Raw genomic sequence first — 1,074,825 nt, 5'->3', positions numbered from 1 at the left:
TGTACTGGTGACCCCTTTCCAACAGCAAGCCTCTGTGTGCGACCTCCCCTTATACATTAAAAACATTTTTTTACATATTTAACACCATTATAAATGCTGGAGGCAAAGCAGGATTTGGGGTGGAGGCTGACAGCTCACGATCCCCCCATGTAATAACTTCATGACCCCCTGAGATGTCCCGACCCCCAGTTTGAGAACCCCTGGTTTAGTTCATACGGAAATTACTTGGGGGAAGTTCTCTAACCTGTGTTATGTAGATCTGACTTGATGATCACAATGGTCCTTTCCATATAACGGCACTGCTGCACTGGTAAACTCCTTCAGAGCAGATTTTACCCCTTTGGATTATCGTTTCTCTCCTTTTAGAGACCCGATGCCCACAGAAGGGATGATGGCTTCTTGGTTTTGATTTCAGTCAGTGAGATGTGTATGTGTTGAGGCTGGCTGTGTAACATTGCTGGACAATTGCTTTCCAAAACCCAGTTCTCTCCATGATTGTGAGCACGAACTAAATGTTACGCGTCAAACAATAATGGAAACTGCTTCTAAAACAATGCAACACCCCGCGTTTGGGTTTAAACACTATCATTAGTATGCTCAAAGAAGAGAAAACAATTCCCCACTTGCTTTGCTACCACTAAATCATATGGTCTTAACAAAGCGTTTGTCAATTCATTCACGGATGCCTATTATATGTAAAGAAGGTCTTTGGAGGCTGTTATTCAGCACATTTCATGCATGCACAATGGCTCTGCACAAGTGGAGCCTTGGAATAACTTTGGGACAAATGTTGGTTGTTAAAGAATTCTGGGCCCAATTCTCCATTACACTACAGCCCTATTATGCTCCTCTGGCAGAATAAAGGGGACTTAAAGTGGGTAGAAATGGCCCCCTGAAAATACCCCATACCAGGGGGCGCTCCGAGCCAGTGCAGAGCCTGTATGTGAGCTCTCCACCATCCCTGCTCATGTCTGTTGTGTGACTGGGAGGTCTATGTGATTTTTAAGCTCCCCCTGCAAACCTACTGGTCCACTCTGGTAACTGGAGGAGCAAGAACTCTGTAACTGCTCCACAATGTCCCCATGACACAGGGTACTGATCAAGGATGTGTCAGAGGCACAGCCAAATGCGCTGCACTACAGCTGTCTTTCTCCAGTACCCATGGGGAAGGGGGGCCATTGGGAAGCACAGCTTAAGTTAGGGCAGCTCTGAGGCTGCATTAATTTACACCAAAGGCTGGATACAGGAAACCTAACGATGGCTTAAAGCCACCTTCTCTGCCTAAGTGCAGTAACTGAGAATCAGACCGTTTATTTTGTCATACGTACAAGTCTAAAAGCAAGTGGCAATGACCTCAGATAGTTTCAGATTCCAACAAAATGCTGTCCCCCTCTTCCCCCCCCCCCCCCCATGGTTCATCTTAAATTCTTTAAGAGTCAATCTGTGGCGAACAAATTTGGAAATACACTAGCACAAGGCTTGGTAAGAAGAGTTAATAACGAGTGACAACGTTTCTATTCTCAAAGATACTTAGTTTCCAATACGTCCATTTTCTTTAAAGCAAGCTTTCCACTTCCCCTGCAGTCAGTACAAACAGCTTCTGAGGCCCAGCTGAAGTATTTGTCACTGGTTCCTATCTCTCTTCCTCTTCTACTCATCATCATCATCGGACAATGAAAAGAGGACTTCTGTTCCCAGGCACTTCCTTTGGAAGGGAACAGAAAGACTGTCCATACTACAGAACGCATCCTTTTCATTCTCTGGGTCCAAGGGTCCTTGCAGGGTTCCTAAGAGCCTACGAGTGCTACATCTGCCCTTCTCTATGGAGATGAAGTGTTTGAGAACACCAGAAGGTTTTTCCCATAGTGAGGTAAAAGACAGGTCACTGGGTCTTACTGTTCTGGGATGAGACGCCTGACCCTTCTCCCCTGCTGGAGATTCAGCAAGCTTAGAGTTGCTTGACTGCACATTGGGTAGCAATTCCATGTCTGTGCTCTCATCTGGCGTGAGTGGACAATCAAGTGTGGGGATGATGATGGCACTGTCCTTACTGTCATGAGCTACCCCAGTATCTTTACAGTTGCTGCTTTGTGGGAGGTTCAATAAGTCTTCAGCCGTATCCTTTCTATCTGCTGAGTCCTTGCTAAAACTGAGCCCTATGATGTTCTTCAGAGCCTGGCTATTTCCAGTGCCAGGTTTCTTTTTCAGGGTGGTAACAGTGTGATCCCTTCCTGATGCCCCTCTTCCCTTGTTGATTATTTCTTGAACAGCTTTTAAAGCCTGTAGCGTCTTTATACCAGAACTTTGTGGCAATGTATTCACATCGAATTCCTGTTCCACGGCCTGCCCTTCCTTGCTTTCCTTTCCTTCTGTTGCACTGCTTGGTTGGAGCTCATTGGCTGAGAGGATAGGTTTTTCAGTGTTTGATTGCGGCGGCACATGGCTTTGATCCACTGTTCTCCTCTTGGGAGAGTTCTCTTGATGTACACGCATTCTGTCACCGACAAGCGCTAACTTGCTGACCCTGTGTGCTAGCTCCATCATGCCGTGTGGCATGGGGGATGTGCGCAGGCTGGAGACATCTCCCAGAAACTCACCGGTGGCACCAGTGAGTGGATTTCTCCTAGTTGTAAAGGAAAACACACACAGTAGGACAGCACTTAGCATGACCTCCCGAGAAAACACACGGCCACCTAAGGTTCAGAAAGGAAAACCCTGAGTGGATTCTTTGCTGCCAACACATTGAATTTGTAGCAGCCAATCAGACTGATTCACTGGTTTAAAAAAAGATCCCTCTCTTCTCAGCTGGGACATAATCTGCAAGTCAAGGGGAGTTTTGTCTGGTTGAAACTTGGTATTTCCATTTGGTAAGAAACGTCACACTATTTCAAAATTTGTTCTTCGTCTGAATCAAAACAAAAACCAGTTTTCTCCATGTTTCCTTGAAAGGGATGTTCTGAAAGTTCCATTCCAGAAAAATGGGATTTCATTTCAAAATGAATCTTTTGGTTTGAACTTGGTTTTGTTGTTTTAGTGTAAACAGAAAAGGAATATACAACTATTTCATGCTCTGTTAGCAGCAGGGCAGCATAATGACACGTGATATCAAGTTAGATCACTGTAGGACATAATGTGTCATACTATGTCCTACCACTATTGATTTGTTCTAATACAACATGATTTGCCATATTATGACAAATCTAGTCATTGAAATATTCGAATTTATTTTCTATTTTATTTCTAAATTCATTGAGGGCAGCAGTTATTTAGTACTAAGTGAAACATCTTATTTTCTCAAAGTGTTTCCTGTTTGTGTGGTAGTGAAATAGTTTGGCAGTTGAACAAGGAAAGAAGATAAGAACTCAGGCCTAGATCCTCAAAGGTATTTAGGTACAACTTCCATTGATATCGATGGGCGTTAGGAGCCTAAATATCTTTGAGGAACTAGGCTTCAGTGTAATAATTAGAGGAGTAGCTTTTTTTCAATATACTTGTGTTAGTCAGTAATTATTTCCCTAGGATATTGAAAACAGCTGCTCCTCTCATTAGCCTCTGACAGAGAATTGCTTCAATGAAAATTTTCTCATCAGCTCCAGAAAGGTCCTCAGGTCCGGGCCCTGAATAAGAAACCAGCTTAATGCACCAGAAATCTTTAGGGAAACATTGTAAACAATTTAGAAACAATTCTGTCTCTCACTTCCTGGGGCATTTTCCTCTGCCCTTAAGTTTACACTTTAAAGGACCCAGTCATAAAACTCTGATAAATGGATAAAACTCTGAAATCAGTGGGTGCTTTGCCTCTGAGATGCATGCCCTAACAGTGCCTCTACTCCTGCTTTATTCGTGACAGGAAGCTGTTTTCATCCTGTGGGACACCGCCCTAACTTTGCATACAAGTTAGTTTTAACATAGGGGCTGGGAGCTGAGAAGCAGCAGTCGCCCCCACAGAAGCCTTAGCATCGTTGATAGCATCAGGAGGTACTGAGCAGAGCTGTTTGCATCTCTTGCGTGCAGAGCTGGAGGGAGGGATAGCTCAGTGGTTTGAGCATTGGCCTGCTAAACCCAGGGTTATAAATTCAATCCTTGAGGGGGCCATTTAGGGAACTGCAGTAAAAATCTGTCTGGGGATTGGTCCTGCTTTGAGGCAGGGGGTTGGATTAGGTGACCTCCTGAGGTCCCTTCCAGCCCTGATATTCTTTCTCCCACAGAGGGATACCAGGGAGGAGTTGGAGAAAACTGCCCCGAGGAAGCACAGCACCTTGGGCAGCAAGGAGCCAGCTGGAATGCTGAGTGGAGCCTCCTTGGACTCAGTGCTGCTGGCATCTTTAGGCATGAACAAAAGGCTTTAAAAAATATGCAGTGAAACTTGTATAAAAAGATCCAGCCTGAGCAGAGTTGGGCTCGAGAGCTCTGGACCCCCCATTGAGGCCAGATTTTCAACACACTCAGCTCCCATTTAGACACCTAAATAAGGATCATGTTTTTGAAAGAGTTCAATGCCCACTGACAATCTGGGTCCCCGGCTGGGTGCTGAGCCCTTCTGACACACCTAGCTTTAACGTGTGATTCCACCACTCAGAATGCTTGAGGGTCATTGATGGTACAGTGAAAAATTCTTCCTGGTTCACCACAATGCATCTACCAGATGGAATATTTACAATAAGGGGCTTAATTCTGAGAGACAGTGAGCACCTGCAACCACTCAGGGTGAGGCCATAACTCATTTGAAATAGACTGTGTCACCGTATCCATCTCCTTGAATGTTCTGGAGCAAAAGGACACTGAGGAGGCCCAGAGGCAATCTCTAGCCCGTTGACATTATCCCTTAGAATGACACCTGGGACTATTATGAATTAATGACTCCAGCAGGCTGTGATGCAAAGGATGAAAAGGGGAAGAGAACCAGCAATTTGAGGGTATTAGGATGCAGCTCCGCAAGTCTGATCATTAGAAAACATGTGCTTGCTGGCCAAACACTGCGTTCTCCCTTGCTCCTGTGAATAGACCCATCTGAAAAGTACAGCTCTCATGGGCAAATGTGACGTACTGTGATGCAGATGGTTGGAGGGAAATTACACACTTATGTGTCAGGCCAGAGGCCAGCAAAGTGGGGAGTTGCTGTGCATAAGAGCTATGGGGAGGGAAGCACTGGATTGTCATTTGGATTGTTTCTCTAGGGCAGTTTGCTGGGACAATTGCTTTGGGGCTTTTCAGACACCTAAAGATCATTTCCAGTGTGCTGTGTGTATCTGGAGAGTTAACATGTGCTCTCCCTTGTAAATAAAACCGATCCCTAGCGGTAGACTGCCCTTGGCTTTGGCGAAGCTGGATCTAGGCCTGATAATGTAGTGGTCTGAGCAGCTGGCAAACCTGCTTTTGTTATAACCTGTTACTTAGCTCAGTAATCTCAGTACAAGAGGAACAAATGCTTTGGTTCTGGCTAAGCTCTGCTTTAAGCAGGATTCCAGCTCAAGTTGTTTCCTAACGCAATTTAGACTTGTCTACACTGGGGTCTCATCTACACACAGAAAATTAGGATTTGAAAATCCCCCCCAGTGGTACCAACACTGGAACTGTAGTGTTGACAGGGCTCAGGCAACTTGATCACCTTCTTCTAGGAGGGTGGTTTAAAAAAATGCCTGGGATGGAAACACCCTGGTGGTAAAACCCTCTGAGTCCTGTTTGCACTACAGCCTGTGCTGGTGGGGTCATTAGAGGTCCCCGTTTCACTACAGAAGAGCTAATCTAGCAGGTCTTGATGTGGCCAAACCCTTGTAGCTGGGTCCGTGTTTACAGCACAGTTCTAAAACCCAGAGCAAAGGCTGTGTGACAGCTCGTACCTGAGGGTCCTGTGTTTCTCCTGGCAGCAAACAGGAGGCCAGTTTGTTTGAAAGGCTGATTTAGGTGGCTTCTGACCTGGCTGATGGGCTAGGTAAATGGAGCGCAAATGCTGCTTCACATTCTCCCTCGTACAATAGTAAAAGGTTTTTCCTGGAATGAAAGTACAATTATCAATATGAGTGGTTCTGCCAGAGAGCCTTAGTCAAAGCAAATTCAAACAAGGAAGCAATATTTTCCATTCATTGCCTTTGCGGTCTCGAGATCACACCCGAAGCTGCAGAGTTCTCTGCCTTATTTTCCATTTCACTTCCCCCCTGTGCTGGGATATTGACGCCAGATATCACTGAGAACCCAAGTGTGTCAGTCAACAGGAATATGGAAATTGCCCATCTTCAGTGCCACTGAACCAAGGTGCATTGAAACCACCTCCAGAGTCCTGCAAACAGCATCCTGGCATACAACATGGGGTAGGGGGTGACCTTGTGAAGACCCACAGCTCCCCACCCTTCTAACCTTGATTTGAGTCCTTTAAAAACATCTGATCAAATATGCACATATTCCAATCTTGAAGCCTTATTCCTATTGGCTAAGTAAAGCCAATGAAGAGCCCTTTGCAATTAATGGAACAGCAGAGCAAGGTGGATGCATCCAACCTCTCTGCACAGTTGTGGAGTCTGGCCATATCTGATAACAGGAACAGCAGAAAAGTGGTGATTGATCATTAATCTCCAGAGTCAACACTACAAACATGGGAGGTTTGTACTTCTCTCCATCCCTATCTATACCACAGAGCCGCTGTGTTAGCCAGAGCTGTTACACCTGAGCCTTCCCACAAAGATGCTAGTTTCCCCAGACAGTCCTGGCCTATGCTGTTATCTGTACCATGAGAAGGAGACATGGCTGACAGAGTGATCAACACAGCTTCACTCTGTCCCTTTCTGACCTGCAGCTGGAGATGGTCTGCATGCTAGTGTGATGTAGGATGGGCCAGAGCATGATCAGCACTCGTTACCCAAAGTGTGGCCAACCCCAAGCTCTGTTGGAGTCAGTCTGACTGCCTGCCATGGCCAAGAGCATAGATTGGGTCCATCTACAGTAGTGGGCAAACCATGTCAAGCCAAGATTGGGAAGGACTTAGAGAATTGTGGTTGACCCCAGTTGTGAGCAGCTTTGCACTTTCCCAGCATAGTTCCTCTGTGCTAGAAACTCATTTGCACACTGTCTTAGTGTCCAGACTAGATTTCTTAACACAGTTAGGTCTGACTTGCACAGGCTGGAGAGACCAGTGCTGACATGGTTTCTCCTTTCTTAGAAGAAACCACATTTAGAAACCAGGCTAGTACCATTTCCCTATAGTGTGGACAGATCTTTGTGCTATTGTTTCAGTCTGTCGGCAGATTCACAAGCATGGTGCAGCCATTCAAGTTCTAAAGGCCATCTTCAAAATCAAATGGGGTCCAGTTTGTTCCTGGGGTAACTCCACTGAAGCTGAAGGAATCTAGCCAGGGATGTTGTACAAACTTGTTCTAATGAAAGCTCAGAGGCTGGAGAATCCAGTAAATTCTATTGAAAATAGCCAAAGCTCTTGGATTTCTATTGTCATGAGTTCTTATCTGCTTTGGGGCCTATGAGAAATAAGCAAGGAGGTGGATTGATGATGACCACATCACAAAACCCCCACCTTCACAACTGAGCCCCTTGTTGGGACTCCTGAAGGAGAGACACTAATTTCTAAAGAGAAGCATGTATTTGTTTTGCTTCTCAATTAATGCACAATACAATTTTAAATGCCAGGTAGAGGGGTCTTATTGACAAGTGCACAGAATATAAAGCTTCATTTGCAGTGCAGCAGCATGGAATGCAATCAAGTATCTTAACACAGTGCTCCTACAGCATCGCCTTTAAACTTTCCAGCTTTACCCTTGATAATAATACAATGACATCATATAAGGAAACACTAAGAATATTGTAGTCATGTCACTTAGCTGCAAAGTTTTTAAGGATGATTACAGCCTGCTGTGCTGGTTAGAAGAGCTTCTCTGATATGGGAAGAGAAAATTACATGTTGCATAAGAATCAACTACCGTACTTCTTGTAAGACACTTGCCTATAGGATATGGACTTCTTACCTGGAGTCATAAACTGGTAGTCTGCAATGGTTTGATATCGCTGCTTCTCCAGATCTTCAGGGGTCAGCCTTTACCCAGAAAACAAGACAGGGAAAGCATCAGACTTAGACCAAGTATTCTCACACCTGAACCTGAGAAGAGGTGAAAAGCAGCTGACCAGACCTGAGTATGAAATCTTTTCACCTATGCTACTCTCTACCCGCTACTCAGATCATAGCAACTACATGTACCCAATGCGAGGGTGTGAACGTTGAAGGAGAAGGGTGGCGTTTGTATCAAGAACATATAAAATACAATTTCAAAAGCTTAAAGGGTGTTTTCTACCCTGAAAAGCAACTCAAAAAATAGCAGGACAGGTTCCAGGGCAGGGGTAGGCAAACTATGGCCCGCGGGCCATGTCTGGCCTGCCAGCCCATTTTAATCCAGTCCTCAAGTTCCTGCTGGGGAGCGGGGTCGGGGGCCGCACCACGCACCGTGGCTCCTGGAAGCAGTGGCATGTCCCCCCTCGGGCTCCTACGTTTAGGGGCAGCCAGGGGGCTCTGCACGCTGCCCCACCCACAGGTGCTGACTCTGTAGTTCCCATTGGCCAGGAACTGAAGCCAATGGGAGCCGCAGGGGTGGCACCTGGGGACTGGGCAGTGCACAGAGCTGCCTGGCCACTCCAGAGCCGGAGCAGGGACATGCCGCTGCTTCTGCGAGCTGCTTGACGTAAGTGCTGCCCAGAGCCTGAACCCCTGACCCCTCCTGTGCCTTAGCCCTGATCCCTCTAAACCCCTCAGTCCCAGCCGGAGCACCCTCCTGCACTCCAAACCCTTCATCCTGAGTCCCACCCCAGAACCTGCACACCCAGCCAAAGCCCTCGCCCTCCCACACCTCAACTCTCTGCCCCAGCTCGGAGCCCCCTTCCGCACTCTGAACTCCTTTTTTCTGGCCCCACCCTAGAGCCCTCACCCCCATCTGAACCCCAATTTCATGAGCATTCATCACCCGCCATACAATGTCCATACCCAGATGTGGCCCTCGGGCCAAAATGTTTGCCCACCCGTGCTCCAGGGCCATGTCTGTTCTCTCAGTGACATGCTATCAAATTTGCTCAGTTTACAAGTAAAAAGATGGTTTCTCTAGCTACCAACCCTCCCTGAGTCAAGGGGGCTCTTCCTGATTCACACACCATCCCACAGGAATAATTCTCCAGCTGGAACTCAGTGTACGTAGCTGATGATGCTTTGGCCACACGAATTCAGCTCCCTCTCCCAAAATTGCTCTGCAGGGTTAACAGGAGTAAAAACTTCTTTGTTGTTAAGTGAACACAGTGGCAATGCCTCAGAGACGTGCAAGAAGATCTGATGTGATGCTATTTTTTTAGTCAGTATAATTGCATTTAATAGGTAGCACATTGGCACAAAACTGAAAAGAATTGCTGCTCTTCAGATAAATACTTGGCCATTGGTCTATTCTTCCGTTATAGTCTATAAGACAATCAGTTAAGAACATGTTCAGAAGAGTGTATTACCTCTTATTCTCCCCAAATCTCCTGAAAGCACTGTGTCTTTGAGCTGGTGATGGCTGTAAGTGGGGCCTTCTGTAGGCCACACTTCTGTCTTCACCTCTTGTCACAGGACTGTACAGCTTTCCCTGCAGTTAGAAAGGAAAAAAGATGGGTAAGAAAAGGTCAAATGTATTTCCAGATTACATGAATCCCCATGAAACACAAAGGAAGAATCAAATTCAGGGAAGTTGGACAGAGTATTTGTTGGTGGCAGACTCTTAATTGTACTCGTCTTGCAAACAATACCGTGTTCTGACGTTAAAATGAAGGCATTTGTGGCAAGAGATTATTAATGGGATAAGAAAACCTTCACCTCTAGGTCACCACTTCAAATCCTCCTCTTGCAGGCAAGAGCCAAAAGTTGTTCCCATCTGATGGGCTATATGCAATGGGTTTGATGGTCTCAGTCCAATCCCTAGTTAACAGCTGACCACCTAATTACAAAGCTCCTAGCACAATAGGACTCCTTGTTGGCAATCCCTGCAGAGGCCAAAGACAGAACAGGCCATGGAGACTGACCTACCTTCACGCTCACTAGACATGGTCCCACCACAACAGGGTGGAAACCTGTGAAGACGTGATGGTGGGAATGTGGTTAGCACCACTGCTGCTGATGGTGTATCATTCTGGTGTTCTTCGAGGAATTCAGATTTGAATACACGCTTTCTCCAGCAATAAAGGGTTGATATGTATATATTCTACGGAGGTACTTACACTTCCAGAGTTTTGTTTGATTGCTGGCTTTGGGGGAGCACTGTAGCATCTGGATTCTGCAGGTATCTTGGAGTGAGACCCCAGTGGGCTACCAGAGTAGTTACTCCGCCCACTCTGTCGGTTCTGTATAAACATCCTGTGTGAGAAACTAAACATGTTTCCAGTTCTTTAATATATAAGCCAAATTAATCCCTGTCGTAACCCAATGGTTTCAATTGGCCTACACCAGGGACAAACGTAGCCCAATGTTTTCAGTGTAGCAAAGTTGTTTTCCTCTAAAACATGAATATTACAAATAAGTGAGGGGAACATGAGCAGCTCACCCAGGCAGGGCCAGTGCAACCATTTAGGTCGCCTAGGGCACTAGGATTTGGGGGGCAACATTTTCTTTGGCAGTGACCACGGCAGCCGAATCTTCAGCCACCCTGGTCGCTGCCAGCATTTAGGCGGAGGGAGCTGGGGCAGGGGGGCACGGGGAGGGCCGCCTGCAGCAAGTAAGGGGGGAGCGGCATGCAGGGGAACTCCCCACCCCAGTTCACCCCTGCCCCGCCTCCTCCCCGAGCACACCGTGGCTACTTCACTTCTCCCGCCTCACAGGCTTGTAGCGCCTATGCTGACTGGCACCGCAAGCATGGGAGGTGGGAGAAGTGAAGCAGCGAAGGGGTGCTCATGCGCAGAGCAGGGGTGAGCTGGGTGCCTCAGGATGGAGGGTGGGGGATGGGAAGTGGCCCAAGGGGTGCACCTCAGGGCAGAGGGGGGGAGTTGTTGTGGGGGGGACTTCTCAGGGTGGGGGCGCAAGGTGGAAGTTTTGCCTAGGGCGTAAAACACCCTTGCTCCGGCCCTGCACCCAGGTTGCTGTTTGATTAGCTATCTTAACAGTGAGTTTTGCCTTTGTAGGTGAGGTCTGTGTGTTGCAGCTTGGGGTTTGTGAGGCTTTCATGCTATTCTTCTGAAGTCTTAGTAAGCAATCTGATTAGCACCCCGTGTGATTTATGGAACAATGAATGACATGGCTTGAAAGCACTGCACCCACAAGGTATTTTTTCCAACTCAAGACTTCAATTATACTGTTTTCTAAGTGGAAGGACTTAGTGCGGCTGGTGGTAGCTTCTAGGGAGCTTGAAGGTAAATGAGTTCTGGCCTCACTGCACACCCAAGGTAAGTGCCGGTCTAAATTTGGTATTGGACTGAATGTAAGTATCAACTAAGAGACAGCAGGGCTACCTGCCACATCTCTTATCTCCTCCTCTAGTGGTAACTAGACCCAAATCACCCTCCACATGAGAGAGAAATAGCCACTGCAAAAAAGACAGTGACAGGACATAATAGGTCCTTCACTGAATCCCATTGCTCTGACCCCATTCAGACTTCCCTGTACCCCAGCACTTCCCCATTGCTGACACCCCATTGTGCATGGCACTGCTCAAGCCTCAGAAGCGATGGGATTTAAGAAGGATGGTGCCTCTAACTAGCAGGGAAATCCCTGAGCACAGGGGAGTGCAAACGAGACTGCAGCAGTCAGACCAGAGGAGAAGCGACTGGGTGTTGCCACCATCTGAAAACTGGGGACTTGGTGGCATTTTGGCAGGGATTCTGAACTTCTCTGAGTGCTCAAATACCTGAAAGCAGCAGGAACTAGTGTATCAGAGAAATACAGGGCTGACTTTGGTCCCAGACCATTTTCTCAAAGTAGCTGGGCACACTAATGTGTTCGTTCCACAGGGATTTCTGCACGTTAACCACTATGTCGACGCTGGCCCTGGAGGTGTAATTTCCAGATTGGGCAGGCAAACCAGCGCTAGCTCTGATTGAACAAGCACACAAAAAATAGAAGTGCTGCTGCGGGGGTGCAAGAACTCGGAGGGTTTAGCCAGGGCCGGCGCTACCATTTAGGCGACCTAGGCAATGGCCTAGGGCGCCAGAATTTTTGGGGGGCGCTATTTTGCTGGGGGGGGCAGCACGCGAGTCAGGTGGAACTACCACAGTCATGCCGGCGGACAGTCCGCTGCTGGAAAGGCTCCGGTGGAGCTGCCGCAGTCATTTCAGCGGACAGTGCGCTGGTCTAAGGGCTCCGGTGGACCTACCGCAGTCATGCCTGCGGCAGGTCCACCGGAGCCTTTAGACCAGCGGACCGCCCGCCGGCATCACTGCGGCAGCTCCACCGGAGCCTTTCCAGCAGTGTACCGTCCGCCGGCATGACTGTGGTAGGTCCACCGGACCCGCGGGGGGCGGCGAAATGGCCGTCCGCCTCAGGTGTCAGAAACCCTGGCGCCGCTCCTGGGTTTAGCCAACCTGCATCTGATTCCATCCGAGACCCTCAGTACATACTCGGGCGGGCTAACCTGTTCCACTGCAGTCACACTCCTATTTTTTGAGCTAGTGTGGGTATGTCTGCTCAAGCTGGAAATTACACCTTCCCACTGCAGTGCAGATGTACCCTCAGAGAATGAGATAATATAAATGCATGCAAGAAGCAGCAGACAGGGCATGGTGCATTACCTCTTGTGGGTACTTAAATCCTGATCCGAAAGAGTTCTCCTCTGGGTTGGTTTCTGTCCCACAATACCTGATGTTGGCCGTTTTGTGACCCAGTGGGAGGGTCTGGTTTTCATTTCCTTCTGTTTCTCAGAGTTTTTCTTAATTCTGGGCTGTTTACCATTTGGCCCTGAATCCTGCCTGCCTTCCATACCAGACTGCGAGAGGATTTCCTTCAACTGGGCTGCTTCTGCCATGCTGTCTTTATGCCTTCTTGATCTTTGTCCTTTATTGTAAAACTAGAGAATTATTTATCTGAAGACAAAAGGAGAGGAGAAGGATTATTATAGAGAGAGAATCCCAGACCCACATTAAACAAATAACTTGCTGTTCTGCAAATGACAGACACAAATCAAAGCTATATTAATAGTAATGTCCATGCGTGCATTTGTGTGTGTACGCATGTTATATGAAGGTTTAGTATAAAGACTTTATTGGCATGGCTGCATTATTCCCGGGTAGCAAAGCAATGCACTAGTCAAATTAAGACTCAACCAAAATCCTTAATGGTCCACAATGTTGTGGCTCACTACTGCTCGTCTCACATCTGTCTATCCTGGATGGAGTCATCAGGAATGTGACGTCAAACCGACTCCCTTAGCATTTGATTTTTGCCAATAATATAGTGCTCTCCTCATCAGTGCACCTGCTTGCAGCAAGGAGCCAGCACTGGGTGAAAGAGTAGCTCTTTATAGTCAGTGCCAGCTGCCAAAATATTCATCCTGATTGACCATGAGAGAATTTTGACCCATCCCAAAAAAATGTTGTAATGACCTGCCTCTTTCTGGGTGCACACACTATTCAACTGCAGTGTCTCCAGGTCATGAGCACAGCCTCTTTACCCCTCTGATCTTCTCAGGGCACCCACCTACAAATATATGATGATTGCAGCTGCTTTTCTTCTTAACTATGTTTCGAGGGCCCTGCAGAACTCTTCAAAACCCACCAATTGACAACCTCACTGACCTCTGGGTTTGACAAAACACTAACCCGAGTAAACGTAACAATGGTGTCCAGTAACCTTCCTTCCTCTTATTCCAATAGGGACAGCCTAATCTCAGGGGTGGCTCTAGGTATTTTGCTGTGTCATAAACAGATAGTTAAGGGTTAATGTCTCTCTTACCTGTAAAGGGTTAGCAAACAGGGACCCCAAACACCTGACCAGAGGACCAATCAGGAGACAAGATACTTTCAAATCTCGTGGAGGGAAGCCTTTGTTTGTGGGTTTGGGTTTGGCTTTGTTCTCTCTGGGTCCTGCACGGTACTAGAGGTGCAACCAGGTTTCTGCCAACCTTCCTGCTACAGTCTCTTATCTATTCAGAACTGTGAGTAAGAAAAGGCGGTCATAGTCTTTTAATTTGTTTTTTTTTTATTTGCATATGTGTACTTGCTGGAAGTAGCTTAAATTGTGTTTCTGTTGGAGAAAGTTTCTTTCTATTGTTTATAAGTTGAAAGACCCTGTAACTGTTTGCCATCTAAAGTGCAGAGATAAACCTTTTACTTTTTCTTTCTTTCTTATTACAAGTTTTGCTTTTAAGACCTGTTTAATTTTTTTCTCCTAGTTAAGGTTCAAGGGAATTGGTGGGGAGAAGGGAAGGATAAATTTTCTCTTTGTGTTATATTCACGCAACTTGTATTGCCTCTGGGTGAGGGGGAAGGTAACACTCCTCACGGTGGAGTGATTCAAGAAGTTGAATCAGGCAATCTCCTAGTGTTCCCAGGGCAGGAAGGAGCTGGGAGGAAGAAGGGAGGGGGAAGGGAATGGTTTATTTCCCTTTGTTGTGAGACTCAAGGAATCTGGGTCTTGGGGTCCCCTGGGAAGGTTCTGGGGGGACCAGAGGGTATCAGGCCCTAAAAATTCCTGATTGGTGGCAGCGCTACAGAATCTAAGCTTGTAATTAAGCTTAGAGAACTTTATGCTAGTACCCATATCCTGGACGCTAAGGTCCAGATTTGGGAATTATACTATGATATGCTGCCTCAAGCACGGCAGGCAGGCTGCCTTCAGTGGCTTGCCTGCGGGAGGCCCGCAGAAGCTGCGTGACCAGCAGACCCTCCGCAGGCATGCCGCCGAAGGCAACCTGCCTGCCGCCCTCGCGGCGACTAGCAGAGCCCCCCCCATGGCCCGCTGCCCCAGGCACAGCGCTTGGTGTGCTGGTGCCTGGAGACGCCCTTGCCTAATCTTATCTGAGCCCAGCAGCACTTCTCCTTGTGACTGCAGCCTAGCTCTCCCACGCTATCTGGGATGCTGCTCCCTCTCCTCCGAGGAGCCAAGGGACTAGCCTTCAAATTCAAACCCCCAAAGTTCCAAGTGAGCTGCATGAGTGGAGTCCAAGCCCCTGGATCCATCTACACTGCTTTGTAAACCCAGCTCTGTGGGACCTGGGCTTGTGGACTTGGTGTTTCCAAGCCCATGCTTCTGTCCACAGTGTATTGTAAATCTGAGCTTATAAATGCTGGACCCAGGTCTCTCAGCTAGGGCGAGTGCAAGGATGTTTCGCACCCTAGGCGAAACTTCCACCTTGAAACACCCCTCTCCTCCCCAGCCCTGTGGCAGCCCTCTGCCCTGAGGCACCTCCCCCACCCCACGGCAGCTCCCTGCCCCAGCTCACCTCTGCTCTGCCTCCTCCCCGAGCATGCCTTCGCCGCTCCACTTCTCCCACCTTTCAGGCTTGTGGCGCCAATCAGCTGTTTGGTGCCGCAAGCCTGGGAGGGAGAGAAGCAGAGCAGGGCAGTGTGCTCAAGGAAAGAGGTGGAGCAGAGGTGAACTGAGGTGGGGAGTGGTTCTCCTTTGTGTCGCCCCCCCCCTTACTTGCTGCAGGTGGCCCTCCCCGTACCCCAGCTCTCTCTGCCTAAATGCCAACGACGAATGGGGCGGCCGAAGTTCCAGCTGCCCCAGTCACCACCAAAGGACCCAAAATGCCGCCCCTCAAAAATGCTAGCGCCCTAGGTGACGGCCTAGGTTGCCTAATGGGTTGCACTGGCCCTGCTCTCAGCCATACTAATTCATCGAAACTGCTCTACGCAGACCTTCTGACTCAGGTCTGTGTTTTGATATGTGTTCACACTGCAAAGTGACAGGGCTTGGACCTGTGTGTGGACAGAAGGAGGGTTTGGGTTCAAACCTGAGTCAGAGCCCAGGCTTAGTGCAGTGTAGACATACCCTCTTTGTCTTCATGCACCCAGTTCTTTTTTGGTCTTCACCTCACAACATACCCCATCTTACAATTTTGCTTAACATATATCCTATGACAACATCTCCTATTAAACAACTTTCAAATCAGCATAGGTCTTTCTCCACAAATGCTAGTAATGCTTCTTGCCCGAGTCTACCCTACCCCATCATATGTTTTGTTTATGCCACAGACTTTAATTTATAGAAAACTGAGGTCGTTTAAGGAGATTATAAAATATATATTAGTGATTTTCATATCGTTCCCTCATTACAGCAAAGCTGCATTCGTATTATGAGTCTAACTGCACAGGCCTAGAACAGAAGAGGAAATTATAACAAATACATTTTTTAAAATCTCTGAAATGGCTTTTGCATATCTAATAATTTCAGCCTGATATTTCCCTGTGTTTCTAATGGACAGAATTGATGGAATATATTGGGGGGGGGAAAGGGTTTGCAGCAAGCGGGTAGGATAATGAACGCAGTTCTAGCCCTACAGGTTCACAAGGTATTTGCTTTTTAAACCTTTCACTAGTCCAGGACTAAATATTGCTTTTTCTGCACCTCAGGCCCTTGTAACTTGGGGCAAGGGGAGGGGAAGAGGGAACTCCACAGATGGGAGAAAGCAGTACACATATTTTGTAGCCGCTTAGTAGTTTTTTGTTCTGGTCTTAAAAGGCAGCGTTCTGAAGCTGCACAGAGGTTAGGAATGTTAGAAGTTGTCACAGCAGAAAAGAGGAATTAATAATAAGAATTTTGGATATACGTTGGGGGCGCATCAGTTGGAAGCGACGGAGGAGGAGAAGGACCTTGGGGTACTGGTTGATAGCAGGATGACTATGAGTCGCCAATGTGATACGGCTGTTAAAAAAGCAAATGCGATTTTGGGATGCATCAGGCGGGGTATTTCCTGCAAGGATAAGGAGGTGTTAGTACCGTTGTATACGGCGTTGGTGAGACCCCATCTGGAATACTGTGTGCAGTTCTGGTGTCCCATGTTCAAGAAGGATGAATTCAAACTGGAACAGGTTCAGAGACGGGCTACGAGGATGATCCGAGGAATGGAAAAACTGCCTTATGAAAGGAGACTCAAAGAGCTTGGCTTGTTTAGCCTGGCCAAAAGAAGGCTGAGGGGGGATATGCTCGCACTATATAAATATATCAAGGGGGTTAACGTTAGGGAGGGAGAGGAATTATTTAAGCTTAGTACTAATGTAGCCACGAGGACGAATGGGTATAAACTGGATATTAGGAAGTTTAGACTTGAAATTAGACGAAGGTTTCTGACCATTAGGGGAGTGAAGTTCTGGAATAGCCTTCCGAGGGAAGTAGTAGGGGCAAAAGACTTTCCTGGCTTTAAGACAAAGCTTGATAAGTATATGGAGGGGATGTTATGATAGGATCGTTAATTTGGACAATTGATTTTGAATTACCACCAGACAGGTCTGCTCAGTGGTCTGCGGGGAGATGTTGCATGCGATGGGTACTGAGTTGCTGCGGAGAACTCCTTCTTGGGTGCTGGCTGGTGACTCTTGCCCACATGCTCAGGGTTTAGCTGATCGCCATATTTGGGGTCGGGAAGGAATTTTCCTCCAGGGCGGATTGGCAGGTGCCCTGGAGGTTTTTCGCCTTCCCCTGCAGCGTGGGGCACGGGTCGCTTGCTGGTGGTGTCTCTGCAGCTTGAGGTCTTCAAACCATTTTTGAGGATTTCAATAACTCGGTCCTGGGATAGGAGTTGTATAAATTTGGATGGGTGGGGTTCTGTGGCCTGCCTTGTGCAGGAGGTCAGACTAGATGATCAGATTGGTCCCTTCTGACCTATGAGTCTATGAGTCTATGAGACATAGGGCAGGTGAGCTGGTCAAAAGTGCAAGAGCAAATATTTTCCAAATTGGTTTTATGCTTTGCTGAGCTCCTCTTGACTTAAATGTGAGTTGAGGACTTCACAGGATAGAGCATGGAGCACTTCACAGGATCAAGTTCTCTGGGATCCAGATCTGTAATGTTTATTCACACAGGCCTCAGTTCAGCAGAGCACTTAAGCAAGAGCTTAGCTTTAAGCACATGCTTATCTGAGTTCCAGCTGTTCTCAATATTAGGACTAGATGTTGAGAGTTTCTTTCTATCAAGCTCTCAATTTGAAATGACAGTGGTGGGGAGGGAGGCGGGGGGACAGAGTAAGGAAAAGAAATGACTGTGCAGTTAGAAAAGGAATTAGCATCTGATCATCAGCCAAAGAAGAGAAAATAGTACCAGTGTATGGGTGGTGAATTAAAAAAGGAAAAAAAAAAGCATTTTTGTTTTTATGAAAGGCAGGATGGTCCAGTGGTTAGGGTGTTAGCCCAGGACTTCGGAGACCCAGGTTAAATTCTTTGCTTTGTCATAGACCTCCAGAGTGACCTTGGGCAACCTCTTTGTACCTCAGTCCCCCATCTGCAAACTGAGGGATAATAGCACTGCCCTGCCTCACAGCGGTGGTGTAAGGATCAATATATAAAAAAATCGTGAGGTACTTGGATACTCCAGTCAGGGGAGTGGGGAGACCATATAAGTAGCTTTACCAAATTTGAGCTCTAGTTAGAGGGAGATGATGATGTGCCTGTGTGGAGGGGACAAAGGAGATGCGCTGACTGCTACACTCTGGTTCCACCCAAAGGCATCAGAGCAGACAGCAAGGTAAATACATTTTAACCTTCCCATCTCCCTGTCCCCTCCATACATGAGGGCTACAAAGCTCAGCTGCCTTTGGTGAGCCTCCAGGGGCATCACAGGCGCAGATGGGCTTCCCTCGAACACGGCAGTCTCCCTGACCAACATAGAGGGCACCCTAGGCGGGGGTCATCCTGCAAAAAGGCCAATACAGAGCCCCCCTTGGTGTGAGAGCAGGGCAGGCAGAGGACTCACCCAAGAAAGTAGCCACTGGGGCGGGGAGAGCAGTTGCCCCTCAGCCCGGCACAGGAGAACAATGAGGTGGGGGGGAACCAACCTCTCCTGCTTGCGGATCTGTCCCAGCATTGGAACGTCCAGACACAGAACGTTCCAGTCGCCCCGCCCCGGGAACGTTCAAACAATGAGCGTTCCACCCGCATCTGAGAACGTTCAGGTGCTGGGGGTTCCGCCCTCCGTAGTCAAGGGCAGCAGCAGCAGGGCGCCTGCCGCAAGGGTGCAGGAGGGGCCGTGGCTGCTGCAGGGTTTCCCTTCAGCACCAGGGACAGCTCCCTGTGTCCTGCCTCTGTCCTGAGGCAGGGGTGTGGGCGGCGCTGCATCCTGCTCCCTGCCCACTGCGGTAGTGCCCAGACGCTGCCACACATGCCGGCTCTCTGGGGAAGAGGCTTGTCACTGGAGGGGCGCACTCTAGAGCACCGATGAGGGAGGAGGTTGAAGGGGATCCGCATTATCCCTGGCAGGGGTGAAGAAGTGCCTTTCTTATCATCACTGGGAGAAGAGGTGGTGCTATCCTTAGCCAGAGTGGGGATGCCTGGTGGGAAGAGGGGCTTATCTGGGAGGGGGAATTTTTATTTGATTCCCTAGATGGTGGAACATAGCTGTGGGGAGGACCCTGAAAACATTCTCCTGGCCCCTGGGGGGAAGGGGTGGGAGACCTTATCCTGCTCCATGGGAAGGAACCTTGTTTTAATACCCCTCTAATTATAGAGCACAAAGTGGCAGTGACCTGTCTGACCATTAGGATTGTCTAAGGAACTATATTCATAATAACAGAATAGTAAAACACCCAGAGCACTTTTCCTGCAAGCTCCAAAGCCATCCCATAAGCATCAGCTTTGCCTTGGACACACAATCCAATAATGCTGCTTCTCCTCACTCCCACACAGGATAAAATATTTTCACAGACAAGATAAATAATTGCAAAGTCCCTTCTACCTTTAAAGACTGGGCCAAATTTGCAAAAGGAACAATTAGGCACAACTCCATTGCCTTCAGACAAATTTTGCCAGTGTATACCAACAGTGAATTTAGTTCAGTAGATTAGACTCTTGTAAAGAATTCCTTAACTATGCAACAGTATCTGTCATCCCTAATATCTGGTGCTGGGAAGTTCAAAATAAGTATCTCTTTGGGAGAGGAGTGATTCATGTTTTCAATAGAGCTGGTAAAATTATTCATTGCAAATAATATTCACTGTGAAGTTAGATTTGTTTTGTTTTTGAATCATTCACAAAGTAACCCTTATAGTTGTGACTGTTCTTGTTGTTCATAGGTGTTCACCAAACAGTTTGGAAGAACGGTTTCCAGCCTATGCTTTGTTTTTACTATTTGCCATGTGTGAGCGGTCATTTATGTCACATAGGCCTTGTCTACACTAGGGGCTAGTCCACACTACGGGGGGAAATCGATCTTAGATACGCAACTTCAGCAATGTGAATAACGTAGCTGAAGTCGAATATCTAAGATCGGATTACTCACCCGTCCTCACCGCGCGGGATCGATGTTTGCGGCTCTCCCTGTTGATTCCACAACTCCGTTGGGGTTGATTGGAGTTCCGGAATCGATATAAGCGCGCTCGGGGATCGATATATCGTGTCTAGATGAGATGCGATATATCGATCTCCGAGCAATCGATTTTAACCCGCCGATACAGCGGGTAGTCTGGACGTAGCCTAGAACAGGTTTGCCAGTAAACCTATACTGGCAAACCATCCTAATGTAGACACAGCTTATTCCAGTTTCCTGAGCAAAATAAGTGATGCTGGCAAAAAGACTTTTTTGCTCATATAACTACACCTACACTAGGGCTTTTGCCAACACAGCTGTGTCAGGTGGGTTTTTTTTTTTCCACACTCTTAACTGATATAGCTCTGCTGGCAAAACTTTGAAGTGTAAACTAGGCCATATAGTATTCTTCCTGTTCCTGGATTGGATGAAACTTTTATACAGGAAATTAATATATATCAAGTAGCAAATATTGTGCAATGTTTGTGCTTGTGGATTTTGGGTGAAGACTCTGTGGGCTAAAAGTCATATAAATTTCAAGACGTGAACATTTTCAGATGTATCCAGTGGTTGCTGGAATGTTCAGTGAAATAAGGCTGTTTGTTCATGAATATACCTTCCAATCTGTTGGGGGAGGGGTTAAAATGTTATTATTCAACCAGTTGTAATTTTCTCCAATAATCAGATGGCACGGGAATCATTTTGTATTCACAAGATGCAGCACATCAACAAATAAAACTCTTTAGGGTCAAATTGTGCCTCCTTTTATTCAGACCAGTGAACACTTTCTCACACAAGTGGGTCCACTGACTTCATGTGAGCTCGCCATTGTAAAGGGGTCACAATATGCCCTCTATTAAATAAAAACTGTAGAGAGTGATTTATAAAATGTCAGTGTTGTCTTTAGTAGGAACTCCCGTGCAATATGAGTTATGCAGTACATCTGAACCTATTTCCTGCAACCTGGCAACTGTCTCTGTTGCTATAGAAACATGGTTTCACCATCCTTTCATGCTGAACTTCAAGTATTTCCATTCCTCCCTCTTGTTAACATTTTATAAGTTGCCAAACACCCTCAGTTTTTGTTTATTTTATTCTCTTGGTTATATGAATAATTAGAATCTCTTCCCAAATTATGCAATTAAAAAAAATGTTATTCAGCACTTCTTGTTTCATTAACTGAAGAGTATTTGATAGCTGAATAAAAGTTCTTACACAATTTAATCTATACGGTCAGTTTGCACTGTAACTATCATTGGATGTGTTTAAGATACAGATTTATAACCCATTTAATGTGCGTCTTTGTGAATCATCATGTACATAACAGAGGTGATGTGTTTAAAAGAAAAATATTGAAAATATGCCTGTTGCACAAAAGTATCCATTAGCTCAAACACTTTTTTTCCTTAACATAACAAACAGCCTTTGGAACTCACTGAGACATGATGCTCCAACACTAGAGCAATGACGTCTATATAAGTAGATGATATTATGCAAAGAGCTTAGCAGGATTCAAAAAAAGGATCAGACCCTTGGATGGAGAGCTCAAGAATGCTACATGGCAGAGAAGTATTTTACTTATTATCTGTGTAAATAATTAAAATCTCTGAAGGCTATGTTCAATAGGGCAAAAGACTCTAGGAAATATCTAACCTCATGCTTCAAAACATAAGGCTACCACTAATTGCCTGGAGTTGGGAAGCCATGTCCCCATGGTTACTGCAACATTTACATTATGGTGCTTTCCCACCTTTCCCTGAAGCATTTTGTCCTGGTCCCTGTGGGAAACAGGATTCTGTGTCAGATGGATAGTCGATCTGATCCAGTTCAGCAATTCCTATGTTACCATAGTAGTCAGCAATTAAAGGTCATTAAGGTTCACTTTATGTCATTCTGGGTCTGATCCCTACCTGGTATAAATTCTCACCATTCCATTCAGTGGCACTAGGACTGATTAGATCGAGACTTGGATTTATCACTGGAGGGATCCAGATCACTGATGGGGGAGGAGGTTGAAGGGGATCCTTTCTTTATCCCTGGCAGGGGCAAAGTAGTACCTTTTCTTATTATCATTGGGGGGAGAGGTTCGGGCCCAGTTTTGGGCCCCCCACTACAGAAAGGATGTGGACAAATTGGAGACAATCCAGCGGAGGGCAAGCAAAATTATTTTGGGGCTGGGGCACATGACTTATGAGGAGATGCTGAGGGAACTGGGATTATTTAATCTGCAGAACAGAAGAGTGATGGGGGATTTGATAGCAGCCTTCAACTACCTGAAGGGGGGTTCCAAAGAGGATGGAGCTCAGCTGTTCTCAGTGGTGGCAGAAGACAGAACAAGGAGCAATGGTCTCAAGTTGCAGTGGGGGAGGTCTAGGTTGGATATTAGGAAACACTATTTCACTACGAGGGTGGTGAAGCACTGGAATGGGTTACCTAGGGAGGTGATGGAATCTCCATCCTAAGAAGTTTTTAAGGCCCAGCTTGACAAAGCCCTGGCTGGGGTGATTTAGTTGGGGATTGGTCCTGCTTCGAGCAGGGGGTTGGACTAGATGGCCTCTTGAGGTCTCTTCTAACCCGAATCTTCTATGATTCTAGAGATTTCTATTGTTAAAGGTGTGATCCTGCAGGCCTGATTCTGGCAATTGCTCACGGATGCAAATGAGAGTTTTGCCTGAGGAAGGGCTTCTTTCAAAACCCAAGGCAGAGTCTTTTGTAAATGCCTGCCTCTTGATTTTAAGTGCTGAATAGATGTGGCTCTCTGTTAGTCCTTCTAGTGTCCAGACAAGGCAGACTATCCAGAGAAACCTTTACTGTTCTGTGAAATATAATGCAGATTTTGTATAGCCAGAGGGTTGTGCACAGGTGCTGAGGTGAAGACCACCCTATCTTTCCCATCTTGCTAAATAGGAGAGGGTCCAGAAACTGGAGAGGGAAGTGCTGGTGTAGTAAAGATTGAGACCTAATGACATTATGTACCCTTTTCTCCTACACTGTACAAGTCTCAAATGCTTTACAGAGTTAAATACCAATTGGAGGCTTAAATAATGAATAATACCGGGAGCTAAAAAAAAATGAAGAGAGAAAAAAGCAAAGGGGGAAGAGATGTTCTGGCTGAGAAATCCATATAGAAAGAATTTGAGTTGACACTTGTCAGCTGTGGATCGTAATCCTAACAGAAATACTGGGAGGAGACCGGCAAGAGAATCCAGATCAGTTGATTTTTGGCATATACAATGCTACAGTTCCTAAGACTACGGGGTACAAAAGCCAACTCTCTCCTACTCCTGCCACTGAAAATGGATTGTTCTGAAGCTGGATTGCTTGTGTGATAAAAGTGTAGGAAGCTGATGGCTGCAGAGTAATGCAGAAATAGCATGAGAGAGAGAGAGAGAGAGAAGACAAGAATCAAGTAGCAGAGTTGATCATCAACAGCATTAACGGAGACGTCTATAACCTCAGCAGCTGTGTTTATGCTGCTTTCTGTAACAGCCATCAGCCTTCTATCCCTGGGGAGATTTTACGGCATTAATTTGCTCTGCACAATTCCAGCCAGCCAGGCTTCCCTTCAGCGACAGCCTTTCCCGACCCTCCACCTCCCTCTGCTGCAGAGAGAGTGAGAGGCCCAGTACAAACTGCACCTCTCCAGCTAATCTTCCTTTGCTCTCTTGGCCCGATGTCTCCTGTGCCCAGTGAAGCAGACCCCGAAGTGCCCAGAATGGACCCAAGGATTCTGATTTTCCTTCTCTATGTGGTGATCCTCCATGAGTTGGTCAGTGGCTGGATGGAGTATCAGAAGCAGGTAACCAAACCTAAGAAGCAAGCTGGTCCAGTTTGGTCCTCTAGGTGAGTTGATGCTTAATATTAAAGAAGAGGGGACTAGCTGGATGCTTGATTCATGTATGTAAAGATGGGGAAGGCTGCTGTCTTATAGATGGTTACATTGTGTATGTATATCTCCCTCTGCACTGTGTGAATACGCTATCGTGGTGTTAGGGCTGTTAATCTTTTGACAATGCACAATACGAACACCTTGTGGATTTGATTGATCGTCACGGATTTATGCTTGTGATTTGTTTTACGGTGGCTATATACTATAACTGAGCGACTTAGACTCCCAAACAGTGTAGATTGGAGGGAAAAAATGTGGATAACTATATTTCATGCACAATATTCATCAGTGGAACATAAACCTCAATAGACGACTTGCAATCTGAGCATTTCAGATTAAATCACTAGCGATTATGTCAATAGCAAATGCTCTCTCCTCCACGCTTTGTTTGGGCTGTGCCCATTATACTAATCTTTTTCCCCCTACCTAACATGAAATATTGTGGGGGGAGATGAGGCTGCAAAAGAAAAGCCCCAAATGACCTTAATACTTACTATTACGTGTGTGTCTGTGCAATCATTAGCCTTGCATTCCAGTAACGTAACATCATCCCGCTTGTGATAACCACGTCCGTAATAGTTCTATGACGACATATTATTTGGCATCAATTCATCAGGCACGTGTGCAACGCGAACTGCTAAAAGATTAAAGAAAGCGAACTCCCATTAAAAGAGAAAGAGGATCCATTAAAATGCCGCTCCCAAAAAAGCTGTTCTGTTTCAAACGATACCAGGTCTCAGAGCCGCCGGCAATAGTGAAATGACAGTCTCCTGGCCACGGAGCAAAAGGTACCAGTGACACAATTCTCATTGGGTCTCAGAGCCAAAGCAGTAGGGACACAGCTTGCCATGGAGCCCAAGAGCCACGGGACGGGGGGGGTGGTATTGTTTATATATATTAATACCCTAGAGGCTCCAGGTGTGGCGTGGGTGCTGCACATACACATAAGTAAGAGACAGGCATGTCCCCAGAGAGCTTATGGTCTCTAGATAAGACAGACAAAAGGTGGGAACAAAAAGCAAAGGGACTTGCCAATATTGCACAGGCCAGTGGTTAAACTGGGAATAGAACCTAGGACTCTTGACTCCCACATCAGTGCCCAAGCCTCTAGCCTAGCGGTGGCCAACCTGTGACTCTGGAGCCATGTGTGGCTCTTCAGAGGTTAATATGTGGCTCCTGGCATAGGCACTGACTCCGGGGCTGGAGCTGCAGGCACCAACTTTCCAATGTGCTGGGGGGTGCTCACTGCTCAGCCCCTGGCTCTGCCACAGGTCCTGCCCCCACTCCACCCGTTCCCACCCCCTCCCCTGAGCCTGCTGTGCCTTCGCTCCTCCCCGCCCCTGAGCCTCCTGCACGCCAGGAAACAGCTGATTGGGAGGTGCAGGGAGGGAAGGGGAGGCACTGATCGGCAGGGCTGCCAGTGGGATGGGAGGTGCTAGGAGCAGCAGGGGGAGCTGAGAGGGGGCTGCTCATGTATTACTGTGGCTGTACATTGGTAAATTCTGGCTCCTTCTCAGGCTCAGGTTGGCCACCCCTGCTCTAGACCAGTGGTTCTCAAACGTATGTGATTGCGCCCCTGCCCCCTTCTTTGTATCTGGAGTCGTTTGACTCTCTCCCCCGCCCAGCCAGCTGCCACTGCTCTCCGATTGCCCAGCTCTGAAGGCAGAGTAGAGAGTGGCAGCTGCTGGCCGATCACCCAGCTCTGAAGGCAGCACCACCGCCAGCAGCCGTGGTGAAGTAATGGTGGCAGAGTATGGTATTGGCACCCTTACTTAGCTGCTGCTGCTGGCAGCAGCACTACTTTCCGAGCTGGGCGCCCAGCTAGCAACCATTGCCCTCTGACTGCCCCGCTCTGAACGTGTGCAATATGTTTTTTCTTAAAGTTTCTCATGCCTCTCAACCCCCTGAATACAATCTGTGTTCCCCCCCAGGGAACCATGCCCCCACCAGTTTGAGAACCTCAGCTCTAAACTGCACTTCCTGCCTAGCAAAATGACTTGCATTAAGATTGCTACAAATCCCGGTTACATGACTTGCACTAAGACTCACAGCCATGGATGCTAGTGAAACTTATACTAACCAGCAGAGCCACCAGTATTAGAAGAATGACTTGCAGTAGGACTATTTGCAGTGACTTCTTGTAGCCAAGTTGATCTTTCATTGGACCAACTTCTGTTGGTGAGAGGGACACGCTTCTGAACTACACGGAGCTTTTCTTCAAGTTATAAGACTAATTGTGTTATCACTGACATCAAAGCCAAAATTCTCACCATTTCTAGTGGGAACAGGATCATGCAATAGATAGTAGTGAAACAACTCACCCAACAGAGGCACTGCACACAGGAGTCCTGAATGGAGGAAGGCCGGGCCCCACCAATTGGTCCAGCCAGAAGGAGGCATGGGAAGTTATCAATTCTTGCTGGCTGCTATATTGGAGCCTGCCTCATTCCTGAGCCCTTCTTTCCTGCCTTGCTCCTGATCCCTGCCCCTGGTCTCTGACTCTGATTCCAGCTCTGACCTTCAATCTGGCTTCAACTCTGGCTCCATCCCTGATTCTGACTCCTGCCCTGACCAGTGGGTCTGAATGCCCAGCCCCTGGTCATACACAAACCTTGACCCCAAGGGGAACAGCTCTGATCAGACTGTAGAAAGGATTGGGATTCTAACAGTGCTGTATCCCATCCCAGGACAAGCCGCTTTCCATCTGAAACACTTTCTTCTCGAGGGAGTGAAGATGATTCTCGGGAGTTGGCTGCTATTTTAAACAAGCTGATGGGGCCTAACCTGCCCCGACACTTGTGTAAAAACTTGCATCATTACAATGAGCAGTCAATACTTATGTAGCAAGTAGCTATAACACTGACCAAGTATCCAGGGCTGGATGTAATGAGACAGAGTGACTGAAGAATGATATAAACTAGGGTTTAGCAAGCTGCACTCCCAACCCCAGCAAAATGGTCTCTTTCTGGTTCTTTCATAGTCTATCTTTCTATGTTTTATTAATTATTACTATTGCTGTATTGCAGTAGCGCCTAGAGATCCCAGTATGGGACCAAGGCCCCATTCTGCATATATACATATATAAGCCTAGTGGATAGAGCCCAAGACTGATATGCAGAAACATGGGTTTTCGTCCTGGCTTTGTCCCTGGCCTGCTTGGTGACCTTCATCTCTGTGCCTCAGTTTCCCCTTCTGTAAAAAATTGTATCTCCTTTGTAAAGCACTTTGAGATCTGCAGATGAAAAATGCTATATAAGAGCTAGTTATTATCATTATTATAACAAACAGGTTTTCCTTCCCTCCAACAGCTTACAATCCAAGTAAAAGACAAGAAAGGACAGATTCCTCATTCCCTGCAGAGGTCCTTTTTCCAGCTACATTTTCCTTTTAGTTCACCTGACTCTGCAAGAGCAAATCCTGTTTTAACCATGTTGGGTCACTGTTGTGTTGGGGACCTCGTTACAACCTGGTGGTAATTGTTATAATATGGACAGGAGCTTAGCATAGGGTCAATCAATCGGTGACATGAGGTCAAATTGCCAGCAGCTTTCTAGCAGCACAACTTCGCGGCCTTCTCCCTGTTTGAAGACTAGACCTGGGCAAACAACGTGCAGCTAGCCGCATAGTCTGGACATTTATCTCCCTTTCCTCTTTGGGAATCACCTCCGCACAGACTGCCATTTTCACAGGCGTATTGCTGTTCAAAATAAATCAAAAAGTCCGTGCAAACTAATTCAGCCAGTGCATTGGATTGCAAGTTGTTTGCTGGGTTGAGTCATTAATTCTCAGTGTCCGACTGCTCATCTAAGCCACATGGTATTTTTTCTGTTCCCTCGTTGGATAACTTAAACTTTATTATAAATTACTTCTGCCTGGATTAATTTCATTTGTCATTGTGGATTTGTTGTTTTGACTAACATGAATGGTAATATTTTTACTTGTTAACTACCACATACTAAAGCCTTCTAAAACTCTAATGCAGTCAAGACAAACTGTAGCTCACCATGTACTAGCCGGTGGCATTGCAAACCTACAGAAGAAGTGTGTACTAAAGTACATACCACAGGTTTATTTGTTTTTGTTTTCGGTTGAATAATATTTCCACCAAAGATGGTTTTTGGGGGGAGGGATAGCTCATTGGTTTGAGCATTGGCCTGCTAAACCCAGGATTGTGAGCTCAATCCTTGAGGGAGCCATTTAGGGAACTAGGGCAAAAATCCATCAGGGGATTGGTCCTGCTTTGAGCAGGGGCTTGGACTAGATGACTTCCCAAGGTCCCTCCTAACCCTGATATTCTATTATTCTAATTTGCCTTGTCTAGAGTTGTAGAAGACATTCGTACATGCTAGCTACCACTCTCTACAGCACCTTTGAACCTAGTCAAGACAAATCCTGAAGGCAAAATTCACCCTCTTCCAGAGGGGCCGGCACTAAGAGCTAAGTGTCAGGGTATGTCTATCCTACCAGGTGTCTTTAATTTGGGTTAGCTAACTTGGGTTAAAAGAGCAGTGAAGTGGGGTAACCATACATCCTGTTTTGGCCAGGACAGTCCCGTTCTTAAGCCCTATCCTGGCTGTCCCAACTTTGATCAGTTGGCAGGAGCAAACAGGACAAATGCCCACTTTTGTTAAAGTGGGGTTTGGAGGATTGTGGGTGGGGGGATAAGTGGCAATGCCAGCCCCACATAGGGGGAAGTAGGGCTCGGACAGGGTGCAGGCAGGGCTCGGGCGAGCAGCGACACTCCTCCCATTCAGGCTAGCCCCACACAGGGCGAAGGGGAGGGCTTGGGCTGGCCCCATGAGGTGTCCTGTTTTCCCTTCTCTTCACTTAGAGTGACCATATTTCCCAATCAGCTTTCAAGCTGGGTGAGCCGCTGCCCTACAGGACTGTACTAGAGCTCCTAATCCAAGTTAAAAGCTGAGCTGCTGTGTCTTCACAGCTGTTTTAATTCAAGTTAAGCTCATACCTCCTTTTTTTCCAATGTAAACATACCTGTAGACTAAAGCTGCACCCAAATGGTGAATAATCCTTCTGCCGATCCTCTGCATGGGGGTGAATGTCACCAGTCTGAATTTCATGCCGTGGTTCAGCGAATCTCTACTGTGCAACTCACTTCCCCCAAACGTTCCTATGAGCCCAGCTTCACTCGTGTGAGCGGTTACAGGAAAGCAAACTGAAAAAGGGGTGCAAACACAGTGACGTTCTATTTCGAAGCTGACACATTCACAAATACGAATTGCCCAGGTCAGGGTGGAGCAAAGCCCATCACATCCAAGTTTTTAAGCCTGGCAAAGGCAACCAACAAGCAGTTTCTAGCAACTTCTCATGGAAGGCAAAAGTACAAGCAAACGTTAGGTTTGTGTGCATTTATTGGGGTGTTTTAGAAGAATATCTAATACCTGTATGGTGGGGTTTTCAAAAGCACCGAAGGCTCGCAGTGGGATTTGTGCTCCTAGCGTCCATGGGCACTTTTGAAAATCCCACCCTCAGATTCAAAGACAAGTTGCCCCTGCGGCCGTTAGTATTGCAACATTTGGACACTCCTGATTTAGTAGCTGGCTTGTGCCAATAACTAGCAACTGTTGCACTGATGGAGTTCCCAGAATCATCCCGGTTCAGAAGCTCTAAGAGGAAACTGGACAGGTGTCCACACCTGTGATCTCAAACCCTTGTGTAGTAGGACGAGAGCCTGAAATATAGGCCCTTGTATTAGAGACCTGAGCTAAGGTTTTGGGCAAGCGAAGTTAGCAAAAGTCAGGCTGTGAGCAAACACCGCCTGCTTGCAAGTTCACAGAATCTGGCAAGAACAGGGCTGATATTGCAGAAACACAAATTCCTAAGAAGTGCTAGGCACAGATTACTCATGCAAACACATTCCAGAAGAGTGGTACCAGAACATCCCAATAATAAGGTTGGTACAAAAACATTCCCCACAGATAACAGGAACACACTGACCCCTCTTAACAGATAAGGTCAGAATAACAGTGTAATAAATAAAGAGGTTTTAATTGAACCAACATGTACAAGGTGATGGGTGATAACTCGCCATGTTGGGGGGCAGTACCTAACTATGTCAGAGGAGCAGTAAGTAACTTGTTTGTATCAGGGTATAAAGAGGTATCTCTGAGAGAGTGTCTTGGTCCAGCCAAGGGGGGAATGAAAAGTCCCACCAGTCAGTGAGCTGCGTCCATTGTCACGGGCATACCTGTCTTAGAATCCTTGTAAAGTCTGCCAGGTGCTATTACCATGCTTTGTCCACAATAAACCAGGCCTTGTGCCTTCGTACCTTAACGGATCCCGTGGTCATGGGGTGGTTCGCTTGAGGTCTACTATGCTGGCTGGCTATGCAAAGCTGGGGCAGTGTAACCCACACACCTCCTCAGTGTGGTGGTGTGTCCCATCTAGTGGCACCGAGACCACTTAGAGAGAGAGAGAGAGAGAGAGTTGGCTTTTAGCTCATGCAGTAGAGGCTCATGCCCTAAGCTCCAGAGATCCCCGTTTTGATCCTGCCTGCTAACGACCAGGGTCTGTCGCCATTACAGCAGCACACAGGGAGATCACACTCACACGCAGCCAAACATCTAACAACACCTTGAACTTCAGGGAAAGTGCAGGTTCTCATCCAAACCGATCAAGCATTGGCCCTTACCTAGGGGTCTTGGATGTTCCTGTCCTTGAGGCTAGAGTGCCCATTCCTGTGCCTAAGGTTGTCAGCTCACTAACTGAAAGAGACTGACTCCTAGCACTGAAGCGTATCAGTAACAATGGCTCATTTTCTGTTTTTTGTAGCTTCACAAGATCAAACCACTCTGGCTCCTCCAGGCGTTTGCTGCGCTCGGCACGGCGAGAGCGGTACCGGGATTGGAGGAAACCGGGGCGAATCATCAGGAAGGCATGAGGATGCCTCGTGGGTCCTTTCTGAAGCTTGGCATGGGATGCTCACTGATCCTGAGACGCACAATCCCTTGTGAAGTCTGCACTGTGAAGGCCACCAACCTGTCATCTTGCAGTTGCCAGTGTGAAAGCATCCTCCAGGCACCACAGTCTGCATCTCTGCTTGAGACCGACCAAAGCTTTTGTTGCTCTGAGATTGCTGAATCAGGCACAGCTGAAGGGCCAGAACAAGCTTCTAGTGGGGAGAGAGTTGACACAGACCAGTTGTCCCATATCTTTGCATGAATCCTTGAAGAAGGAACTGTGACCTAGCAGTAGCTGACATTTGTTGCACACGTCATCGAAGGAGGCCAGTCTATTATCTGTATTATATCTTTAATTTTTGTTAATCCGTTTTCTAGTCAAGTTGGCTTAAGTGTGGAGTTGACTTTGATCCTGCAGGCCGGTGTCTCTCCTGGCACTGGCCCCCGTGTCCCTCCCTAACCCCGGTGCCCCTCTACATCAGGGTTCTGGCCCCAGCAGTAACTCACAATCTGGGTCTCCTCTCCCCAGGGAACCCCCAACTCTCTATCCCCACCTTGCCTCAGTGGCTACTGTCAGTCACCATCTAGCCCCTACTCCCTGGGGCAGATTTCAGTCTGTAATGGCCACTCATCATCAGCAAGGGGGTTAGGACCAGCTGCCTCTGCCTGTCTCTGGGCTGCCCCTCTGCAGCCCTAGTACCCTTTGGTGGGCCCTTAACTCAGCCTGCAGCTTTGCTAGGCTGGAGTTCCCCAGCTCCCTCTGCCCTTCCCCAGCACTTCTCCACCCTAGGTACCCTCTTCAACTTCCCAGGCAGCCAGGTCCTTCTCTCTCAATGAAGCTAGAGAGAGTGTCTCCCCTGCCTCTGGTCCCCAGCCCTCTTACAGAGCCAGCCGTGGCCTGATTGGGGCGTGGCCCAATCTGTGGCTGCTTCCCCCTAATCAGCCTTTCTTGCCCTCTCCAGGGCTATTTATCACTCCGGGCAGGAGTGGGGTGGCCACCCCGCTATAGACACTCTTCGAATTTGTGGACATTTTCAGAAATTCCCAGTGTGTCATGAATAATAAATAGCAGAACCCCTGAATAACAGCAAACCAAACACAGTGTGCTTTAGTAGCAGAAATATTAGGGAACCCCTGTGTTTTCAAATAACCAATCAGCTCCAGGTCTGTGGGAGAAACATACAATTGGATAGTTTTTCCTTGCTGTGCATGGTCTGCTGGCCTCTCCTTTGTCTTTCTAGTCTTAACATGAATTTGATTAAGAGCAATTGTATATAAAAACTGGTTTAACTTAATTGTGCAATGCATGATGGGAGTGACCCTGGTTATAAAAGCCAAGAACCTGCCCTCAGCTGAAGCCAGTAGTCCTGGAAGCTACTAAGGGTGATGTAGTCAGACTGTCCTGACAACTGCTTTGTTAAGGAAACATGAATGGGTGTGAATACCTGGTTATGTTGACCATACGATCAGTTTATATTCTGTGTTTACTTTTTCTGTAGATCTTCAAATAAACTGATTTACATGTAAAACATTCAGACCGTCTTCCTCTTTGCTCATTCTTTGCACACCTCTCAGCAGTCTTCGAGTTCAGTGGACAGAAACCACCCCTGCGCTGAGGGGCAGCAATGAGCCACTTAGGAGACGCAGTGAGACGCTATTCAATGTGGCTGATGGGATCAGAATAGGCCTTAAATAAATGCATGGTCCTATTAAAGCAATAGGACTGAAATGCACCAAGAATGAACCTTTTATTGTCTAAAGCATGTTTTAAAAGAAGCAAATGTCCTTTGCTAAAAGCCCCAAGCTCAATACACTATGAGTGTGTAGCGGAGTGGTTACCCACTCCTGCCCTGAGGGGTTTAAAAAGCAGCCCTGGAGAGGGCTGCAGCTCTAAAAGCTGGGCTGACTGGGAAAAGAGCCACAGCTGGGCCATGCCCCAATCAGGCCACAGCTGGCCTGTATAAAAAGGCAGTGAGCCAGGAGTGAAGTTCTGGAACCGCCTTCCAAGGGGAGTAGTGGGGGCAAAAGACATATCTGGCTTTAAGACTAAGCTTGATAAGTTTATGGAAGGGATGGTATGATGGGATAGCTTAATTTTGGCAATTGATCTTTGATTATCAGCAGGTAAGTATGCCCAGTGGTCTGTGATGAGATGTTAGATGGGATGGGATCTGAGTTACTGCAGAGAATTCTTTCCTGAGTGTCTAGCTGGTGAGTCTTGCCAACATGCTCAGGGTTTAGCTGATTGCCATATTTGGGGTTGGGAAGGAATTTTCCTCCGGGGCAGATTGGCAGAGGCCCTGGAAGTTTTTCGCCTTTCTCTGCAGCGTGGGGCAGGGGTCACTTGCTGGTGGATTCTCTGCAGCTTCAGGTCTTCAAACCACAATTTGAAGACTTCAATAACTCAGGCATAGGTTAGGGGTTTGTTACAGAAGTGGATGGGTAGGATTCTGTGGCCTGCTTTGTGCAGGAGGTCAGACTAGATGATCATATTGGTCCCTTCTGACCCTAAAGTCTATGAGCCCAAACAGTCTCCCTCTGCCTGTAGAGGGAGAAGGGCCTGGCTGCAGGGTGCTAGAGACAGGGTACCTGAGTGGAGCAGGGCTGGGGAAAGGCAGAGGAGCTGGAGAGCTTCAGCTTGGAAAGACCCAGGTTGTGGCGTAGCACAAGGCCAACAGGTACTGGGGGTTGCAGAGTTCAGCCCAGGGGTAGGCCAAGGCAGCAGGTCCAAACCCAACTTTGCCAGTAATGAGTAGGCTGATACTGCAGTCTATCCCAGGGCACGAGGCTAGACAATGAGTGGCAGTAGCCATATACTGAGGCGAGGTGGGAATAGTGGGTGGGGGTTCCCCTGGGAGGGGGAGACCCTGAGAGAAAGGAGTTACTGCCAGGGAGCAGCACCCCAGGTAAAAGGGGCACCGGGTCCAGGGAGGGACATGGGGGGCCAACAGCAAGCGGTAAGGTGGATCACCAGCCTGCAGAGGGTGCTCCGGGCTGGAAATCAAGCTAATTCCCTGAGAGACCAGCAGGAGGCACCGCAGGGGTGAATCCGCATGCTCACAAAGTGCCTAGTGCAAAAGCCACCCTGCAGTATGGCCATCTGATGTGCTTCTAAGGAAATACCAAAATTCAAACCTGGAGAGCTTGTTTTAATTGTTGCTGTGAGACACAGCAGCAGAATTCGAAGATGCTACAGTCATGGTTAGTTTCACTTATACTCTTTATAGTCAAAGAAACCACAAGTATCTTTGCATCCACAGGGGGCATCCTGCAACGTGTTAAGATGTTTACAGCATCCAGTCTTACCAATTCTCTCCTCATACCACTGTGGGCAAAGCCATGCTTCAGGATCAAGGCCAACTCCAGACTTAAGCCAACTTGACTAGAAAAAGGATTAACAAAAATTAAAGATATAATGCAAGGTGATAGACTGGCCTCCTTCGATGACGTGAGCAACAAATGTCAGCTACTGCCGGCTCACAGTTCCTTCTTCAAGGCTTCATGCAAAGATATGGGACAATTGATCTGTTTCAACTCACTCAGCACTGGAAGAACGTGTTAAGCCCAAGTCACTTTGCAGGAATTGTTTATAGGTGGCTGATTGCATTACACACTCAAACTCGGTCTCAAAATAAAATGGGGAATTGAACTTAACCTTGGAGTCGCAACCGAAAGCTGGGAGGATATCTGGCTTAATATGAAAACTACCTCAAGTTCTTTATCCATGCGATTCTTCCAGAACAAGATATTAAACGGGTATTGCTGGACTCCAGAATGTTTGTTTAAGGCTAGACTGACAACACACAGTGAATGCTGGAGATGCAAACAGTCCCTTGCCACCAGCCATGGCTGCGGGGAGCCCCATGGCCTGCAGCAAGTGGGAGCTCCAGGGTCCCGCTGCCACTCCCAGCAGCTGGGAGCTGTGAGGTCCCCCCCACGGCCTATGGAGGCTGGGAGGTCTGGGTCCCCCTGCTGCCTGGTAGCTAGGAGCTGCTGGGGGCCTGCTGCCAGCTGCAGGGGAGAGGCAGAGCTGCCTGCTGACAGCTGCAGCCCTGGGGTAGAAAATGTCACAGGGGTCTCTGGTAGTCACAGATTCCATGACATAATTGTAGCCTCTCTCAGAGGTTATATTCTCACTTATTTATCTATTTAGTCACTCGAACAATTGATGGCCTGCATGAGCTCCACAGGTTTGGGAGGGGCGGGGGCTGTTTGTTGGTTTACTTGTTTTGGTTTATTTTTCTCCCTGGGTTTTACAAATAGTGAACACTGAATATTGTTATTTATATGGTGTTTCCATCTTGTGCATGTATTTCTGGTTTTTTGAAATGGAGATATCCTATCTCCTAGAACTGGAAGGGACCCTGAAGGGTCATTGAGTCCAGCCCCCTGCCTTTGCTAGCAGGACCAAGTACTGATTTTGCCCCAGATCCCTAAGTGGCCTCCCTCAAGGATTGAGCTCACAATCCTGGGTTTAGCAGGCCAATGCGCAAACCACTGAGCTATCCCCTCCCCCCATTTCATTATGTATTTATATGTTATATAAAAACAAAAAAAATAAGGTTTAAAATAATAAAAAGAAATTATGGCACTAAAAGAAAACCCCCTCCCACTAGCCTGACAAAAGCCAGATCCCTATTATGGGGGCCACTTCTGCTTCACTTCATGCTGCACTTTGCACGGGGCCTCAGACAAGAATCTGAGAACTGGAACCAAGGCAGACAGACAAATCTCAGGCACAAAGCCAGCCTCAGCAAGTGCATTATGGCTCCCATTATTTTTCAGTTTTGAAAATCAATCAAAGGGCTGAAATATGTAATTGTAAGTTCAACCTCACCTACAAAGAACTCCATGGCCTTTGAGAACCGCTGGACATCTCCTGACGTACCAGCCAACTCCAGGACAGTGCCTGGAGTAATGTGGCTTGTTGCAAGCTGTGGATTTGTGATCTTAAACACTGCCCCAAATACTCCTGTAGGGACATAATTAATAATAATTAATAATGCCTAGAGAACTTTTCATCAGTAGGGCTCAAAGCTCTTTATAAAAGAAGCAACTGTTTGAAGTCTCCCCGAAGCTAAGAAAAGCTATACAGTTGCATGCTCTAGGGTTAAGGTTGATATGATTGCTACGCTCTAACCCCCTCTAACTTTTCACATAAACTTCCTCTTTGGTCTGAAACTTCTTAGAGGAACACTGGGGCTGTCACGCCAGATCAGATCAGCAGCCATCTAGTCCAATGTATTGTCTCCAGCATTGGCCTGTATTAGATGCTTCAGGGGAATGCACAGGAAACCAAGGAGTGGACAATTTTGGAATATCCTGCCCATAAGGGAAGTGTGTACCTAACCCCAGACAGTCAGTGACTGGCTTATGCCCTGAAGCACCCAGGTTATGCATTTTTAAGCCTAATGGTGGATGTTTTGTGATTCATGCTAAACTCTTGCCCTCAATGACATCTTGTAGCAGTGAGTTCCACAGATTAATCATGAATTATATTTAAAAAGTATTGGCCTCAGTACGCAGGTGAGTTTTCTTTGAAAGCCTGAGCAAAATCCATCCACCCATTTTCAAGTGGTATGAAAAGGAGGGGTTTCAACAGTACACTTTTTCTGCCGGAGTCCCATTTTGCAGGCCTTTTTTTGCACACAACCAGCTGAATAATGGCTCAACTCAAGCATGACAAATTTGGCACGGGCCTGGATCTCAGGGAGGAAGTCCCTTTGCTACACATAAAATAAAACCAATTTCCTCAGACTTTGTGGACATTCTCCCAAATCAGGTGATGTTTGAGGCATACAGTAGACAAGGTGAACAAAAATGAAATCCCAAGTCCCCAGAAAATGTCAATGGATGGTCCTTCGTGAGTTGCATCTGGATGTCAAGGAATAAAAAGGGTTTGAAATTGCTCTCCATGGCATTAGTAAGTGTGACATCTTCACCTTTAGGACCAGGGCCAGCTCCAGGCACCAGCTAAGAAAGTAGGTGCTTGGGGCGGCCAATACAAAGGGGCGCACTCGGTCTGCTATTGGGGCGGCCCGTCCAGGTCTTCAGTGGGAATTCGGTGGCGGGTCCCTCAGTCCTTCTCTTCCTCTTTGAGCTGCCGCCGAAGTTCCGCCGAAGAGGAAGAGAGGGAGCGAAGGACCCACCGCTGAAGAATGGAGCAGTGCAACTGAGCTGCCGCCAAAGTGCCACCGATCCACCTTTTTTTTTTTTTTCACCGCTTGGGGCAGCAGAAAACCTGGAGCTGGCCCTGTTTAGGACCCATGGTTTGTCCCGAGGATTGTACCAGTCTGGAGCCTTACTCCTGGGTCAGCCACAGAGATATCAGCAGAAGCAGTGTCATCAGTATCCTCACTGCGTAGGTAAATTCCTGGTGGATCCTACCAGGGTGATCTCTCTATTCATGGGACTGGTGTGAAGGCTTTTCAGAGAGATGGTCTTTGAATCAGCACTCCGCTGCCCAGCTACTTTAATTACTAGTAACAAATAGGTGTAATGCAGTGGTGCTTCACGGACACAACTGAGATTGTTTAATTCATCACAGCTGCCCAGGCCACCCTCACCTGGCAATCAGCACACCAGGTGTGGCCTTATCCACCACTCTGCAAGACAGGGGTAACCCTCTGCCTGCCAAGCCCAGGATGGGTCTGTACTCCCTATAACCTTTCAGACTGGCTCCTTGCCTCCTCCTGGATTTGTGTATAGTATTGAGGGGGGAACCATTTCCAAGTCTATTTTGCAGCTTGGATCCTGCTTGTCCCCTGCAGACTGATCCTTTTCTAAGTGGTACAATTCCACGTGCTTGAATTGCTTGGAGGAAGAAGTTGGCTGCCTCGAGGCTCTGTTGTCTCTGCAAGCCCTGTAGACTCCACAGAGAGAGATGGCCAGGAGCTCACAAGCCCATAGGTGCTTTTGCAAACCAAGTACTCAAACTGTTTCCTGGAACACTGCATCACCCACTTCTTTTGCTGACTGAAATGCCCTAGGCTGCTGCAGTGTCATTGCTGAACTGTCTCTTCCTCCTGAGAGTCACCTAAGCCTCTTCCGTCCTATCAGCTGTGCCTCTATCTGCAAGCTTGAATTAATTTGTATCCATGTGGCTTCGGGCTGCGAACGCTGCAGCTCAGCTGGTGAAGTACAGCTCCTCTCTCTGAGAAGGGTGGTAAGTTTCTCCCAGACAGCTTCTTCATAATGGCTTATTAATATTCTGTTTTTAACAATGAATGTGCATAGGAGATCATAGCCAAAAGCCAAATTCACTCTTTGATTAGACCCGGGCAACCCCCCCTGAAGTCAATAAGGCTGCATGAATGCCAAAGAGGGGGGGATTTTAACGCCAAATAGTAAACCAAAATGATTGCTTTGTTCAGAGATCCAGGGTCAGATTCTATTCTCGGCTCCTCTGGTAAAAATCCAGAGTAATTCTATTTACATTGCTGTGACTGACAATAGAACCTGGCCCTTAAGTAATTACAAAGCTTGTGGTTTATGGCTTGTATAATTCCATTTCACATTAAATAACACTCAATTGGCTTTTTCTGGTTTGTTTTGTTAGTTTAAAGCTGCTCTCAATTTACTAGGCAATTTCCAGCACTTTTCTTTGTACTGTACCTCAAATCTTCTCCTCTTGCATGTTGTTGTAAGTCGTTGCTCTGACTCTGGTGCCTCCTTCATGTGGAGTTTGATCCTGCACTCTTTACTCGGGCAAAACCTCCCTTGAGAGCAGGATGGGGTCCAAGTAGGGGGCTCCGAACTGCGCCTAGTTCTTGAGCTACTGAGCCCAGTCCTGATCTCACACTGGTTTTATACCCCTGCTGTTCCTGATGTATCCCCATGAGAGGACAATGAAGCCCTTGGCCTTTTATCTTTGTACAGTGGGCAGCTGCCCCTCTGAAATCTGTGGTCATTCTTTGAGCCAACAAAGCTCCTGCTCTGGAGAGAGCAGAAAGACTCCACTCCAAATGTGTCCGTAGTTTTGGGTACAGTATCCCTGCCCCCTGACATTAGTTGCTTGCTTTGGAAAGCCCTGTAGGCTGCTTGGTTTGGAGGATCATGTTGGGAGGCAGCTAAGGGTTTATGATGCTCATCTGGAAGGAATTGCTTTGTAGCATAAAGTAGCAAGAAGCAGAATTTGCATCACCTTCCCTGATAGCAATCTGCAATTGTATAGTAGTAACTCTTCCCAGCTGAGCCTCATCAGGGCTTTGCAAACAATAATTAAGCTTCAACAAGCCCCTGGACTGGGTAATAATTAAGATTCCCCCATTTGACAGAAGGGGAAACCGAGGCACAGAGTGGTTAAAGTCACCCAAGGTGTCTCAGGGCTGGTGGAAAACCGAGGACTTGAATCCAGGTATCCTGATTCTTGGTCGGCTGTGCTACCAAGCAGATAACACTCCCCTCTAAACCCCCTCACAAATCCCTTAGCCATTTCTGTGAAGAGCCACAATATAAAGACAAGGAGTGGCCCTGAAGTGAACAGAAAGATGCAATTTAATTGCAGGTTTCTACCTACATCCTAAACCATGAGAGAATGAAACTGTGTATGTTCAAGGAATACCTCTGTGACTGCAGGGGGCTGATGAACATTCTCACACTCACTTCCTCCCACATGCTGCTCCAGCCACTCCCCCTGGCCAACTCACAATACGTAGCTCGTAGCTCGCTACTATGGATGTGGTCTCCAGAGAAGACTCCTATGAATGTCTTATAACCCATGTTACGGACACAGGGCAGGAAGAACCAGATGCACTAGCTCGCTGGTGGTGCCTGACAGGCAGCTTCCTTTCAGGTCCTGTGTAGGATTTAAGATGACTGATGAAAAAAGAGAAGTAGTGTACTGTACCCCGGAGAACTTTGCCCAAAACACTGTGGCATTTTCAGGGAATAACTCAAGCTTCGATAGCTGAGCAGTGACTGATGTTGCAGGGTGCCTAAATTTATGCACCAAAATACCTGCACCTCAATACCTGCACCTCAATGCAGATTTAAGACCCTGAAATGGCTACTTAGGTGCTTTAATATGGACATGCATCATGGATGACAGGTATAAAAGGCCGGGGGAGGCCAAGTCCTGGACCCGCCCATGCTCCACCCTCTCCCCCAAGTTGGCAGGAGCCCTGGGTGCTTCAGCTGGGGCTCCTCCGGCTGTGGGGAAACGGGGATGCTTGAGGCTCTGGCAGAGGGGGGGTAGGGGCAGGATCTTGGGTGGAAGGGGTGAGGTTGCGTGGCTAGTCTCCCCAAAGGTGAGGCTGCATGCACTGCCCATGACGTACATCCCCAGCATTAGGCTCTCATGTCTGAAAATTGAGCTGTAAACAACCTGTCAGTGGGGCTGAGGGCTTCACTTGTGTGGGCCCAGGTGATGGTCGATTAAAATTAACCAAGTCCCATGCCGTGTGCCTGCCTCATCGTAGCTCTGTGTCCTGCCCTGAAGATTCTAATTAAAAGAGCAGCATTTGGGGATGCAAAGGGGGAATCCCGTCTGGTCCTTGTTGGCAGAAAGAAAGGTGGCTGTGTTTCAGGGCTTGGGGGGTGGGAACACCAGGAAAGACTTTGGGGGACTGGCAGAGCATTCCATCATCACTCCCATCCCCTCTGCCCTCCCGCCACAAAACAACCCAGGACTGTGCAACAGTGACATTGCTGAGTATGAGCTACTTCAGAGAGCACCAGTGCTCTCCTGAGTCTCAGTACCTGACCTGGGTGGGAGGCTTATGCTGCCTCCCAGCGGGTTAGGAATTTCCTGCTGGAATGATTTTCTGACAGCAAATGCAATTTCTGCAAAATCAAAACTTTCGGGGGAAGGGGGGGAGAATTCCAATTTGCCCTCAGGAAAATTGAACTGAAAAATATTTTCTTCTGAGTCAGATCCACCTGAATTACAACACCCATAAGACAATGCACTGAGAGGGGAATGCAGTTGAATATTTCATTGAACTGGCGTGAAGTCTTTCTAAAGTGGATGATTCCAGCAGTTTACAAGTGGCCTTAAATTAATGCAGTGGCTTTTGGAACCAAGTGTTAAAAATACAGTGTCGGGGCTCATTTGTTCTAATGTTTCCCCTGGGGTAGTCAGTAATACCTTACGTTATTGAAGAACCAGAAATGCTTCAGAAAGTATGCTACACAACTGAAATGCAGCCATCTCTGGGACAAAGGGCAACAATCAACCATGTAAAACACCTTGCATAACAGTGGGAAGAGGGGAAACTTTTGGCCAAAGACACTAGGGTAAGCCCCTATTACTAAGAAAAACATCACAGCTATTTACAGGTCCATGGGGAGCAGACAGGACTTTAGTTCTTAGAACCCACCCATAATAATTTGCTTGGTGCTCTAAATGTATCTTTTCACTTTCCCCATAATACGCTGGAAAGTTCAACCCTGGTATAAGCAGGCTCAAAGCTCCTGTTTCCCATGGGTTTGCATTTGCTTATGAAAGAGCAGGCCAAATTCAGCCCTATCTACTGTGTCTCATTCTTTGGTTGGCTAAATACTTAGCAGATGCCGTTAGCCAGAGGGACATCATATTGCAGTGGACTTGCAGGACCCAGTAACTGTGCTGCAGACCTGCTTCTGACGTTCTTCCTGGCATTGTTCTAAAATTCGGCACATCGTTATCTCATCAAAGGAGAAAAGATGGACCCTAAAGGTGTCAATACTTCCTCTTTCTTGCCCCTTCTGCTGCAGGCCAGCCAAAGTATGGAGGCTTCTTCCCAAGTCTTTAGAGCCACCAGCTTTCATCCTGTCACGAATGCCAGCACAGAGTTCCAGCCACAGGTGCTGCCCCTTGTCATCCCCATCCTGCTGAGCATTCTATTCTTGGCCTGCCTCGTTCTGAACAGCACCAGTCTGTGGATATTCTGGTTCCATATCAAGCAGTGGAATTCTAGTGTAATCCTCCAATTCAACCTAGTCTTAACGGATGCGTTTCTTATTCCCATCGTGCCGCTGATCGTTGCCTATTTCAGCCTGGACAACAGCTGGCTATTTGGTCAGTTCCTCTGCCGGCTCAAAATCTTCATCCTCAGCACCCACTTGTATGGCAGCATCTACTTCCTGAGGCTCATCAGCATTCACAGGTACCTTGCTGTCGTTCACTACAGCTCCAGGACCCTTTGGAAGAAGTCCTTCCTGAAAAAGCTCAGCTTGTTCGTATGGTTTCTCCTAAGCATCCAAGGGCTGCCCTTGTTCATTGTCCTCAAGACTTCATCAGTCAATGGCTCTGTGAAATGCATGAGTATCCATCAATCGGAGTTCTCCTCTCTTTACGTGTACTACAATATCTTCCTGGTGACGGTCAACTTCCTGCTCCTCTTTGGCATCTCCTTGACTTGCTATGCCTTGCTGGGAGCTACCATTGCTAAAATGAACAGTACAAGCCTCTGGGGCAGGGTGATGAAAACGAAGTCCTTACAGATGATAATGGTGTCTCTGGCTATCTTTGTCATCTGCTCTGTGCCACTGCATGTGAGCAGGACCATAGGAGTGATTGTAAAGTATTACAACCTGTCCTGTGAGCGCCTGCACCAGGTGGAAATTGTGTATTATGCCTCTTGGCTTTTCACCATGGTGAACTGCTGTCTCAATCCCTTGATCTACAACTTCGCTAGTGAGAAGTTTAATGAGTCCTTCTCAAAGTCCCTGAGAAAATTCTGGCTCTTAAAGTGAATTGGCAGGATTCAGGGCCCATGCTAGCACTTCCAGGGGGTGTCATAAACAGGTAGTTAAGGGTTAATGTCTCTTTTACCTGTAAAGGGTTAACAAACAGGGAACAAAACACCTGACCAGGGGACCAATCAGGAGACAAGATACTTTCAAATCTCGGTGGAGGGAAGCCTTTGTTTGTGTTTTTTGGGTTTGGTTTTGTTCTCTCTGGGATCTGAGAGTGACCGGACGTACTACAGGCTCTAATTTTCTATTCAAGTAGTAAGTGCAAGTAGAAAGGCGGTTTAGTCTTTTAATTGGTTTTCTTTATTTGCAAATGTGTATCTGGCTGGTAAAGTTCTAATGTGTAGTTGGCTGGAAGTATTTTAAATTGTATTTCTGCTGGAGGAGGCTTTTTCTCCAGTTTCTATAAGCTGAAAGACCCTGTAACTTTTACCATCTAAAGTACAGAGACACCTTTTACTTTTTCTTTCTTTTTATTAAAAGTTTTGCTTTTAAGACCTGTCTGATTTTTTTCCCCTTGTTGAGACTCAAGGGAATTGAGTCTGTACTTAACAGGGAAGGAGAAGGGAGGGGGAGAAGGGTGGAATCCCTTTGTTTTAGATTCATGGAGCTTGAATCTGTATTGCTTCTGGGTGAGGGAGAAAGAGGAGGGGGGAAGGGACATTCCTCCCTGTTTTAAGATTCAAGGGGTTTGAATCACAGTGATCTCCCAGGGTAACCCAGGGAGGGAAATCCTAGGAGAGGCACTGGTGAGGGAAAGAGTTTACTTTCCTGGTGTTAAGATCCAGGGGGGTCTGGGTCTTGGGAGTCCCCAGGGAAGGTTTTGGGGGGACCAGAGTTTATCAGGCACTCCACATCCTGATTGGTGGCAGCGCTACAGGTTCTAAGCTGGTAATTGAGCTTAGAGGAACTCATGCTGGTACCCCAACTTTTGGACTCTAAGGTTCAGATTGGGGAAATATACTATGACTGGGAGACCAGTCAGAGGTGCTGTAAATTTTAGGAGCCAGATCTTCAGCAGTGCCAGAACTCTGCTGCACATAGTTTGCAGGCAGCAAACGTGCTTCTAAATGTGTGTCTCCCCTGCAATGATAGGGTATGATTGCAGCTCACAGAGAGGCATCCAAGCTAGATTTAATCTAACTACTTGGGTACCAGAGAAGTGAAGCTGTGGCAGTGCCCACTTCAGTGTATGCTGTGCACAGCCACCTGGAACCCTAATTACTCGTTGGGGTAGTCCATGCTGAAGTGCCCGCTGCTGCTCCTTCATTGCTCCAGTGCTCAGGCTAGCTAGATACATGAGCTGGAATCCTACCCTACGATTGCATTGTAGACATACTTTGATCCCCAGGGCTGCTGGGTGCCAGTTCATCCCCTGGCATAACTTAGAGCAACCTCAGGACTGCTCTATGATCTACCAGCTATAATGGTCTCCAAGGGATCATTCCTGTAGCCAGGGGATCACTGGAGTCTAAGGGTGCTCTTGCCATATGCTTCTCCCAGTCACACCCCCTAAACTGATAGGTGTAAGGGGAAATCCTCAGGTAGCTGGGTCTGCCAACTTTTGTTTTCCTTGGTGCTGTGGAATGGCCCAGCATAGCTAAAGTTGGGTTGACGATCTGGACCTAAGACTGTAAACCAAAAGAGAGTTTCTCACAGTCAGCAAACCCAGTGAAAAACCCCCTTTCTGCAAAGGAGCAAAACACGTCAAACCCTTGTCTTCCATGTAAATCATAATGCAGTTTCTCACCAGGAGAAAAAATGTCTCTGAAGGTGATGAGCAATGCAAGGTGCAGGACTGATGGGCTTGTGAACCCAGCACAAAAGCATATAGGAAAGAGAACCTTCCTCCTGGTGGACATCCTATCCCCACTTCATGTCATTGGCTGCAGAATCTAGAAGCTAGCTGCATTACACAAAGCAACAGCCAAAGAGGAAGTATTGTGGTTATAGTGTTTCTAGAGTACCTTGCACAATGGAGCCTCACCCAGTTGGCCTCTACATGCGATCACAATATAAATTTGATTATTCTGTATAGTCAATTACTTGTGGTTCATTATGAAAAAATGTTCAAGAGATCAATCAACCTCAGTTAGCCAAATTTATTTTCTATAAACAAAACGATATAATACTTAAAGGAGACACACACACACACACACACCCTCCCTCCTTCCAGGGAACAATTTTTATCTTGCAGGATGTTCACCTTACACAGAAAGTGTGCTTCCAAAATATGCATTTAAGCTAGCTATATTTACAGTGTGATTTTACAAGTTACAAAACTCTCTGTAAGTCACTAAAATCCAATCCACCCATTCACAACCATTCCTTAATTTAATAATAATAAAATATATCATAAGAATGGCCATATTGGGTCAGACCAAAGGTCCAACTAGCCCACTATCCTATCTTCTAACAGTGGCCAATGCCAGGTGCCCAAAGGGAATGAACAGAACAGGTAATCATCAAGTGATCCATCCCTTGTCGCCCATTTCACAACTTCTGGCAAACAGAGGCTAGGGACACCATCCCTGCCCATCCTTCCTAATAGCCATTGATGGACCTATTCTCCATGAACTTATCTAGTTCTTTTTTTGAACCCCGTTATAGTCTTGGCCTTCACAACATCCTCTGGCAAGGAGTTCCACAAGTTGGCTGTGCATTGTGTGAAAAAATACTTCCTTTTGTTTTTTTTTAAACCTGCTGCCTATTAATTTCATTTGGTGACCCCTAGTTCTTGTGTTATGAGAGAGTAAATAACACTTCCTTAATTACTTTTTCTCCACACCAGTCATGATTTCATAGACCTTTATAATATCTCCCTTAGACATCACTTTTCCAAGCTGAGAAGTCCCAGTCTTATTAATTTCTCCTCCGATGGAAGCCATTCCATACCCCTAATCATTTTTGTTGCCCTTTTCTGAACTTTTTCCAATTCCAATATATCTTTTGTGAGATGGGGTGACCATGTCTGCACGCAGTATTCAAGATATGGACATACCATGGATTTATATAGAGTCAATATGATACTTTCTGTCCTATTATCTATCCCTTTCCTAATGATTCCCAACATTCTGTTCACTTTTTTGACTGCCGCTGCACATTGAGTGGATGTTTTCAGAGAACTATCCATAATGACTCCAAGATCTCTTTCTTGAGTGGTAATAGCTAATTTAGACCCCATCATTTTATATGTACAGTTGGGATTATGTTTTCCAATCTGCATTACTTTGCATTTATCAACTTTGACTTTCATCTGCCATTTTGTTGCCCAGTCACCCAGTTTTGAGAGATCCTTTTGTAGCTCCTTGCAGTCTGCCTGGGACTTAACTTCTTGTTTTGTTCTTGACTTACCTTAGCTCTGTTTTGGATCCTGTATTCAGCTATCCGTGAAGGCACCAGTACTGGGTCATAGAACAAATTTAGTGTTTGCTGGGGCCAAAGCTGACTTCAGGTTTGCAAATTGTTGTGGGATACTTCGCACGAGTGAACCAGTGTAAGCAAAATATCATTCAAATATAAAGTGTTGCTCTAATATTTGTAATAATATGTAATGCATATTAAGATGGTGTGAAACATATGCCTATTGGCTAATATAATAAACAAGGGATTCCTGGGCTCAATTCCTGTCTTTGCCACTGACTTTCTGATGCCTTGGGCAAACCTCTTAAACTCCCAGGGCTTCAGCACAGAAGAACAATGACATCCTTGGATGAAAGGTGCTACAGAAGTATGAAGAACCAGACCGTTATCAATAGGGAGACCGCACTAGCCATCAGGGATAACGAGACCTCCAGGAGGACAAAGCAGGAGTTATGGATTGGGGAGGTGGCATGAGGTTCCCAAGAGTGAATCCTCCCTTTTATCTCCCCCTCTCCCCCATTTACTACCTCCTAATTTTAACATGTTATAATACAGCTGTTACTAACAGCATTCTAGGGTATGGGTCTGTTTCCATGTCCAAGGTGAAGACAGAGCTTTTTTCTGGGAAGGCTGCTAATCCAACTGTGCTATAGAGAGACCTGACCGCCTGCTGCTTTATCAGCCAGCAAGGAAACCTGCTGGGAAGGCCTGGGAAAAGAAGTGTATCTTGATAACACCCTATGATAGATTCCACAGTGGAACAGCACTAGTCTCAGACAAAAATCTCCATCCATGGTCATGACACAGTTGCACCAGAGTGGACAGGGTAAGCTGCTATTTGCATCTGTTTCAAACCAGGGAATGCCACGCCGGTGCAAAGCATGGCTTACCTTGTGTATACTTGGGTATAGTTAGTGTCTCCGTCGGTGTCAGGCCACTGATTGTTTGAATTGGGGCAAATTCCCAGTGTAGACAAAGTGTTGGACTCTGTTCGCAACAGCTGTGTTCAAACGATGGTAATTAGCATGACTGTGCAGCGAGTCTGGTTAGTACCATGTGATCAGCATTAGATTTAGGTATTACCATTTCTTTAAAGACGAGTGTGTGAGGGGGATGTTTGCACCACCCTTAATGCAATTATACCAGTGTGGCAGGCAGTAGATTCAATGAGATGAGGGTTCCTTATTTCAAAAGGAAAGCCAAGGTCCCTTCTGCATGACAAAACTTGTCAACCTTAGTGTCCAAGCTGCTGGGGCTTTTAAAAGTTCCAGAATCAGTTGAACCATATCATGTAGAATTTGCTTGGCAAGTTTCTAGGCTCTCAAGCCATGGCTCTTTACGTGGGAGAAAACTGAAAGCATGAGTGAGCTCCAAAATGTTCACTGAAATACACTGCATACTCCTGCATGGCCTCAGCTGGGAGCCTTTGAGGCCTCTCTGCATGGTGAAGTGGTACAGAAATCTACAAGGTGAGCAGTACAGAAAATGGCAATGAAGTTCTGGGTCAATGCCCTAATTTTGCATATTTGGTAAAGGTACATCACCAGGACAGCAGGCACCCAGATTACCCTATCCAAATGCCTCTTCCTGACACTGCCGTCAGCTCCTTTCTATTTCACGTTAATGACAGAAGTTGTAATTACCATAGGGTGACCAGACAGCAAATGTGAAAAATCGGGACGGGGTGGGGGGTAATAGGAGTCTATATAAGAAAAAGACCCAAAAATCGGGACTGTCCTGATAAAATCGGGACATCTGGTCACTCTGAATTACCAGCACAGGTTTCCCTTCTCCTTCTATCTGGCACTGAGGTATGGAGCTATGACTTTCCCTTTGGGGGTGTCTCTTCCCTAGACCAGACCACTTTGTATCTCCTCTCCATCCGTGGAAGGGGTTATTTCTCTCCTTGGCTAGGATCTCCCGCACCTCCATCAGGTTCTCCGGCCCTGGCTGTAACCCAGCTCAGTGCTTTGTCTGACAATGCAGCTTAGGAAACTCGCATTGCTGCTCTTTGACTGCTGTACCTTGTCATCTGTTACAATAATTAGTAAGTTAAGTCAGCAGGTATTTGCTAACAACTTCAGTTCTGTAACCGAAACACACTTATCCTACAAACTTCAACCGTGGGTTTATTCTGTCTCTAGCATATTTACACATCTACCACACAGGGCAATTGTCATGTCTTTAATGTGCCTTGCAAGAGGAAAGGTGCCATAACACTTTTAATGATGTTATAATTGGATAAATAACGCTTGGATAATTATTATAAAGCTGCTAACAACTCTGAGGAATGATGGTGCCAAGCTGCCAAATTCATGCTGTCCCACGACGGGTGTGCATGTGATCTAAACCAGGGGGTTGCTTGAGGGTCCCCGCCTTGTGAGTACAAATATTTTTGTGGTTTTAAGGCATTGCACAAATAGGACAGACAATTGGATCAGCAGAAACACTGGATTTCTATGCTAACTGCTCTAGTTGGCTGGTATCAAACAGCATGTGGTAAATCAGCATGACAGGTGGGGGCGTGAATTCATTTATACTTTGCATTTAACAGTATTTATATTAATTAAAATAAATGGACCTGACTCACTATTGCCTGGCAACGTTGCAGAGACATTTACCACTGTTCAAAATGCTGCCATTCTGATGTGGTGCAGTTTTGCATTCTCTTTGCACCAGTGTAACTCACAATGAAACATGCAAGATGGGAGAGTCACACTCAGCGTTTCACTTTCAGTGAACTGGTGCAAATTGCAATGGTCTTTGTTCTGATTTGCATTGTTTGAAAACTCAATGAAATGAAGGTTCTGCCTCTGCTCCGTTTTGTCTGTTTCCAAAAGTTAGGCCACCTTGGCAAGCACAATGTATTTTTTTTTTCTCACTCCCAAGCTCTAAGGAAACTAAACTCATTAGCCCATGTAAATTGGAATAGTCCAAATGAAGTCAGTGGAGCTATGCTGATTTACACCAGCTAAGGGGCTTACCAGGCCCTGGCTCTGCTGCCAAATGGGATGTGTGCCACTCACACTGGCAGGACAATGTGACACTGAAAAGCCTGTGCTAAGTACTCTCTTTAGAGGGTGTCCAGTCATCAGCAGATTAATCACGTTAGCAGTGGCACTGGGAAATCACAGCCCCAAAACTCTCTAACCAAGATCCTGTGAGTTTGGTAGCTGCATGCAGAACACTGGGGATCTGCAATGTTCCTAGAGTCTTTGAGCCAGACTGAGTTATGTGGGTGTAAATCAGGAGTAACTCTTCTGCAGTCAGCAGAATGACCCTTAATTTACACCACTAGAACAGCAATCAGTATGGCCCTTTACTGTGCATTATTTGCGAGCTGCGCCTTCAGTATCTTTGATAGGGTCACAAGCCTTGTGGATAGGTGAGAAGTGGTAGACGTGCTGTAGCTTGATTTTAGTGAAGCTTTTGATACTGTCCCGCATAACTAGCTCGTAAATAAACTAGGAAAATGCAACATAGATGGAGCTACTATAAGGTGGGTGCAAAACTGGTTGGAAAACTATTCCCAGAGAGTAGTTATCAGTGGTTCACAGCCATGCTGGAAGGGTGTATCGAGTGGGGTCCCACAGGGATTTGTTCTGGGTCTGATTCTGTTCAATATCTTCATCAATGATTTAGATAATGGCATAGAGAGTACACGTATAAAGTGTGCGGGTGATACCAAGCTGGGAGGGGTTGCAAGTGCTTTGGAGGATAGAATTAACATTCAAAATGATGTGGACAAACTGGTGAAATGGTCTGAAGTCAATAGGATGAAATTCCACAAGGAGAAATGCAAAGGACTCCACTTAGGAAGGAACAATCAGTTGCACACATACAAAATGGGAAATGGCTGCCTAGGAAGGAGCACTGCGGAAACGGACCTGGGGTCATAGTGGACCACAAGCTAAATATGAGTCAACAGTGTAACACAGTTGCAAAAAAAAGCAAACATCATTCTGGGATGTATTAGCCGGAGTATTGTAAGCAAGACGTAAGAAGTAATTCTTCCGCTCTGCTCGGCGCTGATTAGGCCTCAGCTGGAGTCTTGTGTCTGGTTCTGGGCACCACATTTCAGGAAGGATGTGGACAAATTGGAGAAAGTCCAGAGAAGAGCAACAAAAATGACTGAAAGTCTAAAAAACAAGACCTATGAGGGAAGATTGAAAATATTGGATTTGTGTAGTCTGGAGAAGGGACGACTGAGCGGGGACATAACAGTTTTCAAGTATGTAAAAGGTTGTTACAAGGAGGATGAAGAAAAATTGTTGTTCTTAACCTCTGAGGCTAGGATAAGAAGCAATGGGCTTAAATTGCAGCAAGCGAGGTTTAGACTGGACATTAGGAAAAACTTCCTGTCAGGGTGGTGAAGCACTGGAATAGATTGCCTAGGGAGGTTGTGGAATCTCCATCACTGGAGATTTTTAAGAGCAGGTTAGACAAACACCTGTCAGGGATGCTCTAGGTAATACTTAATCCTGCCAGGAGTGCAGGGGACTGGATTGGATGACCTCTCGAGGTCCCTTCCAGTCCTACAATTCTATGATCTTCCCTGAAGCCAGTGCACAGCACAGGAGATGCTGAAGCAAAACTAAGTTTTTCTTCAGGCATAAATGGGGCTCAAAGGTCTGCAGCAGAGCGGTAACACCCTTCACGAATGCAGCTAAGAACAGGGTTCATCCCCATCTAAGCAGCAAGCCCAGATCAGGTTTGAACCATCGCAGGGGATCGTGCTGGATCTGGGTCCTCAGCATGCCACCTGGCAGCTCTCTCTCATTGATACCAAGCTTGCCACAGTGCTAACAGGCAGCTCGATCTGTTAGCATGGAAATACGGCCCCTCTCTCCTCCCACGCCAGAACAGGGGTGTCATGTGAAGATTTATTAGTATTGGTGAGAGAAAGCCAGGACGTAAAGATGGCTCCTGCATTTGGATCTGGTGAACCTGATGTCTCAGGAAGGGAAGTCTACAAAAGCCAATCAGCTGCCCCAAAAGCTTTATCCCCACCCAGCCCTCGTGAGACTTACTCTGAACTAATGTGGCCAGCTAGGTTCACAAGCTCTTCTTGTGCTATGGACTGGGCTAACCCCCAATGCACCCCACACAGGCATATTTCAAGCACAGCTGCAGCTGGAGGTATCACACACACATTGTGCAAAAGTGTAGGCTAGAAAGCTACGGTTCGGCAGAATTGGGATAAATGCCTAGCAGAACCCCCTGCCATTCTCTCTTGCCCCCACAAACCGCCGCTTAAGTTGGAAACAAAACTAGTCAGGAGTAAGAGTTGTTTCCTTGAAAAATTATAACTTTTTATAGAAAACTTTCAGCCAAAAAGTTTTGACCAAACCTCAAAATTTCCTCCAAAAAGCAGATATTCTTTTGCAAAAAAAATTTATTTAGCCAAAAAAAAGATTTTTCTTCAAAAAAAAAAAAATCAAACCCCAGCTTCAATGGAAAAACTTCAACCAGCCTCCATTAGCTACATGAATGGGAAGCAGAGTTTAATTACAAATCAAACACACAAGACAATAAACTGCAGACAAATAGAGGAAAGGCCTTTGCTTCCTGAGTCCTTAATTACATTTTCAGTGATGGCATGTGAGAAGAGGGCCATCTAGTGAACAACTGAGGAATAACATGCATTACACAGGAATATCTTCAACATTGCCCGACTTGGCTGCATAGGATAACAGTGATTCTTTTGATTTGTTTTGCTGTGGTTCTGTCAGTTCCGTTCCTGTACACAGGCGACATATTGAAATGTACAAGACCCTGCTCTGTTGTATTTTTTCTGTGTATAACAATGGCTAGTTACCTAGATACTTGGACGATGCCTCCTGTTTATAAGATGGGTTATAACCATGTCCTGGACTAAAATGCCAAGGCTAAAAAGCAAGGAGTTTATTATTACCACATTAACAAGAGCAACCTTGAATTGTAATGAAATGTGCTGTCCCAGCTTCCATCACAGTGTTGACAACCCCGAATATTCAAAAATCATGAGTCAGGCCCCCAAAAAGCCAAACATGGGGATTGACTTTAAAATCATGAGCTCATAATAATACATTTGAGGTTCTTTCCATTTGTTTCCAGGTGTTGGAGCATTTAGGGGCCACACTTTCAAGTATATGTTTGCAACCACAAGGGATAGAAACTGATTTTTTTTTTTTAAAGTGCAAGTTCTGGTCTTGGTATAGTCACACAACTCCAGGAGCTGAGGCTTTAAGAAAATGCCTGATATCATGAGACTTCTCAGAAAATCACGTGAACCGGCAACACTACATCATCTTTCCTCTGGGAGGAAAGAAGATGGAGTTTAAAAAGCACACTGCCTGATCAGTGGCATCCTTGAAAGCACCTCTCAGTGAGCCCAGACCCACCTTCTTCTATTCCCATTTAGCCATGGGGTGGGACATGTTTCAGGGAGGAAAATCGGGGGCTAGAAGCAAAGCAGGATTGGGCAAAAGGCTGCAGCATGGATGATGATAGATACCCACATTCTCATGTAGTCAGAGAGGTATAGGTGGGTGGTTTGCCTTTTTAAGGGCCAAGAGTTCTGCGGCCAGTCAGCCCTGTTTGGAGACAGAGCCCCTTTAAGAACATGTGTCTGGGCCAGGCAGATTATCAGATGCAGCTGAGAAAGAGTCAATGGTTCCTATAAAGGGCTGAGAGGGTTCCCTTGGAAAGGGAGTTGTGGGAAGCAGATGGCTGCTATGAACAGTGGAGAAGAGATACAATGAGAAGCTTCTGGGCCCCTGCAGCCTGCTTTGGTCAGGGGAATAGCTTCATTTTGCAGCTACTTTGTGTGTATTTTGTTGGAGGAATAAACTGAGCCCTCAAGGAAGGGCCTGAACAGAATCTGGACATGGCATTTAATCCTTCCTGGGCTGGGGAAACAGGCCAGCTGCCTTACAGGGGGACACATGGAGAGCAGACCCCCTATCAGTCACAACAGTGGAGAGCCAGTCACAGAAATGTAGGGCTGGAAGGGACCTTAGCAATTCATGAAATCCAGCTCCCTGAGCTGAGGCAAACTGGGACCATCCCTGATAGGTCTTTGTCCAGCCTAGATCAGCAGGGAGCAAAGGCTATACTATCTGAGACCTGAACTGTGATCTACAGGAAACCTGGTGGTAATCTCATTCCAATTCCTAACTGCCATGCGGCCGCATCACAAAAACCATAGCCATCAAGACGTGTCGGTCCCTGGGTTGAGAGCTTCTGCAGAAAAGCCAGGGATTGAATGGGCAGGACAGTCTGAGCTACCTGCCCCAACTAAAGATGGGGCCCTTCAAGGCAGGGTTGAAGGCCACTGGCAGACTGGTGTGGAGGAATCTTGTGCTATTTCTGTCTGCGGTTTACCTGCTCTGGGGATAACTAGAGGACGTTAGTTCCTAAAACACATGACTATGATCTAAGCCCTGTTATATCGCTGATACCGCCAACATGAAAAACAGGTCACATGAGCAGAAGAGAAAAACAAAAGAACTGGATTTGTCCCAGAGGAGCTATTTGTCTCAAAAGACTCTAACGTATTTCTAAAATACACCAAGCCGTGTAAACAAAGCCAAGTCCAAACAGCCGCTTAATGCAACCCTCAAAAAGCGATAACGGCTCCGTTTACCTTCTGCAGCGATTAAACCCTATTTCCTAGTGATAATGTGCAGCTCGGATGGGGGGCGGGTCTCCAAGCGAGAACAAAACATACAGCTGGTATTCCTTACAAAGCCTTTCAATGCACGTCCTGGGAACGAAAGGAGAAAACAGGGCCCTGTTTGACAATAGTGTCAGAGAGAAGGGACTCAAGCCTGGAGGAAGAGAAACACCACATTTCTTAGAAGGATATTGGATCCAAGAGCGAGATTCATATTCATTCTCAAGCCCCTTTGCACCACTCTGGTACTGTAAAGGGGCCAGGAAGTCAGCATGGGAACTCAGACCAAAGTGCCTCAATTTTTGGTTGGCTCTCCTGAAACACCTATATGGTCTAGTGGATGGAGCACTGGCCTGGGACTCAGAAGAACCGGGTTCTTTTTCCAAATTTGCTGCTGGACTTTGCTCAAGTCATTTACCTGCTCTAGGCAAAAGCTTCCCTGTCTGTGAAATGGGGGTAATGATACTGACCTCCTCTGTCAAGTGTTTGGGGGCGTACTGATGCAAAGGACTGCAGAAGAGCTCCCTGTCACTGTTGCCCCTTAGCCCAAGTGGCAAGAATTTGGGCCAGTATTTGAGGCCTTGCTGGGTTGTTTCTGTTAAGAGGGGAAACTGATAATATGAGTCAAATATTTCTTTAGTGCCTCTCTACTGACAAAGAATGTTCACAAAGTTGTTTCCCTGAATGCAGTAGGAGGTAATTTTCCTGCTCATACATCCAAGGCTACTTTCCAGCCAGTCCTGAACCTAAAAAGTTCTCTCTTGGCTTCAGCCCAGGGCCACACTCACTAGTGACTCTCTAGCTTTCTGGCCCCATCTGCCTTTGACACACCAGACCCCAGCCTCTACCGTTGCAATCAGATCCAGGGAAACCCCTTGTATTCTCCCTGAGGTGAGTTCAAGTTCAGGCCTTCCCATACAGCCCAGAACCTTGGACAGTGGCTTCTGTTTCAGTTATCTCTAAGCAAAGTGGCATTTTACTGCTCCCTCATTTAACCTGAATGAAAGCACACCCATCAGCTCCTCAGAGAGCCCTGTGACAGCACATCAATCACAGACAGCTGCTGGCAGTCATCGCCACCTGCAGCATAGCATTATTAGTAAAGTGTGATTTTTTTTTTTCCTCTTAGATGTGGACCATACCTAGCTTCCATTAACTTCCCTGGGAGCTATGGATCCTTAGCACTCAAAGTCAATGGCCACATTTGGAATTTTTGGCCCATGCCAACTTGACTGAGAGCCAAGTGCTCCAAAACCGCAAGTGACTTTTATTTACTTCTTTATTTTATTTATTTGCTTATTCATTTCCATGTGTCTAATGGGCACGCTCACGATAATATGCACAGTGGTTTATCAGATGAGGGGGCAGGGAATGCTGGTGAGTGGAATAGCAAAGTTTGCTCTGCCACCTGAATTCCTGCACGCTATAAAGATACCTTTTTTCTACATCCCATAGCCAACTGTTACCTAAACCACAACCATTAATCTCAGCACCTGCAAGGCAATAGGGGAACTGGCCTGTCATACGTTCTAGGTGCATCAAGGCCCTAGAATGAGGTGAATTCTCTTTACAGGCTGAGCCCTGCGCTGAATGTGGGACTTAGAGACAGGCAGCTTCACTGTCGGTATTAACACTGAGCTAAGCAGAGCAATGAACCTACTCAACATCCACCCACTATGGGGGCAGCAGGCCATTTGGCCAACAATAAAAAGCCCATTTGTCGGCAGGGGCCAGTCAGCTGCTGGTTCAAGGGCTTGTGAGGGAAGGGAAGAATCAGGTCAATAGCTCCCCTGTCTTCTTGCCCCCAGAAGGAACCTAGTGGTAAATGGAAGCCAGGGTCTAAGGGTGGAGGAGGTTGAGTGGGAATGAGGGAGGATCCCAAGTTGGTCTACGGGGAAAGAGGGTGTCATGGCAGAGGGTGGGAGTTAAAATGGGGCATCTGTTAGTATTGGCTTGGATTTGTGCTAACCAGAAACTCAAAGAAAACCTCAAGAGCGTGAACCTGGCTAAACCTTAAGCTCTGGGTTCTCACAGTCCTAGTCAGAAGCCAGCAGAGACGCACTGATTTTGGTGGGGGCTGGAAGAGAAGGGTGATTCCACCTATAGGGAGGAAAGATGGTCTAGTGGTTAGGGCCCTCGCCTAGGATTTTGGAGATCTGGGTTCAATTCCCTCTGCCACAGACCTCCTGTATGATATTGGGCAAGTCACTGACATCAGTGGTGCATAGGAGCCTAAATACCTTTGAGGATCTGGGCCTTGGTTCCTCAGTGCCCCCAATGGTGATAACTACACTGTCCTACCTCCCAGGGCTGCTGTAACGATTAGGAGGTTCTCAGATGCTACAGTAGTGGGAACCATGCAAGTACCTTAGCTAGATGCCTGCCAGGAAAGAAAAGTAGCTTCAATCCATGGAGTTCTGCAAAGGCTGAGATTTCAGCTATCAGTTCATCAGGAAACCCCCTCAAAGGATGGAGGTGGCTGTAGTGATTAAAGACCAGGATTGGTTTGTATTCTCAGCTCTGCCAAAGGCTTCCTGGGACAAGTTATTTAACTGCACTGTGCCAGCTACAAACTGGTGCTAATGCCACCTACTTCCCAGTGGAGCAGTGAGGCTTAATACATGTTTGTAAAGTACTTTGAGGTCTTCAGATGGCTGGGATTATAGAAGGGCAAAGTATAATTATTATGATGTATTATCCCCAATTAAATGCATTGGGGAAAGGGGGAGCTAAAGGGAAGAGGAAGCCTTCTTAATGGCAGGAATTAAGTCATTAATCCAGGTCAACCTAATCTTCTCATGACTTCATAAGGAAAATCTTTTCACAACAAGAAGGAGAAATTCCGCTTGGATCATTAAAACAATTACATGGACTAGCCAACTAGCAAGTCGTGCAGAACAGCACTTCCCTAATAAACAATGGTCCTGGTCTGTGTGCCGCTTAATATCGCCCAGTGCCCTGGAACCTAGGCTTTTTGTACCACAATATTTTAAATTCTGGACTTTCAAACGCTTGATTTATAACCTCCATTAATTTCCCAACTTTCAAATGTTTCTTTTTTTAAATAACATTTAAATATAAATGTTATTGTTATATATTACTGGTGTGGAAGTAGAGCAAGAACTGACAGGGATTTCAATGCATGACAGTCTCTGTTAGCTGGAGTCAGGCTAGCTGTAACCCTACTAACGCGAGATTTGTAGAAGCGAGGATTATGTGAGGAGAGTGGGAAAGAGCTGTGTGAGAAGTTGTTGCAACCTTGTGTCGATAATGAGGAGCATAGACTGGCGTCCAAATAGAAGTGAGAAAAATAAGATATCAGAATGGTCTATATATAAACAAAATGCAGCTGTTGCTTATTATTGTATGTAACTAAAAGAATAAATGCTTGCTGGAATTGTTTACCTGTGGAGAGACCTGCCTGGGACTGGGGCAACCCTGTGTCCTAGGGCACTCCCTCCCTCTATACAATTGTAAAGAGAAAATAAAGTATCTGTCTCTGCTGCACCCAACCAAAAAGTGAGGACAAAGTTTTTCTCCGACACTGGTCTAATTACAACCTTAACACTGACTTACCAGTGAAGTTTTTTGTTTGGGGATTTCCTTGTTTTTTTTGTGTGTGTTTTCGAGACAACTTTTTATACCAATGATGAGTGAAAATGTGATGTGGTTGCTACCAACTGGAACAGAAGCAAAAGCAAGTTTAAAAGGCCTCAACAATGCCCTTTATTAAGTCTACAGTTTTGGGCTGTGGGCATCCTTAATGCCATCACATGGGTTGCAGAGTTTACAAACCCCAGATTTAAAAAAGAAATGACTTCAGAATTAACCTGCCAGCTTTCACAAAAATAATGGAAGGCACCAGTTCTCAGTCAGGACAATGGAATAAACCAAACGTGGACTCTCCTGGCGAAGTTATTTTTGGGGACACCACGTGATGCGCACATACAAATAAAGAAATAAATTAGAAAATTGTCCAAGAAGTGACATCTCTCAGTGTTTCGAATGATTATATCTCAGTGGGGCCTTGTCAAATTACCTCAAATTTTCCCCCAAATCCTCTGCCACATGCCTACACAGCAGGCTGTCCAAACAGATTGGGTTACACCTATCAAGAGTAGAGAGATCAGAATGGTTTTAGCCTCTGACTGCCAGATGCTGGGACTGGACAATGGGGGATGGATCACTCGATAATTACCCTGTTCTGTTAATTCCCCTAAGGCCTCTGGCACAGGACACTGCCAGAAGATGGGATACTGGGCTAGAGGGACCACTGGTCTGACCAAGTATGGCCATTATGTTAAAAAAAAAAAAAAAAACTGGTTCCAACCTTAACTGTGCAGAGACATCACTGTCCCTAGAAAACATGTGTGAGAACAACGGATGTGTGTTCTTGTGACATCAGAATATGAGAATACAGGCCTGATCCAGAGCCTATTAATGACAACTGGCATCTTGGCAGGGGGTTAGACAAGATGACCTTTGCAGTCCCTTCTACCCCTATGGTTCTATGATTCTTTGAATTATCGTTGACTTGGAGATGCTTTGGGTCAGGTGCTAAGAGCCAGCACTATGAACCCCTACTGTGAGAGATGGAAACGGAAGTGCTTTGCAGGAGGTACTGAAAGGCTGAGGTTTCTGGAAAAGGTTTCTCTTGGGTACAAGGAGCAGAGGTTAAGATGGGAAGCGGGTGTTTAGGTACTATGGGGGTTGGCACCGTAGTCTGGATAGTACTGGAGGAGATGCATAATGGCTGCTAGTGGATGGGGGTTAATGGAAGGGGGTTTAGGACATTGATGGAGTCCCTGGAGCAGACTTTGGGGGTTACTGGAGGGCTGTGCTCATGGTGTTTCACAGAGAATAAAGATCTGTGTCAAGTCTTGCCCTGTGCTTCATGTGGTGCAAAGCTGCCTGCAGGCCACTGATGCCTGGCAACCCACAGTGCAGAGGGTATTTGAGTGGTGTAGCGGCACCATTGCTGCTCCTGCAACTCTCTTCCACTCCCCCGCCCTACCCCAGTTATTGGGTGTGAATAGAGCCCCACTATGATCTAGCTGCCAAAACGGCTCTCTGTGGCCATTGGCTGCCATGTGTTATGATGGGGGCCACCTAGATGCACAAAGATGCCCAGGACTGCAAGGGGGTGCAAAAATGGCTTCAAGCCACCTCCTCTCCCACTGAAAACACTGAGCTGTGCTGAGGACCCCTCACCTATGGCTCCAGCCCCAGGGACTAGGCTGGTTCTGATGTCACTTGACTCAGGGACAATGCAAGGGGGTGAGGAGGGAGGTTCTGCTCCACAGCTGACTCTGTTTCTCCCATTCACTTTCTGGTCCTTATGTATTTAAGGAGTCACAAGCATTCATGTTGGGTTTTGGTTTGTTTTTTCCTGTTCCTTTTGCCCTCTGAATGCCCTTCTGATTCTAGGCTGAACATCCGTGTCTGCCATTGTTCACTTGGGTTTACCTCCTAGTCTTAGCAGACTTTAACCACATGCTCAGGGTTTAGCTGATCGCCATATTTAAGGTCGGGAAGGAATTTTCCTCCAGGGTAGATTGGCAGAGGCCCTGGAGGTTTTTCGCCTTCCTCTGCAGCATGGGGCATGGGTCACTTGCTGGAGGATTCTCTGCACCTTGAGGTCTTTAAACCACAATTTGAGGACTTCAATAACTCAGACATAGGTTAGGGGTTTGTTACAGGAGCGAGCGGGTGAGATTCTGTGGCCTGCATTGTGCAGGAGGTCAGACTAGATGATCATAATGTTCCCTTCTGACCTTAAGTCTATGATACTTAAGAATCAAATCCACGTGAAACATCAAATGGGGGTGGTTGGGGAATTTCTGAAAGTAAAATTAATATCAGGCAGAGTTAATCCTCCTTTCCTGTAAATCTGACTCATTATTTCTGGAAAGAGCTTATGAGAATTCAGTGTAATGCTCTTTCCCCTGCAAACATCAGAGCATTGTCTCTCTGCTGCCTAACATCTCCTGTCTGACAATCATCCAGCTGCCGAAATGCCACGATCTCAGCCAGCCCCAACAGACTACGTAGGGATGCGCCTGGTCACTGTTTGGCTGGGAGACTAGTTGCTGCAGGAAGTGGTTTTAGTGACGCAGCATGTGCAACTCTTCCCACTGAGTCAGCAGTGCTGGGCACTGGACTGCTGGGGAAGCTGCCTTGTAAAAGTGGAGTGGAGGAGGAGGGTGGCTTGTTTTGCAAAGCCAAAACTAGGGATGGTTCAGCTGTGGTGTCTATTTACATGATGCCTGGGAAGTGGGGTCACATTCAGATGATGAGTGTTTCAGGCCCATCTCTAATTCTCCCTGTGTGGGTCATTCAAGTTCCCAGGGCACATCACTTGAATAATTGTGGTCAACTCCCCTCAAATCCCCCCCTGAATGTTTACCGTGTCCTTCACTTCCTAACCTAAACCCTTTGTAGTATTGCTGTGCAGCTGTTTAAATCAACTGCCCTGCTACACCAGGGACAAGAAAAGCCTGGAACACCTGAAGCTCAGGCCTCACTTAGCCCAGCCAAATCGGTGTTACTCATGTTTTTCTAGCACTTCTGGGTGTGAGAAGTAAGGGGGAATTTCAGCCAATCACAGGGTCCTGTTACTCCTGCAAAATTCTGTACCATAGGCAAGACCTTAGACGCCCATCAGTAAAGCATCCACACAGGCTTCAAGTACTCGCTGATATCAATGGGTGGGAACTACTTAAATAGACACACTTTTTTTACCTCTGGTTTTCTATAATCCCATCACCACAGCAGGGACCATCTTTTTGCTCTATGTATGTGCAGCGCCTGACATACCGGGTTCTGCTCCATACCTGGGACTCCGAGATGCTACAGCAACACAAATAAGCAAGTGTACCAAAGCACAACCCATTTATCAAAGCATTTTCTATCTTCCCCTGTCAAGGGAAGGGGAGTAAAGAAATGTGACTCTCTGCCTTGAGAATTTTAAGAAACAAGCTTAAAGGAATCTGTGTAGCCTGCTGGGCCTTCTGAGCTTCAAGTAACCTGGAGCCTCTGGTCATGAACGGGACAGAGAAGCTGAAAGGAGACAGGAGTTCCTGGACTCTTGCAGGGCTCCAGATACAAATAATCCATAAAGGAAAACATGTCCATTATTTTTTCATCACTTGTTTTTCTAGGCCAATCCTGCCCTGCAGACATCTCTCTTGATTGAAAAGTAGCAAGGCTGTTGGGACACATTTTTCCCAGAAGACTTTGGTAGCAGAGGTGTCTGAAATATTGAAAATGCCCCTGACAGCAGGTGAGCTGGGCTGCAGGTGCAGCTGCTTGCTGAACTGATGTCTTGTTTAATGGCTTTTCAAATTCACTAAACCATGACTTCTCGGTCTCCTGGGTATTCCTCTCCCTCTCTCTCTCTCTCTCTCTCTGCTCGGAGACTGACAACATCATGCATGTAGGTCAAGTTCATTTTCTCATTGGGAAGGGCAAGGTCAAGGAGACTAGATTTTCAAAACCTAAAACAAGGCACCCAGGGCAAAGGTTGGAAGAGGGCAGGGGAGAGGGGAAACAGGATGGCACATGGGGAGAAGGGTTTGGGGTGGGAGGAGTCAGGACAATGCATGTGGGGAAGGAAGGAAGGAGGTTGCTAGTCTGTGCTCTCCAATGATTCTAGAAATGTTGGTGTTTTCTTCCAGCATTTGTGGCCTCGGCAGATCCTGGTCCCTTGACTGGCTGAGCTGATGAAATTGACAGTAGGGTTCCCAGCATCTCTGAAGCTGTTTTATATACACCGGTGGGTGGTAGGGGGTTGGGTTTATTTTTTAAAACCAACCAACACCTCCAAATCCAGCTGATCCCCCCTCCGTGGGGCAGTGTCAGCCTGTGAGGTCAGGCAGCAGGTGCTGCTTGAGGCACACGTGCGCCCAGCCAGCCTGCTGTCAGTTTCATCTGCTCAGCCAGTCATGGGGCCAGGATCTGCAGAGGCCACAAATGCAGGAAGAAAATACCAACGTATGGAGACACAGGGACAGACCTTGAACCGGGGCGATCCTTCTTCTTAAGGACATGTGATCTCCCTAGCGAGGTGGCTGAAAGTAGCACACTGAAGGAACAGGAAATATTTTACAGTCCAATGAGGCCAAAAATCTCTATGCTAAGGGAGGTGTTGTACCCATGTGCCAGGTCCATTCCCGAACTTCGTTAGACTTTTTGGGCTAGATTCTGTGCTGTGCTTCCTGGGAAGCAAAGCTTGGAAGGCTGCCTTTCACTACCAGGATCCAGGGCTGATGAGGGGGCAGAAATGTCCCCTGGTATAAGGTTGATCTGCCCCTACTACCTAGAATTCCCTGAAACCCTCTAATTATGCTCCCAGCCCTGCCAGTGGTACCCCCATTACACAAAGGCCTACAACGAAAGGCAGTGTACTACCACTTTAACATACAGTTCTCCCACAACCTCTTGTGGCTCCCTGGAGCAAGGAACAAAATCAACCCCTTTGCCTTAGCAGACCTGCTTTTGAGTCCTCACAATCACTAGGGTGGGGTTGACACCCAGCCTGCAGCTCAAGGGATGTTCTGAGCCCCAAGGTTCTGTCCAGGTGAGTCCTACACCAGGAGCTTGCAAGAAAGCCCCGAGTTTCTCTCTGGCACTGGGACGTTTGTCAGGAGGTGAAGGACTGATGTCACATGATGAGATGATACCACACCGGGCAGTGGGACAGCATCAGTGTGAGAATGAAGCCTCATGGGTAGAAGCAGATTGAATCTGCGGAGCACTGAAACAGGGAGCCTTCAAGATCTAAAAACCAGCCATGTGTCCTAATCACTCTTATTGCTGCTCTTCATAGTTGGCTCCTACATGAAATCATGTCTCATGCCTCCATTCCCTGCCTCCTCCTGGGGCTGTCAGTAGTCTTGCATTTGACTTACCCCTGCCAGCTCCTCCACTCACATTATGGGGAAATGAGAAGAGAGCTGATCAGACAACAGATAGAATTAGGGCAATGAGAGTCTGGGAAAAGCTGCCAGCCAATGGAAATTAGGCTCTGGCTTATCTTATCATCTAACTTCTCCCTTTGAGAGAGACTGTACTGAAGTGACTCCCATTTCCTTGATTTTCCCTGCATCGTACCTCCACTCCCCTGTGCCAGGGAGGTGATGATACTGGGGCTCTGTATATAATACGGCTGCATACACATAAAGGGGGGCCTTGCTGGGCTTCTTTCGAACATTAACCCTGTGGAAGGTGCTCTCTGAAAACCTATGGATGCAACTGGAGAGCTGTAAATCCTCAAGGGATGTATTCAGTTGGCCTGGTAGGTGACTAAGAGGAGAAGATCAAATGCATTAGGGAGGAGTTTGCTCCCTGGGGTTCTGCTTCAGGGTAAAGGTATAAGGGGTTGGCCTGTCCATGTCAGAGGCAGGGGACCAGGGACAGCCATCCCTGTTTGGTTTCAGACCCCTCTGGGAAGGTGTCGGGTGAGTGCTGTAAAGGCCTGAGAGAACTCACTTGCAGGGGAGGGGCAGCAGAAAGGGAGATGGGTTCCTGAATGATAGACTGAGAGACAAAGGGGGAAAGCCCCTGGCAGCTGGAGCCCAGGGTGGGCTGAGAAGCTGGTTTTGAGTTTGATGTTTTCTCTATGTTTTACATTTGGAGAATAAAAAGGTGCCTGGAAAAAGACTATAGGTGTGTCGATGAATCCTTCCAGGGCTGGGAGACAGGCTCGCACCCTACAGCTGGTGGAGAATGGAGGCAAGTGATTCCCCTGCCTCCACCCTCTGGAACTGAGGGGAAACTAAGGCAACAGCTTGCCTGAAGACAGACTGGATAAAGTGGCCCTATGATAACTGAAACAGTTGGCAGGACTTTCTGAGACCTCCCCTCACTCAACAAAGGAGGGAAATTTAAAGCTGCTGCTGGAAAAGGGTTGGGGAGATGAAACAGTGGCAGATGTGATAACTGGGGAGAGGGACTTGGTCGAGTGGGGAGTTAGTATTTAAAAGAACAAAAACTAAATGGAAAAGCTGGATTGATGGTGGGAGCCAAAGCAGCAACAACAGGAACAGCAGAAACAGACCCGGAGAGTCAATGCCAGCAACAAGAATGGCTCCTGAAGGACCCTGGGATGGAGATTCCAGGACCTTACTGGTCCTGGAAAGGGTAGCTCAGGCAGGACTGACCCCAGGTTGGAAAGCGCAGGTCAGAAGGTGGCCTTGAGGCCTTCCTCTGTCCCTGTGAGCGAAAGGCCAGTGCTGCTGGCAGAGAGCAGTCACTCTGGTTGGCCAGGGTGGCACCATTTCTGACTGGAGAGGCCCAGGCGGCACACCAAGCGACAAACGGTCTTGCTCAAATCCTGAGGCATAAGCAGCCATTCTAGAGAGATTGGGGCTGACTCCAGAGGCAGATTATCACTGGTTCCAGGTCAAGATGTTTCCCTGGGGAGCATGCCTGCGTGTAACGGCCCAGTGGCTGAGAGACTTTGCTACCTGGTAGTCATGCCCAAAGACGAGCTCTGTGGGGAGAATCATGGACCTGAGGGGTCTGGAACAATCCTTGTAGGTCCTTCTGGGTATGTGTCTTTGGCCTGCCTCCGTGGGTGAGACCATGGAGTGAGCAGGGGCTTAGGGGACTGAGAGCTTTGCCAGACCAGGAGTCACCCACTGCGGAAGGCAGGAACAGGAGGTGCCCTGACCAAGGCAGGCCAGAGGAACTCACATAGGGAGAGAATCCTGGGTGGTTTGAGAGAGAGGTTTTTTAAGAAGCAAAAAAGAGTCCTATGGCACCTTTAAGACTAACAGATGTATTGGAGCATAAGCTTTCGTGGGTGAATACCCACTTCATCAGACATGTTTTTAAGAGGGTTTTTGGCTCTGTGATCAGTTCTACAACTGTAATAACCTTAGTCCCAGATTTAGACCTTAGCGTCCAAGATATGGGGGTTAGCATGAAAACCTCCAAGCTTAGTTACCAGCTTGGACCTGGTACTTGCTGCCACCACCCAAAAAATTAGAGTGTTTTGGGGCACTCTGGTCCCCCTGAAAAACCTTCCCTGGGGACCCCAAGACCCAAATCCCTTGAGTCTCACAACAAAGGGAAATAATCCTTTTTCCCTTCCCCCCTCCAGGTGCTCCTGGAGAGATACACAGACACAAGCTCTGTGAACCCAAACAGAGTGAATCTCCCTCTCTGTTCCCAATCCTGGAAACAAAAAGTACTTTCCTATTCCCCCAGAGGGAATGCAAAAATCAGGCTAGCAATCCAACACACAGATCTCCCCGATTCCTTCCTCCCACCAATTCCCTGGTGAGTACAGACTCAATTTCCCTGAAGTAAAGAAAAACTCCAACAGGTCTTAAAAGAAAGCTTTATATAAAAAGAAAGAAAAATAAGTACAAATGTTCTCTCTGTATTAAGATGATACAACACAGGGTCAATTGCTTAAAAGAATATTGAATAAACAGCCTTATTCCAAAAGAATACAAATCAAAGCACTCCAGCACTTATATTCATGCAAATACCAAAGAAAAGAAACCATATAACTTACTATCTGATCTCTTTGTCCTTACACTTGGAAACAGAAGACTAGAAAAAAGAAACTACTTCTCCAAAGCTCAGAGAAAGCAGGCAGGCAGAAAACAAAGACTCAGACACACAAATCCCTCCACCCAAAGTTGAAAAAATCCGGTTTCCTGATTGGTCCTCTGGTCAGGTGCTTCAGGTGAAAGAGACATTAACCCTTAGCTATCTGTTTATGACAACAACCTATTGGAAGTCCCTCTGGGGGTGGCTGGGATTTGGAAGTCCTGGTAGTATGTTACCAGTGGGGCGAATTTGGGCACATTAAGAGAAATTACCCATTAATGGATGCTTGTGGGGTGCTATTTCAGCCAAGGGGGAGGCTGGGATCTCCTCCAAACCATACCTCCCCTAAGTGGCCTGTCGCACAACCATGGAGGAAGGACTCCTCTGAGGTGTGCTTTGGATATGGAAAGGTTGGAAGGGTATTAAAGGCATGGCCTCTTGCTGATTGGGATCCTGGGGAAGTGGGTGGTGCCCCTGAAATACACAGGGCTCTACAAGTGAAGAGAAATGGTTCCCAGGACAGAGTCATACTGGGCAGAAGGGTTCACCTCTGGATGAGTCCCAGGAACCTGAAGGAAGCTGAGCTGTCATGGGAGAAGTTCTGTCCAGCCCAAGAACATGGGGAAGGGATTGGACTAAGGCTAAATACACCTGCTGAGGTGGTGTACCAAGAAAACGGTGAGCAATGGTGCTTGAGGGTGGAGGAGGAGTTGATGAAGATTTGCGTAGCAATCATCCTACAGAACCAGTGCAGGGCAGAGAAGGATCAAAAACTGGAGACCCTGGAGGCTGACATGACTGCCTTAAAAAGGAAAAGCCTGTGCCCTGGTGAGGGTATAAACTGTAGACCTTGGCCTGGGCTGGGCAAGGTTCTGGAGAAGACGGCAGATGTGTAACAGGGCGGTCTTCCCCCTTAAGGGCGAGGGGGCTCCAGGGACAGCCAGGGACAGCTGGAAAGGGGTCAGGAGAGCCCTAGAAGGGGCAGAATGAACTCAGTAGAGGGCGAGCTGCCCAAAGGAGATGGCTGTGAAGAAGGAGGGAGGGAGTGAGAGGCAAAGGAGAAAAGCTTCTGGAAGCTGTAGCCCAGGTTGGGCAGAGGACCTGTTTTTCGTGCTTGATGTTTTGCCTATATCTTACATTTGGAGATCAGAACTGTGCTGGAAAAGACTCTGAGTGTAGCACTGTGTCCTTCAAGGGCTTGGCAGACAGGCTAGCAGCCTATAAAAGGGGACAGTAGAGACTGAGGGTCTCAAATTCCTTTGTAGTATGGGCCCCATCTTCAGAGAGGGATCTCCGTGAAGACCCCACTTCCTCTCCCATTCACTGTCACCGAGCCCTGGCTCTGCTCCATTCTTGATCCCCTAGCATCCCTGTGGCAGCTGTAGCAATTGCTTCCATGGGAAAGCACTGTTAGGAGAGAAATGCATTCCTCTATAGTGGCTTTAATGCAGCGTGATTTGCCCTTTGGGATGGAATAACCACATTGTCTGGTTGTGCCCCTCATTTCATCCTCTGCCTCCCCCCATCTGTTTTCTTTCTCCCCCTTTCATTCTGCTTGTGCTTCTCTTCCCCTACTCCCCTGCCCCAGGACATGCTTCCCTACTGGCTGGTCCTCCTTTCCCCTTCTCATGCTCGTCTTGTCTCCCTCCTGGACACACTGCCCAGCCACCTGGTTCCTGTTCTCTTCTGAACACAGATGTTCCTCCTCCTCTGCTCCTTTGGCCCCTGGTCTCCTGCTGACATCCCCAGTGATCGCTGTAATCCCAAGGCCTGTCCCTGGTGTCCTTCCTCGCTCGCAGCAGCTCCCACGAATGGCTGCCAGCCTGCCACTGCCACCTCCAGTTCCAGCTTTTACAGGCTTCCAAGTCTTTCTTCGCAAGGAAGAGCCTGGGTGCCTGTAAGAGCAGCTGGAAACATGGACACCATGGCCCAGACCCTCAAGTGCTCTGCTGGCAACGGTGTCAGACCAGCCGCTGCAGGCCAAATGGTTATGAGCAAAGGTTCAATGACGTTAAAAATGCCCATCAGCCCCGTGAGAAAGGGTCCAAACCAAACTCGTGTCAGGGGACTCTCCCGATTGCCTGTTCCTATAAAGTGTCTTTCTCCTCTTTTCACCAAAGGTCGCTCTCCCCTTTCCCTGTCTTCTTACTAGCAAATCTAGGGCAGGGACATGCAAATCGCATTTGTCATTGACACCGAGCAGCACTCATCCCTCCCTGGAGTGACAGGGAGAACAGGTTTCCTACCTTGACAAAGCCCTAGCTGGGATGATTCAGTTGGGGATTGGTCCTGCTTTGAGCAGGGGGTTGGACTAGAACCTCCTGAGGTCCCTTCCAACCCTGATAGTCTATGATTCTATGATGCTTCTACCCTGACACCAAACATAGCACCCCAGGAAGACTTGATGAAGAGTCCAGGGCATCGTCAGGAAAGATCCAAGCAGGATCTTACATTAGCACTGGGGATGTGACCCTGTTTCTGATAACCAGAGGCTTCCAGCTAGTGAGGCCCAGATGATGGAATAGGCTGACTTCCCCAAGGGAATAGCCAAGATCCAGTGCTGGCATGGCTTAACTAAGCACTGCTGGAGCTCTGTTGCTAAAGCTCCTTAGGCTGACTCCTGCTCAGCAGCTACCCATGAAGAAGCTTCTGTAGCTGGCCATAATCATGGAAACTGACCAGGTGGGGTTAGGTTTTGAGGTCTGTGCTTAGGGGTTTTGCTGGGGTCTCACTCTAATCTGCACCTCCAATGATCTGAGAGCCTTGAGGAGTTGGGCTTCTTCTGGAGCAGCATCACAAATGCTGTCTAGCTTTTTCCTGTTTATTCTTGGGAGACTTGGATTCTGTTCCCAGTTCTGCTTATCATACAATTGTCAGACTGGAAGGGACCTCATGGCAGGACTAAGTAATATCTAGACCATCCCTGACAGGTGTTTGTCTAACCTGCTCTTAAAAATCTCCAGTGATGGAGATTCCACCACCTCCCTCACCAATTTATTCCAGTGCTTAACCAGCCTGACAGTTAGGAAGTGTTTCCTAATGTCCAGCCTAAACTGCCCTTGCTGCAATTTAAGCCCCTTGTTTCTTGTCCTAGCCTCAAGGTGGTTAAGAACAATTTTTCTCCCTCCTTCTTGTAACAAACTTTAATTACTTGAAAACTGTTATCATGTCCCCGCTCAGTCGTTTCTTCTCCAGACTATACAAACCCAATTTTTTCAGTCTTCCCTCATAGGTCATGTTTTCTAGACTTTTAAATAATTTTTTTTGCTCTTCTCTGGACTTTCTCCAATTTGTCCACATCTTTCCTGAAATCTGGTGCCCAGAACTGGCCACAATACTCCATTTGAGGCCTAATCAGCATGGAGTAGAGCAGAAAAATTACATCTTGTGTCTTGCTTACAACATTCCTGCTAATACATCCCAGAATGATGTTCGCATTTTTTGCAACAGTTACACTGTTGACTCATATTTAGCTTGTGGTCCACTATGACCCCAGATCCCTTTCCACAGTGCTCCTTCCTAGGCAGCCATTTCCCATTTTGTATGTGTGCAACTGATTGTTCCTTCCTAACTGGAGTCCTTTGCATTTCTCCTTATGAATTTCATCCTATTGACTTCAGACAATTTCTGCAGTTTGTCCACATCATTTTGAATGTTAATTCTATCCTCCAAAGCACTTGCAACCCCTCCCAGCTTGGTATCATCCACAAACTTTATAAGTGTGCTCTCTATGCCATTATCTAAATCATTGATGAAGACATTGAACAGAACCAGACCCAGAACTGATCCCTGCAGGACCCCACTTGACATACCCTTCCAGCTTGACTGTGAACCACTGATAACTACAGTAACTCTGGAGTAACAGTAATAGGATGAAATTTAATAGTGAAAAGTGCAAGGTCATGCATTTAGGGAGTAATAACAAGAATTTTAGTTATAAATTGGGGACACATCAGTTGGCAGTAACAGAGGAGGAGAAGGATCTGGGAGTATTGATTGATCACAGGATGACTATGAGCCGCCAATGTGATATGGCCTTTAAAAAAGCTAATGCGGTTTTAGGATGCATAAGGCGAGGTATTTCCAGCAAAGGTAAGGAGGTGTTGTACCATTATACAAGGCACTGGTGAGACGTCATCTGGAATACTGTGTGCAGTTCTGGTCTCCCATGTTTAAGAAGGATGAATTAAAACTGTAACAGGTACAGAGAGAGGCTGCTAAGATGATCTGAGGAATGGAAAACCTTATGAAAGGAGACTGAAAGAGCTTGGCTTGTTTAACCTAACCAGAAGAAGGTTGAGGGGGTATATGATTGCTCTTTATAAATATATCAGAGGGATAAATATTAGGGAGGGAGAGGAATTTTTTAAGTTTAACACCAATGTGGACACAGGAACAAATGGATATAAACTGGACACTAGGAAATTAGATGAAGGTTTCTAACCATTGGAGGAGTGAAGTTCTGGAACAGCCTTCCAAGGGGGGTAGTGGAGGCAAAAGACATATCTGGCTTCAAGACTAAGCCTGATAAGTTTATGAAGGGGATGGTATGATGGGATAGCCTAATTTTGGCAATTAATTGATCTTTGATTATTAACAGGTAAATATGCCTGATGATCTGTGATGGGATGTTAGATGGGGTGGGATCTGAGTTACTACAGAGAATTCTTTCCTGGGTGCTGGCTGGTGAATCTTGCCCACATGCTCAGGGTTTAGCTGATTGCCATATTTGGGGTCAGGAAGGAATTTTCCTCCAGGGCAGATTGGCAGAGGCCCTGGAGGTTTTTCGCCTTCCACTACAGCGTGGGGCATGGGTCACTTGCTGGTGGATTCTCTGCAGCTTGAGGTTGCATTATGTTAATGATGTTACAGGATTGAAATTACAGTCACACTCAAACATGACTGATCACCTTCGATTATTTGTCTCTCTCGTCTCTGGGCGATGCCTTTCTATTTACTCCATGCTGCGTTTGCACTGGCTCCATAAGGAGTAGGCTGACATAGATAATAACCTACTGTGTGAACATAAGCCAAGAGTTTCCAGTATGAACTGGTCTTTTCCTGCTGATTTAGCAGCAGTTTCTGGACACCTTGGGCCAAATTCATAGCGGGGATAAGTGGGCTCTGCTCCTACTGAGCGCACGTGGATTTGCACTAGTTTACTCCAAGTCAGGATTTATCCCCTTAAGCATCAAAGGCACTTGACAAAAGCACATTTCAGAGGGTCTTCCTCAACTGTCTCTAGGGAAGTGAGAAGGTTGTTTTGGCAACCCTGTGTGTGAGCTGGTGAAATGACTGCAGAAAAAAGGTGGAACTAGGAACAGAACCCAGGACTGCTGACTCATACTCATGTGTAACCCCTTTCCCTTGCGTCAGCTGCTGAGTCAGCCCTCCCTCTCCCCCCAGCAGAGACGGGGTGCTGAGCCGGAATTAACCCCTTATTCACACCAGGGACCTGATAATGCTCTTTCACCCCACCATGTGTGTAAAAACAAAAGAAATTGAGACATCCAGGTAGCTTGATGGCGGTGGGAGGGAGGATGACAGGACACCGGGACAAAGAATAACAGAACATCAGTTGTTTCTAATGTCACTGAGCCACAATGAGCTGCAATTTCTCTGCCATAAATAATTGCTTGGGGGAAGATTTGGTCTGAGAGCTCAGGCTGAGCAGCTGTTAGGCCACAGTAACACACAGGAAGAAAGGTTGCTGGTGCTGCTAACAGGAGAAATTGATTTAACTGTTGTAATGTAATTTGTCTGATCTTGCAGGGTGGATCCTTGCAAGGGACAGAGTCTTGATGCTGAACTCCAAGAAGGAAGGGTGCTTTTTTTTTTGTTTAAAATGCAGATGACAGTTTTAAAACAACCTGGAGGGGAAAGGGCTATGGGTAGCATTTGTGAGACCTGTGCTTATCACCTGTTCGCTGTGCTGCTGGGGGGGGTTGGCCAATGGCTCTGAGATTTGAGGATCAGGTACACACTCACACTCCCCTTCAAAACTGGTGCGGGGGGAGGGGTTCTCCCTCAAGCCAGGTGTGAAAGGCCAAAGACATTTCTGCAGTAGCTCTACCTCCAAAGCTCTATCCCGCAACTGCGTTCCTCCCCATTTCCCCCCTTGGCTCTCATTCTGCCGCCGGGGTCATCACCGCTTCCTCTGGGGCTCAGACAGAGATTGGAAAACCATGGAAGGGTTAATACAGCCTGGGGTTGAATTAACTTTTCAGAGTAAGTTATGGCAGGTTGGAGAGGAAAAAATGGGCACCTCAGAGACCTGGCTACAGCAGCCCCAGCGCCATAGGGGGTTGAGGTCTTCATGCGCTGCTCTTGTGTGGGACAATCTGGCTCATTACCTAGAGTAGCTATAACTGGAAATGGAGATGAGATGAGCCTAGAAAGTGTCTGAAGCATAAAAATAGGCATAGATACAAAGAATCATCCATTCTTTTGAGTCTGATTTTCTAAACAGCTTGCAGCTGCGCGCCTAATTCAGCTGGGCAGTTACTGTAACTGACCATGCAAATTGGGCACTTGAGCAGACAGATGGCCAGGTGTGTGTGTCTGTGTCTGTGCACGCGTGCAGGGCAGATGCAACCATTTAGGCAACCTAGGCGGTCGCCTAGGGCACTAGGATTTGGAGGGTGCATTTTCTTTGGCAGCGACCGCGGCGGCCAGATCTTCAGCTGCCCCGGTTGCCGCTGGCATTTAGGAGAAGGGAGTTGGGCCAGGGGAGCGCTGGGAGGGCCACCTGCAGCAAGTAAGGGGGGCGGTGGCATGCAGGGGAACTCCCGGCCCCAGCTCACCCCTACCCCACCTCCTCCCCGAGCACGCCATGGCCGCTTCACTTCTCCCACGTCCCATTTGGAGAAGTGAAGCGGCCACGGCATGCTCAGGGAGGAGGCAGGGCAGGGATGAGCTGGGGCAGGGGGGTGCCTCAGGGCAGAGGGTGGGAGGTGGGGAGCTGCCGCTGGGGGGGCACCTCAGGGCGGAGTGGGGGAGCTGGCGTGGGGCATGGGGGCACCTCAGGGTGGGGGCTTGGGGACGGGGGAGGGCGCAAGGTGGAAGTTTCACTTAGGGCGCGAAACATCCTTGCACCGGCCATGTGTGTGTGTTTTAGTTCTCACAAGAGAGTGAGAAGTGAAAAAAGGCCTGTGGAGGAGTTGGTCAGTCCAGTAGGCCAGCAGCACGTACAGGGATTCAACACATTTTGCACTGAAGGGAAAAGTTATTGGCATTAGTCAGAAACACAGAGAGTGATGGTGAAGTCCCTCTGGCCAGGGTTTCTGGAGGTACGGAAAGGGCAGCCCTCTCTAAGACCAAGGGGTACAAATAAGTGGTGAGAGAGCGGCTCTGTAACGTACACAACTATAAATCACCAGACGGGATGATTTGCAAAGTCTTTTTCTGAGGCTGGGCACAGATGATGCAGAATGTGCTTACCCACTCAGCTGTGGTTAATCAACAACCGTTTCTATGGCTATAACGGGAGTGGCTGGGGTGATCAGCTTTCATAGCCATGCAAAAGGGAAGCTGGTGACGTCTATGTCCGGGTTTGTTTGGGCTGTTTTCACCCTTCTCTGAACCTTTCTCTGTGTGAAACTGATTCACTGAGTGTAGTGTCTTAAAGCTTCTGTCCATGGGACACAAGATAAAAACTGAGACTCTGTGGGGATAGGAGCAAGGTCAGGCTCATTCAGAAACCTCTCCCACAGCCAGCCAAGTGAAAACAAACTGGGTTAGGTTAGCTGGTTTAAATCAACATAGATCCATCGATTTCAATGGAGTGACACCAATTTACACCAACTGAGGATCCGGCCTATTATTCCAACTTTTGGACACCTACAGTGGAAGAGAGACTGGTCTTCTGACTATCGCATAGGCCAGGGACTCAGGACACTTGAATTCTATTCCTGTCTCTGCCACTGACTCACTCTGTGACCTTAGCCAACTTGCTTAACATCTCTCTCTGCCTCAGTTTCCCAATCTGTAAAACAGGGCTAATACCACCCATACTGAGCTACTATGAGGGTAAAGTGGTGTGAGTGCTTTTATGGCTTCTCACAGATGTTCATTAATTCACCCTGTTGTGTCTAGGTGTTTTGTAGCATCAATAATAAAGCTGATTGGACCACAACTGTGAAAGTGAAACTCTGATGGAAACATTAACTTTAAAAGTTTCCTGACCATTTTTAGTCCCATTTTCTGACTAGCTCAAACCAATAATAACACAATGCTGCCCAAAGAGGGCCTGGGATGCAGTGTAACCCCACACACCACCTGAGAGGAAAAAGAGGCCAATTAACCCCATGCCAGACTGCACCTGGAGGAGGCTCAGGACTGATGAGGCCCAGATGGGGGAGGCATTGGGCTAGGGATAAAGAGAAGAAGTTGGTAGCAAGGAGGGGCCATAGGGTGGAACTCTACAGTTGCTCCCTAGAGAGGTGGGATGTTGATAAGAGGATGGGGGAGTAATCCCTGAGATCCTTCCTGGGAATACAGACTCAGCAAGAACCTGAGATGGGTAGTGTGGTTGGAATCACCACGAGGTAGAGAGGAAGCTCCAGTGGTAACCCAGAGAGGGGCCAGAGAAGAAGAGACAAAAAGTAGAAAGGAACCCAAGGAAACAGCAGCACGGTCAGGGCATGAGCCAACCGTTGGTTGCTAGATATAGGATCTATTGACTGAAACCCAGAGTAGTGGGTGGGGCTGCCTTTCCCTACCAGCCACTGGGGAAGTGGCAAAGTCTGGGCAGTGGAGCGGAAGGCTGCCTGGGACAGTTGATATCCTGGAAAAGAGAAATGACCTGGTTGGAGAGCCAAGCCATGAAGAGGGGAACCCCAAGTCATGAAGATGGAGTAGCCTGACTGTCGAGACAGAGGCCATGGGGCTGACAACTGAAGAAGAGAGCATCAGACTGGTTGTGAGCTAATCCCCACGGTAAGGTTGCCCCACTGGGCAGTATTGAACCCCTTTACAGGTTCCCGAATCAAGAACTTGCATGAAGTAAGCAGAGCAGGACAGAGTTAAAGGTACAGGGGCCATTTGAAGTTGGTGGCTGCCATTTTCTGGGCCGTGCCGTGCCGTGCCGAGCCTCATGTTGTTAAACATTGAGATAAGAAAAAGGTTAGACACAGAGATCCTTGGCATGAGAACCTCCACGGTGTGTGACGTCATGAGCTGGTGGCTGTCGTCCTCCAGCCTAGTTACTGGCAGGGTCCATAAGTGGGCTGAAGCCCCCTTGTGTGGATGGAGAATCCCAGAGGAGTTGACTCCACTGGGACCTCGCCATGCTCCATATTCAGAGGACACTTGGGGGAAGGTGTAGCTTTTGGCTGACGGGCAGGGGTGCCAGAAAATGAGCACAGGATCAGAAAGAGGAATTTCTGGCCCTGCCCCAGCAGGGGGATCAGGATGTATGGGGGTGCCCTGCCCCTGTGTGGGGGATCAGAGTGGGGGGATGGGATAGAATAGACTCAACCATCACACCTATTCAAGCTCCCAGGGGAAGATCCTGGTCTCTTGCAGGGGCTGCTGAGGGGTGGGCTGTGCCGGGGGTCTTGATTGCCACTTTGTCAGTGCTGCCCCCTCTCTCTGCTGGACAGACAGAAAGGAAGCAGCAGTGGTGGCGGCCTGGGCCAGAATTCAGCAGGGAGGAAGCCAGGTTGGGCTGGACCAGACAGCTGGCACCATGTGGGGCCCCTGATCCTTACCTCCCTATCCTTCTCTGGGATGGAATCGACCCACTAACCCCCATGAGCAGCCACTGTTGGAAAAATTGTAGCCATGCATAGGAGTCTGGGGGACTTTCTTCCCATGTGCATCCCATGAAATTCAAACACCCATGATGCTGCTGTGAATTTAAAAAAAAAAAAAGAGGAAAACAAAACCCACAATTTTCCTTGGCCCTTATTTATGGTGTATAGTTTTACTTCAGCATTCTGACTTCTTGCTTAAAATTGAAGCATCAGCAAGCCTAACATTTTTGCAATTTCTCTGAATTGCAACAGAAAAAAGGGTCATTGCTGAATGGAAGAGTCTTGGAGACACAACAACGTTAAACGGGTCCAATCTCTCTGATCTTGTTTGGAGATTAACTCCCTTTCATCGGGAGGAAAAAATACCAATGTGCTGCTTATCTGAATTGGTTGTTCGTGTCATAACAGAATGTGTTATGGCAATAACTCCCATTCATGGAAATTCCCCAGCTCTTATATGGCCAGACCCTGATGAAATGTTAAGGACCAAAAATTGACTGCATCCTCAGCCCACTGCTTTAGTGTCTAGATGCAATGTGTGTCCTTTTTTACAGAAGCCAAGATTCTATTTAAAAAAAGAAATTTACAACCATTGCCTGCAGGGTTGGCTTCACCTAACTTCAGTGGCAACTCCATAGTTAAGGTAGCAAGATATTTTTCCATTAAAAGCCTGATTTTATTTTTTTTTAAATCCTCTCCCACATGCCTGTTCCCCCAAACGTCCTTTCAATCTGAACTTACAGAAGAATTTCTTTGGCTATTCTGAATCTCAAAACCAGCTTGACCTAGGAGTTTGAAACCTGTTGCATTTGACAGACCAGAAGGAGCACTAGAACACAGGCAATGTGACCAATAAGCTGGGTGAAGAATTGAAAAATTATCCACTAGCAAAAAAAAATTCTGTGTGCTACACGAAAGCTCTGTAAAGATTATAACTTCCATGGAAAAAGTCTTGTGCATCCAACAGATTTTCCAGGCACAGTCCAAGGGTCACTAAGAGATTTTAAGAGCAGGCTAGACAAACATCCGTCAGGGACTAAGTAATACTTAGTCCTGCCTCCATGCAGAAGACTGGACTAGATGACCTGTCAAGGTCCCTTCCAAGCCAACTCTGCAGCTCTATGCCCAGAAGTGCTGTAGCCGCCACAAAGCATGCAGGCCCAGCCTATGGTATTGCTAAGCCATGTGTACCAAGCACTCTAGGTTATGAAATTTAGGGCTTGTTTACACTAGGAGTTCTACAGCTGCACAGTGGTGGTGCGGCAGCACTTTAGTGTAGACACTTCTGACAGTGACAAAAGGAGTTTTTATGTCACTGTAGTTAATCCACCTTCCCGAGCAGTGGCAGCATGGTCAATGGAAGCAGAGGTTAGACTGGCATAGCTATGGCACTCAGGCAAATTAATTTTTCATACCCCGGAGTGACAAAGCTCTGTTTGTCCTCAATTTTAAGTATAGACCAGCCCTTGTGTCTCTTGCTTATTAGCTTCACCCTGACTTTTGCACAACTTTTCACCTCTGCAGGGAATTTATTTGCTCTATTTGGATTCCTGTGGAGCTTTAGTTCTGCAGAAGAAGGAAGAACTGGAGCCAGGACCCTCACTCCAGTTTAGTCTGTTCCATATTTAGCATGTTAAAGGCAGCTAGAAATGTTACATTTCTAAGACAGCAATTTTTCTAGTTGCTTTTAGGGATATCTGTGCTATTGCCAAAAAGGTTTGTGATGTGGGACAGAAAGAGGCTGGTATGGTGTAGAGAATGTCTCGGTGACATCTCGCCTTCCAGTCACTCATGATTCATAGATTAATAGATTCATAGACTCTAGGACTGGAAGGGACCTCGAGAGGTCATCGAGTCCAGTCCCCTGCCCTCATAGCAGGACCAAATACTGTCTAGACCATCCCTGATAGACATTTATCTAACCTACTCTTAAATATCTCCAGAGATGGAGATTCCACAACCTCCCTAGGCAATTTATTCCAATGTTTAACCACCCTGGCAGTTAGGAACTTTTTTCTAATGTCCAACCTAAATCTCCCTTGCTGCAGTTTAAGCCCATTGCTTCTTGTTCTATCATTAGAGGCTAAGGTGAACAAGTTTTCTCCCTCCTCCTGATGACACCCTTTTAGATACCTGAAAACTGCTATCATGTCCCCTCTCAGTCTTCTCTTTTCCAAACTAAACAAACCTAATTCTTTCAGCCTTCCTTCGTAGGTCATGTTCTCAAGACCTTAATCATTCTTGATGCTCTTCTCTGGACCCTCTCCAATTTCTCCACATCTTTCTTGAAATGCAGTGCCCAGAACTGGACACGATACTCTGGTTGAGGCCTAACCAGTGCAGAGTAGAGCGGAAGAATGACTTCTCGTGTCTTGCTCACAACACACCTGTTAATGCATCCCAGAATCACATTTGCTTTTTTTGCAACAGCATCACACTGTTGATTCATATTTAGTTTGTGGTCCACTATAACCCCTAGATCCCTTTCTGCCGTACTCCTTCCTAGACAGTCTCTTCCCATTCTGTATGTATGAAACTGATTGTTCCTTCCTAAGTGGAGCACTTTGCATTTGTCTTTATTAAACTTCATCCAGTTTACCTCAGACCATTTCTCCAATTTGTCCAGATCATTTTGAATTATGACCCTGTCCTCCAAAGCAGTTGCAATCTCTCCCAGTTTGGTATCATCTGCAAACTTAATAAGCGTACTTTCTATGTCAACATTCAAGTCGTTGATGAAGATATTGAACAGAGCCCGTCCCAAAATAGACCCCTGTGGAACTCCACTTGTTATACCTTTCCAGCAGGATTGGGAACCATTAATAACTACTCTCTGAGTACGGTTATCCAGCCAGTTATGCACCCACCTTATAGTAGCCCCATCTAAATTGTATTTGCCTAGTTTATCGATAAGAATATCATGCGAGACCATATCAAATGCCTTACTAAAGTCTAGGTATACCACATCCACCGCTTCTCCCTTATGCACAAGACTCATTACCCTATCAAAGAAAGCTATCAGATTGGTTTGACACGATTTGTTCTTTACAAATCCATGCTGGCTATACCCTATCACCTTCCCACCTTCCAAGTGTTTGCAGATGATTTCCTTAATTACTTGCTCCATTATCTTCCCAGGCACAGAAGTTAAACTACCTGGTCTGTAGTTTTCTGGGTTGTTTTTATTTCCCATTTTTTATAGATGGGCACTATATTTGCCCTTTTCCAGTCTTCTGGAATCTCTCCCGTCTCCCATGACTTTCCAAAGATAATAGCCAGAGGGTCAGATATCTCCTCTGTTAGCTCCTTGAGTATTCTAGGATGCATTTCATCAGGCCCTGGTGACTTTCAGGCATCTAACTTTTCTAAGTGATTTTTTATTTGTTCTTTTTTTATTTTATCTTCTAAACCTACCCCCTTCCCATAAGCATTCACTATGTTAGGCATTCCTTCAGACTTCTCAGTGAAGACCGAAACAAAGAAGTCATTAAACATCTCTGCCATTTCCAAGTTTCCTGTTACTGTTTCTCCCTCCTCACTGAGCAGTGGGCCTACCCTGTCCTTGGTCTTCCTCTTGCTTCTAATGTATTGATAAAAAGTCTTCTTGTTTCCCTTTATTCCCATAGCTAATTTGAGCTCATTTTGTGCCTTTGCCTTTCTAATCTTTCCCCTGCATTCCTGTGTTTGCCTATATTCATCCTTTGTAATCTGTCCTAATTTCCATTTTTTATACAACTCCTTTTTATTTTTTAGATCATGCAAGATCTCGTGGTTAAGCCAAGGTGGTCTTTTGCCACATTTTCTATATTTCCTACCCAGCGGAATAGCTTGCTTTTAGGCCCTTAATAGTGTCCCTTTGAAAAACTGCCAACTCTCCTCAGCTGATAACAGTTTTCAAGTACATAAAAGGCTGTTACAAGGAGGAAGGAGAAAAATTGTTCTCCCTAACCACTGAGGATAAGACAAGAAGCAATGGCCTTAAATTGCAGCAAGCGCAATTTAGGTTGGATATTAGGAAAAACTTCCTGTCAGGGTGGTTAAGCACTGGAATAAATTGCTGAGGGAAGTTGTGGAATCTCCATCATTGGAGGTTTTTAAGAGCAGATTGGACAAACACCTGTCAGGGATGGTCTAGATAATACTTAGTCCTGCCCTGAGTGCAGGGGACTAGACTAGATGACCTCTGGAGGTCCCGTCTAGTCCTATGATTCTATGACTGAGTTGCACACTATTGAAAATGTTAAGGATCTCTGCTTTAAAAAAAGGTAATTTTTCATCTGAAAGATGTAACGTTGCTAACAAAGTCCTGTGAAATCCTGGAGGGGGAAGCTGAAAAATGAACTTTTCCTCAAAGAGGAAAATGGGAAGTTTTTACAGGTGTTTCTGGTGGCAAAGGTTGAGATAGAGATATACAGAATGATAGACTTTGGTCCAACTCATTCATTTCAGAACTGGCTCAGAACATTTACAAAAGTCTGGGAGTAAGCACACAAATCTTAGAGCACTATTCTGAGTGTGCTAAAATCTGCAAGTTACTCCTATTATATGGAAATGTGCTGTACCTCATCGGGTTGTGGGATAGAATTCATGATCCTTATTTGAGCAAAGGGCTCCCAAGAGATGGACGCTCGTAAAAATTACCTGGTTCTTCTGTGCTTGCACACACCTGGGCTCAAACGGTACGTCTACACTGCAAGTGAAGGTGTGATTGTAATGTGGATAGGCATACCAACGCTAACTTTAATCTAGCTAGCATAGGTAACCACAGTAATGACAAAGTGACGGCACAGGGTTGGAGTTGATGTGGATTTGAGGTACATATTCAGGTTGCCAGCTCATCCTGAAGCCTGTGGTCCCTCCACATCTTAAGTACTACTGATACCCATGCTAGCTAAATCAAAGCCTTCGCGTGCGTCAATCCCATTTTCACTTGCAGGGTAAAGGTACCCTCATCTCCCCAACCTGATCTCAGCTAACGTCTGTGTTATGGAGTGTGGGGGAGTCAGGGCCCTGCACCCTCACTTCCTGCGATTCACCGTGACTTTCAGCCAGCCAATAAAACAGAGGGTTTATTAGACGACAGGAACACAGTTCCAAGCAGGGCTTGTAGGTTCAACCAGGACCCCTCAGCCAGGTCCCTCTGGGGGGCAAGGAGCTTGGACCCCAGACTTGTGGTTCCCTGTGTCTTCCCAGCCAGCCCAAAACTGAAAGAACCCCCCCCCCCCCCCCGGCAGCCAACTCACTCGCCTCTCCCCAGCTCCATCTCTCGCCTTTGTCCATTTTCCCAGGCAAAGGTGTCACCGACCCCACCCCCTCCTGGCTCAGGTTACAGGCTCAGGTATCGTCCCTCAAATAAGTTCATCCCCTGGTATCCCATCCCCAATGCAGACAGTCCCAGTAAAACTAGACGACATTCCCAGGTCAATCCACCCCGTTCCCTACTGCGTCACAGTCTGGCACCCACTGCCCCTTCAGGGAAGCAATATTTCAAAAGTTAATGAGGATGAAGTTTAGAACTGATGCGCCAAAGAGCCTGCAGTGTGCACGAGCTGGGTGCAGATGGGCGAGCGTGTGTAGAAGTATGGCGGAGGCAGGCGGTAAGAGCATACCTAGTGTCAGACTCGTAGAGCCACTCAGGGCGCCATACTGTAATCACGGAACCCAGCCATGTTTGTCAACCGTGTTCCAGTGCTGATCTCGGAAGACACGTGAGACGGATTGCTGAGCATGTTGCTACTTGCTGTCTGTGAGCCTAGAGGCTTTGCACTTTCAGGAAATTTGTCTTGAGTAGCACAGCTACTTTGGAAGGCGCTATAATTATTTCTAGAAGGTGAGTGACACACATGAATTAGAGGGACACGTTGGGTGAAGCAACTTCTTTTATTGGACTGACTTCTGTTAGTGAGAGAGACAAGCTCTTGAGCTTAGACAGAGCTCTTCCTCAGCTCTGGGAAACCACAGCTAAATACAAGGTGGGACAGGTTGTTTTGCATAAGTAGTTAACACATTTCAAGGGACCAGTCAAGGTGAAATGGCCCATTAACACAGCTCCAAAATACTACCTCACCCACCTTGTCATACCCTTGGACCAACCCTGCTGCAACTATACTGCATACAACATAAGAATTAGGCGGTAATTACAAAATACAGCCAAACACCACAGTCCTTTCTGGTATGTACCACCTGTATGTCTAATGCCCTCTGTGGTGCCTTAGGGTACGTCCACACTGCCTGCTGGATCGGCAGGTAGCGATCGATCTATCGGGGATTGATTTATTACGTCTCGCCTAGCCGTGATAAACTGATCCACCACGTTCCCCGTCGACTCCAGAACTCCACCAGGGCAAGAGGCGAAAGCAGAGTCGACGGGGAAGCCATGGCCATCAATCCCGCGCTGTGAGGATGGGAGGTAAGTCAAAATAAGATACGTTGCCTTCAGCTACGCTATTCTTGTAGCTGAAGTTGCTTATCTTACATCAACCCCCCACTCCACCCCAGTGTAGACCAGCCCTTAGTGCGGCTCATGCAAAATCCGTTGCAGGGAATTGCCCAAACCAAAGTGATGTTCCAAAGAGATCTACATTGGGATGGGGAAAAAGAATCTGTAGATGCATATCTGACATCAGAGTCTCAAAATAGCATGTACCTTAACTCTGAATTTTCTGACTTTCAGAGATTCAAGCTTGTGTTAACTTAATTCATCATATCTGGCTTTCAGAGATTTGAGTTCAGCTAAGCTCAATGTTCTGGAAGGGCACGAGACAGCACTGGGTGACGTTAACTCTGCATTAACGAAGTTTAGTTTTTGTCAGTGACTAATCATAAATGTTAAGTACAGGGTATTGTGAACATTCTGCAAATGGATGTGAAACTTGGTGTTGATATATACCCACAAGCAACTGAATCAATCACACCACTTGGGAATGGGAAATGGGCTGGAGGTGTCACGCAGGGGCTAGAGATGTTATGCACATTATGTGGGATTGTGCAAAAGTTCTGGGATGAGATTACCCAAAAAAATTAAGTGTGCTGGACAACAATCAAGACCCAACATTTGACCCATTGGGACTGCTGAAACCTAGGTTTGTAAGGCCTGATGATGCATTCCTTACTTTCCTATTGACTGCCATGGGAGTTTTGGTTGCTACCGGAATACAGGATCAAGCCAGTAGTCACCATATGATCACATCATTCATTCAGGACATTATCTGTGTGTGCCAAACTCTGCATTCCATGCAACTGGGAACCTTCCTATTGTAAAAAGGAAGCGGCACCTGGTGTACAGAGGTTCAAGACTTGGCCTAACACTATTGAAAATGCTTGGAATCTACGTTCTGATCCTTTTTCCCCAACTAGCTTTGTAACCTTTGTATTCATCTGGACAAATGTTCAGAATCATACACTCTGTGGCCAAGCCCTCATGAATTCTTCTTGCGTTTTTTAAACATTAAGAAACCTTTATGATTTATTCTTTGCATAACTCTTAATGTGCTGCAATGGAGACAATCCAGGAGACACGTCCGCCTGTGTGAACTGCTTGTAATCTATATAGGCCACATATCGATGAGGGATATGGGTGGGCCATGACCAAAATCAAAGCTACTAAGTGGTGATATTTCCCACTTCCATGAAGGGATGATTAGGACTTAGGACTTATGATTATTATTTGTATTATGGTAGCACTCAGGAATTCCAGTCAAGAAGCAGGGCCTGTTGTGCTAGGTGGTGTACAGTCAACCAACAAAGAAGACAGTCCCTGCCCCCAACAGAGCTCCCAGCTTGCATGACAGCTAGGAAGCAACACAGAAAGGCAGTTAATTGAAGGAGAAGATAACAGTAAAATGAGGGGGGGGTAGCAGAAAAGCAGAAGTCACAGCTCATCGCTTGCCTGAACAACATCAGATGGTAGTGATTGTGGGCAAGGAGGAGCATGTGGTGAGGTAAGTCAGGGTGGGCATTCCTGGCCAATGGGGCAGCGAGAAAGAAAGCCCAGAGACAAGACAGGAAGAAGGGCTGGAAAAGAGGAAGGATTGTTGAAGGGAAGGAGTAATAGTAAAAAACAGCTAAAACTAAGGGATAAGCTACCAAAGGAGGTTGACGAATGACCATGGTTGGAAATACTTGTGGCTAGACTAGATGCTCATACCGTAGGAATGATTTAGCCATAGTGAAATCAATCCTGCTGCAATGAAGACAGATAGAGATGACCCACTAGTGGTCCCTTCCAGTCCTAATGTGTTTAGGATTCTACAGGGCCAAGGAAAGTAATTACTAGCTTAGCAGCCCTGCAAGGCCAGAGAGTGAAGTGGAGAATTGATTCAAATCTTAATGAGCTTTTCTCAGGCTGTGCAAGGACCAGAGCAATGAGTCTCAGACTCGGAAATGCTAAGGGAGGAAAGCGGAGAATCAGATAATGAAAAATCAGCAGGAAGGCTGAGAACACAGACGTTGGGCTTGAGAAGGGTTCTGTACATTGGAAGTACTCAGCCTATTCTCACCTTTGCTGATGAGTCCAGGAGCAGAAACAATTGAAATGAGGCCCTGGAATTCATGCAGCCTGATAAAGAAACTAAATCTTGTCACCACTGAAAAAAAAAACCCAATGTGCAAATTGCTTTTCTGCAGGAGAGTTCTACCTAACACCACGCACAAATGTGTCATTGGATGGGCAAGTATGTGCACTGACTTTCAAAGGCATAAATGGCAGACTCTTGCAGTCCTGTCAGTCCTAAGTTTTAACCACTAGAGCGTACTTCCTCTCATATTATAGTGCAAAGCACAGGAAAAGCCATTCAGGGAGACAATAGATTTCCTCTCTCCTGGAAGTTGATAACTTAGAGCCAGGACACAGGTAGGAGCTGTGATTCTTCTCCCCACTACAATAGGGAAAATCAGGAGTGCCTCCACTGAAGTCTGAGAAATTCTGTTGGAGTAAACCCACTCTGGGAGGAGAATTGAACTGAGTGTTTTGGGGTGTGGGAAACCCTCTTCATTTTCCCCTACAAAGAAACCGCTGGGAAACTCCAAGTAGGATACATAGACCCAGGTTTAGCCAGTTAGAACTAGTTTAGCGACTGTTTCCTCACCATATCCCATACAGTTTAGGAAACAAACTATCTGAGTGGTGGGAGAACAAACATGGGTGGTTAATGATTGTCAAAGAGCGAGATCTCACCTGTACTTATTTCTTTGTTTAAAACAAAAAGAAAGACCTGATAAGTCAAATGGGAGAGATTGTTTGGGAACTTGAGACATACAAAAATTCTTCACTAGCTTACATAAATTAATAATAAGCTGTGATCTCTGACCAGACTGAGGACTGTTTCCGCCTTAAAAAAAAATCATTTGCCTACAAGCTGTCAATTTCCTCTTGTGTTGAGTATGACTCCAGTAAAGTTACTCTTGATTCACACCGCAGTGAGGAGAGAATTGTGTCCCACAGACTTTTAAAAAAAACCCTGACACATGTTGCTTCTAACTCCATAAAATCAAAAAAAATTAAAAACTAAACGTCCTATTCAAGCTGTTTAATTTCTGCATTTCTTCTTGAATAATGGGGAAAGCTATGGGGGGGATCTCCAAGGAACATGATGAAGTTAGCTCAGATCCCACTGAAATTCATGGGAATTAGGAGTTTCACTTGTTTAGCTCCTTCTGAAAATCCCAGGCCTAATCAGTTTCACTTTAATGTATCTATTCAGTTCCTGTTCTTATGTTGACAAAGGATGAAGATAATTAAATTTTGACTAGGCCATGGTAAAGTGAATCATGCTCACACTCTCTGAAGAGATGAGCTACTTCAGTTAGATCAAAGTTGTGTGGATTTGAGGGTGAGTTATCAAGAAAATCTTCTGAATAGTGAGACCAACAAGGCTACAAAGCAGGCTCCCAAGGGAAGTGGTGGAAGCGATATTGCCTGGGACATTTAAACTGTCTGGGAAGAATCCTACTACATGTACAACTGGAGACGATCCTGCACTGGCAAGGAGATGGACTAGATGAACAGATAGGTCTTTTCTTAGGGTCGCTAAAGAGTCTCTGACATTCGAGTCGGTTACCTGATTAGGTTAAGCTTGGGTGGCTGAAGACCCAGCTGCTGGGGGAGGCTGACCCCCAGCCACATTCCTTGTCCCTGAGGCTTCACCTGTCCCCTTTCCCTTCTGTCCCACTTTCTTCACAGGAGCCCAGAGCCACCACCCTTTTAACCCCAGCGCCATGGCCGCAGTGCCCCCAGCCCTAGTGCACCGAGCAGCACGGTCTGAGCGCCACGTGGGCACCAGGGCCCCCAGTGCCAGCCACCCCAAGTCCCCGCGGGAGGCCAGCCAGCCCCAGCCCCAGCCCCAGCCAGTCTGGGCCAGGGTAGAGCGCAGAGACCTGCAGGAGGGAGTCTGGAGGCAGAGCGTGGGCTGGTCCACACCAGGCTGTTTGGGGGGGGGCACAACGTCCCCCAGCCGATGATACCTGACACCCATGAGGTTAATGGAGATTGGCCCAGTGGTTAGGGAATTAGCTGGGAATTTGGGATACTTCAGCTCAGTTCCCTGCACTGCCATGGGCATCTGTGCTCTCAAGCCTACCCTGCACCCTATGCTTGAGAGCGTGGGCTCCAGCCCGAATTGCAGTGTCTACATGGCTATTCTTAGAGCACTGGCACACTAGGTGCCCAATTACTCAGATCCCGGGGGGTGTTTGACCCCCGCTCCACCTCAGGCCCCACTCCAACCCCACCTCTTCCTCCAAGCCCCCCCGACACCATCTCTTCCTGCCGCCGCTCCGCCCCTCCTCCTGCCTCTTCCTGCCCCCACTCCTCTCTCTCCCCCTCAGTGCCTCTTGCACGCCACTAAACTGCTGACCCACGGTGGGTGGGAGGCGCTGACGGGGAGAGGGAGGAGCTGATCCACTGGGCAGGCCGGTGGGTGGTGAGCACCCACTATTATTTTTTTCTGTGGGTGCTCCAGCTCCAGAGCACCTACGGGGTCAGCGCCTATGTTAGCAGGAGCCCTGCTAGGACAAGTCTGTGGCCCCACGCTGGGAGGCTTCCTGCCGGATGCAATGGAGACATACCCTGAGAGTCAGAGTTTTAAAGGCCCCTAACGATATTCAAAAGTTCCTAGGTGGAAGTACCTCTGGACAGAGCCACAGAAGGATTCAGGTCCTAACTGCTATTTTAGGCACCGAAGTCCAAAGCTTAATTCTCAAAATTTCTGATTGGCTGCCACCTAACTCTCTAGTCACCTAAAGTCTCTCGGTCGGTGCCTAAAGTTTCCACCAATAAAGTCTCTTAGGCACTTAAAAATCTACTGGACATGCACACAGCAGGCTAACTCCTGATGCCCAGTGCAGCTCACAGCTCAGTCCTGGCAGGGTCTCATACTGGGCCGGCACCCCTCTGGCGCCTGATACAGTGGGGGGTTCTCAGAGGCTGCAGAACAGATCAGGCCCAGAGCAAAATGGAGAATAAAGATAGCAGTCCCCTGATAACTGTTAACCTAGTGATTAGCACCCAAGACAGTTCTCCCCCCTCCTCTCCACTGCCACCTGATTGGGAGCAGGCCCCACCTCTCCAGTGCACACCCTAACTCCAGAGCAATCTCTCCTATTGAAACCAGTCCGCTTTGTATAAACAAATAGTTACTAGGCCAGAAAAACAGCAGGAATGATACTATGGCCCTGTGGTTGGGTCACATTCCTAGGCTAGCGGAAACCTGAGGCCAAGTTCCTCCTCTCATCACGACTTGTTTATACAAAGTGGACCAGCTTCAGGAGAGACGAGGGCTTTGCAACACTGAGCCTAAGTCCCCTTTCAAAAATCCCACCAGGGTCTATCTGCACCAAAATGCCTTTTAAAATCTAGTCCTTGGTCTCTCAAGCTCAGGTCCTCAAAGGAATTCAGGCTCCTAACTTCTATTGAAATCAATGGGAGTTAGCAGCTGTGGATCCTTCTGAGGACTGGGGCATGTGTGCCTCCATTCCCATCTGTAAAATGAGGGTAATGGCATTTTTATACCTCATGATAGCGTCTGGAGGATGGTAAGCTTTGGTGGGTGAATACCCACTTCATCAGCCGCATGCATCCGACGAAGTGGGGATTCACCCACGAAAAGCTTATGCTCCAATACGTCTGTTAGTCTTTAAGGTGCCACAGGACTCGTTGCTTCTTACAAATCCAGACTAACGCGGCGACCCCTCTGATACTTGTCTGGAGGATAAATATGTTACAGCTTGTGAAGCATTCTCAGATACTGTGCTAGTGGTGGATAGGGTCTCATGTGCTAGCAATGCAGAAATGTTTAGCACATTGAGTGCTCAGGAAGGAATAGTTCTTGTTTAACCATTGGCTAGGCAGAGGGGGAAGGTTTGCCTTTCTGTGATGCACCAGCTGTTGGCCACTAGCATGGGTGTGGCAGCTATTTTCCTAGAGCTTCCTTAATCCATTTGCAATGGACAAGAAACCAAGCAGAGTCCATAAATGCTCAGAGCTTTATGCTAACACTAGAACTGAATTCCTGAGCCTTGACTCACACTAACTTGTGTGTATAACTTACTAGGAGGCCAGTCAATTTGCAATCATCAAGCGGAAGCACTTGGTGCTGGATTTCAAAGGGGAGTGGAGGTTATAAAGCTGCACACAGCTTTTGGCAATGAGGGGGTTACTAGCCACCTGGGCTGTACAGGAAGGTAATTGCAACCTTCTAACCTGAGGTCTCAGCTACCTGAAAGGGGAAGTACCCCAGGTGAGGCTGACTGGGAGAGCCCAGCAAAGAGGGAAGTTGCTAAGAGTCAGGGGAAGGGAGAGTTGCTTCCTCTCTTTTTCTCCTCCCTGGAAGCTTTGCCTTGGCTTCTTCTGACCTGCACAGCTGAGTCTTATGCCAAGGTGAGAAAGAGAATTAATCTGTGTGATTAATTTTAGCCCTGTGATGAACTTACCTTGTGTTAGGTTCTGACAGTAAAATCTGAAAAAAGTTTAAAACCTAATGTAAGGTTCTGACCTCTCCCCACCCCTATTTACTCATGTGTGATTCCCAATGAACAGTGGATGTTGATTGTATATAAGCAATGGAAGAAACTAGTTCTAGCGCTTCTTTAAGCAGCTAAGGGGGAGCTGGTAGAGGGTAACTTCTGAATGGGCATGAAGAAGGTGGGCTGGTCCCTTTTCCTGTTCACCTCCTGGGAAAACACTATACGTTCACAGCTATTTTTCTGTTATATTCCAAGAAGGAAACAAATTGTCCTCTGTGCACGTGGAATAACCCCTAGGCTGTCACCTCTGGCAGAAGTGATGTGTATTAAGAGGTGTCTTACTGTTTCCTAAACTGGGGATGCCCATATTTACAAAGGCCTCGATGGCACCTAAGAGTTCTCCCTAGTTTACATATTCCTATTAATAATATAATATTGAGTATAACCCCATGGGGCCGCATGGTGTTTTACCTAAAATGAAAAAATAGACAGGGTTCCTGCCCCGCAGAACTTACAGCATGTTCCTGATCCTACAGACACTTAAGCTTGTGAAAGCAGCAAAGAATCCTGTGGCACCTTATAGACTAACAGACGTTTTGGAGCATGAGCTTTCGTGGGTGAATACCTACTTCGTCATATGCATGTGCTTTATTAGCACGAGTAGTCACCTTGATTTCAAGTGAAGCAAATGCATCAGTGTTTACGAGATGGCCTTACGCAATGAAGTTTGGATCAGACCTTCCCCAAAATTCAGGGGAGTTTAGGGCTTGAGATTGCCATATATCACGTAATTGTGATGTATGTTTAGGATTTTAATTCTGAAGAGCATTTCAGGAGGCTGTTTGCTCCACTAAAAGTCCATTTTACCTGTGTCCTTTAAGATGAAGGACTTAGCTCTGCCGATAAACTGAGGTTTATTATATTACTACTAGCTAAACAATCAAATATACATAACCCAGCATTACTGTTTAGTGTTCAAAGAAAAAACAGTCATTAGGCTGCATTCCAAAACAGCTTACCATCAATTACTACTCAGAGGTTTCATCAGTAGTAATAAAACTTATAGCGGGGTGAGCAAACAACGGCCCCTGCTTGCCCCTCTCCAGCTGGGGAGCAGGGTCGGAGGCTGCTCCATGCAGCTCCCAGAAGCAGCAGCGTGGCCCTGCTCTGGCTCCTACATGCTCCAATGGCCACCTCCAGGGCTCCAATGGGAGCCATAGGGGCAGTGTAAAGAGCTGCCTGGCCACGCCTCCGCATAGGAGCCGGAGAAGGGACATGCCGTTGCTTCTGGGAGCCGCTTGAGAGAAGCGCTGCCCTGAGCCTGCACCCCTGAGCCTCTCCCCATGCCCCAACCCCCTGCCCCAGCCCTGATCCCTCTCCCGCCCAGCCCAGAGCACCATCCTACACCCCCAACCTCTCATCCCCAGCCCCTCGGTCCCAGCCCAGAGCACCATCCTACACCCCCAACCTCTCATCCCCAGCCCCACCCCAGAGCCTGCACCCCCAGCTGGAGCCCTCACCCCCCTCCAACACCCCACTCTCCCACCCCAAGCCCCCTCCCGCACCCTGAACTCCTCATTTTTGGTCCTGCCCCAGAGCCTTCACCCCCTCCCGCACCCCAACCCCAATTTTGTGAGCATTCATGTCCCGCCATTCAATTTCTATTCCCAGATGTGGCCTTCAGGCCAAAAAGTTTGCCCACCCCTGACCTATACTGTCTGGGCACAGTATAAGTGATAAGAGTAAATATTTTTCAATGTAATATATAATTAAACAATTATATCAACAAAGGTCTTAATCTGATCTTAACTTCCGCAATGGCTGTCTTTGGCTGTAAAAGCACTCTAATAACTTGAGTTGTGCAGGGACCCAATTTTCTATTCTGTGGGAAACTGTGATTTTTCTTCTTTTTTTTTTTTCCTTTTTCTGAAAAGGAACAAAACCAAAACATTTTGGAATGTCTCCTGAAACAAAATTCTTGGGGGGGTGTAAAACAAAACATTTTGGGTCGATGGAAACCTTTCATTTTGACAGAAACCAAAAATTGAAATATTCCTTTCTGAAAACATTTTCAGATGCCCCATTCTGTTTTTCCTAAATGAAGCTTTGTCCCAAAATCAACATCTTTCTGCCAAACTTTTTGCTTTTGACAAATCGTCATTTTCTGATGGAGACACAGGATCTATTTGCTGCCAGGCTGCTCTCACAAACAGGAATCAAATGCTTCTGGGAAACCTCCCAGACATGTTGGTATTAGCTCTGCCTAGCCTGCTTGATGGTCCAGTAAGGACCATAAGCTATACAACTGACCCATTATAAGAAGGCAGATCCGCCTTGTAACTCAGCAAAGTGTGCAGGAACTTGCCCACATGACTCCAGACTCCATTTTGCTGTAATTTTCCACAGTAAGAACAAAGAAGTGTTCTTACACCTGGAAAAGACTATAAAAGGCTGATGCCTCATCTCCATCTGGTCTTCAATCCTGCTTCTTACCTCTGGAGGGACTGTGCTACAAACAGAAGCTTTGAACAAAGGACTGAATGACCTATCCCAGCAGGGGATGTACTCCAGAGACTTGATTTAAACCTGCAGTTTATTTCATCACTGCTACAAGCCTGAAAGTTCTAGCTCTCATCTATATCCTTTTCCTTTTATGAATAAACCTTTAGATTTTAGATTCTGAAGGATTAGCAACAGCATGATTTGTGGGTAAGATCTGATCTGTATATTGACTTGGGTCTGGGGCTTGGTTCTTTGGGATCGAGAGAACCTTTTTTCTTTTACTGGTCTGTTGGTTTTCATAACCATTCATCCCCATGACGAGTGGCACTGGTGGTGATACTGGGAAACTGCAGTTTCTAATGGAATTGCTTGTGTGACTTGTGGTTAGCCAGTGGGGTAAGACCAAAGTCCTCTTTGTCTGGCTGGTTTGGTTCTCCTTGGAGGTGGGAAAACCCCAGCCTTGGGCCGTAACTGCCCTGTTTTAAGCAATTTGTCCTGAATTGGCACTCTCAGTTGGGTCCCGCCAGAACCAGCTCGTTAAGAGGGTGCAGAAGTCTGCCTGCCCAAACCACTGCAGAATTGGGGTCTTAGGTCTCCACTGAATAAAACTTCGCTGTTGCCAACTCTTATGTTTTTATCATGAGTCTCATGGACCTGTACTTGATGTTCTTAAAGCTCCAGCTCATAGAAGCACAGAGTTCAAGGCCAGAAGGGACCAGCAGTTCATCTAGTTTGACCTCCTGTATATCATAGGTCACCAACCCCACCCAACAACTGAAATTAGACTTGAGTATTACAGTCCTCCAGCACCTAGACTATGATGTGTCACAGGCAGAGAATAGGAGGGACCAAGGTGAACCAGTGCCTGAGGTCCCTGCGATGGCAGAGAAATGATTAAGTGAGATACAGCCAGATAACCCTGGAAAGTGACCTGCACCCAGACACTGCAGCAGAAGGTGAAACTCCCCCAAGGTCACTGTCAATCTGACCTGGGGGAAAATTTCTTCCTGACCCCACACGCGGTGATCAGTTAGACTCTAAGCACGTGAGCAAGATCCAGCCAGCCAAGCACCTGAGAGAGAGAATCCTCAGTGCCATCTCCGAGCCCTGGCCCTCCCCATCCAATGTCCCATCTCCAGCCATGGCCATCTGTAATAATTCACAGGATAGTGATTTAAAGAAAAATACAATGGGATGAAGAAAAATCCCTTCCTGACCTCAGCAGTTGGCTGGCTGAAACCGTGAAGCATGAGCTTTTAGGAAGATGTTCTTAGGAGTCATGTGATTATGTGAAGTACAGTAAGTTTCTAGCCCTCACAGTGGTAGAGAAAAGCTTGAAAAAGTGACCCGAATGCACCCTAAAGCCTCCAAAACTGGAAAGCAATAGAGAAGAACCCAACATTTCTTAAGAAAAAAAAAAGAAAACTTAAGGTTTTGGGGCCTGACTCATGATTTTTTGAATGCTTGGTATGCAATTTGCTTTTAGATATTTGTGTTTAGGGAAGTGAATGTGTCCGGAAAAAACTCATTCTAGCCTCCGATTATGTAAATCTTTATTACCAGACAGATACAGTGGTAGATACTGATGGGAAATGAGCTGTGTTGATTGGTTGCTAGGCTGCTTTGTTCTCTGTGATAACAACCAGCTTGCTCAGGTGTATGTCTCTGGAATCAGAAAATGCTCCCGCATCCCTCCTGTGGGAGGTCATCATCATTTACAATCATTCAAAGTCAAGGATGGCTCCTGTGATCCTGTTAATCTGTTCACCAGTTCCTTAACTCGGTGGTTCTCAACCTTTCCAGACGACTGCCCCCCTTTCAGGAGTCTGATTTGTCTTGTGTACCCCAAGTTTCACCTCCCTTAAAAACGACTCGCTTAAAAATCAGACCTAGAAATATGAAAGTGTCATGGTCGCACTGTTACTGACAAATTGCTGTGAGTACAAATAGCGTACTTACATTTCAGCCTATAGTACATAGAACAGGATAAACAGGTCAGTGTCTGTATGAAATTTTAGTTTGTACTGACCTGGTTAGTGCTGTTTATGCAGCCTGTTGTAAAGCTAAGCAAATATCTAGATGAGTTGAGGGACCCCCTGGAAGAGCGCTGTGTACCTCTGGGGTACATGTACCCCTGGCTGAGAACTATTGCTTAACTGAGTCTCCAGACTTAGCTGCCTCAGACTTCAGAGAAAGTTGTGCAGTTTTTCACTTGAGTGTCTACTTAACTTTTCCTTATTATCGAGAAGACTTTTCACTTGTTCCCATAATATAAGAACTAGGGGCCACCAAATGAAATTAATGAGTCGCAGGTTTAAAACAAATAAAAGGAAGTTCTTCTTCACACAGGGCACAGACAACCTGTGGAACTCCTTGCCTGAGGAGGTTGTGAAGGCTAGGACTATAACAGGGTTTAAAAGAGAACTAAATAAATTCCTGGAGGTTAAGTCCATTAGTGGCTATTAGCCAGGATGAATAAGGAATGGTGTCCCTAGCCTCTGTTTGTCAGAGGGTGGAGATGGATGGCAGGAGAGAGATCTCCTGATCATTACCCGTTAGGTTCACTCCCTCTGGGGCACCTGGCATTGGCTACTGTCAGTAGACAGGATATTGGGCTGGATGGACCTTTGGTCTGACCCAGTATGGCCGTTCTTGTGTTCTTTCTAATGTTCGAGTCACATTGACAGTAGTTCTGCTTGTGTTCATTTCAGTCTTTCTCTTTCTGACTTTGAGTCTTCCACTCTGAAAAATAAAAAAATACCAGCACTGCCCTTGATGATGCTATTATAAAACACTCTCTCTGCTCAGACTATTTTCATAAAGGGTGCCTAATATTAACAAGTGTTAAGTGAAGAATAAGTTAACTTCAAGGAAGGACAGTTTTCTTCTGTTCTCAAGCTTCTTTCATAACCGAGCACTCACACAAACGAACACTCTCCTTACTGTGTAAGTCGAAACAACAACAGAAAGTGTTGTGAACAGGGAGAAAACAAGGACCTTGAACTTCATGTTCTGAAATATGATCAGCAGAGTTTGCCTCTTATCTCCCTTCTTGGCAAACATCTCGGTATTAATAATTTTAAATCCTTTTGTGGTCCCTGCACCAGCTAAAGCTCATTAGACAGATGGGTCTTTCTAATTCAGGCAAACATTTTCCCCAAATCTGAGGGCAGGTGGGGTCAGATCTCAGGTCTTGGTTTGTAGCCATCTCTAACAATAAAGTGCTTTTCATATCACAAATTAAAGCACACCCTGCCATGCTGCCTGGTTACTATCTATTTTTTCTTAGAGAGATGAACAGAAATTGTTTCCTTCATCAGTCCATCCTAGATCAGTTTTGTCCTTGCTCTGCATCTATACGGAGGGGGCAGCACTGGGGTTCCCTGGCATACACAGTACAGTTTACTTACCAAACAACTCCAATAGTCAGAAAGTAACGTTACAGCTGCTTTATTATGATGTTTCCAAATGCTCGGGGCCTGACCTTCATTGGTGCTGAGCACTTGCAGCTCCCACTGACTTCAAATAGTGTTGTGGGTTCTCAGCACTGCTGCAAATGAGGCCCTCTGGTCTCTCGGGCTTGTATGTGCAGGAAGTGATCCCTGATCAACATGGCGAAAGTGTGTGGAATATAGTCAGGTTTGGGGAAGTAGTAGGGTGACCAGATGTCCCAATTTTATAGGGACAGTCCTGATTTTGGGGTCTTTTTCTTGTATAGGCTCCTATTGCTCCCCCACCCCTGTCCTGATTTTTCACATTTGCTGTCTAGTTACCCTAGGAAGTAGGGATCCAAATTTTGGAGCTGTCCTCATTTCTGTGAAGGGTGAAGCCCTGAATATGAACAGCCCAAACTTTGGAAACTCTAATACGTACAAACATCTTACTGAAATATTCTTACTCTCACCAAAGGCCCAGCTGTGTACCATAGTTATAATTGGGGAAATGCCCCCAAGTTACCACCATACCAAAAAGATGGTGGCCAGCCTTTGAAATGGAGACTATAACCAAATATTTCACCGAGTGCATTTGTCCACAAACTAGTGGAGTCCACATGTGGTGCCAGAAGTTACTGTATGTTTTCTGTGGGTAACACTTTTAATGGGAATTTTCAATCTGCAGGCGGCAGATAAACCAAAAAGTTTGTGCGAAGTTTTGTAGCCTCTCCCTGCATATCTAATAGGTTCTGTCTTTTTATTAATGAGTGACATGTATGCAGCTGTGAAAGCAAATTACCTTATTTTCTGTATTCTGCACCTTTAAATTTCTAAAGCCTTTGCCAGTGAGCAGAATCAGCAGCCATTTTGGTCTCCAACTTTCTGCAGCCTGTAACTGAGGAGGTGCACACACTCTGCTCTCTCAGCAAGACTTTAGTTCTTTCTTACTATTTTCCTTAAATCTTAAATAAGCCATGAGGTCCTCCCTAGTCAGTAATCCCCCTGCAATGTTATGTGCAGGGAAATGGTAAAATTCTGTTTGGTTCAGGTTTTTAGACTGGCCTTGCTGTTGTGGTGTCTGATTGCCTGTCTTTCACTACCTGCCATCTGTTGTGTCATTTCCACTGCTTCTGTTTCAGAGCAACCTACCTCCAGGTTTCCTTTGTGACCTTGGACAAGATTACTTAGTCTCTCTGTGCCCCATCTGTAAAATGGGACTAATGCTTTCCTATCTCACAGGCCTGTTGTGGAGTAAATACAATAGATTGTGATGCAAGGGGGGCCATGTAAGTACTTTAAGGTATGTCCACACCTGAATAAAAACGCCAGGGCTGGCCCACGTCAGCTGACTGAGGCTCACAGGGCTCGGCTGCATTGCTGTGTAGACACTCGGGCTCTGAGACCCTCCCGCCCATGCAGGATCTCAATGCTTGAGCTCTAGCCCATGCCTGAACATCTACACAGCAATTTTACAGCCCCGCAAGCCTGAGTCAGCTGACCGGGGCCAGCCATGGTGTTGAATTGCTCTGAAGATGTACCCATAGAGTCAGGGAGCTGGAGTTTCATAGTGCTGTGCCTGATGTGCAGACATGACTTTCAGGCATTTTGAGATCCTTGTATGAAGGTTCAAACTTCAAAGCATTATCATTAGCACACTGCTCTCTGTGAAAAAGGGCGTGACAGCACTAGAAGAGTGACAAGAGGAGGAAGTGGTTGGGATGTCTGGCTTGTAGATATAAACTAGTCTGTCACTGAACAAATATTTTCGCTCTGGAGGAGGGCTTCCAACCCTTCTGGTTTTACAAAAACAATGCAAAAGTGATCATCGTATAATGGTTGGGGGCAGGGGACACATACCAACTCACACCAGTCTGACCATATTGCAACAAAGTCGTATGATGGCTTCCAGCGGGGATGTTGGCATCTGTTGCTAACAGTGTTGTCATATGCCACAATAGTGCATTCACAAAGAGAATACAGATTCACACCAGATCACACCGTCACTGATCTGAGAGAGAGAGAGAGAAAGCAAGCATGTGAAAGGGAGATTAAATCTCTCTGTCTCTTGAAGTGATGGCACTAAAAAGGCACACCTATCCCACCAATATTTGGCATGCCAACAGAGGAGATACTTAGGCCATGTCCTTCAAGCTGTCTCATGGGAATGGACTCCTGCACCCAGTCTCATTGAAACTGATCCAGCTCCGTGTTGGCACATGTATCCACCTGCACAGAACAACTTGCAGGGTCAAGGCCATAGGCCAGTGGCAGTCCAGGTCCTAATGAACAAGCCTCCATATCAATTGCTCACCCCAGCTGGCAATCCCGTTGGAAGCCTCCGCTCAGACATCAAGGACCGAACGGGCCAAGGGGACTGAATTGGCTGCAGGCTGAATCACAGATGAAGGGGTAGATCTACAGGGTCATCTAGTCCATCCTCCTGAACTAGTGCTGGATCATCTGCTCTGTAAGCCCTTAGATAGAATCGTAGACTGGAAGGGACCTCGAGAGGTCATCTAGTCCAGTCCCCTGCACTCATGGCAGGACTAAGGGTTTGTCTACATTTACATTTTATAGCGCTCTAACTCGCTAAGTGCAGCAACTTTGAGCGCTTTAAAGCGCTAGTGTGGACAGACTCCGAGCCCTAGTCCCCTCATGGAGGTGGATTACCAGGAGTGCTCCCACAGAAGTGCTTTGAAATTTCTAGTATAGATGAAGCGTAAGTATTATCTATTCTAGACCATCCCTGACAGGTGTTTGTTTAACCTGCTCTTAAAAATCTCCAGTGATGGAGATTTCACAACCTCCCTAGGCAATTTGTTCCAGTGCTTAACCACCCTGAGAGTTTGGAGGTTTTTCCAAATGTCCAACCTAAACTGCCTTTGCTGCAATTTAAGCCCATTGCTTCTTGTCCTAGCCTCAGAGGTTAAGTAGAATAATTTTTCTCCTTCATCCTTATAACAGCCTTTTATGTACTTGAAAACTGTTATCATGTCCCCTCTCAGTCTTCTCTTCTCCAGACTAAACAAACCCAATTTTTTAACTCTTCCCTCATAGGCCATGTTTTTTAGACCTTTAGTCATTTTTGTTCCTCTTCTCTGGACTTTCTCCAATTTGTCCACATCCTTCCTGAAATGTGGCACCCAGAACTGGACACAATACTCCAGCTGAGGCCTAATCAGCGTGGAGTAGAATGGAAGAATTACTTCTTGTCTCTTGCTTACAGCACTCCTGCTGATGCATCCCAGAATGATGATCCTTTTTTTTTTTCCCCTTTTCTTTTTTTTGCATCAATGTTACACTGTTGACTCACATTTAGCTTGTGATCCACTATGACCCCAGATCCCTTTCCGCAGTGCTCCTTCCTGGGCAGTCATTTCCCATTTTGTATGTGTGCAACTGACTGTTCCTTCCTAAGTGGAGTCCTTTGCGTTTGTCCTTATGGAATTTCATCCTATTGACTTCAGATGGTTTGTTCAGATCATTCTGAATTTTAATCCTCCAAAGCACTTGCAACCCCTCCTAGCCTGGTATGGTCCACAAATTTTACAAGTGTGCTCTCTATGCCATTATCTAAATCACTGATGAAGACATTGACTAGAACTAGACCTGAACTGATCCCTGCGGGACTCCACTGGTTATGCCCTTCCAGCATGGCTGGGAAACACTAACTACTCCCTGGGAATGGTTTTCCAACCACTTATGCATCCACCTTATAGTAGCCATTGTATTTCCTTAGTTTGTTTATGACCCCCATGCTTTTTCTAGTCTACCTTTGAACACCTCCTATCAGCTTCCCAACAACTAGCACCCTGGGCAAAGTGTTCCAGTTCTTCCATTGACCTCCCTGTTTAGAGAAATGTACAGTACTGCACTCCCTGTGAGTCCAGCCTCTTCTATCTTAAATACTGCATCGCCTTCCCATTTCTTCCAATATAGAAAGCTCTGTCTCCTTCTAAGCTGTGCATACAGTAATGTTCCCATAACCTCTCTTCCTGGGTCATCGCACCTTCTAATCCTTTTATGGTGTTTGTGCTGGTCTTCCCCACCCTGACCCTGCTCTTTGCCTTCTCCCTAATCTACCTGTCTTCATTTTGGTTGAGACACAAACCTGCACATGTTGTTCCATGTGTGACTGGACCAAGGCTCTATATAGAGGAGATGCTGCCACCTTAGTCCTCTCCCTTGATTGTCCTAGACATGCAGTCCCCAGGATAGCACTAGTCTGAAGTAGTTTCTATCATATCTGAGCACCTCACAATCTTTAATGTATGTTTTCCTCACAACATCCCTGGGAAGTAGGGCAGGGCTATTAGCCCCGTTGTACAGAGCGGGGAACTCAAGCACCAAAGGTGGGGTCCACAAAGGCATTTAGGCTCTTAAACCACAAACTTTATGTCCCAATTTGGGCTCCACTGCAATCCACAAAACTCCTGCTGACACCCCTCTCAATGCCTAAACGCACTTTCGCACCTATGTTTTCTGTCAGGCGGAGCGGGAGGAAAACGCTTTGAACCTGGGCCCCTCCCTGGAGAGTTCTCAACCCACTGAGCTAGGGGATATTCTGTCGTGGTGTTCCCTCCCTCTCTCCCGTTGAAGCTGTTCCACTGAGGATAAATACTTAAGTCATTGCAAGAGAGAGAATGACTCTGATGCCCTGGAAGGTGGGAGACCCTGGGTCCAGTCCCCCTGATCCAACCACTCTTCCATTATTTAGCCACAGTGGGGCAGCTTCAACAGGAGAGACTGAGGGAGCCCCATAGCAGATTATCCTCTAGCTCAGGGGTGGGCAAAGTCTTTGGCTTGAGGGCCACATCTGAGTATGGACATTGTATGGCAGGCCATGAATGATCACAAAATTGGGGGTTGGGGTGCAGCAGGGGGTGAGGGCTCCTGCTAGGGGTGTGGGCTCTGGGGTTGGCCTGAGGTTTTTGGGGTGCAGGAGGGTGCTCTGGGCTGGGACAGAGGGATTCAGAGGGCGGGAGGGGGATCAGGGCTTGAGCAGAGGGTTGGGGCATGGGAGGAGGTCAGAGGTGCAGGCTCCAGGCGGCGTTTATCTTAAGCAGCTCCCAGAAGCAGCGGCATGTCCCCACTCCAGCTCCTATGCGGAGGCATGGTGCCAGCCAGGCGACTCAGTGTGGTGCTTTGTCCCCAGGCACCGCCCCTACAGCTCCCACTGGCTGCGGTTCTCAGGCAATGAGAGCTGCAGAGCCAGTGTTTGGGGCGGGAGCAGCATGCAGAGCCCCTTGGCTGCCCCTATGCATAGGAGCCGGAGAAGGGTCATGCTGCTGCTTACAGAAGCTGCATGAAGCCACAGCATGCTCAGAGCAGGGCAAGCCCCCAACCCCACTCCTCGGGGCTCGAGGGCCAGATTAAAAGGTCTGATGGGCCGGACACGGACCTTAGTTTGCCCACCCCTGCCCTAGCTCAATAGCTAGTGCACACTCCTGAGACGTGGCAGTGAGGGGGGAATTGAACCTCAGTCTCCCACCTCCTAGCCAAGCACCTTAACCACAGGGCTAAAAGCTGTACCATGCACAAGAGCTGCTCTTCCTCAGGCTGTCTTGCAAGGCAAGAACTGAACTCATCTCCCCAGGAGAGCCTTAGGCACCTGAGCCACTTGACTCCTGACCAGCAGATTCCAGTTGTGGATTGCGAAGCCGAGACAGGTGCTTCCCTGCAGCTGGCCTTAGGCACCTATCTCCATGACAGGGGCAGGGCTCAGCACACACCCTCTCCTGGGCATCATCCATTGGCCAGCATACGCTGCTCCCTGCCTGGTCTGCTGACTTCTGTGGACTGCATTCTAAGGGGCCTGTCTCCCCCACGGGGTTGTATAGGGAGCCTGGGCCTCTAGCTTGACTTTGTGGATTGAAATGCTGTTCCTGTCGTTTTCCAGGTGCCGTGATACTCAGCACTGCAACACCTATGGCACTTTGTGGATTTGGGCCAGAGACTAGACCCCAGATCCTCAAAGGTATTTAGGCACTTGCGGCTTGGTGTCTATGTACCTATAAGGATCTGAGCCTACGTGACTTGCCCAAGATCAGATGGAAACCCAAGTCCACTGGACCGTCCTTCCTCTCCATACAGCCTCTTTGCTCAGTTTTATAATTAAATCCGAGATTTAATTTTTCGTATATAATTTCCCTCCTGTTCCTTGTTGTTTCACAAACTCCCTTTCACTTCCAGCACACAACCTCTCACAATGCACACCTTTACTTAAGCCAGGCGCACTCAAACGCACACCCTTAACTCCGACCTCATCAAAATGAACCTGTTACCAACAGACGGCCTTAAAGTGTTGTAGGTGTCACGGAGTCACCGGGCGATGCTCTGGAACTGCTCCCCACAAAGCCAGTCAGGACTTTGGGGAGCCTCCTCTCCCTTGGAGCAGACTTGTTCAGGGCAAGAAGCTCACACGGCTTCACCTCCTGGGTCTCTCCTTGGAGCATTTAGCATCCTCTGCCCCTCCGTGCGCTTCCCACAGCGAGTCCACCCCAGCGGGGGTCCTGGGGAAGCCACCGGGTTCTGCACCCCCACTTCGCAGTCAGACGTGACTCTCAGCCAGCCAGTAAAACAGAGGTTTATTCGATGACAGGAACAGGGTCTAAAACAGAGCTTGTAGATACAGCGAACCGGACCCCTCGGCTGGGTCCATTCTGGGGGGCAGTGAGCCAGACCCCCAGGTCTGCCCTCCACCCTTGACCCCAGCCAGCTCCAGACTAACAACCCCTCCCAGCCCCTCCTCTCTGCTCAGCCCCTTTCCCGGACCAGGAGGTCACCTGATCCCTTTGTCTCCAACACCTTCAGCTGGCACCTTTGCAGAGGAGGGGCCCAGGCCATCAGTTGCTAGGAGACAGAGTGTCAGGTATTTAGGTACACTGGCCCTTTGCTCTGCCAGATACTTAAGAACTGCCATGGGGACACTGAGGCACCAACACAGTATTCAGAGAAAACATTAAGAACTTTCCCAGTTCGTCACATCTCTCCCCCCTTCGAGGCCGAACTGAGCGAGGTCACTCCTGCCAGTGACCTGGGGAAGTTCGAACCCACCAACTTTCCCATGGATGCCCCAGCATCTCTCCCATTCCTTGGTGTGAGTTACACCAGGACAGTCCAGTCTCATGCCCTGCCTTAGGTCAGGTGTGCTTGATGGCACTTGCAGGCCACATGTGGGAAGGTTTATGCGGCTTGAACCCTTTTGCTACCCCAATACCTCTGGGGTCCAAACTGGGACGGGGTCTTCTCCCAGCACTTAAGAGCCCCCCTCTTGGCCTTGGCCAGCTCTGGGCTCACAGGCCTGTGTGCTCTTGGCTCCCCCATGGTTTCCAGGAAGAACCCCTGGTGTGCCAGCCCTTCTCGTGGTCACCACCTCTTTGCCAGGGTCGAGCTGCAGACTCCTCCGCCCCTGGGACTGCTCCTGCAATCCCCAGGGGAACCCTGCTACTGCAAAAATCCTTCTCTCTCCCAGGGTCGAGCGGCAAGCTCCTCCGCCCCGAGACTGCTCGCTGCAGTCCTCAGGGGGACCCTGTTACTCCAACAGTCCTTCTCGCTGGTCACACACTCCCAGAGGTTAACCGCCCCCTGAAACCGTCCCACTCTGAGCCTTCAGCATGCCTGGTCCTTATTATCCCTCCTTTGTTTTACTGCTCCCCAGTCCCTTACTGCAAGCAGCGCCATTCACGGGGTGCAGTACGTCCCGCCGCTGCCACCAGTTGTCACGGAGTCACCGGGCGATGCTCTGGAACTGCTCCCCACAAAGCCAGTCAGGACTTTGGGGAGCCTCCTCTCCCTTGGAGCAGACTTGTTCAGGGCAAGAAGCTCACACGGCTTCACCTCCTGGGTCTCTCCTTGGAGCATTTAGCATCCTCTGCCCCTCCGTGCGCTTCCCACAGCGAGTCCACCCCAGCGGGGGTCCTGGGGAAGCCACCGGGTTCTGCACCCCCACTTCGCAGTCAGACGTGACTCTCAGCCAGCCAGTAAAACAGAGGTTTATTCGATGACAGGAACAGGGTCTAAAACAGAGCTTGTAGATACAGCGAACCGGACCCCTCGGCTGGGTCCATTCTGGGGGGCAGTGAGCCAGACCCCCAGGTCTGCCCTCCACCCTTGACCCCAGCCAGCTCCAGACTAACAACCCCTCCCAGCCCCTCCTCTCTCCTCAGCCCCTTTCCCGGACCAGGAGGTCACCTGATCCCTTTGTCTCCAACACCTTCAGCTGGCACCTTTGCAGAGGAGGGGCCCAGGCCATCAGTTGCTAGGAGACAGAGTGTCAGGTATTTAGGTACACTGGCCCTTTGCTCTGCCAGATACTTAAGAACTGCCATGGGGACACTGAGGCACCAACACAGTATTCAGAGAAAACATTAAGAACTTTCCCAGTTCGTCACAGTAGGCGAGAGTGAAAGTTGTGTGTTTTCTGCCTGACTTGTGAGAAATTGAGAGCAGGGTGGATGCTGCGTGACAAGTTGTGGAGGTGGATGAGTTCATGCATTTGGGAAATGTAATGTTTGGTAGATCATGTGAATTGAGGATGGTTTGGATGTTAATATTGCTACAGCTGGTGATTTCCTACTGTTGGTGCTGAAAGGAAATACACTTGTTCAGCTTGAGCTCCATGTTTTAATGAATATATTTAGTCCTGGCGTATTTGCTTTAAGAAATGCATTGATAATATCTCTGGTGTATCTCCTTTTAAAGGGAGAAAATAGTCAGGAAGATAAAGTCTCAAAGTCAGAGATAACGATTGAAGCAATGAAAAGTATTTCGGGTCACTGCCAAACTTACCGAAGCGAGTTCCAGCAGCGGAGTTCTTCAGAACTCGCTTAGTGATGGCCACGACATAGCAAAGAGATTGGTCTGGTGGACCCCACTGCCCCCATTCACTATCTTATACCTTCCCTGTGGCAACTCCAGCAACTGCTGACCTGGGAAAGGAGTAAAATAAGACCATTCAATGGAGCTTTTGTTCCTTGTGATTGCAAGTTAGCAGCTGGAACCGAGGAGGAGCCATTCCTACGTGACCAACAGCCTGTCTACAGAACACCATGGACTCATGAAGCCCAATCTGAGCACCAGTGGACTACAGCAAGGAAGAAATGAATTGTAGGAGGGGAGAGATAGAAGTGAGAGGCTGCAAAGCTCACCAAGAAGAACAAAGGGAGAGGGTGATGTATATCAACAGGGAAGTTAGACCTTCCCCACTGTGTTCTCTCTAATAATAGCAAAACCACACAATGAAACCTCTGAAGAGACCGGCACTACTTCTTGGAATGCCACATACAGAGCTTGTTTCTAGCCACTGAACAGCGTTGACAATGGGGTTCTATCTTCTCTTTGCTATTAGTTGGTAGCAATAAAACAGAATTTTGTTTCTCTGCTTCCACCTTCCTTTATCTTGAAAGAGACTGCACGTAAAATTGGGCTTCTAATATAATGACACTGTCTTCTGAAAAGTTCCTTGAAGATTTAATCTAAGTGACTTTTTGCTTATATAAGGACATCTATGTTCTGTTCTTGGCTCCACCGCAGAACTCTTGTGTCTGACTTTGGGCAAGTCACTTAATGTTTGGTTCGCTTTCCTCCTGGTGCATAATATTTACTGTACCTGCCTGCCAAGGGTGTGTTGAAGCTAAATACATTGTTCATAAAGATTGCTGAGATCCTTAGATGGAAAGCGCTTGTAGGACAAAAGATCGTATTACAATAGATGGGATCTAGGCCTGATCCTGAGTTCACTGACACCGGTGTAAATCACGAGTAATTCTACACAAGGCAGTAGAGTTACACCAGTGTGAGATGAGACTCAGAAATAGCCCAGTGTCTAGATTTTTAACCACTTTAGGACAGGAACCCTGTTCTTGTATTTTCTGTCTAGTACAGCAACTAGCAGACTTTTGGTGATTTAATGATATACTATAGATTATCACTTAGTTTGTAAGCGTTTTGGAACAAGGGCTACCTTTTGTGGGAGAATTGGGGGTGGGGGGACAGTGCCTACCACAAGGGGACTCCGATTCCTGATTGGGTACTAGGTGCTACAGCAGTGCAAACAGATAACTGACACAGAGTGTTTGTTTGTATTCTTAGAGGTGGACTATTTCTTGGTGTAGCTGGGAATTTAACTGCCCTCCCTCTGCCTCCCAGACATGCAGCTGTGTACCAGGATGCTGCAGCGCTGCCAACCCCCTATAATCACAAGAGTTGGCAACACAGATTATTGTTAAATTTGTCTGGTCTGATTCTTCTTCCATGACCACACGCTGCCTCTTGCCTATCGGTAAATTTTCACCTACCCAGAAGTTATTACAAACACAATTCCCTTCAGTTCAGTGGGCAAGAGAGACTGGCAGAGTAGATAGTGGGAGGAAACCTCCAACTCACACTTTCTCTGAGCCATAGTTAGACTTCAGACTGCAGGAATATTAGCTTGTTGAGCGTGGGGCCTATTTCCATTTCCTGGTTATATCCAGGCGTTCATTCTGGAACAGTGGGCAAGGTCTGGGGTTCTCTGTTCATTGTCCTCACCTGCTGCCCTTCTTTTGAATCTTTAACACCCCCACTCCCATTTCTGTTTGATCATGTGTTGTCCCATGGAATCAGGGCTGCCCAGAGGGGGGAGGGCAAGTGAGGCAATTTGCCCCAGGCCCTGGGCCCTGCAGGGGCCCCCATGAGAGTTTTCAGGGGCCCCCACGAGAGTTTTTGGCGGGTCTTCAGCGGCAGGTCCTTCAGTGCTACCAAACATACCCGGCGCAAGTGAAGGACCCACTACTGAAGACCCGGAGCTTCTTCCACTCCGGGAAGCAATTCAGTGGCAAGGGCTCCTTTCGTTCCGGATCTTTCAGCAGCAGTTCAGCGGCGGGTCCTTCGCTCACTCTGGGACCCGCCGCAGAAGTGCCCCGAAGACCCGCAGCTGAAGGACCTCCGTCGCCAAAGACCCCAGGCCCCCTGAATCCTCTGCATGGAATCCATTGTTTTGGGGGCTCTGTGGCCTCTCCCTTATCTTGATGCTTTGGTGGGCTCTGCCCACGACCCCAGGCTTCATATAGGCTTTCCCAAGTGTGTGAGATCTGAATAGCAGTGATTAGAAAACAGAGGGTGATTCTGAACATATTATCTGTGAAATTCTAGGTGTTCAGAATACAAGTGGATTAGTTTTGTTCTAGAAGTGAGTTAGAAGGTTTTAAAGAACAACTAAGAATATCTCAGCAGTGTCTTTTCTTTTTTTTAAAGGGTGCCTTGCAAAAGAGGGGTACAAAACCCCCAATCCCACATTTACAGAATTAAATGCTGGAGGATCCCAAATAGCTTTGGGAAAAGGTGGGGCTTAAACTGTAATTTGTAAGAGTTGAGGATAGCACATTTGTAGGCCAGCTTCATTCTCAGGGATTCTTTTTTGTAAAGCAACTTTGTTTTAACACAGCAACCACACTATTTATTGCTACTGCTAAACAACTTCATTCAGCACCCACTGAGCACAAGATGGCCTCCAGACACCAGAAGATACTGCCCCAAAGAGCTCACAGTCTAAGGCCCCACTCTTGCAAGCAGTTCTTTGTGGATAGACTCTTGCAGCTGCAAAGAGCTGTGGATTTCAGCCACAATGAAGCAATGACAAAGCAGAAGGGAATGGGTAGGTGGAATAAGGTACAGAGGTTATAGACACCACATTGGGTGGAATTTGGTGCATTCCAAAGGCCAAAAAAAAAAATTCTCTTAAGAAAGATTGAGCCTGGATAAAGCATCGAGGCCAGATGTGATTGAGCAGTATTTGTAGACGGGGAAGAACCTCATTGACAGCTGGCAGGGAAACTTCCCGCAAGCCTCCACCCCCACTTCTAGTATTAACACTATTTACTATGTGGAATGGCTGCAAACTGGGGGATTCTCTAACTTATTATTTTTAAAACTTCTTGTCAGTTTTCAATGTTTCAGATAAGCCAGAGTCTTAGAAATGTTTGAGGCTGCATGCCCCCATTTCTCCTCCCCTTCGATCGTCATAAGAACATAAGTTCTCTTCCCCACTGAGATCTGGGTTGGAGGGTAGCCAGCCACAGGGCCTGTTTCATTCATTCTGCTATTCCGGCTTCTGCTTTGCTCCACCTCCAACATAACAAGCACCATAGAAATCAAACAAGGAAGTTTCTCAATCAGGGAGTGCTATAAACAAGTTAAGGAAACTGATGCAAAATAGGACTGACTCATCCAATGTTCAGACCAACAGCACATTTAATCTGGAACGGAGAGAGAGGATGGGAGTCCCTGGGACATTCTCTACCACAGGAATGTTGAAACCTCTCTAACAATATTTATTGGTTGGTTTGTTTTTTTAATCAAATCACAGGTTTGATAGAAAACCCACTGGAGTCTGCCTGTTTGCATATGGACTGCAGCCTTGTTAATATAAATGCACTGATGCAACTCAAAATATATGAGGTTCTGAAACTGAGTTCAGATTGGAGGCCTCAGTGCAAACGTTACCACAGCAGTACTACAGCTGATGCAGTACAAGTCAGCCTTTCGTTCAGGGCCTCTGCAAATCCTCACTCCTACGTGCTCTCTCATTATCTGAGCCTTGTCAGTGGGCATGACTCCCATGAAGCTGCACTTGCTTACAGCAGGGTTGATTTTTGGCTCACAGTTGAGTATAGTCTTGCTGTCCAAAACACTAAGCAGGTTTGCTTTTGTTGTGGTCAGCATCTACACTGCCTGGTTCTTGTGCAATAGCAAACGCTTCTGTGTCTCATCCGGCTAAAATTGGCCCAAGAAAGATGTTACCTTACCCAGCTTGTCTCTAAACATTTATCATCATAGGCGATCAAAGCACCTTCCGAGGAAAAAACAACAGGATTGTTGCTTTATAGTTCTCTACTATTTGCCTCCCCATCCATAGCAGTAAGGGGTAATTTGTGTTTAGTGGCTAGAGTTTGTAATTGTCAAGGCAAAGCAATGGCCTAGAGATGTTTAACTACTGTTTCACTAATGTGAGCTCAGTCAAATGACTTTGAGTCAGGCCTCAAAAATCATGAGATTAAAAAAATGTCAAGGTGGTCCTTCTCTGCCCGCTGGGGTTTTGAGTTTTTGTTGTTGGGTTGTTTTGGGGGAGGGGAGGGGAGCTTTTATGTTATCAAGCTTTTCTCTGAAACTCTGAGGGTTAGAATTTACCTTTTTTAATTAAAGATGGGAGTCCCATGTAGGCCATGTCTATACTATGGATGCTACAGCACCGTAGCTATGCCTCTGTAACCGCGTAGTGTAGACGCAGACTACAGCGATGGAAAGGGGTTTTCCATCCCTACAGGAACTCCACCGTCCCAAGAGATGGTAGCTAGGTCAATGGAAGCATTCTTCCTTCAGTGTAGCTGCCTCTACACTAGGGGCTAGGTCGCCACAGCAACAATACTCAGGGGTATGGGTTTTTCACACCCCTGAGCCCCATAGCTATGTCAATCTATGTTTTAAGTGCAGATCTGGCTGTAATCCCATGAGTCCAGTAGCTGGGCCTTTTTTTAGAAAACAAAACCCCAACTATCATAAGCCCCATAATAAAATTCCAAGAGTGGGCAATGCTGGTCCTCTGCACTGGGGACTGGTCTGCACACGTCTGCACAGGCTTAATTTGCAATGTGATTTTTTGTTTTAAACCAACTTATTCAAATGGGTGCAAACCTCTGTGTGGACATGCTTCTTTTGAGTGATTTAGGAATTGATTGAAGCTAAACGGCAGTAAGCCATTCGTCTATTGAAATAATCATTTACACATGGGTTGCACCTTGTGATGGGGTCTGCAGGCCCCACACTGAATGAGGATGGAGAGGGAGCAATCCTGGGCTAGGGAGGCCTCACTCCTCAACAGGTCCAGGCCTGTTCCCAGTGGAGGAACAGCTTTAAAAAGACACTGGTACCACAGGCTAGAGGAGAAATGAGCTGTATATGACAGATGCTGAGAGCGGCAACTGCTTTGTGAGGGCTGCTCTAGCATCAGGGACTTGGATTCCTTCTCTTCTTTGGGAGCTGAACGCCCAGAGAGAAACTGACTGAATAGACGCTAAGAGAGTGAGGAGAGGCTGCTAAGCTGGTGACTGTGTCCCAAATAGAGGCACTCCAGACCAGTAGTAAGTGATCTGGGGGTAATTTGAGGTTGCTCAGCAACTGAGCTGGAGACTTTAGGACACTCCTGGTTCAGCATGAGCTGAAGTCCATGGGTCTGGGTCCCCCTACTTTGCCTCCCCCCTCTCCCCGTGCCTTTATAGTGATGAACTCTGAGAGAGCAACTGGAGCATGAGCAGTAATTGAGGCCACAGCTGGGGCCTCCCTGGGCAGACTAGACCGACAGAACCTGTAAGGCCATGAGCTGACCATGAGGCTAGCTGGTCACTTGTTCCTGCTACAAGCCTGTTCAGCTAAATTGGTTTGTAAATGTGCTTAAATTAAACCAATGCTTAACTTGAGTGTGTAAACAAGCCCTTGGTTTTATTCTATGCATGAGGCCTGAACTAAGTGTCCGGTTTTAACTTGTAAATGGTGCCCATATGCCACAGGGTGAATGTGGCAAGTTTGCAGTGCTTTTCCTTAACAGCTATCCCTCTTTTACTCCAGTCTGCTCTTAGTTTTTGTTGTGGTTTTTTTAACAAAAATTGTCCCTGGTGCCTTTGATTCTAAAGATAGCCTTCAGACTGTTACCCGAACATACGTCTGCCGCCAGCCTGAAATAGAAGCCCAGAGAAAAGTGAACTTCCCCATTTGTATCAGTCATGACACAGAAGCCTTATTAGGGTTGTTCACATTGCAAAAAATAAAAATAAAAACATGGTAGCAAGTCTCAGAGCCTAGACCTACTGACTTGGGCTTGAGCTAGGGCATTAAAAATCGGGTGGATGGTCTCCCTTGGGTCTCTGAGCCTAAACAAACACCTCCATGGCTATTTTTAGCACTAAGACATGGGCTCTGAGACCTGCGGCTGCAGATCTTTCTTTTTGATTGACTGATGCTAAATGTCAATGTTCTTAGCCATTTTGGTAGTGATCAAAGCATGCACCCAAATGGGGTGAGCCTATTACAGAAATCTGCACACACTTTAAGGTCAGAAGGGACCATTATGATCATCTAGTCTGACCTCCTGCACAATGCAGGCCACAGAATCTCACCCACCCACTCCTGTAATAAACCCCTAACTTATGTCTGAGTTATTGAAGTCCTCAAATCGTGGTTTAAAGACCTCAAGGTGCAGAGAATCCTCCAGCAAGTGACCTGTGCCCCATACTGCAGAGGAAGGCAAAAAGCATCCAGGGCCTCTGCCAATCTGCCCTGCAGGAAAATTCCTTCCCGACCCTAAATATGGTGATCAGTTAAACCCTGAGCACATGGGCAAGATTCACCAGCCAACACTCAGGAAAGAATTCTCTGTAGTAACTCAGATCCCACTCCATCTAACACTCCATCACAGACCATTGGGCATATTTACCTGCTAATAATCAAAGATCAATTAATTGCCAAAATTAGGCGATCCTATCACACCATCCCCTCCATAAACTTATCAAGCTTAGGGCTGGTCTACACTATGAGGGGAAATTGATCTTAGATACGCAACTTCAGCTATGTGAATAACATAGCTGAAGTCGAATATCTAAGATCGGATTACTCACCCGTCCTCACCACGCGGGATCGATGTCCACGGCTCCCCCCATCGATTTCGCAACTCCGTTGGGGTTGGTGGAGTTCCGGAATCGATATAAGCGCGCTCGGGGATCGATATATCGCGTCTAGATGAGACGCGATATATCGATCCCCGAGCAATCGATTTTAATCCCCGATACGGCGAGTAGTCTAGACGTAGCCTTAGTCTTGAAGCCAGATATGTCTTTTGCCCCCACTATTCCCCTTGGAAGGCTGTTCCAGAACTTCACTCCTCTAATGGTTAGAAACCTTAGTCTAATTTCAAGTCTAAACTTCCTAGTATACAGTTTATATCCATTTGTTCTTGTGTCCACATTGGTACTAAGCTTAAATAATTCCTCTCCCTCCCTGATATTTATCCCTCTGATATATTTATAAAGAGCAATCATATCTCCCCTCAGCCTTCTTTTGGTCAGGCTAAACAAGCCAAGCTCTTTGAGCCTCCTTTCAGAAGACAGGTTTTCCATTCCTCAGATCATCCTAGTATCCTTTCTCTGAATCTGTTACAGTTTTAATTCATCCTTCTTGAACATGGGAGACCAGAACTGCACACAATATTCCAGATGAGGTCTCACCAGTGCCTTGTATAACGGTACTAACACCTCCTTATCTTTACTGGAAATACCTCACCTGATGCATTCCAAGACCACATTAGCTTTTTTAACGGCCATATCACATTGGCGGCTCATAGTCATCCTGTGATCAACCAATACTCCAAGGTCCTTCTCCTCCTCTTTCACTTCCAACTGATGCCTCCCTAGCTTATAACAATAGTTCTTGTTATTAATCCCTAAATGCATGACCTTGCACTTTTCACTATTAAATTTCATCCTGTTACTATTACTCCAGTTTACAAGGTCATCCAGATCTTCCTGTATGACATCCCGGTCCTTCTCTGTGTTAGCAATACCTCCCAGCTTTGTGTCATCCGCAAACTTTATTTTTTGTGCAAGGTCAGTAATAAAAAGTTTAAATAAGATTGGCCCAAAACTGATCCCTGAGGAACTCCAATAGTAACCTCCCTCCAGCCTGACAGTTCACCTTTCAGTACAACCCATTGTAGTCTCCCCTTTAACCAGTTCCTTATCCACCTTTCAATTTTCATATTGATCCCCATCTTTTCCAATGTAACTAATAATTCCCCATGTGGAACAATATTAATTGCCTTACTGAAATTGAGGTAAATTAGATCCACTATGTTTCCTTTGTCTAAAACATCTGTTACCTTCTCAAAGGAGATCAGGTTGGTTTGGCATGATCTACCTTTTGTAAAACCATGTTGTATTTTGTCCCAATTACCATTGACCTCAATGTCCTTAACTACTTTCTCCTTCAAAATTTTTTCCAAGACCTTGCATACTACAGATGTCAAACTAACAGGCCTATAGTTACTCGGATCACGTTTTTCCCCTTTCTTAAAAATAGGAAATATGTTAGCAATTCTCCAGTCATATGGTACAACCCCGAGTGTACTGATTCATTAAAAATTCTTGCTAATGGGCTTGAAATTTCATGTGCCAGTTCCTTTAATATTTGTGGATGAAGATTATCTGGGCACCCCGATTTAGTCCCATTAAGATGTTTGTGTTTGGCTTTAACCTCGGATGTCGTAATTTCTACCTCCATATCCTCATTCCCATTTGTCATCCTACCATTATCCCTAAGCTCCTCATTAAAGACTGAGGCAAAATATTTGTTTAGATATTGGGCCATGCCTAGATTATCCTTAACCTCCACTCCATCCTCAGGGTTTAGCGGTCCCACTTCTTCTTTCTGTTTTTTCTTATTTATATGACTATAGAACCTTTTACTATTGGTTTTAATTCCCTTTGCAAGGTCCAACTCTACATGGCTTTTGGCCTTTCTCACTTTATCCCTACATGTCTCAATAAGGTAGCTTTCCTTGCTAATCCTGCCCATCTTCCATCCTTGTAGGCTTTCTGCTTTTTCTTAATCACCTCTCTGAGATGCTTGCTCATCAACTTCTATGATTTTTCCCCCTTTCTTGGGATGCAGCCTTCTGATAGTTTCTGCAACTTTGACTTGAAGTAATTCCAGGCCTCCTCTGCCTTTAGATCCACAAGTTCTTCAGTCCAATCCACTTCCCTAATTTCCTTAATTCTTTAAAGTCAGCACTTTTGAAATCAAAAACCCTAGTCCCAGATCTATTTTTATTTATCCTTCCATCTAGTTTGAACTGAATGAGCTCAGATCACTGTGCAGAGCATCTTGTTTTGGTGCCATAGGTGGGCAGAGCTCTGGCCAACATTGCCATTTCACCTACTGGTGTCACCTATTGATTTATACCACTGTGATGAGACTTGGAATCTGATAAATATAGAGAGATATACCTATCTCATAGAGATAGAAGGGACCCTGAAGGGTCATTGATGCCAGCCCCCTGCCCTCATTAGCAGGACCAAGTACTGATTTTGCCCCTGATCTCAAAGTGGCTCCCTCAAGGATTGAGCTCACAACCCTGGGATTAGCAAGCCAATGCTCCAACCACTGAGCTATGCCTCCCGCTCCCCAAAATGCTTTGGGTTAGATCAGTCTCATCTGCATTTTTTGTTTTTAAATTGAAAAAACCTTTAAAATGGCAAGTTTCTTTTCAAGCAGATCCATTCAATAATTTCTCCAGCTGCTTCTGTCATTCCCTAGTTTAAGGTCCATCCATGCTTCCACCAACCCGAAACCCAGCCCAGGTTAGAACCGGTCCTGAAAAGCGTGTTCAAAGTGGAGATTGTGCGGAACGGATGTACATCCTGTAGTACTGCCAAGGTCATGCATGCATCCATAATTCATGAGTCAGGTCCCCAAATATAATCTTGGCTTAAAAATAATGATTTTTTAAGATTATTGTGTGTTTTTATTTGCTGTCTAGTTGTCTTATTTTTTCTCTGCACCACAGACGAATAAAACATACTTTTAAAAAGCAAGCTGCTATTTCTATATCACTTGCCTCCAGGAACTGAGGCTTTAAAAAGAGTATTTAAAAGAGCGTTGGGCAACACTCCATGCACAGGTCACAACTGCTGCACCTCTACTCCTCCAAACACCCCCTTTTTCCTCCACTCTCCCCCCTCCGCGCTTAAACCTTCTCAAAAATCCATCCCTTGCCCTCTGTGCACCTCTCCGATCCGGGCAGCCCCCAGCCTGGCCCCACGTGCAAGCACAAAAATCATCGTCCCAGCCGCCTTTCAGGCCAGGCGACCCTACAATAACAAACAGTAAACAACACAGCCAAAGAACCAAACTCGTTCCAAACTTCCGGCAGGCTGGGCGGGGACTAATCGCAAACTGCGCTCGTACCCGGGAAGGGGGAACTAGAGCGCAAAGCGACTCCTCACCCCAGCGCGGCCGTGGGGCCGGCCCGGAGCGCAGGGAGGGGCGAAGGGAGCCAACCCTCTGCCGGCTCTTGCATCAGCAGGGGAGCGGCCGCCCCACTCTGCTCCCGGCCCTGCTGCCTGGCTGGGCGCCTATAAGAGCGGGCGGCGGCTGCGGGCGGGGAGCGGCGGCGGCAGCTGCATCGCGGCGCTGGGCTCCTGCGCGGCCGGGGACGGTAAGTGGGGGCCGCGGGCGCCACGTGCTCCGGCCCGGGGATGGTCCCTGCCCTGGGGCCGGGCTGCCCCCGCTGATCTCCGGCGGGAAGCTGCTCCCGCTCCCCTGCTGCCGCCTCCGGGATCCCGCGGGGGAGGACGTCCCCGGCAGTTCTTCCCTGGGGCTGCGCTGCCCGGGCCGGGCCGCTCTGGCGGCATCGTGCTGAACCCGGGTCGGGGGATGCGGCGAGTCCGGAGTCCCGGCCGCTTCCCGGCCTCACGGGGCTCGTCTTTTATCCCGAGCACGCCTCGTGCGCGTCGCTTGGGCCGCACCGGTGTAGCCAAACCGCCCCAGCTGTGTGTGGACAAGCCCCGCGTGGCTGCCCCAGCCTTACAGCCTACAAGGCCGGCGCTGTGTCTCTGGCCGCAGATCTGTGGCGCTTCGGCCCTTTGCCCGCCCTCCTCGGGCTTCTGTAAATGAATCTTTTTAACAAAGGCCGCGCTTGGGGACAGGACCGTCTCTTTGTGCAGTGATAGAACTGATCGCAAGCGACCCAGGTCTGCAGGGAGTAGCTTTATTGTGGGGAGGGGCGGCTTTCTCTCCCCCCCCCCTTGGGCTGGTGGAACTGCTGGGGGTTTATGTTCAATCCTTCCTCAGTCACAAAATTTAAACAGGAAATGGCGCCAAAGCACCATCTCTGCAGTGGAAAGGAAGTGGGGCAAGATCATAAACCCGTGCATCTGCTGAGACTGTTACCACTGTAACAGAAATAAGTTGCCTGCTCTCCCATCTGCCTGCTGGGAAGGAGTGAGCTGTGGGGGCTGAGAGGTTTTTTCCTGCTCTCCCCATGGCTAGAGTGAGTCCACCTTGTTCTGGAACAGTCTCTATAACTGGGACTCTCTGTTCTCCTCCGTTCTCTAGATCCGTCAACATGTCTGTGTCACACAGTTCCAAGCTGAACAAGGTGGTCAGGGACCAGTACATGAGGCTTCCCCAGGGGGGCAAGGTCCTGGTGACTTATGTATGGATTGACGGGAGTGGAGAAGGAGTCCGCTGTAAAACTAGAACCATGGACCAGGAACCAAAGTGCATAGAAGGTAATGCTGGGCCTGTTAGCTGTTTGGAGCAGTCACTCTCTTGTCTGTACAGTAAGCAGAATATAGAAGTCAAAGTGTTAGATCCAAGGCCTGTGACACTCATAACATTATATGAGGAGCTGCTGTATGTTTTTGATTCATTTGGTGGCATAATGCACAGAACAGATCTCTTTTCCCTGTGGATTATACAAAGTAAATGAACAGGGTTGTGGGTGTTATCACCAGGGTATATAAGATGATATGGTAAATAGCCAGCATTCTTCAGGATGATGGTGTTTGCTATCCATAATCTCTCTGCCATCAGTGCTAGGATGGTGAGGGGGAAGCATTCTTGCCTTGTAAGAGCAGGTCTTGTTTCCAAGAAGCGTGTTTAAATGGAATTCCATAAAAAGTGGTTTGTAATGGGATTTGGCTAGGTGCTGTGGACACAGAGCCAAAGGACTGGAGGCCAGAGCTCTAGCTTGTGAGGCACCTCTATGGCTGGAATGGAGATGTTAACCCTGTCTGGTGTTAGTCACTAAGAATGCTGTGAGCTGTTTGAAGTCTAAATCTAGTATCTTGTTTGAACCATCAAAGAGGTTAAGGGGCGTTATAGTGGGGGTGCTTGCTAAAGCCATTTTACAAAACTAAATCCTATAAATTATGGAAACCACTTCAAATGAGGGGGTGCTGCCGCATCCCCAGTTCTAGCACCTGTAAGTGTTACTGGATTATTGTCCCCTTTGTGGTCAGTGATGGGGGTAGTAGCTGCAGGACTGGGCTTTATGTAGGTACAGGGGAGTCAGAAGCTTCCTGGATTTCCTTCTGAAACAGTTTTCAGTGGCATGTTGCAGAGTATATCCCCCCAGGGCTCTTGATTGCTCTCATCTTAATATTCTTGAACATTTGACATGATCAAATTGAGGGATTTTTAATCTTAGGGATTTTTCCATTTCCTCTTGCTCCCAGATGTCCCAGAATGGAATTTCGATGGATCCAGTACAGACCAAGCTGAAGGCTCCAACAGCGATATGTTCTTGATACCAGTCAGGATGTTCCGAGACCCCTTCTGTCTGGACCCAAACAAGCTAGTGTTGTGTGAGGTCCTGAAATACAACAGAAAACATGCAGGTGAGGTTGCTGGTTGTTACCAGAACCAGTGTGTTACCAGACAGACACAGCGGCTAAGTGCCATCGGTATCAAAATATTAGGGCACCACGATGCCACTTGAGGTCGGTGGGAAGTTACAAGTGATCATGTGCTAATCTGTGACTGAGCTATATTTGCTGTTAACCTAGGCATGCAAAAACCCCGTTGCTGGTCCTGGTTATCTGCAGAAACCCATCTTAGCAAGTGTTGGAAGGACAAGGAGTATTCTATTAAGTGGTCAAAAAGTAGCAGAGGTTGCCACATGCCTCATAGACCAGGCCAGCACCAAGTAATTTTAACCTGGTGCTCAAATATACAATCTCCCTGAATGCTTACTATAACCTGATTACTAGAATGTAGCATCTTGAATGTTAAGACAGAAACTTGGAAGTTAGGGTTTGAAAACATAGAAATGATTGTGTATTTTAAATAAAAACCTATATGCCAGTAAGCAAAGCTTGGTTAAGGTACTTGGAACCATCACTTCGCACCACACCCACACTTCCTTCCCCCTTGCTGCTGGAAAGGTCCACTGGTTACTTTGAGAAAGGAAATCTGTATCTCATGTTTTGCTTCTCTGACTTCCAACCCTTTGATCTTCTCTCCTATGATATCTGTATCCTTGATCCTGGCCTATAGCTGGGTATAGTGATCTGTCAGGCACACAGCAGGAATCAGGCCTGTGTGTTCAGGGTGATTGTGGAGAAGCTGATTCCTGACCTTGTCTAAAGTGATCTCAGATCATTGTTGAGCGTGAACGAGCTGTAGTTATGTATGAAGAGTCTCCTGGCTCCTGTTAGGGCAAAGGAAAGTCAGGTGATCCCCTACATGTGGGGACCACATGTCGGTATGCAAAGCTTTTGCTGGGATGGTGGAGGTCTGAGGGATGTGGTGGTCCCAGATAGGGTGGTTGGTTGTAAAAACACTAAGACTCTGGCATTTCACTTTTGTGTGAAGTACCGTAGTCTAAATCTCGATTTCTGGACTTTTAAAAATACTGTGTTCTCAGGTACTTCTGTACTTCCATTCTGACAAAGGCTTTCTTTAAGAATCGCCCCACTTTTTGAGACACACGTCTAATAACGTGTGCCGGCTTGATGTGGCTGGAAAGCTCAGTTCTGGGTCTCTACCTGTACGTTTGTGTTGTTGGGCTCTTTAAGTTAGTTCTTGTAACATACGTAAGGTAATCATCAAGTAATCCATTCCCAGCTTCTGGCAAACAAGGCTAAGGATACCCATCAAGCAGTAATACAGCTCTGAGAGGCAACTGTTGTGATCTCAGATGACTGAATTTATGACTTAAAATAATCAATAAAGCATTTAACTCCATGCGCTTGGCTGTATTCTGTCAAACGGAGGTTATCCATGTTACTGTGTTTAAAGTAGTATGGTTTAATAGATTAAACAAGCTCTTAAATATGAGACATTCCTTAACTTGAATCAAGGGGCATTTAGCTTGATAAATGAAGGCAAGGCTTTTCTGGCAAAAGTATGCAGAAAGGTCCTGTGTCATGCACAACAAATTTCCTGTGGTTACAATATTTTGTTTCATTAAATGAGCCAACCATCCTCTACAGACAAAGGAATCAGCTGATTCATAGCAGCTAGCCTGGGGCTCAACTGTATCTTTAAAGCAGTGGCTTGTTTGGGGGTTGAAGCAGAGCCAAATTCTCCCCCAGCTAGAGCTTCAGGAGACAATATCTCAGTTTCTGAAGCTTGTTTAAATGCCTCTATTGTACCATGTTCATGATCCTAGTACAGCTAAAGAGATTCAAAGGGGAATATGGCAGCCAGCGTTGCCCATAACACTTAGCACTTACCTAGTACTCAGTGAGTGCCAATCCCTGAACTGACTTTTCTCTAAAGGTGCTCAGCTTACGTGGTTAGAGGGTCTCTTCATTTTTCTCTCCACCATTTAAGGTTCTAAGTGTGACCTTTTAAAAGAAAATGTTGCTGGTGATTTGTCATTATTTACAAATCCCTGGGGTTTGTTGCAGCAGCATTTGGGTCTCTTCAATGAACACTGTGGGTAAAAGTGCAACTTGTTACCTGCAGGCTGCCATTTTGTGTGACAGGGAAAACCTGTTATTTCACTTCCTCCTTCTCCCTTTTACCTGGATTCTTCTGGTCTAGGTCTCACTTGGGCCAACAATATCTTCAGGACTGTTCTGCTGGGTTTCTGTGCCACTCCCATCGGGGAGAAAGCCAGATAGACTAGCCCTGGTGCTCAGTGAGCTCTGCAAGCTGTCAGCCAGCTCGAATGCTGGCCCAGAACGTAGTGGGCAGTGAGGTGGGAAGAGAGCCCAGGGAAGCTTGGTTGGGGACACATACATAGGGTGGGAAGATGGACTTCTGATTAAGGGACTATATCCATCTGTAAAATAGGAAGATTATTTGCCTCCTACTGGTGGTGGTCTAAATCCATACCTACTTGGCAGATGGCCAGATACTGTGGTGATAGGATGGGGGAAGGCAGCAGGGTATATGGCTACTTAGATATTTATGGATTTTTATGGATCAGTTTTAATGGGCAGGGAGTTACATTTGCACTTTGTATATAAAATTACAAACCCTTTGAAATCAAGCACTGTTGTCTTCCTCCAATGCTAAAGCAAATGGTGGGTGAGCAGAGAACATTTTCCTCATGGATAAAGGGAGGTGACCTTGTGTAACCAGCTATTTTCCTTATTCCCTTTCCCCTTGTTGAACACATCTTGTGTTGGTCTGGATTTATCAGCCTCTCAGCCCAGCTTTTCCACAGCCAGGGCCATCCTAGTCCTGTCTTTGAGACAAGTCTGTCGTGGTGCAAACCAATACATTGTCATGAATTCATAACGACAATATTGGTTGCAGATTCCCAACAGAGAGGCTGGCTGGAGGAGAACTTTCTCTACCTCATAGAGGGCTGTGCAAGGAAAAGCACCAACTGGTGTCTTCCCCAGTAAGAGAGGCCCTCAAGTGATGGGCTGAAAGAAATTCTGGAGAGTTCCTGATCCCCAGGTTAGGTGTTCCAGGTCTAATTAAGGAATTTCTCTTCTCTCCAGAAACTAACTTGAGGAACACATGTAAAAAAGTCATGGACTTGGTTAAGGACAGCCACCCGTGGTTTGGAATGGAGCAGGAGTACACACTGCTGGGCATCAATGGACACCCGTATGGCTGGCCTGATAATGGGTTCCCAGGTCCACAAGGTAAGAGCGAGACTCCCCTGCCTCTGAATGCCCTCTTCCCCACTAGTATTCCCAGACTTCTGCTAGCTAGCACAGTGCTACCCAACTCACGCACCTCTTCTACGGCAAAAGGACTGACTTCACAAGATGCAGTTCCCATTGACCTCAATGGCAGTCAAAGGCACTCAGCACGTCACAGGATCAGTGCTAAACCCTGTGCAGTTCATGAGTGGGGCTCCTGTCCTGCAATGAGAACCATGTGGACAGAGCCTCATATGCTGTGTGGGTGCAGGTGTGTGTGTGTGTGTACACACACACCCACCACCACCACCCCCCATCTCCAATGCAGTTCTCACAGCAGGACCTACATCCAAGGCTGTTTTAACTTGCTGAGTGAGTGAAGCCAAGCAAAAAAGATCTTCCATCCCAAGTGGTAGTGGTGGGTGGATTACCTTGGCTGGTTCAATTCAGCTGCTATTCTTACTTCAGACAGCCGGAACGCCTTCTTAAGGTGTTGATCCAACCATGGGCTTCTCCCCTGAATCACCCTACCAATTAGCACTTAGGCAAATGGGAGCAGCTTTTTCCTGAAACTTAAATTACGGGCAGCACTGTTCAGCTAAGTCCCAGTGGCACACCTGTCTATTTTGTGCCCTGCAGTGGTACCACTCTCTTGACGCTGCCTGAGACGAAAACAACTTTTCCATTCTAGAACTCGTTTGTCAAGCGTTTGAGAACTTGTCTGGGGAAAAAAGTGCAGGTGGTTATTAATATAAAGACTGGCCATGTGAAGGCTGGGCACTCCAGCAAATTCCCCCACCCCCTACACACAAACTGGTTCGGCTGCCTAGCCTGGATTGTGTGGGGTTAGTGACACTAGAGGGTTTTCTTCTTTTCTTTAAGATCCCCTGACGAGGGTTGATTCTCAACATCTCCGTTTTTCTCTCTGAGTTTGTACTGCAGAGCTAACTGCTTCCTGCGAAGCAAACTGCTGCAGGTTAATACTCATTCGGGTTCCAAGTTTGTTGCAATAAACACAGGCAATGGTAGCTGTCAGAACTATCTCAAAGCCAGCCTTAGCATTAGGGCTGGAGTTCATTGTAATGGAGCAGTTCTTCACTTCCTTTCTTCCTGCCATCCCCACTGGGAAATCCTCTGTGTAATTGGGAGCAGTTAGCTTGTGTAGTCTCTCTGCTGGAACTTTTAAGTACTAAGGAATGCAATAGCTAGAGTATAAATGAGGTTTATGGGGAAATTAACGCTTCATCCAAGTGGGAATACTGGGTAGCAGCCTGAGACTAAATGGCCCAGAGTGTTGGGAGTGGATTATGGAGCTTTTCACTTCCTAGCTGCTATTCCAATCGGTGGACAGGACCAGCGAGGGGACTGAACAGCTCTCACATGGAGCAGCTTTTGGTCTCAATACCTTTCCCATAGAATGGGCAGACATCCACACAACAGAACAGCCCTTTCAGTTGGTCATGTTGCTGGCAACCCCACTGGAGGCCAGCAATTGGATGCACCAAGGAGATTGAACTGCTCATAGACTCATAGGTCAGAAGGGACCAATATGATCATCTAGTCTGACCTCCTGCACAAGGCAGGCCACAGAACCCTACCCATCCACTTTTATAACAACCCCTAACCCAGGACTGAGTTATTGAAATCCTCAAAATTGGTTTGAAGACCTCAAGCTGCAGAGAATCCACCAGCAAGCGACCCATGCCCCACGCTGCAGGGGAAGGCGAAAAACCTCCAGGGCCCCTGCCAATCCGCCCTGGAGGAAAATTCCTTCCCGACCCCAAATATGAAGATGAAGTCCCTTCCACTCAGTCTGGAGCCGAGCTGGAGAAGCCATTGCATCTCCGTGGCTGTTGGCTCTCCTTCCAGCACAAGAACCCCCTGGGAATGTCTGAGTTCTTAATGCCTGCTAGACGATAAGCTTGTGGGATGGGAAATGAAGGGGCACTGCTCCTCCCTTGAACTTGCCTTGGTTGATGACGTGGTGTCTTGTGTCTCCTTTCTAGGGCCTTATTACTGTGGGGTTGGAGCAGACAAGGTGTATGGGCGAGATATTGTCGAGTCCCACTACAAGGCGTGCATCTATGCCGGGGTGAAGATATGTGGCACCAACGCTGAGGTCATGCCCTCCCAGGTATGTACGGAAGGAGCATTTCTCATTGCTCCTGTCAAGGGAGCATTCGTTGAGGCAGGAAGCTGACTGGGAGTTGGAATACTTACTTTGCAATGCCCCGAGCATTAGCCCTGCAGTGCTCTCCCTGGGGATCTGATTCTTCCAGTCTCCAGCTTCCCTCTGCCCCACTTACTCACAGCTGTTGCAGCACCTGACCTCTTGCCCAGTACCGAAGAGAGCTGTCTGCACTGAGTATCTGCGGTCTTCAGCAAAACTACATAGAGGGGAGACATGAGCTCCTTCTCCAACCAGGGGCAGTGTGTTCTTCTGGAGAACCTGGTCTCCAGTGCTGAAAGGTGGAAGCAGGGGTTTTCAGAGTCACTGTGCAGGCTAGATTTTCTCTGCACCAGCACGGTCACTTGCCACTGAGTCGAGTGACCTCGTATAGCTAGGGCTTGGTCTCCAGGAGAAAGCTGCACCACTTCACTGAAGGTGTGACTTTTAAACGAGCGGCGCCCCTGAATGGACACTCCTATTTCAGATTAGCTCAAATTAATTCCTAATTCCGCAAGAGAGGGTTGCACCCATTTTAAAATCACACCTTAGGTCAAACCAGTGTGACTTTCCCATGTAGACAAGGCCTGAGTCTTGGCACACCCAGGATGAATCGTTTGGCGTTTTTGTTTGATTTGGTTTTTTCGCCCCCATCCCTGCCCCCTGAGCCGGATGATTAAACCCTTGATAAATAGCTCACTGCCATGCGTGCCAGACCACCTGGCAGGAGTCTGCCATGATCGACTGAGTCAAAAGCAAGTGGCTAAGGGAGAAACCCAAACCTTAGCGTTAATGCTCATCTTTCTGCTTCTAGTGGGAATTCCAGGTCGGGCCTTGTGAAGGCATCGAGATGGGAGATCACCTGTGGATGGCACGGTTCATCCTGCACCGCGTCTGTGAAGACTTTGGGGTCGTGGCCACGTTGGACCCCAAACCGATGACTGGCAACTGGAATGGAGCTGGGTGCCACACCAATTACAGCACAGAAGACATGAGGAAGGAGGGCGGTCTCAAGTGAGTTAATGGTGTTGCTAAGCTGGAGTCTGTCTGTCGGGTCATTGTGGTTAGTAGCACCTATTGTAAGGGGCTTGCTGACATGGTTTCTAGATAATGGGTGAAATCCCTCCCCACAAGCCCATGCACAGTGTCCGCGTGAGGCTGAACAGAAAACTGGTTTTGTAGTTTTGCGGCCAAAAGGGACCATTGGATCATCTAGTGCAGTGGTGCCCAACCTTATTACACATGATGGTCACATAAACCTAAGCCCAACCTTGTATGGGCCAAACAGATTCTACATATTTTAATAAGATTTAAAGTCCCCTGTGTTGATTTGTATTAAGTTTGGTTTGTTTTGTATATATTTAGCTAGCTGGTTTCTACAGATAGCATTATCTAGTTAAAAACAAAGAAATCCATGCCTAAAATTTGCACACAACAAAAAAAATTCTAATGAATCGCCCGTTCGCGTATTGTGTTAAAGCTGGTCACAGGCTTCATGAAATGCTCTGGTGGGCTGTAGGTTGGGCACCCCTGATATAGTGTGAGCTGCACTGAATTTCATCCAGAATACCCCATGTTGGGCCCAGTGACTTCAGTCAAACTAAGACATTTTGGTTCTCGGAAGACCACTATTGTGTGCCCCAGACAGAGAACAGGTAAGACCAAGGTGCCACCTGTGCCTAAACCCTGTGTGTGTCTTGCTTGAGTAACAGCATTTGGCAGGCTTCTCAGTCATGCTCACACCCCACACTCAGAGCCCTTATTTTCAACACAATCTCTTTACTTGTTTTGTGGTAGTGCCTGGGAGCCCCCACCATGGCCTAGACCTTCACTAGGCATTGTGCCGCATATCTGTATTTTAAACTGTTCCTCTCCTTGTTGGTTAGATGTATTGAAACTGCCATTGAGAAGCTAAGCAAGCGACATGACTACCACATCTGTGTGTACGACCCCAGAGGGGGCAGGGACAACTCCAGGCGACTGACCGGGCACCATGAGACTTCAAGCATCTTTGAGTTCTCTGCCGGCGTGGCCAACCGAGGGGCCAGCATCCGTATCCCCCGCCAAGTTGGCCAGGATGGCTGTGGCTACTTCGAGGACCGCCGGCCTGCAGCCAACTGCGACCCGTATGCTGTCACAGAGGCCATTGTGAGGACGACGTGTCTTAACGAGACAGGGATGCAAACGATAGACTATGCAGACAAATGAGGCCTTGAAGAGGGTGGGGGTTTTGATTCCAACCTAGTGTCTCGTGGGTTTTATGAACGTGTGACCTGGTCAGCTGTAAAGTCCAAACTCTTTAGAACTTTGCTTCTGGTCTTGTGAAATGGTGGCTTAGAAAAATATTTTTAGATGTATCTGTAGGGGGAGGCAGAATCTATATGGTTCTCAGCCAGACTCCTGGTTACTGGGTGTTTTTTAGATCACACATGGGGGTTTTCAAAACTTGGATTTAATTTTTTTAATTGACTTTATACTGTGATGTACATAGACTCCTATGTAAAAGCTGCTGCTGTTGAATGTTTGCTCCCCCCAGCCCTCTTCTTTCCCTCTCCCTCTGCCATGTTTGTATTGTAAGGTAACAATAAATAGTCTTATTGGCTGACATGTCAGCCGCTCTCTCCTATAAATTTTCTTTTCTTTTTTCCTATAGTTTCTCCACAGATTTAATTCTGGGATCACTTAATCTACTACTGATAAGCAGCCACCTGTGGGGTGAGACATGGCAGCTGTTCAGTAATGTGCAGTGGTGATGGCCCTAAGGAATAGTTCTGGTTAGGAAACTTGGCAGGGGAGAAGATACCTCTTCCAAGCAAAACTGCTGACTGGAGGGGAATTTAGATAGCTGTATGTGGCTGTTTGCGATGGAATTTGGCCAAGATGATGAAGCAACCGTGAAGATAAGTGTGGGATCCTTAATAACCAGGGTGGTCAGGACCTTTTAGTTGTGTTTCTTGGCTGGAAGGCACCAGTAGAGCTCCATGCTGGGGTGTTGGTCCTGTAAACCTTCAGTAACTGCTTCCTGCTGCTCCTCTGTTTCTTGAGGGCTGCCAGACAAGGCCTGACCCTGCTTACCCTGGACAGGACACCTGGTGGGATCACTACACAATGTGACCTGACAAGAGCAATGAAGTCTAGTGTGATGCTTCCTGTATCTCAGACCTTGGTGGCTGCTTGGGTAGTTGCTTGCAGCAACCCACCACAATGCCTGTAACTGCTGGAAAGTAACTTGAGGCAGGATGCGCCTAACCTCTTGGACCAGGATGCAATCCCATTCACACAGAAGATGGTGCTCCTGGGGCAACAAGACCACTCCCAATGTTGGTCCATCCCCTGTCCCAACCCAGTAGCTCCCCCCACAAATCGGCAGAGCCTTGTGGATTTCTTTCTCCCCTGCAGCCCTATTTTTAACTGTGCTTTTAACCACTGTTGTGATCCTCTGGCAGCAAATGTCCTTTATGCTGACCAGTGGATGGCCTTAGAGAATCATAAAATGTCAGGGTTGGAAGGGACCTCAGGAGGTCATCTACTTGAACCCCCTGCTCAAAGCAGGACCAATCCCCAGACAGATTTTTACCCCAGTTCCCTAAATGCCCCCCTCAAGGATTGAACTCACAACTCTGGGTTTAGCAGGCCAATGCTCAAATCACTGCCACCCCCATGCTGTTTGTGAATGTGCCCTAGCACACAGCTCATGGGGGGGCTGCTCAGACAACTATGCATGGGCATGCCTAGCAAGTGATACTGATGTCCCTACTCAGGCTGCATGCCCATGTCCCTAGGTGTCCAGCATGGTTGTGATCAGCTGGGGCTGTCCTGAGTAGAGCCACCTACTAGCCCAGGGGTCGGCAACCTTTCAGAAGGGCTGTGCTGAGTCTTCATTTATTCACTCTAATCTAAGGTTTCATGTGCCAGTAATACATTTTAATGTTTGTAGAAGGTCTCTTTCTATAATATATAACTAAACTATTGTTGAATATAAAGTAAATAAGGTTTTTAAAATGTTTAAGAAGCTTCAGTTAAAATTAAATTATGCAGAGCCCCCTCGGACCGGTGGCCAGGACCCAGGCAATGTGAGTGCCACTGAAAACCAGCTCGTGTGCTGCCTTCAGCACTCGTGCCATAGGTTGTCTACCCCTGTACTAACCTATTGCCCCATGGAGCAAGTGCTTGGGCTGCAGGAATCAGGTCTGGGTCTCTGGTACAGTAGTGCATCAGACTGCCTCACTGGAAGAAAGCAAGAAGAGTTTCCGTTTTCTCCCTGCTGCACAGGATTCTTTTGCCATGGGCTCCATAACTGCCTTCTTCCAGTCTGGATCATTACTGCATTTCCTACAGGTGGCGGCATGTCGCTGGTGCAGCATGCACAGGGTCTGTGCATCCTGCTTCCATCCCTAAAACAGGCTGGGCAGTGGGCGACCGCCTTGCCCTGACTCCGGAAGCTGAAAGCCATCCACCTTAGATGTGATTCTCTGAAAGACAAACAGCACGTGCAGCCTGAGCAAACATGCCTGGGACGGGCTGAGCAGCTGGCAGGTGTTTACACAGCAGGGTGCGGCCGGCTGACTCAGCAGCCATCCCCGTGGCCTGATTCCTAAGTATCCTAGTTAATGGTGCAGGGCTCCATTTACAGCCAGTCAGACTTAGTTTAACTGGGCCTGAAGCATACAAATGAGCCCTGGTAAGAGGGGGCTCGGGGGCTGCTTGTGCACCTACTTGTGCTACTCATGTGATTTAGGCATTTCTAGGGGTGAGGAAGAGGAGGTGGTGGACCCATCACTCCAAGATTAGTCATGTCATTGACACCTCTGGCTTAAATGCATAAATGTTACAGCTGGGGAAAGTCCATTAACCCCTCACTGTCAAGGTAGGTTCTGCCTTACACTCTACTAAAGAAATTAGGGCCAGGCCCTGGGGTTTGGCTCAAAGCAATGTTTACCTGGCTGCCTGCAGCTTGACTCCTACAGAGTTTATTGACAAAAGGCAGTTTAAAAGCCTGAGCAGGATCATTTCAGTGCATCGGAGCTGGATGCCCATCACTCGCCCAGCTCGCTGGAGGGGTAGCATTCGACTATGGGTGAGTACCCAGAGGGGCCCCCAGGCTGAAGGACAAGCCCATGGCTATATGATGCCTCAGGTATCCAACAACCTTGCTCCAAATTGCTGCCTCTTCTGAAGGGCTGGGCATGGGAAACACAGATCTGCTGTAGGTGATGAATGCAAATGTATGACGTACTTTTCTGTGGGCTGGGCTGAGTGGCTCACAGTAGACAGGCAATAAAAATCTGCACACTTAGCTCCCACCACAATCAGCTTGTTTTTCTTTTGCGGAACTGAAGCTTCTCTGCTTAAAGATACTAAGTTTCTAGCCCGGCCAGTTGTGAAAGAAACCCTGAGGGTGCAGAACGCATGCAGGACTCCCGCAAGGCTTATCTACACCAGAACTGTGGCAGGGAACCCAGGTACAACACAAGCGGTCCTGGCCTTGCTTAAGACATACTGTTAGCAGTGATGGGGCCTCCCCGTGTCTCCAAAGACCCTTACAGCCTTGCTTGGGCCAAGGAAGTAGCACACTGTAAGGCCATGGTACAAAACCTAGGGCTTTTGCACATCAAAGTGATCTGTGAACCAGAGAGCAGCAACCCCACCTGTCCAAATGACAGGCCATTGCAAGCCACCCTACAGTAATGCTGTGTGGTTTCAAAAGGCTTCTGCAGGGCAGTTTGTGGGATTTCTAGAATACTGGATCCAGTCACCACTGACTGCTTTGGCCTTGAATATCTTTTGGTGACTCGGTGTCTGCTAACTAAGAGCCTGATTCCGCTCATGTAAATCAAGAGACATTGCCTTGGTGTGGATGGCGTGACACCAGGCCAGAACTATGAATTGGGCTCTACTAAGCAACCTGGCACAGCATGCTACCATCGGAAATACAAAAACTGTGTGGCAGTGCAAAAATTTCCTGTTGGTTCTCGGCATAACAGAAGCATCCAAGGGCCAAATGTGCTTGGAGTAAATTTAGAATAAATGCTCTGGAGAGCCCTGGTCTGCCTGACAACAGAAGCTTCCAGCTAGGATGTGGTGAAAAGGACGCTACCAGAATTTCCCATTACTAATTTTTTGTAACTTCCTAACGCGAAAGAGCAAATATGAGTATAATGTTCCCCCCTTGCCAGCGTGCAATGCTGTGCTAACGAGGAAGGGATTGTTCTCAACAATGTACTGAATGCTATTTACTTTTGGAAAAATGAATAAAGAAATGTAAGCGTAGAACAGAGAGGTTCTTTATAATCACATCTCTGGCCACCCACCACCAGCTTTGAGAGAGCACTTGGGAAAGCAGGTTCACCCTACATTGTTATGCTCCCTGTGGCTAAGCTTTTTTGGGGGTGAGGTGAGGGGAGAAAGAGGGGCACTAAACACACACAGACTTATTTTTCAAAGGGACGTCAAGCTGTTTTGCAAGCTCCCTCCACTCCGTCACAGTCCCTGATGGATTTTATTTGCCACAATACCCCTGTGAGCTAGGGAAGCAATATGCCCCTTGTATAACTGGGGAAACTGAGGCACAGAGAAGATTCAGTGACTTATCCTACAAGGAGGGGTTGTGGCTGAGCTAGGAATTGAACCCAAGTCTTCTGAAGCCCATATGGGTCCTTGATCTACTAGACCAACCTGCTCCTATGGAAAACTACTGGTAGCTTCAGCACCTACACACAGATCCTCAAAAGCAGCTCAGTGCCTCTCTCTCATTGATTTCAATGGCAGTTAGGCACCAAAATACTTTTGAGGACCTGGCCTGTACCTGTTATTTGTGCCTTTGAAAATCTTCCCAGAGATGTTGTGTTCTAGCATGTTTTTGGTCCACAAAACGGCCAGAAGAACTGATGGTGGAATGGTCCCCCCAACCTGAAGAGATCTCCACCCTCATAGCCAGGCACTACCAACACTTGAAGGAGCTATTGCGAGGACACCAATGGCATGAAATGTCCTGTGCAAGGCTTTATGCACAGCCGCACAGCAAACCTAGGTTGGGGAGCGTGTGTGCCATAGAGCAGAGGCTATGCCCAGGGCATTCTGGGAATCCTGAGACCTCTAGCCCAAAGACTGGGTCCCCAGGGGCTTGTGGGTAATTTACATCATTTACATAGAAGTTGAGACATGCTGAACTGGTGCAGCCATGATGCTTATCATTTCCTGTTTGTGCTGTGGGAAAACCAGTCAGCTGCAGCTGTTCATCCCACATCTTCCAGCGGCGCTCGTACCACCCCGGCGATGGCTGTAGCACCTCAGCCAGACACAGCCGGCTCCTATTTCAATTCATGTCTGTGTCTTCTCTGTGCTTCAAGAGCTGGAGGCTTGTTCTGGTGACACACAGAAGGCAGAACCCCTGCTGAGGACTGAATCAGGCCCGAAAGGCCCTTGAGAGCCCAGGTCCCCTGCATCCTTGTACCATCGCTGCCACTGAGCTGTTGTGTGAGTCTGGGTAAGTCCCGTCTCTGTGCCTCCATAGCTCCATCCTTAAAACAGGACCCTCATTTGTGACAGGCAGTGAGATCTACGGATGAAGAGCTAAGTATTAAATCCAACTGCTCCCTCATAGGGCCAGCTGTTTACAGGGAACTTCCCAGCTCACATATGCCTGGAACCTAAATCGCCACCCACTGCCACGAGCACCTTCTTCTGGGTGTGGTACCGCCAGGTAGGGCATCCAGGTTGTAATTGGTTCAAGTAACCTTCCCACACGTTGCAACACTCCTGCCTGCAGCCTCGTGTCCTTTGTACACGTGTGAACTTCTCCCTGACTTTGGCAGGAGACAGAGGAACTTGGAGAAATAGCTTCCAGCCTCCAGGCTGGCCACACCTCTGTGGAGATGAGAGACAAACATGGCAGCTCTGAGGCCAGGGCGCTTTTTGGGGCAGTCAGAGTTAATCCACCTCTGCTGATCACTGCATGCCAGGTCAGTGAAAGCAAATGCTCCTTGTCAATAGACAGCTTTAAGGCCAGTCCAGACGAGGGGTAGGAAAGCAGCCTAGCACTGGAATCTCTTGGAATTGGAGCTGCAGGTGAATATTTATCTTCTATTATTTATATTGCAGTAACATCCAAAGGCCCCAGTGGAGAGGAGCAGAAGTGCAGATTGCTAATACTTAATATGGTTCTTTGGGGTGTATTGGAAAGTGGTTAAAAAGGACAAGCTATCGCTTTAAGTGTAATGGGTTTCCTGGTCCTGCTTGCAGGCTAGGGTGCCTGGAGGGAAGCCAGGTGATCTGGGTCAGCAGACAGCTGGACCAGTCTGGATAGAGACAGTTTAAAACAAGGTGGAGTGAGCTGTGTCTTGTTGCCTTAGGGAGCAGCCTGTTGTCTCTCGCTCTGATTTTTGGGGGTTCTTGTGTGTTATCGTTCTGAATGCTAAGAAATAAAATAGTGTTACATCGCAACCTGCCAGCAAGGAATGTTATCTAACTTCTCTGCGTGTATGCTGTGAACGCTGCAGTCTGAACTAACTAATCCATGCACTAGGCAGGCAAGCATCATTACCTCCTCTTTACAGATGGTAAAACAGAAGCACCCAGAGAGAAGTGGCTTGTTCAGCTAGTCTGTGGGAGACCTAAGATTAAAATTCAGGAGTTCCTGGCTCCCAAGTCCTCTAACCATGCTGTCACTAACATGGGTTGCCCGGTGCCAGCTTATGGGAGCCAATGGCACCATCTGACCATCTGACCAGTGACTAGCCCTGCATGCAGTTATGCAAAGAAGCCTCCGTTGCTAGGTGCTGGGAGCCCTGCCTGGCTGTGTGTGAAATGCTGGAGAGTGAGAAATAGCAATGGGTTTGGAGAGAGTTCAGAATGTTCTGCTCATTCAAGCATTCCCTGCTCAACCAGCTGCATTGAGCAGAGGTGAGACCCCGGCAAAACCACAGAGCCACACACCTGTGCACGCTGCCATCTGGAACTGGGTCCAAATACTGCTGTTCCCATTCCGGGCTAGTTCCGGCCTAGTGTTCTAGCCACTAGCCTTTCCCCATAGACACCTGTGGGTCTTGTGTCCCCAGCAGTGACTCGGCTGAATGTGAGGTGCAGAAGGGAGAATCTCTGTTTTAACAGCGACAGCTGCTCTTCAGCACAGTCGAAGCGGGCCGCCACCCACCCAGCCTGCAGTTATCCGTCCTGTTCGCGGGTTTCAGCGACTCTGCCTCCTGCCTGGGCCAAGATCTTCCCACCAGCTTTCAGGCGATAAGGGTGCAGTCCCGGGTTGCACAACATATCTCCTTTCCTGGCTAGTGTCTCATGAGCCTGGTCCTTGCAGCCTGAGCAGGACACTTGCCTCTCCTGCATCAGGGGCAGCACAGTTGGGATTCGGCCACCAGAACTAGGTGGGCTCCTCTCAAGCCAGCTCAGGTCCCCCTAGCCTGCGTTTGACCCTGCAAGAAGCGCCTCTCAAATGCAACGCTCCCATCTCCCCCTGCTGCAGGCATGACTGCTCTCCTTGCACCAGCGGGTGGCAAAGGAAAAGGCAGGCTGTTTACTTTGTAGGTGCCTAGTCAGGCTGCTTGTTAGCAGGACACCAGCAGGTCTAACCCAGATCTTACTTACAGACGTGCTTCTCTGGATGTTTTGCTGCCCCCAACAGGTGCAGACAGGAATAACACATGCTTCCCTATGTAAGCTCAGGCACCTCCCTTTCTATATTTGGCCCAGATTCAAAGTCACTCCCATCAGGGGCTACGATTTCCCTCAGCCCCCCTTCTTTCTGTCAAGTGAGTCCTCTCGCTCACCCCAGCAGAGGCCTCCTTTCTGGGTGGCAGCTTCGTGCCTGGTGTGGTTCTCTCAGTAATGCTTGTCAGAGACCAGTAGTCTGTGGAAAAGAGAAGCCCCTGTCGTGTCCAGCCCTCCTCCTCTCTTCCTGCCTGCAGTATGAGAACCAGGGGGTCCTTGCTGAAATGAACAGCTGGCAAATTCGGAGCAAACATCAAGAAACTATTCCCATGGCATGTGGAACTTCCCACCACAGGATGTGGTAGACAGATGGTCTCAAACTGTGAAGGTTTAAAATTCAGATCAGAGCTCCCTGAGCATTCTGGGGTACCTGGATCAGAGGTTTAGGTCTGTGCTTATCTCTAGTCATAGGTCCATTTCTGTGACAGGATTCATCCTGGACATCACTGATGGAGGTCCCCAGTGTGTGTGTGTGTTGGGGGGAGTTACAGGGATGGGAAGTAGTTGTAACCCACTTGTGAGTGTGTTACAGGGCCCTCTCTGTACTGATCCTCAGAGGATATGAGTTGTTCCAGTCCCAGATTAGTTCTTTTGCTTAAGCTGCAGCAGCTTGTGCTTTTAGCTCTGCAGAACCCTGGTTCAGTCCCTGGGGTGTTGGCAAAAAACAAGTGTGGGGTGTGCATGGGACCAAGCTGCCTGTTATGTTTATAGCACTTTATGGGAAGTGGCCAGGGCCATTGGAGATCTGACCATTCAATGTGTCCTCCGAACAGCATCTCCAAGAGACCAGGTGATGGCCAGCCTAGCAGGAGATGTAACTTACACCTCCCCACCCAAAGAGTCAGGTACTGTAGCTGGATAACTTACAGTTACATGTGCTGGTAAAAGGGGTGAGTGATCAGGCACCATGCTTCAGGGCATACTCGGATCCCCACCATGGGGGATCAGGAAGGAATCCCCTTCCCTCCTCCACCCAGCATCCATTGCACAACTGGCCAGCAGCATGCTGGGCTCTTTCACCGTCCTCTGAGCAGTGGGCACTCCCAGAGGATACTGTTTGGATAGTGGGTTGATCTGGTAAGGCAAATCCTATGGAATCCAGATGCAGCCATTCATATAGGGCAGCCTGAATGGCTGAGACCCTACCCTGCCCAATTGGCTGTGATTGCTCTAGTTTGCCAGGAGAGAGCATCAGTAACTGCCTGCTATACAATGTCAATCCTGAGCCCCATTCTCATCACTTTGCACTGCTCCCTGCAGCCCCTGGCAGAGGGAGCATGTGGAGGCATTCCCAGGTAGGAGGACACCACCAGAGCGCTGTTACACTTTGGTATCCTCGGCTGGCAGACAGCCCCTCGGAGACAAGAATGGCTCTGAACGATGCCAGTGGCCCAGCTGGCTCCAGAATCAGGGAACTGCAAATAGCTCCTCCTCAGGGCCCAGCAGATCCATGGTGCAGCTGAGGACGCAGGACCCTGCCTCTGCAAAAAGTGCAGGGAGTGAGGTTTGACGCTTAGCTCCTGGCGTCTCTGTAAGAGCTGTCAGGGAACCGGCAGCAGCCAGGCTGTTCCAGTGTGTCCAGGTGCCTGTCACTTTATCAAGTGGCTGCCGCCTCTTCTTTCGACAGCCCTCCCTCCACTTGCATCCCCCAAAGACAACATTTAAACAAAAGGGTAAAAAAGGGGAAGATGAGAAGATCAGCAGGAACCGGTGTGATTATCTAGTCTGAACTCCCGCATGGCACAGGCCACAGGACTTCCCTGAGTTAATTCCTGTTTGAACAAGGGCAGAGTTTTTCGAAAAACTTCCAGTCTTGATTTTAAAATGTCCGGTGCTGGAGATCCACCCCGCCCCTTGGTGAGTTGTTCCAACGGTCAGTTACACTCCCTGTTAAAAACTGGCACCTTATTTCTAGTCTAAATTCGTCTAGCTTCAACTTCCAGCCATTGGATCGTGCTACACCTTTGTCGGCTAGACCGACCAGCCCTCCAGGATCAAATTTCTGTTCCCGGTGTCATTATTTATAGATGATAATCCAGTCACCCTTGAACCTTTGTGCCGGGCAATATCTTTGGGGGAACCTATTATATTAAGTCCATGAATGGTTTATGTGTCACTGTGGGGCTGGGATTGTCTGCAACACCATGGGCTGGGTCACCGCAGCTCCTCTAGGGACCAGAAACGGGGCAGTTGGGATGGGACACACCCCACACTGCTGGCAGCGAGCCTAACAAGCCCCTGCACTTGCTAATTAGGTGCACCTGGAGCGCAGACACTGCTTGGAGAAGGGGAGCTTAAAAAGGTGAAGCTGGCCACAGCTTGGGGGGGAGTTTGCCTAAGAAGAGAAGCTGCTAGTGAGAAGTGAGAAGAGAAGTGCCGAAGGCAGTGACTCCTCGTTTAGCGGAGGCAGCCCTTGCAGCCGTGGGAGTGGCTCTGCTTGTCCGCTCTGTCAGTGCCCTGTAGGCTTTTCTAATCCTTTAATCATTCTCATGGCTCTTCTCTGAACCTTTTCCAGTTTCCCAGCATCCTTCAAGAGCGGACACCAGAACTGGCCACAGGATTCCAGCAGCAGGCACACTAGTGGCCAGTACAAAATAACCTCTCCAGTCCCACTCAGGATTCCTCTGTTTATACAGCCAATGGTCACCTGAATCCTTTTGGCCACAGCATCACATTGGGAGTTTATGATCCACTATGACCCCTCACATACACCCACAAACCTTTCCTACTTTAGGCTAGGACTGAGTAAGCCACTAGCAGAGCTAGTCACAGCAGCCAGGCCTCCTGACTCCCAGTGTAATATTCTGTCCACTTTGTCATCCCAGCTCCTTATTTTGGACGGGTGGATGGGGGGGATCTTTGTGGAGTGTGGTTTGCAGACTTGACTTTTACAGGTTTTATCAAACTAATTCAAGAACTCAAACTTCTTTCCCCCCGTGCCTTAACCCATTTACCTCCTGGGATATTTAGCTTTGCAACAGAAAGGGTTTCCAAGCTGGAGGGAAGCCTGCGCTGAGTATTGGTGACAGCAGAACACTGCACACGCGACCCAGAGTTTAAACCGTAAGCTCCTCGGGGCAGGGAGCTCGTCATTCTCTATGCACGGGTCAGCACCGTGCACACTGCTCCCACTCAGTCCAAGTTACTGCTTCGAGAGCTGAATATGACAGCCAAGGGCATCCCATAGGCTGCATGGCAGGAGTGAGATTTGCAAAACACTTAGCAGTAACTCAGCACTTCCACCTGTGTGCGATGAGGTGCAGAAAGTCAGACAAAAGCAGCAAAGAGTCCTGTGGCACCTTATAGACTAACAGACGTTTTGGAGCATGAACTTTCGTGGGTGAATACCCACTTCGTCAGATGCATGTAGTGGAAATTTCCAGGGGCAGGTATTTATATGCAGGCCAGCTAGAGATAATGAGGTAGTTCAATCAGGGAGGATGAGGCCCCGTTCTAGCAGTTGAGGTGTGAAAACCAAGGGAGGAGAAACTGGTTTTGTATTTGGCAAGCCATTCACAGTCTTTGTTTAATCCTGAGCTGATGGTGTCAAATTTGCAGCTCAGCAGGAACCACCTGATCAGCATCACAACCGCTCGGGAAATTATCCACGACACCATCTTGGCTGAGGCAGCTGCCGCCTCTCGCTATCAACGACAGCGAGACCCCTGGCCCCCATCAGGCCTGGAAATGGTGTCTTTGGCTAGTGCAACATAAACGCAGGCAGGTTGTAGTATTGTCTGTGACCACCAGGGGGAGGTAGTCAAGCTTTTTTTCCATGTAGCCTTGCAACATACCTGGAAATGCTCAGATGAATGGGTGGGGGGGGGGGACAGAACAGACATCTCCGAGTTCCTCAGACGTCGGGTGCTTTTCGTAACTATAAATTCCATTCCTTTTAATTCACTTGATCACTGGTTATAAAAGCAGGTTATACAGAGGACACTAGATTTAACAATAGCATTAGTCAAAGCCTCTGGCCAGGAGAGAGAGTTAAGGGTAAAGACCTGAATTAAAATGTCAATACCTTCTTTGTCCATATTCCTGGCTGTACAGCTTGACTGGCTCGTTCTTTCAGCTGAAGTTAATGAGCATTGCAACTGCTCCAAACTAGGCCCACTGAAAATCAGATCTCTCTCTTCATAAGCGTACTGCTGCCTTTAAAGGTCTACGATAAGAATATTTCATTTGCTAGAACACCTTTGATCCCAAAGGCTCTCAAAACAGCTTACAAGATAGATGTGCTGGATCAGCAGCATTTTGCTTGCCGCTGAAATGCAGCCATGCCTGGGGTGGAACACAGCAGTGTACAACAGCACTGATTAATTCTTTAGGTGAGGAATGAAGGAACATCACCTCCCATGAAGATGCAGGGGGAATTTCAGGTATGCAAAAGGTAGTCACCCTGCCAGGAATTTGGCTGGCAGGGTGAGACTAGAACCTCGACTCTCGTGAGAAAATCTCACAGGATGTCCAATGCCCATAAGGAGTCAGGAACTTTGGTTTAAATCTCATGCCAAAGCCAGTGCTTCCAGTGGCACAATGTTTTAACATCATACGCGCTGGGCCAATGGTTGGCTAATCCCAGTACTTAATGCTTACATAATACTTGGCACCTTCAGAGTCCTGTACAGGCATTACCTGTGCTGACTCGTGGGGACGAACATCACCTGCTGAGTCACCAGGACCACTTCCGGCACTTGTCGCTGCTGTCAGAAGTAGCGTGGGCTAGTAGATTGAGCCAGGATCTCCTGAGTTCTAATCACAGTGGCACTGACTCACTACGGTGCAGACTCTTAAGTGCTCCGTGCCTCAGTTTTCCTACCTGTGACATGGGAAGAATGATGCTTGCTCACTTCATTGGCAAGCGTTAAATCAGGAATGCTGTGCTGTGACAAAATAGTGCTCAAGTGGCTATTTCCCCATTCCTTGCTCTTGCATCTAAGAGGCAGAGGGAGTTAACAGTGAGTGCTTGTTCCTGCTCTCTTCTTTCCGATACCGATCTCCCTCACAATAGAGGATCAACTGCTATATTATTATTATGTGTTGCCTTAGAGCTTAGAGGGTCTATGTGCTAGCACTCCAATCCCCCTCTTTTAATTAAACTCAACCAGCTACGGTCAGGGGCGCTGAAACAATTTGTATAGTGGGGGTGCTAAGAGCCATTGAACCAAACTGTAGACCCTGTATATGATGGAAACCACTTCAAGCTAGGGGGAGTGGCACCCCTAGTTCCGGCATCTATGGCTACAGTACAGTACACCTTGCCTTGTCTTGATTAGCGTTTTAAAAGGCATTCAATGAAGCTAGCTAATATGGTCTAACAACACACCTTTAAGTCTTAGTCTAGACAAAGCCTATGGGTTTGTCCAGCACCTGGCACACTAGGGCCCTGAACTGAGCTATGGCCTCTAACTGCTAGTGTAATACAAACAAGAAACAATAATGGCATATCTCAGCTGCAGGCCTTTTCACCACCTCGCTGCTCAACCAGAGTGACAAAGAGGTCACTCTGCACGTTGTCTTCTGCGAAGGGTATTGAGATGCCTTCATCTGGCCTGCCCTGGAATTTCCACCTTTGACAGTAACAGCGATGAAAAACATCCGTGACGTTGACTAGCCTCATCTGTGGGGACAGCAAGAGGGGGCAGGACCATGGCAATTGAGACGTCATCGCTGGACACATGGGGATGGAACTGGCAGGAGCAGAACACACAGTAACTCAAGGCAGAATCTACTTGACATTAGAAGGTCTGATTGCTTAAAAATATCCAGCCCTGTCACTGACAAAGGTCCAACTCAGTCACTTTCATACTGAGCCGACTATTAGAAGCCAGCAGAACAAGGGCCAGATCCACTGGGAAGGGCTGTTAAAGGAGAGAGTTCTCAGTTGTTCTGCAGCCTGGGACCTAAACCAGGCTGCAGTTTCTTGCCATGATCCCCAATTCCACAACTCTTAATTGCCACAAGTTTGTAATCTGCACAGTTTATAAAACTGCAAGATGTCTATACATTAACGTACACCAGTGAATCGGCGGCTGCTGTCATCATGGAGATGGAGGAAATACATGTGGGCACCCGGGGAAGCACTGGAGGAACCTTTTCGGCTGGAGAACTGGATGGTGTATTAAGGCAGTGCTTAGAGATGGTGCTGGCCTGACTTACAGCAGAGGCAGCTGTTATAATTCCATTAACTTCACTAACGAGGCAAGGTGACTTGGAGCAAAAGGTAACAGATCAGCGGTTCTGAACCAGGGGTACGTGTGCCTCTGGGGGTACTCTGAGCTCTTCCAGGGGTACATCAACCCATCTAGATATTTGCCTAGTTTTACAACAGACCACATGAAAAGCAGTAACTTTTCATACAGACAGTGACTCATTTATACTCTTTTATATACTGTACTATATACTGAAATGTAAGTACAGTATTTATATTCCAACAGATTTATTTTATAATTACGTGGTAAAAATGAGAAAGTCAACAATTGGTCAGTAACAATGGGGCTGTGACACTTTCGTATTTTTTGGTCTGATTTTGTAAACAAGTGGTTTTTAAGTGAGGTTAAACTTGGGGGTAGACAACACAAATCAGACTCTGGAAAGGGGTACAGTAGTCTGGAAAGGTTGAGGGTCACTGGAATAGATAACCCCCAGGTAATGCATGTGTTGTTATTCTTTTTAAAAAATATATCAAACAATGATTGCCATGGAATCACAGAAATGGGACCTTGAGAGGTCATCCATTCCATCCTCCTGTGCTGGAGCAGGACCAAAGATACCTAGGCCGTCGCTGGCAGACAGTCGGCTGCATGCTTCAGTTACCCCATTAGAAGGTCAATTAGAAGTGTTCTGATCTACAGTGAACTTGCTGGGGTCGTGGGCAGGCCAAGCCCCAGATTAGATTCAGCAGAGAAGGTACACTAGATAGAATCTCTGTTAGACAAGGGTTCGAACCAGAATGCTGAGAGGCCAGATCCTCTGCTGGTGTAAATGGGAGTCAATCCCTTGACTTCAGTAGAGGAACACCCATTTACACCAGCTGAGGATGTGGCCCCAGAAGCTCTGATTTGGATCAGAACTTCTCAGCTCAGGGCTACCTATATAATAGGTTGAGCTTTGGCAAAGTTTAGATTCAGATCCAAATCCAAACCCAGAGGCTCTGGTGGGTCAATAGTCACTGCTGAAATAAACCATAAAGACATAGTTGTCTCTAACACACACGCAACACGATTGATGCACAGCCAGCAACCATAGCACCTTGCAGTGTTTCATCCCTGCCAATGGCCAAGCCTGGTACGTGGCTGTGGCCTGTAGGCAGTTGGGCACGCTATTCATTTTCAGCGGAGACGGACTCTCCTGGTTTCATTGGTGACAAGTGATGCAACAGGCAGGCAGAGTTGGAGGGACGATATCTTTACCGAGTACACCTAGGGTATGTCTGCACAGCAAACAACAACCGTGTCAGCCAGCTTCGGCTTGCGGGGCTCAGGCTGTGGGACTGTTTCATTGCTGTGTAGATGCTGGAGCTCAGGCTAGAACCTGGGCTCTAGAACCCTGCAGGGTGGGAGGTCCCACAGCAAGGGCTCCAGTCTGAGCCCCTACACAACAATGAAACAGCGTCACAGCCTGAGCCGTGCGAGCTCGAGTCAGCTAGTACGGGCCAGCTACTGGTTTTTCTTTGCTGTGTAGACACATCCACAGAGGCCAGTGTTACGCTGGAAGACTCATGTTTGTCTGGTAAGAGCATGGCCCAGCATGCATTCCCGATCCCTCCTGAAACCTGACTCTCTTTCTCCAGTTCCACTCATTGTACCACAACCCTGTGTAACCCGTTTGGCTGGTCCTGCTGCCGTGTAGATCTCTGTGCGGTACAACCTCACAGACTGCACTGCCCTCTGGGCTGCTCTCTGTGCATGGCCCTTCTTGGCCAATGTGCCCTCTGCTAAGGCACAATGGGAGAGCAGACCTGATGTTCCCACAAGGCACTGCTACAAACCCAAGCGGCTGTGGCCACAACTCGGTCGCTTTTATTGTAACCAGGTTAGAGGCTGGTGTCCCAAGCTGGTTAGGAAATCACTGGTGCACTTTATAGTATAGACAGGGCCTAGCCTGGCCACTCGTTTTAGACCAGGGACCTCCGCAAGCAGTAGTCATGCAGGTTAATCCACCAAGTGAGAACTGTTGGTGCATTTATCACCAGTGTCAAGGCAAGGCGTACCTTTTAATTGCACCTCCTGTTGCTAGTTGTACAGGTTCGTCAGGCATTACTCATCCGTCTCATGATGAGTCCAATTGAACTAGGTTCCAATGACCTTTTAATCTCTCATGTTACGTCATGTAAAATCAAATCAAATGATTACTGAACAAAGCAAACTGTCCTGTGGGGAACAACACCCTGCTGTGGCCAGGTGGATGAGCTAGTCAGGGCCCAGTCAGCGTTTTCCCTCTCCGGCTCCTCTGGGGCTCTGAGCTGAACTGCTCAGCGGGGAAGAAAGGTCTCTGAACTTATCAGATACCCCCCAACACGATTCTACTCTAGAAGCATTACCTCATGAGGAGAAATGTTCATCGGCTGATCCTGCCCTGAAGGCAGAACAGGGTTCCTTCCAGCTTCTGAAAGCAGCTTTGTTTGATAAATTAACCCTTTCCTGGGCACCACACACAGCTTTGCCGAACTTGAGTCCAGACTTAGATTGGCTTCAGAGCTGGCCCCGAGGAGATGGTCTGGCAGGCAGTTATCACTAGGGGGATGCACCTATGTCCCCTTTCTCCTGGCCACACCCTTGTGCTTGGGGGCTCAGGAGACAGGCTAAGCCATTCTTCATACAGGAGGGGACACCCCAGACCCAGGTAGCCAGCTAAGCTGTGTTTCTGGCTGCTTTGTGCCACCAGAGCTGCGCAAGGAAGACTAGGCCCCATCAGGGCCAGCATGGCCTGGAGTAAGATTCGTACAGTATGTGCTGAGGGTTGACTCTTTAATGACCATGAGCAGTCAGGGCTTTGCTTTTATGTTGTGCCCAAGGCACTGGTGAGTCTGGCTTGTTGTGAATGTGTCAGGGAATGGTGAGAATAGCCACGTGAACAAGCCTGTCAGGGCTGGAGATCAATTTTAGTCTGGACTCTTGGAGGGACAGATAAATTGCTGAGAACCAAGGTCCTGCTTCTGACGGTGACAGTGATGGTAGGGATCAGGGGGTTAATTGTGCTGGGAAAGCAAGTGGAACCCCTGGGGGATTCAGGAAGGGCATAAAGCAGAAAATAGAAGAAGGTGGAAGCCAGCACGCAGGGGACAGAATATAAATACAAACAGCAGGCATCTGTGGCAATTTCACCATTGCTCTGGCGGTGGGTGGCTGGGAGATTAATTGAGGGAGGCAGCCATGTCTCTATTTATATTAGGTACTTATCTGGCCATATGTACCTGAGCACCTTGCATTCATCATTGTATTTAGCCTCACTGCACCCGAGTGATAGGGATGTGCCATCCTCCCTATTTCACAGCTGGGGAACTGAGCACAGCGAAACTAAGTGACTTGCCCGGGATCACACAGGAAGTCTGTAGTGGCTTAGGTAGGGCGACCAGATGTCCTGATTTTATAGGGACAGTCCCGATTTTTGGGACTTTTTCTCATATAGGCTCCTATTACCGCCCACCCCCGTCCCAATTTTTCACACTTGCTGTCTGGTCATCCTAAACTCAAGGAATTGAATCCCAGCTTCCCACGTTGAAGGCGAGCTCCTGAACCTCTAGATCATCCTTCTTTCCGGGGGAAAGGCTGAACTGCAATGGAAAGAGTTTCTCTCCAGTGGGGAAAACAGTCAACCTTGAGCACTGTTTGTTGTAAGTTTGATACGTATTTAAATCTCGGTGGGTGGGGAGGAGCAGATGTAATTGACTTTTAAATTAGCTTATTTTTTTTAACTTTGGGCCAATTGTGCAAGTCTCACTTACTCACAGGAGCAGGCCCAGCTGAACCACTGGTGGGAGTAGGGGATCATCTATGGGTGAAGTTCACCCCTGTGCTGAGGGCTGACACCCCACTTAAACCCTCAAAATAGGATGTAAGCAGAGCATAGTACCTTGTACTGGCCTTTTGCACGTGTGTGAATTTCACCCCACCGTGCATAAAGGATGGAAACAGCAGTGCAGCTGTGATTGCACGGATGGTGGGAGTGTCTAGCCGAGCTGGGTATGTACTTAGCATTTCAGCCAGGATCATACTTTGGCAGCTAGCCCATCCCATCGCTCACACCGCCAGGGCTACACTAGTATTTTTGGAGTGCTGGCTGGACCACAGCTAGTGCACGTGTGTCTGCCTGAACTGAAGATTACACCTGCAGCTAGAAGGGGCTGAATCACTAGTTAACCTGGGCCCATTCAAACACAATATGTTTTAATACAGCCAAATGCAACATTTCACGTTTAGGAAAAAGGAATGCAGGCCACACCTACAGAATGGGGAACTGTATCTTAGAACAGGATTGCCCGGGGGGGGGGAGGGGGTAAGTTGGGCAATTTGCCCCGGGCTCCGCAGGGGCCCCCACGAGAATATAGTATTCTATAGTATTGCAACTTTTTTTTATGGAAGGGGCCCCCAAAATTGCTTTGCCCCAGGCCCCCTGAATACTCTGGGTGGCCCTGTCTTGGAAAGCAGCAAGAACTGTATCTGGAAAGGATTTAAGGGTCATAGTAGACACACAATTCAACATGAGTCCTAGGGTGACAACACAGCAAGTGTGAAAAATTGGGGCAAGGGGTGGGGATTACTAGGAGCCTATATAAGAAAAAGACCCAAAAAATGAGACTGTCCCTATAAAATCAGGACATCTGGTACCCTAATGAGTCCTGAGTACAATGCTGTAGCAAAAGTGGGTGATCCTTGTATGGCTAAACAGGGAAGTGAGAAAATGATTTTACCACTGTATACAGAATGGGTAAGATCAATCCTGGAGTATGGTGTATGGTCCACATTTTAAAAAGGATAGTGAAAAATTGGAAAGGGTTAAGAAAAGAGCCACAAAAATAATTCAAGGGCTGGAGATCTTATGGCAGGTTTGGCAAACTATGGCCCATGGGCCAGATCCGGCCCCTCGGGGCTTTGGATCCGGCGGGTGGGATTGCCCCCCGTGGTGCTGCAGGCCCCATGCCTCTCTCAGACGCGGCTGGCACCACATCCCTGCAGCCGCCGGGTGGGGAGGCAGAGGGCTCCATGCATTGCCCTTGCCTCCAGGCACTGCCCTCTGCAGCTCCCATTGGCCAGGAACGGGGAACCGCAGCCAATGGGAGCTTCAGGGCAGGTACCTGGAGGCACAGCAAGGGCAGCGCACGCAGAGCCCTCCCTCCCACCCCCAGGGACCACAGTGCTTCCTGGAGCGGCACAGGGCCGGGGACAGGGCAGGAGGCGTGCAGGGAGCCTGCCTGCACCGCGCACCCCTTCTGCATCCCAACTCCCTGCCCTGCGCCCCCTTGTACACCCCACGGCCCTCCTGCACCCCAGCCCCCTGCCCTGAGCTACCTGCTACACTCTGCACCCCTGTGCACCTCAACCCCCTGCCCTGAGCCCCCTCCCACAGTCCGCACCCTTCCTGTACCCCTGCCCTGAGCCTCCTCCTGCACACCGCACCCCTCCTGTACCCTAATCTTATTCCCTGAGCCCCTTCCTGCACACCACACCCCCTCTCACACCCCACACTCCTTCTCGCACCCCGACGCCCTGCCCCAGCCCTGCATACAATTTCCCCACCCAGATGTGGCCCTCAGCCCAAAAAGTTTGCCCACCCCTACCTCAGGGTGAGAGATTTAAAGAGCTCAATGTCTTTAGCTTATCAAAAAGAAGCTCTAGAGGTGAATTGATAACAGTGTATAAGGACCTTCGTAGGGAGAAAATATTGGGTACTAAAGGGCTCTTCAGTCTAGCTGAGAAAGGCAGAACAAAACCATTGGCTGGAAGCTGAAGCCAGACAAATTCAAATTAGAAACCAGCACAGATTTTTAACAATGGGAGTGATTAACCACGGGAACAAACTACCAAGTGAAGTGGTGGCGTGTCCATCTCTTGACGTCTTCAGATCAAGACTGGCTGTCTTTCTGGGAGATGCTTTAGTCGAACACAAGTTATTGGGATCAACACGGGGTAAATGCGTGAAATTTAAAGGCTGGTGCTATACAGGTCAGACTAGATGATCTAATGGTCCCTTCTGGCTTTAAACTCTGTGAATCTCTGAATGGGATCCCACTCGGTGACTGGGGTTCCTAGATGTTATGGCAGTACAAATAACAAATGGATGGGTCAAAGAATAGTGGCGACCTCTGAGTCACAGAGAATAGCTCAATAAAGACATCCACTTGATTTTGTTATATTTTGGGGCTGTGCTTAGCACAGTGGGGTCCTAGGCCATGAGTGGTGCTATCATAAATAAATAACAACAATTGAGTGTGGTGGTCAGAAATCAGCTAAGATGTTAGTGTGCTGAGAAGAGGACAGAGAATGGTGAGGGAAATGTTATAATACCAGTATAGAAACAAATCCGTGGCGTGACTTCACCTGGAATACTCTGGTATTTGCTACTTTGTCTACAAACGGCTGCAACAGAAGTAGAAAAGATCCAGACATTAGCTGGCTTGAGGGATGTGTGTTTTCTTTTTGTTATGCCTTTCTTCACTAGATTAAAGAGCCCTTTTAGTACCCGTGAAGGTGCTTAGACAGTATAATCAAGTCACCTCTTGATCTCTTAATCAGCTCAGGATTAAACATAGACTGTGAATGGCTAGCCAACTACAAAACCAGTTTCTCCTCCCTTGGTTTTCACACCTCAGCTGCTAGAAGAGGGCCTCATCCTCCCTGATTGAACTAACCTCGTTATCTCTAGCTTGCTTCTTGCTTGCATATATATACCTGCCCCTGGAAATTTCCACTGCATGCATCCCACGAAGTGGGTATTCACCCACGAAAACTCATGCTCCAAAACGTCTGTTAGTCTATAAAGTGACACAGGACTCTTTGCTGCTTTTACAGATCCAGACTAACATGGCTACCCCTCTAACTCTTGTTAATATAAATATAAGCTTTGGCTACCTTGGCTTTGTTTATACTAGTATTTTCTTCTCCCACCATGGCTGTAGCTCAGGTGCCTGGCTTATGACATTATGGAGGTTCATTACTCTGGATGGCTTTCTCTCCAGTGGTAATACATTGCCTAGAAAAGATAACAGGCCAAGGAATTGTGACAGTATTCATCAGTGATTTGAGCATTGGCCTGCTAAACCCAGGTTTATGAGTTCAGTCCTTGAGGGGGCCATTTAGGGATTTGGGGATTGGTCCTGCTTTGAGAGGGGGTTGGACTAGATGATCTCTTGAGGTCCCTTCCAACCCTAATAATCTATGAGTATGTGAAATCCACAACGCATGCCTGGCTCCCACAACACACTTCTGGAACCACAAATATCTGGAACTGGTTCTGTGATTTGCAATTGCACTGAAGATAAAGAGGTGTTTCCTCACCTTGATGTGTTCACATAACTGGCCTATGTGTATGTGCATATCAGTCATTACATAGTTATTTAGGGACATTTCCATAGCACTTCTCACTGAAGTCACCAGTTGCCTCACAAATTCAGCATCACAACCTCCCTTGGCAAGATAAGTGTTATCATCCTGAGTTTGTAGGTGGAGAAACTGAGACACAGAGAGGTGATGACACAACTGGCCCAAGTCACCCAGGAAGAGACAGCTAAGGAATGGAACTTAGATCTGATTCAGAAGAAAACTCTTGTGCTTTAATCATTACACCTTCCCTCGTACAGATAGCTATATTATATACTAATAATATTTTGCACTTACTGCTGGTCCCTGCATATGTACTTTGGTATCCTTATTTTATTTCATAAATACAGCTACTCTTTGCTCCCCAGGTAGAGGCTGGTGTCTTTGGTCCCAAAGGAGAACAGATGCGATTATTTGTTTTTTAACCTGGATTTTGACAACGTTTACATTTTTCCAGGAAAAATTTCCTATTCCTTAACACGTTTAGTTTTTTGATGAACTTTCCAAATAAAAAATTTGTTTTAAAATTGTAGGGAGACTCTCGCTTCATCATACTTTTTAAATGTATCTTTTTTTCAGCAGAAAAAAAGAGGGGAAGAGAGAGATTTTTGAAAAGTAAGAGAAAGTGGGATTACACCTCCCCGCCCACGAAAAAATATCAGAACAATTAAAAAAAAAAACTAAAATTTTTGTTTAGACTTTTTTGTCAAAACATTCTGTAAAAATTCAAATTAAACAAAAATAGTTTAATTAAAATGTTAATATAACATTTTTTTCCACCAACTCTAATTGCGATTTTCATTCCTCATGCTTCTTTATATGCTGTTAGATAAGACTTGTACTTTCAGTGCATACATGTAGCTGCAGATGAGCAGCTAGGTATGCTAGGTATACATTTAGGTATGTAAATAGCCTATGAGTCCATACCCCATAGGCAGAACATAATCAACCAAGAACTGAGGAGTAGGGAATGGTGAGTGAGTTGGCATTCAAGTGGTAAGACATTGGGTCCATATAGTTATGTCATGTAAATTGATAAGCAAACTGCAACCATGGATCCTTGTAGCTCCTGGCAAAACTGTCAATTCTGAGATTTCATAACCATCCATATTAGAAAAATACTCATTATCCAGAAAGAGATAAAATTTACAGCTTGCGCTTGTATTACAGCATAGGGAGCATACCTAGTGGATAGACCAGAGAATAGGGTGCCTATGTTCTATTCCTGGCTCTGCTACTTATTCACATTTTGGCCTTGGGCGTGTCATTTCACTTTTCTGTGCCAGTTTCCCTTGTGTAAAGTGGGGATAATAATGGTATCGGATTGGAGAGAGGTCTCAAGTGGGATTCCATAGGGATGTGTTCGGGGTCCGGTGTTGTTTAACATCTTTATTAATGACCTGAATGTAGGAATAGAGAGCGTCTGGATCAAGTCTGCAGATAACACAAAGCTGGATGAGTTGCCAATACTTTGGAGGATAGAACTAAAATTCAGAGGGTGACACCTTGGAGAACTGGGCTATAGACCACAAAATGAAATTAATCAAAGACAAATGTAAGGTGCTACACTTAAGGAAGAAAACCCAAATGCACAAATACAGAATGGGGGATAACTGGCTTGGTGACAGCACTGCTGAGAAGAATCTGGGAGTTGTGGTGGATCACAACTTCAATATGAATCAGTAATGTGATGCTGTTGCAAAAAATGCAAATGCAATTTTTGGTTACATTAACAGAGGCATAGCATGCAAGTCATGGGAAGTGATAGTACCTCTCTACTCAGTGCTGGTTAGGCCTCAGCTGGACTACTGTGTCCAGATTTGTTCACCGATGTGTAGAAAGGATGCAGAGAAACTGGAAAGGATCCAGAGGGAGTGACAAAGATGGTGAAAGGGATGGACTCTTTAACCTGGAAAAGAGGAGCGTAAGGGAGGACCCAATAGCAAGCTTCAGATATTTGAAAGGCTAAAAAAAAGATGAAGAAAAGTTGTTCTCTCTTGCCATAGAGGGCAGGACAAGCGGCAATTGGTTAAAACTACAGCACAGCAGATCTAGATTAAATCTCAGGAAAAACTTCCTGACTGTAAGAACAGAAGGACAATGGCCAAGATGCCTAGGGAGGTTGTGGGAGCTCCTTCACCGGACATTTTCATAAGGAGGCTGGAGAGCCAACTGTCTTGGACGGTTTAGATGCAAATCCTGTCTCTTGGCGCTAGACGACCTTTGCTCCCTTATAGCCCTATAATTCTAGGTGTACTGACTCCAGAGAGTTGTGGTGAAGCTTAATTATTAGCATTGGTAAAGTGCCTTGGATGAAAGCCACTAGGGATGGGATCATTAGTGGGACAGAGCACTCCCACTTTTGCTACTACAGTACTAGCAGGACTGTCCCAATGCTAGTGCAATGGCAGGATACTTTAAGAAAAGCGCTAGCAAAGCCCGGGCCTTAATCACCAGTGTGAATCCAGACAGGTTGAGGGTAACCAGCTGCTGTTCCTTTTCCCAGCTAATGGCTGCTAAGGGGTCCAGGTGAAATTAATTGGAATTTCAAGTCCATTTCTACTGGATAGCCATTCTCATCACAGGAACTACCATCAGGACTGACAGTTCTTGTCCCCTTCTTTACTGGCAGGCTCATCATAGAGAGACCCAGGACAGACTAATGGCTCATATCAACTGGAGTCTCTTAAAAGTCTGAGCTGAGAAACGGAGCAGTGTGGGGGGAAGCTTGCAGGGCTGCTGTCTGTACTATCCCTGTTCTGTGGATAAACAGGGCTTATTCATTCTTCCAATGTCCACAACCTGCCTGTCCTCACCCACCCTGAGTCTCCAGGAGGAGCCTTTCACTAGCACTAAAGTCGCACCACTTAATTGCTACATAAATGATATTTTGACTGCACTGACTTGCTCAGCACATCCAACAGGGATGGAGACACAGGAGAGGTAGGGAGGGAAGTAGATGGTTCTGAGGACGGAGCATTCTCACAACCGGGCACCTCCAGCGCGAGGTGCAGCCCACCCCTGGCTAACTGAGGAAGGCTGGATTCTTCCTAATCCTCCCCACTAGCAGGGTGACTGGCTGCACCGCAAGGGAATAAAGGACAGATGGCTCTGATCTGTAAGGGGCACCTGCCCACCCTGTTTCCCCTTTCCTTACGATTCAGGGCAGGAAATGGTGCACTTGGAGCACAGTCCCTTTGCCCCAGCTGCTGCAGATGATTGGTTTTATCTCCCTGAGACAGGCGGGCAGTTGGGCAGAGAGAGACAAGTTGTTTTTGCTGATACAGACAAACAGGGCTACCACTGTGACACAAACAGATCCCTGCTTGGACACAGGCTTTCTTCCTGGCTGGATCCAGATCCCAGGGCATCAGACCAGGAAGCGGGGTCCCTCCCCTCTCTAGCTGCAGGGATCGGGACACCCCGTCTGGGGCCACATCACCTAGGCATCCCCCCGCCCCCCGCCGCAGGCGGTGTTTGCCGGCCCGGGGGCGGTGCTGGCGCTTTAAGAGGCAGGGACATGCCCGGCCGGCGCGTCACTAGCAGCAGGTAGAGCCGCCCCCGAGAAGCAGCTACCGCCGCCGCGCAGCCTGGCCCGGAGCAGCAGCAGCGGGGCCCGGCCATGGGGAAGCTGCAGCTGTTCGAGATCCGCCTGAGCGAGAGCCGGGTCGTCTACAGCCCCGGGGAGCCGCTGGCCGGAACCGTCACCGTGCGCCTCTCCGGGAGCCTGCCGTACCGCGGTGAGCCCCGCATGGCGGGCTGCGAGCTTCCCCGCCGCAGTGCCAGCCCCCCCCATCATCCGCGGGTAGCGGGGCCCCTCTCCCCCAATAGCGCTCTCCTCGGGCTGCGAGCTTCCCCGCCGCAGTGCCAGCCCCCCCATCATCCGCGGGTAGCGGGGCCCCTGTCCCCCAGTAGCGCTCTCCTCGGGCTGCGAGCTTCCCCGCCGCAGTGCCAGCCCCCCCATCATCCGCGGGTAGCGGGGCCCCTCTCCCCCAATAGCGCTCTCCTCGGGCTGTGAGCTTCCCCGCCGCAGTGCCAGGTGTCCGGGTGGCGGGGCTCCTCCAGGGCTGCCCAGAGGATTCACGGGGCCTGGGGCAAAGCAGGGGAGCTGCAGCGCTTGTACTCACCGGGGTCTTTCGCGGCACTGAAGGGCCCCCCCCCCACTGCCGAAATGCCGCCGAAGACCCGGACCGCCCCACGTGCCCCCCCCCCGCACCCCTGGGCTCCTCTCCCACAATAGCGTTCTCCTCGGGCTGTGAGCTTCCCTGCCGCAGTGCCATTACGCTCTTCTTGTCCACTGCACTTCCGGGTGTAGGGCCCCCGCTCCCCAGGGCTGTGGGATTCCCGGCCACCCTGCCTGCTGGCTCCCCCTGGTCCATCCGCCCCTGCGCTTAGAGGTTGAGTTCAGTATGACCAGGTTGAGACACATCTGGGAAACACCCCCCCCCCACACACACACACACACTCCCCTTTGTACTGGGAGTTTCATTGTTTGTGACTTTCAAGAGACTTGTTTTCATAGAGATCTGTTACGGGGGGGGGGCAGCTTTTTGGACCTTCCAGCCCCTCTCCTTACTAGTAGGGCTTGGATTACATTGTCTGTTGTGTTTCATTTCTACCTCCTGTGGGCTTCAGCGGGAGTGTGACTAATATTTCACCACCTTCCCCCATCCTCTGCTCCATTCTCCCTTCTCCCCTCCCCTTTCAGGGAGGGGGTGGGGATGGAGGAGTTTCCTCCTTGGATCATGGGCTGCAGGAACAAAACTTGCTCTGCGCAGGGTGTGTGCATGTGGGGGTGGAATGGCCTTGGTAACAGGCTGTGCTTTAAGCATAGTGGGTACTAGCAGGCTTCTGGCAACAGTCTCCCTGTCCAAGGTAACTGTGGGTTTCTCCTCTGTTTCAGATGTGAGATCCATCTGGTCAAAGTGTGTGTGTGTTTCCCCCACCCCACCCACATCCCTGGTTTGGGGAGCAGTTGCTTAGACCCCCTTTTAAACAACTGCCCAGATGCCATTGTTGCTGGCATGGCTCTGACAAGTGTTGATTTTTATGCGGCAGGCACTCAGATGCTGTGGTGATGGGTGGCAGTGTGAAACCCTAAAACAGACAGGGAGTGTTGACCTAAAGCTCAGCTGTGATCTTATCGGAGATAGGCATTGGCACAGGCAGTCTGAACTTCCCTATAAAGTCTGGGGAATTGCCAGGGTTTGGAGCATAGTAATTGTCAGATGGATTCAGCTACAGGGTCCATCTACTCCACTACCCTGTCTTCAACACTGGTTCCCACAATAAACTAATGTGGGATAAACTACCTTTCCACCCATTTTTCCCCCCCTCCCACACTCCTCACTAGATCTCTTCCTTATAGAAGTGTGAAGTTAAATATCTGGGTTCTGGCCTGTTTCTAGTTTGTCCCAGCTTGTGTGAATAGGACTGAAGTGAGTTAATAGTCCACAGCCATGCCTAAAGTCTTTAGCTGGGCTAGAGCATGTGTTATGTGCTTGGTCCTAACTTGGTATGACTGTTTAGAGGCCAAACCATAGTGGAGGATATTTGAAACAAGCAAGTGTAAGGAAGGGTTAAACTCCGCTGTCCCTGTAATGTGTTTGGGGAGGGAGGGCCACATAGATACTTGCCCTAAAATCTGAATTCTCCACACCTGCAGTTAAATGTAACTGATTTTGATTTATGCTAAGATCCTGTTTCTGACATGGAAGGTGCTCGGAGAGAACTGTTTGAAGAGTGTCTTGGTGTGTCTTTTTTAATAGAATTATTGACTGACTGTAAAGGACCAGGTCAGGGGAGTGGGGAACGAGATTGCGTATAGGTACTTTGCACAGAGAAGGTTCTTTCTCTCCCCCTGAATATCTTCTCTCCTCCCCCACTCAAAAAAAAAAAAAAACAAAAAAAAAAACAACCAAACCAACAAAATAAACCTATACCACTTGGTTCACAGAAGTGCCAGCAATATGCTGATAACAGTTCTGACTCCGATGCTTACTCAAACATGAGGTCAAAGAGATGACAACCTGAGTAGCTTGGAGGCAGAGCCCAGCAGAGCTGGGTTCCAGGTGATCCTCTGACTCTTCCATTTCTCACACTGTTCAGTCTACTTGGCTCCCAAGTTGTGATGTAATGGTGAGAAGCAGCTCCTTGGTGAAGGGCTTGCACTCCAGAGTGCAGTTGAAAGTGGGATTTCTACATCTTCCCTTGGGTCCAGTTGGACTGTGCCTAATGAAAATGACAAGCATGCCTGCTGCTGTCTGAGGATGGCTGCTGTGGTGACTTAGGAGAGGGAGAACTGAGGCTTTCTGAGACAGTGGGGATGGGAGGATAAGGAGACTATGAGGAGGTAGGCTGTAGTCAAGGAAGAGCACTGGGGCACCTCCTTGTTAGCAAATCTGACCATTGCAAAACTCTTCATAGCAAAGTAGGCAAATCCTGTATTGTTTTAATTCACTGGAATTCTGCCAGTTGAGAAACCCCAACTTAGACTTGAATCTTCTTCTGAAAACTTCCAAACTCTATGGCCCAGTCTGTGCTGAGGGGAATCTTCTAAAACTGTTTAAAAAAGAATTAAACCCCTTCCCATCATTGCTAATGCTAGTTCAGCTCTGCCAGTGTTAGCCAGGTTGGGGACCCTAGACCTGTAGACACCCATGGAACTGACCTGATAGTGATGGAAAACTATCTTAGAATTTCCTTAGGGTAAACAGGGCTTTCCTGTATAAACAAGGGATGGTTAATGGGATGGGGGTAGTGATCTTGGTTCTATCCCCATCTCAGCTCTGCCACAGGCTTCCTGTGAGACTTTCAGGACGAGCCACTTCTGGCTGTACCTGTTTCTCCTTTTTTTTTTTTTTTTTGCAAAATAGATATTGGCATCTTCCCTGTCTTCGTTATTGCTTGCAAAGTGCTTTGATAGCCCTGGTGCTTCAGAAATGCAAATGATGATTTCTTGCTTCCCCTAAGGTTGAGTCTCTTCCTCCTCCATCTTCTGCTCTCATTGCCTCTGTCCCTGATTCTTGGGACTATTTCCAAGTATTAAGATTTATTCCTTCTGGGCCAGGACCTCGTTCTGTTGACCTTGTCTGGAAAGCGCAGTTGCTGTAGAAGCAAGTATGCCTGTCTTGATTTAAAACACCTCTCCCATTGGGCTTCGGCCATTCTGGCTTCTGAAGGCTATTGTAAGAACTTGTTAGAGATTTGGTGAGGGTGGTGTTTTACACCCATTCTTATTAGGAAATGCTACTTGCCTCTTTCAGCATGAGACTTGTAATGCAGTAGTCCCTGATTTCTCTCTCCTCCTTCTCCCTCTATCCAAGCCTATGGCCTGAGTCTTCTGGAGAACCTGCTCCCAATAATAGGGCAGAGCTGTAGTATCACAGGATTCTGTTGAGCTAGTCCAACTAGCCATGATGCATTATTGGCCAGCTGTGAGGTAACTATGGTTACACCAGGCTACTGACTGCTGTTTGCCTGTGGGGCAGCCAGAGGCAGTTAGATTTTCTGGAGAGTGTCTCTTCTCCCCCTCCTCTGCCCCATTTTTCTCACTTGGCTTCAGTTAGTTTTATTTAACCTCCATTGACCACTCAAGATCTGTTGTAAGAGTCCTTTTTTTTTCTTCATTTTGGAAAAGTCCTCTTCTCTCCCCCCCCTCCCCCCTCGCTGTAGCAACCTATGTGGACTTGAGCCTAGGAAATTTTGGAGTCTTGCATAAGCTTTAGCAACAAAGATAGGAAGACTTTTTCACCAGCCCATGGCCTTTCAGTACTTGGGTAGTGTTTGGTAACAAACTGAGCTGTGGGCTGTAATGGGACCTGAGCAGGGGTTTTGTAAAACTTGTTGGAAAGTGCTAGCTGATAAGGGCTGCTAGACAAGTTTTATTTTTAATTGCATGCAGGGATGGCCTTAGGCATAAGCATCTGCTCTAGGCAGAGGAGTCCTGGTTGACTCAGCAGCTCATGGAGCAGCCTTATCTCCTCTCTCCTTGTGGCACTGCAGAGGGAGGCGGTCAGTGGCCCAGTTTCCTTATCGCTGTGCTGAACATAGTAACATGTTGAAAAGATGGCATCTGAAGCAGGATCCTACTGATGCAAATAGTCATTAACTCCAGTAAGAGTGGATCTGGAATATGTACAGATGACTGCTTAGCTCCTGGGTCACCCCAAACAAATAACACTTCTAGAAAATCGTTCTGAATGACAGTCAAGCAGTGGGTCCTTTTTTGCAAAATGCAAGTCGGGGACAGAGCCAACAGGTTTACTGTCCAGAAGTGTGCAAGTGTCCTATTCAGGGGGAATATCCAAGCCCTCTTGGCCCTCCTCCACCCCAGGCTCCCTTCCCCATGCATTTAAAACCCAGCTAGGTATTCAAACTACCCTGGTGTTTCTTTGCTGACCCAACACTCACCACTGCATGCTCCTGTACATCAATGAACAGTGTAATTCTGTGTCAGTCTATCAGGCTGACTGTTTCCTACTTCAGTTTCAGAATCCAATTCAGCATGTGTGGGATGAGAGCACCTTAGCTCTGTGATGGGGTCTGTCTGCTGAGACGTGGAGCAAAAGGGGGTTTCTGCCCCTCTGGCTAGTTCACTGGTGGATCAGAAATGCCATGTAAATTATTCTCAAGATTGGTCTGTGGTGCACTCCTTTTGCCCTCCCTTCCCCCAGCCTCACCTGTGGGCAAAGCTTTGCTGTTAAATTCCTCTTTGCTGATGGAAACATGAGAACAGGAGCCATCTATGGTGGTTGGTGCATCGTTGGGCACATGGAATGTAGACCTGAGAGCTAGTGGCCAGCATCTGCTGTGCTGCCAAGTGTGGCAAAGGGGCACTGGGGCATGACTGTTTTGCAGCATGTCAATTGCTAAGCAGGGGAGAGGATTTAGTGGCTTGAAGGAGCAACTTTTCTTACTGTTGGCTACCACTTGCAAATCCATATCCTTTCATGGAGAGGGAGACTGAGTTCATATCTGGATCCTGCGATCCACCTGATCTAGGGAATGTTCTGCTGTAGGGGTCAGTCTGTTTATTCATGGTTACTTTTCCATAGTGGTAGGGAAGACTTGGAAGTGGGTGGTTGGTGTATTGTCTGTCAGAGGTTACAATACATCTGAAGTATTTTGCAGGGAGTTGGGGGATCAACCATTTCTAGGTAGGCAGTGATGCTGGCTCTCCTCAGTTCCATGAGACCTGGTGTGATTCGGGGAGGGTTGTTGGAGTGAAGGTGGGGAGAAGGAGAGCAGAGGATATGGAAGTAAAGGGGGGAGAGGTGCAGAATGGATTGAAAGGAGGCTGAGGGTGAAGAAACAGACCAGAAGTGGCAACTGGGCTCTTGGTGTTAGACACTAGTATTTGTCTTATTTAATTATTTATTAAATTTGGAGGGCAAGATACTCAAAAGTTGCTGTGCACTCACTGAGAATGGGGGAGAATCAATCCTCCACTGTGGTCAGTCTTAATCTTTTTTTTTAATGCAAATCTGTGTGTCAGGCCATTCCATAACCTCTTGCCTTGGATTGCTGTGAAAGATGATCTCTTTGGTGTGGCTTCTCTAACTACTTTTGTGTGGAAGTGAAAAGTGCTTAGAGAAGAAATGTACAGAAGATTTAACTGCCTCCAGTTAGCAGACTTGTGTAGGTATGTGCATGTGCTCTTCTCCCATTTCCGATTGCTTTCTGGGATCTGAAAGCAGAGGTGATGTCTGACCACAAAGATGCTCTTCCCAGGTTGACAAAATCCTGAATTTCCTTTGCCCAGTTAAAAATAGATGACACTCCAGTATCTGGTGTGACTTGACTTTTGCTGGGTGTGTCTTTAAAACTTGCGGTGTAAAGGCCTGCCACCAAAATTGACATGTTTTACTCTAATGGTAGGGGCGATATTTGTAACTAGTTCTTGGATCAATACAAACCAAATACTGCCCTTGGATATCTGCATGCAACCACTGCTGGAGTCAGATGTACATGAGGTCGAATTGTAGGGCCTGATTGAAACCCTATAATTAAAGCCTGTGGAGATGCAAGTCTTCTAGAAAGCTGGATGGCTGCAGAGGAGGGATACTGTAAGTATCCCAGTGCAATAAGGGATGTCTTTTGATAAGAACTTAGGGGTCATAAATTAGCTGTAGATTGCCACTTCCAGACAATTTGTAATTGACTTTCAGCTCAGAATAAAACCTTGGGCTTCTCTGATAGCCATAACAAGCATTTTATGTCCACATTAAGTGAGTCATACACTTAAATTGTGTAGGTGAACAAATACATTGTCTCAACCTTTGACCAACTCCTTGCCAAAATAGGTGCAGGTTGTCCTTGTTCCCAGTCTTCCGTGCCCCAGTGACTCAAGTCAGACCCTGCTCACTAATGGGAATAGAGCCTGAAGAGGGGAAGTTCAGCTCCACATGTTCTGACAGACAAAGCTGTGCCAGCCTTAGAGAAGTGCGGGGAGGTGTGATTCCCTGACCTGACAGATACCCCTAGTGTAGAAGCAGCTATGTCAGGCGCTATTTCCAATATAGCTTGGATTTGCTAGTGGGTGTGTGGAATAGACTAAACCATACTAGTAGAAGTGCAGCTTTGCTGGTATAGCTGCATCCACACTAGGAGTACATTACTGTTATAGTGTACCAGTAAAGTGCTCCTAGCATAGACATGGCTGAAGTTCAGAGCAGGCCCTGTTTCTCCAGGAAGTGGACTGAGGCAGGAGGGATGGCTCAGTGGTTTGAGCATTGGCCTAAACTTAGGGTTGTGAGTTCAATCCTTGAGGGGACCATTTAGGGATCTGGGGTAAAACTCTGTCTGTAGATTGGTCCTGCTTTGAGCAGGGGGTTGGACTAGGTGACCTCCTGAGGTCCCTTCTGTCAAAGTTAGACTCAAGACTTGGTTTGTCAGACCACTCTGTTTTATTAGCACAGCGCTGTGCTAGTAACACCCAGATAATGTGAATGGCCATGCAAGACCCAAAGTCTTATTTAGAATCATAGATTATTAGGGTTGGAAGGGACCTCAGTAGATCATCTAGTCCAACCCTCTGCTCAAAGCAGGACCAATCCCCAAATGGCCCCTCTCAAGGATTGAACTTGCAAACCTAGGTTTAGCAGGCCAATGCTCAAACCACTGAGCTATCTCTCCCTCCGGCTTTTTGCTTTTTGTCCCTTTGTCTAATTCCTGCTCTTTTATCTGTATAAAAGAGCAGGAATTAGACATTTATACAGATAAAAGAGCGGGAATTAGACAAAGGGACAAAGAAAGCAAAACAGTAAAATTCACCTGGGGCACAGCATGCATATCCTACTTCCTTACTAACTCTTATCGATCTAAGGCTAATACTTCACCAATTGCCCTTAAATGGTGCAGTTGTTCTATGTTAATGTCTGTATTCCTGACACCTGGATTGCAGCATTCCAACAATTTTGCTTAAAGGTATAGACAGCATTTCTTTAATCCTTTCTATTTTCACAATATACTTCATTCTGCTTTCACAATCCCTCCTTTTTGGTCACGCTTCGCCATGACCAACATTGGACTGGGTTCCACATATTAACTGTTCCCTATCTTTGTTCATCAGCGATATTCAAAATCATCACATTAGCACTCTGTTCTGGGGCAGTCACCTGGGTGACACAATTCTGGAGACAACAGGAGATTAACGGAAAGCATACAAAAATCACTAAGATTCCAAACAGGATAGTTAGGGCTCCCTGAAACAACCAGTTTCCTATGCCAGAGAAATTGAACAGGTTACTTAGCCACTTCCATAAAGAACTCTGCTCTACATGGGGAAGATATGCGATTTGTTCTAAGTGGCTAGTGCGATCTATTACCTCATTGGTATCATCAGGTATAAACAGACAACATTGTTTTCCAGTGAGAGCACAGTTCCCTCCTTTGGACGCCAGCATTATGTCCAGTGCCTGACGGTTCTGGAGGGCCACTTGTCGGATCGCCCCTGTTTCTTTGGCCAGGGCTCTTAAACTTTTTCCGGTTTTATTTGCCATTATTTTAACTACTGCTTGTAACCTCAGGAGCCTTTTTGCCTGGTGTATTACTCCCTCAAGTGGGATAAAGGAACTACCAATAGCCTCTTCCCAGGTGTCATTACTGTTCCATATTGTGGTTAAACGGACAAGGTCCTCCAGTGAGGTCTGGGGAATTGAATGGGTAGCCAGGACAGGAACATCAGTTTGAGTGGGCTGGGATGTGGCTGCAGACCTAGCATTTAGAAATATTAAGGGTCTGAGCTATCCAGACTTGCTGCTGGATAAAAGAATTGTCATTGTGGACTCCCCAGACCTTAAGACACCAACAGCCGAGGAACAGGCACCACCAGAGGTGCATGTTGGAGGCAGGGCCCTTCTGGTTCTGACAACCTCAACTGAGGAAACCGCAGTCAGTTTTTTATGTCCACCAGGCAGCAGGCGCTAGACTCACTACTGCTTCTTGGGCCTTGCTTTATGTAGTCGTCTGCTTCTGGCAACCCTTACGAGAGCGTAGATTGTAAGGTATTGCAGGCTGTTCCTCTAAGTCTTCTTCTGGAGTCAAAATTGACTCTGCGTGGTCCTGAGCTGGTGCTTGGTTCACTGGGGGTGGTGCATTCTTACACTGCGAAGCATATATGCACTCAGTTTGAGATGCCAGACAGTTTAACAGCTGTCGGGGTAGTAAGCAGTGCCTGATGATTCTCTGATGTTCTTTAAGTCTGTTTACTACTTCTTCTTCCTTGACTCTGGCTATAACAATGGCCTTCACACCTTATCTTTTCCTGATGCATACATTCCTCATTCACACAAATAGATTGAGAATACAAACAGTAGTATTTTATATCAAGCAAAAAAAGCATTGCAAAGTAAACCTTGCTAAGTTTTTTACAATTAATAACCAAGACAATTTACATTGAGACCCAGGCCTTCAATGTTTCTCTAATTTACTTAACATAGACACAATAGAGAATCCTGTCTCTTACTACCTAAAATCTTAAAACAGAGTTAGAGGGCCCAATTTGTAAAGCATATGGGAAAACAGAATCTTATAGTCCCAGGGGGTCATTTCTTTCTGCTATTTAAAAAAGGTGGCTAGCAGGATGAAATCAAATTATACTTTAATTCTTATGGGACAGTATAAAATCCTGCTCCTAAATATCCCCCTTTTGACACTAAGGTTATTAATTGCCAGTGTCACTTCTTATTTAGTCCACATAATAGAAAATACTGGGAGGTGATTTGGACCTGTGGCTTTAGCTTTGCATACATTTGTTTTATCCACCAGCACATTTTAAACATTTTGATTAAACACATACAACTTAAAACCAAAAACAATTAGGGGTAGTAACATTAGTATGTCAGTAGTTGTGGGAGACCATCCAGAAAATGTTATACCAATGGTAAGCTGTTATGTTTTTCTGCAGTGGCAATTCTTAACATGTCCCCATTTGTGTGCATAATATGAATGGTCCAGTTTTCCACTTTTTTTTTTCTAGGAACTGTTACCTTTTTACCTTTTAACAGATGATTGGTAACTGTTTGCCATTCAATGCCAAGACTGATAGAGAACTGAGCTAAATCAGTGCTTACAGTAAGCTTGAGACTCTTTTTTTGTACCTCAAGTTTTTCCTCTTATATAGCAGACCAAGTTTGTAATGTTTTTCCTGCTGTGTTAAGCTTTAAGTTTATTCACAGGTAATAGCTGAGAAGCATCATTACTGTAAAGGATTTTTCCAATTAATATTAAAATAAATTTAACAATAACATTAGCATCAAATCTATTAAAGGTATCTTGTTATACCATGCCTTTTCTGTAGGCAATTTGTTTGCTGACCAGGTATGTTCTTTATTTGCAGCTTCTTTTGTGCTGGCAGTTCTCACCTTTCTTTATCAGTTAGGTAACTTGCATCAACACAGGCTTGGCTTTTGGATTCAAAGCCATCAGCAGAGCTCAGACTCTGTCTTAACACACAGGGATCTGAAAAAGAAAACACAGCCTATTGCAGCTCTTTTTGGAGCACTAATAGGATTTTAATTCAGCAGCACGTTTCGTTTGCATTTTTTACCCCTTTCAACAATATGCACTGCACATGTCCTAGGGAAAAATGTGTCAAGTATCAGAGGGTAGCCGTGTTAGTCTGGATCTGTAAAAGCAGCAAAGAATCCTGTGGCACCTTATAGACTAACAGACGTTTTGGAGCATGAGCTTTCGTGGGTGAATACCCACTTCCTCTCATGCATCTGAGGAAGTGGGTATTCACCCACGAAAGCTCATGCTCCAAAACGTCTGTTAGTCTATAAGGTGCCACAGGATTCTTTGCTGCTTTTAGGGAAAAATGCACATTCCTTCTGTACTATAACTTTTTAAAAACATTAGCCATATCAATTTTTACATAAGGTGTAACTGTTTCTTTTGTTCTTTCGGAGTTTTCATGTATCCTTATGAAAGTGACAGTCTGATTACACAGAGCTATTTAAAGGCTCAGTGGTTTTAACATTGCTTCTTTTTGTTGTGCACCTCACCTCTGCTGTTGCTTCAGAGGGTCACCGTTAATTTCTTATTATTTCATTACAGCTATTATCTGCTATTTTTACAAAAAAAGACTCCAGAATCTCTGCCTAGTCTGATTTTGACTGCCCTGTTGCAGTCATGACTTGGTCTTTGTTTAAAAACATTTTAATTTTTGTAAAGAATCAAGTTACCCCTTAAGGGTTAAATGCTAAATCCCAAAGCCAAACAGCACTAATTACCTGTGTCTTGCAAAAAGGTCTGTCAGTTTTGCAACTCTTAATTAGAGTCAAACTTTACATATTTTCACAGACAAATAGATACATACACATTTTCTTTTCCTTAACACTGCTTTGTTTTTACATAGCTGTGTATGTATATTTGGATTATTTACAGGCATTCTTCTGGAAAAGGGCCCATTTTCCCTTCAGAATGGCTGCAAAGAAACCAAGAATTCTCTCTTTAACATGGTCCTTTTTAACATTTTCCACAAAGTTTAACTGCTTAATTCTCTCCAGCCTCTGTAGAGTTAACTTTTCACTCTTTCCTTAAATCACTTGTCACAAAATGACACCTTTATCACCTCAGATTTCACCATTTTAAGTATTGTTCCAGGGGTTCATGCCTGCACTTACTGCTTTTCTTATTCCTGACACTATTCCCTTAGGGCTTTCAACCTGTTTTTTCAGTTTATCTGTTGCTTTCCTGCTTGTCTGGGCCCAATCCTGCTTTTTCCAATGAACCATTTGTGAGTGCTATTGTGGTCACTTCACAATTTTGAAAGAAATGTTCAAGGAAGGGGACCAGGAATGGTGGGGGCTAGTTGAGGAGCCCACCCTCCTTGCTGAATTGGTAGTGGAACACTAAAGAATCAGTTTTTTTGAGGCAGACAACAAAGGGGAACAGAACAAGGGGCTTTGTCCTTTTTACAATGAAATGGGAGTATGAAGGGGGTTGGGATCGATCCAGGGTTTGGAGAACGGGGTAAAGGGGAGCGCTCGGGTCTGGTGGTGGGAGAGGAGGCTTTTAATAAAGCTTTTAACTTATTTGAATATTTGAGAGAGGCGAATTCTGATTTTGTCCACTGCATGAAACAATTAACCTCTCCTTTAGCAAATTTAGTTTTAGGTTGGCCGAGTTTGTCCTTTAAGACGTCCACTCAGTCTTTGTTCCAAGATTTTAACAGTGGCCACTGAGTTTTGGGATGCCCCTGAGTTAGCCTAGACCATTTTTCCAGAAATTTATGGGAGTCTGGACCCTTTTTACAGGAGTCCGGACCCATCCTAAATACATAAAATGAGCTGGGGCAGCACTTTGAAATTCCAAATGTAGCCATACCCTTAGACGTCTGGTTACCCATACAGGAGGACTTCACACACCAATCACACAAGAAGGAAATTCGGGTTCGTCAGAGCGATGCCCGCTGCAACACACAAAAGGAGCCCACAGCCTACTGCCTCAATCGTCCTTGCTTTCACACCAGGGGTTTTACCCAAAATGCAGTGCGGCTGCAATTGTGCAGATTCCACTTACTCAGACCGCAGGGACAGGAACCCCTTGCTCGGCCGATCCCTGGACAGAGATGGCACCCAGACTCAAACATTCCACAAGAGGACGGATAGACACAGAGACAGGACAGTCCTCAGTCCGGACAAAACACAGAAATAATTACCTGACCAGATTCCTGATGTCAGATCCCGGGTTCCCTACCAGAACAGAATGGGAACCAACAGGTTCAATGGCGTAGACTTCACTGTGGTTGTGCGCCTTTCCATTCTAGTGGAGGACTGCTTGGGCCAAATGCCCAGGTGCTGGCTGCCATGGTCATCCTACAAAAACAGCCAGGAATCACACAGCCCCAGTGAAGACGGTTGCCATCTCGGTGGAACCTCCAAATTGTCAAAGTTAGACCCAGGACTCTGTTTGTCAGACCACTCTGTTTTATTAGCACAGCGCTCTGCTAATAACACCCAGATAATGTGAGTGGACATGCAAGACCCAACAGTCTTATTTATACAGATAAAAGAGCGGGAATTAGACAAAGGGACAAAGAAAGCAAAACAGTAAAATTCACCTGGGGCACAGCATGCATATCCTACTTCCTTACTAACTCTTATCGATCTAAGGCTAATACTTCACCAATTGCCCTTAAATGGTGCAATTGTTCTATGTTAATGTCTGTATTCCTGACACCTGGATTGCAGCATTCCAACAATTTTGCTTAAAGGTACAGACAGCATTTCTTTAATCCTTTCTATTTTTCACAATATAATTCATTCTACTTTCACACCTCCAACCCTGATATTCTATGAAGGTGCCCAAACAGCAGGCAGGAATGAGAATCTGAGGTCTCACAAGGGCTAACTTAAGAAGTGTTTAATGGGCCATCGTCTCTGCTCTGTACCTCTGTTAACTAGCGTTTCAGGTGCATATAAGCTTCTGAGCATAGTAGGTACAAGTTAGTATGTTGGAAAAGGAGGCCATGCAAAAGTGAACATAAATGAAGGAGCTGGGTGTGTACAATTTCCTGGACTGTAGTAGTTGCTAGTTAAATCTCAGAAAGACACTACATGGTGCTGTCAAAAAAAAAAAGTGGGGGGACAACTTACAAGTGCAGAGCAGCGGGGATCAGCGGCGACATGAACCATTGTTTACTTGGATACAAAAATAAAGCCATGAAGTGTAAATTTCCTTTCCTTATTGAAGCCTTCTCTTAAAATGAGGCTGCAAAGGCAGCAGGCTTGTTCAGTGACTAATGCCCTTTGTGGTGATGGGTGAAATGCTGATTGGTCCCAGGAGTTTTACACAGGAGTCTCAGTGCCATATGGGGTCGCAACCCTTTGACCCAATGTCTGTGGTGTACACAATGGCTGATTGTTTTCTTCGGTATTGGCCAGTTTTAAAGGACTCTGCTCCCAGGATGTCTGAGCACTAGGTCTCTTGGCCTCTCAGACTGCTTATTGCTGATCTCGCTCATTCAGTGAATTGCAGGCTTGCCCTGGCAGCCAGACAGGGATGGGATGGTTTGCTTTGTGCATACAGAGAAACAGTACATGGATAACTTATTTTGAAGGGGCAGCTTATTAGGCTGTAGACTTGACAGGCATTAAAGCACCTTGTGGGGAGTGTTGCCAGGACCTAAAGAGTCATTAGAGCTTGTTTAAATGTGAAACTTGCACCAGAATAATTTAAGGTATGAATTAAAACCAGTGCAAATTGTGGTGTGGACACTCTAACTAGACCAAAACAGTTTGTTAAACCTGAAATAAAAGTCCATTTAGGATCAGATTTAAGCTAAATCAGAATGAGCCATTGGTAACTGAAATGAGAGGATGCCTGGCTCAGTGGCTAGGGTGCTAGCCTGAGACTCTAGAGACCAGGGTTCAGTTCACAGCTTTGCCACAAACTTCCTGTGTGACAGTGGGTAAGTCACTAGGGGGATGTCTGTACTGTGGCTTCCAAACAAAAAAGGTGCAACCTGTGGTCTCATAACTTGGGTAGACTGACCTAGCGGTGTAAGCATGCATACCCTCCTTGCTGGGTTTCAGAGCCAAGCAGGAACATCTACACAACTGTTAGCCCTGTAGCATGAGCCTGAGCTGGTTGGTCTTGGTTCTGAGACGATTACTGCTGTAGATGTACTCTTGGTCTCCCTGTGCCTCTGCTCCTCCAAAACCAGGAAGTAACAGCACTGCCTTGGCTCACAGGAGTGTGGTGGTGTTTGTGCAGCTCTCTGAGAGGGATAAGGGCCATATCAGTATACACTGGCTTAACTCAGCTGAATCACTCACACCCCAACCCCCTGCCCCAACCTGGTGGAAATGAGCTAAGGTGGTGGGGGAGGGAGGGAGGATGGAGTGAGCAGGAGGTTTGGCCTCAGAAGGGGTGGGGCAAGGGTTTGGGTTTTCTGCAGATAGGAAGTTGGCAACCCTACTTGTTTTCCAGGGGTGGGATTCTGCACTCCTACCCCCATACACGTTTTGAGAGAAGAACAGTGACCCACTGGGGAAAGGCTGGCACTGTGGTGGGCTACCATAAGTTGCCGTACAGATTCTCCTTCTGTGTTTCCCCCCCATTTTCCTTTGCAAGCCCAGGTCTAGGAATATTGTCCTTCCTAGACTTCAGTCTGGGGTAACTTTATGGAGGAGGAGAGTAAAGGAAACATCTTTGCAGCAGGTTGATCCTAAAAGCCCATGAACCTACTTGAGGATCTGGAGCATTGGACTAAGTCTCCAGGAGTCAGGATTATTAGGCAGAAGGGTAAATCAAAGGTGCAGCTGATCACATGGCTCTGTAATTACCCAACATGCCCACTGTGCATGTGTCAGATGAAGGGAGATAACGAGAGTTATCAGGGGAAAGCAACTTCCCCATTCCACAAGACTTGACAGAAGCAGGATTTGGAATTAAACCACAGTCTGAGTTCAGAAATCCTTGTATGTCTGGGGGTAGGGGGTGGGAAATCTTTGTGAAGACAGATGCTCCTGTGCCAGTGGAGTAACAGAAGGGGGTTAAAAATGAGATATTAACACAAAGCTGCTGGATGTCAATTTCTAGACTCATGTCCCAGAAGGTAAGGTGCTTAATGCCTGTTGCTAAGAAACTACAGTTGCTTCTGGCAGATTTTTGAAAATTATGAGCACACATTGGTTGTACTTTACTCTCATTTCTTCTTTTCCCCTCCTCATTTCTTCTTTTCCCCTCCCCCTCCAAACCACCAAAACAAAGTCGAAGTGGGATGCATTGGTTCACTTTCCACTCCCTGCCTTGCAGCATGTGTAAAGAACCAGGTGTGGTAAACATTCTCGGGTTGGGTTTTGTTCCAGCTGTGCAAGGTGACTCATTTTTTTCCCTTCCTCCTGGGGCAGCTAATGTGCTGATAACTCGTAAGGTGTTATAAATAAGTGTTGTCTAAGGGCTCGTCCAGACTAGGGGGGGGAAATCGATCTTAGATACGCAACTTCAGCTACGTGAATAACGTAGCTGAAGTCTAATATCTAAGATCGAATTACTCACCCGTCCAGACGGTACGGGATCGATGTCCGCGGCTCTCCGTGTCGATTCCGGAACTCCGTTGGGGTTGATGGAGTTTCGGAATCGATATAAGCGCGCTCGGGGATCGATATATCGCGTAGATTAGACGCGATATATCGATCCCCGAGCAATCGATTTTAACCCGCCGATACGGCGGGGTAGTCTGGGCTAGGGCTAAGTAGGGAAAAGTGCCTGATGTTTAAACACATGGACTCCTGTTTATAATGAACTTGGCAGTTGATTTCCCCCCCCCCCCCCTCCCCTGGGATGCATGCAGACAAAATCCCTGATGGGGAAAGAGAACAGGTCCTCTTGTCATGTTCAATTTGTCTGTGATGGAAGAAAATCCTTGCAGACTGGAGACAATCTACCCATGTGTCGCATGGGGGAGATTTGGACAAGTCAACTGTATTTAGAGCCCCACAGTGAAGAATCTGTACAGCACTTTGAGGAAAAAGCTGCATTTGCTTAAATCAAAACTTCTCCTTAGCATGGAGGCAGTTACCCAGAGAAACAAATGAAAATAAAAACTCTACCTGACCAGCTTCTTGGCATTATGGCCATGGGCTGTGTAACCTTTTGCAGCAATGTGCTGAAAGGCCAAGGAAGGGTAAAGTGTGGCCAGGGGGATACTCTTTAGGATTCCTTTGAAGTAAAACCCAAGGGGAAGATGGTCTGGATATTGCTAATGCAGAGACTGCACAAACCCAGATGCAGCCCTTTGGGCTGGACTAGCAAATTGCCTGTAGCCCCAGGGTGGTGCCTTATTTGAATATTTGCATTTATTATCCAAATTTACTCTGCCAGAATACTTGCTCCTATTTCTCTCGCTTGTGGGACAAACTCAAACTGTCTGGAGTTCACAAGCAATACAGACCTGCAGCTCAATTCTGCAGAGGGAGGGAAGCTACAGGCTGGATTTGGCAGTTGATCTGAACTTTCTACAACCCTTCTGCAGACACAGGCCAGCCGTAGTGTTGAGCTAGTGCTGAATGCAACTACCTTGGCCATCATGATTTGTTGTAGCCAACCACTAGCTAGTCCAGTTTGTTCCATGTTAACTGGTGGGCTTCTAAGAGTAACTGTCTTCCCTAATCCCTTTCCAGAAGCAGCTTTCAGCTGATTCTCTTAAGCAGTCTGTGTAGGTTGGAGGTTTGAGCACCTCCCTTGTTTCCCAAGGCATGATGCAACATACATGCTGCACGGGCTGAATGTTGCACCCATCCAGAGGTCTAGCACCAAGTCTATGCAAAATCCTACTTATGCCCTCAAAGTGGGACTGGATCGTTGATGTGTAGGTCTTGTGTTGGCTCTCTGCATCAGAGTAATCTTCACCCGGGGTGGTGGGATTCCTGGAGGGAAGTGTGGTGAGATGGGGCATAGGAACCGTCCTCTGAGAAACATCTTATCTTTAGAATTGGTCTCGGTCTCTCTCTCCCACCTCCCCTGGCTTTGGTCCCTGCAAACTACAGTACTCTGACTGCAGTGTGTGTTTCTGGTAGCCGTGTGCTTCAATGTCTGTCGATCCATGTGTGCATGGCTGTCGTCAGAAATCTGTTCAACTGTAGGGTGACCAGACAGCAAGTGTGAAAAATCAGGACAGGGAGTTGGGGGGGAGGGAAATAGGGTACTACATAAGAAAAAGCCCCAAATATCAGGACTGTCCCTATAAAATCAGGACATCTGGTCACCCTAGTCAGCTACCTAAGCAGAGGGAAAACAGTGACATTTACAGCTGCTTCTCTTGCTCCGTAGGAAGGGGTGGGTGGGTTTGTGTGATGGATTTGATTGTGGTTGGGGGTTATTGTAGAGGAGGAGACATTCTGTGCCCAACACAACCATTTTGCAAAACAAGGACATTCTATCTTGCAGCTGCTGTCCTACCTTGAATATCCTGTTGGGCCATGCGTCATGGGGCAGAACTCCCTGCTGAATTCGATGAGGGACTCTGGCTCTATGAACAGTGTTTCATGCCTGAGCATATTGGTAGCTGTTGTATGAGAGGCATTGGGAACACTGGGCAGCATTGCATTCCCGTCTGACTTTCTCTACCTTCAAATAAGTGAATCCTTAACCCAAGAAGGTCACTGAATAGTTTAGTTTATAGTCACATGCTGGAGTAATAGCTGTTCTAGACTCATGAATTTTTCAGCTTGATTTTGATCCCAGCCATTCTTTTGATGGCCTGTGTCCCCATACAGGGTGTACCTCACAGTCCTAGTGTACAAAACCTACATAGGCTTTTTTCCCCATCCCTGAAGATCAATACCCATGATACTGGGTTAAAGAGGAACTCTAAAGTTATCACAGTAGAATTATGCAGTGTCTTCCTAGGATTTGCTGCTATAATATAAATGGCAGGAAAATGTACCCTGTCTGTTTTCCATCTTGGGCTAATCAAGGATTGTTCTCTGGCTGCTTCTTAAGTGCCCAATAGCTCCAAAAAGCCATAGCTTGCAGTGGTGTGTGCTGATACTTGCAGTGGCCTCTTGGCTGACCATAAGGTTTTCCTCAACATCAAGCGGAAAAGGAATCTCTAGGGCTTGGTCTGTCCCTCTCTGTACAATACATAATTGTTTTCTAAACTATATTTTTCCAGTGCCTTGTTCTGTGCACTTCCAACTCTCCCAAGCAATGTGGCACGAGTACTTCAGATTTGCATTTCTCTCCCATCACTCTCTCGATAGTCAGCCTACCTTTCCCTCTTTAACTCCTATTAATGTAGGACCCTTGGCCTCTACCCAGGCTAATCTCCCTCTTCATCCTTCATCTAATTAAGGATTGCTATCCTTGGCTTGATCATTCCTTAGCTAAACTATACTTATCTGGCTCTTGGAAATCTTATACCTCTCTAGCACCAGACTGTCTTTGTGCTCTGAACACAGGTTGTGTTACAACATCACTCTTTGTGGCTCTTCCGAGGAGGTGTAGTAATTCAAACAACGGGAGCAGAGAGCATAACTGGTCTGAGCAGAAGTGACGAGACAAATCGGGGGTGAAAGTAGCCCGGGTAAGAGCCACAACTTAATGTTGTCATTGCAGGGCCACCCAGAGGATTCAGGAGGCCTGGGGCAAAGCAATTTTGGGGGCCCCTTCCATAAAAACAAATTGCAATACTATAGAATACTATATTCTTGCAGGGGGGCTGTCAAGGTATTATTCCCACTTTGAACTTTAGTGTCCAGAAAGTGGGGACCTGCATGTACCCGTCTAAGCTTAATTCCTAGCTTAGATCTGATAGTTCTGCCACCAACCAGAAATTCCAGTGTCTGGTACACTCCCTGTCCCCCCCCTAAATCTTCCCTGGGGGACCCAAGACCCAAACCCCTTGGGTCTTAAAACCAAGGGAAATAAACCATTCCCCCTTCTTTCCTTCTCCCAGACTTCCCCTCCCTGGGTTACCCTGAGAGATACACTGATCCAAACTCCTTGGATCCTAAAACAGAGAGGAATTAACCTTCCCCCACCTCCTTTCCCCACACCAATCCCCTGGTGAGTTCAGACCCAATCCCCTTGGGTTTTAAACAAGGGAAAAAATCAATCGAGTACTTTAAAGAGAGCTTTTAATTAAAGAGAGAAAAAATAAAAATTCTCTGTAAAATCAAGATGGAAAATGTTTACAAGGTCTGCAGCTTATATAGACTTAGAGGGATTCCCTAGCCTAAGATACAAGTTACAGCAAACAGAGGTAAAAATATCCTTCCAGCAAAATACATATTTGCAAATAAAGAAAACAAACAAAAGACTAATCCGCCTTCTAGCTAGTACTTCATATTTTGAACATGAGAGACTGTTTCAGAAAGATTGGAGAAACCTGGTTGCATGTCTGGCCCCTCTTAGTCCCAAGAGAGAACAACAAACAAAGACTTCCCTCCACCAAGATTTGAAAGTATCTTGTCCCCGATTGGTCCTTTAGTCAGGTGTCAGCCAGGTTCACTGAGCTTGTTAACCCTTTACAGGTAAAAGACATTAACCCTTAACTCTCTGTTTATGATAGGGGCCCATGCAGGGCCTGGGGTCTAGGGCAAATTGCCCCAGTTGCCCCCCCTTGCCCCCAGGGCAGCCCTGTGTCATAGGACTATAAACTCTGACCCTGAATAGAGAGAAGGTAGGTGAGGTCATATCTTTTATTGGACAAACTCTTGTTGGTGAGAGACACAGGCTTTCGAGCTACACGGTCCCCTTCAGGTCTGGGAAAGCTACTCAGAGCGCCTCAGCTAAAGGACTGTTCAAGGTTGAGTGGCCTGGTAACACCTCTGCAGTCATAGGACAAAAAGCGGGGGTTAGTGGGTTACAGACTGTTGTAATAGCCATAAATCCAGGGTCTCTGTTCAGTCCATGATTTTTAGTATCAGCAGAGTTCTGAATTTAAGATCCTCCAGGCTCGACTTTTGAAAATGTTGTGCAGGTTTCCTCTGAGGATGGAGACAGGTCGGCTAGGGAGTGATTGCTTTGTGAACAGTGTTCACCCACAGGTGATAGGGTGTTTGTCTCTTATCACTTCTCTGACTAGAGAACTATTTCAACCATGATTCATGTGATCACATCTGACGCAAATCCAGCTCCTGGGAAGTGTGCTCTCCCTCTGGTCACAATGATCAAAGTTCAGTTACTGCAAGAAGTCACATTCTCCCACCCTTTTTAATGCTGTCATCAGTATGGGTGACAAGCATCTATTCCAGACCAGTAGAATCTGAATCCCCTTCTATGTTACAAACAGCCATGCTAAGGGCCTGATTACCCCATGGACCCCTGACAGTCTTAAGCATTTCCACCCTATTTTGTGGAATCATAAACCCTCTTTCCCAGAGCATACTTTTAAGTGGGGGAATGATCCACCCCCCCTTGCAAATGAAGGGTAGGCTAAATTAGAATCTGGATCCAAACTACTCCTTGCTTTTGCAAAACCAAAATACTGCTTTAGCACCTCTTAGTATAGGTATCTAGCTTACCCTTTCCTCTTTCACCTTGCTTGGATGACTTGCTCTATTGTTTCAGTTATAGGAGTGTGTGTGTGTAAAAGTACAAGAATTAATAGGACAGCCCTAGCAGGATGGGCACAGCTAAAAATTAATTAGTAGCTGGTTAATTAGGAGTGTCTCTTTCCCCAACTTTTGCATACATTGCTAAGTATTTAAGCTAAGGTTGCCAGCTCTTCTGTTGACGCTTATCCAGCCCTTTCTCTAGTCGATTTTCCTTGCTCCTCAGACATGAGGGGGTTGAATTTTTTAAATCTGTGGGAACTTAAAGGTGCTTTTCACCTTTGAAAGTTCCTCCCCCTTGTTCTGCTACCAGTGAAGTTTTCACTGACCTTTTAAAGATGTACTCCATTTTAATTTTCTTCTACACATTGAGCAGAGGCTAAACTCATTTTTTTTTTACCTAGAGATTTTTTTGTAGTTCTTCACAAACTTTCCAGCTTCCCAAAGTCTTGTCTTACAGCTGGTAGATGGACACCCAGAGTCCTCTATTAAATTCCAACCATCTATGTCCCCTCCCTACAATGCTGAGGCCTACCATACACCCAACCAGGCCGGCAAGAACTTTGAGCACACTTGAGCTTTGACTTCTGTCTCGAGATGAGTCCTTCAAGCTGCTGATGTACTGACACACATGCTGCCTGTTACAGCAACTTGCTGAGACCTTTGTGGCATTTTGATAATGTGCTACGTGTCTTGGAATACAGAATCTCATGCCTCTGCTTCTGCAAATCGATGTGGCCTTGTTTTTCTGAAGCCCGCTCTGATCACTGATGCTTACTCTTGAGAGATGGTGTAGAAGGGTGTGTGTGTGACAAGTCCTCTGTTGTGATTTGGCCATGCTAGATAACTGACCCATTGCCAGCAATGATGGATGACATGTTACTGAACTATCATTCGATCATCCCACTTCCACATTTAGCACCAGTTGATGCGATTGTTCTTCAGCTGCTAGTGTAGACAGAGGGACAATGTCTTCATTTGTAAAAAGAACGAGGAGTATTTGTGGCACCTTGGAGACTAACAAATTTTTTGGGGCTTAAGCTTTCATGGGCGAAAACCCACTTTATTGGATGCATGCAGTAGAAAATACAGTAGGGAGACAGATGCAGAGAGAACATGAGAAAATGGGTGGTGCCTTCTCAATTATAATGAGACTAATCAATTAAGGTGGGCTGTTTTCAGCAGGAGGGAGAAACTTTTGTAGTGATAATCGGGATGGCCCATTTCCAACAGTTGACAAGAAGGTCTGACTGACAGTAGGGGAAAAATAGCATGGGGAAATAGTTTTTTTACTTTGTGTAATGACCCATTCACTCCCAGTCTTTCTTCAAGCCTAATTTAATGGTGTCCAGTTTGCAAATTAATTCCAATTCTGCAGTTTCTCATTGGAGTCTGTTTGACATTTGGTGGTTGGTTGTTGGAGAATTGCGACTTTTAGGTCTGTAATTGAGTGTCCAGGGAGGTTGAAGTATTCAAAAACCAGTCTGAGAACGTTATAATTCTTGACCTCTGATTTGTCCATTTATTTTGCATAGAGACTGTCCGGTTTGGCCAATGTACATGGCAGAGGGGCATATCACATTGGTAGATGTACTGCACAAGAGTTGAGGATCCAAGTGAGATCAGACCCTTCCGCCCCTTCAGAGCTCAGTCTGGCTAGGCAAGCCAAGGATGGAGAGGGTCACCAGAGGCAATGTTACTTGCACCAGGCTGCCCAGCTGGTCCATGGCCAAGCTGGGCACAGAACTCTCCTCTCATGTCTCCCAAGCCAGTCGATCACATTGGCTATAATGGTGCTCAGGGTCTGAAAAAAGCCTGTGCTATCTTATTCTAGCACTTAAATTTGCTCTTATTACCCTATTGGAACTGGAGTGGGGAAGGATCAACTTACTGACAACCCCCCTTTGCTATAAGGCCCAGTCTTAATGCGTATGGGACCCGGATGTACTGTTGCTATTGCCAACATTGTGTTGGTTATGAAGGCCTTCCTCCTACTTTATTCATGGATTGGGGCATGGGTGCTCAGGATCACTATTTCCTTTCTCTTTCGGGAGGGCTTGGCTTGGCTATTGCTATTTTTGGTGCCTTCAGCTATTGACTGACTCTTCTGAAAGCCTGTCTCTGGCTGCAGATATGTGAGGAGGCAGTCCTGGTCTCGTGTGTGTGTGTGTGCGCATGCACATGGAGAATCTAATTAAAACATGGTGCTTGGCTGACTCTGTCCTCTAATGGGGGCCCAGTTCTCATCCTCCCTCCAAGTTAAAATTGGCTGATGTTCAGATAAATCTCCATGTCTCAAAGCTGAATCTCTAGGTTCCCAGAGCACTTGCTGTTCCCTGCTGGATCCTAGAGTTTAGGGGCAGCTCACTCAGACTCTGAGAAAAATGCCGTTCTCCTTCTCCCTGCATCATGAGGGAAAGGCCCCTCTCTAGCTCCTGGGACAGTTGTGATAGGGAGGGAGCATGGTCCCATTTTAACATGACACAATGGCTGGAGAGGCCAGCACCCTGTAGCTCAGACGATTTAAACAACTCTGTTTAAAGAGCAAGCATCCCGAGCTCTGGGCACTCTGGATAAACTTTACAGACCCCCTGTATGTAGACAGGCTCCAGCGTTTACTTGGATAATGCTGCACTGAGAGCAATGGGGATAGAACAAACTTATTAAACATGCTTCCCCTTCCCCTCCATCCCACCAACCCATGGCCACTTCCCATCCCTTCACCACAATGGCTCCAATTTAACCTTGGTAGTGGCACTGCAGCTGCTTCCTTGCCCCCAGCCCTCCAGATTAGTGACCTGAACCTTGTCTGAAATCCCCTAAAGGGGATCCCTGCAATCTCCAGCCTCCTCCATCAGTGTGAGGGGTTGGTTGTATTAGATGCTCCAACCAGGGTGCTATTTCAGACTTTCAGGGGGGAGGGGGGTAACTGGAACTGATCCCAGGTGCTACTTAGGCACTGTGGGGCAGGAGAAATAGTTTGACTTCTTGGGCCAGCTCCATATGCTAGGGCCTAGTAAGAGCACCACCTCCATCCCCTGACTCACTTCATCAGGCCATCCAGCCTGTCTGGGAGGGGGTAGGGGGGGGCACTTGACTCAAGACTCACAAGGGGAGGGGCTCAGCTCAAAGTTTGAAAACCAGTGAGGCAGCAGGCAGGGGATAGTGCTGTGTGCCAGAAGAGGGGGCAGCTCAAGGCACAAGGAGTGGGTGGGTAGGTACGGTTTCTTCCAGGCATCTTGGCAGGGCAAGGGCTGGAGCAAGGGGTGCACTCTGCCCACCCAGGTATATGATGGAGGCCACTTCCGACATCAGCCTCCACCCAGTTCTGTGCAGCAGATCAGGAGGCAGGTTCCTGGTCCCTAGCAGTGCGGCCAGCCACAGTTCCATGGGATGGGGCGGGGGGGGCAGCGTCTTCCCTCCTACTGCAAACTTCACCCAAATGTGGTATGAAACTTGGGTTGGGTGGAGAACTACCTTCCTGCTCTCCCTGAATGGCACCCTGGCTCCAATCAGAATTGGGGCCCCTGTTCGTTAGGTGCGGTATAGACATACTGAGAGCTGCTTGCTAACCTGAAGAGCTTAAAATCAAGCGAAGGGTGGGCAGAGAAATGAGACACGGCGGAGAAGTGACTTGTCAAGTCACACGGCTAGGTAGTGGCGGAGCTGGGAACAGAGCCCTGGTCTCTTGATGCCTTGCCCTGTTGTCATGGGGATCCTCATTCACAAAGAAGTGGCCGTAGGAGGAAAACCTGCCTCTGAGGTGATTGAGTAGCTGGGGTGGGGGAGGGATTGTGACCTTCTGGATTTTATTTTGTTGCCAAACTTCCTGCTAAGCCTGGTATTCACTCCTCATGCAGGACAGCGTGTGACATTCTGTGCACATTCACGACATCTGGTTGGCGCTCTGGGAAGTGGAAGAGATCTTAGCCCTCTGTCTCTTGCTTGCTACTCTGCCCTGTCATCTCCTGCAGGGGAGCGTGCTGTACACAGCTTCTCGTTCACATGTCTGTCCTTGCTTTTCCCCCACCTATAATGGAAATTGAGCTTCCCTGAGGGTAGACACTGCAACACTCTGAATCAACAGAGACAAGCAATTTGAGCTTTGAACAGGACTTGGCTGCTCTCCTACATCACCTGGAGGGGAGGCCAATGTGCTCAGGCTCCTCTGCTGACTCTGTTTACTCTCAATACGTGGCTAGATGTGGCCGATCTGCCTGCCTTCATCTCACTTGTCTCTTTCTATGACGCATAACGTGGGGCATCACTGGATGCATGCAGATAGATACCGCTGCCTATCTTGTAGGTGTGGCTGTTCTGCAAGTGCAGGGTACTTCTGGATTTTGCTCTATGTACGTGTGGGGGGGATTGGGTATCTTTTCTGTTGAACCCTGGAGCTCTTACTTTTTGAATATAAAGTCCACCCAGTGGAACAGGAAAGTGCAGGAATATGGGGCTGCTGGTGTCACCTTACAGGCAGCTTTTGTTTGCTTGTTGTAAATGTGGCTCAAATAGCTGAAATTGGATAGTATGATGGGGAAATTACCCACATCCTTCCTCTCCTTGGGAAGTACACCCAGGCCAAACGTTTGGAACCTCTGCACCCATGAACGCCCCTCCAGTACAGCACTGCTGACTGGGGGATGCTAATCCCAGTGGCCTAGAGCCATAGCAGTGAGAAATACAACTTCTCTGCCCAGGACATGACTGCTCACCTTCCCATCCATCACTAGGTAACAGTCCAGTGGAACTTCTGTTGTGCTACAGGTAGACAATACTGATCTCAGGAGATTAAAAATCATGAGTCAGCCCACCCCAAAAATAGGTTGATCCCCAAAATGATCCAGATCGTGTGTAGTCTGTCTGACTTTGACTCCCCTCTGCTCTGCCACTGTGTGGTGGTTTCAGGTTGAAAAGTCAAATTTAAATGCATGCCTCTCCCTGGCTGCTCAGATGGAGACTCCATTACCCTCACCCTCCCCTCATGATAGGGAAATATGCCAGGAATACTCCTGGCAGTTTCCCTATCTTTTTGATAAAAGGGCTGGATGGCAAATGACTTGAGAACCACAGAGGTGATTAATGCATCACGCTGGTACAGGGTTGATGAGTTACAGCTGCACATTAGAACTTTGACTATCAATCATTGCTATGGGTGGTGGTAGCCCCTAAAACCAGTGATGCTGGCTTAACCTTGTCAAGAAGCAGCGCTTCCCTGAACACCACCTCCTGGCCCCTCACATTCTTCTCTGCCTGACACTAACGCCATGGCTCCACTTGCATATGTGGAGCACTGTGTTAAACCTGCCTTTGTAGAGCGCAGTAGGGAAAGCGCTGCAGTCTGTCCACACTGTCAGCTTCAAGCATAGTGGCGTGGCCACATTTGCAGCACTTACACCACTCCCAATGCTGCTGCGTTATGGGCAGCTATCCCAGCATGAAAGTGACTGCAACGTGCTTTTCAAATAGGGTGAGGGTGGGGTGGATTGTGACAGGGAGTGTGTATATATGTATGTGGGGGCAGAGTGGGTTTTTGGGGGACTGAGAGCATGGCAGTATGCTGTCTTGTAAGTTCAGACCCCCCTCCTTTCCCCCACCTCTCACTCACTCAAAGCCAACAGTAAATGATTGCTTTTTCTTGGGGCTGCCGGCTTTTCCAAACAGAGCTTTGAAAGGGTACGTCCACACTTCTGCAGTCGATTTCACAACAGTGAGAAGTGGCCACTTGACTTGAAGGGATTATGGGACGTTTCTGGAGGCTGATCAGAGCACATAATGCAACACCTCATTCACACTGGTGCCGCAGCGCTCCAGCGGGGGCGCAGCAAACATTATTCCACTCTCCGAGGTGGAGAACCAGCAGCGCTGTAGCCGTGGAGTCAGAGCGCTCTACGTGCCTTGCCAGTGTGGATGGGGAGTGAGCTAAGGCACCTGGGGCTGCTTTATTGCGCTGTAACTCACATGTGTAGCCAAGCCCTAAGCAGCAGGACTCCTTCACCCTACCTCTGCCTATCTTAGGCCCCTCTCCTTCCTGCTCCCAACCATCAGTCAGTGTCTCTGCTTTCCAGCCCCCCACCCCAAGCCATAGAATGGCAGCTGTTGTTTTGCCTGTGGGCATGGCAAACTCCAATCTCATCCACACTGCCACCCCCCACTGTAAACTTTAAGGGCTGTATCACTTCCACAAGCAGGCCGTAGGGCCATAGTGACTATGTTGCTGGCTTCAGCCCCACTGAGAGGATTAGCATGTGGTAGCCATTCTGAATAAGAACTTTCCAGAGTGGGCACTTGGCATTGTGTTTTCACGAGACAGGTTAAGCATCCCAAATCACTAGTCATGATAAAATGGTGAGAGCTGGAATATAGGGGGGGCACAGTTACCTTTCCAAAGCCCTTTTCTGTCATCCACCAGCCCCTACTGCTCATTAGGCAATTTGGTTTAAAGGATGAGGACAGCTCTAGCTTTCCTCCTTTTTTACTTTTTCAAAGGCAGGAGGGTTTTCCCACCTGTGTAACTGCTGTTCAGCTCCAGGCAAGGGATTTTAGGCCTTGGTGAGTCAATCCTAATCTGAGCAAGCTGGTGCTGAAACGCCAGTGCCTATGTGTGATCTGGACACCCTGCTGTCTAACCGCTCTTCCTGTGGTGGGCGTGGGGCTAGAACTCTCAGAAGGAATATGGCCGTAATGGAGACCGTAACCAGATTTCACTCCATCTACAGAAAATGGAATAAATGGCAGACAGTTGAGTACAATAGCCTAGCCAGGCCACAGACTTGCTCCCATTTCCTTGACAGAAAGCCGAGGAGTCCTTAGGTGCCACAGGTTCTGGCCTGTGATAAAGGGAGCTCAAGCATCCACAGCTGTGCACTAGACTAAAGCAAACTGCAAGCTTGGCTGTGTCCCCCCATGTTCCACATGCATCTGTCTGTGCCTAGATAACACTTTGCAGAGTGCCTTCTCCAATCAGGCAGGCCCTAACTACCAGGCAGTAATCCTCTGAAACTGGGCATAGCAACAGATGCTGATGGCTTATAAGCGTCTGAAGTGGCCCGTGGAGGTTTTCTGATGTGTCCTTTGGGACTATGAAGATTAAGAATTTGATAGGAAAATTTATCTTCATTGTGGGGGAAAATGTAACTGCGGTGGGAGAGGAGCTGGTTGGGTTTCAGAACAGTTCATCTGTAACAGATGGGCTGGCTAAGCAATTGGTGTAAGCGTCCCCCTATGGGAAGGACTAGACCAGAGACTGGCAGCTGTATAGTGGAATTCCTCTACTCCAAAATGATGAGCAAAGACTGAGTGACTCAACGTCTGGTTGATGTGCTTTGGAGTCTTGACTGCAGTAAACCTGGGCTTCCCTCCGCTGCTATCTGCTCTGGTGAACAGTGGCCGGTTGTAGCAGAGCCTCGAATTTCCTTCCCTGTTGTGGCACCCCTTCCTGCTAGGGCAGAAGGGTTGGATTTTTCCAAAGCTGCCTAGCAAATTTGGAAGCCCGCTTCCCATTAATTTCTAATGTGGGCCTATCAAGTGACCTGTACTGGCTCATAGACTGAGGGCTGGCTGTCTGCACGACTGACCAAGAGATCACAACTGATGGCCAGACAATTTAGTCTCTCATTTGGCCACCTGCTTGGGAAATATTGTAGTGTGAAGGCAGCCCTCAAACCAGCCTGGTAGCCTTTTACAAAAGGTCTTGCCTCTGAGCTAAGAAGGGGAGTCCAATGCATTGGACTCCCAATTGTATTGACTCTTAATGAGAATTGCCCTTTATGATATATAAAGAACTCTTCTGGATTAAGCCAGTTGAGTTACGTACACGTGCTAATCTCCATGCCGGGTGTGTGTCTGAGCGGGGGGCGGGAGGGGGGGGCTGTATTCTGTTTAACTACTGGTCAATGCAGGAAAAAACTGGTAACCAGTGGCTCTTCTGGTGGTTGCTCTTTGCTTCATTCTATGATGACTATGGCCCTGCAGGCACAGGAAACCTAATGGAGTAAATTAGCACCATGAGTCTGAATGGGGGAGAAAACTGACTAGAATATTGAATGCAGTGCAATGGGGAAGGTGATGATTCCGAGTGGTGTGGTCAGAGGACTGGCCAAGGAGATGATCTCCAGAACTGTAGACTGGAGGGTATGACACCGGCGTGAGGGACACTGGGCAGGAGACTACAGCAATAAGGTGAATGTTGAAAAGCCTGCCTGAGAAATCGAGCTGCATGGACCATAATTTTATAGCAACATCTGGACACTGCTTGCTTTGCTGTGTGAGGAGGAGCGGAGAACTTCCAAGTTATGGGCCTGCATGGCAGGGAGGATGTTGGGATCACAACAGTGGAAGGGGAGTAAGTTTGCACCAAGATTACTGAAGATGACAAGACTCCCTCCCCCACCCCCAAGCAGGCAATGTCTGAGGCAGGTTTAGATGCGAGATTGGATGGAGGGTGTCAAAGTTAAACTCAGGACTCAGTTTGTCAGACCACTCTTATTAGCACAGCGCTGTGCTAATAACACCCAGAAAATGTGAGCACCATGCAGGACACAAACTATTGTATTTATACAGATAAAAGGGCACAAACATAACAAGATAACAAAGGGAGCAGAATCTGAGAAGTTTACCTGGGCTAGATATGCATAGTTAATTTCCTTACTAACTTTTACCAATCTCCAGTTAATGTTTCACCATTAGCTTATGTGGGCTCATTGTTTATGCCTTAATGTTTCTTTTCCTGACACCTGTATTTCAACATTTATTTCTGCTTAAAGTACAGCATTTCTTTAATCCATTCTTTCTTTTACAATATAATTCATTCTACTTTCACAAGGGAGACACCTCAGGTAGGGCCGGGTAGATCTGAGTCAGATACTTAGTGGCTTCAGTTACTTCAAATGAGTGGATCACCCAGAGAGACTGCCAAAGGAGAAACCCCTTTGGAAGCCTCAGAGTGGGGGAGGATGAGGACCTCAAAAAAAGAGCTAAAGTTGCTGCCAGGGAACCAGGAGAGGACCATATTAAGACATTGGATGTAGTCCTAGTCCCATCAGCTTGTATCAAGGTCTACATGCACACTCTTCCACCCAGCAGAGAGAGGTTGCTATCTCTGTGTAACAGGCTTGTTTTATGTCTGTCTCTCTTCATGGTTCAGGATATAAAGCCATATTTTGACTCCAGCTTTGCTATGACTTTGCAGGACTAACTGCTCTGCCTGATGCCTTCTGTCAGAGCAGCCCAGAAGGCATAACCGCCGAAAGCCCAAAGTGAAAATGTTCTGGTTTAAAAAGTCTTTGATCTCAGAGATGCTGCCCAGAAGCTTAGTCTAGAAACATGGTTCTAATTATACTATAATCTGGGAAAGATCAGGTTACATCCTTAGTGCAGCTGAGGACTTCCGATTGTAGCTGTGAACAAGTGAAGCTGTTCTGCTAGAATCCTGTTGAGGCGAAGGTCTCCAGCATGGTTATTTCCTTCCAGGTTGGGGGAGGTGTGTGTGCGCGCATGCTCAATTGGTGTGTACTACATAGCTGTGTTGTAAAGCCCAGGGTCTACTCCCTACATAGGCCCATCTATAAACCCTATGGGTGAGAGGGAGGAGTTCAGCATACCGCCGTAGTGTCTGATCAGCCCTTCCTGAAACTCCGCACGAGGGCTCTTGACTTGACAAAAACCCTTTACAAAAGGCACAAAGCACCAGCCTTTGTTTCAAGAGAGGCCAAGGTAAACACGAGCCACTTACTTCGCTTGCCAGGGAACTGTCTTCCAGCCGACTCTGAACTGTCGGCGGGTGAGTGAGCTGTAAGGAATCAGCAGTGAGGAAAATTCCCTCCCCCCTCCAAAGTGCTTTTCAAGAAACCAGAATGGCAGATTTCAGAGTGGTAGCCGTGTTAGTCTGTATCAGCAAAAAGAACAGGGAGTCCTTGTGGCATTAATAGACTAGTCTCGTTAGAGTTGGTATGGCAACACCTATTTTTTTCATGTTCTGTGTGGATATAGACCTTCCTTCTGTATTTTCCACTGCATGCATCCAGTGAAGTGGGGTCTAGCCCACAAAAACTTATGCCCAAATACCTTTTAGTCTCTAAGGTGCCACAAGGACTCCTCATTCTAATTGCAGTGTGTTCAGTCATGATTCTTACTGCCCCCAAGAATTCTCCATGTTCCCTCCCCACAGCCTAGCAAAAGGATTTCTGCCTTGGGTGGAAAGGTCATAAACTCTGCCCTGGGGCATGGTGTGAGGCACTGCCAATTGGACCCAGGCTCCTTCCGACTCCATTTCATGTGTGGCTGCACTGGTTAGCCTGGTCAGCCATCCTGCCTGGTGCTGTGCTGAATGTTAACCTGCCTGCATGAGACTTTTCCACCTCTACTCCCTTTCTCTCATAGAAAGGAAAGGTTTGTGCTTTCGAAACCACCAGGGTCGGAAGAATGGTATAGTGCAGCATTTCTCAAGTGGTGGGAAGGTTTTAGGGAGGTCATAGGCCAGGTGCAGACAAGTGGCCTCAGGGAGGTGGGGGGTGGAGAGCAAGCCCATCCTGCACACACATCCTCCAGTGGCAACTCCTGTCCATGGGGCTGGCTCTGATTCTCTTCTTCCTCCTGCTCCTCATTTGGTTCCAACTAGGCTCCAGGGTCACCATGCCACTTGCTCAAGCCCACTCACCTCAGCCTCCTTTCTGGGCTGGGATTAGGTCTGCAATGCAGGGGCCACGAATGCTGCTGCAGGTGGTTGGTGCCCCCTCAGTGGGGCAAGGAGAAGGACACTGGCCTGTGACCTTGGAGGAGCCCTCCCATGAATTTGGACCCTGTGTGGATCACAAAACAGACAGTGCAGTTGGTGGGTTATTTTGCTCTAGCAGCTAGGCTGTTGGAGTGGGCTTAGACCCAGGTTCGGTTCCTTGCTCTCCCATAGAGTCCCTGCGTGACCTTGAAGTTTCTTCAGCTACCTGTGCTTCAATTCCCCATCTCTGCAACCCTTCCCCCCCCCTCCTCCCGTAGGTGTGTGGTGAGGGTAAAATCCACTAATATTTGTGAGATGCTCAGATAGGACAGCGAGTTCTGTAAGTACCTATACAGGCCATCTCAGCTCCTGTCCCCTAAACAGTTTTACTTTGTGTCCTGCTGAGCGAGTGGTGTCTCTGCCCCTTTGAGAACAGGTAGGCCAGATAGTGTACTAAGTTCTCCTTTCTTCATATGACTGCTAGGTTAGTGTGTGACCTGACCTTGCTGTGCAGGGGCAGAGGGAGCTATTGGTGGGCTTGGTGCATCTGACTCTCTCTTCAAACGACAGAAGACAAAGCCCTCTTTCCCTGAGGTGTTCAAAGGTTGTGGAGCTCTTGCAGTTCTCTGCTCCCTTCGCTGCATTAACAGGTCCTTCTGGGGCTGAGAATGACCCACCGTTGGATCAGTGGTTGCTCTGCCTGTGCACAGGAATTGGGGCTGAAACAGCAAGTTACCTGGTGTGGGGGTGTTTGAGGAGGATTAGTTGAACAGAAGGGGAGGGGAGCCAGAGAAATGGGAGACCAGGTAAAATTTTCAAAGGCCCCTAAGTCCCATTGATTTTTCTAGGAGGTTTGAGCTCCTTGTTGCTCTTGAAAAATCTTACCCCAGAGACTTTTAACTTGCGTAGCAAGTGTGATGAGACTAGCTTAGAAAATGTCCTGGCTTGCTGGGGAGAGAGGCTGCATTTAGAGCAATAACTTTCAAGTGAAAGGAGAAAATACCCTTTGAATTGAGAGCCACTGACCTCCATCTCATCTCCACTCTCCATCGTGTGTGTGTGTGTGTGTGTGTGTGTGAGAGAGAGAAAAGGGGCACTGTCACAGCAACTAGTGCATGGATACTCTACTTAAAGGTAAATTGGCTGTGTCTCAGTGGAGGAGGAAGCCCACAGGAGGCAGTGGAATGAGACCCAAGATGGGATTTATTTGACTGGCCTGGGAAGAAGACTTAAAACTCTCTTGCAGTATTGATGTAGATGTGCATTTTTTTTCCTCTAGCTATCAAAGTGAGCTGTGTTGGCTCTTGCGGCGTGTCCAACAAGGCCAATGACACCGCGTGGACGGTAGAGGAGCAGTACTTTAACAGCACGCTCTCGCTCGCGGATAAAGGTAAGATCAGCAAGGGGTGAATGGAGAACTGTGTCTGATTAGTAGGAAGAGTCCTTCCCTTTCGATCCTGTTTTGGGCTGTTTTATTACGATACAGGTTCTGCATGTGTGTGTGCCAACAAAATACCTAATGCCGCCATCTCCTGAAATACCCCTGTGTTGAAACAGGCTCAGCTGCATGCCAAGTACAGGTGACGTCATGTTAGCGGGGCTATATGCAAGACAGCTAGGGGTTGTCTACGCTATGCAGAAAGGACTTGGAATGCCAGTACAACACAGCACCCACCTCATGTGGCTTTCAAACATTGCTTGCAACATCTGGGCCAAGGTCTCTAGCTCGTGTCTACTTAAAACCAATGCAGCTGTCTGGTGCAGTCAGTGTACAGGTTGTGCAAATCTGGTGCAGCTGCAACATGTCTTTAGAAACTACAAAGGCCCTGCCTGCTGCCTCAGTGCTGGCCCTTATAGGAAGGGTGCTTCAGGAACCACATAGTGCTCTGGCCTAACCGTGGGGATGGGGTGCACTGTAGCAATTCAGTCGAGAGCAGCTGTGCTAGGACTGTAAGAACGAAGTCCCTGCAATGCTTTCCTTGCTTGGCAGATGCGCACCCAGTGAGAGGAGCTGTGTATTTGCCCCTGCCATATATTCCTGCCACAAGTCAGAATGACTTGGGTGTGCTCCAGGGACTCTGCGTTTGAATGAATGCCGCCTTTCAGCCAGTAAATAGGTCAGTACACCACAAATAATTCACGCTGTATCTAGGCTTCCATTGAAACCGATCGGTACCAGCATTCACCTGCCACAGCAGCGTATGGAGTCGTAACTTATATACTGAAGTGTGTGCGGCAAGGAAACAAACTAATGGGCCTTCAGAGGCTTCGTCTCCTCATAGGAAATGGGTAAGAGGCAGTAAAACACGACTGACTGCTTTTGCTAAGTCAGCAGTCTACAAGCATAGCTTTTAGCACATGCTGGGGAAAGGTCAGCTATATCCTGCAGTGTTTCCTGGGATAAACATATCTCCAGCCCAGACCCTAGGGGTGACGAGGAACCATCAGGGCTACTTTCCTGTTGGGTTGCCACACAGATCAATAGGCTGGAGGAGTGGGTTGCATTAACTTTTTTGTTTTCCACATGCAGCGTGAGAGGGGGAGTAGGAAAAGCCCTGTCTCCCTTGGAAATGGCCCAGAACAAAGCCAGACACTCACCAGCCTGGTGTATGCACTATCTGGGCTGCTGAATCCCAAAGGGCTTTATAAAGCACTCCAGGTAAAACAGCCCTGAGTGAGTTGAGAGCTGGATGCTTTCTGCACTTGGGCAGTAGGGCTTTTGGCTGGCTTCAGACTCCATTTAAGTCACTTTAACCTGTAACCACTTTCAAGTCTGAGTATTGGAGCGTGAATATTTTTTCCATGCCAATGATTTCTGAGGATCCTGCATCTGAATGATGTCTGCTGCTCTGGAAAAGCTTAACCATATAGCAGCCTAGGTGGCGGACGGGGAAAGTGAGCTGCATGGACTATGCAACTTTGAAATGTCCCAACCCCAGAACTTTAATTGAAGGATTCGGGCAAAAAAGCAAATCAGGCCGCCTCCTATTTTTCCTGAATAAAGCATGGGCTTCTGCCTCCACCTGGCTGTTAGGGGGGAGATTGAACTGTCATTGGGGGCATGCAATGCCTGTGAAACTTGCCCTGGGTGGAATCTTTACATCATTGTCAAGAGAGAAACAGTCATAGGGGTGCTTCTGTCCTGATTCACTCAAAGTAGATGAAAACAGTGTGGCCTTTGGGATCCTTGGAGCCTCTAAATTAGGGCTCCCCTGCACTAACCTGCGGGGTGGCGGAAGGAATGCAAATCCCTGGCACAGATGGGGGAATGGACTGTTGGAGTCATGACACAGCTCAGACTTTTTAATGTCTTCAGAGTGAACAAAGACTGCAGCTGCTTTGGAAACCCAGGCTCAAGAGTTAGCTGGGCAGTTCCCAGTGAGTCTCACTGAGGTGGTGGGTGCCCTGCTTCCGGGGCTCATCTGAAAAGCCCAGCCGGTGCCCTTAATCTCTAAAGTCTTGGCTAACATTGGTAAGAGGATAGGAGGGGGCTGGGAGTCAGAACTCCCTAGAGTCTGTCCCAGGCTTTGGCCACAGACAACTCACTTAAGACCTGATTTATCTTCAGAGGTGTTGAGTGCTTAAACTCCAGTTCAAGACAGTGGGCTCTGGATGTGCTCGGCACCTGTGAAAACAGACCTTATGGGCTGTCTTTCACTTCATTGTTTTGTGTGTGCTTAATACAGACCTCGCAGGGGTGTCTGTGTTCAATTAGGTGTTTGTAATGGGCTTTGGGATGCACCAAAAGGTAAAGTCAAACCCTAATTTTGGTGGCTTTCCTACAATTTGTTGCTTGATTGGCTAAGTAGAAGGGACTGTCTGAGCAAGGCAGCTAAAAAACAGCTAGCGAATACCTGCCTTTCCAACAAAGTGGGGATTCACCCACAAAAGCTCATGCTCCAATACGTCTGTTTAGTCTATAAGGTGCCACAGAACTCTTTGCTGCTTTTACAGATCCAGACTAACACGGCGATCCCTCTGATATCTGCCAAGGGTGAAATCTGATGCATTTTAAGGCACACTCAGCTACATAGAGAGTTGAGTATTATCCCCATTTTTATAGATTTGGAAACGGAGGTGAAAAAGGTCAAGCCACTTGCTTGGAGCTGGTGGTGTGGACTGGCAGATGAGGCATTAGACACAAAGACGTGGGTGTAAGAACTCAGCTCAGATATGGACTCTGCTGTGTAATCGTGGATGTGTCACTCTTTGCAGCGTTGTAGTGGCTGTGTTGGTCCCAAGGTGGGCGAAGTAATGTCTTTTTATTGGACCAAGGTCAGTCAGTGATCTTTGCCTGTTCCTCGGGCATAAGTAATGCTGTACAGTGCTTTTGAAATACAGCGTAGTACTGAGGCCAGTAGAGTCATTTTTAGGTGAATGTAGCACTCATGACCTCCTGTCTCTTTTGCTCATTTCCCTAGAGCATGTTACTTGTGCTAGGCACTAGTCTCCCCTGCCAGCATCTGTCCTTCAAAATCCTCCAGTACAAAGCTTGGCAAGAAGGTGCCTGTCTATTTTCCACACTAGAACAGGAACAAACAGTTCAACAAAAAGTCCATCTTTTTAAAACGGCTGCATTTTTTTATTCTTAAACTAGGTACCATTATTGATGAACAAATATTATTGATCTCAGTTCATGCTTTCACAAATGGAAAAATGACTGAACTTGTAAAGCTCTGTCATCTTAGTCATCCAGAGGTAAATGTTACACACCTGTTCAGATAACACAGGGTGGATTTTTGTGTAAAATACCAGCCCTGCAGACTCCACCTGAGATCTGAGGGTCAAGCTGGGCACTTTGAGGCTTGCCTACAATTGCCTGTGTGTGTGTTTGCAGTTGCCACCAGTTTTGTTTGATGCATGATGAACAGAATGCAGCTTATTCGCCTGTAGCTGTGTTGTTTCTGCAGGGCCAGCTGGAGTAAAAAGCAGTAGCAAATGGTTCTTTGTCAGTGAGGCCAGCAGATGTGTGTCAAATGCACAGGGAGCAGATCTGTTGAGTAATAAGATGGTTTAGCTATTTATTGCTATTTAACTGCACTCTAAAGCAGTCATTAGTCACTTCACCTCTCCCCACACACCTGTCACTTACTCTGCTGTCTTGTGAATTTGTAGTACAATTGTGGGAAGAGGCTTAGTACTATTTCAAATAGAAATTCACAGCTGAGTACTAGGCTGTCATGTCAGTGACCTCCAACTGTATTATTGCCTTTTGCATCTCAAAACCCCAGTGGCACATCAGCTGGTGTCACCCAGGAAGTGTCAGACACAGAGGCCTTGGCTATGCTGAGTGCTATGGCACTGCAGTGGTAGCACTGTCCTGTAGACACTTCCTACAGTGATGGGGAGTGTTTCCATCATTGTAGTTTAATCCACAGGAGAAGTGTGGTTCTCTTTTTTTTTTTTTTTCTCTTCTCTCCTCCCTCATGCCATTGACCTAGCCAGGATTACACCAGAAGTTAGATCGGCAAAGCTTCGGCATTCAGGCAGTAAGATTTTTTCACACTTCTGAGCACCCTAGCTATGTCAACCTAATTTTTAAATGTAGAGAGTGTGTGTGTGTGTGTGTGTGTGTGTGTGTGTGTGTGTGTGTGTGTAAACACCCCCACACCTCCTGGATGTGGTGCTGTGTTCCATCTAGGGGCACCAAGACCACTTGGAGAGAGAGAATGATGAGTCTGCTCTACAGCTGCTAAGGGTCATGTGACTTTAGCTCATGCAATAGAGGCTTATGCATTTAGCTCCAGAGGTCCCAGGTTCGATCCTGCCCGCTGATGACCGGGATCTGTCAGTGTTACATGTGCACCATTGTGTGTTACTCCCCTGACCTTCTGTCCAGCTTTCTCAAGCAGACTTTCTGATGAGGCAGGTGGTGGTTTCCAATGCCTAGATCTACTGACCTCCGGCTCAGGTGCTGTCCCCTAGTCCGTTGGTTTGCAGCTCAGGTACAGTCCTGTGGAAATGAACCATAGATTTGAATATGCAGAAAATCTACTCCATTGTGAGACACTGCTATGTAGTGTGATGTTCCCAACTGCCTGCCAAAGGCAAACTAATGAGTTACAGGCCCCTTTGAAATGGTTCGTCATCTTCTGGGCATGGGTGGGTGGATGGGGGAGGGAGAAAGGACAAACAGCTCTTTGTGTAGGATCTTTGCTAAGGGCAACATTTGCTGGGCGTTCACTGTTAAACAAATGGTATGTGCTAGAACCGCAGACTCACTGTTAGTCATCCTACCTGGGCAATGACGGAGGATGGATTGCAGCAGAGAGAAGCTCTGCAGCTGTAAGAGAGAAGCTGGTGCCTCAAGGTGGTAGAGAATGGAACTAGGCTGGCATTGTGTGATCATCCTTCTATTTGCATCTTGGCTCTGTGTTCAGACAGTGCAGTAAACTCGCTTGGTGAGCTCTGCTGTCCCAAGTTCTCAAGCTTAGACAAGTTGACATCTTCTCTTCCCCTTTAAGTCGTGCATCCATGTCTCCAGTTACCTCACCCCTCTGTGTGGGTGCGCCAGTAAGAGCCATACAGCTTTTATTTTGATACCTATGCAGATCCCGCATGAGACATTGTCCCCTTATTTATCTAAAGAACAATGCCTATATTATAAGGAATCTCCAATTTTCCATTCGTTTGGCTGTTTTTCTCTTCTGTATGTGCCGGAGGAAGAGTGTGTGACTTCTAAATATGGGTTATTCTTAGTACAGTGCCTCAGGACACCAGAAAGCGTGCCCAGAATCCACATTCTGGAGGTGGGTTGGGTTCCTCCTCCTGGACTAGGCTCATGCTTTGTGCCTTGTCCGGGGGGGGGGGCGTGGCGGAAAATGCCCCCCCCACCTCCTTGGATGCTGAAGTGCACAAGAAGCTATTCCTGATGAGTGTGTGTGTAAAAAAAACAAAAAAACAAAAAAAAAAAAAAAAAAAAAAAAAACAAGAAGGGACAGCTGAGTAGCCTAGGATGGTCCTGTCCTTGTGTTTTTAGATGCATCAGTTCACAGCCTAGCTTTTAAAAGGGAACTGCAGACAAGCAGCCTGTGCTCTATGCTCCCCTGTGCGGTACAAAGATGCCCCTGCAGTTCTTGTACCCGTCTCTTGGATCAGGAGATTTCTTGAGCCTGAATCTCCATCTTCTGGTGGGGGGACTTCAGCTGGAGCTCTGGAGGACCATAGTAGTGGCTTTATGTGAGGCTGAAGCCTGGGCATCCACTTCTCTGTCGCACTCCCCTTAAAGCAGTGGTTCTCAACCTATTTGTGGGCTGCATATGCACCTCGCTTATGGGAGCCACATCCACGCAATATGTATACCATCTGTGTGGCCCTGAGGATGTCGCATGGGCTGCAGCTATGTGCTGATTGGACTGCAAGTGACCCATGGTCCACAAGGGGGTTGAGAGCCACTGCTGTAGGGGGTGAGGGAGGGAATGTAGAGTTAAGGGGTGGGGAGGGAGGATTGGACTGGAGCTTAGCTTCAGCCAAGGGAATAGCACTTACAATTACAGAGGCTCTGGGGTTGGCAGGCAGACGGAGAGAGCCTTCCCCTGAAGGCATTCTTGGCTCTGGAATGCATTTCCCCTCTTTCTCTGGGCTGGCTGACTTTGCACAGCCAATGTGCAACTCCCCCTCCCCCTGCCAGAATTTGGCAAAAATGCAAGCTTGGGGTGGGGGGGTGGCTGTGGCATGTATTTACATACATTTTCTGGAACCAAGGACTAGAATTGCAGCTACACCATAAACTGCACATCCCTTCTGCTCCCCTCTCCCCCTGCCCCACCCTATTAGGGGTCTGGGTTGCTGGGAGAGCTGATGCTCAGGTTTGGGTTTCCCATATCACTGTTCAGGCCTCTCCAAAAATGAATGCAGTCCCCTGCATTGCTAATAAAAGCCAAACAAGCAGAGGAAAGCTAGTCTTACGGCTGTAGCTGCGCCTTTGTTCTGTACGCTGTATCACCTCTTCAGAACAGCTTCAGTTCTCTGACACAGCTCTTTCTGCATCCCTGCTGCTCAGCACTACCTGCCCTGCTACAGAATAACCCCCATCTCTGGGGATCCTTTGACAAAAGCTGGATTGTTTCCATTGGGAAAGGCACAAGCTGGGCAGGCCACTGGGCTGTGTAAAAGCTCCTTGACCTTTAACCAGTTGTCTCTTAATTCCCAGCCCTCTGAAACCCACACACCAGGGAGCAGCTTGGGGAGAATGTGGTGAAGCAGCAGGAGGTGGAAAGCAACCAAGAGACAAGACTTTCCAAAGTCTCCCTCCTGCCCAACCCACACTCCCTCCTAAGACGCTTGGGTACTAATTTGGAGTGTTTCTGGAACTGGGGTGGGTAGGGAGAACAAGCCCCTGGGAGTTGAGTAACCAGCAAGAATGTGGTTGAAAAGTGATCTGATCGAGGCATCGAACCTGTCTCTCTTCCACCACCACCCCCGGCCCCCCCCAGCTTTGTTCTTTGATTTTTATTCCAGATTCCTGAGTGGGGCCAGGAGGTCAGGCTGCCACCCCCTGTCTGGAGGTGGGGTGGCAGATGAGACGCTTGTGTTCAAAGCAATGGGGAAATCTGGCTCTTCTCCAGCATTAGTACTTCTCACTCTTGCAAGAAGCCAGTTTATCAAGCCTGACAGCATGTCTGTCTGTTCCAATTCAGAGGAAACCCAGCAGGTGGGCTGCAAGGCCAGGTTGCAAACAGATCTTGCCTGTTTTTCATGGAACTGTTTTCTCTAACAGTTCAGCCACATGCTTCCCTCTTCCTCTCCCCCCCTCCCCGTGACCAGAAGGGGGAAAACATGAATTCAGGGAGATGCTCCGTAGGGTGGGTAAAGTCCCTGGCTTCCTCTGCACTTCCAATCAGTCTCTTCCCTACCCACCCCTGTTTTTTATATTTTTAAAAAAAAAAAAAAATCCCCAAGCTTGTGGGTTTTAGACTGGACAAATATTTTGAAACACTGGTGCTGTCAGCCTGGAAGGCCCCCACCTTCTGTGCCTTGCTAGGGAAACCACAACAACTCAGCAAAAACAACCATTGAAACTGGCCTGCAGTCTCGAAGAGGCTATTGTAATTAGCCTGGTATCTTCTTTGTTTTCCACAACCTCATCCCCACCACCCCTCCCAGAAATAGCTCAGTGGTTTGAGCATTGGCCTGTTAAATGTACGGTTGTGAGTTCAATTCTTGAGGGGGCCATTTAGGGAACTAGGGTAAAAATCTGTCTGGGGATTAGTCCTGCCTTAAGCAGGGGCTTGGACTAGATACCTCATGAGGTCCGTTCCAACCCTGATATTCTATATTAATTAAATTGGGTTGTGTTTTTTTTTGAAAATCTCATTTCCATAAGCTTTAGGCCTAATTTAAACACACTGGGCATGGGGAGGGGAAGGGGAGGTGGTTGTACCGACCCAAACGTACGTGTGTGTGTGTGTGTGTGTGTGTGTGTGTGTGTAAAATTTCCATGCAATTAGAGAATTTTTATGTTGATACACTAGTCTAAAAAGGTGCTGTATAACCCTGCATCCATTCTACAGGGTGGTACACCTTAAACTGGTGGGGGAGAGGGAAGCTCAACCTTTTCATTTCTGAGGCCCCCCACAACATGCTATTTAAAAAATCCAGGGCCCAGGGGGGCATTCAGGACTTTTTTTCTTCTTCTGGGGGTGGGGGGTCAGAGGCTCAGGCGTAGGAGCTAGCAGGGGTTGAGCCAGCTCCACACAGTGTGCTCTGGGGAGGGAGCGCCATCTCTTCCTCCCCCACCCCCAACTCACTGCAGCAGGCCACCCAGCCTGTCTGGGCAGTGGGGATTTGGGGGCATAACCAAAAATTATAACTCAAAAGATTGGGGGAGGGGCTCAATTCAAAAAGTTTGGAAACTGCTCAGGGAGATGGGTAGCTAGGGGCTGTGTGTGGATGGGGGGGTAGCTCAGGGGGCAGGGAAGGGAGTAGCTAGGGGCTGTGTGAGGGTGGGGGAGTAGGTAGGGGCTGGGTGCCGGGGGAGCTCCCCTGTGGTCCCTGTTCCCAGAGGGTTCTGTCAGCCACTGAGCTGGGTCGCCTGCCAAGGCGGCTCTTAGCGGCTGCATAAGCAAAAATGGCTGGGAGCTGAGGAGCAGCTTCAACCCCCAGCAGCAGCTGGAGATGAGGGAACCCTGCACCTGCCTGCTCCATGGCAGAAGCCAGAGCAGCAGCTGCCTCACTACCCTGTTTCTGGCTTCCTGCCTCTGACCCAGCCAGGGGGCTGGGAGAAGTGGAGTGGGGGTGTGGAGCTGCCCCAGGACTGCACTGCTTTTGCACTGTAGCTTTTTTGTGGGGTGGGGAGAGCAATAACCACCAACTCTTCCCATGGGCTCAGAGCTTCTGCCCTGTGGGGAGCACTGGGGTTCAGGAATTCAGCTCTGCTGCTCCCAGTTTCAACCCCACAGGGGGCGCCAGGGATCAGGGCTTCAGCCCTGCAGGAGGTGCTTGGGCTCTGGGTTTTAGCTGTGGGGCTCCGTGGACCCCCAGGAGGCTGCAGACCCCCTGTTGAGAACTGCTGGCTTAAACCATACTTGTGTCAAATGCAGTTAAAGCAGTAAAGAAACAGCATAGACAAGCCCTTGAACTGTGACAGGGAAGATGCTTGTTAAATACAATGTGTAAACTTTAATTTTAAAAAGCCAGTTCTGTCTTTCACAGCAAGACTCTCCTTGCTCTGCTTAGGGGAGGAGGTGTGAGGGGGAATCACTGGAATTAGATCTTTCTTAAAATCTCACCAAAACAAAGCAGGTTTGAACTCCCTTGTTCTATAGCTGTCTGGGTCAGAAATGGGCTTGTGGCTTGCTGTGGTTTGAAGAGCCATGCGCTCAGTATGTGATCACGTGCTGCATTCTATAGCCTTGGCCTGTTTGCGCTAATGTGTGACTTGACTTTTTCACATAAGGAGCCCCTGGAAACTGAGTGAACTCGGTGATTTGGAATGGAATTGGGCAGGCGTCTCTCAGAGGTCTCTCTGGTTTCTGCTCTTTGCTTGAGTACACACTGAGTTAGGTCATCTCTTGACTACAATGTTGTCCTTTAACGGAGCTTTGTTAAATGTCTGCTTTCAGTAGTGAGGAGAAGGAGCGTTCGCAGACTCTCACATGGTTTGGCTTTTGTGGTTTGTCTGTTCGACTTAGACTCTCGCTGCTTTCCTGTTTGTGTGTATTAAATGGGTGGCGTTGCTCTTGTACGACACCCTGAGCACTGGGGGGTGAGCGCACTAGTATTTATAAACCAGCAATATCAGAGGCATTTAGTGAATCCATCATGGCGGTAGAAGCCTGTTGGCAGGTCCCATGAAGCTGGGCAGCCTGTATAGAGCTGCCTGCTTGTGAGATCCCCAAGAGGACTGCAGCTGCCACTTGCTGTCCAAGTATGATTCTGGGCTCGCTCTTGCTGGGGGGAGCAGATGTGCAGGACATCTGTGCATCCACACATGCCTGTTCTGAGCAGCAGGTGTAAAAACCATTCCCTCTTGAAGAGCAGGAGCACTTCCAGGGGAAGTGATAATGGCATGAGTCAGCAGTTTTCCCCATCTCATGGCAGCTCAAGTCTGATCTAGGTCAATACAACGCCTCGAACAAGGGGATGTTCTATGGCGGTGCAGGGTTGGAGAAATCCTACCTTGCACCAGCGTTATTGGGCAGATTTGGTGCTGCATCTCCTGAGAGACAGAGCGCAGACAGCCCAGCCCGGAGGGGAGGGTGTGAAGGCACAGGTGGACTTAAATTCCCTTTCGTTGCCTGGCTTCTGCCTATGCTGCTGGCTGGCACAATTCTGTTGTCCCTTGCAGTGGTACAGCTTCTTTCCATCCTGCCATGCTCCTCACACCCCCAGCTGCAAGGGGGAGCAGCATAGAGCCCCCCACACATGCCCAGTCCCCTGATAGCCTGTCATGTGCTGCTCCTCCCCTGGAGGAGTTCTCTTGGCCTGGGTATGCCACTCAAGCGAGAGCAGTGTCTCCAAGCTCCGTATAATGCATTTTCAATAGGTTTTAAAGGGCGGGCTGACTGGCTGTTGAATGACATAGGGTCTCTGTTCCGGGCTCAGAAATAACTTCGGGTATGGCTACGCTTGCAGCTGTACAGCGCTGCTGCGGCAGCACTTTGAAGTGTGAGTGTGGTCGCTGCGCCAGCGCTGGGGGAGAGCTCTCCCAGCGCTGCAGGTGCTCCACCTCCCCGTGGGGATTAGCTTGCAGCGCTGGGAGCTGTGCTTGCAGCGCTGGGGCACTGTTTACACTGGCACTTTACAGCGCTGTAACTTGCTGCGCTCAGGGGGATGTTTTTTCACACCCCTGAGCGAGAAAATTGCAGCGCTGTAAAGTGCCAGTGTAGCCAAGGCCTTCCGTCTAACAAGCGCCCAAGGCCTCTGAGCAACAGCATGGGAGGCAGTGTGGCTTAGTAGTTAAAGCACTAGACTAGCACTTAGGAGACCTATTCCCAGCTCTGCTACTGATTCTACTGGGTGACCTTGGGCAGGTCACTTCATCTCCTCCCACCTCAGGTTTCCCCATCTGTTTCAAAAAAGGAGGAAAAGATCCCAACCTCCCCTGTATCGCACTGTCCATCAGCACTAGGCTGCACAAAGGCTAGTGGTTTCATTCTGTCTGATAGCTGCAGTCCCAGAGTGGATAGATGATCCCATCATATAAACCTTACCTGGTGAGGCTGCTCACCATAGTGACAAAGAAGAGTGGCACCTCTAGAAACTCCCCTCCAGCTCTGGCCTGCGAAGAATATGTAGAGGGGGCTGAGTCTGCTCAGTGATGGAGGGGCTGGTGAGATGCCGTCTTCATGTTGATCAGCTGTGCAACTAAGTCGCTGCCTGGGAGCAAGCCCCAGGGGTTCTACAAGCCCTGACCTCTCAGTAACTTGCAGGAAGCAGCTTACACGAGCCTGATAAGGAGAGGTGGATGAGCTGAAGACGACATTTAATCTGAAAGCCTGCGAGGTGGGAGGCCACTGGCTGACTCATGATGATAGTAACCTAGAGAAGAGCTGCTACTCTTGCTGAGATGCCCTATTTGTATTACCATAGCGCCTATGGGCTCTAGTCCTAGGTTCCGACCCCATGGTGCCAGGCACCCTGCAAACCCAGAACAAAAACCCTAGTGTCTTGCCAAAGTTCTGCTGTGTTGCTCCTCTTCTCCCCCACCCCCGCCCCGGCTCTCTCTGTGCCCTGCCAAAAGCTTGAAGTTCTGATGCCTACAGAGAAGTAAGAAGCTTTAAGTGGAATCCACCAGACCTGGAAGAGAATCCGTGCTGGGACGGAGCCGTGCTAACAGCACAGTAAATACCAGGAGCCTGCAGGAGCCCCCCTCTCCTCTAATGAAATCTTTGGAGCTGGAGGGCTAATTACAGCATACAGGAGGGTTGTGCTATTGTGATGGGCGGCAGGGGGACCAACAAAAGGCACTGTGTAATTTCTTGCTCTCCGGAGGGTTCGGCTGAGTGTGTTAATGCATCATTCTCTAATAAGTAGCCTGAGAGAAATTACCATATTGACAGGCCTGCTGTTTGTCAAAGTCTTGAAAGTCTCTTGTGTTTTTTTGTTTAAAACAGCAGCATTTTTATGCATTTGTTGAGAGAATGTCATAACGGCTGTGTCTCCAACAGCCTCCTCTCCTGTGGTGTCGCCCCCAGCCTCTCCAACACAGTGAAAACTGAATTTAAATGTCATGACCTGGCTCTGTTCCATTTGGGCTCTAGCTACATACAAGGATGAAACACTTCAGCCGTATCTGGTCTCGGCCTAGTGATGTGATGCACATGCTAACATGACTTCTAAGCTGAGTTCTCTGCAGCTTCCAGAGAACTGTGCAGCAGCCTGTTAAGCACTGTACAGGCAGGGCCAGCTCCAGCGTTTTTTGCTGCCCGAAGTGGAGGGGGGAGCCCCGATCTGTGACACTTCATAATTCGACAGAGGGTCCTTGGCTCCAGCAGAGACTGAGGGCCCCGCTGCCAAAGACCTGGACGTGCCGCCCCTTTCCATTGGCTGCCCCAAGCACTTGTTCCTTTGCTGGAGCCGACCCTGCGTACAGGCACTCAGGGAGCACCCCCCAGCTGGGAGAGGGGTGCCCCAACTCCAGCCCATACCTGCCATGGCTAGGACGCCCCTCCCCCAGCCTGGACCTGCTGTGGTTGGGGGAGGGGCACCTCTTCCACCCAGTCCCAGTGCTGCTGCGGCAGGAGAGTGCTTGGAGTGTTCTTTCATTTTGGTTCCCCCCCAACCCCTGCAGCCCTGGGGCAGCCTGCACCCCAAACCCCTTATCTCTGGCCCCACCTCAGAGCCCACACCTCCAACCCTCTGTCCCAGCCCTGAGCCCCCTCCCGCACTCCGAACCCCTTGACCCCACCCCCACAACATGAATCTTGTTGTCACACATTCCCTCCATATTGGTGCAGGTAACAAAATTCATTCCACACATGTGGGGGAAATGAGAGGGAACGCTGCCTCCAAGTCCTACGACACCCAAAGCAATGGGCAGGCGCCGGTGGCATGTCTGGCTGGCTGTAGCTGTCTACTGCATTTCTGCCCTTGCACTTCCCTCTGGGACATGTCGTCGTGGAGGTTGTCTTGGCAATGTGCATGGAGAGCTGGAGACTGAAGCCAGTCCTGCTGCATGGACACCCCCAGTGTTCCTGCAGTAAAATTGGCTGTGTGCTGGTGAGACCAGGTTCTTCAGACCTGAGACAAGCATTGGTTGCAGAAACTCCAAACCTAGGAGACTTTTTCTGTACCTCAGGGTTGGGGGTTGCTTTTAACTAACAATAAAAACAATGAGGTGTCCATGTGGCACCTTGGAGACTGACAAATTTATTTGGGCATAAGCTTTTGTGGGCTAAAACCCACTTCATCTGAAGAAGTGAGTTCTAGCCCATGAAAGCTTATGCCCAAATAAATTTGTTAGTCTCTTGAAGGTGCCCCAAGGACACCTCGTTTGTTTGTTTGTTTGTTTTTTGCTGATACTAACAATGAATCTCAAATTACAGTTGGTTAGCCAGTTTCCCATGCTAATAAGCCTTCTCAAAGGCTCCTCTGATTATATTGGGTCCTATCTACACTATGAGAAAAAACAGGCACAGCTACACTGTAGTCATAGCTAACAGGAATAACAATACCTACGTGTATATTGCACTCTCCATGATTTCTCAAATGAGTGGGGAAGGTGAGGCACAGTTGAAAGCACAAGTGAAGTGACTTGCCCAAGATCACCCACCAGGCAAGTGGCAGAGCTGGGAGAAGAATCCAGGGCTCCTGATTCCCCAGTGCTCTGTCTGGCAGATGGAACCAAGTCCTGTCTTCAGACACTGCTCAAGCCTAGGGCTTTGCAGGTATATAGGATGGCTTGGGATCATGGTTTAAACCAGAGGTTCTCTGCTTTTAGCTTTCTGAGGTGCCTCCCTCCCCTGAACATGCTATAAACTCCACAGCCCACCTGTGTCACATGGGGCTGACATTAGGGGCTAGCAAGCAGGGCAGTTCCCTGGGGCCCCATTCCACAGGGGTCTCCGGAAAGCTAAGTGACTCAGGCTTCAGTTGTAGCCCTGCTTTCTGATTTATTTTGGCAGACCCTTTGAAACCTGCTTGCAGCCCCCAGAGGGGGCCCCGAACCTGTGGTTGAGAACCGCTGGCCTAAACTTTAAACCATGATTTGGTCCTGTCCCACCTGCTTTGCCAGACAAATCTCTGTCCAGGAGCAGTGGTTTGTAATCAGAAAACCACCACAACACAGGAGCTTAATGTAATTATAAACCAGTCTGAACTGTTTGCCTGGACAAAAGGCTGTGTAACCTCTCCCTCCCTGGAAGGGAGGGGGCCCATGCGAGTAGGGTTGTCATTGGTCCTCTGGCTGCTGTATTAAACTCCTTGTCTCCCCTCTAGATCAGCCTTGCTTAGCTGCATCAGTACTGCTAGTCGTCCTGTTTAAGGGGTGATGCAAAAGTTCTCTCCCTGCCCCCTTTTTCTTTTCTGGTGCCTGTATGTCTAAAAACCAGACAGTCTTTTATTCTTCTGGGAATGTGGGGGTACTTAGTGGCCATTAGATTTCAATTGCTCTGGCAGCCAGTGGATGATGGGGTCACTCTGGGTCATTAGCCTGTAGTCTGTGCATCCCACTGCAAGTGGCCAGTGCAACAAGTGTAGTGAGCACATCAGGCCCCATCACATTGGACAGAAACCCTAAGTCAGGGGTCTGCAACCTTTCAGCAGTGCTGTGCCAAGTCATCATTTAGACACTCTCTCTAATTCAAGGTTTCGTGTGCCAGTCATACATTTTTTAGAAGGTCTTGCCATAAGTTTTATATATTATCTAACCAAACTACTGTTCTGTGTAAAGTAAACAAGTTTTCAAAATGTTTCAGAACTTTATTTAAAATTAAATTAAAATGCAGATTTTTATCAGTTTAGTGTGATCTTTGCCCTTGCTTTTCCTTGCTGAGTTTTCCAATGTCTGGTGGCATGTATTTGGATACTTTAAGCTGCACACAGGCTTCTGAGTGATCAGTTGTTAACCAGCTCAGAGAGGGACAGATTTCATGTATGATAATACCTGTTCACAGAGGTATGTGGATCCAAATGCTGAAACCATTGCAAACGTAATTTTCTTCACAGTTAAATTTCACTGGCAGGGATGTCCAGCAGGTCAGAACAGAGGCCCCATGCTCTCTCTCGGTAACTTCAAGTGCGCTCTGCAGATCCACAAACTTTGGTGTCCACAATTCTGAGTGTTTTAACTGAATGAGTTGCATTTTGAAATCTTCAACACCCATCCACTGAAATACAGACAAACCCAAGTCGCTTTTGTTGAACTTTTCAGCTTTAATTAGAAAAGAAAGCATTGGGCCAAATCACTGGAAATCTTGAAGTCTCTCAGAATTGATTCCAGTTCTTGCATGTACTTTCCAATCTCATTGACATTGACAGCGCAAGTAGCGGAAAGTAGAAGTTTGAATATCCCTGAAACTGCTAGTTTCACAGCAAATGCTTTCCAGACTTCATAACGATCCAGAACTGTTTGCCCTGTACCCTGGAGACCGAGGTTGTTTGTTTAGGTGAGCGGTGATATCCGTTAGAAACATGAACTTACGCAGCCATTTGTCATCATCCAGTACAGGGTAGTTTTGATGCAATCAAGGCCTTTTTTGTCCAAAAAAGCACAAAACAGTTTACAAAGTGCACCAAAACCTTGCCACAACTTAGCCACCAAATGTTGCTGTAAAGTGGGATGTCGTTATAAGGAGTGTCCATCTCTTCTAGCAGTGTTTGAAATTGTCCGAATCAAAGCAGATCGAGCAACAAGGAAATTCACAATTCACACCACTGTATTCATCACATTATTAAGCTCTGAATTAGACATTTTAGCGCACAGGTTTTCTTGATGGATGATACCGTTAAATTTGACTGTCAGACAGCCAATTTGAACTTCAAGTAACTTTATAAATCTCTTCTGTTTTCCGACCATGGCAGGAGCACCATCTGTCACGCACTATCTTTCTGATGTCGTCAACTCATTCTTCAAAATGGTTTACAAAACTTTCCAGTATATCTTTCCTGCATGGCCCAACAAAGCAGGGTTTTAGGCAACAAAGTTCCTCTTGGATTTCATCGGAAGCACAATATCTTGCAACAAACTGCCAAACATGGAACATCATTTATATCCACACGCTCATCAACTGTAACACTAAACACTGCTGTTGTGTTTTTCAGTGCAGTTGTCTGCTTTTTCCTTAATGTCTTCTGCCATTTTCACTTATGCGTCTCTCAACTGTTCTGGCAGAGGTGGGCAGTTTTATTCTAGATATGATTTGTATATTTATTTAGCAAATCATGGAACAAAATCTCTGAACTGCTGAGAAACTTTTTTTATATATTCCCCATCTGTAAACAGCTTTCTGTTTTTTACAATCTTGTAACTTCCTTCTGTAGCTTGATTTTCTTTTTTTTTTTTTTTACTTACACTTAAGCTTTTAAAACCACTGCTTTGCTTCTCATAGGCTGCTACTGCCTTTTTTTGACCGATTCAGTCTTGTCTGCTTCATCAGGGTTTTCTCGTGCTTAGTTTCAAAATGTCGTCGAACACTTGATGTGCAACAAACATTACATAACAGAAAGCACAAATAGCACAGTCCTTTTCAATAAATCCAAATGCATCTGTCCAAGCAGGCTGAAATGATCGGACATCTAGCTTCGCTTTCTTAGGAGCTGCCATTTTGTCAAATGTTCCCTTCAACTCTTGGGCGGAGGGGGATGGCAATAGGCATAGGCAGGCACAAGGTCAGATGCAGTGTGGTCTGATGTAAGCAATTTTAAGGTGGGGGTGGGGGGGGTTGTGCTGCACCCTCTTGCCTCATGTGCAACACTCACCGTCCCAGTCTGGGGACGGTGGACCACAGTGGGGAGGCTGCAGAGCACTGATCCAAGGCTTGGAGCAGAGCCCAAGGTGGTCTGCCAGAAAGCAGGCTGAGCAAGGCTGGAGATCCAGACCCCAGCTGGCAGGAGGTCAGTGGCTGGAACCCCAGATCTCCAGCTGAGGTGAGTGGAGCTGGCAGCTGGTAGGGCTGAGCAGGGCCGGAGGCCTGGACCCCGTCTGGCAGGGGGCTTGTGCTGGAACTCCAACCGGAAGCAAGGGGAGTGGGGCTGCAGCGGGGACCCCAGCTGGCAAGGGGCCAGCAGCCAGAACCCCAGAGCAGTGACTGAGTGGCTCAGCCCACCCAGCTCTGGGGTCCTGTCTGCTGGTTCCTGCCAGCTAGGGTCTCAGCCTGCTGCCAGCCTGGGGTTCCTTCACCCAAGCTGATAGCGGATGCTGAATGGGGCCGGCGGCAGGACTCCGCTGGCAAGGGGCCAGCAGCGGGAACCCCAGAGCGGTGGCGGGCTGAGCAGCTCAGCCCGCCACCACGTGCCATCAAAAATCAGCTCGCATGCCGTAGGTTGCTGACCCCTGCCCTAAGTCATTGTTTGTTAGTATGTCTACACTGAGAGAGAACCTGTGACTGGCCCAGGTCAGCTGGGTCTGGCTCAGCCTCTGGGGTTGAACATCTACATAGATGCTTTTTTCCTGCCCCATGAGCCCAGGCCAGCCATGGGTGTGCCGCAGGTCTTTTTATCCTTGTATAGGTGAATCCTGAGAGCTGCATAGGGTCCTGCCTGGGGAAGAGGGCAAGTGGCTGTAGCAGGAACCCATTTAAGAAAGCGAGTGACCTACTGGAATTCTTTCCATACTCCCCTTGTACAAAGCGCAGTGACAACATGGGGTGGCCGCCTCCTTTCGTAATACTCCTCTAACAGCCTTCATTCAAGGGTCAGGAGCTTTGCAAAGGCTAGTGGTTTAAGAGCTGGTCTACTCTCGGGTGGAGTGCACGTGAGTTTTGTTTTCACCAGCATAACTAAACTGGTCCAGCTTAATCATCAAAGCAAACTTCTAATGCAGATGTGCTTAAACCGTTAACTCATTGAATTAAAATAAACTGTTTTAGATCCTCATTACCTGGTAAGTGCATCTACATTAGAGGCTGTTTTCTTCTGACCGTGGCTCAGTGCTGATATCTCTTCTGCCATGCAAGCTTTCCTGTTCATCTGGCATGTCTAGAATGCTTGCACCTGGACAAACTGCCGGGGTCAGCTCTTCATCAAAATGTGCTGGAACTATGGAAGGGACCTCTTCAGCTCTTGTTTCTGCAGCATTGAATACTCCTCACTAACTTGGAAAATTGGTGTCATTGCCTTGGACTTAAAATAAACAACAAGAAGACTGAATGGCTGTGTCTTGGAAAGGGAGTGCTAGAGGAAGCGTTTGAAAGGCAGCCGCGATGAAGTTGTAGAGCAAGTAGAATCTTGTGTGGACCTAGGAAGCTTGAGTCCCAATGGCTCTGTCCAGATCAGGTGCAAAGCCGGTGTGCCTTAGCCACAAGTGCTGCACAGAATCAGACACACAAGTGTGGATGGCTAAACAGTCTGTTTTGTTACTAAAGTGGAAAATGTTACCATGCTGGTTTGATGCCCCCCTACTCTATAGCCTGAAGCAGACCTCAGAAGGCTGGAAGCAGTAGAGAGGAGAGTGCCTCCAAAGATGGCGAGTGTGAAGTGGAGTGACTCAGGAATGAAGACCGACGTGTCCGCTATGGGCACTACAGCACTATGCAGGTGCAGCACCGCAATGTAAACACTTCCTGCAGTGACAGGGGTTTTCCTGTTTATTTGTAGCAAGCCACCTCCCTGAGCAGCAGTAACTAGATCAACAGAAGAATTCTTCCATTGACCTGGCCGCATCTACACCAGGGGTTAGAGCTGTTACGCCAACCTTGGGGGTGTAAATCAGGGCTAAGAGGAGAGTAGGATGCAAAATCAAGGTATGGGGTTGGCTGCATTTGAAGAGTAGTGGTGGGGACCCTGTAGAAGACAAACAGATAATGCAGATTTAATCAGTCAGTAAGACTGAGAAGCTGACTTCACCTCGTTGTGCCATAGGTTCCCCATCTGTAATCAGGGTAATGAAACCCACCTCACTTGTATAGTGCTCTTTGTCGGAGTGCCAAGCTCTTTACAGAAGCCAGTATTTATAATATCTGGCGGCTTCAGCCCTAGAGGGGTAGGCGCTCACATCCTTCAAACCTTCCCTGCAATGAGCAGTGTCCATTGTACACAGAGACATGATCAGGCTGGGCTGAATAGAGGAACAGGCCATGGACTGGAACAGATGCAGACGCTGTGCTGCTCCCTGTGTCCCCAAAGATGTTTTGGGATGAAAAGACATTTTTAGCTCCATGATGCTCCAGCTGAGGCTCGGGAGCTGTACGTGGCTCTAATGTGTCTCCTGCGGATCTTTGCAGCATATGATATTAAAACACTGGGTGATTGGTAGTTAATTAAATCAAGATGCTTTTACTATGTTGTTAACTAAGTTATCAACTTGCACTACATTTTTAACTTGTTTGCTGTGAGAATTTTTTTATATATTGGTTAAATATTTGCCTGTCATGCTGTTTATAGTACAATAGCCAGCTACTACTGTAGGGTAATGTTGATTGCTAATTGGGCTCCTGAACCGCTGAGCTCTGAGTATCACTGCATTAGAGACTTGGGTTGGTCGTTATGGTAGGGACCAGAATTGAGGTCCCGTTGTACTACTGGACACTGTTCAGAGTAGTAGAACTCACCTGTCCTACTGACCAGCAGTGTCTCATTGTTTCCTTCCGTTCTCTTCTGTGTTCACCTGTTGTCTCTAGATGCAAGACTCTCTTTGGGGCAGGGATCATCTCTGTTCTGTTTGCTCGCTCATGGGCACAGTGGGGGCCCTGGTCCATGATGGGTCTCACATTCTGCAGTACAAATCACAAATGCAGTTGGCAGTCCTGCCTAAAGAGCCCTCAATCTAAGGCCTTGTCTATAGGCTATGCTTTTCTTTTTATTGGTGAAGAGAAGGTGTGAACTTTAATATAAACTCCTACACTTATGCTGGTGTGTCTCCCGTGTGGAATCTTAATCTGGTACAAGAGTGTTTTGGGGGTTGGGTTGATTGGAGATTTGCTTGCTTATGCTGCTTGGGAAGGAGTTTTAAATTAAGCCAAAAACAAGTCAGTCTTCTGCCTGGAGGAGTGTTAACACGTGAGGAGGTCCCCTGGTCTCTCTCTACCTATGTAACTGGTAACACTGCCCCATGTAGACAGGGCCTACCTAGATAAGAAAGGCAAAGGGTTGAAGAGGACTAGACCATGGGAGCGCGCTGGCTTGTGGGCAGCAGGCTAGTGCTGTGATCTTAATTCATTGGGTGGGGTGTAGGTAGGACAGAGGTCTCTCAATGGAGAGACACAGGGAGTAAAGTGGACAGAGGGCAACTGGAGTGAGGCTGAGATGAAGGGTATGGCTACATTTGGAATTTCAAAGCACTGCCCCGGCAGCGCTGCGAAGTGTGAGTGTAGTCAGAGCGGCAGCGCTGGGAGAGAGGTCTCCCAGCGCTGCATGTAAACCACATCCCTTACGGGTGTAGCGTGCAGCGCTGGGAGCCGCGCTCCCAGCGCTGCTTCCCTGATTACACTGACGCTTTACAGCGCTGTATCTTGCAGCGCTCGGGTGTTTTTTCACACCCCAGTTGCAGCCCTGTAAAGTGTGAGTGTAGCCAAGGCCGAAGACTTTTTAAAACCCTAATGAAGGCACAGCCAGTCTTCAAGTTAAGACAAGGAAGTTTGTAGTTTTCACACCTGGCCTAGGGGAGGGGTGCTGGTGCCACATGGGCCCTTGCGCCCTAAGGGGAGAGCCTCCAGTACACTGGTACATTCTTGTTCCAGTAGGCCTGGTCTACTCTTAAAACTTAATCTGCATTGCTCAGGTGTGCAAAATTCACCATGCCTCAGTTCCCCATCTGTACAGTGGGGATAATAGCACTGCTTTAGCTCCTGAGGTGACGTGAGGACTATGGACAGGGCATTGGAGTCTGCTGGTGGCCCCTTGTGGGTTTGTGCTGGAGAACTGGAACAGGGACCTTGTCTGTTTCATGGCCGATGATGGGTTTTTTGCATTTGGTCTGGGGCTCCAGCTGTCAGCACCAGAGCCTGTGATCTCCAGCTGTCAGCCCAGCCAGAGACCAAATGTGAACTAATACCAGGAGTGACGCTGTCACTGCTGGTTGGCTCCCTGCTGTGAAATAGAGCCCTGTGCCTGGCTCACAGCCTCGCTGTCCAGCATTGAGCCCTGCACAGCTGCCAGTGCAAACGCTTCTGGTGAGGACGTGCACCACTGGCAAAAGCAGGGTAGTATGGACATCAGTAGCCAACTTACCTACTGCGGTGGCTGTAGGTTGGCCTAATTTTGTAGTGTAGACAAGCCTTTATTCCCCTCAGTCTATAGGGGAGAAGTTTCAAAGGCCACAAGTTTTTGCTCTTCAACCTGAAGAAAAGGCTGCTGCAGGTGGAATCGTCATCACTGAGCCCTGCTAATCCAGCTGCCTCTGCTGCGTCATGACTTTCTCAGAGGTATTTTTAGCTGCACATAAACTTCAGGAAAAGCTTTTGTGTCTGTCCAAACTACACCCTTTGTTCAGGCTTCTGGAAATCCTGAGTTACTCACTTGCTGAGGGTGGTAACTCTCAACCCCTTCCTCTCCATAGTTCTTATTTTAAAGCTGCTGTTAGGAGTAAGAACAGGATCATTCAGACTAGAGAGTGTCTCAAGAGGAGATTCTCTCTGGGCATCAAAGCTGGAATGGGTGGGAGGGGGAAGAAATGGGGTTGAATTTGTGGGCTTTGCTTTAAAGACCAGCTTCACACACCTTCTGACACTGGGGGGGACAGTCTGCACACCGGTTCCCTTAAAACGCTCTTGTACCAGACAGCATGTGAGTGCTTGTCATGTTGCTCTAGAAACACATCTCTCAGCCCTGCTGGTTCCATGTAACAAGACTTTTTTTTAACATCAGGCTGCAGACTAAAGAGGAAAGCTCCCCCCTTTTTTGTATTTCGTTAAAATTGGCTCTTACAACATTTGCAGGGAGCACAATTAATACAAGTAAGATCCAGAACCATTTTCTTATGGTGGTGCCCAAAGGCCCCAGTTGGAGGAGCTGGGCGGAGAATGGAGGTGTCTGTCTCTCTCCCACACCCCACCTCTCGTGATCCATGCGGTGCTTGTCATCCAGGCCTTCCTCCTACCAGCAGGTTCGTCAGACTGACTGCCTGGCAGTCATTGAGTTGAGCTGCTGGTTGAGCTGTGCTGGTGGATGTGAGATGGAGAAGTTGCAGCGAAGCATAGGACAAAACTCTTCACCACCGACCCTGTACTCTCCTCCTGGCAGAGAGGGTGGATGGAGGCACCTCGGCCTTTTCATCAGTGTGGCGCCAACAAGAGGAGAGCAATCTGCCTGCTTCCAGGAACAGGGCAGTGGACTGTTCCCTCTCCCCTAGTGGGATTCCTAAGAATGCATCTGCCCAAATCTACCTTGCACTGTGGACTTGCTTTCAACAAGAATAAACCAGAAGCGTGGCCAGTGTCCTATCACATTCGCGCTGTCTACTAGTGCCTGAGCAAAGCTTTATCCCCTTAGGCAGGTTATTTAATGCACATTCTCCACCAGGGTGAAGAAGGCTGATGCTTCCCCTTCCCATCTCATGGAGGCTTCAGTGAAGGGATCAGAGAAGTTAAGCCATACCGGCATGAGGTGGGATGGTGAGTCATGGGACTCCAGGCATCCAGGCTATACGAGTTAGTGGAGATTACCCTCATACATTTTCTCTGCAACAGCCTGTTGCTGCTCCCCCACACCTGCCTCCCAACTCCGCTCCCTCCCTGGTATGGGGGGGGGGGGCGGGGAATAGGGGAGTGTTCCTCCACTGAGGTCTCTGGAGTTGCACCCATTTATGGCCTGGGGGATTTGTGGCAGTAGTGCAGGATGGAGCTTGTGCCCCGAATGGGTCAGACATGGCAGCTAATTAGAATGAGTCTTCCTGCTCTGTGTGCGTTGGGGGGAGAGGGGTGTCCCTTCCTCCAAGGATAGGGAACAAGGAATCTGGGAGGAACGGCATGACGACTAAACACCCCACTCTTGCTAGGCTGAGAGGCAGCAAGCCAGTGCCATGGAATCCCTGCGCTGTGACAGCTGCATGATCTGCCAAGCAGGGTCCCCTGGAAGGTTCACAACCTCCTGAAGCTTCCTACCAAAGCTGTGGCTTTGGGTACTGCAAAAAAAACCCACCCCCACCCTGCAGCAAGAAGTGTTGTAACCTAGCTCCACCAACTGGGGCTTGTGCTGTGGGGCTAAGAATAGCCGGGTAGATGTGGCTCGAGCTGGAGCCTGGGCTCTATGACCCATTCCCTGCACTGGGTTTCAGAGGCCAAGCGGGAATGGTTGCACTACTGCTGTTAGCCCCATAGCGTGAGCCTGAGTCAGCAGAGCCAGGAGCCTTGCTGCGCTGGCGGGGGGGGTATGTAGTGAAGATGCACCTTTAACTCCTTGCTTGGGAGCATAAACCCCATCCTGCTTTCTCCTCAAACTGACATGGGGGGAGGGGGGGGAGGAGGAAGGGATAGCTCAGTGGTTTGAGCATTGGCATGCTAAACCCAGGGATGCGAGTTCAATCCTTCAGGGGCCATTGAGGGATCTGGAGCAAAAATCTGTCTGGGAATTGGTCCTGCTTTGAGCAGGGGGTTGGACTAGATGACCTTGTGAGGTCTCTTCCAACCCTACTATTCTATGATTTCAGTTGAGTGCTCCTGAAAATGCTGGACTGCAGTAGAGCCACTTCCAGCCAAGGCTTTACCTGCTCTGCTAACACCCCCAGTTCTGCCTTGTAACACCTGCTGCTGTTGCAGCCCTGACCTTTGTCTGGCACCAGGGAGAGCTGCTGGTGCAGTGGCTTTTATTTCCCATAAGCCAGTATCCACTAGGAACATCCACCTGCTTCTAGTGAGGGCGCATCCTTCAATCATCAGTGACCTGCAGCCTCTTACTGTTCCTGATGCCCACTCCTCAGTGATGAGAACTGTGGGCTCCATCTCCATTCAGCCAGGAGCCTGGGCTCATTCCTCTATGGTGGCTTAGCTGCTGATAGCCTGGCCTGAAGGCGTGGATACATGTTGCTCTTCCTGGGGATGTAAGTTGAAACCCTTCAGACACTCCAGTTTGCACCCCCACATACACATGCACCCAGCAGGGGGTCTCTTGGCGTAAAGTTGCCCTACCCTTGGCAGAAAGGGGGGGCTGTGCATGGGCAGGACAGAGTGAGGACAGGGTGGAGCAACTCTGACCTGGGTCACCAGTGAGCAGACCTGAACTGGGGAGATACTGCTGGCTGCCTGCAGCCCCTCTCCGCTTGACAAAGCGGAGAGTCAGGAGCATATTGCGTTCCACTGGCTTCGCGTTCAGTTTCTGGTGCAGCATAATGACCAGGCCCTAGTCTTCATAGCCAGTAGCCAGGCCTTAATCTATCCGCCTCTAGGCAACTTCTGTCTCCAGAGGCTCACTTGACAGGATGCCGTGGTTGGCAGAGCCCAGGGTGGCATTCTGAGGGCTGGGGGCACTGGGGCAGGATGGCTCTGCTTACGTCACTGAACCTATACCCTTGACTTTATCAAGCATGGTGCAAACCCACCCTCGAGCAATAACGAAGACCAGAGAGTGACCTGTTCTGTGCAGAGGGGCTGGAAAAGTAATTTCCGGCAACAGCACAAATAGTTTGTATTCAGTGAACCCTTGGAATGGGAGCATCACAAATGTCACTGGTACCTTAAGGCCCACCTGTCTTTCCTGAGGCTGGCTGAGATCCACCCATGCAAGCTCCCCTTCTCTGCTGCACTGATCACTTGCAAAAACTAGAACAAAAGGTGGCTCAGCAGCAGCAATGGGCATAACTAACTTCAAGATTCAGCACAGCCCTTGGAAGTGCAGCTGTCCTGAGGGTGGGCTGCTCTGCATCTAGCTGGGACAGGAGCTAGCTAGCTAGCCTCCATCTTACGGGAGGGCACAAAACACCAGACTTATCTCCCTCCCACCCCCCCGCCACACACACTTTAATTGTTCTCATATATAGTCTTTGTGTGCAGCCACTGGAAACCCTTCTGGGCACAGGTGGCTCTCAGAGCAAGGCCACGTGTTGTCTCTTGTGTATCCTCTTTGGAAAGCTTACAGAATAGTAAAACTAATTGTCTGATGCTGCAGCCCCACTTCAGCCGCGGGTGGCTGGAGCTGAGAAGCCAAGACACAGCAGTTTGCAGTTTTGACTGTAGCAATCAATGCTTGATACAGAGTTTGGCATCTCCGAAGTGCTTTGTAAATAACTAATCCTTGCAACCACTCCAGTGTAGTAGGTGAATAATTACTCTGTTTACATGTAGGGAAATTGAGGCATGCAGGTGAAATAATTTGCCTGAGGCTTGGTGTGAGTTGATGGCAGAGCTGGGGATTGGCAATCAGGTTTCCTGTCACCCAGGTCTAGGCTTCAGCCCCTCTATGTATGAATTACATTGGTAGAGCCGTAGTGGGTGGTGTGTTAAGTGGTGGTTTGTTTTTTGGTTTGTTTTTTTTTTAAATAGCTTGAGTCCAGCAAGTTCATGGCATGATCTTTATCCTGGATTGGTCTGAACTTCTTCCTGTAGGTGTGTGCCAGTGCTGGGCAAATAAAGGAAATGAGAAATCTACTCCACACAGACATCTCCTAACGTAATTCCCAGCAAACAGCTTGAGTAAGCCTGCAACTGAAGAGTGGCTACAGAACACCACCTAGTGACTGGACTAGTTGTTAGACTTTAGCTGGCACCTGGGGGCGAGGAGGTGTTTTTTGGGAGTGGCGGGGGGCGAGGATTGAAACCAATCCTATAACAGCATGTCTAGATTCCTTTTCGTGTTTTAAAGGATAAAGTGCCTAGACATTTGTTCAGTCATGAGGAGTTTGGGAGGAATCAAGATCTTAATGCATATCACATTCTGTGTCTTTCCATTGACGGTCAGAGAGACTTCTTGGTTTCTGTATGTACCAAGTCCTGTGTGCAGCTGATTTCCTCCCCCCATCCCCTTGCACAGCCGTCACCACTCAGCTGCATGAATGAAAAACAGAATTCCTAGCAAAACTTGCAACTGGGCAGACCTTAATTGAAATGCCTCCAACTTTGGGGTGTGAATGAAATCTCTGTTTGGTGTTGTAACAGGGTGGCATGCCCTGGGGGTTCGCTGTCCCTGATCAAAGAAGCAGTAGTAAGGGGTGAGCTCAGGAAATTGTAGAGAGGGAGAAGGGCTCCTGCAAAAAGACCCTGAGATCAAGGGAGCTATGACCGAAAGGAAGGTCCTAGATGGGAGTTGAGCTAAGCAGGCTGGGGCCTAGAGGGCTGAACTCCAGCTAGGAAGATGGCCTGGGAGAACAGACGGACAGAAGAAGAGCTCTGGTCGTGAGAAGTCTGGAATCTTGTGCGGCGATGGACTTTAGTTTGGGGGCCTGAGGACTGTTAAGAACCCTCTGTTAAACTGGCTCCAGACAGGAGTGGTGCTGATCTGGAGAGAAGTCCATGCGCAGTTCTGGTGTGGCCCTGAAGGGGTGGGAGAAACAGAAGCAGGTGTCAGCAGAGGCACCCTCACTGCAAACAGGCATTCAGGAAGTTGCCAACCCTGTTACAGGATTCTATGCTGCAAAAAATGTCTCCCTGCAAATGGGGAAGAGAAACTCCATTGCTGTCTGTCTCTCTTTTCCCATCTGCCTTCATTAATCTGCTTAGTCTGCTGACAAATAGGGTCCTGCTGTTGTGCTAACAGAGTGACTGGCAGCTGTCTTGTAGCCCATTTCTTGCATCAACAAACTAGCTCGCTCAGTTCTGGGTTTTGGCTCTGGTTTGCTGGTAGAAGTAATCTGCAGAACCTGCACAGCTTCAGTTAATAGGTAGTAGGTTCCTCTTGCTATGCTGCCAATTGAAAACATCAGGTGTACATGTAAACAACCATTCTGTAAAACCCTCTTCATTCTTGCTGTTTATTGCGGGAGATTAAATAAGTGATACTGTTGTACTTACTATCTGCCTTTTAACTACAGCAGTTGATAAGTTGATGAACTAGGCTGGAATCTAGAAGTGAGAACGGTGCACAGAGCATTGCAGTTGGCTTGTAAATGTAAAAGGTGGGATTTGCTAATTGCTTTAGCTGAGCCAAGCTAATGTGGCCATTTGCTGCTTGTTTCTCCAGATTGCAAAGAAGTGCTCTCACGGTAGGTTACAATGCCATTAAAGGGGTCCAAAGACATTTAACTAGAGTTGCTGCTTGGCCACTGTAGTTGGTTTGGAAAAGGGGCAGCACATGCTGAGGCGGAGGACTTGATCCCAAACAAAATGAAGTCTCTGGTGCAGAATCTAAATCCTTCTCCCAATGCCTGATCAAATCCAAGTGTCTTTAATACCTGTAACTGCTAAGGCAAAGCACCAGACCGGCAAGTCCCTCATGCCACAGTCTCTTGACTTCTGTTCCTATCTCAAGGGAGAGAAGGGGACCCAGGAGCCATAGGTTCTGGAACTAGGGGTGCTGAGGGGGCTTCCGCACACCCTGGCTTGAAGTGTTTTCCATTATATCCAGGGTAGTTCCATGGCTCTGCACCTCAGGGCTCTCTGCACCCCTGCTGGAGCCCTTCCAGCTCTTTAGGTGAGGGCCTGGGGTGTAGGTGCCAGGCAGAAGGGAGGGAGGGGAGACTGCCTGCCATGCTGAAAGCACAAAGATCATGTCTAGGATCTGCAGTCTCTAGGCCTAATTATTGCATTACAGGCCTTGTTCACAGTATGATCCTTGCACTTGGCTGTGGTACAAATCCAGTCGACTGCACTGAAGTCTTTTCAAGCTGATATTGGTGAGATCTCAGCCATGTTTTCGAAAAATCCAGGGCCAAAACCGTAGGGTCCCAGAGTCTGAATCTGGACTCTGCCTTTAATCCTAACGGAGCTCAGTAGGGCCAAAGCTGGAACATTGCTAGGGTGACCAGACAGCAAATGTGAAAAATCGGGATGGGGGTGGGGGGTAATAGGAGCCTATATAAGAGAGACCCAAAAATCAGGACTGTCCCTCTAAAATCAAGACATCTGGTCACCCTAAACATTGCTGATGAGCACCAGAGAACGCAAAGCAGCCTGGCTGAAGGGGGAGGAGTTTGGTCCCATCTAGGTGAATGGGCTCCTTGTGGGAGAGAGTAAGATTATACTGGCCTGACGCCGCCAAACTTTTCCCCAAGTCCAGGACACCAGCAGAACATGCTGCACACCCTGGCCTTGTTCACATGCATCTCCTTCCTGGGTCCCACACCAGTCACCTGTGGCCAGCCAGGAGCTATAGACCGTGCTCCTCTGACTGCTGCACCTGCTGCCCCAAGGACAATGCCCCGTATCTCCCCTGTTAGTGTTTAGACAGGCAAACGGGCAGACCTTGATTCAAACTCCTCCAGCGTTGGGCTGTGAATGAAATCTGTTTGGCGTTGTAACAGGGTGGCATGCCCTGGGGGCTTGCTGTCCCTGATCAAAGAATAAGCAGTAAGGGTTAAGATCAAGGAATTGTAGAGAGGGAGAAGGGCCTATTGCGTGCACTGAGTGTGAGAGGAAGGCTTTGTGGGGATGAGTCCTATACACGTGCTCTCAGCTGGCAGTTTGTCTTCCGGGGGGGGAGCCTCGTGCTAATGCACTTAGATCCTGTTTCAGGCCACTAGTGTCCAGGATGCTTCCAGATTGTCTCACTTGCCTTTTGCTCGGTCTCTTGCAGGCGTTCTGACAGCTGGCGAGCACAGCTTTCCTTTCCAGTTCCTGCTGCCAGGTACGGTGGAGACACTGCTGACTGCTTGGGATGCTTTCTGGGGCTCAGGGTTGTGAAAACTTAGTGACTAGAGAGACTCTTCTCTACTCTGGCTTATATGGTAAAAATCCCATGCTGGCGAAGTGGGGAAAGGACCTTTATTGTCAAGCCTCTAAGACCGTGCCTCTGCTGGGAGACGGGGTGATGATTCAGAGCTGGCTGGCTAATGTGATTTTCTTAAACGTGACTTTTGTACCTGTTGGAGACGCTGCTGGGAGCCCAGAGTCAGCCACAAACAGCTAGTGACTCTTGATGGCATTAAAGCATGTCCGTACCAGGTGCGAAGTCACATTTTAAGGTCGCGTCCGCCAATGTTTTCAAACCAGAGCTATTCTCCTGGACTAGTCCAGGCCTAAGAGCATATTAAGCATTGGCGAGTGCCAGCAGTTAGACCATAGCCTCTATTAAAGTGAGGCCATCAGGGCAGCCTCTCAATGCACAGCTGGAGTTGGTCTTAAATTGACCCTGGCTCTTTAGAAGAGCAACTTTGAGTAAACTGGCCCTTTAAGGAATTATCCCTCTGGAGGTTTGTCTCCATTAGAGAATCTAATCCTCGGGAGCCGTAGTACTGATGGGAGCCCTGACTTGTGTTTCAACGGGCCAAATTCAGATCCCTACACCCCTGCTGGTGGTGGTGGTGATGGAAGCTGCGTTGTAGTCATGCCTCTTGACCCCACTGCTGGCTCACCCATAAAGGAACTATGCAGTTCTTCTTTGCCTAGTGCAGCTGAGGTTCTGGGAACCTCTCTGGTGCTTCTACAGCCATATTAACTAAACCACACGGTAGTAAAATAAGCTGGAAGCTGCTGGAGTCTGCCTGCATTAGCAACCCCATCTCCTCACCAGAGCTGGTGGGAGCACCGGCGGGAACACTGAATTGTAAACTTCTCCAGAGCAGAGTGGGAGGAAGATTGTCAGCTCCTTGGGGCAGGGACCGTCTTGGTTCACTGTTTTGTACAGCACCTAGCACTGTGAGGCCAGGTCAGTGACGGGAGCTACTAGGCACTACCATAGTACAAATAAGGGGAGTTAGTGCTGTCCCTGCTTCTCCATACACCATGGCTGCATGGCACAGGTTGCCCCTACAGTAAAAAGGAGGTGACCGTGATCCCAATGGACCAAATTTGGTTGCAGATTCTTCACGCACAGGCTCAAATGCACTTGGGAGACCCTAACTTCCAAATAGTTGCAAGGTTCGGCCTCTTCTCTTGCTTTGAGCCACAGGAAAGTGTTTCAGGCTCGGTGGGTAAGGCCGAGCTCCCCTTTCAATGGCTTGAGGCATTCTCTTCTGACTGCCTTCTCCCCTGTGAATCCAGCGTCAGCCCCCACATCATTTGAGGGCCCTTTTGGGAAGGTGGTTCATCAGGTCAAAGCCGTGATAGATACACCCCGATTCGCAAAGGACCACAAGTGCAACAAGGTCTTCTACATTCTCTGCCCGCTCAACCTGAATGACATCCCTGACATTGAGGTAAGAGAGCAGCAAGGGGGCGGGCAAGAGGCTCTCGCACCCTGGAGCGTTTCCCATTGGAAGAAAGGGGAAGCCAAGCGTTCCTCTCCCCCTATCCAGTGTGCCCCTGCAAAGCCAGGGGAGTAACTCGAGATTGGAGGAGAGGGTTGCTCATGGAGCGTGCTGCACGGGATGAGATGCAGTAGAGGTGAGCACATTGTCACCCAAAGCACTGCAGGGCATCACTGGTCTGGGCCGGAAATCCATGGGCCTGTTTCCACTAGCACCAGTGGTGCAAGTTGTATTCATTTCTTACCAGTATGCTGTCCCAGTTAAAGGGGGAGTGGGGGGCACGTGACCTCCTTGTGACTCCCTCTCCCCTAGCCTGGGGCCCCCGATCCCCCCCTCCCTTCTCCATGATCCATCCCACGTTACCTGGCTGGGGAGTGGAGCGCTGCCAGTGGGTGGACACGGCACAGCTGCTGTGTGGGCTGCTAAGAGCAGAGGAACAATAGCTGGCTCACAGTCGCTCCTGCTTTGAGAATCACCAGCAGAAGAACTTCAAACCAGCTCCCTCTGACAGCAGGAGATACGTTGGCAGGCGAGCCTCACGCCAGCTGCTCCTCTGGCTGCTGTTCAGACCCCAGACAGGAGACCCGGGCACACAGCTGTGTGGAAGGGCTGGGGACAGTACAGCTGTGCTGGAGGAGCTGCCAGTGTGGGTCACGGGGCGGCCCCACTTTCTGCTCCTCCTGTGTCTTTCCAGTACGCTGTACTGGCTATAAATAGCTTACGGCAGACCGGACTGGACCACCCTCCTTGCCCCACTGGCTATCAGTCACCTCCATGCGTGGGCTGCAGAGATCTGCATGAGAACCAGCCTTTTTCTAGGTGATCCCCTGGATGTAGGCCCGGGGGAGCGTGGAACTGGCCTTATCCTAAGGCTGGTTGTAATGACCTTTTGGGTCTAATGACACCATCTGGCTTTTGCCAGCCTGGAATCTTTCCTGATGAATAGGCCCTTGTTCTAGGGTGGTTGTGTCACTGCTGGTGTGAAAGAGGAATGCTCCAGGCCTGCACAGACTAGCCCTCCCTGGCCACTGGCCCTTGAGATCACCGTATAGCACGTACAGGACAGGCAGCTGCTTTATGTTCGTTTACCTGTGGTCTGCACGGCCCTCTGGGGACCAGTGAAGTCTGCACTATGCTGGAAGATGATCTGTGGGGTACAGTAGCTCATAGCATTGTATTTGTCCACATCTCCCACATGTGGACAGATACATCCATCCAGAGGCACTTGCAGCCTCATTCAAACTGCAGAGGATACAATGGTTGTTGGAAGACCAGGTGTTTAGGATTTGGGCGGGGGGAGGGGAGGAACAAACCCTCATTCCCTTGGACTGTTTTTTCTGAAAACTGCAAACTCCCTCTTGAGCTCCTGCATCTGACCACCTGCTGTCCTCCCACAGCAACCCAACACCACGTCCGTCACCAAGAAGTTCAACTACAAGCTGGTGAAGAGTGGAAACATCATCTTAACCGCCACCTCGGACCTCAAAGGGTATATTGTGGGGCAGGCAATCCAGCTGCGCACGGATATCGAGAACAAGTCTGGCCGGGACACTGGCACGGTGGTAGCCAGCCTCCTCCAGGTAAGAGTCCATTGGCAGGGTCTGGGACCGAGGCTGGGCTGGCTTGGATGGCGCCACATCCAGACAGGTGCTGAGAGCAGTGTCTCAAGACCTGCTTTCCCTGTTAAGCGTGGGGGGGGGGGTCTGCTAAACCCTAAATCCTTGTGCATCTCCCTTCTCCTCCCACCACCACCTACTGAGCGCCTGGGGGTTAGGTGGAACCCAAACCCTTAGAGGGGAAGCAGAATTAACTGACTTGAGTATGGTGGGAGGAGAGAAGCCCTTGTGAATGCAGTCCAGGTGTAACTCAGTGAGCGGGCAGAGGTCAGGTTACAGATCCTCACCCCTACTCTGCACCTGCTCCACGGAGTCTCTTGCAGCACCAGCTAGAGAGCTGTAGTCGTCCATGCTTTCAGCTCTGGAGTCCTTAATTTAATCTCCAGAGTGTCCACCAAGATGGTGACTGTCACATAATTGAAACAGGGCAGAAACTCCATGTTGCTGTCTGTCATGCCAGACCTCTGCTTACACTCACTCAGCAATGCTTAAGGGGTTTCTAGTTCTTTGCTCAGGGTTGCCATGCTGGAAGCCTAGTGAAATGGACCTTGTAGAGATCTTTCTGCTTAATCCGGTCTCCGCTCCTCTCTTTAGAAGGTTGCTTATAAATCCAAGCGCTGGATTTATGACTTGAGGACCATTGCGGAGGTGGAGGGCTCAGGGGTGAAGGCCTGGAAGCACGCGGAATGGAAGGAGCAGATCCTTGTCCCCGCGCTGCCGCAGTCTGTGCTGCACGGCTGCAGCCTCATACATGTTGACTACTATATCCAAGTAAGTACTGCCCTGCCCCTTGCTAACAGCAGAACAGCTATGAGTGCTTCTAATGGGCTGGGCCAGAGCAGCCAGAGTCCTTGGGGAGGGTGGAGCCAGAGGATTTTATGTCTGGGGGAAGCTCTCCAAACTATACTCTGCTCCTGGGAGTCGACACCCATGCGGTAGACCTTGCCTGTCGGACTGCTCAGCAGATGTGTGTGTCTGCAGCTCCCTGGGTTACAGAGCTCCAGTCTGCTTCCCAGTTTTGGTGCAGGTGAATACTACACTCCCCACCCATAGATGCCCAGCTTTACGTAGCATTTTTCAGGAGCAAGCCTAACAGAGCACTCAACACTTCAGCAAGTCTGGGGTTAGCCGGGTAGAGATAGGAATAAAGGTGACGTTTCTGGCCAAGCTTTCAGCAGAGCTCTGTGCGTGGGATCCTGAGTACTTGGAAATCTGGCCCTGAGCTCTCAGAAGGCACCAAACAAGACCCATGTGGGTTCTCCAGTGCGAGACTGGGGACCTCCCAGAAAGTCGCTCCTCCTCTGGTACATTTGGGCCTAGAGCTGTAGCTGTGTCGTTAATCTCTGCTCAGTGGCTGGAACTGCCTGTGTTTGGAGCAACTGGTCCTTTGGCAGAACCTGGATTGACCGACTTGGATGCCTCTTGTTTTTCCCCCTCTCCCCAGGTTTCCCTGAAGTCGCCAGAGGTTTCAGTCACTCTGCCTATTTACATTGGCAACATCGCTGTGAACCGGGTTCCTCTGACCCCAGCGAGGTCTGTCCAGCACATTCCGTCCGTTGTGGTCCCGTCCGCCCCACCAGAAGAGGAGGAAGCTGCTAGTGGCTATCACCCAATGGACAATGTTTCAATCCCCACCAAAAGCCATTCCCAAATTCAGGCATTCAGCTACGCTCCAGGACTAAGCTTCCAGGACCTAAGGCTGGACTCAGACCAGACTGCCTCCCCAAACCACCCCACGCTTTGCTTGGCGACAGGAGCGACGGTCCCTTACTATGCTGAGGGAACAGTGGTTCCAGTTCCCACTGCCAGCTCTCTCATCTTGCCACCGGAGTACAGCACGTGGGGTTATCCCTATGGTGAGCGCTCCCTCCCAGAGCTCTAGAAGAGCCACTGTCTCAGTTCTCAGGAGAAATTAATCTAGCGGCTGTTGGGAGTATAGAATTGTCCCTTACCCTGCTGCTTCTAGAGCAGTGGCTGAACCCCTGCCGTGTGGTGTAGTGGTTCTTTCCATGGCAGCTGAGCCAGGCCAGGACACGGGGAGAGCCATGTAGGAGGAGACAAGGCCACGTGGCCAGTCAGGAAAACCACAGGGTCTCTGTGTCCAGTAGCCTCTGTAAAGAATCCCACCCCCCTTATAGCCATGACAGTTATGTCACATGTCTACGATGAGTGACGCTACCTACCCACAGCCAACATTTATCTTGGGGATAGCTGTGGAAGTGGAGAAGATCTTTGTAAAAGATCATGGTATTGATCCAACAGGATGGTGTAAATGTCTGGGCCCATGCTGATGCTGTTGGCAACAGAGCTGGAGAAGCTACTTTAACGGGAGTTTTTCCTTTGATGTGAACGGGCATTAGGTCTGGTTCAGAGGGGAAATTCTATGTCTGAGATGGTCCAGCATATAAGAATTTGGGAACTCCTTTATACATGAGGAGAAAATCCATGAAACCCTGCCTATCCCAGAACTGTCCATACAGGGTCTGTGAGAGAACAGACTTAGACCAAACCAATATCCTAAGGCAATAACACCCTTCGTGCCCAGGATAAAAACTGAGGCACTGGGCAGCATCTTGGCTGTGTAACTGACCCAAGCTGTTTCTCTGAGGTCAAACATCCACAAACAAGGGATGGATGAATTGCAAGGGGAGTGGGAGGATGCTGACTGACTGGGATGGGGAGGGGGTGAGATCTAGGAGTACTAACCTAACCGCTGCACAGGTAAGCAAAACCATGATTACTACTTCGAAGGCTGGTCCCTATGTGTATTGCACACATGCCATGCACCTGAGACTGGAGATTTCTAGCCAATAGTATCTGTTGGTCGGTCCGATCCTGCGCAGATGCCCTCCTTGTGCTCCAAACTGAGGGAATAAGAGTTGGTGCAGATGGAAACCTCTCTGGTTCCTTCTTACCACCCCATTGCCTGAGTTTGGAATCTTAGATACTCCTGTGTTTCATCTATCTTTCTTCAGAACCTGTAAATATGCTGTACGTAGCCTTGGGCGTTCATTTTGTCTTTTAGTAGTAAGTTTAGCTTAGCTGAAGAACTGGATCTCTATCCCCGTTCCTTCTCTGTGAGCCTCAAACAACGGTGCTGCCTTTGTGAGGAGGGAGATCTCCATCTGAGAAAACACCTTACAGAGGTGGTTGAGACCTCAGTCAGATACAGGCCAGGGAGACTCCTTCTACCCTCCCCCACACACCGTACATCGGCTTCCACCAATGAGCAACATCCCTCCAAGCAAAAGCTCCAGAGCTGCAAAACCCAAATCATCAGCTAGGGCTGCTCATGAGAGTAAGGGGTGCACTCCTAAGTACAAGGACAGATGTCCTTCCAGGTCTGCTCCCTAAAGAAGGAATCCCTCCCTGACTCGATCTAAGTCAAGTGAATCCTTGGGCCCAGATCCTAAGGCTTTAGCCAGCTTGAACTCTCTGATCATGAGGATAAGGCGTGAAGATGAAAGGATTTGCCAGTACTGACGACGTCTCCAGTTGATAAGCCTAAGGATCAGCACACCAAGACCATCTGAGTTCCCAATTAGACTCTTTGGCGGTACCAACCAATTCCTGGACTGGGGACATGCCAGATCTGCTAGTCTCAAGTATAGGAACACCTCATCCTTCAAAGACAAACAAAACCTACACCTCCCTGTAGAGCAGTGGTCTCCAACCTTTTCACACCCAAGATCACTTTTGAATTTAAGGGCAAGCCAGGATCTACCCCACCCTCACTCACTTTCACCGGGCTGGGGCCAAGGGCTTCACAGTGTGGGAAGGGGCTCTGGGCTGAGCCTGGGGCAGGGGGTTGGGGTGCAGGAGGGGGTGAGGGGTGCAATCTCTGGGATGGAGTTTGGGTGCAGGAGGGGGCTCTGGGCTGGGGCAGTGTGAGGTGCAGGAGGGGGTTTGGGGTGCTAGCTCAGGGCTGGGGATTAGGGTGCAGCCTCCTGCCAGGCAGCACTTCCAGAAGGGGCCAACTTGCCCCTCCAGCTTCTGGCGGCAGGTGGGAGCATGAAGCTCTGTGTGCTGCCCCTCTGTAAGCTCCATCTCCACAGCTCCCTGTTCCTGGCCAGTGGGACTGCTTTGGCTGCTTCTGGGACCAGCGTGGGGCTGGGGCAGGCAGGGAGGCTGCCTTAGCAGCAGCCCTATTACACCACCAGAGATCCTCTAGGATTGACTGGGTGGTGACTACTACTGTAGTATATATCTTCACCCTCCCCGTCTTTCAGGTCTTGAGACACTTTGACACTGGAGGAGGAAACCTTGAGGAAATGGAGACGCTCCCATCCAGAGGCTGGAGCTTTACCCCCACCAGTGCAGATGACTCTGCTGGTTGAACAGGAACTAGCTTTCTCTCTAGGTGGGTTGGAAGCTCTAGATGAACCATCATCCCCACATATGAAGGGGAGTTCAGACAGACTTGAGGATCTGGAGTCCATCCTCCCCCGAAGATACATATCGTCAGTCCCTTGGATAGTTGTGATTCCTTGGGATCCCCCACAACTGGTCAGCCCTTCATATTGGACCTGTTGAGGTCTATGGGAACCCTACTTATGGATGGCTCCAGGGTGTCTAGAGTCCCACTGACCCTCTTCTACACTACACAATGGAGCTGGTTGGTGGAGAAGAAATTCAAGCTGGATCTGGAAGTACCAATGCGTGTTTCTCACCTTCACCAAATGAGGCAATTTGCCCCTGGTTCCCTATGCATGATGGCCATAGGCAATATCAGGAGCTCCTGCAGAGAGTGGTGAATGAACTCCAGGTTTCACTTGAGGATGTCCAAGATGCTCAGCACATGCTCTTACGTCTTGCAGCTTTCTGCTTCCCGTCAAGTAGCCCTTCCAGTAAATGAGGGCATTATGGAACTAGCCAGGGTAGCATGGCATTCTCTAGCCGCCTGTGCACTCCCCCAAAAAGGGCAAAAGGTGAGATTTTTGTACCAGCCAAGGAGTGGAGTTCCTTTTCACACATTCAGCAATGAACTTCCTGGTGGTACAAGCAGCCTCCGGGAGATCTAGGCTGCAGCGTCCTAAAGCAGCACCTGTGGACAAGGGCTCTAAATGGCGTGACCTTCTAGGGAGGAAGGTATTGTCTTCTACCAGCCTTCTGTTTCATATTGCTAACTACCCGGCTCTGTTGGCAGAATGACTTCAACAGTTACTGGGTGTTTGTCCCTGAAGTCCAAAATCTTCCTCAAGAAGACCGGGCCCAATTTTGAGACTTCATGGAGGATGGCAAATTGGTGGCAAAAGCATCTCTTCAAGTTGCCATGGATGCTGCTGACATGGCATCTAGTGGGATGGAGACAGGAGTACTCCTGAGGCATGAGTCTTGGCTACACTCCTCTGGGTTTCCCCAGGAGGTTCAGAATGTCCTATATTACTCAGTGGGCAAGTTCTCTATCTAGTGTGAAGTCTCAGTCTCTACAAACACTGAAGGTCTCTAGGACAATCCTCTGCTCCCCAGGCATTTACACCCCTGCCCCAAAGAGCACAAGTGCTTGAGCTAAATCTGCCTCCTCCTCCACGAGCACCCTTTCGAACCACCATGCAAATGTCGGAGGATACAAAGACGTAGGTATTTATCGCCCTGTGCTACAACTGCAAATATTCCAGCACATCCACCACCCAGGGATTACTTTTGATGGGATGATCAAGAACCTCCTACCCCTACTGCTGCCATCCACTTCTGCCCCCTGAGCATTTGGTGGCCCCCTCATCCTCTATGCCCACAACTGGGTGGTAATCACAACAGACAAGTGGGTATTAGAAATCATCCACTGCGGCTACTCTGTAGAAAACCTCTCCCTTTCCTGTTCCTCTTCGGGGACCACTCAGGAGGAGATTCTTCATCCAATAAGGGGCTATAGAACAAGTGCCACCTCTGTACCAAGGGAGAGGTTTCTACTCCCCATATTCCATCGGTCCCAAGAAAAATGGAGGATGGAGACCTGTTCTCCACCTTCAGCCATTCCATGTTTGTATTGGCAAATCAAAATGCCAGCTACTTAACCTGGCATAAATAATCCTCTTCCTGGTGGAGGGAATGTGGTTCACAGCTCTCAGCATGAAAGACTCTTGTGTTCATTTGGACAATAACCTGGAGCTCCATTCATAGTTTTGTGAAACATTAGGCATTTGTCCAGGCCTTGTCTGCCAATGGAGCAGGGCCAGCCATATTAAACCTCTATACCAGCTGCATCCTTGCACCCCTACGCATGCACACCTGATTCAAACACAGTTTACCAATCACCCCTATGTGGAATACACCTAGGAATGCACACTTTAAGAAATAATGGAGGCTACTTGCCTGTTACTAGAGGGACCACACATCTCAAAGAACCTATCAGTATTGCACTACCACCCTCCTTCCTCTCTGCTGTGGATTATATCTGATTGGCAGAAATAAAGGAGTAGGGGAGGTGTTTGATCTGCACCTTCTCTTATCCCCTGGGTTCAGAGCAGGAGGAAAACTGCAGTCAGACCAGTGGATGTGCTTGCTAGAATTCTCTTCTCTCTGGCACACAGCGTGCTTCTGTACGCACGTGTCAAACACAGATAGAAACCACCTGTAAAACTGAGTATGTTCCCACTTGTATAACTGAGTGTTAATCCCTACCAGACCAGGGAGTTGTGAAGCTCAACATTTAAAGAGCTCCAAAGGACTGTGTAAGTGCCTGTGTTGGTGACTGTCTACCTAATTGAAAGTACTTTCTCTTGCATGAACAGACACATTCTAGGGGTAAGAGTCTTTCAGTAGCTGCAGACTGTCCTTTACAGCCTCACAAGTGACCAGATCATGTACTTCCAGGTCAGATGGCAGGGCTGGGGGCTGCATCTCCGGTGTTCTCTGGTCCACAGGGTCATTCCTGGCTTCTCTGTCCTCCCATTCTGCTCCTGTCAGGGCATGAACTGCAGCTTGTCCACAAAGAGACTCGGACACCCACGAAAACTCATGCTCCAAAACGTCTTAGTCTATAAGGTGCCACAGGATTCTTTGCTGCTTTTACAGATCCAGACTAACACGGCTACCCCTCTGATACTCAGTTGTGCGTCTCTTTATGGGCTCTAATTCTGTAAAGTTGGAGATGATGATTTTTTTGCCATTAGCTTCAGTGGGATTTGGATCTGGCCCTAGCTGGAAGAGCAGAGTGGTGGGAAGGAAACCTTCAAAGTAAGCTGTACAATCTGACTCCTAAACTCTTTTGTTCTCTCCCCTATAGAAGCCCCTCCTTCCTATGAACAAAGCTGCAGCAGCGCCAACTCCAGCCTCAGCAATGGCAACTAGACCCGTGCTTGGAATCCTGACAGTGCTGGCCCCAAGGCACCATGGCCCCTCGTCTGCTGCCAAGTCTGGTACCACGCAAAGCATCTTCCACTTGGGGCCACCGGCTACTCCTGGGCTGAGATTTTTATGTCCTTCTTTTTTAAAGAAATCAAGTGGTGAGAAGCAGTGTGGGGCGTGGTGTGTGTGTGTGTGTGTGTGTGTGTGTGTGTGTATGGCGGGGAGGGGGAAGGGAATTGTACAGCCCCCTCACACCTGCTCTCCTGACGCAGCAGGGCAGAGACGTTGCCTGCCCTCGGGACACCTTGCACAATGGTCTGTGTTCCTGTACTGTAATCCAACACTTTATTTACTGCTTTATTATTGAAGCACCTGTGATGCCTTATGGAAAATGCTACTGAATTGTTGTCTCTACTGTCTGCAATAGCGGGCTCGTGTGGATTCTTTTGATATTTCATGTGGTGGGTTTTTTGAGTGCTGTTTCTAATCGGGACTGGACTCAGCAGCCATAGTCAGCCTTCCACATGGGCCTTTGGTGTAGCTGACTTCCTCAAAGCCCTTCCTACCTGCTCTGTACCCCCACTTTACACCAAATCAATAACAGGAGATCTCCAGAAGGTACTGCCACAGCAGTGAGGGGGTAAAAAGGGCCTACAGGCCAGGCTCTCTGCAGTGCCATGCTGCTAAGCGACTGGCCAGCTTCCAACAGCTGAAAGCTAAAACTTTGCCAGCACATGACAAGGGGGCCTGTTATCGCCAGGGCCATGACCTAGGCCCTCATCAGTAACCCTAGCGGGGTTCATAGTGGGGACAGCCCCTGCCGGTGAGGGGGAAGGGGACTGTGCTATACAGTACAATACCTTTTTCATGGCACTTTTAAAGCCAGTCTGTAGAGGTCTCCTGTAGGAATAGAATTGTCTAGAAAAACCTTATAGGATTTTCTGAGCACCACCTGCAGTACCCTACTGGCTTCATCCCTTTTAAATGCTCTAGGACTTTAGTATAAAGGGTATAAGCTCTGCCATGCCAGTCAAATCAGCTGGAGGGCATAACCTCTTCCTTCCCACTGTCCACTGCTCTCAGCCAGCTGGAAACTGACAATCATGCTTCAAACTTGCGTCTAACACTACCTCTGAACTCTCCCAAGGCGTCTGATGGAGAAGCCGTGTCCTTTGAAACAACCCTATACCACAAAATGCTCTCCCAAAGAGCCTTGCTGTGCAGCCGCTGGGAGTGCCAGGAAGGCCCCTTGGACTGTGGCCTGCTCCTGTTTCTCACCACACCAAAGCTGTCTGCAGCTTGCCCCACAAGCTTGTACTGTCCTGGGGAAAAGGCTGATTTGCCACTGGAGTAGGGTTCTCTGGCTCATAAGGAAAACTAGCTTTACAAGCTGCAGTGCAAAACCAAACCAAATGTACATGCTCCAGGGGCAGAGGTTAGTGGCATTTAGGGGCAACTTTTTTCCAACAGGGGGCCTCTGCCCCCCCTTTTTTTGAGGGTGCCCATCTTGACTACCTACCAGTGTGATGTCAGAAATGCTGATCACCTGCAGCAGCATTTGATGTTGATGGGAGCTGCAGTCATTTTTCACTTGAGAGCTGAACCCAAGATAAGGGGTCTCAAGCTGTGCACCCAATAGCAGAAGCCAATTCTTGAGAGCCAAAACCTTTCTATCACCCCTGCTTCCACCTGCCTCTACCTAACCCAGAGCTGGCTGCTGGGGGACAGCGCTCACTTTTCTGTGCAAATGTCATTAATTGTGTGGAAGTGCTTTGGGGGAAGGGAGGATGGGGAAATAACCATTCCCTAGCAGCGCTGGCACTGTTGGTCAGTCTCTCTCTGCACCGATAGTTATAAAATGATTGTCCAGGTCCATAAAGATATGAAATACAAACTTGTTTTTAATGACTGAATTCATAACCAATAAAATTTTAATGCTGTATTTAATAAATTATTCTGAGAAAAATGGAGTGATTCTTGCAAAATGATCATTTCTATATGTACACATGGCCTAGAACTCTGCATGTGTGATTTGGGATCACAGGGGATTAGGGTGACCAGATGTCCGGATTTGGGGGTCTTTTTCTTATATAGGCTCCTTTTACCCTCCCCTCCTCCCCATCCCGATTTTTCACACTTGCTGTCTGGTCACCCTACAGGGGATGTGCATGGCCCTTTAATGGCTGGGCGGGAGGTGCTTTCCTAGGAGTGGTTCTGCGCTTCCAGCAAGGGTCTGATGTTTGCAGACACATCTATTCATTCTGTAGCCTAACGATTTTGAGATGGGGGAGCGGGTATGTGTCTTAATGGCTAAATCATGTTTCCTTGTCACTAGTGAATTGCCTGCCCTCAAGCTTCCTTATAATATAAGGTATATTATATTTTTTAAAAAGAGTCTGATCCTCAGGTGCTGAATTCCCTCAACTCCCATTGGCTTGGATCAGCTTGAGGGGGGTGGGAGTAGCTGCTAGATTTAGTTCACTATCTCTATTATGTGCACTGCTGTGCTGAGAATGTACAGTTCATCAAAATGGCCAGCAGGTGTTGTCTGATCCCTGGTGTAGTCAGAGCTCTCTGCAATTTAGTGTGGAGGCTCAACACAGGCTAGGGAATTAGAGGAGGAAAATCATCTCCAGGAAATGGAATAGCCATGACTTGGGAGAAAAGGTTGGAGCCTAATCAGTTCTAGGGACAACACTCCTAGAAAATATATTTGGGGAGGGGGAGGAGAAAACATTGGTTGTAAACCAGCTACAGCCCTCCAGCTGCATCATCTTGTGCCAGGTGCTGTACAAACAAGATCATGGAAAAACCTATTGACTTGAATGGGTTTTGGATTAACTGGAGTTCTGGCCATGCCCCAGGTCTCTCTCTACCTATGGGTTTGGAAGAAGGCTGTATGAGCTGCCTCTGTCCAGTGCTTTGGTTCTAAGTCCAAATCCCTGTGCAGCAGGACTGTGTTTTCTGAACAGACGAATCTAGTGTGAGTCCCAGGGGACTATTTCCTTATTCAGGGGGAATACGTGAAGCGAAAGGGCTGCTGTGACCCAAGATGACAACAGTGTGCTGTGTATATGTGAGTGTGCTGCTTTGCTCACCGGGCTGGTGGCTATGTTGGCAGAGCTGTTTGCAGCTGGTGAGCTAAATGCCATGCTCTGGAACTCCCATACACCCCCTGTGTGCTCAGTGGGGTTGAAATGTCATGGGGGTGACAGAGCAGAGTCTGAGATGGCCCTTGGGGGAGGAAAAGCAGGCTGGGGCTGGGGGAGGATAGCTGTTTCCTTACACAGAGGGGTAGTTAAGAGCTTCCTTGCTCTGTTCCCCTCTCTTTGGCCACAGAGGGAAAGGGAGGTTCTCTCTACCTGTGCAGCTCCTTTGCTGGTGTCTATGGGCTCTTCCTGTGTCGGTGGCGCCTCCTGCCTCTAGCTGAACCGTGAGATTGAACTCTGGTACCAGAGCCCCTGCAGAATTGAGCCTTCCTGCTTACTCAGCCAGCACTTGTCCTCCTATTTTCCCTTTTAAATAATGCACGTGCCTCCTACCTGTGACATCTGACATAGGCTTCCAGCCACACCAGGTGCAAAGGGCCTGCTTTGCCCTAGTCAGCACATCTTGCTTGGGCCTTCGTCTCACTTGGCTTCTCCCATGTGCTGGAGCTTGCTCACCCCAACTAGTTCCTCTAGCACGTTGTGTTGGTTTAAAAGCCCCGTTGCCTTAAATGTGTGTCTCCTTTCCCAGTAAGGAGCAGACAAACGTGCTGCAGGTGGTGTCCCCTTGCTGAGTGGTGTCTCCACGCACCTGCTGCACTGGGGGAGGGGGGTGCTGCGGAATCTGATCTTTGATAGCTGCTGCTAGGAAAATCCTACGCCTCTCAATGCATCGTTATGGGAGCCTTTACTCTGCTGGGTGCCCCGGCTGAGCAGCAGCAAGCTGACTATCAAAGAATTGGCAGGTAACCTGGGTGAGACTCCCCTCGCATGTTCCCAAGGAGGGGCACTTGCTCTGGGGGTAGGCTATTTGCTGCTCCAGTTTATAACTGCTTAGGGCCTAGTCCTGTTCCACTGGAGCTAGGGTTGCCAACTTTGGTTGAATGAATTCCTGGAGGTTTCATTACATGACATTCTCTTTAATCAAAGTTTAATCTTTGATTCCTGAAGGCTCCTGGATAATCCTGGAGGGTTGGCAACCCTAACTGGAGCCCATTAGCAAAGCTGCTATTGAAATCACTGGCAGCTAATTTGGATCATAAGTTTCCCCTGGATGACACCCTAGCCTAGATTAGCATTTTCTAAAGCAGCATCAAGGTTCATAGGAATTGCCAGACTGGATCATGGTCCATTCAGTCCAATATTTTTGTCTCTCAAGAGATGCTCTAGAAGAAGGTGCAAATACCCTGCAGCCCACATGTGTGGGATAACCCTGACCCCAGGGGAAGCATTCTCCTCACTCCCAATAAAGTTGGCTCCCTTTCAAGATTCTTGTTTGTTTAATCTTTACTGTTAGAACTCTGGGCGTGTTTGAACAATGAGAATATCCAGTCTCCAATCCTACTATAGTCATAGTTGCAATATCCTGTGGCAGTGAGTTCCACAGGTTAAATGGGCATTTGTGTGGAAAAAGTCTATTTCCTTTTATCCATTTTGAATTCATTCTTCAGTTTGTTTTGTGGAAAGGGTGAACGGAAGATCTACCGCCTCTATCCCATTTGTTAGTTTGTTACTTTTATCTTGTACCCTTTTATTTGTCTCCTTTCTAATCAGTCCCAATCCTTTCAATCGCTTTCTATTCTGGCTTTATCCAGGCCCTTGGTCATCTTCCGTTCCAGTCTCTGAACTCCATAAATGAGCCGGTGAAAGATTGTTCCTTGTCCATTGCTGTTTCTGGGCAGAGAATGGCACCCTAGTGCATTGTGATTCATTTAAATTCCTAGAGCAAACTTCTTAAGTAACCGTTCTATTTTAAACGGAGGGTAGGAGCATTGTGATTTTTTTTCTGCAAGCTAATTGTTTCTATATTGAGCATTTATTGGAGAATACCAAAAATAGCTCATCTCTGTCCTTTTTTTGTTTGCTGCCTCCTTTGTCTTTTTTTTGTTTGTTCTCGTCCTGCCATCCAATTGTGGAGTCTCCATCCTTCCAGCCCTTTCAAGGTTGTGTGTTCTGCTAAACGCTGTTTTGGCACCTGTCACTTCCCTTTGTGTGTGAGGGACACATCTGGGGGAAGAGGAGGGAAGGGAAGATGTCCTCATCTCACAGCTCAGTTTTCTCCTCCTTGATTGAGCAATTTTGATTATTCATCATGTGCATGCTTCCAAATGCATTTAGAACGGCCCTGCTTTCCGCCTCTCCCCTTTGTGTGGTCAAACTGTAATCTTGCTTGCTTGACGGGGGTTCGATTTTTAACCTTATCTCTTCATCTTAAGCTATTAGGGAATCAGTGCACTCAAATAATCTGATCTTTTCCCCTTTAATTTGGGGGGGTGTGGATTTTGCTTCTCCTGCTCCCCCTACCCCATACCCTTTATTTCTTGGCACTGCATTTTAAAAATGCTTTTTATTGTACTGAACTTTCAGTAGTTTTGTAAATTTAAATATACTCTGCTAGTGACTGGGAAGAGGGGAAGATCCCTGAACCTCCAGAATCACCTAGAATATATGGGGTGTTTTTAAGGGGCTGTATTTTAAAATACCTCTCTCTGTTAGGATGGAGAAAATGTCAGAATTGCCCCCCCCCCCCATCTCCCCTCCCAAAATCTAGTAGAAACACTCCTGGGTCCTTTGTTACAGCAATTCTCATGGTTTTAATGCTTCAGTGACCCTTTTTTACCCTTTTTTGGATTTTGTACGACAGAATTTCTGATGGTTCTGTACTGGTTTGCACTCTGGCACACTTATGTGTGTTTTTAATAAATAAATAAATGAACGGAGTTTCTCACAGCCACCACAGCATTTTTGTCCCGGATTTTTAAACTAACAAATATAACTATTGTTCCAATTCTAGGTGTAAATAAAATTCTTGGGTTTTGTAAGATTGTGTGTTGGCTCAAGGCCAATGTGCCCACTGAATTTCCCATCTGCCAGCGGAGGTACAGTGGTGGTTTGTGCACCATATGTAAAATGTTATAGAACCGTGGTGCAAATTCTGATACGCTCCATTGGGATCCCTCATGTGGGGTCTGCTGCTTGCTACAGAAGTCCCACTAGCACCAACAACAGGTTGACCTGCTCCACTGTCTATCTTACAACTCGAGCTAATTGGAATGGGAGAATCTGGAGGACGGGGGGGGGGGGGGGCGGGAGGTGGGAAATTGAGCTGACCTGAAATGCCTTGGGTTGATTTTTTTCTTTATAATATAAATTTTTCCATTTTTGATTTGACAGAATTTTCAGGGGGAAAAAAATGGTTTGTTTCTCCCAAAGCAGACTTTATCTGAAGGTACAGCCAATGGACTGGATATTAAATGTCCAGCACCAGTGTTGGTCTAGCTGCTGATCTTACTTTGCCTGTCACTCGAGCTAGTGGAGAGTTACCAACCTAGCCCTGGGCCTGGTTGCCAGGGTCTGGCATAGTTGCTTCACTTTCAGCTTCCACAACAGTCAAAAACATGTTCTTCTATGTGAGTGGCATGGTCCAGTGCATAGGGCTTAGATCATGACTGGGGCATGGGCTGTCATGCCTAGTGATCAGAGCAGCGGGCAGTTAGAGACCAGGAACAGCACAGAGGGTCAAAGCCAGAATCAGGAGTCTTGAGCCAAAGGACAGAGCCAGGAAGTGATCAGGGCTGGGAACAAGGCAGGCACAGGAGCAATCGCAGTTGTGGGCATAAGTGGTGAGCGGCCGATGACCTACTGGTGCTGCTGGACTTGAGTATGACCAATCAAGTGGGTCAGCCCATCAAAGTGGTTCTGCTGTAGTCTATCAGGTTCATTCATCTGCCTAGAGCTGGAAGTAGCTAGTCCGAGGCTCACCTGCAGGCCCTAGTTCCTGATAGCAGGAGGCCGATTATCTTTATTTGTGGGGCTATCAGAGACTCACTGGGTAACTTGCACAGATCACTTCAGCCCATGCTTCCAGTCCTGACATCTGTTTCTGGGTGGGCAGCTTCGAAGAGCCAGGCCCATGCTCAGAGCTCCTACTGCCTTGGGAGTGACAGGTATGTCTCCATCCAAACAAGGCAGAGAGATCAGTCTGCAAAAACGACGGGAATTGTCCAAAGAAACCTACGTTTAAATTAAAAACAAGTCAGTGGGAGCTGAGCTAACTCTGTCAGGCTCCTAGGCAATTCCCAGCCATAATGTTTCACTTCGTGGCTTGTGCATTTAGCAGGGGAGGGGGAAAGAAGAAGCTATAAATTTTAAAATGTGGAAAACATCTGCAACACTGTATAGTGTAATTTAAGGGTACAGGATCTTTCATGCATATCATCCTTCATAGGCATAATCCTACTTTGCCCTCACATAACCTTTTCAGCCAAGGATTATTCAAATTCCCAAAGCCACCGTATGATAGGCAGGTACCTGTGACAGAGGTGGACCTGTAATAATGTTCTGAACACGGGAATGTGTCACTTTTATGAACACAGTATGTGACTGGAAAGTTATTGGGCTATTTTAATTTTGTGTGTGACTATATTGAGCTAACTCGTGTTGGACGGTAGTAGAAGGTTCATTGTATATCTTTAATGCTCAAGTGTAATGCAGGTCTGCACTTGAAGGTGACACCCAAGCTGTTAGCTTCATGTAGGGTTGTCACCCATCTGGTTTTCACCCAGACAGTCTGGGTTTTGGCTATTGTGTCCAGGTGCCATTTGACAATCCTGGATGTCTGTGGTGTTGTTTGTGTTTTTTTTTTTATTGGAGGGAGGGGGGTGAAGAGGTGGAGAAGAGATGGGGCCTGGTGGGAAGAGACCTAAAAGTTAGCCAGTTTTTAACACATGTAATGTGTGCTGTGTTCATTTTATAGCATTCTAGTTTTTAAACCACAATGTCATGTGGTACTAAGTGAAGCACCTTCCAGAAGTCTATTACAGCAACACTCTTACCTTTTTATCAACCAAACTTGTAATTTCATCAAAAAAATCATTAGTTTGACAGGCTCCATTTTCCACAAACCCATGTTGATTTTCATTAATGATATTACTCTAATTTAATTCTTTATTCATCAAGTACAGTATCAGCTGCTCTATTATTTTGCCTGGAATTGATGTCAGGCTGTCAGGCCTATAATTATTCAGTTCATCCAGTGACGGGAGCAGCCTGGGGCGGTGGGGCTGCTGTACCCCCTGAACTCTCTCCAGCCTGGGCTGTCTCTCACAATGTCTTGCTAGTGACCAGCAGCAAACCCCTCCAGGTGCTGTGATCACTCAGCACAACAGCATGTGGAGCCCCACACACAGCTATATTGCACGAATGCTCCCAGACCCACTCATGAATCACACAGAGAAAGGCACCAGAGCCAAATCCCCCCCAGTTCCCAGCACTGTACCTCAGGAATATACCATCTTGCACTGCTCAAGATGAGCAATGCAGTTTTATTAATTGATTCACCACTTCATCAATGGAAAGTGGATGTACACCAGCCTTTGTCACACCTGAGCAGATTTGCCACACGCTTCATACAAACTCACTGGTATGGTAAAGATAAACAGCAAAACAAATTTATTTACCATAAAAGATTTTAAGTGACATTAAGTGATAGGCAAAAAGTCAGAGTTAGTTACCAAAAGATATAAGATATAACCAAGCAGTCTAAACTCTCAGCCCTATTGGACTGGGCAACAACTAGATTGAGCAGTTTTTCTCACCCCACAGGATATTGCAGTCCTTAGTATACAGATTTCACCCTTGTGATCTGCGCCAATCTCCTCTGTTGGAATCTTGTCGTCTTCTCACTGTCTTAGCTGCTTGCAGCGCAGGTTGCGGCAGGAGAAGGGGCCAAGCATGTGGCCACTCTGTCTGTTTTATACCGTCAGTCCAGGCATGTCGGGGGCATTGCTGAGTCTCCCAGCAAGGTTGAGCAATTCCCCTGGTGTGGCCTCATACAGGTGAGTCATTGCATTGTAGCTCCCATGCTGGACAATGGTGGTTGATTGATACCTCACCCAGGTGTTGGTTATTTTTCTTGCTGTTGTCTCTGGGGAGCTAATATCTGGCTGGTTCCCCAACTTACAGCATGTTTTAGTGACCACCATGCAACACAATTCTTATAACTTCATATGCTTTAATGATATACATCTATGAATAGAGAAATGACTTTCAGCAGATCATAACCTTTCCCCTGATACCTTACAAGGCCTGCTTTATACGTAAGATCATGATTATAAAAAATTAGGAATATGGGGTTCCAGGATGCTCCCCCAAGCTATAGAATGTCACATCCCATTTACCCTTTTTAAAGCTGACACAGAATTAGCATTCTTCTAGAATTTCCCCAGTGCTCCAAGACTTATTGAAAATCAACATTAATGGTCCAGAAATCTCCTCAGTCCGCTCTTTTAAAATGCTTGGATGCAAGTTATCTGGACCTGCTGAATTTAAAATGTCTAACTTTAGGAGTTTCTGTTTCGCATCCTGCTAAGAATACTAATGAAATGAAAATACTATCTGTTTTGATTCTCAAAGATAGACCAGAAATATTTATTGAACACTTCTGCCTTTTCTGAATTATTACTGATAATTCTACCATTTCTATCTAGTAATGGACCAATACCAGTGTCAGGATTAATTATGTTCCTAATATATTTTAACTCCTTTATTGTCTTTAACTCTGTTGGCTATAACTTTCTCCTTGTGTCTCTTTGCTTTCCTTATCAGTTTTCTACCATTCCTAACTTCTGATTTATATTCATTACTATCAACTTCTCTTTTCTTCCATTTGTTATATTGTTCCATTCATTTTCCTGCTCAACCAGGTCAGTTTAACCACTACGGTCTTCATTTTTATTGTATTTTGTGGGCACCTAAGGTAAGGGGTAGTCAATTATTTTTTTGTCCGGGTTCAAATTTCTTGGTCAAGAATCAGACTCCAGAGAAACACTTTTCACACTGCAATAACAAGTGACTAAAAAATGTTGCAGTCTATTCAAAAGTGTCTGACTATCCAGATTTGGCCTGTGGTTCACCTATTGACTACCCTATAGTAATATGTTCTTAAATGATTCCTAGTTATTCACATTTCTCTAATTAAATTCCTGCTCCCAGCAGATTTGGTTCAAAATTGTTTTCAGCTTTGTGAAACTGTCCCTATTAAAACACCAAATATTACTGGTCTGGGCTTTATTCTGCTTGCATATTATAAATGTGATCCTCATGATCACTTGTACCTAAGCTACCATTAATTTTTACCTCAGTGATCGGTTTCTTTTGATCTGTGAAGACAAAGTCTAATATAGAATTCCTTGTGTCGGCTGCAATACTTTTGGAGTTAGGATCATGTTCAGAAATTTTGAGGATGTTTTAGTATTGGCAGCATGAGAACTCCAGCATCTGTCACGCAAATTGAAGTCCCTCATGATCACACAGCTTTTTTTCCCCTACCCATGTTGGATAGGTCATCCTGTTCCCTAGCATGGTTTGGTCTGTAGCAAACACCAGCTGCAACCCCCTGCTTGTGCTTTATGTTAGGACACTGATTCATAAGCCTTCAAGATCACTGTCTTCTGAGTTATCAGTGACTCAAAAACATGTAATGCCTTTTAGGAGGTAGAGTGTCACTCTCCCTTTCCCCACTCTATCCTTCCTAAATTGGTTATAATGATTGATTTGATTTTTAACACTTCAGTAATGCGACTCATCACACCAGGTTTCAGTAATACCAACTAGATTGAATTTAGGCTCATAAATAAGCAAGTCCATTTCCTCTGGATTGGCACCCAGGCTTGTAGCAGTGGTGTAGAGGCCATTCAAGAAGGTCTTCTTTGTGTAGCCTTTGGTTCCTTGATCAATTTTGACAAACTTTTCCCTCTGGATGAGGCAGGATAGACCCTTGTTGCATGCGTCTTTCACAGAGAATTGTCTCTGGAGGATGCTCTGCAGTTTGGGGAGTGGCAGAAGAGACATACCTGCAAGATCCTATTAGGCCTACATAACAATGAGATGAGAACCAAAGGTGACCCGATGCCTTACAAGCTGCAGGGCACCCCAATAAGATAAGTCCCCATGTTAAATACCTACAAGGTCTGAGGGTTGTGGGGGGCGGGGAGGAGAAAGAATTCTATAGAGCCAATAACATAATAAAGGAGCTCTATCTGGTCATAAGACCGGTAGCATATAAAGGGTTATTGGACCAGATCTGAGTTGTGCAGAAATACGTGTTTCTGTTGAAGTTAATGGCAAAACTCCTATGGACTTTGAAGGGAGTACACGCATCTTTGGAAGACGAAATTAGCAAAGATCAATGTGTCTCTAATCTGAAGAGACTGTCTCCCCTGCTCCCTTGCCCCAGCGGTTCCATTGATTTTACTGTACCCTCCCTTGAAGCTTTCCTACAGTTCCATAAACACAGTTCAGAAGGAGGAAGCGTAAGTAATCCCACTGTGATTGTAACCAGATGATCCCTGTGCTCTTGGGAATCAGACACATACAGTATCTGTCATGTTCCGCTTTTAGCCTCAATTTGCATTGATTCTCAGCTGGCTTCCCTTCTCCCCTGCCCCTTGCACAGCCAAGGCGGAACTGACAGCTGTCAGGTAATTAAGGCTCCATGTCCTTCTCTTAGCGAACAAAAGAGCATGGGTGTGCTGAAGTGTGTGTTAGGAAGCTCATGGTTCTCTGGGGGCCGAGCAAAGAGTTAGCCCTCCAGATCCATGCGCCCAGTCCACTCACACTGCAAGGAGGTATTAAAATCCCTGTAACCCGAGCATCCTTTGCAAGAGAGTGTTTTCACTTCCTGGTGCACTACAGGTCCTGGTCTACACTTGGTTCTTAGGCCGGGGAAGATGCACAGCCCTGGGGGTTGCCTTCCCTTTAAAGACAGCAGCGACCGCCCTCCAGCAGCTCCTTTCTCCTGGGCTCTCACCATTTTTTTTTTGCTCCACTCCCTGCGTGCCTGCTCTGGAGGGGCGGCTGGCAAGGCTCAGGCCTGTTCTCCTGCCAGTTGCAATAAGGCGTGGGGAGGGAAGGACTTTTATTTTGACTGCAGCCTTCCCTGCTCATTCTGCTGTGCTGCCATGGGGTGGCAGCAGCCTGCCTCTCATCTCTGCTGCTCCTCCCGCATGGGGCTTGGGGCCTAGTTAGGCTGGGGCGCTCAGGCCTGTGGCCTTCTGCTTTTGTGCGTCTTGTGTTCTGCAAAAGATCCGTGGGTTGCTTTCTCCTCTCCCCTTCCAGCCCGGTCGCTGGGGATTCTTCAGGGTTCCAGCAAGGCGGTGCAGGGGAAAGCAGAAGCCCAGGGATGCTGCACCACCCTGTAGCATATGACGGGCCTACTTACATGTCCGTGCAATGCAAGAACCCAGTGGGAGTTGCAAAGCCTTTTGAGTTTGCCTTTTATATCTCTTTGAAATGGCTGATCCTGGGGGGGAAAGGCCATGAGCGCTGTCAAAGAGGGGCAGCAATGACTAAGCTCCCTCTCAGAACCCCAAACCAGCCGCCAGAGGCTGGATGTGGCCCATGGGATCTGCTCGTGGCCAGAGATATGGTGCTCAGAGCTGCTGATGTGTGGCAGGGGTTAAGTGACCAGACCTGTGGAAAGGGCCCTGGGCTGTTTTCCTCCATACTTGTCTTTTTGATAGGATCCAGTGCATTCAAAAAGCAAGATAATTGACCTGCAGAAATATCACGGTGAGCCAGGGCCAGATGCCATCCCCAGCAGGCCTGGCTGAGTGGTATTCAGACAAAGAGAGACTCCTCCAGAGCTGGGAAATAGCCCCACGTTGGGCTTCAAGCTAGACCCTGTATGGAGACCTACCTTGAGAAGACTGATGCCTGGAGTGTGGCCCCCCTGCCAGTCTTGGATTAGGGAGGGGATTGGCGGGGAGTTGTGTTCCCCAAACCCATAGGATCCTCTCACCCACTTGGAATGCAGAGAATATTTGAATCTGCCTCTAGCTATAAATAGGAGAAGGCAGACTGGTCTAGTGATTAAAGCAGGGAGCCTTGGCACTATCCTGGGCTCTATCCTTGTCTCTACCTCTGACTCATTGTGTGACCTTGGGCATATCACTAAACCTGTCTGTGCCTCAGTTGCCCCATCTAAAAAATCGGATACAATATCTCCTTGTCCAGAGAGCTGTGAATCTTTACCCATTAATGGTGGTGAAGCAGCTCAGAGAAGCACAGGATATGGTTCCATTGAACAATCCCATCTGATTTTTGTTTTCAGCTGTTCCCTTTGGGTGGCCACATTTGAAACACATGAAACAAGCATCCCAATAATTTTCCTTCCTGGCTGAACCATTTCTACTTTGGACCTAGTGGAAGCAGACCTAGCTGTAGACTATTTAGGGGCCAGCGGTCAGTATTGCATAGCAGTTCTGCTTTTGCTGAGTCCCCCATGGAAATGACAGTGAGAATGAGAATATATCCCTTTTCTCCCCTTTACCTGGCTATGTTTGAGCTGCTCCTGGAACACACAGGGGTTGCCTTGGGGCTTTTAGAAAGACTGCATTAGGGGATTGACCACCACACACCACCATCCGGGGAGGGGGGGGGGGAAACTGCAGCAGCATTCAGGCAGGTGCAGAGCTCGGAGTCATCTTCATTTCCAGCCTGCTCCTTTCTTTACCTCCTGTTTCTGGCAGCACAGATGCCCTTCTCTCTGATGATCTATGTGCTGGTGTCTATCCCTGCCTATGGGCACTGTCTGCATCTCCCAGGCCCAAAGAATAAAGAGCTTCTTGCTACCAGAAAAGGCAGCACAGCCCCATCAAAACACACCCAGTGCTTTGGCAGTTCAGGAACCTCTGCCCCTTGCAGTACCAAGTTCACACTGAAAAGATGACAGAGTCCTGGGGCACTTTATAGACTAACTAATGAAGTGGGGTTTCACCCACGAAAGCTCATGCTCCAATACGTCTGTTAGTCTATAAGGTGCCCCAGGACTCTTAGTCGCTTTTTACAGAGCCAGACTAACACGGCGACCCCTCTGATTCTGAAAAGATGGAAGAAGCAACTGAGTAAACTGCTGCAGTTGTGGGACAAGAATTGCACCAAACTGTCCCTGAAAACGCAGTTATTCATTTCAGGACAAAATGTTTACAGATTTCAGGTGTCCCCAGTTTTGGGTGCTCTATTTAAGACACCTTAGGCCATGTTTACACTAGGAGCAGTTCACTGATATAGTTCTATCCACAGAGTGCTCCCAGTGTTTAGCTTATACAGGCAAAGCTCTGTGCTTTGTATGAGTTTAGTAAAACCACCCACAAGGAGTAAAACAGGCTCTAGCGGTAAAAGCGCAGCTCTGACAGGACAACGGCACCTACCCTAGAGACTTCTGCCAGCAAAGCGGTGTCAGTCAGGGATCACACCTCTTCTCACCCTTGACTGACTACAGCTATGCCAGAAGAAGTCTGCGAGGTAGTGTTGGCCTGGGGCCCAATGTTCAGAGGTGCACCTTAGGGAATCAAAGAGTCCTCTGCTCCACAGACAATCAATCAGAAGACATCTCAGTGTGGAAACCCCAAAACCGTAGCTCCCCAAATTGGGGGAAACTGAAAATCTGCCTGTATCTCTCAACACTTGAATTCAATCTGGGATTTCACTCAAACAAGCAATTGGCCAGAGGACTCCGGTTTGAACAATTCTTTCTTGAATCAAAAGCTTTGGAACTCTGTGCCCACAGCACAGACACCAAGAGCACATTGTTGGCCGTTGTGTTAAATTCCAACTGGTGCATAATCTTTCGGGTCTCTTTAAGTTTCAATCAGACAAATTCACAAACAAATGTATCCCTCATTTTGTTACCAAGATATATCTAAATTCTATAGAAATTCTTTACATTATCATGGTGGAAAACATGGACCCAATCATGCTCTTAGCAACTCAGGTGTAAATCTAGAGTGGGCCCTTTTAACACAATTATAGACACATGCATAGGAAGAGATAGAATTTGTCCCTATAATACCAAGTTCTGCTCTACGCACACAGTTGCACTAAATGACATGACCTTTAATGAAACGGGTGCAATTTCTGTGCCGGCCCTACCCAAGCAATGCTTTTACAGCAGTGGTTTTCAACCTTTTTAAATTTGTGGATGCCTAAAAAATTTAAAATGGAGGTGAAGACCACTTTGGAAATCATAGACATAGTCTATGGACCCCCAGGCTTGAAAACCACCACTCTAGAGCTACTTGTTTTGGATAGGACAACCCTATTGTGTAAACACCGACTACATTAAGAAGATGCCAGTTTCTCCTGTGCAGGGTAGAAAGGGAACTGTCAAGATTCATGGGGAGTTTCTTAATGGAAAGGGAGAAAGCCACAAAGAGCTGCCACAAAGCCTTCTCCTCTCCCAGTGAATTCTTGGTGAGGTCAGATGGCCAGAGAAATTCAAACCTGAGGTGATTAGGAGAGGATACAAGGAAAAGAAGATGGGTTAGCCTGAGTCTGTTGTTGGCTGACATGTTTGTTTCACATCATAACTCAGTGACAGAATGGCAGCTGTCACAGGGACTGGTACCTGCTCATTCCTCACCCCGGAAAGACCATAGAGATGGTGTGAAGAGATGGAACAGGGGGACAAAGATGCCTAATAGAGAAGGGCTCATTCCGGCTTCTAACACTCCTAAACTTTGGGGGTGGGGAAGCGAGAGGAGGTTTCAAGTATGAGCCAGAGCCCAGAATGTTGCAAAGAGCCCGTACCTCTATATTGGACCCTAAGTCCTGACTCTGCATCAGCCCACAAGTGAGTCACAATTTGCACGTTGTTGGTTGCACCCCTCTCTAGTGAGCACCCTGTACTGGAGAGCAGCAGCTCCCGATAAAGTGGAGGTGGTAGGTGGGGGTTGTTTTTCTTTGGTTTAATTTGTACAATATAGAACTAAATTAATTATTCACTCAGCACCGCTGGTGACAGTTCGGAGACCCATGATAAGCTTCTGATTTGATGTATAACCTGAGAAGTCGGCAAAGCACAAGCTACGTGAATGTGCAAAGAGAATAAACACACAAAGCAGCCACTTATCTTTTTGTTCTGGGTTTGTTCAGCACCTAAGGACAATGAGGTCCTGGTTGGTGACTAGGGCTCAGGTGCTGCCACGAAACAAATATATAATAATAGCGATAAACAGAGAACCTCACCATCTGCCAAAGACAAACAGAAGCGTCAACACAATATTGCCAGTCCTTCGCGTTGGCTGCACAAAGGAGCGAACCTCCCTGCCCCCAACAGGTTGCAGGCTCTAGGAAATCGATCAATTTATGGGGCAAGGGAGAGGAATATTGTTTCCTAAGGGAGCAGATATATGTGTAAATTCAAATCAATGGGCGTTGACATTTCTCACTTCATAAGATTGGAGGGCCTCAGAAAAAGAGGTTTCTTCATACAACAGGGGAACTCATGGGGCTGAATCTGCTATCTCCTCTCATAGTTTGTCATGGGTGTTACTTTGTTAATTTCTATTGTTAGGAAGACCAGAATCAGGCCCAATGAGCTAATGCAACTGTTAAATTTATAGTCTTTATTCCCCTGTTTACAGAACCTGAAGTGTCCTTGTCCAATACTTGTAAAAGAGTTAATTGTTTCACATTAGCGGATTTACAATTCTGTGGATTAGAGGATTCCTTTCAGGTATTCCCAGCAGGAGGGCTGCTAACTGTGGGACTTTCACACCACCATTGTGGAGAATGTGATAAATGCAGGTGAGAATCTTATTCAACACTGCCCTGGTCGTGAAATGATGTGTGGGTTTTTTCAAGCAATTCTTTTGTATTTTTCTTCAGGAGAAGCTATTAATACATTTCACTAATTCTTTAAAAAGAAAAAAATAATGTGGGGGAGGGAGACGGCTGGAGGGGATTTTGCAAAGGTTCAATCTTCTCAAGTCTTTGACAAAAAGATTGGGGAACCGTCATGAATGACAGAAAATAATTTTCTGGTTTAAATAGGTGGTAGCTTTTGCTTAGCCCTTAGCACAGGGGTGAGCAAACTTTTTGGCCTGAGGGCCACATGGGGGTTCCAAAACGGTATGGAGGGCTGGGTAGGGAAGGCTGTGCCTCCCCGAACAGCTGGCTCCCACCCCCTCCCCCTATCCGCTCCCCTCAGAACTCCCAACCCATCCACCCCACCCCACCCCGCTCCTTGTTCCCTTACCACCCTCTCCTGGGACCCCACCCCCAACCAACTCCCCCTGCTCTCTGTCCCCTGACTGCCCCGACCCCTATCCACACCTCTACCGCCTGCCAGCCCCCTGGGACTCCCATGCCTATCCAACTCCCCCCCACTCCCTGCCCACCCCCTGGCACCCGCTGTCCCTTATCCAACCCCTCTGCTCCCCACCACCTTACCATGCCACTCAGAACACCAGGCCTGGCAATACGCCCATGGCTGGAGCCAGCCATGCCACCGCGCAGTCTAGAGCACCGGGGCAGGCTGGCAGCTCGGCACGGCAAGCTGAGGCTGCGAGGGGAAGGGCTGGGGGCTAACCTCCCCAGCTGGGAGCTCAAGGGCTGGGAAGGAGGGTCCCGTGGGCCACAGTTTGCCAACCTCTGCCTTAGCACCTCTCTGCTGGACACCCTCAGCTAAAACAGTGGCTAATGCTAGGTAATTCTAAAATATTTTTGAATTATAGAGACTTTCATTAATCACAGACATTAACACATCTGTATCTGGTTAATGGATTTTCCTACTCTCACCCTCCCCCCGAAACACACCACCAGCCTTTTCTCTTACAGGGAATGTTGGTAATTTTCCATCCTAAGACAGTTTGTTATATGCAGCAGGCATGAGATAGGATTGATTTTTCTTGTACAAAAATCAAAACCGAGCTTCCTACAGAAAAGAATTCTGAGCATCAAGTGTCCTAGGAAATCCCTGCTGTGAAATCATAAAACTCAACATTTATTATTTGAAAAAATAATGATCCTTAAGGTACCAAGATTCTCCAGTTCCTGTTTGTTTCTTTCAGCTGCTTTATTCCATACATCTTTCCCTTGTTGACTTCAATAGAAACTGCTGCGTGCGCCTCACTTTTGAAAATCTGTCCACTTATTTGAGCACCTAAATACAGATTTAGAAGCCCAAACTGAAAATCTTGGCTCAGGACATTTTGTGGTGCTCACAGGGAAAGCAGCAACACCAAGTCCTCAGAACTTGAATCTGGGCAGTGGACACAAATTGCTTAATGATTAAATAACAAGCCACCTTTGTCTGAACAGCAAAGCTAATGCCATTTACCTGGAGAATGTCAGAAAGGATCACAAGAGACATGATCGCCTAATGCACTTGACTGTAACTGTTGCATATTCCTCATAAACGCCCTCAGCAACCAATAAAATAGACATTTCTGTGCTCTTTTGATTATTCTCAACATGACCTATTAACAATCCCTTGACCACTCATAAGAGTATTTGGCCCAAATGCTCCATTGTTGTGCAGCATGCTGGGTGGTTTCTTCCTTGCACCCAAGAAGTGGCTGATTTTCTGCGTGCTGTGCTATGTAGTTTGCTAATTTTTTAGTATACTTCAATATAAGGTGTACAGTGTAATCCCATATATATATGTAGAGATGGAGAGAAGGCATTGGCAGTGCTGTGGAGGATTCAATAAGAGTATATTTGAAGGGGAAGGAGGAGGGAAAGCCAGGTATGATTTTAAATGTCTCATTGAAACACATGCAGCAAATTCCTTCACCTGAGGACGTTTTTTTTGGGGGGGGGGTTTAAAACTGCCCTAAATTATCTTTTCTTCTGCACTACCAGCAGCAGCAGTCTCTTAATAAAACCAGCAAAGGCAACAGTTTCGAAGCCAGCCTCTACGTTTTAACCTTCAGTTTTATAGGGGGCAGAGATCTGGCTGTGCCCATCTGCGATCAGGCTGCCCGGGTGAATCCTGGGGCGGGAAGTGAACGCGTATCCAAACCTGGGCCGGGGTAGAGCGCCCGCACATGTAGGGTGACCAGACAGCAAATGTGAAAAATCAGGACAGGGGGGTGGAGGGCAATAGGCGCTTATACAAGAAAAAGTCCCAAAACCCAGGACTGTGCGTATAAAATCGGGACATCTGGTCACCCTAGGCACATGCCCCCCCGACCCTGGGCAGCTCTTTGCAGGAGGGGGTGTCGGCGGGCGGGTTAAGGGCTCAGTGAGTCGCAACACAGCTGCAGTCAAACCTACAGGTGTCAAACAAAAGGAGACGAATAATTAATGACTCATGGCAGCCACAGGGTCGGATGAAAGGGCTGAATCCCGCCCCCCCTGCTCCCCCTGGGCGCGGCTCGGAGCTGCCTCTGCCTCCCCGCGCCCGCCCGCAGCAGCTTGTCCCTCCACCGCCCATGTGTTCGGAGCTGTACGGAATCACCACTCGTGGGAGCCGCCATGACGCTACGGCGGAGGAGGGGGACATGGGTGCCGCCATGATATTAGGCGCATGCGTGGTCGCTCACGGAGGCTCTCCATTGAGAAGAATCCGGGGAGGGGGAGGAGCCGAGGCGTGACGCGCGGCCAAAGGGGCGGGGCTAGGCTCCGGGGCGCCGCTCCCTCCCTCCCTCCGGCCATGGCCACTGTGGATACCGAGGTGAGTGAGAGCGGCAGCGTCCATCTACCCCGGGCGGGGGAGAAGGCGGGGGGGAGGGTTGAATGGTATCACCCAGGGCCAAACCGGCTCTGTGGGAGGGGAGGAGGGGCTCTGTCCCCCGCCCGCCCGCTCCATGGTTCAGTCCAACTCCGCGCTGAGGGGAAGAATGTGGGAGCTGCTGCCATTGTGTGTGTGGGGCCCGGGACTCTGTATAACTCACACCCCTCCCCGGCTAACGAGTGGTATGGGCCATACCGGGGCCCCCGAGGGGCAGCAGCCATGCAGGTTCCGGGGCCCACGTGGCTGCGAGCCAGGCAGAGGCGGAATTGAGCCATGCCGCGTCGGGGGCGGGGGGGGGAGCGCCGCGGGGGCAGTATGGGCCATTCAGTGTCCTGGGCCCACGGGGCGGGGATGAGCCGGGCAGGGGGCGGGGCAGCCACGTGGGGGCGGGGCTCGTGAGGAGCGGTCCCCCCCAGAGCCAGCCTGGGGGTCCAGGGGGTGCTTGAGGGGTCGGGGGCCCCATGAGCAGCATTGGCGCCAAGGGGGTTGGGGGCCCATGGGGCCATCTCTGGCCCCAGGGTGATCTCTGGCCCCATGAGCATCATTGACCCTGAGAGGGTTGGGGCCCCATGAGCATCATTGACCCTGAGAGGGTCGGGGGCCCCATGAGCATCATTGACCCTGAGGGGGTCGGGGGCCCCATGGGGCCATCGCTGGCCCCAGGGGGGTCGCTGGCTGCAGGTGTCACTGGCCCCAGGAGACCCATTTGCCAAGTAGTTGCCGACCCTAAAGCAATGGTTGATAGCTTTCCGCTTGAAGCGCCGCTAGGGACAAGCCGTGCATGATTCCTGGTGGGGTGTGTGTGGGTGTGAACCATGGAAGTTTGGGGGGCTGTAACTGGAGGCATGGGGGAGCCTCAGCCTTTTAGGGTGACTGTGTGTCCCTGAACCCTGTGTTTAGCCCTGGTCCATCCTGGCCAGGTTTGTAAGAAGCAGCTCTTAGTCCTGGTTTTTGTAAAACCTGCAGGCTCCGTGTCTGAAGGGTGCAGAACCAGTGACTTTGACAGCGAGCTGATTAATCACATGTGTGCCTCAAACACCATCCCCTGCACCCATCACATACTGACACTGGGGTGCAGGTTCTGAGGGCCCTGTCCCGGCAAGAGGAGTGAGTCCTGGGGGTCGTTGACCCCAGAGCTCACTAGGGAGCTGCATAGTGTGGGCCCCAATAGTTAGTTATGAAAGGAAGATTGTCTGTTTCTTACTCACTGCTGGGATTTTAAGCATCCACTAGAGGAGGAGATAATCTCTTCCCACTCCAGTGGGGACAGCTGATACCCACTTACTCTCCACAAGTGCACACATTCAGGGCTTCTCGCAAGACCAGCTCCTTCTCCCCCAAAATAACCTTGTGACTAATGTATCAGTGTCACCCCAGTCCCAAGTCACTCCGAGGGTACTGTGTCAATACTCTTTTGCTCTGCCCTCCCCTGCACATTGAAATCAATATCAAATTTCCCTTTTCCTCCAACTTAACCAATGAGTACAATATAAGCCCCCCCCATATGCACAACCAATTAATCAAGAGGGTGGTGTTTCATTACCATCCACTCATCTCAGTTATAGGATGTGTGGAGATTTTGGAGGGTTACATTTAAAATCAATACAACCTCTTTTCAATCAAACAAGTGAAGTTGGCGGTGGTGAAAAGGAAATAATTTTTTATTAAACAGGCCCATTCCAAATTACATTGGGGAAAATGAGCATTCAAAAAGAGCTAGTTGGCATTTTGAGCAGGAGTGGGGATGATGGGATCGTAGGGAATGGGGTAGGCAAATTTTCCATTGGAGAAAACAACTTTTGGGGCCTAGGAACTTTTAAGGTTCCACGAAAACAAAGGAGATTCCAGGCTGCTCTTTGGTTACTGAGTGTGTATCCGCTGGCATTCTTTCACTTTCCCTTTGCCTGCTTGGCAGTAGTTTAGATGAGGGGGGCTCCCAGTTACTAAAGATAATTCTTTCCCCTATATCTGGTTTCTGGGTCTCGCCCACATGCTCAGGGCCTAACAGATCGCCATATTTAGGGTTGGGAAGGACTTTTCCCCGGGTCAGATTGGCAGAGATCCTGTTTTTTTATTTTTTCCTTCCTCTGCAGCGTAGGGCATGGGTCACTTGCAGGTTTAAACTAGTGTAAATGGTGGATTCTCTGTAACTTGAAAGTCTTTAAATCATGATTTGAGGATTTCAGTAACTCAGCCAGAGGGTCTGGGTCTATTACAGGAGTGGGTGGGTGAGGTTCTATGACCTGCGATGTGCAGGAGGTGAGACTAGATGTTCATGATGGTCCCTTCCGGCCTTAAAGTGTGAGTTGGTGCAGCAGCCTTTACAGTCAAGGTTATGTTGATCAGAAAAAGGTGATGTTGAAGGACTGGAGAGCCCCCTGGGTCATAAATGGGGTTGGAGGTTGTGACATACTTTCCGTGGGAGGTGGAATGTACTGGGACTTTGTCAGAGATCTTGTCAGTGAACTCAGACCATAAAGTTTCCATCCATGAAGATTTTATTTTGGGTATGGCTACACTTACAGCTGTACAGTGCTGGGAGTTACAGCTGTCTTCGTACAGCTGTGTAGGGAAAGCGCTGCAGTGTGGCCACACTGACAGCTACCAGCGCTGCAGTGTGGCCACATTTGCAGCATTTGCAGCGCTGATGGGAGTGGTGCATTGTGGGCAGCTATCCCACAGAGCACCTCGTCCCATTTTGGCGCTGTGGGTTGTGGGAAGGGGACAGAAGGGTGCAGGTCGTTCTGCTTCCTGTCCCAAGGCCCCGTGGTGCATCACTACACATCCCAGCAGTTTGGCGCCATTGTGAGTCTGCAGCGCAATTTCTGTTAGAAATGGAGCCCGAGCTGCTGAGGACTTTGCTGATGAATGTCGCCAGCACATCACGTTTGGCAGTTGAGCTATTCCTTCAGCTCCAAAGTGACAGTGAGGAGTCTGACGATGATATTGATTCGCCTGACGCGTGTGACAATAAAATTGCTTGTGGCAGTAACGGTCATGCTCAGCACCGTGGAACGCCGCCTTTGGGCTCGGGAAACAAGCACTGAGTGGTGGGATCACATTGTCCTGCAAGTCTGGGATGACGAGCAGTGGCTGCAGAACTTTCGGATGAGAAAAACCACTTTCATGGGACTGTGTGCTGAGCTCGCCCCCACCCTGCGGCGCAAGGACACGAGATTGAGAGCTGCCCTATCAGTGGAGAAGCGGGTGGCTGTTGCAATCTGGAAGAAGGCAACTCCAGACAGCTACCGATCGGTCGCAAACCAGTTTGGAGTAGGAAAGTCGACCGTTGGAATAGTGTTGGTGCAAGTTTGCAGGGCCATTAATCGCATCCTGCTAAGAAGAACCGTGACTCTGGGGAACATGCAGGACATTTTGGATGGCTTTGCACAAATGGGTTTCCCTAACTGTGGAGGGGCGATAGATGGGACGCATATTCCTATTCTGGCACCACCCCACCTGGCATCCGAGTACATTAATCGGAAGGGATATTTCTCTGTGGTTCTCCAAGTGCTTGTGGATCACCGTGGGCATTTCATTGACATTTACAAAAGGATGGCCTGGAAAGGTGCATGATGCACGCATCTTTCGGAACAGTGGTCTGTTCAGGAAGCTGCAGGCCAGGACTCTTTTCCCAGACTGCAAGATCACAGTAGGGGATGTCGAAATGCCCATTGTGATCCTTGGAGACCCCGCTTACCCGTTAATGCCATAGCTCATGAAACAGTATACAGGGAAGCTTGACAGGAGCAAGGACCGGTGGTTCAACTACAGGCTGAGCTGCTGCAGAAGGACTGTGGAGTGTGCTTTTGGCCGTTTAAAAGGGTGCTGGAGATGTCTTTATGGGAAGCTAGACTTGGGGGAAAGCAGCATCCCTGTGGTTGTATCCGCGTGCTGTACCCTCCATAATATTTGTGAAGGGAAGAGTGAAACATTCAGTGAGGAATGGACCTCCGAGGTTCAACGCCTGGAGGCTGAATTTGCACAGCCAGAGAGCAAGGGCTACTAGAGAGGCCCAGCACAGGGCTACAAGGATTAGGGGTGCCTTAAGGGAGCAATTTGAGGCTGAAAGCCAACAGTAATGTTTGGTGCCTTGCACGGGAGTGAAGTGCAGTGGTTACAATGATTTGCAGTGCCTATTTTTCCCTTGGGGTACAGTATTTATCACTTTCTTCAATAATAAAAAATGTTTTATAAGCCAAGAAATCATTTATTCAAAATACAGTACATAAAAGGGCAGGGGGGTAGGGTGCTGGACTGTACAGTCAGAGGTTTGAATATGTCCTGCCTGGAGTGCTGTGCAATGCCTGCTGCACTTCAGGATTAATATGCTGCATGGTGATGGGGGTTGAGTGCATAGGGTAAGGGTCGTAGTTCTCAGGGCTGGTAGGTGAACGTACAGGTGTTGGGGGCAGCTGGTAGTGGTAAGAACCAGGATGCTGGAGAAGGGGGTTTTGAGCAAACAGTAGGGCACAAGGGAGAGAGCTTTGGGATGCGGGGGATTAGCACGGTAGTGATCTGCCTGCATGGCTACGAGTGACTGCATACAGTCCGTTTGGCATGCCAGGAGGCTTATCAGCTGCTTTGTGCTTTTCTTGGTAGCCAATTCCTTTCTCCTGCTTTGTGTTTCCCTCCAGTCCTGCAGCCCCTTATTCTCTCTGGCATACTGATTCATAACTGCTTTCACCAAATCTTCTTTGCTTTTGCTTGGTTTCCTCCTCAAGTTCTGTAGTCTTTCAGCAGGCTGTGATAGGGCCGGAGGATTCAAGGACACTTAAAAAAAACAGAAATAGAAACATTTATTACAGAGGCTGCATTGTTTATAATCACAGTGAAGGAGTTGGTAGACTATTTGTAGCATCATTTACACATAGCAAACATAGCACAGAGAGGCCACAGCAGCGAAGACATGGTGAGTAATGGGGAATGAGTGATTAATGAAGCCATGTTGCTGCCGCGGCTCACCTGGGAAGGGGAGCTGCTTGAGTCAGGGCTCACTGGGGTTTCTGTGCATTGGGGAAAGCAGAGAGCAGCTAGGGGGAAAGTGCAGTGAATACCACCCCCACATTTGCCACAGCAGTTACTCCTGGAAGCCATGTTGCTGCCGCGGCTCACCTGGGAAGGGGAGCTGCTTGAGTCAGGGCTCACTGGGGTTTCTGTGCATTGGGGAAAGCAGAGAGCAGCTGGGGGGGACCTGCACTGAACACTATCCCTACATTTTCCACAGGATTTTATCCTGCCAGATAACTCGCTGCTGCGGGTTACCTGGGAAGAGTGGGAGGGTCTTCTACAGCAATGTGGATTCCGCCCTGGTCCCTGTGCAGCTTGCCTGTGTGCAGCAATGGTCCCCCTACCCCTCATGGCACAGTGGTGCGGACGCGTTAGCCTGACTGGGACAAGGACCACAGTGGCTCTCCCTATAAACTTGTGCGAGCGCATTGCCCACGCTCTGGCTGAAACTTCTGAACAGATTACAGAGGCCGATTACCGCGACGTGATAGACCACATCAATGGGCTATTCCACATCTAGGCATGCGTGCAGGCAGCCATAACCCCCCCCCCTCCTCTCCCAAAACAGTTCCATCCTAAAAATAAAATCTGCTTACCGGGAATCCGCTCCTCTGCTTCTTCTTCACCAACAAGTTCCAGCTGCTGCCACTGGCTAGCTTCCTTCTGGCTTGAGAAGAGCTCCTGGCTGCATGCCTCCTGGGACTCCGGGGTATCTCCCACCACCTCAGTAGCCTCACTCTCGGTTTCCTCTACACCCTCCTCCTCCTCTCCCTGCTCTGAACTGTCCATCGTGGTCCTCGGATTGGCAGTGGGGGCAGCTCCTTGTAAAAACAGCAGGTCGTGGGGGCAGCACATGAGTGGCGGTTTCCCTCACGGGCTTTGCAATAGGCACTGCGCAGCTCCTTTACTTTAACCCTGCACTGCACCGCGTCCCGTTCATGGCCCCTTTCCAGCATGGACTTTGAGATCTGGCCATAGGTATCATAATTTCTACGGCTGGAGCGCAGCTGTGACTGCACAGCTTCCTCCCCCCAAACACTGATGAGGTCCTGCAGCTCGGAAGTGTTCCATGCTGGGGCTCGTTTGGGGCGTGGAGGCATGGTCACTGATTGATTGATTGCACTCCACACTCGGCTGAGCAAACAGGAAGGGGATTTTTAAAATTCCTGGGGCATTTAAAGGGCGGGTCACCTGAGCCCAGGGCAGTGGAGTGCGAAACGATGAGCAAAGTGGCTGAAAAGGTATGCTGGGATACCTCCTAATACCCTGGAGGCCAATAACAGCGCTTTTGCTGGCCACACTTGATGAGCAGCGCTGCATCACCAGCGCTGGAATCGTTACACCCCAAGCAGACCAGGTGTACAGCCAGCGCTGCAGCCAGGGAGTTGCAGCGCTGGCTGTGCTTTGCAAGTGTGGACACAGAGTAAGTTGCAGAGTAACCCCATCACCAGCACTGCAACTCTCAAGTGTAGCCAAGCCCTCAGACTCAACACTCGCTTTCAGTTGTTTGAATGCACTGAGTCTGAAATGCTAGGGAATATATCAAATTCAAATCCAAAATCCCTGAAGGAGGTGGTGTTTGCCAGCTACCCTCACCACATGATGGCAATTAGTTATCAGATTCATAGCTCTAAATATCCCAAAAGATTACATAGATTCATAGGTCTAAATGTCCCAATAAAGAAATACAGGCATCACACTGAGCGAAGATGCCTTTTGCTTGCTTTGCTGCTGAACACAAGACTAAGACTTTCCCTCAAACTTTCTTTTTGAACATAGTTTCAGAATATACAAGTTGCACTGAAATGAAGAGTAAACACTAATTTCATGTGCATAAGAGAACAGACAGGATAATAATGCTATTGTACATTTATATATCAACTGGATACAAATAGCTGCTGCAGATTGATAATTGGATACATCATAGTCATATCCACTAAGCACTTAATGATCAGTAACCTCCCAACAGCCTGGCTGCACCTGACATTTCAGGTGTGCAGTTGCCTATGCTGTAACCTTTCACAGCTTTCTGGTTTAATCCTGTATCCAAAATATTGCACTGTGGCAGAGGAAATTTCAGCCCCATGTGCGATGAATTTTGTGGCAGAGCTATGCAGATGGTGACATTAGCAGTTCTTTGTAAAATAGTTCAAAGGTGGAATGCTCAATCTAAATGCTTGTCGGGTGAGATCTTGAATTTCTTGCTCAGGGGGCTGGTCCACACCAGGGGGGGGAAATCGATCTTAGATACGCAACTTCAGCTACGTGAATAACGTAGCTGAAGTCGAATATCTAAGATTGGATTACTCACCCGTCCACACCGCGCGGGATCGATGTTCGCGGCTCTCCGTGTCGATTCTGGAACTCCGTTGGGGTTGATGGAGTTCCGGAATCGATATAAGCGCGCTCGGGGATCGATATATCGCATCTAGATTAGACGCGATATATCGATCCCCGAGCAATTGATTTTTACCCGCCGATACGGCGGGTAGTCTGGACGTGGCAAGGGAAAGCCCTCATTAACTTCAGTAGGCATTTTGCTCAAGTAAGGACCATATACATCATATTCAGTCACAATTGCAGTCTAGAGGCCTGATCCTGCTGCCCCATTCATGTGAGTAATAACAGTAGGGCTTTTAAAGGGGATCAGGTATTAATCTTTCTGTGTGATTTAAGAGTTCGTATCCAGGCAATTCCATCATTTCAATACACCAAATTCTGCCTTCAGCTACAGTGGTTGATTGATGTGGCGCTGCATGGTTGTAACTGAGGGCTCTTTCCCCATGAACTCTTTATATATAGTTTAGTCTTGCAAATAAAAATGTACACATACTGTGGGGGAAATCTCCAAGGATCTTGGCTGAGGGGCTATTCCGCATACAATTCTCTGGAGAATTGTTGAGTATTATTGCTCTGAGGGCACTGGCCTAATATCTACAGCAGTGGAACATGGAGGGTGGAGGAGAAATGGTGAGTTATTTAAATCACTCTCCTAGGCCTTGGCTACACTGGCGCTTTACAGTGCTGCAACTTTCTCACTCAGGGGTGTGAAAAAACACCCCCCTGAGCGCAGCAAGTTACAGCGCTGTAAAGCACCAGTGTAAACAGTGCCCCAGCGCGGCTCCCAGCGCTGCAAGCTAATCCCCATGGGGAGGTGGAGTACCTGCAGCGCTGGGAGAGCTCTCCCCCAGCGCTGGCGCTGCGACCACACTCGCACTTCAAAGCACTGCCACGGGAGTGCTTTGGAGTTTCGAGTGTAGCCAAACCCCTGGTTTAGTCTTTCCTCCCTCTTTGTCTCTCCCAGCTCCAAGAAGTTTAGGGACCAGATTCTCCCCTGATTTATACCATGTGTAATCCCACTGACATCAGTGGGGATGGAGTGCATGTAAATCAGGGCAGAATATTGGAAACTGATGCAGATTTTTAGACTAGAGGCTAGCAGTTTGGTTTGTAAGGGTAGCCCTTAGAAGGAGTAGCCCTTCATCCCGCAACTGGAATGGGAAAGCAGGGACTGACAGATCCTTCTTGTCATCCCATGATCAATTTGTTTTGCCAGATAATAACAATAACACTTTGCTCTTATATAACACTTAGTAGATCTCACAGCACTTTACGCGAGAGGTAAGGACCTTAGCGAAGAAATTGAGTGGGATTGGGGAATTGTGTTGTGGCCAAGAGTCGTGGTTTGTTCTTTCCTGCGTGAGCCTTGTGCTCAGAAAACAGGATATGTCTGATCTATCCTAAGTAAAGAATAAGCCTTTATAATCTAGAACAAACATGGGCAGTGTCCACATCAGACTTTACAAACGTGTTAAGTACCTTAAGTTAAATGGCAATCCGTTAACTCTAGGGGAAAATGCCTAGAGTAATGAAGCCTGGGGTGAGGCTGGGGGCAGAAATCAGTCTTTAGCACCAACCTAAGCACTGAAAGGCTGGTTTGTTCTCCAGTGAGTACCACCTTGTGGCAAGCCCTATAGGGTGGAATTCATAGATTCTGAGGCTGGGCGGGACCATTGTGATCATCTAGTGTGACCTCCTATATGACACAGGCCAGAGAATGTCTCCAAAATAATTCCTAGAGTAGATCTTCTAGAAAAACAGCCAGTCTTGATTTAAAAATTGTCAGTGATGGAGAATCCACCACAACCCTTGGGAAATTGTTCTAATGGTTAATTACCCTCACTGTTAAAAATTTACACCTTACTTCCAGTCTGAATTTGTCTAGCTTCATCTTCCAGCTATTGGTCTGTATTACACCTTATTCTGCCAGACTGAAGAGCCCACTATTAAATATTTGTTCCCCGTGTAGGTACTTATCGACTGTAATCAAGTCACCCCTTAATCTTCTGTTTGTTGAGCTAAATAGATTGAGCTACTTGAGACTATCATCTCAAGACAGGTTCTCCCGTCCTTTAATCATTCTTGTGGCTCTTCTCTGAGCCCTCTCTAATTTATCGACATCCTTCTTGAATTGTGGGCACTAGAACTGGATGCAGAATTCTAGCAGGGGTCACACCAGTGCCATATACAAAGGTAAAATAACCTCTCCACACCTACCCGAGATTTCCCTGCTTACGCATTCCAGGATCACATTAGTTTTTTGGCCACAGCGTCACACTGGGAGCTCATATTCAGCTTTTTATCTACCGCAACCCCTAAATCTTTTTCAGAGTCACTGCTCCCTAGGATAGAATCCCCCATCCTGTAAGTATGGCCCACCTTCTTTGTTTCTGGATGGATACATTGACGTTTAGCCATATTTAAACACATATTGTTTTCTTGCATCCAGTTTACCAAGCATTGTAGATCACTCTTAGTCAGTGACCTGTCCTCCATTATTTACCACTTTCCCAATTTTTGTGTCATCTGCAAAGTTTATCAGTGATGATTTTATTTTTTCTCCCAGATTATTGATAAAAATGATAAATAGTGTAGGGCCAAGAACTGATCCCTGTGGGAACCCATTGGAAACATACCCACTCAATAATAACTCCTTGTTTACAGCTGCATTTTGAGACCTATCTGTAGAACCATATCTGTGCCCTGTAGTGTCTGTAGTGTACATATCCCTCCGTTTTTACACCTACAGTAGTTCATCTGCATGGTAGCTAATGGTTGAGAGCCTAGTTAATTAACTGTCCTGCAGGTATGATACAGACAAGACCCACACAGGAGATACCTGCCTTCTTTACTTCTCCTGTGGATGATTTTTGTTCATTACAGGTTTTTACATAAGGTTAGTTTGATTCTTTAGGTCAGTGGTCCCCAACCTTTTCCGGGTGGCAGGCGCTGGATGACGAGCCACCAAGGACTGTGGCTGGTGTACAAGCATCCGCCGAAATGCCATGAGAAGCAGCAACATCAAGAGGCTTCACCGCCGAAATGCCACCAAAAAGCGGTGTCGCTGCTAAAATGCTGATGATTTTCAGTGGCATTCTGGTGGATGCTTGTCCACCGGCCAGTATGCGGGCTCACATAAATGCCCCGGCGGGCGCCATGGTACTCGTGGGCACTGCGTTGGGGACCACTGCTTTAGGTCTTCAGGGGTGGGCAAATTTTTTGGCCCGAGGGCCACATCTGTGAATAGAAATTGTATGGTGAGCCATGAATGCTCACAGAATTGGAGTTGGGGTGTGGGAAGGCGTGAGGGCTCTGGTTAGGGGTGCAGGCTCCAGGGTAGAGCAGAAATGAGGAGTTCAGGATGTGGGAGGGGGCTCTGGGCTGGGGCAGGGGGTTGGGAAACAGGAAGGGGTGCAAGCTCTGACTGAGGATGTGGGCTCTGGGTTGGGGCTGAGGATGAGAGGTTTGGGGTTCAGGAGGATGCTCTGGGCTGGAATTGAGGGGTTTGGAGGGCAGGAGGGGGATCAGGACTGGGGCAGGGGGTAGGTGTGTGGGGGAGGTTCAGATGTGCAGGATCTGGGCGGCGCTTACCTCAAGTGGCTTCTGGAGGTAAGGCATGTCCCTTCTCTGGCTCCTATGTGGAGGCGCAGTCAGGTAGCTCTGTACGCTGCCCTGTCCGCAGGCACTGCCCCTGCAGCTCCCATTGGAATGCTGGAGGGGGCCTTTGGAGCACGTAGGAGCCAGAGTGGGGCCATGTTGTGCCTTTCGGGAGCCGCATGGTGTGGCCCCCGACCCTGCGCCCCAGCTGGAGTGCCGGAGCGGGGACATGCCATGCCTTCCAGGATCTGCATGGTGTAGCCCCTGACCCTGTGCCCCAGCTGGAGTGCCGGAGCGGGGCCATGCCATGCCTTCCAGGAGCTGCATGGTGTAGCCCCTGACCCTGCGCCCCAGCTGGAGTGCCGGAGCGGGGACATGCCATGCCTTCCAGGAGCTGCATGGTGTAGCCTCTGACCCTGGGCCCCAGCTGGAGCGCCGTAGCGGGGCAAGCCCCAAACCCCGCTCTCCAACAGGAGCTCACTGGCCGCCTTAAAAGGGCTTGTGGGCCGAATCCAGCCTGCGGGTGGTAGTTTGCCCACCCCTGCCTTAGAGTCAACAACATGCTGAAGATTAAAGCTTGGCGGCCTGACTTGCTTCTTGCTCACACCAATTTTACCCAGTGCACCTGCAGGTTCATTGAGTTTGGTGGAGAGCTTCCTGACTTGCACCAGCATGAGTGAGAAGAACCTCAAGCCCTGGGTCTTTCGGAAATGTGCGCTTTCTAAAATGATAACTTGGGGTAAAACTCTTCCACAGTACATGGGGCCCAGGCGAAGCCCCTAAGGGGTGCATTTTATCTGTGATGATTAAGAAGTGGGGCATGTCCCCCCCCCAGACATCTGTGTCAGGGTTGTGTCAGTTTGCTAGTCAAGGCATGTCTTCCCAAGGCCTGTTGATGAACAAAGCTGCTGGCTCACCTGTTGTGTGATACAGTCACCAACAGGTTCTGCAGTTTTCACCTTGACAGAGTAGCCCTTAGGTAAGTTTGAAAACAAGTAGATTCCAACAAGGATGCAGTTTCTCCTGGGTCCAGAGCAGTTTCTGTGAAAATTAGTGTCTAGTTTCTGTGCTTTGAATAAACCAGCTCTAGTTAGAAATGTTTTTTTCTTCTTGTAGCTGTTCATCAGTAAGATCTTTTTTTCTGGAGATGCTTTTATCTTTACAGATGACGGATGACAAGCCAACCCCATAGGGCCAGATTCTCAAGTGCTCAGCATCCACTATTGGGACCAGACTGTCCGAGAAACACAGCACTCAGGGCTCCTGTTGCGACATGCCTGGCTAACCTTTCAACAGAGCACCAACGTGCTGAGCACATTTGAAAGGGTGGCTTAATGATATGAGTCTGCTGGGCTTTGAGTCTTGCTCTTAACCCCTGAGCCCGCAAGGGTTGGGTCTGCTCTCTCAGAAGTCCCTGGAAATATGTTGTGTTGTGGATTAAGGGGCGGCATTTACTGATTCAAGCGGGGTTTCTGTTCCCTGGCAGGAAGGACAATACTGTAATAGGCCATTGAATGTAGGATGCAGGAAGAGCTCTGGGCAGAATGCGAAACCACTCCACATAGGTGATTTCCTCAGAGTTTCCCACTTTCAGTTTTGCAGGTGACGTGATCTCCTTTCAGTCCTGCCCTGTTCTGCCTCCTTTTCTCAGTTACTCCCGATGGCTGATATCCTCTCAGGATCCCCGGCTCACAAGTGAGGAGAGTGCTCTGCTCTGCTTGCCTAAGCCCATTATTTTTAACACTTAAGCTGCTTCAGGTAAGTTAAAATAAGAAAACCTCTTGCATTTTAAATCCACCTCTCTCTCTTTCACATGAATGATTCAGAAGGCCATGACTTGATAGACCAAAAAAAAAGTTTTCTTCAATCTTGTTAACTCAATAGAGTTAGCTTAATGGTAAGCCAGTGGGAGCTTGTCTACACAGGCAAAAATGGGTGTGTTTGCAGCCATGTTAGCTCTGCTTAAGGCTAAAATGTGGCCAGTTAATCCAACTTCAGAGGTTTAAGTCTTCACTGGGGGGAAAAAGGTGTTTTTGTCTTTTTGTCTGTTTGTTTACCTCGTTAGCTAACGTGGTAAGATCCTAATGTGGACAAGGCAGTTGGTAGTTTTCGCACATTAGCACGTCACAGTAAACTCTGTGGGGTGCCTTGGGTTTACTCATCCTGCTAAAAAAGCATGAAAATTACCAACTGCCTTGTCTATGTTAGGTGCTAGTAAACCACCTTTTTTCCTAATGTGGATGCTCCCAGTGGGGCTTTAATCATGTTAAACTAGCACCGTTTTCTGCCCATGTAGACAAACCCAAAGCTACAATACATTCAGCTAATATGAGTTCAAATGTGTTAGCCTGCGTATTAAGGAGCATTAAAAGAGAGCTTTTCAATTGCTTTAAGCTAATTCAATTGAGCAAATGAGATTGAAGAAAGCCTCAGTTATGCCCATCAAGACAGAGCCTAGGAGGTCTGATAAACCCACCCACAAGTGAGAAATATTCTTCCCTGAGGATTGCTTGCATTCTTAAGGCTATATTCTGGGCCTCTCCTTACCATCCTGCAGTTTGTTTCTATATTACCTTTGTCTGAGTCTAAATTTGAAGATAGTTTGGTTCCACGGCATGACACATTGCAGAGGATTCCTTGCTGCTCTGACATAAGGCGCAGCTAACTACTGAACAAGATGAGCATGCATGATACTGGGAGTAAACTACTTGTGTGGATAAGGAACTGGCTGGAGGGTAAAGACAGACCATTCAATATTAAATTCACCCCTGTCAGAGTCTTTGCCAGGGGGATTTCACAAGAGCAGTGATGACTGGTAAGCGGAATGGCAAGTGGATTGGAATGGTAAATCAGTGCATTCAGGCCTAGTTCTGTCTGCATATCAATAGTCTTGAAGAAGCAGCACGGAATACAGGGAGGAAAGTTGCAGGTGAACAGCTAGAGAGGAAATAAGTGCAGAGGAAGGAGGCAACCAGGTTCTGATTGACTTGGATAGACTAGGATTGTCCCCAGGTAAATGGCTATTGCTATTCCGTTGTGAGAAATGTAAAGTAACGTGAGTAAGGGCAAAAATTAAAAAAGGGGTTATTGCTTCTCAGGGCAGACAGCACAACACACAGATCAGGAAAAGGATTTGGGGCTCATAGTGACTAGATCACCCAAAACCATCAGCACAAAATTTGGAGCTGAACGAAAAGATAGCGGTAATATTGATGCCCAAAGGCTACGACAGGCACTTTAGAGACAGACAGCTGGGTTTGGAAATAAGGTATTTTAGCACAGTGCAGGAAATCAGTGATTCTGCATGTGGTGTGATGTGCTCATTGGTGGTTGTGCTTTGATTAAAAAAGGAAGGGGACACAAGGATTCTTCCATGTGTGGAGAACGAATAGTACAGAGTAGCAAGAATTAATCTGTTGACCGTGGCTATACAGGGAGCCATGGGGGACCCAGGACTGAAATGAGGTGACCTCAGTGAGGCGCTAATGGTGACTTTTGTATGACTTGAAGAGAACAGAAATGCTGTATGCTTCAGCCTTGTTTAGAGTATGATGAAAGGTGTATTTGTAAAACCTATTGGCTTAGATGTTTTAACTAACACATTTTAAACCTCTAGTGTAGAGCGGGGAAGTTGTATTTTAATGCATATTAGTTGGTTGAGAGGAATCCTAAGTTTCCCGTTACTGTTCACTTTGAGCTGCTAATACGTTAAAATACAAATTGTAGTGTTGCCAACTCTTACGATATTTGATGTTTTTTCCCCGAGCTCCAGCTCCTGAAGTCATGTGATTATATGAGAATCTTCTTTCTTTCTTAGATTTTTCTGCGTGGATGGTAGGGGAGTTGAGTTATAATCCAGGTTAGCTGTGCAGCGTAGACATACCCTATCTGGGTGCTTAACTCTCTTGCGTTTTCAACGGGGCCTGAAGAAGTACTGGGTCTGGGAATTTTGAGGGGTCTGTTAGGTGCAAGGGGTCGTTACAAACTGCAAACAGTCAAAAGTGGTTAGTGGAAACCATGTGGCCTGTCAAGGTTATCCACTGGCGGGCTGCGGGCCACCCACCACTGGTTTAAACGGGCTGTAAAAGGTGTTAAAGAAGTATATAGAGAGTAAAATGTTGACAGTCATGGGCACTGACTAGTTTATCTAGTTCTATCTGGCTTCCTATTGTCCTATAACTTTTTATGTAAAGATGTCCAGATTGCTAGAGCATAGAGCCTGAGTCTAAATAATGTATTAATTGAGGGGCATAATAAATATTTGATAAGCTAAATCAGCATCTTGAATGCTTTGCACCCACAGACAGGCTCCTACCAAGATACTAGGAGTTTTTAATCGAATGCATGTAAATAATAGTCATTGTCAATTAGTCTGAGTTCTAACTGTTAAGGGAGTGTGATTTCCTTGCACGTGGAATTTACTTTGTGGTCCTTGCAATGGGAGAGGTGTTTTTTAACACCACGCCAGGTTGCAGTGTTACAATTTGGTGCTTATAAGATTCTTTAAAAAGCAAATCTCTTTAAAGTCCAAACCTTTGTTGTTCATAAGCAAATGTCTCATAGGATTTAGAGGCTTCACCTAGAATATTTCAACTTCCCTCCAAAACACTGAGTATAAACAACTAACGCTTCTTTAAAAAGTAGACCTCACCTATACAAAGCTAGGTGCAATATTTACTTTTCCTACTGTTCCTTCATGTGCAGATGGTAATTAATATTGAGATGTGCTACCAGTATTTCAACAAGAAGCTCCCACAAAGCCTTTCACCCTTGGTGACAAGCACTGTGACCTAGGGGTGCATGTGCTTGCAGAGAGGAGAGGTCGTGTTGTCTGTCTGTTTGTTTTACTCTTGGAACTAAAACACAGGGAGGCAGCACCACTAGTCCAGCAAATTTATATTCAGTGCATTTCCTGGAAATGTTTGTGCTTTGGTCCATGAAGAATGTACAGCGTATAGAGAGAGTCCAACTTACATCATTTGAAATGGTGGAGAAAGTGTAAGTTTGTTCCCTCAGGGCTTGTCTACATCAGAAAGTTGCAGCGCTGGTGAGGGAGTTACAGCGCTGCAACTTAGGAGGTGTACACATCTGCAGGGCACCACCAGCGCTGCAACTCCCTGTTTGCAGCGCTGGCCGTACTCCCGTTTTGTCTCGGGTGTAGAGGATCCAGCGCTGGTGATCCAGCGCTGGTAATCAAATATAGACACTTACCAGCGCTTTTCTTGACCTCCGTGGAATAAGCAGGTATCCCAGCATACCTGAGGAAGCCTCTGGTAATCAAGCTGGTCTCCTTCCCCGGTTTGCTCTCGCGTTCCCCGAACCCCGAGCAAGCAGGTCTCCTTCCCTGAGGTTTGCTGGGTGGTTCCGGGAACGCGAGAGCAAACCGGGAAAGGAGACCAGCTTCGCCGCGGTTTGCTCTCGCGTTCCCCGAACCCCGAGCAAGCAGGTCTCCTTCCCTGAGGTTTGCTGGGTGGTTCCGGGAACGCGGGAGCAAACCGGGAAAGGAGACCAGCTTCGCCGCGGTTTGCTCTCGCGTTTCCCGGAACCACCCTGCAAACCGCAGGGAAGGAGACCTGCTTGTTCGGGGGTTCGGGGAACGAGAGAGCAAACCGGGAAAGGAGACCAGCTTCGCCGCGGTTTGCTCTCGCGTTCCCCGAACCTCCCTTGAAGCCGCCCAACAGCGCTGCAGTGTGGCCACATCTAACACCACTTGCAGCGCTGGTTGCTGTAAGTGTGGCCACTCTGCAGCGCTGGCCCTATACAGCTGTACTAATACAGCTGTAACAACCAGCGCTGCAAAATTTTAGATGTAGACATGGCCTCAGTGTGTTTTGATTTTTCCAGACAGTCTTTAGTTTGGTGTCCATCTTATGAGTTAGAGACTGTCACAGCCGTAGCCCCAGCAGGTCTGGTTTCTGTCAACACAAATATGGGGCACCATGCTTACTCTGAACGTTTGGAATCAGCCTGTTGTGTATTTGATAGCATCCTCTCCCAAACAGGATACCCTAGATCCTGGTGACACGGCTTCCCTGCTGGTTTCCTAACAGTCCCAGCCTTCTCCCTGATGCAGCGTGATGTTTATAGCAAAGTGTTTTTAATCATTCATGGCTCATTGATTTAATTTCTTTTCAAAGTCTTTGTTACTGGACTGAGAATGCCGGGAAGATGTTGAAAGACACGTTTATCCTGCTCCGACTCCCATGTGGTATTAGATCGGACTTTCAATGAGTGCTTTGGGATGAAAATACCCCTTGGTTGTGCATCTGTACTAATAGGTATACCTCCTGTTGTTGTTATTGTGGTGGTTTATTTGTATTGTGGGAGTGGCTAGAGGCCCCGGTTAGGAATCAGGGACCCTTGTGCTAGGTGCTGTACACAAATATAACACAGAGTTGGCTCCTGCCCTTTGCAGTTTAAGGGTCTGTAGCTATACTGCAGAAAAAGTTGTGTTCTTAATGAATTCCCAGCAAAGGGAGGGAAGGAATGTTCCAGGTTAGCTAGCCCGCATTAGGTAACTCAGCTTCAAATAGCAGTGAAGGCTTTTAACTCAGGTTACCAATTGGAGTTAAAGCCTGTGGGTTGAACTGGAGCTGGTAACTCAAGTTAAAATCCATGTTGTGTGTCCTCACTGCTATTTTAGCCTAGGTTTGCTAACTGAGTGAAGGATACACCTTTTTTTTTCATAATGTAGACATACCCAATGTTTGACCCCATCTCACTGTAGTATTGTCACAGATTCTGTGCAGTCTGGTTAGAAAGGAAAAGATTGCGAGGAGATGGTGGGCACGTTTGCCTCACCTGACCTACAAGCCAGGTACACGAGGCCCCATCATGGGCACATATTTAGATATTAAGCACTCAGAGACCTGAACAGTTTTTTCAAGTGACAGAAGCTCCCTCATCACCAGTGAGAATGGAGCGATCCAGAATTACTGCTTGATGCAACAATATCTTTTTTTTTAAAGGATAACAGTCAGTGACATGCAGGCCCGTGGTTCCCCTCTTATTTCTGTGATGAGTTATATGTCTGAGCTTGCACTGGGTTGGCCTTGCTAATGCTGCCACTGATTATTGCCAAAGCACAGAGTCCATGTCGGGGCATTGGAGAACATTCCTTCCCTCCCTTTGCTGGGAATTCATTAGCGTTTTCTTGCTACTATATTATTAATAAAACGAATTTCTATAACACTGTAATTGGTGCTTTGCAAATGCAGAGTAGGAACTGTTTGCTTCCTCAAGAATTTCTGGTCTATGTTTTCTACAGGAAGTAAAATATTGAGAAGCTGACTATGCTTCTGAGTACTGAAAGAAAAACCACATTTGTCTTCTCTGTATAAGAAGATGCCCAGCTTCAAGGCTGGTCACTAGTGGTGAATGTGAAGATGCATGAGTAAAGACCCACAAACTTGCTCTGTGCTGAGCTATCAGGGTGAGTCAATGGGAGCTCTGTGCAGGCAGAGCCCCTAAGACAGAGGGCTGCACTTCCTGGGTTTTCAACAAAGGCAAAACAGTGAACTAAAAATGTTCCTGGGATCTGATCCTGCACCCTGGATGCTTTGCCATTGACTTCATTGGGAGTGGGATTGGCCCCTAGTATGTTTAAGCATTCAGTAGTTTGTAACAAAATTTGATCGTTTTCTCTGTAAGTTTTAATACAGAGGCCTTGGAAACTTCCAAGGAAGATCTGGTTGGCTGAGCCTGATTACGAGCTTTAGAATTTCTCAACTGAAAAGCAGCTGCGTCCGAAATGTATTAGTTGACTCGTTAAATCCAACATGTCCAAAATTCTGCTAATTGCCCTTGTATCATTGCTGCATTGCTTTAAGCCTTGGCTACACTGGCGCTTTACAGCGCTGCAACTTTCTCGCTCAGGGGTGTGAAAAAACACTCCCCTGAGCGAAGCAAGTTACAGCGCTGAAAAGTGCCAGTGTAAACAGTGCCCCAGCGCTGGGAGCACACCTCCCAGCGTTGTAGGCTAAACCCCACGGGGGGGTGGAGTACGTGCAGCGCTGGGAGAGCTCTCTCCCAGCGCGGGCACCGTGACCACACTTGCACTTCAAAGCGCTGCCGCGGGAGCACTATGGAGTTTCGAATGTAGCCAAGCCCTCTGTCTATTGCGAACACACACTGCCCTTGCAATCTGTAGTGCAGTGTCTCAACATCCAGCCATGCACAAGCAGCAGCCGGCACATCTGTAGAGGAGGTAGTGATGTACTGCTCTCTGTGAATTTGCTGTTTTAGGTCAATAAGTTGGATTTATTTATTATTGCATATATAAGATCTGTGTATTTTGCAATTGGCATAGTCTGCTGAGGACAAGTATGCTTCTGTACCAGTTGTTTTCTAGTTTGGTGAGCACTAGCAGGCTGCTTCTCTTTCTTTGACCCTAAGCAAGTCACTTAAACCTTTCTTTATAGACGTGAATGGGTGGCATGGGCAGGGAACTGGGAGTCAGATGTCTAAAGTGTTAATCTAATGGGGAGAAAGTATGGTTTTGTAGCTATGGCCTGGGACTGGCCACTGGCCGAGCTGTGTTCTGTTCTCTGATCTGCCACAGCCTTCCTCTGTGATCGGGGCAAGTGATTTAATCTCTGTCTCTGCCTCCATTTTGTATCTGTAAAATGGGGACAATGCTACTGAGTAACCACAGAGGGGCTTAATTTATTTATATACCTAAATTGCTTTGAGATCTGTAAATGGAAGGTGCTATAGAAGTGCAAATCATTAGTATTGTTAGTTATTAGTCTGCCTTCCTCTGCAGCTAACTGCAAGTCACTTAGCTGAAATTTTCACAAAGGGTCACAGGTTTTTTGTGCTTCAGTTTTTGGCTGAGAGACCTTGGGCCTGATTTCCAGAAGCACTCAACATCCACAGCTCTGATCAGGGTCAGCGGAAGCTGCAGATGCTCCGCACCTCTGCGTGCAGGCTCTAGGTATGTGAATTGGGATACTCAAAATCTGAGCCATCCAACTCGGAGCCCCCTTTTGAAAATGCTGGCCTTAATCTCTCTGTGTTTCTGTAAAATGAGGATAATAATATATCCCTGCCTCAGAGGGGTGCTGTGAGGATTGGGTAGTTTATGTCTTCCAAGCACTTTATAGGAGAAAAGAGCTACAGAATTGATAAGTATTCTCATTGGCTTCTTAAGTTACGTATTAAAAAAACCTTTACAAATATGGTAGCTACTACACATTCTTTATATACCCTTTTTAACATTGATCATTAAAAACAAACGAACAGAATTAGCTCTGAAATATTCAGTGATTTTTTCCAGGGTAGCTTGAGAAATTACGTATAGAAAAGTGTCACTTTGGATGGATAATTGTTCAAGTAGCTATTTCTTTACCATTCCAGTTTCAAATGCTTCTTTCAAAGAGTACAAGACGATTGCACCCGAAGATCATAACCATTGTAAAAAGCTGTGTACCACTGGTCAATGTAACCTCTTTCTGCATAGAATAAAGGCCCTAATATTTTTAGCATGAGTTCACAGTACTTCCTTTTATTCTAAGGGTGGCAAAATTGTGCATTACTCTACTTCATGTTCAGTTTAGCTGAAATTCAGAGCAGAGCACTATTGTAAGACCAATGCACAATTTAAATTATAATGGACCAGCAGGTCTACTATAGTCAAGGGCTAAACCAGCTTTCTCTTTAAAGCTGGTCTCTTCTAAGTACTGTAACTTCTGCACGGTTACTTGAATAGCCTTGAGATTGGGTGTGACTCCTGGGAGTGCAGGATAGGGTCAGTGATCCAAATCTTACTGAAGTCTTATTCTCAGGCCTTGGCTACACTCACACTTTACAGCGCTGCAACTGGGGTGTGAAAAAACACCCCCCTGGGCGCTGCAAGATACAGCGCTGTAAAGTGTCAGTGTAATCAGGGCAGCAGCGCTGGGAGCGCGGCTCCCAGCGCTGCACGCTACACCCGTAAGGGATGTGGTTTACATGCAGCGCTGGGAGAGCTCTCTCCCAGCGCTGCTGCTCTGACTACACTCACACTTCAAAGCGCTGCCGCGGCAGCGCTCCCGCAGCGCTGCCGGGGCAGCGCTTTGAAATTCCAGATGTAGCCATACCCTTAGTTAGAAAGGTTTTGCTCTGGCCTTCTCTGCAGGGGTTCTGTTTCACCTTTTGCGAAGTAATACTATGTAATGCAAGTACAAGTTAAATTGCATGTAAGGAACACTCACCAGGGTTGGGTTTTTTGCAAGACAGCATTGGAGCTTTTTAAGAAATTGGACGTACTTGACCCAAGTAAAGGAACTCTTGGATCTGAAAGGCAATGTTAGGTTACCCATTAGTTCTTTGAGTTGGCAGACACACACGGGTAAACAGGTCTGTTCAGAGCATAGTAATCCAGGGAATGGCAGAAGCAGGCCACCTTTGGAGTCTGTGTTCATTCTGTAAACAGATTTCCAGGAGACACAGTCATTTCCCCCGCTGCTTTCTACAACTGTATTTGAATCATTGTTTATATTTTTTGCCCCAGGAACCTCAGGATGATGATGTCCACAGTCGGATCTCAGAGCTAACTGTTTATTCACCCACATGCTGTCATTTTCTAGGTTACATTTCACCTCCCCATACGCTCACAGCTGCATTGTGGTACAAACTTTGCAAGCTGTGATGACTGTCTTCCTTGAAACTAGATGCTGCTGTCTCTTGGCTGGGTACCTGGGGTCGGTAGGGGGTTGGAGAAGCAATTATAATCTGTCCCCTCCCCAGTGAATACTTTGGGTCACCTCTGTGACAATTGCAGCCTCTTCTAGGACAAGGGACCCAATATCACTTGTAAACTATCTCCTATGCTGTCAGCACAGCATGGGATTTGTGACTGAGCCATGTGACCTGCCCCTGGCCAAAGATTTCCCATGGAAACACAGCTCAAAGTGTGAATAAAAAACAGGGTATTTCTTATAATGTTACGGTGTAGGTCTGAGCTTTGTGGGGGTGGGGACCGCACACTACCGAGTTTTGCACTCTATAAATACATGACAGTGACAGACAGGTAGGGCCTGATCTTGCAGGCACTTGAGTAGCAGTTATGACTGTGCCTTGGGGCATGTCTACATTGCAGCCACTATAGCAGCACAGGTATGGCACAGCTTTGCTGCTGTCGTGTAGATGCTTCCTATGTCGACGGAAGGGTTTTTTCTCTCAGTGTAGGCTATGCACCTCTCGGAGAGGCAGAAGAGTCCTTCCGTCGACGTAGCCACGTCAGCACTGGGAATTAGGTCAATCTAACCACAGTGCTTAGGATGTGAAATGTTTTACAGTGACATAGCTAGGTTGGTCTAAATTTTAGGTAAAGACCAGGCCTTAATGTTCACTGGATCAGGCCTATAGAGAACACTAAAGCCCAGTGGCCTAATGGCTAAAATACCAACTTCCTAAATTACGGATTGTGAGTTTGAATGCCAACTGGTCTAAGGGAATATTTTCAGCTACAAGTTGTTGGCTTTCAGTCACATGCTATTTGGTTTAATGCAGGGACCACTGGTTGAAATGTGAGACTAGGATCACAATGGTTCTTCTGGACCTTAAAATCCATAAGTATAAGGTACACGGCAAGGGTAAGAGTGAACAGTACAGAGTGAAGGCTTGTGTACGCATAGCTTTTGTACCACTCTAAATATGTCAGTTTCAAAACTGTTATAGGTATACTGATACAACCCCTAGTGTGGATGCAGTTTTACCAGTTAAAGGTGATTGTACTAGTATAACTTATTCCTGTAAATGTACAGGAATAGGCCATATTGATACAAGCACCTTTATGCCAGCATACCTGCATTCCCATTGGGGGTTGTCCCAGTATAAATATTTCATTATAAAGTCCCCCTCAACCGAAATAGTATCAGTACAAAAACTGTGTGTAGACCAGGGTGAAATCTGATCAGACCCTTGGGTTCATTTTCTTTCTCACGCCCTTTCAGGACAGTCGTTGTCTTTGCCCGGGTTTTCACTCATCAAGATGAAACGATGAGAAATGTTTGTATAATCTGTAGAAGAGCTAGTGCTTAGCTCCCAGAGCTGGAGCCCAATCCAGAGCTTGCTTGCGTTGCATACTGGGTAACCGATGCATTGTTGAACAAGAGAGATGCTCCCAGAACAAGGTGTAAGCGAGGTCCCCCGCAGGAGGTTCCTTAAGGTTGCGAGCCTTTCGGAGCACTGGACCTGCTCTTTGTTTGGCCCTCATCTCCCACTGTCTGACACCTTGCACGTTTACAGCACGGTACACATGAATACTAACAGATACTAGGGAGGGCCCGAGCATTGTTGGTAAATTGTTTAAAGGGGCTCGATTCAAAGCCCACTGAAGTCAATGGCAGGTGTTCCACTGCCTCCTATGGGCTTTGGATCAAGCCCAAGGTCAGGAGATGTCAAAAGTTTCGGGCCAAATCCTGCAGTCCTTACTTGGGTCTGAATTCCCATTGGCTGCATTGGGAGATGTGGCTATTAACAACTGTACAATTTGACCCTTTTTGTCTTCTTTCCAGTGCTAAGCAATTGGTCAGTTTCTAATTCCATGACTGTGAGCCACTTACTTAACCTTTCTGCCTCTGTTTCTTCTGCTGTGAGATTGGGATAATAAAGCTTGCCTATGTCACCAGCAGGGTTGTTAGTGCTAGTTCGGTAACATGCATACAGGGCTTTGAAATATAAAGGGCTGTTTGACGGCTAAATAGTGTTATTAGCTTGAGCTATGGATAGCTCTGTATTCAGTAAGTCTGCAGATTAATTTTTACAAGCCTGTGCAAGAGTATTTGTCTTTCCTACATTCTGCTAAACTACTTGTAACCTTGAGGTTTTTTGCCTTCCTCCGAAGCGTGTGTGTGTGCGGGTTGCTTGCCAAGGTTATCTGGGTCTATCTCACTCAGTCGTTTCCCTGCCATTGCAGGGGCCTCTGGCATTGGTGCATCTTGGTCCCTTCTGTTTTCTGCCTGTGACACATCATAGTCTAGTCTCCTGTGGGCTGTGATATGGTCTCATTTGGGTGGCTGGGTTTAGTGGGCAGATGCTGGGTGGGGTTGGTGGCTGTGATATACAGGAGGTCGAAATAGATGGTCTGGTCACCTCTTCTGGCCTCAAACTCTTATCACTTGTCTAGAACTGGGGAGTGCTATTCTCTGTTCACAGTTGCACCATGGTAACCCCATTGACTTCAGTGGACCTCCTCCTGCTTTACATTTAGGTAAGTGAGGGGAGAATCAGGCCCTAAGATTTACTTTTCAATTCTCAGAAGCACCATTACCTTGAGCAACAATTTGTTTCTCTTCAGAGACAGAAAACAAAGCAAAACTTGGAACAATAAGTCCCAAATGAGTGTCTGACGTCATGGATTCTGAGGATCATCCCCCTATTCCAAATTTTTCCAGAATCAAAACTTTTATCACAGATAACATGCCACAAGGAACCACAACTGCAATTGTCTGATTTTGGCAATAGGCTGTAGCCTTATCATGTAATTGCATAGAACACCCCAAGAGATAGTCCTTGCAGATAGAACCATCTAAATCCAAGTTGGGTCCAACCTTTCTGGAGATGATTGTAGCAGCAGTACACAGGCCCTGAGCCAGCCTGCATGATTAATGTACAAAATGCCTATATTAACGCAAGCAGTTGGGACACCCCGATAATCGAAGAGCCCTGGTAGATAACTGGGATCTAGTCATATCCCACTGGTTGATTAGTATTAACTCCTCTGCATAATGCCCTTCCTGGATTTAGGCTGAACCACGAGTGTCCTATCAGAAATACTTCCATGAAGCCTCCCCCTGCAAGGATTACCCACTACAAAACCCAAGTAGCAGTTTGCTTAGGTGGCACTCGAGCTCCAGCTCCCTCACCCAGTGCACTGATGCACACACGACCAGCTAAAAACATTTAATCCCACAATGGTACGTCCAGGCTGAGCATATCTGAGTGGATCGCGGAGCGCTGCAACACATCAGGACAGAACAGCCCAGAGCAATGATAAGGAATTCCCACCTGACGCTGAGCCGTGTTGCCACAATGTCACATCTCACAGGTGGTGTGTTTCCCAACTTGATCAGCTGCACCAGGGTTGATGTCATCCCCATCAAATCCATTGTGGTTGGCGGTTGGTCCCCTGCTAACATCACATTGTGAAGATAAACAGGGCCTGGCCTTTTGCCTGGGCTGAGTGGATGCAAATCACTGCCAAGTCAGAGTTGTCTGCTCACTTATGCCAGTGTGTATTCAAGGCTATGGGGAATTGGGTCCATTAAGGCCTACCCAGAGCCTTCCACTAAGTAATGTTCCCTGCAGTGCACAGTGACTGTATCTGGCTCTAAGGGAAGCAACTTGTTCCCATTTTATGTCCCTGATCTCCTCTGCAAAGAGCGTCCATTGTGGTACCCAGCCAGGAGCCTTGTTTCATTTTGCTCCCATTGCTAGAATTCATTGCTGTGACCACACATCCAAACTCAAAGAGGAATGGTTCCCAATGGCAATGGAGCTGAACAGAAATAAAGGAAGCACACCACAGGTGGCCAAGAACACCCTCATGAAAGTGCCACAGACACATCAGAAGTATGAATGGAAGGTCTTCATAGCCTGCAGTTTTTCAGCCCAAATGCTCCCAGAAAAACCAATGTTGCTGCCCCAGCTGTGAATGAGTGGCGTCCAAATTTCCCTTGGGGTAAACCCTGGAAGACTGAGGCCTTGCAGCTGGCAGACTCATGCCATCAGGAAAAGAACTCCTTAAATTGCCAGCATTATTAATCATTTTGCAAGTTGCACATCCAGCTGATGCACTTACCCATAGAGGCTGGCTATACCTGTCATGCTCTTGGTTGTCATTCACGTCTCTTCCATAGGAAAAAGGCAGCAAGTTTTACCTCGGAAAAGCAGCAGCGATTCAACGGAAAATTGTTTTGATTGATCATGTAACCGAGGAAGCTGCGACTGTTCTGCAGTGTGGTTTGTGGGATTCTGTCAGCAGGGTTGGCATTTTGTGGGTTTGCTATGAAACAGTGATAGCAGTATTGTAAACTAACCCCTAATCCCTTTTTTTTTCTATGCTTTGCCATGATATAGAGTATTAAACTAAAAAGGCACAGCTAGATGGGGTAGCAGTCATCTGCAGCAATTCTGTGGGCAAGAGGAGGAAGAGAGATCCTTGCAGACTTTGGCATGCCTTCCCACAGCTTCCTATTGTCCCAGGCAATGATGAAACAAAGAACCAAAAGCATTTCACGTAGTAAATAGATGAAGATTCAACCGGCCCAGCTCCGCAGTGATTGGTTACAACAGCTCACAGTGTATAACCCACCCCATCAAGTGTATTCAGTAAGAATGATACAATTAAAGCAACTCATCTTCTGTACCTGTTTGCAGGGTTGTGGTAGCCTTATTGGTCCCTAGACAGTAGAGAAGCCAGGTGGGTGAGGTCATAGCGTCTGTTGGTGAAAGATACAAGCTTTCGAGCTTGTGCAGAGCTCTGTGTACGCTCGAAAGCTTGTCTTTGTCACCAACAGAAGTTGGCCCAATAAAAGACACCACCTCTCTCGCCTTGTCTCTCCATCTTCATCTTCACCTGCACGTTCTTCCCAAAGCTATGAAAGTCACTTAAAATGCAGGCCACAGGGTATAACCTCCCCTCCCCTACTAAATGCCTGCATTTTATCGGGTGAGTGATTTTGGTGTCCCAGTCAGTGAAGATGCTGCGGTAAAGCCTATGTTACAGTAAGGGGTTGATCCTGCTTCCATTGGATTTAGTGGTAACCTTCCTATTAATGGGAGTAGTATTAAGCCCGAAATCCCTGCTTGTCTCATCACCCAAGCAGTCCATTGAGGTCAGTGGGGCTACTCATGTAGTTCAGATTTGGTCCTAATCATTATAAAAACGATTAAGCTCATGTGAAGCAAGGTGGGGGCCTTGCCCCCCCCCCCCAATTCCATGCCTGCTCTGCAACTTGCAGGCTTCCCCACTTCCTCTCCTGCAATAAGACTTGACACAGAGGAAACTGTCTCACTGTCTCCAGTAACAGGAGCAGAAGGAAAGTAACTATTACGATTTGTATTGTCAGAACATCCACGGGTCTTAATAATGGATTGTGCTAGGCGCTGTACAAATGCGTTTTTTATACTCCTGCAGCACCAGGAGATCCTGCTCAGGGATTGTGGTAGGCTTTCTTTGTAGTGGCTTAGTGCCCAGCAAATCATACAAACTAGCCCTGTTCCTTGTCCTGAGAAGGGGCCTTTTAAAAGTCATCTGCATCTGATAGCATAACAAGCTGTCTTGAATCTTCAGAGGGGGGCTGGTGCTCCTCTTACTGGCACTTTGTTGGTACCCGTGTTAAACTCCCCGTTGACTTGGAAGAACAGAGAAGTGAGTTTCCATAAGATGAACAGGAATATTGATTTTATTGGATTTAAAACCACTGCTGAATTTAAAGAAGAGAAAAGTACCTGAGTTTTGCTGGGATGGTGCCATTAAACACACCCTTATCTGTAAGCTCTGGGGTTCTGCTAAAGAGTTAAATGGATTCATAGTGATTAAGACTTGAATGGTAAACATTTCACAAGGGCCACTCTATTCTGCTCTTGCCTTTCAACTAATTATACTAAGCAGATTCCTCCCCTGTGTGGCCCATTCCACACCCAACTAACGCTTTCATGATGCCAGTGAAAAATGAGGAGTGCCCTGGGCTGATTTTGCAGCATCACCCATAATCAGCCCATTTGGTGGCTTAGTAAGGCACAATTTGCTCCTTTGCCAGAACATCACTGGGTTGGTTGCTCTTTTCAGCCAGGTTGCAGGTTGAGTGGTTTTATAAATGCTAATTTTTTAAAATTGAGAAGGGCTTTGATTTATTGACCCATTGCCTCTGCAAATCGAGTTGTCTGGGCTGGCATCTGCAGATAAGAGGCTGTCAAGTAATTGCTTATTATTGATGGATTGCCAGCGTGGACTGTTTGCTTGAAGAAGAATCAATGGCAATCAATCTTCAAAGTATAAACTTTCAAGGAGTGAGACTCGTTTCCAAATTGGGTGCAACGGGTCAGGACGACACCATATCTGACATCCCGACTGTGTTCGGCTGTAATCCTGCTGCGAAGTAGGAAGCACAGAACAAAATCATTTTCACATCTGCCTGCTTTCAAGTCTGGGATTTTCCTTCTCATCATTTCAGGGACAGATTATGCCTTATTCTAAGATCTTCTTCTAGTGTACAGAGCACTCTCAACTCCTGTGTATATTAATGGGAGTTGAGAGAACTCAGCACCTTTCAGGATGAATGCAGCCCTAAACTCACTGAATCCCCAAATCATGGAACAGGGAGGGATGGTTGAACAGCCTGTGCTATGACACATCAAAACCAACCAGTTTGAACACTTTATAAATAAAACAAAACATCTATTTTAATGCATGGTAACAGAGGTTTCCTTCCTGTGGGTGACTCTATTTAGGTGATAGCAGAGCAAAATATCCACTGCCACCAAATGTTTATCGTTCCTTATGGATGCTGTCACTTTGGTTTGAGTTCATTTTAAAAAGTAGACATAACCCTTATTTAACATTCCCATGACATTTTGGATTTTTAGTGCAGTTTCAAAAGAATGTTTTAAAAAACAAAATGGGATTTGAGATATTTTAAGAATGTAACACTCTTTAAAATGCCATGCATCCGATGAAGTGGGTATTCACCCACAAAAGCTCATGCTCCAAAACGTCTGTTAGTCTATAAGGTGCCACAGGATTCTTTGCTGCTTTTACAGATCCAGACTAACACGGCTGCCCCTTTGATACTTAAAATGTTTAGAGCTTTAGTATCAAGTGGGGAAAATTGAGGGCTGGATTCTGAGCTCATGCTACTGGCTTCAACTGAGATAATCCAGGTTTACCCTAATGTTCATATGATCAGACCTGTCCCCTAAATCTTCTAGATTGAAGCAGCTAGGGTGACCAGACAGCAAATGTGAAAAATTGAGACGGGAGTGGGGGGTAATAGGAGCCTATATAAGAAAAAGATCCAAAAACCAGGACTGTCCCTATAAAATCGGGACATCTGGTCACCTGAGAAGCAGCAATCATAGCCCTAAAATATGAGTATTTATGGGGGTAGGGTGGGAGGGAGAGCTTGGATTCCTACCGGCTGTGAAGAGTAATTAAGTAATGGGATATAAAATAGATGAGAAGACAAAGGAGGAAATGTTGCTATGATGATAATACAAGAAGATAAAAATGGAAGAATATAAGAGACTCTATTTCTAAGGGATCAGTCTTTGTCTTTCAGTAGCAATATTGTCATTTTAATCAAGAAAGCTCTGATTGAGATGCACAGCTATGAGGTGAGGGAGAGGGAATTAAGTTGCTCCAATTAAGATATAATGTAGGGTGGCCAGAGAATGAGTGGACAAGATTACTTGCAACTGTCTTGTTTAGCTATTGGATTTGTTGCCAGTAAGCAAATCCTCATTTGCATTGGCCTTTAATCTGTAGAGTAAAATGTGTTTGTCAGGAGCTGTTAGTTACTGTGCTACACTATTGAAAACTATATTTTTAAAGCAGCCCCCCCCCCAATCTTTTCTGCCATTTTTAAAGCAGAGATGAGCTGAGAAATATAAGGAGGAAAAAACTGCCAGGGAGAAGGAGCTATTTTGACTAAAGCTTCATTAGAGGGACCCTCTACTAGTTTGTCAGGAGCGAGTCAAGAGCAGACATTTAAACCATGTGCCTTATAGAGAAACCATTGTAAGAAATGTGGGGAAATGCATATTAGTCTCTAGACAGTAATTACTAAATTACTGTCCTTGGAGGTAGGGAGTTTGACAGAGACTCTTGCTAGAACTTCAGAAAGGGATTAGCACTTGTTTATGGAGCTATTCAACTTTGCATGTAGTCCTGAAATGGCATTTCCTCGTGTCTGCAGCAGCCCTCATTTCATGAAATGGATGCAACTGCTGAAAAAAGATCTCGCGTGAGCATGCTCACTGGAAGATTAATCCTTTAGAGGGAGTTGGAGAGTTAAGCTACTGTAATTTCTCTGCAGTTGGCTGCAGTAAACAACTGCTCTAAAGACACGAGGAAAAAAAATTGACAGAGGTACATGGGACTAATGAACATATCTTTTTGTGTTTCTACTTTAACATAGAGGGGTTGATAAAGGTTTTCTCTATAGAGAACTGGGAAAGAAGGATCTGTGTTATGATGTTATGGGTAACCTTCATGTTGTGGGTTTATTTTGTTTTCCAGGCCACTGTAATCCTATTTCAGTGCAAGGCCATACTGCGAAGCTGGTTTACTTTCTAGAAGTGGACCGAGCCCTGTTCTGCCTTCATGTTGGGCTAAATGAATATACCAGTTGAGGCCTGCTGCACATTATGCTGTGTTGGCAGGAAGGAGCTGATAACACGCAGTACTTTTCAGTTGTGAGCATAGCCCAATGTGATTTTTTTTTTCCTTTTTGAAATATCATGCTTCTGTTGAAAGTAAATTTGTAAAAGGATTAGCTTTGATTGCTTGCAGAAGAATAGTCTTTTTATTCCATTTAAAGAACTGTCAACTTGTTATATTGGTGAGATATCTTAGCTTTGGTCTAAAGGGCGATCACTTTTGAATGCTGAGGGAAGCCTGTCTTGGTGGCGAGGGAATTGTTGTGTGCACAAGGACTGTGTCAAGGTGAAACTGGGCCATTTTGTTTTTTCATTTGCTCTTTTGTGAAGGCAGCCTGAAAGAGTGAAATCCTCTGCCAGTTATTAGTGAAAGGACAGCATGGTATCAGCTCTTGCCCTGAAAGCATGGATGGAGGAAAACACTGTTTACCATCCTTGATACTTTAATTAACAACAACATCAGCTTCAAGAAGCTTAAGACACTGCAGATCAAGGGCCAGCCTAGTCCTTGCTGTAACTCCATTGAAGTCCAGCCCAGTTTAGTTTCTTTCTTGGGCTGAGTCAGCACTGTGTGAGCGTTGGGAAGGGCAGAGCTCAGTAACCCACAGCTTGGGTGTTTGCCATTGAAAACTTCTAACTAATCCTTGTGGGGGATGATGGAATCAAGGTGAACTAATTGTCAGTGAAGCATGCTGGGGATATTTCTTTTTGGAGTGGGGTGGCATTGATTATTACACCACTAGCTTTAGTAATTCCCCCGTCTTCAGTAGCAAGAGTGCTCATGGATTGCTTCCTACCTTGTTAGTTCCAGGACCGTATTACTGGAGCAAAGGGGGGGAAGGGTGCACTCCTCCTAGTTCTGAGGAAGCTGAAGTATCTTGCAATATGATGAGAAAGAGTGAACAGTAGGCAACAGTTCGTTTTGTACAGTCTATGCCATTGAGAAACTATGTTGGATGGCTGTAATGTTAGTCCTGGCATTGCCCGTTGTTAATGAATTTCCAGCAGCAGCAGGAGTGTGTCTTTGCAGTGCTGCATGTTGGAAAATGGCTACTTAAGTCCTTGGTGGTGGGATTGTGTTTTAACAGGTAGGCAAATGCTGATGGCTCCCACTGGATTCTTCTTGCAATAGCTGTGGGCTTAAACACAATACGCAGGTGAAAGTTAGTGCAGTCAAATGAGTTCAAAAGGGCATTTCTGTGACAGGCTTTGCGGAGCTAGATGCACTGTGTTTTTCAGGAAGGTTTTTCCAGACGGTTGTTGAGTTTCTTAGGTTTATTTTTCGCTCGGAGCCATCTTCTTTCAATCCTTTCCAAAAGCTTTGGCCAGCACAGATTGTCAGTGTTCTGTGGACATTTTTAGGGAATGCTGATGGGTGTGTATGTCGGGGGAATAATTAGCTACTAAATGCAAATGGATTGCATTTTACTGTTTTAAATACCATTGTAGTCTCTCTGAGGGTGGGTTAATTATGTCTTCCTTTTGTTGGGTGTGAGGAAAGGGTTTTTTATATATATGGGGAGGAGCATTGTTTTCAGAACATGTTTTCAAATGTGACGGAACAAAGCTGTGTTTGTCATCTTGGAAAAGCTACAGTTCTGCTGGGATCCAGCAATGCTGCCTGGTTTCTCAATGTGTGTTTGTTCCTAACAACGGATTTTTATCTTTTGTCTGATGCCAGTGAAGGATCCACAGGCACTAGAAGGATTTTCATGATGAGAAAAACCGCTCAAACTCAGGGCAGATTACAACTGACTGAAGCAAAGGGGGCTGTTTTCAATTTTTTAAGATAAAATACAAGGAAAAATTGAAGCAAGAAAACTAAAACAGGACTTCAAATCTGATTGCTATGTCCACCACAAACCAAATAATCATCTCGCATTAACCCACCACATGTGAGTGCTGGCTTGTTTTGCAAATATAGAATCCAAAGGTCTCATAACACCAGGGCTGTGGGCATACAGTGAAGGAACCTCCTGTTGAGATAGGATCCATATATCATAGTTCTCTCCCAAAGTGCAAACAGTTCTTGTTTCCTTCCTCTTTTTGTAGAAAGTGACTATAGCACCTGGATCAGTGCTCTTCGCCCTCCTCATTCATCCAGGGGATGGGTGAGAATTAACCTAGTCACTAAAACAATTCCAAATGCTCATCGCAAAATCTCTTCCAGCCTCTGTTGGAAGGTGGGCTAGGGCTGTAGTGACTAGCACCAGAAATTAAAGGGAAGACTCAACAAGAAGAAATACGACACTTCAATACACATGCCTTTTGGCTCAGAACCTCTCTGCAGTGGGCAGCTTACCCTGGGGTAGGACTGAGGCTTTGCTCAGCTTGATTCAGACTAAAAAGAGTAAGCAGTTCGAGTGTATTTAGCAAGAAGTCCAGTCCTTCGGTGTCACCAAACATGCAGCTTCTCAAGGTGTTCATGTGTCCTGGTCAAAGCTTGGTCTGGCTTGGTAGGACACTAGGACTTCCTCCTGACAGATCCCCCAAGCTACCTGCCCTTCCTGTGGATGAGCCCATGTAGAACACCTTTCTCTTTCCAGCTAGGACGCTGGGTGGCTTCTCCATGACAGGCAAGGCCCTCCCACTGGTTCATTTGAAGGGAATTAGCCACATCCCTGTCTGACCCCCCTACATTTAGTCTGGACTAAGTTTCAAAAGTGAGCTCTTAGAAGTGTTAGGTAACATCCTAACTAATACATTCTGAAAGTCTAGTGTAGACAAGGCAGTGTAGATTTTAACAGGTGCTAAGCTGATTGAGCTAGAGGCTGGGCGTCCCCCAGTGTAGCTCTGCTGCTAGGAGTGCTGGGATAGACGGACTGCCAGAGGCAGGTTGGCCACCAGATGTCTTGACCCCATCTGAGCAAGGTAGGAGAACATAGTGATTTAATCACCAGCAGTGTGTCGATATTAGTGCTTCCATCATTGCTGTCATAGCTGGAGCTGCACCATTGCTGGTGCAGTGTTGGGAAAACTCCAGTGCAGAGCAGGCCTTGATGTCTTTTACTGGACTCCTAGACTCCATTGTAAGTGCCACCTAAGGAAGTTAGGTGCCCAAATCCCACTGGATTTTCCGTGGGATTTGGTACCTAACTTCCTTAGACTCCTTTACAAATCCCAGCTTTAGGGCCAGTTTCTGCTTTTTGTTCCATTAGTGCAACTCTGCTTAATTCAGTGGAGGAAATGAAAGCAAAATAGAGTCTTGTTGACTAGTAGATGCCTAGCTCTTTGGCAGACATCAGCCCCTGAGTTTGTTAAAAGCAGTTCATAAGAAAAAAAAAGAAAGTGGCACTGACCAGCCTTTCAGACACCTAGACCAGTCCTTAGAAATGTTATAGGGCTGCAGCAGTGATGTGAAGGCAAAAGCGACTCACCAAGTAGGCTATATGGCACATATTCCTCAGTCATTACTAGCCAAATAATGACCATTGGAGCCAAATAATGACCATTGAATTGCCTTTGCTTCGGTACCTTAACTCCTTCTGCCAGTTGTTATCTGATTGGTAATGACCTTAAAGCCAGACATATGGCTTAAGCATTGTAATTGTCCACTGTTTGTCTCTGCTTGTGCCTTGTTGTGTCTCTTGCACTAGAAGTGGAATCATATCACCCTTCTCCTCAAACGTTTGTCCTGGCTTGCTGGCCCTAATTTAAAGATTGCATTTCAGCTTTTCAGAACCCTCAAAGGGCTCCTAACTGCTGCACACCTGCTCTGGCAACATTGACTGCCAGTCCCTCCACTACTGGGGGACAGGATCAGAGTCCTGCCTACTCATTCAGTATGACTGTCCATCTGCCGGAGTCAAGTCCCCACCTTCCCTCAGCATACACAAGCTCTGTGGAGTGTTCTGCAATGACCTGTGGTCAATGGGCAAGAAGAATTGGACTGTATTATACCTTAGTCAGCCATGGGAGTTCTGTCCCGGGAAAACTGGCCAGCTTCATGGTGTGATGCCACTAAGAGGGGACAGAGCAGAGTGTGAGTTATGCTGGCTGGAAAGAGGATTCTCGCCTGGGCTTATCAAGGCAGGTATATAAAGAGAAAGTGGGAAGTAGTTTAGAGGCTGTCTCTCAGGGACAGAGGGTCTTTTACACATCTGCAAAACAAGGTTAATCACTCCACTACCAGCAGGAGGACAAGGCTTAATTAATTAATGAGCATAGGTAAAGTACCTTGGGGTTCTTGGATGACAGGTGCTACAGGGGAACAGAATGTTATTATTGTCCATAAAGTATCTTTGAAAAATGATATACAGTGAAAGGAGAGAGTGATGGGTGTACAGCTTGCAGGGGAAGAACAAGAAATGAAACAGTGAAGGGAAAGATCTGAAATGTAAATGATATATATGCGAGGATGCTAGTTACGAGGAGGGGAGAATAGAAAGACCCAGGAAAGGACAGGTGGGTGGGGTGTAGAGTCAGCAACAGGCAGGTTTTTAAGTTAGTATTTGAAGAGAGGAAGTGACATAGTGGCTCGTGAAGAGAAGGACATGCACAACAGATCATTCTTAGAGCGTCCTCTGCTCCCTGACCTACTTGCTGTCAGTAATTCGCAGCTAGAAAGGAAAACAAAAGAAATTGAAGTTCTCCTTAGAAAAGATATAGATCCATCTTTCCACTCTGCCTTCTCCAGGAACTCTGCATCAGCTTTACGGAGAAGGGGAGAGGCAGAAGTCTGGAATTTACGGTGAACCCTCAGGAGAAAGCAGAAGGGTAAATCCTGGGCCACATATTTCACTCTGGTGTTGTGAATCATGATACTGAAGGAGGACAGTATTGGATTTATCTACCAACTTTAATGTGTAAGCCCCTTAATGCAAGAGCAGCTATTTCCCCAAGAACGACACAGGTGTTACTTAATTGGCTTGCCTGGGGATACATCTCACCATGACACATTATGAGCATTAGAAATGATCTGTCCCTAACCTCCTTCATAATCCATTGCAAACTAAAAGTCTGCTTTCCCTGCCTCTGCGCCTGGAGGAGCCCCCACTAACTTGATATATCTTAATCTCATTTTATTCTTCAGATCATTTGATTTCTCAGTGCTTCTGCAGTCCTTAGCGTTCTCGGGAATCTTTGGGTCCATCAATCGTTATCTCGGTGTCTTTGATTTCCTTGTCAGGCCCTTAGCAACCTTGGAACAAAGTTCCCAAACTGTCTCTCATATATAACCCAAACTGTTTATAATGTGGAATCTTTTAGTAGTATGTGTACAACTCTTGGTAAATCAAATTCTGCCCTCTTTGTAGTATGATACTGGTGATCTCCTTTCCCTTCTCCCTCCTCTGCTACTGGAGATTGGGAATTAAATGCCAAATATTTAATAGATCAACCCGTGTGTTTAAAGGTTGTAGGGTATTTCAGACATCCCAGTAACTGGATTAATCACAAAACACAGAAACAAATATCTCAAATAGTTAAAAAAAAAAAAAAAGCGAATAAGCAAATGAAACTGAAAGCAGCACCCTTCTGCTCTGCATTCAGCACCAAACCTTGTCCAAGTAACCTTCCTCCTAGACTTAGTTTAGCTACAGATTCCAATCTTCTCTAAACTGATGAGAATCCATTCGAACTGCAGTGACTTCAGTGGAGTTACTCCAGATTTTCACCAGAGCAAGGAGATCAGTCTGGCCCTTAATTTCTGTATTGTTCTTTACTTTCTAAATAACAGTTAAAATTAGTAATAATAGTGTCTGAAATGACAATAATCTCTTAAGAATTCCTCCTGCTGATTACATCCAGGGAGTGGCATGGGTTAGCTCTCCCAAGCTATTTACCTCCAAAAGTTCTGCAGTTGCCTTGCAGCCTTTGTCCAAGAACACCTTGAATGGGAAGGAAAAATGAAAGTCCCCTGGTTTTCGAAGTTGTCAATTGTGCTCTTGGCTAAGCTGATTATTTTATTTATTCCAATAATCCTCTCTTCCAGAATAAAAGAAAATTAATTGTCTGCCTATTTCGGGAGTGATTTGCCCTTCAGACAGAGTTGCTAGGCAAAGTGCTTAAAATCTGGGCTGAAAAGATGGCTGAGTGTTTAAAATCAGAGTTGCTATAAGAGGGGGTTTGGATTTTAATAGGCTAGTATTCAAGTTGCCACAAAGAGTGCCATTTGCTCAGCGTTCTGTAGGATTATGAAGTCCTTTCTCTACATATTAAAAATGGGGTCAAACCTGTTGTGATAGATAATGTTTCTTAGCTAGGATTTTGTTGGTAATATGAACTGGCTGGAATTGAAGCCCTAAATATTATACAGTATTAAACACAAACTGTTTGTTTTTTTTTAAAATGTGGAGCATTGTCATTGTTTTTCATTGGGTTTACTTGTTTGCCTGCTAGTCAGTTTCAGCTGCATTAAACTGCTTGAAAACAGTTAGAGATCTATTTCAGTGAGCTGTGGTGGAACAATGAGACTTTTACTGCGTATTATACCTGGCTCTTTGGACTGTTAAATATCACGTGATTTCTTGTCTGCACAGGGACAAGCTAAATTTACTACAGCAAAATGCTGTATGGCTTCTTGGCAAAGATCAAAAGCAATGTCATAATATTTAGTGATGAGAGTAGCTACTGCAGAGAGATTTAGGTCAGTGTCTGTGTGTGGTGAAGAGGAGAATTTCATCTTTATCTCGGGTCATATTGTCTTTGATCCTGCTGCTAAATTTTGTTCTTGTTTAAGAAGCTTTTATCCTGGAATTTACACCAGTGTATTTCCATTAACATCTATGGAATGACTCCAGATTCAGGCAGGTGCAACTCCTCCATTTTGCCATTTAGATTAATTCACAATCCAAATGGCCACATCCAAATTTCCTCCTGCCTCCACCACAAGATTAGATTCAACACATGGCAGAATGATGCATGGGCTGAATGAACAGCTTGGCTACTGAATGGCAAACTAGGCTTCTTGTGGCTGAGATGATCAGCCTCCTGCCCACCAGGAATGCTAAGTGCTTGGGCCTGTGTTATCCATTGCACTTGCCAGATGTGCTTCAGCTTGTGTTCCAGTGAATGTTGATCCTAATACACACTGGTGGTTTTGGCACAGTTTGGATTGTGCTGAACTATGGGAAATACAGAAAAGTTTAGAACTGTGAAAACCATCTGACCGAAGGCGTGCCTGGTATGAGGGCAGGAGAGACAAGGGGAATGAACAAGGGGTTGTTTGTCCAAACCATTCGCTTTCCCCCCCCAGCATTATATACTGGTATATGTGGGTGCATCACCCTCGAATTCAGTGGAGATTCTCACTTACACCAGGACTGAGTCTGGTCTGAAACCTCCCTCCTCACCTCGCTGCATGATCAGAAGGCAGCAAGGACAGAGCCTTGGCAGCTCCAATGCTGTTTCAATACAGAAGGGTACCAAGAAGCCACATGGCAGTAAATCCCTCGTATCTGTCATGTATGTTTCCACCGCCTGTTTTTGTGAGGCTGTCCCATGGTAATCCATCATAGTAAGAAGCAGGGTAGGAGTTAATTCATTTCCATGATCTTTCCATAGCACTTAGTCCAGGTAGTAGTAACTGTTTTACTAGGCTGCTGCGATAATCCCATAAGGGACCCACTGGGAACAGGCTCAGCACAAAGGATCAAGAGCCCAGGGATATTTCTATCAGCCCAACCGCACAGGTGAGAATCCCTTGCATTTCCATCCACAATTTGCCTGTGCCTCCATGTACGGGAGAACAAATCTCTACCCTCTTCATTCAGCGTAGATCTTAAATACCATCAAACTAGCGAGACAGTTAATTAGTGAGGCTCCTAATAGCTTTCTGGTTTGCCAGAGAGTGATTTAGAATTGGTCTGTATAGCATGTTACAACAGAACTCCCTCTCCTTCCCATTGTGAAGTCCTCAAGGGATATGATGTAGCATAAAGCCGCCAAATTCTATTTCTTCTTTTGCTGCTTAATATGATGATGATGACGACGTGTTGAGCACTGTTGATGTGCTTGGCACTTAACAAACATTGAGAAAGACATTGTCCCAGCCCTGAGGAGCTTACAATTTCAGTCTGCTCCCCTTGAATTCGACAGGAAAGCTCCCATTGACTTCAGTGTTTCAGGATCAGTCCCTTAGTTAAACACAGAACCAGTTTCCCTGCCAATATAAACCAACATCATTCCACTGAAGTAAATGGAGCTCTGCTGATTTATATCAGCTGAGGATCTGACCCACAGGCAGTGTATTTCAGATGTTGCTATACATACATTGAAAGCTGAATTTATAAGCCATCCAGAGTTTTGTCGTAAAGATATGATCTGTTCTTGGTGGTTTATTGTCAAAAACACTTTTGTTTAACTGTAGCACCCTAATAGCCAAGATGGAGTCCGCTCTGCAGGGCAGCTTCTGCCAAGAAAATGCATGCACAGGAATGCAGCAGGGAAACTCCCTTCCACCCCAGGGACACCTGTTCTGTACCTGTGGAATAAACATCCCTCCCTCCCCCGGAATGGGACAATGAATATAGGAAAGAGACATATTTATTTACAGAAGGATGAATGGAGAAAAACAACAAAGCTAGGGAGAGAGGTAAAACAGGGTAACATCCAACCCAAGGACCCAAGAGTCCAGGGGTACCACAATATAAAAATACAGACACTGCGCAATGCGTCCAGACTCAGAGGTTAGGAATCCTGGGCAGAGTTTCAATCCAGTCTTGGGTGCTCCTGGTCATCTTCAGCACCAGTAAACTTTCCCCAACAAACCCCTCTGGTGCCTTCTTCTGCCCCTCTCTGCAAATCCACACAGAGCAACAACCTCCCTCCTTATTCCCAATGCAAAGTCACAAGCCCCACTACTCTGGTCCCATACACTTCTGGGTGATGATGGTGATACTGAGTCCAGCTCCGGTTTGTCCTTCTCGGGTGATTCCTTCCTGGCACGGTGCTCCCCATGGCTCCCATCCTGGTTGGTTGCTTTGTCCCTCCTGGGCTCCAGTCTGGTTCTTGACTGCTTTGGTACGCGAGGGCCTGCTTGATGTAGGCACTCTTGTCTGGAGCTACAGACACTACACGGCCCTGGCCTCTCCCTCTCTTGACGCCTCTCCCCATGGAACAACCAGCACTTCCTCTCCTTCAGAATGAGGTTTTAAAGGTGCCATGCTCTCTAAACCTCAAGGGGTTACAGTTGGAAGGTATGTGCATTACAGGAGGATCATGTCCTGGTGAAAAGTCAAAGTTTATGAAATTCACAGCAAAGCTCCTGAAAGACCAGAGACTTGTTTTAACCAAATGGATCGGTACATTTTGACATCTGCAAAACGAAGAGTAGAGAGGATGGATGGTAGAGGCCAACATTTGCAGGCCATTGTAGACCTTCTCAGGACCTTAGCTTGTGTCCCCTTCAACCTTCAATAGTCTTTTCAAAGGCCCTGTGTTCTATGGGTACCTCTCTCTTTCTTCCAAGTTCTTTGTGGTGCTTCACTGCTGCACCTGCTTTGGCTAACTGGGTCCCATTACTAGTCCACCCCAGTTTGACAGTCCTGTCTTGTTGTGTCGACTGTGCCACTCTCTGAGCCTGACTCTGATCTCTGTACCATCAGTGTCAATCTGGAGTAATCCACTCAAATCAAGGGGCTGATTGGCCAATTCACTGCATTTTGTGTGATCGTTTACACCTGTGCAAAGCAGATGTAAAATCCTACCAGATTAGAATGGCAGTGTGTTACACGCACAGTGCAGGGCAAAAGAGAATTGGGCCCAAGGTGCTTACTGCAGATTTACACTTGTTTAACAGAGGTCAGAGTCTAGCCCCCAGAGTTTAACGCTTCACCTGTGTTTTAAGACGTTGAGATTGCTTGAGAGACCATGATGGCCAGATCAGTAGGATTTGGCCTGTTAGTTGCAGCTTTGGTGCCACTGATGAAGCAGGTTGCTTACGGGGTATACAACAGGAATGTAGTTGCATTACACCCCTTGATATCGTCACATCATGCTGAAAGCTGGATCATGACCCAAAACCTGTGTATCTGGGTGTTATAATGGGCTGTACTTTGACTTGCAAGGAACACCTTACCAAAACCTTGCTGAAAATATGGACAAGAAACAACCTGACCAGCAAACTAGCTGGTCCTACCTTGGGAGTGAGTGCGGGGACACTAGGAATTCTGGGCTTGCTTTTTACTATTCTGTAGCAAAATATTGCTCCGCGGTGTGGCTCAGCTCTTTTCACACAGGACTAGTAGACAGTTGAATGAAACCATTCGTATAATAACAGGTATCATGAGACTGACCAACCTAGCTTAGTTACCCATTCTGTCCAATATTGCCTCTCTGGATATTAGGCAGCAAGTCACTTTGCAGAATTTGTTCCATGGGGTACAAGACTTGCCACATCTATCCCTGTTTAAAAATGGGTTTAATTTACTGAACCACTGTCTCTGCTCAAGGCACCCCACTTGGAGAGTTCCCCTAAGGTGGGGGTTCTCAACCTTTTTCTTTCTGAGTCCCCCCCCTCCAGCACGCTATAAAACCTCCATGGCCCACTTGTGTCTCAGCAACTGATTTTCTGCATATAAAAGCCAAGGTCGGCATTAGGGGGTAGCAAACAGGGCAGTTGATTGGGGCCCCGTGCCACAGGGGCCCCCGCGAAGCTAAGTTGCTCAGGCTGTGGCTTCAGCCCCAGTTGACAAGGCTCAGGGCCCTGGACTTCAGCCCCGTCTTTGGGTAGAAATCAATCGCTTCAGAGGTGGAATGATCATGACTCCCCCTTTTGCCACCATGGCCTGTTAAAAGATATAGGTCGTATATTTGCAGGTTGCACCTATCAAACAGGGCTACCTGGTTCCATCTTGGACATTGTACAATGCTCTTCCCTCATCTGTTGACTGGTTAAGACACTTAGATCAACACGCTTGACTTGACTATCTGCAGATGTATTATCTCCACACTTTCCTTTTCTCCTTTGCCCACTCACAAACTCATCTCCTAAGCTCTGAGGCTTTGCAGGTGTTGTGTTGGAACGCGAATACTGCAGGATCAGTAACGCAACTGCACACTCTTCGTCTGGAGGGAGACCAGGCTGAGCTCCCTAATCAGCGGCATTGCTCATTTTTCTGGGGTGACCGGTGCATAGCCCTATAAAGAAATAAACTTGTATCTCAAGCATGTTTCTTGCATCAGCATAGGAAGGAACAAAAAGCAGTGGGGCCGGCACACAATGAAGTGGTAGTGATATAAATTGGCAGACTGCGCTACAAAGCCAGTAGAGTCCCACACGTATGTGATAACTTGAATACTATCGTTTATGCTATAGTCAGCCCATGCTCTCTCATTGTTTCTAGCTCCCTTGCCATCCAAATTTCGAGGGGCCGATTCTGCATGCTTTGTGCGCCCAAAACTCCAGCTGAAGTCAGTGGGAGGAGTTCACCCAGGAGTACTTCCTCTTGGTCTCCTGGCTTGGATTGATCCTAGCAGCAGTTTACGGTCTGACCCCTCCTATGTTAAGGGACTATACTCTGCTCATACAGAGGGGATGGATTTGAGGATCCAATAGATCTTTTCCATCCCTTGAAATGGATCACAAAACACTGCATTCTGCTCTTTCTCCCCCCGACCCCAAAGGTGAGAAAATGGTCAGGCATCCTTGTAGACAGAAACTTGCCAGTGCTGTCCGTGCAGCTTCTCTTCTTAATGAGCAACAAGAGATTCCTGGTTAAGAAACAGTCATGTCAATTCTGCATATCCGTGGGAAAGGCCCATTTCAACTCTTCTTCAGGTTTAGCCATCTAGCCTGTGTATTTTTCCAGTGGGAACCTTCTTAATGAGCTCTTGGCATCTCTGTGTTATAAGAATAGACTCCAAGGCAGTGCCACATACTATGCATGAACTTTAGGTGAAATAGAAAACCACGGTGATAGTACATTCAGAAGGGTGTCCCCCTCCCCAAGTGCGGTGATACTTATCCCCATGATTTTCGTAAGCTGTTTTTCCCCCTGATTGTAGCTTTCGTTGTCTCCATGGCAGCTGCGCCTGTAACTTTACAGTTCTGCATAGTTCTGAGCATGAGTGTTGACTATAAAAATTGAGTTGTTTGCAGGGTGTGGTGGGGTTGTTGCTTATGGCTGGTTTAAAAAAACAAACTACTTTGTTTCCCAGTAATAGTTGAACAGCTGCTGTTTGCCTCTGGGTACTTTTACTTTGAGTTTGAGAACATGCTTAGGCCTCAATTCTGCAGTCTGATCCGGGCAGAGGGACCTTTATAGGAAAACAGAGTTCCAGTGAAATGAGCATGATGGTACTGGGGTCTACCCACGTGCTTCAAATTGCAGGATTGTGGCCACAGTCATTCCTAACCCAGAACTATCTCATCAGGATTCACTGGTGTAGTTTTTTGCTGTTCCAAAATCCTGGAATGGTGAGCTGGAATAATAATTTTTTGAAAAAACAGACTGACTGAATAAATGTTCGTTTCCTCTTTCTGAGTTGCCACTGCACATTAAAGCAGATGGAGATGTTCAAATGGCTAAGATCATGGCTTCATGGCCTTTTTCAGGCTACCATGGCTCAGAGAAAATGGGAATGGATGCCCTGGACAGAAAAAAACCCAAACCCTCTAACATGTTTCAGGCTCTTTTTTCCTCTCTCAAATGCTCTTTTTAAAGAATTACAAATGCATGTTGGCATAGAAACTACAGAATCTGATTGAAGCATGCAAATGTAAAAGGAGCCTTTTCTGTGTGAACAACATGGACTGAGTCTCAGAAAAAGCTGGCTAAAATCTTTTACAAAGCAAAGAAAATTGTCCAGATGTTGCTGGAATTATCATGGCACTAAATATTTAGGGTTTTTTATTTGCATTTAAAATTCAAAAAGGCTCTAATGTAGGGAATGCAGATATGTTACCATTGGGTTTTCTTTCCCCTCCCTCCTTCCTTTGAAAGAATTTATGGCCTACAAATATTGCTAAAATCTGTTTGGCTTTGAATAGTGCCAAATGCTCATTAAAACATGTGGATATTTCTGTGGTTTAATCTGTTGGAAATGTATTCGAGATCCAGTTATGTTAAATTAAGGAATAATATTGGCGTGGATGTTGTTTGAAATATTAAATGTGGCAGTCGGAACACCAAGCAAAATGTTTAATCATTAAGCGATTAAAATGTGCAATCTCTTAGTTTAGTCCGAGACATGATCTGGAGTGCTTAAAACTGTCCCAGTTCTCCCTTTGGAAGGGAAATATTTGCTTCCTTTCCCCCCTGAAACACCCAAAGAGTAACACAGTATCTCCTGCACCTTGCTTCCACTCACTTCCTCTTCAGCTGGCTAGCACAACTGCAGGGCCATGAGCTGAAGGAAGCTGTGGAGCATTGTAAGAAAGCTCTCACTGAGCATGCTCCTCAGCACCTACCGTGGGGTTGGAACTCATGGACAGACCAGTGTAGGCCTCTGAAATCCTTGATGAAAATCTTAAAAGCCAGCACAGCCAAACAGAGGTATGGATCACGTCAAGCTTTATTTAAGAGGTTTTTACTGCTGATTCTTCAATCCTTTGGGGTTTTCTAAAGACTGTCTTAGAGGAAATGCTTCTCTAAACTTACATGGCTTAGCAGCACATATCAGTAGTTTGTCTCTCTGATATTTTATCTGCTCTGCTGAAGGCCAGGTTAGTTCTGGTAGCATGGAACCTTTGCACTTTTCATTTGTGCTCTGTGTAAGGTGCTGCCTTTTGCTTGCAAGCTGCTGTTGTTGGAAATAATTCCCTTTTCATGTGTTACTTCAGAAGCAGGTAAGGCCACGAATTGCAAAGTCAGTTCATATATATATTTTTTTAATTGCCTGTGGTAAGTCCCACCAAGTCTTTCTCTCTTAAATGCAGCAGAATTAAGGCAACACTTCTTCATTTTGAGTGTCGAAGTAGGTAGGCAAAGAGAGCCATGAAATGCAGCTTACAAACCACAGTGCCTTGGGATACATTCATAATGTATAGTATGGAGAAAAGGTTAGAGCTGGGTGGATTTGTTGCGTAGCATTTTGGGGACTGTTTACTTTGAATGTTACGTTTTCCAGAGTTTAATAAGAGTTTTGTTTATTATTTTCTTTTTTAAAGATAGAAATGAGGGTAACCGTGGTAAATAGGCCCATTTTTTAAAAAAACGTATCCTTTATTTTGGATTTTTTGCCTTGGTTGTCAGATGACATTGTATTAAAATGGGCATCTAGGTGAAAGGTCTGTGCAGTTTCTTAAATAGCATTGTGTTGCCATTGCCTCATGTGTGAGTGTGTAGCATTTGCACCCCATCAGTTGAATATGTGATCACTCTGACTTAAAAGGGGCACTGTTTAAGGTCAATAGGCCCATAACTCGATCGATTTTTTTTTTCTCTCTCTCCTTCTGTCTTAAAACTCCATATAATTCTTTCTGTTTGAGGGTTTGGATTAAAATAAATTTTAGTCAGTGCAATTTGAATTTTTTTTAAAAATTGGCATCAGTAGCCTAGTTCTCATGAGCAACCCTACAATAACAAATCAGGTTGCTAAGTCATAATGCTGAATAATCAGTTAGTGGGTTTTTTGGATAAATATAAGGCACCTGGCGATGGCATCACTCTAAATTTTTCAATAAAATGTACAATAATAAACCAGCATGCAAGGAAGGGTGGAGAAGGAAGCCAGCTTCAGGAGGGAAATAGGTGTCAAAGGATTCTTCTTGGTGACTGTGAAATGCACCCGAGCAGTGGGCTTTGGAGCACTGATGCTTTCCTATGATAGGTTCTGCAGGGGTGCTGACTGAAATTCATCCCTCCCATCTCCCCTCTTTCTCCTGCATACCATACAAACCATAATTAATTGGGCTTTGTGCTGGGAATGCTGCTGGGGACGAGGGAGGGACAAAATCCACGCCAAAGACATGAGGGCAGGCATAACTGCATACCAGTCTGCAGACTGGTAAGTGGTCACAGTCTATCCATGCCCCTAGGTGGGAGTTCTTGTTACTGTATCCAAGTGCCAATCCAGTAGTCCCTCTGTTCCAGCCTAATCAGGTTTGCTGGAGACTCCCCAAACATGGAGCTGGCTCCTGCAAACTGCTGGCTTACTTTGCTCCAGCCCAGCAAACCACTTTAAGCATGTGAACAGTCCTTCTTAAAGTGCTTTGTTTGACTGGGGCCAGAGGGCTCTGCACTGGCAGGATTGAGCCCACGGTGCATAGGGGATAAGGATGCAGACACATTCTGCATGGCCATTCTGCCTCCTCCCCCAACAGAGACAGTGGTAGGCTTAGGTGCTGTCTTGTACAGGCCTTCTGCACCTGGGCGCTCTTCACCTTTTTAGAGTAAATCTGGATGCTGGAGTGTTTAATTCGATGGCGTAGGCACTGTCTTCTGGAATCTTTAGGCTACAGTGGGATACTGACAATGCCTGTGCCCAAGAGTAAAAACATCTGATGTCAGAGGTAGGGGCTGTGACCTAGCAGAGAATCCAGACAAATATAAATGAACAGGAACCCTGTATTTCCAAAGATTCTGCTTTACAAAGACTTTTTTGAGGGGAGATTTTACTCCAATATTTATTTCCTCGACCGATTTTTAGGGAAATTTTCCCGCATAGTTACAGCAAGATAATTATTCTGCTACAGTTATATTGGGATAAATCCTGGCTTTTTAAGTGGAGTAATTATACTGGAATAAAGTCACTTTAATTGCAGAATAGTGTGTCCACATGTATATAACGGGATAATTATTCTGGTATAGCTAGCCCTTACTAGTGGCTGTTCCATCACTCAAAAGGTAAAAGGTTGAAAGAGCTTCAAAAAAGCCAGGAGCCCTTCCCCCTATTTCAGGCCATACACACTCAGTCTACTGTTTGGACACTTAACAAGAAAGAAGATCTGTGTCTAAACCTAGGTTAAATTAGAGAAAGGAGTGTTCTTTGGAATCCTCTACATACAATGAGAGTGGGACACAGGTCCTAGTAAGCTGGGCTTCCTCCTCACTGGCTGGCTCAGGGGAGTGTGTGTATGTGTTTTGTGGTTTGAATTTTACAGTTTCTGAGACCAGGACAGGGGATTTGGCAGAGTTTTCTAGCAAGCTCACCTGTTTTTGAAGGATAGCAGCTGCCAATTAACTCTGCTGCCTAGACACCTTCATCCCCTGCATTTTGAGGACTAGCAGGATCTGTGCTCCAACTACCATCTGAAGGCGTCCATAGGAAGAGGATTAGATATGGGGGGTGGTGTCATTGGGAGAGCAGGGAAAAAGAGGAGAAAGAAAACATTGAAGGTAAAAATAGAGGAAGAGAGACCGAATCAGAAGAAGAATAACTTGGCACAGAGGATGAGGAAGGAGAGAAATGCACTGAAACATTTAAGGGGATGAACAATTATAGACAAACTAGTGGAAGAAAGAGCCCAGATGTTAAAAAAAGACTGAAGAAAAGACACCTAAAGATACAGACAGAAAGGTGGAGAATGGATGAAAAGGGCAAAGGATGTGGGAGGGGAAGAAGCAGGACCTAGTAACTTGCCCCTGTGTTAGGTAACAAGATGTTTGCTTTATCCATCATGTGAACCTGTGATTAAATGGTGATTTGGCTGTTGAAAAAATAAATCCGAAAATTGTGCTGGCATTGGACTGAGAGGGATGACCATGCCCTTCCCCTAACCTGACCCCCCCTCGTGGAGGCAGTAGATTCCCCTCATTTAAGACACTACAGCTGGCTAAGTAATGTCTTGATGCTTAGGGGCCTTGATAAAGCATGTGAATGGCCATGTGGAAAGAGAGTTTAGGAGGATTATACTCTGTGCTAGTGAAAACGGATTCTGTGTAACTCATGCTTCCTAAGGCATGGCAATAGCCTGTCTGCCTTGTTGTTCTCAAATACTGTAAAATGACTATCACAGTCTTAGGCTCTGTCTTGACTGCTAAAAGAGGTACATCTTTTCATCAAGATAGCAGTGGTGAAATGGCTATCTTAATGTCAGATCCTAGTGGAAACAAGATATAGGTAGGTTTGACCACAGTGTAGGTTAACACTATACATGCAGCCTGGGGTTCACCTCGACTAGAAACATCAAGGTAAAAACTACAGTGCCTTCTCTCTGTTAGGATTTTCTATCAAGCTGGCTATCTCAAGTGAGCCATTTCAACCTCAAACACACACCTCTTTTTTTGCCGTGAAGACAGAGACACAATTTAAAAACATTTCCCTTCTCCGGAGGTGCCCCTGTTTTCAATGAAAGTAACATTTAAAGGAGATTTTGGGAACCAGGCAGTGTGAGAGTTGGTTTCGGAAATGAAGTGTGCCCTTGATAAGCACTGCGAGGTAGGTTGCAATGAAAATGGCTGTCTGGGTAGAGTACCTAATGGAACTCTACCCAGTTAGCCAAAGCTTTAGCGATCATGCTTCTCAATGCATTCTGTAAATGGGACAGAGAACCTGCTTTAATATTTTGCATGGCAAGATGTGGAATATCAGTGCATGGGCTGACATCGAATCATAGAAATGTGCGACTGGAAGGGACCTCAAGAGGCCATCAAGTCCAGTCCCCTGGGCTGAGGCAGGACCAAGTAAACCTAGACCATCCCAGACAGCTGTTTGTCTAACTTGCTCTTAAAAACCTCCAATGACCAGGATTCAGCAACTTTAAATCCATCATGATCCTTATGGAGCACTGTTTGGATGTAGTTTTTATAAGCAAAGTGACAGCGGCTATTTTCCCTTCCTTTTCCTCAAATAGAGTGAGAGATGCCTAGATTTAAGCATAACTGAGTGAACGGTAGCATTGCGAGGGACAAAAGAAATGGCTGCAACAGAAATACAAACGTGCTAGAAACGAAGGAGTGAAAAATCCACTTGACTCTCTCGTTTAGTATGCGCACGAGTGTCCACTTTCCACAATTTAGAGCTGAACAGAATGTCTGATTTAGTAGCATCCCTCACTGCAGAAAGATTCTGCTTTATGAAGATGTGGCATTAGCATTTCACTACAGACTGGGGTATTAGTATTATACTGATGCAGGGATAAATAAAGGTTTCTGTGTACTTTTATTATTTATGACTGTGAGCCATGTTTCTTTTGTATGTTGGGATGGATGGAGGCTGCTTATTTGATTCATGACATCCATTCCAGTCTCTCTGGAATGAGGCATATTTAGGTTAGGTATGTAATATGCAGAACTGAACTAGGATTCCAGCAGAGCTTTAGTCACTCCAGAATGGATGGAGAGCATTGAATGTTTTCTGAAATGTTTTCACACCAACATCTGAGGCACGTTAGGAAGAGAGAATATCAAAAATCCTAGCAGAGTAATGACAATGCCAAAGGGATTTTCTCTTTGTAGCCATGTGAGTTTATATAGGGGTAGCTGTGTAGTCTGGATCTGTAAAAAGCGACAGAGTCCTGTGGCACCTGATAGACTAACAGAAGTATTGGAGCATAAGCTTTCGTGGGTGAATACCCGCTTCGTCAGACACACGTGGTGGAAATTTCCAGAGGCAGGTATAAATATGCAGGCAAGAATCAGAGTTTATATAATTGTTATCGTGATGTGCCTGAATGGGCCTCTCCACTTAAAGGGAGAGAAAGGGAAAATGCTACTCAGCAGTCCCTCTCACAACCACACGATGATTCCCTACAAGCAGTCAAGGTTTAAGATACATTTGCATTTAGATCATACATTTGCTTATGCTTAAACCCCAATCCTGCAGAGAGATGGATGTGGGCAGACATCTCTGAGGAGCCTTGTTGACTTTGATTAAGGCTCCAGGTGGGCTCTGGGATCTGCCTCCATGATTTTCTTTTGCAGGCTCAGGGGCTTATTTAAGATCTGTAGTATTTGGGCTTTTCAGTCATGAAGTGGAATGGTACAAAGTATACACAGAAAAGAATGAAAAAGAGTATTTTACTTCCTACAAAGGTGTTTCACTATGCACCACGTTTTGCCAACCCTATACTGAGTGGTGTCTTACGTTGCAAGTTGTCCCATAGATTTCAGTGGGACCATTATGGAGGAAAGCACTGTGTGATGTGAATAAGTGAGGGTGGCAGGATCGACACTTGTTTTCTTGTGTTGTTGAGGCTGTGAGGTGCTTTGCCAGCCCAGATTCGCAGTTCCCATGTTGGTGTTGCTCACTAGTGACAGCTAAAGACACCAGGGGCTCAAGAAAGGAGCTAAATAATGTTTGCAAGGTGATCTACCAGTATTTAGCTTGACATTAACCTGTTTGGAGAAAGATCACCACACAGACTGTGCTGAAGCTTAATGAATGCGCCATGGTAACGCTGGATAAAACGCAAACCTCATTGCACTGAAGAGGTTTCTGGTTTGCATGTTTTCTGCTGCTGACTGTAGGAATAGGATGGCTGGTCCTGGGAATCTTTCTGTTTGGCTAAATCCTGCCCTCATAGGGGTAAATGAGGACAAGATTTAACCCCCAAAGTACAACACGAGTGATTAGATCAAAGGCCTGCAGGGATAAATTGATCAAAGCCATTCAGTCAACTGAGTCTGAAATATCCTCATGAAGGGCTAGTTCTGGTTTTCTGGACAAGATCAAGTGAGCAGATACTGGGAATGATCCAGCTCCTGATAAGCCTCATGTGAAACTGCAGAGCTTTCCCGTACCAAGTGGGAAATATTACCTAGCTGCGGGAGGAAAGCAGGCGAACTTGAGTTTATTTAATTGAGGCCTGAATGATCAGATGGTTGATGACACCTGTGAGTAGGTTCCCTGTCTGAAAAGATCTTGAGCCTGATTCTGCATTGCCCATGCACACTGTGCGGTCACATTTATGCAAAGGGGGGTGTAAAATGCTACTGAATTAGAATAGTAGCGTTTTACTGGTGTAAATGACTGTACAAGGTACAGGAAAACAGAGGATCAGGCCCCTTGTTCCAAGGAACAGCCGTACCCTTGATGCAGGATTGCACTGCAAGGTCAGAACCCAATACCGAGGTGTAAAGCTCAGCACCTGGGAGAGCTAGTCTGAGCTGGTACAAAACATTGAAATGTTGAGCCCTGGGCCTTTGCATTTTTCTTGCCCAGTGAGAGTAGGGGAAAGAGTAGTTTTTGTCGCTAGACTAAGTTTACCCTAGTGTAACTCCTTTGACTTCGCTGGATTTACACCAAGGTCAGATATGAGCTACTGTGTCTGCGAGAAAGCAAAGAATAGCAGAGGCTGGATTGCTGAATTGAAAACATTTCAAAAGCAAATGGCCACTTTGCCTAGCACAGCCCTCTGAAAGCTCCGAATAATGCTACTAATATTTTGCATTTATCTAGCACCTTCTCTATGAAGGTCTCAAAGCCATTCCAGATGTTAACAAATAAAGCCTCACATCTTCCTGGGCAGTAGGTGTGTAGTATTATTTCCTGCCTGGGAAACCTGAAGCACTGACAGCTTGAGAGGCCAGTTTTGAAAATATTAATCTAATTTGGATGCCTCTGCTTTTTGGGTGCTCAGTCTGAGTCTTGAGGCCTGAGTTTAAGAGGTGCTGAACACTTGCAGCTTCCATATGTGCCAATCAGAGCAATAGGTGCTCAGCGCTTCTAAAAATCAGGCCTAAGGTGTCCAAAGTTGGGCATCCAGAATCAGTGACTGCTTTTGAAAACAGGGGTACAGTTGACTTTGAACAAGATCAGACAGCTAGCCTGTCGCAGACTGAGGCCTTGTCTACATTATGAGGGGAGATCAAGCTAAGTTATGCAACTTCAGCTATGTGAATAACATAGCTGAAGTCGACGTACTTGGATCTACTTACTGCGGGGTCCACCCTATGCGATGTCGACTGGAGATGATCTCCCATCGACTCCCCTTGAGCTTCTCGTTCAGGTGGAGGACAGAAGTTGACAGGAGAGTGATCTAGACCTGCGAAATCGACCGCTAATGCACCGATCGCCGTGCGTTGGACCTGCTGTTAAGTGTAGACAAGCCCTCAAGAACAGAAACTACTTCCCACTCTCCCCTTTTTCTGCCATGACAAAGTCTTATTCTTGTAGAATTTTCTTACGGAAGATGAATGTTGGGCCTTTGTCATGGCAAATTGTGGAACATATTTAAATAGGGTGGTTAAATAGGTTAGTACACCAAATGCCATAGCTACCTTTCCTCATTTAAATTAGTGTTCAGACATCTCCAGGAACACGAGTGGCCCCGAGCATTCATTCTTTGTTACTTAGGTATTTGCAAGCAGCACGTGTTGGGGCACTAACAAGGGTGCAGAAAAAAGGGAGAATGGGAGACAATATTTAAACCTGTTAAGAAGCAAGTGGTCTGACCCGATATTTTTACATACACTATTATTGCCATATTACATTGTTACCTAAAAAATTGGCAAATGTTTATCTGTACAAACCACATGATGTAGCAACTCCTGCTGTCAGCTGTCCACCCATATTCTGTGTCCCTGCCACTCCAGCAAAGAAATAATTAAATAATTTTCAGTAAAAGTGGTTTTTCTGAGCTTGTTGCTGGTGGTGGCTAACTTCTTGAAGAGTGACCTCTTGTGACACTGGCCAGTTGGTGTACTGGTGTCACAGATTCAGTGACAACAGGATGCAGTCTGGTTTAAATACAAAGAAGCGCACCAATTAAAAGTTAAGGCTTTTTGTTGAAATACATTTTTTTGTACAATTTATTTTCCCCACCAACTAAAAGTTATTTTTGGGGAGGGGAATATATAAAGAAAAAATAATATAGCTGCTACTTCTGTCTAGTACTATTTATGCTTGTTTTAAAATAGTTGAGTCTGGGATTTTTAAAGGAGTTAGATGCCCACATCCCATTGAATCTTGAAGTCAGACCCAAAGTATCTCAAATTTGGAAACCATAAGCAGTGGCCTAAATGTTGGCTAAAGTGGCATGCCCAGGGTGACACAGTGAATCAGTGGCAGGGCCTGGAGTAGAATCTAGGTCTCTGAAGACCCATCCTCATGTTCAGTACACTAAACTAAGAGTTTGTGTATACCACCCTGCAGGGGTGTGAATAGCAGAGCGTCCCAGAGTGCTAAGCTGTGACATCCCCATGTTGATGCTAGGAGCATGAACTAAAAGGTTCCTAGGTTGCGTTAACATAATCCTGTTTTGAAGAGGTTTTTGTTAATGTGACTAGGAACCTTTTAGTGCATGCTCCCAGCATCCACATAGGAGTGTTACCGTTCAGCACTGTGGGGTGCTGAGCTATTCACACCTCCACAGCCCAAACTGTAGGGTAGTATAGACATAGCCTAAGACCACTTTTCAAACTTTTGGCCTTCTCCCTCTGTGCCTCAGTTTTTCCATGTATAAAATGGGTAAGTTTCATTATCTCCACCTTTTATACACCATTTTGGGATTTAGAGATGAAAAGTGCTAAGTATTTTTCTTATTTGTAGTAATAAAATTAAGCAGATGATAATTTTTCCTTATAGCCAGTTCTAGGTGATTTTAAACGCTCTTTTGGGTATTAATCTGTCTTTTTAGCTGAGACACACAGATAATTAGGGCTGGGAAATGGTCAAAGCCTCCAAGAACATCTGCATTGGTTTGGACAAATCTAGTATTATAAGAATAAGCTGCAGGAGGTGACGATGTACATTTGTGGGTGGTTGGCTGGAGAATTTGCCTTTGGGATTACAGTATATCAGGCTGGGCTATCACTGGAAAATTGCATTAAACCAGTTAAATGCTATTCACTGTCAGTTGAAAAGTCAATGTACTGACAGTGGATTGGCTTTTAAGATAGGGCTTCATGCTCTAACATGGTGGTTCTCAACTAAGGGTTCACATACCCCTGGAAGTACGCAGAATCTTCCAAGAGGTACATCAACTCATCTAGATATTTGCCTAATTTTACAACAGGCTACAGAAAAAGCCCTAGCAAAGTCAGTGCAAACTAAAATTTCATACAGACAGTGACTTGTTTATATGTCTCTATCTGTAATGCTGATTTTGGCACTGGTATTTTTATTAAAAGTCATGGACAAGACGTGGGCAATGAACAATAAAATCATGGAAACATACACAGGGCTGGCATTAGGGGGTAGCAAGCAGGGCAATTGTCCGGGGCCTCATGCCTCAAGGGCCCTTGCGAAGCTAAGTTACGGGTGGTGGGGCTCGAGTTTCGGCTTTGCAAATGAAAAACAGGCTGAAGTATCACTCTGAAAGGTAAGTACAATATTTATATTCCAGTCGCTTTATTTTATAATGATATGGTAAAAATGAGTCAGCAATTTTCCAGTAATAGTGGGCTGTGACACTTCTGTGCTTTTGATGTCTGATTTTGTAAGCAAGTAGTTTTTAAGTGAGGTGAAGCTTGGGGTGTGCAAATCAAGTCAGACCCCTGAAAGGGGCACAGGAGTCTGGAAAGGTTGAGAACCACTGATCTAGAGGCAGTTTCCCTGGATATATGCAAGTTTTTAATGTCAAATTTTACCCTTCAGGCTGCTGCCTGGGTTCTACTGTGAGCATGTTCCGGTGGGTCACAAGGTCGTTCCATCAGTAAATTGGCATTTTCAAGCAGAAGGCCTCTTCTAAAACCCTCTGATGGATAAGAGCTGAAGGCCTGATTTTTAAAAGTTTCCAAGCACCCTCATTGCAGATTAACCTTTGGACAGAGCACTTTTGAAAATTAGGTGCTCGATGGCATGGAGGTCTCAGTGCTTTGCTCTTCATTTGCAAGAAAGAAATGCAGTTTTACTAGATATTGATGATGTGGCCGCATTCTGTGGATCTCTTATCTGTGTATAACAATAAGTCATCAATTATGAGGACTTGAAGGTGGTTTGCTTTGTTTTTGTAAATCAAGCAAAGGTAAACACTTAGCTTTTACCATTAAAAGACAATTTAAATAGGACAGAGGTTTGTTTGTATGTTGCGTCCCTTTTCCCTTCTCCGTAGCTTGCCTGGTTTCTTGGGCATCTCATTCTGTATTTGGAAAGTGCCTATACCACACTGTGGGTTGCATTCAGAATAACAATATGAGGTATGCCGGGACCAGTTCTCCTCTCACAACAGTATCTCCATTGATTTCATTGCTGTTGCTTGTGATTTACACACATGTAAGGGAGAGCAGAATCGGGCCCATGTCAACTCAAGCAGATATTGCAAGCTGGCCTTTCGGCCCAGCTTGTTTTAAGATGAACTCTGTGCTGAGTCAGTCTTCAGAAGAATATGTTTAAGGAGCCATCACTTTATTTGCTCTTTTATGTGTGTTCATTTGACTTCCTGCATCCTGATTTTCAAGCCCCGGCAACTCCAAACGAAGTCAGTGGGAGCTGCAGGTGCTCAGCACCTCTGCAGATCAGGCTCTAGATCACTCAGCACTAATACTTAATGTGTCTCTCTCCTTGCCCTCATTCCTGTCCACACAAAGAGGTTATGTGTCATCACCAGAGGATTTATAGCCTTCAGCTCGAGGACCTTTCGGTGTGAACAGCCCTATGAGAAGAGTTATGATTGTGAGGAAAGGCAGCCTTTGCACATAAACCCTAATGCGTGCCCTTGGCCTGAAGTTGTGGAGATAAAACTAACAAAACAAATCTGGGAAAGGTTACTGTTTCTACTGGACATGTTGCTGCTCTTCAGTCTGTGTTGATGGCAGGTGTATTTTGAACTGTGCTAACATACATTGTGGAACTGTGTTAAGGGTTTCCCACTTAGTCTGCTCATCCACTGGAAACAGAGGACCTAGTCTAGGGTAAGCGATTGAATCTTGATTTCCTTTCTTTCTTTCCCCGCCACTTCCCAGGGAAACAAAGCAAATGCCTTGGGCAGATAGCTACTGAACAAGGGGTTTTATATAGTTGCAAGCCAGTCTGTCCCTTTAATGAACAGTTGGCTTGCTGCTCTGACTATTGATAGTTCTGTAAGAACCTTGATGGTATGTGAAGCAGCTTTCATTCCTTTTTATCAACAAGAGTTGCTGGTACATCTTCCTTATATATTTTAAGGGCAATGCTTACAAATTGATCTTTGTTTCCAAGGAAACAGACCTGACATGCTTGAGCTGCGCTAGTTGCAAATGCTTACATTTAGCAGACATGCCACAGGATTATATGGTCTGCATATTATTTTTAAATTACCTTCAATTTAAAGGTAAAGAGGGGAGGAGGGGGATGGAATTCATCAGCAGACTATGTCAATTTGTGCTTAATGAAAACCTATATAATATCTTAGATTTATCTGTTATGGTGTAAGGAGAACACTGTCCTGCATTGAAAATGATGGACCTACTACACATTCCCATAAAGAAAGTGTCATGTGGCCAAATGGCTGCTTCAATTTGTGAGTATGGGTGATGTAATGAAATGTTTTGGGAGAACTAAAGACTTGAGTGGACACAAACACGCACTTTTTACATAGTAAATTTATCATGGGTTACCAAATGTGTTTATACTCTGAAAAAATACTCTGGTGAAATGCATCTGACGGATGCTCTGCTCAAAAGGATGTGTCAAAAGTGAATGTCATTGCTTTGAGAGTGAACAGGAAGCCATCATCAGCACTTCACTACCCCTAAAATAATTTGGTTAAAGCTAAAAACCACTAGTTGGCTGTAGAGTGCTATCTTGAATTTGTGTGTGTGTGTATCTATATAAATTGTGAATTCATGTGAGAAGTGTCCACCTAGCACGTGAGTATGCTGTATATAGACGAAAATGGGACATTTAATTTGGTTTATTGCATTAAATATATTTTAGTCCCCTTTTTATCATTTGAGTGGCTCTAATTGCCTCCTTGGAAATTTAGCTTAGAAAAAGATGCACTCTCCTGACCCAACTACCAACTAAGCTAGTCCAGGGTTTCTGTGAAATGCTGTGTTGTGAATATCAGGTTGTTCTTCGAGGGCCCAAAACATTTGCATCGAAGCGGACACTGTACATGAACTAAAGAAGTGTTAGTTATGGGATGCATAGAAAACCCGTGTCAGGTAGTGGTGTGCATGGACAATTAACTGATTTCCGTGTCCAGAGGTTTTTTGGCTAAGACCCAAGACTTTGTAGGGGCTAATGGCTAGTTTTGTGCCCATTCCTGCAAACCGTTATTCATACAACTAGTTTTTCCTTATGTAAGTAGTCCTATTGAACTAATGGGACTACTCACGTCAGTAAGGAGTAAAGGCTTGCAGGCGAAAGTTCGTAGTTTTCACAAGAAGAGTAATTCACAAGATGCAGTGTGCCAGTGAAAAATGCCCGCTGGGCTTCAAGCCTATTTTGTAATTTGTAAAGCAGTTTGGAGGGAAAAAATACTGTATGTATTTTGAGGAATTAGTGTTGAAAAATGAATTGAGGGTTGACTGGACAACAACAAATATCCTTGTTTCTTTGGTTTCTTAAAAAGTAATTTGATGTGTGGTGCAATTTTCTTTTCCCATCATGCGTTGTAACTTTCCTTTGGAATAGTTTTCCAGCTAATATAGAATAAATTAAGGTAGATTTAGCTTTAAGACGAAAAGCACTATTTGCATAGTGCATTCAAAGCATCAGTTTAAGTCTGCTGTAAATGCATTTTTTAATGACTTCTGATGAAAATGTTCTCATCTGTGAAAGGCCTACCGTGAAAATATGCTTGTTTCAGTGTCTCTGTTAAATGCTACTTTTTGCATAGGGCTTGCCAGAGACAAGATGTTCTCCTTGCTTTTGTTCTAAAATAACGTTTGACAACTGAAAATGCAGCCTGCATTCCACATATTGAAAGATTAACCTTGATGACACAGTGGATGGAAACAGTGAAGTTGACTGGATCATGATGAATCCTGCACCTTTTTTTGCTAATGACACTTCCTTATGCTTACATTTCATTAAAGCTCTGAAATGGCTGAAGATGCCTTTACTGAGCATGCTCCAGGGTTGAAGCTGCACCCATAGAGTGAGATGGATTTGTGGCTGAAGGAGTTATAGGCCTGAAGTCAGGATCTGGAAGGAAACAGCAGCTCTCTTCAGACAGAACCACAGAGGTAGGGGAATTCTGGAAATTTAATTCACGTGCCATGGGGCTTCCGTAGGGATTCTGACTTGGGAATAAATAGACCAGATGAAGTGGTTCTTGAGGAAAGTGTTGGAATTGATTCAAAAGCAGCATAGTTAACCACTCACATAAGGTGGCTTCAAACTGCTTCCTGCTGATCAGAGTGGAGGATTTTAAAATAATGACCTTTACTGACTTGCAAACCTATATAAAGAAAGAACCTGTCTAATGTTAGGGTTATGACATAAAGCAACAACAGGCAGGCCACTCGGAGACAGAGCTGGCAGCGAAGGCTTTAGATTTGTCTGATTGTGCCTTCATGTTGGAGAACATGTGATCACGTTCAGTGTAGGATTGTGGTAACTCAGTTGTTAATTATTATTATTTGTAACACTGAAAAGGATCAGATCTACATTTCAGTTTGAATCCAAAGCTGTTTGGGGTTATGGGAGTGCAAAGGAATGTAAAACTAACTCCCTTTTTTATTTTGCATTCCAATGATTATAAACAAATTAAACTCCATGAAATCAATTGTCTTTCTAATTATGCAAGAAGTGGGAAAATATATATTTTGTTCCTTGGCCGACATGGTGATTTATGCTAGTTGTCAGCCTGGAGTCAACAGGGTTTAGTGTTGGCAAGTAAGTTTGAAGGGAAGAACAGCAATCTGTTAGCTGGGTTGAGTTGGGTTTTTGCATTGGATGTGCAGTTGTTAGCTTTTGCCATGGAATTTTTAATCACCAGCTGACTGGTGCAGTAGAAGGAGGTGATTGATTTCAGTTGGTATACTAGCAAGCCACATGGTATAGTGCTAATAAAACATTTACATTGGCTGTTTGTATTTGTTGTAGGGAGGTGTAATGACAGTCTTAGTGTAGAGAAAGGGGGAAGTTTGGTGATTATAGAAACATCTAGTCAGTGCTGAGATACTGTATATACTCTATGGGGAACATCATATTGGCTGTCCAAATTCATATCAGTCTGGTTCTAAAAACAGTTACAAATGAGGGTATCGTATTTAAAACAATATGGAGAATGGAGCTTTGGAATTAGTGTATGAAGTTAGTGCATTTGGCTTTTTTTATTAACAGAAGTCTCTGATTACAGTCCATCTTTAGACTACATCCAGTAAAGTGGTTTGACTTTTTAGGACAACTCTGGTTGTTCCTCACAATGTACTTTAATGTGTAAATGTTTAAGAGTGAAACCTGCAGGTTTTAATTTTATTGCTTAGTTCCAGATGATTGCCTTACATGGTTAGATCAATCTGTTGAGTGATGAGTCAGTTTATGGCCTAAATTAACTTGCATATTTATTGCCCAAACCTGCATTTCTTGCACATCCAATTCTCCCATTGCCTTTGCTGAGAGTTGTCCGAGCACAAGGAAGGGGTGATGCAATCCTTAAATAGCTTGTTTGATTTAGCAACTTTGTAGTAAGTTTGGTGTCAGTTTTAAAGTGCCTTTCAGAAGGTCTGTCCTGCGCCTCAGACAACTATGCTACATGTCTGGATGTATAGCATGTCTCTTTATAATAGGTGATGGTGGGCTAATAGTGGAGAAATGGCTAAGGAAAAAATAAGCATGTGTACGAAATATATGCATTGTGACAATGCAGTTTATAAGCATTGCTTTCATTTTCATTGGCTTATATGTGGAATATATTTATAGCTTTTCATGATTGATCTCATTGGCTTCTTCCCCCTTCCCCCACTGATTTTCTGGTGTTGAGAAAATTGGGGCTGAAATTATCGTGCATGGTCAAGTCTCCTGGAGGAGGAAGTTTGACTTAGTAACTGTTTCAGAGGCTAAGGCTCATGTGACACTACTGTGTTTGTGCGATAGCCTTAAAGGTCCACTGCCACCTCATGGCAATCGCTGAAAAGCAATCCTTTTAGAGACAACTGAGTGTACACATCATGCTTTCTGTATTTCTCTCCCCTTACTGCCAGTGATATTTGCATGAAGACAGGATCTTTGCTTTCAAGAGTTCATTTCTTCCTGCTCTCACACAAATTCATTATGTCAGCTGAATCACTTACAGAGCCATCACGTGCTTTTGCAACCAGAGGTTGATGATTTTGGGGAATTAATAAAAGCAACATGAACAGATGAATCCCAAAGGTTGTATTTTCATGTGGCTGTCTGTCCCTGATGCTACAAAATTAGGTGGGAGGTCAGGAGAGGGAAATACATGATCATAGGAAATTTAGAAGCAGAATTGTCTCTAAAATAATCTTCAGCATTTCAATGGAGCTGCAGCAAAAGTCAGAGTGAATGGAAGCAGCCATCTTTACTGCCTGCTTCACAGACATAAGGCTATGATCATGACTAGTATGACTTTGCTCTGTGGATCCACTGAAATGTCTCTGATCCCTGCCACGTCTCCTCTCCCAAAGAGAAATAACAATACTTTTCTTTGCTGAGCACATGGTTACTGTGGTTAAAGCAATAAGCTGGATCTATGTTCTTGAAGGTGAAGTATGCATGATGCATTCAGTACCCTGGCAAAGCTTTATTTATACAGTACAAACTTCCTGTGTGCAGAAGCTAAATGAAGGGGAAAAGTGGAAGTTTGGGATTTCCAAAATAGAAATGTTGATTGCCAAGTAACTGCATGTTAAAGCTGAAGGAATTTGTAAATTAGGATTGTTAGGAATACAGTATGTTGTAAGTTACACCCGGTCTGCCCATTATAAATTTAACCTTTTAGTTCTAGGGTTGTTATATTTATTGAGATATTCTGCACAATCTTATAAAAACACAGGAGCATCTTCCAAAGAGCTTGTATCTCACCAGCCCTCACCACAGCATATGTTTTCATAGCATTCTCCATAGAAAGTCAAGGGGCATTTTTACACTTCAGAATGGCTAACAGCAGCATCAAACTTGTTGAGATTTTGGCTTTAAAACCTTTGAACACACTCAGTTTTCAGAATGTGGGGTGAAATGTGATCGAAGGAGCATAGTTCACTAGCTGACCTCTCAGAATATAATCGAATTATGGTTCCTGCGAGGTGCTGAGTGAGCATTCAGCACCTTTTACGCCCATTCGAATCAATGGGAGCTGAGAGATCCAGCCTTCTGTTTAGGACATAATTCCCCTAAATAATCGTTGAGGGAAGAAGGAGGTGTGGTGGAACTGATGAGCAGTTTTTTTAGCAATGGAAAAGTAAACGAGGGTTCCAAGAGATGCGCTCTCATTTCTAGGGAAAGTTACTCTCTCTCTTAAGATCGCCTCTTTGTCGTACTTTTAAGGTAGCTTCAGAGAAGACCGAAAAGCAACTTCATTTCTGGGTACAAGTGAAGTACGAATTGGAGAGGGTGGCAAAATATTGCTCGTCTTACAAAAGGAAAAACCTCCCTTTTCCTCCCACTTTTTTTTTCCTTTGTGAAAATGACATATTTAATGGTGTAAATTAAGCAAAAGCTTCTTAGGAACCATGTATCCTTTGTGAAGGAAGGTGGTTGTTCTGCTGTCTTTCTCTTTAAAATGTGAGGTCCTAAAAGCATATTCAAATTCTGAATCACAGAATGGAGGCCAGAGAGCCAGGAGTTTAAAAGTAAGGTTCCTGTTGTTTTATGGGCCCCTGGGTAGAACACGTTTTTAAAAAGAAACAAGCGATATGCTGTCCCTGACAAAGGCAATCCACACTAGAGAGAGTTTGATGGGGAAATTTCTAGGTATACTTGGATTAATTCAAGGAGAGGGGGAAGGGGAAAATCTTTCTTGGAAACAAATGACTGTTTTGTTTCATTTATGTGTGAATTCATTCAACTAACATCCATTTTAGAGAAGGATTTGATTTTCCTGAGGGGTGGATGGAAAGGAAAGGTCAATTCAACTTGTTTTTACATGTGTCAAGTCACTGAATAGTTAAATTGTTCAACCATCTTCTCATCTGAAATGTCAGTAGTTTTCTGCTTCAATCTCTGTGTGAGAGAAAGCGAGCGAGGGGGAGAGAGAGATGCAAAAGATGGCTCCTCTTAATGTCTTGCAAGATCTGTCTAGAAAGAGGTTGTGTCTGTGCACTGCCTGGCTTCCATGAAATGGCTGCAGTTTCCACAACACTGAGAGAGGCTGAAAGGAAATGGCCTCCTATCTGAGCATGCTTACTGTGGCATAGGAACCTGTAGAGGGAGTTAGGTCATGTGGCCTAAGCAGGACGGTTGTTCATGTGGACCAAGAAAGAAACAGAGCAAGAAGCACTGTCCGTAGCTTCCATCAAATACCAAGCACCTTAAAACAACAGTGCAGCTTTGCCCTGGGCATCAAACTAGAACATGATAGCGTTTGAGTCTGTCGGGACACAGTTAAACTCCAGAGCTGCGAACAAGACTGTTACTTAACTTCACTCGTAGGTATTGTAGCTGATTATCTCAATGTGACTTGCAGCATTCCATTGAACGTTAGATCCAAAAGAAGAAAAAATTTTCTCCTCAGACATGATGCACACAACAGTGTTACTTTAGGATATTGGCCTTTCGATGCTAGTGTGTTGCAGCTTATGGTATGTGCAGTGTTTTAAGGGCAGCTTAAAAGCTATTTTTTTCCTCTTTTGCTTTCATAAATGTAAAGAACTTGACCATTACCTCACCAACCAATCCACAAATAATCTTGATCCTTTCATATAGTGTCATTGTGACGTTGTGAAATGTTCCTGGTAAGATGCTAATTGATTGCTTTGCTTGAGTTTTTAGTGTAATTGCTGAAACGTCCCACTATGTTGTTTGAGGATCATCAGTGTTTAGTGCTTTGGAGGAGATGCTTTCAAAATGGAGGGGAGATTTGAAAAGCAAATTGGAGTCTGCATTAACTTCTGTTTTCAGTGTCTTTTTAACCTTTGCAGCGAAAACACTTCTAGCATTGAGATGCAGTAAGACTACTGTATTAGTGAACCTACTGAAAGAATGAATACTGTAGCATGCTTTTGTATCATTTTTTTAGCTTCCTCTGAAAATGTGTTTTGACTAAGTTAGCTCATTGACTTTGCATTTGTAATGAATTTCTCTGTATCCATTCCCACATTTTTAATGTTAGTTTTGTAAGATCATGCCATAAAGAAGTATAGAGGAAACATTAGACCTATTTTAAAGCCATCTTTGGTTAGAACTACAGTAATCTTTTGTAAAATTTCTGTCTGAATTGTCAGGGTTGTTTCGTTTTGTTTGGTCTTAAATAGGTTACAGTTACAACTTCCAGTGATTGATAGAAAGGCCAGAAAGAAAAATCCCATTATATATGTATTACAACTTAAAGCAGAATCAGACAAAAGCTAAGTGGGTGAAAGTGATATCCTTGCTTTATTGTGTCATCTCAAATTTTCTTTATCAATTTTATCCCCTCAGCTTAGACTGGTGTACATTAACCATTTGGTAGTTAAACTTGTCTGAAGTGCTTGGAGAGAGGAAAGTAATAGTGTTTTAGTTGATGCAGAACTATGGAAGATTCCTGCTGTTGTTTAACCATGACAGCTTTTCAAGCATGTACTGTATGTGGGGAATGGTGCAATAAATACTTGGTTTAGAGCAAATTGAGACTGTTTATGTTTTCAGCTTGTGACAATAAAAGATCATGACAGTCGCATGCATTGTTATGGACACTAAGGGTATGTCTACACTACGAAATTAGGTTGATTTTATAGAAGTCAATTTTTAAAACTCAATTTTATACAGTTGATTGTGTGTGTCCCCACTAAATACATTAAGTTGGCAGAGTGCGTCCTCACTACGGTGGCTAGCATCGACTCACAGAGCGGTGCACTATGGGTAGCTATCTCACAGTTCCCGCAGTCTCTGCTGCCCATTGGAATTCTGGGTTAAGCTCCCAATGCCCGATGGAACAAAAACATTGTCGCGGGTGGTTTTGGGTACATGTTGTCAGTTTCTCCTCCCTCCCTCCATGAAAGCAACTGCAGACAATCATTTCGCGCCTTTTTGCCTGGGTTACCCATCCAGACGCCATAGCACAGCAAGCATGGAGCCTGCTCAGCTCACTGCTGCTGTTGTGAGCATTGTAACCTTGCGCATTATACTGCAGTATGTGCAGAACCTGGCTAAGAGACAGCAGCACAAGGATAATTGTGAGGAGGACATGGACACAGATGTTCCTGAAAACACAGGATGTGGCAAGTAGGACATTATGGCTGCAGTGGGGCTGGTTAATACAGTGGAACACCGATTCTGGGCCCGGCAAACAAGCACAGACTGGTGGGACCGCATAGTGTTGCAGGAATGGGATGATTCCCAGTGGCTGTGAAACTTTCGCATGCGTAAGGCCATTTTCCTGGAACTCTATGAGTTGCTTTCCCCCACCCTGAAGCGCAGGAATACCAAGATGAGAGCTGCCCTGACAGTTGAGAAGCGAGTGGTGATAGCCCTGTGGAAGCTTGCAACGCCTGACTGCTACCGGTCAGTCAGGAATCAATTTGGAGTGGGCAAATCTACTGTGGGGGCTGCTGTGATTCAAGTAGCCAATGCAATCGCTGATGATCTGCTATCAAGGCGTAGTGACTCTGGGAAATGTGCAGGTCATAGGGGATGGCTTTGCTGCAATGGGTTTCCCTAACTGTGGTGGGGCAATAGGCGGACGCACATCCCTGTCTTGGGACCGGACCGCCTTGGCAGCTAATACATAAACCCCAAGGGGTACTTCTCAATGGTGCTGCAAGCACTGGTGGATCACAAGGGACGTTTCACTGACATCAAAGTGGGATGGCCTGGAAAGGTGCATGATGCTCGCATCTTTAGGAACTCTGGGTCCTTTGAGCAGCTGCAAGAAGGGACTTACTTCCCAGACCAGAAAATTACTGTTGGGGATGTTGAAATGCCAATAGTTACCCTTGGAGACCCAGCCTACCCCTTGTTCCCATGGCTCATGAAGCCATACACAAGCAGCCTGGACAGTAGTAAGAAGCAGTTCAACTATAGATGGAGAAAGTGCAGAATGGTGGTAGAATGTGCATTTGGACATTTAAAAGCTTGCTAGGTTATGATCGCAGCGCAACCAATATTCCCATTGTTATTACTGCTTGCTGTTTGCTCCATAATATCTGTGAGAGTAAGGGAGAAACATTTATGGCGAGGTGGGAGGTTGAGGCAAATCGCCTGGCTGCCAGTTTTGAGCAGCCAGACACCAGGGCGACTAGAAGAGCACAGGTAGGCACGCTGCGCATCAGAGAGGCTTTGAAAACCAGTTTCGCGACTGGCCAGGCTATGGTGTGAGAGTTGTATGTGTTTCTCCTTGTTGCAAACTCGCACCCTATGTTGATTTTAATTCCCTGTAAGCCAACCACTCTCCCCCCTTCGATCACAGCTGGCAAAGGAAATAAAGTCACTATTGTTTTGAAACCATGCATTCTTTCTTCATTAATTTAAAAAAAAAAAAAAAAAGGGAGGTAACTGATAAGGTAGCCCGGGTAGGGGAGGGATTTGGGAAGGAGAAGGATTCACCGCTTGCCTTCTGCACATTGTCGTCCTCCTCTTCCTCTTCCACAAAATCCTCCTCTGTGTTGCGTGAGACTCCCCCCCCCCCCCTTGCAAGTGTCCACGGACAGTGGTGGGGTAGTGGTAGGGTCCCCCGCTAGAATGCCATGCAGCTGATCGTGTATGGGGCTCTGACCCAGAGCGACCGTTTGCCTCCTTTGTCTTTTGGTAGACTTGCCTGAGCTCCTTGACTTTCACACGGCACTGTTGTGTGTCCCTGTTGTAACCTCTGTCCATCATGCCCTATGTGATTTTTGTACATATATTAGCATTTCTTCTTTTTGATCGAGTTCTGCCTGCACAGATTCTTCTCCCCATACAGCAATCAGATCCAGTATCTCCCGTTGGCTCCATGCTGGAGCTTGTTTGCAATTCTGGGGGGACTGCATGGTCACCTGTGCTGCTGAGCTCGCCACGCTGACCAAACAGGAAATGAAATTCAGAAGTTCCCGACGCTTTTCCTGTGTACTTGGTTAGTGTGTCAGAGTTGAAAGTGCTGTCCAGAGTAGTCACACTGGAGCACTCTGGGATAGCTCCCAGAGGCCAGTAACATCGATTTGTGTCCGCTCTATCCCAGATTTGACCCAGCAAGGTCGATTTTAGCATTACTCCCCTCACTGGGGAGGAGTACAGAAGTCATTTTTAAGAGCCCTTTAGATCGACAGGATTGCTTGACCTAACGCTGCTAAATTCGACCTAACCCTGTAGTGTAGACCAGGGCTAAGAGAGGAAAGAAGGGGACTCTTATCAGATATGGGTTGATAGCTCAATGTGAAAACTAGAATTTAGTGCACTTGATTCTCATGCAATGTCTGAGGAAAATAAAATCATTGGACATTTCAGTATCTCGCTATGGATTTTTAAGGTCTGACGCAGGCTAGGTTTTCCTCTTCATCTCAGTCCATTGTGATGCAATAAGTTGAGTGAGCATTTGTTTTAATGTTGAGAGAAAAGTCTTCAGTCCTAGTTGATGGGAAAGCTGTGTTTTCCATATTCAGGAACTAACAGGAGACATTATATTCTATATAAGAATTTCCCTTCCTTCTCTCGTCTCCTCGACCTTCCCTACCCCTCCCTTCTCTGTGGGAGGTTTTCCTGAGAAGTATTAAACACAGAAACCCCCCCATTTTGCATTATGATAAATATGTCACTTCTTGCATTTGAATCCAGTCCAGCCGATCTCTGCTTACAGATGTTTCTGCAAGTTGCTCAGGCAGTTTGACTGGGAACTTTAGCAGATATGGGGATTGCCAAGAGTTTGTGCTTAATTGTTAAATGGAACAGAGACAAACTACTTGTGATGTTGAAGCTAAAACTTCTTATTTTTTCTTGCTAGCTGAGCAAGTTGTATCATACATATCTCAAGTTCACTTTCAGTTGGATACTGTAAATTTACCAATTAACCCATGTGCATTTAGCCCAGCATTCAGAGGGTGCACAGTTTGTTACACAGTCTATAATTAGCAGGAGTGTCTTCAATTTTAAACGCTGGTATGCAGCATCTCCTTTTGGAGGCAAGAGCTACTCTTGAAGGCCACTAAACAACATGTTATTGCATTGTTTTAAAAGGTTTTTTCAGGCTAGTGATCAGTCTTAGGCGTGGCATTATGTCAGAATGCCGACAGATTGTCTTTATTAACTGTGTATTGTACCAGGACAGAGGCAGTATCCCTGTGACGCCTGAGATAATAGTTGTTCCAATGGAAGCCCTGAAATGTGCAGGTTCTCTGTGAAATGGCTGCAGCTTGGAGTGAGCAGTGAAATGGTCTCCACTGGGCATGCTCACTCTGTAGAGGGAGCTTTTATCACATGAGCAGAAACTGAATCACTGTTCATGAGGATCTGGAATATGCAACTCTTTGAGTCTTCATCAAAAGAAGACAACAGATGTCTGCAGGTACAGTAACTTCTAGTGTCCATGCTCCATGTGTCATAAATAGCAGGTTCCCTCAGGTTGTGTCCGCAGACAGACTGTTGTCAGGTAGTAAAGGAGAAGCCTTTGAGAGGAGGAAGACAGTTAAGATAATCATGGCTGGATTTTTTTATTTATTTTTTGCCCTGCGCAAGGAAGAACAGCACAGCAGAAATATATTACATATTGATGCAGCATGCAAGGCGATGTGTAGGGGGCTTCATTCAAAGGAGGAGATTTAGAGAGTAACATGCATACTTTCTGACTTTTTTCTGATGAATGTTTTGTTCAATAGGCTGTTGTACACAATTCTGCGTCTCAAGTTATATGTGGCAAAGGACGCGTGCGCACTCAGATTCTACAAATTCAGCGAGTCTTTCACTTATCTAATTTGTCGGGGAGTTCTTTGGGGTTGTTTTTAGCATGGATTCTCTCTTTTGAATGTGTGGTTGTATACTGAACTCTTCCCCCCATTTCATATAAGTGAGAGGAGAAAACTCTGGAGTCTTTAAACTGTTCGAAGGCTGATCTTTCAAAGACAAAGGAGAGGGCCTGCAGCCACATTTCACCAGCTTGCTAGAAACATTTTGACAGTCTTGGCTTATGTCAAGGGAGCCTACAGTTTTGCTTTTGGGGTGTTGGGAGGATGAAGATTGTATTTTATTGAGGGGGAAAGAATCCTTTTTCAATAACCTGCAGTCCAGATCAGGGTATGATTGAACCATTGATATTTCATTTTATTTTATGGCAAAAGGCTCATGCTGGCAGATGATTGAAAATGTTGACTAAAATCCTCACACCTAGTTCTGCCATGTACCTTTTTTGTTTACATTGTGTATAAAGAGCCTTGTGGTCTAGTTTACCATGGGCAAAAAGGAGGACATTCAGCGTACGGGGATATACTCCATCCTTGGCCTTCAGTGTTGTCCCTTGATTGTTGCAGAGCTTCCAGAATTGATTATATTACCAACCCCTGCTGGTATGTAAAATCTAGGCCTGTAAAATCTGCTTAATGTTACTTCTCACACACACACACATGCGTGTGTACATGCACACACATTCTGACTAAGAAGAAAAGGTAAAAATACCATCCTAAAGAAATCTATCCTACAAATGTAGGGGAAATGACGGACAGTCTGTAACACCCTGTTCCAAATGCCTGTTGTTTATGCGATACTCTGAAAATGTTCCTAAAAATGTCATTTTTCCTCTTTTGAATGTATATTGAGAGCCTGCATATTAAAGCTGTTGGGGAAGAGACAAGCAAGATTTACTTTTCCAAAGATAGTACTAAGAAAAAGCAAATTCCCTGCCTCAAAGCGAGTGATCATTTGCAGTCCAGAAAGAATGTGTTTTGGGTTGCAAGTAGGCTTGCGATAGAAATGCTGAGATAACGTTGACTGACTGTGGTGCTAAGAGTGCTCCTATGTTATCATGGCCATGATGATATCGGCGTGATGGAATATTCCTAAGCGTTTTAGGCAGTCTGCCATTGGCGACTGAAACCTTGCAAATGCTTTCAAGAGGTGATGCTGAAATGCTCATCCTGTAACCTTCTGTTCTGTTTTAAAATTCTAGGTCAGTTTTCAGCGGTGTTAGGGTTAATAGCCATACACCTGTTTGTTTTTCGGTCGTTTTTCCCTGTTATATGAAACTGAGCATTATGCTAGTTTATGTGGTTACAGTACACCTGGCCTAAACCAGCCTTCCAAAAACTTTGTGAAAATTTACTAGCCCAGGCCCACTATCTATTTGCCTGCCCTTGCCATAGTTATTCTGGAGAGAAAAATGGTATTGAACTTGCCGTCAAAATTATTTTTCACTCTTCCCAAGCAAATGGGTGAGTCGAATTTTTGCTAGTCTAATCTATATAAATCTATGTAGCTTCCTGTGGATGAGTCAGAAATGTAGCTGATGTTTAGGTACGTGAGGAAAGTCAGGACTTGCTGTAGGATTCAGCTGATTTTATATATAAAACAGTCGCATGCCAATATTCAGAGGGGATCTGCGGACAGATGCTCTTATGTCCATTGGAGTTGGGAGTGCTCAGCACCTCTGCAGATCAGGCCCTTGGTGATCAAAATAAGACTTCCAGCTTACCTTGGGCCTGATACCTGACGGTGCTCAGTATCTTGAAGGACTGGGCTTGCAGTGTGGAGGTGCTGTTTGTATCTGGGCATCACATGGAACATCTTTATCACATGGAACATGAACATCCGGGCTGGTTGTATGGCAACTGATATGCTGCAAGCGTCCCAATTCCAGTGTGACCTCTCTTGTACGTCACCATCTCCTAATGAAAAAGGATTGCATGCTGCTTTGTACTGTGGAAGGGAAATACTTCTTTCAAATAAACAAGGCGTTTAAGACCCTCTGCCATTGTGACTAGCAGGTTTGTAAGGGAAGGAGGGAGATATGGTTTGACATCAGGGGCCTTTTATTGTTTGTTTTTTCTTAAACAATTCTTCCCTTCCATCTCTTCTCCTGATACTTGCAAGGGTCAAGGAACTAGTGTGGAGACTTCTATTCAACCAGGAATCAGAGAATAATCTTTCCTTGCCGTTAAAGACTAAAGACTTGAAGCACTTAAAAATACGTGCTAACAAGCTTTGAAGGAGCTTGTGTTCTTCCGATGCAATCTACTGTCAATACCCTTCGAGGCAATTCTCGAACTTACAGCTCTTAATATCATTTTCAGAGGTCCTTTCTATTACTGTACATTTTAAAGAGGCTTGAAATCAACTCCCCTTCACAAAGGAGAACCTGGAAGTTGTAATGTGATCTTCCCTAAGTCCCATTTCCCTCTTCTCTCTGCTATGAACCTGCCTTCCTCTGCCACTTTTTACTTGAACTTCACCTCTTGTTCTAGCACTCCGGATCTTCTTGTGATGTGCTAGACAATCTGATTTGTCTTTGGCTATGCTGGGGTGGTGTGGGGGTGGGGGCAGAGGGGATGAGGAGGAATGGGAAGGTACACTCCCTGTGTAATAATGCATGCCGGAACGTATAGTAGTCAGTAAAGCAGCAGGAGTGACACACACACACACACACACACACACACACACACACACACACACACACACACACACACACACACACACACACACACACACACACACACACACACACACACACACACACACACACAGTATAAGCTAACATGAATGTGTAAAAAACCACGTTGATAGCAGGATAGTTTTTGAATGCTCTAGGAGCCAGAATAAGAGCTGTTTAAACAGTTCCTCCCCCCTCCTCTCATCCAAGGCGATTAATTTTCCCTTCATATTCCACTATAGAGGTGGAAGATGGTGGGGGGAGAAGGTGTACGAGAAGTCTCACATGCAAACGTTCCCTGAATCGCTGCCATACTGTCTGTCTGAGCAGTAGAATGCCTCGTGCAAAGGAAGCATTTAACAAATTGTCCTTGTTCCAAGGATGAGGAAACTTAGGGCTCTTCTGGCATTTGCTCTTCACAACTCGAAGCTGCTTTCACTTGTAAAGTATGGGGTTAGGCATAAAAGGAGAGTGAGAGAACTGGAACACAGAGTAACTTTAAAGCCTTGCAAGGTTTTTCATGGAGCTCTTGGTGTTTAAATGAGGAACTTTTCCCCCTCCTCCTTCGTTTTCCTGTGTGCCTGTGAAAATATTCTGCTTTGCATTTAAAGGGAAAAACTGTATTTGCTGGGATGAAGCCAACTTATTTATTCAAGGGAAATGCCATCTTCCCAACCCTTTCTCTTTCAGAGAAGGTTTGTCAGAGGATGGCACGGTGGGTTGAATATTAGATGTCTAGGTGACATCGAGGTATGGTTGTGATTTGAAGAAGCTAAAATCATGGCTGGCATTTTGCCTTGGAGCCCTAGATGTCTATCTCCCTCCTCCCACCGCCCCCCAAAAGGGTTAACTCTTTCCTGCTAGATTGAATTCTTACAGCAGGTGGATTTTGACCTACAACAAACAAAAAACCCACAACCCCACAGCATTAGAATTTGCAGTTTCCAGTGTTTATAATTCTCCTCCCCAGATTGGATTTTTATTGCATGACATGAACTTGACTGCATCCTGGTTGTAACGAGAGCCTTGGACTGAACAGGGCTGTGAATTAGCTGTTGCTAGTCGAAGCAAATAGTAGCTTCTATTTTACTGTCAAAAAAATGGCAGGTCACTGTGTGTCTGTAAACAATGCAGTTATGAAATGGCAGTGCAAGGCCGAGCTGAGCATGCTCAGGAACAGCCTGTAGGGGGAGGTGATCAGAGAAAGATGATCTAATTCAGTGCAATTCTGGGGATTGAAGGAAAAGACCAGGCTCCATCCTAATGACAGAGCAGAAAAAATACTTCTGGGACTAAGCCTGTAGGCCATAGCTGATAGATTCTGATGATCTCCTACCTTTAAGACTTCGAGTTACTGACCTGTGCTGTTTCGCTTTGTCATTTTCAAGAAGAGTAAAGTCTTGGTGAGGTTTTTCTGTAGTTATTAGAAGAACTGGCCCTAGATTGCTCTCTCTTTTTTTTTTGTTTCTTTCTCCCTCCCCCTGTCTGTTTCTCAGCTTGCAGGAGTCAATGTAGTGCTACCTGGTCAAGACAAGTAACAGATGACACAAAGTGTTGTTTGAAGAGGCTGTGATCCTGAGCGAGGGCCTCTCCGCTCCAAGAAATTCCGCTCATTTGGGCTGGGGGAGAGAACTTTATTTTGTGCGTGTCTTTTTCTCACCTGCCACCCCAGCATGGCTTCTGAAGTTGGAAATGCGAAGTGAACCCTTTCTGCGACTTCCTCCTTGAGGGGAAGGGGAGAGAAATGTTCTGCTGGATATGACAGTTTGATATGGGGTGGGCCTTATGGCTCAAAGAGGTGGTTGAGTAATTTCAATGAGAGAAGCATGCCAGTCTTCCTGTTCTAAAAGATCTGTGTTTGCACCCGTTGGGCTTTCATGTTGGGCTTTGCTTCGGATACCCATTCATATTACGTTTTATTCTTGTAAGTCTTCTGGGGGGCTGAAGTTTCTAAAATGGATGTTTGTAGCCAGTAGGAGAGTTTAGCTTTTGCTACAGATAATGATGAGTTGCCAGGCAGGATCTGACTCTCCATTTTTAGGCTTTTTTTCCAGCGGTAGGGCAAGGAAAACAGCAGCTGTGAAAAATGCTCCAGTACTTCTGTCAACCTCCTCCTGTGGAAGGAGGAGATGCCTTTGTCTGCACTGATTTTTAGGGCTTGTCTGTACGCATACATTGTACTGGCATAACTATCCTGGGATATAGTCAAAGAGATAGAGCCATCCTTGTGTGGATGCTGCTATAATGGTACTTACACCAGCTTATTTCTGTACAGGAAGGGAAGTAAATTGTACCAGTGTAAGGTACCTTTTGCATTGGTATAACTGCAGCCACACTAGGGATTTTACTCAGATCACTATTTTGGTTTAAAAAAAAATGGCTCCGCCCTCCAACTGCCATAGTTATATCAGTACAAAAACTGCACATTGAGCAGGCCTGAGTGGGAGGCCCTGCAAAACCCCTGTTTGCACAAAAGCCCAAAGACCGTTATGAAGTTTTTGTGTTGTAAAAAGTCCATTTGACATAAATACTGTTACATTTCATGCATGTGTTTTTGACTGTTTCTGGCTTTTGCAGGCAGAGACTTTTACCTTGATCCAACCCCTGCTCTCCCAGCCCTGCTGCTTTGGAAGATAGTGGGTTTTTTTTATAGCGAGAATAAGAGAATCTCATTGATAGAAGAAAATATTAATCTCTAGGGAGGGAAGGGAAAGTCTTTGTGATGAATCTGTCCTCTGAATTGCTTGGTAAAATAAAAGAATCATAAGACTAATGTGACTTGAAGACCAACTTCAGAAGGAGAGCAGTGCTTGTTTTAAATAGGGTTTATTAGATACAGTTCACATGATTGCTAGCAGCTTGTAAGGAAGTGGCCTCAACCTTAAAAGGGACTTTGAGAATGGTGACTGCTCTGTAGGCCAGGTACATTACTGGTTACTTTTCTTCTCCTTACTGAATGAAGTTATTCTGCTTGTTCTGTTAAGAAATGGTCAGTGTGACACCAGCAAGCAACTGGACAGCAGGACATGATCGGTACTGACTCCTGAAATTAACACTCTTCACAGGCCAACCAAGAACCGCCCCCTCCCCACCTTTTTTTCTGTAGTTGTTTTCTTAATAATTATTTCCTAAATAACTAGCTGCTAAATGTTTATCTTCTCAAGCCAAAGGATATTATTAGAAAGTTGATTTTAGGAAAAAAATGGGGGGAGGAGGTGAAAAAGAACGGTGAATGTGAATCTACTGCTGCTGGAGTTGCATCATTTATTAAGGGCTTTGCCTCTCTTTCTTGCTACAGCACATATTTCATACCTCGCTGCCGCCTTGCACAGTAGGTGAAATTCTGCTTTGTTGAAGTGCTTGCTGAAGGTTTGCCTAGGAGTAGAATTTGATCTGTTAGGAGACCGGGTGTTGTAACAGGGGGTGGGTGGACTGTGGGGAATGGAATGGCAGCAGTGTCATGGAAAGACGGGCTACATATCCATTGAGGCTTTGAACCTTCTGGTTATAGGCTTTATAGGCCATTCAAGATCACTCCTATGTCATTCTTTCCTAGTCTGCAAACAGATGTGTTGATGCAGATAGTGCCCTGAATGTTAAAAAAACATAATTTTCCTTGTGCTCTGCCTAGTTTGAGAGGAGAAGGGTTAGTCTTGAATTATTTCCCTCCCCAGCTCTACTTCGCATTGACGTGTTCTAGCTGAGTATCTAAATGAGGATAATGTTTCTGCTAAGTCTCAGTTTACTGGACAGTTAATTTTAAGACACAGAGAGAAACCCGCTGAAGGTTTACACCTGAGCATATCAAACTCTGATCCCTTTTCTTATCCGACTTTAGAGAACTCTGGTTCATGATGTAACTTGCTGCTCTCTTGGGGGCTCCTGGAAGGAGAAAAGCTACAAGTTTTGATACCCTGGTGTTGTCTTTTATATGTAAACCTTATTGGAACCATCTTGCTATGGAGTGAACCTGGATGGCTAATGACATTTCCAAAGAGAAGGCTGAGTAGATTTCTTTCTGTTTTTCAGCCCTTTTTTTTTTTTTTTTTTTTTTTTTTTTTTTTTTAAAGGCACCAGTTTAGTTTCTAGCTCTGTGTTTGGAAATGCTGCAAAGCCTTTACTTGGATTCTCTAAACTGTCTTCCATTGCCGCCTTAGTTTTAAAACAACAAAGAGAGACTGATTTCTTGTACACAGAAGTGGAAGGGGAAAAAAATAATCAACCCTATTACAAGTCCTTGGATTCTTATGGCTTTTAAAGACCTAATCAGTGTCTTTTAAGATGCAATAATTTTTATTTCCCTTGAAAGCAAAAAAGAAAAAAAATGCTTCATGGCTTGTGGTGCATAGTCTTTGTGGAGGCTCTCCAGTGATTGAAGATTAATAATCACTCTGTTGTAGGCAGTGGAATGGAGACAGACGGCTGCAGGAAAGGAGGGGTGGGGAAAAGAGAGTGAGACTTTTATTCTGAAGCAGACTGTGCTTGGCAGTTGGCTTTTGTTGGGACTGCTGTTAAAGCAGACATTTCTCTGCTAGGAGGGTGGGTATAAGATTTCTCTGCCAATCAGGAGCCGACAGATTGGGGCATGGTGGAGTGTGAGCAAAAAGGGAAGTTTGCTTTGAATGTAAGGGGAAAAAAATGGAGGTATTGACACTTACAACAAAGTTGCTGCTAACAAGTTTGGATGAAATTGTGTGCTGGATGGAAATGGATGGAAAGCTAGAATCCTGCTGATTTTGGAGGAGTGTGTGTTTGTGTGTGGTGTTGGTTGTGTGGATTCTGCAGGGCTCTGTTTGTGTGAATACTGTCTTCAGGCTGAAAATGTTTGCCATGAAGTTGATACAACTGACTTTTGATAGACCTAGAAGGGGGAAAGCTGCCTCCTCCCAAGCTTTATGGGAGGCAGGCTTCGAATGCTTTGCAGCAATTGTCTGCTGTAGCCTCCTTTTGATAAATATGCTTCACAACTTCCAATGGTCTTTTCCTCCCACAGGGTAAAAGATGCATTGTGCTGCTTTAGACATTGATGTTGGGGTTTTGCTTTGGTTTTTAATGAAAAATGAAAGTGATGGGACTGCTGTTGTTAATGAGGACTGTTTAGACGTGGTTCTGGAATATGGACCATGCGAGCCTGTCGAACGCAACCTAGAGTAACTCTGTCTGGCTGGACACAGGTGTATTGGCTGTGAGCTGGGAAAGTGATGTGCTGCTCAGTCTCTTCTGTGGTGATGGGAATTCTCTTAGAAAGCTGGTTTTGTTTGCAAGAATTCTGGGCAGCAGGGCACTCTTGTTAATTACAATAGCTGAGACATGTGGCTGTGGTCAGTTCTTTCTTCAGAGTTCTAGCGGTGGCTTTCCTTTAGGCCTCTTCCCTTGCGTGGCAGTAACATATCCCTTGGAAGGGATGAAAGGGGGAGTATGTGTGATTTTGTGGGGGGCTGGGGTGGGTAGAGGTGTTAAACTTTGAAGGAAAGATTGTAAATCAGTTGAGCAAAAATGGCTTGTCTGAAATCCTGAGGCTTTTAGTTGGAATCATTTTAAAGGTGGGAACATAAAAGGGTTTTATTTGCATAACGTAAACCTCTGAAAACAAACCGGTCCCTGTTAGAGATACTGAGACTCTTTATTTTATTCCGGTTGCTGTAGCAAGGGCGAGGATTCATTCTTCATGAGCAAAAACCCCAGGGTCTGCGTCATTGTGTAGATACCATGGGACTGATTCTGCTCATACTTGAGTTAGTCTTATACCTGTATAATGCCATTGGCTTGCTCCTGATTTCCACCAGAGCAAGGGAGATGAGAATTGGGACCTAAGTATACACGTGTGCATCAAGAATAATGTTTTAACTCTTGGCTTAACAAAAATGAAGTTGGCCGCCATTCAAACTTCAGGCTGCATTGATGCTCATGTCACTGTGGAAAATACATGTGTCCCTATTACCAAAGCTTGGCTTGTTCAGGCAGGTTGATCAGATGGCTAAACTAGAGCTTACAACACTCTTTTAAAAAATCTTTTTTTTAAATCTGAAAATAGTGTGTCAAATATTTTGTTTCCTCTCAAATGGGATCGCCTGGTTATGCACCTGTGTGGAGTTTGTGTCTGCATGGGGAGATGGGGCTGCACAGGACATGGATTACTCATTTGGGGGAACGATTCTGCAAGATGCAGAGTGCCCTCCAGGCAGGACTCCAAGCATAGTTGCTACATTTTTCTAGATAAAAAGGGAACTTTTCCTGGAAACTTTAACAAGTGGTGATTTCCTTCACATTACAGACTTTCTCCTCTGATTAGCTTAGTTATCCATTAGGTTTCAGATGATGCCAGCTTTTTTGTTTAACCCTCTATACTGTGGCCTTAGGGTCCTTCCCTGCTCTTTCCTGAACAGCCTGTAGCCAGGCTCATGAGCACGGGCCCTACAGGATGGTTACTAAATGGGCCAGGTGGGCTTTTGCATACACAATGGGAGAGCCTCTCTGCTGTAACACCTACAGGAGTTTGGCAGTGCTGCTCAGCTCAGATGGAAACAAAAATTGCCTGGTGGCTGATTATAGTAACACCAAGATCAGCTGCGTTGCTAGCCTGGGAAGGTTCAAACTTAAATGACAACGAAAAGGGCAATACTGTGTATGTGTTCATATCTTATCTGCTTTATTTGCTTTATGGGAGATGGGCAGGGGTTTTTCCTTATCACCCAATGTGCTTTAAACCTTTTGATTTGCATGGCTGCAGGCACCATCTGCGCTCTGTGGAGGCCTACAACAGTTGGCTTGACCTAGGCTTATTCTTCTTCTGTGATGCACACAGCATGAAATGAACACTTCACCCTTGCCATTCCCCAACTTATAAGACAGACAGTTCTGTTTGCATTAACCAGATGCAGCTTTGCCAGGCAGTTTGCCATGTTTACTCTTTAAACTAGCTTGTCACTTTAGCCAGAGAATTGTGTCAAAAGGCCCCTCCTCCTATATTTTTTTAAAATAATACCCTTTTCCTTTCTGTTGCTGCTGTGCTTTTCTTTATAGCCAGGCATTTATAAGATAAGCAGCGTAGCTACCAAGCCCATATAGCAATGGGATGCCAAGTGCCTCAGTGGCTGAATAATATAGCAGGTGTTCAATAGAAAAAGCAAAAACTGTAGAAGTCAGATGAGGGTGAGACCATTAAACTCAATAAACTTAAATTATGTATTAACTGTTACTTTCCTAGATTGAAGGTTTAACTCTTGCAAATTGTGTCTGTTCAACCTGGGAAAAACACCTATGTTTGTCATCTTTGCTTGGCTAAGTTCTTGGCACTGTGGCCTCTATTTTCAAAAGTGACAAGTGAGTCTGATTGTCTCTGTGTGAGATACCCATCTTGACACCTTCAATCAGGTTCCTTTTGGGTGTGTCAAGGTGGGCACCCAAAATCACTAGTGAAAAAACTTGGTCTTTTCCCCATGTGATCTTAGATCTCAACTGTACAAGAAAATCCACGCTCACGTCCTTCTCGAATGAGATGCGCTGCCAGCTCTGGCAAGCCTTTGAATTTTTGATCTTTGACCTGAACCTTGCAGGCAGTTTCCTGGAGTTGTTAGTTTTCACTCAGCAGTTTGCCCATGACTTTTCTGCCCTGGCATGGGAATGTAAACAGGATATTTTCACCATTATTTGTTGTTAAAATGTATAGTGAATGGATGTTGGGCTAAACAATAATTGTTTGTGTCCTTCCTCCCGCACCCTAGCGAGCAGTGCAGAGTAAGGCAGAGACTAGGAAAGACGTCTGCATGAAGACTGAGCTGCTGAAAGATATTACCAACAGTAAAGAGGAAGGTAAGTGCATGCTTTGATCTGGGACCAAACCTCATCAGTGGGAACACTGCATATGGCATGGTTAAAAATGAACCAATAGATTAGTGACAGTTGAGCTGTGTGTATTAACGACCCTTGTCCTGCTCCCATTCAAGGTAATGGCAGAACTCTGCATGGGCTTCTTCAGCAGGATCATCCCCCAAAGGATGCAGATATGGGTCTCAGTTCCTTTGTTTCCACTCATCACGAGAATTACACTTCTCACTTCTGCTTCTGATGTGCCTCTGAAACTGAAAGGAGATTTAAGTTACTTTGATCTCCTGATCCATAACTAGTTTGAACTGAAGTCTGTCTTTTGTTTCTCTGATGTTAATATTAGTAACGAATAGTTCCTTAGATACTAGAGAATCCAGCAAGTTGCTTTAAGGAACTATTTTCACTCAGGGGACGAGTGGTTCTTGCCTTGTTGAGTTGGTTTCTGATTGCTTCATGATCAATTTTGAGATATATATATATATATATATATATATATATATATATTTATGTCTTGAAGGTTGTTTTGTGCTTTTCTGTGAGCTTGCTGTTTGCTTCAAGAAGAAATGGTAGCACTGGGGAATGACTGGGACATGGCCTGTCATTGTGGGGCATCTCCTTGCTTGTGCATTGTTGCTCTTTTACCTTTACCTTGAACGATGCTGTGCACATCCCGCAAGGTATTTCCAACCAGAGTCTGTGTGCGTGTGTGTGTGTTGCATGCATGCACTCGCCATCTGAGGATTTAATATTGATCTCCATATTTAAACCTCTTATTGTTTGTTTTTTGTGTTTTTTGCCTTCATGGGGTCATTACTGAAGTCTTTGCTTCTGCATGGATGGGCGTACTTTTGTTCTAATCCCTAGTCCAGGACTGGGGTTTAGAAAAGAACTGAACTGGCCTCCTTCAAAATATTTCTAGTTCTTGATGGACATGAGATATCAGACCTTAAAATTCATACCAATCTGAGCACCATCTTATTTTCCTTTTCTCTTCAATCCAGCATAGAATTGCAGAATCATAAAAATGTAGGAGGGACCTCAAGAGGTCATCAAATCCAGCCTCCGGCACTGAGGCAGAATCAGAACAGGGCTGGACCAGCCCTGACAGGTGTTTGTCCAACCTCTTCTTAAAAACCTCCAGTGATGGAGATTCCACAATCTCCCTTAAAAGTCTGTTACAGAATTTTAACTAGTCATATCATCAGAAAGTTTTTCCTACTATCTAACCTAAATTTTCCCTGCTGCAGAGTAAACCCATTGCTACTTGTCCTGCCTTCAGTGGACATGGAGAACAATTGATCACCATCCTCATTATAACAGCCTTTAACATATTGGAAACCTTGTCTGGTCTCTCCTCTGTTTTCTCTTCTTTTATGAAGACTGAATATGCCCAATATCTTCAACAATTACCTCTCATATGTTACATATGACACCCTTGTTAATACAGCTCAGAATGACATTAGCCTTTTTTTTTTTTTGCAACTACATTGCACTGTTGACTCATACTCAATTTGTGATCCACTATAACCCTCAGATCCTTTTCAACAGTTTGACCACTTTGCCCGTTATTCCTCATTTAGTAATTGTGCATTTGATTTTTCCTTCCTAAATGTATATGTCGCTACTGAATTTCATCTTGTTGATTTCAGATCAATTTTCTAATTTGTTAAGTCATCTTGAATTCTAATCCTGTCTTCCACCATGTTTGCAGCCCATCCAACTTGGTGTTATCCACAAATTGTAGAGGCATTTTTTAAAAAAATGACTTGAATAATGTAATGAAAATACTATATAGCATTGGACCCAGGACTGACCCCTTTAGGTCCCCACTAGATGCACCCTCCCAATTTGACAGTGAACCATTGAGAACTACTTTTTGACTCCTGTCTTTCAGCCAGTTGTGTAACCATAGTATAGTAATTTCATCTAGACCACATTTCCCTGATTTGCTTATGAGCATGTCATGTGGGACTGCATCAGAAGGCTTACTTAAATCAAGATATATCACATTTGCTGTTTCTCCCCTTATCCACTAGGAGAGTTACCCCGCTAAAGGAAATTAGATTGGTTTGGCATGATTTGTTCTTGACAAATCCATGCTGACTTTTCCTTAAAACACTCTTATCCTCGCTAGGTGCTTATGAATTGATAGTTTAAATATTTGTTCCAGTATCTCTCCGGGTATCAACGTTAGGGTGACTGTCCATAATTCCTTGAGTCTTCTTTGTTCCCCTTTTAAAGATAGGTACTATATTTGCCTGTCACCAGTCCTCTAGGACTTCGCCCATCCTCCATGAGTTCTTGAAGATAATTGCCAACGGTTCTGAGAGTGCTTCAGTTAGTTCCCTGGGCCTAGGATGACTTTTGTCAGGCCCTGTTGACTTGAATGTATCTAACTTACCTAAATATTCTTTAACTTGTTCTTTCCCTATTTTCGCTTGCATGCCTTCCCCCTTGTTAATATTGTGTTGAGTATCTGATCACTGTTAACCTTTTTAGTGAAGATTGAAGCAAAATAGCCATTAGACACATTAGTCTTCCTGATATCATCCGTTATTAGCTCTCCTTCCCCACTAAGTAGAGGACCTACACTACTTCTGCATCATTTTCTTGCTCGTAATGTGTTTTAAAGAACCTCTTCTTACTGTGTTTTATGGCCTGTGCTTGGTGTAATTTATTTTGTGCTTTAGTCTTTCTGATTTTGTCCCTGCATGTTTGTGCTATTCTTTTGTACTCCTCCGTAGCACTTTGTCCATGTTTCTACTTTTTGTAGGATTCCTTGTTGATTTTCACGCCATTCAAGAGTTCCTGATACAGCCATATTGGCCTCTTATTATTATTATTCCTAAATTTTCTTCACGGCTGGATAGTCGGCATTTGTACCTTTTAATCTTGTCTCCTCCTGGAGAGCTGACAGTTCCCGAACTCCTTTATCTCATAGATTTTCTTCCCATGGGATCTTACCTACCAGTTCTCTGATTATGTTAAAAGTCTACTTTTTTGAAGTTCTTTGTCCTTATTCTGCTGCACTTTTCCCTTAGAATCCTAAAATCTATCACTTCATGATCATTGTCACCCAAATTGCCTTTCACCTTCTGATTCGCTACTAATTCCTCCCTGTTGGTCAGAATCAAGTCTAAAATAGCTGCCCCCCTTGGATTCTCCTTCCACCTTCTAAAACACAGTTGTCCCCAACACATTCCAAGAACTTATTGATGTTCTGTTGACGGATTTGATGTTTGACGTATTGCTTTTCCTACAGATGTAGAGGTAGTACAAGTCCCCCTTTATTACCAGTCCTCGTGTTTTGGATATTTCTGTTCTAGAAATGCCTCATCCACCTCCTTTTCCTGATTTGGTGGTCTAATATTACCCCTTTTCCCCCCTTTTATCTTTATCCTGAGACTTTCAGCTAGTCTGCCTCCCACCTACTTCTGGCCCTTGACATAAGTATTTATATTCTGGATGCATAATGCAATGCCGCCTCTCTCTTTCTTTTCCCTGTCTGTCCTTCCTGCAAACGCTGTACCCCTCTATACCAGTATTTCAGCCATGAGATTTATCCCACCAGTTCTCAGTGATGCCAATTTAGTCATAGTTTAGCTTATGTATTTATACTTCCAGATCTTCCTGTGTTTTTCTTGCATTTGTATATAGACATCTAAGATTTTGAGCAGATTGCTCCACTGATTGCCTTCTTGTTGTTCCTGTGTAGAGTCCTGTGACCCTAGTGTACATTTCCATGTCTGCCCTCATCCTTGTTAAGGTCACCTTTTTATGCTTACCTGTGGGCTTTTGTCGCTCTCTGTGAAGCCTCCCTCACTGGGTTGGTGAGTCAGTGCTTGAAGAGGCTCTTCCCCCATCTCTTCCCAGAACAGAGTTCTGTGGTCGATGTTTGTTTGTTTTTTAGAAACCCCTTTCTTACAAACTGCTCAAGTTAGAGAATGATGACCAAATCCTGCAAGCATTTGCACCCATGCTTGTCTTTAAGCATGTGACTTAATCTCATTGAAGTCAAAGTTATATGTGTGCTTAAATCTTTGCACCAGTGTAACTCAGAGGAGAAAAGTATCAGAGGGGTCGCCGTGTTAGTCTGAATCTGTAAAAGCAGCAAAGAGTCCTGTGGCACCTTATAGACTAACAGACGTATTGGAGCATGAGCTTTTGTGGGGGATGCATGCATCCGACGAAGTGGGTATTCACCCACGAAAGCTCATGCTCCAATACGTCTGTTAGTCTATAAGGTGCCACCCCGGACTCTTCGCTGCTTTTGAGAGGAGAAACTGGCTGTGGTGCCTTATATCACTTGAATGTGGGATATGAAGCCGCTTTTGCATGATGCAAACCATTGCTTCTAGCTGGTCTCAAACAGCAACCTCTAGGTTCTGGTGGGTTAAAATACCAAGAGGATAATCAGAATGGAGTGATACTTGAAAGTCTTGGTACCTCTTGACTGATTTTAGGCTGAAAGGAAATACTGTGTATCATAGGAAAGTGGAGAATCCCACAAAACGTGCATTTCCGGTCTTGGTGCTTCCCGAGGTATTGGACTTTCAAACCATCCTCCCTCCTTCAGTCTACCAGCTTTTTTATGGAGCTACGGGACAGAATATTTCAAGTACGGAGGCTCAGACATGTCATTTCCATTCCCTATTGTGTTTTTTTATATTAACCCATTATTTTAACATGCCTGACTTTGTCTTGCATGATTATTTGGCTGTGTGACTTGTACATATAATTCTAACCTGACCTTCGTAAACCAGCATTGGTGCCACATGAGTTTAATTAAGTAATGTTCCCCGATTCCATTACCAATAATGCATATAATTTATATAATGATTTACAGTTTCAAGTGCATCCCAAACATTAAATAATTACTACTCCCTGACAATTTGACAGGAAATGTTTTCTCTAGAGGTAGCATATGGTGCAGTGATGGATGGACACCTCTCCAGGTTGGGAGGTTTGGTTTGGTGAAACACCCTGAGGTCTGGATGCTTCTTTGAAATGTCTCTCAACTACCTGAATCTCTTGAATCTGTAAAATAGGACACAACTAGTTCAAGAAGAAGATTCAGTGAGAAGCTTCTGGTTCGCATGATCAGCTCTGAAGGAGCATGAGACTGCTGGTTGTCTCGTGTTGGATGAGAACTGTTGTCTATTAGAATAGGAGCTGATCTGGATTCTGTTCCTGTTGTAAGGACACTCTGGGCTATCTGCAGGGTTTGAACCCAGGACGGTTGGAGCTAAAAGCTGGAGCCTTTACTGCTTGAGCTAACGGATGAGAGCATGGATTATACACATGAACAATTTGTAAATGCTTGTCCTGAGCTTCAGAGGTCCATATCAATTCAGATCCACATTGGGACAGTTACTTGTAACAACGCTGCTTTGTATTAGTGTGGATTGTGCCAGCTCTGCCACTGACTGACTGCGTGGCCCTTGGCAAGTCATACAACTTGTCTGTGCTTCAGTTTTCTCCATCTGTAGGATGGCAAGACAGCTACCTACCTCACATGCATTTTGGGAAGCGTAATGCATGAAGTGCTTTGAGTTCCTCGAGGGGAAGATACTGCAGAGCTGCGGTGTTGTAGTTCAGTAATTTGGGAGGTCTCTTCTGGCTTCAGCCTAGCAGCACAAAAATGAGAAATAATTAAACTTTAAAGTTCACACATCTATCAGTGTTCTGGGAGCAAGTCCCAGATGAAGTAAAACCCAGTATTTGCTGCATGTGTTGACTAAAAGCTCCTTTCTATCTAAGGCCACACAATACAGAGAGAAAAAAGCTACTCGAGAATAGCAAACTGGTAATTAGAACCTTCATTATGAAAGGGTCCAGTTCAGTTCTCCTACTGGTAAAAGTTCAGGTCAGCCCTTTGCTTGTGGGGGAGGGGAAAGGAGTGAATGGAAAAAAAGGTCGCTCTTGTGTTATGTTAAGGCTGGACGTATCTAGTTTGTCTCAGTGTGTAATGAACTATTGAATCATCTCTTACATCAGTATGACTTCAGTTCTGCTAATGTTCACCATGCAGAGCAACTGGCTACATCTAACTTGGTCTTTCAAAGCAGACCGCACTTGTTTTGTTCAGCCCAGCAGATGGAAAGCTCCCAGTGAGAGACCAGTCAAAGTCTGGGAGCTGCGATGGCTTGCGCCCGCTGAGGATCAGGCCTGATGTTTTCAGTGCTGTTTCACCAAGAGGAAAAGAATCACCCCTGACATCAAAACTTTCCTGATTCTGGGTTTAACTAAATGGGTGTAGTTTTCCTCTTAATTCTAATACAAAATCTTGATCCAGAGTTTAATACTAACTAGTGCTCGTTCACTGAGCATCCTCCTTTCAACTTCCTTTTTCTTTCAACTGGGCTTTTCTCTGCTTTACTATTTCCTTTAATTGTGTTATTTTTTCTGAGAAGGAAAGAGTTCTTTCTTACCAGCAAACCGTAAGACCCACAAACCCTTGAACGACCTCTTGTTAAAAGTGAATTCAGCAAGGCAATCTGATCTTGAGGAAATGGCTCTTGTATCTTGATTAACTATACAGGCGCGCTGCAAAGCTTTGGTTATAGACACACGGGAGTAGAACTACTGCACCTTTTGGACTGTTTGAGGATGACCTAGCAGTTGGATGTTGTAACAGGGTGGTCTGCCCCTTTACCCCTGTTCAGTTGTCAGACCCATGACGCCTATAGAGAGCTGCAGTCAGGAGGTTGGTGTCTGGCTGTCCCTGGAGCAGGTCTGAGAGATGCAGCGGGAGAGAGCTCTGGGCCCCCTAGCCAGTTAAGGTCAGGGAAATAGCTTGGTTTTGGTGTTACTTGGTGTGTGTTTGTGTTCAAATTCATTGTGCTCTGCAGTAAGGGCCTGAAAGAAACGGGGTGTGGTGTTAGCCCTTCCTGGGCTGGGGAGATGGGCCAGCAGTTTCCAGGTGACCTGTCTCCAGTAGAAGTCAGTGCTTTATGGTTCAGGGGAATGTACAAAACCCCCGTAACGGACAACTGTGCATTCACTTGCAAGACGAGTTTTCCTCAGCTCAGTCATAGTGGTTGGCTTATGCCCTGAAGCATGACGGTCCATATCCTCTAGCTGTTTTTCCTGACTAGTGTAATTGAGGATAGAAGTCTATGGTTTTCAAGGGGACCTAAGGGAGTTAGGTGCCTAGCTGAAAGCCACAAGCAAACTGAAGGGGAGAAGGTCATGTTGACCTAATCATCCTCAGCTGTCTCTTTAGAGGCAGTACTGTTCCCCTCAGGCTGTGTCACAGCAGCTGGCATGAGCTGTAACTCCTTTGTCATAGAATCATAGAAATATAGAGCTGGAAGAGATCTCGAGAAGTCGAGTCCAACCCCGTGCATTGTGGCAGGACCAACTAGACCTAGTCCTACACCGTCTGCCTGGGGACAGTTACTGGCAGGCTGGCCAGGAGCACAGGCCATTTCTATCGCAGCACAAGAGCCGAATGTGAATCCGTTTGAAAGACAGCTATCCAGTACAATCAGAGCCAACAGAAAGGAGCACAAACTATGGCAGGCAGTGCTGGGATGTGAGGTGGTATGGCATATGGATTCTCTTGTTCAGAATCTCAGCTTTCATTAAAAAAACCCAACCTCTGTCTTGCTGTTATGCTTGAAAAGATAACGTCAGACATGTGGGGTGTAAACAAGGAGATGTCTGCAGAGAGGCAGGAGCAAAAGCTGGGAGAGCTGAGAACTGCCCCCATCACCTCAGCAAGGTGTTGACCCAGTGGCCCAGTGGTGATCATTTAAATGTCAACACAAGCTGTTTCATTCCTTGTGTCTCAAAGGAGTCACAGCCGTGCACAGTGAAGGAATGATTGGCAGCATGGGTAAGCATACGAGCGAACAACCAGCCTCAAGCCTGCCAGGGACCCTGGGTATGTCCTTTGGTTGCTAACCTGTGCGGAAGCCTGTGTGCCAAGTCTGCATGACTGCTGTTACCTGTGATATTTAGATTAAAGCCAGCATCTGTACTCCTAACTGCCAGTCTTTTCATCACTTGGCAGTGTGGATGTACCCTTACCGTGGCTGACGTGGTGCCACAAGTGTCTGATGTCTGGGAGAGAGATAATTGAGGTTGGCTAAAACATGGCAAGTCAATAAGAACTTCAGAGGGACCTAGCAAAACTGAAGAGATGAAATTCTTTGTTGATTATATGTATCCACTCAGACACATTTCTGGTTTCTAAATTAACTGTGACCTCTCAGGAAACAGATCTGGCCACCACTGCACACAGTTCAATGACATCCTCTGTTGAATGTGCAGTGGGGTAAAAAACAACACTCGCACTCTCTCTCACACACAACCAACCCCCAAAATTCTCAAATGCATAAAGAAAGGAATAGAAAATAATGCTGAAAATATGATGATGCCACTGTATATAAATTGAGGGTATACTCTCTCATGAAATAATGTGCTTTGTTCTGTTTTCCATATTTAAAAAACAACAACCACATAGATGCAGCAAAAAGAAAAGGGGTTCTGAGATGGGTGAGGAAAATGAGTGGAGGCCTGAAGCAACTTCATATGAGGAAATATTGAAAAGACAGACTTCAGAGAAGAGATTAATAGAACGAGACGTGGTAAAAATAGACAGATCAGACATTTCTGTTTACCCTCTCTCATAATATGTAAGTGAGGAGATGTTCAATGAAACAGAAAAGCAACACTTTTAAAAAGAAAATACATCATGCTCTGCTTAAGTGACCTATGGAACTCATTGCCACAAGATATCAGCAAGACCAGCATCTTAACAGGAGTCTAAAAAGGATGAGATATAATATATTGCTAGTGAGAACACTCACAGTATTATTAGAGAAGATGAAAAATGTATTAAGACTGTAAAGCCTCAAGCTTCAGGGCATAAGCCAGCAGTTCTCAAAATTTGGATTGCATCCCCACTTGGGGCTGTGCCATCAGCGGATAGGGTCATCTGTCAATGAGCTAGGTTCAGCCCACGAGACAATGCCGTCTGACCCTTAACATGTCTGGATCTGCTCCACACATGCTGTGCCAGGAGGCTGAGGTACAAAATGGCAGCCTCCACCACAGCGCGCACCACATGTGCGAAGTCCCACTGTGCGGAGGCCACTATTTTGTAAAATGGTGGCCTCCTGGCAGGCCTTCGTGAAGGAGGTCTGGACACGTTGGCTGTGTGGGTGCCATTTTTCCACTTGCACCATACGACTGTGCAAGCATCCAGCTGAGAGACTTGAATGCAGAAGTTTATCTGTGGGCAGTAGCTTTATCAACCGAGCATCTTCTCTGAGCTCTGAGGAGCTTGTGCTAGCCTTTTCTGCAGTGGCTTGTAAGCTCCTTAAAACAGGGCCCATATCTTTTTATGCCAACCTGAATACCCTGCTGGCACTTGATAAAGAATTATTGTAAGTCACTTTCTCTGCTTCCCTAGTATCACCACATGGGGCCTTCCTAAGTCCTGCCTCATTTGCCTAGCAGCGAATTCCTCTTTCTGATTTGTAGTAAGAGGCACAGTGGAGCCATTTTTATGCAGAATCTCTGCTGCAGCTTCCAGCAGTGAGTTTGGCGGTGCGGTTATGAATGAAAAAGGAGAGTGTGAGAAACGTGCTCTCAAATATGATGAAGCTTTCTTTGAGTATGGCTTCACTGGTGATTTTGAGAGCATGAAGAAAGGCCAAAATGCCGGCTATGTCACATGGTGTTATCTAGCAAAAGCATGAAACCTAATTAACTTAAACACTCAGAAACCCTTCAGAACGAACACTCGGGCAAACTAAGTCATTTTTCCAGCTCTGGAAAGAAGAACTTTTGGGTCACCAAGTGCCGTTAAAGAAAGCCATGTCCGTCTGTGACTGCGCTCAAAAGGCATCATTTGAGGTGAGTTTTACCACATCATACAGGCCAAAAATCCTCACACAACTGGAGAGACTTTGATTTTGCCAGCTGTAATCGTTATGGTGAAGATAACGGTGAAGGGAAACTCAAAGCCATATCACTCTCTAACAACATAGTGAAACGGAGGCTTGAGGTGTTAGCAGCAGATCATGAAAACACACTGGTGAAGCATCTGCAAAACATGGATGCTTTTGCTCTTCACGTTTACGTGAGCCCTGAAGGTCATGATGCACATTTAATGACTTTTGTGAAGTACATATGGCAAGGTACAATTCCTGGACACAACAGCACAAGGAATGTTCTGTGTGCTACATGAAAGACAAAAGTATCTCGTGTGATCACATGGTGGGCTTCTATGTAGTTGGAGGTCTGTCTGTGGCAGCCCACAAAACAGGTCTGTGCTTTGATGAAGAAAGTTGCTCCGTCTGCTGTATAGACTCACTGCATGATTCAGAGAACAGCTGACATCTAAAGCTCTGAGTCCAGAGCTGGGTGAAGTTTTGCAGCCGGTCTTGTGTATTGTGAACTACATCAAGACTCAGCCTCTTTGCAGGTGTGTGTTTGCAAAATTTTGCGAAGGCATGGGGTCCAGTCACAACATGATAGTGTTCCACACTGAAGTTCGTTAGCTCTCGTGAGGAAAAATACTGGAATGATGTTTTGAACTGCGAGATGAGCTGCATGCCTATGCAATGGATTGCAAAAAGAGTGAATTGATTTTCTTTGTGACCGAAGGAAGATGTGCTTATGTCCCAGACATATTTGGGAAACTGAATGAATTGAATAAAGGTCTGCAAGGAAAGAACACCCACATCCTTCATCTGAATGATCAAATAACAGGATTCATGAAAAAAAGTTGTTTTCTGGAAGAATAATCTGTTGAAGACAAACGATGACTCCTTCCCACAGCTTTGCAAGTTCCTGGCTGACAATGAAATTGTTCAGCCACCCACATAGGTGATTGCTGAGCATCTCAGGCAGATGGAGGAACAATTTACATCCTTTTTTTCCTGACTTGGACGTGACAACGTCCAATTGGGTGCGAAACCCCTTTCAGTGCAAGCCCGAGATGCCATGGTTTCGCCAGCATCTGAAATCAAACAGCTCATTGAAATTTCCTGCAATCAGTTCTTGCAAGGAACCTATGCCCAACTTTATCTCCCAGCGTTCTGGTGCACTGTCAAGAATAAATATCCTGCACTATCAGTGTGCGCCTTGCAACTGCCGGTGCCATTCGCGAGCACATATTTGTGTGACGCTGGATTGAGCGCACTTGTATCCATCAAGCTTCGGTACGGATCTACTGTTGATGTCACACTGGCGATTAGATATTCAATTTCTGCCACGCTACCGGATTTCGAGACACTGTGTTGTTACACTCAAGCCTATGTGTCACATTACAGAGCATTCAATAACATTACTTCATGTGTAAATTCCTTTGCTTCTTCAGTTGCTATGTTGCTTTGCTGCTGGCTGCTGTCGCAGGAAACAGCACGTCGCAAAATGGGCACAAGTCGCAAAAGTTTGGGAACCCCTGGCATGAGCCCTTTATTTAGTGTCTGGGGTTAGGGAGGATCTAATGCTATGGGCTACTTAATAACTATCCATGATGAGGTTTCTTTTACCTTCCTCTGAAGCATCTCGTACTGGCCACTCTCAGAGGCTCCAATTCCGCAATGTACTTAGTGTACTTAAGTCCATCTCTGTTCAGCAAAGCAGATACTTTACTTTTTAGGCTTGTGGCTACATCTTATTGACTTGAACGAGACTTAAGCCAGTGCTTATGTTGTATTGGGGCCAGAGACAGGGTACTAGGCAAGGTCTAGCTGTTCTGAGCTGGCATGACAATGTTTTTATCACCAGATCAAGGTATTTCTACTATAAAAGGAGACTAAATTATGTTACCATGTCTTATTAAGCAGTTTAGAGCTTGACACAAACTGGAGCTTAGTGGGGGGTCTTTCTAATTAGAGGCTTGGACAAGGACCTGAGATAATCCTTAGCAACTCTTGAATGAGCTCATGCAGGCCATCAGGCATTGTCACGGCAGCTCTCATAGGAGATTTGGGCAGTGCAAAAACGTGTTTGCAGGAGCTGCCAACTTTCTTTTTTAAACTAGTGAATTTATTATTATTTTCTTCTATTTAGTGCTGGTGAAAAATAGCAGATTCACAGCTCTGAAGATTGATTATCTCTTCCTCCCCCTCCCCCTGCCTTCCCCCCAAGCAGGAGCTTCATGGGCAGCTGCTGTACAAGTCTCCTCCATACTGTGCTTCAAACCTGAACTGAGATGAGAGGGAAATTTAATCTCTGGTCATCTTAAATCTTTGGCCGCTTTGCTGGCTTCTCCAACCAAGGAGCCCAGTGATTATCATTGTAATCTCAATTTTTGCCATTGACAGGTGTCCACTAGAAACTAGATTGTCAGACCTTATAACACATTTCACTCATTCCACTGAGCAGCAGATAAGTGGGTTGTAGATGGAAGCTCAAAGGGGCAGATTTTGCATTGTTCTGCACCATGTACATTCACTTACACCAGTGCAGAATGGTATTAAATTATTTCGGGGAAGTTCTGTAGCCTGAGTTACACAGGAGATCAGACTAGATGATCACAGTCGTCCCTTCTGACCTTGAAATCTATGAAATCAGAAACATGTTCGCTTTGCCTAGCCGTAAATGATTGCACAAGGTGAAGCACAGTGGCAAAAGAGGCCCATAGGTCTACTGTCAAGTTCTAAAGTTTCACAGTACTCTACAGAATATGGACTATTTTCCTTTGTCGCTTTGTACCATTTCCAGTAATCAAGGTTCAGAAATGTTTGTCTGTTTGTAAAGATTAATGGCATTTGTTCAGCCCATCATATAGGAGTTTTCACACAACGCACAGTCAACCTGTGGAACTCCTTGCCAGAGGATGCTGTGAAGGCCAAGACTATAACAGAGTTCAAAAAAGAACTAGATAAGTTCATGGAGGACAGGTCCATCAATGGCTATTAGCCAGGTTGGGCAGGAATGGTGTCCATGGCCTCTGTTTGGCAGAAGCTGGGAATGGGCGACAGGGGACGATTACCTGTTCTGTTCTTTTCCTCTGGGGCACCTGGCATTGGCCACTGTCAGAAGACAGGATACTGAGCTAGATGGACCTTTGGTCTGACCCAGTATGGCTGTTCTTATGTTCAACATTTATTAAAAGTAGAAAATTGTAGGGTTTTTTTTTTTCTTTTTAAACTTCAGTCAAGTGGCTTTTTTCATAAAGTCTCTGCGTCCTTTATGGAGTAATACAATTATCCTTTCCCCTAGTGTAGTGCTCTGATCCAGGGGTTCTCAACCTTTTTCTTTTTGAGGCCTCCCACCAACATGCTATAGAAATTCCATGGCCTGTCTGTGCTACAACTACTACTTTTCTGCATGTAAAAGCCAGGGCTGGCATTAGGGGGTGGCAAACAGGGCAGTTGCCCAGGGCTCCACGCCACAAGGGGCCCTATGAAGCTAAGTTACTCAGGCTTTGGTTCAGGCCCAGGCAATGGGGCTTCGTCTTTCTGCCCTGAGCCCCAGCAAGTCTAATGCTGGCCTTGCCTGATGGACCCCCTGAAACCTGCTCGTGGCCCCCCAGTGGATCCCGGACCCCTGGGTCAGAACCACTGCTCTAATCTGTCTCAATTTGGTCACTTTTAGCTAAATTGAATGAGCAGAGAGTGCAACAATTGCCAGTTGCAGAAACTATCTAATTGCTTCAGTGGGAATGCTCAGCAGCGTAAATCCTTCCTGTATTTAGCACCTGGCAAGAGGAGGCCCTGAGTGCCTCCTGCAAAATACTGGGAACCCTCCGGTCCCAGAGCCTGGCAAATTTCGACCCATAATTTTGTGTTTCTCCCAGTGCTAACATGGTTGAAATGAAGATTGAAGTGGCTACACCAAGACCAATTTAAAAATGCAAACTAGGGGGAATATAAAGGACTGTCAGCTTTCTTCTGCTCTTTAGCTGAATTTTTCCCCTTGGTGATTGTGGACAGTAACAGAAAAATCCATTCTTTGTCTTTCCTCCTTCTAAATCACAGCTGGCAAAAGCACATGCCTTCTGCATCTTACTGGTTTCTTAAGCTGTGAATGCTCCCGTAAATTGAAGCTGTCCCGAGTGGCAAGAGTTGGTGTTGCTCAGACTTTGAAGCCTGCTTGCACGTCCATGAAGCTGCATGGCTGGGGCACGTCTTTGCCTATGCTCTCCTGCATAGTCTCTGGGAAATACTAGTGAGTTATTTTTAAAAGTTACTCACCTGTCCATAGTCTAGACTGGCAGGATCCACCTGGGGAGCTCTAGCATGCCTGACCTTCTCTTTGTGGGAAAAGAGAGCATTCCTAATGGAGGTTCCTAGCCAGGCCAAAGCCCCAGAGCCCCATGGGAAAGCCATGTACATGAAAATACTTTCCTGCAGGATATTCAGTGCCAAACATCCATTGATTTCAACGTGAAATAAGCAAGAGCTTTAGAAGGTCACGCTGATACGGCACAGTTATAATCAGTGTTAGGGCTAATGGCAAATGGCTGTGATGGGGAAACGTTTGTATCTCAGCAGAAGACTAGAGAAACTAGAAGTGCTAGGAAATGTTATGCGTGTTTCAAGTGCTAGAGCAGATATGGAGTATGTGTAAGTGAAATAGTCCGATGCCACTATGACTCTCCAGATGAAACCCATTTGCAGACAGTGCATTAAAGATGAGTTGAATACTTAAAAAATAAATATATAATGCAAAAACAAAGATCTCATAATTTGGGGGCAAATCAGCCTCCTAGTCCCTTAGACCACGGGTGGGCAAACTTTTTGGCCCAAGGGTATGGAAATTGTATGGAGGGCTGTGAATGCTCACAAAATTGGGGGTTGGGGCATGGGAGGGTGTCGGGGCTGCAGGCTCCGGGCGGCGCTTACCTCAAGCTGCTCCGAGAAGCAGCGGTATGTCCCCCATCCAGTTTCTACACATTGGTGCTCTTAAGCAGCTTTGTGCGCAGCCCCATCCGCAGACGCCGCCCCTGCGGCTCTCATTGGCTGCAGTTCCCAGCCAATGGGAGCTGCGGGGGCAGCACTTGAGGCATGGGCAGCATGTAGAGCCCCCTGGCTTCTCCTACGCATAGGAGCCGGAGGAGGGACATGCAACTGCTTCCAGGAGCCGCGTGGAGCGGGGCAAGCCCCCAACTCCACTCCCCGGCTGGAGCGCCGGAGCAGGGCAAGCCCCGGACCCCAAACTCTGGCAGGAGCTAGAGCGCTGGATTAAAATGTCTGGAGGGCCGTATGCAGCCCCTGGGCTGTAGTTTGCCCATCCCTGACTTAGACGCTCAGTCCCACGCCAGGGGAGAACGCTTCATTGCTGCCATCTTTGTGGCAGCAGAGGTTGTTCTCCAGCCCCTGTTGCAGTCTCAGAGGTACATTGGTTCTTGCAGCCAGTGCTCTGTTCCTTAGATTCACCAGCCACTGCCATGCGTCCAGTGCCATCTTTGCACTGGGTCTCAGCAACCCCTGGTAGAGCTGAGCTCAGAGTCAGTGCTCCAGGTATGTGAATCCCCCTGTGCAGTCCAAAATCTGTCCCCATGCTATAGAACCACACCACTTCTTCCCCAAGCAGAAGAGAGGGGCAGGATTCCCCTAAGAGAATGTTTGGATGGATCTGAAGGGCCAGATTCTCAAAGCAGCTCCGTATCCAGTGTGCTGAGTTGTGAAAATCTGGCTTCTGCTGAAGGTTCTGAACCCTTCTAAAAATTCCAGCCTAAAATTACCAATATGTATTTTGAATCAAACAGGTTGTAAATTAGGCCCACATACCCTGACATCCCAGTTAGACAGATAGCGCAAAGCTTCAGCTGGTATTTTGTCTTTATGCTTCTTAATCTGTTTGGCCTCGGGTAGGAAAATAATACAGGGAATCTCTGATAGTACGTCAACCTAATCATTCCACAGAACAGGCCAGTGAATTATTATCGCTTCCGGTTGTCCAGGCAACTGCTAGTTTTTCTGGCTGGCAACTTTTCTGCTTCACATGTAGTTCATATTTGGATCCTTTTTACTCAGAACTGCAACTTGGATTTGACAATTTGTGTGTGTGTGTGTGTGTATGGGGGGAAGGGGGAGCTTTTGCAAGGGAGAAAAGAACTTTTAACACACCCCTTCCTGTTCTAGTTGTGAATGAGCTTTTCGTTCACTTTGTTAGCTCAGATCTCACTGTAATTTGAATTTGATGAATGTGGTTAGCCTAGAACTGTGTTAAAAGTGGTTTGGCACTGTGTTTACTCTGCCTTATGCCTCTGCTAGGAAACCATGCGTCCTGATCCTATGCTTTTTAGGCAAGCTAAATACTCTTTGAGCAGTTCTACACTAGAAACTTTTGCTGGTATAGCAACATCAGTCAGTGTGTGATCAGGGTGAATAAAAATCAATGATTTATTAAAAAAAATCAGGTTTTTTTATTTAAATTGGAATTTTTGATAAAAATGCTTTTTGAGGAAAAACCTCTCTAAAGATAGTTTTAATGAAGATACATTATAGCTCAAAGATATCGCATCATGGAATAGCGATTATAATTTCTAATTCTATTGTATGAGACAATATATTCATGTCATGTTTAAGAAAAGTTTTGTAAATGAGTTCCAGTCGTTCATGGATTAGAGACCCAATCTTATGGGGTTCCAGGGGCTTTTGTATAGATTATTTAGGTTAATCTTTCTATCTACCCAATGGGCCTCAGTGCTCAGTCTAGAAGATACCGTCAGAGATGCTTAGTCTTACAGTTCTCAAACTGCAGATTTGTGTCTCCAGAGCTAACATGCTCGTTAACAGCAAAAATGTTTTTAAATAAATAAATAATATATAGCGGTGAGAAATAAGACATCAACCATGTTGTCCCTCTGCAAATTTGTGTACACAGAGTTAATGCTTTACCTCTCTCTAAAAGTGCAAAGTTTCAAAGAGTTCAATGACTAGAAGATTGTTGGGGATGGAATAGATCTGGACCAGGAGAAGTGTGGAGATAACTGTGAGAAGGGAGGGACTGGCAGTATAAACAAAAGTCAAACTATTTGAGCAGCATATTCCAGAAGTCCTGAGGTCTTTCTGAGCGTAGCCTTCATTGATTTGAGATCTACCATACCATTCCCTCGCTGGAAGGGAAAACCTATAATGGCAGCAAGCCATAAAAGAGACGCAGTTTGGGAATATTTTAATGAAGTTCCTCTACGTGTGGGTAAGACGAGCAGGAGTGCAAAATGCAAACAGTGCAACAAAGAAATAGAAGACCTGATTGCCCGAATGAAACGACATCATGAGAAGTGTTCCTTCACAGGAGGAAGCTGCGTTGAAGATGATGAAAGGAACATGCCGGATCTTCAGGTTGGTAAACTTTTTTATTTCATACTTTTTTCTTAAGGACTGCTTGTCTTCCTTCTGGACTATTCTTGAATTCTCATGTTTGAGTAAAAAATATAGTTGTTACTCTATGGTACAGTAACTCCTTGCTTAATGTTGTAGTTATGTTCCTGAAAAATGCTGCTTTAAGCGAAACCGTATTAAGCAAATCCAGTTTCTCCATAAGAATTAATGTAAATGGAGCGGGGGAGGGGTTAGGTTCCAGGGAATTTTTTTTGCCAGACAAAAGACTATATTTACACAGTGTGTGTGTGTGTGTGTGTGTGTGTGTGTGTGTGTGTGTGTGTGTGTGAAAGAGAGAGGCATTGCCCCTTTAAGTGTGCTGACCGCATTCTAAGTACATTGCCTTTTTAAATAGATCAGCAAGTTGACAGCAGCTGCTCCCAGCAAGCTCCCTCCTTCCTGAGCCCCGTTGGTGTACATCTCCCCGCCCCCCGGCTCTGTGGAGATGGCCCGATGGGGTAAGGGAGTGCGGGGGGGAGGGATACCCTGACATTAACTTGCACAAACACACGCACACACAGCAAGCAGGAGGCTCCCAGGGCAGGAGCAGCACACGGCAGTGGGGAGAGGGACAGCTGAACTGCCCGGCAATTGATAGCCTGCTAGGTGGCTGCCGCACAGGGAACTTAGGGGAGCGGGGAGGTGATGGGGGGGCTGCCGGTCCACCATGGTTTCAAACCCCCACCAGCTAGCTCCAGTGGGCTGCTCTTTTCTGCAAGCAGTGGACAAAGCAGGTGGCTTCCAAACAACATTGTAGGGGAGTGTTGCGCAACTTTAGACAAGCATGTTCCCTAATTGATTAGCAACATAACAACGTTAACTGAGACCACTTAGTGAGGAGTTACTGTACTATCATTTTAGATGCAGTTGTGATAAAAAAATGAATAGATGACATAGGCAGATCTTCCTTTTACAATTTCACCTTCAAAGTAGTATTGAATGTCTGTGAATGCAATGAGTAATACTAAATGAGCAGTGTGATGGTAATAATTAAATAACTGCATTGACTTATTTTGTTTAGGAGACTCCATCCTCAACATACAGGATTCTGAAGACTATCCATCTTCAAGATCACCATCATTTTCTATAGTTTCAGAGTTATCTGCCAGTGATAGTATTTCCATCACATCGTGTATGTCACATAGCCACAGTTTATCACCTGTAGCAAAAAGAAAAAAAAAATCTTCATCCAGAAACAACCATAGATAAGTTTGTGTTAAGAACCAGCTGATTGCAAAAAGAAGTAATTGATGAAAAAATTGTCCTGTTTGTTTATGCAACAAACTCTCCTTTCTGTATGATTGAGAACCCACACTTCATTAACGTGGTTCAGTCATTAAGACCAGGATACAGTCCACCCAACAGAGCGGATGTCACAGGCAAATAGCTGGATAAAGTATATGAAAGAGAAATTGAGCAGTGTGCAAAAGGTCTAGAGGGTGAAATTGTTAACCTGACTCTTGATGGGTGGAGCAATGTCCACAATGATCCTGTTGTATGTGCTTATGTGACAACGGAAGAAGGGAATGTCTTCTTTATAGAAACAATTGATACATCAGGAAATGCCCACACAGCAAAATACTTATAAGAAATAGCAGTAAAACTATAACAAACCGTGAAAAAAAATTCAAACGTCTAGTGTACAGCCTGGTCACAGGCAATGCTGTAAATGTATCCAAGATGAGAAGAAATTATTTAGAAGAGCGTGAAGAGAGTCCCAAGTTAATAACATATAGTTGCAGTGCTCATTTTCATGCACCTCCTAGCCAAAGACTTGTGTTCCAGAAATAAAGGCTAATGTTGTTGAAATTGCAAAATACTTCTCTAACAACTGCTTTGCAGCAGCTGCTCTGAAAAAAGTGGGAAGAACCAAGCTAACTGTCCCACTATATCAAGAACTGACCTAATCTGATGACAGTTTGTGAACAAAATCATGAAAAAATAGATGGCATCTGTGGATAAGTTCTCAACATTGGGCTTAAGAGAAATGTTGAACACATGCTGAGTACCCTGAAACCTATTTTGTAGCCTTGAACAAAATGCAGGGAAATAGCTGTTTTATTGCTGATGCTGTTGAAATTTGGAAGGAACTGAGTGAGATCTTGAAAAGAGAAATATGCAATGACAGAATTAAATGACAAGCATTAAAAAAACGAATGGGACAAGCACTATCTCCAGCTCATTTTCTTGCAGATATTCTCAATATTCAGTACCAGGATCAAACCTTAATTGCTGAAGAAGAGAAGTTGGCTATGACATGGACATCCAGCAGTCATCCCTCCATAATGCCAACTATCATAAACTTCAGAGCTAAGGGTGAACTATTCAAGAAATCTATGTTTGCTGATGATGTTTTCAAGAAAGTCACACCAGTGAACTGATGGAAATCACTTAAGCACTTGGATTCAGAGACTGGTGAAGTGATGATCTTACTTTTAATAGCAGTAGCTTCTTCTGCTGGTGTAGAAAGAATATTTTCTTCCTTTGGACTAATTCATTCCAAATTGTGAAATCGTTTGGGACCTGAAAAAGCAGGAAAGCTTGTTTTTTATTTTCCAGATTATGAACAAACAGGAAAATGAAGGTGAAGACGACTGAGTTAGCCAATATTTTAGCAGAAGCCAATATTTTAAGTTTCTCATGGTGACCTCGCTGACATGGTCGATTTAATTTTTGTTTTTTTTAAATATTGCATTTAACGATTTTAGTTAAAAACAGTTTTAAAAAAAACAAACCTGATTTTAAAAAACTTGAATGTGTAACTAAATTCAAAAATTCATTTGCTTGTTTTGTTAAAATATATGTTTGCTGTTGAAGAAAAAAATCAAGAATACATAAAGTTTGTTTGTTTGTGTTAGTTTAAATAAAACAATTTAAATGTCTGTCTGGTGGTGATCTCCTCCTAATACAGCATGGCAAGAAAATCCTCCAAATAATAATGATTAACCTGTTGAATTGGCAATAGTTCATCTCCCAATGACCTCATAAATATCTACTTCAATTACCGTCGGTAAATGAAATAACCAAACAATCATTCACTTTCTGATATACCTGTAAAACTAATCTGAAAAGTTTTCAAAATAAATCACTTAAAAAATGTCTAGTGTGTACCTTCTAAAAATAAAACCTACATCTATCTCTGAGTTGTGAAGAATCTGTATTAAGGTTATAACAACCAACAAGAATGCACTTTTATGTAGAAATCCATGATTAAATTGAGTCTTCCTGACGAGTGATTTAAATCAAATCCACCCCGAGTGTGATGCTTTTGGTGATGCTTCTCTACCAGCAAAAGCCTTAGTGTAGACACAGTTATACCAGCAAAAAACTGATTTTGTCGGTGTAGCTTATTTCACTCATCGTATCAGTATAGATGATATACCAGTATAAGCAATACACCAATATAACGCTGTCCTCGGGAGCCAAAAAAATCTTACCGCATTACAGGTGAAACCGCGTTATATCAAACTTGCTTTGATCCGCTGGAGCATGCAGCCCCGCCCCCCGGAGCACCGCTTTACTGCGTTATATCCGAATTCGTGTTATGTCGGGTTGCGTTTTATCGAAGTAGAGGTATACTAGCAAAAGTATTCATTTGCCAGTATAAGCTGCGTCTGCCCTGGGAGAGTTTGCTGGTGTAGCCGTGCCAGCCAAACTTTTCTGGTGTAACTCTGGCCTTTGTAACGAGAGCTTTGCCTGAGGTGGGCATGCAGGATTGGGTAGCGTTTTGTTTGACATGCTAGGTGTTGAAGGATGATCAAATAAATGTAGTTACTGGGAATGCTACAGAGTATTTTTACCTTGAAAACCTATCGTTAGAAGTGAGGGACCAGATCCCCAGCTGATGTAAGTGGTCATGGCTCCATTGACTTCAGAAGAGTGACACTGACTTACACTAGCTAAGGAGCCAGCCCAAAATAACCAACTGGGTAAAAATGGCTTCCAGTTTTTTGGTGGGAGGAGGATTTGCTGTGACATAGTTACTATGGCAGCTAGCCATATCTTCCTGTTGAGGCTCAGTAACCTGTAACCCCTCTTTCTCTCACCCTCTGTCTGCAGGATTTAATGCCATGGCTGCAGATGAAAGTGCTACGGAAAAGCAAGTAGGGGAACCAAAAATGACGGCAGATGGTGAAACCAATGGCTCCTGTGAGCTCAACGAAGCTGGTAGCCACCCAAACCCAACTAAAAACACTCAGGACAATACAAAAGTGAGCCAGCAGGACTCCAGTACTAAATTAAATAGGATAGCAGAGAATGGCATTTCGGAGAGAGACAGTGAGACCGGGAAGCAGAACCACATGAAAGCTAATGACTTCACACAGACTTCTGTAACAGGGAGCAATGGATATATTTTAACTAAGCAGATGGCACAGGAGCAGCCCCTAAGGACTACAGGCACCTTTGCTTCTCTCACTGGCCATGCTGCAAAAACCCTCCCAGGAGGAGCAAGCAAAGGGAGGACTCTGAGCGCCTTTTCTCAGATGCAGGCCACTATGCCAGCCAAGCTCGGGGAGGGGAGTAAGGACATGGATGCTAAAAAAGCCACCACCACCAACGCTGAAGTCAAGGTCCATAGAGCACGGAAGACCATGCCTAAACCCACACTTAGCCTGGTAATGTATATGCACTGCAGTGAGTTGCTCTGCTGCTAAATGACCTTGGGTTTTTTTTGGGGGGAGGGGGAGAGGGGCGCGTGGGGCATGGTAGCCCTGATCTAAGCCAACCGGTGTAATTTGGAAGTGTCCAGCCAGGTCACTGATCTCTTTCTCCTACAAAGAGGCCGGGGTGATAATATGGTTTATAACTCGCTGCTGCTGTTAGCTTCACACCTCCCGCTCCCAGTTTGTGTTTCTAAATGTGCAACTGATCAGTTACCTCCCCCAGCATATTTGTGTGAGCTCCGTAATTGCCTTTCAGCCTCAGCTGTGCTGCACTTTCAGCCCTTTTACTAAATCCACGGGGTTGCTTTGGAAACAGATTCCATATAAGGCCAACTGAAAAGAACATCATGCACAACCCCGATGGAAAACTCTGGGAACTTCCCACTGTCGATGTCTAGGTTTTCTTCTGTCGCACATCACTGAGAATCCCGGTACCTTTCTGTCCCTTTCTGCAGTTCTTATTTGTTATTTAAACCTATTCATTTATAAAATGTGCCCTTCTGAGTGACTCAGGGTACATGCCCACTACTTAATAAAACGCACAGTTCTGCCTTCTCTCAGATTTGGGGCATGGGGAACACCCACTTCCAAACAATCCCATCCTTTCCCCTTCGAGAACTGAGGTGGGTTTTGCTTTGTGCGTTAAACATTAGCAAACTCTGGCTCTATCAGATCAGCTAGGTGGGGAATGGTTTCCAGAACTGAGGCCTTTCCACTGAGAATGCTCTGCCACCAGCTCTTCGGCACTTCATGTCTAGGATCTCTTAGCTAAAGCATCCCAGCTGCCCTCCACTGCTGTAGCTGCTCATGGAGAAAGAGGCAAACTCTTCGATAGCCAGCACCCAAGTTAGAGAGAGTTTTATAAGCCAGGTTTAACATTTTGAATTGCACCCAGAAGCAATAGGAAGCCAGTGCAGCTGTTGAAGGACTGGTATAACGTGTTCCCTTTAGCTGCCAACATCTTATGCCTCAGACGCACCTTCCAAATGATCCTCAAGCAGAGACACAAGTGCTGTAACAGGGCAATAATCCAGTCTAGAGGTCACAAAGTTGTGGGTCCCTGTGGTGAGGTCGGATCAGAAAGAGAAGGCCCGAGGCACCTAGCCAGAGGTAGATGGGAAAAGGTTCTGTTAGTTACCCACACCATCTGTGACTCCGGAAGCAAGGGCACTTCAAGATAGTGCACTCTTGGACACACAACCTCACTAGGTGGGCAGAAACCACCTCTCCCAGACCCTACCCCAATTGCCTTTTGTCTTCTCTTGATTGCACTTCGGTGAGCTCCCTTTCACTCCTGTTCCCATTTCGGCTAGTGATGGGGGAATCGCTACTGCACGTCCAGGTCTGGTGAAAGCACAACATTGAACTGCGTCTTATCCAAATAAAGCACTACAGCCAAAACTGCTTTGCCATCTCCCAAGGTGGCCTCTCATATACTTGGATTAAGCAGGTCAGCAACACAAACCCTTGTAGAACCTCACATGGAGAGCGCGATCCCTTGGGGCAGAGGAACAGGAGGAGGCAATTTTTCTGTAAGAGATAAACATCAGGTGAGGAGAGATTACCTCACTGCTCTTGCCTCACTTTTATTTGACTGTAAATCAGAATAACTTGTACCTAAACCCACAAGGCTGCGGCGGGTTTGTTTTAGAAAGCTGGGGGTTTAACATTTGCAAGCAATTGCCTGGCTGAATTTACGTGCACAGTTACTGTGATTGCTTGTGCACATGGCTATTTGTGGTCATTTGCAATCGCAGTAACGGCACAAAAATTAGGCATGCAGTTGTGCACACAGGTTTTTTGAAATCACATCCTCAAGAACTCTCTCCATTTAGTTTTGGTCAAGAGAGAAGCAAAATACACAGTAAGACCAAGCCAATGGGTGTTGAATAATTGTCTGTCTGTGCTCAAGCCGTTGCATCTGACTTTGAGCACAGGGTCTTCCGTTTTTATCTGATCTAGTTTCTACAGACAACGAAACGTCTGCTCAATTCAGCATTCAGGATAGTTATTGACTTTCCCTCCAGTGGCTTTTGGCTGCATCCAGTTCTGTGTTGAGAAGCACAAAGTCCAGACTGGTTCTCATTTTTCAGTTTCTTGGTTATCTCTCTCTCTCTGTCTATATGACCTTCATCACCATAGTATCTCAGTGTCTTTTAAAGTATCAGACTCCACCATCACACCTGCCTTTTCCACTTGGTAAGTAAAGCAGCTAAGTTGCAGGTGGCACAGCCTTAGCAATAAGTCTTTACCCTTTGGAGATCAAGCAGCAGACAAGGGGGTGGAAGACTGCAGCTTCTACATTTTCATGTTTAGAGCATTGTTTTATTCCTGCTAGATCCTTGTGTTGCGTGCGCCAAGGATAGGAAAAAATTAGGATTCCTTAGTCCTCAAATTGTAGAATCTTTTCTCCTGGCCTCTGCAAGAATTGATTGGGAAGAGAGACTTGCTTCTTGGACTTCAGTCCCCCTCAAGCAAACTTGGCATCCCCTTTCTGTGTGAATTGGATGGTCTTTGGTAGAAACAGAACAGGTGGCGATTGGGTGCTTCTCCACCTGGAAGTCACTCTCAGAAGCAGAAAAGCAGCTAGGAACCAAAACACAGCCATAGATTTCATTGCTACAGGTCTATGGTGATTTTGTTTTAAAATACTGATATTTGTAAAGCATCAGCCCAACCGCTGTGTTGCACGCATGTCCTTGCATCTTTTACCCCACGTGAGAGTTTTTTTCTTTTCTGGTTTGTCCACCTACAGCTTCATCAGGCACATGAAAGGCTTTGCGAGAGGAGGAAATGGGCCAAAAGGAAGCTGGTTGTAGGTTTTAGGCTCAAATGCTTTCAGAACGCTTCTGTTGATCATATATTTTCTGGGTAAAGAACCCCATACTCTGCCCCACTAGCATGAAAATTTAAACCCCTTATCAAACTTAACTTCATTTTCACAACTCTAGAAGAGCCTAAGAACTTTGATAGTAAAACCCTCCTTGTGTTTTATCTATTGAAATACAAAAAGCAGTGTTGTCTGGTGGTTAGATCAGGGCATGGCGTCAGGAGACCTAGGTTCTTTTGCTAACACTGAGGCTGGGTCTACACTAAAAAATTAAGTTGACCCAGGTACATCACTCGGGTATGAAAAATCCACACCTGTGAGTGATGTACTTAAGTCGACCTATCTCCCAGTGTAGACAGGACTAGGTCGACGGAAGAGTTAGTACATGACCTCAGGCAAATGACTTTTCCTCCCCGTGCCTCAGTTTCCTTTTCCATAAAACAGGGATAATGGTGATGTAAATCCATTTAAGGTCCCCAGACAAAAGATGCTGTGTCATTACAAAATGTTGTTTGTCATATCAATGGTATGTTACAGCCTGATACCTAACTCCTTCTGTGCTCTCCTATGTAGTCCACATGTTCAGAGAGTCCTAGGGAGTTCTCGCGCTTGACTAACTAAGAATAGACAATTACAAATCACCAGCCAGTAAGCATCTAGGATGCATTTGCATTCTTCTGTTCTCTGCAAAACTAGAGCATTCAACTGTCAGAACGTGGGGGAATCCTGATTGAAGTGATTGTCTTTCAAATGAAACGTCCCATGAGAGCAGAAAGGATAGTCTCTCCTGAAGGAAAATGAACTGTACATAACCAAAAAATGTAGATAACCCAAACAGTTGTGAAAAAAAGAATGAGATATAATTACAAATGATCGTAAGGATTTGTCTAAACACAGAATTGCACCAGTTTAACGTCACTTAAGGGCTTGTTTACACTTGAAAATTAATGTGAAATAAGATAGGGTGTGAATTTAAAGTGCAATAGCTGTTGTTGAATAACTCCCTATCTGGGCACTCTCATTCTGCAACAAGAACGTCCACACATGGAGTTTTTCCGAATAGCTATTCTGCTTTAAGTTCACACTCTAAGTGAATTCCCATTACCTTTCAAGTATAGACAGTGAAGTCAACAACTCTGTGTAGATAAGCTCTAAATCCTTTTTTTAAACTGAAGTTAAACTGGTTCAATTTTGTGTGTGGACGCTCTTACACTGGTTTCAACATGCCTTGTATCTCTTTAACTTGCGTGGCAAGCTAAACCGATATAAGCCAAGTTTACACTGATATAAGGGTGTCCACACACATGGGTCAACTTTAATCTAAAATCACATCTTTGGGCTATGTGTACACTACAGACCTTACAGCGGAACAGCTGTACTGATGCAACTGCCCCGCAGGAAGCTCTCCATGTAGCTGCTCTGTGCTGGTGGGAGGAGCTCTTCTGCCGACATAGAGTGTGCACACTACCACGTATGCTGGCGAAACTTGTCACTCGAGGTGTTTTTTTTGCATCTCTGAGCGACATAAGTGATAGTGTAAGATATAGTCATAGCCTGGTAGGTGCAACTTTACATGTAGACGCAGTCTAAGAGTGCCAGTCAGAGTCTTAAGTACTGTGGCTTGTCTGCCATGGATAGTCAGCTTTGCAGTGTCCCCATCCGTACCGTTCCAGGTTAACATTCGTATGCTGGGTCACCACCAAAACCCTCTATGGCATGTTTGAATTTCAATGAAGAAAATGGTAATTCTCTGCCAACCCTAATGTAAATGTGTAGCTTCAATACTACAGTCCTTCATCTTTTTGGTGTAGTTTGTGATATATTTTACTGGCTTGATAGTTTGGGCTTGAATCTCATTTACACTTATGCCAATTATCAGAGGTTGATATGCAAGATGAGACCCTGACTATAAGGTCCAGAGGCATCACATTGGTTGGAATCTTGTGGCCCTTCCATGTCCCAGCATCTGGGGAAGGAAGGGAGATGGGCAGCTTACTGAGTGCTGCCTCTGGACCTGGCTGCTCTGGCTTTTTGGTGCTAAGCCCCTGGCTAGTTGGTTAGGTTTTCAAGCCCCTGGCTAATAGAGTGTTTGAGACAGAAGTGCCTGAAGTCTTATGTTTTACTGAAAAATGTGACAGGCAGCCCAGCCTGAAAGAGCTTATATGTGTAAGCTGGAGATGAGTATATTGGATGTCGAGGATAGATGTCAAGATCCTGCTGATGTGCTCTCTGAAACTGCCTTCTTGTTAAATGATTTGTGCTGCAGGATTTACCAGTGTATTGTCACTGACACAGTGATATGTTTTTGGTCTTGTTTTCTTTCCTTGCTAGTAATTTGGTTGGTAACGAAGGGCCTCTTAATTGTCTGGTTCTGGGCAGAATGCTGTGGGCCATGCTGGTCCAGGGCTTAATTAGTTGCTTTGCCTCTGGAAAAATGGAGGTACTCCATCTTTGTCATTTTTAATAACTCCCCCTACTGTTCTAAGGGAGCTGCATGCCAATAACACGCACCTAATCAATCCCATTAAAGCATTCAGCTATACAATGAATCTTTCATCTCACAAGTGTGCCCCTGTTCTGACATCAGCAGCTTTCTCATCTGCTCTCCTGAGGCGCAGAGAAAAGATCCTGTTCAGTCCTGCCTCCTCTGTGTCTAGATCTGGGCATCTTCTGAAACCCATGCTAGACATCAGCGTGTCTTCCTTTGGCTCCCTGACTGCCTCCACTGTGCCTTGCATGGGAGAATAAATCTGTAGCCTCTCATGTGAAGAGTAACTGATGCTCTATGGGAAAATGCATTATTTAGAACATTAACCTGTGGTTGGGTCCACGGACTACGTCAAAGGGGTCTGTCAAAGAGTTAGACTGAAAACTGACGGAAGAGAATTCAACTATATATGCAGACAACAGGTTTCCTCAGAAGTCTGCACCTCACCTCCATTCAAAATTTTTTAAGGGTCCACAAATGAAAAAAGGTTGAGAACTACTGCTTTAGAACATGTTCTTCTGTATTGCTTTGCGTGGTGTAACTCTGTTAACTTCCATGGATCTTGGTGCTACTCTGCACACTTCTTTCTCTTTGTGCGGTGTTAGGATGGCATGAAGGCTGCCCTAAGTTACGCCAGACAGTAATGGCCCTAAGAGACTGAATATCTGACACAGTGTGGGGATATTCTGACCACTTCTCTCTCTCTCTCTGAGGTATAAATGAGAGTAGAACCAGTCTTAGATTTTTTTTTTTTTAGCTCCTTTATAAAAATAACAAACAAAAAAAGAACCCCTGGGCCAAAACTCTTTCATGAGAACAATAAATAAAATTGCTGTGGATTCAATACACCTACATCATTACTGACTTACTCCAGCTCTGTATGTACTTGTCCTCTTATCCTGTGTAGTCAGGGGACAGAGTTCAAGGATTCAGCTATAGTCGGGGACTGGATGGATTCGTGCACTGGAAATGAGATATAGAGCTTTTAACCTCTAGGTGTTGCCAGTTTAATCCCATCAGAAGAGGTGTCAGCTGAATGTTGTTCTGCTCTCTGATGAACCTACAGGAAACAAGATGATTTTGGTCCAGGTTCCAGGGCTAAGGATCTGTAGCATTTAGAGTACACACAGTCAGCATTCATCTCCGTATTGGCATTCTCAGCAAATAAACCTACTACTGATTGGGCTGTGGAAGTTGCATATCCATTTCACTTCTTTGGAGGCAGCCACTCGATGTTAGGGTCAGGGCAAATTAGCTTATCCTATCCTGTGGATAAAAGGAGCACCTCAGACTCCAGGTTTATTTATCCTGAATCTTTCACCAGTGCCTCACTGAGGCCAGGTCTGCATTAGAGGCTTCTGCGGGCATAGTTGTGTTGGTTAGGGTTGTGATGAGTTGTGATCCCTGACCGGCATAGCTGTGCAGGCAGAAGCCTCTAGTGTATGTGCGCTTTGCCGTATAGCTAGTTTCCCTTGAGTATGTTTTTCCTCTGCTGATATGGCTGTGTCTGCCAGGAGCACTTGGCTGGGATAGTATACCAGTGTTCCTGTACTAGTAAAGTGACATGGCCTTAATCTCACATGCTCTCAGAATTCCAAAGGGGCAATTGGAAGAAAAATCCAATACATCTTCCACACGAAGGAGAGGAATTTGGACTTTCAGGAAATGAGGTAGATTTGTGTTAGGACTTGACGATGGCAAACTGGATGAAGGAATATTGGCTGGTAAATTACTCACCACCAGCTTTGTCCTTGTTCCCAGGCTAATATTTGAGAATACCTCTCTTCGTACTTTCCCAGCTTTGGATAGTATTAAACTGGATGTAACTTGTCAAGTCCTCTGCCTGGCTACCAGGATCTCAGAGCCCAGGTGGAAGCCCCCCCCCCCCCGACTGCCCCTCTTAAGTCGGTGCAGGGACTCCTGGTGAGGATGCGCATCACCGACAGAAGGAGGGTCATGTGGACCTGAGAAACCGCAGTAATTACTTAACTTAAATTTGTAGTGTAGACATGCCCTCAGATGCATTCAAGGAGGTGGGTCCTTCCAGAACAGGGGTGAGGCACATTGTTGCAGATACTATGGTAGCCTTGCTCTTTTTACCTGCTCTGCCTGTTCTGCAATAGAAGCCCTCCCTTTCTGTGCTGTTAGCCTGATGCGTTTCTCCCCAATAGTAAATTCACTTTAGCTAAGTGTGTAGGGTTTATTTTAAAATTTTCACTAAGATGTCCCTGCTCCTAGCCATAGCTCTGAGCTGAAGTATCTATTCTTCTTCGAGTGCTTGCTCATATTGATTTCAATTAGGTGTGCGCGTGCTGCGTGCATGTTCGTCGGAAGACTTTTTTTACCCTAGCAACACTCGGTGGGTCGGCTGGGTGCCCCCTGGAGTGGCACCGCTATGGCACTGGATATATACCCCAGCCGACCCAGCCACCCCTCAGTTCCTTCTTACCGCCCGTGTCCGTCATTGGAACAGTGGAGTGCGCCTTAGCTGACCTCCACTTTCCTAGATACTCGTAGTTCTCTCGTTCATTATTGTGTAGATAGTTGTAAACTTTTTATATAGTTATACTTAGTTTATCTGTTTATAGCATAGTTAGTGTAATATAGTTAAGAGGGGTTCGGGGATTAGCCCCTTCCCTGCACCCGGTGCTGGGGCCCATGCCTGTTTCACCGGGTTTCAAACCGTGTTCGGCCTGTCGCAAGCTGCTGCTGACAGGAGATCCACACGACTCCTGTCTGAAGTGCCTCAGGGAATCACACCTGACAGCTAAGTGTCATATTTGCAAGGCTTTCAAGCCACGAACAAAAAAGGAGCGGGACTTCAGACTTAAACAGCTCCTCATGGAGGCGGTTCTCATCCCTCCGCCTTCGGCACCAAGCGCTGGTCAATCGGCGGGCAGAAGCGCCTCCTCGGCACGGGACCTTGCCAGTACTGCCAAGGCCTCTCAGCACTGGCTGTTGCCGGCACCGAAGTCGGCTCCACGCCGCTCCCTATCCCCGAGGTTGAGAAAGACTAAGACTCCTGCTCCTTCTGTGCCGCCTGCACCGCAGCCAGAGAGCTCGTCTAAGTTGGATCGCCCGGCGCCGACACCCGCCGCGGCACCGACAACGTCGGCACCGTCGATTCTGGTCCCATAAGGGCCATCAAGTCCGGCGCCTGTTAGCTCCCCGGCACGAGCCGCGGTAGAGCTTACTATCCCATCCACGCCAGAGACGTTCTCAACAGCGAGGGATCTGATTGCCATGACAGAGTCGACGCTGCCTCTACCCCCGGCACTGCCAGTGCTGGTAATACAGTGTATAGGCAAGCCGACCTTGATAAGACCACCTTCTGTCAGCACAGCAGACCGGCACCGTTCACAATCACAGTCCCGCAGACGTTCTAGGCCCCTCAAAACCACCAGCGGGACCAAAATCCAACTTTAGAAGGTGCGCCCGAGGACAGCGTACCAGTTACAGGCCAGGATCCTTTTCCTCCCTTTGCCAACCATCTCTCCTACTTCCTCCTGGCGTGGTCCCAGTTAACCTCAGATCTCTGGGTCCTACGCACGGTGGAATATGGATACCACCTCCAATTTGTTTCAACCCCACCATCCCACCCTCCAACCCCGTCCCTCTTCAGGGACCCCTCTCACGAGCAATTCCTCTTGCAAGAGGTGTGGACGCTCCTCACCATGGGAGCAATAGAGGAGGTACCGATGGACGAAAAGGGCAAGGGGTTTTACTCCCGTTATTTCCTAATCTCCAAGTCAAAGGGAGGTCTCAGACCTATCCTAGACTTGCGAGGACTCAACCAGTTTATGATAAAGTTGAAGTTCTGCATGGTATCCCGTCCTTGGATCCTGAAGACTGATATGTTGCCCTCAATATGAAGGACGCGTACTTTCACATCGCCATTTTTTCTCCTCACAGGAGGTACCTTCGCTTCGTAGCCAACCGTCAGCACTTCCGGTTTATGGTCCTACCCTTTGGCCTTTCTGTGGCCCCAAGGGTATTTACAAAATGTATCACCGTAGTCGCTGTGTATCTCTGCCGATGTCGGATACACGTTTTTCCGTATCTGGACGATTGGCTTATCCGAGGAGACTCCGAGACACAAGTCACCCAGCATGTGGGCATCATCAAGGACCTTTTCACACGTCTATGCCTGATGATCAATATGGAGAAATCCACTCTGGTTTCCACGCAGAGGTTAGACTTCATAGGAGCTACCCTGGACTCCAATCTAGCCAAGGCCTACTTATAACAGCTGCGGTTTCAGGCAATGGCAACAATTATCCAAGGTCTACAGAATTTCCCGACGACCTTGGCTCGCACTTGTCTCGGTCTTCTAGTTCACATGGCTGCCTGCACGTTCGTGACCAAATACGCCAGACTCCGCCTCCGTCCTCTCCAAACTTGGCTCAACTCGGTATACTGCCCGGGCAGGGACCCAATAGACATGATAGTCGCCATTCCCCCGAGCACTCTAGGCTCCCTAGACTGGTGGCTGACTCCCTCCCTGGTGTGTGCAGGGCTGCCGTTCCATCCGTCCCAACCCTCAATGTCCCTGACGACAGATGCATCATCTCTCAGATAGCCAACTCAATTACCCTGCCACTCCACCCAGACCTCATAACTCAGGACCACGGCAGTCTTCACCACCCAGACCTGCAGGCCCTTCACCTCACGGCGTGGCTGTTGCGTTGCTAAACCAGTCAGAGTTGCGTTGCTCTGCCTCAGTACAACAAGTACTCCTGGGTAGCAGGAAGCCTTCCACTTGGTTAACGTATCTGGCCAAGTGGAAACGTTTCTCTTGCTGGTGCGGAACGCAGAATGTTACTCCCACTGAGGTCTCGATCCCTACCATCTTGGACTACCTCTGGTCTCTTAAGCAGCAGGGCCTGGCGGTATCTTCATTGAGGGTGCACTTGGCGGCCATCTCTACCTTCCACCCAGGGGAGAGTGGCAGCTCCGTGTTCTCACACCCTATAGTTACTAGATTTCTGAAGGGCCTGGAACGCCTATACCCCCAAGTACACCGCCTCGCCCCAACATGGGACCTCAACCTGGTTCTAACCAGACTTATGTCTGCCCCATTTGAGCCTTTGGCAACATGCTCGTTGCTATACCTGTCTTGGAAGACAGCTTTTCTCATAGCCATTACATTGGCCAGACGAGTTTCCAAGCTTCGTGCTCTCACAGTGAACCCACTGTATACTGTATTTCACACGGACAAGGTGCAGTTGCTACCACACCCGGCATTCCTTCCTAAGGTGGTTTTGGCCTTTCATGTTAACCAGGACATCTTTCTCCCGGTCTTCTTCCCAAAGCCGCACTCATCACGATGGGAGCAACAATTGCACTCCCTGGACTTCCGTAGAGCGCTCGCATTTTATATCGAGCGGACAAAACCATTTCGTAAAATGCCCAGGCTCTTCGTTGCAGTGACGGACAGAATGAAGGGTCTCCCTATCTCATCCCAGAGAATTTCATCTTGGGTGATGGCGTGCATCCGTACTTGTTATGATTTGGCTCATGTTCCCTCGAACCACCTCACCTCACATTCTACCAGGGCCCAGGCTTCGTGTACTGCCTTTCTGGCTCGTGTACCTATCCAGGAGATATGTCGTGCAGCTACCTGGTTTTCGGTCCACACCTTCGCTTCACATTATGCTCTGGTTCAACAGTCCAGAGATGATGCAGCCTTTGGCTCAGCAGTTTTGCATTCTGCAACATCTCACTCTGACCCCACCGCCTAGGTAAGGCTTGGGAATCACCTAATTGGAATCGATAGGAGCAATCACTTGAAGCAGAAAAGACTGTTACTTACCTTTGTAACTGTTGTTCTTCGAGATGTGTTGCTCATATCCATTCCAAACCCACCCTCCTTCCCCACTGTCGGAGTAGCCAGCAAGAAGGAACTGAGGGGTGGCTGGGTCGGCAGGGGTATATATCCGGTGCCATAGTGGCGCCACTCCAGGGGGCCCACAGCTGACTCACCGAGTGTTGCTAGGGTAGAAAGTCTTCCAACGAACATGCACGTGGCGCGCACACACCTAATTGGAATGGATATGAGCAACACATCTCGAAGAACAAGTTACAAAGGTGAGTAACCGTCTTTTCCTTTGTGTTAAAAAAGCAAGGAAGGGAACTTTACCTAGCTCAGAGCCTGGGGTAGTGACTTCTGCAATTACAGCTGACAACACTGCATTGTATGTGACACCGTTCTGCTGCAGCAGCGCAGGGCCTGCAAGGAAGAAGAAGAGCGTGTGTCAGAAGAAACAGGAGAACCTTCTCCCAGAAGATTCCCATTTGAGAGATGCACGTGAGCAGGAGAGAAGGTCTGAATAGTGCAGACACTTGCAACTCATCTGTTTTGGCAGAGCAATTCTGGGCAAGTGCAGGGTGGCAGTTGCATGCCAGAGCATTGGCCTGGCAGTGAAGGGTGCAATTAAATAGGGTTGCTTGAGCCGGCTCTGGAACTGCTAGATCAGACTATAAGGACATTTTAGGTTGACTGTCAGAAGCTCCATGACAAGATGAGCTGGGCTGTGAAAGTATCCTCTGGAAACATTTTATGAGTGGACAGGGCGGAGCACAAGAAACTGCTGTAGGGTACAATTCCACACTGGTTTCCAGGGATTGGACCAGAGGAACTAATAGAATTTATAGCAGTTAGAAATGGAAAAGCTTTAAGTGTAATTGTCCATAGAAAATGTATAATGATCTTTCAGAAAGCACAGCGTTTCATAGCGGGAATGCCTTATTTCTTCTGCCTTACTCTTCTCCATCGTCTGGCTGAGTTTGGGGAAGGGAGAGAAATTTGATCATGCTTTCAGATCTTTGCTGATCCTTGTTAACCAAATCTCTCATATCCAGGATTGTCTTCACTGGAGCTGCTAAAATCTTCTATCCAGTTAGGCCTCCCAAGAGAGAACCAGTAGCATTGCTCCATTTAAATACTTTCTGTCGCTTAGTATTGAGATGTGTGTCTCCAGATAGTAGGTTCAGGGAGTTCCCTACCCACTGGAGTTCCAGTAATTCTAATCTTACAAGACCGAATTCAATTTGCATATTATTTTGCAGGATTGACATTAAAAGTTGCTATTTGCCAACAGCTACCATGCAGCGGTATCTGAGATGCCTTACTGACTTCTCTACTGTAATTACAGGAAAACAAAGCAAATAGCGTATTTCTTTTTAATTCGTTCTTTGTGTTGGTCCTGGCAAACTCTTGCCTCCATTCTTCTGTGATCTAGTTGACAATTCTCAATGTTTTCAGTCCATCCATCCAGATGAAGATGCATCTGACTGCAGCCCAATGCAAGGTCATACATTTAGGGACAAAGAATATAGGCTATAGGATGGGAGACTGTATTCTGGAAAACAGTGATTCTTCAAAGGATTTAGGAGTCAAGGTAGATAACAACTAACTGATCCAAGCTTTCAGTGTGATGCTGTGGCTAGTAAGGTTTACATCCTTGGATGTATAAACGGGGAATATCAAGCAGACGTATATGGCATGACTGAGACTAATATTGGAAGACTTGTGTTCTGGTATTCACATTTTTAAAAGGATGTAGAAAAATTGGAAATGACCACTCACAAGAGTGATTTGAGGTCTAGAAAATTAGCTTCTTATGTTTAATTTAATTTATCCATATAATTTATCAGAGAGGACATGAAGAGGTGACTCGATCATGCTCTGTACATATCTACACCAGGAGAAGATTTCTGGTGATGGAGTGTTGTTTAATCCAGTAGAGAGAGGCTAGATTTCTTAACAGTGAGGGTCATGAACCATTGGTACAATTTACCAAGGAACGTGGTAGCTTCTTCATCACTCGGAGTCTCTAAATCAAGACTGGCTAGCTTTCGAAAAGATGTGCTGTAACTCAACCAGCAGTTCTGGGCTTGATACAGGAATCTAGGTGAAATTCGGTGGCCTGTTTCATGCAGGTCGGACTTGATGATCATAATGATCCCTTTTGGCCTTGAAATCTGTGACCAGTTTCCTGCCAGCAATGCTCCCTTGGCAGATTAGAGGAGTCCGTCATTTCTCCCTTTTTTCTCAAGACCATGTTACTTGAAAGCAGCATCTGAGGATGGGTCCCTGATCCTAGAGTGATAGGGGCTTTAAAAAGTCTTCCTTGTCTGGCTTACTTTTTCTGTTTAGCTCTCGGTCCAGAGCTCCTGTACCAGAAGCCTCCCTATCCCAAACGGAGCAGCACTGAAACATCCCAAAGCTTGTGATCTTGCAACAATGCTTTAGGATTTCTGTAGCACCTTTCATCAAAGAACCTTGGGCTTCACAACCTCATAACCCGCTTCCCCCCTGAGGCCCATTTGGTATCTAACCCCCTTGACGGCTGGCTTAGCAGAGGCACAGAGAAGTTTGAATGGGCCAGTATTGAGCAGAGCAAAGCCAGCGTAAAATACCACTGCATCAGAATGGTCACATTCTATACTCACTCTGTTCCGGTGTAAATGAGGGCCCAAGGAGCAGGGCAACAGGGAATCAGGCCCTAGGAATACTGGCTCTCAATCTCTGCAGTAGCCACTAGACAAGCTTAATCCAGGCCTTTGTTTTGCATCTCCGTGCCATGCAAAACAATTAAACGCCTTCTTTCCTCCATTCCAGGTTGTTTATTAGATAGCATTCGTGGACCAGAACCTCATTGTGCTAGATGCTGTAAAACCACAGAGCAATCCTCTTCCAGTGTTACATGCAGTGTGGTAAACCATAGTAGACTGCTTCTCTGGAAGACTGTGTTGCCTCTGCGCATCCGCCCTCTCACATACGGACCTCATTACAGATGTGTGTCAGGGAGCAGGCAGCTGTTGCATTAACTCCTCTCCTCCAGGGGTGACCAAAGGCCTGCGTAAATAGCATCTGCTGCTTTCCTTTCTTTACACATGCTTTGGATCAGTCTCTCTCCGCTAGACACCTACAAAGGGAGCCGGACTCACTGGAGGAGTAGTGGGCTGCCAGAGTGCTGCGGGGATTAGGCAAAGAACTGTTCGGTGGAGGAGATCGGATAAATGACTGGGTCTGTGTGCTTCTGCTTTGAATGTAGACCCCCCTCTTCAGATGGGTTTGAGGGGAAGGAGAGTGGGTGCATGCACGCGCTTTTTCCTTTTGAATGTAACTAGTAACCTTTGACCCGGATGCAGAGGCTCATTTTAATCTCTGTTTTCCAGCATGCAAGTAAAGACCCCAAAGAAGCAAGAGACACCAGAGAACAAAAAGAATCCAAGGAGGAAGGCAACAAAAACGTCTTGGAGTTCGGCAAGCCCCCACCGTTGCCCCCTTTCCCAGGCATTCATCAGTCACTACCTCAGAACCAGAGCTATGTGGCCACCACAAAATCTCAGACAGGTAAAAAGGACAGAGCCAAATAATAATAATAATAATAATACAAAAATCCCCTTTCGTTGTGCTTGGGAAGAGACACTGTCAGGCTGGCGGGGGCTAAAAGTTGCTCTGCTGTGGCCTTGTCTCCACTGTCTTTTGCCCCTAGAGTTCCCCTCTTTTGCTAGCCCCAGTGGAAGTCCCATTGTGGATCAGACCCGGGCAGTTGTCATTGTATTAACCACTGTGTTGCTGTGACCTGCTCAGAGGTGTGTGTGTTAAAACGCTAGCTCCCTGCCTTTGCTAGCACAAGTGAAACAACAGTGATGGGGAATTTGGGGGGCGGAGGAGGGAGGCTAGCATAGACACCGCCTGTACCTTTGGGCCCCACCTGCATTACAAATACGTATTTAATCAAAAATATGACCAAATATCACTTATTCTGGGCAAGGTAGGCAGAAAAAAACTATTGTATGTTAAAAGCATGTTAGAGAGCCATGGTTTTTCCCTAGTTCGATATGGAGGAGGCGATCCTTGCCCCTTTATGCGCCAGCGCCTTTAAGAGAAACATAAGGGCTTGAGCAGAGTAAATGAGGTCCTAAAAGCAGTGTATCCCCCTGGAGAGATTTTCCTCCAGTGCAGGCATTGCAGACGAAAGCAGTAGAGCTGCCCTCCCAGGACCCGTTTGGAACCCCAGCGTAAGGAGCGCGTTGGGGGCAGGAATGCAGTCCACAACACTAGAGATTCTGGGCAGGGCTGCAGCCCATCAGGTGTCTGAGTTATTCTGGGGGCCTCCCCGGTCACCTGGGGAACCCCAGTGTTGGGAGGACATAAAGGTAGCTTAAAGCTGCTTTAGCGCCTCTTCCCAGGGCTACAAGTTCTGTGCTCTGCTCCCTAGAGGTACAGCACTGAACTCGCCACCTAGGCTGAGACATGGTTCTCTTACATAGTTGTACCATATGTTTTTATGCCTGCACTTGGGAGAATAAACCATGTTATAACATGACTTGGCCGTAGTGTGTTGATTTTGAAAGGGTAAGTGGGGCCTAAGAAGACTAAATTAAACCAAGCTGGAAAATAGTATTTGATAGTGACCTGTTTAGAGCCAGAATGTGCTCTGTTGCTCCCAGTATTAAACTCAATTGATTTGGTTGATTTCAATGGGGTTACTCCCCATTTACACCAGTGTTTGAGAGCAGGATCTGGCCCAGAGTGCTTATCTAGTTGTCTTCTCAGTTTTACATTTAGGGTGAAGATTTTCAGGTGCTCCCAAGTCACTTTTGGTGCCCAAGTCCCATTGACTTTTGCAACGACTTGTGCTTCTAAATCACTTTGATGCTTTTGAAAATCTCATCCTTATTCTTCTTCTACAGCTGCCAGTTTGTACCACTTGCAGATTTGTGGAACTTACTGTCGTTATAGGGGTATGTCATGGCTCAGGTCAGAGTGAAGTTTCAGGGCCTGATCCCAAAGAACCAAAGCACCTAAGATAGACAATTAGACAGCACTCCTTTGACACCCCAAATTCCCATTGACTCCTCTTGGGGTTTGGACTGAGCAAGACTGGCAGGACTTGTAAGGATAATGCTGTTTGCCTCCTACACCACGGACCATGTGCTAGCCTGCAGCCTTTGGACAGCTCAGGGCGTAGTCCTGCAGTCCTTGTTGAAGCTGTCTCCCCATCCAAGGGAATTCTGTGTAACTAACATGGGGAGGACTCTGCTGGCTGTAGTGTTTATGGAGGGATGCAATAGAAGCCAGGTGGAGTTTTAGAAGGGGAGAGATCAAGAGTTTGAGAATGGAATGGGTGAGTGAAAATCCCCAGTGTAAACTAGTATCTTGAACCTCGGTGTTCAGATATTGACAGTCTGTTGTAGCTTTGGTGTTCTGCTTCAGTGAGAATGTAGAGGGCAGAGCACCTGTGCCTTCCATCACAATCTCCCACTTCCCTTGGGTGCTGAAGGCAGTCATGGGCAGACATTTCATTTACTCACTTACACTCTAGGGTGAAGCTGTTTACAATAGGCAAATTTGTAGCCCTTCAGTTGTCACATGGGGTATTGATGCACTGAAGGCTTTCTTTGGGATTGCTGTAGCTGCTAGTACACAATTTCATAGGATTCTGATGGTAGTTTACTACTGGTTTCTGCTTATTGTGAAGTGTAGCTTTGTGATAACAATAACTTGTATTAACACATCTCTTTTAAAGAGAAGCCTCTTTAACATCCTTTAAGTGAAATTTTTAAAATAAAATGAGATGCAAGGGAATGTTCTAAAAGAACTGAGAGTTCACAACTAGAGAGCAATAATGTTGACTCCCAAGATAGCCATTCCCTGGGCTTACATTATTCTTCAAAGAGCCGGAACCAAATCTGCATGTGACATGTATTCTCTGTGAGGCACTGAGGTGTGATCTCTGATTTGTCTAGAGGGATGAAGGGAGGCTAACAAAATTAAGGGTTGAATAGAGGCGTTTAAGGAAGAGAACTGAAACTTTGGTGCAAGGTTTAAAGTGAAGTTAAATAACAGCCATCTCCGTATTCAATATCTCTGCTCCCTGTGTGTTCTCAAGTTGTTCTTGATCACTTTCCTGGTTAAAACATATGTTATTACACCTGTAGGCTCTGAGAGCGAGCTGGAGTCTCTTCTGCCTCCTGCATCATCAGCAGAACTGCCCGCTGAGTTCTGAGGGGGAGACTCTGTATTACTGTTGGTGATGTAAAGAGCAGAAAGAATTGGGAGCGAGGCAGGGGAATGTCAGAACGTAGGTCGAGTTTGCTGCTTTGACGGAAACACATGTGTGCATGCACACAAACTCTTTTGGTTGACCTGTAAATGGAGCAGTGGGTTCCAGAAGCCCTTATGTTTGTTCTCTGTGTTGCTTTTCTGCCCGTAATCTCATTTTTAAAGCACTCGAATGGCATCTCTTCTGCTTTCCACGCTTTCTCCTTCCCATCCTGAATCTGCTTTGCGTTTTATTCCCCCCCGCCAGCTGCTGCAGTATCCCGGAAGAAAAAGCGGAGAATGGGAACCTATAGCCTGGTTCCCAAGAAAAAGACCAAAGTGTTAAAACAGAGAACGATGATTGAGATGTTTAAGAGTATAACTCATTCCACTGCAGGTGCCAAGGTAAGGGCTGAGCCAGACCTGCTACTTACTTGCTTGTTGGGGGAATAAAGTGTTTGACTCTTTCATCCATGTGTATTTTGCACTGGGAGACCAGCTCCATGTGCAGACTTGCAACTATGGCAGCTCATTGGAGATCTGTAATTCATTCTTTACAGCTGCATTCTCACTGTAACCATTTCCTACCCTTCTTTAAGGCTGGTGGTTGGGAACATTCTGCAAATGGGCAGTTACAGGGAGTCTTCTCAGGTGCCGTGTGTCAAGAGACCTTGAACAACTGAAAACAACCCCTTTCTGATTTTTTTTGTTGCTTCCCCTTTCTCTGTGATTTTCTTGGAACCGGGGATTTCTCAAGGCGACGTTGACAAATGTTTCTGCCTTGGAGCCCTCAGGAGAGTCATCCCTCGTGTTAGTGCTTGAGGTTGCAAGAGGAAAAAGGCAGGTGATTTTAAAAGGTGGGATTCGGAGTTGGCCTAACTGTGCTCCCACTGCAGTTCATACAAGGGGAGTTTCACCATTAAATTCAGTGAGAGCTGAAAATCCCAATCTGGGTGTTAGAACTTTTTTCCTTTTAGAGGAACCCTCCCTAGGTCCTTGAGATGACACAGTGGAACTGTCCCTTTGTGAAATAAATTAGATGCTTTCAGTTAACTGGTCAATCTTTACTCATGATCACTCCTAGTAAGCATCAGGGCTGATCAGTGACCCTGCCATTAACACTCTGTACTGCCACAAGAGCCCAGCATTACTCCCGTTGGCATCTCGTCCTCCAGGTTGATGGGGCTAAGTTCCTTGTGGCAAAATCTCTATCCAGATCCATTAGAGCCATACTGGGTTCTGAGGAAAAGCTCATCTTGTACTCAATCCACAGCAGGTGTCCTGGTTCAAAGATGATGATGTGAATCTGTGGTTAGATGCAATGGGCCAGTAGCGTGAGTTGCTGTGGCCTTCCTGGTTTATGTACTTGGGTATGTTTCAGGGTGAAAAGGACCTAATTGACATCAGCCCTCACATGAATGGGGAGAGTATAGAGGTGGACTCTGAAGAGGAAGACTCTGACGACCTGGAAGAGGAAGACGAACATGGAGCTGAACAGTCCTCTGCATTTCCCGCAGAGGACAACAGGACCTCTAAGGAGGGCTCATCTGATGCCGACAATGCCAGAAAGGTATTTGGATGCCTTTTGAGTGACTGTGAAAGAGTTGAAAAGGGATTTTTGTACATGGGGACAGGGCAGAGAAAGAGAGGAACCAAAGTTCACAGCATGACGTGAGGACGTTTCTAGGACTTAGCACTTGAGGTGTCAGAGAACAGGGCTATGGAAGCAAAGGCCCCTGGTGACCTGCTACTTCTCCTTGCCTGCTGTAGGAATTTTGAAATTGGGGCATTGTCATACAGGATTGTTTAGTCTCATAGCCTGTTTCGGGACAGTGACCAGAACCAGCGGCTTGAGGGATATAAGCAGAAACCCCATGGTAGACAGTCATAAAATTAACTTATCAAAGAGCAAGTTTCTTCCTAATCCTCTTCAGTTATAGGCTGTTTTGTATCCTGAAGCATGAGGGTTTATATTTGAAGCAGTAAAAACCAGATGCACCGAACATCGCCATATCTGTTCATATCACCGCTCCTGAGTGGCTGGATCTTTATATATTAGTAGGAGCCAAACAGATGGCGAAGACATGAAGCTGACCCTGCTTCTGGGAAGCCAAAAAGGTTATGATCCTCACGCTGGGTAGCAAAGTTTTTCCTTGTGCTAGAAGTGGAGCTTCCAATCCTGCCCCAGTACATGTGCCCCTGCTGTGAGTTAACAGACAAGGGGTTCTCTGTTTGGGAAGTGAGTTCTGTTAGTTCACTTTCTGGCTAGAGCATGGATGGTGCTTGGTGACAGAAACCTTGTAGTTGCATGATGAGGAAGGTGCTTTGGTTTGAAATAGCTGAGATGGCCGGCTCTTTCTCTTCTTGGGGGGATGCTGACTACAGATGGAAGATGGTGAATCTGAGGAGGAACAAGAGTCTGGAGAATCTGGGGAGGAGGAGGAAGATGGAGATGAATCTGACTTGGTAAGCCAGGCTGTGAGATGTTTCTTTTCAATCTTTGCCCTGTACGCTGTGCCTGAGAGAGAGAGAGAGAGAAGCACCATGATTCCCTGCCACGATAATGGAATCACTGTCTGAAACTCAATGGAACTACTCAGACGGGTGCCATATTTTCCATAATGTCCATGATTTGCAATAGAACCAGTTGCCTTCTGATGCTCACTAATGAGCTTTTGTTTGTTCGCTGTTTTCAGCAAGGTGCTGACTAGTTTCTTCTTACGTTTTAATGTTAATGGAAATATTTGATGGTTCCTCTTAAGTTCTTCCTTAGATACAGACCCGGCAGTTGTAATGAGTCTATAACAATTTTTTTTTATAAGCTGAAACTGAACCCTCCTTTTCAGAACACTGTTGGGTTCATTCATTAAGCCATGGTCCAGACCTCCCTGGGCCCTGTGAGCTGCAGAACACATCAAAGAAGAGGGATTTAGGCTTATAAACAACACACAGAGTCACCTGCCTCAAGCAAAATGGGGAGATAATTGCACTTTTTTTTCAGTGTCAGAATGTTTGCGCTTTTTAGGTGCCCACCTTGAGATGTCTCACGGGAACTTGGTTTTCATACAGTGCCTCCACCCCCTCTGAAAATCAGGCCCCCTTTTAAGGCATCCAGGATCACTAGCCACTTATGCATCCAGCAAAGCGGGTATTCACCCACAAAAAGCTCATGCTCCAATACGTCTGTTAGTCTATAAGGTGCCACAGGATTCTTTGCCGCTTTTACAGATCCAGACTAACATGGCGACCCCTCTGATACTAATCAGTTATGAAAATCTTTAGCCTCAGTCGTTTTTCAATTATTTGCATAGTCAGTTTGTCTGGCTGAGCAGAAGGTTGAAGGTGGAAGAAATTGCAACAAGTATCATTTCTGTTAAGTTGGGGAGGGAAAGGAAGGTCAGATCCTGGTCAGTAGTAATGCTCCCTGGCATTGGCTTGTTTCTGGCTTCCAGAATAGCTTTTCCTGGGCAGTTCCTTGATGTATCTCATTATCCCTTCTGGGACATTTTCCGGGTTGAATATTGATCTGTAAAGCTCTTTGTGGTTTGGATTCTGGCTGTCTGAGTGACCACTGCTCTCCCAGTGAGCCATTAGGGAAGAATGAGCAGCAGAAGCATTTGACTGAGAGTCCCTATAGTTAAACATCTGGAGCACAGTGTAGTCAGCAGAGAGCCCTTGGCTCTGTACTGTTCTCCTCTCATTGGTCAATAGGAGTCTGAACCTGCCCTGGGGAGCAAGAACTCAGTATCTGATATTTTCCGAGTGATTCCGGTGCAAGGGTAGAGAGTGGTAACAGAGTGTTTTGAGGAGGAAGACAGTGTAGATCTGCAACCTCTTCCTTGACTGAAGTGGGAGTTGGGTTGAGCTGTTAATGAGATGTCAACTTAAATTTGATCACGGACTTAGAGGCTTAGATTTTCAAGGCTGCCTGAGGGATTTGGATGCTTTGACCACCAAGCCTGGAGTATGTTGTATAAGCAAATTACATACATTAAGCAGTAAGTCACCCTGGATTTGTAGACATCACTGTTGAGGCTGGCCTCCAGAGAGCTGGATGCTCTCTCTCTCTGTGGTGAGTGTGATTAGGCTGTGTGTATACCCAGTACCTTGCCCTAGAAAAGCACGTTGAAAGTGAAGTGTGCACTGTTTTAATGATGGAAAATGTGCCTGCGCATGTGTGTCTAGTAAGCTCTAGACATTTCTTAGTACCACTTTGATTTCAAACCCTGATTCTCAGTTACACTAACCGCCCTGACATCACTCGGGTAGTATAAGTGGCGTTAACATGGGTGGAAATGAGTATTGGGCCACTGGTCCGGGCGTGCTTTGTGTGCAAATGGTCTTTCTGGTTATTCAGAGCTCTGAGTCCAGCATCAAGAAGAAACTGCTGAAGAGGAAAGGAAAGACGGACAGCCCATGGCTGAAACCCACCCGGAAGAGGAGGAGGAGGAATAAAAAGAAACAAGCCAGCGTGTTAGGTAATCGGTTGCGTTTGTCTGCTAACTGTACAGAAACAGGCCTTCCAGGTGAAGACAAAGAATGGTGGCCTCTACTCCCAGTTGATTTGTTGCCTTGCCTTTGTAGATGTTAAGGATGATAAGTGGGAGGAGGGAAGGGCTTGAGTGGAAAATGATTACAGGGTAAGAAGTTGCCTCTGTTACCTTGGAATGCATCTCAGGATTTGCCATAGGAACTTACACCAGCATCCTTGTCTTCACCAGCTTTGAAAAAGTCACTTAGGGCCAGTTTACACTTGAACTTCAGCTACGTTAGGGGCCCCAGGTACAAAAGAGCTGTCCCCAATGCATTTTACTGTGCTGTTTTACACCACCAGCACCCCCAAACCACCCACAAAACCTGAACTGTTTGAGATTTTGAAAAGGTTCAAGGGCACAAGGGAGCAATATAGAACCATGGTGTAACCAGGGTCATCGACGCAGCTACTGTTGCAGATAGACGCTATTATTCAGTATTTGTCTTTTTGTAGCGCCTAGGTGCCCCAGTCATAGGCCAGGACCCCAGCGTGATAGGTGCTGTACAAACGCAGAACTAAACAATCTCTGCCCCCATGAATTTCCCGCACGTGAATCCTCTATACTTCAGAACACTGATGCCCAGCAGCCAGTGATTGTGTGTGCAGCGCTTATGGGCACTTCTCCCTTCAGAAAGGAATCAGTAGGTTTTTCAGGTGACATGGCAGATTTGGGAATAACCCCCAGTCTTTGTTCTTCCTCCAAGAGAGCAGAAGAGCCAACAAGCGGAAAGGCTGCATCAGTTTGGGTAGAAGGCAGTGGGGACAGGTTGGCTGCTGCTCCTTAGGTGAACGTTTCCCAGTTAGTCATGGGATTGTTCTCTTGCCTGCCTCATCCAACCAGAGGAAAGAATGCCATGATCAGAGCCTGTGCAAGAGAAGGAGCAAATCGGGTGGCTTCTCTGTAGTAAGAATTAAGATCCAAGCAAATCTCACAAACTCATCCAAGTATGCTCAGAAGGGACACAGGGAAACCACCATGTAGACTGGGACTATGCCTGGTTTTGAGTATCCTTGTCATATGGAAGCAATGCAAAGTGTGTGATGATTGACCTCTTGGTACCTCCACAATGAGGGCAAAGTTCGGAGTGTCAAATTTATTTGTCCCAAAATATGCAACATACTGTGTAGCGTACACTACTCTTTCTCTCGTGAGCTGCTGCGTAGAGAGATTTGAAGAGAGGGTGAGTCTGATCAGTTCTTTGGCTGCTGGGTGAAAGAGATTGAGTCTCCAGGAGTACAGCAGTGAAGCCTTTCAGTCAGCTCTGTTATTACAGGTTCGCACTTCTCCTTCACCATCAAATGATTTAGCCAATGGGGGAAGCGGTCTTTCTGCTTGCAAACTTTCTGCAGACAGACTGACTTTTACCAACTTCTGTCATAACTGGCTGAATGAACACATTTCAGTCCCTGGGTTGGTTCATAGTGTGAAATCGATCACATCAGTTGTGCCCAGCATTTCTTTTCCCTGACTGGATGACGGAAATGTTATTAATAGGAAGTGGAGGTGCCAATCACTTCTGGGCAAATAGCTAATACTAAAATTCAGGACTGGGTCCCGTTGTTGACCTGCAAATACAGGTATTGGCATGAAAACCAGCTGTTCCCCAGTCATCCAGGGGAACAAAAGCCCGTTGGCACCAATTAGACTAAGTGGTAGGAGCAAGCAAGAAACAAGTGTGAAGGTGGGTGAATCGAAAGGGGCTTGAATGCCTGAAAAGATTCCCACATATCCCTTCCCCCCTCCCAAAATCTTGATTCAGCAGCAGCATTGCTTATTTAATGGTAGGACTGGGCACTTACACTGCCCCCTCCCATTAATCTGGATGTCAGCTGTCCCATTCCCTTCCAGTGTTTTTATGTGCGCGTTATTGGTTAGTTTGCACCGCCTGTCTGGGGCAGTGGCCTAGAGAGTTTGTGGGGTAAGTCAGGGTGAGTTAGGCTTCCATCCCTTTGTCTTGCCACTTAAGCTTCTGCTGCTGATGCAGTACAGCAGCAGACAGATGTGTGTTCGGAAGGCATGACTTGTTTGTCTCGTTTTATTCTTTTATCGTTACCTAAGTGAAAGTGAAAAATCTACCCGATCATATAGAGAAGGAGATAAGAGATCAATTGTAACATACATGCCCAGATGTTAACGTGTTCATTATTCTGTGTGCATCTGTATTTATAGACTCCTAGGAGCATTGCCTGCATACTGCTTTCTTGTGATGAATGTGGCCTTTATACATACACACACTCTTTTTTGCTATATAAATATATGTATATTTTAATTTAGGTACTGAAGCGTATAAACCACCTTTGGGAGGCAGAGAGGGAGCTGGGCAGGAGAATAGTATGGAATACATGGAAGTGTCTCTTGATTCTTTGGATCTCCGAGTAAAGGGAATTCTATCTTCACAATCAGAAGGTGAGTGTCAGCTTTCTAAATATGGCCATGTACCATTTTGGTTCTTTGTTTCCTTGGTCTTATCCTCTGTATTAAGATGATGCCCCCTGGTGGCTACTGATGGGAGAATTTGAAGAGATGCATCATTAAAAAGGCAGCTAGTTAATCTCACTGAGTTCAGGGACGTAGGTGGCACCGTTAATGTCTGGCCCAAGTGGTGTGCAGAACGGGGTTCAAGGGAGGGAACCCTCCTTAAATTAGGTTACTGGGTTTTGTTGGTGGATTTTAAGCTTGCAAACATTTCTCAGGGAGGATGCAAGCCTTCGTAGTTTTGGTTGACTTTTTCTCCCTTGATTTTTATCTACCCAGTTTTGCAGCCCCGCCCCTTTAAATAACCCTTATTTACCCAAAAAGCACCACACTGCAGCCCTGCAGTATTCTACATTACTAGCCCCCAGCTCTGCAGTGTGACTATTGCAAAGTGGGGTGCGTTGGATCGTGACTGTAAGTACGTTCTGAGAAGGGCAGGTCGACTCCCTGAGGATGGAATGCTTCTCCTATGCAGGAGGGCAGTGCCTGGGGATCCAAGTACAGAGCTATCTGCCTCTTGGCGCCAGAGAGGCCTCTTCTAATGAGAAGGCTGCTGTTCCCAGTGCTGAATTTGCCTTGAGTCCAGTGCTTCGTCATAAAACTGACTCTCCCCCACACTGAGCTGCCTTTGAAAGTCTGCCTTATTCTCTCTATCATGGGACATCACAGAGCTGGTGGGAGTGTCCACCACAAACGGAAAGTCAATTTCTCTCCCTCCCCCAAACCACCATGAGCTGGTGGTGGGTGTTTTGACTGGATCCGCTGAATGTCAGAAGGGCTGTTGAAATGGCAGCTTGGAAGGAGAAATAAACTGCTCCTCACCTTGTGATCCTGCTTGTTCAGCTAGTTGGCTGCAGTAGAGACAGACTTTATCCATGTACTGTAGTGCTTCTTGGAAGCCTAATACTTACAGCTTGGGGACGTTCCTTATGAGATGAAAATGGATTGGTTTTTAACCCTTAAAATGGTGTCCTCAGAGGAAAAAAAAGAATGTTTATTTCACCGTGGCACCAGAGGGGATTCTCTACTGTGACCTGAATGATTAGTATTGGTGTTTCAACCTTTGCCCAGAGGAAAATAACTCCCCTTTTGAAGCTTTTTAATTTTTTAAATAAAAAAGCAGCACGATTACTTCACTTGAAGACCTTATAGCTTCCCAGGCTTGGCTCTGAAGAACAAGACAGTTTTGAATTAGCCAAGGGGAAATGTATAGGAAGTTAAAAAAAAAAAAAAAAAGTGTGTTTCTGTAACTCAAAAATGTGTAAGGAACAGTGTTCAGATAGGATCCAAATATTCCGTCTCTGGCTCAGACTAAATGTGCCAGAGAATATTTTTCAGCCATGTCATAAGCCTTTGCAAACAGAAGCCAGTGATGAAATACTTTCCTGACATTCTGCCATGCTGCTGTAGTGTAGCTTCAGACTTTGAACTGCAGTTGGTCCCTTTCAAGTTATCTGATATTTAGAGTTTTGGGAATCAGGACTCCTGGATTCTCTATTCTCTGCCACAGGTGCACTGTGTGACTTTGGGTGAGTCACTCTTTCTGGGGTGGGGTTTTCAGTTGTCATAAGTGTCCATTTCCATTGAAATCAGTGGTAAAATTCCCAGGGGGAGCGGAGTTAGACCAACGCTGGACACTTCTGAAAAGGCCACACTAAATACCTTGGTTTTCCCCATCTGTAGGATAGGGATAAGAACAACTGCATACCTGTGTAACAAGATGTAACTAATGCTTGTAAAGCGCTTTGGGAAACTTGTATGGAGGGGGCTCTAGAAGGATAAAGCTAACGTTGGCCAAATGTCCCCTTTTCTTCCCTATGGGTGTTCTCAGGAGGTAATTACAGAGCTGACTGACTTGACTTTCGCACCATAGGTCTCTCTAATGGCCCTGAAGCAATAGAAATGGATGGTCTTCAGGAAGTGCCTCTCTGTAGCTGTCGAATGGAAACCCCCAAAAGCAGAGAGATTACCACGCTAGCCAACAACCAGTGCATGGCAACGGAGAGCGTGGACAATGAGGTAGGAGACCCTCCTTCAGCTTCTCTTCCAGCTTCTCTCAGCTTCCTCCCATGTAAGGGTTAGGCCTATCTGCTTCACACGCTGAGGACTCTGTCTGCTCTCTTTGGGGAGAGAAATTGGATGTGCTCAGTTGGTTTGCCACGGTCTTGACTTTGACGGCAGGAGTCTGAAGAGGTCTGTGCTAAGAACATAAGCGTGCTCAGTTTACAGGCTAGTTTCCCAGCCTGGGGCAGGTCCCCAGACTAGTCCATGCAGAGGGTAGTTTGGGAGCAAATAGGACCAAGAACTCTCTTCGCTGCTCATGAATTGTAGCAGGTAAAGTGGCTGTCAGGTGCCTGAAAGCCACCTGCCTTCCCTCCTGCTTCTGCCCTTTGACTGGGCTCTCGAGGGATGGAGCTCAGCTTTAGGAGCACGTGTTGCAGCCACACAGAAGCGCCAGTGGACTCTTCCCCCAATAGCATGTGCAGTTCTGGTGAGAGGGGCATAGGGAGGGGAGAGAGCCAGGGTTCTGGAAAGAATTGGGGGTGGGGGGGGGATAATCAGCCTTTCGCAGGCCACCTGTATTCCAGTCACCTACGCACACGAGTACCCCATGGCAAAGGAATCCCCAATATGAGACAAGAGCTCGTCATTGAAGGGAAAACACCCCTAGAGCCTTGGGAAGGAGAAGACCTGGAGTCTCACTCTCAGGGGTCTCTAGACAAGGAAGAGAGGATCTGGCAAGAAGCTATACGGTTCTCTGAGAGCTCCCTTTCCCGGACAGATTGGTGATGAGCAGGCTGAGGGAATAATGGCCACCCTTTATATTAAAGTTCTATGTTATAAAGCATTAATAAGTGGCTAATAGGTTACATGACTAGTACGTAGTGGGATGTTGTAAGAACAATATTGGAAGGGGTTATCAAAGGTTATAAACCACCTGTTGGCCTCTGTAACAATTGATTGTCAGTTGGATAAAAGAGCTATTAATCATTTATGTACTCTTTAAAAACTACCTGGAAATGAAACCTTAATAGAAAGTGCGACCAAGGTAACCTCAGGACTGCTTAATACAGACAGGCTGACCTGCTGTATGGCTGATCAAATTTGCTTAGTTTTTAGGTAAAACAAGAGAATTTGTTCGCTAATTTTCAGCTCACTCTGAGTGAGAGGGTGCATTTAAGGAGTGAAAGTTTTGGAAACCCAAATGTAACCCCATGTTGCCTAGTGCTTGGCATCCAGGCACTGAAAACGACGAGATGTATAAGTGCGAATGCAGCAGGGGGGAAGCACTGGTTTCTCTGATCCAGTAAAGCAAGCAGCACAGGTGTTGATATAGGTTAATAACCTACGGTAGTGGGAGAGAGCATAAGGATCCTTTGAATCAGACATTGATGGTAACTCTATCCCTAGAAGGCCAGATTTTTTTTTATATTTTTTTAATGGTTTCAGCACACAGTGCTCTCACAGTGTCTTGAGCTCTTGTGAAAATCTGGCCCTTAACATGCCTGAGCGTGTTCCAGCACGGGACGTCAACAAGCGCAAGCCATAATTTAATTGCACATTGATTCTCCCTCTGCCTCTGTCTCTGTTCTCCCTCTGTTCACTTTCGAACAGTAACATGCTTTGGCGCATTAGGTCTTATTCCCTCAGTCAATGGCACCCTCCGTTTCTGGCAAAATGAGAGTGAGTGTTTGGTGACTCAAACCCGGGGGCTGCCCATTCTGCTGCTGCTGCTTGGCTCTTGCGTATTTCCAGTTATGAATTTCCTTATGAGGACTGAATGACTCTCTGGTCCATATGCATGTTAGTTAGTAAATGATGCATTTCTTTCTGTGAGAGCACCTTTCTCTGCTCACTATTGGACGGCTAATGCTGTCTGGCATGCATCTGAATGGCTGTGAAAAGGCCAGGTTTCATCATGGCAGTGTGCACAAGCCGAGAGGGTTGTCTGTGTTTTGGTCTCCAGTAATTGTATTTCCTCTCATTATTCCCGTTCCAGCTGGGCCGATGCACAAACAGCGTGGTGAAATATGAGCTGATGCGCCCTTCAAACAAGGTCCAGCTCTTGGTGCTGTGCGAGGACCACAGAGGGAGAATGGTGAAACACCAGTGCTGCCCTGGCTGTGGATACTTCTGCACTGCAGTAAGTCTCTCATTTAAGCCGGGGGGGGACCCAGAGGTGCTGTAGGTGCGTGCCATGCTGTCCTTCAGTGATCACACACATCTTTTCTACCTTTCACTGCTGGGAAATGCTGCTTCAAAGTGCTGTGGAATAGGTACAGCGGCAGCTAGGTAACGTACCCTGGGGTACCTTTAGCTTCCAGAGGAACGTCAAAGAATATTATTGACTGATCCAGCCTGACAGCTACACCATGTTGGAGGCCTTGCCTTAAGAATTTCAGGGCTGTGGGTGTCTTCCCTCCCACACTGATCTTTCCCATAATGACCTTTCCCAGTTTACCTTTGTAGATTTCAAAGCCAGAAGGGACCATTGTGACCATCTAGTCTGACCACCTGTGTAACACAGGTCAGAGAAATTCCCCAAAATAATTCCTAGAGCAGATCTCTTAGAACAGGAGTGGGCAAACTGTGGCCCACAGGCCACATCTGGCCCAGCAGACCTTTTAATCTGGCCCTCAGCTCCCTCTGGGAGCTGGGTCGGGGGCTTACCCCACTCTGTGCGGCTCCCAGGAAGCAGCCAGCATGTCCCTCCTCTGGCTCTCCACTCTGCGCCATCCACAGATGACGTCCCCGCAGCTCCCATTGGCTGTGGCTCCCAGCTATCCCAGAGTGCATCAGTCTATACTATCACAAAAATGGGCTTCAGGTAACACTGGTGCCCCAGAATGATGGATTCTGGGATAACTTCAAGTCATCAGGAAGTGTTGGAGGATTTTGGAGACAGGAGAAGAAAGTCACTAGCAGCCAGTTAAGTAGCGTTCTACAGCGCACACTTATAGAGCTTTGAGAAACCAAAAGTCATCCTGATTTTGCTGAGTTGGTTTAGAAACTGAAGTCGCTACATCGGTGTAACCCCTTGCATGGATTCTCTGAAATTGGTTTAGGAGTGTAGCTCTGTGTAGGTAAGGCCAGGCACTAACTCTATTGTCAGTGTAGCTTTACAGCACTCCTGTAAGTGAAGGCCTGCAATAGAGGTCAATTGTCCGATTTTCTTAGTGTGCTGACCTGACCTGTCATCTTGACATGTGCCCCTTTTGCTTTTAGGAGCATCGTGTGCACAGAGAGAGCATCCACTGGGAAAGGGAAAGTGTGACTCCAATGTATAAGCCATTACAACATGCCACGTATTAGAGCTTGTGTTTCTAGAAACACCAGCAAGAGTTTTGATGTTGGGGATGTTAGAGCAGAGAACAGGGAACCAAGACTCCTGGGTTCTGTTACCAGATCGGTTAGTGGCTTGATTTGTAACCATAGCCAATCGGTTGTTTCTCATTGCTGCTGTTTTGTTCATCTGTAGAATGGTGATAATTCTGGCCTTCCTTCCAGGCGTGCGCTGGTGATACTAAAGTGATACTAAAGGTGATAGTAAGAGAAGGGCAAAGAACATTATTATTTATGACTGAACATGTGAACTACTTCTGTGCGTTCTCTCCCCCCAGGGCACTTTCATGGAGTGTCAGCCTGAAAGCAGCATTTCCCACCGTTTTCACAAGAACTGTGCCTCCCAGGTTAATGACACGAGCTACTGCCCACACTGCGGGGAAGAGGCCTCTAAGGCGAAGGAGGTGACGATAGCAAAAGCAGACACGACCTCCACGGTGTTGCTGACCTACGAGCAGGAGAAGCCGGTGTCTCTGGAGGGGAGGGCAGACACCACCACAGGGAGGTGAGTCGCTGCTCAGTGGAAGCATCGGGCCCTCCATTGTGCCTTGATTTGTCTGCTGCGTGGATCAAACAGATTCCTGGTTCTTGTCTTATATGCCAAATCCAGCAGCTGGAAGCTGAAGGCTGCGCCAGGATGATGCACTCGACTTCCACCTCTGAAGACCTGTCCTCCCATGTCACAAGTTAAATGAGTTCTTGGTGTCAGTCCAGTCCCCAGAGACATTTGTCCGCCTCATAAAACCACTATGTCATTCAGCACATGTTGCATTCTGCTTGAGAGAGGCCCAGAATTAGCAGGGAGAGCTGCAGGGACTGGGGCAGATTGGCAGAGCTGCATGGGGAGCCTAGGACAGGATTAGTAGTGGGTGTCTGCAGGTCAGGATTGGGGATAGCAGATATCATCTCAGGGAGAAAGCTTACATAGCACCGAACCATAACACATGTGGCTCTAACCGACCAGCATGTGTGCATAGAGAAAATCAGAGTGAGAAGCAAATCACCACCTGTTCTGGAAGTCTTCAGTATTGAGCAGCACTTAAGAGACATCCTAAATCTTGAGGTTTATCTGAATGTGCGTTAATGATCTTTGTCATTTGCCACCTTGTATTTTCTCAGCAGACTGCTGGGACAGAACTCTCTGCCCCCTGCTGTGGTAGTAGCTGTATCCCCAGATATGTTACTTAGAGCACAGCTACTCTAATGAGAGGGTAACGCTGCTTCTGGTCCGAGGAGAATTCTAGCCAAGAGACCACTTTTCAAAATTATTTAAGGCATTTGAATTTAAAACCTGTTTTCTTTCCTTATTTGGCATAGACGTATGTGTTCTTGTCTGGGTTTAATGCTTACGTTTGGTTCTCTCTCTCTCTCGCTTCAGTGGCATTGGAACACAGTTGTCTGAGGAAGACAAACCAGAGAATTTGGCTACCGAGGGGTTTGATTTGGCTGGATCTTCTGTTTTTGTGAAGCCTGTCACTGGCCTGCCTCAGGGACCAGTTAAAGAAACCTTGGAAAGCGCTTTGATTGCCCTGGATTCAGAAAAGTAAGAACTGGCCCCCAAATCTCTCCAATGCCACCCTGGTTCATTGGGCTGGAACAAACCAGGATTTAGTTTCTTTGGGCTTTGAGGCCCACTTGAGCACAGTGTGTTTCTATTCTGATTGGTCATTCTCCTCTGAGGATTGTGGATTCTGAGCCCAGCTTCTGCTGCATCCATCATGCTGATGGATTTGCTAGTGGGGATTAGTCTGCCTTCCCACAGACGGGACTACCAAGGTTGACCTACCAGGGATCCCCATTCACACTCTTAGCACACCGACAAGAGTGAACCCCAAAGTCAGGAGCTCCCTCAGTCTGGCTCCTTTGAGCCTTCTCCTTTCAGACAGTTGCCTAAATAGAAACATCCTACTAGATATTCCGAGATGCCCAGAGTCCTCCAAGAACAAAGTAATTAATGGCTGCTGTTTAGCAGCCATTGTAGAGGTCTGTTGAGCAGCTGAATCCTGTGGAACGTTCACACGAAAGGTATTGCTAAAGGATTCGGGGGGAGAAAATGCTGCTTCCTGCCTCTTAATGCCTCGCTCTGTGTGTGCAGCCATGTGACGCTGGTCACAGGCTGCTTGAGTGGGTGTGGTAAAAAGCCAAGTGCTTGCAGTAGCTGCATTCTCTCGCTTTCAGTGAGGGACATCCACTGGGAGAACCCAAAGGCTCTGTCTAGTGGGCTCGAGAATAGGGCTGTCCATGGTATGTCTGAAGCGAGTTGGCAGAGGGTGGTAGAAAGGTGCCCTGCAGGGAGAGCAGATGCATGTGGTACTTGCTAATATTCCTTAGGAACAGATTTCTGGTATAAGCCGATGGCAGTCAGGAGAGGACAGAGCTCTTGAGATTTTTCTTTAAGAGTAAATAATAAGCCTATTTCCTCCCTGCTACAGACCCAAGAAGTTACGGTTCCACCCAAAGCAGCTGTACTTCTCTGCCAGGCAAGGGGAACTTCAGAAGGTCCTGCTTATGTTGGGTAAGTGGATCCTTCCCAGAAGGTGCTAGTTTGGCAGTACTCCTGCTCCTGCAAGTCAATTGCCACAGTCCAGTTCCCTACTTTGCATTCCCCATTGGCCCAGGTGGGAGGGTGTTGGAAGCTAAAATCAGTTTTGCCAATAACTTACCGTTGGCAGTTTTTCCTCCTCTGTCTCATATGTGGACCCATCTGAATTTGGACACAGTTTTATACAGATGCCCATCCTTAACTGCCCTCAAACATCTTCTATGTAATTTTCCAAACTGGCAAAATTTGCCTCGCCTCATAACGAGTGGGGGGATGTTTACATGCGGTATGGAGGGTGTTTTAAATTAGGACTCTGTGAGTTTGCAGAGAATGAAAGATCCTTAATGTGCAAAGCTTTATTATTAAGGTGCTTAATAAACTGAAACTGGAGGATAATTTTGAGATTCTGATGTTGCTTTTATCCCTGATCACATGGGAATATTTGCTCTTTTTGTTTTGGTTGCAGGACACTGAGTAATTTTTTCTATTGATCGTGTTCGCTCCTCTCCAGTGTTTTGCAATACATTTTTGCAAATATTTTCAGTTTTTTCTTTTAACAAACACCTTTGTCCTTTTGGCAAATATCAACTGCATTGTCTGAGTCCTTGGTAGTAGTGAAATTCGATTCACTGGTGTTTTGTTTAACTATGACTTCATCCTACATACCATATTGTCATGCCCTGCCATTATTGCCTGGCCATCATCATCATCTGTCAGTTTCTGCACAGCTGAGCCAGATAGATTAAATAATTTCCCTATTACTTCGCCATGTCAACAACTGCTGTTGCAGCCATCAGGATGTTAGAGAATTGTGAATGAGAGGGGAGGTGGCATGCAGGATAGCAAATGGGAAAACAGGCATCCATGAGACCATCTCTGTGTTAAACGGTAGTTCACATCATATCTGAGAACTGCCTGGTCTACAAAAATAGTCACTCTTGGGTTTCATCGTTTTAGCACTTGGTGATAGCAGTGATATAACAATTTAATTTAAGATCCCAAGAGAGATTGGTGGCAGTTTGCTGGTGGTGGTTCTGCTGATCTCTGTATCCCAGCTGGAAGAGTCTGTTTGTTTTTCAGTGGACGGGATTGATCCCAACTTCAAAATGGAGCACCAGAATAAGAGAACCCCTCTCCACGCTGCTGCGGAATCTGGGCACGTGGACATCTGCCACATGCTGATTCAGGTTCATCTCCATTTATATTCTTCAAATCAAGAGGCTTCTCTCCATGCCATGTCTTCCTACCCCCCAGGGCTGAAAAACATTTGGGAATTAACCTACTGAGCCTTTACCTTCCATTATAACCCCTTAAATCTCAGGATTTGCTGTCTGTCCGCCCCACCCCCCTATCTGAATGTAGGCTTAGTGCTTCCATTGCAAATCAAAGGCACTGTAAATAATAGTGCATTCTTCTTTTGGTCTGTTGAGTGTGAGTTGATGGGACTTGGACACTAATAAGTTTGTATAAAGGTAGACACGTGGTTAACACCAAGAACTGGAGTACAAAAAATGCTTTGCATTGGAACCCTCTAAAATGAATGTTTTTAAAATAATGGGCTTTTTAAACTTGTACAACAAAATGTAAAGCAAAATGAATAGGCCCATGTTTTCAAAGTGGCCGGTGATTTTGAGTGCCCAATTTGAGAGACTTCTAAGGGGCTTGATTTTCAGAAAGTGCTGAGCCTCCTGTGCTCTGAAAATGAAGCTCCTGAAGGTGTCTCAAATTGAGCACCCAAAAACAGAGGCACTCAGAATTAGTGGTCACTTTTTAAAATGTGCACCTTAATCCTGCTCCTTTTATCCAGATGAGTTGTCCTGTTTGAAGTCAGTGGAACTACTTGCATGGGTAAGGCCTTGCAATGAATCACAGGAATAAAATCGGTTAGAAGAATAACTCTATTAAAGGGATGAGCATGTTAGGAGATGGAGCATGAGGACAAGTCCATCATCTCATGCATTTCCCACTGCAAGGCTGTTGCAACAACACAATACTGAGGCAGTAACATCCCCTGCTCCCTAACCTGAAACACACAGTGAGGACTGGGTGTTTTAGATTTTTCAAAGCAATGAAAACAAAGTGGTCTACTGAAGGGTTGCTAGAAGCAGTGGGCCCCCTTTTATGTGCATAGATAAATCTGAGTCGGCCTGTTACTGCTGTAAATAGGCTTTCTCCTAACAAAAACAAAATCCAAGGGTTGTGCCTGCCTCAGAATTGTTGAGTTTGGGTATGTGTTTTGTTTGTCTGTTTGTGTTTTGCTTGTTTTGAAGCAGCTTGTGTGTTTATTGCGCAAAGCATAGGGAATAAACAGGCCACATGCTTTGCATAGTAGCATTCTGACAACAAATTATGGTAGGATTTTCCCAAGCAGCTCCGCATTGGCCTAACTCTGCTCTGATGGAAGTCAATGGAAATTTTACTGTTGACGTCAGTGGGAGCGGTCATCCTAGTGCTGAGCGCTTTGAAAAACCCTCTCCTCACTATTGGTGAATAGGTCATTCCAGAACAGCTTGTGATGGATAGGGAAGGGACAACTGTTTGTTTCCTCGTCTCCATGGAGTTGATGGTCCCTTGGAAACAGAGAACTTCTCTTTGGCTTTAGAGGACATAGAGATTTTTGAGATATCATACAGATGATCAGAGACCAGCTGTGAATTCTACAGTGGCACAGAATGAGTTAATAACAGTGACCATCTAAGTCCAGATGTGTGTTCCTTTGTGCTCCCAGTTACTGAATATGGAAGAGAGCAAATAATATGATTCTTGGACAGGGATCAGCTTTGACTCCCCCTCTTCCCCATCATTCTTCTTTATGTGGGTGAATCGTTCTCTCAATAGACAACCTGCTGGCAAATCTGTATTCCCATACCCTTCCGTTGATAAACAGTAGCTATTATAATGGCTCTTGTGTTTGCCTTGGCCATTTAACAGGCTGGTGCTAACATAGACACCTGCTCGGAGGACCAAAGGACCCCGCTGATGGAGGCAGCAGAGAATAACCATCTGGATGCTGTGAAGTACCTTATCAAGGCTGGAGCATTGGTAGATCCCAAGGTAGCCTTTGATTCCTTGTTTTCTCCTTGCGTGGCCTGTCAGGCTTTCCTTCCCTTTCTTGAAGGGTTTGAGTCTGGATGCAAGTTCCTAACTAGAGGGGAAAGGGGCCTCTATCATTTGGGTCAGGCTGGCTGGTGGTAATTTTTAAAAATTGTTTAACACCTAGATTGCAAGCTCTTTGGGGCAAGGACTGTCTCTTACTACCTAAGTGTACAATGGGGATCTGCTCCATGTTTGGGGCTTCCAGATTCTACTGTAATAAAATGATGAATAGCAATAATAGTTGGTTCTGAATTCCATGGGCACAAAGAGAGTTTTGATTTTTAACCTCTGGTTTTGTGCTCCATTAACTCAGCACTAGGCTTTTTGGGGCAATTTTTTAAACAGGCCTCTAATTAGGTGCCTACAAATCAATTGAAGGTGAAAGAGAGAGCATTTAGCTGTCCAAGTACCTAATTGTGTAACAGTTTGCAAGCACAAAACTGCAGTGGCAAAATCAGAGGCTGTCTTTAAAATACAGCCCTTTAAATTAAACAGATACAATAAAAGTATGTCTGGCTAGCTGCCAGTAACATGCTTGTTAAATACATGGATGGATTATTAGTGTTGTAAATCAGATGCCATTTGGAGGGCAGGAGCCCTCCTCGCCACAAACTTCATGGAGTTACCACCTGCTCACTTCAGCTCGCTGCCTGTGATATTGCTAAGGAATGGAGCAGTATGATGACGATACTTTGCCCACTCAGGAGCTGGCCTATGTCTGTGGGATTATCCTGCTTGCAGGCTACAAGAGGCCAAATGCAGTCTGTCATCGGGCCTTTGACAATTCCCCTGGAGACCTTCTCCAACGTGTGGGGGCACATGCAGGTTCAAACTAGCTGGTGCCAGGGGCATCCCCAAGCAATTGCCAAATGCCTGTTGTGTGATTTAATGATGGCACAGTGCAAAGAGATTTTTTAATAAAGGTAAAGAAGGGGAAAAAAACCCTTATCCTAACCAGCGAAAGTAAATTAGAACTGTTACAACCCTGGGATCGTTACTGAAATTCAATAATTCCTGAAGTTTATTGCGTCAATTAGTTTCCTGTACGATATTAGTCATGTTTGAAAATAGCAGCCTTGCTACATCAACTGGGGTTCTTTTGCAGAGAGACAGAATTGCTAGCTGCTGCTTCTCTGCCCTCCCCTCGCTGAGAGAGAGGGATTGTCAAGCAAGAAAGGGGCAACTAATGACCAAGGGCATTCCTGGGTCCCCCTGCGAACTGCTGCTGTTCCTGTCAGAGGGACATCCTGGTCCCATTGAAGTCAGTGGGAGTTTAATATTAACTGTGCCTGCTCTCACACAGGTGTATTGAGAGACTACAGTTACCTCTTGTGAATCTTAACAGAAAGGTGCTGCTGTTAGCCAGGGTCATACATAGCTACAAGCCTGTTGTGCTTGTGCTAACTATGAACCAGATTCCCAGCATGCTTTTCACTTATGTCAAGGTTGCAGTGAACTTTGTGCAGCCACTGTTCTTTGTATATGCGGAACCTGTGAGGAGTAAGATACACCATTGATTATTAACACTGTGCTCATGGACACTTGTGTATAGGGGCTTGTGGGACACTTTAGAGAGAGTAAAAATGTCCTCTTTGCCCTGAGGAGCTTCACAGTGTAAACTGTCTAAAACCTCACCTCCCCCGTAAGAACGGCCATACTGGGTCAAACCAAGGGTCCATCTATTCCAGTATCCTGTCTTCCGACAGTGGCCAATGCCAGGTGCCCCAGAGGGAATGAACAGAACAGGTAATCATCAAGTGATCCATTCCCTGTCACCCATTCCCAGCTTCTGGCAAACAGAGGCTAGGGACACCATCCCTACCCATCCTGGCTAATAGCCATTGATGGACTTATCCTCCATGAATGTATCTAGTTCTTTTTTGAACCCTCTTATAGTCTTGGCCTTCACAACATCCCCATCCAATTAAATTGCTTCCCCCCCACCCCCCAGCATTGTCCGTGAGGCACCTATGCTCTCTGTATTGGACACCTATTTGGGAGGGGGTCCTCACTTTTGTGAGCCAAAGAGGTGCTCCTGTGTTGAAGTGTGTTGCTTTTTGTGGGTTTAATGTGAAGGGATGATGTGGTTCAAATTGGGGGAGAGGTGGTTGCTTTTGGTTTTTCATTTATTTTCAGCCCCTTGGGGCTTGCTCTGGATTGAGTTTGTGTGAGGTAAAAGTTTGGGTTCTCCAGAGCACGGCTGGTTTCTGATTTTACGCTGTGGGTCTCTCCCCTCCCACCATCACTCACACCCCAGCCCTCCCACCTTTCCATCCTGTAGAAGGCCCCGTACTCGAAAACCCCAAAGGGAGTTTTGCTTTCAAAACTTGATCTGAGTTTCTCCTCAGCATTTCCAGACCTTCTTTCAGGCCTTGTCTCTCTGGGGACCCCTGTGTGGTTCCAGTGTAGAGGTACCGGGGCAGCCCCCTGTGTGGACATACTGCACTAGTGGGAGAAGTGGTTTGTACTGAGCAGCTGCGTCAGACTAGCAACTGGGGATAAAAAAAAACCCAGGTGTTGGCAAAGCCTGAAGTTTCTGGTTGAGATTGTCTCTCCTGGAGGGCCCTGCTGATGTAAGGGGCCTTATGGGCACAGTCACAGCCTGTGCAGAAAGCTCTGCCTATGTGAAGGAGAGAATTCTCCCCCGCACTTCCTGCCCCTCTGGCTCCAGCGGGGAGCAATAGACGACAGCTCTATGGGAAAGGGAGGGGGCAGAAAGCTACGGTCAGCAGACGGAGGTGGGGAGCAGCTGACAGCCAGCTCTGCAATCTCTGCAAAGCTCTCAGGGGAGCCTTTTCATCCAAGGCCCTTCTCCTCCTCCCAGCCCCGACCTGTGCTTCCTAGTGCTGGCTTGTCAGGGCTTCGCTTAACACCCTACTGTGGGCTGGCTGCGGCTGCTCTTCCTCTCTCCTGACGTCCTCAGCAGGAGGGGCCAGGGGGCTCTCCCAGCTCCCAGACCTGTGATCTGAGCACTAGCCTGTCTCTTTCTGACATACCACAGTGCGACACCAACAATATCTGATGCCAGGGAGGGTGGGAGATGATTTTCCTTGAGTTGTTCTGTGATTTTGTTGCTCAGGATGCTGAGGGCTCCACATGTCTGCACTTGGCTGCCAAGAAAGGGCATTACGACGTAGTTCAGTACCTCCTCTCCAACGGGCAGATGGACGTCAACTGCCAGGTAAGGCCCTTCTGCGCGGTGCCTAAGGAAGACCAGGCACTTTCCACGGCTCAGGAACTGTGGTCTGTCCCTGCAGTCTCAGCAGTGCTCCATATAGTTACTCAAACACTGCTGGGCCGGTCTGGAGAAGCAAACGTGCTTAGCTAATGGGGTCGTGATTCATCAATAATCTGAACCTACCTTCCCAGCCTTCAAGGCCATCACAGAGAGACCCTCCTTCTCTGCCTCCCTTCCGCACACGTCGAGCAGCCCGGCCCACTAACCAGCAATCAGCTGTGCTCTGTGCTGCCTCTGACTCTGCTTTCAATTCCCTGCTTCCTCTAGGCCTCTGCTGAGCCTGGGGCCTTTATCCCCAGGGTCCATTAACAGAGCCTCAGTCTGCCCCTGCAGGCTCCTCTCACAACCCCTCCTCCCAGCAATGGGACCAGAAAGGAAGCTGATCCGGGGCCCATTTGCACTGTCCTGGAAAGGGTGGGAGGCAGCCGGAAGCTAAGCCATTTTCAATAGGACATCCAGCCGTAAGGAGTGAAGCAACACGACCTTCCCATAGCCTTCTTCCAGGCCTGTTCTGGGCTGCTCATCGGGCTGGCAGCTCCCCTGGTGCCTTGGCAGTCAGCCCACTTCAGATGTAGGGTTGGGCTCTGATGCTACAATCTTACCTGCACAGATGGGCCCTTTCTCTTGCACCCCAGAGACCCATTTTCAGTCTGTGATGCGACGCCGGGATGCAGGAGTGGGGCGGATGGGGCTGAACCACACTATGCTGTGTGTGAACGACAACAGGGTTTTCTCCACAACATGGTGGCCTGAGACAAAGGGGGTCAGTAGCTGCCTGTTGCGGCTGCAGCCCACGGGGCCAGTGGAAATCAAGGCAGGCTCTGCTTTGTCCATGTTGTGTGTGTCTCATGCACTCCTCTCCCCTCCCAGGACGACGGAGGCTGGACGCCCATGATCTGGGCCACCGAATACAAGCACGTTGAGCTGGTGAAGCTATTGCTGTCCAGGGGATCGGACATTAATATTCGAGACAATGTAAGACTTACCGGAGTTGGGGGTTTTAGTACATAAATGGCAATCTTTATTGAAAAGTTCCCCAAACCAGTAATGCCAAGCCCCTCGGAAAGGACGGTAGGGAGCAGTGGGTTTGATAGTCAGTGCGACACGGAGGGAGGTAGCGGGTGAGCGTTTGCAGCACGAGCAGCCGCATTGCTAGCACTTTAGGTAGGTCCTTGCAGACAGTCTGCTAACCTTCAACTCCAAGTACTTCCCTCTACGGTATTTAAAAGTCATGTCCATAGTGTCTCTCCTGTTCTGTGTAGTAGTAAGTCCTGTGCCCAGTTGTGTCTGCAGCGTGGGGCCCACACAGTACCACACGTTCCGTGCCCCAGAGAGCTTGCGCTCTGGGGACTTGACTTGGAGAAGTGCTGAGTAGCTTCCGCCCCAAATGAAGTGAATGGGAGCTCCAGGGGCTAAGCTTCTCTGAGGAGCAGGCCTTCGGAGCCCAATTCTGCAAACCCTTCCTCATGTGAGAAGTTGCAGATGGGACTGCTTTCCCGAGCGAGGGCCAGGCACCTGAAACCACTTTCTGTGATCGGAAAGATAAAACACGGGGCAGGAATTAGGGAGCGTGGGCGGGGATGAGTGGGGAGGAGGGAGAAAGCAGTGTCCAGTCCTCCATCTAGGAGATGGGTCAGACCCGCCACTGCTCCTTTTATTGATTGAGTGCAGTGTCTTTCCCATTTTCCCACTCCGCCTCTGAAAAACTCCTGTGAGTCCAGTGGATGTAAGAAGCTGTTCCTATTGGTCTCCCCCAGTGCCTCTCTCTATGTCTTCCCGATGCTGTCAGGGTTAGATAGAGGTGCATGTATCTCACTGCGCTCAGAATGGCTCAGACTGCTTACTAGTAGCTGTCTTCCCCAGCCCGAAAGCCCCTTCTCTTTAGGAGCCTCCATTTCTTGGGTAGCTGAGTACTTTCCAGGCAAGTCCTGCTCTGACAAAGCATAAGAGTCAGAGGTAGGAGAGGGCATTCCAGACTCTTGCAATTGACTTCATCGCTGTAAAACTGGTTCTGAACAAAACGGTTTCGTGGCTGATCCATCACAAAAGCCGCCAGCTACCAATCCCTTGGATCGCACGTTAGTCTCACCGTGTAAATCCAGTCATTCCGTCCAGCAGTTCCCTCGCACATGTGTGAGATCCCCTTTAATTTGTCCAGAGTTCCAGCATCTACTTATTGTTGGTCATTAAGGGTCAGCTCCTGCCATCGTTCCTCACACTGAGTAGCACCTTACTCCTCGAGTAGCCCCATTGATTTTAATCAGCGTAAATTAGAATGGCAGGAGCTGTAAATTGGTCTGTCCTCTCTGTCGCCTGATACACAGTATGTGCAGCGGTACCCTTGCTGGATTAAATTAATCTTCAAAAGTATACTTGGGATTCGCTGCCATTTCTAGATGGTGGTATGCTTGGGAGCAGAAGCCCTGTCGAAAATATGCCGCCCCTGCACCCAGGCATCTGTTTAAGTCAGATCTTCCCTTTAATAGAGAAATTAAGTTGCAGAGACTTAAGTATGCAACTTTTTTTGCCATCTGTGAGAGACCTCCGTTTATAATCATCGTCGTTACGTGGTCACAATCAGCCTTTCTGGTGCTTGTCATGCTGAAGGATTCCAAGGTGTACTATACATTACACAGTAATAGGATCATCACTTAAAACATCTATATCCGCAAGATTAGTGTTCCCTTCTTTCTGGTGCTTTAGTGAGAGAGTGATACACACAGGATTTACGAGATGCCTGAAATCAGTTTGCTCTCCCTATGCCTGGCGTCCTGCTTTTCAGACCTTTGTACCCTACAGCTTGTGCTCTGCTTCTTCCCACTGGGGTTGCTCTCTTCGACACTGTAGAGTTAGGAGATGGGCTAGTTTTGCTGCATGTCTGGTTTGGACGGTTCAGCTCCTCGCCCTTCTCTGGGGCTCGTTAGCATCTGTCGTGTCTCCCTGTGGATCGATCCAGATCGTTCTGTGGCTTAGAGACAAATGACTCGTCTGTACGGATAAAGAGAGTAGTGCAGTAGCTTAGGTGTAGCCTTGCCGTCTCCAGTGAGCGTGGAGGTGGCTGTGCTGAGAACTCCCTGCCTGCCTGTTGCAGAGTTGTGTTCCTCTGAGCTAGAGAGAAATCCAGTAAAGGAGAAGGCTGGCCATGTGTTTCATGCCATAGCTACAGTGCTAAGGATGGTGGAGTCCCAAAGTGGTGGGATCTTAGTGCACTAAACAGCCTCTCCTGTGTTTTCCCCTCCAGGAGGAGAATATTTGTTTGCACTGGGCAGCTTTTTCTGGCTGTGTTGACATAGCGGAGATACTGCTGGCTGCTAAGTGTGATTTACATGCAGTAAATATTCATGGAGACTCGCCACTGCACATCGCAGCCAGAGAGAACCGCTATGAGTGTGTTGTGTAAGTACGGCGCCTGCCACCCCCGCTTTCCTTTGTTACTTTGTTCACTTCTCATTTGGACACTGGCTGGCAAGCTGAGGAGTGCTATGAAATGCCTTTACCTCTGAACACGAACCAAAATAGGATGATGAGCCTGATTCTGCATTGCTTTGCACCCAGGCAAAATGGGGGTGAAATACATGGGGCTGATTCTCATGAACACCAAGACCCCTTTGCACCACTCTGGCCGTAAATGACGCAAATTAAAATTGCATCCACTGTCAGGCTCCTTTCCACTGCCAGAGTGGTGTAAAGGGGCCTTTTGAGCAAACAAGAACCGAGCCCTCGTGTCCTGATTCAGTAGCACACGCACCGCTGTAAATGACTGCGCGATGCACAAGGCAGTGGAGAAGCAGGCTGAGTTTTTGTAAGCACGCGAGTGGAGCTTGTGATGGCTCCTAGCAGCTGAGCCTATTTATAGGGAGGTGGGATGCAGGGCCACTCCATTTGCAGAGCCATCGAATGGAGGCCCCGGATGCTTTCCCTGTGTTACAATGCATGCAGCAATTCCAGCTAGCGAGCAAGTGCTCCGTTTAGAGGGTGAAATTCACCCCTGGACAAAACTAGCTCAAGGCCTATGCCCCTTTTTAAAATTCCATTTATGTCCTTGAAATAGGGCTTCAATGGGACTTCAGTGGTGCCTATGCCTAGTTCTAGGTCCATTTGGAGCTAGGCTGGTTATGAGCAAACTCTTTTTCATGCCTGATGTAAGGCGAGATTTGGACCCAGCTTTCTAGAATTGGCAGGCTGATGTGCCAATCTGTTCCTCTACCCAGCTTCCAAATTAACCCCCACCTTTAGAAAGTGTTGTTCAATGGACCAGCTTTATAAAAAGGGAATTGAGGTGGTGGCTTTCTGTTGTGGTGGAACCTGTTCTGAGTCATCATTCTCAAAAGAAAGTGGTCCTGTGAATGCAACCTTAAGGAATGGCTGCAGAATGCCATTTGACTCTTCCGCCTCTGATAAGTTCTTTCTGGGTGGGTTATCTATTGTTGTTGCTGTTTTGCAGCCTCTTTCTCTCCCGTGGCTCGGATGTCAGCTTGAAAAACAAGGAAGGTGAAACTCCACTCCAGTGCTCAAGTCTCAACTCTCAGGTCTGGGTGGCTCTGCAGATGAACAAGACAATCCGAGAATCATCTACTGACAAACCTGCCCAGATAGAGAAGATGGTGAGCAGGTGAGAGTCCAGCTAGCCTCTGTTGTGACTGCCAAGTGCAAGCTCTCTAGGCTGAGGGTTGAGGCCCCGATTCGGGAAAGGCACTTAGCTTTTAAGCTTGTGCTGAATCAGGGTTGGTGCAGCACATGCTGAATCAGGGCTGGCATTTATGAATTTACCATCTACATGGAACGGTCCAACAGGAAGTAATAATTTATACATCTGGCTGGAAAAATGGATTCAGAATGAAACGGAGTTCCTTTCAACCTTAAATATTCAGAGATCAAATTCTGCTCAGGATGCCACTGAAGCTGCACTGGATGATTTTGTAGTCACCAGATTGTTTTGGGGAGTGGAGGATGGTATCTTCGTTGCATAAAGCGATTGTTCTCTTCCCTACCTTTCCCCTGCTGTGACAGAGACATTGCCCGGGGTTACGAGCAGATCCCAATTCCATGCATCAATTCAGTGGACAGCGAGCCTTGCCCCACCAACTACAAATACGTTTCTCAGAACTGTGTGACCTCCCCAATGAACATCGATAGAAACATCACTCATTTGCAGGTTAGATGGGCCGGGTATATATGTGGGTGGGTATGTCTCTCCTGTCCTGGTACGGAATATTGTTAGAGAGGTTGTTGTGTGCTGATGAGAAAGCCAGCTGGAGTGTGCACTGCAGAGATGTGTTCCCATAGGAAGGGGTGTTTGTGTGTCTGTCTGTCTCTCTAGGTGGACACTGTGATATGAGCAAACATGGTTGAGTTGCTTGATTGTGTGCTTGTATTCTAGTTGCACACTTGCCTCCTCCACCTTGTTGGTATAGGTCTTTTTGCAACAGAAGAACGGAAATTCCTCCCACTGCTCCTTGGAACTGAGAAAACATTTTGTTCCATGGAAATCTGAAAGTCAAGCCTCAGAGGCGCTGTGATGGTGGAGGTGCGAGTTTTAAGATGAGAGAGAAAACCCACGATCCTTTCCATTTTGTCTGAATTGAAAACCCTGTGACATTTTCAGTAAGAATTGGGGTAGTTAACCCCCATGTTCTGGCAAAATTCTAGCTTAGGCATTTGGACTCTGCCTCCCTAAATTCCCCCAGCTGTTTCTCTTGGATGTAGGATTCTCTATCTCTTCCTTTCTTAAACTGCTGCTAACTGCACATGACGTCCCACTCTAGAGATGGCTGCTTTTCATAGTTCTGATGTAGCCCATACACTAGGTGTAGTGAGGCTTTAATTAGTCAATGTTTGTAGATCCTCCAGTGACAGAAGCTGGAGATGAGCAAAGTAATATTTGGCAATAGTAATAATTCAGGCTATTGATTGTGGTGTTCTGTGTGATATCCATGAAGGCTGTGTGTCCTGGTGCCATAGTTATGAGCCTTGTGTAATATCCTCAAGAAACAATCAGGCATTCATGGCTTCCCAGGCTTGATTCTTGCAACTCATTGTATCCAGGCATGAAACCACATGCCCTGAAAAACCTCCAATTGGTACAGAATTCAGCAGCCTGTCTACTTAGCAGCACAAGTTGCCAGGAACACATCGCCCCAGTGTTCCACTCACTACACTGTCTCCCCAGCAAACTCAGCATCCAGTTCAAGGCTTGTGTCTCTGATATTCAGAGCCCTCCAATCGATTGGCCCTACCTACCTGAGAAATCACCCTGCCCTCTGTGACCCTGACTCCCCGTGCCAGTGACCCTGGCAGCTAGTGGGTCATGAGCACAGGAGAGAGAATTTTCACAGGAGCTGGAGCTACACTGGAATTCACTTCTGCATGAGAGAAAAATGGACACAGGATCACCCCTTGCAGAACTGACTGCAAAATCCCTTTCTGTGATCTAGCTTTCTCCAGTAATGTCACCCACAAAAATGAGCAAACAAAATGCCCTGTGAAACCAATGAAGCTGATTGTGCTGTTGTCTGATGAGAGAGGGGGAGGGATTTGTTCCTATTTTTTAAATACTTGGGAGGCCCCCATATTCTTGGTGTTTGGGAGAGGATGGGGTATCTGAATAACTAAGTTGATAGCTGTTTCCTTTCCAGCCCATTTAACCAATTTAGTCTTTCTATTGCATTTGTGTGAGAACTGGGTCTGCTCCTTGTTTCTCCCTTCCAGTACTGTGTGTGCATAGATGACTGCTCCTCCAGCAACTGCATGTGTGGCCAACTCAGTATGCGCTGCTGGTATGACAAGGTGAGGACTTTGAACTTCACGTTTGGTTTGGCCGATATTCACGTACTATAACAGTTAATTAAAAAAAATTCTTAGATTTTCTCAGTTCCAGTATATAAAATACTCAAGACTGTAATCTTGGCTTCAGTGTGTACGTGGCAAGAGACACAATAAATCTCAAACTTGTGTTACTTCTATACCAATGGAGCCATTAATTATCCCCACATGATGCGCAGTGTTTAACAATTCGTGCCCAAGGTACAAGCCCCATTGAAGAATGCAGTGTGCGCTGTTCAGTCGTTAAGTGTTTGTGTAATTTATCAATGAGGGGGAAGGGACTAGGGATGTTTTATTTTTCCCTTATTTACCGTGATCCACCTCCTGTGAAGGCTGAGTGGATGTATTTTAATTACAGGGTTGCTAGGTGGCTGCTCTAGTGTTTTGTGTATATATGCTTAAATCCTCCAGGGAAGTTTGGAGGTTAATCCTTGAGCAGGTTCCATTAAGATCACATGTTCCCATAATCTCTGCAGGCTTCTCCCTTGGGAATTTTGGTATCTCCTGGCTTTTGCCAGGTATCCATTTGAATTGTGCTTTAACAGGCTTCACAATCCAAAGTGACTTCACTGCTCGTATCCTTTGAGCATTTATGTCCAAATTTGTTAAATATGGTGCACTATCTGCCACCTTTGCATCTCCATGTAACTGGAAGATACTTAGAGGGGCTTCTTATGAGAATAAAGGTGGTCCAGCAGCATGACTGCTGGCCTCAGAGTCTGGAGACCTGGGTTCTAGTCCAGGCTGTACCATAAACTCTCTTCCCCAGTTGGAAAATGTGGCTAAAGAAGCATGCACACTTCTGTAAAGCACCTTGAGATCTGCAGCTGAATAGCACCACATGCAGGCAAAGTTCTGTTTTTGTTTTTTGCCTGTCCTCTGTTTCTGATAGTGGTGCAGAGCTCCCTCAGACTTCGGGGAAGTTTGGGTATGGATCTATGTTGTCATCTGAGTCAACTCTGGAAGATGAATGGGAACCAGTGTATCAGCTCTAGATTGACTTAAACTTTGAGGAAATTCAGCTCTGGATTGGAGCTTTCCAGCTTTATTTCCAGTTCCAAAAGAATACAGGAATATAATCTCATGTCTCTTCTCCAGGATGGCCGACTCCTGCCTGAATTCAACATGTCTGAGCCTCCGCTGATCTTTGAGTGTAACCACGCTTGCTCATGTTGGCGAAACTGCCGGAATCGGGTGGTGCAGAATGGGCTCAGGTGAGAGAGAAGGCTCCTGATTTGGATCATTATTTTAAAAGGAATAAAGCCCCTTGCCTGTCTGTCTGTAAAAGCAAAGATTTCCAAAGATGAGGGAGAAATGGTGCAGCGATATCATCACTGAAAGATGTAAACCAGAGCCAAGCTTCTGGGTCCTGCTAGTGACCACAAAACAACAGCAGGGTTGTAGATCAGCTGAGAACACCACCCTGACACTGGCCTAGACATTTAGACCCTCTGTGTTCTTTAGTCAACCCAAATGTACAATTTATTAGTTGCTTCCGTGTGGTTTTTCTATTTTTTTTTTTTAAAGTGGTCGCTTCGCTGCCAGTTCAGGGTAAGGTCTTTGGGGAAAATAGAGTAATAATAAGGAAAAAACTGAGCCATTTATGTCAAAATTATAGGTTAGCAGTTCGTATCAGAAGTGATGGCCAAAGCTTATGGACCTGGGTTCCTAAAGTTCCTCTCTAACTGGTCTGATTTATTTTTTTTCCAGAGATGCTCAGCACCCATTGAGTTCAGTGCTGTCAGTCACACTATTTTTATTGTGTTGCTGAAGAATGAATGTAAGCCTGTAACTTTAGGTACTCAGTTTGGTAACGTCGGCTGTCTCCTGTAAAACAGGGGAAGGGATGTTGTGGAGAACTGACTCAAGGTTAAACTGATGTCGTCTCTGGTTTTGTTTAGTTTTATTTAGTAAAGAACTGATTTTTTAACTTTGAAATCTGATGAAAATTTGAAATTTATTAAAGAAAAAATCCCACTCAGGAGACGTTCCTGATGAAATTCTTGGCCGCACTTTCTCTTTTTTTCCCCCTTGGTTGGCACAATGTGTTTGTTCCTTTAGGAGTTGTGCAAACAGGGTTGTCACTGTTGTGCCCTGTTTGTTAAAGTCTTGCTAAGGGAGGCAGGTTGGCTCTGTAAACTGAGGCTGAGGTTGAGTGATAAGTCCCTGTGGAGCCTGTGATAAGGTCAGATATTTCCCAGAGCTCTGTGAGTCGCGTCCCTTGAGAAATCAAGGATAACTCCTGGCTTTTGATCTGCAAAGTGACTGCTCAGTAATGATGCCTGGGTGCTTCCTCTTCATTCTCAGTATTTCCCTTATCAGATTTGCTCCAAGTTAATGTTACATGTCAGTGCGCGTGTTTCCCTCTGGCAGGCCTACCAGCTCTGTCTGGCCTCTGAAAAGCAAGCGATGTTCCCTGCGTCACCCCCCAACCACACAGTGTCCGCGATCCAAAACTCAGCTGCCTGTTTTACTGGTGATGAACGAGGCAAAACAGAATGCAGCTTCCTCAGGCCTGAAGCACGGTGTGAGCACGTTTTCTGAAGCTGCTAGTGCTAAGGAAAGCCTGTCTGCCTTGGGTTGTGCTCCTGGTACAGTCTGCCAAGGGTATGAAGTGCGATGTAAAAGGGATATCAAAAGAAGCAATGGGGAGAAATTAAGGAAAGGGAAAAAAAGGAGAGCATTAGGATTCTCCCCTTCCTTCCCCCCCCCTCCCCCCCAATAATGGAGTCTATGCAAGTGGCCTTAGGCTCCAGCGGGGGATGCAGGGGACATTCCTGGAGAATGTTAAGTATAAGATGGTCCTAGGAAATATTCCAGCAGTGGCTGGGCAATGCAGTAGAGGACCTACTGGGGCTTTTCTGAGTCTAGTTTTATAGGCTGTTTATAGGGGCCAGGAAACCCAGCAAGTTTCAAGTTACACAGTTTCCTTCTTACCTCTCAGGTAGTGGCTTAGATAGGAATGAGTGGGACCCACCAAACTTCCAGCTCTGCGCAGGTGGAAGGGATATCTGTGTAGTGATCCAGGGCGTTCTGAGTACTGCTCCAGCTCCATCCCCTCCATTGCAGCACACTTTCCACACAGCCATGCTCCCATGTGCTCCTGCCGACTTCTCCACAAACGTCTCCTCCTTCCATTGTGCGGATGGGGAACATGCAGGAGGGAAGAGAAGCTGGTAGCTGACATTTGTATCCCATGTGTAAATCCCCAGAGGTTTAAGATGGGGATGGTAACATGGAGAGTGCCCAGTCCCCATGGAGTGTGGTAAAGGGGGTTCTGCAGGATGGGGATAAAGGAGAGGTGCCACATAGTTGCTGCTTCCCCCTCTTGCTATGCCAGAAGCCAGTTTGCACCTGGTTTTCCTTCCTTCCACTCACATTATCAGAGGGAGCAGATCGTGGGGTGCAAGGAACTGGGGTCACAAAACTAGAAACTATCTCTTGAAATTAACATTTTCTGATTAAATTTGCAATTTCTGTGTAACCCTCCCCTCCCCAGAGAGCGGACGCCTTTCTGCAGAGCACTGCCTCTGATGCCATTAATGGGACCCCTTTTCTTGTCTTTCAGGGTTCGATTGCAGCTTTATCGAACGCAAAAGATGGGCTGGGGCGTGCGGTCAATGCAAGACATCCCCTTGGGAACGTTCGTGTGCGAGTAAGTTCATCGGCTTAGAGTAGCTCACAAAGAAAGCATCAGCTCATGAACTCTTTTGGACAGTTGGTGTTATGCACCCAAATTAGAATGCTCCTTATTGAAGGGAGAGGTGCATGCAAAAAGAAATTGCTTCATACAGAACCATCTAGCCTAAGTATATAAGAACGGCCATACGGGGTCAGACTAAAGGTTATCTAGCCCAGTATCCTGTCTTCCAACAGTGGCCAATGCCAGGTGCCCCAGAGGGAATGAACAGAACAGGGAATCAAGTGATCCATCCCCTAAGTGAACATTCCCTATGCAGTTAGAACATATCTTCAAGCTTTCCCCATGCTGCTGAAGTCCTAAGTCGGCTCATAACCCACCCTACCTTAGTGACCTCCATGCATCACCTTGGAATGAGAGTAGTCTCATAAATTCCACATTATGGCTCTAATTCAGCAAAGCACACAAGCATGTGCTTAAATCCGTTTGACAGCAGTGAGATTTAAACATGTGCTTAAGAGCTGTCCAGAATAGGACTGCTTTCCTGAATTGGGGCTTATGACTTTGTCACAGTGACTGCTGTATTGATAGATATGCCTGAGAGACATTGATTTAAGCTCTGAAAACTTTGATTGTTTAGCAGAAATGAGTAGCGAGATGGGAAATGCAAGGCGGGGGTAGAAGTAATCCATTTAATTTGTATTGGAGATGGGCTCAAACTGCAAAATTCACACCCGGGACATCGGTTGGAGGTGCATCAGTGTCTCTGGAGCCCGCGTTTTGAGTTGGGCCAATCTTTAGTCAGTGTGAGACAATTAAGGGTTTTCTACAGTACCGAAGTTCTGGTTTGGACCCTGACTCTGCAGAGCACTTCAGTGTATGTTTAAAGTTAAACACATGAAGTGCTTGGCTGAATCAGGGCCTAAGAAAGAAAATGATTGCTATCGTTTATGTATGGTTAACAAAAATAATTCATGTTTGAACCAGTAATTTCTTAGGCTTCAGCGTGGTGCTGATTCTTCATAGCGAGCTTTGGAAAATGACCCACTCAGCTATGTTCTCAGTGAGGCCAGGCTCCTGTTCTTCCCACGAAAGCAGGATCTCTGTTTCTTAGCAGTATGTCATGGATGCCTCATAGTATTTTGGGATGGGGCAGGGAATTAATTTTAAAGGTATTACCTCTGAGAAATCTGAGCCTGAAAGTCTGAACAGCAGCAGAAATTTAAATAAATAAATTCAGCAGTAGTTTGGTAAAGTTGTCCTGCACCTGCATTGCTGCAAAAGCTCATTAGAAGCTATAATGGCCTTGATGGTGTTTTCATGGTTCTGGCCTAAAGCCAAACCCTGCCTGGGTTTTTCCTGAGATCCATCTTCCAGCTGGGCTGGTGAATGAAGTTGGTAAACCCGAACAGGGCTTTCTACCCAGATGGAGCATTCAAAGTCCAGAGCTAAACCTGTGCCTGGAGATCAACTGGGTCCAGTAAGAAGGCAGGGGGAAAGCATCAACTCTTCACAGATATACAGATACAAGGTTCCTCCCTGTCGCAGTCAGGGTGCTCCCTTCCAGTGGCATCAGAGAGTTGGTAGATGGGCTAGAAGTTCATCGGGGTGGCCTGACTTGCAGCAGCACACTGCCCGTCGGCAGGGATCCCCAGTCCCTGTTTGGGGTGCACACCAGCAGTCTATGATGCTGGCACCTCAGGGTCTGGGGGCTGAGCAATGAAATAGTCTGGCCTCAGCCTCCTGGCTGGGGCAAATAGCCAAAGTCTAGGATTTAAGGCCTTCTGCATCTGGGCTGAGCAGCTACACAGTCTTTGACCCGCAGCCTCCTGGCTGGGGCAGGCAACCAGAGTCTGGGGCTCTGGCCCAATGGGCAGGGCAAGCAAATTGTCTAATGCCCATGACCTCCTGGCTGGGGCAGGCAACAACCGCACAGTCTCGGGGTCAGGCCCCTTTGGGGGTGTGGGCCGAGCAACTAAGTGTCACTGGCTCAGGTGTCTTGGCCTAAAGTTTCATGCTTGGCCAGTCGCTGAATAAAAAGTGGGCTGGGGGACCCGGGCCCACCCTGCTCCACTGCGTCCCAGCCCAGGGCCCTAATGGTGGCAGGTGATCCCACCACAGGGTCAGCAGGGAAACGGGGTTGCTACCTTGCATCCTGGCAGCACAACCGAACCAAAGTCTTGTTTTCCTGGACTGCTTCCTCCCAGTTTCTGCTGGTGCTGCTCCATCACTGCCTGGCTCTGGTTCACAGGCTCGCGGCTGGACGACCCTCCCTCCGGTCTCTCCCTGGGGTCTTCCATCCCCATGGGCAGTGAGTTGACTGGTCCTGGACCTTGCTGAGGGCTCAGCTCTCTGCTTGGGACGTCTGCCTCCTTCCATGATCTGTCACAACTGAGCGCAGGGCCCCACTTTTATACTTCCTGCCCCACTCCTGCACTTCCTGCGAGGGGGGTGGGAGGGGCTTAGCTGTGCCTCCCAAGGGAAGTTAACCCCCTCTGCACTGGAGGGAAGCCACTCTGCCACACTACACTAGAGTAAACGCACAAGTTATATGAGGAACAGCTGATTAGAGAAGTGTAATTTTAAACAGAAGGCATGAATGCCAGGAAATTTAAAATTAAGGTAATGATGTAATAAAATGATCACTAATGTGACATTTTTGGGGACTGCAGAGTTGAGTGAAGATACCACAAGCCACTTTAGCTCAGCTTATCCCCATCCACAACTCATGGCACCCTTTCACCTGTCACACTGTACCTCTTCTCCATTACAAAAATGAACCACATACTAACCAACTTTGAATGAATACGTAACATGCCCCCACTATGGGCTGGTCTACACTGAGGGGGGGAAAGGGGAGGTGTTTCAAACTAAGATACTCAGCTTTAGCTACGCTATTTGCATAGCTGAAGTCAAAGTATCTTAGTTAGACTTATCTGGCCGTCCTCACGGCGGCAAGTCATCTGCCGCGGCGCTCCTCCTGCCGAGGTGGAGTACGGGCGTCGATTAGCGAATCGATTTATCGCGTCCAGATGAGACACGATAAATCGATTCTCGATACATCGAACACTAGCAGGTAGTATAGACGTACCCTAAGTGTCACCAATATAACCATAGGTCAGTCTTCAGCTCACCCTCCTTTGGTGAGCCAGCCACACTAGCTTCTTACCTTTAACTGTCTATATGCCAGGCTTGGAATTGTCCCTCCCTCACCTTATTCCCATAAGGAAAGAAACCCCAGTGTTTACACACCTTAAGGCTTGTGTACAAGGGGAAATTGACTGGAGTAGCTATTGCAGAATAACCTATTCCACAATAGCTACTTCAGAATAGCTCCCCTTGTGAACATTCTATTCCAGAGTAAAAATTACTCCATTCCAGCATAGTCAGTATACTTTCAGAGCAGAGTAATTTTTCTGGACCAGATTTTAACTGAGTGTCTTCCACCTCCCGTTCACGATCACTCAAGCCCCCTCCCCTCCCATTCATGATTGCAAAACACCCCCTTGGCAAAACACAGCAATGACTTGCATAGGAAGCATTTAGCTGTCTTCAAATGCAGCTTGGCAGCTGAAAACAAGAAGAGCTAGACAAGCCAGCAATTGCTCCCATAGACCGCAGGCTGAGAACGATTGCTACATACCGCTCCACTACAGAAACCTCCGGTCCATGCTGCCATGTCTACATTATGTGTACGTCCTTGGAACGATATTCTGCCTAGTAAAATGTAGGTCTTCGGTCCCTCCACGTACATTCAGTCAATTAACCCATGCCCTGTCATAGTATCCTTCCCCAAATCTGAACCTTAGATTCCAAAAATATGGGGTTCCAGCATGAATTTCTCTAAGCTTAATTACCAGCTTAGATCTGTTAAGTTGCCACCACCCAAAAATATATAGTGTTTTGGGGCACTCTGGTCCCCCCAAAAACCTTTCCTGGGGACCCCAAGACCCAAATTCCTTGAGTCTCACAACAAAGGGGAATAAACCATTTCCCTTCCCCCTCCTCCCCTCCAGGTGTTCCTTCCCTGGGCTCCTGGAGAGATATACAGATTCAAGCTCCGTGAATCTAAACAAAGGGATTCCCCCTTCTCCTTTCTTTCTCCCAGATCTTTCCCGCCCTGGGTACACTAGGAGATCACCGTGATTCAAACTCCTTGAATCACAACACAGAGAAATCAGGTGGGTTTCCCCCCCTTTCTCTTCCCCCCTCCCTTCTCCTTCCCTGTTAAGTACAAACTCAATTCCCTTGAGCCTCAACAAGGGGAAAAATCAGACAGGTCTTAAAAGCAAAACTTTTAATAAAAGAAAAAAGAATAAAGAAAATCACTGTAAATTCAAGATGGAATATTACAGGGTCTGTCAGCTTATAGACACTAGAAAGAAGCCTCCCCCCAGCAAAATACAATTTAAAATACTTCCAGCAAACTACACATTTGCAAATACAGAAACAGTCAAAAGACTATAACCGCCTTTCTTACTAAATTACTCACTATAAAAGACGGTAGCAGGGAGATTGGCAAGAAAACTGGTTGCCCGTCTAGTCCCTTCCAGGACCCAGAGAGAACAACGCCAAACCCAAAAACACAAACAAAGGCTTCCCTCCACCGAGATTTGAAAGTATCTTGTCTCCTGATTGGTCCCCTGGTCAGGTGTTTGTTTCCCTGTTTGTTAACCCTTTACAGGTAAAAGAGACATTAACCCTTAACTATCTGTTTATGACATGCCCACTCTTCAAAGATGGCACCACAATGCCAGAATCACTCCTCTGAAACAGGCGCTCCTGTTACCAGCTCCATATGCAACTAGCTCTCCAGGGAGAATTGATTTGAATCTACAGCGTATTTGTTTCCTTGCTAATAATGTCCCTATTAACTTCAGAATGTTCAGAATAGCGTGTAGAGAGGGTGCTCAGGTTGGTGGGACACAGGGACAGAGCTAAGGGGGCTGGTGATACCTGTTTCCAATTCCGTACCTCATATGCTTTGTGATTTGTCCCCCAGCCTGCCATAGAAATAACCTGTGCCAAGCAGAATTTTTACCCCAAAAAAGGAGAAGATCCAGAGACTCCATCGAGTCTTGACTTCGCTATTGATTTTTACATGGAATGTGCTCAGATACCTAAGTGACGGACACCATATAAACCTGTAAGAGATAGATAGATAAAGTGCTGCTGAATAACAGTTGCCTCATGCAAGTCTTTCCACTGACTTCTGATCTGGGAAATCAATGGGACTATTTCCATGAGTAAGTACAGCTGAAAGTGAAGAGTGGTTGTAGAATTGGGCCCTAAAGGAACATACAAGCTACATCTCAACTTCCGTTTTAACTAATTTTTTTGTCTCCCAATTGCTTATCAAAAGGAGTGTCACAAAATAAAATGCTTTTCCGGGTGCCATTTTTCAGCTGCTTTTGAACTGCCTTTGGTTTTGGCTACTGTGCGACACTAAAGCAATTTTGCTCCATCCATAATCCTCTATTGCTCTAGGTTACTAATGATGTTGTTGTTTTCACTAATGCTGCAGCCATATGGGAGCGGTTAATAGATACCAAGATGCACTGAAGGCAAGATGATAGGATTCCACATGCAGTCGGCATCCTAGCCTGATATAGCAATTCTGTGCCAGACTGCTCGAGGTCAGGAACTGCATCTGAGTGCCCCCTCTATTATGAAATGTTTGGTGGTTCTCAGGGTTCATGTTTCAGGCTTTCATCTCCAGGGCCCTGGGGTCAAATGCTACCATCACAAGGGTAAATGCACATAGTTAATGTTGGAAAGCGCTTGCAAGCTGAAAATGCTGTTAAGAGCGGTAGGAACAAGGAGTATGGAAATCTCAGTTTTCTCTTCAAAAGACGTTTACTCATATTCCTAATCTGTCACTCCTATTGCTTATTTATTTGTGTTGCCATAGCACGTAGGAGTCCTACCCGTGGACCCAGACCCTATTGTGCTAGGTGTTGTGCACACACACAGCAGAAGTATGGTTCCTGTCCCACAGATCTTACAATGTGAATATAAGATAAGACAGATGGAGATTGTCTCACTTTCCTTCTGTTTCCCAGTCTGTCACACAGTGGGGTCCTGGTTTATGACTAGGGTTCCTAGGCGTTACGGTAATACAAATAAATCATTATTATAATGGTGATAGCTAGGCTGGCAATGTGTCAAGCATGGAAGAGGTTACAAATATTTAATCCTCTACTTGAAGCAAAGCCGTTTCAGACGGAGAGGAGAAGGCTGACATCTCAGAATACTTACCGGGCATGATGGCGATCTCAGTGACACTGGTTTTAGATCAGTGTCACTGCATTGACTCTGATAAAGTCATACCTGTACTCCTGATTTGAAGGTGGTAGGAAGCCCAGTTACTTAAAGGGACACTGTCAGGTTAACTTAATGTCGACATCTAGGAGATGGTAAGACAAGGCTTTAAGTAAGTAGCTTCTATGACCAGTAACAATATTTCCATGTTTTTTTGCACATTCCAAAGCAAACAATTATGCATTGGTATGTAAACGTCCTCTTACAGTGTGTGCAGCCCAAGTGTTGCAATATTGTATATGAGAACCAGAAAGTCGGTGGACAGTAAACAAAAGCAAAACTAACTAGCCTGTTACTGGGGGGAAAGTGGATCCTTTTTTAAAATTCACTTTTAATGTTCAAAAGTATTAGCAGTAACTTGAGTAAAGGAATTTTGTTTTTTTATTTTAGAGATATGGGGCCAAATTCTCAGTGTCAATCAGCATTGCCCCACTGGCTTTGATGGATCTATGCTGATTTATACTGGCTGATTTGTCACTTTCACTCTTTACTTTGCACACAAGAGGCAAGATGTTAAAATCCAAGCTAACATCTGCACAAGCATCTCATTGCTGCATTTCCCATTCATCCGACAGGTACGTTGGAGAGCTGATTTCCGATTCGGAGGCAGATGTACGTGAAGAGGACTCCTATCTCTTTGACCTTGACAACAAGGTAGTGTGTTCAAGGAACTCCCTGGCAAAACAAAAGCCAGCGCTTGCAACTCTAAAGAGCTAAAAGAAAATTTGTCCTCATCTTGCTGGGCAGAGCAGTCCGAGATCTTGGGAGAGGGGATGCACTTCTCACCTTATCTATTCATGGCTAAGTAAAGCGTGGACTGTGTGGCTCAGGGGATTGGTAATGGGGTACAAAGCCTGACTGAGATAGGTCAGCAGTTTGAATGCAGCTCAGGTCGATAGTCATTGCAAGTTATTCCCATCTAATGGCTCTGTGAATTAAATTGGTGTCTCAGTCTGATGTCTAATGTCCAAGTACCTCTGTAGCAAAGCCCATCCCCAGCTGGCACTAATCAGCGTCCATGTTGGCAGTCTTACTAAAGAGCTCACCGATGAATGAGCTGATAGACTGAAATACTAGCTCACCAGTAAAGGACCTTTCAGGTTTGGCTTCTGGTACCCTGGCAGGGCAGTGCGGGGAAGCTTGTGCTGCTGGGTGTGCTGCATCTGGCCCGAGAAGGACTGGTGTCCCTCGAGCCATCAGCTCATTCCTTTCTCAGGGACTTTAAACTCACTTTTAAAAGTCTGAGCGGAAGCTTTATGCGAACCTGTCCTTGGCAATAACAAATGTACAGAAAGGTGATGCTGATGACTTTCTGTGGGGAGCTGCAAACCAGCTTCCATCCTGCTTCCGTATTGGTTCGACAGTTAAAGATTAAAAAGAGGCTTTGCCTTTAAGAAAGGGAGAGGCCTCTCCAACCACTAAAGAAGGATCCAGTGAGGAGTCATGTAGCCAGTGCTCTGAAATCAGAAAAGTAGAAGGACCAGCCTCTCTCATAAACCTCACTAAATGCTCAGGGTCAGTCTGTTCATCCATGGATTAGCTAGTAGGCTGCATCCTGCTCCTCCAAAGATTAACCAGGCCATCATCTCCACATTGCACCTTCTCTCCATCAGCCTAGATTGAGGCATTTCAACATGGCTGCCAACCCACATCTGTCCTGTGTTTCTTCAGCATGCTCTGCCGATAAGGCTGACTGGGCCTAGGATTGAAAATACACTGTAGGGAATAGGCAGATGGATAAGCGATAGATCAGAAACCCGTCATTCATCCTGGCTTCCCTTTTGGATAAATAACCAAGAAATGATGCTAGCACCAGGGAATTGCCAGGAGTTCTGTAAGGGGAAATTATGCTAATTTCTCATGGTATTATGGGAGTCTGACCTCTTCTCCCATAGTTCCTCTGAGCTCCCAGATGGCCTTTCAGAATCTCCCAGAAGCCATTGCTTCAGGAAGCTGTGTTAGGAATTCTGGAATAAGGGTGCTCAGTGGCCGGTACAACTGCACCAACATTGAACAGTGCAGGTCTGCGCTACAGACTGCTGCCGTGAAAGCTGTGTCAGGAGGTGTGATTCCTGACCGACGTCGCTGGTCAAGGAGAAGCCCAGCGGAGACATAGTTCTACTGGCAAGACTGCTTTTACCGGCCCAGCTTGTTTTGTTTGTGGGACAAAGTGCATCTTTGCCGGTCTAGCTGCCTCTGTGGCAGGAGTGCTTTGCTGGTGTAGCATACCCGTGTCTCTATACTGATAATGCCCTCCTAGTAAAGACATAGCTTTACACCAGCGCTGCCCAATTTAATTCTCTCGCGTAGACAAGGCCTTAAAGATTTATGCATAAACTTGGGAGCATCCTAGATACTTGCCTTGGCAGAGCTCTTACATACAGACATGAATGTAGGGAGGTCACTGAAGCCAGCAGGCCAAGGCCACGTAACCACTTATATTGGAAGATTTTGTCTCTAGCATGATCACAGTATTTAACCAGCAGCCAGTACAGACCTTTCCTAATGTAGCATGTGCCGATCATCCCCTTCCCATGAGGAACCAGCTCTGGCAAATTCTGCCCTCGCTGGAAACTTGGCACAGCTTCATTGGGTTGACCAACCAGTGAGGAATGGTGAAAGCACGGCTCAGCATTTCGGGCTCTGAGACTGGAATGCAGAAAGCCCTGCAGTAGAGGGGATCTTCTCTTTGGGGTGCTCCTTGTGCCTCCCCCTTACTGCTTCTCTCCAGAGCCCCTCTACTCCTGTGTCATGCAGAGGGAAGGCAGTACTTGTACAGCAAAGCCAAGCCCTCGATAATGGCTCCCCCCCAGAGTAATTCTAGCCTCTGCCATGTCGAGGAGTGAGAGATCATACCTGGGAATCAAATCTGGGTCTTCCTGGAGAAGTGCAGAGTGCTGAGCTCTGGAGTGGCCTGCTTGCTGCACTCCCAACCGCGGCTGTTCAGCAACTGGAGAGTGAGAGTGGATTCAGCTCCCTTGTGTGGTTGTGTAAAGCGCTGTGGGACTGACCATCAGGATAGTCCAACCACACCATTTAGAGGCTTCTTGAGAGGACATGGAGAAGCCCCCTGGTTGTACATTGCTGATCCAGGGAAAACAGGATTCTCTCAGTAGAAATGTCAGGCAGCAGAAAAGAAGCCTAGCTGATCTGTTGGGTCAGGGAGCAGCATTTCCTCTTCGCTAGGGCTACGTTTGAGGAGCTAACCAATCACTGGGCTGAGATATGAGACAGCAGATCCATTGTAAATCGGCAGTGTTAGACAAATAAATTATAATGGGGTAACCATAACCACTAGGATCATAGTGAAGGTAGTAGCTGGTGCAAACTCATGTGGCGCTGGGGAAAATCGTTCGTGGAAATGCCTGGAAAAAGTGAATCAGGAGTACCAGCAGGATGTCAGATAACATATGGTGGCTTTATAACCTGGAGTGCTGCTGCTGCTGCCGATTCATGGAGGCCTGACAATCTCTGGGCATCAGAGCGAGTTTATGTGCAAGAGTAGGACAGACCCCACTGAGTACTCTTAGTGCTACAATGGCTGAGGCTGCACTGAAAACATGGCACTAACGGAGTGAGGAGAGACAGTCGCCACTGTCTTGAGCATCGTTATCAGAAAGGCCAGTTTTAGCGTTGTGGAAACGAGCCACAATGGCTTCCCCTTCTCCCCCCAGAAATGGAGGGAGGACATGAGTCTGCGCATCAGGATGGCGGTCAAGTAATCGGTAATGACTGGAGTTGAGATGGGAACGTTTTTTAAGAGAAGCTAAATTGGAAAGGGGCCTGTGGAACAGATTCTAGGACAATTCCATCCAAGTCTGGTAAACCAGAGAAAGTATTGTGCAGGACCGATCCCTATGGTATATTAGCTATCTGCAGGGTGGGGCAGGAGAGAGCAGATTAGGACCTAGTGCTTTAGGTATGTTCATCACCTAACTTCTGAGATTTGGTCAATGAAGAGGCGTCAGGATACACAGTGAAACGGTGCATCTTGTTTATCTTCACCAGCAGCTGCAATATCGAAGATGCATAAAGGTTGAAGGCTGGGTGCCTTAGGTTCTTATTCCGATAGAATCTGAGCACCTCACAGTCTTTAACATCTTTATCCTCACCACAATCCTGTGAGGTAGGAAAGTGCAGTTAGCCGCTCTGTGCATCAGTTCCCCAGCTGTAAAATGGATACAAGCGACTCGCCCAAGATCATGCAGGAAGTCTGCGGCGGTTCTGGGATTTGAACCGAACCAATTCATGGGCTAAATCTCTAACCACGGGACCATCCTTCCTCTCCGTTTAGGTAGCCATTGCGAGCTTTGATGGAGAATCTGTGGATTAATCATAGATTGAGCCTTTTGGCAGCCACATGTAGTCCCGTTTTCAGAAAGCTAATGTAAAGTTACTAACCGGGAGGAGGAGGGTGGAGCTGTCTCTCCAGGAATGTCAGGGAAGTGGAATTGTGTGGGATTTCACTTCATCATCTGTGGAATAACAGCCCCCAACTGGGAGTAATCAATCAGAGAAAGAGACCTGTCAGCCAAAACCAGCCAAGGGAGAGCAGACTGCAATCAGGTGTAGGCAGGAAACAGAAGGCAAGGCCCTGCTATTCGTTGAGTGATTGGAAAATATGTCCAAAATGGCATTACCTGTTTTCAACCACCAGTAACTCAGAAGAGAATGATCGGGAATGCTTGTGGATCAGTGTTCTAACAGGTAAAGCACAAGATGGGGCATTAGTTGGTGTCTGCTACAGACCAAATCACACTAGGGAACAGGAAGACCAGCTCCTTATGCACCTTATCTATAATGTAGAGGAAAGGGAAAGCTGTGTGATCATAGGGAACTTCAGTTCGAGTGACAGATGCTGGAGGGGTCATGCTGGCAGTACTAAAACATCCTTGAAATTTCTAAATATTGTAGGTGACAATTTCCTAACTCAAAAATTGTTGAAACTAATGCAAGGGAATTCTATATTAGACCTTGTCTTGATAGATGGAGCAGAACTGATCACTGAATGAAAAATTAAGGCTAGCTTAGGTATGAGTGATCATGTGCAAACAGAGTAAAATTCAGACCAGTGATATATATTACGCTTGGTGCTTTAAAAGGGCCAGTTTCACAAAACTGAAACCAATTTATGAGCCAAATTAGCTGTGAGGAAATAATAGAGTTAGCAATAGCAAAGGTGTTCAAAAAATATTTCTATTCTGTGTTTGGGGAAAAAACAGATGATGTCATCCTATGATAACACATTTTTCATTACAATAGTACCTCAGGAGGATGTTAAACAGCAATATTAAAGTTAGACACTTCTAAATCAGCAGGTCCAGAAGACATTCAACTAAGAGTTTTAAAAGACTTGGTGGAGGCGTTCACTGGACTGTTAATGTTGATTTTTTATAAGTCTTGAATGCTGGGTAAGTCCCAGAAGACAGGAAGAAAGCTCATGTCGTGCCAGGATTTAAAAAGGGTAAATGGGATGCCTCAGGTAATTATAAATAGGGCTAAGATTATGTCACAGAAATCATGGATTCCGTGAGTTCAAGAGACCTCCATGACGTTTTTTGCTTCATCCCATAGCAGCAGGGTTGGAGCTGTCAGCTGGTGGGGGCTCTGGCGTTCCAGGCCACGGCGAGCGGTAGGGGACCCTCACAGCTCGCAGCTGGACCCCGCCCCCCTTCCCCTCCCACAGCAATGCTCCGGATCTCATACCCTCCTCAGGCCCATTTTGTCAAAGTCGGGGACAGGTCACAGGCTTCTGTGAATTTTTGTTTATTGCCCTGACTTTTATTAAAAATAACTGTGATAAAATCTTAACCTTAATTATAAGCCTGTCAGCCTGACATCGAACCTGAGCTTGATAATGGAGTCTGATATGCGACTCAATAAAGTCAATTAATAAAATCAATAAACACGGGTTTATAGAAGATAGATGCTGTCAGACTAGCTTGATTTTTTTTTTTGTTGAGATCACAAGTTTAGCTGATAAAGGTAATAGAGTTGATGTAGTATACTTAGACTCCTATAAAGTGTTTGACTCGGTACCGCATGACATTTTGATCTAAAAATCTAGAACAATATATAATTAACACGGCACCTGTTAAATGGATTAAAAGCTAACTAAAGGTTAGATCTCAAAATGTCATTGTAAATGAGGAATCATCATTGAGGAGGTGTGTTTCTAGTAAGGTCCTATGAGGTTCGGTTCTTGGCCCGATGCTATTTAACATTTTTATCAATGACCCGGAAGAAAAAACAAAAAGATCGCGGATAAAGTTTGAAGATAATACACGAATTGAGGGAGTGCTAAATAATGAAAAGGACAGGCCACTAATGCAGAGTAATCTGGATTGCTTGGTAAACTGGGCACAGGCAAAAAATACGGCATTTTAATATGGCTAAATGTAAATGTATCCATCTAGGAACAGAGAATGTAAGCCATGCTTACTGGATGGGGGACTCTACCTTGGGAAGCAGTGACTCTGAAAAAGATTTGGGGGTTGTGGTGGATAATCAGCTGAACATGAGCTCCCAGAGTGATGCTGTGGCCAAAAACACTGATGCGATCCTGGGATGCATAAACAGGGGACTTGTGAATAGGAGCAGAGCAGTTATTTTGCCTCTGTGTTTGGCACTGGTGCAACTGCTACTGAAATACCATGTCCAGTTCTGGGGTCTACAATTCAGGAAGGATGTTGATAAATTGGAGTGGGTTCAGAGGAGAGCCAGGAGAATGATTAAAAGATTAGAAACCATAGTAATAGCTCAAGGAGATCAATTTATTTAGCTTAGTTTAACAAAGAGAAGATTCATTGATTACAGTCAATAAGTGTGTCAGTGGGGAACAAATACTTAATGATAGTCTAGCAGCGAAAGGTATAACCTGACTCAGTGGCTGGAAGTTGAAGCTAGACAAATTCAAACAGGAAATAAAGTGGAAATTTTTACCCGTGAGAGTAATTGCCCATTGGAACAATTTGCCAAGGGTCGTGGCAGATTCTCCCTCATTGATGGTTTTTAAATCAAGATTGGATTTTTTTTCTAAAAGACGCTCTAGGAATTATTTTGGGGAAGTTCTGCGGCCCGTGTTATACAGGGGTCAGACAAGATGATTGCAATGGATCCTTCTGGCCTTGAAATCTATGGAAGAAGAGGCTGTTAAGTCCTACCCAGCCAGGCAACTGCCTTGCAAAGCTCAGCATCCCTGGAGAATGGCTGAGTTTGAGTTTGCCCTGTAGCACAAAGGAGCAGTAGGGGCATTATTTTAGTTATCTTTGTTTGTCACTCCAGGCTGTGTGCACTGTGGTTTATTTAGCATGCTGCTGGGTCCTACGTGCACATCCTGTTCAGTGTTTGAAAAAAGCAAACATTTGTTTGATAGCCCCAGCTCTCTGCCAATTCAGTGCTCTTGGGCAGGATGTCCTATAGTGGATGTTGTCTGGGCTTCCCCTTTTAAAAGGACAGCCATCGTCTTGCTGTCCTAGGGAAATGCAGAGAAACGCACATTCTCTCGGGATCTTTGGGAAAGATGAGATTGGGTTTTATCAGTTGCAGCCTCTTGTTAATGAAAGTTGCCTGCTTTAACTGTAACACGTGACTCTCCTTTAGAACCTTTCATGTGAAGATCTCAAGCACATAGCAAACATTAATGAATTACGCTCCCCTTTGACCTAGGTGGTATCACCCCATTTAATATATGGGGAAGTGGAAGGCTAGTCCATGTACATTCGAAAGCTACGTGGAGTTAGTTAATATGTTTCAGACAATGATTTTCTAGTGCGTCCTGGCCCGGAATGATTAAGGGACTTGCCAAAAGATGCCCAGCTGGTCTGTGGCAGAGCTGAGACTAGAACCCTGGTCTTGTGACTCCCAGTGATGTGTCCCCCCCACAAGTCCATCCTTCACCCCATTACTGAGCTACATTTTAGTTCAGTTCTCTGGGGTGTTGGAAATGACTTTGCATGTCACAAGCAAAGGACCAGCTCCCGCTGCCCTTCCTTATGCAGGTCGTCCCACTGCAGTCAACAATGACCGTGTCCATGAGGAAGAACTTGCATAAGAGTGGCAGGATCAGGCCCACATCTCAAGTCTCACTGTGTGATCCATACCCTCAACCTCCCCCTTCCTATGTTGCTTTCTCTATGTTAAAAGAGGGAGGGCAAACAACCCCCAGGCCTCTTTGCTGTTCACATTGGTTCTCCCTGGCTCCTCACATGACTCCTTAACTAGAGCCTCGTTTTGTCAACACACAATGAGGTTGGCAGGCTTGATGCACCTGCGAACCGCCAGGCACATACCCTGCTCCTGCATATCATGCAAAACCAGAAAAGACTCGTTCACAGAATCACAGCTGAAGAAGCTGACCCTTTCCACTGCAGTGACCAGCTTTCAGGGTTAAACCCTCTATGAAATCCTAGTGTGGTGGGTTTTATTGTCCTGTTGCTGCAAACAGCTCAGGCACCTTCTCTGAAGCCCTCTGATCAAGTTCTCATTGCTCTCTGTTCACTGTGGAATGAGCGACATGTTCCTCACTATACCCTAAGGCGGACATTCTGCAACCTTTCTATCCAACAGACTCTTCCCCCGGCCTGACTCAACACCCCAGCCTGAACTAGATACCATTAAAATTGCAAAGCCTGCTGAATTTTAAAAACTAGCAGGCTGCTCAGTGTAAACCAAGTGTGTATCTTTTTCACATCTTCAGATGTCTTCTCCTGGGGCTCCTGTATCAGTTGGCTGGTAGAGTTCTGGCACAGCTGATTCATTAAGGATTGTGAGGTGCTTGCCCAGAAGGGAATGTGAGCTCCACTAATGGATCCTTTTGCTTTTGGCTTGTGTGTGACTGAAATTAGCTTCTGTAATTAAAGCCTGCAGCTTGCACAGTCATTCTTCGCTGGAATAAAAAGCCCTGAGGGAGTCTCTTATTTTCAAGGAAAACAAAATATTACTGTTACTGCTGTGAGAGCATTATGGAAAGGGAGAATGTATGTGTTCTCTCTTTCACTGTAGTCTGCAGGAAGTAGTGTGTCTGCTGTAAGCTCCTGCTTTGTGCTTCTCAGCTGTCATGTTCAATTAGCAGGGCAGGAGAGATGCTGTTTCCTGAATCCACCGGCCTTTTACCCACCAGGTGTTTGTTCGCATGTAACAGAAGTACCACTGTAGCAGATTGGTGCCTTAGCAGAGCAGGTTTGTGGAGAGCAGATCATCCAGCTCAGCTCCACACGTGGCTTCTCAGGTCAGGAGTGTTTCGAACAGCCTCCAGGCGTGCAGGCCAAGTGCTTTCTGAAGAGACGTGTATTTTGTAATGCTTAATGGTTTGGCCTTTTAAGTCTTCAAGTAGGAGGCTCCGAGACTCCAGGATTTTGAAAGATCTTGAAATTCCCTTGTGTGTGAACTGTGAAGTGACCTGTATATCAGTTGCTTTTAAATAACACCACCTAATGCAACATTTACTGTTTCTCCCTCTAGGATGGAGAGGTGTACTGCATAGATGCTCGTTTCTATGGCAACATCAGCCGCTTTATAAACCATCTCTGTGAGCCAAACCTCACCCCTGTGCGAGTGTTCATGTCGCACCAGGACCTGCGCTTTCCCAGGATCGCCTTCTTCAGCACCAGGCAGATTGAAGCCGGCGAGGAAATCGGGTATGTGCTACCCACAGGGTCTGCCTTTCCCCTGGGAATTGTCCTTGTGCTCATGTTCCACATTTCGTGGGGTTTCTGGGGCATTCTGAATCTAGGAGCTAGGCTAGAGACGACTCTTTCCAAAGCGATACATCTGCCCAGTCTGAAGCTGTGTAAGCGAACATTTGGAGTGCTGCTTGGGTTCCTAAGAGTGGGAAATTCCATGGTTGGGGAAGGGATAGTGACCTACTGGTTAGTGCAATGGTCTGGTACTTGGGAGACCTGGGTCCTATTCCTGGCTCTGCCAGTGGCCTTCTGGGTGACTTTGGGCAAGTTGCCGTGCCTCAGTTTCCCCATTGTTAACTAGGACGTAAACAATGCTCGCCTCCTTTGTAAAGTGCTGTGAGCTCCACTGATGAAAAGCACTTCTATCAGAGCTAGAGATTCTTATTGATGTCGGTCAGTTGCAGGCTAAGGGTAAGCAAGCCTCATGCCTTACGGGGTACAGGGATTGGTGCAGGAGTTGGGAAGGAATTTTCCCTCCTGTGCATATCCTTGCCCCGCTGATGAGGTGCATTCTGGGTTTGTCTTTCCCTTAATGCTTCCAGGGATCTCAAAGCAATTTGTAAACATGTAATGAATTTCTTTTCCTGCCCCACCCCCCTTGTGAAGTGAAGTCAGGAAGCGTCTCTATTCACCGCTGGTCAGATGGAAATGCAGCAGGATAGGTCTTCTGTTGCCTCATAGAGTGCAGAGTGGGTGTGCCACTCCACTAGATCAGAAACGTGGAGTCTCATGCTTGCTTTGCCCGGGTGTAAATGACAACACAAGGTGCCAGGCAGTGAAGAATCAGCCCCAGAGAGCACAGTGCTCCCCTTACTCTCACTCTGTGTAACCCTATCAAGTTAGAGGGAGTTGCATGAAATGTAACGGTTTTGATACTGTCTCGCATGACCTTCTCATAAACAAACTGGGGAAATACCACCTAGATGGAGCTACTATAAGGGCTGGTCTATACTGGGCGGGGTATTGATCTAAGATACGCAACTTCAGCTACACGAAGTCGAAGTATCTTACTTCGACTTACCTGGCCGTCCTCACAGTGCCGAGTCGACTGCCGCAGCTCCCCGTTGACTCTGCTTACTCCTCCTGCCGAGGTGGAGTACAGGTGCTGATTTGAGGATTGATTTATCGCTTCTAGACAAGACACGATAAATTGATCCCCGATAGATCGATTACTACCCGCCGATCTGGCGGGTAGTATAGACGTACCCTGAGGTGGGTTCAAAACTGGTTGGGCAATCACTCGTTCCCAGAGAGTAGTTATCAGTGGATCACAGTCAAGCTGGAAGGACGTGTTGAGTGGGGTCCTGCAGAGATCAGTTCTGAGTCTGGTTCTGTTCAGTGTCTTCATCAATGGTTTAGATAATGGCATACAGAGCACACTTACAAAGTTTGCGGATGATACCAAGCTGGCAGGGGTTGCAAGTGCTTGAAGGAAAGGATTAAAGTTCAAAATGATGTAGACAAATTGGAGAAATGGTCTGAAGTCAATAGGATGAAATTCCATAAGGAGAAATGCAAAGGACTCCACTTAGGAAGGAACAATCAGTTGCACACATACAAAATAGGAAATGACTGCCTAGGAAGGAGCACTGCGGATCTGGGATCATAGTGGATCACAAGCTAAATATGAATCAACAGTGTAACTGTTGCAAAAAAAGCAAACATCATTCTGGGATGTATTAGCAGGAGTGTTGTAAGCAAGACACAAGAAGTAATTCTTCCACTCTACTCCACGCTGATTAGGCCATAGCTGGAGTATTGTGTCCAGTTCTGGGTGCCACATTTCGGGAAGGAAGTGGACCAATTGGAGAGAGTCCAAAGAAGAGCAACAAAAATTATTGAAAGTCTAAAAAACAAGACTATGAGGGAAGATTGAAAATATTGGATTTGTGTAGTCTGGAGAAGAGGAGCAGGGACATAACAGTTTTCAAGTACATAAAAGGTTTTTAAAAGGAGGAGGGAGATACTTTGTTCTCCTTAACTTCTGAGGCTAGGAAAAGAAGCAATGGACTTAAATTGCAGCAAGGACAGTTTATGTTGGACATTAGGAAAAACTTCCTAACTGTCAGGGTGGTTAAGTACTGGAATAAATTACCTAGGGAGGTTATGGAATGTCTGTCACTGGAGGTTTTTAAGAGCAGGTTAGACAAACACCTGTCAGGGATGCTCTAGATAATACTTAGTCCTGCCAGGAGTGCAGGGGACTGGACTGGATGAGCTCTCAAGGTCCCTTCCAGTCCTACAGTTCTATGATTCTATGTGAATCAAAGCCGAATCCTGTCCTCAAGTGACCCTGACAACATCACAGTGAGCCAGTGATAGAACCCGGCTACTCAGATTCCCTGTCTGTTGCTGTAACCACTAGACCATCCTTCCTCTGTGGCATCTAGTGTTAGCATTTGCTGGGGTAGCCTGTGAGACCTTATCTGCTTGGTTCCCAAGAACTCAGCTCTACTCCAAACTCATCCCTGAGGTTTCTTTCTTGACACACACTCAAACAACCCTTGAGCTGATCCGGCTCCAGGGTGAGGGGCACGTACAGGGTGTACAACACATCCGAAGTTACACAGAAAATCTCCTCCTTCCACACCGATACACGTGTCCTTGCAGTTCCTATACATAGCACTGCATGTTTTGGGACTGGCTTGGTTACTCTGCAGGACCCAGTCCCTGTGCAGCATGCTCTGTCCATGTTCAACTTTACTCCCTACTTCATCTTTATGCTCCTGACTTCTCTTGTCCGTTGTATCTTGTTGTTAGTAAATGGTTCCCTAGATTTTCCCCCTCTTATTGTCGCTAACTCAGACATTGTCTTTTAGCTCACTGATGCATTGCTTACCTTAGCACAGACATTTCATTTTTAGCCTGTTCATTACCTCCCCAATCCTGTCTTGCAAGAAATGAGGCGACCTGCATGTTTAATTGCTCACGTCAAGTCAGGCCTACAGCCATTATCTAAGGCAGGGATAGAGGACGTGGTGGCCCAATGACAGCTGCTCCGTTCTTGTTCCTTACGGTCAAGAGTCACACAATGTAAAACCCTGCTACTGAATCCTAGGAGGAGGCCAGTATACAGGCTAATGGTAACCTCCAACATGCACCCGACGCTGGGATTGCAGAGAGTAGTAACTATTGCTAAGCAAAATACCAGTAGGTCCAGTGGGTTCACCATGGCAACAGTGCTCTAAATTTGACCAGCTGTACAGTTCAGAGGCCACCCTCTTTGGAAATGGCCAGGAATGTGTTCTGGGTGCTTGGCCATAGAAACACGTGGGAAGTCCCCAAAGAGCTGACGTTTTCTTTAAAGTGAGATTCAGAAGTGAAGCTGGGTGAAGAGGTTGCCTTGGCTCCGAGAGAGGGGCTGAATTCAGAGGTGAGGCAAAAATTATCGCGTACGCAGCACATCCGGGATGAATTGATCTGAAAACAGGCAGGACAAAGTAACTAACTGTGTAAATGAAAATCAGTGTAAATCACGTCAGCTTCGTATTCTGAAGGGATCATATTGAGCCCCTGGCAGAGCAAGTGCAGTTCCTGTTGAAGTGAGTGGCCTCGATCTGGACTCTCACTGGTTTTGTCACTGTTACACCATTGACCTCAGTGGAGTTACTTATGCTGGTGACAATCCGGAGTGACATTGGAATGGGGCCCAGTGGAAGCTGCCCCTGTTCACACTGTGGCCCCAGAAGCACTGGGAATTGTGTAGGCATAAGTTAAGGGGGGGAGGGGCTGCTTTCTTTTGTGTGCTCCCTGTTACTTGTTCTTCTGGCTTCACCCCCGTTCAGTCCCTCCATTGTTTCACACGCCCAGCAAGGGGCAGAGCCACACCAGTTACCATGCTTTGCCACACCTGTGTGTTTCCTGACCGTGGCCATGGAAGTGGCACCTCCAGTCTCTGTATTGAAAGGATAAGGAAATGCAGGAGGCTATTTTTCCTGTCTGGTGCAGAGCACCCAGCTCATCTAGGAGCCAGGGCCTAGGGCTGATGCCAAACTGGTGCTACTTGCACTGGCAATTTTTGCCATTGCTGCTGATGTGCTTGTAGATCCCAGACCAGGAAGCTCACTGGACCAAACGGCCTGTTGTCTGCTTTCAGCCTGATCTGGGCAGCGTTTTGGTTTCCGAGCTCAGAGCTGGGTTTGAAATAGCAGACTCTGATTCATCGATTCGATCCCTCAGGTGTCTTCTTTGACTTACAAATCTCTCCAGTGACTGACACTAATACAGCTCACCATTGTACAGACATCTCTGCTTTCCCGAGTGAGTGCCTGAAGGGACTGAACCGGATTCCAGCCCCCACACAGTCCCTTTACTGCTCTCCGGCAGTGTAGAGGAGCTGCAGTGGTCCCCAGGGGTATTCCCAGGATGCAGGGGCAGCATACAGCCCTGTGCCAGACTCCAGCAGGGCATCTGCTCCCATTACAAACGAGCTTCGTTACCGGGTTTTTGAGAGCCGTTCCCTATGGTGTCTCGCGTCTCTCAGCTGTGGGAAGGTGAATGTATAGTGATTAACAATAGAAAATTGCAGCCTCTGTGGCTGAGGCTTTATCGCTGCGCAGATGGACAGGGAAGACTGCAGACATGTATGTTGTGTTGTTCACCTCTATGGATGGCTTCTAGCCATCACTTAGGATGCGTCAGGCTCTTTGTCTGTGGGATCTGGGTGGCTCGGGGCCATGGTTACAGGGTAGGGAGCCTTCTGCACAGAAGTGTCCCCATTCACATCCATCCCAGGGTAGCAGTGACTGCAGTCCGTTCTCATCCGATGCCTGCTTGGTAGACCTGTGAGCTGAGCTGGTGGGGCTCAGTAAGCTCCTAAAGATCGGGTAACGATGTCACAAACGTTTCGGCACAATTTGCGCAGCGTTCTTGCCCTGCTGCTTTAGTTTCTCCGCGTGATGGTTCCTAGTAACGATACAGTAAGAGGTGGGAGGAGCTGCAGGGAGATGGGTTTCCCCGAGGCAACTCCAGCTCTATTGTACCATCGTCATGACTGCCGATGAGATGTCCTTTGAGGCAGCAGTGAGAAAGCAGTTTAGGAAGCACCAAAGCCAGAGAGGGCTCCAGTGCCAGTTAAGGGGGGACATGGCAAAAGAAAAGGGAAATGTTGTTCCCCACATAACCGTGGCCCTAGTAAGTTTATAGCTGCACCGTGGATAGTGTCCGTACTGGTTTCTTTAGAGAGTCCCACCCCTGCTGTGCAGGGACCAGCCCAGGGGGTAGAAAGGGAGATCACAGCTCTCTTCTTACCCCCCAGCCAGATAGAATAACCCACAGGCCACGTGGAGCAAAAGTGTTGAATTCCCCATCATGATGTCCCCTGGGCCATCTAGTCCTCCCAGGCTTGTCATGTTCGTGGCTGGGGAGCATTTTTACGTGCTGTCCGTTCCCCTCTTGAGGCTTGCATAGACCTCCTGCCAACCTCTGTGGGAGAGGGAGCTGAGTGGTTTGGCAGTGGGACACCTTCCGTCTGGCCCCGCCGGGCACTCCTACGGAGGCATTGCCATCACTGTGCAGTACACCAGCTGGGTGAATGTCACTGGTGGGGCTCTGTCCAGCTGGAGCACTCCCATCACTGGTTGCACCGAATGGTCCCCTCTTGGCAGCTTCAGCAGGGATGCTAATGACCGAGACTGAATCAACCCCTGACTAGGAGACGTGGTTCTGCCAAGTCCAGATTGAGACATATTGACCAAGGCTGGTGTGGGAGGGGAATCTCGACCTGCTGCTGTTACTGTACCTTTTCTGGGATGTCACAAAGGGTTTTAGCCTCTAGGGGGCACCTTTCCCCTGGGCCAAAGGGGCTCTGCCCCCGCATGGAGTGGAGAAGGCACTCACCCTCCTGGCCCATTTCATCCTTTGCTTCCAAGCGCCAGGCAGCAGCCCATTAGAAGGGATCGGCTCTGTACACACAGATTCCATCAGAGCCCGTGGTGTGTGGGGGGGAAATGGGGCGCACAGAACTCTGAGCAGTGGGGGAGATAGACTGCAATGGAGGGGAAAAGGGAAATGGGGGCACCCAGAGCCCCTGCCATGCAGGAGGAGAGTGAGGGTGGGACCCTGGAATGGGGGAGACGGACACACAACTGGTGGAGGGAAGATTCAGGGAACTTGGTATGGGAAAGGGGGGTACACAGAGCCCCTTCCACGTAATCCCCTCCATGGAGGAAATGGGAATGGGGTGCACATGGCTGCTGGTGTGTGGGACAGAGTGGGAGACCCTGGTATGGCAGAAGGGGAATGAAGGGCGCACACACCCCTGGCAGGGGTGAGCCTGAGGGAAGTTGTGGGTCCCTACAAAAGAAATGGGAGAGTGGCACCCAGGGACTTTGATGGGGGAGGGATGGAAAGGGACAGGGAACCCCTGGGGTGGGCAGTGAGTTCAGCCTGCACAAGCTATGAAGTGTATGAACCCCTGCTGTGCAACCTTTTTTGGTTTAGCTCTTCTCTGCTTCCCTAAAGTATTTGTTTGCATGCGCACACAGATCCCTCCTGTTGTGTTCCAGTGACCAAATGTCCCTCGCTGCTTTTCTCTTCCAGCTTTGACTATGGAGACCGATTCTGGGACATCAAAGGCAAATACTTCAGCTGTCAGTGCGGTTCACCCAAGTGCAAACACTCGAGCACAGCCCTGGCCCAACGGCAAGCGAGCACATCCTCCCGGGAGACCCAGGAGAACGGACTCCCCGACACCAGCTCTGCCGTGGCAGCCGGCCCCTTTTGAGGACTCGCTCCCGGGAGCCTGAACTGTTTTAACTCGATAGATTCACGTACTGTTTGAAATTTCCATTGAAAGAGAAAACACATTCAAGGAAAGCCAAGGGGTTCGTGACATCTAGGGATGTGCCACCGACTGTTACTTGAGGAATAAGTGAAAGCAAATCCAGACTCCATGTTGTCGTTTTCCTCCCTCTCCACCCCTGGAAAGCTGCGGGTTTTACAGTGAGTGTGAAGGGACGGCTGTCGCAGTTTTTCCATGCAAGATTCCTCGCATCCATCTCTTAATGTGCGAAGTATTGTCAGAGCCAAGGGAAGAGTTTATCCCTCCTCTTCAGAACGCTGGTATTGATTGAATGGAACCGTTATGCCAAGTCATCTCCAGTTCTCTTACAATAAACTTTGAATACTTGCTGGAACTTGCTTTTTAAAGGAGTGCAGGGAGGAATGGTTCTGACATTGGTTTACTTGACGCAGCTTTGTGGGGCAGGTCTTTTAAACCACAAATTTCTCCCTCACCTGGCAGGACATTACGGTGTGGTCTTTCCTGGCCCACTTGCTAGGAGCTAGAGGTTCTTTGCTTCTAACAGATGCCTGTCGGTTACCAAATCTGCCGATCTGTTATTTTTTTTCCTAAAGAAAAATGGAAAAGAATCCTTCATTCCCCCCCGCATCCCTGTCTCTGTTCCAAGCCTGCCAGAGATTCTCTCCCCACCACCCCTGCTCCATACCAAGCTTTCTCCGTTAAAAAGCTCTCACCTCTGCCCCTTGGGCATGTTACTATCTCAGTGTTGGTTTCACCAGTGGAAAGATTTGCCTCTCCTGCTGCGTTAGCAATCTTAGAGAAGGATGGGGATTGTACAAGACACTAACTTCTGAGAGAATCAGTTTGCTTTTTTAAAACAAAACAAAGTGGTCCGTATACTATAAAGAAGCGTTGACGTATTTCTCAAGAGGATGCTTCAGGCTGGGCAAGCATCAGATAGGACACATCCCAGAGAGAGGAGATACCATTGTCACCAGCTCATTCCCTCCCTTTTCTCAACTCTGGGCACCTCCAATTTAATTTTTAAGCCACACACTATGAAGTTGAAATGAACAGATTTATTTTTTACCATTATTAAACATTTGGGACAAAGCATTAAAAAAAAAAAAAAAAAACCAACAAAAAAACCCACCCACCCACACAACAACGAGAAGAAACCACAAAACAAAAACGGTGCTGATTCTGGTGTGATTTTTACTCACCACGTGAATATAAACTATCAATTGTATAAAAAGAACAAAGTGATTTTAGTATAAAATGCAGGAAAAAACACAAAACCTTTTTTAAATTGTTAGTATTGTAGTGTGAATAAATTTGCCATCGCCTTTTGTGTGATGGCTCGGCAGGTCATTATCTTAATTTTTTTTTTGCATATATCTTTAAATACTGTAATTAGTGCAGTAACAGGATTTTTTTTGTGCATCTCTTCTAAAACATTCATAATGCCATCATGTTTATTATTATTATTATTATTATTATTTTCTGTTAATGTTTTTGACAATTTTAAAGGAGCAGTCTTTTGGCTCTGGTCATTTTCTTGTTCTGTTTTCAATGAAATCAATAAAAAAAAGTGCTTTAAAATGAATTTGGCTCTTTCATCAGTGTTGCCAACTCTTATGATTGCATGACAAGTATTGTGAGATACGGGGTTTTTAAATTTAAATCCCAGCTCCAGGAGTCATGTGATTAGATAGCAACCTGAGTTTTGGGGGGAGAGGGGTTTCTTGTGGGGGTTTTTTTAGGCAAATTTCTAGCCCTCATGGTTGCACAGAAAAGCTAGAAAACGTGTATTCTAAAAGCTCAGAAAGCAAAATGAAAATCCCCCACATCTAGTAGTAGTGTAAATATTGTGCTTTTAAGTCACTCAGGATATTTTAGGGCAGCAGCCCTCATGATTTCTCAGTGGTTGAGGTTGGCAATGCTGTTTTGAGGTGATCTTCCCCCAACTGCCTCTGCAGAATAGGTCAGCAGCAAGGCAGCCTTCCAAAAATAGGCTTCCATCATGAGCCAATTGCTGTGCCCACTGAAGAGCCCCATAGACTTCCATGGGCCTCTGTCCAGGAGCAGTAGTCTGCCCATAGAGATTGCAATGCAGGACTGCGGGCCCTGGCCATGCAAACCCACAATTTCTGGGATCTAGTTGCCTGTCCTTCTAGGAAAAAAACTAATGAGATCACCCCCCAACTCCCCCCAAAAAATCTCACCCAGCATGGAGATGCCAGTTTCTTACCAGCTTTGCTTGGGACACCTGTGACTCCCCCCTGAGCATTGTTCACATGGGTGAGAGAATTGCATGAATGGGTTTCCACTGCTGGCAGGAGCTGAGTGATCTGTAGATGCAGGCTTCCCAAGGGACCTTTCTTACAGTGCAGATAAAAAGGACCTGCGGATGGAAATAAAAAATGGGCTTTCTGCCCCCAGTAGCTTATTTATGTATGAAGAAGGCCTGAAAGGTTTTCTTCCCGTCCCCCACTTTTATAAGGGGGCAGGGGAGATGTGGTTCTGCCTCTGGGGGTGGGGGGTAGTTTAAGTTTAGAATGATTGGGAATGTGATGTCTGGGCTTCCCTGGTTTTCCTGGAGGACTCCTTGGAGGACTCTGAGACGTGGACTGGGCGCTTTCTCAGTCCAGCAGTACCGGCTTGGTGAGGGTGGGGAAGCCCTCGGCAAGGGAGCTCTGCATCCCGTGACTTGAGTTAAATTGGGGTTGACCAAATTTAGAACAGTCTGAACAATAATTACCCCTGGCTCAAACACAGTTCTCTCGTCTCCACTCTGACTCCTGCTCGTTCCCCCAGTGGCCCATCAAGGCTGAATTTCAAGTGTGAGTAATCAAAATAGGGGGGGAAACCCTTCTTGGACACACACCTAAATGAGTTTCTCTTTCCAAGGTTCCCTGTCAGAGTTGGCCTCTGAAGCTCCCCGGCGGTAGCCACAGCAGTGCCTGGTCCAGAGCCCACTCATGTCATTGCCAGGCTGTCCGGTGACTTCAACAGGCTTTGAATCAGGTCCAGAGAGTGGAGCAGCAGCAGCTATGGTCAAACCACAGGCTTGCTTTTGAGGCTGCTTGCTCTGTATTAAACACAGCCTGTGCTAGCTGCAGCTTGGGAGAGAGGAGTGAGTGGTTAAGGGCTGGTTAAGGTGATAATAGGTTCTTCCTGCCAAATCTCTGAGGCTGAGCTCAGGCTACAGAAATTGCTCCCGAGGCTCTGGAGGGAACAGGTGATGTGGTCCTTCCCCACGAGTTCGCTTGGGCTTCAACTCTGCCGATGCGTGAGGGCAAGAAACACGTCATAAAATACACAGTGATTAGGCATGATCATGGGGATCTGTCACCATAAATCTGCCTTTTAAGAAAAAATAATAAACTCATGGAGTCATTTACAGGCTTATAAAAATAATGGGAAACAGTAGTAAAAGTTGGGCTCGACTCCAGCCGAGGAGATAAGGGGAGGCCAGCGTTTCAGTGGCATTCTGCCTCAGCCACACAGCTTGAATGGCGGTTCACCTTGTCTCCCCCTTCGAGGGAAGCGTCCTGTGAATCCCACCTCTGGCCTCTACTCCCCTCCCCCTTAGTTCAAGGCTCGCTTTGTCTCATAGCCACCAATCTTTGGGATGAGGATTGGACTGGCCTCCCTCCAAAGCCCCCTCCTGGCACAATTCTATTGATCACAACATTTAGCACTTGTTTAGCCCTGTTCGTTTCAGAGGTGCTGTCCTGCAATGCCCTTGTCAGGAAGGCATGGAAAGATGGCCCAGCAGAAGCACTCCAGGGGAAGTGACGTTCCCAGAGTTACACAGTAAATCAGTAGCAGAGCGAGGCTTAGAAGCTCCTAGTCCTATGTACAGACCACTAGGACACACTGCCACAAAGCCATTTGCTCTTCTTTTCCTGGAGTCAACCAGCTTCCCTCCAACAGGCTTTCAGCTTCTGCTGGCCCAAGTGTGAGATACCAGGAAATACATTTGGCCTAGTCCTACCTCAAGGCCTTTCACATTAAGGAGGTGACCCAAGTGCATGAGAGCAAACTGGTTCTACCGAGTGCTCTCTCTCCCCTAGCACTGCGGGGGAAGGAGAAGCATGTGCACGCGAGTGGCGGTAGCTGCTTGTCACACTGGTATATGCTTCCACCACTGGACAAAGGACAGAGGCCTGGTCTACATGCTGCAAAGTTAGGTCGACACAAGTCACCTTGCACCAACCTATGGGCATTGTAGTCAGGTGGAGTGGCCTCCCTCCAGACTTGAGAGTGAGGGACCATGACACTTCTCTTGGTGGGTGCGGCCAAACCTGCCCCGCCCCCTGCCAGAAGTACTGGGGCGGGGTAGGACGTATAAAGGGAAGGCCCTCAGCTCAGTTGAGTGGGAGCTAGGGAAGCAGACAGATGTCTCCGGCCTGCTGCAGAATTTGAGCTGAACTGTGCCCTGCACCCGGCAGAGACCGAGCCTGGAGGGGCATTACCCAGATAGATCTCCACAGAACACCCCAGGATGACAGAGGACCCTTGGCCTACGGAACCCCCCTGCCCAGACTGTGGTGGGAAGTAGCCCAGGGAACCAGACTTTACTCTGGTTTTGTTGCCAGAACAGGGGTCCATGGGTTTCGGTCAGGGCCGGCGCTACCATTTAGGCAGCCTAAGCAATCGCCTAGGGCGCCAGAATAATTAGTGGGCGCTGTTTTGCCGGAGGGGGCGGCAGGCGGCTCCAGTGGAGCTGCCGCAGTGGTGCCTGCGGAGGGTCTGCTGGTCCGCGGCTCTGGTGGAGCTGTCACAGTCGTGCCTGCGGACGGTCGGCTCCTCGCACGGCTCTGGTGGACCGCCCACAGGCACCACTGCGGCAGCTCCACCGGAGCCGCGGGACCAGCGCGCGGGGCAGCGAAATTGCCACGCTCCTAGGGCAATCAAACCCCTAGCGCCGATCCTGGTTTCGGTAGGATCCCTGCTGACCCAGTGGTGGAACTGTTTGCCGCTGTTAGGGCCCTGGGCTGGGACCTGGTGGAGCAGGGTGGGCCTGGGTCCCCCTGCTGCCAACCCCCACCCCTGGAGTGGCAGCCTAGGCCAGAAGGCCTATGCATCACTTGTGTCTTGCCCCAGCCAGGAAACAGTGAGCCCAGATTGTGTGTTTGCAGGCTGTCTTAGCCGGAAGGCTTTGGCAAAAGCCCAGCTCTGCCCTGCCTGGAAGGCCAGAGTTTCCCCTATAGAATGGGTGGTGGGTGGCATCCCCCCCTTTTGGGGAGGCTGGCTCCTGGCTCGGCCCCTTCTCCCCACACCACCTGCTGGGCTGGAACCCTGAGGGCCCCTTTCTGCCGCTGGAGCCCTGAGACTCCCTGCACGGCTTTAAAAGCAGCCCCCCCCGACCTGCCAGGAGGAGCCCCCCAACTTGCCCGGAAGAGCCCTGGGCCAGTCGCGCCTGCCCAGACCCCAAGCCACCTGGGAAAAGTCGCAGCATTCTTCCCAAAGAACCTGAGCGTTTGCTATTCCCCATGCAGGTTCCGGGGTGGCTGAGGAGGCAGTATGTGCTACTCAGCTTCCTGGGTTCATCAGTTACCTCTCTGGAGTCCAGGGAGATGACTGATGACCCTGGGAACCTGAATAGCACATACCGCCTCCTCAGCTGCCCTGGAACCTGCATGGGGCATAATAAAGCAGAAACGTCGCCCGCCAAACCCGCACCTGGGCATCTGGCAGCAGCGACGTTATACCTGCAGCCCATGCCCTATGGACTGGTTGAGTGCTGTCTGCCTAGCCTGGCGGCGGAGGCTAACCATTGCCTATGCTCTGTCTTGCTTAGAGGGCCAGAGCCCTAGACTCTTGACTGGTGGCAGACCTAGCTGGGAAGCTCTGAGCTAAAGATGGCTCACTGCCCTGCCCCGCCCGAGCAGGTTCGACCTCCAGACTGTTAACGGTGGTTTGCCCCTGCTAGGAGGCTATCTGGGACAGACTGCCTGCTGCTCGGCCCGCCACCAGAGCCTGAGCAGGAGAGCGCTCCCTGACGCAGAGTGGCCTGCCTCCCCCTGGAGAGCGAGGGACCAAAGCCAAGGACATTGCCCCTTTTAACTCTTAATTACCGTGTGTTTGTGTGTGCCTAGGGAGTCTGTCAAGGGCGTGTCCAAACAGCACCTTCAGCCCACTAAGCATCTTTGGACATGCCTTTAATCTGGGTAGCTAATTGGCTTCTCTAGTATGCAATAGTTTGGGTCCATAGTACCCTCTCAAGCTCTGTTTGCCTTGTCAGCGGGTGATCTATTCGGTGTTAATGGGCTCTCTTGGCCACCCCGGAAGGTTCTCATGGTTGGGGGCTTATCCAGTTTCATTAGCACTCGGAGTTCCTCTCTCTACATCGCTTGATTTTGGAGTGTTCAGTTGGTTAACTCTGTAGGTGTGTGTTTTTTCTGGGTATTTCTCCATTTGGAGGCATAGGGGGGCAGTTGCTCTGTTGTATGAATTCTCTTTGGCCACCTCCCTACTTCTTTTCCTTGGGCTTGGAGCTATTTGTTAGTCTAGTTGTGCAGGAGGGCTGGTAATTAAGTTTTGTGTGGAGCTCCTGGTTGTGCTTAGACACATAGCAACTGGATGCCTATTATCTCCTCCTGTACACAGACGTCAGGGCACCATGACTTTGCAGAGAAGCCCATGATGATAAACGCACTGCTGTGAAATGGGGCCTGGGGCTGGTGGCTGCTCTTGTTAATGGGAACGGGGTGGGGAAAGATGGAAACAGAGCAGAACTTGGAGCTTTAAAGATGAAGGGACAGAACTGACTTATTAAGAGCTTCCAAATAGAGGGCCCAATCCTGATGCTGCGCACGCGCACACACACACACAGAGTGACAGCTCTCTATTGATTTGGGTGGAGTTCCTTCTAGTTCATCCCAGTGAAAAATAGCAACAAAGTCAAGAAACAACTGCCCGCCCCCACACACACACATACTTCACTTTAGTCTCTTCTAGATCCTGTTATGATTTGGGCGTGACTATTTCAGATAGTTGTAAGGAACCCTTAACCTTCTTTATGGCACCAGGTAGTTGAAACAATAGCAGCCTCTACCCCAAACAATGGTAGATGCAAGGCATGTGTGGACGAGTGATTTGGCTCGGTATTGTTTTCTGAAGGCTTGCTTGTCCGTGAAAGAAAAGCAGAGAGAGATAGAAGCTCCGCACACAGCCTGAACAGGGAACATAATGCAGAGAAAAGCCAAGAGCAAGAGCTTTTGGGCTGAGTGCTGGCTGAATGGGGCTTGGAACTGTGAGCAAAAAAACTCTCTTGCTCTTTGAATCCTGCTGGGTTCAGGGAAACAGGTCTTTAGCCATTCTTTGTAAATAAACAGGAAGACACCAAAGGAACCTGACTCCATCACCAATTGCTCCTCTTAACTGGAATGAGCTGTTAGCCAAAAATGTGTCCCACTACAAAGCCTCGTCTCTTTGGCAGAGCTGCTGGAGTGATTCTCATCAGATACAGCCCCTTTTTAGGGCAATGGCTCTCAATCTTTCCAGCCTACGGTCCCCCTTTCAGAAGTCTGATTTGTCTTGTGTACCCCCAAGTTTCATCTCACTTAAACTACTTGCTTAAAAATCAGACCTAGAAATACAAGTGTCACAGCGCCCTACTATCTCATTTTTACGATGCAATTCTAAAATAAATCAATTGGAATATAAATCTTGTACTTACAGCTCAGTGTATAGTATACAGAGCAGTATAAACAAGTCATTGTCTGTATGAATTTTAGTTTGTAATGACTTTGCTAGGGCTTTTATCTAGCCTGGCGTAAGACTAGGCAAATATCCTGATGACTTGATGTACCTTCTGGAAGACCTCTGTGTACCCCTTGCTTATTTTCAGTTACTTCCTTCCTTCCTAATTTTGCCTTGCACCAAACCACTAAAAACAAACCCCTGGAGCCGGAGACTGTTCCCTAGGGGATCGTGCAGGTTGCTTTGGCAGGGACATACCCAGAGCTGGTAACCATAAAACCCCTGGTTGAGTTGGGGGCCCAATTTGCAAGCCAAAATGAGGGACTGCTGGATGGAAAGAGAGATGGAGGACGTGTATCTTCTCCCCCTGTCCCCAGGGATAATGCTGCTGGGGTCCTGCGCCTTTCTAAGCCTGAGCAAACCTGCAGAGAGGAAGAGATGAGATGGTCAGCAGTCTGCACCTGGAGTCTGCACTAAACAGCGGCACTAGGGAGCTGGGAGCTGGAATGCAGAGAGGCAGGATTTCACAGCTGAGTTTTCTCCCTCGCTGGTGACGGGCATCAGATAGAAGCCTACCCTCCAAAGCAAGGCCTGATTCTCCTCTCATGCCAGTGTAAAGCAGGAGTGATTCCATGTATGCAAACGCTGCAAAATCAGCCTAGCTGAAAGGTGATGCAGACCCACAGGGACAGAGGATCTTCAAACTCTTCAGGCACAGAAGGGGTCCCCTTTGCATCTCCCTGTGCTGCTCCAGCCTAGCTCTCTCCTGAGCAGGAATTGCGGCTGGTGGCAGATTGTGCACTGCTTTTGCGATGAGCACTCACTTAGATGGGAAGTTGGCTAGTGAGCTAAATAGGATTTGAAGCAGAATCTCCCCAGAACCAAAAAGCACTGACTGCATGTCCCTTCTGGCCCAGCCCCAGCCATATTTCATACACACCACAATAAGCCTGCAAGCCCTCGGCAGTGGGAGTAGCAAGCCGGATGGCATCGTGTCCTGTTATGAACATGGAGGCTAGGGCTGCACTTAAAACACTTTTGCAGCACAGCTGCTTCTGTACTGCCATAGTGCGTCAGTGTAGACATGCCCTACAGCAACAGGGGGAGTGCTGCTGCTGCTGCTGCTGCTGCTGTAGTTAATCCACCTCCCTGAGAGGCGGTAGCTACAGGGACATACGAATTCGTCCTTCAGCCTCCTGCTGTCTACACTGGGGCTTAGATCGGTCTAGCTACGGGTGGGGATTATCCACACCCCTGGCAGATGTAGCTATACCAATGTCCATTCCTAGTTCAGACCAGGCCGCAGTCCCATGAGTCTGGCCAGGTGCGCCATCTGCAGCCCGTTGTGCTCAGGTACCTCGTGGAGTTTTCACAAAGCACTCACTATCAGCCCTCATCCTCAGAGGAAACCTCTGCACCACACTGCCAAAAGACAAGGCGCAGAGCCTAAACTCATAACTTGGGTACACACTAAAAACCAGGGTCTTAATAAAGACCCTGGATTTATGGTTTATTACACCTCTGTAACCCACTAACCCCCACGTTTTGTCCTGTGATTGCAGGGGTGTTAATGGGCCACTCCCCCTTGAACAGTCCCTTGGGATAGGCTCTAACTAATTCTGCTAAACAATCTGATCTATCCTGCATTTAGCTGGGGCGCTCTGAGTACCTTTCCCAGACCTGAAGGAGACCGTGTAGCCCGAAAGCCTGTCTCTCTCACCAACAAGAGCTGGGCCAATGAGAGATACAACCTCACCTGCCTTGTTGGTCAGGGGCACAGAGTAATTTCTATGGAAACTTCTTATTTTTCATTCCTGTTAAATTCTTTAGAACTTTGGGTAACATCTGCAGCCTTTGTTGACATGTGTGAGGTCTGAGCCTCAGCTCATGTAAATCACCCCACTGAATTGGAGCTAGACCAGCTCATGATCTGGCCCATCAACTGTAATCTTACCCTCCAGAAGCCATTGCTCTGCTACAAAGCAGCTTTCACCCTGATTTTTTTGTTTTTTTAAACCATCCCTCGTTTCTAGGGTCTCCAGCTCTCCTCTTCCACTCTCTGGAGGCTGCCCAGGTTTCATTTCGCGCAGCTAATGTGTTTTAAACTCGACCTAGCCCTGCCTACACCCTTTGTGTATTGGACCCATCCTCCTAATACAAGTGAGAAACCCTGGAGTAAAGACGCACTTTTCTCCCCATTCTCTTCCTCTGCACGCCTACCCCCCGTTTTCTCATTGTCAGGAGGAGGCACCTCTACACACCTGAGGTGCAGAGCTCAGAGGGTTAATTTGATGCAAACCTGCTTCCCATGATTATGAGAAAAGGATTTACTGGCTGGATGGCTGCTGTTGCTCATAAATCTGGAAGTGCATGAGAATCCCTCTTGGTGGTTTCCTTGTTATTATACCGGCATTGGGCTTGCCCTGTTGTGAGCATCTCAATATGTGTCATCTTAATGGATTTTCTGAGAGCCTCTTGTAGACGCCAGGCTCCGTGCCCTCCATCTATTTAATTCTCTTGCCATGGTGCGCAGGAGTCGCCGTGGGGACTCCCAGAATGCTAGCGACCAGGCTATCTTGGGGATGCTGCCGCTTTCCTAGGCCCCAGGACTGTGGTGGCTGTAACACTTTCTGCCCAGCTGCCCACCTTAGAGTGGGAAAACTAGGCTGTGTTGGATGATTAATATAAGGGCAGTTTGGGCTCCTGTCTGTTTTCGACTCCTCCTTATTAGCTGCAGTGTGTGATAGCTGTGCATCCCCCCAGGCTGATGGACTGTTCTGCTCCGGGGCTTTTGAAATGCTCCCTGGCCTCTGTGCAATGTTCGCAGTTTGTTAGAGATACAGGGAGAGTCTGGTAACAGGAAGGTTTGGATTTTAAGCAGGGATCTCGCATCATGTCCTCTTTCCTTCCTGTCCCTGCAACCAGTTTCATAGCCATGTTCCGTACAGGGCCTGAGCCTACTCGTGCCTGGTAACATCAATGGCAAACCCTGCCCAGTGTCTACAATAGCACTAAATCACGGGGCAGATTCTGCCCCCTTGATGCTGTTGTACTGGGATCATGAAGCAGCTGCCTAGAGAATTCAAGCAGAGGAGAATCAACATGAAGGGGAAACAGCTAGAGAGTCCTAGGCGCTGGCCATCCTAGCCTGCCAAAGAGCTCTGGGATTGCTCTTACATTTGGGGCTGCATTGTCACCCAGACAAGCCCAGAATCCAGGAGACACAAAGGTGGCTTAAAGCGCCTCCTCTTGAGAGGCCCCTCTGGGCAATACTGGTTTATGTTGGCCGTGGACTGGGCACAGACAAGTGCCTTGTGCTACCAGGTTTCCAGAAAAACCCTGCACACCGGACAATACTTCCAGCCAGCAGGTGAGGGGAGATTCTGGAAAGAATGGGGAGCTGAGAGGATTTGAGGGAGGGTGTTGAAAGCCCCAGGTGTAGGGTGACTTCTCGAAGCACAAGGGGTACCAAGAATAATGGTGTTATGCTAAGATAGGGAGGAGGAACCGAAGGGGCCAGAAGCTGATCTTAGGTGAATAGGTACTGGGGACTGCCTAGAAAGAGAGGACATAAGTCACTCAGCGGCTGATGTTTTTGAATCCCCTGAGAAACTACTAATCAAGGCGAAATAGCATAAGGGTCTCTCTTCCCAACATTTGGTCAATGCTAGCTTTGCGCTATGCACCGCGTGTAAACAGGGGAGGGGACACCAGAGACCCATTGCCCTACATCAGCCCATGTCAAAACCATTCATGCCTGCCAGGCTTGACCCAACCACCCGTCCGCTCTGGTGCCTTGGTAACTCATTAGCAACACACAAGGAGCTTAGAGCCAATGTTTAAAATAGGCACTGACCTAGATCCAAATTTTGAAGAGTGTCTTGCTTTATAAGGAGTGGCGCTAAAACCATATATCTGAACGCCTCCCGCTACAGCTTGAGCCCCTCTAATAAAATAACTTGAACTCAGAGGATCTCAGTTAATACATCACTCCTCCCATTCTGTGCCTCACTTTCCCCATCTGTAAAATAAGGTTAATGCCAGGAGGCACCAAGGACTGATTGAGCAGTCCCTATAAACGATCTCTTCAGAGGGAAGAGATTAACCAAATCAAAACCGCATTCATTTTAATATTAAACCTCTAACCTAAAAGCCCCCATCTTTCATAGCTCTAGTTTCAATCACCATCTGCCATCCATCCAATCCATGCTTTCTGCTTTTCTGTACCCTGAAGCTTGGCACCCTGAGGTTAACTCTCTAACAGAAGTTTTACTCATGAGCAATTTGAATTAGGGCCATAGGTTGGCAGACAAATGAGACACCTTATAAAACAATTACATGGAAACAACCTCCAGGCGCCAGACAGACTGTACAGCATGCTTTAAAAAAAAAAGAGATTACAAAACTTTTACTTTCTCAATTCCTGCCTCCTTTCCAGCACCTGTGTGCAGTTCTTGTAGTCGGCCTGCTAAGGTTGTATTCCAAAAATTCCCCTCCAGACACATCCCCAACTCCCAAACACACACTCATCAATATTCTAGGCCAAAGTTTTGGAACAACTGTGTTTGTCCAGCCTCTAGCGCAGTGGGGCCCCATTCTCGTCTGGTTCTTCGGCACTATGGTAATAAACACGATTCATAATAATTAATAGAAGCAATCCTCAGAGGTCATTTCAGGTTTATCCCAGACCCAGTTTGTGCTGAATGAGTAGGATTCTGGGGACAGTTTAGCTGGACAGGAGGCTGGGATAGACGAGTGTCATATGTACCATCACTCATAGGCGCCGACTTCTAGTTTTCCCTGGAGGTGCTCCGCCCCTGCTCTGCCCTGAGGCTCTGCCTCCACTCCACCCGAGGCCCTGCCCTCACCCTGCCTCTTGCAACCCATGCTTCACCCCCTCCCTGAGGTCCACACCCCCCACCCCTCTGCCCTCTCCGAAGCCACTCCCCGAGCTTCCAAACAGCTGTTTGGTGGCTGCCGCTGATCAGCTGTTTGGAGGTGCCCCTAATTAGCTCATCGGGGGGGCCACCAACAGCTGAGCAGTGGCGGCCTTGCCTTAGAGCTGTGGCTGACGGGTGCTGAGCACCCACAATTTTTTTTCCATGCGTGCTGTACCTCTGGAGACCCATGGAGTCGGCTCCTATGCCAGCACTAAAGATGGTGCTATCCCTTGTTTTCTGTGCAATTGTTTACAACAGAAAAGGCTGAAGTTGTACAAGGTTACAGCCATAGAAAAGTGCAACACAAAATCAAGTACTTTGGAGTGTTAAATGAGACAGGCTTATTGCTGGTTCCAGAGGAGGGGTGTGTGTGTGCGTGTGTGTGTGTGTGTGTGTGTGTGTGTGTAATAATCAACTTTATAAAGTAGCGTGAATAGTGTGTAATATGTCCATTATTAGCAGGGACACACAGATGATGAGGATATGTACTGTTTCTTTAAATCTGTGGCTTAGCGCCCTGAAAAATCAGGCTTAGGGTGAACAGATATCCTGATTTTATAGGGACACTCCCAATTTTTCACATTTGCTATCTGATCACCCTAATCAGGCTCCACAATGGCTAGAGGTCTTGTGGTTAAGTCAAAGGACTGTTGCTAAAGAGATGTGGGTTCAGTTTCTAACTGTCCCCCAGACTCCATGTGACCTTGTGACACGTAATCTCTGTGCCTCAGCACCCCACCCTGTGAAAAACAGTGGTAATGACATTTCCACTGTCTGTCTGTCGTGTCCATTTGGATTGTTGGACCTTCCGAGCAGGCCCTGTCTCTGCCTACACTTCACAGCGGCATGTAGCATACAGACATTACAGCGAGTCACACACCCCAGTGAAAGGCCGACTGTCCCCACACGAGTCACTGCAGTGTGGAGCTGTGTGCTGCAGTGAAAGACTCTCTGCTGCTGGACCCTTTCAGTGCGGCGAGGAAAGGTTCTGGCAAGGGAGAGGCAGTCGAGAAAGGCTCCTGCAGTGGAGAGCTGCTGAAGCCCTTCCTTGCTGCGTGCCCACAGCTGGAACCTTTTCCCCCTGCCAGAGCCTTTCACTGGCATGTAGAAAGGCTCTGGCAGCAGGGTGGCAGCAGGACGCTACACAGCTAAAAAAACGCAGTGCAGATGTGGGCGGCCCGGCTTCAGTGTAAAGAGAGCCCGTGAGGTAGATAACCCCTGGGTTCGGGTGAGCAGGGCACGCTACTCTACTTGCCTCGACATCCACACTGCTATTTATGCCCCTGTTAGCTGCGTATAGATGCAGTGTCTGGACTCGACTTACCCTATCTGGATCCATAGTGCCTAGCACTGGGAAGCCCAGATATTAGCCGAGGTCTTTGGATGCTACTGTAATGATAGGTGTCTCTTGACAGGCAAAAAAAATTAGCTGTCCCTTTTAAAAAGCTCAGCTTTAACTTACCAGTTCCTCAGTTTCCCCATTTGCAAAACTACTGCAGAAAACGTGATGGCAAACAGAAAATGGGCCTATTTTGAACCCATGAAACAAAAACAATGTTGACACTTCTCAAGAAGTCATCTTCCCATTTTCCAACCTGCTCTAATTAAGAGCTCACAGTAGGAGAAGCCATTTCCCTGATTGCATATAAAGTGCATTGTGCCCTCTGCATATTTACCATCTCTTAACAAGGGGTTTTATTCAGTCTCTGGATTGTTCTCTAAGGTTCACTGGACTGATGCTACAAGTTAAGGAAAGGGTTATTGGCTTGCTGGACAGGGATCACTGTATTACACTTGGCACCAAATTCAGCCGAGTAGCTGTTGCTGCTATGTCTGACCGTGGGAGAGGCTGAGAGTTCAGAGTCACCTGTCCAATGGCAGGGCAGGGCTCTGTGACTGCTGATCAGAACACCTGCCTGTTACAGCATGAAATGTCGGGGTAGCGTCCCATGAGCATTCAGGAGGCTGTGAAGTTAAAGAGAACTTTAACGCAAGCTTCCTGTGCGTTAATGAGAAGTTCAGCCCAGAAGAGGACCCTAATTCTGGTTCTGCTTTAGCTGTTCAAATGCTTTCTAGCGACACTTGAAATGGTCCATGGCTAACCGAGTAGGGTCTCGCTAATTTCCTGGTGCTGCCATGGCTATAATCACGCTGCACACCTACAACATGGTTCTACAGTTTCGATGGGACTTTCTCTGCCCTGTGCTCACTGGCTGGTTGCCTCCAACGCTTCCCTCTCATTTCCTCACAGTCCTTTTGCCTACTCTCTATTCCTCACCTGCCCCTCTTACCCTCTTCTCTCCCCAGCCCTGTCCTCCTCACCCCCCTACCCTTCCTATTTCGTGGATCCCATCCTAACAAAACCCACCCAATGGAACTAACTGACACTTACTGCCATTGCATTGTTCACTCTGCTTGTGTGTCCTAGCCTTTCTCCCACCCTGCGTCTGTCCCGTCCATGTAGTTTGTGAGCTTTTCTGGGCAGGGACTGGCTACTCTTCTGGGTTTGTTCAGGGCCGAGCACGCTAGGGCCCCATTCTCGGTCAGCCCTTAGGTGCTACTGTAATAAACTTGTTTAATAATAAGTTTCACTTTGGCGGCTTGGAACTGTTGTGCCGTGCTGGGTGGAAAGAGCCTCAAACCCATGACATCTGTCTGGCTCTGGTCTTCCCTGGGGATATTGGTTTATTGAAACACTATATTTGAAAGGAAGCCCCAATTTTAATGGCAATGTTTTGACTCACTGCCTGGAGCATAGTTCCTATGCAGCCACTTGATATTTATTTATGAAATCTGGAGCTAAATCCTTAGCTGTAAATGCCCTATGATGCCTGGGAGCAGAGGAGATGTTTGTGGTCTCACTTTTGTTGTTGTTGTTGTTGAAAAGATATATTAAAAAAATCTATCAAGAGTGTCTGTTTGGGGCTTTGGTCTGAAGCTGCTGGCTCTAATCCTTCTCTGTTAACTATTGGGGGATTTTTTTTTGTCTTCAGCGCAAAGTAATATGCAGCCTTTTCAACTACAAGGCACTTGGAATGGCTTCTAAGCAGCTCTATATTAGGAGATACCAGTTAAGCAGCCACTGTCCCTCAATTTCCCCTCCACATCAGCCTAAGAAACAAACAAGTTTTCGATAATTCATTTTCCTTTGGCAAGTGTTTTTGCACTTGCTGTGTAAGGTTTGGGGTCATCTATACCCGCCTTTGAGCTCCAAGGGCTTTACAGAGGGGAGTGAGGCTGCTCATCTTCTTCTGGGGGAAGGGAGCACCCAAAGCAGGTCAAAGGTAGAGCTGGGAATAGAACCTAGGTGTCCTGAGGCTCAATCCAGGACCTTAGATGCTGGGGTATGCGTAGGGTGACCAGATGTCCTGATTTTATAGGGACAGTCCTTATTTTTGGGTCTTTTTTTTATATAGGTGCCTATTACCCCGCATCCCCTGTTCCGATTTTTAACATTTGCTGTCTGGTCACCCTAGGTATACTGTTAGGAGGCATTTATAAAGTTAATACTGTAGGTCTCACTGCAGCTAGGAGTGCTGATTCTCCTGGGTTACTTGTGGGTAAGGTTTGGTAACTAGGTCTGAGGACTAAGGGGCTGAGCAGCAGGGGAGGTCTGGATCAGGGACCTAGGGATGGGCTGCGTGAGCGGGAGGCTAAGGCTTGAGGCAGTGGAAGTGAGGCTGAGCAGTGAGGGAGGCCAGCTGGAGGGGGGCCATGGGGCTCGTGCCTGGTGAGGGAAGGTACAGGGACAGAGCTAAAGGGAATCCTGCCTTCGGGACTGTGTGGTCAGGATTGTTCCTCTGCACATCACCTGCTTTTAAACTTGTTTTCATTCCGTTAAAAAGGGGGTTACCCCCACCCTTGGGGGCCCCAAGCCACGGTCGATGCCCATTTGTCCCACAGAGCAGCTGCAGCAGGAGCAGATGGTGTCTGGGCATATGTGAGGAACCAGCCCCTACCTCCCACTGGAGATTGTGCAGCTTGCTTGGCCCGGTCTCAGTCCTGCAGCCTCTCTATCGTTTCAGCTGTGTTTTCATTGAGCCTTGTCTTCCCCTACATGGCTGGGAAACAGCTAACGGAGGCCCGTCCAGTGTTTATAAAGGACAAGACCTGATTACACATGACTGACAGGGCAGCATCACTCTCCTTCCATGCTCAGGAAGTCTCTCCTCTCCCTCCCGCTCCTGCCACAGCCCCAGTAAATATTTATCCTGTCAGGCCCCATTACGACTGCAATTGCTGAGTCTGGGACAGCGGAGTCCGCATCCTGAGCCTGGACTTGGGAATAATAACAATAATCCTGGTATCGCTTGATAAATGGACATCAAAAATAAAACCGCATTCAACAAGTGGGAAAAACGGCCCTGTGCAGAGAGCCCAGGAGTGTCCCCGATAGGTTGAAGGGAAATGTTCTGTGGTGCATCGCTGCTCCCTGAGAGCCTGTGCTGATAGCAGTGGCTTGTGCCATTGGGGTGAGTAGATATGAGTGCATTTGCAGTGGGTCCTCTCTTGTTTGGGTGGAGGTGCCCTAAAGGTAAAGCCTCTTTAAGAGAGACAGCATGACAGAATAATACCGTTTGATAGGGAGGTGCGGGGTGGGAGAGGAGGTGAAACTGGCTCCTCCGACCTGTAGTGTGTGCCTGGGGAAGAGGGTTAACTTGTTTTGATGTTGGAGAGAAATTGAGCGCTGGTGAAAGGTAGTGGCTGGAAAGCTTTGGGGAGTGGCGTCTTTGGACTTCTCTACACTTAAAACCCCATAGCAGCACAGCTGCAGCGCTTCGGTGTAGACACTTCCTATGCGGATGGGAGGGGTTCTCCTGTCGGCGTAAGTAATCCACCTCCCCGAGAGGCGACAGCTAGGCTGACGGAAGAATTCTTCCATTGGTCCAGCACTGTCTACGTGGGTGCTTAACTACGTCGCTCGGGGAGGGGGGGTGGATTTTTCACAACCCCCTGAGGAGTGACATCACTGGGTCCACCTAACTTTTTAGCAGAGACCAGGCCCTAGCCCCAGTCCTCAAAGACTAGGGCCTAATGACATGCTTAGAGACAAACGATAGCCCACTAGCCTGTGACATGGGAGGTTTGGTGTAGTGAGGCGGCCTGGCTCCCAGCCGCCCGAGAGAGGGATGAGCCCCTCCGGATGTCAAAGTGGGTGCAGCCACTGGATCCTGCGTCTCCCCCCAGAGGTCACAGCACAGGACAGGAAGTATAAAAGCCCAACCCCAGGGCTCAGAAGCTGCCTGGCCACCGGAGAGGCTGCATGCTGGTGGCCTAGCTCCCACTGGGGAGACTCCTGCCGCCTGTGACCGCCCCGAGGACTGGCCCATACCCATTGACGCCGGACGCCGACCAGATGCCGGAGAAGCCAATAAGCCTACCGGTGAGAAGGGACCCAGAGGAGCTGCCCAGCTTACTGCTCGCCGGGTACCCCAAGGAGCCCATGGTGCTCGATGCCGCGGAGGACACCGACCAGACTCAGGTACTGCTAGAGGGGCAGGTCGGAAGTAGCCCGGGGGCAGCCGACCCTAGTCTGGCTGCAGCACACCCAGAGCCCATGTCGGTGTGTTGCGGCCAGGATCCCACTGACACAGCAGCGGGTCGCCTGCCGCTGTCAGGGCCACGGGCTGGGATGCAGTGAAGTGGGAGGGCCTGCGTCCCCCCCTGCCACCCCACTCCTGGGTGGAGCCTCCCCCTCGCCCTGACGCTCAGGACCAGGAGCCTGGGCTTGGTATTGGACTCGTTGCTCAGCTCCTGCCTGATGGCCTGAGCCCCAAACTGTTTGTTTGCTGCCCTGCCCTGACCCAGGGCCTGGGCTTGGTATTGGACTCGTCGCTCAGCTCCTGCCTGATGGCCTGAGCCCCGAACTGTTTGTTTGCTGCCCCGCCCTGACTCAGGGCCTGGGTTCGCCCCTGTTTGAGGGCCTGAGCTCCCGACCGGGCACTTGCAGCCTGCCCGTATCCAGGACCGGGCCGGTCCCTGAACTACGTTCTCAGCCCCTGCCTGAGGGCCTGAGCCCTTGACTGTTTCCTGCCCCACCAAGTTAATTCCCCGACGCACTGGACTTGTGTAGTGAGGCGGCCTGGCTCCCAGCCGCCCCAGAGAGGGGCGACCCCAATAGCACACGCCTACACTTGGGATTAGCTGCCCGCTTCTCCACGGGTTTCCTTTGTGACCCTCAACAAGTTGCTGGTTCGTCCTGTTCCGCAGTCCCTCCCCGCTCATAAACTGGGACTAATACCACGCCCCTCTTCCATGGGGCTGTTGTGGGAGGATAACAGAAAGTCTGAGGTGCTCAGATACAGGAGCAATGGGAGCCATACAAGTACCTCAGATGGCTACATGGCGTTCAGCAAGAGCCTAATATTTACAAGACTGGGGCAGCGGCAAACCTCGCTTTCCAAGGTACCTACCGCACCTTGACTTGGACAGTCGGGGTGGAGAAGAGATTTCAGACTCTATCATACATTTAGGGCCAGGCTCTCCTGCTGAAACTGCCCCAGAGGCCGGTTTTGCTGGTGGTGCAGATGAGACTTTGTGGCGGTTGGGACATCTTTCTTCTGGGTACTGATGTGAGACGCTCCCAGTTCATTCCACACAGGCTGCTGAACAGCAGTCAGCGGTCAGGCCTTTTTGATTGGCTGTATGGTAAGGCTGTATTGAGCCTTCTTCCATGTCTTTGACTGCCATGGTAGTGCTGGCACGGCCGCTCATGTGCCTGGATGGGAGGGAGGCAGGCAAGTCCCCAGCGATGACATTTTGCCTGCAAAGAACATCAGTCTTAAAGGAGCTGTTGACTATTGGAAGGTCTCCACTCACCAAGAGCAGAGAGGTGGCAATTGTTAGAGATAGTCAGGAATTTTTCAGCAAAATATTTTTTTTGCAAGAAAATGCCAATTTCAAAACTTTTGGTGGAAACGTGTCCATTTCAACAACATAGTTTCTCGACCCGGGGAGAATTTCTGGTCAAAACAAGCAAGAAACAGAGACCAGAACAGCCAATAGCCTACGCATTAGAGCACTCACTAGACCCGGGTTCAAAGGCCTGATTTGAGCAAGGATTTGAACATGGGTCTCCTATAACGCAGGTAAGTGCTCTAACCATTGGGCTGTGGAGTCAATCTCATGCTCAGACCTAATGTATATTTAATCCTAAGTGGAACAGCTCCTACAGGAGAGACAGGAAGAAACCCACCTCAGAATAGCCACAGCCCAGTGGTTAGGGTGCTCATCTGGGCTGGGGAAGATCAACATTCCAGTCCCTGCTCTGCCTGCTTGAAGCAGGGACTTCAGTCTGGGTCTTCAATGCCGTAGATGAGTACCCTAACCACCAGTTTGATGAAAAGTTTTGAAAGTCTCAGTTTTCCCCTGATCTGAAACCTCAGTTTCTCCTCAAATAGCATTTTTGTTTTCTGGCCAGCCCTGCCCATTGTGACAAATTAAGGAGTTTTGTTTAAAAACATCAGTTTTTAAAATGGAGGGTGCCAGCCCCTCAGCTGGTGTGAGCTGGCATTGACGACAGTGGAGCCAGGCTAAACTTGCATCAGACCAGCCAGGTGTGAATTGGCATAATTCCACTGATCTGCTGCAGCTGAGGATCTGGCCCATCATTAAGAATTGAAGCTCCCTTTCTGAGCCAGCACTGAAATCCCACTCTGTTATCTCAAAGTAGAAGTAGCAGAGCAGAGAGGGCTGCATGACTGTTGTGCAGGTGAGAGTTATATATATATGATTTTGACCCATCTCCTTACTTCTGAGGTTCTGCCAGTTCCAGGAGAAATATTACTTTATCTTATGGATAGTACAGCACATTCCATCCTCTGCTGAAAGAGACAAGCTATTGCCTTTTTCATTTCCTTTCCAGTGGCGCTGTACGTGTATGTCTGTATTGTTTGGGCAGGCCATGGATGCTATCTCTGCCAGCAAGGGGGAGACCCAAACATTCTGAAACAGTTATGAAAGTTTTACACATATCAGACTGAAATTCACATGCCCCTGAACCTTATGGTTTGAATCTAAGCAATGTATTTTATTAGATGTGAGTGCATGTTAACCAAAGGAATCAGGGAGCGGCTTTCTTGATATAGCTCTCTCCCTGCTGATGCTGGGCCAAATGTTTGCCCATTTATTTCAACAGAACTGCAGCAGCTCAAGTGAAATCAGAATTTGTGCCCTTGGGCCTTATCATGAGACCATGCTCTAGCACCTTTTGCCGGGGCCATCCCTAGCCATTTGGGTGCCCTACGTCGCCCACCCCCAGGATCTGGGAGGCAGGAACTGTGGGGGGCCACTTTTGGGGGCCCAGAGTTGCCCAGGGGATTAGCGAGGGGTTGAGTAAGAGACAGGGCGGGAGGGAGTTGTCTGGGGCCCCACAACCCCCTAGGGACAGCCCTGCCCCTTGCAGGGAGGGCTGGCTGAGGGATAGGGCTGGTGCTGCCATGTATGCAGCACCCAGCTGCCTAGGGCACCATGAAGTTTGGGGCAATTTGGTGCCCCAAATTTCATGTTGCCCTACACAGCTGCATATGCTGCATATGCCTAAGGATGGACCTGCCTTTTGATTCTGCAGAGCTCAGGGCATTGAACAAATTTAACAAATGAAACCTCAAATAGGTCAAACACTACATGGTTCTGTCTTGTTTGGATCCTGGCTTTTGATTCAACCTATTAAATAGACACGAGCCAGCTGCAACATTTGGCTTCAGTACTCCATGCCTCATCTTGAAAGGCAGCACGTTCAGCAGCACAGCACTGCCTGCCACCATGATTAATGCCCTCTCAAAAGGAACAATGTTGCCTACTGGATACAGCTCCACTTCCTACAGTACCAGCCTAGCATTGCCTTGGAGCTGGGTTGGCTGGGCTTAAGCCTCCTTTGTGAGATTGGCTGGAGGATAACGGGCTGCAAGTCTTAAAATGTAATGGGAGTGACGCTCACACAAGTCAAGGGGGGAATTAGACCTCTAAGCTGGGTGGTAGCCTCCTCCCCGCTCACTTTCACAAACAATAACAGAATGAATTAGTACACGGAAGAACCAAATATTGCTTAACACAGGTTGTAAGCAGGGGAAAAATGTTACAGCTTTAATTGGGGAAAAGAGGTTGAACAGTGTCACCCCAGCTACTGGCTTTCATTACTCAGCTGCCTTTAATTTGTATTTACCAATACGGAGAGTTGGGAATGTGAAAGAGCAAAATAGCAACTCCATTAAGCACCCGCCGCAATTGCTCTGACAGGCCGGAGGAGTTGGGCAAGCAAGTGCAGTTGGAAGAGGGTAGGTAAGGGAAAAGAAAGCCGCTCTGCTGACAGTCCCACATTCCTCTTTGTTGAAGATACAGTTCAACACTGTTCTCCTGCATTTATGTGATTTGTGTTTGCAGTAGCACCTAGGAGCTGGAGTGGTGGACTGGCACCCCATTGTGCTGGGTTCTGTACAAACAGAATAAAAAGATAGTCTCTGTCCCAAGGACTTTACAATGTAATCTATGTGTGTTAGACATGATTTGTCTCATGGGACTCTGCTGCTTCCTTCCCTGCTTCTCTGCCCGTCCCCTCTAGATCTACCAAGTCTCACATGACCCTGTCAAAACTAACCATTCTGTAAAACCTGCCAGCACCGACTTCCAGGCTGGGAAGCAGCAGGGAGCCTGTACAGCTGATCTACTACAGCTTTCACTGGGGGAGTTGAGAAGGAGGCCAGCAGCCCTACATAACAATAATGGCACGTTTATCCTGCTCCTCTGCCCGCCACACACACACGAAAGAATCTCAAAAAATCGTACATCCCTTCATGAACGCTTCACAGTCTCTCTGGTGAGGTTGGTCCTGTCATCCCCATTTGAGAGGGTGGAAAGGAGGCAAAGACCAGTGTGTGGAATGACTGCCAGAGATCCCGAGCCTCACTAAGGCTGAGATAGGGAACGGACTGGAGCAGGCTGGGCCAGGAAAACTGCACCTCAGGCACGGTCAAGCACTGAGGAAAGGACCAGACTAAATGGAGTCCCAGCAACCTGGGCAAGGGGGGAGAGAAGCTATTTCCTGGAGGAGTATCACTCGGCGATGGGAAGAGAAACAGCCTCCCCACTGCTGAGGTCTTGCTGTGAGCTGCCCCCTGCCCCTGTGACATTACCCAAGAGGGAGGGAGAACCGCAAATAGGGCACTAGAGGCTACCAGCATTGACTCCTAGATTGTGGGGTTTGAAGTGAAGGATTTAAACTCAGTGGCAGCCAGGTCCCAAACAGAGGTTGTCAGGTGTGGTAGGAAGTGGCCCAGGGGAAGGTGAGCAGCAGGTGGACTGGGGCCTGGCTATCCCACACTGTTATACTTTTGGGGCCCAATGAAGTGGGAAGGTCTAGGTACCCCTGCCCACTCCAGACTCCCCTACTCTAAGCCCTGGGTTGGCATTACCAGCAAGGAAGCCAGCTGAGCTGGAACTTGTCCAGGACATGGTGGGCTGGAAGAGAGACTGGAGTTGGAGGCCCAGACCACTAGGCCTGCTGACCAAACAAGTGACCCCATGATAAGCTCCCACAGAGGACACTCAACGCCTCTGAAAATCTGGTCATAGTATTCCAGGTTTTTCCAAAGAACTGAGCACTAGCTTCCCAAGTTCTCAGCACCTGCAGTCAGGCCGAGGCTTTCAAAAGGGCTCCCCACCTAACGTGCTGCTTGAAAATCTGGCCCCTAAAGTGACTTGCTTCAGGTAAAGCAAATCTGTGGCAGAGCTAAGAATAGAATCCCCCCCTTTGTCTCCCAGGCCTGTGCAATAGCCACTGATGCTTCCTCTCTGAAAGCCGCGACTAATCTGATGGTGTTGGGCGTCCCTGGGGAATTCCAGATGAATGGGGCTCATCTGTCTCTGGAGTTGGAGAGGGGCATTTTTCTCTTCCAATCCTCAGCTTCTCCTGCGTGCTGCAGCGCAGGGTTACGGCAGCGCTAAGGATAGTGTCATCTGTTGTTCAGCTCGGGCCGGGAGGCTATAAACCCAACCCTACAAATGAATGTCCCTAGATGACCAAATAGGAGAAAGGGGCTGGACTAACAGCAAGCCTAGCCTTTGTTTAAACATCCCTTGCTCTGGTAATTACCAAATAGGGCAAGAGGTTCTAGTTTTACAAGGGCTTTCTATTTTAAGATGGATCTGTCTGAAAGCTTTCCCTGTGAAAAAAGTCCTCCTCTAATTTTGGTGCCGAAATCAAAAGTATTTGATACCTACATACCCGGTCTCCAAAGATTGGTTTTAGGAAATGCATAGGATGTCTCTGCACACAGACAAAGGTGTTTGGGTGTCTCTCTTTTTGGGGGGTGAATGGGAGTGTTGAGGCAGGAAGGTGGTCACTGAATGGAGGGGCCTTTGATGTACACAGACTATGCCCAGGGCAGGTGGAGGGTCAGCACAGTCTCCCAGAGTGGAGGGAAGGTCACGGCCGTATGCTCTAATTGCAGGGCTTGGCAGAGAAATGCAGCTGGGGCAGAGTTGTGATGAATTAGAGAAGGGCCAGGAAGGGCTCTGAGGAGGTGGGGTTGGCAGGCAGTGAAAGCACAGACAGATGCTTGAGGAAAGAGCTGGAAAAGCCCTCAGATCTTGGCTGCACTGAACCTGCCTGTTGGTTAAGTTCATTCGCAGATCAGCCTGCAGAAAGCCCTTTCAGATTATACCTCACATCTCTGCTAGGGAAAGGTCTTTGTTAGGGTCGGTAACTACTTGTATCATGGTACTGCCTAGAGGTCCCAACTGAGGCAAGGGCCCTGTTGTACAAACACACAGGAAAAGAGACTCCCTACAATCGAAACAGACAAAGGATGGGTGGAGAAACCAGTGGGGAAGTAACTTGTCTAGTGGCACGCAGGAAGTCGGTGGCCTCTGTCATAAACAGATCGTTAAGGGATAATGTCTCTTTTACCTGTAAAGGGTTAACAAACAAGGACCCAAACACCTGACCAGAGGACCAATCAGGAAACAAGATACTTTCAGGTCTGGATGGAGGGAAGCCTTTGTTTGTGGGTTTTGGGTTTGTGGGTTGTCCTCTCTGGGTCCTGGACGGGACTAGAGGTGCAACCAGGTTTCTGCCAATCTCCCTGCTACAGTCTCTTATCTATTCAGAATAGTGAGTAAATAAAAAGGCGGTTATAGTCTTTTAATTTGTTTTTCTTATTTGCAGAGGTGTACTTGCTGGAAATAGCTTAAATTGTGTTTCTGCTGGAGAAAGCTTCTTTCTATTGTCTATAAGCTATAAAAGCCCTGTATATTTACCATCTTGATTACAGAGACAAGTTTTATGTTTTTTCTTCTTTTATTAAAGTTTTCCTCTTTTTTAGAATCTAATTGATTTTTTGGTTATCTTTTGTAAAACTCCAGGGAAGGGAGTCTGCACTCACCAGGGAATTGGTGGGAGAAAGGAAAGGGAGGAGGGAAGAAAAACCTGCTCTCTGCATTTATCTCTGTATCTCTCTCTGGGGAAGAAGGGAGGGGGAAGGGGTGATTCAAGGAGTTGAATCACGGTGGTCTCCTAGTGTACCCAGGGCGGGAAAGAGCTGGGAGGAAGAAAGGAGGGGGGAAGGGAAATGGTTTATTCTCCTTTGTTGTGAGACTCAAGGAATCTGGGTCTTGGGGGTCCCCAGGGAAGGGTTTGGGGAGACCAGAGTCTATCAGGCACTCTACCTAAGCCCTGATTGGTGGCAGCCTATCAGATCTAAGCTGGTAATTAAGCTTAGGAAAATTCATGCTAGTACCCATATTTTGGACGCTAAGGTTCAGATTTGGGAATTATACTATGACAGCCTCATCTCTTGAGTGCCAGCCCAGTTCCCTGGACTACATACCCTCAGCCCTTGACTGTCCCATTCAGCTGGACTTGTAGACTCAAGGCTGTACGTTTGGTAGAGTGCCCAAGCACAGCTCCCCTAGCCTCTTAGCAATTCTCGTCTAAATATTCACATGATGCAGGTTATAATTGTCAGTTCCAGGGCAACTGCATCTGTATTCACCTTCCAGCCACCTTGGTTAAGCACATTAGGCTTCCTGCTCCCAGCCATTATCTCTCTTGGGCAAAGACCCACCACGTCTCACTGTCTCCTGACCAGGAATTTTAAGGCTGCACAGCCCCCTGCCTTGCTGTGACATCCCCAGCAAGCCAGACTGTCCCAAAAGCCAGCACCTTCACTTTCCTTTCTCATTATGGGCTATGACCTGCAACTACAAGTTAGCCCACTGCTCTTTCTCAGCAAGCTCATTTATTCTTAAGGTGAAAGCATTACAGAGAAAACACATTAAAACAATAAAAGAACCTACAGATATGCTTGAAAGCTTGGCAGAAGTTACCTCAATTCTAGCCCAAGTAGGGTTTAGTCCTTCAAAACCCAAACCTGGGTTTTCCCCTGGGTTTTCCCCAGGGTTACAAGTTCATCCATCTTAGATCCAGAACAGAGATTGAGCAGATGTTTCTTTATACGGCTTGGGTCTTTGATCTTCGCCTTCTGTAACAGGCAATCATCAGACAATGACTCTTCAGGGTCGTACCTTTGAAAAGCTGGGGTTTTGCATAACCAGAGTTGGGGAATTTGCATTAACCCTAGGGCTTGCCCATGAAATCTGCTTAACAGTTATTGTTCCAGAAGTCCACACTTGTCTGGCACATTTTCAGTATGATCTTTTGAACTCCCACATCTCACATCTGCCCCCTGAGAGAAGTAACCTACCATCTTGGCCCACAATAATGCATAAACTGAACGCAATAAGGTCTTCGAAGGATATTGCAGGAAATTGCCACCTCTGTCACAATAATTTTAAGATAATGTAGTTGTCCGTAATGGGGCTTACTTTAAAAAAAATCAGCAAACCCAGTTTTAAAAAGCAAAACAATGTACAAGGGAATTGTTGGCTTTCTTCAGAAAACATGGCACTGCTGAAGTAACAGGTGATGTATTGCTCAGTGCTGACTGAGGTGTGTCATACTAAATTGATAGGCTTGGAAGAATTAGCTTTTTAACAATAGATGTTGGTAAACATCGATGTAACTGTGCACACAGAAACCCATGAAAAAAATATTTCCATCAATGACAGTCCAAATGTACATATAAGCAAAGTAAGAAAAGTGTTGCTTGAGAATTTATTGGAGTTTGATTTAAGGATTCTTACTGTGTATATTTTGACATGCGATGTTGACAATTGGTGTTTCAATGGCTATAAAGCTGTATCATTTTGAATCTGTGTCTACTATCATTAAATAATTATTGTCTGACTCCCAAATAATTTCCCACAAATGTCAAAATTTAAATCAATAAAAATTGGGGAAAAAAGTCCTTAAACCCATAATTTTATGCAACAGTGAACATTCAAATCAGGGGCGGGCAAACTTTTTGGCCTGAGGGCCACATCGGGTTTCATAAATTGTATGGAGGGCCTGTTAGGAGAGGGGGTCATGGCCTGGCTCCCACCTCCTATCTGCCCAGCCCCGAGCTCCTGACCTATCCAACCCCCCGATCCCTGATGGCCCCTCTGGGACCCCTACCCCATCCACACCCCACCGCTCCCTGTCTCCTGACCGCCCCTGGACCCTCGCTGCCCCATCCAACCCCTCCTCTCATTCCTGACTGCCCCCCCGGGACCCCTGCCCCATCCAACCCACTGGTCCCCCTGACCCCTATCCACACCCCTACCCCCTGATCACCACCCCAAACTCCCCTGTCCCCTTACCATGCTGCCAGGAGCTCCACCACGCAGCACAGAGATCGGGTCAGGCCAGGCTCTGCAGCTGCATTGCCCCAGAAGCTCACAGCCCAGAGCACTGCGCTGGTGGCAGAGCAAGCGAGCTGAGGCTGCAGGGGAGGGGGAATAGCGAGGGAGGGGTCAGGGCAAGCCTCCCAGGCCAGGAGCTCAGGCACCGGGCAGGACGGTCCTGCAGGCTGGATGTGGCCCGCAGGCCGTAGTTTGCCCACCTCTGATTTAAATAGATTAAAATGAAAACAATGCTTAAAAATAAACACGGACATCCATTGAAATTATATATATAAAAAAATTTTATTCTACCAAGCCTATAAATAAAGTATGAAATCCAGCCACTGCAATGCCTGGGCTGGATGGAAAACATTCCACCTGAGTAGCAGCAATTACTTCACTTCACTTTATACTGGCTACATGCCATTCTCTGTAAATATGATTCAGAACAACCAATAAGCAGGTAACCCTTCCCCAAAGTTAATGGTACAAATACCCTTCTCTTTTGGCTCTGCTGGGAAGAGAGTTTCTCTCTAGTTGTGCAGCTGTCAAAGGAAAATAGCTGTAATAAATTGCCTAGGAATTTTTGAATAGTAAATGTAGCCTGCAGCTTTAGCAAAATCACTGCTATATACATGAGTAAAGCTGGTGGGAAGAATATTCTCATTTATACCATGAATTGGCTCTTAAAGAGGGACTTGTGTTGGGGAAAACTGGAAGCAAAGGAACTCTTAGGGCATGAAAGCATTTTGCTTTGCCAAGGACTCACTGTAGCTTGAATTCTGTTAGCACAGGAAGAGTTTTTTAGCTGGACTGAAGGCTTCTTGTCTGAGTGTTGTGCTGTAATCCTATCAGTTCTCAACGAAACAGGTGCAGGCTAGGTCATTAACTGGATGGGAAAGAGGGCTGTTTTTGTGCCCAGGTGGTGAAGGAAGGTGTGTGTGTTGGTGATTCAGTAGGTAGATGCTTGTTCCTTCTTTAAATTAGTAGCACACCAGCATTAGTGCTAGAGTCCTGGTTTTTAATAAGAAGACAAAAGCAAGGGCCCACCTGCTTGTGGCTATTGGGATCCTACAAGGCTACCTTCTGCCTATGTAAGCTACCTTTGCGGTTTAATTGGATGTAGCATTTTTCTTAAGTTCCCGCTCTGAAACCATTGCATTGTTTTTCTATGAGTTGTTAAGACATCGGTGGTGCTACACCCCAGAGATGGATGCATTCAGTGATGGATGAACAATCCCTACACTATGTGCTTCATAGGAGGGGCTGTAAATTTTAACCAGTTAATATTTCCACAGTGCTCTGAGATCCTCATATAGAAAAAAATATAACTACAGGAGGGCAAAGCATGAATTTTCCCTGTACTAGCTGTGTAATTTCTCTGTGCCTCTGTTCCCTTCAGTAAAATGGGGATAATACATCCTTGTCTGTTTAGACTGCAGACTCTTTTGCTGCTTTCTATTTGTACGTACAGCACCTAGCACCATAGTTTGGTTGGGGCCTCTAGACACCACAATAATTTTGAGCAGCATTCACAAAAGCCTCTGAGTCAGGAGCGCAAATCCCACTTTTAATGCACATCTCAAAATGACTGCAACTCAGCTGAGGGCGAAGGGACACACAGAAAAAAAATTGAAATACATACCAGGTTGTCAAAGGTACTGAGGTGCTTAAAGAGGCTTTAATGGGGTGCGTACCCCCACAAGGACCTGAAGGGGTTAATGTGGGCTCAAGGGACCTGTTAGGGTACTTGGCTGCACCTGGAGGGTGGGAAGAAGCCCAAGGAAACAGCAGCAAGGATCAGGACTGTGCAGACCTTGGCTGCTTTTTATGGGGTCTCTGGGCTGGAAGCCCGTGTAGAGGGCAGGCCTGGGTTCCCCTGCGAGCCACTGGGAAGTGGCACAGGAGTTGGAGATGCTAACTGAATGTCTGGTACAAAGAGACTTGTTATCCTGAAGGGAAGGACTATAGTGACCTGGATGGAGGGCTGAGTCACAAAGAAGGAGTTGTGGGGAGAAGGGAAGGTGGTCACAGCTTGAGTACCTGATGGAAGAAAGCGCCAGATCAGGCAAGAACTGATCCCCCAGAGCAGTCACAAGGAGGCTTCTCCTGCGGTGAGCAATTCCTGTCACAGATGCAGGCATGTGCTTGTAGGAATTTTCAAAGACACCTGTCTGCATCTTTAAGGGCTGAAATACCTCTGAAAATCTGGTCCTGAGAATACATTAGACTGTTTTGTCTTTTACATGCAATTATAAAGGTCCAAATTTGCCATGACAAATCTTATTAATCTACCTAAGGAAGCTAGTAGTGAATGGTGTGTTTATTTTTCAAGTGATCATTTGTCTTCACACTTTTCTGTGATTTCTAAATGAGAAATATTGTTTTTTGTTAAAGAAATCCACATTGTGTCTGTGGATTTGATTTCAATGGTCCAGTTATACATTTCTTTGTGATAACTAACAAAGTATCCCTTTTCTTTCCTAATAGTGACACCTTTCTATCCAGTGAGAGATCCTCTACTGTGGTTCATATTTTTGTCTAGTTAGTAGAAGTGGATCTTGTACAACAGATTGCTGATGATTTGCCAAAGCTATAAAGAGAAACTCTAAAAAGTAAATGGATTTCTGCTTTAAGTGTAAAATAGTTGAAACATTCCCCATGTGTGGAAACCCCAGTTTACAGAAGACTAAAACCCACTATTCTTGTATTAGTTAATTTTTCCAGTGCATGGCAGATGACCACAGCTGTAATGAATCAGCTGGCTATGTGCTTGGGATTGTTGTCTGAACTATGAACGAATCCTTGGCAAGATGCTTGTGACTTCAAAAGCATGTTACTGACACTCCATTTGCCACTGTTATGCATGGTAGCCTCCCCTTCAGGTAAAATGCACATCGTGCGGAACAAAAACTTATTGCTGATTTTGTTAAGAAAGTTCTCAAATCAAATGCTGAAGAGTAGTAAAATGAAAACCAAGGCTTGGATTTTCAGAGGGAACTGAGCGTCCAAGTTCTTTAGGCAACTTTGCAAATCCTAGCCTAAGTCTTTTGTGAGTTAGTTAAATAAGATTTGCATAGCCAATAAACCATTTTTTTGCTGCGTCCACATCTCCAGTGCTCAACGCTCCATTAAGTGTAACAGCTGGAATGTCTTGCTGGCAGCATGAATACCACTGCTCCTCGTCTAATGGGTCACGGATCACTTGCTGGAGGATTCTCTGCAGCTTGAGGTCTTCAAACCACAATTTGAGAACTTCAATAACTCAGACATAGGTTAGGGGTTTGATACAGGAGTGGATGGGTGAGATTCTGTGGCCTGCATTGTGCAGGAGGTCAGACTAGATGATCATAATGGTCCCTTCTGACCTTAAAGTCTATGAGTCTATAAGATGTCCTTTAAAATACGGTAATGGAGGAGCTGGCCTGTGAAAAAGAAGGGGGCAGAAGGAGCAGTGTCATCCCAGAAGGGAGAAGCTGAGTGATACCAAACCCAGACTTGACCTATCGTTCAGCTCCGGAATGACAGGGAAGGAGATAAAATTCATCTCTGGGGAATCTGGCCTGACTGACCGACTGGATACTCGGCAGCAAGCTTTGGCGCAGGTGTTAGAACATGAGTGGGAAGGGGCCAGGGTTGTAATTGAAGTTGTCACTTGTGTCTGAGCAGAGACAAGACCTGACCTGCCCATAGGTAAGTGTGGGAATAAGTTAATTCAGGGGGGTGGGATTCTCTTTAGGGTTGCTAACTGTCTAATCGCACAAACCCAAGCACCCTTACCCTGCCCCTTCCACATCTTTTCTCCGAGGCCCTGCCCCTCCTGCTCACTCCATCCTCCCTCCATCCCTCACTCGCACTCCCCCACCCTCACTCACTTTCACTGGGCTGGGGCAGGGGTTGGAGTGAGGGAGTGGGAAGAGGGTGCTGGCTCCAGGCAGTGCTTACCTCAGCGGCTCCCGGAAGCGACCAGTATGTCTGGCTCCTAGGCTCAGGGGTGGGAAGGCAGCTCTGCACGCGGCCCCTACTTGTAGGCACAGCACCTGCAACTCCCATTGGCCGTGGTTCCCAGCCAATGGCACTCAGGGTGTGTGTGTGTGCAGTGCACAGAGCCCCCATAGCCGCCCATCTGCCTCGGAGTCAGAGGGACGTGCCGGTCACACCCAGGAGCCGCGCGGAGCCAGGGCAGGTAGGGACCCTGCCTTAGCCCCGCTAACTGGACTTTTAGCAGCCAATTAAAATCTCCCGGATTGGTTTCAGAAGCCACTGGGAGATCAATGCTGATTCCAGGAGACTCCTGGCCAATCTGGATTCTTTTCCTGAGAGGAATCACTTCTTGGGCACTCTCTCAGAGATTACACAAACCAAGAGATTGACAAAATCTTGCTCTGCTAGTCTGATTGGCGCTTTCCTGATGGGGACACTTACTTCTCATTCACTTAGATGCTGATATCAATACAAAGTATCTTCCTTGCTGGATCCCCTCCCTGTCATCTCCTCTAGTTCACTTCAACCCTGACCTTATTCCTAATCTGAGCCCTTAGCATGCTGTGTGAATGTACCTCAGTTCTGGCTTGCAGCACTCACTGCCAAGTCTGTCTGGCTAATCACGATATGATGTGAAGTGCGTGTTATGAGCTGGATGAATGTACTCTGAGGACTAGGTTGAGACCATCAAATTCACTTCACTTCTAGCTTGATCCAGACTTGAACCCTGACTTCCAGAAGTGACAGCCTGTTGTTGTTGGGGCACAGCATGATCCAAGAGCTAGAGCATGAGACTGCTTTAGTTACCGTTCCTGCAACTGCCTTGCTGGGGGTCCTTGGACATCTCTCTCACCTCTTCTCCTCTGTGCAATGAGGATACTGCTTAGTAATCAACCTCCTTTGAGGAGGTTGGGAGGACTAACCTGTCTAATGTCTAGGCAGTGTTTTGAAGACGTAAAGTACTACGAGAGACTTCCTTAGAGCAAGAAACAATGTGGAGAAGTGGCAAGGTAGGAAAGAAAGAGACAAGAGATCAAGTGCTAGGTAACATTCTACCACCTTCCAGATCCAAGGAGATAGTAGAAAGGTAAAGCCTGGGAGACAATGGCTGTATGATGGGATGGGAGGGAGGTGTCCAACCAACTGCTCCGTGTATTCCTGTTTGGCTGTGAGCTGTTTGACATGACTCAGCCTCTTTTGCTCCTGGAAGCAGCCTGCCAGAGGACGAATCCCAGACAGTTTGTGTTTGTACAGGTGCTTGCTTTCTCCTTATCTCATGTTGGGGCAGCAAGACCAAAGTGACGACCCCTACTTCCTCTCCCCGGAAGTGACTGCATATCTGAGCTAGAGGCTTGGTCAGGTGATGCTGCACAACCAGCACTGAAGCTCAGCAAATCAGAGCTTTTCCCCCAAAGAAGTTACTTGCAATTTATCCATAGTATTTTTCAGAAACTGCAGACAGAAGAGCCAGACAAGTAACCTGTGGTTTGTTTAAGCACCAGTTTCCCAGGCCTTATAGCATGTGAGGCAATAAACAGCTGCTGAGATTGATTGGGTGCCCAAGGGAAGTTCCTTCATACTGTGCCTTCTCTCCCCTATGGCTTGTAGCTGTCGCTGTCTGCATGATCTCATTGTCTGTCACTGGACCATGAATCTGGCCTAGAGAAATGCATTTCAGCAGTGCCAGCTTGTGTTATAGTAGGATAGGACTGAAGTAGCTCAAGCACTCTGGGAAGAGGAATGGAATGTAAAATGAGATCATTGAAAACTCCTCCCTTCCACAAGCCTCTTTGGTGCTTGGTGCTTAGCTAGACTTGAAATGTCGCCTTTCTCTGGAACAACAGTCTTGCTTGAAGAGGTCTGGGCTGGACGTTGAATTCTGTCAAAGGAATTCCATTTAGAAAGCGTTGTCGTCTTTGCTTGTGAGAGAGGGAGACATGCAAAACACAGTGGTTAACCATTCCAGACTTTTCTCGCTAATTCATAAGAAATCCATCTTGCTTACATGAAAGTTGCAAAGGGCCAGATCTTGAAAGCTGTTTAGGCTCCTAACATCCGTTGAAATCAATGGGAGTTAGTTGCCTAAACCTTTCATGATCTGGGCCAAAGTCAACATTCTTTTATTCGATAAGTCAATATGGGTCCACTGGCATCACTGGAGGTAGCACTGATTTACCCCAGCTGGGGATCTGGCCTGACAATCTGAGTCTTCTGTATTTACAAGTTTTATTATCTAAAATAAAATACAAAGGCTTAAAAGAGAATTTCACAAAGTAAAATAAGACAGCTATATGATAGGCAATGACAGAAACTGACTGCATAAAATTTAACTTGGCATGTTCAAAGTTTTATCTAACTGGTAATTAAATTCAACAATTGTAATACACAGCAATCCAAGTGGTATTAAAACTGGTCATCTAGTTTAGCTTCATTCCTCTCTCCTGAAAAGACAATCTATGTCCAAATATAGATCTTTAATACAGATACTTTCTAAGGTCAATCATGCTTATGCCAATAAGCAGTTATCAAAATTAACTCTAGCTAGAAATTTAAAATGATGTGAAAAATTGTTTAATTTTGTTTTGAATTGATATTTTAAACAATTTCTTCCAAGGGTTAACAAACACAAATCATAGTCAAGCATTTTTATTTTCACACCCACTTAGTCGGAGATATAAGACATAAAAATAATGTTGTTAAGCTAGAATTAAGGTTGAGAGTACACGTCAAAAGCCAGCATTGGAATCTTAGGAAAGTCAGAGGAACCCAGATGTTTGAAAGCATGGAAGTGCGTGGTTACGACACCCAACCAACGCTAACTGTGTCCCCCGAACACCTTGGATCCACCCCCATTCCCTCCTCTGTTCCTTTCATACCTTCTCCTTATGCATAGAATATCTTCCCTAACCTTGTCAGTAATGCCGCCCTTTACTCCTTCAACTTCCTCCTCAAGATCCGCTGCTATTGTGAACTGTATAGGAAACTGCCAGCTGGCATGGGCTAGTTGGTGGAAATAGCTGACACTCTTCCTTCTTTTAAAATAGAAATCAATGGTTAAATTATTCATTGCCATCACATTAAGGTACCTACATATCCACTTGTGCGCACATGGGGTGCTCTGGGCCACCTTCCATTTGATTCTCACTTGTTACATGATGTCTTAAATTGGCTTGTCAGCTCTTTGGGGCTGGGACTGTGTTGCTGCGTGTGTTTGCACACTGCCTATCACAATGGGACCCTGATCTGGATTACTGCCATGCACAAGATAAGGGCTTGAAATAACTAAGGTAAGCATTAAGCCTTCATCTCTCTTCTTTTCTGACAACCCATGCAAAGCACGATGCTTTTCTGTTTCCTATGGTTTCCTCCTTGGATCACCTCACCTTTCAAGGCCTACATTACTTATTCCTGATCACCTTTCTATTATGCACACTTCTGAGGCTCTCACTCTTACATGCTTGTCAAGAAAGGCCAAGCACTGAACAGGCAATGCAGGCAGATCTGCACTCTCACTCCCAGAGGTGGTACCTCCAGCTCGGGGCTGTAGTATATTATACTACCACAGACCGTCTACTGCACCTCAGTATTTATTTGAGAGCCAACAGTATGCTCAGAGCTGCACAAAATGGAGAGCAAGCCATGACCCCTGCCCCAAGGATCTTACAGTCCTAAATGCACAATACATTCTAGACACTCAGCTGTGTTACCTGCCACCTCTCCTGCTGATCTATCACTGAAGAAAGCAACTCCTGTATTTAAAAGACCTTCAGCCCCCTCTTGCTTTCAAGAGCAGTCTATTGAGGCGATTGTTTGTGATGGTAGGGGGCAGGGCTTAGCAGCCTGGGCCTCACATCCTGTTTGTTCCTAAAAGCTCATGTGTCTGCCTGCCAGCTTCAGGGGCCAGGAAGAGATTTCCCCACCCCCTGATGTATTTTGTGTGGGTTTTTTAATCTCCTTTCTCTGTAGTGTTAGGGTGACCACATGGAGACAGGGCAGGGCTCTGAGGTGGCACCAAGCATTCTCTCTAAGAGGTGCTGCTGCTCACGTGCTCAGGGTCTAACTGGTCACCATGTGTGGGTCAGGACGCAATTTCCCCCAGGTCAGATTGACAGTGACCTTGGGGTTTTTTCCTCCATCCTCTGCAGTGCATGGGTGTGGGTCACTTGCCAGGATTATCTGGGTGTATCTCACATTATCATTTTGCTGCCATTGTACGGGCCTCCTATTCTCTGCCTGTGGCACATCATAGTCTACTCTCATGTTGTCTGTGATACGTTGGTCATTGGGGTTAGTGTGCTGGTGCTGGGTGGTGTTGGTAGCCTGTGATGGTCTGATGGTCCCTTCTGGCCTTAAACTCCATGACTCTGCCAGTCATCCTGGGTCCTCCCTTCCCCTATGTATTTGGGAGAGAGCAGTACCAAACGCTCAGGCTACCAATGCCTGCTAGAGGGACAAAGTCCACTCTTCCCCGTCTCAGACAGCTGGCCCGTATATTCCATGAAATGGCTGGCAGTCTGTTCCCTTCAGACATCAGACCAAACCAGAGGGAAACCTCCTATCTGGTTCAGGAGGTAGCCCTGAGCAGCTGCTTTCAATCTCACCCAACAGGCCAAACTGCTCGGTGAGAGTTTATAGAAGGTAACAGTGCTAGCAGGCTCTGCCAGTGGCAGGGTCTCTTGTACCCCTTTGATCACTTCTTCTTTAATTCTATATCCCTCCAACCCACTCACCTACACTGCAAAGCCCAGAGGTTCAGCAATTCTCCCACCAATCCCAGGTAACAACTACCAGAACCCATCATTGATGGGCCATGCAAGAATTACACAAGGTGCTCCTAATCTTGGGGGACTTGAATGCTCTGATTCCAGCCTTCATAGAAGCATTCCTCCCACAACGGGGATCAATGCTCCACCTCTACTCAACACACCCAGCCTGCAGTGAGGGGCCCAGAGCCAGGTTTCTTGTCATCCTAAGCATCAGCTCACTGCAAAGTCCACTCTGTGGCCTTTGGGATGCCTTTCCTCTAGCCTGCCTCTGTCTTCACAAACAAGGTCAGCTCCCAGGCTACTGCACTGGGCAGCACAATATGGGGAGGAGGTGACCAGCCCTCTGTGGAGAAAAGTGGTTCAGGACTATTTAGAAAAGCACAAATCCCTGGGGCCGGATGCACTGCATCCAAGGGTGCTAAAGGAGTTGGCAGATGTGATTGCAGAGCCTTTGGCATTATCTTTGAGAACTCATGGCGAAAGGGGGAAGTCCCGGATGACTGGAAAAAGGCTATTGTAGTGCCCATCTTTAAAAAAGGGAAGAAGGAGGATCCGCAGAACTGCAGGCCAGTCAGCTTCACCTCAGTCCCTGGAAAAATCATGGTGCAGGTCCTCAAGGAATCAATTTTGAAACACTTGGAGGAGAGGAAAGTGATCAGGAACAGTCAGCATGGATTCACCAAGGGCAAGTCATGCCTGACTAAATTAATTGCCTTTTATGGTGAGATAACTGACTCTGTGGATGAGGGGAATGCAGTGGATGCGTTATTCCTTGACTTTAGCAAAGCTTTTGATATGGTCTCCCACAGTATTCTTGCCGGCAAGTTAAAGAAGTGTGGGCTGGATGAATGGACTATAAGGTGGACAGAAAGCTGGCTAGATCATCGGATCAACAGGTAGTGATCAATGGATCCATGTCTAGCTGGCAGCGGGTTTCAAGTGGAGTGCCCCAAGGGTTGGTTCTGGGGCCAGTTTTGTTCAATATCTTCATTAATGATCTGGAGGATGGTGTGGACTGCACCCTCAGCAAGTTTGCAGATGACACTAAACTGGGAGAAGTGGTAGATATGCTGGAGGGTAGGGATAGGATACAGAGGGAGCTAGACAATTTAGGGGATTGGGCTAAAAGAAACCTGATGAGGTTCAACAAGGACAAGTGCAGATTCCTGCACTTAGGATGGAAGAATCCCATGGACTGCTACAGACTAGGGACGGACCGGCTAAGCAGCAGTTCTGCAGAAAAGGACCTAGGGGTTACAGTGGATGAGAATCTGGATATGAGTCAACAGTGTGCCCTTGTTGCCAAGAAGGCTAATGACATTTTGGGCTGTATAAGTAGGGGCATTGCCAGCAGATCGAGGGACGTGATCATTCCTCTCTATTTGGCATTGGTGAGGCCTCAACTAGAGTTCTTGTAGTGTGGGACCCAAAACTGGGCACAGAAGGATGCGGAAAAATTGGAGTCCAGTGGAAGGCAACAAAAATGATTAGGGGGCTGGAGCACATGACTTATGAGGCGAGGCTGAGGAAACTGGGATTATTTAGTCTTCAGAAGAGAAGAACGAGAGGGAATTTGATAGCTGCTTTCAACAGGGTCAGCTCTAGACATTTCGCCGCCCCAAGCACGGCGGCATGCCGCAGGGGGTGCTCTGCCGGTTGCCGGTCCCACGGTTCTGGTGGACCTCCCACGTTCACAGGAGCTGTGGGACCAGTGGACCCTCCGCAGGCATGCTGCCAAAGGCAGTCTGCCTGCCGCCCTCCCGGCGACCGGCAGAGCGCCCCCCACGGCATGCCGCCCCAAGCATGCGCTTGGCTTGCTGGGCCCTGGAGCCGCCCCTGGCTTTCAACTACCTGAAGGGGGTTCCAAAGAAGATGGATCTAGATTGTTCTCAGTGGTAGCAGATAACAGAACAAGGAGCAATGGTCTCAAGTTGCAGTGTGGGAGGTTTAGGTTGGATATTAGGAAACACCATTTCTCTAGGAGGGTAGTGAAGCACTGGAATGGGTTACCTAGGAAGGTGGTGGAATCTCCATCTTTAGAGGTTTTTAAGGTCAGGCTTGACAAAGTCCTGGCTGGGATGATTTAGTTGGGAATTGGTCCTGCTTTGAGCAGGGGGTTGGACTAGATGACCTCCAGAGGTCCCTTCCAACCCTGATATTCTGTGAAGACTTCAGCACACGTTAAATAGCAACAGGGGAATTGCCAAAGACTCAGTGCTAATGTTGGGCAAGAAAAGTCCTGAGAACAACCTTACTCCTGATATTTCTGGTGCGTCCCACCTCTAGCTGGGCTGGAAAAATGGGTGAGAAAAGTCTTATTCCTGGGGCACTTTCAGTTTCTCCCAGCTCGAAGTGAAAAGGTCTGAAGATATAATTGGGTGAATGGGGGCGCAATTAACCAGCTGTTTCAAAACCTTCTGAAAGCTTTTGGTTCCTGAAATAAACACCGTCTGGTTTGGAGGCATTCTTGTCTCTCCTGAACCGATTCACCGTTCTCTAGTTTCAAAGAGGTGTCACTTTAGCCAGGTGGTACTGATGTTGCAAAAATACACTTATTTGCCTTCTACTGCCTCTGTCCCCCCACCCCCCACTCTTTCATGACTCTCTCATGGCAGGAGAACTCTAGCAGTGCCTGCAACAGAGCAGCTAAGAAATCTCTGAGGACTCCAGCTGTAACTAAGCAGAATGTGGCTTATGTTGGGAGTGACTGTTAGTAACAACAGTGCTATGCGTGTTAGCGAGTAGAGGTGTTTTGGGCCATGCTTACAGGCCTGAGCTGGTTGGCTTTTTAGCATTGATCTGGTTTTGTTAGCAGAGGAAAATGCTAGCCATAGATAAATGAATGGGCGGTTTGTAACAATAGATGCTTGTTTATTTGTATTATGGTAACACCCAGAGGCGAGGGCACCACTATCCAAAACGCTGAGTTGTGTTCCTGGAAGCAGATGGTTGGTTTTAAAACGTAAATATCCTTTTGGAGACTTGCATTTATGCAGTACCGTGTATCCTTTACAAATATAAACTGAAATGCAAAGCCTAAGTAGGATGGCCCAGCAGTGAACTGCATCTGTCTCGTAAGTGTTCAGTGCACAGCAACACTGCGCGACCGCTTGGAAGCACAAGTGGAGAAGAAGACTGCATTCTGCCCACCGTACCTATGGTCCACATGAAGTTTCCATCAGATGCAATCAGCTGAGTTTAGATTTCCTCAGGATGTTAGGGTTAAGGCTGGCAGTCTCATGAAATGTGCATGGAACGAACACAAGTGAACAAAACCTCAGGTTTTAGTTCCCTAAAGCAAGGCTGGGGCACTGAGACTGACTCAGAGGGAAAAAGCACTGTCTGCTGAATTACCAACAGTCCCAAATATTGGCCGATTCCCAGCCCTGGTTAGCTGGCGTGATTGGACAGGCTTACAGGTGATGGACAAGGTGATCCATCTGAAGCCTAAATGTAATTACCCGCTGGGTGCAGGGCTCTAGGGAGTGCTGGATGTTATACTGATCATTCTGCTTGCTGTCACTAATGCTCAGGCTTGGATTCACCACAAGACGATCACTTTAATTTCAGCATTCCAACAGAAAGTGTCAAGCAGATACTTAAAGCCCTGTTCCTTGTCCTTGTAATAGATACCTCCCTAGAATGCTTGTGAGTCATAATTACCATGTTTAACTTGCAAATATCACTCTACTGAAAGAGTAGGCTCTATGCGTTCTCTCTCTCTCTCCTCCTCCCCTCCCTGAAATAATTTGAATAGTGAGCAACATAATTTGACAAGAACATGAAGATGTTTGGGGAAAATAGGGCAGCAAATTGTTGTGCATATGGAATGAAACTGACCCAGGGAGATAACTGGCTTCTGCTTTCTCTAGCCCAAAGTCTCAGAATACTTAACTGACAAGAGGAAATGTTTGATCTGATGCTCAGATTGGCTCTTAGATGTTAAAGGAAATATCAAACGGCTGGGTATCAAAGGCAGACTACCAGGACTGGATAGCTTTGCTTCTGCCTGACATGAAGAGGAGATGGCATTGCCCTGGAGTTATTCAGTTTTACCTTATTCATGGCAGGTCTAAATGCCCCAAGTCCTGTTTAAGGGGGAAGAGATGGGTAACCTGAACTGTATATCAAAGAGGAAATCATGGTGGTTTTTGTTCAGGCCCTACAAGATTTAAACTGTGTCCTTTCTTTTCTTAGGTCTGGGTAACTTATCCAGACCAAACTAACAAAGCTATGGTGCAGTGGTGTTTTTTCAGTAAAAAGTATTAGGCCATGAGTTTGGGTCAGCCATTCCCAGTGCCCTGAAAGGTGAAAATCCTTTGCTCTATTTGACATGCTAAGGTGCAAACATTTTAGAAACATTCAAGGTCAAGTTTCCAAGAGCATCTAAGTAACTTAGGAGCCTAAGCCCTGTTGATATTTAATGAGACTTAGTCAGATTTTTCAGAGATATTAGTAGTTTAGTGTGGGGTTATTTTTCCTTCCTTTTCAAAAATGCCTAAGCAGGTTTGGCATGTAACTCCCTTTGACTTCAATGGGAGTTAGGTGCCTAATGTACTCAGGTACATTTACAAATCCCACTAGGCAGCTAAATACCTTTTGAATCTAGTCACTTTTGAAAATGGGACTTAGATGCTGTTGACATTTTTAACCTGGGTTTGATTTTCAGAGATGCTGAGCACCCACATATCCTACTGCAGTCATTGGGAATAGTGCCAAGCAACTCTGAATCAGGCCAGTTCAGTCTTGCAAAACACCCATGTGAGGTAGGAAAGCAGTATTTCCAATTGCAGATGGATAAATTGAGACACAAAGAATCATAGAAATGTGGGGCTGGAAGGAACCTTGCGAGGTCATCAAATTCAAACCCTCACGCTTAGGCAGGACCAAGTAAACCTAGACCAACCCTGGCAGGTGTTTGTCCAACCTGTTCTTGAAAATCTCCAGTGATGGGGATTCCACAACCTCCCTTGGAAGCCTGTTCCAGTGCTTGACTATCCTTATAGTTGGGAAGTTTTTCCTAACTAAAGAGTAGTTAAGCTTTGGAAGAAGCTAAGTTCCTTGCCCAGAGTCACACAATGAGTTAGGGATGGAGATGGGATATGAACCTAGGAATCTTAACTTCCAGTCCCCTGCTCTCCTTACCTATCTCCCGAAGCCAGGATAAGAATGCAGGCTTCCTGACCTTGTATCACCTGTTATCACCATGGGCCCTCACCGTTACTCATGAAGGACTGGGCTAGAATCTCATGACACTTGGCCATTGAGTTGCAGAAGGGCTGCAGCTGTCAGCTGCATTTTCATCCATTAACTACTCACCCAAAGTTGAAGTGCACAGGCAATGTTGTCCGACTGGTGTCGTGCAGCGATACTTTGTCATCCTCCCTGCTGCTGACTGTTCGATAATATCGCTCACTTCTGGGTCAGCATCTCCGGCTCTAACACAAACTGATCTGTACACAACTACGTTTTGAAATGTGAACTCTCCAGATGTCTGACTTCCCCTTGGGATAAACTTTTGTTTCTGATCATATGCAAGGGTTCCTGATGAAATTGTTTTTGACCCAACAGGAAGATCCCAATATTTTCTCTAATGTAAGGAGAACAAATTAAGCAACCTATGTAATACAAGTAATCAGTGCTATTGAGGAGTTCTGTGCCAAAGCTTTAGGGCATGCTCAGAAGTGCCCTAGAGATGTAATATCCTTTTATTATGATGTGGCACTCTAATGGTTGGGGTATTGTCATGGGTCAGAGAAGAGATTGTCATTTGAGCTGCATATGTGATTAAACTATTTATGGTGCTTATATGATCCTAATTTGTGAGCTGCTTTGGTTTTTTAAATGCATTTCTAGTCCTAAAACTCCTGCGTGGAGGGCAGTGCTATCATACCCATTTTACAAATGGAGAAGTGAGGCTCACAGAGGTTAAGAGGCTCGCCCAGGATCACATCAGAAGTGGCAGAGCAAAGTAGAACCCAGCTGTCCCATGTCCTAAGCCTGGCCTACACTTAAAAGTTAGGTTGACACCACTATGGCTCTTCATTTAAATCCTCAGCGTAAGGTTGATGGAAGAATTCTTCTGTCCATCTAGCTACCGCTGCTTGGAGAAGTGGATTATCTACAGTGACAGAAAACTTCCTTCCATCACTGTAGGAAGCATCTACGCTATGACCCTAAGGCACGGTAGCTGTACTGGAGGTTAGTGCCCTTATCACTGGACCAGGCTTCCTCTCCAATTCTAGGAATTTGTATTTATGCTGGTGCAGCTCTGATACAGTTAGTCAAAAAGAGGTAGGAAATTTTCATTAAAAGTTTTTAAAAAAACCCACAACCGTAGAAGTATGTCTTAGTAACTTAGAAGAATGTATTCTCTTGGTGTAGGATGGAGCAGGGATGATCTTTCTTTCTTTCTTTCTTTCTCCTGGCTCAGCCCTAGGCTTTTCCTAAATGGATACTATCTACTTTCCTTTGCTGGGGTGAGATAGCATTTGTCCTTGTAACTGGCAGTGTTCTTAGGCTTGGTTTACCAACTTATGTCAGTATAACTATGTTGCTTGGGGGTGGGAGTGTGTGTGGAAAACCACACCTTTGAGTGATGCAGTTAAACCAGCCTAACCCCAGTGTAGACAGTGCTACATCGAAAGGAGAATGTCTCCCCTTTATGTAGCTACCACCTCTCGGAGAGCTGGATTAATTACGCCAGTGGGAGAAGCTCTCCCGTCAGCGTAGTGAAGACGCTACGAAGCGCTACAGCGGCACCAATGCAGCTGCAGCACCAATGAAGCTGCGCCACTGCAGCGTACAAAGTGTAGACAAGCCGTAGTATTTCCCTGTGTGTAATCTAATGGAGATGACTATAAAAGCTTCTTTCAACCCAGGAATGATCTGAGCATTTTGCAACTCACAACTTTTAGCTTTAATAAACAAAGGCAGAATTGCTGTGTGGGTGAGGAGTTGATGATGTGCTATGGGAGCATCTGTCCGCAGTAGAAAACAACTTCCAGAATTATCCTAAGCTGTCTCCATGTACATTTTACTCCAGTTCTTGAGATAAGCTTAGCCGAAGGTTCCAAGAAGTGATTTTCCGAACACGGGAGTTATTCTCCCAGGAATCTGAAGGTGATTTACCGAGGTACATCCCAATGGCAATTTCCTGCATAAATCCCTCATGTATCAATGGAAGGCTGTAGACCTATAAATCTGATAACTTTTCAAGCCAGCCCTGTGCCTTTGTGTGGTAGGCCCTGCGGGATGAAGAGTACCGCGAGAGATGAAGACTAAGGTCAGGACTCTTACCTGTCTATAAAGCTGTCAGAAGTCATCCTCTTCCTGCACATACTGACAGCTCTTCGGAGAGGGACGACATCTGCATGTTTTGTCAGTTTAGCTGCAGATTTGAGGATGTGAGAGGTGAAAAGGAGCTTCAGTACTGTCTGTGCTGAAATAGAGGGCACCAGAGTACAATAAAAATACCAAGGCTGCTGCGAGATGTTCTCAGATGCTCCAACTTTGCAGAACTCCTCCTCGGTTTCTCTAAGGAACCAGAATGGAGGGATTCAGGAATGGTGGGATAGGGGGAGATCAGGGAGGCAGCAGGCCAAGGGCGGTTGTAATGCGATCCAGAGCCTTTTGCCTTCTGCCCATCAGTGATGGAGAGTTCAGATGATGGTCAGTCTGTAGCCTGTGTGGAATTAATTGGCCTCTCCAGTCTCATGGCTGAGTGGGACAGGGTCCTCCTCAAAAAACCCCACCCTCACAAGTGGCACCTTCTTGGCATATGAGAACAAGAGGATTGAAAGGGTAGGGAGACTTGAGTGCCTTGCAGGGCAATGTGAGGGCAGCTTGCAAGGCGACTGTCTGCGCTCTGCCTGTGTTGTGGATCAATAGCACACTTCCGTCACGAGGGCTGTCAGTCTAGTATTAGAATTCACATTAGAAACCCAAGTGATCTGCAAAGCTGCAGGAGTTGCTCTGTTTTCCTGCTGGACTTGTGACAAACTGCAAAGTGTTTCTTTGATGTGCCCTGAGAACCCCCCGTAGCAAGCATGAGCTCTGCCCCATGATGCTGCCAAAGAGCAGCTCTGCCCATACAGAAGGGGAGACCCTGGAGGCAGCCTTCGCTGGCACCATCCTTGTGGGCGCTCTGCTTTTCACTCACAAGCTAATCAAACACACTGAGTATTTGCATTGCCTTTATCAGAGGCCAAATAATTGCAGCCACCTCCCCTATTTCTAAGGAGCCTCTCACCCTGGTATCTGTGTACCAGTGGCACAGCTAGGTGTGGAAATTTGGGTGGGCCCTGACTTTCCGGTGGATGGACAATGACAGACTGTGCTATCCACTGGCCATGCTGGCTGGCAGTGCACCTGGCTGGGGCAGGGTGTGCTGATATCCTTGGTTGCACCCTGACTCTGCAGTGGGGGAAGAGGGGGAGCCCTTGCCTCGTTGCAGGGTCTGGGCTGCTGCCCTTTGGCTGGGGGCTTATGTCTCCTGTGGGCCAAACGGCCCCTGTGCAGGGTCTGCTCTGGCTGTGCTATGTGGGAATGAACAGAGGCTTGCAATCTGCGTGCAATTTGGCCTGGACTCTGTACTGAGTTGCCCAGCAAAGTGCATCTTTTGCTGGGAGCACTGCAGAGAGACCGGCCTTGCCGCTGCCTCCAGCTGTGCAGAGGATAAGCCGTGTGGAGAACGCCACTGGCCAACGGGCAGGCCCTGAGCACCTGTTAATTCTGCTTCTCCCACAACACCATGCCCTCTTCCCAGTCCTGGGGCCCCCAGACACAGGGCTTCACTGGCCGAGCTGGGCACATGCAAGGGGCAGCTCAGAAAATGCCCAGGCAGAGCTGCCAGAGTGTAGCTTTCTGAAAGACGGGCGCAGAGCTCCGGCCTGGATTTCAGGTGCCTGAGTGATGCTCTGGGGTGCTGTGGAAGCACTACACCCCAGTTCAGATTTGGGTGGGCCTGGATGCCTGGATCCCAGACCCACCCATGGCTATGCCCCTGCTTTGTACCCACCAATGGTCAAGAAATGCTGAGATTCTGGCTGCTGGACTTCAATCAAACCATCCTCTTGGGGAAGCAGGGTCCCCGCCCCACCGCAAGGGCAAGGGGCAATGCCCTTCCTATCCTGCAGATGACCCATACTCATTGGGGAGGACCCCCATCCCTTGGTGTGTCTGCAGAGGGAGGGAGACCCACTTGCTCTGCATTAGTCTTCCATCCACCCTCCAGGCCCCTATGGGCAGCATGTGCTGCTGACCATTCCCTCCCTCTAGCTGAGCCAGTAGGGAAAAGAAACATTTGGGGAAGGAAGGTGTTTTGAGAGGGTAGAGTGGGCATCCTCTTAAAGTACTGGCAGCCAGCAAGTCCCCCAGTCTTTGGGAGGGTGATCCACCAGAGAGTGGTGCCCCTTTATGCTTCCTGTCCCTTCACTCACCATCACCACTCCATCTCCTGAGTCCCCACACCACAGCATCCTGTACCAGGGCTGCTGGAGGGGCAGGGGCTGAACTGGGGATGAAGTCTTGTTAGCTTAACACCTCTCTTCCTGTCAAAGCTAGAGCCAAAGACCTGAGGTCTTTGCTCCTTTTTAGCCCCGTGAGAAAGGAAAAAACCCGAGGGGTTGATCCTAGCCCCACATGTGTAAGTACAAGACCTACTGTTACAGCGTAATGGGCCAGTGTCCTGACTTATTACTGTTTTGTGGCCTGGTGTTCTTCCACCAATGAAGAAACTGGGGAAAAATAATCCCCCACTTTAATGCTAGTGCAAGAGGGGTATTTCATCTTCTGTACTGATTAACCTTTTCTTCCCCTTTGGCTACTTCTTTTATTTTAGCATCTTAAGCAACCATGAGCACGAGACAGAAATCACTGTGTTCTGTACATGACCACAGCTTAATTAAACACTGAGCCCTAATTACTTGGGCCAAAGATGACTGACTAAAGGCACCTGGGAAAACAGCTGAATACTTAATTTATGCTGGAGTGTGGGGTGTAACTTCCACCATTAGCTGTCTAAACAATGGGCACTCGATCTAAGCATATTGATTGCTTACTAGCTGTATTTTAATGGTGCACCTACCTTCATGTGCAGACATAAAGCTGGACTCTGCCTCCGTCTGTGTTGCTAATAGTTACAAAATAGAATTTTACGAAGGTGGAGCTGCTCTTCAGAGAATCACCCGGCCTTAAGCCTGGGGAACTCCTTGACTGCCAATATTATGCAGCTGTCAGTACAGTTCTCAAAGCACTAGTAATCTGCATTTCAGGAGGGGTTATTCAAAGGCACAAAAAGTGCTCTCTTTGCACTGAAAGTTAGTTAATGGAGGTAGCCACCTACCTCCCCCTTGTGCCTTTCAGAATCTCCCCTGATAACTACTACAGACCCTGAGCAGGGAAAGTTAGTCTGCAAGGCCTGGGCACCTCACTACCATGTCCTTTTTTACACATCTACATGCGTTAATTTCTCCAAATGTTAGAAGAGTGAAGGATGGGCATAATTTCTTTCCTGTAATTTTAGGGAGGTTGTACCATGGCTTTTCCTGATCTGATTCTAATCTGAATAGCTTCACAGCCCCCCATTAATTGTATCACACAGAATAATAATACACTGCCGTTCTCTGTTTCCTCTTTGAGGCCTCAGTTCAGATCAGGGCCCTGTTGTGCTGGGCGCTAACCAACCACACATGGGGAGAAACAGTCAAAATAGAAAAGACAGACAAAGGGTGGCCAAAAGGAAGTCTCATCAGTAGAAGGGTTAGAAGGTGCGCTGGGGAATATTTCCTTGTAAAAGAAGGGTGCAGAAGAACATAGCAAATCAGGCAGGATTGGCTCCCTCAGAGAATGCTCATACTGCTGAAGGACCAGGAAACCTAACCGGAATCTAGCGTATCTCTCATCAAAGGTTGGAAGGAGAGAGATAGACAGTATTAAAATTATGTGTCTGTCCTGAGGTGATCATCAAGAATGATTGACTGAAGAGATAAATATTGATTGAGACAAAGCAGGGACATTGCTTATCTTAAAGGATAATAAATCTTAACTTCCCAGCGCATGAACACCACTAAATATTATATACATGGTGAATGGCCTCATCGTGCACACCCAGAAATTCTCTAGGATGATGTATTTGGACAAAGTCGGGTTTTGGAGGGAGAAGGGGCAGGAGATTTGGTTGGGGTTGTGGGCACACATTTTAAAATGGTGATTGAAATTACAGTTGCAGGAAAACTAGCCTGCATTTCCAAGCCAATCAGCAAGTTTAGCTGTCCATATGCTATCTGATTGGCTCATTAAGGTTTCCCTTCTGAAAAAAACAATGAGGAGTCTGGTGGCACCTTAAAGACTAACAGATTTTTTGGGGCATAAGCTTTTGTGGGAAAAACCCCACTTCTTCAGAAGCATGGAGTGGAAGTTATAGATGCAGGCGTTATATAATGACACATGAAGAGAAGGGAGTTACCTCACAAGTGGAGAATCATTGTTGACAGGGCCAATTCAATCAGGGTGGATGTGGTCCACTCCCGATAACTGATGAGGTGTCAATACCACGAGAGAGAAAGTTGCTTTTGTAGTGAGCCAGCCACTGCCAGTCCCTATTCAAGCCCAAATTAATGGTGTTAAATTTGCAAATGAATTGTAGCTCTGCAGTTTCTCTTTGAAGTCTGTTTTTGAAATTTTTTCTTGTTGCAGGATGGCTACTTTTAAATCTGTTATTGAATGTCCAGGGAGATTGAAGTGTTCTCCTACTGGCTTTTGTATGTTACCATTCCTGATGTCTGATTTGTGTCCATTTATTCTTTTATGTATAGACTGTTGGTTTGGCCAGTGTACATGGCAGAGGGGCATTGCTGGCACATGATGGCATATATCACATTAGTAGATGTGCAGGTGAATGAGTCCCTGATGATGTGGCTCATCTGGTTGGGTCCTCTGATGGTGCCGCTAGAGTAGATATGGGACAGAGTAGGCAACGAGGTTTGTTACAGGGATTGGTTCCTGGGTTAGTGTTTCTGTGGTGTGGTGTGTAGTTGCTGGTGAGTATTTGCTTCAGGTTGGGGGGCTGTGTGTAAGCGAGGACTGGCCTGTCTCCCAAGGTCTGTGAGAGCTAGGGATCATTTTCCAGGATAGTTTGTAGATTGTTGATAATATGCTGGAGAGGTTTTAGTTGGGGGCTGTATGTGATGGCCAATGGTATTCTGTTATTTTCCTTGTTGGACCTGTCCTGTAGTAGGTGATTTCTGGGTAACCATCTTGCTCTGTCAATCTGTTTCCTCACTTCCCCAGGTGGGTATTATAGTTTTAAGAATGCTTGTCTCTGTCTGAGGGATTGGAGCAAATTTGGTTGTATCTTAAGGCTTGACTGTAGACAGTGGATCATGTGATGTGTCCTGGATGGAAGCTGGAGGCATGTAGGTAAGTATAGTAGTCAGTAGGTTTCCGGTATAGGGTGCTTATGTGACCATCACTTATTTTCACTGTAGTGTCCAGGAAGTGGATCTCTTGTGTGGACTGGTCCAGGCTAAGGTTGATGGTGGGGTGGAAATTGTTGAAATCCAGTGGAATTCTTCAAGGGCCTCCTTCCCGTGGGTCCATATGATGATGTCATTAATGTAGCACAAGTGGAGGAGGGGCGCTAGGGGACGAGACATGAGGAAGCATTGTTCTAAGTCAGCCATAAAAATGTTGGCATACCGTGGGGCCATGCAGGTACCCATAGCAGTGCTGCTGACTTGAAGGTATAAGTTGTTCCCAAATCTGAAATGATTGTGGGTGAGGACAAAGTCACAAAGTTCAGCCACCAGGTGCAGAACTAAAATTCATTTGCAAATTTAATACCATTAATTTGGGCTTGAATAGGGACTGGCAGTGGCTGGCTCACTACAAAAGCAACTTTCTCTCTCGTGGTATTGACACCTCATCAGTTATCGGGAGTGGACCACATCCACCCTGATTGAATTGGCCCTGTCAGCACTGTTTCTCTACTTGTAAGGAACTCCCTTCTCTTTATGTATAATCATGGACTCCATTCTGAAACTCTTCCTCAATTTGAGTGGTACCCTAGTTGTCGATTTCAGGGGCACTACCTGAGAAGGAAGGTATTACTGCACATAAGGGTGGCAGAAGGGGATGCTAGGGGAATTTTTCACTTTAAAGCAGCAGCTGCAGCTTGGGTGCAGTCACTGCTGATTGGCTAACACACCTCCGCTGGGGCTGTTTTCAGACACTCTCGAGCCAGGACTCTTTTCTTGTATGCAAAAATAGTCTTTATATAAATGGCTGTTTGTTCCACCCCACTCCTGTTCCAGACATGTGCCATTATGCAGGCTAGTGTCCAATTAGTGAGTGACTGTCAGAGGTGCTGAGCACCTGCAATACCTTATTGGAGTTAATGGGAGCTGCAGGTCTCAAAAAAATCAGGGCAACAGCTTTTTTGTTCTTAGAATGTGAGTTTAAAATGCACAGAACAATTTCCCAAACAAGGAAGAAGAGAACTCTGCAAAGTCCTGCTCTGCTTGTATAGTCTTCCCCCTTAGGCAGGGGCAGCTCCAGGCCCCAGCACGCCAAGTGCATGGTTGGGGCGGCAAGCTGCGGGGGGTGCTCTGCCAGTCACCGCGAGGGCGGCAGGCAGGCTGCCTTCGGCGGCATGCCTGCGGAGGATCCGCTGGTCCCGCGGCTTTGGCCTGCCTGCCGTGCTTGGGGCAGAGGACTTAGGGGTTCTGTGCTGTGGGTTGAGGCCTCCTTTTAGGTACCTCATTCCAAGCAATGGCAAAATTGGAAACGTTGCGTGGTATGTTCCTGTGTCAGGGACCTCCTTCGGGGCCTTGGGCAATGTTTTCTTTGCTCCCTTAATGCATTAGCATATTATCTTCCCCATCACTGAGAAGAGTAAACATTCCAGGATGAGTCACGGGCTGCCTCTGCCTAACTTACTACCACCCTTATTATAGAACAAAGTATTTCTCTCTTCCACTGTGTAACTTTACATGCAAGTGATCAGAGCCTCACAGGCAAATTTCTAGTGGGGACAAACTGAGGCATTGCCAGTTTCATTTGGCAAGGAAGAGAGGAACTGGGTATTTATGAAAGTGCATCGCTGAGGGCCACTGGTGCTAGGGTAAGACAGAGAGGAGGCACTGCGCAAGCTTCTCTTCCTACCTTTCTAGCGCTGCCCCAGAACAACCTGGGTTGCCCAGTCTTGGGGCCCCTCTAACAGCTTTCGTAATGCACCTCACTCCTGAACTACAACAGTCACTGCTAACCCAGTCTGGGGCACATAGTGGGACACTTGCCATCTCAGTTAAGGTCATATTTTCAAAAGTATTTACGTGCCTAAAGATGCAGATAGGAGCCTGGTGGGATTTTCGAAATGCTCTTACGGGCTAGTGCCTTAGTCCCAATAAAATCAATGGGACTAACCTTTTGAAAATACCCCTCAGTGCTCATTTTTATGTTTATTCACTAGGCCCAGATTTTTAAAGATATTTAGGCATTGCTCTGATCAGCATTGTCTTATTGTCAGCTAAGTCTTATTTTCAAAAGTTACTTAGGAACTTACTCATGATGAGATGTAGGCTCCTAAGTCACTTAGGCCTTGCAATGCTGAGCAGAGCAACATCTAAATACTTGTAAAATTTGGCCCTAAATGCCTTAGAAAATCTGGCCTTTAACACCTAATTTGCTATGGCCTACTGCATGCAGAGAGTTTGTTTCAAAATGCGTGGCGGATTTCTGTGATGCTGCCAAAATTGCTACTAAAAATTAGGCTGAGATCCACCAAACTCCAGGTCTCCTGGGGTGGAAAAGTGAATGTGTTATCGTAGCCCATTACCTTCCTCTGTTTGCTGCCAAGTCTTCAAGGATGAGGGTAAAGAATTTTGTAAAGAACAAGCTCAGAGGTTCTAGTGAAAATAAATGTACAAAGTCTGAAATAAAAATAGCAGGACACGTTCAATTCAGCACCCAGCACCATGGTATTTGAGAACCTAATTAGTCACAAGCAGATGCAGCCTTATCTGATTGGACTTCTTGGGTATCCACAAAGGAAAACTGTAATTAGTGTTGCTGGAGCTAAGCAATTAGCATAGTGACCTTTTAAATGGGAGACTGGACACCAGACTGTGGGCTCCTTGCCTCTCGTCCCCATTCACTGAATAGCTAAGCAGACACTGTTGTTCACTGTGATCTTTGATGCGATATGCATCCAGCACAGCAATTTTTAACCCTTTATTATCCAGACATTTGGTCTTAACATCCAAAGTCTTTACTGAGCTGTGCATTTCTGACTGTCTGATTATTTAGCTAATTGGGTGAGTGCACTAAGCTGTATGCAGCAGCCTCAGACACATGTTAAACCCACTTCTTCTGCAACAAAGAAATGGCTGTAGCTGGGTTACATGTAAAATAGCCTTTTAAAAGGATGGGGGCAAGGAACCCATCAGAGAAATGGAATGGCTTGCAGCCAATCTTTGTGGACAAGGAAATGCATTCAGTATTAGACAGTGTGATATGAGAGGCAGTGTGGTCCAGGGGATGAGGTGTTCTTTTGGGACTCAGGATACCTGGGTTCTCTTCCTGACTCGGTTACTGCTCTGGGACCTTCCTTCCTCATGTCTGCTTTTCCTTCCACCCTTTGTCTCTCCTGTCTATTTAGAAGGTAAACACTTTGGGGCAGAGACTGACTTTTACCATGTTTGTTCTTTGTGTAGCACAATGGGCCCCAGTCTCAGCTGCGGACCCTAGGTGCTAATGTAATACAAATAATAATCAGAGAGCCAAAAGAGATGATGCTCTGAGTCTAGGAGAAGTGCGAATAATAGGCCTAGTGCCATCAAATGGTTTTCCTTTCAAATTGTTGGATATTTTATTTTGTTTTTTTCTCTCTGATACAATTTTAAAGAGCGTTAGGAATCCCTGCCATCCCCACTCTCTCCAATCATCCTTTGCTCAATGGTGTTATGTAAGCTCTGACCAAGCTAGGAATAATCATAGTGCCCTTCCACAGGAGGTATCACCCCAAAGCTCTCGGCTAATGGTGTCACAGAAGGGCTGTACTCTCTAGGTGATAGGTACCCGTTGCATACACAGCAGTTAGGCAAGCAGACATTTGTGGCCAAAAACATGGGGAAGACCTCATTCTGACCAAAAGTACCACTGGGTCCTGAATGTGGAATGTGAGGTGTTGGCTTTGACCTAAAGAGCATTATTGGCTTGCTCATCAGGAATGCTGAGGTTTTTAGCAGCTCTCCCATGGATGATCCATATCTGAGGTCACACCTTGGCTCCACAGCTGCTGATAGACTGGAATAAAGGTTTGTTCCATCCTTAAGTGGTGCACAATTTTTTGGGTGGTGGTGGTCATGGTACTTAAATGAAGTGCCAAATAATATGCTCAGTTGTGGCCTTCCCAGGGCCTCATATGAATCCAAGCAGGGTGAATGCCAAGCAGCCTTCCCCTTCCCTTTGAACAGTCATTTAAGATGTGGGCCAGTCCTTATGGGACTCTTTGGAATTTAATGGCCCTTCCTTCAGTTTTCATTTAGCCTCTTCCCTATCCCCTTCTGCCACCATCTCTGCAAAGACCTACTTGCCAGACTACAATCTTGGTGACCAGTCATAAAAGGATGTTGGTGTGGTGTCTTTCCAGACAGAAGACCAAGCTCAGGCATCTGGGGCGTATCAAGCTGCAGGTGATCTATGGTGCTTCCACATGATTGAACCAAAAAGCCCTAGAGTTGGGGCCTAAACTTATTAGGAATTTCAATACTGTCATAGTGAATCGTGTCCAGTGTGTCCCATAAGAATCCTATCCCACTAAATAGGGGACAGCAGCCCCTTTATATCCAAATGTCTGTAACTTGGTATCATTCTCTTTAGCTTGCCATTGGAATGTAGGCTTTGCCATTCTGGATCCAAATACTGATCCACCAAGCACACGAACCTGCCTCAGGCACTAGCCAATGCTTGGTACTTCAGAGGAAGACAAACCCCCTTGTTGATGGTGCAATGTTGCTCCAGGTGGAGGATGGGGGGAAGGCAGAAAGAATAATTTCTCTCTGATGGCAATAGGCAAGAGGCAAGAGGCAATAGGCCAGTGCCATAAAAGCACGAGAGGCACCATCATCCTCACATTGGTAACTGTAAAACATTATTCATCAAATGATCCAGTCTGTTTTTAGAACAAAATATTTAATGCTTTGTCCTCTTGCGGTGGTAGATTCCACAGTGTTTTAAATATTTCCTTACTGGCTTGAAATTTGCTTTCCATTAATTTCCTTGAGTGACCCCTTGGTCAGGTAAAATGTAAGAATATTCTTTTACTGTTCTTTCCATAATCTTATGTACCCAAGCTAAATCTCTGTGTTTCCCTTTTCAAGGCTAAATAATCCTACCTTTGCAATCTGTCTCTTGGACTTAAGTCCCTCCATGTCTCCAGACAGCTTTGCTGGCCTTTTGGATCTTCAGACTCTCAGCTTGATCTTTCCCGAGGTTTAACAAAACAGATCATGCAGCTGCAGAGTAGGGCACAGAGGAGGTGATAGTGTGGCTTCATCGCTAGCACACTTGTACTGGGAGATCTGAGTCCAAGATTTTATTCCTGGATTTACCCTGGGCCTCCTGAATGACCTGGGGCAAGTTCTGTCCTTTTCTGTACCTCAATTTCCCCATCTGTTAAATGGAGATAATATTGATGTACTTTGCAAAGTGCTATGAGATCTACTTATGAAAAGTACAATGTAATATCTGGGTATTAGTTTAATGTCATTACAACATGTTTGCATTATTTTCTAGTCATTTTGAATGTACCCAAGCATCCTTTTTAATGTACTATTAACTACAGCTCCACAGCTGACTTCCTCATGGAGAGAGGCAGCATGGTCTAATGGATCCACACAGAACTGGGAGATAGGAACTTGGGAGCTCTAATTCTGGCTCTGAGTTGATTTGCACTATCATCGTGGATAAGATCCTTCAGGCAGGGTTCTTCAGAGGTGGTGAGCATCCACCACTCCTGAGGAAGGCGTCAGGAGCTGGAGGGGATGAGCACCTCTAGAAAGCACCTCCTACCCAAAGTTGGTTGAAATATTTTCTATAAAATGATTTTTCATCCAAAAATGGGAGGGGGAGAGGGGTGTTGGAAATGACATTGTTCATAAAAAATGTCAGTGGGTTAAAATGAAAACAACAGAAAGGTTTAGACTTTTAGCAACCAGAACAGGAGAACCCCCCAAATGTGCAATTACCATAATAATAAAAATTAATAATAAATTCAATTTGGAGTGTTTTAGTTTTTAAATTCAAATGATATTTTGTTGAAACCATTTAATAAAAATGGAAAAAAAAATTTGTCAATATTTTTTTCTACAGGGAAAGAAATAATTTCCCAACCAGCTCAACCCATAATCACCCTGAGCCCTGACTTTTCTATATGTACAATGGGGATAGTAATTCCCTGCCAGGCAATCAATAAGATGTCCTGCATTTTGAAGACGTTGAATCTATATAAGTACTATTTGTTCATTTATATTATCGAGCTATCTGGGATGACTCCCAAGATTTTTTTTTTCCCTCTGAGGATCCTGCAGATATCAAGCCCATAAGGACATATGACCTGAGGCTATTTTTGTCAAGGATCATTACCTTGCAGTTATCCACAGGCTCAACTACGATTTCAAAAGAGATTGGGGTCAGATTTTTTTAAGGGGCCGGTACCCATAGTTGGGCCTACTGGGAGACTGAGCAGATTGAACACAAGACCATATTTTCTCATATTTTCTGCATGCACAATGAGGACAAGATTTTCCAAAGAGCCCAGCACCCAGCATGCACCCAGTGTGCTGGACACTTTTGAAAATCCCTAGCCTGGATTGTGGGTGTTGGGAAACCATTTTTATATTCCATCTACCAGCAGGCGGCCAATTCATTCATTCCCTGTAGGTCTTACATTGGAAGCGTCTTTATCAGCATTCTACCTATAAACCTTAGAAAACAGGATGACGTAGATGTGTCAGGCTGGTACCATGTTTGCCTTATCACTGAGGCAGGATATGATGTCATTCCTCCATTATTATTTGTTTCTGTGTTCCCTTGATTTAAATGTCAATACTCTTTCACCCTGGCTCTAAAACAATATACTGCCTGTAATGATTACGCAGGCTTCATATACAAGAAAGCCCATCTAATTCCAAAGCCATGTGGAAGAAGCCAGTTTCTTCTTTAAAGTCACCTTAGCAGACAGCAGCTGACCCTTTTTATGAATAAATACACTTCTGTCCCCAGCAGATGTGATTGTTGCAGCCTTGCCTAATGGTGGGTTGGTTTTGAATTGAGACAGCTTGGATGACTAAGGCAAAAATACATTAGCTGCTCGGAATGAGATGAATCCAGGATTTCCTTTAGTGGGAGAAGTGAAAATGTCTTGACTGACTTCTCTGGAGGGTACATTTTAGAGTTACTAGTTGTTATGTCAGCTTAGTCTAGCTGTAAAAGAAGGGAATCCACCCCAGCTACGGAGTACAGCAGCATTTGTTACAGAGCTGCAGGAATAAGGGGTTAGCTTCATGGTCTGTAGGGAAAGGGAAGAAAAGAGGGTGTTGAAATAGACAGGATTAAAGGATTTCATTGGTAAATTACAGGGTTAAAGGTAGCCAGTGCTCACAACAATGGGAAGGAAGGCCAGTTCTCCAGAGTGGAGGAGTTGTGCCTGTTCAGATAGGTGTCTGTTAATGCCCAGGTACAGAGAGATGTGCGCACACACACAACCCACCCCCTCTACTGACCCCAATCCAGTTTTTATTATTAACAACAAAGCCGTTAGAAAAACCACGGGCCCTATCATGCCCTCAGGGGTTGAGCAGAACCCCCCCCCACCCCCGAAGTCAGGGAGGGTTTCTGCGGCAAAACTACTGTAGGGCCCAGGCCCTGGGCTGCAAATGATCTGAGAATCTCCCCCACCACCTCCCAATTAATCCTTCAATCCCAGTCCCTACAGGATCAGCGCTCCGCCAAGCTCTATTCATTGCGCCCCGGCGGGGCGGGGGAGGGTTCCCAGGCTCTTTGCTAGTCCAGCGGGATCAGTCCAACCCTTGTGCTCCATGACTCCGATTTCTCCAGCCTGGCCTTTGCCCCGGTGCGTGGCGAAACCCTGCGGCCCTTCAGCCCGGCCGGGTTCGGAAAGTTTGCAGCGCGTCCTGGGTGCTGGGGGCCGAGGCCAGGCTGGCACGGGGCGATCCCGGCAGGACTCCTCCAGCTGAAGCCAGCTGTGCGACCCAGGCGGGGCGGCGCCCCCAGCCCCCCCCGGCCCGCTCGGGGCGAGCCCTGCAGCAGCTGGACAGCTCACAGCTGGCCGAGGCGCGCCCGCGCGTGGGGTACCTGCTTCTCAGGTCTGCCCCCCCCCCCACTTCTAGCTAGCGCCCCCATCAGCCCCAGCACCGCCCCCACCCCAGCCCGGGGAGGCGGGCAGGGTTGCTAACTCCTTGCCCACCGTAGTGTGTCCTCTGCTGGCAGGGGCAGACTCTGGCATCGTGTTAGGGGAGTGGGTGGGGAGGGGGAACTTAACCATGGATTGGGGCATCTCTATAGCATGGCTCCAAGTCTCCCCCCCCCCCGCTTTGCACTCCCCCTCCCGCGATCCCTGGGGTGCGGATGGACAGGGTGTGTGTGTGTGTGGGGGGGAGCGAATACACCTTCCCAGCCCCTTGCTATGCACTCAGGAGTCAGCCAGGGCTTGGCAATGAAGCTGGGAGAGAAAATCTTGGTTCTCTCTCTCTCTCTCTCTCCAGGGGATGTATTGGCCTGGGTGGAGCTGCCGCAGCTGATTGGCTGAGGGGAGTCACCGGGCCGGGCTCTTATAGGGGACCGAGGTTTCACAAACTGGTTACTCTGAACGTTTCCATTCGAGGTGCCGGTGACTCAGGGAGTCTCCTGCGCCGCGCTCCGGCTGCCTGCGCTGGCCACCGCCGGGGGAGAGGAAAGCCCCAGCCGCCCGGGGAGAGGGAGGAAGAGCGAGAAGGCCGGAGGAGAGGAAGGGGAAGGAGGATTCCTGCCTCCCAGCCCGGAGAGCCATCGCCCTCCCCCGGGGGAGCTGCCCGGATCGGGAGAAGCATGAGGCTGGGCTGGAGGGAAGGCACCTGGGTGGGAAGTTGAGCGCAGCCCTCTCCACTGCCTTCCGCCGGGTGGGGAGCGCGGCGTGGCCGGCTGGACCGGCGGGTTCCTACCGTTCCCGCTGCTGCGTCCCCTCCCCAGCTGCAGCCGGAGGAGCAGAGCCGCACCCCCCGCTTCCTGCCCTCCCAGCAGCGAGGCCCCAGGAGGCAGAGTCCGGGGTGCTGGGATGCGTCTTCCCCCTGCCTCGGCTGCCAGTGTGGATTGTAGCGCCCGGCTCCGTGCGTTGCGAGAATGGCTCGGTTCGGAGACGATCTGCCCACCCGCTATGGAGGCGGCGGTCCGGCCGGGGCTGGAAGAGGGAGCAGCCGGCAAGGTGGCCCCCCACCCGGCCCAAGGATGTACAAGCAGTCGATGGCCCAGCGAGCCCGGACGATGGCTCTCTACAACCCCATCCCCGTCAAGCAGAACTGCTTCACGGTCAACAGATCCCTTTTCATCTTCAGCGAGGATAACGTTATACGGAAATACGCCAAGAGGATAACAGAATGGCCATATCCTTTTGGGGAGGGGTGTGGGGGAGAGAGATCAAGCAGGGCGGGGTGAATCGGGGGTAATAAACGCTTGGGGTGTGTGGGTGTGTCTGTGTGTAACCCAGATGGGCGAGTGCTTGTGTCTGGGTGTGTGATCTAGGGATAATACAACTGTGCGGTGTGTGCCCCGTGTAGATCTGTGTGTGGGGCTGATATGGGGGTGTGTGTCTGTAATAGAACTTGTTTATAATATCAGGGGTGGTGGCGGTTGAATATAATACATGGGTGTGAAATACATGGATTTTTCGGTGTGTGTGTGTGTGTGTGTATTATGCATGCACATTTCACACTATTTAGAGCCATGCAAAGGGATCTGGAGGACATCTAAGAGTAAATTATGGTTCTTATTTTAATATTTTAGCCTTTCTCTCTCTCTCTCTTTGCAGGAGGGCCAATGTGAGGTAAAATGGTGACACCTTGGCATTGAAGCTAGTGCTAGGGACAACGATAATCAAGGTCTCCTTACTGACATCTCACCCATACACAATTGTTGCAGCCTGTTTTTAGCACCCCACCTTGGCCAGGCTGTTTCAATGAGAACTGCCATTAGCCCTCTCACTTGGAATGGGGTACCACAAATACCTGGAATCAGGAGAGCCTAGGCTTGGGGTTTGGTTTTTAAATGCTCAGTGGCAGCGTGAGGCAGGGTGCCAAGAGGCAGTCCATGGCTGTACTGAGAAAGGGGCAGATGCTTTTCATCCCAGAACCAGCTTTCCGACCAAGTGATCTGCAGAGACCTCGCTAGGAAAGGGGACTCTGCTTCTGTTATGATGCATGTGGTGAGAAGCTAAATCCTGGGTAAAGGGAGCCCGACTCTTCCTTTGAGGTTTAGGTTGCCAGGGTGTGTGTGAGTGCAGTAGCTGATGTGCACCAGCAGGAATGCATTGCACAGGGGAATCTCAGGGGAGCCTGTTGTTTTCATTTCATCTGAAATCACACACCTATTAATCCTTGGCTAGCAGCAGCAAGGCCTCCTCTCTGCCTCCTAGCAACCCTTGACCTCGCCCGGAGCCCGGCTCCCATTCAGACCTCCCCAGCTTGAATTCCGAGGGTAGCTGGTGGGAGGGGAATGCACTGGTTTGGTGAATAGACGTTCCCCACAGTGATCTGTCGATTAATGCTAGGAAACACAGGGATGGCAGTTGCAACCACCCTGGAATAAACAAGCAGCAAATGCCCCTGGGGCAGTCTCGCACCTCCTCCTCCTTCTTTACCACTAAGGAAAGGTACAGACTATAGAAACCCCAGCGTCAACAGGAAAAGCAGAGCTACAAAATGTCCGCAAGCCCCACTTGGGGAAGTTCCAGCTCAGGCCAGAGATGAGTTCACTGTATGGTACTTGCCAAGGATGCTCTCTGAGATGAATCAAATAACCTGCTCCATGAAAGGACTGGCTTGTGAAACTGCGAGGGGTAGACCAGGCGCTGTCCTTGCCCTGGGGAGCTCTCCGTGGTGCTGGAGAAGCATCACCCACCACTCTGAGCTACTCTTCAGTGCTGGAGTCAGCCAGGGGTTTGCTCATGTACAGGTCAAGAGAGAGAGAGAGAAAAAGGCAGAGGTACAGTATTTCCAGCTGGCTTTACTATCTTGTGAAGCTGGTTTCCCTTCAGCAGCCATCTACACCTATGAGGCACTGAATATCTTTCTCTACACTTTGCTCTGGCATGGCAATCCATCAGTAATTCATATTGCAGACCTAGATAGAAGGCTTGAAATCCAAGTTCCCTAACTTATCACTTACTTATTTACATAACATGCTTAGATTTAAATTCCAGAGAATTACTAACCCATAATTCAGCGGGGGACATCCAACTTTACTGTCTCTTGGGAGCCACTTTATATTATCAGTCTTTTTTTAAAATCAAAACTTCCTATTTGCTTTTGGAAAAAGAAGACGAGAAACCCAGAATTTATAGAGGGATTTTGTGTGACAAAATCTAAATTGCTGGTTCCCAAAGAAGGGAATTGATTTCTTAAAAACCTCCCAAAGACACCCCTAGAAGGGACTGAGGTGTGATTCAGATAAAGACTGGCTCAGGGTTTCCAGGAGAGACCAATGCCACTTGAATGATCAACATCTGGAGACATGTAATAATACATGGCATTATTCTTCTTGCTGAAATTCTCCTTGTGTCAGCTAGTTTCTTCTTTAACTATTGGCTGTACTCCATTTGAATACATGATTTTAGCGACAATCATAGCCAATTGCATAGTTCTGGCTTTGGAGCAGCATCTACCAGAGGATGACAAGACACCCATGTCAGAGAGATTGGTGAGTTGCATTTATTTATTTAGGTTTTTACTATTATGTGATAAGAGAACCTACCCACCCAGTGCTGGATGCCTGTAGCAATCTTTTAAAGATACAGTAAAAGCTGTGTTATCCAGCACTTTACTAGCTGGAAAGCTCTAGAAACCAGGCATTTCTGATATCCATTAAAAGTCCAGTTGGTGTGGGTTCAGCAGGCTCCCTACCTGGCTCTGCGTGGCTTCCCGGGAGCAGCGACATGTCCCTGCTGCTCCGAGGCAGGCCAATGGCCACAGGGGCTCCGTGCGTTGTCCCTGTCCTGCCCTGAGGAACTGCGGCCAATGGGAGCTGCGGGGGATGGCACCTGTGGGTGGAGGCAGCATGCAGAGCTGCCTGGCAGCGCCTCCACCTAGGAGCAGCAGGGACGTGTCACTGCTTGCAGGGAGCCACTCGAGATGAGTACTGCCTGGATCTGGCACCCTGAAACCCATCCTGTGCCCCAACCCCGTGCCCCCAACCCTCTCCCACACCCAAACTCACTCCCAAAGCCCACAACCCATATCCCCTTCCGCGCCGCAACCCCCTGCCCCAAGCCCCCTCCTGCATCCAAACTCCCAGAGCCTGCAACCCGCATCCCCTCCCGCACCCCAACTCCCTGTCCCAAGCTTTCTCCCACGCCCAAACTCCCTCCCTTTTAGTTAACCAGAATTTTTGACTTACCAGCACCTCCCATTCCACCAACATGCCGGATAAGAAAGCTTTTACTGTACATGTATAAATAAACAGACCCATCAGTTACCCTAAGGCCAAAACGAATAACCCAACCACAACATGAATTTAACAAAAATAAATGATGCTCTATATACAACCCCCACCAGAGTTGTGCACCACTGCTAACCAGCCCTGCCCATCTCCTTAAGGTTAAGGGAGAAAAGTTGGACCCCTGAAGACCAACAAACTCAGGCTGTTACAGACCAAGGTGGGAAGAGAATTCCAAAGGCTTCAGTACTATATGTAGAATCGAATGACTCTCTTGGGTCATTTTCCCCAGTATTCTGTATAGAATACAGTGGGTTTTTGTTACTCTTCAGATATTGTCCTGCGTGAACATATGTTGTGGGGGACCTCTCAATGCGCAACTCTTTGGTTTTAGAAACTGTTACGATCTTGCCAAAAAGAAACCAGCTTACAAAGAAAAGTAATTTACCAGCAGGCTTTATGATAGTGAGTCAATTACATTGTTTCAAATGGAAAATAAGAAAAGCTTCAAAACGATACTTTCATTTCTTATCACCCGATGACAAAATGGGCAGAGTTTGGTTTCATTTTTTCTTACTCTACGCAAACTGGAGCAACTTTCAAGCTGGAATGAATGGATATTAGTGCCTGTTCGATGGGGGACTAAATCTGAATCCACTTGTGTTTTATATGTATAAATGAAATGATACAGATGAAAGTAATATTAGGCTTAGGGCCAAAAGCTAGGAAATGCAGGAGATTCTGATCTATGGTTGGTACAGTTTCCCAGACTTTGCAGGACATGATCTCTAGAATAGTACATTATGATGAGCAGTGTTGATGAGCTGAATGATTCTTCAGAAAAAGGAATACAGCCATAGGCGATAGAATTGGAAAGGTGTCCAGGGTCATTTATTGACCCCACCTTTTCTTATGCACATTGACCTGGGAGTGCCTATTTATTTACATTATTGGAGTGCTTAGCAGTGCCATTCATGGACCAGGATCCCGTTGTGCCAGGCACTGCACAAACCTATGAACTTCCTTAATTGTATCTGTATTGATTTTTCCCCCACCTCCCATCTAGTTGAAAAGAACAAAGGGAAAAGAGGAATTCATGTATACATGCCCAACCTTTTTACCATTCTATGAGAGTGTATTGTTATCAGTCTTGCACTTTATTAATTGGGGAAGGATGGTTTTGTGATGAAGGCACTGGCTGGGACCCATCTGACTTCAGTGGAAATTTTGCCTCTGTAAAGATTAAGGGCTGGATAAATGCTGGATTTTCCCTTGCAGTTCCTAAGGGACAAAATGATTTCCTAGCAAAGGGACAAAATGATTTCCTAGCCTAAGCTCCCCCAGTAACTCTTCAGTGATAGATTATTCCAAGCAACAAGGGGCACAATTAGCAAATCTTATTTCTGTCTCTACATTTCTCTAGATTGGGGGTAAGGGAGGGGGGAAGAGAGGATAGGGTTCGATGCCATGTCAGAAGCTGAGAGGAGCATTTTATTGGTCTTCCCTCCCTCCCATCATTTTAACAAGGTTCTTCACTGCAGGTGTTGTCCTTCTGGGATTCTTGCCAGTTGCTGTCAGTGTTACTCCTTAGCGAACCAGAGGTTCACCAGTGTGTGGCATAAAACTCATCCAGTTCCTATGAGTCTCTACAGCACTGCCAGCTCTTACTGACTGGTGAACGAGTTGATCCGTAGGTTTTTGACCCACTAATAGTGGACAGCAGTGTCTCAAAGGGTGAGTCTACAGTATGATAAAAGACCTGCAACATGAGAGCGGCTGGCCCAGGTCAGCTGACAGGCTCGTGAGGCTTGGGCTCTGGGGCTATAAAGTTGCATTGTAGAGGTTCGGGTTCGGGCTGGAGCCTGGCCTTCAAGGCCTTGTAAAGGGGAGGGTCTTCAGCTTGAACGTGAATGTCTACATTGTCATTTTATAGTCCCGCAGCTTGAGCCCTGCAAGACCAAGTCAGCTGACCCAGGCTCTGAGACTCTGAGCCGCAGGTCTTTTAGCGCAATGTAGACAGACCTTGAGCCAGCCTTTATGAGTGTGTCTACACTGCATACTAAGCCTGCATCTGTGGGACCTGGGCTTGTGGATTCAGTGTTTCCAAGCTCATGCTTGAGCATCCACACTGCATTGTAACCCTGGGTTTGCAATTGCTGGACTGAGATCTCACAGCCATGCTAATACGTTCATGTTGCACTACACAGACCTTTTGACTCTGGTTTGTGGCTTGAGCTGTGTCCACACTCAAAAATGACAGGACTTGGACCCACCTGCTTTGCAGGATTCTAGGACTCAGGTCCTGAGTGCTTAATGACCCAAGTCAGACTGATTTGTGGGTGGGTGGAAGTGGGGCTTGGACTGAAACCTGAGTCAGATCCCAGGCTTAGAGTATGTTTACACATGGATAAAAGACCCACTGCATGGTCATGGCTGGCCTGAGTCAGCTGACTTGGACTTGCAAGACTCTGGCTGTGGGGCTAATAATCTCTGTATAGACATTTGGATTCAGGCTGGAGCCTGAGCTCTGGGACCCTCCACCCTCAAGTCCCAGAGCTTGGACTCCACCCTAAGCTTGAACATCTAAACAGCAATTTTTCAGTCCCAGAGTCCGAGCTCTGTGAGCCCAAGTCAATTGTCATGGGCCTGCCACAGGTTTTTATCCCTCGGTAGGCATACTCATAGACATGCCATAGGGCCGTTTTAATTAGAGTGTTTTGATAACCATAGTTAAGGTTACCAATTAATTTCCATGCGCAAGGCCTTACCAAAGAGTCACGGTGATAATATTTTGAGGTTAGATTAGCTCTTTCATCCTCAAAGTGTGTTGCAAAAACATAAGTATTGCAAATGAGAAATAGTTTTTGTTGGTTTTCCAATTTTTCTGCTGTGGGTCACAACCAGGGCTGGGCAGGAAATGGTATTCCTATTTCCACAACAATTTTCAACAGTTTTTCCCCATCCCAACGTGAGGATCTCTCTCTTTTTTTTTTTTTTTTTGTTTGTTCAGGTCAATAAAAATATTTTGTTTCAATAATTCTGAAGTGTTTCATTTTCATTTCAACCTTTCCCCTTCTTTTACTTCCTTTTTCTTTAGTGAAAATGTACTAAAATTTTGCAGCGAGGAGTCCTTTTGACTGAAAAAATGGAAGTGTCCCAGTTTGAGAATCTTTTTACCAAAACTGTTTCAAGCTGGGTGTGGCATTGAACCTGACGCTGGTTTTGTGAACAGTTTCAGTTTGGAAGAAATGGCATTTTAGGGTGAACATTTCCCAGCCAGTTCTAGTTGTGATGCAGCTTGAATGTGCTTCCTGTTTCTCCTGCAGATCATACGCTGTCGAAAATGCTAAACAACTAATGTTAGATGCACAATAAAACACAGTGTGGGAAGAACTGCCCTCTCATTTTTGATACCTGGGGCCAAATCCCAATCCCATTGAAACCTGTGGCAGTTTTACCATTGACTTCAATGGGACTAAGAATTGGCCCTTCTGGTGTAAGGACTTAGGGCCACATCTTCCCCTCTCCCAGGTTTATTAAACTATGATTGCTAGTACGGTGGCATGGGAGTTGTTAGCTGAAACAATGAGCAGATCACCTCTTGGGAATGGGACTCAAGCAGCACTGCTGAAGGGATAGAGGACTGGCCAGGTAAATACTCCTACACCACAAAGAACCCGATCCCTCTGGCCTCTTGGAGCATACATGTGTAGTTTGTACGGAGTGTCAGAAAGGGGGTGGGGGAAGGGAAGAATTGCAAAAATTTTGACAAAGTTTCATTTAGTTTTGTTCAAATGTTGGTGTAAAGTTTTCTGTCCAGTTCTAATTGTTTCCCTGCTTTCCTAGGGCTCCGGGCTTCCCTCAGCAATGGCAGTCCAGCTAAATAGCTCTACTGCTGTGCTACCACAGGTTGCCCTATATTCCCTTCCCCTGTGGCTATGTGATCCTTCAGCTGGGTTTTCACGTGGCCTGTGCGAGGAGCTAATGCCGCTTTAATGTCTGCAAGGTTTCACCATATCCAAGGCTGGTTTTCTTGGCTATACTTGCCTAGACACAATGGATCTTCCTTGATTCCTCTTCGGGGCGGCTGTGTGCAATTTGTGGCTGTCATGTAAGCAGCACAGAAACGGTGGCAATTATATGATGCTGTGGTATGATTCCTCCTGGTCACACTTTCCCTTTCCATGGCCTCTCCAGCCTCCTCTGGCTATAACACACTACTTTGCGGGGCATACGGACCTCAGTGTACACAACGTCCATGCTTGCTTGTAAGACACGGGAGGTTTCTAGCTGGTGATGCTCTGGAAGATGCCACCTGCTTGGGTTTTTGGGATGTTTTTGATGGGAAGGTGGGGCAAAGCTGGCTGCTCTGTTGTTCAACATGACAGATTTTTAACTTGGCTAATGGATTTCATTCTTTATCCCAGCCACAGGCATTCAGTGCAGGCATACACAAGCTGCTCAGATTAACCTCTGTGTGTACAAAGCCTTTATTTACCAGCACACCCAAACCTATTCGATTTGTCATCCAGAGCCCAAGGAATGACATTAGGAAATGAACCGGGAATAGTGATAACGTTCCAGAATCAGAACTAGTTTCCGATGTGAAGCTTATTTATTAATCTGTGTATCTGGCCCAGTCACGGCTGCGTCCACAATCAGCAGCCTGCTGGCATAGCTTATGGCCAACTTCTCCACCAGAATTCTGCCCTGGTAGGAAATGTTGTCAGAGGTCCCTTCTGAGCACATAGAATGGCACCTCAATGTCCCACCAGCCTTTTCCAGCAGGGTTGTGGATTCCCCCCACCCTCCAGGAAAAGGTTGAATGGGGCTACATCAGTGGTCCCCAAACTTTTCACATCATGCCCCCCCTTATCCCTCTCCACCCCCACCCCCTGGAGCTGCGATGAGGAGCCAAGGCTGCAACTCCCAGGTGTGAGGGGATGCAGACAGACATAAGGGGGCCGAGGCTGGGGCCAGAGTCACAGCCAGGCCAGGAGCCAGGGGCTGAGGCTGGGGCCGCAGATGGGGGTGGGTCTGGGGTTGGGAGAGGGGTGTGGCCAGGGGACAAGGCTGGAGGTGAGACTGGGAGTGGAGTCACGTGCCAGGCCGTGGTTGGGGGCTGGGGCTGAGGCCAGGAGTGGAGCCACAGATGGGCCATGGTCAGGGGCTGAAGCCAGGGAAAGAGCTGGGGCCAGGAGCAGAGCTGTGGATGGGCCCTGACTGGGGCCAGGAGCAGAGCCACAGCTGGGTCAGGAGCCAGGGGCTGAGACCCGTGGCTGGGAGGCAGGGCCGTAGGTGGGATTGGAGCAGAGTGGGGCTGGGTGGCGCTCCCTCTTTGCCCCCTGTGGCTGCTGGCCCGGGCCCCACCACACATTCCTATGTGCTCTCCTGGGGTGGGGGGTGCATCCCACAGTTTGGGCACCACTATGATAGATGATGGTCTGAAGGTGTCTCCCTGACTGACAGCAGCATTGCTGAGTTGTCAGCCAGAGGGAAGAGACATGTCTCATTGGGCTGACATCATGGCAATTGGTGAAAGGGGGTCTGAAGAAGAGAGGCCCCCACCTCAGAAGAGATCTCCCCTTCCAGCCCCCACCCCAGCAGTGTTGTTTGTTTTTTCTTTTCAGCAAAGACATGAACCCAGCTCAAACACCCTTTTCCCCCACCCCCTTGGAGCTGCCAAGGACTTCCCCTTCCCCTTCCCCTTCCCCCTAGCTTTGGGAGGGACTTATCCTATAAGGCGCTCTAGTAGAGTACTGGTTCTTGGGTGCGTGTAGAGACCATAGTGTGTCTTGTGGGCAATGGCCCTTTAAAGCTGGGAGCTGGAGGTCACAAGCCACATGACTCAGAATAAGCATGTGACCTACAGGATCCCAGATATAAGGCATCAGAGAGGTGAGCCTCAGAGTAGGAGAAGGGCTCTTTGCAGGGGTTGTGCAGCTGGACTGGGTGAAGAAGCCAGGTACTAGAGGAGCCTGGGGCTGGGGCTGGGGCTGGGGCTGGGCTCGGGCTCTCCAGAGTACCCAGGTGAATGACTGATGGGTTAGAAAGCTTTGAAGGGGCAGACCCTGCTGGTAGAGGGGTGGGGGAGACAGGGAACTCTTTGTGTGTTGGGTTGTAGAGGATCTTGAGATTGAGGATGGGCTAAGCCCAGAGAGGACTGACTCTTTGTGAAGCCCTGTTTTGTGGGGGTGGGGAAGCAATGCTTATACTAATTGTGTGGGTCTACCAGGCCCTGAAAAAGGAATGGTCTCTGAATCATGTTTTGGGGGGGTGTTCATTGCGGAGCTGAGAAGGGGAGCTTGAGGCAGCAGCTGTGCCGTGGTTTCCCCTTCTTGGCTCCGAGATGACTGTGTGCTCCCCTGCCCCCTTCTCCATGGTTCAGTGAACATCGCTCTTTTGATGTCTGATTCATTAGACATGCTGCTGAATTGGAGCCTACGTGAGCTGTCCTCCATGTTGGAGTCTCTTCTCCAAACAAATGCAGCTCCTGCTACAGAGAAGAAAGTGTTTGGTTTTTTTCCAAATCATAGGGTCTCTGGCTGGAGGTGTGAGCTGCAAGCGGTACCCATCATAAATCAGAGTCAGGTGGTGAGCACCTCACCTTTCCCTTGTTGCTAACTAGGAGAGGGGTCTGGAAGCTTTAGTGGAGGTCCTGACCTTAAAAACTTCTAAGGAAGGAGATTCCACCACCTCCCTAGGTAACCCATTCCAGTGCTTCACCACCCTCCTAGTGAAAAAGTTTTTCCTAATATCCAACCTAAACCTCCCCCACTGCAACGTGAGACTATTGCTCCTTGTTCTGTCATCTGCTACCACTGAGACCAGTCTAGATCCATTCTCTTTGGAACCCCCTTTCAGGTAGTTGAAAGCAGCTATCAAATCCCCCCTCATTCTTCTCTTCTGCAGACTAAACAATCCCAGTCCCTTCAGCTTCTCCTCATAAGTCATGTGCTCCAGCCCCCTAATCATTTATATTGCTCTGTGCTGGATTCTTTCCAATTTTTCCACATCCTTCTTGTAGTGTGGGGCCCGAAACTGGACACAGTATTCCAGATGAGGCCTCACCAATGTCGAATAGAGGGGAATGATCACGTCCCTCAATCTGCTGGCAGTTCCCCTACTTATAGAGCCCAAAATGCCGTTAGCCTTCTTGGCAACAAGGGCATGCTGTTGACTCATCCAGCTTCTTGTCCACTGTAACCCCTAGGTCCTTTTCTGCAGAAGTGCTGCCTAGCCACTCGGTCCCTAGTTTGTAACAGCGAATGGGGTTCTTCCGTCCTAAGTACAGGACTCTGCACTTGTCCTTGTTGAACCTCATCAGGTTTCTTTTGGCCCAATCCTCTAATTTGTCTAGGTCCCTCTGTATCCTATCCCTACCCTCCAGCGTATCTACCACTCCTCCCAGTTTAGTGTCATCCGAAAACTTGCTGAGAGTGCAATCCACGCCATCCGCCAGGTCATTAATGAAGATATTGAACAAAACCAGCCCCAGGACTGACCCTTGGGGCACTCTGCTTGATACTGGCTGCCAACTAGACATGGATCCATTGATCACTACCCATTGAGCCTGATGATCTAGCCAGCTTTCTGATTACCTTATCGTCCATTCATCCAGCCTATACTTCTTTAACTTGCCAGCAGGACTGGCTCCAGACACCAGCATTCCAAGCAGGTGCTTGGGGCGGCAATCTGCAAGGGGTGGTAGTCTGTGTGTTTTTGCCCCCAAGCAGCATGCCGAATTGCCGCCACGGACGGCGGGGCCAGTCTGTGTGCCATTACGGTGGTTTGCGCATTTCCGCAGCGGCGGCATTTCGGCGGCAGCTTCTATGTTCAGCTGTCCGCGGCAGCGCAGCTTCTGTCTTCCAGCTAAGACAGAAGCTGCTGCCGATTTGCCACCGCTGCAGAAATGCGCATGCCGCCCTAATGGCACACGGACTGCCCCCGCTGTCCACGGTGGCAATTCGATGTGCCCTGCTTGCTGGCAAGAATACTGTGGAAGACCGTATCAAAAGCTTTGCTAAAGTCAAGGAATAACACATCCACTGCTTTCCCCTCATCCACAGAGCCAATTATCTCCTCACTGAAGGCATTTAGGTTAGTCAGGCATGACTTGTCCTTGGTGAATCCAATTGCTGACTGTTCCTGATCACTTTCCTCTCCTCTAAGTGCTTCAGAATTGATTCCTTGAGGACCTGCTTCATATTTTTTCCAGGGACTGAGGTGAGGCTGACTGGCCTGTAGTTCCTTGGATCCTCCTTCTTCCTTTTTTTAAAGATGGACACTACATTAGCCTTTTTCCAGTCATTCAGGACCTCCCTCATTCACCATGAGTTTTCAAAGATAATGGCCAATGGCTCTGCAATCACATCTGCCAACTCCTTTAGCACCCTCGGATGCAGTGCATCCGGCCCCATGGACTTGTGCTCATCCAGTTTTTCTAAATAGTCCCGAACCACTTCTTTCTCCACAGAGGGCTGGTCACCTCCTCCCCATGCTGTGCTGCCCAGTGCAGCAGTCTGGGAGCTGACCTTGTTTGTGAAGACAGAGGCAAAAAAAGCATTGAGTACATTAACTTTTTCCACATCCTCTGTCACTAGGTTGCCTCCCCCACTCAGTAAGGGGCCCACACTTTCCTTGACCTTCTTCTTGTTGCTAACATACCCGTGGAAACCCTTCTTGTTACTCTTAACATCTCTTGCTAGCTGCAACTCCATTTGTGATTTGGCCTTCCTGATTTCCCTCCTGCATGCCTGAGCAATATTTTTATACTCCTCCCTGGTCATTTGTCCAAGCTTCCTCTTCTTGTAAGCTTCTTTTTTTGTGTTTAAGATCAGCAAGAATTTCACTGTTAAGCCAAGTTGGTCGCCTACCATATTTACTATTCTTTCTACACATTGGGAGGGTTTGTTCCTGCAACCTCAATAAGGATTCTTTAAAATACGGCCAGCTCTCCTGGACTCCTTTCTCCATCATGTTGTTGTCCCAGGGGATCCTGCCCATCAGCTCCCTGAGGGAGTCAGTCTGCTTTTCTGAAGTCCAGGGTCTGTATTCTGTTCTCCTTTCTTGCACCAGGAAATTGTCTGGGTTCTGAGAGTGACCAGACGTGCAACCAGGTTTCTCTCCAATCTCCCCGATACAGGCTCTTATAAATTCAGAATAGTGAGTACTAGGTGATAAGGCGAGTCATCTGCAAATTTGACACCAACAGCTCAGGATTGAACAAAGACTGTGAATGGCTTGCCAACTACAGAACCAGTTTCTCCTCTCTTGGTTTTCATACCTCAACTGCTAGAACAGGGCCTCATCCTCCCTGATTGAACTGACCTCGTTATCTCTAGCTTGCTTGCTAGCATATATATACCTGCCCCTGGATATTTCCACCACATGCATCTGAAGAAGTGGGTATTCACCTACGAAAGCTCATGCTCCAAAACGTCTGTTAGTCTATAAGGTGCCACAGGATTCTTTGCTGCTGAATTGTCTGTGCACCGCTATATTGATATCTGCTGGGAGAGCAGGGTGATTGAACTCCCCCATGAGAACCAGGGCCTGTGATCTAGTAACTTCTGCTAGTTGCCAGAAGAAAGCCTCGTCCACCTCATCCCCCTGGTCTGGTGGTCTATAGCAGACTCCCACCATGACATCACTCTTGTTGCTCACACTTCTAAACTTAATCCAGAGACTCTCAGGTTTTTCTGCAGTTTCATACCGGAGCTCTGAGCGGTCATACTCCTCTCTTACATACAATGCAACTTTCCCACTTTTCCTGCTCCACTTGTCCTTCCTGAACAGTTTATATCCATCCATGACAGTACTTTCCCCACTTAATCCTCGGTGTGAATGTGGATGTATGTTCATGCTGCTTTTGCAGGATGTGTATGTACCTGTTTGGGAGGGGAGTGGCTCCTGACTTCCTGCACTGGTGAGACTTTGGCTGTTTATTGTATACCCTGTTTGGAAAGTCTGAGCATGTGCACATGTGCTGGGTTTGAGAGCTGAGCAAGAGTTTTGATGCTTGCAAAACAAATTCTTGTATCAAAATCACTTCCTTATCTCTTAACTTGTGTGAGTCAAAACTGCTGCTATTCCTGCCCAAAAATACAGGGCCAAATTTCATCCCCACTGGAATTGTATTCATTTAAATGGCAATACACCAGGGATGAAGCTAGCCTACAGTCCACTCAGAGTCAATGGGTCTTAGGCTCCTAAATATCTGTCCTTTTTGAAAACTAGGCATAGGCTGATAAATCAATGAAGGTGTGTACATTGGAAAAAACAACCTTACAGCAGCAAGTTTCAGAACCCAGGTCTACAGATGGGAGTTCAGGGGTTCATGCTACAGGTGAAAAAGAGCAGTGTAGATGTTCCCGCTGGGGCTGGAGCTTTTCTCTGAGACCAACCTCCTTGCCAGGCTTCACAGCCCAAAGCAGGAAGGTCTATATGGCTGTTTTAGTGCCGTACTAGGATTCCGAGTCTGTAGACTCAGGCTCTGAGACTAGCTTCTGTGGGGGATTTTGTTTGCAGTATAGACGTGTCATTAGGTGCTTTTGAAAATTGTACCTAATGTCTTTGCCTTTGTTATCTCCAGCTTATACATGAATGCCAGCCACAGCCATTCCTCTTTGGCACCAAAGATAATTTTCTGATACTTATTTTTTACTTTAAATAATTGATCTAATATTGCAGTGCCACAAATGTCTACGGTGCTGAGCAAAACATGGCCCCTTCTCCCAATGAGCTGACAGTGTAAAGTTCTGATCATTCAGTGAACTCCACGTGAGTCCAGGAAAGCGCATTGCAGGGGTGAGGGGCCTAAGAACCCAGTCCCATTGTCCTTAAGTAGGCAAAACTCCAAGGGAAGTGAATGGGAATTCTGCCTAAATTGTGATAAAGTTAATCACAGTTAAGTTTGTTTCACAAACTTAAACAAAACTACATGTGGGACAACAATTCAGATAAGGGTAGCTGTGGAGACACATTGGAAGAGAAAGTTACTGAAAGAAGAATTGACAGAAGAAATGATTTTGGAGGAGGATGAGGGAGGGATGGATCATTGTACAAGAAGTGGGGAGGCATTTATAAATCAAATGAAGCTAAACAATTCATTCACAAAGAGTAATCTTGGTTGAATTTTGCCTTACATTTATTAAAATGAATTGTCCATGATCAGGTCATAACATTCTCAAATTATTCCATGATTCAACTTATTTCTCCATCAACTAATTTTCAGTTTGCAGATCAATTGCAAATAATATGTTCCCAATATTTGCAGTCCATGCTGCTCTGATTGCCTGTGTGTCAGATGCTTTTGTTTCTGGTCCCCGACTGCATGGTGTTTGTAAGTCACCAACATGGGAAGAACTTTGCAGTGTACAATTAATCCTCAAATTTGAAATGTTGTGCTTGGTGAATATTTGATCTTAAAATTCCCTTTTCATGGCTACTTGGGCAACTGAAGTTTGAAGGCTCAGATATTCATGGCAAAAGAAAATGAGATTCGCAAACGTTGAATCACAATTTATTTTTTAATGTAAAAAAATGTTCATGGAATAGGGTTTTTTTTGTTTGTTTTGTTTTTTTTACTACTATGTCCTTAGGTCTGGTAACATAAATATATATGGGTTTCCACTTAAGCAAGAAACTTCAACACTGACTACGTTATTTTTAGTTGTACAGAAGTTGAGGCAAACACAGAAATGTCTCTCTCTCTCTGACATCTCCAATTTTTTCCCTTCCTTTCAGGATGATACTGAGCCGTACTTTATTGGAATATTTTGTTTTGAAGCTGGTATAAAAATCATCGCTCTGGGGTTTGTTTTTCACAAAGGCTCTTATCTCCGAAACGGCTGGAACGTGATGGATTTTGTCGTTGTCCTCACAGGGTAGGTGACTGTTACCATTGCTTCAAGTTTGCTAAGGGACAAAGGCTGCTTTGTTTCATATTGTTTTTTAACTTTGGATCCGTGAAGAATTTGAAATATGCACTGTAGTAAAGTTGTGCATTGCTGAACTTACTGTCTTTAAGATAGCTTTTGTGCTGAATGAGCTGGTTTTGAAGTATTGTTTGAACTGAACTAAAAAGAAGTTTTGAAGACTTGTTAGAATCCGTTCTTGCCCAGATGCTCTGAGAGACCTATTTTTCCAGGTTCTAATTAGCAATAGGCACTGAAACTCTAGTTACAATAAACCCTCCTCTGAAATGGTGGAGTGATTTCAAAAGGAAACACTGACAAAGATGATGGGTGAAAGTTTGTCTTTAAAACAGCTGCAACTCCCTCAGACTTCATGGAGTTTCACCACAGATGAAGCTGAACCATTACAAAATAGTGGCTTTTAAAGGAATAATAGAAAGAGGCTGAGCATTCTCAAAAGCTGTACAGTTAAAAATTCTGTTTGCGCTTCCTGAAATGTGTAATGCACATGTCTAGCTGGAAAACATCTGTTGGGCTTGGTATGTTGCACCTCTGCTGAACACACGTTGTTCCTGTGCTGTAGGTTATAAGTTTACAATTATGTACTTTGCCACAGTGCGTTTAGCCAGCGAGAGATTAGAAAATTAACTTTATTTAAAGAGGTCTTGTGAATCCATAGTGATTGATGAACTGTACCCTTAAAGTCCAAAATAGATGTTGAGGTTTTGAAGTTGAGGAGCTGATCATACAGTCTTTATACAGGCAAACACCTGATTGATTTCAGTGGGAGTTTTGCCTATAGAAGACTGCGGAATCAGTCCATTACGTGTTAATATCTACTTGTTTTTCATACCTCTCTCTGGCACCGTGAGTATATTCTCCTGGGGAATATACATTCTCTGATGTCCGAATCCTGGCATGTGATATGGAATGGAGTGCTGTTAAAGTGCATGCGTGTGTGTGTGTGTGTGTGTGTGTATATACATATATATATATATATACACACACACACACACTTTCCTAGCAGCACTCCATTATATATATATATATATATATATATACACACACACACACTTTCCTAGCAGCACTCCATTATATATATAGATGCATTCCGACTGTAATTCTGTTGTTCAATGTACCATGTGATGTGACTGTCAAGATGTTGAAGGGAATTGTTTATGCATTAGGAAGAAAAGAAATGTGTACGCTTTAATTCTCCTGATGCTGGTGTAAATCAAGAGCATCTTCACTGGAGCCCCAAAGGAGAATCAGGCTCATATTCTAGGAATTTGTTAGAGGGGACCAGGATGAAACCTGAATTAGTGCAGTTGCTACAGGCGTTGATGATTATAGGATGTTCCACATCCTATTTCTCATTGTACCCTTGTAAAGAAAGGAGAAACAGACCTCAGTTCTGGAAAGCCCTTAAGCACATGTTTAAATTCACCCTTATTCCACAAAGCATTTAAGCATATGCTTAAGTCTGACTCTAAAAGTACTTATGCATGTGCTTAAAGTTAAGTGTACAAGGACTTTCTTGAATCCAGAGGCTTCTCTGAATAGGGGCCATGTTTCAGTTTATACAGGCAGGTTTTTTGATTTACATTTTTTTAAAGACCTGAACACACAATCAGAACACACCGTGTTAAATGCTTCCTGATTGTGACTGAGTTGCTCAGGATTTAGCTCCAGGGTGTGGAATACTCCTGGCGCATGCCATGCCTGTGGAATCATAAATGAAAGTGTAATGCTGTAGGCTCGACACGGGCATTTTATTGCTATAATTTCTATGGCAAGTACTTGCAGAGCTGTTTGATCTCTGAATATAATTGTGGATTACCAGTTTGATTAGACAGCTGTAATAAGGAATCCTGTTGTCCTCTTCAAACATGTATAATCCTTTGAAGTACAATCCTGTTAATGTCAAGGCTTCTGGTTTCCAGTGGTGGCACTAGCTGGGTTGTATTGAAGTTGTCTTGTACATGGACTTCCCAACAGGCAAGCAGTGCAGGGAAGACAATGTAAACTAAGTGACATCAAGTATAGCAGCCATCTACACTGAAGAAATTCATATCACCTGTAAATATTACAACTTATGGCCCTGATTCTTTGGCACGGTACTTACATGCATGCTTAACTTCATGCATTGCAATCAATGGGATTGCCCATGTGTTTAAAGTTAGGTATGTAGTGTCCATACCTTCCTAAATTGGGGCCTGAGTTTGAAAGACCAGTAATGAAAAGAAGGAACTTAGGGGCAGAAGTGGTGTTGAAAGATCTGCAACATCACACAGGATATTAAATTAATTTTTCTATGAAGACTTGTACTCTGGTCAATTTCCTAGATTAATAGGTTCTTCTTAGCTTACTGTTCTTGCTCCACATTTTCTAGGCTAAAAGGCAAGAATTTATGGTTGTTTGGGGATCACTGGCTAGCTCAGATATCTTTATTTACCTACTCATTTTTTCTCCAATAACCCATATACATAAGAAGCTTTAAGCAAAGCCATTTTGTTAGAGAGAGAGAGATTATTATGGCATCCCCGTAAGAGGACTTTAAAGAAAGGTCACTGAGGAAGAATGTTTACCAATAACAAACCTAATTATTTCTTCAGGGAAGATTTTGCTCGTTGATGACATTAATTCAACTTGAATTTTTCTTTTCTATGAAAGGTGATAGCAAATCAGTTTATTTAAAAATGCTTGTGCTGGGGCGCGTGTGTGTGTGTATATCAGAAAATAATAAAAATGACCTACAGTAGTAAATCTGCAGCTGATGCAGCATTTCACATATTTATAGAATGTGTGCTACAGTATATTACTCTTGCTACACTAATATGGCAAACTCTGTCGTTGCCACGTTATTTTCTTCTTGCCATACGTACTGATACTTTGTGAGATGGATTAATTCCTCTTATATGGAAAGTGCACATCTGTCAAACCAGATAACCCCTTGGTCATTCCAAACCCCTCTCATTGCAAAGATAAAAAGGTAGACTGTGTTCAGAGTGCAAGCACAGAACAAAGCTCGCCTTCAAATTAATTTTAAATAGATATGGATTTTGATTTCTCAGGTTTGTGAGATTGTGAAAACATATGATGTGATACAGAAAATTACACACACACAGAGCACCTCTGTTAATCATGTGTTCTTTGTAAAGATAAATGATGAACACCGGAAAACCTGATCTCATTTTCAGCTTTCAGCTTAAACCCAGAAAAGCAAAAAGCAGATTTGCTCTCATTAGCTGTTTCCATAGGGAGAGGGCTAGTTTGTGCTGTGCTTTTATCAAACCCATCCTTTGTGTGAATTTGAACATGAGCTGATCACCTGTCTCAACAGATATTCTGCAAACTGCCTTATCCCTTTCTCGGCCTCTTTTCCCCCACGCCAAAGCCCAAATCCTGGAACATTTTTGATGATGATGTTGTGGCTGCCAGCAATGATAGACATTTTGTCTGTCAAAATTAGACATTAGAACTTGTTAATTAGAAAATAAATCACATTTCTGGTATCTGCAGCCAGGATCAATATCCTATTGAACTAAACTGGAGGCTAATAGATTGTGGCCTACAATGACTTGTTTTATCATTCCAGAAAGCACTCAGTCAATGTCTTACCACAAAAGTGCTGCGGTGTCTCCTTCTCATTTGCTTTCAGGAAAGTCTGCCAATTTGTTGTTAATAAAGGCAAGGGAAACAAACAGATTTCTGCTCTTCAGAAGATTTTCTTTCCCTTGGATTTTTGTTTGTTTGTTTTAAACTCCTGGGGTTTCAGACAAGTGCCAAGGACAGTTGCATTGTTGTGATGTCTGTTGCTATATTAGAAGGAGCCACAAGTATTTAATAGCTGCTGTTATTTGACTTGCATATTTTTATTGGTGTTTTAATTCCAATGACATTTCTTTCACGTAGTAACTGTTAACAAAAAAATCCCAAACAAAACGCACCTGAATAAGTGGACCAGAACCAGAGGAGCTTGTTAACTATTAGCACCAGAGAATAGGCCCTGCACAACCTTAGATCCACCTGTGCACCTGCAATGTGTCCTGTAATGGCAGTTCCCAATGTTTTGGGGACTGGAGCTAACCACCTTGTGTGGTGCATCAATGTCATTCCCAGAGGCTTGGTGTAATGTTCCTTTGGATTAGGGCTGGATCCAGAGACAACTGAAGTCAGTGGAAAGATTCCAGTTGACATCAGTAGGCTCTGAAACAGGTCCTTAATGAGGTAGACATGATAAACTCCCTCTACTCTATAGAAGGAACGTGCCGTGTGAACCTGTTGCTGTTCCTTGCAGTTAAGAACCAGCTGTAGCCTGCCATACAGTCACACTTGTGCACTAGCATCAGAGCTTTCTCCCACTTTAAGCTGCAAGTATTAACGGGAAACATTGTTGCATTCACTGTAAAATGTCAACAGAGCAATTTTGCATAAGAGTCTATAGCCAATGGAGGGAAACTGGATTGTGTCTGCTTGAGCATTCCATGCAGCAGAAGGAGCGGTACTCTCACACCGGGTGGGAAAACAGACTGACAAATGTCGGGTGGTATGTTCTGGCGGAGCTGTTTCAGTCTCTGCTTCCAAGGAAGCATCGCTCTAGTGGAACTAGTAAACCCAACAGTAGTTGGGAAAGTAATTCTTTCTGCACATAGTAACAGCCTGATTTGTCCTCGATGTGGACCTGACTAGTTACCAGAATTGTCTTAATTATGTCACCAGTTTGATATACTACTTTTGTAGCAGGGTGTGAAAAGCAGCAGCTTCTGTACCTCAGTGATATCAAGTCCCAGAACACTGTACTTTTTTTGTCTAAGTGCTGGGCAAGCAGCAAGTATCAAATAAGCAGCAGAAAGCAAGAGGAGGTTAAATACATAGCTTCCTAGTTTGATTTAGGGTCCAAAAACCAATTCTTTTAAGAGTTACCACGTCTGACAGTTATTAGGAAGAAGGTGTTGCAGGCACAGAGGGTGCCCGAGGCAAGCAACAGTGGTTTGTGCCCGGAGTGCTTGGCGCCAATGAACACACACCAGGGTGGAGAAGCAAGCAAAGTTTATTTGAGATCTCAAAGTGGTGCTGGGAGACTTAGCGTGCCTCAGATCCAGCACCCCTACACAAGCGGCTTTTCCCTTTTTTTAAGTTTTTTTTTCTCTTTCTTCCCCCCTCCTCCTCCTCCTCCTTCCTCCCCCTGTAGCAGTTACGTAAGCGCAGGTGCATTAAGTATTCTTGGCCGCGGCAGCTCGTTAGTAAGTTTTCCTTCTGCAAGTTATCTTGTCCTTCTGCTAAAGGTGCACAGGCCTCATTATTTCTGCTTTAGACCAGTTAGAACTGTTGCAACTGATAACGGCTGTTACACCTGGCCTTTTAGGTCGATTAAAGTTCACACATGGAGGGACTCTTGTTTGCTGAGGCCTAAAACCAGGAAGGCTCCATACCCTTGTGGCCTTCCACCCTCCCGAGTTACTTAGGGTTATGCTTAGTGACACCAACAAAGGTACACAAATTATCAAAAGGGGAATGCACAGCAGTGTCCGGTGGAGCTCTGATCATGCAGCCAGAGATGGAAATACCTTGCCCCGGTTTCGCAAATGTTTGTTTGACATGAGGATGAAGAGTACTTGCACAGTGGTTGGTAAAAAAATGAAAAGTGAATTTCTTGAGGCAGACGTGTAGGTTGGGACTTTCAAAACTGCTTGCTGGATTTTAGATGCTCAATTCCTATTAATCAGTTAAGCACCTAGAAAACGAGGAACACACTATTTGTGACCATTTGTGAAAAGTTTGGTTTAAATAACTTGCCTGCAGTTCTCTGCCTCATTCATGACACACCTTCCAACTTCTGCAGCAGATGAGGCCAAGGTCCTACAGACAACAGCCTTTTTCACTACAGAACCTTGATTGAATCCCAGAGCAGGGCTAAAGACGATCCGAATGCATACATACAGGACAGGGCAAATTAAAGTAGCGCAGGCAATGTTAAGTCTGATGCTTTCTAAATTATGAGTACTTGACTTTTCAACCATAATGTTTTTATTCATCTAGTTTTGGTATGTAATATACATAGCGATGGAGATAGGTATGAAAAAGATCATTCACATAGGAGACTTTCACACCTTTAATATCTTTTACCCACTTTTTCCTAGAGTCTTACTATAATTTAGGGTGTATTTTTGTGGATTATTCCCATGGCACGGAGCTCATGGTGTCACGCCTTTAATGGGATATCAACCTGGCTCTTATAATTGTGCCTACAGTTTTCATGCCTATGTCTTTATGCATGTGAAAAGCTTGGATTTGCGTGTCTGAGTGCAGTTGCCCAGGCAATCGGCATTTGTGTGTGCACAAAGAAGTAAATTTAAAGAAACTGTTGGGTGCAATGTCAGAGGCTGCTTTTGAAAACATGCTCCCTGGATTTGTGTAATGAACCTCATACTTGAAGTGCTTTAGGGGCAAAGGGACCAGAAGAGGGGAAATGTAGGTTTGTCTGTGCTTTGTATGTATTTAACCCTTTCCATATCTTCAGCAGAAGGCAAAGCTGAGCACAAGCATCAGTGGAAATGGATACTTTCACAGGAGCAGGCTTTAATCTTGGTAATTTGTTGAAGGAAAGAAGAAAGCCTCTTTGTATCACTGCATTGTACGGGTGGCGATGGGCTATGGCTGACTGCTATTAATGTTGTGCTTGAGTCACACTAAGAGCAAAGCCTATATAGAATTAGTCAATTTGATCCCTCTTTTCAATTTCTTTTGTGCTTTCATGATGGATGGTGACTTGCTGGTGCAGAAGAGCTAGTGGTACCTTGCGAAATGAAATCAAATAAGGAATGTGACAGGGTGAATAGGGTCTATGTGATTTCCAGGGAATGCGGCGTTAACTCCCTGCTGAGATGTCTCACTGGTGTCTGGAAGGAATAACGAAGCAGGGCGAGAGACCAAAGGCCCCAATAATAAATAAATCAATCAGAGAGAACCCACCAAGAACCAGCTGCTTGGTAATTGGCGAGAAGGGCCTCTGTGGAGGCAGAACTCCACCTTCAGGAGCTAACTCTAAGTAGGGTGACCAAATGTCTCGATTTTGGGGGCTTTTTCTTATATAGGCACCTATTACCTCCCACCCCGTCCCGATTTTTTACACTTGCTATCTGGTCACACTAGCTCTAAGGGGCTTGGATTGTGTCCATCACCATGGTATCTGAGCCCCTTCCAAGTTTATTGATGTGAATCCAAGAAGACTTGAGAGGCGGTGTGGTTCAGTGAGAGGGCATTAGACTAGGAGTCAGGCCACCTGTGTTCCGATCCCAGCTAGGCCAATTACTTCACATCTCTGTGCTTCGATTTCCCCTCCCACCCTTTCTCTGTCTTGTGTATTTTGATTGGCAGTTCCTAGGAGCAGCCAGTGCCCAGCTCTCTGCTGGCATCTCTTGGCACTACCATAATACAAATCATACTGATGTCTCTCTAGCTTTCCTGCCCCCTGCTGTGCACAGATGTTAAGTGTGTGGAGTCTGGGATTTTGTTAGGGACTTGAGAAGGCAGCCGGAGAGATGGGTTGTCCCATATGGCTGCATTGTGAGTCAAGGTGAGCCTTTCCTGAACCCTGTGCACAGCGAGGCTCAGGAATAAAGCCACAGAGAGAATCTGTGCTGGGTGACCAAGTTTCTTTTAGTCTCCAGACCTGATGCCCATCTTGTGGGCCAGGCCAGGACCTCTGCTGGTGCAAACTGGTGTAGGGCTTAACATGTGTATTATGGCAATGCCTACGAGCCAACCAGGTCAGGGCCCTGCTGTGCTGGGTGCACGTAGGCTACATCTACATGCGGAGCTGGTGCTGTGATTCCCAGTTCATAGATACATTCTCATTGGGGGTGCATACTCACAATAGTGGTGTGGTCACAGTAGCACGGGCAGTGGTGAGCGGCAGCACGGCCTAGTCCCCACAGTCACATCCACCCAGGCCCATGGGCACGTACTTAGCCTATGCTGTGGTTGTCCACACTGTTGTGGCTACGCTGCTATTTTTAGCGCACAAACTCAACAAGAGCCAGCACTAGCGTGTCTACACAAGCTGGGATCCATGCCCTCCCCAGCTCCAGGTGTAGACAGAGCCATAGGGTAGCTCCATTGACTTCAGTGGTCTGACACCAATTTACACCAGTTGGGGATCTGTCTGCCTTGAGAAGGGGAAGGAAGAGTGAACTCCAAAGAGCTTCTTGGGGAACACAGAGCATGCCTGACCTGAGACATCCTAGGCATCAATCCTGCAGTCTAAACTGTGCAGCTCCATTGAAGTCAGTGGGGTGCCATGCAGGTGCTTTTGTTTGAACTCATCCATGTCATGACACAAGAAGTTTTTAAGCCTTTCTTTTGTCAGACGTTCTAAGCCTGGAGTTTCTGCCCGCTCCTCCTCCTTCCCCCTATTGCAGCAAGGTGCGAGTTTCACGTGAAAGTCTCTGAAGGGAATTAGCTAATGAATTTAAGGTGCTTTTGGTTTGTTTTATTGGCAGCAAATACTAGAGAGCTGACTACCTGAGCTGTGAATAGATAAATAATGGGCCTTATGCAACAACGAGCAAGAAGGAGGAGGTCTGTGACAAATGACTTTTCTCCAGAGAGAGTGAGGAAACATGACAGCAGCATTTTTCAGATTTCCATCTCCTGCCGATTTCCATGTTTTGTGCCTGTTAACTTCTCTGCAGCTTTTTCTGTTAGCAAAAAAGAAACACAATCCCCCATGCTTATTGCTGTGACATTACTGGAGAGCTTCCTCCTCCTTTGCCCACAGACCCTGCAGTGGGCTGCCTGCAGAAGAGGGGGAAAAAAAAAATCCACGAGCTATTGAATGGAAGGCATGTTTCCCCATTGCAATAGGATCATTATCTGAGCTGGTAACGCAGGCCGGGATCATTAATCTAGGCAGCAGTGTTACACATTTCATGGCATTAAAAGGGAGGCTGGTAACAACAGAATGTCATCTCTACCGAGTCAATTAGCTGAAGAATGTCAAGACAATGGGGGCTTGGTGTGGTGGGGAGGTTTGCTGTGGTCTGTCCCTAAGCTGTGATGGTTCCATAAATGCAGGTGTCTGTCCCCTAGGGATGCAAAGGAGCTATTGCCTGCCCTGGTGGAAGAATCTGGTCAGCTGACAGTTGCTGCTCTCTGGGGCAGAATGTGCTACATAGGTAACTAACTCGGAGTGAAAAAAGAGCAGGAGGACTTGTGGCACCTTAGAGACTTAACAAATTTATTTGAGCGTAAGCTTTCATGGGCTACAACCCACTTCATGGGATGCACAGACTGGAACATACAGCAAGAAGATATTTATACATAGAGAGAACATGAAAAGGTGGAAGTAGCCATACCAACTGTAAGAGGCCCATCAATTGAGATGAGCAATCAGCAGCAGGAGGGAAAAAAAACATTTGAAGTGGTAATCGAGATGACCCATAGAAGGTGTGAGGAGAACTTAACATGGGGAAATAGTCATTTAGTGTAATGGCCCAACCATTCCCAGTCTCTGTTCAAACCTAAGTTAATTGTATCTAATTTGCATATTAATTCAAGTTCAGTCTCTCTCTGGAGTCTGTTTTGGAATCTGATTGGCCTCTTGCAGTCAGTATGGCTACTTCCACCTTTTCATGTTCTCTGTATGTATAAATATCTTCTTGCTGTATGTTCCAGTCTATGCATCCCATGAAGTGGGCTGTAGCCCATGAAAGCGTATGCTCAAATAAATTTGTTAGTCTCTGAGGTGCCACAAGTACTCCTGTTCTTTTTGTGGATACAGACTAACACGGCTGCTACTCTGAAACCAGTAACTCAGAATGTTGCATCCAACATGGAAGGAATTCTATTAGGCCTTGTCTTCACAGATAAAGAGGAATTGATCACCAAATGAAAAATTAATGGTAACTTAGGGCTTGTCTACACTACAAAATTAGGTCAATTTAAGTTAGGTCAACCTATAGCCACAGCAGTAATTAAATTGGCTGTTGGTGTCCACATGACCCTCTTTCTGCTGGTAGTTTCTGTCCTCACCAGGAGCACTTGCACTGACTGAAGCGGGGCATTGTGGGGCACTGAGAGCCAGAGTGTAGGGTGCTGACAGCTGTGAAGGGCTCGCAGCTGGAGCCCCCAGCTCTGGGGCTGACAGACAGACAGAGCCGAAGACCAAATGTGGAATAATAGCAGCCGTGAACCTGACAAAAATGTCAGTTTCACTGCTGGTAGGCTCCCTGCTGTGAAATTGAGCCCCCTGCTGGGCTCACAGCTCAGGCTGTCAGCTCCTGGGCATGTGGAGGTTGGGTGACTGACAGCTAGGACTCCCGTTGCCACCTCCCGGTGAGGGATTGGGACATGGGGGTGGGGAGAGCCTGCGCGGCTCAGCAAGCAGAGTTAAGGACAATAAGAAGGAGTTTAAGTATATTAGGGACAAAAAGAATCCTGCTGACAGTATTGGTCCATTAGAATTATCAGCAATGAATATGCAGAAAAGGCAGAAGTGTTCAAGAAATATTTCTGTTCTGTATTTGAGGAAAAAAAGCAAAGGATGTCATGTCATATACGATAACGTGCTTTCCATTCCACTGGTATCTCAGAAGAATGTAAAACAGCAGCTACTAAAGTCAGATGCTTTTAAATAAGCAGGTCTGGATAACTTGCATCCAGGAGTTTTAAAAGAGTTCACTGAGGAGCTCACCGGACCATTCATGTTGATTTTCAACAAGTCTTGGAACACCAGAGAAGTTCCAGAAGCCTGGAACTAAGCTAATATGGTGCCAATATTTAAAAAGGGTAAATGAGATAATGCGGGTAATTACTGTCCCGTTAGTCTGTCATCGAGCCCGTGCTAAATAATGAAAAGTTTGATATGGGACTTGATTAATCAAGAATTAAAGGAGAGTATTGTACAGTAATGCCAATCAAGATGGGTTTATTGAAAACAGATCCTGTCAAACTAACTGGATACTTTTTGTTGATGAGATCACAAGTTTGGTTGATAAAGGTGATAATGTCGGTGTAATATATTAGACTTTGACTTGGTATCACACGACATTTTGATTAAAAACTAGAAAGTTATAAAATTAACATGGCACATATTAAAATGCTGGCTAACTGATAGATCTCAACATGTAATTGTAAATGGGAATCATCACTGAATGGGGGTGTTTCTAGTAGAGTCCTGCAGGCACTAGTTCTGGGCCATATACTATTTAGCATTTTTATTAATGGCCTGGAAGAAAACATAAAATGATCGCTGAAGTTTGCAGATGACACAAAAATTGTAGCAGTGGTAAATAATGAAGAGGACGGGTCAGTAATACTGAGCCATCTGAATCAGTTGTTAAACTGGTCCCAAGCAAATGTATGTAAGTTAATATGGTGAAATGTAAAAATATACATCTAGGAACAAACAACCTAGGCCATACTTATTGGATGAGGGACTCTATTCTGGGGGAAAAGATTTGTGGGTTATGGTGGATAATCAGCATGAGTTTCTGGCATGACCATAAGGCTAATGTAATCCTTTGATGCATAAACAGGAGAATGTGGAGTAAGATCAGAGAGGTTATTTCACCTCTGTACTGGGCACAGGCATAACAGTTGCTGGAATACTGTGTCCACTTCTGGTTTCCATAATTCTAGAAGGATGTTGATAAATTTGGAGAGGGTTCAGAGAAGAGTCATGAGAATGATTATAGGATTGGAGAACAAGCCCTCAGAGTGATGGACACAAGGAGCTCAATCAATTTAGCATAACAAAGGGGAGGTTAAGGGGTTTGATTACTGTTTATAAGTACCTGCATGGGGAACAAATATCCGATAATTCACGCCTCGGGCTAGCAGAAACAGGCATAACGTCCCAATGGCTCGAAGCTGAAGCTAGACAAATTCAGACTGGAAATAAAGCATTGAGGGCAGCAAACCGTTAGAACAATTTACCAAGTGTCATGGTGGATTCTGGATGTTTTTCTAAAAGATCTGCTGCAAGAATTATTTTGGTGCAGGTCTCTGGCCTGTGTTACACAGGAAGTTGGACCAGCTAATTGCAACGGTCCCTTCACGCCTTGTAATGTCTGAATCCATGAATGAATCTACTAGCACTGCTAGTGTAAGCAGTGCTAGTGATTCAGAGAGCAAAGAAGAATAAAAGGGCCAATTTACATGACCTTATCATAGAATATCGGGGTTGGAAGGGCCCTCAGGAGGTCACCTAGTCCAACCCCCTACTCAAAGCAGGACCAATCCTCAACTATTTTTTTTTTTTTTTGCCCCAGATCCCTAAGTGGCCCCCTCAAGGATTGAACTCACAACCCTGGGTTTAGCAGGCCAGTGTTCAAACCACGATGCTCTAGAGTGAAGATTACTACAAGAGAGGAGGGTGTTGTCTAATGATTAGCGCTGAAGTGTGGGACTGAGGACTCCTGTGTTCTCTTCAGACACTGACACACACTTTGGCCATGACCAAGTCACTTAGGCCCAAGTTTTCAAAAGCAGCCTCTGATTTTGGGTGCCTCAGTTTCAGAATACCCAGCTTTAGGCACCTAAGGGCCTGACCACTAGTGGTGCTGAGAATATGCCTACAGCTCCCGTTGAAGTGGGTGGGAGCTGTGGGTAATCAGCCCCTCAGAAAATCAGCCTCCCAGGTATCTACAGCCTGGCAGCTTTAGAGTTAGAGGCCACTTTTGAGAACATGGGATTTTAATATTTAGGACCAGGGCTGATCCTCAAGGGTTTTTGGTGCTTTGGGGACATGGAGTTCATCAAGATTTTCTGAAGGGAGATGATGGCTTGGCAGCAGCACTGCTGAGAAAGATCTGGGAGTTGTGGTGGGTCACGACCTCAATATGAATCAGCAATACGATGCTGTTGCAAAAAAAGCAAATTAACAGAGGCATAGCATGCAAGTTACAGGAGGTGACAGCACTGCTCTGCTTGGTGCTGGTTAGGCCTCCACTGGAGGATTGTGTCCAGTTTTGGTCACAGCTGTGTAGAAAGGATGTAGAGAAACTGGAAAGGATCTGGAGGCGAATGACAAAGATGATCAAAGGGGTGGGATGCATATCATATAAACAAAGGCTGAAGGAACTGGATATGTTTAGTTTGGAAAAGAGGAGATTAAGGCAGTGGTGGATTAATGATTTTGTCTCCCCTAGGCCCTGAAATAATTGCTGCCCCCCTGCCTCTGGCCCCGCCCCCACTCCATCCTTTCTCTGCCCCTATTCCAACCCCTTCCCCAAAGTCCCTGCCACAACTCTGCCCCCTCCCTGCCCCTATTGGATCCCTTCCCCAAATCCCCACCCCAGTCCTACCTCTTCCCCTAGTGTGCCGTGTTCCCCTCTGTTTCATGGGACAAGCGCTGGGAAGGAGGAGGGAGAAGCAAGGGGGCAGGGTCGACCTAAGAGACTCAACTTCAGCAGTCGGCGTGTCTTAGGTCGACTTACCTGGCCTTGAGGACGGCGGCGCGTCAACCGCTGCCTCTCCCCCGTTGACTCTGCTTCCACCTCTCGTGAGCTGGAGTTCCGGAGTTGACGAGTGCATTTGGGGATCAATTTATCAAGTCTCATCCTCGATAGAATGATCGCTACCAGCCGATCTGGCAGGTAGTGAAGTCCTGCCCATAAATTTGCTGCCCCTTGCCACCGTAAACCTAGGCCTCGTCGGCCTAGGCCATAATATGCTGCTGGTTTAAGGGGAGACATGAAAGCGCTCTTCAAATACTTGAGGGGCTGCCATAAAAAAGATGGAGAAAAGTTGTTCTCTCCTGCCACAGAGGGCAGGACAAGTGGCAATTGGTTCAAACTACAGCACAGGAGATCAGATTAAATCTCAGGAAAAACTTCCTAACTGTAAGAACAGAAGGACAATGGAACAAATTGCCTCGGGAAGTCATGGAAGCTCCTTCACTGAAGTTTTTAAAAAAAGAGGCTGGATAGCCACCTGCCTTGGACGGTTAGACAACAAATCCTGCAGCGTGTCAGGGGGTTAGACTAGATGACCCTTGTGGCCTCTTCTGACCCTGTGGTTCTATGATGTGCCAAGGAGAATCAGGATGTAGGGAAAAGTGACTTCCACTTCATTCATTCCAAAGTGTCAATAACTGCAACTTGAGAGGGGGAAGGGAGGTTGATCCAGGCTGGACCGAGCAGCCCAGGGCTTCTGGGAGACAGGGTAGTGGTAGAGTGCCGTTGGGCCGTCACGTACGTATCCCAAGAGCCAGGAAATACTCCCCTGGCTCTCAGATGATTAAACTGTTAATCTGCAATGTCATGGCAACATTGTTAGTGCAATCTGGTAGACAGCACACTGGATTGGGACTCAGGAGACCTTGGTTCTGTTCCTGACTCTGCCACTGGCCTGCTGACTGACCTTAGGCAGGTCATGTCCCCTCTCTGTGCCTCAGTTTTCCCATCTATAAAATGGGAATAATGGCACTGGCCTCCTTTATAACGCCTTTTGAGAGCTCCAGATGAAAAGTGTCATATAAGGGCTTGGTGGTATTAACTCTGGCCCTCGTGTGTCTGTCTGCTTACACAGGAAGGTGTGATTTTTTTTTTTGCCCTTTGATGTTTGAGATCTCCGGTAGAAAGCCACTGCATAAAGGCAAAATGTCTTTAATATAGTGGACAGTAGAATGAATGGGACCGTGCACGGTTCCCTTAAGCTCATTCTGGGCTGGGCCAAATGTGAAGTCTTGGAAACTCCACTTCTGCAGTGTGAAAACAATGGATCAACAGGAATCCTAGTCGGTCCCAAGTCGAAATAGCTCCTGTTCCCCCCAGGTGACATGTCAGGCATATAAAGAGCTGGGATATTTGAAAAGCCCTTTGTGATTCCTGCAAATGAGCTGGTTGGTTTAATCCCTTATTTAAAAAAAAAAATCTCCTTCCTCCCTGATGTTTCAGCATTATCTCAATCAGTAGCAGGCAATGAACAGAAGGCTTTCTCTCCATTCTCTTGCAACCAGCCAGTCAGGCAAAGCACCGCCTGTTGGCTTTCAATAATTGAATGGAAGGATCTAATTTGCTCTGGTATTTCTATGGAGGAATATTGAAGATTTGATTTTAAGTTTATACACTTATCCTGCCAGTCTGGTTAGGCCACCTTGGATTCAACAGCTGGCTAGTGTTGGGGCAGGAAGGAGGTTCTGCTTAAAAACCCATTGCTGATCAAAGTGGATGGGGAAAGGCTCTGAGCATGCTCTTATTGCTGGGCTGAAACCAAAATTCCAGAACCAAGCACCCTTAAACTGTGGGCCAGAGAAACGTCCATATGAAGAGAGACTGAAATGAGTGGGCCAGAGAAACGTCCATATGAAGAGAGACTGAAAAGACCGGGCCCGTTTAGCATGGGACATGGTGGAGGTATAGAAAATAAGGATTCATACAGAATATAAATTGTGTTCCAACTTCTCCTTTCATAATGCAAGAACAGGGAATGTGCAAAGACACGTGCTCATTTGCCGTGTAAACTTATGTGATGCATAATTAACCTGCGGAACTCATTGCCACAAGAAATAACTGGGGCCAACGTGGATCCAAAAAAGGACTGGACACTTACATGAACCAAGAAAATATCCACAGTTACGTTAGAGAGGAAACATTTTTTTTTTTAGAAAGGCTGTAAACTCTCCTGCTTCAGGGCTGTTAATCATGGGGGTTAGGAAAAAACAAGGTAGTTACTCCATAACTCTTCTCTATGGGGTGTCTTTACCTTTCCTCTGAAACAGCTGCTACTGGCCACTGTCAGAGCCATGATGCTGGAGCACTGGTCTGGTCTCCTACAGCAACTCCTAGTCCTAATGAGCTTATTTATACATATGAAAGGCCAAATGTTGCCATCAGGTACACAAGGAAAGTCGTCAGTGGTGGCAGTGTGAGTTGCAGTGAGATGCAGGCTCCAATACTTGACCTCTTTAGAGCAAGACTGGCTATGGTGCTAAAAGACATGCTGCAGCTCGAGGAAATTATGGGCTTTGTGCAGAAATTACTGGGTGGATTCTCTGGCCTGTGTGATGCAGGAGGTCAGACGAGGTGATCGTAACGGTCCCTTCAGGCCTTAAACACTAAGTGTCTATGCGGATATTAGAGAGCAGATTTTGGCTCAAAAATTGTATGTCATTAAAGTGAATTGCTATGGTGAACATGGGGCTGTTTTTCTAATAATATAGAAATGGTTTCCGTGCAGAATAGCTGTTGTTGGTCTCTGCGGCCACACCCCGCTTCTTGCTACACTGAAGGCATCCTCCCCAATGGGAAGGCAGGTTTCAGAACAGACAGCAGCTGGCCGCAGCTTGTGGCAGGCTCTTGTTGCCGTGTTGTGTTACATTGAAACGAAAACGTAGCTGTTAAATGCAAACTTCCCATGCCTGGAGAAGAATAATGCAGCTTCTCATTCCTTCTCTTTCCAGGGGAGAGTGTTGGACTTAATCCCCACCACCTGTAAGGCAAGGGAGAGACCCTAATTAGTTATGCTCCTCACCTGGGGGGTGATTGCCTCCTGGCCAGAGGAGGAGGAGCAAGGCTGGCTAAGGAGCAGAGGGAGCTCAGGTAGAAAGGGGGAGACCCAGGAGAGAGGAGATCAGGAAAGGTCCCTGTTGAAGGGAAGGGCCAGTAGTTGAGATGGACTGTGGGCAGAAAGCAGAGCTTCTGTGGTAAGGCCCTAGAGGGGAGACAGGGTTACCAATCCCTCCTGGTTTCGTCGGGAATCTCCTGGAATCAGGCTCGATCTCCCGGAGGCTACTGAAGCCAAACCGGGAGATTTTTTAGGTTGCTAAAAGTGCGGTGGTGCAGCAGGGCTAAGGCCCGCTCCACCCTTGCAGTTCCCATTGGCTGCCGTTCCCAGCAGGCGGGTGCTGCGGGGTTGGTGCTTGGAGTGCGGGCAGCGCGCGGAGACCTCTGCCCCCACAGGGGCCACGGGGATGTTTTGGCCACTTCTAGGAGCAGTGCGTGGCCAGGGCAGGCAGGGAGCCCACCTTAGCCCTGCTGTACCGCTGCCTAGGAGCTGCCCAAGGTAAGCGCACCTGGCCAGAGCCTGCAACCCAACGCCCAGCCCTGAGCCCGCTCCTGCAGGCAAATTGCCTCCCAGTACCTACACCCCAATCCCTTACTCTAGCCTTGAACCCTCTCCCAGAACTTTCACCTTGCACCCCCTTCTGCACCCCAACCTTCTGCCCCTGGAGCCCCTCCCACACTCTGAACTCTCCAGCCCAAAGCCCACACCCCCTCCCACACTGCAACCCCCTGCCCCAGCCTGGTGAAAGTGAGTGAAAGTGGGGGAAAGGGAGCAACAGAGGGAAGGGAGATGGAGCCTCGGAGATGGGTTGGGGCCTTGGGAAAGGGGTGGAGCAGGGGGCAGATGGTTTGTTTGATTAGACAGTCCGCAACCCTAAAGGGAGAGGAGTCCTGAGCAAGGGCCCATGAGGACCAGGGAATAAGATGGAAGCCCATGAGGATGGAAAGCTAGTTTCAGTGGTACGTGGACTCCCAGCAGGGAAGAGCCTAGGGGAGGAGTTGAAGCTGAGCCCTGGGGAGGCGAAAGACCCTTTGTCTAGAGTCTAGCTCAGGAAGGGCAAAGGGCCTTTTTGCTTAGAGCTGAACCCCAGAAGGGGATTCAACTATTGTGGGGCTTGGCCAAGGGGGCTGAGCAGAGGTGGCTCTATGTATTTTGCCGCCCCAAGCACGGCAGTCAGGCGGCTTTCGGCGGTGCACCTGCGAGAGGTCCGCCAGTAACGCGGATTCGGCGGCTTGCCTGTGGGAGGTCTGCTGGTCCTGTGTCTTCGGCGTACCCGCAGCCGATTTGCCACCGAAGCCATGGGACTGGCGGATCTCCTGCAGGCAAGCCGCCGAAGGCAGCCTGACTGCTGCCCTCACGGCGACCAACAGGGTGCCCCCCACAGCTTGCCGCCCCAGTGCAAAAGCCCCAGTGAGGCAGTCCAGAGATGAAACCACCTGGGCTGGGCCCCTGCGGCTGAGGAAGTGGCCCCCTGAGGGAGTGCAAGAGGCAAAGTCCCCTGCAGTGCCACATCCAGTTGCAATGGGATGCTCTAGAGAGATGAGGAGGTGCATATACTGGGCCACTAGCTCCCTTCTGCTCCATTTCATAGCTCTCTCCATGCCTCTTGATGTGATAGCAGCACTCTGCCCCTGGGAATCTGGCAGAGGGGATAAATCCTGAAGGAGGCCTGGATCCTTTTCTAGCATGGCTGAGCCTGCAGCAGGCGATACGATCACCTGAGGCTCTGGCTGCCTGTAAGCTTAACTGTATAACAGCAGATGCTAACCATGCACTTTCCCTAGATATACGGTAATACTGTTTCTGGTATTCGGTAGGCAAAATTCCAGAGAAGGAACAATTTCACGGTCCTAAGACTTGACTAAATAAGTACATATAGATGATCAACAGCACCTAAAGCCTATGCATTTCCAAATGCAGTGGGTATAAATCCTGTGTCTTCACAGAGATCACATTAGCATTCAAGGCCCCGATTCAGCAAAGCATGTGTTTAAAGCCCAGTGATTTTCAAAGGGACTTAAGCGTGTGCTCAAAGTTAAGCATGAGGCCTAGTGCTTTACTGAATCAGGACCCAAAATACCATTTCTAAAACATTTTAGCAGGTGACATTTTTATCCTATTTACTAATGTGTAGTGAGTATTCCTAATCTGACGTTGAAAAAGATTTAACAGAAACAAACACATTTTTTCCAGTTTTCCTTTCCTGGTGTCAAACTTCATTTAACCACTTCCCAGACAGAGAGAGATTTTTGGTGCTGAAGATTTTATAAAGTCCTGAGATGAAGAATTTTCCCTGGGATGCATAGCTAAAAAGTTGGGTTGGGTGAATCCTGTGTTCTTCACACTGTCTAAAATCCCTTTTGTGTAGTAATGGATAAAGTGTTTTAAATTGGATATGTACGATGTAAGAGGATTTGGGAATACTAAACTTGGCTGCCAATTGTAGAAAAGATAAAACCACTCCTTGATCCATTAAGTCCATTACCCAAAAAAAAGGCATTTCTCTCCCCTTTCCCCTCCCACCGGTTACAAAGTTACTGCTAATTATACCTGATATAAAATTAGGGTAACCTTGGATTAGCACAAGAGGCAAAAGGGATGGAAGAAGCTGGGTATGATCCGATTTCCCTGCTTTAACTGGACTACATTAAAAAAAGACTATAGAGGCAGGTAATGCTGTGTGCTCACAACGAGGGATGCAGGACAGTGCAAACCTACCTGGACTCCATGGGTCCATACTCAGGTGGTTAGCCCATGCTGTTTTTAGCATGCTAGCTGAAACAGGGCCAGCACATGTCTGTCTACCCGAGCTGGAAAGAACACTGCCAGCTGCAATGTAGGCATATCCATAGTTAGTGAGGCCTAGTGGCTAAAGCACTGGACTGGGCCTTCAGAGACCTGGGTGCTATACCTGACTCTGGCCCGCTCTGTGCCTCAGTTTCCCCATGTGTAAAATGAGGATAATGATACTGACTTTCTTTAAGGGCTTTGAGATGTACTCATCAGAGCTAGCTATGGTTATTTGTAAGGGCACTTAAAATGTCCCAAATGTTTAAAAATATTTTCTTAAGATGTTGAAGCCCACTGGGGAGCATTTGAAGCTGATGATACGCAGGCACACATTTGACTGCTTTATCCAGACCCTCCTCTTCTTCCTCCACTGCCCTCGGCCACAGCAGCTCCGTGTTCCTATTTGTAATAATTGTTCTAACCTCCCGGCTCCTCAGAGACCCTTGTTGTTGTTGTTGTTGTTGGGAGGAAGGCTAGGTGAGGCTTAATTTCAATTTCTTATATCTCTGTTAATATGTTAACCTAATCTCTTTGAGAATGCCATTAAAAATCAATTACATTAATGGGGCTCAGTTGGAGATTTTCTAAAATGTAGTTATGGCCAGAAAAGTGACTTTGCAATATTGGCCCCTTGGTGTTGCAGATATTTGCTCCTTACAGAGATCTTCTCACTCATAGCTGTGCATTTTACTGGCAAAGTTTTGACTCGTGTCAGCTCTGCAGAAGGCAACATAGTGGCTCAAGGGCAAGATGCAAATTTCATGCTCCAGGCCATAAGCCCATCGCTTTTTGGGTCAGGAGGGAATCTTCTTCTCTCCTTTATTAATTATTTACATCGTGCCACCAGTGGTGTGCTCAGCCCTTTGCAGACAGGAAAGAAGAAAACATCCCTATTAAGCCTGGAGCCTGAGCTTGCAAATTTATTCCAGAGCAAATACTTATCCTCTGTAGTCACACTGAAGTCACATTCTTTGCCTTCCTATCGGCCTGCCTCCTAGGTATTTCTGAGGTGCTTATCACTGTGATGTCTGAGTTCTGTTCCTCAAAGACATGCGGTGCTAGTTGTTGGAATCAGGCTACTGGATTCAGTAACCCTGTGGTCTGATCTGCTATGACGTGTGCTGTATATTTCCACCTGTACCATAATTTTACCTGCATGTAATGGAGGGAGGAAGGATTGTGTGGTGGGTAGCCCGGACCACAGGAAGCTCGCATTCAATTCCCCACTGTGCCTTGATTTGCTGTTCAGAGGATACGTATCTCAGAGATACTTATGAGCGGGCAAAATACTATTTAAATTCACTCCTGTAACCTAAAAATCTAAGGTAACAACTGGTTTTTTTAAGGCATCTATTCAGTGAAGGGGGAAGTAATGTAGTTACTGGAGCATGTGTCCTTGCAGCGTCCCCAGTGCGGATGCCAGGAGATGGGGCCTTTCATGAGGTGCACTTCCACCCCCTGCATTGAGTGTGGAGTGGAAGCAAAACTCGCTAACGAGAGCCAGATTCTGGCCCACGCTACTCAAAGCCTGCAAGCTGTAGTGACCCCCAGCAGAGGAAGTGCTGGGATTAGTGGATGAGAAGCTAGATATGAGTCAGCACTGTGCCCTTGTTGCCAAGAAGGCCAATGGCATATTGGGCTGTATTATTAGGAGCGTTGCCAGCGGATCGAGGGAAGTGATTATTCCTCTCTATTCAGCACTGGTGAGGCCACACCTGGAGTATTGTGTTCAGTTTTGATCTCCCCACTGCAGAAAGGATGTGGACAAATTGGAGAGAGTCCAGCAGAAGGCAATGAAAATAATCAGGAGGTTGGGGCACATGACTTATGAAGAGAGGCTGAAGGAACTGGGCTTATTTAGTCTGCAGAAGAGAATAGTGAGGGGGGATTTGATAGCAGCCTTCAACTACCTGAAGGGGGGTTCCAAAGAGGATGGAGCTCGGCTGTTCTCAGTGGTGGCAGATGACAGAACAAGGAGCAATGGTCTCAAGTTGCAGTGGGGGAGGTCTAAGTTGGATATTAGGAAACACTATTTCACTAGGAGGGTGGTGAAGCACTGGAATGGGTTACCTAGGGAGGTGGTGGAATCTCCTTCTTTAGAGGTTTTTAAGGTCAGGCTTGACAAAATCTTGGCTGGGATGATTTTGTTGGTGTTGGCCCTGCTTTGAGCAGGGAATTGGACTAGATGACCTCCTGAGGTCCCTTCCAACCCTGATATTCTATGACTGGCTTGCAGCCAAGTGATGTTCTCGTAGGCAAAGCCCTGGATAGTCTTTGGCCTATAATCAGTGGCAATGCCCACTGAGTGCTGTAGTGGATTGGAAACTCTGGTCAGCAGTTTCATTTCAATTAGCAAGTGGGGGCTTCAAGCTAAGTTAGATCTGGAAGTAGCTAATAGAAGGGGCATAGAAACCTCAGGAGTGGTTTTATTCTAAATTCAGTTTCTTTTATGCTATCCAGTGGACCACAGATGTTTGCACTAGCAGTGCATAACCTCATCATAGACTGTAACAAGGCCACCTCAGTCCCGCTTCCATCTCGGTCTACAAACTATGCAGAGACCCTTGTGCTGGACCAACCCAGTCCCGCCATCTTCACAGCATACATAGCATCTTTAATAAGCAGGGGAGAGCAATCTCTCACTTCCTCTTACTGCCTGCTTCCCCCTTTTTTTACTTCCTGTGCCTATTTGTGGGCTCTGGCTAATGGCTTAATTAGCCTTTCTGCCCTGCCCCACCCATGAATTAAGTACAGCTCTGCTAACTCTGCTCCAATTTGCCATGCTTGATTGGAGCTGCTGTGAACAGAGTGCTGACTCATGCTTTCATACCTAGCACTCTGTCACATAGACAGTGGAAGGGGAAGCTGGACATTTTGGCAGGTGAGTGGACAGTAGCTGGCTGGGCATGGAAATTATCTTGGGATTGTGAGATAAACACATGAATAGGATGTTTTCTCTAGTGGAATTTAGGTCATCTTTAGGTTTCAGGGTTAACAGCGTGATTGAGATGATTAGGGCAGTTGGCACCTCTTGAAGCTGTGTGCAGACTGAGAAAGAGAATGCTGCGTCTGTTTTGGTGTTTTTTAAGGTTATCTTTACAATTTGGGGGGTAGAAACATAATGTGAAAGAGCTGAAGCTTAGATTCTGGAGCACAATTCTGCAGAGCGTTTCCTGTCTCTGGAATTGTGGTGTATGCAGGGCTCCTCGCACGAGAAAAAAGGGAGAATGTGAGGGTGGTGAGGTGAGGCTGATCAGTCGGGGCTTTGAGTCATTTAGGGAACTGAAGAGTCTGGTGCCCTCATGCATCATGATTAACCGAGCTCTGACAGTGTGCTCAATGCTGTACCGAACAGGGAGGAGAAGGTGGATGCCTTCCCAGGGAGCTTGGGTGCTTCTGCTTATGTGCTGGCAGTGACTGACATCGTCTCTGTTTACCCAGTGCCTTCAGTACTCATTGCCCGAATGGAGATGGGAGTGCCAGGGCAACTGGGCTTCAGTCATGCATGGGGTGGCAGAGACAAGGGACTGGGGCTGCAATGGTGGGTCTTAGGGAAACTTTTGTCCATTGTATTCAGAGTGCCCATCTCTCTGTGTGATGGAGCAACTGAGGCGTAACACACTTCTGCCTGTTTACTGTAGGGACAGACCGATCCCGGCAGGGGCTGGAAGGGAGAAGGCTGTCTAGATTAGTCATGACCAGGTGTTTGAATGGGGAGAGGAGGGACAGAGAGACAGTGTTTCAACCAGTATAAAAAAAGACAAGTTATCTTTCTGTTTCCACTAGAATCCTTCCACAGCCATTTTAAGAGCCCGTCACAGACACTGTGGCATTGTTTGATGTGTGTGTGGGGAAGATTGGCCATCTACTCCTCTTCCTCCACCCCACCCCCCTTGCCACAACATGGTCTCAGTTTTTCTCTTGAAGTCTGGTTTCTCTATTCTCACCACCCCTGCCAGGCACTGGAGGTAACTCTTCCCACAGCAGGCAGGAGTGAAGTGTCCTGCTCCCAGATCACTCAGTGGGACAGCGGCAGATCTAGGGATGGAACCTGTTGGCTTCCAGTCCCCGGCCCATACCACTGGCCCTGCGGAGGTGTCGCTGGAAAAGATGCCTATTAAGTACACAGCAGTTGTGATGCTTCAAGGCAGGGGGGCATCTAGAAGATGGCTGCTGTAGTGCCTTTCAGTGGAGTTGTCGTCTTCCATATCAAGTACAAGGGCTGCCTTTAATGGCTTATTGCCCTTAATGCTTCACACCTGAAATCCAGGAGGGCGGGTGAGGTTTTTCCTGGCAGGGCTGGCTTTCCCCAGCAATGCCAACTGCTTTGTCTCACCTGCAGTCTGCTGATTAAGCAGTGCTCAGGTTAGATTAGATCCGGGGTAGGCAACCTATGGCACGGGTGCCAAAGGCGGCACGCGAGCTGATTTTCAGTGGCACTCACACTGCCCGGGTCCTGGCCACCAGTCCGGGGGACTCTGCATTTTAATTTAATTTTAAATGAAGCTTTTAAACATTTTAAAAGCCTTATTTACTTTAGATACAACAATAGTTTAGTTATATATTATAGACTTATAGAAAGAGACCTTCTAAAAACGTTAAAATGTATTACTGGCACGCGAAACCTTAAATTAGAGTGAATAAATGAAGATTTGGAACACCACTTCTGAAAGGTTGCCGATCCCGGGATTTGATTGAAATCTCCAGGCTTTTCTTTTCTGTCAGGTGCAATTCAAGGCCAGGCCTCGGCATTCACAGGCAGTGTATCTTGCAGGGAACAAACCAGGTGGCCGCTAAGCTGTGTCTAAGCAGCTGGAGTCAGCAGCAGTGTGGAGTTAAGCTGCAGAGTGAGCCGGATTCAGAACCTTTAGAACTTGTGCATTGAACAGGAAAAAGTGTGGGTGTTTGTATGTAAAAGAGAGACAGAGACCTCCAGAGGCCTGAGGAGTGCTGAGGACACATCAGCAAAAATGAATTGAACCAGAAAGCAAAGTTCCCCAGTGGGAAAGACATTGATTGGGATTAGCTCTCCTCATGTGGACTGAGAGGATGAGATACTTGGAGAGGAACTTTGTTGATAAAGGCCAGGAGTCTGGTACTTCCTCCGCCTGACCATGGCAGTTCATTTTCTCCCTTGCGTTGGTACTGTAATTCCAAGATCATTAGAGCCTCTGAGGCGAGAGCCCTTTGAAACCGAAGAAAAGAAGTGAAGTTCTGAGTAAAATTCTGATTCTGCTCCTGTATGACGGAGGGAGGACTGACAGACATGGCAATTTCCTTCAATGTCCTTGGAAGACCTTATTGTATTAAGGTGGGTCGGGAGTTTCCTAGGGGGAGATGTGACAGGTGTGAGACTTTTGAAGTGTAAAGGAGTTCAAAGACCATATTGAATTGTGCTGGATAAATATGGACATCTTGGGACAATAAATGTTAAGTGGATTTCCTGGGGAAACCCTGGGGAGTGGCTGATGCAAAGTCCACACCTGCAGTTATACAAAACCCCAGCCTTTTGTAGCTATGCCCAGAGGGGAGGGCTTTTCTGCTGGTTACCTGTTACAGCAGCCCAAGATCAAAGGCCCATGTGTGGCTCTCATCTGCCCAGCCTCGGTTCTGGATCTGAGACACATGAATCTGTAACCACATTGAAACCCAGCTGCGGGGTTTGAAGGACAAAAACTTCCAGAGTGCCAGGTTGGAGTTGAGTGATCTCTGATCTGCTTTTTAGCATGTATGTAGATTCTTTTAAATTCTAAGATGTTGTCTCTTTAATGCTCCTACCTTAAGAATAAATGTGCTTGCTTGGAAGGAGCTGTTTGGTAACTTCTAACTGTGGGCGATACACTGGTCATAGCCTTTGGAGAAAAGGCAAAGTGCAGGCCTTTGGGGCAGTCTGGCTTGCTGGGGATGTCACAGTGTAAGGCAGGGAGCCGTGCAGTCTTCAAATCCTGAGTGAGATGGAGGTTTCTGCCCAAGAGAGGTGGCAGCCAGGAGCTACGAGTCTAAGGTGTGTGCTGTTGGTGGTCCGCAGAAGGGGTGCTGTTCCATGAAACTGTGACTGGAGAGTGCTTCCTTTTTCCATTGTGAGGAACAGCCACTGCCTCCCTTTCCTGCACCTTGCCAAACCCCCCATACGTGAGTAGTTTAGTTTAGCCCTTGCCAGCTAAATAAATGCATCTGGTGTGACCATCAAGCCCGAATACATGAAACATGGATGGAGCATGTGTGGAGAGCTGCATGGGCACGTGTAACCCGCTGGTGAGTTGTGTGCCGCTCCACAGAGGAGCTGAGTAGAGCTAAGAATCATTGATCTTTCAGTTCAGTGGCTGACTGAAAAAATCTGGGGAAAAATCAGCTTGTTTTGAGCAAAACTGACTTTTTTTTGGTTGCTGTCACTGAAATGAGAAACCAAAAAAAGCCACTCAGATCCAACAAAATGTTTTTGGGGCTTGCCAATTTTTTTTCCTCGTTCTCCCCTTGGCCAAAACTATTATTCAACCTAAATTCATGAATAGTTTTGTTGCCCTGAAAAGTGCATTTTTGGCGTGGATTTTACTATTTGCTGAATTTTTGCTGTGCCCAAGGTGTGAGTCTGTTTCTGACTGGGGCCGTGACCCTGATTCTTTAGCTCAGGCAGTAGCAGCTCGAGCTTTTAGCTATGGAGGTCCCAGTGCAATCCCTGATGTGGCAGCTGTCACGTAAGCACAAGGTGAAATGCAATGAACTGGAGAGAGACTAAGCAGGAGAAAACAGCCTTGTGTTAGTGAGAGTGCTGAGGTTATGTCTACACCACATTGTAAACCTGGGTCCGTGAGATCCAGGCTAGTGGACTCAGGTGTTTCCAGGCCTGTACTTGAGCAGCTACACTGCATTGTAACTCTGGGTTTATCATTGCTGGACCTGGGTCTCACAACCATACTGATGCATCCACAATAGGGGGGGAGGGCAGGAGTGCCGCCAGCTTGTTTTGGCGCCCTAGGCGGCAGAAGGTCCTGCCCCCGAAATACCCCCGACAACTGGAGCGGCTGCCCCCCCCCCCCAAATGTTAGTGCCCTAGGCGACCGCCTAGGTCACCTAGTGGGTTGCGCCAGCCCTGGGGAAGGGATTGCTCAGTGATTTGAGCATTGGCCTGCTAAACCCAGGGTTGTGAGTTCAGTCTTGAGGGGCCACTTAGGGATCTGGGGCAAAAATTTGTCTGGGGATTGGTCCTGCTTTGAGCAGGGGGTTGGACTAGATGACCTCCTGAGGTCCCTTCCAATCCTGATATTCTATGATTCACACTGTACCACCCAGGCCTTCTGACTTGGGCTGGTGGCTTGAGCTGCATCCACACTGCAAAAATGACAGGGCTTGGACCCAAGTCTCAGGCCCGAAGTTCTTGCTGACCTGTATCAGACAGATTTGTGTGTGGACAATGGGTGGTTTGGGCTCAGGCCTGAGTCTGAGACCAGGTTTACAATGCAGTGTGCACACTCCCTGAGTTACTCCAGGAGGGGAGCACGCAGTTCAGAGAGTCACTACAGTACTTTCTCCTCAGACATGCCCCTCCTCTGCTCACTCCTCTTTGAACCTGTGCTCTCGAAGAGAAGGGGGTCCATCGTGCAAGAGGCCTGACCTCTACCTCAGTGCAAGGGGCTTTGCCTCATGCTTAGCCCTAGTTAGGACCCCACATAGCCTCCACTTCACTGGAGTGCCCCAGCCTTGCGTCCCCTGAGTGAAGACTCTCATGATCAAGGCCTGAGTGGTTTGTGCCTCAATTTCATCTCAAATGGAAGCAGAATACTGCCTCCACCATATGTGCTTCACACACACCCCCTCCCCTGAGTACCACGTCTGACGTGTACTCAAGGGCTGTGCCTTTTCACATAAGCTCACCGCGCCATTCCTGTTCCACTCTAGATGCAGAGTGGATGTTCCATCAATGAAGAGAGACTATGGCTGTGTGGACAATATGGGTACGTCTGCACTGCGGTAAAACACCCGTGACTGGCCCATGTCAGCTGACTCGGGCTCGCTCTGGGGGGAAAGAGGAGGCTATACAATTGCAGTGTAGATGTACCCATATCGCCCACACTGCTGCGGAAACTGAGCCTGAAAGTCTCTACTGCAATTTTACAGCCCCACAGCCCAAATCCTGTGAGCCCGAGTCAGCTGACTGACATGGGCCAGTCGCGGGTGTCTTATTGCAGTGTAGGCATACCCAATGAAACTGCACGGCTTCCTGTGGTGTGTCCAGCAGCCTCCTCCACCTTGGTGAATTCTTTCTTCTCCCAGTCACAATTCATCCCAGTCCTCAGGGCTTACTAGCCCAGAGCAGTAGGAGCAGAGGGACAGACTGGCACATGGGAACTGGAACCAAGCTGGTATGGCTAATTTTGGGCCTGTATACCAGCCAAGTGTTCCTTGACGTCATTTTGATCTATTGATTTGCAGTTTACCACCTCCCTAGGGGCTGGCCCTAAAGGAAAGCTGTTGCACCTGTTGTGCTCAGCAGGGCAATCTGAATGTGCCATCTAGGTGGGCACGGTGAAGCCCAGGCCTAAGGAATGCTGTTGCTCACATGGAGATGCGCTGGCTTAATCAGAGCCACCTGCGTGAGATGTGTGCACAATGCCTGCTGCTGAATTCTCAGCGCTGGCAAACAATGGCAGAAGTAACCTGCAGGATAGCACATTCTGTTCCGTCAGGGCCCAGAGACGCACACCATTTCTATAATAGCTTCAGCCGTTTGTTGGCATGAGTTTGAAAACACAAGTGAGCTGCAGATGCAGCATATGCAAATCATCCCAAGTGATTGCTCATGTGGAAACTTTACCCCACTCCACCCTGTCATGTATTCCGGATGCGCCACACTTGAGCGAGAGGGGATTCTTAGCAGACTTAAAACCTGAGCTTATGTGAAGCACCACGGCTAGAAACAAATGCTGTTCATCAGTAGAAAGGCTGGAATCTCAGCTGCACAAATGCTGAAAGCATCTAGCTGAGATTTGCTGCTGCACCTCCAAGAGAGACAGCCTCGGGGAAGGAAGCATAGGCTGCCCCAGGAGCCAAAATGGCTCTGGTATATTAGAGTAGTCATGGGGCTGCTCTGATTTATGGCAGCATGCTGAAGCTTGCTCTATAGCCTGGAACAGCCCAGAACCCCCATTGTGGTGTGTGGTGGAGTTCTACCCTCTACCCCAACACTCCCCTCTGACCCCTAGTCTTGCTTCCAGCATGCACCCCGTGCCAGGATTTGCAAGGGGGCCAGTGCACTATGCCTGGACAGGAGAAATTCGCCCTGGCCCCTTGCAGTACAGCAGGTGTTCTCAAACTGGGGGTTGGGACCCCTCAGGGGGTCACGAGGTTATTACATGGGGGGTCGTGAGCTGTCAGCCTCCACCCAAACCCCGCTTTGCCTCCACTGAAATATATTAAAAAGTGTTTTTAATTTATAAGGGGGGCGAGGGGTGGCACTCAGAGGCTTGCTCTGTGAAAGGGGTCACCAGTACAAAACTTTGAGAACCACTGCAGTACAGTTCTCACCCTTATGTGCTGCTGCAGGGAGGTATTCAGGCTGGGCAGGGCACAGTATCTGTGTCTCTGTTTCTAGTCCTGCTGCTTTGCCAGATAGCCGACCTTAAAACAGCAGTGAATCCTGGTCCAGCAATGTATATAGCAAGTGTTATTTTCAGCCTCTGGGACCCGCTCTTCCACTAGAGGACAGAAGTGACTTCAGAGGGGAGATGCTTGTGTTCCATTGCTGGAGAATGACACCCTGTTTTTAGTGAATGCACATCGGGTAAAGGGGAAGAAACCTTTCTTTACAGTGGGGTCTTTTTGAAAACAGCTCAGGTTTCCTCCTGGTTGTTTCAGCTAGAGTTGCAAGATTAGGCCCCTGTACTTCGACTAGTATTATGGAAGCTTAGAGGCTTCAGCGGAGATCAGGGCCCTCTTGGGCCAGGCCCTGTACAGACACCAACAGAGGAAGTTACTGCCCCAAATAGTTCAACTAAAGTTCAACTAAATTTTTCAAAAGGGGTTATGGACATGCTCCCAAATAAGCCAAATTTACATGCCAATGAGAGATCTCTGTGTTCCTCCTTTATTTCTTTAAAGGAAAGAAATGTGCAATTATTTTTCCCCCTGGGAAATGTGTCTATATGACTTTAAAACCAAAGTTAGTGGATGGGCATTTAAGAAGAAATGAAAGAAAAGGAACAGAAAGAACTTGGCGGGCTAGGGAGAATATTTTCTTTTAGCTGAGACCAAGCATGGGACATTTCCACCCAAAAGGAGAATATCTCAACAAGTGATGAGTGAGGCTACAATTATGTCACGGAATCCGTGACTTCCATTGACTGCTGTGACATTTTCTGCCTTGGGCTGGAGCTCCCAGCCCCCAACCTAGTGTGGGGACCCCACAGCAGCCTGCCAGGGGGGACCCTGCAGCTTCCACCCCCCACATCGGTGGGGGACCCAGGAGCTCCAGCAGCAGTGGGTGCTAAACCCACCTATCCCTTTTGCCAGGGATATTTTTAGTGACAGTCAGGGACAGGTCATGGACTGCTGTGATTTTTTGTTTATTTCTCGTGACCTGTGTGACGAAGTGGGGCTGTTCTTAATGTTTCCTCTGAATACTGTGTGGGGGCCTCAGTTTCTGGCCGACCCTCTGTCTCCTGGCAACTAATGTCCTGGTCCTTGCCCCCTGCAAGGGGATGCTAAAGGTGTGGGAGAACAAAGAGATCAGGTGACTTCCTAGCCCGGGAAAGGAACTCAGCAGAGAAGAAGGGGCTGGAGGAGGTTTCAGTTTGGAGCTGGCTAGAGACGAGGAGTGAAGGCAGACATGGGGGTCTGTCTCTCTGGGCCCCAGAATGGGCTCGGCTGAGGGGTCTGGTTCTCTGTACCTACAAGCTCTGTTTTAGATCGTGTTCTTGTCATCGAATACACCTCTGTTTTACTGGCTGGCTGAGAGTCATGTCTGACTGCAAAGTAGGGGTGCAGGACCTATGGCTTCCCTAGGATCCCACCTGGGTGGACTTGCTGTGGGAAACGCACAGAGGGGTGTATGCTGAATGCTCCAAGGAGAGACCCAGGAGGTGAAGCCATGTGAGCTTCTTGCCCTGGAGACAGTCTGCTCCTGACTGGGAAGCAATTCCAGAGCATCGCCCGGGAACTCCGTGACAACTTGTCCATGACTTTTACTAAAAATATCCCTGACACAAACTCAACTCCATTTTCATTGGCTCATCATTAAGGCTATCATCATGAAAGCATTCTCTGTTAAACGACTATTTATATTGGAGACAGTGGGAAAAGTCTCTCTGAAATAAATACAATGTGGTATTGGATAGCTAGCTACACAGGTGGAGCAATGAAAACAAATGGTCAAATATTCATAGTTAACAGTATCAGTCTAGTTTTAAGTGTTCAGATTAATTAAAGGAAAAGAACGTGGACTATTGCTCTATTAATTTGTAGATCCAAATGAAGCTGATGTATGTTAAATAAGGCATGATGACTGTTATCATGCATTGGTGTTTAAAATGCATGAAACAAACTGATCGAGACCTTAGGTATACACTGAAACTAGATTTCTCTGGAGTTAATACTGATTTTCCCTTTTCTTGTCAAGGTGGGATTAGGTGCTCCATATTTCTCAGTAGGCTACTCAGTCTCATGTTGAGCATTTTTCTTTTAAGACGCATAACAGCATGATGTTAACTGTACAATATTGTAAGATTTAGTGAGTCTCATGTTAGTGCTTGGCTGCTGCTTGTTACAAAGAGAAGACGCAAGGTGCAGCTGACTCAATCTGCGGCTTGTATGATTGATGGACGAAGTCGGCTCCGACTGCAGATGCAGGCAAGGGGGTTTATTTCTCCCTTCCCTTACGTTGCATTAATAAATATGTCCCACACAGGCTGCTTTCTGCCGTCCGACTCCAGGCCACTGCCCCTGATTCCTGCCACTTGCACATGGGTGTTTGTGTGTTGCTAGTGCAAACAGCTCATGCTATGTTGCCACAGGTTCTGCTTAAAGAAAGAGAGAAAGAATTCACTACTAATCACTCCCAGCTCATATGTGAATTCCTATTACACCCTCGTACACTTATATGTCCCTCTCGTGCATATACACACCCCCTGGTGCTCTTTATCCAACTTGTGTGTGCACCCTAACTGGCAAACCTTCTGATGAGATACCTACTGCTAGCTTGCTCCAACATGCTGCATAGCTCTTTAAATTCTGATGGGCAATAGGCACCTGTTGAAAAGGACTGTGGTTCTAGGTTCTGGTCCCTGCTCTGCCATACCCTCCCTGTACAGTCTTGGCAAAGCAAGTAAGGCCGAGTTGTTTTTCAGAGGTGGCGTAAATCCACCAACCTAAATGACGTCAATGGGAGCTGCAGCTGTTCTTCCTATTGACTTAGGGGGGCCTTGGAACAGGCCCCAAATCTCTCGGTCACACCACCATGTGCTCTGCATGGGCCCAATCATGCACCACTGGCAAAACTCCAGCTGGCTTCAGCAGTGGAGCATTGGGGCCTACGTACAGTATGAAATGGAGAAGTCTTAGTGATGTCTCACTATCCCACCTCACTCCTCTTCCCCTTAAACAAATGTCAAATACGTATCTTCAAAAACCCCTTCATGCCTTTGCACTTGCACCACCTTTAACTAGCTAAAACAGTCTCAACTATATCAAAATAGGTATATTTTGTATAGCAGGTTTGTATTTGTTTTGTCGGAGGATCCAGGGACAGAGTGAAATGACCTTATTGAAGTTCAGTAGTACCGTACTCCACCAAAATGAATTGCCGCACTCCTGGAATGAGGAGGAAGGGTATCAAATTCTTGGCCTTGGTGTAAGAGCCGTGCAAACAGGTCAAGGAAGCCAAATGTCTTCCAAAAACCTGCGGCTCTGCCTTGCAATCTGATCATCACTCCTTCATATAACAGGGAGACAGGAAGACATGATACTCATTCGGCTTCTGGCCGTGTCACTTTGCCAGTTCATTAGGGATTACGTGCAGGGCACCATGCAAAGCTTTTTGGCTCTGGAAAGCTGCAATATTGTTTCCTGCATATAACAGAGCCCGACTGACAGCTAAAATATTTGTAATGACTTTTTCTTAGAATTTATAGATCTCTTTGCTCTCATAAAGCATATAAAGTGTATTCCCTATGGTGTTCCAAAATTGATGGTGTAAATTTGAATCCATCATTTTGAAATGTCACTGTAAATGCCACATAAATAATGGAGCATCTTGCACCCTTGTAACTTGAAATTACTGTCCATTACTGCAGAGTAATTACCCCCATCAATGAGTCCTTGGTACCTCTGAATAAGCCTTTCCATCCTTCCACATCGAAGTCTTTTGGAGAGGCAGTTTAGAGTTATTCCGAACCAAAATACTTACATGTTTATGGAGCTGATGATCTTGTAACATAATGGTTGGCTTTATCGAATGGTTTGTCATGGAGGCACTGCCAGAATTCTGATTTGAACAAACCCTCCCTGGAGCTCAGTGTAAATTGCAAATGTGCTGTTACCATATAGGTCTTCAGAACAGCATGCCAGTGTTTGTTTGTTCTTGACCCATGCAGGATAAATAAGGAATCGCTGCAGACGTATGTGTCTAGCTGCAAATCTGTTCTTCCTCTGCTTTCATGTGTTGTTTCCAGGCAAGCCTTATGATGGGATTTTTGATGATGAAAGTAGATAAGCTCCAACACCAGAAGTATGATTGTAGTTAGGCCTCCTTTTACTGAACACAATATCCTTCCATGGGATTGGGTTAGGTTCTGGTATTCACAAAGACCAAATAATTGGTATAGCTTCATCAAAATCAATGGATAAGAATCTGCCCCCAAATCTTAATGTGTGATCAGTTAATGGCTTTCTGGTACCAGTTAAAGTTTGGAAGTTTCAAACTGCCATCTTCCCATGAAGGTATTTCTTCCAGTTTGGTTTTGCTTTGTCACTGGACCTGTCAGCTGAATTGTGAAATTGCTCTTTCTTTGGTGAAACAATTATCCACAATATCTAAAGGGGGCATTTGCAACACAGAGTTAAATTCTGGAGCAGAAGACAGTTTTTATAATACTTATTCTGCTTTGTTCCACCTCTTGGAGTCTTCTGTCGTGTTTTTCATTGCAGGATCTGCGCTCTTTCTCTCTCTCTCTTTTTTTAAACTACATTCTTTCAGCCTCTCTTTAACATACCTAGCAATAAAGTTAAATTCTTTGAATCTCCCCCCCCCCACCATTGGCATAAACTTCCCTTTGTTGTCAGTCAAAGCAAAGGGCCAAGGATTGAATGAGCCATAGAAACTAAACTCCAGTCTGCTCTGGATGTTCTAGAGGAGTGGCAGAGAGGGCGGGTAATATGGGAGAGACCTGAACTGATCTGTGGGTAAACAGAGTGGCCCACTGCGGCCCCTATCAGCAGCACTAAGGTAAAAAATGGAATGATTTGGTCAATTTGAGGTGTTGAAGAATGGATCAATCTAATGGACTATGACATGTGAAACTTAAAATGTTATCACCTGGGTTGGCATTTTGAATGGAGGTCTCTGGAGGCTGCAGATCTGCTATGGGTTTATTAAGGGAAGTTTTTGAAATGTGCTCAGGATTTTACTGACCTTCTCTCTCCTCCGTATTGCAGACAAGGTGGCCCTGACATGCTGAATAAATGACCATGCTGCTGTTTGGTCATTTTATCTTTGTAAGGACCATTTAGCACACTTCTGTTTTTTCCTCCTGTGTGAGGGAGCTTTTCAACGTGAGGGTCAAGGAACATGATGCAGGCAATTGATTCCATTCTTTCAGCTGTCCTTGCTAGCAATACGGCTTTAAATATCTCAAACGGCATTGTGTAAAACTCCCACGAGCTCACGGATCACACTTAGACCAGGAGAACACAGGGCAGATTAAGATCCACATAAGTTATAGCATGTAACTGGTCTAGTGGGTGAGTATGGGGCTGTGAAGTAGGAACCCGGGTGTTCTAATACCAACTGTGACAGTCTGAGTTTGGACAGAACATTTACTCTCTGTGCTGCACTTTCTGATCTGTAAGGAGGCAATTTTTCAGGGTTAATTAATGTTTGAAAATGAAAACTGCCTGAAGTGTGTGTGTGTGTGTGTGTGTGTGAGTGAGCTCTTTGGGGCCGGGACCCACTGTTTTACAGAACCTAGCACAGTGGAGTCTCGGTTCATGATTGCTACCACAATACAAAATATAAGCCTGACATTATTATGCGAGACCTTTCATGGGGCAGGGGTAAGGAGGCAAGGCATGCTTTTCCTAGTGTGGAATCCATTGCTGGGGTGTCAAACACCAGGCCCAATTGGTGCCATGACGGTTCTGCTGAGCATTTACTGAGCAGAAGCTAACCAATGATGAGCGCAGTCTTAACTGTGTTTCATAATGAAGATGATGATACTTAGCAGTTCTACAGCAGCCAGAAGCTGGGAATGGGCAACAGGGGATGGACCAATTGATGATTCCGTGTTCTGTTCATTCCCTCAGGGGCATCTGGCACTGGCCACTGTCAGAAGACAGGATATTTGGCTAGATGGACCTTTGGTCTGACCCAGTATGACTGTTCATATGTTCACCTTTCATCAGAGGAGTTCAGAGTAACCTGCAAAGACTCATTAATTAAGCCTCACAGGTTAATATAGTTGAGTATCGTTATCCCCATTTTACAGATGGGAGTTAGGAAATGGTGGCATAAAGTCCAGAACTGTCCGGAACAAACCGCAGGGGTCTTGACTACTGATCATCAGACAACTCCATCTCTTCCCCAAAAGCAAGATATGGTGGTGAACTATGGCGGGGAGCATGAAATTCCTGTTTAGCTAGAGCTCAGTGTGAAGTTCACCTTAAATCTCTGGGGTCTTTCACATGAAGATCTGAAACCCCGGTCCTGCCCATTGGGGTCATTACCACTTTTATACTTTTCAGCAGTATGGGAGTGTTAATCCAAGTGTCCTGCCTAAGACTGACCGGAGATGCTATCTTCCTAAGTTTGCTCTTCAGTGCAAACTGCATGTAGTATCTTCTCCACTTCCTGTCCTAAACTATCATCATGCCTTTGTAACAGGGTGTGCAGAGTCAGCAGTGGACTCAGCACCCTGTCACTCAATTCCCCACCCCGAGATACATTAATTGGGGCCTGACTGAAAGACAGGCAGTTGGCAGAGGGTGCCAATTAGTGAAGTAGAGAGACAGCTGAGGTGCTAATTGGGTGGAAGAAACCCCAGCAGCTGGGCCTATGTAGGCAGACAGGAAGGAAGTGCTAGGGAGGAGAGAAGGAAGGCAGGGTTAGGCAGAACTGGCTGCTGCTGCTAATACCGTATCCATCCCCAGAAGGAAGTGGGGGAAGCTGGCTGCTGACGGTAAATAGTATGTAAATAACACTCCAGGCTGCGGCCTGCTGAAGGGCTATGATGAAGCATGGTGGTAATGAATAACACCTGGAGTGGTAGTGTCAGTTCTCGAGGCTGGAAAAGAGTCAGAGGACCACTTTCTGCCAGTACTGTTAAATAGCTGCTTCCTTCTACCTGAGAGGTGACTACTTCTGTACAGTAAATGAAGCGACTCCTGTTCCTTGTAAAGCATTTTAAGGTCATTTGGGATGAGAGGTACAGTGTAAATGTAAGATGGTTATTATTTAAGTGTGGGGAGCCTTACCCACAGAGTTCAATTGTGCATAAAACCAATTAGAGTCTGAACAAGGTTGAGGGAAAATTGCAGGGTGGGGAGAAAAGTTGGGGTTGGAGGGAAGAAGGAATCCCTGGTTCTTCAGCAAGAAAAGTTCCAAAGCTGTGGCTGGCAGCCCCAGTTATCTGAGCTTGACACCCTAAGTAAAGAAGGGACAGTGTGGTTTTTGATGGAAATGTAATGTACGCTTGAAGAATGGCACTATCTGTGTGTTACAGAAACACAAGCAGAAGCAGTTCTGATAATTCTCTACTGCCTTTGAACATCTCTCAGCTTAGGAGAAAAATGTGCCCTTAAAAAAAAAGTTAAAGCAAAGGACCCTGGTATTGCTCTTTTGTGTCATAGTAGGAGAACCAAATCTTACCCTCATCTTCCTAGGACGTGGCTGTATCTGCAGTAATTGGCCGATTTGTTTGTTCCTCTTATTGGATTTCATTTTCTTGAATCTTTCTTTGAAATACGTATTTCCCATGCTCAAAGGGGCCCAATTCTGATCTCACACCTTGGTGTCTATCAGTGAAGCCAAGAAAATGGCTCCAGGACGGGAGATCAGAACCAGACCTGGGTACTTCGGCTTGGCCGTTCGTTTAAGCCCGTTCTAAGAACAACTCTTCGTATTCTTAGAATGCTGGGCTCAGTGAGATGTGCTGACCAGCACTTTATGAACCTGCGAGATCTGAGGCCCATGTGCTGCTCTGTGCGTGGGCCTGTGTAAAAGGAGGGAGCCTTTATCTCCATATGCCTGAGTTGTTTCACTCAACTGGCTCAATCGAGGGTTACTAATGAGGTTCTCAGGGGGCCTGATTTGCTTCTCATATACTTATTCCAGCCAGTAGTTGGAACACTTCTTCCTGGCACGTGAGAGTTTTTATGTACCAGGATTCTGAGCCATCCCTTCATCCAGACTTCCTTGGTTTGGAAATCTTACTACAGAAGTAGTTTTCTCATGGTAGATCAGGCATTTCCTGGCCAGACTTGCCATGCCCAGAGGAGGCTTCCTCTTCTGTCTGGAGGAGACAGTTCAACAAATCTTGACAGGGGAGCTGGCAAGGTGAAGGGGGAAAGCATAGGACTGAGGGTTGATACAAGAGAGGCTGCATGATAACTGTGGATTATGGAGCTCTTGTGGAAGAAATCAGTCACAAAGAGAAGGGGTTATTTCTTGTTGGGGTCGAGAGGGAGGGACATATTAGAACCCTCACAGCTGTGTCTGAGGGACTGAATGTTGCTGGAATCACCTGTTCTATTTCCATTCAAGAGAATTACTCTCTTACAGGGAGAAATGGGCTTTAAATCTCTCTGCCAGCCTAGCTGGGGGAATGGGACAGGAGACAGTTAGCTAATCATGTTGCTAGAAGCATTGGGCACGTGAGGATGTTGGGCTCAGATGGCATGGCTGGAAGGTAAAAGTGGAGCTTCCAAGTCTCTGCCTATTTATAGACACTTCTGCCATCCCTTCCCTTGTTAGCATCGCTGGATGGGAGTAGAGTGGGAAATCTTGTGATTTCAGGGGTTGGATGGAGAAATAAATTACTTTCTCGTCCAACATCAGGAAGGTGCAATAGGAAAAAAAAGCTGTTGTCATTGCATGTATTGTGTCCTCGGGGCCAGGGCACAGATTGTGGCACATAACAGATTGTCGTAATGTCCTGGGCCAGCCACGCTTGTCTGTAGGCAAGGTAGCACAGGGTCCTTTAGAGGTGAGGTGCTTAGGCCGTGATCAAAGCATGTTGACTGAATAAAGATTTGAGAGTCGTGCGGGGACAGTCATCTGAATGTGAGCTCCCAGGATGGTGATGTGGCCACCAGATCTAATGCAATCCTTGAATGCATAAACAGGGGACTCTTGAATAGGAGGAGAGAGGTTTATTTTACCTCTGTATTTAGCACTGTTGAGACCATTACTTGAACACTGACATATTCTGGGGTTCAGAGAAGAGCCATGAGAATGATTATCACTATGAGGCTTGTTTGCTAATCTTTAGTCAGGGAGCTCAATCTGTTTAGCTTAATAAAGAGAAGATGAATTCGTAAGTAACTATACGGGGAACAAATATTTTATAGTGCACTCTTCAATCCATCGGACGAAGGGCATACCACAATCACATGTCTGGAAGCTTAAGCTAAACAAATTCAGACTAGAAATAAGGAGTCAATTTTTAACAGTGGGGTAATTAACCACGAGAACAATTTACCAAGGATTCTGGGAAATTCGCCATCACTAGCAATTTTTAAAATCAAGATGGATTTTTTTCTAAGAGATCTGCTCCAGGAATTATTTTGGGGCAGTTCTCTGGCCTGTGTTACACAGGCGGGTTAGACTTGATGATCACAATGGTCCCTTCTGGTCTTGGAATCTATGTTAATCTGTTTGCAATGCCCCCATCCCTCTGCTAAAGAGCTGATCCAGAGTGTAGAAGGTGTGGCGGTGGGTGTAGGGGGCATATAAATAGTGTGAAACAAACTACTACATCCCCCAAATCCATCCTTCTCCACATTAGAACATCTTTTTTCCTCCCAAGATGACCAGATGTGGGATCATCTGCCTTATGCTCCTTTTTCTTGAGCTAGTTTGGAATGTGCATTCCAGGTTGGGAAACGCTTGACTTAGACAGGGAGAGGAGACCAAAGAGGTTCAGGGAATTTGGATCAGCCTCAAAACTTCAAAGTTCTTCCTCGCACCAAGCCTTCACAGGGTTGTTTTGTGGAAAGCAATATTCTAGCATCACCTCAAAAGCAGAACGTTGATAGTTGAAGGAGCTGCAGGGGAAACATGTTTCTGAATCAGTAACTGTGCGAGTGTTGCAGATACTGTCAAAAGGTGAAGTGTGTTATGGGCTTTCTGAGGTCTATAATGAGGACAAATTACATCTGAGCAAACACTTGAGTCACATGACATTTGGTTATTGCTGGCCTCAGGCCCAGCTATTAAAATCGAGTTTAGAACCTCTAACGGATTTACTAAAATGATTCAGTCAACAAACAAACAAGCAAACAAAAAAGAAACCCGGAAAGGTTAAGAATCAACTATTGGCTTCTTCATTAATGCCTTTGAAAAACAGGTGAGAGGGGTATTGCAGGAGCTTTATATGAGTGAAATGTCAGAAGGTCCTCAGAGTTGCAGTCCAATGGGGTGTAGTTAAGCAGAAGATGAATCTAATCAAGATGAGGGTTGGAACGATAAATCTTGGTATAGCGTTTCCAGGATGTAGAAGTGAGGCTGGATTTGCACCATAGAAGCTGAGCCTTTTATTATCTCAGTGTTTTCACTGGGAATGTGTTCAAAGGCGGAACTCATTATTTCAAGTAAGCATCAAAGTGAGAGGCTTAGAAGAAGGCCACTTCTACCATCAGGCCTCTGATCTTGTAGGAAAGATGCCTTCAGGAGGAGTGCATGTTGAAGTTTTTCCTTCTTCTTTACCCCCTTGTGCCTCTTTAGAATCATAGAATATCAGGGTAGGAAGGGACGTCAGGAGGTATCTAGTCCAACCCCCTGCTCAGAGCAGGACCAATCCTTAACTAAATCATCCCAGCCAGGGCTTTGTCAAGCCTGACCTTAAAAACCTCTAAGGAAGGAGATTCCACCACCTCCCTAGGTAACCCATTCCAGTGCTTCACCACCTTCCTAATGAAAAAGTTTTTCCTAATATCCAACCTAAACCTCCCCACTGCAGTTTGAGACCATTACTCCGTGTTTTGTCATCTGCCACTACTGATCCATCCTCTGTTGAACCCCCTTTCAGATAATTGAAAACGGCTAACAACCCCCCCGCCATTCTTCTCTTCCACAGACTAAATAATCCAAGGTCCCGCAGCCTCACCTCATAAGTCATGTGCTCCAGCACCCTAATCATTTTTGTTGCCCTCCCCTGCCCCTAGAGTCTGTGCTTTGTTTTGCAGTAAAAAACCCCCAATCATAACAATTGAAGAAAAACCCTCATTGAACTTGCATGACATTGGCCAGTCATCACCCGGAGTGCTCTGTATCCCTTTCTTCCCATGACTCATGTGTTTAGAGTGTAAACTCCTTAATGCTGAGATTTTTACTGCTTGTTTGTACAGCCCTAGCCCAATGTACCTTTGATCTCAGTAGGGACTCTTGTATAAGTGATATACACAATAGCCCTATTTTTTCCCCCTTACAGATCACCTTCAACAGTGCTTTGTGTTGCCATGGTTGTATATTTCCAGGGGAAGAGACTGGGGAAGCGGGAAGATTGTCAGAAGCACAAACAATTGTATCTCTACCTGCCACTGGATGCCTTTTCAAAATCTTGCCCCAAGGTCCCGGAGAAGATTTTCAGAGTGACTTAGTGAATCTGAGGAGTCCAGCTTGAGACATCTCAGACATGTACCTGATTTTCAGAGGGCAGCTGCTCAGCACTTTCTGCAGGTTGTTGGTGAGCTCTCAAAACCGATAGTCACTTTTTCCAAAATCTTGGCTTTAAATTCTTATCATGACACCTTCCATTTGCAGCAGAGAAATTTGCCAAGGAAGATGCTAGATCAGGGCAACCATCATATTTTCTACACCTCTGACATTTCTTCCAGAACAGGCTCTTATTTTGGGGAGAAGCAGTAGCTTTTACCTTCTGCATTTCACTGACACGCTTTTAGTTCTCTCAGGGAAATTGTCCCTGCAGCTGCCGCCACTGGGCATATCAGGTCAAGGAGTGAACATGTGCATTGTGATGTCACAAAGAGCAGTGAGGCCATGTGAGACTTAAAAAACTTACCAGCAACTTTGCTTTCCAACTAATTATTTTTTTCCAGAGTTTAGAAAGCTGCACTCCCCACTGAGACAAAGGGCTCCATACATGCCAACTTTGATCTTTCAAAGCAGAGTCATTTTTGAGCTATTGAGGTGGAAAACAAATATGTATGTCAATTTAAAAAAACATTGGGCAAAGTGCACTTTTTCATCCAGCACTCCTAACAAAAATGCTGAAAGCGTTTAGCTTAAATGTAATAAATCAATCAATAAATCACCATCTTCACACAGAGACCAAGTATGGCAAATTATCGCTTCAAACCAAAATATTTTTAAGCATGTTAAATACTTGTTTGTTTGCGTTTCACTAGAGCAGCAGTTATGGACCAGGAATAGTGTTGCCAAGTGTCCAGTTTTCGACCGGGACGCCCGGTGTAAAAGGGACCCTGGCGGTGCTGACTGGGTCGCTTAAGTCTGGGCAGGGGTGCAGTGGGACTAAAGCAGGCTCCCTGCTTGCCCCGGCTCCACGCGGCTCCTGGAAGTGGCCGGCAAGACTGGCTCCTAGGCATGAGGTGGCAAGGGAGGCTGCGGGGCAGTTCCTGTGGGCGCAGGCAGTGCACAGAGCCCCCTCGCCCCTCTGCATAGGAGCAAGTCATGCCGTCCGCTTCCAGGAGCCACCTGAAGTAAGTGCCGCCCGGCTGGAGCCCACATCCCGAACCCCCCCCCACACCCCAACATCCTCCCTCAGGTTGGACCCGCCTCCTGTACCCTAACTACCTCCCAGAGCCTGTACCCCAACCCCCTGCCTCAGCCCTGGTCCCCCTCCTGGAGTATGCACCCTTCAGCTCCTCCTGCACACCCCAGCCCTGAGCATCCTCCTGCACCCAAACTTCCTGCCGGAGCCCACACCCCTGCCCCAGCCCTGAGCCCCCTGCTGCACCCAAAATCCCTCCTGGAGCCTGCACCCCTCACCTCCTGCCCAGCACCCCCAGCTCTGAGCCCCCTTCCATACTCTGCACTCCCTCTTACACCTCAAACCTCTGCCCCAGCCCTGACCCCCCCTCCTGCAACCCAAACCCCTCATCCTCAGCCTCACCCTAGAGCCCCCATCACCAGCCAGAGCCTGCACCCCTTCCGGCACTCTGAACCCCCTGCCCCAGCCCTGAGCCACCTCCTGCACTCCAAACCCCTCATCCCCAGATCCACCCCAGAGCCTGCGCCCCCCAGCCCAGAGCCTGCATCCCAATCCCCTGCCCGGTGAAAGTGAGTGAGGGTGGGGGTGAGTGAGCAATGGAGGGAGGGGGGAAGGAGTGAGCAGGGGCAGAGCCTTGGGGAAGGGGTGGGCTAGGGGATGGGGCAAGGGTGTTTGGTTTTGTGTGATTAGAAAGTTGGTAATCCTAACCAGGAGCCCATTTTGCTAGGTACTGCACAAACGCAGAACAAAAAGTGTCCAGTCCCTGGGGCCTCAGGCAGTTAGGGGCACTGTGCAAGCACATAATTAGACCCCCCGCTCCCTGCTATCATGGAGTCTGCTCTGCCGTCTTAACAATAATGGGCAGGATCAGGTGCCTACTAGAATATAATAGGCCTCTCTGTTCTAGATGGAGAGTAAAAGGGGACTGTGGAGGGGTTAAGACTTTTTTCGGGTAATCATAATTACCAACTTTCCCTGGTGCCGGTGGGTGTTTGTGCCCCCTGGCCCCGTCCTGACTCCACCCTTTCCTCACCCCTGCCATGCCCCCATTCCAACCCTTCCCCAGGTCCCCGCCCCAACTCTGCCCCCTCCCTGCCCTTAGTAGACCCCTTCCCCAAATCCCCGCCCTGGTCCCACCTGTTCCCCGAGCGCGCCACGTTCCCCCTCCTCTCCTCTCCCTTCTCCAAAACGGCTGTTTTGCGCAGCAAGTGCTGGGAGGGAGGGGAAAAAGCAGGCATGTGGCGTGCTCAGAGGAGGATGCAGAGGTGGAGTGAATGCAGAGGTGAGCTGGGGCAGGGCGGGGAGCTTCCGCTGGGTCCTGAGTACCCACCAATTTTTCCCTGTGGATGCTCCAGCCCCGGAGTACCCATGGAGTGGGCGCCTATGCAGGTGATTATCACTGGGCTTTTCCATACTTGCAAACATTTGTGGGGTCCAGGCTAGGACTGGTGTTGAATATGCTCATTAGTAGTCCAGAACAGGGATTGAAGAGAGAAGGGTTGACATTTGCAGGTGACAATAATTAGGTTAGTCAAGACTAAAGAATTCCAGAGGGACCTAACCAAGCTAGGGGAATGGGCAGCATAATTATACGTGGATTTCAGTGCTGACAGAGCTGGATGATGTTTTTTGTTTGTTTTTTTTTTTTTGACAAATAGCTTATCTGATAAATGAAGTTTTGGGTTGTCTGACATGATTTACAAACTTGGGTCAAATAGTTTCAGTAAAAAGGAAAAAGCCCAGACAAAATATCAGTGAAATGTTTTGACTTTGTTTCTAAATTTAACTAGATTTAATTTTTACCAGGGTTAAAACAAAACGTTGTTTGACCTGGATCTGTGTCTGTTCCCCTTCTCCCCCCCTCCCCCATTTTTCATTTTAGGGAGGAAAACCAAAGGAATTTTCATTTTGGTTTGACCCAAAATGAAGAAAAAGCTGGGTTTTTTTCTGCCCTCTCCCTCTGTCTGGCCACTGAAACAAAAAACAAACAAAAATCAAGTCTATTATCTGCTCTGCAGACAACAACAAAAAAGGTTTAAAGCTTTGGAAGGAATAATTTGAATGTCTCATACAACTGTCTGGATTCTAAATGAATTTAAGAGAAAGATCTGGGTGTCACTATGGACGGCTTGATGAAAACCTCTGCTCGATGCACAGCAGCAATCCTAAAAATGCCAGCTCATAAACCATTGTGATCATCTAGTCTAGTGGTTCTCAACCAGGAGTACGCAGGTCTTCAAGGGGTCCATCAACTCATCTAGAGATTTGCCTGGTTTTACAACAGGCTGCATAAAAAGCACTAGCGAAGTCAGTACAAACTAAAATTTCATACCGACAATGACTTGTTTATACTGCTCTATGTACTATACACTGAAATGTAAGTACAATATTTATATTCCAACTAATTTATTTTATAATTATATGGTGAAAGTCAGCAATTTTTCAGGACTAGTGAGCGGTGGCACTTTTTTATATTTTTCTGTCTGATTTTGTAAGCAAGTAGTTTCAAAGTGAGATGAAACTTGGGGGTACGCAAGACAAATCAGACTCCTGAAAGGGGTAGCATAGTCTAGAAAGGTTGAGAGACGCTGATCTAGTCCGACCTCTTGCACATTTCGGGCAACAGGACCACACCCACCTCTAACCAACCAACTTTTTAGGATTAGGGCTAGACCAGTGGTCCCCAACGCAGTGGCCGCGGGCGCCATGGCACCCATGGGGGCATCTTAATGTGCCCGCATCCTGGCCCCTGGGAGAGCACCTGCTGAAATGCCACCGAATTTCAGTGGCATTTCGGCGGGGACGCCTCTTGATGATGACGCTTGCCGTCGACAAGTGATGTCATTGAGAGGCATCGCTCCCGAATTTCGGCGGCGACGCCTCTCGATGACGCCGCTTGTCGACAGCAAGCGGCATCCTCAAGAGCCATCCACGCCGAAATGCCACGGAAATTCAGCGGCATTTTGGTGGGTGCTCCACTGCTGCAGTGGTCCTTCATCTGGCGCCTGCCAGATGAAAAGGTTGGGGACCACTGGGCTAGACAGTAATCCTGGAGGCATGTCAATGGGATGCCCTCACCTGCAATACTATATTCTGGTCTGATCACGGCATCTGAAAATATATCTATTAAAAATCATATAGGAGGTGTCCAGATGAAAATTATTGGCCTGTAGATATGGAAAAGCCTGGACTTGTTTAATTTAGAGCAGAGCTATATAAATGGGGAGATGAGGAGTATACACAGTGACACATTTACCAGAGAAGGTAAATCAGGCTCTCCTGTTCACGCTCGTGCTCTCATTACATGAAATTGAAAGGCAACAAATGGAGAACAACTACATGGTAATGCTTTATTTTTATGGAGCACATCATTAACATGGGGAGCTCATTGCCACAAGGTGCCACTGGGGCCAGGAACTTAGCAGTTTATTCAAAAAACTAACATTACATTTATGAGTAACTACAAAAATGTCCATAGTTACACTAGATAGAATTTATTGAATTTTTAAAAGGAGGGGTAGAAACATCACGATGAAGGGCACAATGCAAAGGCTAAAGTGCTGGGGTCTAGGAAGAAACTTTCCCTCCTGGCAGGTTATTCCATCATTGCCTCCCCTCCCCCCGAGGGGGGATTTCTTGAACTTTCCTTGGCTGCAGCTGGTATTGGCCACTACCCGAGACCCTGATTCCTTGAAGCCTTCCTTCAGGAAAACACTTCAGCACATTCTTAAATTCTGTCAATTTCAGCACATGCTTAAAGTGCTTTCCTGAATTGGGATGGGTTTATGCACATGCTTTCCTGGCTCGGGGCCGGACACAAGACGTGTTCTGCTCCAGACTAGCCCCCTTGTTTATTTATACAGTGCTTTACAGAGCCAGTGAAAAGGAGTGGCCTGCTTCTCTCAACCCCCAAAGAGTTGCTCTCCCAGAAATAGACAGGGCTCTGAGGCTCCTTTGCAGACAGCGAAGCATCTCTGCTTGGAGAGAGGCACCGTTTTGAAAGATTACTCAGTCAGCATTACTTAATGTAATTGTTTCCCCTGTACAGGCTGTCTGGTCCCGGCAGCCGGCGGGATAGATTTGGACATTGCTGGACTTAGATGTCCGTTGGGAACTTGAGCAGCTAGTATGGTGAAGGAAAAGAAAATACATCTCGAGCTGAAGTATCTGATTTTTGTTTTCTTGCCTCCTCAGGCCTGTTTAAGGGAATCGAACTCAGCCGCTTAGCTCGTTCCCTCCTTGGGCTGCTCCTGGGAGAATGGTTCAAAATACTCTGCCTTTGCCTGAGCCTCGCAAGAGAGGGGCGACCGAGGGGCTGGTGTATTAATAGCCGTGGGGTGCGGGACGAGCCAAAGTGCAGTAGCTCTGCATCACGGAAGGGCTGGTGGGCGGCTGGGGAGGGAGCCTGGCTGCAGTTAAAAGTAAAATTTCTGCCTATGAAAGAAAAAAAACAAAACAGCCCCTCTTCTGCAGCACTCGCTTGGTTCCCCACCACCACATCCCAGGCTTTCTCCCCTACCCTGCCCAGCCCCACCCTCAGCCCAAAGGCTCAGCCTCTCTGCTTCCTGTCATGTTGAAATTAACCGGGGAGAGAGACAGCGCCTGTTCCTCCTCGCCTCGTTTCTATGGTGATATTCCACTCAGCTGCTTTCAGCTGGTCTCTGCTTATTTCCCTGCAGATAAGGCAGCCTATGCTATTATACTGCAGCCTGGGCTCTAAAGCTTGGTATCGAGCCGAGGGCTGGTCTCAGGGAAATTAAACGGCACTAGGTGGAATGTATGTCATGCTGGCTTTGGCAATAGCCTGCATTATCTCGTAAAATAATATTTTGATTGTTTACTGCTGCTGTTTGACACTCCAAGCCAGGAAGCTGGAAAATGCACAGAAAACACGCAACTTCCTTTCCTTTTGGCCCTCCTTTGTGGTTGGAAGCCCAGGGCCTGTCAGCAATGACCTGAGCTAAGACGCTGGGGTGAAACTCACACAAGGGTAGACAGGGCATGCAAAGGCCTAACAATGCTGCTGAAAATCTGCCTTGCCCCTCTGTGGTTAGGGGCAGAGAGTAGGGGGCGAATGGCCATACAGAGGGTCTTGGCACTGCATAGTCACGCAGGAGGTTACTGGGGATTATTGGACCTGCCTGTACTTGGATCCAGTGACCCCCACCTCTTTCTAGGGGTCTGGCATGGCTGTAGTGCATCCCCCACAGGTCTGCACATGGGTTTTAGGGAGCAGACCTCATCTCTCTTCCTGGGTTTCCCCCAGGGCCACCCAGAGGATTCAGGGAGGCTAGGGCAAACCAATTTCGGGGGCCCCTTCCATAAAAAAAATTACAATACTATATTCTCGTGGGGGCCCCTGCGGGGCCCGGCGCAAATTGCCCCACTTGCTCCTCCCACATGAGCGGCCCTGGGAAAAATAAACCTTCTGCATCTCGGCACAAATCCAGTTTTGAGAAAACTACCTCCCCGGGACCCCAGCCCTGCTCCCTGTCCCCTGACTGCCCTGACCCCTATCCATCCCCCCCATTGAGTCCTGACAGACCCCTGGAATGCCCATGATCCAACCCCCCTGTTCCCTGTCCCCTGACCGCCCCCCCTCAACCTCTGCCCCCTCCCTGTCCCCGGGACTCCCTGCCCCTTGGCCAAACCACCCCCGCCCCGGCCCCTTACCCCCAGGTCCCCCACTCACCCAAAGCCTCAGCATATCCAGGAGCTTCGCCCGACAAAGGCAGCGTGTCTCTGGCGGGGCCTGAGCCCCGCCCCACTCAGAGCCGCGTGGCCAGGGGGCAGGGCTGGGAGCTCAAGGCTGAGCTCAGATCCCTCTGCTCGGCCTGGAGCTTGCAACCCCGCCCCCCCACCACATGGCTCGGAGCAGGGCAGGGCTCAAGGGCCCCACCGGAGCCAGGCTGCAGCTGTCCGGGACGCTGCTGGATGGGCTGAGGCTCTGGAGAGGGGAGGGGAGGAGACGGGGCCGGGTGGGGCCGTGGAGGGAGCCTCAGTTATGCTCGTAGGGGCCCCTGTGGAGCCCGGGGCCTGGGGCAAATTGCCCTACTTGCCCCCCCCCCCACTGAGCGGCCCTGGTTTCCCCATATGAAGCTTGATTATTCAGGGAGGGGGAATGAATTTCACCCACTGAGAGAATGAGATGGTGCAGTTTGCCCACCCTGCACCTTACCCTGGCACCATCCCCTAATATTGCAGAGCGGGGAGGGGAGGGAGGAGGTCTTTTTTTCAAGCAGAAGCCGCCAATTAGGGCTGCTGCCCCACCTGAAAAATTGGCACAGGTGTAATTTTCTAGCTGCATAGAAAAGAATCCAGACTTCAGTGTAAAAAAGCAAAATAATACTTAATGGCAGCTGCTACCTGAGGATTTCAAAGTGCTGCACAAACATTAACTTAGTCTCTGCTAGTTGGGTATTATTGCAATTCTACAGTCAGGGAATCTGAAGCAGAGGTGACATGACTAACCTAAGTCCGTTGCAGAGCTGGGAGTAGAAAAGTCTTTTTTTTTCTTAAAAACAGTCCTTCTACTCTCAGGCCGTCCACACTCTCTGCAAGGTGCTGGGAGTCATCAACTCTCCCTGATTTAAGAGGTTGTTGAGGGGGCTAGTAGAAAGTGCTGAGCACCTGGCAGGATCAATCCTGTAGGCTGGAAGCTCACATGCAAGTAAGAAAAAGATAAGTATCTAAATTGCCATTTGCAATTACATGTGCAATCTCCCCCGCCCCCCGATGCTTACTGACAGATTTTGATGGTTATTTACTGGCAGTCATTTACTGATGCTTAGCAACCCAAGTCACAATGTTATATTCACTCCCACGGGAGGGTAAACAAACTTGAGGGTTCTGAAAAGTTCCGATCGTTATTGTTTTAATCACTCCCAGGTTCCATCCAGGGTCAGGGCTGGAAATGGCACGATTACCTGGTGTGGCTGGGTTGGCTGGACGTGCTCACATGAGGGCCCATTCTTGTTCAGCCTCCCTTTGCAGCGTTTGGATGCAGGGGCCAGCACACTGCGATGCTGAGAGCATCTTGGTCTGTCATGTGAGTGGGCCTGTCTGCTGAGGGACAAAGTGGGCTGTGTCTGTATCAAATTTTGAATTCCATATTGTATGAAGTGTCAAATGCATGTCTGGACATCTCCAAAAGCATCCCATTGTGTTATGTTCCAGACAGGTGCCCTACCTGGGAAAGGGGCTTGACCCCTCGTGAAGGACCACCATGGAGAAGCTATCGACAATAAATCAGGGCTGTCAATGACTCTCTCAGCTACTGGTCCACCCAGGGAACAATTGTTTCTTTGCATGGCTGGGGCAAGCATGACTCGGGAAGGAGGCAGGGGAACACATGGTAAAGAGACAGACCCTACGTATGAGCAGGGTGCTGTTCTCAGCTGTGTGTGAGAGATAGAGACCGTCACCACATGGAGGAAGGACTTTCCAGAGAGAGAGGGCAGAAGGGACTCTGCCCAGCTGGAAACACAGACCTTGGACTCTCAGGAGTGAGAGGAGACTCAAGGGGAGGGTGGCTCAGGACTCATTTTGAATTCTCTATAGCTCTACAGTGCTTGAAGGGTGAAGTGTCTGGGGTCAAGAAATTCCTTTGCTAGGCCTGTTTTCCCTGCCATGTTATTGGTTAAGGGATTAAACTAGAAGCTTAGAGAGCGTACAGCCATAGGAGCACTTAGGGGCATGTAAAAGCAGCAAAGAATCCTGTGGCACCTTGTAGACTAACAGACGTTTTGGAGCATGAGCTTTCGTGGGTGAATACCCACTTCGTCAGATGCGTGTAGTGGAACTACAAAACGTCTGTTAGTCTATAAGGTGCCACAGGATTCTTTGCTGCTTTTACAGATCCAGACTAACACGGCTACCCCTCTGATATTAAGGGCATGTGTAAGCGACTGTGTGGGGTGAGGCTTGGATGTGTCAGATGCTGGTTTCAGGGTCTATGATGGCTGGGCAGTGGCCCATGTGCCAAGGAAGGGCGTCAGAGGAGTGGTCTCAGTCTAGTGCATCCAAGGTTCCAGACCTAGAAACAGTGACTGGATTCTACCCAGGACTGTATGGAGATTGGACATTGGATGGAGTGGGCCGAGGCTCTGAGGTGGCACCACGCAAACCCTTTCACAGGGGGTTGGCTGGCTGGTTCTTGCTCACTTGCTCAGAGTCTAAAGGATTGCCATATATGGGGTCGGGAAGGAATTTTCTCCCAGGTGAGACTGGCAGTGACTGTGGGTTTTTTGCCTTCCTCTGCAGAGTGGGGTGGGAGTTATCTGGGTATAACTCATGTAAGCTATTCCCTGCCATTGTAGAGACCTCAGGTCTGGGTTCACCTTGTTCTCTCTGCCTATGGTACGTGATGGTCCTGTCTCCTGTGGGCTGTAATACCTTGCCTGTGTGTGAGTTTAGAGTGCAGGTGGTGGGTTATGGTGGTGGCTTGTGATAGACAGGAAGTGAGACTAGATGATCTGGTGATCCCTTCTGGCCATGAACTCTGACTCTGACAATTTTCCCCACCCTTCTGTCCTTACGGCTGCTTTTTTACCTGGGGGTGTTCTCAGGTGTTACGCTCCAGGAGAAGGACTGCAGCACTGTTCCATGGCTACTGTTATTTCGGACAGGCTTGTGTGAAGAGAAGAGTTTTGCAGTGCACCTGAAAAGTGGCAAAACTCAGGCTCATTCCAGACTCCCACAATTCAATGCTTTTCAGTTGAGGGCCTACTGTCCTGCCTGTGAAATGATCCCATAGTATCCATGCTCCTAAGCAGGGGGGCCAGGAGGCTCCGTACTCTGCCCCTGCCCCAAGTACTGGCTCTGCACTCCTATTGGCTGGGGACTGCAGCCGATGGGAGCTGGGAGGGTAGTGCCCGTGGGCGAGAGCAGTGTCCAGAGCCTTCTGCCCCCCTGCCTAAGAGCTGGACCTACTGGCCACTTCTGGGGTGCAGCGTGGTGCTAGAATGGGCAGGGAGCCTGCCTTAGCCCTGCTGCACTGCTGACTGGGAGCCACCTGAGGTAAACTTGTTCCCCAACCTCGAGCCCCAACTCCCTGCCCCAGTCCTGAGCTCCCCCAAATCCACAGCTCCCTCCTGCACCCCAAACCTGCAGCCCCACCCCAGAGCCCTTACCCCCTCCTGTACCCACAATCCCTCCTGGAGCCTGATCCCTGCACCCCCTCTCACACTCCAACCATCTGCGCCACCCCAGAGCCCCCTCCTGCACCTTGAACCCCTCATTTCTGGCCCCACCCCGGAGCCCACAACCCCAGTTAGAGCCCTCCCCCCTCCTGCACCCCTTCCCCAGCCCAGTGAAAGTGAATGAGGGTGGCGGAGAGCGAGCCACCAAGGGAGGGAGAATGTAGTGAGCAAGGGGGAGGTCGGGGTGGGGCCTCAGGGATGGGTGGGGCTAGGGTGTTTGGTTTTGTGTGATTAGAAAGTTGGCAGCCTTAAGTCTTGGGCAGAGAAGGAAATTGAACACTGATCTTCTAGGTCCTAGACTGAGGCCTGACCCACTGGACCAGCCTTCTGCTCAAAGCATACATCAGCCAAACTCTCAGTTCTCAACTGGTTTCCACCTAGAGCTATACTAGGGTTACCAACCATCCAGGACTGTCCTGGAGTCTCCAGGAATTAAAGATGAATCCTCCAGGAATTCGTCCAACCCAAACTGGCAATCCTAAGCTATACTTTTAGTCCAGTTTTGTTCTGACATTGTAGGAACCCAGGTGAACCTGCTGGCAAACAAGCCTGAGTCTCATGTCCATGGGTGAGTCTGAACCGGAGTAAGCACTGCCCAGTTTGGAGTTGTTAAGGAAATTCATTGCAGTTCTAGTGATGACCATTGAGCTCCTACTGACTGACCTGTGCTGGAGCTAATTTTACTTCCTTGAGTTTATTTTTGTCCATCACAGACTAACAGCTTGAACGTCTGACGGAAATCTGCTTTTTTTCTTTTCCCCTTTCAGTGAAGGATTATTAATAGATGAGGCATTAACAACAAAAAGACCATTTGAGAAATAAGAAAGGACATTTGATCTACAGGGAAAAAAAGCAACAGCAAACCTCCATATAAAACTTATAACTTTTTAAAAGGACCTTGACAAGGACTGATTCTCTCTCTTTTTAATAGCCATTTTTATTCCCTATTGTATGGTTCAGCAAAGCTCTCTGCTCCCTCTAAAGAATTTAAAATCTGAAGGACTCTTCTCCCCTCCTCCCCAATAGCATGGAAGAATGATTTTAAGGGAGGTGAGGTGTTGACTCCAAAAGTCTTGCCTTGAATTCCACTTCCTTTTATCGCTCCTGTGTGAGATTTGTTTGTCTCTTTGGGCTCTGAGTAAACATTGCCTACAAGCATAATCAGAACTCATGCTTCAGGAAGTAAGAGGATCACTTGCAGGGATCAGGCAGGAATTGTTTTTCTTCTATTTATAGGGCTGGCTGGATCCATTGGGGAGGGCTGGGTTGCCCTGGTGCTTTCCTCTGGATTTAGGTCTGGGGCACAGATGCAGGCAGACTTGCCAGACCAATGATCTGATCCAATGTGACACAGTCTGTGCCACAGACCCAACTTTAAGAACAGCCAGACTGGGTCAGACCAAGGGTCCATCTAGCTCAGTATCCTGTCTTCTGACAGTGGACAATGCCAGAGGGAATGACCAGAACAGAACACCCATTCCCAGCTTCTGGCAACTTGAATGATCCATCCCTTGACACTTGGGAGTTGTGAGTCTGTTAGAAGTACCCCATGTCCACAGATCCTGTGAGAGTTTCCGATTTAGATCCAAATCAGAACTCCATGGATTGGGCCAGTTTTGGTAGAGAAGCATCAGATGTCTACGGGAGCTGGGAACTCTGTCATTGCTCTGGGGTCAGATGGGTAAACACACCCTCAAACCGGGAGTCATGCCACAAAACTTGAGCGAGGGTGGTAAGTGAATGGATGACACCCTCCTTCAATCTCCCCCTTTCCAAACCAGCCCTGTGGCTGGTGTTTCCTCCACAGCTGAGTGAGAGTACTACACAACTCTCCACATCCACAACATCCTGTATGCCCCCCCCCCCAAGAGATGGGTGTCACTCTTCCCCTTATTCTGATAAGGAAATGAAGGCATGGGTGGGAGGGGGGAGTGTGACTTGCCCAAGGCCCCCCAGCAAGCCAGTGGCAGAGTCAGGAAGAGGATCCTGGTTTGCCTGACTCCCAGTCATATGAAATATTTGTAGGACTTGAACCATGGATCACAGCTTCCCAAATGCCGGTGTGACATAGGCAGAGTGTGTCAGCTGCTGGTTGGAACAGAGAGTCTGGAACCCCTACCCTGCAATTCTTCACAAGTACCAAATATCCTGATTTCAAACTCCCGTGAAAAAAGGCTTATTCTGCACAGGACACGAATGAGGATAAATTACCTACCACTAACTTGTAGCAGCAGAAGAGAAGAGAAAGCGTGGGGAGGAGCACAGCCGGCTAATGTCCTCTCTTGGAAGGTCACTTCCTTCTCTCTTCTCACAGGACTCAGCCGGACCCTGCGAGATGCTGAGCCTCCTCAGCACCTCACAGGGCTAGTTTCGTAATAACCCCCCTGTGTTATCTGGGGGTAATTATCTAGCCCCATTACAGTAGTATCTGAGTACTGCAGACGCTGGTAATGTATGTATCCTCACAGCACCTCTGTGAGGTAGGAAGTTCTATTAGGCCCATTTCACAGATGGGGTGCTGAGGCACAGAGATGACTTGCTTAAGGAAGCTGTGGCAGAGAAGGGAACCGAACCCAGCCTACACCTGTACTGAGTTATGCTGCTCCTGCTGCACCTTTACAAGTCACATTCTCAACTGGTGTCAGCTGGAGCTAGCGACTTACCCCAGCTGAGAATCTGTCCCTCCTGTATTGCTCTAATATCAAGATTCCTCTGAGTGCAGCTTCATGCACCGCCTGGCAGGCAGTCTCTGAATGGGGAAGCAACTTACTGGAGAACTGTATTTCCTAAATGCAGCATCTGTTCCCTTTTTGCTGCGGTCCCAGGTGGGGACCCACTGTGTTATTTAAATGCTTGGGGGCATTGGCAGGGTTAATAGGAAAAATGAAACAATCCTCTGAGTTTTGCAGGTGATGTTTTATTTAGAATTCTAGGGAAGTCCTCCTAGCTCAGTTCCCTGGGGTATTGCAGTCTCTCATGGATCTGGGTTGGGTGTATTTATAGTCGTTCTTGCAAAACAGGAGATTCAATAACAAGTTGACGCTCCCGGACCCGTATGTTGAGATAGAAGTAACTGAAGTCATTAACGCCTTGAAATCAATGCAGAGGAGCTTGTGGTTGGCCTTGTATTTAAGACGTTGCCTGGGACTCAGCAGCCTGAGTTAAAATCCTGGCTCCCTCACCGCTTTTCTCTCTGATGTTGCATGAGTTGCTTGATATCTCTGCGCCTCAGAGTCACCCCTCTTTGAAAGGAGGGCGATAGTCTTTTCATTCTTCAACCCTTTGTCCGTCTAGTCTGTTTTCTCTGTAAACTCTTTGGGGCAGGGCCTGTCTTGCAGTGTGTTTGTACGGTGCCCCAATGGGGCCTCACTCTTGGTTGCTCTCGTTGCTTCCATGGTAATCTAAACCCTTGAGTGCTGGTGAGTGGTTAGTGCGTAACTCATGTTTCTGTACGCAAGGAGCGAGACTACCGTTTTCATTCTAAAAGGACTTTAACTTTAGAGGAACGCAAAGAGTGAGGGAGAGATCGAGAGCATAGTATGTGCGTCTCCCGAGTAATCTGCAGCAACTCTGAGGACAAAATGGCAGGCAGAGCTTTTACAGATTTAAAGACGTAGGACACAGTAAAACGAAGCCAGCACGGCTCCAAGCTACCTATGCTACAACATGGCCCAACAAGCTAAAGTCGGGTCATCTGAATTTGAGGTGCCAGCAGCTAACCCCAATTCATTTGCACATTGTTCCCAAAGGTGGGGGAGGGGAAGCTTTGAAGGCTGGGGAGCAACTACTGGAGCTGCCCTAGGGAACTTTGCCAGTTCATGTTTGTCTTATTTCAGGCCTTTCCCACCCTGTGGCAGGTTCAGATGCCCTTTGGCTCTGCTACTCCCACTATGCTCTACGTGGGTGGCTATTACTGCTACTGCTGGTACAGTACAAGGAATGTGCCTAGCCCTTAGGATTCAGCTAAAGGCCAGTAAACAACTTACAAGATAAAATGAGAACGAATGCGGGGAGATGGCACCAGAGGGAGGGAGAAGACAAGGGAGAGGACAGCATGATGGTGCAGTTGCTGTCACGTGGGAGGCTAGGACACGTGTCTCCCAGGAGTACACTCAGTCCATCTATCTGTTGCTGTCTCACTGTGTATAGAGATTGCGAGTTCTCTGGGGCAGGGGTTGGTTTTTTTTACCTAAGTGTAGAGTGCTTCCCTGTGGCTTAGTGGGTAGGGCTCTGGACTAGGATTCAGGAGACTTGGGTCTGTTCCTGGCTGTGCCACTGCTTTCCTGGGCAATCTGAGGTAGGTCACGTCCCTTTTGTGCCTCAGTTTCCCTTTCTGTAAAATGGTGATAATAATACTGGCCACTTCTGTAAAGAGCTTTGAGGTCGATGAATGAAAAGTGCTAGAGTGAAACGAGGTTATTCCTATGATGTGGTGCAGGGAGAGATGGCCAGCAAAGGGGACGGAAATGTAGGAGCTTTTGCCTGTGAGGATTGGTGAGCTTGAGACTCTGCTATCAAAGGCCTTGCTGCCAGGGTTAAACCTGTCAGGGACTCTGTTCTCCAGTGGGATCATGCTGAGGTTTCATTTAAACAAGTGGAGAAAGGAGGAACAGTTACCCCTCTCCCTCATCTCTGTTCCAGACCAGTGAACACCACAGAGACGCTAGACATGGGCCTGGGCTGCGCCGTCTGGATCCACACCTTGAGTTTCCCAAGTTCTGGGGGCATTTGGCTCAGGCCCACGTCATATTGTTATTGGGCAGAGTCTGTGTCTGCATGATGACACACTCCTGGCACTTCACCACCATTCCAGGAGAGCTTGGGCCAAGGCAAGTGCATGACTCCGTGTAGCTGTGTCCAAAGTAGCAAGGGAAACGGTTTATCGATTCTCTGTGTCTTTCTCTCTCAGGCACTTGTAGTGTCCATCACTATGTGTTGGTGCTGGGGCACAGCTGTTTAGAAAAGGATTGTTTGTTTGTCTGTAGAAAATCTCCACCAAACAGAATTGGAGTGGAAAATGTTTTAGGTAAAAGCCCAATTTTCCATCAAAGAATGTTTTCGACAAGATTTTTGACCAGCCCCATGCTAGGGTTTCCTGCTGTGACGGAAGGTATCAACATTCATCTAAACCTTGTGAATTAGGTCTTGTGTGTTGAATAAAGTGATGTACATTGCGTAATGACAACCCTGGCCTTGAAGCACGAGTATGCACTGCCTGAGCAATAGGACCAGGTCTGACAGCTCAGACAGCAGCACATAAACCTCTAGCCACTAGAAGATGACAGAACCCTACACTGCCGACATGGGTTAGCGTTCTATCTGGTGTCAGTGGGCCTGACGGCAGTTTTACACCAATGTAACCCCACTGACTCCTGTCAGGAATAACTCCTGATTGACCCATGAGGAAGTCAGAAGAGAATCAGACCCTGTAAGCTTATGAGTGTGGTGTTTTTATTTGATTTGTTTTAGCATATTTTTAGTCTTGGCAATTCAATTTTTGATCATGTTGATGGATATTAATGTTCTTTAAATATTTTAATTTTTTTATCCATTTAAATTTTCTAAGTTGTGCAGAATTATCGTTTTTAAGCATTTTTCTCAATTTTAAAATTTTGACAGCTGTGGGAAATTCCATGGGTCAGGCAATAATTATTTAATGACAGGAGACGTTGAGAGTCAAAAAGTTGAAGCTTTATGACTGTTAAAATACAAATGGTCAACATCAGATGTCAAAATATGCATAGTAAATAGCCTTAAATGAACCACCAAGCATCGGTTTTCTTACTTTGCCTGTCTTGTACATTTCGATTATCGATAGAAATAATATTTTTTCACTGGTTTGTGTGTGTGTGTGCTGACATTGAATCAGCATTTACTGATAACAATCTAATCCTGCCAAGCCTAAATGTTACATTAAAAAAAAAAGTTCATAAAACCAGATGGGTTAATTGTAACTTGCTTTACCCATGATGCTTTTTTTATTGCACTCATGCCAATCAAAGCATCCCTGACAGGACCCCCACAGCCACTTGCTACCTAGAGATCAAGCCAGGAGCTGCAGGGGATCATTTATTAAAGAAGCCGGTGTTTGGATCAGCATTAGTTGAGCATAGGATGAAGGAGATGGGAAAATCAAGCGTTAAAAGTAACCAAAGAAAGAGGGGTTTTTGGGAGGTCCTTGTCATTTAATAAAAATTGGAGCTGCTCGGAAAAACTGAAACAAATTTTACAGGAATTCTTCAAAATCTTTTTGGCTGCTTTTTTTTTGAATTTTGAAATTTCGAAGAAAATGTTCGGTTGTTGGTAACGTTGTCAGTTCTGTAGCTGATTGAAAGACATGATATGTTCTAACAGAAAATTTTCATTGCAAACTCGAAATGTTTGAAGTTTCAACCAGCTCCAAGAAGAATGTTGTTAGTCACACTCTACACGCACACTCTCTCCCTATGTGATTGATATCTGTAACTGGCCATGTCGACTCCCTCTCATCCACCTCTTGTCTCCTGTGGCCTGCCCTGAATGGGGTCCCTGTCTGGAGGGTCTCTGTGTGGTAGCAAAGAGCTTCCTCCGATACCGACATTGGTCTATTCAGAGCCATAGAAGTGTAGTACATCCATATTAGGTCAGACTAAAGGTCCATCTAGCCCAATATCCTGTCTGCCGACAGTGGCCAATGCCAAGTGCTTCAGAGGGAATGAACAGAACAAGTAATCGTCGTGTGATCCGTCCCCTGTCGCCCATTCCCAGCTTCTGGCAACACAGGCTAAGGACGCTGTCCCTGCCCATCCTAGCTAACAGCCATTGATGGACCTGTCCGCCATGAACTTATCTAGTTCTTTTTTGAACCGCGTTAGTCTTGGCCTTCACAACATCATGTACAGCAATTCCTTGGGGTGGTTCTGAAATTTTAAAATGGAGCTTCTCCCACTGGTTTAAAAAAATAGCTGGGATGAAAATGTACTTTCCCTGTGAGGTGGCCAAGGCGTAAAGAAAGCAGCATTATCTAGGGGTTAGAGCATCTGACAGAGCCAAGCATCCTGGGTTCTATTCCCTGCTCTCCCACTGGTTGGCGTGGTGACCTTGGGTAGGTTGGTTTTCCCCCTCTGGGTGTTGGTGTCCCATCTGTAAAATGGGGTAAAGAGCATTGAGCTCCTCAAATGAAGCATGAAATATAAATGTGACATTTTAAAAAAAAAGTTACTTCCTTTAAAAAGTGCTTCTTTCTCTCCGCGCCATCCCTGAATGAGCCAGCCAGCCACCTGTGACACTCCCGAAAGGCTCTTATGGGTGTATGGTTGTGTCATCAGCTCATTTATTTTTTCAGTATGACAAAGGCTCCTCCCATGCTGTAGAATCGTGGCTTTCCAGGGCAGGGAGGCATTTCTGAGAAGGGTATAATCAAAACAGTGGCACCAGCCACAATTCAAAAGCCATTCAAAAAACTTGGGGTCTCATTCTGTGCTGTGCTTCCAGAATGCAACAGCCCACAGGGAGAGCTGGCAAAGGTGGCTTCTCACCACATTTACTTCCTCTGGGCTGTGTAACTTAGAGCAGCCCCCACGTGCTACAGGCTTCCCCTTAATCTGCTGTCTCTTTGCCTCTGATGGGTCCCCTATGACAGAGTTTGTGAGGGTAGCTGCTGCTCATTAATGGACCTCCTGTTTTGCTGGCATGAGGGGGAGAATCCGTCCTATTCTCTGTGGAATGTCCTATAGCCCAACCCGCTGTTCAACCTTAGTTTTCATTTTTAAAAGCCTCTAAACAAGGAAAAGAAAAATGTCTTACAATTCTGGAAGTGAAATTTGAATTACACATTAGTCAAGAAACCTCTTTTTAAAATCTACAACTGTCCTGTCTGTCTATATCTATCTAAGGTGGATTCCTCTGCCAGGGCTGCAGGATCTGAAGTTAACAACATATCCAGTTATATTAAAGCCCTGCATATGCAAAAGGGTAAAATAACAGTTGCTGTGGGAACTAATAATATGAAATAACTTAACTGCAGAAAAAAAATCAATCTCAGGCTTAATAACTTTAGTTATAAAGGCCTCTCCCAAAGCACTTACAATGCTGGACAAACTATTCATATGCACTAATAAAAAACCAACCTCATAAAAAGGTGTGGCAGAATTCAGTTTTGATCAATTTTTTTAAGCTTTTTTCAATTTTTATTGATTTACTTTTTCACGGTTGCTTGCACAAAATGATTGAGTGGAGGGGCCAGTCGATTATTTAATGATGGTAAATGTTAAAGATTCATATAACCATTAGAACACAACTTGTCTAGCACGTCAAAATATACAAAGTAAATCAAACGCTAAGATCTCAAGCCACATTTTTCTTTCTTTGCTTATCTATACATTTTGGTTATAATGAATGGAAATATTAGGCTACAAGAAGGATATGGAGTCCAGCAGAGGGCAACAAACATGATTAGGGGGCTGGAGCACATGACTTATTAGGAAAGACTGAGGGAACTGGGGTTGTTTAGTCTGCAGAAGAGAGGAGTGATGGGGGATTTGATAGCTGCTTTCAACTACCTGAAGGAGGGTTCCAAAGAGGATGGATCTAGGTTGTTCTCTGTGGTAGCAGATGTCAGAACAAGGAGTAAGGGTCTCAAGTTCCAGTGGGGGAGGTCTAGGTTGGATATTAGGAAAAACTTTCACTAGGAGGGTGGTGAAGCACTGGAATGGGTTACCTAGGGAGATGGTGGAATCTCCTTCCTTAGAGGTTTTTAAGGTCAGGCTTGACAAAGCCCTAGCTGGGATGATTTAATTAGGGATTGGTCCTGCTTTGAACAGGCGGTTGGACTAGATGACCTCCTGAGGTCCCTTCCAACCCTGATATTCTATGAAATATCTTTTCATTTGTGTGTGTATGGTGAAAATGATGTTGACCGATAAACCTAATCCTTCCAAGTCTACTCATAAATAACACAATCTAGAAATGAAACAAACTACTAAAAAGAAGCATCATAAAAATGGCAGGTGTTTTGCAGTTTACATTTTTATGTTAAAAAGGGGGAGGGCACTTTTCCTTGCATCTTAAATAGTAGTACTGCTCACCTTGTTACCTGGGGTTCTTTCAACCCAAAGCTCTTGATAACTTTTACTCTGTGTGCAAGGAGGTGTCAGGGGAAACACGGCCGTCCGACCGATAGATGGCTGGCACAAACAGGACAACACAAGAGTGCTTTCACTTAAAGCTAAAATTTACTTAGTCTCAAGCATTTACACACATCCACAACAGATTAGTAACACACCCCCAACCCTTGATAATTACCGAAGCTGAGTGTGGCTCTCGAGTGGCACAGTGGCTGCCCGTCTGCCGGTGGGGAACACAAGATGCATCCAGAGGGAGAGACCAGTCCTGAAGAGTCCCCCCATCTCAAGCTTTTCCCCCTTATTTATACATTAGTAATAGAATGACATATCCCTTAAAGAAGCCTTGTTAAACAAGCAGTTCCAATGGGCAAGCAAGAGGCTCCTTCTGATTATTAAATAACCAGGTGTGGGTTTTTCCAGAGTTTGCAGCCTTGAGACGCCAATAGACATTCCTGAGGCACATCCTGCTCTTCTAAAACGTATCAGCAACTTTAACACAATTCTTATCAGGAAGGACGTGGGGTCAAGCTGCCCTTTCTGTGGCACCCCAAACCCTCTCCCCTCCTGCCTTGGTCAAGCTGAGATTGCTGAATGGCCAATTTACAGCTTGCTGACTAGGCCGCCTTTAACAATAAGCCATAGTGGTTTCAAGCACTTTACTGGTTTGCCAAAGTCTCCCCATACAACCTGTTTGGGCCCATTTACCACAAGGGGAGGGATAGTTTTGAAGCTTACTACACAGGACTGCAAGTGAAGAATTGAACGCAGAACTCTTGCAATCCTCTGCTCTAACTGCAGAACCATGCTCCCCATTGTGATAAATGGGTACAAAGAAAAGACCGTGGCACCAAAGATATAAAAAAGAAATTGCAACGAATTGGTGATGTACTCTGTGTATGTGTATACGTGATCTTGCCATTTGGTGTATCTCAGTACTTAGTCTTAGGTATGATGGCTCCTATGCTTGCAATATGAAATCTGTTCATTATTGATGATTCCACCAGAGCTAGTTAGAAATTTTCCATCAAGGATTTTCTGATGGGGAAAAATAGCCTTTTCTCAAAATCAAAATTTCCCTCAGGAAATTGCATTTTCATTTCCATCTCCTGCTGTGACGGTGGGTGCAGCCTGTATCACTGTTTCAGTGTCTGTAATGGAGGGCTTCTGATGCCTGAATATTGTAGCTCTCTCCCTGCCTCCGCTCTTGAATGGAAGTGAGGGATTGATTGCACTGGCTGTAGCCAGGCCTAGGGTACGTGGGGGAAGTTTTGTACATGATTTCCACAGGTCTCGAGAAGACTGTAGTGGAACGTCCTGAGTAGAAATGAACCGCGCAGACCCGGTCCCTGCATAACTGCGTCAGGTATTTCACCGCCTTCTCCACTGTTATGATTATTGGCATAGAAGAAGATGCAGCCCCGGCCCTATGGCGCTTAGGCCTAGATTTTCAGAGGTGCTGATCACCAGCATCTCATGATGCCTTCAAAGGCAGCTGTGTGTGCTCAGCATCTGTTCTTCTAACAGGTCTTCCCTAGGAATTATTTTGGGAGAAGTTCTATGGCCTGTCTTATACAGGAGGTCAGACTAGAAGATCACAATGGCATCTTCTGGCCTTGGAATCTATGAATCTAGCCCAGGGGTGGCCAGCCTGTGGCTCCAGAGCCAAATGCGGCTCTTCAGAGGTTAATATGTGGCTCCTGGCATAGGCACCGACTCCGGGGCTGGAGCTACAGGCGCCAACTTTCCAATGTGCCGGGGGTGCTCATTGCTCAGCCCCTGGCTCTGCCACAGGCCCCACTCCACTCCTTCCCCCAAAGCCCCCACCCCTTCCCCTGAGTTTGCTGCGCTCTTGCTCCTCCTCCTCTCTTCCCCCTCGCCCCCCGAGCCTCCTGCACACCACAAAACAGCTGATCGTGGTGGGCGGGAGGCACAGGGATGGAGGGTTAGGTGTTGATTGGTGGTGCTATTAGCAGGTGGGAGACACTGGGGGTGGGAGCAGAGTTGAGGGGGGCTGCTGACATGTTACTGTGGCTCTTTGGCAATGCACGTGGGTAAATATGCTGACATGTTACTGTGGCTCTTTGGCAATGCACGTGGGTAAATTCTGGCTCCTTCTCAGGCTCAGGTTGGCCACCCCTGATCTAGCACCTCTGAAAAGCAGGTAACAGTCTAAGTGCCAGATTGTGCTTCTCAGCCCATGACTGAGGTGACATGGAGTCGTGCCAGTCCAGCAAGAGAGAGGTTCTCAGAGCTCCTGGCAGGCGCCGCTGCTGCTGCTGCCTGAGCTCTTAGGGTGGCCGCTGAGCGTGTCCCCAGAATACCAGATATTCCAGTACTTGCGGGAGCCGTATGGGACTGCCCCCTCCTATATGACCCTCTGACCCCAGCGTGACCTCACATGCACTGTGGGGGTGGCATGTTACGCTCTTCAAAATGGCATCTTCTATCCCATGTAACATGATACCAGACACAGCCACGTCTCATCTGTTTTTATGTCCGTATCAGACGGGACAAACCTTGAAAAAACAGGATTGTACCGCTTAACCGCAGATGAATGGGCTGCCTGTGCGCAGTCCTCTGTGATCTGACGTGCCAAGCACAGGGACGACAATCAAGGCTGGCCCTTGCATGGGATGTGCACGTGGGGTAGATTCTGGCCCTGTGATGTAAACTGCCATGAGCTCGGCTAACCCCTGCTCTTCCAGGCTAAGCCCCTTCCCGCTTCTCTTCCTACTGCTCAATGCATCTCCAAATGGGTTTTCAGCCACCCACTATTCTAGCTCTGTACCCACACAGAATGCATCTCAGACTTGATATCCTGCCTGCCCCGCTGCTCTAGTCATAAGCAGGGCCTATGGAGGTGGGTCCACGATACAAACAGAGAGAACCAGGCTCTGATCACCAAGCTTATTCCACATAGAACTGAAGGCAGCTTTGCATCCAGCTCAGCAGAGCTGAAAGGCTGGTGCAATTACTCGCTAGCCACCCACCGCTCTCCCCAAGAGCTCCGTTTTGATGTACACTAGTGCTGACAACTGTAGCATTACCTACGAGCATTTGATGTTCACAGACTGAAGTATGTTGGAGGCAGCATAAAAATTGCATGTAATTATGCTTGGCCTGGGTCTATGGGAGAAAGCAAACATCAATATTGATGGATGATGGCATTTAAGTTTTATACGAGTGTGTATATGTGCCTGTCTATATTCAGCAGAGTCTTTTGATCGCTGTGTATGTGCTGGAACATGAAGGGCGGGGTTCTTGGGCTGTTCTCTCTTTCTGGGGCCAGTGTCGCTTGGCTTAGAGCAGGGGACAGAATATTATCGACATCTTTTCAGCCTGTTAGAGTAAAGGGGTGCTGATCATTAAATTGCAAGAGGTCAGGCCGTTGGCATCCGGGCAGCAGCATCAGGGAGTCTTTTGGCTCCAGTTTCTTTTTTTCCTGAATGTATTTTTGCACCATCCCTGACACCCAATGAATAATTCAGAATGAAAGATGTAAGAGGGAGAAGGATGTTGGCTCATGACAGAGGAGTGGGAGGGAGGGGTTAGGGATAAGTGCTGGCAGACCCGTGACAGCCAGCCCATTAAAAAGAGAGAGATTAGGCAGGAGTGTTTGAGGATGAAAGATGTGCTCAGCTGACGGGCACTCAAACGTGTACAGAGGGAGCACGGAGGCCGGTGAGGGTTGATGCTGATGCCAAGGAGGGGAGATTTGGGGGAATATATTAAGTATGGGTGGAGTGGCTGGGTAGCCCAGGGTGTGTGTATGGGAGGGAGAGAGGCGGTGGGTAGGTGCAGGAAGAGCATATGGGGGTGGGGAAAATGTGGCAGGTAGGTGCCGGGGGGTATGTTTGGGATAGTGTGGCGTGGTGGTCAAGTGCCATCCTCTTCACATGAGAGAAGCTGCTGTTTATTTCCATTCTTAGTGATTTGTCTAAGTCACAAGTGAAATCAATTTCCACTGCATCTTCTAACCTGACCCAGCAGCTGCTGGAGCTGCGTCGCAGTGCCTGCCGATGGGGATGAGCCACGTTGCTTAATGCAACGAGCCGCTCCTGGGAATCCAGAAGCAGTGAAGGAACAATGGTCCCATCAAGCTGCCAGCCGGACTGTCTCAGGATTGGCATCTGCCCCTTTGGCAGGGTCAACATCTGAGCAGGAAGAGAGAAACCTCACAGGAGACTCAGGTCAAGCAAAAACCTCTCGTGGTTTATTTTATAGGGTTCCTGTTCAACCCAAAGAGCCAATACTAACAACAGTCCTTGCATTCCCTTCAGGCCACCTGAGGCTTTAGACCCAGAGCAGCATGATCAGGCCAGCTCCTCTGTCTCTCAAGCTCCCCATCATCCTGGCTTTTGGTTAGAGAACCAACCCTTTTCTTCCCTGTCCCCACCCACCTCTCGTGAGAGTTCTCAGATCCTTCTCCTAAGGTTCTGAACGCAGCCAGTCTCTGTCGCACCCTCTGGCTCCTGTTCAGGGCACGGCCGTCCTCTTGGAAAGCCCCTTCAGGAGTTCAACGCCAAGTGTTCCATATTCTGTGTGGTTTAGTCGGGTCTATTCCCCATGGCAGCCAAAGCCTGTGCACCTGCCCCCATGCTGTCTCCAATAGATGCTGCAGACCTAGCTATGGCCACGTCTCCCATCGCTTCCCCTTTACCAACCCACCTCACTTCCGTCCTATCTAGGCAGCATATCAGCTAGTGTCCCCCGGTCTGTTCTGATCCATGTAAGTCCTTACACCACTCAGATCTGAGTACCTTCTAGCCGTGCATTAAGCAACGTGGCCCACTCCTCGCCTGTACCCCCACCTGGCTCTGGGACACAGGGAGGAGGCAGCTGCAGCTGGTTTAGATGAGGAGATGCCGCATAAGACTGTTGAATTGCTTTCACTTGTGATTTGAGACAAATCAAGAACTGAACTGAAATAAAACAATATTCTCTCATGTAAAGATGGGGGCACTTAAATCCTGTGCTCCTCAGCTGGCCCCCTCCAGCCACCCTATTCCACAGGGTACCATGACTCTCTGCTCAGATGCAAACCTTTCCACAGGGATGCATGCCTATGTTCCTGCCAGGCTAGATTACTGCAATTCCCTTTACCTGGCGTACCTTAGAACAGGACTGGGAGAGTGAGCAGGTGCAGAATACAAGACCTGCTTGCTAATCCGGGTGTGACCCCCTAGTTAGCTCATTATCCTGTGCGGGTCAGGCACACAGCACATTGGCAAGGGAGTATAAAAGAACTGCACAGCATCTCCCTGCCCTATGCCAAGCTCTACCATTTTATTGTTCTAAGGTAGGATGCACCATCTTACTCAGCCCTAGATCCTACCTCAGCCTGATGTTTATGCACCTCAAACATGCATCAGGGAGGAAGACTGTCCCCTTTCTGTAACAGCACTGGCAACCCCCTTGGGCTCTTGTGCGCTAAAATTGTCAAGGATAGTTAATATTTTGCTGCTATATAACTTTGTTAGCTGAAACTAGACCTATAGTGCTCATGAAAATCTGTGGCTGAGAAAGATTGGAGCCAGGTGTATTGCAGGCAGGTGTGCAGTTCTTCCCATTACAATGTCAGCTCTGCTGATGCACCTCAGCTGCAGAACCCCCTGCTGTTCCAGTCCTGGGCTCCACAGGCAGGCCTGCTAATGCTGCTTTGTGCTGACCTGCAGCACTTTCTGTTTACCCAGCCCTGAATCTTTTCTGACCAGAAAATCTACCTAGGATCAATCTGCCCACCCACTTGACGCTCAAGTATCAGAGGGCTAGCCATATTAGTCCTCCACTTGTAAGGTAACTCCCTTCTCTTCACCTGTCAGTATAATATTGCCTGCATCTGTAATTTTCACTCCATGCATCTGAAGAAGTGGGATTTTTACTCACAAAAGCTTATGCCCAAATCAATCTGTTAGTCTTTAAGGTGCCACTTGACACTAGTATCCAAGCCCTATTCTAAATCTTTCTCTCACCGAAGACCATGAGGGTTCCGGAGGCTACTAAATTTAATGCGTCTTGTGACCTAATCTAAACTTGACCTCACATCTCTGGGAGTGAATTCCTGGCACTAGAGCAGCAGGATCTTGCTAACGGCTGCTGCTGTTCATGTAGAAAAGGGTTGATATTTACCAACGGGGACAAGGTTGGTAGGACTGGGATGTGAGGTAAGGACCGACAGTGACTCATTGATCCCTGCGAGGTGGGCTGTCGTGACGCCGGGCTGTAACTTGCATTCCTAGAGGCAGCCTCCTGTGCCACTGAACCCAGCAAGAGTGTCTGAGTGCTGCAGATGACATCAGCCTGGCTTCTCAAAGTGGAGGCAGATGGCCCAAGTCAGATATGTCCTTCAGCTGGACTATAGCTGGGTACCTGGCCAGGTGCTGTGCTATGCCAGGAACAGAGGCCCATTACACTAGGAATCCCAGTGGTTTCTTTATAAAAAGTTTCAAGAATGTTCTTCTCCCTAAAAGAGTTGGATTTAGAACAAAGTGCAGTGATTGGTAGCTAGAATATCTTACCCACCAACTAAATATTTTCTGTGTAACGGCTGAATCCTCCCCTCCCATATTCACATGCAGTATCTGCTAAACGAATTGAGTGAGACAAGGTGAGTGAGGTAATATTTCTTAGTGGACCAACTTCGGCTGGTGAGAGAGACAAGCTTTTAAGATCCATTTTTCTTATTTTGGGGGACGTGTGTATGAAATTTACCCCATGCAGAGGGGCATATGTTAGTCCCACTTAAAGCCTTTGAGGATTTAAGTTTTGCACAGGCCTTTGGCAAATTACTCATGTTATACTTAGGTATATCTGAGAGCAACGTCTAGCCCAAAGAACACACACCATGCTAAGTATTTTGCAAGCTTATTCCAATAGAGATACATGATTCCTACCTTCTGTCCTTCAGAAGAGTGACTGGCAAGAAATGCCACTCCTTTGTTACCTCATAACGGTGAATGGAGCTGGGGCCTCTCCCAGCGTTAGCTGGTCATCCCCTAAAACTGCCGGTTGCCTTAGATGTCTAACATTGAACCTAGCTATTCCTAATAGGTATACTGAGGTAATCAGATCTATTTATCTAAGGCAAAACTGGCCTCAGTATATCATCTGACTATCAACAGGGCAACTTCTGTTTGTTTTTTAATTCTTATTCCAACTGAGACCCGCTCAAATCTTCTGTAGTGATTTTCTCTGCATTGTAACTAGCTACACTGATGAGAATTTCCTCTCCTTCACACTTTAAAGTGAGGCTCTACTCTGATAAATGATTCTGTAAAGATGAGATCATAGGGTGTCTGTCTCAATTTCATGTCAAATCAGGGCTGAAGGAATTTTCCCCAGAAATATTTCAATGAATATATGCAGAAGTGTAGGTTTATTGAGCAACCTGGTGCGTTTATCGTAGAGCACATGCATTCATTCCGCCGCCCTCAAGGCCTGATTAGCCAATGCGAGTTTGTTCTGAAAATGTAAAGTTTCTAACATTGCATTTTATTGGTTGAGTGTTGTCACATGATATCTTGTGGGTGGAATTTGGAGGTGAAGTTTCCATTTACAGTCCCAGAAGTTTCTCTACCATGAGCTGTTTAATAGTCTGTATTGACATAGAGCGAATATGAGTTGGAATTGAGTAGCGCTTAGGGTGACCAGACAGCAAGTGTGAAAAATTGGGATGGGAGTGGGAGATAATAGGACCTTATATAAGAAAAAGACCCAAAAATCAGACTGTCCCTATAAAATTGGGACATCTGGTCACCTTGAAGAGCTCCTTGAAATTTTTAGAACAAAAAGTGTTTGTTTATGTCAAATTGCCTCTTATTTTTGAGAACAAAATTGTGTGGAAAAGTGTTGTAGTAGACAGAGCCTGGAGCATTGGGCCTGCTGCAAGGCCTGATGCCTGAACGCAAAATTAGCAAGAGCTATGCTCTGTACCAAAGCCAGGCCCTGTCATAAAGCAAACGCCTGCTTGTAAGTTCATTATCCAGTATGTAAACTTGGCAAAAACACGGCTAACGTTGCTAAACCACCCGGCACTCCTAAGAAGTACTAGGCACAGGGTATTCATGGTCCTTCTGGATAACATTATTGAGGTCCTCTAGACCAGCTATCTGCTCCGAACTGATGCAGCACACAGAGACCACACACCCCGCACGCACTGCCAGCTGACAACAATTGTCAACATTGTCCTTGCATTTTTTGTGTGTGCAAAATTGTGTCTGTTTTTTAAATTTTTGTTTCAAAAAAATTGAAATGGTTATGAACATTTTTTTTATTTATCAAAAACCAGCTTTTTGGTAAACAACATCATTTTATAACTATTTTGATAATATTTTCAATATAAAACATTTTTGAAAAACATTGTGAACAATTTTGAGAAAACGGATCTACTTCAAATCCATTGAACTGAAAAGGCTGTTGAATTTGTTCACAAAAATAACTGTTTGTTTTCCAGCCTACTCTAGAACTGAGATATTTGATGCTCCCTCAACCACGGGCCCTGCCTCGGGAACCTCTTTTTCTCCTAGAAGTCTCAGGCCCTCAGTTGTGGTGTTTCTGCTTCCTTTGGACCTTATAATAGGAGGTGCTGAGCATACACCCTTCTCTATTTATGTGGGAGTGGTGGAGGCTCAGCACTACTTAGAATTGGGCCATTTGTTTGCATGGCTGTTTAAACTCCGAATGTAAGCTGGTGGGTTTTTTCCCCTTTCAAAGGTCATGCTGTTTTGTGTCTGTGCAGAACTCATTGTAACCTTCTTCTATATAGAGTTAAAACTGGTTTCTGCTGCAAATCACTCAACCCAACAATTACCTAAAGGCATGGATTAAGCAATCCCTTTGCAGGTTTGTGACTGTGTTGTATTAAATCCAATTAAGTTTTCACACAGTAGTTACGTTGTCAATGTGAGTAGTTACTGCAGGAGTTTTCTGTCTGTCAACTCTCCCTGGTCTGAAACCCCGTAGACTAACCAATGATAGATTGGAAATTCGTTCATCTGATATACCGGAGAGATGCCACCTTTATAGAAGATGACAGGAGAATCAGTAAAATGGAGGGGAGCAAGCTAAAGCTCCTGGTAGGGAAGATGACCATTGACAGGGGTAGCAGAGGATTGGGAGCAGATTTATGCTCACGGGATTTTAGCTGATAAAGTTAGATATTCCTTATAGCAAGATTTTCTCTACGCATCCATCCTTCCTATTAAAACATTACTACCTGATTGCCAGGTCTTTTCAGCGACAGTGAGAGCTGTCCTATCAGCACATTCAATGCACTTGCGAACACAACATTTAGTTTTCTTTCTACAACCAAAGGGAGTAATTTTTGGTAAACTTAATGGGAGGCTAACATTGTTCCTAGAACTGGGCAAACAATTTCCAATGAATAATTTACTAGGTAAATCTAGGTCTTTATCCTTTTTATTTTTTTTTTCAAATTCTTCAGCCTTCACAGACACACCTCTGCCTGCAAAAATTCATTTGCTATCCTGAATCATCAGAATTTCTTTTGCAAACAAATTTTAGCCTATGCACAGCTCACCATCTGCTTGTTATGAGCATTTGTGCTAGTAGATCTGAGTGAATACAGTAACTGATTTTTCCTAGTTTGGGGACTGATCCAAAATATACAATTGTATTAAAAAATTCGTTTGGTTAGAACCAGAACTGATTTTTTTTCCAGTTTCTCACCAAAATGAAAAAAAAACCACCCCAACCATATTCATTTTTGGGTTCAGCAAAACATTTTAGTTGACCTCAAATTATTTTTGTTTGTTTCAAGTTGTTTTTGGATGGTCGTCATCCATTTAAAAAGAAAATTAGCTGAATTTCCTAACAAAATGCCGTTTTGAAATCAAGCGTCTAAATGTCTTATTTCGAAATGGCCGAAATTAATTTTCAGCTTTTCTGAGGGAAAAAAATCTTTTTGCTTTCAGCAAAATTATTTATGACCTTGGGAGTTTTGGTGTCCTGACAAATGCATTTTTCAGCATATTTACTATTGACCAAAAAAGTTTCTCTCAGTGCTACATGCCAGTGTTCATTGTTCATGCTAGATGATTAATCACTTAAGTCACATGATGCTCTTTCTGGCACCTGGTTGGACAACCTGTGATGTGTAAACCAGAGGAAATTGTTAGCGGGGGACAGAGTATGTTCACTTCAGTGAGACCAAGATGAGCAGGCCTGGGGAATATTAAAGCATTTTGAAAGCTTGTCCTTCCCTCTTATGCATAATGAGAAGCATTGTGATATATATGGCTGGGCACGTGATTCCTGGATTTTTTAAATATCTGGGCTCTTTCCTCATAGAGAGAGAGAGAGAAGCCAGATTTATTTATTTAGTCATTTCCTTTTGTTTCATGGGTCCAATGTCACTGTGTTTGCATGTATGTACGCAGGACCATTTGCCAAAGGTGCAGCTGCTTGTCTTTCCCGACTAGCTGCCTCATTGTCAGGGTTCGGGACAGAGGGTTCGGGACTGGCTCTGTGTTCTCCATCCCATAAACTGAACGCTTTTTTATTATAATAGACTGCTAAGTCTGCTATAGTTAAGTCCAGCTTTCTGTTTAAAGCTCAACTCTTCTTAGTGTTGTAAAGTCTCCATGGGCTTTAAACTAGGTTCGACGGGGACAGGTGAGCAAAGCCCACAGGTAAGTGGGGAACAAGACCTGGGAGATGGGTTGGAAACAGGAGGGAGCACGGGCTATAATGCCAGAGAGGAAGGAGGGTCAGGGCAAAGCTGGGAGGCAAGATCAAACCAGTATCTTAGATGCCTTTATACAAATGCAAGAAGTATGGGTAATAAGCAGGAAGAACTGGAAGTGCTAATAAATAAATACAACTATGACATTATTGGCATTACTGAAACTTGGTGGGATAATACACACGACTGGAATGTTGGTGTGGATGGGTATAGTTTGCTCAGGAAGGACAGACAGGGGAAAAAGGGAGGAGGTGTTGCCTTATATATTAAAAATGTACACACTTGGACTGAGGTGGAGATGGACATAGGAGACGGAAGGGTGGAGAGTCTCTGGGTTAGGCTAAAAGGGGCAAAAAACACAGGTGATGTCGTGCTGGGAGTCTACTACAGGCCACCTAATCAGGCGGAAGAGATGGATGAGGCTTTTTTCAAACAACTAACAAAATCATCCAAAGCCCAAGATTTGGTGGTGATGGGGGACTTCAACTATCCAGATATATGTTGGGAAAATAACACCGCGGGGCACAGACGATCCAATAAGTTCCTGGACTGCGTTGCAGACAACTTTTTATTGCAGAAAGTTGAAAAGGCTACTAGGGGGGAAGCTGTTCTAGACTTGATTTTAACAAATAGGGAGGAACTTGTTGAGAATTTGAAAGTAGAAGGAAGCTTGGGTGAAAGTGATCATGAAATCATAGAATTTGCAATTCTAAGGAAGGGTAGAAGGGAGTACAGCAGAATAGAGACAATGGATTTCAGGAAGGCGGATTTTGGTAAGCTCAGAGAGCTGATAGGCAAGGTCCCATGGGAATTAAGACTGAGAGGAAAAACAACTGAGGAAAGTTGGCAGTTTTTCAAAGGGACGCTATTAAGGGCCCAAAAGCAAGTTATTCCAATGGTTAGGAAAGATAGAAAATGTGGCAAAAGACCACCTTGGCTTACCCTTGAGATCTTGCGTGACCTACAAAATAAAAAGGCGTCATATAAAAAATGGAAACTAGGTCAGATCACGAAGGATGAATATAGGCAAATAACACAGGAATGCAGAGGCAAGATTAGAAAAGCAAAGGCACAAAATGAACTCAAACTAGCTATGGGAATAAAGGGAAACAAGAAGACTTTTTATCAATACATTAGAAGCAAGAGGAAGACTAAGGACAGGGTAGGCCCACTGCTCAATGAGGAGGGGGAAACAGTAACGGGAGACTTGGAAATGGCAGAGATGCTTAACGACTTCTTTGTCTCGATCTTCACTGAGAAGTCTGAAGGAATGTCTAGTATAGTGAATGCTTACGGGAAGAGGGTAGGTTTAGAAGAGAAAATAAGGAAAGAGCAAGTAAAAAATCACTTAGAAAAGTTAGATGCCTGCAAGTCACCAGGGCCTGATGAAATGCATCCTAGAATACTCAAGGAGTTAATGGAAGAGGTATCTGAGCCTCTAGCTATTATCTTTGGGAAATCATGGGAGACGGGGGAGATTCCAGAAGACTGGAAGGGGGCAAATATAGTGCCCATCTATAAAAAGGGAAATAAAAACAACCCAGGAAACTACAGACCAGTTAGTTTAACTTCTGTGCCAGGGAAGATAATGGAGCAGGTAATCAAAGAAATCATCTGCAAACACTTGGAAGGTGGTAAGGTGATAGGGAATAGCCAGCATGGATTTGTAAAGAACAAATCGTGTCAAACTAATCTCATAGCATTCTTTGATAGGATAACGAGCCTTGTGGATAAGGGAGAAGCGGTGGATGTGATATACCTAGACTTTAGTAAGGCATTTGATACAGTCTCGCATGATATTCTTATAGATAAGCTAGGAAAGTACAATTTAGATGGGGCTACTATAAGGTGGGTGCATAACTGGCTGGATAACCGTACTCAGAGAGTAGTTGTTAATGGCTCCCAATCCTGCTGGAAAGGTATAACAAGTGGGGTTCCGCAGGGTTCTGTTTTGGGACCGGTTCTGTTCAATATCTTCATCAACGATTTAGATGTTGGCATAGAAAGTACGCTTATTAAGTTTGCGGACGATACCAAACTGGGAGGGATTGCAACTGCTTTGGAGGACAGGGTCAAAATTCAAAATGATCTGGACAAGTTGGAGAAATGGTCTGAGGTAAACAGGATGAAGTTCAATAAAGTTAAATGCAAAGTGCTCCACTTAGGAAGGAACAATCAGTTTCACACATACAGAATGGGAAGAGACTGTCTAGGAAGGAGTATGGCAGAAAGAGATGTAGGGGTCATAGTGGACCACAAGCTTAATATGAGTCAACAGTGTGATACTGTTGCAAAAAAAGCAAACATGATTCTGGGATGCATTAACAGGTGTGTTGTAAACAAGACACGAGAAGTCATTCTTCCGCTTTACTCTGCGCTGGTTAGGCCTCAACTGGAGTATTGTGTCCAGTTCTGGGCACTGCATTTCAAGAAAGATGTGGAGAAATTGGAGAGGGTCCAGAGAAGAGCAACAAGAATGATTAAAGGTCTTGAGAACATGACCTATGAAGGAAGGCTGAAGGAATTGGGTTTGTTTAGTTTGGAAAAGAGAAGACTGAGAGGGGACATGATAGCAGTTTTCAGGTATCGAAAAGGGTGTCATCAGGAGGAGGGAGAAAACTTGTTCACCTTAGCCTCCAATGATAGAACAAGAAACAATGGGCTTAAACTGCAGCAAGGGAGATTTAGGTTGGACATTAGGAAAAAGTTCCTAACTGTCAGGGTAGTTAAACACTGGAATAGATTGCCTAGGGAAGTTGTGGAATCTCCATCTCTGGAGATATTTAAGAGTAGGTTAGATAAATGTCTATCAGGGATGGTCTAGACAGTATTTGGTCCTGCCATGAGGGCAGGGGACTGGACTCGATGACCTCTCGAGGTCCCTTCCAGTCCTAGAGTCTGAGTCTGAGTTATATAACTAAACGACTGACACAGACTATTCAGTCTCCCCGTGATGGCATGCTATCACCTCTAATCACCGGTATGTGTTTAATGACTTCCTGGCTTGGGTTGTCTGGGGGGATTGAACCCAGGACCTCTGGATCTAAAAATATGAGTTTCTAGTGCTTGACCTAAAGAACTTTGGCTTGTAATGTGGAGGCAGCAATAGATTCATAAACCTCTATACATCATCCACCACTAGAGGGCGACAAACACCTGCATTGGGTTAACAGAGGTTAGTGGTTCTCAACCAGGGGTATGTGTACTTCTGGGGATATGCAGAGATCTTCCAGGGGGTACATCAACTCATCTAAATATTTGTCTAGTTTTACAACAAGTTACAGAAAAAGCTCTAGCAAAGTCAGTACAAACTAACATTTTATAGACAATTACTTGTATATGGAGCAATATAAACCATACACTGAAATGTAGGTAAAAAAATTTATATTCCAATTAATTTATTTTATAACTGTATGGTAAAAATGAGAGAGTCAGCAATTTGTCAGTAACACTGAGCTGTGACACTTGTGTATTTTTATGTCTGATTTTGTAAGCAAGTAGTTTCTAAGTGAGGTGAAACCTGGTGGTCTGCAAGACAAATCAGACTCCTGAAAGGGGTAGCGTGGTCTGGAAAGGCTGAGGGCCACTGGGCGATTGCATTGACAAACAGTTCAGCCTGGGACCGGTGCTTCCATTTAGGCAACCTAGGCAGTCGCCTAGGATGCCAGGATTTGGGTGAGGCGTCATTTTGCTGCCCTTGGCGGCAATTCGGCAGCGGGGGATCCTTCCGTGCTCCGGGTCTTCAGTGGCAATTCTGTGGCGGGTCCTTCACTCACTCTGGGACCCACCGCCGAAGTGCCCCGAAGACCGGGAGTGTGGAAGGACCCTCCCGCCGCAGAATTGCCATCAACGACCGGGAGCGCGGAAGGACCTCCGCCTAGGTTGCCAAAAACCCTGGCGCTGCTCCTGGTTCAGCCACCTATTATCTCTGCTGGCGATGGATTTCCAGCTCTCTGGCTAGGGGAGTTTGCAGAACTGCTGTGTTGAATACTGTCCTCTCTCTACCCCACAACAGCTCTACTTTCTGGAACTTCCAGTGAATGAATCGAATTCACTGGTCTCCACTTCCTCCCGTTGCCTTTCTCGCCCAAATCCTGGCAAAGATAGGGAATAAAATGGTTGTAAAATCCTGGTGAATCAAGCTCACCCATTTTATTCTCCAGACAAATACTTCTCTGCTGTGTTTGTCACTCTGTTCGTTAATTAGTAGTAAACTCACCTTTCTCCAAGTGTGGTGATTTGGTCGATCTTGAAAAATGTAGATAGCAAGAAAGTCAATGGGGCTTGGGCTTCTAAGTCTCCTACATCCTAGTGCCCAAACCACTGGGCTGAAGCTTAGAAGAGGGAGGTGAGGCTAACTCCTTCTCCAGCCATTGTGGGAACCTTTTGTGTTTCACTTTTTTCAAAATGTCTGAAAATCGAAAGGAAAATTTTCAGATTGAAACAAAACCTTTAGTTTGGTGACTCGTTACTTTTTGATTCAGCAAAAAGTTCCAAAAGACGTTTTTGGTTCAGCCTGAAACACAACTTTTTTTTAGACTTGCCAGAGAACTGAAAAATACACCATCTGCCCACCACTACATCTGACAAGCCAACCATTAGTCCCTAGTACCCCAGTTCAGCGAAGCACTTCAGTGTATGCTCACGCTTAATTCCATCAATATTCAGCAAATGCTTGGGACAAACACTGAAAGCTGTTCATGAAGATTGCTTTCCAGTACCTGAAATCAGTGAATCCGGCCTTTCATCATCTAAAACTTCAGGGTGAATCTGCTTTTAGTTCACAGTTCCACCTGGCAGGGTCGATTTTTAGCACTTGTGAATTGTTTGCCCTGGACAGTCATATGTTGTTGCACCTTCCCTTCTGGCTCAGGCTGCGATGCAGCAAGCAGAAAGTGAAGGGAAAGCCACAGCGACTGATCCACGGTTTGACTGTAAAACAAATTCACCATCAAAGTCACCACCATGGGTCTTTGACCTAGCCAGGCACCAAACATTCATAATGGAAAGGTATGCCCATGCCTGTTCCCACTGGGCTTTCTTCATCATCATTTTTTTCTTTACGAGCTCGGGGCTGTGGGCTGTGTCTCATGAGGTGCATCAGTGTGGACAAATGACCACTCTCTGAGCTGTTGGACGCAGATAAGACTCAGAGGTGCTCTGTGCCCCTTGAAGACCTGCAGTATTTGCAGCACTGCCCTATTTTTTTTAATGCCTCAGATATTTTTAGATCATGAGCGACAAATATAGTTAATGCATTCTGCACTGACGTCAAACCCGGAGCCGGTGGGTAGCTGGACTGGCTTACGTTTTATTTAATCATCTTGGTAAGCAATTTTTCCCCTCCCTTTCTTTTTAGCTAAGAAAGAAAGGATCTAGATTGTCTGTAGTTGCCAGGTCAGTGTAGCCGCAGCCATGGGGAGGATGATGATGATGATGATTTTTTTCACTTTGGTTTTGTCTAGGTCAGGAACTGGATTCTCTGCTACTTTTCACCTTCTACAGTTATTTACACCTGGCAAAGTGGGTGTGAAATGCTGCTGTTCGGATTTGATAGGGTTTGTGATGGGTTGCCCTGGTCAGCATCTGTTATGTGTATAGCTGGGCAAATAACTGATCTTTCTGTTTGGTGGCAGATTTAAAAAAAAAAATGGTTCTGGTTGAATTGAATCTCAGATGGGTTGGAACTTTTAGGTGGATTAAAAAAGCCTGTCTGGGGTCTGTCCCAGAGCAGGGAGCAGAGCCTGGGTCTACCCCTTTGCTTAACCACTTTAACCTCTAGCCCAATGGTCAAGGTTATTGAAGTATGTGTGTGTGTGGTGGGGGAGGGAAGCAGTGGCATGACCACAACCAATTCCTCCTTCTCTTTTATGACGGACTGCAACTATTGGTGTCAAACTCACAAATAGTTTTGGGTTGGACCAAAACTTCATTTCTTGGTGACTAAGGTATTTGTCTGAAAAATTTCACCCCACTGGAGTTATGTGCCTTCCTCCACCCCCCATGTGCCTGCTTCACAGAGAATTGAGTCTGTTACAGCCCTGGTTACAAAATTTGGCTCTTTAGTTGAAGCTGTAGGACCTCATGCCTTATGTTCTGAATGGCCCTGATGCGGCAGTCAAAATGGCACCTGTCACATTTACCAGCAAGTCTACAAAAGGGTTCGTACCAGTGCAGTGACATCAGTGCAAAAATAAGATAAAAAGCACCAAAATCAGCTAAAGCCGGGGCTGGCCCTGTAAGGTCCCATGAGCCTTGTGAGATGGGAATTTGGGGTGGCCAGCACACTTGTTTCGAAACAATGGAGTGCTGAGAATGTTAAGCAAAGAGCAAACTCACAGACACCAGTGCTCCAAAGACAGGGGTGGTTTGATACATTGGCTGCAGAAGCTGCTTTCTTTCTTTATTTTTAACAAGAGACCAACATCTCTGAAATGTTAGGGGAGGAGCCTGCGAACTGGAGCAGTGCAAAAGGCTGAGCTCTCGTGGCTGGCGTTGTCCCAGTCAGCTTATGCTACTCGCCTGAGGAGAAGATGGCAGGAGAGTCCCAGATAGGGGGCATTGGCTTGGTGAAAGAAAGATGCAGCAGGATAGTGCTTCAGGGATGGTCTGCTGGGGGGGAACCACAAACAGAGAGACGTGTATGTGTGAGAAGCGATTCATCTCCACCTCCCTGAAAACGGCTTATGTGTGGCCAAGGTGGGGAGGCTGCATGGATTTGTTTTGTCTGGAGTTTCTTCCCAATCCTGCTCTTTTCCACTTCTCTCTCTGCATTCTCAAGTCCCTGCTATTGGAGATTTCAATCTAGCAACCTCGCTGTCCTCCCTTGAGACCTCACTCGAATTTTCACCTTCTTTCAGCAAGTCCTGTCCCCTTCAGTAGTTCCACAACCTGTCCGTGACAAGGCGAAAAGGCGTCCTGGCATGGGAAGGATTGCCAGCTCCCCTGCCTGTCTGGGGTGAGGCTGTACGTTGAAGGGGGAAGCCCTTGCAAAAGAGGCTTAGTCCCAGATTTGGACCTTAGCGTCCAAAATATGGGGGTTAGCATGAAAACCTCCAAGCTTAGTTACCAGCTTGGACCTGGTACTTGCTGCCACCACCCAAAAAATTAGAGTGTTTTGGGGCACTCTGGTCCCCCTGAAAAACCTTCCCTGGGGACCCCAAGACCCAAATCCCTTGAGTCTCACAACCAAGGGAAATAATCCTTTTTCCCTTCCCCCTCCAGGTGCTCCTGGAGAGATACACAGACACAAGCTCTGTGAATCCAAACAGAGTGACTCCCCCTCTCCGTTCCCAGTCCTGGAAACCAAAGTACTTTCCTCTTCACTCAGAGGGAATGCAAAATCAGGCTAGCAAATCCAACACACACAGATCTCCCCCCTGATTTCTTCCTCCCACCAATTCCCTGGTGAGTACAGACTCAATTTCCCTGAAATTTCCCAGTAAAGAAAACTTCAACAGGTCTTAAAAGAAAGCTTTATATAAAAAAGAAAGGAAAATTACATACAAATGGTCTCACTGTATTAAGTTGACAAAATACAGGGTCAATTGCTTAAAAGAATATTGAATAAACAGCCTTATTCAAAAAGAATACAAATCAAAGCACTCCAGCACTTATATTCATGCAAATACCAAAGAAAAGAAACCATATAACTTACTATCTGATCTCTTTGTCCTTACACTTAGAAACAGAAGACTAGAAAGTAGAAACTACTTCTCCAAAGCTCAGAGAAAGCAGGCAGACAGACAAAAGACTCAGACACAAACTTCCCTCCACCCAGAGTTGAAAAAATCCGGTTTTCTGATTGGTCCTCTGGTCAGGTGCTTCAGGTGAAAGAGACATTAACCCTTAGCTATCTGTTTATGACACACCCCCCAAATTGCAGACAGTGGGGAAGCTCACTGGCGGCGATTTCCTTCTAGAACTTTAAAATAAACAGATTACTACAACACATGCACCTTTACATATACTACTAAGTATATAACTAACAGACTTCTACATTTTAAGAACACTTTTTAACTACTGAATTCTGGGAAACTCTCACGGGAGAGTGCATCAGCAACTTTATTAGAAGCCCCTGTGATGTGTTGAATTTCAAAATCAAAATCTTGGAGAGCTAAACTCCAACGAAGAAGTTTCTTGTTGTTCCCCTTGGCAGTATGAAGCCACTTTAGTGCAGCATGGTCAGTTTGTAGTTGGAACCGCCGTCCCCAAACATATGGGCGTAGCTTTTCCAGGGCGTACACAATGGCATAGCATTCCTTTTCACTGACTGACCAGTGACTTTCCCTCTCAGACAGTTTTTTACTGAGAAACACAACAGGATGGAAGTTGTGATCTGTTGCTTCCTGCATGAGCACTGCTCCTATACCACGCTCAGATGCATCTGTGGTTACTAGGAATGGTTTGTCGAAATCCGGGGCCCTGAGCACAGGGTCAGACATGAGCGTTGCCTTAAGTTGGGTAAAGGCCTTTTGACACTCATCAGTCCACTTAACTGCATGTGGCTGGGTCTTTTTGGTCAGGTCGGTCAGTGGGGCAGCGATTTGGCTGTAGTGTGGTACAAATCGCCTGTAGTATCCGGCCAAGCCTAAGAAGGATTGGACCTGCTTCTTGGACCATGGGACAGGCCACTTTTGGATAGCATCCACCTTGGCCTGTAGGGGGTTTATGGTTCCTCGACCCACCTGGTGCCCCAGGTAAGTCACTCTGTTTTGGCCTATTTGACACTTTTTGGCCTTAACAGTTAGTCCTGCCTGCCTGATGCGCTCAAAGACCTTTTCCAGGTGTAGTAGGTGTTTGGGCCAGGAGTCTGAAAAAATGGCCACATCATCGAGGTAGGCAACTGCAAATTCTTCCAGTCCAGCTAGTAGACCATCTACCAGCCTCTGGAAGGTGGCGGGTGCATTTCGAAGGCCGAAAGGAAGGACATTGAATTCATACACCCCCGCATGGGTGACGAATGCTGACCTCTCCTTGGCAGGTTCATCTAGCGGTACTTGCCAGTACCCCTTGGTTAAGTCTATTGTAGAGATGAACTGGGCACGTCCCAACTTCTCCAATAGCTCATCGGTGCGTGGCATTGGATAGTTGTCCGGACGAGTTACCGCATTTAGCTTACGGTAGTCCACGCAAAAGCGTATTTCCCCATCTGGTTTGGGTACCAGAACCACTGGAGATGCCCATGCACTGGTAGATGGGTGGATTATACCCATCTGTAGCATGTTCTGGATCTCCCGTTCTATAGCAGCTTGGGCATGAGGAGACACCCGGTAGGGTGGGGTTCTAATTGGATGAGCATTACCTGTGTCAATGGAGTGGTATGCCCGTTCAGTCCGTCCTGGGGTGGCTGAGAACAATGGGGCGAAGCTAGTGCACAGCTCCTTGATTTGTCGCCGCTGCAGACGTTCCAGGGTGGTTGAGAGGTTCACCTCTTCCACGCCACCGTCTTTTTTCCCGTCGTAGTAGACACCGTCAGGCCACTCAGCATCATCTCCCTGGACTGTAAACTGACAAACCTGTAAGTCTCTGGAATAGAAAGGCTTGAGAGAATTAACATGGTACACTTTAGGCTTTAGTGAGGAATTGCGAAATGCTATGAGGTAGTTTACAGCTCCCAGGCGCTCTTGGACCGTGAATGGCCCTTCCCATGATGCTTCCATCTTATGGGCCTGTTGCGCCTTCAAGACCATAACCTGGTCTCCTACCTTGAAGGAACGTTTTCTGGCATGTCTGTCATACCAGGCCTTTTGCTCTTCTTGAGCATCCTTTAAGTTCTCTCTAGCAAGGGCTAAAGAGTGTCGGAGGGTGCTTTGTAGGTTGCTTACAAAGTCCAGAATGTTAGTTCCTGGAGAAGGCGTAAACCCCTCCCATTGCTGCTTCACCAACTGTAATGGCCCCTTAACCTTGTGACCATACACAAGTTCAAATGGTGAAAACCCTAAACTGGGATGTGGTATAGCCCTGTAGGCAAACAGCAACTGCTGCAACACTAGGTCCCAATTATTGGAGAATTCGTTGATGAATTTTCATATCATGGCCCCCAAAGTTCCATTGAACCTTTCCACCAGGCCATTGGTTTGATGGTGGTACGGGGTGGCAACCAAGTGATTCACCCCATGAGTTTCCCACAGTTTTTCCATGGTCCCTGCCAGGAAATTAGACCCTGAATCTGTAAGGATGTCAGAGGGCCAACCTACCCTGGCAAAGATGTCTGTTAGGGCCAGGCACACAGTGTTAGCCCTGGTGTTGCCTAGAGCTACTGCTTCTGGCCATCGGGTAGCAAAGTCCACTAAAGTCAGTACGTACTGCTTTCCTCTGGGCGTCTTTTTTGGGAAAGGGCCCAGAATATCCACAGCTACTCGCTGAAATGGGACCTCAATTATGGGGAGTGGCTGGAGAGGGGCCTTGACCTGGTCTTGAGGCTTTCCCACTCTTTGGCATACCTCACAAGACCGGACATACTTGGCAACGTCCTTGCCCATCCCCTCCCAGTGGAAGGACTTCCCCAACCGGTCCTTGGTTCTGTTCACCCCAGCATGGCCACTGGGATGATCATGGGCTAAGCTTAAGAGCTTCCCCCGGTACTTCGTTGGAACCACCAACTGTTTTTGCGGCTGCCATTCTTCCCGGTGTCCACCAGAAAGAATTTCCTTGTATAAAAGTCCTTGGTCTATAACAAACCGGGATCGATTAGAAGAGCTGAGAGGCGGTGGGGTGCTCCGTGCCGCCTCCCAAGCTTTCTGAAGGCTGTCATCCGCTTCCTGCTCAGCCTGGAACTGTTCCCTTGAGGCTGGGGTCACCAGTTCTTCCTCAGACTGTGGACTTGGGCTTGGTCCCTCTGGAAGCGATGTAGGTGATGGGGTTGTTTCCGTTGCTGGTGAACCGCTCTCCGCTGGTGCACCTGAGGGTATTTCAGGCTCTGGCTGAGCCTTTTGGGTATGGCTGTCTGTTGCTTCTGCCAGTTCTGGCTCGCTGGCGCCCTCTGGCGTTGAGTTTGAAGATGTGGTTGCACTTGCTGGTGCTGGTTGCTGTTCCAGTTCCGGGCCTGGGACTGGAGGTATTGTGGCTGTTTCAGTGGTTGCCATGGAATCTGGATCCACTACCTCTGTCTGGGTCTCTGGTAACCCAGACGGGGCGTCTGTGGACGGCTCAGGAACAGGAATGGGTCTGGAAGCTTGCCTGGTTTGGCTACGTGTAACCATTCCCACTCTCTTGGCCCGCCTCACCTGGTTGGCCAAGTCTTCCCCCAGTAGCATGGGGATAGGATAATTGTCATAGACTGCAAAAGTCCACATTCCTGACCAGCCTTTGTACTGGACAGGCAGTTGAGCTGTAGGCAAGTCTACAGCTTGTGACATGAAGGGGTAAATTGTCACTTGGGCCTTTGGGTTGATGAATTTGGGGTCAACGAAGGATTGGTGGATAGCTGACACTTGTGCCCCCGTGTCTCTCCACGCAGTAACCTTCTTTTCGCCCACTCTCAAATTTTCCCTTTGCTCCAAGGGTATTTGAGAGGCATCCGGGCCTGGGAACCTTTGGTGTGATGGTGGTGTAATGAATTGTACTCGCATTTTGTTCTTGGGACAGTTGGCCTTGATATGTCCCAGTTCATTACACTTAAAGCATCTTCCATCTGATGGGTCAGTGGGCCGAGGTGAGTTACTGGAGACTGGTGAGGTGGACGAATAGGGCGTCTGTGGCTTTACTTGGGTTGTATGTGGGGTCTTTGGCTGTCCTCGGTTGTAGGGTTTATGGTCTGTGTGCCCCCTGGGGTAATCGTTCCCCTTGACAGTAGCTTTCTTGCTTTCTGCCAGTTCCATCCATTTGGCTCCAATTTCCCCCGCCTCAGCGAGATCTTTGGGTTTTCCATCTTGTATGTACCGTGTGATGTCTTCAGGAACACCATCCAAGAACTGCTCCATTTGTATGAGGAGGTGCAGTTCTTCCAAGGTTTGAACGTTGTTTCCTGTTATCCAGGCCTCATAGTTTTTTGCAATGTAGTAGGCGTGTTTGGGAAATGACACCTCTGGTTTCCACTTTTGGGTTCTGAAGCGCCGACGGGCATGATCTGGGGTTATCCCCATTCTGTATCTGGCCTTGGTTTGAAAAAGTTTATAGTCATTCATTTGCTGCTTAGGCATTTCAGCTGCCACCTCTGCTAAAGGTCCACTGAGCTGTGACCTCAATTCTACCATGTACTGGTCTTCGGGGATGTTGTACACAAGACAGGCTCTTTCAAAATTTTCCAAGAAGGCCTCGGTGTCATCACCTGCCTTGTAGGTGGGAAATTTCCTGTGCTGTGGAGCAATAATTGGCGCCGGGTTGTTAGGGTTGGCTGGCACATGCAGCCCAGCTTTTGCCAACTCCAGTTCATGTTTTCTCTGTTTTTCCTTCTCTTCATTTTCTTTTTGTTGTTTTTCCATTTCTTTTTGGTGTTTTTCCATTTCTCGGCGGTGGGCCGCCTCTTCTTCTGCTTGTTTCCTTCGGTAGGCCACCTCTTCTTCTTCTAGTTTTCTTTTGTGTGCTGCCTCTTTGGCTGCCTGTTCTCTTTGGTAGGCTGCCAGTTTGATGCTTTCTTCCTTTTCTTTCAGCTCCATCTCTTTTTGTTTTATTTCTAGTTCCTCTTTGTGTTTTTCCATCTCTCGCCTGTGTTCAGCTTCTTTGATTTGTTCTTCGGCCTCAATTTTTGCCTTAGAAGTCATGGTTCCTGTTTTCTTGTGTTGGGGTGCCCTCCGGTGTTTATCTTCTGAACTGCAGGTTCTCTGTTGCCTCCTGAAGTCTGCCTAGCAACAGTGCCTTTAGCTAATCTTCAATGTTAAGTAAACCTGAAAAACCACTTTATTTGCATGTATATAGTGCTGGTAATGACTCCTAATGGGAGTGCTATTGCATGACAAAAGACCCTTAACAGTCTGGTAATGGCTTCTTGCTTAACATGCAAGCCACAAACTGCCAGAGAGAGCAGAAAAAAAAATTCTCTCTGGTTCCCTTTTAAAACCAAACTGTTTCTCTCTGCTAAAAAGCCCTTAGCAGAGAAAAGAAAAATATAATATTCCTACTGGCTTCTGGATTCTGTCTATATCCCAACCGCTGCTACACCATGTCATAACCTTAGTCCCAGATTTGGACCTTAGCGTCCAAAATATGGGGGTTAGCATGAAAACCTCCAAGCTTAGTTACCAGCTTGGACCTGGTACTTGCTGCCACCACCCAAAAAATTAGAGTGTTTTGGGGCACTCTGGTCCCCCTGAAAAACCTTCCCTGGGGACCCCAAGACCCAAATCCCTTGAGTCTCACAACAAAGGGAAATAATCCTTTTTCCCTTCCCCCCCTCCAGGTGCTCCTGGAGAGATACACAGACACAAGCTCTGTGAATCCAAACAGAGTGACTCCCCCTCTCCGTTCCCAGTCCTGGAAACCAAAGTACTTTCCTCTTCACTCAGGGGGAATGCAAAATCAGGCTAGCAAATCCAACACACACAGATCTCCCCCGATTTCTTCCTCCCACCAATTCCCTGGTGAGTACAGACTCAATTTCCCTGAAATTTCCCAGTAAAGAAAACTTCAACAGGTCTTAAAAGAAAGCTTTATATAAAAAAGAAAGGAAAAATACATACAAATGGTCTCACTGTATTAAGTTGACAAAATACAGGGTCAATTGCTTAAAAGAATATTGAATAAACAGCCTTATTCAAAAAGAATACAAATCAAAGCACTCCAGCACTTATATTCATGCAAATACCAAAGAAAAGAAACCATATAACTTACTATCTGATCTCTTTGTCCTTACACTTAGAAACAGAAGACTAGAAAGTAGAAACTACTTCTCCAAAGCTCAGAGAAAGCAGGAAGACAGACAAAAGACTCAGACACAAACTTCCCTCCACCCAGAGTTGAAAAAATCCGGTTTTCTGATTGGTCCTCTGGTCAGGTGCTTCAGGTGAAAGAGACATTAACCCTTAGCTATCTGTTTATGACACCTCCCTTGAGACCTCACTCGAATTTTCACCTTCTTTCAGCAAGTCCTGTCCCCTTCAGTAGTTCCACAACCTGTCCGTGACAAGGCGAAAAGGCGTCCTGGCATGGGAAGGATTGCCAGCTCCCCTGCCTGTCTGGGGTGAGGCTGTACGTTGAAGGGGGAAGCCCTTGCAAAAGAGGCTAGATATGGGGGCAGGGAGGGTCTTCTCCCCTCCCAGCTCACCAGACACCAGCTGTGCTGCAGTGTTTGGAGCAGCTTTGCTCTGGATTTTTCTTTGCATCGGGAAAGGGACTTGAACTGAATTTTTACTGGGGCATTATTGTATTGTCTCTCCCCCAGCTGGTGTATCTGCTCACTGGCATAGGCTGCCCATACTCTACCTGGTGCTAAAACTGTTCTTCTCCTTGCCCTGATTCTAAAAGCTGTCCTGCCAGGCCTTTCCTTCGTGGCCTGACGCTCCGCCCGACTGGCCAGTGTTCCACATGCCATTGCCAGTTGTCTTCCTCTTCTGCTGCGCTACTCCCTTCCTCGAATCTCTCTGCTGGCTTCTTGTCTCTTACTGTTTCACCTTCATGCACCTTGAGCTCCTCCTAAAAGGCCCAACAAGATCTTACCGCCGGCCTCCATCTCTGCTCGTCATCACTTTCTCTGGTCTTCCATTCCTCCCATCGCCTGCCTGCCTCTGACCCTTGCCCATTCTCTGTGCTGTCTCTTCTGTCAATCTGCCATATAGAGATTGAAGATAATCCCTGGCCTCTTACAGACATTCCTCCTTCATTCTCTCACCCTTCCCTTTCCTGAACTGCCATCCAGCCTTCTGCCTTCTTTGCCTCTCTGATGACGTAAGCTCTGTGGGGCAGAGAATGAGCCTATAATAACGGAGAGAGATGTTATTTCTTATTCAATTCTCTAGTTTGGTCTGTACTATGCAGGAGGTCAGGTAGATGGTCTATTAATCGATGGGTTTTTAGAATATTTTGTACAGAACACTACTTGGTTTGTAAAATGTCTAAAAGCACTAAGTGACCATGGCTCGTAAGTGCTGTTCACTTTCAGTGCTCAGGTGCTTTGGGAAATGGAGGCCTTCTTCCCCCCATGTATCCTAAAGGAGTTTTCCATAAGAGCCAAGCTTTTTGATAGATAATATTGGCTGTGTGCAGCCCTAGTCTGCCTCTCATTTAAAAATATCAGGCATTAATTAATTAAGCCCCACAACCCTCTGATGAGGGTCAAGTATCATCATCCCAGATTTATAGATGGAGAAATGCAGGCAGGCAAAGTTGATTTACACAAATGGCCTGGTGACAGAGCAGGGGATAGAAACCCAAACTCCTGGCTCCCAGCCCTGTGGTCTGGCCTCTGGATACCTCATTGCTTATTGTTACTTTTATTCTGATTTGCATGCGTCTTGTTACAGGTTGTCTTAGGAGCTCTGCCCCGTTTTGATGCTTCAGTTGGGAATTGGTCCTGCTTTGAGCAGGGGATTGGACTAGATGGCTCCTGAGGTCCCTTCCAACCCTGATATTCTATGATTACACTGAATACCCGAACAGTCTAAACACTAACCAATCAGATATCTCAATTCAAAATAATCCCTTAACGTACCTATTCCTTGGCAGAAAATTAAAAAGAAAAATAGATTGAGGAAACGTTGTTTTCTGTATCCAAGAATATTTGCGGAAGTAGCATTTGTTGAAAGAAGCGGCGTGTGCCAGGAATAAAGATTTCAAATAATACAATCAGAGCGAGGGACATAAACTTCAGCTTGGTTAATGGAGCGAGGCCCTGGGAAACCTCCTGCAAAACATCCCTTTTCTGAACCAGAAGATAAAAGCCTCTGCTCTCAAACAGTGTTTTAACAGGCAGCTTTGAGAGAGCAGCACGTTCTACTTTGAGTATATGTCTCCATGGGCGCTCCGCCATAGGATGTGGGCACACCAATGCGCTCTTGACTGGAGATTTAAATGAGCAGTGTCTGCGGATCCATGCCTGCATGCTAGACAACCTCCTGCCCAGAGCGAGGGTATAGAGGGAGGAGTGGACCCACTGCTGCTCCAGTTCCTTCTTCACTGTGTGCTGTTTGAGATGGAGCAACTGCTGTGTCCACTGCTTCCTAGAAGCTTCTTCTCTTGCTTTTATTTTAGAATTTAGTTTAGTTTAATTTTGGCATAAGTTTCTGCTTGGGGCGGGGGCCCTGCGCAGTCTCTTGGGATCAATTCCTTGGCCCCCTTTGCTCGTCAGCTAACTTCCGGGGTGTGCCAAAGGCTCCAGGATGCCAGACCTGCCATAGGTTTGTCCACCAGCTGTCACTGGTGTCTTGGAGACTCGCATGTCCTATCCTTGTGCAAAGTTTGCACAGGGCTTAAAGAGCCAAGAGGTGAGACTGAAGCTTCTCCTGGCCCTCGGAGTCCAGTTTCCCCCTCCTCTACTCAGCCTTGCCATACCAATAACTAAGGTTATGTCTACACTGCAAAACAAAACAGCCTTGCAGCAGTGAGTCTCAGAGCCTTAGGTGGACTGACTTTGGGCTCGCGCTACGGGGCTAAACGTAGCCATATAGACATTCACTCTCAGGCTCTGAGAACCTCCCCTTGGCCAGGTTTCAGAGCCTGAGCTCCAGTCTCAGCATGATCGTCTACATGGCTATTTTTAGCCCTGTACTACAAGCTCCTTGAACCTGAGTCAACTGACCCGGGCTCTGAGACTTGCTCCTGTGGGTTTTTTTTGTTTTGTTTTTGCAGTGAGGCTGCCTCAGGGACGAAACACTCTAAGAAAAGAGCCTCATCCCCTGCTAGAGCTCCAGTACCACCCCCTGGCTCCTACTATCCACTTTGACTGCACACCTGCACCCTCAAGATTCCTCTGTTGCAAGGATGTGTTCATCTCCAAGGAACCAGGGTGCTCTTAGGAGGCACCGAGAGAAGCTCCCCTCGAGAAGCTCCCCTCTGGTGCTGCTATGTCCGTCACATAAACCCTTACACATGACTGCAGGCACCAACCTTCTGGTACCGACCTGTCTTCCAGTTCTTCCAGCACCTTCTTGGCTCCCAGTACCAATCCTGGCACCAATATCCAGGCCCCCCGTTTTGTCTTGAGGGTGGCACATCTGAAATTTCAGTGCGAAGCTCTACAGCTCTACCTTACCACTCTATACCCTTGAGGTGTGCCCCGAAGAGGACTCACCGGAGCCCAGAACACTCCCTAGGTGCTCTGAATGCGAATACTCCTGCAGACTCTTCTCTCACCCATTGCAGTCGGCCTGGTGGAACCGCTGAACCTCTTATGGGAACCAATTCTATAGGGCACGTGTCCAGTAGATGTTTGGAAGACCTGTTGATGTTGCAACAGCCCCTGGCACTGCAAGAGTGGCCACCAGTACTGCGCATCTGCCAGTTCAGGAGGAGCAGCAGCTACCAATGGAGGAGATGACATCTCCATTACACACACCCTCCTCTTCCCCCGACAAGGCGGTGATGCCATCACCACCCTCCCTAGGCCGACAGTTTTAGGAGGTTTCAGCACCTAATGAAGCCACTTGCAAATCTCTATGCGTGAGGTACAGGAGTCTCGGCACTCCCTTGTGGATGTTCTACGTTCTCATCCCTCAGAGTAAGAGCCCTGCCCGTTAATGAAGTGCTCTTGTCTCCAGCTTATAATCTCTGGCAGACCCCCGGTGCTGTCACGTGCACGTGTAAATGGGCAGACAGAAAATAATACATAGCAGCTGAAGCACTGAAGCATTCCTTCTCTCCCCTCCATCCCAGTTCGCTTGAGGTGGATGTGGTCAATGAGAGAAACAGTCCAACTTGTTCAAAATCTGCTCCCTCTGGCAAGGCGGCTAAACACCTAGACTGCCTTGGCAGGAAGAGTAGCTACCTGAGACTGTACAGCCGCAGTAAATTGCCAAGGCCTGATGACTTCAACAGCTATTGGAAGTTTACTTATTTTATTGACTACCTGCCACAGGGCCAGAGGTAGCAGCACCAGGCTATCCTTTCTGAGGGCCCGCTCATAGCCAAAGCTTCCTTGCTGGTGATACAGCTTTGTGATCTTTAGCCACCAGTTATGTGATGAGCATCTGGGCTCCAGTCGCTTGGCCTTACTAAGGACGTACATAAGATGATGTAAAACCTCCCCTTTGAAAGGTCTAAGCTCTTCAGAGGCAATACGGTTACCTCTCTCCACTCCCACCAGGACTCAGAAAACACTGAGGTCACTCGGGGTTTATGTACCTGGAACAAAAAGGCAGACAGCACAGTACTCCCGGCTGTTCCAGTACGACCCATGTCACATCTATTCCAAACCTGCGGAACCTCCTAGAAGGAGGTCCAAACCTCAAGAGGGACCACCCTTGATGGTGACTCTCTCCTCCCTCCCTGCCTGAGCCTTCTGCTGAATGACCATTTTGACAACCTGGTTGACAGTCACAAACAACCCTCATCTCAGGGTGTGCTGTGCGAACCCACCATCCACCCCCTTTGCAGACTGCCCATCCCACTTTCTACCTGCTTGGGAACTTATCACCTCAGACAATAAGTGGATCCTAGAGGTGGTTTCTATAGGATATCCTAACCATTTCTATTCTATGCGCCCCTCCCTCTTCAGGGACCCCCTCACAAGGATCCCTCCTGTGTCTCTGGGTGTTAGAGCCAGTTCCCTCGGAATTAGTTGAAAGAGGTTTTGCTCCAAATATTTCCTGGTCATCATAACAAACGACAGCTGGAGGCTGATCTTAGACCTCAGGAACCTGAACACCTACATTCTTCGGCAGCACTTCAGGTTAGGTGATTCTGGCTGCCATAATCTCATCTGTAAAGTAGCTGGATTGGTTTGCTGTCCTTGACCTTCAAGCCTCACACAAATGCCTTCTGCGTTTTGACATTGGCAGGGACTATTATCAATATTGTGTCCTTCCCTTCGGTCCACTGATCCTCAAGACCTTAATCAATTTGAGGCAGGAGCAGATGCAGGCCACCTTAATAGCATCTTCGCATCTTCACTGCTGAGACAAGTGTGGTATTCGGATGTACTTCGTCTTTCTGTAATGATGCCTAAGTTAGGGTGACCAGACAGCAAATGTGAAAAATCAGGGTAGGGGATAATAGGAGCCTATATAAGAGAGAGACCCCAAAATTGAGACTGTCCCTATAAAATCGGGACATCTGGTCACCCTACCTTCAATGCCTCAAGGGCTGGCTCCTTGATGGTTCTCAGAATTGAGACGCTTGGCTGTAGTGTAGACACCCACGCTGTAGTAAGAGGCCCCCCACATGTAAAACTTACATGCAGGAGTGGAAATGCTCCCTTTCCTGGTGCTCCCACCATGCTCTATCTGCGTCTGAAGCTCCTCTCTCAAAGATCCCAGACTACCTGTTGGAACTGAAAACATAGGGACTATCGAGGGTTCTGTTAAAGGCAGCTGTTATGGCCTTCCATTCGCTTATTGAGAGCCTTCCAGTCTATGTCCACCTCCCCACAGCCAGAGTCCTTCAGGGCTTATCTATTTTTATTTCCTCATGTCTGGAATTTCCATGAGACCTCAGTTTGGCCCTCAACACCTTAAAGAACTCTCCATTTGAGCAAAGGGGTACCTGTTCATTCCTTAATCTCTCCCTTAAGACTTCATTCCTGGTAGCCATCATCTCCCTCAGAAGGATGGGCGAACTCGGGGTGCTCCTGGCTGACCCCCCACATGCTACCTTCTTCCACAACAAAGTTGTGCTGTACCTCCATCCTCAATTTTTATTAAAGGTCATGACAGACTTTCATATCAGTCAGGATATCTGTCTGCCAGTATTTTATCCCATACCCCACCCCTCAAGAGAAGAGGCCAGTTTCTACACATGAGATGTTAAAAGGGCTTTTGCCTTCTATCTGGCCAGGAGAAGAATGTTTAGGTCTTCGGTCAAGTGATCCATAATCATCAAGTGATCCATTCTCCCAGTCTGTTTGTTCCCTTCACTGAAAGAATTAAGTGGCAGTCAGTTTCCATGCGGAGACTACCAAAGAGGGCTTCAGATAGCATCCTCGCCTGCTACGAAGTCGCCGGGGGGCAGACACCTCATAGAATGATGCCCCGCTTGACCGGGCTCAATCCACTTCTATAGCCCTTCTTATAGACATTCCCATCATGGAAATTCACAGCCTTCTACCTGGCCCTTAGTTCACACGTTCTCCAAATATTATGCTATCCGTTCTATATCCAAGATGGACACAACTTTGATGCTGTCCTCGAACTGTCTTGGATCTGCCTCCTCGGCTCCTGCCTCAGCACTGAGTTACTAGTTGGAGTCTCCTGTGGTGGAGCAGGAGGAGAGGTTTATACCTGTACAGTAATTTGAGTTCTTCAGATGTTTTGTTCGTGGGGATGCTCCACCTCCCACCCTCCTTCCCCTCTGCTGACCAGTCTTCTAGGCTCTGTAGTTGAGAAGAAGCTGGAGTGACGAAGGGTCTGCAGGACCAGTCTCATGGACACTGCTAACTTAAATCTCCGGTCAAGAGCTCATAGGTCAGTGCTCTCCCACCCTACTGTGGAAAATGTATAGTGACAAAACATCTCAAAGAACTCAAGTTGCCGTACACCAGTAAGCCGTCCTTCTAGTGGGCCCTGCCTGGCTCCAGTCCTATGGACTCCTGGAGTTTAATCCCAGTACTGGCACTTAAAATCTCTTTTTCCTTGAGTGAGTCATTTGACCTCTTCCTTGGACCCCTTGTCTGAGAAATGGGGATAATGGTACTTGTCTCACAGGGCTGTTGTGAGGCTGAATCGATTGGTTATAAAGTGCTTTGTAGCTGAACAGAGCTAAATAATTTAGTTTCATCCTGTGAGGAAGACACCACCCATCTAAAATCTTAACACTATGTGGTTAAAGCAAAAAGGCAGTACTGATGCAGAACTGGCTCCAGTGGTATCTTTACAGCCGTGTTTCATTGTTTTTCCCACGAAGGAAGGCTTAGGGAGTGCTGAAGTTTTTTGGCTGTGCCTAGTGTAGGTGCCCATAAGTAAGGTGCTTATTACACATCACATAATAAGTATATTAATCCAGGCAAGAGCAGTGTCTCAGCGCAAAGATGGTTGCTGGGGCTCATACTACTACAGCAACACTCAAACGGGATGCAGGGAAGAATTACTCCTAGCCCTGCTTACTTTGGGTTGCTCTCAGTTGGTTCAGGTTCACGGAGTGACATCGTGAGAGTGAATGTCTCTTATTTCCTGACTTGAGTTTGCTTATGGCCATGCCATTGAATTACCCATCTCCTCCAAAAGACTGCACACCCGTAATGTCCCCTAGGGTGTTCATGGCACTTGCTCCAGATTTCTTCTCCCTGCCTTCCCCAGTGGCCTGCTTGCAGAGCCATGGTGTGTTGTCCCCCCATTCCAGAGTCATGCTGCTCCTGCTCGGTGCAGGACTTAGCGCTCACGCGTGTGAATGGAAAGGAGTGGCCGTGAGAGCAGCGATCTTAGCTGGCCATACCGCTGTCACTGCCTTTGTATGGCTGACCGCCGTTGTAATATGCCAGCAGGGCTCCCTGTTTTACAAACACTGTGAGCTGGATTCTCAGCTGCATCCGGTCTGTACTGAGCATGGGGGATGGGTGTAACCTGCTCCCTGATTCTCTCTCTGCCCCAGTTGGCAGTGGCCCTGAAGGGACCAGCCACTAAGTGGGGATTGCCAAAGTGCTTAGGTCTTCAGCCACTCTCCCTCTCAGCTGCCTTCTCTGGGATCTGGGGAGGGTGGCACAGGGGTGAGCTATGCAGTCTGCTGGAGACCACCCCCTCCACACACACATGCACTGTGGGAGAATCCTCGGAGGGGACGTTAAAGCTAGTCTCTGCTCCTGGGCATTGCGAAGAGAATAGAGAGGGACAACAAACCTGTCAATTCGTCTCCGATTCCAACGAGAAAAATGGGCTCAGCTGCTCCAGTTTTTGGGATGGATTCCAGGGAGAGAAGGGGGAGCAGAGCTCAATTTCTGTGCAGTGGGAGAGGCCAATGTTGCTGGGATCCTTGGAACTGGGTGCATGCTGGGGCTGTGCACGTGGTACCCAACAATCACCCATCTTGAAAGGGTTACAAATGGGCATGATGGACTGAGCTGGTTTGCTGCATCGCTTGGAAGGGGAAAGAGGCCCCGTTTCCCTGATGCTCCTTTCATACGCTTCAGTGCTCCAGTGTAAAGCAGAGACTTGCTGCACTTACACACTTACATTATTTACTAAACAAGGACCTCATTTCTTATTTAGGGAGCGACATCTGTAAAAGTGACTCAGAAGCCCACAGCAGTGGAGTCTGACTCTCTCCGGGCTGCTGCATGGCCTTCTGCTAACCACTGTCCAAAGTGCTCTGCCTCTCTCAGCCCTCCTCTCCCTCTGCCGCTATCTTTGTACGGCACATCCCTGACTTCTCCCCAGCTGCATTCTCCAAGTAACTATGTTCCTTCCCCGCAAGAATGAAAACAAACAGCTCTCTTAATAGAAAGGCCTCTTGTGCCATGATGTGATTTTATTTTAGTTATTATTATTATTATTATTATTATTATTATTATTATTTTTGCTTCATGAACAAAAACTTTTGCTCTCTGGATTTTCAAAAGTTATAGGCAGGGGCTTTGAGCCTTAAAGGGTCAACCTCTGACTTAGGGTGACCGTATGTCCTGATTTTATAGAGACAGTCCCGATTTTTGGGTCTTTTTCTTATACAGTCTCCTATTATCCCCCACCCCCGTCCTGATTTTTCACACTTGCTGTCTGGTCACCCTACCTGACTTCAGTCACACAGGGTGTAAATCCAGAGAGGAGCTACTCCATGTTTATGCAGGATGCAACTGAGATCAGCTTATGGACTTTTCTCTCTACTTGCTTCAAGCTACAGGGCAGGGGTTTTCTATTATAAATCAGTTTCTAGTGCCTTTATTCTATAAATCTTCCATCCATTCCAGACATGACAGAGAAACATTTTCTCCTGCTCCTATTCTTGCAGCAGCTTTGCATGTCCCACATAAAAGCTATGGTCAGTTTCTCACTGGTCTCTGCAGAGGGTGGTACCAACCTCCCTCCAGCTGTACTTGGACTGCAAGCTCTCCGAGGCAGGGATGGTCTTGTCATGACATTTATGTACGGTGACTAGTACACTGAGGCCCTGATTGCTGCTGGAGGGCCTCTAGGCGCTACTGCCAGGCAAATGTATAACTGCCCATCCACTAGGAAGATAGGAGAAGGGAACCGGATAGAGAAATACTTTTGCAACCACATGGAGGTCTGTGGGGTGGCCTGGGCATAACACAGTAGACCGGAACCCATTGTGTTAGTTTAGACTCCTTCAAAGAGATCAGACTTTTGCCTCGCTGTGGCTGCTAATCAAGTTACGTGAGCAGCTCTGTAAGTATGCCATGAAGCTGACACCTCCAGTTCCTCTGCAGACACCCCCTGCTATGGTATTTATAGAGTGCCTGGTAGTGGGTGGTGTGATTTGTTATTTTTTTTAACTTTCATTCATGAGGGATGATGCTGCACATCCCACTCATGAGTAATGCAGCCATCCCTAGCTGCTGCTGCTGCGAACGGAGAAGCTCAGATTCAGGCACAAACGCGCCCACTCAGCTGTTCTCGGAAAGGATCTGAGCAGAGAGAAAGCCAGCTCTGCTTCGAGTGGGCATGGACGAGAGCAGGTTCCCCCATACCAGACGGCCTGCTCAAGGCTTGGGCTGTTGTAATAAGCTGCTGGTTTTGCCCCATTTAGCTGGACCTGATTCAGCTCCCCTCCGTTGCCTGCCACACTCCGCTCGCTTTCTGGAGCTTTCCTCCTCCTCTCAGCAGGCCCAGGCCCCCTCTGACAAGCCCTTGCCCCCTCTCAAGCCTAAGATCAAGGCTTTCCAAACTAACCAGACATTTGAGAGGCTTCAAAGAGGCCTGCCGTTCAGCACATGCCACCCACCTGCCCTCTGAAAACCAGGCCCCTTTGTGTCCCCAAATCCCTAGTCCCTGTAGAAAGTCTGAGTGTTATTCCCGCATCAACAGCTCCCCAAAGGGGCCTTGGTATATTCCCAGCCCTGCTCCATGTGTAGCCTCGCTGCCTGCCATGTCTTAGCACCGTCCCCTCCCGCAAAAAGCCCTGACTCCATCCCTTGCCCCCTTGGATATGAAATGGCCACTCCCCTCCCTACCTGTGCTGGGGCCTCTTTCCCCTTCCGGGGTCTTCTTGTGAAGAAACACTGTGGTTGCTTCAACCCGATATTGGGTAAGACCCACCTATCTGGCTTTGCCCGAAACTTGCCTCCACCAGCCGACACCACGTATCTGAGACGGGAGCTGAGATGTGTGTAATTCTGTGCCTCCCAGAGGGAAGTGCTGTGCTGTTCTTCCTGTGCTGGGCAATCTGTGTTTCTTAGGGACCCTGTAAGCAGCACAACGAGACACAAAACACAGAGACGGAAAGTACAGAAGACTCAACATTTCACAATGTGGAAGAGAAGAAAGAACATGGGCTCTTCAGAGGAAGGTACCAGACTGACACCGCCACTGTCTGAGTGCTTCTTTGTAGCCACAGAGTAGGTGCTGCACGGGTAGTGTAAGCTTCTATGCTAGCTAACCTCAAGGGACCCATTTCTGTGTAGTCCTTGTTCGCTCTCTTCAGTGAGCGCCAGCAATGGAGTCACTTGTGGAAGTGACTCTCAGATGCATGGATCCCTGCCCACTGGACTGAAACCAATATCTTATTTTGCATGGGCCACTAAGCAGGCATCAGATGGTAATTTTTTGAACCCTGTTGCCCAGGGCTGGATTCAACCCAGCAACTTACTGGCTAGGTGAAAGGCTCCTTAGCTTGTTATCAGTCCCCTTGAGCTGTCCAGTACCCTGACTGGTAAAATGTTGACAAATATCTATATATCTTCCCTATATAGAATACTGTGCTTTTGTGCTGCATCACTCTTAGCACAGGAAAATATATATATATAATGCAGAGCTGCAGTAAGACCAATTTAGCACTCAGGCAGTGTTTTTTGCTGTGCTTTTTCTTAGGGAATGTGAATGTCAATACCATGAAATCCACTTAAATGCCAAATGTGAGACTAAGCACTGTTGGAGTGTAAAGTTATTCCATGCCAATTTACACAGCTGCTGAGTGCACTGGGGCCTCCTTCAAGAGCAATGGGGAAGGACAGATGGAATCTGTTAAATGGATACGACCCCATGTACCAACTGGTTGAAATAAGAAAACTGCCGGATACGTTAAACTGATAAATCCTTTAAATAAACAAATCCGGTTGCAAGTCTCTTCCTTTTTGCCCATGCGATTGCTTGTACAATGGATGAAAACAGCCCCAATGCCCAAAAACTAAACACGTTTTAAAGAAAACCATTCAAGTCAATTAAAATTGCATGTTTGAGAGGCTGCTCTACCCTTGTCAAGTATCAGAGGGGTAGCCGTGTTAGTCTGGATCTGCAAAAGCAGCAAAGAGTCCTGTGGCACCTTATAGACTAACAGACATTTTGGAGCATGAGCTTTCATGGGTGAATACCCACTTCGTCAGATGCATGTAGTGGAAATTTCCAGGGGCAGGTATATATATGCAGGCAAGCTAGAGATAATGAGGTAGTTCAATCAGGGAGGATGAGTCCCTGTTCTAGCAGTTGAGGTGTGAAAACCAAGGGAGGAGAAACTGGTTTTGTAGTTGGCAAGCCATTCACAGTCTTTGTTTAATCCTGAGCTGATGGTGTCAAATTTGCAGATGAACTGAAGCTCAGCAGTTTCTCTTTGAAGTCTGGTCCTGACGTTTTTTTGCTGCAGGATGGCCACCTTAAGGTCTGCTATAGTGTGGCCAGGGAGGTTGAAGTGTTCTCCTACAGGTTTTTGTATATTGCCATTCCTAATATCTGATTTGTCTGTTTATCCTTTTCCGTAGCGACTGTCTAGTTTGGCTGATGTACATAGCAGAGGGGCATTGCTGGCATATGATGGTGTATGTTACATTGGTGGACGTGCAGGTGAATGAACCGGTGATGGTGTGGCTGATCTGGTTAGGTCCTGTGATGGTGTCACTGGTGTAGATATGTGGGCAGAGTTGGCATCGAGGTTTGTTGCATGGATTGGTTCCTGAGCTTGAGTTCCTGTGATGCGGTGTGCAGTTACTGGTGAGAATATGTTTCAGGTTGGTGCTTAACAAAGACTGTGAATGGCTTGCCAATTACAAAACCAGTTTCTCTTCCCTTGGTTTTCACACCTCAAGCTAGAACAGGGCCTCATCCTCCCTGATTGAACTACCAAATATACAAATAGCCACATCCCAAATCACCATCTCCAACAGGAGCGGTTGGCACCAACATCACCCTCTGCAGGCAAAGCGATGCCAAAGAGTAACAGGGCTGCGGCGATTGAATCTTGCTGTGACCCACTGAGCTGGTTAGGGTTACAGCTCACAGAGGGCACAGGGAAGCTTGCAGGGCACTGCATATGCCACACCAGCTCTGGTCTGCAGATTAATAGAGACTTTGAGTCTCTAGGACTGTCAAGCTGGCACCAGATTCACTGTCAAAAGGAGATATATATATATATATATATATAGAGAGAGAGAGAGAGAGAGAGCGCGCATGAGAGAGATCGAGCTGCAAAACACAGTGATCTAGTGGTTAGAGAATGGGACTGGGTCTTGGGAAACTTTGTGTTCTGTTCCTGGCTGAGTAATTTCCTGTCCTGGTGCCTCAGTTACCCCATCTGTAAAGTGGAGATAATGAAACGGAACTCCCTCATAATGTGCTTTGAGATCTCCTGATGAGAAGAGCTAGGTGGTATTGTTGTTAAAGCAGACAGAGCAAGATATCGGCTGTTGTGTAGTGCTCTGCTGAAAGGGGGTAGTGGTTCTGGTGATGTACCAACTCAACATGCTTTCTCGGCTTTTTCATTAAATATAGGTGCTCTGGCACAATCTGTGTGTCACCAGTGTCCTCCTGTAAGAGCTTCAAACAGCTGTTTGAGGGCTTGTCTACGCTTAAAACACTGCAGTGGCATAAGTGCACCTCTGCAGCGCTTCAGGAAAGACGCTACCTATGCCGACGGGAGGGGTTCTACTGTCAGTACATGTCCTCCACCTCCCTAGCATTGTCTACAGCGCGGGTTAGGCTGGTGTCACTGCGCCGCTCGGAGAGGTGGATTTTTCACGTCCTTGATTGACGTTGTTATACCGACTTCATTTCCTAGTGCAGACCAGGCCTGCCTGCCTGAAAGCATCGTATGTCTGTGTCCCTCCTCCTGCTGCAGGCTAGGGAGGAATCATTCACCCCATCAAACACTTTCCAGTGGTGCCCAGCGGGCTCAGTTCATTGCTGCCTGCCCCTTGTGGAGTCGTTTACACCAGTGGAAAGAGGGTAAGAAGTGCTATCAAATCAGAACAGCAGCATTTTGCACTCCCTGGGCACTGGTGTGAATGATGCCGTAAGGCAATGGTGAACTGGGCCTACCATAGCGTACCAGATGTTTGGTTCTCCCATAGTGCTAGTAAGCAGCAGGCCTGAACTAGAAACCTCTTCAACCCCAGTTCTGACTGTCCAGTTAGTGAGGTCTGAGCTGTCACTGGCCTGGCGTCCTTGCCATCCTGACTATGCATGGGAGAAGGTGAGAAAAAACTCCATGGGGGTTGGAAAAGAAGACTGCTCTCCCAGGTTACCCCTGCCCCAGGGCCTCCTTGGGAGAAAAAAGCCAATCAAGACTGTGTCTTCCCTTTCCCAGGTGCTCAGAGAAGGGGAGAGAGGGTAGTGTAGAACTCTTCCAAAGTCGAGGACATGCAAGGGAAGAGAAGAGCTGCAGAGCTGCTGATATTCACGTTTGGGGCCGAATGTTTCCTAAATAATAATACAATCCCCAAATGATCCCACTGCAAGCAGCAGCATATCGGTCTGTTCCCTCATCCCTGCTCGCAGTGTTACAGTTCTGGTTGTATTTTACCATGAGTCTCAGGATACTTTGTGTCTTTGTTCAAAGCCCCAGCTCCTGGAGTCCTGTCATTAGGTGAAACTTTACGTTTTTTGTTAGTCAGTCTCTTCCTAGCTTTCATGGCTGCAGAGCGAAACTTATAACAGGGCTCCTAAAGGCTCAAAAAACATAAGACAAAAAAAATCCTCAATATTTTCTTTTAAAAATCTTATGACTTTGTGGGCGTCTGTCTCCAGAGACTTGAATCTCTGGGGTTGGCGATAGAGTTGCTGCAGATCCAGATCCCACCCATTAACATTCACTTTTAATGTAATTTCTTAAATTAAAGAAGCTAAATCAGGTGTATTTCTGCCTGGAAGTGTCAGGCCATGCTCCCCTATTAATAATGCTCCCGTTTAGTATGGCAAATCCCTGCCATAAAACCATGATTAGAAAGCAGCCTGTAAACAGAACAGCCATCATTAACACCACCTAATGCATTGTAGCTTTGCAATATTTCTTTTTCCAGATCCTTTTCTAATTTCTAGTAATTGAACTCAATGAGCCTGCTTGGAGCTGATTTCGCCCTACAGTTTTCTTTACGTCTGTTTTTGATTTCTGGCCTGTCTCCAGCTTGTTACTTGATGGTACATTTTATTTTAGCCTCTTAATTTGCTGCTAGAGTTGTCAACAACCTGCCCCCTCCCCCCACTGTTGTTGTTGTGGGTTGGTTTTGGGTTTTTTTTTTTTTGCCTTTGCTTAAATAGAGCCAATATATTTCTTTGGAAAATTAACTCCTTGGCTGCTGCTAAACCTTCCGGGTACATTCAGGTAGCGGGCACTGGCTGTACTGCTAGCATGCCGGCTACATTCAGGCAGAACACACCTGCTGGGTTATTGAGCGTTTGAGGACATATTCGGGAAGAGATCAAGCCCTTGCTGTGAAGATGAATGTACTAGGCACATCCTCACACTCCTTTGATTCTAGTGGCATGGTAATAAAATTGACAGCTGCGCAATGGTTGCCTCAGAGGACCATCTGCAAAGGGGCTGATGTCTCTTCCCCTTCCAGGAAAAGGGAATATGTTTCAAGGAAGGATCGTGAGATGGCAAACAAACTTCATGCACGCACATTGTGCTGCTAATAAACCTAGGGGCCAGATTCTCAGCTAATGTCAATCAGCGTCATTCCATTGATTTCAGTGGAACTACACCAGTGTACACCGGTAGAGGATCCGGCCCTATCTCTGTGGCTTTGTTGTTCAGTTAGCCATTGTAAAAGGCAGCACCCTTGTTTCATTGTTATCCAGTAACAAAAGTGATCTAATGGGAATTGTGATACAGCCGCAGTAGGCACAATAGAGGGGGCAGCAGCACCTTCGTTGGTGACTTCTTCGTGCCTCCTAACTCTCCACAGTGCAGGGATATGCCATGTTACAGGAACTGTCACCCAGAGAGCTTTTCTTGTGCTGGCCCTTTAAATTTGGTAGAGCCCATCGCTGCAACCCTGAAGAAGCCATTCTGCAGGTTTCCTGATGCATTTTCTCTCCTTCAGCTGTTAAGTTTTGTGGCCTTTCTTATCGCTGAGGAGCCAGCCTGTTCTCCCAGGAGCCACTCTCCTGCCCATAGCTGTAATGTACTGGCTTGTGAGTATGATCCCTTGCCCCTCTTCTGGATGTAGTATTTATCAGCCCCATACATGTAATCTATTGTGAGCTGCCAACACTGTTTTTTTAACTCCTCAGTAGAGGCCCTGTTGGCAGGTGGGGGGGCTCTGAGGAGGGCTAGATAGAAAATTGGGGGAGCGGGGGGCTGCGCTATGCATCTTGTGTGCCACCCTTCTGCAGTTCTGGCTGGTGCCTTCAGAGCTGGGCACCCAGCCAGCTGTCTCTGCTCTTTAAACTCTGTCCTCGGAGCTGGGCGGCTGGAGAGTGGCGGCTGTTGGCCGGGCACCCAGCTGGGAAGGCAGCGCTGCAAGGAAGGATGGCAATACCATACTCTGCCACCCTTACTTCTGTGTAACGCTTGACCTGTGCACTAGGAGGGGTGGCTACAGGGGCCAGGGGAGCTAAGGGCCCCTCAAGCCGTCTCCCCCCGCCCAGTGCTGCCCCTGTCTGTGGGCTCTTTGCCCTAGAGGTCATGTGATTAATTCTAGATGCCTTGTGCATGCTGCTGTCTGATGGCACATGATGTCTTCGTGTAGCCATTGCTCATTGCAGAGTCTCTCATTGAGGAAATAAAGCACACGTTTGTAGCCTGTTGCTCAAGTGCTGATCTACTTGCTTTGGCTGAATCATCACCCACAGGCACATGATCACTGCTTGTTTACATTGCTACTGAGTTAACCAGCAAGTGTCTCTGCGGAGTAGAAAGGGAGGAAAGGATTGTTGAAGCTTGTGTTTGGCTGAGATCTTTTAGCTTCTTTGTTGCTGCACAGGTGCACTCCAGGTACTTAGCGCAAAGGGCACCTCCAGATCTATCCAGTGGAAGTGCACATCTCCTTGGGAAGTGACCGTATAGTATTGATCGTGCAGCTCTGCGAAGAGGACAGGTGGGGGACCTTTGTCTGCACTCGTGTGTTTTTGCATTTATCGTTCTTGGTACATAACACAGTACAGTGAGTGTTACTAACTTGCTGCTTCACTGAGGGTCTATTTATATATGTGTGTATGATGGTAGAACCTAGGCACCCAAATGATGAATCAGGGCCTCATTGTGGTCGGTACTGTACAGACAGAGAAGAAAGCCCCTACTTGGACAGCTTACAGTCCTGGTGTCAGGTGGGCAAAATAGATAAGAGTTGGGGAGTTGGGAGGTACCAACCTGAACAGCGTTTAGCAGGAGAATGCCAGGCTCTCATTTCCCAAGTTGCTGATGCTCACTAAAGGTTCCAGCCATCAGCGTGACTCCTATAGACGTAGAGGTGAATATTCATCTTGCAATTGCTATCCTTTTATTTGTCGAAGGAGGTAGGGAGGTTTGGAACGGAGACATCTGCACTTGTCGCTTTAATAAAGAAGGATTTCAAGCCTGATAGTCATGGGAAAATAGGTATGGCAATACTAGTCACTGCCTTTAATGCTGTTGTGGTCAGCTGGGTGCAGCATCGAGGACTGGGACCCGAGTCGCTCCACGAAGGAAAAGGAAGAAGGAGAATGACAGGCGGAAGTTGGGATGCACAGTAACAGTAGAAATTGCCCTTCTCTACCACACAGTTGCAGACTGACGTAGAGAATGAAGGAGGCAAGGGGGAAAAGCCCTAAAAGAAACAGTTAGCGCTTAGGGGTGCAGCCTTGTAATTCCATCAGCTGTCACGAGCAAAGCTGGCTTGAGCAGGGTCACTACTGGGATGGGAGTCAGGATGGATTGGATCATTATGGGGGACCTAGTGCAGTGCAGGCAGATGTTAGCGATTCAGTAGGTGGTGCCCTGTCCCAGTGGGTCTTCTAGCTCAGTGGTTTCTCAACCAGGGGTACACATACGTCTTCCAGGGGGTACATCAACTCATCTAGACATTTGCTTAGTTTTACAACAGGCTGCATAAACAGCACTAGCAAAGTCAGGGCAAACTAAAATTTCATACAGACAATGACTTGTCTATACTGCTCTATATATTATACACTGAACTGTAAGTACATTATTTATATTCCTATTGATTATTTTATAATTATCTGCTAAAAATGAGAAAGTCAGTAATAGGGAGCTGTGACACTTTTGTATTTTTAAGTCTGATTTTGTAAACAAGTAGTTTTTAAGTGAGCTGAAACTTGGGGATACACAAGACAAATCAGATTCCTGGAAGGGGGACCGTAGTCTGGGAAGGTTGAGAGTCACTGCTGTAGCTGAAGATCTATAAAGTCTTTCATCAGCAGCCTTCCTCTGCCTCCTTTCTGGCTGCTGCCATGATGGGTCCTCTTGAAACATGAGCGAGAGCTGCAGGAGTTCACATGAGATGAAGGGAGGAGGAAAAGGGCAAATTTCTTTCTTTAGCTAGCAAGAAGAAATGAGTGTCAGACTGGAAAATACAGTCGAGGGGAAACAATAATAAAATATACACAGAAAAATTAGCACCGTATTGATCTATAACTCAACCTTCAGTTTTTTAAGTGGTTCATCAATATTTAGGGGTTTGGGGTTTTTTCGTGCTGTTTGTTTTAATATGAACAGTGCTGTTTCTGGTAACTGAGCTTAGTCTGATCCCGGTTTCTCCCATTCTTAATTATATACCTCTCTGTATGTGGCTCGTGGGATTAGTGGTCAACTCCATTATCTCATCAGTGCTTATAATGCCATGTGGGGTGTGTTCCTTCTCCCAGGTTGAAGGACAGATGATTTTACAATTGTTGCACAGGACTGGGCATATGTAGCTCTCGGTTCTCTTGGCTGCCACAGATTCACAGGGTGTAAACTAGGGCATATCACTTTATAGCCCTAATATGCTTCATTTTCCCCATCTGTAAAATGGGGACAATGAAACTGATCTCACTGGGGAGAAAAGCTGAGAGAGGAGGGGAGGAGACTATGAGGTTTACATTAATTAATGATTGAAAATCACCATAAGCTTCTCAGACAGAAGGTGCCTTGATCCTGCAATATACTGTGAAGCCAGCTGAGCTTCCTGCAGGATCAGCGGCCCACTGGAATGTTGCAAATAGCAGGATTGGGGTCATACTTGCTGTCCAGATACTGAGCCAGCCTGGATTGTGAGATCTCAAGGGCTGGCAGTGCAAAGGCATGTGACTGCAGGCCCTACAGCATGTGATTCTAGCCACAGTATTTAAGTTTTTCATACACAGGCCATAAAATGATCTTCATAGTCCAAGAGAAAACTTTAATAGTTGTCTGATGGTAAATTTCCATGTCAACTGCTCTGGAATTTGGTTTCAAGGCAGAGCCAGGAAAAGCATATTGTCGCTGGGGGATTCCTGGTTATGTGAGAGAAGCAAATGTGACCTCGCAGGGCAGCAATCCAAAAGATGAACATAAAGTTTGAATGATACCAGTTGTCTCATTCCAAGATGCAAATGAAACACCAAATGTTCCAGTACAAGCTGGGGTGGCAGTTTCTCTTTTTAGAAGTATTTGGCCACTCCCAGATTGGGTCTCATGTAGTTTCCTTCATGAACATATTGAAGGCAGAATTTATCTTCTTGATCACTTATTCCATATGGCCATTATTCCTCCTGGATACAGTTTTGCATTTGATTCTTTTTTTTCTTTTCTTTATGGCTTCCAATTCCCTGATATGCCTTTCCCTTGTCTGCCGATTTTTCATCAGAGAGACTGGGGTCCATCACAGCTTTAACATTTGTCTTGGTCAAATGTTGGAAGAAAATGAGCATGGAGCAATTGTATATTTCTAACGCTTTATGGTGTGTTTTCTTTCATGTACACTCATTTCATAGTCACACTCATTCATCCACACAGATGCACGCTCACTCATCCACATGGCTATGCTCACACGTTCTCAGGTACTTACACTCACGGAAATGCACATGCTCACACGAACTCATTCTTACGCTTGGCCTAATCCTTACCCCCATCTCAACATGAATACATAGGCAGGTCTTACTGAAGTGTTGTTGTAGCCATATTTGTCCCAGGATACTAGAGAAACAAGGTCATCGGTTTCAGAAACAGACTTCAAGAGAAACTTCAGAGCTACAAGTCATTTGCAAACTCAGCACCATCAATTTGGGCTTGAATAGGGACTGGGAGTGGCTGGCTCACTACAAAAGCAATTTTCCCTGTCTTGGTATTGACACCTCCTCATCAATTATTGGGAGTGGACCACATCTACCCTGACTAAATTGGCTTTCAACATTGGTTCTCCACTTGTAAGGTAACTCCCTTCTCTTCAGGTGCCAATATATATTTATGACTGTATCTGTAATTTTCACTCCATGCATCTGAAGAAGTGAGTTTTTACCCACGAAAGCTTAGCTTATGCCTAAATAAATCTATTAGTCTTTAAGGAGCCACCAGACTCCTTGTTGTTTTTAAGGTTAGTGAAGTGATGTCTTTTACTGGACCCGCTTCTGTGGGTGAGACACAAGCTTTTGAGTCCTCCACAGAGCTGGAGAAGCACTCACCCACCTTGTCTCTCTAATAATCTTTGTCATTTTGCCCATTAGTTTAAGGATCTCTCGTATGAACACAGTGTCTCTTTAGAGGAAAGGGTGATGGCAAGCAATTGCTGCTTTCTCTGAGGGGCAATTGCTGCATCAGCACATGGCTTTAAGCTACTCTGTTAAGTTAGTGTTTCTAGAACCTACCATATAAGCCTTGATTCAGAGCACACATGGACAAAGTAAACATCCCAGAGGAGGAGAGTCAGTCAACAGAGTGACTTTTGTAGCACTCTTCTCTTCAGCACAGATCTTCCCAATGACCAGAGAGCACGGTGAGAAATAGATTTGATCTGTGGTGTGCTCTGGCTAATGTGATCTCTCTCTATGGGAGATCTTTGTGAATGGACCAGGGGACTATGGAGAAATGCACAGGGCTCAGAACTTAGTTTAGTCTGAGAATTGCCCACATTCCCCATAAATTTGTTTTCTCTTATTGAAAATTTGCATCAGAGATAAGGAACCAGGAGGCTGAGGTTGTAGAGGGTCATTCACACCAAAGGAAGGAATCCCGCTGCATTTTAAGTTCTTTTTCCATGAATAATTTGTGCGTGTCCTCTCATTCTGGGTCTTTGTTGCAACTATTTCCCACACATGGGCTGGACTGGATATGAAGCCTCCTGTTTGAAGTAGCTGGGCTGCAGGAGCTAACTGCATCAGCAGGCTGTAATGAATAGGGAATGAGCCTGCCCGTTTAAAAGAAAGACTTAATTTTCCTGTGTCTTCCTCCTGCCTTCTGCTGCATACAAGTTGTAGTAAATATCAAGTAGAAGCATTAGGCTCTTGTTCTGCTCTTATTTCTGTCTTGTACGGCACTAAGCACATTGATAGCGCATATGAAACTATTAATGGAGACTGAAGTCCACAGGAGCAGGCTTTTAGTCAGACCAGACTGGCCTAAGAGTGCTGCGAGCATGAAACAAAACGAGAAAACTCACAGCTGAGTTGTCTGTGTCAGAAGCCTTTTCTCCTGGGCTCTTTCCCGCACTAGCCGTGGGTGTGAGAAGCATCCCAACTTCTGAGAGCTCATGGGAGTGGGACCTTTCCTTGCCTGTCGCTATATGGCATGCTAACTGTACACCTGGTCCCATATTACAGGGCCCACAAGGACACAGTCATGCACCCTGAGAGGAAATCTTCAGAAAGTGTTGGTGTGCCAATGGCACCTCCCCTGGCTGTTACGAAAGAGGCTGGTGGGTCTCACAGCCCCCTTCTCTTCTTCCCCACCATAATTTTGCATCATTTACTGGGCACTTACAATGTTATTGAGAATTGGACATTGCTAGAGATTCTGGAGGGCTTTGGCGCATGTCTGGTCCTTTCATCTCCTCACCTAAAGCATTCACTCCTCCCACCTTCTCTAAATGAAATGGTTTCTTTGACTTTCTTATGCTGTCTGTCTGTGCCAATGGGGGCCCAATCCCTTGGCATGGCCTTAGCCAGGTAGTGCAGACAATGTCTCATGTCTGATACCTACTGCCTCATCAGCAGAGATGTGAAACTGGAAGGGACGCTTGTGTTGGCACAGGAGAATGGAAGTGGGAAGCCTTCTTCAGGCTGAGACAGTTGAGCTGGGCTTACCTTGTCTCAAGTGGAAATAGTCCTTACATCACGCACCATCTGACATGCATTAGGTCCCAGGGAAGATGACACAGGTACCAGCGGTTTCTTTCTGAGTCTTGGCAATCTGGAGACCCCTTGTCTGGCACCTCAAGGCGCTGCCGATAAGGCAGCCTCTCTGCTGGTAACTTAGTGAGAATGGATTTGGTGTTACCCTTGATACTTGGCATCATTACTTTATTTTTCATATGAAAAGTTCTCACCCTTGTGGCTCATTTATTAATACAAATGGCATTGGAAGCATGCGTGATCCCTACAGAATATCTCTACTTAGTGATCTGATACATTGTAACCCTAGAGCAAATGTAGCCATACTTTAAATGAAAAAATAATGATAATATACATTGTTAGCTCCTTTCATTTGAGTATCTCAAAGTGATTTAAAATATTAGATAGCAGAAGAACCTTCTGTGACTTAGGCTAGTGTTCTATTTTACAAATGGGGAAATTGAGGCACAGAGATTAAATGACTTGATCAAGGTGACACAGAGAGTTGATGACAGAGCTGAAAGTAGAATCCAGGTGTGCTGGCTCTTAGCCCTCTAGTCTAACCATCAGGTTACACTCTCTGCTTTCCTTTACTGGTGGTCTTTTCCTATCCTGAATATTGTGCCAATAGTGGATCTTTCTGTGCTGTTTGGAAAGTGGAACTGTAAATAATTGATTGCTGTCACTTTGTATCACTTGACGTTACACTGCAAGGATTGATGCATTGCTCACTGTGTCAGCCTGATGGAAAGTTGCATAAACGGAGTCAGTGAATTGCGAAGTGTTTAAAAATCTAGCCTGCAGCTCCTACCCCAATATACACACACAGACACAGACACACTCCTCCTGATTTCATCTACAGACTTCAGCTGGAAACATTCTTACAGTGCTTTTAGCTTTTGCTAGCAAATCTAATTAGGATTCCTTGGAATAAGATATGGGCCAAATTTTTCAGCTGATTATTTTTTGGGGAAAAAAAGCAGATTTGGCAACATCAAAACACTTATCGAATGTGTATCATTTCCCCAAATTGTTCATGTTGAAAACAAATTCCCTCAACGTTGAAATGTTTTGTTGTGACATTTGTAGGTTTGAAATGACTTTGTTTAGAAATTTCCTTCCATTTTATTTTAAAAATATTCAGTAACATCACCAATCGCTCCATCAAAATGAAATGCTGAGTTTCAGGTCAAAGAAAACATTTAACTCGACCCAAAATGAATTTGCTTTTTTTTTTTAACTTTTCAATTTGCCAAAAATTTCAAAAAAAATAATTTTGGGTCCAACCCCCCAAGAATGGTTTTTACAGAATAGTCAGCAAAGCGAAATATCTATTGTTTGCATGGCTCTCCTTGAAATAGGAGAACCCTGGACACAACATGAGGTTAGTTCTTCCTACCCCTCCCCCAGATGCTGTTGGAATGATATAAAGCTCCAGGAGCCTTCTACGATCCTAGAACTGAAGTGGTCCTTCTCTCGGGCATGGGGGAGCTGTCAGTCACAGACAGCCAGGCCCAAACCCCAGGGCTTGTGTTTTGACTCCTTTTATGTCCCTCTCTCCCCAGCCCGGCCTGAGCGAAAGGAGCAGCTTGTCAATAAGCACCCGCTCAGCCAAACTCCCACTTGCAGAATTCCCAGAAGACAACAACTGTGCATACAAGCCGGTCAGACGTCCGTGTGTGCATTTGCTATGTGTGCATCTCAGGCGGGTTCAAAGACTGCTGATAAACCTGCAGCTTGGCCAGGTCGCTTCACGCCAGCAGGGAAGGGTGGAACTGCCAATGTGATGAGCACCAGCTCATGCTCCAGTTCCTTCTGAATAAGAACTCCATGGAGGTACTGACTGGATACACCTGAGGGCTCAGGACGGGTCAGATGGCTTTATGGCTGCTGTGTCTGGGACAGCGATGGGGTATAAAACCCCACCCTGGGCAGCACAGAGTTAATGAGCTCACCTGTGAGAGCTGTCAGACTGGCAGGGAGGAGCTTAAAAGGGGGAAACCCAGAGCAAAGTGAGGTTTTTGGTTCTCAGCTCCCAGAGCAAGCACTGGCTAAAGGCAAGAACATCTCAATGGACTGCTGCCTGGCAGCCTTTCCACCCCCCCGCCCCCCCAAAAAAGGAGGGCATGATGCTGAGCCACTTGTGATGGGCACTATTCATTTGCATTAGCCAGTGAGGCTAGTTGCCACAGTGTACCTGAAGCCTTCTGAGGGAAGAGAGCTGGTCCACACCTGGGGAACCATGAGTTTGTGTTTGACAGCCCCAGAATGTGGGGACACTCCACGCTGGTTCTGACTCTGACTGGATTGGTGTGGTGGAAAACCTGGACAGTGCAGAGCAGATCCCTGGGTGACTGCCGTGTCCCGGCCTAGGGGTGCCCTGGAGTAGGAACCCTAGTGACAGAGGACATAACGGTTCCCCTCTTCCTGTGTAATAGGAAGCTATCCTCTATAACTTCCTTACCTCTCTCTGGAAGCACATTAGTTCTGGGCATGCTCTCTGTTGCCCCATGGGATTAGTACCCTTGTAAGATAGCACAGGAACGTAGAGCAGGAGGAGATGGATCACGCTTTAAACTTGCAGCGGGAAGCCCAGATTTCCTGGAGGACACCCTGTGTATGCAAACTGGGGTTTACATGCGTGCAAACAATTGTGCATGCAGCTGGTGCAGCATTAGAGGCCACTTTGGAAAGTTTGGTTCAAAACGTTTTCTTGTGTTAGCGTGATTGTGCAAAGAGTGTACCCCAGTCTGAGCGGTGACTGCCGGGTCCGTATTACATTACCCCAGGTGTGTCCTTGGCTTCTCCTGGTGTTGCCTCTTTGTGCATCCTCTAGTGTAATCCCTTCTGTGTTTGAAGCCAAATCCAGCAGAGCAGTGGCAAGAAGGAATCCTCTAGGGTGAGCTGTCAGAGTCTCTTCCCATATACATATGGTGAGACAGCATCCTACCAAATTTTTCTAGTTGGTCAAGCTAATTGAGGGTGTGAAGAATCTAGCTGTTTCTTCAGCTCAACTAGCCAGCGGGACAAGAAATACAACTCACAAGGTTAGAGACACGCAGGGTATGTCTACACTGCCGCTGGTCTCTTTTTGCAGTGAGTTTCAGAGCTCAGGACAACTGATTTGGGCTACGGGACTGGGAACTGAGGGTACGCCTACACAGCAAAAACAACCCCATGGCAATGAGTCTCAGAGCCACTGAATTGAGCTCATGCTATGGGGCTAAAAATAGCACTGTAGATGTTTGGGCTCAGGCTGGAGCCCGGGCTCTGAAACTCAGATGTCTACAGTGCTATTTTTAGCCCCTTACTGTGAGCTCAGTTCAGTGGACCCAGGCTCTGAGACTCACTGCTGTGGGGTTGTTTTTGCTGTGTAGATGTACCCTCAGTTCCCAGCTGGCTGGAACCACCTTTGCCACGCCTCCTACGGCCCAGGGCATGATGGGAACGTTAATGAGCTTTAGGTTTTCTCAGCTGGTGCAATAAACTCTTAGCCTAGTGGGTGAATTTTAGAGCATCTCTGAAGCTGCTCTAAACTGTGCCAGAGCCCAATCCACTGCAGAACAGCTCTCAGGACCAGGGAGGTGCAGCCGGCTCCTTTTGGCCTCCTCACCCTCACTTACTTTCACCCACTGGATAATGGAGGCAGCTAAGAATGTGGCTCTTAATTCTTGCTCAGGATGGTGAAAATGGTTGAAATCAAAAGGCTCATCTGAGCGGTTCAGTGTTTAGAGCCCAAAAAGACCGTTATCATCTAGTCCAGGGGGGTTCAACCTTTTTCTTTCTGAAGCCCCACAACATGCCAAAAAATCTTCCCTGGCCCACCTGCGCCACAGCTATTTTTCTGCATATAAAAGCCAGGGCCAGTGTTAGGGGGTGGCCAGCAGGGCAATTACCTGGGGCCTCATTCCACAGGGGGCCCTGTGAACCTACTCAGGCTTTGGCTCTGCCTCGGGTGACAGGGCTCGGGGCCCCAGGCTTCAGCTCCATGCGATGAGACTTCAGCTTTCTGCCCTGGGCCCCAGCTTGCGAACAGGGGCTGCTAAAAGGGAGTTTTGCAAGGGAGTTCTCCAGGTGAAGAAGGAGCGAATACAGCATCTGTGGGGTAAGTGACTGTCTGTAGTGTGTGTGTGTGTGTGTGTGTGTGTGTGTGTGTGTTTGTGTTTGTGTTTGTGTTTGGAGGTTACTTGCTGTGTGCTGAGCTTGTGTTTGTCAGTCTGCTTGGTTGGTTGGTTGAAGGACCGTGTGCTGTGGCTGGCAGTTGGAGGCCGTGAGCTTCAAAGGAAGGTTTGAAAGCTCGAAGCCTCTGGTAATTGGCTGAGTCTTAATCAGTGGGCGAGGCATTAACTCAGGCCAGGGCTTTATAAAGCCGCACACAAGTAACCAGGGAGCTTGCAACCAGGGGCTGCTAACAGGGAGTTTTGCAAGGGAGTTGGGAAGGGATAGGGGGTCCCTTGTCAGTCCTACCTGTTCCCCTGTAGTCCCCTTAAAACCTATAATCCAAACCATATTCCAAAACCCCTTTCTTTAAACCACCCTTTCATTAACTAGGAGACAATGCAGGCAAAAGCCCAGCAGCAAAGTGAGGGCTATCCAGTTTATTGCACGGAGTGTAGCATGTATGACTACCTGCCTTGTGAGTGGGTGGCGTATGTGTTCAGTCGGTGAAAGGAGCTCCTGGCCCTCAGAGACCACGTACGGACTTTGGAGGCCAGGGTGGTGGAACTGGAGGAGCTAAGAGAGGCAGAGAAGTATGTTGATGAGGCTTTCCGGGACACTGTAGAATTGTCCCACCTCCGCTCAGCCTCTGTGCTGTTGAGGAGGAAGAAAGGCCCAGGGAAGCAGAGCAGTCAATGGGAGCAAAGGGAAACTTTCCCATAGTTGGGACCCTCCTTCCAGATGGTGCTGGGGTTTCCTCTCGCACTGAGGTTACCTCTCCGGGGGAGGGAACTCCAGTTGCTAGGAAAGGGCAGGTGTTAGTAATGGGAGATTCGATCATTAGAAACATAGATAGCTGGGTTTGTGATGATCAGGAGAACTGTATGGTGACTTGCTTGCCTGGTGCGAAGGTTGCAGATCTCTCGAGGCATCTAGACAGACTTATCTGTAGTGCTGGGGAGGAGCCGGTGGTCATGGTACATGTAGGTACCAATGACATAGGGAAGGGTAGGAGAGATGTCATGGAAGCCAAATTTAGGCTGCTAGGGAAGGCACTGAAATCCAGGACCTCTATGATGGCATTCTCAGAAATGCTCCCAGTTCCACGCGCAGGGCCAGGTAGGCAGGCAGAGCTTCAGAGTCTCAATGCGTGGATGAGACGATGGTGTAGAGAGGAGGGATTTACGTTCATTAGGAGCTGGGGAAACTTTTGGGATGGGGGGAGCTTATACAGGAGAGATGGGCTCCCCCTAAACCAGAGTGGAACTTGACTGCTGGCACTAAACATTAAAAAGGTTCTAGAGCAGTTTTTAAACTAGGAGATGGAGGAAAGCCGACTGCTGCAGAGGAGCATGTGGATCGGACACACATTTCTCTTAGGGAAGAGTCTGATGATAGGGAATCTCCAGGTTATAGTCAGGAACAGAGGACGGAAGAGGATAATGTTAGGGCCGGATCAGATGATAAACAGTCACATAAAAAAGAATCTGGCACATCAGAAAAGGGCAGACAAATAAACGGGGCCAAGTTTTTAAAGTGCTTGTACACAAATGCTTGAAGTCTAAATAATAAGATGGGTGAACTAGAGTGCCTTGTGATAAAGGAGGATATTTATATAATAGGCATCACAGAAACCTGGTGAACTGAGAGCAATCAATGGGACACAATCATTCCGGGGTACAAAATATATCGGAAGGACAGAACAGGTCGTGCAGGGAGAGGAGTGGCACTATATGTGAAAGAAAATGTAGATTCAAATGAAGTAAAAATCTTAAGCGAATCCACATGTTCCATAGAATTGCTATGGATAGAAATTTCATGCCCTAATAAAAATATAACATTAGGGATCTATTATCGACCACGTGACCAGGACAGTAATAGTGATGATGAAATGCTAAGGGAAATTAGAGATGCTATCAAAATTAAGAACCCAATAATAGTGAGGGATTTCAATTATCCCCATATTGACTGGAAACATTTCACTTCAGGACGAAATGCAGAGATAAAATTTCTCGATACTTTAAATGACTGCTTCATGGAGCAGCTGGTACGGGAACCCACAAGGGGAGAGGCAACTCTAGATTTAATCCTGAGTGGAGCGCAGGAGCTGGTCCAAGAGGTAACTATAGGAGGACCGCTTGGAAATAGTGACCATAATACAATAGCATTCAACATCTCTGTGGGGGGAAGAACACCTCAACAGCCCAACACTGTGGCATTTAATTTCAAAAGGGGAACTATACAAAAATGAGAGGGCTAGTTAAACAAAAGTTAAAAGGTACAGTGACTAAAGTGAAATCCCTGCAAGTTGCATGGGCCCTTTTAAAAGACACCATAATAGAGCCCCAACTTCAATGTATACCCCAAATTAAGAATCATAGTAAAAGAACTAAAAAAGAGCCACTGTGGCTTAACAACCATGTAAAAGAAGCAGTGAGAGATAAAAAGACTTCCTTTAAAAAGTGGAAGTCAAATCCTAGTGAGGCAAATAGAAAGGAGCACAAACACTGCAAGCTTAAATGCAAAAGCGTAATAAGAAAAGCCAAAGAGGAGTTTGAAGAACGGCTAGCCAAAAACTCCAAAGGTAATAACAAAATGTTTTTTAAGTACATCAGAATCAGGAAGCCTGCTAAACAACCAGTGGGGCCCCTTGACGATCGAAATACAAAAGGAGCACTTAAAGACAATAAAGTCATTGCGGATTCTTTGTTTCAGTCTTCACAGCTGAGGATGTCAGGGAGATTCCCAAACCTGAGCCGGCTTTTGTAGGTGACAAATCTGAGGAACTGTCACAGATTGAAGTGTCACTAGAGGAGGTTCTGGAATTAATTGATAAACTCAACATTAACAAGTCACCAGGACCAGATGGCATTCACCCAAGAGTTCTGAAAGAGCTCAAATGTGAAGTTGCGGAACTATTAACTAAGGTTTGTAACCTGTCCTTTAAATCGGCTTCGGAACCCAATGACTGGAAGTTAGCTAATGTAACGCCAATATTTAAAAAGGGCTCTAGAGGTGATCCCGGCAATTACAGACCGGTAAGTCTAACATTGGTACTGGGCAAATTAGTCGAAACAATAGTTAAGAATAAAATTGTCAGACACATAGAAAAACATAAACTGTTGAGCAATAGCCAACATGGTTTCTGTAAAGGGAAATCGTGTCTTACTAATCTATTAGAGTTCTTTGAAGGGGTCAACAAACATGTGGACAAGGGGGATCCAGTGGACATAGTGTACTTAGATTTCCAGAAAGCCTTTGACAAGGTCCCTCACCAAAGGCTCTTATGTAAATTAAGCTGTCATGGGATAAAAGGGAAGGTCCTTTCATGGATTGAGAGCTGGTTAAAAGACAGGGAACAAAGGGCAGGAATAAATGGTAAATTCTCAAAATGGAGAGGGGCAACTAGTGGTGTTCCCCAAGGGTCAGTCCTATGACCAATCCTATTCAATTTATTCATAAATGATCTGGAGAAACGGGTAAACAGTGAGGTGGCAGTTTGCAAATGATGCTAAACTACTCAAGATAGTTAAGACCAAAGCAGATTGTGAAGAACTTCAAAAAGATCTCACAAAACTAAGTGATTGGGCAACAAAATGGCAAATGAAATTTAATGTGGATAAATGTAAAGTAACGCACATTGGGAAAAAATAACCCCAACTGTACATACAATATGATGGGGGCTAATTTAGCTACAATGAGTCAGGAAAAAGATCTTGGCGTCATCGTGGATAGTTCTCTGAAGATGTCCACGCAGTGCGCAGAGGCAGTCAAAAAAGCAAACAGGATGTTAGGAATCATTAAAAAGGGGATGGAGAATAAGACTGAGAATATATTATTGCCCTTATATAAATCCATGGTACTCCCACATCTCGAATACTGTGTACAGATGTGGTTTCCTCACCTCAAAAAAGATATTCTAGCGCTAGAAAAGATTCAGAAAAGGGCAATTAAAATGATTAGGGGTTTGGAGAGGGTCCCATATGAGGAAAGATTAAAGAGGGTAGGCCTCTTCAGCTTGGAAAAGAGGAGACTAAGGGGGGATATGATAGAGTTATATAAAATCATGAGTGATGTGGAGAAAATGGGTAAGGAAAAGTTATTTACTTATTCCCATAATACAAGAACTAGGGGTCACCAAATAAAATTAATAGGCAGCAGGTTTAAAACAAATAAAAGGAAGTTCTTCACACAGCGCACAGTCAACTTGTGAAACTTCTTACCTGAGGAGGTTGTGAGGGCTAGGACTGTAACAGTGTTTAAAAGAGAACTGGATAAATTCATGGTGGCTAAGTCCATAAATGGCTAACAACCTGGAAGGGTAAAAAATGGTGTCCCTAGCCTCTGTTCATCAGAGGATGGAGATGGATGGCAGGAGAGAGATCACTTGATCATTGCTTGTTAGCTTTACTCCCTCTGGGGCACCTGGCATTGGCCACTGTTGGTAGACAGATACAGGGCTAGATGGACCTTTGGTCTGACCCGGTACGGCCATTCTTATGTTCTTATGTAAGTCTAATGCTGGCCCTGATTCATGAGCCCCCTGAAGCCTGCCCGCAGCCCCCTAGGGTTCTTCCCCAGTGAGAATCACTGATTTAGCCTGACTTGCTGCAGCGTGCAGGCCAAAGAACCCCACACAGTAATTTCTGGCATCATAGAGGGCTGAAACCCATAATTCAGTCTGGGGGATCTTCACATGAGAACCCTCCTATCACTTCACTCTGCTCTTTTGTCCCTGCTTACCCTGGTTGTTACCTGCTTCTATGAAGGGTTTGGGTCACAGAGGATTCAGGCTGCATCAGCAATAATTCTGGCCTGGTTGGAGGTTGACATGCAGGATGGGGTGGGTGACAAGGAGAGGGCCACCTGCCTAAGGATGTTTTGTAGGGTCTGAGTCCATCAAAGACAAGTGGTCATTTGGCTGTCACTGCTGGCTTGAATGCACTCAGTTTGTACTAAATAAAACTCCTTGTGTAGGCTTTGCGTTATCAGTGCGATGGCTTTGAAAAGACAGAGGACCTTTAAATAATGCTGACATAATTGTGAAGTTGTATATACATTTGCCATCTATGTGGCAGGCTACATCAATCTGAAGACCCAAAGATATACTGTCTGGTGATGGCTGATATGCTTAACTGTAAATCTCAACCTCCCTGGATCATTTCTGGACCATTCAGCAGTGCCTTGGAGTTTAATCCAAGCTCAGCCAGGGCCCAGGCATCAGAAAGAGCAGCTTTCTCAGAGAAGGGTGCTGAGGTTGTTAGCTGGGATCTTGGTCTTATGTGTCTTCTAAAAGTTGCGCCTTCAACAGCACGTTCAGCTCACATCCTTCCCTCCCCTCTGTGGGTGCTTAGGACCAGTCATGACAGGATGGAGGGTCAGGCCCCCCTGCTTCTATTGTGTACCATGCAGCACAGCTATATGGAGCTTCCCTGTATCCTAGCAGAGTGGATGAGGGGTTTTGTGCAGGGGTAGCTCAGAAAAAGATCAATGGGTTAGTAACTCTGCAGTTCCATCACCCATTCCACTCAGGTAGGGAGACATGCCAACCACCAGGGCTACTGCAGCAGATGGGCATTCCTCCTTTCCCCAGGGATCTCCCAACTGCTCGGCCATGTATCAGGGACACCGTTTTGCTTTGTGCTGTAGCACCAATTCAGCACTGACTCACAGGGAAGAGGCCCCTGTCCTAAATCACCAGCTCCACTTCTGGAGCTTCCTTGGTCGGTCTCCCATCTAAATACTAAGCACTTCTAAATCGGGTTAGGCTGGGCCTTTTCTAACCTCCCAGACTAAGTTGGGTTGGCCACAGTGACCGAAGGGAATGAGCTGAGTGGCTAGTTTTACCCTCAGTGTCCAAATGATCACGTGAACAAAGGGAAACCAACAGAGGACCATTTTTTAAAAGAAAAAGCACCGCGAGGAGGACTCCTCTGATAACAAGCCCTTATTGTGTTCTCTCTGTTAGAGCAAGCTGGGCTCTCACTCCGCTTGACACGGCACAGGGCATATCCTAGATCTGATCAAAAACTTGACTTGATGCCCCTAATCAAAAGCCCATCAGAAATGTATTCTGGCTGCAGAGAGGTGCCACACATGCAGAGATAGGATGTCCCCATCAATCTCGCTTGCCTTGTATTTTGGAGGCAGCATGTTCCAGTGGATCAGACATTGGGCTGAGATGCAGGAGACTTGGGTCCTATTCTGACCTGCTGAGTGACCTTGGGCAAGTCACTTCCTCTCTCTGTGCCTCCGTTTCCACTCTTTGGCTGTGGAGATTTCAAGGTCTTTGGGGCAGGGACCATCTCTTTATATGTGGGTGTAGAGGGCCTTGCACAATGGGGCCCTGACCTTGGCTGGTGCCTCTAGGTTCTACTGAACCCCAGTAATAAGTTCTCCCATGTATCTCTTAGCTAAAAGTGAATTATTGTGCAAAGAAATAGTACAGAGTGGGCCGGCATAGAGACAGAATATTTCAGACTATTGACCGTAAACACTGCCAGGAAACTAGCTAGTCCTGAGCATACAAACTACCTCCTGGCTGGGCAGTCTCCAAAAGGTTATTGCTGGATGTTTTTAAATTTATTATCTTTATTTCCTATTAACCAACAGTGCATGCCTGTGACTTTAGACAGCAGTTTGGGGGAAGCTTGGGCATTAGTGAGTTACACTGAGAAACCACCCCCATGTTTCATGCTTAGCAAGCCCAAGTCTCACCCACTTGTCAGCGTGTGTTATGTATCCCCTTCGCTTCTTGATCTACAGAGGATCTGAGACTGTTACAGCCCTCAGCCACAGGGCCTGGCTCTTTAGCTCTAGAGAGATGGATTCATGCATTTAGCTTTGGATCAATCCCTGGTGTTGGCCAAGATCGCAACTGTCATACAAGCACACACTCGGCCCCCTGTTTTATGACTCCGTACCAGCCCACAGAGCTGGCTGAAAAAATTCTCCTGCCCTCTTTGGCTCTTGAACTAAATTCCCTCCCTCTCTCCCCACGAGGGGATCCCTCTGGAGCAGGGTCGAAGCACATTGGCAGGCCAGTGTGTGGGAAGCTTCCGCTGCTACTGTTTGTGCTATACCTGTCCTGTGCCTAAATAGAGGACTTTGGTCTCCAGGGCTGTAAATCCTGAGTCTTTCACCAGCACAAAAGGCACATAACCAGATTTTGTTTTCAAATGTTCCCCTTCTCATGACAGCTGGCAATGAGTAATCAGAACAGGGAAGCAGACTGGTCTCCTGAGACCTGGTATTAGTAACTCATTTTGCCCTTTCCTGCAACGCTGTGATCAAAGCCGCAATAATGTCACTCTGTATCACATCTGCGGCTAATAACCGAGATAGGAGACATGCAAACATCTCTTTAGAAGCCTAGAATTGCTCCGGGAAGATAAGGCGAATGAAGACGAGGATTAGCTAACTTGCTGAGTCATTGGGGCAGACACACATGTTCAATATGTTTCACGGGGAACATGGAGTTTAGTGATCAAAGCAGCTGTTTCCATTCCAAAAAGCCTACAAATCATATTTGAGACCAGATTGCTGATTGCCGTGGCCTCCCTGCCTTCCCCAGAGCCTTCCTCCAGTTGGAGTTAGCTGAGGATTACTGCATCACTTCTGGTATTTTGTGCCCCCACCCTGCAAAGAGCAACCCACCATTTGGAGCATGGAGAGACCAGAGGCCTGACTTCGTTGTTATGTTGTCACCTCTGTTCAAGCTGCCAGATTTCAAAGACAGCAGCAATAACACAGGAGGATACGATTTACTCTCCTCTGTCACCTGAGGCTCATCAGATCCTGTTTCCTGCCTTGCAGTTGCATGGTTGTGATGCAGGGGGCTTCACGAAAAGGCAACTCCCCATACGCTGTAATGCACCGCGGTAGCTGCAGCGTGCTGTACCTGTATGGGGGCAGAAGGAGCAGACAACAGCTTACCTTTGGGGGACCGTTTCAGGAATGGAAGCAGTAATGAAGGCAGGAACAGAATGCCAAGGAGCAGCTCGAACAGGCTCAGAGTGGATTTATTTGGTTTAAATATCCTTAGGGAGACACAGGGCAGATTCTCCCTTGTGACTGAGCTCCACTCAGCTCTTTGCATGTTCCCTCAGCATCTCTCTGGCTTGGCACAGCGGACTATGGAACCTGATTGGTTAACTCACTCGGGCTGGGCCAGGGGAAAGAGACCTGCTTGCTCGGGGTTCGGGGAACGCGAGAGCAAACTGGGGAAGGAGACAAGCTTCGCCGCGGTTTGCTCTCGCGTTCCCCGGACCCCCCTGCAAACCGCAGGGAAGGAGACCTGCTTGCTCGGGGTTCGGGGAACGCGAGAGCAAACCGGGGAAGGAGACCAGCTTCGCCGCGGTTTGCTCTCGCGTTCCCCGGACCCCCCTGCAAACAGCAGGGAAAGAGACCTGCTTGCTCGGGGTTCGGGGAACGCGAGAGCAAACTGGGGAAGGAGACAAGCTTCGCCGCGGTTTGCTCTCGCGTTCCCCGAACCACCCAGCGCGAACTGACTGTGTGCCGTTTACAGGAAGGGGGGGGGGTGACGCTGTACCCAGAACCACCCAGGACGGGGACTTTGATCCCATCATGCACTGGGCTAGTAACCCATAATTCCAAAGGGCAGGGACCCGTGCAGGAACTGTGGGATAGGTACCCAGAGTGCAACGCTCAAGCAAAAGATGGACGCCAGGGAAAATGGACGCTCAACATCGATGTAAGTACCTCTAGTGTGGATGCACAAAATCGATTTTATAAAACCTGCTTTATAAAATCGATTTTAAGCACATCGATTTTAGGCTGTAGTCTGGACGTGGGCTGGGAGAGAGAAATGATCTTGGTCATTCATTGATGGAAGCAAAACTGAGCTCAGCCTTGTTTAAAAAGATAAAAAAGTGGCTCAAATTGGGGCCCCAGATCCAAACCCCACACCTCCCTCCCACACAGAGGAAGAGGAGGGCCTGTGTGTATAATGGGATGGATGAGCCAAACGCTGGGCAAGTCTGGATCCATACTCAACATGTTGGCATGGGAACATCTGTTTTAAAGCTTCTCAAGTGCTGGGTTAACTATATTTTCCTGTCCACCCACTGCTGGGCTCCATCAGAACCAGGTTGCCAAAATTATCCAAGAATCCGATCAGCAGCAGAAATTTCTTGAGCAAAACCTGTTCTTGTGACTATTCCAGTTCTCTAGACTATTCTGGCAGCTCTGTATAAGCATCCAACTGTTGTGGTTCTTATTCTAATTTGATCCCAAACTCAGGCTCTCTTCAGTTTTTCCTGTCTCTCTGCTGTCCTTATTGACTATAGTAAACAAAGATGAGGCTTATGAAAATGGTCGGTCTTGTTTCCTTGACATGTGCATCAAATGGTTGAGGTAATTTCCAATGTTACTTTTATGCATTGCACCCTTCCTGGAGCCACTGGGATATTGCATATGCTGTGTGTGTCTTGGATCTTTTTCGCTCTCTTTTTCCTTTTCTCATTTGCTTGCTTTTTTTAATGAAAAATCATTTTAAAAAAATCCTGAAACAACAACAAAACCCAGCTAAAGGACTAAGCTTTTTAAAACCACAATGTCTGTGTGACAAGGTGGGTGAAGTTATATCTTTTATTGGGACAGCTTCTCTTTTGTCTCTCGAATATCCGGCGACCAAAACAGCTACAACAACACTGCAAACAGTGGAAGTTAATGAATTTTGCAGTCTGATGTGGACACTCCACAACATGAAGAAAAAAAAAGCAAAATTTAGCAGCAACATCTACTCCCTGAGCAAATGTGAGATGACAGCTGTTGGTCCAATAAAAGAGATGCCCTCACCCACCTTGTCTCTCTAATACCTGGGACTAGCATGGCTACAACACCACTGCAAGGAACATATTTTCTATGTCTAAGTCTAAACCTATGCAACGAACCAAGCCCTTCTGAACTGCATTCCCGCTAAAGGAATAAAGGACTCAACAGAACGACTCAACTGTCCATGCTCCCGAGGTGCCAGATGGCAACAGGCTGATGTGAAAAAGGAGCAGTCCTTTTCAAAAGCACCCTAGAATCCAGGGTCATGTCTACACTACGGGCACCACAGCAGCAGAGCTAAATTGCTGCAGTGCTGTGGTGTAGACACACCCGATGGTAGCAGAAGGGGTTTTTCCATCAATGTAGGTAATCCAGCTCCCCAAGCAGCAAGAGCTAGGTTGATGGAAGAATTCTTCTGAGCTGCATCCGTGCCAGAGGTGAAACTGGCTTAACTGCAGTAGTCGGCTGTGATTTTGTTTTCACGCCTCTGATCACTGTAGCTATGTCAACCTAACTTTTCTGTAGATCGTGCCTGGGAAACGCACCCTTTTGGCTTTGAAAGGGTTTGGTAGATTTGATTCCTCTTAATTCCTGCTGTTGTTGGGTATAGGCTCTTTGCTGGGTGTGACTCAAATCACATGCTGCAGTTTCAGATGGATGGGTGAGGTTTATGCACTATGTTTGATGACAGGGTGCAGAATTTCCCATCCTCCCCAACCTCCCCCCCCCAACAGGATATGCAGGCCCTTTAAAGCTTGAGGGAAACCCTCCTAGGCCAGCACAAACTCTTTGCAGGTTTCCTTGGTGGCAGGGGATACAGTCACTCGTGCTGCAAACTGTGCTGGAATTGCAAGCTACTGGTTTAAGAGTGGGGCGTGGTAGCAAAGTGTGCAAGCAGCGGCTGGTGAGTGTGCCTTACTGCTTTAGGAGCAGGCTGCTTTGTCTCCCTCTGCTTTGGGTTTCCTTTGTTGTCATTGAGAGATCTCAGAATTAAAGTAGTGTTGCATTGCAACTGTCTAGCAAGAGCACTCTGTTTTTAGCTAAGCTCTCTGTTAAGAACATAAGAATGGCCGTACTGGGTCAGATCAAAGATCCATCCAGCCCAGTATCCTGTCTACTGACAGTGGCCAATGCCAGGTGCCCCAGAGGGAGTGAACCTAATAGGCAATGATCAAGTGATCTCTCTCCTGCCATCCATCTCCACCCTCGGAAAACAGAGGCTAGGGACACCATTCCTTACCCATCCTGGCTTATAACCATTAATGGACTTAACCTCCATGAATTTATCCAGTTCTCTTTTAAACCCTGTTATAGCCTTCACAACCTCCTCAGGCAAGGTGTTCCACAAGTTGTTTGTGTGCTGTGAAACACAACATCACTGAGGGGGAAGAAGTGATGTCAGGGAAGCAGTCTGAACTTTGAGACCCCAAAAGCACTCTGCTTCTGATTGGTTTTAAGGCCAAAATTGGAAGTCCATGAGTAGGGCCATCCTTAGGCATATGCAGCATACGAGTAGGGCACCTGAAAATTTGGGGCACCCCTGGGTCTTAGTGTCCACCCTGCGGCCTCTTCCTATCTCTGTTCTGACCCTTCCTGCCGGCTCCCACCAGGGCCGGCGCTTCCATTTAGGCGACTAGGCGGTCGCCTAGAGCACCAGGACTTGGCAGGGCGGCATTTTGCGGCTTTCGGCAGCAATTCGGCGGCGGGCGGTCCTTCCGCGCTCCGGGTCTTCAGCGGCAATTCTGTGGCGGGTCCTTCACTTGCTCCGGGACCCGCCGCTGAAGTGCCCCGAAGACCGGGAGCGCAGAAGGACCCCACCGCCGCAGAATTGCTGCTGCCGGCTGGGAGCACAGAAGGACCCCTGCCTAGGGCGCCAAAAACCCTGGCGCCGCTCCTGGCTCCCACAGCTAGCTGGCTGCTGCAGCCTGGTGAGTCTTCCTTGGAAGAGGATCTAATAACTTAAAAGTGAAAAAGACTCCAGCCTGCCAGACCTATTAGCACAACATTGAAACTGTTAAAGAGCCATTCAAGGGATAATGAAGCCATTTTACAGGCATTTGCCACCTCCAGATATAGACTGTCAATTTCTGAATGTACTGACAAAAACAGTTGTGCATGGCTGTAATATTTACTCAGAACATGTTAGTCTACGGGACCTTAGTTTAAAATTTGCTTTAAAAATATTTCATGAGTGTGTTGCTGAAGATTATAAAATCACATCTCTAAAAAATCATTGCACAGATTTTTAGATGCACAATCTGAGTGTTCATTTTTAGTCCTAAATGCTTGGATCTTCAGACATACAGTTTTTTAAATAAATCCTTCAAAAGACCCCCCTCTTATCTAAAATACATGTAAGCCCGGGCTGCCATTGGGCATAGGGACACCAGTTTAATAATACTGCGTAGAGCTCCATAAATCCTAAGGACGGCCGTGTCCATGAGGGGGAGATGGGGGCAGGACCTTTCCTTTATCCTGGGTAATGAGGAACAAGCTGGTTCCTAGCTGGTCTCTTGTGAGATCCAGGACTTCACAGTTGTTGGAAAATGTTTTCCCTCCTGGCAGGTCCCTCCTTGCCTCCTGCGGCAAGGCAGGCTGGGATATCAGTTGGTAGATAACCCTGTGCCATTCCCAGTCGGGGAGAGACTTAAATGGAAGCAGGTTGCTTCTTGGTCTGATCTTTTTTTGCTTTATAGTGGACCTTTGAAGCGGACACTTCTGATGAGTGTCTGAACCTATTTCTACGGGAATGTGTAGAGACATCACTATCATCTTGGTTAGGGTGAACTGTTTTTTTTTTTTTTTTTAAAGAAAAGCTCCAGGCAGGGAAAATTGATATTTTTCTCTTTTGGTTATACATTCCATGAGATCTCTTTCTGTTTGTTTGCTTAATGTGCCACACCCTATCTTCATTCTCAGCTATTTTGTCCAGTGACCTGGCCTGGCTCTCCTTTAGAAATCGTTTTTAGCTTCTTTCGTAGCATTCCGTGTCCTCCAGCGAGAAGTCCTTCAGGATAGACGTGTGTGCATGTATTTATTTAGGGCCTCTTTCTGGCTTTAACACCTTTGAATCCCACTTAATGCAGCGCTTGTCCTATGATTTCAAATTGATTCCGTTTTCTTCCCTGTCAGCAGTTTCCTTCCCCCCAGGTCATAAATTTCACCAATAAATCTTCTGGTTTGTGACCTCTTTAATGTAATCAGCTGTAAAAATAGTTTTGAAAATACCTCCCTGTGTAAAGCGGCAGATTGTCCCTTAACAATATCTTTTCTCTTAATCCTGGAATTATCTATTTTAGAAAACACATGGTATTTCTCTGCTAAAGCCAGTGCTCTGTTTTCCTGAGATTCTTCTGTAATTACTGCCTCAAAAGAGACTTTTTCTCTGTTTGTTTATTTGGTTGCTGTGGTTGCAGATTAGAATATGGAGATGTGAATCGTTCATCGGTTCAAACAGACACTGGTGTACAACTGAATGGGCTGCGTATGCCGGGCCACAGGAGGGCACTGTCTCTTGCCAGCTTGGTAACAAAAGCCCACAAATTCCTTTCCTTCATGCCCCTGCACTTCTGAAAACACAGCAGCAAATGTCTCTGGAAGCCCCCGATCCAAATCAACTGTTGTTTGTATATGCAAATGTAGTATTTGCATGTAAGCCTATTTGGCCACTCTGGGTGCATCTTTTCCATCCCCGGGGGAGCAGACTAAGCAGTTATTTGGGACTGCCCTTGGGCATATGCTAGATTGCAGACTCTCTGGGGCAAGCACTGCCATTTTGTTCTGTTTGTACAGCACCTAGCACAATGTGGTCCTGGTCCATGACTGGGTCTTGGAGGCTCTCCGCTAATAATCATGAGGGAGAAATTGGATTAGGCATTGTCACTTCAGACTCCTGCATTTCCATGCACAGCAGGATGGTGTCAACAAAACTTAGATGAGATCAACTCTACAGAATGCAGAAAACATCTGGAGTTCAGGCTTGGCCAATAAAATCTGCAACTACCATTGTTTCTTTCTAATGTGCAGAGGACTACGGTGGGTACTAGGGGATTAACTCCATTCCTGTGAACAAAGCAGCGATGGATGTCTTGCGTGATCCGTTGCTTGCTGTACCTGAAGGATGGAGCTCAGACTGTTGCATTTGTAGTTGTCTGCTCTGATAAGGGCAGTTGGGTCTCCAAACTCGAAGGCTGGGGAGGAACAGCAATGAATGCATGACTTCCACTTTGTAGAGCATTCATTGCCCATTTTGTCAGGTGTATTAAGGACAGGGCGATGGAGTCAGCTTCCTTTGAAACATCAGATAACCTTCAGAGGTGCAAGCAGCTGAGCGAGAGATCAGCAACTGGACGCTACCAGTGTTGAGATACCCGCCTGGATGGAAGAATCATCTGATTACTTTGGACAATCTTAAATAACTTCCGTTTTTCTGAAACCAGTGGGGCTGAGAGGTGCATTTGCCACTTGCAAAGGCAGCTGTGTTAGGCATCCATCTTATTTCCTGATATTCATTCTGCAGAAAAGCAATGGACTGACAGCACCTCCTAGAGTGTGGAAAGCACAGCGCAAGCTTTCCTGGCCCTGTTCTAGTACCCCTCAGTCCTGGTCTGTGATGACACCATGTACATTTCAATGCTTAGTCTTGTCTCTGTCCTGAGCAGGGACTGCTAGTCATGCCAAATAGGGCAGTAAATTTGTGCTGTGGACAAACTGCACACGGGGCCTCTGTGGACGGTTCAGGAACAGGAATGGGTCTGGAAGCTTGCCTGGTTTGGCTACGGGTAACCATTCCCACTCTCTTGGCCCGCCTCACCTGGTTGGCCAAGTCTTCCCCCAGTAGCATGGGGATAGGATAATTGTCATAGACTGCAAAAGTCCACATTCCTGACCAGCCTTTGTACTGGACAGGCAGTTGAGCTGTAGGCAAGTCTACAGCTTGTGACATGAAGGGGTAAATTGTAACTTTGGCCTTTGGGTTGATGAATTTGGGGTCAACGAAGGATTGGTGGATAGCTGACACTTGTGCCCCCGTGTCTCTCCACGCAGTAACCTTCTTTCCGCCCACTCTCAAATTTTCCCTTCGCTCCAAGGGTATTTGAGAGGCATCCGGGCCTGGGAATCTTTGGTGTGATGGTGGTGTAATGAATTGCACTCGCATGGTGTTCTTGGGACAGTTGGCCTTGATATGTCCCAGTTCATTACACTTAAAGCATCTTCCATCTGATGGGTCACTGGGCCGAGGTGAGTTACTGGAGACTGGTGAGGTTGAAGGGTAGGGTATCTGTGGCTTTACTTGGGTGGTATGTGGGGTCTTTGGCTGTCCTCGGTTGTAGGGTTTATGGTCTGTGTGCCCCCTGGGGTAATCGTTCCCCTTGACAGTAGCTTTCTTGCTTTCTGCCAGTTCCATCCATTTGGCTCCAATCTCCCCCGCCTCAGCGATATCTTTGGGATTTCCATCTTGTATGTACCGTGTGATGTCTTCAGGAACACCATCCAAGAACTGCTCCATTTGTATGAGGAGGTTCAGTTCTTCCAAGGTTTGAATGTTGTTTCCTGTTATCCAGGCCTCATAGTTTTTTGCAATGCAGTAGGCGTGTTTGGGAAATGACACCTCGGGTTTCCACTTTTGGGTTCTGAAGCGCCGACGGGCATGATCTGGGGTTATCCCCATCCTGTATCTGGCCTTGGTTAGAAAAAGTTTATAGTCATTCATTTGGTGCTTAGGCATTTCAGCTGCCACCTCTGCTAAAGGTCCACTGAGCTGTGACCTCAATTCTACCATGTACTGGTCTTCGGGGATGTTGTACCCAAGACAGGCTCTTTCAAAATTTTCCAAGAAGGCCTCGGTGTCATCACCTGCCTTGTAGGTGGGAAATTTCCTGTGCTGTGGAGCAATATTTGGCGCCGGGTTGTTAGGGTTGGCTGGCACATGCAACCCAGCTTTTGCCATCTCCAGTTCATGTTTTCTCTGTTTTTCCTTCTCTTCATTCTCTTTTTGTTGTTTTTCCATTTCTTTTTGTTGTTTTTCCATTTCTTTTTGTTGTTTTTTCCATGTCTCGGCGGTGGGCCGCCTCTTCTTCTGCTTGTTTCCTTCGGTAGGCCAACTCTTCTTCTTCTAGTTTTCTTTTGTGTGCTGCCTCTTGGGCTGCCTGTTCTCTTTGGAAGGCTGCCAGTTTCATGCTTTCTTCCTTTTCTTTCATCTCCATCTGTCGCCTGTGTTCAGCTTCTTTGATTTGTTCTTCGGCCTCAATTTTTGCCTTAGAAGTCATGGTTCCTGTTTTCTTGTGTTGGGGTGCCCTCCGGTGTTTATCTTCTGAACTGCAGGTTCTGTTGCCTCCTGAAGTCTGCCTAGCAACAGTGCTTTTTTCCTTTTCTCTCTCTAGCTAATGTTCAATGAAAGGAAACCAGAAAAACCACTTTATTTGCATGCATATAAGTGCTGGTACTTGCCTCCTAATGGGAGGGCTATTGCATGACAAAAGACCCTCAACAGCCTCTTAATGGCTTCTCGCTTAACATGCAAGCCACAAACTGCCAGAGAGAGCAGAAAAAAAAATTCTCTCTGGTTCCCTTTTAAAACCAACTGTTTCTCTCTCTGCTAAAAAGCCCTTAGCAGAGAAAAGAAAAATATAATATTCCTACTGGCTTCTTGATTCTGTCTATATCCCACCACTGCTACACCATGTAATAACCTTAGTCCCAGATTTGGACCTTAGCGTCCAAAATCTGGGGGTTAGCATGAAAACCTCCAAGCTTAGTTACCAGCTTGGACCTGGTACCTGCTGCCACCACCCAAAAAATTAGAGTGTTTTGGGGCACTCTGGTCCCCCTGAAAAACCTTCCCTGGGGACCCCAAGACCCAAATCCCTTGAGTCTCACAACAAAGGGAAATAATCCTTTTTCCCTTCCCCCCTCCAGGTGCTCCTGGAGAGATACACAGACACAAGCTCTGTGAACCCAAACAGAGTGAATCTCCCTCTCTGTTCCCAATCCTGGAAACAAAAAGTACTTTCCTATTCCCCCCAGAGGGAATGCAAAAATCAGGCTAGCAATCCAACACACAGATCTCCCCGATTCCTTCCTCCCACCAATTCCCTGGTGAGTACAGACTCAATTTCCCTGAAGTAAAGAAAAACTCCAACAGGTCTTAAAAGAAAGCTTTATATAAAAAGAAAGAAAAATAAGTACAAATGTTCTCTCTGTATTAAGATGATACAACACAGGGTCAATTGCTTAAAAGAATATTGAATAAACAGCCTTATTTAAAAAGAATACAAATCAAAGCACTCCAGCACTTATATTCATGCAAATACCAAAGAAAAGAAACCATATAACTTACTAGCTGATCTCTTTGTCCTTACACTTAGAAACAGAAGACTAGAAAGTAGAACTACTTCTCCAAAGCTCAGAGAAAGCAGGCAGACGGAAAACAAAGACAAAAGACTCAGACACTCAATTCCCTCCACCCAAAGTTGAAAAAATCCGGTTTCCTGATTGGTCCTCTGGTCAGGTGCTTCAGGTGAAAGAGACATTAACCCTTAGCTATCTGTTTATGACACAAACACCTTCTAATACCTTGGGCAGAGAACCGCTAAACCCATCTCATTGATGACTTAAGATGGAATTTAAATCTAAGTCCCCAGAACTAAAAAGCGAGAGCGTTAGCCTGGTTTCCTCCCCACCCTGTGAAAATGCCTCGGGAGTGAACCCAAATGCTGGTGTTTCTGGTGTTCAGTGCTATTTCAGCGGTAATCATGGGAAAGGCTGGTGGTACATGTCTGACAACAGACAGGCAGAGAAGCGCTGCAGGAGAGACAGTTGTCTGGAGATTAATTCAGAGGCATGTCCATTTTTAGCAGAGTACTTGACCCATTTACATCAGAATTCTTTTTCCCCCTTCCACCCTGAAGTGGTTTTCAGTCCTTTTTTATTTCCTCTTATGTGCCCTGCACATCCCAGACGAAGCGATGAGACTCACCCCCAGCCCCATTTGCTGCTCACCCTGAGCCCTTGTATTGCTGATGCCAAGCTTGCAGATGAGAAAGAGTGCGCTGTTGGGACTCCCTGGGCCCATCAGTCTGTCTCTTCTCAAGCATAGTTGTCCATGAATAGTTGAATAAAGCAGGAATAAGCAAACCCCCCACACCCTCAGGACCAGACGGGGGAGCTTAGGAGAAGATGCAAAAATCCAAGATGATGCAGCCATTTTCATTTGATGAGTTACCTGGAATAAAGGATCCGATTCGATTCTGCTGCGCAGAGACACGCCATTCCTCTCGTAGTTTGAGTGCACTGCCTCACACTTGTCCCCAGTCCCCTGGCAGACCAGGGAGAAAGGAACCCAGGAATTGACCCTGATCTTTTCCATGGCACAGGAATGGGCTAACTGATGTATCAGCACCTTAACCCGCATTAACCTGTACCTTGTTACTATTCTGTGAGGCCTCTACTTCAGGAAAGTACTTAAACACGTGCTTAATGTCCATCCTCATTTAGCAAAGCAGTTAAGCACCGACTTAACCTTAAGTATGTGCTTAAGCAGTTTGCTGAACAGGGATGCTTTCCAGACTCAAGGCTGAAAGATGGGGGCAGGCTGGGTGGACTCAACTGATTGCAACATGAGTTGCTACTAAATGGAACAGTGTGGTCTGGTGGCTAAAATGGATTGACGGCAGTCAGGACTCCTGGGTTCTGTTCCCAGGTTTGTTAGTGACTTGTGTGACTCTGAGGGTATGTCTATACTGGCAAGTTTCTGCACCACAAGTGATACCACTTTCATTAAAATGTTAGAATTAAGCCGCTCTTGTGTGTCCACACTGTGCTTCTTGTGATGCTAGAGCACATCCACATTAGCAGCTCTTGCAAAGACAGCAGTGCATTGTGGTAGCTATCCCACTGTGCAACTGGCCGCAGGATGCTTTGGGAAGGGTTTGCAATGCCTCATGGAGCAGGAACAGCATCACATGATGCAGGTTTCCTAATCCCATTGTTCCATGGGCATCCTACTACATTTCCAGCTGCTTTTCAACTGAAGTGCGAGGGAAAGCCTGTGACAGGGTGTGTGTATATGGAGGACACCGCTCTCCCGCCCGCAAAGGCTGTCAGAAAGGGGCTTTAAAAGGGGAGGGGCACATGGCTCCAGGACAGCCAAGCTCAAAACAATGAGCAGAGCAGTCACTTGAGGCATTATGGGACAGCTCTGGAGGCCAGTTACAGCGCAGAAAGGAACCAAGTGTCTACACTGACAATAGAGCGCTGGAGCCTCTGCGCAAATAGCCGGACGACTTTTGTCGAGGTGGCTTTTTTTTCAGCGCTGCAGCTGAGGAGTTTCTGCGCACAAAGTGACTTGGCAGTGCATACACATCTGCAGTTTGAGCACAAAAAGCTGCCAGGGTAGACAAGCTCTGAGCAAGTTGGTTCCCCGCCTTCATAAAGTGCCTTTTGCCTTACAAACAATGAGCACTGTCGAAGTGCAAAGTCGGCTGATGATTGGTGACGCTCCAACAGCCCACTCAGCACCAGACCCAGAAGGAGCGACAGTCCCTACCCAAAAAGAACGAGGAGTCCTTGTGGCACCTTAGAGACTAACACATTTATTTGGGCATAAGCTTTTGTGGGCTAAACTCACTTCAGGGTTTAGCCCATGAAAGCTTATGCCCAAATAAATGTGTTAGTCTCTAAGGTACCACAAGGATGCCTTGTTTTTTTTTGGCTGATACAGACTAACACAGCTGCCCCTCTGAAACCAGTCCTTACTCAAAGGCTCTTACCGCTGAAATCGCTGCCTGTTTTGGCACTAGTAACATATTTTATTCTTCATAATAAAAGTTTCATAGTTACAAAACAAAGGCAGAACTTCATCCCTGGGTGTTTAATGTTTGTTGGAGACGAGGGAAATGCAGTATCGGAGACATTGCTCAAAGCCACAGTGAAGGAGATACAAGCTCTTGTTTTCAAAGAGATGACATTATATTTGTCTTGGCATCTGTGTTTGGGGAGTTTATTTCTCTCCACTTCATTAATTGCAGCAGTCCTCACTATAGTTCTCCTTTTTCTTTTTCTTTTCTTTTTTCTTTTTTTCTTTTCGTTTTGTTTTCTTTGCTTTGGGGGGGAAAGGTGGGGGGAAAACCCACAAAGGCCCCAGGATGAATGGATGCCAGAGGAATGTGCCGTGTGTTTTTGTGTGTGCAGGGAGACACCGCCACTGAGCAAGGCAAAGCCCACAGTCTGGCACGAGTTGGTTGTTTTTATAACATAGGCGCTGTCTCCCCTGAGTCTCATTAAACCTGAGTTTACGTATCTGGTTACTGAGCTGCATTAGCGTGGAATTCACACCTCTCATCCGCCAGCAGTGCCGTTAGCTCCACTGATTTAAATACTGCGGTTTAAAGTGTTATTTGAGGGCCTGCCTTGGTGGGCCAAAGGGATGCTCTGGTGTCCTGCTGGCGAGTGATACCTATCCTGCTTGCTTACTGAGCTGTGAAGACAGGGAGTCTGTTATGGCCCCTAAGTACTCAAGCCCTTGTGATGTGTATATAGTTAGCAAGCGCTGTACCTCCTCGGTTCAGACCCTGGTGTTGCCAAACTGGTAGCTGGCATCGTATTTTCTTTAACTGTGTTAGCTCAAGTCCTGTGAATGCTTAAGACACAGACTGACCCATCTGAAGTTGTTAGCTGGTCATCACAGAGCTCAATAGGGAGTGTAAGGACAGGCACAAACCAGAACCCTGGCTCCAAATAGCCCTGATGATTGGGAAAGTTCAATCAGGCTCTGAACTTGTGTGGCTTGAACATGAAACTGAACAAGACTCTAATGCAGTGTTTCTCAAAGGTGGCCACCAGGGCCTTTTCTTGCAGCCACAGCCATCTGGGCTGTGATGGCGGCAGGGGGGTGGGGAGTGGGACGCAAAGCAGTGGCCCCTCTGGCAGGGCCGCCAGCAGCCATTGGGCCCTGCCCCCTTCCAGAGACTCTGGAGGTGCAAGCAACTGGTGAATTCCCCATTTTCCTGGGGGGTAGGGGGGGCAGTCTTCAGCCACAGGGCTCTGGGCTCCGTCCACACAGTGGCAGGCTCTGGATCCAGGCTCCGGCCCCAGGCTCGCCACCCCTGCCATCGTTTCTGAGCCCTGCTGCCTCCCTGCTCACCTCCCCATCCAGGGCTTAATCTGTCACAGGGCTTGCTAGGGCTGAGTAGGTCTGCTGTGAAAAGTGATATTAACAAATATCACTTTTCACAGTAGAAGACTTACTAGCTAGCAAGTCTTAAGGGGGGAAAAAAGCGCAACCAGGAAAGCAAAAGAATCAAAATAATAAAAGACAAGAACATGCAAAGTGCCTTATTTGTGTTTCTATTCTGTTTAGGTCCAGTAAAGAATAGAGACAACTGTAAATTACTTTTATTGCTGAGTCTGAAAAAACCAAACCCTACTTAAATAAATTACAATGATTTGGAGATGCATATGTGCATATTTATTTGTTTTTCCTAAAGTTAATTAAGTATTTTAGGAAAAATGGTCAACGCGGCCACTGCAAGTGTTGTGAGAAAAATTTGTTGTGAGAAAGCCCTGCTAACGTGACTTAAGTTCATCTGGAACCCAAGAGAGCAGCAGTGTAGGTATGTAGCTAGGACTTATATGTTTGTATGTAGTTATTAAACGTGGTTGTTTGCAGCCCATCTGTGTCCCGTGGTTGGCTTGTATTCATATGCTCTTCTTATATGTTCCATTCTATGTGTCCAACAAGGTGGGCTGTAGCCCACGAAAGCTTATGCTCAAATAAATGTGTTTTTACAGATCCAGACTAACACGGCTGCTACTCTGAAACCTGTCACAATCTTATTGGTCTGTTGTTTTCTGGTATGGAATTTTAATTGTTTAGAGATGTGCTGAAGGCACCTGGATGCCAGAAACAAATGCCTTTTAAGTTGGTATATATTGAAATAAAATAGTTATTTGGAACATAAGGGGGAAGAAACAATTTAGCTAATAGAATATCAGGATTGGAAGGGACCTCGGGAGGTCATCTAGTCCAACCCCCTGCTCAAAGCAGGACCAACACCAACTAAATCATCCCAGCCAGGGCTTCGTCAAGCCTGACCTTAAAAACCTCTAAGGAAGGAGATTCCATCACCTCCCTAGGTAACCCATTCCAGTGCTTCACCACCCTCCTAGTGAAAAAGGTTTTCCTAATATCCAACCTAAACCTTCCCCACTGCAATTTGAGACCATTGCTTCTTGTTCTGTCATCTACCACCGCTGAGAAAAGTCTAGATCTAAAACACAACTTCAAAAGACAGAAGTAAAGGGGAGGCAAGAATGGGTTTGCAAAATAATCTCTTGGGCCTCAGTCTCCTTCCCAGCTTGTAAAAGGGGGAAATGAATGTTCACCTGCTATACAGGAGCTGTTGTGAGGATCAGATAATTGATGTTTGTAAACCTCTCTGAGATATGGAGGGCAAAGGAACTAGAGAAGTGCAATGTTTTATTAAGAATGGGGGCCTTGGCATGGGCTGAGGTGGATTAGATGACCTCTTGAAGTCCCTTCCAGCCCTACCTTTCTATGATTCTATGAAAACAGATGCATCAAATAGAAACGGACCTGATATGAAACAGAACCTTTTCCCAAGGACTGAAAGCATCCACCAATTTCCTCTCCTCCCCATGTCCATTGATTTTTATTGACCCCACACCTCCGTGTTCCTTGGTTCATGGCACGTAGGATGGCTAGATAGCAAGTGTAAAAAATTGGGACAGGGTGGGGGTTAATACGAGCCCATATTAAAAAAAAAAAAAACAATTATAGGGACTGTCCCTATAAAATCGGGACATCTGGTCACCCTGATGGCAAGATAAGATCATTCCAGAGCCTTATACCAGAGCCTTATACCCCCAAATGAAGTCATACCAAAGCCCTGAATCGGAACAAACCCTTAGACAATAGACAGGTGTGTATGGTAACACCCATTGTTTCATGTTCTCTGTGTGTCTATATATATATATCTTCCTACTGTATTTTCCACTACATATATCCCATGAAGTGGGGCTGTAACCCACAAAAGCTTCTGCTCAAATAAATTTGTTAGTCTCTAAGGTGCCACAAGTACTCCTGTTCTTTTTGCAGACAATAGACAGTATCTTCACAAATATTTCCCCTTTACCTCTTAGCAGAATGTCCATGACTTCCTCAAATTGACTTGTCGTTTGAAAATGGCTAGTCTTAGTTTTTTGCAAATTTCTGTTGCTGTTTGCAAGTTTCAAATCTGGAATGCAAGCTGGCTTGCTTAGTTGCGATTGGCCATCTCAGTCACATGACACTTTCTTTATCGGATTGGGTGAGTGTTATTTTTTATAAACAGGTTTGTGGTGCAAAGGCATGTACGCAGTTTGAATTGGCTTTCAGGGAAAACCCATGCTAACATCTCAGTCCTGTGGATGTTCATGGATCAGGACATGATCGCAGTCAACAGGAATTCATTTAAAAATTGGGATGACTGTTCCTTGGATTTCCCCAGTCTGGATTCCTTCCTGACATGACAAAGCTGTATCCATATTAGAGCTAAGTGAAAGCTGGAATTTCCATCCTCCAGAAAATTTTCAGATTTGCTTTAAACAACATTTCCAGGAAAACCAAACAAAAAAAAAATCCAAAATATTTTGTTTAGGGTCAATCAAAACATTTTGCTTTGCTCTTGACTTTTCTATTACATCCTAATTTATAATCTAAAATAAGTTGAAACAAAAATACTATTTTGCAGTGAAAAAGTCCAAATGAATTGTGGTAGCCTTATCCAAATGAATCATTTGGGTTATTTTCTAACTGAAATTGTGTCGCCTGACACATTCTTGGGGAGTGTTTCCATTTAATCGAATCAGCGTTTTCTGACAGAAAACTGTTCCCCTGGAAAGTTTTCAACCAGCTCTAATCCTTACCTCTCTTTTCTTGCCCTAAGGGTGTCTCTGGAACTGAATTAATTAGGTTTTTTATGTATATACATTTCTCTTCCTGGTGACATAGTTTAAACTAAATTACACTTGATTCAACTTTATAAAAACTGATTCCCAGCCACTGAGCTACCTCCTCCCCAGCCTGCTGCACTCAGCAGCCTCTTGCCACTCTTTGATGAGGCAGCTTCAGGGGAGCGGCAATGTCTTGGAGCCTGTTTTGGGCCCAGTTGGCTCGCTCTCTGGAGTCAGATCTTTTAATGAATCCCAACTGGTATCCACACAAAGCCCTGCTTGGAGCAATTGTTCACACCAAGAGGGTCTGAGTTGTGGCTTTGTGGGTTGCATGCCTGTTGGAGAAATGGCTGCCTGCTTTGGTCAGCAGTGCTGGGTAATTGGGTAAGAGGGAGTGATGGGAAGGTGAGAAGGCCTTGGGCTGGAGTTTCTGTGGAAGCGGAAGCTGTATAAGTGGGGCAGCGTTATTAAACAGCAGAGAATTCAGCTTGTCTCTCTCCAAGTCGAAAGAGCTGAAGGGGGAATTAAAAAAGGAACGCTCCCCAGCTTCACCGGTGTCACCTCCCCTTTTCTGGCTTCAAACTCCAAAGTAATTTGTCATCAGACATTGCCCCCTGTGGCAAAGCGAACTCCCTGGGCCAGTTACAGGTGTGTTGAACTTGCTCTATGGGCCTCACTGGCCCTGTGCGGGTGGAACCTCGTAGAATTCACTTCCCAGTAGAAAGTCTGTGCATGGGGGTGTGCGAGCCAGGCTCTGACAGGGGCCTAGAGACAGCTGGTACCGCCCAAGAGCTAGGCTCGGTCAGTTTGGGAGAACTCTGGCTGATTCAGCCTCCATTGAATGGGCTGCTATGTGGAGTCCCACCTGATGTTTAATGTTTTTCACTCCTCCCAGTGGCGGAAGAGGAACACAATGGACATTCCTAGTTGATTAATCAGCAGGAAAGTGGCTTTTGAACTGTCAGTGTTAAGTCTACAGCCATTATCGGCATAACCAGAAATGTGGGTGTGTGCGCTTGGGGGCAGAACAGATGGGTGGATAGATCTCTGTGGGGAAGAAGGGATGGGGTGGAGAAATGTCAGTAAGACTTATGGGAAGGGAGATACTTAAGGGGCTAGGAGTTGTCATAGGGAGGAGATGGGTGGTTGAGATTTGCTTATATGATGGCTGCCATCTTGGCTAACGTACCGGGGACTGAACTGGGACTTCTGGACTGAAAGCATGACGATGAGTTGCTGCAACTTGAGCTAAAGAGCCAAGCGCTTCTGTGAATGGGGCTGTAACAGACTCTGTGGATGGTGTGGGAGGGGACCTGTTGCCTACACTCACCAGTGGGTTACGCTTGTAGTGGGGGGGAAAGGTGTCCTTGTAGGGAAAGAAATAATGGGTGGAGAGAGAGCTGCTTGCTTGTAAGTGCAAGTGTTTCACTAGCAGTGGTCCACAGGATTAACTCATAGGCAAACTAGGCACGTCTCGAGGGCCCAAATCCATGCAGCGAAGGACCATGGGGCAGGGTCACCGGGTGTCCAGTTTTCGACCGGAACGCCTGGTTGAAAGGGACCCTGGCTGCTCCAGTCAGCACTACTGACCGGGCTGTTAAAAGTCTGTCTGGTGGTGGGGCAGGGCTAAGACAAGCTAGTCACTACCTGCCCTGGTACCACGCTGCACCCCAGAAGCAGCCAGCAAGTCCGGGGTGTGTGTGTGTGTGCGGGGCTCTGCCCCTGCCCTGAGCACCGGCTCCGCAGTGAATGGGAGTTGGAGGGGGCAGTGCCGGTGTAGGACAGGGGCCTCGGAGAAGGGGCGGGGTTAGGGTGGTTGGTTTTGTGCGATTAGAAAAGGGGGAACCCTACCATGGGGTCATAGCACCACTCAGGTCTGGCCCGGCAGGCCCTCGAACATGGTGAGCCGTGCCTCGAGCAGCAGCAGGATGAGCAGCCGGTCCCAGAGGAGCCGCAACCCGTGGCGGAGTTTGTCCCATGGGGCCCCTTGCGAAGCTCGATTCTGGGGCCACCGCAGGACTTGACAGGAAGGTGGGGGAGCTGGTCCCAGGAAAGGAAGGGGTGCCTCCCCCCCCCCAGAGCCTGTGCCTGCCTCTGCCCAGCTACAGCTCCCAGCTGGGGGCTCCGCTGCCTGCTCAGCCCCACTACTCAGGACCAGCCCCTGCACTCCCTGGCAGCATCCCTGCTCTGACCCACCTCTGAGCACCAAAACCCATCCCCAGCCTGGGCCAGGCACTGGTACCTGCTGGCTCAGAGGATGCTCTGCAGGGGAGGGAAAGGGGCTGCCTGGCCAGGGAGCACAAGGGCTGGAGCCACCAGCAAGGGCTTTTCATTTGGCCCACTGGGTGCTAGTCATTCCTTCCTGATCCCCACTGGGGACTCTGCTGTCATGGTGGCCTCACTACGCGGCTCCAGCCCTTGCACTCTCTGTCTGCCAGGTAGTCCCTTTCCCTCCCAGCGGCAGAGCATCCTCCCTTGCACCGGCCCTGCCCGCCAGCTCGAAGTTTCGCGCCCTAGGCAAAACTTCCACCTTGCGCGCCCCGCCCCCCCAGCCCTGTGGCAGCTCCCCGCCCCGCACCTCGGCCCTGAGGCGCTCCCCCCTGCAGCAGCTCCCCCCTCCGGGGAGCCATGCGGCACCTCCCCACCCCAGCTCACCTCTGCTCTGCATCCTTCCCAAGCACGCAGCTCCCACTCTAATTCTCCTCCCAGGCTTGCGGCACCAAACAGCTGATTGGTGCTGCAAGCCTGGGAGGCGGGAGAAGTGGAGCAGCGACTGCGTGCTTGGGAAGGAACCGCTGTAAATAAAAACTGGGGGCACTGCTTTTTGGTGCACCCAAATCTTGGTGCCTTAGGCAACCGCCTAGTTCACCTTAATGGTAGCACCAGCCCTGCTGGCTGGGGGAAGGAAGGGGTTGTGTTCAGAGGTGGGTCAGCGTAGAAGTGCTTGCGGGGGACCGGATGGAGGAGCACAGGTGCCGGAGCTGAGGGGAGCCTGAAGCGGAGCTGGCTCTAGGTAGCAGGGCCGTCCTTACAGCAGAGCCCCAGGCAGGGAGCAAGATGGAGCAGCTGATGCCTGGCAGGCCAGATCTGGCTTTTAGGCACCCCCGCCCCCCAGTAATTGCCCAGGCTGCAGGTGCCTAACGTTGCCACTCTCCGCAGCAAGGCCCGGCTGGTCCCACTGCGTGTTCTGTACAGCTGTTTGGTTTTCATATTGAAAGGCAGGGGCCCAGAAGTGTGTGTTCATCTAGGCCCTGGTGATGGGCTAGTCTGGCCCCGAGGACCAGGAGACAGACCTCAGAGTGACAGAATGAATGGCATCTCCATCCTCCACACCTCGCCCAACAAATGTAAAGTCTGGGTGATTAGTGCTGCCACTGGGTGTTTCTGGGGTATGTCAAACCCTAGGGAGGGGCGGCAGCGCTCCCAATTAACCCATGTTCCCCTGCCATAAACTAAAGTGGAAGGGCACATCTCCGCTGCATTAATGCCAAATCATTTTCCTTTGATTAGTGTGATTGCAGTGCAGCCGTTCTGGATCTAATAGGAACAGATGTTTAGTCATGAATTTTTGCAACCAGGCAACTCTCCAGAGAAATACAATGCAGCGACTTCTTCCTTGCACGGTAACCCTTGCAGTTATCGTATGAGCTATTTCTAACGGGAAGGGTAGAGAAGGAGATGGACCTTTCTCCTAAACTAGGCCAGTGGAAGGCAAGGAAGAGAATCAGTTTCAAGGAACCAGGACTGAAAGTCAAATGGTACCAAGATGTTACTGCTGGGTGGACAGGACAAGGTTAGGGAAGGCAGGAGGTACAGGGCTAGGTTGCATGAAAAGTGCCCTAAGGACTCATTCTGGCCTTAGAACGTCTTGCTTGGTTGAAGGCCAGCTCCCGACAAACTGTGGAGACACAGCATGGGGGTGGGCGAGACATCCAGAGCAAAGCTGAGAAAAGGATGGGTGAGACTCGTTAGCACTGACCTGGAACTGCTCGTCTCCTTTTCTCTGGGTTGCTGCAGCTCTGCTGATCCCCAGTGAGTGCAGAGCCTCCAGGGAACACTCTCCTCTACTCAGGAAGAGCCCCATGTTCTTGTTGTGAAAGGTGCTGGACTGACAGTTGTGGAGACTGAAATTTCCTGCGTGTCCACCGAACGAGCAGCAGCACTACGGAACTACCCATGCTGCCCCTTGCCGCCTCCTTGGCCTGGAAGACTACACTGCCTTACAGTTAGTCCCACTCCTCCAGCCAAATGGTAACAGAGGAGGTCAGCCTCTGGGGCTCGTCCTAAGCCTCTCTGCTGATGCTGCCAAGTCATGGCGGTGGTGGTTGCGGTGTGGACGCCACTCCAGCTGGGGAGGGAACTGAGAACCACTGAACTAATTTCACGTTGGCCACTGAAACAGCTGTCGGGTGTGAATGAATTTCTAGCACTGCTGGTCTGAATTCACAAGTGAAAAGCTGTCTGGTTAACAATCCAGCCCCTCTGTATTGTTGTCAGCTCTGTACTGGCTGATATATAAATTTGCTTCAAAGGAGCAGCCTTAATATGCTTCCTTTTGTTGTGCCAATATCTCTTTTGCCTGTGTAAGCATTTTCTCTGCTCCTGAAGATGATGTGGTTTCTGCTAGTGTATTAGGCAGAGCAATTCTCATCTGCAGCTTTTCTTCTGATTTGTTTTCCTGGGTTTTTCCTGTGCCATGGATTCCAGCTGCACTGTTCAGATGTTCAGTGTTTGACAGTGCAGCTCAGACCTGCCCTGGGTGCTTAACAGCATCCTGTGGACAGCTGATCTGCTTGTGGAACTGAGACAGCAGAATTGGAAGGATGGTTGTGTAATTAAACCATGGGATGAGGACTCTGGAGGTCTGGCTTCAGTTCCTGGCTTTGGGCAAGTCACTTCATCTCTCTGTGCCTCATTCCTCTGTTTCTAAAAGGGAGATAATATTTCTCAACCCCAAAGGGGAGCTGGAATGATAAATTCCTTAATGATTGAGAGATGCTTGGCTACTCTGATGGAAGCTATACAAGTACATAGGTAGAACAAGCTCATGATCTGTACCACATATGAAGAACATACACACAGATTCCCAATGGCACATGTGCCAGGTTCCTTGTTGGCCAGGTGGGTGTGCCACTGCCTGATCTGTACGTGCACATTAGATGTTCATGTACATAAGCAAGACATGCAGATATATGTGAACAGTTACAGGGGCTGAGATTTGAATACCTGGTGCTTAATGTTTCATCAGGTGGTAGCTGTAATCAGTCTCCCACGTAGCTAATATTGAGCCTAAACCTCACAGAGTTGGTTTTTTAATTTAAAATTTTTATTGGGGTAATTATTGTACAATTACCCAGGGTCCTGTGCTGCTTCGACCTGTATCAATTGATCTGTTTTTCCCCAGGAGTAGGAGAACAGTGCTCTTTGCCACCTTAGGTATATCATTTTAGTGATACATTCTCAGCTCTCTCTGATGTGCTGCTGTGATTAAGAGAGGGAGAAAAACTCTCTTTATGGATGACTTTAATTGAAATCCACTTACCCAACGAATGCCACAAATCTCCAAAGACCACAGCGTTCATTAGCCTCGGTGCAGATGATATTTTTAAAAACATGTGGATGTGTTTGTTAACCCTCTCCGGGCTGCTGAAGAATTGAGAGCAGAGTGGGCTGTCACGCTGGATGGCGACTGGGCAGGGTTCTCACTGAAGGTTGAACAAACTCGGTTTGCCTTATTCTGAATCCAGCTGAACATTGTGGTGTTCAATGTGTGACAAGTTCAGACATGAGGGTCACATTCCACTTAGGAGCACCTGAAAATCGGCGGAGAGAGGCAGGAGACAAGAGGAAACTTAGTGAAACCATCCAGGAGCTAATAGATCAGGGAGCAGGGGAGGGAAACATTATACACTGGATTTATTGTTCCATTTGAAAGTGCCCTGTTGTGCTAGCCTGGGTTTTTTTGGGGGACAGGCAGGATTCTCTGTCTGTCACTCAGAGAACCCTGCTTGGTTTTGAGTCAGCTCTCCATGCAAAGCCAAAGGCTTTCAATTGCAGGAAGAAAGGGCGGTGACTGAAAATAGCTGTGCAAATCCCAGAAAATATCTAGAGAGCTTCTTGGAAGCCTTTGGCCTATACCTGCCTGATCAGATCACTTCCTAAAGGGGAGGAACTCTGGGCTGGGAAAGGAGAGGCCTGGTCATGGCTCATGAGGGAAAGCAACACCACCGAACCCCTCCCCCACCCCCCAGCTCTGCCTGCTAGTCCTGCCCCAGGGAGGGGGCAGAGCACAACAGCACGAGTGGCTATGGACAGGGATGTCCTGGCACTGAGTGGGTCCATGGAAGAGAGTGGCTACCAACAAGGGACGTCGGGCTGGGCTAGGGAAGTGGAAGGGGTATAATTTTATGAGCTGAGGTGGGGAGAAAGAGCAGATGGGATCTCAGAGCCCATCCAGTGCTTTGAACCTGAGGGTCCATAAGGTAAACTGTTCCTTTTTACTGGTCTGTTTGGGATAGATCTGAGCTGTGTGCATGTGCGCGCAGATGCGTGTGTAACAGGCACACGTGCATCTTGGACCGAGGACACGGTTACAGTCCAGTAGGCCCACCACTCATAGGTGAATCCTTGGGGCTTTCCCTGGTAGGCCTGTTCCCCTCCCCTCAGCCCAGGGATCCCCACCACTACTGCCAAGCACTCTGCATTCCTGTGTGGGCACTGGCTTGCATCCAGGGAAGATAACAGTCCCCATCAGAAAGTAGTCGTGATGTGTTCCATACAGTGTTGAGCCTGCATCCTTCCTGCCTTCAGAATAGGGTGACCAGATGTCCCGATTTTATAGGGACAGTCCTGATATTTGGGGCTTTGTCTTATATAGGATCCTATAGCCCCCAGCCCCCTGTCTTGATTTTTCGCACTTGCTGTCTGGTCACCCTACTTCAGAATCAAACCCAAAGGGTTTAGGTCTCTCTTTCCCTGCCGCCTTCACTTCCCACTCTCTGAGCCAGTGCAGTGTCTTAGCCACAGGATAGTGGACTCTGGGCAGTATTGGCTTGATCTTAGAGGCCTTGAAGTCAATGGCAAAACTCTCATTGAGTTTAATGGTGCAAGATCAGGGCCTATGTAGGCCATAGGGTTCTCAGGCTATATGCTGTTGTATGGGCTCTATGCAATACAAGTCCAGTGCAACACCCTTTGAAGTCAATGGGAGTTGATCCATTGACTTCAGCGGGCTTTGGATTAGGGCCTGTAGAGGCCCCAGTGCTCCTGTATGGGATAAAGTGGGTGCCTTGCAATCCTTTTGGACGGTAATACCCTGTATAGCATAAGCTCTATAATTCTCCTGCACTTTGTGCAACTCTCCTGCCTGGTTCTCAGCATCAACTACAGCCCCTACAGCTTCAGCCGACTTTCCCCCTTCTAAATCATTAGCAGCCTTATTATTACGACTCCTTGATTTGTGATGGTAACTAATTCATCAGCCCATGACCCTCTGTGTGCTAATGCTAATGTAAGATCTGGAATATGGGGTGTTGTCATTTCTGGCCTCGTCTCTGCTCCTCTCTGAGCACACTCATTTATTCTAGCCTAGGGCTTTAAAAATACCCCAGACACAGCTCCACCATCTCCCTTTTGCAATAGGCTGTCTACAGCACGGCCAGCTGGAAGAACAATTATGCTTATTGCTCCTGAAAGAGCCCTGGAGCGCCCTCAGAAAAGGCTCCCAGCCTTCTGCATTGCCCTGCAGCTGTCAGCAAAGTGGGGCACGCCTGCTCCACTAACTAGCCTCTTTTTTAACCCTTCGCCTCACCTCCTTCCCAGTCTACTACAGCTCTAGGGCTTGTCTTGAATCATAGAATATCACGGTTGGAAGGGAATTCAGGAGGTCACCTAGTCCACTCCCCTGCTCAAAGCAGGACCAATCCCCCAATGGCTCCCTCAAGGACTGAGCTCACAACCCTGCATTTAGCAGACCAATGCACAGACCACTGAGCTATCCCACCCCCCGTAATATTCTGTCTCGTATGCTCCAGGGGACAGAGTCCAGCTGCTCCCAAAACACATCGGTCTGGTTGAATACACTGAAATAGTGGAGACCTGGGTTTTATGCCTGGCTCTACTAACGACCTTGGCAAAGTTATTTCCCCTCCCCTGGGCCTCTGGGTCCCATCCCACGCGTTAGAGACGGACAAGCCCTATTAGATCATCCAGTCCGTCCTTTGCCAGTGCAGGATTGTTCCGTACCACTCCTTTCCAGCTATATGATCTGTCTCTTCAGTCTCTCATCATGTGTAAGGCCTGTCCGAGCCAGGTGGGCCCATACAATGCTGCTTTTATTTTCATGAGCGCAGAGCTCATAAATTGCTGAGTGATGGGAATTCATGTGTGAGCTCCACCTGGTTCTCCCTAGCGAAAGGCAGAGTGTGTCACACTGACACCCACCGTTACCTGTGATTCCTATCAGACCAGTTTGTCTATTGCCTATCGTGTTTGTCTATTGTCTTAGTGATCTCAGTTTCATTTGACTTTGAACCCAGCTGAGACCAGATCCTTCCTCACTGCCCATTTTAGAGATGGGAGGGGATGAGCAATAAGGATCTCCAGACAGGTTATCAAATAAACTTTATTTTCAAAGTTTGCTGCCTGCCTTGTGCCTGCACTGGTTTGCACAGGCTTATCCGCATACACAGAGGTAGGAACTGCATGCAAAAATGCCTGCAAATATGTGTGTCTGCATGTAAGAGTGAGTTCATTCCTGAGCAGAGGGTCAGGACAAGGTCTCTTTTGAAGACCCCCCCATATAACTCATGAGAGCTTAAGCCACACACAGCCCTCGTGCTAGCCTGTACGGGGTGAATTTCACACGTGAGTGAGTGATTTGTGGAATGCAAATGGCTGCCTTTGCTGACTTCCTGTGCACGGGCTAGGTGGTGCCTTTGAAACCTGGGCCCTCTGTGTATATTTTGGAGAAAACCCCACTGTTTTGTGTGCTGCTTGCTTTAGGGCTGCAGTTCGGTGACTGTACATGAGTAAACTGCCCCATTGCATTCATCTGGGGAATAAATACCCAGCTCCTTCTGTAGGCCAGGCATAGACTGTTGGTTACACTGTTCTCTGGTTGTGTAAATCCCCATTAGCAGAAATCTTTCCAGCCACTGTTCTGTCTCTAGGACTATTGCTTGTTGATAAACCAGGCTTTGAGGCTTCTCCAGTGCTCGTGTGCAGTGTGATTCCTTTGTAACTATTGCTTTGCAGTGAGATTGATTTATGGAGAGGCCTTAGCCCTTCTGCAGGGGCCTAGGAATGGCAGTGGATGAATATATAGGAGCAATGCCCTGCAGCATAGGCGCCGACTCCCACAGGGAAAAAATGGTGGGTGCTGAGCACCCACCGGCAGCTCCCCCATCAGCTCCTTCCCTGCCCCCGGCGCTTCCTGCCCACCGGCGGGCACCGCAGATAGGCACCGACCCCTCCCTCCCCACACCGCCCGCTTGCCGCAAAACAGCTGTTTCTTGGCATGCAGGAGGCTGTGTGGAGGGGGGAGGCGCAAGGATGCGGTGCGCTTGGGGGAGGGGTGGAACAGGGTGGGGGTGGGAAGAGGTGGGTCATAGGTGGGGCCTTGGTGGAAGGGGTGGAGTTGAGGTAGGGCCTGGGGCAGAGCCAGAGTTGAGCACCCCTCCGGCACTTTGAAAAGTCAGCGCCTGTGCCCAGCAGGCTTTCACCCTGCAGTGAGTTGTAAATGGTTGAAAGAGTTAGAAAGACGGGAGCGATGCTGAAGAAGATTTGATGTTGCAGGCCTGGGATGTATTATTATTATGAAGTATCATAGCGTCTAGGAGTTCCTGTCACAGACCGGGTGTCCAATGTGCTAGGAGCTGTACAAACACAGAACAAAAAGCCAGACCTGGCCTCAAAGAGTTTTTAAAATCTAGAGGGAGGCCTGCACTTACAGCAGCATGTGGAGCCCAGCTAGGACAGGTATAAGTAGCATTGTAGAAAGTAAGGTATGGCCTAGGTGAGTGGAGTAGAGTACCCTATATGCCTGAACCCCCGGACTATATAGCCTACATGGATTCTCTACATGCACAAGCACTGCCTCTCCTGTCCACACTGCTATTTTTCGCACTGTAGCGTCCTGTTGCCTCCCTGCTGCTGGAGCCTTTCACTGCCATGTGTAGCTATACACCCCAGTCCAGCCTGCTTTCACTGCGGTGGGTAGCTATACATGTCGTGCCCGTACACTACACGCTGCCTTAAGTGCAGATGAGGCATTAGTGTAAGATGAGACAACAGGTGGATACAGACAGATGGAGAGTTCAAGGAAACCATGAGATAATATTGGTCGGAATGATGGGCAGTGATTTTAGTACAGCCTAGACAGACAGATGGGCAGGAGCTATTCTAGGTATGCCTTTGAATGGAACTATTGGTTTTACCTATTAGGGATAGTGAATAAAAATTACCTGTTGCCGTTTCTCTTTTTGTCTGTCTATCCATAGCTATCAATTTTCTCACTAGAGTACATTGGAGTCGCTCCATGCGTTCTTTCAGGATGCTGCTCCGCTGGCAGCCAGGATGAGAAATAGTCATTTGATGGTAAAGTAAAATAGCCTTTGTTTTTTTCATTGCTCTCCATCCTCACTGTGAAGGACAGCTGCGGGGTTTTGCACCTGGGCTTGACCCATTTTTATGACCGTTTTGCAAGACTGTCTTCATGTATCACCACATTAACAGCTGGTTGGGAATTTTTGGACTAAACTTTTTTCCCCCTCGGAACCAAAACTAGTTGTGGGAATGTGTCAGTTTTGACAAAACTTGGATCAGGAGAGGTGTCTCGGCTCCAGGATGGAATGGACAGAGCCCAGAATAGCCCAGTTCTCTGAATCAGACAAAGTGGGGACTGGAATCTGGATCTCCCACATCGCAGGGGAGGGCCCCAACCAGCAGGCTGTAGAAATAGCCTCTCTTGGTTTTCATGAAAAATTCTGAAAGGTCTCTGTTTGTTTAATCCCAACCAGACCAGGAAAAATTTCCCACCCAGCTTTGCATGTTAATCTCAAATGCAGGCCGTCGCTGCTGATCTGCCAGCCACTAAGGGGTTTGGGAACTAGGAATAGCTATGATCTTCTTTTGGCCACTGAGGGTCGTTTGCACTGAGGCTGCACGCTGATCCCACATTGCACCAATTGGGATTAGGTAGGATGGTAGAGGGGCAGTGCATTGTGGGATTGGGCGGGGGAGTAGAGGGGCATTGGATTGTGGGATTGGGCAGGGTGGTAGAGGGGCAGTGCATTGTGGGATTGGGTAGGGGAGTAGAGGGGCAGTGGATTGTGGGATGGAGCGGGACGGTAGAGGGGCAGTGCATTGTGGGATTGGGCAGGGGAGTAGAGGGGCAGTGCATTGTGGGATTGGGCGGGGCGGTAGAGGGACAGTGCATTGTGGGATTGGGCAGGGCGGTATAGGGGCAGTGCATTGTGGGCTTCCTCACAGGCAGGGACAGAGGATGGTGCATATGGGAAAGTGCTGGTGATGGATTAGCAGGGGAAACGTTACCCATCTATCTCCACCCAGCCTGCTCAGTGCCTCTGCTGATCTCCTGTGCCTGAGGAATGGGTTCTGGGGGTCATTTCCCTTTGCTCTGGAGAGGGATGCTGTGCCGTTTCCCTAACAGTGAAATTCTCTCTGTTGTGCCAAGGACTAGCCATCGCTGGGCAGTGTGTGTGTGTTTGTGTGTGTGTGTGTGTGTGTGTGTGTGGGGAGAGTGTTTTGTTTCCTTATTGCAAGGAGCTGCCTGCTGAAGACATGGGTCCTCTCACTGCATCCTTCATGGCAGTGAAATCTGAACGGGTGGCAGCAGTTGCTTTTTAAAGCCCATTAATAATTAGAGCTGAGTCCAAGCGGAGGGTCGTGGCAGCGGAATTTAAGAGTGAGTCTGCACAGAAACTAGTAGGGATGACATAGACAAGGCTAATATAATTCAGTGAGGCCCCTGCTTTGCGTGCGCTGCGGTGCCCAGAGAGCGAGCCACCAAGCCCAATGGAAGCCAGCAGCACCAAGGACTAAGAGAGACCAGGGACCAATAACTCAGGCTGAAGAGACAGCCTAGCCAGGTGTGAAGACCCTCTGGGTCGCTTCTCAGCAGCTGAATGAACCTTCTGAATGCTGGCTCTCAGCTAGTACAGCCCGCCTTCTGCTTTTATTACTTACTCCGTGGGTTGCCGTAGTGCCTAGAGGTCTCCTACAGAACTAGGGCCCCACCGTCTAGACAGACAGGGACAGTCCCTACCTCTAAAATCTAACTATCTATCTCAGAGGTGGGCAAACTACAGGCCACATGCAGCCTGTGGGACTGTCCTGCTTGGCCCTTGAGCTCCCGGCCGGCAAGACTAGTCCCTGCAGCCTCAGCTCACCATGCTGCCAGCGCTCTGGGCGGTGGGGCTGCGAGCTCCTGCTGGCAGCACAGCGGTATGGTTGGCTCTGACTGGGCATCACAGCTGCCAGTCCTGGTGCTCTGAGCGGCATACCCAGCCCTCTATACAGTTTCAGAACCCTGATGTGTCCCTCAGGCCAAAAAGTTGGCCCACCTCTGATCTAAACAGACCCCACAGACAAAGGGGAAGTGACTTGCCCAGGGTCACAAGCAAGCCAGGATGAGAACCCAGGTGTCTGGCATCCCAGCGCAGCTCCCGCTCCATTGGGCTGCTCCGCTGTAAGGGTTAATTCAGGTACAGCAAAGGAAAGCAGAGGCAATTGATAACCCTGTGGCTGTCTGGTCGCACAAATTCTGAATTTGTGGCTCCTGCCTTGTCATTACCATCATGGTATGTGGCCTCTATGTGGCGCTGCAGTGAGAGCTACAAAGCTGTTGAATATCCTCGGAGCTGGGTATGCATACCACAGGGTCACTCTGTCAAAATTAGGGTAGTACATGGGCTGCTGTCTAGGTAGGACCTGTCTTTGTGGAACAGTTCAGGCCATCCAAGGGGAGCATTCCTCATGGGCCTTGGTGCACAACACTGCAGTGCTGGTACAGTACGGAAGCAATGACATGCAGGAATGCGGCCAGGGCTGAGCATGAGGGAGGAAAGAATTCAGAGCCATTGCCCCATACCCTCTTCCTGCATTTTGGAATGGCATTTATTTATGCCTCAGTCAGCCTGCTCTGCACTAGGGGCTGAGTGCTCACAAGCTTACTTCAGTCTGGGCTTGGTCCCGTCTGCCTGATGCTAGCTCAAGACCCCTGGAAACCCTGCGGGTTCCAGAGTCACTGCAGCAGGACAGGTGGATTGATGACAGCTGACAGGAGAGACAGGACAGATTGCGCCTCTTGGAGTCACCTCTTGGGGTGGGAGACCATGCAGACTACACGGGTTGGAACGCCCACATGTAGCGAGTCAGCTTAGGACCTGGTGGTAGCCTCGACTTGGAACGTCCTTTGCTGTTGACTCAGACCCTGAATGTCATTCTGTTTCCTGTGACTGCTGAGCGGCAGCCAAAGGAGGACGCCTGCCTTTGTCTCCAGCTTTGTTGTCCCTATGCTTTTGTTTTGCACTTGGTTCTTGGCTGGCATTTATCTGAAACAGATCAGTTGAGAGGGGGAAGGAGGTGGCTGGGGTGTCTTCTCAGGGACTGGTGTGGAAGCACGTGGATGTTTCTATTGAAAGCTGAACCTAATGTGTGATTTTTTCCAAAGAGAGAGGGGCTCCAGGAAGACTTCAGCTGGCTCAGCCAGAGCAGTGCAGCACTTCGCAGGACACAAGCCATTCATTAAAGGCCTGTGAGGGAAAAACAAGCCCTGCCTTCTTACTGGCTGAGGACGGACATGAGCTACCTGCCTTCCAGTAGCACACAAGGCATGGAGCTCCCAGAGCCATGGCATCGCCTAACAGAGGGTAATGCATGGGGCAAGCCATAAGCCAGGAGTGGAGAGCAGCCCTGGGATTCCAGGTCTCATCTGCAGAATTGTACCATAAAACCCTTTGCATGTTAGTCAAGTGTTTTTCTACTTGGCTGTTTTTTTCTTATTGTTAAGAATTGCCACTCACTGGCCCCCGATGTAGCTATACCACCCAGTCCCTAGTCAACAAGCTTAGCAAACAGACATTTGGATGGGCATATGTATCCTGGCATTAAGGTATAAGGTATAAGGCATGTGAGCGCTGAATAAATTGGAAAGATTATGGCTTAATATGACTGCTCCAGCCAGTCAGGATTAAGGAGCACTGGGTAACGGTGACATGGGGAAGGCTGGAATGATTGGATTGTGTTGATGCAGGAAGAGGCTGTGTAAATTGTGGAGATGGTTGTTGGGGGTGTATGTGTGGGAGTGAGGACTATATACAGATTGTAGGCATGCTGGTGTGTGGGTGTGAGAGAGAGAGTGGGAGAGAGAGTGAGAGCACTAGGAGTGGGTGAAGGTTCTGGTGATGGTGGGATGTGTGTGGGGCAGTGCAGTGATTGTGGCAACATGGTTGGGAGGGGGTGCAGGTTGCAGCGGCGTGGGGCTGGGCATGGGGGCGGATGTAGGTTGGGATGGCACAGGGGGCGGATGCAGGTCACAGCGGCGTGGGGCTGGGTGTGGGGGTGGATGTAGGTTGTGATGTCAAGGGGAGTTGGGTGCAGGTTGTGGCATCGTGGGGCTGGGTGTGGAGGGGTGGGTGCCGGTTGTGGCGGCGTGGCGCTGGGCGTGGGGGCGGGTGCAGGTTGCAATAGCATGGGGGGGCAGGTGCAGGTTGCTGCGGCGTGGGGCTGGGTGTGGGGGCGGATGTAGGTTGTGATGGCACCAGGGGCGGCTCTAGACACTTCGCCGCCCCAAGCAGAGCAGCATGCCGTGGGGGCGCTCTGCCGGTCACCGGGAGGGCAGCAGGCAGCTCCAGTGGACCTCCCACAGGCGTGCCTGTGGAGGATCTGCTGGTTCGCGGCTTTGGTGGACCACTGGAGCCATGGGATCAGCGGACCCTCCGCAGGCACGCCTGCAGGAGGTCCAACGGAGCCGCCTGCCGCCCTCCCAGCGACTGGCAGAGCCCCCCCCCCCACAGCATGCCGCCCCAAGCATGCGCTTGGCGTGCTGGGGCCTGGAGCCGCCCCTGGATGGCACGGGAGGGTGGGTGCAGGTTGCAGCGGCATGGCGCTGGGCATGGGGGCGAGTGTAGGGGTTGTGGAGACACAGGGTTGTGCAGGTGCAGGAGTGTGTGTGTGAGATGTGTTCTGCAGGCACAAGAGTGTTGAGCGTCCAAATCTCTGGGTACCAAGCCAAGAGTCACCTGCTGAGTGGCCTGCGGGCTGCCATGTTCAGCTCACATTCAGAGGTCCCAATATCCAAAGAACATTCAGCTCCCTGAATAAGAAAAGTGCCCAACCTGTCTCCAGCCAGGGCCTCCGCAGTCAAGACCTCCCCGCCGCAAAGTCTTCGGCTTTCCCCTCACTCCTGAGAAGAAGTTGTGGTGCCTGGTTCCCTCCAGGGTCTTTCAGGGCCCATCATGGGGGAGCTGGTTGGCCTGTGTCCCCACATCCCGACACCTGCTGTATTTGGCCGCGGCTCCGGGGGAGCAGCTGAAGGATGCCTGCTCCTTCAGATCTGGAGAGAAAGTCCTCTGAGATGGATGTTTTGGTTAGTGGGCTGCCTGCCTGCTGGCTTGGACCCATTTTAATTCCATCCACCAGGCCCCTGCTCTTGCTCCCAAACCCGCAGCTTCATTCCCTCTGAGACGTTTGTTCACCACAAGGAATGGCTGAGGCCACGCGTGCCCGTTCCATCTGGAGCCTGGTCAGAATCTGAACCCAGACCTCGAGAAATAAAAAGGCGTGTGCCTCAACCCAGTCTGCCTCCAAGATGGCTGCCCGGCCTGCATGGGCCAACCTTGAAGAAGCAGATAGAGGCAGCTGATCTTCAGTGATTTCTTTTGGGCAGCGAGAGGGGATAGGGAAAAGCTGTAATTATAAAGCTCCTCTAACCAGATATTTCATGCTTCTAATTGCTGACACTGGGTGGATCGGGATGTTTTTTCTCCTCCTGCTTAAAAAATGCAGGTTAAAGAAAGCTCATCTTTCAGAGCAGAGTAATGGGAGGGATGTGGGCCGACTCCCCCACTCAGCCATCACTTTGACCTTCTCTTCTCATGGATACGACGATCAGAGAGGAGCGGGGAGGAATTTATTGACTGGCATGAAGCAGCTTGAGCCTTGAACGTGCAGTTTGACTTAATCTTCACCGTGGTGGGGTGAAGCAGAGGAACCTGCAGATTATCTGGGCTGGCAAATGCCAGAGTCCCAGCAACCCGGCAGGCTGAGCAGCTGAGGAACAATTTGCTGAGCTTGCACCCCATGGAGAGGCAACACATTACCATGGAGCACGATCAGTCAGTGAGCTGGAGTGGGTGCTAAAACTGCTGCCTCAGTGCAATCCAGCTGCACTAGCCAGAGGGAAAGAATCCAATTACAAGCAAAGTGATGGAGACATGGCCCAGCAGCCATGTGGGCACCAGGTGGGAGCTGACAGGCCTGGTTTGCATTGCGAATGTTAATGCCCCTTATGCTGCGCAGTTACAGCCAAGCTGATGAGTTGTGCTGCTTAGGCAGGGTGGAAGGAAAGAGGTGGGTCCGGTCATGGCCTCAGCCCCACCATGGGGCTGATAAATCAGGGGGAATTTCCAAAGAGCAAAGGACAAAAAACCAAGTCTTTGTATGCCTTGATTCCTTTTTATAAAGTTCCAGAGATGCTGAATTGGCAGTGAGTCCTGTCCCCTGCCGCTCCCAGCTGTGCACGCAGTGTCATGCCAATGCACGGTTGGAGTAACTCCACTGCGGCTACGGTTCTGTGAAGCCAGCGCCAATGGGAGGAGAACCAGGACTCCTGGGTCCCACAGGAAGTGATGAATTTAGCTGAGCTCTGTCACACTGTAGGATTAGGTGATGATTGCAGCAACGTGTGTGTGTATAGGGAGATAGGGGTGGTGCAGCCCAGAAGAATAGCACTACACTGGGTTCCTATTTTCTAGTTTTATTCAACTTTGGTTCTTAGCTTCCTACTTTATCCAGTCTCGTGCTCTCCAGCCACACCCAGGAGCTAGACGGACCTTTGGTCTGATCCAGTACGGCCGTTCTTATGTTCTTATGTACCTGAAAAGGGAGTTGCTTATAATTTGGTGGATGTTTCAGACACAGCCAGCTTAGTGGAAACTTCTACTCCAGCCAGACCCAGTTCCCCTCTCAACCTCCCTGTCTCTATATATAGCTGTTTAAGATCTATAGTTGACTCTTTCCTGGGCTGTTCCTGGAATTAGCTGGCTGGGTTTTTGAAAGCACTTTTTGAAAAACCAGAAACTATCTTTGTTGGAGTTGTACGCTGTCCGAGGCTGTTTTGGGAGGACCAGGTGTTGCTAGTGGCGGGTGCTAACTTCCTGTTGTTTCCCTCTTTGGATTTAATTGTCTTTAGTCCCTCTTTCTTGTTCTCCTGATATAGCTTTTGGAGGTTTCACACAGTTATTCATCCTGGTGAAATCATTCCTCCCAAATCATCCTGGCTGTGCAGTGGCCCATGTCCAGCATCCTGTGGGGCAGAGTGTGGCATTTGCTAGTGCAAATGAAGAAGACTGCAACTTCTTTGGTGGCAGGGACCATGGCTTTGTTGGTACATATGGGCTTCAGCACCTAGCACAAAGAGGCCCTGATCCTGAATGGGGCTGTCATAACAGATAATTAAGGGTTAATGTCTCTTTTACCTGTAAAGGGTTAACAAGCAGTAAACCTGGACCACCTGACCAGAGGACCAATCAGAAGACAAGATACTTTCAAATCTCGGTGGAGTGAAGTCTTTGGTTTGTGTTGTTTGTTTATCTGTTGTTCTATCTGGGTTCTGAGAGTAACCAGACGTACCTACAGGCTCTCTAATTTTCTGTTCAAATAGTAAGTACAAGTACAAAGGCGGTTTAGTCTTTTTGATTGTTTTCTTTATTTGCAAATATGTATTTTGCTGGAAGGATTTTAATTTGTATTTGTGCTGGAGGGAAGGCTTCTCTCTAGTGTTTATAAGCTAAAAGACCCTGTAACCTTTACCATCTTAATTACAGAGACAACTTTTACTTTTTTCTTTCTTTTATTAAAAGCTTTTCTTTAAGACCTGATTGTTTTTTTCCCCTTGTTGAGGCTCAAGAGAATTGAGTCTGTACTCACCAGGGAATTGGTGGGAGACAGGGAGAGAGAAGGGAGGGGAAAAGAGGAGGGGGGAAGGTGCATTTCCCTTTGTTTTAAGATTCAAGGATAACCCAGGGTAACCCAGGGTAACCCAGGGATCTTCCAGGGTAACCCAGGGAGGGAAAGCCTGGGAGAGGCAATGGTGGGGGAAAGGGTTTACTTTCCTTGTGTAAGATCCAGGGGGCCTGGGTCTTGGGGTCCCCTGGGAAGGTTTTGGGGGGACCAGAATGTACTAGGCACTGCAAGTCCTGGTTGGTGGCAGCACTACAAGATCTAAGCTGGTAATTAAGCTTAGGGGAATTCATGCTGGTACCCCATCTTTTGGACGCTAAGGTTCAGAGTGGGGCTTATACCATGACAGGGGCGCCGTGGCGTAATGTGAAATATTCACAATAATAGAAAGTCCCCCCCCCATATTGTGCCCCAGGGCATAGGCGTAAATTCAAACCCACCAACACTTGGTGGCCTTCAAGTCCTGGGTAGCTGCCATTGTTGCAAAATGACGCCGCTGGCTCCAAGCTGAAGAGAGTAGCAGAGTCATCAGCTACTTGGGTCTGGAGGATGAAGGGAGGATTGTGTGGGTTAGGACAAATGTTCTGAGTAGGCAGACATTGCTTTGGCATGGCACATGTGGGTCCATCTCTGAAAGCCATTAGCGTTCCAGAGTAGAATTACGATTTAAAGGAGTCTCTAGAGCAAGGGTAGGCAACCTATGGCACACGTGCCGAAGGCGGCACGTGAGCTGATTTTCAGTGGCACTTACACTGCCCGGGTCCTGGCAACAGGTCCGGGGGCTCTGCATTTTAATTTAATTGTAAATGAAGTTTCTTAAACATTTTAAAAACCTTATTTACTTTAAAGACAACAATAGTTTAGTTATATATTAGAGACTTATAGAAAGGGACCTTCTAAGAACATTAAAATGTATTACTGGCACGCAAAACCTTAAATTAGAGTGAATAAATGAAGACTCAGCACAGCACTTCTGTAAGGTTGCCAACCCCTGCTCAAGAGGCTCCCAGCTGAGATTGGGGCCCAGTCGAGCTCAGTAATGTACAGACACGTAGCAAGAGACAGTCCCTACAGGGAGAAAACAGGACAAAGGTTAGGAGGGAGAATAGAGAGGTGAAGTGATGGTTCTAAAGTCAGACAGCAGAGGCAGGAGCAGAACCCAGCTCTCCAGATGCATAGGCTGGTGCCCTGTCCATTAGGCCACACAGTCTCCCCTTGGGGCAGGAAGTTGTGTGTGTGTGTGGTGTTTTTTGGGGGTGGGGGATGAGGGTAAAGGTTAGATGGCCAGTCAGTTTATTCAGTATGGGAGCAGAACTCTAGGGAGACCATGTAAACGGGACTGGCAGGGCCGTAGCCCCATTCATCATATTGTTCCCATGCTCCTCTGCACTTTCTGGATTCAGCCAGGACCAGAAGCAGGTTGGCTGATCTACCATCAGGGCAGCATTTTGGGGGTATTTCAGGCCTGACCTGAATGGGGAATACTGGGAATGTCACCCAAGGGCCCAATCCCATCAAGCTTTAAGCCTCTTTATGCAGATCTGGGATGTTTGGATACTTCGGTGAAGCGTTTGTGGTGAAATTCTGACCCCATTGAAGTCAATGAGAATTTTGCCATTGTGTTCAATGGGGCCAGGATTTCACCCCTGACCTTTTAGGTTGCTTTACCAAACTACTAGGCTTCCTTCATCTGTAGCGAAATCTAGTTGTTACCTGCTGTCTTGAAATGTGGTCTGAGATGTACAACCCATCTTCCCTATCCAGGTAGTAAGTGGTCCTACTGGAATGATTGAGAAGAACGGACTTCACTAGAACTGGGTGAAACATACAGATTCCGTGACACTGAAATGTTTTGTGAATTCATGGCGATTTCACTGAAGGGTTCATTCAGAAATAAACAAATCCTAAAATTCAGAAGAAAAATCAAAATGCTTCACTGACATTTTGGAAACAAAACATTTACTTTTTTTTATGGAAATGACATTTTTTATTCAAAATGTCTTAATTTTTTTTTTAATTTCAGAAACATTTAAAAATGGTCAAAATCAAAACAAAACATTTCATTTGACCTAAAAATTTTTTTTGTACTACCTGATTTGTTGAAAATGTTCATTTTTGGTCCAACCTATAATTTTTTAAAAACTTTTTGGAATGGCCAGCCAACTCAAAAATCTAATATTCAGCTAGCTCTAGTCCTAGCTATTCATTTTGAGGGATGGGGGAAATAGTACCCAGAAGATCATTTGGTCAGTTATTCATAGATCTAAGACAGTAATTATTCAACATGTTCCAAAAATGAACATAATTAGTACAATTATCTGTCTCAGATGGTAATTTAGTCCATTCAGTAATAGTTCAAGGCATAAAAAGGAACTCATCAAACAATGGATCTGACATATGTAAGTCAACATCTTCCGATCCTGACACGTACAGCATGTGCTGGTTCAAAAATATAATTACAGAGATCAGTTCCAGATAAATTGTTGTCTAGAAGAAAAAACAGTTTAATACTATTCAGTTGTTTGTGTAAATGCCAGGCGTGAAGTCCTTCAGATGCAAAGTTTTGTGCTGAAAGTGGCAGAGAGACAGTGTGGTCTAGTGGTTAGACCACTGAAGTGCACTTCATGCATCTGATGAAGTGGGTATTCACCCGCGAAAGCTTATGCTCCAATATGTCTGTTAGTCTATAAGGTGCCACAGGACTCTTTGTCGCTTTTTTCAAGAAACTTGGGTTCTGTTCCTAGTACGGCCAAAGCAGATGCGAGGAGTTACAGAGGGATCTTACAAAACTGGCTGACTGGCCAACAAAATGGCAGGTGAAATTCAGCATTGATAAGTGCAAAGTAATGCAGATTGGAAAAAATAACCCCAGCTACACCTATACAAGGATGGGTTCTACATTAGCTATTACCACCCCAGAAAGAGATCTTGGAGTCACCATGGGTAGTTCTCTGAAAACTTCTGCTCAATACACAGCAGTAATTAAAAATGCTAACAGTATGTTAGCAGCTATTAGAGAAGTGATAGAAAATAAGACAGAAAATATCATAATGCCATTAGGTAAAGCCCTGGCACACCCATACCCTGAATACTGTGTCCAATTCTGGTTTCCCATCTCAAAACAATCTAGTGGAACTCTGAAAGGTTCAGAGAAGGACAACAAAGATTGTCAAGGGTATGGAAGAGCCTAGTCAATTTAGAGAAGGGATGACTAAGGAGGGATTGACAGAAGTCTATAAAATCCAGAATAGTGTAGAAAAAGTGAATAGAGAAATGTTGTTTGCGTTTTCACACAATACAAAAACCAGGCATCATCTGATCCAATTAATAGGCAGCAGATTTAATGCAAACAAGAGGAAGGACTTTTTTTTCACACGATGCACAACTAACCCATGGAACTCATTGCCAGGGGATGTGGCAAAGGCCAAACGTATAACTGGGTTAAAAAAAGAGTTAGATTAGTTCATGGAGGAGAGGTCCATCACTGGCTACTAGCCAAGATGATGAGGGATGCAACCCTATGCTCAGGGTGATTCTAAACCTCTGATTACCAGAAGCCAGGGTTGGAAGGTAGGAGTGGATCACCCCTTAATTGTCCTGTTCTGTACATGATCCCTTAAGCTCTGGTACAGACCAGTGTCAGAGACCAGATACTGGGCAAGATGGCCCGTGGTCAGACCCAGTATGGCAGCACTTGTGTTCTTATGATGCTGGGAAAGACTCTTCACCTCTCTGTTTCCTTTCCCGCCCTTGGTCTAATCGGCTTATAACAGTGTTTCCATCCTTTGCAGGACTTTTTTTTATTTTGAGTCTCACAATATTTGGTGCTTTCCTTTCAGCCCCAGGTGCTAGAGTCAACAAAAGGTGGCACGACCGTCTTGTCTTTTGTTTAAAATGAAAAACAAGTTTCCCACCCTCATGGTTGCAGAAGAAAGCTTGAAAGCATGAAGTGAATGTGCCCTAAAGGGTCAGAAATCAGAAGGCAAGGGAAAGGAATCCAACCTTTCTTCTTCTTCTTCTTTTTTTTTTTTTTTTTTTAAACCTCTTGATTTTTAAGCCCATCTCATGTTTTTGAGTCCTGGCTTGTGAATTTTGAATGCTTGGAGTGGGCAGTGCTGTTGTAAGCTTAGTGGGGTGGGAACTCTTTTGCCATGCATTTGTACAGCATCTAGCACAATGGGGCCTTGATCTCAGCGAGGGCCTCTGGGTTTGATCATAAAAATCAATAACAATCATTAGGAAGGAAATGGCTGTGATTTGCTCCCAGTTCAGCGGCTCCTGTGGGCTCCTTCTGCCTTTGTCTCCCCTCCTCAGCCTCCTCTATTTCGTTAATGCTCAACCGTCAATTAGCTTTTACATTTCCCAGTAATTTCGCTGTGGTGGGTCCCATTGCTGCAAACATTAGCTAGAGACTTTAGTTACAGAAAGAAGAGCGCAAAGTCTTGTGGCAGAGGAGATAATTACCTTTCTAATATAATTACTCTGGGTTGGTGATCCTTTTATTTCAATGCTTGTACTTCTGGCGATAATACAATAACAGGCAAGGATTAAAATTTACTAGGCTGTTATCAGTCGCCTGTAGAAATTGGAGCCCATTTCCCTCTCAGTGGAGAGAAATTTGCCAGAGGAGATCACAGCTAAACATTAGGGAAGAAGGAAAGGTTTGAAGAGAAAAGGGAAAAAAAATCCCCAGTTAAATCAATTCTGTGGGTTGTTGATACCAAGGCAGGATTCATGGCATTTTAGGGGCAGCTGGCACTGGACCACAGTTGGGTCTCCAGGTATAGAACCTAACCCCGCTTGTTTGAAAGCACTTCCATGGCAGACTGATGGAAAGACCTTCAGGGCATGCTCACACTACAAGCAGGGCCAGTGCAACCATTTAGGTGACCTAGGCGGTTGCCTAGGGCACTAGGATTTGGGGGGCGCCATTTTCTTCGGCAGCGACCGCGGCGGCCGGATCTGACCCAGGGGAGTATGCTGCAGGCTGACCCAGAGATGGAGAACTAGGATCCACAGCAAGCAGGCTACAGCTCAGCCCACAAAAGAAGGGAGTACCCCTGGGCAAAGTCAGATCTAGCTGGCAATAGGAGGGGAATACAAGATGCGTAGGACAATGGGTTGCCCCTTTTCTCCCTGAGTGGCTTGTCAAAGTTTGGAGCCCTCGGGCTGTTCCAGGTGGAAGTAGAAATGGATGGAGTCTGGTATTTTCTTTGCTGCCAGTTTGTTTGCAAGGAACGTACAAAGTCTAACTCTGAATGTAGGAGGAACCAAGAAAGAAAGGAAGAGTTTCTTAGCTGACCGCCCAAGCCTCTTTAGCCAATCAAGGAGCCACAAGATCGCTCTAGCTTTGCTTCAGCGCTGTCTACACTGCACAGCTTTTAGCGATGTGGCTGCATCGCCACAACTGTGCCGTCTAAAGTCGCGCAGCATAGCCACTCTTTGTTGGCTCTCCTGCCAACAAAAAAACTTCTACCCTCAATGAGCGGCGTTTGTGTTGTTGGCACCCTCCTGCCGACAATGGGCTGCTCACACTGGCACTCGTCACGGCAAAACTTTTGTCTTTCAGGGTGCACAGTGGGGGAAAGGGGGATGTTTAACACCTCTGAAAGACACAAGTTTTGTCGTTCGATTGCCAGTGTAGACATAGCCTTAGAGTCACACTCTGCTCACAGGCTACTGCTTGGCTTCCTGGCTTTTTGCCTCTGCCTCTGTCTAGGTTCTTGTCTTTTCTGCTTTCTGCTCCTCATCTCCCACAGCCAACAGACCCCTGTCGAAACCAACACTAAGCCCAACGCTCCTGGGCGGGTTCACACACTTCTTTTGTCTTAGGTGGAGGCTTATACTTACATAGGGTGACCAGATGTCCTAATTTTATAGGGACAGTCCCAATTTTGGGGTCTTTTTCTTATATAGGCTCCTATTACCCTCCCACCCCAGTCCTGATTTTTCACATTTGCTGTCTGGTCACCCTATGCTTACTGTTAGGTGTGAACTCACCCTTCAATTAACCTATCAATCTCAAAGGGGTTTTAACTCAATCCATTGGGAGGTTTCTCCCAGCTCATAACAATCTGCTCCCAGGTCTCTGTGTTACTTTAAATCCACTTCTAAGTGCGGTGTCCCTTTTGGGCAAAATAAATCCTTCATTGTTTTGGCAAACTACCACGATCCATGGGCTCCCAAAGGAGAATGTCTGCAGGTACCAAGTCCACTGGGCCTGCTAGGTATCAGAGGGCTGCAATTTGGAGAGACCTGGTTGGGCCTTAGAAGAGGAGGCATGGGCCTGCCACCTGAAAGGGGTGCAGTGGAGAAGGGGTCTTGGGAGGAGCAGCTTACCCAAGGACCATGACCACCATCTTTCTCTGGTCATTCCAAAGGGTGCTATCCTAAAAGCAAATCAATGCAGTTGGGTTTATATTTACACTCCTCTGATGCACTCTCAACATGTCCCTGTGCCAGGCGTCCTGCTGGGAGGGGGGAACAGGGCTGGCTTTGCTGGTTCTACGCCTGCCAACACCTTCTCCTATACTGGAGGCACTTCTCTAGGGGCAGATTCATGACCCTTTTATGCTGATGAGGTAACAATGAATTGGGCCCAAAGCCTAGAGAGGGTGGAGGAGACAGAAGAGAAGTTTGAGCAGAGCACTGAGAGCAGCAGGGTGTTAGCAGGAGATGAAGGCCAGGGCAGGTGCACTTTGCAGTGAGTGCCAGGAGCTGGGGCCCACGGGGGGCCTGGCATGGATTCTCTTCTAAGAATTCTCTGCTTTTGGAACCTACAAAGTCCTAGTGCCTGACTGATCTCACGCTGCTGTTCCAGGGATGCATCTCCACTGGCTTCAGTGCGAACACTCCTGATTCACACCAGAGCAAGAGAGATCAGAACTGGGCAGTAAAGCTGGATCACAGAGGGGATCCCCCACTGGAGAGTGGGCAGACACAAGTGCCTGGGCAGGGCTGTCATGGGGAGCTCATGCCACCAGCCGCCACTTGCCACCGTGAATCAGCAGCAGATGCTTTCAGCCGCCACTCTCACCATCTGATAGCGTTGCTGTCTGAGGACAGGGCTGTTCTGGTTATGGCTGAGCCTAAACCCCCAGGGTTAGCCAGCCTTTTGTGCCTTCTGGTGTTGCTCTAACCTCGTCCCTAGTGTTTTCAGGGGCGCCTGCCTCCCTCTGTATATTTCCCCAGCATCCCTATGCTGTGCCATCCTGAATCCCACAGCTACGCTCAGCACCTTCTTCTCCACCCCTGCTTTCAGTCTCACCGCCCTTCCCTGCCCTTGGGATTCTCCTCCCAGAGACAACGAAACTCTTCCATGAGCTTGGCTCCACTTCCTGAAAGGCAAGTGTCTTCCCAGCTGCTGGCTGAAGGATGACTGACATCCGGCATAAGCAATTTGCACGTCAAGGCTTTAGCATGTCACTGCCTGTCAGAGCTCTCCTGCTGCTGCCAGCTCCCTTTCGCAACAACACAGGGTGCCAATCAGACTCTGGAGGTGCAGCTGGAGGCTGGCCAAATGAGAGAATGAATAATGTCCCGCTCCCTCAGAACGGAAAAGGAGTGTGGGATTTGGGGACCATGTGTGTTCTGGAGCTTGGGCTCCTGGGTTCTATGCCCAGCCATGAGAGGGCATGTGGGCTAATGGTTAGAGCTTGGGAGTGCGAGTCAGGAGTTCTGGGCTTGATTCTTCCCCTGATTCCCCTCGGTGATATTGAGTAAGTCACTGAACCTCCTTGTGCCTTAGTTTCCACATTTGTAAAGTGCAGATGTGATCCTTACTTACCTCTGCGAGGGAGGGTTGCGAGTCTCAACTTATGTTTGCTGAGCGCTTTGAGATCCTCAGAAGGAAGGTGGTATAGAAAGGCAAGATTTTATTATTTCACTTCCCAGGTGACTACCTCTCTCCTATCTGTGTTGTCAGGTACCTTGCTGTCTTGACCACTGCCTTTCTAAGTGAGATACGGGACTAGAACTCAGAACACCTGGCTCCCATTGGCAGGCTTGGCGATGTTTTCCTTCCGGAGATCTGTGCTGATCTCCTCAACAGGAGGTGCCAGAGCATCCCTCTCCCACATGCTCTGAAAGGAAAGCAGCTGGCACATGTGGGTTAGCCTGTACTTGGCTTTGCTGTCCCCTCTGCCTCTTTTTCGCTGGTGGCAGGGGCAGTAAAAGTGGAGTGGCTCTGGACAACCGATCCAATGATAAAACATTGAAAAGGTCAGAGTGGTACAGTTTACTGTTCTCTGTCACAGAACATAAGAGGTATTAAAATTCTGCTGTCTCATTCTTGTAACAAGGGAGAAAGTTGTAACGAGAGAAGAAAATGGCCACCCCCCTCCCCCACAAAACCTCAACAAAACAATCTCTTCAAACAAGATTGGAACAACACAGGGGAATGGTGCAAACCGAACCCTTTGTAGCTATAGTCATAACTTCAAGGGGCTTGCGTTGGTGGATTCATATTCCAGCCTTTCACTTCTGTAGACCTAGGTTCAAATTGTGCCTGAGGGAAGGCCACAAGTAATGTGAAGTTAGTGGTCTGGGCTTTCTTCTGGTTTTGTTTTGCCTGCAGCAGTGGTTCTCAAACTCTTTTTTTCGTGTACCACTTGAAAATTGCTGAGGATTGTGGCGGACCACTTAATGATCTTTCCAAATGTTGTTTGTAGCGTTAGCTAACTATTGTAAAGTGCTTAGAGTAAAAGCGCTGTATAAAAAAACCATTAATAATAATAATAAACATTTTTTGTTCTACAAATAAATGTGCACAACTCGTATTTTAATCTCAGTAGTCTTACCTTTCTAATGCGATGGATGTGCCCTCTCTTCCCCGCTGCAGCAGCCCCTGAGCTGGGGCTGGGAAGGAGGGGGTTCTCTCCCTCTCCCCCCCACCGCGGCAGCACCTGAGCTGGAGTTGGGAAGGAGGAGGGTCTCTCCCACGCCACAGCAGCCACAGAACTGAGGCTGGGAAGAAGGACCATATCTCCCTGGCAGCTGCAGCCCTGGAGCTGGGGAAAGTTGCCTCTTTCTCTGGTTACCACAGCCCTGCACATCCCAAATTCCCCCCACCCCCTCTGCTCACCCTCTCCCACCTACCCACTATTTCCCCCAAGGCCACCACCTTACCTTACATATGCATCTTCTCCAGAGTCCAGGCACCTAATTAGTGGATCCACGCCTGCGCGGCTCCACTAATTAGGTGGGTGGCCCTTCATTCTCTCTTGTGAGGCCACCCAGATGCATACCTTAGTGGGAACTATCCATGGACCACCTGAATGGAGCTCGGACCACAGTCTGAGAACCACTGGCCTACAGTATTTTGACCCAGTCTGTGCTCAGCTGGCTGGAGTTGAATAACAGAGGTGTTGCAGGAAAGCTGTATTATAATGGATCTGTTGGGAATGATTTCAGGACTGGAAGGTCAAAAGTGGGGCGTGGGGCTGTGGTCTCAGCAAACCCGCAGTTGATGCTGATTGAGTCCTTCTCCCTCCCAGCCACACACAGTCCGTTGTGGAGGATTGCAGGCTGGATGTGCAGTGCCTGGCCTGATCTCTGAGACCTGCTTTCTGGGAGAGACCTGCCTCTTGGAGTGTGTTCCTGCTGACCATCTTGTCTCCTGGCACTGCTTTCACGCTCGCAGTCTCTTCCTTGATCCTGCTTTGCAGGAACCAAACTGAGTCTGTGCTGCTACTGAATACAATGGAAGAATATTTCACCTGGCTTTTGACTGCTCTTCCACTCCCCCGTCCCCCATCATGCTTTATGACATGTTGCCAGGCTGCCTGGAAATATGACAGCAAAGCAAAAGGGAGCTGGCAAAAAACCCCACTTGCCTCTCTCCACCTTACAACCGACTGAAGGAGTTTTACTTCCCTGCCAAGCATGTGGGCTGCTGAAGATTACTGTGACAAGTGGCTCACTTATATAAATATCAAAGTTTGATCAGTTATCTGAACCATCAACAGCTAAAGAGGCAACTGGGTTTCCCTGAGCCATGCTCTTCAAACCCAGGCAGCCTCATGAAATCGAGCCAAGAATCGTGTCCATACAGAGCACCTCTGGCAGGCTGGTTTCCCACCTGGGGTGGGAGGGCGTAGCTGGCTGGGAGATTTCACCTAGCTGTTGCTGCTGTTGGAGATAAAATGAACATGAAAAAAATACACCATCAAGCGCTTAAGGCCCCAAAATGTATCCTGCCTTAAAGCTCTTGTGATCTGATGCAGGGAAAAAGCCTTCCTTTGGATTTTAAGGAGAGCTGGTCAGAAAGCCAGTGGTCTTCCTAGGAGAAAGGTCTTGCGAAAACTCTTGGTTAGGAAATGTTCATTTTGACAGACGCTGTTTTTCCCAGGGGAAGTTTCAAACTGATTCTAAACAAAAAAGTTTATTTAGAATAGATTTAAAATACTGTTTTGGTTTAAAAAAACAACAACAAACCCCAAGCAACATTTTAAGTCAAAATGAAATGACCATTTTAATTTCAGTATTTCCCAAAAAAAATCAGTTTGGTTTCTTTTTCAGCAGGAAAATTTCCTCTATGAAAGACTTCAACCAGTTCTGGTTCAAAGTGCTGGCACGTCAGTTCATTTGCTTTAAATACTTATCAAGAAAATAGTAACTTTCTTCCCACCAAGAGTCAGTTTATGTAGGCTCTATACAAAAGCAATGTTTTGTGCTCTCTTATTTATGTTACAGTCGTGCCCAAAGGCCTCACTCCATTGTGCTAGGTGCTGTACATCCATACACTAAAAGATAGTCCCACCCCGGAAGAGTTTACAATCCGCAGATGACCAGACCGCCAAAGAGTGGGAGGGGAAATAAAGGCACAGAATGTTGCTCGAGGTGACGCAGCAAGTCAATGGTAGAGTTGGGAATAAAACCCAATCTCCTGAGTCTCGAACAAAGTGAATACCCTGCACATCACATCATGCTGCCCCCTCCTTATACTGCGCAGCCGATGAGTGTTGTTCGCAGCGCTGTAGTGTGGCAGATTCCCAGTTAACAGGGATCAGGAGGAAGCACATGGGTGCAGAGCTGCCTGTGGGTTCGCGCCACTTCATAGCCTTATGGTTTGCATGCTGTACTTAGACAGGGAGCCATGGTAAAAGTTCCCTTTTGCACGACCCTAAAGGTGTCAGCACTGGCTGTTGCTTGTCCCTGTTTCCAGAGATGCTCACACAGAAGAAACAGGCAAAAATTACTGAAAGGAAAACAAATTTGTAACTATTTCTGGGAATCTATTTCCCCACCACTGAGGCACCGTTCTCCTACTGATGCTAGTGAGGATTAGGCACAAGCAAGGGATGGCGAAGGAGAATAAATCCCTCAAGGTCAGATAAACTACCTGGTTGGAGGCCTCTGGAAAAGTGTGGCTGATTGCGGTGCTAGAACAGAGAGTCCACCTAGCCATATAATCTCCCTCCTAGAGTGACACGTTCTTGATGCTTCAGATGGAGCTGTAGCCCCTTCCTCTCCCAGCCAAACACCCACACCCACGTACAGTGCACCTAGTCCTGTACATAGGGTGGGGGTGAGGAATCCTCCTTAGATCTACCTGGTGAAAAGTACATGCATCACGCATGGGATCTAACTGAACTTACATTTCTTTAATCCTACCAGTGTTCCTCCAGTTGCTATTCATTAGGCTTCAACCACAAGATACAGGGTTGGTGCAGGTATTACCAGCTAGAATTCTGTGTGGCCTGTGTGTTATGCAGGCTGTCAGACTTATCATAATTGTTCCTCCTGCTCTTAAAACCTATGTGCCAAGTCCTTAAACATTTTTTAGTAAGCTGTTTGCCTGCATTAATATCCTGCAGCAGTGAGTTCCACAGATTAGGTACAGGTTGTGTTTAAAAACTAGAAACCATGCAGTGCTCATTTGTTGTCTCTTCACTTGCATCATAGAGATCCCTCTCTTCTGTTAGAGTGTGTGAGGCTTTGGTTCATGTCGGCATATCCAGATTTCCAGTGACATACTTTAGACTGCAACAGTTCTGAAACTCAGACTGCTGTGAGGAGAGAGTAAGGCTTTAAGTTTTTCTGAGAACAGTGCTATTCCTGTTTGTCTGATCTTTTCCTTTAGGTGAGGGAAGCAAGGGCATGCAGGGAAGGGTCCTAGTGGCTACAATAAGCCAGAATTTTAGGTGGGGGACTATGACCCTCTCAGCAGGTAATTGTGTAGGTACTTATTTAACTAAGGGCACTTTTGGAAGTCTCCCTCAGTCCTGCTGTTCAGGGCCCTTGTTACAGTCCGACTGCTGCTTTTAGGGCCCTGTTTTGGAGCACATACGTGTTGGGTGGATTGTGGAGATGCTGGAGCAGCTGCTGTTTACCGACCAGTCACATTTAGTGCATAGAATTGGGAGACAGATGCACTGCTGTTCTCATTTGCCCCAGTGGCAGAAGGTGCCGTTCGCTCACGCATCTGTGTCAGAGAGTTGGAGAGCTCCAGCTCTGTGCCCTTGGAACTACAAGGCCACCACCTTTCTGGACAAAGAGGATGTCTGGAGAGTTCCTCAGCGCAGCTCCCCAACTGGCCAAAGTGCACGGGGGCTCGCTGACCCCACAGCATCTCTCTGGGGTGTGAAGTCAGCTCTGAAGGCTGAAAAGGGAGAATGCGATCCCCACTCACAAGGGTGGGTAAAACGGGGTCATCTGCTGCTCGTTCCCAGATGGGGCCCTCGTCCTTACTCGGAATGGGGCTACTTGTCCGATCCCTCTGGCCAGGGAAGGGGTGGGCTGCAAGAACAGGGATGCACCGAAACTGCAGGTCCTCGCAGAGCCAAAATAACAGCAGCAGCTGCTGACATGGACACAGGCACATCTGGAGCTGCCTCCTCCCTGCCGTTTCCAGGGTTACAGGAGGAAAGGATCTCTGATAACTACAAACGAGAGGAAAGTAAATGACTAAGCGATTGTCAGAAATGCTTGCTATGGAGATTAAACTCCTTCGTCCGCTTCCCTTCTGGAGTTTAGAGCTTCCTAGGCTGGGCTCCGCTGGATGCAAATCCTCATTTAACTCAGGCCGATAGAGTGCCAAGTTGCTAAGAGGCTCCTTCCTGCCCTGGTGCTGGCTGAGAATCCAGCCTCAGAGCAGCATTTCCTACGATTTCCCGTTCTTCCCGGAGAGCCTCTTGCCTGGAGATTAGAGCTGTGCGACAGAGTCACAACCCAGGGAGAAGCAAGAGATTGCAAACAGGGCTGGGCACCAGGAGCTCCTGAGTTCCAATCCCAGCTGTGACATGCCCTCTCTGTTAACGCAGGCAATTATTATCTATTATTTGCATTACAGTCATGCTTCAAGACCCCACTGCAAGATCAAGGTCCCATCACGCTAGGCATTGTACAACCTTAGTAAAAGATAGTCCCTGCCCTCCAGGGCTTTCCAATCAGACCGACCGACCCGGTGGGGACAGGCATCCCGAGAGAGGAAGCAAAGTGATGTGCCTAAGGCTGTTCAACAGGTCAATGGCTGAACGAGAACAGAGTCCTGGTCCTCTCAGTGTTTTTGTCACCTCATGCCTCAGTTTACCTGCTTGCAGAATGGGGATCATTTCTAATTCACATGAGGTTTGTGAAGGTTTATGCTTTGCATTGTGTTATAAACTTGAAAATGGCCCCATTTCAGTGACAAAATCCATCATGATTCACCGTTTCTTTCTTTGTTGGTTGGAAAATGGGCTCCTTGTCCAGTCTCCTCCCTCTAGATGTGTGATAGGCTGCTGAGAGTGGAGACAGCTTCGCTAGGGGCTTGTGCCTGCATTGGTGTTGAAGTGCCGAGATGAACAGTACTCGAGAGCAATGAGCAATCTGCCCTGTTGATGTCCGGGTTTAAGGACAAAGGGGCTTTCCTCACCCAACTGAACAAGGTGGAATCTGCTTCAGCCAAACGCATCACGAGAGAGCTCTGAGGTCTTCCCTCTGGTCCAGTGCGCTCTCTCAGCTTTTTCCCTCTGTGGCTATGGCTCTCACCCCTCAAAGTTCAGCTGCCTCCCACTACTAAACTCCTTTGCCACAGAGCCTGAGCAGCACAATCTGGATCTCGTCAGAACTCCCCCAGGGTTCGGTGGTGCTTGGAACCAAAGTTTTTGGTTGAGCCTAGGGTCAGCCTTCCAAGCCAGATCTGGATCCAGATCCAGGGTTGCCTGCTCTCGCGATTTTATTCCGAGTCTCACCATATTTGGTGGCTTTTTTCCCCAAAGCCCCAGCTCCTGGAGGCCTGTCATTACATGAGAAGTGCAGCTTTCGTTAACCAAAGTGAGTTTCTAGCCCTCGTGGCTGCAGCGAAATGCTGGGAGACGTGACCCAGGGGCACTGTGTGGCTCAGAAACCAGCAGGCAAATTAAAAGAACCCAACATTTGTTATTTAAAACTCAGGAATTTTAAACCACTCTCGTGATATTTTTGGGGGCGGGGGAAGGGCTTACTCACAAGTTTTGAGTGCCTGACGTTGGCTATGCGAGTTAGGGTTTGTTCTGCCTCTGCTCATGCTAGCTAACATAGCCTCAGGCTATAGGAATTAAGAGCAGGCTCCCTATGGGTGATGTGGGCAAAGAGCATCCTTCCAAGCCACTGCCCACCCGCTCCTCACCACGGATCCCCAGCTGGGCACAGAGGAAGGGGGTTGCACTGCCATAGAGACAGCTTGCATTCCCTGCACCCTTTCCGTGCAGGCAGGGGGGATTCCTGGCCAGGGATCTCTCTACGCCAGGCTCCAAATGGCCTGATCTCCGGCTCTAGGTAATGTAAATGACACGGGGAAGAGCTCCTCAAGTTTGAATGCAGCCAGTAAAAACTGTGGCATAGGGTCAGGGCTGGCTCCAGCTTTTTTGCTGTCCCAAGTGGTGAAGCAAAAAAAAAAAAAAAAAAAAAAAGATAAAGCCGCGATCGGCAGCACTTTGGCGTCAGCTCTACCGCGCCACTTCATAATTCGGCGGCGGGCCCTTTGCTCCGAGAGGAACTGAGGGACCCTTTGCCAAAGACCCAGACATGCCGCCCCAAACACCTGTTTCCTTCACTGGAGTCTGGAGCTGGCCTTGCACAGGGTGTACGGTCCTGTTGTATTTGTCAGGCTGCAGCGCTCAGACAGAGGGTGACTGGCCAGCGGAGGCAGAAGCTGAGCTGATATGAGAGCACCAGCCTGCTCAGAAGGCTGCAAAGTTCCATCTCCTTTTTGCAGGCTTGTAACTTTCCAATGGGCCTAAAGAGACTGCTCTGGACACTCGGAAAACTCAGGCATTTGCTGCTGTGCTAGGACTGCATGTGTCAAGTTCCAGCTGAGTGCAATTTTTATGACTGAATTATAGAACCCAGAAACACTGAGCTTATGATGAAAATGCTGCCGGACTTTTATCTAGAGCACTTTCTGCATTAGTAACAGCCCATTGGAGAGCAAAAGCCGCAGTCACTGGATTCCTGTTTATTTGAACCCCTTTCTCTTACCCTGTTACATAGACGCTGCCTCTCTGCAGCAGGGAAATTGCATTGGCCTCAAAAGGCGGAGTTAGAAGGAGAGTGTGTGTGTGTGGGGGGGGCTTTCAATCTTAATTCAACGGGGCCGCCGGCCATGCCCATGCTGCCTCCTGCGTCATTAGCTAATAGCTGCATCTGTGCTGGCCTTGCGGGCAGTTGCCTTTTCTGACAACGCTAGGGGAATAAAAGGAGGCTGAGCAAAATGGAGAGGAGCAGAAAGATTGTGGCTAGTAAAATGTGGCAGGAGAAGGGGAAAAAATGTGACTAGCAAAATGTTTAGGGCGAGGAGAGAGAATGTGGCTAGCAAAATGCTCAAACATAGAGAGAATGGCTACCAGACTGTGGGGGGAGAAGGGCTGTAGGTAGCAAAAGTCACGACGGTAATAGAAATGGCAGTCACTGAGCTGATTGCATCTAGAAGTCAGGTTCCCAGCTGCTACATGCAGTAGCTGCTGTGGGGAGCTCAGAATCCAGAATGTTTGTCCCTCACGTGCCTCAGTCTCTAGCCTGGAGGGGATATTGGTGCTGCTGGCTGCAAGCGGAGAGCAGACCCCACCTGCTGCATCTCAGGGATGACTGGAGCAAGCATTTGGTTGAACCCGGTTACTGAACTGACAGGGTCTGAAGTAAGCCCAGTCCCCAGGCTGCTGGGAGCTAACCTTGTTGTATTCTCGGTCTGTAGCTGGTCCCTCTCCCGCTATCGAGGTACTTCTGTGGCCCTCCTCATCCTCGTATCTGAGCCTCACTGTCGTTAGTGGGTTTTATCCTCACAACACCCCTGTGAGGTAGGGACATACCAGCCTCATTTCCCAGAATGGGAACCGAAGCTTAGGGTAGAGTCATGAGGCCATGTCTACATCTAAAATTTTGCAGCGCTGGTTGTTACAGCTGTATTAGTACAGCTGTATAGGGCCAGCGCTGCAGAGTGGCCACACTTACAGCAACCAGCGCTGCAAGTGGTGTTAGATGTGGCCACACTGCAGCGCTGTTGGGCGGCTTCAAGGGAGGTTCGGGGAACGCGAGAGCAAACCGCGGCGAAGCTGGTCTCCTTTCCCGGTTTGCTCTCGCGTTCCCGAACCACCCTGCAAACCGCAGGGAAGGAGACCTGCTTGCTCGGGGGTTCGGGGAACGAGAGAGCAAACCGGGGAAGGAGACCAGCTTCGCCGCGGTTTGCTCTCGCGTTCCCGGAACCACCCAGCAAACCGCGGGGAAGGAGACCTGCTTGCTCGGGGGTTCGGGGAACGAGAGAGCAAACCGGGAAAGGAGACCAGCTTCGCCGCGGTTTGCTCTCGCGTTCCCCAAACCCCCGAGCAAGCAGGTCTTCTTCCCTGCGGTTTGCAGGGTGGTTCGGAGAACGCGAGAGCAAACCGCGGCGAAGCTGGTCTCCTTTCCCGGTTTGCTCTCGCGTTCCTGAACCACCCAGCAAACCGCGGGGAAGGAGACCTGCTTGCTCGGGGGTTCGGGGAACGCGAGAGCAAACCGGGAAAGGAGACCAGCTTCGCCGCGGTTTGCTCTCGCGTTTCCCGGAACCACCCTGCAAACCGCAGGGAAGGAGACCTGCTTGTTCGGGGAACGCGAGAGCAAACCGCGGCGAAGCTGGTCTCCTTTCCCGGTTTGCTCTCGCGTTCCCCGAACCACCCTGCAAACCGCAGGGAAGGAGACCTGCTTGCTCGGGGTTCGGGGAACGCGAGAGCAAACCGGGGAAGGAGACCAGCTTGATTACCAGAGGCTTCCTCAGGTATGCTGGGATACCTGCTTATTCCACGGAGGTCAAGAAAAGCGCTGGTAAGTGTCTATACTTGATTACCAGCGCTGGATCACCAGCGCTGGATCCTCTACACCCGAGACAAAACGGGAGTACGGCCAGCGCTGCAAACAGGGAGTTGCAGCGCTGGTGGTGCCCTGCAGATGTGTACACCTCCTAAGTTGCAGCGCTGTAACTCCCTCACCAGCGCTGCAACTTTCTGATGTAGACAAGCCCTCAGTGATTTGTCCAGGGTTGCACAAGGAGCCTATGGCTGAGCGGGGAAGAGAACCCAGCTCTGTTGAGAACCTGGCCCTTATTTAGGTGCAGAACTCCTTTGGAAATCAGGGCCATGGTGCTTAGACATGAGGGGTCTGATCCTGTGAGGCACCAGGCACCCTCAGGTCCTTGTACAAGGTGCTCGGAACCTCAGAGAGTCAGACCCTCGCTATTAGCCTATCAACACCTCCTTGGCATAGGCACATATCATCCCCATGGGGCAATGGAGGTGCAGAGGTTCTGCAGCTTACCAACGATCACACAGGTTGTGTCTGCACTGCACAGGTAACCCAGCGAATGGACATGTGGGTTGGCCTAGCCTGGGCACCAGCATCCTCTCTACAAGGTCCTACCCGTGTGACTGTGTCCTCACTGTTTCTGCACTTGGCCATGTGTATCTGGGGGCGAATCCCATAGTTCTTTGTGCTGAGACACGTTAGGGTTCTTTCCCAGGCAGCTGGCAGTTGTGGGAGAGCTTGTCTGTGCTCTAGGGGGGAATTGTAGGAAGGCATTGGCACTTACCTGAGGGCTGTAATACTTTGGTCTAATTTTGGTTGGTTGTTAGGTTTAGTGGGTGGGGTTGATGGTCCGTGATGTACAGAAGGTCAGACTAGATGATCTCACGGTCTTTTCTGGCCTTAAACTCTGTGGCTATCAGTACTTGAGTGATTTAGCTTGCTCCAAAGTGAGTGGCTTACAGCCTGGTTAAGGGACTTGCCTGAGGTTACAGCAGAGTCTGTGACATAACTGGCAATAGACTCCCAGATCTACTGATTCCCAGTCCTATGCTCTGTGCATCAGACTACTGTGGTTAGATGTTTGGTTGCTTGTGTGTTTTCTCCCTGTGCACTGCCCCAACTCTGTGCAGACAACCGCCACAGCAGACCTCGAGCGAACCACCCAATGACCACCAGATCTGTTAAGATACGAAGGTGTCATGCCAGGTTTATTGTCGACAAAGCACGGTAATAGCACCTAGCAGACTCCATGAGGATTCTAAGACATGTATGCCTGTGACAATGGACGCAGCTCAGTGAATGGTGGGACTTTTTATTCCCCCCTTGGCTGAACAAAGACACTCCCTCTGAGATGCATCGTTGTACCCCGATACAAACAAGTTAGTACTGCCCCTCTGACATAGTTACTGCCCCCTGACGTGGTGAGTTTTCACTCATTACCTCGTACATGTTGGTTCAATTAAAACATCTCTATTACGAACTATCATCCTGACCTTATCTTTTAGGAGGGGTCAGTGTGTTCCTGTTATCCTTGGGGGATGTTTTTATACCATCCTGGTTACCGGGATGTGTTTGTGTAAGCACTCTGTGCCTAGCACTTCTTAGGAATGTGTATTTCTGCAATATCAGCCCTGTTTTTGCCAGATTCTGTGAGCAGGGCCTGCCTCATAAGAGGCCTCTGATAAAAAGGCTTCTGTCTCGGGCTCTCTTCCTACTCAACTAGGTATGGGGTGCTGAGGGTTTTGCACTGGAGTCCATCCCAGCGAGGATCATGCCATCATCTCCAACCCATTTATTGGACTAGTGCATCTAAGCGGCAGAGAAGGAGCTGTGGATTAGCGTGTTCCAAGGTGATGGAGAAGAGAGGAGGAGGAAGGGGATAGGAGACTCTGTTGCAGGTTACCTACTGAGGCCTCTTGTCTTGTTGGATAATTATTTTTCAGTTGACTTTTGCACAGCTGCTCAGCAAGAATGCAGAGGAAATGTGATGTCTGGTGCAGATACTACCTTCCTCCCCAGGATCTTCAATTCCTGGGCAGGCTGGGCTGGGAAGGGCTCGTTCTGTGAGAGGAAGGAACATCTAGCATTCAGCGGAGGTGCTGCTGTTTCCCATCAGGCTGCTGAAAACCACCCTACTCCTGCGTGCTGTGGATGACTCCCTTGTTCACCCAAAGGCCTGATTGACACTAACATTTCTGGGGATCGCTCCACCCATTGCACAAGACCAGGACAGCCCCACCTGTGGGAGCACTAGAATAGATGGGGCACCAGCTTCGTACCCAGCATGTCATCGTTTCTTGTGTGTTTGTTCAGCACCCAGAACAGTGGGGTTGTCACTAGCATGAACTATACCTCCTAGAATGCACCTGCAGAGGAACTGAGGTGGATAAACGACCTTTTTTTAAAAAAAAACAACCCAAACAAGTCACAGTTCTTTGTTCTCTTGTCAGATAGATCGATTCTGTCTTCCTCATGTCAGCAGCCCTGCTTGCGCTGGATTTAAAGCACTGTCCGGATGGCTATACAATTATTGCCAGCTTCCATTCATTATATCAGATAAGGCCCTGAATTTATTTAGTAGAAGCAGATGGAGGGAATACACAATATTGTAGCTATCTTGGCAAACTGTCTCTTCTTTAGAACAACATTACATGGTTGGTGTAATGACTCTGGCAAAAAAACGTATCCACTCTCTCCCGTTCTCAGACTATTATGAGAGTTACACAGAGGTGAGTGTTAACAGACATGAGATGAGTCCCAAGGTTGCCAATTCTCACAATTTTATCATGAGTCTAGTGATATCTAGTGCTGTTCGTGAAGGCCCAGCTCCTGGAGTCATGTGATTAGAGGAGAATTTCTGCTTTCATTTAAAAGTTTCTATCTGGTTTGGTTGCAGAGAAAAGCTGACAGGATCTGAGTGCACCTTAAAGGCTTAGAAATAAGAAGGCCAATAAACAGACCCCAAATGTTGTTGTTTGCCTTAAAAATCACGAGATTTTTTTTTAATCTCATGATTGGGGGGGAGGGCTGAACTCATGATTTTCAAAGGCTTGGAGGTTAGCAATGCCGAATCTCAGTGCAGGAGGCTTCTTCCACAGGCCAAACAGAAGCCTGAGCCCCACTGCCTTAGGCAGGGGAGGAGGGAGCAAAGACCGAGCTCTACCGCTCCGGGCAGGGGGCCAAAGCTGAAGCCAAAAGGCTTCAGCCCCAGGCAGGGGGCCTGTAACCAGAGCCCACCACCCAGGCTGAAGTCCTCAGGCTTTGGCCATGGGCGTGGGGGCTCGGACTTTGGCCCCTTAGCCCCAGCACGTCTAGGCCAGTCCTGGCGACTCCATTAAGTGAGGTTGTGACCCATCTTGGGGTCCTGAGCCACAGTTTGAGAACTGCTGCTTTAATCGGACAGATTGGAACACAAGATGCAGTGGAAACATATGGGCATGTCTGCTTGCTCAGTGCCTTCTTCCCTGCAGTGTCCCAGCCTGAGGGAGAGGGCAGGACCTGGCCATGAGGGAAGACAGGGCATATCAGGGGGGCAGGCTGGAGTTGGGGAGGAGTGGTTCCTACTTGTGGGATGTAGATCCAGTCAGGTCTTGCTGCAGATAAGACTCCAGGAGATTACACTTGATGACCCTGCTAAGCTCTGAAGAGAGGAACCTCAGCTCCTTCCTCCTCTTCTAAAAGAGATGGCCTATTTGTCATTTTACCCCTCCTCCCGCAGGAGACCCTCACAAAGATCTGCTGTTGGCAGGTTTGCCATATAGTAGGATCCTTTTGGTCTTGTTATGTTCATGCAACATGCCTGAACCAAGATCATGAGCTGGATTCTTAGGGGACTCTGGTTCCTAACAGAACACGTGAAAGATCAGGCAGGCCTCATGCTTGAGAGAAGCACAGCACCCATTGGCTTTGATCTACATGACAGCCATCCCCAGATACCTGTCACAGGTTGGATTGGGCCCTTTAAGAGGTAGCAGGCCCAGTCTACCTGTGCCTAGGGTTGCCAAGAGTCCAGTTTTCGACTGGAATGCCTATTCGAAAAGGGACCTTGCTGGCTCAGGTCAGCATTGCTGACAGGACCGTTTAAAGTCTGGTTGGCAGTGCAGTGGGGCTAAGGCAGGCTCCTTAGCCGGCTCTGCATGGCTCCCGGGAAGTGGCTGGCATGTCCCTTCAGCTCCTAGGAAGAGGGGCAACTATGGGGTCTCCATGCGCTGCCCCCAAGGGCTGGCTCTGCAGCTCCCATGGGCTGCAAACTGCAGCCAATGGCAGCTGCGTGGACGGAGCCTTTGGGTGGGGGCAGTGCACGGAGCCGCCTGGCTGCCCCTGCACCTAGGGTTCGCAGGGACATACCGACTGCTTACTGGGAGTTGCCCAGAGCACGCACCCCCTCCTGCACCCTAAGCCCTTGCCCCAGCCCTGAGCCCCCTCCCACACCCTGAAGCTCTCAGCCCCAGACCCACCTCAGAGCCTGCACCTCCAGCTAGAGCCCTCCTTCCCTGCACCCCAACCCCCTGCCCCAGCCAAGAGGCTCCTCCCTCAATCCCAACCCCTTGGACCCACCCCCCAGCCCAGACCCTCATCTTGCACCCCAAACCCCTCATACCTGGCCCCACCCCAGAGCCCACACCCCCAGCTGGAGCCCTCACCCTCTCCCACACCCCAGCCCAGAACCCCCTCCCACACTCCGAACCCCTCACTCGCAGCCCAGAGCCCACTCCTGCACCTCACACCTGTCATCCCCAGAGCCTGCACCCCCGGCCAGAGCCCTCAGCCTCACCTGCACCCCAGCCTCCTGCCCTGGCCTGTGAAAATGAGCGAGTGAGCAAAGGTAGGGGAGAGCAAGCGACGGAGAGAGGGGAGATGGCATGAGGAAGCGGGGGCAGGGGTGAGGAATGTGTGTTTGGGTTTTCTGCAATTAGAAAGTTGGCAACCCTTCCTGTGCCTCATTAACGGCTTTGTGATAAGGCTTGATAGAAGGTAGCTGGTCTCTATAAGGATCCAGAGAGGCAGCTGTGGCAGAGTGACAGTTGCAGATGAGTTTGAGATGTCAGGGGAATGACTCCAGCCTGGTAGGGCTGAGAGTGGCCTGCTAAAAGCAGGGAAAGGAGTTGGACTGTGTACACTTCATTTTGGGACTCTGAGTTTTGCTTGCGACTTTGGTATTAATAAACCTGGACCTTCACTGGAAGTGTGTGAAGTTCCTTGAGGAGGCTGGGAAGGAGGGGAATGAAGGTGGGATGCTGCAGGAGCAGCCCCCCTGGCCGTGGGGGAGGGGGCTTGCTGGGAGCTGCCCAGTTTACAATGTTCCAGTCCCACATCACACGCAGCTTCCTTTGTGCTTGGCAGAAGTTGCAGGAGGGCCTGCTGCAGTCAGTCATCACAGTAGAACTCATAGGAGCATGAATAGTAGAATCATAGAAGATTTGGGCTGGAAGAGACCTCAGGAGGTTATCTAGTCCAATCCCCTGCTCAAAGCAGGACCAACCCCAACTGAATCATCCCAGCCAGGGCTTTGTCAAGCCGGGCCTTAAAAACTTCTAAGGAAGGAGATTCCACCACCTCCCTAGGTAACCCATTCCAGTGCTTCACCACCCTCCTAGTGAAATAGTGTTTCCTAATATCCAACCTAGACCTCCCCCACTGCAACTTGAGACCATTGCTCCTTGTTCTGTCATTAGGTACCACTGAGAACAGCCAAGCTCCATCTTCTTTGGAACCCCCCTTCAGGTAGTTGAAGGCTGCTATCAAATCCCCCCTCACTCTTCTCTTCTGCAGACTAAACAAGCCCAGTTCCTTCAGCCTCTCCTTGTAAGTCATGTGCCCCAGCCCCCTGATAGTTTTTGTTGCCCTCTGCTGGACTCTCTCCAATTTGTCCACATACTTGCTGTAGTGCTGTAGTGTGGGTCCCAAAACTGGACACAATACTCCAGATGTGGCCTGACTAGTGCCGAATAGAGGGGAATAATCAGGTGTGCCTGTGGGAGGTCCTCCGAAGCTGCGGGACCAGTGGACCCTCTGCAGGCAAGCCGCCAAAGGCAGCCTTCCTGCTGCCCTCACCGCACCGGCAGAGCGCCCCCCGCAGCTTGCCGCCCCAAGCATGCACTTGGCGTGCTGGGGCCTGGAGCCGCCCCTGACAAACATATAGACAAACTACAGAGCACGATGAAACAGAACAGCTGTTCCCACAGCCGCTCCCTGCTGTGCCGCTGTTTAGGACAGGAAGGGAAGAATGCTACAGCCAATTGGAATTAGAGGGGAAATGTACAGCGGCAGAAAGGCATGGCTGGGATAACCAGTGCACTGGGGGTAGTGTCCTTGCTCTGGCAAAAAGCACCCTGAGATCTCTAACTGCCTTTACATGCAAAGAATTAGCATCTTCAGCAGGCATTTGTCCTGTATGGACTCACCACTCTGCTCCTACGATACCTGGGTGTGTGTTGGAGGTCTCCTGTTCAAGAACTGGCCTGGCTGTGCTTTAGGTCATGAAATTGGACAAAACCAGAACTCTGGGTAGTGGACCACAGGTGATGTGGGAGTACACTGCTTAAATGCTTAAATGTGTACATAAAGATGCTGCAGTGCATTGCCTTTTGGATTCAGTGTCCTCCAACCATGTTCTTTAAGAGGCAAGTCACATGCTCAATGCCAGTGACAGTTCATTGCTTTGCACGGCCTGGTGCCAGGCGGGAGAAACTGTGATAGTCTGACTTGTGAGCCACCTGTTCTTCCATGAGAGAAAGCCACCTTCACTAAGCAGAACGTGTTTGGTGTCCTTCCCTCGAGTGGGAAATGGTGGCTGAGCACTCTTTCAGGTTGTTGTAATGCAGCGTGGCTGGCACAGCTGCTTGTGGTTTCTCATTACTTGACAAAGAGCTCTATTTGGCTGTGCATTAGAGTGGCAGGTTAGCGTCCCTGCTGGCTTTCTCTTGGAAAATCAATGGGATGCGACAAGCTAGAAGGACATGAGTCCCTCCCTTGTACACAGCACAGCTCCCAATGTGCTTCAGCCGAGAGGGCAACCAAACACAATGACAAGGCAGGGAAGCAGAGCTGTTTAACGACACACCTATGGCAGCAAGGCCCTCACGGTTTGTTCTGTACTGTACAAGAGGGGTGTGTGGCCATTATGAAATACTCAAATGAATATTCCTGTCCATTGTTTTGCATTATCTATTCAGCTCTAGTTGGAAGGAAAGATCAGGGTTATGTACATACCGCATTCAGAGGGATGCATTCCTTCCTTCCTTCACAGTGGCAATATAGTAGTGTTAGGTATATTATTATCATTTCTGATTTGTACTATGGTAGTGCCGAGGAGCCTCAGCCATAGTCAAGGACCCAGTGTGGTAGGCGATGTACAAATGCAGAATATAAAAAAAGTTGCTTCAAAGAGTTTACAGTCTAAATCATTGGACATTCTTGTGGGGGCCTGTCCTCCAGGGCATTGCACTCTGGGGCTAGAGGGACTAGAGGACAGTTCAGAGTAGGTGAACTCCTTACCTGTGCTTCCCTGGGAAACATCCAGCCGTGGTCTGTGTGGACCTTTGGACAAGAGAAACCTGTTGCTAGGAACACAGTCCAGCACCAATGGAGAGGTCAGGACAAAAAACCAAACCAGGAGGTGAGCTTTGCACCAAGCTAACCGACATACCTGGGGGAATAAGTGCCTAGTAGGCAGAGGGCAGAAGGAGCCATTGGCAGGTAGTGAGATAAACTGAGTGCAGTACAGGCAAAGCTGTGAAACACAGGCCATAGAGAGCTGGAGCTCTGCCTCATGATGGGGGAGGTGGTGGGACATCCCGGACTGCAGGACTCTAGAGACCTAATTAAATAGAACAGGCAAATAAAAAATCCTGAGCAATCACAGCCCTTGGACATCCTCACCCAGCCCCTGTACAAAGGCAGCATGGCCCTGTTTAAAAAATAAGAAAGCCAAACGAAATGATTCCTGCTTGGGGCCAAATCCTGACACCCCTTTGCGATAGGGTGTATAAACCCCACACTGGCTAACGATGGGTTAACCAGAGCTTGAGCCCAATTAGGCCACCAGATGGGTGGTAGCATAGTTGGTGATCAAACCCAGTGGGGATGGAGCTGGGCTTTCCTAAAGGAAGGAACACAGGGTTGTGGGAAAGGAGGCCAGAGAGGAGTCCTCGGTGAGCAGTGGCTGGGAGTTTCCCCTTATGGGCTACAGGCAGAGAGAGGAGTGTTTAGACTGAAGCTGGAGGGGAAGCTGTGTCAGAGGCTTTGGAGAGCAGGATGCAGACTGCCAAGGGACTGGAGTGACCATCAGCAAGGGGACGCTAGAAAGCAAAGGGTGGCTCTGCTGTACCCAGCCACGAGGGGGCACACGAATGGCGAGATGACTCCTCTACGCCCTGACTCTGATTTGCCTCGCACAAAACTCCCCTTTGCGTTTGACGAGAGGTTTGCACAAGAAAGGCCCGAGCAAAGAGCTTCAGGACAGGGCCTTTGGTGAAGAAATGGGAAATTAGTCCCATCCACAGCTCCCTCCACCCCATGAGGTTTCCTCCTCCACCTGTTGCCTCCTCTCTTCCTCCTTCTGAAGGAGGCTGAAAATGCCCCGGTTAGGATCGGCTCTGGTGGCTGTTTTCTTGCCCATGGAAGCTGAGGGGAGGTAGTGAGGACAAGTAGGTATCTTCTTCGTAGGGAGAAAAAAGCAGCCTCAGCCTTGTCCCAGCCCCAGAGAGGAAACTCAGGAGCATCAAGCCTCTTGGCAGATGTTAGAACAAACCAACCCACACCCTGTGTTCCACATGCACAGGGCCGGCTTTAGGCTGATTCAGCCGATTCCCAGGAATCGGGCCCTGCGCCGAGAGCCGGAGCCCCGGGAGCCCTGGCCGGAGCGCAGCAAGCCGCCCCGCAGCCCCGCTCTCCCGGCCAGAGCCCTGGCCAGAGCACGGCAAGCAGCAAGCCGCCCCGCAGCCCCACTCTCCCGGCCAGAGCGCAGCAAGCAGCCCCGCTCTCCCAGCCGGAGCCACGGCCGGAGCACGGCAAGCTGCCCCGCAGCCCCGCTTTCCCTGCTGGAGCTTCGGGCCCTTTAAATAGCCCCCATAGCCCTGGGATAGCGAGGGGCTCCGGGGGCTATTTAAAGGGCCGGAGCTCCAGCTGCCTCTGCCACCCCGTCCTTTAAATAGCCACCGGAGCCCCGCCACCCCCATGTATTCTCCAGGGCTCTCGCCACTATTTAAAAGGTCCGGGGCGGGGTAGAAGCAGGGGAGCCCCGGGCCCTTTAAATAACCCCCAGAGCCCTGGGATAGCGGGAGGCTTGGGGGCTATTTAAAGGGCTAGGGCTCCAGCTGCCTCTGCTGCACCCCCCTGCCCTGCCCCCAGCCAGCTCTGCCCCCAGCCAGCTCTGCACTCCGTGCCCACAGCCAGCCCCTGCCAAACCCCCTGCCCTGTCTCCAGCCAACCCCTGCCACACACCCCTGTGGCCCTGCCCAAAGCCAGCCAGCCCCACACACAGCCCTGCCCACACCAGCCCTGCACACCCTGCCCACACCCAGCCCCAAACCCCCTGCCCTGTCTCCAGCCAACTCTGCTGCACTCCCCTGCCTGAAGCCAGCCAGTTCTGCACTCCTCTGTCTCCAGCCCTCTCAACCCCTGCTGCATCCCCCGTGGCCCTGCCTGAAGCCAGCCTACCCCACACCCCCTGTCTCCAGCCAGCCCTGCACCCCTTTCCCTGCCTGCAGCTAGACCCTACCTCCAGTCAGCCCCTGCCCTGCCTCCAACCAGCTCCATGTCCACTGCTGCCCTGCAGTTCCCAGGGCAGTAACCCTGCACACCTGCTTCAATGAGGGGGGCAGGGAGCAGCTGGGACCCACACATGTGCACACCCGCAGGGAGTGGCAGGGACCCACACATGTGAAATGGCAGTCATTAATAAGCAATCAACAGCATATATGATGCAATGTACATAATATATAATTTTATTATTTATATAGTTATGGAAAGTAAATAATATATGCAAGAAATGAAAGGGTTTGTTTTTTTTTACACTTTTTTTTTTTTTTAGTCATCCCTGCCAGGGCCCCGCCGAAAATGTTCGAATTGGGCCCCGCACTTCCTAAAGCTTGCCCTGCACATGCAGCTGCAAAGGGAATGTGGTCAGAGGGAGCGAGAGAGCCCCCCGGTTTGCTCTGCAGTATGTGGTGAGGGCAGCATATCTTGGCACGCTCCGAGGAGCATCTCAGGTGATAGGGTGGGCGTGAGTGAAGCCTGGGAGATTTGGATGGGGCGGGAGCCAGGTTGACTTGCTCCCCAACCTGGAGTAAATATGTGTGGTTATGTCTCACCCCCATCCCTGTCATCCACTCTCCAGTGCTTTCCCTTAGGCGCAAACGGTAGGATGAGGGGCTGCTGGGCCCTGTTAACGTCTCCAAAAAGGGAATGAAGGTGATGGAGCTCAAAGGGGAGGTGTTATGGTGATGGGGTATCACCCCCTGCCTGGACGTGAAGGGGTTTGGGGGGATTGTGCCCCCCTCCATCCAAAGGTTGGGGAACTTTTAAAAAAAATATCCTAGCAACGGCTGAAGCACCCTCTGAAGCACAGAGAGAAAACGAGGGGCAAAGCGACCGCTCGGTAAATGGGAACAGCAATGCTAAGAACCTGCTCAGGTTTCCTTGTTTTCCTTCCTCCCCTTTTGTGCCCTAAGCCCTCTCTCTTTGCCTATGACTTTATGTCTCATTTCTTCCCACTTTCCCCCTGTGCCTGCTCGACATCCCCCCTCATTCTGCCTCCTCATGAGCCCCCCTACCTCTCCACATGCCACGTGCCCCCCATCTTACCCCCACCTGCCTTCCAGGAGAATGTTAAGCGTACGTCTACACTGAAAACAAACAGTGCGTTCTTAACTGGGGTTGAGGTAGCAGTGAGGACATGGCAAGTCTGCTTTAAACTTGGATTAGCAGCTTGAGTTAAAGCCTGTAGGGAAGCGTGGGGTTAAACTCGAGTTGCTAAGCCAGGGAAAAGTCAAGTTCCTGGTCTTCTCTATCTTAACCGAGTTAAGAACACACCTTCCCCCACCCCCAGTGTACATGTGCCGTGCACTAGCTCGTTCCACCCACCCTCTTTCCCGCAATGGGAGAGGCAGCCCCTCATGGCTGAGATGAGGAACTGCAACTGTGCTGCACGCGTGAGGTTCCATCGGGGATCCAGAGATCCATAGCAGGGTCTGGGGCGTGGAACCTGAGAGGTGTGACACTCAGCGGCTCCAGGAGAACTCTCTGGGGGCATGGCCCCTTGCTTCTCCCCCGTCACATACCCCAGGAACAAACCCTCTGCTGTGCCAAGTTTCAAAAAGGCAGCTGGGTCTCCCTTTGCAATGCTAATGTAGCGAGGTGGAGAGTGACCTACTTTCTGGCTAGATCCAAATGCAGGATGGGTTTTAACTCTTCCATGCTTTTTTTCCCAATGCAAAGTCAGGAAAACATGGCCGGCCAAGCCTCTCTGCCAGCTTCCTTCATGTTCAGTGGGAAGAAAAGTCCCCTTAGCTGTTTTGCAGGCTCTGGCTATTAGTCCTGTCTTACCTAGTGTCAAACAAGGCAAGATCACAAGACATATGATTGAACCAACATGTGCCCCTGCTCCTGGGGAGCAGCCCTGTCCCTTGGCTCTCTGCACACCCTGCAAAAGCTGGATTTGACAATAGCCTGTCTCAGGATTCTTCTGGCTCTCATCATAAAAATGGGAGGGTCTGTGGGGTCCCCCTCAAGAGGCAAAATCTATTCCAGAAATCATGCTCAGGAGATTGGCTTTCAGTAGCTTCTTTGGGGATTTTGAAGCCTGATGTCACTCCATTGTGACTAGGGTGACCAGACAGCAAGTATGAAAAATCAGGACAGGCGGTGAGGGTAATAGGAGCCTATATAAGAAAAGACCCAAAAATTGGGACTGTCCCTATAAAATCGGGACATCTAGTCACCCTAATTGTGAGTCTTCCTTTTGTGGGGCAGTTGTTGTGGCTTATTTTAGGAGTGTGCCAGACACCATCTTGGGATTTTCATGGAGTACTCAGGTCAGATGAGCTCAGTTAATTCCTAAAGATCAATCCATAGGGATTGATGTATTCCATGGGTGACTTTCTGCCCTGCTTCTGTGCCTCCATGAATGTGTCTCTGCATTTTATTTGCTGATGCAGATTAATGATGGAATGAGGAGAGATGTTTACATTATATATCGAGGCCAAGTATCTTTGTACTGAAGCCTGGTGTTTAATATATATAATCAGGGCTTAAGAAACCCACCCAGGACGTGTAGGAACTTGGAGCGAGTGGGGTGGCTGGGGTCAGGGAGCAGAACAGCTCCTTCCCCTGAATGTTTCTGTTTCCCCTTGTCACTTTGCTTCTCTGGGCCTCTTTCTCCCCATCCTTTGTCTATTTAATTTGTAAGCTTAGAGCGGGGACTGTCTCGCTGACCTCGTTTGGGGCATAGAGGTGCTAGCGTCATGCAAATAAGAAATACCAATAAACAGTGCTAGCTGTTATCTACCTTTAAATTGCACTGGGGTGGCTTTGGGGGTAGAGTGGGTTTTGTGGGGCTGGCTGCAGAGTTATTTTTCATGTGGACTAGCAGGCTTAGTTGTGAAGCTCATAAGTGTTGGGGAGCTGTTGCACACTTTGTATGTAACATTGTAATTCCATGTTGGTGGGGGCAAATTGTTGTCCTGCTTGGCAGTGGCTGTGAACTAGCATTGCCATGGACAGGGATTAAATAAAATTAGAGCTAAGGCTCTTTGGGCAGGCAGATGAAGGAATGGCTAGAAAAGCACTGTGCAGAGGTCTGGCTGGATGATTGGATTCCTTTGTGTCAGCCATCCAACAAAGAGCAGGCAAGCCGGGTGCTTGCATGTATGTCATAGGATTACTAAGGTCGATGGTTAGGGAAGTCTCTAATATGGAGTCTTCTAACCCACAGATGAAACTGGCGGTGCTATAAATTATACAGCAGTGATTAGCATTCCTAATCTATTTGTCTGCCCGAATTTGGTGTCAGCTGCTTGCCTTCAGCAGCCAAGATAAAGCTCACATCCCACGAAATCAGATTGACTAGAAGAGGGCATCTTTCCAGATGGTGCAGTCAGTGCTCTCCTGGAAATCTGTGATACAGCTGGGAGAACAAGAATGTAAGGAAGAGAGAGAGAGACTGACAGCAATGCCATAGTGGTCTTTTGAGTTTGGAGGCAAGCCAGCCTTGTAGACATGAGCAAAACCACTGCCAGCATCCTAACATCCAGTTCAAGAACTCATTCACTAGCCTTTCACTGCTACTGACCTGCCTTCGGATCTGTTCTTAGGTCACAAGTGGGGGAAAAATAGTTGGATCTCATCCAATATCCTGTTAGTCCACATCCACCAGGTTACCCACCAGGATTTGGTGACAGAAGTAGTGTATGACTCAGCAGTCTCTTCTCAAGTAAGGTCCAAGTGTGGGATAACAGGAGTTAAATATATTTGTATCTACATACTGTGACTAGGGTGATGAAATCTTGCTCTTGGGAACATCACAGGATCGGTGCAGGGATCAGGATGGCAAGCATTGCTACACCCCTGGGGGAGAGTCACATTGCATGTTGTCACATTTCAGGGGGTAGCCATGTTAGTCTGTATCCACAAGAACAACAAGGAGTCTGGTGGCACCTTAAAGACTAACAGATTTATTTGGGCATAAGCTTTCATGGGTAAAAACCCCACTTCTTCAGATGCATGGAGTGAAAATTACAGATGCAGGCATAAATATATTGACACATGAAGAGAAGGGAGTTACCTCGCAAGTGGAGAACCAGTGTTGACAGGGCCAATTCAATCAGGGTGGATGTGGTCCACTCCCAGTAATTGATGAGGAGGTGTCAATTCCAGGAGAGGGAAAGTTGTTTTTGTAGTGATCCAGCCACTCCCAGTCCCTGTTCAAACCCAAATTAATGGTGTTAAATTTGCAAATGAATTTTAGTTCTGCAGTTTCTCTTTGAAGTCTGTTCCTGAAGTTCTTTTGCATGTTGGTTCAGCTGCATTTTGGAAGACTTTGGTCTTCCTCTGAAGCATCAGGAATACCCTACTGCTGGAAACAGGATAAATGGTTTGATGGACTAGAATGGCAGTTTCGGTGTTTCTAAGTTTGGAGAAGCAGGAATTGTTCCAGGTCAGCACCGAGGTGCAGTAGCAAGGCTGTGGACCAGACTTTGTCCCATTGTCATACAGCAGAAGTAACTCCATTGAAGACAATGGGATTACACTCATGTAATAGTGCATGATGTGAGAAGAGACTCAAACCTTGTGTGTAGTAACCTTGCATAGCACCTGGCCATATGTTAGGCCTAGGTCAAAGTGAGTAGTATGAATTCTTCATTTTCACAAGCATCAGATTCTCATCGACTTTCAGGATGCCCTAAAAGGCATCTTTGCCAGGTAGAATCGGTAGGTATCACGCTCTCACACAAATGGACTGGCTAATGCATAGGTGCATACATGCCCTTCCTCTTGATATTTCCCATTGAGTGGTGCTGGTTCTGTTGAAACACGGAATAGCTCAGTGCTTTGACCCTTGGCCTGCTAAGCCTAGGGTTGTGAGTTCAATCCTTGAGGGGGTCATTTAGGGATCGGGGGGGTAACCACACACTTTCAGGGACAGTACTTGGTCCTGCTAGTGAAGGCAGGGGACTGGCTGGACTCAATGACTTTTCAAGGTATCTTCCAGCTCTATGAGATAGGTGTATCTCCATAAATAAATAAATATATATAAACCAGAAAGCAAGTGACAGTTGCTTGGTCTTGCTCGAAAAGGTCAGATTCCCCTGAAAAGTTCAGATGCAGCACATGAACAGTTTAGGAGTCTGCTGCCACGGGGCTGAGCTTAGAATGATTTATGGTGTGGGGTAGACACTGGAGCTGGTCTGTGTTTCCGAATAAAGGTCTCTAATTCCAAACTCTGCCATTTGTGGGGCTAGACTGTTGATCACACTCAAATTCAGCCAGCTGCTGGTATTCACAAACCCTGAAAGTCTCATCAACTTGTACCAGAAAGGTGCTACTCACTATACTTTTGTTCTAGGGTGACCAGATGTCCCAATTTATAGGGACAGCCCCGATATTCAGGTCTTTTTCTTATATAGGCGCCTATTACACCCCATCCCCATCCCGATTTTTCACATTTGCTATCTGGTCACCCTATTTTGTTGAAATGTTTCAGTTGTCCAATCAGGGAGCGAAAGCAGTGCCATGTGATGAGAGCTGGTGGAAAATTGTAAATACTTTCCATGAAAAGGTTAGGAAAAGAACAAAAATATTTTTTCCCTACAACTTTTGCTGATTTTTTTTTAATAGAGTTTGATGAAAAACCTCAAACCAGTTTGCAAAAATTGATTATATATTTTTGGCAGGGTGGAGGAGAGCTTCCTAGAAAAATCGGAAAATGTTGCGAGAAACATTTTCATGTTAAAAACAGGCTGTTTTTTTCATTTAAAAATTGGTTTTGGAATGAAAAGATTTCAACCAGTCCTACATGTGACCAGTAATACCTTTATGCTCAGCTGTGTACCAACATACAATAAATGACAGTGCCTACTTTAGAGCTTGCAGTCTAAATGGAGAAGACAAGACATAACTGGTGGATGAAACAAGCAAGCAGGTCAGGGTAAGGGACAGAAGGTGACAAAAATAATTGACTAATGATGCACATAGCCCATCAGGAGCAGTAAGCACAATTTACCATCTGCCTAGCTGCTGTAAGGTTTCAGTGTCCTGTATGTATTATGGCAGAGGTGAGTTCCAGGGAGGGTCAGGGTGGTGACTTTACAGATATGCACGAGACAGCTTTTCCGAGCAGAAGGGGCAGCATGGGAGAAAACGTGAAGGTGCTTGGGGCACCGAGTGAGTCTGGTGTTGAAGCACGAATAGATACAATGAATGGTTCGTTATCTAAGCTAGTCTACCAGTTCTTGTGAAGAACGAATACAACTGACAGCAGTCAGGCATGGCTTGCAAATGAGTCATAGACCAACAAAGTGGCCTGCTTGTGCCAAACACATACTATTCAACCAGTTGTAGCAGAGGAATTGTGGAAGTCGGTCATATTGCAATGATTTCAGTCTCAAACCAGGAGATGGAGGTCTCTGGGTCTTAGATGACTTGGTATGGGTCTAGAAAATCTGGTCCAAAACTTGGTTTTGCTACTGTTTTGTTATAAGGTCTTGGGCAAGTCGCTATATTCCTTTGTCCTATACATAATATGGGGATAATACCCATACCTATCTTTGAAAAGAGATCTGAGACCAAGAAGAAAATGCCGCATGGAGATTATTGGTATTTATTAGGACAGGTGTCGCCACATGGGGCTATTGCACATAATCTTAAAAGTTATTTTTCTTATTGTGTGAGCAGCGTACAGTCTTTGAAAAACTGCTGTCTTCTTGATTGGGTTTGTGATGGAGTTTCTTCTGAGGGAAGCTGTTGCAAGCATCAAGAGTGCTGACTCTCTGCCTTAATCTCTCTACTTCGAGTCAATTCTGGAGCCAAAGGTGCTCCCTGGGAACTGCATACTGGTATCGGGCTGCAGTCGCTGAAAGAGTAGTTTTCCTACACACCATTTGGGCTCACCTCTGTTCTAGGAGTGGTATATATAGCATAAATAAACCAGTTATGTTAAAAACAAAAAACAAAAAACCCAGCATCTATGCCACTGATTTCTCTTCTAACGGGAAACTGAGCTGAAAGGCCCTGACGTCTGACAGCGCTCAGAAGAGGGGCAATGCTGTGGTTATTTTTCCATCTCAGTGGTTTCAGCTGCAGTTTGACATGACCCTCCTGCCCCTCCACACACACACACTTCTAGACTGAGACTGCTGAATTTCTCACAACTCTAGTTACAATTCTCATGTGGCAATCTCTCCCTGGTCCCCTCCATTGCAACTTATCTCATTATCAACGGCACCTGGGGTTTAGGCTGAAAAAACATGCCAAATCATCTGCAGTCTGGTGTTCCTCTAACCCTGAGCTTCAATGATTATTCTCTGCTGAAGCAGGACCCACAGTGTCATTTAAGCAGAGGCATTCACAGAAAGCTTATTTAGGATCATTATTCTTGGCACTTAACTCAGAAAGTCTCCCCGTGTTTAATTCCCTCGTTCCTCTCCTCCATCCACCTATGGAGAGAGAGCAGAAAGCCTTTCTCATCCAGTCCTCATGGGATCATATGGAAAAGATGAACTAAATCTCCTAAAAGGCTGTAAAGCCAGGATGAATGTAAGATAGCAGCAGCTCTGAAGAAGAGGGTTAGCTTTTTCCAACTCTCCTCGCCTCAGGCTTTACAGATCCAGAGGCTCAGTTCGAATACATTTTCTGGCCTTTTCTTGAGACTGTCTTTGATCAGCGTTTCAATAAGAAGATTCACGATCATGTCTCCATGAAATCCCTGGCATCGGGTGACAATGTGTCTCTTGCTGTACTAGTGCAGTAAAAATACTAAGTCCCCCCGAAATGAAAACAGACAATTATTTACCCTGAGTTTTTCCTTTTTCCCCTTGGCATCATTTTATAACCAGAGGAATAAGCTTTTTTACATATTATCCCAGGGACCATTGGAACAGAAGATGTCACGTATTTCTCATAAATGGGCCTTGGCCTCTGGAGACAGAAATTGGCCAGAGAGCACTTTAATGGAGGGAGGTAAGATGTGAAGTTTAGTTTAGCCAAGCGATGGTGAAACGGGATAACACAGTGCAATGCTGTTGGGCAGTGGGGGAATAAAGCACTATGTTTTCATCTTTGGATACCTTTGTTACAAGTCTTCATTGGCTCATGAGAAAAGAGTTTTTGGTCTCTCACTCAGCCTGCTCACACAATGCACGATTAGACAGCGGAACTCACTGCAACAAGATGCTATTGCAGTCAAGAGTGTAGCAGGATTTTTGAAGAGCATTAGACATTTATATGGATAATAAGACTATCCAGGATTCAATAGGAAATATTTTAAAAATAAAGTAGTTTTGGAAGGAATGCAGACCTCATGCTCAGGGCATAAGTCAACCTGTGGCTACTGAGGTTGGGAGGGAGGAGCCTTTCCTGGGGGAAGGTTGTCCCATCACTGCCTACTGCATGGGTCTGTCGCATGTTCCTCTGAAGCAGCTGGGTGCTGGCAGGCCACTGTTGGAGACAGGGTATTGGATTAGATGGACTGATATAATTGCGGATCCCAAGGATTTTTCTTGACTTGAGCAGTTCTTGATCTACTCGGGTAGTTCCAAAACGCTCCAATATTCTGCAGGAGTCGCAGTGAGGGGGAACGTGCAGGCCAGCACACAGCTATGGGGGTAAATCTGTTGCCACACATGCCTCACAATAAAACAAGGTTTTTCTAGGAAGACTTTGTGCTGTAGCTCCATTGTCAGTCTCTAATCATCACACTTGAGTAAAAGTCCCTTCCTGACACAACTGCTCAGCTTTCAGTCTCTTGTGCTTTCATCATCCCACTGCTTCCCCAGTCCTCCACAGAGTCCTCCAGCAGGGAAGTCAAGACCTACTATTTCTAAAGTAAAAAATAAGCCGAAAACCACCCACCCCAAACCTACAAATCATCAAGATGTCCTTATAACTCATCAAGGAGCATGAAAAGGTACAGCCCCAATTTCTTCCCTTGTTGCTAAGTCACCTCTTAAAAACTTCTTTCCCTTTATTTTTATTCTCACTGTCAATTTCCTCCTCCAGCTCCGGATCTTCAGTTACTGGCTCTTTGTTCTCACTTGTTACGCGTGCAGACAGGAAAGCTTCCGCAGGATTTTCAAATCAGGCTTGTCATCTTGGCTTGTTTGATCTCTCCCTTTCTCCCCCATTTTTAATAATCCTTCTTGCTCCAGCACAGCCCACAAAGGGTTCTGAGGGTTTACAGCTTGAGTTCAGGGAATGGGGTGTGGGGGGAGAGAGAAGGACAGCCCTTATGTGAATTTTATAAAGTTAGCAGAAGCCTTCAGTTAATTACATCCTTCCCTTCACTGGGGATTGGTATTATTCTCCATGTAGAACTGCAAAACAGCACAGTGGCAGAGCTGTATATTGTCATGCAATGATGTGGGAGAAATGGCATAAGTGCAGAATATTTGGAGAAGTGCCTTACAGGAATTGTATTGTCACACACTGGGGTAGGGCAAACGGTTATTAACAACACAGGGTAGGCGAGTGGCGGAGATCCTTGATTAAAGAGGGTGCAGGGAGCGGGGGTAGCCACAAAGCAGGGAGATTTTATTCACTTCAAACCTTTTAAGAACACGGCGGGGGAGTGAAGAGGCGCCTCTGAGCAGCGAGACAGCCGGCGCTGTCACTGGGGCACTCACTGGTGCCACGGTACTAATCGGCTCTCTCCTGTGTTCGCTCCCAGTCTCTCTCCAACAAGTTTGAAAGCAAACTGTGAGAGCACAAGGGCTGCTCCTCTCAGCCTGTAGCAGACAGGAAAGGGTCTGGGTCAGGACGCCGTGAATCCACGTAAAAGCCACTGGAGGCCGTGTGCACCTTCGGCAGGCGCAGCCAAGGCAGATGGTTAAGGTGTGAAGTGTATGGCGCTGTCATGCTGCAAAGGTTTGATGCATGAGCACTGGCACGGTAGGGGAGAGGGGAGTAGGGTGACCAGATGTCCCGATTTTATAGGGACCGTCCCGATTTTTGGGTCTTTTTCATATATAGGATCCTATTACCCTCCACCCCCTGTCCTGATTTTTCACATATGCTGTCTGGTCACCCTAGGGGGGACGAAGGAGAATGGCAGTGTGAGCAGGAAAGCTTCAAATTCGATGCTTCTGAATGTGGTAGCTATTGGGTTAAACCAGGGGTAGGCAACCTATGGCACACGTGCCAAAGGCAGCACCCGAGCTGATTTTCAGTGGCACTCACACTGCCTAGGTCCTGGCCACCGGTCCGGGGGGCTCTGCATTTTAATTTCATTTTAAATGAAGCTTCTTAAGTATTTTAAAAACCTTATTTACTTTACATACAACAATAGTTTAGTTATATATTATAGACTTATAGAAAGAGACCTTCTAAAAATGTTAAAATGTATGACTGGCACACGAAACCTTAAATCAGAGTGAATAAATGAAGACTCGGCATAGCACTTCTGAAAGGTTGCTGACCCCTGGTTTAAATTACACCGCTACCTTGATATAACGCCACCCAATATAACATGAATTTGGATATAACGCGGTAAAGCAGTGCTCTGTCGGCTGGGGCTGTGCACTCCAGCGGATCAAAGCAAGTTCAATATAACGCGGTTTCACCTATAATGCGGTAAGATTTTTTTGGCTCCCAAGGACAGCGTTCTATCGAGGTAGAGGTGTATGTTCAGTAGCTTGGGCTCGGATGACAGTCACTCACAATGTGTTCTCTGGTTGCTCCAGTTCGTTGGGAAGATGTAGTGCTAATCACAGTGGCTAGAGACAGCTGTAACGTGGGTTGGTGCCCCAGCTCCCTTCATTCAGCCCCTGCTATGCCTGGACGGGGCTCTCACCCTGCTTTGCCCAGGGACTCAGATCCTGACTTTAGCATCTCCTGCTCCTCGAGTCCTGGGCTCCCCAATGTATTGCATGCTGGGGCTACACTGAAAACTTCTGCAGGCATCGCTTTGTCTAGCAGGGGTGTGATGTTGCTGACATACTTCTGCCAGCAAAAGCCCCACTGTAGGCAGTTACACAGCAGAAAAGTCCTTGTGTTGGTTTAGCTTATTTCATTGGGGAACTTGTATGAGCTATACAAGTAAAAAGCACTCTTTTGCCTGTATCAGCTGCATCTACACTAGGAGGGTTTGCTGATCTACCCATACCAGCAAACCCTTTCTGGTGTAGACAAGGCCCTTCCTGGTCTTCCAGACCCTTGATTATTCCTGTCCCAGACTTCTGTATGGCTTTCCCCTGACCTAAAGCATCCACTATGCTATTACAACCACTGGAATCTCTCACAGCTGTGGTGATACGTCTTAATGCTACTTGTGACAACCTCTGCTAGCCAAGTCCTTTGGATGGAGTGTAAATTGTGCTGCATTGCTTAGCGGGTTTGTGATCTGGGCACGGACTAAAATGAGCCTCAGTTTCAACAGAATCATAGACGAGGGGTGATGGAAATAACATCCTGGGCTGTCTCATCAGCGCTTTGGTTGCATAGGAACCTCTCCTGCTTGAGCCTAGCTTTGAGTCCCTTTAATAGTAGATCACTAGGTAGAGAGTTGTATTGTCAAGAATTTCCCGCCCCTTAATTGCTTTCCTAAGACAGGATTTGAACCCAGCTCTCCAGTGGCGAAGGGCAGTGCATGAACACATCTGCATGATGTTGGGCCGGGCTGCTTTACTGACCTCTGTGCACGGGGATATTTTTTCCGTCTGGGAAGGGGACAATGACAGACGTGATGGCTGCATGGGCAGGAAGCAAGAATGGCTAAAAATGGTTGGGTCTGTGTAACATTGGCTCTTACAGACTCCATTGGCCGGGCTAGTTCATCCATACCTTCCTTTTGTTCCCTCTGTTAAAGTAGCCTCACAACAATCCTATCAAAAATTAACGGATGTTGCTTACAATGACTTTAAGGGAGTGATCAAGAGGGAGTTGGTGAGGTGCTTTCCCCTTCTGAGCTGTTTTCTGCAGTGGACATGTGTTACAGAGGATCTTCCTTCCCCAGATCTTAACATTTTCGTTGTTGAAACACCAAAGGAAGAGCTGCAATAATTGCTCTTGTCATTGAGGGGGCATTGAGTGTCTAAGTTGGCTGGCAACCAGGACTTCCAATTGTCTTGCTCAGGGAAGATTGCATTCCTGATGCCTTTTGGATCCTATGCCCTCTTTTCTTCCCTTGGTGCTGGAGTGAAATGCGGTGCACTCAGGATAGCCTGAAACTGTGATGTCTTTTCGTTGTCTGTGGATGATGCCTTCTAGTGTCTATGAACTGTCTGCCTGCCAAGATGGCAACCATTTTGTTCTCAGAGTTATTGCAGACTGTTACAGGGTAGATGCCCACATCATGCTCTCTCAGGGAGATTTTACTTTTTTTTTTTCTTGTTGATTTCCTTTTTCTAAAGTAGAACCAAACTTACATTTACACACACACAAAGTAAACCCAACAGGAACTGCTTTAGTTCAAAGAAATCATCAGCATTATGGAGTCTTTAATAAAGCGTCTCACACTATAGCCTTGTTAGGGGATAATTTATGGTGTGATGGAGGGATGTGTTCCCCTATCATCTCACTGGAAATGGAAGAAGGAGCCATCTTTCTTTACTTGGAGTCTGGCCAACTTCCCCGTTCCCACATAAGACCTTGGGTAGGGAAAAAGGAGGATAATGACATTTTCTTGGACTGTTTTCTCCTCTCCCTGAATTTTGAAATTGAATTGAAGTTTCAGAATTTGAAAAATTTCAACCAACTCTGTAGTTGTTTCCATCTGGAGTTGATGCAGTAGGTAGAGATGGAGACCATCAGCCAAAGATGTAATTGACCTACAGATTTCTGGACACTGGGGGCCAGTTTTCAAAAGAGCCCTATTAGATGCACATTTCATACTAGGTGCACGATAGGAGATGAGCTCTTGAAAATATGACCCCAACTGTGAGGCCTGAGCAAATTTCGAAATGTCATCAACATTCTGAATTTGGAGGGTTTTTTTTGGTGGGATGGGGAATGAGTGAGAAAAGTTAGAATTTTTTTTCTTAATTCCTCCAGCTTCTCGATTTTTGAACCAATTATAGAGGTGGCTGAAATTTTTCATACTTGGAAATTTTCAAAATTCAAGGTTCTATGTGAATTCCTCACCACATCCAGGATCTTGTGGGGGTGACTCAGCAATCTCCTAAAGAGCAAGGCAGGTGACTCCAGAAGTCTAAGTTAATAATTTTGAACTCATGTAACTGAAGGAGGTAAAATTGTTCAAGATTAAATGGAAAACATCAAAATCAGGTAAAACAGAAAGAAAAAACCATAAAAAAAAAAAAGCAAAGCTTGCATTATGTAAATGCACTGGTATTTGTGTGTCTGTGTCCAAGGGGCACTCCTCTTTACGGGATGGAATCAGAACTGCTCAACTGTGTGTCATAGCTTCTATATTGCAGAGAGCTAATGGAGATTTTCCTTTAGCTCGAGTAGTAGGGATATGTGACTCAAGAGCAGGCAGATATGCATTGTATGTTTGTTTTTACTGGCTACAAATGCAGTGTAATGACTACCATAAAGTCCTAGGTGGCCTGAATTTGTTATCATGCTTCATTTATTTGTATTTTGGAAAACTCACATTTAATTCAATTTCTCTCTCTTTCTCACCTTTCCCCACACCCGCCCCTATTTGTGTCTTAAATCAGGATTCTAGCCACCGCTGGGGCTGATTTTGACCTACGAACCCTGCGAGCCGTTCGAGTATTGAGACCTTTGAAGTTGGTGTCAGGCATTCCAAGTAAGTATAATGAGAACCATTGCAACATCATTGTTGTTGTTAGCAAGGCCCCCGGCCTTTGGGGTCTGTGTCCTCTGGACTATATAATCTTCCCTCTGCTTCCTGTTGCACTGGGGTGCCCTGGCTTTCCATGCCTGGGACCTGATTTTCCATTGCTCTGTGTCGTATGTCAGCATTTACACCTATGCAGAGGGAGTGCAAAGTGCTACCATATTAGGCCCCAGGATTGGTACTTCACAGATTTGGTGCTTGAGACTTCTTCACTCTGGGGCTTGATCTGCACTCCAAGCACTGCCACGTGCCAAGTTTGCCAACCTCCTGGCACCCCAGTGCAAGAATTCCAAGGGAGATCTTTAGCTGGAGCCCAGGCAGTTAACACCAGGCCCGTAAGTAACACCAGGTAAGGGCAAGGCAGATAAAGGGACAGTCTCTATAATCAGGTTTTCACCATAGGCAACCTGATACTTTGTGTTAGTTTGAAGTGCCCAGATGCTCTGGTGATGGTGTAGAAATACAGGGGACTCCTAGTGAGGTCTGTTCATTTCTTCCCTTTCTGAATTTGGAACTGAAGCATTTTCCATGCAGCATGAGGCAGTGAGAGGAAATTGTTTCCCTTTTAAATGGGATGCACTGTCATGAAGCTCAGCTGTTCATCCACATTAACTCATTCGCGTCCTTCTCCTCCTCTCAAACAGCAGCCTGGTGTTTCAGCTCTGCCCCAGAGATGGTTTCTTGCAGCCAAAACGCCAGGGGCTGTGCAGAGCTGATGAGGAATGAGCTTCCCTGCCTCTGGTGCTGGAAACTTGAGACAGCAGTGTCCTTTTGGGAGCACAGATTACACAGGCATTTCCCATCCAGAAGGAAAGGGCTCATGGCAAGCTGGCGTTTATTTATTAATCTGTATTTGAAATTAATAGTCATAGGGAAGTGCCCTTGATCTGTTAAGCACCAACCAACAAGTGATTTTTGAGTGTAAATGGACAGGATAAAGCATTGGAGGGGAAACTAAGCTGAAATGACTTGTCTAAGATCACTTGATAAATCAGAGCTGGGACTGGAACTCACATCTCCTACATCCCAATGACTGACCCTTCTTCCCAGCCCACTCGTGAGGTGCATTGACAGTGTGGGGAAGGATTGTCCTGCCATTGCCCGTGCTGTGGGTGGATGAAGAGCAGCTTCCACTCCCCAGGGCTGTAAATCCGGCACCTTTCTCTAGCATGAAATTCATATGGAAAACCAAAGCAAGTTGAATAAAATAACCATGATCCCACAGAGGAACTGCAGGGAGGGTGAGATCACAGATACGAGAGTTTCTTAAAGGAGAACAACTCACCCTCTCCATTGCATAAAGGCATCCCTGAGCAGAGAGATCAGCCAGGGCCACCCAGAGGATTCAGGGGGCCTGGGGTCTTCACTTTGGTGGCGGGTCCCAGAGTGGAAGGACCTCTCCGCCGCTGAATTGCCACCGAAGACCCAGAGTGGAAGAAGCTCCGAGGGCCTGGGCCCTGCAAGAGTTTTTCAGGTGCGCCGGAGTGAGTGAAGGACCCCGCTCCAGGGCCCTGAAAAACTTGTGGGGGCCCCTCTGGGGCCTGGGACAAATTGCCCCACTTGCCCTTCCCACCCCGGGCGGCCCTGAGATCCGCACAAGGAGTATGCACCACTTATGTCCAGCATACACCCTATTCTGAGAGTGTGAGTGGGACTTCCGTGGCACAGCGGCTGTGTGCTGGCTGTCTGCGTAGGGGCGAATTTCACCTCACTGTAACCACAACATTACAGCCTTCCATGGAATACTCTAGAGCCCCAGCCAACTTTCTAAAACTGATTCTCTGGTGGGAGAGAATCTCCCATTTTGTACTTATATATGAGAAAACTGCCACGTTTTGTTTCACGGGCACTTATGCCTTATGAAAACAGATATTCAACTTAATCCAGCCAGCCACAACTCTTCCGCTCCTTGAGCAGAGTCGTAGCTATAGACCAGTGCAATACCATAGATCGGGGGGGCCAGCCTGGGACTCCGGAGGCACATGGGCTCTTCAGAAGTTAATAGGCGGCTCCTTGTACAGGCACCGACTCTGGGGCTGGAGCTACAGGCACCAACTTTCCAATGTGCGGGGGGGTGCTTGCTGCTCAACCCCTGACTCTGCCATGGGCCCTGCCTCCACTCTACCCCTTCCCAGCCCCTCCCCTGAGCCTGCTGTGCCCTCGCTCCCCCAGCCTCCTGCATTCCACGAAACAGCTGACTGGGTGGGAAGAGGAGGTGCTGATCGGCAGGGCTGCTGGTGGGTGAGAGGCACTGGGAGCTGGTACGGGGGGGCTGCTGATATATTAACGTGGCTCTTTGGCAATGTACACTGGTAAATTCTGGCTCCATCTCAGGTTCAGGTTGGCCACCCCTGCCATAGATTCAGGGCCGGCTCCAGGGTTTTTGCCACCCCAAACAGCAAAAAGAAAAAAAAAAGTCGCGATCACCTCTACCGTCGCCGCTTCAGTCTTAGGCGGCAATTCGGCGGCTGGTCCTTCGCTCTGAGAGGGAGTGAGGGACCCGCCGCCGAAGACCCGGATGTGCCGCCCCTCACCATTGGCTGCCCCAAGCAGCTGCTTGCTGGGCTAATGCCTGGAGCTGGCCCTGGGTAGAGTTAAGGCAGCTCTGCTATACAATTTAAAGGCTGCTTTGGCACCTCAGCGTTTTATAATTCTTCCCCCCGCAATACACACACAGTCCTTAGAGGTGCTGTATGCTGTCCTAATAAGCTCCCTCCATGTGTCTGCATTTTTTCCCAGCCCAGATAAGTGTTTTTTTTGTGCACATCTGTGTTGACCTCACTTAAGTTTTACAAGGTAGGGGGACAAGGATGATCCTTTATTCCCATTGCCCCAGTGTGGGCCTCACAGCCAAGGTAGCTTTAAACAGGTGATTAACAGGGCATTGCTTTCCTTATGCACATCAGCGTAAAATTATCTGACACCTTTTGTCTCTTTGTCTTCTCCTCTTTTCTCCATTCTTTTAATTGAAACTGAATTTGAGTGCTGGTGAAAAGACCCAAGATTGGAAGCCCCAGAGATTGCAGGCCTCTGGTTAGCCACAAGATGGGTACGCTAGATGTAGTGACACTGGGTCTCACTTAAAGCAGTGCAAAATTTTTCCGACAAATCATTTAGTCACTGAAAAATGCGCTTGGGGTTGACTGAAATGATTTGCAAATTTGCGTGGAGTTTGCCGAATCGTTTCAACCAAACTGAAAAGTCTCCGTATGTCGATAACATCGATAACATTTCATTTGGTCCCACAAAAATTTTGTTTTGATTTTCCAGGCTTCTGTCAGAAGCAAAGGAAAGGAGTCCTAAAAATGACAGGGGAGGGGACAGGAGGAGGAGGCAGTGGTGGTGATGATGCTGGCTCCCTTTATAAGCTTTAGCCCCCAGGTTAGAGCATTCAGTGAGGATGTGGGAGACACAGGTTCATTTCCCCTCTCTGCAGAGCAGGCATTTAAACTTGCACACTTGGCAATGGGATGGGTCTCCCACCTCCCCGGCGAGTGTGCTGCCTACCATGCTGTAAAGCATTCTCGCTTTTCCCCACCTGGCCCAGTGACTATGACTTGCCCCAATGCTCTCTCTGACCCACTGACTCCTTGGCCTCTGTGGGAAACGAGAGTGCTAAATTCACGCCAATTGTGGCAGTCGTTTTCTTGGGTATTTGGACCCATGCTCTGGGCACTGGCTTGAGACCACCAACACGTTTCACATGAGCCACTGAACAGCTTTTAGGACCTTGCCTGGCTCCCACTGATGCTAACTGGAAGATTTTGATGGGATCTGGTTCAGAGCCTTAATCCTTACTGAGCAAGGAGAGCTTTGAATCAATGACCTAGAAGAAAGAGTCATTGCAGGACATTGCCAATCCAGAGCAATTCAAACTCCCCTGCCCTCCAAAAAACCTCCTTTTCCTTCAGTCACTGACTACAATAATTTCCTTGCTTCCTGCAGGTTTGCAGGTTGTCCTCAAGTCCATCATGAAGGCCATGGTGCCCTTGCTCCAGATCGGGCTGCTTCTCTTCTTTGCTATTGTGATGTTCGCCATCATTGGGCTGGAGTTCTACATGGGGAAGTTTCATAAAACCTGCTTCTCAAACGAAACAGGTGAGAGTGAGCTGCTGCTGTTCCCTCAGTAAGTCAGCAGGGCACACGTTATCCGTTTGAGGGCCTAGTGTCGTCTCTCAGAGAAGTGATCTACCTAAGAACAGTTGAATTCCACAGGGTTTTTTTGTGATGTGACTTAAAGCCAAAGTCCAGGTGCTTGTCTAGTGATGACCCCTTGACCTGGAGGTATCCTGGCAAAATTCCAGCTGGCATAATTACCTTCTGTCTCCTTTATTCACCCTGCAGTTTGACTTGGATGTAGTGGGCCCAGTTTTCTGCTGGTATAAGTCTGTGCAGCTTCACTGGCCCAGAACTCTTCACTTCCTGTCCTAAACTGTTGTGTACTGAGTCTGTTTCTGTTTTTTCCAGGCTAATTTGTGTGTAACATTTGATGATAGATACAATTTCCAGGTTTGTCTCTAAGTTCATTCAGTCTTCTTCAATTTCTCTTCTCCATTCAACTAAGTTTTCTGATTCTTATTTTCCTCTCAGTGTTTTCTGGCTTTCTTCTAGCTGATTAAACCACAGCCTTCTATATTAGCGTTTCTCATCCTGCTCTGTTTTCTTTTTTCCCCTTCCACTCCTTCTCTCCCTCCCGGCCCACCTTCTCTCAGTGCCACAGAACACCTGGGTGCACATATGCGCACTGGCAACCAGATAGATTCTCCTCTCATTCACAGTGCTGTAGCTCCACTGGCTTGGATGGATTTACTCCTAGTTTACACCAGCATGTGTAAGAGGCAGCTCAGGCCCTCAGTTTGTGTGTGTGTCACTTTTGCATTGTAACTGGCAACCAGGCACTCATGGTGCTGGCTAGATGCAGTGACTTTTGATTTCAAGATGATTGGGGTTCTGATGTCTAGCTGTTTGTTTGTGAGATCTCTAGAGGTTTCTGGGGTAAGAGACAACACCATAGCATGAAGTGCGGGTTGGGACAGACGGTGAGCAGCAGAGAAGTCAGAGAGAGAGACAAATGAAAATTCTGGGAGAAGGACACAAGGGTGAAGGACTTCACAGAGAGGGAAGTCAGAGCTGGATGGAGCTTTGAGAAGGGCAGGCCAAGGGCGTGACCGGGAAGGTGAGTGAGAGGGACAGTCCAGAGCTGGGGAGAAAGAGGAACTACAAGGTCGCTAGCTATGACTGACCATCGATGTGATGGTTGAAGTCCCTGTGAATGAGGAGAGACAGGGACAGATGGAAAAATCAGTCAGAGAGGAAGAAAGGGCCAGAGGGATGGTTCAGAACCCGGCTGAGAGAGAGACGAAGGAGGGAGTAGAGTGCGAGCAGGCTGAAGCTGAGAAGGAGGAGAAAGAATGAGGGGCCATGGCAGATGAGAGGAAGGAGGAATCTATGGCATGACCACAGTCGTGTAGGAAACAGAGAGGCCTACGAAGGAGGTGGCTAGGGAACCATTTGCATGGGGTTTGGGAAGAGTGTGATGCATGCTGCCAGAGCATGGCTGGGGATGTTTAAGTACCAGTGTCTTGTAAGGGTGATATGGCTGGGCCCTTAGGATGCTCTGTTACAGAGTGTACAGTCTGCACAGCATACCCTGTGTCCGGGCGGCTTGCCCACAGCTAGCACTGTGAAAAGTGTCCACACGCTGACCCTTCCCATCTGCTGCACTGACTCCATAGTCCCCCAGGGCAGCCCTGCCATTACACGCAGTCTGATCAGCAATGCAGCACCTGTGGTTAGAGAGAGGGAAAGCCCTCACAGCATGTTAATAAAAGGCTAGATCAAGGATAAGGATAAATCCTGGCAATTGCCATAAGAAACGTTGCGGCCTGGAAATGGGAAATTGGACCCTGCAGTGAAAATGACACATGTCTACCTGCTGCTGTGTAATAAACCCTAGAAAATAGAGGAGTAGGGCCTGGACTCCCAGAGACCCTTAACTAAGGGCAGGTGCAACATCAGAATAGTTGCTTGAGGTGCAATTTAACTGTGAAAAATGCAGAACGTATTCTTCTCTCCTCCCCTCCCCTGTGCGTCAGTTTTTAATCTTTTCATTAACATGGTGTCCAGTTGTATTAGATGATGTGGAATCACACAGGGAAAGAGTTCCTACCCCAAGGAGCTTGCAATCCAAAAAACCTTTTCAGTGATTATCATTAACCATCTGTTGCATTTATTTATTTAGATTTATATGAAACGTAATAAGAGTGTCTCATCGAATGCGCTGGGAGGCCCTTGGCAATTCTGTAAAAACTCTGTTACAATAGTATCTTACATTGACACAGGGCTTTGCAAATCCAGAGTGAGAGACTTTTGTTGTCCTGGGCACTTACTGGGTAAGGTAAGCGAAACCTGGCACAATGGTCCAGGTAAAGGGATTTACAAAGAGCTAACTCCAGAGGAAAGCAAGAAGATTCCCGGAAGAAATGGGTTTCAAGAAAGGATTTGTAGAAGGGGAAGAGGGCTATCTAAATGAACAGCTCTTGGGTAGGGGGGAAGAAGGGGCTGCCTGTCTTTTCGTTCTGTGTTTGTACAACAGCCCAGTGGGGTTCTGGTCCAGGACTAGGGCTCAGAGATGCGACCACAATTCAAATGGGTAATAACAACAATATTGCTGGACAGAGAGTGGAAGATCTTTCCCAAGCGGAGATGGCAGCGTTAGCAGTTCTATAGAGCTTTGCCTTTTCAAAGAGCTTTACGACTATTAGTTAAATGATCCTTACAACCCCCCCAGTGAGCTGGGTAGCTATTTAAATAGGTTTAAAAAGGCTGCCTGGCCACTGAATGATGTGGGGCTTTCAGTTCTGTTCTGGGATCAGAAATCACTTCCATCGAACACACGCACAAGGCCACTGAGCAGCAGCATGGGAGGCAATGTTCCCTGGTGGTTAGAGCACTGGACTGGGACTCAGGAGACATGATTTCTTGTTCCCTGCTCTGTCAGTGTGTGACTGGCTGACCTCAGCAAATCACTTCCCTTTGTGTCTGTTTCCCCATCTTACAATGGGAGTAATGATACTGACCTTCTGGGTAAGGTGCTTGGGGATCTCCCGATGAGAAGTGCTAGATAACAGCTAGGATTGTTCCTATTTTACCCCCATTTTCTAGCTGGGGAAATAGAGGCACAGAGAAGGGAAGTAACTTGCCCGAGCTTACCCTGCAGCTCACGTATTAGAAATGGGGCTGAGGTTTCAGGGGCCGGTTTCTCCATTCCTTTATGCCGTGTGGAGTCATTTATGCCATTGCAAACGGAGTGTGAAAAACTCCTGAATCCACCTGGGAATGACTGGTGTGCAAGTGGCAGCATGGGGTCAGGGCAGCGGACAGTCTGGCCCTAACTCTCCAGGGTGAATGAGCGGATGGAATTGGAGAGATGTGAGATGACAGACAGTTGCAAGGATATGGGAGCAGAGACAAAGACGGGAGTCAGACTGTTTGGGGCCTCGCAGGTGAGGAGGGTGATCTGAGGTGGTAGTGAGACAGCCGTCGTCTGGGCTGATGCACTGGGGCTTGAACTGGGAACCTCCAGAGTGGAAATCATGAGTGGCTAAAGAGCCAGCATGGCCTTAAGGGGAGCTGTAACAACTCACATCTTAGGTGGATTGGAATGGAAGGAGACCTGTAGCATGTCTACACTGGTGGGTTACACTAGGAGACTGCCAACGAGTGAACGTGAGGAGGGAAGAGCCCTGGCTAAAGAAGATGGCTAGAGTGGTGGTGTTTTGTAGTAGATTGGAGATGGGGAGAGGTGAGAACCAGGGGGCCCAGGGAACAGAAGGTTCAAGTGACCAGGTGTTGGTCTAAGCATCACGTAATATTCTTCTTTATGCCCTTGGCAGAGCGCCACTTAGAATTCTCAGCCTTTTCCTCACTGACATGACGGGTTCGGTGTGTGGGGCAAAGGAGGGAAAGTGTTACGTAGTTGCTGGGGTTTTTTCCGTTTAACGTTTGTAGCTTCTTTTTTTTAAAAAAAGCCACAATCCCATCCATGGTCACTTGGGAGCCATCTTGGTGAGCAACATCACGATGATGTTGTTATGACTGACAGATCTCTAGGCCAAGCGGAAGGCTGAGCCCTGTGTGTGGCATGTAATGTAAGATACCCAGCTTAGCACTGCTCTTGAAGTAGCACTCAAGTATGGACCTGGGAGCCCAGCCAGAAGCTTGTGAGTACCATACGTCATGGTATCTGGCATCTCGACAGGAGGGAAGCAGGGCCAGCTCCAGAATGAAGGTTACGGCCTCCTTAAAGCCTCCACCTTACCAGCATATGAAGAAGTCTCTGTTAAAGGGCGCCACGCCGCTCTCTGCTCTGTGATTAATGTGTTCATCTGCAGATGAATTACAGAAATTGATTCTACCCAGTTCCCTCTCCTCCCCTCCTCACTCGCTCCCTCCGATCGGAAACGGAGCAATGGCATTTCTGAAAAGGCAGCGGGCGAGGTTTCCTGGATCTGGAATCCCTTGTGTGCAGGGAAAGCAAAGCATCCCGCTAATCTATTCAACCCAGCCTTTTAAACCTAAATGCCTAATCTCAGAAGAGGTGCATTAACAAGCTCAGGTCCATTTGCTCTGAGCATTGACTTCAGGGTGGAAATATGAACCTCCTCAAGGAGCAGCGTCCCTGCAACAGTAGTAGGGCTGGGGATCTGGGGAGTTAGGGGGATTCAGGCATGGCCTTGTTCCTAGTCCCCAAATGAAACAGTCACTTGGGATCCTTATGGAAACCAAGAAGCAAAGAGCAGTAATTCAGAAAGCTGGTGAGCTCATGGTGTATGAGTGGAAATGTCATGGCTCACCTCGACACAGCATTAGTGATATGGCACAGTGGGCTGTTCTGAGTTTATGGAAAAGACGCTTTTTGTTTTGATGAAAACCAGGCAAAAGTCTAAGACAGGCCCACGCATTAGTGTGTGATTTTCAGTGAATATGTGATATATTTTGATCAGTAACTGTGTTTCGCTCCCCCTACCCCTCTTGTCTCTGTAGGTGAGGAGGTGGGAGATTTTCCTTGTGGAGAGGATCCCCCGGCCAGGCAATGTGAGAATGGAACCACATGCAGGAAATACTGGCCAGGCCCCAACTATGGAATCACCAACTTTGACAATATTCTGTTCGCTGTGCTAACTGTCTTCCAGTGCATCACCATGGAGGGCTGGACTGACATCCTCTACAATGTGAGTATCACAGACAATATCCATAGAGTTCTCCGGGCGATGTGTGAATTGCGTTTTTCTATTCCACTGCGGGGGCAGGCGTCACACAGATTCCCAGTATGGAGAACAAAATGAGGAGAAACATGTCAGTGGTTCATTCTTACTGTGATAGGATTCAAATTCTGCCTTGAACTGCAAAACACATCAGCTGGTTGGTGTTTTTCCATCAATTGCCCCCAGCCCAGGCTTTTTTGGGACTGTCTCAGTTTTCTTAAGGCAGGCCTGTGGCCTGCGAGCATTGTGCTTTGTAGGACATTCCTTGATGCCTTATAATCCTTTACGGGTCCCACAAATCATTATTGCAGTCTAGAGAGATGGCACTTTGAGGCAGCATTCCTTGTATCTGCATACCTATGTAGTGACTTTTGATGCAGCGTGATGATACCATGCCAAAATGTCATCAGGTTACTTTGCAAGATACCGATGCAGTTTCATACCAAATGGATTTATCCTGTTGTAGGAATTCCAAGCGTTGAGTCCATCCTCACTATTTCTTATAGAATATATTTCATCAAAGGCCGAATAGAAGTGGCACAATCAGTGACTCCTTCACATTCGCCTCTTGTATCTAAGGGCTTTCCCTACAGCCTAGGTTCACACCTAGTGCTGTGTATTGTAACGTGCTTGAAGGAACATGGGGAGATGATGGTCTCAAATGGAGTGCTGGTTTGGGTTATTCGGGAAGCGTTTTGCAAGCTGCATTCTTACCTGCCGTATCTCCACTGACTGGGGCAGAGCTGCACCCAGGATGAATGTGGTCTGTTGGGTCTGAATCTTCATTGCCTTGCACTTTGCTTAGTCATTTACATGTGTGCAAAGTGGGTCCAAAAGGCTCCAGTTTAGATCGGTGAGTATTTTCCAGCGGTTTTGCACCCTCTTTGTGCCATGTAAGTGACTGCACTCTGCACAAGGGAGTAGAACCCGCTGTTTGTAGAACACACTCATGAGTGCCAGTGACACCAAAATGTTTTGTACTTAAATGAGGGGTTTGTGTGATAATAGCCAATGCAGCAGCATGCTTCAGGGCAGGGAGACGTTTATAGGGTGCCTTGAGTAATGCTATAAAGCACGAGGCCAAAAGCGATGTGACTTAGAACCACTCCAGAAGTGCTGTAACCTCCTGCTTTACAGGTCTAATGGGCTTTATTGCTTATTGCGGAATGTAATTTAGACATAAGGAAAAGAGTCAGACGATTGCATTTACTGAGCATTATTGGAAGGGGCACAGCCTGTGACCTATGAGAAGACTTTAGTTGTGCTCAGTGTTTTAAAACCCATTGAATTCTGGGCTACGGGACCCTTTCCCTCTGGATATTTCTATAACAGCAGGACACCATGGTTAGCAGCAAGCACAGTGAGCTGTAAGGTGCAATTCTGCTTTAGTGGAAGCCAATACATCCCATTTATTCCCTTCTCTCTTCATTGCACAAGTCTTCATTTCTTGACAATCGCTGGCCCATTTAGATTGGTCGCAGAAGTCTGCAACCGCGAGGTGGAGGGAAGGCCTCATTTCCCAGCTGTGTTCCCTCCTCCACTCCCTGCTGCTTTCATCACACAACCAGTCCCCCCAGACCCATTCACTGACCCTTTCTCTTCTCTCCACAATCAACAATCATGCGAAAAGCCCATTAGAGTCCTGGTTTTGACTGATTAATCAATAAATGGCATATTAGATCATCTTCCTCCAGCCTGCCCTTTGTCTAGCATGCAGGGAGCAGAGCTGGCTCTTGGAAATGATTTAGGGTTGCTTTGAAGTTATTGCAGTACCATTTACCTAATTGGAAACCGATACATTGATCTGGGGCAGCAAGGATTAGCTGTGCAAACATGATTTGGACTCTGCAGATCTTATCTGTGGAGCGGTAAGCCCCAGCCGCTTATCCCTGGTTAAGCCTTAGATGTCAGGTGGATTTCCCATCACCTACAAGTGGGAGGCTCGTGAATGGCTGAGGACAATGTTTCATAGGCTGTGAGGCTGTCATTCCTGTGGGAGCACAAATGCAACCATGGACAGTTCAAAAATGGAGGATTGTTTTTCTTTCCAACAATTCTATCCTATTTCTGATGTGCCTGTTTCCATGATATTAGAAGCCCCAATTCAGGAAGGTTATTAAGCATGTGTGTAACTTTAAGCCAATGAGCATGTGTATAACGTTAAGCATGTGCCTGTCACCATAGTATCCAATACTCCTTTGACTTCAGCAGGAATGCTCACATGCTTAACTCTGTGCATGTGACTAAGTACCATTGAGAATCATGGCCAAAGAGTCACCTCGCCATTTAGATTCAACTAAAGCAGAGTTAGATAGATGGTAACCCGGTCTATTGGTTTCCATATTACAGTAACTCCTCATTTAATGTCGTCATGCTTAATGTTGTTTCAATGTTACGTCCCTGCTCAGTTAGGGAACATGCTCATTTAAAGTTGTGCAGTGCTCCCTTATAACAACTTTTGGCTGCCTGCTTGTAAGATTCTGTGGAAGAGCAGCGACTTTACAAGGGAGCATTGCACAAGTTCCGCTTCTCTGCCTCCTCCCAGCACTTCCCCCGCTGTTGGGCGGTGCTTAGGACTTTCTGGGAGGGAGGAGGAAGAGCAGGGACATGCAGCATCTCCACTCCTCCTCTTCCCTCCCAGAAAATCCTAAGTGCCACCAAACAGCTGTTTAGCGGTGTTTAGGATTTTCTGGGAGGGAGGGGGAGGCGTGGAGATGCAGGGCTTCTCCCCCTCCCTCCCAGCACGTCACGCATAGGACTTTCTGGGAAGGCGGGGCAGGAGCGGGACAGCGCTGCATCTCCGCTCCTCCCCCTCCATCCCAGAAAGTCCTACGTGCCGCCAAACAGCTGCTTAGCAGTGCTTAGGACCTTGGGGCGAGAGGGATGTGGCATGCTCCAGAGAGGAGGTGGAGTGGGGGTGGGAAGAGGTGGGCCTGGAGTGGAGAGGGGACAGGAAGAGGCGGGCCTGGAGAATTCCCAGCAAAGTACAAGCCTGTTCTTCTCCAGGGAAGCGGCCGCTGCTGCAGCAAAGGTGTTTCCTAGCATCCTTGCCTGCAGCGGGCTGTGCCTGTGTTGGGTAAGCCAGGGGCACTTCCCAACCACAGTACAGTACTGTCCAGTATATAATGCCTTTTGTCTGCCTCCTAAAAATTTCCTTGGAACCTAACCTCCCGCATTTACATTAAATCTTATGGGAAAATTGGATTCGTTTAACATTGTTTCACTTAAAGTTGCATTTTTCAGGAACATAAATACAACATTAAGTGAGGAGTTACTGTACCCGTCCCTCTGCCAGCTTCATCCCCATATCCCTCTGATGGTGCACTCCTATCACTTACTAGTGAGCTGTGCTGTTCACAGGGTAGCAGCAGAGTGAAAAGGGAGGAGAAGAGAGAAGAGAAGGGAAGATCCATCTGGTTTGTTGTTTTGTAATTGCTTAGTATCAGAGGGCTAGCCGGATTAGTCTGTATCCACGAATACAATGAGGAGTCTGGTGGCACCTTAAAAGACGAACAGATTTATTTGGGCATAAGCTTTTGTGGGTAAAACCCCCACTTTTTCGGGTGCCACAGGTCTCCTTCCTTGTTTTTGTAATGGCGTAGTTTTCCTCTTGTTTCCCCCTGTACCTATGCATATCATTTAGAAACATACAACAGCGACTGTAAGCTTATCAGAGCAAATGTGCACTGATGCAACTATCAGACTGTGCACAACAGAGAGTACCCAGCCCATCAAAGCCTGCAGCTCCAACCAACCCAGCTGTGTGCCAGCTATTCTGTAGACTTTGCTGCCTGTGCTGGCTGAGTCTAGAGTGTGGAAGTGAGCCAGAAGGACACTGCATTTTCTATCCATCGCTCTACAAGCACGTTACAAAGGGAGGGTGCAAAGGGCGTGAGCCTCACTAGATAGAGGAGGGAAAATGAAGTATAGAGCGAGAAAATGAGTTGCCCAAGATGACTCAATAGCAGAATCTAGATCATGCTGACTCATTGCCCCATGCTCAGTACATTAGACTACAGCTACCTCTAAGGCAGAGTCCAAGCTCAGGGACTGAAGCCATGTCTTTGGACTGCCAGCCCCATATTGTGACCCAGTCTTCCCTGCCCATGTGCCTAATGTGCAAAATAGGAGAAGCCTGGATATTTTCTCTGGTTTGTTTGCAGTACATAGCTCCATAATCTATCCAACACTTTACAAAGCAGAGTAAGATGTGGCTTCTACCTTGCAGAGCCTAGTCTCCCCCTCTCTTCTCTTCTCCCCTGGAACTCATTGAGGGCCTGGTTGTTGGTTAAGGAGTTTGCTCTTGGGGCATTCTGCCAGGGAGGAGAAGGTTTCTGGGCAGGGACAGGTGAGGGTGGATTAGGACTTTAAAAGGGTGGAGCATGTCCTGATAGGAGACCGACCCTCTGGTCTGTTCTGCTTTCCCCAGGTGAACTTGCCAGCCCCTGGATGCAGGTCTTTCACCTTGGCAAAATCGTGGATCCACTTTTTGTTGTGATGCTTAATTAATATTTGCAAAGTGCTGTAAGATCCTGAGATGAGCCTCCAGGGAGGTACAAGTAGGAGTATGCTTTTGTAAGAAGTCAGGGCTGAGATTTCTCATGCCGTCAACTGCCCAGGAGCCAGTGAAAAGGTCATCTCCCAGTTCCCAGCATGCTGCCTTTGAGTGAACACTATCCAGCTGCTGCTAGATGTTGGTTTTACTTGGGCTGGGAAGGCCGTTTACTTTTCCTCTCACTTTCCACTGTTAAAATGGGCTACCATGGAGTGGGGTCCATCCTAGGGACTGAAAGTGGGTTATCCTGCTGGGCAGTCTGGGGCCCAAGGCCGTTATGTGGAAGTTGAGGTTGCAATGAGCTTGGAGGCCATTTCCTCCTGAAAAACGAGCCGATTGATGGTTTGATTGCTTTGGATCAATAGCACTCTGTCGCTGTTCATATTTCTCTGCTACCACCAGCGCTGCTGCTGCGCTCTACCATGAGAGCAGTGGAAGGAGGTGCTGCTTTTTCCCTATGTAAGTCATTGTTAGGGTCACTCATAAACTCAGAAGAGCAGAGCTCGCATCGTAGCTGCTTAGCCAGTTCCTCATTAACGGCACCAGGGAATAGGAGTGGTTTCCCCCCAAAAGCAACTTTGGGTTGATGGAAATAACCAATCCTGAGTGGTCCTGTTGTCAGAGCCCAAGCCCTAGAGCTCAGGTCTAGGCTGGCAACTAAACCCCAGAGCTCTGGCCTGTTTAGCCTTAGTGCTGTGATTCAGCCCATTGTGAAGATGGGCCTGAGCTGTAGCATTGGGATTTGGACCTGAAGTTCCCCAAAGTTTGCGGGGGAGGGGACGGGGGTTGGATCTGATTCTTCCTGTTCTGGAGATAGCTGACCTGCAGAGATCAAATCCAGGCACAAACTTCGCCAGCCAAGGAGGGCACTTTGGGTCTGGTTTGCCAGTTGGGCTCAGCTCTTTCACAAAGGGTCTTTTTAGTAGCAGCGATCATTCTGTGGACTGTGTAAGTGTTTCTGAAGGATTGTGCTGACTTCACATCTGATACGGACATGACCCTCCCACAGGTTATTCGGGAGTAACGCAGCAGGCAGAAGGCAGGGCTTCGTGATAGATAAGACTGTCTTGGAAATCCTTAAACCCCTCTCCATGATGATAAATGGAGGAGTTATAAAGGCAAGGAGGTGGATCTCAGGTTTTCATGGACTGCAAAAATGTCCATCCCTCTTTGCCTCACTCATCTGCCAGTTATGCTTTTATGGGAGTTTCCCTTTAATTGGAGTCAATGAAAGCTTTCTAGCAAGACTTTATGTGGAAAGTGATTTATGCTTGAGGCAAAGAGATTAAAGCATCAATCAGGTAAAATGCTTTAAGAATAAGCTGAGGGAAGCTCATTTCTGAAACAGGAGCACAATAACAGCAGAGTAATCGCTCCAAACAAGCCCTTCTGCATACTGTAGGCTCACCAGCTGTGACCTGCACCCAGCCAGAAAGCTGCTGTGAGTTTAGAGAGCAACCGATGATTTAGAAACAGTCCCTTTGTCTTGTGCTAATGACAGGGAACCATCTTTTCTCCCGCAAAGAGCAGTGCCAAAATTCTCTCGTACTGAGAGAACCCCAGGGCCTCAGCATAATCTGAGAACATGATTAAAGCATAGACTGAGCCCATCTACACTACCATTACACTGTTTTAAATGTGTTGGAAGACTAACATGCCGTAACCATTTTCCCCATCGTGGCAGAACATGTGTTCTCAACATGGACTCGGGAACCAGTTTCCTTTGTCACAGCCCGCCGCCTTTTCTTTGTGGCTCATTGAGAAGATGGACCTGAAACTTTTCTCTGTTGTAGCACAGGGTCACATTAGATAGAAGGTTGAGAACAATTGTGGGAAGAAAATAGAGTACAGATGGGACCACAGAGATTCCTGTGGCCAGAACATATGGCCAGATTCTGAAACCTTTACTCATCCTTACTGTGAGAGTAGCCTGCTGAAATACAAAATAACATTGTTCCCTGGACTCTGGAAGTCATAGCTTTTCTCTGTACAGCACAGATGTGACTGTATCTCCCAGTAGAATACTGCCTACTGTTCTGGGCACCTTGATACTAGATACACATCATTACATTGGAGGAAGCTTGGAGAACAAGAATTAAGAGGCTGGAGGGACTGAAGATTAAAAGAACTTAATATGTATAGCTTGGCTAAATGATTGCTCAAGTGGATTAAGATAACTGCCAAGAAGTGTTTATAATAATTTACATGGCTCCTTTCATCCTGAAGTGCTTTACAAATTATATACGGGTGCACGCCATACAGCACCGCTGAAGTACAGCCTCCTGTGGGGTGGGGATTGGAAACCAACCAGCAAACAATGAGGGATGGGGAGTTTTGGCCAAGGACATCAGAGCAAACTTCTATTCTTGCTAAATGTTCCATAGAATCTTTAGAATAAAATTATTACCCAGTGTAGCACCCAGGAGTCCTAGTCACGGCCAACGGACCCCACTGAGCTAGGTCCTGTACAAATGCCAGCTAAGAAGATGGCCCCTGCCCAAAGAGTTTACAGTGTAAGAATAAGACAAGACAGTGGGGTGGATACAGGGAGGCAGATCGGGAGGACCACGAGGGAACATTTTGAGACAATATTGGTCAGCATGATGGACAGTGATCTTGCCGCACCAGCAGCCTCACTGTTGTCAAGCTTTCTGTTGGAACCACAATGAAGAAAAGTTTTAAGGAGAATGAGTGAGTTGTGTCAGTGTTTACAGGGAGTGCACATGTTTAGAGGGAGCTCCTTCCAAGTATGAGGGGCAGCACAGGAGACAGTATGCAGGGAGGACAAGGCCTTGCTTTTCAAGGTCTCTTCTATGGAAAGTGAGTTGCGGGGGACCTAAATTTGATCCTGTGGACTGAGGTTTAATTTCTATTGAAGCGTAGCATAGAGGAGTGAGTACACAGCAGGGGCGCTGGGTTCTGCTCCCAAATAATTGTGTGTCTTGGGGCAAACTCTTTTATCTCTGCCTTGGTTTCCCCATCTGTAAAAGGGGGATTGTAATGGGATACTGACCCTATAAGGCCAGACGGGTGGTAGTTTGAGACGCCAGTTATCTAGTTCCATGTATCCAGGGAAGGAAGTGAAGCAGTCCTGGGTTATAGTTTGTCTGGCAGAGGGAAGGTGAGGGCGAAACCAAAACCACTGTTCCTTTAAGGGACTGGGACAAGGAGCCTTGTCGAGTGTCAGGGCAAAGTTCCCCCCCTCTCTTTCAGCTGGCCCAGATAAAGGTTCGAGGTTATTAGATCCACCTGAAGAGGATTATGATGGTGGTGAGATGACTGAGTGGGAGAATCTCAAAAGGATGCTCCAAGCCCTATCAAGGAGGAGGAAGTCGGCTAGCCCATGGTTCCCAGAAGGAGGGCTGTGAAACCTTGAAGGGTTAGTTTGTGGGCTGGCGGAGAAGGTCAGGACTCTCTCAGCCCCAGAAGAAGGGCTATGAAACCCTGAACCTAGGGGGGTGGGTGAGAAGGACCTCACTTCGGGGAGCTGAACTAGGTTGAATAAATTACTCCCCAAGACAGAAGAGGATATTGTTTTGCTATAAGTGGATTATTCTGAGAGCCCAGAAGGAAACCAAAGGAGGATGAAGGGGATGCAAATAAGAACAATGCCATGAGACTGGGGAAAGGAAAACTAAGGTTGAATATCAGGGGGAGAAAAACTTCTTAGCCGTAAGGTTCAGTAGACAGTAGAATAGTGTCCCCTGAGAAACACAGGAGCTCTATTGCTGGAGTTGTTTCAAACTAGACTAGACAAAGTACTCAGGTCATCCTGCTCATGCAGGATTGTTCTTATCAGGTCTTTCTCCACCCCTAGTTCTAGAATTAGTTACAATATCCTTGGGTACAGTTCTTTACCTCTTTAAAATGTGTATGGTATAGAATCATAGAAATGTAGGGTGGAAGGGACCTCAAGAGGTCATTGTCTTCTACTCCATGTCACAAATATAATATGGTATGGCACACAGACATTATGTGGGACTTTTTTACCGTATGTTCAGTGGCCTCCATATGAAATGAGTTTGTGGGCTCAATATAGGCTCTTATAGAAAAGTCCTGCAGCACTGAATGGTCCATAGTGAATTCACAGATTGAAATGCCAGAAGGGACCATTGTGATCATCTAGTCTGACCTCCTGTACAACACAGGCCAGAGAACTGCCCCAAAATAATTCCTAGAACAAATTGTTTAGAAAAAAAATCCAACCTTGATTCAAAACCTCCATCTAGTAATCTTTCTGTCAAATTTTTGAACCATTCTGGAGAGTACAATAGAGCATTCTGTCCCTGCCATAAAATTCTATAGGATATTTTAAAAGAACCTACTATTCAAAGAGATGTCATCTTCTACTAAATACTATGGGGTTTAAAGCACTCAATTACTTTTCTACAGAATCCTATTTCCTTCCTCCCTGTCAAATTCTATAGTACTTTTCCATACAAAATGGAAAATGACTGCCTAGAAAAGAGTACTGCAGAAAGGGATCTGGGGGTCATAGTAGATCACAAGTTAAGTATGTGTAACACTGCTGCAGAAAAAGCAAACATCGTTCTGGGATGTGTTAGCAGGAGTCACTTGCTGGAAGGTTCTCTGCACCTTGAAGTCTTTAAACCATGATTTGAGGACTTCAATGGCTCAGACACAGGTTTGATACAGGAGAGGGTGGGTGAGATTCTGTGGCCTGCGTTGTGCAGGAAGTCAGACTGGATGATCATAGTGGTCCCTTCTGACCTTAAAGTGTATGATTCTATGAAGCTCTCCTCTGTGCTGATTAGGCCTCAACTGGAGTACTGTGTCCCGTTTTGGGCACCACATTTCAGGGAAGATGTGGACAAATTGGAGAAAGTCCGGAGAAGAGCAACAAAAATGATCAAAGGTCTAGAAAACATGACCTAGATTGAAAAAATTGGATTTGTTTAGTGTGGAGAAGAGAAGACTGAGGGGGGACACAACAGTTTTCAGGTATGTAAAAGGTTGTTACAAGGGTTTGATTTAGTTGGGGATTGGTCCTGGTTTGAGCAGAGGGTTGGACTAGATGACCTACTGAGGTCCCTTCCAACCCAAATATTCTATGATTCTAAGGAGGTGGGAGAACAATTGTTCTTAACCTTTGAGGATGGGACAAGAAGCAATGGGCTTAAATTGAAGCAAGGGAGATTTAGGCTGGACATTGGGAAAAAATTCGTAACTGTCAGGGTAGTTAAGCACTGGAATAAATTGCTTGGGGAGGTTAGACAATCACCAGTCAGGGATGGTCTAGATAATACTTAGTCCTGCCATGAGTGCAGGGGACTGGACGAGGTGACCTCTCAAGGTATCTTCTAGTGCTACAATTCTATGATTCTATGGTGTGTTTTCCACCAGGAGAAGGAGAGTCATTTCTGTTTGTCTCGTTCTCTTGTGCAACGTCAGTGGTTCTTGCTGTCTTCCATATTAAGACTCCTTCCTCCATGCTAGGTGCTGATGCAACCTCCCCTCTTTCCAGGATCTAGCCAGAGCCCACTCTCATTTTGCAAAGGCCAGGTGGTTGCAACTCTTCTGCCACCTGCCCACAAGCTTCAGGTTGAGAAATCGCTATGCTACACTTAGCAGGAAATAAACAGCAACACTGAGTTGGAGGAGAACTGAGATGTGCAAGTCCTGGAGCTTAGTACTTTCACGCATCCTGGGTGAAATCCTGGCCCCATTGAAGTCTCTGAGTTTTGCCATTGATTTCAGTAGGGCCAGGATTTCATGTAGGAACCTTTTTTTTTTTACAGGCACTCAAAGCAATTAGAGGGAATTTACCTTGCGAGATCTGGAATGTCCTGCAGAACACACACAATTTCAAATTTCTCTCTCTCTCTCAATAAGGAGAGATTGTAATATTTCTTGAAAGTGAAACATATGTTTCTCCTGTCTAATACCAGTGGCCAATGGATATTTCATATCTGTGAACTACTAGAGCTAAACTGCTATGCTAATATGTGCTTTGTGGTTCAAAAAAAATCAGAATTGACTCAAAACTTGAGCCTAATTTGAACCCAACCTTTAGCAGGCTTGAGAATGGCTTTTGATTAACTTGGTCCTATTTTTCATTTCTCCCTGTATCTCTGAATTTCCTGGTTCATGTTAGAAAGGGAAGTGGAAGAATCAAAGTACAATGAGAAAATTTGTTCTCACTCTATTTCCAGCCCAAGGAAGGTGGAAGTCCCCGGAATTTGGGGATAGAATCTGTGCTCATGAGACTTTAGACCCAGTTATGTTTTGATAGTTCAGATAAGCATCTCCAGACTTTCAGATACTTCTTTCAGATGAACCTCAAAGATGCATTGTTTGAAGTTTGTCCATCACTAAACCAAACTGTGAGTCCTAGAGTCTGCGGGTGTTGCTGGGATATCTGTCAGGGAGGATTTGAGCACGACCAGCCTAGGCTACGAGAGCCGTCAGATTTTTAGCTGAGAGAAAAGAAAAACTACCCTCAAAAGAAGGTAGAAGTGGCTTGAAGCTTGATATGGAGCAAAAAGCAGGAGAAAAATAAATAAGATGAAGTAATGCAGCCCTCACTCTCATAGATAGGATTCACTGTTGGTTACTTAATGGAAGGATGAGTCAGTGGTTAGAGAACTTTCTTGCGCTCTAGAAGACCCGTGTTCAATTCCTGCTCCCCCACAAACATCTGAAGTGACCGGTGGGCAAACCACTTAGTCTCTCTGTAGAAGGGTTTGTATAATAACACAAACCTGCCTTCGAGGGGTGTTGAGATCACACATTAAAGACTGAGAATTTCAGGGCTTGGCTACACTGGAGAGTTGCAGCGCTGGTGGTGGGTTTACAGCGCTGCAACTTAGTAACTGTCCACACCTGCAAGGCACATCCGGCGCTGCAAATCCCTAGCTGCAGCGCTGGCTGTACACCTGGTCTGCTTGGGGTGTAACGATTGCAGCGCTGGTGATGCAGCGCTGCTCATCAAGTGTGGCCACCAAAAGCGCTGTTATTGGCCTCCAGGGTATTAGGAGGTATCCCAGAATGCCTGCTCACAACAAACCGGAAGAATGGCTGAACTCCGAGCTCCCTCGAGCTGCTTATCTAAAAAACAAACACAGCTGCTGTTTGCTCCAGCGAGCGAGCGGAGGCAGGCAGGGGAATTGCTTTGGAAGGTTCACAGCTGTTTGCTTGAAGAGAGAAGTCACACGGCAGAGGGGAAGGGGGGGAGTCCGTGTTGAGCAGCTGCTTATGTGGTCTGAAGGCTATTTAGAAGTGCATAATTTGCATTTAGTGAATAAGAGGGGTGGGGGAAGGGCTCGAAACTTTTAAATTGATTGCAGGTTGGTGATGTGTATGTTCCAGTCCTTAGAATTTGCAGCAGGGAGCTGACAGATGCAAAAATCCACTCTCTCTCTCTCCCCCACGTTCCCCCTCGCCCCCCTCTTTTGAATAGCACGTTGCAGCCACTTGAACGCTGGGATTGTCAATAACCTAGACCCAGATTTGGACCTTAGCGTCCAAAATATGGGGGTTAGCATGAAAACCTCCAAACTTAGTTACCAGCTTGGACCTGGTACTACTGCCACCACCCAAAAAATTAGAGTGTTTTGGGGCACTCTGGTCCCCCCAAAAACCTTCCCTGGGGACCCCAAGACCCAAACCCTTGAGTCTCACAACAAAGGGAAATAAATCTTTTCCCTTCCCCCCTCCAGGTGCTCCTGGAGAGATACACAGAAGCAACCTCCGTGAATCTAAGCAGAGGGAGTCCACCCTCTCTAATTCCAGTCCTGGAAACAAAAGCACTTCCCTCTTCACCCAGAGGGAATGCAAAGTCAGGCTAGTAAATCTAACACACAAAGATCTCCCCCTGACTTCTTCCTCCCACCAATTCCCTGGTGAGCTGCAGACTCAATTCCCTGGAGTTCCTCACTAAAGAAAAACTCCAACAGGTCTTAAAAGAAAGCTTTATATAAAAAGAAAGAAAAATACATACAAATGGTCTCTCTGTATTAAGGTGACAAATACAGGGTCAATTTCTTAAAAGAAATATGAATAAACAGCCTTATTCAAAAAGAATACAATTCAAAGCACTCCAGCAACTATAGACATGTAAATACAAAAGAACATATAAATCCCTTTCTGATCTTTGGTACTTACAACTGGGAAACAGAAGATTAGAAAGCAGGAAATAGAAATCACTTCTCATCCGAGAGAGCATACAGGCAGAAGACAAAAAACTCAGACACAAACTTCCCTCCACCCAGAGTTGAAAAAAATCCTGTTTCCTGATTGGTCCTCTGGTCAGGTGCTTCAGGTTACTTTTTTTTTTCAGGTGAAAGAGACATTAACCCTTAGCTATCTGTTTATGACAGGGATAGCTGCCCACAATGCACCACTCCAAACAGCGCTGCAAATGTGGCCACACTGCAGCGCTGGTAGCTGTCAGTGTGGCCACACTGCAGCGCTTTCCCTACACAGCTGTATGAAGACAGCTGTAACTCCCAGCGCTGTACAACTGTAAGTGTAGCCATACCCTCAGATACTACAGTGGTGGTGTCTGATAAGTAGCTAAGATAGGTAGTTTCTGTTTGTGAGATTAATCTCTGTGCAGAGGCCAATACAAGTCGAGGCAGTACTTATGTTCTCCGTTTAGGGTTTGAATGGCTTTTGCTGGCATTTTGCCCGGGGGCGGTTTTCACCCTGAGGTTATCTCTCTGTGCTTGCATATCTCACCTACTCTGCCTTAGCTGTGGAATAAGCTGGCAAACCCCACGGGGATCCAAGGAGGTGGCTTTGAAATCACTGTTTTCTCAGAACGCACCTACCATCCTGCCACCTATCGTCAATTAGATGTGATTTTAACTGCCAGCCCAAATCCATAAATGTTAGGCAGCAGCATCGGCCTCAATAAATGAGGGCTCATTTGTGCTTGATATTTATGTGAGCCTGAAGCTAGCTGTCTGCAGTGTCACTGGCTGAAGGGATTTATGGTGGGTTCGATATCTCTCGCTCGTGTGTGTGTGTGTATCAGCTCTCGTTGCTCTTAATGAACATGCTGAGGAATAAAAACTGTTTAGCCAGCAAAAGCATGGCAGCCAAAGGGAAAAGAAATCACTTGGCAAAAATGTGGCTTTTAATGAAGCCACAAAGGAGGAGGAAAAAGGACAAGTAAAGGTTTTATTTTTTTCACCCTGGCCACACGTCAAGTTTCCAGGGTGACTTGTTTTTTTTTTTAAGCTGCATTCTCTGTCCTGTCCAACAGGTAGAATTTGCGCTATTGGGAAGTGGGATACCATGAATCCAGATTGCAGAGGGCACCAGCACCCGCTAGTGGTGACGCTGCCTTCAGTAGCTGGGCAGATGGAGAGTGGCAGCTGCTGGCTGGGCGCCTAGCTCTGAAGGCAGAACCACGGCTAGCAGTGGCACAGAAGTAAGGATGGCATGCTCTGGTATTGCCACCCTTACTTTTGCACTGCTGCTGGTGAGGTGCTGCCTTCAGAGCTGGGTGCCCAGTCAACAGCCACCACTCTCTGGCTGCCCAGCCCTGAAGGCAGCGGAAAAGTGAGGGTGGCAATACCACGACCCCCCTAAAATAACCTTGTGACCTTGCAACTCCCTTTTGGGTCAGGACACCCAACTTGAGAAATGCTGGTGTTCCCCATGGAATCTGTAAAGGAGAGGGTTAAAACACACAAAAGACCAGATTTCAAGGTCCGTGACGTGTTGTTCTTGGCTGTGAATTTGATAGAGCCCTAGTCATAGGAATAGCTACCAGGCGAGAAGAAAGATACCTGCCCAGCTGCCGGCGTGTTGATGTCAGGCTCGTTAATCTGAAGCTGCAGTGCTTTCTTGTGGGGCCTGGGACTCAGCATGATTCACGCTGTTGGGAGCCAGAGGACGGAGAGAGGCTTCAGATACATAGGGTATCTCTGCACTGCAGTCGGATATGTCACTGCAGCTCTGGTAACCATACCTGCACTAGGTTAGATCTAGCTAGTGCGGCTAACTATAGAAGTGAAGATGCGAGGGCTTGGGACACAGAGGTCTAGGTGGGTTGGTCCTGCCTACATCGCTTGCATCTTCACTGATATATTTAGCCATGCTAGCTAGATTACAGCTCTCTTGGCAGTGCCTACCTGAGCTGCAATCACACCTGCAATTGCAGCATAGACATACCCATTGGCAAACCCCACTGGAGGCTGGTGACTTCATGGTGCTGCCAGTTGCAGGAAATAAGGAGTGGGGAGGATAAAGTGTCAGAAGCTCGGAGGAGCTAAGAAACATGCGATCGCTAAATTTTCTGAGACGAGGCTTCCATGCAGCCGCCTCTTGCTCAAAAGCACCCCCAACCTCCCTGCAGGGCATGGACGCCAAAGGGAAAGAAAGCAAGAGTAATCAGTCCTATCGGAGAGCTCCCCCTTTCCTCTGTTGTCTGGGCGAAGGTGTCCTCAGGGCCTCCCATGTTCACCTAGACCTAAGTTATTGTCACTGAAGTAGCTCTGATTAGCTAAATGTTCTGAATGCTGAGATGTGGCAGGGAACAGAGCAGCAGCAAACACAGCAGTTGCATTAAGGAACCAGTGTAGCTTATGCCATTTGCACAGAGGCTCATGTGTATAGTGGGGGTATAGTGGGTTGTGTGTGGATACCAGAACATGCTGTCTGTAATGGGGGAGCCCATCTGCGGCAGAAATGGGACACATCTATAATAGCCTTCTCCTTTTCATCCCTGCTGCACAATGAGAAATTTACCAGCCTCCTCAGCCTCTGAAATTATTAGTGTCAAATATCATCCTCTATTTGGTTAGGAATACTTTCACCTGCTAATGAGAAGCAGCCCTCTCTCTCACAGACGCAGCGACAATGGGTCCAGCTGCTACCACCGATGGAGAAAGCCTTTGGATTGTGTAAGCCTAGGCAGTCGTGTGTTCAGTACGGACAGTGCCCACCCACAGTATGAGGAGTGACTGCTGCCGTGAGTGCAGCTGGATTAGCTAATTGACAGTGAATGGAGACTGCAAGGTGAAGGCTGATAAGCTTAATTTCAGTACCAGTAAAACTGGTTGAAACTAGAGTAAAGAAGACAATTATCAGATACATCGATGAACATGATTTGTTGAGGAAGAGTCAATATGGTTTTTGTAAAGGGAAATCGTGCCTCACCAATCTACTAGAATTCTTTGAGGGGGTCAACAAGCATGTGGATAAGGGTGATCCAGTGGATATAGTGTACTTAGATTTTCAGAAAACCTTTGACAAGGTCCCTCACCAAAGGTTCTTAAGCAAAGCAAGCTGTCCTGGGGTAAGAGGGAAGGTCATCTCATGGATTGGTAACTGGTTAAGAGATAAAAAGAACAGGAGTACTTGTGGCACCTTAGAGACTAACAAATTTATTTGAGGATAAGCTTTCATGGGCTACATCCCACTTCATCGGATGCATAGAATGGAACATACAGCAAAAAAAGTTTTTTTTCTTCTGCTGATGATAGCTCATCTCAATTGATTGGCCTCTAACAGTCAGTATGGCTACTTCCACCTTTTCATGTTCTCTGTATGTTTGAATATCTTCTTGCTGTATTTCCAGTCTATGCATCCGATGAAGTGGGCTGTAGCCCATGAAAGCTTATGCTCAAATAAATTTGTTAGTCTCTAAGGTGTGATAAGTACTCCTTTTCTTTTTGCAGATACAGACTAACACGGCTGCTACTCTGAAACCTGGTTAAGAGAGAGAAAACAAAGGATAGGAATAAATGGTCAGTTTTCAGAATGGAGAGAGGTAAATAGTCATGTCCTGCAGCAGTCTGTACAGGGACCAGTACTGTTCAACGTATTCATAAATGATCTGGAAAAGGGGTAACAGTGAGGTGGCAAAATTTGCAGATGATACAAAACTACTCAAGTTAGTTAAGTCCAACGCAGAGTTACAAAGGGGATCTCATAAAATTGGATGACTGGGCAACAAAATGGCAGATGAAATTCAATGTTGATAAATGCAAGGTAATGCACATTGGAAAACATAATCCCAACTATGCGTATAAAATTGATGGTGTCTAAATTAGCTGTTGCCACTCAAGAAAGAGATCTTGTAGTCATCATGGATGGTTCTCTGAAAACATCTGTTCAATGTGCAGAGCCATCAAAAAAGCAAACAATGTTGGGCGTCATTAAGAAAGGGTAGAGAATAAGACAGAAAATATCATATAACCTCTATATAAATCCATGGTACGCCCACATCTTGAATACTGTGTGCAGATGTGGTTGCCCCTTCTCAAAAAAGATCTATTGGAATTGGAAAAGGTACAGAAAAGAGCAACAAAAATGATTAGGGGTATGGAATGGCCTCCATGTGAGGAGAGACTAATAAAATTGGTACTTGGAAAAGAGACGACTAAGGGGGAATATGATTGAGATCTATAAAATCATGACTGGTGAGAAGAAAGTACATAAGGACATGTATTATGAGGTGCAAATAACAAGAGCTAGGGGTCACCAAATGAAATTAATAGGCAGCAGGTTTGAAACAAACAAAAGGAAGTATTTTTTCACACAACGCACAGTCAACCTGTGGAACTCCTTGCCAGAGGATGTTGTGAAGGTCAAGACTATAACAGGTTTAAAAAAAGAACTAGATAAATTGATGGAGGACAGGTCCATCAATGGCTATTAGTCAGAATGGGCAGGAATGGTGTCCCTAGCCTCTGTTTGCCAGAGGCTGGGAGAGGGTGGCAGGGGCTAATCACTTGGTGATTGCCTGGTCTTTTCATTGCCTCTGGGGCACCTGGTATTAGCTGCTGTCAGAAGACAGATACTGGGCTAGAGGGACCTTTGGTCTGACCCAGTGTAGCTGTTCTTATGTTCTTAGTAATAAGAGAGACTGGGTAGCCGTCTTCCTTAGGACACAGGTTTGCACTTCGCCCTCATTAATCTTTCACTTGCTTGCGTTGCATTTCCATATAAACCCAGAGCTACAACCACATACAGTAAAATGGAGTGGTGGGAGGAGGACTGGGAGCCAAAATGCAGGAGGCTGGCAGCTGCTTTGAGTGGCACATCCACAGGATAATGAAAAGTTATGTGGGAGGAAGATGAGCCCCTCTTCGCTCTGCCCAGTGGTGGCAACTATAGATCAGCGCTCATGCAGAATTGCCAATGGAGGATCTTCAGATGGTTCAATGGAGGAAACCCTTGGGGATGAGCGAGTCAGTTCAGCAAAAAGAAGAATAAAGATGGGTCCAGCTCATTTGCCTGAAACCCAAACTGAACCCAGGAGCCCTGCTGGCTGTAGTGTTGAGATGTGTGAGATTTGACTCAGAGCAGAGAGTCAGCACAAGGCTTGTGCACCATTTACCCCATTTCAATCATCTTTTGAGGTCTTGAATGGAACTTTAGAGCGGCATAGTGCTGGCTTTTTGCACAAGGGGGAGTTTCACCCATATTCTCTATCTATCTTATCCCTAAGCTACAGATGTTTTGCTTCAGTGTGTCTCAGGAATCTCATTACATCCCAAGCTTTTGGCTCAATATTTAATAAAGAATAGCTGTTTGCTACTCTTTATTAAAAAGCACCCATCCAGCACTCTGGGCACCCTTCACAACCTTTTAAAAATACATGTATAAATAAACAAACTCGCCAGTCACCCCCATATCAAATCCAACCCAGTGAATAAAGCTGGGCAAAAAATAGATTTTTCAATTTACTGGCAATTCCAAAAAAATCAAGGAAAAATAAAATAATTTCAGGCGGATCTGAAAATGAAGCTTTTCAAAATGTTCAGCTAATTGAAAAGTGGGGGGAAATGGTCATTTTGATTTTAAATTAATTTTGTTAGACCTGAAATGAAATGTTCTGTTTTGAGCAATCATTAATGTTTTTCAGTTGTTTTTAATGAATTTGAAGGAAATGAAAAGGTTGGTTTTGAACTGAAAAATGAAAACATTACGTCTGCAAAATATCAGAACAAAACATTTAAAGCTTTTCAGGTTTTATTCAGCTGAAACAATTTGACAAAATCAACATGAATTCCCGAAACACTTCAGTGCCACCAGATCTGCATTTTTTTCCCTCCAAAAATGTTTTGGCTAAAATATTTTGACCCTATCTACCAGCAACAGATATATAACAAAAAATAATTAAACTCTGCACGCAGTCCCATTCCACATGACTGCTACCATGCCCAGTCCATCTCCGATTGCTTAAATATGGACCTTCCAGTATGCACTGAAGGCCAACCCTGTCAAGCTGTTATGGACCAAGATGAGTAGTCAGCAGTAACTCAGAAGCAAAATAAAATTCTTTAATTTTTTGAGTGCTCATTGGTCTGCTTTAGTTTGCAGCAACAAAAATCATTAATCATGTACATGGCAGAAGCACATTTTTTAATTTTAATTGCCAAAAATGTCTTCCTAGAAAATGTGAAAAACAACCTGTTTAATTGTGACCAATAGTTTAGTGTGGAAATCCTTATACACCTGCTTCATCCAAAGGAGAGATTTTGCATGCAATGGGCTTTTTTTTTTTTTTCCCCTAAGAATAGCAAGTGATTAACAAAATATAAGGAAGGCAATAACAGAAGTGGGCTTTGTGTTGTGAGGTTGTGAGGATGACCAGCTTTTGGAAGTGGCCGAAGTCTTTTTTCTGTTGATATTCAGGCAACCCCCCCATTAACCTTTCCCGAGAGCTTTGAGTAAGGACATCAGTAAATACTGGGCCAAATCCTGCAGTTGGATATCTATGAGCTTAGTGCTAGGCACTTTAGAAACACCCAAGGTGGACTGATTTAAATCAGTGATTTCAATCATGATTTACATCAGCAAGCAGAAAACCTTGATTTTTACATATTTAATTTTAATTGTTTTGCATTTGTGCTTTTTAGTAATTTTCCTGAAGAAAGGTTGATTTAACTGGTTAGCCATTACAACGTGTTGATTTGAAATTAAATGCAGCCTTTACACTAAATTTGCTGCTTCTTTCTGAAAACCAAGAGGATACACTATATCTGTGCACATTTATTTATGCAATCTTCTTCTTTTGTGTGCATCGCAAGTCACTATCTAGATCAGGGGTCAGCAACTTTTCAGAAGTTCTGTGCCGAGTCTTCATTTATTCACTCTAATTTAATGTTTCATGTGCCAGTAATACATTTTAACATTTTAGAAGGTCTCTTTCTATAAGTCTATAATATATAACTAAACTATTGTTGCATGTAAAGTAAATAAGGTTTTAAAAATGTTTAAGAAGCTTCCTTTAAAATTAAATTAAAATGCAGAGCCCCCCGGACTGGTGGCCAAGACCCGGGCAGTGTGAGTGCCACTGAAAATCAGCTTGTGTGCTGCCTTTGGCACCCGTGCCATAGGTTGCCTACCCCTGATCTAGATTATTCAGCCGTCGAACTGCCACATCATCAAAGGTAGCAAGGTGTGGCAGTCCACTCTCCAGTCTTCTAATTGTGCACTCCTCTACCACACATCTGACTGTCTGTGTCGCTGCCCCTCAGTCAGACTTTGAAGCTTGGACTAAGCCAAATTCTGCATTGTGGCAATGACTGTGGTTGTTCCTGTCAGCAGCCTCTTAAGCTTAAGTCCAGGATCTGTATCTCAATTTGCAAACTGGTAAGTGTAAATTAGGGCTTCTTATTTGTCAAGGTCCCTGTCTCTCTATCCCAGAGTTACTGTAACTCAGCAAGGACACAGCCTTGTCCTTAGAAGGACAATGTTGCCCTCGTATGCTGTTGTTCATCCAAAATTGGCATGGTGCCGGGGCACTGGATGTGAATGGTCCCACAAAAGGCTGTTATGAAGTCAGTCATGGCAAGTTAGCTGACTTGAATTAAGCAGTTATATAGCTGAAGCTGCATTTATTCACATTTTATTTTTTATCATGTTAGAAAATGGTGAATAATGCACTTAGTTACCAGATGATTAATTTTTTACTTGTGGTTTGTGTCAGACTTTATAGTTGGATGGAAATTTGAATCCAATTAAAAATGCGACCCTCTGCCAGCATGTTAAATAAAACTACCTTAACTGTTCTGGATACATGTTTTGTATTTAAAACGGTTTTAATAAACAAAGAAAGGTATTTTCTGCAGTTCCTAAACTGAACTGGTTGCTTCTGGTCACCATGTCCCTCAGGATTTGAGAACTAGCAGTCCTCACCCTCACACCAAGTTTTTATACATAGATTGGAGGAGGAAAATAAGCTTTTCTGATTTTCAAATTCCTATTCATTTCTTACTTTGAATCATTGAACTGAACTAGCTAAATAAACTGAAATGAAGAAAATATTCTCTCTGCACTACAGAAGAGGCACTATGATCAAAATGTGGTTTAGCATATTAACCTACTCTGGTTCCTGGTGCTTAGCCAGTGACTTTATCAGTTCCCTGGTTTGACATTCTTTAAAACTTTGGCAGTAAACATATAAGCCTATTTCTATTTACTTTAAATGAGTTTAATAGATTAGACTAAGTTTAGGCCTTTACATAGATTGTTATTTCAAATATTTATTTTTAAAAAGAAATCTGTATTTAACCTAATTGGAAAAAATCCAATTTAAATTTTAAAAATCTGATTTTTCTTTTTAATCATCTAATATTTATTGGCCCTGGAAATATCTCAGACACAGACAGCTGCTAGTAATGAAAGCTAATCAAGTGTACACAACACATGTATCTAATTGCACTATCCACACTTTGGCTTCTATTTCAGGTTAGGTTAAACATCGCTTCCAGTTATTTGGATGATTACTGTTAAATGTTCAGAACCCCTTTGAGATCTGTCCCTCACTATCTAGCATCACTAATCACCTGCTTATCAAAACTTCTCTGTTGGTTTAAGTGGGAGAAACCCCACTGAAGTCAAAGGGTGAAATTCTGGCCCTGTTAAGTCAATGGCAAAATACTACTTTGCTTCAATAGGGCGAGGATTTAACCATAACTTTAAAAGTTAACTGCAGTTTTTATCATCTCATTAAAACCGTGGGTTCATTTTTACTTTAGGGCAAAGGTTCAGGCTGGGACTTATTTTACCTGATCCCATTTGCCTACCCCCGCCCAAAGGTCCAAATTATCCAAAGCATCCCCTAATTTGGGATGGCCAATGTGAGACCCAGATGGTCTCGCTTTCAGAGATGCTGGGATTCTCACTTCCTGCTGAAATAAAACATTGCTTTCCATTCCAAAGTTCATGGCTCCTCATCCAGAACTAATTGAATAACTCTAAAGACATAATAATAATAGATTTGGATTTTGCCTAAGGCTGAAACAGTCTTGGCAATGGTATATTTAGCTTCTACAATCTGTCTGATACGTATCACTGATCATGCACCAATATATACCTGGCTGGAAGCACAAACTGTCAAAGACCTAGTGCTGAGATGAAAATTCATCTTGTGTAAGCCACTCCCAACCCCCCAAAAGTCATGAGATAGCAAATCATCCCTCTTCAGGAAAGCACTTGAGCAAATGCTTTAGGTTAAGCAAATGTCTGTGTGCTTTGCTGAATCTTCAGGGTCTTATTTAGTTTACTAGTTACCATATATTCAGCAGTAGGTTGAAACAAATGACAATGGGGCAGCTTCCTCACGGGTTTTATGAGAGGCACTTAAGATGCACAGTAAAGGAGTGACATCTATCATGCCCACCCAAAGAGCCCTTTTAGCAAAGCAATTAACTTTGGAAAAGAATCTAAAATCCCTCCAAACAGCAACTTAATCATTGGTGCTTGCCAAGAAACGAAAGCTGAAGCTGAAGAAATTAACTTGCAGCGTGACAATATTATCATATTTAGGGTACAAGCAGCTCTGTCATCTGTCCAACAATTGGTGTCCTGCATAAGGAAATAAAGCCAGCTGTATGCTTTCAAAAATATGCCATCCTGTTAATGCCGCGACTGATACATCTGCGGTTATAGTGGAACAAAATAATAGGACACTTATTAACAATAAAAAGCAAGACAATACACATTTGAATGGTCTGCCAGAAACTTTATTCACCCTCAGGAATTCCTAATGCAAACAAATAAATAGGGCTTGATTCTCCGTGCAAAGCAAAGTGGCTGTGTTCTGGCCAGAGGCACCCAGAGCAGAATTCCCTTTTGCTAGACCATTGAAGAACTCTCCAGTGTTGTCAAGATGATGGAGATATCCTAGCTGCCTCCTGTGCTATCTGTCACCTGCATCTCTGGTGTCAGGAGAGTGTTGGGATAGGATCAGAGAAAGGAAGGGCACAGCGGAACAGAGTTCCACTACACCCAATCTTCTATTTGGGTAGCTCCCTGAGAAATATTGTGAACCCCTTGGCAGCTCTAACTTAAGCTGGGGCTGGGCTGTGTGGGATCAAAGAATTTCAAACAGCTCCATACTGGGACTGCCTCCCGTGCGCCCAAGCAGATCTCAGGACTGGTGGAGATTTCAGCCCATAGCGAGTTTTTTTGGCGAACCTAACATTCAGCAGAGGAAGTTCAAAGTGCTGTAATGGGCCTTGCAAATGGCAAATCTCCAGGGCCAAATGGTTTTAGCAGCAAGTTCTCTAAATCTTCTCGGAGTTTCTAATGCCTCAAATATGTCAAATGTTTTGTCACTCCATTGCACAGGGAAAATTGACCAGCTCCTGTTTGGAAGTCAGCATAGCTACTCTTGAAAAAAAGGCACTGTAGATCATACTGATCGATATCACTAATGAATCTAGACAATAACATACTGGCGAAAAGCTTCTGGGCTTGTCCACAAGCAGATTTTGTACAATTTAACTGTAGTGGTCTAGCAACTGATGTAGTTAAAGTGACAATCTCCTAATGTGGATGCAATTAAACCAGTATAAAGGTATTGGTATAGTTTATTTCTATAGATATACTGAAATACGGTATACCGCTATAAACACTGGTATTACTGCATCCACACAAGGAGGTTATACTGATTCAAATATATCTGTTTCTAGACCAATTTAATTAAATGGTACAAAACCTGCCTTACCAATTTGACTAACTGCTGAGTCACGCTGACCCATCTTATTCCAAGGGATGCCACAAACTGCCATAATATTCTGTGAAAGCTAAGCACCATTTATGCCATTAAACAAACATAATATCAGCCTTCTTCTAGCATTGGAGACAGAGAAGATTGTTTGCTGACTATCTTTTAACATTGCAGGAGTTGCAGACTTTCAAGCATTGATTCATAACCTCCATCAGACTGTTCTGCAGTTTTATTTGAATGGCTCCCAGTTAGTGAATTTCTCTTTAAAAGATGATGTACAAGGCACTGTTTTTTATTTTGTTCATTTTTTGCTGTCTCCACTGAACCACTTACAGTAGCTCTCAGATGCTCCAGAGATTCAGGGCATTGCAATCCATGATAAAGAACATAAAATTGCTCTCTTCACAGATGGCATCCTGCTTATCTCAGTGTAATGCAATCCTCCATTCAGGGCCTTAAAAGAGTCTTAGAGGCCTTCAGCACTATATCTGCTTTTTAGTGTAAATCTGGTAAGTCAAAGGCAATGTCTTGAGGCCAGACTCCAGCAAAAGTCTCTCTAATTTTCTCTGTCGATGGGCCCCCGGAGGTATTCAAATACCAGGGGTTACAGAACTCACCCACTTTAACAAATCCAGTCATTTGAAATGTGTAACCCCTTCAGAAATGGTGCAACTTACCATTGTGTGTATTCAAGTCATCTTGAGAACAATGAATGGCCTTTTCTAGTTGTGACACTTCCTACATATTGTCCCATTGCTTTGACCTACTTGTTCTAAAATAGAAGAGGGCGAGCTGGAGCCATGCATGCCACACTTGTGTGAAAGGTAGCTGGTAACAGGAACAGATGCAGCTACAAATGATGCATTGGGAATTTTAAATGGTCATGTCACTGTGATCCCTGGGCAGCTGAGTTCAAAACTTTTACCAGACAGGTTAGTGCTGAATACATGTAGGACTGGTGCAGGAGAACATAAACCAGTACAGATACAAGTGTGCTGATAGAGGGCTGATGGCAGAGAGCTACCCAGACAGAAAAGCAAAGCAGATATTAGTAATCTCCTGGACTGGAAATTCCTTAGCTGGGCACCTGTAATTTGATATGTTTGAAATTGATTATGTTTTACAGACACCCAAAACAGCAGCCACACATTGCAAAGCAGTGGTGCAGCATATCATTCAGCATTTATCTTTTCAACATGATGTGTGGCCAGACCTGTGCCTTCAGGGGTTCAGGCAATATCCTATACCACTCTGCAAACATGGAACAAGGTAATCGGGTATCTTGGCCTGGTGCCAGAATTTTCACTGACTTCTCCTGGATTAGCATTTTCAGCCATCTCCCAATTTGAAATTAGATTTGAAATTTTGACAAAAATGTTCATCTATATTTGGAAAATTTTGATCAGTTCTACAGCATGTTGAAAAACTGGATTAATTTTTCTTAAAACATGTTATGAGAAGACCCTCCCTTAACTTTTAATCAGAAATTTCTACACAGAATTTTGTTGAAATTTTTAAATTTGGGAAATTTTGAGGAGCTCTGCTAGCAGGTTTTTCTCTCAGACAGGAAAAGACTAACTTTAAAAGAAGGGAATTGGGAAAGTAAGTGGTCAAAGTATCCAGGTCTTGGCTGAGAATCCCTTCCATCCTGTGGAAGTCATTTCCAGTGTCAGCAATAGGGATACGAACACATACTTTTTGGCCTGCATTTCAGGAAGGTTGTATGCGTATATATTGCATAAAAGGGAGGCCAAAACTGACCCTTGTGGAAGGCCATTGCAGACATTTAAGGCAACCAGTTTTCTCCCCAACTTAAGAATGGCTATAGTGGGGCAGATCCAATGGTCTGTTGCAGGATGAAACATCATATGCTGGTCATTTCTTGGATGAACTGCTCCATTGGCTACAAGGAATAACTTGCAGCACCTTGGCAGGGGACAGGGGCTGCTCTCGGGCCCCCTCTCCCTCTGGCAGGTAGAGGATCTACAGCTCCCCACAGCTGCCCAGACTTCCTGGGATGGGCTCCAGCTTCCAGTCTATTGGAGGTAGGGGGGGCCTCAGGGGATGAGGAGGGGTAGGGGGCCAGTCCTGTGGCAAAAAGTGGGCGGGCCAGGCCTGTCCACTTTCAAAAAGTGGGTGAACCTTGTCCTCCCCATTCTGGTGTCCCTGTACAAATATTCTGGAGTTTTGCTAAATGATAAATCAATTGACTACCCCTCGAAACTCTCAAGATAGCACAGTCATGTTCTAGTCAACCAATCTGATTCCCAAAGGGTTACTAGTATTAAATATTTAGATTTACAATGAATATTGAATGAATGTAGGGGAAGGATTACTATTTAGAGTTTTTAATTGCTGACTTACATATTATTAATTTGGAAAAAAAATAGGGCTGTCAAACAATTAAAAAAAATTAATCGTGATTAATCGCACTGTTAAACAATAATATAATGCCATTTATTTAAATATTTTTGGATGTTTTCTACATTTTCAAATATATTGATTTCAATTATAACACAGAATACAAAGTGTAAAGTGCTCACATTATTTTTTTGTTACAAATATTTGCACTGTAAAAAAACAAGAGAAATAGTATTTTTCACTTCACCTAATACAAGTACTGTAGTGCAATCTCTTTATCATGAAAGCTGAACTTACAAATGTAGAATTATGTACAAAAAATAACTGCGTTCAAAAATAAAACTGTAAAACTTTAGAGCCTACACGTCCAATCAGTCCTATTACTTGTTCAGCCAATCACTCAGACAACAAGTTTGTTTACATTTGCAGGAGATAATGCTATCTGCTTCTTGTTCACAATGTCACCTAAAGTGAGAACAAGTGTTTGCATGGCACTGTTGTAGCTGGTGTCGCAAGATATTTACATGCCAGATGCCGTAAAGATTATTATGTCCCTTCATTGTTCTACCACCATTCCAGAGGACATATGTCCATGCTGATGACGGGTTCTGCTCGATAACGATCCAAAGCAGAGCAGATCGATGGATGTTCATTTTCATCATCTGAGTCAGATGCCACCAGCAGAAGGTAAATTTTTTTTTTTTGGTGGTTCGTGTTCTGTAGTTTCTGCATCAGAGTGTTGCTCTTTTAAGACTTCTGAAAACATGTTCCATACCTCATCCCTCTCAAATTTTGGAAGGCACTTCAGATTCTTAAATCTTGGATGAAGTGCTATAGCTATCTTTAGAAATCTCACATTGGTACCTTCTTTGCGTTTTGTCAAATCTGTAGCGAAAGTGTTCTTAAAATGAACAACATGTGCTGAGTGATCATGCGAGACTACTATAACTCGAAATATATGGCAGAATGCGGGTAAAATAGAGCCAGAGACATACAATTCTCCCCCAAGGAGTTCAGTCAGAAACTTAATTAGTGCATTATTTTTTTAACGAGCATCATCAGTATGGAAGCATGTCCTCTGGAATTTTGGCTGAAGCATGAAGGTGCATATGAACGTTTGGCATATCTGGCATGTAAATACCTTTCAATGCTGACTACAAAAGTCCCATGCGAATGCCTGTTCTCACTTTTTGATGACATTGTAAATAAGAAGTGGGCAGCATTATCTTCTGTAAATGTAAACAAACTTGTTTGTTTTAGCAATTGTCTGAATGAGAAATAGGACTGAGTGGACTTATAGGCTCTAAAGTTTTGCATTGTTTTATTTTTGAGTGCAGTTATGTAACAAAAAAATCTTTCACAATAAAGAGATTGCACTACAGTTCTTGTATGAGGTGAACTGAAAAATACTATTTCTTTTATCATTTTTACAGTGCAAATATTTGTAATATAAATAATAATATAAAGTGAGCAGCGCACACTTTGTATTCTGTGTTGTAATTGAAACCAATATATTTGAAAATAGAAAAACATCCAAAAATATTTAATAAATTTCAATTGGTATTCTATTGTTTAACAATGTGATTAAAACTGCGATTAATCACAATTTTTATCACAATTTTTTTGAGTTAATTGTGTGAGTTAACTGCGATTAATTGACAGCTCTAAAAATGTACAGAATTAAGCATTCATGTGCACCAAGTACTTTACCGTGCAGTATGGTTTCTGTCATAACAACCAGTGCACTCGAATTCCTAATAAGTATTCCTCTTTTGGGGGATGTGTAGAGAGAGTGTTATCTAGTGATTAAAGCTTTGGGGTTCCTGAGTTCTATACACATCTGTGCCACTGAATTGCTGTGTGACTTTAGAGAAGCTTCATACAACCTTCATGTCACATTGGTTGGATGTGGTTGGCACCAACAATCATGTAGATGTTGTGTTAATGCTACCAGCTCAATACTGTCCACAGTAAGGGTCCGCCCCAGCTCTTGCATTACCAGCAGGCTCTGTGATTTGCTTGGGCCTCGTTCAGATGAATAATTAAAGTCTAAAGCTGTTTTAAAAATTGCAGGGAGGGGAATGTTTGGCTGAAGTAAGAATTCCTTGGCCAGATTGTAATTCTTGTCAGTGAATTAAACTTTTAACAGTGCCAGGCAGGTGGGCAGCTGAGCACGCTCATGAATGAGGCAGCTTAGTGAGTGCACAGTAGCACAGGACTGAATGAATTTTTTATCACTTGATCCTGTTAGCATATTTATTGATTGATTTATTGCTGCCATAAGCCTTCAGATCAGTGCAGAAAGCGTTCCAGTTCCCTCTCTCTAAGTCTGAGCTTCTGGGAAAAGGGTGGGGCCAGAGGAGGTGGGAATAACAAAATAAACACTTAGGTCCTGTTCACACTCCGGCTGAATTAACTGCATCATGATTTGCAATGACTGTCTTTAAATACATACACTGCTAGCAGGTTCCAAGCACAATTTCAGTGTTGCTAGCTCTCAGGATTTTATCCTGAGTCTTGTGAAATTTAGCATGGATTTTTTCTTAAACCCCAAGCTCCTGGAGTCATGTGATTGTGAGAATCTCTGTTTTTATTTTCTTTCTGTTTTCTTAAGGAATTTTCTAGCCCTCATGACTGCAGAGAGAAGTTTGAAAGTGTGGACCCTAAGAGCTCAAAAACCAAAAGGCGTAGTATAGAAATCTGAAGATTTTTAAAACATTGCGGATTGGCAATAGAACAGGGTGGGCAAGTAACTGGCTTTTTTGTTTTCCTGGCAGTTCTGAAAAATTGAAAAAAGAATTGATTTGACCCGAATCGAATCCAGAAATTGCAAAAAAATGTTGATGAATAAAAAAAAAATCCTTTTCAGATTGAATGACTCAACCTGCAACTGAACTTTTGCAGCCGTAGAGAAGGAGGAGGCTGCCATTCTGGCTTGTAGCTCATTGGTCAGAACACTCCCCAGGGATATGGGAGACTCAGGCAGGAGCGGCGCCAGGGTTTTTGGCGCCCTAGGTGGGGGTCCTTCCATGCTCCCGGTCGGCGGCAGTTCTGCGGCAGGGGGGGTCCTTCCTCACTCCCAGTCTTCGGGGCACTTCAGCGGCGGGTCCCGGAGCGAGTGAAGGACCCGCCACCAAATTGCCGCTGAAGTCCCTGAACGCGGAAGGCCCCCCTGCCGCTGAATTGCCGCCGAGGGTGGCAAAATGGCGCCTCCCCAAATCCTGGCGCCCTAGGCAACCGCCTAGGTCGCCTAAATGGAAGCACCGGCCCTGGACTCAGGTTTGATTCCCCACTCTGCCTGATGTGAAGAGGAATTTAAACTTGGGTTTCCCACCGTGCAAGAGTGTGTCCTAACTAGGGTGTGTGTGTGTGTGAGAGAGAGAAAGACTGATGGTCAGGAGAACTATGCTAGCAGCAACTGTGTTTAAACGCCAATACAACAGAACCAGCAAAGCTATCCATCTGAGTGGGCAGCTTCTAATAAAAATAAGATAATCCCAAGGTTCCATTTATAAACAGTTCATAAAGGGCTAATAAAAGAGAAATTGGTGTTTTCAATAAATGGTCAATCAGTTGTTATAGATCGTGAGAGACCGACAGGGCAATGAGTTTCTTATTACCATGAGTTACAGCCATCCATGACACCTGCAGCTGCTGTGCTTAGAAACATCCATACTATCTCCTATTCAAGTCTGCAACATGCTTATAACCTCTATGGAACATTTATAAATGGAACTTTTTAGTAAAGTATCTCAATCATGATTATAAGGAGACTTGGACTAGGTACCACTCTTACAGTTAATAAGAATGCTGTCCAGTATGTTTTCCCCATATTTTATTTTGTTTGGTTCTCCATTGTTTAGAAAACTCTACAGGAAGTGTGAAAATCAAGGGTGAAATTCTAGCCCCTTTGAAGGCAATGGTAGTTTTGCCATTGACTTCAGTGGGGGCCAAGATATCATCCAGAATGACTTCCCCACCCAGTTTTGACTGCCCACTGTGCCCAGATGGATTTCCCGTGGACCAAACTGTAAGTTCCCTTACAATCCTGAGAGATGGGCCAGGTGTGCTCAACCTGTTCTTGAACTTGGGTTACATTCTAGATGAATCTGGTCCACGTTTGGGGAGAGCGTGGGCCAGTTTTGTTTTGTGGTGCAGATTATTCACACCCCGGAGTGACAAATTGTCGTGGTATAATTCCCCACTCTGAACCTTAGTGTCCAAAAGATGGGGTACCAGCATGAATTCCTCTAAGCTCAATTACCAGTTTAGTACTTGTAGCGCTGCCACCAACCAGGAATTCCAGTGCCTGGTACACTCTGGTCCTCCCAAGACCAAGACCCTCTGGATCTTAACACAAGGAAAGTAAACCCTTTCCCTTACCATTGCCTCTCCCAGGCTTCCCCTCCCTGGGTTACCCTGGAAGATCATTGTGATTCAAACTCCTTGAATCTTAAACAGAGAGGAAAATCCACCTTCCCCCCTCCTTCTCTCTCCCCCTCCCAGACTCTTCCTGAGAGAGAAAGTAATCCTAACACAGAGAGGAATTAACCTTTCTCTCCCCCTTCCCTCCTTTCTCCTCACCAATTCCCTGGTGGATCCAGATCCAGACCCTGTCCCCTGGGGTCTCACCAGAATAAAAAAACAATCAGGTTCTTAAACAAGGAAAGCTTTTAACTAAATAATGTAACTCAGTGGTTTGAGCATTAGCCTGCTAAACCCAGGGTTGTGAGTTCAATCCTTGAGGGGGTGATTTGGAGATTGGTCCTGCTTTGAGCAGGGGGTTGGACTAGATGATCTCCTGAGGTCCCTTCCATTCCTAATAATCTATGATTCTATGAAAGAAAGAAAAAAACAGTAAAAATTATCTTTGTAAATTTGAGATGGAATATGTTACAGGGTCTTTCAGCTATAGACACTGGGAATACCCTCCCAGCCTAAGTATACAAGTACAAATTAAAATCCTTTCAGCAAAATACAAATTTGAACTCCTTCCAGCCAAATATACATTTGCAAATAAAGAAAACTAACATAAGCCTAACTTGCCTTATCTACCTAGTACTCACTATTCTGGACATATAAGAGACTGTATCAGGGAGATTGGAGAGAAATCTGCTTGCACGTCTGGTCACTCTCAGAACCCAGAGAGAACAACAACCAAAAACTAACAGCACACACAAAAACTTCCCTCCCTCAAGATTTGAAAGTAACCTGTCCCCTGATTGGTCCTCTGGTCAGGTGACAGCCAGGCTCACTGAACTTGTTAACCCTTTACAGTCAAAAGAGACATGAAGTACTCCCTTGACTATCTGTTTATGACACAGTTATATCAAAGTAACCTGTAGTGCAGACAAGGGCTGAGCTAAATACAAGTTGGGACAGATAGTTAAGCATAAGGAGTAACATGAAGGAGTGCACTTGAGATGGAGCGGGCAATAAAGAGTTAGATTGTTATGCAAAAGGGTTTTGAAGTGGTCTAAAGGTTAGCAGTGAAGAGTGTTCCAGGTTGTTATAGCGAGCCATGAAACCAGTGTTCAGTCTGTGGTATTTAGTGTCTGGCGGCCTTATGAATTTAAGGTCCCCGGGCTCGCCTCTGGAAGGTGTTGTGCAAGTTTTCTTTGAGGACAAATATTGAAAGATCAGTTATGGAGTGATCACTTTTTGAAAAGTGTTCACCCACTGATGGCATGATTTCTTGTCTTTTATCATTTTTCTATGTGATTTCATTCCAGAGGATGGTGATTGTCTGGTTTCATCCACCTGGTTGTTGTTGGGGCATTTGATACACTGGATGAGGTATACCACATGCTGTGATAGGCATGTGTAGGACCCATGAATCTTGAAAGGTGTATGGTGCGGGTATTTATCATAGCAATGGGAGGTATGTCTGTAGGTTTTGAGTCTGTTGTTCTGGCAGGGTTTGGTGACACTTTGAGTTAATCTGGTCTGTTGGGAGCTTGCTTCTGATGATCAGTTTGGCAACGTTAGGGGGTTGTTTAGAGGCTAAAAGAGAGGGGAAGATATCTTTCAGGAAATAGTCCCCATCAAATATGGGTTGTAATTGTTCAATGATATCCCATATGGGTTCCATATGTACTGTAGTTTGGTAGGTGACAACTAAGGTTTTTTCCTGTACTGAAGCAGGTTTTCCTGGAGTATTTGGGTGGATCTTTCCATGATGCGATCTACTTCTCTGGTGGAGTGTCCTTGTTTAGTGAAGATGATGCTAAGTGTGTTTAGGTGTATATCCTGGACTTTCTCCTCATAGCATGTTCTGTGCTATGTGAGTGCCTGGCTATAGATAGCCAATTTCTTGGTATGTTTGGATTTGTGAAGGAAAATGTAGTGATCCATGGCTTTCTTGTATATATTCATTGGTAGAGTTCCATTGTTGAAGCTAATAATGTTGTCCAGGAAGTTGATTCTGGTGTGAGTGTGTTCTAGAGAGAGTTTGATGGCTGGGTGGTGGTTGTTGAAGTTGTGGTGGAAATCTATACGGGAATTTAGAACGCCTGTTCAGAGGAGGAAAATATCATTGATATATCTCAGGTATATTGTTGGTTTCATGGTGTATTTTTCCAGAAATTCTTCCTCGAGATGGCCAGTGAAGAGACTGGCATACTGGAGAGTAATCCTACTACCCCGAGGTGTCCCCATGGTTTGGACGAAGCATTTGTTGTTAAATGTAAACTTGTTAAGGGTGAGGATGAAATGGATGAGTTTGGCAATGTGTTTTTGAGTGGATTTCTAACTGTTGCAAGTTATTTTGTAGGTATTTGAGACAGGCAGTGATGCTGTCGTGAGGAATGTTGATGTATAGGGATGTGACATCCATGGTGGCAATGACAGTTTTCTTTGTGGTGAGTGGTTTGAAGATGGTGTATATTATGAGTCCTGGTACTCCTTTAGTAAGAGTGCGCTGGCAAGATACGACAGGTCTGCCTGGGTCCCTTATTTGTGTATCTCGAGAAACAGGGGAGGGTTCATGGGGGATGAGGTTGTAGAGTTTTTCTTGGAGTGGCGTGGAGCAGAATTTGTTGATATCTTTAAATTCCTGTGTAATTGTGATGTGGAGTTATCTTTTAGTTCTTTATAGTAGGTGGTGTCAAATAATATTCTGTTGTCCTCATTGAAGTAGTCATTGCAATTAAGGACTACAATAGTGCCCCCTTTGTTGGCTGTTTTTTGATCACTATCCAGGGACTGTATGACCACTATTCAGGGACTGTATGGCTGTCTCGTTGGTGGGAGAGAGACTGTGGTGGATCTAATGTTTGTTGAGGATTTCATAGTCAATTTTTTTCCTGGAGCAATTGATATAATGATCAAGTGTGGTTTTGTCCATTGGGGGGGGGGGGTGTTCAGTCAGATTATTCTTTTTTCTTATGACTGTTGGTGGGGATGTGGTAATTGTGGATGGTGTCATCTTTGTTGTACAAGAATTCCTTGAGGCAGAACCAACAGAAGAAATCTTCTAGCTCTCCATATGCTAACATGGTATCAGGTTCTGTGTGGGTCAGAAGTTCAGTCTTTTGGAGAGTACAGATACTTCCCTTCTTCCCTTAGGGGTAGTCTTGATAGGTTGATGATGTTGGAGTGTTGTGTAGTGCCCAGGTGGTGGGTCCTAGTGCCTTGAGTTTTCCCAGAAGTAGTGTTCTGTTGGTTGTGGAATTACTGTAGTTGGTTCCACTTTTTAGTTTTTGTGTTGGGTGGCTGTCATTAGGGTGTTTTTAGATAGTTGTTTTGGTGTCCTGCATGATCTTCAGGTAGGTTTCCTGATTTTTCTAAATTCTAGTGTGTGGGAGCATGTGATGATTTTTTTATTGAGATGGTCCCTTCTGGAGTTTCTAAGGTGCAGGAGATGGTTCCTCGATTTTCCTATAGTCCTCCTGCAGAGCTAATCAGCATATTTGGAGTTGTATGTAGTGGTCAGAGGGTTATAAGTGGTAAGTTCTCTGGGGATGACTTCTTTTTATTGCATTTGCTCAGGAAGTGGATGTCACTGGTTGGTCCGGTTTCCTCCTCCTTCATGTTGTGAGGTTTCCATTTTAAGCATCAAAACTGTATTTAGTTTCTTAGAAGCATATTATACTTCTATTTTATTTGTAATGATATCTGTTTCCACTGTCTTTGCATGGTATCACTTAAAGATCTATCTTTATTAATGAATTTCTCTTTATTTTATCCTAAATTCATGTCAGTGCTGTAATATTAAAGTGTGCATCCTCTGCTGTGCTAGCAGGCTGTTGTGTTCACTGTCTGTTTGGAGACAGTGGAGCTGGTAATTTCTGTGAGTGTCCAGTAACAGAGGCTGGGAATTGCAAGGGAAAGCTTTTCAAGGAGGTTCAGGCACTGGGGTGCACCAAGCTTTACCTGCAAGGCCAAGTAAGGGCTGGCAGAGTCCTGAGAAATTTGCTTGGAGTGGCTAACGGACAGGGGTGACAAGGAGCTGCCACTCAGCTTAGCACCAACAAATCTCTCTTTTGCTAAGGCAGAGGCGTAGCAAGATCACCCATAGTTCTCGTGTCCTGAGAAAGTGTCACACCTCTCTGCAGATCTCTAACTCCCTGGCTTGGAGAGGCACATGGGGGGTTCAGCATGGGTAACTCCACAAAGCCACTATGGACTCAGCTGGGCTCTGAGGCCATGAGAAAAAAAGAACTCAGGGCACCTCAGCTCACCCCTGCTGAGAGCCTCCATTAGCCCAGCCACCTCAAGGCTGGCAGACCATATTTTCCCTGCATTGGAGCCTGGTTCCATGTTAGTTTCTGTCCGGATGGAGCAAATAGCCCCTTTGCATCCGTGTGCTCATGTCTCATACTGCCTGCTTGGCCATCCGAGACTCTTAGCTCTTCTCAGCAGGGCCTTTGGGGACAGAACACCTGCTCTCCCTCTGCCTGGCATTCAAATGCTGTGGTGTCATTGCAGTAGCTTTGTTCTTCTGTGTATCGGAATCTGCACATCCCATGCTGTGCTGCTTTGCTTAGGCCTGGTGAGGGCTCTCCCCTTGTGCCCTCCCACCCCTCCCGCCGCTTCTATTTTTATCTACCTTCTTTTCAGCCATTCTGAGATTTGTTAAAAATTAGCATCAAGTGCATCACTGCTCACGTTCCTCTGAGACATGGGCATGAGAACAATAGATCATGATGGAGTGACATGAAAGATCCTTCACTCACATCCTCATCTTCCCACCTCCCAGCTCAGAGTGAGCTTTGCGGTTCTTTGCATCTCTGTTAGGCGTGAGTGACCAATGCCAAACTACGGGGAGAGGGCTTGGCTTTATTTTCAGCCCCTCACTTTAGGAGGAAAATAGGAATCGCCTGCGTCAGCATTTCCCAAACATCTGACATTAGAGCCCCGCTTCAGGAAAATGAAACCATTCTCAGTCCTACCACGCCTCAATCCCACGATGTGTTGTCAGAGGCCTACCAATCTTAATGGACACACGTATTGTGCCCCTCTCATCACACCCGATGTTTCTTGCCACCACACAAGGCTGTATTATCAGAGTCCAAATTTCCTTATCAAAAGGAATGGGTTCCATTGATTCCATGATTCCGTTGATAAATGTTTGATAGCTGTGATCAGCGTGTCAACACATGAGTAGAAGGTGTTACAGATACCCTCTGCTGATGTGCTTGGAATGATCATGGGTGGTACTAAGCATATTCCACACTTCGGAAAACATTGGCGTCGATGGAACAGGCTCATGGTCTATATAAATGTGGAAGCCAGCTTCTGATACTGGCCCATATTGGAAGCTGAAGAGAGAAGCATAAAAATCCCCATCATGCACCTGGCCAGATGTGCCATAACAATGCTCTGAGTCTCTCTCAAAGCAGGTCCTGGTGTTGGCCGTGTGAAATGGGAACTGTGACCTATAGTCTTATAGCTAGCATGGCGGAGTCTAGCAGCATCCCTTTGCCCAGCAATGTTTATAAAAATGGGCCTAGAAGTAGTGAATTATCAGGGGGCCAGAGTGGCTTTTCATTTGAGCCAATAAAAAAATCTATTAAGGGTTTGGGCTTGTTTGTATTTTAATCATTTAATATCAAATGCCATGTTGATTCTATGCTGGATTCATTTTTGATCCAATTAGCAAACAGCTGTGCACTTTGCTCTCTTAAACATAAAATGACTGAGAGATTGGAGCTTAATGACTTTTTTTTTTAACTTGTTTTTAAATATTGCTGAATTTGGAGAGTTTGTGAGAATCAAAAGAATTGCAGAGCTGGGCTGATTCTCAGTCCGCTGCCCAGTTAGGAAGCAGGGGCTGTGAAAAGATAGGAGGAGGAGGAGGAAGAGGAAGGGAGATTTGAGTTGTCTGGTCCCTTATATCATTAAAGCAATAATTCTAACAGCCCCGTTTTCGTTTGTGCCAGCAGAGGGTGTAAAAGATGAATCAAAGAGCTGCTTTCTTGGAGAGAGGGTCATCTCACTAGTCCTCTTCTGCTTTCATCCTGTGAGCAGATGTGGCTCTAGAGGACTGCAGTCCTTTGAGCTGTAGCAATGTTCAAGGTAATCTTGCGATCAGAAGCCATGCAGATGGGCAGAATTCCTGTTTGTGTGGTAGGAGGTTATAGAGGGACATAACCCTCCTTTTTTAACCAGTGCTGGCCCAGAGATGATACAAATATCAAAACCGGCATACATGCTGGAGAGGAGCAATGGTCTGGTTGTTAAGGCACTAGCCTAGGCTTTAGGAAACCTGCGTTCAGTTCCCTGCCCTCCCACATGGTTTGAGTGTGACCTCAAGCAAGTCACTTAGTCTCATTGTACCTCAGTTTCCCATCTGTAAAATAGGTTTTATAGTACTGACCTACCTCACGGGGTGCTGGGAGAATAAATACATTTAAGACTATGAAGCACTTGGATTCTGTGATGCCGTGGGTTATCTAGGTTCTGAAGATAAATAGATGCAATGTTGTATAAGAGAAGTGATGCAGAAGGATTTGGGTGAGGAGGGGAAAAGTGGGGAGGGCAATTCTATTGACCCACCAAACCTGCCTGTTTTTCAGCTCACTATCTGGCCTTGCCACTGAGCTGCAGCTCCAGAACATTTGGTTACTTGAGACCTTTTGTCAGGGGTGAAGGTAACTTAAAGGATTTACGAGTACTCAGGAGTCCTGAGCAGGGGGCGGGGCCTCAACCAGAAGGGGCGTGGCCTCAACTGGAAGAGGCAGGACCTTTAGAGCCCTGGGCCCTTTAAATCAAGATTTAAAGGGCCCTGGGCTCCGGCTAGGTAGTGGCAGCTGGGAGCTCCGGGCCCTTTAAATCACTGCCAGAGCTACCAGCTGCAGAGGTGGCTGGGAGCCCTGGGGCTTGGAGGCCATTTAAAGGGCCCGGGGGTCTGGCTACCGATACGGCAGTGGAGCCCTGAGCCCATTACATCACCGCCTGAGCCCTGCTGCCGGAGCTCTGGGGTAGCAAAGGCGGCCGGGGGCTCTGGCGGTGATTTAACGGGCCAGGGGCAGTAGTGGTGGCTGGAGCCACAGGCTCTTTAAATCGCTACCTGAGACCCACCGCTGCTGCCCCAGGGATCTGGCAGTGGGGCTTGGGCAGCAGGGCCTTGGGCCCTTTAAATTCCTGCCAGAGCCCTGGGGGTCCCGGCCACCTCTGCTGCTGGGAGACCAGGGCCCTTTAAATTGCTGCCTGGGGAAGCTGGTCTGGCATACTGACTTACTTTCACCTCTGCCTTATGTCAATAAAATTCTGCAAAGTATTTGTAAGGAAACCCAAAAGCAGGTTCTTGTGGGGTCCCAGAGGCCGGACTCCAGCCCAAGCCTGAATGTCTGCACCACAGTTAAACAGCCCCATAGCCTGAACCTCACGAGCCCAAGTCACAAACCAGCCACGGGTGTTTAATTGCAATGTAGACATACCCTGTGATTCCAAATGAGTTTGGTTCCAAGACTTGGTTTTAAATGTAAATCCAAAGTTCCAAGTGCGACTTAGGACTTGTCTGTGCGGGGAAATTGACTGGAATAGCTATTCTGGAACAACGATTCCACTATGGTAGTTATGGAATAAGAGTGTCCACATGGGAATTCCAGAATCGCAATATAGCTTCAGATTCACATCCTACCTCTTCCTGGAATAACCTCCCATGCAGCCAAGCCCTTAGGTGTCAGCAAATCCCACACAAACCAGAAAGAAGAGAAAGGTCTTGCAACAACTCTGCCAGCGCGAAACACTCTGTTTGGTACGGCTCTAACTGTGATTTACGGTCACAGCCCACCAGCCCAGTTCCTTACAACAGAAAGGGATGAATGAGCCTATTGCAGTGGTGCTGCTCGCAACTCCGTGTGATTCAGATGTGTGTCCAGTGCTTCCCATTCAGATGTCATGTTCCTGGGATTTAGACTTGACTGTGAGGAAAAAAATGTTTGCCTCAGACTCAAGTGTAGCTTGCAAAGCCTCAGTTTCATTTCAAAACATACATCTAGCTATGAGCCCAAGCCACAGCCTTCAGGCCAGGATGCAAATTTCCTTAAAGTTCAGAGGTGTTTGCATCTGCTATTTTGACTCAGCCCCTTTTGAAGATAAAGGGGCCTGCTCTGAATTGGATCTGAATCGGGATCCGAGTTGAGAGCGGTTCAGATGTGAAGTTTTGGGTCAGGCCCATCTTTAGCTAGGTTTCCTGGCATTTTTTCACTCCATGATTTCCTGTGGTAGTAAAGGACATGGGCTGGGGAATATAGCGTATGGTTTTGACTTATGTTTACTGCCCGTTAGTTTCAAAGACTGATCAGTTTTCATTGTATCCTTCACAATGTTGAAAACCTCTGTCAAACTGCTCTACGACTTCTCCTTTCTAGGCTACAGAATCCTCACTATTGATGTGTGTCTCCTAATATTTAGGCCATCCCCTTGCCAGTTTTATTTTGCTGGGAAAGGTCTGCTGGTATTGCTTCTATCCAAAGTGTCAGGCCAATGCAGAGCTAAACACCAGATCCACTCTATCAATGGAACTGAGCATCTGAAAAACAATAAGCAGAGTTATTTGATGCATGCTGTGTCTACACTACAAACACTATGGTGGCGTGGCTGCAGCACTGCTGTTATGCTGCTGTAGTGTAGACACTTCCTATACTGATGGAAGGGGTTTTCCATCGACGGAGGCAGTCTACTTCTCAAAGCAATAGTAGCTAGGTCAATGGAAGATTTTCTTCATCAACCTAGCTGTGTCTGCACCAGGGAGGATTAGGTTGGCTTAACTGTGGTGCTCAGGGATGTGATTTGATAAGGCTGATGTAAGTGTTAAGTGGGAACCAGGTCTATGTTTATGCCAAAGTTAAAATGGACTGAAAAAGAAAGTTTGCAAGTAGCTACTATGTGATTTTATACTACTAGTAGCTAGGCCTCTGGGCCTCAGTTTCCACCTCTGTAAAATGCGGGTAATCATACTGACCTCCTTTGTAGAGTGCTGCTAAACCGACTGATGAAAAGTGCTGTAGAAGAGCCGGCTGCTATTGTCATTACTATGCCATTGAAAGTCAAAGTCACATCCGTTTGCCGACACTGGCTAATTTCACGTGTCTGTGGAAACAGGAGATGGTGGGATGAAATCTCTTTGACTGTGACCCATCTGACAGGGCAGAATCCTACTAGGCAGTGCCCACTGGCTTTTCAGAGCCTTCTGTAGACCAGGGATTGTTCAGTGGAGCTCTCTGTCTCGTGACCTCTGACAGCATCTTACATCCGCAGACAGGAGCACTTCCTATTGTTAAACGAGTCGTCATGGTGTATTGTCCATTGTTTAGTTGAAAGAAAGCACTGACCCTATAATTCACACAGGAATGCAATTAAAGTGCAGAGCAGGAAGAAAGTCTCAAATAGAAATCGTAACAGCATAGCCTACCTGTGCATATTGCTCATATACCCATCCTTGACACAGACTGCATGTGTTCCCTTTACTACTTAAAAGATATTCCAAGGTTCAGTATTTTTTCCCCCAAAAAATTTTAGTTGAAAAATGGCCCTTTTTTCCAAAATTGGAAATTCTCACTCAATTATTATTATTGTTTACATTTTCTGTTATGATGAAATTAGAAAATAAAAAAGGAGCTTTTTTGTCTGATTGCTTTACCTCCTCCGCATAACCTTTTTCCAGTGCGTGCAAAAAAAAAAAAAAAGAAGTGTGCGGGGAAGGGGGCAAATGGTAACCGAAAAAAAGTAAAAACTTTAAAAATTTCAAAACCAAATCTTTGTAATCATTGTTGGGGAAAAACTTGAATAAGCAAAAGCCTTTTTCCTGTTGAAACCTGCTGAATGAAAGGACTGCAACTTTTTTGAATCTTTTCACAATTTCCCCCCTCAGTTTGTGACCAGCTCTGCTTTGAACCTTTGAAAAATAAAGCAAGTGACATGTAGTGCCTAATTAATATTCTACTAGCTGTACCTACTTTAGGCATCTGAGTTCTCTGGCATAGATGAGACAAAGTGAATCAGGTGCTGATCAGAGCTTCATTCACATAGAAATGCCATTGTCAGCTGAAGCCATGCTAGGGAGGCATGGGCCATCTAACCCTAAATGATGCAAAGGGATTGAGGGGTTAAGGAGTGACTTGATTACAGTCTATAGGTCTCTGCTTGGAAACAAGTATTTAATAATGAGCTCTTCAATCTAGAGAAAGATGTAGTATGCTCCAAAGGCTGGAAGTTGAAGTTCTCAAATTCAGACTGGAAGGAAGGCATACATTTCTAGTGGTGAGCGTAAGGAACCATTGGCACAATTTACCAAGGGTCGTGGGGGCTTCTCCATCACGGACACTTTTTAAATCAAGACTGGATGTTTTTCTGAAAGATCTGCTCTAGGAATTATTTTGGGGCAGTTCTCTGGCCTGTGTGATACAGGAGGTCAGACTAGGTGATCACCATGATCCTTTTTGGCCTTGGAATCTATGAAGAAAAGACCTTCACTTGATCACTGAAGATAATTTCCAAGTTTATTACTTAGCTTAGAAGCTCTTTTTGTTCCATGGTTGTACAGCACCTGTCACACTGGGGTCCTAGTCCATGACTGGGGCTCTGAGGTACTACTGTATTACAAATAATAATTTCTGCATTGTAGAGGACTTGTTTCGGGGGGGAGGGGTAGCTCAGTGGTTTGAGCATTAACCTGCTAAACCCAGGGTTGTGAGTTCAATCCTTGAGGGGGCCACTTAGGAATCTGGGGCAAAATCAGTACTTGGTCCTGCTAGTGAAGGCAGGTGGCTGGACTCAATGACCCTTCAGGGTCCCTTCCAGTTCTATGAGATAGGCATATCTCTCTCTCTATATATTTTTAGTCAGAGGGATTTGGCACTTTCAGACTGTGGAAGAGGACAGGGAGAAGGGAGATGCTGGTTATTTTCAATAGTGTTACAGTTGATGCAGAGTTAACAGGATGTCAGAAATTTGCATCTAATCAAAATTTTGTTGCAAACCCAGTGAACTATCTAGAGGGCCTATTAAAAGGAAGAACAGATTATTGTGCAGGCCAGTTTCAGGAACAAAGACGATAGAGGGAACAAAAGCTCTAATGAAAGGCTTTGTACACATGCTTCTTGCCTAGCCAAGGAGGACAAAATGCTCAAAAAAGAACATTTGCCAAAAAAAAAAAAAAGTCCTCCTTAATAACCACTTTGCAAGCAACACACTTGCCTATGGCCTGCTGCCTGGTCATGCCTCAGCAGAAGACCATTCAGAACCTTTAGCTAGTGCAGACTGTGCCCCCATCTGCTTAATTCACGGTGTGTGTGACACCTGTGGGGCTGGGCTGGCTTCTAAGTTATTTCTGGGTGCAACTCAGGGTGTTAGTGTTTGTGTATAGAACTCTAGTGCATGGGAGGATGAATGGTCCAGTATAGAGCCCTGCACGGGACTAGTGTAGAGCCATGCAGCGGGACTGGGATCCCACGGCTCCCACAGGACCGGCCACTATAATAGCTGGAGCAGGCGGGAATGGGTATTGCGGGGAAGGACGGGAGCAGGCTTAAAAATAGTTCTGTGCAGGCCTCTAGTCCAGTGATTAGGGGGCTAGCTTGGGATGTGGTAGACGTGGCTTCAATTCCTTCCTGTGTCACAGGCTATGACTGTGGGCAAATCATGTCGTCTCTCAGCACTGAAATGATAGTACAGTAAGAGGGGGCAGCAGCACATTTAAATACTGTAGAGAGATAAATAACTTGTTCTGGTTGGTTCAGCGATTGCCTCTCTGTGTGAAATTGCTAAAGGGGCTTGACTTTATAGCCCCCCCCCCCCCGACTGAAATGGGAGGTGGCTAGAAACTGGCCATTCTCAGTGTAGGATCTGGAATTCACTTCTTCCCACTGGTTCCCTGGAGCCCATAGGTGTCCTATTGCAAAGTCTATCACTTTTTCTAGGGTGGAGGGCTAAGCGGATGGGAGCAGGTGCTGGGATACATTTGTTTGGGTGGGTAGAGGAGGGCTCCAGGTGGAAATTGATCCAAATTCTACTCTGTTGCTTGTGTTGATTATGGCAGTGTATATGTGCACCCAGAGCTATGAGTAGGAAGAAACAGAAATAAATAAAGCACAAATGGCTTGGCTAATTAGCAGAAGTGGCACGGAGAATTGTGAAAATCAGATGAAAGGTAAATGAAATTCAGCTCAGTAATCTAGCTGAGAGTGAAAGTGCTTCTTTAAGGGAAGATTATAATTTAATTGCCCCAGATAAGTCAGATTCTGCCAGTAGCTAAATTAGCTAAGATAGAGTGAACTTTGGGTATGCCGTGCATTTTTGTAAAAGACATACTAAAGGACTAATGGTCTGTTTATTTCCACCTCGGATACCTCTGTCAAATTAAATCTCTTCTCTACTGAACTTCAGAACTCCAAAACACTTATAAACATTTCTTTAACTTCTGCATGGGCTGCATTTCATATGGACAGAATGTGCTATGTCACCATAGTGGCTGTACTTCTTCCCTAAAAGAGGCAGGGGCATTCAAGTCAAGTCTTCCACCCCAATCAAGAGGGGAAACTTATTTAGACAACTCTGTGGTTTCCTGTGCAGAGACGAATGAATTGATTCTTCTCTGTCATTGGTGTAAACCAAGAGTAATCCTGCTAAAATAAATGGATTGTGCTACTGAGAGAAGACAGTCAAGGCCACTATTCACAGAGACCTTCAGTTCTGGATCTAGGGACAGAACCAACCTTGATGCACTTGAAGCATGGCGGTACGTACTCCGGCAGCTAGCCTGTGCTGCTGTGGATTCACTGCTATTGGTTCCTGAGCTAGGGTATGGCTACACGGGCTGGAATCACACCTCCGATTGCACTGTAGCATACCCATAAAGAGACTCTGGGTGCTGATCCTAGGCAGGTTTCAGAGTAGCAGCCGTGTTAGTCTGTATCCACAGAACAGGAGTACTTGTTGCACCTTAGAGACTAACAAATGTATTTGGGCATAAGCTTTTGTGGGCTAGAGCCCACTTCTTCAGATGCATCCTAGATAGCAACACAGACAGCATTTGTTAGGCTCCGAGGTGGAGAGCTAGAGGGAGCCATAAGATCTGTGTGTCTCCAACAGCTCCCATAAAGAATCAACACTTGGGCATTACAGTCCGTTCCTGTCTGATCACCTTATCATAAAAGATGCTTCAGGTCCTTACCACCCCTTCATTGCTACGCCATTCTTTAGTTCCTGGTTTTGACTGGGACCAGAAACAGACACAACCAGAAATGACTCTTGTGGTCTTGCTGGCTCAGCCAGAAACACCTGGGTGGATTTCCAAATTTTGCAAATTCTAGATATTCAAATAAGCACCTCAGCATTTTGGATGCTTATCACAGCCTGAACTTCCAAGTGCCCAGAGACAATATTTTACAGTCATCCCAAAAATTCCCAGCCTATGAGCCTACAGCACCCACTTTGGGTGGCATGAGGCAACCAAACGACACGCATTATTCTACTTGAGAACAAAGGTGATGGATGGAAATTTCAATCAAGAATAAGCCCCTGCTCTGTGAAAAGTGCCATGAAAGCTTTCATGTCCAGTCCAAGCTGACAGGACCTTTAAAAACAAAGTCTCATCCCTCTGTGATAGTAGAAGAGTCATTGTGGCCAATGGAATAAAGCTCTGGGACGTCAGTGAGCTGGGTTGTAAAGACCAGTGAGTTGAGAGAGGATTGGGACAGGTATTTGTATCTGGTGGTATGGGCCTTGCCTAAGGGCCCCAGACACCATTTGATCCTTACTCTCTCCACTGTGTAATAATTAGCTAATTTAGACTCAATTGAGAGCCTGGTTACACACCGCAGAGCTGAGATCATTGATACCTAGGTCTAAGCATTAGACCTGCTTTGGGACAGTGTCTCTGATGCAAGAGACTGCCCAGTATGCATCAGCAGTGAGGCTCCCCCACTAACAGCTGAAATCACTGAGAGCTGCTTTAAGTGGTGGGACCTGAAGACATCCCAGTGGATGGGTGAGCAGCTGGCAGGGTGGCAAGCAGAGAGGTGTGGAGATCGGTCAGCAAGGCGACGGGCGGAGAGGCCCAGTGATTGGCCAGCATGGTGGCTGGCGGAGAGGTGCAGTGATCGGCCAGGCGGCTGGCAAGGAGGAACGGTCAGTGAATGCCCAAGCAGTGGAGTGAATAAAGTGCCTTCTTTACCCCCCTCCACCCAGGGTGGAAGGTGAACTCTGCAGATGCACCTCTGGACTCTGGGTCTGCACTGACCAAGGACAACAACGGAGAGTGGGGTGCAGAGAAGGGATGGGCACATTAAAGGGGCTTCTGGTTGCTGGACTTAATAACCCTATGAAAAAGGACACTACCCAACTTGCTTCGGGGTTGGTCTTTTGCTCATGGTTTAGATTTATGAACCCTGTTTGTGGTGTTTTCCCAAATTAATGCCAGGTTACTTCCCGCCTTTTATTAAAAATTCCTTTTCTACACTCAGACTCTGTGTCTGTTAGAGGAGCCCAAGGGGTGGTGTGTAATTGTCCCAGGATACTGGGTGGGGGCTTGAGCTGGTTTTCTGTTGTATTGTATTGTTCTACACTAGATATTGAACCCGGCTGTGGTTGCTTCCAATTCCAATGGGCAGAAGGGTTACATACAGCACCTAGCACCCTGGTGCAGCTAAGTTCTACCAAAAAAGCCATATGTGAAATGAAACATGTCTGTTTCAGAGTCATGAAGGGCTTTTTTGATCTGGTTATTCTAGAGGGCCATCAAATGTAACGTCTTGACTGCTAAGCTATCCCATCACTGAACAGGCAGTGGGGGGAAACATTATCAATCGCACAATGTTGTAGCCTGAACTTAATATCCGAGTGAGAAAAGGCCAGTGAAACTCCACCAAGGACTTGGCTACATGCAGACTTGTACTGGTCGAACTTTGCGTGATTTGAAACCTAGTTAAAACATTGCAAAAGGCCGTGTGGGTGCTTTTACTTTGGTTTACTTTCTGTTTAATTTAAATGGATTAGGAGCAGGTTAAAACTAAAATGGAGTTACCTACTTACACCGAAATCAGAGCATCCACACAGGGGTTTGCAGAGGTTCAACTAAACTGGTGCTAATTTGCACATAGGCAACTCTTATTGTTCTTTGTGTACCCCAGAGGCAGGAGTGGAGGGACTGCTGAAGGTGATAGAGAGGTTTTGAGGGAGGGCCTGGAGAACGTTCGGTTTTCAGCTAAATACCTGAAAGGCAGGAGGCGAAATGAAAGATAAATAGTGTTTTGTTCAATGAGTCTGTTTATTGTTTAAAGTGCACCGCAGCATGATGGTCCCAGGAAGGGGAATTCAATCTGCCATGTGCCACCCAGCATCTTCCTGCGGGGAGACCTCTTTTGTTCTGCTGCTTTTGTTGTTGTCCCCAAAACAGATTTCGTCGCTCTCAGCAAGTTCAATGGGTTATCTGAACAGGCCATTTAAAGACACATTGCCATTCTGCTCGTGCCATTCGGTCCTTGACGCATGTGAACCTGAGCTGGGGAGCAGGAGGCGGTGGGCGTATTGTTTGCTCAAGTTGCAAGAAGCTGTAAACTCCAGGCTTTAGACCATGCCTAGTCCCTTAGTGTATGTCTACACTGCAGTTAGACACCCGGGGCTGGCCCATGTCAGCTGATTCAGGCTTGCAGGGCTCAGGGGCTGTGTAACTGCGGTGCAGATGCTCGGGCTCGGGCTGCTGGTGTCTAATTGCAGTCTAGACATACCCTTAGAGCCTAGAGAAGCCCCTGCAGGCGTGTGCTAGATTTCAGCTCTCCGGCTTCTGCTAGGTGGAGTGCAGACAATGTGCCTATCAGTATTTGGGCGTTCTTTCACTCATTAGAAAAAGTACATCATTAGAAACCCAAAGGAGTGGAGGATGGAGTGATTGTAAGATTCCAGGAGCCATTTTCTCCTGTGGAATTTTTCTCCCTTGGAACATTAGCACTGGCCATTCCCAGCGAGGGAGTGTGCCCTTGACGACAATGCCTCATCTCAGTGTTATCAGCTGATCCCTTTGGACTAACCAGATGACTGGACACATTTCCATGTTCCTTTTCTTGTCCAGAATGTTGGCTTAGCGTCATTATATGAAAGTGCACAGAGACACTTCTGAAACAAGGAGAGATGCAACAACAGATGGGAGGGTTTGTAGTCTGGTTAGAGTAAGGGAGTGTGGAGTCAGGGCAGGGCCGCCCAGAGGAATCAGAGGGCCTGGGGCAAAGCGATTTCAGGGGCCCCTTCTATAAAAAAAAAAGTTGCAATACTATAGAATACTATATTCTTGTGGGGGCCCCTGCAGAGCCTGGGGCAAATTGCCCCACTTGCCCCCCCTGCCCCCGGGCATCCCTGAGTCAGGGCTCCTGGATTCTGCTCCCTCCTCTGGCGCCAACTCATTTTATGACCTGATGCAAGCCTCTTAATCTCTCTGTGCCTCCGACTGCTCATCTGTTCAATAGGTCAATTTAATCTTCTGTTAATACTTGTCTACCTAAAAGGGTACATGTGATGCTAAACTAGCTATTGTGTGTTAGGCACCTGGGAATTACTAGAACAGAGACTCTCTGTTAATGCAAATTGTTTTACACTAGTCTATACAGGAACTGCTGCAGTCTCCTCTTGCTCTTTGCTGCTTGGTCTGGTTCTGCAGGGAACATCACAGGTTTCCTCCCAGCCCCCTCTCATCATTAGTGGAGATGTAGCTGACAATGAAGGCAAAGTCTTCAGGAGTATTTACATGCTCCTTTTTCATACCGAATGCTGGGATGTGGCCCCTTTGATCAGCACCCTTTGAAGTCAGTGGAATGTGGAATTCAGCAGCTATGCCCACGATTCATGAAGCTCCCCTGGTGATTCCCCCAGCCGGAGGGAGTGTGGAACTGAAAGTAGGTAGGGTCCCTGGAGGTAGAACTTTCCACTGCCGTGAGGTACATGGGGAGATTTGACTGAGCTGGCAGGTCTCCACTGATCTGTGCTGGCTGGAGCAGAAATCCCATCTCGTGTTTGATGGAATTGGGTCGAGCTGAGTGTGGCGGTCGCTCCTTCTCTTCCAGTGGCGAGAAGCTCTGAAAACAAAGACAGCCTCCTCCTCTCGGTTTAACAGGGCAAAAGGGCTCTGTCCCCTGGCATTTTCAGGGCCGAAGAACCACCAATGAAGCTGCATCCAAGAATAGGGCGAGAGAAGGGAAAGCGGCAGGGTGGCACAAAAGGGTTTCTAGTCAGTGCAGCCGATTGCAAGCAGGAGTGAATTGCTGTCAAGCAGGTTGTCTGAAAGCATCACTTTAAAGGAATTCACAGAGAAGCAGAGGCTGCCATTGCTAGTGCAACGAGGCGTGGTTTAGGGCAACAAGAATGCCTGAGGGTTTGGCTGTACAGCATCTGGGACAGGGGTGGGCAAACTTTTTGGCCGGAGGGCCACATCTGGGTGTGGAAATTGTATGTCAGGCCATGAATGCTCACATAACTGGGGGTTGGGGTGCAGGAGGGGGTGAGGGCTCCAGCTGGGGGTGTGGGCTCTGGGGTGGAGCTGGGAATTAGGGTTTAGGGTGCAGGAGGGTGCTCTGGGCTGACACCGAGGGGTTCGAAGGCAGGAAAGGTATCAGGGCTGGGGCAGGGGGGTGGGGCGCAGCAGGGGATCAGGGGTGCAGGTTCCATGCATTGCTTACTTCAAGCAGCTCTCAGAAGCAGTGGCATGTCTCCCAATACAGCTCTGCATGCTGCCCCGTCTGCAGGCGCTGCCCCTACAGCTTCCATTGGCCACGGTTCCCAGCCGATGGGAGCTGCGGGGGCAGTGTTTGGGGCAGGGGCAAGGGCAGCATACAGTGCCCCTGACTGTCCCTACAGGTGGAAACTGGAGGAGGGACATGTCGCTGCTTCCAGGAGCTGTGCAGAGTGGGGCAAGCCCCTGACCCCACTCCCCGGCTGGAGCGCTGGAGCACAGCAAGCCCAGGACCCCACTCCCCAGAGCGAGCTCAAGGGCTGGATTAAAATGTCTGGAGGGCCGAATGTGGTCCCCGGGCCATAGTTTGTCCATCCCTGATGTGGGAGGTGTGATTCCCAGCTCAGGTAGATGTACAGATGCTGGTTCCGCTCGAGCTAGTGCTTACGAGCAACGTGGCTGTAGCGCAGAGGTGGGCAAACTATGGCCTGCGGGCCACATATGGCCCGCGGGACCCTCCTGCCCGGCCCCTGAGCTCCTGGCCCAGGAGGCTAGTGCCCAGCCCCTCCCCTGCGGTTCCCCCTCCCTCGCAGCCTCAGCTTGCTCTGCGACTGGTGCAATGCTCTGGGCTGTGGGGCTGTGAGCTCCTGGGGCAGTGCAGCTGCAGAGCCAGGCCTGATCCGGTCTCTGTGCTGCACAGCGATGGCGGCGATGGCGTTGCTGACTCCAGCCGCGCCAGCCACCGGTGCTCCAGGCAGCATGGTAAGGGGGCAAGGAGTGGGGAGGTTGGATAGAGGGCAAGAGAGTTCAGGGTGCTGGTCAGGGGGTGCGGGTTTGGGTAGGGGGCGGGGCTGTCAGAGGGGGGGAACAGGGTGGTTGGATGGACAGGAGTCCTGGGGGGCCGTCAGGAAGGAGAGGTGGGTTTGAACGGGGTGGCGGGGGGCAGTTGGGGGCAGGGGTTCTGGGAGCAGTCAGAGAAAGGGAGAAGGAGTGCTTGGATAGAGGGCAGGGGATTTCAGGGTGGTGGTCGGGGGCAGGGTGGTCAGGGGGAGAACAGAGTGGTTGGATGGGGCAGGGGTCCTGGGGGGCAGTCAGGAAGGAGGGGGGGTTGCATGGGTTGGGGGGAAGTCGGGGCAGGGGTTCCAGGGGCTGTCAGGGGACAGGGAGAAGGAGTGATTGGATGGGGTGGGGGTTCTGGGGTGCCATCAGGGGGCGAGAAGCAGGAGGGGTCAGATGGGAGCAGGGCCAGGCAATGCCTGGTTCTTTGGGGAGGAACAGCCTCCACTAACCGGCCCTCCATACAATTTTGGAAACCCGATGCATACCTCAGGCCAAAAAGTTTGCCCTCCCCTGCTGTAGTGGTATGGGTGGTGGGTTGGGCTAGCCAGCCAAGTACAATCCTGTCCTAACTCCTCATTGTTTAATCAGCTGAAAGTATTCACCAGATTTGACCTGAATTTGCAAAGCGTTTTGATTTCGGCAAATTCAAATGAAAAGTTTCACCCAGCTCTGGTTGTAGGGATAAATGCCTGAAAGATTGTGAGGCCCGCAGATACGGTGGTGATGGGGGGTCATGTATAAACCCTTAGCTGGATTTACCTGTGGGGCTTGTAAAGTGTCAACTCACTATTGTTACTGATGTGAATGCAGCAGTTGTGAAGCTGCCCATAAGCGCCTTCTGCATCTTGATAATGCTGTCACCTCATTAAAAGTGTTTTATTTCCATCCCTTCCCTATCTGGTTAGTCCTGCGTTTGGGATTGGACAGCACAGTCAGCCAAGCATTAACTGGAAGCATAAAAATTGATTTGATCTCTTGGCTTCCCCCACTTAATGAGCAGGACTGGAGTCGGGATGTGGGAGTCAAGCCCATGGAGCACTGTCCTCTGCGGCTCAGCATATCATGATATGGCTGCAGGGCTCTGCTGCCGAGGATTGGGAGTTCCTTTTTCCTGGCAGCTCACAGGGTGATTCACAAAAGCATCTCCCTGGGGCAGGATTGGAGCCATAAACCCTGTCCAGACACAAGTTTTTAGGGCTGTGGAAAAAAGATCCCCCTGTTGTGTGGACACAAGACTCCCTCCCCCCCCGCACCCCGGAAGATTCCTATGGCCACTTCTCCCTTCCTGCTGAATGCTGCCTACACCTTGACCCCTTTGTGCATGTGAAGAACAAACAGAGCAAGGCCCTTGCCTGCCCCAAACACAAGGCAACCCTGCAGACGCTCAAAGGAAAGTGTTCAATGAGACACCTTTCTGCCCATTCTGTTCTAAACGCTTTGCTCGTGGAATTGAATCATGGGTCGGTCACCAAGTTTGGGCTTCAGATGAATAAGTAAATGATAAACAAATGATCACTCGACAACATTTTAACCTCTAAAGCAGGGCATGTTTATATGAATTCTCTTCTCTCATCTATGCCCTTCCCTTGTGCTCCCCCTATGACCTTTCCTAGACCTCTTTGTCCCATCAGCCTGATCAGGGCAGGCCAGACTGCAGTTCCCAGTATTGGTAAATGTGGTCTGCCACTGAAGGAGCGCTCCATCCATGTGCCACCATGCTAGCTGTGCTCTTGGCCGACAGAGTGGGAATTGAATGGGGTTCTCCAGGGCTAAAAGCCTGTGCCGCTTGAGTTTGAGCAAACGACCTTGGTTCGCTCCCTGGTGCTGTAACAGACTCACCTCCTCCGTGGATCAGGCAAGGAGGGGCACCTGTAGCACACACTCACTATTGGCTTACCGCTCAGCGTCAACACTATCAGCGGAGCCAGAGCACATGGAGAAAGAAGCATGAAGGGTGACACCAGTACTCACACTTCATCCTCGTGTGTTCAGCCCCATCCCGTGGAGAAGGGGCAGGGCAGAAAAGGAGAGGAAGAGTGGAAGGGAGGGAAACCAAGAGCGGGAAGAAAGAAGAGAACAGAAAGACAGAAAAAACTGCAAAAGAAGGAAAAATATGGGATAGGGGAAAGCTGAAATATACTGGTGGGAGTGGCTTTTTTTTTTAAGGTATTTTGTTTGAGCGGGGGATGGACCGGGTGTGGGACAGCCTATTTTCCCTCCTTTAGTCTCTCTGCGCCTTTTCTTTCTTTCTTTCTTTCTTTCTTTCCAGAGGTTTGTAACTAGGACAGCATGAAATGCTGGCAGGCACAATTTGTTAGCCCTTCTTATTGTTGGCGAACATCAGTGAGCTGCAGCAGATATTTATAAATATATTAGTTCTTCTTCGAGTGATTGCTCACATCCATTCCAGTTAGGTGTGCGCGCCGCGCGTGCACGTTCGTCGGAAACTTTTTTACCCTAGCAACTCCAGTGGGCCGGCAGGTCGCCCCCTGGAGTGGCGCCGCCATGGCGCCCAATATATATCCCTGCCGGCCCACCCGCTCCTCAGTTCCTTCTTACCGCCGTGTCGGTCGTTGGAACTGTGGAGCGCGGCATAGCTGTCCTCCACGTCCCTAGCTCTCCTTGTTCTCTATCGTTATCTTTATTGTAGTTGTTAATTAGATTGTTAAGTGTAGATAGTAGTAGTTAAGTGATAAGTAGTTTGTAAATAGTTCTTCGCCGGGGGCTTAGCCCTTCCCGGCACCCGGCACCGGGCTCATGCCTGGTTCGCCGGGCTTCAAGCAGTGTGCGGCCTGCAAGAAGCCCATGCCTACCAGCGACCCCCACGACGCGTGCCTGAAGTGCCTGGGGGAATCGCACAGATCCGACAAGTGCCGCATCTGCAAGGCTTTTAAGCCAAGGACTAAGAAGGAGAGGGATCAAAGGCTCCGGACTCTCCTTATGGAGGCGGCACTTGACCCGGCGGCTTCGCAGGCCGTGATGTCGGCGCCGGCACCGGATCGCACCGGCACCGAGAAGACTCCCCGGCACCGACCTTCTCCGGCACCGGGGACAGAGCCTAGGCCGTCGAAGTCCATTACTCCGGCCAGGCAGACCCGAGTGGAGCGCCCGGCCTCAACATCGGCCGCGGCGCCGCCGGCACCGTCGACTCCGGGCCCGGCGGGTCCGTCGAGTCCGGTGCCGCCAAGCTCCCCCATGACATCTGGGGTCGAGATAGTGGTGCCATCCACACCAGAGACCTTCGCCTCGGCACGGGACCTCATAGCCATGACCGAGCCCACTCAGCTACCACCCCCGGTACCTCCGGTGCGGGTCGTGTCCAGAGGCAAGCCTATGATGTCGGCACCGTCTCGGGACTCACGTTCTCGATCCAGGTCCCGACGTCACGGTCGCTCCAGATCCCGCCGCCGCTCGCAGTCCCGGCACCGCTCCCCTCAGCGGTACCGGTCGCACTCGCGGCGCCGGTCGACATCGAGACGATCGCGGTCAGACTCCAGCCGCCGTTACCGGCACCGCGATTCCAGGAGCCGATCCAGACATTCGCCACACCGGTCGACCTCCCGGCGCCGAGCTGGTGGCAGGTCCCGGTCCCGGTCGACCTCCCGGCACCGAACCGGTGGTAGGTCCCGATCCCGGCACCGAAGCGGCGCCCGGTACCGGTCCAGATCCCGGCACCGTGACAGAACCCGGTCCCGGTCCCGGCACCGATACGACTCCCGGCACCGGTCCCCGGCACCGAGACGATCGCCCGTGCCGGCCCGCGCGGACCCTTACCATCCAGGGTCCGCCCCGCCATGGCCCTCTAGACAGCCGTCCGTGTCTTCATTAACGGACAGTGGGTACGCGCTGGGCACCGACCGGCAGGCGGGCGCTGTTCAGTGAGCCTCCACAGCAGGACCAAGGCCCGCAGCAATGGGGTTTCTGGACACCCTGGGCATATCATCAGGCCCAGGGCCCCCAACAGCTCCCTGCTAGGCCGGCGACTGTGGAGCGCAGGGCACCTGAAGCCTCGCTGTCTCGCCCCCCTCCCTCCCCGGATGGGGAGGAAGGGTCCAAGCATCAAGACTCCGCTTTGGCTCCTGAGGCAGAGGCGAGGGCCGAGGGAGACCCCCCATTAGACACTCTCTTGCCGGGGGTCTCCTCATCCTCCTCCCCTGATGAAGCGGTGGCTGGGACCTCCTCCAACAGCCCCCCCCCGCTGGACCTCAGGGCGCACCAGGACCTCCTCAGGCGAGTAGCCCAAAATCTGAGTCTGCAAGCCGAGGAGGTCTCGGAGGTAGAGGACCCTATTGTGACCATCCTCTCGGCAGACGCTCCCACCAGGGTCGCCCTGCCGTTCATACGAACCATCCAGGCCAACGCCAACACCATCTGGCAGTCTCCGGCCTCCATTCCTCCCACTGCGAAGGGCGTCGAGAGGAAGTACATGGCTCCTTCTAAGGGATACGAGTACCTCCACGTACACCCGACTCCGTGTTCCCTGGTGGTCCAATCCGTTAACGATAAAGAGCGTCACGGCCAGGAGGCTCCAGCCCCCAAATCCAGGGAGGCCAGGCGGATGGATCTCCTCGGCCGTAAGGTGTACTCGGCTGGGGCGCTGCAGCTCAGGGTCTCCAACCAGCAGGCCCTGTTAAGCAGATACGCCTTCAACTCCTGGGTGGCAGCAGATAAATTCAAGGAGCTGCTGCCACAAGATGCTCGTCAGGAGTTTACGGCCATCTTAGAGGAAGGCAAGAAGGTCGCACGCACGTCCTTGCAAGCCTCTTTGGACGCTGCGGATTCGGCTGCCCGTACCCTCGCGTCGGGTGTAACAATGCGTCGCCTCTCCTGGCTGCAGGTTTCCGGCCTTCCGCCGGAGCTCCAGCACACTATACAGGACCTTCCTTTCGAAGGCCAAGGATTATTCTCGGACAAGACAGACCCCAGACTCAAGAGTCTGAAAGACAACCGAGTCATCATGCGGTCACTTGGGATGCACACACCAGTGACGCAACGCAGGACCCTTCCGGCCGCAGCAACAACAACAACAGCGCAGGCCGTATTCCCAGTTCCGCCAGCGGCAGGACCTTAACAGGCGCCGCGGCAGGAACGGAAGGCGCAGGCACTCGGGGAACCAAGGGGGGGCAAAACCAAGGCTCCTCTAAGCCCCCGCCTGGACCCAAGCCTTCATTTTGAAGGTGCGCCCGAGGGCGCAGTAACAGTTTCCCCAATGGATCCTTTCCCCCCGTTTTCCAACCGCCTTTCGTTTTTCCTCCCAGCGTGGTCCCTAATAACATCAGACCGCTGGGTCTTACGCACGGTGCAGTCGGGATACCGCCTGCAGTTTGTTTCATTTCCTCCTCCCCGCCCCCCTTCCTCGTCCCTCTTCAGGGACCCCTCTCACGAGCAATTCCTTCGGCAGGAGGTGCAGACGCTCCTCGGCAAAGGAGCTATAGAGGCGGCGCCGGAGAACGAGAAAGGCAAGGGGTTTTATTCCCGCTACTTTCTGATCCCCAAGGCCAAGGGAGGCCTCAGGCCTATCCTCGACCTGCGAGAGCTCAACAAGTACCTGGTGAAGTTGAAGTTCCGCATGGTTTCCTTGGGGACCATTATCCCATCCCTGGATCCGGGAGACTGGTACGCCGCCCTCGACATGCAGGACGCGTATTTTCACATTGCTATCTGGCCACCCCACAGACGTTTCCTTCGCTTCGTTGTGGGGTCTCTGCATTACCAATTTGCAGTCCTCCCATTTGGCTTGTCCACGGCCCCGAGAGTGTTTACGAAATGCATGGCAGTTGTTGTGGCGCAGCTTCGGCGCAGTCGTATCCACGTGTTCCCGTATCTGGACGATTGGTTGATTCGGGGCACGTCGGAACAACAAGTCTGCAGCCATGTCCGTGTGATCACCGACATGTTCGCCACTCTGGGCCTCTTGGTGAACACAGACAAGTCCACCCTGGCCCCCACACAAAGGGTGGAATTCATCGGGGCCGTCCTGGACGCCACTGTGGGCAGGGCCTTGCTGCCATTGCAGCGGTTCCAGGCCTTGTCGGCAATCGTGCAACGACTACAGACAGCCCCCCTGACGTCAGTGAGGACGTGTCTAACCCTGTTAGGCCACATGGCGGCCTGTACTTTCGTGACCAATTACGCTCGGCTCCGCATGAGGCCACTCCAGTTGTGGCTCATCAGTCATTACAGGCCGACAAGACAGCCACTAGATATGTTAATCACGATCCCCCAGAGGGTCTTAGATTCTCTCGGCTGGTGGCTGGACCAGTCAGTGTTGTGTGCGGGTCTCCCCTTCCACCCATCTCAGCCCTCGGTGTCCCTAACAACAGATGCCTCAGATCTCGGCTGGGGGGCCCACGCAGGGACCCTGAGGACGCAGGGCCTGTGGTCCCAGGAGGAGGTGGGGCTACACATCAACATGCGGGAGTTGAGAGCAGTCCGTCTTGCTTGTCAAACGTTCTGTCATCAGCTCCAGGGTCGTTGTGTCGCGGTGTTCACCGACAACACGACGACCGTGTATTATATCAACAAGCAGGGCGGCACCAGATCCTCCTCCCTGTGCCACGAGGCGATACGACTCTGGGACTTTTGTGTAGCCCACTCCATTCACCTCATGGCTTCCTTCCTCCCCGGAGTACGGAACACGCTGGCGGATCGATTGAGCAGATCCTTCCTGTCACACGAGTGGTCCCTTCGCCCAGACGTCGCCCTCCTCCATCTTCCGGAGGTGGGGTTATCCCCGGGTGGACCTCTTCGCGTCCAAGGGGAACAGGAAGTGCCAAGCGTTCTGCTCCTTTCAGGGCAGGGAGCCCGGGTCGATAGCGGATGCCTTCCTCATCCAGTGGTCGACCCCACCTGTACTATGCGTTTCCCCCATTCCCGTTGGTCCACAGGGTCCTTCTGAAGGTGCGCCAGGGACAGGGCTCACGTGATCATGGTAGCCCCGGCGTGGCCCAGACAGCACTGGTACCCCATGCTGCTGGACCTGACCATAGCCGACCCAGTTCCCCTGCCCCTTCATCCGGACCTGATTACCCAGGAGCACGGGACCCTCTGTCACCCAGACCTGCAGTCGCTGCACCTAGCGGCGTGGCTCCTGCGTGGCTGACTGGCTCTGAGCTGCGCTGTTCCACGCCGGTGAGGGAGGTGCTCTTGGGCAGCAGGAAGCCGTCCACAAGAGCGGACATATTTGGCCAAATGGAAGCGCTTCTCCTATTGGTGCGTGGAGAGAAATCTCCGCCCTATGGAAGTTTCAGTAGCCGACATCTTAGACTACATTTGGTCCCTCAAAGGGCAAGGTCTGGCCATATCGTCGTTACGAGTCCACCTAGCGGCTATCTCCACCTTTCACCCGGGTGCGGATGGTCACTCTGTTTTTTCCCACCCGACGGTGTCCTAGATTCCTTAAGGGGCTGGAACGTTATACCCTAACGTCCGTCCCCCTGCTCCAACCTGGGATCTTAACCTGGTGTTGTCCCGACTCATGGGGCCCCCCTTTGAGCCGTTAGCTACTTGCTCCCTGCTTACCTCTCTTGGAAGACGGCCTTTCTAGTAGCTATCACCTCAGCTAGACGGGTGTCGGAACTCCGGGCTCTTGTGGTAGACCCCCCATATACGGTCTTCCACAAGGACAAGGTGCAGCTGAGACCACACCCTGCTTTTCTCCCCAAGGTGGTCTCAGCCTTCCACGTCAACCAACGAGATATTCCTCCCGGTTTTTTTTCCCAAAACCTCACTCCTCAGGCAGGGAGCAGCAGCTCCACTCGCTTGATGTCCGTAGGGCTCTCGGCGTTTTACGTGGAGAGGACTAAGCCCTTCCGCAAATCCCCCCAGCTTTTCGTGGCAGTAGCGGACCGCATGAAAGGGCTTCCTATCTCCTCCCAGAGGTTATCCTCTTGGGTAACGTCCTGCATCAGGACCTGCTATGACTTGGCCCACGTCCCTACGGGCCGTGTGACTGCGCATTCTACCAGGGCGCAGGCGTCGTCGCTGGCTTTCCTTGCCCGTGTACCCATCCAGGAAATCTGTCGGGCAGCGACCTGGTCATCGGTCCACACCTTTGCTTCCCACTACGCCTGGTCCAGCAGTCTAGAGAGGATGCGGCCTTCGGATCTGCTGTGCTCCATGCCGCGACTTCTCGCTCCGACCCCACCCGCCTAGGTATGGCTTGGGATTCACCTAACTGGAATGGATGTGAGCAATCACTCGAAGAAGAAAAGACGGTTACTCAACCTTTGTAACTGTTGTTCTTCGAGATGTGTTGCTCACAACCAATCCACACCCGCCCTCCTTCCCCACTGTCGGAGCCGCCGGCCAAGAAGGAACCGAGGAGCGGGTGGGCCGGCAGGGATATATATTGGGCGCCATGGCGGCGCCACTCCAGGGGGCGACCTGCCGGCCCACTGGAGTTTGCTAGGGTAAAAAAGTTTCCGACGAACGTGCACTGCGCGGCGCGCACACCTAACTGGAATGGATGTGAGCAACACATCTCGAAGAACAACAGTTACAAAGGTGAGTAACCGTCTTTTATTCAGAGAAACGTTCCTCATGAATCTGCTCCTTCATCTCAGTCATTCGAGGAATGGTTTGTGTCAACGTATACTCCACCAGTGACTCATGAGCTATTTGCCACAATTAATACTTCACGCGTTTGTTATCTGTAATTCATACTGCGTAACTGGTCATCTAAGTCACATGGTATTTGTTTTTGCTCCCTGATTGGATGACTCCCAAACAACACGAGGAGCTTTCAAGATGGCTTGAAGAACGCATGTGGTTAAAATACTTATCAATGCATTTGTGACACTTCCTCTTCCTGTGTGAATACAGTTGTGAGCAAAATTTCACTTGCACAAATGTTGGGGAATGGTGAATATAAGGCCTGACACATTGTGAATAAAAGACTCTGTGTCAAAGTGAGTTAATGGATTTTGTTCAAGCCAATGCTCACAAGTGTTTTCCTGCAGTATTTGCCAAGTTCTGTTTGCAGTTTATCAGGCATTTCAGGCCTGTATTAGGGATGGAGGAACTGTCATTCTTTCACCATTGCAAAAGGACAGATGCAAATTTCCCTTGTTTTTTTCCCTTGAGTCTTCAAATCAGCTGGTTCAAAAGTTGCTGCATTTTTCTTCCACAAGAGAATAATCTGAACTCTCCAAGGTACTTGGCTTGGGTAGTGGCCACATGGCATTTTACTTTTCAGCAATTACTTGAAGAGCTCCCTTGCGGTTAAAGAATGCAGAAACTTTGTCAGAAACTAAAACCCAGTCTTCTCCTCCAATACGCACAGTTGCTTACTCAGAAAGTTTTAGATACTGGTTTTGATGACAGACTTCCAAAGTGTGGAATAAGCAGATGTCAAGTTGGCATCACGCTAAAGAATTTGTTTTGCCCACCGTTTTCCTCTTTTTCTGGCGTGTGTGTGTGTGTGTGTGTGTGTGTGAGAGAGAGAGAGAGAGAGAGAATTCTGGGCATGCCATCAAGTGCTGCGTTAATTGCAACACACACAAAAAGACGACTGCATCTCCCTTATGTACTTTGTGTCTTGGTTCAGATATAAACTCAACACAGATATAAGCACATGGTAGCTCAGACCGTAGGTGGGCAGGGATTTTGGAATGGAGGGGCTATATTTGTAACAACGTGGATGACTGGATTGGATACTGTGTGTCGGGAAGGAATGTCGACAGGCCATCCTGAGGTTGGAGGGGCCCAGTACTAGGGTCCTTTCGGTCAGAGACTGCTATTCTTGCTGGAGTTGGTGGCAGCTTTGTGATGTGGACACCTCATGCACAGTACACTGAGACCCAAATTTGCTTCATTCTGTTCCTGGGATTTCAGTCCTCAGTTCAGTTGCTGCACATGTAACAATGCTAATTAATATTGGCACAGTCTATAGGGAGTCTAAAGGAAGGATCCATTGTCCTGCAACGATAGATGTTTGCTTTTCTGGGGACTTATAAAAAATTGCTTTTCTTTCTCCCCTTCTCTATTTCCAGACCAATGATGCCGCAGGAAATACCTGGAACTGGCTTTACTTCATCCCTCTCATCATCATTGGCTCTTTCTTCATGCTCAACCTGGTGCTGGGCGTCTTATCAGGGTAAGGCGCCGATGACTTGTCCATCTCCACCTGGATGTGCGGGGCAATAACAGCTTCAGCGTGTGGTGGGCAAGGACTGGGACGGGAGGGAGACACACCAGACTCAGCACATTGCTTTGGTTTCACTCCCTACCTACCCTCTTTCTCTTCCTTGTAATAGCGTGGCCCTATGAGGCCACCACACAGCTGTAACCTGAGAACACCAGCAGGGCTGGTGAAAAGTCAGTAGCCAAGATGGTCCTGAATTGTCAAGTGTGACTCCAGTTGCCAGGGTTAAGGGAGTTTCATGGGATACACTGACTTAGGCCTTGTCTAGCGAATACTTACTCAAGTGCTGAACTGTAAGCAGATGACTTTAGTAAGGCATTTGATACGGTCTCGCATGATATTCTTATAGATAAACTAGGAAAGTACAATTTAGATGGGGCTACTATAAGGTGGGTGCATAACTGGCTGGATAACCGTACTCAGAGAGTAGTTATTAATGGCTCCCAATCCTGCTGGAAAGATATAACAAGTGGGGTTCCGCAGGGGTCTGTTTTGGGACCGGCTCTGTTCAATATCTTCATCAACGATTTAGATGTTGGCATAGAAAGTATGCTTATTAAGTTTGCAGACGATACCAAACTGGGAGGGAATGCAACTGCTTTGGAGGACAGGGTCAACGTTCAAAATGATCTGGACAAATTGGAGAAATGGTCTGAGGTAAACGGGATGAAGTTCAATAAAGATAAATGCAAAGTGCTCCACTTAGGAAGGAACAATCAGTTTCACACATACAGAATGGGAAGAGACTGTCTAGGAAGGAGTATGGCAGAAAGAGATCTAGGGGTCATAGTAGACCACAAGCTTAATATGAGTCAACAGTGTGATACTGTTGCAAAAAAAGCAAACGTGATTCTGGGATGCATTAACAGGTGTGTTGTAAACAAGACACGAGAAGTCATTCTTCCGCTTTACTCTGTGCTGGTTAGGCCTCAACTAGAGTATTGTGTCCAGTTCTGGGCACCGCATTTCAAGAAAGATGTGGAGAAATTGGAGAGGGTCCAGAGAAGAGCAAGAAGAATGATTAAAGGTCTTGAGAACATGACCTATGAAGGAATTGGGTTTGTTTAGTTTGGAAAAGAGAAGACTGAGAGGGGACATGATAGCAGTTTTCAGGTATCTAAAAGGGTGTCATCAGGAGGAGGGAGAAAACTTGTTCACCTTAGCCTCCAATGATAGAACAAGAAGCAATGGGCTTAAACTGCAGCAAGGGAGATTTAGGTTGGACATTAGGAAAAAGTTCCTAACTGTCAGGGTAGTTAAACACTGGAATAGATTGCCTAGGGAAGTTGTGGAATCTCCATCTCTGGAGATATTTAAGAGTAGGTTAGATAAATGTCTATTAGGGATGGTCTAGACAGTATTTGGTCCTGCCATGAGGGCAGGGGACTGGACTCGATGACCTCTCGAGGTCCCTTCCAGTCCTAGAGTCTGAGTCTATGAGTAGCCCCACTAAAGTCAATGAGGCTACTCTGATGCTTAACATTAAGTATGTGAGTACATGTTTGTAATGCGTTTGGGTTTATTTCCCTCCAATGATGGTGACAACCTGCTACTTACTCCCAGATGATGGAGCTACCTTGTCAGCTCATGCAGTGGTAGGGGTTGTGCCTTGGGTGACATCCACTATGGTGTCTGTGGCTACATCTACACCACACACAACTTGGGGCAGCGTGTAGGGTATGCGTAGCTACATGTTGCAGTGAAAAGCAGGCTGTGTCCATGTGGTGGTGTATAGCTACAGGTGTCAGTGAAGGTTCTGGCTGGGGAGAGGCAGTGGGGAAAGGCTCTGGCAGTGGGAGCGGGCGGGTCACTACACTGCCTAAATGGAGGAGACACTGCTTGGGTGTTTAGAGAGTTGAGTAGGGCATAGAGCCTGGGAGTTCAGTGATGTCTTTACTTGCCTACACTGCTATTTTTACCCATGCTAGGGAGGCATGCAGTGAATGTACTCTATACGCTGCCATTTGTGCAGTGTAGACATAACCAGTTTGTATGAATCCCCAGTGTTGCCAGCTCTTATGATTCTATTTCATGTCGTGCAATATTTTGCGTTCTTCTTAAAGCCCCATGTGATGAAGTTTGTTGGGCCTTTTCTGCCCCCTGCTGGAGCCATTGGCTCCCTGACACCTGTCTGCTCAAGGAAAATCCACTCAGAGCAGGCTACCAACAAGACTGTCCTCTGGAGGTCTAGAAGGGCCTGGAGGAAATGCAGACCAATCAAGAACCAGCAGACCAGTTAAGAAGGCTTACCTGCTTCTTCTCAGGAGAGAGATGGGGGAGACTGGAGCAGAGGAGGTGTTGCTCAGCGCTAGTCCTGGACCCCACGGCTGGGCCAGGCCCTTGCCTTTGAGTGCTGCAACTACGTGTTTGCATTTGAAGTTTGGCTTCTTTGCATAAAAGTGCAGACAACCAAATCCTGAGTTTATTTTGTTATCTAAATGTTGAGAGACAGACACCGATCTGCTCCAAGCAGGTGGCCAGATCTTATGGATTAAGGTAGGGTTTGGCCCTACAGGGGGTGTTATGGAGCAGCCCTACCTGCCACACCTCAGCTCCTGGAGTCCTGTGATTACAGGAGAATGTCAACTTCCATTTAAAAAGTGAAAGTAAATTTCTAGCCTTTGTAGTTAAGGAGGCAAGCTTGAAAATATGGAATGTAAGGCTCAAAAACCAGAAGGCAAATAAAAATAACTCAGCTTTATTTTTTTTTTAAATGTCATGTTTAAACCAATCACCTGATTTTGTGGGGAGGGTGTGTGTGGACTCAGATTATTTAAATGCATGAAGTTGGTAATACTGAGCCAGGGGTTCATTAAGTTTGGATGTGAGACTTTGGTTTGGCCCATTAGAGAGAGAGAGAGAGCTGCTAAATTCGGATCCTAACCTGAATGTCCCCAGCATCTGTAGATGTTTGGATCTGGGTTTATCATCCAGACCCATCTCAATAGTACACAAGCTCTTACAGTGTGTGCAACTGGGTACCGGAGCCCCTCTGAGAAACCAGTATTGGGCTTGTGTTTGTGCACCTAGATTTATCTCTCACAGCATGGTTCTCAGCCCCTGGCATCACGATCCCTTGTTTGCTGATTGCCCTTCTGGTAACGAGAGGAGTGTGCAGCTGTGTTGGAGGAAAAGGTTAATGCTGTTCAGATGTAAAAGCCCTTTAATATTGCAGCCTTTGCTCTTTCTCTGTTTTATGTAGCCAGGGAAATAAAACGTTCTTCAAAGAACAGATCCATGCCTAGTGTTTTTAAAAGAGCCTCAACATCCACAGATCCTCCTGGGTTCAAAGCAGATGTGGGGGAAAAGTAGGGAGTGGCTTTGTGTGAGGATCAGGAACACTGCCCTAGGGCAGGGAGGGCACAGCTGGTATAAGTTGTTTAAGAAGGTCACGGACAGGGTCGGATTTAGGGGCAGGTGATCCAGGCGACTGCCTGGGGTGCCGGGCTTGTGGGGTGCCAGGCTCAAGGCACTGGTTTTGTTGTTAATGACAAAAGGGAAAGTAGAATGTTTGAAGTAAAATGTTTCAGGTATTCCGTATGTGGATTCATTTTTCACTAACCTTCTAGAATGTTCTGGATCTTTGTTGAATCTCATGGAACATTCCAGGCTTGCTTATATAAGGCGTGAATAAATACAGATTTACAGATCCTAGTGTGCAAATTTATCCTCTTATATGATAAGGATAAATCACGCATCCAGATCGTGCATCGAAGTCGTGAAATGGGCTACACATAAGGTATTCAAAAGTTTAACAAAAGGAGGGAGGGTCTGAAAATGCTTCTCGCCTGGAGCGCTGTTTGGTCTAGGGCTGGCCCTGGTCACAGAGCAGGCTGGTGTCTGCCAGCTGAAGAGCTTTGCTTCCCCTTCATTCCTAGATGAGTGTTAGGGGCAATGATGTTCTGTCAGGGCCATTGATCAGGCATCGTCTGATCTCAGAGGAGTTGGCAAAGGGGAAGCTCGTGTCCATACTCATGTGGTATCGTACTGAAAGCACTTGTGCAGTAGTTGGAGCTGGGGATGGTTCAATGTTTGGACAATTCACCTGCATGGTTCCCCAGTGTCTCAGCCCAGCTCGGTTAATAAGAAGTTGCTTAATAATAATAATAATGAACAAAAGTTGCAGGCTCCTGTTCCCTTACGTTTGGACTCAAGGGTGATCTTGTGACCAAAGCAAGGACTTGAGAGATCTGTTTCTTGCTCTGCCACATGCTCTTTCTGACCTTGGGCAAGTTGCTTTGCCACTCCATGCCTCAGTTTACCCATCTGTATTATAGGGGAAATAATACCCACCTCACAGGGAAAGACTCAATTCATTAAGATTTGTAAAGAGCTTCACGAGGAAGATCCCCAGAGGAGAGGCTAAGAGAAAGATCCAAACACCTGTGGCTGTAGCCACAGTGCTTACCGCTCTACTGGAAGGTACTAAATATTACGGTGACGAGGAGAGTATAGAAGAAAATGGCAGTTATTAATTTTAGACGTGCTGATGACGAAGCCTTGCATTCCTGCAAGCAGTGACTAGTGGCGTTACCTTCCCTGGGAGAGGGTTCTGGAACATCACTTCAAAGAAGTGTGTTTCTGCTGAAATTATAGGATAAACCCTGTATTTCATGTGAAGAGTTGTTGGCTGCAGAGCATTTGATCATTAAAAGAGAGCCAAAGGATGAAATCATGACCCAAGTCAAGTCTATGACAGAACTCCCATTGACATCGATAGGGTAGGATTTCACCCAAGGATTTCCTATTAATCCGCAGTACAGTTGCTCAGTGTGCCCTGCACCCAGCAGACACCAGCCCCCTTGGCCATGGACAGCCCCAGCTATATACCAGCTTCCTGTAAAGCAGAGGCACACATGAATTTGAGGCTGGGGGGCTAGTGGGACCAGGACCAAAGGGGTTCACTCTAAAATCGTATCTTCAGTCTTTATCTGGTCCCCATTATCATTATCTCATTATGTATGCCCCTGGGAGATAGGGCAGTGCTGCGATCCGCACTGTACGACCAAGGAACTGAAGCACAGAAAGGCTAGCTGGCTTGCTCGAGGTCACACAAAATGTCTGAAGCAGAGTGAGGAATGGAATGCTGGTCTCACAAGTCGTAGGTCAGCCCCATAATCAATATACCATCCGTCCTCTCATGAGTGTTACTCAGGTGATGATATACATCCAACACCTTTGTGACATTCCCCTGGTGTTATCTGCACTGGTGATCTGCCAGGCCATTCCAATCCTTGACTCTGAGAGCCAGCCTTACCCTGCTCTGCTGTGAGAACCCCTGCTCCCGGGATGTTCACGCACAGCCTCTGGCATGTAAGCTGCTCCCAATGGGCACTTTTGGCCAGCCACTGCTTGGATTGTGCAACCGAATGACACTAGCCAATATCTCCAGTCCCAGACACAACCGTAGGAACCTCCATCTTATAGTGTCCAGTTACATCCGCTGGACACTTTATATGAGTTCATCAATTTAATCAAGAAATTGATATGTAACAGGCTTGTTATCCCAAGGGGAGTTTCTGACATGCTTCAAACCAAATGCACTGCTTCAGGTAGAATAAACAAACACATTTATTAACTACAGAGATAGATTTTAAGTGATTATAAGTCAAAGCACAACAAGTCAGATTTGGTCAAATGAAATAAAAGCAAAATGCATTCTAAGCTGATCTTAACACTTTCAGTGTCCTCACAAACTTAGATGCTTCTCACCTCAGGCTGGCTGGTTGCTCTTCAGCCAGGATCTCCCCTTTGATCAGCACTCCAGTCTCTTGGTGGTGATGTTTGTAGATGGAAGTGGAAGAGAGAGGAGAGCATGGCAAACGTCTCTCCTTTTTATCATATTCTTTCTTTCCTCTTGACTTTGCCCCTCCACCTTCAGCGTCAGGTGAACATTACCTCATCTTAGTCCCAAACTGACCAAAGGAAGGGCGGTGACTCACTTGAGAGTCCAACAGATCCTTTGTTGGTGCCTAGGCCAGTGTCCTTTGTTCCTGTGAGGCTGGGCTGGGTTTGTCCCATACCTGCCCTGATGAGGTGTGAACTGCCCCTCTGCTCTTGGGGAGTTTTTGCCTGGGCTTATTTTAAGCCATGAGGACACATTTTCAGCCTCATAACTATATACATGAAATTACAACCTATTACATTACTATAACAACAATGCTCAGTACATCATGAGCCTTCTGAAGACACCCGACATGACAAACTTTGCATTGGATACCACACAATCATAAGGATGAACATGGGGGTGCAGGGTGTTCCCCTGAGGTACAGAGTGTCACAACCTTAACCTCGCAAACTACAGTGGCATGTATATGGCTTTTTAAAAAATTTGGTTTCTAGTTGCGTGTATCGCTTCCACTTGCCACCGTTGGTGACATGGAACCGACTTTTAACTAAACAGCTCTTGGGTATTTATCATTGTGATTAGGTTTTAATTAATTCCTCTCTGATGCCTGGATTAGGCCCCTTTCCCAGAGTGGCAGGGGAAATGCTATAGATTTCTGACCTGTTTAAAGAGATGCCATCTCAAAAACCATCATCAATCATAATAAATAACTTTAAACACAAATGAAATTACCTACATTCCCAGTAGCACTGGAGATTATGAAAAGAGCAGTAATAAAAAAAATCAAATTACTTTTCACCATTTATCTAGGAATTTCTCTTGCTAGCCATTTATACTGCACTCATTGCTATATAGTGTCTGAGTACCGGGCAAAGCTATGTTGTTTGAACAGCTACTACTGTTTCTGGTCCCATCTACGTTAGAGAGATTTGTACCACTACTTCAACTCATTTAGAAGCCCTGTACCCATATAAAGCTGGGTTTATACCCAAGTTACTGTGGGAATTGGTAAACCCCCGTTTAACATTGGTGCAGTGTGTTTACATTAGGGCTTTTCACTGATGTAGAGTGTCAATAATGTAATACTGGTGCACAGTTCTCTAATGTAGACAGGATTTAACACGTGGGTTCTCTCTACCATGCTCCTGTACCTTCTCTATGCTGGAAGTTTTGTTTCTTTTCCTCTCTCGGTGGGCAGTGCAAATAAACAAGCCTGGTTTGTTTCCTGGTTCTCATGTACTAGTAAAACCTGGCAATGTTTGGGTTGCAAACACTGCAGGTGTGATATTTGTTTTAAAAGGAAGGCCACATAACCCCTCCATTCCCATCATTTCCAGTGGGAATTAAAGTAAAATAAACAACCAACAACAAAAAAACTGGAGAAAAATGTTTGGCTCTTACGTGTTAGTAAAATTGTGATATAAAAGTAACCCTAAACCTCAGACCACACTTGACGTGATGATGTCCCTTGAGTATATGGCTAAAGATGTCATTTAAAGCATGTTGGCTCTGTCATTCAGATTAAATTAGGCTTTCCCTGCTGTATGGCATGGCCCCCATGCATGCTGATCAAAGTGCTGCCAGCGCTCTTGTAATCACTTAATATTTAAATACCCTCTCAGAATGGCCTTCTCAGATTTCTGCTCTCTTTCATCTGATGCTCATCACTGAAGCGGGTGGCTGTTTTCTCTTCCCCAATGCAAATATCATGGGTCAGATGGTCAAAAGAGCTTAGCTCCCTTTGAGACACCAAAATAAGTGGGTAGATTTTCCAAAGGAGCACATGCCACTGTGGCTACAATGCAATTTTTAGTGAGTTGGCTCGCTCAAAGCTAGCTTGGATATGCTTACATATGGTCTCCAGATTGTAGTGTAGACATACCCTTGTTATATCGATTCATTGTGACATTAAGGGTGAGTCTATAAGAACAAACTCAGTACCCATTTTCCAGTGGTAATGCAGCTGCACCAGTCTTAAACTGCTCAAGACAAGGTTAGGATGTTTTAGCCCCATGGCATGGGTTTTCATGTCTACATTAGTGGCTTAAAACTCGTGCAGCCGAATTCTAGCAGTTGCTGAAATCAAGGTCCTAATTTTGTTAGTGTAGACAAAGCGCAAATCTCTGCAACAGGAAGAAAGCTGCGTACTCATCATAATGTGACAGCTATGTGCAGTCATGTTCTTCACTTTGGATTTTCAGAGATTGCATGCCGTTATCCTTTGGAACCATTGCTCAGGGAGGAGTAAGACTAGTAGACGTCAGTGCCAGATGTTCCTCTCAAATTCAGCGCATGCCCATCCCTTCTCTGCTCTGCAATGAGTCATCAGATTTTTCCCACTCACAGGGTATCTTCTATGTTCCTTTCGAACCCCTGGGGGTCTCCACTCCCCTTCCTTCCTTCCCTCCCTTACCTATACCGATATCCCCCTAACTGTTCCTAACTGTCAGGGTAGTTAAACACTGAAATAAATTGCCTAGGGAGGTTGTGGAATCTCCATCTCTGGAGATATTTAAGAGTAGGTTAGATAAATGCCTATCAGGGATGATCTAGACAGTATTTGGTCCTGCCATGAGGGCAGGGGACTGGACTCGATGACCTCTCAAGGTCCCTTCCAGTCCTAGAGTCTATGAATCTATGAATCCCCCATCACAGGCACTATCCTTCTAGCTGAGCATGAGGAGGTGAGACGCCCTTCAGAGATGACTGATGCCAATAATTCACCTGGCTGGTATCTGTTTTACTGGGCTAACCCTCCCACTCAGCAGTGGGTGGTGTACTTGATCAAGTTGGACAGATGCAGTGTGTGTTTGGCCATCCATCCATCAACCTAGTGCCCTAGCAAACACATCAGACTGGCTTAAGGTGTCCACATGCACTCTTCAATTACACAGACAGCAAAAGCCTTTTAAAGACGAAAATGTTTACCTCAAAGAAACCAAATTAACAACCCGACCAATCTTTCCCAGGCACCATTCAGCAAGCCCAGCCATAGTAGGAGTATCTCAGGTTTCGTTTACACTAGCGAACTGGACTGGTTGTACTGATCCGACTTAACCACAAACAGGCCTTTGTGTCCATACTAGCCTGGCTTAATCCGTTTACATTTTGTCCTACATCCATAGTAGTGCCGTCCTAAACTGTTTTGGTTGCAGTGCCCTCTGGGTACCTATCCCACAATCCCCACCTTGGCTCCCAGAAGCAGTGCCTTCTAGGAGGTGCCACAAGGCCGCTAATGCACTGTGGGGCAGTTGCAGAGGGCCTAGCTGAACAGTTTTAGTTTATTTGCATCCACTTTGGCACTAATCTGATCGTGCTTTAACGGTTTTATTCAGCCTGCTGAAAGGCGGTCTGCCCTAGCTAGTTATTAAACCATTCATAGAGTATTTCAGGGGCTGCTGTGTGGATGGCTGTAAAGTGCTCTCCCTACTGTAACTGACAACACTGCAGGCTGTGGCTCGGAGTGCTGTGGTCCCCTCCATGATTGGTAGTGTGCTGGGGGTAGGCTGTGAGATCAGACGCGGGTGCTAGAGATCCTGCGACCACTGGGCTCTTCAGGCTCCAGCGCTGTGTGGATACAAACACTCAAACCCAAAACACTCATGTGCCTCAAATCGCCTAAAAGGGTCCTACCAGAAATAAATGGGGCAGTTAAGCTAGGCGTGGCTTTTTTTTTAACACGAACAGGAGATCAGCCCATAGTTCCTAACTCGGCCCTTGGGGGCAGTCCAGGGGTCTACAAGGTAACCAGGTCTAGTTATAACCTTGTACACCATCCTCTTGGCAGCAGGCTGCAATTCTGTGTCCTCCTGCTGTGGCCTAAAGCTGGTCCCCCTCCGAGCATCAAGGTGGGTGTGTGTCTGTCCAGCTCTCAGGCCCTCCTGAATCTCCTCCAGGCTGGCCACTCTCCAGCCTTCCCTCACCAGCATCTGCCAGCATTCCTCCCACAGGAGCAGTGCATAAGGCTGGTCTGTGGGGTAGCGCTTATAGTGTGCACTGCCCACTGAGCTGGGCTGCTGCCTGGGGGAACCCCCCCTCCGACTGGTTGCTCTTCCCTATGAGGTCGGCTAGTGGGGCAAGCAGCCAATGAGAGCTGCAGCAGAAGCTTGGTGAGCAATGACTGACAGCTCCTCTGCCCCTCTCACTTCCCCTCTCCCGGCAACACTGGGCCTGGGGAGGGGAAGAGGGAACCCTTGCAGCTCCCCCCCAGACATGGGAAGGACCCAGGAGGGGAAGAGATGAGGCTGAAGGGCTGGCAGAACTGAAGAGGGGGCTGGAGGGTGCAAACAGATGTGGGGGCAGAACTGATGTGGGGACTGGACTGATTTGGGGGCTGAGGGGAAGAATTAATTGCTGGACAGATGTAGGGGTGATGAGACACCCCGCACCAGCAGTCTTTTCAGACCACGTTCAGCATTTCTGGGAAGGGAGTGAGTAGTTGCAAGTGGCTCACTCCGGGTGTACGTCCAAAACACTGGATGCTTTTACATCTGAACCGCATGAGTGTGAAGGATGGTACTGTCTACTTCCTGAAAACGAGCTTCTCCACAACACTGATGGTGGCCCTGGGGGTATTTCCAGCCCAACCAAGAAGCAGGAACAGCCTTTTTGGGGCCTCGGGTCCCAGCTGCAACCAGGAAGTGCAGCGATGCACCAAAATGGTAGCTAGCATCTATTTGTCCTGGTGGAGCCATACCTGAGTGTTGTCTAGACTGGCTACGTGCAGGGATAGACAACATCAGCAGCTTTGCTTATATTTAACATCCCAAGTGTGTTGTGTGCTCTGAGCGGCCAGGCAGGGAGGCTCCTTCTGCTCGATATCTCTCAACGCTGAGAATGACTCTGGCTTCAAGGTGCCAGGCTTAATGGATTTCAGTGGATTTGAAGAGCTCATCTCTGGCTCGAACTAGCAGCTGTTGATTGTCCTGGAAGAGCTACTGCAGCTTTCATGGTTCACTGTAGCAACGCGTCTTAAACCTCTCCTGCCATAGCTCATTTTGAGCAGGTTGCGCCCTATCACGGTATCGTCTGAACTGAACTTTCAATACATCCTCCTCCCGTTGGCTGATGTTCTCTCAGTGCTGAGGTAGTGTGTCCTAGATTATCACTGCTTCCCATCTCTTACAGCATCCCGGGGGATTCTATTTTTCATTCCTTACCCTGGTGCGTTGGGTAACCGTGGCTTCAGTGCTGATTAGTGCAGCCTATTGGCTGAGAGCACCCAGCTCCGTTCAAACCTCATTGAGCCATCTGTCTCAGTGGCTCGATGTGCTAAGTGTCGTGACAGGTTTTTCCCTTTCAGAGGATTCTGCTAGACTGAGATCATAAAACTTCAGCTTGTGAGAGATGCGGAAACTGGAGTAGAGTGAAAGGCTAATTAATGTATCATAACGGCAAAGATTTTCCCCGTCCTTCTCTTCCCTCATTATGAGGGACAATCGCTCATTTTCCACCCAGATTTACTTCCATCCCACGCTTACCTACTGCGATCTCACTTTGGCTGATATCAATTATTTGCCTCAGAAATGTTGCATAATGGAAAGGGATGTCAGTGCGATAAACTTTTCTTGCATCAATTTCAGATTCCTGCTCTCTCACTCTGGGTGATCTTTATTACGGGGCTTAGCCCACCTTCTGCTCCGCATTAGAACGGCAGACAGAGTCCAAGAAGTGTTGACTCTCCCTCCTTTCCCACCGCCACCCCACGTGGGTCACAAACCCACTGCTTTGGAGTCAGGAGCGGCGCCAGGTTTTCTGGCGCCCTAGGCAGAATTCGGGGGGCGGCATTTTGTGCGCTCCCCATGGAGCGCGTGGGAGCTTCCGGTTCCACTCCCATCGCACCTCCAAAGAAGGACCCTCTGCTGAAATGCTGCAGGTCCTTCTTCGGCGGCGTGATGAGAGCGGAACCAGAAGCTCCCGTGCGCCCCATGGGGAGCGCACAAAATGCTGACCCCCCGAACCCTGGCGCCCTAGGTGACTGCCTAGGGTCACCTAATGGAAGCACCGGCCCTGTTTAGAGTGGTAGCCGTGTTAGTCTGTATCAGCAAAAACAACGAGGAGGCCTTGTGGTACCTTAGAGACTAACAAATTTATTAAGCTTTTGTGGGTTAGAACTCACTTCATGAGATGCATGGAGTGGAAAATACAGGAGCAGGTATAAATACATGAAAAGATGGAAGTTGCCTTACCAAGTGTGAGGTCAGTCTAATGAGATAATTCAATTAACAGCAGGATACCAATGGAGAAAAAATAACTTTTGTAGTGGTAATGAGAGTGGCCCATTTCAAACAGTTGACAAGAAGGTGTGAGTAGCAGTAGGGGGAAATTAGGTTTAGGTTTTGTAATGACCCAATCACTCCCAGTCTTTATTCAGGCCTAATTTGATGGTGTCAGATTGCAAATTAATTCCAGTTCTTCAGTTTCACATTGGAGTCTGTTTTTGAAGTTTTTTTTGTTGAAGAATTGCGACTTTTAGGTCTGTTATTGATTGACCGGGGAGATTGAAGTGTTCTACTGATTTTTGAATGTTATAATTCCTGATGTCAGATTTGTGTCCATTTATTCTTTTGCATAGACTATCAGGCTTGGCCAATGTATATGGCAGAGGGACATTGCTGTTACATGATGGCATATATCACATTGGTAGATGTGCAGGTGAATGAGCACCTGATGTTGTGGCTGATGTGGTTAGGTCCTACGATGGTGTCCCTTGAATAGATATGTGGACAGAGTTGGCACTGGGGTTTGTTGCAGGGATTGGTTCCTAGGTTAGTGTTTGTGTTGTGTGGTGTATAGTTGCTGGTGAGTATTTGCTTCAGGTCGGGGGGCTGTCTGTAACCGTGGACTGGCCCGTCTCCCAAGGTCTGTGAGAGTGAGGGGTCGTCCTTCAGGATAGGCTGTAGACCCATTGTTGTAAACAGCAGAGAGGCTACGTTCTCCCACATGGTCCCTGCAGAGGTGAGAGCAGAACTTCTGGTCCATGGGCGGTGGGTGAACTGACCCTTGGGGGAGGCTAGTCCCCGGCCCCTCCCCTTTTTCCTGAAGCCCCACCCCATATCCCAGAGCACCCCTACCATAGCTGCTGGCCTCCCTGCTCCCGCTCCGGGCTGCCCCAGCACCCCCAGCCCAGGCACTGGGTAGGTGACATGGCTGCAGTACCCCCCGATCCCAGCCTCGGAGCGCAGGGCAGGCAGCACAGTCCCAGTGCCCCCAATCCCAGCCCTGGAGCACCAGATGAGCGGCGCATGGGCAGGGCCACACTGGGCTGTTTGGGGAGGCTCAGCCTCCCCCAGCCTATGATACATGGACCATGTTCTGGTCCAAAGTACAGGCCTCTCTCACTTGAGCTCAGTGACCCTTAGTTTGCAGCTGAGGTAGCTGGTCCCTTATCTGTGTGTGGTCCAATAAAACAGTGGCTCTCAAACTTTCCAGGCTACTATGCCCCTTTCAGGAGTCTGCTTTGTCTTGCACACCCCGAATTTTACCTTATTTAAAAACTTGCTTACAAAATCAGACATAAAAATACAAAAGTGCCACAGTCACACTGTTACTGAACAATTGCTGACTGTCTCATTTTTACCATGTAATTAGAAAATAAATCAATTGGAATATAAATCTTCTACTTGCCTTTCAGTGTGTAGTACATAGAGCAGTATAGACAAGTCAGTGTCTGTATGAAATTTTAGTTTGTACTGACTTTGCTAGGGCGTTTTCTGTAGCCTGTTGTAAAACTAGGCAAATCTCTGGATGAGTTGATGGACCCCTGGAAGAGCTCTGCATACCCCCAGGGATATGCGTACCCCTGACTGAGAACCACTGCACTAAAAAGTGTCAAGGGCTGTTTGTCATTCAGTCACTATGTGTTTTACACACTTACCCCTGTTGGAAGTGAGGTGGAAGATAGAGCCTGTAGTGTATGAACCAAGGGGGAGACCAGATTAGGTTATGCTGCACGGGGCTGTCCTTTCCCAGCATCCCTCAGAACTACCTCTCATGTTCTGGCCCTGTTGAAAATGGCCTTTGACACTGTGGGATAAATGGGGCTGCTGTCCCCAAGCCCCCGTCTCAGAGCTGCACTGACATGTGATTGGCAGCGTTACTTCCTGGATGAGGAAAATAAAATCAAAACTGGTGTAAAGACAAAGAGGCCGCAAGGACATGAAAGGGCTCGTCCCTGGGCCTTTCTGCTTCCCCGTCTCTGGGAATACATGGTGCTTTCTCTGCTCGATTCATGTTTGATTCACTCCATGCTCAAGAGCTAGAAATGGTGGCAAAGCCCGGATTGATTGTGAGTGTCGCTCTCCCGGTAATGCTTTCATCCGTTTTCAGCTAGCTGAGGAGAGCTGTTTTTTCCTCTGTGCAAGTGATGAGGTGGAAGCAGCAGCAGCAGCTCTAGCTGTGCAGGATTGATCAAGCCTAGACCTTGACCCTTCCCGAGATAAATGGCAGCTATTAGCAATGGCTGGTGTCTCTGCCAGCTGGGCTTCTCCTGCCCTCCAGGTAGCCCTGTCTCTGAGTCCAGTCAGGAAGCAACGGGGAGACTGTCTCTCCTATGCACAGCATGACACAGCCAGACGCCAGCCCGAAGGCCAGATGGGGTTGGATAGCACTGGGCGTGTTGGGGATTTCATGTAGCTAGTGAGAGCACTGAGGACAGATCTGCAGCAATGTGCTCTGTCATCTGCATCATCATCATCATCATCAAATCTTACTCCTCCCTCATGCTTCTTTGAAGCGTATGGTTAAATGTTGGCAATTTAATCTTTTGGGTCAGATGCTGGTGTCATTACACAAGTGCTTTTATGCTTCAGAAACTGATGCTGAAAAAAGGCACCTTCTCACTCGGGGCATCTGCTTCCTGTGTGACTCTCGAGCCCGTTGGTTTACTGGTGCTACCACTTTTCCATTAGCGTCAACGCTGCAGCGACAGCGCAGCTACTGGGCCAGGCAGGGGCTGCAGAAAGCTGTGCACGCACAGTGCTGGCATGATTCTGCTGTGTGGTGGAGGTGGGAGAGATGGGGAGAGCCTGAGCAGGGAGGCTGCAGCCCCAGTGCACTGCAGTGCTGAGCTCCACGGGGGCTATGTTCAGGGGCATGGCTGCAATGGTGCAAGTAGTGCAGTCGCTCCAGGTTCACGAGGCTATGGAGGCTCAACCAGCCGAGGCTGCTCTACGTTAGGCACCATGGTAGTTACCCCACAGACCACCTGTAGGCAGACGGGGCGCTCCCACACCCTCTCCAGGGACAGTCAGCCTGGCGTGCTGAGGGATGGGCTATCGCAGGCTGAGGGAAGTGCAGAGACATAGCTGCTGCCACTGCCAGGAGGATCCATCAGCTGTATTCTCCACAGTGCAGGAGCAGCCACAGATTTGCTCCATGGCCAGAGGTGACAGCGTGCCCTGCTTTCCTCCCAACAGCAGTGCACCTCCCCATGCAAACCCCATCAGCAGGTCCGATCTATGCCGCTAGCGCAGCAGTGCCTGCAACGGGCACGCAGCTCCATGCGCTGGCGTTGATGTGCCGCCTCGTCCCAGCATCGAGCGCCACAGTTGCTGCTTCTGTTACGCCATCCTTGCAATTGCTTCCATTCAGAGGGGAATGCCCAGGAATGATGCTGAAAGGCACCAGCTATGCACAGCTCCTAAGGAAGGCACATGAGAACAGACACGTAACTTTCCTTCTCCATGGCTCTCAGAGCCCACTCTCCGGTTTGATACATCCAAAGTGACAGGGCAGTTGGCCCTTCCCATGGGAGGCAGTGCTGCAGCCAAAGCCGTCTAAGTTCTATTAGAAGTTTCCTGCTGATGTTTTGCCAAATGCTTCACTTCCCTAATTTTATCTCATCTCATCCCTGCCCAGTTATACCCCCTTGTATTGCTCTAAACAATTCCTCCTTGTTCTGGGTGTGTACACCTTTCTTGCACCCGTAAATTGTAACCACCTCCCTTCCAAGTGATTTCCTAGCCAAGCTAGATGTATTTAATTCTTTCCCTCCTAAAGAGAATGGAAGGATGGCCCGATGGTTATGCTGCTAGCCAGGGATTTGGAAAGACTCCATTCAATTTTCTACTCTGCTACAGACTTTGTGCATGACCACGGGCAAATTGCTTAGCCTGTCTGTGCCTCGATTCTCCATCTGTGAAATGGGGGTAATAGTGCTACCTTACCTCACAAGGCTATTGTTAAGATTAAATGTGTTAAAAGTAGTGAGGTACTCAGATAGTACTATCTGATTGGGAAGAGGGGAGTAGGCCTATACATACCTAAGATAAATTTGTGTCCTTCAGTCTTCACTGATCTCTCTTCACTTTGTTTATATGTTTTTGGTAGCAAGGTGCCAAAAACATAGGGTGACCAGATGTCCCTATTTTATAGGGACAGTCCCAATATTTGGGGCTTTTTCTTCTATAGGTGCCTACTACCCCCCACCCCTATGCCGATTTTTCACACTTGCTGTCTGGTCACCCTACAAACACAGTATTCTCCAAATAGTCACACCAGAGCCAGATAGCCATGGACTTGTGTCTTTCCTGCGCTGCACCCTGTTACCTCTGTGCATGCAGCCTCCAATTGTGTTGGCCTGTGCTGCTACCATGATGCATTGCAAAATCCTCTCTAATTTGTGGCCCATTGTCATTCCTGGATCTCTCTTGACTTGCGGCTGCCTGCGTCTCTCTCCCCTCCCACCATATATAGGCTTCAGATTATTTCTCCCCAGATTTACTTGCCTTTGTTTTTCTAAAGACAAATTTCATTTTATTTTCTACCCGTGTTTGTAACCTCTCAGCAGCTGCTCTGGTTAGTGTATTGAAGAGAAAGATGTTCTCTCCTCGCCTCACCATCCCTCCTCCATGGCTCCGATCTGCTGGTATGAATAATTCAGCTGCTGCTGAGCCTGCATTTGTTCTTTGCACAGAGGAGCTTTTCTGAGCAACTCCAAAGGTTGGCATCTTTGAGGTTGTCGGGCTGTGGCCGGCTTGCTGGGACATATGAAGGTTGGCACGATGTGGGGTCTCTGTTCTCTTGCAGCCATCTCCCTGACCTAACATTTCAGGCTCCCAGAGGTCTGCCGCATCGCAGGGCGAGTTGGTGGGCTTCTACCTGAATTATTCAGCTTCCAAAAGAGTTCAAAGGGTTGCCAGCCCTGTTTCAAGTGACATTTCCCCACTGAAAATACATCCATCTGGAGCTAAACAAGGCAGGAATCAAAGGAAAGAAAGCCTATGTTTAACCCTGCTCAGGTCCTGAGCTTTGCTACTGTATCTCAAATCCCCTGCCTCTTTTCCCACAGTCTTTTTCTACCTCCTCTTCATGGCTGCCTAACCACTCTCCATTTTAATTCCTGGACCCATTCCTAAGCATCCTTAGAAGTCAATGGGATTGACAGATGCTCAGCATGGAATGCCATCTGCATTTGCAAATTCATCTGCATTTGGCAATGCTTTGCACTTTGCAGGATTGGTCCCCTGTCTTCTAACTTCTTTTCTTTTCTTTTCTCCTTAGGGCACGCTCGTTGCTTTTTGTCTCTCCTAGGGCAGGTTAGCAGTGATTAAATGGATGTTAGAGTCACTGAAGGTTGGTGTCCATATGTCTTTTAGTTGTATAAACAAAATCACAAAGTGGCTGCTTTTTTGCTGCAGCCGAGAGGGATTGCATGTTACAATGGATTTACTGTGCTCCAGGAAGACACAGCAGAGATATGAACCTGCAGAATAAATTCTTCCCCTGGAGCAAGGATCTGCTTCTCATAAACAGTGGAACACTAATGTGGTTACTGAGGGAAGCGTAAGGACATTAACAAGATCGGATTCCCAGTGAGACGAGCTGCAGGGGCTTTGAAGGACTTTGTAGCTGGGATTTGCAGGAAGGGAGAACGGGAGCTTGCTGCAGAAAGGGTGGGCTGGCAGGTGCAGCATCACCAGCTGACAACCACCTGAGGAGACACAGCATATTGCGACAAAGGAGTCCAAGTTCAAGATGGAGCAGCCTCAGGAGCAAGCACTCCATGGGCTGGCAGAGATTGATAACAATGGAGGGATGTACCGACTACAGTCTGGCCAAAAACAGGATACTGGGTAGATGGACCATTGGTCTGACTCAAGATGGCCGTCTTGGTAACCCATGCAGCTGTGACACTGCTGTCTTTAGACATGTGGCACGTCCCACCCGGGAATGACTTTCCTCATCAGAAGCACGATGGCCACAGAATGAAAGGGAAGGCTAAGCAAAACCCACCCTTCCTCTTCTCCCGCCCCACAGGACAGCTGAATGAGCCAGAGAAGTCTAAGGAAACTGCTCCCTCCTACCATCCCTTAAGTCTAGCCAAGTGTTCCTGCTTATGTGTGGATGCTTTTGACGATGGAGACACAGTCACTGTCAGGCCATGGGGAAAGGGTTAGAGTATCACACCATTCCCTGAGCGGAGAAGCAGACTGAATGCCCCCAAGATTAGGCCTGTCAATGATTCAATGCCCCAGACCAAACCAGGTTGGATCCTATGTGACAAGCTAGGGCACGATCCAAACTAGTGGCGGGCTGTGTACCCCTATATGCAATGCTGGGTGCCTTACAATGCTTTGCTGTAGTAGCTCCCACCTGGGATGCTCACAAACAACCTGCCAGCATGCAATGCCAGCTACACTCTGAGTGTCTGTGGGTACCTCCTGCCTGCCAGCTACACCCTGAGTGTCTGTGGGTAGCTCCTGCCTGCCAGCTACACCCTGGCCCTCACCAGCCTTGGTTATACTTCAGGGTGACCCCAGCTTGCCCCCAGTCCCAGATCTTCCCCCAGGAATGTGTGTTGTCTACTGCCCAGCCCTCTCCTGGAAAGTGCAAATATATTCAGTTCATTATTCCTTTAATGGAATAATATGACAGTTTAATATTTCAAATAGTTATCCAGACACTTCAACTTTAACACTCTGGATTAGAGAAAACAGTAAAACAAGTTTATTAACTACAAAGAGAGATTTTACATGAGTGCAAGTAATTAGGCATAAAAGTCAGAAATGGTTAAAAGGAAAATAAAGAGAAAATGTTTACTGGTGCCTAACTGAACAAACTGTATTAGATTCAAGCAAAATTTCTCACCACATGCCTCCAGCAAGGTTCTGACCAGACTCTTCAGGTCAGAACTCTGCCCCCAAAGTCCAACAGCTGTTTCCTTTTGTCTTCTCTGGTGCAGAGAATGCAGCGGGCAGGGAGAGGGGAAGGGGTGTCTTGGGGTGTCTGCCTCTTGTCTTTATAGTCCTGTCCCTCCTTGGAGAAGCATTTCCAGCTGGGAACAAGGTGACAGGCAGTCTAGTGAAGAAAGGAAACTGTGCTGTTTCTTTGCTCATATATAGATTTTTGTCCCTGCTCCCTTCCTTGCCAAAGAATGGCCACTTAGAATGTAATGATTCAGAATATTGGGAATCATTAAGAAAGTGATAGATAATAAGACAGAAAATATAATTTTGCCTCTATATAAATCCATGATACTCCCACATCTTGAATACGGTGTGCAGATGTGGTCACCCCACAAAGATATATTGGAATTGGAAAAGGTATGGAGAAGGGCAACAAAAATTATTAGCGGTATGGAACAGCTTCTATATGAGGAGAGGTTAATAAGGCTGGGACTTTTCAGTTTGGAAAAGAGATAACTAAGGGGAGATAAGGTGGACTAAGGGTACTAAAAGGTGGATAGAAAGCTGGCTAAATTGTCAGGCTCAACAGGTAGTGATCAATGACTCGATGTCTAGTTGGCAGCTGGTATCAAGTAGAGTGCCCCAGCAGTCGGCCCTGGAGCCAGTTTTGTTCAACATTTTTATTAATGATCTGGATGATGGGATTAATTGCACCCTCAGCAAGTTTGCAGATGACACTAAGCTGGGGGGAGAGGTAGATACGCTGGAGGATAGGGATAGGGTCCAGAGTGACCTAGGCAAATTAGAGGACTGAGCCAAAATAAATGTGATGAGGTTCAACAAGGACAAGTGCAGGAAGGAAGAATCCCATGCACCGCTACAGAATGGGGACCGACTGGCTAAGCAGCAGTTCTGCAGAAAAGGGCCTAGGGGTTACAGTGGATGAGAAGCTGGATATGAGTCAGCAATGTGTCCTCTTTGCCAAGAAGGCCAATGGCATATTGGGCTGTATAAGTAGAAGCATTGCCAGCAGACTGAGGGAGGTGACTATTCCCCTGTATTCTGCACTGGTGAGGCCATACCTGGAGTATTGCATCCAGTTTTGGTCCCCCCACTACAGAAGGGATGTGGACAAATTGGAGAGTCCAGCAGAGGGCAACGAAAATGATTAGGGGGCTGGGGCACATGACTTACAAGGAGAGGCTGAGGGAACAGGGGTTATTTAGTTTGCAGAAGAGAAGAGTGAGGGTGGATTTGATAGCAGCCTTCAACTACCTGAAGCGGGGTTTCCAAAGAGGATGGAGCTCAGCTGTTCTCAGTGGTGGCAGATGACAGAAGCAGCAGCAATGGTCTCAAGTTGCAGTGGGGGAGATCTAGGTTGGATATTAGGGAACACTGTTTCACTAGCAGGGTGGTGAAGCACTGGAATGGGTTAGCTATGGAGGCGGTGGAACCTCCATCCTTAGAGGTTTTTAAGGCCCAGATTGACAAAGCCCTGGCTGGGATGATTTAGTTGGTGTTGGTCCTGCTTTGAGCAGGGGGTTGGACTAGATGACCTCTTGAGGTCTCTTTCAACCCTAATATTCTATGATTCTATATGATTGAGGTCTATAAAATCATGACTGGTGTGGAGCAAGTAAATAAGCAAGTGTTATTTACTCCTCATAATATAAGAATTAGGGCCACCAAATGAAATTAATAGGCTCCAGGTCCTTGGGAGATTTTAGGCCAGTTTTAATTTCCTGAAAGGTTTGGAGAAGACTCTGAGAAGTATACAACATTTAGGAGAACTATCTTCACCAAACCTCTGGGCCTTTTGAGGTTCCTTCATCACTGGTCACATCAAGGGTAGATTAAAACTAAATTGGTCCCTGTTCCACCAGAATTTTGGGACACCCCCAACCCCTTAAAATGGTGCCTCTTCTCCTCTCCGCTGACAAACTCCCCCACGCACACAGGCTTCCCCCCCCCATGAACAGCTCTTGCCTTCCTCCCATTTCTCAGTCTTTAATTTTCCTGCCAGATGAGGCAAACCAGCGTGTGGCTGTCTGGCACCACTCAGGCAAGCTTGGCACCACCACATGCTATGCTGACAGATTCATTGCTGCACTCACTCTTCCTCTGATTGTGGGGTCTGGGATCCCAGGGAACCAAAGATGTTGGCTTATTCCAAATCTTATTTTCAGCTTGAATTAGGTATCAGCTGTCCTTTTCTCTAGGCTGTTGAATAACTAGGCTGTTTAACATACTGCTTGCTATTCCCTAGCAAGCCTGTTCTTGGGCACTGCCCTACATTCAGTAACAAGAGCTTCCAAATTTAGCCTCTGCAGGGCTCATCCATCTCTCTCAGCCTACTTTATTTTTCTGCCGAGAGAATTCTCTTCAGCCAGTGACCAACCCAGACTCTGCAACATCTGCCTGGCTTGCCAGCCCCAGAAGGAAGAATAGCCTTCTCACCAGTTGTGTTCATACGGCTGGGCTTCAGTTGGATGGGATTATGTTTTCCCACACAGCGCTGCGTGCCGTTAGCTTCCTGCATGCTATGCACTGCAGATTCAGTGCATCTTTTCATCAGTGGAAGGTCAATTCCCAGCTGAGGTGACCGAGCTCTAGGCACCTGAACTAGGTTCTGTTTCACAAACTAAAGAGACGTTTGCATGCACCCAACTCATCTCTTTTTGGGCACGGGATGGTGACAAAGCTGTTCTGCTAGGTCTGTGCCTCAGTTTCTCTCTCTCTCTCTCTCTGCTTGTACAGAGCATGGCTTTCAATTCAATAGCCTATGGCTGCCATCCTATTTTAGGAACTGTGTTCTGATAATTTATGTACAGCACAGTTATATGGCTCTGTATAAGAAGGTAATTGTATATAAGAATAATTATTAATAAACAGTACATAGCACTTTTCATCTGAGATGGGTAAATGTTAATGTTCCCATTCTACTGATGGGGAAACGAGGCTCAGGGAGGTTGAAGGACGTGGCTGAGATCACACAGAAAGTCAGGAGTAGCTGACCCAGAGAGGCTGGTAGGAAACCCAAGAATGACGGCCAAATTGTCCGACACTTGCTTTTCAGCTGGCTTGCTCTAAAGTGGCAGAGCTAACCCTGAGACCTGCTCTGCAGACCCACAGAAGGAAGCCAAGGGTTTGGATGCTGTGAGACAGTTTATGCAAAATTGTGGAAACCACATTACTTGAAATATTTACAGCTAGCATGGATAAACCACTTGGAAGACCTTCATCAGCCAGTAATCCCCTGTTGGTCCTGGTGGTGATGAGATTAGTTTAATGGTCTCTTCTTTTCCTTAGCTATGATTTTCCCCCAAAATGGCCATCCTGACATTTTTTACACCCTGATTTACTTTCATCTTCCACCCACCCAGGGGTTGACCACCCTTTGTGTCTCTTCCTACTGACTGGCTCCAGCAACTTGAACAGCCTGCTACTCTGAGCAAAAGAAGTGACTCCTTTCGCTCAAGTGGTTTTCATGCTGAACATCATGGGTTTGCTCCCTGTTCGTGAGTGTGGTGTCTCAGTGTGATTTGTTACAGATATATTCCATATATAGTCCTTATAATGTTTGATTGTCTTGTATCCAAGCAAAGAGATGAGTATGGGGTTTGCCTCAGCGAGGCCTCCCGACTGCCAGCCTCACTATGGCGAACTATGGTGTGGGGAGAACTCTTTGGTGCCATGCGAACTGTGGTGTGGGGAGAACCTCTTTGGTGCCATGCGAACTGTGGTGTGAGGAGAACCTCTTTGGTGCCATGGTCTCACTGTTCCCCTTTGCTGGTGCCCAGCCAGCAGGGAGCCCCTGGGACAGGAGAGAGTTAGATGGAGGAGGAAGCAGCAGGGAGCCATCAGGGAGCATGTAGGGGGACAATCTGGCTTCTGAGAGCACATAGATGGACAGGGAGGTTGATGAGAGGCTGAAGGGGATGATGGGAATTTGAGGTAGCCTGAGTTAAATTATTCCAAGACTCCAGGTTCCCACTACCTCTCGCCCCAATCCTGTCGTTTGTCTTGGTAAAAGTGGGATATGATGGGAGAAATTTTTAGAGCCAACTGCATTGGGCTATGTAGATGGCTGCCTCCATCAGCACTTTGATAACCTGGTACTGTCTTGGATCACCAGACTTAGGTGGAGTTTATGCCCTGGGGAGGGCATGCTTTTTCCTTTGTACATACCAGCTTACTCACAAGAGTAGATCAATGAAACCACCTGTGATATTTTGTTCCATCTCCTTGAACCACTCTGAGTCTGTCTCTGGTGCCAGCACGTTGAACTCATATGCACAACGGTAGGAGAAAGAGAAGAGGGACACTTGGAAAAGAGATGAACAGGCTATGGGCCTTCCAATCATTGGAAATGGTTGTCTCCAGCTCCAGCTTGCTGTGTACTGTTGGAGAAGCTGCTGCCTGGCCTGTGGATAGATAAGGCCTTTCCGTCTCCAGGGCTGTCAGTCTGGCATCCTTCACCAGCAGCATTAAATTCACAATGAAAAAGAGTGAGGAAAAATCTCCTCTCCTAAAGTTAGAGCTTGGCGTGTGAAAGGCTAGATAGCCCTGCCTGCCTGGGTCACTGCTGTTCGCTTCTCACCTCACACATCCCTGGTGAGAGCACTCTCTTGTGCTCCATCTACCTCTTGCCCTAAGTATGAGTGAGACCATGCTGCAGAGCATCCACCCACTGAAACGTAGAAGGCCACAGTCTGTGGAAACTAGCCCCACTGTGTGAACGGGGCGCAATGCTGGGAATCACCCGACAAGGAATAGTCCTGTCGGTTGAGAGCTGCTCTGCTGTGTGGCGGGATGCCCAGACAGCTCTTTCCTGCTTTCAGTTCTGTGACACTGTGAGGGATTTTTGGTTGTCACTGGTGTGAAAATAACAATTTTGCTAAATAAATCGGAAGGCTTATTTAATACCAACCGCCCCCATCTTTGGGTCCTTCTGTGCTCTCAGCTAAGAGCTAAATGAAAATTTTCTAACACATTATTTTTAATGGAAAATGGCTTTTGGATTTAACAGAAATTTGTGAACATTTTCGGGGGAGGGCAGTTGTCAAAAACCCCAAAACTGGAAAGCTTGAGAATTTGTTGGTTTTCAGTTTTGTGCCAAAACAAACCAAGGGGTAGGGGGGGAATACCAAAGAAAAATGTTTAAGAAAATGTATATGTGTGAAACAGGGTGTGTTTTTGTTGAAAACTTTAATGGAGGGGAAAAATTATCTCCTCCACTGTGAGCAGATGCAGGGGGATAGTCCTCTGTTTCCACCAGGCATCTACACTTCCCCACTAGGAAAACCCTTCCCCAAAGTGCCCTTGTCTGCAGTCCAGGTGGCTTGAGTGGCAGCTGCTTAATCATACCAGAGAGTCAATGAGAAGTGAATTGAGGTGCTCCTTCCTCCACAGCTTGTCCAAACTCAGCCAGCACTGGAGAACAAGAGACCTGGCCTGGGATTCAGCCTTGTTCTTGCATGTGGCAGTGTTATAGCATATAACCTTAGGATTAAACATATTCCATTTGTGGCTGTACCTGGCAGAGGTCACTGTAACATGTCTCCAGGGACTGTATCTGTGATAGTTGATTACGTGCAACTTCCTCTGCTCAGTGTTGGCTGGAGCCTGTCACAGCGTCTAACCTCACGTCTTATAAGCAGAGTGTCAGTCAGCCTGGTTAGGAGCTACAGTATTACAGTCTTATGCCCTGGCATACTCATTCACTGCAGGATCTAAACCCACTAGTCAATAGTCAAAGGCATATTTAACCCCAGCTAAGATTTACTTTTCCCTGGGCCCAGATTATGACTGGTGGTGCTGGTGGGGGGATGTGTATGTGCAAGGGACCTCCCTCCACATCTTAGATGCATTGCTCAAGAGCCAAGAGCATTCATAGTCCCTGCACTCAGGAGATCTCAAAGACTGTTCTGTCCGGGCCCACTGCAATGCACCTTGCCCAGAAGGGGCACAGAGGAGACTTTGGCGCTGCTTGTGTGCCTCCCTCTGCTCTAGATCTTGGACAGGGCACAGGGTAAGCACAGTCCTTCATGATACTCTGCCTGGGGCTCTGCGACACCACATCACCTCCTACTCGGGGCTGTGCTTATCTGGCACAATCTAGCCCTGCACTGTTTGCAGTGTAACAACACTGTATAGCAGCAATCATAGCCCAGCTGTGCTTCCACCCCCGGCAGTTTTATACCAGTACTGTCACTGCCCCGGCGCTGTCAGATCTCATTCCTCCTCTTTGAAAGAAGGCAAAACTGACTGAAGGTCCCACGGCCTGGACCGATGGGGGCTGAACCAGAAAGGAGAACATTAAAAACAGACAGAGAGGAAAATCAATATCCCTGCTGACACGTGCAGGTTTGCGAATCACAAGCCAGATGCCCACCGAATACCAGGGCAGGCACTTGAGACCGGGAATGACGCAGCTGCTCCTCCACCCAAAGGATGGGGTCATGAGTTGTGCTGTTGGATGTGGGAGGGGAGAGGAGAGGCATAAGATTGAGATTGAAGAGCAGAATAACGGCACAGTTGATGGCAAGTATCAGCTGGTAGCCGGTCTCACTATGCTGTGAATCAAGTCCCTTTGAAATGGGTCAGACAATTTCTTCAGACTAAGCCAAAGTGTCAGCTTTGACAGATGAAATGAAAATCATGAAGCTGCCTCAGGCACCTCTAATCCCTACCCCCAGCCTTGCTGGTTTTTAACCATAGTGCATGTTTGAATAACAGGGTTGGATGCTTTGAATGGGAATCTAGAAAAGAATAACAAAAAATTAACTGAAAGGCTGTGGGGACTAGCCAAGCTTGGCTCAGTGGTGACTAACTGGGGGATAAGAGGATCATCTGTAAGTACTTGGAAGGTGTGGACACCAAAGATCCAATCCTGATCTCCCTCACAACACTTTTACCCAAGTGTAAACTCCATTGACTTCAGTGTAGTCACTCGTGATTTACCCCCAGGTGACATCAGAATCAGCCACAAAGTGAGTGAGGGACTGGGAAGAGAAATTCAAAGCTGTGTTACTGGGAGTCAATGAATTGAAACTGAGGGTATCCGGCGGGTAGTGATTGATCTATTGGGGATTGATTTATCATGTCTAGTGTAGACGTGATAAAATCGATCCCCGATAGCTCTGCTGTTGACTCCGGAACTCCACTGCAGTGAGAGGTGGAAGCGGAGTCAATGGGGGAGCGACAGCGGTTGATTCGCTGTCGTCCTCACAGTCAGGTAAATCAACCTAAGATACACCAACTTCAGCTACGCTGCTATTCGCGTAGCTGAAGTTGCTTATCTTAGGTCGATTCCCCCCACAGTGTAGACCTAGCCTGTGCAAAAGGAACTTCAGGTAAGTATCAGGAAAAGCTTCTAATAGTGATGTGTGTAGGCTGCAGAATAGCCTTGCGAGGGAAGTGGTGGATACACGGTTACTAGGGTGATTTAAACACAGACCAGAATATAATGTGTAAGAGAGACCCGCTCTGGCTGGGGGATACATTAAATGACGCCGTGTTCCGTGTACTTTCTGGCAGACACCTCTTTATAGTTCCGTTTTGACTATGGATTTCCATGTCATTTTAGCAGCTAATGGGACTTTCTGGATCCTCAGCTTAGGTTTGTGTAAGATGCTTGACCATAACTGCCAAGTGCCCACCAGCACTTTTGATTCCAGTTTGACTTGCATTGGTGAACCTCCGCCCAGGCCCGTGAAAGTTCAGAGATGGGCTAAAACTCCTCATTCCGAATTCTAAAAGGCTGTTTGTGCCCTGATCCCATTCAGCATGACTAGTCCTACGGGGAGCTGTGCTGTGGGATAATATTTTGATCTTTATTAAGTTGTGGTTCTGGGAAGAGCAGAGGTTATTCTTTACATGCACCTTATTACGTAGTGTTAGTAGTAGTAGCATTGTTTTATTTATTTGTATTGTGATAGTGTCTGAGCGCCCCAGTCCTGGACGGGACCCCATTGGGCTAGACAAACACAGAACAGAAAGCTTACAATCTGAGTATAAGACCTGAGACGGCAGGTGGAGACAGGCAGCTAGGGAAGGAAAAGGAAACAAAGGGACCGTATTTGTCAGAACACCTGCTACCTAACCATTGTCAAGTGTTTTGTAGGCATCCTGGCAAAGGAGAGTTTTGAAAGTAAATTTGAAGGAGAAAGGAGGCGTTGTTAAGCTGTCCTGACCTTGTGTGATACACGTTCACTCTCTCTGCAGCGAGTTCGCCAAAGAGCGTGAGAGGGTGGAAAACCGCCGGGCCTTCCTGAAGCTCCGTAGGCAGCAGCAGATCGAACGGGAGCTGAACGGGTACTTGGAGTGGATCTTCAAGGCAGGTAAGGACAGAACCCTCCTCCTGCTTTGTCTTGATTTGCATGTGCTGTGACTTGGGCCACCTTGTGAGGCTAAAGAAACAACCTTGTATTGAAAAAAATTAGGCCTTTCCCCCTTTTAAATAGCATTGAAACCCTGACTGACACTGCCAGGGACACTGTCCTCACTGCTCCCTAAGTTGCACCCAGAAAATATGATTCTGCAAACAGATAACTGCGTGTTCAAAATAGACAGTTGCACATGCAAAATGGACAAGTGCTTGCAGTGACTTATTCTGTGCCCATACCTGTCTCTTTGTTCACAGATGCTTGTAACATCTGTGTCCGTGTTTTACCATGCACAGCCTAGGTGCCTGTATTTAAAACAAAGGACTTTATGTATCTCCAGTGGCTTCATTTCTTTTCCTTTATTCCTTGGATGGCTTTACCCCCTCTGCAAACCCATCCATGGATAGCTCTGCCCTTCTGTGAATTCCTCCGAGGCATTAACATTTGCTGGGATTTGAAGAGGAGATTGCAGTAGTCAAGACAGAAGATGACAGTCACCTGGATAAGAATTTTGACAGTCTGGTCAGAGAGGAAAGGCTGAAGCTTTGAAATGTTAAGTAGGGGAGGAAGCAGCAGCAGCAGTTTGTATGGTCACCTGAACCCATTATTTCACACTGTACTCTGTAGAGTGACAGTCAAAAGCCAATTGTATTGACCAAGCTTTATTGAAAGTAACTGCTCAACAGGAACTACCCTCAATTAGTTAACCACACTTTATCTCCCTTTTAATTCTGTGGTTCCTTAGCATTGAAGAAAGGAACCATTCACATTGCTTTCTATTCATAAATTGTCCCTCCATTTGTTTACAACTTTGTGCTACCTCAGATTCAAATTAGTTAAAGGTTTATCTAGTAGCTAAAGCAGAGGATGCCTCCGTTCTAATCCCGTCTCCAGCTGCCTTGTTTTAGGGGCCCTTGTGACTACTTGGTCTCTCTGAGCTGAGCTGTAGCCGGAGGTGTAATTTCCAGCTCAGATAAAAATGCATGTGCTAGCTTTGATGGATCCAGCATGCTAAAAACAGCTGTGTGCTCATGGCACAAGCAGTGGTTCAACCTGGCCACCCTGAGTACTGTCCTATCTCAGATCCTACGTAGGTACTCTGGGGGGCTAGCCATCCCGCCACTCTGGCTACATGGCTATATTTAGTATCATAGCTCAATCAAAGCTAGTGCTGGTATGTCTACCTCAACTAGAAGCTATACCTCCAGCTCCAGTGTAGAGGTACCCTCGATTACCTCATTGGTAAAATGAAGATAACAACACTGTTCTTGCAAGGGTGTGGCCTGGTGTTACTCTGATTGCTTTGACATGTTCTGCTGAAAGGAACTGTGCAAGTGCCAGGTATTACTGGAAGTGGTTGCTTGAAAATTGAGATGTGTAAGTTGCAAAACATACAGTGAAATCTCTTCCCTTAAATTTGCACGCCACTGTGGAACCTCTCTGTGGGAACGTCTGGCTGCTGTGTCACTTTGGCCCTAAATGTCACATGAGCGGGTGGTACAAATGCTGTGAGATGCCTATCGTTTCCATTTTATCGAATGACATACGACATTTGGAACTGCAGAGCTTAAAGGAAGTAGCTGAATCAGGGAATAATAAAACACTCCTGCTGAGGCATTGTTGGAAATACAATAGCAATGTAATACAGGCTCCTAGTATAGCCCGAAGGAAGTTTCATGCAGCAGAAAAAAAAAATAGCTAGGCTGGGAAATCATTAAATGCAAGAAGTAGCATTGGAGGCTATGCTAAAGCTGAGAAATCAAGTGCTCAGAAGTCAGGTCTTGAAATCTTGGCCCCAATGAAGTCAATGGGAATTTTGCCAGAACAAGCTGCTTCAGAGGAAGGTAAGAGAAACATATCATGGACAGTCCTGGACCAACCAGCCCACATGGCTACTTAAGCAATGCAGAAGTAAGAATCTTGGCATTACTAAAAGACCTTAGAGACAGCTCACTGCTGGTAAATCACCAAAGCAATGTACCTTTAACAGATGCAGAAATGGACTTACCTGAGGCTGCTCTAATGGAGGAGTTTATAACTTTGGCAGAGGCGTATCTAGTTGAGGTATCTGAAACAAAGATGTGCTTAATGGTGACATCCTTAATATGGGACTACTTGCATGAGGTATACTTAATACAGGAAGCCTTCATTGAGGGAGTACTTAACAAATGCTTTCTTAACAAAAGGATAGGGAAAGAAATAGAAAGCGCTCGACTTAAAAATAAATTACACCCATTTTCTTAAAGCTTCAATTGACACCTCCCCCCCCCAAATAGTATTATAAAACAAGCTAGGTATTTCTAAGCCCTGCAAATGCTAATGTTTCAGCTGGAATTTAATTAGAAGAGTGGTTTTGGTATTTTTAGTGCTTCCAAGCTTGAAGACAGCCCATTTTACTTAAACTTCCCAGCAGAGCTTACCTTGGGGCTGAGACCAAGCACTGATCATTTTAGTTCAACGGAATTTGCTTGAGGAAGTTGTGAGTGACAGAATAGAGAAGCTAGTGTGGAAACTGCATCTCGGCTCCGAGTACAGGTTTGGGAGAGTGTTTAGGAGATAGGAGTTTGTTGCAGGAAGGCTAGGCCAGAGAGGAGTCCTGCATTTGGCTCTAAATGGGGTTTGATCAATCTCATCTCTTGGGAGGGGGAGCCCAACTGTCTAAATTCAGCTCCTGTCTGTCTGTGACTGAGATGTGGGTGGTTGTGCCTCGGGGTTGGCACAGGAGTCATGGCTAGTGGTTAGAGCAAGGGATTTTAGCCAGGGAATTGGAGTCAGAGGCTTCGTGCCAGGGCCAATGGTCGGAGCCGGAGTCAGAAGACAGGAACTGGAGCTGAGGTTTGAGACTGGGGTTCTTGATGTGAGGCCAGGCAGGATCAGGGCTGGGGACAGGGCAGGAGCAGGATCTATCACAGCTGCTACACATAGGAGCTGGTTTGCTGATTCTTTCAATCAATCAGGTAGCCTACTACAGGCCAGCTGCACTCATTAGGTTGCCAGGAGACTGGCTTTGCTGCCAGCCCCGATTCCTGACTGTCAGAATTCTGTTTCCTGGTCCCACGAGTCTCCCCAAACTGGCTGATAGTTTCAACTCTCCAGTCCCATGGAAGACTTTGAATATCGCGGCAGAGACCTTAAACTGGAATCAGTTTTCATTGTGGGAGCCAGTTCAGAGAGCAGAGCAATGGGGTGATGTACTTGTGGTACCCTATGTTATTAAGCAGATGGGCTGCAGCATTTTGTACCAGTTGGAGCTTTTCCAGGGTATGAGGCTCCATTCTGAGATACAATGAGGTGCATTAATCAAGGTTGGAGGTTACGAGTGTGTGGATCACCATGGCCAAGGATGAGCTGCAGACTCCTGCTCAGCTGCGGATGAGGCTGACTGCTTTTTACTGTCATGGCCCTTTGGACATCTGGTAGCACTGAGGACTGCAAAAGGACCCCAAAGCTGCAGACCATATTAACACTCTGAGGGCAGATTCCTTCAACAGCGAGGGCTTGTTATAGGGGAAGTGGCTTTTCCTCAAAAGCTTGTAGCCTACATTCACAGGTGGTCCAAGTGAGAATTGCGAGCCATGGAGTGGGGAGAGAGGAGGAGGCGGGCACAAGAAAAAGACTTGGGTTACTCATTCCAACATGTGCATGTCTTGATGGCTCCCTTGCAGTTTTGCGGGAGCAGATTTATATTTATAACATATGAACTCACTTTGCATAGGCAACCTAGCGAATATGAGTTTTTAGGAGGGATGTGGATAAGGAGAGGATAGGATGGTCATTAGGCAGACAGATTTCAGGTGGGTGTTCCATAGATAATGGGGCATTATGAAAGAAGGCCTGGAGGTGGATGTGAGAGAAGGAAGCCAACATATAGGGTCTGATTTTACTTTTTCATTGGTGTAAATGTGGCGTGACTCTGTTGGGGTTAGCAAAGATACATTGGTATAAAACTGGGATGCAAGGAGAATTTTCCTAGATTCATAGATTTTTAAGTCAGAAGGGAACATTGTGGTCAACCAGTCTGACCTCCTGCATAACACAGACCACAGAACTTCACCCTGTAACTCCTGCCTCAAGCCTGTAACTTCTGGTTGAGCATATCTGCTAGAAAGAGACATCTTTAATCTGCTTTTAAGACTGCACAGACTAAAGAATGAAGTCCATGGGATTTTCTAAATAAACTCTGTAGAAGGGTAATCTCTACCCACCGTTGAAATGTATCCAGCTCCTGGTTCACAATGTCTATGGATTGCATTGTTTTACAGCCCTAGACCCACAAACACAGTTTTCTTACCAAACGCCACTTCCTCAGCGAATTCAGCACCAAGTGATATCTAGCTGGAAACCAGGGAAAGGTGTTGCTGTGTTGGGAACCTTCAGCCTCCCTCACTCTCTGCTGGGGAAGGGCGTTTTTTCTTTGGCTCAAAGGGAAGGTAGCAAGGAGTTTATTTGAAACTGTGCCCTTTAGGGGAATAAAGGGGAAGAGCATTGAGGGGACACTGATTTAATCCGTGCAAATGATCTTGCCACTGCAGCTTTCTTTATTAAACTTCTCAGAGCTGTACCAATTCTTAGGCTGTCATTCTGCATTTCTAAGGGAGCTGAGAGCTAGAACTTCCCTCTGCAAAGAGAAAAGCATTCATAAGTCCCCAAGGAGTCTTTTGAAGCCATTTCTCTTATCTTACAAGGACATGCATCATTTGAAAATGTTTCGCTTTGGAGACTGAAAGTCTTACAATTCAGAGCGAATCAAGCCACTTCTTGCCTTTTAATTCCTTTCAAATCCATCTCCTAGCCAAAGCCCTTCACCGCCAGTTCCTGTGCATTTCTTGTCCCCTGGAATAAGTGATCTTTGGGACAATTTGTTTAACCTCTCTCAGCACATTGTCACGTGAGTGTCATGCTCCAGCATTGTGAGCTTTTAAGAGCATCAGGATGTAGCCTTTTTGGAAGATGCACAGAGACAGCAATCCCCTCGCACAGCTGAGCCTAGAAGCCTGGATTAATTAAAGAGAGGCGAAGCCATGCCAGAGATTCAGTGGAAGGATGCTCATTCATGGGACGTGTGATGAGCCCAGATGAAAGTTTAGTGGGGTTCTCCTTATAGATGCATTTTTGTCTTTCATATTTACTAGCCCCAGTAACTTAATTTGAGTCTTCTGCCTTGTTGTGTTTCTATTGCATCTTTAATTCCAATAATCCAGCCTTTTTCCTTGGCACACAGTGTCCTTTCTCTACATAACAGAGACTGTAGAGCAGTGATCTCTCTGTGGTGGTGTCTGGCTTGCCAGCTTGCAAGCTCTTTAGGGAAAGGACTAGCCTTATTTAGTGCCACGTCCAGCGCCAAGCATATTCTCAGCCCTTAATTAGTAGCAATAGGTCTAATCTTAAAGGCAGCTACCGCTATGATAGTTAAGTGCAGAGAAATAGATTCAATCTGTGTAATGAGTCATTGAATCTATTTTCCCATGTTAAGTATCCTGACACCTCTTGTCAACTGTCTGAAATGGGCCATTTTGATTATCACTACAAAAGTTTTTTTTCCTCCTGCTGATAGTTGCTCATCTTAATTAATTAGCCTCTTAGAGTTGATATGGCTGCTTCCACCTTTTCATGTTCTGAATGTATATATATATCTCCTTACTATATGTTCCATTCTATGCATCTGAAGAAGTGGACTGTAGCCCACGAAAGCTTATGCTCAAATAAATTTGTTAGTCTCTAAGGTGCCACAAGTACTCCTGTTCTTTTTTCATATTCTTTGTTTCAGTTGCAAACATGAAGTTTATACTCAAATACAAGCCAAGCTGTTGGATTTTAGTTTTCACTGTAACTTAATGGATCTAGCTGCGTGAAATAAGGCTTAGCGAAGCTACAGATAAAGCCCTGCATTATTACGGTATGCAGTCCATTGTCCAGCCAAAAGAAGATCATTCTATATTGTACATCTACTATTCCATGACTTGTTCAGAAGTAAACTGGACAAAGTGACAAGGGTTCTATTACCTCTCTTGGGAGACTGTTCCACAGCCTATGGGACCTCACAGTCATGGACAACTCCTTTACTTAATTTGTCCCAGTACCTCCCATTTAATACCCCTTTCTACAACGTTAAATTATTCCTCTTCCTCCTATTTCAGAAATATCATATTCCCCTTGCATTGTCACCTACCCATATTTAACTCTTGTCATCTTCTCCCTCCCCACCCTCCTCCTAAACATTTCTGCAGCTCTTCTCTCAACTGTCTTCAGCTTGTGCTTATCTTTTGGATACTGAGGTGTCCAGTGATGTTCCAAGTGGAGTCATACCTGAGCCATCTAGAAAGGCTCTTTCCACTTTCCTGTCCTGTCACGTGATGCTGCTACACATGCACCCAAAATTATATTGGACTCATTGGATACCTTGTAAAACTGCAGACGGATCTATCATTTGCTATTTGCAGTCACCTGCCAGTCTCTGTCAGCATCTCTGCTTCCTGGAGTTCTCCCTCCTGCTGACTGAATGTCTCTAATTATTTTTCACTCAGATGCAATAATCTGCATTTTCCCCAGTTGAATCTCATTTTGCTCTTTTCTGCCCATATTTCTAATCTCTCTTTCCCTTTGTAATATTTCTCCTTTCAATTTTGTGTCTTTTCATTAGTGTAGCAGCATTCACTGCACCTCACCTCTTCCATATAATTAATAAAGACATTTTAAGACTTTTTGTTAACATCCATCTCTCTAGTACAGGGGTAGGCAACCTATGGCACGTGCGACAAAGGTGGCACGCAAGCTGATTTTCAGTGGCACTCACACTGCCCGGGTCCTGGCCACTGGTCCGGGGGGCTCTGCATTTTAATTTAATTTTAAATGACGCTTCTTAAACTTTTTGAAAACCTTCTTTACTTTACATACAACAATAGTTAAGTTATATATTATAGACCTATAGAAAGAAACTTTCTAAAAACATTAAAATGTATGACTGGCACACGAAACCTTAAATTAGAGTGAATAAATGAAGACTCGGCACAGCACTTCTGAAAGGTTGCCGACCCCTGCTCTAGTATCTCTCTAGATAGCTTCCCCAACGAATAGGTTCTTTGCTGTGTGGTCTGTTTCTTTAGCCAAATCTAAGATGATTTAAATTGTCTTTTCAAGTAGGATTTTGTGAGATACTCTATCAGATACTTTACTAAATCCAAGTGCACAGTTATGCTTAAGAATGTAAAGAAAATTACAGCTTAGAATGTCAAAGTCTTGTAAGGTTCACCAGCCCCTTCTTTAAAAAAACCCTCCAACAATTCACTTTTGTACAGTAATAAGCCAAAACGCTGTAGAACTATTTATACAAGCCCTGGTCTTTTGACTTGTTGCTGTAGAATACTATATAGTGTAGTTTCACATGGATGGAATTTGCCCTACTCGCTAGTAAGTTAAAGCACCACTGGTTCCATGCTTTGGCTTCAGTCAATGCTAGGTTCAGACATTACTGGAGAGCATCATCAACTCTGCCAATTTTGGAGATAATTCATATAAATATGGAAAACAATATGCCAAGTTTTTTCATGTGTCTTATGTAGTTTTAACTGTGTTGACACAGTGGGTGAAATCCTGATCCCAGTGAAATCCATTGGAGTTTTGCCATTGACTTCAGTGGAGCCATGATTTCACACAGACGAGCTGCAGATCAGTGCATAATTGCCTTTAGTACTGGCACTGATGAGTGAGTGTCTCAGAGACATGGTAATGGCATATGGCCTCTTTCACCGCTGGTACGATGGCTCGAATTTGACTGAGAGTGATGGTACTACAATATGTGCTTACGCCTATGCAGATCTTGGGTCCAGGTTGGAGTAGGTGGCAGCAATTGCTCTCCAGATACTCTCCACTGCAAGCAAGTGGGTGGGGACTGGGCAGAGGGGTGAGGGCAAAGCCAATGCTCTGCCTTCTTACTTGTCTGAGGAGGTGGCTCGGTGAGAGGGAAGAAGCAAGCTGCAATCTTTCTAGGGTTTTAATAACTTGTTTTCCTCCCTGGAGCATGGAGGGTGCAAGAGAGTAATTATGACTCTTGGTGCTGACCCTTACTCAATGCTGAGTCTAAAGGCTCAGTCTAGTTGGATGGTATGGTGAGCTGACGCTGTGGCAAACATCCACGCCTACTGCCTCCCAGTCAGGAAGCTTTATGACGAAAATGCAGTCGATCCAGGGTTGAGCGCTGCTGTTTCCCTTTTGCAGAGGAGGTGATGCTGGCAGAAGAAGACAAGAATGCCGAAGAGAAGTCCCCTCTGGACGGTAGGTCGTTTTGCCTTGTACTTTTCCTCTTGCACTAGAGGAGAGGTTTATACACCGTATGCGGATGTGGTTTTCACTGTGACCTAGTGGGTACAAGCGCCATATTTTTGCATGCAGCTGAAAATTCTGATCCCAGCCTTGGAGCAAATCCAGCTAAAATTCCCTCTTCCTGTGTAGGACTTCTTCAAAGTTTCAGGTGGATAATCAGCAGCTATGAGACACGTCGTTCTGGGATCTGCCAGACTCCCAGTGTAATTGTGGGGATCTGGTGTGCACAGGGCCCCCTACCAGCCTCTGGGTAGCGTGGAGGGATGTGTCTACTTGTAGCCTTGAGGGGAAAGCTTCAGTGTGGATGCCAGCAAAAATAAATAAAGGCAGGGCTCTAAATCAAGGTTTTCAAAAGAATTTGACAAAGATACTAAGACCCCTGTCACTTTTAAGCAGTAAGACATAGCAGGGTGTGGTGATCCTATCTAATCTCAGGACTCCTAGGGGCCTCTTGTTAGCAGGAGAATTTGAGGGATTAAGATTTCCGACACAGGTGCCGTGAGAATATGGAGAATGTTTTCCCCCTGCCTCTGACATCAAGCTCTTAGGATGTTACAGAGAGTGAACGTTCAGTTAAAGACTCTTCCCTCTCCCTTTTCTGACCATCTTTCGTCCTCCTGTGTCTCCTCCTTTTCCCTTCCCTCCCCGTCCCTCCCCTTCTCTTTTTTTGTTTCTCCTCCCATTCACTGTCAGGGAGGGCTGCCTCCGAAGGGCCAATTCAGCAAGGCACAGCACCGGCGGAGACTGGCGGCAGCAGCTACAACAGTGAGTGGATTGCAAATCAACAGGGGTTAGGTGGCATAGTGGGGTGATGCTTTTTGCTTGTGGCCTCAGATCCTGAGTACCGTAGGTCACTAGGAACAAGGTTTATCTGAATCCTCCATGGCCACTGGTCCACCATGTGAAAGGATCACAAAATCTGGCATGCTTTGGAGTGGTTGGTGATCTAAACGCAGGAGAGGCCCAGGAGTGGAAAAGCAGGGGGTTTGGCAGGTCAGGTTTGAGGTGCTTCGGCAGAGCTTTGGGGTGGGAGGGAAGTTTTGCGCAGTGCTTGGCTGTAGCCAGTGCTGTTGGTGCCTCGTTGCAATGAGCGCCTGGTTTGGAGGAATAGCTTTACAAGAGGGGAGTTGTGTAACTAAAAGAGAGATGGACTTAGGCCACAGAATTCAGACCCAGACATTTAATGCCCCGAAGCTGGGGCCTATTGGTTCAGCCTGTTATAAAGTCAGTATATGCAAAAATTGGATCCAGATCCCAGTTCCGATTAGAACCCTTCACCCTCCAAAGTTCGGATACTTGGGAATCTGCGGGGTTACGGTGAGCCCATCTCTAAAGTGAACTATGTAATCATTGATAAGAAGGATTCTGATGCTGAGGAGGTGGTGCACCCATTATTCAATCATAGCGATGCAGCTGGTGTAGGATAAGGATCCCCTGTAAACCCCAATTATCCTCAAGACAGTTCTGACATAGCAGATTTCCTGTATGTCTCCAGTGGACAGTTTGTATCACCACACCATGGAGTGTCTTACTGCTGGTATCAAATGGTGCTTAATCATTATATTGTTTTTAAACTCTTATCAAGACAGTATCAAAATATTTTCTGATAGTTTGCAAGGTTCCACGGCAGGTGGTCTAAGGCTCAGAGCAGGCTTTGTGAGGCAGCAATTGTGCTTTGCCACTGCATGTTCAATGGCCTTGGGCAAATCAGTTAATCTTTCCGTGCCTTAGTTTCTCCATCTGTAAAAGAGGGATAGTGATATTTACCTACCTCACAAAAGGGATTGCCGGGCCAGGCTTATGTTTTCAAAGAGTTTTGATGTCCCCAGATGGAAGGTATTGTAGAGTGGGTGTCATTAAAAAAACATTCACCATGGGATATTATCTGCTTATCGATGGTATTTCCTGTGCTTAGGGCAACATACGGTGGCAAACGATCTCTACTGGAATAGCGTGAATGCTGATGTTTTAATGGTGCATGTGGTAGAAAAGCAGAGTGTCAATATAAATATGTTAACAGATAATAGCACTATTATCCCGTATCTCGTCATGGCTCAATTAACCAAGCCAAATCTCTCCTCTGCATATGCCTTTGTTTAACATAAATATCACTCTGGTAGCTATGCTGAAATGAACAATGGTGGCAGTGCCCTGATTCCGAGCTCTGAGAAGCTACCAGATATTTTTCTTTCCCGCTGCCTTTCCACTTTCAGTTGCATTGAGACGTGGGTGGACAGAATTTTTGCTGGCAAACTTTCAAGATTAAGAAGGTTAAATAAATAATGACCCTGGCATCAAAGCAAGCAAAGGCCACAGTACAAAGCTGTAGGTTGATCCATTTGCTATGGCTTATCCGTGTATGGCAGCTTTTAACTGGCATTGGGAAGGAAATACAGGCCCCGGAGAATGAGAGGTGGAGAGAGGATTGACTACACGATGTTTATAGTGCTTTTTTTTTAAAATTTGCATGCAGTGTTGAAAAGAGCTACAATAAAGAAGAGCAAAAATGACCTGATTCATGCTGAAGAGGGGGAGGACCATTTCACAGACATTTGCTCCGTTGGTGAGTACTGGCCCTGCATTCTCTGGCAGTGCTAAGAACTCAGGCAAAGTGCTTTCATGTCACACTCCTCTGAGCTATTCCTTTGTTTCAGCAGACTGCACTTAGCTACACTTAACATGGACATTTCAGCATCGAGTCCTTAACCAGCATGCAAGGGAGTGGGAGAGGAGCCAGGGACTCTCCTCCACCCTTTTGCAGTCCTGCTTGAGAGCCAGATGCAATCCCAGTCCTTGCCCTTACACAGCCCTTGGAGGAGTCATTCCTGCATCAGGCACAATGACTCTGGGATTCCTTCTTGGGGAATGCTCCTCCATGCATACACCACCCACTGCGTCAGGCTGGGCCTTAAGGTGTTCTCTAGCCTCATTTGTTGTGGGGAGGGGAGGGAATGGACAAAAATCTAAGCCCATAAATGAGCAGTGTTCCCAGTTGGACACATAGCTGACTTATTTAGAGAATGGCTTGTATTCTGGATGGTCACAGGGAAACCCTGGACTGACGTCTCTGCTAGCTCTATAACCTTTGCCCTAGCAATGCCTCTTGTTGCAGATCTCCACATTGCTAAGCCAGATGTGGACATGGAGGGCTGCACACAGCTGGCCACCCCATGCTCACGTGCATAAATGAGGTGCAGCGTGCGCCATTATATACCTGTCCCAGAGCCTTTCCATGACCACAGAATCTTCTAATACATAAAGCAGGAATGTGATAGGGTCCAGAAACTCTACTTGCTTTCCTGAAAACAGGAATTAATTCTCTGCTTAGACCTCACACAGATGGACAGGGTGGAGTGATGAGACAGGGCTGGAGGACTGCAAACTCAGGCAACTCTCTGCTGCTTGAGCACCAGCAATGGGGAAAGCCTTTGAGATGGTAAATTTCCACCTCCAGTGGTGGCCAGGCTGGACTATAGCCCCAAGCTGGGAACATGTCCTGATTATTTTCTGGTAAATCATTTTGCCTCTTCCCTCTAACCATCCTGAACGAACCCCCTAGGAAGAAACTTTGCTGAGTGTGTCTTGATTTTCGTTTGCTGCTAAAGCAGCAGCTGCTCTCAGTCAATTTCTAATGGTACCATAGACATTAAGGAGCAGCAGATCATGAGCTTTTCATGATGCCCATTGAAAATGGAACCATAAGTGGTACGTGTCCATGTGGAGGTACAAATGCGAATGCACCGTACACACTCACTTCCACTCTTTGAAAATTTGGCGCTTAACGGTCTGAGGGCTTGTCAACACGGCAAGTGGCTGTGTGGCAAACCAGAGTGTGAATCTAGAGCACCCTAGTTTGCCCCACAGTAATGTCCCAGGTGGTTGCTGCTATAGTGCAGTGAAAGTCTTAAGTGCGGCTTGGCGTACAACTAATTGAAAGTACAATGAGCCAAGCTGCACTCTGGGACTTTGACTCTGCTGTCGCATTGTCCACATGAGATGCTACTGAACAACAAGCTGGTGTGCTGTAGAATCACACCATGGCTCGCTGTGCGGTTACTGGCTATGTAGACAGGCCCTAAGACAGTCAAAGGTTTTGGTTTTCTTAAATGAGCAGCGGATCATTCCAGGTGAGTGTTGTACAGCGCATTGGTGTAACCCACCATTCATCCCCAGGAATCCACCCATATTAGCCACAAAGCAGTTGAACTGCTCAACCTGCTGAAACCAGTAGGAAAGTGTTGCTGCTGGAGAAATCAGAGCATCTGTGTGTATGTGTGTTTTGGAGTGAGGAGAAGTTGCTGTGTGCATGGCAGGAGGTCCACACTGCTACAGCATTCCGTTATTGCCACGAGGACATATAGGGAGCTTTTAATCCATTTCTAAGTCCTCTCGGGCTCCAGGAACGTGTGCCACGTGAGCAATTCTCTGCATCTAGCGCCTCCCACAGCAGATCTGGTGGAAGCAGCAGCCCTTGCACTCATGGATAATCTGATGCTGAACTGAGACCCATCTATTGAGTGTATGGTCAGGAAGATATCTGCACTGCCCCCTTTTCTGTATGTCTGGTTCCCCCAATTATGAAGAGTGTGTTTGGTAAAGCATGGCACACGGTGGAGAAGAAGAAACAAATACAGCAGAGAAAACTAAAAGTGCTGCAGGCTGTGGAAGAGATATTTTACCCTCCTGAAATGCATGAAACTCTCATATCATAAACAATCAAAACATACTGGGGTTTATGGACAAAGTGAGGATTTAATGCAGGTTTTTTCTAATGTTTTCCTTATGCTATAGTAACATATCTCTCTGATGTGACTTAAAGGCCCTAGAAGAACTAACAATCTAATTAGAAAGTGTGATGTAAATGTGCTGACCGGTGCAATAGTTGCACTGATGAACCTCTTGCCAGCTGTTACCTGCACAAGTTGCTTTGTAATTCAATTAAAAGTGCCTCCTGGAACCTTATAGTCACATTAGAAAGCTGTATAACAATAAATATCAGTCACAGTTTGCTTTCTGAAAGAATAGTTTAATCCACACTTTCATTTTCTCCCTTCTTTTTGTGTTCTTTCTGTGCTGATAAAACCATAATGGTAGATCCTGGCTGCCTTGTGATAGGAACATTAGGTGCTGGAATGGAAACATTCGCACTGGAATAACCAGCCAGTTCAGCACTCCGAGTGCCTAATGTCTGGTGTGGTTTTCCAAGGAACGGGCAAAATTCTGCTCAGAGGCACATGGCAAATCTGTATTCTCTTATTGGTCCAAATACCACTCTGATTTACACCAGAGTGGGTTCACGTCAGAGAAGTTACTCCAGCTTCAGACCAGTTGAACTGAATGCAGAATTTAGTTACCTCGGAACGGTGTCCATATGAAGAGTGGTAGGGATGTAAGCAGAGTGGAATAGCCGTGTTCAGATCTCCTGGGCACCTTTGACACCAAAGCTTTGCCATAGGTTCCTGAGAGATCTGTATTTACAGAATAACATCAGCTTTCTTCTTGGCCTCTGGTTAATTCTGTTGTCTTGAAGGGCAATATAAACAGTGAGAAATTCTGCTACATGGAAGGAAATGTTATAAAACTAATAGCTCTAATAGCACATCAGGCATTTCTAGAGTGCCCATCCCTGTAGGGTGGACACTTTTTAATCTCGAGCTCCTTTCTTCTTTCAAGTGTCTATTTTTAAACATCTGACTCTTAATCGGGATTTCAGACAAGATGTGAAATGCAGCCATGAGAGGCAGAGCAAATGTGAGTCAGCCCACCTGCCGTAGAGCACTTGGGTCAAATCCTGCTCTGGGCTGTGCGGGCGTACGAGGTGAAAGAGGGATGTAGGGAGCCTTTTCCCTCAGTGTGAGCGCCAGGGCAGGATCTGTGCCACGCAGGTTATTGGGAGGAGACACTGGTAGCACTTCCCAGCTTCAAGGGGATTCAGTCTGCCAGGCTAGAGGGTGGCTCTGAGGCTCTGCCCCATCCAGCTAGCCAGCGCCTGGGCTGCTGTGAGCAGAAGGCAGTAGCTGAGGTTGCATCTTCTCCTTTCTGAAGGAGCGATAAAGGGTGCTCAGCATGACTTCCCTGCCCCCTGGCCAGTGCAGTGCTGGGGGGCAGGGGAGCGATCTGGGTCCCAGCATTCCCGACGGCCAGCGCTGGATTGCAGAGGGAGAGTCAGCACACCATGCTGTGACCCGCACTGTAGAGCCAGAGGGTGCCTGCAGCCAGTTCCACAACACTCGGGCTGGCTTGCAGGGGAGAGGGGGTTAGACTCGTGTCACAGATAACCGAGTAAGTGCTGTGCTGCCCATAGCTTTAACCTGGCCGGTCAGAGCTCAGGATTTGAGATTATCTAGGGTTTTTGAAGCTATTTACAGGGGCTGGGTGCCTAATTCACTTTGAAAGGCAGTGGGAGCCGAGCATCTGACACCATTAGGCTCTTTTCAGATCCTAGTGTTAATCCATTGGGATGGTCTGGGCAAATCTGTGTCTCTTGCAGCTCATTGTAAATGTGGCCACATTTGTGCTTAGCTGCATTTCCAGAGAGGAGGGAGGTTCTTTGGTTTGGATCCTCAAAGGTATTTGGGCACCTAACTCTCAGTCATTTCTGTTAGGCATCTACATACTTTTGAGGATCTGGGCTCTTTGTGGTTGTGATTTCAAGTTTCTCCCTCCCCCATTATCTTCCTGATTTCAGTCTGATGATAATCTCTTGTGTCCTCCAATGCCCAGGGTCTCCATTTGCCCGGGCCAGTCTGAAGAGCGGAAAGAATGAGAGCTCCTCGTATTTCCGGAGGAAAGAGAAGATGTTCCGGTTCTTCATCCGGCGCATGGTGAAGGCACAAAGCTTCTACTGGATCGTCCTGTGTGTTGTCACCCTGAACACTCTGTGCGTCGCCATGGTGCATTATGACCAGCCGGAGGGGCTCACCACTGCTTTGTGTAAGTGTCAGGGATCAGAGCCATGTTCCATCCGGTCCTCCCTCTCCTGAGTGCTCTGAGCACCAGCCCCACGTTGCCATTAACACCTGCAGCCTTGAGGTCTTTTTATGACATCTTATGCCCCATCCAGGAGTTTCACAAATAAATTACTAAGTGGCTCCAAGAAACACCAGAGAAAGTGGACAATGTGCTTTGACTTGTAATGGTCAGCCACAAACTGACCATTGTCAGTTGTGAACATCGCGGGAGGATTTTTTGGGGGCTTGTGGATTGGGAAAAAATATTTACTTGGGTCCCTCACAGCAGCGTTATAAGTTTCTCAAGCTGTCTTCACCTGTGGCTGTCCAGAGAACCTCACAATTCAACTCCCACCCAGGAGATGTATAGCTTGTTCTCAGATTTTCCCTATGTTCAATACACTAGGTCATTTTTTTATAGTAAAACATATGAAGATAATATAGACCCTGAAGCCCACTTGATATCAACTTGTGCAATGGACAGTTCCACTTAATAGAAACATTATTTCCTGCACCAAAACATTTTACACTAATTCAGTCCAATTGTGCCAATTAATAGCAAACTCTCTCGGAACATGCACTTGTACAGAAAGGGGCTTTCCATGAGAGCACTTGCCTGAATAAGCCAGGCGTGGCCAATGAGGAGAAATGTAGCAGTACCCTCCAGCGAATCACACTGTGCAAATATGTCCCATACATATATAAGCAATAACACAGGACAGGTGGGTGATGATATCATATGCCTGCTCATGTTAGAGGTGTTTTAGCCCGATGCCTTTGGTCACCCATTAGTTTGGGCATCCAGTACTGTATAAAGGCCCTTTGAGTGTTATTGCTTTTGTAAAGTGTGTAATGTTGTTTTATTTTGTAATGAATAACCAATGAATCCTGCTCTCTGCAATTAGATCCTTTATACAGTTAAACTCCTCCTCAGCTGATCGCCTTCTTGCTTCCACAGTGCCCCCCCGCTCTTTTTTTTTTACAACAGTAGGAGCAGCCCTGCTCATCCAAAGGTTGTAAGATTTGGCCCAAAACCTCCTGAGAAACTGCAGTTTGGATAAACTGAGAATTTAAGCATACAGTGACAATGAATTTCAAGCACCATCAATTTCTCCCTGAGAGGTTAGGGAGGGTTGAGTTTATTATGGGGGTGGAATAACAGAGCTGCATTGTCTGTATGTATCTGACAATTCAAGTCAGAGTGCTTGACACTGAATAGAAGATAATGCATTTTAAAACCTAGCACCCAGTCAAAGCAGCTGCTGAGCAGAAGGTCAGTTGTAGGGCCCTGATTCTGGCCTCATAATGGTTTAAAGATCCAGTCCATGAAGATATACCGGTATAAAATGTTTGAGGGAAATCATAGTCAGACCCACAAAGTTTAGTTCTGTGCCAGCAGAGCTCATGGATAACATGGATGTGAAGGTGGTAATGGGGTCTGAGGCCCCAACAATTTAGAGAGTTGAACAGCATTTCCGTATCCGGTACTTGAGTTCCCCCATGTGCTGTTCTGTCCCCATCCTAGTGTCCCTCTCTGCAGAGGGACATTGTGAAAATGGTGCCATATGTCAGACTGGGCAAATTGCATAATGCACTTTCCAAGATTTCCCTATGGCTTTGGAGCCCTTGTCCCCAATCCTGCTCCCACTGAAGTCCCCTGGAAAACTCCCATTGGGATCAGGCCCCAGATCTTCAGCTCTTAAGGTGACATTTTCAGAAGAGCTCAGTGTGCACGTGCAGACGAACGGCGCACAGCAACCGCACACTTACTATCCTACCGGTGAGCACTAAAAGTTTCTTAGTGCACCGCAGGGTTCTCGTGGCCAGTCAGTGCGCAGTATGCGGACATGCTGTAAATCTGTATCCCAGCTTGCTGTGCACTAGCTGCTCATTTAGACGAGCCCAGCATGCTGGGTGCTAATCTCGCTATATGTATCAAAATGGGAACTGCTGAATGCTGAGCACTTTTGAAAATTTGGCTCCCAGTTGTGCAGGCTGGCCCTTAGTGTGCTGCAGTTTCTTGTATTAGTATGGAGATCAGAGAAGCTGGAGGTGGACTCTTGGTACAGTTCGATCTGCTTCATGCTTCTGGGGCTCAGTCCGGCACGGTAATAAGTACACTGGCCCGGACTAACAGATCATTTAAGCAGTTGCTAGATTTTAAGCATGAGTAGTCCCATTGGGTGAAATCCTGGGCCCATTAAAGTCCATGACAGAACTCCATTTGTCTTCAGTGGGGCCTGACTTCACCCATTGAGTTTAATGGGACTGCTTAAAGTTAAGCCTGTCCTTAAGTGCTTTGCTGGACTGGGCCAGAATGCTCAGCACCTTGAATAATCGAGCCCTCACGCCAATATGTGGGTTATCGATTCGTGGCTCATGGGCAAATTTTTCCAAACCAGAAAAAAAAAATGAAATAAGATGTGTAAAACAGAATAACTTAGGAACTAAGTCTTCCTATCTTAAAATAATAATAAAAATAATTAACTTTTGAAGTCTTTCCTTTCCCACAGGCTGAAAGGGTGAAGCTATGGGTTACTGTGTCTTCAAAGAGCTCCTGCTAATATTTACTAAAATATTTAATAATACCAGGTAACTGAAAGCTATAATGAGGGTTGGGTGAAAGGGAGAAAAAAGTCCTTTCAACTCTTCTCCTTTCTCACGATTTAGAGGGAAAATAGAGACAGACGACACAGGAAATCAGTTTTGCCTTTTCTTTTTCTGAATTGAACAGCAGAAATAATAGATTAGAGTAGCAAAGCAATTAGAAATCTGAGGTTTAGGTTTTCTTCTCAAATTGGGAGTAAATGGCTAGAAAAATGTTTTTTAGTCTTTCATTCTAACCAGAAGATTTTAGATTTCCAAGTTTGCTTTCTGGAACTGTAGAAATGCAGTAACATTTCTGAGGGAATGTTTAAATAGGAATGTGAGCTGAAATCCACTTTGTTTTGATATCCAAGCTCGCATTGAAGGAATGTTCATGTTAACTGGAATTAAAGATGCAATTCCTGATGGGGAGAAGAAAAATCTAGGATAAAGGTGAGAAGTTAAGGGTCCAACTTATCTCAATGGGGGCAATATGGGGCACACTCCAACCCCACTGAAATGCACACTGTGCCATGACAGCAGTAACTATTGAGTCTACCAGAAATGACCTCCTATTATAAGACAGAGGCCAAGTGATTAATGATTTTGGGTCACTTAGTTCTGGGTTCCCAACTTGAGACACCTCCAAGCGGCCTGATGTTCCGAAATTCCCCAACACCTGCTCTCTGAAAACCAGGTTCCTTTGCGGAAACTGAAATTGAGCACCCAGAAATGGAAACACTCAAAATAACAAGATGCTTTTGAAAATCTTGACCGGGTGCTCTAATCTGTGCATTTAGGATGCTACCCAACTGGGAATCACAGTTGACCCATGTGATTGATTGATTTTCAGTAGGAACAACAGAGATATTCTTTTCTCAATCACATCTGTTCCTTCACTCTAAATATTCAGTAACTTCCCAACCAGAGATGCTCTTTCTTCTTTCTGTCCTATATAGTTTTCTGTGGTTTGCATGATCATTTCCTATGACACCTTTGTTATACCATTTGCAGGCCAGAGATCTTGGTATAGTTTCCCATGCCCACAAATAAATCCTTGGGTGGTGCTAAGGAAACACCAGTGGAAATGGGCCATGTGCTATTAGAAACAGCAGCCTGACACATTCTTGTCATGGGACTGTAGAAATTAGATGCGGGTCCCAAACCAAAACTCTAGATCTGAACACTCACAAACTTGGTGGCCATTCAGATCTAGGTGTGAGCTTTGCGTCTCTAGACTCTCTCTAGTTAGAATATTATAAGCTATGTAGATTGGTAGATGGGGATTGATCCTGCTTTGAGCAGGGGGTTGGACTAGATGACCTCCTGAGATCCCTTCCAACCCTGATATTCTATGATTCTATGATTGATTCTATGATTGGTGACAATCAGATAAAAGGAGCCTTGGACATGGAGAATGAACCTCAGCCATAGAAATTCTAAGAGCAAGTGTCATAGCTTGTAACTCTAGCCTCATTTCGTAGGCTGGAGAAGACGATATTTCAATTAAGATAAAGTACAGTGGTTAGATGAATCTGAACCTTGAGATGAAATTCCAGCTGAGCTCAGATCCAACATTTTCTAAAGTTCAAATATGCCTGTTTAACTCCCTGTTCATAATTTTCATTTGCCTTTGAACCTCCTGTCTTTGGCTGAGACCAGTAGCAGAAGTGCCACCATGCTGTGTTCAATATTTCCAGCCTGTCATTTTCAGACCAAAGAGCTCCAGAAAAGCATCCAAGCCCCGAAATGATTAACAAACCCTGCTCTTCCTTTAAGATGGTTCAAAGCTTCAGAAATGGAGATAGAAACTTTTCCAAATGTTGGGGCTGATCAGATCTGGTACTTTTATTTAGGCCTGTCTCTACACTGAACCATAGGCACTCTAATTATTTAATGATGAGTGAACCCTGGATGTAACAGGATTATATCGAAGAGTGACAGTGACACTGAATGAGATTCCACAAAACCAGGAGATTTGAAATATCTCATTGAAACACACAACAAAATCCTTCGCCACAGTAGTGAGAGATTTTAAAAACCATTGTTAAGACTAATCCACGAGTGAGCCTCTCAGTAAAGAAGTAAAGGAGTGAGACTTGGAAGGCCTCATGTAGAACACAAAAAATGTAACCACCTCTAATTATACTGTTTCCTGGAGGGCACTTATAATTGAACTTGAAAGAAGTCTTGTGAACTGCAACGGACAGGAACCCGAGGAGTGAAGTCATGTCTGGGAGGGTCTGCAGCATCTTGAAACTCAACCAGGCACCCTCTAATTCAAGTATAGCTGTCCCTCTGGGAAGCATTTAATTAAATTACAAATATGTTTTACTTAATGAATAGATGGTGAGAGCCTTTGGGTCTGCATTGATTTTTCCCCCACCCATGTTCTTTTAACTTTTGTGTTATTGAAATGCTCTGAATAACTTTCTCTGCTTGATATTTCCCATTGTCTCCACTGCTTTGAAACAGGAGCTGTGGGAGCTTTAAGAAATTAATTGGAATATTTGTTTAGTTTCACTTTTGTTTAGTAGCATCGGTGTTCTGTGAATTCTTTGGACCCAGGTCCTCAGTGAATAGCAGCAGATATCCATATGGGCCCAGGTCCTTAGTGAATAGCAGCAGATATCCACATGCCCCCAGAATCAATGGTCCACTGGAGAAACAGCCATTCCCTCCGGGATGCAACTGGATGACTGAACAACAAAATGGCAGATGAAAGTCAGTATTGATAAATGCAAAATAATGCATATTAGAAAACATAATCTCAGCTTTTCATGCAAAATAATGGGGTCTAACTTAGCTGTTGCCACTTAAGAATTAGATATTGGCGTCACTGTGGCCAGTTCTCCGAAAACATGCGCTCAATGTGCAGTGGCAGTCAAAAAAGCTAACAAAATGTTAGGAACTACTTGGAAAGGGATAGATAATAAAATAGTAAATATCATAATGCCACTATATAAATCCATGGTATGACTGTGCCTTGAAGGCTGTGTGCAGTTCTCAATGTGCAGTGGCAGTCAAAAAAGCTAACAAAATGTTAGGAACTACTTGGAAAGGGATAGATAATAAAATAGTAAATATCATAATGCCACTATATAAATCCATGGTATGACTGTGCCTTGAAGGCTGTGTGCAGTCAAAAAAGCTAACAAAATGTTAGGAACTACTTGGAAAGGGATAGATAATAAAATAGTAAATATCATAATGCCACTATATAAATCCATGGTATGACTGTGCCTTGAAGGCTGTGTGCAGTTCTCATCACCCCATATTAGAAATGGGAAAGGTATAGAGAAGAGGAACAAAAACGATTTAGGGAATGGGACAGCTTCTGTATGAGGATAGATTAAAAAGACTAGGACTATGCAGCTTGGAAAAGAGATAACTAAGAACATAAGAGTGGCCATACTGAGTCAGATCAAAGGTCCATCTAGCCCATTATCCTGTCTTCTGACAGTGGCCAATGCCAGGTGCCCCTGTGTAGCAGGGATATGTATTATCTGCAGTGAGGTGAACCCCTGTATCCCTTCACAAAACCTCCTTCTAAAACATAAGAACATAAGAATGACCATACTGGGTCAGACCAAAGGTCCATCTAAGCCCAGTATCCTCTCTTCCGACAGTGGTCAATGCCAGGTGCCCCAGAGGGAATGAACAGACCAGGTAATCATCAAGTGATCCATCCCCTGTCACTCATTCCCAGTTTCTGGCAAACAGAGGCTAGGGACACCATCCCTGCCCATCCTGGCTAATAATCATTGATGGACCTATCCTCCATGAATTTATCTAGTTCTTTTTTTGAACACTGTTATAGTCTTGGCCTTCATAATATCCTCTGGCAAGGAGTTCCGTAGGTTGACTGTGCGTTGTGTGAAAAAATACTTCCTTTTGTTTGTTTTAAACCTGCTGCCTATTAATTTCATTTGGTGACCCCTAGTTCTTGTTCTTCCTTATTTACGTTCTCCACACCAGTCAAGTTGAAAAGTCCCACTCTTATTAATCTCTCCTCATACGGAAGCCATTCCATACCCCTAATCATTTTTGTTGCGCTTTTCTGAATCTTTTCCAATTCCAATATATCTTTTTTGAGATGTGGCGACCACATCTGCATGCAGCATTCAAGATGTGGGCGTACCATGGATTCATAGAGAGGCAATATGATATTTTCTATCTTATTATCTGTCCCTTTCCTAATGGTTCCTAACATTCTCGTTGTTTTTTTGACTGTTGCTCCACATTGAGCCAGTGTTTTCAGAGAACCATCCATGATGACTCCAAGATCTTTCTTGAGTGGTAACAACTAATTTAGAACCCATCATTTTATATGGACAGTTAGGATTATGTTTTACTATGTGCATTACTTTGCATTTATTAACACTGAGTTTCATTGACCATTTTGTTGCCCAGTCACCCAGTTTTGAGAGATCCTGTTGTAGCTCTTTGCACTCTGCTTTGGACTTAACTATCTTGAGTAATTTTGTATCTTCTGAAAATTTTGCCACCTCGCTGTTTACTGCTTTTTCAGATCATTTATGAGTATGTTGACTAGGACTGGGCCCAGAACAGGCCCCTGGGAGACACCACTATTTACCTCTCTCTGTTCTGAAAACTGATCATTTTTCCTACCCTTTGTTTCATGTGTTTTAACCAGTTACCAGTCCATGAGAGGACCTTCTCTCTTATCTCACGACTGCTTAATTTGCTTAAGAGCTTTTGGTGAGGGACCTTGTCAAAGGCTTTCTGAAAATCTAAGTACACTATATCCACTGGATCCCCCATGTCCCCATGCTTGTTGACCCCTTCAAAGAATTCTAGTAGATTGGTGAGGCATGATTTCCCTTTACAAAAATCATGTTGACCCTTCCCCAACAAATTATGTTGTTGAAATTATGTTGTGTCTGTAAATTTTGTTCTTTACTATAGTTTCAACCAGTTTGCCTGGTACTGAAGTCAGGCTTACAAGCCTGTGATTGCCAGGATCACTTCTGGACCCCTTTTTAAAAATTGTCGTCATATTAGCTATCCTCCAGTCATTTGGAATAGAAGCTGATTTAAATGATAGGTTACAGACCACAGTTAGTAGTTCTGCAATTTCACATTTGAGTTCCTTCAGAACTCTTGGGTGAATACCATCTGGTCCTGATTACTTACTACTGTTTAGTTTATCAGTTTGTTCCAAAACCTCCTCTGATGACACCACAATCTAGGACAGTTCCTCAGATTTGTCAGCTAAAAAGAATGGCTCAGGTTTGGGAATCTCCCTCCACATCCTCCGCTGTGAAGACCAATGCAAAGAATCATTTAGTTTCTCTGCAATGGCCTTATCATCCTTGAGTACTCATTTAGCACCTCGATCGGGGAAATATGATAGAGGTCTATATGATAGAGGTCTATAAAATCTATAAAATCATGACTGATATGGAGAAAGTGAATAAGGAAGTGTTATTTACTCCTTCACATAACACAAGAATCAGGGGTCTCCCAATGAAATTAATAACAAACAAAAGGAAGTATTTCTTCACACAACACACTGTCAAACTGTGGAACTCATTGCCAGGGAATGTTGTGAAGGCCAAAAGTATAACTTGGTTCAAAAAAGAATGAGAGCCTAGCCTAGATGGTCAGCGATGCAATCCCATGCTGTGGGTGCCCCTAAGCCTCTGACTGCCAGATCCTGGGACCTGGTGGCAGGTGATGGATCACTTAATGATTGCACTGTTCTCTTCGTTCCTTTTGAAGCATCTGGCATTGGCCACTGTAGGAAGACAAGATACTGGGCTAGCTGAATCATTGGTCTGCCCCAGTATGACTGTTCTGATGTTCTCATGTTATGAAGAGATCTGGAGTAGGCACTGGAACTTTTTGGATGTTTGTGGAGCATTTTCCAATTTTTCTTCTGTGCAGAGAAAGTCCATCAGTGTCGCACAATGCTATAAATATTATGGCTCTGCTATGCAGGTTCTCTTCTTCAAAGTGCAAACCTTTGTTTAGTGGCCTAGATGAAATAGATTGCAGTTCCCAGTGGACAGGTTTGCTTCATACAATCACCCACCATCACAGTTTGCGTTAATTGCCACTGTCGCTGCCATTTTCAAGAGGAAGAGATTTCTGATCACTGACAACTCTTTATCTAGCACAAAAAGGCATAACGAGAGCTAGTGGCTTGAAGCTGCTGTTAGACAAAGTCGGAATTAAAACAAGGCATATATTTTCAGTGAGGGTAATTAACCATTGGCCAAACTTATTTAGGCATGTGGTGGAGTTTCCATCACTTGCAGTCATTAAATGAAGACTGGATGCCTTTCTAAAAGATATTCTACAGCTCAACCAGAAATCATGGGCTTGATGTAGAAGTTCTGTGAGATAATCTCAGTTGTCCATAGAATCATAGAATATCAGGGTTGGAAGGGACCTCAGGAGGTCATCTAGTTCAACCCCCTGCTCAAAGCAGAACTAACCCCCCCAAAATGTATGGAGACATACCTATCTCATAGAACTGGAAGGGACCCCGAAAGGTCATTGAGTCCAGTCCCCTGCCTTCACTAGCATCCCAGCCTTAAAATCGACACGTCTATGAAAGAAGATCGAGGAACTAATGGACCATAGAGAGTGAACTGTCCTTTCAGTTCTCTAGGTAAGTCTGGCTGGGCAGTGTGCAGGGAAATCTCATGTTGCTGCTGTCCATGTTGGTCTTTGGGTCCCACCAATGGAGGTTGATATTCTCCAGGACTGTCCATCTAATACCTCACACCTTCCCTCAATATGCTTTAAGAATGACATTTTTTTTTAAAAAAGGCTGAACAAAAATATTATTATTATTATTACTATTATTTTTTGGGAAATAGGGAACTCGATCAAGCTATTTGGGTCATCATAGTCTAAGAACTCATCTCATCTGTTTTCTTTTGTGCACAGCAGTGTGCTTAACCGAATGCATTATGCAGTTAGTTTCTTGACAATATCGTATTTGCCTTTGAAGTAGAGGCCCAGCTCCCTCTGGATATAAATATGCAACATTTGCAATCGAAAGAAACAGGATTTCTGAAACATGCATGTTTATTTATGTCTGCTGATTGATTATTTCAACCCGCTCTCTTCAAGGAGAGAGGGAGGTTGGACTTGGGGCTCTTTTCCTGGTTAGAGATTTCTACATGGGGAAGAGCAAATAAACCTGATAGTAGCATCCCCAGCTCCTGCACCTAATGACATCAGACTTCCAGACAGTGCGGAAATGGAATTAATTTGTTGGTGATTGACAAAAAAGAGCCACTAACTACCTAATTCAGACATATGGGGCAAAATGATACCAGTGTGGCCTTTGCCAGCAGCAGACATTTTAAATTAAATTAGACTATTTGTATCAAACTATTTTCCCTTTAAATTGAATTACAGAATGCTTCTGTTTAAGGGAGATTAAATTTAATTTAGGACCCAAATACCAGAAGGTCCAAACAATGAAATTGCATTTTCAATTATATGGGCAGGACCATGTCAGAAGAAATCCTGTTTTGGATCCGTCAGCCAGGGAAGCTGATTCATTCTGAGTTGCTCTCGTACTCAAGGAGTTAAGTGCTTTCGTTTTTCTCTGCATCCTTGCTTCCGCCCTTTCTTTATTGCCTGCATATGGCCTCTTGGTGCCAGGGCCCATTGCAGCTGGTCACCATTGAGACACTGCCTCCACTGCCAGCTTTGATCTCTGGAACCAGGTGCCACTGAGTCTAGTTCTGGCTCAAGGAACACTAGCTCTGAAACGACATTTGGTTCCTTCTCTCTGGGGTGCAAAGAGGAGATCTGGAGCAGGCACTCAAACTTCTTAGCTGTTTCTCTGACTTTTACATCTGTTACTCCCATTTCTTGCAATGTACCTTAAAAAAGCCCAGATTGATCGATCTGTCTGTCTATCTATCCATCCAGCCAATCTGTGTTGTGTTTTTCTATATATGAATATTTAGGGTGCTAGATAATTCTGACTCTGTGGTAGTGTTATCTAGTGGGTAGGGCATTGAACTGGACTGAGACTCAGGAGACCTTGGTTCTATTTCTGGCTCTGCCATTGGCCTGCTGAGTGACCTTGGGCAACTCACTGCCCCCTCTCTCTACCTCTGAAATGGGGGTAATGATACTGACCTCCTTTGTAAAGTGCTTTGAGATCTACTGAGGAAAACCGCTATATAAGAGCTAGATATTGGAATACCTATATAGCAGGATTCTCACACTGAGCCAGGACTTTCTCCAGTGTGACTTCCTGGATCCATAGCTATTTTAAAAAACTTTGGGGTAAATTTGGTGCTCTTGAAAGCAAGAAACCCAGAGCTTTGCCTAGAGTTAGGTAGAACAGGCATGTGGATGCAAATTCCCTGACTTGGCCTGACCTGCAGGTCCCCTTGCTGCTTCATATCTTGCCCCCTCACAGGTAGGGGCTTCTGCCTGTTTCATAGCATGAGCTGGAACAAATATCCATAAGGAAATAAAAGGATTCCACTAAACTCATTCCACTTATGTCCTGAAGGCCACATCCTTTGCTAGGGCCGAGTTTTGCTGAGAAGGGAACTGGAATTGTGTTCACGGGCTAAGGAGAGTTGGAATCACAAAGCTTAAAGGGCAGCTGTAGACAAAAGAGTGACTCTGTAAATGACATGTGAGTTCCATATTCTATGTCAGTTTTTATAATGCATTTGCCGCTGTTGCATACGAACACCTTCCAGCTGTGCATTAAGCATCAACATTAGTATCTGTCATGTGGTTTGTTCTTCTCTCATCCTTTCCCCAGGAGGAGAAATGTGTGTGCAGTGGAGTGTTCTGTTTTGGTAGGGTTTTGTTTTTGATGTTGCTTTTAAAAAAATGCTCCCTGGTCACACCTTCTCAGTGACCTCCAGATCCAAGCTGCTCAGTTTACGAAGCAAACGGTAGTTTTTTCTTAACTGCGACTCCTGCAAATTCAATCTGGGATTTGAAAAATCCAGCTGGATTTTTTCTGTCCCTTATGTTTTGATAGGTGATTAAAATCTTACCAATCAAAAACGTACCTGGCTGTTTTATTGGTGATGCATGAGGCAGAATGGAACCCAACTTGCTGTCTCCGAGCTGTGTAGGTTCTGCAGGGGTAACAAAAGGAACCTACTTTGAGTCAGTAGTAAAGTCAGCACCTTGGACACTGAATGCACACAGGGTGCAGGTCCGTTGAATTAGGTGAGATCATTTTTACATATGGTAAAATTTGCAAAAGCACCTAAATCTCATTTTCAAAAATGCCTCTATCATTTAGGCACTTATGTTCCATTGACTTTGTGACCTAAATCACTTAGTTATCAAAGTGCCACTAAAAGTCAACGGAACTTAGACACATAAGTGACATAGGCACTTTTGAAAATAGGACATAGATGCTTGTAAAAATTTTACTCATTGTCATTTTTAAGACCATAATCACACCTGGAAAAAAGGTGATTTTTCAGCTATAGCGGATCTAATTTAACCAGTGATCTAAAGGGACTTCAAGGGACTCCCTGTTTGTGCTAGCAATACTTAGGATCACAGGTTTGTGCTAACAATACTTAGGATCACATCTTTTTGCATATTTGAGCAAACTGGGTAAACCGCACATGATACTGTTAGATGCAACCATTGGACGAATTTATCAAGGGGTGTGGTGGATTCTCCATCCATGACCATTTTAAAATGAAGATTTGATGTCTTTCTAAAAGACCTGCTCTAGGAATGATTTTGGGGGAAGTTTTACAGGGGCACTGGGACAATTTTTGGGGTGCTGAGAGCCATTGAACCAAACTGTAAACCTTGTATATAATGGAAACCACTTCAAGCCAAGGAGGGTGGCAGCACCCCTAGTTCCAGCACATATAATGTTTTATGGCCTGTGTTATACAGGAGGTCAGACTAGATGATCACAATGATCCCTCTGGCTTTGGAATGAGTGAATCTACTACCCATTTGAAAGAGCGATTGACAGGTCTGTGTAATTGTACATATGCAAAATGTTATGGGTGGAGTTAAGGGAGAGAGGCCTTTATAAAGAGCCCCTCACAACCCTCTTTCTCAAAATGCTTTTCCTAGAGGTGGACAGGATTTCTCAAAGCTCACATACCTAACTTCCCCAGCAGAGCTGAAACTGCTTCCTTTGTGCTTCTTGTATGATGTACCTCCCATACGTGTATGCGGAAATAATTGTGTGAAAGGTACCAAAGCAGTTACCTTCCCATTGCAGAGGAGTTTTCAACCAGCAGGAGACAGTCCATGCTGTGAAGCTGTTGCACTGCATTATCTCAGCCTAGCAGGACCTCATTAACTGATTCAGCCTTTTTGTTGACTTCTAGATTTTGCAGAGTTTGTTTTCCTGGGTCTGTTCCTTACTGAGATGTCCTTGAAGATGTACGGACTGGGGCCAAGAAATTACTTCCACTCCTCATTCAACTGCTTCGACTTTGGGGTAAGTTGACATCAGCTACACAAACTAACGTGGTGTGGAAGCCCCTCCTTTGTTGAGTGATGTTATATGTTTATCAGTGAGTACAAAGGCAATGATGTCCCATGGGCACATTTTACAGAGATTAGCTACTCCTCTCTCATTTCCCTGTATAAATCAAGTGAAGAGTGAGATACAATGAGGAAACATGCCAGTCTGAATACACTTCCTCTAGGAATTGTCTCCTAAGAAACCCAATAGCCAACTAGAACTTATGTCTGTGGGAATTGTTTTCTGCTAAAAGCCCACATGGATCCAGTTCTCATCAATAGCCTCACTAAGTACTCTAATATCAGGAGATGCCATTTTCAAGTTAGGGGTGTGTTTGTGTTTTAAATCACATTTCCCTTTGCTCGGATTCTCTACCATCCTGTGGGTGACTTCCCCTCACGGTCCATGGGCAGTGAGTTTCAAAGCTCTGTGTCCATAATGAGGCGTAAATAATAAAACTGGCATGATTTGAGGGAGATGCTGAGCATATGCCATTGATGTGAACATTTGTGCTCAGGCCCTCTGGGCAAACAGGACACTTCTACAGGTGTCTGTGGATATGGGTGTCTAACACACCTTCTGTTGTCTTTAATGGGAATTGTGCACCTGGATCCTAAGAGAGTATCTGGGCTGCAATATTTCGTGTCGCTGCCACTCAAGATGCAGCCACCACCATAAAGATTAGAGAGGGGAAAGAACAGCTGGGGCATCTTGTGTGTCCTCCAGCCAGTCTGAAGTGGACTTTATGTCTGACCCCTTGGACATTTAACTGACAAGATGCTGCGAGAGATTCCCATCCCCTTCTGGAAGTGAACACGCTGTTTCTGCACTGTTCCTCGACTGGGAAATGAATATTGAGACTCACTCCATTTCACCTTTGACAGGTGCCCGCAGCACGAATTCCACTCTCACCGCTGACTCTAATCGGCCCCTTTGTTGGCCATCTCAGCAGGGAGGCCAAGGACCAATCTGGTCTAGAGCCTGGACTAACCCCTTCTCTCTACAGGGGGGTTGTTTGGAGCAGAACAAGGCCATGAAAGGTGTGGTGTGTGTCGGGCTGCTGGCCGGGCTCCCAGCCCAGGAAGGACTAACACCATGCCACTCTTTCAGAACACGGTTTATTAATTAAGATTTTAAAAGCCTCACAAACTCACACAAAACAAAGCTCTTGCCCAGACCAACAGCACCCCTGCCCCCTCAGGGCCAATCATAGGAGCCAGCCTTCCTCCTGCAGCCCCCCTCAACTCCAACTGAGCTTTCTCAGCTCTTCATTGGATCACTTGACCTCTTCCCAGCTGGGACTGATGGGCCATAGATCCCCTGCTGCTTAAAGGGGTAAACCACCCTCTTACATGTGGGAAGCATCAGGTGTACTTTGCGGGGCTGGCAATCCCTTATCTTTCGCTGACACTGCAAAAAGAAACCACCACCACCAACAATAAACCCCTGACAGAACATATCAAATATGCCTAAATTGGGCGATATTCATGCTAAGACGTAGCATTCAGGGCTAGCTGTGCAGCCACCATCCCCCAGTTCTGTGGGAGCAAACTGTCACACAAACCCCCTTGAGAGCTGCCAACTGATGTGCCAAGTCTACCTCTGCTCCTGTTTTTTCTTCCAGCTCAGGACTCCAGCACACTGTCTTGCTGAGCCAGACACTCCTGTCCACTCCAACAAAGACCCAGGGTCTGAATTACCTGCCCCAAAGCTGCAGGTTTACCTGAAAACAGCTCACAGAAGTGTTCCTGTCTTTAGCACTCAGATACCCAACTCCCAATGGGGTCTAAACGCAAATAAATCCGTTTTACCCTGTATAAAGCTTATGCAGGGTAAACTCATAAATTGTTCGCCCTCTATAACACTGATAGAGAGATATGCACAGCTGTTTGCTCCCCCATGTATTAATACATACTCTGAGTTAATTAATAAGTAAAAAGTGATTTTATTAAATACAGAAAGTAGGATTTAAGTGGTTCCAAGTAATAAAAGACAGAACAAAGTAAGTCACCAAGCAAAATAAAATAAAATGCGCAAATCTATGTCTAATCAAACTGAATACAGATAATCTCACCTTCAGAGATGTTTCAGTAAGTTTTTTCCTCAGACTGGACACCTTCCAGACCTGGGCACAATTCTTTCCCCATCATACAGCGCTTGTTCAAGCTCAGGTGGTAGCTAGGGGATTCTTCATGATGGTTCTTCTCCCTCTTTGTTCTCTTCCACCCCTTTATATATCTTTTGCATAAGGGGGGAATCCTTTTGTCCCTCTCTAAGTTCCCACCCCCGTCTTTCTCAATGGAAGGACACAAGGTTAAAGATGGGTTCCAGTTCAGGTGACATGATCACATGTCACTGCAAGAATTCATTACCCACTTGCCAGTACACAGATATACAGGAAGACTTGCAGGTAAAACACAGCCATCTGCAGACAATGGTCCTAGTTCATGGGAGTCATCAAGATTCCAAACCACTATTAATGGCCCACACTTTACATAATTACAATAGGCCCTCAGAGTTATATTTCATATTTCTAGTTTCAGATACAAGAGTGATACATTTATACAAATAGGATGAACACACTCTGTAGATTATAAGCTTTGTAATGATACCTTACAAGAGACCTTTTGCATGAAGCATATCTCAGTTACATTATATTCACTTATTATTAAATTTTTATAAAACCATACATACTGCACAACATCACACCCATCCCCCAGTTCTGTGGGAGCAAACTGTGTCATGCAAATAATTGTGTGTGTGGCATTGCACCTGCAACTATTTGCACCCACAGTTTAAGTCACCTAGATGGCTACACTCCTGATTTTGGGATGTAATCAGGGACTTCAGTGAACGTCACCTAAACTAAAAGCAAATAAGCTGGTGGGGGCGTAATTCTGTGCTTGCAAAAACGAAGGTTCTGCTAAGGCTGGACTGAAAATTGGGTTGGGATTTTCAAAGACTTCTAAGGGAGTTGGCCAGGGCCCGCCCAAGACCAACTGGTGCTCCAGTCAAGGAGGTTGTTCAGCACCCCCTCCATTTGTTAAACTTTTAAATACCTTATTTTTTTTATTGCACTTGTAGCCCATTTCATGACTTTGATGCATGATTTGCATGCGTGATTTATCCCCGTCATATAAAATGATAACACTTGCTTACTAGGATCTGTAAATCTGTATTTATTCATGTCATATATAAGCAAGTATGGAAGGTTCCACAGAGGTCTCAGAACATTCTAGGAGGTTACTGAAAAACGAATCCACATACAGAACACCTGAAACATTTTACTTCAAACATTCTATTTTCCCTTTTGTGGCTAACAACAAAAACAGCACTCCGAGCCTGGCGCCCCCCAAGCCTGGCACCCCAAGTAGTCACCTGGGTCGCCTACCTCTAAATCCAGATCTGGACTTGGCACCTAGCTCCTATTGAAAGTCAATGGGAGTTAGATGTCTAACAACCTGAGGTGCCTTTGAAAATTCCAGTCTGTGTGAGCTGGATCAAGAAAATTAGCCCGTTTTGTAATACTTTCATTTGGCTTTTAATTTACCTAAATTTAGCATTGCCTCATTTTTTGTCAAGTTCTCGTGAAAGATGCTGGATTGATGTTCGCTATCCCCCCCACAGGTACTGCATGGACCACAATATGGCAAGCTTCACCCTCACTGTCTGCTAATTTCCCTTCATTTATTTCATAAAAGGCATTGTTGAGCAGAATGCTCCACCCACAAGGAACAAAAACATATACCTGATCTTGTGGGGTGAATGATTTAAGAATTTTATATTAAACACAGAACAAACCCACTGGGCTTTTGTTCATGCCATGCTGAATGAAGCTCTGGTAATAAGTTTTACAGGCTGAGATTCCCATGAGGGAGAGGGTTTTGAGCACTTTTCTAATTCTTCCCTTTTTAGAGAGTCCATTGGGAACCCACCACTATCTGTTTCTTCTCCCGCACCCACGTTCCCACGTCCCAAATTAATTCGGTTTCTTCACCCCCTTTGGAACAGTACAGAGTTCTGTAGTCAGTTTAGTTTGACAAACCATCGAGATGAAACAGTTCAAAAGCAAAGAGCGAAACAGCAAAACAGAGACATTGGCCCCAGGGAGGGGTAGTCTGGTGGAATCTTGTATGAAGTTACTCCCAAGAGGTCATTTTAATATGGCAAGAAAATTAATTATCAACTTAAAACTCAGAGGGTCTGGGGGAAGGTTTCTCTGATGCATGATGGATCCCTAGAAAGGATACACAGTGGAGGAGAGGAGAGTTGGGTTCTGCTCAAAAGGAGCTGGAATGCTGTACACAAATGGTGTTTCCAGGGTGTTGACAATCTCATATTATCACTCTGGTGCGGTAACGGGCACAGGTCTGTCTGTTCACCTTGATTTTCTGTGAAATTTCTATTCCATGGTAGAAATAAGTCCCTCGTGCATTTCAAGGCAATTACTGTGCTTCTCCATGGCTAAAGTGTCTCAACTTTTGGTCTTTCCTGAAGCTAGATATAAAGGCTAAGAAATTCTTGTCTTACCTTATTACCTAAGCAGTAACCTAGCTTTTATATATTCCCCCTTTACTATAATGCATTTTTCATTACTATAATTTCTACCTATTTGCACTACATTTCATAGAAAGTCCCTTTGAATCTTAGGGTTTGTACTATTGCATAGCTGCCAACATTTTAACAAAATATGTCCCGAGACAATTCTGTAAACATCTGAAGGCCGGGGGCTGCTGAATGGTTGGATGCGAACTCTAGTGGATTTTAAGGATTTTTATTTAACTGCAAGTATCTTAATTAACCAGCATTTTAAAGGTTCTGATCAGAGAGATGCTTCCAGTTGATTTTACATAATAATAATACTTACCTCCTATACAGTGCACACTCGTGAGCCCAGCTGTGCCCCTACTCATGGGAGTAAGGGGTGTAAGGAGACACTTCACATCCCTGTGAGGGCTGCCCATATGCACGGTTTGCAGATGGGGACAGCTTCTACCTGACTGCTATCCCCAGCCTTGTGCAAGCAGGCACTGATGGGAAGTAGGTGGAGTCTTGGCTGTGACCTCACAATACACCAGCCAACACACACAGCTGGTGCACAGGGGGAAGCAATCTGCACCTGCAGAAGGGCTCATGTACGGTGATTCTGCCACCGCAGCAAGGGAGAAGCAAGCAGCAGACTGTGACTTTGAGTTGCCGTCCTGCTCCAGGGGCAGTGCGACAACATGCCGCCCCTTTCTCCTGCTGGATCGCACATTTACAAAGTGAGAGCCATTATGTCTGAGAGTTTGGGCTTTCTTGCTGTTTCCTTGATTATGCGAATTAAACTGGCAGCCCCGGTTAGCATCCAATCACAGTGCAGGAGCTGTCCCCTCTTTGGTCCCTAGCCCCTGTGGGAGGACCCAAAACCACAGCCGGTTGTGCAACCATTTTCCCTTTTAAAATGGCTTGTTCTTGCAGGTGATAGTGGGGAGCATTTTTGAAGTGATTTGGGCAGCAGTGAAGCCTGGTACCTCATTTGGCATCAGTGTATTGAGGGCTCTTCGACTGCTGAGGATTTTCAAAGTAACCAAGTAAGTCCAGGTTCCTTTTTCACTCCCTTCGGCTATTTAGCTCGACATTTGCCTGATTGCCTTGCACGCTCCTGTTATAAAGCCGTGTAGAATTTGTGCCCCAGCAGTAACTTCTGCTTGTATCCTTCACCCTTACGCTGCCAAGCATGAACTGTGATTATGGGATGTGAGCGCTACCAGCACCCATGTCAGCCAAAGCGGGTGATTGTTTCTATAGCTGAATAAGTCGTGAAGATGAAACTACTGCCCTGCAGAGGACAAGACTAAGATTTGCCAGCACAACAACAGGAGGAAGCTTGTGCTGCCTGTACTGTACCTAATTTAGGAGTGTATTGAGGTCTTCGGTTTCCAGGGTTGTGAATCTGGCACTTTTGTGATCCAGTAGAGTTTGGTGGACGAAGCTTTTCACTTGTTCTTCTGACGTGTCCGATTAACATGTACTGGAATTAACAAACAGCAGTTGTTGAAGTTGTAATCCATTGCTGCAGGATGTTAATGTTGTAATGATGAGCTAACTGAAAATGTTATGGGCATTCGTGCTGGTTTTGTTGTTTTCCCCACAAAGAAGTTTGCCCCTCCATTCCTCCCCCTCTTTAATTATCTCTTTGTATTAATAAGGGGAGTGTAGCAGCCAGGTGAGCGTTGGGGCCACTCAGCTCTGATCAGTTAGCCTCACCTACCACATCTCTGCTGGATTGGGGATGCAGAGCAGACAAACTGTCCTGTGCTCTGCAAGGAGCCTAACATGAGACAGGAGCTGATCAGGGACTGCAGCCTGCCTAAATCCCTGGGGAGAGGGAGTGTGTCCAAGCCACAAGGTGGTGAGGTTAAAACCCAGGAACTTGGGTCGGTGTCGGGACAGTTTGTAGCTAGCCTACAAAGAAGGAAGCTAACAGCGGAGCCTAGCTAGGCTGATTATTTGGTTCTTTTGGTATTTTTTGTTTCTGATTTTAAGAGAAGGACTCTGAGGCCACAGAAGGGATTGGACTCTGTTAAGTGGCTTTTTGGCTGGAGAGCCAGTCACTTTTACAGCCAGAATGGGACAGAAAAGACATTGGGTAAACTGAGACAGAGCTGCCGCAATACGACTACTAGCTACAAGGAGGAATGCTGGTGCAGCATATCTGTGCAAGGAGCAACCTAACAAAGGGTTTAGATGGAGAGCCCGATTTTTGAAAATAACGAGGTGTCCAAACCTTGGATGCTCAAATTGTCTAACTAGAGTATGAAATGGTCATTTGTTGTACTTATGTACTTCTCTCATCATCAGCTGCACAGTTTGGGTGTCTTTTAGCCCCTTAAGATAGGTCTACACTGCGATAAAAGGTAAATTCTTAACTCAGGTTAGCTACTGCATGTTACCAAACTTTGGTTAAAATAGTGACAAAGACACAGCACTCAGCTTTTAACCTGGATTGGCAGTTCTAGTTCAACGCCAGGCCCCCAAGGGTATGTCTGCACTGCAGCTGGGAGTGACTCTTCAAGCTCAGGTAGACAGACTTGTAGTGGTGGGGCTTGCACTAATATGCTGAAAGTAGCTGTGTGGACGTTGCAGCAACGGCAGAGGTTCAGACAAGCCACCTGAGCTCAAGCCCCATCTACCCCCGGGACAAGCTCAGGTGGTTCTCCTGAGCCTTCCCTGATGCTGCAACATCCACACAGCTATTCTCAGCACTCGAGCATGAGCCCCTCTCTACCACAAGTCTGTCTATCCGACAAAGCTGCCTCCCGGCTGCAGTGTAGTCGTATCCCTGCAGAGTTGAAGTCGAGCTGCTAACCCGAGTTAAAAGCTGAGTGTGATGGATTGGACCCTTTGAGAAGTCACCTAATGTGCTGCAGTTCCACTGAGTCTACCTGTTCTGCCATCCTGGGCCCCCTTTAACCTGTCTTGCCGTGCCAGGCTCTTAAAACCTCCTCTAACGCACCCATAGGCAGGGCCACACCCAGCTGCAGATCAGCTCTGGGAAGACTCAGTTTCAGGGACTTGCTCCAGCACCACATCCTCCCTTGGAGTGCAGACTCAAAGAGAGATTCTGAAATTCACCTCCTCCCTCAATGTGGAAGAGGGATGTGCACACTTCTCGCCCCTCCCCCCAGTTATAAATTGCATAAACTGCATTATATTATAACCCAGAAATACATTTATTAACTATTACAGGTGTATTTTAAGTAGTTAAGGACGTAGCAGACAGAACAAGGCTGATTACTAAGAAAATAAAACAGAGCCCACAAACTAAGCTTAATGCACTAAAGAAACTGGTTACATGTGAGTTCTCACCCTAAATGTGGTTCTAATAACCTTATTCACAGGCCAGACGCCCTTCCAGCCTTGGCCCAGTTCTTTCCCCCTGTTCAGTCTTAGACTATGTCTATGTCATTTAAAATACAAAATCTCTCTCTTTTGCGCGAAAACTGTGGGGGCATCTACACTTGTTAATGGCTTTTTGCGGTGACACTCAGGAGTTTCACTGCAAAAAGAAAATCACCTTCACGAGAGCGGTACAGTTCTTACTGCTGTTTTTTTGCGCTGTTGTGAAAGTGAAGATACGTTCCACTAGTGTAAACACCTTTTGGCCTTCGGAGGATATTCCACAGTTCCAAAAGTGACCACTCTGGCCAGCATCTCCGCTGCTCTGACGCCAGGTAAACAGATGTCCCCCACTCCCCCTGTAAGCCCTGGGAAGTTTGAAACTCACTTTCCCTTCGCTTGTAGATGTGGCAGGGGGGTTAAAAAAAATGCCACGAAAGAACCAAGGAAGTAATGTGGCTGCTGGAACATGAAGCAGTGCAGCACGGGGCACTGAGAAGAAACCCAGAATGCCTCCCGTGCACCCCCCCCCCAGACCTATGCAGAGAGTTGCACCATGGGACTGCTGCCCTGCAGTGCTGCTCTCATCGGCAATGGAAGTGCTGCTAGTGTAAACGTTCCCTGACGCCTGAGGAATTAAGTGAGAACACAAACCAGCACTTTTCTGTCACCGGTTCATTGTCACCGATGAAACTTAACAGCGCAAAAACTCTGCAAGTGTAGACATAGCCTTAGTTGTTTCCAGCAGTCATCTTGGGTGGGGTAGCAGGGGAGAATTCACGACCTGGATTACCTCACTTCCCACCCTTAAATAGGATTTGCATAAAGTGGGAATCCGTTGCTTCCTAGTTTGACCCCCCCTTCCCTTACAGTGAAAAGTTACAAGAAGTCCCAGGTAATGCTTTAGTATTAGGTGACAAGACCACCTGACTCTGTAGGGCCCTTGTCCTTCACGAGATGACCCACAGATTCACGGGAAGACTAGGCTCTTTCACAGTCCATTGTCCTTGTTGATGGGCCATCCGCCCTGTCTGGTTTCCTGTTGTTGTACCTGAAGTGCTGGCAGTGGGTGCCACCCAAAGTAGCATAGTTGAAATACAGACACATAGTCAATGTTCCTAATTTCAGATACAGAAATGATACATACACACAAATAGGATAATGGCATTCAGTAAATCATAACCTTTCCAATGATATCTCACAGGAGCCATCTTGCATAGAGTATATCTCAGGCATATTTTCATAAAGAATATGGAATGACGCGCCATACTGAGTTGCTATTTCTTTGCTGCTATTTCAACCTGTTAGCTAACCCGAGTTAGGAACACACCTTTCTTTGCTGTGTAGATACACCCTTAGAGTTATCTGGCTTTTTAAATGTTGATCGTTCTGTGGCTCCAACTTTCACTTGTAAGTGTCCGAGGAAATCCAAATGTTGACACTTTCTGGGAAGGGTGAGGTTCTCAGCAGAAAAGAAATATCCTGACGGGGCAGCAAGCTCCAGGAAAGTGCTCAATCAAACCAGCACCGTACATTTGACTATGAGCTAGTTGAGAAAGTTAGCAAAGCAAGAGTTCCAAATGCTGCGTTGCTGCTGTCTGGTTCTCATTACAGCCTCACCCTGTGCTAATTCCTTCCTTTTTGCCTGGCTTTCACTGCAATGTTTCCCTGAAGCATCCTACCCTTGGATTTTTGCCTCTAATCTGTTCAGCGGAAGGCAGGGGCACACCATCCTGCTCTGAATAATTGGGGGTATTACGCCTTTTGATTTGGAGGCTTTTTCTTCCTTCAGCACAAGCCGGGAAGATTGTAAAAAGCAGAGCGACATGACGGTTAGGAAGTTAAATTGCAGCTGGGTGAAAAGGTCACAGCAGGATGGCACATCACTACCGTGAGTGAGAATGCAGCCCAAGAGGCACTGAAATTCAGAGAGAGGAAGACAAGGAGAAAATAGCTCAACATAATTTCCTCCTTGTCAAGATGTAATGGGAGCTGGCAACTGTAGAAATTTAACTCCTTGTTACAGCTCTGGGGCCTGTCATCAGTCCTAGATGGGTGCTGAAATGACTCGGGTATGCCCAGCGACTGGATAATCTAGCCACCTGACCTGTGTGTTTGCTGCCCAATCATGTTAACTGAGAAATACCAGCATGAGGCAGGGAAAATTCCCTTGGAGAACTTTCTGTCCTGGTCTGTGGTCACAAAAACCCTTGTCTCTCCATCAGAGCAATTTATCCTCTTTTTAGGGTCTGAGCCAGGGGTGGGCAAACTTTTTGGCCTGAGGGCCGCATCGGGGTTCCAAAACTGTATGGAGGGCTGGGTAAGGAAGACTGTGCCTCACCAAACTAGCTGGCTCCCACCCCCTATCTGCCCCCTCCCACTTCCCACCCCCTGACTGCATCTCTCACAACCCCCAACCCATCCAACCTCCTCTGCTCCTAGTCCCCTCCCAGGATCCCCCGCCTCTAACCATCCCCCCAGGACCTCACCCTCTATCTAACCCCCTCTGCTCCCTGTCCTGATTGCCCCGATCCCTATCCACACCCCCGCCCCTTAACAGGACCCCAGGACTCCCATACCTATCCAACACACCCTGTTCCCCGTCCCCTGACTACCCCCCGCCCCAGAACCTCCGCCCCATCCAACTGCCCTCTGCTCCCTGTCCCCTGACTGCCCTAGGGACCCCTTGCTCCTTATCTAATCCCCCTGCTCCCCGCCCCCTTACCATGCCACTCAGAGCAGCATATCTGGCAGCCGCGCCGCCCAGCCGGAGCCAGCCACACCACTGTGCTGCCCAGCATGCGCTCGCAGCCCCGCTGCCCAGAGTGCTGGCGGCGCGGCTAGCTGAGGCTGTGGGGGAGGGAGAACAGCAGGGAAGGGGACAGGGGCTAGCCTCCCCGGCCGGGAGCTCAAGGGCCAGGCAGGATGGCATAAATGGGGGAATCTCGAGTAGGAGCAGAGAGGTTATTTTAGCTCTGTGTTTGGCACTGGTGTGACTGCTGCTGGAATAGTATGTCCAGTTCTGGTGTCCACAGTTCAAGAAATATGTTGATAAATTGGATAGGGTTCAAAGAAGAGCCATGAGAATGATTAAGGGTTTAGAAAACATGCCTTACACTGATAGACTCAGCTTAACAAAGAGAAGGTTAAGGAGTGATTTGATAAGTCTTTAAATTCCTACATGGGGAACAAACAGACTCAAAGACTTAAAGGCCAGAAGGGACCATCATGATCATCTCTGATCTCTTGCACATTGCCACAGAATCTCATGCACCCACTCCGGTAGTAGGCCCATATAGTTAATAATCTTAATCTAGCAAAGAAAGTTATAACATGAGCTAATGGCTGGAAGTAGAAGCTAGATAAATTCAGACTGAAATAAGGCTTAAATTTTTACCAGTGAGAGTAATTAACCATGGGAACAATTTACCAGGGGTTATGGTGGATTCTCCATTGCTGACAATTTTTAAATCAGGACTGTATGTTTTTCTAAAAGATCTGCTCTAGGAATTATTTTGAGGAAGTTCCCTAGCCTGTGTTATGCAGGAGGTCAGACTAGATGATCACAATGGTCCCTTCTGGCCTTAGATTCTATGAATTTATGAATTCAAAATGGCTTTTGAGAAATTTCCTTCAATTTTATTAATTTTTTTAAAGTTAGTGTCTGAAATCTAAATGAAATGTTTGTCAACCTGAAACAACATTACTTTTTGGTTTGCTGAAAGATTTGAACAATTCTGGGTTTGGGACAGGCCGAAACAATTAAAAAATATCAGAACAGACAGCACACCAGAAAATCAGTTATTCACCCAGCTCTGCTTGCTGGTAGATGGTGGAGAAGGGAATGGTGTTCTAGGAAAAAACTGGAAAAGCGGAACAGAGAAAAGTGAAGGAGGAGTGGGTAGCAGTAGAATAATTAGGAGCCTGTATGAAAGCCAGCTTCCTCTGTAAGCTGTCTTATGGAGTTGTGGAGGGGGAAACAGACAAATCATCTGGCACCCTTCTTCCACATCCTACAACAACTGTTCTGCAGTAAGAATTTCAGGTTAAGGGTGTGGAAGAAGGGTGCCAGCCCCGGTGGAAACTGTGGAGCAGGACTACCATCAGGAGCCCAGGCTCTGTGTGGTAGCTTCCTGGTCTGTCAAGAGGAAGTGATAGAAGTAACTGGAGAAAAAGGAGAGAGAAAGAACTGGAAAAATTCCTGCTTGCTATCCCAAAGTGATCAGAAAAACTTGAAGGGAATGTCTACACTGCACACTAAGCCTGGGCTGTGACTCAGGTTTGAGGCCAAGTCCCTCTTCTGCCCACACAACAATCATAGAACCACAGGGTCAGAAGGGGCCACAAGGGTCATATAGTCTAACTCCCTGCCAAGGTGTAGGATTTGTTGTGTCTAAAATCAGTCAGACTCAGGTCAGCAAGCGCTCAGTACCCAGGTTTTAGAACCCTGCTTAGGTCAGAGCCTGAGTCCCACTAAGCCTCGGGGTCCAAGACCTGTCATTTTGCAGTGTGGATGCAAATCAAACCACAAACCTGAATAAGAAGGTCTGAATAGTGCTGTATGGACATGTTAGCACAGCTCTGGTAAACCTGGATTTGCAATGCAATATAGATGCTCCAGCATGGGCTTGGAAACTCCATGTCCACAAGCACAGGTCCCACAGACCTAGGTTTACATTGTAAACCTAGATAACAGAATGTATAAAGGTTTAAATCCCTATCTACCATTGTGTGCTCTAACCCTGTTGTTTCTCAGGCTTGTCTGTCTAAGTGAAGATTATTAAAGAGATCCTCAGCTTTAATAGCGCTATCTGCATTTTCTGATTCATTAGTTTTCCTAATATAAACGTTCTCTGCTTGTTCTCAGCAGGATAATAAACTGAACAGAGAGTGCCATTTCTGTACTCCCTCTCAGGACCTCCTTTATTTAGCCTGCCTCTTCCAGCTTCGTGTGTGGGTGTATATATGTGCCCATAATGACGGGATGGAATAAATCTAGGATGACCTGGATTGGGATAAGAGCAGACTGAACAGCAGTTTCTGGCCAGGTGGAACCTGCTGTGTGGAGGTCATGAGCTGAGTTAGGTTCCCTTCCTTGAGTTCTTGTCCACCATTTGCACAATTTAGGGTTTTGATGCAGTGAGGTTAATTTTTAATCATGGCTGCCTGCTAAATCAGATGGCCAAATCTCCCTTGATTGCTCACATTCTATGCCTAAAAGCCCGTTTCAGTTTAAATGCCTGAATGTGAGATGATTTTTTTGAGGTCTGTCTGTGGAAACCAGGCATGAAACAGTTGAAAGTTCATGTTTAAATAGCTTCCCAAACAACATGGTGGGGGGAATCAGGCTCCTATGGAAATGAACCATTCAGTCCTGGCTCAAGTCTTACCAAAATGAGAAGTTCACATCTCCGCCAATTCATTCTGGCCTTGGCATTATCAGTAAATCCTCATTCTTGGCATCCCCAATGGTTGGTATGCAGGGCCAGTGCAACCCATTAGGTTACCTAGGCGGTCGCCTAGGGTGCTGACATTCGGGGGGCGGCGACTGTGGTGGCCGAACATCCGCCACCTCTGTCGGGGGCACCATTTTGGAGGTGGGATCTTCCGCTGCCTAGGGTGCCAAAAAGGCTGCTGGAGCTCCTGTTGGTATGTGTAGTAATGGAAAGGAAAATGCATGGGATTATATACTGTAGGGAACAGACCTATACTGCAGAGAGGATGAGCTAAGGAATGCTGCATTATTTAGAGCATTTAAAGTTAGATTGGACAAAGCACTGCAGAATTCATAGTAGGGGACTATTCTCCACAGGCAGGCGTTTGCGCAGGATGACTAGAGAGGTGTTTTCCATCTCTGACTTCTCTGATTCTACGTGTTATTTTGCTATCTGATCGACTCAAGTGGACCACATTGTTCTGCTGGCATTACATCAGTGGAGAGTTTGGCCCAGATGAATTGAAGGAGACTGTTCAACTTGGACTGTGTCCCATAGAACACTCATCATCAGGTCTCTTTTAAAGAGCTAGATCGTTTTAATGTCTTCCGGAAATGGCCCCCCTCTCCCCGTGACACTAATGGTTGGTTGCTTTGATTTACAACCTAGATACTGGAACTCTTTAAGGAATCTGGTGGTCTCCTTGCTGAACTCCATGAAATCCATCATCAGTTTGCTCTTCCTGCTCTTCCTGTTCATTGTGGTGTTTGCTCTGCTGGGAATGCAGCTCTTTGGAGGACAGTAAGTGTAGTGTGTTGCTCATATCAAAGCAGTCCCTGAGGAAGGCAAAAGGCTGATGGGGACTGGATGGCTCAGATGATTTGCAAATCTGTTTTAAATGCTTTCATGTGGAAAATTTTCTTACCGAAACATAGTTTTATCAAACCTGAGATATTTTTTTTAATGGGACAATGCCAGTTTCTATGAATAATTTCAGTTTTGCAAAGTGAAATGTCAAAACAAGCATTTTTGTTGCAAATTGACATTTTGAAAGAAACGAAGAGCATTTGTTTCATTTAAAGATAATTTTGTCATTTTGTTCTTTAAAAAAAATCTAAACAAAATGACATTTGATGTTGAAATGTCCATTCATAGTTTCATTTAGTTTATTTTCAGTTGGCTATTTTGGATTTAAAACTTTTGGAATTATTTGTTCCACAACATTTTTCAATGTTTTGATTTTTCCATTCCCATTTAGGGATGGAAATTTAATTTCAAAATGTTGGAATTTCCAGTGAGACGAAAATCCCATTTTCTTAACAGTTCTGCTAAATGCTCCTCTCTTGGGTCATGTCTGCACTGCTCTGTTGGCGGTAAAAACACACCCTGGACCGACAAAAGTTTTGCTGATGAAAAACATTGGTGTGGACAGCACTTTCTCAGCGGGAGACACTCTCCCGCTGACAAAGCCACTGCCCCTCATTTTGTTGGCGGAAGAGCTCCCTTCCTGAAACTGACCAGGTTATCTCTATGTGGAGCAAATGTTGTCTTCTAACTCTGGTGATAGAGAATTATGAGAACGTAGACATTTTTTTCCTGCACTGTTTTAATTTTAATTTTTTATTTCCTGCTTAGGTTTAATTTCCAAGATGAAACACCAACCACAAACTTCGATACATTCCCTGCTGCCATCCTCACTGTGTTCCAGGTAAAGCTTCCTCCTGCATTGGGTGTGCACTAGAAAGGAACGTTTAGACATCTTTCGGTTCCCGATGGAGGAGATGTTCCTCAAGCTATCTGGAATTTAGGAAAGGAGAAAGTAATTTTTGTTTGCTCATAGCCTACTGTTTATTAGAGAAGAACTGCTCACAATGTGCTGTGGGATTATAATGCACACATTTACCAGTGAAATGATCCATAAAATAAATGCTGAGGGGCTCTTTGAAATTCAGGCAAACAGAATTCTTCTATGGGGAAAGTGGACGGTCACTTTGCACAAAGCAAGCATAATCCAAGGGCTGGAGGAGGCCCTCCAGCGTTCTTCACGAGGTCACCTCCACAGTACCTTACACTGCAATGAGACTTCTCGTGTGTTGTCCTCTGCACAGCATCTATAATAGCATAATGTAGCAAATGAGCACACAATGACCCACTTCCATTTCCTCCTGCAGTTGCCATACGTTCATGGGGAGAGTTGCTGGAGAAGGGCCTGAGGCAATAAGGAAATAATATAGCATTTTGCACTACCAAGGTTGTGGGATGAGATTGGATAAGAATTAAAATCAGTGGGGGAGCCAGGAAAGAGTCATCAACCTTAGCCAACATGATGTGATGATCTGGGAGAGCTGCAGCTCAGGTTTTAAGAGCCTGATTCTGCAGCTGCTCCATGCCTGACATTATTACAGAATCACTTGCTTAGTTAGAGAAATGGGAGTGATGCGCCCCGTTCTGTTTGAAACAGCAAGTGAACTCTCACTTGCCGTTGGGAGACCCATGAACATCCTTTACCACTCTGTTCTTTGCGTATCCATTTTTGCTGGAGATGGGCTTAATCTGAGAAGTTCAAATTTGGATCCAGACCCAAATTTCCCCAAAGTTGAGTGATGGCTGGATGGGACATTCCAGTTCACAGTCCTCCAAAGGAGTCTTGTGGTTAAAACAGAATGAGACCTGGGTTTTATTCACAGATCGGCCACAGTTTCAGTGAATAACCTTGGGTAAGCTGCTCTGCTATGGCCCTCAATTCCCCCAGATGTGAAGGTGGGGGGTTCTATTACTCAGCTTGCTGAGATGTTGCAAGGCTTACTGTGCTCATATTTGCAAAGCGCTTTGAGGCTCTTCCAAGGCGAGATCCCATAGAGGAACAAAGGTATTGTGACCGATGGGACTGAGCTGAGAAGCCTAGCTCTAGATATGAAAATCTCCAGGCTCTGGTGGTGGTTTGGTTTAAGCCAATTGTTACCCGTTGGGAAATTTTATAGTACTTGCTTTCCGCTCACATGATAAAGACACTGGGCAATAGGGCTTCTGTGGGATGAGAGTGAGTCTTTGCGGATCACTTCTAAAATTTATGTAAAAGCGAGTGTAAAATGGCAACACAAGATAAACTCAGTGAAATTTTGAAGCCAGCTTCTGCTACCCTGTTCATTCTGATCAAGTAATTTGCTGTCATGTTTCCCCCCACCCCACACACAACCATTCAGAATGCCGTAATAAGGGCTCCCCAAACCCAGCGTTAGACCTGCCCTGCCTCAGTTTCCCTACTCTCATACAAGCCAGTGGGCCAACTCACTGGCCAGTGCATCTATGGCTACATCTATACTTGGACCCGGGGACACAATTTCCAGCTGGCATAGACGTATCCCAAGTGTAGATGTAGCCGATGACACTCCGACCAGTGTCAGTTTTTCAGTCCCTTTTTCCCAGCAAAGCATTTATTGCTCAGACACAAATATAGATCAACATCAGTCGAAACAGGTAAACAACCTCCTGTCCCTGCCCCTGGTCCCTCCTAAGGCCTCAGAGAGCTTCTGCTGCAGCCCACAGAGCAGGTATCCCCAGCCAGGTCTTTCACCTCGCTGGCACAGCAAGCGCTCCCTTCCTGATCCTTTCCTTGATTTCCAGTCTGCTGTAGGAGCCACTCTAGTCCCTTCAGCTCTTCCTCTGAACTCAGCCTGCCCTTTAAATCCCAGCAGGAGTGTTTGAGTCACAGTCTTCTACCATGTGACCTGGGGCATTGTAGCAAATTGCTGCATCTCTGTACTCCAGCAATTGGCTCAGCAAGAAATGTTTACAACAACCATAGACACAGAGACTGTTTATAAACCAGAAAGACCTCAGTTAGCTGTCCATGCAGCACTACTTGAGGGTTGCCACTTAAATAATTACAAGTTGCTAGCTGGTAAGAGGTAGGCCATTGACGGGTGCCTGAGGGGATGTGGAATGTTGGAGACAGGATGCTATTGAACTTTGGCTCTGCTGAGGGATGTTTTGTTCAGTGGCTGAGCTCTCTAAGTACTGACTTCAGTGACTTTCTGCTTTTGGCCACTCTAGCTGAGTTGCATTGCATGTGTGTCTGAGGCTGAGTTTAAATTCATTCAGGTCCGGGTTCAGAAAGCATCCCCATTCAGGACAGCACCTTAAGTACGCACTTCAGTGCCTTCCTGAATTGGCATCCCAGTCTTTGGCATCACTAACATGCACTAGTCAGTCCAGTATCGTTATGGAGCAGATTTTAAAAGCTATTCTTATTCTATCATCTGATGGCTGTTCAGCCAAACCTTTGCATTCACTACTGAGCAGTGCCGGACAAACTAATCACCACAGACAATCCGGTATATTTTGCCCATTGATCTTTCTGCAAAAGTTCCATAAAACAAACTTTGACATTTGCAACTTTTTTCCATATTTCAAATGATCTGGCAAATAGTGTGAGCTACTCACAGATCATTTCCCACAGCTCTTGGCGTGAGTATTCACTAGTTGTGATTTGCTATGCAATCTGTGATTGGCTTCCTAAGTCACATGATATTTCTGCTTCCTGTCTGGATGACTTGAAAAGCCACAAATAGCTTTCCAGTGGGGTTGCCAACCCTCCAGGATTGTTCTGGATCCTCCAATTGTCATGTGATGAAACCTCCAGGAATAACAAAACTGGCAACCTTGCTTTTTCCAGTTGACCCCTAAACACTTCCATCCTGATTTTTCATGCATATGCCTGTTTCCCCAGCTCCTCTTTCCGTGAACATTCTTGTGAACCAAATTCACTCACATGAATGGTCCTGGAAAGCAAAATGAAAGCAGATGCAAATTCATGGGAATTATTTGATCAAGTGTTTGTGAATCCTGTTTTTCAGAACTCATCCAGCACTAGTGCTGAGAGACCAATGGCCAGAGTCAGATACTCAAGTTATTCTGATGTAACTCCAGAGTAAATCCATTGACTGGAGTTACTTCAGATTTACACTGGTATAACTGAGACCAGAATCTCTGTCCCTAAGTGGTCATTAGGATATACACACTGCACTATATTTGCTAGTCTGCCATAAGAAACATCATTGTATTTCAGCCAGAGCCTTTCCCAAGGTAAGTAGCTGGTGGGCAGTCTGAAATTTGAAATTCTTTCTAGTATATCATGCACACGTGGGTCTTGTTTGCTAACAATACATCATGTTTTATTTTCTTACTAAATACAGACCATTCAAACTTTCTGTTAGTGGGCTGGAGTACTGAATTCCAGAAAAACATTTCCTAATGCACTAAGAAGTGCTGTCATTAAAATCCCCCATATTTGGCAACCAGAACACTAGGTGCACAAATTTCAGAGCACTGAAAACACAAAGAAAGTTGTTGAAAAACGAGGAGGGCAGAGGCTCAGAAGAGTGAAAGTTTTGATGTGGAATGAGCACCTAGGAGCTGTGATGCTTATCAAAGGCTGGGACAAATTCATTAATCACTGTTTGTTTAGATATTATTCATGTATTATTTATTGTTATTGTGTCAGCATCCAAAGTCCTCGATCAGGATCCGGGTCCCATTGTGTTGTGCCCTGTACAAGTACATAGGAAGTCACAGTCCCTCTCCTATGAAGCCAAGGTTCCTCCTCCTCCTGATTATGTTCTCCATTTAGATTCTGTGTTCAGTTTTGTGCTTCTCTGGCCTGGTGGTTGCTGTCTGCAATGTTTGGCTGTCTGTGGTGCCTTGAGGTCAAAGGCGGCAGGGAGCAGCAGGTGCCGACCAGACTCCTTTGTAACCCGCACACCTTCTGGCGTGGTGCGCTGTCCTGTCTAGTGGCAGAGAGAGAGAAAAAACGAATCTGCTCTACAGCCTTAGCTAACAGCCAGTTGGCTTTTAGCTCATGTGGTAGAGGCTCATGCACTAAGCTCCAGAGGTCCCTGGTTTGATTCCGTCCGTCGACGGACCAGGGTCGGACGGCGTTGCACCTGCTGTTACTGACAAACCAAGATGGTGGGGCTACCGAGTGTCCAGTGTCTCCTGTGACGCTCATGTCTGCCTCAGCCACATTGCACCTGCCTGTAGCCCTGTAGGATCTAGTAGGGAGGCAACAGGGATTCCCCAGCTTTCTCTCCTCCAGGTCACTAGGGCTGCTTTGAGGGAAAATTGTAGCTTAGCTGCCTCTTTCCCTCCGCTCTCACTGCTCCCCGGCTGGAGCCAAGCTGCATGGAGCAGCCAGGAGGAGGAAGTAGCTGTGGCTGGTAGCCTGGTGCCATGCTGCTGGCGAGGGAGAAGAGTGGGTAGAAGAGGGGACAGATGGAGAATGGGGCAGGTGGGTAGGAAGCAGGTTTGGCGGTTGCTCCTCGAGGCTGCTGGGTGGTGATTACTGAGCAAAAATCCAGATGGCCTCTCTGCCCACCCCTCTTGCTGCTCAGCCTGTTGTCACTCTGCCAGGGCAAAGCAAGGAGCCGAGGTGAGAGAAATGGCTGGTTGAAAAAGAAGGTGAGAGATTCACTGCTGGGCTCTGCCTCCCTTCCATTGCCAGCACATCCACTTCCTCCAGCTGCACCCTGGTACCTCCTCAGCATCCTTCTAGCTGCTCCAACACCTGCCAGCTAGCTCCCCTCAGCTCCCCCACCTGTCCCCCAGCACCCACCAGATACCACTCAGAAACCCCCCACCTGTCCCATGGCACACTGCCCAGGTATCCCCTGCCTAGTACCCCCAACTTCAAACCTCTTCCAGTTACCCCAGACACAACCCACAGCCAGGGTACCTCCTGCATCAGGAGACATCTGCTTCTATCTGCCTTTGCCCCATAGGCAGCTGGTAGTGTTCCCCCCTACCAGAGGCAGGCTCTTCTCCTGCCCCCGTATGGAGTGAAGTCAGTGACACTCTCCCATCCATGGGAAACATCATAGGTGGAGCTGTGGAAATCTTGGCCCCTATGCATGACTGGTTAATAGAAGGAAACTGAAGATTCCACTGGGCTGGCCTGACAAGGGCATATGGGAGTAGGGCTGCTACCGCTTCTGCATGCTGGCAGTCTTCGCTCTGTGTCCAGCCGTCAACCTCACAGTGCTGGTACTGCCAGGCAGCAGAAAACAGGCAGCCCCAGAGTCCGCTGAGGGAAGGAGTTTTGAGGCAGGAATAGGACTAAGGAGCAGCTATTAAGTGCTGCTTCTGGCCTCCTGCTGCCAGTGGTCCCAAGTACTCCTCAGCCCTCATGGCAGACCACAAATGTCTCTGATTACAGGGCCCTCTCATGGGTTGTTGAGTCCAAGGGCCTCCTCCCAGCCCAAGCTTTGGATCTGTGGGTCCATAAATCCTGCCTCAAACCATCCCCAGCTGGCTGGAAGGAATTTTATAGAGTCTAGTGGTTAATACCTATTTTCGCTGCTGTACCTCGCAATAATCACTATACTACTTTGGTTTTATCTAAACCAAAATAGTTTAAACAATGTATGTTGAGTAATGTAATTGACTGGATTTCTCAGAAGGACTCTCTCCCTATCCTCTTAAGGGAGGCAGAAAAAATGCAAGCGACTGCCAGTTTTAGATAGATATGTAAGTGACGTTGTAGCCATGTTGGTAGACAGGGTTGCAGTTGATCTTCAGAAAGAGCTTCTAGAAATTCTTATGGGCAAAAGAAGGCTAAATAATCTGAAGGTGTTGGACGGGTTTCTGGCACACCCCTTTGCAGAGGCCTTCTTATCAGATGATGCTTATATAAAATGATGCTTAAACACTCCAATCCTTTGCTCATCTTCCTCTCTCCCTCTCTCATATTTAACTACCCAGATACTGACTGGCGAAGACTGGAATGCAGTGATGTATCATGGGATAGTATCACAAGGTGGTGTCCACTCAGGAATGTTCTCTTCCATTTACTTCATCGTCCTGACTTTGTTTGGTAACTGTATCCTTGCACTTCAGTATGAATTGTCCATGGTATGACATGCCATCTCTCACTAGCAAATCAGCATTCAGGATGCTCCAGCCTCCTGAAGTGCTAGAAGGCCATGCAGTGTAGTGGTTGAAACCCAAGTCTGGGAGGCAGGACGCTTCGGTGCTATTCAGACTGCCACCAGCTTACTGGGTGACCTTATGTAAGTCACTTAGGGCTTCCCTCTGCACAGACTTGCTCCAAACACTAAATTGGTTTTAATTCATACTTTTTGGTATTTCACAGCAGTCTGTGTGTGGACACTTACTTCAAATTGAGAAAGTCCTATACTGAATGAATTTAGGCCAGGGAGAAAATAATTTAAGATAAATCCAAATAGAACCTTTTAGCGAGAAGTGTGTCCACACACATACTTGCACTGAAATGAAATCCAATGTAGACTAGGTCCACACTACAGCCTAGGCCGGCAAAACTGATGTCACTCAGGGATGTGACTATTCCACCCTCTGGGTGACAGAAGTGACACCAGCATAAGCACTCGTGTGCTCAGCTCTATGCCGACGGGAGAGCTTCTTGTGCCAGCATAGCTTATGCCAGTCGCATAAATCAGTAGGAGTTTTGCCTGAGTAAGGATTGCAGGATCAGGATTCAATAAAATGCACCGTCATGCATGCCACAGCCGATTGCTCTAACACACTGAGTCTTTTAATTATTCAGTGTAAAATTATATGATCATGTATGAATTTGTTAGTAGACATTGATGCCTGCTACTTTTAGCAAATTCTAATCTCAAGAATACTCCAGAAAATATTTATTAGATACCAAGTCACCACACTCATACCATATTGAGTAGATTTCTCTTTAGACCTTGTGATTTTAGCACCACTCTTATATGCTCTGATAAAGTGATTGCATACTTAGTAATGAATTATGGGGGTGAAAAATTCTTTACTAAAAGCCAGTTAAAAGTGTACTTTTCAGCCCTGATTCAACAAACAACACATCTAGCTTACACATATTGTACTGTTCGGTGCATAGAGCGTGTTCACCACACATGCTGCAGCGGTGAAAGTGTACCGAGACAGCTGCAGCGCTGTATGTAGACACACGGCCTTAGTTATTTGGTGAATGTTTGAGTGTAAACTACTCCTGATCTCCCTGTCTCTCAGTTTGTTTCTCCACCTGTAAAATAGGGATAATAATGTTCACCTTTGTGAAGCGCTTCAGGGTCTTTGGATGAAAGGTCCTATCGCAGGGCAGAGGAGCCTTAACAGCCCCCTCCTACCTGAGAGAGCCTCTTTAGGCTTAGCAGCCTTTGCTCCAGGTCAAAAAAGATGTTTGTTTGGGAATGTGTATTAAAGGGCAGGTGGCGGGAGAGAATAGCTGTATTGAAACAGTCCATGTAGAATCATTTTGGGGGAGAGGTGAGAAAACAAGGTAAGTGCACACTTACAGCAGCATACCAGCCTTTCATTTTGCACATTTCTCCATATTCAGCGTGAGGCAATATGATAAGGAATGGCAGATGAAATGGCATCTGAGTTGTACTTGTCACATTAGAGTCTCTCCTCGGAATTACCCAGTTCTAATTCAGCCTGTCATTGAGCAGCAATATCTACTACTTGGAGATGGGCTCGGTCTTTGCACGAGGGTATCCATCTCAGGCAGTGCAGAGACCGTGCTGGAAATAAGAAGATTTTGAAATTGGGAGGGGACAGGGGAGGAGGGAAGAGCTCTGGATCCTTAGGGCTTGGCATTTGAAAATGAGATGAAAATATTATCAGATTGAAAGAGCGACTGGGAGAAACAGGCTGGCTTTTAACCATAAAGAGACTGAGATCTAATGCTTTTTTAAAGGATACGGATTCCATTTTTATCTTTTTCCCCCCCCTCCACCCTTGGTAGTTCTCTGCTCCTATACACTGATGTCACTCCACAGAATTCATTAGTTTCACCAGCATAAAACTTGTGTAATGGAGTGGCAATTCAGAGCCAGAGTGTAGTTTTCACGAGTACTGTTCAATTTGAGAGCCACCAAGAGACAGATTCTCTTCCCTGCACCAGCCCCTTTTAGTCTAATCTGCCAGTGAAAAGGGGGAGGAACTCCCCCTGCAAAGGAGCTGTGTGAGATGGTTCGCAGCACAGGTGTGCCGAAGGCAGGCAGGGGAGTGGACAGAGTGCTGTGTGCTCTGGGTAGCCCATAGACAGCTATACAAGGCTGCTGGAGGTTAGAGCAGTCCCCGAGGCTCGCCTAACATGCATCTGGAGCCACTCCAGTACCTGGAGCAGTCCAGAATTAGGGAGGTACAAAAGCCATAGAGACTTTCTCCAGACTGTCCCAAAGATGTTGTCCTGACCTGCTTAGGAAGAGCCCTGCCCTTTATGAACTGCTGTGAGGGACTGTCACAGGGCGGGACTCACCCCTGCAGCGCCTCCTGCTGGTCATCCTGGGAATTAGTGTTTCCAGTTCCAGAGTGCCCTCTGCAAGCTGGTGTCCCACTTGCCGCTGGTCCTGAGTCCCTCCTGGACCCCAGTGCCCCTTTCAGGCCAGGGTGCAGCCCCCTTGGCAGTACCGTCACAGATCTGTGTCTCCCCTCCCCAGGGAACCTCCAGCCCCCTATCCCCACCTTGCCTCAGTCTTGGGCTACAGCCAGTCACTATCTAGCCTGCACTCACTGGGGCGGACTGAAGTATAATTGCCACTCATCATCGGTGAGGAGGGTTTGGACCTGCTGCCTTTGTCTACCCTTGGGCTGCCCTCATGCAACCCCAGTGCCCTTCCTGGCCTTTCATCAAAGGCCTGCAGCCTGGGAGTTTGCCTGGCTGGAACTCCCCAGCTCCTCTAGCCTTCCCCCAGCCCTGCTCCACTCTCGGTACCCTGCTCAGCTTCCAGGCAGCCAGGTCCTTCTCTCTATGGCCAGAGAGAGACTGCCAGCTCCTGGCTCACTGGCCTTTTATAGGGCCAGCTGTGGCCTGATTGGGGCGTGGCTCAGCTGTGACTGCTTCCCCAATCACAATGCCTTTAGCTCACAGCCCCAGCCCTCTCCCAGGGCTGGCTTTAACCCTTTCTGAGCCGGAGCGGGTGACTACCCCGCTACAGGGACATATGGCAATGGAGAAGGGGAAAGGGTTTCCCATTGGTTGATACACTGTTTCCTGTGCTGGTTTTATTTTCATTTCCATGCTACACACCTTCCAGGGCCAACATCATGTTCTTTGTATGCTCCAGCTATCCAACCTTCCTCTTTGTTAGGGATGCAAGGAGGGCCTCTTCTCTGTGTGTTTCCACCCACACTCCTCTTGATGTGTGTCTGAAACTTGGGTAGATCCTCACACCTACCTGCCGTACTCTGCCAAGAACAGGTGCCATAAAGAGACACTTTGAAATCTCTTGCACTGTCACTTCTGTATCGATTTCATTGAATCCATGAAATTTTTTTTTCGAGGCAGAGAACAGACTAGAGATAAAGGGTTAGATTAAAATAATAGTCATTATCTTTAACTCTGGAACATGATTAGCAGCTCAACTAGCTTTATGGGCTGAGCATCCCCAACCATGAGAATTTTGCACATAAAAGGGATCTCATGCTGTGGAACGAACCCCTTTCAAGTTCCATTTTAACTGGCAGACAGTTCCAGCTGAAAATTACACTTGGGGAGAACATTTTTAAAGACATTTTAATAGCCTAGCTCTTTCATTGTTTTAGAGACATAAGATGGGGGAGGGATAGCTCAGGGTACGTCTACACTACAGGGTAATTTCGAATTAACATAAACCGGTTTTATAAAACAGATATTATTAAATCGATTGCACGCGGCCACACTAGGCACATTAATTCGGCGGTGTGCGTCCATGGTCCGAGGCTAGCATCGATTTCCGGAGCGTTGCACTGTGGGTAGCTAACCAATAATAACAGTAACAATAACTTTGATTTGCGGCCACACTAACCCTAAATCGATATGTTAATATTGATTTTAGCGTTACTCCTCTCGTTGGGGAGAAGTACAGAAATCGATTTAAAGAGCCCTTTAAATCAATATAAAATGCATTGTAGTTTGGACGGGTACAGCGTTAAATCGATTTAACGCTGTTAAAATCGGTTTAACTGCGTAGTGTGGACCAGGCCTTAGTGGTTTGCACATTGGCCTGCTAAACCCAGGGTTGTGAGTTCAATTCTTGAGGGGACCATTTAGGGGTCTGAGGCAAAATCAGTACTTGGTCTTGCTAGTGAAGGCAGGGGGCTGGACTCAATGACCTTTCAGGGTCTGTTCCGGTTCTATGAGATAGGTATATCTCCATTTATTATTATAGTATCTTTTATTGAACCAACTTCTTTTGCTGAAAGGGACAAAGCTTTTGAGCTACTCAGACCTTTTCTTCAGGTCGCTTTCATTATTCGCTCATTTTCATTATTGCTCATTTCAGTGCTCTGTAATGTGCCTCTGGGATTCTCACTAAGCTCATCCAGGAGAGAGCCACCAAAACTTTGCTTCTCATGTCTGTTGCCTGCAACCTGAACTACGTGCCACACACCCTGTAATGCAGACAGAAAAATCCTCGGGGCACTATATACATACATAAATAAGATATGTCGAGAGTGATTCATTAATTCTCTGTGAATCCTGCAGGTGAAAATGAGTTCACCACTGTGGAGTTTTTGCATAAATGAAGTACACAGGAGGAGAAGAAAGCCAACTGAAAAGTATTTATGATGTTAAGGAACTGACTATAACAGGGCTAATTCATCCCAATGAAGTTCCTGAACCAGGTTCGGATGTGAGATACTGTACACTGTCGCAAATCTGGAAGAAGACTTCAGTGGAGGTTCTCCAGATTTACACCAGTGTAAGTGACATCAGAGTATAGCTTATTTTGTCTCTGTAGAAAGAGGTCTTCCTAAGCATTTCAGACCAGTATAATTTGATAGAGTAAATTTGGGATTACTCTGCTCCCTAACCATGTGACTTTATCTCCAATTAACATTCATGAGAATCTGCACAGATTAGGAAGAACAGATGTGGGGGATTTTTTTGTTCTGTTTTTAAAGTGTCTCTTTCCCTTGATCACTCGGGGAATAGCAGAGGTAAGCCCACTGGTACTCCTGCTGATATTTCAAAAAGGATTTCAGTGAGGTCGCTGCCACCTCTGTCTTTCATTGAAATACATTTTTAATGCTCGTGGCATGCAGGGGGCATTCTTTTCATATATCAGAGAAAAGTGAACCATAACTTTCAAATGGCTTATGTTGTGTCAGGTACAACATAATCAGAAATGTCTGAAAATGGCAGACTCCATTTATATTTCAAAAACCAACCAACTAACTCTCCTTAATATTTTTTCTAGATGTTAAACTGTTGGCGGCACAAGTAGGTATAACCTGAAGTAATAGAATGGCATAAAGAAAAGGGAAATATTGGTAGGATACAATATATCTATTATCCTTTAGGGAACAATCCTGCAATGGCCAGATAGTGGATTAGATATGACAGATAATGTCTCTTCTATTTCTAATCCATCAGTTAAAGGGACACTGCTAATTACTTTTTAAACAATAATTTTACTGTTTCATTCCCGCCTCTGTCATTTGCAATACCCTCTTAGACGTTTGAAAAGAGCGCTTCTTTCCCAACCTGGATTGTTCAGTAGGCACACACTAGTTTACCACCACCCTTTCCCATGGGCATTTTCACATTTTCAATGTACATGGCTCTTCTCATTTTTCTTACTTGCATCACTGATGTCAGATCAGCTCTGGGAACAGGTTCTCTTCGCTAACGTGTGCTCCAGCTGGGAGGCTGTGCAGTAGCAAAGCAAAAGAAGACACTGCGGTTCCTCTTTAAGGATTGGCTTTATTTTCAGGTTCTCAGCGCCAGCCGTTGATGAATTACTACTTAGGAGAAGGCGTTTGGAAAGAAATGGACCAAATTCTGCTCCGAGTAGAGAGCCTGTGTTAGCAATTGGAGGCGGGCTTCCAAAGCAATGTTTTGCTGATACCCCGCCTGCTGCATACATAAATTCCTGCCCACCATGGTCTGTGATCACATCACTCTGCACAGAGCTGACTTAAGAATTTTGGGGCGAGTCAATGAGATGATTCTTCAGGAGACTTAACTGTTTCATTTTAAATGTGGTGAGTGGGTGTATCCCCAGCTCCTGCTTCAACAGTGCAGCCAAGTTAGACTCATAGACTCATAGGTCAGAAGGGACCAATATGATCATCTAGTCTGACCTCCTGCACAAGGCAGGCCACAGAACCCTACCCATCCACTTTTATAACAACCCCTAACCCAGGACCAAGTTATTGAAATCCTCAAAATTGGTTTGAAGACCTCAAGCTGCAGAGAATCCACCAGCAAGCGACCCATGCCCCACGCTGCAGGGGAAGGCGAAAAACCTCCAGGGCCCTTGCCAATCCGCCCTGGAGGAAAATTCCTTCCCGACCCCAAATATGGCGATCAGCTAAACCCTGAGCATGTGGGCAAGACTCACCAGCCAGCACCCAAGAAGGAATAACTCAGTTCCCATCCTATCCAACATCTCCCCGCAGACCATTGAGCAGACTTATCTGGTGATAATCCAAGATCAATTGCCCAAATTAAACTATCCTATCATAACATCCCCTCCATATACTTATCAAGCTTAGTCTTAAAGCCAGAAAAGTCTTTTGCCCCCACTACTTCCCTCAGAAGACTGTTCCAGAACTTCACTCCCCTAATGGTTAAAAACCTTCGTCTAATTTCAAGTCTAAACTTCCTTATATCCAGTTTGTACCCATTCGTCCTCGTGCCTACATTAGTACTAAACTTAAATAATTCCTCTCCCTCCCTAACGTTAACCCCCTTGAAATATTTATATAGAGCAAGCATATCCCCCCACAGCCGCCTTTTGGCCAGGCTAAACAAGCCAAGCTCTTTGAGTCTCCTTTCATAAAGCAGGTTTTCCATTCCTCGGATCATCCTAGTAGCCTGTCTCTGGACCTGTTCCAGTTTGAATTCATCCTTCTTGAACATGGGACACCAGAACTGCACACACTATTCCAGATGGGGTCTCACCAGTGCCTTATATAACGGTACTAACACCTCCTGATCCTTGCTGGAAATACCTCGCCAGATGCATCCCAAAATTGCATTTGCTTTTTTAACAGCCGTATCACATTGGCGGCTCATAGTCATCCTGTTATCAACCAATACCCCAAGGTCCTTCTCCTCCTCTGTCGCTTCCAACTGATGCGTCCCCAACATATATCTAAAATTCTTATTATTAATCCCTAAGTGCATGACCTTGCACTTTTCACTATTATATTTCATCCTATTACTATTACTCCAGTTTACAAGGTGGTCCAGATCTCCCTGAATAGTATCCCTGTCCTTCTCCGTGTTAGCAATACCCCCCAACTTTGTGTCATCCACAAACTTTATTAGCACATTTCCGCTCTTTGTGCCAAGGTCAGTAATAAAAAGGTTAAATAAAATCGGTCCCAAAACCGATCCTTGAGGGACTCCACTAGTGACCTCCTTCCAGCCTGACAGTTCACCCTTCAATACCACCCACTGGAGTCTCCCCTTGTTGTTTGTATCAGTTTATGTTGTCGAGGCTCTTTGCAAAGAAAAGGGCTAGAAACTTGCTTAAAAACCAAAACCAAAAAGACCCCCAAACCCTGAGATTCTCGTTTATATTCTATTTCTAGTTCCACAAAATCCTGTTGCTGGCTCTGTCTCAGTACGTTTAATGGGAGTGGCACTGTTGGGATGGAGAAAAGAATCTGGCCTGATATAAGGTAAGGCCTTGTCTATATTCAGTGTTGCTCCGTACACAAGTGCAACTTTGAATATAATCAAGACCTAGAAGGAGTGTCCTAAATGAAACTTCAAGGCCAAATCTATCCCTCAAAAGCAGCCTGTGATGGCCCTCTCTTTGTAACCACGGAGTGAAGGCAATGCTGAACAAAAACTGCTAAAGTTAGCTAACCAGTGGATTGTGTCCAGGAAGATACAATCTGAGCCAAATGCTGAAGTTTTGTGCAGTGCTTGGTACAACTAGGGCTGCTGCCAAGGTCTTCTTGTGACTTGCATGGTCCCAAAGTTGCCATTTTACCAGACGGTATCAGTTTGAAGGTGGATCCAAACAGCGCACCCCATTAAAAGATATATTGGCGGCGATTAACAACATTACTGGAGGCTTTTCCTGCCTGTGTGTATGCAGGGGATAGGAGTTGGAAGCCAGCTCCGTGACTGCCATTTAACCCCATTGGTTTTCTGACTTGGTTGCTCAGAGGCGTTTTGAAAGCATCGAAAGCACCTGAGAGGAAGAAGTCAAGATAGCTGTGGTCACTTGGAATGGCAGCAGTGACCGCTGACAGCGGTAATGCAGCCGTCACAGCTGCCACTCCATTTTGTTAAATTAGAACCTCATATTCCAATCAGCATGTAAACAGGAATTGGGAAATTAGTATCTTTTCCATCAAAAGTTAATGGAACTCAAATGTCTGTCAGAAACGCAATCATTAAGGAGACAGCATGGTGGGTGGGGAATGATTGTTTCAGAGGGTTGTGTTATTTTGCTGACTCGGCTCAGCAGGAAGGATATTCTCTCTCCCATTGCCCCTACCTGCCCTGCCTGCAAACAAGAAGGAACCATTTCCAGCTTTTCTCAGAACCAGGGAAATCATCTCTATAGACTCTGCCATCTGAGATGACAGCCCGGTAGACAGACTCATGGTAACAGGCCTTGCGCTGATGTGCTAAAAACAGGGGTGTTGATGTTGCTGCTCAGGTTCTCAAACCTTTGGGGTTGGGAGGGCTTGAAAGCCTGGATTGCAGTGCTCACACAGCTATTGTTAGCATGCCAGTGCAAGCCCCACTGATACAAGTCTGTAAACCCAGGCAGTGATGCTCACTCCCAGCTGCAGAGTAGACATACCCATGGAAGCTGACAGACCTCGTGACTTTCTCTGGCTCTGTAGCTCACTGATTGACTAAACACAACCCCTGTTGCTTAGTGTCACCGTGCAGGGAGTTAATATGGCTATAAGAAGGTGCTTGTAGGGCCAGGCGGCCTAGGGGTTGGTGTGCCTGACCTCTGTCCCCTTCTTTCCCTAGTGGAGGTGCTTCAGGATTTTAGGCAGTGGGGTAGAGGGACCCAGACCCTCCCTCTCCAGTGGGTCCCAGACCAGGGCCCTGTGTGAGTCGACCCCCTGAACAGGGAGCCCTTGCAGCAGGGAGTCTAAATCACATGCTCTGGGCTACTTCCTACCGCTGTCCCTTCACTGGGGTGGCTTGTCTCCCAGTACCCCTTTGTGAATCTTGGGCAATGCCCTGCCATGGACCCAGGCTCCTTCGAGTGGGGCAGTCATAAGATTGGTGAGGCTGAACCCTACAATGGTTCTGTGCTTCAGTCATCCAGTTACCTCAGGTGCTGGAAGCTCCTCGTCTCCCTTGGCCAGGGAGACAGTACTTACTCCCGGATGGCTGCCTCAGCTGGTAGGCTAGTGACCCTTCTTCTCAGGTAGGGAGGCAAGTAGCTCTTGCCTCTTTGCCAGTCAGCCCTAACTGAGCCAGGCTCTCTCCTTTCCTCCCCCTTCCAGACCTGGCATTGATTGCAAGTATAATGGGGCAGGGCAAAGTGAGCTCAAAGACTCTCTTTACCTCTGCTATGCTGATGGGCCATGTAGTGAGGAGGCCTCACTCCCTGCTGCGCCGGAGAGGGACGAGCCAGAAGAGGTGCGGCAGTGGATGGAGCTATTCCCACCTGTCCCCGCCCCCCAGAAGTCAAGAGGCAGGACAGGAAGTATAAAAGCCCAGCCCCGGCGCTCAGTTGGAAGGAGGCTGCCGGAGAGGACAGACGCTGGGGCCCGAGCTCCTGCCAGGCCCACCCTGCCCCATGCTCGGTACCCGGAGGAGCGCTGGCCTGACCTGCCCCGTGCCCGGTACCCAGAGGAGCGCTGGCCTGACCTGCCCCGTGCCCGGTACCCAGAGGAGCGCTGGCCTGACCTGCCCCGCCCCGTGCTCGGTACCCGGAGGAGCGCTGGCCTGACCTGCCCCATGCTCGGTACCCGGAGGAGCGCTGGCCTGACCTGCCCCGTGCTCGGTACCCGGAGGAGCGCTGGCCTGACCTGCCCCGTGCTCGGTACCCGGAGGAGCGCTGGCCTGACTTGCCCCGTGCTCGGTACCCGGAGGAGCGCTGGCCTGACCTGCCCCGTGTTCGGTACCCGGAGGAGCGCTGGCCTGACCTGCCCCGTGTTCGGTACCCGGAGGAGCGCTGGCCTGACTTGCCCCGTGCCCGGTACGCGGAGGAGCTCTGGCCTGACTTGCCCCGTGCTCGGTACCCGGAGGAGCGCTGGCCTGACTTGCCCCGTGCTCGGTACCCGGAGGAGCACTGGCCTGACCTGCCCCGCCCCGTGCCTGGTACCCGGAGGAACTGCCTGAACTTCCCGACACCCGGCATCCAGAGGAGCTGCCTGAGCGTCCCGACACCCGGCATCTCGAGGAGCTGCCTGAGCTTCCCGACACCCGGCATCCAGAGGAGCTGCCTGAGCTTCCCGACACCCGGCATCTTGAGGAGCTGCCTGAGCCACCCCACACCCGGTACAGAGAGGAATGGCCTGGAGTTCCTGACGCCCGGCATCCAGAGGAGCTGCCTGAGCGTCCCGACACCCGGCATCTCGAGGAGCTGCCTGAGCTTCCCGACACCCGGCATCCAGAGGAGCTGCCTGAGCTTCCCGACACCCGGCATCTTGAGGAGCTGCCTGAGCCACCCCACACCCGGTACAGAGAGGAATGGCCTGGAGTTCCTGACGCCCGGTATCCCGAGGAACCCATGGTCTGGGACCCACCGGAAGGTGCCAGCGGATGGCAGGTACCCAGTGAGGGCGAGATTGGAAGTGCCCCGGGGGCAACCGATCCCAGTCAGGCTGCAGATCCACCTGAGCCGATGTCAGTGTGTTTCGGTCAGGATCCCCACTGACCATCAGTGGTGTTAGCCGCTACTAGGGCCCCGGGCTGGAACGCAGTGGAGTGGGAGGGCCTGCGTTCCCCCTGCCACCCTTCCAGGGGTGGCAGACTTCCCCTCCCCCTGGCCTGAGGAGGCCATTCAGACTGGTTGTTTGCTCAGTCCCTCCTGAAGGGCCTGAGCCCTGAGTTGTTTGCTGCCCCACCCTGAGCCAGGACCTGGGCTTTATACACCTGAACTGCTTGTTGGCCCGCCCTGCCCCAGGGCTTGGGCTTCTGGACTGCTTGTTTGCTCAGCCCTGCAGCAAAGGGTCTGAGCTCCCTGCTAACTGTGTGTTGTTGCTCAGCCCTGCAGCAGAGGGCCTGAGCTCCGAACTAACTGTATATTGTTGCTCAACCCTGCAGTAGAGGGTCTGAGCCCCGAACTAACTGTATGTTCTTGCTCAGCCCTGCAGCAAAGGGCCTGAGCCCCTAATTAACTGTGTGTGGTTGCTCCGCCTTGCTGCAGAAGGCCAAGTGACTGGGCACTGTCACTGTCTCCCAAGTGACTGGGCATTGTTGCTCAGCCCGGAAGCAAAGGGCAGGACCCAGGACGACAGAGTGTGGTGAGCTGGTGTGGCTCTCCTTCACCCTCAAGGAGGGTTGAGCCCCGGTCCCACCCTTCTACAGGCCATTTTTCTGCGTCATCACAGTGGCCCCTCATCATAACTGAGAAAAGACTCAGGCACTGAGTTAAGCAGCCTGCTCTGAGCTAGCTGAGTGCTGCTGGAGCTCAGGGTGCTCTGAGCACATCCCTGATGTGCCCATAAGCTGAGGAGTCTGGGACTTTATGCCACCACAGATCCCCTGGACACTGGAGCGGGGGGCCAGTTACCCTCCTAGGAGAACTGCCTGAGAAGTGCAAAGCACCCACATAGTTAAATGAGTGCTTAGCCCAGCGTTTCCCTAAATCCTGTCTTAGGCTATGTCTGCACTACGCGGTAAGTCGACCTACGCTACTCAACGTAACGTCGCTGGAGTCAACGTACCTTAAGTCAAGTTACTGCAGGGACTACACCGCGGGGGATCAATGGGAGAAGATCTCCCCTCAACTTACTGTACTCATCTCGGGGGTATAATACAGAGGTCGACTGGAGAGCGATCTGCTGTCGATTTGGCGGGTCTTTACTAGACTGACAGTTTACTAGACCCACCAAATTGATCGCTGGTGGATCGATCTCAGAAAGTCGAACCCTGCCATAGTGTAGACCTGCCCTGAGATTTAACTGCCATGGAAAGGTCTGCTAACTATACTACACACCCTTCCTCCTTGCCATACTCCCCTTTATCTCCTTCGCTCTTTTCTATCTCATTGCTTTCTCCTATAAATCATTTGTTCCCCACAGCAGTGCCTTGTGCATCTTTCCCAGGTCACAGACCACACGAGCAGACATAGTCTAGTAGTTAATTACATTCTGTCGGCCTAAAATTTCTTCAGGCATTTCAGCTGGCTCTAGTATATTTTCAATTCCTGTCCTAAGTTCTTGTGCAACAACTATGGTGTCAAAGAACTACATCGTTTCGCTCTGGTGGATGAAGCAACCCCTGTACACACACACATAGGCAAGTATAGTAGTAAATGACTCTGGGATTCTTTAGAGGAAGAAGACTAAATACGTCCAAGATCATCTTCATTATCATGTTAGGATCCCATTCAGCAGATCCATCACTACTTCAGACAGCCATCACAGGACACCTAGAGCTGAACATCTTGTTGTAATATATCAAGTATTTTCACAACAGCATGGCATTCTTTCTGAGATGGATTTGTGGACTTGTTTTTATTTGTTTACTGTATATGCCCCGCCTTTTGTGTCTGTACTATCTTATTTGTAATTGATCTTTTGCTTTATTGCAAACTAATACCAAAAATGGTCACAATAAAAAAAAATAAGAAGGAGGAGCTGAAATCATAAGTAAAAATGAAAGTGGTCCTCCTAATAATAAATGAAAGAAAAACAACAGAGAGGACATATAGTAGTTGCCAGTGATAAAGGAAGCAATAATCTCATTGCCATATTGACTTCATTGTGATAAGTTGTATTTTCTTCTAGCTAGTATGTCATAGTGCAGTGAGACAAATTTAACTTGAGAAGAGATTTTCCTTTTTAATGGTGACCACTGTATAGTAGAGATGGAAGAATTGTCTCAGAGCAAACCGTTTGTCAGCCAGTGGTTGATATTTAAGTAAGAGGGGGAATGAAGAAAGCCAAAAAGTAGGTGCATGTATTTGAGTCAGCATGGTGGAATGGAGAAGCTGGAGGGGAAGAATGGATGGAACTGTGAGATCTCCTACACTGTGGAATAGTCTCCCAGTGCAAGTGATGAAGTTGGGTAATTTGTAACTGGAGAATATTCAGTAGAGTGCAATCCTATGTTGGCAGGAGGGGAACTAGATTTTTCCTTTTCGCATGTCTGTAATACTCTGTTGGTTGCAGACGGTTGTGGTGGTGGTGGCGGTGGGGAATATAAATGGAAGATTATTTAACCCATCACTGTGTGAAGATTTTTCCTTAGTTGCTGCCTAAAAGACACACTCCTGAATGTCTTCTTGGCTATTGCTGTCGACAATCTTGCGAATGCACAAGAGCTAACCAAGGTATGTATAAAACATATGGCTTTTCAACCAATACAATACTTGTTCCAGAGGGACTGTAGTATGTGAGCTCCATTCTGCAGATGTGACAAATGAATTCTTATTGCATTCTCCCCCTAGAACCCTAAAATTCTGTATACGCCACTGGTGGTGGATCTACATGAACTATCCTGCTCCAGCCAACCTCTGGTGGCCTTGAGATTTTTTTTTTACAAGTGTCATGCTCCTGTGGCACCTTTCTTTATTCATTTTCATTGCTGCAGCCCTTATTTAGGGAGTTGATTTTGAAACATACATTCTTGTTTGCTTAGTAATGAAGACCTGTGCATATGCATCTTTGTACCTCTGAGCTCTCCTTATTCTTTAGATTCCCTATTATTATGATGATGATTATTATTAATCATAATAACAGTACTGTTTTGTTTTATTATAGAGTGGGTAGTGAGCACTTTTCCTTGCTATCACACAAAAGTGAAGAAGGACCTCTGACTATTAGCTAGTTTCAGGGGCAGCGGTGAACCAGTTGAAGGTTTTTAGTTGACTGAATAGCATATTTTGAAGCTGTCGCCCAGGGAAATTCAGTGATTCATGTCCTATTGCCTAGTGTGGTGTTTCGTGCTAATACGTCTTACCTTGCCGAATTTCAGTACAAATCTGAGAATTAAAATCCTCCAGTCAGGTCTGTGGAAAGTCACTTGCAAAAGGTCTTTACAGAGTTTCAGTCACGAGATTAAAACCTGCCTTCCCCTTGGCAGAGACAAGAGAAATTCGACACACAGGCCAGAGCATTGGCAGAATGCCAGGACCTGGCAAGAGCTTAAAACGAAGCTGAGGTAGCTTTACTTCATTTTTCATTGGAACATCCCATATGGGAAAATATATGTACACCAGGATTGTGCTGGAAAGGTCCAAAATGCTACAGCTTAGCATAGCATTACTGTACTGCTTTGGATCATTACTGCAGAATCCTCCTTTGGTCTCTATGGTTTTGTTTACACATATCTAACTCGTTCTCATTGGCGAATAAAATTAACACAAGGCTGGTTGTAATGCTGCTCCCCCCCTGCTACAATGGTGTGTGTCCTGCTAATTAACGAGGATAAATGTGTTTATCCAGCAACTAGCAGAACGGGATCCTAGGTGCTAAGATAATACAATAATAAATAATAAAATCTCTTTGAGCAGTTATATTTCACAGACTTTTATGTGTTATTCCATCTATAGTAAAATGATCACTAATCCTTGTGCTTGTTGCACCAGCTAGTGAGTGAGCTTTCCTTCGTAGAGCTGTGACAATACTTGCCAGGCAGTGGCATGCCATGAAATTTTCAGTCAGGCATGCAGTTGTACATTGGCACGCAAGGTGGCATCCTCCATGCGGTGTGACCTTGCACATACAGTGCACGTGAGGTCATGCTCTGCAAAATGGCATCCTCCACACAAGTTCAGGGCCAGACAGAATTATCTTGCAGGCACAGCCAGACTGAGGCATTCAGTGCATGCCTTGCAGACACAGATGGCACGGCACTGTTGCCAGTAGTTCAGAGATACCATACATCCTTAACAGTTCTTGCGGTGGGAAGCCAGACTAAAAGAAGGTCCCCATCCCATCCCAATTCCTGCCACTCAGATCCAAACACTGTTAACTATACCATGGTACAGGGATGTTTTAGGGTTGAACTTTTCTTCTACAGTTCTCCCTCCCTGCTAGGCAGCTGCATTGCTGCCTTCAGTCTGCAGCTCTGAATGGAGCTTTGTTTCCTGAAAGCGGATGTCTGATGTATAGCACAAGAAAGAGATAATGGGCATCAGGTGTATAATAAATGTTCCTCTGTGAGATCATGTTTCTGCATCTCTTTTCTGTTACCATTCGTTTGAGTCCTGAGTTTTGGGAATGGACCTTAGTTTTACTGGGGAAGATTTTCCCTTACAGGAACTCAGCTGTTTCTGTGCATTATAAAATCCAGAAATTCTTATATTAGAGATTTATGATCATAGGTGCATATAACCCCTCCCATAAAGATTTGTGGGAGTCACTTGCATGCAAGGATAAAAGACTAGGCCCCTTAGAGTTCTTGTCTAATAAAGTTCATCTCTTCCTTTCTAATCCTTTTAACTTTCCCCTTTTGCATATTTCAGAAGCTGACTCTGATGGTTAGAAAACTGCCTTTGTTGAGAGTTTATAGAGTGCAATTAAATATTGACAGAATCAAAAAGCATTGCCAAATCACCGAGCTTCTTTTGAAACTCTCTTTCACTTCATGGATCCAAAAATCACTAGAGTTTTCAAAAGAGAAGGAAAAAGATAAAAGTAATTCAATTATGCGGCCTACCTAGAGAATGAGAGATTAATCGCTAAGTAAATATGATCATGCAAAATCCAAAATGGCCTGGAGATATAATTAAATTACTCAGGAGTCAGCTGACCCCCAGAGACTTTCTTTGACAATTACATTTTAAAACTCATCAAGATCAGTGTTGCGTACAATGTCCAAATACCATAAGTAACCTGAAAATGACTGTTTGGGGAGGACAAAATAACCCTCCCCACTTCCATTTAGGTCTGCATCTGTTCAGCCAGCACTACCTCTACTAGATATGAAATAGGACCAGTGGATTGTCACTGACAGTGGAAACCAACAGCGTCATGGATGCTGCATGTCAATGCAGTTTAGTAAGCGGAAGCCTGATTAGAAAACTGACCAGTACTGTAAAGCAACTCCCTAAGAATACAAACTCCTCAAGTATTCCCCCTTCTGCTTTGAATAAGAGTGTGTGCTGCCCATGGGTGGCAGGTATCAAAGGCAGGGGAAGGCTCAGCCTACCAAATCTGCCTGCTTGGCCCCACCCACCCTCTCTCCAGGGCCCCTCTGGCTTCTGCCTTGGACCCACAGCTCTTCATTCCCATGTGGCCAAGTCCTGGGTCAGTGGCACCAGAACCATGGGGGGAGGAAGGGAGGGGACCATAGCTCTCCCACTTCCCACTTCCCCTCCTCTTCCACCTGAGCCCCACCATCCCACCCCCTGGCCAGACCAGTGTGGAGCCCTGCTGGGGAGCAGTCGGCAGACCCTCCACCTGCCCGGGGTGTGCGGGGGCTGAGAGCAGCCCCCGGTCCGTGTCCCTGCCCCCCAGCTGCCCAGGGCAGGAGGAGGATCTGCGACTCTATGCCAGCTGCCCACAGCTGCCTGCATGGCTCTCCCCAACCCAGCTCCTTCCAGAAGTGGGGCCTCTAAGCTGCAGCTGGCTATGGCAAGAGCCACACGGGCAACTGTGAGGAGCCGTGGAATCACGGACCCTCCACTTGCACCTGGCAGGCAGGGACACAGGCTGGGGGCTGCTCGGGCCCCCCGCACTGTGGGCAGGTAGAGGGTCCCCCATGGCTCCCCACAGCTGCCCGCCCGGCTCTTATCATGGCTGGGCTGCGGCTCCGAGGCCCCCCACAACCCCAGCCAGAGCTGGGTTGGGGAGAACTGCACAGGCAGCTGTGGGGAGCCTGGGTCCCTTCACCTGCTCTGGACGGGGGGCCTGGGACATGGGCAAGGGGCTGCCTTCACCTCCACCTTGAGCAGTTATTTTTAGTAAAAGTCACAGACAGGTCACTAAAAATTAATAAAAATTCATGGAAGCCCCATGACCTGTTCCTGATTTTTACTAAAAATAACTCTACAGAATGGAGAGGGACTCAGGAGAGAGTCCAGCCCATATCGCTGCTGTGGGTCTGGGGTCTCCCAGGCATCCACAGCAGCTCAGAGATCTAGGGTTCCTCCACCACCCATGATGGCTGAGAGCTCTGGGGTCCCTGCTGGCTGACAGCTCCAGCCCTACTGGCCCCAGAGCTGAAGTGGAAAATGTCACTGAGGGCTCTGGTACTCACGGATTCTGAAAGCTAGGAATGGGTGACGGGGTGGATCACCTGATGATTACCTGTTCTGTTCATTCCCTCTGAAGCATCTGGCATTGACCACTGTCAGAAGACAGGATACTGGTGGATGGACCTTTGGTCTGACCCAGTATGGCTGTGTCTTATGTTCTTATGACCTTTGTGACATATTCTTAGCCTTAATGATGGTAATCCTGAGCATTCATATCAAAGTTTTCATCCATTGGTCAGATGCATGTTCCAGTGTAGGGATCATGGACTAGAGATCAGCTTCAGGGAAGGAAGTGGTTAGAGCACAGGACTGGGAGACAGGGATGCTGGGTTCTGTTCAGACCCACTAAAGTATCCCCAAGCAAATCACTAACCTTCCTATCTGCTTTCCCTTCTGTAAAATGAGGCTACTGATAGAGGTGTATGACCCAGGGTGGCAGCGGCAGCTGCTGCTGTTGTTAGCGGTAGTAATATTGGATTTGTATTGCGGTAGCAACTGTCAGCCCCACTCGTGCACCACGACCCACTATGATACACACTGTACAAACACAGTCTCTCTCTGCCTCAAAGAGAGCTTACAATTTAAGTGTAAGACAGAAGTTTAATTAATATGTGTATAGTGCTTTGAGACCCCTGGATAGAAGGTGCTACAGAACTATTATCGTCTTTATTTTATTACGAAACACTTGTCTGCTAAACACTGCAGTTGTTCTAAGTTATGTATTGCTAAATTTGTAAATGCAATAGCAGTTTTCTTGAGCTACAGGGTCTATCAAAATGTGCTGCAGTTAAGAGTGGCTTAGAAGCAGGAAATGTAATCTACTTTCTAAGGTTTATGTTCAGTGAATGAGATATTAAAAAAAAGCCAATGACAACATTTAAACCTTTGTGATCGTATTAAAGTTGGCTAGAACTTAGGAGAAGAGACAATCAGAGAACCCCAGCCCATAAAAACAAAACCATCAAACCTTCTTCAAATTACAGCTCTTTCAGATTTTATACCCCAAAGGATTCATATTCTGCAGAATAAAAATATACATTTGACTTACAGTAAGAGTCTCAAGTGATTGATAAATGTACTGGAAGTTGGCAGCTGAGAAACATTGACTTTGTATAATTGTTTAATGGAGCGTTTTCGTCTTGGCCTGGCTTGGATTCCTCCTTTAACTGCAATGAGGATTTGCTCATTATAGATGTACTAATATCTAGAGAGAAAACAGCTTGAAAGCCTAATGGCAGAGAGTTTTTTTTCCACATCTATAATTCACTGTCATTTTTTCCCCTTGAAAAGAGGAAAGAAAAGGAAACCAATTTCAAAGTGAGTTAAATCTGATCAAATACTATTAAATTCAGACCAGTTACTTGTTCTTACCTATACTATTCCAGGATGGAGAAATCCATGTGTAGGCTATGCACTAGTTAATAGCTCACAAAGCTAGTCCTCAGCAGCAGGAGGTGGCCAAACAGCATCCCACGGAGTGCTACGATGTGGTCTATAGCTGCCCTCATCTTGGAAGAGTGATTATACTCAAAGTAGTGAGGTTAAAAGTGGCATTGTAGGGTTCCAGGTTTATCTCTCCATAATTTCCCTGACAAGTTTGACTAGTTTGGAGGTTGGAAAGGCCGGCCCTGGGATCTGAGCCCAGACAGGTTCTTTGTTTCCATGGATCACCATCAGAAATAAAGATTCAGCAGTCAGAACGAGACAATGGTGTTGATGATACACTACCTAGAACACAATAGATCATGCTTCTGCAACTGTTTGCATCCTGCAATGCCAGCAGGAGTGACAAACACAGACAATGGTTATGGGTTTTTTTGGAAGAGTCAACTGATGTGTTTCTCAAGGCGCACATGGAGCAGACCTGCTGTATAGGTCTGCTTGGGCCTAGTTTTAAAGCCTGACCTGACCTGACTAGAGCCTGAGAGGGTCAAGCTGTTTTCAGACCTTCCCCCTGAACCTGTGTCAGCACTGCTACCACCTCATCCTTAGGGCTTGACCTGGTGGGGGCTTCCCACTCCTAACGCCCCATGATTGCGTTCCGTCTGCCTCCTGCTGTCCAGGGGCTTGGCGCAGCAATTGGGAGACCATGAGCCACAGCTCCTCACACTCGGCAGCACACAGAGCGCAGCTAGGCGGTGGTGGCTGGAAAGAGTGGGGCATGCAGCCTCTCCTTCACAAACCCCTGGGCCCAAGGAGGTGATCAGAGATTGCCTGACCCAAGCCCGAACAGGGTCATTTAACCCAACCCTGGTATTTGCGTCCTGTCGAGTTCAGGTCAGGTTGCAAACGTCTAATCTGCTGAGTAAGAAGGAGCTATCTTTACATGAGCATCTTTCTGGCCATAACTGTAATTTAATATGTCTTCCGATTTCAGGTCCACTAGGGTAAATCTGAAATAACTCAGTTGAAATCAGTGAAGTTACACCCATGTAAAATTGGTGTGAACAAGTTCAGATTCAGGTCCTCTGGTACATTATTTGTTTTAAGAAAAAATATTTTCAGTCTAATCAATGGAACGTGGCCTTATTTTACACCCAAAATGTCATGCTCTCATATATTCTCTTTCCACGTTATGGCATGTGTTGCCTGATTATGATGAGAAGAGGTATCAGAAGATGCACTCAGAGACTGGAGATTCCACCCAGCATGCAGTTCTCCCTCTTGGTCTGAGTGGAAGGAATCTAAGCAGAAGGAACCACAGGGAACCTTGCACTGTAGGATTTCCAGTCTTGACAGACTTTGCCACTGTATTAAGGATGAGGGCAGCTGCCATCAGCTCCATTTTATGCAGAGTAGCTGAGGCCTTCAGACTCCACCTAACTTGCTAATATGGCACTAGACAGGTAAAGCCCATGGGCCCTGCTGAGGAAAATATGCTGTAACAACTCATGCGGTTGTGTCCTTTAACAAAAACTGAATGCAGTGTTTCAGAGTGTTTAACTGTTACTTAGTTAAAAAGTGTTGTGACAGTTGTGTATCAGTTGTGGCCGTTTATGAGTTCAGTTGATTTTCATCCTAGGTCTTTAACTAAACAATGAATGATGTAACCCTGGATTTGTCTTGATTTCGGAAACAGGATGAAGAAGAGATGGAAGAGGCTACCAATCAAAAGCTTGCACTCCAGAAGGCCAAGGAGGTAGCAGAAGTCAGTCCCATGTCTGCAGCTAATATTTCCGTAGCAGCGTAAGCATAATTTTTATTATTTGGGAACTTTTATCACTTTGTTTCTGTTCTTCAGACTGAGTATATAGCGGTTCCATTGTCGCAACTCATAGGGCACATGAACTCTGATGTACGATATGAAGGACTAACAAGGGCTGTAGGTTGATTTGAATACTTCAGTGTCGATCACTTAATTTTGTGTTTTATTTGGTACCTTTGCATTTAGTTTGTTTTTCTTTTAAATGTCATTGTCTCCACATCACCTGAAAAGAAATGTATTTTAGAGAATTTTTAAGTTGTCCTAGGAAAGATTTCACCAGGTGAACTGCTATCATTTCACTTCAGACTTTCATCTGAAGATGCGTGTGTGTGCCATATAAAATTTAGTTTAAATACAATAATCTGTGCTTTGATAACTGAATTGTAAAGACCACCTCCTGAATTTCAGACACAATAGTGACTTTGCATGCCCTTTGCTCTCAAAAAAGCCATTTGAGTGTGCAAAATGGGACATTGCACATGTGAACAGGCACTCCTATACACCTGGTTCACATTCAGAAGTATCATCTTGCACATGCAAATGTAGGCTTTGCGCATGGAAGTGGGCGTACTTGTGTGATCTCCCTTTGCAAGAATGCTTAGAAAATATTACCTTTGGGGCCAGCTTTTCAAGTATATGAATCTAAACTTCTCCTGCAGAACATGCATAGGCAGGTGGAAATCGGTAATTTTCAGACGTGGTGAGGTCTTTGAGGTCAGTGGGAGTTTTGCCTGCATAGGGTAAGGACTTAATTTGGTACACTCAATTGCTTGTTTGTACATATCACATGCATTTTGCGTGTGCTGCTTAGGGAGCCTGTGTTTGAAAATGAACACATTTTGAAATGTACTGATTGACTCATACAGTTATTCAATTTATGCAGTTCCATGGGGAAGTTTGAGTGTCTTTGTGTCAAAAATACTGCCCTGCTGTTTGCTGGGAGCTGCAAGTATTTCTCGACAGCCTCCAGTCCTCAGAAAGGGGCAGCTGGAAATGACTCCAAGGAGCAGGGAAGCCTAAACTTATTTAGAATAATTTCCTGTCCAGGTGTGTTCCAAAAATCTGTCATCCAGAGAGAACCCTATTTAAGTGAACAATTTGCTAATATATTTTCCCCAGTGTAAATCCATCTCATGAGGCCTTCATTAGTGTGTATTTAATTTAGAATCATGTTATTTCAGAAACAATAGTGCAAATGAAACTTGTTCACTAAACTGGAAAAAAGAAAAGAATATGCTTAATTTGTTTAGCATTTTTTGCAATTCATATTTGTAGGCTATATATATGGTTAAAATTATAGATCATTCTCCTGTTATAATGATTTGCCAGCCTCATAAAGAAATCACGAGAAAAGTTACTGTTGTTCTTTGATGTACATGTGTGTACTGTAATTTTAAAATGTAAGATGATATTGCTTATTCTATTATTATTATAAAATGATTGTATATGTGAAGATTACTTAGAACCCCAAACTCCCATTGACTTTAATGGGCCCAGGATTTTACCCCCGATTATTAGTTACCGACAATACTTTTAGTCCCTGATTTTTCATCAGGCTTTAATCTGGTTTTTGATATCACATGATCAATTTTGTGACTACAGTTACATGTAAGTGCAAAATTGCAAGTTACTATTTGTTGTGTCTACAGTTATATCTGTTCAGACACCTGTATGCCTGATTTGTAGGTACATTTCGGTGGTTAGGCTTATAAAATGAATGCAGTTGCAGGTGCAATTAGTTGTTTCCACATTTAACAGCAGTAGCAAAATTGTGCTTGCAACTCTAGAGGCCACATTTGGAAATGTAGAATTTATTCTTTCAAGGGTGTGTCTCTAGACAAGTTGTATCTGCTGAATAGAAGCATGAGATACTTACATGGCTACTGTGATTTACTTGCATGTGTGAGTGAGTGATACTATGTTGGAAGAAAGACTGAAGAATAAATAGATAGGTGATTGAATGAATATCGTAGACAGAAGAACAGATTAGTGGTTAGAAGGTAAGTAGATGTGTGGATGGATTGTTGGTTGGTGACAGGTGGTTTAATAGATGGATGTAACAGAGATTTGAGTGATGAATAAATCTGTCCACACTGAATTTTTTTTTTGAAATTTGTGTTTATAATTTTAATAGGTCTTTATTTTTTTAAAAGGCTTTATTTGATTTTGTGCTCTTATTTTTAAATTTACTTTTCAAAAAGCATATTTTAAAATGAATTTCTGTCATAACTGATGACCTGAGTGTAAACCAAATTATGAAAATATATTTCAAAAGTCTCTCTGCCTGTGTCAACTAAAATAACTCTCTCTTTCTTTCAGTGTTTTGTAGAGAGAGCGTTGTGATTCAAGTGTTTTCTTAGTAATGTTGTTCATGTTAGCAGAATGGTTCTCAATGAACCTTGTAGTGTGACTCTTAATATGGTTTGTTATTAATTTGGTGGACCTGTCCTTTGGGTTCCTAGAACCTACAGAGGTGGCAAAACCATCCTGGTGCTCAGTCTGGTAAAAAGTCATTTCTATTTTCCCTCCCTTCTGTTTAAACAGTAAGATACTGTGCTTGCTACTTTGCTTCTATTTCTTGTCAGTTTTGTAACATTTGTTCTATAAGTGGGAGCAAATCCTGCACCTCTTCATCTAATCCTCTTCGCTCCTATTTCCTCATCTGATCAAAGTCTACATTTGGGAAACTCCTTATCGTGCATTTACACTAGAGTGGGAGGCAGCGTACCCAAGTTTTCCATCCTCATGCAATACTGTGATGTGTATATACTGTGCATTTGTTTGTATGTGGAGGTGTACATGTGTATCCATATGCCTGTGATTATCTGTACTTGTCCTTTTGCTCTGTTATGGAAAATAATCTCATTTAACAACAGCTAAGATCCAGGAAGAATTCAGCTTACTGAATCAGTTATATAACTTGCTTTCTAGGCTACAAAAGTTAGTTGCTTCTTTAGTAGGTCAACCTAATTTCAGTGTATTAAGTGATATCTTAGAATTTTGCAGATGCATAGGATTCAGTGTGAACAAGGATTATTTTTTGGTTGGTAGACAGTAAAGTCCTACTACTGAACCTTGAAACTGTTTTAATAATTTATTGATCTTTGCAGCCAAGTAAGGATATCATCTGTCTCATAACTGACTCAGAAGGTGCTATATTATAATACTGCATCTATAACTGGGAGAGGCAACGAAGTAAGTTATTGTAGCTTGTGGTTTGTTGATCTTTAAGGATATCAGTGGTTCAACTTCTACTCCATAAAAAGGGCTAATAGGAGTGGATTGATTTGGCCATGACTTGGCTTTTTTTACCTGGTGAACTCTATCCTGAATAGGCTTTTTATTTTTTTTATTTTCTTTTTCAGGATTAAAGCTGATATGGGACATTTTTCTGTTGCGATGTTTGTTTTAAAACAAGATGTTTGTTTAATCTGTGTTTTACATTTTAGTTTTAGCTCATTCTTTTCATTCTGGTTTTGTGATTTTTTTTTTCTGTTTAGCGTTTTCCTTGCTTTATTGTTTCTTGAGGTGAGTTTGGGTTTGTTCAGCTTACCCAGAGTTGTCCTTTGAAAACTTCTGTTTCGTATAGCATTTAAATTGCTCGGCCTTGTGAACTGAGCTACTGTAATAACAGATGGGACTTGACAACAAGCCATTGGTGCAATTTCCTTGCTGGCGAAAATGGAGGAGAGAGGGGGAAGTCCATCTGAGGGGAATTCCCCTTTAATTGTAGAGTTCATTAGCTGATAGAACAAGTTACTGGGAGGCAGGAGTCAGTGCTTTTTTTCTTGCTCTGCCACTAACTCATGATGAGAGTTGGGGCAACTCATTTAACTTTTCTGTGTCTCGATGGGGAAAACAGGGTGATGACTTATTAACTTTGTGGCGCGTGAGGCTCCATTGGTCAATGTGTAAAGCACTTTGAGTTCTTACATAAGAGGCACCAGAGAAGTGCGTCACATCAGGATCGAGGATTAAGGCACAACGCCCCTATTTTGAAATGTAATTTTTTGTCAGTAAGTTTGCTATTTCACAAACCTTCAGTCCCAAACACCACACCTTTGAGTTCCCCCTCCACCTCTTCTTTCCCAGCCAGAGAGATGCACCAATGTCATGTACAAAAGGGGCTGCATTAAACAAAAGCACACACCAGCTCTCTTCACAGTTCAGTTGACCATACTGACAGACAAGTGATGACTCATAAAGGAATCTGAAGCCCCATGCTTCACCACTGGCGCTCAGAGGCTACTGGCAGAACTTGTGTTTAAAAAAATAACCTTTGTGTTTCCAATGGGTCTGCCTCAAACTCTTCTTGGGGAAAGTCTTAAAACAGCAACCGCAGCAGCAGCAACAGCCAAATTACTAGATTTATAACAACCTACAAAATAGTTGTGCCTAAGGTGTCACACTGAGTGATTTTTTTTTCAATGGTTTTGAGTTGTAGCTGGCTTCCAAGAGTCTAAGCATAACATGCTGTACAATAAGTCTCCAGATGGAGATTTTGATGGGAGAGGGAATCCCCAGATATAATGGCTGTAACCCTGTATGGAGTGATAAGGAGACAGTTTCTCCTTGTGGCAGAATATATGGGCCAAGCCCCACACGAAGAGCTGTCTCTAGGACTGACCATGTGATTGACCACTTGAAATGACTCCATGTATTTTCCAGTTAACAATCCACTCTATTAGGTGACTGGTTTTTGCTGGTCCCTTATGTAGCTGCTTAAGGCATTTTGCTTGTGTGCTCAGCTCAGACCTCCTGCTCACAGGTAAACCCTACCAATTGCATTGCTAGCCCTGACCCAAGGATGTTGCCAGCTCATCATAAATTGGTACATAAATAAAAAGATGTGATGTTAAAATACCAAAGCCAGTACATGAAAGAGCAGGTGCCGTAGTGCACTTCCATCTTCCACACACACTTCTTAGTGGTCATCTGTCCCTTTTGTACAGGTTTGGGGATGAAGGTCTGGGCGGGTGTTTTTTTTCCTCATGTCTCTGGAACTCTGTGGTCTGTCCTACAGTCGTTGTTGGGCATGGCTGTTGGTAACCAATAGAACCCTGCAAGAAATATGCCTGAATAACTAGCAAATAAAAAGTTCTATGTACGATGACGTACAGACTGGAAGAGGCGTTCTTTCTATCTTGCCGGCTTGTTGTTTCTTCTCTCTTCCTGCTCCCGGAATGTGCTGGTGTGTGGGGTACCGTGACTTCCTGTTAGTTTGCTTTTCTACCCTTTTTGTCATGTAACTGTGAATCAGCAAACAGCTGCCCAGAAAGACTCTGTCTGTCTGTCTGTCTCTCTCTCATGGTAAGTAGCAGCAAGCAAAGCTCAAATACCGCCTCCACTTTGCTTTGAAAAAGGAGGCTGTCTTTGCCCTATGAGTCGACACAGTGTGAGTTCAGTATGAAATTAGCTGACGGGTGTTGCAGAACAGGGATCCCAGCAATGAAGACAGAGAAATGGACCTCTGAGAGCCCTTTTGCAGGACTTGTGTAGTCATGTTTGGCCAACTACAGGGATGTTTGGCAGCATTATTGCGGGGCCTTCATCCTGCACCGGACCAAATGAGGCAATGAGGAATATGATGATAAGCACAAGTGTTTTGCCAAGGGATTTTGAGATGTGCTTTAAGCAATAAAATACTTCAGTTTGCCCCTGTGCCTCCACAGACATCTTTGCCAATGCTGGTTCCCCTTTCCCGGAATCTCTGATGGGTTAAGCTGTGACAGGTACATTCTCTGCTATCATGAGTTTTCCACCTAGTTTTCTCAGGCCATTCTACCCATACTTTAGACATTTATACAATTGTAGGATCTTGCTGGGAGCTTCACTTAACATCCTATGGATGCAGCATCCAGCCAAATCAAGCAATAAAGGAGTACCCAACTTTGGTGACCCCATAACAATAATTTCCCTTTAAAAACGTAGAGTGCCAGCACCGAAGGGTCAAAAATGCTCCTGTTTGCGGTATAAAATATACTAATAATGAAGTTATGGCAAAATAACCATATGGTTGCTCCCCAAGACCATTGATTCCAAGCAAAGCCAAGTAAGTGTCTTTAATGATTGCTCCCCTGCACAAGCTATCCCATCCCCTATCTACATACACTTCACCTTGGTCTACTTTTAATTTTATAATACATTGTTAGTTAATATCCTGTGGATTTGTAATGTATATAGTTAAAATTCCACCAGTTCATCCTGCTTTCCCCCCTCCAACCGCATCTCCTTACCAGGGGCAATATCCTATCAGCTGGGCCTTCTGGCTTTATCGTACCAGCTGTTAGCTAAATAAACTCCACAAAAATCCAATGGAAATAAATCGATGTTTAAACTGAAAGTGGTAAATTCAGAAAGAGGACAGGTCATATTTTCCACCTCCTGGAAGGGGTCTATAAACAATGTAATGTTGCAAAAACCGAATATATAGAATTATTTTTAAAATTAGAGCTAAGTCTCCCTTTAAGTGCTGGACCAGGCAGAAACTGCCCCCCAATCTGTCAAATCCACCCCTACCCCACCCCGGTTAGGCAGTCACATGTGTTAAATGGAGGCAAATCTACCAAATAAAACGTGAACAAACGCCTCTTTATTTCCGTGTTTGAGACACAGACGTGCTTCGTGTTGCCCATGCGGATGGTATATCCCAGAGGTTGGCAACCTGTGGCACGGGTGTTGAAGGCGGCACGCAAACTGATTTGCAGTGGCACTCACACTGCCTGGGTCCTGGCCACTAGTCCAGGGGGGCTCTGCATTTTAATTTAGTTTTAAATGAAGCTTCTTAAACATTTTAAAAACCTTATTTACTTTACATACAACAATAGTTTAGTTATATATTATAGACTTTTATAGAAAGAGACCTTCTAGAAATGTGAAAATGTATTACTGGCACGCGAAACCTTAAATCAGAGTGAATAAATGAAGACTCGGAACAGCACTTCAGAAAGGTTGCCAACCCCTGGTATATCCTCAGGGCTAGGCCCCTTTTTCCCTACCCCATGGAAGGCCCCTTTTCCCCTACCCCATGGATGCTATGATAACCTGAGTTGGAATTGGTGGCCTTGTGGCCTTCTCTTAGTTGGAAATGAATCCTTGCAGTACATGCTGTAAATGCAAACTCCACCTATTTCTACAAAGACCTCTGCTCTGGGGCCCTGAAGGTAGCTTGTGCAGAGGACTTTGACTATGTGAGTACTGCATATTGCAGTATAAAGTCTTACTATCATCTTGTGTCTTTTGGTTCACCTTTTTATATTTTCTTTTGGTTCTGGTTTGATTTTCCAGTTGTTTTCCTTTTAACTAGAAGACGATGTCTCAGTGGCTTCCACACTTTCTGAAGCTTGCCCGGGCTCCTTCCAAGATGCACGCTGCAGCCTGCATTCGATAGGACACAGCCTGTATGAGTCTCCTCCCGATGTCTTTTATAGTTTCTCTTCTCTCCTTTATTTTCTCACCTTTTTTTTGTTTTTTGCATGTGCAGTTTTGTAAAGCAAACTCGAGGTACTGTATCTCGCAGCTCGTCAGTCTCCAGCGTAAATTCACCGTGAGTTGCTCTCTGTTACAATATTCAGTAAATGGATTTATGATATATAACTATATATTTATAAACCTCCCTGCTTCCCACCCTCCTGATGCCTTCTCCCTTCCCTTATTTTTTCCAAAAATCATTCACATCTTTGTGGAAAATCTCCAGGCCAACATATGGTGGAAGGACTGGAAGGTATACAGCAGTGCCATATAATTCTTGTGATTTGGGCGTGAGCAACTCTGTAGTGTTTTGTACATTGGGTGTGAATTCTTCCACGTCTTTCCTTTTTTTTTCTTTTTCTCTTTTCTTCGTTCAGCCCTTCTCTTTGTCCTTTCCTTACTTAGAAGTTTTCCTTTCTTTTCCCTCTTACTTTCTTCCTTGCCCTCTTCTCTTGTTTTGTGGCCTGTCTTGTTCTCACTTATATTTTTTCCCCTCTGTGTTATTTAAACACTGGGCTAATGGTTTTTATGTTCCACCAGTGTTTGCACTTTTGGTTCAGGAGGAGAATGGGGCCCCACCATGAGCGTGCTCTTTAAAATGAAAGCTAGAAGGGGAGAGTTTTAAAGGGAGCCAGCTTCTGGAAACAGGACTCAAATGGGACAATGTTTGAAAACACTGCCTAAATAACCCTTGGAAATTTGTTATGATGAGCAGACACACTCCTCCACCCCCTCTTGGGGTATGAGTTTAAAGCTCCAATGTATCCTAGAATTTCGCAAACACAGTGGTAGACTCTTCAACCATTCCACCCACTTTCCATTAAAAATCCCACCCTCTCCGGGCCTCATTGTGACTCATGAGTAGGCTTCAAAGGTGCACGTTGCAGGTTTGTAGAAAATACCTTTGATCCCTTCCACATCATGCAGTGATGTTTGTCATCAACTCATTGAGTGTCCATATTATACTTTCATCATTTTATGTTACTTTTCTATGGTGTAATGCTCTTGGGAAGACAAGTTAGTGCAGTTCAGACACGAATAGCCAGATCCTCAGGTACGACATAGTAGGGCTCAGCGTGCCTGAGCGGTTGGGAACAGAAGGCTTTCTGCCTCTTCCTCCCACTCCCTGATTCGGAGTGGCATCTCAGGTCTGGTTTTGCCCCGGGACAACTTAGAGATGTTTGGACTGATTTCTCCAATCTCTGTTCACTTTATGCCATGCTGGAAAATTCCCCCTGTGTAGAGGGAATCTCTGTTGGTGCAAAGTTGGTGGAGAGGACTGTGCTGCCTCCTGCACCAATTGTGATGTCTGTCTGTTGCGTAGTTCACTGGAAGCCTCTTGCAGGATAAGGGGAGCAAGGTGGAAGAGAGAAGAAAGGCAGAAGTTTGGCAGGGATGGGGATGTGGTGAATTGAGTCTATGCCTGATTCTCTGCTGGTGTGGGACTATACTCCAGCAGTGTAAGTTAAAACTGCACCAGAGCAGTGTAAAGCAGCTTTCATGTTAATGTGAACCAGGCCTGTTATCTTTGAATTTGACCCATGTTGCCCATCTCATGGAGATGAGGGCAGACTGCGCTTTTAAAAAACTGAAACGGACTGACAAGTACACAAATCACGTAAGTATCATTGACCCTAAAGCCACTTCACACCTGTTCAGTCATAAAGTGGAGCCTTAAAGCAGGTGCAGATATAGTTTATATCCACATTAAGGCCCCTTCACGCTACCAGAGCAATAAATGTGAATCAGGCCCATTGTGTGTAAGGCAGATCTAGAATTTTGAAAGTTTAGCTAAGTCTGCATTTCTTTCTCAATGCATATCTGCAGTGTTTTCCCCAGCCAAATAAATACTTGTTTGGCTAAACAGTTCACTGGATCCCATAGGTAGCTGTCACTTGCCAGGGCCGGCTCCAGGGACCAGCGAAGGAAGCAGGGGCTTGGGGTGGCCAATGGAAAGGGGCGGCACATCCGGGTCTTTGGTGGGAATTCGGCGGCAGGTCCCTCAGTTCTTCTCTTCCTCTTTGAGCTGCTGCTAAAGGGCCACCAAAGAGGAAGAGAGGGAGCGAAGGATCTGCTGCCGAATTGCCACCGAAGAATGAAGTGGCACGGCTGAGCTGCCGTCAAAGTGCCACTGATCGGGGCTTTATCTTTTTTTTTTTTTTCCTGCGTCACCGCTTGGGGCGGCAAAAAGATGGAGCCGGCCCTGTCACTCTCTATATGTTACATGTTGGATTTCCAGTATCCAGTTTGTACCAATAAAATCCCCTCTGTACCTAAACTTGAAGGACCTGATTCTCAAGGCTTGATATACAGTGGGGGGGAGTCGACCTAAGATACGCAACTTCAGCTACGCAAATAGCATAGCTGAAGTCAGTGTATCTTAGGTCGATTTACCTGGCCGTGTGGACGGCAGCGAGTCGACCGCTACCTCTCCCCCGTTGCACGGGTGGAGTTCCAGAGTCGACAACGGAGCAATCGGGGATCGATTTTATTGCGTCTACACTAGACTCGATAAATCGATCCCCAATAGATCGATCACTACCCACCATTCCGGTGGATAGTGTAGACATACCCTTAGCTATACTGAGGCCTACACACAGTTTTGGCACCAATATAACTATTTCAGCTAGAGGTGTTGGTTTTTCTACTTAAACAGTTAAATCGGTACAATCCCCCCCGTAGTGTGGATGCAGTTATACCAGTATAAAGGTGCCTCATAGCTAATTCTCCTTCCCTGTGGGAATACTTATACTGGTATAAGATACCTTTATATCAATATAATTGCATGTACTCTATGGAGATTCAACCATTTTAACTATACTGGTACAAAGGGGAATCATTTTTAGACAAGGCCTAATGCCATGCTCTAGTCATGTAAAGTACAAATAAAACTTATTTCCACCTTAACACTGCTTTGCATTGGAAGAGCAGTGGAAAGTGGCCTTAATAACTAAGAATTAGGCCCTGAGAATCCATGGCTACTGAATGGACACACCAAAAATTCCCACTGGAATTTAGATATTTGTTCAGTATTCAGTGTTTAATTTTGTCCCACGGGAATTTGTTCAGTTGAAAATTGTAAGTGGCAAGAAAATGGGGACAAAATATTTGCGGTAGCTTCTTAACAAAAAGATATTAAGGCGAGTCACCTTCTGATGTCATTTTCAAGCCTTCGTGTCGTAATGAACTTATGGTACAAACACTGCAACCAAAAAATAATCCGTTTGGTTCACTTGGGAAAGAAAAATAAGTGAACACATATACGCGCAATTCTTTTTCCTTCAAAAAGTGAGTCGTCATTTTCATAAAATGCCTGCTGAAAACTGGCAACTAGCTGCTTTAGAAAGTGTTAACACACAACTAAGTGCACTGTTATACTTAAGGTATAAGTCAAAGGCAAAGTGCCTTCAATCACCCCAGTCACAGGTATCTAGGAAATATCAGTTTTTTACATATTGTATTTATATTAAGATGGGCAACTGAGTCCCAGCCTATGTAGTTACTCACTCAGTTGGGATTCTCTTTTTGTTAGTTAGTTGTTTGTAATAGCACCCATGATGCATCAGTCTCATTCCAGACATAAAAGAGGGGGTGATCTCAAGACATGTTGTAGAAAAGGCCAACATTTTCAACCCCGGGTCCCTATAAGATTAGACATCCAACTCCATATTTAGGCACCTGCATAAGATGTTTAGAGGTGCTGAGCACCTGCTGTTCCCATTGTAGTCAGTGGCTGAAAATTTTGACTAAGGAACACTATTACTTACTCAACATACAGCTACAACAGCACTCGTGATAAAGGACGTCTTTGCAGCAGATTCGCATGGTCATCTAAACACATAATATGGAGGGGGGTGGGAGGAAAGGAGGACATGAGTGTAAAGTGTTATAGTAGGCACACTATGTAGGCATCTTGGAAGTCTAGCTGGGAAATTATAACTGCTGCTGTGTCACATTTAAACCTTAGGGCAAATTCTGCCCAGGGTTGCAGTCAGTGCCCATTGACTTTAAAAGAAGTTGATGTTCTTGGAGCTAAAGTCATAACTGCATGATTCTGCAGCACCCATCCAGAAGGGAAATAAAAAAACTTTAATGTCTCCTGGTCCTCATTTGCCATCCAAATCACTGTTCACCCATATCACTTGCTTCTGCCTGAATTCACTATCCATGTCTTCTGTTTTATCTGCATTCTCACAGCAAAAAGCTTCATTGCACTAAATTGTTTTGTTCTAATCAGAACCTATGAGTTCCTACTGAGATTTAAGCCAGAACCCAGTGTGGGCTGTGCAGTTGTGCATAATAATTGCCGAAATGTCTTTATTGAAATTATAATGAGTGATGTAGAGAAAACAACTCATTGAAAAGGAAATGTCATTTGACTGGCTTTAGGAGGACTTCTGTGCACTGAATCGTTCAATATGTTTAAGCTAGGTGTGTTTGTTGAATCAGAGCTGAAAAGTGCACTTTTAACTTGCTTTTAGTAAAGAATTTTTCACCCCTGTAATTTAGTACTAAGTATGCAATTACTTTATCACAGTGTATGCCAATGGTACCAAAATCACAAGGTCTAAAGAGAAATCTAGTCAAAATGGTATGTGTGTGGTGACTTGGTATCTCATAAATATTTTCTGGAGTTTTTTTGAGATTAGAATTTGCTAAAAATAGTAGGCTTCAGTGTATACTAATAAATTCATTCATGATCATATAATTTGACACTGAGTAATTAAAAGACTCTGTGTATTAGAGCAATAGGCTGTGGCATGCATGATGGTGCATTTTATTGACTCCAGATCCTGCAGTCCTCCTTATTCAGGCAAAACTACTGATTTCAACAGAACTGCTGCTCAAGAAAGAGCTTCAGGCTTTGGCCTTGAGGACTTTGGCTGTTTGAAGATGTAAATCAATGGACGACACCATTCATTTTGGTGTTCGAGGCTCTAGCAAATTGCACTGTAGTGTGGTTTATTGCTTCTTGTGAAACTGAATTGCTGGAGAGACTGGCTGGCTCGGGGAATTGATAACGAAATACTAGAGCTTTCCTTTCTAGTTTACCAATCCATAAAAGCCCTGCTCTATAATCACCCAAAGTTGTTACCATCTTAAAGATTGCTCGATAGCCTGCATGAAATGAGTCGAGGCTTGTTTGCTTCTTCCCAGTGGATAGGTGTCAGTAAGAGATGGACTGGATCATCCAATAGGTTGTTGTTGTAATCCTCTCCCCCAGGGGGTCACTGGATTGCTGAGGTGCAACAATCCTTGTTTTGATACAGTATTGAAAGTGTGCTAAGTATACAATGACCATAGGGCAAGAGTTTAAGCCACTTCAGCTGATGGACCTTATAGGTTCTAGCATCTGACAGTTCCTCTGATTGCCCCAGAGCCTTCCAACCCCTGCTGACTTATCACCCTCCAGGCAGCAGAGTGAAGAACAGCAAATGTACTACTTAACGCATTCACCATAGTGGTCTTCGCTGACGTCTGACAACTCAGCTGATTCATTCCAATATCTAGTTTCTGTGAAAAATTGCTATCAGAACTTGGCACCAAATGTGATGTTTGTTGGCAGTTTCAGCAGCGAGACCAAGAACTGAATGTGCCATGGAGAACAAAGTCTCCAGGCCAGGGCTAAGACATGCTGGCAGGGCAGCATGACAGAAGTCAGCATTTGTGCTTCCTGGGCTGTAACTGCTGTTTGGACAGAGGACTCCAGCCCCCAGAACTACCAGCCAAATGAGTACCCTTCCCCCTACTATTTTCATGTTAATTGTTTTCTTCCAACAAGCTAGAAAGTGAAATAGCATTTTTATACGAGAATACTAAAAGTCAGACTCCTGTATTTATTGGTCTCTGTTGATCCAGGAAGTTGACATTGTTGACTGTTTTAAAGCCATTTCATAATTCTATTGTAAGCTTCCAATATGAGTTAAATAGAGAATTCGAGCTGGTCACAAATCCGAATGTTCAAAAACTGTTTTTGTCCTGAATTCGGACAAAAAGTTGCAATATCAGTTTTTTTCACAGAACAGAAATTATAATTTTCAGTGGGCTAATGCTCATATAATGTTAGAAGGCATGGCTGGACAACACCTCCTGTGAGGTTCCAAGGTCATAGGACTCCCTTGACGTACCAGGGCAATTCAGCCTGCAGGAGACTGCGGTGCATCATGAGAGACGTGGGCCAGCCTGAGGGCGGAGCCCATAGACACTCAAACTACAACTCCTAAGAGGCAGTGTAGGAGCTGAACTGAGCAGAGATTTAGTGTTGAACTCACCAGGAACAAAAATGTTTGAGTTGGGTTTAACAAACCAAAATGGTTCAATATGGGTCAACTCAAACCAAACTGAAATACTTGTTAGATTTTTCCCCATAGAAAATCAGAACATTTAGGCAAAATTGAATTTTGACTTTGCAGAAATGGCGTTTGTCATCAAAAAATATTTCAGCAAAAAATTCCCCAACAGCTCTAATCAGAAAATACTTTTCTCGGATATCTAAAACATATAGGGCTAAATTCTGGAGTTCTTATACAGTGTTTATTCTGTCTATACTCAGGTAAAATTCCTAAAGACATCAGTGTATGATTTATTATTTGTTTTTATTCAAGTGGTTTATTTTAAACAGTTGTTCTGGAAGGTAATAGTCCATTACATAAAGCAGCACTCTTAACGGCTGTGATAAAAATGCCTCAGCCAATAAGAAAGTTGCTTGTTCTTAAATGTGATTTTAAAAAAATACCAAAAAGGAATGCACTGTTCTTTCTTGAATAATCTAGATTGTGATTGGTTGATATTTCATTTGTATTATTTTTAATGAGGAAATAGAGGAGTCACCAGTCAGGAAACTGATAGATTAACATCAGTTTTATTTGACACAATCTCTGTTTTGTACAGAGAGATGTAAATTAGCTGATTATAGACACTGCTTTATTGTTTGGTAGTCAGTCTCTGAATCCAAGTAGAATTGGTGGTGTTATGCAATTAAAATGCTCTATTCATAATATCTGCCAATCTGTTTTGTCATGTCAGGCCCTGGGGGACTGAAGCTGTGTATATTGGCGATACCACTCTAAAGAATTTGAAGAGCTTTGTTGGTAGGGAACAGAATAAAGGCAGTGGACACTGGGGTTTGGGGAAGAGAGGTGGATTCATGAGTCGATTTTTTCCCTCTTATGAGGAGGTCTGCAGAAGGAATAATATGGAGATCTATTGATTTAAAGCACCAGACCAACAGTACCAACAAAAGATGTGATCACAGAGTTCCTGGTTGCATCTATTATTGTAAAGAGCCATTTTGCTTAGTTCACACCAGCATAGAAATATCTGCTGCTAATGCTATAGTTAGCATCCTAAGGGGATTTTGTGGTAGCCCCATCACTTGAGTCATTTAAAATTGAACTAGACAAAGCATCAGAGAATGTATTATAGGGAATAATTGTACATTAGCTAGATTTTCGCCATCTCTTCTGCGATTCTTTGTGTGCAACGCACATAAACTGTATCCTCATATGGTAGTTTAATGATACTGTGTTTTGTCTTAAGGTGACGGCTGTTGTGCCATAAATAAGTCTGGTGAATAAATTCAAAAGCCTTCCTCTCTGAAGAAATACAACATCAGAGAAGCAGCACTCAAATGTATCTGTATTTCAGTTACTGTGAGAACATGTGGAAAGCAAGAATCGGATACATTTAACTGGACACGCAGAGTACATAATTCCCCCAGCTGCTTGAGCTTTTGCTCTGAAAAGCTCTAAATACTGTTCCTGGAGGGACCAAACTATTTTATTTCTTTATTCCCATTTCCCAGCCAGGACCCAAATATGCACCATCATTTGCTCCTGATGTTCTTGACTAGTTTGGGTATGATGATGATTAACTGAGGGCATGCTTCAAACTTTCAAAGAGAGTGTCTTTGCTTATCTTAATTTTTTTTTTCCATTTCATTCCATAAAATAAATGTAATCATTACTTCCAAACCTCACTGCTAACTAATTCTCTTGCTCTTTGGCTTGTTAGTAACAAAAGCTAGTGGCTGGCAATGCATTTTTTGTGTGGGTGTCACGCTTTGCTAACTGTCAGTGTCAATGATGTGACCTCAGTATTTATAGATTCTGAAAAGTTTGAGTCTGTAATTTTGCTATCCCTGTTAAGGAAGCAAATTTTGCAAAATAGACTTCATTAATATGCAAATTACTAAGCTCCTACAGGTTCCCAATGGTGTGTGTTCTTAGCAGCTTCAGCTCTCAGTTGTCCATAGTCTAAATACAATGGAACACCTTGCAACTCTGAGATAATTGCATTTCTTTTAATGACTGTTTTGTGTTCTTAATACATGTGAAAAACAACTAAAAAACAAATCACACTGCCATTTCCAGAGCAAATGCCTCCTGCACTAGTAGGTCACTGACCTGACACTTACACAAGGGGAAGATCTCAAAACTTGCTGCAAACACCACCATATAGGGGCTCTACCTGGGTAGGAGCCATAAAGAAAGCCTCTGAAATCTCAGAGGGTCATATGCATGTTCTCAAAGTTTCATAAGCTATACAGGCAGGAAGTCATACCACTCAATGGCGCAGCCATTCACTGATTCACATCCAGCCTAGGTTGGTAGGAATCAGAAGTCTCTCAGTCTGTCCAAGTTTTTACCTGGCAGCCCTCTCCAGGGTATGAGTGCTTTAGGAATTTGTGTGGAATACATTTGGGGGTCTCAATCCAAGTGCCGTTGGAGAGGTTACATCACAAATAACAACCACAGTTGCATTGATTGTCCTCTATACTGGCCACGGGCTGCATGGGTCACAAAGACAGAACTCCCCTCTGGAGATGGTCCCGCCAAGTCAGGATGGCAGCGCACTGGAAGGGCGGTGTGTGTGGGAGGGCACGGTGCTGCTGCCTGAGCTATTTTTGTTCTATGGATAGATAGAACACATCTATCAGCATTAAGGGTGTCACCTAGCACTCAATTAACACATTTACATGTTATTTTAGTGCTGACAGCATGCTCTGTGCTGTACAAGACGCTGAAGAAAAAATGGTCCTTGCCCCAAGGGCTTTAAAATCGAATGAACAGTATCAGCTGAGCAACGTCGTGCTGCGTGCATACAGTAACTGACATTCAGTGCATGGAAACGCACCAAATCATGCTCAAGCTTTCTTGCTGTTTTCCCTGAGCTTGAGCATCACAGGACAGATTCGCTCCCTAGCATCACCCTGTTTGTGGGCTTCCACAAAGCTCTAGGATCTCCGGACCAAGCACACAGCAGAACAAGCCATCTAGAGTGACCAGACAGCAAGTGTGAAAAATTGGGACAGGTGGTGGGGGGTAATAGGAGCTATATAAGAAAAAGACCCAAAAATCAGGACTGTCCTTATAAAATCGGGACATCTGGTCACCGTAAATCCATCCCTGCTGTACTGGGGTACCCCAGACCATTGGTTGCAGCACCCAAGCTGGTGGAGCCATCCCAAGACAGTCAGGAGATGCTCTGGTGCTGTCTCTTTCCCGGGAAGCTTCTGCTGGTAGGGCCTGAAGGTGGCGTGTCCTGATCTTAAAATTGCCAGCCTCTCAGGCAAGAATTGCCTGAGAATGCAACTACTTTTGTAGAGGCTGCAGTTATATAGCTGTGAATTGAGAGAGCAATGCAGGTGTATGAGCCATACTGAGTATCCCACACTTGCTTCTCAAATTCCCATGTCAGCCAGCACATGTAAGGAGGCAGGGTTCTGCCAGTTGGGTATCTTAGGGCAGACACTCAGGGTTGTCAGTTACAGGAAAGAGTTGGAGAGCTCTCCATGCTTTCCATTTCTAGTTCCTTTTGAGAGCACACAGTTCTTTAAATGATCCACTAAGCTGGTAGGCTACTGGCTTAACTTGTGCTCACCCTACAGAAAACTCCATCCAAGAAAAGAGAAGCCTTCCGATTTGAACTGAGCGATCAGCTGTGTTCGTTCTGATTTTGTGGTCAAAGCAGATTCGTCTGCCTGACTGTCCTCATCTCCTCTGAGTGAATATTTACATACATTTTTGCCCCTTTTAGTAAAACTGGCTGACACCACACTCAGTAAAATATGGCAGATGTCTGAGATGCAAACCTTTTCCGACATCTCCCGTAGCGTGACCTAACTCCGTCTGAATGCTGCTTCCCGTAGAGCCTGAGAATGGTGACAAACACTGCCAGTCTGAGTCAGAACACATAAACTCACACTCTGGTTTGTTCTGTCACTGGAGCAGACCCCACTGAATGTAAAGAAAACAGTTCTGGTTTCCCATTTCCACAGCCTCTCCCAAGGCGGTCAGTCAGCCTCAGAGATCTCCTGTCCTATTGCATGGGTTCATCATCCTGCAGTGACTGACTAGGGAAGTCCCAACTGAGATTACACCAGTACAGCTGCAGATCGGGGTCTGAGAGGAAAGAGATCATTTCCTTTCTTGGCAAGGGGATTTTTGTGAAGGAACCAAGAGCCAGTTCTGTTCTCATTTAAGTCAGTGTAAAATCCAGAATAACTCCCTTGAATCCAATGGGCTTACTCTGGTTTCACACTGGTGCAAATGAGAGCAGAACTGCTCTCCAGTTTAAATAAATCCAGTTTAAATAAAAAAGGCCAACAGGAGTACATTGTCTCCTTGCCTCGTTGGTTAGGCAGAATACTTATCGGCATGCCCTTGTTGGCAAGCCTGCGTTTGCTGCTGTTATGTGGTTATAAAGAAGTCCTCATCCCATCTGTGTTGTATCACCCTCCAGATCCTTTTCTGACGGGTGCAGACTAGCTGTATGTGTCTCACATACACCTTTGCAAGACTTGTTCCCGTGATAGCTGAGATCAATGCCACTTTGGTAATGACTGACGTGTGCCTTGAATTTTGGATATATTAGAGGCTGCCTCTCCCTCCAAGCGCTAATGGGACAGTTCAGATTGTCTCAAATGACCGCCTTTTTTGTTGAAATGTGAGGGGTCTGGGGCAGGGCATTGTGGGTAAGGGCTCCTTGACTGTGGGTTCTACTTCCTGCCTCTGTTCCCCAGCACCCAAAATCTGTTGAGCTTCAGGTTGCACTATGAGGTTCAGTCGTTCTCCCAGGCTTGTCCTGGTGATCAAGGATAGCCTGTTGGTTAGGGAAGATGGTCAGTGGATGATTTGGCGGGATTTGGAGAGTTACAATGGTTTTCAGGAGAAGTGGCTTTAATTGTGCCAATTGTACAAGCCCTTAGACCATGGGATGGCCATGTTTTAGAACTCAAAATAGCCCTTTTCTATAGAACCAGTTGTGTGTGGGGATGTCACTAGTACTCTGGTGACCCCACTAGCTTTGTCTGCTCATGTGTTTTCCACTAGTCATTCTATCTTCATCCCTATGTTTTCTTTGGCTCAACCCTACAATTCCCTGTCTCGGCTAGAAATTTACAGTTTCTTTTAAAATTTCTTTGAAGAAGTGGAACCAGACCTGATGCTGACTATCTCCTTATTTTTTTTCTCCTCTGTTCTGCAGCAAACAGCAGAACTCCTCCAAATCCAAGTCCGTTTGGGAACAGAGGACCAGCCAGATCCGGATGCACAATTTCCGGGCCAGCTGCGAGGCACTGTACAATGAGCTCGATCCGGAGGAGCGGGTGCGCTATGCTACCACCCTCCACATCCGGCCAGACATGAAGACCCATTTGGATCGGCCTCTGGTGGTAGAGCCAAGGACCGAAGGGCGGAACAACGTCGGTAAGCTAAGCCCAGTGGACGTTCAGGAGACTGAGCAGGCCAAGGCCACCTCTGCCGACACTGTAGAAGTGCCACGAAAGCACCACCGGCATCGGGATAAAGACAAGATGGGAGAACAGGAGAAGAGCGATGTGGCCAAGGATGAGAATGGGGAATCTGGCATAAACAATAAGGAGGAACGGCACAGGCAGCACAGGAGCCGCAGCAAAGAGGCAGAGGGGGGCAGCAAGGAAGGAAAAAGCAAGCGCAACAGAAGCCAAGAAGGGGGTAAAAGGCATCATCGTCGAGGCTCCGTGGAAGAAGGGGCTGAGAAGGAGTACCGGCGGCACTGGACTCAGCGGCACTCAGCGGAGCGGCAAGCTAAGGAAGGCAATGGGACAGCCAATGGTACCAGAAGCGAGAGGCGTTCACGTCACCGAGGAGGGTCAAGGTCAGGGAACCGGGAAAGTGATCCCAGCTTGAAAGGAGAGACTGGGGAAGAGCCCCACAGACGACACAAGATGCGGCACAGAGCTCTGTCGACGTATGAGTCAATGGAGAAGGAGAATGGGGAGAAGGAAGGAGAGGCTGGGGAGAAAGATCTTAAGAACCATCAGCCCAGGTCAGTCAGCACTGCACACACAGACCTTGTCAGTATGTCAGCTGTGGGGTGCTCCAGTCATTCTCAGTAGCACTGTGAGCGCCGAACCCCTGGCATGGACAAGAGGACACAGTCACCCCTCCCCATTCCAAGAGAGGCTGTTCCCCCTGCAGGACAACTTTACATATTTGGTCAGAGCTCCTCTGGTCGGTGCTGCCTTGAAGTGGTGTTGAGCTAGGATGTCTCTGGCCTGGCCTTAGCCTTTTCCCGTCTAGGGCCTCTGGCAGAGTCAGGGTTGATGACGAGTTGCACAATTGGGCCCCTGCTCCTGGCATGCTTCCCAGCATGGCACACGTGTTTATGGTAGTGCCAGCGGAACGAATTGAGCCCCGTTGCTTTTAACAGTGTGTTGGACTACGATTGTAATATTTACTTAGCAGAGTATTGTTACTGTTCTTATTTATCATTTGTCTTACTGCAACATGTAGGTGCCCTAGTCATGGAGCAGGACCCCCAGGTGCTAGGTGCTGTACAAACACGGACAAAAAGATGGCCCCTGCCCCAAAGGCCTTGCAAGCTAAGAAATTCTGTTACCTCTTCCCAACTGATTTCCCACCTTTCCTCATGGCAAAATGTCTGGGGTGGAGCAGAAAGCTGATGGCTGAGTGGGCCTGAAAGTCATTGTCAGAAACCAGCACAGGTTCCATGCCCTGCGCATCTCACACGGACCCAGCCTGTGAAAATGCCAAGCTGTTTCTGAATAATGTGTATACATCCACTCTGTCTCTCTGATGGCTGCAGCACTGTCACAACAGTGTTGTGAGGTGTAGGCTGGGGGCCTGTTGGGGGTGTCTAGTTGCCTTAGATACCCTTGTATTAATATTTAGGGTTGAATACATCATTCTAGAATGTCACATGGTCTGCATGGGGCAAAATAAGCCCCAACTGGCACAGCAGCTTTGGTGCATGTAAGAAGTGTCTTGGTACTAGGGTTTTGCCCTTCTCAGTGGAGATATGTTTGCTAACATCTATACAACGCAACTGTCGCTGCATTGCCATAAGCTCACCTCCGCTCTGGGCATAGCTAGGCTGTATTTTAAAGGATCTAGAGCTAGTTGACAGCATTGGAGGTGAATCTGTTTACAAGTGAAATTACATGCATGCAAACGCTATGGGCCCGATTCTGCTCTCGTTCAATGGCATGCCAATGGGCTGTAGCGCCATTGAATTCAGTGGAGTTACTCATGACTTGCATCCATGTCCATGAGAAGAGAACCAGCCCGTTATGTTTGCCATGTTAAGGTTTATGACATCAGTGCCTCCTTGCTCCTCAGACCCAGGGTGTGTCTACACTGCAGCTGGGAGGTGGGTAGACATACACCTCCTGATTGCAGTGCAGTGTTCCGTGGGAGGCTCTGATTCTCCTGTGCCATATACAGTCTTTTACACCTGTGCAAAGTGTTCAGCAAAGCTGTTCTGATTGGTAATATTTGCATGCACTTTGCAGAGATGTAAAAGGCTGCAGCTGTTGCAAGGTGGTGGAGAATTAGGCCTTAAGACTTGTAACCCATTCTGTCCCAGGGCTGCTCTGTGTGCTAACTGGCATCACAATAACGAAATGGTTTTTAATTCATATCTGATGTTATATAGGTGCAAGTCTGCGTGTGGATGGTCTGATTTTAGAATAGAAGTGTTCTGTTTCTCCTCTGCTTAAATTGGTAACCCCTAGGGCTGCCTAAGTCATGTTGGGGTCACCCAGACTCCCTAAACAGCCAAGGATCAGCGGGGTGCAAATAGAGTTGTAGGTTTTAAGGCCAGAAGGCCTCCTGCATAACATAAGCCATAGAATTTCACCCAGTAATTCCTGCAGTGAAGCACGTGACTTGTGGCTGAGCTGGAACCTATTTTTTAAAAAGGCATCTTGGCTGGCCATGATAGCCTCCCACCCTGTGGGCTATGTGTCTGTGTGCTACACCATAATTGCACGTCCCGTACTTTCACAGAATCGTGGAGTTTAAGGCCAGATGGGACCACCAGATCATCTAGTCCCGTAGTTCTCAAACATATTCGGTTGCGTCCCCCTTCTTTGTGTCCGTAGTCGTTTGTGCCCCGCTCCCTGCCATACAAGTACATATACCAGTAAAAACAAATCAACATGTGACTCTCCCTAAATATTAAGTCCAGTAAGGCCTTGATTTGAACAGTGCCAACGATCCAGTGTAATAAGAGCAAAAGCAGACCTGCGAGTGTGGTTCATGCATGAGCACCGCCTCGTAGCAAACAGATTAAAGTACAAATGGCAACGGCTTTGCAGAGTGCTCGGCAAGCGTAACAGAAATCCATCGAAATGCACAGGACCGCTAGAGTCAAATGCACAGCACCAGCTGAAGACCCACTCTGTCTGGCGGAATCAGCTTTGGTCATTATTCATTGCCGTGAGTAAAACGTGCACAGTACATTTTTTTTCCTAAAGCTTCTCACACACCCCCAGAACACATTCTGCACTTCCCAGGGGAGCCAGCCCCCGGGTTTGAGGACTTCTGATCTAGTCTGACCTCCTGCCTGCCACAGGTCACTCAGAACCCACTCACTAAATCCAGCAACCAACATTAGACCAAAGCATTGCAGCCCTCAGAAGGCTAAACTATCGTGTGCCCCAATAGGCTGAGAATAGGAGGACTTTTTTATTTTCTCATCTGTCAAATAAGTATTGTGACACTGACCTGCCACAAGGGGAGTTAGGAGGTTACGTTAGTGAATGCTTGAAGAGCACTTTGACATCAGCAGGTGAGATGCTTCATTATGGCACTGCAAAATTAATGCTCTTAAATGGTGAGTGGGGAACAGTGGGGAGAAATCCCTTTTTAGTAAATTATGAAAATGGAACATGTCCCTTGCAGGATGGAATGTTGTTACATTTAACCCATAGAACACTGCTGAATTTCCAAGCAGCCAGTCACGACACAGGAGGACGTGCATATTCAATGGGCCATATTCAGAGCTATTTTGTGCCTGTAGTAAGGTGGGGGTGTCTCCTGGAGTTCCCCAGTGTGCATTGGGGACTGTACATAGTGGAAGGGTCTGTTTCCCAACCTTTCGTGGTCACCATGCACCCCCGGGGGAGCAGACAGGGACTGACATTTTGTCTGGCCCGTATGAAAGACTGTTTGTTTCCTCCCTTCCCACTGCACAGCTGCAGATGAGAGCAGCAGAATCTGGCCCCCTAGTCTCAGTTACAGTGTGCTACAAATCCAGAGTAGTAATCCCCAGGAAGTCCTTTCTGTGACAACTTCAGTTGTATACCAGTGTAGGGATGATCAAAATCTTGCCTTGTGTGTCTGCAGTATCCAGACAGCTTTCATGTCCCGGGGTATTTATCAGATCCTTGACAGTTTTGTGCATGTGAATTTCTGTTGTAGTTTGCAAATGAATTTTATTTGAAGCTCAGAGTGTCTTAGGCTGAGCACAATAGCCACTTACTACCCTGATTCTGTCACATGTTGATTCCTCAGTAGGTGTTCACGGGCACCTTAAAATGGGGATTCCACTAATAAGCACTTAGGGGCTTTTAAAAACGAATGTAATTGATCAACTGGCCACTCACACCTCTCTCAAGCTGTCACAGCATATCACATAAACATGCTTCCGCCCTTTAGAGCACTTGGAGCCCAGTCTTGGTGAGCTTGTGCAGTCGAAATCTCTGTAGGGATTGATTTCCACACAGATGCGGTAGCTACAGTTTCATCCTTAATGATCTCTTTAGGCTATTCTTTCTTCCTGTGTTTGATCCATTTGGGAGTAATCCAGGAACCATCCTGAGCCAAAATGTCTCTTTTGTTATATTACTTAACAAGGTAAGGCGACACTTATGGGGAAAAGGTGGAAATGCCATAGACTGGTTAAGGCTGAAGTCACTTCTTGCCCAAAGTGTATTTGATTGTAACCGTATCATGAGGCAAATATAGATTTTGGGTGCCCAGAGTCCCCTGGAGGCTCAATTTCTGTGACAGGTTAAAGATTTTTGAACAGTGCCTGAAATCTGAGAATACACCCGAGAGCCATTTGCAGCACTTAACTAATCAATCCGCGTGACTCCTTGGGATGCACTTCATGTGTGGGCTAGAAGGTTGTACATTCACGTCTCGCACTAGAAACTGGGCTCCTACTTGCTGCTGCTTTCGCAGCGCCTCACTAAGGCAGGGCTGCTGTGTTAGAAGTAACACATTAAACCCCAGTTCCTTTCTGGTCATTATTCAGCCAGCAGTTAAAGCGCTGGAAAACTTAAGTGCCCTGGCTAATTGTCTCTCATTAAAAATAGCTTCGACAGCCCAGTCTTACTCCCAGTGAAGTCAGTTACAAACCTCCCATAGACCTCAGTGGAGAAAAGGATGAGTCCATTATGTCCAAGACGATACACATGCACCTAATGGCAACCGCGTTCAGTGCATTGCTGTTATGTAAGGGTGGAAGGAGAGTACACAAACCATTCTATTCTCTTATGTTTCATTCTTGTTAGAATTAATAGAAAACTTAATCACCGTGAATCATTTAAAATATTTAATAAAGAAATGAGAAAAGAGTGCAACATTGCCTTTATTGCACTGCTAATCTAAATAGAAACAAATTAAGTTGGGAATCATTGGAGTGGGCATAGTTCACCTGTGAAGTCCTGGTAACAGAGTGGAATTGACATGATGATCTCTATATAATGCACCTTCCAACTGGATCCCACAGCACTTTACAAATGTTATAGATCAGCCGTACACACTTTGCTCATTGCTGAAATGCAGCCACTTCTAAAGTGGAGCTCAGCAGCTAGTTAACAGCTTAGGTCAGGAAGTGAAGAGCACCAGACTGAAATGAAACTGCAGGGAGATGGAATGAAATGTCCTCATTTGCAATCCGGCCAATGCAGAAAGTCTAATTTGCTTACTGTTGCAAAAGTGCCCAGGGGGATCCTTACTGCACAGAGCTGGGACCTCAGTTTTATGTCTCATTAACGCAAATGGCACCGCCAGCCGCCCAAAGCCTCCAAATGTCATTTGTACAGCAGCTAGCGCAATGGGACCCTGGTCCATATCTCTGATTAGTAGGCGCCGAGGTAATACAATAATACATAATAATAACCACCTCATGCTTGGATGCTGGTTCAGCCGGACTCAGAGGAGAAAGAGTCATTACAGCTCCGTTGCACTAGGAGCTCGGTGTGTGATTCCCTGCTCGCGTACACATACTTGCGGCAGCTCTCACTGAGCCAGTGCTAGTATAGTACATAGCCACTCGTTTCAGGTGGGTTTGTATTCGGCACAGTTCAGTACCTATGCTGCTGCAGCTATACTGCTATTGATACTTGTGTTAGCTCAAGTATGTGTACGTGAACAGAGGAATCACACCTCTAGGCTGCAATGTGGACGTAGCTTTACTGAATCACTGACGTATGAGTTTTCCCCAGAGATCTTCCATGTAGAGACTGACCTGGCTTAGCTGAGAAGATCTGACAGGCATATCCTGTGGTGGCTTGGCTGCAGGGCGTGGGTTTTCTCCCTGCTTTGATCTTAAAGAGGTTTATAATCTCTGCTGTTCTATCTCAGGGAAACTCAGTGTGAGATAGAGGCTGTGGGTAGTGTGAGTGTCATCCCAGTTCATACCCTGCCCAGCACCTACCTGCAGAAAGTCCCCGAGCAGCCAGAAGATGCTGACAACGAGAAGAATGTGACACGGATGACTCAGCCACCGCTGGACAAAACCACCACTGTGAACATCCCCGTCACCATCACCGCACCTCCAGGGGAGACCACTGTCATACCAAGTGAGTGCCTTGGACAACCTGTCGGTCTCAATGGAAGTTGTGGACCCTATGCCAGATTTTCAAAAACAGCTCTGCACATTGGGTGCGGCGCTCTTTTGAAATCCCACCCCTCTGGTGCGCATTGCCACACTGTGTAGATGAGCCCTGACACTGACTTGGTGTGTTGCTCTTGGGCAAGTCACTTGGGGCCTGATTCTTCAGAAGACATGAGCACCCACAACTCCAGCTGAAGTCAGTGGGTGCTCAGCGCTTGTGGAAATCAAGCCCTGTAAGCCCTACTGCCTCAGTGTCCCTAAATGAAAGATAGGGAGAATACCTGCCTCAGAATGGTTGTGAGTCTTTAATTCATGAAATGTTTGTGAACTTTGAGAACATCTGAGCACTACAATGTGTTATTAATACCAATCGGCTGGTTCTCCCCTCAAAGTCACTAGGACAAGCCCCATGTAGCACGTCGGCCAATACATCACTATCAAGACTATTGAAACCAAATAGCCTGTTACCCCAGAGCCATGGTCACTTTACCATGGGGCAGCTGTCAGCTGGGCATGCCAAAAGCTTTTCCTTTATCCAAAGTGAGTGCTGGGGAAGGGACAGCGAGCAGAGTTTGATTAAAGCTTGTCACTCGAAGCGTGCTCTAATTAACGAGGACTGGCGTGCCATGTCTAAGCCCTTTCATTATGACTCAGATGAGTGAGAAATTGGTGGTTCGTTATTCGTCCTTTTTGAGCTTATATCCTGGATACGACCATGACAAGGTCCCTTTCTGAAGAAGATGAGAAGGCTGCTTCCGTTTTTACTCTAAATACGGCTTTTTCTTTGTAATGTCTGATTTGTGTCATCAAGCCCCAAGTCTCTTCCCTGCTGCATCTGTGTGAAGGGGTGTGGAATGATCTCCTAGAAAATACCCATGGCACAGAACTTTATGAGCAGCCCTCCTCTCCCCCCTGCTGGTGGTCCCTGGCTTGGCAGGAGGGAGCAGGAGAAGAAGGGGATGTTCTGGGAGCATCACTGGAGAGGTCTTCGGATCAAGTCGTCCTAACTTAGAGTAGCCCCTGGAGCTGTTGTAAATTATGCTGGTAGCTGGGCCTGGAATACAGGAAAGGTAGTTAGGCTTAAAGCAGTCTGGACTGTGCCTCTTAGGCCCCTGTTTGTACGCTTCCTCTTTACTCTCTTGACCATATGAGATGTTTAGTAATTCTACTACATTCTGATACTGACGCCTCTTTCAGTCACGGTCTCCCCTAGTTCTTTCCTCCCTTGTAACGTTGACATGTATCTGATCTGAGAATTAGTAAGGAATTTACTCAGCACATTTTGGAAAAGGATTTAGGGGGTCCGTCATTTGTTCATGCTGAAATATTGGTTTGTTGGGGGGGGGAAATAAAAAACCACAAAACCTCAGCTAAAGCATCACAAGAGAATGTCTTTTTGGACTTACGAACTGATTGGCCAGTGTATGCAGCAGCTATTTGGCTAAGAAAAGAACATGCAGCATAAACAGAGTCTCTAGTTCATGTTTGAGCATCTGACTTCAGTAACTCCTAACACAGAGAAGTTCAGGTTTTTCTCAGATCCAGAATTATTAAAGCCAAACTACAGCTTACTTATTTGAGCCTTCCAGATCCATCCCTGCTGCTGGTTCATATCCCATGCATCAAAAGATTCAGGAGCATGCTCTCAGTTAGGCTCGTTATCTTTCTTTCATAGCGCCCTAGCTGATTCTCTATCCTTACCTACTGGATTACAGAGATATCTGGTTTTTGGGGATCAAATTTCTATGCCTCTTTAGACAGACCCTTTAAAAAAAAAACCCTTAAGATTTGCCTGCATTTGGGTATTTCCCAGGCATTTCTGAAATATTGCTCATCAGTGAAGCAGTTAAGGAATAATTTATTTGTACTGTATATTATACTATAATAAATAGCCATGCTAACAACAGACAGTAGGTTCATTATACTTAATCAACATGTTTGAAAGCTGCTTTTCTTTATACAAGCTGTCTTGTCTATATATCCAGCAGTTGAAGAACATTTATGAATGGGATGTGTTTACATTTTTGACCTGTCTGATGCCTGTTTCCTTCAATTCACTTTGTAGTGAACAACGTTGAATTTGAAAGTAAAATGGAAGAGAAGAAAGATATGGAGATTGATGACTTGACAAAAAATGGGCCTAAGCCAATCCTGCCTTATAGCTCCATGTTTATCTTAAGCCCTACGAACCCGTAAGTCTTCTACCACCACGATGCCTTTTCTGTCTTGTGCATGTGTGTGTGAATATGCAGTGAAAAATAATGTACATTTACTTTATCTATGTTTAGTCAAATCCATTGGAAAACTAAGTACATAGCTTGACTGGCCTACGAACCAGATGCACCATTTGAGTTGGGCTTTCCTGAGGTAATAAATTACCAATGGAAAAGAGGGGGAAAAATCCTGGAAGAAGTCTGAGCTTCTGGTGGTCCAGTTAATGGATATTTATTCATTGATCCATCGGTGGAGACTGTGAGCTCGCTATTTTGGATTGCTCCTTTGAATTTCTAGTCTGACCAAGAGCACATACCTTTGTCAGAAGTCTGTTCTGAAGAATGGAATGTCAGTAGAAGAAGAGGCGTTATGAGGAGCAAAGGGCTGAGGGAAAGTCTTTCTGAGGCCAGCGAATGCAGCCTGGTTCCACAAACACCTTCCCTTGGAGGATGTGGTCCTCTTGCCAGCCCTGTAGCCCCACATCACCACAGAAGCTGAATTTCTGGGAAATTGCAAGTATTTATTCATGAGGTGAGGCTGAGTATAACAGGGTTATAGCCCTTCTTCTGCTTGCTGCATCTGTGTCTCATGGATAGCTTTGCACTTTGACTCTGCATGTAGAGAACCATGTCATTCCCAAGTGCCGCAGGACTAGACATGTACATCATCATGAGCCATCGGAGTTCTAGCATAATGGGCTGTGAGTCATTTCAAGCAGTAATTTGGGTCTGGAGCAAAGGTTTGGAATCTTTGCCACCCCCGAGGATTGCTTGCACTATTTGTGATCATTTCTCTCTGGCTTAAACCCCTATTAGATCTGTTTTTCACAGCTCTGGGCTATAATCACATTCACCGAGATGACCTGACTGTGTGTGTGTGTGTAGCTGGCATACATTGGAAATAAATATAGAGGGTATCTCTCAATACAAACTATAGCTCCTAAGGAGCCCAGACCGTTAGCAATCTGACTGCTGTTCAGTAGCCTATAGGAAATGAATTGAAGGCTCGGTCCACTTCTCATTGTCAACATGGGCTTCTCTACTTTGAAAGAAATAACTGATTTCCCCTTCTACATTTTCTGTGGTTTATTCCTTCAGCTGTCATTAAGGCTTCATGGAGGGTTGGGGTGACTGATTGAAAAGTCTGTGGAGATTTCTGTTTCTCAGACTGCTGTGAACACATCGTACTAGTTCTAACAAGTAGCTTCAAATACAACAAAACATCCTTTGATGAATGTGATAATACACAGTCAATGTGAGGAGGAGTTTGATCTGATGTGCACACCGCATGGTACAAAAGAATGATAAACTTTCTGGGAACAAAGAAATGTTGGAATGATGGGGCTTGGATCCTGGCTGGCTTGATTTTAAACATTATTCTGCCTCGGATATTTGGCTGCCTGTTCTGCTTTGCCTCAGCTGTGGGTTGACTGCCTGGGCTGAGTCTTAGGTTGTGAAACACCTGATAATGTTACTAAGCTGCAATAGCAAAAAGAATACAAAGTCCTGGGCTGAGAATGGGCTGCCTGTAGCCTGGTACAGACCAGTTAAAGCGGAACAGGTGTTCTCAGTCTTTTTTCAGGTAACTCCCAAAACACGCCCACTTTTTCTTCTGTTGCCCCATCTTGAAGAAAGCTTTGAGCCCCATATTCCAGTATCCTTTGTGCTCTATTAATCCTCCCTCTTCTGAGCCCCCCCAAGGAAAAAAACCAACTAGCGGTGTAATACATAGTTCACGGGACCATATATGGGCAAAGTAGGCATTAACATAGAGGGCCATATGGGACCTAGCGCTGTGAAGGTAAGCAAGATGAGGCCACAAGATGCCTCTCATAAATGGGCCAAATGCAGTCCCATTGTGGAGCACATACACTGATCCCTGCAAATGTGGTGGCTGGGGCTACAGGGAGGAGCAAGGACAAGATCGGCCAGACCCAGACTGGTGAGCAGGAGTAATGCAGCTGTCTGTGGAACATATGCTCCCCTGGAGACTCAGCCAGAATTCCTCCCGAGCTCTCCCACTGCCGTGTTGTCCCTTAGTACCCCATACAGCACATCCCAGCTGAAAAGGCCAGAATCTAGCTCTCTCTTTGTGTCAGTTGGATGATTTCATCGGGTTACTGAGCCCCTTTACATTCAGAAACTTACGTTCAATGTAAGAAGGGCTAAAAACACATTGATCAGAAGCACCCAAAGGTCTAGAGAAGGAAGAGGAAGAAAACACAAGTTTTTTCTGGGTCTACACAGGTGAAGGTTGGGTGTAGGTTCACATCTCTGATTCTATTTCATAAAGCAGTTCCTTTCTATTGTTGAAGGGTGGGATATTTTAGGTCCAGACTACCTGCCATATCGGCGGGTAGCCATCGATTTTTTGGGGATCAATATATCGCGTCTCATCTAGACACGATATGTCAATCCCCGAATGCACTCCTGTCAACTCCGGAACTCCACCGGAGCGAGCGGCGGTAGCGGAGTCGACATGAGGAGCCGCGGATGTTGATCCCGCGCCGTGAGGACCCGAGGTAAATCGATCTAAGATACTTCGACTTCAGCTACGCTATTCAAGTAGCTGAAGTTGCATATCTTAGATCGATACCCCCCCTGGTGTAGACGAGCCTGTATCTATTTCTAGATGATTATCTTCCCAAGCTCTGTTCCATTGCCCAGAGTACAAAGCATTTTTGAAAAACATAATTTAAATAGGTGGTTTTTAAAGTACCAATGTTTAAAAAATGCACATAGAAAATTCTTTATAACATGCCAGTCATAGTTTATAAATATTTCTGCATCTCAGGACTTGTTATGAATGACAAATAACCAGAAATAACTACTTGTTACTTCTTTGATTAATCCAAATTCAACCTGTAAATTAAAGTTACAAATGTGGGTAATTTCACTGCTTTAGAGTCCTTGAACATGGGGATAGTTCTCCCTTATTGTAAGATACATAACTAGAGCTTGGGGAACCCTGTGAAACATTTCTATGACTGTTATTTCAGTATTTTTTCATAACAAGTTCACTTCAGTTGTTTTGTGCCCCTTTTACATTCACTATCCATTGCTAATCTAGCAACAGGAATGACTAAAGTAAATACCTGAAAAAAGGGAATTTTAAAATCCACTGCTCAAATATTTGCTAAATATACGCTCCTATCATAATTTAGGGCTGTTGGTTAGTTACATACATCATCCAATCTGGGAGTAGAAACAATACCAAGTTTATTATTAACTAACTGACACCATGCACATTTATTATTTTGCATATTTGCAATTAAACATTTGCAGCTGAGTGCCAATCAAGAGTTATTTGCTGAAAGAATTTGTGAATAGTTTTGAATGATGTAGAAATACCAGAGTTTCACAATTTTCTTGTAGACGATTCACAATAAAAAGAGGTTAAATTTATCAAATAAATTACTGGTTATGAACTAGTTGTCCAGCTCACTAACAGTGTATTAAAGAGTGTGGAAGAGATGCCTGGAGAGAGAGAATAAAAACATTACATTGCAGTTATGAAACACTGTTTATCTGAGGATCTCAAAGCACATAGCAAACATTGAAGGTCTGATTCTTCATTCAAATGAATTTCTTGCATGAGTAAGTACTGCAGGACTACGGTACTGACCCTGCATCATTCAAGTCTTTGGGAGTTTTGCCACTAAACTGAACAGGATCAAGTCAAACCTTGTGCATACAGGGGACGTTAGTGCATGGCAAGCTGGGGTGTCCCACCCATATGGACGCTGCTGCGGCTCATTGAAAGTCCCATAGTGCACTCTCTCGTACTGCTGTTGGAAATAGGAGGACGGCAAAGCATGCTACAGAACTTTTAGTGCACTGTAGTAGTGTCCACATAGTCCATTGCTGCACTTCAATGTAGTGTGCTGCAGATTCATGCTCCGGGTAGCGGCACACTAATGTCCCATAAAGATTAGCCCTTAGTAAGGTCTGCAAAATTGTGCCCCAATAAATTAAAGTTCTTGATGGTCCTGAGATATCTAATACCACCATCACCGTCTCACAGATGGATTAGTGAGGTGAAGAGAAGTGATTTGCCCAATGTCCCGCAGCAAGTTGGTGGCAGATCAAAGGATATAGCTCAGTAGTCATGACTCCCAGTTCCCACTATAACCATGATAAAATTCCCAAAGCTGATATCCTTGATAAGCAATGTGCTCCCCACCTGCCCCCCAAGCCACCAACACTGTGGTGCAGACACTGAGGGACAGTAGCAATGCCAGTGCTTCCATCTGCTTTCTTTTATTTCTTTGTTCTTTCAGAATCCGACGCCTGTTTCATTACATTGTGAACATGCGCTACTTTGAGATGGTCATCCTCATCGTCATAGCACTGAGCAGCATTGCCCTGGCTGCCGAAGACCCTGTCCAAGCTGAGTCTCCAAGGAATGATGTGAGTAGTGACCAAGGCAACCAGAAGATGATTGTTTTGCTTCTCTGGTAGAAGGTGTGGACAGCAGAACAACACAGATTGCAGAGTATGTGGGTTCCATCCAGTGATATCAACATGTGCTATCTAGTGGGTGACACTGGGGTTGGGAGTGCAAACCTGGGACCCTCTGGAAGTAAGTTCTGCACCCTGAAAGCCAAGTGCAATACAGAGAGAAGAAAACAGCCACCAAATCTGGCTAGCACTGATGCCGGATAGGTATCGATTAGGATGAGACTCACACTAACATAATGACAGCTCTGAGATTTCATGTCTCCTTCTGAAAAGCATTGCAGACCCAACATTGAACTTTTTACTTGCATGGCCTTCCAAAGTAGTGGCTAGTCATTTGTACCAACAATCTGGTCTGTCAATTTCCCTGCTACAAGCACTGAGGTTCTCTGGCTATTTCCTCTGTTTGAACCCCATCCACCTTTGAGAACCTCTGTCTTAGCTGTCGATTGATGCTACCTGGATGGGACTGCCTTGGAAACCTGGAAAGGCTGTGCCTTCACCAGCCAGAGGGATCACTGCTGAGCAATGGGAGGCATTTCCACACTCCTGAGGGTGGAGTACACTTTTTTTCAACAGGTTTCAAACCAGACTCTGAGCTTACATGTCCAACTGATGATGCACACACAAATGGGCATGCACCTTATATCTACACACAAAGCCACAGCTGCAGTCACAGCTTGGATGGCTGGACACCTGTTGTGTTAGCAAATAGGTACCCATTGGGTTTCTTGGAATGCATCTACTCCATATCATCCATATTTGAATCAGGATACTCAGATGCTGTGTCAGCCAGTCACTAGATTTAAGATGATTAGCAAACCTCCCCACTCGTCTCATGTGACTTTTGAGAATGAAAGCTATATTAACCTACGGGCCCAGATTCAAATACTCTTGCTCTTCAGTAACTCCTTACTCCACGAGTAGCCCTATTATCAAAGGTATCGGAGGTACCTGGCCCTAAATTAGCAACAGGCAGCTATGAAATAAACTAGCTATGGAGAAAGTTTCTTCCTAATCAGGGACAGCTCTAGACATTTTGCCGCCCCAAACATGGCAGGCAGGCTGCCTTCGGTGTCTTGCCTGCGGAGGGTCCGTTGGTCCCGCAGCTTTGGCGGACATCCCTCAGGCGTGCCTGCGGGAGTTCTGCCAAAGCTGCGGGACCAGCAGACCCTCCGCAGGCAAGCCACCAAAGGCAGCCTGCCTGCCGCCCTCGTGGCACCAGCAGAGTGCCTCCCGTGGCTTGCCGCCCCAAGCACACGCTTGGCGTGCTGGGGCCTGGAGCCGCCCCTGTTCCTAATACTTGCTAGTTAGAGGTTGGTTTATGCTCTAGACCAGAGGTTCTCAAACTAGGGGTCGGGACCCCTCAGGAGATCGCAAGCTGTCAGCCTTCACCCCATACCCCACTTTACATCCAACATTTATAATGGTGTTAAATATATAAAAATGTGTTTTTAATTTATAAGAGAGGGGGTCGCACTCAGAGGCTTGCTGTGTGAAAGAGGTCACCAGTACAAACGTTTGAGAACCACTGCTCTAGACCAGGGGATTTATATCTCTTCCTTACACTCCAGAGGCATTAGCAATGCTATCATCAACTATTGCAGAGGGAAGCACATTTGTACAAAGGTGTTGGCAGGGAAGCAAATTTGGAAAATATTTTCAACTCTTGTGATTTAAAACGTATTCACTTTTCTATTTTAAACCTGCTATGTACATGTGCACACAGATGATCTCTCACATGTGCACACAAGCGTTCGGACAGTGATTTCTTTTGTAAAAAAAAATATTGTTTCAGTTTCATGGAGGGAACTCAAATTTGTGGTCTAAACTACCTTAAAGCATCCCATTAAATGGATGTTATGCAATGACACCTTGGTAAATATGCCATTGCTGGAATTGGCCTTCCATACACTCTTTTTGGGCAGATCATTTCAGAGATTCTGTGCTCAGTCTCCTTTAAATACAAATTTCTCTTTCTGACTTAGGCGCTGAAGTATCTGGATTATATATTTACGGGTGTCTTTACTTTCGAGATGGTGATAAAGGTAAGAATATCACCATGGGTATTTCTTCAGCTTTTCAGATTCACTGTGGTATATTCTCAGCTGTCCAGAGCAAGAGATATGAACAGGGCTGGTAGAAAATGAGATATTTCTCATGTGTGTAGAAAAATATTGATGATAAGAAGTTCTATCCATTATGAACAGGACTTGGAAACAGCTGGCACACACCCGTACATCATACCAGCTACTGTCTTGTTCTCCAGAATCTCAGCTTTTGACTTAAAAAAAAAAAAAAAGTTTCTTGCTGTTATGGTTGTGAAGAAAATCTCAAACATGTGAATGGAGTGTGATGCAGAAATGTCAGCGTGAGTCTGCAGATACTCGGAACCCTAGTTCTCAGAAGTGCGAACAGCCCCATTCATCTCAATCAGGTGTAAACTCTGAGGCTCAGTGACGATTATTCAAAGGTCAACATTAACTATTTCATCCCACACAAAAGAACAGAGAGGGAGGGGATCACAGATCTGCATGGTGTAATGTGAGAAATCTCTCATTTGGTTGCTGCAAACATTTGGGGGGATATTGCCACTGATGGAGTTCCAAACACAGTTTGTTCTTCCTTGGGCCGCTTTCTATAACTATTACAGTCAGGTAGTTTGGTTCCCAAGTAACTTCCAGCAGAGTTGCCTCTGTGGATGTTATTTAATTTAATTTTGTGTAGTTGGCAAAATGCATAGGACCAGTGCACTACAGTATGTATGCATTAAACAGTGAGAAAGTAAACAGTACAGGTGAATGTATATTTAAGAGAAAAGCAAATTACAAAAAAGGATCCAAATTGCCCTATTCTCGGCATAATCTCTAATGTGTGTTCATTGTACCAAACTACCACACAGTGTGGCATAGGAAAAGGCCAGGAAGTGGAAAATTAAGGGGACTGACAATCATGGAGTGCACTGGCAAAAATACGTGTAAGGAAGCTTACAGAGCATCTAACCCACACGCCTCCTGGTGTTGTGTACTGTCCCATCTAGTGGCATCGAGACCACTTAGAGAAAGATTAATGAGCCTGCTGTACAGGCTTAGCTAAGGGCCATTTGGCTTTTGGCTTATGCACTAAGCTCCAGAGGTCCACGGTTTGATCCTGGTGACCGGGGTCTGTCAGCGTTACAAGTGAGGGCTCATCCGGGATTTCAACTGGGAAGATTCTAAAGCTCGGGACACACTTCCTCAGGTAGGGGAAGTATGTAAACCACACACCTCCTGGATGTGGTGTTCTGTCCCATTTAATGGCACCAAGACCGCTTAAAGAGAGAGATTGAGTCTGCTGTACAGCCTTAGCTAACAATCGGTTGGTTTTTGGCTCATGCACTAAGCTCCAGAGGTCCCCGGTTCAGTCACAGCAACCAGGGTCCGTCGGCCTTACGCTTGCACTACTCCTGACTCTAGTCAACATTATATGCTTCTGAAATACTAACTTCTCATGCTAAATTACAAAAACAAACCTCCCTTTCCCCTACTGAAAACTTGTCAAAAAAAAAAAAAGCATTGCTACTGTGTAACTTTTGGTATAAAACTTCTCAAGATAGTTATGTCCCAGACAGACTGCGAAGATCTACAAAAGGACCTCACAAAACTGGGTGACTGGGCAACAAAATGGAAGATGAAAGTCAGTGTTGATAAATGCAAAGTAATGCACACTGGAAAACATAATCCCAACTATGCGTATAAAGTGATGGAACTCCTTACCTGAGGAGGTTGTGAAGGCTAGGACTATAACAATATTTAAAAGGGAACTGGATAAATGCATGGTGGCTAAGTCCATACATGGCTATTAGCCAGGAAGGGTAAAAAATGGTGTCCCTAGCCTCTGTTCATCAGAGGATGGAGATGGATGGCAGGAGAGAGATCACTTGATCATTGCCTGTTAGCTTCACTCCCTCTGGGGCACCTAGCATTGGCCACTGTCGGTAGACAGATACTGGGCTAGATGGACCTTTGGTCTGACCCAGTACAGCCGTTCTTATGTTCTTATGTTCTTATTAGAGCCGAGTCCAGGCCACAGTGTGCCAAGCGCGTGCTTGGGGCGGCATGCCGCAGGGGGCGCTCTGCATGTTGCTGGGAGGGTGCAGGCGGCTCCGGTGGAGCTGCGGGACCACCGGACCCCCCGCAGGGAAGCCTGCAGTAGGTCCACTGGAACCACAGGACCGGTGAGCAGCAGAGTGCCCCCCGTGGCATGCCGCCGTGCTTGGGGCGGCGAAATTGCTAGAGCCGGCCCTGGTTCTTATGGGGTCTAAATTAGCTGTTACCATTCAAGAAAGAGATCTTGGAGTCATTGTGAATCGTTCTCTGAAAACATCCACTCAGTGTGCAGCGGCCATCAAAAAAGCAAGCAGAATGTTGGGAATCATTAAGAAAGAGACAGATAATAAGACAGAAAATATCATATTGCCTCTATATAAATCCATGGTACACCCACACCTTGAATACTGCATGAAGATGTGGTTGCCCTTTCTCAAAAAAGATATATTAGAATTGGAAAGGGTTCAGAAAAGGGCAACAAAAATGATTCAGGGCATGGAATGGCTGCTATATGAGGAGAGATTAATGAGACTGAGACTTTTCAGCTTGGAAAAGAGACAACTAAGGTGGGATATGATAGAGGTCTATAAAATCATGGCTGGTGTGGAGAAAGTAAATAAGGAAGTATTATTTACTCCTCGTAACACAAGAACTAGGGGTCACCAAATGAAATTAGTAGGAACAGGTTTAAAACAAACAAAAGGAAGTATTTTTTCACACAATGCAACTCCTTGCCAGAGGATTTTGTGAATGCCAAGACTATAACAGGGTTCAAAAAAAGAACTAGATAAATGCATGGAGGATAGGTACATCAATGGCTATTAGCCAGGATGGACAGGGATGGTATCCCTAGCCTCTGTTTGCTAAGCTGGGAATGGGTGACAAGGAATGGGTCACTTGATGATTACCTGTTCTGTTCATTCCCTCTGGAGCACCTGGCATTGGCCACTGTCAGAAGACAGGATACTGGGCTTAGATGGACCTTTGGTCTGACTCAGTATGGTCGTTCTTATGTTCTTTATTTTAGAAGGAGGTTTTGTGAAGGCACCGAAATCATTTGATTAAGGATATAGGGGTTCATCTCATTGCAGATAATACATATCCCTGCTACACATCTGTATTTGGAGTTGGTTCCTATGTTTTTACATGTGGCATGTTAATTTGTTTTCTCTGAAGATGATTGACCTGGGGCTGCTGCTTCATCCTGGCTCCTATTTCCGTGACCTGTGGAACATCTTGGATTTTATTGTGGTCAGTGGGGCCCTGGTGGCATTTGCCTTCTCGTAAGTAACTTTTCTTTAGAATCTGAATTTCCAGGAAAGGAGAGAGGAGGGTAGATGTGACACTGAACTAGAGCCATTTAAAGTTCAATAGTTGTGGTTCCATTTCACAACATGTTCATGGCTTTCACAGCCCCAGTTTTTTCTTTTAAATTTTAGGTCAAAACAAACTTAAAACTTCAAGTGAAATTTTCATTTTCTTTCACCCAAAACTTAGGGGGAAAACAACTTTCCATAATGTCAACCTCAATTAACAAGCTGTTCTAGATTTCATGGAAACTTCACCTAGGTGTGTTTTGATCCCAGCTGCCACTCATTCGAATCTGGACCCATGTTTGTGACCTATTGGCAAGCCTTTGCTGGCTCATTGCAAAAGTTTCTTGCAGCTCTAAATATTTTTAAGCTGCCTTGATTGAGAAAAAGAAATGATCACAGGAGATGGAGCCATTTAAGAAAGTGCATTTTTTCATCAGATAATGTATATCTTTTCCCCAAAATCTGGAAAAACATTCTTTTTAGAATCACTGCAGCTTCTGCTTTGTGTGTTTTCTGTATTTCTCCCCCCTCATTCTTTTTCGTTAAAGATATTTACATGACAACAATTTCCAAGTTTCTACAGAGGTCCTCTTCTCCTGCTGCTTATTCAGTACCTCAAGTCACTATCCTCAGTTTCTGACATCAGTATAATTTCCCAAACCAACTACTGTGATTTCGCAGAACATTTTGATATCAAGTGAGGAATGAGCAACAGACACAGATGAATTGTTAAGAAACCAAGATCCTCTTTTCATTCATATGCCCTTACTAGTAAAGAACACAGGAGGAGAAATACAGACACTTCAGAACACAAGCTGAAAACAGTGGGAGTCTGGGAGAACATTTCCTGTGCTGTTGTAGTGTGTAGTTTACCAGTTGCATTATGAGGGGTTTCAGTATGCCTCTGAAGTTCCAAGTATTGACCTGGAGGCAAGTTTAAAATAGGGGTAGATTAAAGTGCACTAGGGAGGTTCTAGTTCATGGCAGCAGCAGGGTCCATATGGATACTTAATGCATGGCAGGCTAGTGCAGGGTTGATTTACACCCCAGATGGCTGCACACTGGGTGTGCATATAGACAAGCTCTAACAGTGTTTTACCTGCCAATCAAAAGAATGAATTTGCTCCTGGCAGTTGAGCAAGGGGAAGTGTGCAGGCCTACCCTATATGTTACAGAAATAGAACCATTTCTAAACAGAAGGCCAGATTTACTTGTGTTCTTTGGTTGATTTGCATAACTCTAACAATGCAGAACCACCATAAACTCATCTTAAAGTTAAGATAGGTCTGTGGTTGCTTTGCATCACTGTAGCTACATAAAGTTGCCAGAGCATCCTGGTGCATCTGGCCCAGAATTTTTTCTTCTTCTGTAGTTTCAGAATTCCTTCTGGGTTGTGTCCATGAAGTCTACATGTTTAGATCTTTTGTTCTAGTTCAGTGGCAAATGCTCTAAAAAACAAACCCAAATCTAAGTTGATTTGTCCTCAGTTACTGAGACTGTGAAAACAATAAGATGTGACAGCCATGTTTTCCCTCTTCCCCCAGGGAGAGAGCATTGGACATAGGCTAATGGAAACTTGTATTAAATCACAGAAATAGATCCTTTACTCCTCTAGATTTATTTTCAATAACATGATGGTGACAAGGACTTTCCCAGAAATGGATAGATTACAGCATATGGTCAAACTGTATCATTTGCCACCATTAAATGAAGGTAACAATGTTGACTAGTGTTTGGAGAAGGGGACTGCGAACTGGGAGGTCTGTGCTCTGTTCCTGACTTGGCTGCTAATGAGCTTTGTGATCTTATGGGCAAGTTGTTTGAGGCCCAGATTTTCAAAAATGACTTCTAGTTTTGGTTGCCCACTGCTTTGGATACCCAGTTTTAGGTACCGAGGGTTTGGTGTTCGGAAGGGCTGAGAACTCCTAACTCCAGTTGAGGTCAATCAGGCCCTCCATACTTCTAGAAATTAGGCCCTGGTTGTGTAAAGTTGGGCAAAAAAATTAGAGGCCACTTTTGAAAAACTGACCCTAAACTTCTCTATGCCTGTGTCTCCTGATCTGCAAAAATGGATATAGTAAAACATGTCAAGCTTTTATTTAGTGAGGCTTAGGTAATTAAAGCTTGAAAAAAAAATTAGAGAGCCTCAGATGAAAGGTGGTCTAGAAGTGTTAAGTATTGTTAAACATAAATGTCATTTTCTGGGAAATAATGTCTCTCTCTGTGATCTGTTGTAAATTCCTGATCTCCCTCTCTAGTAAGAATTCACACTTCCAGGAGAGGTTGGGAGGAGAGGAATCTAGGGAGCTTGTCCAGTCAGAGAAACTCTTGTGTGTCCTGAAGACCAATAATATCATTGGTCTTTAAACTATCTACTCCTTGGTGAACATGGTTCTCTTAAGGTAATGTAGAACATCAGCAGATTTATAGAGCCTTTTATGTTGCTGGACAAATTGTTTGTGATGAAAGGTTTCTAGTTTCTGCTCCTCATGAGAGTGTATTGTACTCAGCATTTCTTTAGTTTGCTCTGGCATTGCTATCTAATGGTATAATATCAGCCTTTGCACTTTATTTGCACATCTTTGAGCTGTACTTCATGACAGCGTGTCTTGAACGACATGTGTGTTACATACTCTTTTGAGTAAATGTTGAGAATAGGTTCATGGAAAGATTATAAAGGGAAGGGGGCAGGATGCTTACACTTGCACCTTTTTTGGGAGGCATGGGGAAACTGGTTTGGATAAAACAAGAACCATCCCAAACCTTAGCCCAGAGTTGAACTGAATCCAACTTTTTTTGCGGTCTGGAAGAGTTTGAAGAATTTTCTATTTTTGCTGCTGCTGTTCTTGCTGTAGTTTCTATACTTCCATATTCCAGCTGGGATTTTAAATGCTGAAATTCCATGAGAGAGACAATATTTTCAGGATTTCTGGACTCATTGGATGCAAGAAGTACCAGCAATCTTGTGAGAGCCTGTTCTCCAGAGTTTCCTAGTCCAGTCCTGCTAACGTAAGGGTTTTGGACAGTTCAGATGAAGTTTGGATAAACATTCAGGCTCCTGGGTACTTATCCTAACCAAAGGCCCTCTAACTGAACGTTGTGGATTTTTGTTTATCACTAGAAAAGAACTTGATTTGGTAAGTGAGATGGGTGATTTTGTTGTGCCTCTGTAGGGATTTTTTTTGCTATCAAATGCTAGAGCACAAATGTGGTAGAGCATACAATAGTCTTGTAAACATTCTTCATTGCAGCCTTTACTGATTCCAGTCTGCAACATGACAGCTCAATGACTACCTCTCAGCCAAACCCATTTAATTCACCATTTTCTTGTTCTGCTATTTGGTAGTGGTGATCTGTATTCAGTTTTGCCAAATGGACATGTCAAGCGGACAGCAAGTCAAACCAGCCCATTCAGAAACATGGTCTGCTGGAATATTGCAACAGCATCAGCTTGTTAATATAGATAATAATATGAGTCACTGCTGCACCAGTCCACCTTCTTCTGCTCATAGTTCTTCAGATTGTAACTCAATTTATTCTTTTCAGGGTGGGCCCCAAAGAGATGCCTGTAAGCAATGAATAATAACAAAAATTATATATCTTCTATATAGCAGTCATCTTCCTGTGTTGATGATAAAAATGACATGAGGATTGGGCTGTATATTGTTGTCTTTAAAGATATGGAAGTGGAAGGGCTTAAAACAGCCTTGCAAATTTGTTATGACATTTGGCCAGCCCCAGGCACGAATTCTACTTGCTCAATCAAATGATGCTTATGAATGAGGGGGCGGGGGAAACTAGAGATACACTCCGTGGGCATCAACAACAAAAAATTACCCCAGATGTGTAGAATTTTGCACAACTTGTTTAAAGTGAATGAATTTACCATAATTTGCTAAGCAATAAAAAAAATTATTTCCTCCCAAAGTGACAATAAGTTGAAAGTATGGCAATACTGTCCGTTTGTCAGTAGGATTACTCCAACACCAGCCAGGGTGTGTGTGCCTATGTCACGTATCAAATCTATTGCTTATTTCCTTGGTTATTTTATAAGCATTGAGTTTAGGGTGGGTGGTGGGGCAGGAGCACATATCTCTTTGTGCAGTGGGTATACTGTATAGACCTCTGTTTCTGTTTGTCATTGACTCTGTGCTCTTTCTTTGTCTCCCTGTTGCTGGAATCTCTCTCTAGGAGTTTCATGGGGTAATGCATTATTGCTCTCTTGCTGCATTGTTATGCCTGTGAACTGTGTGTATTCTCGGCAGAGTATACACACTCACCTGTGGAAATGATCCATGTTACACCCATTGTGTTGACTCCTTTGTCCCTTCATTACCCATTGTTCAATGACATCCGCTTCCTCTTAACAGCTCTCATTTGTCCCTGATTACTGTAGCCAGAAGAATAAACCCAGGTTGCAGTTCCTATGTTTAGCAAAAGTCACAGATTGAAATAAGCAAAATTATATGTATCCAGCTACAGTGTGAAAGATTCGGGGAAGTGACTTATTGGGACTAGCCTTGATGTGTGATATAAGTCTGCATGAAAAATAATAAACAACTTGGCATCAGAGAAGCAGGGTTTAGTTTCACGTAGGGGGTTGCATGTGTAAACTCCATTAGTGGTAACGGAAGTTTTATGCATAGCTTTCTGCATTCGTAAGAATCGAACCCTGCGTGAATTCTGGTTCTGTGCAACTGACAATAGAGAAAGCTCTCTGACGCGAAAGCTACGTGATGTGGGGTTTTGAGGGCACTACAAAAGAAAGATGTTGCAAGAGTGACCTTTAACCTCTTTGTCAGGGGATCTCAGTTATGTCTGTGGGACACAGGAGCTGCCTTTTCAGGACCATGGAGAGCTCCTCCTGCCAGAAGACAGACTGTGCCATCTCCTTTTCTGGCTTTCTAGAGTAGGAGAAGGGGGCAGAGATTCTCCTCAGTCTCTCTGCAGAGGAAGATGAAGAGACGGAATGAATGGGACAGGAGTTCTGTGATACAATCCAGGAAGTAGGGTGCTCTCTTCTTTCTTCCCTTTTAGAAGCTGGATCAGTTAGGTATTGGAAGTAAATAGAATTACACTCAGGCAGAACTGTGACCTCATTTGCTCTTAAGCGGAGGAGTTCACGTTCTGCCTTGGGGATTTCAGGCGATCACAAGAGACAGTGGCTCTACCTCTCCATGAATATTTGATGATAAGCCTTGAAGAGCCCTGTGTACATGAAATCAGAGCTGCTGGCAGGAGCAACAGAAACAAGAAGCTTCCATTTGAAAGATCTATCAATTTTTTAACAGATCATTTATTTATTTTAAAAAAGTACTTATGAGGTTCCTTTTGTTATTTTTAATAGTTTAAATGTATGGGCAACTCTCTACTACAGGACAACCACAGCTGGCCTGATGCAACCAGTTTTGGCCATTTTATTTTTTCTTTTTATTTTTTCCATGATTTTTTTGATTTTTGGGTTGCTATTTTCTGTCCATTTTCTATCATACTCTGCTGTTCAACCAAGTTCATAGTGCAGTGAAGATCAACTCCCCCTTTTCTTTCTCTCACACCCACAATGTGTTTGTGGGAATATTAGACAGTGAAATGCATCCTGGTGCATATCCAGTAACTGAATTGTAGTACATCTGAGCATCCCAGTTTGTTTTCTAGCCTCGTACTAGGGCATTTTGCCAATCAAATTTGGAAAAGCCCTCTGTTTAAAAACAAACACTCTTGTCCTTGTACAGATAACTAGTTAGTGGAGCTGTCAAAAGGGGGTATGTCTCATCAAGATGTCACTTGCATTAATCCATCACATATAGTCCTGGACCTTTTAAAATTCCACCTCTCCTGTAGGGAGAGCCTTATTTTTTTCCTCAGGAAATCAGGATGGGTTTTTCAAAAGCACCTCCATGACTTTCAATGGAGCTCATGCCCTTAATTCACTCAGGTGCTTTTGAAAACCTCACTCTCATTGTTATTGACTGAGATCCTCCTAACACACAGAAAGAGTTTTAAATCTTGAAATCCTTTATTAGGAATTCAGCATGCCTCCCGTTCTCATCATTGATTGGTTTTGAAGTATATACCTGCATCAAGAAGACTGGTGGCTATGTTGGGTGGGAAGTGTCACCATAACTGTTTATTAAGCCCCATATCTGTTAACCTTCTACCCCTCCCCAGGAATGCAGTCACTTAATATTTGGTTATAAATTGGTTATAGATGAAGCCTACTGGATTTCCAGTCTGCAGTAATGTCTTTCCCACCTGAGGTTTGTGATCACAGTTCTACAGACATAGCCTCCCTCTCCCAGATCAATCGTCCAACAGCTTCCCTCTGCACAAAGAACAGTTTCAGATTTTAAACATTGCCTCTTATTCATTGTAATAAATTTTGCCAGTTCCAAAACGGCTCCTGAGCACGGCTGTGTAACTACAAGAGTCACGGCCTCAGCCATCAATGGATTTCTGGTTTGCCGGAGTTCATGTTTTGTGCTGTTTTAGATACAGTGCACCCCATGAGAAGCCCTCCCTGATTGCCTGTATTTCATTCTTTCCCACCTACATCAGGACGTGTAGAAACAGATCCATCTGTTTCCTGTGCTTCGTAGTGTAGGTGGGCTGCCAAAAGCCAGTTCTTGTTTCTGTATACTGAGAGAACTAGATTTTTGTTTGCAGAGATGAGCATTGTGTAGCTCACACCCACAGGTACCTACTATCTCTTCTCTTTTCACAAGACATTTGAATCTCATTTTGTTTACTGTTCACACATCCTGTTTCAAAAAACAAAATTGGGCTGTGAAATTAGTTGTTTTTCTTTTTGATTCTTTCTTATGTCTAAGTGCTCCGTCTTCCAAATAGAAAAGAAGGATGAGCAGTTAAGTATTTTTTTGTGCTTGTACACCGGAAGATGGAAACTCAGTGGAAGGATGTGAACAGTTCCCTTCTGGTTATGCTGGCAGAGATGGCCATCATGCACTGGCTGTAACATCATCTTTGCTTGCTAGCATCTGGTGATGTAAAAATGCATAAAGAGATCCAAAAATACTGTTTAAAACCTTTGGGCCTGAGTCTCATTTACACTAAAGTCACTGCCCTGACAGTGTAAAGGGGCCTAAAGGGAGAGTAAATTACTGTCATGCTCACTTCAAGGCCAGAGCAGTATGAAGTGGTCTTAGTGTAAATGGGAGTCACACCCGTTATTCTAGATGATTGATCATTCTTAATGTGACATTAACCCTTATTCAAAATTCAAAACACATTTAGGCCCTTACAGTGTTGGTGATCTTAACTTTTGCATTCAATGCTTAATGCATCACCAATAATATTGTATTATATTCTAATCCCTCCAAGAGACCCGTGCAGTAGGCCAGCTAGAACAATAGCTGCCCATTTACCACTCCTTCATGCAGTCCCCACAGAGCAAGGTTAGGAAAGCATTAGCCCATTGAAGATGAGCTTTCCTGTTTTTTCTGAATGCCAGACCTCTGTATTGAAGATGAAGGAGGCTACAGCTTACTTCATTTCCTGCAAATGGATTGTGAACCTCGGACACCTGGCAGTTTTCCAGTGCAGACCTCAGCTGAGTGGAGATTGGCTGCACCTTGCTAATGTCGATCTGCTCCACAGTCTCTCTGCTTCCTTCAGAAATGAGGGCATTGTTGTCCCTGTAACCGCAGAAATAATTCCCTCGTGGCTGCAATCTGAGTTGTATGTCGAATCCCTGCCTCCTCTCACATTGCATGTCAGTGTCCTCAGACATCCTGCAAGAAGAAAAATAAAAACCTTCTCCTGCTCCCATTGAACTAAAGGAATTGTGCCATTGACTTGAGCAGAAGTGGGATCAGGGCTTAGCACTGCATGGGTTGAATCAGCCTACCATTCCATTGGCCTCCTATATTTATATTTATTTTATTTTTTGCATCTGCCAATTTTCCCACTGGCCGTGCCATTTATTACAACACAGGCAACCATTCTCTGTCAGCATAGACAACAACAGGAGCTGATTGACCACATACACAATGCTAAAGCTTTGTTACTGCCCTCTGGAAAAAATGCGTACAACTCAGTCAGACACAGTATAAAAACTGTCAAGTTTTTCTGCTATCTTTGAGATGCCTATGGGAACATTTCTTAGAATCTCTTAAACCAAACGGTTGGCTTGTCGTCTTAGCTCTTCACTCTCCTTCATGCGGCTTCCCTGACCAGCATAGACAGGGATTCCTTTCCCTTGACACTCATGTAACAGTCTGCCTAGAGGGGATAGTCAATAGCATGGTGCAGGCTAGCGTGTTTTTTCAGCAACTATGCTGCTTAGGGAAACCATGCTAGCAATGACCCTGCTTTAGCACAGCTGTGGCTAAAACTTTTACCAGCTGCATAATAGAGACAGTGCCTATTAGTCATCAAACGTCTCCTAATCAGGCGAGACAAGTTGGATGAAGTAGTATTGTTTTTTCATTGCACCATCTTCTGTGGATGGAAGAGACAAGCTTTCGAGCTTCACCAAGATCACCTTCAGGTCACGACTCCATCAAAGACCTTCACATTCCTCAAAGAGCAGTTGTTAACATATTAAATCACAATTAATTCTCCTGATTAATGCAGCTCCATAGAAAAGCTTTGTACTGCTGCTGTGTTTTTGCAAATTAAGAACAAAAATATTTATGGTGATCTACTTGAAAACCATATATGTCGATTGATTCAATGCCTGGGTGGTTTGGCAAGAGATTGGTCTATAGAGGGACTTTCAAAAGCCTCTTCTGCCATCTGTATGCAGAGGAGTAAACACGTCTTCCCTCATCTGCATTGGAGTTAAACCCATAAATCCCCTTGTGACTCAATTGCAGAAGAGGTTCCCCAACCCCTTAGACTATTAGAGATCATGAGGATCTACAATGGCTTTCTCAATTTATAGCTGGAACAGTCTCCCTTAAGACTAATAGTGGAAGTGGGCAATCCCTTCCATTCATAGCTTGGATTTCCAACCCACATGAGTCTAATCTCCTCACACTAATTTTATGCTAATGTCATTCCATTGAATTCAATGGAGCTACGTCTGGTTTACAGCAATGTGAATTAGAGCAGGATCATGCTCCAGATGTGTCTGATTAAAGTGGTTCTAAAATAGCACTGGAAAAACTCACATGTTCTGTCCTCTCCCTGTCTGTGTTCCTATCCCCTCACCCTCCATCCCTCCCAATCCAGTCATGGAACTCAACACCAGAGACTAACCTGTAAAGATGATATGATGATATAGGCAAGAGCCTCTCAGCTTTCATTCTGACTGTTCCTGATGTCTCCCTTGCTTATCCGTGCACTGTAAATGAACAGAAGTGATTGATGTGACATTTCCCAGGGTACAATCTGGAATGCTGAACAGCTGTTTTCCCCTCAATTCTCCAATCTGGGATGCCTTTTACACAGCTTCACTGTGAGAGCAACCACTCCTGGTCTGCCCACACCCAGCCTCCAGCATATAAATCACCCCCAGCTATACTGTATGAGAGCTAGAGCCAGCCAGCCATGAATTATATTACAGAGTGACACCAGTACATTCTCAGTCCCAGACTTGTGTGTCTTGTACTGCCCAGCACTCTCCTGGACAATACAGGCTCATAGAACGTCTGTCATTTCATTCATAGAAAATGATGTGCACAAATCTTATCCCCACTGAAGTTCCCAAACAATTCAAGCCAAAGACACTGGTTTAGAGAAAACATTAAAATCAGTTTAACTACTACAAAAAGAAAGATTTTAAGTGATTACAAGTAAGGAGGCATAAAAGTCAGAATTAGTTACAAAGAAACAAAAGGTAAAACACAAACTAACACCTAACTTAAAAGCTAAGAGACTTCAAAGCAAAAGTCTCTCTCACCACATGCTGTAGCAGTCTTAACTAGTGGAATCTTCCAGTCAGAATCTCCCCCCAGTCCCATGATGCTTCCCTTGTCTTTTCAAGTATTGTTGATGCTGTATATAGAGATGAAGGGAGAGAGGTAATCTGAGGTGTTTGCTCCCCTGTCTTATGGCATTTTTCCTCTATGGGTATGTTTACACTACCCACCAAATTGGTGGGTAGTGATCGATCTGTCGGGGAACGATGTATCGCATCTTGTCTAGACACGATACATCTGATCCCCGAACATGCTCCCCGTCAGCTCCGGAACTCCACCAGGGCAAGAGGCGAAAGTGTAGTTGATGGAAGAGCGGCAGCATTCGATCCCGTGCTGTGAGGATGTGAAGTAAATCAATCTAAGTTGATCTAAGATATGTCAACTTCAGCTACGCTATGCTCATAGCTGAAGTTGCGTATCTTAGATTGGTCACCCCCCCTTCCCCCCCAGTGTAGACCAGGCCTTTGAGAATCATCTCCAACTGTGGTTCAGGTGACAGCATGTCTGTGGGATGAGAACTTCCATCTCTTTCTTTGCCAACATGTAAATGTCTCACTCTCGCCATTTTCCCTGCCAAAGAATGGCTGCTTAACCAGGGAATGGTCTATTTGATTTTATTGACCCTGGCTGAGGCATTAGTTTGCCTTTTGTCTCTGATGAACTGGTTTGTGTCTGCTTTTCTGAACTTGGAACAGGTCTTATACAATAAAATTTCATAGCTTCACATACATTGTTGCCACACACATTTTACCAAGACAATAATGTTCAGCAGATTATGAGTTTTCAAATGATACCTTACAAGGGACACTTTGTACCAGACTTATCATAGTCTTTTAGAAAGAGTGAACGCAAGGATACAGACTGTCACACTAGGTAGAGAAAAAGACTACAAATGGGACATGGGTATGTTCACCTCTAAGATACTGGTGCAAATCCACTCTGTTCAGTAGTGAGCAAAAGTTGTTACCCTCTCATTTCTGCTCAGCTGGTCATATGAAATGACTTGTTGGTTTCTTTTACTAATGGAGCCAAGTCACAAAACTCACCATCATCACTCTCAGAAGGGTCGGTGGCTTGAGTGAGCCATAAAGTTTGAGCTGTCCTCTTACCCCATAAATATGGTTTCTCCAGAAAAGTGTTAAGTCCTTACTGGTGAGGCTGTGTGGGAGAAGTCTGAACTTTCCACTGCCCTTGCTGTACAGTTCTGAGTCTCTTGGCTTAATTGTGTTTTTCTTGACATGCTTTCCCAATGGGGAAGTGAAGCTGAATGTGGAGGGAGCAGAGAGGAGCCAGGGACCCTGCTCAAAGCAGTGTTCATTCACACCTTTTGTTATTTCAGTGCAAGTTTATGTCTCAATCAGCCCTTAAACCCATGCCTGTAGTCAAGTTCAGCACCATCAACAGTCTTCCATCTCATTCTCACGCCATACTAAATGAAGGTGAACTGCATTGTTGTACTAGCAGATTGACAAAAGGTCTAGCTGCATCTCTTCAGAAAAAGCCCTACTCTTTTATTTTGGGGGTGGGTTGGGGAAGGAACTCTATCTCCCCATCAACCCCCCTCCCCCTTTCTCCTTAATGGTAGCTAAATGAACAGTATTGTTTGCCTAAATGATTAACCTTTCGCATATGGTTTTCGTAAAAGAGAAGTGACCTCCAACCTCTTCATGCATGGCCTGAAAAATTACACTGTTATTGTTTCAGGCATGTAATATGTCTGCATATTACATGGCTCAGCATGGTCTTGGCAGCATGTCCTCTAAAAGAGACCTGAGAGCGATAGTATGGCTGTACAGAATGCAGAAATGGAAAGCTTATTCTGCCCAGGTAGGACGTGCTGTCCATCTACTCACCGAAAGATCCAATCCCTTCTATTCACTGCCTGTTTTACTAAGGAAAACATTATCTCCAAACGGTTAAGAGAACTGCCCTGACAAATTGGATGGGAAGTGTGTCATCGAACCTTCTGGCTTTGTGGGAAGAGGCGGTGATGTGGGTAACACAGGTCACAAATGTTTTGGGTGGGGCAGATGTGACTTTTTCCCCCTTCTCCTACCAGTAGCTGCAGCTATGCTCATGTGTTCTGGCTTCTCTCCTCTGCTGCTCTCCTACTAGTGAGAGGAAAGGGAGGAATCTGAGCCTCGTGACTCGGTGTGAATAGCTGGGAAGTGATGCCGGGATGGAGAGCACCAGCAGTTAAACTTTCTCAGGGCCAAGTTCTGCCCTCAGCTTCCCTTCTGTACATTGCTTTACGCTTCGCAAGCAGATGCTCATCTGTAACTCCTTGTGCGAGCATCAAAGGGGGAAGATTTGGCTCCAAATCTGAAAAATCTGGGCATTTGCAGGGCTTTATTTGAGCCCCTCTAGAACCAAACTCCTTCCTTTTGTTGTTCTTTCATTCCCCTTTCAGAGGAAGCAAAGGCAAAGACATCAACACAATCAAGTCACTGCGAGTCCTGCGAGTCCTAAGACCACTGAAGACTATCAAGCGTCTGCCCAAGTTAAAGGTTGGCGAATAACAGGAAACAGTTCTTCTTTTTTGGGGACTTGCAGGCTGGGCTGTGGGCAAAATTTCTTGTGTAAACTCAAAGTGGGTAATGTATAGACCTATTATTTTACTGTAATTGATTTTAATTTTTGCCAGTTTTACTTAGATAAAAAAGACACCCTTCCCCCCATTTAATAGTTTTGCACATTTTTATCAAATGTTAAAAGGTCTTTTGGTTTCACAGCAAATGCCACGTTCAGTTTTTGGACTGTTGCATAACTAATAGCCCTTATAAAGGTTGGGGATGGGGAAACCCACCCAAAACGCAACCTACACACTTAACACCGTTTTTTGAAATTTTGTGGTGTGCAAAAAGTAACTCCTGGAGCATTCACTTTCACTGCTCAACTTGTATGCAATGAACATTGCACATTTCGCCCAGCTCCTGTGGAAATCTTCCACTGAGTCAGGAGGAATTTTAATCTGTTCATCTCTTCATTTAGGAGTGTGTAATGCAGGGTTAGCATCAGTAGCCTTACATCTCTGGAATCCTGAGTCACAAGTTGAATAAATTTGGTGGCCTGAGCTTAGTTATTCACTACTTTTCAAGAATGGATTTAAAACTGTTCAAGAATATCCTGCTCCTGGAATTGTGGAGTGGGAGGATTTACAGGATTAAAGAGATGTGCATTGTAGGCACTCAGTGCAGGAAATAATGGCTGTACAGTGTTTTTGTGCGCTCACCGGTACGGAACTTTTCCATTAGAGATGGGCCAAAAATATAAAGAGCTTCTGCTTTTGTGAAACCACATCAGCCCAATTTTTTTAGCTTTTCTCTGGGTCCTGTTTGATCCAAATCCCCCTGGTTCAGGTTCAGATAATTTCAATTTTAGCCAATTTAATTTTCACACATGCTAAATTCACCTGAAAACTCTATAGAACACCAAGGCTAGTTGATTGGAAATTTAAATGTGTTGTTCTGTGGCCCTTGAAATCAGCAGTGTTAATTTTCATCTGCTCTGGAATGCAAAGAAACACTGACTTTTTATTAAACAAATTCTTTATTTTCAAACTTATATTGGCCAGAGCGGGTTGAATACTGCTAAAAAGTGTCAGTAAATATTTATATGAATCAGAAACTGAATTCATATTGCTTGTCTTCACACCTATTTTGCATTTGCTCCTTGGAAACTAGTTACTGGTCACTGAAACTGAGTGTTTTGTGAGGATTATTAGAGAATATTATGCAGAAAGTGAATTTGGAATTTCTGGATTGTGCTTGCACCAGAAACATGATTCTAAGAGTTACATTCAGAAAAACAATACCATATGCCTGGTGTGTCCAAACAGAACTAATCAATCCCCCTCAGAATTCCTTATATTGAATAATCACCACAAACTGCTCATGAATGTGGTGTAAGCCACCAGCTATTTGCAGAAATTATTTGGCAACTAATACCATATAACAAATACTTTCAAAAAGTGTTTGCAGACAGTTCACAAGCTACATTTGCCAACTAAATTATTTAATAGTTAACACTGGTTGAATTATTTGCTACAAATTATTTATTCAAAGCATTTTCTATTTTATCATGAAATAATTTTCCTTATCAGTCAAGCAGTTCAAATAATATTTAATGAGTAATTTATTTAAGAAGGTTTATTCCCTATCAGTCATTGAATAGATTAGTCACATATACATTTTTCACCTACTAATTCAGCTATACAAATATTTTCTCAGGACTAATATTTACATAGACAACCGGTTATTTTATTTGCTGTTTTTACTGGCAATATCACAGAATTCAGTCACATGGTTTAAACTCTTGCAACCAGGAAAAAGAATGGAACTGCAGGAAATGGTTATTAGTAGAACTAGGAATTTGAAACATCTGGTGTGCAAGTTAAAGGTATCGGATCCAAAATTTCACGTGTTCCTGTTTAGATGCCGAGATCTCTCTCTCTCTCTCTCTGTCTCCTCACCTCTTCCCCTGCTTGTCACCCCACCATTATAGGCTGTCTTTGACTGCGTGGTGAATTCCCTGAAGAACGTCCTCAATATTCTAATTGTTTACATGCTCTTCATGTTCATTTTCGCTGTCATTGCTGTGCAACTCTTCAAAGGCAAATTCTTCTACTGCACGGATGAGTCCAAGGAGCTAGAAAAGGACTGCAGGTACTTGGCAGGATGGCAGGGGATGCTGGAAGCCAGCAGTGGATTACTTGCAGGTGGAGAATCCTGGGTCCTTTCCTGAGTTCCCTTGGCGGTGATAACTCTTCTAACTGTGTGTGACTTAATCTCATCATTCTGAGCTCAATTAATTCTAGCGTGGCTCCATTGAATAAGAGTGCTGCTTTAACAGAGTTATACCAGACATTAATTTTACCCTTTTTGTTTTTAATAGTTTAAATGTCTAAGACCCCAATCCTGCAAAGTCAAATACTTTAATTTTAAGTCTGAGTAGTTACAGTGACTTGATTCAAACTAATCATGTGCTTAAAGTAGAGCACAAACTTAGGTGTTTGAAGGATCAAGGTCTGTGTGGCTAATTTAGCTAGCTGCCTTTCTGATTTTTAAAATGGATTTTTTTTTCTTGAAGCTCTTTTATTTGAACATTGTAGTTAATAAGTAAGAAGTGAAAAGGAAGTTAAAGGGCCATTGTTGGCACTAATATGATAGAAGACTTGTGTTTTCAGCCCGATTTGTCCTTTCCCATTTAACAGTGTTTTTTATGTTGTCCACATTGGCTCCTCCTTGCTTGCTTCTTTATTTGATGATTGCTATCATCTGGGAATGTCTTCAGTAATGTCAGTGACAGCGCTCGGAACAGTGATATGTAGGTTACTCTCTCTGTATATTTCCTCTTCTGGCTGCCAGCTTTACAGCAGCAGAGCAAATATATTAGTTGGTCACACATCAGCAGTATTTCTGGGGTTTATATTTTCAGTTTCTCATTGGCTGAAGAGTGGATTTGTTCTCAAACAGATATTTAGAACCCAGAGGACATTCTCCACTAGATTGTAACAGTTTGTGATGGATCAGATTATTCCAAGCCTAAAGTAATTGACAGTGTCCTCTTAATTGTAAGTATTGTCTTAGGGCTTGTCTACACTGCACTTAAGTCGACATATGTTACATTGCTCAGGGGTGTGGAACTCTCCTCCTCCGGGAGACGTAACTTACGTGGACTTAAAGTGGTGTCTACAACATGCTGTGTGGGTGAGAGAGTGTTCTCCTGCCAACATCGCTTCTGCCTCTCGTTGAGGTGGAGTAATGACATTGATGGGAGAACGCTCTCCCATCGTCATAGCACGTCTTCACCAGAAGCACTAAATCGATACCCCTGCATTAGTGCAGCAGCAGCTGATTTACCGTGGTAGTGAGGAGAAGCCCTTCGTAATTCTTACCTGTGACTGACTGGCCTAGGGATATGGTCCTCCTCTCCCATGCCCAAGGCTGTGGATTCAAGTCTCTGCTGCAGCTTGTGCAGAGATTAAAATTTTCTGGCTCTTTTCATTTTTATTTAGATTATAAAATCCTGGGGCAGGAACCATCTTTTTGTTCTGTGTTTGTACAGCGCCTAGCACAATGGGGTCTCTATCCAAGACTGGGGCTCCCACATGCTACTGCAATACAAGTAATAATGATAATTATCCGTAATAAATTGCTGCTGAGCCTTGTCACCTCACTTGTTTCAAGACTCTGCTCTTCTTTTTAGGGGTCAGTATCTGGATTATGAGAAGAGTGAGGTGGAGGCACAGCCCAGGCAGTGGAAAAAGTATGAGTTTCACTATGACAATGTGCTCTGGGCTCTGTTAACGCTGTTCACTGTCTCCACAGGAGAAGGGTGGCCAACGTAAGTAACGTGGAGTTTGTCGGGTCTGTTTACCTCATTGAGATGTAATGCTAACTCTTTGTAGCTGTCAGGGACAGATAAACAATCAACGACTTGTGCAAAGTGGATGGGGAATTCGTTATCAGCCAGGCTTCTGGTTTTCCTCACGAAAATGTTTAACGAAGCAGAGGATTAGGCAGGACTTGAGTGTATTTTTCTGCACATTCCTATAAGGTTGTACAGTGGTGTTTCCTGGGCACTTTTTGATAAATAATTGTCTGCTCACTCCTAGCCTTCAGATCTGCACTGCTTTCTTTGGCATGAAATAGATTAACAGGTTCACAAAAGCTGCTGACCTTAAGCGCGGAGAAGAAAGGAACATTGTGATCTGTGAAGAAAGCAGTCCAGGCTTTTTGGTTCAAAACTATCATTACTGCAACCTGGAAGTCTTTTTCATGTGGCAGGCAACCCCTGTCACCCATGCCCCACTGCCTAACAAAATAATGAATGAAAACCTCAGTGGCCAATATATTTTCAGGGCAGTGTGCATCGCAGATTATTCACAGTCCTTTCACCTCTGTTGTTTCATCCATATTGACACATAGAAGAGGAGAGGAAGGATTCTGACCCCAAAGTATCCCTTCTCCTTGCATTCACAGAAAATTGATCATGGCAAATATGTTGATGGGACACTAACTAATGGTCCCCTATTCCAAAATGGAGGAAAAAGAAAGGGTGCCCACTAGCCCATAAGGAAAGTTCTTTCCCAGTTGCAAAGGTGGCAGTGAGTTTAATTCCATGCATGTAAGGAAGAATTTCTGCAGTGCAGCCTCTGATACCAAGTAAATCTAGAGCTCTCACTGGTACTTTGCCCTGTGTTGTCAGAATTGTTGTCAGAAGCTACCGGTTTGGTGCTCTGCTCTCTCCTTGTTGGTATCACTCGGCTGCATGCGTGTGTTCCCTCTGTGTGCTGCCCCAGCTCTGTGCAGATAGCTGACACAGCAGACCTGAAGAGAACCCCCAATGACCACAGAGTCTAGTAAGGTACGAAGGCACGTTGGCCAGGTTTATTGCCATATGGACACAATTGCAGTTCCCTCTAGATTGTTACTCTACAGGGCATACTACGAGAAAGTGTCCCCCCGGTCAATGGACTCGGCTCAGTTAGTGGCGGGACTTTCCACTGCCCCTTAGGCCGGACAAAGACACCACCCCAGGGATACATTCTTATACACAGGTACAAACAAGTTACACATCACTCCTGATGTATTGAGGTGCAACCCCTCTACGTAGTTAGGTACAACCCCTCTACGTAGTTAGGTGCCTCCTCTCACCTTGTACAGATTGGTTCGATCAAAACAACTCTATCCATCATTTTACCCTTTTGCCCCTGTCATTGGGATGGGTTAGTCTGTTCCTTATTATCTGTGTGGAATGTGCAAGTTTGTGAATGTTCTGATCTCTAGTGTTCAGTACCTTTTAGGTACGTATCTTCTTGCATCAGCCCTTTCCTTGCCAGCTTCTGTGAACAGAGCCTGCCTCTGGCTCACAGCTTCACTTTGCTTTATGTTAGCAAAGTCTCGACCATTACTTTAGTTCAGGCCTTAGGCCTCATACCAGGCCTCTGATACTAAGGTTTACATCTTAGGGCCTCCTCTTACTACACCCTGCACTTAATTTAATTGCTTTTCTTCTCTTTCTGCATTTGATTACAGTGTATTGAAGCACTCGGTGGATGCTACATATGAGGAGCAGGGTCCCAGCCCTGGTTATCGAATGGAAATGTCCATCTTTTACGTTGTGTACTTTGTTGTCTTCCCCTTCTTCTTCGTGAATATATTTGTGGCGTTAATCATCATCACCTTCCAGGAGCAAGGAGATAAAGTGATGTCGGAATGCAGTCTAGAAAAAAACGAGGTACCCAGGTGTTACAAATTCAGCAACCACTTGCACACTGGGAGTTGGCATTTTTTGGCTCAGACTGCCTAGCTACAAACAAAATCCCACGCTTACCACCACCACTAACGACTTTACAGCAGTTATTAACAGAGGGAGGCCCTAAATTTTGTGTTATCAATGACCACATTGAGAGATGTGTTGAATATGAAATGTAAAGAATCAATTTGCCGCCCCAGTAATCCGTTGCATGGATGTATGGCCCATGGAGACCACACATCTCTGAATATGATGCTACAGCTTGACCTGAGCAGCTAAACAAAATGACATATCTCTGTGGACCACACCTCCCTATTACAGATGAACATGGTGTTTAGTACTTTCACTCTGTGTATGCACAGGCGCTGACTTTTATTTTTCTCAGTGGGTGCTCCACCCGTTCCTCCCCAAGGCTCTGCTCCACTCCACTCCCCTACGCCGAGGTCCCACCCTCGCTCTGCCTCTTCCCACCCCCTCCCCCAAAGTTTCCCGCCTGCCCAGCACTTTCTCTGCCCTCCCCCAAGTGCCTCCCACCAGCCGTCAAACCGCTGATTGTTCTGTGCCCAGCCACTATGTGATAAACATACTCAGTCCATCCTCCCCAAAATACCTCACCCATGCTCTCAAAGATAACCTGTTTCATATGAACATGTTGGCTATTGGATGACCCCAGCCGATTTTGATTTTTCTCCCCTTGTTCCTGTTTTGTAGAGGGCCTGCATAGACTTCGCCATAAGTGCCAGGCCGCTGACCCGCTACATGCCTCAAAACAAGCAGTCTTTTCAGTACAAGATGTGGAAGTTTGTGGTGTCCCCTCCCTTTGAATATTTTATCATGGTCATGATTGCACTCAATACTATAGTGCTGATGATGAAGGTTAGTGAGCTGTTGTTAGTTCTTCCTGACTTCACGTGGGCTAGGAAATGTGGCATTTGTTATAGGAGGGACGTGCTTGAGACACTAGAGTAAGATTAGCTTCTGATGTTGCCTAGTCACTGGTGTGACTGCAGTACTGTTGGTTGGGCAGTCCTTACTGAAGAAGACAGGATTGCCTGGATGTGGACAGAGCTCCCCAGCCCACGATTTAGATACAAAGGCAGAAAGCTCAAACTGCTTCTGCTTGCACTCCCCTATGCCTGTTGTAGAGGAATTGGGACTCTGTTCTCTAATAATGTGTTGTTCCCCACTGAATCTGTCACTCCTAATTAAGGGTCAGATTTACTCTCGTTTACACTGGTTGAAATCCAGAACAACTCAAGTCAACACAGTTACTCATATATGCACCAAATGGAGAATCCTTGGGTCTGGCTGGGCTTCACTCACTACAGCACCCAAAAGGGAGAGGCAGAGGTGTCTGTATTGCATGTATGATCTCCCCCAATCCCTAGCGTAAGCTGGAGCTGCCTCAGATGAGCCCAGCGGCTGTTATGTTGCTGGAGATCATTTGGGTACAGCAGCATTCGGGGCACACTCTAACCTTCTGAGCACTCCTCCAATGTACCTGCTACTTGTGAGGAGGTCTTACACCAGCAGAAGATTCTCCAGTGCTAGGGGAATGTTCAGCTGATCAATTCAGATAGTATCATGACCCTGTTGTTCCTTTGGAATGGCACAAAGGATCCATAGCATAGACTGGGATCTGGCCTTAAGTGAAAGCGGGAACTGGCCCTAAATCAATCAAGAGTCTTACAGACATTGTTTCATCAGCGTAAAAAGCCTTCTCGTAACAGCCTCTCTTCCCTCTTGGTTTAGTTCTATGGTGCTCCAGAAGCATACGAAGAAATGTTGAAATGCCTGAATATTGTATTTACATCTATGTTTTCAATGGAATGCGTTCTGAAGATCATTGCCTTTGGTGTACTGGTATGTTCCTTTCTCATTTACCTTCTGCTGCTTTCCCTTCTCATCAAACATTCATGCTGTGAGATGACACAGAGATTAAAAAACAACCCCAAATTTAATTTAGGGATTTTATTTTCCTATCTTGTGTTTTTATTTTGCAGAATTACTTCCGAGATGCCTGGAACGTCTTTGATTTTGTAACAGTTTTGGGAAGTATTACTGATATTTTAGTAACAGAGATTGCGGTAAGTACAGTTTGCTAAATTCACTTTGTTAACCCACAAACCTGTGCCCTGTCAAGGCGTCACATCTCCTTCCCACCAACCTATTTCCTGGAGTTGCCTCCCGGGCTCCTCATGAGATGTTGCGCTTTGGGGACCTGTTCACATTAGCTCTGTTTTTTCCCCCAGGCCGAACACACTCTCTGGCTAAAGACTCCATTTTACAAGGAGTTCTGAGGAGAACGGCAGTGGTAGTAGATGTGCTAGGAAATGCTGTCTCTTTCTCGTTTAATGAAAGGATCCCGTCCTTGAGCCTTTTTTACCCCTTCATGGAAAAGTCCTATAGAATTTAATGGAGAAGAAACCCAAAGAGGGTTATTACAATTGTTTCTGTTTAGTAGTGTCCCACACTGTACTAGGAGCGTCTCAGAGGAAATAAGGAAGTGTTATTTACTCCTCATAATACAAGAACTAGGGGTCACCCAATGAAATTAATGGGCAGCAGGTTTAGAACAAACAAAAAGACGTATTTCTTCACACAACGCACAGTCAACCTGTGGGACTCTTTGCCAGAGGATGTTGTGAAGGCCAAGACTATAACAGGGTTCAAAAAAGAACTAGATAAGTTCCTGGAGGCAGGGCCGGCTCCAGGGTTTTTGCCGTCCCAAGCAGCAAAAAAAAAAAAGAAAGCCGCGATCGCAATCTGCAGCCCTACCACCACCGCTCTTGTCTTCGATGGCAATTTGGCGGCTGGTCCTTCCCTCCGACAGGAAGTGAGGGACCCACCGCTGAAGAGCCAGATGTGCCGCCCCTCTCCGTTGGCCGCCCCAAGCATCTGCTTGCTGGGCTGGTGCCTGGAGCCAGCCCTTCATGGAGGATAGGTGCATCAATGGCTATTAGCCAGGATGGGCAGGGATGGTGTCCCTAGCCTCTGTTTGCCAGAGGCTCGGAATGGGTGACAGGGGATGGATCACTTGATGATTACCTGTTCTGTTCATTCCCTCTGGGGCACCTGGCATTGACCACTGTCGGCAGACAGGATACTGGGCTTAGATGGACCGTTAGTCTGACCCAGTATGGCCGCTCTTATGTAAAGATGCTGTTCTCTGTCCCTTCGAGCTTTCAGTCTATGTTTTGTATTGGACAAAAGAGTGAAGGTGACAAACCGGGAAGGAGCAGATGGGGTTCGGAAGGAGGAGGGTTAGAACAACAGCATTGTCTGCAACCTCAGTTTAGCCATGTTGGGATCATTGTTCATTTTTAAAAATCTACATAAAAGGTTTCCATAGAAATTAATATTAAAAGAATATAGTAGAGAATGAGATAATTTCTGTAGAACTTACTAGCTGAGCTGTAAAATGTAAGAGACTTCCATCACTGCTAAGGAATTTTATAGGATTGTTTAAAAATTTCCTACTTTCTATTAAATTCTTTAGGATGTTTTCATAAGGGTGAAGGACATAAATTTACACCGTGTAGAGGTCAAGCATAGGGGTTTATTACACACAGCGCTGGTGAAGTGTCACCTTGCTTATTAGGCTCAGAGACACTGTTAATTAATTGATTACAATAGAAAATATAGATTTTCCATGGGCAGGGAAAAGTTCCACACCCCAGGATAGGTTTTGCAGTAAGACAAGATGGCACATTAGCCAGTGGTTAACAGGTTACATAATGTCTCTACCCAGTGTCTTAAGTTAGCAAGTTAACATTTAATTAATACTTTGATAAAATATTGTTAGTATAAAATATATATGTTGAATTCTGATTTGGGGTCCATAGGAATGGAGCAACTCCTTTGATTGTTCAACAGGTATATTCCTGGGGGTTAAAGCAAAGAAACAGTGAAAGTATATGGCAATAAAGATTGTTTTCTGTGTGTCTTAAGGCAAGACATTGGTCCCTGGGGAGGGAGGTGGAAGGCTGCCATATTTTATAGTGATGTACCAACTTTTCATAAACTCAGGGTTGGATCTGTCGGAAGAACGTCTCCCTACAGAAGAGACTAACACAGTAGGAACAGGATTCTTTGTTCAATTTGCAACTCTGAATAAGACACAGTTATTTAGTTCTTAGCTCCAACACCTGGCAATGTGCTGACTAGTCTTAATTTAGGAAAACAAGGTTATTTGTTTACCACAGCTTTCTCTTAGCTGATCACTGTTTGCTAGGCCTCTGGTCTCTTGACCATACTCTGGACTTTGGGTCTGGAAAAGAGCTGGCACAATTCACATACCAGGTTGTTATATAAAATGCACATGGATTTTAACCCTTCAAAGGGCAAGGAAGAATAATGACCCCATACCATGAACCTGGTTTTACCCCATTTATGAACTGTTCTTATCTTAGCTGCTTATCTTCATCACATGCTGGTGTTGTTTTAGCTGTGCGTATTGAAAGCGTACATCACTGTAACTTTTCCTTGTACACCTCCTAGGGCTCATCTCCATGGCAAGTTACTACACAGCAAGATGGGGTGTGAATCTACAGCACACCTGCTAGTGTAACATCCCCTGTGGAACCCTGTCCAGCTCACTGAATGTCCTGGTTACTACTTGTAGAATGTCAAACTGCACTCCGCAACTTTCAGTGGTCTGTAGCAGTCTCCATGCAGGATGTTACTGCGTGGGAAACTGGTGCATCATATATTCACACCCTGGCTTGCCACACGTAATTTGCCATCTAGAGTAGCCCTTAGAGACATGTTTTCAGATATTTCTATGTATACTGAGAGCCCAGACCTTTCCCCCTTACTCTAAGAAGTCCTGTCCCAGGGACTCATTTACAGAACCGAGCCAATTGTGCCTTTGTTACCAGTCCGTGTTGCACGGTGCAAAGCTGCAATATCCCAGGACCCTGGAAGCAGCTATCACACAACTGGCTGGTGTGGGGGTGGTGATTTGTTTGGGGAGGAGAAATTTACCCCAGAGTCATTGTCAATCTTCTTACCTCCCCCACCCACAATTTTGGGGTAGTTTGCACTCCAGCCATTTCTAGGATGGAGCACTATCTGTTGTCAGGAGAGTGCAGAGATAGAAATTTTGCCTGGCTCTTCAGAAAAAGTGCTGGAGGGAAAGCTCCATGCTCCCACCTTTCTTCTCCCGCATTGCCATGGAGAGGTCAGCCATAGTCTGACCCTCAGCGGGCAATGAGATGGACCTTAGAGCTTCCTATAATCATAATACAGCTGAGTAAATATGCATGCAGCTCTTAGCACAAATAGTGCATTTCACTCTCAAATTGTAACAGATTTATCTAGAGATTGTCTGTGTGAACTGTTTAGTTCATGGCAAGTTGAGGTGTGAATCCTACCCCACACTAGCCTGCTGCAGACTAACTGTCCCCTTGGACCCTGCTTACACACATTAACAGTTCATTAGTGTGCTTTGATCTAGTCCTGTTTGCAATAGGATGAGATCAATGCACAATACCAAACTGTTAATCCACATCAGCAGGGTTCATGCTGACAGTTGGCAGGCTAGTGCAGGGTAGATACACTCCTCAGCTTGTTGCAAACTAAATATTCGTGTAGAAAAGCCCTTAGTAATTCTGAAAATATAATGTGTTAGGAATGACCAATGATTTAATATGCAGGCCTGCATTACTCATTTATTGTATTGTAATTTCTTCAAGCTTAACCATCAAGTATGGAGGGCAGAATACTTGGATGGTTTAAAGGCTGGTGTAAGTTACATCAGAAGATGGTCATTTACAAGAGAGACAAACTTCCAAGCACCTGTAACACTTTTCATGGATGCTCCCAAGTTGTATTTTAGGGGATCCTTTTATAAGAGTAACTAACTGTATCTAGCTCCCGCTCAGAGAGGGATGTCTGAACATTTCCAGCTACACTGGTTCTGTAGTTTTCCTTGGCTGCGAGTTCTGTTGCAAAACTGTTCTTACAAACTTTTCCCTAACATTTAACCTAAATGCCCCGTTTCAGCTCCAGCCCATTACCCCTTGTTCCGTATCCATTTACTAATGAACCTATTTTAATCCTTGCTCTCTTTTAATCATGTATTTGTATACAGTTGTCTTGTCTCTCTTTTACTCTTCTTTCTTCTCAACTGAATATGCTCACTTGTCTCAACCTTTTCCTAAGCGGGTTTCTATCATCTTTGTTGCTGTCCTCTGAACTCTCTCCGGTTTGTCACTGTCTATAGTAACAAATTCCTCATTACAGAACAGCTTTGTAGCCTCTGGTGAACAATCCTTTAAGCAAAGCACATATTTTTGTAAAATTCAGACAGGATCAGGGGGCAAATAGTTCTCAGGCACCACACAACGCTGGCTGAAGAGATGTTAGAAAGGAGCTTAACTCACTTAAGGGTGACAGGGACATACAGATCTCATGAAATCATTGCTTAATAATACTTTTTTTTTTTGGAAACGGTGTTCCATAAATTACATCTAGAACAGGACATTAACAGCAGTAAATAATTCTAGTTTTCACTGCGTCATTCACAAACAGAATGGTACTTTTATAGTTTCATCCTGCTGTGTGGAATCTAGGCAACGGGGGCTCGGCTCCACTGGAACTTTTCCTCCTTCTCCAACCCTAAAGAAGCCAGTGATACCCAGGGTGGAACCCAAGAGGAGGGATTCAACCGCCTGCTATGGCCCCATTTCACAAACCCAGGCATGGGGGGGCAAGGTTGTCGCACACATCACTGTGGCCATTCTGACTTTGCCTGGTACAGGCACAGGCACAGGCAGCTATAACTTAGAGCAGACCCTAGGGCTGCCTGCGTTACACCAAGGGCTGTTTTGGCCCCTGCACCAGACCAAAATCTGGAGGGCATGTGGAGCCTGCCCTTGGACCTCTCCCCCCTTGGCTGCACCAGCTGTGCTCCATCTCCTGGAAGTGCAGTACAGAAATTGATCCAAGCTCTCTTTTCTTTTACACTTCTGAGCAAACCTTGAAATCAGTGGGAGTTAGATAAGGATCTTTGAGGATCTGGGCCTAAGCAGCTTTGTCCCTTTAAATTTCAGTGGGTCTTAGACTCCTAATCACTGAGATGCTTTTGAAAATGTTACCAAGTGAAAAATGGCGTAAAGAACAAGGAATGCGAGGGAACGTTGCCCTGCTTTAGCGAGAGTACGCCTGGGCAGACATCAATAACTCCACCTAGGTGCTGGAACAGATCTTAAGAGGGGTACAGGCAGTGTGGTGCCTCATTAGAAATTTGAGGCACATACTTCGGGGTATATCCCTTCAGTTGTGTTTAATCTTTGTGCATGCCCAACGCCTTTCCTGCCCCTTGTGCTCTGGCGTGTAAAGGAGTGTGGGTGGCAAACGGACTTTGGCTCAGCATAGAAGAGTGCAGCTAGTGCTTAACCTTAGTTGAACTCACATATCATCTCTATTCATGCGTAGTCTGGAACATAGCAACCCTTGTGCATCACGCACGCGCTTATGGGACCAAGGCTGTGGTGTTATGCAAACTGCAGGAGCCGGAGAAAGGAAAGGGACTTTGATCTCAGGTCATATTCCAAAGATCGGTGTCCAAGGTGTATAGTTTCCTGATTGGAGGAAATGCCTTTTTTGTTGCTAGCCTGGCCTTCCTCTGGGCAAGACTCTCAGCAGGATGTAAACAACAGTATGGACGTTTTTATGACAGCGCTAGTTAACCCCCACGTGGTGCTCAGCTCTAACTAGTTATCAGCTTGAAGTTACATATTGTTGTTTTAACGTGGGCACAAAGGAGCCCAGACGCAGGGGTCGGCACCACCATGTTGCACAACGGACGCTTGACAGAATTACTGTACTTAGTGATGGACATTGGAGGTGTCTGTCATTCAATCATTCCATTTTTTGAAAAATTACCATGGACTTCAAAATTTTTACCCTGGACGCTTGTGGCTGTGTACGGACACGTTGCTGACCCCTGCCCAGATGACATCCTGGCCATTCTCAGCTCAGCACAATTTCTGTTCATGGGTCCCCATGGTGGAAAAAGAACTCCTTCCCGCTCTCCATAGGGGAAGGACTCCACTGTGGGACCAACCCTGAGATCGCTGGCATACTGTGACTAGAGATGGGCAAGAGATAGATCTGGCTTGCAAATAGCTGCAAGGAGTCCAGTTTTCTGCTTTGCCAATCTCCCTCAACTTTCCAACTTTCCATGCTCTCCAAGCCAACTCAACTAGCTAACGTGGCTAGCCTTGCTGCATCTGCACTTGTGTGTCACTGAAGAGTAAAGATAAAAGGAAAAGAAATGTGTTGATTAACTGCTTTTTTTAAATTTCTTATTCATGTTATATGTAATTTACTTTGTGAATGCAGTGGATTTTTTTTTTATTTCCTTAGGCAAAAACGTGTATGTCAGTTTTCCCCTGGTTTAATAACCTAAATAAACTAGATGGAGTTAAAGACAGGTCAGTCCTTCTGAGTGCAGTAGGCCTGCAGGAGGTGCTGTGAGCCTATGTGAAACTGACATCTATTTCTCTGCCTGGAAATATAAAAAAATAAAATAAAAAGTGTTTGTGAACTGTCTCCTAATTTGCATTACAAAATGAAATGCAAATAACTGCCACACTGTCTGTGTTACCTTTAGCGTTTCAAAATCTATTTTAATTTGAAGCATTTCTTTAATTTGGGTAATTACCATTAAAAAAAGGGGGAAAAACCAAAACTCAACAATTTTTTTTCCAATGAAATTTTCAGAGCTTCTGTTTTTTGCTTGTCCTGATTACTCATTTTCTCTTTTGTTTTCTGTTTTTGTTCTTTATTTTCCTTACCTACCTGCTGAATCACGCCATCCAATCAACATACAATGCGAAAACCATGTCTCCGTCTGTATGTTGTGCACCTGCTGCTCAAAAAATAATTTGTAAATAATCTTGCAAATATTCATCCATGAAAACATCACATATAGGAAACGGTTGGTTCCATTGAATTTAAACAATTATTTAATTCTCTGCTTTTATTTTCTCTTGGTTTATTATTATTTTTATTTTTAATTTTATTTCATTTTGATGAGATTTCCGATTGCACTAGTGGAAAGCCTCACTGTATGTCTGCAGCGTGCCTCACAACTGGCTTCTCTTGTGCATCTTCTTTCCATTGGCTACTTGGTGGCATGAGGCACATAAAGTTACCAATAGCCCATTTTTTGCTGTTCGTTGTTTCTCTTGATAACGATAAAGGGGAAACTGACACTTGCTTTATTTTCATGGAGGACTGAATAAGTGTTAGAATGATACCTGCTTTCGTATGACTTGGATTAGGGAAGATGGTTTGGCTTGGGAAATCTTTATTTTGCAGGTGATAGAATCAGATTTAAGGTTCTAAGCAACCACTATTTTATACTGAGATTTGTTGGACTTTGTGAAAAAGGAAGTAGTCCATTTAAAAGGACAATGCCAGGTGCTTTAAATCCACAATTCAACTTTGATTGAAATGCAAAGAGTTTTAGTGAAACTGATATAGAATTAATTTCATTGAATTAAAAAGAGGTTAGTGAAAACATTGACTTTGTTTGGCTTTGAACGTCCACTGCAAAGCCAACAGGCTCCCCTTTTGCCACCACGTGAGATCTAGAAGAAGACAGTGACTAGAGACAAAAGTGAAGCATTCTAAATAAAATAAATGAGGCTGGGGTTGCAAAAAAGGCTGAAAGGAGTTAGGAATCCAAATCCCATTGAAACTCAATCAGTGTTAGGTGCCTAACTCCCATTGGCTTATAGAAAATCCAAGCATAGACTGTTTTCTTTGCCCAAGATGAGCAAATACAAAAAGCAAGCCATTTAGATTGTGAAAAATACATTTGTAATAATCCCAGGTGGTATTAGTAACACAGCTAAGGAAATGGGTTTATTAAAAATACATGCATTTTGTCTGGTAGCATCACTTTAGCTGTGTTAGTTTTCCATCTGGATTTTCTGTTGCACAGTTGCGGTTTTCTCCAGAGATTAAGTTAGCTTTGGCCTCCATGGCAGATGGCAAACACACACATTCCATAACCATTTAATGCAGGGTCATGGGAGGAAGTCGTCTTCTGGGAAGCAATAGAGAAGAAAAAGCAATGTAAAGTTCAAATGATGCCTTTCTAGAATTTTCATGGTGAAATCTGAAAGGCGCATTCTTGATGTGCTTTACAGTAACTTGAATTATTACCGCAGTGATGATATAAGGCCATGATTGCACTACCCAATTTGTGTGGGCAAAAGCAGGTTCTGAATGTACGACACGCAAGTGCACAATTTATTCTCGTACGACTTGGTCACCCATGTGTGAGAATGTGGGCCTTGGTACTACCAGTGGTGCAGCTTAATGGTTGAGATCCTGATCGTCCATGGGCTGAACCTGACATGCTTGTGGAATCCTCTTGAATTCACTTTCTAGGATCAGGGCCACAGCAAACAACATGCCTGAAATGACAGAACCCCTGAACACACACATAGATAGGGTGAAATCCTGGCCCTCTTGACTTCAGCGAGAGTTCTCTATTGACTTCAATGAAGCCAACACTTCATCCAAGGTCTGGTCATTTCCCCTTAATGTTGATAGAGTCACGTGCATTTTGGAAGACCATCCCCTTCTCTCTGCACATTTCAGACTGTTCACACACTCATTCTAAGTGATGTAGCTGAAATGTTAGCTCCCAACTGTCACCCCCACAGCGCAGTAAAGGCTTCCCGAGATATCCCAATCACAGCCCTGAAGACCCAAATGCTGACCTCTGTCCTCAAGGCCAAATTCCTGGCACATGCAGTGCATGGCTTTGGAAAAGCCATTATTCTGAAGGAAGACAGCTAGCGTGTCTGCAGTGAAGACGCAGCAGCGTGGGCCGTCCAAGCTCATCTGGAATCCTGGCAACGTACTCAGGTTGCTGATCCAGGCCATGAGCTGAGACATAGCATCTTCACTGCTGTATTGATCCACGGTAGGCTAAAGTCAGTGCAGGTATGCCTACCTGAGCTGCAGCCACACTTCTAACGGTGGAGTAGACATACCCTAAAGCTACAGTCCATTTGTTTTCTGTTATATCTCTGGGCCAAATTCAGTTTTGACAGTGTTGGCATAAGTTAGCTGAAAGAAAAAAACAGGCACTAATGTAATTTTCACTGATTTCATCATTCTGTTAGCTGTAACGAACATTGATACGATAGTCCGTGGGAATTAATTCAGTTGTGGCATAAGGCATCACAACTACCATTTCAAATAAAAGCTTCTGGAATTCACTTAGCCAGTTATTTTGCTGCCAATACCCAGAGCAGAATAAAATACAGATGGCTTTTCTGCATCTTTACTGCCTCTGCTGACACTGCCAACAGTTTAGCTGTCTGCAAATGAAGCCAAGATGATGCTGTAGCTGCAGAAGGAGCAGATTTGGACAATAGCAGGATGCCATATTTGTGGTCACTTTGCTGCTTTTAAATATGGTAAATGACATGATATCACAGGAATGGGCAAAAGCTAATACTTTAAAATAATGTCACCCTAGGCAGTCTTCAGCACCTGTGCAACAGAAAAAAGGGGATAGCAAGAAGGAAACAAATAATCCACGGGATTGAAGTTCGTGTGTCATGCATAGTTAATTCAAGGGAAAATCAACACAAAAACCATTGAGCACAACAAATATTGCAATGTGGAGTTTCCCCTTTAATTGCATGCAATTCTAATAACTGCTGAGGCACTTTTGCCAATGAGGGGCAGGTTTTCTACACAGTGTACTGGGGGTAACACACACGCAATACCGCTTTGATTATCACAGTTGTGTGTGTAATGTTACCAACCAGTGAATAGCATGGAGAACCGTCCCTCAAAAGCTTTGTAACTGTTGATACAGTAGGATTTTCCTGGGTCTCTGGTGATCCCCCTCTGGGCTGTTCATTTTATTACAATTTGTGAAATGGTGGCAAGTATGTTGGAAAAGCAGATGTTGAGCCTGGGTCTGTTTTTTAAAAAAAAAGAAAAAAAGAAGAACTGAAAGTCATTAGCCACCCAACTCACAATAAATTTCAATGAGAGTTGAGTGCCTAACTCCGAGGCCCATTTGAAGATCCGATTGTGGATCAGGTTAACGTAGAGAGATCTTAGCCATTCTTACCATTACACAGGTGTCCTGTGTTCTCCTGTAGAGTGAAAAATCGAGTTAGCTAATGCAATGCTGACCGTGACTTTGATCAAGACAAATGTTAAGTATCATATCAGCTGACTGTGATTATGAGGGAATTCTAAATGGAGTCTGGACAAAACAAACTATAGCGTTTTTACTACTAAGCAAATGCAGTAATAATCCTGGGGGGAGGAGAATGCTGTATAAATGCACTTCTAATGTTTTATAAACTCAGGGAATGATACTGCTCACACTTACTGTATGTGCACAGAACTACTTGTATGAGGAAGGTAGTCGTGTGCGTATTTGAGTGTGCAGGATCTGGCCCAAATATCATGCCATATCTACTTACTGTATCAATGGGAGTTAAGGGCCTGATTCTCCAAAGTCATGCACCTTATGTGGTCAGATGGGGCCTGATCCAACACCTTCTAATAAGGTGGAGTCTTTCTATTGACTTCATTGGGCTTTGGATCAGGCACCCCAATTCCAGTGGTGATGTGTACCCCCACTATGCACAGAGGCAACTCATCACTCGAGATCTTAGACCGTGCGTTTAGGTTGGAGACTAGATTAAATCAATGATGTTCGGATATATTTACATTGCTGTGTAACCACAATCAGAATCTGACTCTTGTCCATAGATGGCCTTTAATGCTGAGCTGAGCTCTGCTAGGTATTTCATGAAGGAGCAACAACCTAGAGAAAAGTGTAATTTTAAGAAATAATCTTTGAATCCTCTGCTCTGTTTTGCTAACCTTGACGAGCCCAGGAGAATCCTTGCTTGCATTTTGCCTGCCATGAGTTGCCTTCCGTTGTAGACCAGAAATAGCTCTGTGTTGTCTGCTCTTTCATTGAACATCTCTATGCTTTTCTCTTTTCTCTTTATTTTAGGATTGAGTCTGACATACAGTATATGCCTAACTCTGAGCTGCTTGCCTTTTAAACACAAACCAAGTGCATGTCTGAAACTGATTCCGTGAACCAGTTGGTGGTCTTGGTGGAATGCAGCACCAGTGGCCCAATTGCTGAGCTGGCATTTAAATAAGTGAATAGATAAAACAAGCGCCTAAAAACTCAGCATGAGCTGTGCACCCAAATTAACAAGAGCTTTCAGTCACTTTAATCTGAGCAGGTATCTTGTGGTAAAAGATGATGAGGGGGAGGGATGGAACAAGGGGATGACTATAATGATTCATCTTTAGCTACAAGGCCTCCTTATGATTGTGTCACCCCCTCCATTGCTTAATACTAGGTGGCATTTTATGTAGTTAACCTCGTCAAATTAATTCCTGTGGTTAAAGTTTCACATTCATGACATTTGGAATCAGCCCAGGCCGGGGGACTTTTTTTTTTTTTTTTTATCTACTTAGATTCCCCCAGGCCCTCCTATTTTAATGTTTGCATGTTTTCTTTGGAAAGACCCCACTCTAGATTAGCTCGTTAGATGAGCTATTTTCTGTCAAATAAAAGAAAGTGGAAGGGAGAAGGAGAATCAACCAAAACAATCAAATGAAAATCAAAATCCCTGGCTTTCTTTGATCCACCTTAAAAGGGATATTTATGAATCATTAATAAGTCAGCAGGCTCCTAAGGGCAACCCCTGCTGCTGAACATTCAGCCTTCTCTCCATTCACTCTAGTCTACAAATGATTGTGCTTCTAAACATAACAATCATGCCCCAGCAATGCTTGTCAGCAAGGCTCCTGTCCTATCACCTGTTGGGTAAATATCTCTAAAAGGTGGGCGCTTTAAAGTGGAATGGCTGATCTCTTCCTTTGTCATGGAAGAGGCTAATGGTACCCACTGTCTTAGACTCCCTTGGCTTACATTGGATTCACTCTAATAAAAATAAAACCCAAGGCTTCAAAACAGTCCCACTCCATAGCAAATAACAACACTGCACCATTGCCTTTCCATAACGGCTTGGGGAAACCTGCTTTGCATAAAGAAAACAAGAATCCAAAGAAAAGCATGTGAGGGCCATTTTTCTATTTATTATTATTTACCCACTAGCCGAGGGAGGGGCTTTTGTAGAGAGGGGTTTTCTCAGACTTACTGCATGTGGAGTGATCTGCACTGACGAATGTTTCTTTTGGAAGGTTTTCTGGTGGCCGATTTGCTGCTTAGATCGTGAAGCCGGTAATTTTAATTTCTTTTTTGCGGGCTGTGGTTTCTAGTCGCGTTAATTTCTGAAGGACACAAAACCTTTACTTTCCACAGGACAACTTCATCAACCTCAGCTTCCTGCGGCTTTTCCGGGCAGCCAGACTTATCAAACTGCTTCGCCAGGGTTACACCATCCGCATTCTGCTCTGGACATTTGTACAGTCTTTTAAGGTGAGTGGCAGCCGGGCTCGCGAGCCGAGCGGGATCAGCTAATGCTTTGCACTTCTGTAGCATCTTCAAGATGAGGACCTCAAATACTAAAGGGCTAAGCTTTTCAGCATCCCTAGAAGGCCATTCTCGGATAACCTTTCTGTAAAATGGGTAATTAACTTGACAAAGGTCCTCCTTGGTCTGATTTTCAGAAGCACTAAGTACCCCTAACATCTGACAACAGTGGATCCTGCTGGCGCTCAACACATTGGAAAATCAGCCCCAGTTGCAGACCCAGAAATAAAGCACAGGAGTGCAACATTCCAGTCTCTATCTGCTGCAAAACCTCTTCTGGAATGTAACAGCGGCGAAAACAGCAGGGGTCTACAGATATTTAGTAGGGCTTTCCAAAACCTATAGAAGGTAGAGAATGAGTGGTGCTTGTTTGGATTTTAATTCTTTAGAAGGGCTGTGATTAAATTCTGTAGATTAGGAAGACTATCATTTTCTCCTAAATTCTATAGGGATGTCTCAGTGTAGTCACCAGACCATCTGCAATAATAATATTTAGCATATATTATTACTGATTGTTTCTACTGTGGTAGAGGCCCCAGCCTCATGGTGCTAGGTGCTGTACGAACACACAAGTAAAAGATGCCCCAAAGATCTTACATTCTCCTGTTAGCCAAGGACTCAAAGTGAAGACCTATCCATTATCTCACATCCACATGCAGTTAACAGCATTTTTCCCTACCCTGACTTAGGTACGTCCACTGAGTTACAGCAGAGTGTGTGATGTACTGCTCTGTATGTCTATGTATCATCTGTCAGGCTTTCTACTGTGTATATAGCTTCCCTCTAGCTTGAGGTCTTACAGCTGCAGCTTTAGATCGTTGCATGGAAGTTTTTGCTGCAGGAGCTCTCCTGAGTACAGGTTTATTTTATCTGGGGCCTTCCATGCAAACTGCCCGCCTGCAAATGCCTTACAGAGTTAATCCATAAATAACTGCAAAGGGAAAATGAAGTCCAGAGGGAGCATGTTTTTAACTGTGTTTTGGAATGTGATGTGGAGTCAGTGAGGCAGGATATTCCCGGTAGCAGAAACTTCCTCCAAAAGTAGCAAGAGAGGGTGAAGGGTATATGGTCAAAGGAGCAAAGAATCCTGTGGCACCTTATAGACTAACAGACGTTTTGGAGCATGAGCTTTCGTGGGTGAATACCCACTTCGTCAGATGCATGTAGTGGAAATTTCCAGGGGCAGGAATATATATGCAAGCAAGCTAGAGATAATGAGATTAGTTCAATCAGGGAGGATGAGGCCTTGTTCTAGCAGTTGAGGTGTGAAAACCAAGGGAGGAGAAACTGGTTCATTGATAAGCCATTCACAGTCTTTGTTTAATCCTGAGCTGATGGTGTCAAATTTGCAGATGAACTGAAGCTCAGCAGTTTCTCTTTGAAGTCTGGTCCTGAAGTTTTTTTGCTGCAGGATGGCCACCTTAAGGTCTGCTATAGTGTGGCCAGGGAGGTTGAAGTGTTCTCCTACAGGTTTTTGTATATTGCCATTCCTTATATCTGATTTGTGTCCATTTATCCTTTTCCGTAGAGACTGTCCAGTTTGGTCGATGTACATAGCAGAGGGGCATTGCTGGCATATGATGGTGTATATTACATTGGTGGACGTGAAGGTGAATGAACCGGTGATGGTGTGGCTGATCTGGTTAGGTCCTGTGATGGTATCGCTGGTGTAGATATATGGGCAGAGTTGGCATCGAGGTTTGTTGCATGGATTGGTTCCTGAGCTACAGTTACTGGTGAGGATATGTTTCAGGTTGGCAGGTTGTCTGTGGGCAAGGACTGGCCTGCCACCCGAGGCCTGTGAAAGTGTGGGGTCATTGTCCAGGATGAGTTGTAGATCCCTGATGATGCGTTGGAGGGGTTTTAGCTGGGGACTGTATGTGATGGCCAGTAGAGTCCTGTTGGTTTCTTTCTTGGGTTTGTCTTGCAGTAAGAGGCTTCTGGGTACACGTCTGGCTCTGCTGATCTGTTTCCTTATTTCCTCATGCAGGTATTGTAGTTTTGAGAATGCTTGGTGGAGATTTTGTAGGTGTTGGTCTCTGTCTGAGGGGTTAGAGCAGATGCGGTTGTACCTCAGTGCTTGGCTGTAGACAATGGATTGTGTGATGTGCCTGGGATGGAAGCTGGAGGCATGAAGGTAGGCATAGCGGTCTGTAGGTTTTCGGTATAGGGTGGTGTTAATGTGACCATCACTTATTTGCACCGTGGTGTCTAGGAAGTGGACCTCCCGCGTAGATTGGTCCAGGCTGAGGTTGATGGTGGGGTGGAAGCTGTTGAAATTGTGGTGGAATTTTCCAGAGTCTACTTCCCATGGGTCCAGATGATGAAGATGTCATCAATGTAGCATATGTAGAGAAGGGGTGTGAGTGGACGAGAGCTGAGGAAGCGTTATTCCAGTCGGCCATAAAAATATTGGCATATTGTTGGGCCATGCGGGTGCCCATAGCGGTGCCACTGATCTGGAGATATATATTGTCATCAAATTTGAAATAGTTGTGTGTGAGGATAAAAGCACAGAGCTCAGCAGCCAGTTGTGCTGTAGCATCATCAGGGATACTGTTGCTGACAGCTTGTATTCCATCTGTGTGTGGGATGTTTGTGTAAAGAGCCTCTGCATCCATGCTGGCTAGGATGGTGTTTTCTGGAAGGTCACCAATGCATTGTAGTTTCCTCAGGAAATCCGTGGTGTCACGGAGATAGCTGGGAGTGCTGGTGGCATAGGGTCTGAGTAGAGAGTCCACATATCCAGACAGTCCTTCAGTGAGAGTGCCAATGCCCGAGATGATGGGGCGTCCAGGATTTCCGGGTTTGTGGATCTTGGGTCGGGGCTCTGAGGGTATGTTGATTTGTTCCAGTATTAGTGTAGGGAGTGTCCTGAGTAGATGATGCAGTTTCTTAGTGTATTCCTCAGTGGGATCTGAGGGAAGTGGCCTGTAGAATTTGGCATTGGAGAGTTGTCTGGCAGCCTCCTTTTGGTAGTCAGACCTGTTCATGATGACAACAGCACCTCCTTTATCAGCCTCTTTGATGATAATGTCAGGGTGGTTTCTGAGGCTGTGGATAGCATTGCGTTCTGCACGACTTAGGTTATGAGGCAAGCGATGTTGTTTTTCCACAATTTCTGCCTGTGCACGTCGGCGGAAGCATTCAATGTATAGGTCCAGACCGTCATTTCGACCCTCAGAAGGAGTCCATGTGGAGTTCTTCTTCTTGTGCTGTTGGTGGGAGAGTACCTGTGTATCAGTGCGCTGTTCAGTGTTGTCCTGAAAGTATTCTTTGAGTCGGAGATGGTGAAAGTAGGCTTCCAGATCGCCGCAGAACTGTATCATGTTGGTGGGGGTGGCAGGGCAGAAAGAGAGTCCCCGATGGCAAAGGCATTGCCAGATGGCTAAGGAAAGTGGGAAAGGATTGTTGAGAGGACCTGAGAGCAAGAGAAGGGTTATGAGGGAGGCTGGAGCGAGCCCCACTGTGGGATTTAAAAACAAGGTTTTGAAATAAACGGGAAGGTGTCAAAGGATGGAGATGGGGATAGTGTCACTAGGCTCCTTTATTCATGTGAGAAGGAAGGCAGCAGTATGCTGTACAGGCTGCAGCCTGGAGAGCTGAAACTTGAGTTCATTACAAGGAGATTGTATTTAAAGTCCTTGGAGAGACCGTGGGGCAGGCAAACTGGTGGTTTCAAATACGCCTTCAACATTTCCGCTCTCACCTAGATGTCAGGCCGTGTAATTAAAGAGTCTATTGCTATGGCTGGTATGCTTTAAAATAAGCACCCCATGACATTTGTTTAATAGCACTTTCCTTAAGGACTCAATCTATGGGCTGGGTGGGGAGGGTTTTAGTCTATCACAGCTACATCAGCCAGTTTAAAACTACCCAGGAACATCTCCCACCCTTGGACTGAGAATGTGCCTCCTCTGAAATAAACCGGTGCCCACAGAATGGTGGAAGAGGTGGGCTTGTAGTTAAAATACAAGAGTGGGATTCAGGAGACACTGGGTCTGGATCAACCTCTGCCACAGACAGAACAAGTCACCCAGATCTTGAGCAAGTCACCCAGATCTTGAGCAAGTCACCTGGCCTGGTCTTGAGAGAGAGAGAGAGAGAGAGAGAGAGAGAGAGCTGCAGCTGCATGAGCCAAGCCCTCTGGCTGAATTTCTAAGAGAGCCGGATAGTCACAAGATCGCTAGTAATATCTGTAATGATACAGGCCAAAGTCAGATGATCCAAAACATTTGGGGGGCAAGAGAATCATAGAATATCAGGGTTGGAAGGGACCTTAAGAGGTCACCTAGTCCAACCCCCTGCTCAAAGCAGGACCAATCCCCAACTAAATCATCCCAGCCAGGGCTTCGTCAAGCCTGACCTTAAAAACCTCTAAGGAAGGAGATTCCACACCTCCCTAGGGAACCCATTCCAGTGCTTCACCACCCTCCTAGTGAAAAAGTTTTTCCTAATATCCAACCTAAACCTCCCCCCACTGCAGCTTGAGACCCTTACTCCTTGTTCTGTCATCTGCTACCACTGAGACCAGTCTAGAACCATTCTCTTTGGAACCCCCTTTCAGTTGAAAGCAGCTATCAAATCCCCCCTCATTCTTCTCTTCTGCAGACTAAACAATCCCAGTTCCCTCAACCTCTCCTCGTAGGTCATGTGCTTCAGCCCCCTCATCATTTTTGTTGCCCTCCGCTGGACTCTTTCTGATTTTTCCACATCCTTCTTGTAGTGGGAGGCCCCAAACTGTACACAGTACTCCAGATGAGGCCTCACCAATGTCAAATAAAGGGGAATGATCACGTCCCCTGATCTGCTCGCAGTGCTCCTGCTTATACAGCCCAAAATGCTGTTAGCATTCTTGGCAACAAGGGCACACTGTTGACTCATATCCAGCTTCTTGTCCACTGTAACCCCTAGGTCCTTTTCTGCAGAACTGCTGCCTAGCCATTTGGCCCCTAGTCTGTAGCAGTGCATGGGATTCTTCCGTCCTAAGTGCAGGACTCTGCACTTGTCCTTGTTGAACCTCATCAGGTTTCTTTTGGCCCAATCCTCTAATTTGTCTAGGTCCCTCTGTATCCTGTCCCTACTCTCCATCGTATCTACCACTCCTCCTAGTTTAGTGTCATCTGCAAACTTGCTGAGGGTGCAGTCCACGCCATCCTCCAGATCATTAATGAAGATATTGAACAAAACCCGCCCCAGGACCAACCCTTGGGGCACTCTGTTTGATACCAGCTGCCAACTAGACAAGGAGCCGTTGATCACTACTTGTTGAGCCCGACGATCTAGCCAGCTTTCTATACACTTTATAGTCCATTCATCCAGCCCATACTTCTTTAACTTGCTGGCAAGAATACTGTGGGAGACCATATTAAAAGCTTTGCTAAAGTCAAGGAATAACGCGTCCACTGCTTTCTCCTCATCCACAGAGATGGCCTTGTATGGAGAAACTGCACTCTGCTTAATATATGACCCTATCCAAGACTGACTGATTTGACCTGGAAACTGAAGTGCGTGTCCGCTGCCTGCTGATAATACACTGTACTTCTATAGCAACTTTCATCCGAGGGACTCAGTAAGCACTGCAGACATGAATGAACATGTCCTCACCGCTCCATCCTGAGGCAGATAAGGATTGTTACCCACTTTGGCCCAAGTGGTTCTCTGATTTTCAGGGTCTTGCAGGTTGTTTCTGTTGGAAGGAGAAATCGACGATGGAGTCACGTATATTCATTGGTATGATCCTGTTTACTTGCAAGGAATGTCCCAAGTCCTGTTTCCAGGATCACAGTAGGAATCAAACAGCAGGAGACAGGTTCTTTGCTCGCAGTATCCAAGCCTCTTTCTAGCCAGCACTCAGCCCAAAAGGGCTCTCTCTCAGGTCTTTCCCAGGGTCACACCACAAGTGCTTCCCTGGCAGTCTGTCAGGCTCCCTTGCTGCCTTCTCCGAGCTTCTGAAGTGTTTCTCCTGCTCCTCTCTCTCTCTCTGTCTCTCACCCATGGCTGCAATCAAATCAGTCCCCTACCTCTGCTTTTGTTATCCGAATCCCAGGAAACTCCTTGTGCTGCATGGCCCAGGACTGCATGCGGTCTGGCCTCGGGGGATGGTTTTCCCTTATTTCAGCTATCGCTAAAGAAAGGGGCATTTAATTGTTCCCTCATTTAGCTTGAATGGATCATCATGCCCTGCAGCTCCAGTGAGGTGGTCTGAGTGCCCAGCCCTCAGAATAACAATATTATTGTCCCCATTTTTACATGGGTGGAAACATAGGCGCAGGGGAGCAAAGAGCCTGATCCTGAGCACCTATAGTTCCTGGTTATCAGCGTCTCTCTTCCCCCACACTGTGCTGGTTCAGCTGGGCTAGCTATCCTATAGAGGAGATGCAGCTCCAGCCATTCTCCTCCCCTCCCATCTGCTCCAGGGGGAGGAGCAAGCAGGCACATCGCTTCTGCTCACCCAGATGCAAGGTCCTGGTGACCTGCACAGATTGGGTTCGTACTAGCTCTCAGCATGGGCCTCTAGGCCAAGTCATAGTCTAGCCCTTAATGATTTATCATGAAAACTTGGAAACTTTTCTTTTTCCTGCCCGTGTAACTTTCTGCCCAACTAAAACCAATGCTTGCTTCTTTGTAGCTGAATAGCAAAAATAACTATGCAAAATAAATATATGCTAAATGCTATAAATGCTAAAAAAAAAATGCTTGTGCTCGCATAAAAAAAAATGCTGTTTTTATATTAATCATTCTAACTTAAACATAATTTACAAACTATTAAAAACGCTGCTATTGTTTTTCATACTATATCTCTTAATCACACCTTTAATTTTAAAAACCTTCTCCCAAACCTTAAATCATAGTTTACTAGCCTTTTCCATACAATTATTAAATAAATTATTTTCTATCTATTCTTCCTATATATTATTTAAATAATAATACAATACGCAAAATATCTGTATAATGCTATAACCAAAAATTCTGCTGTCCATAAAACAACTCAGTACCTGTCTCTTCAGCTTAATCGTAAATTACATAACGGGCCTGGCAATCTAAGCTTGCCAGGCCCAAAAAAAAAATTATAAAAGCTAGCTAACCCCCCTTAATAAATTACAAGCAGCCAATAAAAAAAAAAATACTATTCAAAAACACAGTAGCCTAAACTTTTCCCCTATCTCTTTTCCTCTGCCTCAAAGCAAAAAAACCCTGCTCCAAACCAATCAATACTACCCAAATAACAAAAACATAAAATTTTACACTTACCAATCAAATATTAACACGCAAAAATCTTTATCTAAATATATATAAAAATTTGTAAAATTTATATAAAACAAAATCTTTTATACCAAAATACAAGCTCTCCTTTTTCTGCAAAATAAAACATTTTTCCTTATCCATATCAGGCTGTTAATTAACTCTCAGCTAAGCAAACCCAATATTTCAATAACAGCTTGCTTCTTTGTAGCTGTATTTTTCTCAGAGAAGGTTTTTTTAATTTTTTTTAGAAATAGCTACTTTCTCATTGTGTAACTTTGCCTGAGAACTACCAAGCTATGTCGCTTCTAAAGTACGCACCATGCAGTGTGTTACTGCTTCCTCTCTGGGTAGGCTCTGTCTACTCACAAGGATATGTATGCAATATAACAGTGGGGGAAACTAACTCTATCAAAAAATCCTAAAGGTTTGTAATAAGGCAAGACCTGCTGCCAGCAATGTATCTTCTGAAGGTCTCCTTTGCGCCACAGCTGCTCCGGTTTCTCTTGCTAGTGCTCTCATCCAAACCACACACAGCGTAAAGAAGCACCGGGTTAACCAGTAATGAATAAAGACTGTTGGCTAGACTGTGGCCCTGTTTTGTTAATGCTGACCCTGTTGATTTTTCTACAGGCCTTGCCTTATGTGTGTCTCCTCATTGCGATGCTCTTCTTCATCTATGCCATTATCGGCATGCAGGTAACATTTTGGCTTCAATATCTAAAAATCTAAGATTTGCCGTGCTGATGCAGAGCATTAGACAAGCTATTGCTACAGCCTGCCTCCAGCAGTGGGCCTGTTTCAGAGTAAGGTGAAGAGCTCTCCGGGCACCAGAATAGGAGAGGTGCAGAGAAGGCATAAAGTCACCTTTGCCGCCACCCCAAGGTCCTGCGCCAAACAGCGCTCAGACGCACTGACAAATTGGGCCCTGGGTGTCCAAAATGAGTGGTTTTTCCATATGATATTCCTCAGGGATCCAGTGCAGCCCTGGTGTTAAGCGGAAGTAACTCTGATTGAAATCAATAAAAGTTACACCTGCATATGCTAAAGCTGAATTGGCTCCATCAGTTTTGGGGACAGCCAGCTTGATTTGCATCCAGGCCATCTTCTCTTCTGTTTGACATCTTTCCTGCTCCACTCCTGCCTCCACAGTATATGATACACCCATTTTGCACATCTGCTGAATGTCAACTCGATGCAAGTTACATTACCACCCTCTCTAACATCTGCTTTATGCCCAGTTATGCCAACTGTGCTGCTCTCATGCATCACTGCTGACTTGCGACCAGAGATTCCTGGGGGAGCTCACTCCAGGCTGATTGCTTTTGTTTTCTTTTGCAGGTATTTGGAAACATTGCACTAGATGATGATACCTCAATTAATCGACACAACAACTTCAGAACTTTCTTGCAAGCCCTGATGCTATTGTTCAGGTAAATAAAATAAAATCTATGAACTTTTAGGTTTTCCACATGAGTAATAAATAAGTTTCTGTCTTCATGTGCCAGTTTAATTGCTGAGGTTATTTGAGTTACAAAAGTCCTCCAAGCGCAGCAGTTGTAGTGAACCATACCTCCCTCCATTTTCTGTTCCTCCTGGTTAGAGCTGTACACATCAGCTGGGAATGTATCTGCCAGACATTGCACACAAATTTCATTTCATGTGAGTTTATACCACTCAGAGTTTGCTGTTTTGAGAGATTCAACTTAATGGTTATTTTTGCATCTTGAGCAACTTGAAATTTGATATTTCAAAGCTACTTGTGATTCAGAATGAATCCATTTCCACTTGGGCTCATTTGCGTTGGAAAAGGAATCCGCTTTTAAGTGAATTGTAGCAATATTTTCAGCCATCTGTTGCCTTTTCTGTAGTTCTAACAAAAGGAGAAAAAACAACCCTCAGCATTTGGTAGTTTCACCTTGTATTGTGTATATTTCACTTATAGCTGTGTGTGCTATATGTTATGGACAAGAAATGGTTAATTTTTGCATAAGGCTACTGCTTCCACAAGCCTCTAGCACCAATGTCAGGGGCTCAGGCTTTGGTCAGCCAATGAAACTTTATTCTGATGATGTAATGCTTGTAACTGGATATCCTGCTAAGGGTCTTGATTGATGGAGTGTGTGCAGAGCCAGACAGACATGAAATTAGCTCACTCTGGTTTGCTTATGCAGTTTAAAATAATCTGATTGAAATTAATCTCTTAATGTCTGGGAGATTAGCACTATATGTGAAAGAAAGCATAGAATCAAATGACATGAAAATCTTAAATGAACCAAACTGTATCATAGAATCTCTATGGATAGTAATTCCCTGCTTGAATAATAATATAGCAGTAGGGCTATATTACCGACCACCTGACCAGGCTGGTGATAGTGACTGTGAAATGCTCAGGGAGATTAGAGAGGCTATTACAATAAAAAACTCAGTAATAATGGGGAATTTCAACTATCCCCATATTGACTGGGTACATATCACCTCAGGACGGGATGAAGAGAGAAAGTTTCTTGACACCTTTGCTTCTTGGAGCAGCTAGTCTTGGAACCCACAAGAGACAATTCTTGATTTAGTCCTAAGTGAGGTACAGAATCAGGTTCAAGAGGCGAATATGGCTGGACCGCTTGGTAACAGTGACCATAGTATAATTAAATTTAACATCCCTGTGGTGGGGAAAACACCACAGCGGCCCAACACTGTAGCATTTCATTTCAGAAAGGGGAGCTACACAAAAATGAGGAGATTAGTGAAACAGAAATTAAAAGGGACAGCACCAAAACCAAAATCCCTGCAAGCTGCATGGAAATTTTTTAAAGACACCATAATAGAGGCTCAACGTAAATGTATACCCCAAAGTAAAAAAAACATGGTAAGAGAACCAAAAAAGAGCCACTGTGGTTAAACAACAAAATAAAAGAAGCAGCAAGAGGCAAAAAGGCATCCTTTAAAAAATGGAAGTTAAATCCTAGCGAGGAAAATAGAAAGTAGCATAAACTTTGGCAAATTAAGTGTAAAAATGTCATTGGGAAGGCCAAAAAAGAATTTGAAGAACAGCTAGCCAAAGAGTCAAAAAGTAATAGCAAAAAAATGTGTAAGTACATCAGAAGCAGAATGGGGGGACACTGAATGATCAAGATGCTAAAGGAGAACTCAAGGATGATAAAGCCATTACAGAGAAACTAAACAAATTCTTTGCATCGGTCTTCATGGTTGCGAATGTGAGGGAGATTCCCAAACCTGAGCCATTCTTTTTAGGTGACAAATCTGGGGAACTGTCCCATATTGAGTCATCATTAGAGGAGGTTTTGGAACAAATTGATAAACTAAACAGTAATAAGTCACCAGGACCAGATGGTATCACCCAAGAGTTCTGCAGGAACTCAAATGTGCAATTGCAGGACTACTAGCTGTAGTCTGTAACCTATCATTTAAATGAGCTTCTGTACCAAATGACTGGAGGATAGCTAATGTGACACCAATTTTTAAAAAGGGCTCCAGAGGTGACCCCGGTAAGCCTAACTTCAATACCAGGCAAACTGGATGAAATTATCGTAAAGAACAAAATTGTCAGAGACATAGATGAACATAATTGGTTGGGGAAGAGTCAACGTGGTTTTTGTGAAGGGAAATCATGCCTCACTAATCTGCTAGAATTCTTTGAGGGGTCAACAAACATGTGGACAAAGGGGATCCAGGGGATATAGTGTATTTAGATTTTCAGAAAACCTTCAATAGGGTTCCTCAGCAAAGGCTGTTAAGCAAAGTAAGCTGTCATGGGATAGCAGGGAAGGTCCTCTCATGGACTGGTGACTGGTTAAAAGATAGGAAACAAAGGATAGGAATAAACGGTCAGTTTTCAGAATGGAGAGAGATAAATAATGGTGTCCCCCAGGGGTCTGTACCGGGCCAAGTCCTATTCAACATATTCATAAATGATCTGGATAAAGAGGTAAACGGTGAGGTGGCAAAATTTGCTGATGATACAAAACTTCTCAAGACAGTTAAGTCCCAGGCAGACTGCGAAGAGCTACAAAAGGATCTCTCAAAAGTGGGTGAATGGGCAACAAAATGGCAGATGATATTCAATGTTGATAAATACAAAGTAATGCATATTGGAAAACATAATCCCAGCTATACATATACAATGATGGGGTCTAAATTAGCTATTACCACTCAAGAAAGAGATCTTGGAGTCATTGTGAATAGTTCTCTGAAAACATCCACTCAATATGCAGCGGTAGTCAAAAAAGCGAATAGAATGTTGGGAATCCTTAAGAAAGGGATAGATAATAAGACAGGAAATATCACATTGCCTCTCTATAAATCCATGGTACGCCCAAATCTTGAATACTGCGTGCAGATGTGGACACCCCATCTCAAAAAGATACATTGGAATTGGAAAAAGTTCCTAAAAGGGCAACAAAAATGATTAGGAGTATGGAACGGCTGCCATATGGGGAGAAATTAATAAGACTTGGACTTTTCAGCTTGGAAAAAAGATGACTAAATGGAGATATGGTAGAGGTCTATAAAATCATGACTGCTGTGGAGAAAGTAAATAAGGAAGTGTTATTTATGCCTTTCTCCTAACACAAGAACTAGGAGTCACCAAATGAAATTAATAGGCAGCAAGTTTAAAACAAACAAAAGGAAGTATTTTTTCACACAACACACAGTCAACTTGTGGAACTCCATGCCAGAGGATGTTATGAAGGCTAAGATTATAACAGGGTTCAAAAAAGGACTAGATAAGTTCATGGAGGATAGGTCCATCAATGGCTGTTAGCCAGGATGGCAGGAATGGTGTCTCTAGCCTCTGTTTGCCAGAAGCTGGAAATGGGCAACAGGGGATGGGTCAGTTGATGATTCCCTGTTCTGTTCATTCCCTCTGGGGCACCTGGCATTGGCCACTGTCAGAAGACAGGATACTGAGGTAGATGGACCTTTGGTCAGATCCAATATGGCTGTTCTTATGTTCTTAACTGTAATGAAATCAGATTTTTTTCATTCTTGCCCCTGGATCATTTGGGCCAGATCCTGGCCCCTGGTATAGCCGTTTTTTTTTCACAGTTGCAGCAGCAATGGAGACTGAAAAGTTAGTTTAACCAGGCGGCTGAGGGTACTCCTAGAATAGGGGGAATTCCTGAGTGGCCTAGAGCTGACATTGCTAGCTCTGTGCTATACCATCACTGTAGAAGGGTGGACAAAGGTCTGGGGCCTGACTCACCTTGCACAACTTAGAGAAGTCTCATGGCTGCTCTGACTTGCACGAGGAATTGAACCAGCCCCAGGATCAGGGTCAAGGCACATGAGTCGGGTACTGTGTGGGAGGTTTTCACAGTCCATGCTGTAATAGCCTATGGAGTTTGTAAAGTTTAGAGGGGGAAAAAACAAATGGAATAACAAATATGTTAGGACTTCAGAGCTGCAGCACTTTACGCCCACTTTGCACAGCTGTAAACAGCTACATAAGATTCCAGGCAATGGAGAATCAGGCCCTCTGGCAGAAGTTATGGGCTTGATGCATCAATTATTGGGTGAAGTTCTTTGGCCTGTGATATACGGGAAGTCAGACTAGGTTATCATAATGGCCCCTTCTGGCTTTATAATCTATTAATCTGAAACTAAGTGTCAGAGGCAAGGTGGGTGAAGTAATATATTTTATTGGACCAACTTCTGTTGGTGAGAGAGACTGTCTTTTTGAGCCACACAGATCTGAAGAAGAGCTCTGTGTGTCTCGAAAAGCTTGTCTCTCTTACCAACACAAGTTGGTGCAGTAAAACATATTACCTTACCCACCTTGTCTAACATCCTGGGACCAACATGACGGCAATTACATTGCGTACAAGCCAAGTTTCAGTCATTTGATGGAGGAATACTTGGAAAAGAGACAAGAAGTGACTATTGCTGTGGGAGAAGGTACATTTGGCCGAGTGCCTCTGGGATTGGTGAATTTATTTATTTTTAAATAGCGTGTGACAGTTGGGAGTCACGTTGGGAACATTTAAGGTTATATTTACATCTGTTTCTTACTACAGGAACTGCTGCTATAAGTAACACAAGGAAAGAGAGGGGGGGAAGAAGTTAAAGAAAAACTCAGGAGACTTTCATAAAAAAGTGCATCTGTGTCAGAGTGATAGGCCACAGTTCTGATGCATCCACCTAAAATGATAGATTAAGACAGAAGAGTCTGTTTATGTTTCACTTCCTCTGCACTGGATTTTCAGCCACCATCAAGGCAGAGCTGTTGGATTTGGGGCATGGGGCGTTAAACATCTTTGATGACATTTGTCCTTTGTACTTGACTGACTTCAATTAATCTATATTCACTTTCCAGAAACAGATTAAGAGTATCCTATCTGAGCCTGTCAGGTTGATTTTGTTTCCCTGTAACATGGGGGTGTGAGTAGGGGAATCTTTTTCATTTCTTTCTTTCACAAAGTTGGTAAATGAATCAGGTACAGTAAATGCCAGTGCAAACTGCTTCCAAGAATACAAACGAACACACAAAAGCCAGCCGTGGATGGAAGCAAGATGTAGTTTGTAACAAAAAATTGATAAAGGAATTCAAAATAGAATTTAGAAAAGGTTGTTGGAGGGTGTATTTTTGGTTAATTTGACCTCCTGTAACAGGCCCAGGTGTGCTGGGCAGAGATCTGTTTAGCCATAATGGTGTACCTAATGGTGTACATTTCTGCAGTCAAAAGAACTCATGCTTTTGCCTTTCATTGAATCTTTGTCCTCCGTCTGTAGGAGTGCCACCGGGGAAGCTTGGCACGAGATCATGCTGTCCTGCCTCAGTAACAGAGCCTGCGACAAACTCTCCGGCCTCACCAAAAACGAATGTGGCAGTGACTTTGCCTATTTTTACTTCGTCTCTTTCATCTTCCTTTGTTCCTTTCTGGTAAGTCAGTCCCAGTCTCTGCTTCCTTTCCGTCTTATCAAACCGCAGTCATCGCACCAGTCCTCGCTAACTCCTCCAGCTCCCTTCACACTTAGCACAGAGTAGGTCCCTCTTCTCCTTCCCACCTCCTTGTTTTCTGCTGCTCCCTAATGATGATTTAGACAACATTACTAGACAGTTCCATTAAAAAGCATTTATTATCATGGTGATAAAAACCCTTTAATCTCCAAAGAGATAATTTAGTAATTAGTTTAATGCACCGGTTTTTATCTTTCTCCCCAGGAGGTGTGGGGGGGTCTAATTTATGGAATTAAACATTAATCTGTTTTGTCTCAATTTTTATACGGGCTTTTGAAGAATGGGATTCGGGATGGGGAGGGGTTGGGGAGATAGGGACACCATCGGCTCTATGTTGCTTTCAGAAAGCAGCAGGAAAGCACCAAATTTGTATTTTATTTGTTGGGGGAAAAGCCTGATAATTTTACACTGATAGTGTTTGGGAAATTTTCAGTCATGAAGGTGAAAGAAGCACACCCAGCTGCTGTAGCTGATTCTTCCATTGTTCATCAGGCAGGACTGGAACTAGTCTTTTAACATAAACCATGTTTTGCAAATCCCTTACAAACACATGAAAGTCTATCCATTCCTGGAGGCTGATTCCGCCTTCAGCGATGCTGGGTTTTATGCTGACATAACTCCCTCAGTGTACAAGAATGGAGAATCAGGCACACAGGGGAACAAACTCAGAGACTGAAGAGTTGAAATCACAGCTCTGAAACTGTGAAGGCAAATAGGATTTATCTGTTCTAATCTACACATGAATCCTCACTGCTTTCCACTGTACAGACAAGATATTGCCTTAAAATTTAAGAGCTGTTTATGAATCAGAACTTCACAAATGCAGCCAATCCCTATTACCCACAAAAGACTCCATCCAGGAAAACTACCTTCACATGGCATTTATATATTGCAGGGAGACATACCACCTCCTAGGTCACCATGAGGTCCTTTGGCCAACTGAAGCCCTTTCCTTGACATCTGGCATCTCACTCCTCCCTGCGTGGATTAAAATTTGTAACACCCTGGAAGCTGATAAAAGGTTACTGCTCCATTTACTGATTCCTTTAGCACTCCACCACTTTAAAGCTTTCCTTGTACAAAGAAATCCCTAACCTAACATCAGAAATCCTCTATTTTAAAGTCCATTAACGTTCCTCAGGTTCTCCCCGCCCCCTCCTCCCCCGTGGAAAAACCTCACCGAATCACGCCAACTTTCACACTCAAAATGTAGTAGCAGAATGGGAGGCTGGCGTATATCTGTGACATACACATCCCTAAATGATCTTACGCCTTGAGTCAGTGCTCCCGAAAGCTCTGGGATGACACTCTTCATTCACTGGCAGGCCATGGGGAGGCCCCAGGGTGAAGAATTAAGGATAGGAAGCTGGGCTCCAAAAATATATCGTGAAAAGTAAGCCAGCTGCAAAATATTTCAGGATAGACTCATTACTCATTTTTTAAAATGTACTTGGCACTTCATTGCAATAAAACATGTGGTTCCCCACAAACGATTAAAGCATTATAGAGCAGTGACCTTGCCAGCAGGGTGTGTATTTATGGTTTATTAAATTTTGTTACATCACGGAATTGGGGGAAATTATGTAATTTATTGGTTTTTAACGTTGCTTCAGGGGCTTTAAGGATGTCTGGTTTGACATCATTTTCCTTGTTTAATTTGTACTCTTTGGTATAACGTGAAACTGAAAAATAGAACAACTGTAAAAGTTGCTCTGTAGCAGTTAAATAAACCTGTATAGAACCCAGCCTTGCACTGGGGACTACACAGAACTGCACCACCTTCATGGAAGAACAACCTCCCATAGCTTCCCAATTCACCTGCTGTGTCATCACAGGCACTCCCCCCTGTGGCCAACCACCTCTTCTGGGCAGTGCAGAAAGAGGAGAGGAGACAGGGTCCTGCCCCTGACTCCTACTTTGAGGCTTGGGGGGGCTGTAACAGGTTGTAAGAGAATCATTTTCTTTGATCCTAAGGGGGGTGAGCAGATTCTCCCAACCTGAACCTGATCCAACACTCAGTGGAGTCAAAAGAAAGACTCCAATCGACTTCTTTGGATCAAGCCCCAAACTTGAAAAAAGATACCATGGATGTGAGAACTTTAGAATTGCAATTATGATGTATGAAACAGCTAATGTGTATCAGAGAACACGTAATCAGGTGTACATACTAGCCAGATGTAGTGACTTCAGTACCACAAAATGAGCCGAGTACCTTCAGCAGGGATTATTTCATTGGCCTCAGCTGTCCTGGACTAGTTTGTGGCCTTCAATGCCAGGCAGGCAGGAGGGTAGCTGTATGTAAGCCATCAGGTTTATGCCATGTAAACTCTCACCTCCTTCAATAGCCACCTCTTCTTCTTGGTGTTTCTGACTGAGGAGGCAGTATTAAGTGTAACTGTGCCTAATGCATTTTGGGGATAGCAGAAGGGATCCTGAAAAAAGTATAGTCTAGGAGTAACATTTTCTAAAGCGCCCAAGTGATTTGGGAGTCTAAGTCCTATGATCAAAAAAGACTTCGGTATTAAAAAACCTAAGTCCCACTGATTTTCAATCAGATTTAGTCTCCTAAGTGTCTCTGACTTTGTAAAATCGGACTTATGCTCATAAGTGACTTAAGCACTTTCAGCATCCCTTCACAAATCCTTAAGAAAGTAAGAACGGCCATACTGAGTCAAACCAATAGTCCATGTAGCCCAGTACCGTGTCTCTGACAGTGGCCAGCATGAGATGCTTCAGAGAGAATGAACAAAACATGGTAATTTTGAGTGATCCATCCCATTGCCCAGTCCCAGCTTCTGGCAGTTGGAGGTTTAGGGACACACACAGCATAGAATTGTGTCCCTAACCATCTTGGCTTATAACCATTGATAGACCTATCCTCCATGAAAGTATCACATTGTTTTTTGAACTCCGTTATACTTTTGGCCTTCACAATAGCCCATGATAATGAGTTCCAAAAGTTGCCTGTGCGTTGTGTGAGGAAGTACTTCCTTTTCTTTGGTTTAAACATGCTGCCTATTAATTTCATTGGGTGATCTCTAATTCTTGTGTTATGTGAACGGGTATATAACACATCCCTCTTCACTTCTCTATACCATCCATGATTTTGAAGACCTCTGTCATATCCCCCGTAAATCATCTCTTTTCTAAACTGAACAGTCCCAGTTAGAGTTCTGCACAGATACAAAATTTGTATCTGCATCTGATCCACAGTTTGCAAAATTGGTCCGCGGATATCCATGTCCGCAGATGCAGATATCCGTGGATTTGCAGGGCTCTTTCCCAGTCATTTTAATGTGTCCTTGTATGAAAACTGTTCCATACCCCTAATCATTTTTGTTGCCCTTATCAGCAACTTTTCCAATTCCAGTAGATCTTTTTTGAGATGGAGCAACCAGAGTGGCATGCAATATTCAAGGTGTGGACATAGTACGGATTTATATAGTGGCATTAAGGATATTTTCTGTTTTATTATCTATCCCTTTCCTAATGGTTCCTAGGATTCTGTTTGCATTTTTGACTGCCACTGCATAGTGAGCAAATATTTTCAGAGAACTATCCACTGTGACTCCAATATCTCTTTCTTGAGTGGTAACACATAATTTAGACTCCATCATTTTTGTATATAGTTGGGATTATTTTTTCCAGTGTGCATTACTTCGCACTTATCAGCTTTGAATTTCATCTGCCATATTGTTGCCCAGTCACCCAGTTTGATGAGATCCCTCTGTAACTTTTCACATTCAGCTGTGGACTTAATTATCTTGAGTAATTTTGTGTCATCCGCAAATTTTGCCGACTCACTGTTCATCCCCTTTTCCAGATCATTTATTAATACGTTGAACAGCACAGGTCCCAGTACAAGATCCTTGCTATTTACCTCTCTCCACTGTGAAAATTGACCATTTATTCCTACTCTTGGTTTCCTATCTTTTAATTAGTTGCTAATCCATAAGAGGACCTTTGCTTTTATCCCGTGACGGTACTTTGCTTAAGAACCTTTGTGGTGGGTCCTTGTCAAAGGCTTTCTAAATGTCTGGGTGCACGTATCAGCTGGATCACCCTTGTCCACATGCTTGTTGACACCCTGAAAGAATTCTAGTAGATTGGAGCATGGGATGAGAATAAGGATACCTGGATTCTGTTTTCCACTTTACCAGGTAGTCAAGTCAATTCACTTTTCTGTGCCTCAGTTTCCTTGCCTGTAAAATGGGGTTAGTAATACCATATAAATTGGAAGAAAGGTCTAAAGAGTGATTAATTGGCATTCATATAGTATATTACTGTGGTAGTAAGTTAGGGATTGGGGATGTCTTCATTAATGGGTCATGAGTAACAGCAATAGCACATTCTGTACACAATCCCCCAACCAAAGATCTTCCTCACGAGTACAGAAGGATGCAGGGTTCTTTTAAACAGCACAAACTCAAACCCCAGACTTAATTGCCTGGTTTTGTTTTAATGACTTGCAGGTGCTGCTGAGCTGGAGACAGCTAAATTCTGTTTAATTTTGTTGATCACAAGCAGAGAGGTGGCAAACTGCTCCGCTGCACTATTTCCTGGTGCGCAAATGTCATGCCACGAAGCAGCACCCCCACCAGCATATCAGCGCCGGGAATAGAGAGCGGAAATATAGAAAGCTGCCTTGTGCTTCTCAGGTCTTTATCCGGCACAGGGGCGTCACCTCCACCTTTTGGGTGGGAGAAACTAACAAGATCTTATCTGTCTTTTGTGACCTTCCTAGCCTACCTTCTGAGCCCAGTTCAACTCCTGCTGAAGTCAGTGTGAGGTTTTCCATCAACTTTAATAGATGTTGGGTTGGACCCTTATCTCTCAGGAACATTTGCCAACCTGTGTATTAAGATCTTGCCATTGGAGGCAGAGGCCTTTTGCATGCTATCCTTCTCATCCCTGGGGTCCCTTTGAGAAGTCTCATCTCTGAGATCCTAACAGAGGACCTCCAGGTTCAAAACCCATTCATCTGAGCTGCTGTGTCTTGAGTTGCTCTGATCCGAGCAGCACTGGGAAATGTTCTCAGGCGAGGAGCTGCGTACGTCCAAATGATGGGTTAGTTGATTGGAGCACTTTCTGCCTGCATTATGAATAAGGAAACAATGTTTCTCCAGAGAGAAAGAGTGAGTCACCTTGTACCAGTTATGCCTGGGATTGTATCATGCTGCATAACTGCCTCAGTAACGGGGAGAGACGTTTCCTGTTGCAATAATACACATGTATTGAATTTCACACTGGCGAAAGGTGCTGGATTAGCAGCCCTGGAGAACAAACTCCTCTCTTTATCCACTGCAGCAAGTAGAATGGGAAGCAGTGTCCCAGTGTTCCCCAGCATGCTTCAATCCTGCCAGGCAGGAACTGTCTTTAGGCGATGAGAAGGAACTTTACTCTCCTGACCCATTCAGTCCTTGACTCTCTGTGGAAGGGGTCATAAAGGGAGCATAAGGTAGTGTGCTCACCACCTGTGGTGTCCCCTTGCGTCAGGGTGCGAAACTGCAAGGGGACATTGTTCCCAGCACCTCCTACTGGCCATCTGCCTCTGGCTGGGCCTTCTGTGGCTCAGCCCTCTGTCCAAGTCATAAAGTCCAAACAAATCCAGTGTAATAATTCTTTGGCCTCACTCAGGCCAAACTAGTAGCTACTACTTCTCCAGCAGGTTTCACCATGCTGCCTGCCTCCCTCCCCCAGGGACTCTGGCACTTTATCTCTGGGGTCACTCTGCTCCCATGGGAGCCTGACTTGCCTTCTATCCATTTGTCACATTCTGGGGTGCAATCCAGACCAGTGAGGGGTTGCACCATCACCTGCCATGTACCCCTGGTTGCATCAGTGCTCTGCTGCATGCAGATGACACCCTGAGGGTCTATGCCCTACACATCCCTGGATCAGCAACTCTGACCCCAGCAGCCTGCCTACAGCCCCACCCTGGCTTCCCCCAGCGTTGGTTACTACTAGCAGGATGACCCCAACACACTCCCAGTCCCATATGCTCTGCAATGTCCTGTCCTGTCCTGCAATATTCAGAGGAACAATAAGGTCCATTTGACCCTTTAAAGAGAGAAAATCCAACATCTTATCACTTGAACTGGAGTTAGTCAGCACTTTAGGTCTAACACAGCACTGCTGGTTTAAATTAAAAGTAAAACAAGTTTATCATTTACAACTTAGAAGATGGGATTTTAAGTGATTTCAAGTATGAGAGAAAAAGTTAGAAACGGTTACAAGAAAAAAAAGTGAAACATGCTTTCTAGTAACTAAAACTCAACCTGGCACATACAGTGTGGGTTCAGGATGGCTTTTCTCACCCACAGTCGTCCAGCAGGACAGCTGAACCTACCCCTCCCACCCCCCCTGACCCCAGGGTCAAGATCTTCTCTGGAAGTCCAAAGTGCTGGTTCCTTTATCTTCTTAGGAGAACTTGAGTTCCTAGCCTCTTTCTTTTATAGTCTAGTGAACGTCTGAAATGGATTCTTCTGAAGGTTGTCCCCCAGAGTAAAGTTTATTCAATCTGTGAGGAAGGCAACATGAAGTCTGGTTGTGAAGGACGCTCCATGCTGTTTGCGAAAATGCAAATTGTTCTGTTTCTTGCAATCTCTTCCCCTTCTTAGATTGATGGGCCTGTTTACTGCATATGTGTAAATTAAGGTAACCCATGTTCCTTTGTTTAGGACAAACCTGTTTAACACTTTTACCCCGGCCAGGCTGTCCGATCTTGAACATGGGCCAGTATCGTCATACAGAGGCAATTCAGAACTTGACCTATAATATTATACATACATTTCATCCTGACATCATTGATCAGTGAGCAATTACTTTGTGCAGTGCTACCTCATAAGGTACAAAGATTATTAAAATAGCGTGTAGGGTGTGGATACAGGAGTTCTTAGAGTCACACTGTTGTAGGGCCTAGCTCAGGACTTTCCCCCACAGGAGTCTACTCTGCTCCCAATGGGTTTCTTCTGCCACATCACGCTCCTTCTTCCACCCTCCCACAGAGCCAGCTTCTACCCGTAGGGCTCTGTGGGATGGAGGCCTATGCCCATTCTCATCCCAGAGCCTAATAACAGGAGCTCTGCCACTGCTTCCCTTCTCCAGATCCGGACAGTTCTCTTGGCATTCTCATTGTCAACTCCAAGCCCTCATTTAGGGCCTGCTCCCACATAGACCTATTCTACCCCCTGTGGGCTCCTTCCAACCTGCGCCAGCTGCATGGCTTCTCTAGAGAGAGCACCTTTTCTCATCCCGTTCCTTCTAATCAACGTGCCCTTTATTCTGTTCCAGCAGCCTCTTTCTAGCTAAAGCTGCTCCCTTTTTCCTTAGCAGAAGGGGCATCACCTGGAGCACCTGATTGCTGCCAGGTGTAGCCCACAAGGTTTTCATGAGTCAAGTAGGCCCTAATTCTCCTGAAGAGCCATTGGCCCCATGACAGATTAGTGCCCTTTGCGGTGTTGGGCTTTGTGATGCGCATGTCTGGGAAATGGACTTAGACCAGCAGCTCTTTTTATTTGGGCTACTGATCATCCTAAAACATCCTTAATGCTGCCAAAAAGAATGGGCCACATGGAGTTCCTGATCCTGGCTGTGCGGCCAGGAAGAAAAAGCTAAGCCAGCATATTCTAATGTTATTTCTTGACACTCACAGCAGACTTCTAAACCAGGAGTTCTCAAAGGTTCTCTACCCAGGACCCCCCAAAACAATCAGTGTTGATGGTTCCAATCCCACAATCCTTTGCAGTCACATCCTATGTCTCTTTGGCAATTTTGGGCTGGGGGGTGTCTGATGTGGGTGGTTGATGGGGTTGGGTTTGTGAATTCTGGAGAGGAAGGTGGGTGCTGCTGGATGGGAACCCACCTGAGTGGAGAGCTGCTGGTACTGGGGAGACATTGGTGGAGGGGCAGGAGCTGTTGTCTGGGGATGCTGAGGCAGAGATGGATGGTCTAGAGTGGGGTTGTATGGAGTGGAGGGGAACATGCTGCTGGGCATTGGTGGAAGGGTTGCAGATTCTGTTAGCTGCAAGGATGAGAGGGGTGCTTCCTCTTCTCCCTTGCCTCTCCGTGTGTCTACACTGTGTTTTTCTCCTGCAGTGACTGACGCCTCAGGAAAAGGGAAGGGCATTTAGCCTGTGGAGTCGGGTTGGGCAGGTCTCCTGTTAATATGCTACTATTAATAAATGAGGAGCTATGATTACAGGTCCCAAAGGAGAATTTCTCCAGTTCTTGCTGGCCTGAAGGGGGAATAGTGGCTGCAGTGCCATATCGGGAACTGGGATTGTTTAGTCTGCAGAAGAGAAGGATGAGGGGGTATTTGATAGCTGCTTTCAACTACCTGAAAGGGGATTCCAAAGAGGATGGATCTAGACTGTTCTCTGTGTTGACAGGTGGCAGAACAAGGAGTAATGGTCTCAAGTTGCAGTGGGGGAGGTTTAGGTTGGATATTAGGAAACACTATTTCACTCGGAGAGTGATGAAGCACTGGAATGGGTTCCCTAGGGAGGTGGTGGAATCTCCTTCCTTAGAGGTTTTTAAGGTCAGGCTTGACAAAACCCTGGCTGGGATGATTTAGTCGGGGATTGGTCCTGCTTTGAGCAGGGGGTTGGACTAGGTGACGTCCTGAGGTCCCTTCCAACCCTGATGTTCTATGATTCTATGAAATGAGGATGAGGGTGCAACCAAGATTAAAAACTGGGGGACTTGAAGACAAACATAGGGATGTGGAGAAACCCCACCTCCCGCAAAGCAAATACCTGTATTCTCAACTTGCAGCTTCATTCTTCCCCCTTCTTCAGTTACACCTCTTACGTCGAATGCACAAGGTAAAAGGCCAGTGTGTTTCTTTCCTCCCTGACCCCAACATCCTTTTCCCCCTATGCAGATGTTGAACCTGTTTGTGGCCGTAATCATGGACAACTTTGAGTACCTGACACGAGACTCTTCCATCCTAGGACCCCACCACCTGGATGAGTTCGTTCGGGTCTGGGCTGAATACGACCCAGCTGCCTGGTATGTGCACAGCATATATCTATATAGACAATATATAGAGAGACATAATCCATATACTGGTTTTAATGTGACTACAAGTCCACAAGGAAAACAAAATCCAGAGGTGAAAAGAGCTGTGGAGGTGAACATTGCAACCCAGATTCACTGTGCACTTGAGATTAACAAACCTGATGTAATTACAGAGGAATTTCCTTTTAGCTGACATGGGAACCAGAAAAGAGAGAAAACTCAACCCCTTAACAGTGCCAGAAAATGAAATGGGCCCGATGCAAACAGAGTGCCTGATCCTAGCTCCATGGCCATGCAGAAAAGGCATTTATTATTTCTGGAAACACAACAGAACACCATTGGTTTTCATTTCCCAGTGTGAAGGGGAAAGAAAGTGGAATCTCTCACCATCTTAAGTGTATTAGTTAACACTTGAAATTAAGTTCTCCAAAACCCAGTCTAGATACACAAAGATTATGCAGCATTTGTTAATAGACAAGAATTGCCTTAATCATTTAAAATAACAAAATACCACAGCATGTATTTGTTTTGCGGTCATGGGAAACCAGTGAAGCTTTCTTTTCACGTTTTCAAGGTGCCATTCCTCCCTAAAGAGTGTGGCCCTGATTTGCCACCACTTTACATGTCGAGTCATCACTTTCAGCTGGGCAACAGGAGTGTAGAATGCTACCAAATCATAACTCTCCACTCACACCTGGTAGCATTTTACCTCCACTCTGGACAGGTATACGGGACAACATAGGTTGCAAGGCAGTGGGGGAAGGACTGAATATTTGTTAATAGAGCATTGGTTTGATTAAACATACAACTTAAATAGAGAAGAAGCATCAGATGTTTTGATCCTGGAAACATCCACTGAATGGCAGCAAGTTACAGATGAAATCTTTTTAAGAATACATTGTTGTTTGGGCAAGAGGTTGAAAGCTGAGACATGTAAAGCAATAAAGAGAAGAAAAACCAGTAAGCTTTACTTCTCTGAGCCTTTCAATTCCCAGTGAATCTCCAATAAATCATCCTTGGTATACAGGCTTGTTAAGGGGAAGGGTTTTTTTCTCCCAGCCAGAAAGTGAGGTTTTCAATGAAATCTGCCTTGGGTTTTTTGTTTTTTAATCCAAATACAGTAGTGGAGGAACCTACCACAACTGGCCAGGTCCCTCGTGGCAGGAAACACTGCAATAAGAGGAGCAAGAGAGTGTTAGCACAGACCAACGGGTCAGGCTGGAAGAGTTTTAGGGTAGAGATGAAGTGGAGGTTGGCTCCTACAAGGTTGCCTTGTTACCAGGTCTGGAGCAAAGTTTGCTTGAAAATATTGCAACAAATGTAGGGGAGAAAAGCATTCTGTTACGTGCCACCTTTATGACAAAGCAGGACACTTAGCCGCTACAGAAGGCTTTAAAGGGGCGAAGCGAGCTCCTGAAGGTTTTAGATGCTCTGGGGTGCAGTCAGAACCATTTCCTTGATCTTTCACAGCCTTTGGAAATTGTTTATTGGGGACAATTTTTTTTACAAACTACCACCCAATTCTTATCCCGCATCTACCCAACAAAGCCAACGGGCAATGCGATTCCCACAAAATACAGCTCTCTTGTGAAAAGGCTTCAGACTTGTACATCTACAACACACAAGCTGCTTCCAACCCCTTTATGCTTTTCGTCCTTTTTTTGTTCCCCCGCAAGCAGAGCTGAAGATGTAGGGGAAATGTTTATAGACATGAACTTAAACCCCTAATAAGAATGCACTTAAGCTGGTTTAAATCAAACTTAACTAATTTGGTTTAATATAGTAGCTTTAGTACAGTGGGTAAATCTGTTTAAACATAATTTATACCGTCTCAAGTGCATCCACAATAGGGGTTTGAACCAGTATAACTAGATTTTAGTTAGTGCAAGTTTCTAATACAGACCAATCCTTATATATTATTTTTCATTTGCAAATCCTGTCCACTTTCTTACCACTGATGGGAAACTCAGTGAGCCTGAAAATTTGGGAATGTCCATTCTCCCTGTAACAAATAACTTCAACTCCCATGAGCACCAATGAGATAAATTATCTCTGTACAAGAAAAAACACCCATGTGCTTTTCCTAAGATTCAGAAGCTCAGACCATTGGGGTTATAAGGAGGGTGTTTTCTGCATAATTTCCTCACTCTTCTGATTCTGAAGAGAAAGATTAAAATGGTTTAAAATGACACTTATTTTTAAAAAGTAATGAATGCACACTGTGTCACGCATGAAGATCAGGGAGCTTCGTTCTCTAATTTACTCCAGTTTTCCACTCGTGTAACTCCATTGACTTTGGTGGAGTTACTCCCAAAGTGCAACTGTGTAAATCAAAGGGGAGTCAGGACTTTTGATGTCTTAGGCCTTGAGCCTTCAAAAACGTGCCTTTGCAGAATTTTACACATGCAAGTAGTTCCATTGAAGTCTCATACCTCAACTAAGCATATTCTTAAGTGTTTGCAGGTTTGAGGCCTAAAATATCAGTGATTTACACTTTCTGAGATAAGATCTTTTCTTCATAATGCAGGTATTTACATGTCATGGGGAATAATAGATAATCATCATAATGTGAATGAAAGGGGATTATATGCAGTGTGATCTAGATTGAGGCAGACTAGATTATTATTCCTACTTTTATCGATGACTTACTTTGTGACCTTTGTCAAGCCACTTAACCTCTGTATGCCTCAGTTTGCCCATCAATAACATAATAATGCCTTATCCACCTTTGTAAGCTATCTGAGACTCCTAGATGAAAGGCGAAGTGTGAGTGCAAAGTGCAAATATTATGATGTATAGGGTAATAGTTATATATTTATTTTAATATTTTATGTCTTTAAAATATTATCTTCAGTGTCACCATCATTCTCCTGGTTATTATGTCTTCAAACTTTCTTGGGGGGAAATAATCAAAATGTTGAGAAAGAGGTAAAAGCAGAGAAAATATTACTATTGTTTTAAAAAAGTATTTTGCTAAATAGAAGGTAAATATGGTAATGCTGATGGATTAAAGGATGGTAGAAACACCATACATCAGAGAAAGAGAGAGCTATGAACCCTACTAATCTGGTTCTGGAGAAAATCTATCACATGCAAACTGATACTGGCAAATGGCAATCTCACATTAATTATCAACCACTTTTAGTCATTTTTAAAAATAATAGCATTGAACTTCAAGATGACCTGCAAAAAAAATAAGATTGGATGTATGCAGGGCTCGTGCAACCCATTAGTGACCTAGGTGGTCGCCTAGGGCGCTAGCATTTGGGGTGCGGCATTTCGGGTCCTTCGGTGGCAACTGCGGTAGCCGGATCTTCAGCTGTCCCGGTCGTGATCGGCATTTAGGTGGAGGGAGCTGAGGCAGGGGGGTGCAGGGAGGGCCGCCTGCAGCAAGTAAGGGGTGGGCGGCACGCAGGGGAACTCCCTGCCCCAGCTCACCTCTGCTCTGCCTCCTCCCCTGAGCATGCCGCCCCGCTCTGCTTCTCTCCCTCCCAGGCTTGCTGCGCCAAACAGCTGATTGGCACCACAAGCCTGGGAGGCGGAAGAAGTGGAGCAGCGACGGTGTGCTCGGGGAGGAGGCAGAGCAGAGGTGAGCTGGGACTGGGAGTTGCTGCACAGCTCCCCAGATTGGGGGCAGCTGCTGCGGGGGTGGGTGCCTCAGGGTGGAGGAGGGGCGGAGAGCTGCCACAGGGCTTGGGGGGGGGCACAAGGTGGAAGTTTCGCCTAGGGTGCGAAACATTCTTGCACCCACCCTGTGTGTATGGCCTTTTTTTTTTTCTTTAAGATGTATAAAGAAGGCCTGAAAGGTTCTGTATTTTTCTTTTGAAGAGTTTTTACTATGTGTTTCCTCCCCCCGCCCCTTGGAAATATTAGCAATGTCAAGCCTTGTATTTCCTCTTTTGTCAGAGTCCTCCTTGGATGACTAGAAGTGTGTACTGTAAGTGTTTTCAGCTCTTAATTGAAGGAGCAGGGTTGTGGGATCCCTAACAAGAGCTTCTCTCACAAGCATCTGAGATAAATAGGTGCTAACAATGGCAAACAAAAATCAAAGAGATTTCAAATGCCTAAATAAGAATAAGTTCCACTGTCAATTAATCATGGTCCACTACAGTGGCATTTGTCATGCCAAAAACACACTAGCTCTTCCAGTCATCCACAGAGTCTCCCAGGGTAGATATATTTCAGGGCTTGTCTATGCACAGTTTTTGCACTGACGGAACAATTTTGATTTAGAAATTTCATTAAATTCACCAAAGGTAAATGCCACTATACAGGGCCAGCTCTAGCCATTTCGCCACCCCAAGCACGGCGGCATGCCATGGGGAGCGCTCTGCCACTCGCCGGTCCCACGGCTCCGGTGGACTTCCCGCAGGCGTCCCTGTGGATGCTCCACTGGAGCCGCAGGACCCGCGGACCCTCCACAGGGACACCTGCGGGAGGTCCACCGGAGCCGCCTGCCGCCCTCCCAGCAACCGGCAGAGCGCTACCCGCGGCATGCCGCCCCAAGCACGTGCGTGGTGCGCTGGGGCCTGGAGCCAGCCCTGCCACTATAATATCAGTATGCCACAGTTTAATATCAATTTAACTGTATTCATAATAGTGGGTTACACCAATTGAACTGTGTAGTTTTCTAAACTGATACAATTATACCTGTGCAAAAGCTATGAGTAAACTAGCTTGGAATTTCTAATACAAAAAGCAAAACCACATGAAAATATTGGGGGAAAAAAGCCTTTTTAATGTATCATAAAGAAGCTTAAAAAAAGTGTGTAGGGGAGTGTATAATCCCAGTTTGCTTTCCTTTGCAGGTTCCCTTGAAGTTCGGTGCTGTTATTTATTTAGATAATTTGTGTAATTATAATTAGGAATAAAAGTAATCCATGAAGTTTCTTAATCCAGCTGCTAGATTAACTGAAAACATTTTTTTAAATAATAGAATTAACCATAAAAACAACTTTGCGATAGTCTGATTTCAGTTGTTACTAATGGGATCTGAATTTTTTCAGTCCTAATCAGTCTCATAAGGCTCTTAAAATGGCAAACTAGTGAGCTGACTGTTAATCTTCTATGTTCTTATATTTCAGACATATTAAAGGACTATAACATTAGTGACTCTCATAATTAAATGCAGTGGTTAGAAGATCTTTTGTATTGCATTGTAGTTCGGACAGTAATTAAAACATCCAAGCTACGTTATGCTGTGGCTTTTTTAGAGCAACTGGAAGTTCTCACTCTCTAGATCTGAATTAAGGTGTCTACCTCCCAGAAACGAGCCTTGCTTCTAGAATGTTTTCCTCCTCCACCCTCTACCATTTGCTATGTTCTGTAGGGGAGTGATCTTTTGGAACAAGGCCTCCCTTCTTGCCTGTGCTGTTATAACTTGTGATGTTTTCTTTCCAGTTGCCGGATTCATTATAAGGATATGTACAATTTGTTACGTGTTATTGCTCCACCCCTTGGCTTAGGAAAGAAGTGCCCTCATAGGGTGGCATACAAGGTTTGGAATTTCAGAGAGTCTGTCCAGCATTTCCTCCTTTGGTTTTCCTTTTTTTTTTTTTCCTTCCTTTTTATCCAAACTGCAAATGCAAACGATACTGAAAAGAAACTGGAACGTGACTAACCCGTTGCCTGAAAAGGAATGATTGACTGCCCCCTTATCTCTTGATGCATCAATTCCCCATCTACTCCTACATCCCAGCTGGCTGGAGAAAGGCAGCCTTATGAGACAGTGAACTCACAAGCTTCCATCCTTCATGATCTAGGTGGGAAGGGGTGAGCAAGGGGCAACACTCATATATATGTATATGAGAGAGAGAAACAGCATAATAATATTTCTGCAGAATACTGAGGAGGAAATCTAGTGATATGGGGCCATTTTATTTTGGATTTTTAGCTGATGTTGCACCTTCAGTTTAGTGACTAACCTCTGATCCCTGCTCTTTCCTGAGTTGAAAGGACATTAGATCAAGGGCCCAGTTAATTATGCAGCAGGGTGGGAATGCTGACATAGGCTTAGGAAAGGATGAGGGACTGAAAAGTCTTTCTCTGCCACAGTGTAATAGCAGCAGGGGTGACTCTAGGCATTTTCCCGCCCCAAGCACGGCAGGCAGGCCGCCTTCGGCGGCTTGCCTGTGGAGGGTTCGCTCATTCCACGGCTTCAGCGGACCCTCCACAGGCATGCCACCGAAGGCAGCCTGCCTGCCGCCCTCGCAGCAACCAACAGAGTGCCCCCAGTGGCTTGCCGCCCCAAGCACACGCTTGGCTCCTAAATAGCAGTAGCCTTAGAATGCCGTTAGGAACAACACAGATCTCTTGGAGATCCTCAGATGACAGTGTAATGAACTTGCAAAGTACTATAATGCTTGGATGAGATGATGGTGTAGGGGGAGGAGGGTTTTAGGTTTATTAAGGACTGAAGAACCTTTTGAGGAAAGGGGAGCCTCTACAGAAAGGATGAGCTCCACTTAAACCAAAATAGACCCAGATGGCTAGCATTTAATATTCAAAAAGATTTTAGACTTATTTTTAAAGTAAGAGCTGAAGGAAAGCCCGCAGATGCAGAGAAGCACATGGTTCCAGTGGAGAACTCCATTGTGGATGAATTTATTAAAGGGGGAACTCTATGGTCTAGGAAAGCAGTTGGTAAAGATAAAGGTAGGGCCTAGTGAGCAACAGTCAAATGTAAAAGAATCCCATTTAAATATAACATATGGAGGCAAGCAACTGAATATTGACAAAATGTGCAAATGCTCACATAGAAATGCTAGAAGTCTTGAGTACTTGAGTAAGATGAGTAAACTGGAGTGCCTGGCATTAAATGAAGATATTGTTATAATAGGTGTTGTGGAAACTTGGTGGAATGAGGACAATCAGTGGGAAATGGTAATACCAGAGTACAATATATAGATAAGAATGACGGAGTAGGTTGCACTGGTGGTGGAGTGGCTCTGTCTGTGAAAGAAACCATAGAGTCAAATAAAGTAAAAATCTTAAATGACTCTAACTATACCATAGAATCTCTTTGGATAGAAGAAGGACAGTAGGAGTATAGTATTGAGCACCTGACCAGGATGGTGATGGTGATTATGAAATGCTCAGAGAGGTTATAGAAGCAACAAAGACAGATAACGCAATAATAATGGGGGATTTCAGCTACCCTCATATTGACTGGGTACATGTCACCTCAGGAGGGTATGCAGAAATAACATTTCTAGACATGTGGAACAGCTTCTCTTGGGGAGAGGCAATTCTTGATTCATAACAGAGGTTCAAACTAAATATGTACGCCCCCCCCCCCAATATAAAAACAGTAAGAGGACCGAAAACATACTGTCATGGCTAAACAATAGAATAAAAAAGGCAAAATGGTTAAAGGCAAAAAGACATCCTTTAAAAGTTGGAAGTTAGCTCCTACTGAGGAAAATAGAAAAGAGCATAAAGTCTGGCATGTTAAGTGTAAAGTGTAGTCAGGCAGGCCCCCCAAAAAATCTGAAGAATAGATAGTTAAAAATACAAAAGATAACAGCAGTTTTTTTAAGTACATCAGAATCAAGAAGCCTGCAAAACAGTCATTGGGGCCACTGGATGATCTAGATGCTAAAGGAGCACTCAAAGAAGACAGGGTATTGCCAAGAAGCTAAATGAATTCTTTGCATTGGTCTTCACTGCAGTGGATGTGGAGGAGCTATTCTTTTTAGGTGACAAATCTGAGGAACTGTCCCAGATTAGGTTGTCAGTAGAGGAGATTTCTGAACAAATTGATAAACTAAACAGTAATATGTAACTGGCACCAGATGGGATTCACCCAAGAGTTTGAAGGAACTAAAATATGAAATTGGAGAATTACTAACTGTGATATGTAACCTATTGTTAAATCAGCGTCTCTACCAGATAACTGGAGGATAGCTAATGTAACATCAATTTTTTTAAAAGGCTCCAGAGGCAATCCTGGCAATTAAAGGCCAGTAATCCTAACGTGAGTACCAGGCAAACTGGTTGAAGCTGCACTAAAGAACAAAATTATCAGACACATAGATGAAACACAGCAAAGAATCCTATGGCACCTTATAGACTAACAGACGTTTTGGAGCATGAGCTTTCGTGGGTGAATACCCACTTTGTTGGATGCATGTCGGATGAAGTGGGTATTCAGCCACGAAAGCTCATGCTCCAAAATGTCTGTTAGTCTATAAGGTGCCACAGGATTCTTTGCTGCTTTTGCAGATCCAGACTAACATGGCTACCCCCTGATACTTGGCATAGATGAAACACAGTATGTTTGGGAAGAGTCAATATGGCTTTTGTAAAGGGAAATCATGCTTCACCAATCTATTAGAATTCTTTGTGGGGGTCCACAAGCATGTAGGCAAAGATGTTGCAGTCAATATAGTGTACTTGGACTTTCAGAAAGCCTTTGACATGGTCCCTCACCAAAGGCTCTTAAGCGAAGTAAGCAGTCCTGGGGTCAGAGGGAAAGTCTTCTCAGGGATCAGTAACTGGTTAAAAGATAGGAAACAAAGGGCAAGTTTACATTTAAATTGCTGCATTGGTGCCACTGCGCTACTGCAATGCTTTAATGAAGACGGTCGACACCAACAGGGGAGAGCTCTCCCGTCAGCATAGTTAATCCAGCTCCATGTGAGGCAGTAGCTATGTTGCAGGGAGAAGTTCTCCCACCAACAGCACAGTCTACATGGGGGGGGGCGGGGCTAGGTCAGTATAACTATGTCGCTCGGGGGGTGGGGGTGGATTTTTCAGACTCCTGAGCAACGTAGTTATACCAGTCTAGATCTGTAGTATAGACCGGACCATAGGGTAGGCATAAATGGTCATTTTTCACAAAGGACAGAGGTATATAGTAGAGTCCCCCAAAGATCTCTACTGGGACCTGTGCTGTTCAACCCACGCATAAATGATCTGGAAAAGGGATGAACAGTGAGATGGCAAAATTTGCAGATGATGCAAAGTTCAAATCTTAGTGCAAAGAGTTACAGAGGGATCTCACTAAACTGGATGACTGGGCAACAAAATGGCAGCTGAAATTCAGTGTTGAGAAGTGCAAAGTAATGCACCTTGGAAAAAATAATCCCAACTATACACACAAAACGATGGGGTCTAAATTATCTGTTACCACTCAAGAAAGAGATTGTGGAGCCATGGTGGATAGTTCTCTAAAATGTGCATTCCATGTTCAATTCATATGATCAATGAGGTTTAAAAATCTATCCGAAATATATTTTTTTCAGGTGGGAATAAAACCCCCAGGGCTGTATTTCTACGTTGAGATAATGGCTAGGCATAGACACTTATCCTTTTGCTTTTGTCAGTTGTTTCTCTCTTCCTTCCTTTTCCCCATCTAGCAGCCATCTGTGTAGTACCTGGGAGTGTGGTCTAGTGAGCACCCTCGAGTATTTGGACTCAGGGTACCTGGGCTCTATTCCTGAGTCTGCACCTGACTTGCTGTGTGAGCTCTGCCAGTTCATTTAACTTCTTTGGCCACAGTTTCACCATCTATACAATGGAGATGATACTTTCTCTGCTTCACAGGGGGGGTTATATTAATTAATAATGGTCTTTAAATGCTTTGATATCCTTGGATGAAAGGCATTGTGGAATGACAAAGTATTATTAACACGCAGCCAGCTGAGAAGATAAAACCAGGCACTACAGTTATGTCCAAAGTCAATGGCAGCACCAGTAGGGGTAGCAGGCCAGGAAGGGATGGATTTTCAACTCTGCCGCCCTTTCTTCCCAATGGAGGATTTAATTTGTTGTGGACTCCAGCCATAACAAAACTCATCAATGATGGAGACATAATTGCAAGGGTTCAGTTGAGCCCTGTACTTTCTAGCTTTTTCCACTGCTCCCAAACTCGCAGGCTGGTCAACGTACCCTTTTAATGAAGCCAGTCGGTTAGACAATGGAATGGCCACCTCCTCTCCCCAGTCCCAATCACAAATCGAAGGTTGGCTGGGATCTATGCGGCTGCCCTTGTCAGATCCGAATCTGAGTTGTTGGAGGAGTCTGGCTTCATTGGATAGGGTGCTGCAGAGATTCAGCTTTTTCTGGGAGTCCAAGCAATCTTAGTCTACCCATGTGAAAAAGCCAAAAAAGGATTCTTCTTCTTTCTCTTTTAGCTGTTAACTTAAATTGGAAGCAAAACTTCTTATTCACAAAAGGGAAAGAGAAGCATTGTATGAGTCACATCTGTGTCTGTCCCATAACTCTGCCTACCAGCTCTCCCTGGCATGGTGAATACAGCCCTTTTTTTGATTTGAAAAACAAGCAAACAACAAAAGCAACCCCTCTTCATCACCTCCTCCCCAAAATCCCTATCCACCCCAATCCCTTTCCATATCCATTGACTTAGACATCAATCATTCCATACTGCTGCCGCAGGGATTAGAGCGTCAGAGTTTAACCTGGGATTTCTCTGCGATGAGGAGACACCCGGGGGTTCAGCCAAAGAGACGGAAGCGGAGAAATCCTGCAGTTTACCCTCTTGTTTATTTTGTTTGTTTTTCTCTTTCCTGAGAAATCTGATTAACCGGATATCTGTTTTTCTTGTCTGCTTTCTCCCCCGCTCCGCCCCTGCATTTCCCTCTCCCTGGTTTCGTTTCACCCTTTGTGTTGCTCCCCGTTTTTATTTTGGTTCCGGTTTGATTTCCGTGTCCTCCTGCTTTTGCCACCCCCCTTTTTTTCTCCCCCCGCCTTCAATTCCAAGCGGGCGCATCAGTTATACTGACATGTATGAGATGCTGAGACACATGTCCCCACCTCTAGGCCTGGGAAAGAAATGTCCTGCTCGAGTTGCCTATAAGGTAGATCATCCTTAAAAACTCCCCAAACCACCAGTGAAAGCTTCTTTTGCCATGGCTGAAATGGGTGCCGTTTTCCTGTGATTTTATTGGTGTGATCCTGAGTTCTTTCTGGTGCTTTATCTTCTTTCTACGCAGGCAGCATTTTAAACGTGCCACATTTTTGATAATGTTTTTTTCAGTCATTAAAATTGTGACACGTTAGTTTGTCTTTCTAGCTATGTCTCCACCTATCTATATAAGTGTCGCTCTCTGTATCTTTCTGCTTCCTTTCCAGTCCACTGGGGGAGGGTGGGGGTGGGAAGTTGAGTTAATAACAATTTATGCTACCAATACAACTCCACTTATTTTTGTATATCGCTGTCTACTCGGACTAGCCTTTTAGTTGTGTGTTGTTTTTTTCTTTTAATTAGGTCAAAATAATTAGGGTGGGCAGGGCCGTAGGAGGTAGCAAGTTATTAAATACAGCCGATACCATAAATGCTTCCTAATACACTCATGGAAATAACTGCACACAAATCAAAGCATTTTGGTCCAAAGGAAAAAGAGAAATCACATATTATTTGTCCAAAAATAAAGTTTTAATTAAACCACAAGACACATTACATTTAAAAATACGTTAGTTGCTACATTTCAGACCCTGCTGTGGAGAGTGTGGTAGAAATGCAGAGATAAATTAGACTGAATGTATAAAGCGCGATCCAGGATTCCAGCCAATTCCCTCCCATTGGTTTCAGCGAGACTTGCGCTGCTGCCACCAAATTCTGCATGAAATTTGCATTTGGAGGGGGCTTCATTAGGAATATTTCTTTAGCTTTGGTTCTCATGCCTTCAAAGGGATTTTCAACAGCATGCAGGACTGGCTCCCATTCAAGACAATGGGAGTTTTACTGTTAACTTCAGTGGAAACAGAATTAGGCCAGCACTGAGCATTTTTGAAAATCCCACTCATCCACCCTGAGCTTTGCTTGGTGTGACAGGTTGGAATGAACCCAGACCACATCATACCTCCAAGTGTCACCTGATTTCTCATTTAAACTATGTGACACTGAGTTTCAGGAACGGTTCCACGTGAGATGGGCCTGTGCCAAAACCCCAGGTCCAGTCCCCACCTCCTTCCACTTCCAGGAAGACCTGAATTTCACTGTGGCCTTTCGTAGCACATGTAAATATCAACCAAAGTTTCAAATACATACCTTCCACATGACTCTTCCCTGTTGTAGTGCATTTCCCCTCTGTGGGACACAGTGAAAAGAAGGTAAGAATAGTTGGCTTGGAGGAGTATTTGGATCCAGTATTACACGAATGCTCAGTTAGGTACATTTTCTGTGTGCATCTAGATATGCTCCTGGCATAAGATGTGAGTACTCCAAAGGGGCGTATCTATTATGAATATATAATAATGGCCAAAATATAGTGAACATCCTTATAAAAACTTTGCAGGTACATTATCAATTTTTAAACTTCTATATTTCAGCCATTTAAAATATCCATTGGTAATATATATACACACTCAGAAAGGGCGACATTTGCAAAAGTGGCCACTGTTTTTTTTAAGTGTGTCTATTTTAGAGGCCCAAAGACGCCGTGAGCTTGATTTTCAGAGCTGCTGGGTTTTGGTTTTTGTTTATTTGGGTTTTTTTGGCCACTTTCTACATATGCTTTTTAGAGCAGACGTATGTACGCACACAAACAGAAGCACAATATTTTCAATTGTTTTACTTTTTCCTACCTCTCTACATTAAAAGTAGCCAATAAGTGTGTTTAAAACATACATTTTAACAGGGTTATTGGCTGCTTGTAATTCTGCATTGTTTAGAGGCTGCATTTGTTGTTGTTTAACCTATATATGCAGACTTTTTTCCAACCTGAGACCTTACATACTTATCTGCCCTCATTCATCACTAGAAAGTTCTTTTCACATTAGGCTTCTTACAGGCAGTTTAATTTATGTCTGTATTTATAAACCTCTCCCATAACATTTAGGTATCCTTGAGTATTTTTTTAAAATACAACCACTTGATTCTTCCACCCTTAATTTTTACTCATCAAGTAGCAGATCTCCAGAGAGATAGCAGGGAGTGTACGCGAGACTCATAAGTAGAGGCGGGTCCGAGCTGTGAAGTTCAGATTCACAGTGAGACTTTCCCTGAGTTGAAGGTGGTCAGATATATTGTTCCACTTTGGCTCACTATAGAATAGGTCCAAGCTCTGGAGTTTGCACCTGGATCTTGATTTGAATTTCCCCCTCCCCCCAAAGTACTGGAGGGTTAGATCAGTCATTGCAGGTTAGGCTCATCTCCATTGATAGTCGTAGCAGTGTTACTAGGGGATTTCACTCGTTTAATTTGCAAAAATCCATGCTTTCGCTAATAATGACATTGGCTTTCATTGCCTCTCTCCTCCATTTTTATGAACTGACATGACTAGGAAGAGCATGTGCAAGGAGACATGTTTGTGCTAAAAATCTGCACTCATATTAACACTGCATGTGAGTGGTTGCATTCAGTGGCCCTGGACTCCAGTGGTTGCCAAGTGGTCATTGTCTACCTGATGTTACCATTGCTGTTCACCATGATCTGTTTGTAACTGATGGGAAAACAGACAGTCGGCCCTACTTCAGGCACAGTGCAACCATCCACGCTCGGCTCCATGCACGTTTCAGATCACAAACAAATTTGCTTTCGAAGAAGATAGAAAATAAGTAAATAACAATTCAAATGACACCCTCTACTTGTGCAACTGTAGCTCAGAGACAGCTAGTGAAAGGAGTCAATGTTTTGTCTCTGCCCTCTCCTGTTCTCTCACTGTCAGTAAAAGTCACTTGTTTTCTGTTCTGTTGGGCAAAAGGTTTTTTGCCCTTTTTGTCCCTCTTTGTAATATGTGTGTGTTCCCGACTCTCTCTTTGATTGCAAAGATCTGAGCAGCCTGTATGATTTTGTCCCTGGCTCTGTCTGTTGACCTTCTCGATATTTCAGTGGTGTTTTTTGTTTGTTTATTTTCTCCAGCCTTTTGGGGCTCCTATTTCTTTCCATCAGTTTTTTTTTTAATTTGTTTATTTTGTTCCTCCTTTGTGAACTGTTCTCCTTGGTTAGCAAGACCAATCCCTGCAGAGTTGTTATGCATGGGGCTTGCTGCTTGCCTTGATGTTCATGCATGGGAATCTTTTAGTGCCTTGTTCTGACACTCCTCAGGTGACAGGAGAGCTTTATCCCAAGAGACACTGGGCTTTCGAAAGAAGAAAGCCACTTTCCTCGACATTGCTGGGGCTGGGGTAGGGGAAAGTAGCACTTTGTCTCCCCTCCAATAGATTAAACTTCTAGTGGTAGCATAGTTTCAAATTGGAGCCTTTGGTCCATTTAGCAGAGTTTACTGAGACTTCGTCTTAGTCCTGTACAGGCCTTGTGAGTTTGCCAGCAGCCACAGGGAGGGCTGGTCCAGATTCTTTGGCAAAAGATACAGATTTGGTGACACCAGCACATTTTGTGAGCTCGTGTCAGTTTCGCCAAACTGATCTTGTCAAAAACAAAACAAAACAATCAAAATGTTTTACGATGACATTTTTGAAACAAAATGTTTTGGTTGGAAGCAACATTTTGTTTGTTTATTAAAAATACAAAAAAACCTTTACAAATGGCCAAAAATGGAACAAAACATTTAGTTTGGGTTGAATGAATTGTTTCATTTTTGACAAAATAGAAACATTTTGTTTCAGGTTGAATGAAATGTTTAGTTCAACCAGAAACCTTTTTTTTTTTTTTTAATTTTAGATTTGCTGAAAATTCAAAAAAAAATTGGTCAATTTCTTTAAAATTACCAGCAAACAGGAAAAAATTCATTATTTGCCCTGCTTTCGTTATGGGTCTCCCCTCTTTTTATAACGCACACTGGGAGCATGGAAGCTTCTAAACATTGGTATTTTTAGCAGGTTTGTAGGCAAATAATCCTGGCTAACCCCACCATTGTGCGTATGCACGCGTACATGCACACCTGGAAAAATTGCATAGGAAAATGGTCAGTGCATTATGTGAATACATTAGAAGATTTTTTGGCTACAATGGTTGCATGCATCTTGGTGCTCGTGATGCTCTCTCTTGGAAATCTGTGCATTCGTTTTCAAGGCAATACAGTTAGCATTTCAGCAGCGTGCTTTTAATCAGCTGGCAGAACTGGAGCCCAAGCGTTTGCAGTCATTGTACACAGCTCTTAACAATGGCATTTTCAGCATGGGGCTGATTTTATACATCCCAGAGAGTATCTGCAGTGAAATTGGGGGAAGGAAACCCAACTGGCGCAATGCCCTCTGTGTACTTGGCAATGCGTTGCTATTGAGCTGATGCCAAAATGAATTAGAATTTGGAGGAGGGGGTTCAGTTTGATTTGAGTCGAGGTTCAACTCTTGAGCATAACGTCATTAGGCTTGGAAAGATTTGATTTTTATTGGTAAATGTCAATTTCACTGTACGCACACAAACCGACAGAAGAAATATTTCCATAGATAATAGTGGGAATGTACAGATAGGCTAAGTAAGAAAACTGATGCTTGAGAATATATTAGAGTTTGATTTAAGGCTATTTACTTCATATATTTTGACATAGGATGTTTACCGGTTATAAAGCTTTAATTTTTTGATTCGTCAATATTATCCCTTGAAATTATGAAAAAAAAACCAAACAAATTCTGCCACGCCTCACTATAACATCAGCGGTTTTGCTAATACCAGGAATATCTGAACGTTGCCCCTGTGTCACACTGTATGACTTTTGAACATCTACACTCTTCCAGCCAAAATACTGTTAATGCGTGTGTCAGCACAGTGAGTAAATCTCATAGTGTGAACGCATTGGAACAGTCCAGGAAAGAAAATGAAGAATATCCTCAGGGACAGACTTTTATTTTTCTCTGAGAGACTCTTCATTATTCAGGCATTGTGACACACTTACAATTTGCCAAGCGTACCCGGTCCACCCCCTTACCTTGCCCATCTTGAACCACAGCCCATGATGACTACAAATTCCAGCATGCAATGCTTCATCTTGTTCTGAGTACCTCTCTGTTGGCCCAAAGGCTGAGCCTTGCATACCGAGATGGTAGTGCCCATGGCCTATACTTTAGAACTCCTTAGGCCATATCAAACCGGCCAGACTGGCTTTGGGGACACCTGGCAATATTCTCCCTCCCAAGCGTTGTGTCAGGAATGGGGCCAGCAGAATTTGAATGTCTGGATTATGCTGTGAAAGATTCTAAATGAATCATAGCCTTTAACTGGTCTCTGTGCTAACTGGCTGGTCATTCTACTTTCTTCAAGAGGTGTTTGTATGGGGAAACGCAATGACTAGCCAGTCAAAAGACAGGGCATTAAATAAGCCAGAGCGTAATAATTACAGTTAGAACAGGGTTAATTATTCATAGCAAATAATTTATTCAACAAATTCAGACTCTTTTTCTGCCAGCAGATTGTCCGTAAGCAGTTCTCAATTCTTTCGAATGTATTCACTGTTGGGAATCATTCCCCACTCCCTCGGTGATTTTTGTCCCATAAATTGCCCATGAGTAGTTCAAAGTGAGTTTTCAGTATCCAAAATTTGAATGGTGTTAGCTAGTTTTAACAGGATACACAGAGCACATGGTGGTTTTTTCCACTGACATTTTGATGAGTGTAACATTGAGTCAGATTCCCCACACACATACTCATGTTTACAATTCACTTCCTTGCAGAAGGACTATAGTTAGGAACCCTGTGTGCCACTAAAATCTCACTTACACCCTGAGATGTAAGGGATGTATAGGCTGTATAGTAGCCCTCTACACTGAGATGATTTGCCCCTAACATTCTTTAATATCTGCTTAAAATTCTCTGTCTCCACTGGAATTCCTGTGAGTAAAGATTTTCAGGAGACTATTTGCTGAAAGTGAACATGAAATTGGCACAAATTCAGGCCAGGTCAGTTCTGTATTTTACTTGAATGAACATCTGTGCACAGTTAGTTGCCCAGTTCTAGTTACAACCCCTGTTAATAGCTGAGACATGTCTGACTCTCTCATCTCCTGGAGCAAGAAATGCTGCAGATGTAAGCTGTGCTCCAGTCTGTAATTGGCTGTTATCTTGTCGTCTGGTTGCTCCCTCTTCTGTGATGCAGAGAGTTAATTAGGATGCTCTAGAGAAAATATCACAGCCCCCGTCCCTGAGGCCTTTTATTTGTTAGGTTCCTCTTGTTAGCCTCTGTTCTGCTCATGTTGAGAAGGGAGAATGACTCTGAAACTACCTAATTAATGTCTGGGGATTGAGGAAGTTTCTCTGGCACAGGTTAGGAAATCAGGAACTAGATCTCCATCTCCTTCTCTTCAAACTCCATTTGAGGAAATGTGAGAGCAAATGCAGTGAAGGAAGGGGAATGGCAAAAGGAGCCGAGAAATATATTTTTGCCAGGCACAGAGATCTAGTGTGGGCTTTTCTCCTCGTCTAAGGAAGTCGTCTTCCCCCATTTAATTAGTGTAGCTAACCACACTTCTGATTTGTGGCAGGCAGTCCCAAGTTGATCCTGGAGTGGAGTGAACTCCTTACTGGAGTCTAGGAGCATTGTGATCCTTTCCCATCTGTGTCAACATGCTCTTATGTTTTCCTTTGAAATCTGGAGTAATGGAAAAATGCTGCAAATGAAACCCTGCCCCTCCTGCCTACAGTTCCTTCTGGCAAATTTTTGAATCACACTTCAAAGCAGCAGGCAGTGCCAAGGCTCAGTGGGTCGCAGAGTGAGGACTGCAGGTCTGAAATACTGCTAAAATGGGCAATATTTTGGTTTGAGTGGGGCATGAAAGGCAGAGGGGCTAGATAGTGCAGCCCCCTCTCTCACTGAGCATGCTTATTAGCTCTCACAGGGTTATAGTGATGCAAGGTTGCCTTGTTGTGCCGGAGAGGAATGGAGAGGATTAGTTCAGTCTGTGTAATGTGAACCCACTTCCAACCACTGTGGAAGGTATTAGATAAAGTGTGCAAATTTAGGTTGCTAATGATTGTGTTACACTCCTGAGCGTGCCTAGTCTGAACTAAGTGCTCAGATGCCTGGGCAGACTCAGAGTGAGCAGATTGCTTGTGACTCAGTAAAAGTGCAAGGCCTCCTCTGCTGACTTCTACACTTGTTGCATAGTCCCAGAAGCTATATCAGGTCAAAGATGAAGCAATTACTTCCTCCCAGGTCCTTTGGTTTTGCAAGGAACCATCACAGAAACTTTAAGCAACATTTTGACATTTTTCTCAGAATGGGGGTTGTAGAGGGAAGTGCTGATTACATGGTTTTCAGAGGTGGTGAGCACACACAGCTCTCATGGACTGCAGTGGGACTTTTGAACACTCAGCACCTTTGAAAATCAGGCCCCTAAACTGTAAGCAATGGGATGTATTAGGGATGTATTAGCAGGATTGTTGCGAGCAAGACATGAGGAGTAATTCTTCCGCTCTACTCTGTGCTGATTAGGCTGCAACTGGAGTATTGTGTCCAGTTCTGGGCACCACATTTCAGGAAAGATGTGGACAAACTGGAGAAAGTCCAAAGACAAGCAACAAAAATGATTAAAGGTCTAGAAAACATGACCTCTGAGGGAAGATTGAAAAAATTGGGTTTGTTTAGTCTGGAGAAGAGAAGACTGAGGGGGGACATAACAGTTTTCAGTACATAAAACAATTTTCCAAGAAGGAGGGAGAAAAATTGTTCTTCTTAACCTGTGAGAGTAGGACAAGAAGCAATGGGCTTAAATTGCAGCAAGAGATTAGGTTGGACATTAGGAAAAACTTCCTAACTGTCAAGGTGGTTAAGCACTGGAATAAATTGCCTAGGGATGTTGTCTAATCTGCTTTTAAAAATCTCCAGTGATGGAGATTCCACAACAACCTGTCAGGGATGGTCTAGATAATACTTAGTCCTGCCGTGAGTGCAGGGGACTGGACTAGATGACCTCTCAAGGTCCTTCCAGTTCTATAATTCTATGATTTCTGTGCGGCAGGGCCTAGCAGCATTGCAGGTAGATGAGGCTTTTAACTGGGAGGAAGAAAAAAATAAATATTTGGCACATATTAAGGACTGCCAGGTGCTGTAACTGGAGGAAAGGGTTACTTTAAAGAGATATTTGCTATTTATGTTGCCAGATAAGACAATATGAATCAGCTTGTCCAGTGTGAACTAGAACTAGAAGCCTGAGCAGACTCATGCTGAGCTGGGTACTGGTGGAGTCAGTGACAGGGCTAAGCGTCTCTCCTAACAAACCTGGCCCCTGAGTGCTTATTCAGCATGACAGTGAGTAGCCCCCAAATAAGGGGAATCGACCATAGAAAAGGGCTGGTTTTTCCTCTCCTTTTCTCCAGGTATGCATTCAGAAAGGGGTGGCTGCTCTAAGTAGATGATTTAAAGCCATTGTGATAAACTCAAATCTTGCTATTGAGAGATACTGAGAGCATTTTATTCATGTGCATTACAGGTTGCTATCCTGTCTTCTGCCCTTTGGGAAGGAGTCATTCAAGTAGGGGATTGCGAGTCAGGACTCTTGAGTTCTGTTCCCGACTCTGCTATTGACTCTCTTTGTGATCTCGTGGAGGTCACTTCATTTCTCTCCCTAATGGGAACAATAATAACCTGCCTCGGACAGGAGTAGTGAGGCTTATGGTCAGAATGTGCATGAGTGAGCAAGGCATTGCAGGGAGTGCAAAGAGACTTTCCTTGCTCAATGGCTAACTACAGTCCCATTGGAGGGCGTGCACACTGATCCTTGCCACCAGCTGTGGGAGGAGCTGGATGGATGGCAGAGGGAAGGCCCCTGGTCTTGTCCATCCTTTCTCCTGGCTGGGTCTGGAGGGCCATGATTGTGCCACACATTGCAGTGGTGCTGGAGCTAGCTTGTGCTTCGCCCAGGAGGGAGTCTGGTTGAGTCTACTGGACTCACTACATCACCTCTGACGTTAACAGCCAGATTTTAGTTCCGAATGAATATCTGTAAAGTGCTTTGAGATCCTCAGATGAAAAATGCTGTGCACGGGCTAAAAGTTATTCTTGTCTTTCAGTGCCATGGCTGGCATGTATTGATAACATGTCCAATCAGAAATAACCCATACTGGGTCACTCTAGAGGTGTTGGCATTAGGTCATCCAATTAGTTTGTAATGTATGCTGTCACGGCTGTGTAGGACTCCACAAGGCAAAGCAGCCAGTCACATCACTCCTGCTACTCAGCAGTATGGTTACAATGGGACACAGAATAAATGTGGAGGGTCACACGTCCAGGTGGTTCGCTAGCACTGCACCCAGCGAACACCGGTTTGCATGTACACGTGAGCGTCCATTTGCTCAGTTAATTGGCTGCGCCACACGTCTGTTTGTGTGTGCAGATACACAGGGCTACACGTGCCCTTGGAGAGTTCACTTTTGAAAACTGTCCTCCAAAATCCCATCAGCACTGATAGAAACTTGCGAGGAAAGGCCTCAGTACAGTGGTGCCTTGTCAGGTCACAGTCTGGGCTACATTTTGCCCTCTGTGCATGAGCACAGCTCCTCTTGGGAGTTAACTCTGCTAGGTCCGTGGGGAGAGCCAGGTTTTGCAGTCCCAGTTCTCAGGAGGATGGAGCTCTCCTATGAGGAATTATTTCTCACCTGCTTGGTCTTTATTTCCACGCATCTTCTTTCTCTCTCCATCTCTTATCTCTCTCTCACTGAAGTAGGATTCAGTGGGGCTCTTTCAGTAAGTTAACCATTGGATTGCATTGAACACACTGCCTTTGTGCTAACCTTTGGCGTGCTGAAGGAGGATATTCCAACCAAGGCGTTCTTTGGTTTTACACCATTGAACAGACAAAACGTGTGGAGCTTTGCCAGCATTTGATATTGCCTTTGAATTACATGGGGAGGAAACTCTCAGCTTTGATTTCGTTATCCCTCATGTCAATACACTGAGGAGCACCCCGGTCCTTGTTTTAAAGGGGGTTCTGTTAGGTTGGGCTGGTGTCTCCTAGCTCACTGATTGCTAGACCAAACCTGTAGGGGGCAGGGTGGGTTGCTGCACAAGCCTTTCACCCCAGTAGACATGGGATCAGAACCTAACACGTAAAATGAATGGGGTGGTCTCAGCTCTTTTCAGTGCTTGTTCACCATAGACAAAGATAATGTGCCAAAAGGATGCCCTAGCCCCACTATATGTCAGCAGGGCTCAGAATAGTGTTTAAAGTCCTACCATACCCATCCCTGCCCTTCCGAGTGCTGGCTAGTTTCCCTGAGTGATCGAGTATTTATTTTAGCTCTTCCCACACTGCTCTGTGGCAGCTGGCACTGTGTGTGCAGCCCTTGGCCTGTTGCTACACAAGTGGCTGGGAGGGTTCGAGGTTGAGGGCTGATGAAGCTAATGAGGGGAGTTATTCATTGAGGATCAGATGCAGGCACATGCACGCGTTAACAGTCCAGTTTCCTTAAGCAACCAGTGTGGTTTAAACAGGACAGGCTGGATTTCTCCCATGATGCTTGATGCTGGTACAATTTCATTGACGTCACTGGAGTTACTCCTAGGTTACCTGTACAGAGCAGGTGCCTGGGTGCTTCCTAGCACAAGCAGACAGTCAGACTAAAATAGTCTAGAAGCAGTAGTGTGGCCACGGTGGCACAAGTAGCAGCTCGGACTAGCTGCCCCGAGTACAGTTTCACCCGACACCCGGCATCCGTGGCTGGGCAGCTAGCCTGAGCCGCCACTTCGCTGCTGTTTATAGTGTGTCAGCACAAGAAGATGGGATCTACCCAAACTGGGATGCACGCTACCAGCTGTGGTGTAGACATACCCTAGTTTGCACTCCTAGAAGTGAACAGGGGAATCAGGCTCAGCCATTTTTACCTCAGTTCCACCGTATCTGTGGTTGTGTTTGATGCGACTCCTAAGTCAATGTTCAGTTTATACCACTGGGAAATACAGTTTCTGAGATTTCCCCCGCAAAGAGTCCAAACTGTTTTTTCCCCTGATGATGGAAAAGGAGGATGAAATATTCAGGTAAGAGTCCTGTCCTTTTCTACAAAGAACAGTTGAATGACTGGAGCAGAGGACTGAGCAGCAAGACCTCTGCAGAATCCTATTCCCAGCTTTGGAGTCTCTGATAAAAGACTCTGGGTAACACTTTCAAAAGCACCTGGGTGACTTAGAAGCCTAAGGTCATGTCTACACTAGCACTGTTGTTGGTCTAATTTCTGTTTCTCAAGTGCGGGAAAAAACACACCCCCGAGTGACATAAGTTTCACCAACAGAAGCACCGGCAAGGACAACGCTATGTCAGCGGGAGATGCTCTCCTGCAGACACGGCTACCGCCATTCTTTGTGGGTGGTTTGATTATGCCAACGGGAGAGCTCTTTCCTGTCGGCACAGAGTGGCTGCATGGGAGACCTTAGAGTGGCACAGCTGCATCAGTACAGCTTGGCTGCTGTAAGGTCTCTAGTGTAGATGTGTCCTAAATCTAGGGTAACCATACGTCCCTTTTTGGCTGGGACAGTCCCTTTTTTAGGCCTTCTCCTGGCCTTCCTGACTTTTTTGACAAAACTGATCATCAGTTGGCAAGAGCAAACGGGATAAATGTCCAGTTTTGCTAAAAAAGCGGGATGGGACCCCTAACAAGGCACGGAGGAATGTGTGGGGCAGAGGGAGTGGTAACGCCAGCCCTGTGCTGGAGGGAGGGCTCAGTAGAGTGGCTCAGGCCACCCTGCCCCACATGCAGAGGCGAGATGGGGGCCCCGAGTGGCCCTGTGCATGGGGAGGCAGCGGGGCGTGGGGGCTCGGATGACCAGCCCACGGCATAGGGGAAAAAGGGATCATGGTGGGAAAGAGGGATCATGGGCAGGCTGGGGGTGGGGGGAGCTTGGGCCAGCCCTGTCTGCCAGTGGGGAGGCTGGCCCTGTGTGGGACAGCTTGGACAGCCCCGCAGGGCTTGGGGCGGGGGCTCAGGCCAGCCCAGGGGTGAGCCGTTTTTCCTTTGGGAAAATATGGTCACCCTACCTAAGTCCCATTTCCAAGAGTGCCAGCCATTTAGGAGCCCAAGGCCTTGTCTATACATGAAAGTTGTGGCGCTTTTAACTATAGTGGCATAGTTAAAATATCAAAACCCTCCTAGTGTGAACAAAGTTATACCAGAATAACTGTGCTTCTATGATATCGCTTACTCCAGTAAGGGAAGGGGAATAAACTATGCCAGCGTAAAGCCCCTTTATAGAGGTACAACTGCATCCACAGAAGGGATTGTACCAGTACAACTATACAGGTAGAAAATAATCACACCCTCCACTGCCATAGTTATACTGGTACAAAAACTGTGTATGGACCAGGCTTAATTCCCATTGGCTTTTATCCAGACTTAAGTGCCTGTCTAACGACAGCCACTACAGCAGAACAACTACAGTGCTGCAGCAGTACCATTGTAGTAGCACCTAACGTAGGTGCTTCCTACATCGACAAAAGGGGAGTTTCTGTCAGTGTAGTTAATCCACTTCTGCGAGATGGAATTCTTCCATCGCCTTAGCCACACCTACACTAGGGTTAGGTCAGCCTACCTGCAGCTTCAGGGATCAACATTTTTCAGAGCCCTGAGCCGTATAGCTAGTTCAATCTGATTTTTAAGTGTAGACCAGGCCTACGTGTCCAGATCACTTTATTTAAAAAAAAAAGAAAGAAAGAAAGAGGGATGTAGGCTCCTAAATCACTTAGGCACCTTTGAAACTATTAGTCTCCCTCTTTGTAGTGGTTGGAGATGAGGCAAGGAAGTGGTGTCTAGATCTGAATCCAGATTCAGTTTATCCTGGGAAGTGTTTGAGTTTTAGGCAGAAAGGGACACCTTTGCTATAGGTTTCAGAGGGGTAGCCGTGTTAGTCTGTATCAGTAAAAACAACGAGGAGTCCTTGTGGCACTTTAGAGACTAACAAATTCATTTGGGCATAAGCTTTCGTGGGCTAAAACCCACTTCATCAGATGCATGGGGTGGAAAATATAGTAAGCAGGTATAAATATACAGTACATGAAAAGATGGGAGTTGCCTTACCAAGTGAGGGGTCAGTGCTAATGAGGCCAATTCAATTAGGGTGGATGGCTTCAATAGGGCTTCTCCAGCACAGCTCCTCTTGGAACTATTGGGCACACACGAGGAGTGAGGAGTGCGTTTGCGGTGCCTCCCTGTAGGGGGCTGCAACATGTTCTCCCTTGTGCATCTATATCTGTTAGTCTATAAGGTGCCACAGGATTCTTTGCTGCTTTTACAGATCCAGACTAACACGGCTACCCCTCTGATACTGGCCAGCTATGTTGACTGGAGCAGAGAGGGTGGAGCCGTGTCCCTGGTGGAGTGCTTTGCACCCCAGGAGCTCCTAGAAAGACACTGCCCCTGTGTGTAGGAGAGCACAGAGATGAGAGGATGCAGACAGGAGGCTGGTTCTTTGCCCCCTGGCAAGCCCATCCAGCGCCTAGCTCCAGTCTGGCCCTTTCTGTGCACACGCAGCTGTGGCAACCCTTTATGGACAAATATCTTCAGCATGGTGAAGAATCACAAAGAACCCACTTAAATGCCCTTAGCAAAGTGCTGAACTTCTGTTAAACAAAGAGAAGGTTTCCATGGCGTGATCAAAATAACAGCCTAAGCAGCTTCCAGATGGCACTCTCGAGGGATGAAATCCACCCTGTGCAGGGGATGCAAACCTACCTAATGCTTGGGTTCTACCGACCTGTGCAAACCCCTTTCACAGGAGCAAAAAAATAAAATAACTCTAGAGATAACAACCAGTAACTTCCTTGTGTTGCATGAAATCTTAGAGCAAAGAAATGCAGAGGCTTGTCTGATTTGGCTCTTTAGGAAGTTTCTGAACAGCATATGGAAGCTGAGGAGCTGGGAAATTGTCATTTGCCCAAGAAGGAGAAATCAGTCCTTACTGAACAGTGCTCAGGTTATCAGCTAGCCTGGAGGACTGGGCCTCTAGTGATCACTTACTGCTCCACCAGCCAACTTGTTCAAAAGCAGGAAGAGCTGATGGGCCAGAGTGGCACACTTGGTGCAATCTCGCTGACTTCATTCGAGTGACACCAGTGATTGATTTGGCCTGGGGAGTCTAATCCTGGATGATGGGGGAAGTGTTCCCATGGGGCCTCAAGATCCCTAGCCAGAATCTGGAAAGAGTGACTCTGACCCTGTGACTTGCCCATCAAAGGGTGGGAGCTGGAGCTTTGTGTGGGCATCACACTCTGCTGCCAGGAGGAAAGGGTGAAGGGAGGGCCTCGCATTCCTCAATAAAAGGACCCCTTCCAGCTACTCAGCCATGGCGTTGATATGGACTGGATGGGAGTTTGTAGCTGACAACAAGGGGAGGAGGCGCTACAGCGCTCTGCAGGGATTGCAGGGTATCTGCAGGAGAGGGTCGGAGAAAAGAGTCCAGTGTGTCTGTCATAACAGGGATCCTCCCTCTCCCTTAGCTAGGAGCAGCCCTCGTGCGCGTGGCAGGTCAGACCCCTTCTCTGATGCGCTCAGGAATGCCAGTCTCCTTACAGACATGGAGTGAGACAGCAGTGTGACTGTGTGCACATTCAGGGCATGTCATGTCTCCCAGAACTCCGTATGAATGCAGGGCCACATGCACAGCTGGGATCAGCAGGCACAGCTACACTCGCTGCGGTGGCGTTGCGCTCGAAGGGAATTGCCTCTGCAGTGTCGACCTACTCACCCTTCAGACTGGCTTGAGGCTGCCAGGTCCTGCTTGGGGTTCTTTGCCCCTCTGCTGTAGCCTCACTGTGGAGCAGGTAACGCCTGTAGTTGGAGTCAGATGTGGAGTGTTCTCCTTAATGTGCCATGTCACCCTATGCCTCTTGCCTGGCCAGCGGTGACCTTGACTGAATGACTTTTCTTAGACATACTCCCCCAGGCTGTGATTGGTTTGCTTGGAGCATCAGTAGCACCACAAAGATAGCTGAGAGAAGGCCTCAGCTGCCGCTGTGCTTCTGTTGCCCGAACCAGGACCCCTGGAGCTCACGTGGTGGGCGATTAGACTAGGATGGTAGGTCCTGCCATGGGATGTTGCCAAGGGAGATCAGATTGATCCAGCTTGAGACAAAATATACTCCTCTGAGGGCAGCATGAATGCTGGCAAATCCCAGTCTCAGAACTTTGCAGTGAGCCCTCTGGTTCAGCAGCATTCCCGGAAAGAAGCCACCCTCCCCAGGGGCAAGGCTGCGTCTCCTAACAAACAGCACACGAACGGTTAGCGTTTCCCAATTGCACATACTTGTGATTTTGCTATTGTAAGAATCGGGGGGATGGATGGTCACCCTAGAAGGGGCACCATGGAGGGTGGGGGAGGGACAGCGCCGGCTGGTACTGACAGCAACTCTGCTTGGTTCCTCAGCGCCTGGTGCGGATGAACATGCCGATCTCGGATCCAGACTTAACAGTTCATTTCACTTCCACGCTGATGGCCTTGATCCGGACTGCTCTAGATATCAAACTCGCGTCAGGTGAGAGGGGAGATGAGAGGGAGACGTGCGCGCAGGTGAGCATGAGTTCAGAAGCTAGCTTGCAGCCGGGTTATTGTGCAGAGAGGGCCAGCCTGCTAAGCCAAAGGAAGGGGACGTGGAGGAGGAGTTCCATAGAGGAAGTGGGAGGATCCTCTAGCTGATTACCTCCACCTCCTAAAAGGGAAGGTGGGCTGATGGATTTTGGACTGGGAGACCCTAGCTCTGCTCTGACTCAAGGTATGTCTACACAGCAGCTGAGCAGCGTAATTCTCAGCCCGCATTGATGTAAATGGGCGTGGCTGCTGCAGCACGGCTGACGGCTTGGGTTGCCTGAGAACGTACCCAAATGGGTGGGTGGAACTGCAGCAGCTAGCCCGAGCCACCACCTGTGCAGCTGCAGCTACCTGGCTAATTTTAGCCTGCTAGCTGGAGCAGAGCTAGCGCATTGATCTGTGCAAGCTGGGAATTCCACCTCCTGGCTGCAGTGCAGATATACCCGCAAAGTGTGTCCGCTCTGTACTGCTTTGTAAATGAAGAATGTGGCTTGTTCTCCTGAGTCAATGGCTTTGAGATGAAAAGCGCCAGGCAAGCACCAAGCGTTGTGATTTTTAAAAAAAAAAACAACAACCCTGACTCCTTAGGTTTTATTGCCTTAGCCAGGTCAGTCAGAAGAAAAACCTCTCCCTGCTAATGATCCTGTCTGCGAGCTCTGACCTATATTATGCTCTGAGATTAAATTCAATTATTTGAATGCTTAATCAGGCCAGATACATGGTTTCCCAATTAAACAATACAATATAAAAAAAATATCAAATTCTACCTTGGATTGTCTGATTAATCAGCCTTCAAAGCTGTGGCTTCCACTGGAATGGAAATGGCCAGAGCTCTTTTAGGGTCACGTATAATGTCAACCGAAAGGGAGGACAAAACATGTCCCTGTGGTTCAGATGCGGGACTGGGAGTCAGAAGAAGTGGATTCTGTTCTTGGCTAACTGAATGAGACTGAGGATCTCGGCCTACATGACTTGCCCAAAGGCCTTTAGGTGCCTAACTCCTATTTATAGAATCATAGACTTTAAGGTTAGAAGGGACCATTATGATCATCTAGTCTGACCTCCTGCACAACGCAGGCCACAGACTCTCACCCACTCACTCCTGTATCAAACCCCTAACTTGTGTCTGAGTTATTGAAGGCCTCAAATCAATGGGAGTGAAGAGGCTAAATACCTCTTAGGCTCTATACCTTAACCTCTTTATGATACTTACTTAGCTCATAGTAGGGCTGGACGCTTTCGCTCATAAATGCACTGTGAGATCTTGGGGTGAAAATTGCTCTAGACAGTGGTCCCCAAACTTTTTACCTTGCGCCCCCCCCCCTTACTCCTGTCTGCAATGCACATGGCTGGAGGTAGGGGCAGGGCTGGGAGCAGAGTTGAAGCCTGAGGCCAGCAGCTGGGACCCCAGGCATGGAGCTGGCAGCTGGGGCCCTGGGCGCTGGGGCCAGGAGCAGAGCTGGATGATGCTCCCTCCCCGCCGCCTGTGGGGGCTGGTCTGGGCCCTAGCCATGCTCCCCCAAACATCCTCTGCGCTGGGGGCATACCCCACAGTTTGGAGACCTATGCTGTAGGGGGCAAAATATTATGGTCCAATGGATCTAGGGTGACTGAAACCAGCAGAGGTTCTGACCATGTAACTTTAAAGCATGTGTTCAGGACAGTCTCATTTCTTAGGGGCTAGGACCCTTCTTCACACTAATAAGCCTGCATGTGAAGGGGACAGTCGAGCCCAGAGATCCTATGTCATTTTCTTACATTTCACTGGTGATTGGTCAGGCCGAGTCACTTCACTGAGGGTGACTGTCTGTGAGGCCTTTGGCCAAATGCAAACAGGAACCAGCAAATAGGCCACTTTCAACAGATGGGAGTTTGAGGGGGGTACAGGTAGTCAGGGGCATGGATTTGAGGTTCTGGATTTGGCCTTACCCATTATTACCTGGTTGGTTTGAATTTTAAGGTTTCTCCTGCCAAATGTGATTGAGAGTGGCTGGTAGGACAAACGGCCCCGTAAGCAGCCCATGAGATGCAGCATGGCAGGTGGCATGCTCTGAGCCCTGTTATAAGAGCGATAATAGTCTCCTCCCTTTGCTTTTCTCTTAGAAAATCCATCTCTGTCATAGAGATAAACTACTCAGCCTCGTACTGGGCAATTTAGCCACTTGGGAACCAGCCTGTTATCTCATAAATACTTGAATCATTCTCAGCCCGCATGTCGAGAACCCACTTCGGCCTTTTTAACGTTCTTGCTGTCCTTGTGTTTCATTTTATAGCAGTGATTTGATGATGTTGATGATGATGTATAACTGTCTTTTAATTTTTTTGTGTTTCCCGCCCCACCACACCCATCCCGGTGAGGGGGGAAGGGGAGCGCATGGGGGGAGATTGTTTATGTAATAGCTCAAGCCCACTGTTATTTCATAGATTGTTTTCTGCTGTGGCTTTGCTGTGTCCTTTGGAAGCCGCTAATGATGTGAGAAGTCTAAAAGAGAAGGAGATTGTTCAGGTTACAGGGTAACAGTGGCCGTGCATCCCGCGGGTGTGGACACCAGATCAAACCGGTCCCTGAAATATTGTACTGGTCAGACTGAGTCTGTTCCAGAACTCACACACTGGTTTATAGCGGGGAGGGCTGGCGCTGCCGTTAATATCAGTGGTGAAGCTGATCCTGACTCGGTGTTCTGGGAAGAAGATGGGGGAATGGGTTTGGAAAAGACAGGATCTTTTCATATGGTAGCTTGCTCATTCATTTGAGGTACAAATGAGGAAAGTGCATGTGCAACGTATAGTCGTTTGCTCTCAGCTTCATTTGCCTCTTTTGCCCCCTGCCCAGCGGGTGTGAAGCAGCACCAGTGTGATGCGGAGCTGAGGAAAGAGATCTCTCTGGTTTGGCCCAATCTGTCCCAGAAGACATTGGACTTGTTGGTGCCTCCCCATAAACGTAAGTGCTAAGTAAGGCTCCTCTTCCCCTTAGAAGCGATGCAGAGACGTGAACCCAAAAGCCCATTCCAGGCAGCCACAGAAATCCAGGTTCTTCCCCTCTTGTGCCTGGCCAGAGCCAACCCTCGGTGTGCACCGCAGTCTAGATAACACAGTACAGAAGCCCATTTCATCCTCTGCCTCGAGTTTCCTTCAAGTGTCACCTCTGGAACGCTCACAGCCCCGTGTCCCTATCCCTCCATAGTAAGAATCCCAGGTCACTCCCAAGTATGGGTCTCAAAACAGTATGTCTTAGTGCCTCTTGCCTGAGCCAGTAGATTCATTGAATTGTGGACCAGGATACTACATAGTGGTCAGAAGAAAGCAATGCCTTGTCCAGCCTCTTCGAGAGAGATTTTTTTGTCATCCAGCAGTCCTGCTTCCTGTAGTTTTATCTGCTTCCAGTCTGGCTCCTGCAGGTCAGGGGAGCAATTTCTTCCATCTGGGTTCTGTCTGCATCCAAAAAAAAGTCAAGAGAAGGATGTTCAAGGCTGCAAAGAGCCCATGTAATAGGAAGGGGGGGTTGGTACTAAAGGCTTAATCTCCCCTAAGGATGGCCTGTGGGAGCGTGTTGAGAAAATGGAAAGTTTGAAATTCTCTTGATTGGCAAAAGCAAGGGCTCTGAATCCCCTGGCTTGCTGATTAATGAGAAACAGCCCCGTCCAATCAGGGCAGCTGTAACTGAGAAAGGTATGGTGCTAAGCTGCACGACAGGGAGAGGTCAGTGGTAGAACTGTAAAACGAAAACAAACAAAAAAGCCATCTGGAAAAATGAAATACTATTTAAATGTTTATTAGTCCATTATTCTGCTGTTGATGATAATATAATGAAAGAAAAATAAGGCCTTTCCAATGATAAGAAGACCGGCTGCAGATCTGGTATTAATTTAAATGTTCTTTTCTGTCTCTCATTCTTACACCACCATACGGCTTTACTTGCCTAGGGCACCCTTCCTGTAACATATCCCTATATATTTTCAGCAGTAAGCAAAGCTAGGTAGGTGGATGGCCTTAAAAGCGGGGTGCTGTGACCCTCAGAGAGAGGAAAGGCAACAATGGTCAGGAAGAGAATGAAGGAAGAGGAAAATTGCTAAGCTGAAGAAGCCTGTTCTAACCATATCTCTTCCTCTTTTTTCTCTCTCTCTCCTCCTCCTTCTCCACTTCTAATGTGACGTCTTATATGTCTTTTTACTTGCTTTTCTTGTCCATTGGACATTTTCCCTATTTAAATAATTTCTTCCCTTTCCCTCCATTTCTAACACCCGTTCCTTCTCTCCCTGTGCACCTTTCCCCCTCTCCATCTGACTCCCCTTTCTGCATTTCACCTCCCGTTTCCTAATCCAGCTGACGAAATGACTGTGGGCAAGGTCTATGCTGCTCTCATGATATTCGACTTCTACAAGCAGAATAAAAACAGCAGGGAACAAGTGCACCAGCCACCTGGAGGTCTTTGCCAGGTACCCAGCAGCAAGACGCTGTTCCCTCTTCTCACTCCCACCAAGGTGCCTGCGCATCTCATGGTCCTTTATACTAGCAATGACCAAATCTCAGAAAGTCTAGCAGTCCCATTCCATGCTGATGCTTGGAGAAGCATCCCTGAAATCTGGGATGCTTCTCCAAGCCTTTTTGAACTGTTGAAGCATCTTGGAAGTGGAAAATCTCATTTAGTTTCTAACCCTTCCTAATTTCAGTGGAGCTGGAAATACCTTGGGTAAAATTTCCAAAAGCACCTAAGTGACTTAGGAGCCTATGTCTCATTAAAAGTCAATGAGATTTAGGCTCTTATAAGTGACTACGAGTAATATTTTCAAAAACAGTAAAATGTGCTTAGGCTCTTGGGAACCTAAGAGCCATTGAAAGTTAGTGAGATCTAAGCTCCCAAGTGCTGCCACTTTTGAAAAATGGAACTTAGGCACTGTTGAAAATTTTACCCCTTGAAAATATCTCCACCCATGGTGTTTGGGCACTTCTCGTCCTACCCTGGCCAGAACTGAGAGGGCCGAGGCACAAATAGCCTGGTAAATGTTGAGAGCGTGAGATTGCACTTGTCACTAACTCAAGTTCTTCCCCCAGATGGCTACACAGATATTGTGGTTGAGTGTGGGACAAACAGATAGAGACTTGATGGTGTTTTAGGTAATACAGGCAGGTGTAATTTAAATTATAGATGAAGAAAAGGAAGCACAATAAATATAACAAAACTTCCCAGATTATGCAGATTTGTGGGGTTTGACATACTTATGACATCATGGAGACTGATTACAGTAAAGATAGGAGAAAAATCAGTGGTGCTCACTGTGCCACTTACCACACGAGGAAGGTGCTGGTCTATGCTTCCTATCTGGTTGCCCATGTCATCATCCTGGTGAGCCTGCTAGGAATGGGTTTGACAATCTTTTATGCACCTTTTTCCATTCCACCCACATACATCTGGGACCGTATCTAATTAAGTCTCAGCCCCCTACTCATATTTGATATTCTGAGAGACCAGTTTTACAGTTCGGGTTGTCCACGTGGGATATTCCAGTTGACCATAATTACATTTCAAACAGTTAATGTGAGTCCCTTCCCCAATAGTTGTGGTACATCAATGTACTTAACTTTTATTGCAGAAAGCCCCTAAGATGCTACCATCTCTTCATTTGTAGTTTATCTCTTTATCCCTAGACGCATTGCTAACCTATCACAAAATACAGATTGCTGTATTTAACCCTCTGTCGAGCACATATTTCATAACCTTAGGTCAAGTACATAATATTTATGCAAACTTATGCTGACTGCCGATGTCTGCTAGGCCTGACTCTAAGCCCTTAACACTCAGTGCTGAAGGCCTATAGCCGAGCCTATTTTTAATACATGTATGTGGGTTTTTCTACGAGCTGTTGCAGCTTCAGTAACTTCCATTATTATGTCTATAAGCATGCTTTGCAGATAAGTTATATTCTGCCTCAAACTGTAGTCCCTCCAAGATCAGGTCAGGTGTCAGCAATCAACAATAACAAACAATGAGTGAAAATTTTATGCAAACAGTGAGAAAGATTTGGCTTGAGTTTGGGGCCAAGGTTTGGGTTGATTCTTATTGTAGCCACACTGGTCCGTCTGTCCCTGTTTATCACTACTGTGAGCCTTACTTTTGCTGCAATAATCGTTGCACAGCTCACAAGCACAGCACGTTGTTATTGGGCTAAATCCTGAGGTTCTTACTCAGAATTTAAACCCAGCTCCCGATGACTTCAAAAGGGCTTGTGAGTGAATAGGCACTGCCGGAATGATCTCCATGCTGTGTCCGTGTTCACATCTTAAGGTCATAGGATAAAATCTTGGCCATACTGAAATCAGTGGCAAAACTCCCACTGACTTTAATTGGGCCAGGATTTCATCCATAAAGTGTATAATATGGTCATAGCGTCACTCAGTTAACGCCAAGCTGGGATGATGAGTAAATTTCATTGGTATCATGAAGCCCTGAATCAGAAACACGGCCTTGGGATTGAAACCTTGGGAATTTCTGAAATAACAAGCACCTGGTAGGCTTCAGGGTGATATTCAGTATGAGACTCGGTATCCCAGACTGAGATCTGAGTTAGCACCTGACCCTTTAAGCTGTGGGACCTTTTGAGGTTGACTCAAGACCATATCAGTTTATTCTGTTTGATCTGAAAATTGATATGTAGCTAAAACCATTCCTCCTAAGGTGCCAGATTGACATCCCTGGATTGTGATATTCTTCTGTTTGCCCACAGAATGTGTACAGCAAGGACAGTGGCAATGCATGCTTCCTTTATACTTTCCCTGCAATGTGCCTCATCCCTCATACATTGAGACCACTTTTAAGGTCCACGTGGCCCTCGCAGCATGTGGCCTATACATAGAGAATGCGAGTGAAGGGGCAATTAGTGCTGGTTGTGATCTTGGAAGAGGGTTTAATAATGTGGACACCATTAAGAACGCGACTAGGAAAGACCACACCCTACGTTCTCCAAGCAGCTGTAGCTTTCTCATGGATGCCCTCTCTTTATGCATTGCAGACTGGACCAGTGTCGTTGTTCCACCCCTTGAAAGCAACCCTGGAGCAAACCCAGCCTCTGGTGCTCAACCACGCTAAAGCATTTCTCCGCCAGAAAAGTTGCACCTCACTCAACAACGGGGGCACATTGTGAGTATTCCCTGGGCTTCCCACAATTACCTTTGACTGAAGCGGCCCCCACGGTGATTTCTCCATAGTTCTCGGATTTCTCCTTATTTGAGCCAGCCCCCTTATGCAGTCTACATTTTGTAAATTCCCACCATTGCTAGTTTATGTTTTCGGGCTCTGGGAGCTTGGAATGTTGCAAAAATTGCCCAGCGAATGTTCACTGATTCTAAAGAGTCTTGGAGCCAAAGAATGCCCCCCGGATATGAGAGGGCTTAACGACAGTGGGAGTTTCCATGCATGGTACTGAGAAGAATCTGGCCCTCATTTTCTGCAGCCAGACAGTACAATCTCTGCACAATATGCATGCCAGTTGTCCCCTACTGCCCTCTCTGTTTCCTGCTCTCCTTATGTGTTAGATTTATCTGGGTCACTCATGCCACTGACATTCAACAATAGACCTCTGAGACAGAAATACATTAATAACCAGTAGGGGGAAATATGGTTGTAATAAACCTATAACTGTAAAAACCCAGGGGTAAATTTATCTCTGATGCAGCTTTAGCAACATGTGATCTGCAAGAAAAGTTTGGTCTTCTGCATCAGTGCCAGAATTAATTTCCTACGGCACTGAAAACAAATTGCTCTTTTCCCCTTTAAGTAAATTGGTTTTGTTTCCATGTTCTCCCTGAGATCCTCAGGGTGAATGTGGAAATTATCTGTCAGTCAAAGCTCAAGAACCCTGCAGTTTACTAGCTTCACCAGCCGCTCCCCCATCCAGCCACACAACTTGAGAAGTAGGGGGGTCCCCAGACTGCTCCAGAGCACTTTAAATAAATCCAACTGCAACGCCTAGCACAGCAGTTCACCTTTTCTCTTCACCTTGCACCAGGCCAGCCCCAGAGAGCGGGATCAAAGAGTCTGTTTCGTGGGGGACTCAGCGCACTCAGGATGTGTTTTACGAAACCAGGACACCAGCTTTTGAACGAGGCCACTCGGAAGAAATTCCCATTGAGCGGACAAGCAAACAGGTGAAGATAGAGCGGAATGCAATAGGTCTTCATAGGTATCAAGCGAGTTATTCCTTTTGACTGCCAAACAGCTCTCCATTCATGTTTTGGGCCAAATATTGCTCTGTTAGTTGCAAAAGTCTTGCTTGGATGTAACTGAGAACTGAATCTGACCCATTCATATCTTTGTAACACTTTCTTTGGCAGATGCCCCTCTTGGGCGTGTGGTGGATTCAGGCTTATTCCAAATGGGGGCATGGGGGAGGAAGAATGATCTCATAGCTAGGGGGCTGGATTGGAAGATAGGAGTCTTAGGTCCAATTCCCAGCTGAGCCACAAATTTTGCTGTGTGACTTTGAGCAAGTCACTGTGCCTGGCTTCTCCATCTGTCCCTTGCCATACAGAGGTGTGAGGCTAAAAACCACTGGTGATTGTGAAGTGCTCAGGTAGTAGCTGTGCAAGTCCCTAGACAGATCAATGTTACTGGAGAACAGGAAACGTGGTTGAAGAAGGCCTTCGCATTCGTGTTTCTTTCAGAGGCAATGTTGAGACTGGCTGCGGTGGCTTTGGCTTAGTGTATCCAATCTTATATCTCGCTTCATGGGCCTTCCATTTCCAGTGCTGCCTGTCTGAGTCCTCATGGGGGCTTCAGCTGATGACAAATCTGTAGAAAATTTCCAGACCTGGATCTCATTGGCTATTGGAGCTGCTTGGAATTGGGGCTCAGGTGACAGGCAGGGGAAGAAAAGAGAATTTGGGATTAGTTTGGCATCATCGATACTTGATCAGAGGTGGACACGGCTGCACAGTGGGTGTTAAGCGGGGCAGGGCTGTGACTGTTCCTTCTAGTGAGTGTCATTTTTACAGCAAAACTTTTTAGAACTGGAGAAGCTGGAGCAGGGGAAGTTAGCCAAGAGGAGGAAATCAGAAACCAAACACCCAAAGGAGGATTGAGGGACTAATGCAATAGGTTTACGGAGTCTTTAAATTGTAGGTCACCTATTCAAATCCAGCCCAGGTCAATAGGCACTGTAAGTGTTTACCATAGGATGGCTCTTCAGTGACCTATCAGACGTTTGGGGTCGTTAGTGCAGCTCCTTGCATATCGATGGGCCGTACTGTAAAAAGCACCACCATATTTGGCACTAATTGGCTCCCTTATTGACTGAGTGCGGCGTGGAGACTTACCTGTGCTGAGAAGGGGTCCACGCTGAGGCGTGCTGGCAGGACAGTGTGGGGAAGTGTACACCAGTGCTCCCTAGGCTGAGCTAGTTCTGTAGATAAATAGTGACCTTCGGTCACCAGGGCTATCAGGCTGGTATCTCTGACTAGCCGTAAATTCTCACAGATGAAATAGAAACCCTGCAGTTTGCCTTAGTCCTGGAACAAGCCTGGCAGAGCGATTGCTTTAAACGGACATTTATGTTTCTGCTTCTGAAAATATTTCTGAATTCAATCAGGTTGTAGAAATGAGAGAAATCAGCCCTACCCTGGCCAACGGAGAACAGCAGCCTGGCCTGGAGAGCCAGGGGCGAGCGGCTTCCATGCCGCGTCTGGCCGCCGAAACTCAGGTGAGGGAGGGAGACTTTACTGGCAATGGAAAACTTACAGTAAGTCAAGCATTCAGCACGTTCTGTCTTCATGTCCGTGTCGTGTTGTTTTTTAAAGCGACTGGTGGGTTGTTTGTTTCTTTAAGAGACACTGATGGAGCAGGAGGCTCAGAAATTTGAGCAGCCTTTGTGTTTTGATCCTTGGGATGCTGTGTACACAGTGCTGTTCCCCCAGCTGTCTCCATCCCCTTATACAGGCAGCAAAACATAAATTCTGCTCTCTGGGCAAAACACCTCATTTGTTCTGATGTCTGCCTAGCTGAAAATATATGTTCCGACCTCCAGGGAGTCACTCTATGGTTTGCAGAGGTGTATTGCATAACCCTGCATATAATATGCATACGTCACTGCCCTGAGTTCATGGTGGGGTATATCCATAGCCCTGGGAATAAAATAAGCTGCATGTTTCTTTTGATGAGCCGCTTTATATATGAAATGTGCTGTAGGCTGTCCTCCTCCACCCTCCGGCTAGATTTAGCATGTAGTGCACTGTATGGTGGATTGATAATATGATGCTTAAGACTTTACTTCCTCTGCTTACCTGATGGAGCCTTGCAAGGAAGCCTTGTCATGAGAGGTCGCTTTCAGAGCAACTTTGTGACTACTTCATGGGGCACATGACAACACGGTTTTCTCAAATCACTTCTGGGCATTTCACAGGTGCATTGCTAACATGTCCTCCAGACACTCTCCGATCACCACGCTGCCTGTTATGTGTTAGAACATCTCCATCTTGCCATGACTAGTTGTGTCTCTTTAGCTCAAATTGCCTGATTCATATAATAATGAGTGAGTCACATGTGACTGTGCTGTTCCACAGGCGAGACAGAATGTGGGAGGTGTGCTGAATTCTAGAACTGACCAGCAGCACCTCCAGTAGATATGTCCTTCTGTCCTGACTGTATGCCAGCAAGCTTGGATCAGGACACCAACTGCACTGCTGACTGGATCTCTGTGCTACCTTCAGAAAGGAACACCTTTCCCCAAGGACTGTAGGAAATCCTTGTATAAGACTCCATCTCCCAGAATTCTTGGTGTTCTCAGAAACTATTTATTTTGCTTAAAACCAACCACCCCAAACCCCAAAAGCTGAGCTACCCTGATGGGATAGACTTGTGCCAGGTTCTACCAAACCTAAAGCCATTCCTAATGGGAACAATGTCAGCATACGAACCCTAAAAACAACCCTTTCTTGGGCTATAGTGTTGGGCATTGATCCTTTTCTTCAGTGCAATATTAACACTAACTTTATATTTGCATTGCTCTTTTCAGCCTGTAGAATCCCAAAGCACATTAAGGACTGTGCATGTAAACGGTGGTTGCCAATAAATTTTTTGCTGATGCTTGCAAAGGCAAAACTGTAGATTTTAATGGGGACCACTGCACATGCATAGGGATCCCTCACCCACCACTGAAAAGCAGCTGTGTCTTAGTAGCCATTTCACTTAATTACATCGCTTCCTGGGAAATATCAGGGGTTAACACAGAAATTGCATGAGTTTTTTGATGACCACAAGACACTTAAATAAAGGAGAGTCCCTCCAGCACCACAGCATTCCCAGCACCACACTGCTCCAGTTTAATACACTGATTCACAGGAAAAGAGATCACCTGTAGCACTTGGGTAGTCCTTGGAAAACTGCATACCCAGTACTGACCAATCCCAGCCTTGCTTAACTGATGAGAACTGACAAAATCACAGTCCAAGGTTGAAAAGCCCCAAGGCCCACAGATACCCCTCCAGCAGAACAGATGAAATCTGCCAGACTGCTCCTGGGCTCTCCCATAGACCCATCATTTTCCCACAGGAGACTCCTTCAACTTCTCCTGTAGTTTTCTTTTTTTTTTTTTTAAACAAAACGAATCGATGCCTCCATTTGCCCAACAAAGAGATACAGATGAAGCCTGTGAGCAAACAGGGGCATGGGAGGGACACCATTATCGAAGCCAGGGAGTGAATTTCTTGCTCAGGAGAAGCATGTTGCCCAGAGCGAAGTGCACACCCTCCCTGCATTAATGCTGTGTCATTTATTTATGAATCAGGCCTACGGTGTCTGAACAGATCTAACCTCATTTAATGATGTAATGTTTTAGTGCTTGTAGCTTCAACAGAATAACTGATGTCCTTTCTGTGTGTTTCCCCTTCTGTGCCCGCCCCCCTACCCTTTATGTGCTACTTCTGGTTTCTCCCCAAATTTTAATTTCTTTTTAACTTTTATTAACAATACTTTTTTTCCTTTCCTTTTTTCATTCATCCCCTTTTCTGTTTGCCTGCCATGTCTCTGTCCTTTTGCGTTTCCTGTCTTTTATCGTTTCACGCTACCGAACTCGCTTCCTCCCTCCCTGTTTGCTTTCTTCCTTTCCTCCGGTCACCCTCCCTCCCGTCTCATCATCTCGTCTGCTGCACATCTGCCGTGATGTCTGACAATGGCTGCTTCAAATATTCTCTCTCATCTTGTCCGAATTGTTTGCAGAGGAGCAAAACACGGTCACCGGGGAGTTACCTGGCAGTATGTAGTTTGCACTAAGTTGTATCCTATTCAATTGTTATTAAGCAATAATTAACATTCACTAACCCCTTTCTTACCCCCCCCGCCCCGGCACTCCTTGTTTGGATTACTTTCTGGTGCTGTAAAGATGCAGCTGCGGTCTCCCTCTACTTCAGTTCACGTCAGTTCCTTTGATCCACAGTTGCATGCTGCATATTGTGATACCTTGCGTTTGTTTGTATTGCCTTGTTGGCTAAAAATGTCATAAGGGAAAACAGTAAGGGTTGCTAATGAATGAGAAACTAACCAACCTCTCAAAGGCTGTGGCGTATTCTCCTCCCGTAGGTCTCCACTCAAGCTGGAGGTGTCATTTCCTGCTTGCATAGATATAGTCATGCTAGGTTTGATGGGGCTAGCGCACTAACAATAGAGATGGCTAGCCACCTGAGTACATACGAGGGTCCTGGGTGGAATTGTGCTCCAGCAGCTAGCCTCTCCTACCCCCCATGCTGCTCCAGCTGCACGGCAATGTTTAGCATGCTATCTCAATCACACCTAGCATGTGTACTGGCAATTACATCTCCAGTTCCAGGATAGATGTACCTGGGGTGTAGGTGGTAATGAGAGCCTCCAGGAAGGAATATACCTGTCTGTATGGTATAGGCAGAGAAACTGTTCTAATCAATCTCTCATTAGTTTTGGGGCAGGTGGGAGAGGGTTGCACCTGAAGGGAACAACTGAAGAATCAGGCCCTAGGTAGGTTTGTTTCCTAGGTACTTGGCTTCTTTTTGGAAAGTCTTTGCCCCTCCCTGTCGTTTCCTTTGCAACAGTTCCTTTGGGCAGAGGGAGCTTATCAGGTTGCTTAATTTAAGGTCTTGAGCTGCGTTTTTAGGATGGGGTGATTTCCTGCATTTACTTCCTGGCCAAGTTCTGTCATTTCCCAGATCTCAGCACGTCAAACCTGCAGTGTTGTTACCTTACCCTCAGCCCCCCCAAAAAGAAATCTCCTGGCTCTGAATAGTAAGTGTGGGGACTTGGCATTGGGAGGTCATTCCATGCACAGGGGGCAGCGTGGAAGAAGGTACAAAGCAGGCAATGGAGAAGGAAACAAATAAGGGATGAATTATACTGTGGCCAGTTGTTCACTCTATAGGTGACTTACATACAGAGCTCTGTCTACTTAAGACAGGTACATCTCCTGAAAGCCCTATAAAATGGACAGCTCCAGAGTGGGGAAAGCCCACTTGTGAGTTCCAGGAGAGGGCACTCAAGCGGTGCTGTCCTTTATCCAGCATTTTGTCCATATGGGCTGAATAACCTACTAGTCACCTGTTCGGAGATCCTCATTGCCTCCTTTCGCTTCCCCCTTACTTAAATTTTGTTTATTAAAGCTAATGTTAAAAAGTACATAGTAGACAGGTTAAGAAAGGAGTGTTCTGCACATCTGGGTATAGTGCTTTGATTGTCCACAAATACAAAGTTTGTTTTTAAAGTCATAAGGTACATATAGTGCACAATCAGCAATAACCCAAATGTAGGTTAACAAATTTAAGAATACAGTTTAGATGTTAGCATCTAAGTATTCAGGTCCATCACTCATGAAAAGTTATACAGAGAGTTGGTTGTGGAACGCAGATGCAGCAATGAGTGAAGATTGTCCCTCAGTCGTTGAGAGTTTAGGGTAGGTTGTCCATTTAGAAAATACAATCCACCAGGAAAATATTTCAGTTACTTTCCCCACTGCGCGTCTCATCTAATACTCACCACTACAAACCTGCACCACTCACCAGACCCATCTTCCTGACTGGGCAGCGAGAGCGTTAGCCGTCCAACCAATTCCTGTCCCTTTACAGTAACTCCGAATACTCCTGTTGAAAAGTTGCAGCCACAACTGCCCTGCTACTCAATAGGCTGCAGCATCACCGCACCCTGGAGAGAGTCCTCTTGGCCATATCCTAATCCCTGGTGCCCAGTCTGTACCTTCCCAGTGCTTATGTGCTGCTCCCAGCAACAACATTCCACCTGGGAGGCTGATGGGAAGGATCAAGGTTTGGCTGAGTTGCTGGGAGGAAAGAATGCGGGGGTTAAAAATTCTGCTCAGATTGCTCCCTGGCGTGTGAGATAAGAAACCCCATCACTGACACTACCCACGAGGAAATGAATGGGGTCTTTACATTAAAAATAATTGTATACCAGCTAGCCTAATAATATGCAAATATCAGGGGGCAGCAGATACTCCAATTCCAGTGTAAGCAAACAAAGTGGCACCACCAGTTAAAAAAACAACCACCAGAACAACCCCACAATGGAGGAGATAGAAAGGTTAAAAAGAACCAAGTTAATACTTTGCTAGAGCTGTCATTTTAGGCACACATAGGAGGAGGAGGGAGCATTCTGTCATGCATAGGACCAAAGGGACAGAGAGAAATCCTGAGTCCACATCCATGAGACTTGAGACTGCTGTGGGTAGAAGTCTCTTCTCTACCAAGTTCCTTTTGCATAATCAGTAGACACAGCAGAGCCTCTAGAGAGTGGCTGGCATGTCCATAAAGCAGGGCCACAGAACAACTGGAGACAAGCGAAGTGTAAGAAAAGAAAAACAGATTCTTGACATTTATGGAGCTATGTCACTGGTTGCTGGGCAGGAGACAGGTCTCGAACTGAACTAGGAGCAGTCACAATAGTGCAAGCAAAGACCATGGCAATGTAGAGAGAGACCAAAACTCAAAGCACACTGCCACCCATCTCAGTGACCCCAGCACTTGCCCCATGGCACTACTCTGCACATGTCCTACCACCGTGCTAAGGACTCAAGTTTCAGGAGAGTTTCAGCAGGATTTCCACTTTGGTTCTTCACAAAACCACAAAGTTGTCTCCTGAGGCCCTCCCGGGATACAGAGGGGTCCTCTTCTCACCGATCTCCCCTTCAGCCACCTTGTGGCTCTGAACCTGCATCATGATGGATCTGCCTTTTCTCCTGCAGCACCTTGGCAACAGGTGAAATGCTCTGGAGAGGGGAGCTGCTGTTCTTAGAAAGACAGGGCTGGGGCTATGGTGGCAGTGGGGGTAGGGGAAGGAGAGTGTAATGAAGTCTCCGTTGTCAATAGACAATGGAGACTTCCTTATTTTGCACTGGTGAGACACTGAGATTGTAAAGGGGGAGGTCACCGAGGCCAGGTCTGGCGCTGGCCTAGGGACAAGGCTCAACATTGCCTGCAGGAAGCCTGTATTAATACAAAGTTCTTGTCATTTGTTCCCAAGCTGGGAATGTGGTGAAGAGAGGAACTGGAAGGCTTGTAGCCAGCTAAGGATTGGCACTGGCTAATGTCTGCAGGGAATCCCCTCTAGCCTTCACCAGCCAGAAGAGGGGTGGTTACAAGATCTTGAAAAGCAGCAGGGGGAGTCCCAATGGATTTGCAGGGACCCCCAGCAGGTGTGAGGAGAGAAGCTCCCTTCCCCACAGCAACAATATGATCCATAGCTAAGACTACGAGTTAGTCACAGAGGTCACGGCAGTCACGAATTCTATGACTTTACTGGACATCCGTGACTTCTAGGGCTCCAGGAAGAGAAGGCAGGACTGTGCGTCCCTGCCCTGCAACTGGGGCTGGCTGGAACCAGGACTCTGCAGCTCCAGCCCCACTCCAGAGGCTGCAGCTGAGATCGTGCGCCAAAGTCCCACCGCACGCCCTACTTGCAGCTTCCCAGGACTGTGTGCCCCCCCCTCCCGTGGCCGTGGCTTGCCGGGGGCTGAAGTGGGGGCTGCACACTCCTGTCATGCAGCTGGGCCAGCTATGGGGTAGGGGCTGTGTGCCCCTGTGGCTGTGTCCTCCGCTGCAGTCACTGAAGTCAGGGCTGTGCCCCCCACTGTCGCAGGGGCTTGGCCTCTCAGTCCACCCATGGGACTCCATTCCTCCCACCCACCTCACCCTGCCCCTGGTTATTTGTAGTAAAGTAACGGACAAGTCACGAGCTCTGTGAATTTTTGTCATTGCCTATGACCTGTTAGTGACTTTTACTAAAAATAACTGTGAAAAAATCTTAGCCTTATCCATAGCATATGATGTTTCCAACAGGCAGCTGGTCCCATGGAGTGAAGAAGACATTGGAGGTGGAGAGAAAGGACTGTTTCTTTCCCTCCTACTCGAAAGGAAAAAAATGCACCACTAAATGAAAGTTCTGAGCCAAAGTCTCCTCCATTAAAGCGATGTGACCCCATGGAAAATCAGTGGGCTTGCACCAGTCTTACTGAGAGAAGAATTTGTCTCCCTAGTTTTAAATTTTTGTTGCAGTTTATTCCCCAGGGAAGGCAGGATATGATAGAGGAGGTGTTAGTTACCTGTCTACATAATACAAGAACCAGGGGTAACCCAATGAAATTAATAGGCAGCAGGTTTAAAACAAACATAAAAAAGTACTTCTTCACACAACACGCAGTCAGCCTGTGGAAGTTGTTGCTGGGGATGTTGTGGAGGCCAAAAGTATAACTTAATTCAACAAAGAATGAGTGAAGTTCATGGGGGATAGGTCCGTCAGTGGCCAAGATGGTCAGGGATGCAACCACGTGCGCTGCGTGTCCCTAGACCTCTGCCTGCCAGAAGCTTGGACTGGACGACGAGATGGATCACTGGATAATTGCCCTGTTCTGGTCATCCCCTCTGAAGAATCTGTCACCGGCCACTGTCGGAAAACAGGATACTGGGCTAGATGGACCATTAGTCTACCCAGAATAGTCATTCTTATGTTCTTAAGGAGGCCAACTCACATATTTGAACTCATACAGTGCAAGTGGCTTAGCCCAGGCCTGAAGTAACACCTTCTTTTAGTCCCAGTCCTTTGCTACAGCCACTGGACAGCATGGCCTGTCTTTCTGCCCCACTTACACAGCATTATTACTGATTTTCTTGCTTTTTGTGTGCCTGCTTAATTCTTTTGGTATTGCACTGGGAATAGTGCAGTTTCTGGAATTGCACTGGATGAAACAAACGTCGGCATATTATCTTTGGGAAACATTTAGGTGTCATGCCTGCCCTGTGATCCTACTTAGTCCTTCCTGATGACTCACATGAACACTGCATATTGTGGTTGATATTAAATGATGTGGCTACAATAATTGTGTTGTCACAAAATTCACAATAAAGCCCAATTCAGGTATCGCCGACTACATTCGTTCCACACATTTAGCACTAAATATTTCATTGTGCAACTGCTTCTGTCCTTTCCTGTTCTGTTTGATTAACCTTTTCTGTCTTTTCCCTTCACCCCAGCCCTGCAAAACTCTCCCATTCTGGAAGACACCCAATTAACTGCAGTGTGATCTCTGCCCTCTCCCACCCACTTCCCCTTCCCTCCTTGTGCTTTGCAGCCCATCCCAGACACCAGTCCCATGAAGCGCTCCATTTCCACGCTGACGCCGCAGCGCCCGCATGCCATGCACCTGTACGAGTATTCCCTGGAGCGCATGCCCCCAGACCAGGCTCATCATCACCATCACCATCGCTGCCATCGACGGAAAGACAAGAAGCAAAAGTCGTTGGACAGGTCACCCAACCAGCTGGTCGATGGGGATGCCGGTAAAGGCTTTTCCACATTGTCGTGTCTCGTTCACACCACAGAACCGTGATGATTGTTCCTCCCAAACCACTGTTCTTCATGCGTCAGGATGAGGGGATGGGGACTTGGGAGGGAGCATGATGCCCCAGCTCAGTTAGCTCCCTTGAGGCCTTTCCCCATGGATGACAGTACCCCCAAGGGGGGGCCTTTATGGCCGTTTCCCCCCATTATGAGCAATGGTGCCCAACAGGGAGGCTTACACTAGGTGTATGGGTGGGGAGTTCCATTTGAGAGGATCCACATGGGACCCTCAGAGTCCTTGAACTTGCTTGGCCCCAAGTTGGATGTTTCTATGGTTATTGCAGCCCCCAACCCATTACTTTATTTTGGTGGCACATTCAGGTGAGGCGTCTTCCAAGGATAAGAAGCAAGAACGAGGCAGGTCCCAAGAGAGAAAGCTGCACTCCTCTTCTTCCTCCGAAAAACAGCGCTTCTATTCCTGTGACCGCTACGGGAGCCGGGACCGTTCTCAGCCCAAATCAGCTGATCACAGCAGGCCCACCTCGCCCAATGGGGGGCTGGAGCCAGGCCCTCACAGACAGGTGAGGAGATTCAAGGCGAGAGGAGGTTGGGGACTAGGGTGACCAGACAGCAAATGTGAAAAATCGGGACAGGAGGTGGGGGGTAATAGGAGCCTGTATAAGAAAAAGACCCAAAAATCAGGACTGTCCCTATAAAATTGGGACATCTGGTCACCCTATTGGGGACTGGCTGGGCAATAGATGGAGCCTGGTTCAGATCCAGGCTGGTGACTGAGGGTTGTTGACATCTGATGACTCTTTGGAGGCCTTCTGCAAAATGAATTGATCGTCTGTGATGGTGCTGCCCTGTGGGAGCCAGCTGAGGTCACTCAATTAGGGTGAACTGCAAACAAAACAGGGCAGACCAACCCCAGAAGCTGGTGGTTATTCCAGTACTTAGGTTTACCAAGCCAGCACAAAACAACTTCTGTAGTACCTCACTGGTTATTTGGAAGTCCAGACAATGCAGTTCCCTTAAAGTACCCAGCCTCAGGCCTCCATTCAGACACACCTGTCAAATATGATGATGATTACTGAAAATCTTATCTCATCATATAAAAGAAAAGGTTCTTCAAACCCCAAAGGGTCAGCCACATACTCAGGTCCAAGTATAACTTAGATCTTACCCAAAATACACTCTTAGAGCCAATTCTTATTAACTGAGCTAAAATTTATTGAAAAATAGAAGAGAGAGAGGGTTGGTTAAAAGTTTCATATACATACAGACTTGAATTCAATTCTTGAAGTTCAGATACATAGTAGAGATGAGATTGTAGTTGCCAAAAGCCCTTTAAAAATAGTCCATAGGTTATGGTCCAATGTCCATATTCAGGGTGACTCCAGTCAGTGACTGGGCATCTCAATCCTTATGGCTTTCCCCTTCCTGAAACCCAAAGCAGATCTGAGATGAAGCAATATCATATCCCAGGGTTTTTATACATTTCCAGCAGCCTTTCGGCCTGAGAAAACAATAGGCTTAACTCTCTTCCAAACATCCTGGCAATTAGCACAGGGTAATTTATTCATTAAAGAGTTCAGATACAGGTTACCACAACCTTCAAAGAGACACATAGACAATAATACTATTTCACTCAAGTATTATCCTAAATGTTAATATTCTATTTTTGATCTTCGAATCAAAGCTATAGTGATAGACAAGACTTATTTGCTTATATCATAAGACCTGAGCAAACATCTGCCCTTCTATCTCTAACAATGCAGACTTGCATTTCAAAGTTCTATTCATTTACATATTTTCCTAACAAGTCTCTAAAGTTCGTCCATGGGTCAGGTCAGCCTGTGAGTTAATTAACTCTTTTTGGTCCTGTCATCTTTCAATGAGATATTATATTACACTCATAACATCACATGGTTTCAGCCCAGTTCCTACAGAACAGGGGTCTATATCTCAGAATCCACTCTCCCAGTCAGCACCCTTGTTGGCAGCGTCAGGAGAGAGGCCAAAGACTAAGTGGGGCCTGCAGACTGAACTACCTTCTCATTCCTCCTGGGGAAATTGTCCCACGAGGTCTAAGCCCAGGCAGGCTGGCAGGGCAGAATGGGAAGGTTGCACTGCTGATTTTTGCGCTCTCTCTCTCCAGGAGATAGAAATATTAACCCAGCACCTATTGCCGCACTTTGCATAGAGCCAGAAGCCACTCGTGAGTGTTATACAGAAATGGAGTTGTACTAACCACATAAATCCAGACCACCAGAATACAAGCGAGTACAGTCCAATGCAGAGAGAGGGAACCCAGAGAACTAATCCTGCCCTCAGTTACACCTGTGCAACCACTGACTTCAGCAGGGGCGAATGAGGGCAGAAGATGGCCTCCAGCATCGTCCCGTCTTTGCAGCTGGAAAACTTCATGGAATAGGAGCATTTCCAGCAGCATTCTGAAACAGGAGCTAGGATGGGCACCTTACCCCCGTGCTAAATCCACCCACAAATACATCAACTCTACGGGAGCAGTGTGATAACCTTAGTCCCAGATTTGGACCTTAGCGTCCAAAATATGGGGGTTAGCATGAAAACCTCCAAGCTTAGTTACCTGCTTGGACCTGGTACCTGCTGCCACCACCCAAAAAATTAGAGTGTTTTGGGGCACTCTGGTCCCCCTGAAAAACCTTTCCTGGGGACCCCAAGACCCAAATCCCTTGAGTCTCACAACAAAGGGAAATAATCCTTTTTCCCTTCCCCCCTCCAGGTACTCCTGGAGAGATACACAGACACAAGCTCTGTGAATCCAAACAGAGTGAATCTCCCTCTCTGTTCCCAATCCTGGAAACAAAAAGTACTTTCCTATTCCCCCAGAGGGAATGCAAAGTCAGGCTAGCAATCCAACACACAGATCTCCCCTTGACTTCTTCCTCCCACCAATTCCCTGGTGAGTACAGACTCAATTTCCCTGAAGTAAAGAAAAACTCCAACAGGTCTTAAAAGAAAGCTTTATATAAAAAGAAAGAAAAATACATACAAATGTTCTCTCTGTATTAGATGATACAACACAGGGTCAATTGCTTAAAAGAATATTGAATAAACAGCCTTATTCAAAAAGAATACAAATCAAAGCACTCCAGCACTTATATTTATGCAAATACCAAAGAAAAAAAACCATAGAACTTACTATCTGATCTCTTTGTCCTTACACTTAGAAACAGAAAATTAGAAAGTAGAACTACTTCTCCAAAGCTCAGAGAAAGCAGGCAGACGACAAAAGACAAAAGACTCAGACACTCAATTCCCTCCACCCAAAGTTGAAAAAATCCGGTTTCCTGATTGGTCCTCTGGTCAGGTGCTTCAGGTGAAAGAGACATTAACCCTTAGCTATCTGTTTATGACACGCCCCCCAAATTGCAGACAGTGGGGAAGCTCACTGGCGGCGATTTCCTTCTAGAACTTGAAAATAAACAGATTAATACAACACATGCACCGTTACATATACCCCTAAGTATTTAACTAACAGACTTCTACATTTTAAGAAAACTTTTTAACTACTGAATTTTGGGAAACTCTCACGGGAGAGTGCATCAGCTACTTTGTTAGAAGCTCCTGTGATGTGCTGAATTTTAAAATTAAAATCTTGGAGAGCTAAACTCCAACGAAGAAGTTTCTTGTTGTTCCCCTTGGCAGTATGAAGCCACTTTAGTGCAGCATGGTCAGTTTGTAGTTGGAACCGCCGTTCCCAAACATATGGGCGTAGCTTTTCCAGGGCGTACACAATGGCATAGCATTTCTTTTCACTGACTGACCAGTGACTTTCCCTCTCAGACAGTTTCTTGCTGAGAAACACGACAGGATGGAAGTTGTGATTTGTTGCTTCCTGCATGAGCACTGCTCCTATACCACGCTCAGATGCATCTGTGGTTACTAGGAATGGCTTGTCAAAGTCCGGGGCCCTGAGCACAGGGTCAGACATGAGCATCGCCTTAAGCTGGGTAAAGGCCTTTTGACACTCATCAGTTCACTTAACGGCATTTGGCTGGGTCTTTTTGGTCAGGTCAGTCAATGGGGCAGCGATTTGGCTGTAGTGTGGTACAAATCGCCTGTAGTATCCGGCCAAGCCTAAGAAGGATTGGACCTGCTTTTTTGACTTTGGGAGAGGCCACTTTTGGATAGCATCCACCTTGGCCTGTAGGGGGTTTATGGTTCCTCGACCCACCTGGTGCCCCAGGTAAGTCACTCTGTTTTGGCCTATTTGACACTTTTTGGCCTTAACAGTTAGTTCTGCCTGCCTGATGCGCTTAAAGACCTTTTCCAGGTGTAGTAGGTGTTCGGGCCAGGAGTTTGAAAAAATGGCCACATTATTGAGGTAGGCAACTGCAAATTCTCCCATTCCAGCTAGTAGACCATCTACCAGCCTTTGGAAGGTGGCGGGTGCATTTCGAACGCCGAAAGGAAGGACATTGAATTTATACACCCCCGCATGGGTGACGAATGCTGACCTCTCCTTGGCAGGTTCATTTAGCGGTACTTGCCAGTACCCCTTGGTTAAGTCTATTGTAGAGATGAACTGGGCACGTCCCAACTTCTCCAATAGCTCATCGGTACGTGGCATTGGATAGTTGTCCGGACGAGTTACAGCATTTAGCTTACGGTAGTTCACGCAAAAGCGTATTTCCCCATCTGGTTTGGGTACCAGAACCACTGGAGATGCCCATGCACTGGTAGATGAGCGGATTATACCCATTTGTAGCATGTTTTGGATCTCCCGTTCTATAGCAGCTTGGGCATGAGGAGACACTCGGTAGGGTGGGGTTCTGATTGGGTGAGCATTACCTGTATCAATGGAGTGGTATGCCCGTTCAGTTCGTCCTGGGGTGGCTGAGAACAATGGGGTGAAGCTAGGGCACAGCTCCTTGATTTGTTGCCGCTGCAGACGTTCCAGGGTGGTTGAGAGGTTGACCTCTTCCACGCCACCGTCTTTTTTTCCGTCGTAGTAGACACCGTCAGGCCACTCAGCATCCTCTCCCTGGACTGTAAACTGACAAACCTGTAAGTCTCTGGAATAGAAAGGCTTGAGAGAATTAACATGGTACACTTTAGGCTTTAGTGAGGAATTGGGAAATGCTATGAGGTAGTTTACAGCTCCCAGGCGCTCTTGGACCGTGAATGGCCCTTCCCATGATGCTTTCATCTTATGGGCCTGTTGCGCCTTCAAGACCATAACCTGGTCTCCTACCTTGAAGGAACGTTCTCTGGCATGTCTGTCATACCAGGCCTTTTGCTCTTCTTGAGCATCCTTTAGGTTCTCTCTAGCAAGGGCTAAAGAGTGTCGGAGGGTGCTTTGTAGGTTGCTTACAAAGTCCAGAATGTTAGTTCCTGGAGAAGGCGTAAACCCCTCCCATTGCTGCTTCACCAACTGTAATGGCCCCTTAACCTCGTGACCATACACAAGTTCAAATGGTGAAAACCCTAAACTGGGATGTGGTACAGCCCTGTAGGCAAACAGCAACTGCTGCAACACTAGGTCCCAATTATTGGAGAATTCGTTGATGAATTTTCGTATCATGGCCCCCAAAGTTCCATTGAACCTTTCAACCAGGCCATTGGTTTGATGGTGGTACGGGGTGGCAACCAAGTGATTCACCCCATGAGTTTCCCACAGTTTTTCCATGGTCCCTGCCAGGAAATTAGACCCTGAATCTGTAAGGATGTCGGAGGGCCAACCTACCCTGGCAAAGATGTCTGTTAAGGCCAGGCACACAGTGTTAGCCCTGGTGTTGCCTAGAGCTACTGCTTCCGGCCATCGGGTAGCAAAGTCCACTAAAGTCAGTACGTACTGCTTTCCTCTGGGCGTCTTTTTTGGGAAAGGGCCCAGAATATCCACAGCTGCTCGCTGAAATGGGACCTCAATTATGGGGAGTGGCTGGAGAGGGGCCTTGACCTGGTCTTGAGGCTTTCCCACTCTTTGGCATACCTCACAAGACCGGACATACTTGGCAACGTCCTTGCCCATCCCCTCCCAGTGGAAGGACTTCCCCAACCGGTCCTTGGTTCTGTTCACCCCAGCATGGCCACTGGGATGATCATGGGCTAAGCTTAAGAGCTTCCCCCGGTACTTAGTTGGAACCACCAACTGTTTTTGCGGCTGCCATTCTTCCCGGTGTCCACCAGAAAGAATTTCCTTGTATAAAAGTCCTTGGTCTATAACAAACCGGGATCGATTAGAAGAGCTGAGAGGCGGTGGGTTGCTCCGTGCCGCCGCCCAAGCTTTCTGAAGGCTGTCATCCGCTTCCTGCTCAGTCTGGAACTGTTCCCTTGAGGCTGGGTCACCAGTTCTTCCTCAGACTGTGGACTTGGGCTTGGTCCCTCTGGAAGCGATGTAGGTGATGGGGTTGTTTCCGTTGCTGGTGAACCGCTCTCCGCTGGTGCACCTGAGGGTATTTCAGGCTCTGGCTGAGCCTTTTGGGTATGGCTGTCTTTTGCTTCTGCCAGTTCTGGCTCGCTGGCGCCCTCTGGCGTTGAGTTTGAAGATGTGGTTGCACTTGCTGGTGTTGGTTGCTGTTCCAGTTCCGGGCCTGGGACTGGAGGTGCTGTGGCTGTTTCAGTGGTTGGCATGGAATCCGGGTCCACTACCTCTGTCTGGGTCTCTGGTAACACAGACGGGGCCTCTGTGGACGGTTCAGGAACAGGAATGGGTCTGGAAGCTTGCCTGGTTTGGCTACGTGTAACCATTCCCACTCTCTTGGCCCGCCTCACCTGGTTGGCCAAGTCTTCCCCCAGTAGCATGGGGATAGGATAATTGTCATAGACTGCAAAAGTCCACATTCCTGACCAGCCTTTGTACTGGACAGGCAGTTGAGCTGTAGGCAAATCTACAGCTTGTGACATGAAGGGGTAAATTGTAACTTTGGCCTTTGGGTTGATGAATTTGGGGTCAACGAAGGATTGGTGGATAGCTGACACTTGTGCCCCCGTGTCTCTCCACGCAGTAACCTTCTTTCCGCCCACTCTCAAATTTTCCCTTGCTCCAAGGGTATTTGAGAGGCATCCGGGCCTGGGGATCTTTGGTGTGATGGTGGTGTAATGAATTGCACTCGCATGGTGTTCTTGGGACAGTTGGCCTTGATATGTCCCAGTTCATTACACTTAAAGCATCTTCCATCTGATGGGTCACTGGGCCGAGGTGAGTTACTGGAGACTGGTGAGGTTGAAGGGTAGGGTATCTGTGGCTTTACTTGGGTGGTATGTGGGGTCTTTGGCTGTCCTCGGTTGTAGGGTTTATGGTCTGTGTGCCCCCTGGGGTAATCGTTCCCCTTGACAGTAGCTTTCTTGCTTTCTGCCAGTTCCATCCATTTGGCTCCAATCTCCCCTGCCTCAGCGATATCTTTGGGATTTCCATCTTGTATGTACCGTGTGATGTCTTCAGGAACACCATCCAAGAACTGCTCCATTTGTATGAGGAGGTTCAGTTCTTCCAAGGTTTGAATGTTGTTTCCTGTTATCCAGGCCTCATAGTTTTTTGCAATGTAGTAGGCGTGTTTGGGAAATGACACCTCTGGTTTCCACTTTTGGGTTCTGAAGCGCCGACGGGCATGATCTGGGGTTATCCCCATTCGGTATCTGGCCTTGGTTTGAAAAAGTTTATAGTCATTCATTTGCAGCTTAGGCATTTCAGCTGCCACCTCTGCTAAAGGTCCACTGAGCTGTGACCTCAATTCTACCATGTACTGGTCTTCGGGGATGTTGTACCCAAGACAGGCTCTTTCAAAATTTTCCAAGAAGGCCTCGGTGTCATCACCTGCCTTGTAGGTGGGAAATTTCCTGTGCTGTGGAGCAATAATTGGCGCCGGGTTGTTAGGGTTGGCTGGCACATGCAGCCCAGCTTTTGCCATCTCCAGTTCATGTTTTCTCTGTTTTTCCTTCTCTTCATTCTCTTTTTGTTGTTTTTTCCATTTCTTTTTGTTGTTTTTCCATTTCTCGGTGGTGGGCCGCCTCTTCTTCTTCTTGCTTCCTTCTGTGGGCCAACTCTTCTTCTGCTTGTTTCCTTCGGTAGGCCACCTCTTCTTCTTCTAGTTTTCTTTTGTGTGCTGCCTCTTTGGCTGCTTGTTCTCTTTGGTAGGCTGCCTGTTCTCTTTGGTAGGCTGCCTCTTTGATCTGTTCTTCTCTTTCTTTCATCTCCATCTCTTTTTGTTTTATTTCCAGTTGTCGCCTGTGTTCAGCTTCTTTGATTTGTTCTTCGGCCTCAATTTTTGCCTTAGAAGTCATGATTCCTGTTTTCTTGTGTTGGGGTGCCCTCCGGTGTTTATTTTCTGAACTGCAGTTTCTCTGTTGCCTCCTGAAGTCTGCCTAGCAACAGTGCCTTTAGCTAATTTTCCTTTTCTCTCTCTAGCTAATGTTCAATGAAGGGAAACCAGAAAAACCACTTTATTTGCATGCATATAAGTGCTGGTACTTGCCTCCTAATGGGAGGGCTATTGCATGACAAAAGACCCTCAACAGTTTGGTAATGGCTTCTCGCTTAACATGCAAGCCACAAACTGCCAGAGAGAGCAGAAAAAAAAAATTCTCTCTGGTTCCCTTTTAAAACCAACTGTTTCTCTCTGCTAACAAGCCCTTAGCAGAGAAAAGAAAAATATAATATTCCTACTGGCTTCTGGATTCTGTCTATATCCCACCAGCTGCCACTCATGTCATAACCTTAGTCCCAGATTTGGACCTTAGCGTCCAAAATATGGGGGTTAGCATGAAAACCTCCAAGCTTAGTTACCTGCTTGGACCTGGTACCTGCTGCCACCACCCAAAAAAATTAGAGTGTTTTGGGGCACTCTGGTCCCCCTGAAAAACCTTTCCTGGGGACCCCAAGACCCAAATCCCTTGAGTCTCACAACAAAGGGAAATAATCCTTTTTCCCTTCCCCCCTCCAGGTACTCCTGGAGAGATACACAGACACAAGCTCTGTGAATCCAAACAGAGTGAATCTCCCTCTCTGTTCCCAATCCTGGAAACAAAAAGTACTTTCCTATTCCCCCAGAGGGAATGCAAAGTCAGGCTAGCAATCCAACACACAGATCTCCCCTTGACTTCTTCCTCCCACCAATTCCCTGGTAAGTACAGACTCAATTTCCCTGAAGTAAAGAAAAACTCCAACAGGTCTTAAAAGAAAGCTTTATATAAAAAGAAAGAAAAATACATACAAATGTTCTCTCTGTATTAGATGATACAACACAGGGTCAATTGCTTAAAAGAATATTAAATAAACAGCCTTATTCAAAAAGAATACAAATCAAAGCACTCCAGCACTTATATTTATGCAAATACCAAAGAAAAAAAACCATAGAACTTACTATCTGATCTCTTTGTCCTTACACTTAGAAACAGAAAATTAGAAAGTAGAACTACTTCTCCAAAGCTCAGAGAAAGCAGGCAAACGACAAAAGACAAAAGACTCAGACACTCAATTCCCTCCACCCAAAGTTGAAAAAATCCGGTTTCCTGATTGGTCCTCTGGTCAGGTGCTTCAGGTGAAAGAGACATTAACCCTTAGCTATCTGTTTATGACAAGCAGGGAACCAGCTAACATGATGTAGGAAAAAAGTAGAACTTGGATGGAAGTTGAGTTGCCAGAGTGAGCCCTAAGTGGGTCTCAAAACACTGTCTAGCGCTAGTTCTAGGGAGGAGAAAGTTGTGACTACACTTAGAAATCTGCCTAGAACTGCAGTCTGAGTGTGACTGACAGGCCGTCTCAGGAGGGCTGACTGGTACTGTCATTGGAACAGACACACATCCCCGCAGCAGCATCGCTTGATAAATGGATGGCTCCGAGGGAAGAAAAGCCGGCTGCATTTTCTGCGTGGGTTAGAGCCCAGGGGATAAAAGTAAGAAAGGCTGAAAAAGAAGCAGAGTCTCTATAATAACTAGTACCACCCCCAAGATAACAGATCTTTCCACCTCTTTGCCTTGTTCTGTGCATTATTCCTTTCTCCTAGTGCATTGTACTTCCATGATTCCTAGCAGCAAAACAGGTTATAATCTCGGAGGCTGGGTGTGGGCAGTAACTGAATGCTTAATGCCTCATTAGTCCCCACCGCATTGCTTGGCAACACACACTGGCGTACTTAAGGTATAGAACACGCTCTGTAAAATCATCCACTTATTGGTCTATTGGTTAAGACCAAGTGTCACAGGGTGCTTCTCAGGCTCCCCCAGGAGCAGTGCTACCCAGCCTGTTTTTGTGGTCTCTGAGTCACCACCACCCACGGTCTGTTTCTTTTTTACCTACATTCCTTTAATCCTCAGTTTCCCAACGTGGCAGGATGTAGCATAGGTATCAGCACACCCTCTGAACTCCTTCTCCTTTACATCCTGTTCCTCCCAAATATGTATTCTCCCCTTTGCTAAGCCAATTACCTCATTAAGCTCAGCAATTGCCACCAAGTGGCAGTAATCCCTCTTCCACCTCCCTCCCCCGCAAGTAACAAGTTGCCTGATTCCAGTTAAGCCAACAGCCTTCTCTGTGCTGTAGAAACCTCAGTGACCAGGGTGCTTCAGCTAGTCATGCCATGGGAGATGTCTGTTTGGTGTCTGACACATTCAGGCCCTGCCCAGGCACAGGGATGGATTCAGTGATCAAACAAGTCTTTTCTATCTCCAGCTACTACGATCCTTAAATGTATCCTATTTCATACTCAGCTGCTCTGCAGATGAATTTTCTTTCTGATCCTGCTGTTCCTCCTTGAGAGAAGGGAAGAAGATGATTACTTCTGTTATTGTTAGTGGGGTTGCAGGACCTCTCCTCTTCTATGTGTATATACTAGAGCATTAAATGCAACGCACATTGTAATTATAAACAAAAAGGTTCCCCGGAGTTAATAGTCATTCAGTGTTGAGCTCCAATGACACCTTTTACCCTGTCCCCACTACTCCGTTGATTTTTAGTTTGCCCAGTGTGTCTCTTTAAAAACAAATGCCTGAGTTGATTTAGGAAGGATGGACGAAGAATGTCATTCCAGTGTCCATGTATGTTCTCCATACAGAATAGCATTAAAAAGGCCCCCCAAGCGATGCATGTCAATTGACGCACATGGGACCTGCTAATATGTCCCTTTGGTCACGCTGGAACACATGGATTTTTTTTTAAATAAACAGTGCAGTCAGTGCAGAGTTTCCACCCTAATGAGCTGAGGATGTTTGCCCTGATGAGGGGCCTGTGAGAAGCTCGGTTAGGCTGGTTTCTGCCTTGTTGTAATCTGCCTATTAATGTTCAAGGGTCATCGTCGTCTTCTTCTTCTTCTATTAGCTCTTCCCTTCCCTTGGGGACACCACCTTTAACCAGGAGCCATGCCTGGCTTAGCAGATTTTGCCAGGCCAGGGAAGCATTTTGCCTATACACCTCCAAAAGTATCTGATTTCTGGCCCTCCCTGCTTCAAAATAAATAAATACACAAATCAGCTGACTCCTATCCCCCCCACTCAGCATTAATGGAATGAACAACACAACCTCTGTTTACCTAAGTCTGCTAGCTTGAAAGGACTATCTCTGTGTCACTTGAGCAGCACACAGTATTTGTCCTGATGTTTGCCAGCTCCAGCAGACTGGGTCCCAGAAGCCACCGCAGCCTGGTGGAGGTGGTGACCTTGACTGTAATTTGGCATCTCAGGAACCATTCTGCCTCCCCTGCCCTCTGTAGCAAGAGAGAACAACTTTTTTATGGCAGCCTTTCAAGTATTTGAAGACCGCTATCATGTCCCCTCTTAATCTCCTTTTTTCCAAACTAAACATACCCAGTTCCTTCAGCCTTTGTTTATATGACTTGCATTCCATCCCTCTGATCATCTTTGTCGCTCGCCTCTGGATCCTTTCCAGTTTTTCTACATCCTTTCTATATGTTAGTGACCAAAACTGGGTACTGTACTCCAGCTGAGGCCTAACCAGCGCCGAGTAGAGCAATACTATCACCTCTGGTGACTTGCATTGCTATGTCTCTGTTAATGCAACCTAAAATTGCATTTGCTGCTTTTGCAACAGCATTGCATTGTTGATTCATGTTGAGGTTATGATCCACCACAACTCCTAGATTCTTCTCAGCAATGCTGTCCCCAAGTCAGCTATCCCTCATTCTGTATTTGTGCATTTGGTTTTTTCTTCCCTAAGTGTAGCACCTTACATTTGTCTTTGTTGAATTTCATTTTGTCATCTATAGCCCAGTTCTCCAATTTATCAAGATCCCTCTGAATTTTAGCTCTATCCTCCAAAGTGTTGGCAATTCTCCCCAGCTTTGTGTCATCTGCACATTTAATCAGTACACTCTCTATTCCTACATCCAGATAATTAACAAAGATGTTAAACAACACCCGGCTCAGAACAAATCCCTATGGAACCCCACTTGAGACCTCCCTCCAATCTGACATCATTCCCTTAATAGTTACTTTTTGTTTGTGGTTGTTTAACCAATTATGTATCCACTTAATGGTAGTTTCGGCAAGCCCGAATTTCTCCAGCTTACTTATCAGAATGTCATGTGGGACTGTGTCAAAAGCCTTGCTGAAGTCCAGGTATATCATGTCCACTGCATTCCCCCTATCAACCAAACCAGTTACCCTGTCAAAGAAGGAAATCCAGCTGGTTTGGCATGATTTGTTCTTAGGAAATCCATGTTGGCTGCTAGTGATCACCCCTCCATCCTCCAGGTATTGGCAAATCCAAGGTTTTTTACATTGCTCTAGTGCTTTCCAGGTCTCAAAGTCAGGCTGACTGGTCTATAGTTCCCCCGCTCCTCCTCTTCCCCTTTTTTAAAGCTGGGCACTACGTTAGCCCTTTTCCAGTCTTCCAGGACCAAGCCTGTCATCCAAGAGTTTGTAAATTTTATTGCCAATGGGTGGCTCTGAGATTTCTTCAGCTAATTTCTTCAGCACCCTGGGGTGAATAGCATCAGGCCCTGCTGATCTGAATTCATTAAAATTGATCAGAAGATATCTGATGTGTTCTTTACTTATCCTGATCTGCATTCCTTCCCCTTTATTGTCTATGGTAACTTCGCTATATAGAAGACAAAGGCCGCTATCTTCCACTACCACTCAGTCCACCGACAAAAATGTAATGGAAAAAACGTGTATGGCAGAATAAGGACTGGAATGACCTGACAGTTGTGTGTGTATATTATAGATAGATAATATAAGAGTGTCACTTCCAAAGTTAAACGGCGCTGTCAGGTCGTTTCAACCAAACAAGAAATAAATGTTTGTAAAAATACTTCAGAAAATTGATATTCTTCCATGTGACACTACAAACAAACACCAACACAAGGGCCTGACTCTCCTTTTGCTTCCACCAATTTCACACCCACGTAACTCTATTGATTTCTATAAAGTGACTCACAGGCTGTAAAAACATTATTTCACCAACGGTGTAAAACTGACCTGTCTACACTGCCATCCAGCTTGAGACCCACAAAGTAAATGCACAGCATAAATAGTGACAAGTAAATAGATTGTTAAGTGTTCTCTTTAATGATCTCAAGTGTTTTAAAGTCAAGTTGGTCAAAACATTTTCATCTTTTTGTGTGTGTATGTGTGTGATGAAAAATGGCTTTTTTAATTCAACAGAAATTTTCATCGCACTACCAAAAATCCAAAATATTTTCAGTTTTCAACAGAAAATCAAAAAATGGACAATGTTCAGGTGTCAAAAACCTGAAAAAGACTGCAGAATGTTAAAAAAATATATATGAAAGAGTTTAGGGTTTTTTTCCAATTTGTTTTGTGGAAAATAATAAACATTTTCCTACTGGCTCCATTGAATATCTCAGGTAAGGAACTGGGAAAGAATATGATTGGTGTATATGCCTTTTCTCTGGACAGTGTCCCTTTCTGTTGGAGCCGTCTGCTGGTTTGCGTCCTACTAATGCTCTGATTGCTTCTGTTCTGATTTATCGCTCACGGCACTTTTCCAGCTCTTTACATCTCTGTTTTAATTGCTTCTCTATAACATCCTTCCCCTGACTGTGCTTGTCTAAATTCTCTCTTTTTTGTTTTTTCTCTCCTCTTGTGATGTGTCTTTCCCTCCTGTTGCTTGTCCTTCTGTTTTTTACCCGCGTGCCTTTGTGTCTGTCTGGTGTTTCCTTTTTTATTTTTGATTTGCTGTGTTCCAATTTTCATGTAGGGTAGTGGTTCAGTTAATGGGAGCCCCTTGCTGTCGACATCTGGTGCTAGCACCCCGTGCCGCGGGCGGAGGCAGCTCCCGCAGACTCCGCTGACCCCCCGCCCCAGCATCACTTACAAGACCGCCAACTCCTCACCCGTGCACTTCACCAGTTTCCAAGCCAGCCTGCCCGCTTTCTCCCCGGGGCGCCTGAGCCGAGGTTTGTCTGAGCATAATGCGTTACTGCATGGGGACTCTCAGAGCCACTCACGCTCCCTGGTGGCCCGCATTGGTTCCGACCCCTACCTTGGACACCGCGATGACAGTGACAGCCCGTACCGTGTCGTGCCCGAGGACACGCTCACCTTCGAGGAGGCTGTCGCCACCAATTCAGGAAGGTCCTCAAGGACTTCTTATGTCTCGTCCTTGACTTCCCAGTCTCACCAAATCCGCAGGGTTCCCAACGGCTACCACTACACGTTGGGCCTCAGCACGGGCCCTGGGACATGCGCCAGAACCCGTAGCTATTACCACGAAGCCGATGAGGACGACTGGTGCTAGCATAAAGGCAAACCCCTTCCCGGTGTACGCGTTTGGAATCGATGAGTTTTATCATCTGGATGGCTGTGTGCTCAGACACACATGGTGACCGGGGTCATGGCGGGGAAGAAACAGCCGCTGGCGAGAACTGCTCCAAACCCGACGCCATCTGAGACGCTCATTCAGCCTCTGTCTTTTCTTCCTTTCTTCTTTTTTCCCCCCTCTTTTGCACTAGACTAAATAAATAAATAAATGAAGATCATTATTGTGGAGGGAGTGCTTTCTCTCTCTCTCTCTGTCTCTATCTCTCACCTGCCTACTGCCTTGTCTAGTTAAATGACATATACCAGATGCCAAATCTGCAATGTATGCACATAGCTGTGGGAAGGTCTGAACTTTGACAGCAGAAAAAGGACTGTCGATCCATAGTTTTTGTTGGGTGGGTGACTGTTTTTGTTTTAAGTTTCCGGTCAGAGCGGGTGTCGGGGCTGGAAATTGACACTCTTGTACAAAATCGAACCTGTATTTTATCTCATTCAAACATTAAGAGGAAGAGGGAAATGCGCTGGGAAAGGAGAAACCCAAATCAGAATGGGAGACAATCCTTTGACTCAGAGTTCAACAACAGCAATCGTTTTCAATGGAGCCAGTAACAAACCTTCAAGCTGATAAAGCACTGTGTCGCCCAGAACTCTCTGCTTCGACATGCTGCTCTGGGGATTTCTTTTCTTTTCTTTGTCCACGTCGAGTCACTCACACTGACACCCGATAAAGCTCCTTTGTAAGGACTGTTTCCTTGCTGCTGGGACTTCTGTTTCTGTCCCCCCATCTCCTGTCAACTGCAACATGCCCTCAATGTTTTGTCTTGTTTACAATATAAGCTTGATTTAGCAACACACAAAAAAAAAAAGAAAAAATAAAGAAAAGAAAAAAAAGCGGGTGGTGGAAAGGAGAAAAGGAGTTGGTTTTATATCAAGCTATTAGATAGAACTTTAACTTTTCATTGTGTGCATTTTTGTAAATTGTACAGTAAAAAAGGAAAAAAAAACTTTATGTAGAGAATTTGTCCAATTGTCATTCCAGGTCCCACTGTTTCTATTGAATGCTCCAGTTGTTCACTACTAAGTGCCTAGCCTTTGAAATCTCTCACAGCGATGATGCTCCCTCTTGCTTCAACGCATCAGAACTTGAGAACGTGGTGGGGAGTGGGGGGAGGGAGAGGAAGCGCCTGTAAGATCTGTTTGTCTCAGATATTTACTGTGCATACAATGCCACGTGTATTTGTTCTGAACAGTGTTTTCAAGTAGCCAGGTTGGAAACTTCAAAGGGGATGGTAAAAATCTTTTTAAAATAATTTTGTTGAGGAGTGGGAGGAGAATGATCTGGGCAAACAAAATCGGCCTTTTCTCGGTTAATAGAATTTAGGATCCTGAAGGAGAAATGCAGGTAGAAGTACAGCATCAGCAGCAATGCTTTTACAGGAAAAAAAAAGAGAGACTTTCACATTGCATGTCTAGTTTTAACTTGGTTGTGAAAGCTCTGGCAATGTTTCATGGTGCGTAGTTTGTGTCGAGGGCAGTTGGAGAGAGCCTTGTTATTATTACCTGTTTGAAAAAAAAATCCGACTCTCAGGGATGAGATTTCTGTATTTTTATGTTGGATCATTTCCTTTTTGTGCGTGAGTACGGATTTCTGCGTTTGGAGAAGACAGTGACAAGAAGTGGGGGAAGTGTTAAAGAAAAAGATTGGTAGACCTTCCATTGATGGGCTGGAAGAACCGCTGCGTGGCCACTGTTGGACGTGCTGTGGCCAGGGGTTTGGCATGGAGAAGAGTGAGGGAGGAGAATGGGGGAGAAGGCAAACCCTGCAGGGCCACACAACAAAACAAGTGTTGGTCAGAATGTTGGCAAGGAGTAGGCCTGAGATAGTGGCCAAGCCATGGGACACCAAGAGTGTAGAATGAGTGAGTACTTGAGAGGACCAGCAATCCTGATGGGCCCAGTTTCATTTTGTAGCTAGGTTAGCAGGGGTATCACACGTTTCAGAAAATGGCTCGGAAGGCATCTACCACTATCGGCAAAGTCTCCAAAGGGGAGCGGGACAGGTGTTGGGTGGTCGTCCACATCTCCTCTAACCTTTATGTTGAGAAAAATTGAACCTTGTTTTGTTTTAGGAGCTTTGGCCAATCTCATCCCTGGATTCTGCTAAAAGATAACCAACTCATCTCTATTATATCGCTATATATCTGGGCACTTTGAGGAAAGGAAGTGCTTTAGCCGAGAGGTACATTATGGATAACGGATGTAATTTTTAATTGTAGGGCTATGCAACATGATGACACTTAAGGAAACAAATCAAAACAAAACAAACAAAAAAAGACCTTCATCCATTCTGTAGCTTTACCTGCTGGATTTTCCTGTTTCAGGCTTCAGCATGATTGTGACCAAATGTTTTATACATTTTCCTTGTATGAAGGCACAAACACTTTCTTTGAAATTTTAAAGAAAACATTACTATTTTACTCCAAGAAGTAAAGGAGGAAAAAAACAGTATGGCTGATAGTGCATGCAACCATTGTACCCACATTGGAAAGTGAAAGGAAATGTTCTCCCTGTATTCATTTATTTTGTCTTTTCCTCCACCTCTGCTTTCCTCTTCCTGCATCATTTTAGATATTAAAAGCCACAATCTCATATAAATAAGATGGCTGGAATCTCACAGAAATAGACGGCATTGGATCATTTAAATTCTTATATAGTATAGACCACAAAGAAGAACATGGTTGACTACTTCCCCCTCTTCTCTCGGGAGGTTTCTCCAAATGACAATGACAGAAGAGCCTGACCACAGTTGTTCATAACCCCATTTGCATATTTTTTACAGCCTGTGCGCTGTCTCTTAAACACACGCATAACATTTCCCAGAATTCTCATAGTGAGTTGCCAAACTTGAATTGCACCAACCAGTTTTCTGCATCCAAAACCAGTCTCGTAGTGGCTGTACTTTGAATAAGTAATGTTTGCATGTAAAATATATACATATATATATATATAAAAAGTATGTGCATGGAAAATGTTTATCTTCGTACTTTTTTGATACAATGTATTCATCAGTTGTTAATTTTTAATTATATTTGATATAAATTGGGGGTTTGTTGCAAAACTTTATATTTAAAAAACAGTGTTAAAAATGATAAAAGTTCCAACCATGCAACACAACTGGAACTTTACAAAAAAAAAAAAAAGGTTCTGTGATTGCCTAGTTTGCTGCCTGAGTAATATTTATCAGCCAAACTTTGAAGTCTGCAGTTGTTTCTACAATTACATTTTGTATGAAGCAAAGTCCTTGAATTAAAATAAAAACTTAGCAAAAACCATACAGATCCACAGGTGGTGTGTGCAGTGTGCCTGATGAATGGGAGATCAGTATCCCGAGAGCATTGCTCATTCGAATGATCTTGCTAGGGAAGAGTCATTATTATGAAATTTACCTTTTCAATATGAGGAGTCCAATATGCTGGTTACCATTGGTGGAATTTCATATGGAGCAAGATTGCCTGAACCAATGGCTGGAAGTTGAAGCTAGACAAATTCAGATTGCAAATAAGGCACAAACTGATAACAGTGAGAGTAATTAACCATTAGAACAATGTACCAAGTGTTGTGGTCAGGGCCAGCACCAGGCACCAGCGGAGCAAGCAGGTGCTTGGGGCGGCCAAGGGGAAGGCACGGCACGTCTGGCTCTTCGGTGACAATTCGGCAGCAGGTCCCTCGGTCCCTCTCAGAGGGAAGGACCTGTCACCAAAGTCCCACTGAAGAAGAAAGTGGCATGGTGGAGCTGCCGCCGAAGTGCTGCCAATGGCGGGTTTTTGGGTTTTTTTTCCCCTGCTGCTTGGGGCGGCAAAAACCCTGGAGCTGGCCCTGGTTGTGGTGGATTTTCCATCACTGACTAGTTTTAAATCAAGACTGGATGCTTTTCTAAGAGATCTGCTCTAGGGATTATTTTGGGGCAGTTCTCTGACTGGATGGTCACAATGGTCCCTTCTGGGTTTGGAATCTGTGCATTGCCTGGATTGAATGCCATAAGTAATTGATTCTCTCTTTGGTTGTGTTCCCCTGCAGATGCTCATTTTTTAAAGGATCTGTTTGTGAATTTGCCTAGTTGTACTAAGGTTACAATTCGTGGAGTCTGATGTGCAGCAAAATTGCATTAGCCAGGTTAAATGCTGTAAGAAATTGATCATATCTTTATTTGTTCTCTGCAGATTGACAAATGCACATTTTTACACATGCATGTTACTCTCAGGGAGGTGGAGCAGTGTTAGGCATTAACCCCTTAACTGCCATGCTGAATCCTCTGCTTCCCACAGCCAGCAACAGTCCCCAGTGATACTATTTCAAATATACATTCCCATTGAAATCAAACAGAACTTCAAGACACAGGAGGTCTGTTTGGCAGTGTAAGAGGTTTACGTCACCTGCCTAATTCACAGAGGTAACACGTCACACTTGTAAAACTGTTAATGAGAGCCGCTTGCATTTCCTTGGAGCTCGGAGCTCATATTTAAGCAGAAGAAAAATCCAAGGAATGTTTGTAAATACAAATGAACATCCGTAACTCACTTCTTTTGGCCACCGGACAAACTTCCCCCACCACCACAGAAATTGATGAAAGGTCCCAGAGCAGGATCAGACATTGTGCTCTTTCTGACAAGTCAAAAAGCATTGCAGAAACATTACACCTGAAAAGAACTGCAGCAAGGAGAACCACTTGCATTTTTCAGTATACTTTGGTGTTCCAGATTTAGACTTTTTAGGATTCACTCCATCTCTCCTCCCTCACTGCCCGCCTATTGTTGTTTATTACGGGTACCACTGAATGAGGCCAGCAGTTTGTGCTAGAAGTTGTACATATATAGTAATAAATAGTCCCAAAATCTTATGATCTCCATTGATAAGACTGACAGCGGAGTGGGAGGAGAAATTATTTGGTCAAGGTTCTAGAGCTAGTCAATGGGAGGAACAGAATCCCATCTCTTGACTGCTGGCCTGAACCATTTGGCCTCTCCTTAGAAGTCCCAAATGTATGAGACAGGGAGATCTTTGATCTTCCAAACATGGTCAGAAGGGAGCGCTTCCCTCTGATCGATGCGGCTGACCAGGAAGAAGGGGAAGATTTACTCGCTGGCCCATTCCAACGGTTGGGAGTCAATCTGTGCTCCCTGCTCTTCCTACCTTTAAGGAAAAGTTCTGCAGAATGTAACACACAAAGAACTTTTCTACAGGCCTTGACTCATCCTATAGAACTTATTGCATAAATCAGATCCCTACTATAGAAATCTGTATGCCCTATGGTTTAAGAGGAGTTTCTACAGAATGGTATTGGCTTCATCCCTGGTATGTTCTTCCAGGGGATAAGAGCATGTGCAACTGGCTGGGCATCTTTCCATGTGTCGTGGTGGCTCCTGAGTGGGCTGGCTGCTGGGATTGAGCCAAGTCTCTCTGAATCTAAAAGCAGACACCTCTGCTGCCTGAGCTAAAGGGCAAGGTGTAGGGGTCAGAAGCTGTGGTGGACACATTAAACCTCTTATTCAATCTGACCACTAGACAAAGACATGGCCCTCCCCAGGGTTAGTGTGGGTTACCTGTCCCTGCAGCCATCTGGGAGCCTTCCTGAGTACCAGAGGTCCACAGTAGTTCAGATCCGTGTACTGACCACCAATTTTAACCATGCCCCTCAACAAGTCCCTTCAAGGGATCGAACTTGGCATTCTGAATATTTCTAAGATAAAAGAGCAACTTCCCCCACCTCCTATTGTTTAAAAACAATCCTTGCAGGCCTTCTTGTATCATGAGGAAAAAAAGGGGGTGGTGAGGGTGGAGGGTATAATCCACGTTTTTTTCCTTTTGCAGGGAATTGTTGTATCTATTATACAGGAAATGCTGGATTATGACCCTCGATGAATTCATAATGTGGGTTGTATTGTAACCCATTAGTTACTAAATGTACAGGATAGACATGAAAAAGAGATCCCAGGAGAGGCCGAGATGGTTTGGCTCGAATTGAGTTGGTTCCCAACTCTATGTCTGTTTGCATAAGGAGTCCATAGAGTTCTATAGACATCTGAGTCTCCACTAAGTCTAAGACTTACTCATTCCAGTGACCTGCTGGAATTCATTCCTGTTGATCATTGCAAAATTTATGATGTTATCTTTGATCCACTGCAACAGAATACAGTGAGAGGGTAACGTTTTCAAATGGGCCTAAGTAACAATACCTATGTCTTATATAGTGCCTGTCATTGGTACATCTCAAAATGCTTTACAAAGGAACACTATCCTCATTTTACAGATGGGGAAACTGAGGCACAGATAAATGACTTGACTTACACAAGGTCGCCCAGCAGGCCAGTGGCAGAGCCAGGACTAGAACCCAGGTCTTCTGAGGTCCACTAGGCCACACTGCCTCCCTAAGTCCTGGATCTTCAATCTCTTAGGCTCATTTGAACGGTTTGCCTAAGTCATGGGTGAGACTGCACCAACAAATCTGCATGCAATACCTGGCACCTCAGATTGCGGGAAATGTGTTGATTTGTGAGGAAATCCAGAGATGAGGAATGAAAAAAGATGATGAAAGGACTGGAGGGATTGATTTAGGAAGCAAGATTTAAGTAGACTGGGGGAAAAAATGATTGAGATGTTGGGAGCAAACCTGTGTTGATGCAAATGGGGTGGTCTAGAGCACGTAATAATTTGTCCCCCTACCCCATCTCAAATTTCTGTGATGGTCTTGAGCCAGAAAATATTCCTCCCCACAATTCTTTTGTCCGCATCTGTTTATTATTAGTCATTCATTTCCAGTTGTGCACTCAGCACTGTATAGCCCAAATAGCCATGGTCCCTGAGCAGTTACCAGTGCACAAACGCCAGAGACTTGAACTGACCCTGGAATAGCCATGGGGGGCATAAAACCGTGTTTCTCATCTAATGTAGTGGGAGGGAGTGGGTGGCTATTGGATTTGCCATGTAAGATGATCGCTTGTTTGAAAGGTAACATTCAGCTGAGTTCAGATGACTGTTGCAGAGTAAATGCATTCATTTCACAAGGCTTTTTTTCCTCCTAAGTACAACAATGAGAAGGTAAAAGGCCTGACTGCAGTTGACTCTTACACAAAGCCTCCCACTCTATAGGCAATGGGAGATTTGCATGTGAACAGGAGGGTTGAATCCTTCGGCTAGTTACCTTGAAGGCTGGATGTCTCACACGAGAAACCTGTTACAAGAGACCCATGGGGGAAATGCTACAGGAGCTTTCCAGAGGGGCTGCTGGGCCAGAAGGTTTCAGCCTTGAAAATCAATATGATTCAGTAACATCTGACAAAGGAAGGAAATGTCCTCCTGACAAACGAAATTCTATGCACTTTGTAAAGCAAAGTCTCTGAAGTTTATTTCCTTGGTCAGCTGGCTAAGATGGTGGCAGGATGCTGCCTTAGAAGGGGTAATCGGAATGAATAGCAATAGAAATAACAGAAATGTGGGGCTATATGCAACCATGAGAGTTCATCTGCTCCATCCTCCCAGGCTCAGACAGAAGTCTAACTAGGCCAGCCCAGACAGGTGTTTGTCTAGCAGGCTGTTTAAAACCTCCAAAGACAGCAAGTTCACAACCACCTTAGGTCACCTGTTCTACTGCTTAACTATCCTGAGATATTAGGGAAACCTTTCTAACTATAATGAGTAGCAACAGCTGCTCCTGCAGCCCCCATAACAAACAAGTGGAGAGGGTTGGCTTAATAGTTTAATGTTCAAGGATTCAGTCAAGACCTACTCAGGCCTGATTCTCCACTACCATGTCATTGCATACACCTGAGCAAAGTGAGCATCAGTTGCCACCACTCTGCCTTGATAGCATTTGACACCCATTTTGAACAGGTGTAAGTAACTACCCAAGCAGCTGGATAGTGGAGAATCAGTGGGCTTATCGGTACAAACCACCTCTAAAATCTCCCTGTGTTCTGTTCTGGTGGTGGGAACTTTAGTCTAGAGGGGATATGTGTGTTACCAACACTGGAAGCCCACTGCAGTGAATGGGCATTTTCCGTTGTCTTCAGCGGGCTTTGGAGCAGGCCCTAGATTATCTAACCGTATACAGAGCAGGTCTGGAAAGCAAGGTGGTTAAAAGCACCAGTGACTTACAGTCCATGCTAGCACTCCCTTGCTTGTGTTGGTAGTCATTGGACAGTTGCAGAGTTTGTGTAGACAGTGCTTAGAGAAGCAGCCTATAGATCTGCAAAGCAGGGCTGCTTTCTCCAGACAGGCCCTTTGCAGGTTGAGTCTGTAAAATCCTCTGTCTTTAGGAAAATGACTTAAATGTGTTTTGGCCACATTTTCACTAGGACAAAGGTGGGTTTAGTTATCACAGGTGGGCTTCACCTGACAAACTAACATTAAAACTACAACTTGTTCTGTTCACACTAGGATTTTAACACATTTTAATTAACAGGGAAGCCAAGCCTCTTTTCCTAGCGTCCATGTGGCCTTTGACAGCAAAAGACTCCAGGAAGCTGTCACCACCCAGCTCACTAGCAGCACTTGGCTCAGAGGGTGCAACTGAAAATAAGCAGGTAGACGCTGGTGTTAGAGACAAGCTTGGCTGCTAATCAGTGAAACAGTCACCGACACTGGGTTTGCAGAGGCAGGGGATAAAGGTCAGGGCAGTAAGAGGCAAAGCCCACACTAAGAACTGCCTTGAGAAGTAGAATCGTTCCTCCTCCCACTGTGCCATCACCAGGGATTCCGCACCAGGATCCACAAGCTGGGGACTCCAAACCAGGGCCCCTGAGGGAACCAGAATCCCACAGAAGGCTAGAGCCGGGAGCCTGTAGGGACCCTGCATCTCAGAGAGCTGGATAAACAGACCCCAACTGTAAGGGGTGGGTAGCTTTTGTGGGCCCCCCAGGGCAAGTATTCTCTTACCAGCAGCAGATGTGAGTGGAGTGGGGTTCGGCCCAGCTTGGGGTTCCATTAACCTATGAAGCCCCAGGCTGGAGGAAGGGAAGCCTGTGTCCCATGAACCCGTTCTAGCCCTGTCTTTTTAACTTGTGGGGAGGGGCAATAATTTGTATTAGGCCAACTTTTGCTGGTGGAAGGGACAAGCTCTGAGCTTCACAGGCTTTTCCTCTGGTCTTTTAAGGTGTGAAAGACCATGACAGGAGCGATTAGGGCTCCACTGGGGGTGGGGGAGAGAAATAACCCCTGCAGCTCCAGAAAGGGGGAAGGTGTACTCTTTAACCCCTGCAGCTCCAGAAAGGCAGAGGGGGGTCCCTGTTAACTCATATGGTGCCAGGCTGGGAGGGGGATCCCCATTAACCTCTGTGGAGCCAAGTGGGGGAGATCCCCATTAACCTGTGCAGCTCCAGAAAGGGGCGGGGGCCTGTTAAACCATATGTTGCAAGGCTGGGAGGGGGCTCTCCAATAACCTCTGTGGAGCCAAGTGGGGGAGATCCCCATTAACCTGTGCAGCTCCAGAAAGGGGCGGGGGCCTGTTAAACCATATGTTGCAAGGCTGGGAGGGGGATCCCCATTAACCTCTGTGGAGCCAAGTGGGGGAGATCCCCATTAACCTGTGCAGCTCCAGAAAGGGGCGGGGGCCTGTTAAACCATATGTTGCAAGGCTGGGAGGGGGATCCCCATTAACCTCTGTGGAGCCAAGTGGGGGAGATCCCCATTAACCTGTGCAGCTCCAGAAAGGGGCGGGGGCCTGTTAAACCATATGGTGCAAGGCTGGGAGGGGGATCTCCAATAACCTCTGTGGAGCCAAGCGGGAGATCCCCATTAACACGTGCAGCACCGGAAAGGGGGCGCGGGTCCCCATTACCTCATGCAGTGCCAGCCCGGGCGGTTCCCGGACCCTGCAGTGAGCCTGGGCCGGGGTCCCGCGGGGGCGGGGCCGCGGGCTGGAAGCGGGAGCAGCGGGCCGGCGAAGGGAGGGAGCCTGGCGCGGCAGGGCCGGGTCCCACCCCCCGGCTGGGGAGTGACTCCGCTCGGCCGGGCGCTGCAGGCTCCGGGCGGGCAGCATGGGCGGCGGGGGGCTGCGGATGCTGCTGCTGCTCCTGCGCTACCTGGCTCTGGGCGCCGGGCTGGGGCGGGAGCCTTCCGAGCCGGGCTCCGGACTGCACCCAGGTAGGGGGAGCGGGGGGGTGAAGGGCAGATGGAGGGGGAGTAGGGGAGGAGAGTGGGGAGCTAGAGGGAGTGGGGAGGAGCAGGGGGTGAAGGGGTGAGGGGGCCACGAGTGGAAGCTGGGGGGGCAAAGGGGCGAGGGAACAGGGTGAAGCGGGGACCGGGTGGGGGCAGGAGGGGGCTGCCTGGGTTGAACGGGGATGCTCCTGAGGTCCCCAGTTGGGCTCCCGGCTGCAGGGAGGTCTCTAGCCGGCGATGCTGTTGCTTGGGAGGGACGGGGGCATCCCTGGGCTAGAGGGCACCTCCCACACGGGCCTGCAAACAAAGTACCCAGCCTGGGAGCGTTTCCCCCTTGCACCCTGTGGCAGCCCCTCCAGCTCTTCTTCAGCAGCAAGATGCTTCTCTGCTGGGGAGGGACCCTGCTTGTGCCCAGCTGGCACTTCAGCTTTCTTGGTGCGATGGTGTTTTGGGCTGGGAGCTGCATGGGGCAGGCTTAAGCCACAGCCCAGCAGGGGGTGGGGTGAGAGGGACCCTTGGAGACCTGCCTTGCAGCAGTGGAGCCTGGCCAGGCTCTGCTGAGGGTCTGGGGAACAATCCTCATTCATCCAGAGACCGCTTTAGCTCTGTGCCCCTTATCCTGCTGTGCTCTGGCTAGTCGCTGGCCTTCCTGGACAGTGCGGCTGCAAACAAACCCCAGGTTTGAGCCCAAGCCCCCGGACTCAGGATCTGGGTTTTAGGGCCCTGCTAGGGTGGTGGGTCAGGACCCGAGTCTCATGTCCAAGCCTTGTCATTTTACAGTGTGGATGCAGGCCGAGCCACAGACCCAAGTCAGGTCTGGGGAGTGCAGCGAGGGCGGGTTAGCACGACTGGGATACCCTTGTCCTGCCAGTGTAAGCCCAGTTTACGATGCAGTGGGCTTGGAAACACTGAGTCGACCAGCGTGCGAGCCACGAACCCAGGTTTACAATGTAGAGTAGAAATACACTCCGGGCTTGTCTACTCAAAGGTGCATGTGCTGAAGTTAAATGGGGTTTTAAATACTGACCTAGTTCAACTGGTGCAAACCTCTGTGCGCAGGGTCCAGCCTGATGTATATCTGTTGAAATTGCTGCAGGGATTTCCCCCAAAGCTGCACCCAGCTAACTGCGTCCGTCCCTTGACTTGTGTGTACAGACAAGCTGCCTGCGTTCAAGGGAGGGAGCATTGCCCTAGTGCGCTGGTTACTCCCTGCACAGCCTAAACCATGCGAGGAGCTTAGGGAGTCTGTATAACTGCTCCTCTTCTGTACTGCTCTGCAAAGGAAACAGAGCAAGACGCTTGGGAGGTGTCACTTTCTGTCCATGTCCTTTGGGACAGCCATTCCCACCTTCCAAACAGGATGAGGCTTTTCCCGTTGAAAGCACAATGAACCTTTGAAGTTCTTGATTCCTCTATGTGGCTGTTCACATGCATGTCCTGGGGTCTGGCTACAGATTCTGGTGCTCCCTGCGATGGAGCCGCTGATAAGAGGTCTCCACTAGGAAGCACTATTAAAGCAGGGTTTACGCTCCTTGGGAAACTCAGGTAGGAGGTGATGAGGTAACTGACGACAGTGCTTGGTCTTAAAGCTTTTCCTGATAATTGGCATGTCCTGTGTAGGTGCTGATGTCTTGCGTTCCTTGCCCCTTTGGGCTGGCTGTGTTTTAGAATTGTAATGCAACACACCTGCATGAACTGATGCCATGACACACAACGATGTGCAGGTGCTGGGTATGGTTAGGGTGGTTTTGTAATCACAGACCTGGGAATTGGTGGACATCACCCCAGACCTACCCATCTGACCAAAGAAACTCTCACAGCTTTCTCTGAAGGAGAATATTTGGAAATCATCTCTAGCTGCAACAACATCAGTCATAACTCGACAACGTAGAGCCAAACATGGCCCGTGTCCTGCTATATGGCTTCTCTTTGTTCCTGTTTCAGAGCCGCCAGGCCAGGCTTAGTTATGCCGTGTGGGGGTGTGGATAGGGGGCTTGGTGATGTGGGGCACTGACTAGCATTCCACAGGTGTGGCATCAAGAATTAGTCATAAGGGGCAGGAACTTGGTGGTCTCTGCTCAATTCGATGCACCTGTGTTGACACAAGAAGCTGCACAAGCACTGTCAGAGTGTAACAAAGAGGCGGGAGGCTCACGTCTGTTACAGCCTGGTACAATCCAGTCCATCCTTACTTTTCATCCATTCGCCAGTGATTCCAGTCAATTGGTCTAATCTAGCCCCCAGGCCAGCCTGCTGAGGGTAGGAGAGCCTCTTGCATGGCTGTGCCCGGTGCTGGCTTCCAGTGCTTCATTTCACTATAAATTAGCTCTTCTCCCAACCCTGCCGCTAAACTCAAGGGTGCCTGAGGGCGGGGCCGGGGGGCGTTACCTGTGGCAGAGGGAGTTCACAGCGAGCTGACTTTTTGAAGGGGAAATACAGTCCAAGGAGAGCAAATCCTTCCCAAAGGGATACAGTATCATGAAATAGCCAGTGCTGCTTTCTCCAGGGTGCAGCCGAGGCAGTGAGAGCTGTGGTCATGGTGGAGGCAAAGATGGACTGAAAGTCTTAAATAAGCAGTGTGTCTAGCGGGTGGGGCAGGAGACTCGGACCTTCCTCCATTTGGAACTTGATAAGCTCCGTGGGATGGTAGACAATGGGATGCGTTTAAGAAGCAAAGGGGAATTCTTTTGTATTTTAAAATGAAGCTCTTGTTTGTTGCTAAGGCATGGTCTGCTATGCATCTTGCGAGCCTCCACCCTGGGGTATGTTTCCATTTGAGCTCGGAGGTGTGATTTGTCCCTGCGCTAGCTCTGCTCAGGCTAGAGCAGCGATGCTCAGACCTCAGTGGATCAGGAGCAACGTAAGCAATCAGCATTACCCAAAAGAGCCACAGTGACGTGAATTCATTGTTTCGTTTACTGCAGTACTATTCATATTTAAACAGCATAATTGGAGACTATTTAGTTATATTTATATTTTCCCAGCAAATGAGTTAATAACTTTGTGCAAGTTGATAACTTCATTGGTTAATAACAGAGTAAACACATCCTGATTGGTTAATAATTAAATCACCCAGTGGTTTAATAGCATGTGCTGCAAGGAGCCGCATTAAAGAGCCACTTGCAGCTCAGAAGCTGCAGTCTGAGTATCGTGGAGCTAGAGCATAACAATAGCAGAGTGTCTGTGGCAGCACAGGTAACAGCTCGGGTTAACTGCCCAAGGACGGGCCTGCCCGAGCTCATGGGTATGTACTCGGACAGCTGGCCCGAGCTGCTGCTGTGGGCACGTGGATGTTTTTAGGTGTGAGTTGGAGCAGAGGAGCGAGGGTACATATGCACGAGCCAGGAATCACACCTCCCAGCTCAAATGTACATGTACTCTTAGCCACGGAGCCGAATCCCATCGTGTTAGGCGCTGCACAGACACCGAACAAAGAGACTGTCCCTGTCCGAGGAAGCGCATGCTTGGAATCCATTTGACATTAGATTTCAGCCTTGAGAGTAGTCTCACTCGTGCGAGCCTGTGGGGCAGGCAAGGGAGACGTGAGCTTACCTTGGCTTGGCACTTGGCAGCGTTGCCGATAATGGCACTCCTGCTGTTATTCTGGTGGATGACATTAGGGCTACGTCAAAGGCTACATCTGTGCTAGAAGCATGGCAGCTGCACAGCTCTGGCATTCAGGGCCGGCTCCAGGCACCAGCCCAGCAAGCAGGTGCTTGGGGCGGCACATCCAGCTCTTCGGTAGCAATTCGGCGGCGGGTCCCTCGGTCCCTCTCAGAGCGAAGGACCAGCCACCGAATTGCTGCCGAAGACTGAAGCAGTGGCGGTAGAGCTGATCACGATTGCGGCTTTTTTTTTTTTCCTACTTGGGGCGGCAAAAACCCTGGAGCCGGCCCTGCTGGCATTGCAGCTACGCCGCTGTCGTGCAGAGAATTATGATGGCAATGGAAGGGGGTTTTCCATTGCTGTGGTAAATCCACCTCTCTGAGAGGCAGTCACGCGTGTGACAGAAGAATTCTTTTGTCAGCCTAGCGCTGTCTACAGTGGGGCTTAGGTTGGCTTAACTAAGCCCTGGTCTACACTACAGAATTGCTTCTGTAACTGCGTGGCTCAGGGATGTGAATAATCCACCCCCCTGAGCTACTAGTTTTACCGACCTAAACGCCGGTGGAGACAGTGCTGTTGGTGGGAGAGCTTCTCCCGCTGACACAGCTACTGCCTCTCCTGGAGGTGGATTGACTGAGCCGATGGGAGAGCTCTCTCCCTTCAGTTCAGAGCATCTTCATTAAAGCGCAGCAGTGTAGCTGGGCCGTAGCGTTTTAAGTAGAGACCTGCCCATGGTCTCTCAGGGATGTGAGGTTTTTCACACCCCGGAGCGACATAGCTAGGTCGACTTAAGTTTCTCAACTTTGAATGCAGACAGCGCCTAAGGGAATCTCCTTGGATTGAAGCGCACATCAGAAACTTGAGAGCTATTTGCCATCTCAGAACTCCAGTACCGTGGGTCGCAGCTGGGTGTTTGGAGGGGAAGAGGAAGAGAAGATGTTTCAGTGAAAGACACAGGCTGTTTCTCAGCGCACACAGTACACAGAAATGAAGAACGGATTAATTCATTAATTGGAAGCTCCCAACTGGTGGCTGTCACCAAGTGTTAGAAGCTGCTCTGCTGTTGTGTTTTGGATATTCTTTGTGTTAATACAGCCAGCCCCTGAGGAAAGGGACTTTAATTGTTATAGTTTGGGGCTTCATTCTACCATCTTGCTCACTGACATGCATACTGGTAGAGGGGTTGGGTTCTGTCTGGCTTATGGCCTGCCTAGGAACCTTCCACGCTGCTGCTCCTCCAAAAACTGCAAGCAAACGAAGCCATGCCCTTTGAAATAGCCAGGGTTTGTACATCATAAGAGGGACTAAATTCTTCAGGGCACGGGCCCTTTCATACTCTGCACAGAACCTAACGCAATGGGTTCTCAGCCCTTCTTGGGGCCTCTATGTGCTGCAGTCATACAGATAACCAATCAGTCTCCACTTGGGTGGACATGTGATGGCTTATGAAGAGCTGCTCATAGCCCAGGTGCTTGACTTTTCCTCTCTGACGCTGATTTAACCTGATATTTCGAACCGTCGCACCATCCGAACGCATTTAATGGCTTTCCCCCTGTGGTAGCCTGGCTTCCCTCCTTTGAATTCTGCTCTGCTGCTTCCTTCCCCTTCCCACGTCAATCCACACGCCCTATCTATCGCTTCCCAGTGTGGAGCCGGTTGCCAAGGTTGCAGTGAGTTTATTTTGTGTTGAGGCTCGTTTTCTAAGGGGGTAGGTGAAACCCAGCCAAACAGAAGGCTATTCCTGGCTTCCCTCCCTGAGCTTGGCACTGCATGAAACTTTGTACGCTGGTGCAGTGACCCATGGCGTTCATATATCCAGCTGCGGGTCTTTGCGCGCCGAGATGGAGTCTCACTGAAGCAGCACAACTTCCAAACAAAAGTGATGAGTGCAGCTGAAGACTCAAGTTGGACAGTTTGTTGTTTAAAGTCCACGGGACCTTCTGGATTGGCTGTTTCCTCTCCTTTATGTGAGGGCTACATTGTTCTTGGCATGTGTTTTGGGACGGGGAAGAGAGGACATTGGAGGCAGCTTCATAGGTCAGAAGACCATGTTCACTCAAGGTCGTTTGGGGTTAACTTTGGCTGCTAGGCGGTGCTTATTGATCTTCTTGGTTCATATCTAATTCTTTGCATTTCTATAGCAGCTTTCAGCCCTGGGTCTCACGACCCTTGTAGGTGAGAGGGAAAAGATACCGGGTGATCTGTTCTTTACTCACCGTGAGAGAAGTAAGAGGCCAGAATGCAGCCTGGAGGAGATGGGAGCTGTTACTCTGTGGAGCCCCTTTGCACTTCCCGTCCCAGTTTGTGCCATGCTAGAGGAGATGCTGATTCCGGTCATGCTCCGAGGTTGCATTCTCTAGGTTTCCCAAACTAGGCTCCCATACTAACCCCCTAGCGTCCTCTTGTGAAGTGATGCGTTGCTGAAGAGACAGTGCCTTGTTTAATTCAATGTGGCTTCCCCCTAACGTAGCCTCTGCTGAATGAAATGCTCTTTGAAGGGGAAAATGGCTGTCCTTGAGGGGATGAGGTTAGGAGCCTGGTTGTTCTGTGAACCTTTGGGTTACACTGGGGCAATCAGGAAGCAAGAGAGCTACCCTGCCCCGTTCCTCCTCCCTTGGAGCTCTCTGCCATGGCAACAGCAAAACCGACAATGGGAGCTAGGGGTGGATGTGACATCCAGTCTCTCTCTCCTGCGGCTGTTTGTCCTTGTCCTTGCTGTGGGGTGTAAGGAGGATACTCCTTAATTATACACCTAGGGCCTCATGCTCCGAGGTGCTGCACTTCTGCCGCTGGAGACGATGGGAGCTGACCCGCGCCAGTAGAACTCAGGTCTGTGATGACTTAAGCTTCAAAGCACTGTCAGTGTCATAAGGCCCACAGTGAGGCTGACAACAGGAGAATTAGCTTTTTCCTGACCTGGGACTGTCCCTTCCCCACCCCCTAACCTGCGGTGGGGTTGAGTCCTAAATCTCATGCTGCCTGTGGTAGCACAGAGAGTCTCAGCAGGCCTGGGAGTTGTCTTTTTACTTTCTAGGGAGAATGATGTGGTGTTGGGTGGGTTTCGATCATTGCTAGATGGATTGCTTCCAGATGGAAAGAATTGGATAACTTTAGAGTGAAAACTACTTATCAGCTGGCATGTGAGTGTTGGGTCTAAACTTTTGGTGAACTTTGGGGAGCCAAAACACACCCAGACTGACTGTCTCTGCATAATCCTTCCTGAACCCTTTTGAACAAAGCACTGACCTGCAAACTACTCATGACACCCCCTTTCCCTAGTAGCCATTAGCCTTTATCTCTATGCATTTACTTGTTAACTTGCTTTTCCTGTAAAATCTTGATTAATTATGCATAACCATTATCTTTTGTTAATCACTTTGTTTACTTCTGTGTATAAATATTAATGCTCACCCCTAATAAAGGGGCCACACTTAATCTAAAGCTTTTTAAAGCTAAGGATAGTGTGAGCCCGTTAATCAACGCATTGGTGTCTGGTCTCTGACAGAATTGTGTGCCCCATACCAACTCCGCACGAACTCGGGTGCTGGAGAGGTGAGTAAGGACTTGCTTTATTACCTAACAATTTGGGGGCTTGTCCGGGATTCCTTCTGGTGCGGTACCTCTGTCCAGTGGTCAGACCACTCATATATGAATTGGCAAGGCGCCACAGGAGATTTCTCCCAGCCAATTCAATATTGAGGGGTCGTGTATTGGACAGCAGGGTAAACGCCAGTTGGAGGGCTCCTGTCAGACACCATGGGTCAAGGGACTAGCGTGCCTCTTGAGAGTCCGTTGGGGATTGTAAATAAGTTATGGAACGAAGGGAAACTCCCAGTACAGACAGGAATGTCTAGGAAGAAGTTGTACACACTATGTGTAAGGAATTGGACTGGGTATACCGCGGTATTGGCCGACCCGGAGATGAGGTGGCCTTTGTATGGCTCTTTCGAACAGGCTGCCTTAAGAGGAGTAAAGAGCCAGATCGAAAAAGACCATCCGGGACAGTTATGTTACTGGCTTTGTTGAAACACAGCAGCAGAGCTGTGGAAATCTTTAAAAATTATGGCAGTCAGGTACTCTCCCGAGAGTGAACCCCCTCCAGGTTATTTCAATGAAGGGTGTAGACCACGGCGTGTTTTGACTCGTCAGCTGGTCCCCTCTGCACCTGCCCCTATTCCTCCGCAGGGGGACTCTCTCCATGTAGCAGAGGGGAATCTGCAGAATCCCAAATTGGAATTTCTGCAGAAGGATAAGGAGGAAATGGAGGGGCAAACCTCGGGAGGAGTAGTTACTAGGCTAATGTCCAAACAGATACAGCAGGGTGCATGCCCCCCCCTGAGGATAGCCCAGAGGATGTCCCCGTCAAATCTCTTGCGAGTAATAAAAGTATAGTTAGAGAGATGCCTTTACAGGTGCACCACCAGCTCAGCCCATTCCCCAGGCCTGGATCAACTACGGGAAACAGCAGCAGCCGCAGCAAACTCAGCCTCCTCAATGACGGTACCCCGGGGGCGAAGACAAACAATGTGATGGTCTTATTTCCTTAATGTCTTTAGCCGGCTCCTTTCTCACTTTCTCCCCTCCCAGCAAAGAGCCTCGTTTAACCCTTTCAGTCCAGGGACTGCCTGTCTCTTTCCTCATTGATACTGGGGCTACTTTCTCTCTTTTAAATCATGCCCCCTCTCCCTGGCTATCCTCTGAGGTTAAAACTGCGACTGGGGTGGAGGGCAACCCACAGTCTCTGGGACTCACTTTGCCTTTGAATGTTATTTATGCTGATAAATGTTTTCCTCACCGTTTTCTTTTTTCCCCAGCTTGTCCGATCCCTTTGATGGGCCGGGATTTACTCTGTAAGCTTAAGGCTACTTTAACCTGCACTCCTGAAGGGGTAGGATTATTGATGACAGTGTTAGAAAATTCGGCCCCTACTCAGGGTAATTGGGAAACACCCCCCTCTCTCTCCCCTGACCTCACTGACTTGCCTTCAACCCTCTGGGGAATTTCTGGCACTGATGTTGGCCTGCTCCTTTCGGCAGAGCCCGTAAGGATTCAGGTGAAGCCTTCCTTAACCCCCCCGTCAGTCCCTCAATACCCCCTGTCGCTGGAAGCCCGGGAGGGCATCCACCCCATTATCGAGGGATTCATTGCACAAAAGCTAGTCCGCCCTCAGCGCACTCCCTGTAACACCCCTATACTGCCTGTCAAAAAGCCTCCTAAAAAGGACGGAGACCCTGTTCGTTGGCGCTTTGTACAGGATCTACAAGTTGTTAATCAGTATGTGGTCCCTCTTCATGCAGTAGTTCCTGACCCAGCTACTATCATCAGCCAAATCCCCTGGGATGCTGAGTGGTTCACTGTTATTGACTTAAAATCAGCTTTTTTCATCATTCCTGTGCACCCAGACTCTCAGTATCTCTTTGGTTTCACCTGGGAGGGACAAAGTTACGTCTGGCAACGACTTCCTCAAGGCTACAGAGACAGCCCCACGATTTTCAGCCAGTGCCTCCGCCACGACTTGGAAGGTTTCACCAGTCCGCAGGGATCCACATTGGTCCTATCCGTAGATAACATCCTATTAGGTAATCGCGAAGAAGCTGCCCTCCGCATCGAAAAGCCTCGCAGTTTTCCCAGACCGTGCCGCTGGAGGAACAGATCCACCCGTTCCAACCAGGGAACTTCGTCTGGGCCAAAAAGTTCGTTCGTGACAACACCCTCCAGCCAAGGTTTACTGAACCCCACCAGGTTCTTTTGACAACCCAGACTGCAGTGTTCCTGGAAGGACGCAAATCTTGGATCCACCACTCCCACGTCAAGCCAGCCGTAGTGGACCACAGTAACGGACCAGCAGCTCTTGTCACCACTGAGAACACTGCCTTCAACCAGTGGACCAGCTTACCTCTCTCAGACATTAGACTTAAATTGACTCGAAAAAATGAGAGGACCCTTTATTCTGACAACTGTATGTTTTTTTTATGCTTTTTTAGTTTATTTTCTGCTTATAAAAAATGCTGTGTTTTTGTAAATGACACCTACTCTAACACTTTTCAACGTACCAAACACCTAAGGAAAATGGCTAAAAACTACTCCTCTGGCCAGCCACCTTATAATTGGTGGGGAGCCTTATAAAATTGGCTGCCCGGATTTGGGTGGGTTAAAAAAAAAAAACTCTTGGTGGGTGTTGTTGGGGCCATAGTAGTCCTTATAATACTGTGTTGCTGTATTCAGTGTGTCCCCTCCCTCATAAACTCATGTAAGTCAGTTTATTCTTTTCCCACTTCAGCTAAAAGCCTTACTCTCTTCAAATTGGCCCAGGCTAAAATTGCCAAGCGGCCCTTGAGATCTTAAAATAGGGTGTAGCTTTTTGATTAATAGTTATCTCAAAGCTACAAATGGAGGAATGTTGGGTCTAAACTTTTGGTGAACTTTGGGGAGCCAAAACACACCCAGACTGACTGTCTCTGCATAATCCTTCCTGAACCCTTTTGAACAAAGCACTGACCTGCAAACTACTCATGACACCCCCTTTCCCTAGTAGCCATTAGCCTTTATCTCTATGCATTTACTTGTTAACTTGCTTTTCCTGTAAAATCTTGATTAATTATGCATAACCATTATCTTTTGTTAATCACTTTGTTTACTTCTGTGTATAAATATTAATGCTCACCCCTAATAAAGGGGCCACACTTAATCTAAAGCTTTTTAAAGCTAAGGATAGTGTGAGCCCGTTAATCAACGCATTGGTGTCTGGTCTCTGACAGAATTGTGTGCCCCATACCAACTCCGCACGAACTCGGGTGCTGGAAAGGTGAGTAAGAACTTGCTTTATTACCTAACATGAGTAACCAGTATAGGTGTGATGTTGGCAGTGCTGGTTATTCTAAGCTGAGGTCCCGTCTTCCTTCATCAAGGCGGCATTATTTCACTCTTCAGGCTACAGTTCCCTGTGAAGATCAGATCCTTTGTCTTATTGCCACAGAAGGTCATGAGTGTAAACATGCAATCAAGAAGCTAATGAGCAAAGTCGGGAACGAGCAAGGATTCAGAATAGAGACACATGTGGTGGACAGTGGTTTGAAAAGCCCTGTATGAACAAAGCTCTGTTCTCAGTTACTCCCGGTTCTTGAATTTGGTTCTCTGACTGTGCAGCATGGTTAGGGTGGGAATGGGAAGAGGAATAAGAGGATTTTAAATGGAGAAGCTGTCAGAGGTAGCATATGGGCATCGGAAAGGCCTTTGAAATCACTTTATCAGAATCAGTTTGTATCTGTGCCTGCTTTGGGTGATAGTAGCAATTAATGTAGGGCCCAGATTTAACTGGTCTGCAGGGATAAGAACTGATGTGACAAGATAAAGAATTTGTATAACATGGGCCTGTCTAAAGTGAAAACTCAGTTGTGTAAAAGTTGTGTGGTGGTCCTGTAAGATGAACCAATGTTTCCCAGGAACCACTATGAGACCATTGGTACTTGGAACCCAACTCAGAATGTAACGGCTGGTCTGCAGAGGTGAAGGGCGAAGGCTTCAACCTAGCCACGCAAGACCAAAAACCAACCAACCCCCTCAAAAAAACCTACTGAGAAAGTGACCTAAAAATGAATAGATGCAAACAGGTTGGCCTCAGTTAGCTGATTAACTCTACTTAATGAAGAGAAGATTGGTATCTGAAGCTGCAAAGCTTGGTTTACTGCAGGACGACATATCTTCCTCTCAGGCCAGTGAAAATGCCCTCATGGTATGTCCTCCTTCCAAAGACCTGAAGCTTTAACTCCCATCCCAAAAGCTCCTCAAACCCTTTCCCAGGTTGGGAGCCTACCCAGCTGTTGTGTTGCAAAGTACATGTGCATGCATTACACATATATATGTGTGTGTGTGTATAGCAGTGTTCCCTCTAATTTTTTATGTCCATATGAGGAATAAATTTTATGTGCACCAATATGGAGGTGATGAGTCGGGCCAAGGGGTTTGGAGCGTGGGAGGGTGCCCAGGGCTCGGACATAGGGTTGTGTGCAGGGGCGTGAGGGCTCTGGCTGGGGGTGCAGGCTCTGGGGTGGGGCCAGGGATGAGTGGGTTGGGGTGAGGGAGGGGGCTCAGGGCTGGGGCAGAGGGTTAGGGTGTGGAGGATGAGGGCTCTGGCTGGGCGTGTGGTCTCTGGGGTGGGGCTGAGGATGAGGGTTTGGAGTGCAGGCTGCCCCGGGGCTGTGGTGGGAAGAGGACTCCCTCCAGCCCTCTCCCACCGCAGCAGCTTGGGGCCGGGTGAGATGCACTGCTCCCCGGCTGCACCATCTCCGGTGGGGCTGGGCTGGGCTGGGCCAGGAGAGGGGCTTCTCTTCCCAGCAGCTCGGGCTGAGCTGGGTCGGGGAATGGGCTTCTCTCCCTGTCTGCGTGGCCTTTGATAGCCGACTGTGCAGCGCAGCTTACAGGGAACATAGATGTTTAGGGGTGTGTGTGTGTGTGTGTATATATGTGTATATATATATATATGAGCCTGCCTTAAACCTGCTGCGCCGCTGACTGGACTTTTGACAGCCCAATCAGTGGTGCTGACCGGAGCCGCCAGGGACCCTTTTTACTGGGTGTTCTGGTTGAAAACCGGACACCCAGCAACCCTTAGAGGGACTCTCAGCTGCAATAGCAAAGCAGGGCATATTGCGGGTCAGACTTGCTTTGTGTGGGCCGCATTGCATAGAACTGGAATAACTGCACCGCTTGTAGGCCAGAATTGAGGTAACACGACCAGTCTGTGTGAAGGGAAGCTTTGCACAGCATCTGCCCTACGCTACGTCCCATCTGAGTAGGTTGCAGGCTGCTCTGTATCGAGGGCAGGCTGTATTCAGACATACTAAACCCTGATACAGGGGTCCTGGCTACAAATCTTTCCAGGTTGATGCAGGTGGAATACCAAGGAGTTTAATTCCCACCAGATGCCACAGCCAGCTTCTTTTCAGAGTGCAGCACTGTTGATGCAGTAAAAACTCTCTCCCAGTTCTTATGCAGAAATTCCTTTCCTGCCCAGCTCTCAGCGTTGGCAGTGAAGTGTCATAAGCAGATACCCCTTGGTTACCTGTGGTTTTCTCGCTTCACTCTGCTCACTCCTCAGGCACTTGCTTCAAGATCACCTCTAAGATCAGCATGAATCTAAATCCCACCTTTCCTCCAGCGAGCAGCCCTGCTATGGGAATGCTGTACTCTGAGCTTGGATTCATTACCTACCTTCCAATACCTTAATGCCATGGTAGCCAAGCTGAATGTTTGTGAAACTTTCCTGTGTTTTTGTTTCCTGCTCTGTTTTCATTTGTAAGGGGATTCCTGGTCCTGCTTGGAGGCTTGGGGGCACTGTAGGGAAGTCTGTGATCTGAGTCAGTCTGCAAAGAGCCAGCCTAGAGCAAGGTGGAGTGAGTTGTGTCTTGCTGCCTTAAGGAGCAGCCTGCTTTGTCTCTCCCTGGTTTTGGTTCTGGTGTGTTAGGGTTCTGGATTCTAAGAAGTAAAGTAGTGTTATATTGCAACCATCCCTAAAGATAAACATACTTTATCTTATATTTAGGTACGGAATGAACATAATTTAAGTGTTGGTCAGGATGGTAGCTGTCTCACACGCATCAGGCAGTGATCTGGTGATCTCCGGAACTAAAAGCATGAGTCATTCTACAGTTTGTGCTGGATAGTCAGGTTGTATTGCTGGGGGCGGTAAAAGACTCGCATCCCTCAGTGAAAAGGGCACAGAGAGGGGTGAATGATACGCACTTGCCAATGGGTTAACCGTGCACAAGGACGGAGTGTGTGTACCTAGCGTAAAGGGGGCACACAAGCATGTCAGGTGTGCAGCACCCTTGAATGCCATGGGCAGGGAAGGCTTGATTGAGACCTGAAGCTGGAGCCATCTCCAGTCGTGACCCTGGGGTAATGTCTATTCTGCATGTTCCCTTTGACTGTACTTTGCCTACAGCACTCACTGGGTGACAGTGGAGAGAAACCTTGAATCCAAGTGAAGAACGGTGACTCCTGTATTCTGGATTCACTCAGAATATGCTCTAAACATTCACCTGGGATTTCTGTGATTCTGTCCAATTTTCATCCCCCTGCCATACTGACCATCCAGGTTTGTCAAGGAGACTCCTGTTTGCAAACAAAAAACTCCTGATTTAATAATGAGATCTCTTGCAACTACATTACCTAGAATCTTACGTGTCAGCCACACATGAGTGTCCGCCTTTCTCTCTCTGAGTCAGAGAGAGACTGATATGCATGTGTAGCTGATGCACAGGATTCTGGGTAATGTAGTTGACCTCTGCTCAGAGCCGGATTAACCCATTACTTGGGCCCTAGCTGATGACGTGGGTCAATGGGGAGTTCACAGCCTTCTCCGGCCAAACGGGACCATTACAATCATCTAGTCTGACCTCTGGCATAACGCAGGCCAGAAGATGTAACCCATTCACTCCTGCAGCAAGCCCATAGCTTGTGATTGAGCTGGATTATATATGTTTATTCTAGACAGGTGCCCAATCTTAGTTCAGACTTCAAGCGATGAAGAATCCACCACATCCCTAGTAAGTGGTTCCAGTGGTCAACTTTAGGAAATACTAAAATTAGTGCTTGATTTTGCAACTTAATGTTCTTTTCAGGAGTGCTTTTCCATGGAAATAATTGGAAGAGGGGTTTCTAGACAAGAAGGTGTAAAATATCATCAGAATACCATGTGTGTTTATGATCTAAATATATATGTTTAATGCAGACAGATGATACATGCAACGCTGCCATGGAAAAATAAGCAGTTTGAATTAGTCTGGCAAGACCTGTGTGCTACCATGCAGAAACCTGTTATCTCTCACTATTTACAGAAGCTCTCCCGTGTTCTCAAGGGAGTGCATGTTGCCAGCAATAAACCTGAGCTCCCATCACTAAATGGCCCAAACTAAAACTAGGGTGACCAGATGTCCCGATTTTATAGGGACAGTCTCGATTTTTGGGTCTTTTTCTTGTATAGGCTCCTATTACCCCCCCACCCCCTGTCCTGATTTTTCACATTTGCTGTCTGGTCACCCTAACTAAAACACCGGCTATTTTTATGTGCTGCAGACCCAGCTGTGGCCCAAAAATAACAGGCTGATTGAGCCGATGAGTTGGCCGGGTCCTTGGCGGCCCAGAACTTTAGTGTGATGAAGATGTGTTTGCTGGGATGTAAAGTGATGTGAGTCTGATGTTCTCCTCCATGCCATGTCCCCTGTGGGCAAGCTCTGAAATGATCAGATCTCAGCACTGGTACCCTGGGAAGCAAGTGGCGGATTTTAGGTGCACAAATATCTAACATGACACAGCCATGGTGCTAAGGAGATGTACCGGGTGAGGTAATGTTTTTCCATCTCAAATCAAAACAGGCAGCGCTCGTTTCTTTTTACAGATATTCACTGGGTACTGTTTTAAAAAAAAAAAAAGTCCTCCTTTTACAAGCCTTGTGTTCATAGCAGGGCTGCTATGTCACTCCTGACGCACGTGATCTTTTGGCATGTGTGAGAGATGCTGGTTTTAATTCCAGTATCAGCGGTGGCAGGTGATTAAAACTCCCCCTCTGCCCAGCCCTGCTACACCAGCTGCTCCATATGGGGTTGCTCGTTTCCCTGCAGACTTGGTTTGATTTAAGCCAGGCTCAGGAAAGGGAAGCACAAAACCCCCTTTGTAGAGCAGAGAGATGGGAGGCAAAGGAAACCCACTCATCATTTGTAATGCCCAGAAGTCCCAGTCAGGACTGAGGCCCCATTGTGCATGGTGCTGTATGTACACCCCAGATGTTACAATCCCTGCACTGGAGAGCTTATGATCCAATTTAAGCCAAGACTCAAAACTCCAGCAAATTGAGGGGGGAGGGTCAAGGAGGCAAGGGGAACAGAAATAACAGTAAGAGCAGGGTGGGGGTGGGAAATGCGGGTAATGGCAGGAGATATGTGGTTGTCTTAGCAATCAATCATTGCATTTTGATTATACTTAATCACTGCAAGGGAGGAGGTTGGTTTACCTATCTCTTCTCTAACACTTGGCCTCCGTATTGTTTATCTTCATATTGGTGGTTTTATTTTTGCCTGTCTATCAGACTTCTGTTAACTGGCTTATTTCCTTGCATTACCACTCCCCCCAAAACAAGCCTTTTCCTTTCCTCCCCTCCCAGCTGTGTACTGCTGTGATAAGACACCTGATCCCCGCTCCCCCTTCACCAGCCTCTTCTGCCACACTCCTAGAGAGACTCTTTGCCACAAAGCTACCCATGGAGGGAATAGATAACTGGCTTTACAGCCCCTCTTGCTGACCACACATCTGTGGATGGGGAGTGAGCCGAGGCCAGATTGGTGCACTCCTGGGACTTCCATGCCTGGATCTGCAGGGGAAGAGCAAAGGGTGCGAGCTGAATCGTGGGGAGGGCAGGGTGGGTGCTGGTCTCTGCTGGAACGTTGCCTGCCCACTCCTCCTACCCAGGGTGGAGCCAGAGGGATGAGCTCAGCCTCTGCTTTCTATCCGGACGTGGAGCCACAGGCTGAGGAAAGGAAAAACATGATCATAAACTCGCCTACAAGAAACCATCCGCTGTAAAACACAACTGGGATCTTGCGGTGTTATCTCTGGGCAGAAGGAAAGGTAAAGTCTACTTCTTAAGGAAAGGATTTAGACTTCAGTCAGTACTTGGGGCACGCACCAGCACCAGGCTGGATTGCCCTTGAGGGAGATTCACAAGGCAGGGAAATAGAGAGGAGAATCCATATTCTTGCACCAAATTCAGTCTCCTGATCCTGGCTGTGTTGTGCTGGGGGGTTATCGGGATTGTGGCTACCTTCAGTGGCCATGCTCCTGTCCCAAACCTGCAGCTTGTTGCAGTTTTCCTGGCATGCTCTCACCCCATCCCATTCACACATGTGTGCAAGAGAATTCTGTCACTTTGGGCTGCAGCTCCCCGTGGCGATGAAATGAGGAGTCGCTGGAATCGGTTTCATGGTACAGGCACTTCAAGGAGAAGTGTTTGTTTCACATCTGGGGGTCCTGGTGTCTAGGAGCCCTAGTCAACACACACAGTGCGTTTGAAATGGTTATGGAAATGAAACTCTTTGAGAGTTAAGCTTTCCTTACTCTGTCTTCCAGACACCTTGGGCCATTGTCGGAGAGGCTGTCCTTTTGCTCGTAGGTGTCGTACAATGCAGGCATGGTGTTAACCACTGAAGCGACGTGGTCGGTTGACACTAATAAAGTTATCAAGAACTAATGCCAAAATTAGCAAACCTGCTCACCTAACATTAGGCACCTAAATCCATATTTTGGCCTTTAATAAATGGCCCAATCATCAGACGTTCTCCAGAAGCTGTGGACACGCAGTTTCACAAGAGCTGAGATAGCTCAACACCCCTGAAAATCAGTCCATTTATGGTCTGGGGGAGATAGCTCAGTGGTTCGAGCATTGGCCTGCTAAACCCAGGATTGTGAGCTCAATCCTTGAGTGGGCCCTTTAGGGATCTGGGGCAAAAATCTGTCTGGCGATTGATCCTGCTTTGAGCAGGGAGTTGGGCTAGATACCTCCTGAGATCCCTTCCAACCCTGATATTCTGTGTTTCTGTCTACCTAAATATGGACTTCAGGTGGTTCAGACATATACCTTGGAAATGTTGGCCTAGAAATTATCCCAGTGATCTGTCCATGCATCCTCCAAATGCCCACAGCAAAAGTCTAGATGCATGGGTTTGGTCATGCAAAGAGGCTGCTTTTGAAAGTCGGCACAAAGTGTTATGTAGCAAGTATTGAATTACTTGGGTTTGTTTCAGCCTGTTGATCTTTGAATCAAATATTCAGCCATAAGGGAGGGCTTCCTCTTGGGTTGTCTATGAAACCTTATTCTAATTGTTCTTGAAACTGCTAGGTCTGTCTTATGTTTTTTACCCAGTGTGTAACCAGATGGGCACTATGGGATTCAAATAATCTTCTTTAGTAAATACATATAACATGCAAGGCCTAACTACATATATACACTGTTGCTATGGTGGCTTCTGAAATATAGCAGATATCAAGAACCACTAGAGGAATCACAAACCATTTAAAGGGACATTACCTAATTCTGTTACACTACAAGTTCCAAAGCATGAGATGAAAAATAACTCCCAGGAAATAAAGAATATGGTATAACCTGCGCAGATGTACTTTCACGCATTCTTTTTAAGGCCCTGATCTTGCCAAATGCTAAGCAGAGCTGGGTGAATAATGATTTTTGGTTCACTGGCAATTCTGAAAAATGGAAGAAAAAAATTAATTATGGGTGGAAAAAATTCTTCAGACTTTTCAGTGAATTGGAAAAGTTGAATAGAATTTATTCTGACATGAATGAAATGTTGAGATTTTGACCATTTGTAAACATTTGGTTGGTTTTAGTAAATGAAAACAATTTTGAAACATTTGTTTCAAACTGAAAAATCAAAACATTTAGTAAGTGTTGAAATGAAACATTTAGATTTGTGGTGGGATTCCGCCCCCCCTCCCACAAAGCAATTTGGTGAAACGGGCATGAATTCCCAAGACATTTAGGTGTTGCCGAATCTGCACGGTTAACCAAAGAACATTTACTATGAAAAATGTTGCCATTCGCTAGTGCTGAGCACCGTCCATTTCGTTTGGCTCTTGCAAGCATTGAAGGGGGTTAGCAGCCCCAAATGAAGAGTTAAACCCTTCAGATGCTGGCAATGGGTTTTCCTTAAACCCAGCCCGTAGCCCACTTATAGATGGATTTGAGTCAAATGACCCTCAGCTCTGTCAGTTTCTATTCTCCTTGACTAGCTCTGGGCAAGGTATCGGTTTCCATGTCAGAGCTTGTATGATTAATTGCAGGGTGTGCAGGGACGGCCTGGCATTTGGATTTTTCATCATTGAGAAATTCTGGCACTGAGGAATCGTTCTGGGAGGAGGCAGTTCAAACACGGGACCTGTGTTGAAAAGAAAATGTAAACTAAGCAGAGTGAAATATTATATGAAAGCAAACTTCATCCCCTCTAATGAAGACCATTCAACCTGAGGCTAATTGTCATCTCTTTGCAAGGCCTCTTTTTAATAACCCTGGGTGGCAAGCATCAATTCTCACCACTCCATCACTTTCAGCCCTGCTTTGTGTTGCATGGTAAATGCATAGAGGCGAATTGCCGGCTCCTATAACTGCTCTGCTTCTCCAGCAACAGCAGTGGGAATTACAGTGCTTACAGCTGCTGTGGAAGCTGGTACTGTGCTCGGCCTATAATTAGAGCTAGATTCTCTGTCACATCTGTCTGTTCTGCCTGCTGCTGTCCTAGGAGCAGGGCAGGATGTTGAAATTTACAGCAATCCTGCTGTCACAGCCCATAAGACCAGAGCAAAGCTGGGTTTGTCTCCTGGCTGGAGGCAAAGCACAAGAGCAGAGGAGAGTCTCTGATCTTGTTGTCTCTGCATCCACCGCAGTCAAAATCTAACTAGCAACCTTTGGGATGAGGCAGCCAGTTTAACAGATGGAGTTCGTCTCTCAAAATCCTAGCTAAGATAGCAAATAAATCAACCCTCCTCCCCGCAAAGGCCCAGAGAGAGAACATTATTCAAATCCACTTCTGTTTAAGACCTGTCAACCTTGACGATGTCTCTCTAGCCCACAATGCTGGTAATTAGTGCAGCACTAATGATTTGAGCTGAACTTTGCCTGGCTGTGACATGCCCACTGGCAGCGTAATTATTGAAAGGTTAAAGGCCGCTTTCGGTCACCAAGCGTTGATCCCAGTGCGCCAGGGGTGAGGGTACCCATAGTATCTTTCCCCAACCTGAACCTTAGAGTCCAAAAGTTGGGGTACCAGCATGAATTTCCCTAAGCTTAATTACTAGCTTAGATCTGATAAGCTGCCACCAATCAGGAATTCCAGTGCCTGATACACTCTGGTCCCACCAAAACCTTCCCTGGGGACCCCCAAGACCCAGACCCCCTCGATCTTAACACAAGGAAAGTAAACCCCTTTCCTCACCGTTGCCTTTCCCAGCCTTCCCCTCCCTGGGTTACCCTGGAAGATCACTGTGATTCAAACTCCTTGAATCACAACACAGAGAAATTAGGTCTCCTGTAGAGAGAGACAGATTCAAGCTCCGTGAATCTAAAACAAAGAGATTCCCCTTTCTCCCCTCCCTGTTAAGTACAGACTCAATTCCTTTGCTGTAATAAGGGGAAAAAATCAAACAGGTCTTAAAAACAAAACTTTTAATAACTTTTACCTTTTTCTTTCTTTTTTAATCTCTCTAATTTAGATGGCAAAAGTTACAGGGTCTGTCAGCTTATAGAAACTGGAGAAAAAGCCGCCTCCAGCAGAAATACAATTTAAAATACTTTCAGCCAAATACACATTAAATTTCTACCAGCCAGATACACATTTGCAAATAAAGAAAAAACAATCAAAAAGACTAAACCACCTTTTTACCTTTGTACTTACTAAATTTGAACAGAAGATTAGAGAGCCTGTAGGTACATGTGGTTACTCTCAGAACCCAGAGAGAACAAAGCAAAACCCAAAAACACAAACAAAGGCTTCCCTCCACCTAGATTTGAAAGTATCTTGTTTCCTGATTGGTCCTCTGGTTAGGTGTCCGGTTCACTGTTTGTTAACCCTTTACAAGTAAAAGAGACATTAACCCTTAACTATCTGTTTATGACATGAGGGTACCCTGCTAAGATGGCTAGTTGGCCCTTTAGAGATGGATGGATGTGTAAATATAAGCAAGGTGAAATTTTAGCAGAGTGTAATGATGGAAGGAAGCCAATAAGAGCCCACTCAGCAGCTATTCAGTCTGGTTGTTTCACCCAGTGTATCACAGTGGTGTGTTAGATCTGCAGCAGTGACTGCCTAGTTAAGATTGCAAAATACTTTCCAGATACTTTGGGGGTAATTCTCTGACCTGTGTTATCCAGGAGGTCAGACTGGATCATCACAATGGTCCCTTCTGGCCTTGGAGGCTATGAACTTGGAATAAGGCAGAATTTTATTTATTTTATTTTTTTTACACCCTCATGTTCATCTCTCCCTCCTCCCCCAACTTCTCCACAAATGCTCCCTTCCCACCTGAGTTCCTATTGGTGTGCTCTTGGTATGTTTCAGGAGCGGTTTGAGGAAGATTGGGGAAGATGCATAAGAGAAGTGAGACTTCAAAAACTGACACTTTAACATTTTGAGGTTTCAAGTTGCTGCGAATAATCATCTGAGATAAAACTTTGAGCTAGGAGCTTCATATTTGTTTGTCATTAAAAAAAATGTTTGGAAGTGTAGCTACTCCTGCATGCTTTAGTAAGTTGCTGGATCATTTCCAAGTTACTCACTATGGGCAATTGCTTCTGCATGGTCTGTGTTACACCATGCCTCTGGTGGAGTCGTCAAACACCAAGGATTGAATTTGTACTTCAGTATTTCAATGTGCAAACCTCTACTTGTTGAGCTAAAAGACCCAGAAGTCTGTTAGCCGAGGTTGTAGCAACTTCTGTGTGTTGCCCAGCCGCCACTAGAGGGGGATAGAGCACTGAGCGTTATGTGCTCTGAGTGGGTGTGGCTTACAACTGCAGAGATACCGTTTGGGTCAGGTCCGGTGCAGCTCGACAGGAATCAAGGCTCAGTGCTGTGGGGCTGCTTAGCCCCGGGCATAGAGAGCTTTCCTTTCCCGTGAGACCCTGCAGAGGAGGGAAGCAGCAGCAGATGCTGTCTGGGGAGCACAACGAGCCTGCCAGTGCTTCTACTTGAGTCTCTCGGGGGTGAAGGTGAATGAGATGTGAAGAACTTTCGTGCATGTGCTATTCTGCTGTGAGCTGACCAGCCCTACTGAACTGCACCTGGTCCTGATAGCCATGGGGAATTGAAGTTGCTCAGCACCTTGCAGGATTGGGCCCTCTCTGTTTACTGCAATTCCCTGCTCTCCACCTCCATTCCTCCACTACGAATGTTGCCTCCGTTATATACTTACTGTGTATCTGCATCTTCTTACAAAGCCCCATATAAACTGCACCATAAGATGCTTATTGCATATGTACAGTTTCTAGTCAGGGAATTCATAATTAACTTAAATGGGGAGCAGGCAAGGCTTAGGGTCAGAGTTAAGGTTGTTTGTGGAGTCTTAACTGTTACATTTCTGTAGTGGGTAATACAAACTCAGAGGTCAGTTTTGTCACAAGGGAAGGCTGTGAACTATTTAATGTATGAGCCCTCAGCTCAGTCTGAGGCATCGTCTACATGGAGAAGTTTCACCGGGTTTAACTAAAATCAATTTTTAAAGCAATTTAGTTAACTCTTTTCAACCCCATGTGTGGAAACTCTGACTCTGGCTTATTTCAGGTTTTCTTAACCTGTTCATAATCGACCCCAAATTAGTCACTTTTAAAGGGACACGAGTGTCCCCGTAGGTTTGCATTGGTTTAAAATCATACGTTCGATATTGCTAACCCCAAGTATGCGAAAAACGCAAGTCAGGCCTCCCAAAATCACGAGATTGGTGTAAAAATTATGAGATTGTAAAAATAAAATGGTTGAGTCCTCATTTGTTTCTGGCTTTTGATACTTCAGGAGTCACATTTACAAGTTTATTTTCACAACCATAAAGGCTAGAAACTTTGTTCGGGTAATGAAAGCTGAGATTCTGGAATATTCATATGGCTGTAGGAGCTAAGGTTTTAGGAAAGCTACCAACTGTTGCAAGACTTATGATTTAAAATCATGAGGGCTGGCAGTACTGCCCCAAGAATGAAACTAGTGCAACTTCCATGAGCAAAGAAATCTGCCCAGGTCTTCGGGAAAAGGCTACGACATGCTGGGCTTTCTCAGCAACTTAACACTGGCATCAGCACAGGTCTCCCTGTATGAACACCTCCTCCTCTTTCAGGTGTAATTACGCTAGTGCTGGGAACCAGATACCTCTCCTTGCTGTCCCTCAGGGCAGTCGGTAATGGAGAGCAGAAAGCATATACCAGCTCTGTTTCTTTCTTTAAAAAGAGAAGCTAGTATAACCCATCCAGCTTCATGCTTGCAGGGCAGCTGGGATGTTTTAACTGCCCGGCCATGCCCTTTGGGAGACTAGGTGGGCATAGTAGGGTGTATTCAGTGCTAGGGCCTTCCATAGCTTGAATGCTGTGAAGAGTATTTCCACATGCTGTGGTGTTAGATTCATAAAACACAGGACTGGAAGGGACCTCGAGAGGTCATTTAGTCTAGTCCCCTGCACTCATGGCAGGACTAAGACAGGATGCCAGGCTAGATGGGCCTTTGGTCTGACCCAGTGTGGCCGTTCTTATGCGGCTCGAAATAGCAGGGTTTGCAGCAAACTTGGGCTTGAGGTGCTGTGGTGGGAAGCCTGGGCAGGGGATCCTGTGCTGTGAGTGAGACTGAGGTGCACTGACAGACCTGTGAGATGAGGGAGGGCAGAGAGCACCGGGTGGAATAGCAGGTGGCTGCTACAGGTGAGGGCTGTGGTGTACTGGAATAGCTGCCTAAGGTTCCGGGAGTGGACTGAGGTGTGGTGTGTGCTGACAGAGCTGTATAAGAAACCTGGTACTGAAGTTGTTCTCTTTACCTGACTTCGGGCTTGTGACTTTTGTGTCTGCTCTGTATTTTCGGGGTGACGATGCGACCAGGGAGGTTCCTTTCATGAGTCAGGTGGTCAAGTTGGAGAGTTCTCAGGGAACGTCCAACAAGCTGCGCTGTCGGGATGCACCTTTGAGGCAGTGCAGTGGGGTCTGGCTGGAGTCAGCTGAAGATCAAAGGCAAATAGATGCTGCTCAGCAGGGCTGTGTGAGGCAAACTGGCACAGCATGAGCAAAGCGCTGTGAAAAGGACCTGAGGATTCCTGATCGATCACAGAGGACTGGCAGGGTGAAGGACCAGGCTTCAGACCTTAAATCCAGGGCGGCAGGGAGAGCACTGATATAGCCTTCCATATTCTGTGCCCTGGGGAAACCCAATGGTGCATTTCCTAGGGTTGGCACCAGGCAGATCCATTAAAGGAGAGACCTCATGGAAACACAGATTGATGCTCAATGTAGAGACAATTCTGCTTCTGTTTCATTTTTTGCTCTGGCTTCAGTTTTAAATGCTGTACCAACCTTTGCATGGCACGCACAGCTTAGGAATGTCTGCTGTGTAACGAAGAATCTCCAAGCATGCTCTCTGCGTTTTAAAATAGTATAGCTAATTTTTATTAAACCACTGAAACTTTATAATGAGATCAGAGATCCATATAGCTGCTTCCCCCAGCTTCCAGACAACCCTGTAAGGTAGAAAAATCCTGAGTCAGGCTCCAAAGAAATGAGATTAAAAATAATAATTGTTTTTTCTGATTTACTTTGTGGGTTTTGAGCCTTTAGGGGTTCATATTTCCAAGCTTTTTTTCTGTAGCGATGAAGGCTAAAAACTCTTCATTTATTTTAATTAAAGTTGACATTTTCTTGTAATCACAGGATTCTGGGAGCTGGAGCTTTAAGAAAAAACACCAAATATTGCAAGAGTTGGCAATTCTGATTTCCATAGCAGCACCTGGTGTTTTGAGGAACTTAGGGCCTGTTTCAAAACTCATTAACATCAGTGAAAAGGCTGCCACTGACTTCATTGTTGGCAGGCATAGCAGCCAGCCTGGTGTTGGTCCTTATTCTTCAGTTGGAGTAGTCTTTGCTTTTTGTCTCCAATTTAAAAATAAGCAATTTGTCACAGTAGTGAGGATTATTTCTGATTTCAGGGTCGTCTTTCAGGGTGAAGTTTGGGAACAAAGAGAGATTTATGAGAAACAAATAACTTGTTCAATCTTTTGTGTTGAGAGATCTTTGTCTATGAACAACACTTGTTTTGAAATTAGGGTGTTAAAAGGCAGATCTTCAATGAAATGATTTAATTTGTTAGGGTGAAATGAGTGGACTGATTATGCAAAGCTTAATAGAACTGCCTGAAGTGGTTATTTAAATCTGTTGGTTCCAGCATGACACTCGCTTCTTGTAATAAGGAAGAAATATTGTTACTGGCTAGTTCCATCTGAAGTCTTCTGGCAAGTAGTTTACCTGATATCTCTCTCTCCATTCCTCATATCTTTATTTGACCCTGTTGAGTGTGAATTTGATTTGGCTGGATAAGCATTCATTGTGTCTATATTTTGGAGTTGATTAGAGAACACAGGAGATGACATCCCCTGTTGTTATCTACTGGCACACACTGGAATCCATACAGGATATCACCAAGCAATTACAACCCATATTTGATGGTGACCATGTCCTGAAAGACATCTTTCCTGAACCCTCTCTTCTGGCCTTTAAACCACCCACTCCCCAACCTCACCAAGCTCATCATCCAAAGAAAGTTCCAAACAGACAGGACACACCAACTCAAAGTGGCACCAGACCCTGCCATAGCAACAGATAACAAAATCTGCATCCATATCTCCATTGGTATGATGATAAATATCCCCCACAACACATCTTTCAAGGTCTGTGGGTGCTACACAGGCCTATCACAACACGTGGTGCATCAAATGCCTCAACAACAACTAGGTGGTGAAACCAGACAATCACTGCACTCTCCAATGAACTCTCACAGAAAAATGATAAAAGACAAAAACACTCTATCACTGGTGGGTGAACACTTTTCATGAAATGATCTCTGCATGTCTGACCTCTCAGTTCTCATCCTCAAAGGAAATCTGGCACATCACCTTTAAAAGATGAGCCTGAAAGCTTAAATTCATAATTGCACTAGACACCAAAAATCATGGACTCAGTAGAGACATTGGTTTTATGTCTTGTTGCAACAACTATAACACAGGTTTCTAACTCTCCTTGGTCGTGTGACTGCAGAGGTGTTAACTGCCCACTTCATTTTGAATGGTTTCTTGCAACATGTGTTAATTCCTTATACTTAACGATCTCTTCCATGTTGTATTTAGCTGTGGTGCTCTGATCGTAGACTATTAGGGTTGGTAGAGACCTCAGGAGGACATCTTGTCCGAGCCCCTGCTCAAAGCAGGACCAACCCCAACTAAATCATCCCAGCCAGGGCTTTGTCAAGACAGGCCTTAAAAACCTTTAAGGAAGAAGATTCCACCACCTCCCTAGGTAACCCATTCCAGTGCTTCACCATCCTCCTAGTGAAATACTGTTTCCTAATATCCAACCTAGACCTCCCCCACTGCAACTGGAGCCCATTGCTCCTTTCTCTGTCATCTGCCACCACTGAGAACAGCCGAATTCCATCCTCTCTGAAACCCCACTTCAGGTAGTTGAAGGCTGCTATCAAATCCCCCCTTACTTTTCTCTTCTGCAGACTAAATAACCCCAGTTCCCACGAGCTCTCTGGAGCTCAAAAGCTTGTCTCTTTCACCATCAGAAGCTGGTCCAATAAAAGATATTACCTCACCCATGTGAGCAATCTTATTCAGTGGAAAACACTATGATGAAAAGTTTGTCCCAAAATTACATGGCTGGGATAAGTGAGTGATACTTTTTCCAAAGTAACTTGAGCTAACTGGTCAGAGTGTGTCTACATTGCAATCAGAGGTGACTGCAGCAGTTGTAGATGTACCTGAGCTCTCTCTGATATGGTTCGCTTGAATGACAATAGCAGTGAAGATGCAGCAGCATGGGCTAGCCTCTCAAGCAGGGGTACCCCTGGTCCCAGGGAGGTTTGCACAGCCCATGTTCCTGTGGTTTCATTGCTATTGTTGTTCGAGGTAGCGAGATCAAAGCACGCTCAGGTCTGCCTATATATGCTACAGTCACACTCTGATTAAGGGCCTCTATACATTGCAACCAGGAAACTTTTTTTCCCTTCTGTTATCACATTGGGAATTGTAGAGATGCCCTTTGTCCTGTCCACACCAGATTAAAAACACAATCAACACACACTACCTCTTGATGTTTTCTAGGTGATCTTATCTCAGATCATGCATTGAAGGTACCATCAATGGTAAATCTTTTAAGACTGTTTCAACCTTAGTGAAAATTAACTCAGCTTCCAAATGGTGACTATCCGATCATTATTTCTATTGCAGTAGCATGTAAGGATGCAAAATAGAGATTAAGGACCCATTTTTCCTGTACAGCTAAATAACAAAAAGACTGTTCCTATCCCTGAGACATCGTGAAGAAAGAAAACATAAAGAAACAATTAAAGGGTTTAGATCAGGAGTAGGCAACCTATGGCACGAGTGCTGAAGACGGCATACGAGCTGATTTTTCAGTGGCACTCTCGCAGCCTGGGTCCTGGCCACTGGTCTGGGAGGCTCTGCATTTTAATTTAATTTTAAATGAAGCTTCTTAAACATTTTAAAAACCTTATTTACTTTACATACAACAATAGTTTAGTTATATATTATAGAATTATAGAAAGAGACCTTCTACAAACATTAAAATGTATTGCTGGCACGCGAAACCTTAAATTAGAGTGAATAAATGAAGACTCAGCACACCACTTCTGAAAAGTTGCCGACCCCTGGTTTAGATTTTTTTTGTGCATCTGGAAGTTGGGTGGGAGTTCTGGCACTTGAAAAGTGCTCTCCATGAATGAATTGATTAATTGTAAGACGGGAGTTTACTAACCAAACCTGGTAGGAAGTGGAAGGAATGATCACCGGGAGCTAACTAATGTTAGAGCTGGTCAGGAATTTTTTTCATCAAGTGACTTTTCAACAGAAAATGCAGATTCTGCAAGTATATATGTTGCTGGTTTTGTTTTGTTCTATCTGTTGTGAAAACAAATGAAATATTTCATTTAGAGTTGGTTCATCCCAAACTTAAATACTTCAGGAACCAAAATGTTTTATTTAGAGTCAGTTCAGTATTAAACCACATCGCCCTATGGTGCCTCATCCCCTCATTCTCTGCTATGGATCTGGCTGTACTACAACCCCCATGATGCAACATGGTCTCCCTTCTGACCAAGCTGTGTGGTTTGTCATGGGAAATGTAGTCTGGCCAGGTAACACAGCCTATAATAGGTGAATGGGGGCATGAGGCACTTGACCTACAACTCCCATGAGGCACTGCAACCCCACGGGGAAATACAGTGTAATGTTGAACTGACTTGAAATGAAATGTGTTAGTTCAATTCAACAAACCGAAATGAAACGTTTCACCTTGGGAATGTCAAAATGTTTCAGTTTGATCAAAGATGCTTAAATGCAACATCACCATTTCCAAAACTAAACTTTTTGGAATGTCAGTTTGTGAGAAATTTCTATGTTAATTTTTTGTTCCAATTTGGGATGAAAACAAATATTGCAATTTCCCACAGAATGGAATGCTGATGTTTAGACTGCACTCTAATATTAAGATTATAGCCAGACTATACAAGAGCTAATATCCTCTCTCATCTGCTATAACTGAAATAATCTCAAAGTGGGAGCATTTAACATACTAACGTAGCTACTCTCCTTTCATTCATTTAGGATGCATCACATACTTGTCTCTTCCAGTCCATTTTCAGTTTAAATGTTCAAAGGTTTTTACACCCATTTCCTGAATTAGGACAATATACAGTTCTCTGCCTCTTAAGAAAGAAGAGAAGTTTCTTGCATTTTACGGAGGGCATTACCACCCAATATTTCACTCATAGAACTTAAAAAATGCAGAAGAGATGAGGTTAGAGGTTGCATCTTGCTCATTTCTTACGTCCAAGGGACTCTTGGCAATATAGGCTCTTTCATGTATAATGTTGCTTCTTAGAGCAGTGGTTCTTAACCTTTCCAGACAACTGTACCCCTTTCAGGAGTCTGATTTGTCTTGCCTACTCCCAAGGTTCACCTCACTTAACTTCTTGCTTACAAATTCAGACATAAGAATACAAAACTCTCACAGCAAACTATTACTGGAAAATTGCGGACTTTCTTGTTTTTACCATATAATTATGAAATAAATCAATCAGAATATAAATATTGTACTTCCATTTCAGTGTATAGTATATACAGCTGTACAAATAAGTCATTGTCTGTATGACATTTTAATTTGTACTGACTTCGCTAGTGCCTTTCATGTCACCTGTTGTAAAACTAGGCAAACATCTAGATGAGTTGATACACCTCTTGGAAGACCTCTGAGTACCCACGGGGGTACATGGAACCTCGGTTGAGAACCACTATCTGAGAGTATCCTCTGCAGGTAAACTATTAGGCATTCCATCTGTTGCCAACTGGAGGATTAAATGTAATTTCTAATTTCAGCAATGTCCTTTGAATGTGCTGAAATGATATACAATACCCTGCTGAGAGTGAAGGGAGGAGAGTGGTTATTAAATGGTCATGGCTGAAAGATATAACAAGGATTCAGTCTTTAAAGCTATCACAGGACTGATATTGTAGTAACTGTGGTAATTCTGCCCAAGCGGTCTCCGACTGATGAACAATGACAAAGTCATGTAATAAGCTCCCAGTCTGCCCTCACTCCTCTCTATCTAGCCATGGGGAAGCGTGGTCCAGTGACTAGGGTACTAGCCTTGGGTTTAAGGGATAGGAGTTCAATTCCCTGCTCTGCAATGGGCTTTGTGTGACCTTGGGCAAGTCACTTTCTCCATTCTCCAGCTGTAAAATGGGGATTAAAAACATAACAAAATTGTGATGGGGGCATGTATGTATCATAGATAGGAAAATGCTTGGGGGAGAGATGATAGAGTTAGGAATGTCAAGCACGTGACTTGCAAAGGTGCTCTCGAGGAGAATGTTAGAGGTTGGTTAAAGTCCACACAGACCCCCAACAGTGCTGGGACTACTCAAGCATGTGTCTTTAACACTAAGAACCTTGCTGAATCGGGGCCACCCAAAAATATGCTTGGCTGCAGGGTATCAGTGTTTCCTCCTCTCAGGAAGCATGTGTGAGAACATCTGTCAGATGCAGCTGATACGTAGCACTGCACACCATGAACTTGTTGTTTCAGTGACATGGGTGGCATATAATGATGGGAAAGAATATTCAGACATTTGCAATCACAAATCCCAGGGATCTGTGGCAGTCAAGGGAGTCCTAGATCCCAACCTGCCTTTCCTGAAATTGCTTAGACATAGAATTATAGAATATCAGGGTTGGAAGGGACCTCAGGAGATCATCTAGTCCAGCCCTCTGCTTAAAGTAGGGCCAATCCCCAATTAAATCATCCAACAATTTTTTGCCCCATATCCCTAAATGGTCCCCTCAAGGATTGAGCTCAAAACCCTGGGTTTAGCAGGCTAATGCTCAAACCACTGAGTTATCCCCCCAAACTCTACTCCTCTATTCTCTAGCCAGGGGATGGTTATAATGAAAACATTCATCTGTTCCCCTTGCTGGGTGAGTGAACCAGGCAAAATTTTACAATATTTGGCTACAAAGGGAAAGCTTTCTGGAGCTACCAGAAGTACAGTCAATGAGATGCAGCAAGGACGTGGGAAGGATGGGGCTCGAGAGGTGGGGCTGCCAGTGCCGATATCCGAAGTGTGTAGCGTGAGTGCAGGTACCATGGCTTGTACTTTTAGATGCATGTGTGAGCACTCCCCCTTTCTAGATCCATGTTTGCAGTCACAAAAACCTGCCGTCAGCGTCACTGTTATGGCAAACTCTTAAGGAACACAAGAATTCCCAAGCCCCATCAGAGTAATGGTCCATCTAGCCCAATGTCCCATCTCCCACACTGACTCATCCCAGATGCTCCCAAGGAAGCCTTAAAACCCCAGAAGGGACAATCAAGGCATAACCTGCTGATAGGGAATGTTTCTGCCTCACCCCAGCAATTAGCTGCAGCCCCAAGCTCTTGAACTCAATAATATCTTATGTCAGTGAATGTAAACTGAGATCAGGAAGGGTGACTTGGGGAAACTGAGTTTATTCAAAGTTTTATATCTGGAACAATCAACACTTTTTGAAGTTTTGATCGCTGTTTTGTTGACCTTAATTTAGGGTCTTTGTCCAGTGTTTGGCCCTGGATGATGCAGAGGTGCAGCTCTGAAGAGCTGGAAAGATGTGAGCAGTTGATTCTACTGTGAACAGCTCGTTCATGCTTTGAGGTTTTAAAGGGTTTGTTGAATGTTTTGGGGGGGTTGTTTTATTTTATTTTAGTTCATTTGCCACATAGCCCACATTTATCCTCCCTTGAGGATTCTGTAATAGTTGCAAAGACTTGGTGTTTTGTGTAGGACCTGCGTCTCCACACCTGGAATTACTTGATGCAGTTTAATGGTCCCATATGACAGACGTGCTCAGTTCATCTCCTAGTAAATGTGCTGTGCATAGGTCAAAGGGATTTAGCCCAGGGAAAGCTGCTGCCGTGCCATGTTTTGTTTCTTTATGTAGAATGCAATTAAAGGTCAAGTTTTCACCTCTTGAAATTATTATTTTAAGACACAGTTTGTGTATTCTTAAGGAAAAGTACCTGTATCTATAGAAAGTTAACTACTCTGACAAGTATCGTTACCCACAAAAAAACTCCTCGTGGTGAATGTATTTTTAATAAATATTTGGTTTACATATTCATTTTTTGTTAAGATTGGGAGAAATCAGAGTAACATGGGAAATTTACTGTAAAGGGAATCTTAAATCACCTCTGGAGATACACCTATCTCCTAGAACTGGAAGGGACCCTGAAAGGTCATTGAGTCCAGCCCCCTGCCTTCACTAGCAGGATCAAGTACTGATTTTTGCCCAAGATCCCTAAGTGGCCCCCTCAAGGATTGAACTCACAACCCTGGGTTTAGCAGGCCAATGCTCGAACCACTGAGCTATCCCTCCCCCTAAAACAAGAATGTCCTCCTTCCTTCCTTCATTCTCTCTCTCTTTATTTATAGTGTGTATGTGTGTTCTGTATTCAAAAATATGGATAATTTCACCCATCACTGAACTGCAGTCACCTCTAGCATGAAATGCAGCTGATGTTTAACAGCACACAGCACCCCTATGTGGCAGATTAGAAAGTGAACAACATAAGAATTGTGGTGCATATGGCTAGGCCAACTGGCTCCGGAGAATACCTTGGGAACTTGATTGACAATAAGTGGTCTGGGCCTCTTTCACAAAACAATAGCACAGCACCCCATTGCTGTATTGATGCATACCTTTAAAAAGGAGTGTTTGGAAGAGCCACAGCTACTGGATTCCCAACGCTATTTCTTTCTGTATGTGTTACTGGTGTTTCTCAGAAGTCTCCCAGATGAAGTCTGGACTGCTTAGCTTGTGAGAGCTGACGGGGTGTGCGTAGGAAGTGGGAGTGGGGCCTGGAAATGGAAGCTGATGACCAGCTCTCTCTTCTGAGAACAGAAAAATTGAAGGGGCTTCCAGTCCGCAGGCATCATGGAGGAGGGGCATCCATGATACTTACACGATAACTGATTCGATGTATTGTCTGCTGTGCTTGATTCCAAAGAACAGAAGCGTCCATGTGCTTGGAAGCCACAAAGAAGCTAACTGCTGAGGATGAGACAGTGTGATCTACTGGCTAGAACGAAGGACTGGAAGTTGGGTTTCCTGCTTTCTATTCCTGGTTCTATCACCTGTTCATTGAGCCTGCACAAGCCACTTTGCCTCTCTGTTCCTCAGATTGTCCATGGGGATTAAGAAGCTTTCCCTGCCCTTATAAAGTGCTTTGAGAATGCTGGGTGACTGGTGCCCTCTCTTTTTATTATTTTAAAACAAAGTGTGATGCTAATGTATCCAAACCGTGCAATGTAATCACAGCATCTGAACCAGCATCGTATGAAATGGCTGGAAGATTATATTTAACTCGCTCCTCTTTTCTGGTTTTTACTGCACTAGAGATGAAGTTTGAGAGAGGTACCCTCACTCCACTCCCACTTCAGAATGGGCAGCCGCCTTAAACATTCCCTCCTGGTTAGCGCGGATGCAAATGGCATTGGGATTTGTGAGTGCGGGGAGCCCTGGATTGGAGCATGAGAAACTGCAAATAGAAAGGTTCTTGTGCAATGAATTCCCCTCGCCTCAGAAACTGAAATACTGCAATGAAACCAAGTAATCCACAGGGAGAAATCTAAGAGCTCCTCTCAGGCAGGACTGGAGTCCAGTCACAACCCAACGGTTCTGACAGAGAGCTTCCCTCCGAGGATGGTTAGTGTGAGCTCATTTTGCCAGGGGGCCTACAGTAAAAGGAAGACGTTTTGATGAGTAGCAGACAGCCTGTGTTCCACTGTCAACGTCAATCTTGAGGGGTTTTATTATACTGGTGTTGGCCTTGCTAGTGCGGGAGATATGTCAATAAATGAACACCAGACCTGGGTCCGAAAGGGATTTTTGGTGGCCTCGAGATCTGCAACTAATTATGAAACAAGTTTGTGGAGGCGTGGCGCTACTGTGCATAGCTGCTGCGGATTAGCGTGCGTGTTCATGGATTGGGTTGTGTGATGGGTCGGGGGAAGAACAGTTGCTCTAATGTCTACATTAAGGATCACTTAGAGGAAGAGCTGGGTGATTGCCTACAAACCACATGCAGTGCCAAGATCTCAGTTTGCAGAGGAATCGCATCTGTGCTCAAGGGAAGCAGCCCCCAGCTTCTCTGCGGAAGCATTCGCTGTGTATAGTATGCTGGCTCCATGCTGGGGAGTTATGGATGGTAGCATCCTGCCCTTAACTTGTAGGGGGTTTCTTTAAGAGGCTGTGTTATATGACCTGCATTGACCTTGAATAATTGAGTCCAGAGGTCTAAAAAGTCTCCAGTTTCTAGAGGCCCTCCAGGTGCTTGTGTTTAACATTTCTGGGGAGGGGGAATGAATTTATGTCCTATATGATTTTGCTGAGCAACATCCAGAGAGAAATCTTGCATCATTGGGGCTGCATTTGATCTGTATCTCTCTCGGTGGTACTTATACAGCCCCCATGACCATAGTGTCTGAGGACCTTACAGTCTGTAGTGTATTTATCTCCACAGCAACCCAGGGCAGTGCAGTTATCCCCATTTACAGAGGGGAAACTGAGGCACAGAGACAGTGTGATTTTCCCAACATCACACAAGGACTCCGTGGAGCAGGGACTTGAACGTGGGACTCCCAAGTTCTAGCCCAGTATCTTCACCACTGGACCATCCTTCCTCTTGTGGAGAGCAGCATTTGAATCCTACTCAATTCTGTCTCTTGTCCCTAACTGACAAGAGCTGGGAGGCACGTGGGCACCAGAGTTGGGGTGTGTATGTGTATGGTTTATAACGCGTGATTGCTGAAGATTGGCATTAGTTGGATGCTGGATATAGATATGGTTATAATGAGACTAAATGGGAAAAATGAAGTTGCCCCCTCCAATCCTATCCTTTCTGGCCAGACTCTACCTCTGCAGAACATGGATGTACAAGGAATGGAGACAAGGCACCCTCTCGCCTGTTGGCTAGACCCCAACGGCAGCCATTGCATTCAGGGGACTGCAAAATCTGAACTGGCCCCTCTGCCAGTTGGTGGTAGGATGATTTGAATGTGAGTAGCACCAGGCTTGCAGTGAGCAAAACGAACCCCCACGAGAAGCTCCAGCGAGTGACTCCTTGCCTTAGAAGTATAGGTTATTACGGAGAGGGACCAAAGCATGGATGACAGAAGAAACAGACACTGTTGATGAACAGCAGCTCCTGTCATTAAATTCCAATTACAGTAAATGTCCTCTCTTGGCATTTCCCCTGCCTTTCACTCTCCTCCATTCCACCTCTTCTCAGCTCTTAAGCCAGGAGCACTGCATTCCACCAGCTATGCCGTCCTGATGCAAGCTGCTCTCTCCTCAATCTTACCTGCTGCCAAGATCCTCAAGGGGGAGAGAGTTACTGCAGCTGTGGCTTTGTAGCCCAGCCTGCAGGGAAGGACGAGGGATCTCCGTTTCAGATTTAACATGGGGAGAAGGGGTGAGACTATTTTTAAAGCAAACCCAATTGTTGAGATAATTGTGTGGAAGGAACGGAATCTCACTCCTTACTCATCACAAAACTTGAGTTGGCACCTATGGTTCCCTCTTTATAGAAGTAAGATTGTGAAATAACCAAAAGCCACCTAAGGAAGCAGCATAAGTAAAACATCAGACTGGGCAAACTGGATGCTGTTCTCAGGCCTGGCACTGACTTGCTCTGTGATCTTGGGCATCTTGCTTAGTCTCTGTGTGCCTCATCTCTAAGAGGGGACTGTGCTCTATTCTACATAGGGTTTTTTTATCGCTATAGTATCTGAGCACCTTCCAGTAGCGCATTAAGCAATATGCTTACACAGATCTCTCATGTTTGTGCGCTCATCCTCTCCCCAGAGGGGGAAGTGTGTGCAGGGGGGTGTCTCGTTTTGGTAGGGAGTGGGGTTTTATTTAAATATAAAGATAGTTGTTACTAGATGTTGATGGAAGGGAAGCCAAGGTCAAAGAAATGAGCCTGAACTTAGGGCAGAAAGTGAAGTGGTGTGTGATAGGATTTAGTTCCTTTGAGTTCATTCCAGTCTCAGACCTCCAGAAGGTTCGGTCTCCCACACAGATGAGCTTTACTCTTATTGTTTAGAGTTCCATTGGGCCGGAGAAGTGTAACTGCCAACCACTGTCTAGGTTCTGGAGCATTAGGTGGTTGGTTAGATATTCTGGGACCAGGCCAGCGAATGCTTTGAAGACAAGGACCAAGACCTTGAACTTGATTCAAAATTCTGTGGGAAGCCAGTGCAGGGAGCGGAGGACAGGTGTGCTTTGCTCACGATACCATGTTGTCTGATCAATTCACCTACTGGTTTTGCACAGATGTCGAAAAGGACCAGAGCAAGAATTGATCCTTTTGGGAACCCCGCTGGTGAGGGGTCTAATGGAGGTGCAGTTTTCCACCACTACTCTTTGGATAGTGCTCACCCACCTCTGTAAAAGACTTCAAGCTGTGGCTATTGTGCTGGACTGAGGCTCAAGATGTGCTTTCAGTTCCCAGCTGTCATGCGGATTCCCTGTGAGACCTGGGGCAAGCGGCTTGGGGCGGATTTTCAGAAGAGCTCAGCTCTTATTTAGGTACCAAAGTAAGTGGCTAGACTTTCAAATGAGCTCCGTGCATTTGAGGCTAAGCTCATTAGAATATCTGGCCACAAATATCACAGTGGGAGCTGCTGGGTTCTGTGACCTATTTAGGGACCTGACTGGGAGCCGAGGTCATGAAAATTTGGCCTTTAATCTTTGTTTTTGTTCCTCATCTGTAAAACAGGAACAGTCTTTTATTTCTTCCATCCTTTGTCAGTGTTGTCCAGAGATTTCAAGCTCTTTGGGATCAAGGACTGTCTCATATGATATCATGTGTTTGTGCAACTCCTAGCCCAATCACACCCTGATCTTGTTTGGGGCTTTTCAGATAGCTCTGCTTCAGAAAAGCAAAGCCTGTTAGCACAAAACAGAATATGTTACAATTTTAATCACATAATGTAGCTCTTCCATTTTCTGATTTGTTATAATTAAAGCAGCATGCTACTGTCATACAAATAATAAAAGGTATATGAAAGAATCATAGAAATGTGGGACTGAAAGGGATCTTGAAAGGTCATCTAGTCCTGTCCCCTGCACCAAGGCAGCACTAAGTATGGTCTATGCCAGTGCTCCCCAACACGGTGCCCACAGGTGCCATGGCGCCTGCGGGGGCATCTTAATGCGCCTGTGTCCTGGCACCTGGGAGAGCACCCACCGAAATGCTGCCAAATTTCAGCGGCATTTCAGCAGGGACACCTCTTGCTGACACCACTTGCCTTCGACAAGTGACGTCATAGAGAGGCGTCGCTCCCGAATTTCGGCTGCAGCACCTCTCGATGATGCCGCTTGCCGTCGACAAGTGACGTCATAGAGAGGCGTCGCTCCCGAATTTCAGGAGTGGCACCTCTCGATGATGCCGCTTGTTGATGGCAAGTGACGTCATCGAGAGGCGTTGCCGCTGAAATGCCGCCGAAATTCAGCGGCATTTCGGCTGGTGCTCCACCGCCGCAGTGGTCCTTCAGCTGGCGCCCACCAGCCAAAAAGGTTGGGGACCACTGGTCTATGCCAACTCTGATAGGTATTTGTCCAGCCTGTTCTTAAAAATTCCAGGGATGGAGATTCCATAACCTCCCTCAGTAATTTGTTCCAGGGCTCAACTACCCTTACAATTAGGAGGTTTGTTCTAATATCTAACCTAAATCTCCCTTGCCATAATTTAAATCCATTATTTCTTGTTAGCGAACAAGGAGAAAAATTTATTACCATCCTTTTTCTGACAATTTTTTTATACTTCTAGACTGTTACCGGATCCCCCCCTCAGTCGTCTTTCCTCCAGATTAAACAAACCCAGTTTTTTCTCTGTTTCCCTGCAGGTTTTCTAGACCTTTAATCATTTTTGTTGCCCTTCTCTGGACTTTCTCCAGCCTGTCCACATCTTTCCTGAACTGTAGTGCCCAGAACTGAACACAGTACTCCAGCTGAAGTCTTACTAGTGCTGTGAATAGAGCAGAAGAATTACTTCTCGTGTCTTCCTTACAACACTTCTGCTAACACATCCCAGCATGATGTTCGCTTGTTTTGCAACGGTGTTATATTGTTGACTCTTGTTTAATTTGTGATCATCTATAAACCCCCAGGTCCTTTTCTGTGAGACTCCTTCCTAGGCAGGCATTTCCCATTTTGTGTTTGTGCAGTTGATTATTCCTTCTAAGTGTAGTACTTTGTGTTTGCCCTTTTTGAATTTCATTCTGTGTATTTCAGACCATTTCTTCAGTTTATCAAGATCATTTTGAATTCTAATCCTGCCCCCAAAGTGCTTGCAACCCACTCCAGCTTGGTATCATCCTCCAACTCTGTAAGGGTACTCTCCATGCCGTTATCCAAATCATCAATGAAGATATTGAGTAGAGCCAGATCCAGGACAAACCGACGTTACATTATGTTATATTACTATTAAAGAGCTACATTGCATTATTAAAAGTGTAACTTATTTTGTTTTTTTGCTAACAGGCCTTGGTTTTATGAGCCAGAGCTACCTGGAAATGGCCCCAAAGCAAACGTCTTAATTGTCTACTGCACACAGAAAATATTGCATTTGATAGAGAGGATTAAACTAATTTGTCATCCTACAAACGCATTTGATGTGCAGAAATGCAGCATTTAGTTTGACACGGTTGCATTAACAGCACTTTTCTGAAGACCCTAAACTGGGTAATTTAAAGAGTTGATTTTTGCCTGTGGACATGTCTTTTGTTTTCGTCTGTGTTGGATGTACAAGAGTTGAGTGAGATGCTCTGTAATGAGTGCTATTAAGGGGCCATTAGAGATGCAGAGGATTTGAAATATGGAGTGTTTGAAGACAAGTCTTGCAGTCTCTCAGCGAGATCTAGGTGAGCGGATTTACAACACCCTTTACTGTTTGTCTCTCTGCCGCCCATCTTTTCCCACAGCTTTTTGAGCAGGTCTGCTCTTAGAATGATACATTAAGAGGCTGAGGGGGGAAGAGGGAGAAAATGGGGGGGCGGAGCTATACAAAGGATCCAATCTCCATCATGCCTCTCACATGCTCCTTGTTCTGAGGGGCGTTGCTCGTTTTAGTTCCCGAGTTACCTACCTTCCACAAAAATTTGGTGCCCCTCCCATCCTTTAATGGTTGAAAATTATTCTTTGTTTTGGGTGTAAATCATGAAACTGAGGTGACGGAGAGTGATTTACACTAGGAGAAGGAATCCTGCTGCATTTTCAGTTTCCTGTGTGAAGAATTTCGTTTCCCTCGCTCTGAGTCTTTGTTAGAGTGACCAGATGTTCTGATTTTATCGGGACAGTCCCGATATTTGAGGCTTTTTCTTATATAGACTCCTATTACCCCCCTGAAGGGCTCTCTGCGCAAAATAACAGTGACTAAAATGAGCCAACCTGATGGAACACACAGGCTGCAGAGGAGGAGCCATTTTCTGTAGACGCTGTTGGGAACAGAACCTCCATTATTACACACCCCTGCTTGGTCCCGTCTGCAGCGATGGGCCTAAAGCATGCCTTCTACCAGGTTAACACTGACGCTGAAGTGTGGCTGTTTATCTCGGTAGTAACAGAACTTTGCCCCAGAGGCGCAAACTGCCCCAAGTTGTCTTTCAACACCTGTGGCCCACGAGAGAATTTAACCACTTGTTAAACTTTGTAAGTGGGATTTTCAAAAATGCGGAAGGGCCAGATTTTTAAAGGCACATATGTATCCAGCTCCCATATCTTTACAAATCTGACCAAAGTGATTTAGGTGCATATATCTAATTGAATCAATGGACCATGTGGTCCTAAAACATCTAGGCAGTTTTGAAAATCCCATTCTGTGTCTATATTCAGCCAAGTTCTCGGTGCCCTGCTTTACTGTCTCAGACTTTCCAGGCAAATTCTATTCTTACTGAGGTGTAAAAACAGTGGAAGCACAGGAACAGAATCCTTTGCTGTAGAGCAGAAGTGACCAGTGTCTTCAGCGTTGAAGGTGATCGTGTTTCAAAAAGATCCAGGGGTCCCATCACAGTCTTGTCAGCTCACATGGTTTTTGGTGTTTTTACTTAAGTCTCCAGCTCCTGGGGTCATGTGAATACATTGGATAATATCTCAACGTTGATTAAAAAAAAAAAGAAGTAAGTTTCTAGCCCTTGTGGTTATTGAGAAGATCAGGATAACATGAGCTCTAAAGGCCCCTAAAGCAGAAAGCAAACACAAAGAATGCAGTTTATTATTGATTAAAGTCTCAGGGATTTCTAAGCCAGTCTTATGATTCTGGAGTTTTTAGGGTGAGACTCATACTGCAATAGAGACTTTAGGGTAGATGTTCTGAACCCTTTGCCCCATGAGCCACTTTGCTGAGAGTTCTCCAGCAATAAGGAAGGAAAATCAACTCCTCAGATCAATCCTGGCTCACACCAGAGCTGCTCCTGGGGCTACAGAGAAGGTGACCTGAGGCAGTCAGTAGGCAGCACCCCCCTTCCTCCTCCGTGTAGCTAGGGGGCTGATTTAAACACTTCAGTCAAAATGTCGGGACACAGCTCGGGGAGACACCATTTTCATTGCATAATCAAACACACGCTTTCTTTGCGTGGGAGCCTTCATGGGCTGCAGATGGTAAGAGGCCGGGCCCTGCTGTTGCAGAGCAGTTCACGGCTTCAGCAGAGCTGTGCCAAGAGCCATAAATATTATGAGGAGAAGATCTGGAAGTGAGAGCAGAAAGGTGCAATTCCAGAATTGTTCTTTTATAAATAGGTTACCTAGAAACTGCCTATGTGTGCATGCTTTGTACAAATATTCTGTGGGTTGGGGAAGATAAGTGGCTCCATTAAGGTCTGACATCTTGATGTTTATGATGGGGGAATACCTGAGCCATAGGATAACATGGGCTCACCTCTGTAGGTGTCATTCTCCTCCACTCCTGCTACAGAAAACTGGCCTGCAGTGGGCATGTGCCAGCCTATGTTTTAAAGGAATGGTGCAGATTTTCTCTCTCTCTCAGTGTGCGACAGAGGTTAACCCATATTGAAATGGCCGAGTGAGAGGACAGTGTGGATCTTGATTTACACTTTTTCATGTCTCGCATGCTGAGTCTCAAATGGGCTTCATCAGGGCCACTTCTGCCTTTTGAATTGAGAGAGGGCAAAACTCACTTGGGGGAGCATTTGCCCTGCTGCTCGGTTTACACCCTCCTAAGTCCCCTAAGGAGCAACTTCAATTTAAGTGAGCCCATAATGGAAAGTGATTTTTGCATCCTTAACTCGGGGGTCTGTACTGAGGCCTAGTGGTGCGATAAAATGTACAGCAAGTGTGTTAATCCTAGATCTTTAGCAAGCTGGATCACATCTCCTTAGACTCCTTATTCAAACTGAAAGTTACCCCATGCAAAGTAGCCAGATCTGTCAGAACAACATATTGAGAACTTCAGATATTACAGAATAGCGTTTCCACCCTTTGCCGTGTAAACGGATGAACTTGCTCTGAGCAGCAATCTTTTGTGGGTCTTGCGTATAATCAGCAGATTGAGGCTCCCCTGAATAAGCAGTTTTTAGATCCTTATTGACGTGTTCATATTAATATTTTACTGGTGGTTGCCCCCTCCCGAGAATTAGTGAACATTTTGGACAATGTCATATATGTCATAAATATGCTGTGGATCTTAGTCCACAACTCCAGTGCTTAGTATTAATCGTAATTACCATTTCTCACATTCATTAGTATCCCATGGGCTAGAACGATACATATTTTCTTTTGGCCAAGCTGAAATGCTGGTTTTGTGGTGGATTGTCCATCACTGGAAATATCTGAATCAAGACTGGATGCTTTTCTATAAGCTGTGCTCTAGTTCAGTCACAGCTATTGCACTTGAAGCTGGAATTAAGTCAGGGAAATCCTATGGCCTGGGCTATGCAGTAGGTCAGACTAGATACCCACAATGGTCTTTTCCGGCCTTGGAGTTGATGCATCTTTAAGCACAGCACGTACACTTCTGTCACTGCAATATTTCCAATCCCTTTCCTAGGCTTCCAGCATGTTCGTTTTGGGACACTCGTTGCTTGATAGCTTTCCATAAATGGAAGCAGCAGAGCTTCCACTTCTCCTGGTTAATTCTAGAGATTTTAGGAGATCAGGCTCACGAACAATAGCTTTAATTGTTGTTGTTTAATTGTCATTAAATATTTCCCATTTTGTAAAAGAAAGGGCCAGGGTTTATCCTTAGATGCCAAGGTGGTAAAAATACCTGTGCCTTGTCTACACTAATGATCCCACCATTGCTACCACTGGAGAAGATGCAAATGTGATTATGCAATGATGGGAAATTTCCCTGAAAAGGCTACTGCAGATAGTCTATGAGCTTCCTAACTGCTCTCCTCCCCATCCTCCCTGGCTTCATGTCCAGTTCCCACCTTCCATCCCCCATCTTCCCTCGGCTGCATTCGAGTCCATCTCTGAATTCAATTTAACGTTACACTCTTCATCTCTGCTTAGATTCTCTGTTGTCTTGTTCCATCCCCCATCATTTGTTCCTCAAATCTCAGCCTCCTCATTGTCTTGTCTCTATGTAACTTTTCATAATATTTTTGTGAGGGTTGGAGAGGGACAAAAGGGAAGATTTGGTGACAGTGGGTATTTTTCTCAAAAGCACCCAAGTCCCATTTTCAAAAGAGATTTAGGAGCCCAAGTCCCATTGGTTTCCAATGAGACTTCAGCTGCTAAGTGCCTAAATCACTTTTGAAAATGGGACTTAAGTGCTTTTGAAAAACACATGCAGGGAGTGCTTGTTAATACAGGTTTATGGAACTCAATGCTATCCTCCCCCAAAGCTTTTTGAGTTAATTGCTCTCAGAATTCGTCTGTCCATCTCTTTCTCATAGCTTTCTCTGCAATGAGTTTGGTGCTAACACCTACTAAGGACATTGTATAAAACCAAATTGCATGGTGCGCTGACCTGATGTCATTCAGGGTCTTTGATAGCTTCTGAGAGTTTCCAGACCTGCCCCTCTACCAGAGCTCAGCCGCGAGGTCACATTATACACATGTGAAAGTACAAAGCAAGGTGAATGGTCAGACTGAGCCTGCAGTGGAAGGATGTTTACCTTGAGGTTTGTGTTGGCAACGTGAAACATTCAAAATTGTGAGATTGGTTTCAAGATCATGAGATTTTAATGAACAAATGTGGGGCCATGAAGGCTGCAAACTTACTCTTTTGAAATAAAAGTTAAAGTTCTGATTTAGCCACTTGACTCCGGGAGCTGGGGCTTTAAGGAAAGCAGCCAGTATTGCGAGGATCACAAAGAAATTATGAGTTGACAACAGCTGCATGATTTGTTTCTGGATATAGAGCCAAGGCAAAGCTACTTCTAGAACGTTTTACCCTGAGAACCTGGCTATAGAATAGTATTTGAATAATAATTAGCTCTTTTTTTATGTTCAAAATGCTTTAGAGATGTTATTTAATTAATTCTGACTTTGCGAGTATTATCCCTGTTTTACAGGTGGAGAAACTGAACTACCGAGATTAAGGGATTTGCTAAAGGCCTTCGGAATGGGTGGTGAGCTGGTATTAGAATTCAGAAGTTCTTGATTGCCAACTTCTTGCAGAAACCGTGAAATAATGCATCTGCGTGTGGTAGCTGCAGTGTTCGTTGTCAGAGAGGGGACAGATACACCAAGGGAAAGAGGCTGACATGCAGTGTATTCTGAGTATTGCGAAGATATTTAGTGATTATAACAATCCTGAAGGAGGATAGCTCAGGCTGATGGTTTTGTTTTGCTGAGTGTCAGGATCACAACTGCAAATAAATGTTTATTTTCAGAGCAACCCAGAAACCATCCTCCCATGCGCCTCTCCACTGGAGCCTTGTGCTCAAATGAAACTCATGTCTCTGCCAGATGCATGTGATCCTTTTAATAAAGTGACTTCGTTAAAGTGACCTGGAGAGGTTCCAGCGGTGGAAGCAGAATTCATTTCTTACCAGTATGCTACACACATGGGAGGGACACAAAGTGGTGGGTACGTGATCTCCCCACGTGACTCCTCCCTGCCCGTGGTCCTCATGCTCTCCTCGTCCCCTCCCCATCCCATGTTACCTGAGGGAAAGGGGGAGGGCTCCATCCTCCTTCCACGGCACAGGAGGCTTCTGAACTGCAGGGATCTCCAGAACCACAGCAGTGAAAGGAGCAGAATGTGAGGCCCCATGCCAGCAGCTCGTCCGGCATGGCTCTACCACCCCCAGTCCTGCCCCAGCCCTGTCCTCTGGTGGGGCTTCTGTACAGACCCCAGAACGGAGTCGCAGCTGCATGGAAGGGCTGGGAGTGGGGCTGGGGGCAGTACAGCTGCACTGGAGGAGCTGCTGGTGGCCCACGTTCTGGACCTCCTGGGTCTTTCCAGTGGGGAATACCAGCTATAAATATCTTACTGGTCCAGCGGACCGGACCGCTGTACTTGCACCACTGAGAGGTTCCCTTCTAAAATGAATATAAAGAAAGGTGCCAGAATGAGCGTGCTGGAAAGAGTCCTGTGGTTGGTTAGAGCACCATTGGTTTTTCTCCTTTTCTTCCTCTCTTGCGGCTAGTAAAAGCTGTATGCTTTCAAAGGGGCAGTGTGGTCAAGGGTGCGTGCGTAAATCCAACAGCTGTTGGGCTGCTGTAACGGTTCTGTAGAGGCAGCGGACATTGCCTGGTTCATGGAAGATAAACGGGAGGTGTGCTAATGACAGCACTTAAAAAATAAAGGGAGAAAAATGATGAGCTGGAGTCAACCTCTTGACCCTTAAGCTAAGAGTTAGTCTATGGTTGCCTAAAGTCTGAGATTTATTTCCATCCATAATCTTTGACACACACTCTCTTTCTTTCTTTATTGCATCGTGTGGTGCTTCAGTTCTTCATTTCCACGTGTGTCAGATGTGTTTGTAATATCTCAGTAGCCATAAAACTCGACTCCTCGTACCTTGAGTTTTCCCCGGTAACGAGAGGTGATAGCTCCATTAAAGAGAGCATAAAACTGCTGTCAGGAACCTGAGAAGGGCAGAGCCGGGGCTGGTACCATGGGCCGGTATATATATAGGGGCTCTTTTCTCTGCTGTAAACGAGAAGGTTTATGCAGCATGGCTGATTTCTGAGCTTTCGAGGGGTGTGAAGGCTGCACTTGGAGGCTCCATTGTAGCCTCACAGTTTTACCCTCCCATGTGCAAGAACCTCATTGACAGGCGAACATGGGGCAGTGGAGGAGTTCGTTTAACACGCTGCTGGAAGGTGCTCCGATGCTGCAGTGATGAGTGGTTATAAGAACCTGTATAGAGGAGACTAGAATTGTTCAGAAATGGCTCGAAGGTGGGAAAACTCCAGGTGTTGCCTATTGGCTGGGATCTGTGGGAGCATTTGGGGTTTGTTTTGGTTCCTTAAATGAGTAAATAAATGAGTGAGTGAGGAAGAAACTTCAACAGCTGGTGGATAAGTCTCGATTGCAACCGTTAGTAGCTAAGGCGCTCGCTGGCCCAACTGCTAAAGTAATAGATGAATGAGTGTACTGGAATATTGCAGAATGCAACATGTGTTGTGTTTTGTGTGAGCTCAGGCTGGTGCATGCCCATGTCAGGTGCTAGGGACACCAGGGGCACTGGAACAATTTGTATAGTGGAGGTGCTGAGAGCCACTGCACCAAACTGTAAACCCTGGATATTATGGAAACCACTTCAAAACAGGGGGTGCCGCAGCACCCTCTGCACCCCAGTTCCAGCACCTATGAGGGACACTGAGACTTTTCAGTTCCTGCCTTGCCTAAGCCCCACATAGGAAAACATGACCATAAATCCCACTGCATTACATACCTCTGTAAACATATGCGCGTGTGCGCACACACACATGCGCGCGCACACGCAGGTATCTCCCCTTCAGGAAGGCTCCTTTGCAAAGAGATTAATCGGCCTTTGCTTGTGAGATTGATCATTGTCCCTAACTTCACCCCAGAATGTTAAGCATCTGGCACACAGGTGCTCCCCTGCCAAGCCGGTAAACTTGGTATGAAACCATTCATACTACAGAAGCAGATGCCATCTCTTGGCTTGACCCACTGGTAAGACTGGATGCCCTGAGACTAGGCAAGGTATGCCCGCTGTTAGCACTGCGGCTGTGAAAGTGGTGGTGTAAGCAGAGCTGGGCAAATAATTGATTATTTTTTTTAATTTAGTGACCAAAACACAAAGATCTGGTGGGGGGAGGGGAGAATTGCTTTATTTTGAAGCAAAACTGAAAATGTTTTTCTCACCAAATGGAAAATTTTCATTTCAGAGCAAACAAAACATTTTGTTCAACCCCACTTTTTGAGCAGTGAGGGTCATTTCATTATGGTTTTTTACCCTTTTGATTTTTTTTTAAACATCTAGGTAAATGTCAAAATGAAACATCGTTTCACAATAATTCAATGTCTTGTTTTGAAAATGCCCAAATGTCTCACTTTGATATTTTTTTTCCTTAATTTTTTGTTCTATTCAGCTGGAACTCTTCACCACATTCACAAATAATTTTGGTTTCCCTGAAACTCATTTTGTGACAAATTTAATCCAGATCAAAAAATGTCACCTAGCTTGAGTTGTAACTGATCTCATAGAAAGGGAATGACTTGCAACATTTCAGTTTGTTCGTAAAATGTTCACTCTGACATTCAATCAAATTAACACCTTGGGGAACAAGTTGAGGGCTGACTTGCCCACCATCAAACCAAAGTTGATTTTAAAAACTACCTCAAACTTGATAGAGAGGAGAGCACACCCAGTCACCCCCTAGCACTGTACCACAGATGTCAGTGGAGGCGCTTGTCAAACTCCCATTTTGAATGTGGAATCTGTTTGTTCTGGTTAATGTTGTGCTAATGGTTTCAACCTGGTGCTCTGATGTGTGGTCTGATGCTTCAGGCAAAGAATGGAAAGGCTGCTGGTCAGCTCAACCCATTGGCCATGGCACATCCTGTTGCTACCAGCGTGAGGGGAAGGCAAGAGAAACCTAATTTGCTGCATCCTTTGCTGCTCTCCTTCCTCTCCCTGGGGTTGAGAATCGAGACATCACTGCTGTGTGTAGGTACAGGGCCGATGAGGGGGGAACCCGCTACAAATTACTGGGGCCCGGCGGTCCAGAAGGGGGCCTGGCTTCATCAGCCCTGTTTAGCCAGTCTGCCTTTGCTGGGGGGCCCCAGCACCTCTGGGCTTGGCAGTTCATGACCCTGGCATCTCTGGGCTTGCTGCATCAGTTGTGAATGTAAAAAAATTACTGGAGCACCGGTATCTCTTCATTACAAATTAAGCAGTGTAGACAGACACAGGCAGTGGCGTGGGCTAGCCACTGAAGTACCCTGGGTCTGTACTTGAGTGGCTAACCTGTGTTGCTGCCCATGCCACAACACCCACATGGCTATTTTTAGCGCTGTAACGTGCGTGTGTGTGGCACATATCCCTAGGCTGGAAGGCATGTTCCTGGCTGCAGTGCAGGCATTCCCTAAGGACCCTTGGCCTATGGCTTCCTCTCAGTGCATCTGAATTGGGAGTTGTTTCATATCACCACACAGCCAGCCCCCGTGTGTTTTTGCTCATGTGCGTGATCTATGGAATCTCTCTTTGCATGCCTGACACACAGGCTGTAAATACAGTGACTCTGTGCAGATTAGCTCCTTCAAAAGAAGCCTGTAGTTGTAATCCTAATGGGCCATTTGCCCTTATAGCCAGCACTGATGTGTGTGCCTGATGTTGCCTTGCAGAGGGAGGCCTCTCACTGATGCTGGGAGGCCAAGGCCCTTACTCGGCAAGAAATGCTTATCCAGCTTTTTGGCATAAAGAGGAATGAAAAAACAAATCAAGCTTGTTTTCACAAAACACAGTTTCTTTTCCTTGCTTTAGTCTCCCTGAGAGCCAGGCCTGAACGAATACTGTCTCATGACTGCAAACAGAACATAACTGGAAGGCAACTTAGATAAATAAATAGGAGAGAATCCTGGCCCATGCTCACTCGGCACCTGCTACGAACCTGACTTTTTCCAACCTGTTCGAGATGTTTTTGAAGTTGAGCTGAAGTGACTTAACTAATTCCCCCCCAGTCACCGAACATCTTTTGTTAAGTTGCTTAATACCAACTTGTAAAGTTGTTTATGCAAGGTCATGAACAGAAGTACATTGAGCTGCACCATGGAAGGAAGGATGGGATCTTACTATCTGAGTATCTCCCAGAGAGGTATCTCAGTCCAATCCCTCTCTTCTTCGGGGGGATGGGATAGTAATAACAATAGATTAAATGACGTGCCTAAGGTGTCACAGTGAGTCTGTGGCAGAGCCAGGAATCGACCTCTCTCTCCAGAGTCCCCAGGATGGTACCTTAACTGCAAGATCTCCTTTTGTTTCCCAGACAATTGGTCTGATCAATGTGTTGGTTCCTGCTTTGTTTCTATGACTCTACAAGCTAATACTAGAGCTGGATGGGAATCAGAACTTCTGTTCCATGTGAAATTCTGACATGTTGAATTTTTTTCATTTTGAACCTGAACAAAAAGGCCAAGTTTTCAAAATTTCCTTCAAAACAAAAATTCAAACTATATCTATTTGGGACCATTGTATTGTGTCATTTTGATAAGGGAGACATGTTGTGTTTTGTTTCGATCATTTACATTCATTTTGTTTGATTTTTATATTTTTATTAAAATACATTTCATACTAGTGTAAAATACTAAATTATATATATTTGATAGTTTAATATGCTATAAAAATAAATGTATTTTAATAAAAAATCACAAAGTCTAAACAAAATGAATCTGAACAATAAAGTCAAAATGAAACTCTTCACCTTCTCAAAATGATTTGTTTGGACTTTTTTCCCATGACAAATATAGGCAAATCAAAGTTTTCCTGCAAAACGTTTCCATTTTGACTAAACTGCTATTTTCCATGGAAAACTTTAATCAAAGTTTCAATCAGTTGTACCTAAAATAGACTTGAGGCAACTTCAGAGTAAATTTTCCCTTTCTTAAGTGTATATGATGTGACAGTGGCATACCAAATATTGCCATCAGGAAGCATACCTGCACTGATCAAAAATTTGTGGGTGTGCGTCGTCGTTACTGAGAGCAGCTTTGCAAGCCCAACGGTAAACTGTTTCTATAGCTGTGCTGCAGTTGTGGTGTTTTGTCTGATTGTTTGGAAAAAGAAAACAAAAACAAAACCACAAAACCTCTGCTGTACTTTGTTTAAAAGAATCCGGGGAATGCTGGAAGATTTATATTCATGGCCATTGACTTGTATTGTTCTCAACTGTATTTAATAAATAGGTCTAGCAGGCATTGCTGGCCTTGGAGGGCAGTGGTGGGAAGAGAGATCGTCTCAGCACTTGAGACAGCTCAACACCAGGAAGAAACTTATGGTATTGAGAACGTAAGCAAACTTCCGATGTCACCTGAAATCAGCTTGCTTTTGCTTTGGTTTCAGGGGTTCCTGAGGGATTCGGCATATCCTCCTTAAGAAAGCATTTAGGTGTTTTATTCTTTGGATTATCATTATTATTTATGTCTATTACAGTAGGGCCTAGAGGATCGGGGTCCCCCTTGTTCTAGGTGCTGTACACACACGTAATAATAAGTCAGTCCCTGCCCCAAACAACTTATGGTCTAGACACATAACGGGAGAGTTTTGGAAGCCCAGAAGGGGTTTAGCAGCATGGTGTCTGTTGACTTTTAATGGATTCTGTGTTCCTGAACCTCCTTATTAATTTGATTCCATCTCAGTTTGCCCTCTGCTGGCAGGTTGCCCATCGATGATGTATCCAAGTGCCCCATATATTTTAAGCTTGAGATTAAGCAGCCACCTGGGCAAGTCTGCTCCCATGCACTGAGCATCAGGCTATGGGAAGGTTTGTGCTTCACCAAATCACATTCTCTTGCTGCTCCTAGGAGAGGAAGGAGGGTGTAGCAGCTAGGGCCCTGGGTGGGCTTTCCAGAGACCAGGTGTCACGGAGTGTGGGGGAGTCCAGTCCTGCACCCCTCTTCCTGGGACCCACAGTGACTCTCAGCCAGCCAGTAAAACAGAAGATTTATTGGACAACAGGAACACAAGTTACAGCAGAGCTTGCAGGCACAGTCAGGACCCCTCCACCGAGTCCTTCTGGGCTTTCAGGGTGCTTGGATCCTAGCTAGGATACCCTGAATTCCGCCCACACAGCCCCAAGCCCGAACTCCAACTGCTTCCCTCCTGCCACTCCCTTCCTTTGTCCCCTTCCCGGGCAAAGGTGTTGACCTTTCCCCTCCCTTACCTAGCTCAGGTTACAGGACCTGGCATCGTCCATTCCCTAAAGTCCTCCCCTGCTCTCCCACTCCCCACACAGACAGTCCCTACTGCATCACATCTCTCCCCCCTTCGAGACTGAACTGAGCGGGGTCACTCTGCCCAGTGACCTGGGGAAGTTCAGGGTCCCCTCTCCGGGACAACGCATCCGCTGTCAGGTTGGCACTTCCCTTCACATGGACCACGTCCATGTCATAGTCCTGCAGGAGCAGGCTCCACCTCAGGAGCTTGGCGTTGGCTCCTTTCATCTGGTGCAGCCAGGTCAGGGGAGAGTGGTCGGTGTACACGGTGAAGTGTCGCCCAAAGAGATATGGCTCTAGCTTCTTAAGGGCCCACACCATGGCCAGGCATTCCTTCTCGATGGCCGCGTAGCTTTGTTCCCGGGGTAGCAGCTTCTTACTCAGGTACACGATGGGGTGTCTCTCCCCCTTTTCATCCTCCTGCATTAACACCGCCCCCAGTCCCGTGTCTGAGGCATCGGTGAACACCATAAAGGGTTTGTCAAAATCTGGGTTTGCCAGAACTGGGTCGCTAACCAGAGCCTCCTTCAGCGCCCGGAAAGCCTCCTGGCACTGCTCAGTCCAGATCACCTTGTCTGGCTTCCCCTTTTTGCACAGTTCAGTGATGGGGCCGGCTATGGCACTGAAGTGGGGCACGAACCTTCGATAGTACCCTGCCATCCCAATAAAGGCCTGGACCTGCTTTTTGGTTTGAGGAGCAGGCCAGTCTCTGATCACCTCCACCTTGGCTGGTTCCGGCTTCAGGCAGCCGCTCCCCACCCGATGGCCCAGGTAAGATACTTCAGCCATCCCCACCTTGCACTTCTCAGCCTTTACTGTTAACCCAGCCTTTCGGAGTCGGTCCAGGACTTGTTTAACCTGGGACACGTGGTCCTCCCAGGTCTGGCTGAAGACGCAGATGTCGTCAATATACGCCACGGCAAAACTCTCCATCCCCCTCAGTAGCTGATCCACCAGGCGCTGGAAAGTGGCCGGCGCTCCCTTGAGGCCGAAGGGCAGGGTCAAAAACTCATAGAGCCCCAGAGGGGTGATAAAGGCCGATTTCAGCCTGGCATCTGCGTCCAGCGGCACTTGCCAGTAGCTTTTGGTAAGATCCATAGTGGTGAGGTACCGAGCACCTCCCAGCTTGTCTAGGAGCTCGTCAGGCCTGGGCATAGGGTAGGCATCAGATACGGTGATGGCATTGAGCTTTCGATAGTCCACACAGAACCGGATTGACCCATCCTTCTTGGGAACCAGCACTACTGGCGAGGCCCAAGGGCTGGAAGACGGCTGGATCACCCCCAAAGCCAGCATGTCCCTGACCTCTCTTTCAAGATCCTGGGCAGTTTTACCAGTGACCCGAAAAGGGGAGCATCTTATAGGGGGGTGTGACCCGGTCTCCACCCGGTGGACAGTCAAATTAGTGCGTCCAGGCTGGTTGGAAAATAGCTGTCGGTACAGATGCAGCACCCCTCTGATCTCAGCGTGCTGGCCCGGGGTCAGTTGCTCAGAGAGGGGAATCGCCTCCAGAGGGGAACCAGCTTTTGTCCCAGGGAATAGATCCACTAAGGGGTCATCTCCCTGCCCCTCCCAATGTCCACACACGGCCAACACCACATTCCCCCTGTCATAGTATGGTTTCATCATGTTCACATGGTACACCCGACGGTGATGTGCCCGGTTTGACAGCTCCACCACATAGTTTACCTCATTCAGTTGCTTGATAACCTTGAAGGGCCCTTCCCAGGCGGCCTGGAGTTTGTTTCTCCTCACGGGGATAAGAACCATCACCTGATCCCCGGTGGCGAAGGCACGGGCTCGTGCTGTGCGGTCATACCAGACCTTCTGCCTCCTCTGGGCTCGGGCCAGATTCTCCCTGGCCAGGCTCATGAGCTCGGCCAGTCTTTCCCGGAAGGTCAGGACATACTCCACCACTGACTCTCCCTCGGGAGCGGCCTTCCCCTCCCATTCGTCCCTCATCAGGTCTAGGGGCCCCCTCACCCGCCTTCCATACAACAGTTCGAAAGGTGAAAACCCGGTAGATTCCTGGGGTACCTCCCTGTATGCAAACAGCAGGTGAGGTAAGTACTTGTCCCAATCTTGCGGATGCTGGTTCATAAATGTTTTTAGCATCATCTTCAGCGTCCCGTTGAACCTTTCTACCAGCCCGTTGGACTGGGGGTGATACGCTGAGGCCCAGTTGTGCTGGACCCCACATTTCTGCCATAAGGACCGGAGCAGGGCCGACATGAAGTTGGACCCCTGGTCCGTTAAGACCTCCTTGGGGAACCCCACCCGGCTGAAAATTGTCAGCAGCGCATCTGCCACTGTGTCTGCTTCGATAGAGGACAAGGCCACCGCCTCGGGGTAGCGAGTGGCAAAATCCACCACCACCAGGATGTATTTCTTCCCTGACCGGGTCGTCTTGCTGAGGGGTCCCACTATGTCCATGGCCACCTTCTGGAAAGGTTCTTCTATGATGGGTAAAGGCCTCAAAGCCGCTTTCCCCTTGTCCCGGGCCTTCCCCACCCTCTGGCAGGGGTCACAGGATTGGCAGTACTGACGGACATGGGTAAAGACCCCAGGCCAGTAAAAGTTCTGTAGCAGCCTCTGCCTGGTGCGCCGGATTCCCTGGTGCCCTGCGAGAGGGATGTCATGGGCCAGGTACAACAGCTTGTGACGGAACTTCTGGGGAACCACCAGCTGCCTCCTGATCCCCCATGACTCTACTTCCCCTGGGGGAGCCCATTCTCGGTACAGGAACCCCTTCTCCCACAGGAACCTCTCCTTGCAACCTCTCCTCATGGTCTGTACCGCACGAAGGTCAGCCCGGTCCCTGTGCTTCCGCAAGGAGGGATCTTTCTGCAACTCGGCCTGGAACTCAGCAGCTGGGACAGGGATGGGGACCGGCTCTCTCTTGCTAGCTGGGTCTGAGGCCGCAGCCTCTCTGCACCGTGCCCCTGGGCGTTCCCCGCTCCCTGAGTTAGGGTCCTGCACCTCAGGTCGAGTACCTTCCCTGTTGTCGGGGAGCAGTGCCATTTGCCGACTCTGACTACGAGTCACGACCAGGGCACTCTGGGTGTTACTAGGCCAGTCCTCAAGGTCCCCTCCCATTAACACGTCAGTGGGCAAATATTGGTGTACCCCCACATCCTTGGGGCCCTCCTTGGCCCCCCATTTCAGGTGTACCCTTGCCACGGGTACCTTGAATGGGGTCCCGCCCACGCCCATCAGGGTCAGGTAGGTGTCGGGCACCATCCGATCTGAGGCCACCACCTCGGGCCGGGCCAGCGTCACCTCTGCGCCCATGTCCCAGTACCCAGTGACCTTCCTCCCATCCACTTCCAGGGAAACAATGCACTCTTTCCGGAGGGGCAGCCCCGCGCCCACCCGGTAAACCAAAAACCCGGAACCGGGAGCATCCATAGGTGGTATGTTGCCAGCCCCCCTTTCCTGGGAATGTAGCCCCTCCTCCGATTGGGTTTTTACCCAGTCCACCCTCTGCGGGTTGGGTCTGCTTGGTCTGTCCCTGAGCTTGAGGCACTGGGCCCGTATGTGACCTCGTTGGCCCCAGCGATAGCAGCCCATATCTCGTGGGTCCCCTTGAGTGGGTCGGAGGGACCTGCCGCTGGATGTTCCCCTTTTGGGGGGGTTCTCCATAGGCCCCCGCTGGGAGGTCCCATGATGACTCTCTCTCTGCGTTGAGGCAGGCCTGCTCCTTCAAGACTCCTCCCTGCCATCCCCTGCCCGACTGTCCACAAATTGGTCGGCCAGCTGGCCTGCATGCTGCGGGTTCTCCGGCTTCTGGTCCATCAACCACAGCCTCAGGTCGGACGGGCACTGCTCGTACAGGTGCTCCAGTATGAATAGGTCAAGCAGGTCCTCTTTAGTTTGGGCCCCAGCTGTCCACTTGCGGGCATACCCCTGCGCCCGGTTGACCAGTTGTAGGTATGTGACCTCACGGGTTTTACGCTGGCTCCGGAACTTTTTCCGGTACATCTCAGGAGTCAGCCCAAACTCGCGGAGCAGGGCCTGTTTGAACAGTTCGTAGTCCTCTGCCTCCACCCCTTTCAGTCGGCTGTACACCTCCACGGCTGTGCAGTCCAGTAAGGGGGTGAGAACTGCGATCCTGTCTGCAGGGCCAACCCTGTGCAGCTCGCAGGCATTCTCAAAGGCCGTCAAGAAGGTATCTATGTCCTCCTCTCCTTACGCCGGGCCAGCAAGTGCTTATCAAAGCTCTTTGTAGGCTTGGGTCCCCCCTCACTCACCGCAGCCGGAGCCTCACTGCTCCTCAGCCGGGCCAGGTCCAGCTCATGTTTACGCTGTTTCTCCTTCTCCTCCCACTCACGCTGGCGCTGGTTCTCCTCATGTTCACGCTGTTTCGCCTTCTCCTCCAGCTCTCGCCTCTTTAACTCGAGCTCTTCCCGTCTCAGCTCCCTTTCATATTCCAGCCGCCTCCGCTCCACAGATGCCGAGCGTTGCCAGGAGGATCCCCTGCTGGGGGGTGAGCTTCGCCGGGAGGCTCCCCTGCTGGCCGGGGACGTCACGGTGCCCTCGGTATACACTGGGCTCCTCCCCGCCCTTCCTCTACGCCTAGGAAGGGGGGGTCTCGGGAAGCCCTCGTCTGCCGGCTGACCACTCCCAGCGGGGACAGACACTGGTGCCTGCACTGCATCTGCTCGGCTGCTTCCCTCAGAGACAGGGCTCCGTTCATTCATGCGGTCTCCCTGCTCCAGCTGGGCAATCAGCTGGTCCTTGGTGCATCTCCCCGGGCACAGCCCCCTCTGCTTGCACAGCTCCAGCAGCTCGCACTTGCGCTGCTTGGCATACATCTTCCTGCTGGCCACTCACAGGCCGGGGTGCTCACCGCTCCCCACGGTTTCCAGGGGGACCCCTAGTGCACCAGCCCTTCTTGAGGTCACCACCTCTCTGCCAGGGTCGAGCTGCCAACTCCTCCGCTCCTGGGACCGCTCGCTGCAATCCCCCGGGGGACCCTGTTACTGCAAAGTCCTTCTCACTGGGCACACACTCCCAGGGGTTAGTCACCCCTTCGTTTTACTGCTCCCCAGTCACTTACTGCAGGAAGCGCCGTCCACGGGGTGCAGTATATCCCACCGCTGCCACCAGTTGTCACGGAGTGTGGAGGAGTCCAGTCCTGCACCCCTCTTCCTGGGACCCACAGTGACTCTCAGCCAGCCAGTAAAACAGAAGATTTATTGGACAACAGGAACACAGGTTACAGCAGAGCTTGCAGGCACAGTCAGGACCCCTCCACCGAGTCCTTCTGGGCTTTCAGGGTGCTTGGATCCTAGCTAGGATACCCTGAATTCCGCCCACACAGCCCCAAGCCCGAACTCCAACTGCTTCCCTCCTGCCACTCCCTTCCTTTGTCCCCTTCCCGGGCAAAGGTGTTGACCTTTCCCCTCCCTTACCTAGCTCAGGTTACAGGCCCTGGCATCGTCCATCCCCTAAAGTCCTCCCCTGCTCTCCCACTCCCCACACAGACAGTCCCTACTGCATCACACCAGGGTTCAATTCCTGTGCCTAAGTTCCCCATCTCGACAATGGGGATGGTACTTCCCTGCCTCGCAGGGTGTTGAAGATAGTGAGGTGCTCAAATACTTCCATGATGGGGACCACAGGAATCCCTAGATTGGTAGAAATGCCATTTTGCTATTAAAAATGGGCCCAAGCAATCCTCATCTGAACAGCCTCCAAGCTTGGAGTGTCCCCAAGGACCTGGCTCAACAATTCTTTCTTGCATGTCCACCTTCCTGCAAAGCATTGTGCTGAGGCCATGTCTGCTCTGCAGCTGGGAGGTGCAGTTCCCAGCTCAGGTGGGTGTACATATACTAGCTCTCATCCAGCTAGCATGCTAAAAATGACGTTGTGGCTGGGCAGCTTGGGATTGCTGCTCAAGTGCAAACCTGTCCGAGATCCTGATCACCTCCTAGGACGGCTATCTGGAGCCACCACTGCGCCCACACCGCTATTATTAGCCACCCACCTTGATCAGCACTAGCATGAGCACGTCTGCCCGAGCTGGGAATTCCATCTCCCAAAAGCAGAGTGGACGTACCCTGAGAAGCTAGGCCTGTTCTCGCTGAGATCCCTGTCCAGTCTTCACCTCAATTATTCGCAGCTCCCATCCTGTAATCTCAATCTATCCAAAATGGCTTCAGCCTGTGATAATTTACGGGTTCCAGATGCCTTGTGTGAAACTGTGTAAAGTCTCCCTCCGTTTCAGTTAGTTGCGGCTGCCTTACTTCCCTACCATCCTCATGTAGGAGCACGTGCCTAGCGTTTCTTTGCATGTTTTATGTCTTAGGGAGAGAGGTGTCCCAAGAAGCGTTTATCTCGCCGTGCTGTTGGATATGATGTGGTGATTAACAGATTCCTGAAGATTTTGGAGCATTAAATACAGTATAGTTGTGTTTTAACAGCCCTTTTCTTTCCCACAGCCAGGGAAGCTAGCTGGTGGCTCTAAATTCTTTCAGTTCTACCAGGCTAGTGGTGCTGTGCATTCATTTCCATAGAGCTTAGGGTGACCAGATGTCCCAATTTTATAGAAACAGTCATGATTTTTGGGTCTTTTTCTTATATAGGCTCCTATTACCCTCCAACCCTGTCCCTATTTTTCACATTTGCTGTCTGGTCACCCTGACAGAGCTGGTCTGAGCTCAGCTTGGGTTACAATGAAATGGACTGTGGAGTGGAGAATTATTGAGATGCCCAAAGCAGTCGTGTGCGGTTGAGCAGGATTAGTTGTCTCTGTGGAATACTGTGGGCCAGACGTGATTGGCAGATAGGGGTGGAATAGAGCTACAATGAGGTGTTTGCCAGAGTGATGATTACACTGGCAAAGGAGGGAGTGTCTCTTAGGGTGGGTCAAAATTTAAAACTCTGCAGCCTGTCAGCTGCACTGCTTCAGTGAGGGTGCTACTAGTTAATCCACTTCTGCAAGAGATGGTGGCTATATCAAGGAGAGAAGGCCTCCCATCAACAGAGTGCTGTCTGTCCCGGGGGTTAGGTCAGTATAACGGCATCGCTAAGGCATGTGGGTTTTTCACACTTCTGAGACACGTAGTTATGTCAATGTGAGTTTATACCTGGCCTAAGAGTTAGAACAAGACTCTTCCATTCTCTTCCTGGGCTCAACCCAAACTTGCGCTGTTGCCTTAAAGGTGACCTGCAAAGTAGGGGCTAGGGTGGTGATGGGGATCAGGGGAGAGGGTTGTGCCCGTCTTAGCTTTGTATCAGAGGGGTCGCCGTGTTAGTCTGGATCTATAAAAGTGGCAAAGAGTTCTGTGGCACCTTATAGACTAACAGACGTATTGGAGCATGAGCTTTTGTGGGTGAATACCCACTTCATCGGATGCACGTCTTAGCTTTGTTTCTGATGTACAATTAAGGCCTTCCCTTTTTGGGGAAGGAAGAGGGAGGATTTTTTTTTCTACTAGAAATTCAGCATTTCTTCTCCCCTCACTCCAGTAATAAGTAGCCCATTGGCAGCAGTTGTTGTAGGGAAGCAAAATGCATGTCTGTGTCAGAAAAAGAGAGACCCATTTAACTTAACAAGACTGGGAAGCACCTGGCAGGAAGGACGTCTTTGTTTAAAGATACAAACCCTTGCTCTTTCAACGAAAGCCTGTGAGAACTCTCAATCCACAAGTGACTGACATCGCCAAGTCTTCCAGTAACTTGATTTGACATTCCTGCAGTGGCGTGCCAGGACACTTTTAGTCAGGAGTTCAATTGTGTGCTTGCATGCAGAATGGTGTCCTTCCATGCAGCATGATCTGATGTGTACGGCACATGTCTGGTCATGCTGTGCAGAGGCCACCATTTTGTTCATGCTTTCAGGGGCTGGACAGAAGCATCCCCTGGGCTCAGCCAGTGCATGCCTCTGCATTCCTAATATTTATGGGGGAAACTACAAATACCTGCCAGCCCCCAAAACTCTTCCAGGCCGTCTCCGTGTATCAAAGTGGAGGGTTGCGTTGGTAGTCCATTGCTGCCGAAGATGATGATATTGTAACAATTCTCATCTGTGGCTGCTCCCATGACTCCGAAGTCCCAACTCTGAGGCACAGAGTCGGCCACACAGAGGGCGTGGGAAATCCGTGTCTATGATGTTTAATGATGCAGCTCTGTGACGCCTTTCACGTGCACCCTGGACACTATTTCATCGTTCCCACACACAATGGAGTAAAAAGGACACACACGTAGTTTTATCAACCCTTTGCCAGTGACCTTTAACTCCTTAGAGTGTCTGTTTCCCAATAGACAGAATGGGTGTAATACCTAGCCACACACAGGCGGGGTGGCAAGTTATGAGTAAACGTATGTTGGGATCCTTCTTTGAAAGGTGCTGTTGAAGTCTCCTGGGTGCAGCGTAGGGCCATGGATGGCCGTGGGTTGGTACAGTTCCTCCTTTCACAACTGAAGATTTAACAAGCATGAAGCATCCTGATGGGCCACACATTACATAAACAGTGATACTGTCTGCAAAGCCGGACGGTTTCCACGATCCTTTCTCTTTGCTCCTTGACCTGGGGTTCTTCTCCGTCAGGTTCTTGTTGATGCAGGTCTCGTTGTTAGCTGTGGAGCGTGAGACCCTTGGCTTAGGTTCTGAAATGCAGTCTGGTTAAACGCCTCCTTCCCATCTTCATCTCTCCACCTCATCCCCCCCATGCTAACTAGAGACCGTGTTTATCCCCAGGAGTGGGTCAAGGAGAAGTGTTGAATGCTGCCTTCTGTTTCTGATCGATGGCTTCCCCGTGGGAGTGATGAGAGATTAAACCTCTTCTCTTATGGATGCCTTTGTGGTTCAGTAATGACTTGGATCTGTAGCAGTCTCTGCTCAGTGGAGAGACGCCGAAATGGCTCCCTTGGGATTAGCAGGCCTCTGAAAGCTGGTTTGCAGACGACATCATCTTAGACTGGTTCAATTTCCTTTGTTGTGGCTCTGATGCTCCCTTGCATTAAACTCCGATCGGAGCATTCAGCACAGCCAGGGTTTCTTCCTTTAATGCCAATTGTGCATGTTTGGGTTGTGAAGTTTCACACTCGATTCCCCAGCGGTGTCTGCTGTTCCGCTAATGGTTTCATAGGGTGACCTTGAGGGTTCAGGAGTTGTGGTGAAATCGTAAGGGCACGTTCTTGCTAAGAAACTTTCTGTGTTTTCCTTTTTTTCCTATAAGCTACAGCTCTTCTCTGGCAACTGCTGAGGTGTGCTGTTACCTTTACATGTTCAACGCCTCTCTGGCTGTCTTTAGCTTATTAATGCAACCTGTCCAGGTGTCTTTTGTGCTGTGGCAGTGAATGAATGGAACATATAAAAATGCAGTGAATATTCTTGCTCCTTCCTCTGCCTCTGGGTCCTTTGAGGAGTTTGTCAACTTCGTGGACTTGAAAGAAATATTGCATCCCTTTCACTTTGATTTTATCATTATAATCTTTGTTTCTTTCTATGTGGCTGAGCCTCTACTGGGGAATAGACCCTCCGTGGATTCAATAGAGTTTGAATGTTCCCGTGCTTGGTTGAGCCAGGAAAGTGAAGGCTATAGATAATAGAATTCTCTGTTGCTGATTAGCTTTCACAAAAGGCAAGATATATAGAGGTACAGATACTATTTTATGTTTGGCTGTCTCATTGGCTCACTGGCATTTCAGCTGGAGTTACTGCTTGGGAAAGCAGTGGCTGATTATGCGGTGTGGCTTGCTGTGAATTTTATATAATCGCAAGCATCCAAATTAAAAGGAACTTGGCGTGTAAAAATAATGTTAGGAGGAAAATGAGAAACGAGTCAAGACTAGAGTTATGAAAAACTCGGTATGGATAAACTGATGAGAATTCATGAGCTTGGTTGAGGTGGAAATCTCAATAATTTAGTAGTTCCTGGAGAAAATTGCCAACATTCAGCTGTGAAACTGCTCACAAATGTGCCTGCGGTTTGCCTGAGGTGAAAATTTGACTTTTTTTTAAACTGGGAAGTGTCAGTTTCTTTGTCGTTTGTGGAGAACAGTGTGTGCCTGTGTGATGAGCACCTTCTTGGCTGACACCCCAGGGCCTGCAGAGCTAAAAGAGTTACCTGCTGCAGCGTCAGCACCAAGGCTCTGTAACTGGGGGCTTTAACAAATCCTATCCTCAGTGGAATAGCACAAAGGGGAATCTGTAACACCCACCCACAAGACCAAACAGACTGTGAAGAACTTCAAAAAGATCTCATAAAACTAAGTGATTAGGCAACAAAATGGCAAATGAAATTTAATGTGGATAAATGTAAAGTAATGCACATTGGAAAACATAACCCCAACTATACATACAATATGATGGGGGCTAATTTAGCTACAACTAATCAGGAAAGAGATCTTGGAGTCATCCTGGATAGTTCTCTGAAGACGGCCACACAGTGCGCAGAGGCAGTCAAAAAAGCAAACAGGATGTTAGGAATCATTAAAAAGGGGATACAGAATAAGACGGAGAATATATTATTGCCCTTATATAAATCCATGGTATGCCCACATCTTGAATACTGTGTACAGATGTAGCCTCCTCATCTCAAAAAAGATATACCAGCACTAGAAAAGGTTCAGAGAAGGGCAACTAAAATGATTAGGGGTTTGGAACAGGTCCCATATGAGGAGAGATTAAAGAGGCTAGGACTTTTCAGCTTGGAAAAGAGGAGACTGAGGGGGGATGTGATAGAGGTATATAAAATCATGAGTGATGCGAGAAAGTGGATAAGGAAAAGTTATTTACATATTCCCATAATACAAGAACTAGGGGCCATCAAATGAAATTAATGGGCAGCAGGTTTCAAACAAATAAAAGGAAGTTCCTCACACAGTCAATCTGTGGAACTCCTTGCCTGAGGAGGATGTGAAGGCTAGGACTATAACAGCGTTTAGAAGAGAACTGGATAAAGTCATGATGGTTAAGTCCATAAATGGCTATTAGCCAGGGTGGGTAAGGAATGGTGTCCCTAGCCTCTGTTTGCCAGAGGGTGGAGATGGATGACAGGAGAGTGATCACTTGATCATTGCCTGTTAGGTTCACTCCCTCTGGGGCACCTGGCATTGGCCACTGTCGGTAGACAGGATACTGGGCTGGATGGACCTTTGGTCTGACGCAGTACGGCTGTGCTTATGTTATGTTTCTCCATGTTCTGCCTGGATTCATGCAGAACGGTCTCTAGGCAAGGGATCCTGGGGAGTGAGTGTAGGACCACCAGAAGAGTGTTTGGGATCAGCTCCGTTTTAATCAGAGGTGTCGTAGTCTAAGCACTGGGACTTGCACCAGCAAAGCTGGAAGCAGAAGCAGATATCTCCAAAGTGCTGCACAGTTTATGTGGCCGTAAAGAAAAATTATCCTTTGTCCTGTTTTTAATTTAAACGTGGTGACACTTGATTCCAGTTTTCGCTTCGGTCCTTGGTTTTGCGGGAGGCTCAGTAGCAGAAGGATCAGCAGGAGCAGGTTTCCATTTGGGACTATTGAGGTCTGTGGGAAGAGGCTGAACTCATGCTAGTGTATCTGGTTTCTTCTGCTCATGACTTTGTGGGGAGGGGAGGTCACTCTGTGTTGAACTCCGTTACTAAAAACAGAGAGACTGTTCATCCCCTTCCCTATGGCATGGGAAACTTGCCAGTCGGCAGGGACAGCCAAGTATCTTCATCATATCCTTAAATTGCTTTATTCTAGCTGGCCATTCTAGTTCACTTGGCAGCCCCGTTAAGGGGATGGCTGGCCTCATGGATTGAAGGTTTGTATAGTAAAGCTTTTAACACTGAGTGTTTCCCCTATGGATGCACACAGCCCAGCCCAGGCCTACAGCCCAGCCCAGGCCTAATGGACCTGCCTGTAGGGCCAGGAGAAGATTTTTTTTTTTAAGGGATGGGAGGGGGGACTCTTGAGGCAATCCTTCGCAATTGCAGCATTGCCGACCCCAAGTGCTACAAAATCATGAGTCAGGTCCCCAGAAGACACGAGACTGGCTTAAAAATCATGAGATTTTTTTTTTAAAAGAAATTTGGATGTTATGTTCTGAGGTGCCGTCCAGACCAGTGAGGGGTTACGTCACTCCCTGCCCTGCCACTTTGGGTGCCTCACAGTGCTTTGCTGCTGTTGCTCCCAAGCTGGGCCACTCTCAAACAACCTTCCAATCGCCCCCTGAGTGTCCGTGTAGAGCCTCAGCAAGTCTGACCCCAGCAGCCTGTCAGCAACACACCAGCCCCCTTCTGGCTTCCACCAGCCTTGGTTACTACCAGGGCCGGCGCTAACATTTTTGCCGCCCCAAGTGAAAACAAAGAGCGCTGCCACCCCCCCCCCCGGGCATCACGCCGCCCAAGTCCCCGCCACCCCAGCACAGCGCCACGCCACCCAAGCCCCGCCTCCGCCCAGCGCTGCCCAGCCAAACCAAAAAAACCCAAAAACAAACCCCGAGTGCCGCCCCGTCCCTAGGTGCCGCCCCAAACACGTGCTTGATGGGCTGGTGTCTGGAGCCGGCCCTGGTTACTACTGGCACAGTGACCCCAACGCAGGCCCAGTCCCCGTTTCCCCAAAAATGTGTGTTCTGCACTGCCCAACCTCTCCTGGGCAGTCCAGATATTACAGATCTGGTGCCCCGGTAAGAGGTCAGTATCCAACAGCCTGCTACTGTAAATGGAGTTACCAAACCATTCAGGTTAAACACAGAACTGGATTAGTTGTGATTAAATAAACTTCTTTTATTTAACTACGAAGAGATTTTAAGTCAGTACAAGCGTATGAGACATTAAAGTCAGACGTTACTAGAGGAATAAAGATAATACACTTTCTAGTAGCTGAAAGGTAACAAACTAGGCTTGATTCAAGGTAAAATCCTTACTACAGGTTCCCAGCAACATTGATTGCCAAATGTTCATGTCAGGATCCCTCCCAAAGTCAAAAGGTTGGTTCCTTTGTCTTTTGAGGTGAAAGAGAGAAAGAAATGATAACCTGGGGTGGTTTGGCCCCTCACTCTTACAGTTCAGTCACCCTTTGAAATGCATTTTCCTGAGGGTTACCCCTAGATAAAGTTCCTTCCAGCTGTGAGGATGGAGACATGGAGTCTCATGGTGAAAGAGGTTCCAGGTTGTTCAGAAATGCAGCTCGATCTGTTCCTGTCCCCACTTTGTTGCCGAAAAATGGCCACTTGACAGATGATTGTCAATCAACTTTGACACCTGGCTAGAGGCATCAGCTTGTCCTTTGTTGTTTTGAGAAACGGGTTTACCCCCCTTTGCTCTCCCATGGGCCCTGTTTACTACATCTATGTAAATGGAGGTAAATGCACATTGTTTTTGTTCAGGCTAGCCCTGTTCAATCACTTCTGCTTACTCAAGGTTTGAACATGTGCTGACAATGTACAGGGGGATCCCATAACTTCACATGCAGTGTTGCTCCATACAGTTCACAGGGAGATTACTGACCACGGAGTTATTAGTTTTCAAATGATACGTCCCAAGGTATATTTTGCACAAAGATTGTTACAATAACATGTAGGATGTGAATATCAGGCTTGGAAGGGACCTCAGGAGGTCATCTAGTCACACCCCCTGCTCAAAGCAGGACCAATCCCCAGATAGATTTTTGCCCCAGATCCCTAAATGGCCCCCTCAGGGACTGAACTCATGACCCAATATGGGGCGCATTAGGTCACAGTGGGTTTTTTATTTGCCTTGTGGCTTGAGCCTTCAGGCTGTACTTGGGTCACTTTTTCAAGCCTTTCTCTGCAGCTGAGAGAGCTAGGAACTTCCTTTTTAAAATGAAAGTGGAGATTCTCTTCTAATCACATGACTCCATGAGCTGTGGCTTTAAGACAAAAGCACCAAATATTGCAAGATCCATGATTAAAATCTATAACTTTCTGTAACTATAATCAATATTTGGAAACTGAAAAGAGTTTATTAGGAAATCCACAGAATTTTCTTCTGCCATCAAACACACATTCTTTCTAATTGAATTTGTATTCAAAGCATTCACTTACAAAGTCAGTGTATGTATGTGTACACGTATAGGGGGCTGCGGGTGGAGGAATGAAATTCTGTACATTTTGCAAATATATAACAATGAACCCAAAGGCTTGGCTAGTTTGGGGGCAATTGGTTTGTCCTGTGAAGACCGTCCATGGGAATACTCCGCTGCTAAGGTTGCAATAAGACTGTGTTTTAAATAAACAAGGACAGGGAGACGTGGTCCTTTGGCAAATGCATTATATGCTGTGCCATGGTTCAGTAACTGGTGATTATTAAGCCTGGAAAAACAAGCCATTCGAAATCACGCCGCCAGATTAGTCTTCTGCTCATTGGTGTGCAGGTTTATAATGCATTCTCGTTATGAATACCCTGGGACCTGACATCAGCAGGGGAGAGACCCTGCTAAATGATGACCTTTGTCTGCAGTGGGGTGCGGGAAGGGAAGGATGGCGCCCTGCTCTTCCTTTCCTCAGTTCAGCTCCTTTCAGAAGTAATAGCTGACCTTTTCTAAGAACCTCCTTGCCATGAGGGATAGCTCAGTGGTTTGAACATTGGCCTGCTTAAACCCAGGGTTGTGTGTTCAATTCTTGAGGGGGGCATTTAGGGATCTAGAGCAAAAATCCATCTGGGGATTGGTGCTGCTTTGAGCAGGGGTTTGGACTAGATGACCTCCTGAGGTCCCTTCCAACCCTGATATTCTATGATCCCCTAGGCCTGTCTGTTAACCTTGATGCAGTTCTGTGCCCCTCTAAACTTCCCTGCTTCCTGGTAATTCTCAGGTGCAGTAATAAAATACCTGCCTAATTATTTATTTGAGTAAAAGGGTCCCTCAGTGGAATATTACCTAACCGGGTTAAAATGTTTGTTTCGACTTTCCCATAAAATGGTCTCCACATTGATTTTAATTTTTATTGCTTTTATTCTTCCTCTGGGTACAGTGGAATGCTCGTGTGTGTGTGAGAGAGAGAGAGAGCAATTTCTTTCTCTCGGTCTCTCTGCAGTCTCATAGACTTTCAGGCCATCGTGATCATCTACTCTGACCTCCTGCCCATCGCAGGTCACAGAACCTCACCCACCCACCCCTGTAATAGACGCATAACCTCTGGTTGAGTTACTGCCTCCTTCTACAGCAATTTGCTCCCCGTTATTCTTGCCCCACTTCTGTCTTTCTCGCTGGCTGCGCTGATCAGACAGTGTAACTGCCTCCTCCTTTGCTAACGTGATCATGGTGTGCCATGAATAATTGGAGCCAGCACCTCATTACAGTGCTTGCAGGCATAATTGGCAAGGGGAAAAGAAGACCAGCATTGCTAATGTAGCTGCCAGAGGTTCTGAACCCCCGGGAACGAAGGACCTTGCACTCTTTAACACTTTACCCTCTTGGTAAACCTAATTACCGTTCTGACCTGTATCTCTGTCGTTTTAAACTTGTTTTAACACCAGTATTGGCACATCCAATGGCATTGTCCCTGACTTCAGCGTACCAGGAAGCATGGGCAACCGGGGGTGGATCACTTGATGGTTACCCAGGACCGGCGCTAGGGGTTTGAGCGCCCTAGGCGGACGGCAATTTCGCCGCCCCGCGCGCTGGTCCCGCGGCTCCGGTGGAGCTGCCACAGTGGTGACCACAAGAGGTCCACCGGAGCCGTGCAAGCAGCCGACCATTCGCCTGCAGGCACGACTGCGGCAGCTCCACCAGAGCTGCCTGCCACCCCCTCTGGCAAAAGGGCGCCCACCATTTATTCTGGCGCCCTAGGCGATTGCCTAGGCTGCCTAAATGGTAGCGCTGGCCCTGTGGTTACCTGTTCTGTTCAGTCCCTCTGGGGCATCTGGCATTGATCACTGTCAGAAAACAGGATACTGGGCTAGATGGACCTTTGGTCTGACCCACTATGGCAGTTCACATGTTCTTGTGGGAGTGATAGCTACCTGCTTGGCTGATTGAACTGGGGAGACCTCCAGAGTGAAAAGCCAGGGGTCTCTAGAGCTTTAGCTAAAGAGCCAGGCTCTGCAACAGGTTAACACTAGGTACTAAGGATGACAGGTAACACACACTGAGCAGTGTCACACGGGGACATGAGACGTCTGTCTTTACCTCAGCATCCAAACTCCTTACAACACAGCCGTGCTATTAGGGTTATTTTACAGATGGGGAAGTGAGACGCAGAGACTGTGCCTTGCCCGGGGTCACACAGAATGTCTGTGGCACAGTAGGAAATTGAGGCAAGTCTCCTGAGTCCCAGGCTAGCACCCTAATCACTGGACCATCCTTCCTCTCAGTGCGTGATGTACTGGACAGTAGATCAACTGTATTACCTGAGCAGAATGGGTTGGGTTAAGAATAACATAGCAGCCTGTGTTTGTGGGGTTTGTCAGCTACATGACATTTTACTGGCCCGTCCCTTGGGAAGGGAATATGGTCTTATGACTGAGCAGAAGAAGACTTGGAGTTGAGAGATTTGTGTTCTGTTCTTGTCACTGCCACAGATTTACTGTGTAATCTCAGGCAAGTCACTAGGGCCCTGATCTCATCATTGGCTTCTTGCAAGCAGATCCTTGACATCGATGGGTCTCAGTGCAGCGTGAGGGGTGTGCACGTTTGGACCTCATTGCAGGACAGGGGTGTTAATCTCCCTGCACTTGGTGATAAAAGGGGGGAGTTCCTACCTCAAAGAGATGTTATGTGTAACCATTCAATGTTGGTGTTGTCATAGCTCTCTTCGTCCCAGGATATGAGAGACACAAGGTGGGTGAGGTAATATCTTTTTTCAGACCAGCTTCTGTTGGTGGGAGAGACAAGCTTTTGAGCTTCACAGAGCTGAAGAAGACCTCTGTGCAACTCAAGAGCTTGTCTCTTCCACCAACAGAAGTTGGCCTGTTAAAATAAATTACCTTAAATATTCATGCTCCAGGGCACAAGCCAACTTCTGACTGATGGGGCAGGTTCTCTGTGGGCAGAGTGCTTCATAATTGTTGTTCTTTTCTCCAGCCCTGGCAACTATCTGAGATGAGACTGGACCCATGGTCTGGTGTGATATGGAAATCCCTTTTTTTTATGTCAGGCGCTCAGAGATTCTTCACTCAGAGAAGCAAAGTATATCATTTTTTTTTTATTCGTGACTGTGTGGATTTATTTTAATGTAACTTTTTTTATACTTCCCTTGTAACTTGGAAAAGAAGGAACCCTGGTGGTCCTGAGATCTTTCCCTTTTCTCTGTGCACGACAGATGTTTTATATGCACTCGGCTGGCTCATTTTTAATAAATCCACCAGCAGCTACTAAAATTAATGTATGTTGATTTTAAAGTCTCCATTTACACCATGTGGTGTTCTTAAAATCTTAAAATTAAGTTATAAGTAAACTCCAGAAGTGCTGGCAGGATAAATCTAGAGCTGAGCACTTTCGAAAATAATGCAAGCGGGGTATTTTGAGGGAAAGACTCATTTTGGGTGCATGTTGGCTATATTTTGTATCTTGCTGAACTGGCTAGAATTTCCAGTACAGACTCTAGCTATTTATTACAGCTGTAATCTCTTACAGCTGCGTGTGTGTGCAGCAAAACAGAATTCCAGCCCCAGCCTGATTTCACTCTGATACTCGAGACAACTTTCGACATAGCTGAAATAACAGCCCAGACTGAACCTCTTCCGGGCTTTAGAATAATTAGCTCAAGACACTGTGAGGCTAAACTGCAGAAATATCTGTAATGCTAAACTTCTAGGAGGGTGGAGGCCGAGATCTCTGAAGGAGCAGGCATGTTTCCCCACCAAAGCTGCTGGGTTTTTAATTTCGAACCCTCATCTTCTGTCAAATTTTACTTCTCACAAGGTGCTTTTCTTACTCCCCTTCTCCTAACTCTTCAGATCACATTAGTGCCTCTGGGTTTGTTGCTTGCGAAACTCTCATCCCATCCATCAATCCCTTGAGTAAAAGGAAGTTGTATGTGACTAGATAACTCTTTTCATCACGGCCTTGTTGTCTCATCTTGGACAGTGTTCTGTAGCAGGCTCTGCCCATTCTCTTCTCTAAGACACTCCCCCCCGCCATGAGAGCACAAATCCATGCCATCATGCGCTGGATATTAAATATTAATTGGGCAGGGACTTGATCCCAGGTCTCCCACATCCTAGGAGCATGTTCTAACCATTGGGTATTTCTGGCCTCTTCTGCCAAGTGGAACAGCTCCAACCACGAGATTGCAAAAGACCTACCCCAGACTAGCCAATAGCCCCGTGGTTAGGGCGCTCACCTGTGATACAGGAGGCTATGCTTTGGTGAAGTATTTCTGCAGAGAGGAATCGCTCCAGCCCCACAATTGATGATAGCCTGGATGGCTAGGGCATGCCGCTTGGACCTGAGAAACCTTTTTTCTAACAAAAGTTTAATTGAAAATGGTACGTTCCTGTTGGAAAGTTTTTTGTTTTCGACAAACTGGCATTTTCTGATCCGAAAACTATTTCACTGAAAAATTACCAGCAGTCTCTGCCTGCTCCAGTATTGGCTGATGGGCTTGGGTCCGTCAGCTCAAGCAGCAGAGGATCGTGCTTTGAGGTCCCACATTCCGCCCTTGTTGCCAACAACCCACCCAAGGGCGTGGCTTTACAAGTGGATGAAAAGTCCTATTGTACATCGATATTATTGCCTGCCAGCACCTTCTGCCAGGGATGCTTCTGCACGTTAGACCAGCCAGTGATCCAGCTGGAGAGGGGCAGTGGCACAGCCCCACAGCACATCTGTGACTCTTTGCTGGGGAGCCTCAAATGCCTCTCCCTCAAGCATGAAGTACAAGTACTGCACTACATTTCCGGCAGCAATGGAAGCAAAAGCGTGCCAGATACGGCTTGTGCATTGGGCTGCTCTTCTCTGCGCTAGTTTTCCCTGCAGTGAGGAAGCTCAGGATCTTCACTTTTTATTTTTACTTTATTTCTGGAGGTTCCTGGGTGTTTCATGTGTATTTAAACATGCGAGTCTATCTGGCACCATTTATGGGGCATCCTTCTGTTGCCATTAGTAGTGATGTTTTTCAAGGGTCTTGTCTATATTCAAAGTTACACAGGTTTAACGAAGACCTAGTCTACACTAAAATGGTAGGTTGACCCAGCTACGTAGGTTGTAGATGTGAAAAAGCCCCATAGCAACGTAGTTAAGTCAACCAAGTGCCGGTGTAGACAGCATGAGGTCCACAGAAGAATTCTTCCATCCAAGCTAACGCCTCTCAGGATGGTGGATTACCTACACTGACAGAAGAACCCCTCCTGTTGACATAAGTAGTGTCTGAAGTGCTACAGCAGTGCAGCTGCAGCATTGCCCTGAAATTGGTTTCGGTTAGATGTATGCAAACCCCCATGTGGAAACTCTCTCAAATCATTTCACACTTGGCTTGTATCAATTGAGTCTAATTACTGAATTAAACTAAATCAATATAAACCAGATTTGAAACAATTTAAGAGTATCCATAAAGGGGTTTGTACTAGTTTATTAAACACACTTTTCTTTACACTGATTAATCTTTTAATATACACCCTGCGATACACAGTAAGGGGAGGACATCACATATTTGGCTGAGTGAAGCAAGTTCTCACACTAAACGCAGTGGCATTCCCTGTCTATCCGCCATGTGGCTCAGGAGGGAAAGAGGGGCATACAATCATTAGGGTTAGATGGGATCACAAGGGTCATCTAGGTAAGTGGCTCTCAACAAGGGATACGTGTACCCCTGAGGTCTTCTGTGGGTCCATCAACTCATCTGAAGATTTGCCTAGTTTTACAACAGGCTGCATAAGAAGTGCTAGCCAAGTCAGTACAAATTAAAATTTCATACAGACACTGACTTGTTTATACTGCTCTATGTACTATACACTGAAAGATAAGTACATATTTATATTCCATTGATTTATTTTATAATTATATGCTCAAAATGAGAAAGTCAGTAATTTGTCAGTAACAGTGTGGTTGTGGCACTTTTGTATTTTTATGTCTGATTTTGTAAGCAAGGAGTTTTTAAGTGAAGTGTAACTTTAGGTTATGCAAAACAAATCAGACTCCTGAAAGGGTATAGTGGTCTGGAAAGGTTAAGGTGACCAGATATCCCAATTTTATAGGGACAGTCCCAATATTTTGGGATTTTTCTTATATAGGTGCCTCTCCCCCCCCCCCCACTCTGTCCCGATTTTTCATATTTGCTATCTGGTCACCCTAGGAAAGGTTGAGAGCCATTGATCTAGCTAGTCTCTAAGCCCCTGCCAGGAGGCAGAATTTATAGGATGCAGGCCCCTGCCATGGTGAGAAAGGCGGTGCATGAGGTGCATATGGAGTCCTTGATACAGTGAGTGGGGGGAGAATGATGGAAAATAGCAGTGGGACGGAAGTGGGGCGCACACAGCCCCGGGCATGGGAGAGCTGTAGAAAGCCACTGAAGCAGAGGGGGATTGTGGGGGCTGGGGAGGAACGGAG

General features: G+C 46.6%; 5 protein-coding genes across 29 annotated transcripts; all 5 read left to right on the top strand.

The window, feature by feature from the left end:
• Positions 1-37,678: 37,678 nt before the first annotated feature.
• Positions 37,679-43,139, top strand: LOC127036001 (P2Y purinoceptor 4-like). The gene is made up of 2 exons (XM_050926416.1): positions 37,679-38,366; positions 41,897-43,139. The coding sequence occupies exon 2, from the start codon at positions 41,909-41,911 to the stop codon at positions 42,875-42,877; it is 969 nt and encodes a 322-aa protein (XP_050782373.1). The 5' UTR covers positions 37,679-38,366; positions 41,897-41,908; the 3' UTR covers positions 42,878-43,139.
• Positions 43,140-113,108: 69,969 nt separating this feature from the next.
• On the top strand, positions 113,109-123,519 carry LOC127035992 (glutamine synthetase). Its single transcript, XM_050926392.1, has 7 exons — positions 113,109-113,350; positions 114,250-114,425; positions 115,374-115,535; positions 118,599-118,745; positions 120,752-120,879; positions 121,727-121,926; positions 122,799-123,519. Exons 2-7 carry the CDS (start codon positions 114,260-114,262, stop codon positions 123,118-123,120), a joined length of 1,125 nt encoding a protein of 374 aa, XP_050782349.1. The 5' UTR covers positions 113,109-113,350; positions 114,250-114,259; the 3' UTR covers positions 123,121-123,519.
• A 23,947-nt stretch (positions 123,520-147,466) lies between these two features.
• ARRDC1 (arrestin domain containing 1) lies at positions 147,467-222,076 on the top strand. 3 transcript variants are annotated; one of them, XM_050926385.1, is made up of 8 exons: positions 147,471-147,913; positions 180,676-180,786; positions 209,592-209,642; positions 210,998-211,152; positions 212,601-212,783; positions 213,414-213,590; positions 214,264-214,675; positions 220,045-220,248. In XM_050926385.1, exons 1-8 carry the CDS (start codon positions 147,796-147,798, stop codon positions 220,107-220,109), a joined length of 1,272 nt encoding a protein of 423 aa, XP_050782342.1. In that variant the 5' UTR covers positions 147,471-147,795; the 3' UTR covers positions 220,110-220,248. The 3 variants fall into 3 exon arrangements, with proteins under 3 accessions (XP_050782343.1, XP_050782342.1, XP_050782345.1); XM_050926386.1 differs by lacking the exon at positions 214,264-214,675 and having other exon boundaries at positions 147,467-147,913; positions 220,045-222,076; XM_050926388.1 differs by lacking the exons at positions 147,471-147,913; positions 180,676-180,786 and adding an exon at positions 181,664-181,685.
• A 17,621-nt stretch (positions 222,077-239,697) lies between these two features.
• Positions 239,698-412,240, top strand: EHMT1 (euchromatic histone lysine methyltransferase 1). 13 transcript variants are annotated; one of them, XM_050926301.1, is made up of 29 exons: positions 239,698-239,771; positions 252,373-252,536; positions 317,205-317,292; positions 338,667-339,223; positions 353,773-353,950; positions 356,916-357,052; positions 358,029-358,217; positions 359,033-359,113; positions 361,005-361,125; positions 363,457-363,588; positions 365,531-365,676; positions 367,658-367,801; positions 369,279-369,505; positions 370,379-370,543; positions 371,433-371,515; positions 372,623-372,729; positions 374,474-374,596; positions 375,744-375,899; positions 377,718-377,819; positions 378,747-378,851; positions 381,118-381,272; positions 382,321-382,488; positions 382,887-383,031; positions 384,585-384,662; positions 385,797-385,912; positions 388,267-388,353; positions 395,235-395,313; positions 404,122-404,297; positions 410,883-412,240. In XM_050926301.1, the coding sequence occupies exons 3-29, from the start codon at positions 317,247-317,249 to the stop codon at positions 411,064-411,066; spliced, it is 3,987 nt and encodes a 1,328-aa protein (XP_050782258.1). In that variant the 5' UTR covers positions 239,698-239,771; positions 252,373-252,536; positions 317,205-317,246; the 3' UTR covers positions 411,067-412,240. The 13 variants fall into 13 exon arrangements, with proteins under 13 accessions (XP_050782258.1, XP_050782256.1, XP_050782265.1 ...); XM_050926299.1 differs by lacking the exon at positions 252,373-252,536 and having other exon boundaries at positions 239,707-239,771; XM_050926304.1 differs by lacking the exons at positions 239,698-239,771; positions 252,373-252,536 and adding an exon at positions 269,770-269,853.
• A 55,877-nt stretch (positions 412,241-468,117) lies between these two features.
• CACNA1B (calcium voltage-gated channel subunit alpha1 B) lies at positions 468,118-998,219 on the top strand. Of its 11 annotated transcripts, none has more exons than XM_050926290.1 (48): positions 468,118-468,864; positions 471,070-471,175; positions 483,659-483,798; positions 676,548-676,639; positions 680,636-680,788; positions 685,736-685,923; positions 744,750-744,853; positions 772,103-772,218; positions 780,478-780,534; positions 781,276-781,347; positions 783,056-783,145; positions 787,306-787,515; positions 800,453-800,565; positions 806,053-806,165; positions 814,578-814,709; positions 815,544-815,616; positions 821,664-821,781; positions 835,287-835,354; positions 842,304-842,410; positions 849,913-849,975; positions 861,387-862,208; positions 867,779-867,996; positions 870,097-870,223; positions 874,525-874,654; positions 876,691-876,750; positions 879,967-880,073; positions 892,398-892,494; positions 894,491-894,651; positions 896,195-896,332; positions 898,027-898,228; positions 898,958-899,122; positions 899,999-900,109; positions 900,250-900,333; positions 912,597-912,713; positions 920,646-920,711; positions 921,354-921,445; positions 926,763-926,913; positions 935,876-936,003; positions 946,736-946,832; positions 962,220-962,328; positions 965,215-965,322; positions 966,705-966,817; positions 969,389-969,516; positions 970,385-970,523; positions 971,963-972,073; positions 979,967-980,174; positions 980,557-980,756; positions 994,340-998,219. In XM_050926290.1, exons 1-48 carry the CDS (start codon positions 468,605-468,607, stop codon positions 994,877-994,879), a joined length of 7,104 nt encoding a protein of 2,367 aa, XP_050782247.1. In that variant the 5' UTR covers positions 468,118-468,604; the 3' UTR covers positions 994,880-998,219. The 11 variants fall into 11 exon arrangements, with proteins under 11 accessions (XP_050782247.1, XP_050782244.1, XP_050782243.1 ...); XM_050926287.1 differs by having other exon boundaries at positions 971,963-972,112; XM_050926286.1 differs by having other exon boundaries at positions 966,705-966,862.
• The last annotated feature ends 76,606 nt before the right edge of the window (positions 998,220-1,074,825 follow it).

The sequence above is a fragment of the Gopherus flavomarginatus genome, chromosome 17 (genome assembly GCF_025201925.1).
Source record: "Gopherus flavomarginatus isolate rGopFla2 chromosome 17, rGopFla2.mat.asm, whole genome shotgun sequence".
NCBI classification, from domain to species: domain Eukaryota; kingdom Metazoa; phylum Chordata; order Testudines; family Testudinidae; genus Gopherus; species Gopherus flavomarginatus.
Note: the sequence above shows the minus strand (reverse complement) of the source record. Positions and strands in the feature narration are given on the sequence as shown.

Bases quoted from the DNA above. Each gene is read 5' to 3' on its own strand.
- LOC127036001 (XM_050926416.1), top strand. From the start codon at position 41,909: ATGGAGGCTTCTTCCCAAGTCTTTAGAGCCACCAGCTTTCATCCTGTC.
- LOC127035992 (XM_050926392.1), top strand. From the start codon at position 114,260: ATGTCTGTGTCACACAGTTCCAAGCTGAACAAGGTGGTCAGGGACCAG. The intron at 114,426-115,373 runs GTAATGCTGGGC...TCTTGCTCCCAG, and splicing joins GGAACCAAAGTGCATAGAAG to ATGTCCCAGAATGGAATTTC. The intron at 121,927-122,798 runs GTGAGTTAATGG...CTTGTTGGTTAG, and splicing joins AGGAAGGAGGGCGGTCTCAA to ATGTATTGAAACTGCCATTG.
- ARRDC1 (XM_050926385.1), top strand. From the start codon at position 147,796: ATGGGGAAGCTGCAGCTGTTCGAGATCCGCCTGAGCGAGAGCCGGGTC. The intron at 209,643-210,997 runs GTACGGTGGAGA...CTGTGAATCCAG, and splicing joins TTTCCAGTTCCTGCTGCCAG to CGTCAGCCCCCACATCATTT. The intron at 211,153-212,600 runs GTAAGAGAGCAG...GTCCTCCCACAG, and splicing joins ATGACATCCCTGACATTGAG to CAACCCAACACCACGTCCGT.
- EHMT1 (XM_050926298.1), top strand. From the start codon at position 314,066: ATGGTGGAGTGTGAGCAAAAAGGGAAGTTTGCTTTGAAT. The intron at 317,293-338,666 runs GTAAGTGCATGC...CTCTGTCTGCAG, and splicing joins TACCAACAGTAAAGAGGAAG to GATTTAATGCCATGGCTGCA. The intron at 353,951-356,915 runs GTAAAAAGGACA...CCCCCCCGCCAG, and splicing joins CACCACAAAATCTCAGACAG to CTGCTGCAGTATCCCGGAAG.
- CACNA1B (XM_050926285.1), top strand. From the start codon at position 468,605: ATGGCTCGGTTCGGAGACGATCTGCCCACCCGCTATGGAGGCGGCGGT. The intron at 471,176-483,658 runs GTGAGTTGCATT...CCTTCCTTTCAG, and splicing joins CACCCATGTCAGAGAGATTG to GATGATACTGAGCCGTACTT. The intron at 926,914-935,875 runs GTAAGTCAGTCC...CCCCCTATGCAG, and splicing joins TCTTCCTTTGTTCCTTTCTG to ATGTTGAACCTGTTTGTGGC.